General features: G+C 39.6%; 1 protein-coding gene and 1 non-coding gene across 7 annotated transcripts; one reads left to right on the plus strand and one right to left on the minus strand.

Annotated features, from left to right (window-relative positions):
- Positions 1-246,413: 246,413 nt before the first annotated feature.
- LOC136864441 (sarcolemmal membrane-associated protein) lies at positions 246,414-947,318 on the minus strand. 6 transcript variants are annotated; one of them, XR_010859312.2, is made up of 24 exons: positions 947,242-947,318; positions 885,740-885,851; positions 862,424-862,463; positions 838,366-838,470; positions 745,547-745,712; positions 713,380-713,508; positions 688,208-688,345; positions 671,139-671,286; positions 664,119-664,185; positions 663,950-664,025; positions 648,952-649,119; positions 628,243-628,385; positions 606,929-607,064; positions 568,740-568,998; positions 568,493-568,642; positions 532,725-532,849; positions 509,967-510,030; positions 455,235-455,371; positions 423,465-423,642; positions 391,741-391,891; positions 357,824-357,989; positions 344,376-344,510; positions 304,304-304,498; positions 246,414-248,357 (listed from the first exon to the last, which is right to left on the minus strand). XR_010859312.2 is itself a non-coding variant. In XM_067141440.2 (24 exons), the coding sequence occupies exons 7-24, from the start codon at positions 713,506-713,508 to the stop codon at positions 248,244-248,246; spliced, it is 2,484 nt and encodes an 827-aa protein (XP_066997541.1). In that variant the 5' UTR covers positions 745,547-745,712; positions 785,090-785,273; positions 838,366-838,470; positions 862,424-862,463; positions 885,740-885,851; positions 947,242-947,318; the 3' UTR covers positions 246,414-248,243. The 6 variants fall into 6 exon arrangements, 5 of the variants coding, with proteins under 5 accessions (XP_066997541.1, XP_066997540.1, XP_066997542.1 ...); XM_067141440.2 differs by lacking the exon at positions 304,304-304,498 and adding an exon at positions 785,090-785,273; XM_067141439.2 differs by lacking the exon at positions 304,304-304,498.
- On the plus strand, positions 547,737-547,813 carry TRNAS-CGA (transfer RNA serine (anticodon CGA)). The gene has a single exon. It is a non-coding gene; the product is annotated as a tRNA-Ser (tRNA).
- Positions 947,319-1,153,433: the final 206,115 nt, after the last annotated feature.

Below are 1,153,433 nucleotides of genomic sequence, written 5' to 3' on the forward strand. Positions count from 1 at the left end.
ATAGTACATCGCATAACAATTCATTCAGTGTCTATGAAATCTTGTTTGAATTCTTGAGCCAGAGCAATAAATCGGGCACTGGACACCTATGGCATGGTAAAATTTAGAAGTACACAAGTTAAGTAATGTATCAAATTGCTAACACCAGTTCACTTGCTAACTCAATGCGACTATCACACAACTCACTCTTGCGCTCACTCGCTCACTTGCTGTCCACACTCTCTTATAACACCGCGACAGTTACCAGAATGATCTCATTCTTGCTGGAACTGCAGTCTCAGCGATTTCTAGTAGCTTCGAGGAGAATCCAGTCTCAATTCCCGGAACTACGCGGGTGTGGTTCCTGACATCTCACCAGCCTCCGCCTCCATGCGAACAGATGACAGATGACAGTAACAAACTCACATTCACGAACGGCAGTTTACTGATTCTGGTGGGATAGAATCACTCATTGTTAATCGCAATATTGCGGGTTACATTATAGCGGTAAAGCGAGAGAAAGGGGTTTTGTAGAAAACACATTTATTTTCCATTGTTGCAGGTGTGCTTTCAACTCCCGTGCGGCGTTTACTGAAAGCGGTAGGTTTACTATTTGCACGTACACAGCAAGCTGAGAAGACGTTAATTGAAAGTTAAATAGTTTATATTGATTAGAAATCTTATAGAATAAATTGGAACTAAACTTAAAAGAAAACAGGGGAAAAGGTGGATTTTGGACATGGTTTTAGGGAAAAAGGGATAAAGGTCCCAAAAAAGGGAAATCGTACATGAAAATATGCCTCTTTTCGCAACTAGAAACAAAATTTCACACTGTGATATGTTTCCGAACAGATTTAATTTACCCTATCACAAAAGGTGCGCACTTAAAAATCCTAACCCTGCAATACTACCTTGCAGGACCCTCCTCTTAATCACTACAGCAAAGATAATGTTTCGCCTACTCTAATTCTCTGAGTTCTATTTCACATAATTTATCCACCCATTCAACCACTCTTTTATCTAGTTCAATAACCCTATTTTCATCAGTAATCTCCCATGATCTACCCTATCCTAAGCCTTTGATAATTCAACAGTCCATTTCACTTCCTGAATCTAAAATATCGGCTCTATCTTGCTGCAGTCCCATAAGTTGAGCCTCTTTAGAATAACATTTTCTAAGTCCGAACTGCGTTCTATCAAACTAGTATTTTTTAAACGTGTTTACTGCAATAAGAAGGAATGATTTCCCAGTGCTTAAAAGCAACAAATGACAAGCTGACTGGCCTGTAGCTGTCCGCTTTATGTGTATCACACTTTCCTTTCTTCACTGGTCCTACAATTGCAGCTCTCCGTTCATTTGGTGTAGTTCTTTCATGAAAACAGTGAGCAAATAAATCTTTCACGTAAGACACTATATCCACTATGAGTTTAACCATTCGTCTTTTCAGGTATTTCGCAGGTTGAACTTAGTTTATGTAAGATGTATAGCCATTTTTCATGGAGGTTTTCGGGACTTCAACCTGGTTGTAGGGAGCTGTTTGGCGTCATATTGAAGAAGAAGAAGAGCATGATTCTTCTTAATCTTACACCACAGGCTGGCAAGGGCACGTTTTCTCCTGATGTGAGGGGGATCAATATTACAAATTACAGGTAGCCGCTCAGAGGGAGTGCAATGTAGAGCACCGAGCACCAGACATGATCTGTATTGTCTGACGGAGTTGAATATCAACCAGTCGGCAATGGGAGCTGTCCAACTACACGCCTGCACCGTATTCAGCTGGAGAATATACGACGCCCAGAGCGATGGCCCTGAGTGTATTGGCGTCAGCACTCCATGGTGTTCCAGCTAACCCGCTGAGTAGGTTGTTACGACTTTTTAGTTTTGAAGCTTTTTCTTAATACGATATCGATAAGTCAGCGCCCAGTCCAGTGTAAAATCTAAGTACTTAGGACGGCTGTTGTACTTCAGATCGTGATTCCTGGCTTTCACTCCAGGATGGTAGTTTGTCTGAAGATTGCTGTGGTGAAATGTGACTACCTCAGATTTGGAGGGACTAGACTGGAGCTGCCACTTTCTCAGGCAGTCATCCACCTGAAGATTTTCATTCCCAGTATCCTCTGCTGCATTAAAAGTGGTGTTTTAGACTGTAAGTTTCCACATAGATGAATTTTCGGGATACAGTCTCGGGAAGATCATGAATATACAATTCACATATTGTAAACCGTTGATTAATTCTATGTTATGGTGATCCACTAATAATAATAATAATAATAATAATAATAATAATAATAATAATAATAATAATAATAATAATAATAATTGGACCGGGCGGTACACCTCCACGCCGCTAATTCAAACATTGTGCCAGTTGAAACTCCTCTACTGGAGAAAGCCTGAACTTTAACAACCACATTAATTCTAGGGTTTCTCAGAAGATGTCTTTACCGTAAATTCTGAAGTGTTCTGAACTATGTCGGTTTCGATTTGTTTTTGTTTTCTCTGTAGTAAGAAGTGTGAACATTCTCTTCTAGATGGCACTACTCAAGAACTACAATTGTGCACCCTAGTGCGAAGTGAAGGAACTTCTTTTTTTGAAGAAATTTGCCATTCATAAGTTTGTTCTTTGTTAAATTTCTTTCAGTCATTGTTTGGGTTGGCAGTATAATCCTTCTCTTTCCGCCAGTTTTGAATTTGACCAATGAGGAATTTCTGTAATTAATTTTCCACCAATAAGGTGTTTCATCTTCGTCTGGTGTATTAATTTTTGCTGTTATCCAATAAAATTTTGTGGGCGGGTTGTAGTCATTCATGAAACGTCTCGAATTTTCCACGAGGGTATATAAGCTGCTGATTTTCTGGTCTCCTGGCCACTTCAGTAATATCTCTCCTAGTGTGATTATGTAGCAGGGGGCGGGAAGCGCCTCTTTCTTCGGGCAGCAGTTCATCCATAAGGTAATGGCCATTTAATAACTTCATTTCTTGCTAGCTCAGCAGTTTAACCCTCGGGGCAGGTTCGAAACTTTTCTCATGTAACCTATCCTTAAAATGTAATAGACATTTGGTAAAATTTTGACTTTTTAACTATAAATTGGGATGGAGAGTGCCTATCCCTCTCGAGCTCCCACGCATATTGTTCTGAGGTGACTACGTTTTCATTTCCTTTTTTTCTCTCCCTTGGTAATGTAAATAAGTTTTCTTATCGTGTCACCTCCGTAGTATGGGATTAGCCCTTGCATAAGCGGCCTAGTGCCAAATAGGTTTTAAATATGTATTAGGAGTGCAAGTTACGCCTCCATTCAACTCAGAATTTTGGGTCATGTAATTGACCTGTTTCTTTACTCTATAGGCCTCAGTAGACTGGGTATCATTACCCCTGTTCTTGTGTGCCTGGAGGGCAGATTGAAGGTGGAGTTTGGAGTGGCCTTTGTATAGGCTTGATCTTTGAGAGCGGGTTGGCTCTTTCTTAAAAGTGGATTTTCTGTGTGAATCGAGGAGGTTTTACTGGGTAATTGGGAGCAAGTGCTCCTTGGCATGATTGGGGTTTTCTGCCCCTTTATTGAACCTTGTATATAGGTAAAGTTGGGCTTATAGCTCAAGGATTGTGAGTCTGGGGCTCGAAGCCCAAATCCAGTAACAAACTGTAATTGTACCTTCTTAATTTGTTGATCTGCTACTTGGTACCTGTTATATTCTGTTATTTATTTATCTTGAAAAGAAAATACAACCTTCGTTAAAGTTTTAAATTAACTTTAATTTCGTAAGTTGAGACCTATTCTCACCAGCACCTTCTTTCACCTCTGCTGTTCCACAGATACCTCGGAATAATAATAATAATAATAATAATAATAATAATAATAATAATAATAATAATAATAATAATAATAATAATAATACCGGACGAGTTGGCCGTGCGGTTAGGGGCGCGCGTCTGTGAGCTTGCATCCGGGAGATATTGGTTTCAGTTCCCACTGTCAGCAACCCTGAAGATATTTTCCGTGGTTTCCCATTTTCACACCAGACAAATGCTGGGGCTGTACCTTAATTAAGGCCACGGCCACTTCCTTCCAGCTCCTAGGCATTTCCTATCCCATCGTCGCCATAAGACTTATCTGTGTCGGTGTGACGTAAAGCCGCAAGCAATAATAATAATAATAATAATAATAATAATAATAATAATAATAATAATAATAATAATAATAATAATAATAATAATCCGCTTCCTTGACTTAATTAACATCGTAGTTGCCTTCCGTTCGGCCCCGGGTTCGATTACTGACGGGCTCGGGGGGTTTTAACTGCGTGTAGTTTATTCCTCTAGCTCCGGGACTGGATTGGTGTGTTCCTCTTTACTGCATAATATTGCCATAAGGCAACATATCAGCTATGTAAGTGAATACAGATTGTGGACAGCAGTGTGAATACAGATTGTGGACAGCAGTAGTTTTACGGCACACCTTCAACTATGGCTCAGCCTCAAAGACATTACCGACCAGCAGTCGTGCACGTTTATTTGCGCCTTGCAGTACGTACCCAGGGCCAGTAGGGAGTAATAATCGGTTTTTGAATATTAAAAACTTAGTATAAAATCGGGAAAAATCTTATGATATACTCCATTATGGCAAGCGACATCACATGCGAGTGTTAAGGTATTAGCGCTAGTTAAGAATTGTTGATAAATCTAAGACATTGAACGCTGGTTGAAGTTTAAAGCTTGACCTTTTCGTCAACAAGCCAAAACGACCCCCAACACATGAGAGTGGCAACCACAACAAAAACACGAAATAGTGAATACATCTCTCGATGTAGGTTTGGTGTCGGAATGGGCATCCAGCCTTAAAATTGGGTCAAATCCACTCGAGGTTCTGGCCCAATGAAATTGGAAAAAGGCCATCAATAATGAGAATAAAAGATGTTATGTTATGAGCTTAGTGTTCTTTCAACCACTGATGATCTTACAAAACGCCTGACTGCGGGGATTTTGTCCTGAAGAAATGTTGTTTAAAGTGCCGATATATCTACTGTTATGGAATCTCACATTTATGTAGCCTAATTACATGACAATTGTGTAACCATTCACTTGAACACTGTAGGAGAGACCATAAATAACTGTGGCACTCAGGTGGTTAAGATGAAGGGCATCAGTGATTTTTGACAACTTTTCTCTACAGAACTGTTCCCCACATAACAATCGTTCGGTGTAACACCAGCATCCAGCCACGTGACCAGTGAGAGAGATATTGAAATGACATCCACTCGTATTCGCCAGCTGACTGAGTCTCGTATAGAAAGGAATAAACTAACGAATTGAGAACCCTCATGAGACGGAAAGATGGGTGGAGGGGGAAGTAGTCCCGTTAACTCAATGTCGAATCTTGTTAAAATAGATTTTCTTGATAACATTGTGGTTAATGTGTAATGTTTGAAGTAGGGTAATGCGAAGGATGTACAGTAATAATCCTATGTCTTCAGAGTAGTTGAATATTTATATTGAATATGGATGGTTAAAGCCTTTGTAGTATGATCACTCGAATTAGTATACAGTTACTTCAATAATTAAAGTAAGAAGACCTCCTATGTACGTATTATTACCTATTTCAGTTCAACTTTCCACTAGAGCGGAACAAGTAGCCGTACGGCTCCAACGTCAATTGTAAGAGGGTGGGGCTGATGGAAAAATGATTAAATATGAAAGTGCATAGTGTGATTCCCTTTTTGTGTCCAATGTGCACCTGTAAATATTGTAGAAAACGACCAGAATAACTGTGAGGTGACTTAGTGTAACGGTAAGACATACTCAGTCTTTTTTTTCTTTTGTTAGTGGGTTAACGTCGCACCAACATATAAAATGCTTTCGGTGAAGCCAGGATGGGAAACAGCTAGGACTGGCTAGGTAGCAGCCGTTGTCAAGTTTCAGCCCCGAGAGTTTCCTGGTGTGAATATGGAAAATAATGGAAAATCATCTTCAGGACTGTCGACGATGAGCTTCGAACCTAGCAAGCTCACAGCAGTACATCACTAACCGCACAGCCAACTCCAGCCAACCACACGGGCGCTGTCACTAAAAGATACTGGATCATTCTTTCTTGTACTGTAGCCAACTGATATCCGTTTCATAAACCATTGAAGAAGCATCTACTGTAGACTGGATGAGGATTAGGAATGGACGGTGAAATTCAACGAATTGTATTTTTCTGATGTCTGGTGCGTGGCCTTGATTTCTACCGTAAATGAAATGTCGTATGGCTTTTAGTGCCGGGATATCCCAGGAGGGGTTAGGCTCGCCAGGTGCAGGTCTTTCTATTTGACACCCGTAGGCGACCTGCGCGTCGTGATGAGGATGAAATGATGGTAAAGACAACACACACACCCAGCCCCCGTGCCAATGGAATTAACCAATTAAGGTTAAAATCCCCGACCCGGCCAGGAATCGAACGCGGGACCCTCTGAACCGAAGGCCAGTACGCTGGCCGTTCAGCCAACGAGTCGGACATTTCTACAGTGAGTTTCTCTCATCGGTAGGCCGGCAGTTGCGCTCAGCTTATCTTCCTTCCGTTGACTCATCACTCCCCGCTCCGCGGCATAGCAACAAGGACAGCATTTCGCTCATTTTTTCCGTGCACCTGCCCGACAACCGATGAGAGAAACTCACTGTATATCCAAATACTCTGTTATATAATCAAAATAAATATTTTTTAAGTATAGAGGCTATGATTAAAAATATTATATTGCATGACCATACTGTGTGCAGTATGCAGCCCCGAGATTTTCCTGGTGTGAATATGGAAAATAATGGAAAATCATCTTCAGGACTGTCGACGATAAGCTTCGAACCTAAATTGGAGTTGCCTAAATTACGTCATGGGAATTCTTGCTATCATATTCTTGGAGTCTCCTCTCATATTAGCCCTTGTCTGGGCAACTTATATCTAATGGACACTGTGAACCATAAGTAATGAACTATATTTGTTGTAGGCCTGAGACTTCGTTTCTTCTTTTTCCTTCTTACATGCTATGGTCGCACGGTTTCTAAACTGATTTACAGTAGGTCACGAGAAAAAAAATGTGTGTAATTCGTGTTAGACTTATTTAACCGCACGCTGTGTAATTCTTATAAAAAGAACAGAGGTTATGTAACCTGTACTCAGTGAAAATTAAATTCCAAACCCTGTTTCCAATCATACGACCGGGTCAGAAAATGGAATGACGCCCAATCTAGTGGCGAGGATTGGAATTGAGCCGGCTGCCCAAGCCTGTCGCTCTACACTCGGGCAATGATTAATGACTGACGGATGAAATGAAATTATATTAGAGAGTGTTGCTGGAATGAGCGATGACAGGGAAAACCGGAGAAAACCTGTCCTGTTCCGCCTCCGCTTTTTCCAGCACACATCTCACATGGTGTGACCGGGATTTCAACCACAGAACTCAGCTGTGAGAGGCCGGCGGGCTACCACCTGAGCCACGGAGGCACCGCCTGTACTTAGTAAAACAAATTATATAATGCAATCTCCTTAGTTCTGTTTTTGCTCGCAATGTATAATCTCTCTACAACAGATGCACGTCTGGTTCCATGGCTAAATGGTTAGCGTGCTGGCCTTTGGTCCAGGAGACCGTGGGTTCAATTCCCGGCCTATCGGGGATACTAACATTCATTGGTTAATTCCGATGGCTCGGGCGTTTGGTGTGTCTGCCGCCTTCATCATTAGAAATCATCATAGTGAACCCTTTCTGACCTGGGATACTATGCCATCAAGAAAGCTAAAGCGAAGTATCCTTGACAACAGATGTGGCAACGTCCAATGTCTGTGCAGGATTCGAACGCACACTTCTCCGCACCCTTGATCTTCATTACCGGATCTCTCGGGTTGGCTTATTCGAATCTAGAAAATTCATATCTAGCTTACAGACTGAAGGGTGTGGAGGAAAATTTAGGATGCTCTATGCTACGGGAAATGAAATTCTACCAATATGAACAAACTAACATTTAATGGCCTTGGTGACACATAGAAGAATTTTAACATAAATTGACACATATGTTTACATAGGGCCTCAGAACAATATTTCGGAGTACGTGACCCGCCCCTCCAAAATAAATAACGGAAAATACTCACACGAGGAAAATATATTGAATGATTTTAGACAAGTGCATCCCCATTAATGATCGAGTAAAGTATTGTAAATTACAAATGCGTCAGCGAACCCTATATTACATTCCCTTCGACACTAGGAACAATGTTAAAATTAAACAAGAATAATGCTTGAAGTTATTTGAGTGGTTAATGCCCACCTACCATTTACAAAAATTATTAACAAATAAAATGAAACTATACACTTAAATAGAATGATCCAATACCTGGGCCTGAGAAAGTATGAACCCAGAATCATTACGTGAGTTAAGTCAGAATTTACTCATAGCCAACAAACAAAACCACATATATCATCAAACAAGAAACAACAAAAGAATTAAACAATACAAAATCAGCCATTGCCTGTACGTACATTTCTGTCCAGGTCAAGGAAAACCGTGGGTGAATTCACGTTGACTTTTCCGGGATTCGAATCGTGGATTCTTCTGCCACCGTGGCGGGTTGCTGGAAGAGAAATCCTAAATAGTTTATTTACGGAAAGGTGTTCCTACCACCTACATTCATTAATTAATTACCTGGCCTTACGGCCGAACTATTTCCTGGTACTAAAAAGAAACATAAAAGATGTAAATCTCCCTCGGGATTGTATAATACGAACTCGGTCAAGAATTGTGACCTTCTACCCTAGCACTGTTCCTCTCTCAGAGAGTCATTCATTTAACACTGACAGCCGGAATAAACAAGTATTCACGCCCCTTTTTAGACCCTTTGTTAGGTTTCATTCACAAGTCCCTTTAAAATATCAACTCTGCGTGAAAACCTCACACAATACTTTAAACGTCTCATTCTATTGAGGACATAATATCTTAAATCCATTTCAGTATAAACGTCACTGTCAATACCTTTGGCAGGATCAACAAATCACAACTTTAAATAATCATATCTTGAAAAGGGATTTCCTTGCTATCCAATTCCTGCTGACACAGCCTCAGCAAATATAGATCGGGGTTCACGACCTGAGCAAATCCAAGGAAAATCAACACTCTTAAACTCAAATGACCTGTCATATTACAAAAAAAATACTTCTTTAAAATTTAGGAAAGAAGAGGAAAATAATATGAAATTGCTTTCTTACGGAGAACTCTATCTAAATGGAGGTCTTGGACTCGAATCTCAGCGTCGTTCTTAGTGCACCATACAGTACATCTGCAGCCATGGACCTTATGCTACTAACTACTACTAATTGAAATTAAAACATATATCGAGTGCATTCCTGCTTCAATAACGTGCATTAATTAGACTCTATTTACATGCAATCATTATACTACTATGTACCACCACTTTAACCTTTAACCTAATGCACTCACAAAATAAATAAAACATTCCAATTCTGAAAGTTTACATCTAATACGTTCCCAATAATTGAACTCACGATTACTGTGAACTAATAATTAGAGTTGAATAACTACAACAATCCCATCATGATCTTAATTAACCCACTCAAAAGATTCCTATACTAAATCCCTAAATAGGATAAATATATATCATAATCTAATAATGAATTATTTACAAGCTACGTATTCATAATCTCTATATATAAAAGAACATGTCCTGACTGACTGACTGACTGACTGACTGACTGACTGACTGACTGATTCATCATCCCCAAGCCTAAACTACTGGACATCATCATCATCATCTTCCTTCCAAGTATTGGGCCATGTGTCCCGTTACGGTCTTGCATTTTTCTTTTTGCAAGACTTGAAAGCAATCAAATGTCCTACCGACGGGTTGCTAGCCTGAAGGAAGTAAGACCACTGGTGGGGGTGCCACCTCTCAGCTAATGGACTAGCTGAAATTATAGCATTTCCTCCGTAATGGATGTAACGGTTATACCGCCGTGACTCGGTCGACAGGGCCTCGTCTGTGGGAGCAGGTTTTTTCATCTCGGGAAGGTGAGGTTGGCATTTGGGCAGGAGAGGTTATGTCATAACCATCATCATCATCATCATCATCCTTCCAAGTACTGGGCCACTTGGCCCGTTACGATCTTGCATTTTCTTTCCATCGCTTCATTGGACGTCCTATAGATCTCTGTCCTCTTGGTTGATAGCGTAGGATCTCCTTTGGTAGTCTTCAAGATTCCATCCTTTGAACATGACGTTTCTAGTTTTCTTGGTAATCATAGATGTAATTGATTACTGATTTCACATTCAGTCCCTTAAGCACATCTTCATTTCTTATACAATCCCATTTCGTATAGCCTGCTGTTCTACGCATGAACGTCATTTCACGTGCTGTAATTCTGGAAATGTCTTAGGTTCTTATTGTCCATGCCTCACTGCCGTAGCAAAGGGTCGGTCTGGCTAAAGTGTTATAAAGACGTAAGCGAGTGTGTTTTTGGGCAAGAGATGGCTTCATGATATGATTTTTGATTCCTGTTGTTCTGGTAAATTTGGTTATTTTTGCAGAGATATCAATTTCCCCTTGGTAAGATAAATTGTATCCCAGAAAATTGAATTCGTTGACTCTTTCCAAAATGTTATTATCTAAACAGATTTTACTCAGGATAGGGTCCTTCCTCTTAAAGGCCATTACTTTGCTCTTTTGTGGTGAAATGATCATGTCGAATTTTGAAGAGACTTTCTGGAGATTAAATACTGACCACTGAAGATCATCTTCTGATGATGCTACCAATGGAACATTTATTTATTTATTTATTTATTTATTTATTTATTTATTTATTTATTTATTTATTTATTTATTTATTTATTTATTTATTTATTTATTTATTTATTTATTTATTTCATACTACCAACAGAGATGTTTCTCCAATTACAGATGGCTTAGTCACTATACATTAATTATTAAAATTAACAAATATCAGCAAGAACTTAATATCTAAAAACAAAAGTGTACAACATTATTAATAAGTATCAAACGGAATTTACAGCACATTAATACTTTTTCAAGTTTGAAGTGGACTTATGACCTAAAATACTTAATATCTAAAAATGAATAAAATAAAGGTAGAAATACAGAAACATAATATAAACTAAGAATTAGTATCTACAAAAGAAATAACTCTAATCTTAAACTGACACCGGTTAAAGCAACTGACATATAGAAAGAAAGTCATGGAAAGTAAGGCATGAAATATATATGTTTGGTAAGAGATGAGTTGTGGCAGTTAGTATGAATAGCATACTAAATCTTAAGTAAAATAGACGCTAGTATTGACAATTTGTTTGCAGTTTTCCCTACATTTTGTTTATCTACATTTACATTATATCATCAGCAAAGAAAGTCCACAACATTGTCTCACACCTCTGCTGATCGGTTCCCATTCAGTCTGATGATTACCCAACTTTATTGCAATAAGGTTGTCACTGTACATGTTGTATATGTTATCTATTAACTGTTGTGGGACATAATCTTCTGCTAAGATATTAAGAAGTCTGTTCCTGTTAACTAGGTCAAAGGCTTTCTTAAAATCAACAAATGCTATGTGAGTTTCCAAGTTAAATTCCTTGCGTTTTTCGACTAAGATTTTCAAGGCAAAGTAAGCATCAGCACATGAGCGCCCCTTTCGAAATCCATGTTGTCATTTCCAATCATATTTTCATAATAACTGAATAATTTTTCTCTGAAAATATCAGAGTACATTTTGCACCCTGAGTTGAGGATACTTATCCCTCTGTAATTTCCACAATCTTTCACACTGCCCTTCTTATGAAGAGGAATAACTATAGCTTTTTGCCAATTCTCTGGTGATCTGTTGCCATTCCAAATTAAATTGATGAATTTGAGAAATCTTTGCTTGAAAATGTCACTGGAGTACTTGAATAATTCTGCTTTTATTGAATTTTCTCCAGATGCTTTTCCACTTCTAGGTTTTCTGAGTACTAGCTCCAGTTCTTCGAGTGTAATGGTTTCCAAAGACTTGTCAAGAGATGTTGGCAGAAGAACTGGCTCAATATTTGAACCTCTTCAATGGTTCCGAAAATAAATGAGCCACTCCGTTAGAGGTATTGCATTAATGCGTATGTCTTCTTTTACATCATTGTTCAGTTTCTTGAGTATTTTATAGGTCTGTGGTTGTGGTCTTGGTATATCAGTCTCCAGGTGTGAAACAAAGTTTTCCCAACTCTTTCTGTGCTTTTTCCGCACTTCCCTTTTTGCTATTGCTCTCTTATGGTTATACTCTATTTTATCATATAATTTGCCAGTTGACAAAAAAATTAGAAGCATTTCTTTTATCTGAAATAACTTTTTCTATTTCTTCATCCCAGATTCTTAAACCCTTTTTCCTCTGCCATTTTTCTTAACTCCCAAACTCTCAATAGCAGACTGCTTTAAAATTGAACACAAATTAGACCACTCCATTTCCATGTTGTCACTAACTGGTGTCATCTGTGTAAGATTATTAAGTCTGTTCTGGTACAGCCATTTTATACTGGGGTCTCTTAATAGGTTAACATTGTAAGAAGTTTTAATTTCCTGTGTTGTTTGTTTGTTTCTTTTATACCATCTAGGCCTCAGACGAATAGGTGCTACTAAAAGGTAGTGATCAGTTTCCAATTCAGGGCCTCGATAGACTCTTGTATCCAAGACTAAATCAGCCAATTTACCATTACAAATTATATAATCTATAATCGATTTCTGATTTCATGCAGACCACGTGTACTTGTGGCTGTCCTTGCGTGGGAACATTGTGTTCATAATCTTTAACAGATTGAAGACAGTGAAATCTATTAATTTCGTTCCATTGTTATTACGGGTTGTTTCTCCATGGATTCCGATGTGATTCTGAATTTTCTCATTACCAACTCTGGCATTGAAGTCTTCCAGTAATAGTAGCATATCTTGTTTGTTCATTTTATTGACTATCTATTGCAGAATACTATAGAACCCATCATTTTCTTTTGAATTGCCCTCCACTGGAGCGTATACCCCTATAACTGTAAGATAACCCCTGAATAGTTTTAGTCTTAATTGGATAATTCTTTCATTCCTAAATGTGTAGCTATCAATTGTTGATCTTAATCTTTTGTGTACCATGAGCATTATACCCGCCTGTGCTCTAGTATCTCTGTCAACCCCACTGTAAAACTGTAAATAATTTACTGTCTCTTTTGATCCCTGAAGCTTTCTTTTTGTTTCTGAAATTGCTGGAAATAAAATATAATTTTTTTGCGAGAATATCGTCCAGCTGGTCATCTTCGTGTGAGATATCTTGTACATTCCAGGGAGCACATCTAAAAGTATTTTTCTTCTTCCATTCTTTGTCCATTTCACTATCCTTTTCTTTGCCAGGAGAGGCTGTGTATTCCACATAAAGTTAATTTTGGATAATATACAGAACAATAACAAATAGGTTAACATGCCAAGTTCTTCATGGTATAGATAAAACACATATAAAGTTTGTAAAATATCATAATTTTAAAATATTCACCATATAAGGAACCTTCAATCTTCAAAGAATATAAAAGACTTGTCTAAAATAACCATAGCAACTGTCACTAATCCTTCACAGCACCATAATTTTCATATTATCCAAACAAACTACTATAAAATTCAGGATACCAGTAAGTGTATATTACAAAGATGACTTTTAAGGTTCATATCAACAGCATCAAATTATACCAATTCAGAAAAAACAGAATTATAATAGTACTAATACCGAGCTTCTCATATATGTAATGATATAGTCATGGCCACCTAATAAAAATCACTACTGCACATAATGAAATGAAATTTTGAGGATACATTTATAGTACAATGTAGGTGCTCGCTAAGGGAGGATCCTTGGATATTCCCTCGCTAAGGGGGTAAAAAGAGGGATGAATTTTTAAAATGAGTGTATCTATATCTCAGAACTTTACAAGTTTACACATGTAAAAATTGGTATTTAAAATCTCCTTTGAAAATAAGGAAACACGCATTGTTTTGTTTTCGGAATATCCCAATAGGAGGGGAGAAAAAGGGTGAAAAAGGGGTTGAATTCCTTTAATGAGGATTACATATATATCTGAAACTGAAGATATTACAGAACTGAAAATTGGTATTTGGGATCTCCTCAAAAAATAAAGAAACACGTATTTTTTGTTTTTGAAAAAAACCAATTCATGTGATGGTGAAAAGGGGGGTGAATTTTAAAAAAATGTTTCTATATCTCAAAACTTTAAAAGTTTATAGACGTAAAAACTGATATTTAGAATCTCCCTTAAAAATAATGAAACGCGTGTTTTTGTTTCAGAAAATCCCAATAGGAGGGGAGAAAAGGGGTGAAAAGTGCGTTGAATGCCTTTAATGGGGATACTTATATCTCAGAAACTCAAGATATTACAGACATAAAAATTGGTATTTGGGATCTTCTTTAAAAATAGAGAAACACGTCATTCTTGTTTTTGGAAAATCCAATTAATGGGAGGGGGAAAAGGGGGTGAATTTTTAAAATGAGTGCATCTATATCTCAAATCTTTTAAAGTTTACAGATGTAAAAATTGGTATTTAGAATCTCCTTTAAAAATAAAGAAACACGTATATTTTGTTTTTGGAAAATCCCAATAGGAAGGGTGAAAAGGGTGAAAAGGGGATTGAATCGCTTTAATGAGGATACTTATATCTCAGAATCTGAAGATATTACAGACCTGAAAATTGGTATTTAGGATCTCCTTTGAAAATAAATAAACGTGTATTTTTTGCTTTTGGATAATCCAATTAATGGGGGTAATACAAGGGTGAAAAATGGGGTTAATTTTTAGAAAGACTATATCTACAGTATATCTCAGAAACGTAAAATGTTACAGACGTAAAAAATGGTATTTGGAATCTCCTGTAAATGTAAGGAAACATAGGTGATTTGTTTTTTGAAAACTCCACTTAAGGGGAACTGAAAAGTGGGTGAAATTTTAAAATGACAATTTCTACAGTATATCTCACAAACTTAACATGTTACCGAAGTGAAAAATAGTACATTTTATCTCTATTAAAAATAAAGCAACTTTTATTTTTGTTTTCTTAAAAACCACTTGGGTGGAGGGGTAAAATGAATGAAAATGGGGATGAATTGTTTTAATTAGGATACTGACATCTCAAAAACTGGTATTTGGAATATCCTTTAAAAATAAAGAAATACATATTTTTTGTTTTCGGAAATCCACCTAAAAGGGGGTAATTGAATAATTAATCGAATTATTAGTAGGAAGGTACGTACTATTATTTCAAAAACGAAATATTTTGCAGACGTGAAAATTTGTATTATGAATCTGCATTAAAAGTAAAGAAACACGTATTATCGGGAAATCCAATGAAGGGGGAGGTGAAAGAATAAAAAATTAATTGAATTAATTGTATGAGGATACTTACATCTAATAAAAACTAAAGTTGTTACAGGCGTAAAAATGTGTATTTGGATCTCCTTTAATAAAGATAAACCCGTTTTGGGAAAAATCATCTAGCGGCGGGGGTGAAAAAGAGTTGAATTCCTTTTATGGGGACACATATCTCAGAAACTGAAGATGTTAGAGTCGTGATAATTGGTATTTAGAAGATCCTTTACTACTAAAAAACAAGTAGTACTTGCCGGAAAATTCACTTAATTGGGGGGTGTAAAGAATTGAATAGAATGTGAATTCTCTTCATGTGGATACTTATATCTCAAAACTCAAGGTAACAGACGTTAATATTGGTATTTGGAATCTCGTTTGAACATAAAGAAACACGCCTTTTTGGGGGGGAGGTAAATCAACTTAACGGCGGTGGGTGAAAAAGGAGTTCAGACCGATTGATTTTACTGTTCATAATGTACTCATTCTGATCAGAAATTGATCTTTTTTAATCTTTCCTGGGTTCGTTTTCAAGAGCCATCTTTTCCTTTGGAGAGCATAGAGTTAGATTACATACAGTAGATTCTCCTGGCATATAAATAAAAATTTAAACACATTTGAAATAAACGATAGGAATGATATTATTGACGTGCAATTGTTCACCTCCATGATGTACCAGGAAAGCCTAGGTCCTGGCCCATATCAATCGAAAGAAACGTTATTCCAGCATAAAATATCCGTCCGACGTACGAACAACTGAGCAAAGGAATGTTCCAGCATGTGCCAGACTCCACGAGTGCACTAGGCGAAGTCAAGTGACGTCACCTGTCGCTCGAAGCTCACCTCCCCTAGAGATATTTCTCGAAAAGAATTTTTCTTTTCGCAAGCTTTCCAACGCCTTAACCAATTTCAACGGGACAACCGCTGAATTGTAGCGGACGTCATAAAAGTTAATCCCTGTGAATTTCGAATTAATCCATCCCATGGGTGTTGAGTTATAATAATTTAAAGTCTAAGAAGATTATGCACTCACGGTCACATGACCAAGAGAACCACCCCTCCCAGCGCCGATATATATGTCAAGGCTAACAAGCAGAGCAGAGCAGTACAAGGACGAGTACACAGATGTGTGTGTGAGTGAGACAGAGGGGAGACTGACCCTCGTACAGTATGTCCGCGCAGTCACGGTGAAAGTACTTGCCGTCGCGTTTCCGGAATACGAAGTTATATCACCGACAAAATTATAAAAGACGTCGCACTGTATTTAGTATATCGCGTCGCGACTACGGTCTAATTCTAAAGACATTTGAGAATATAATACGAGTGAACTTATTGAAGTACAAATACCAAATATTTAACGCTCACAGAGTATATCATTACGTGTGGACTTAATTTACTTTACATAATATTGAACTTCTACAATGAACAGAAACTAATGTGTAGAATTACCAGGACTCATTTCTTTTCGAGCATTGAACTGTGTTTCTTAATTCACGTAGTGTTCATGCCATATTAGTATACGACTTACAGTAGTAAACTGGGTGAATACTTAGAACTTTTTCTGAGGTAATATGACGTTATAATAACCAGATATCAGAAAATAATCCTTAGTGACTTAATGACCGTGTTCAAAGACTGTGATTATAGACTGTGATTTGCCTTTCTCAAGTGTGAACTGTGTAATTCTGGACGTTCTTATTAACGACTTTAAATAGTATTTCATACAGAAAGGACTGTGATTATTCATTTAACGTCTTAAAGTTCAATTACGCCATAAACTGTGTTCGACAGTAAATGACAGTGTCAGTGATAACTACTCGCACTAAGTGAATTTTCCATGTGCGAAAAATCACCTCAACGAGCTGTAATTCTACACGACCCAGTTCCAGCAATCATCACCTCATCGAGGGACGTCAACATGGTGTGTTAATGGAACATCGCCGATCCTGATTCTCCACGGAACATTCCAGACGTCCGTCTTTCAACATTTGTAGCAACATTTCTTTCATTAAGTGAGTAGTAACAAATTGATTAAAATGTTTTCATTAATTTTGAACAGTGGAAACTTCAGTGCCGCGTGTGAACAAATGTTTCAGAGTTCTCATAAATTCTTCTTTTGTGATTAATTTAATTTTCATATTTAATTTTCATATCTCATAGAAGAACTTCAGGCTTTTCAAGTGTGCTATACATTAAGGTTTACAAACTGAAAAACTGAAAAACTTTCAACAAAAATTTAAATTCTCATGTTAATTTGCAATTACAAGTGTGTGCTCATATTTAGAAAGACTTTAGGTGGAAATCTAATACCTCGTATTCTCACATACGGAAGACTTTGGAATCAGTGACATTCATTTAATTTTCATGAACAGAATTCAAGAAGATTACGTTTAAATTTTTAATTTCAATGCCAGATTTGAGTCCAATAATCATATCGCAGGGTGAAGAATCAATAAATTGTTTTTTAAAAAAATTATAACCATCTATGATTCGCTCTGCGAGTCTATCCTACTCTGTATCGGCTCCAGAACTAAGTTCCACTCCCTGAGTTGCTACTCATGCCCTTTACCCAAGAACTTTTCCTGGTACAATAACAAGGTCAATAATGCACGGAAGTATATTAATTGTGTCGCCAGAAATACTTGCCTACGCACGACAATGGTGCTGGCCACATTGTCAACAATGACTATAGCAGTAGATGTAATTTACTGTCAAGTAGCGGTCTTGCATCTTGCTGTGGGATCCAGAACATCAATAATAATAATAATAATAATAATAATAATAATAATAATAATAATAATAATAATAATAATAATAATAATAATAACCTAATTCAACTAATATCGCCCATTCTAATAATATTGGGAATAGTAATGGGAATAATAATAATAATAATAATAATAATAGTAATAATGTTCTACATCGTCGTCAAAATGTGCGGACCGCGCTGGAAACGGGTCCTGGCTATGATAACAGTCCGGCTGCGGGTTCAGTACTGCCAAGGCACCATAGACGACACCACGGCGGATGTCTTCAAGGATTTGATCCATACTAAAAATGCTTATAAGAAAAGACGGCGACTGACCGGGTGGAATACCTGGACCTAGCACGGGAAGTACGAAATCGATTGCTGGAAGGAAGGATTGAAAAATGGGAGGAACTTTGCTGTAATCTGTCAGAAAACGAGTCAGATCACAAATTTTGGCGGATTTTCTCAGAAAACGAGTCAGATAGCAAATTTTGGCCGATTATGTATAAAACGTTGAGCATTCAATTACGCTACGGTTTTATAATGAAATTTAATTATAAAACCGTAGCGAAGCACGGGTATCTTGCTAGTCTATATATATAAAAGAACATGTACTGACTGACTGACTGACTGACTGACTGACTGATTCATCATCGCCGAGCCAAAACTACTAGACATAATCAAATAAAATTTTTGGAATACATTCATATTAACATGTATGTGCTCGTTAAGGCGGATTTTTTGATATGCCATGGCTAAGAGGGTTAAAAGGGGGGTTAATTTTAAAAGTGAGTGAATCTATATCTCAAAACTCTTAAAGTTTACAGATGTAAAAATTAGTTTTTAGAATCTCCTTTAAAAATAAAGGAACACGTATTTTTTGTTTTCGGAAAATCCCAATAGAACGGGTGAGAATGGGTAAAGAATTGGTTGAATGACTTTAATGAAGATACTTATATCTCAGAAAATGAAGATATTACAGACCTCAAAATTGGTATTTGGGATTTCCTTTAAAAATAAAGAAACACTTTCTTTTAGGAAAATCCAATTAATGCGAGGGTGAAAAGGGGGGGTGAATTTTTAAATTAGTTTATCTGTATCTCAAAACTTTAAAAGTTTACACATGTAAAAATTAGATTTTAGAATCTCCTTTAAAAATAAAGAAACACGTATTTTTTGTTTTCGGAAAATCCCAATAGAACGGGTGAAAATGAGTGAAAAATTGGTTGATTACATTTAATGAGGATACTTATATCTCAGAAACTGAAGATATTACAGACCTGAAAATTGGTATTCGGGATCTCCTTTAAAAATAAAGAAACACGTGTGTTTTTGTTTTTGGAAAATCCAGTTATTGGGAGGGTGAAAAGGAAGGTAAATTTTAAAAATGAGTGCATCTATATCTAAGGACTTTAAATGTTTACAGACGTAAATATTGGCATTTAGAATCTCGTTTAAAAATTAAGGAACATGTATTTTTCTGTCTTCCGAAAATCCCAATAGGATGGGTGAAAAGTGGTGAGAAGGGGGTTGAATGCCTTTAATGAGGCTACTTATATTTTAGAAACTGAAGATATTTCAGACCTGAAAATTGGTATTTGGGATCTCCTTTAAAAATAAAGAACCATGTATTTTTTTTGAAAATCCAGTTAATGTGGGTTAAACAGGAGTGACAAATTGGGGTTAATTTTTAGATAGATAATATCTACAGTATATCTCAGAAACGTAAAATGTTACAGACGTAAAAATTGGTATTTGGAATCTCCTGTAAATGTAAAGAAACATAGGTCATTTGTGTTAGGAAACTCCACTTAAGGGCAACCAAAAAGGGGGTGAAATTTTAAAATGAGAGTTCTACAGTATATCTCAAAAACTTAACATGCTACAGAAGTTAAAAATGGTATTTTTTATCTCTATTAAAAATGAAGAAGAGGGTATATTTAGTTTTCGGAAAAACCACTTGGGTGGAGGGGTAAAAGTGACTGAAAATGGGGTTGAATTCTTTTAATTAGGATACTGATATCTCAAAACTGAACATGTTACAGACGTGAAATTTGGTGTTTGGAATCTGCTTTAAAAGTAAAGAAACACATATTCTCGAAAAATCCAATGAAAGGGGGGGGGACTTGAAAGATTTGAAAAATTAATTGAATTAATTGTAAGAGGATACTTACATCTAATAAAAACTAAAGTTGTTACAGACGTGAAAATTGGTATTTGGATTTCCTTTAAAAACAAAGTAAAACGCGTTTTGTGGGGGGAAATCGTCTTGGGGGGCGGGAGTGAAAATGAGGTGAATTCCTTTCATGAGGACACATATCTCAAAAAATGAAGATGTTAGAGTCGTGATAATTGGTACTTTGAAGATACTTTACTATTAAACAAACAAGTATTTTTGCTGGAAAATTCAGTTAAGGGGGGGGGGCGTGTGAAAGGAAATGAAAAAGTGAATTATGATTATAGGGATACTTATATCCCGAAACTGAAGGTGACAGACGTGAACATTGGTATTTGGAATCTCCTTTAAACATAAAGAAATACGCCTTCTTCTTCTTACGGGGGGGGGGGTGGAAAATCAACTTAACGGCGGTGGGGTGAAAAAGGAAGTGAGACCAATTGATGTTACTGTTCTTAATATACTTATAAGGAGCCTCCGTGGCTCAGGCGGCAGGGCGCCGGCCTCTCACCGCTGGGTTCTCTGGTTCTAATCCCGGTTACTCCATGTGAGATTTGTGCTGGACAAAGCGGAGGCAGGACAGGTTTTTCTCCGGGTACTCCGATTTTCCCTGTCATAATTCATTCCAGGAACACTCTCCAGTATCATTTCATTCCATTTGTCATTCACTAATCATTGCCCAAGAGGAGTGCGACAGGCTTCGGCAGCCGGCACAATTCCTATCCTCGCCGCTAGATGGCGGCTTTATTCATTCCATTCCTGACCAGGTCGAATGACTGGAAACAGCCTGTGGATTTTAAGTGTACTTATTCTGATCATAAACCGATCATTTTTAATCTTTCCTGGGTTCGTTTTCAAGAGCCACCTTTTCCTTTGGAGAACGTTCTTAGATTACAGTAGATTCTCCTGGCATATAAAAAAATTTAAACATTTGAAATGAACGATAGAAATGAGATTTTCCTTGCAATTTTTCACCTCTATAGTAAGGTCAATAACGCATGGAAGTATGTCATTCGTATCGCCAGAAATCCCGCGCACTTGCTTACGCGCGACAACGGTGCTGGTCACATTGTCAGCAATGACAATGGCAGCAGATGTAATTTACCGCCAAGTAGCTGTCTTGCATCTTGCTGTGGGGTCCAGAATAATAATAACATTAATATTAATGATATTATTAATAATAATAACAATAACAACAAAACGAACAATAATAATAATAATAATAATAATAATAATAATAATAATGTTTTGAACCGTCGTCAAAATGTGCGGACCACGCTGGAAACGTGTCCTGGACGGGTAACGACTACGAATGCAGTCCGGACGCGGGTTCAGTACCTCCAAGGCACCCAAGAAGACACCTCGCCGGATCTCCTCAATGATTTGATCCATATTAAAAATGCTTATAGGAAAAGATGGCAAAGATTTACGGACCCAACTCACCGGGTAGAATACTTGCACGTAGCCCGGGAAGTACTAAATCGATTGCTGGAAGGAAAGATTGAAAAATGAGAGGATCTTTGCCATAATCTTTTAGAAAACTAGTCAGATCGCAAATTTTGGCGGTTTCTCTCTGAAAACGAGTCAGATTGCGAATTTTGGCGGATTATATATAAACCGTTAAGCATTTAATTATAAATTTCAGTATAATACCGTAGCGAAGCACGGGTATCTTGCTAGTTACTTATAATTAGATTATATACTTATCTGATTAATGCATTGTGCTGTCAATTCGAACCTCGGGTAGGCCCATGCTGGGAAGACTTAGAACTCCATTCCAGTGGCGATCATCCTTGGAATATCAGGGGTCCTGAACTGAGTATCTGTTTCCTGGAACATGGTTTGTATCTCGTTCTCCACTGAAGAAAGCTGTTGCATCAACACAGAATATTAGCCACTCGTTCACGTAACTTCAAATCAAACTCTAAAGTGATATCGGCTTTCGTCCCGTCCTGAATGTATGCCCGATTATATAATAATAATAATAATAATAATAATAATCACAAATCCGTCTCTAAATGTTACCGGAATTATTCTAAATGCTGGCGCTATCTAACAAATACATCGTGAACTGTTTCTGAATAAGCTTTATATACCTAGGCACAGTATTTCTGCTTATTGTCTCAGATTATCATCGCACAGAGAGACTGATTTTTGTGACGAGTCACGTGGAGCGAGCCTTGTGACTATCCCCAGACTGACACGTGTGCGAGGGTGGATCATGGGAGACTACTGGCAAAAATGAGTGCAATTGGACTAGACAAAAGAGTGACTGAATGGGTTGCTATATTTCTAGAAAATAGATCTCAGAGAATTATCGTGGGCGAAGATTTATCTGACCCTGCAGTAATTAAGAGGGGAATTCCTCAAGGCAGTATTATTGGACCTTTATGTTTTCTTAGATATATAAATGATATGAGTACAGAAGTGGAATCAAAGATAAGGCATTTTGCGGATGATGTCATTCTTTATAGAATAATAAATAAGTTATAAGATTGTGAGCAACTGCAAAATGACCTCGATAATGTTGTAAAATGGTCAGCAAGCAATGGTATGGTGATAAGCCGGGTTGAAAGTCAGGTTGTAAGTTCCACAAATAGTAAAAGGCCTCTCAGTTTTAATTACTGCGTTGATGGGGTCAAAGGTCATTATGAGTATCACTGTAAGTACCCATGTGTTAATATAAGGAAAGATCTTCATTGAGTTAATCACATAAGTGGGATTGTAAATAAAGGGCACAGATCTCTGCACATGGTTATGTGGGTGTTTAGGCGTTGTAGTAAGTATTTAAAGGAGAGGGCATACACGTCTCTGGTAAGACTCCAAATAGAATATGGTTCCAGTGTATGGGACCGTCACCAGGATTACTTAATTCAAGAACTGGAAAACATCCAAAAAAAAGCAGCTCGATTTGTTCTGGATGATTTCCGACAAAGGATTAGCGTTACAAAAATGTTGCAAAGATTGGGTTGGGAAGACTTGGGAGAAAGAAGACGAGCTGCTTGACTAAGTTCTATGTTCCGAGCTGTCAGCGGAGAGATGGCGTGGTATTACATCTCTAGACGAAGAAATCTAAGTGGTGTCTTTAAAAGTAGGAAAGATCACAATGTGAAGATAAAGTCGAATTCAATAGGACAAATTGGGACAAATAATCGTTTAGAGGAAGGTGAGTCAGGGATTCCAATAACTTACCAAGGGAGATGTTCAATGAATTTCCAGTATCTTTGAAATCATTCAAGGAAAGGCTAGGATAACAACAGATAGGGAATCTGCCACCTGGGTGACTGTCCTAAATATAGATCAGTAGTGATTGCTATTGATTGATGTTGTTCCTTATTTATTTATAAGTGGCACAAGATGGCTGACTCTAGAAACCTCCCAGAGAGGATATCAGTCTATTGCAGAGTGTTCAAGAGGTAGCTAAGATGATCTCGTGTATCTTGACTGTATGCGGAAACGAATTCGATCGTACACTTCTTGCAATTGCATAAAAAAACACCATCCCTGCCTTTGAAGCAATCTGGGGAATTACCGTAGCAGACCATGTGATCTGTGCATCGCGTGGGGACGCTTCCTTATGAGATAGCATCACAACTGCGTAAGTTACATTACTCGCGAATATATAGCACATCACTTCCGGTCAATTTTTTTCTACATTCAGAAGATGCATATAGTGTCATTAGTTATCCTAATTTTAGTGTAAATCGAGGTGGTAATTTTATTTAACTCCACTTCTTCGCCCCGTTAGGCTGGCTATCCACATAAAATTCATGTGCAGAATGTTGGCTCTCTGCAGTTTTCACCCCACACGGTATTACACGCTCGAGAACTGCCCGGTACTATATTCGTCGCACAATTAACTCCATCGTACTCGCTCCCTGCATGGATATTTCCAAGGCCTCAGTCGTCACGCATCCCCCTCTCGTATCCACGCACGCCAAATACAGAACATGCTGAATGAAATTTTAAATATATATGCCTGGAAAAATAATCCATGGCTCTGATACGGCACAATAGATAGGGCCACTTCTTCATCGACACGTAGTTCGCCTATACGGCGTCAACGCAAAGGACCTGCACCAGGCCTCTTCGGAGGCCACACGCCAAATTATTAATAGATGTATTTTGCAGATTAAATCTTGCTTTTGAATATTACATTACTGATGTGTATTCCAAAATCTGAGAAGTGTTATAGAGGGTAGTCGTAAATAACGTGAACCGGATATGTGAGCGTTAGAGGATTGGTCATGCAGATAAATAATTCGAAACAAATAATTAGATATCTCGCACCGTTGTCGTTTTATCAGCTGCTGAAATTAGCCAATCAGATCTCTTCGCGGGCGAATTCAGATGTGCTTTGCAAGGCGGTGTTACCAAATATTCACGTGGCTTATTACCTGCTTGAGAGCGCCATTAGATGAAGTAAACTTCTGCAAGGGAGTAACTTGATCAAGGTCCTCCCTGCTGATAAGCTCAGCCCATAGCAAGCACGCTACGGTGGAATTCGCTGAAACACACGGTGTGTTTGTGCTTGGTGCTCATTTCTCGGAATATCTCTCAAGCCCGACCAAGCCACGTGCAGATTTATCAACACCACGTCGTAAAGCCCATTTGAATTCGCCCGCGAAGGGATCTAATTGTCTAACTTCAGTAGCGGATAAAATGAAAACGGCGCGAGATATCGACGCAAGTTTTTTTTTCAAATTAGGTATCAGTATTACCAACGCTCTAACACTCATATACTCCGTACACGTTGTTTCCGGCCAAGTTACGATATATTGTGTGCCCGTGAATAGTACTTGGGGCCGATGACCTTCGATGTTAGGCCCCTTTAAACAACAAGCATCATCATCAATAGTACTTGAAAACAAAGTTAATAGACAACACTTGCCCTAGCTCAATCGGAGTAACACGAAAGATCACATTTGGTGTTCAGACCATAGATGGAGCAAAATTGTTGTCAATACACGTGGAATATCTTGAAGAATCCAGGAACTGCCATTACAAATGGCGAATAAAATCCAGATAAACAATTCATTAACATGTATTGAATTTTTAGGCCGTATCTGAGTACCAGCGGTGATGAAATACGATCCCTACTTTCACCTGTATAAGAAAACATAGCCATTGCATGTAAGCAAATGACGTGGTACAATTAATTCCGTATTATTCGCAAAAAATATTTTGTTCTCATTTTTGTGATTGAATATTAATTTTAATGTATATTACTACAGGAAAGACTCTTCCATAACATTATTTAAATAACGTCTTCATGTTTCCAAAAGTTCTGCAAGAATTAAGAAAAATTTGTATTGCTTTCATTGATATCTAACGTTTATATATATTTGGTAAATGAAATAATTTACTGCTTACTTAATAAATTAAATGAAATACGTAAACATTTTAAATAATTTACAAACTCTCGTTTTGTTTTATGCACAGTTTTGAAAGAATTAGTAAAACAGACTCGATTAGTAAAATAGACTCGATTTGACCACTGAAAGTTCAGTAAATAAATACAACTAATTCAGCAAAAAAACTGTATATGCTTCACCATTTAACAACAAACTCGGACAAGACAACGTTGATACAATTAAATATACAACGCTGAATCACGCACAATTCACTCAAAAAATTACAAAAATCAAACTATGACTAACTATGACTACAAATCCATGGAAATACCATATCTTAGAAACTATACAAGGTATCCGCGTTTTTGAGATTTCCTTCTAATTCAAATTGAGTCTCATTATTTTTATGACCATTATTATTAGATTATGGGAAATATTAATTATATCAATGAGTTACATTAACATTAAGGAAGTGTAATCCAATCATATTTGTTTATTTTCAAAGTCAACGTTATTGGGTCGTGAGCGACAGATCTACGGGTTATTCTTTAATAAATATCACCCGGCTGTGACTTTATTTCATTTCATGAAGATTTAATTACACTTTGCATATGTGGCAAAAAGATACTCGTGATAAATCGTCCCCAAAATATTAAATTCACACCAAATAAACTTTCATTAAGAAAATATTGCCAAGCTCAATGCATCATTAGAATAACGGCCGAGAGGATTCGTCGTGCTGACCACACGGCGCCTCGTAATCTGCAGGCCTTCGTGCTGAGCAACGGTCGCTTGGTAGGCCAAGGCCCTTCAAGGGCTGTAGTGCCATGGGGTTTGGTTTTTTTTCAATGCATCATTACCTTCCCTGGATAATATAAATGAAGAAGTGCCTCAATTCTCAAAGTACCCTGCGCTTTATGTGAGAAAATTCCAATATCGCCTTCAGTATTACACAACTAATATCGCTAATCAAAATCGTCTACTATCACAGTAGGAAATATTATAAATCAACGTTGGACCTCACGCACGATTCCATATATATTAGAAATATGACACATAAATCGCAATAACCTATCAAATTTTGTTTATATTTGGACCTTTGGATGCATTTTACTTTATTTTTATTGTTATCAGATCATATTTCCTCACTACTTAAACTGGGATTAATTTTGGATGACCTTATGCTACAACGGACCACGAGGTTTCGAGTGTTTATGGCGGCTCCTAATTCCAGCGTTTCTGTCATGAGTATACCTATTCTCCTGTTGATTTAACTTAAAATATTAAGCTTCTTTGGGATTTCACCTAACCAAGTTCACTATTTCTACACTTGTTATCATTTCTCTTTTCAAATTACATTTTTCTTGATAGGTTTCTGATTTGTTGAACTGCTTTTACGGCTTTTGGTGACTATGTGCTGCTGACATTTTTTCCCATAGGAGTTCTTTTATGTGCGGCAAATCTACTAACACAGGAAAGGCGTATTTGAATGCCTTCAAACACCACTGGAGTGAACCAAGATCGAGCCTGCCAATTTGGGCTCAGAAAGCAAGCGCTTTACCGCCTGAGCCGCTCAGTCCGGCTCTAAATCATTATGTTAAGAGGGGTACTAAATACGTACAATACAATGTAGTGGCCTGTGGATTCCGCTTCTCTGAAGAAAGGCAAAATACGTTAAAAGTCTTTGATTCATTTATTCAGAGGTCCGGCCCCACTGTGTAGGGGGCAACACGTCTGCCTGTCAGCGGGTGGCCCCGTGTTCGATTCCCGGTTTGGTCAGGGGTTTTTAATTGCAAATGATTAATATCTCTGACCTGGGGAATAGGTGATGTGTCGTCCTTAACGTACCATTCCTCACATTCAACACTTTACACTTCCGCAATTTCCAAAAACACGCAGGTTCCTAACATATGGTGCAAGTAGAGGCAAAAGATCTTTCTAGGTCAACCTACCTTCTAGTAGTCAACCTACCTTATCCACTAAAAATTGTGTGGATAAGTTTAGAAAATGGAGGGAGAGGTAAGGTAGGTGGGTAATTTCTATACACTTATTTTCATAAAATGTATTTATCAAACGCAACACAGTAATTAACCGAGGTGTTTAAGAGGAGAATTAATACTTCAAAGTACTCAGAAAATAGCAACAACTTCTAGTCTCAGTGCTACCACGGGATTCACTCAGCCTCATGAGTACACCCAAGGCGCTGCCTAACACGAAAGGCAGCTGTTCCGGTCATGAATTCTAAGGAATACAACTGAGAAAGTCGTTACCTTCAGCATGGGTCACCTCAGTGTCTAGCGTCAAGTGTCGACGTGGCTGGCTTAATTTACTTTTATGGCTGTACGAGTCATAGGAGGGATTTTATATGATGCAAATTATTTTTTACTTTATTTTAGTATCGTCATCATCATCATCATCTGTTTACCCTCCAGGGTCGGCTTTTCCCTCGGACACAGCGAGGGATCCCACCTCTACCGCCTCAAGGGCAGTGTCCCGGAGCTTCAGACACTTGGTCGGGGATACAACTGGGGAGAATGACCAGTACCTCGCCCAGGCGGCCTCACCTGCTATGCTGAACAGGGGCCTTGTGGAGGGATGGGAAGATTGGAAGGGATAGGCAAGGAAGAGGGAAGGAAGCGGCCGTGGCCTTATGTTAGGTACCATCCCGGCATTCGTCTGGAGGAGAAGTGGGAAACCACGGAAAACCACTTCCAGGATGGCTGAGGTGGGAATCGAACCCACCTCTACTCAGTTGACCTCCCGAGGCTGAGTGGACCCCGTTCCAGCCCTCATACCACTTTTCAAATTTCGTGGCAGAGTCGGGAATCGAACCCGGGCCTCCGGGGGTGGCACAGCTAATCACGCTAACCACTACACCACAGAGGCGGTTTTAGTATCGTAACAAGCGTATCTGTTGAATTTTTAACCTTTACCTAACAAAATATCTGAGATTTTCCTCAAACCGAAAAGGTTCGAATGCTTCCCAACGCAAGGTTTTATCAAAAGAGAAACTGAAAATTAAAGCAAGGTGCAATGAAATGGAAGGAGGAGGAAGTAGTTGGAAGAGACTGTAGATGAGCGCAGGGGATTTTAAAGTTCAGGAGGCTCCTTCATTTGTTTAGAGCTATATGCTCCTTTCATCCCATCCTAACTCCCACTGCAATCCTCTTGCAACCGCGACAAAAGTACATCTTCTAACAAAAGTTAATAAAAGTCCTCGCTTTCTTAAGCCTTCTAACCTTTCTCTTAAAAGTCTATACATAGCGCTCTTCATCAGGATCTTGTGTGTGTGTGTGTGTGTGTGTGTGTGTGTGTGTGTGTGTGTGTGTGTGTGTGTGTGTGTGTGTGTGTGTGTGTGTGTGTGTGTGTGTGTGTGTGTGTGTGTGTGTGTGTGTGTGTGTGTGTGTGTGTGTGTGTGTGTGTGTGTGCGCGTGCGTCTGCCTTTTGCTGTTCTCTTTTGGTCTCAAGTAAAAGCTTCATAAGACTAAGCCGAGGACTGTAGCCAGGTATCGCAAGAACTTAACCCCTACGATGTGGATTATATTCATGGAATATTTAGAAAAATATTTTGGAAATTGTGAACACAATCAAAAACGTTTCCGGCAGTGAAAATTACTTGGATTGAGAAAGATCGTCGTACCAGTCTGCTTTTAAATGAATGAAGTTAAAAGAGTAAATCTGTGCCTCCTGATCGGAAATAATAATAATAATAATAATAATAATAATAATAATAATAATAATAATAATAATAATAATAATAATACGTTTTTCATACTTGTGGTGTCGCGGTTGGGAATTGTGTCGCACATGTGAATTTGGCACTGTTTACGATCGGATGTTCTTCCTTAAGCAACCCTATTGCGTGTTTCTGCTGTGGTTGTCTGAATATGAAGGGGAAAGTGTTGGAACAAACGCAAACACCGCGAGCCAGAGGAATTAATCAAACACGATCAAAATCCTCGACCCGGCTGGGAATCGAACTTGGGACCCTCTGAATCAAAGGCATCAACTGTGAACATTCAGCCAAGGAGTCGGATACTACTACTACTACTACTACTACTACTAATAATAATAATAATAATAATAATAATAATAATAATAATAATAATAATAATAATTTACCGGATGAGTTGGCCCTACGGCTAGGGGCGCGCAGCTGTGAGCTTGCATCCGGGAGATAGTGGGTTCGTACCCCACTGTCGGCAGCCCTGAAGATGGTTTTTTCCGTAGTGTCCTATTTTCACACCAGGCAATTGCTGGGGCTGTACTTTATTTAAGGCCACGGGCGTATCCTCTTCACTCCTAGGCCTTTCCTATCCCATCGTCGCCATTAGACCTATCTGTGTAGGTGCAACATAAAGCAAATTGTAAAAATAATAATTATTATTATTATTATTATTTCACGCCCTTAATTTTATATAAATTATAGACGACACTAGCGAGTCAGAATTATGTGCTGCAGGGGTTCTTTAACCGTACTAGAAGCCAACGATGCAGAGATTTTTATTGCTAGTTGCTTTCCACAGTCGAGTTACATTATTGTTACCAACTCCTAAGTTAGACGTTGACATGAAGTACGTCACGAGCCGTGTGTGGTCGGAAACAACGTCCTGGTATATGGGCGTTAGAGGGTTGGTCATACTGATAAATAATTAGAAAACCCATCGCGCCGCTGTTACTTTTTCAACTGCTGAATTTAGCCAATCAGATCGCTTAACGAATGAATACAAATAGACTCTGCGAAGCGGAGTTGCTAAATCTGCACGTAGGTTAAGACCGGCTTGAAAAGAAAAGAAATCACCACTGGAGAGATGTGAACACGGACCTCCGAGATGACAGGATCACACCATAGAAATGACACCGGCTGAAACTCACAGTGTGCTTGTGTTTGATGCTCATTTCTCAGCAGCGGGAGCTGCTAGGCGATTGGCCAATGTTCGTTAAGCAGCAATGAGAACTCGGACTCACATTGCAACGCACGCCTTCTTCGATTGGTGCTGTCAAGTCGGTCTCAAGCCTCTTGTAGTTTTTGCAACACTGCCCCGTAAAGCCCATTTGAAATCACCCACGAAGTGATCGGATTGGCTAACTTCAGCAGATGATAACAAAGACAACAGAGCGAGGTAGAGTATTAATTCTTCAAATTATTTATCAGTATAACCAGCTCTCTAACGCTTATAAACCGGCTGATGTTGTTTCCGACCATCCTGTATAAAGTGTGCGATAGGACGGCTGCTCAAATATAACTCACTGCTGTGAGAGATAAAAGGAAAGATCATTTGAGTTGCCAATAGTGCACTCATCGAATTAAGCCTCATTTCGTTATAATATATTTTTAGTGGATATCAAATGTGAATTATTTGCACACAGCAAAATTTTGTTGTTCTCATAGTGGTGTATTAACAAAGACCACCAAGGAGCATCTTTAAGCTACCCAAGGTGCTTAAAAACACGTTCTGTTGGGGGCAATTAAGCAATTATCTTGGCGGAAAATAGTTCACCAGCACGCAGCAAATAGCAGAGAAAGTAGGTCAAATGTGGGAATTTTCCGCCGTTTGCAAGACAAGGAACCATTGAGCAACACAGACAGGAGATAGAAATACCTTCCTGAAACCCCTTAAAAATGAAATGGAATCGTCCAAACTTACAAGCATCAAAACACCTCAGCCAATCACAATCCGCCATTCTGAGTATTTCAAAGTTAGCGCTCTGTGTTATTTACTCATTCTAGGCTATCCAACAGTAGTTACAGATGATTTTGTGGAAATTATACTCAGATTCATATAGCGTCATTAGTGGAGGAAGAAAATTTATTAGATGTCTGGGCAATAATTAATATAGTGAAAATGGGTCATACTAAAAGGGAGTATGAGTATTGCCACCATTTCTTAACCATGCCCGAGTCCGCCAGGCAAAATATTCCAACCGAAGCCGTCAGTATTATTTAAAAGTCAGTGATCAACTTTGTAATCATAACATGACAATGGAATCGCTATAAGTTTATCTGTTATAAGAGCTATTAGTCGAGTGACAGAAGGTGGTGCGTGAATAAAAAGACGCTCTGACAACCATAAAATCTCAGAATAAGTCAAGGGGTATCACTCTGCACAAGTACAGGACGTGCGAACAGACGCCACGCCAGTGAGAACACCCTTTTTTGGGAAGTAGTGAGAAGAAGACGTGAACTGAGAACGCTCATGTATAGCATTGTATTTATGGAACACTTTCCGACTCGTTGGCTGAACGGTCAGCGTACTGGCCTTCGGTTTAGAGGGTCCCGGGTTCGATTCCCGGCCGGGTCGAGGATTTTAACCTTAATTGGTTAATTCCAATGGCACGGAGGCTGAGTGTATGTGTTGTCTTGATCATCATTTCATCCTTATCACGACGCGCAGGTCGCCTACGGGAGTCAAATAGAAAGACCTGCACCTGGCGAGCCGAACCCGTCCTGGGATATCCCGGCACTAAAAGCCATACGACATTTCAATTTCATATGGGACACTTTAAGATTTTGCGCAGTATGTAAGCATCGAATGAGATTATGTGCTTTTATAATGACATTGTAACATTATAACAGATATGAGGCAAATATTAAGCACACGTCGAGGAACATTTATTCATTTTTGATGTAATTAGAGTTGTCATTAAACTTATTTTCGTGTTACAACACTTCGATACATTTTACAGTGGAAGGCAGTTCATAGAAGGTGGAACATTTATGTCAATGGCGATCAGCCAGCAACTTAATAAGGAAATACTTTCATTTTCTAGTAACTGGGAGCACATAATTAGTGGAGGAATGGTAAGCAAATAATAATGTAGAAGAAGGCCAATACGAGAGGGGTGAATAACATTTCATAATAGGATTAACGGAACTTTGCCGTGGAGCAGGTAGCCAGGGAAACACAGTCGCAAGACAGACCGTAGTCCAGCTAACAGAAATTCATCACGCAGGAAATTTTCATCCGTGTGGAAAACATATGAGCTGCGTTAGGAGGAAGATGTGTATATATAACTTTAAGGTGAAAATGTTAAATTAGGTCATAAAGTGTGTGTTAGAAATAAGGTATCAAGATATTGTAAACGTGTGAAAATTGTTATGAACGCCATGAGTGGATACGGCACTATTGTGTTAATGTGTGAAATCACCGTCAGTATGTTCTAATTCAACGACGACGGACGCCCGTGGCGGGCGAAACCTGATTGCAACAATGTGAGTACACCAATTATTATGGTCAATCTAAGACGTAGTTTACTATTTGTACAGACTAGTTACGCGAGTTGTCAGTAATCTCATTGTAGTTTAGTCTAATGTATAGCACAGACGATGCTTTATTCACGCACAAATGTATTAATACTATATAGGCTATTCTTTTATTATTATTAATATTATTATCAGTTTTACTAATTTGGATTGATGTTAAAGCCTGCATTGAATCTAAATTAGGGGCCGTTAGAATGAGTGTTGATGAGATTGCACATTATAAAGTTACATTTGCCGTTGAAATGGAGTGAATATGATTTTAATTAATGTTAAACTTTACCATGAAGTTAGTTATTATGTTTAATTTTGGATAAGTTTCGTAAATCAGAATATGCTTCACCTGAGTACTAGAAACATGGACAGGTGAAGATCATTTGAACTTTAAACAGGAGATATTTGATAATGAGCATCGTCAAGCAATTTATTAATAAGTAGATCAGGGGAGTTATAGTGTATATTGCAAGGTAACGATTTGAAGCAGCCAATTGGGGAGTGTAAAATGATGTATTGAAGTAGTGTGGAAATTGGGTACAGGAAAACGATGTTGTGTGATAAGGTTTATGAGGTAAAGAAAGAGAGGTATAAGTGATAAGTCGATATGCACTGTGGATAAAATTCACAAGGATAATGAGATGAAAATAATAAATGCCAGCCGCAGAGTTGAAGAGATAGTATCCCAGCCGTAGAGGTGATGTATTTAGTAATATTCTAGCCACAGAGCTGAGAAAATAAATACCGGCGTTAAGAGCCGAGGAAGTAATACAATTGAGTGTAAGGGAAGTGCCTTAACAGAACAGTATAAGTTGAGCTACATAATATAATATGTGAATAGCACGACTGAAGAATATAAACCAAAATGACACACCATCGCTTAGTAACGTAATTTTACGTAAGCCATACAATTTATCAGGAAGAACATCTATTGAAGCAATCTTAAACACCCAATTAACTTGCAAGGAGAGTACTGCAATAATTTTACTTATGATTTTATGTATAATTCTATATGAGGTAAGCCAGTAATACCACATGTTTCCAGAATTTCGTTATATCACAAGTGGTTTATTAATTGCTTTATTTCTGTTTATTATATATTTATTTATCACTGCAAAGTCTCAAGGAAGTCATGAAAGACTCATATGGTCATGGAAAAACGCCTGCACTCAGTGATTTGTAATTATTGGACTCTGAGCAGGATGACCCTATTTTAAATACGTAATGGTGCAATCTGAGGCCAATTATATTATTTTATTTATACAATTGCTAATGTGTGTGAATAAGTTTCATGTAAATAAGTGTGAACATAGGTAGAATTTAGGATGTTATTTGTTTTTCATGCATGATGGTTATTTTCTTGGTGTTTACTAGCATAATTAGGTGGTATTCCTCTGTGACTTTAATGTAACATAGTAAACTTCATTAGTTGTTCTTTTATTTGAGTGAGCTTGTAACCATACACGTTTATGTTTAGATAGGGAAAGATGGCTCGCGTAATAATTAAGTAAACAACGTAACAGATTTACTATTTCATCTCACACAACAATTCACAACAGAATGATAGGAGTTACTGAATTAAAAACTTGGAGAATAAATTATTTTTGTTACTAATTATATGTGTTACACATGAATAATGAATAAATTAAACTTCGTAAAAGCAAACATATGGGATACTCAAATAGGATTTTGTAAATCCCACATTGTTGTGAAAACAGTAATATTTATGTTAACAACAAAGTTCAGTAATTTCCAAGATTTTCAGCAATAACAATTTCTAAAATCTTATGTAAAATAATGGACAGTTACACAGTGATTTTTATTTTATTTTCTTAATTTATATTTATTATTTGCAATGAAAGTTTGTCATATTTAAATAATAGACAATGATTAAGGAGAAATGACTCTAGCAATTCAAATTGGAATGTTCCAAGAAGGTGAAAAGTCAATAACCCATGATATAAAATTATAATTTATTATAACACAACAATTGGTGACATTAAGTGTCAGTCACAAAATTTAACTGGTGGTTATTCAGCAATTGTAATACACTTTAGATCAATGATGATCAAAATAATAATTACAGTATTCTCAAATGTAATATGAAGTAATAAGGAGATAGTTAATGAATTAGTTTAATATTGAAGTTCATAATAATTTAATTAATTCATTTCATAAAATTTTCTTTTTTTAGAATCATTTAAAATGTTTATGAAGCTAGCAAGCTCACATTCAAACAAGTTTTTAGCACGTTTGCAACTTGGTGATTTATGTTTACATTTTATTTTATCAGTCAGTAGAAGGAGATAGTTATGTTTACTTTGGGTTAATAAAGATTTATTATATTCAAATCAGTCTGAGTCAAATGAGATTTCTTTTATTCGGTAGTATAGATAGCCCGTAGTTAGATATTCCTTATTAGCACCCTGAGGGTGACTAAGAACTGATCACCAATGAGATAGGGTCTTCAGTAGTGGTAAGTATTTTTTTTTTTACAGCAGTCGAGACAAGAACCAGGAAAAGTTACCGCAGCTCTACCGGCTAAAGGGTGCAATAGGAATGATTAATCGGCTTTCAAGCCTTCGGTGTTAGTACGTCTGAAACGGCAAAACGTGTTTACTGTTCGCGCGCTGCTGTTATGAATGTGTATCGTGAGTCGACAAATGGCAATATTGTGAATAACTGACGTGGAAACTCCGAGACAGATCCTGCTATTGATGTGAGAGGTGAACTTCAGTTATGAAGGTGTATTAAGTCCGGTCAACACACTAGAGCAGCTCGACGTCGAAATGATCCGGGATTCTATCAGATGTGTGTCTAAAATGACAGGTCACCAAATCGTGCTGCGTATAGGTCCCCGAAGCAAACCGATGGTTACTGTACTGCTCTTATTATTACGAACGTTAATTTGCAAAAAAGGCTTCAGTTTGCCTAATTTAACAGATCATCATATCTTACGCTCATAGTAGTTCCGCCTCAAACTGGAATCCAATCCTACTTGACAGAACGTTAGGCCATGTACACTCTTCCCGTAACCCCTAACTCCAGCTGGATTCCTAACCTGCTTGACGTATCATAAGGCTTTTAACTCTCACCACCGTCCCTCCCATCCTTCTTGACAGATCATGAGGCTGTATAATATCAACATAGCCCCTAAATTTACCTTTTTGCCTATCCTACTTGACAGATCTTTAGGCCTTTTACTCTCACCAAAATTCCTAACGTCAGCTGGATTTCTATTTCTCACAACAAGCCCCACGATCCCCACTTTCTTGCCCTATATTATGGCTTGTACTTGTACTCACAGTGTAACTACAGTACAATCAACATAATATTTGTCTTTTTCTGGCACACTATGCATCATGAACATATAACACCATTAGAAACAGAACTTGTATTAGCGTTTTCTGTTAATGTGTGTTATTGTGGGACGTGTAGGGGTGTATGAATATTTGATAATTTGTGAATAGGATTGAGGTTGGTGACTTACATTTGAAATGAGGAATGGGGGAAACAGATAATGAACATGGTGGTTTGGAAGTAACAATGACACAACATCAGACCGCACGATTTTTATCCCTAACATTCTCTTTTGATAGACGTATAATTTCTCATGTTGTAACGTGTGCAACTGTAATAATTATTTGGTACTTGAAAAGAGGTAGGTACCTGAAACTTCAACCAAACTCTACTCACAGCAATCCTTAACTTCAGCTGGATTTCTATCATACTAGACAGATTTAAAACCTTTTACTGTCACCATAATTGCTAACTAGGGGTTGCCAGATCAAGGCGGTAAAGGCGTGCTCGGTTCGCCCGGAAGAACGTGGGTTCGAATCCCCGTCAGGAAGTTGACAAATTTAAGAAACGAGATTTCCACTTCCGGAGGTGCACATGGTCCTGAGGTTCGCTCAGCTTACACCAAAAATGAGTACCAGGTTAATTCCTGGGGGCAAAGGCGGTCGGGTGTAGATCCTACCACTCTACTGCCCCCTGGTGGGGGGTGTGATAGGCGTCAATGGATGGGGGGTCAAAAGTGTCAAATATTGTGTAAAAAGTTTCAGGAATAATTTTCCAATACCGGCAAATTAAGGATCAACAGATTTTGGTTGTGTGTAAAAAAATTCCTATTTTCGTAAACTAAAAATACACATTTCTTTATTTTTAATAGAGATAAAAAATACAATTTTTACTTCTGTAACATGTTAAGTTTTTGAGATATACTGTAGAAATTCTCATTTTAAAATTTCACCCCTTTTTATTTCCCCTTAAGGGGAGTTTCAAAAAATAAATCACCTATGTTTCATTACATTTACAGGAAATTCTAAATACCCACTTTTTACGTCTGTAACACTTTACGTTTCTCCGATATTCTGTAGATATAGTCTTTCGAAAAATTCACCCCAAATTGTCACTCCTGTTTAACCGCCATTAATTGGATTTTCCATAAACAAAAAATTCGTATTTCTTTGTTTTTAAAGGAGATCCCATATACAAATTTTCAGGTCTGTAATATCTTCAGGTTCTGAAATATAAGTAGCCTCATTAAGGCATTCAACCCATTTTTCACCCTTTTCTACCCTTCCTATTGGAATTTTCCAAAAACAAAAAATACGTGTTTCTTTATTTTTAAAGGAGATTCTAAATACCAGTTTTTACATCTATAAAATTTAAAAGTTTTGAGATATAGATACACTCATTTTAAAAAATTTCACCTTTTCACCCCCCCGCCATTAATTGGATTTTCCAAAAACAAATAATACGTGTTTCTTTATTTTTAAAGGAGATTCTAAATACCAATTTTTACTTCTATAAAATTTAAAAGTTTTGAGATATTGATACACTCATTTTAAAAATTGCCCCCTTTTTCACCCCCCGTTAATTGGATTTTCCAAAAACAAAAAATACGCATTTTTTATTTTTAAAGGAGATCCCAAACACCAATTTTCAGGTCTGTAATATCTTCAGTTTTTGAGATATAAGTATCCTCATTAAAGACAATCAACACCTTTTTCACCGCTTTTTATCCCTCCTATTGGGATATTCCGAAAACAAAAAATACGTGTTTCTTAATTTTTTAATGAAGATTCTAAGCACCAATTTTTACATCTGTAAACTTTAAAAGTTTTGAGATATAGATGCACTCATTTTAAAATTTCACCCCACTTTTCACCCTCCCATTAATTGGATTTTCCAAAAACAAAAAATGCGTGTTTCTTTATTTTTAAAAGCGATCAAATGTACCAATTTTCAGGTCTGTAATGTCATCAGTTTCTGAGATATAAGTAATGGTATCCTGATTAAAGGCTTTCAACCCATTTTTCAGCCATTTTCACCCCTCCTATTGGGATTTTCTGAAAACAAAAAAATACGTGTTTCCTTATTTTTAAAGAAGATTCTAAATACCAATTTTCACATCTGTAAACTTTTAAAGTTTTGAGATATAGATACACTCATTTTAAAATTTCACCCCCCTTTTTTCCCACTTAGCGATGGAATATCCAAAAATCCTCTCTTAGCGAGCACCTACATCTTAATATGAATATATCCCCAAAATTTCATTTCTTTATGTCCAGTAGTTTTGGCTCGGCGATGATGAATCAGTCAGTCAGTCAGTCAATCAGGACAAGTTATTTTATATATATATATAGATTAGTTGCGATAGATTCGGACCGTAACACCCCCTGAGATAAATGCTGGTTGGGACTCAGGCTTTGACCAGGTACACTACCCTATGAAGTGTCGAGGTTACGGATGGTGGAAGCCTTTACCTTTCACCCCTCCAAGGGCCTTCATGGCCTCTACGGAGATGACTTTGCTTTGCTTTGTTTTATAATTGCTAACTTCATCCGGATTCCTATTCTACTATCCATATTGTGTCCGACTCGCTGGCTCAATGGTCAGCGTACTGGCCTTCGCTTCAGAGGGTCCCGGGTTCGATTCCCGGCCGGGTCGGGGATTTTAACCTTCTTTGGTTAATTCCAGTGGCTAGGGGGCTGGGTGTTTGTGCTGTCCCCAACATCCCTGCAACTCACACACCACACTTAACACTATCCTCCACCACAATAACACGCAGTTACCTACACATGGCAGATGCCGCCCACCCTCGTTGGAGGGTCTGCCTTACAAGGGCTGCATCCGGCTAGAAATAACCACACGAAATTATTATTACTATTATTCCTATTGTATTAAAAATCTTGTGGAGAAGTTTATAAAAGCCTACCGTCAACAAATAACAGCCTGCATGACTGGTATTTGAGCCTAGAACGTTAAAGCTTCTGAGTATTATCACGGTGTATTAACTACTACTCAATAACAAAGATACGTCTCTTTACCATCCTTTGACTTTTCAAACTTGACAGTCCCCTGTCATTTCTTTCACACTTGATTATTATTAATATTCGACCATATTTTCCAGATCCTAGAATGGTTAACGAGTACGAGCTATGCCGCACACGTGGATTTGGCCCTCTTTTACGTCCGAATGCTATTCCTGACGTCAAAAGTATGTGAATGTACTCACTAGTGTGTGTTTCTATGGTGGTTGGTTGTGTGGTATTTTGTGTGTATATGAAGAGTAGTGTATGAAGATGAAAACAAACATCCAGCCCCCGAGCCAGAGCAATTAATAGGACGCAGCTAAAATCCATGACCAGGCTGGGAACTTAACCCCGGACCTCTCAACAGTAAACCTCGACGCTTACCACTCAGCCAGTGAGCTAAATTTTCTTTCACACTTTCTTAACATGGCCTATGTGTTCATTTTCCTTTATTCTCTCCTAATTGAATGTAACTTGTGCAGAGTTTTCTTCTTCTTCTTCTTCTTCTTCTTCATCTGTTTACTCTCCAGGGTCGGTTTTACCCTCAGACTCAGCGAGGGAACCCACCTCTACCGCCTCAAGGGCAGTGTCCTGGAGCTTCAGACTCTGGGCCTGGGGATACAACTGGGGAGGATGACCAGTACCTCGCCCAGGCGGCCTCACCTGCTATGCTGAACAGGGGCCTTGTGGAGGGATGGGAAGATTGGATGGGACAGGCAAGGAAGAGGAAAGGAAGCGGCCGTGGCCTTAAGTTATGTACCATCCCGGCATTTGCCTGGAGGAGAAGTGGGAAACCACGGAAAACCACTTTCAGGATGGCTGAGGTGGGAATCGAACCCACGTCTACTCAGTTGACCTCCCGAGGGGCTGAGTGGACCTCGTTCCAGCCCTCGTACCACTTTTCAAATTTCGTGGCAGAGCCGGGAATCGAACCCGAACCTCCGGGGGTGGCAGTTAATCACGCTAACCACTACACCACAGAGGCGAACTTGTGCAGAGTTTTACGGAATAAAATTTCTAGAGCATTTTTTTAAATTGTTCAAAATTGCACAAAATGGGGAACGAGGAGAGGGTCGGTCACAACTTGATACCTCGCTGACCCATCTCATCCATTCTATTCAAGCAGCTAGTCAGGGGTGTAATTGGTTCATTCATTTCCATCAGATATGCATCGCGTTCTCGTTCGACTGAGTCCAAATAGAGTGGTAGTTGTGTTTGTGGATGGAACTCCCCCATTGCCAGACTTTCGGTTCAATTTGCTGCTGAGAAGTGGATGGACAGAGCTAGGGTGTACCTTCTAAATGAATTCGCTCGACCACGAATTTGCCCTGCATGGTTGCTGATGGGTGGACGGACGGAGTACTGACACTGTTGTCTGAAACAGAAATACCAGGTCGCAAGTCGGTCTGCTTTAAACATTCGATATTTAGGCATCAGCTATAATCAGTGATTGGCTCTGCGTCTTCTATTTATTAATATGTGCGACACTTCTGTGGAGGATGTGAAGCTCATCCTTTCTTTACCTTTGGTCTACGTATTCTACACTCACAGCCTTCATTTTCATATTTTGATGCGACTTTTTATCAAGAACTTTCTTCTCCAATAATAATAATAATAATAATAATAATAATAATAATAATAATAATAATAATAATAATAATGGGAAATGGCATACCAACTAAGGGTGTCAACAACAAAATTTCAATATCTTTCAATGCAAAGCTGAGTCACTACAGCAGTGTCATTTGACCAGAAATATTATAGGCTGCGGAGTCTCCCAATGAACAAGAAATGCCTGAATAAAAAACTGGATTCTAAGGAACGCAATATTTTGAGAAAATAGTGGGCCCTTTCAAAGAATATTGCAAAGACACAAGATGACAAAACCACGAAACATACACCAGTGTACAGAAGATAACCGACACATTGGGTAAAAGAGGATCATCTAAGCGAGTCATTAACTACTTTCTGAACAAGGAAATAAAAAGGGCCTGCTTCAGTGAGGTAGAAAGAGATTTCGAAACACTGGAGATCTCGTGTAATGTTATTCTGGAGCGTGCATCAGTCAAGAAGAAACTTCAAGCATGCCAGGGGCTTCCAACAAAAGGCGAAGGTAAAACCAGGAAACTCATGGACACAGGAGAGTGAAGCACAACGAGAATGAATTCGGAAATACTGGTCAAAAGTTAAAGCCGGAGGAAGGCGACAGTTGAAATGACGTGGTCTATAGTTGGCCGAAAGGAATAAATAATAATAATAATAATAATAATAATAATAATAATAATAATAATAATAATAATAGTAATAATAGTTTTGTTCGAGTCATCAGTTCATAGACTGGTTTGATGCAGCTCCCCATGCCACCTTTTTCTGTGCTAACCTTTCAGTTTCTACATAACAGCTGCATCCTACATCTGTTCTAATCTGCTTGTCATATTCATACCTTGGTCTACCCCTACTGTTCTTACCTCCTACACTTCCCTCAAAACCAACTTCACAAGTCCTGGCTGTCAAATTTAGCCACAGCGATCTCCTCTCACTAATTCGATTCAGTATCTCTTCATTCGTGATTCGATCTATCCATCTCACCTTCAGCATTCTTCTGTAACACCACATTTCAAAATCTGCTGTTTTCTTTCTTTCTGAGCTAGTTATTGTCGTATTTCACTTCCATACAATGCCACGCTCCAAACGAAAGTCTTCAAAAACCTTTTTTCTAATTCCTATATGAATATTCGAAGTGGGCAAATTTCTTTTCATAAAAAAGGCCTTCCTTGCTTGTGCTAGCCTGCATTTTATGTCCTCCGTACTTCTGCAAATGTTAGTTATTTTACTACCCACGTAACAATATTCATCCACTTTCTTTAACACTTTATTTCCTAATTTAATATTTCCTGCATCACCTGATTTCATACGAGTGCACTCCATTACTTTTGTTCTAGACTTATTTATTTTCATCGTGTGCTCCTCTCCTAAGACTCCGTCCGTACCACTCAACAACTTCTCCAGATCTTCTGCAGTCTCAGATAAAATAACAATGTCATCGGCAAATCTCAGGGTTATGATTTCCCCTCCTTGGATTGCGATTCCTTTTCCAAATTTGTCTTTAATTTCCTTTACTGCCCGTTCTATATACACATTGAAAAGGAGGGGGGACAACCTGCACACTTGTCCCACCCCTTTCTGGATTGCTGCTTCCTTTTCATACCCCTCGATTCTTATCACTGTAGACTGATGTTTACATACAATGTAGATAATACTTCTTTCTCGGTACCTGATCCCGATCACCTTCAGAATCTAAAATAGCTTGGTCCAAACAACATTATCAAATACCTTTTCTAGATCTACGAAGGCCGTGTATGTTGGCTTGTCCTTCTTAATTCGATCATCTGAGATCAGACGAAAAGAGGGTTGCTTCACGTGTTCCTACATTTCTTCTGAAGCCAAACTGATCGTCTCCCAACTCTGTTTCAACTTGTCTTCCCATTCTTCTGTAAATAATACGTGTTAGAATTTTGCAGGCGTGAGATACTAAACTAATGGTGCGGTAGTTTTCGCACTTGTCAACACCGACTTTCTTGAGAGTAGGTATAACAACGTTCTGCCGAAATCGGATGGCACTTCTGTCCCATACATCTTGCACACCAAATGGAATAACCTCACCATGCTGGTTTCTCCTAAAGCAGTCAGTAATTCAGAGGGAATGCAATCGATTCCAGGCGCTTTGCTCCTATTTAGGTTTCTCAAAGCTCTGTCAAATTCTGACCTCAAAATTGGTTCACCCATTTCACCAGCATCTACAGCCTCTTCTTGTTCCAGAACCATATCATCTACGTCCTTACCTTGATACAAGTGTTGGATATGTTCCTGCGATCTTTCTGCCTTGTCTTCTTTCCCTAGAAATGGTTTTCCATCTGAACTCATAATATTTATACACCTACTTTTCCTTTCTCCAAAGGTTTCCTTGAATTTCCTGTATGCAGTATCAACCTTTCCCAGGACCATACAACCTTCAACATCCTTGCACTTCTCCTTCAGCCAGTCTTCCTTACCTGTCCTCCACTTTCTATCCACTTCATTCTTCAATCGCCTGTATTCGTTTCTTACCTCTTAATATTTTTTTTTTCATTCTTGTACATTCGTCGTTCATCAATCAGGTCTAGTATTTCCTGAGTTACCCTTTGATTCTTAGGTGATCTTTCCTTTATTCCTATTATTTCTTCAGCTGCCTTAGAAACCTCTTCACAGCTGTCCATTCTTCCTCTATTGGGTTTCCTTCAGCATTTTTATTTGGTCCTTGGTGCAACATGTTCCTTTGAAACAGTCTCTCACACTCTTCTCCTTCAACTTGTCTAGATCCCACCTCCTTGCATTCCTTCCTTCCTTCCTTCCTTCCTTCCTTCCTTCCTTCCTTCCTTTCTTCCTTCCTTCCTTCCTTCAGTTTCTTCAACTTCAGTTGGCATTTCATGACCAACAAGTTGTGGTCACAATCCACATCTGCTCCTGGGAAAGTTTTTCAGTCCAACACCTGGTTTCTGAACCTCTGCCTAATTATAATGAAGTCTATTTGATACCTTGCAGTGTCTCCAGGTCTCGTCCACGCATAGAGCCATCTTTTGTGGTGTTTGAACCAATTATTAGCAAGAACTAAACTGTGATTGGTGCAGAATTCAACCAGCCGACTTCCTCTTTCGTTTCTTCGTTCATATCCGAATTCTCCTACTGCGTTACCTTCTCTTCCTTGGCCTATCACTGCATTCCAGTCTCCCAACACAATTAGATTCCCGCCATATTTTATATGCTGTGTTAAATCTTCTATCTCTTCATACATTCTTCATCCACTGATCTAGTAGGCATCCTGCACTAGTGTAGTGGGCATTAGTTTGGTGTCTCTCTTGACAACAATAATCCTTTCACTATGCTATTCGCAGTAACTTACCCGCTGCCCTATTTTCTTATTCATTATTAAACCAACTCCTGCATTTCCCCTGTTTGATTTTGTGTTGATAATTCTGCAGATGCTGTTACGGTAAATGTACATTTACTTGATATATAATATATTTTGAGGAAAATGATAAAACCTCAATAAACAAATACTGATTTTCAGAAAGTCCAGGCAATGTGTTAGTGATATAATATATACCAGGCCAAGCAGAGTGCAGCGAGGCGATTCATAGGAAAAATTACGCCAGCCAAGTCATACCGAAGGGGCGTACAACTCCCCCAACTTAAGCGATTAAGCAACACCAAGCAATTAGAATAAGTATCCAAGGCGTCAGCAGAGCAACGCAGAGGTAGTTTACTGGGCCTTTTTTCCCAAGAGGCATTGCGTGGTAGGTGCATATAAAACCAAAAAAGAGGGGGAGGGGGTACAAAAATAATGACAACCCAAATAAATAAGTTTTAAATAACAGGTTGTATTGTAAGAGCATCAAAAGTTAACATCTTTACATACTAAAAAAATAATCTTTGGTATATTCATATGAAAGTAAAGATGGCAGTGATAAACAATCAAGCTACAAATCATAACATTGAAGTTCAGTAAGGCAAAGGTTGGGAGAGATTGAATGAAAATCCTAAAATACAGGGTGGAAATGCCTAGAAATTTTATAACAACGAGAATGTAGCAATCACAAGAAGTAGAAAGGTATGTCCGCAAAAACCACAAGGTGGATATGTAGAAAAAAGATAATCATAGAACAACAGCCTATTCCCCTAATAAACACTAATCCACTTAAGAGAAATAACACGCAGACCTTTGCACAGGCAATGAGAAAAGGCACAATCCAACTCACAGACCATTATTACAATTATGAAGAACATATTAATTCATATTAATAGTAAAAGGGGTAAACGGGCGGGGAAACAGATAAAGAGGAAAATGCCTAAGAGGAGGAAAAAGTAATAGAGAATTTTTTTAAAAAAGGGGGAGGATGAGGAAACAGGTAGAGATCAGGCTGCAATATCCATTTTCATATCGATGACTTTTCACGCTCACTAACAACACGCAGACTGAGTTCCATATCACTTGTAAAGTTCGGCGATCCACGACTCCTTTTCCTTCACTAATTGATAAAAAACCACTAGATTTTGAAGTTTGTCCAACAAATTTCGTAGTGCCCAGAGTGGGCCAAAGTTCAAAGTCAATAACAATAGTAAAGCCAGAGAGGCGAGGAAGTGAAGAAAATGAAAAGCATAATAACAAGCCTGCTCACCCGATTCGAAGAAAATATTGAAGTCAAGTAGAATAGACAGGATAAAATCAGCACGGACCAGCCGTGCGAGGAAGTTCCTGCTCCCACTGCTTTTACAAAACACAATCCACACCTGATCGCCGATCGAAAGGGAGCGGCTAGTTATATAGGCGAGCGAAGCAATGCTGGAAAGTACTAGAAACAGATGACGTAATGATGTGGCGGTGAGGAAGGCGAGAGAGCAAGCAGTAGTGGACGGGGCGAGCAAGCAGACGGAACAATGGCGGAGCAGTACGATGTTTACAGCAGCGGGACGACGAAATATGCAGAAGGTAAGAGCAATGTAGAAATAGGGAGCACGTAATAATGCCTGACCAAAAATCCTGGTCTTCCTGCCAACGTAATTCACTTATAACAATTACATCTAACTTGAGTCTATCCATCTCCCTTTTCAGATTCTCTAACCTACCACAGCGATTCAAACTTCTAACGTTCCACTCTCCGACTCGCAAAATGTTAGTACCCATCTTCCTGACGACCGCCCCCTCTCGTGTATTACCCACCCGGAGATCAGAATGGGGGACTATTTTACCTCCAGAATATTTTACTCGGGAGGAAGCCATCATCAGCACATCATTCATACAGAGAGAGCTGCATGTCCTCGGTAGTTAGTTACGGCTGTAGTTTCCCGTTGCTTTCAGCCGTGCAGCAGTATCAATAGAGCTAAGCCAAGTTGAGTATTATTACAAGGCCATATCAGTCAATCATCTAGACTGCCGCCCTTATAACTTCCGAAAGGCTGCTAACACCCTTTCAATGAACCATTCGTTATTCTGGTCTCTCGACAGATACCCATCCGATATGGTTGCACCTGTGACTCGGCTATCTGCTTCGTTGGGACGCGCAAGCCTCCTCACCGCGGCAAGGTTACATGGTTCGAAGAGGAGGAATAATAATAACAATAATAATAATAATAATAATAATAATAATAATAATAATAATATAGAGTGAGTTGACTGCGTTGGCTGCAAGATACAGTATTGTTGTATCTTGCATTCGGAATATGGCGGGTTCAAAACCCATCGGCAACCGTGAATATGGATTTCCGTAGTTACCACATTCACAGCAGGCAAATGCCGAGGATGTACCTTAATTGAGGTCACGGCCGCTACCTTACCAGTATTAGCTCTTTGCTATCTCATCGTCGCCTGCTACTTATCTGAGTTCGTGCGACGTTAAATAAACAATAGCAGAAAATAAAAATACACGTGAAATGCATTGGGCTGTCAAGACGAGCGCTGCTCATCCAGATACCCTGCAGATACGGCGGTTAGCGTAACGGCAACTCGACAGTGTTGCTTCCAAGATCGGGTCACTGCATCTCATGTCAGACTGCTGAGTTGAGTTAACCCGGTTACTACCTACAGATCACGATTAAATTCCTTGGGCTAGCCTCCAATTATGAGGCAGAAAAAACCATGTTGGTGAATGTTTGTGGCATTAGGATACAGTAACTCTATTGATACAGGTTAATCGCATATAAACTCATTTAAATGCTTACTGACTCTACCGGTACTCGACTAATGCCTTGCCAGACTTCTCTACTAACTTCTTCTAAAAATGTGCAGCCCATCTGAATTTAAGGGAAAGGAGAAAAGGAACGACTGAGTAGCTGACTATTCTTGATACTTCAATAACGTTGCTGATCGTATATAATCAAATACAAGTGTTTCCTAAATACCCAAAGCCAGCTTATGAAGCAATTAATAATAATGTTATTGGTTTTACAACCCACTAACTACTTTTATGGTTGTCGGTAAAGCCAAGGTGCCGTAATTTCATCCCTCAGAAATTCTTTCATGTGCCAGTAAATCTACCGAAACGAGGCTGACGTACTTTAGTACCTTCCAATACCACCGGACTGTGCGAGGATCGAACCTGCCTATATGAAACTGTTTCTGATGGAATTTTATGCCAGTCTCCCAACCGATGCGCGTCCTGCTGGCCACTCTTCATCTACATCAAGGTAGTCTTTTCCTTTTATTACTATTTGCATTACGTCGCGCCTACGCAAATACGTCTTACGGAGACGATGGAACAGGGAAGGCCTAGAAGTGGGAAGGCAACGACCGTGGCCTTAATTAAGGTAAAGCCCCAGCATTTGCCTGAAGTGAAAATAGGATACCAAGGAAAATCATCTTCGGGGTTGCCGACAGAGGGGTTCGAACTCACTATCTCTCGAATGCAAGCTGATAGCTGCGTGAATCAAACTTCCTAGCCATTTATTCGGCCAATGTAGTCAATTTCTCGCATGACCACTGCAGAAGGAAAGAGAATATAATTGGTTTTAATTTTCTAAAATATTTTATAGTTTTCAGAAAACTGAACTGCCATAAATGATTCTGATTCCAGTCCTTTATTCATATTTATACATATAAGTAAACATAAATGTCCAATAATAGTGCCCTGTTATACCCACTTAAACATTATAGAATCAGATAACACTTCACCTACTCTAATTCTCAGACTTCTATTTTGTAGAAATTTAGCGATCCATTCAACCACTTTTTGTTTAATCTAACAGCCCTCACTTTCGTCAGTAATCTCCCATGATCTACCCTATAAAAAGCCGTGGATAAGTCAATAGCGATAAAGTCCATTTGACCTCCTAAATATAAAAATAACTCCTCATATCTATCAATTACCGTTCATGACTATTCCTTTCAAGTGAAAAATCTATTTAGTTAAGTGGGCATTGTCAAAGTAATTCGACGAACTAATTCATTCCAAGCTTATGGGCCATGGTCGACGGGGTTGACTCTCAGAGAGAACAGAACCCTTGAGAGTGCTGGGCACAGTTCGAACACGGCTTACAAGCCCGTAAAATATTTATTTTACCGCATGGTTCACCAGCCCCTTGCGATTTTCTTTTATGCATCATGTCGCTTTTTCTTTCTTTCTTTCTTTCTTTCTTTCTTTCTTTCTTTCTTTCTTTCTTTTTTTCTTTCTTTCCTTCTTTCTATCTTAATCAGTTTACCCTCTAGGGTTGTTTGGACTCAGCGAGGGATCCCACCTCCACCTCCTCAAGCGCAGTGTCCTAGAGCGTGAGACTTTGTGTCTGGGAATACAACTGGAAAGGAGGACCAGTTCCTCGCCAGGCAGCCTCACCTGCTATGCTGAACAAGGGTCTTCTGGGGGGATGGGAATATTGAAAGGGATAGACGAAAATGACAGATGAAAGAGGACGTGGCCGTAAGTTAGGGACCATTCCAGCATTTGCCTGGAGAAGTGGGAAACCACGGAAAACCATTTCGAGGATGGTTGAGCTGATAATCGAACCCCACTCTACTCAGTTAACATCCCAATGCTGAGTGGACCCTCTTCCAACCCTCGTACCACTTTTCAAATTTCGTGGCAGAGCCAGAAATCAAACCCGGGCCCCCGGGCTGGTAGCTAATCACACTAACTACTACACCACAAAGGCGGGCCTCGCTTTTACTACAATTCTGAAATACATCGGCTCCTCTTCCTAAACTAGGGTAATATAACGGGATGTGTGTTTACGGGCTAGAAGACAGCAGGAATCATTAATGGGTACCTCGAATGAACCCGTAGAACGAGCACAGATGCGAAGAACACGTCATTTACAACCGGAGGTGCACACAAACACCAGGTGCAGGTGTTACATAGGCTGGAAACTGCGCGCTGTTTGCCAAATCTCGCAATAGCTCACTTGGCAGTGGCGCGGTGGGAGTTGTATTTGTGTACGGTGCTCAAAAGTTCGAATCACACGCAAGCATTTTTTGCCACAATTTCCTGGGATGTGGTAAGGTTGCATACTTGATAGCTTCCACAGACTGATTGGTTTATTTGGCCCTGTAATGTTCCGTATGTATCGTGGAATAGGGTATTGAGCAGGGTATGACGAGGATGTGGAGGTGATGGTCTGTGGCTAGGACACAGGCACCAATTAGCTACGTCGTACATTTTCCAAGTTTCGTAGACCACAGTTAGGGCAAAGTGTGCCCTATTGGAACAATAACAACATGTGATGGCATGTAGGTATGTAGCTTCGCGAACTCGCCTCCTTTGAGGCAAGTCAACACAACACAACACAACACAAAGCTTTTTCTCTGCCTCGTGATACATTCCAGAGACGAGTATGTGGATATGTTACTCATCCATGGAGAAACTAGACAGAATGCATACCAGCCACAAGGCCTGTATCAAGATCGCTATCCGGATAGACGACAACCCACAGGCGTGATATTTCGGAGTGTGAAAAATAGACATCTGTGGGCTACTCTGGCCCTGGGAAGGACATGCCCCTGTTCGAGATCATACCGTAACGTCTGCTCACAATGAAGAGGTTGTGCTGGACGTTGTACGGCATAACCCTCACTGTAGCACACGAGCCATTGCACAGGAGACGAACATCAGCCAGGCGTCTGTTATGCGGATGTTGCATACCCGGTTTCACCCCCTACCATCTGCACTTACACCAGGAGCTCCATGGTAATGATTTCGAAGCAGGGGTAACGTTCTGTCAATGGACCCTACAGCATGTGGACACTGATCCTGCCTCTTTAGCAACCATCTTATTTATGGACGAAGTACCATTCCACAACAATGGAACCGTTAATCGATCTAATATTCATTACTTGAGTGTGGATAATCCCCATTGGGTACGACAGCGAGCATTTCAGGTACAGTGGGGCATGAACATACGGTGTGGCATCGTGCTTGATCACCTCACTGATCCCCGTGACTTTGAGGAACCTATGACGGTAGAACGCTACCTGGGATTCCTTCAAGACAACCTACCACCGTTCTTGGAACATATATCATTCCTCAATCGCTGCAGGATGTGGTTTGAACATCACGGAGCACCGCCACACGCGGCGCTAGTCGTCCGGAACCATCTCCATTCGACGTATCCTGATAAATGCAATGGATAGGAAGGGAAGGACTCGACCCCTGGCCTATCAGATCGCCCGATCTTACGCCTGTGGATTTATTTCTGTGGGTCCACGTAAAACAACTGGTATATGCACAGAAACCGGGCAATCCTGGTCATCTTAGACAGTTCATCACCGCCTCGCCTCTTCCAACCCAACTCCATATCGTATGTTGCCATAACAATGGCCCTTTTCGGGGCCAAATAAACAAATAAGACTATGGAAACCATCAAGTATTCAACCTAGCTACATCCCAGTCAACTGGCTGTAAAAACAAATACTTGCCTGGGATTCGAACCTTCGAGAATCGCGCCCCCTGCCGAGTAAGCTATTGTGAGGCTTGACATGCAGCGTGCAGTTTCCAGCCTATAAAATATCTGTTCCTGGTCTGCGTGTGCACCTTCTTTTGTAAGGTAGATATTCTTCGTATCTGTGCTCGTTTTATGGGTTCATTCGGGGTACTCACAATGAATTAATACCGTAGTGTCGCTCATGATTCCTGCTGGTTTTTATCCCGTAAGCAGACATCTCGTTATACGTATTACCACGGTTTAGGGAGAGCGTGCGATGTATTTCAGAATTGTAGTAAGCGCGCCAGGATGCATAAAACAACATTTCAAAAGGATGGAGAATCACCCGGTACATACAGGCTGTATTATAATTAATAGAGCAAACTGAAACAGCTGTAACCACACGATACTAGAAGCAAAAAGGTCTTAGTAAACATTGGTCCGCAAGTGAGCCGTTTTTAAGATAATTCAGTATTTGTGGTTACCAGCCACCACTGACTTAACTGTGTGTAAATGTCATACTAGTTAGGAAAAGATACCAATACAAAATTACGAAAATTCATTAGGTACTTTGGTAGAAGCGCAGTTGTTTTTAATGAACAAGAAAGCAGTCGACACTTTGAAAACGTTCTTGAAATACGAGTAAGTACACTGTACAGTCATTATAACACGCAACTGTAACATGCTAGGTAATACTTTTCTTGTTTATTAAAAACCACTGCACTTCTACCAAAGTATCTATATATTTTCTCAGTGTTGTGTCCGACTCGTTGGCTGAATGGTCAGCATACTGGCCTTCGGTTCAGAGGGTTCCGTGTTCGATTCCCGGCAGGGTCAGGGATTTTAACCTTCATTGGTTAATTCCAGTGGCTCAGGGGCTGGGTGTTTGTGCTGTCCCCAACATCCCTAAAGCTCACACAACACACATAACACTAACCTCCACCACAATATCACGCAGTTACCCACAAATAGCAGATGCTGCCCATGGTCTGCCTTACAAGGGCTGCACTCGGCTAGAAATTATTATTATTATTATTATTATTATTATTATTATTATTATTATTATTATTATTATTATCTTAATGTTGTATTGCTACCTTTTCGTAACTGGGATGGCTTTTACACACAGTCAAGTCAATGGTGGCTAGTAACCACAAATTCAAATTTATCTCGCAAACGGCTCGTTTACGGACCAATGTTTACTACGATTTTCTGCTTCTAGTGTCGTGTACTTAAAGCTGTTTCAATTTGCGCTATTAATTATGATACACCGTGTACATAGCAAAGCAAAGTCATCTGCGTACAGGCCATGGAGACCCCGGGACTAGTGGAAGGTAAAGTCTTCCACTATCCGTAACATCAGCACTTGGTGGGGTAGAATGGTTAGCTCTACGCCCGGCCGCCATTTTAACCAGGAATGAACCTGGTACTCATTTTTGGTGTAAGCTGCGTGAACTTCAGGGCATGTGCACCTCCGCAAGAGGAAATCTCGGTTATTAAATTTTTCGACTTCCTGACGGGGAAGATCTAGTGAAAAGCTTACTACTGAAGCATTGTAATATCCCACGAAATCTCTTTATTAGTTCCATGTTTACTCAGGTAACCTCAGCAGATATTTCATCATTCCTAAACATCTTCCGTGCAGTATTGCCATCACTCGTGTTTCCAGTTCTTTTGTTTCAGCATATGTAGCAATAAACCAAGAGCAGTGGAATCGTTCCTGCATCGTTTATTCCTTCCTGCCACATTTCCTTTTTTACTACATCTCAAACCTACCACGACTTAAAATCTAGTCTGTATGAAATATAGAGAATGCAATTTACAGAAACGTATGCAGGAACGAAGGGGCAACAGTACAACAATTTAAAAAGTGGGGGGCCTATTACTTTTCTTTTGTAGAAGAATACTTAGGCTACTGATCTCACGGGATTCATCCGCACACAAACAACACGTTTGAGTTGATGCACATTACGATACAGAATTGCATACTTTACTGTAGATCATACAAAAATTCATATTGGGTCTAAAACTGGAAATTTTCGGTCACGTACGAAAACCATGGAAGAAGTTAGTCTAGCGATCCGTTCTTCATTTCTGTTTACCTCACTGTTGATAACTTCCCGTCACAAAAACGAACTTAATACTACTAAAATATATCGTTGAAGAAGATGCCGAGTTTTCCAGATTACTGACTTGTGATCGTTAGGGAAATCATAGATTTGTATAGTTAGCCCTACTGAAGAAATTCTGAACGAACTTCTTCGTATCTGTAGATTTCTCATCCGAAAATTTCTGCCAATCCACTGCGCAAAACACGACTCCCAGAACAATTTGTTGCAGTGTTTTTAAATTTTCTCCCACACCCCCTGGTGCACGCGTAAGAGAATCAGAATAATAGCAAAGATCACTGTTTAGAAACGAATTAAGGGAATTTTAAGTTATGTGTTATTGTCATATCCTAGGGAATCTGGCAGGCTAGCGACTTGGGAGCGTATAGTCAGATTGGCAAAGATTGTTTATCACTTATATTCCAAAACCCGTGAAATTACATACACACATATACAAAGCACATAAACAATTCTGACACCAATCAACCTTTAAATCTCTCTTCAGTTTCAGAAATTTCTGAGAGTCTTTGAGTCTTTATATTACACACAAGAATATATGTTTCACTGGCTGAATACTTAACAACAGGAAAGAGCGGATTCCCGTACAGCTGAAGTCTTCTTTCTTCTTCTCTTCTTTCTTCTACGATGATGTCCCTGGAACCCGTTACTTCGTCGGCTATGCTAAATCTTCCCAATAAGAACGATTGCTGTTTTATTGTTATTATTATTATTATTATTATTATTATACTCCAACACCTAATTGACTATTGGTGTGGAAAACCCCTGTGATCGTTCACTAACGAATGACACTCAGTTCAAGAGCCTATTATCCCTCTGACTTGCTATTACTTTACTGCGTACTCGCGGCTCTACTCAAAGTATACCAGCTCCACTAACAGTTCTCCCTGGCCGTATATCTGTTCACTCGGCGATAGAGCCTTCGGCCTACACAGTATAAATGCCGGCAGTCAAACGTCTACAGTCCGAAAGCTGAGAATCATAAGCCTTGTTGTTCATGAGTCACCAGTTTATATATTTTTTCCATTCCTTCGAGAACTCTCTACTGAGTAACACATTACCAACACCAGTCACTTGTACACGTCACAGCATCACTGCTCTTTGATTGGTTCCTTAGTATGGAACTTCCCAGTCACGTTGCACTACACACAATGTTCCAGAAACGCTTAGAAACTGTCCTTATGCCTCTTACACGTGACATCGTACATTTCCAGAAGAAATGCGCATTTCTGTGACATGTGACATGTATAACATTGTATATACATATCTGCATATATAAAATAGCATGTGCCATTGAGTCACGAAGCCCTTGTCTTACAGTTTCTACGTCTCATAAAATGTTCTAATTCTTTCTTTGGAATATTCTATCATTCCCATTGTTATTATTATTACTATTAAGTACGAATTATGAATTATACAGACATATACAGATTCTCCTGTAATTTCCTTTCATATATACATGTATTCAAATAGCTGCTACTTTTCATATCACAGGCTTTATAACCTAGAGGTCGTGGATTCGAATCTCATCCGAGTCCGTTCGCTCACTCTGTTATATGCGAAAGGCGCGTCGCAAACCGCCGTTTACGACATTATTTCATACAGGATATGCGTAAAATACCATCCAATAATCACTGGCGCAAATAAAAGCGATGAGGATAATTAAAATAGAGAGTAATGATTGTAGTTTCGTAATCATAATTTATCACCTGGGAGTCTCTGTAGTCATTCTGATTGGTCTCAGTACGATTTTTAATTTCAATCGATGGTATGGATCACCACTATACACTGGAAAAGTAGGTTTCCCAACATAACTGTGATTTAAGACGTCACGATGGCTCCTTTAATCCCCTGATCCTCTTTATCACGGCCTTTTATTATAGGACGGAATTTTCCGTACACCATGTATAACATTGTATATACATATCTGCATTTCGGTGGCTGCATAACAAAGGAGTGTATACATTTTGAAACTAAAATTAAGCAATTAAATTAATTAAATTTTCGCTTTCTATCTGCTCCGTCAATCGGATAAATTTAAAGCTCACCCTCGCCCTCGTAACAAACATGTATTGACATCAGTCAACCCTTTCGGTTTCTAAAAGATAATATGGAGAAATATCATATTTACATCTGTTGCTGTGCCTGTAATTAGGCCAGGCGGAACAGGCAGAACAGTTCAACCCAGCTTAGTAGTCTACAGGTTGATAAACTTGCTTTACGCACTCACTAAATGTGCTTCAGATTTTCAGTATGCGCCAAATAATTGAAAAATACTACGAGAGGAATAGGCAGTTTTGTTTATGTTTCGTTGATCTAGAGAAAGCATACGACAGGGCACCGAGGGAAAGGATGTTCGCCATACTGGGGGACTATAGAATTAAGGGTAGATTATTAAAATCAATCAAAGGCATTTATGTTGACAATTGGGCTTCAGTGAGAATTGGCGGTAGAATGAGTTCTTGGTTCAGGGTACTTACAGGGGTTAGACAAGGTTGTAATCTTTCACCTTTGCTGTTCGTAGTTTACATGAATCATCTGCTGAAAGGTATAAAATGGCAGGGAGGGATTCAGTTAGGTGGAAATGTAGTAAGCAGTCTGCCCTATGCTGACGACTTAGTCGTAATGGCAGATTGTGCCGAAAGCCTGCAGTCTAATATCTTGGAACTTGAAAATAGGTGCAATGAGTATGGTATGAAAATTAGCCTTTCGAAGACTAAATTGATGTCAGTAGGTAAGAAATTCAACAGAACTGAAAGTCAGATTGGTGATACAAAGCTACAACTGGTCGATAATTTCAAGTATTTAGGTTGTGTGTTTTCCCAGGATGGTAACAGAGCAAGTGAGATTGAATCATGGTGTTGTAAAGCTAATGCAGTGAGCTCGCAGTTGCGATCAACAGCATTCTGTAAGAAGGAAGTCAGCACCCGGACGAAACTATATTTACATCGGTCTGTTTTCAGACCAAGTTTGCTTTAAGGGAGCGAAAGCTGGGTGGACACAGGATATCTTATTCATAAGTAACAGACATGAAAGTAGCGAGAATGATTTCTCGTACAAACAGGTGAGAACAATGGCAGGAGGGTACTCGGAATGAGGAGATAATGGCTAATTTAAGAATGAACTCGATGGTACGCATAAACCGGCTTCGGTGGTGAGGTCATGTGAGGCGAATGGAGGAGGATAGGTTATCTAGGAGAATAATGGACTCTGTTATGGAGGGTAAGAGAAGTAGAGGTAGACTAAGACGACAATGGTTAGACTCAGTTTCTAACGATTTAATGATAAGAGGTATAGAACTAAATAAGGCCACAGCACTAGTTGCAAATCGAGGATTGTGGCGACGTTTAGTAAATTCACAGAGGCTTGCAGACTGAACGCTGAGAGGCATAAAGTCTATAATGATAATGTATGTATGTATGTATGTATGTATGTATGTATGTACACTGACTGACAGAGCAAATGCAACACCAAGAAGGAGTGGTCAGAACTTTATGCCAATTGCAGGGTAGACTGACGTCACTGAGGTATGCTCATGATGTGAAATGCGCCGCTGTGCTGCGCACGTAGCGAACGATAAATGGGACACGGCGTTGGCGAATGGCCCACTTCGTACCGTGATTTCTCAGCCGACAGTCATTGTAGAACGTGTTGTCGTGTGCCACAGGACACGTGTATATCTAAGAATGCCAGGCCGCCGTCAACGGAGGCATTTCCAGCAGACAGACGACTTTACGAGGGGTATGGTGATCGGGCTGAGAAGGGCAGGTTGGCCGCTTCGTCAAATCGCAGCCGATACTCATAGGGATGTGTCCACGGTGCAGCGCCTGTGGCGAAGATGATTGGCGCAGGGACATGTGGCACGTGCGAGGGGTCCAGGCACAGCCCGAGTGACGTCAGCACGCGAGGATCGGCGCATCCGCCGCCAAGCGGTGGCAGCCCCGCACGCCACGTCAACCGCCATTCTTCAGCATGTGCAAGACACCCTGGCTGTTGCAATATCGACCAGAACAATTTCCCGTCGATTGGTTGAAGGAGGCCTGCACTACCGGCGTCCGCTCAGAAGACTACCATTGACTCCACAGCATAGACGTGCACGCCTGGCATGGTGCCGGGCTAGAGCGACTTGGATGAGGGAATGGCGGAACGTCGTGTTCTCCGATGAGTCACGCTTCTGTTCTGTCAGTGATAGTCACCGCAGACGAGTGTGGCGTCGGCGTGGAGAAAGGTCAAATCTGGCAGTAACTGTGGAGCGCCCTACCGCTAGACAACGCGGCATCATGGTTTGAGGCGCTATTGCGTATGATTCCACGTCACCTCTAGTGTGTATTCAAGGCACGTTAAATGCCCACCCCTACGTGCAGCATGTGCTGCGGCCGGTGGCACTCCCGTACCTTCAGGGACTGCCCAATGCTCTGTTTCAGCAGGATAATGCCCGCCCACACACTGCTCGCATCTCCCAACAGGCTCTACGAGGTGTACAGATGCTTCCGTGGCCAGCGTACTCTCCGGATCTCTCACCAATCGAACACGTGTGGGATCTCATTGGACGCCGTTTGCAAACTCTGCCCCAGCCTCGTACGGACGACCAACTGTGGCAAATGGTTGACAGAGAATGGAGAACCATCCCTCAGGACACCATCCGCACTCTTATTGACTCTGTACCTCGACGTGTTTCTGCGTGCATCGCCGCTCGCGGTGGTCCTACATCCTACTGAGTCGATGCCGTGCGCATTGTGTAACCTGCATATCGGTTTGAAATAAACATCAATTATTCGTCCGTGCCGTCTCTGTTTTTTCCCCAACTTTCATCCCTTTCGAACCACTCCTCCTTGGTGTTGCATTTGCTCTGTCAGTCAGTGTATGTACGTATGTATGTACAGTATCTATGTGTGTGTGTATGTATGTATGTATGTAGCTTCAGTAAACAGCAAACTATTTTTTTTATTTGTGCATCAAAATTAGGGAATACGAAGCAGTACCATAACCAAATCTAAAGAAGACAATAAATGCATTTGTTGTCTGTCCAAATACTCATACGTCTTTTCCACTTCAGAAACTCAGATAACTTCACTATAAATATCAAGGATTATGTTTTATTATTAATATTAAGCCGTCCCCGCGGTGTAGGGGTAGCGTGCCGTCACCTTACCCGGAGACCCAGGTTCGATTCCCGGCCAGGTCAGGGATTTTCATCTGGTTCTGAGGGCTGGTTCCGGGACCACTCAGCCTACGTGATAACAATCGAGATGCTATCTGACTGAGATGGCGGCCCCGTTCTAGGAAGCTAAGAATAACGGCCGAGATGATTCATCGTGCTGACCACACGACAACTCATAATCCGCAGGCCATCGGGCTGAACAGCGATCGCTTGGTAGACCATGGAACTTCTGGAATGTTGTGCCATGGGGTTTGCTTTGGTATTAATAACATTATTACTAATAATAATAATAATAATAATAATAATAATAATAATAATAATCGATACCAGGTGATTCTCTTGCACATACTTCCTTTCTTAATACGTTTACCCTCCAGGGTTAGTTTTTCCTTCGTATTCAGCGAGGGATTGCACCTCCACATCCTCAAAGACAGTGTCCTGGTGCGTGAGACTTTCGGTCGGGGGATACAACTGGGGATGAGGACCAGTACCTCGCGCAGGCAGCCTCACTTGTATGCTGAAGGGGGAAGAGAATATTGGAAGGGATAGACAAGGAAGAGGGAAGGAATGGGCCGTGGCTTTAAGTTAGGTACCATCCCGGCGTTTGCCGGGGGGATAAGTGGGAAACCAAGGAAAACCACTTCGAGAATGATTGAGGTAGGAATAGAACCCCCTGTTCTCAGCTGACTTCCCCAGGCTGAGTGGACCCCGTTCCAGCCTTCGTGCAACTTTTCAGAGTTCGTGCCAGAGCCGAGAATCGAACCTTGCCTCCGAGGGTGGCAGCTAATCACACTCACCACTACACCACAGAGGTGGTCTTGGGCCTAATAAATATTTTATGCAGTGGTTTTATATATGCCATGAAAACATCGGGCTTTCTGGGACGCACAGCAAAAACGAAAAGATATCTTTGTATTTACCAGCTAACTACAATAGGAAGACGTTATACTGTAACATTATTTAAAAACGGCAATCACGAGTGCGCTCTCTAAACTATATGAAATTGAAACGTCTGCGAACACGAAGTAGGCATTGTGACCGCGTTAAAACTATTGCATGAGCTATAATCTGCACAAAATTCGACGCATTGTATTATAGCGTAGTTGTTAAGAGCAAGGAGAGCGGCAAGATCCTGCGTGTGGGATGGGAGGTTTGAATCCGGACCGAGAATACCTTTTAATTTTCTGTTTTTGTAATTTTTACCTCAATGTACGTGAAATGTCCTCTATTATACATATTTTCAGTAAATGGCAGTGTATATGCTCCTACGAAGGACTGGTTTTACATCAGGGCCGGATAAATACCCAATAGGAAGTAGGAGGAACCAAACCACACTGACAATGTTAGCTATGGTAGCAAATGCTCCAAGTGATGCCCTGCTTGTTTTATGCACATCCGGGTCCAGTGCTGAATAGATCTTCTAGCACGCCGAAGCATGGCCGGTGTTATTGATCTGCAAGTTTCGGTGATGAGTGGCCGAAGGTCCTCGGTATCTTCTGGCCCTTGAGTTTAAATTATTTGTTTCAAATGCTCCCACAGGAAAAAGTCCAATGGCGTTAAATCCAGTGAGCTGGCCGGCCAAGTATAGATCCTCCTCTTCTATCCATATTCTTGGATGTGTCTCATTCATATGGCGACGGATGGCTAACTTGGAATGTGGTGGAGCTCTATCCTGTTAAAAGCACATCGTTAAACCATCTCCAGGTTGTACATCCTCCAGCACAAGTGGGAGTTCATTGCAGAAAAAGCACAGGTAGCTTGTGCCTGGTCCGTCTCTGTGGTGTAGTGGTCAGCGTGATTAGCTGCCACCCCCAGAGGCCCGGGTTCGATTCCCGAGTCTGCTACGAAATTTGAAAAGTGGTACAAGGGCTGGAACGGGGTCCACTCAGCCTCGGGAGGTCAACTGAGTAGAGGTGGGTTCGATTCCCACCTCAGCCATCCTGGAAGTGGTTTTCCGTGGTTTCCCACTTCTCCTCCAGGCAAATGCCGGGGTGGTACCTAACTTAAGGTCACGGCCGTTTCCTTCCCTCTTCCTTGTCTATCCCTTCCAATCTTCCCATCCCCCGACAAGCCCCCTGTTCAACATAGCAGGTGAGGCCACCTGAGCGAGGTACTGGTCATCCTCCCCAGTTGTATCCCCCGGCCCAGAGTCTGAAGCACCAGGACACTGCCCTTGAGGCGGTAGAGGTGGGATCCCTCGCTGAGTCCGAGGGAAAAACCGACCCTGGAGAGTAAGCAGATTAAGAAAGAAAGAGAGCTTGTGCCTGTTAAATGATCCTCGATGAAATACGGCAGGATAAGGCGATCGCCCAAGTTTCCACACATTACGTTCACTCCCTACTGCACTCGATAGGCTACCTGTCGCACCCAGTGAGGATTGTCAGCATTCAAATAGTGCATGTTGTGGTGGTTGACGGCTCCATATTGAGGAGTCGCGATTCGTTCGAGAAAAAAAGTTTCGACAAGAATACTGCATCATTTACCACATTTCCTAATATCCACTTACAGAAATCCATTCGAGCTACGAATTTTCGCCCGTGGAGCTCTTGGTGTAACTATAGATGGAAGGAGTGATATTTATGTGCATGCAGTATTCGCAATACGGACGGCTGGCTGATGTTCAACTGTTGTGCAGTTACCCGTGTACTCGTATGTGGATTATTGCGAGCAGTGTTGCCAACTTAGCGGATTTTCTGCTAAATTTGGCGGAATTAGAAGAGTGTCGGCGGAGAAATATACCATTTAGCGGACAGCGGATTTTTTGGCGGAATTCTAAATTTATTATAGCGGAATTTAGCGTTTTATCCATTTTACTTTTTTTTAATGTATACTCCAGTCTGTCTCTGAGCTATTCCGTATTTCTTGTCAGGAGCTAGCAGTCACATGAGGAAAACATGTTATTTGGATTTGATGTTATGTAATCGTGGTATCATAAATTTGTAATGCGTGGGGAAAGGTTACTTATCTCTTAGTTGACGAATGACGACAGATAATGAAACTGTGAGAGAGTAGCATTTATATTTATGCCATGAAGGACGACCGTTTAATGAACTGGCCTGTTCTGTGTGTGGCCGTTGAGGTAGGGGATTCACCTAGTTTGCACCCGGCAGTAAAACGCCTACAAGTTTTAGCTCGCCGGCTCGCAGGCAGGGGGTTAATCCCAGTGGAACTCACAGATCAGGTGAGTACAGTCATTTACTATTATTATTATTATTATTATTATTATTATTATTATTATTATTATTATTATTATTAATATTATTATTATTATTATTATTATTATTATTATTATTATTATTATTATGTGCGTATGGATCCAATGGATCACGCAAAGCCCTAACGATTCTGTTTTCTGAGTTGCCAAACAGCTCTCAACCTTTCTCCGTGGATCCTTTCTCGTTCTTCTGTCTACTTTGCTCCAGTCTTCTTTTTCACTTCGTTCTCTGGTTGCACTTTCCATCCATTAATTTTTTTCCTATGGAGGTTTCCGTCCGCGGTGTCATTTGAGTTCATCTGGGCTTTTTCCAGATCCTTCTTCACTTCCAGTACCCACGGAATATTTTTTAGATGTTCGATGTAGGTGAGAATCGTGTGTGTCAGTCTACTTGCCGGCAGTCTGCGGACGCGCCCATAAAATTTCAGACGTCTTTTGCGCATGTCTGCTGCAATGTTAGAAAGCTCTTCTGTCACTTTGCGTGACCTCAGTCTATATCCATCTTCTGCTTTTCGGGGGCCGAGAATTTTTCTCACATTATTATTATTATTATTATTATTATTATTATTATTATTATTATTATTATTATTATTATTGCCCATTATTTGAGATCGGATTTTTGGCGGAATTTTGGCGTATTTTTAGTAGTATTTATCGGATCTTGAAAATATAAGTTGGCAACACTGATTGCGAGCTTTGTCCAGGACTACCTTCTCATTCTCACCAAATGTTACGTTTTATCTCTCTCTCTTTCTCTCTCTGTGTGTGTGTGTGTGTGTGTGTGTGTGTGTGTGTGTGTGTGTGTGTGTGTGTGTGTGTGTGTGTGTGTGTGTGTGTGTGTGTGTGTGTGTGTGTGTGAATCACGCCTGTTATCCGTACATGTCTTCAACACTGCTGAAATTCCTTCCAGTCGGATGTCGCCTGTCTGGACAACTTCTCTGGTACAGATGTAGTGCTTGGCATGCATGTTCCCTTGCTTCCTCACAGATAAGGAGAATGATCACATATTCATCCGTGGAAAACATGATGAATGACTGAAGTGACTCATTCCAACCGCATAGCAGTGCAGCGCATAATATTATAATTTTTTTTTTTTTTTTTGCTAGTTGCTTTACGTCGCACCGACACAGATAGGTCTTATGGCGACGATGGGACAGGAAAGGGCTAGGAGTAGGAAGGAAGCGGCCGTGGCCTTAATTAAGGTACAGCCCCAGCATTTGCCTGGTTAGAAAATGGGAAACCACGGAAAACCATTTTCAGGGCTGCCGACAGTGGGATTCGAACCTACTATCTCCCGAATACTGGATACCGCCCGCACTTAAGCGAGTGCAGCTATCGAGCTCGGTATATATATAATATTAATAACAGCGGCGTTCCACTGCTTGCATGTAACACGCACTGGGCTCTGCCTATGTACTAAAATATCATATCGATGAAAAAAAAAACTGAAATATGTAGTATTTGAACCATCAATGATATCTTCCGTTAATGGTTAGACTATCATCTTACCACACGTGCTAAGCTTGTATTAGGAATAGATCAGAATACATTACTCCGTCAGTTCACTGTTTAATACGCTCTTCACGTCGCCGTAACTTCGTGTTAAGCATTAATTTTGTGCTTTGCTACACCCGGTCACTAGGTAAGACATATCAGCATAGTAATATGGTAGTCTTACGTAAATAAATTATTTAAATGATGTAATGTTTTTCGAACGGACTATAGCAACTGTCGGGCGTGGTCTTAATCGCTTGCATGCTGAGCTTACGGGGTATTAGGTGGCCATACACACACATTATTTACTCTGTAAAATCACAGCGTGTTGAAACGGCACGGTTAGCACGCGCGAAAGAACAGCGAGCGGAAAAAACTACCTTCTCCTATACACAGTAATTAGCTCACCAGGGAATTTATCACATAATACCAAAGCGTATTCCGTTTCCGAGGGAAAGACCGTGAGTGTATAGATGAAAACTGTCATCTGGCAAGTCATCTAGACTGAGACGTTGTCATGTACGAATTTTCAACGTGACTAAATCGTTCCTCTGTCGACTGTAGTATTTTGGGCATGTAGACTCGAAACAAGTGCGTTGACTAACGATATGAATGAGAGAATAATATGTATCGTTTCCTGTGCTGTAATCAGAACTTCAGTTAACAGAAATAGAAAAAAACATTTATGGCAGAAGAATTGCTAGCTGAAGGAGCAATCTACTGTCACATGCCTCTATTGAACGGACTTCGAGAATTAGCTGGAGGACTTTTAAGAATTACTTGAGGATGAATGGAGAAATCTTTGACGAACTTTTGAATTTAATGTTACCCAATCTTGTGAAATAAGATACTCCAATGAGACAAGGTGTAGCTGCTGAAGAATGGCTTTCTGCTTCTCTTCCTTTCCTCGCCCCTGGACGTAGTTATGAAGATTTCAATTTACTACATGAATTTCTGCTCAGCCTTTGGGACACATTATACGAGAAATCTGCAACTCTGCATAATGTTTTAAGGCAGAAGTATTGAAATGTAAGTAAATCTTCGTATTCCTTAAAGTCATACCTCCTAGTCTACAATCTATACGAGAATATGAAGATTAACATTCATGAACACCTAAATGAAATGTATTTCTGGTTCAAAACAATATAATAATCGATTCATGAAGAATATAAAACGAGAAACCACGAATCTCTCTACATTATAGTAAATGTGAATACACTGGAGGAAAATAAAATATCCCCGATCCTTCGCCGTCTGACTGTTTGCAACACTTCAAGAGGTTTATTGCCTCTTGAAAATTGTGGACTAGCCAGGTGGACGAAAGCAAATCAGTGAGGTCTCACCTCGGGACGTGCTTCATCGCACTGCAGGTGGATCAGCTTGTATTCCAGTGTCGATCCGCATTCTGCGGCATTCTTTACATCCCTCTTGGGACTTGCGTCAACAATCATGTACCCATACACGCCATATTTTCCTGCCAGTACTACTGCTACTACAAGCACTACAACTACCTCCATTGCCACCTTCGGAGAATTCGCCGCAGACACCGCCGCCGTTGCTTTTCACATAGCACTGATGTCCAGCCATGCAGCTCCGAATTATGAAGCCCGCTTTCTACCTGTGACATCAGAACATCATCCCTACACCTCCCCAGCACCATCTACTAGGAGGGTCACTCGAGCAGCCCACAGAGAGGAACCAGCACCACGTCGCCTGGCAGTGGATTCAGCATCAGCGCCAGCACCGCATTTGACCACAGCAGACGAAACAACTCCGCTCATGGATACCGGAGTACAGCACTCTCCACCATCTACCACCACTTCCGCCACAACTGCCACCACCAGCTCCCGGCTCACATATTCCTCCATTTCCGGCACTAGACGACCCATCACCCACTTTCGTTTTCTCCAGCCAATCCCCTCTGGAACACATGCACTTCTCCTCTCCAATCCTTCCCCAAACTTCAGTCACGCCAAGCCATTTTCTCCACGTTTCTCAACTACAACCGATATCCGGAAGACATCAAAAGGAATAATCATCAAAATCAACGGAGACACTGCAGCTAATCAACTCGCCAACCAAATCGGAGTAACCCCCTTCGGATCAAACGCCTCTCTCCAACCCCTTCCACCACTACCCATGCAACCCCCACTTCCACCACCCCGTTATAATCAGTTAAGCTGTGTCATCCATGGTGTGGATCCTTCACTCGCAGAAGAAACGATTGTCGCCGAGCTCAACGCGGAGGGAATACCAGCTCTGAGGGCCTTCCGCATCAGGAATGCGGCGGGGCCAACATTCATGGTGGGGATCATCTACCAACATCTGCCGACGTGGACAGACTACTTGCCAGTGCTGTCTCAATCCATTGTCATCATCACAAAGTCGAGCCGTCCCGTGTTCCACCTCCACGGTCTCTCAGATGTGAAAAATGTCTCCGTTATAATCAACACACAACTGCAAAGTGCAAAGCAAATCATCCCATCCGCGGGCATTGCACCCAACATCACTTCACCAACAAGTGCCCCAACACCCTTCAAACCCCCCGGTGTCACACCTGCGGTGGCAACCATGCAGTTTATTCTCGCCGATGTAGAGGCCGTCCCGCACCTCTCTCAAACCACCCTGAATTAATAGCCCCCATTCGCAGTATCGACCCACCAACCACGCCAACTCATTCACTATTTCCCCATCCTACAATTGAAGATCTGATCAGATCTGTAACAATTTCATTTCTCAATATCCACCCATACAATAAATCGCTAGTTCTCAACTATCTCCAGGCTGCAGCAAATCAGACGCTCAATTTACACTTCCTCACAAGACATCCTGGTTTAAATACCCATTTCAACTTTACACCTTTAGAAACTCGTATATAACCCTTTTCATAGAATTTTAGCCTCAGACACATATCCAGTAACATCATATATTTCCATGTTACATTGCCATGCAATAACGACAGACACATCAAGCAGAAAATAGGGGTGTAAGTGCACTCAGAACCACGCAATTACCTATCCTGTATATGTATTCATAACCTAATATTTGTCATGTATATCAGGCGTAGGATTATAAGGAAAAATAAAAAAGAGAGGAAAAGTTACTCCTGAAACAATATACTGATGTTGAATGTGTTTATCTACTTCTATATATTTAATTATTTATCTTGTCTAAACAATATTGTAATTAATTATGAAATTCAATGAAATTTAGCTTAATGGCCATAAATTCCCATTCCATCTCCTTCATTTCTCACATCCTTTACCCAACTCTCTCTTCCCGCACATCTCCCCAACCCGGCCGCATCTCTTGGCCAGAGAGAGGGCGTAACCCTCTAGAATTCGGAAATTTTGGCAATATATTTGTCGAGGTAACACATTTAATTGATTAATGGTACAAGACCACAGGTTAATATCCGCGCGAGAAAAGCCATCGAAAATGTGCAATGCTGGTCCATTAATAACAACCGATGTAATCTCCTGACTGTTGAATGCAGACATGCAAACATGCATACATTGTGTCGTACAAGTGCCGGACGTCAGCTTGTAGGATGGAGTTCCATGTCTGTTGCACTTGGTCGGTCAATACAGGAACGGTTAGTGCCGGTTGTGGATGACACTGGAGTTGTCATCCAATGATGTCCCATACGTGCTCGACTGGGGACAGATTGGGGAATCGAGTAGGCCAAGGCAACATGTCGGCACTCTGCAGAGCACGTTGGGTTACAACAGCGGCATGGGGGTGTGCATTATCCTGTTGGAAAACACCTCCTGGAATGATGTTCATGAATGGTAGCACAACAGGTCTAGTCACCAGACGGACATACACATCTGCAGTCAAGGTGCGCGGGATAACCACGAGAGTGCTCCTGCTGTCATAGGAAATTGCTCCCGGTGTAGGTCTAGTGTGTCGTCGCCACAGACAGGTGGAATGCAGGCGCTCACCAGGCCTACTTCTAACCAACACACGGCAATCACTAGCACCAAGGCAAAACCAGCTTTCATCGGAAAACACAACAACCCCCACTCCATCCTCCAATGAGCTCTCGCTTGACACCACTGAAGTCGCAAACAGCGGTGGTTTGGGGTAGTGGAATGCACGCCGCAGAGCGTCTAGCTCGGTTTTGTCCTTCAAGTAACCAATTTCGAACAGTTCGTTACGTCACTGCGGTGCCAACTACCGCTCTAATTGCTGCTGCAGACGTAGTCCACTGCGCCCGGCGAAGGAGTGAACGTGTAGCCGTGCGATGGGGAACATTGTATGTGAATGTAGAACTGTGTAGCGTGAGAACATGAGAAACTAAGAGAGAGAGCGCGAACCGTGTAAGTGTGTAACCGTGTACTTGTGTAAGTTGTAAGCTCGGCTATCGTGTGTGTGTGTGAGTGTGTGTGTGTGTAAATCTGTAATTGTAGTGCTTAGTTAATAAATCTTAGAAATAGGACGCTACCAGGTTCTGTACTCATTTATTTACTTATTTACCCAGCCAACAAGTTACATTATTTATAAGATATGGTAACGTAAAATGGTCATATTAATACATTGTCTTAATTACCACTCAGCATTTACGACCACACAACCTGCTAAGAAACAGGAGACAGAGCTGAGTGATACAGTCTGTACATTCTCACCAAGGCGACCGTGATTATAATCGGGCCAGTTTCAGGAAAGCTTTGTAAAATTATAAGGCTTGTCCGTATGATTCGTATTTCACGCAAAATTTTATGTTCGGGGCTAATGTTAACAGGATTACCAATGACACAAAAATCCGAAAAACCGGGCGAGTTGGCCGTGCAGTTAGGGGCGCGCAGCTGTGAGCTTGCATCCTGGAGATAGTGGGTTCGAACCACACTGTCGGCAGCCCTGAAGATGCTTTGCCGTGGTTTACCATTTTCACACCAGGCAAATGCTGGGGCTGTCCCTTAATTAAAGCCACGGCCGCTTCCTTCCCACTCCTAGCCCTTTCCAATCCCATCGTCACCATAAGACCTATCTGTGTCGATGCGACGTTAAGCAACCAGCAAGAAAAACTCCGAAAGTACATCGTATGGAATAACTGAGCATAGAGGATTCGAAGGTAGGTGTGGCCTGGGATCGAACCATTCAGTTACGACTGCAGATTCTTTCTCTTAGAACGTATCTTTATAACAGAGTAATATGCGAGTGAAACACTTGGCATGTTATTGTTTGCAGCGAAAAAAGAATACCGCAAGGAAAACACTTGACTTATAAATGAAATACATTCCACCGCCTTCATTAACTTCTTCCGTAATAGAAGTAATAGTAGTACAACAGTTGCCCTTCAATACTCTTTAAAACAAGTATACATTTTCTTATACTTCATACACGGCTCATCGAGCAAGCTGCCTGCATGCTTTCGGTCAAGTAACTGTGAGCTTGCTTGCGGGAGGTAGCGGATTCGAACCGCGCTGTCTGCAGCTCTGTAGATGGTTTTCGGTGGTTTCTCATTTTTACACAAGGAAACTGTTGGGGCTGTACCTTAATTCAGACCTCAAACGCTTCCTTCCCAGTCCTACCTCTGTCCTAGCCTATCATCGCCTTAAGGCCTGTCTGTGTCAGTGCGACGGAAAACTACTTTCATGTAAGGTTAAGTCTGACAAGTTAGGATTTACGCTCGCTCTACGGGAAATATTCCTCATTTACCACCATCTACAGACAGTGTCAAAGAACATACATTTTCTGTACAGGATTCAGCTGGAGATGATTAATCACTCCGGCAACCACATATCGTTATTACAATTGTTTTCTTCCTTCCTTCCTTCCTTCCTTCCTTCCTTCCTTCCTTCCTTCCTTCCTTCCTCCAGTCTACTGCCAAGTTAAGTGGGACATCTTCCTTCTACCATTTTTTACTGGATGTATTTTGGATTTGATACTTTCAGTTGGAGAAAGAGGTCTTGAAGATGACCTCATAAACTCTCATTAGACGCAGATATGGTGAGGATGAGAAACAATGTAGTAGATCTGAAATTGGGATAGGAATGGAAGGAGAAAGCTGCACGCCCCTAACTGCATGGCCAACGCGCTCGAACCAACTCAATAAATATGTTTCACCTCTTTCATTAGTTTCTTTGTTTGCTATGTTATGGCAAATGGGATGAGTAACGGAATGCGTGGACCCCAACCTTGACTGCCTCCTTCACTTCTCTGTTACCAACTCAGTTTGTGATATGACGAATTAAAGCCTTCTGACCTTCTACTAGCGAAACGGTGGTGTGACATAGCGGCTAGAAAGCGATGTGAAAAGAAAAACCAAAGGAAGTAGAAGACTTTTAAAAAATGCATTATGTGCAGTATCAGTATACGCTTTATGAAACATGACTTGTTATAAACACGTACAGTAGTTTAGGTTTATTAAAATGGTTTGTTAGCAGTGTATGTGCATTGTCACAATTTCCTTTAATCTAAAACGTTAAAAAACTTTCTTAACTACTAAAAAGATTTCTTAATTATTACCCCCTGCGGGTGGGGGACGCACATGTAGAATACACCCGCGGTATCCCCTGCCTCTCGTAAGAGGCGACTACAAGGGGCCCAAGGGGATCTCAACATGGGGGGTGTGGATTGGCGACCACGGGGCCCATAGCTGAGTCTTGACATTGCTTCCACTTACTTGTGCCAGGCTCCTCACTTTCGTCTATCCTGTCCGACCTCCCTTGGTCAACTCTTGTTCCTTTCCGACCCCGACGGTATTAGAGCATTCGAAGCCTAGGGAGTCTTTCATTTTCACGCCCTTCGTGGCCCTTGCCTTTCTTCGTCCGTTACTTCATTTTTCGAAGTGACGGATCCCGTCTTTCCTCTTCTTTTTTCTCTCTCTCTACCCCCTGTGGTTGGGGGACGCAGACGAAAAATACACCCACGGTATCCCCTGCCTGTCGTGAGAGGCGACTAAAAGGGGCGACCAAGGGATGATTGAATTAGAACCATGAAACTACTTTTGATTCGTGCCATCACGCGGGGAACACCATGGGTTGCCTGTACTTGCGAGTAGTACCACTATATTAGGTACGAAACAGGTTTGTGATTAGTAGCAGCAATGAGTTGGTTCTCCTCTGGGTTTCCAGTACCCGTTAGTCGTACCCATGTGAGCAACACCGCGGGTCTGGGCGTAGCCTGTGAGTTGTACCACTATATGAGCGACACCGTGGGTCTGCGTTGCCAGTGATTAGTACCCACTATGTGAGGAACACCATGGGAATACCGGCACCCGTGACTAGTACACCTGGGTGAGGAACATCATCGGTTTGCGTTGGCTATGAGTGGCGCCATTGCGTGAGAAACACCATAGGTCTGCGTTACCTGTACGATGAACAATACTTGTGAGTAGTACCATCATGTGTGGAACACCGTGAGTCTTCGCTACTTTTGATTACTACCCCAACATGACAAATATCGTGGTTCTACTTTACTAGCGATAAGTACCATTCTGAGAGGCCTTTGACATGGATTTTGGACCCCTTTAGACATCAAGCATCCTCGATTCAGGATTGTGCTTTATAAGTGGTCCCTTGGTCAGTAATACTATTGTTTATGGTCTTTTTTGAGTCGGATCCACTGGGCTTTTTGGTTTTTTTGGGGGGGGGGGTTCATGTCCATCCATTCATTCTTCATGATATTGTTTATTTTGGTCAGTGAATGATTTTGACCTTTTTGTTTGTCATTTCATTTCGTACCATTAGGGACCGATGACCTCGATGTTAGGCCCCTTCAAACAACAAGCATCATCATCATTATCTTAATTATTATCCGAAATTTTCATTATCCAAAACCATCTTTCCCCCGGCTAACAGAGGTCGTACTGTATGAGTAGGAAGCTAGCCTGATCAGTAAATTCTTCAAAAATTCAATTGAGCCGCATTAATAAAAAGTAACTGAAGGAAAGCTGGCACAAGTGCTTGAAATCGTTACAGAGTTTGAACAACGTTGTAATATAAAACATATTAAACATAATGCAGAACCAAAAGGCCATAAATAAAACTGAAATCCAATTAATGCCATGTAATAGTATTTTGAGGCTCAGCTTCAGGCATACCCTGCAGTCAGAAAATGTAATAGGAATTATTACAAACAACAGAATAATAACGAAGGAATTTAAATCTCTCCCGCGAGTCTGATGAATATTTTAATTAAAACAAATGGGGAAACAATGAGAAGGCGCAGCAAGAGCTCTCATTAGAACAAGACAACGTGTCCACTCTTCCCCGAGTGAATTCATGTTGAACGCCTAAACTCTGTATCACCTAGTTTATCTATTCTCTAACACGTAAGCAATCACATTATTAAAAGAAAGGATCAACGTGTCAGAGCAAAGTTACAACATCGAGGAATTAGTCCTGAACCTTACTCAGAAGCCACAAGATTAACAGGTAATATGAAAGGGGCCCTTAAAACATAAGGAGCCTAAGGCGTTTCTGTGAAGAGTACTCTCCTCAGCCACTCAATACTTCCATTATGATGCCCAATTTCAATACGTCGGCTCCGTGGCTGACTGTTTAGAGTCTTGACCTTCGGTTTTCGGTACCTTGCGTTCGTTTCCTGACCTGGAAAAATTTTGATCTTGAAAGGCTAATTCCCTTGTGTCAGGCATTTGTGCTGTACTCAATATTTCTACAACCGAGCTCGATAGCTGCAGTCGCTTAAGTGCGGCCAGTATCCAGTATTCAGGAGATAGTGGGTTCGAACCCCACTGGCAGCAGCCCTGAAGATGGTTTTCCGTGGTTTCCCACTTTCACACCAGGCAAATGCTGGGGCTGTACCTTAATTAAGGCAATGTCTGCTTCCTCCCCACTCCTAGTCCTTTCCTATCCCATCGTCGCCATAATACCTATTTGTGTCGATGCGATGTAAAGCAGCTTGCAAAAAAAAAAAAAAAAAAAATTCTACATCTCACACACCACACGTAACACTAACATCCACCATAGCGAAACGCAGTGTTGCATACATGGCAGACGTCGCCCACCCTCGTCGGAGGGTCTCTCTTACAGAGACTGTACTTATTATTATTATTATTATTATTAGTTTATAAGTGAGGTTTTATTGGAAAAGTAAAACAAAGTGAGAAACGAACAGTTATCAATAAATAAATAACAAAGCAAGGAACCATTTCTGACAAACAACTGAAACGAAATAGTATTCCATATCTATCTACAAGTTTTAAGTTTCTAGAGAACAGAAGTTACATGTTTCGTTTGGCAAGTGAACACTTCAAGACACAAATTTAGTTAGATAAACCAAAACTTATGCTGTGAATTGCCTCGTTAATAACAGCACTATATGACCTAATGGTTAAGAACCTTAACGCAAAACTCGTCAGTTGTTACACATATTTGCAGTTCATTTGTTATGTTTCATTATGCATGTCTCCTAATCATAGGCCTATTTGTACAGGGTTAAAATTGGTTCATCAGCACTAATCGGTTCAATATTCTTACTACTTACATTATATAATAAGATAAGTCAAATACATGAAGATAAAAACACCACTGGCCAAATGTCAATGCATAAGAAATTTAAAATTTGACACTAATTTTAATTAAGTCGTTTCTCTTTCAGGTACAGTATTATTCTGTTACCATTGGTTTTCTTTTGCAGGTAGTATATAAATATATTACTCAAAATTAGTTTCGGCGCACTGAAAAACCTAACAGTTATAAATTTGTTGAACAAGAAAAACGTTTAGCATTAACATAGGGTGAGTAACGTTAAAGTACCCATTTGTCAAAACATTGTTCTGGACATATTATTTCGTGTTATACTTATTAAATGGTGACGTTCGAAATGCCGTGGCCGTGAAAGTCTACGTCTGAAGATTACCCGTTTTTCTTTTAATGAAAACTTGTCCGCTGGTTTTCATCATGGATACATGAGCTGAGTATTTGCCAACATTAAGCAAGGAGGTTTACTTGCTTATTTCTTTCCAATTACCATTCCAAGTTTACAGTCTCGCAGCTGGATAAATGGTGTATTGTATGTTCTTGCATAACATAGTAGATGTTAAATATATATCTCAGCCATTTCAGTATCAACACAAACTTTTATATGTAGGTCATGGATTAAAACGATAAACAAGTACAAGCTGAAGTAAAATCTAGCGCATAGTCCTTTTCTTTACCAGCTAGAATGTGGGCTCATATGGAGTAAGACTTTGTATGCTCTAATAGGTCATATTTACGTGGCATGTAGATCATTTGATAATGATGGATTTGTCTATATTCTAAACTCTCTCCCTACGTAGTAGATCTCTCAAAAAATGAAAAGAAGTTTAGCGTTACTTAATTTAAAAATACAACCCATTAATGGATATTTAATTAATTGTAGGTGCTAATCAGTCATGTTAACGTAAAATACTTCAAACTGAGTCCGACTCGTTGGCTGAACGGTCAGCGTACTGGCCTTCGGTTCAGAGGGTCCCTGGTTCGATTCCCGGCCAGGTCGGGGATTTTAACCTTAATTGGTTAATTCCAATGGCACGGGGGCTGGGTGTATGTGTTGTCTTCATCATCATTTCATCCTCATCACGACGCGCAGGTCACCTACGGGTGTCAAATAGAAAGACCTGCACCTGGCGAGCCGAACCCGTCCTGGGATATCCCGGCACTAAAAGCCATACGACATTTCATTTCATTACTTCAAACTGAGAAGATGGTATACGCACATTCTCAAATTGTACAAAACTGAAGATGCTAAACTCACTTGGTTCGAACCCCACTACCGGCATCCCTGAAGATGGTTTCCCGTGGTTTCCCATTTTCACACCAGACAAATGCTGGGGCTGTACCTTAATTAAGGCCATGGCCGCCTCCTTCCCAGTCCCATCGTCGCCATAAGACCTATCTGTGTCGGTGCGACGTAAAGCCAATAGCAAAAAATACTAAACTCACTTGAAATTAAAACTGAACTCACGTGGTCTCTAGTCAAGTGTTCTACTCGTTGAGCTAGCGAGTCAAACACAGATGACTTGAAGAGAAACAAGTCAGTTAGCTAAGTATATAAAAGCCCAGTGACGTAAGAAAAGTGTACAAGTAATATCAAATCGTTAGGCTGGCAAAGGCTAGTAGCTATTGTCAGAAACAACTTATTCGTTCAAATGTTTTAACTGACCACGAGAAGAAAGCTAATATTCTTGCTTTCTTCTGAGTCAACCTTTTTAATATCGGAGTAGGGACTAGTTAGTCTCATATTCGAACCTCAGAGAAGCCAAATATGTTTCAAATATATTCATGTATGAACTCATAATCTGATGGGGTTTCATAAGCTGTTCACAGACTGAAACGCACAAGATGATGAAGGCCTGTTCCAAAGTATTGTCGTTTAGACTGGTAATATTGACGTTAAGTCGGTATGAATTAATATTGTATAACTATCCAGTTCTCCACTTAGTAGTCTACAACATACCCAATACCAAAGATCATGGGAGAACAGTATGTAAATTGCTCAGATGTGTCACAATTCCGTGACACCATGGAAAGCTCTATACCCGTATCAACGTCAGATGTTATCTTGTCAGCCAGGCTGACATCTACCGATTTCAGAATTATGTAAATTGTTGGAGTTAGAATGATGCATGATTGTGGATGTCAGGTTATCAGATTATACAGTTTCGAACATTCATTGATCACGTTGTTATGTGTGTACTGACATAACTGCATGAAGGACACTGCTGAACACCTTGGACAACACACTGGACGACCGCGGGTATTCACTGACCCTGAGTAGTGAGGTCCGGCCAGATATATCCATGGTATCACGCAAGCAAAACAGGCAGAAATCAAATCAATTTTCAACGGAAGAGGTAATAAGCGAATATCAAGCCGCTCAATGTAGTGTTCCTTAGCTTCTCTGAGATACGGGAGCGGAAGATACGCCGAAATTCCTATATTAACATCACAAAACCGTATGCAACGTCCCACCTAGCTTTTCGAATTTGGCTCTTGAACCTCTAGCTTAGAGTCGTTCAATCAGTTGTTCCGGGCTGATTAAAAATTTCGGGAGGTGAAGAACCCAAGACTCCACGGTTACTAGGTGTCAAGAAGGTGTCGTGAAGACTAGTGCTAATTAACTGTAGTTGCAGGATATGAATACGTGGCATTAACTTCGTCAGATATTTTTTAAAGCATGCCATCATCCGGTTACAATTACTCTGTTATATATTGAACCCATGACCTTTGTGCCCTAAGAATTTCAAATCTTAAAGTCACCACATGAGGCCCCATGTAAATTGTAATGAGAAGCTCGAACATATTCTGTATATCGCAGAGGTGACACGAGGCAGGAACATGGCCGTTTTCTTTCCCACGCTATGAGATGTGACGTCATCCGCACGTGCCAAAGGTGGATGGATACAGAAGAAAGTTTTGGTTAAATAAGTATATTTAAATTAAATAATTGTTAGTGAACGCAGTATAATGAGGGTCCTGTATTTATCTATAAGACAATTGATCTTTAGTAAGACAGATTTGAGATTGATAACCCATTTCTGTGAATTTTTCAGGAAGGACGCGCGTGTGTATTTTACCTACGCTGAGTCGTCAGAAAATAGTGCCTATTAAATGAGGTCAATTAGCCAGTTAATTTGGTATGAGATAATTTTAAAATGTTCGTGAACAATGTCGATAGCAAGTTAGCAAGTACTTGGTTACAGCAAAAACTCTTTTAAATACAGTTCCATTAAGTCGGAAAAATTACGCAAGTTTTCTTGGCGGCAAAAGAAAAATGCCTGAGAGAAGGGATAGAATCTATAAAATAAGAGGGGACGTCATCTTGGAACCCCTGCATTTGTATCATTGAAGCTCGAGAGAAAGGGTTGAACTGTTGAGTAAATCGATCGTCAAGAAGTAGACTAAGTCCAGCAAACAGATTTTGGCCGATGTGGCCGGGATCTTGACTCCATGTGGAGATAGTAGTTCATGTCAGAAGTAATCTGATAAAAAGACGGTCAAGATACCGAAGTAGTATTTGTGAAGTTGTAAATATTGTTTTTTAAAGAAAGTAATTCGTGTACGGGCAACAAATACAATCAGTCGAGTGCGATCAGCGAAGACGCCAAGTGAAGGGCATTTCTCTTTTTATGCTTTATTTTGCAGGAAAACATGAATAAAACCAAATGTGAAGCCAGAAAGACTAAAATGGCTAAATAAAAATCTCAGGGTTATTGGTGAGCCTAAAATGGAAGCTGACGTGCATTTAAGGTAGGTGAAATGCCATCTTACTGTCTATTATATTTTGTTTCATGATGTCAAACGTATATGTATTTGTAATGGGTATTTACGACGCCGTTGGTCACCCATATGTTTCGTGAATGTCAGAAATATGACGAGAGGTAATTTGTTTTATTTTCTGCTTGGATAAATTTTTAAAGTAATCCGACTGCCGTGTAACATGTTGTAAAAAGTTATTAATGAGGGTTACGAAGTGATATCGCGTCCAAAGTAGATCGAAAATTCCGTGAATTTATTGCCTATATTTTGAGGTGTCAAATTAAGATGTTTTAATCTGACGTAAAAATTTTCTGTTTGAATTGATGGAGGTAGTGCAAGATATCCGTGGTTACCCAGTTTCAATCGGGTGTAAGCGCTGTCGTGTTGAGTAATGCAGATCGGTGAATATTTGGCACGAGGGGTAATGCCATTATATGTCCGTTTAAACTGTGTCTGATTGACAATAAATAACAGTAAAGTTTGTCACTCATTTTTGTGAAAATCAAACCTGTAGAGAAAAAATATAGAAAAAACTAAATATATTAATATAACATAATAAATTAAAGGGTCGCGGTATTTTGACCGTGCAAAGGTAGCATAATCATTAGTCTTTTAATTCAAGGCTGGAATGAATGGTTTGACGAAACATTAACTGTCTCCATGTAATGAATAGAATACGAGATCATTTTATGCGAAGTTGTTCATTATTAAAGTGTTTGTGCGTAATTATGCGTCGTGGATTCTAAGGATTTTTATTCCATTTCTTTTTGTCAGTGAGAGTCGTCGAGTTGAAGGCAAGAGGTTAGATTTTATCGTATGAGTTGAGATAGGATTTGCGAATCAGGTGATTGGAAGCCTGTAATGATGGCGGGATTTTATGTGAGTCCGAGGAAGATATTTGTATAATGTTTGGGAAGGAAAAGTGTGAGACAATCCACACAAGTGTTAATTTGAGACGTGTACAATTATTGAAGGATATTTAAAAGTAAAATCTATGTGCATATCTGTTTGGTCAGGAATGTCGTATTTAATTCTATTTGCGAAGCCGAACATTTCATTCTTGTGGGACCAGTTAAGCCTGAAGGACAGTTGTTTTATTTCAAAGCTGACAGCAAGGAGGGTCCTTGTTTCCAATACCGCCACCTGATTGAGTCGCCGCTCGGAGATAACGGGAGTGTGCTGCATGTTACGTGTTGAAATGAGATTGTATTTTTTAGAATGGATCATAAAATGTGCGTGAACTAGTAGAAATTTTCATCAAAAAATAACGTGTAGGTTATTAGACACTACTAATTTGTTTAATTCAGATCGTAATGTATATCTGAAACCACGAGGTTAGAATATAATGAGCGAAGTTAGCCAATTCAAGGGTTGTCCAAAATATAGAGTGATTATATTGATGATTGATTTATTTGTGAGGGGTGCACAAAGATTTATGGAAATGTCATGATGGAATATGACATAGAAATTGGTTTACATTTTTACGGCGAGTTACTTATGCAGAAATTTGTTTTGTACTTAATTATTAGGGTTATCCAAGTATTAATAATGGCTAGTATTAGATTAAATTTAAAGTGTGATGTCATGAAACAGATATAATACTGGAAATAAATTATGTAAATTTTCTTCCAGCTGCACGATTCCAAAAGACGATAAACATGATCGAAGTCAAAATTCGAGTAGGGACTTGTAAAAGAAACCATTTGTCCGCTGAGATAGAATTTGTTGTTAATTAAGAGTAATTAAATCATTCAAATTTATTAAATTATTAAATTCAGTGGAAACCGTATTTGTGAAATAACTTTAAACCAAGTGTATAACTTGAAGATGCATTCTGGAAATCTTAGTTTATTTTTCTGGGAAAGTTCAAATATTAACGTAACACTTAAGGGGACATAACCGAAGGTAATGGATTTTACTGCCACAAAGTATTGTGAGCGTTGTTGTTGTTGTATTATTTGACTTTGACTGATTGAGCATTAAATGTGCTGGGATTAGTAAAGTGGAACTTTGGTCATCAACCGATGTAACTTAATTGTGTTTAGCCTTTGGCTTAGAAACTTCGATGGTCATGGGGTCATCAACCTCAGTGACTTAGATTAAGGCCATATGCCATTGTAGCATCATTTTTCTTGCGGTCATCATCCACAATGCCTTTAAAGTAACTTAGAAGTTTAGATGTCGGTCCATGACATAGTCGCAGGTCACATCGATTCAATTAAGGGCCCATGCCATACAACCACTGTGTGGCACACACCGATTGAACTGCCTTAATAATACCCAGAGTCCAGAGTTCGTGTTACGAGGGCTGGACCATCAAGAATCATTACGATGGTACATGCAGTCTCACATGTAAGCCGAATTTAAGGATATCCAGACTTTCTTTTCTTCATTCATAATTTGTGGCAATGGTTTCTAGTAAGGATGTCCATCAGGTAGTTAAGTCAAAGGCTCAAACCAATATTCTGCTCCTCTGTGTTAAATTATTGTGGCGTCAAGTGGACAAGATTGAGTCCAAATTATATTGAGTTAATATTTTCTTTCGTGATTTCACTAATAAATACAAATATTTTTGAATAGACCTTTCATTTGAGTAGATAGATTAGGATTACTGAACCCTACCTTTTACCTCAGCAAGTGAAGAAGAACCCGTAACAACCCAAGAGACAGCTCTCATGAAATTGCTGATAGGTAAGATAGGTAGGTATCCTTCATAGTGGCCCAAGGGTTCAATATTGTGGACATTCATAGATCTTCACGAACTCCATGCATCTCCACAATGATAGTTTATACCTTTAGTTCACTACCGGTTCCAAAGTTTGGTATAACTTCCATCTTAGCTTCACAATAACTGAATCGAGCTTTCATGAGACATTGTTAGAAAGGGCCATTCGCAACCGGATGATTCACGCGCTATTAACACGAAGATATGAACTGATGTCAAGACACCATAGCGCGATATTTCTTCTTTGTTCTTGTACCTTGGAGTACTGTTGAATTGCAACGACATAGAATTGTGGAATTCCATGCTGTTAAATGATACCTGGAGGACACTAAGGATATTTTTCATGACTTCATACACAAGTTAAAATATGTTCTGGGATATATAAAGAGTGTATCAAATGAAAATGAGCCAACCTTTGCCTACATCGAATAGTTTCATCCAGGGTGAATGAAGCAATAAGTACTGCGCGAAAATTCTGCACATGATCGCTCTGTGGCGCACAGTATTTCTGGAACTAGTTGTGTTAAACAACGGTCCGTATTTCAACAGAGCTTCTAAAAGTATAACAGCATTATGTGGTCAGACGCTTTACTACCGAAGATGTGTTACCACACTAGGTGTATCGCCACACGCCAGCAACATGCTGTATAGTGAGCATTGCACGTCGCAAGGTATTGTGAAACGATTATAGGAGCGTTTCTGGAAAGTATGTACCACTTGCAGAGTTTACCGAACACGTAGGCAAATTCAGCGCCGTACAATACCTGACTAGATTACTCAAATTGATTCATTCATCCACTACAATGGAAGCTGCAATCATGGCGTGGCCTCGTAAGTGGCATTAGTCATCGCACGTTAAATAGAATTATTCCAGACACTATGAGTCATCACCTTTTTCATACACAACAGCACTGCAAGATTGTACGTCAGTAAGTTAATCATCTGAAAACAGGCAGCGCACGCATTCATATGTTGCGTTATCAAGAAGAAGGCAAATCATTTCGGTATCACATAGTTGCCATTGATACACCTGATGGCAATGTTAGGTACAAGAGACCTCCTGTGACTAAATCATGGATTTGGCTTGGCTTAGGTTCACAACTGGATGCTCTATCTGGCGCAACGCTACGTGGAAGTGTACAATAGGGGACTGGCAGAGTAGTATGTTGTGTTTGAATTCAGACAAACACAAACACACGGTTCCCCAGCCAGAGGAGCTGATCAGACGCAGTTAAAATCCACAACCCTATCGGGAATTAAACCCGTGGTCCTCTGCGTGGCTTTTCCTCATAATCATTACTTTCTCTTAATTTAATTACACTCGCTCTCACAACATACTTCTCTGTCAGTCCCCTATTGTACACTTCCACATAGCGATGCACCAGGAAGAGCATCGAGTCGTGAACCTAAACCAAGCCAAATCCATGATTTAATCACAGGAGGTCTCTTGTACCTAACATTGGCATCAGGTTTATCAGTGGTAAACTATGTGATACAGAAACGAATTAATGAGGGTTCTTGCGCTCACATCGAAGGACTAATAGCAGTATCGGAATGGTCTAGTTCAAGTAAATGATCCTGAATATCTGAAGACCAGTTACGGTGGAAAATATTATCAGACATCTCGGTTATATTTTAATTCGTGGCCCAATTTGTACTCGAGCGACTAGGAACAATAAATTCAAAGGTGGTCTATCACTTTTCAGGAATAAAAACTCACCGAAATTATCTGCAAGAAGAGTTATCATTCTGCTTCACTGAGGGCCGATGACCTTAGATGTTAGGCCCCTTTAAATAACAAGCTGCTTCACAGACGTTCGCCAAAACACGTTACAATAGGATTATGAAGCCCTGAATGAATAAATGTCCCACTCCTATGAAAAGTATTTTACTCCATAGAAACAGCTATGTACTGTAAATAAACTGTCACTCAATGGTGTGTTAATAAAATTAATGGAGCCCCTAGAAGGAAAAAATATAATAAGTAAATGGAACTGGTTTAGGATATTATATGGCGTTAGTTTAGTTTAGTTTAGTTTAGTTTATTGCCTTTCTTATATGGCGGGGCTCAGGCTATGAAGCCTGCTATTATGCCAAACCATATTATACAACAGCTTTATAAAATCATTTTTACATGTATTTCTAAAAATCACTAAAAGTAATTTACTTAACCTCTAAAATTTCTATCCTTATTGATAATTAAGAGCTAATTATTAAATTTTACGTTGGTGAAATCTACTTTTTACATATTTGAATACCACATTAAACATTTCCTTTTAAATAGCCTCGGATTGCCTATGCCTCTAATTTCAGCTGGGATTGAGTTCCAGGAACGTATGGTAGCAGGTATGAATGAGTTGTTGTACGAGTTACTGTGGTGAATGGGAATGGACAAGAGGGAACGTGTGGATGACCTTGAGGGAGCTCTATCGGAAGGGGAGAGGTATTTAAAGTCTGTTCTAAGATAATCTGGTTTGCTCGTTTGCAGAATACTGTGGAGAAGGGAAACAGCGTGGTATTTACGTCGTTCAGTCAATCTTAGCCACGACAGCTGAGAGAGGAAAGGGCTAATATGAGTTTGTATTGGGATATTTAATACGAATCGAGCACAAGCATTGTAGGCTCGCTGTAGTCGACATGAATGTGTTTTGCTCATACTATTATAAACTACATCTCCGTAGTCAAATATTGGAAATATTAGACTCTGTACTAATAATTTTCTTGTGTTTCTTGGAAGGAAGTCCCTCATCCTTTTTGCAGAATGTAATGAGTAGAATACTCTTTGACAAATTTTTGTGACGTGTTCCGACCAACTTAAATATTTATCGAATACTACTCCAAGGTTCTTTACATGATCGCTGAATGTTACTGGTATTCCACTGAGCATAACACTGGGTATATACATGTTTTGTATTTTAGCATGAGATTTATACGTGCCAATTATGATGGCCTGTGATTTTGATGGGTTCATTTTCAGGCCATGTCTGCTAGTCCAGTCATTAACATTTGCTAGGTCTTCGTTTAACTTAGTGATTGAATTGTTTAAGTCATTAGGCTTTGTGTGATGTATAACTGTATATCATCTGCATACAGGTGATATTTACAATTGGTCAGCGTCTCAGATAAGTCGTTCATGTACAATGAGAACAAAAGTGGTGACAATACTCCTCCCTGAGCCACGCCCATCTTAGTGGTTTGCCACGAAGATGTATCGTTTCCCACTGATACGCGCTGCTGACGATCACTAAGATAGGAGTGTACCCAGGTTAAAGTGCTGTAAGAAAATTTCAGCGCCTTAAGTTTAGCGAGTAATATGTCTCTATCTACACAGTCGAAGGCTTTGCTTAAGTCCAAGAGAACAAGTATAGTCATTTGTCCTTTATCTATCGCTAGTTGCATGTCATTTGTCACTTTAACTAATGCAGTGGCAGTACTGTGGTTTTGTCTGAATCCCGATTGATATTTGTCAAGTAAGTTGTACTGTATAAGATATTCAGTCATTTGTTTATGTACTATTTTCTCCAACAATTTTCCTAATATAGGAAGGATACTTACAGGACGATAATCTTCGGGACTGTTGGGGTTGTTGTTTTTAGAGAAAGGTCGGATGATTGCATGTTTCCACTTAGAAGGAAATACTCCAGTCATGAGTGAGTTGTTAATGATATGCGTGACCGCTGGAAGAATGATGTCTATGATTCTTTTTAAAAGAGACAGGTTAATTCCATCATGGCCAGTGGACCCTGACTTTATTTCACTGAAGACTTCCCTAACATCACTGGGGGTCACATGGGAAAAGTAGAACTGCTCGCCATTATGTCTTATTTTTGAGGATATTCTGTTAATTACTGCTGCTTTGGTCTGTTCGTCAATCTGAGAGGATCGTGAGCTAAAGTATGAGTTTAGGTCAGCTAGTGGTACATTACAGTTGTTGTCATTTGTCTTGTTTTTGCATAATCCCATTTCGCGAAGAGATTTCCAAATCTGAGTAGAATTTTGAGTGTTCAAAATATCATAAGAGTGACGTATTTTAGCATTTCTAATTAACTGTGTTGTTCTGTTTCGGAGTTTTTTATACTTTCCGAAATTGTCAGATGTAGGATATTTCACGTAATAATTATAGGCTGCGTCTCTTATTTTCATCTGGTCACGTATTTCTTGGGACAGCCATGGGTTTGAAGGTCTCTTTACCCTAACAGTGCGTAGTGGTGCATGTCTGTCATACAGAGTCAGAAGTAGTTCGTTAAAATGATTTACTTTTCTGTCAATGTCATTTATGAATTGAATGTTGTGCCATGGTGTGTTAAGAGCATCTTCAAAAAATGCGTCTTCATTAAAGTGTTTAAAATCTCTATATGTAATTAATTTCGGCTTGAATTTAGGGCACTTCAAGGAATATGCAGCGTAAACCATGTCATGTCGGGAGAGACCGGGAACGGGCATTTGTCCATGAGTTAGGATTCGGTTGGTATTATTAGTAATTATTAGATCGAGGAGCGAGCGTGAGTTGGCAACATGGTGTGTAGGGTTTAGGGGTAGTATTGTCAAATTAATGGTTGAAAACATCTCAGTCAATCGTTTTGTTTCGGTAGATTTGTTTGTCAAATCTGTATTAAAATCTCCCATTAAAATCAAATGCTCATACCTGGGTGTTAGATCATGTAGGGCTTCCTCTAGACTTGTGATGTTACCAGTCTTCGGTGGACGATACACCACACCAAGCAAGCACTTCGTACCGCGAACTATGAGCTCAACGAACAAGAATTCGGGGCTACTGGAGAACTCACTGGGGGATTTTAATATCACCTTATACTTCACATCATCCCGTATGTACATACCGACTCCTCCACCGAGCTTACCGCTCCTGTCATTCCTAACTAATGAATAACCATTCATACTAACAAGAGATGAAGGGATAGACTGACGCAACCACGACTCGGAGAATAGTATGGCATGCAGGTTGCAGGTTGAGAATATTTCAGAGAATTCCGGGAAATGCGGGAGAATGCTCTGAGTGTTTACATGAGCTATTTGTAAGGAGGTAGGGTAAGGCGAAAGAATGTCTTGAAGGTGATTAGCGGTACTTAGGGTGGGGGCTGGGAGATACAGGTAGTGACCTGCTTGGGACTGTGGGTTGGAGAGGCTGAAACTAGAGGCATTTGTTTCCTGGTTACTTGTTGCTGCCAACTTAAAATTTAACTGTGGTTATAAAAGGAAAAACTACACTAGATAAAATGAAGAAACTAAAAACTGAAATTAATGATTAAAATGTAGGCTATAGCTAGAGTTGAAATTATGATTAAAATTCTATACAGCGGTATTTAGTTTACAGAATGTCGGCTCATGGTTAGCAAATACGATCGAGATCTTCGCGGTTTGACACAGGTATTTTACGAGTTCCCTGCTTAACATAGATTATGCCATCCTTCGACCACACGTTCCGCACACTGAACTTACTTATAGCGTCCTGTAGAAGCCGCAGTCTCTCTGGGGTTAGGTCCTCTCTAATTGTTTTATTTGTACCCTTGAGTTTCTTTTTGTTTATAAACATCGCATTTCTTTTCCGGTACGAAACAAACTTCACAATTATGGGTCTTGGACGGCCAGTTTGACTTTTCCCTACCCTGTGCGATCTGTCTATTTCGTCCACTGAGAGATCCACCCCAATTTCACGAGCAATATCAATGACAATATTGTCGGTGTTTTCTCCTGCAGTTTCTTCCACACCAAACACACGCAAGCACTGTCTTCTTTGGTACTGCTCTAAACTGTCTGTTTTAATTTGCAGCTCCCTTTTTAATTCCCTTATGGTCGTGTCTCTTTCCTCCAGCGCACGCTTTAGTTCCTCGATCACGCTCGTATTGAAATTTATGGTTTCTTTCAGTTGCTCTACAACTGTCTTCGTCACCTGATCTTGGATGAGGTTGGCAAGCGTGTTGAGAGTCTCCTTACTGCACAGCGCTTCCTGCACTGCTTGCTTCACAATGGCTTCCATTGGCACCTCTTTAACTTTGGGTGGCATGGTTGTTTTTGTAGATATTTCGCTTCAGGTTTCACTGAACACTTCACGAACACTCTGACGTGAATAACTGTACGAGTTAGAGTAATGTATCACACTTGCGACTGTCAAACTGCTAAAATTCACCTCCTAATACCACACAAACCACGAGCCTCGTATTTCGTGACTATACACTATCCGCCATTAAAGTACGTAAAGTACGTGTTCTTTCAAAATGTATGAAAACGGGCACGGCTGAGTACAGATCAATCAATCAATCAATCAATCAATCAATCAATCAATCAATCAATCAATCAATCAATCAATCAATCAATCAATCAATCAATCAATCAATCAATCAAATCTGGTCTGCATTTAAGGCTGTCACCCGGCCGGCAGGTTCCCTGTCAATTGTTTACTTATTCCAGTCTTCGCAGACATTTTATCTGACGCCCCTACATGGAGTATAACATTTCTTGCACACCCCTTTACTCTTAGCCCCTTCCTTCCTTCCTCCTTCCCCCTCACTACTCATTACATTGCACAATAATAATAATAATAATAATAATAATAATAATAATAATCAGTGGCCGGTGACAGCATATGATGCTAGGTTTTGAAAAAATAATAAATGGCAATAGTAAACTGATAACCAATATAGGTAATGCAGCTTATAATGTGCACGTTTGCGTGTGATCATAAAATAAAAAAATAAAATAAAGCACTCGTCGAAGGTAAAGAGCAAATCGAGAAACTTCACTTATATTAAAACTATATAGTACCCTTAACGCTCATGAAATCAATATATTTGTAGAAAATGATCCTATATTATTACTTAGAGATGGCACTGGAAATTTAATATTACAGTTATTGTAACTCGGAAATATTATTGGTTGCATATACAGTAATCTGGGGAAGAAAAACTGGCTCAATTCACTTCAGAAACGTTGTCACTAGTTAGATCTTCATTACACCACTTACGCATTTCCTGCAGTATTACTTCAGTTGAGTTTGTTTAACATTTGAAAGCGAAAGTCTTATGAATGTCAATACTCTTGCGAAAACGCGAAATAATACATATAATACAGAAACATATCGATTAACAATGTTTAAACGGAATTAAGAATCAGAAGAGCAGTATTTAATACATACGCTGAACTGAGAATAAATATTCTACAAATACTTGTATATTACTGTGTTACATAGTTCAGCATCTAGTCGTTCGGTTTCACCTACCGATTCAGTGTGATGGATGGGCATGAAACTGCGATGAGGGCATAGCCAAACCTGACTGAATATTTGAGACTTCAACCCACAGATACCTTTCCAGCTGCGGGCGAGATCGATGCTTCGTCTTGATGGATGCCTTTGCGAAAAATGCTGACACAGAAATAAGTTGATGCGAAAGGCAAAAGCGCACCCACCGCCTTTCTTGTTCAATCAGGAAAATCGCTCCCAATATATATCCATAAATTGGCATAAGACCTCGACTTGAGGTCGTTTTGAATGGTTGTGTCACGTGATAGCTATTAGCTCTTCCTGTTCTACTACTGACAAGCGGGACGTTACCTTCGTACCAAATGGACTTCGGATACAGTCATATTCAGGTGAAGGTATTGGAAATGGCAATAGGCTCGGACACATTTCACAGTTACCTTTCTCTAACTGGTTTTATCCACACTTCCGGTTTCTTCTTAAACGCAAGCACACCGTTACTTAGCAAGATGGTATTACTATTCCGACCTTGAAGTTATACGATCAGCTTCTCAAATACATCACCTAAATAGAACAATATGAGAATCCATTTCTGTTCCATGAATAGAGCTGCAAATATAGGACAACCACGTGACAACCAACGTACCTTAGTGTGCAATATAAGTGTATCCAACTTTATCTTCATATTGTCCGACACGTTGACTGAATGGTCAGCGTACTGGCCTTCGGTTCAGAGAGTCCCGGGTTCGATTACCGGCCAGGTCGGGGATTTTAACCTTCATTGGTTAATTCCAATGACTCGGGGCTGGATGTGTGTGGCGTATTCAGCATTAGAAATCATCCCAGGTAGGGCCCTCATCATCACAGACATGCATGTCGCCTAATATGTTGTCTACGAGAAAAAGACTCGCACCAGGCCTCTCCGGAGGCCATACGCCATTATTATTATTATTATTATTATTATTATTATTATTATTATTATTATTATTATTATTATTATTGTTATTATTATTATTATTATTATTATTATTATTATTATTATTATTAATATCTTCATATTATGATCTTTCCTACTTCTAAAGCTTCATACAAGCTTATTCACCTAATAATGTATCCGCCTTCATGGCTAAATGGTTAGCGTGCTGGCCTTTGCCCACAGGGGTCCCGGGTTCGATTCCCGGCAGGGTCGGGAATTTTAACAATAATTGGTTAATTCCGCTGACCCTGGGGCTTGGTGTATGTGTCGTCTTCATAATCATTTCATCATCACGACGCGCGGGTCGCCTACGGGCGTCAAATCAAAATACCTGCATCTGGCGAGCCGAACTTGTCCTTGGGCATTCCCGGCACTAAAAGCCATACGCCATTTCCTTTTTTTGTTTTTACTAATGTCATTCTACGTCATCTCTCCACTGACAGCTCGAACATACCGTTTAGTCGAGCAGTACATGTCCTTACTTTCCCAGCCCAAAGCTTGCAACATTTTCATAACACTACTCTTTTGTCGGAAATCATACAGAGCAAGTCGTGTTGCTTTCCTTTGGATCGTTTTCAGATCTCGAAACAAGTAATCCTGGTGAGGGTCCCATTTACTGGAACCATACCCTAATTCGGGTCTTATCGGTGACTTATACGCCCACTCTTTTATATCCTTACAACAACCCCTAAATACCCTCATAACAAAATGAAGAGACCTGTAACCTTTATAACTTCATTACTGTCATTACCCTAATGAAGATATTTCCCTATATTACCACCATGGTACATAGAGAGCGGGATTGTTCATCAGCAAGACAAAAGTACACACTATATGATGGTGATAATAAATAATAATAATAAAAATAATAATAATAATAATAATAATAATAATAATAATAATAATAATAATAATAATAATAATAATAATAATAATAAACAATACAATTTCTTCAGCTCAACCTAGGAATTTCTAGGATCACAAAAGCCACCCTGGCCGAGGGCTTAAGAACGCATGCACTTCCTGAAGCCAGGTGACTTTTCGGATGATAATTCTATTCCGAGTTCTCCAGAATTCAATTCTCGGGCGTCTGGTTGGACAAAGAGTTGTGAGGCCGTTGTGCTAATCACGGCCCGATAATAATGATTATTATAGTGGGTTCGTACCCACTGTCGGCAGCCCTGAAGATGGCCTTCTGTGGTTGCCCATTTTCACACCATTTTCCCACACGGCCGCTTTCTTCCTACTCCTAACCCTTTCCTGTCCCATCGTCGCCATAAGACTTACCTGTATCGGTGCGACGTTGAGATGAGTGCGCGTGCGCGCATTTAGAATGTGAGAGATAAACACAAGCAGAGCGTGTAAGACTCGCCCATGCACATGTTTCCTGACGTAATGGCGAAAGGTAGAACATGGAACTCTAGCTCTGATCAATTTGAATCTGAAATTGTAACTGCAAATGTTCCTAGATACTACGATATCTCATAACTGACAAAATGGTATAAGTTAACTCATGGCACGTTGCTGACGAATGGTATTTATTACTGAACACACCGAAAGTATGCAAACTCTTAGAGGACAAATTTGACTTCTTAGAGCTCGATGGGTTGCAAGATTAGGGTTGGAAGAGAACAAGTGTTGACCAAAAAGTTGAACCGTCAAGCTTAGCTCGGGAAACTGTGGTCGCAAACTCATGCTCTCAAGTTGTGAGTCCCTCGGACGAAGAAGAAAAATTAAGGTGAAGCAAGGCTAGGATGGTAAATACCTGTCAAATGCAAGGAAGTATTTCATGACTCTATGAAATGTAGTTACGAAAACAGGAATATGATTGACTAGTAAACTTGTTAGATTCTAGCATAGCCACGTGGCACGCTGGTAAGAAAATCTGCTAACCAATGACGTTTATTATCGAACGCGACCAAAGGACTTTTGATATATTCGATAGCAAATACCTGGTGGGAGCGAGAATGTATTCGCATTTGCTTGCAGACAGTAATATCCTTAGAGGTTAGAACATTACGGTAGTGTTCAACTAGTAAATGGTTAATCGCAGAATACGAATTCAAGGTCTGATCGACCTCTGTCTAGACGAAATTTGAATCACAACCAAATATGCTTAAAGATTGACACGACTATTAAGTAAACGTGATTGATGCCTTTGCATACAAGAAATGAAATATGGAGTCACTACACAAAATGACATCTTAGACCCTCGCGTCGACTCAACTCATCTCCCCCCAACTCTGGTATCCAACCACGCTGGGAGTTCACCGTGTACATTTGCAGAGCTCATTGCCCTACCTTTCTGACTTAATATTACTTTATTTAAAAGGAACCCAAAATACTGAACAACAACACAGAACAAAACATGACAAAACAAAGTACACATACTACCATAATACTCTATTGACCTTCATATTCTCTATTATAGTCCCAATACTAATAGAAAATACCTAATCATTGCATAACCCAAATTATAGCCCAACTCAAGATAAGCAAGCATACAAACACCCTACCCTTACTCTTGCTTACTCAGCTGTCATTCTCATCACCTCAACATCCTCTCCCTTTCATTTCTTTATACATAATTTCATCGCTGCACATAGACACAAACTTAAACTACCTACCCTTTTCCACTCTTTCACAACCCGTCCAATAACTTTCCATTGTAAGGCTGTTTTAACAATTCGAGCTGTACCTTACTCAATAATTTTTCTCTCACTTGCGTCTCTTTACACATTAATAGCAACTGAAGAACTTCCCTCACTTCACGGCACAGTATACATAACCTAGTGTCCTTTTTCCGAATTCAACCCTTATTCTTGTATAAACCCAACATCCACCACAATAAACCTCCTCTCACAAATCTATCTTCCCTGTGTACATTAATAATAAATATCCACGCAACTTGGCTTATTCTATTAAATATGCTTAGGGTCGCTCTTCTCCTACATGCCTCCATATGATTTTACATTTGAATATATTAACCCTCTTTATAATAATCCTTCAAAACCCCTTTTCCTTTTATCCAAATCCTAATACCATAGGTAACCTAATCCCAATCTTCCCATATTCATTTTAATCTTTTCAGACCAGCTCTCTCCATAGATACTTCTAAGCTGGTGCCGATAAACAGCTGTAGCAGCAGGCCTCCTTCTCCTCTCTTTAATCTCATCCAGTAACTCAGTACTCTCTTCATAATTTCAACTTCCATGTACTCCCCACAAATTACTGCTGCCTCTGCATTGGCTGTGCACTCCGATAACCGCATCACCATCTTGCTAAATTTTCAAGGTATCTTATTTAGAATATCTCTCTCATTTTCCACCCCCATATTTCAGCTCCATAAAGTGCTCTACTTAAACCACGATTTTATACACCATCCTTTGTATATATACCCGGGAATTTATTCTCAGAATCTTAATAACTGATAGAGCTGCCAACCCCTTCCATTTGCTCTCTTAATCTGATCTTCCCATCACCCTTATTTGTTAATGAAGAACCCTAGATATTCCTGCTCTTCTGCCTCCTCTATTATCTCTCCCTGAACCACCAATTACCTCCCTTTCTTTCTCTTTTTTTTTTTTGCTAGTGGCTTTACATCGCACCGACACAGATAGGTCTTATGACGACGATGGGACAGGAAAGGCCTAGGAGTTGGAAGGAAATGGCCGTGGCCTCAATTAAGGTACAGGCCCAGCATTGGCCTGGTGTGAAAATGGGAAACCACGGAAAACCATCTTCCGGGCTGCCAACAGTGTGATTCGAACCCACTATCTCCCGCATGCAAGCTCACAGCCGCGCGCCTCTAACCGCACGGCCAACTCGCCCGTATTTTTCTCTTTCTTTCTCGTTCTATTCTTTTGGCCTACCATTACCTTGGCCTTATTGCAATTTATTTTCAGCCACCAATTTCTAGCGTACTCTGAGACCTCAATTAAACTTCTTCGCAAATCCCCTTCAGTTAGTTATTAATAACACATTATCAGTAAAAATCTATTCTGGGATCTCTTGATCGCCTAAAACCGGGCCAGGCCATTTATCTCCCACCCCCAATGCCATTGCAATATATCTTTTATAAATATTAAAATAAAATATGTGATAGTTCACAGCCCTATTTCAAACCAATATTACATTCAGTCAAGTTACTTACCACACATTCTTCCAATTTAACACATCAATAAACTTTGTCATATATTGAGTCTATCGCACGGTTCATCTTTCCTGAAACCCCTACCCTTCGTAATTTTTTAACCAACACGTGTCTACTCATTGTTTCAATAGCTTTTTTTTTTTCAAAATCAATGGCCGCTATGTACACTTTACCTCCTTCCTTATTCAGACATTTCTCCCAAATCATCTTCATTATCATTATATTATCTGACGTCCTTCTAGCCTTTCTAAAACCACCCTGAAAAATCGACAATATCGACAACGTTTGAACCCAGTTCCCCAACCTATTCGCTAGTATACCCGTATAAATCTTGCTCAACGAGTCCTGTAAAGTTATTCCTGTGTAATTACTCTGGAGATTCGTTTCTCATTTCTCTTTGTAGATTGGACATATAATCCAAATTTGCCATTCTTTTGGAAACCTGCCACTCTCGAATATCTTATTAAATAACTTTACCATACCCTCACTCATCTGACTATATTTCACTATTTACTTCCAAATACATCATTTATATCATTTTTCCCTCCTGCTGACTTGTTCTTCATTTTCCCTATCACTTCCATTACCTCTTCTCCGCTTATCTCTTTATCCAACTCATAAATCCGTACAACTAGCCCCTCCGGATAACCCTGTCCCCTTTTGTTTCTCTCTACCTATCCCTCCCTCCTAATAATTTGCGAAAGTACTCCACCCACGAATCACAGTCAATTTTCGGTTTGCCATACCTCTTCTCCCTATTGCTAATTTTATTCACTCTCTCCCACACCTTTTCAGGTTGTTCCGCTTTACACTTCCTATTTATCGCCTCTGTTTGCTCTCTCTCAGCCATAATTTCTTTCTCTCAGCTATTTTATCCTTATATTCTTAGACGACACACAGAGATTTTCGTTATATAATTTTCTTCTATTATAATCTAGATGGAGAAATTTGTAGAGATACAGAAGAAACGAATTGATATGAATAATAATTTCGTGCACATAAGTTACGTAGTCTGTCTTTGAAATGAGGAAGGAAAGTATACGTAAAAATAGAACATTTAAGTTCGCTCTTCAAATAGAACTCAGGGCACATCCTTGCATGCACGAAATAAATAGAGAGGACACTACACACGATTGCTATGAATAAGAATTTCGAGCGCGTAACTTACTTACGTTTGTCCTTGAAATGACGATGTAAGTAGCAGAAAACGTAAACTAGAACATTTAAGTTCGCACACGCAGTTGACATGCAAGGTCAGACACACATACTCTAGAGCAGAGGTGCTCACGATGGGCATTTCGTCCTGAGGGCATACAGCACTATAAGCGGGCGTGCAGGCACACGATGAAAGCATGTTAATCAACCACAGTGACGTTGCAGTTACGTCACAGGCTTGAAGGTAGGAATAATGGAGTGTGGCCTCCGGAGAGGTTTGGTGCAGGTCCTCCGAGTTTACGCCTTATAGGTGACCTGCACGTCTGTGAGGATGGGACCCTATCTAATATGAAATATAATTCTGAAAACGACAACAAACACCCAGCCCCCAATCCAAACTTCGTCAATCGTAATACAAAAATCATACCGTGTTAGTTTTCGTTGACTGTATAAATATAAGAGAATAAAACTGACAGTTTACATCAAGCGCAGTATAAATCAAACCGGAATGTCTTGAAAAGGCAATTTTCTTGCAATTAAAGCGTTTTTTAAATACTGTACCCCAATCAACATTTCGCTGACTAGTGGATGGAGAACATCGTAATCACAATCGAACGACACTGCTCCCTTCCCTGCAAAGTGTGTTCGCTTTCGCACTTCACTGTGACGTATGTATGCTTGCTACGTAAGCTGCCCGCATCTACGTCAGGCCAGCCCGGTCGCACTGGGCTAGACTCAACGGGCGCCCAGCTCAGCACCTCTTCTCTAGAGCGAACATTTTGCTAAGAGCAAATGAGAAATTCGCGCATACAGGTCGAACTCTGATCGCTTAAGTTACTTACCTTAAATCACAGCTTGATGGACCATACAGTTCAGTTAGCCCTAGCATTTTGAAGAGAGATACTGGTGACGGCCGTTATCATTTGCGATAATTCACATGCGGGTAGCTTTCGAACTTTGTCTAGCCGAATTATTGAATCACAAGCAAAAATTCAGAAATTCAGTGAACAGAGAAAGTCACACAATACTACAGCATTGTGCAAAATCGAGCAGTAAACTTGTTGAAGAGTGTAAATACATTATTTTTTGCTTAATGAATAAGGGGAATTTTACTTTATTAAATGGAAATAATATCATTCCCATCCAGTGAATTGTAAATCGTAGCTTGTACGGTTGAACCTTGTACCTTTGTAAATCGTAACACAAAAAATTATACCGTGTTAGTTTTCTTTGACTGTATACATATAAGAATATAAAGCTGACAGTTTATATCGAGCGCGGTATGAATAAAACCGGAATGTCTTCAAAAGGACAGACATGATTATTATGTAAACTTTATTGATGTCTTTGCACTCAAGAAATAAATTGAGAGTTCGCTGCACATTATTGTTATGATTAACAATTTTTAGCGCATAATCACGTCTTATTTGAAATGAAGGAGGGAAGCATATATAAAACTAGAACATTTTTAGTTAGCTTTACAAATAGAACTCAGGGCACACGCAGATCACATGCAAGGTTTGGACACACACGCACTGGAGGAAACATTATGCTAAGAATAAATTAGAAGCTCACGCACTGAGATCACGTGTGTTTAGCGTTCGAACGCTGCCTAGCCGAGTTTTTGAATCACAAGCACATATGCCAAAGCTTTGACAAGACCATTATGAAAACCTGATTGATGTCGTTCCACATAAGAAATAAATTGAGCGTTTCACTGCACATGATTGCTATAATTGTCCATTTCGTGTGCATAAATTACTTACGACTGTCTTTGAAATGAAGAAGGGAAGCATCTTAAGACCAAAACATTTATGTTCGTTTTACAAACAGAACCCAGGGCACATCCCTGAAAGCACGAATTAATAGTGGGGACACTACACGCGATTGTTATGAATAAGAAATGAAATGAAATGGCGTATGGCTTTTAGTGCCGGGAGTGTCCGAGGACATGTTCGGCTCGCCAGGTGCAGGTCTTTCGATTTGACACCCGTAGGTGACCTGCGCGTCGTGATGAGGATGAAATGATGATGAAGACGACACATACACCCAGCCCCAGTGCCAGCGAAATTAACCAATTATGGTTAAAATTCCCGACCCTGCCGGGAATCGAACCCAGGACCCCTGTGACCAAAGGCCAGCACGCTAACCATTTAGCCATGGAGCCGGACTATGAATAAGAATTTCGAGCGCATAACTTACTTACGTTTCTCGTTGAAATAAAGATGACAGCAGAAGAAAACGTAAACTAGAACGTTTAAGTTCGCATTACAAATAGAACTCACGCAGTTCACAGGCAAGGTTCAGAATCATACGCTACAGAGAAAACATAGCGAAGAATAAATGAGAAGTTAACACATGGAGATCGAACTCAGATCGATTAAGTTTCCTTAAAATACAGTTCAGTTAGGGAGGTAATTGGAGTCATTAAGAATATCAGTGTTACCAAGTGTGAAGCATATATGAGAATGAACGACAAGCAGAATGACTATAGACGTGGATTTGATGCGCCATCCCCGTCTCGGCGAAAGAAGAATGTCGCCGAGAACTTCCATCGAGTGCTTCATACCGGGAGGCTTGATTATAAGGCCCCTCGAACAGAAGAGCCTGGATGACATCGCAGCCGAATTCTCCAATCTCTTTCAGATTGTGCGACTACCAGGAATGGACAGTGTACCAAGGACCAATGGCGGCGTCATCAAGAGGCCAAAAGGAGGGACAAGGGGATAGAAACAATTGCGTTGGTACAGACTTGTCTCTCATAGGCCCCATAGCTCGGGCGGAGTCCAAGGATGCCAGCACGGAGGTGGAGGGGGACGAACGCTGGTTTCGCGACTGTGCGAGCCTGGTTCTGTGGTCCTGCCTCAAAACGTGGACGCAGAATAAAGCCTTCTACCAGGATCGTTACCGACATGCACGGGCCACCCAGGACAGGCCCACTACCCGGGCGCCGACCAGGACGGCGGATGGCAGCACGGCAGTGGAGGCGGACAGCCCCGGGGGTTCTGAGTAGGCAACACAGTCTTCCCGGCTTTCTACCACCTCCTGATCCATGCAGACGTTTCAATGTGCCCCACAGGAGAGCGATCACACCAAGAAGCCTGCACACGCTGCCGGCGTCAAGCAGGAACGAGAAGCCGGCACCACAGCGGGATTGCCCATTCACTCATGGTTCCCAGGCCGGGAGAAGAGCCAAGACCAGGATGAGTCCTCTTTACCGGCAGAGAAGATACCGCTGTCGACAGTAAGCAGACGATCCCCGCACCAGAAAGAAACGATGACACGCCACCAAGGTTGCCCCCAGGAAGAGAGCCGAAAGAGAAGCCAAACAGGAGAGGACCTCAGCAGGTAGCGGCAGTCAGGTGAGATCAGATCTCACTTTACAGCACTTGCAGTGTTTCCTCTGTATGAGTTTGGGTCACTTTCAGGTTAGCTGTGGGCACTAAGTCCACTGCAACCGCTGTGCGGGTGACTACCACCACACAGCTTGCTGCCCGCCTAGGGAGGAGCCGGTGTGCACCAACTGCGCGAGGGACCATCCGGGCTCTTACCGCAGCTGGCCGAAATACAGCGCCATGGCTCGGGTGGAGAGGAAGGTGGCTCGCCGTCACGCACCACAACCATCCAGCAGGTCGCCGCCTTGGGGGTTGTGGCCTCGTTTTCCTGGATCAGAGACAGGGTACCAGGTTCCCCAAGGAGATCGGGCTGTGCGACAGGTGCTTAGATCTCTTGACACATGGCTCGGTAACCGGCAAGGCCGCCGCTAGTCACAGCAGTACCCAGAAATACTGATCCCCTGAGACTGGCGTGGAATGCGCCAATGACTAGTGCATGATAGCTCTTCTCAACTAACAATACCTGGACCTTTCTGGACCATACCCTTGCATATGCCTTGAGTAATATACCATGTTTTATCTGCAGGCACTTTCTATTTCAACCTATAGGTCTTTCATCTAATGCTTACTACCAACTTCCAGGGCCACGTAACCTAATAACCAATCTACCTTCAAGAGTGTTTGACATGGGTAAAGACAGATACTGCCATAATATCACATGTTTCCCAATACTCCCTGTTGTCCATGTTGGAGGCGACTTAGACTTCTTCTGATCACCACGCACGGGGAGTGGGCTTCGAGTGTGCCCCGAATAAAAAACTACAATGAGTTACTCCGCTCGGATAGAGCAGAGTAACTACTGCTGCCCTCTCCAGCGGTTCATAGCCATCGGGGATCAAGCATAGAGAGGAGGACAATTATGAAGACCAGCAATTTTTTGGTGGACCGAGGGACGGTCCGAAGGGGGGTGAGCCCTCTCTCTATAATCTGGTCACTTACCTGGCCGATGGGGCTCCTCTAGTCGAGCCTGTGAGGTTGAGTTTGGGCTGTTAGGCTAGGTGAAGTTGTGACCTCATCATAACATCATAACCTTGCCCAAAGTCATTGGCCTTGCTGACTCCGCAAAAATTCTGACTTACCAGAAAATGAGCAGTAGCGTACGTGGAATTTGGCGTAGAACCGCCCATTCACATAGCGCTCCTGCAGTTTGGATAAATATGTAAAGAATATATAATGGCTTTTGCAGCTGCATTTGCGGGTGTGTGTAACGTTTGTGAACATTCAACACTGGCATCCTTAACAACGTTGTAACATCATAAAACCTGTAGTAGTAATCATTTGAAACGTCTGTATTACGAGTTTGATATGAAGTTAGGTGTAGTTTCATTTCTTAATATCTCGGACTACTTCTTTACAAAAACGAATTTAACGTTTCTTGGTAAAGCTAAAGCCTAATCTTTCTTACGCCCCTTCACTCTGGAACATGAACCCGTCAGTTCAGAAAATGAAATCAAGCACATCAGGCTTAGAATAGAATGGGTTTTATTTTGAACGATGTTTTCTGGAAAGTGAATAATCCATTCCCCAAGGACCGAATACCGAATATGGGTTCACACAGAGTATTTCTGCACACGTTAACAGTGGAGAAATGGTGTCCCGTACCCCTCCGCCATCCTCCACATCATGGAATCAAAGCCTTCCCCTGAAATCTACGACAGGATTTCTCAATAGGCCACATAGGCCCGGACATTCTCCGAGGGGTGGCAAGATATTTTTCCCAGTTTGGAGGATACGTATTTTTCGGAATGCCTCCTATTTTTGAACACGTGAACAACTTTATACAGCATATAAAATATATCCTTAAGAGACGTTAGCAACGTCTTGGATAGCAAAGTTTAATAATTATATTAATTAGCGATGTCGTTGTCAGGAATTAAAACTCAACTTGATCTTCACTCCAGTTTGCTCGACGAATGTTTGCATCTGAAATCCTATTCGCACCTTCAAACAGTGAATGACGACCAGGTAGTAGATTTCTTCTATGTCAGCTTCTTCACAAGGAAGATCTTGTGGAAGTATGTCCAAAGAGTTAGGACTAAGAATACCAGCCACCAACGGTTCAGGGACATGCTATTCCTCATCTCTCAGGTGTGAAGACGTATTTGACGACATCTATGAGTTGGGGATTGATTTTGACCCTAGCACTCCTCAAACTTGAAGGAAGTTTGGTGCTGAAAATATAATTCGACGATTGATAGATCAATTTGCTTGAAGGACAGGTGTGTAGGTGTGTTGAAAACAAATTACCTTACATAATTTTTGAAAAATAAAGTGATTTCGTTTTCAGTTTTGAAACTTGTGGTAGAGGACAGCAGGGCTTCTTTGACCCAGGGGCGGTAAATAGGTAAATCCGACCCTGCTCTTATCCCACTTACAATAATCAAGTTGTGTGACCTGGCCTTACTCACTCAGTACTGATTCCTGAGTTTCTACCTGATCCATTTAATCAATCCTCCGTTGATTGAGCCTGGTTTCAGAATGGCCAGTGGTGTAGGGTGAGTCCAGCGCTCACTTTATCGGCACCGTTATCAGAAAGGGGTTCTGATGGCCACTCTTCCCGACTTCACAACCTCCCGTCATTCCTTGGAACCCAGTATACCAAGACTCAACAATTTAGCGCAATTTGATAAAATTTTACACAATATACGAATCAAAAAGTGAGCAACTCCTCCATCCCTCGACTAATGTAATGTTAAGGAACTATTATCGATTGTTCAAAGTTCTGGTACAAACTCACTGACTGGCACCCAGCAGGTTAGCTCTATCTTTTAGATCGGGATCGCCAGTGGTCAGGTGAGGCAACCATTTTCATGAAGTTAGGTCAATCCTTCCAGAAAATTTGGTAACAAAAAAACATTCCTGGGACCTTCACACGGAGTCGAAAGCCAGGTGAGAGGACTATTTGCTTTGAGTATGCACCACGACTTTCTTATTCAACACAGGGTCTCACAACCTTCTTCATTTCACACGGAACAAGTGCACTCGTTGGTCGTAAAATTTTTGCTCGTTGTTCAATCATGGCAGGGCGTGGAACTAAACAAGTTGTTTGCGAACTATGAATACACGAGTTGAGAAATAATTTGAAAAACTCAAACAATAAAACAAACAAAACAAAAAAGAGGCATGTGTGAGTTCGTGACTGGGTGAAGCAGCGGAACATACACGTGGACACCGGTAGTATTTGCAAAGAGTTGGCCTTGGAAGATCAAAATGGCTACATACTTTTATGACGGAGCCAAATCTATTTTGTCTTTTTCTCAATAAAGTGAAAGCAACGATTCTGGAAAAAGACACCATTATTAGAAGACCAATTCCGGCAGAATCAAAAGTCCATATTACTTTAAGATTCTTAGCTCCTGATGATTCATTTGCCAGTTTGCAGTATCCATTCAGGATATCAAAGAATACTACAAGCACATTTATTCCTGAGGTATTGGATGCGTTTAACAATGCTTTATTGGATTACATAAAAGTAAATATATTACAAAACGGTTTTAGTGTCAAAAACTAGACAATTGTGTTTGTTTTTCATTACTTTTTATTTTTTATTTAGCGATTGATTTGCTCTTCCTTGGTGCCAAACTCCGAAGAAGACTCGAAATAAATCTAAAGAACTTTTACTGAAAAATAGAATTACTCAGGATGCATTGGAATTATTGACGGCGAACAAGTGACAATTCGTGCTCCAATTTTTACTGGCAGTGAGTTTTATAATTACAAAAATTAAATCAGTATATTAAATTTAGTTGTATCTGATGGAATCTACATTGATTTTGGAGCTCAAGGTAGATATTCTGATGAAGGTGGTTTTGATCGCAGCTCCATGAAGTAAAGTATTGAATACTCTGAACTCCATATTCCTAATTACTCCGTATTTCTTGCAGAGGAAGCTTTCCATTTGAAATCATGTTTGATTAGAAAGGAATTAAATACTTAGTGTAAAATATTGAACTACAGACTGTCAACTGAAAGAAAGGCAATAGAAAACACTTTTTGACTTGTGCTGTCGCGATATAGAATACCGATATTTGAGAAGCCTATACCAATATCGGTACCGATTGCCATAAACATAGTGAAGGCAGCTTGTACCTTGCACAACTGGCCACAATCCAGACCCCACTCACTTTATTTTTCTAATGGATCTTTTGATATAGACGACGTGGAAAGCTGCATTGTTACACCTGGTTCATCGAGAGCGGAACAAGAAAGCAGAGAGCCCATCAAATTGAAGCCATTTCCGCCTAGATGTCACGATCGGAACGCAAGGAATCTAATAATGTATTACTGTGAATATTTCAATGGAACTGGAGCAGTGCCATGGCAAAACGAGATGATTCATTAGATATACAGTACTCTGTTAGGATTTGTGACAGATCGCTAAATTCAAACAAAATTGAAAAATATAGACTATACCGGTGGAATAACAACAATTTTATTGAAACTTTCCTTGTCATAAAATTCTTTATTAAACGTTGTTTAATAAAGATTGAAGAAATATTTCTTTGAATAACACTAAGAAAACAAAAATATAAAATTAACACGAACATTTCCATTGAATCAGATGACGAAGAACAAATGGATGATGTGAAGAAATCCCAGCTGTAATCTTTAGGATGAAAGTATTCAGCTGGTAGTGAGCTTCTTCCCTGGAGTTGTAGATCTTCCCTGGTGACTGGCTGCAGCTCAGTAATTATGATAGTTAACTTCCAGTCGGAGGCGGTTCTACACTGTAATGACAATCAGGAGGTTGGTAGGTAGACGAACTAAAGGTGTAAACGTTCCCGGATGGAAATGTTATTCTTTTGTGCGCTATCTTTTCTCTGAAAGCAAGGGTTTGTATTTTCATCTGGGAGTCTAGAGCTCTCCAAGCCTCCATACTGCTGAGTTGCTTGTCCAAACTTCGACTCCAAACATTAAACTCTGTCTCTGTCGAAAATGTTGATTGTATGGAGTCCTGCTTTACAATTGCTCCTGTGAGGTACAAAAGTTGAGTACATCTATCTTGAAAACGCCTTTTTCGATTAACTGCTCAGATGTGAAGAAGGAACTTTAAAAGTTTCATCTGTCTCCTTTCCATTCGGCGAGCTTCCTGCTGGAGCATCATCAGTATCAAAACTCTTCTTGCTAGACGTTTTGATGTTGTGTCACTTTGAACTTCCGAATCCAGTTTTGATTGTTTCATTCAGTCCGGGTTCGTTTAATAAAAGGAATATACTATTGAAAACCATTGGGCCCTAGGTTTATATGTGTCATCGGCCGAGGCTTCGGATTTCGTCTAGTTCGCAATTTTATTTAATTTCCTGATAATAGGAAGTCTCATTGTTTGTTTGTTTATGCGACTTCATGAATTCCGACACCACCAGTGTTTACTTCACTGCATATTTCTTGTTGTGCTACGTGCGGGAACTACTGATGGCTCACACGAGGTAGTGATCACGAGCGGCTGCTCTCGCCCAGTGCACGACTCCGTGTGAACCCACCTTAATAAGAATCGACCTGCTCGTCTTTGTACTACAGCGTGCAACAAGGGTTGTAGGAGCAGAAGGCAGGGAGTGAGATTTATGAGAACGTTTGAGAAGCACTGATTTAATTCCGCCTTAATATTGATTTCCAAGAACAGCTGTTATAGAAATACAGAACGTGTCGCTTAGACAGGGAGTGAAATGGTGGATGGGGGGAATCTGTGATGAGAGAGTGAGATGGGGAAACAGAATTCCGCGGTCTCAGCAATTGATGCTGACAGGTTCCCAGAAGGAGCGACAAGATGAGTAGAGAGAAGAACGCTGTCAGCAGTCACTGGGTACGAGAGGAAGGAGGTTGATTAGTGAGGGACTCACAACCCTCCTCACATCACTGCTGACATTCATAAAAAGGTAAACTAAGCCAATAAGCCACTTCCTTCGCCCGTCTTAAATCATCAGTCATATTCTAGTTGGTGTGATGTAATGCTAACTCCTTTCCCCGTCCCGGGGTAGTGCAGCTCTTTCTTTCGTTTACTCACAATGGAGTTGAACTGCGTGTACTTTTTAACTGTATACCGGCCATTCTTAAATATCTGGCAGTACCGGGAATCGAACTCGGACCTCCGAGAACGGCAGCTAATAGCGCTAACCCTTACACTACAGGTATGGATAATGGTTATGATAAAACTGTATGGTAACCTGTGACATATTGTTGTATACAGGAGTTTGTGTATTAGGCTACGTAGAGATATAAGATAATGTTGTGTCGAGAACATGGTAGCAAAGAATGGTGAGTGTATGCCATAAATCATAATATGTTCAATTCTCTGATTTACTATAGTGTAATAGTGACAATTTTGTGACGGAGGAAGCCGTACATTCCAGTGTCAACTCAGTTATTGTAACTTTAAAACTTTTCAGTCGGTCGAACATTAATAATTACACCTAAAACACTATTACATAACTGCAAAAATAAACACTATTCTGTTAAATAAAGAAGGGCATGTTTTTCACTTGAAAGAACATCAGATTTTTATCAAATCACAATTTTTTAATTGATGAGCCCGCCTGGTAGCCATGATCGTTAAGGCATTGAAGTCTACACGGTATGGCACCGTGATTAGCCGGTTCGCGTTCCGTTAGTCAAAAAACTTTCACCCATGAGAATGTTGGCCGGCAAGGTAGGGGAGGTGGTGGTATACAATTTCTAACCACTGGATTGCGTGCCAGAAGCCTGGAATTAATTCCAAACCACTCCGCAGTGCTCATATGGAGTGAGGGCATATGACGCTGTTGATGGTGATTCGTCCGTCAGATAGGTACGTAAAGCCTTGAGCAGACCCCTTGGTACTATCTGACAGGAGTATGCTATGTGCCGGCACCGAGTTTCACTAGCTCCTTTCCTACAATCATATATCATGCCATTCATTTCATTTCATCTCATCTCATTAACTCCTCTGATGAGACCGACGTCAGGAAGGGCATCTGGTCATAAAACTCGTTACAAAAATTAACCTCACTTCATACCCGATCCCGTAGAGAAACGGGACAAGGATTGGATATACAAACACTTTTCTTAATTGATGAGAATTGTTTAGAAATATTGAAACATTTATATTTAAATTCTGTTTACAGCCATTAATACTTGAAAGTTAAAAATTATGTTGATGAATTGCTCCAGTAGTACGTCCTCTCCCCTTGCTAGTCCAACAGTTATGGTGATTCGTTATGTTATGATCCGGTGATATCAACAGCTAATCTGAACGGTACTCTGTGCTTTATTATTAATGTTATTACTGTTGTTGTTACTATTATTGTCTATTTGGATTGTTTTGGAAGTTATATAGAGGGTGTTTAATAGAGCCTCAGAGGCTCAGGCGACTGCGCGCCGGCCTCTCACCACTGGTTTCCGTTGTTCAAATCTCGATCACTACATTTGAGATTTTGTGCTGGAAAAGGCGGAGGCGCGACAGGATTTTCTCCGGGTACTCCGGTTTTTCCCTGTCATCTTTAATTCCAGCAACACTCTACAATATTATTTCATCAGCCTGTCATTAATCATTGCTCCAGTGGAGTGCGACAAGCTTCGGCAGCCGGTTCAATTCCTATCCTCGCCGCTAGATGGGCGCTTCATTCATTCCATTCCTGACCTGATCGAATGACATGAAACAGGCTGTGGATTCTTTATAGGGGTTGTTTAAGGAGAATGTATAATAACGTTATTTGCTTTACGTCCCGCTAACTACTTTTACGGTTTTCGGACACGCCGAGCTGCCGGAATTTAGTCCTGCAGAAGTTCTTTTATGTTCCAGTAAATCTACCGACACGAGGCTAACGTATTTGAGCACCTTCAAATACCACCAGGCTGAGCCAGGATCAAACCTGCCAAGTTGGAGACAGAAGGCCAACGCCTCAACACAGCGCCTCAACTGTCTGAGCCACTCAGCCTGGCTAATGAGCGTTACAATTTCGTGAGCAACGATAAATCGCGCATTCGCCAGAGAACATAACGCTTTTAGATCTTCTGCATGTGGGAAGCGTGCAAACGGCATTTCACATTCATGCAAACGTTGCTACAAGTCACGATCACTCAACTCATTCACTGAGGATGCCCAAAAACATGAACGTTTTAAGTCTTTCCGCATATGGTTTGCATAGTCGATCACCGGATGCCTAAATCCGCAGACCGCTTATGGATTTACCTCACCGGCGATCGTTCAATCGATTCCGCAACAGCAGCAAAAGTTTCGGTGTGAGTCGTAGGCCTTCCGCAACGTGGTGCATTGAGAACACTTTCTGTCTCAAACGTTTCCTTCTCCCACGCGAATAACGTTGGTCGTGATGGCGGTGGTATTCCAAACATCAGAGCGAAGTCCTTGTCTTCTTCGTATTCTGACGTTCGTGAACCCAAACAGAAGCCATCGAACCCTCCTCAAGAGTAAATCATTTAATTATTTACCTTCATTGTATCTAATAGAAAGCACTTTTATACGCCATGAGTTAACTACTTCGACTGAAGGTATTGAACAAGGTAGCGTGCTACGCAGCAAACCACGTGACACGTGACAAGACATTTCCACTCTAACCGAAGTGAAAGTATCATGTGCAGGACTCAACTTATTGGGGGAAATTGTAACCTCAACAGTATGTAACAATAAATAAAGTTATTACTAGTAGAAGGGCAAAGTATGTTCTAAAACAATGGGTGCTGAGTCAGCATTTTCCCCACGCATTTTGGGCAGTGTAACTATGAGGGTTCTAGGACATTGACCTAGTAGTAAAGCTATGTAGGTTTTTACCCGGTTCAATGAACTCCCGGTGAGGATAAGGCGCGGAATAACATCATAATCTTGCGTACGAGAGCAAGGCTAACCTCACAGAATCCAATGGAGGGGATAGTTGGTCAGGGAATGATCTGGGGTGTTATTGACCCCTAGATGAGGTTATGACGTCATGCCCATACGTGCGAGGACAACACCAAACCTAATTGGCCAACTTGGGGTGTCTTTGAACAATATGTGAGGTTATGACATCATACTCTTACTTACGAAGACAATGCTAACCTCATGGGCCAATTTGGAGGAGCCGAATCGGGCGGGCTCCCTGGGAAGAGCCAAATCGGAAAAGTCACGGACCCCTTCGGAGGAGCCGAATCGATCGGACGCTCGTGGAGGATCCACAAATCGGTTAGGTGACCTGCAGGTGAGGATAACACGTCATTATGACCTCACACAGGCTCTTTATCGGCTCCCCTTGGAGGAGTCCACTTAGTTAGGTGAGTGGTAGTTGAGGTTATGACGACATGATGACGTGTTAACATAACCTTGCTACGAGGAACGCTAACCTAACTTCAGACAGGCTATTTACGGGCTCCCCTTGGAGGGGCCGAACTAGTGAGGTGACTTGCATGTGAGGTTACCACGTGTGTAAACCTAACTTCGGGCGCGGACGGTAACCTAACATCACGCTGGCTCTTTGCCGACTCTCCTTGGTGGAGTGATGGAGCTGTGACGTAATAAGCGCGGGCGATTTAAAATGCATGCTTATCTATACATAACCGAACTCGCAAGCCTTCTTCTGACAGAGCTGTGACGTCACAGCTTGGGTAATAACCTAACCTAACCTCTCACAGGCTCTTTGCTGTCTTCCGTTGGAGGAGAGAAGTAATAAGCGCGGACGATTTAAAATGCATGCTTATCTTTATATAACCGAACGCGGAGACCTCTCCTGACAGAGCTATGACGTCACAGCATAGGTGATTTGAAATGTGGCCCGCTGGCTAAGGGTGAATGACGTTATAACCTAACATGTGTCCATTCTTTGTCCCGTTTCTCTACGGTGTTGGAGTAGAGGCGAGATGAATCTGTCAGATAGATGTTTAAAACCGGATGCGCTTTCTGACGTTAACCTCATCAGAGGAGATATTAAGATTAAGTGAATGACATGATATATGATAGTAGGAAGGGAGAGGGTAAACCCCGGTAGTGGCACATAGCTTACCCTGACAGGCTATCTGGCTCAGACGGTTGAGACACTAGCCTTCCGTCGCAAACACTGCAGGTCACCATTAACAGCGTCGTATGCCACAACTCAACACGATCACTGCGGAGAGGACTGGAATTTAATCGGGGACTTTTGGCACGCAATCTAGTAATTACAAATTGTATACCCTCACCGCCCTTACCCTGCCAGGCTGAGTGGCTCAGACGGTTGAGATGCTGGCCTTCCGTCGCAAACTTTACAGGTTCGATCCTGGCTCAGCTGTGTGTGTGTGTGTGTGTGTGTGTGTGTGTGTGTGTGTGTGTGTGTGTGTGTGTGTGTGTGTGTGTGTGTGTGTATGTGTGTGTGTGGGAGGGGAGAGATATATCAGCGCACTTTCGCAGCGTCTTCGTGAGTTACCGTAAAGAAATATACCGCTAGAGACATAAGAGTTCGCTCTTACGACGACTTTCGTGAGTTACTGTAAATAAATGAATATCACATCCCGCCAGACATACGAGTGCGCTCTCGGAGCGACTTCGTGAGTTACTGTAATCAAATTACTATCATATCCTGCTAGAGACATAACAGGGCGCTCTCGCGGTGACTTCGTGAGTTACTGTAAACAAATGATTATTAGTTCCCGGTAGAGACATAACAGGGGGCAATAGCTCGTGCGAATGTGCGCATGTACATTACAGTGACTCTATATGTACAGTGTGGCAAACGAGTGCTTCATTCTGATTGGCTCCGCCATGCTTTAGCCAATTGTCCCGTCAGCTGAATTAAACGTACGTATTAAGCACAGGGTAAGATCACACTTTACGTAATTTCAGCGAAGTGCAGGCTACCTGTTTCAACTTTATACACCGAAAATATGTTCTTATTAAACACGGAAGATTATTTTGTATTATTAGTTAAATGTGTGTGAATTTACGTACGGTATTTCTGAGGTCTGAGTTTTGAAGGAAATTACGCCAGGCTGTTATGTTTATGGTTGCAGAAACAGATCAGGAAAGGTTTTTAAAATGAAATTAGGCAATTGCTTGTCTTCAGCACGTTATAAGACGCCGCCAACAAGGAGTAGAGTTGTTTCGTGCATTATAATGATAACAATAATAACAAAAAAAAATGCCGGGCTGAGTGGCTCAGACGGTTAAGGCGCTGGTCTTCCAACCTCAACTTGGCAGGTTCGATCCTGGCTCAGTCCGGTGGTATTTGAAGGTGCTCAAATACGACAGCCCCGTGTCGGTAGATTTACTGGCACGTAAAAGAACTCCTGTGGAACTAAATTCCGGCACCTCGGCGTCTCCGAAGACCTTAAAAAAGTAGTTAGTGGGACGTAAAGCAAATAACATCATTATTAACAAAATGTGTTAGTAATTTTATAGAGGCCAAGATAGTAAATGTCAGATTTCTCCGTTACTCTCCGCCGTACCGAAAATCTGTACATAAGGAAAGTTGTTTAGAATATAATGTCCGACATTTTACGTTTTGTGCGATTTTACCGTCTAAGGAAAATAACAGAGATTTTTCACGATTATATCATTTTTCCCAAATTTTCAAGTGCCCTGAAAATATCTGTTTTATCTGAAATCGCTCACGATCATTCACTGTAAGTCTCATTCATTTTCACCGTATGAGGTATAATGATTGATATATTTTCGAATTCAAGCTTTTATGGCTATTCTTCTATTACAGGACGTGGTTATAGGCAAAGTGATGCCTAGCATCAAGTTGAGTTTTCCCATTCATTATAATGAAAACAATAATAGTCTGACTCTGTGGTTGAATGGTCAGCGTACTGCCCTTCGGTTCAGAGTGTCCCGGGTTCGACTGCCGGCAGGGTGGGATATTTTAATAGCTCGGGCTTGGGGACCGGGTGTTGCGTTTGTCCCAACACTCTCCTCTTCATACTCAGACATCACACCACACCACAAATTACCACAGAAACCCGCAATAATGATTACATACTTCCATATACGATTTAAGTCAGGAATAGCATCCGGCCGTTAAACAGGACGCAGTTCCACCCACAACCCCACAGTTGTGGGAAGAGCGGTAGAAAAAAAGAAGGTAATGATAACAGTAATAACCATGTATTAGCAAATCCGATACTAGCAAATAGAATGTTTGAAACACAGCCATACTTTTACACGATATCACTCGATATCAAGATTATACGCCATCGGCAATTATTTATATGACATATTTATTTTAACTTCAATCATTTGTAAATAAAGCTTTTGGAATCATATTGTATATTTTAGAACATCATTTATTATTTAACTTATTATATTATGTAGGATAGGAATTCATTATGTACTTTAAATATGGTCAATGTTGAGACAGAGTTGTTGTCATTTCATCTCATACTTGTGTATCATTTCATCTCATGCTTGTGTACACGGAAAAGTTATTCTTGATGTGGGGAAGTTCGATGAGTCACTGGGTTAAACTCATGAGCAAAAGGAACTACACAGCTACCCGCGTGCAAGGCTAGCCAGGATACTACATCATCGCCACGCCTACTGGTTCCTTGTGAACAACGAGAAGAGGGAGATGATAATGCGATCTACGAATCAGATGCTTCGTTATATTGTGATTTTGTATTGAGCTGTTATCAAGAGTGGGGAGAGCCCGGTGACATATTATCTAGCGCGGAGCAATCCTCGACTCACAGACAGTCACATCACACATCACTACGAGAACGTCAACTATTTTATTGATTTTTGAGACAGCGAGTGCTCGCTTCGAGACATAGTTATTTTTCGTACAGTATGTTGTCGCTTCGACAGTATTTAGCTGCTGTGATGGTGTCGGATCAGGGTGAGACGAAACAAGCTCACGGCTTGTGATATATTCAGTAATTATTCTGGACGAAGGACTACGTTTAGTTCAAGTCCATGGCATTTGGTACAAGTCTGTATTGTACCAGTAGTATAGCTAAGTTGGATTGAGATTTCTGCTAACATGGAAAAATTCATATCTCTGAATTTTCTCCTCCTACGATCAACGCTAAACAATTTTCACAAGTATAGGGCCAATGTCTAATTTAAAGACTAGGCAATTAGGGAGTGCTAGTCCAGATAGCCCTAAACATATCACAGAAGGAAGGAAGGATGTCCATGGAGCCAATTCTACAACGAGAAGAGGGGAACGTGTAACCACGGAAAATATATGACCTCAACGGAAGCTGCAATTGGTGAGCTTCAATTAGATAAAGCAAGCAACAGTTAATTTCAGTAACGTAAAGTCTTAAATCCCTCCACGCTTAAAGGAACTTTTCCGATTCATCTCATTTTTTGTATAATAAATTCATTTGTGAATATTGAATTTTCACGACCGCATTGTAATCGAAACCGACTTTCAACCTATTAGATCGTGTTACGTACTTTTAGTACGTGTTGAAGAGATGTTAAGTACAGAACAAAAATGGCCCACCCGACAACAGTGGGATCCGAAACCACAACCTCCCGATTTCGCATCGGTTGCTCTACTAATTGAGCTATGGACCCCACTGGTGTCTGGTTGGCGATTTTTGTTCTGTACTTAACATCTCTTCAATACGTACTAAATGTACGTAACACTACCTAATAGGTTGAAAGTCGGTTTCGATTACAATGCGGTCGTGAAAATTCAATATTCATTGACTTGCCCTCAACGGGCAACTTAAACGCACTCTACAGTAAGATGGTAGTAGTACCAGACCTGTAGCTCAGATCCTTTACAACAGAACAAAGATGACCTAGGCCACCATAGCTCAATTGGTAGAGCAACCGACGCGAAATCGAGAGGTTGTGGGTTCGGATCCCACTGGTGTCTGGTTGGCCATTTTTGTTCTGTACTTTACATCTCTTCAACACGTGCTAAATGTACGTAACACGACCTAATAGGTTGAAAGCCGGTTTCGATTAAATTCATTCGTATTTTATATTGCGTTAATTTTCTTTCTTAAGCGATACTTAATGGTTAATTATTTAAAATCCTACCCCTGTGATTTAAGTATAAGTCTCTATGCTAGTAAATATAAATTTTGCTTTACAGTTTTGTTTAAAACTGTAACGCTGTCGCCCAAACATTACATAGAGAAATGGGAAACCATAGAATGATAATTAATTATATTTGCGTGGCAAATTGCGGGCAAGCCACATATAGTTTATTTTATATTCATGTGTCCCCCGGTATTAATTTTCGTCTCCTCTAATGAGAACCTTAGGAGAGCGAACAGTTACATTTGTCGCACCGACGTGGAGCTCGAAAACCATTAAGTATTCGTGGAAAGAAAGCAGTAAAGTAGAGTCTGTGTTTGTGGGGGTTAAGTGAGTGTCAGTATAACTTATATGTGTTATTTTGGGGGAATCATGGCTGCACAACGTGAAAATGACATGAAATTACGTAGCGGAAACTTAGTAAATGGAGGCGAGACGCTGAATTCTAGGAATGTTTTAGTTGAAAGCATTGAAGTAGATAAAACGGTAGAGAGTGGTGGGAGCATGGAAAATAGCACCTAATCTGATATAGCTAGGATGTAGGGCGAGAAAGAAAGTAATACGAATATTGAAGTGAATATTCAACAACTGTTTGTGATGATGCAAGGGATATTAGAGCAAACGAAAGGTATACATGAAATTAGGAAAGAAACGGATGAAATTAGGAAGGAAACGAAAGGGATAGATGAAATTAGGAAGGAAGTAGAGAGAACGCAAACCGAAATTAACAAAGAAATAGAACAGATGAAAACCGAAATTAGCAGAGAAGTTAATACTAAGGTGGATGATTTAAATCGTAGATTAGATGAAGCGCTAGAGAAGCAGAAACTTCTTGAGAATCAGTTAGCGGAACAGGAGATGAGACGTAGCCAACATGAGAAAGTGGTAGATAGAAAGTTAACAGAACATAGAAGCGAAGTAGACCAGCAGATCACAGGAATTAATAGTAAAATTCAGGAACAAGTAGGAGAATTTAGTAAAGTTAGAGAACAAGTACAACAACAATATGATGATCTGTGTGGTAAGGTAGAGATTAATGCTAAAATATGTAATGAAAAGTTTAAGCAGAGGAATATGCTGTTGAAATGAAAGCCACCAAGGAAAGACAGGAACACATTGCGAGTGACGTAGAAGCAAGAGAGAAAAGTATAAATGAACGTATTGACAGGTCGGAGCCACAAATACGTAAAGAAATCAGAGAAAAGCAAGGTAATACAGGAAGTCAGTGCCATGGTACATATTTCATATGTGAAACAGAACTACCTAAATTTAATGGGAGGCAGGCAAACCGATTCAAATCTCGCGCTAGTTAGGTTAAGTTGGTACCACTGAGGTTTAGGACCATCAAGATGGCAGCAGTGAGGTTAGCGATGCGTTGTTGTCGATGACAGCTGTCAAAAAGCACGTGGCTTTGTTTACAAATTCAAATCTCGCGCCAAAATTCAAATTTCCCGCCAAAATTCAAATTTCCCGCGGGAGGTGGAGGCCTCTCCCGAGAGCCGGAGGAGGAGGTGGCGGCCGAACCATCCAATTATACTACTTACGTGCCTAACGGAAACCATGGTGCGTGCAATAGCATTTCTGATAAACAGTCCTACCCCATACTCTGCCCTTCCCTTTTTAACACCCGTCAAGTACACTTTATAACCTCCTATCTCCTCCTCGTTATATCCCCTTAACCGAATATCACTTATTCCTAGTAGATCCTGACGCGTCCTCCTTGCTGACTCAGCCAGTTCTACTTTCTTTCTTCCATAAGCCTCATTAATATTGATAGCCCCCCATCGAATTCCATTTCGTTCGCCAAGTTGTTTCCAAGAAGTCCCTCGTCTGTCAAATGAGGGTGGGACTCCTTTACTCCCATAGGTCCGAGGCTTACTTAAAATGTTCTGAGCTCGGTAAATTCATGAAGCAGTACGCTACCCTACTTACACACAGTCCAAGTGAGGATCTCTCCTCTAACAGGTTAGGGACCACCGGTAGACTGTATAATCCTAGCCGTCTGAGCACAAGGAGGGCAATGACTCAGAGATGCCCACTCCCATTCCATAGCAACTGGTATCCCGACTCTCAGGACAACTTACTAGGCCACTCAGCCGTTTCCCATGGTTGTATGCGTTGTAAAAAGTAGTAAATAATTTCTCTTCGGTAATACCAGTGTTCCATCATGAATAAACTCTTCGAAATATTACTGCATAATATTACTGTTACACTCAAAGATCCATTGCGTCCTCAAACTTCACAAACGTTTCAGAAATTTATTTAAGCCCTGCATGGGCCTAGTGAACGTAAATCACAAAGTGCACTTTATCACCCAGCCATAGTACAAGTACGAGTGACTCATACGTGTGCTTACCTCATGAGCTCGAGTGAGTGCAACCTGTACGTGAACTGCAAGATATTCTATATCGTCTGGGAAATTCTAGAACTTCTGGACCTTCGAGATCGACCAACGATGGAGTAGTCCGTGGTTTTCATGGTCCGGGCAGCTATTTCCAGACCTGGACCAGGAGGACCAGGGTTCGATGCAGACACCGTATTCAAGTGTATGACGGGGGGGTCTCGTACTCAATTATTCCGGCTGTAATGAGGTGATGTTCCAATTGTTTTTCTTTCAATAAAAGAACAGTTCAAAAGGATTATCAACATTATTTCAAGTTCAAACCTCTCATTCTTTGTACCTGCTCCAGGATAGCGTACCGTACACGCCTTGCATCCATCTCATGCTCTTCAAGCACGAAGTACGTGTATTTCCTGGTACGTTACATCAACGCCTAGGTACTTACAGAGATCTTCATAAGAAACTTTCACCCCATCAACGCATTAATTAAAACTGAGGGAACGTTTCTTATTAGTGAAACTCACAACCTGAATTTTCACCCCATTTATAATCAAACCATTGCCGCTGTCCTTCTCACGACGTCGTCGAGGTCTTTTTTGCAGTTGCTCACAATGTTGTAACTTATTTATTACTCTATTCAGTGTAACATCAGCCGCAAAAAGCCTTATCTCGGATTCCAAGTCCTTACTCATATCATTTATATATTTATAAGAAAACATAAGGTACAATAATACTGCCTTGAGGAATTCGTCTAATAATGATTACAGGAACAGATAATGTTCCACCTACTCTAATTCTCTGAGTTCATTTTCCTAGAAACAGTCTATAGCCACCCATTCAGTCACTCTTTTATCTAGCCCGACTGCACCCAGTCTTGCTGGCATCCTCCCATGATCTACCCTATCAAATGCATTAGATAGGTCAGTTACGATACTGCCCATTTGAACTACTGAATCTAAGATATCTGCTATATATTGGTCAGAATATTGTAAAATTATGAATCGAATGGAAGGACAGCGGTTCGCAGGTTCTAAACCCGGCCAGTTCGGTGAGTTTAACCATCACTAGTTAATTCCTCTGACTCGAGGACTAGATGTTCGTCCTTTTCAATATTAGATTTCATCGCAGTTAGGGTCACAGACGCGCAGGTTGCTCATGGGCGTAAGCCCGAAAGATCTGCACCACACCTCTTCAGAGCCCACACGTGATTGCGATTATTATTTTTTACTATTATTCACAGGGCATTGTCAGATGTTAGCGCCTGTTTTTGAACAACGGAATGACAGCGTCAGACTTAACTCGGGACTGTGAGAGAGTGTGACTTTGAAAAACAAGTTAACTCGTGATTGGAACGGTGCAAAATATATTGTGTTCAGAGTGGTGTAGGATGGTTTTCCCTTTGATTATCCTGATGACTATTTCAGTTTCTTACAAGGAATAGAACAGGCACTAACAGTAAGGGAACATTTGGAATGTTCATTTCCAAACAGTAGAAGCCATAGAATAAGTGTACAACGTCTTTCAAGCCAGTTTTTCCTCAAACGAACGGCTGCACTGCACAGCCCATTACTATGATGTTGTGGTATTATTATTATTATTATTATTATTATTATTATTATTATTATTATTATTATTATTATTATTATTACAAGGCTTAATTAGCCTTTTCACTCAATATGCCCACTCAAAACACCCGTTGGATGCAAGAGGTGTAAGGAGCAGAAATAACTCAAAGAATCAAACTTTATAAATCCATTTCGCCGTGTTAACACTGGCCTAGTTCACCTGTTACAATGACAGAAGAACAGAAATGCAAGGCAAACAGTTCTCTCCTCTCCTCTCATACCAAAGCACGATGATGCACGCTTTCTTAGATTTTTGCCCTACGACATGTCCGCCTCTGTGGAGTAGTGGTTAGTGTGATTAGCTGCCATCCCTACGAGGCCCGAATTCGATTCCCGACTCTTCCATGAAATTTGGAAAGTGGTATGAGGACTGGAGCGGGGTCCACTCAGCCTCGGGAGATCAACTGGATAAAGGGGGTTCGATTCCCACCCCAGCCATCCTCGAAGTGGTTTTCCGTTGTTCCTCGCTTCTTCTTCTTCTTCTTCTTCTTCTTCTTCCTCTTCTTCTTCTTCTTCTTCTTCTTCATCTTCCTCTTCCTCTTCTTCTTCTTCTTCTTCTTCTTTCTCTTCAGGAAAATGCCGGGATAGTTCCTAACTTAAGGCCACGGCCGCTTCCTTGCCTATCCCTTCCAATCCTTCCGTCTCCCACCAGGCCCCTGTTCAGCATAACAGGGGGCACTGGTTATCTTCCCCAGTTTCATCCCCGACCAAATGCCTCGCGCTCCAGAACACTGCTCTTGAGGCGGTAGAGGTGGGAGCTCTCTCTGAGTCCGGAGGAAAACCAACCCTGGAGGGTAAACGGAATAAATAAAGAAAGAACGTAAGAAAGAAAGAAAGAAAGAAAGAAAAAATATATGATATCCCAGGAAATGGTGGTAAGGCACTATGGGTGATAGCCAAAACTGCGGGTGAGTATAGCGCAATGGGAAGGGAGATGACGTAACATGTCACACGATGCAGGGGCGTTCGTAGCGAGCTGAAAAGGTGGGTGACACATGATTTTGTGCTTAGTCTGTTCTGGCCTCTTGATTTCTTCCGAGTAAGCGTGAAGTCATTCGAGCTGAGTCGTACCTTCCCGGTGAACATCGGTTAAAACTATTGCCAAAGATAAGAAATTAGTTGTTCCGGATCCAATTGTCGGAAGCGAGAAGTTGAAATTGATAAAGCATTATGCTGGTTGTTCGCTGAGAAAAAATCTGGAGCAGGTGAGTGGCCAGTACAATAGGAACGGTAAGAGGGGAAGTATTCATTCCGGTGAAAGAAGAATTTGTAAGCTACGTAAAAGGTAAGGATGAGAAACATGAAATTCTAGGTGTAAGGCTCATCTCTAAAGATGTTTTGGGAATGTACAGAATTATATTGTAGCGATGATGCTGATGTCGAATAATTTGGCAACATAATCAGCTGTGTGGAAAGCGACACAGGAAGGAACGTGATTGTAGCTGGTGACCGAAAGTTACCAAAGTTACGAGCGACACGAAGTGTGATCAACAAATGGTAAATAAGTTAATCTTGGAAGTACAGCTGAATCAAAGTATGATGAAACCAACTAGAGAAAAGAATATTCTGGACGTGGTGCTGGTCGTTAAGACAGGCATAAGTGAGTTCTTTAAATGTAATACTAATCGGTGGAAAATGGTAAATAAAAATTAAACATTCAGTGAGATGGGTTAGAACAATTGTTGGGGAATGTGAAAACAAGTATGTACCTTTAAAGGCGGTAAGGAATAGTAAGTATCCACTATATTATATCAGAGAACTAAAGAAACTAAGAAGGAGGTGCAGATTGCAAAGAGATGGAGTTAGAAATAGTTGAGGAAGTAAGCAGAAGTTGAAGGAAGTTAATAGGAAATGGAATCTACCAAAGAATAACATGATAACATGATGCCAAGCATAATTGGCAGTCATACAAACTTCAGTGAGAAATGGAAGCGTATGTAAGGGTACTTTAAGGCAGAAACAGGTTTCAAGAAGGTTATACAAGGAAGCGTTAATTAACAAAGGACTGTGTAAGTGAGGATTTACAGAAGGCAGAAGAACTCAATAAGCAGTATGTAAAGATTGTTGGTTACAACGATAATGTCCAGGTTAAGGAGATGACTAATACTTACGAAGTATTGAAATTTACCTACCATAATAAAGACATCTACAATAAGATACAAATTTGAAAACTAGAAAAGCATCTGAAATTGATACAGTTTCTGGGAATACCTTAAAGGCATTGGGTTGGGATATAGTGTATATTTGAAGTACTAATGTGATTACAGTTTGCATGAAGTAGCCATACCAAATGAGTAGAGAGTTGCTGAAGTAGTCCCCGTGCATACAGGAAAGGGTGGTAAACATAAAGCCGATAATTACAGACCAGTCAGCTTGACATGTGTTGCATGTAAACTCTGGGAAAGCATTATTTCTGATTATACTAGACATATTTGAGACAATACTAGCCAGATTGATAGAAGGCAGTTCAGGTTTAGGAAAAGTTATTCCATTGAAGTTCAGCTCCTAGGATTCCAGCAAGATATAGCAGATATTTTATATTCAGGAGGGCAAATAATAGACTGTATCGCGATTGACCTATCTAAGGCGTTTGAAAGTATGTATCGTGGGAGGCAACTGATAAAAATGAGTGCAACTGGACTAGACAAAAGAGTGTCTGAATGGGTGGCTACGTTTCTAGATAATTACAGAAGGTGAAGCATTATGTGATCCCGTAACCATTACGAGGGGAATTTCTCAAGGCAGTACTATTGGACTTTAATGTTTTCTGATATATATATATATATATTGAGCCCATGGTCTACAGGCCACCAGTGTTCTCGGAGCGCAATTACTATTTATATCTGGGTAACAACAAGAGAGTGTGTCGCATCTTATTTTCATATGATGCAATCGGGAGGTAACATAAATACTCCTTGCTAATAATTTTCTATGGTATTATAAGACAGAGACAAGAAATAACGCTTTCTTTCCATCAGACTCATAATTCAAACTTATGATATCCTTGTATGGGCGCCAACCAATGGGAGCAGCTATGAGGAGCTTCATAGAGTAGAAAAGATTTTATTTCCACCAGAAGAGCGTTATTTAACAAGAAATTAAACCAAATCACAGCATGAGAAACTCTAGAATGCTGAATGCTAAATTATGGGCATTAGAGCTGAAAATGTATAGACTGGGTTTTTATGACGACGCGGCTTGTCGGGAAAATCGCACTCGGCAAGTGTAGTCACTGACCTGGATGGCATTATAGAAATGGAAGAGAACTAATCCACGTAACCCTTAAGGGCAAATTAACTAGTAAAACTGCTGTTTCGGCCATAATTTTAGTGCGGGACACCAAACATATTTTTTACCTTATTTTGAGATGTTTGTGAAATCACGAAACCGTATGGTTCGGAATATCGTAAAATTGTGAAATAATTTCGGCGGGAAAATTAGTGAAGCTTCGTGTCGAAAGGCCGTTCATAGCGTCTACTGGAAATTCATAAAATTGATTATTCGCCTTCGAGAGTCGACGTCCTTAGCTTGTCACAGTGACAGTCGCGTCCGCGAAAGTAGAATTGCAATTCTGATTATTTGTGTGCCTAGTAAGGACTTACAAATCTGAAATCGAAGCACTGACAAATTTCGACCCACAGAGAGAATTCGATATTTACATTAATTTCGTTCTACGTCCGTGAAATTAAGTCAGTACTCTATTATTTATAGTGTATAAATTAGACGGGACTCAATCTCATATTGGAAGAAGGAAACGAACTCAAACTTTTCATAGCTATCATCAGTAGTAATGCAAGTGCCTGCATTAACATTTCGACATTGTTTACGGTAACAATAAATGTTCACTTAAAGAGTTCGACTTTGGGGAAATGTACTTTTCTTTTTTGCTATTTGCTTTACGTCGCACCGACACAGATAGGTTTTATGGCGACGATGGGATAGGAAATACGCAGGAATGGGAAGGAAGCGGCCGTGGCCTTAACTATGGTACAACGCCAGCATTTGCCTGGCGTGAAAATGGGAAACTACAGAAATCCATCTTCAGGGCTGCCGACAGTGGGGTTCGAACCTTCTATCTCCCTATTACTGGATACTGGCCGCACTGAAGTGACTGCAGCTATCGATCTCAGTGTATTTATTTTGGGAAGGCTATCTTCGTAAAACGACCTTCAGAAAATCAGCCGTGGCTAGGTAGGTGGTCTACCGAGAGACAGCGAAAGCAGCTGAGAGGAGTGTATATTTTAGTCAGCGACAAGTGCTTACTGGATTTCTTTCGCTGATATGAGCAGCAAAGGGAACGAACGGGCTGGTTTAAGCAACAAATTTACTGTTTTAATGTTAGAGTAGTAAGAGTGTATGATTATGAAATTGCTACTTGTTTCCGCAAGTGGTCTGAAGCGTGTGTATTTAAAATGTTAAAGGTGTCGTCAAATATCAGGAGAAAAATATATCAACGTCCATAAGCATAATGGAAGGCTCAAAACAGAGGTTGTTCGCTGACCGGAGAAATGATGTGTTTAGCTGTAATAAGTAAGGTTTGCCAGAAAATTTTATATATAATTATGTACGATTTTATGTAAAGCGTAAATCACGGTGAAGTGAGGTGCTACGTTGGGTTTTGTCCATTGTTCAGGTAATATCAAGGTTGAATCACATTTATTATCAAATAACTTTGTGTTTATATTGTCCTGGTTTTTTAAAATTAATAATAACAAAAATAATAGAATAAATTGCTCATCGTTTACCGTTGAAATTTTTTATCAGGAATCTTTTATAAACTCGCAGTAGTAGAGAAGGGCTGGGCTTCAATTTATCATTAAGTCGTGGCATTATGAGTCATACGGTCTTTTAGTTATTAACTCCTAAAATACGTTTGTTCCAGTTCTATAAATTAGTTTGAAGATAGGTTGAATGTGTGTGCGAGACGGGAACTCGCCAACGCTGTGTAAAAGCATCTTCTATCTGACTTCAGTAAGTAGCGTAGGTTTTTGTGTTTGGTGTTTGAAGCAAAGTTAGATCCCAGTGTCAATTACCGTGGGAAAAACGGAATTTATGTGGAATGGTGTTGCTGTGAGCCGCCTTATTTTTCCAGTCTATCGAGTGGGGTAGCCCTGAGTTTGTTGCAGTGTCATTGCAAATGAAGTCTAATAATCCTTGTAAAGGAACCAACTCACAGTATTTGTGGTAGATCGGAATCCCAATTTTTCAACATGAAGCCTATTGCAGAGTTATCAGTAGTTACTTGATTTTTTTAACCCAAGTGTAAATTGTTAGACCATCCAACGAAAGTTCATTCTAATAGATTTTCTGGATGTGTAAAGTGTGTTCAACTTCATCGATTTTAATGCCTTCCTAACGGAAATGTTAAGTGGGACCAGTTTTGTATTTTGCTTAATAGTATTATTTTTGCCTGTCAAGCAGTAATAAGGGCTGTATTTCGAATTGTCCTGGTGATGCACTTCTAGACAAATCTATTTTTGTCGTACTCAAGGAGGTTATATTTTGGAAAATTAGACTGATACTATTGAATACTTTCATTATTTTGTGCCCTGGATTTGGGTCAAGTGTTAGACCGCATTCTTCGTCAGGCAAGATAGAATATGCCTTCCATCAGATGGATCGTATTACTGTTCTTTGTGAAGTTACTAATTATATCAAGATTTATATAGGTTCATTTGTAGTAAAGTAGGATTCGTGATCGTATAATAAGTTATGTTGCATTAGTGACGCTGTATAACAGACGTCAACCAATATGCATGTGCACTGAAAAAAATACATATATCTCCCATACCGCTATTCAAATTGACATGACAGTTTTTCAGACCTATTACTAGTACAATTAGCTACAATTTCTCCAATTTTCGTGTTATTATCTCAAAATGTTGAGTTTATATTGAAATTCCTAATTTTAATTCTTAATATCAATGTATATACCTTTTTTCAAGAAACCTTGGAATCAAATTTTCTGAACATTGAAATTGCATCTCACAAATAGTTTTTAAACAAATAGGCGAAAGTATATTTTTCTTATACAATATGAACTTGTTTATAACATTTTAACATTTCCCATGAAAAGTTAGCGTAAAATGTTCATCAAGTCTTTTTAAAATGCTATTTTTTCAAGTATACCATTTCTGTCGCAGTGAAATATGTATTCTTATTATATTATTAAGTGTAAAAAAATTCATACAGCTACCTTTCATAGTGTCTGCAGAAAAGGAACATTTGTTAAAAAAAGGAAATACGGGAAATCAACGAAAAGTTATCACTCACAAAACTATTTATTTAGCTAAAATGGTCCATGACTCTTTGTCCCGCTCGTCTTCTGCTCTTCTCTTTTCACTCCCTTTTGTTGAATTCTTTGTTTTTGTTTTTTTTCTACTTGCTTTACGTCGCACCGACACAGATAGGCCTTATGGCGACGATTCGACAGGAAAGGCCTAGGAATAGGAAGGAAGCGGCCGTGGCCTTAATTAAGGTACAGCCCCAGCATTTGCCTAGTGTGAAAATGGGTAACCACCGGAAAACCATCTTCAGGGTTGCCGACAGTGGGGTTCGGACCACTATCTCCCGGATACCAGCTCTCAGCTGCACGCTCCTAACTGCACGGCCAACTCGCCCGGTCCTTCTTTGTTTCATTCCAGCTGGAACTTCAGTCATGTGAAGACTCCTGCCTTGAAGCCCATAATTATAACAACATTAATTTTTCCTACGCTTCCATCATTGTAGACAAGAACAGCATCATGTGTGGCAATTTTGGCAGTGGTGAAAGAGCAAAAGGTGATTTGAGGGCATCGTTTCGATATCAGTGAGAAAAAGGATTCATTGGGATTTTGTGCTTTACCAGAGAGACGTCGGCGGAGAAGGTCGGGATTTGAAATGGCCGGCGTTATTGCTAATAAAACTGGTTCAGGTGGACTGTTCTTGCTTGTAGTGACACCAACTTTCATTACAGAGCCAGTGCTGGGGACGGATGTCTGTTGATAGGCAATGAAAATAATAAGTTGCCCAGATTGAACGTTTCATAACATCTACACTATACGAACTTTCTCTTATGCTCTTATCATAGTACACTTACATAGAGTCTATTTCTTCTCTTGTAAGCCTACCCTTCGTCCAATAGTCTTACAATCCTCGAACTTTTGCCCTTAGAGGTCACTGCTAATTTACGCAGACAAGACCCCATTCTCTTTTGAATGTGGCCTACACACTCAAACTTCTCTCTTTGGCATCTGGACCAAATGGCTGACTGTCAATTACTGATTTATAAGCAAAGGAATCACCATCACCTAGGTACCTAGAATATCTTACGTTGTACTTCTTCTTATCTACTGAATATCATTGTTATTCCAGCAGCTTCCATTCCTCCACTAGCCCCATTATATTTCTTACAACAGGCCTCTTTGTGTTGCGTTTGCCACACTTCTTCTTTCTTCCTATCATCGTGCTTCCTTCTAAGAGCGCATTCACAAAAATACTTACTCATATCCCGAACATCAATAACTTTGTTACCATGAACACCGCTCAGATAAACAAACAACAATGCACAGCAAATCACATGGCAAACACAAAGATGTCAACTAAAGCAATACTCGCGCCAAATTCACAGCCTTCTAAATCGTAAACACAGCCGTTCTGAACTTTTCCCGTCAAGTTGGTGTTATATTACGCCTTCCAGTACAGAAGACTGCTAATATGCAAAGATAAATAGCGATAAATACAAGAAGACATGAAACAGTACGAATGCATGTTGTGAAAAGTGGGCGTGGCCTATGTGCATCATCAACAACTTTAACTTATTTAACAGACTTAGCTTCCGACTCGTTGGCTGAACGGTCAGCGTACTGGCCTTCGGTTCAGAGGGTCCCGGGTTCGATTCCCGGCCGGGTCGGGGATTTTAACCTTAATTGGTTAATTCCAATGGCACGGGGGCTGGGTGTATGTGTTGTCTTCTTCATCATTTCATCCTCATCACGACGCGCAGGTTGCCTACGGGCGTCGAATAGAAAGACCTGCATCTGGCGAGCCGAACCCGTCCTGGAATATCCCGGCACTAAAAGCCATATGATATTTCATTTTCATAGACTTAGAGACTTAATTCACATTCCAAACTTTGGGAATATAATCTCTATAATCTAAGCAGAGAAATATGACAGTAAAAAATGTCTATAGTTTGGTGTATTTCATTGACGTTCCCCCTTAAGAAATGTTGTATTATGTCTGGGATAATAAAACTCTATTAGTGTCTCATTGAGGATAAGGTTAAAAGTGACATCGTTTGTCACCTTGCTTCGAGCAACAATGTATTCTCCTCTTAGGATGGGAAGTTGGTGTTATTCAGTGCAGAACTAGCTAGGATTCTACTATTGTTGAGTTCACCTGTGGAACCTGAACTTAGTGGTCATAAGCAACTGGAACTTAAAATGACCGTTAATTAGTGTTACATCGCGAATATTTCAGAACATTCATTGTAGCAATATGTTATATGATATATTTCACATAAGTGTTGTCAATAATATCGTTTTGATTTACACCTGTGTTAACTTAGTAGGATTAGATTGTAAATATTATAGCTATTCTATTTATCGATGTTTTTGTCAAACCGACAAATAAGTTTCTTTCTTAAAAGCAATCTCGACGCTGATTTTCTTGGAAAGTTTTCAAACAAGATAAAAACTAGTGAGTACCGTCAAACGGGGTTACTTGGGAGAGTTTTATTTTTTAAATGCCTCCAGTGACTGTATGCTAATGTCTATTTTCAATTACGGCTTTTGATTTCACCCAAATGGTACAAATTTTTTTACTGTCGCAAGTTTCCCTCGAGATGGCATCACACCTTTACGTCCAGCTTCCTGAACATCAATAACTTTGTTACCATGAGCACCACTCAGATAAACAATCAACAATACACAGCAAATCACATCGCAACTACGAAGATGTCAACTAAAGCAATACTCGCACCAATTTCACAGTCTTCTAAATAAAAAACACAGCCATCCTGCCTATTGTTTCCTAGGCAACTAAATCCGAATTTAAACATCTGGTGCTAGAATTGGTCGGAGATCTGTGAAGCAGACTTGTGAATAAGAGAGGCCGCCCTTCAACAATTAACGAAGTAGGACGACAGAATGACAAGCCTCACCGCGTAATGATTGTGCTGTGTGCATCAACAGGTATAGAAAGATGTGGAGGAAGAGAAACGGTATATTTCTTCAACACCTGCAACAGGAAATCTGGACTACATCCCAGAAAACTATCACACAGTAAAGGAATAAAAATTACAAATGGACAGGTTGACAATTGAACTAACATGTTTGTTGCCTACCGTGCATATTCACTGTGAAAATTCAATCATGTAATTGTAGATCACTCTTCGTAGGTCCACGTCATATCCATTGTAAATACAACCCACTTGGTAGGAAAATAAATACGACTGGTGCAAAAATATAAACCGCAAAAGAAAATACTGTATGATCACTTTATTCATGGCTCTCCATGAACAGTAAGTACAGACATACTGTCATTCATTGTTAAGTGAAAGAGTTCTTGATATCTTAACATGTTTCCTTTGAAGTTATTCCGGTTTTTACTCAGACTTCATCATATTATTTTCTTCTTACCAACTGGCTTGCATACCTCTCCAGTTATTATACAGCCAACCTATTTCTCCATGGGCAATTTCAAAGAATGTTATTCCCTTAATGTATTTTACATTTACCGCACATATTTCTCTTTCATAAAACAAACCACGCTCTACACAAGCGTACTCGGAAAAAAATACTTCAAAGCGTATATACAGCACATTTGAGGTGAGAAATTCTCTTTTGACTTGGCTAGTCAATATCTGTGATATGTCACAGGAAATAAGATCATATCTCTACTCAGATCAAATCTGCGTTATATTTTGTTAGCATTGATGCTAGAAAATGGAAGAAAATTTTAGTAAAACTATTTGATATAAAAGTATAAATTTCTCAAGGAGAAAAGTTATTATTTATTTCTGTTTTAGAAAATTAAGAACAGCGTTTCATGTTCGTCAAAATTATTAACAAATTGTTCGCCCGATGATAGAAACGAGAGACAAGATAGATTACAAAATAAATTTTGATAATCCCCATATATCAACACAGTTTCCTTAGGACCTCCTGACTTTCACCATTATTTAAGCCCTGTTCAGTTCTTGTGATGTCACATTTGAAGCCTTATTTTAATTTGACATTGCCGAGTGATTTCGCTACGCTGTTTGAGTCACTTAGCTGTAAGCTTTTATTCGAGAGATGGTGGGTTCGAACCCCACCGTCGGCAGCCCTAAAGATGATTTCCATGGTCTTTCATTTTCACGGCAGGCAAATATTGGGATTGTAACTTAATTAAGGCCATTGCCGCTACCTTCACAATTCTCGCCCTTTCCCATCTTCCTTCGCCGAATACCTTTGATGTGTTAGTGCGATGTTAAAACACTAGCGAAAAAGAAAATAATAACCTAAACGTAATCCCAATAGTCCCCCAGTACGGCTCACATAGTTTCCATCGGTACTCTGTCATATGCCTTCTATAGATGTACGAAACACGAACATAATTGTTTATTCTTCTGGTAGCAATTTTCACTTGCTTGTCGCGTACTGAAAATATTATCCTGGCAGCCCCTCTGTGGTCTGAAACCACACTGGCTTTCAACCAACTTATTCCCAACCACTGATCGCACCCTCCCTTCCAATATACCAGCGAACACCTTGCCTGGTACATTGATCAATGAATAACCCCTAGATATTTTGCAATCCTTCATGTTTCCTTGCTTATAGGTATGTGCAATTGCTGCCTTCGTCTAATCAAAAGGTACTTTACTAATATACCATGCTAATCTTATTACGCTTTGAAGCGATTTCTTCCCTGCCTTCCCACTATTTTTCACCATGTTAGGTCTAATTTCATTTCTTCCTACCGTCTTACGGCAATGGAATTTATTTACCACCAAATTCGCTTCCTCAAGCGTAATTCCACCAAAATATTGTCTGTCCTCCTCCCAATGAGCTCATTTGTTCGCGACGTCAAGAGAAAGATTCCTTTTACGCTGGGAAGATTTTCAAAATATTCCTTCCACCTGCCCAGTGATTCCCTGGGATCTATAATGAGATAAACTGATTTACCAAAAACACTATTCATTTCCTTTTACCCTCCCTTTCTAAGATTCTTTATTACTGTCCAGAAAGGTTTCCCTGCAGCTTGACCTAGCCTTTCCAGGTTATTACCGAAATCTTGCCACGACTTCTTTTTGTATTCAACAGTTAGTTGCTTCACTCCGTTTCTTTCATCTATGTACAAGTCCTTGTCAGTATCAGTCCTTGTTTGGATCCATTTCGGATACGCCTTCCCTTTACGTTTACAAGCTGCCCGCACTTCATCATTCCACCATGATGTTCGTTTTTTCCTTTCTTTCCACACAGTTGTTCCTTGGTATTCCCTCGCTGTTTCTACTAAAGGATCTCTGTATTGAACCCTTTAAGGTCCTTCGTAGGATACCAACCTTCCTTACCTATCAGCAAATCGGCATGAGATATTTCTCTTGGGTCGTCTATAGGTTCTTCGTCACTTGCTTAGGTAAGAGGCAGGTTTCAGTAATTCTAACTATTGTCTACAAAGGGAGGACTCCAGTTAAAAGAAATGGATATTTTATTTATCGTTGGTGGTGAAGTCGAAGGAACTTGTGACATTTTACCACCTTTACACAACGAACTCAGTCTTGTCTGTTTAAAAAAATTATAACAATAATAACGATGATGAGAGACGCTGGCTTTGGAGACCTTAATTCAATTGCCTGAGGGACATCCTTACCAGAAACCACCGTCTTAAATTAAGAATGAAATAAAGGAAGTCTGGAGACCCCTAAGATCGGTTTCCATGTGAGACTGCATGTACCACCATAATGATTCGTGATGATCCAGCCTCCGTAACATGAGCTCTGTACTTTCGGTATAATTAAGGCAGCCCTATCGGTATGTGCCACACAGTGGTTGTACGGCATGGACCCTCAGTTGAATCGATGTGACCTGCGACTATGTCATGGAACGACATCTAACTTAATGATTTACGTTATAGTCATTGTGGATGATGACCACAAGGAAAATGATGTCATAATGGCAGATGGCCCTAAACTAAGTCACTGTGGTTGATGACCCCATGACCAAACTTCTAAGCTGAAGGCTGAACACAATTAAGTTACAACAGCTGATGGCCAAGGTTTCCGCATTAATCAATCTCCAGCACATCTAATGCTCAACAAATCAAAATCAAAATAACAACAACAACAAACGCTCATGACACTTGTGGCAGTAAAGTCCCTTGCCATCGGACATGTCCCCTTAATCGTTACGTTAATAAGTTGAAATTCCCAGCAAATAAAACTAAGATTTCCAAAATACATTTTCAAGTTAGTCACTTGGTTTTAAGCTATTTCTCAAAATACGGTTCCGTTGAATTTAATAAATGAATAAATGAAATAATCTCACAATCCTAATTAACAACCAAATTTTATCTATCCTAGATGAATGGTTTCTTTAAACTCCCTAACTATTTAATTACATTTTTGTTATCACTCGGATCTGTTTATCAGAAACATTCCTTTGATGAAAATATTGTTCTAATATTGTTTATGCTCTAAGTTTTCTTCACCGCAACTAAAAAGCGGAATACATTGTCATAATTACCAGTACCATTCATTTACTTGATGACGTCACTCAACAAGCTTACATTATACCACTAATAATTACTAAGAAACTAGCTTGGATAAGCCTAATCTTACATCGTATAATCTGCAAAAATTATACATTCAAAGCAAAATAAAGCAACCCATGTCAAATCGCTTATAACGCCTACGGTTATCCATTGGACTAATTCCGGCACCTCCTTCGATAAGATTTCAGGTCGATGAGACTCAATTGCCGTAATGCATCTCACCCAACTCCAGGGCGGATGGACTACTGTCCATGTGCTCCACAAGCATGACCTCATATCATAAGAACCTACATTTGTGCCTTGAAAACCAACAACAACACGATACAATCATCCATCACGAACTCTATGGATTTACAGCTATCGTGACATTCAAATAAAATAATCGCGAAACTTTGGGCAACTCTCAAGAACACCAAAGAGCATCACTACCGATTCTCAAATGTTGACAACCCTGAAAATGGCTTGAAAAAACATATTTTCCCATCTCTGTCCTTGGTATAATTCACCTGAAAATAATGCCAGAAACAAAAAGTGCCCTTCACAGGTTCTTAACCTCGCGAACTGAACTCGTTCGTCAAATCACCGGTCCGCACGCGCAATAAAGTCAAACATGGATATTTCTAATTTAACTGCAGGGCTTCGGCATTATATTGACCGTCTGTTGCCTGGACGTTAATTTACATGACGGTTCCACATGGGAATACCATTAATTTGACTGACAATCTCTCTCCACTTGGAGATGACGTTAAATAGCCACCTCTGGCCAAACTGCTTTCACTTCCTTGCAAGATTTAGTCTGCAAAACCGATTTTTAATGTTAGTCTGAGTAGCGTGCGGTCGTTTCAAATTCGCTGAAAACAATGTGGGATTGCAAAATGGCGCTTCGTTCTTTTATAATATTTACTCCCACTCCCATGCCATCTCCATTTACCGCCAAAGTATACATACACTTTTTTCACTCCACATAAATGTAATTGTGGCTGATCACGACATGACACGTAGTTGCTTAGTTTAGTAGCGGTGTTGATGATAATCATTCAAGGGTTTCTCTTAACCAACTGAGTTGTTAAATTACTTCATAAGCTAGGCAATATATTTTGGGCGATGTAACAGAGTTTAAATGAACAGGAGCGTCTTTAAACAAATTTCCTTCTGGAGCTATTTAGAGGTTTAATGTGTTTACCATTAACAACCAAATTGTTTCACTTACGACTTCCTGACATTTACTACGGCAGTTTCGTCACCAATTCTTCTTAAAATGTACTATTATTAGAAAAATAGTTCCTCCGTATCCCTGCACATTCTACACGTGCGGGTGACGTAATTTCTCTAGCGTGAGAATGAGAATCACCACCTGATATTGACGTGCCGTCTCTGGTCAGAGAAAAAAAATTCTGCTAGAGCTCATCATGACTTGTAATTTATATGGGACCTCATGTAATGAATTTAGGACTCTGGCTCCTTATGACTCAAAGGTCATGGGTTCAGTATGTCACCCTTTCTCTTTCTATATTCTTAATCTGCTTACTGTCTATTGCTTGGAACCTTTCACTGATCATATCCATGTACTTCAGTCTAATTTCTTCGTCCTGGAGATTTTCTAACCTTATTCGTCTGAGAACAGACACCGTTTTCTCTATTCGAGGCCTTGAGATAGTTGATACACTACAGATCAGACAGTGGCCCGAATCATCAAAAATTCCCGGTTGACTCGCGAATTTCTGACAGATTTTCTGAGCTCAAAATCGGTTATGATATAGTCAGTCATGGATCTGGTGCTCCTACCCGCCTATGATTAGAAGTGAGCGCCTTTATGCTTGAAGAATGTATTCGTAACTGCTAATCTCATACTAGTACAGAAGTCCAGTAAACGCTTCGCATTCCTATTAGCTTTCGTATCCTACCCCCATTACTCCATCACTTGCTCATACCCTTCAGTTCTATTTCCATTTCTCGCATTGAAATTACCTATCCTTGCTGTTGACCCTGACTATGATATCACTCACTGTTTCATAAAACGTATCAACTTCATACTCATCTGCACCCTCACATGGTGAACACACCGAGACAATTCTGTTCCGAACTCTTCCAATTGCTAAATCTACCCACATCACTCGAGCATTTACGTGGCTGACAGAAACTATGTTGCGTGCAATAGGAACATTCTTACCCCACAGTCTGCCCGTCCCTTTTTACTACCTGTTAAGAACACTACATAATCTCCTATCTCTTCCTCGTCATTTCCGCTTACCCGAAAGTCATGAAGACTTAACAAATTCCGATGCGTTCTCTTTGTTGACTCGGCTAGTTCTACTTTCCTTTTTCCATAAGCACCATTAATATCGATAGCGTCCCATCGAATTCAATTTGTTCGCCAATTTATTTCCAAGGAGTTTCTCGTCTACCGAATGGAAGTGAAACACCGTTACTCCCATACGTCTTACCTAAAACGTTCTGAGCGTGGTCGGTATAAATTCTGTGAAGCAGGATGCTACCCTATTTGCAAATATTCCCAGTAAGAATCTCTCCTTTAACGGTTTAGGGACCACGGAGGATTGTATTGTTTTAGCCACCTGAGCACGAGGAGGGCGATGACTCAGAATATGTCCCAGATACACATTGCTCTTCCATAGCGACTGGCATTCCGACTTTCTGGACCGCTTACAAGACCACTCACCCGTTGCCCAGGGTTCACGAACTAGGCTGTGACTACAGTAACCCACACCATGAACCACAGATTTATAAATATATGCTAATAAACTGGTTTCTTTAGTAGCCATACACTTCACTACTGCCCGCTTTGGCTATAGGCCCTGCAAATAAAACGGATTGGATCCACAAATACGAACACTAACGGCCTCCTCGTTATAGAACACGTAAATTGTTTTCGTTGGTTCTCATTCCATCTACCACATGTTTAACGCTATGTGACATTTAATTCTTCCTATGGGTACTGGATATGAAGTACATCAGACTATCAAGTTGCAGTGCTGGGTAAGAATCATGAATCGAGAATAGTCGGTCGAATATCTTAGGCGTGCCAGCAATTATTTATTTGAAGCCCGTGAAGAAAGCCAAAATTGTCCAGAGTTATGGCACGTTAGGAGAGTATAGGCATGTACCGTTTGTGCAATTAACGGAGTTTAAGTAACGTCGTATAATGGGTCTTCGCGAGACTGGGTGGCATACGTTGGGCGAAAGGTGTCAGCGACGTACAGATATTGGAGTAATTGATCAGAAGACATTCCAGATAGGTGTAACGTGAAGATGCTAGTCGAGACCGTCACATCGTACGAGTGGCCATAGTGAACCGTACAGCGATCACAGTACATACGAAATTTGACATCCTAGTACGAAAGTTGGCTAGGACTATCCGCAACCACTTGCATAAATGGTAGGTACGCAAGTAGTACAAATACTGCTAGATAAACCTCTATCTACGGCTCACAACCAAGGAGCCCGCTTCCAGTGGTACCGAGAAAGAAGCACCAGGAGTCATAAATGACGAAGTAGATATGAGAGCATATCCGACTCTTTGCCAATTGTGAATGTTTTGAATGCGCGGCAACAAAGAAAAGCGGAGCGATATCTTTCCCAGAGCGTATGGTAGTGATATATAGACCCAACATCCAGTGTCATGTTGTATGGGCCCATACCCTGCAGTGCCTTTTTATCACTAGTGCAGATAACAGTGAAAATGTACATTATATCTAGAATATCGGCAAACTCGTTCTCCAGCCAACGGAACAAAATAGATTATATGCTATTCCAACTGAAAATTCGCCCACGTACCCCTCGTGCAACTCATCGCACACTCCAGGGTGTTCATCTATCAATACAACCATCGCAGTCAGCAGACCTGTCCCCCAAAATAAAAATTTTGATATTGGATTGGACGTTCTCTGGTTTAATCTTCGACGAGGGTTACAGCCCTCGTTCAACTGAAAAATCAATTAAAATATGTGTGAAACTCCACTAAACAGGATAATATTAATTACCATATTCCGTGTGAGAGTTGTGGCTTGCATTGTGGCTATAGCTGCTCAGGAGCTCACCGCCTGTGATTAAGGTTTCAAAATCAACACCCGCCAGTTGATATAAAATTGTGCTAGCATTAGAGAGGCTTATGTCACACAATTTAAAACAAGTCTATCTTGGTGACATATACCGGTACTATGGCAAGTATAAGACCGATAGTATAAGGCTAGCTCCAATAGAAGTAAGTCAAACCGGTGTGTGCAAAGAGAAAGAAGTGTATGCTAGAAGAATAAACACACAAACACATATCCCTCCAGTTGTTAGAAATATGCACTTTAGCAGTTGGCATTTCTCCAAGATGCAACGAAACTTGAGAAACGAACCTCCAGTATTTGGGTAATTATGGCATTGTATACCCAGCCTAGTAATTCCACGAACAATAACAACCTTGGTAAACGTGCCGGAATGTCTCTTACAGGTACGTCTGCATCTGAAGTAAATCTGAGACCCCTCAGAGTTTCCTAATGTACCAAATATGTGAAAGTCACACGTAGAAAGACCCGGACAATAAAGAGGGTGCTGAACGGTTTGAACTTCACCAGAGTTGTCATATTCACATTATTTGTATAAGATCCTCTGGTAACGAGTTTAAAGGCCACTGGCGACGCTGTTATCAACATGAGCAAGTAAAAACGGACATTGATGATTCACGTCAGTACTGAGAACGTGTGAGTACAGTTTCGTTACATTAGCTGCAACGATGCCGAAGTGGATTGACCATTACTAGGAGGACTACATGACAGCCCTTTCCGATGCTAAATGTAGCTATGCTGCAATCCAAGGAATGTGCAAGAAGAGCGATTTCTTGATATCAAAGAACTGGATCAGTGCTGTGTTTAATAAAAACAGGGAAAGGCCGACTGGGCTTAATTCCAGAGGGGAAAAACCAGCAAATACTCGACCAGCCACCAGCCCTACACCAGAAGTGGTGAGAAAAGTGAAAGCCCTTGTCTCAGATGGTAACCGTGCCCCCAAAGGACTATCACACGTAAGTTGGAGATATATGCTTCAACAGTTAACATCATAATCAACAAGGACCTGCAATTATAAAAGCGACAAGCGCCGAATTCACAAGCTGTTGCCTCGTCACATTTCGGGACGTCGCACTAACGCAAGAAAGCTGTATGAGGGCTATCTGGCAGGGGACAGATGGAAAAGGAATGTGGTGACATTAGACGAAGCGTATGTGTACCTTAGTGATTGTAACAAACACCGCTCGATTTACTACCGCCTTAAAGACAAAAGAATGTCAGGAAAGTTTTCCAACGGGTTTCATGATCATCGCTGGATACTGCTACAATGGCAAGTGAATCATTGGCCGTGTCGCTAATAATGTGAAGGTGAACTCTGCATACTTTCAGCAGGAGGATTTAACACCCATTTACAACACAGATATCGCAGCACTGTATGGGAAGGTGAAGAATCAGGTATGGGTACATCAAGATAAAGCATCCGGCCACACCTCTAGTTCGACTCGTCTGTTCTTAGACAGAATGGAGTTGGAAACTGGAATCCGTGCAATTCCTTTTACTAATATTCTTGTAAAGGCACCCGATTGGTCACCCATGGACTCTTAAAAATGACCTTAGGAAATAGACGTCCACGCACTATCAATGGACTCTAGAAAGCCTGTCAGGAAGAGTGGGATAAGATAGACATGCTAGCTCTGAGAAAATGTCTGACCGAGCTCGATAGCTGCAGTCGCTTAATTGCGGCCAGTATCCAGTATTCGGGAGATAGTAGGTTCGAACCCCACTATCGGCAGCCCTGAAAATGGTTTCCCGTGGTTTCCCATTTTCACACCTGGCAAATGCTGGGGCTGTACCTTAATTAAGGCCACGGCCGCTTCCTTCCCACTCCTAGCCATTTCCTGTCCCATCGTCGCCATAAGACCTATCTGTGTCGGTGTGACGTAAAGCAACTAGCAAAAAAATATGTCTGCGTTGTCGGCCTATGGCTAGAAATGCTAGCTATTCAATTAAGCATGACCGTTGGTGGAGATGAGGCACTTCATAAGTTAATTACCGTTGAAACATCGTCCTCACAGATCCCAAACGACCTTCTGTATAACTCTGGAATAAGGCTACTTCTGAACTATGAACCATAGCGCTTGTCCTCAATTATGTAGTGCAGCCGTTATGGAGTTGCACAGGAAAGCTCTGTGTTGATATTCTGCCCATCTTAAGAGAATCTGATGAATAGAGTTTCCTACACATGAAGCAAAAATGGCGTTAACACCTTTCTCAAGGAGATGTCGACCTTTGTATTTGTTTAATGACAGCGTCTCCTCGTACTTCAATTGCAGAATTTGATGTGTCGCTGGTTTGTAATGGTGGGGCCAGGTTTCATCGTGGCAACTTCATACTGGTTTTACGTCGTGCTGACTCAGACAGTTCTTATGGTAACGATGGGTAAGACCAGGGCTTAAAGTAGTAACAAATTGACCGTGCCCTTAATTGCATCAGTAGTTGCATAAACAGCATTAATCCAAAAAGTAAATTTTACAGCAGAAGCTTAAAACAATTTACCATCAAAACGACGAGCGTAGGATTGCCTTTAATTAGTGCAATATTTGATTACTTTCTGCATAAAGGTCAAAAGATAGAGTTTTCTGTTGCTGCTTAACTATATTTTCTAATGTTGTCGGCTCATGTTGTGATAGAAGGATAAAAGAAAGTTCGTATGAAGTTTCAAGATCACAAATTAATCTAAAAAGCCACCTAATCGATACTTTATTTCTTTTGCCTTTGGCAAACTTAAAAATACATTAACAAACACAATACATGTTTCGACCACTTAGTGGTCATCTTCAGCTGTATATAAAAAATCTTAGATGATAACATTTAAAAGCAAGCACATTGGATCTTATAACTATATCCCATGGGAATCCAAAAACTATTGTTCTAGATGCTTTAAATGAATTGGAAGATGGGGGGGGATTGGGGGTAAGGATATTTATGTGAATGATACTTAAATTACAGTATCGTTTACAATTGTGTTTAAAAAACTTAAATGATGAAAAACATATTTAAAACATTTAAAAGCGTCTATGGTAAAAATTCTTTTTGATAAAATTAGGTGGCGTGATTAAAAGTTCGTGTTTGTAACAATCTTCAGGCATTTGTGAGAAAATAATAACTTAATTAAAATTCGCGTCTATGGTGCTGTTAAACACTTTGTTTTTAATAAACACACTTAAAATATTCTAAATTGTCTATGGTAAGGCACTTATTCAAAAACACTTGTGCTTGAACGAAAGTTTATGTCAGATGCACCAGTCTTCAGGTATTTATTGTTTATATTTGATAATAAAAATTGTTTATATTTGATAATAAAAATAAATACCTGAAGACTGGTGCATCTGACATAAACTTTCGTTCAAGCACAAGTGTTTTTGAATAAGTGCCTTACCATAGACAATTTAGAATATTTTAAGTGTGTTTATTAAAAACAAAGTGTTTAACAGCACCATAGACGCGAATTTTAATTTTATTATTTTCTCACAAATGCCTGAAGATTGTTACAAACACGAACTTTTAATCACGCCACCTAATTTATCAAAAAGAATTTTTACCCTAGACGCTTTTAAATGTTTTAAATATGTTTTTCATCATTTAAGTTTTTTAAACACAATTGTAAACGATACTGTAATTTAAGTATCATTCACATAAATATCCTTACCCCAACACCCCCCCCCCCATCTTCCAATTCATTTAAAGCATCTAGAACAATAGTTTTTGGATTCCCATGGGATATAGTTATATGATCCAATGTGCTTGCTTTTAAATGTTATCATCTAAGATTTTTTATATACAGCTGAAGATGACCACTAAGTGGTCGAAACATGTACTGTGTTTGTTAATGTATTTTTACGTTTGCCAAAGGCAAAAGAAATAAAGTATCGATTAGGTGGCTTTTTAGATTAATTTGTTGATTAAACTCATCGATACGGCCATGAAGTGGACAGCTTGCAAGTTTCAAGATATTAATTTATCTCCCCTACAAGAAAACCTAGCTATTATATATTCCTTAACAGTAGCTGTTTACAAAACTTCAGTTTTTACTGGAGTATAATTATTAGAAAATGTGCTTAATAATGTTAAATCAATTGAAGCAGTAAAGCAAAAATGTGCAGATGGAGGGTGACAGGCTTGTTTTTCGATTACATGCAGAATATTCAGATTCTCAAGATAACTGTCCAGGAAGCATTTTATCTACGCCAGGTCAGTATTAATGTATTTTGTGTAACAGACCTGAAAAGCAATAAGTCAAAATTACGTGTATACCAAGAAGGTTCTGTCCCCAAAAGATCCAATGAAGTTTGCTCCTTCTTCGGTTGATTACATCAATACAGAGCTGCCAAAAAGTATTACAGAACTGAACTTTGTTTTCTGAAGGATGTCGCACTCAGAATAACAATAACACAATTGTCAAGGTAACGAACCGTCTCGTAAGAACCGGCAGATTCAGAGATGTTCTCCAACACTATCCTGTGCGTGGACATTCGTTTCTATCATGTGGCCCTGCGTTTGATGGTGTCAAAAAGGACAGAACATATCGTGCGAATATATCTATATTAAACGGAAAGAACTCGTGTTATATTTGTGTCGAAACACGTATCCACTATTTAAGAATTCTGAACTGCCCTTAACACCGGTTTGCCCAAAAGTGGGCTCAAGTTGTTTAGACATCCATCAATTCAATTAAGGTACAGCTGCAGCATTTGTCTGATTTGAAAATGGGAAACCACGGAGCATCTTCTGGGCTGCCGACAGTGAGGTACGAGCCCGCCATCCTCCGAATGCAAGTTAACAGCTGAACGACCTAAACCGCGTAGCCACCACTATCCTTTGTAGAAACACCATGCTTTCCTCCTGATAACGTTACAATTGGATGAATGCATCACACTGTCAACAAAAGCAGAAGTTCAGTAATGGTATTTGTGGATAATCGTATGGACAGAGCAATGTCCGGCTCATTAGTTGAACGGTCGGCGTTGAGGTCTCCGGTTGAGAGGATCTTGGGTTCGATTCTCGGGATGGTTGGGGATCTAACCGCATCTCGTTAATTCCTCTGACTAAGGGACCACCAAAAAAATACGCAATAGTGAATGCATTCCTCCAAATAGGTCGATGTCCGACCGTAAAACCAGACCACAGTTCGCACCCGTCACCAGGTTGCAGGAAAAGCAGAATAAGAAGTGTGGGCCAAGTAATGAATAATGTCCACTTCTAATGTCATATCAATATACCAGCGTCAATTCTGTTGGATCGATGAATCACCCTACACAATAATGTCTGGCGTTAGAGCACAGTGACTCTGTTGAGGTCTTGGGTCTTCTCTACCGCTGGCACGTCCTTCTTTGAAAGTTTGATTCATAATTTCACATTGTCTAACGATACACAAAGCTCGCAGTCATAGCTGGACACAACTTGAGCGGTCAAAATATTTCACCATCTCTCACTATACCGCTATATACAAATTCCTCCTCAGAATCCTTTATTGCAGTATGAACATACACTAACTCCGGAGCCGTTGTGCGTGCCACGCGACCATGTGTGACAAGTTTTTCTTTTTTTCTTTTTGCTTTATGTCGCACCGACACTAATAGTTATTATTGCGACGATGGGATAGGAAAGGGCTAGGAGTGCGAAGGAAGAGACCGTGGGTTTAATTTAGATACAGCCCCAGCATTTGCCTGATGGGAACATGGGAAACCACGGAAAAACATCGTCTGGCCTGCCGACAGACGGATTCGAACCTAGACAGGTTAATTCAAGAGTTATTGTATCGTTCACAGTGTTGACCACGTCACTGGACGAAACCATGTGGTGTTGTGGAAGACCGGCTTACTTTCGTATAACTCAATCTTACAGTTCAAGGGACGTTAAATATATGTCATTATTATTATTATTATTATTATTATTATTATTATTATTATTATTATTATTATTATTATTATTATTATTATTATTATTGAACCCGACTGGTTTATTGTCATTGGTCAATTAAAGGTGAATTTGTAAGTAAAGAAAGGTAAAATAAATGTTGGCAAGCTGTAGCCGGACGTTAAGACACCGGTCAGCTGAATCTTGGTGCTGGATAGCCACGCGTGGCTAATCAAGGATATGATGAAATTGAGTCGCAGTACTTTTCCGTAAGAGCCAAGAGTGAGTAAGCAAATATTAGAGTAATAGGGGAATATTAGTATCAATAGGCGGAGAATTTGAAGTAGCCAATAGGAGTGATGCTAATTATTGCACAAGGAGATTTACTACAACCGTACCAATATGAAATGATTGTTTGGATGACTTAAAAGCTACATGGAAACATGAATACGAGAAAAGATCTTGTAAATAATGTATAAAACTAATTATGGAGTGCTGTGTAGTTAGAAGATGTAATTATGAAGGTGTTCCTGCGTGTAATATGATGCAGTCTGTTGTAAGGGCGCGCAGTCCAGCACAGGAAGCAGTGAGGCAACACTCAAGTTTGACACACACTCTGTGATTCGATCTTGATCAGGAAAGACGTGTACCACGTTCAGTTCAAACACGTAGTGGATAGCCTGAACAATAGCACTCCTTGATTAATGATAGTGGCATCATGGATAAACTTTATCCGTAAGGATTACCCAAATACGGGAGACAAGGACAGTGATAATTTAATTTCACTAGTGAGACAGCATTCTTTGACGAAACAGTACACAGTGCAGGAATTTAATTATGAGAAGGAGTCGTTTGTGGAGATCTGGTGAGGTATGTGAAATTTACCGTCGTACGGGTCGCGGTTATTAAACTGTGTCAGGAAATCGCATGCAAGAAGGACAATGACTAGTGGCCGTCATCAATAGCTACCTGTGATGGAGGACGCTGCCAGCAGTGATTGGAGCAGTTTTCATCGCAGCTGGGCTCTTTTCCCGATGGCTCAGTAGTGGAACAACATTCCTTAGCAGAACAATGGACGTTTCCGCAATCGGCTAAGTATTTTTGACATTATTACGGCCTGCAAACCTCAATAACCAGTTTGTCTTTTAAGTAAAGTAAATATGTAATGCATGTCATTTTCTTGGTTTTCCACGTAGAGAGGGAAGTTAGGAATTAGTTAAGTTGTTGCACGGATGCCAATGGGAGGTTGAATTTTGCTGTACATAAATAGATTTCTACTTTCTTATGCTTTTCCTACCGCTTTTCCCACACCTGTGGGGTCGCGGGTGTGAACTGCGTCGCACATGTGAATTTTGCCTTGTTTTACGGCCGGATGCCCGTCCTGATGCCAACCCTATATGGAGGCATCTAATCACTATTGCGTGTTTCTGTGGTGGTTGGTAGTGTAGTGTGTTGTGCGAATAGAAGAGGAGAGTGTTCGGACGGACACAAACACCCAGTCCCCGAGCCAGAAGAATTAATCAGAAACGATTAAAATCCCCAACGCGGCCGGGAATCGAACCCGGGACCCTCTGATCCGAAGGCCAGTACGCTGACCATTCAGCCAACGAGTCGGACGTGCATAATTAGATTTATGGTGTTATATATTTGCTACGTGTGTTTCGACTAGTGTCTTCAGTGAATTTATTTTGAGAGAAGCGTGTGTTAACTTAGAAGGGAGTGTGAAACCAAGGGCATACGTACGTTAGTTATTTGCATGATAGTTTATAGCATTTGATCATGGTCTTCAAGATAAACATGAGATAATGTGACAGGTTGTGAACCAGAGATCACCCACAGCCAGGTGAAATATTTAGATAGCTGTCCATGAGTATGCTGAGATTTAATTTAAAGTCAGATAATAGTGCTCTGTTACCAATGTATGTTGGTTTCCGTCAGATACAGTGAAACCTCGGAATGCGAGTAACTTTGTCTACGAGTGTTTTGCAAGACGAGCAAACATTTTAAATACATTGTAACTTGATAAACGAGTGAGGTTCCGCAATACGAGCGTCATGTGGGCCTACGTTTTCCCCTCCCCTGTTCGTTTTTTTGAATGGATGAACGAGGTCTGTGGTCCTATAGTGAAGAAATACCTTTCAGAAAATAATCTGCCGCTCAAAGTATTACTGGTTATGGACAATACTCCTGCACATCCTCCAGGCCTTCAGGCCTTGACGACGACCTACAGGAGGAATTCAAGTTCGTAAGGTTAAGTTCCTCCTTCCCAACACTACTCCACTACTCCAGCCTATGGATCAGCAAGTCATTTCGAATTTCAAGAAGCTATACACCAAAGCACTATTTCAGCGATGCTTCCAAGTGAGTTTGGGAGAAATCATTTCCCCACTGTGAACTGCCTGAAAATCATCGATAAAGCCTGGGATGGAGTCACCAAGAGAACGCTCCCTTCCGCTTATGGAAAGCTGTTGCCTGACTGTGTTCTTGGACGTTACTTTGAGGGGATTGTTGGTGACAATGGGCCGCCAATTGTCGATGAAATTGTGTCCTTAGGGAAGACTATGGGGCTGGAGGTGAATGACGTGGGCATTCAAGAGCTGCTGGAAGAACACAGGCAGGAACTGACGTCCAACGAACTGATGGACCTGCATCGCGAACGACAGGAGGAGGTTATGGAGATCTCGTCCGGGAAAGAAGAGGAGGAAAAGTCAGTGGAATCTTTCACTTCAACTGAGAATCGGGAGAAGTATAAAATGTGGGAAACGGTGCAAAATTTTGTAGAAAAACACCACCCTAATAAGGCTGTAGCAGTGCGAGCGAAGAATCAGTTCAATGACAATGCAATGTCACATTTTCGTGAAATACTCAAAAAGAGGCAAAAGCAACAGTTATTGGACAGGTTGCTCGTTAAAGTTGCGCGAAAAGAAAACAATTCAAGTGAGCCAACAGATAATAGTGATTCTGTTAGTGAAATTCGTGCTACACAGTAACTCTTCTCATGTCATCTCTCGTCTCCCTCACACCAACAATGATTCTATTGTAAGGAAAAGTGCACTTTAATTTGTTTTACGTTATATTTTGTTTTAGAAATGGTATGCGAATAAATATTTTTGTGTTGTGGACGAATCATCCGCGTTTCAATTGTTCCTTATGGGAAAAGTTGCTTTGATATACGAGCGCTTTGGATTACAAGCATGTTGCCGGAACGAATTATGCTCTCAATCCAAGGGACATGGCATAGTCAGTGGAATGATATGTGTAGGGAAGGTGATTGGCGGATTAAGATGAATACGATACCGTGATTGCAGACAGGTGCAGATTTGTTCCGTACTCGAGTGTAGAAATAGTACGTGTGGATATGGAGTGTAATATGCGTAAAATGAAATAATAGAATGATTTATTCCTGGTCAAGCAAGCACCAGATGTTACGAGAAGTGCCTTGAGGAAAGTCATGTATCAGAATATGAGGAAATGTTAATTAGTTGAGCGGGGAGTTCGCCTGTATCATTTTACTCAAGTGTTTAAGTGTCAGTGATAAGAGCGTCCCCAATGCTTGAACCATACATCAGTGTCTGTTTGAGAAGTTTTTTGTCAGGGATCTTTTAAAGTATGTTATATGGTTTAAAAATAATAAGATTACATGTTCGATGGAGCAGGTACACAGCACTGATTCAGTTTTGTCAAGCGTTGTTAATAACGAAACTCAGATTCAGGAATGTATGGATTTCAGATAGGTTGTTTCTTCGGTCCAGCAGGACATCGATTCAATCCTCACCCATGCCACTGGTTATGGTTATCTCGTGGAAGGTTGCTGCAGCATTGGATTTTTATATGTTGGTGTATTATTGTATCTCATTGTGACACATGTTTGAACAATAGATTCATATCTGTGGTTTTAGTGAATTTCTTGTCTGTTGTCGTGGATTTATTCCATAGGGTTAATACTTGGAGCGTGGGTTCTAACCTCATAGCCGTAGAAGCAGTGTAGTATCTAAGTTTTTGGGGGTTCTTTTGTATTGTTGTTGCTGTTCATTTAAATTAGGATACTTCGCTACGTACGTGCGTATGTATGCATTTGAATTTAATATTTAATTTAACGAATTATGATTTGTGTATTGTAGTTTATTGATTACGTATAATTTGCGATTAATATGACGTCTGGTTAATGGCGTTTGTTTGGTTACGATTTTCCAATGATGCCTACTCATGGGGGCGATTTTATGTCTGAAGTCCTCGGTTGACTGCAGTCCAGTTCTAGCTAATCAATAGGATGATATGGTGCGGCGAAACAATGTTTTTATTGGTGATTCAAGTTATTTAACACAGGTCATTTAAAGGTAGTGATTTTATAATTATGTCGAATGTTTACCGTCAGTAAGAAACTCCAAACAACAATTTGTAAAGATAATGGTATGGTATCCAATTTAATTTAAGGTCGTGACCATACAACAATAACGATGAAGTTTAGGAGACTGGAAGTCACGTGAGTGCACACATAAAATAGAGCACGTAATTGAGGTAGGAATTTCTCTATTGTGTACGGTAATGGATTAAGCAATGAATTACTGTTTATACTTTCGAAATGTGAAACCAACTAAAGAATAACTTATTTTGAATCAATCAAGATGGAAAAAAATCGTTTGGAGGACATTGAGAATTTTCATCATCCGAGGGGCACGTCGATAGAATAAATTTAGTATTGAAACAGTTCTCATTCATTATGTATAGTATTTTAAAATCTGTTTCCTTCCCTACCTAGTTAATTCAGATTAGTTAGCTTTTATTTTGTTTTATCTCGAAATATCACCTGCGGCCACTCGTTTTCGACCCTAGGATGAGCATGCGGCGCCCAATTCATAGGAGATTATAGGGTATTATATTATGATTACGATTATTATTATTATTATTATTATTATTATTATTATTATTATTATTATTATTATTATTATTATTATTATTATTATTATATGGAACAAGAACACCCTTTGTCCATATTCCATGATTTTACCAACTTGGTGACATCAGGGAAAATTGTTTCAGCTGAATGAATGCGTAACTGCTTCAAACACAATATCGAGCAAATATGGCCTAGTTTTACTTTCATTCATGTTCATGACTGAGAATATGTGTTTAGAAAGGTGCTTAGAGCTAAGCATAGTAACTCATTTGCATGTCAATGTGTGGATGCGCGAAAACAGTTTTTGTTCCAAGTTCTTAAAATGCATGTAGACTTTCTGGAATATTGTAATATATATCATTCAGAATTGTGTTACATTGAAGCTTTATCAGTTTTACTTCATATTTGATATATAATTACAGAAAAGGGCGTCATAAAAGTGTCGGGTACGAAAATGTGGAGAACTGACACCCCGCAATCACTGCTTGAGGAACAGAAACTGGTGGCGGCAGTGTTATGGCCTAGGCCCTAGAGCATGTGTTTATGGCATTCTCCATGATCACTCGTGTTTGAATGACGAGTTAGAACGGACAATAAAGCGACACATTGGTGGAAATAAGCACTGAGGTCCGCGAACACTCCGATCCTTGCCGAAGCAAGGTTATTGATGTTTCATGAGTGTACTGAATGATGTGTGTTGCCTTCAATTTCCAATGAAGACATTGCGCTATTCTGTAGAAGTTCGGAGCGCGTTGTTACAAAATGTGTCCTTAATTTAATCAATTATGTTGACGAACTGAGCGCCTTGGTCAACACGTAACAACGGACAATCGGGTCCCAGATAAGCAGGTCTATGGTGTGTTTCATTTACCCTCCATTGTAGACCTAAGACTCTCGTTGATAAAAGGAATTCTGCAGTTTTAAGCCACTTTTAACTTTGTGATATTCAACTTTGGCTCTGTTGTGTCTATCGTCAGCTTCACTCTCACCGCCACTTCACACTATCACGATGGTATCGTCACAAAACCCACTAGTGGATGGGCAAGTCATCAATTAATGGTGATATTCGCTGACGCGCGCTGGCTGAGAACACATCGTTACCAGTGACATGAATAAAGGTGCCAGATTTTCCTGGCAATTGTACCAAACACACGTAAATATTTTTAAATGAACCAGATTTTTGTGGCAGACAAGTATGCAAATACAGACACCATACAAGCAACAAAGTAGAAATCCGTAAGCATATTTACAACAATATCATTTTTGATTTGCGCGCCTTCAAGGCGAGGCTTTTAGTGATGGATGTAATGATTGAACCCGGTGAATGATCTTCATCACTAGTACCATTCGAAAGCTAAAATTGACAAGGCACATACACGAATCGTGAGAAATGAATTGTACATAAAGGGATCCAATCTAACACCACATCCTGACTACTCAGGTAACTTTAGCATTGAGGAATTTGATATAGCCTTGAATATGCTAAAGGTAAGTACAGCTGTTGGCTTTGATGGCGTATATCCAGAGTTTCTTAAAGCCATACGACCTAAAACAAAATTGTGGCTCATTGAATTCTTCAATGAAATTCTACGAACTGGAATATTACCACAGCTTTTCAAGCAGGCTAAGATAATTGCCATCCTGAAACCAGGCAAAGACGAAACTGATGCTTCTCACTACCGGCCAGTATCGCTACTAAGCATGACCTATAAGCTACTAGAAAGGCTTATTCTAAATCGCATTCAAGAGGCCATTGATCAAACCATCCCTGTTGAACAAGGTGGCTTTACGGAATATCGGAGCTGCTGCGACCACGTTTTAACATTGACAACTCTAGTTGAAGTTGGATTTCAACGAGATGTGCGATCAGCCAAATAAAGAAAAGGGACTGTGTTTCTTTGCATTATATTAAAAGGTCGATTTTTATTCTTGAATTATTTCTATGTCTCATAAAATGTGCCGTCCGTGCACACCACTCCCCTCCGCCTCTTTTCCTCTCACTCTGTCTGTCTGTCTGTCTGTCTGTCTGTCTGTCTGTCTGTCTGTCTGTCTGTCTGTCTGTCTGTCTGTCTGTCTGTCTGTCTGTCTGTCTGTCTGTCTTGCGTAGTGACTGCTGCCGTTCGAAGAGGTCGAAGAGTGGGAGCTGTGGTAGAAGTTGAAATTACCTCCTTCGGGGATCGCTATTAACCCTGAGAGCCCGGGACTGCACTGGGCCAAGCACGAGAACTGCCCACTTGGAATGGTCTGCCGTATAGGCACATTCCTACTCATTTCCGTTTGCATCAGATGTTATGTAGCGCCGCTGTTGTGAAGTTGTGATTCATGTGTAAAGAGCGCCGTTGATTAAAAAAATGACTACATCATTGCCGCCTGTGTGTGATATCCATTAACAAAACACTGTCGGAGCTATGACGTTAGTGGAACCCCTGATGCAAGTTATTGTCAAGTAATACAGACTCGCATAAGAAATGATCAACTGATGGTAGTCTGATTCACAGGTGCCTGTGTACCAATATGAGGGTCATTCCGAACAGCGTCTAAGACCATCTCTTCATTTTGACCAGTCGTTATGGAAGAATCTCTAATAGGAGGTTTCTCCCAAGTGCTCCAGTTGCACATAAACGTCGTTTAAGGCTCCGCAACGTACTGACAGTCAATGTTATTCTCTCAAGAAATCAGTTGTCATGCTGGCGTTCCCCATAGGTGAGTAACGTAACAAAGTATTCGTCACTGGAATTAATCGCGAGTTTAGATTAGTAGCAACAAGTATGTCAGCTTCCAATGAATGAGCAGGCTTTGTGTTGCAAGCTTTTTTTCACACATCCGGAGTTCAGGCAGCATACATGCATACATCTCTTCAAAGGAGACGTTCTGGCGTACATAGGTAAAACGAAGTTGTTAATGCCTCCAACAATATCTACGTGGTAGAATTCTAACCAAGGGCACTGTTTCAGATCTCAATGATTCATCCACAATGATAACATACTCCCAGTTCGCACGTAACGCTCTCCTAATGCATGTCCCCTCCCCCACGACATTTAATTTCCATGACATATCCCTTATTCGTGGTTTTCGGCGTTCATTTACCATTCTATCACAACGGATTATTTCGCACATGCTTAATTCCTCTAGTTCGGGGACTGCGTCTTTGTGTTCGTGTTAATACACATCGCCCTACAAACCATCACAGAAACACGTAATAGTGAATACATCCCTCCACATAGGTTTGCCTACAGGAAGGGCATCCCGCGGTAAAACTACTCAATCCATACAAAATTCCGACCTCTGGAAGTTGGGAAATACCACAGAGAATAAGATGAAGATTGCTTCGCATTTCAGCTACCTTCCTCATCATCAAGCTGCCATGATGCTCTCCTGTGTTCCCATACTCCACAAGACAAAGGACTGTTAAATTAATGGATTCCGCATCAGTCGACTCCTATAGGCTACACTGTTATCAACGTACCGGATTTGTGAATGAGCCATTGTCTACCACAGGAGCTTGGTTCGATCGTCACCTTCGCCACATTTCCATCTCCCTTTGTATCAGTTTGGGGATGAGATAATGACTGTGCAAGTAGCAACCTAGAATTCTCGCAAGCCGCCCTGTAGCATGCATAACTATGAACTAGTTCGTCCTTGTTAAGAGGTTAGTTAACCTTTTAGTGCCTAGAGTCGCGTGCAAATTATGTCTGAATTTCGTAAGGCTGAATAGGACCGATGTGTCCTTTTAAGCATTTCCTCCAGACGTGAAGTGAGTGAGACTTAATGCTCATGTCACCATTTTACTTCTTTGAATAACACGCTTCACAATTCCAACTTCATATTCTGCGCCGGACTGGAATATTTTTCAATATGGATCTACCACCAAGTTGAGGGAGAAGATATCCCTTATCGTTCTCGTCATACTGGGCTATAAATTTGATTCCCTTTTAACGGAGTTAATATATTGAACATAAAACCCCCACAGCACTTAACGCCCTTGAAAGGGCCTTAGTCTGCCCACCGACCGCTGCTCAGCCCGAAGGCCTGCAGATTACGAGGGGTCTTGTGGTCATCACGACGAATCCTCTCGGCCGTTATTCTGGGCTTTCGAGACCGGGGCCGCCATCTCACCGTCAGATAGCTTCTCAATTCTAATCACGTAGGCTGAGTGGACCACGAACCAGCCCACAAGTCAAGAGAAAAATCCCTGACCTGGCCGGGAATCAAACCCGGGACCACCGAGCTCGATAGCTGCAGTCGCTTAAGTGCGGCCAGTATCCAGTATTCGGGAGATAGTAGGTTCGAACCCCACTGTCGACAGCCCTGAAAATGGTTTTCCGTGGTTTCCCATTTTCACACCAGGCAAATGCTGGGGCTGTACCTTAATTAAGGCCACGGCCGCTTCCTTCCCACTCCTAGCCCTTTCCTGTCCCATCGTCGCCGTAAGACCTATCTGTGTCGGTGCGACGTAAAACAACTAGCAAAAAAAAACCCGGGACCTCCGGGCGACAGGCAGGCACGCTACACCTACACCACGGGGCCGACTTTAGAACAGAACAATTTTCTATATTCATGCTCATTAGGCTTTTCCAGAAGTGAAATTATAGGTGGATTCCCACACCTCCAAGGCCATGTCGGCTAGTGCGCCGTTGATAAACTACTACTGCTACTAGTACTGAAAAGATTTCATTTCCCACCCGGAGGGGGTGGGGTGGGCCTACTAAATGATCACGCCTTCCGTTTGGTCAAGAGGTGCGGCGAGGTAAAGATAATGTTGAGGAAAATTAATCTGGGTAAGAATTGGATTGAGTGGTTGACTGTGGGGATATGGGCAAACGGTCTCTTGGGTAACGGTTTTGTCTTTATTAACTTATATTCATGGAAATTCACATTTTAAGGGAAGATATGACCAATGATTCACTCATACATTTTGTTTGCACAAACCTACTTTGAATTTACTAGACATACATGTTGATAGAGACACTTCTAGTGTTTTTTGTACGGACATGCAAATATCTAACATATGGTGTTTTTCTGTTGTTTTTTGTTCTCTTCGTTTCTTTAGCTTCTTTAATGTTTTTCTTTTCCTTCTCTTTTTTATTCCAGTTATACATTGACATTTATAACATGTAGTAATTTCCTTTTATATATTATTATATTGTTTCTTTATTGTGAAACTTTTTAACTGAACTATACAAACAAGCTCTACATATAGTGAAATAACAGTGACAATAGGCTACTTAAATAGCAAATATGTACAACATAATTACTGGTGGGGTTAGTGAAGATGATGAGGAGGATAATGACAGACAACCTAATTAGCACAGCATAATGTAACGATTAATTTGGATGTTATTAGACTATACAAAACAACAATCACGGACATCCGAATTTTTAGTAAATGGTAAGAAATGACGGGCAATAATTTTTTCTTTCAGTTCTTTTTTTTTTTTTTTTGGTTTTGTTTCGTTGCCTTCCTTTTCATTTCTTAAATTCTAAATGGGCAATGCCATTTGGGTACGATATAATTGCTTTTTAATATATAAGAATTACATTAAACAATTAACAGAGACAGTTTGCCATTAAGCAGCGAAGATTTACAATATATCAGTGGCAGTTAAATGAAAACAGAACATCCGCCACAAGACACATTCCGCGAAAGGTGGCAACACTGTTGTTCCGTATCGATACTGTCATACTGCATAGTGACAACTCAAAGGTGCACGCAGTTGTTGGGTTATGTCTTCGTTGGTCGTACCGTGATGGGCAATATAAGACCCCATTCCTCAGCACTTAAATGACAACAGGCTCCCCAGAAGAAAGGGTTTCAATGATGGGAGCAAGCAGAGGATCGTCACGTTGATACTTAGCAATATCATGATATAAAATAGGAGCACCAGTAAGAATATAATTTGCACGAGAATATGTAGGAAGAGAAGGCGGAGGGCCCACTTCGGAATCAGAAGAACTAGTCGGATCCCCAGAAAACGTCCTACTTAACCCATCCGCGACCACATTCTCAGAACCTCGAATGTGTCGCAAAACAAACTGGAAAGCATAGATTCCAATTGGCGAGGGAGCGATTGGGCTAGTACGTCGAGGCCTGGCAAGTACACAACTTAAAGCTTGGTTGTCGGTCTCTAGCTCAAATTTCACGTGCTCTAAATACAGGCGGAATTTTTCCACTGCAGAAAGCACAGCAAGTCCCCCTAATTCATACACAGAATATTTAGCCTCTTGAGGTGACATACGCAATAGACGCCTTCCGAGTTCAGATTCTTGTAGAAGAACCGCTGCGACAGCTGATGAAGAAGCGTCGGTCTGAAATATAAACTTGCTGGAAAAATTCCGGCATAGCTAAAACAGGGGCATTGCAGAGAGCTAATTTGAGATCCTCGGAAATGGCTTGTTGGGAAGGACCCCATTAAAACTTGACACCTTTTCTACGGAGCAGATTCAGGGGTTAGTGAAGTAAAAAATGAACTTCGAAAATAAATTCACACGCCGATGAACCTAGCAACACCTTTAACATCTTTAGGAAGCTTAAAATCACGGATCGCTTGAGTTCCAGACTGATCCACAGAAACTCCATCGGGGGAGACTATATGCCCCGAAAAAGACATCGATGGATTGGCAAAAGATACCTTCGTAAACTTGACGGCCTACGCTACTTTTCGAAGACGTTTGAGTACTTCCTCTAGATGAGCTAGATGTTCTTCGTAAGTCTCTGAGAAAACAACGACATCATCTAAATAGTGGAAAAAGATAGTAAAATTTAATGACGGGAAAGACCCTATCTATCAATCTAGTGAGAAAAGCCGCTCCCGCGGGGAGCGCAAGACTACAAGATTGTATTCGTAGAGATTCCAGACCGTAGATAGATAGATAGATAGATAGATAAAGAATGGGTGAACCCTGCTTTCGCAGGGCTCCACACGTAGGTCTTGAAGACCCTTTGTGTCCCTTAAACGGGTTTGCCTAGTCCAGACCTAGTGCTCCTATAAAGGATGCCAGTGTTCGGATGTTGGTATTCCTGATGTCTCCCAGGCTCACGAAATGTGGGCCAAGCTATCGATGTCTAGTGCTTGCAAGAGCCTCGCACTGACATAACACATGCGCGGAGGTCTCCTCCTCCCTACCGCATCTTCTACACATCGGATCCTGACTGATTTTCATGATGTGTAGGTGTCTCTGTAAGGTATTGTGGCCTGTCAACAGTCCAACTACCATTCGGATTCTGGTCCTATTCAAATTTATCAGGACCTTTTTATAACTTTGGCTAGGCCCTTTGATAAGTTCACGTGCCTGCCTTGCTACAGTTAACCTCTTCCAAATGTTTAAGTGAGACTGGTTTGTCCACTGGGATATTACCTGTTTCACGCTTCGGAGTGACACTCCCAGGAAGGACTCTGGTCCTATGAAAGGACCTTTTGAGCCTTGTTTCGCTAGTTTGTCAGCTTCTTCATTTCCACTGATACCTGTGTTCCCAGGGACCCATAATAGGGTAACTGAGCTAATTTCACACAGCTGATCTAACATTTTTTGGCATTCCCATACCATTTTTGATGTTGTTTTAACTGCACATAGTGCTTTTAACGCTACCTGGCTATCGCCGCAAATGGTGATGCATCTTCTGTGTCCAGGCATGTTCCATATATATACAGCACAGGCCAGTATTGCGTATACTTCGGCCTGGAAAACAGTAGCGTATTTACCCATAGGTAGGGAGAGCCTTGTCTTAGGCCCCCAGACCCCGGCGCCTGTGCCCGTCTCTGTCTGCGAGCCATCTGTGTACCATATACATCCCCCAGACCTAAGACGGGCCTCAGCATCCGCGGCCCACTCCTCCCTTGTGGGTATCACCACTGTGAACTTATAATTCAAATTAAAACTAGGCTTCATCAGGTCCCCGATCATCATTGTCGTAGGGCAGGTCTGGTGAAGCCTTGTAAGAATAGAGGCATGACCTCTATTCGGATTCTTGAAAGACCATCCTCCGAGTGACCAGAGGCGGTAGGCACCCATTCCCGCTATTTCCTTAACATATGAATGTAAGGGGGGAAGACCTAGGATGGCCTCCATTGCACATAATGGTGTAGTATCCAGTGCCCCTGTTATTCCTAGACACGCAAGTCTTTGAACACTGTTTAACTTGGTGGTCACAGTTTTACTCTCCGAACCTGGCCACCAGACTAAAGATGCGTAGGTGATCGTGGGCCGTACAATAGAAATATAGAGCCACTGGACCACCTTAGGTCCTAGGCCCCAAGTATTTCCGACGGCCCTCCGACAGGCCCACATAATCTTGCGAGCCTTATCCACCTTATGGTCTATATGTTTCTTCCAACTCAGTCTTGCCTCAAGGATTACCCCTAGGTACTTAACTGAGGTTGCCTTAACTAATTTTTTCCCAAATAGGAAAGGCCCTGACAGTCCGTCTAGCCGCCTCCTCCTCCCGGTAAATACCACGAGCTCCGTATTGTCGGGATTAACCGACAAGTCCGTGTCGTGGCACCATCTTTCCACCCTACGTAGGGAGCTCTGTACGAGCTCTGAAACCGTACTGGGAAAATTTCCCACCGCCATCAGGCTAATGTCATCTGCATAGCCTTGGGCGTAAATTCCTCCAACATTTAACCTGGTAAGTAGTTCATCCACTACCAGACACCATAATGTCGGTGATAATACTCCTCCCTGTGGACACCCCCTGTCTATATTAGCTCTCAACATAACTGCATTGAGGGTAAACAGAACTTGACGGCCCTGCAGTGAGGCCATAATCCATTTTATGAGCCTCATGTTCACTCCTCTTCTCTCTAGACTAAGTTCTATGGAGCCCAAAGATGTGTAGTTAAATGCCCCTTCTATATCTAGGAATACCACCATAGCAAGTTGCTGATCCAAGGTGCTCTCCAGCCTAGAAACTAGCTGGTGTGTGCCATCTCAACCGATTTCCCTGGTTGGTATGCATGTTGATGAGGATGCAGGGGACAGTCTCTTAATACTTTCTCCCTGATATGTCTATCCACCAGTCTTTCCAAAGTCTTAAGAAGAAAAGACAATAGACTAATGGGTCTATAATCCTTAGGTCTAGTATATGAAGACCTTCCGGGTTTAGGTATATACACTACCTTCGCCTGACGCCACAAGGAGTACACGTACCCCATAGTGAGACAGGCTCTAAAAATTCTGACCAAGTATGGTATAAGGACCACGCCCGCTTCCTGGAGAAGTGCTGGGAAGATCCCATCCATTCCTGGGCTTTTATAAGGGGCAAAAGATTCTAATGCCCACTTCACCCTTCTTGGGGTAACAATCTCTGCGGCTTCCTTCCAGCCACTTCTATCGGGTCTGAAGGATCCGCTAGATTCTACTTCACTATTCGTGACTGCTGAACCTGGAAAGTGGGCATCAAGCAGTAAGTTCAGGGTCTCCCTCTCTGTGGATGTATATCCACCCGAAGGTGACTCCAGTGAGCCCAGCCTTGCCCTTCCATCCAAGGTTAGAATTTTATGAAGCCTTGCCGCTTCATGTTGACTTTCAATGGAGTCACAAAACTGTCTCCAAGATTTCCTAGAAGCCTTTTTGACTTCTGACTTGTACCTTCTTTGTGATTCTTTATAAGAATCTAGGCATTTATGATCCTGAAGTTCCCTGTATTTATTCCAGAGCCTTCGTGTGTTTCTCCTCAGGTGTTCAAGATAACTATTCCACTTGAAGCTTCTTGTTACTCTCTTTGCCTTACCGACTGGGCAGTTTAATTCATAAGAGGTAACCAATGTCTGTGTGAGAAAGCTCACACTGAGCTCCAGCTCCTCTTTGTTCTTAATTATATTTGTGGGTCCTCCTTCCAGTCCCCTCCTCACGTCCTCCCTGAAAGACGTCCAATTGGTTCGTCTAGGGTTTCTATAAGGTGGGATCTCGAAGGAGCCCTCTATATGAAATACAATGTGTCTATGGTCTGACAAGGAAGGCTCCAAAGAAACTTTCCAGTCTTTAAATTCCTGTATGATTCCCATGGAACCCAGGGTAAGATCTATGATCCCCTCACTCCTGTTATTGATGAAGGTAGGTGTATCACCTATGTTCATGATTTCAAGATCAGTTGTACATAGAAATTCTATGAAATGCTCTCCCCTTTGGTTTGTGTGTTTACTTCCCCAAATGCTGTGATGAGCATTGACGTCACATCCTACTATGAGGTTTAGTCCTTGTTTCCTACAGTATATCACCAGTCTCTTGAACTCCTCCGGCGGGGGTGGAGATTCAGAGTCTCCTGGGAAATATGCAGAACAGACAACCAGGTCTCTTGGCTGTCCGCCTCTTCATATCTCACTAGAACTGCGACTAGGTCTCTAGTAATGAAGCCTGGTATAGCCCAAGCGTTATGATCTTTAACTAGTATACATGCTCTAGGCTTTTCCTCTGCTACTCCACGGAATAGAGTGAAGCCTGCACATTTTAGTCCCATGATATGCCCCTGTCTAAGCCAGGGTTCTTGTATCAGGGCGACCGAAAACCTGCCTCTCTGGATACTTCTGATAAGTACCCTAGAGGCCACTATGCAATGTTGTATGTTTTCCTGTATGAAAGTAATAATTCCTTACTTTCATGCAATACTTTACCTTATGCGGTCTCCGGAACGTGCAGCTCCGTCTTCTGCGATGAATCTTGAGGTTTGGCTGGCCGTGGTTCCTGTCCGGGCTCCCGCTCTTCGCCCCTGCTGGTCTCAGTGTTGTCTGTGGTGGGGTTGGTCCTCTGCTTGTCGCGCTTGCCCTCCACCAAGGTGAAGGTAGCAACATGCACCCCGCAGAAGATCTTCTTCCCCACCACTTTCTCCACATCTCTGGAGTCCATGCTGACCACAAGTCGGACACCTCTCTTCTCCTCCTTGCGGTCGTAGACCCTCCAGCTGTTGGGATTTAAGCCATGGTTCTGGCGTGCCATTCTTCCCAAAAGGACGTTATTGTCCTTTGGTTGTCCTGGTATCCAGACCATGACTCTCTTATAGGAAAGGAGTTTATCCATGCCCACAATTGTGAGCCTGGCTCCTTCCCACGGTTGTATACCTGTAACAAGACTAGAAAGCCATGCTACAGTCCCATCATTCTCTGCGATAATGACGGCCGCACCTCTCGACAGATAGCAGTCCAGGAACTGAGGCTTAATGGGCCCCTGCTCCGGAAGCTCGTCTTTCAGATTGGTGATAGCCTCCTCCACAGATTCCACCTGTTTCTCGGTTAGCTGCTGGTCAGGATATCCTACAGGCACTATGGCCATCCTGATCCCAGCTTTAGCTATCCTAGCTTACTCCACTTTGGGTTTTTTGTGGGTCTGCCGATCTTCTTCTGGGGTTGCCCCCGACAGAAATCGTTTCCCCACTGGCATCTTGGTGGGTGGAGTCCTCTGTGCCCTAGAAGCAGAGCCCTTTTCAGGGTCCCGCCTCTTGTGCCCATTGGATCCCCCCACAGTCGTCGCTGTCGTGGCAGTAGAAGGCCTCTCAGCTCCAGGAGTTAAGCCTTCTTTGGCCTGCTCCCGGGCCTTTAAAGCCTTCTTATACCTCCTCTTCTCAGCGCCAGAGCGCTGTTTCTTCTTTTTCTTCTGGACTAGTAGATTTCCCACCTCTAGAGTGAGCTCTCTTACTGTCGAGGTCGTGCTGTCCGAGGGTATCTCTGAAGAGTCCCCATCGGTTGTTGCTGAACTGGTGTTCCTCTCGGAGGCCCCAGATGAGCTCTCCGGTTTATGGGTAGCTACGGTACTCATTTAGGTCCCACGAGTAGCTAGGGAAATATATGTCCGCCCAGGCAGAGCCTCGCATACCCGGGTAAGGCTACTTACTTCGAGAGGGCGCCGCGTATCTCGAAGGCTCCGTTCAGGACATATCTCCCATGTGCCATGCACCCCATCGAAACGGATCGCGTTACACCGTAGGGTTGGGTGGTGCTTTAGCTTCCTCCTCCTTGTATACTGAATGGTTACCCAGTAGGGCTCCATTCGGCATCGCAAGAAAGGAGCTACTAGTCCCCCTCACCACGCAGAGGATCTTCAATTGAAGAGGGACACCAAGGTTAACTCCCTACAATTGTAGAAGCACACACGAGGGGGTTCCAGACCGTAGCAAAAGCAGTTAAATATTTCGATTACTCCGCAAGAGGTATCGGATTATAGGCTTGACTGAGATCCAAGATCGTGAAGAATTTATCCCTACGAAACCAAGAAAAGCATGAATGTAAGTTGGGAAGAGGTACTGACTTTAGAAATGTCTTACGGTTGAACGCCCTATAATCAAATACTGGCCTGCAGCCACCCTGTGCTTTTGGAACAAGAAAAACGCGTAATGAATATGCCAAAGTAGAAGGACGAATGATAGCATCGCTCAACATCGTATCAATGATTATTTTGAGGGCCTTCATCTTAGAAGGTGACAATCTGTAAGGAGGAAATCTGACAGGGGTCGAACCCGTAACCTCAATCTTGTATTCGATTATGTCGGTCACACCTAGATTTTCCGAAAATACGTCGGGAAATGACTGACATAATGTACGAATATTGGTGGCCTGATCCTCAGATAAATGACCAAGATCTAATGCCATCTCATTCTGAGGTGGCGAAACACGAGAACATCACACGGAATTACAAGGTAAAATAGGGACATGGAACTTATTATCAAACTAGAAGGTGCATGATTTAATTTGTAGATCAAGCACAAGACCTGAATGAGACAGGAAATCCGCCCCCTATATCATAGAGCAAGACAAATGTTTAGCAAAATACAACATAAATTTCCATGTAAAATGGGCAACACAAATCTTTAAAACATGAACCCTACATTTCTAAGGTAGAAGAGTAGGCCTAAACGGATTTTACACAAGAGAAAACATATTCAGCGAATTTACAACAGGTCTTTAACTTACGAGGAATAATACCATTGTTCTTAGTAGTGGACAGGATACTTCCGAAATATAAGAGAGAGGTGACAGGTTCGTTGTGCATTTCAATTTTGGGGAATGGCACAAATCCTGAAGCATCAGAAGCAATTTTCAAACATTCTCTAGGATATTCAATGATAACCTTAGACGGTATTTCTTCCTCAACACAAGAAATTGGATAATCTGATTTAACCTTGACTCAGCTTGGAGACACTGACCGGGAAGAGGACTCAACCGGGCGGTCTAGTCAAATTCTATTACCATTATTGTTGGCAGTTGAACAAGAGTTACAGTTCTTTGCCAAATACATAAATGACCCACACAAAGAAGATCCATTTTTAGAACCGTTGGAATTTAACAGGGGTACTTATTCCGTAAGTGGTCCGCAGACCCACAAGCATAACATTTACGAGAAGAGAAAGTTCTACGCGGGGGTGGCCGAGAGACATTACAAGAAAGTTGTGAATCACGCACAATTCTTGGGGTGTGGGCATATTTCACTCTCTCCGCAGAAACAGACATGGTCTTAAATTCCCTAAATGTTTGAGGACGGAAAGCACAGCACAAATAATTGCGATTATTATTATTCCGAGATATCTGTGGAACAGCAGAGGTGAAAGAAGGTGCCGGGATGAATGGGTCTAACTACAGAGTCAAAGTTAATTTAAAATTTTAAAAAAGGTTATATTTTCCAGAAAACAATAGAAATTTGATAGCTTTTCACTTTAGAGAAATTACAAAGACATAGCATTCTAAAAATAAAACTTAGAAGGATCCAAGAATTTTAACTCTCTTGGGCTACAACCCCCTAGTTTTACAATTTCGAGCTCCTAGCTCAACGCCCAAATTTATTCAAGGGCAGAAATCCCCTAATAACATGGAGCACTTGCTCCAACTTTACAATGTCAAGCCTCCCAGAGGCATTCTTACAACACTAGAAAAGAGCTGACACGCTCTCAGTTTTGCAAGCCTATTCAAGGCAATATCAGACTTTACAATTACTTGCCATCAAGGCACAATTACACAAATGAAACGGGGGTATCTCGTACCCAACCTACTGGGCCTTAGCAGAAAAGAACAGGTTAAGTAAATGGCCCGAAACACCAAGTTGAATGGAGGCGTGTACTTGCACTCCTAAATATGCATTCTTAAAACCTAAAAGGCACTAGTCCGATGAAACAGGGGTTATTCCCAAACTATGGAGGTGACTCGTATAAGAATAATTTAAGACATTACAGAAAGGAAGAAAACCAGTTACAAAACGTAGTCACCTCAAACCAATATGAAGGGGAGCTCGAGAGGGTAAGTCACTCTCTATCCCCCAATTACAGTTGCAGATTTTATGAAGTTTTTACATAAGCCGGAAGAAAATTACATTTGTAGAAAAGTAGGTTACATGGTAAAATTTTCGGACCTTTCCCGAGGGTTAAACTGCTGAGCTAGCAAGAAATAAAGATGTTAAACGACCATTACCTTGCTGAAGAACTGCAGCCAGATGAAAGAGGCACCACCCGCCTCCTGATTCACATACACACGTTCAGTTAGATGTTGATCAAATAGCCAAGAGACATGAAAATCCGCAGTTTATAAACTCTCGGGGAAAGTTCGAGACCTTTCATGAATAATCAAGCCAGGCCCTCTCACTTTTATTGGCTACCTTAAAGTTACACACCAAATCGAAGAAGAAGCCGGTGATTGGTTTGAAATTAATTACAGAAATTCTGGATTGGCTAAATTCAAAACTGGCGGAAAGAAAAGATAAATATTGCCAACCCACAAATGAATGAACGAAATTTAGTAAAGAACAAACTTATGAATACAAAATTTCTTCAAATAAAGTTCCTTCACTTCGCACCAGGGTGCATGATCATATTTGTTTTGTAGTGACCCCTATGAGAGAATGCCCAAATTTCTTGATGAACGGAAAACAAAAACAATTTGAAATACACACAGTACTGGAAACTTCACCATCACAAAATTAAGGTAGTGACATCTTCTGAGTAAAAGTTTAAGTAGGTCTAGTTCCCAGTTCAGTGTTTCTCCTGTAGAGGAGTTCTAATTGGCGCAAGATTTAAATGTGCGGTGTAGAGGTGTACCGCCCGGTATAATAATAATAATAATAATAATAATAATAATAATAATAATAATAATAATAATAATTATTATTATTATTATTATTATTATTATTATTATTATTATTATTATTATTATTATTATTATTATTATTATCAAAATTATCGACTAGGGTCTTCATATAAAGTTACGCACAGCGTACAAGTTTCGGCAAATTTGTGAAGGAATAACAATTTTATAGCAAAAATTAACCTCCTAGGAGGAAGCCATAGTTTAGTTTCATCGATTGCACATGTTAAAATTATTCAAGCACTCTAGGCCTTTTCAATCGTGTAATTACCAGCGTTTCGCCCCAGTACGGCAGTGGGCTCATCAGTTGGATTGCCACAACTTTCCAAGACGCTGGCAGCCAGTGCCCCATTGAGACACTACTACAAGCCTTCTATTCAAGTCAATGCAGTGCTTGCAGATCTTGAATATTTTAACAACTTTATAATGTGCCTATCTTGGCTAGTTACGCCCTCGCTGCGTCTTTAAAAGACTTCGTTCCTATTTTTGCTTATTTTAAGACAATAAATTCACATTCTTATTTGTTCAGTATTATTTTATTCATATTAATCGGAATATAGCATTTCAATCTTCACTCTCTTAAATACCGTCACGTGTCAGCCCCGTGGTAGCCCCTTTCGGTACTTCCAGGAAGAGGCTGGTGACTCAGACGACCTGGGATCTCCCAGCCGGCTTGTGGGGTGGGGCCGGCCTTTCCATGTACTGTTCTCGTCGGTTGGCTTACCTGAGAGTTTCTTGGAGATTCAATGGAAATGTTCTGCCTCCAGTGACATCGCGAAATTTCTAGCTGAAATCACCCGAACTATAAAAAGGGAGGGTAGGCGCGCAGTCAGTCAGTGTTAAACTCGGAATCAGTACTGGTCTCGGAGTGACAGTGGGGCTGTGAAATGGAGTCAGTGTGTTGGGGTTCGGTGGCTGGGCTGAGGGCGGCAGAGGTGTTCACTATCATTAGTGTCTCACTGAGGTCTGAACGAGTGAGCTGCTGTTGTGGAGTCGGAGAGACTAGTGAGAGCGTGAACTGGAGACGACGGAACAGAAGACTGCACTGTGTGTTCGTGTAATTCTGTGGACTGAGGATCGCCGTGAGCCAATGAGGTAACCCGCTATCGTGAGTGCGAGGATAAATGGACCTGTGTTAATGTTCGCTGTTGTGAGTATCGTCCTGCTGTTGAATACTGTTGAGTTGTGTATTTGTTCGCTGCATGTGACTCTGTGAAGTACTGGACTATCTGTGGAGTCAAACCAACGAACAGTCGTCGTGTGTTGTGCAACCAGTGGCACTGTGTTCAAATCCAGCTGTCTACGCACAGCGGCTGTAGGAGGTGACTGGACTTGGAGAAGTGAAAGTAAGGATTATAGCCGTCCCCAGGTAATACCAACCGGCCGGGACTCCCTAGTGTGTGTACAGAAGAGAGATTTGTAAATATACAGTAATTAGTAAGTGTGGCCATTCTCAGCTGGTTAGAAATGTGTGTGTTTATATATGTGTGTGTGCATTTATTTGGTCATACTGAAATAAATTAGAGTAATGAAACAGATGGAGTTTTATTCGTAGCTATACTGTAAATCTACCTACGGTATGAAACTCAGTCACTTCCCAGTTCTACTAAATTTAATACGTGGGCCTATTGTGCTGTATGGCTGCCAGGAAATCCCCATTGTACCTTGCCTTTCACTTTCATGTCACAACTGCACCCTACAAAGGCAAGGCTGATGGGTGAATTTCGCTGTAAACCGCACTGGAAGGGCAGGTCTAGGAAAATAAACTGCTAATTGGTTGAGCCTCATAATTGCAGATACTGCTGGGTAGAAAAGTTTGTCAATTCTCCTTCCTCCGCTCACTAACCTTTTCCTTAAATAAGATGTCTTCCGAAGTTCAGGGTTTGATTTTCTTAAGTATACGACTCAAAAGTAACACACGTAGTTCACATGGCCAAGTTAAGTAGACCATTGAACAGTTAACTCAACAATTACGTTCACGAATTCGGTGCTGACGTATGTTCAACTGACAGAACAGTTATTGTATAAATTCCGTGGATAAACTGTCAATCACAAAACTACGTACTTTTAACTCAATACGTCTCCACTACTAAGCATAAATCGACACTTCCCGCCAGGAGTGGTCAAACAAGACATCGCTACCATCAACAGTTATTGCAGCGACCAATAGGCAGTCTCAGTTCTCATTAGATTTGTGTAAAGCTTTTGCTGATTCCGGAATACCTTTATGGAAGATCAAAAACCTAACGCTGAGAACATTTTGAAAAAATATACTGGGGAAAGAATACCAAGAGAAATAGCGTTGCGGAAAAGTTACTTGCCCGTATGCTACGAAAATGTAATCCGAAATATTTGCAGTAAAATGAAATGTCGTATGGCTTTTAGTGCCGAGATATCCCAGGACGAGTTCGGCTCGCCAGGTGCAGGTCTTTAAATTTGACACCCGTAGATGACCTGCGCGTCGTGATGAGGATGAAATGATGATGAAGACAACACATACACCCAGCCCCGTGCCATTGGAATTAACCAATTAAGGTTAAAATCCCCGATCCGGCCGGGAAGCGAACCCAAGACCCTCTGAATCGAAGGCCAGTACGCTGACCGTTCGGCCAACGAGTCGGTATATTTTCAGTGACGTTTATGGAAAGAAAATATGGATTTCAGTTGATGAAACAATGGACATAGTGGGAAGTAACATCTCAAATGGAACCTGAAGATGGAAAGGCTTTAAGTCTTACCGAGCCAGTGGCTACGAGGTTTGGGTCACGTGGGTGTCAGCTTACATTCGAGAGATAGTGTGGTTCGGACCCCAAAGTTGGCTGCCCTGAAAATGGTTGTCCGTGGTTTCCCATTTTACACACACCTTAATCAAGACCACGGTCGCTTCCTTCCCACGCCTAGTCATTTCCTATCCCATCGTCGCCATATGACATATCTGTGTCGGTGCGACGTAACCAATGCAAATTTCTCTCAATTTTTCCTAAAATAGTCTATGTGGCATGCTTAGCAGAGAACGTTCGCAGTTTGTTTCCCGACGTAGACAAATTAGTTTCCAGTGCAAAGAAGATATTTGTCAAAGCTCCACCTCCAATGCAGATCCTCAAGGAGGTTGTTCCCGAACACGCAGGTCCTCCACAGCCAGTGTTAACAAAATGGGGGACATGGATTTCTGCTGCCTTGTACAATTGAGACAACGTTGACAAGATAGCTGGAGTGCTTGCCATGCTGCCTGAAAATGGTCCTCCAACAATTCGTGACGTAAAGAAACTTCTCACCAATGGTTTGACTTCCATAGCAACGTATTACGGTAATCTGTCGGTGGAAATCACGAATCTTGAAAACATAGGGAAGCCTCTTTTTTACGTCGCACCAACACAGATAGGTCTTACAGCGACGATGGGATAGGAAAAGCCTAGGAGTTGGAAGGAAGCGGCCGTGGCCTTAATTAAGGTACAGCCCCAGCATTTGCCTGGTGTGAAAATGGGAAACCATGGAAAACTACCTTCAGGGCTGCCGACAGTGGGATTCGAACCCACTATTTCCCGGATGCAAGGTCACAGCCGCGCGCCTCTAACCGCATGGCCAACTCGCCCCGTAGGGAAGCCTCTCGTGGCTTCAATAAACATTGTTTTTGAAACTGTGGACCTTACTGAAGCTGTTCCAGGTGAAGAAGGAATTGTTGTTGGTAAAAAATTCAAGTGCGCTTTCTCTGCGAATCTAGGTTTACAGACACTGAGGAGAATCTGTCAAGTTTTGAAAGATGATCTCTCAGTTGACGTAGATGTAAGTCCGTCTATATTACAGTGCTTTAAATACGCTCCGATCACATCAGTCGACGTAGAGCGACTTTTTCCTTCGATGAAATGTTTTTTCTACTTGCTTTACATCGCACCGACACAGATAGGTCTTATGGCGACGAATGGATAGGAAAGGTCTAGGAGTGGGAAGGAAGCGGCCGTGGCCTTAATTAAGGTACAGAACCCGCACTTCCCTGATGTGAAAGTAGAAAACCACGGAAAACCATCTTCAGGGCTGCCGACAGTGGGGTTCGAACCCACTATCTCCTCCTGGATGGAAGCTCAAAGCTGCGCGACCCTAACCACACGGCCAACTCGTCCCGTGCAATGAAATGGAATCTGATAGGAAGCAGAGATTAAGTTTCCGTAATTTGAGGAAATATCTTGTGGTGATGTCTATAATGTCAATTGATCTATTTTATTTGAAATCAATCAATCAATCAATCAATCAACCAATCAATCAATCAGTCATCAATGATCTGCATTCAGGGCAGTCGCCCAGGTGGCAGATTCCCTAAAAAACTTTTACCTCATATTTACATTTATGTATAATCGTTTACCTAGCATTTTCTTAAATATATTAATACGGTATTTCCCTTGATAATTCATTCCAGTAACTTACTCCTCGTCCTATAAATGAATATTTGCCCCATTCTGTCCTCTTGAATTCCAACTTTATCTTAACATTATGATTTTCCTACTTTTAAAAGCTCCATTCAAACTCATTCTTCTACTTATGTCATTCCACGCCAACTCACCACTGACAGCTCGAAACATAGCTCATAGTCGAGCATCTCGTCTCCTTACTCCCAAGTCTTCCCAGCAACATTTAAGTAACACTACTCCTTTCTCGAATATCAAACAGAACAAATCGTGCTACTTACCTTTGAATATTTTCCAGACCTCGTATCAAGTAGTCCCGGTGAGGGTCCCATACGCAGAAGCCATACCCTAACTGCGGTCTTACCAGAAACGTATACGCTCTCTCCTTTACGTCCTTTCTACAACCCCTGTTACCTTTCTTAATTGCCTCGTTAATATGAAACACATAGATACTTACATTGTTCCCCATGAGATACTATCACCCCATCAACACAACAATTCAAAGTGAGAGGACTTAAACTCTTGGTAACACGGACAAGTTGACTTTTCGTCCCATTTACATTCATACTATTGTCTGCTGTCCATCTTACTAAATTGCTTATGTCCCCCTGCAGTCGCTCACAATTCTGCAACTCACTTACTACTCTATACAGGATAGCATCAGCCGCAAATATCCTTATCTGTGATCCAAGATCTTTACTCTTGTCATTTATACAGCGTGATTCAGCCACCCTTTCCAGTGTAGTTTTATGCAACCCACAATGTTCATTCCGTCCAGAGAAAGTGGGTTCGAACCCCACTGACGGCAGCCCTGAAGATGGTTTTCCGCGGTTTCCCATTTTCACATCAGACAAATGCTGGGGCTGTACCTTAATTAAGGCCACGGCCGCTTCCTTCCCATTCCTAGGCCTTTCCTGTCCACTCGTCGCCATAAGACCTGTATGTGTCGGTGCGACGTAAAGTAACTAGCAAAAAGAAAATTGATGTTGTGACCGCAGTAAAACTAACACTTGCTATAAGCTGTCCAGTGTGCCTTACGGAACCGTAGTGTAGTTGGTAAAGGCGTGGCGGAGCGGGCTTGGATGTCAGGTGGGAGGTTCGAGTCCGGGGTGAAAATTACAGATTATTGAAATATTTTTTATTACGTACCGCACGCAATGTAAGTTCAATACCCGCTTTCATGCAAATTATGTGAGAATGAATGTGTTTATGGCCCTAACAAGGGCCGATTAGTTAGGAGATCGGACACATACAGACCGGAAATAATAGGAACACAACTGTCGTGACGATGTTTTATCGCAGCAAATGCTCAACGTGATGACCGTTTTGGTTTATGCACATCCGGGCCCGGTGTCCAATAGAACGTCTTGCGCGCTGAAGCATTCCAGGTGTAATTGCTCAGCAGGCGTCCGTGATGAGTTGCCAGAGCTGGTCCGGGTTTTCTGGCGCTTGAGTGTAAACGACGTTCTTCAAATCTCTCCACAAGAAGAAGTCTAACGGTGTTAAATCCGGTGAACTGGCGGGCCAAGAAACAGGGCCTCCTCATCTTATCCATTTCCCTGGCAGTTGCTCCTTCACATGGTAACGAGCGGGCAAAGTCGTATGTGGTGGAGCTCCATCCTGTTGCAACCGCATCGTAAACCGATCGTGCAAGGGCACTTCCTCCAGGGGCAGTGGGAGTTCTGACGAAGAAAGTGCAGGTTGCGTGGACCCATCCAATTGCCCGCAAAGAAATAGGGTCCAATCAGGCGATCCCCCAAGATTCCACACCAAACATTCACTCCCCATCGTACTTGATGGGCCGCCTGTCGCACCCAGTGAGGATTGTCCGGACTCCAATAGTGCATGTTGTGGCGATTGACGTTCCCATTATTGTGGAAGCACGATTCGTCCGAGAGCAAGATATGCGATACGAATGCTGCATCTTTGTCCAGTCTGCCTAATAGCCACTGACAGAACTCCATTCGAGCTTCGAAATCCCACCCATGGAATTCTTGGTGTAGTTCATGTTGGTATGGGTGAAATTTAACTTCATGCAGTATTCGCCAGATGGACGGCTGGCTGGTGTTCACCTGTCGTGCAATCACCCTTGTACTGATGTGTGGATTATTATGAGCTGCCTCCAGAACCGCCTCTTCTGTTTCACCCGATGTAACGGGCCTATCACGGAATGGTGGCTGGTTGGAAATCACGCCTGTTGTCCTTAGGCGTCTTTCAACGCGGCGGAATGTCGTAGCAGCCAGGTGTCGCCTGTTGGGATACCGTTCCTGGTACAGATGTAGAGCCTCGTACGCGTTTTGTTTTGCTTCCCCATAAACGAGGAGCATGTCAACGTATTCCTCTGTGGAAAACATGCCGAATGACAGCAGAGATTACAGTACATTCGGGCCCTAACCAGCGGAGTATGCGCAGGGCACAAGATGAATAACAGCGCCATTCTACTGTTTGAATGTGGCATACGTGCGCCCGTGTTTACGTATTCAAAGATCACACCGATGCAGTAACATTTGAACGATGCAGGATTCGAACCGCCGCTGGCACATTCCGTAGTTTGCTACGCGAACGCCTAACCACATTCGCTACGCTAAACTGCTGGAAAAATGCTGGTAGTACGACGAGACCAGCGTACATACGCAATCCGGTTCGATGTTTAAGACATTAATTACCGCACTGTTACCTAGTTTTATGCATTGATCCCTCTCCTCATTACACTCGGTCACGAGGCACGACACATTAACATAGTTACATGTAAAAGAATGTTGCTACATGATTTCAAGGCGTCATGTTTAGCGAACAGATGATATAACATTACGATAGGGTTCAGAATCATGTGCAAAATGTGCTCACTGAAAATTAGTACCATACAGTACGCCTGCAGGGGAACACAAATGTCCAATAATACTGCCCTGCAGGACCCCACTCCTAACCATCACAGGATTAGATAACGCTTCACCTACTCTAATTCTCTGAGTTCTATGTTCTAGAAATGTACGCACCCAATCAACGACACTTCTGCCTAGTCCAATTGCCCTCATTTTCGTAAGTATTCTCCCATGATCTACCCTATCAAAAGCCTTGGATAGGTCAATATCGATACAGTCCATTTGAGCTCCAGAATCTAAAATATCTGTTAAATCTTGCTAGAATCCTACAAGTTCAGCTTCACTGGAATAATCTTTCCGAAACCCGAACTGCCGTCTATCAAACCAGTTAGTAATTTCGCAGGTGTGTCTAATATAATCAAAAAGAATTCTTTGCCAGAGTTTACAAACTACACATGTCAAGCTCACTGGTCTGTAATTTTCCGCTTTATGCTTGTCACTCTTTCCCTTGTACACTGGGGTTACTATTTCAACTCTCCATTCATTTGGTATAGCTCCTTCATGCAAACCGTAAACAAATAAGTTTTTCAGGTATGGCACTATGTCCCAACTCACAGCATTTAATTTATCCCCAGAAATGTTATCAACCCAGGCTGTCTTTCTAGTTTTCAACTTCTGTATCTTTTTAAAAATGTCTTTTTTATCACAGGTAAATTTCAGTATTTCGCCATTATTTGTCGCCTCCTCTATCAGGACATTATCATTATATTCTACTTCCCTTACATATTGCTGACTGAATACTTCTACCCTTTGTAAATCCTCGCATATACACTCCTCTTATTCATTAATGATCCCAGGAAAGTCCCTCCTGAAAAAGGTTTCAGCCTTAAAGTATCTATACATGTCCTTCCATTGTCCCCTAAAATGCATGTGGCTTCCAATTATGTTTGCCATCATGTTATCCTAAGCTGATTATTTTTTGCTGAATTTCATGATAATGATGCTTGTTGTTTAAAGGGGCCTAACATCTATGTCATCACCCCTTTTGCTGAATTTAATTTCCTAGTGAGCTCCTTCAAAATCTCCTTACTCCAGCAACAATTTCTAACTATATTTCTTTCCAATCTGCACTTCCTTCTTAATCCCTTTATTTCCCTTTTATAATATAGTGGATTTTTACTATTCTTTACCACTTGTAAAGGTTCATATCTGTTTTTACACTCCTCAACAATTGCTTTAAACCCATCCCATAGGCTGTTTACATTTTATTTACGATTTTCCATTGATCATAATTGCTTTTTTTCTCATTCCCCCTTCCCTGTTATTAGCCACATGGTATTGCATAATTTTACAACATTCCTTTCTAACACATTTATTTTTAAGTCTGATAAAGATAGCTTTGTGGTCACTTATGCCATATATCACTTCAGAGTTGATCTGCTTTAATCAGCACCGCGTCTAGAATATTTTACCTTCTAGTTGGTTCCATCACTTTCCGATTCAGCTGTCTTTCATATAATGACTTATTCAACATTTGTTGGTCAAGCTTTTTGTCATTCGCATTCCCTTCCCAGTTAACATATGGCAAGTACAGATCACCCGCTACAATAACGTCCCTTTCTGTATCGTTCCCCGCATAGCTGATAATCTTATCAAACAATTCTGCATCAGCGTCAGTGCCAGCCTTGCCAGGTTTGTATATCCCAAAACATCAAGTTGCCTATTGTCTTTAGAGATGAGCCTTACACCTAGACTTCCATGTTCCTCATCCTTAACTTTTCCGTAGCTTACAAATTCTTCTTTCACCAGTATAAATACCCCCCGTCCTATCGTTCATAACCTGTCTCTACAATAAACACTCCATTTCCGTAAGAAAATGTCCGCATACATAATATCACTTCTCAGCCATGATTCAACTCCTATTGCAATATCTGGTAAATATATATTAATGTCTATCAGATTACTTACATCTATTCCTTTCTTTACAATACTTCAACAGTTTAACACTAACAATTTTATATCAACCTTACTCGACTTGATGATTCCTATACTGTCATCACTGCTCTCTAGTCCACCCCGTTTCCCTGAATGTACATCCCTATAACTCTCCCAAAGAAACTTCCATATGTACCATTGCAGTTCAAGAGAAGGCCATCAGAGCGTAGATCCCTGTCTCCTACCCACCCATTTGGGTCTACTAATCTCACTCCCAATTTCCCACACACCCATTCCATAGTCTCATTTAAATCCCCAATTACCCTCCATTCAGTATCCCTCCTACACAGTATCCCACTGTTAACAATTCCTGCTTCCTTAAAATTCTTCCGTGCTGCCGTAACCAAATCCCAAACATCTCCAACTATGTTAGTACCAATTCCTGCTTGCCTTACGTTGTTGGTACCAACATGGACAATTACCACCTTATCGTTACCCTCCTCCCCCCCTTCTATTTTCCTCAACATCTGTCTTAACCTGATTCCTGGATAACACACTACCCTGGTTCTCTTTCCTGCACATACTTTCCCAACATGCCTGACTTCGCGGCTTTACGTCGCACAATTGAGTCATACATGACGAGAGCCTCAACCCCACCCTCATTAGATCCCCTCCACACCTCGTATCCCTTTATTTCCTCGACGCCTGCAGAACTCACTTTCTCCTCCCACTTCACCCTGTTCCACCTCCCTCTTCCTATCATATGCTCTACGTTTCCCTTTCCTATTGGCCCGCTCTACCTCTGTAACACTTCCCTGATCTCCTTCTTCCGTCTGTTGATTTACTTGAAGTGACTCATACCGATTCCTCAACGATACCTCTCCTGGGCCTACTTCTTGAGGAAAACCCGTTAAGCATGTTGTCCTTGACCTTAAAATATTAGCCCACCTGTCTTCCATAACATCTCCCTTCCATCCCTTCCCTCTCCCTTACCTACCCTATTCTGTACATTGATTGAGCGAGACCTATCTTCATTCCTGTCCTCCGTTACAAGTCTAATTATCTCCCTCAAGCTCGTTACCTCTTCCCTCATCCTCCTTAGTTCCCACTCACACCGAGAGTCCTTACACCTGCCTCTCTCAGCCATTCTTTTACCTCTTCAAAAAATGTGAAATAATATGGAAATATCAGCAGAAGTAAAATAGCGTATTCTATGAATAAATGTAGGTATATATGTCAGACGAAGGTAATAATGTATACTACACACAGATTTCACGACGAAAATGCAATCAGGAAACAAACTGTTAGGATAACTAGACTACAATTATACTAGTTAGACGTATCCTGGTTATAAAATCCTAGGAATAAGAGGCTAACAATAAAAATGTACAAATACACTAAATAGGTTCTTATAGTTATGGACAAATGATTTATTATTATTATTATTATTATTATTATTATTATTATTATTATTATTATTACTTGCAAACAGAAAAGGAAAGCAAGATGCTGTCTAATAACAATAGTTACACTACAATTCTCAAATGTAGTGAAGCCTATCCTAATTACAACAATAGAAGTTTAGTAAGAGCCAAATTTCTAGAGAAAAATTTCCCCTACTACCTACACAAACTTCCCGTACTACACAAATATTTCCATGTAATAAAATAAGCACAATAATTTATACTACCACAATATACTACAATAATTCTAAATTGCGTTCAAACGTATCCTAATTACAAAATGTTATTAGGCCTACTACGCAGAAACAGACATGAAAATTTCCGTTAAATGTTGAAATTCGGAAGAACTGCTCAAGGATCAGACAGCAAAGCTATATACACGCTGAGATTATTATTATTATTATTATTATTATTATTATTATTATTATTATTATTATTATTATTATTATTAATATTATTATTATTATTATTATTATTATTATTATTATTATTATTATTATTATTATTATTACTTTTACTTTATCCTACTATGCTCTAGTAGAAATATAAACAGCCTTTAGTTAAATGCTGAAATGAATAACACACGAATATAACAGGCAAGGTAATACCTAATAAAGTAACTACCGGTACACCACTGTTCTCAGTTGCACTTAGGCTTGTCTTAATTGTAACAGGTCAAGTGAAATAATACAGATGGAATTAAAACTACCTGATAGGCCCTACTTCTTCCTTTTTTCTACCGCTTTTCCCACACCTGCGTCGCACATGTGGATTTGGCTCTGTTTTACGGCCAGATGCCCTTCCTGACGTCAACCCTATCTGGAGGGATGTAATTACTATTGCGTGTTTCTGTGGTGGTTGGTAGTGTGGCATGTTGTATGAATATGAAGAGGAGAGTGTTGGAACATACACAAACACCCGGTCCCCGAGCCAGAAGAATTAATCAGAAGCGATTAAAATCCACGACCCGGCCGGAATCGAACCCGGTACCCTCTGAACCGAAGGGCAGTACGCGCAAGAGAGATTATACCCCACTAAACAATTACTAGACAAAAGGATGCGGTGATCGAATATTAGACTTTGAAGAGTCATCTTACAATAATGCATAATATAAGGAAATGAAGTTTATGTTAACAGAAAAGTTCGTATTTTAAGGAAAAGTCATAGTTCTTTCCTGAGCTCATTGTACCCGAAAGCTGAAAAATACGTGTGAATGATGGGTTCCTGACCCCACTTAAAGCAATTTGATGTCTCATATATGTACATATTTCGGCCATGTTCATTGTTTTGGTCATTTTCTCGCTCATTTTAGTAATATAAGGTCATATTTGGTTATAATTTCAGCATTTTTGTTTACATTGAGGTGTTGTTACGAAGGTACGTGTTATCTGCGTCGAGTTTCAAACACAGGATTTCCAAATAGTATAGGAGGTATATTTTTTTTCTTTTCCAGGAACAGACAGGCAGTAGTTTTAGAAGACCTGATTCCAAGAAGGAGCTGCTGTACGGACGTCTTTTAGCACATCTTTCTAGACACGTTGGATTGCGACACGATACCGAGAGTCGACACGATACGCGTAAGCAAACGGAACGTGACGATAGTGCGTTTCCGTCTTTGAATCACTCCAGTAGATATATTTAGCTCGGAAGCAATTAGCAAACAAGTAAATGCTATGTTATCTCTAGCCCATGTTTCCCTCGAAGGGTCCAGTTACAGGTCCCTCCCTTTCACTACCAACCAATTTGCGACAGATTGGCCTCAATAAACTTCCTGTTAGGCAGTATCTTCTAATTTACACTGACAGATGCCATAAAGCATGCTGATACTTCGTTTTTTTTAATTGTGTAGGGAAAAAGAGCGAGAACTGCACCAAAAGCTATGATACTGAATGAATGTGGGAAGTTTTAACCTACTGTAGGTGTCTGTTTGTATGATTAAATGTGTTTGGTGTATTATCGTTGAACAAGTTTTTTTACTTAAGACGTGTTTATTTTGTACTTCCTTAGGTCATTACCTTCCGAGCCCTAAAAAAACTGTGTATTTTAAAATGTTAGTGCCTGTTTCTCATGGTATGTCTTCTTTTTTACCTGCTTATTTTAACAATTTTAAGTGCCCCAAACATCCGAACTCTCGTACTAACCAACAAAAAATAAAAAAATACAACGAAAAGTATAAAATGTTGGGAAGTTTTGCAATTACATTGCTTAACTTATGCAGATATTTTGAGCATAAAATACAATATTGAAGTTCTATCATTGCTGGGGGATAGCAAGGAGTTATAAATATTTTGTATATCTGTCCATTTGCACAGTGGAATTGGTTGAGCTCCTGTCTGCAACACTGATTGAGAGAGTACTGTATAAACCTGACAGAGAGCAAACATTGAATCCTTACTTTCGCGGGATTTCTGTGAAGTAAATTGAAGAAAAAATAATGTGTAAATAAGGACACTGCACATGTGGTTAATTACATGAATATAATATTTTCAAACTTAATAGAAAGAATTTATCTATTATGGTTTATTCCTACCTTCGACGAAATGAGATCTATAAAAGGCCGTCCATTCAGACTTGATAAATATCAATAATTCGTTAATATTTAAATCATGATAATATATAATGATTGACAAAAATAGTTAAGTACCCAGAAGGAATGGTCTAATGTGGACGTAATTCGGTTCACATATATATACATGCATGGGCGTGTAAATGATTAGAGTTGAATTGTCTACTACGTCTTTACCGGCCACTAGAGTGCATTAATGGTCCCAATGCAATTATAGCGATAGTGTTACCAGTGTCAGTCAGTCAGTCAGTCAATCAGTCAACATAACAAGAGAAAGCCATCGATCACCGAGTACTGAATGCCTGGCATTTAACAGCATTTCCACCTCTTGAGGGAGCTTCACCGAGGCCGTATGGAGGGTCTGCAGGAGTTTGGATGTTTGTATCGTGCAATTAAGGGAGATCAGGTGCATTCACATGTCACAGTGGTCGATTTTGGCTACGAAAGGCATATGGGTATCCTCACATTCGTCATAAATGTTCCAGTCAATCAAGACCGATAACTTCAATGGAGGGTAGGCATACTGTGCGCAGAAGCGTTCCAAAACCATATGACAGCTTTGCCTGTCATTCTGATACAGTTTTTGGACAACCGTGCCATCTAACACCCCTTTATCGGCGTCAGGTATGAGCCAAACTATGGATTCATCATATTATGCGTAGGCTATCGTTAACATCACAACACAGGTGACTGCGTTTTGAGAGGTGCCATAGACATGAGGCATCGATTGATGACGAATTGCGTCGCATCATTCATGAATCTCACTTGTGAGTTACCACGGATGACGATCATGTGTGAGTATGGTATCACCGACGAACGAAAGAATACAAATTCTGACAATGTTTTGGAGAGACTCACCGGCAAAATTGCTGGCCTCCTGGTGAGGGGAATCATACGAATATGAATTCAGGTCACCTCTGTTAGTGATTCGGGGAGCCTTGACAGCCCAGCGGGACTTCAGTGACATTCAGCATCCTCGTGTCTTACCCCTAATGAAAGAGTAATTTATCCTGAAAAAGTTTCAACAAGACAATGCTCATCCACATACCACATACAGCAAACATTGTTATAGATTACCTGCGTCATGTCGACGAGCTTTCGTAACCAATAAGGTCCCCGATCAGTCCCCGAATGAACATATGTGCGATCAGTGGACGTCAAATCCGACAGAGTACCGACCTTCAGCATATCGAGGGTTCGTTACCACAGTTCTAGGCCGAGCTGCTTCAAGAGAGGATAAAACGGCAGTAGGTCTGTGCGAACAGTGATCCATAATAGACCTCTTGTTTTCCTGCAACAATATTGCAAGTCTACTGTTATCCTGCAACAATATTGCAAGGTTATTGTTCATTCCTAATGTTCCCGTTGGGTCTATGTGCTAAGATGCTATTTTACTTTGAAAACAATAGGTCTATTTTTCTTTCGGACTATTGTTCTTTCAAAACGATACGCCTGTTGTTCTATCAATAATAATGTTATTTTGTTTTACGTCTCACTAACTACTTTTACGGTTTTCGGAGACTCCGAGATGTCGGAATTTAGTCCCACATGAGTTCTTTAACGTTCCAGTAAATCTACCGACACGAGGCTGACGTATTTGAGCACCATCATATACCACCGGACTGGGCCAGGATCGAACTTGCCAAGTTGGGGTCAGAAGGCCAGCGCCTCAACCATCTGAGCCACTCAGCAAGGCTATTGTTCTTTTGGTCTAGTGTTTTCCTGCAACAATGTTGAATATCCATTGTTCTTTGAAACAGATACATTAACAGGTATATTGGGACAGGTTAAGGTGTTGGGGTAGGTCAGGTGTTGGGGCAGGTCACGGATTGGTGTAGGTTCATGGTGGCCATGGTGCGCCAGTTTAGGCCACGTGCGTGTTGTGTCGGGAGCCGCGGAGCACGTTGCGGGGTAGGTCATCTTGCTGGGATTGGCAGAGATAGGTATCGCTGTGGGGTAGGTCATGTGTGACACATGCTAGTTTATGATATTATCCTACCGCAGTGTGCATCATGAATCTGACTGCAGCTTCTAAACCACCTGAGCTAAGAAGGCGAACGAGAGAAGGATTATTTGGGATGGATGATAATGACGTAGCATAATGAACATTTACTGGACTGAATTGTGAGTCGAGCTATTACCTATATATGGGTTCATCTTACCCAGCAGCGCAGCTCCTCGTGCCTAGGGATTTGTATGTGACCTCGATGAGGGTGCTGGCTCGAGGCACATGGTACACCCCAGCTCACTTCCCAGACCTTTGCCTCGGCTTGTCCAGCAATCTCCAACATCCCCACTGATGAACATCAGGAGTAGAATTATAGCTAACGAGCAGGCAGGATTTATTCTCTTGCTTCAGCAAAGGAACTTCAAGTACGGTACCCATAACTATTTGTGAGGGATTAATAAACAAGATACGTACTAACAACAAACCATATTTACAAAATAATTTGTTAGAAATAACTGCATGCCGCTAAAGGGTGTACGGCATTTCAAATACTACGGTTATTTTCATGATGATGAGAGATATGCGATATTCATCTAGGGAAGGAGTAAACATTTTGACGGTAATTTCTTCTGTTTGTGTACTAATATGGTAAACGCACACGTGTGTGTGATACGAAATTTTCGTCTGCATGATAAAGGAACACTGCGTTGAGAGAAAAATGTTCTGGCATGATATGGTGTAGATTTTGCCAACAAATGATGTAAAAAAAATAGTAATAGGCCAAACTATGCATACGCACACGAAGGTCTTGTGACGAAATTCATGGACAGAAACATATCAGTACCGTCAGTGTTGAAATGAAATTGTTGTCAGTATACTAACATAAGTCTTTGAAGTAACATGATATTTAAAATACACATAGGTAAGTTCATTACACTGTTACTACACGGCATGAAAACATTAGAGAGATATTCACTTACCGGTTGCAGAAGAACTCCAAGTATCCGAAATAATTCATCGGAAACTTTTAATGAGGGTTTGATGAAAAAAAATGTACGAATGAAAATCATAATTTAAAAATAATTTGTTGAAAGTAACTTTAAGGCGCTAAAAAGTGTTAATACTATTGTTATTTTCATGATGATGTGATGGATTATCAAAAAAAAAAATGTTCGTAAAATTGTCTGTCTGTTGCCTATACCAATATGGTAAACATACACGTGTGTGTTACGAATGAATAAACATTACCATGCTAAAAAACAAAGAACACTAGTAGTATAAGTGGACAGTTCGGGCGCCACCGCCACCACCGCCGCAGGCCCCACCGCAGAGGCCTCCGCCGCCACCACCTCCACACGCTTTCGGGAGAGGCCTCCGCCTCATTGACTGCGCTGGCTAAGAGCGCGAGCCTAACCTCTCATCCGCCATCTTGGAGGGGCTTAACCTAACTATTTATGCGTAAGAGAGCTAGCCTAACCACATGGAGGTGCTTAACCTCAGTTTTACAGCCGGATGCCCTCCCTGACGCCAGCCTAACCCCACATCTGCCATCTTGGGGGGCTTGACCTAACTTTTCATGCGTAAGAGAGCTAGGCTAACCTCATGGAGGGGCCTAACCTCTGTTTTACGGCCGGATGCCCTTCCTGACGTCATCCTAACCCCACATCCGCCATCTTGGGGGCTTGACCTAACTTTTCATGCGTAAGAGAGCTAGGCTAAACTCATGGAGGGGCCTAACCTCTGTTTTACGGCCGGATGCCCTTCCTGACGCCAGCCTAACCCCACATCCGCCATCTTGGGGGCTTGACCTAACTTTTCACGCGTAAGAGAGCTAGGCTAACCTCATGGAGGGCCTAACCTCAGTTTTACGGCCGGATGCCCTTCCCGACGCCAATTGCACAAGATGGCGACTATACATGGCTCCTTATGAGACGGCTTAAGGGCGCTTGCGCAAGATGGCAGCTGCTCTTATAAAGAAAGCTAGCTTAGACGCCAACGTGCCGTGCTAGAAACAACGGTTCGATTCATTAAATTTGGGGCTTAAATGCAAAATACCTCGAAAACGGTGCGTCGTAGAGCAAAACGAACAAAATTTTTCTGACCATTACCTAGGTTCGCTGTATCAGGAACATGACAGCATAAGAAAAAGTAGTCTAATGATGAGATCAACGGTTCGGTTGCTACTTAGGCCGTTTGGCATTTGGTCTGTTTTAGCCTGTTATATTGTGTCTTGGAGCAAGTTTTCGTAACTTGATTAGGTCTTGGTATGGTAGAGAGTATAACGTGCCGTGCTAGAAACAACGGTTCGATTCATTACATTTGGGACTTAAATGCAACATGTTAAATATCTCGAAAACGGAGCGTCGTAGAGCAAAACGGAGAAAAAGTTTCTGCCGAAAAGCCAGGTTCGCTGTATCAGGAACACGATAGCATAAGAAAAAGGTAGTCTAATGATGAGATCAACGATTCGGTTCCTACTTAGGCACGTGGGCATTTGGTCTGTTTTAGCCTGTTAGGTTGTGTCTTGGAGCAAGTTTTCGTAAGTTGATTAGGTCTTGGTATGGTAGAGAGTATAACGTCCCGTGCTAGAAACAACGGTTAGATTTATTAAATTTAGGGCTTAAATGCAAAATGTTAAATTTCTTGAAAACGGTGCGTCGTAGAGTAAAACGGACAAACTTTTTCTGCCTAATACGTACGTTCGCTGTATCAGGAACATGATAGCATTAGAAAAAAGTAGTATAATGATGAGATCAACGGTTCGGATCCTATTTAGGCCCTTTGGCATTTGGTCTGTTCATCAGCCTGAAATTCGAGAAATGAGGCAAGGGTTGTTATGCAGGATAACTGCTATACTCTATTCGTATAGACTAGATGGCGACTGCTCTTGTGGAGAAAGCAGGCTGAAGAGGCCTACTACACAAGTTGGCGGTTGTAAACAGGCTCTCATGAAGAAACCTAGCTTAGAGGCTACAGCACAAGATAGCAGCTATGCATAGGCTGTTATGACCTCCTCCTATATCAAGGCATAGCTCTATCTCTCTATCAAACATGTTTAAACATACATTCTACCGCGCAAGATGACGGTTATACACAGGCTCTCATGAAGAAACCTAGCTTAGAGGCTACTACAACGGATGGCAACTATTCATAGGCTGTTATGACCTCCTCCTCTGCCAAGGCACAGCTCTATCGAACATGCATCGCGAAGGCAAGAGGGAGCACGTGCTGCAGCGATGACGTTATTGTACATGTTTAGACTTGTTCGTTTTCTCCAGAATGAGTAGGTGCAAGGAATGCAATAAGTACCTACAATATTTTGAATGCAATCAAATATTTATCTACAATGTACTTCAACAGTGTTCGTTTTGCTGCTGACAAGGTTGTTATGCTTCTTAACAACGTTTTGCGAAGAGGTGGCATGCTTCTGAAATGCATTCAAACATTCAAATTAAACCAAATATTTAGAAGTATAGTATACTAAGTATATTATGCTTTACAAAGAAGATAATGCAATTCTTATCCTTTTCTGAATCATCATCATGCGGTACTAGAAAAAGTTCACTCATACACTGTATACATTGCTCAATTCTCGGTTTTGATCCATTCCAATCACATCACCATTTTCCCGTCGATGCTTACAATGACGTTGACAGGTTCTGCATAAAGCTACATCGATTAATATCTTACTACGGTGAGAAAGGATGTCCCAAAAATCATGCACGTAAGGGGCAGCGTACGTAGATAAAATTCCTGGCGGTAAACATTGAATAAGATGTTTTGGCATCAAGGTTCCATGTTTATAGAACATCTTATTAAGCTCACTTACTCGTGTGAGATAAATAAGATGTTGCGTATGAGCATGCAAACAGCATGCACGTTGACAGTTTTGTTTGTTGTTCTGTTCCATAGCGTACGCTGTCGAAGCACACACTAATGTTGATGATAAAGGACTATTCCGTAGGAGGAGGGATTGAGTTAACCTTAGTAACTGCGAGGAGGAGGAGGAGGAGGAGGAGGAGGAACGTAGCTGACCTGTGAGGCGGAGGTGAAGGAACACGGCTATGTCCGATCGGAGGAGGAGGAGGAGGAGGAAGCTGTTATCTTAACAGCTGTTACATTTAAAAAAGTAGTGTCGGGAAGGGAATATGTTACACAATAATACGCTTACGGCGTAATTCATCTTCTATTTCTTGAATCTCTCGAACATACACTGTGTATCCAGCATCTTGATAAGCTCTTAGGAGTTGTAATCGTTCAACGAGTAAGTTAACGTCTTCACAGTACCTTACATGTGCACAGGGTAACAGAGTTTTGCTAATACGTGTAGACAGTTGATGTGTTGAAAAGGGAAGAACTTGTTTTGATGCGGTATATGCTTCTGCAATGTTATCAGCAAATAAAAACTTAACACGGTTTAATTGATAAGAAGCGGTTAAATCTTCTTCTTTTTTTCTACTGATGCATCTTCCTTCTCTTCTTTAGATGTTTGCACAGCTACAGAACATGTTGCTGGGTTAGAAAATAAAGTAGAATGAAAAAGCTCCGATGGAAAAGGAACCTTGTGTTCTTGTTTATTCTCCTTATGCATCTCCTCTTTATCTGGTGGTGTGAGATTAGTAAGTGAAGTTGTAGTACGCTGTGACGATGTTGTATCGTTTCGATCACGCTTCTTTACACAAATGTGTTTAGAATTTACATGCCGTGTGATATTATCACGTCTGTTGAATATAGCACTACACTGTGTGCATGCATACATTTCGAAGTTGTGCTTTACAGCTTTATGTTGTTCAAGATAGTCAAGTCTTGAAAGACTCACACTACAAAGGTCACACATAAACATAATAGATGTTTTACAGTTAGATATGATGTATAGTTTTACACTGTAACCAAAAAATAGCAACACCGATAAAAATGACTACTGCCTATCTATCTGTAAAACTACGTCTAATATGGAGGAGGAGGAGGAGGAGGAACTATGCCCTGTTAGAGGAGGAGGAGGCTGCTATCTTTACAGCTGTTTAAGGTACGCCCTGCCCTGTTAGAGGAGTAGGAGGAAGCTGCTATCTTTACATCCGTTTAAGGTACGCTCTGCCCTGTGAGAGGAGGAGGAAGAAACTGCTATCTTTACAGCTGTTTAAGGTACGCCTTCCTACTCTCGGTTTTCGAAGCAAACGATGGGATGTGCCTTAACTATGGCTACTACTCTACTACCTTCATAGTAACAGAATTTTGTCGTTAAAAAGCACGTGGATTTTTAATTGCAAAAAGCACGTGGATTTTAAATTGCCCGCTACCACATGCCTAAGGTGGCAACAGTTAGGTTTAGCCCTGTCAATATGCCAGCACTGAAGTTTGCAATGTTCTGCTGTTTAAAATTACTCGCCCACGTGGTTAAAGATAGCAGCTGTCAGGTGTTAAAAATGCACATGGATTTTTAAATTCCGCGCTACGACGTGCACAAGGTGGCAGCAATGAGGTTTAGCGTCGTAAGGATTGCAGCAGTGAGGTTATCGATGCTCTATTATCCTTAAAAGTGAGGTTAGGGTCCGTCAATATGACAGCTGTCAAAAAAGCACGTGGCATTGTTTACAAACAAGAGCACGTGGTCGTTGACGTCATGGTCACGTGGTATGCTACGTCAGCACGCGAAGTTTAAAAACCACGCCCACGTGGTTAGAACTAATTAGGTAAAGCGTGTACGCATCACGTATCAATGATGCATGCATCATCTATTATATTAAACTTCTCCCGCTAGAGCTTGCGAACATCGCCCGTGTGCACTGTTATCCTAGCATTACCTATGTGCACTAACTTAAAGCATAAAGAATACTAATGTTTAAAAGCGTGTACACATCACCTAATCGATAATGCATGCATCAACTATCGTACTAAACTTCCTCTGCTAGAGCGTGCGGCAATTGCATGTGTGTGCTGCTATCTTAGCATGACCTATGTGCGCTAACTTAAAGCACGAAGAATAGCTATGTTTAAAAGCGTGTATACATCACCTATCGACCATCGTACTAAACTTATTCCACTAGAGCGTGCAAAATCGCATGTGTGTACTGCTATCGTAGCATGAGCTATGTGCACGAATTTAAAGCGCAAAGAATAGCTTTTAAGCGTGTACACATCACCTATCGATGGTGCATGTATCGACTATCGTACTAAATTTCTTCCGCAAGAGCGTGCAAAATCACATGTGTGTACCGCTATCTTAGCATGACCTATGCGTACGAACTTAAAGCACAAAGAATAGCTATGTTTAAAAATCTTGTAAACAAAGCAGCAGTAAGAATAACGATGTTTAAAAGCGTGTACACATTACCTGTCGATGATGCTGTTGTTGTTGCTAGGGGCTTTACGTCGCACCGACACAGATAGGTCTTACGGCGACGATAGGATAGGAAAGGCCTAGGAGTTGGAAGGAAGCGGCCATGGCCTTAATTAAGGTACAGCCCCAGGATTTGCCTGGTGTGAAAATGGGAAACCACGGAAAACCATCTTCAGGGCTGCCGATAGTGGGATTCGAACCTACTATCTCCCGGATGCAAGCTCACAGCCGCGCGCCTCTACGCGCACGGCCAACTCGCCCGGTTGTCGATGATGCATGCATCGACTATCGTACTAAACTTATTCCGCTAGAGTGTACAACAATCGCATGTGTGTGTGCTGCTATCTTAGCATGACCTATGTGCAGTAACTTAAGGATGTAGGCATAAAATGTAAAATCTTCATGCTGTTGACTAGTTCTAACCACGTGGGCGTGGATTTTAAACCTCACGTGCTGACGTAGCATACCACGTGACCATGACGTCAACGACCACGTGCTCATGTTTGTAAACAAAGCCACGTGCTTTTTTGACAGCTGTCATCTTGACGGACCCTAACCTCACTTTTAAGCACAATAGAGCATCGATAACCTCACTGTTGCCATCTTCACGACGCTAAACCTCATTGCTGCCACCTTATCCACGTCGTAGCGCGGAATTGAACAATCCATGTGCATTTTTAACACCTGACAGCTGCCGTCTTCAACCACGTGGGCGCGTAATTTTAAACAGAAGAACATCGCAAACTTCAGTGCTGGCATCTTGACGGGGCTAAACCTCACTGTTGCCACCTTAGGCATGTGGTAGCAGGCAATTTAAAATCCACGTGCTTTTGAACGACAAAATTCTGTTACTCTGAAGGTAGTAGAGTCGTAGCCAAAGTTAAGGCACATCCTAGCGTTTGCTTCGAAAACCGAGCGTAGGAGGGCGTACCTTAAACAGCTGTAAAGATAGCAGTTTTCTCCTCCTCCTCCTCCTCCTCCTCCTCCTCTCACAGGGCAGAGCGTACCTTAAACAGATGTAAAGATAGCAGCTTCCTCCTCCTGATCTCACAGGGCAGGACGTACCTTAAACAGCTGTAAAGATAGAAGCTTCCTCCTCCTCCTCTAACAGGCATGGCGTACCTTAAACAGCTGTAAAGATAGCAGCCTCCTCCTCTAACAGGGCATAGTTCCTCCTCCTCCTCCATATTAGACGCAGTTTTACAGATAGATAGGCAGTTGTTATTTTGCCAATCTTGAACGACATACAGCTGTAACGCATAACTTCGAAATATATGCATGCAAACAATGTACTGCTATATTCAACAGAAGTGATAATCTCACACGGCATGTAAATTCTAAACACATTTGTTTAAAGAAGCGTGATCGAAACGATACAACATCGTCACAGCGTACTACAACTTCACTTACTAATCTCACACAACCAGATAAAGAGGGGATGCATAAGGAAGAAAAACAAGAACACAAGGTTTCTTTTCCATCGGAGCTTTTTCATTCTACTTTATTTTCTCACCCAGCAACATGTTCTGTAGCTGTGCAAACATCTCAAGAAGAGAAGGAAGATGCATCAGTAGAAGAAAAAGAAGAAGATTTAACCGCTTCTCATCAATCAAACCGTGTTAAGTTTTTATTTGCTGATAACATTGCAGAAGCATATACCGCATCAAAACAAGTTCTTCCCTTTTCAACACATCAACTGTCTACACGTATTAGCAAAACTCTGTTACCCTGTGCACATGTAAGGTACTGTGAAGACGTTAACTTACTCGTTGAACGATTACAACTCCTAAGAGCTTATCAAGATGCTGGATACACAGTGTATGTTCGAGACATTCAAAAAATAGAAGATGAATTACGCCGTAAGCGTATTATTGTGTAACATATTCCCTTCCCGACACTACTTTTTTTAAATGTAACAGCTGTTAAGATAACAGCTTCCTCCTCCTCCGATCGGACATAGCCGTGTTCCTTCACCTCCGCCTCACAGGTCAGCTACGTTCCTCCTCCTCCTCCTCCTCCTCCTCCTCGCAGTTACTAAGGTTAACTCAATCCCTCCTCCTACGGAATAGTCCTTTATCATCAACATTAGTGTGTGCTTCGACAGCGTACGCTATGGAACAGAACAACAAACAAAACTGTCAATGTGCATGCTGTTTGCATGCTCATACGCAACATCTTATTTATCTCACACGAGTAAGTGAGGTTAATACGATGTTCTATAAACATGGAACCTTGATGCCAAAACATCTTATTCAGTGTTTACCGCCAGGAATTTTATCTACGTACGCTGCCCCTTACGTACATGATTTTTGGGACATCCTTTCTCACCGTAGTAAGATATTAATCGATGTAGCTTTATGCAGAACCTGTCAACGTCATTGTAAGCATCGACGGGAAAATGGTGATGTGATTGGAATGGATCAAAACCGAGAATTGAGCAATGTATACAGTGTATGAATGAACTTTTTCTAGTACCGCATGATGATGATTCAGAAAAGGAATAACAACAAGGTAAGAATTGCATTATCTTCTTGGTAAAGCATAACATACTTAGTATAATATATTTCTAAATGTTTTGTTTAATTTGAATGTTTGAATGCATTTCAGAAGCATGCTACCTCTTCGCAAAACGTTGTTAAGAAGCGTAACAACCTTGTCAGCAGCAAAACGAACACTGTTGAAGTACATTGTAGATAAATATTTGATTGCATTCAAAATATTGTAGGTACTTATTGCATTCCTTGCACCTACTCATTCTGGAGAAAACGAACAAGTCTAAACATGTACAATAACGTCATCGCTGCAGCACGTGCTCCCTCTTGCCTTCGCGATGCATGTTCGATAGAGCTATGCCTTGACAGAAGAGGAGGTCATAACAGCCTATGTATAGCTGCCATCTTGTGTAGTAGCCTCTAACCTAGGTTTCTTCATAACAGCAGCCGCCATCTTAATGCATGTTTAAACTTGTTTGATAGAGAGATAAAGCTATGCCTTGACAGAGGAGGAAGTCATAACAGCCAATGTATAGCCGCCATCTTTTGCTGTAGCCTCTAAGCTAGGTTTCTTCATGAGAGCCTGTGTACAGCCGCCATCTTGTGTAGTAGGCCTCTTCAGCTAGCTTTCTCCACAAGAAGAGTCGTCATCTAGTCTATACGAATAGAGTATAGCAGTTATCCTGCATAATAACCCTTGCCTCATTTCTCGAATTTCAGGCTGATGAACAGACCAAATGCCAAAGGGCCTAAATAGGATCCGAACCGTTGATCTCATCATTATACTACTTTCTTCTATTGCTATCATGTTCCTGATACAGCGAACGTACGTATTAGGCAGAAAAAGTTTGTCCGTTTTGCTATACGACGCACCGTTTTCAAGAAATTTAACATTTTGCATTTAAGCCCTAAATTTAATAAATCTAACCGTTGTTTCTAGCACGGCACGTTATACTCTCTACCATACCAAGACCTAATCAACTTACGGAAACTTGCTCCAAGACACAACCTAACAGGCTAAAACAGACCAAATGCCCAAGTGTCTAAGTAGGAACCGAACCGTTGATCTCATCATTAAACTGCCTTTTTCTTATGCTATCGTGTTCCTGATACAGCGAACCTGGCTTTTCGGCAGAAACATTTTGTCCGTTTTGCTCTACGACGCTCCGTTTTCGAGATATTTAACATGTTGCATTTAAGTCCCAAATGTAATGAATCGAACCGTTGTTTCTAGCACGGCACGTTATACTCTCTACCATACCAAGACCTAATCAAGTTACGAAAACTTGCTCCAAGACACAATATAACAGGCTAAAACAGACCAAATGCCAAACGGCCTAAGTAGCAACCGAACCGTTGATCTCATCATTAGACTACTTTTTCTTATGCTGTCAGGTTCCTGATACAGCGAACCTAGGTAATGGGCAGAAAAATTTTGTCCGTTTTGCTTTACGACGCACCGTTTTCGAGATATTTCACATTTTGCATTTAAGCCCTAAATTTAATTAATCGAACCGTTGTTTCTAGCACGGCACGTTAGCCTCTAAGCTATCTTTCTTTATAAGATCAGCAGCCATCTTGCGCAAGCACCCTTAAGCCGTATCATAAGGAGCCATGTATAGCCGCCATCTTGTGCAATTGGCGTCGGGAAGGGCATCCGGCCGTAAAACATAGGTTAGGCCACTCCATGAGGTTAGGCTAGCTCTCTTACGCATAAAAAGTTAGGTTAAGCCCCTCCAAGATGGCGGATGTGAGGTTAGACTGGCGTCAGGAAGGGCATCCGTCTTAAAACTGAGGTTAAGCCCCTGCATGAGGTTAGGCTAGCTCTCTTACGCATGAAAAGTTAGGTTAAGCCCCTCCAAGACGGCGGATGTGGGGTTAGGCTGGCGTCAGGAAGGATATGCGGCTGTAAAACTGAGGTTAAGCCCCTCCATGAGGTTAGGTTAAACCCCTCCAAGATGGCGGATGTGAGGTTAGGCTCGCGCTTTTAGCCAGCGCAGTCAATGCGGCGGAGGCCTCTCCCGAGAACGTGTGGAGGTGGTGGCGGCGGAGGCCTCTGCGGAGGGGCCTGCGGCGGTGGTGGCTGTGGAGCTCTCTCCCGAGAGCCTGCGGTGGCGGTGGCGCCCGAACTGTCCACTTATACTACTAACACTGGTTGAGAGGATATCCTTTGGCAGGGTATAATACAACACTTTTTAGCATGATATAAAAAATAACTATGTACATTTACACAAAAGACTTGAGACGAAATTCATTGACAGAAGCACATCCGCACTGTGTGTTTAAATGAAAAATATGTTTGTATACTAAGATGATAAGATTTGAAGAAGCACATAATGTTTTAAAAACACACGAAAAGAACCCTGCAACTACACTACATTCGTTGACAGTGGTATTGCGATGGTTTATCTAGAAGAAAAATATGTTGGTAAAATTTTCTGCATGTATACTAATATGGTAAACATACACACGTGTGTGGTACGACCGGAGAAAGAGTAACGTCGTAAAGAAACGCACTACGTTGAGGGTAAAATTTTGGCGTGGCGTAGAAAAAAAACACTCATTAGCATGATGTAAAAACCTATGCATACGTACACAAACTGCTTGAGACGAAATTCACAGACAGAAATACATCAGTACTGTGTATGAAAATACTCTTTTTGTCAGAATACTAACGTGATAAATTTTGGAGAAACAGTGACCTTTAGAGGTGCATGGGCTGTAGATTTGAATAAATAGTGCGTGCTGAAATAAAAGACACTAGCTTAAGGTGTGTAGTGTAGTACCATGGCCAACTAGATTTACGCTGCATCAAGTCGGCCGTGGTAGTACTAACATTCAGACCAGTGGCCTCCTTCTTACGACACACACACTGTAGAACTAATATGTAAATCCACAGCCTCCTGTACAGGCTATGTATAATGGCTGGCGGTCGCCTGCTTTCTGTATCTCTAATTTTTTCACACCATTTTATCGCAACCTTTTCTCCTCTAATTCTTTCCAGTTGTCATATCTCTTGTTTTTGTTGTCTTTAACTTCTCAGAAATGTAAATTCTCCTTTCTGTATTTGACTTTCATCCTTCTTTGTCACTGACCAGTTCTCGGCTGCATGTTGTATGTAATATACTTTGTATATTATTTCTTTCTTTTCTTGCTAGTGGCTTAACGTCGCACCGACACAGATTGGTCTTATGGCGACGATGGGATAGGAAAGGCCTAGGAGTTGGAAGGAAGCGGCCGTGGCTTTAATTAAGGTACAGTCCTAGCATTTTCTTGGCGTGAAAATGGGGAAACCACGGAAAACCATCTTCAGGTCTGCCGACAGTGGGATTCTTCCGGATGCAAGCTCACAGCCGCGCAAACCATAACTGCATGGCCAACTCGCCCGGTATATTATTTCCATAGCCTGTCTTGTACCTTGATTCTCCTCTCAATAAATTCTATATTACCGAGTTCCTAGTCTTGATTTCTCAATTTACAAACAGGGATTCTCCAAAAGTTCAGTATCTCTGTTTCTATTGTTTATTGCTCCTTCTTTCTCTCTCATTAAAAGAAGCACAATTTGTCTTGATTTGTTTTCTACCCTGATTATCATTTCCCAGTTATCTGTTATAGAGCACCGTCATTAGAGCTTGGCTGCCCATGTGCTGTGTCCTGGCAAATGTTTGTCGTTGATGTTCCTAACCATCCATGGCTTGGTAATGTGCTTAGACATACAGTATATGCATATGTCCAAAAAGTATGAAGAATTGAGCAAAGCCGGCATGCATAATGAAATTTTACTGAACATTAATTTGTTATACAAAGCATGTTTCTTTTTAAATAGGGGCCGTTTTCAATAATCCCGTTGTTAGCGCGCACGCCGTAACAAGCGTGCACACTACCTCCCGGCATCCTTTGCGAACAAGCAGGTGTCAGTTGCAGCTGTGTAGCGAACTTGTACGCTGAACTGTGCATCTTTAAAAAGTTCAAGATTATTGAATCGTCCGCCGCATGTGAGATACGGTGTGTAATACTTCTTTTTTAGTGCAAGAAACATGTTGGCTGCAGACATTCATCGTCAACTTTGCGAGGTGTATGGTGATAATGCAATGAGCGAAAGTAAATTTCGAAAATGGGTTAGAGAGTTCAAAAGAGGCCGTGAAAATGTTCATGATGAAGAACGCTCAGGTCGACCATCTGTGATCACAGAAAATTTGTGACTGCAGTTGACACGAATATTCATGAGGACAGAAGATTCATGACAACCACTCTCTCAATGGATTTTCCTAGTGATGGGCAAGACTCTCGCGAGAATCTCGAGACCGATTCTCCTGTGCTGCGATTTGTATGGCCCCAGTAACTACGAGAATAATGCCTATTGTACACCATAAAATTTCTCTTCAATTGAATACTTCACAAGAAAAATTGTCAAATCTTGTCAAAAATTGTTTAACATTGCTGAAGGTTTGACAAGTTTTGAAAAGATTTGGCAAGGTTTGATAGCATTTTGTTTTACCATGGGAAAGCAAACAGCAGTCGTGCTTCTAGACTAGCAGTGGGATGCATTCTTAAAAAGAAGAGAAACGCGCAATAAACCATACTTTACATGGGGAATATATTAATGCGATTATCTTCGACATAATTTTTACAATGAATTTACTGCCATAAAATCAGTCGCAGAGGTTTATTGGATGTACTCGCATTAGTTGAATAAAAATGATAGCAATGCAACGGAAATTCAGATCTCATTACATGAAAATAATTACAATATGCGATGATCGTCATAAATCGAACGTAGCTGATAGTGTTTACTTATAGTTACCGGTGCCGTACGATAATAAACACATTGCCCACTTCCATGGGATATTTCTCTTGCAATCTCCTCGTATGCTACCGTTTTATTCATTTTATACATGTACTCTAGGGAGGCCAGTGAATATAGGCAGGGATGTTGTTCATACTTAGCAATTAATACACACACAACATCCATCGGTCAAGAAGACGAAGCCATTTTTATTGTTTTGATTCCCGTTCTCGGTAATCCCAGCACGCCTAGTAGCCTATCGCGCCGTTAATTCTCGAATTCCATTGGTCAGTTCTGTCAAAGACTTCGCAATTCTTTGATCGACTAGAACCCATGTTTTGATTCACTTTCAAGACTTTTGAAGACTTCTCAAAGACTTTCCAAGTATTGCAAGTGATTTGACAAATAAACTTGTGAAGTCTTGAATTTGACAAAAATTTCATCGAGTACAACAGGCTTAAGCTTGATAGTATATCATCAGCAGTTATTGCGTGAAATAACTTTCTCATATGGAATCATGTGTGGCGATAAATTTTGTCAAAATTCTGGTAGTGCATGTGCCCTTTAATACTATTAGCGAAAGTGAAAACAGAATGTCAGGATCTTAAACGGTTCACGAATTATTTGAGGTGGACATCTTAGCTGAATGACACCAAATAATTTGTTAATAAATGTAGGTGGGATATACACCTACCTGGATACCTCGCAGTTGTCGACAGGGTAGCTTTTAGTGATGCAAACCGGGTGTAGGTTTTCTCTGATGATTTCCCTTCAGTGATATTGTTTTTAAGTGCCGGATCATCCCAGAAGTGTATCTGCTGACGTATTATTCTACTTTTGAACAAACAACACAGCGGGCTGTGGTATACGGCATTTCTCCAAAATAATCCTTCGGCCGCGACTTATGCTATGTTTCGGACATCGTCTTAACGCTGTGGCGCTAAATTAAACACAATTTCTCATTGCACCGTGACATACCGAAATGCCTAATTATGATTCGAATACTCTATAACAATATTTCCTTTGTCGGTAAGCAAAAGCACTGGTCAAAGGTGTATGGATGTGGGGTCTGATAAATGAAGAATGATAACGATGTACACGTACTGTATATTAGCCGTCAGTTTCTGTACTTAGCCTACTCATTCGTGTACTTACCACTGCATACAATGCCAGAATGTATATCCTTTATAATTATGTTATCCTGCGTCAAAATACACCTCGGCAGAAATGAAGGAAATGAACGCCCTAGTCGCTTGTTGACACGTTTTTATGGAATGGAGAAGGCCCATGGTTGGCTATTCGCATACTCAGCACAGACAACAATCAACTCCGTCTGCCTATATAACTCACCGCACAATGCGGAGCAACGCTATCGACATCTTTCGAAAGGTCTCGCGATAAACAGTACTTGCGCTAGTCTCCAGGAATCTGGAGACTCCGTCTTAGACTGCCCATCACTAGATTTTCCTCAAGTATCCAGGTCTGCACTGTATAAAATTATGTCTGAAAACCTAAACATCACGAAATTGTGTTCTCGATGGGTACCAAAACTCCTCATAGAAGACCACAAAAGAAAGAATTTGGCCAATTCCCACACCTTTTGGGATGCCCAAGAAGGGGATGATATGTTGAGTCGAATCGTCACAGGAGATAAAACATGGGTATGCCGTTTCACCCCTGAATCGAAGCAACAGTTAATGGAATGGCGACACTCAACCTCACCCGTCAAGGTCAAACCCGAACAAACGTTGTCGCCGCGCAAGATCATGCCAATCTTGTTCTGGGACAGGCGTGGTGGTTTGCTGGTATACTTTATGCCACGAAGAATCCGCCCGTCCATCCATCCATCCATCCATCCATCCATCCATCCATCCATCCATCCATCCATCCATCCATCCATCCATCCATCCATCCATGTCACACAAATATTCGGATGACCCCTCAGACCGATGACACATTAATTTCAAAATGCCAAATCAAAGTATAAAATTACTAACTGAGAAAAGCAGGGGCCACTTCACCATTTATTTTTACCAGGATGAATTTTTATTGATTTATTTTTCTTATGACATTTGTTGGTTTTACGGAAAGAAAACGTTTTTGTACGACGTTTGGAGCACCAAGAGCTCGCATCACTTGATGAGAACCTAGGTAACTCACGAAAGCGCCGGCTGTCGACAACAGAACGGCGCGTGAGATTGAATGAATACGAGAGATTCCGCAGCTGGTTCTACCTCCCAAGTGCTCCCTCGTACCGCTTTGCCTTGGCTATTGCCATGACAGCAGTGACGTCACCCGCGTCCATTCCTCATAGCGGAATATGCAAGTGAAGTTGCCGGAAGATCGGAATGTTTCGTCTTCTCTGCGTCATCCTGTGTGAAGTACGAGTACTTACGCGTCGTGATTCATCCGTAGTGTTGTGCTGTTTTATTTAAACATGTATCCTGTTCATGACATAGTGTGTATTTTATTAGAAACACCATTTTCACTTTGGAGAAACGAAGATCAGAATGAAGGTCTACGTTTTGCAAAAGAAGTCATTGGATGTGAACTATTGTATACCAAAAATAAGAACAACATGTGATCTTCTAAGAAACAAGAGGACCGATGAGCATTTTCTAATTGTATTTGAAAAGGCCAGTAAAATGACGGATATGCGCCAAACCCGAGAGTATAGCACCCTTCCTCAGGACGAATGTATTCAGATATATCGAGTTTTATATTTTGAAATTTAGGATAACATTTTGATGGAAATTGATGAGCGATTTTGCGATAGTGAAAAAATTTAATTTGTTTGCTTAGCCGATAACACAAAATTTGAAGAATACAACACGTGCTTTCCTTCTAGCGCTCTTGAAAACGTGTAAAATTTCTTTGGATCTGTGTTTCCCACCAAGATGTCATCTTATAGCTTTCCCCTACCTTATCCAGCTCCTTCTTAATTAGTAGTTTAATCTTTATCTCCTCCAAAGCTCGGCATTGATTGAAAATACGCAGGTCCTCCCACCTCTCCCCACATAACACACATCTATCATTATTCTCACTACCTACCATCCCCTGTTCCTCGGAAATCCCAGTACCCACCAATACAAACCTCTCTTATCCCTTCTACCCTCAGACTCATTTTTCGGGTTTATTACTGCCACCAATTTATTTAATACTGATAAAAAGACTCTCTCTCTACATTCCCCTATTAAACTCTGTCTTTCAATAGCCAGTAGTCTTCCCTTTATCCTTTCCCATACCCATTTATTCCTACCTCACCCCCAAACATCTCCATATACCCCCACTCCAATCTGTTGTAACCGTTTTTGCATTCATCTATTCCCCATACTTCCACCCCAAATAGCATTTTGCCCATTACCAGTGATTAAAACACCATTCTCTGAATTTTGCATTTAACATCTGGAAATTTCTTTTCTAATACCCCCACTGCCACAAGCGCTCCTCTTCCTTTAAATATAGCCCTCCTACACTGTTCTTTCCAAAAACCATTCTTAATAATTATTACACATAGATACTCAATTTTCCCCTGGTCTAATTTCTTCCCGATCTAGCCTCCAGACTTCCTTATTCTTTCTCCCACCCCTTTTCCTACACACCATTGCCTGAGTCTTTCTTACATTTACTATGAGAGACCACTTCCTAGTATACTCAACTACATTGTCCAACCCTTTTTGCAACCCACTTGTCGTCAAAGCCAAAATCAATAGGTCATCCGCGAAAAACAACCCCGGAACATCCATTTTCCCTATCCAAGGACATTGTCATGCCTCTCCTCCATGGCCCTCCAAAATATTATTTATAAATAATATAAATAATATCGGGGATAGCTTACACCCCTGTCTCACCCCGCTCATCGATTCAAAACACTTACTCATCCTTCCATCCTGCAATTTAATCATCACAAACACCGCCTCATAAATTGTTTCTATTGCCACCCTCATTTTCTTCGACATTCCACCCTCCTTTAATATCAAAAATAGCGCCTCCCTACTGACCGTATCGAAGGCTTTTTCTACGTCAATCGCTGCTACATATTAACACTAGCCAACATGGTTTTGCGGTAAAATAGAAAATATGTAATTCTTATGGAAATCGCTGCCCTGATTCCGAAAATGATGCTATTTTTTCCTATCACGTCTATTTTTGACGCAATTCGGCTTTTTAGTATCTGCATGAATTCGTGAGATGTAATGTTGAGAAATGTTCTCGAGCAACTATATTTAGAAAACAATTATGTGATTTGATTTGTTATTGTTTGCATTTTATTATAGGTTTATTGCTGTCTATATTTTCATTTTTTAGTTGGGGGTTTCCTGGTAGATTCATAACAAACTCCCCCAGATACGCAACAGACCGCGAGTTATGTAGGATTGAAAATAAGACAGTTTTTTTTTTTTTTTTTTTTGCTAGTTGCTTTACGTCGCACCGACACAGATAGGTCTTATGGCGACGATGGGACAGGAATGGCCTAGGAGTGGGAAGGAAACAGCCGTGGCCTTAATTAAGGTACAGCCCCAGCATTTGCCTGGTGTGAAAATGGGAAACCACGGAAAACCATTTTCAGGGCTGCCGATAGTGGAGTTCGAACCTACTATATCCCGAATACTGGATACTGGCCGCACTTAAACGACTGCAGCTATCGAGCTCGGTAATAAGACAGTTGAGAGTTTGTCTTTCATCTTAGACCACTTGAATAAACAGACGTGTTAAAAGCCCCAGCCCTTACGCAATGTTTATGATGGACTGATAAAGCAGTTTCCTTTCAAAGATAACAGCCCGAAAGTATTATACTCAAGAAGATGAACTTGTATTTTGTACGGATGTTTCAAATCTTCTACGTCAATTGGGAGAGAAAGAGTATGATCCTAGTAACTGGCGTGTTTTTATTGAATCTTCCAAAATAAGTTTAGAGGCTGTTTTGCTTCATAATACAAATGTTCTAGCATCCGTCCACTTGCACACTCCACAAAAATGTCTGAAACATACGAGACCTTAAAGTTGGTGCTTGAAAAAATTACATATGAGCATGGGTGGCAAATTCGCGGTGATTTGAAGATCATTGGATTGTTGCTGGGACAACAAAAAGGCTATACAAAATTTCCCTGTTTCCTATGCGAATAGGAGAGCAGGGCACGGGATAAACATTGGGATACAGTGAATTGGCCAGAAAGGAAATAACTACAACCAGGATCCAAAAATTTCTTGAATGTAAGTATTATTGCTGTGGAAAAATTCTACTTCAACCCTTGCACATCAAATTTGGATTGATGAAACGTGTATGTCGAGGCATTAGATAAAAGTAGCCTATGCTTCCAATATTTATCCACTAAATTTCCCCCATTATTAGATGAAAAATCAGAAAAGGCGTATTTGATGGACCACAGATTTGTACTGATGAAGGATAAAAATGTCACAGACACGATGACCAAAATAATTGAGAAAGAGGCATGGAACGCATTCAACGATGTAGTGACTAAATTCCTTGGTAACATTAAGGACCCTCAATACAAAGAAATTGTAAGGAAAATGTTGGTAAAGTTTAAGGAACTCGGTTGTAATATGAACCTTAAGATTCATTTCTTAGCTTCGCATCTGGATAATTTCCCTCCAAATTTAGGAACTGTCAGTGAAGAACAAGATGAAAGGTTTCACCAGGATCTGAAAGATGCAGAACGACGCTATCAGGGACATTGGGATGTGAATATGATGGCCGATTACTGCTGGTCGATTGCACGAGACGACCCTTCTAGAGATCATTCAAGAACTTCAAAAACCCGGAAATTCCACGGAAAACGGGAAAAGATGGAGGTGTGAATCTAACCTGCATATAATGTAAGTAACAAAACTATGTATGATTTACCATGTAATTTTTATTCAAGGTATGGTTATATTAATTTAAAAGCAACTGTACAGCCGAAACTAAATAGGCGTTTTATGCTTCAGTTTCACGAATTTCAATATACATTTAAAATATAATACAAACCATCTACTTGCTTACAAAGCAGCATTTATGTATATTCAAAGCATACAAAATATGATTACGTTTTGCAAGCTGACATTTATATTAATACATCAAATTTAATCAATACTAAGTATAAACAATTTTACGTAAGAACAAAATAATAGTTTGTAAAAGTGCCACTAAACCAGACGTGATACGCCAAAACTATTTTTTTCTCGAATTCTGCGTTAAGAAATTCATAAAACCCATCTATTTTCGTTTTTACCGCACAAAAAAAGTTTTTTTTGCAGGCTAGTGTAATTTACACCCCGCTATCCTCACATACTTTGTAAACAAGGTGTCCAGAATCCAAACATTATCGACTGTGTTCCTTCCTTTCCTAAATCCATTTTGAAACTCAGATATCCTACAATACTGTTCCGCCCAATTTGTTATCATATTCGCCAAAACCCCTGCGTACACCTTCGACAACGCGTCTAGGAGTGTAATTACTCTATAGTTGTTAGGATCGCTACTAGCCCCTTTAGTTTTATAAATAGGGCATAATACCCCCTTCCTCCATTCCCTCGGTAATTTCCCCGTTTCTAGCAACCAATTAAAGAATTTCACAATCCCCCTCAACATCGGTTCATTTGCCCCAATCTCCTTCCACACACTATTGGAAATACCGTTCACACCTCCTGCAGCCTTGGGTCTAGCATTTTAATACTCTCATTACCTCCTGCCTTGTTATCTCCTCACCCAATATTGGAATTTCTACTTCCAGTTCCCTTCCTACATATGACTTGTCTATTTTACTACCCAATTTTCCCTCCCCTTCTAAAAGCCTTTTCAAATGCCTAACCCACTCGTTTTCTCCTATTTTATCCCCCTTCCCCACCGGTTTCATTCTAATCGTGTTTATTGACTCCCTTATCCTCTCAAATTTCTTCTCCCTAAAATATATATTTATTTTTCAGCTTCCACCTCCTTCCATCCTCTTTTCCTCTCACTCAATGCCTCCTTATATTCCCTTCTCAATTTACAATATTCATTCCTTTTTCTTGCACCCCCTTCTTCCTCAACTCCGCTAGGGCTCTCTTTACAACCTCACGTTTTCTCCTGCAGTCTTCATCAAACCATCCATTCATTTTGTTCTTTTTTTCCTCTACCCTTCTCCTCACTTTCTTCCCCACCCCCCATACAGGGAGTTCTATTAATTCTATCACCCTATACATACCATTCCCTTCTACCGCCCTTTCAATTCCTACCCTTAATATATCTCCCTCCTCTTTCAAATCCCGTCTCAATTTGCCTTTCGCATTATCATCCCATATATTCTTCCATCCTCCATTCCTATATCTCTCCCTACTTTCCTCCATCGTCCCCTTCTCATCAGCAACCAATGTTCTCAAATTTATTTTGATAGGCATATGTTCCGTTAACCCACATTCTAACACCTCAAAAATTATTCTCCTTAACGCTATCCCTGAGCTTATTCCTATATCTACTACACTCCCTCCACTTGTTGTAATATACGTCAAATCTCCCAGACTGTCCCCCTTCATCCACCCATTTAAAATAAATAAATGTTCTATAGCACATAACTCCAATAACCTTTCTCCATAACAATTTACACCATTATCCTAACTCTTTCTTCACAGCCCCCCGCCTACCTTTACTTCTTTTCCGTACACCGGTACCCTATTGTTCACTCTCGCATTCCAATCCCCAATAAAATCATCCCATGTTCTGCATACAGCCCTTTAATTGTGTTTAGTTCTTCAATCAGTTCGTCAAAAAATGTTCATTTGCATAAACTGAATCGCTCGGATAGTTACAAAGCAGGGCCAGACAAATTGCTTCCGCTGCCCCTTCCCCAATTTTACTCTCAGCCACACTACCCCCTCTACCCTACCCTGTAACATCTCCACCCATTCAGCTACCTCATTTCTTATTAGAACTACTATGCCCCCTGGGTTTCGGTCCCTCTTCCCTACTTATCCTTTAAAACATTAACTACTCTATAACCGTCCAATGTAATTTCAACCCCTTTCCCTAACCCCGTCTCCACTAGAGGAATTATCTCAAAATCTTTCACTAAATCCACAATTTCCCTATTCCCTAACTTCCCCCATCAACCGCTCAATATTCAACACCCATACCACCATCTATAGTTATTTATTTCCTCCCCCTTCCTCTCTATACTTCTGCGTTTCGCCACTTCCGCCCTACTGATCGTAATTCTTCCCGAGGTTCCTCCCCATCCCTCTCTTTCTCCCCTCATCCTTCCCCTTTTCCGTGCCAAAGCCTTCTTTCCCTCCCCATAGATATTTTAAACTTAACGCTCTCCCCTTATTCAACGCCTGATTTCTCTCCAAGTTTCTTTCTGCGTTTATCTTATTCGGGGAGGGTGAGTCACTACCCTGACTCCTTTTCCCTCCTATCACCTCTTCACTACCTATACTCACTTCACTTCGGTCTAGTGTCCTATTTGTTGATTCACTCATTCCTGGGTTGTTCTGCCTCACCAAGGTCTCTACTATCTCCGCCACCTGACCGCTGACACCGCAGTCCCGTCTTCTCTCTTCCTTCTCCCCACTGATGTCAATGAGCTATATAGATTTCGTCGGATGATCTCGAGGGAATGGGAGTATAATAACAGCGTTTATGGTCGATATGCCTACTAGTTCAGCATATGATGAAATTCAAAGAATATATTAATAGATAGATTTAATACAATATGTAAGAGGAGAGAGAATCTAATTGTGATGAGAGACTGGAATGGAGTGATTAGCCACGAAAGAGGAGGTAATGCCGTAGGAGAATTCGGACTGGGAAGAAGGAATGAAAGAGGAAGTCAGCTAGTTGAATTCTGCTCTGATCTTTATTATTTAGTCGTTGCTAATACTTGGTTCAAACACCACAAACGATGGCTGTACACGTGGACAAAACTTGGAGACACTGGAAGGTATCAAATAAACTTAATTATGATTAGGCAGAGATTCAGAAACCAGGTGTTGGATTGCAAGGTGTTCCCAGGAGCAGACGTGGACTCTGACCACAACGTAATGGTCATGAAATGTCATCTGAAGTTTAAGAAATTTAAGAAACGAAAGATTGCAAGAAAATGGGATCTAGATAAGTTGAAAGAAACGAATGTGAGGAATTGTTTCAACGAACAAGTTGCACAAGGCCTAAATGAAAAGGCTGAACGAAACACAATAGGTGAAGAGTGGAGAGTCGTGAAGAATGAGATCAGTAGTGCTGCTGAAGGAAAGTTAGGAAGGAAGGTAAGGACAAGTAAGAGTCAGTGGATAACTCGGGAGATATTAGACCCGATTGATGAACGGCGAAAATACAAGAATGCAAAAAATTAGGATGGCAGAAAAGAATGCAGGCGATAAAAAGTGAAGTTGTAGAAAGTGCAGGTCAGCTAAGGCAGAATGGATGAAATAAAAGTGCAAGGACGTTGAAGGCTGTACCGGTATGGTTGTAGAAAAGGTAGATGCTGCATAGAGGAAAATCATGGAAACCTTTGGAGAAGGGAAAACTAGGTGTATGAATATTAAGAGCTCAGGTGGAACAAAACTTCTAGGGAAAAAATACAAGGCAGACAAATGACAAGAAAATATTAAACAATTGTATCAAGGAAAGGAAGTAGATTATAAGGTTCTGGAACAAGAAGGAACTGTTGATGCTGATCAAATGAGACCTAAAGTTCAGGTCAAAATTTGACAGAAACTCAAAAGACAAGGTACCTGGAATTGATGACACCCCCCAGAATTACCGACCGCCTTAGGAGAAACCAGCATGGGGAGGTTATTCCATTTAGTGTGTAAGATGCATGATACAGGAGAAGTGACATCCGATTTTACATAGAATGTTGTTATACCTAATCCCAAGAAATCAGGAGCTGACGAGCGTGAAAACTACCGCACCATTAGTTTAGTATCTCACGCTTACAAAATTTTAACACGTTTAATTTACAGAAAATGAAGGATAAGCTGAAGCTGAGTTGGGAGAATATTAGTTTGGCTTCAGTAGAAAGGTTTTTTATTTTGCTAGTGGATTTTACGTCGCACCGACACAGACAGGTCATATGGCGACGATGGGATATGAAAGGACTAGGAGTTGAAAGGAAGCGGCCGTGGCCTTAATTAAGGTACAGTCCCAGCATTTGCCTGGTGTGGAAATGGGAAACCACGGAAAAACATCCTCAGAGCTGCCGACATTGGGATTCGAACCTACTATCTCCCGGATGCAAGCTCAAAGCTGCGCGCCCCTAACACACGGCTAACTCGTCCGGTCCAGTAGAAATGTAGGAACACGTCAAGCAATCCTGACTTCACGTCTGACTTTAAGAGGATCGAACAAAGAAAGACAACCCTACGTACATGGCATTCGTAGATCTAGGACAGGCATTCGATAATGTTGACTGACCAAGCTATTTGAGATTCTGAAGGTTATCGGGATCAGATATCCCAAAAGAATTATCTACAATCTTTACAAAAATCAGTCTGCACTGATAAGACTGAAGGCTATGAAAAAGAAATAACAATCCAAAAAAGGATTGAGCCAAGGGTGCAGATTGTCCCCTCTCATTTTCAATGTTTACATAGAACGGGCGATAAAAAAATCAGAGAGGAACTTGGAAAAGGAATCAAAACCCAAGGAGAGGAAATCAAAACTCTGAGATTTGCCAATGATATTGTTATTCTATCTCAGTCTGCAGAAAATCTGGAGAAATTGCTGAATGGTATGCCCACAGTCTTGGAGAAGGAGTAAAAGATGTAAATAAATCGAAAACAAAGGTAATGGAGTGCAGTCGACTTAAGTCTGGTGATGCAGGAAATATTAGATTAGGAAATGAAGTCCTAAAAAGGTAGATACATGTTGTTATTTGGGTACAAGAATAACTAATGATAGAAGGTGGAGGGAGGACATAAAATGCAGACTAGCACAAGCATGGAAGATCTTCCGGGAAAAAATTGTGCTCACTTCGAACATTGATATAGGAATTAGAAATACGTTTCTGAAGACTTTCGTCTGGAGCGTGGCGTTTTATGGAAGTGAAACATGGACGAACAATAACTATCTCGGAAAGAAAGAGAATAGAAGCTTTTAAAAAGTGGTGTTACAGAAGAATGCTTAACGTAAGATGGGTAGATCGAATCACAAATGAAGATATACTGAATCGAATGGGTGAGAGGAGAACTATTTTGCGAAATTTGACCAGAAGAATAGATACGAAGTACGTCCAGAAAGTAAGTTCCGTTTGGTAATAAAACTAAATTGTGTACAGATACAGAAAAAATATTTATTGCACAAAATTCTACAACTCTTAAACTACTTTTCCACATAACTGCCGAAATTTTGCAGGCATTTGTCATAGCGGGGCACAAGTTTTTGTATACCTTCTTCATAGTAGTTTGCCGCCTGTGTCTTCAACCAGTTGGAAACATTTTCTTTCAGCTCTTCGTCACTGTTGAAGTGTTGACCGCCAAGGGAAGACTTGAGATGTAAGAACAGATGAAAGTCGCTAGGAGCGAGGTCAGGGCTGTACGGAGGATGGTCAAACACGTCCCAGTCAAATCCCTGTAGGAGTTTTTTCGTCACATTTGCAGTGTGTGGTCGTGCGTTGTCGTGAAGGAAAACAACACCTTTTGACAGCAATCCTCGGCACTTATTCTGTATTGCGCGGCGCAATTTCCTAAGTTTCTCGCAATAAACATCTGCTTTCATTGTTTGACCACGCGGTAAGAAATCAATGAGTAAGATGCCTTTGCAGTCCCAGAACACTGTGCACATCATTTTTCGAGGTGTCAAGATTTGTTTCGGCTTAACCGTTGCTGGGGATGAAGTGTACCTCCATTCCATTGATTGCCGCTTACTTTCAGGGGTGTCGTAAGAAACCCAAGTTTCATCTCCTGTGACTATCTGTGTCAGAAATTCTTCGCCGCCTTCATTATAACGGGTCAAAAACTGAAGTGCACTACCCATCCGTTTTGTTTTGTGTTGCTCAGTAAGAATCTTTGGTACCCAACGTGAGCAAAGTTTACGAAATTTCAGTTTTTCGGTAACAATTTCATGAATTAGTGATCGTGAGATTTGGGGAAATTCCATAGCGAGAGCACTAATTGTAAACTTGCGGTTTTCCCGGATCTTGTCATCAATCGCGTGAACCAGTTCTTCTGTAACCAAAGATGGACGCCCACTTCGTTCACGTCACTACGTCCTTCATTGAACTGTCGGACCCACCTTCTCACCATTGAATCACTCATCGCATTTTGTCCGTAAACTTCGCAAATTTGCCGATAAATTTCAATTGGTTTCACTTTCCTAGCATTCAGAAAACGAATCACACATCTGATTTCACAAGCGGCGGGATTTTCAATCAACACCGACATTGTAAACAAGCACAACAAAGCGAACGGGGCTGACAGCGATCTCATAATGGCACATGCTTCTTCTCCTTGATACAGAGCGTCTACCGTGCATGTGCGGAACTGCGATCGCAGCGCTGCAGCGGAGATAAATTGAAACGGAACTTACTTTCTGGACGTGCCTCGTAGAATGATAGGGCATATCTTAAGACACCCAGGTCTTGTTCAGTTAGTTTTGGGGAGAAGTGTAGGTGGTAAAAACAGCAGGGGGAGACCACGGTATGAATGTGACAAACTGATTAATAATAATAATGTTATTTGCTTTACGTTCCATTAACTATTTTTAAGGTTTTCGGAGACGCCGAGTTGACGGAAATTAGTCCCGCAGCATTTCTTTTACGTGCTGTAACGGCTCAAATCCCGTTACAAGCATTCATCTGTAGTATTATTATTGTTGTAACTATTATTGTTTGATTCAATTCTGTAATCTGATTTCGCTATAAATTAATTATCGCTTGCTTCATTGTATTTAATTTATTATGTATTTATTTATGTATTTATGTATTTATTATGTATATGTTTGTATATATAGGTGTGTATGTTAGCATGGGGTAGGTGGAGTGAGAGTTGCTGCCTAATATCAGATGTGGATATATTATTTGTGAAACTACTTTTAAGAAATTACAATATATGATGCAATACTGTTACAGTAACTGTCGAGTCATCACTCTATCATTGTATGCATTTAAAGTATGAGATAATTTAGGGAGTTCCTACTTTGCCTGAGGCTATTTCAACACAATATATAACACTTGGTAGCTGGGCGGGAGTGACATCATGGCTGTTTTTAACTATGACGTGGGTGTTATACCATGTGACAATTAGTATCTATTTAAAGAACAGTATCTTATAGCAGGTGGCCGGCCCCGTCGTGTAGGGGTAGCGTGCCTGCCTCTTACCCGGAAGCCCCGGGTTCGATTCCCGGCCAGGTCAGGCACTTTTACCTGGACCTGAGGGCTGCTTCCAGGTCCACTCAGCCTACGTGATTAGAATTGAGGAGCTCTCTGACGGTGAGATAGCGGCCAAGGTCTAGAAAGCCAAGAATAACGGCTGAGAGGATTCGTTGTGCTGACCAAACGACACCTCGTAATCTGCAGGTCTTCGGGCTGAGCAGCGGTCGCTTGGTAGGCCAAGTCGCTTCAAGGGATGTACTGCCATGAGGGGGGATCTTATAGCAGCTAGTCAGATGGAAGTGGACTCTCAGTGAGTCGGTCAGTGAGACGGATGGTGAACAGTCAATTGGATGGAGCTTTGGTCGATGGATAGTCACTTGGAGAGTGAGTCCACAGTTGGTCAGTCAGTTGAAGATAGAGCGGTGATATGGATACGTAGTCAGTGACCAAATGGATTATATGTTTGGAGTGTGTTTCGTATATCTGTTCGGTCGAGTTCTTGTGTCAATTCGGTGACAGCCGAATATTGAGTCATCGTAATGCAGACTAACAGCTATCAGTGAATAACTTGTAAAGTTGATTGTAAAGTGTGAATATAATTTCAAGCCATGCTATATCTCGTTTGTGAAACTAAAAGGATACATCACCAAATTAGGTGAGTGATACTTACAGCTGATGCCAATTTAAAGGAATACGTCGTAATAACACTCAAAGTGTTCAAGGTACTGCCAAGTGATACAGTGAGGGATACATTTCTTGTACATCTTCTAAATGTCCGGTCAAGAGGATTTCACATTTAATGCCTAGTGTAAGTTTCTTAACTGTCTGACTAACTTTAGAAACATATATAAATCTGGATTTAACTTGAAAAATCTGAATATCTGCATTTAAAATGGAAATTATGAAAATTAACATTCATTAAATAAAATACACACTTGTTGAACCTTGTACTCACACTTACTTGTTACCTGCTTACTTACACATACATTATTTGAAGGGCGCCAGCTGTCACTCAGTACAGCAATAATAGAATGAGACTCTTGACTATCTCTAGGGTGTGGGCTAATAAGCTTACTTTTGACAACATACCATATAAGTTCTGGGAAAAGGAGATTGGCGTTCGGTTTCCCCATTAATTTTGAGGTTAAGATATTTTACTTTCATTGAAATAAAACTATGAATTCGTTTGATAGAACAATATATATATTCTTTAAATAATATATCAAAAAATAATGAGTCTTGTTGCGATAAAACAGATGAGAATGTGAAATTATGACATTGCAACTGAAAGAAACTAGGCATGAATTTGAATTCTTCTTGACCGGACATTTAACAATTTATACGAAATATTTCCCTCACTTATTCACTTGACTGTACCTTCAACACTTTTAGTGTAATTACGACGTACTCCTTTGATCTGGTGTTTACTGTAGATGTGTCACGCCTAACTTGGTGATACATCCTTGTGACTGCTTCTTCTCCATCTCATCTGACTTCTTTGTAAGTCAATATGGTATTACCTCTTGGTAGGTCCTGGGTTGCCCTCTCTGACTTCATGGTAAGCCCTTGCGTCCGTGTCTTCCACTAAGTGACGGACCAACCATTTGGTCTCACTCTCTCAATGACCAATAATGGCTCACTGAGTCTTCACCATCTCTCGTTCACACTGGTTGACTGACCAACTAAGGCCTCTTGATCTAGTAGACTACTTCACTGTACTGCATCCGTATAACTAATGACTGACGCTACAATATGCACCCACCTTATATAGACGTTGGTTGACACCGCTACGTAATCTCCAGAAATAACAATGACATACTCCCACAACGCGGCAAATATTACATACAGTGGTGAAATAGCCCTGCGGCGGCCGACTCGCTGAGCGCATATCTAAATAAATACAATGCCGTAGCCATGAAGTGGCGATGACTTGGCAGAATCGCCACTAATCTTGCACAATGTCCCAACGTCACATCCAATCTCTGATATATACAACAATTCTCACTGCACAGGTATTGAGTGTTATCCTACACATACGTAAGTACAATCTTGCAAGCAACAGGCAATTGCAAAATCGAATTGAATAAAACGGATAATTACAATAATAGTAACAATATCACAGATAAAATAATAATAATACTGACATAATAATAATAATAATAATAATAATAATAATAATAATAATAATAATAATAATACAGATAAAATCATACAATAATAAAAATACAGATATCATCTTGTAACGGGATTTGAACCGTTACAATTCGCCTCCCTCATAAATAAATCGAAGAACAAAGAATCGATTGATTTATGAACAAAATTATATATATAACACTGACACATATAAACACTTTAAATGAGTATACAACAATAATTTTCTTTTTCAACATCCATACATTTTATAATACATCACATATATGAGAATTTTTTTCGCACATTGTCATCGCAGTTAACTGTCCAGTGTCCCATTCTCATACAATTCACAAGAGCATAGCCCTTAATTTAACACACACAAATAATTTTCAATCAATATACAACATTCTTCTCCTTTTTTTTACATATCAAAATATTTTGTGAAAATTCACTTATATGAGAACTTTTCTCGCATATTGTTATCGCAGTTAACTGTCCAATGTCCTGTTCTCCGTTTTTTGTCACACAGTACATGACAATGTAGCACTTATTCTTCCAATACACCAATACGACACTTGGTTCACACGCAAATTCACAGATGTTAGTTTTATTTTGCCAGTTTCTTACAAAAATTAATCATCTTAATCTTATCTCAACAAATCTCCCGTGAAGTACTTCTTTACATATATAATACTATAAACACCGACAATATCCCCTTCTTGATCTTTTAAAGAATATGCACACTTCCCGATACGGTTCACAATAGTGAAATACCCCTGATACAAAATAACTGATGACATCTTTCCCGCCTCTGCAGATGATTAAATGGAACTCTGAGTAGCACTCTGTCACTCAAACTGAATCACTTTTGCCCTCATTAACTTACAAATCAATAGATCACATCCTCCTTGGCAACAATAATTAAAAGAATCAATACTATGGCTACAAAATGGTTCAATTATTCTGTAATCCAGCATAATGTTTATTTGTTCTTAGACGTCACTAGCATTTAAGTTGAATGGGGTACTTACCTCCCACAAATGATGAATGGTCATGTACTACAAATTTATGTTCATATACGTGTTCTTCCTCACTTACCACTAAATACCTCTCGATGCTTACCTAACATCGAACACAATTACTTCTCCTGTAATTCACTCAAATTACCTCACGTCACTGCCTCATACCGACTATCCCTCGGATACTGGTCGTATAGACACCTGACACACTTCAATACTTCATTTCCTCTCACTAGGAACGACTTCACTTACCTCTCATATATTTCAAAGAACACACGTCACCAACACACTTACCTCAGACCATCATAATTAACACGTACTTCTTTGCTAGATTACTCCCAGAACAAACACACACTACCTAAATTAAAGTCTATTCTACTTCCATGATTTGCAACCAAGTCAGCTCCTAAAACAACTGAATACACAAGTTTTGGTACAACGCATAGATGAAACTTACAATTATCTTTACTTATGATCGGTACCGCTGTCATTTTATTTACTCACTTTGACTCACCCAACGGCTGTTATAAGATCTGGTAGTACCTTCACTTACCTTCTTCATATCACAATTTCAATCATCGGAGTTACTACCTCACTACTTACGTCATATTCTCGGTATTACAAGAACTTACATCACTTTAACAAATCACTTCATACGTCTAACTTACTACTACCATTAATTACTTCATTATCTACGACTACGTCATTACTTAAATATCTCACTTAACATTACTTAGGTCACAATCACACTATACTCTTAAATCTACTTTTACTACAGAACTTCTTATACTACATACCTGTTCATCTACTACCTTCAGACTGTTCACTTAATTTACCCGATTCCTTGTGAATTTGGAATACTCTTGCTTGATAACGACACCTTGATAACATTCATATTCGGCTTATCATAATCCCTCTGATAACTCAAATCCGTACGCCTCCCATCTTCTGATTCTCTCTGATTACTCTTCTGACCTTCTCTCTCATAACTCAAATACATACGCCTCCCATCTTCCAATTCTCTCTGGTTACTCCTCTGACCATTATCACCATCGACATAACTCTTAATCCTCTGCTCATCATGATCACTACCTCTTCTCTGATACACGGCTAACATTTTTCCCCCTCTCTCTACTATACTACTTTCCCCAGCTATCATGCGCTCTCTCTCTCGCGCGCGCCCTTGCACACATTCCTCCCAAAGCCTATCAATGAAAACTTTAAACTCTCCTAAATTAGACATATTATTCCAGTATACTTGAAACCATATTCTACTTTCACCGATAAAAACATTAGACATAATCTCCAACACATATTCCCATTCAATAATATTATTCCTCAACTTACTTGCAAATCTTTTCTCAACTACTTTTACAAATTCTATAGTATTACACTGATTTCCAGAAAACTTGGTTAAATCACGATCCCTACTGAACAAACCACTCGCTACTATCACCTCTAAAGCTGTCTTACCTCTACCTTTCTGCCGTATCACTCCCTGGCAGTTCACAACTTCTTCTTCTTCTTCCGCTGCTCTTTCAGCATTCTCTTCCACTATTCTCACGTCTTCCTGCAATTCTTCCTCTCTCTCTCTCACCTGCTGTGATAACGTTTCCTGTTCGTTCCGTAGTTCACTGACCTCCACAAGTTTGCTTTCAATTTGTTCAATTCTACTAATCTGTTCCCTCGTATCTTCCCTAACTGCATTGTAAATTTTGTCCAATCTTTTCTCGACTACGTCATGAATTTCTTCCCGATTACTAAAAATTTTATTACTTAACTCTTTGATATTCTTTGTACATGTTTCTTTGACATTCTCAATTTGAGTATGAAGATCGCTCCGACTCGACTCCATTTCTTCTCTAAGGTCAACACACTCTTTATTTACCTTATCTTCTAACTTAGATACTTGACTAGTTACCTCTACTATCTTAGTATCTATTTTATAATTTAGTGATTCATTTAACCCATCTATTTTATCATTAATCCCATTAAAATTCTCTTTATTACTACCAATTAATTCTTCCATTTTACTACTTAGAGAGTTAATCTGTTTATTACAATTTTCATTATTAGTACTAATTAATTCTTTCATCTCTTTCTTATTATTTTCACTACTACTACTAAATAATTCTTTCATCTCTTTCATCTCTTCCTTACTATTTTCAATCAGTTTCTTACAATTTTCATTATTAGTATTAATTAATTCTTTCATCTCTTCCTTACTATTTTCGTTACTACTAATTATTTGTTGCATTCGTTTATTACTATTTTCATTACTATTACTAATTAATTCGTTCATCTCTTTCTTATTTTCATTACTGAGCTCGGTAAATCTGGCCATCAGCAAATTTAGAATATCTTGGTTCATTCCCCCCGCGATTTCCTTTTGAGTTTCAGTGTGCTTCTCAATTTCTGCACTTTCCTGAATTAATTCAGAAGCTTCCATCGTATTCACCTGTTCCCTACTCTGAATTTCACCTTGGATGTCCGCAGAAGCAATGACCTCGTCGTTACATGACTTGTTACTGTCTTCCGTGTCCATCTTTGGTTCACTAGTAATAGTCCGCGATCTCAAATTAATTTCCCTCTTCAAATCCCTTGACATATCCCCAAAATACAAATATATATCACAAAATTACACTCCTAACATTTACCGGTAATAATTTCCGTTGGCTTAAATGCGCACACTCTTCCCAAAATTAACCTATGATATGCTGTCATTCAGAACAAATTCTGAATTTATTCGAGCCCCACGTTGGGCGGCACTTTGTAAGTTTCTTAACTGTCTGACTAACTTTAGAAACATATATAAATCTCGATTTAACTTGAAAAATCTGAATATCTGCATTTAAAATTGAAATTATGAAAATTAACATTCATTAAATAAAATACACACTTGTTGAACCTTGTACTCACACTTACTTGTTACCTGCTTACTTACACATACATTATTTGAAGGGCGCCAGCTGTCACTCAGTACAGCAATAATAGAATGAGACTCTTGACTATCTCTAGGGTGTGGGGTAATAAGCTTACTTTTGACAACATACCATATAAGTTCTGGGAAAAGGAGATTGGCGTTCGGTTTCCCCATTAATTTTGAGGTTAAGATATTTTACTTTCATTGAAATAAAACTATGAATTCGTTTGATAGAACAATATATATATTCTTTAAATAATATATCAAAAAATAATGAGTCTTGTTGCGATAAAACAGATGAGAATGTGAAATTATGACATTGCAACTGAAAGAAACTAGGCATGAATTTGAATTCTTCTTGACCGGACATTTAACAATTTATACGAAATATTTCCCTCACTTATTCATTTGACTGTACCTTCAACACTTTTAGTGTAATTACGACGTACTCCTTTGATCTGGTGTTTACTGTAGATGTGTCACGCCTAACTTGGTGATACATCCTTGTGACTGCTTCTTCTCCATCTCATCTGACTTCTTTGTAAGTCAATATGGTATTACCTCTTGGTAGGTCCTGGGTTGCCCTCTCTGACTTCATGGTAAGCCCTTGCGTCCATATCTTCCACTAAGTGACGGACCAACCATTTGGTCTCACTCTCTCAATGACCAATAATGGCTCACTGAGTCTTCACCATCTCTCGTTCACACTGGTTGACTGACCAACTAAGGCCTCTTGATCTAGTAGACTACTTCACTGTACTGCATCCGTATAACTAATGACTGACGCTACAATATGCACCCACCTTATATAGACGTTGGTTGACACCGCTACGTAATCTCCAGAAATAACAATGACATACTCCCACAACGCGGCAAATATTACATACAGTGGTGAAATAGCCCTGCGGCGGCCGACTCGCTGAGCGCATATCTAAATAAATACAATGCCGTAGCCATGAAGTGGCGATGACTTGGCAGAATCGCCACTAATCTTGCACAATGTCCCAACGTCACATCCAATCTCTGATATATACAACAATTCTCACTGTACAGGTATTGAGTGTTATCCTACACATACGTATATATGTATACATCTAAGTACAATCTTGCAAGCAACAGGCAATTGCAAAATCGAATTGAATAAAACGGATAATTACAATAATAGTAACAATATCACAGATAAAATAATAATAATACTGACATAATAATAATAATAATAATAATAATAATAATAATAATAATACAGATAAAATCATACAATAATAAAAATACAGATATCATCTTGTAACGGGATTTGAACCGTTACACTAGAGTTCTTTCAGTTGTAATGTGAGAGTTTTATATTATCATCTAAATTATCGCAGCAAACCTCGCCATTTAAATTATAAATTTAAAGAATATATTTTGTTTAGTATTAAATTCAATTGTTTTATTCCAATAGTAGATTAGATAACCTCAAATTTTAATTAGGAAACCAAACGACAAGTACTTATCCCAGAACTTATAAGTTATGCTGTCAAAGTAAGCTTATTACCTCACACCCTAGAGATATTCAAGGTTCACATTCTATTATCGTTACATTTATTTGTAGCTGGCGCCCATCATCAATAGGGAACATGCATAATTTTCAAATCTTTTTTTTTTAAGTACACTAATGAACTAGTATGTAAACGTATTACATTGTGGTAAGTTGCCTTGTTTATTACCATTAAAATAATATTTAATAGTGCCTTACTGCAAGGCGAATGAAACGGCCTCTGACGTAAGCGGCGCGCTGTGGCGTCACGATCCAGTACCGCATGCAGCTCTACCAGCCGTTGTGCATCAGCCGATTGTTTATTATTCTTGATCGCGAATAACTTCGAAATGACAGAAGAAAGGTTCAAAACAGCACAGTCAGACAATCTACCATGTGTAGACGTCATCATTCTTGAAAAATAGTTACTTTTGTGGCCGCAGAAATTCGCGAATAAAAAGCAAGTTTGTAAGTGGCGTCTTTTATATACGTGCAGTGTACTGCGACTCATAGTATTAGGATAACAACGAACCTGGATAGATATCACATCACTTTCAACATTTTCTTCTAGACTGATTTCCTTATTAAAGAATAACATTACATTTTCGGGCTTTCAGCATAGTAAAGTAAGAAATCGGATTTCAGCACTAACATAAACATATAGGTAGAATTATAGTACTAGTCCACCTTTGTGGTGTAGTGGTTAATGTGATTAGCTGCCACTCCCGGAGGTCCGGTTTCGATTCCCGTCTCTGCCATGAAAGTTGAAAACAAATAGTACGAGGGCTGGAACGGGGTCTACTCAGCCTCGGGAGGTCAAATGAGTAGAGGGGTTTCGAATCCCACCTCAGCCATCCTCGAAGTGGTTTTTCGTATTTTCCCACTTCTCTTCCAGGCACCTAAGGCCACGGCCGTTTCCTTCCCTCTTCCTTGTCTATCCCTTCCGATCCTCCCATCCTCCAACAAGGCCCCTGTTGAGCATAGCAGGTGAGGCCGCCTGGGCGAGGTAATGGCCCTCCTCACCAGTTACATCACCATACCCAAAGTCTCACGTTCCAGGACACTGCTCTTGAAGCGGTAGAGGTGAAATCTCTCGCTGAGTCCAAGAGAAAACTAACCCTGAAGGATAAACTGATTAAGAAAGAAAGAAAGAAAGAAAGAAAGAAAGAAGAAAGAGAGATCATAGTACTATAGGGCTATAACCTATCGTTCCCGAAAAATCTATATATATAAAATAACTTGTCCTGACTGACTGACTGACTGACTGACTGACTGACTGATTCATCAACGCCGAGCCAAATCTACTGGACATAAAGAAATGAAATTTTGGGGATACATTCATATTAAGATGTACGTGCTCGCTAAGAGAGGATTTTTGGATATTCCGTCGCTAAGGGGGTGAAAAGGGGGGTGAAATTTTAAAATGAGTGTATCTATATCTCCAAACTTTACAAGTGTACAGTTGTAAAAATTGGTATTTAGAATCTTCTTAAAAATAAGGAAACACGTATTTTTTTGTTTTCAGAAAATACCAATAGGATGGGTGAAAAAGGGTGAAAAGTGGGTGGAATGCCTTTAATCAGGATACCGGTACTTATATCTCAGAAACTGAAGATATTACAGACCTGAAAATTAGTACTTTTGATCTCTTTTAAAAATTAAGAAACACGTATTTTTTGTTTATGGAAAATCCAATTAATAGGAGGGTGAAAAGGAGGGTGAATTTTAAAACTGAGCGTATCTATATCTCAAAACTTTGAAAGTTTACAGGTGTAAAAATTGGTATTTCAAATCTTCATTAAAAATAAAGAAACACGTATTTTTTCGTTTTCGGAAAATCCCAATAGGAGGGGTGAAAAAGGGTGAAAAATGGGTTGAATGCCTTTAATGAGGATACTTATATCTCAGAAACCGAAGATATTACAGACCTGAAAGTTGGTGTTTGGGATCTCCTTTTAAAATAAAGAAACACGTATTTTTTTGTTTTTAGAAAATCCAATTAATGGGGGGGGGGTGAAAAGGGGTGAATTTTTAAAACGAGTGTAAGATGTAAAAATTGGTATTTAGAATCTCCTTTAGAAATAAAGAAACATGTATTTTTTTGTTCTCGAAAAATCCCAGTGGGAAGGGTGGAAAAGGGTGAAAAAAGGGTTGAATGCCTTTAATGAGGCTACTTTTATTTCAGAACCTGAAGATATTACAGACCTGAAAATTGGTATTTGGGATCTACTTTAAAAATAAAGAAACAGGTATTTTTTCGTTTTTGGAAAATCCAAATATGGGGGGTGAAAAGGGGGGTGAATTTTTCAAAAAAGTGTATCTACATCTTAAAACTTGAAAGGTTTACAGATGTAAAAATTGGTATTTAAAACCTCCTTTAAAAATAAAGAAACATGTATTTTTTGTTTTTGGAAAATCCCAATAGGAGGGGTGTAAAAGGGTGAATAATGGGTTGAATGCCATTAATGAGGATGCATATATTTCAGAAACTGAAGATATTACAGAACTGAACATTTGTACATGGGATCTCCTTTAAAAATAAAGTAACATGTATTTTTTTGTTTTTGGAAAATTCAATTACTGGCGGTTAAACAGGAGTGACAAATTGGGGTGAAATTTTTGAAAGACTATATCTACAGAATACCTGAGAAACGTAAAATGTTACAGACGTAAAAAGTGGTATTTGGAATCTCCTGTAAATGTAAAGAAACATAGGTGATTCGTTTTTGGAAACTCCATTTAAGGGGAACTAAAAACGGGGTGAAATTTTAAATTGAGAATTTCTACAGTATATCTCAAAAACTTAACATGTTACAGAAGTGAAAACTGGTCCTTTTTATCTCTATTAAAAGTCAAGAAACGTGTACTTATAGTTTTCCGAAATACCACTTGGCTGGAAGGCGGGGGGGGGGGGAAGGTAAAGTGACTGAAAATGGTGTTGAATTATTTTAATTAAGCTACTGATATCTCAAAAATGAAGATGTTACAGACGTGAAATTTGATATTTGGATTCTGCTTTAAAGTAATGAAACATGTATTCTCGAAAAATCCAATGAAGGGGGGGGGGGGGGAGGAGGTGAAAGAATTGAAAAATTAATTGACTTAATTGTATGAGAATACTTACGTCTAATAAAAACTAAAGTTGTTACTGACGTGAAAATTGGTATTTGCATCTCCTTTAGAAACAAAGAAAAACGCGTTTTTCTTGGGAGGGGGAATCATCTTGGGGGGGCGGGATTGAAAAGGAGTTTAATTCCTTTCATGAGGTCACGCAAATAAAAAAACTGCGGAAGTTAGAGTCGTGATAATTGGTATTTAGAAGATCCTTTACTATTAAGAAACAAGGTTTTCGCCGAAAAATTCAATTGGGGGGGGGGGGGAGGAGTGTGAAAGGAAGTGAAAAAGTGAATTATTGTTATGGGAATAATATCTCAAAACTGAAGGTAATAGACGTGAACATTGGTGTTTGAAATCTCCTTTAAACATAAAGAAACATGCCTTTCTGTTATTTTTTGTGGGGGGTGGGGTAAATAAACTTAACGGCGGTGGGGTGTAAAAGGAGGTGAGAATAGTTGATTTTACTGTTCATAATGTACTTATAAGGAGCCTCCGTTGCTCAGGTGGCAGTGCGCCAATCTCTCACAGCTGGGTTATGTGGTTCAAATCCCGGTCACTCCATGAGACATTCGTGCTGGACAAAACGGAGGCAGGACATGGTTTTCTCCGGATACTCCGGTTTTCCCTGTCATCATTCATTCCAGCAACACTGTCCAATATCATTTCATTTCATTTGTCATTCATTATCCATTGCCCCAGAGGAGTGCTTCGGCAGCCGGCACAATTCCTATTGTCGCCGCTAGGTTGGGGCTTTATTCATTCCATTCCTGACCCTGTCGAATGACTGGAAACAGGCTGTAGATTTCCGATGTACTTATTCTGATCATAAACCGATCTTTTTTTTATCTTTCCTGGGTTCGTTTTCAAGAGCCATCTTTTTCTTCGGAGAACGTTCTTAGATTAAAGTACATTCTCCTGGCATATAAATAAAAATTTAAACACCTTTGAAATAAATGATAGGAATGAGATTGACCGTCCAATTGTTCACCTCTATAATAAGGCCTACAATGCACGGAATATGTCATTCGTATCACCAGAAATCCCGCACACTTGGCTACGCGCGACAATGGTGCTGGTCACACTGTTAACAATGACAGTGGCAGCATATGTAATTTTCCGCCAAGTAGCGGTCTTGCATCTTGCTATGGGGTCCAGAACATCTATAATAATAATAATAATAATAATAATAATAATAATAATAATAATAATAATAATAATAATAATAATAATAATAATAATAATAATAATAATAATAATAATAATAATAATAACCTAAATCCAACTGATATCACCAACCCTAATAATAATAATAATAATAATAATAATAATAATAATAATAATAATAATGTTCTGGACCGTCGTCAAATGTGCAGACCGCGCTGGAAACGGGTCCTGGACGGGTAATGACTAAGAATGCAGTCCAGCCGCGGGTTCAGTACCGCCAAGGCACCCAAGACGACACCACGCCTAATCTCCTCAAGGATTTGATCCATATTAAAAATGGCAAAGATGGCAAAGATTTGGGGACCCATCTGCCCGGGTGGAATACCTGGACCTAGCCCGGGAAGTACGAATTCGATTGCTGGAAAGAAAGATTGAAAAATGGGAGGAAACTTGCCGTAATCTATTAGAAAACGAGTCAGATCGCGAATTTTGGCGGAATCTCTCAGATAACCAGACAGATCGCGAATTTCGGCGGATTATATATAAAACAATAAGCACTCAATTATAAATTTCAGTATAATACCGTAGCGAAGCACGGGTATCTTGCTAGTATATATATATATTTATGGTAGGGACAACTGGCCTACCCACTTCCGGGGGTAAATTTCTTTGTGGAAGGAAAAAGTTAAACATGATAAAGATAAATATGACTTCATCTAGTTTTCACAAGTCGGGCTGAGTGGTTCAGACGGTTGAGGTGCTGCCCTTCTCATCCCAACTTGGCAGGTTCGATCCTGGTTCAGCCCGGTGTTAGTTGAAGGTGCTCAAATACGTCAGCCTCGTGTCGGTAGATTTACTGGCATGTAAAATAACTCCTGCAGGACTGAATTCCTGCACATCGGCGTCTCCGAAAACCGTAGAAGTAGTTAGCGGGGCCTAAAGCCAATAACATTAATTACATTTGGCTTTTAACAAGCTGAGCATATCAGGCAAAAAAAGTGTCCTGGTGACATTTTAGTCGTTCAATACAGGAATGTCTTTGGGTCCTGTGACTTTTACTTTTTTTTTGCTATTTGCTTTACGTCACACCGTTACAGATAGGTCTTATGGCGACGATGGGACAGGAAAGACCTAGGAATGGGAAGGAAGCGGCCGTGACCTTAGGTACAGCCCCAGCATTTGCCTGGTGTGAAAATGGGAAACCACGGAAAACCATCTTCAGGGCTGCCGACAATGGGATTCGAAACCCACTATCTCCCAGATGCGAGCTCACAGCCGCGCTCCTAACCGCACGGCCAACTCGCCCGGTATTTTTACCTTTCGGTTTATTGACTTGGCTTGTATAACCTAAAACTTAGGCTAAGTTGGATAATATTTTAAACACCAACATCACTATTTTCACCTGTGTGCAATTATGTAATTTATTTCACAGTCTAGCTCGAGCGGTCGAGGAGAGAGGTCGTGTAGAGTGGGGCGTGCGGTGAATATGGTTGGCATCGAGCAATACCGGGCCGCTATTGGCAAATGTCAGGCGAAACGGAAGAAGGAGAACAAGAATGGATTGGTGATAAGTAAGGACGGATTAAAAATGAGTGAAACGGTGCTGGTAGTGGCAGTGGTAGCGGTGCTACTGGTTATTGGGGGGGGGTGGAATTAAACCCAGGCCCAAATACCAGTGGAAAATATAACACAGAGGATTTGGCCGCACTCAGGGTGGTTGTGAGTGAAGTCATGCAGGAGAAATGCCAGTGGGAGAAACTGCAGGAAATAAAGGACATGATGGAGGAGCAGAGGAAGGAGATAGGCAACATGAAGAAATGGCTGGAAACGAGGACGGAGGAATCAAGCAGAAGAGTTGACAATAATGAGAAAGAAATCGAGTTATTGAGAGGGGAAGTGAAATATTTGAAAGAGGAGATGATGAGGATGAAGAAAGAAGGGGAGGAGTACAAGCAGGAGAGATGGAAGAAAGGCATATTTATATATGGAGTTGAGGAAGATGTGAGGGAGGACAAGTTAGAACTGATAGGCAAGGTGATCGAAGTTATACGTGATACAATGAAGATAGATTTCAGTAATGGTGACATAGACGATGTAGAGAGAATTGGTAAAACTAAAGGACGGAGGCCAATTAGGGTAAAATTTTTATCTACCCTAATGGCAGAAATTGTGGTAGGTAACAGTAAGAATTTACAGGGACAGAAAATAAGGGTGAAAAGAGACATGGGAAGAGAAGGAAGTGAAAATATGAGGATCTTGAATAGGCACCTATGGAGAGCGAGGAACCAGGGGCTAAAGGCCCGAATAAGATATCTGAGGTTGGAGGTGACAAACGGGCGATGGGTTAGAGTACATTCAGTGACGAAGCTAAAGGAGATGGACGAAAACGAGAGGGTTGAGGGTGGTGAGATGACAAGGCAAGATGGGAAGAAGAAAGAAGAAAAGAAGAGGAGAGACGTAGCAGGAGAGGAGAGCATCTCAGAAGAGAATGGGCAGTGCAGCCGGGAGGCAGAAGATCAAGATAGTGAAGTGGACGGTGAGAGTGAGCAGCAAGAAACTGGGAGAGTAGAGTGTAGTGTTGCAGTGAGCAAGAAAGGACAAGGGGAGGTGGATTCAGAAGCCCAAAATAGTGAGGGGGTGAGTGGGGGTGAGCAGCAAGAATCGGTGAGAGCAGAGTGCAGTGGTGTAGTGAACAAGAAAAGACAAGAGGAGACAGATCGACAGGAAGGTAAAAAAATTATGAGTAAAGTCAGAAGTAGGAGCTTAAAAGATATATGGGGAAAAGTACGTAAAGGGATGGAGGATACAGAGGACATGGAACGGTATAGGTTGGTTAAAGAAGGAGGAATGGAGACGAGGGATGAGAGGTCGATAACTACTAGAATTAAGAATAGAGGGGGAGACCAAGAAGGGAGGGAGAGAAAGTTATAACTATATTGGAAAATAGGATGTGTGAATATTGAGGGACTAAGGAACAAATTAGGAAACAAGAAAGTTCGGGAAGTAATTGAAAGTTTTGATGTTGTGGCACTCTTGGAGACGTGGCTGGAAACAGGGAGGGAGATTTCATGGAAGGGGTTTGTGATAAAATATAAATATAGAAGAAAAGAGAGGAATAAGGGACGAGCACCAGGAGGGATGATAGTTCTAATTAGGGAAGAAATTAGTGAAAGAGTAGAGGATATAGAGACCAATATGATGGAAACCATATGGTTGAGATTGAATATGGGAGGGGGTGAGGGAAGGAGGAAGAAAATAAATCTAGCTTTTGTTTACTGCCACCCTAGTAATTCAGCATATGCAAATAAATATTTCTTTGAAGAGTTATTGGTAGATATTGGTAGATATTGGTAGGATAAGGGGAATGTTTCCAGATGAGGAGGATATGTTGTTATTCGGGGATTGGAACGCGAGAATAGGGGAACAGAGCCCAGTTTATAGTAGGGAGGATGGAATGTGTTTGTTGGAAAGTAGAAGGAGTGAGGACAAAATTACAAATAGTTATGGAGAGAAGCTCCTAGAGATGTGTGCTGTGGGAAATTTGTATATTCTGAATGGGTGGATAGAGGGTGACAGGACGGGGAAATTGACATATGTTACTGAGAAGGGTGGTAGTGTGATAGATATGGTTTTAAGTTCGGAAGGGATGATTGAGGAAGTTGTAAGAATGGAAATAAGAGACTGGATTGAATCACACCACCTCCCGGTGAGGGTTATGCTGAAAAGGGGGGAAGAGAAGTGTACAATGAAGGAAGATGAGACAAATGATAAACGAGGGAGTGGTTATAATAAGTATAAATGGACAGAGAAGGTGGGCCGGGATTGGAATAGGGTAGTAAAAGAGGAGTTACAACTGCTGAAATATGGGTGGGAAGGGGCGTTAGAAGAGAATAATACTGATAAAGCCTTGGAATTGTTGCTACATCCAATAAAGATAATAGCGCAGAAGGCGAAAGCTAGAAAGGGAAATAAGAAAGAGGGAGAAGAATGGTTTAATAGGGAGTGTGAAGGAATGCGGAGGAAGGTGATGGATGCGTTAGGAGAATATAGAAGGAAAGGTGGGAGCCAAGAAAGGGAGTTTTTCTGTAGATTGAGGAAGGAGTATAAAAAGAAAATTTATGAGACAAAAAGACGTGGTTAGAGGAACAAATGGAAGCCATAAGTAATGACTGCAAGACAAATAATTTTGAGAGAGTTTGGGATAAGATTAATAAAATTATTAAGGGTGGAAGGAATACAGAGAAAACGAGTATTGAGGAAGTGCAATGGGTCAGACACTTTGACGAATTACTAGGGAATAAGGGGGATGAAAGATGGAGAGGTTCGGGAGAAGAAGTAATTTGGAGGAATAGGAGAGTGGCAATTTATGACCTGGATAAAGAAATCACAAGGGAGGAAATCTTGAGAGTGATAAGCAGAGCCAGAGCAAAGTCAGCTGGGGGGTGTAATGGTATAAATAACAAGTTTTGGAAGGAAATTAGAAAAAATGAGATAATGATAGAGGGAATGGTTAAACTATTCAATAGGATATTTGAGGGAGGTAATTACCCTAAGGAATGGGAAACAGGAATTATATGCCCTATATACAAGGGGAAGGGTAGTAGGAACAATGTGAACAGTTATAGAGGTATATCTCTGTTGGATTCTTTGAGTAAAATATATACTGGGGTTTTAGCGAACAGAATAAGCGGGTGGGCGGAAGAAAATGAAATTTTGACAGATTACCAAGGTGGATTTAGGAAAAAGAAAAGAACAGTAGATAATATAATGATAGTAAAGACTATTCTAGAAAAGTATAAGAATATGGCTAGAAGTACGGTTTATGTAGCAGCAATAGATTTTGAGAAAGCTTTTGACACGGTGAATAGAGAGGACCTATTAGAGAAATTAGGCATGCTAGGGATTTCGGAGAAGATGTTGAGGGCAGTGGAAGGAATATATAGAGTTGTCAGGTTTTGTGTAAAATTGGGAGAAGGGAGACTGAGTGGACCATTAGAGTCCAAGGTGGGTTTAAAACAAGGATGCAAGTTATCGCCAATACTGTTTATTTTATTTATCAACGATATTTTAGAGGGGTTTGGGACAGAAAATTGGGCTGTGCCAGTAATTAATGGTTTAGAAGTACCAGGACTGATATTTGCGGATGATGTGTTATTGATGACGCTAACTTCAGGGGCGATGAATAGGGCCTTAAAGTCAGTGACGCTATTTGCGAGGAAATGGGGATTGAGAATTAATGGAAATAAGTCTAAAATATTAGTAGTCCAGGTGGACAAACGAAGAAAGATAGAAGGTAATTGGGTAATTCAGGGAGAAAGATTGGAACAGGTAAGGAAGTTGGAATATCTAGGAGTTATTTTTAATGATAAAGGAACTTGGAGTGACCAGATCAAAAGGGTGAAATATAGAGGATTGGCAGCCTTAGCCTCAGTCAGAAATTTGCTAGTCAAATACCCGGGGATCAGTTATAAAACACTGAGGCTAGTGTTCAGGTCGGTAATCGTTGGGAGGGTATTATACGGCTCAGAAGTTTGGGGGCTGGATGAGAAAAGAGAGGAACTAAGAAGGATTGTTAGTAGGTTTGCTAAGTTAGTAATGGGCTTACCGAGGTGTACAGCAAATGTAGGGGCGGAATTAATGTGTGGGGAGGATTTGGAATCAGAGGGTGTGAAAAGAATAGTTAGATACTGGATGAATTTAAAAAGACAGGAAGGGGGAGGGTATTACGGGCAGCGTATGCACAGCAATGTAAGAGCATGTATAAGGGTGGATGGTTAGAAAAAATAAAGGGATATTTGGAGAGGAGAGGATTAGGACACCTGTGGGGGGAGGTTTGGTCGAAGACAGAAGTGAGAGGGATGAATATACTGGAAAGGAGAATTAGAGATATCCATAGGCAGAAATTATTGGGGGAAAGCAGACTAAGAAATTCGCTGACTGTTTTTACGAAAATAGAGGAGATAGCAGGGTTGAATATTAGATACGTCGATAGGTCAAAACGATATGGGATGATGTGGTGGGTTTTAGGTTTGCAAAGGAATACAGGGTGGATACAGGGGAGAGATAAGACAAGGTGTGTACTTTGTGGAGATGTGAATGATGATTTTCACTTGCTAAGAGACTGTGAGGTAACGAGGGGGTTAAGACATGGATTATTGAGTGCCGAGCATCGGGAAATATTGGGGAGAGGGGATGAGAACGCAATCCTGAGATGGATTGTTAAACAATGGGAAAAAGGGGGTGCATTGAACAGGTATTTTTGTGCGACAAAAAAGGCCTGCGAGAGTAAAATGAAGGAGAGTGAGTTAGAGGGTGGGCAGGGGAATAGGGGGGTGGAATAGTTATGTGTATAAGGGAATGGGATAGTATGATAAAATTCTAATGGATTAGGGAATATAGGGACCGAGTACTTAGTTATATAGAGTTGGGTAATAAGACAGGATTGCATGGTCTGTTTGTTTTAAAGTTAGCTGGAATGCAAGTGCTGAAATGCTGAGTGTTGTTGTTTGATTTATTGATTAGGTGTAGGTCAGGAACAATAATGTGACGCAAGTACAGAGCATAATGACACTGGATGAACATTGAGTGAGTGACTGCTACAGCTAACGACTGCTAATTATTCTTATTATTATTATCCTTATTATTATTATTATTATTATTATTATTATTATTATTATTATTATTCTTTATTATTCATTTTACTCTGCATGTGAACATGTATAGGGGCGAGGTCGCCTGTTATGTTCAATAAATGTATGTATGTATGTATGTAATTTATTTCATTAATATTATGATAATTATTATATTTGAGCATTGTTAACTTATAAGACCCCAACAGACAAGCATTGGTTTTGTGTAGAGTTATCCATTTGTTAAATTCACGTTGTTTCCTTTGATGATGTACACGCCTATTTTTGTTATATTATAGAGTATTTAGATATAGCCTAAATTTCTTTACAAATTAAGCTCTTCAATAAAGACATAAATAACTGTCGAATGCCAAGGTAAATTGGTAGTATTAGAGCTGTCAATATGTTTCATAACCCCTTTGATTTATTATCTTGACATGGATCACCCAAAACATAGGTTAGGTTTGGAGAATACTTTAATAATCAGCATTAATTAATGCACTGTTTATTACTTTCATATTCCAAGATGTAATTGAAGCATTTAAATAAAGCATCATACATTAAAATTTAAAGTTTTACCACTAGAATAGCTGACATGGAAAAGTGATTGAAAATTCAAACAAATTCATCTTACGTTAAAATCTTCAAAAAATTAAACTGCAGACTTTTCCGATATATCACCAGCATTTCTCCGGCTCGCCAAAATCCATTTCTCCCTAGTTTTAGCGTCTTAGGAACATTTATAAATAATTTGTTTGGGATGATGTGCGATGTGTTATTGCACATCGGAACTCTACACCATTTATAAGTTTTCTGCCTCACTGTCTGCGCAGGATTCATTTTAAGTCTAAAATATACCACTCAGATTATTATCCAATGTATAGACCTCGAATTTAACTATACCAGACACTAACATAAAGTAGAAATACGCGACGTGTATCCTGCTTCTCACAGCACACTATGTGTTATTTCGTCTGCTAATTCAGTCAACCTGTACGATGACGTCAGACCAATGAGATCGCGTACTTGCGTCACGTGACAGTTTCGTACATTGATTTAGATTTTTATCGTGTTTGGAGTTATTATTTGTACATTCTGATCACATTTTTGAATTCTGCATGAAATTTTGAATCAGATTAGCATATTTTTAATTAAAACCGCGGATCATGCATGTTCCCTACTGTATGTGTAAGTAATCCGGTAAGTACTAAGTGAGAGTACATAGTCCGACGATTGAGGATTTTATTTCATGAATATTTTAATTCTGTTTTAATTCTAATTAATGAGCAAGCACAGTGCCAGTAAATCTACCGACACGAGGCTGAAGTATTTCAGCACCTTCAAATACCACCGCACTAAGTCAGGATCGAACCTGCCAAGTTCGGGTCAGAAGGCCAGCGCCTCAACCGTCTGAGCGACTCAGCCCGACGACAAACAGATTAGTGTAGACGTAGTAGTTAAATAGAAATGATAAGGTGGCACAGAATAGGGTGGCATGGGTTGCTGCATCAAGCTATTCTATGAACTGATGACACAAACAACATTGTGTTTTATGTGCAACCTATTTAGCATCATCCTCATTCAAAAAAATTATTGGTAACATACTGACTGAAGTCCTTTGCTGAATCGAAAGTTGTGTTAGAATGGAAAGAATAGTGCTAGATTGGCAACATGACTTAGCCGTTTATTCACTGACTTTGAAATAGCGGGAGTCAACTCAAGACCTAAGCGGTCCCTTTGATGTTAGCCGGACTTCTGGTCAGTGAAGAGGCTTCCGCAGGAGTAAATAGTTCGTAGGTGCGTTGCTTTTTTTTCTGAAGTCAGGAGCTTCCCTGAGTTTGGTTAGATATTCTGGTGAACTGAGTTGAGCAATTACAAAATTTTACCTGTAAAAATTTTTCACAAGTTGTATGTTATTTTGGTTCGTTACCATCTCTTAACCTTCATACGCAGATGACTCTGAATAGTAACTGTCCTCGGTGGTATTTGTAGCAAAATATATAATTATTTAACATGAGCTCGATACTGTATCTTATTGCGTTAAGTACTTACTAAACTTTGTCCCAGTTCATTCCATTGCTGTTTTGTTCACATAATTTTTATTACGACGTGAAGACAGATCGAAGAAAACTGTTGGCAATACTGGCTGTAATAGAATGCTCACTATTCATAACGGCTGCCAGCTGTGAGCAACACGCGGGTGATGCTGTGACGCTTGAGTCACCACTGAAATACTTTAAAGCTAATAAAAGTGGGGGAAATTAAGTAAAATATCTAAACAAATTGTGCTGAACGTTTACAGATGTCGTGATATTGGAAGAGCAGCCAAGAAAACATAACTAGTAACTCGTTCCTTTTTATTATTATTATTATTATTATTATTATCATCAAAAATCTAAGAACCTAAGATACAACACTTGTGACACAATTATATCAAATAAAGATATAACACACAACACAGTCCAAAGAAGATTCTCTCGTAGTGTCCATCAATTTCCAACATTCTCCCCACCCTGGTCAACCGCTAGGGGGATGACCAGCTGAATTGATCGGGCTGTTTTGTGTCCCTGTGGGGTTCGAAGAATCACAGTCCTTATATTCTGGTCGCTTCCTTCTAGTAACCTCTATATTCTTGCTCCTTTCCATAACTGGTGTGGTCGTCCTTCTTCTTGAATCAACGCCAGATCCCCGGGTCGGAACTCAATGGATCTCCCAGACACACCTCGAGCTTTATGAGAGCTCTTGAGTTCTAAGAGGTACTCCTTGGTCCATCTTCTCCAGAGGTCGTCTGACAGCTTTTGTATCAGTCTGAATTCTCTTGTCAAGGCAAGTCTGGTAGTCGGTTCTGGTCCTGTGGGCACGGTCATGAGTCCTTCACCAACAAGAAAGTGTGCCGGCGTCAGGGGTTCAGCGTCATCTCCATGGGAGAACGGTCTTGAATTTACCTCATCTTCAATGTTGACTACAGTGGTGTTAAGCTGTTCTTCTTTAAGTCTTGATAGTCCCAGCACCTTCCTTAGGCATCGCTTAACTGTGCCTACTATTCTCGCCGACCATCCTCCCCATCAAGCTGCCCGTGGGGCGATGAACTTCCAAGTGATACCGTCTTTAGCGAGAAATCGATCGGTCTCCGAAGATGACAGTGACTTCCAAAGTTCCGACAGTTCTGCATAGGTGGCCTGAAATGTCCTTGCGATGTCTATACATATGGTACTTGGCAGTCCACGCCTACCAGCAAACCTTTGAAGGGCCATGAGGAATGTGTCAGTGGTCATACTGGAGCATAACTCTAAATGCACCGCACGTGTAACAGCACAAGTGAATAGTGCTATGTAAGCCTTTTCCATCGTCATGCCTACTTTGATGTAGAGGAGATCGGCGAAGTCTATCCCGGTAAATGCAAAGGGTTTCGACCGTCTCACCCTATCCGCAGTGGAGCTTCGATTTGCTGCCCTCTATGGTTCTTCATGATTCTGCATGAGATGAAGGGTGCAAGATCCTCTTAACAGTTTGACGAGCTCTAAGGATCCAGAACTCTTTCCGGAGCTCCGACAGTGTTACTCGAAGTCCAAAGTGATCTAATCTGATATATGTTTGCCGAATGACTAGATACGTGAATCGATGAGAGCAGTCTAGAAGTACTAGGTGCCGTCGCTCCTTAGCGAGGTCCGCACAGTGCAATCGACCCCCGAAGCGGAGGAGTCTGCCTTCAAAGAATGGGTTGAAGGGCCCTATTTTGGATTCTTTTGGAACTGGTCGGCCGTCTTCGAGTGCTTGAAGTTCTAGTGCAAAACATTGTCGTTGAACAGCTCCTATCCAGCAGGTATGTGCCTTTGCAAGCTCCAACGCTGTTAGCTCTTCTGTAAGCTTCTTTCGATGGCGAGTGTTGTGTGTAAATCGAAGAATCCAACCAGTAATACGCATAAGTTTCCAGTAGGAACTGAACTTGGAACTGTCGATAACACTGGAATATGTGGTCGTTGTCATTAAATGTTTCATGTTTCTCTTCTCCTCGGGAAGTTGCTCGCTTGGAGTTTGACCACCGAATGGCGAACATTCCTAACGATGTGCAAGCTATGTGGGTCCATTCAACCACTTCCACTCAATCCGTATCTGGTCACCACGAAGTCCTCACGTAAGGTGGCCAGCCGGGTTCTCATGTCCAGGGCAATGCCTCTATTGACTTGGAGTTGAGTACGATTGAATCTCCGTTACTCTGCCGCAGACGAAGATTTTCCATCCGTTTGGATCACTGTGTATCCAACCCAAGGTGACAGTAGAATCCGTCCATAGTATTGCCTCAGTGATATCGTTGCCTGTGGCGGCGCAGAAATAGGACAGCAATCAAGCTCCCACTAGCGCTGCCAGTAGCTCGAGCAGTGGCAAGGTTATCTTCTGGACGGGTGTGAGCCTGTTCTTGCTGTAGGCCAGATGGACGAGTACGTTGCTTCCCGCGTTCGTACGAATGTACAAAACCGCCCCATATGCCCTTTCTGAAGCATCACAAAATATGTGGATCAGAACTTTGCACTCCGTTGAAGCAGCTAGCTATCGCGGAATTTGATTCCGTGAAAGAGAGGATAAGGAGGGTGCCCAAGTGTTCCATGATGCTCCGATATTAAGAGGTAACAACTCGTCCCAGTCAATTCCCCTGCACCACGTATCCTGGAATAACAGCTTACCGAGAAGGTATACGGGGGATAACAGTCCGAGTGGATCATAGAATCTAGCCATAATCTGTATTAACTTCCTCCTGGTGATTGGTCCTTCAGGTAAAGCCTTGGTGATCTCCTCTGGGCCAATGTAAAGGTTATCCGTTTCTGTATTCTAGTAAACGCCTAGCACCTGCGTCTCTACGTTGACCTGTTGACCTTCGGCTCTCCAGATGGCCTTCAGCGTGTCTTAATTAGTGGCCCATTTCGCTAGGTGGAAGTTCATCAATTTCATCAGTGCAGTAAGTTCGTAATACAGGGCAATCACAGCATTGTCATTCTCTGCGCCGGATGCGAAGTCATCCATAAAGGTATTGTCATCTATGAGGGGTGCTGCAATAGGAAATGTCATCTTATATCTGTCGGCGAGTTCCCTCAGTGTTGCTGAAAGCAAGAATGGACTGCAAGTCAGGCCGAATGGGAGCCTAGTGAAGCGATAGATCACTACCTCGTCCGTCGTGTGGTAACTTCCATTACTATCCTGGGTGACCCTGCACCACAAGAATCTGGTCAAGTCCCTGTCATCCTCGTGCAAGACCAGCTGAAGAAATGCCTGTGTAATAGCAGTAATGATGGCCATGGGATGTAGCCTGAATCGTAGAAGAATAGACAATGTCTCCGGTAGAAGATTTGGACCTGCGTCTAAAGCATCGTTGAGAGACGGAGAGTTGGTTTCATGAGAAGACGCGTCGAAAACTATTCTCCATTTTGTTTTTCCCAGTTTCTACTTCTTTACAGCTTTGTGGGGGAGATAAAATGTGGTGTTCTTTGGAACTCCAGTAGGTGTGACTTCTATATGTCCTTTCATGATATGATCAAGCATTTGGTTGTAGTACACCTCCTTTAGAGTGCCATTGTTTTGAAGTCTTTTGATCAAGGTATCAAATCGAAGTTCCGCATTTATCTTGTTACTTAAAGGAAGAACATGCTGCTTTCTTGGTAGGCAGACCACTCTCCGGCGAACTTCAACGCGATAGGTTGCCTTGAATTCTTGAAGAATAGCATAGTCTTTCTCATCTAGGTCTCGATTTTGATTTGCAACTATTCCCGTTGTCTCTAAATCCCAGAATTGCCTTAGTTCATCATCCGAAGGTGAGTTAGCTTGTCGAATGAAGTTCACAACAGGAGAATTCACACAAGTCCCTGATCGGCTTCCATTTAAGATCCATCCAAAATTTGTCGGAATCAGAACGATCGATTCAAATATTCGAATCGGTGAACCGTCCTTCACTATTTTCCAATATTGGTCACTGCCAATTAAGATCTTCACGCGCAGGTTTTCTTTCGAATCAGACCTAGGGTCTGCTAACTGCAATTTACGTACGTGCGCCCAAGTTTTGATGTCTTGTGAAGCTGCTGTTTGAGGTGAGATTAAGTGTGCACTTTCGTAAGCATTCATGGACGCCGTAAAGTTGGTGCAAACTCCCTTCATACTAAATCTGACGAATCTGCGCTGACATGATGGGTTAGTCTGGGACTCAAATGTGCAAACAGTCAGTTCTCTTTTGTCGGTGGTTAGTAGCTGTAGGTCGTTTATTGGTGATCTTGATATAAATGTTGCCTGACTTCCACTGTCTAGTATACATCGAGTAATTCGGCTTAGCCATGTAGGTCCAGTGATTCTTACTTGAGCTGTCTCCAAAAATGCGAAACCTGGTGTGGTGATATCTATTATTCCTACAGAGGCTGTGTTGGCCTGATCTTCTGAGGTCCTGTGACTCCTACCAATGTCGCAAAGGGACTTATGGTGCGACTTCTTGCAGTTAGAACAATGTGCCTTTCCTTTCTTTCGACAATTAAACGCTGTATGTCCTCGACTGAGGCACAGAAAGCACCGGTGAGCTCTCTTCAGCCTCTCATTTCGCTCCGTAACGTTTGCGATTTTCTTACTCTCCTGAGCCCAGTGATCTCTTGATTCACAAATGGCTCAAAATGGTTCCGGCCGCTTGACCTCTTTTCCTGCTAATCCTTTAAGATCGGCACAGACGTGAAGAGATGCCCCCGTAGGGGGGTAGCTTGATGATATGAAGGTTTCACCGCTTCGTCAAATTCCTCACCAAGAAACTCCATTAGTTTGATGATGTTACCCTCCGAATCGTGTTCTTGCTTGGCGTGAATGATCCAGCGACAGCACATATCGTCTGAAAACAGTTCCCTCTTAGCAGTGCTCGTGTGCAGTTGAGTTGACAGTTGCTGTGAGGAGGTAGCGTGGACGGTATAGAGTAGTGCTTTTGCGAGTGTAATACGTAAGTTATGGGGGAGCAAAGTGGTGGTGAGGAGTCTCCTGATCCTTCAACCCTCAAAGTTGCTCGGGAAGAGACAGTTCAAATGGAACAGGATGAGGATGATAGTCTAAGTGAGAATAGTAGTACAGTGAGTACACCTAATACACCCAATGAGGTAGTGAATAAAGAGACTGCTACTTCGAATTCGAAGACTGAGTCGCAGGAACTTTATCCTAGTACTCATTATGGACCTTTCATTATTTTTGTGGAGTCCACAGCATCAGGCAATGTCGGTAACATGCATCCTATGACCCTAGGTAGGACTTTCTATGAGAACAATATTCCAGGCATAAAATCAGTGGCCCGCAAGGGACGCAATAGGGTACAAATAGAATTTGTCTATGCTGTACAGGCAAATTCATTTTTGAAACACCCTATATTAGTTGAGCTGCAGTTACGGGCATACATACCTAGCTCTAATGTATTGCGGGTAGGAGTCATCAGGGGAGTAGAGAAGACCTTGACTGAGGATGCCATATTAAAGCACTTGAAGTCTCCTGCTACAATAAAATCTGTAAAACGTTTGAACCGTCGAGTTGTTAACGAAGAAGGCACACAGTATGTACCTACTGGATCTATCAAAGTGGTTTTTCGTGCACAGAAACTTCCACAGTACGTGTCTTTATATCAAGTGCATTTAGAGGTGGAGCCATATGTTTTTGCTCCCATCATCTGCAAAAAATGCCAGCGGTACGGGCACGTTGATAAGCATTGCAGAGCAACAAGTCCCAGGTGTGGGAAATGTGCATTGCACCATACTACGGCGAACTGTACTGAAACTTTCTTTCAATGTGTGCATTGTCGCGGTTCCCATTCAACTGGCAATGTGGATTGTCCAACGCACCAACAGCAGGTCCACATTAAAAAGATAATGAGCCACCAGAATTTATCTTTCAAGGACGCTGTTCAAAAAGTCCAACCTAGGGAATATAATCTAGTGGACACTTCTCAAAATTTTCCCCCTTTAAATGGGGAGGGGCAGACTCCTACACAGTCGAATCCCCGTAAGAGGAAATTCACTCAAGTAATTTTAAAATCCCCGAGACCAGCACCAGCCCCAGGATATGATAAGGAAGGTTACCAAAATTTGGTTCGCGAGCTTCCCCGCATGGAGATGGCGGCTTCAAGACTTACACCTGTTTACGGCGGCGCAAACCGTCGGATGGAGGCACCTTTTGACGAACCTGTTGCCACGAGTAGCGCATCCATGGTGCAGCCACTTTCGTCATTTCATAGGCAAAGAGAACATCTTCAAAGTGGTCTTTATCAATCTATTCAGCAATTAGTACAATTATTGGGTGATCACCCCGCGTTAGCGCATAATGTATTCCAGTTAAGGGACAGGATTTGTAATTTTATTCAATTCTATGATCAGAATCACTCAATGGAATGCTAGAAGTCTCATGAACAAGCGTCATGAGCTATATAAATTAATACAGGAAACAGTACCTCACTTCGTAGCTATACAAGAAACTTGGTTTCATCTAGAGACTCGCATCAAGTATCCAAATTACACAGTTTTACGTAATGATGGACCCGGTTACGGGGGGGTTGCCTTTTTGGTCCACTCATCCGTGACATATAGCATCCATTTGAACATTCAGGCCATACCCCATACATATGTTATAGGATTATATTATATGCATTTTTTACTTGTGAATATCTACTGTCCTCCTGAATTTTCCATTACTGAGAGACAATGGAACCAATTCTTTCAACAATTTAATACCGAACCATATGTTTTTATCTTTGGGGACTTTAATCTTCATCACACCCTGTGGGGAGGACATTTGGATACCCTTCAAGGTACACAGTTCCTTAATGAAGTAAATAACCATGCTTTCGCTATTTTGAATGATGGCTCTCCTACGCGTTTGACTGCGCCTTCTGCCCCTCCTAGCGCAGTAGATTTAACATTGTGTAAGCGAAATATGGTGTCTATCGCTACATGGCATACTTTGAGTGATACTTATTCCAGTGATCATTTCCCTATTGTTATTACTTATGGAGTAGGCAGACCTTTTTCTCCACCCCCCCACACTGTTTCACATAACATGATTCGATCTTTAAGGAGTTTTAAACCACAAATATATACTGCCTACATTGAGGACGCGTTACAAAAAATACCGGTAAATACTTTTTCATATCAAACTTTAATGCAGATTTTAACAGCTTATATTAACCTTCATCACCCCATCAGCGCTTCACCTCCTTTATCTTCTAGAAAACCTGTGCATGTTAAGTGGTGGGATGAAGAATGCCATTTGATGATTCAAACTCGTAAAGTACTGTTTCGACAATATAGGCAGCACGCAACACCTGAGCATTACTTCCGGCTCAAACGACACATGGCACAAACCCGCCGACTTTTCCATCAAAAACGGCGTGACGCTTGGAGGGAGTTTATATCGTCCTTCACGCGCCAGGTTCCGATTGCAGACTTGTGGAATGCCATCAGGGCAATCACAAGAGTGACGCAGCACTCCCCTGCCAAGACCATCCCAGGTCAAGTATTATCAGATTTTCTTGTTAGAGAAGCGCCAGATTTTGTAGTGCCACAGTATGTTCCTTACCAAGACCCACTAGACACACGTTTTTCCGTATTGCTACAACCCTGCGACTATCAGGAATTAGAAGCAGTACTCCGCTCATGCTCAAATTCTTCCCCAGGTCCAGATAATGTTTCCTATCAAATGCTTCAATTACTACCTATTCGCGCAAAGAAGGTATTACTAAATAGGTATAATGATATTTTTCGCAATCACAGTACACCTGTTAGTTGGAATGAATTTTTCCTAATCCCCATTCTTAAAAACAAGCAGTTACCCACAGAGGTAAGTAATTATCGCGGTATAGTCCTCGGTTCGTGCATCCGTAAAGTGTTTCTAAAGATCTTACTTCGAAGAATCCTATGGGTATTAGAATACTATAACTTGACGCCTCGATATCAATATGCCTTTTTTAAGGGACGCAGTACATCTGATGCATTTAATAGTTTTGTTATCGATTTACTTTTAGCTCGTCATAGAAAACATAGTACCATAGCGGTTTTTCTTGATATTCAACGGGCTTATGATTCCGTACCTTTGCACATCTTATGGGAAAAACTTGCAACTCTTAAGATTCCTGAGGGATTTATTAGCATTCTCCGACAACTTCTGACTTATCGAACACTACGATTTAAATCGACGCCTTGTACACTCCAGCCCCGGCAGGTAAGTAATGGGTTGCCTCAGGGCGATATTCTGAGTGGTATTCTTTTCGCTCTTTTTATGAAAGATTTTGAAACGGTCATTTTACGTCATGCTCGCATACAGGCGTATGCTGATGATTTTTTGATTTATTGTACACACGAAGATTTACAGCTCTGTAGACAACATATTAGTCTCGCGCTTTATGAAGCTAGAACATGGTTAGAGGCCCATGGGTTAAATCTTTCCATAGCGAAATGTCGAGCAATGATATTTACACATCGCAGAACCTATGACCGATCGCCACTTGCCTTTGATCAGTATGAAATACCAGTGGTTAACCACCATAAATATCTTGGGTTATTTATCGATCAAAAACTTACATGGAAACATCATTTTTTATATTTGCGTTCGAAGAGTGAACGGTATATTCAGGTTATACAGGCCGTAACCCGTAGGCAATGGGGGGCAGATCCCGTTGTGGTGCTATCTCTGTACAAAACCACTATTCGGACGATATTGGATTACGGATCACATATTTTCGACGTAGCATCTTCTACTAACTTACATATTCTTAACACTTGTCAATATCAAGCAATACGATCCTGTATTGGAGCTTTAAAATCCACACCTACCAATGCCCTCCTCGTTGAAGCCTGCGAAGCTCCCTTACAAGTACGTAGAAAAATACTTGCAACGAAATATTTACTTAAAAAGTTTTCATTCACAAGTCATCCTCTAATTCCGAAGTTACAGTTACTCTCGGAGTATTATTCAGTTAGGCGCCAGGGTTTAAGCAGATTGCCTGCATTGTTTCATGCATTTAATACATTAAAGTCGAAGCAGTGTACCTTAATACACAGTGCTACTTTACTACCCTATACTTTACCCTATCCGGTTTCTCATTTTAAGCCTCAAATCATTTGGCCTATGCGTAATGGCTCTACTACATTTCCTTGTCTGCAGGGGATCGAGATATGTCCAGTTAAACGAGTGAAATTTTCTCATATTCCACGAAGCATAAACATTTTTACAGATGGGGCAAAGAACATTAATGGAGTCGGTTCCGCTTATTATATACCTTCTCTAAATTTTAGTGAACAATATGGATTGCCTAGTGTCTGTTCGATTTTTACGGCGGAGCTATTTGCCATACAGCAAGCCTTACTTTTTGTTCAGCGAAAGGGATATACGCGAGCTACAATCTATACGGATTCGCTGAGTGCATTACAATCTTTGGTTTCTGATGAGTTATCCTATAATTGGTATATTTACAATGTCAAGAGTATCCTTTATATGCTTGACAATGTCGGTATTTCCATAACTTTAGTATGGGTACCAGGTCACGTGGGTATCGCCGGTAATGAAAAAGCAGACTGTTTTGCAAAACAAGCTTCTCGTCTTCCTGTTCCGAATACTAACAATATGGTTCCAGCTTCTGATTATGTAGTTATTTTTCGACAGGAGGGACGTTCAGACTGGCAGAATTTCTTCCGACAAACTGCACAAGTCAAAGGTAAATTTTATTATCATTTACAACCAAGCCTTTTAGTTAAACCTTGGTTTATACGAGGATCTTATACTAGACGACATATTATTAACATCATTCGGTTACGGTTTAATCATGCCCTCACACCACAATATCGATCACGGTTCCATTTAACGCAAGATACCAACTGTTTGTGTGGTACAGATATCCGTAATGGCGATTCTAATCACATCCTCTTTGAATGTTCTTTGTATGCTAACCAACGTAAAAAACTTATGGCTAACCTCCAGCGACTTAAGCAGGTTTTTCCTACCAGTGTTTCTTGTTTGCTCTGTAATCCTACAGAAGAGATTATTAGAGTGCTAAATTTGTTTCTAGATGAAGCCAAGATCGTGTTATAATTTTGTCTATAATATCCAGTGAGAATTACTCATGCTTTCTCAGGTTCCATTTGAGTGATTCCTCATATCATTAGTGTATTACTTGTGAGTGCTATTTTGGATTTTTCGTGTGGGTGACGCTTTAAACGCAGTGTGATTGCAAGATTGGAAGTTTCCCGTATGACAACAGTCTATACTAGCAAAATGGGGTAGTTATGTGATATAGTGAAGTTTCGTGTTTTGTGTTTTTCTACTTGCAAGTTCAGGCATCAATTATTGATTTGAAGTGTTTTCATTTAGACTAGTGTGTTTACATGCGTAAGCGAGTATTGACTGGGTGAAATGTCGTAGACACAGCCCAATAAGCATCAGCAAGCAAGCAATCGTCTGGAAATGCTCGGAGAATCTTCGGTGCAAGTGCTCGGCCATAGGCGTTCACATCTTCCCTGAGAGCGCTCAGAGCTTGAATGCGGCAATTGCAGTCCATAAACGTAGAATTAAGTGCGTCCGGTGTGGCAAACAGGATGGGCTTAATACATTCTATATAGACAAAGTGGGCCTGTATGATACTATTCTTGTTGCCGTAGCGAGCTTCAAGAATTTTCTTAGTCTCTCCATATGTCTCGGTCGTCACTGCGATGCCCTCAATCAAGTGCTTCGGTTCCCCGCTAAATAACCCCGCAGAAATATATGCTTATTAATAGTAGAGAGTGACGTGTCCTTATCGATTGATTGTTCGAACTGTTCCCAGAAACGTGCCCATGTTTCTATATTACCTGAGAAGGGTTCTAGTTTTATTGGAGGAGTCTTAACGTGGTTCAGGGAACAGCTGAGGCAAGTGTTGGTACCGTCTGTGTGTTCGTGAGTCTAAGATTCGACATCGCGCTTTCAAGTTTTCTCTCCATCCCGTGAAATGCGAATAATAGCGCGCTTGGCCTTTTCTATGCATTCCTCACATGTACTTATGTCATCAGCATACGCGGTGTCATCCAGGAGGTCGTGAACCTCATCGTCCAGGGCCCATAATTTATCCAAAGTCTCTTGCAACCTATCCTTGCAGTACTCGTAATCCACGGGAGACGTAGAATCAGTAAACTCTCGTGCATTCTTCACGAGGCGTGTGATGTTTGCCCTTTCCCCAGCACGTCTTCTTTTCAATTGGTGTAGTCGTGTGTTCGCATTACCGCCTTCCATACTGGGTCTCTAGACGTGGATTTGCTATAGTAAAATAGTGTAATTGATAGGGACTTTGTAATACCATGGGAAATATTTCCTTCCTTGATCTATTACTGATCGCACTCTGAGGTACTGTGACTTAGTTCAAGGAAAGCCAGGAGATGGCAGCACTGGTCACTCAGTCGTGCGTGAAGTCTTCTCCAAATGGCGTAAATAAACAATATGGCTACCCTTCGAGCTTAACCAATAGCCCATCTATGCGTTTACACTGCCCCCTTTTTTTTCTTGTCTTACTATGCCTTATGCGGTATTTTGCAAGTTCTTTAAGTAGGTACCTGAGATTTTAACGGGAACATAAATACTCATCTGACAAATGTTACATTGATGGCTTGGCGTGATATGTTTTATCTCCAAGGCAACAATTTTCTCGTAGTCTCTTTACGGAACGTATAGTAAACAAATTACTATTTAGTCTCTAGTCCGCGACGTATGTTGTCCATTCGTGCTGGAGTGTAGTTCATCCAGGGCTTTGTGCACCATTTTATGTCGTGATATTGGGAGAGCAGTCAAGAAAACATAACTAGTAACTCGTTCCTTTTTATTATTATCAAAAAATCTAAGAACCTAAGATACAACACTTGTGACACAATGATATTAAATAAAGATATAACACATAACACAGTCCAAAGAAGGTCTTCTCGTAGTGTCTATCAATTTCCAACAACAGTAGCCTACGATATGAGAATCCGCTGTGGACTGTGGAAGAAGTGGTGGAAAAACCACGCAGCTGACCGTCATTTCTACGTAGTGTTTAGACGGCTCACGTAGAATTTAAAGGAATTCATGTGGTTTCTTGTGGTACTATATCGTATGTGCTCCCCTGTGGTTGTTTATATGTGTCGTGAGTGTTTCTGACGACACGTTCTCCTAAAGTCACTGAATATTTAGTTTTAAGAAAGTGTCTTAATTATGTAAACAAGCAATCAAGGCGATAAGGAAAGTGAAACAAAACGTAACTCAACCGCAGTTGGTCGTTATTTGTCGTGCGGTACACTACCTTGTTCGTGCGAGTCAGTTGAGCGCGGCATTGGTGATCATTTGTGCATAGTATATGTGTGGTGAAGGAGTGGTAAGCTATGGCTGCCGATAGTGGGGGGACATTGGCAATGTCTGGGACTAATTTACTAGTGGATCGTGAAATTGAAATACCCATGGATGAGGAATCCATGACTGATTCATCTATCGATACGAGGCAACAGCAGGGATCTCAGTCACCTGGGAATGATCCGCAACGTCTCAATACGGACGTATCATCACGTTCTAATAATGAACAACGTAACCAACAACCAGAGGTGTCACAAGTAGTATCTCGTCGCCATAAGACCTATCTGTGTCGGTGCGACGTAAAGCCCCTAGCAAAAAAAAAAAACAAAAAAGAAACAAGTAGTATCTCCTCCGGAATATTACAACACGTTTCACCATGGACCGTATTTTGTATTTGTGGAATCCACGACCGATCGGAACATAGGTAGTTTACACCCTATGACTCTTGGTCGCCGTTTCTATGAAACAAAGTTAAATGTTAAATCTATCCAACGTAAAGGTCGCAACAGAATTCAAGTTACTTTCCATACGGCTGCTCAAGCCAATGCGTTTTTGAACAGCTCCATTCTAGAAACTTTGAAAATCAAAGCATATATCCCTTCATCGCAAGTTTTGCGTGTCGGAATAATCCGCGGAGTCGAGAAAGATCTATCTAATGAGGATATACTCCAGTATTTAGAATCTGATGTACCAGTCAAAAGTGTGCACAGACTCAATCGTCGAGTGGTCCAAGATGGTGAAACGCAATATCTCCCTACGGGTTCTCTTAAAATCGTATTCCGGGCTCAAACGCTCCCGCCTCATGTTGCATTATATAAGGTTTATATGGAAGTAGAACCCTTTATTTTTTCACCTATCCGCTATCGCAAATGCCAGCGTTATGGGCACACGATACGGCAATGTCAGGCAAAAAATGCACGTTGTGGCAAATGTTCCCAGCAGCACGAAACCAATGCTTGTACCGAGCAATTCAAGCAATGTGTCTATTGTAAGAAGAATCACATTACGGGATCTCCGAACTGTCCTGAACACAAATATCAGGTTAAAATTAAACGGCTAATGAGCACAGAATACTTGTCCTTTCCGGAAGCAAAAGCTAGAACAGCACTTCCAGTTTATTATCCTGAACAGGAAAATCAATTCCCCCCTTTACCAACGAATCCTCAACCTCCACCGACAACAAACCCCCGTAAACGAAAGTTTACCCAAGTTATTATACAATCACCTCCTCCCACACGTGAACCCGGGTATGATAAGCAAGGATACATGGGCATACTTCGAAATGAGCATCCTGCCCCAGTAAACCCTATCCCATCATCGAGTACGATGATACCATCTGAGCAAGTATCACATCCACCAAGTTTGTCACAAGAAGGTGGGCAGCAACTTTCCGTGGCCCCCCAAGCCATAAATTATACCCCTACGAAGGAACGCCTTCATCAGGAAATCCAGCGACTTATAATAATGTTACTCCAAAATATGAGCCATGAGCCACAGCTCCATCATGTACTATACCAACTAAGGGACCATATAATGAACATTCTTTTATGATTAGATTATTACAATGGAACTGTCGAAGCGTCACTTCTAAGCAACACGAATTACAATTTTTAATAAATGAAACGCAGGCTAACATTATATTTTTGCAGGAAGCGTGGTTTCAACCACATTTCTCCTTCCGATTATAAGGTTATTAGGTTATCCGCCATTATGGTAATGGTTTCGATGGTGTAGCCACATGTGTACAAATGACATTAAGTTATATACCGCTAACTTTGCAATATATTATTCCACACACATATGCGGTAGGGATAGTACACCGTAATATTTGTTTTATGAATATATACTGTCCCCCTCAAATTTATGTTACTCAAAGTCAATGGTCACAATTTTTCGATCAATTTGCACAATTCCAGCACCTTTTCATTGTCGGCGACTTCAATTGTCACCACACCGAGTGGGGGTGTACAACGGACACGATAAAGGGATCAAATTTACTTGTTATGTCAAATCATCATGACCTTTTTATTTTAAATGATTGCTCACCAACACGTTTTACACCGCCTGAATCCCCATTAAGTGCTGTGGACCTTACGTTATGCCGTACAAACGTGGTTACTATTACCACTTGGCACACATTACCAGACACTTACACCAGTGACCACTTTCCAATCATCATAACCTATGGCAATAACCCAACAACCTCCAGCTATAATGCCCCTTCAATCGTAAGTAATGTACGTTCCTATAAAAATTTCAATATTCAAAGTTATCAAGCATATATCAATCATATTCTACAGCACGAACGCGGTACATCTATCACCTTTTCAACCTTGATTCCCTATTTAACTCATTATTTAAATATGTTCCATCCGTGCAGACCTCTTAAGGTAATGGCATTACAATGGTGGGATAAAGAATGCCATGACCTCATTAATAAGAGAAAACAATTATTTAAACGATATCGTCAATCTATGACACAACATCATTACTTCCAATTACGTAATCATATAGCAAAAATAAAGTTAGTTTTTAACACCAAGAAACGTAAGGCGTGGCAATCTTTCATTTCTACTTTAACTCCACAGCTACCGGCCGCGAAATTCTGGAATGTCATTCGCATGATAACAAGAACGTTTCAATATCAAGCTCAATTTTCATTTCCTCGACAAGTTTTAGAGGACTTTCTGCACACTCTCGCCCCAGTATCAGTAAACCCCCCCTTTATACCCTCCCCGGTGTGTGATTCTTGTCATTTTACTTTATTATTAAAACCAATCACATATAATGAACTTCAATCTGTCCTATATAATGTTAATAGTTCCTCTCCAGGACCTGATGCAATCACGTATCTTATGCTAAAGGCACTGCCTTCCCAAGCCCATATCCACTTACTACAATATTACAATAGCATTTTTGAGACACTACAAGTACCAATGCAATGGAACAATTTTTTTGTAACTCCCATCTTAAAGCCCACCAAACGACCCACTGTACCCGACAATTTTCGCGGCATTGTAATGGGATCATGTATCCGAAAAATTTTCTGTAAAATCCTAACGAAAAGAATGGCGTGGATATTAGAATATTATTCGTTATTACCTAAGTACCAATTCGCTTTTATGCGCAGTCATAGTACGCAGGAACCTATTATTATATTTCTTCTCGATATTTTAATAGCAAAATGGCGGAAGCAATCTACTATTGCAGTTTTCTTGGATATAAAAGGCGCCTATGATGCCGTTTTATTACATATCCTATGGGAGAAGTTATCTACCTGTGGATTTCCCATCAGATTCATTTCTATTTTAAACCAATTATTCACCAATCGTAGTTTAACAATTAAATCAACTCAACATAAAATGGATAGCCGGTTCACATCACAGGGATTGCCACAGGGATCAATACTAAGCGGAATTTTGTTTTCTCTCTATATGAAAGATCTAGAATCTATTGTAACACCGTATGCCCGAATTCTAGCCTATGCAGATGATTATGTACTTTACTGTTCACACCACAACATTGACAATTGTAGAGCCACAATATCCCATGTTTTGAGTCTAGTTTTTCGGTGACTAACGACCCATGGACTTTCTCTTTCCTTACCTAAGTGTGCGGCGATGATTTTCACTAACAAAAGAGTTTTTGATAGAAGTCCTATTACTTTCGATGATTATAACATCCCCTTTGTCCCACAACATTTATATTTAGGCATTTATATAGACCAAAGGCTAACATGGCATCCTCAAATACAGTCTTTAATTAGAAAATATGATCGATACATCAATATATTACGAACAGTAACGAAAAGTACATGGGGTGCTGACCCCCTGTCAGCATTACAGCTATACCGTGCAACCATTCGTTCCACTCTTGATTACAGTGCACATATAATTGATTTAGTTTCTAAACAAAGTCTATTAGCATTGGATCGATTACAATTTTCTGCATTACGTATCAGTGTGGGTGCCCTTAGAACAACTTCAGATAGAACCACTTCATATTCGAAGGTTAAAAATTTCGAAAAATTTTCTACTCAAACATATTAGTCAATCGAACTCCATTACATTCCCTAAATTAAAATTATTACATGAATATTACCAACAGCGTCCCCCTAATAATCATCAATACCCCGCAATATATATGGCATACGTTGAAATGCAACATATTCCCGAGGCCATTCTACGAACACCACGCTTGAATATGTACTCATATATCTATGATATTCAAATATTCCGTCTATCTATTATTATTGTGCCTTCTGGATCGTCGAATCAATCTATTCGTACACCTACCCTCAAACCACCTGCTCATAAGAAATTTAAAGGTTTAATAAATTCTATAGATTATCATCTTTTTACCGATGGTTCAAAAACGTGTCCTGAGTTGGAGCAGCATTTTTTGATCCACAAACACACACTAGCTTTAAATACCCGTTGCCGAATAGTTTAACCATTTTTACAGCAGAACTATATGCCATATACCAAGCTCTTTTATATGTCCAGCACTTGAATTACAGAAAAATAAATATTTTCAGTGATTCCCAAAGTGTACTGCAAGCTCTACAATCTTTCTCCCAAAGTCAAAATACGTATGCATACGAAGTTAAATATCTTCTTTTTCAACTCGAGACGTCTGGCTTTTTTATAACGTTATTATGGATAAAAGGGCATAGTCAGCACGTAGGTAACGATATAGCCGATTTAGCAGCCAAAGAAGCAAGTGCAGATACCGCTCATTTATTACAAATCAAAATTCCGGTCTCCGATTTCTTCCCACGTATTAAACATGAAGCTCAGCTTGCATGGCACACACAATGGCGTCTATCAGCTGGTACGAAAGGACAATACTATTATCAATTGCAACCTAACATCCCAATACAACCGTGGTTTGCAAACGATAAGTACACGCGACGTCACATTACTAACATTAGTAGAATACGTTTTAATCATTCGCTAACCCCTGTGTACCTACACTGTTTTCATATCACGAATGACTCAGCTTGTTCCTGTGGACATAATTATGGAGACAGCGACCACTTATTTTTCCAATGCCCCCAATACGCACGACACCAGGAAATTTTAATGCGGAAATTAATTAGATTACACGTATCTTTGCCTACTCGACTTTCAGTCTTGCTATCACAACCTTCGCCACACACCATCACTATTCTTAACGAGTATATTGACAACACTCAAATCAAATTGTAATTACGCTATAGAAATTCAGTTGTTTTTCCGGAATGCAGAGAAGTGGCACTTCTATACGTTCCCGGAGAGTGTATCACGACCCTACCGTTTCATTCTTGTTACATCCTAGTTAAGTGTTTTTAGTTTTGTTTTGCTAAAGACCATTAGGATACCTGTGTATTCTAAAAGTTCATAAAGTGTAATATTTTGTATGGCTCTACTCACGAAGGACAGAATAGTGTTTTTTTCCTATTACATATAACCAAGTATACTTGTGTCTAAAACGGTTATTAATGATGTGAGTGTATCGTAAAGTGACTCAAGTGAAATATTAAGTAGGACTTGTGACTGGGAAACAGCATACTCAATCCCAAACCAACCTCCTCAAGAAAAGAAAAAAACGTAACTCAATCAAGCTACATGCCAGATTTAGGTGACAGATAACGTTTGTTCGTCTGGCTGTTATCAGTAGGCCTGTGTGTCAGCTCAGTTCAAACTGCAACTATGCACTCGCCGTAAGTAATACAGGGAGGGCCTTAACACTGTACCGGTATGGGTTTAGGATCATTAGCGTGCTCGAAATTATAAATAATAATTTGTAAGTTACTTTATATTCTTAACTGCCCTCTACCTGCTGAAATGTTCTCATGAGGGGATCATGAGTTCGTTTTTACCTTCCGAATGACGGGACAACAATATTTACAACATTCCTGGAAACACTATTTCGCATTCCTACTCTCAGGTGGGTTTTCAGCTTGTTGAACTGTGAGAAACTGCCGCGGACTCGTTGCACGAGAGCGGAATCGTATACCGGGTACTTATGTCGTCACACTTTTCGATATAAGTTCCCATGTGGCTCACACAAATTGCATTATGAAATAAAAATAAACTGTGCTTCTCTTGTCTCGGTATTCGTCAGCATTCTGTAGGTTGTTCATGATCAATAAAGGAATAAATAGGTACGATACGTAATCGAAGTATAACGATGTGAAAGAAAGTAATTTCTTTTGATGCTACCATATTTGAGAATGAAGATTGTCAGATAGACGTTCGACGTTGTGGTGGAGACGGGAAGGGCAAACAGGGGAAGTGCTCACACCCAGAAGGATACGGTACTTCTCCTCAGCTCTTGAGATGACCTTCACTATAGCATTGAAACACGCTACGTGAGTGAACTTTGGTATCACTAACATTCGTGACAAACAGCTGTTGTGTTTTGAGGGAATTAATTATACGTGTGCTGCGTTGTTTCACTAACTATAATGAAATCAGTGGCGTCCAAGAGGCATATGCAAACTTCAACTGAATGATTTTTTTCCTAACAAAGTACCAAGACAAGAAACACGGGATACAAGGTGTCCAGAAAGAGACAAAGAGATTGCATGCACACTACTAACAAGGTCTAGTTCTAGGTCTGATCTAAATTCAGTTGGTTCGAAGGAATCTACGAGTTTTTCTTCAATAATTCCAACTCTGCTAGTAACGAATGGTAGGTATCTGCAATTTTGTGAACAAAAGCAATTTAAATGTTAGTGAGAGTTTTGAAATTATAACCAATGTACGGGTGCTAGATGAAACGTCAGTTTCCAGTCTCAACAAATTTCCAAGCAAAGGGTCAAAATCTCACATTTCAACATAAGTGGTTACAAAGATGGAAATGGCTTGCTTATTCCAGTGATGAAGATGGAGCTAACAGCAAATACTGAGTGTTTTTTTCCAGTCAGGAGCTGGAATTAATTCACAGCCTCTGTGTTCCACGTACAAAATCAAATGTTCAAACTGGAAGCAAGCAACGGATTGCTTTGACAAACACTCAGCTAATCAGTATCATATGAATTGTATTCAAAATGGAGACAGCTTCTTGTCAGTGAAAGTGAATTCTACAAAATCTGACTGAAAAAAAAAGAATAAAGTAGTCGAGAACAGAAAGAAACTAAGACACACAATTGAAACTGTGATTTTGCGTGGAAGGCAATAATTAGCTTTCAGAGGCAGTAAGGATTAGGTCTTGATAAATTAATCAGAACATTCAGATTTCAATGAGGGAAACTTATGTGCCACATTCATGTACCATGCTAATATAGACACTGAATTAAAAGCAAAGTTAAAAGATACTGGTCAAAGGGATAAGTATACAAATCTCACAATATAAAATGTAGTTACTGAATCTTGTGGTACAGAAATTCTGAGTAAAAATGTTGAAAAAGTGAACAGAGCAACTTTTTCTGTGTTACTGGTTAAAACTGCAGACATCAGTGGGGTTGAGCAGGCTCGTTATGTTGATTTTGGATCTCCAGCTCCTAGACTTAGAGAGGACTCTAAAATTGCTTCCAGTTATTAATTTAACTGGATGAGGATTCGCAGCCTTAATGCTGGAGAATCTGTCTAAGCTTGGGATCGATACACTGCATTTAAGGGAACAAGACTAGGATGAAGCCACCAGTATGTCCAGAAATCTCCAAGGAATGCAAGCTATAGTCATAGAGTCAAATCCTATGGCAATGTATGTTCACTTTTCAGCTAACTCTCTTAACTTAGCTGTGACTAAATCTTGTTAGAAATTGTTTAGGAGTTCCACCAAGGAACAAGTTTTCGATGAGGAGTCCCTGAAAAGGAAGGAATGGACTCCTCAGCAGTAGCAAGAATACTTTGTGTTATGTAAGTTATTTTATCATCTACGGTCTGCCTGGTCTCGTCGTTAAAGACAACTAGTGATGTGAACTTTGGCCAATCAGCATATTTAAGAATCCATTGAGGAGGAGCCTCGACTGATTTTTGTTTCAACAAAGTAAGGATAATGGGAAAATGGTCACTGTCGCAGAGATCATCGTGTGTATTCCACCGAAACAGCAGAACCAACGTTCAGCTGCATAGACTTGTGTCTATGCGAGAATATGTGCCGTAATGTACACTGAAGTGAGTTGGTTTCCCTGTGTTCAAAATACATAAATCCAGCTCTGTTATTGTTTCCAGCTCTCTTCCCCTGAGGCAAGACGTCTCAGAGCCCCATATAGGGCGATGGGCGTTAGAATCGCCCGATAAGAGGAAGGGAGGTGGGAGATGTTCTATAAGATCAGCGACATCATTTATGTTAAGAGGCTGGCCTGGTGGAAAATAAATGTTACACAGTGTTGCTATGACAGGCAGCGATACCGGCACCGCAACTGCTTCCAGTGGGGTTCTTAAAGGAACCTCTTCTTGTTCGTTCTGATAACTATAATCAGAACGAACAAAAATACCCACGCTACCGGATTCCCGGTGAGCATAATATCGTTCTGTCGAGTATAGTCTGAAATTTCTCAAGACCGTATGATGACCTGGCCTGAAGTTTGTCTCCTGAATACAGACTATACTCGCCGCGAACTCACTAACGAGCTGGCGCAGCTCAGCAAGATGCCTGTCATAACAGTTACAATTCCACTGTTACAGTGCCATACTGTGGACTAAAAGACAGAGTGTAAGGTTATGAGCGACAAGATGCTCTTAAACCCTAAACACTGGCAATATCAACATCTACATCCATAAATGTAAATGACAGCTCGACGTCCATCCCGTCATCGACAGACGGCGGGACTGACGCCCAGAACTCCGACCCTTTCCAGGGGCAGGAAGTCCCTCTACGAGGGGAGCGCACAGGTTTTGGAGCAGGCGTACCTGCTAGCACAGACTCATACCCTCCAGAGAAGTGCAGGAGCGCCAGGTAAGGGCGTTCCTCTTCTCCGCCTTCATTTCGTGTTTAGACGGGCTGGGAGATAATTTCCCAGCCCTGGTCAACAATGCCGCCTCCGCCGGCGTGGGAACGGCTTTCGCTGACCTCTGACGGGAGGAGGGAGACTTGGCCTTCTCCCCCTTTGTCCCAGCTGGCACAGACGTCTGTGTGGTAGAAGGTGGGGTGGTCCTCCCCCCCTTCGAGGTTTTACTCTTTGCAGCTTTGCTAGCAGGAGCAACAGCCGCCTTGGGTGCAGCGATCGCAAAAGGTTTAGACGGTATAAACGATGAACCTGGAAGACTCTGTGCTATCTTCGTGTAGTCTAACGTCTTGGCAGGTGCAGTCATAGCATTGATCTTACGGCACGCTTCCTGGTAGGAAAGACCATCCAGTGTCTTGATCGCCTTCAGATCTTCCAGTTCACCGTAGACACCTTCTATGTGCCTGCTAAACAAAATAGAATACCAGCTTGAAGTCACTCCCATCAGTTATGGTTGGAACCAAAAACCTACGGAAGCTGGATCCGATTCCTTCATGCTGCGCTTGTTCCCAGGGGGTCGAACCCCTCAAGGAATCGCAAGTTAAAAATTTCGGTGGGGGACCACCTTGGGCAGGTCGAAGACGTTTCGAAGCCATGCCCGAAATCATCCTCCCCAAATGCCACCCGCTCCACCTGGCAGTAGCCGGTATTGCCCGGGGTCCGATGTTGGACGTTGCCTAATACGGGATGACTTGAGGCAATGAGCACTAGGATTCCTTTCCTCCAATCACCCGCAATAGCACATACCCCATAGCTTTTACAGAATACTAACTATAGAGAAGAAATAAGAAAAACAATAATAATATGTCCTTCTGGCAATCGGCTGTGCGGGGACCTGTGTTGTCAGGCGGATACTACTGCAAGGGTACATGACGCTCCCGCCCGCCGATCCCTGGGTGGTCACTGTGCGGGCTTTCGGGCGTAAACGCACACATAAGAGGCCCATCTCCGAGCAGCACACACATCAAGAATTTTGAATCGGTCTACAACTAACCCTCAAAAAACAATAAAAAATAAAGAGGGGGACCATGGCCACATGACCCTTTGAGTCACCTCCTACGACAGGAAGGGATTACCTGTGAATGTATTCAGCCCCTCCCATCCACAGGAGGTCCCAACACATGATATCAAGCCGCAATCCATGTCCACGCCTAGTTCACCCCTTTTAGTTGCCTCTTACGACACGCAGGAAATACCGCGGGTGTATTGTACACCTGCATCCCCCACCCGCAGGGGGGTTTCCTCATTTTTCCCCAACTGCAACCAGTGAGATCCGTGTGAAAGGCAGTGAAATGGAGAAGTTTACCGCCCTGGTTACATTTTATATGAGAGATATGGAGGGCGATTTTGAAGATGATGTTAACGAACTGCATTTGTGGAGAAGAAAATGAATTAATCAATATCTAGTGTTTTCATGGGTGATGACTGGCATTAATTTGAGCAACAAGCAGATATAACCAAACATTCATACAGTTCTACAAATTTTAGCAACACATCCAGTGTCAACTGCCACAGCACAGAGGTCATTTTCCACTCTGAAAAAGGATTAAAACATACTGAAGAAGTACAATAGGACATATAAATGAATCATTTGTTAAAGATACTTTCACCTATAGTTCAGTTATTATGAGTTTCGACTTGATGTTTGAGGGCTGCCTTTTGGCGGAGGGTAAGTGAATTAATTAACAGCCAATAATAGGCAGCCGATCGCTCCGATAGAGCACGTTACACTCCAGTTCCTGTTTCCAGTGTTGTCGGTCTGTTGTTTATTCTAACCACATGCTATCAGCTGTGTGTCGTATTCTGCTTAATTTTTGCGCGGTCTTTGTGCTAGGTTTTCGCTTATATTTTGTAGTGTAGAGTCTATAAATTTATTGTTTAGAACCACGTGCTATCAGCTGTGTGTTTTATTGTGCTCAGTTCTTTTCGCGGTCTTTGTGTGTCTTTGTGCTAGGTTGTTTGTTTATATTCCGTAGTGTAGAGTTTAGGCATTTATTGTTTAGTATTTTTTAATCATATAGCGCGTTTTATTGTGGTGAATAGTGTGTAACAAGGTACACTAGTCATCTAGTTTATATAATAGCTTAGTTTAATATTTCGCTCGATAGTTTTATAGTGAGTTAATTTTAGGCCCGTGTGTGAATTTCATATTCTATCATGTCGACGCCTATTTACGTCTAAGGATGAAGCTCCCAAGAGAAGAAAGCTCTTCGGACGCGGTATTCCACTAAGGAACCGGGCCTGGGAAATTGTTTCCAGTGTTAGGAAATATTTCGAGAAGGAGAATGATAACGGTGCACCTCTCTTGCCTGTTGAAAAAGCAGTTCACAGAACTGATGCAACCAAACTTAACAGGAGCCATGGGGACCCATAGGATAGTTTGTAGGGGGGGGCCTAGACCTGGGGGTATGTAGTATTTTTAATATTTTGGAAGATGAATAGCGACTTACATTCTACGGTAGAATACCACCCACTGTACCCCCTACCACTTCTACGTAATGCAGATTTTTAAATCATTTTCTCGAAAGACAAACACCTGACTACATTAGATTTTTTCCTTACCCTGAGAGCTGGGAGGGGGGGGGGGGGAGCGCATCCCCCTCTTGCCCTCGGGCATGGGCGCCCATGACAGGAGCACAGTTATAGGCATAGGGAAGGAGAAATACTTTGCCGAGGACCAGACAGCAGGCCGTCCAAACTTGAAACTCCAGGGAAGAAGAGGAATAAGCCTAAATCAGTAACAGAATTAGACTCTTTTCAACAGATATGACTTGTCGGCGTATTTACGCCTATTACCGTAGGAAAGAATATCCTACTCTTGATAAATTGCGTCGTTCTCTTGAAAGCAATGAACTTTTCGGTGGGAGCAAATCTTCTCTTAGGAAAGTAGATAAAAATCTGAGTTTCACGTACAAGAAGTTTAACGTGTGAAGAATGCTGATGGAGAGAAACGATGCCGTGATGTGGCGGTGCAGATTTCTGAGAGAGATTATTGACGAGAATTTTGATTCTATTGTATGGTTGGACGAAACTTGGGTTAATGCTTCTCTTTTCCAGAGCAAAGGCTGGACAGATGATTCAGTAGAAGGCACTATGCCAGTACCTGTTGGGAGGAGGGGCAGAATCATAGTGATTCAGGCCGGTACTTCGCAAGATTTTGTGCCAAATTGCTTGTATATGTTCCGATCTAAGAAAACTTGAGATTACCACAAGGAAATGAATAATGGCACATTCGAGATATGGTTTTAGGAAAGCCTGCTGAGCAACTTACTTGAAAAGAGCATTATAATCGTGGACAATGCTCCCTACCACTCCGTAATTCTTGACAAAGCTCCAACAATGGCGGCTAGAAGGAATAAGTTGATTAAGTGGTTGAAGGAGCACAATAGTTCGGTTCGAGATGACATGAGGAAGGGGGATCTCACGCATCTTGTGAAACAAAACAAGCTCCAGTGCCCAGTTTATGTGATGGGTGAAATAGCCAGGCAGCATGGGCATAAAGTACATCGCCTTACACCATACCATTGCCATTTTAACGCCATAGAACTGAACTGGGCCCAATTGAAGGATTATGTAGCTGAAAATAACCGACTCTTCACAGTTCAGAAGTTGACTTATTTTCAAAGCCGTAGGCCGTATAAGTGTGGAGGACTGGAGCAACGTCGAAAAACACACGAAATCCGAGTTGATTAAAGGAGATTCCAAATACTAATTTTCACGTCTGTAACATCTTTAGATTTTTTGGTAGTTGCTTTACGTTGCACTGCCACAGATAGGTCTTATGGTGACGATGGGACAGGAAATGCCTTGGAATGGGAAGGAAGTGGCCGTGGCCTTAATTAAGGCCTGGTGTGAAAATGGACAACCACTGAAAACCATCTTCAGGGCTGCCGACAGTGGGTTCGAACCCACTATCTCCCTGATGCAAGCTCACATATGCGCACTCCTAACTGCACAGCCAACTCGTCCGGTCTTTAGTTTTTGAGATTCCTCATACAAAGAATTCAACTATTTTTTCAATTAATTCACCTCCCTTGAGTGGATTTTCCACACAAAAATGATTATGAGTTTGTTTACTTTGAAGGAAAATTCCAAATACAAATTTTCATGTCTGTAACATGTTCAGCTTTTGAGATATAAGTATCTTCACGAAAATAATTCAACTACTTTTTCACTCCAACTTCGCCCATTATGTTGGTTTCCCCCCCACCCAAGAAATGCCAGTTTCTTTGTTTTTAAAGGAGATTCCAAATACCAATTTCCACATTGGTAATCTTCAGTTCTGAGATATAAGTTTCTCCAGAAAAATAATTAATTTCTTTTTTACTTCCATTCACACTCCCCAGTCAAGTGAATTTTCTAAAAACAAACAGTACCTGTTTCTTTAAAAGAGCTTCCAAATACCAATTATCACGACTGTAACATCTTCAGTTTTTGAGATATATGCATCCTCGTAAAATGAATTCATCTCCGTTTTCATCCCCCCACCCCCAAATGCGTGTTTCTTTACTTTTAAAGGATTTTCCAAATTTCACATTTGTAACATCTTTAGATTTTTCAATTCATTCACACCCCTCCCCATTAAGGTTTTTTTTCCAAAAACCAAAGAACACGTGTTTCCTTATTTTTAACTGAGATTCCAAATACCAATTTTCACGTCTGCAACATGTTAAGTTTTTGAGATATACTGTAAATATGCTAATTTTAAAAATTCACCCCCTTTTTCAGTTCCCGTTAAGTGATTTTCCGAAAAAAGTATTTATGTTTCTTTACTTTTACAGGAAATTCCAAATACCAGTTTTCAAATCTGTGATATGTTACATGTCTGAGATAATTTGCAGATGTAGTCTTTTTTTAAATTCACCCCGTTTGTCACTCCTATTCACCCCCTATTCATCAATGTGTGTTTTTTTATTTTCAAAGGAGATTACAAATACCAATTTTCATGTCTGTAACATCTTCAGTTTGTGAGATATAAGTCTCCTCATAATAGGTGTTTCAACCCCTTTTCCCCCTTTTTCATCCCCCCCAATGGGATTTTCCAAAAGCACAAAAATAAGTGTTTCTTTATTTTTAAAGGAGATTCCAAATACCAATTTTTACGTCTGTGAACTTTTAAGTTTTTGAGATATAGATATCCGCATTTTAATAATTCACTCCCTTTGTCAACCCTTTAGCGATGGAATATCCAAAAATCTTCCCTTAATGAGCACCTACACCCTAATATAAATGTATCCCTAAAATTTCTTCTTTATGTCCAGTAGTTTTGTCTCTGTGACGATGCGTCAGTCAGTCAGTCAGTCAGTCAGTCAGTCAGTCAGTCAGGATATGTTATTTTATATATATGTAGATAAGGAACAAAGTAATGAAGTTTTTAACCAGAGTTTCCATTAGTAATTATCATAAAGTACAACTTATTCAAGTTATTTCTTATAAATTTCGAACATAAACAGAGCTTTAATCAATGGACAATCATACTAAGCCGAAGACAAGATTGTCAACAATTTTTAATTTTTAATTTTAAGAAATCATTAACGGTTTTCTTTTACCAATTTTCAGCTGTAATTTTAGGAGTTTTCATATTTTTAAATTTCTGGAGTATCTGTCAAACAAGAACATCAAAAATGGACTTTTTAATTACAATACTTAATAAAATAGGAACTATGTAGTATTTTGAACATAATCAGGATCCTGGTTAATGACGGTGAGGTGTGAGTTAATTGGCTGATGATGCCCAGCAAATAAGGTGAAACATGTACCACAAATGATAGTTATGGTAAGGACTAAGTCCTAGTATAACAACATTAACTTGTATTGAACAGGTGGATTATTTTAATAAATTTATGTGCAAGTTTATGATTTGTACATTATTCAATATGGATTAAGAATGAGATTTATTACATGCAATTAGTGGTATGTTCCGAACTGTCAGCAGAGAGATGGTGTGGAATGACATTACGGTAGTAGAAGAATAAGCTTGAGTGGAGCTTTTAAGAGTGATGATGATGATGCTTGTTGTTTTAAGGGGCCTAACATCGAAGGTCATCGGCCCACTTTTAAAAGTAGGAAAGACCATAAAAATTTGGAATTCAAGAGGACAATTTGGTGCAAATATTCATTTATAGGATGAGGAGTAAGGGATTGGAATAATGTATCAAGGGAAATGTTCGATAAATTACCAAGTTCTTTGAAAACATTTAAGGAAAAGCTAGATAGACAACTGATAGGGTATCTGCCACCTGAATGACAGACCTAAATGCAGATCATGACGGACTGAGATTAAGGTGCTTCAATAACAGCTTAATGTTCTGCAGCTATTTGCCAGAAACTTCCACTGCTTTTGTTTGGCAAGTAAAATAAAATGGAAGAAATCATTGTGCATCTCAATACATGAGATATTTTGTTAAAATTACAGTTTTAGATAACTATGGACATACTTCATTGGTATGCTTTGGCCAGCAAGGACTGTATGTAAATAAATAGAGACCTCAAACAAAGGTTGTGTTGTTACCCTCTGAATGAATGTGGCATTTCTACTAGTTTCTACAGAATGAACTTCTACAATAAACACACAATTTCATAATAAACAACACCAGTGATTATTTTAATCAACTTATATAGTAATGTACAAAATTGTTTCAGGCTCACATAAAGAGTCATATGGTACTTTTATAACAGTGTTTCATGTTTTTAGTATATTCCTTTGAATACAATAACTGAATTTATATCAAGACTAGAATCCGCAAAGCTTAATCTAAGGCCAACAACCCAACATAAATTGGTACGGTGAACTACAAACCGAGAGAAGGTAACTTAGCTGTCAAAAATGAAAACGATCTGGATTTTAAAAAATTAACAAAAAGGTAAAAGAGTGTTTCTTTATAGCTAAAAGAAATACAACAAAATGTACAGGTCTCAACAACAACAATAATGAAAATAATAACTGTATTAATGCACTCGAATAATACGAGTTAAAAGAAACTGACTGGATTGTGTTCCTCTATGTCCTACATTTCCATTTACAAAACAAATAAGGAATAAACAATGAATAATTCAAACACATTAAAATTATAATTATTTAACTAACAAACTAATTACAATTGTACAAATAATTTCGGAGAAATTACAAATGGGTAAGCAATATGGCAAATGAAAATATACATATAAACAAAAATTCACAGATGAGCTCAAAAATAATTCATAAGAGCACTGCATTAAATAAAAAAACTCTATGATTACAATATAAATACAGATATACACACATAATGTAAAATAACAATGGTAAATGGTAATACGACACTGCACAGTGCCAAAATAAACATTAATAAAATTATATGGCAAAATATTTGAGCTTCTTTTAACTTAGGTAACATTTAGTCATCCATACAAATTCAAAACAAAATTAGCACACGGTGACCGCTTTACAATCTGAACACTTCAATGGCAGGAGGAGAGTTACACAGCAGAGGCTTTGTATTATTGTTGAGACTTGGTAACAGGAAATGCTGTACTCAAAATATGAACAAGTTTCTTAGTATAAATTGTACATACAAATTGTTTTGAAAGCTTCAAATTACATATCAGTCTTTCATGTAATTGGTGATTTTGAATTTTTTTTTCAAGCACATGCCTCAATTAAATAATAGCTCACATAATTCTTTGTACTTCAGAAAAAGAACTGTTAGCACAAGAACTCCAGAAAATGAAACAACTAATAAATAAATATCTATATACAAAATGAGAAGAATGAGGCAAGTCATATACAAGTCCATAAAATGCAAGGATATGGAATTTATCCTGATAGTGATAAATACAGAACCTCGACCTATGCTGTACATTCTAATGCAATACAGTTACTAAAGGAAAAAAGAAAGATAAAAAAAATTGCTTCACCATGAAAACATCCCAAACACACAGGAATGGAATTACGAACAATAATATGTACTGCCTCTTTTGAGATACAAACTCAAAATGTTGAAACACAACACATGAGAAATGTCATGTATAACTGGGGAAGCAGACAACATTGACTTCTACTTCAGCAACAACTCCTCCTCCAGATTCCAAGAAGTCATATACAGTAATGTGTGTGTGTGTATGAATTATAATGCTTTACCAGGCACAGGAACGCAACCACACACTCACACGAGCATGAAACAGTTCTCACTGAGTGTTTGTCTAAAGAGTACACGTAGCGATGACATTGCACCCCAAGGTTCATTTCAGTTTGTAAACTAAAATTTCAAAAGAAATATATCTACAGATATTCGGGTCTATAATTTGTGAAATAAAAGATCCACCACGACTTGCGCACTGCAAAGTTGATATTACAATTCTTTATATAATACAAATGATAAAATACAAGTTATCACACAGTTCATTCTCAATCCCAGCAGGCAAGTTATCTAATGGTCCAAGGTATGCTCTGCTGTGCCAGTGAGGTAGGACAGAACAGGGTAGAATGCAACTACCATTCCCAGGAACACAGCTATCAGAGGCACCAACCCAAAACACAAGACCTGCAACACCAATACATCCAGATATGTATAGCACAAAGCGATAATATTTGTATCTACCAATCATATTCACAATTCATTGTATAATGTATGTTCAAGCAAATCACTAAGTACGTGTAATAGGATAGACACAATGACAGATCACTGCTGGAAAAGGAATCAATATGAAAGAGAAGAAAGGACAAGCATGAAAACAAAAGTACGAGGACAATTTCCACATCTTCATACAGATTGATTCCTCTCATCCCCTGATGATGAGTTTGTTTCTGCTATACAGCTTCATCAGGAAGGCAAGCATCAACATTCATTTAAGGGGACATCTTGACAGAACTTCAGTTTTCAGGGAGCCAATTTATTTTTAGACAGCAATGTACGAAGATGTGGAGATTTTCCTTATCCCTCTGTTTCCATGTTTGTCCTTGTTTCCTCTTCCTACTGTTCCCTCTTCCCACACTGGCCTCTGTCCTTGTGTTTAGCCTATTATGCATTCTTCATGTTTCTATATTTCTATACATTACTTGATTTGTCACTTGCCTCTTCCTTTCCATTACAAAACACTAATTAATATATTAAGAACTGAATACAGCAAATAGCACAGGGCATTTATTGTTCTGCAAGCTACACAGCCACCTAACCTAGGAATTTCTTCTAACAGAGTAACCCACCACAATTGCTCATTCTGTATTCCTACAAGTGAACATAACCTTATTCTAAGTTTATATGATACACAGGAACATGCTAATTAATAGGAACAAGGTAGTTTTCCTTTTTTCATAATTTTCCCAATGGTTGGCAGCAGTGTACTACACATTACATATTCTTAGACACCGTGTTTTCTAAAAGGAGAAATTTGCAGGAAACTTCTCCTGTCAGCATGCAGTCATCAGCATTGGACAATGAAACACTGCAAGAAAGTCCTTTTCTCTGAAAAGAGTCAATTTGAAGTGCAGGGGCAGAGGGTTCGACAGGTGTGCTGAGCAAAGAATGAGCCAACAACTTCAGCATATTTGCAACAAACTGCAAAACACCCCATGAAGATGATGTTTTGGGGGTGTTTCATACATGAAGGATTGGGGCCTTTAGTACCAGTTGATGGGATGATGAAATCTGACCAGTACTCTCATCACCCAACCACCTGGCATTCAAAACACAAAGCTCCTCCATCACATATAATTCAAGTAGGTTTTCCCAACTTCCGTTGTATTTTTTTTTATCCCGTCTCTTTCTATGAACTATTAATACCTTATCCTTATCTTGGCTGTAAACTGGCTTCCTGTCCCCTATCCTTGTGTTAAGATCTCCTGTGAGGATAATGCCTGCCTGTTAATATGTACTTTTCATTTGCCTAATTTCTGCTGCTAAATTCCCAAAAAATTCTACTTGTGCAAATGGCAAACTCTGAGGTGGTTTATATAGAAAACCTATACATATTTCATTTCCCAAATCATCCATATCTAATATTTTTATCTAAATTAATTCCTTCAATTCAGATTCTAAGAGCTGTATCCTTTCTTTAAATACCATCAAAATCCTACCTGATGTCCTTCCTCTGCTGGATCTCTGTGATCCAGTTTGACTCCATACAATATGTTCATATATCTTTAGGTCCATCTGGTAAACAAAGTTTCTATTAGTCCAATGTCCATTTCTTCAAGTAGTTCTTTAAAACCTTCACTACCTATTTTGCTCCATATTCCTTCAATATTAACACATTCACGCCTGTATCCGAGTTATTGCCTATAGCGCGTGACCATGCTGTGGACCGTATCTGAGTTAGCCTGGATAAGCGCAACCTTGAACTCGAGCTGTTCCTACGCAGCTGGGATCTATTTTGGTCACAAATATGTGCGAGAGAGATGAAAGTAATACCCTTATGAATGTTTCTACTCACCGAAAGCCACATGGCCACGGCGATTTTCCCTCCCAATGCATTTTCTTTATTTTGTTTCTGAAGGTAGCCCAGCGCTCGCACAACTAGCTGCGTAGTTGGTTTGTGATTGCACAAGCGTGTGTGTAATCACGTTCTGAAGTATAACCACGGCATGTAGGGACAATATAAATTATGCAAGTGATGCGAATTTACAAAGCACAGTTTTACAGCAGCTTGAAAATTATCTTGGCCAGGAGTATACAGTCTATATGGACAATTATTACAAATAGCGTTGGACTCGCAAAACAATTACGGGAACAAAACACTGGCGTATGTGGAACAATACAGTCGAATAGGGGTGTACCAAAAGATCTAAAGGAACACCAGGCAATTCTCAAACGGGGTAAAAAGTGAACCCGACATACAAGTACAGTCACCTCTCTCCGAAATCTCAGCTCCATCTACGTCATCAGCTCCAAGTCAACGTCCTGCAATTTTGCCGCCAAAAAGAGCACCGGTCAAGGATCCATCATGTAGGTTAGATGTGAAGAGAAAAGAGTATATTCTCCTAAAGTTTCCACCATCAAATATAGACAAGTTCCCCTGAAGAAGGTGCAAAGTGTGCTTCTAAAATAAAATTATTAGTGAAACACCCTATTTTTTGGATGTTTAGTGTTCCCATTCACCCAGGAAAGTCTGACATTAACTACCACACCCTACAGAGATACTAGAGGACTTCATTAAGGTATGTGGAAAATTTTATTTCCATATCTTGTTCAGTTTAGAACTTATTGTGAAAAGAATTTGTTGTTGTTTGCTCTGCCACTAACAGCTGGAATAGCTGGGCCAGCCCTTTAAATAGCTGCTCAGATGATGGGCATGAATGTGTTAACATACTCTACCTTTGACTCCTTATACCATAAAGCATCCTCAATTCACTTGATCCTGTTGTCAAAATCTGGCTTGCGATGTCATTCCCCTCACTGAATCTTAACCCAGCTAGAAGTTCTTTAGATGTAGACCATTGGACCATCTGTCCAGGGTTATCAACACCACTACTGCACATGAACTCAGAAATTCTTCATGTCATCACTTCTACGCTATTCACTTCCACCGATGGCCCAAATAGCTTATTATCTTCTTTATACATATCACCCATGTTCAAACCCACGTATCACCTACCAAATACATATGGTTTCCTCTTACGTATGCCCGAAGATTTAACTTCCTGGCTTGTCTTAAATAAAATTGTAAACTTCCTTGTTCATGGAAGCTTTTGATGTCTGTATCCCTTTGTATACAAACCTTACTGCCTTCAGGTTCTGCACATTACTCAGAATTCGGCTTGCTATTAGATTAGTACCAAGACAAACTTAATTCTGACAGGCTGTCGTGAACAGGGTTCGTGATGTGAAGGAGCGAGTAAATGGATTTGAACGGTATTCGAATCCGCGACCTCCAAGGTACAAAGCCTGTGATGCGAGGAGTAGCAAGTATATGGAATATTTGTAATATAAGGGGAAATTATAGGAGAACTTGTATAATTCATAAATAATGGTGCTGGGAACTAATAATGTTAAGTAAAAGAAAGAACGTTTTAAAAGTAGAGGTCTGGAATATTCTACATCAAGTTGGAGTTTGTAGTAAGCCCGGTAGTGAGGCAATCTTATGAAAGACATGTTATGTACATTTGGGAGCGGAAGAAGCGTAGTTCAAATGGCCCAAGGGCATGGGTCAAGTAATAATGGTAGAAATGTATGGTATTGGTGTCGTGTACTCCTAGTGAGGAAAATAAAGCAAGTTTCAAAAATGTTCTGGAACATGCAGTTACGTGACGGGAGGATTCCATATGAAGGAACCAATCAGAGGACAGTGTTACTGTGACGTATATAGGTAGTTGTGGTGAAAGGTAACCAAGTGGACTTTCCAGAATAAAATATAAAGATATATAAACTGGGATTTTTGTAAACAGGGAGTCTTCTTTCGACTGTCAGTCGGAGACGCTGTCCGTGAGTGAGCTGGTAGATAGATGGACAGGGAGGCTTATTGTGCTGGTAGAACTTAATAGAGCTAGAATTGTGTAGTAAAGATAGCTAAAGTGTTGGCAAGTCAGAGCAGTAGTAGGCTCTTGAACTCAAGTGTGACTTTGTCAGTGGACAGTCACAGGGTTTCCACACCGATATTCGGTTAGGTAGTGGAATATTAGTAGCTCAGTCAGAAAACGAACCAGCAATTATTCTTTAATTAATTAAGGAGGTTCCGACTCACCATAGCAGCAGAGTGTTCTAAGGTATGACAGCGCAGAAGAGAGAAGAAAGAAGAACGAAGATCTGCTAAGTCCCTGAACTACAGTAAGTATCTAACTAATGAGGAATACCTTTGTAAATATTGTAACGATTTGAAAATAAACTTTGAAGTTAAATGGTGTCACAAGTGTTAAACTGTGTAAGCTGTTAAGGGTTTTACAATATATGTACCTTAAGCTTTGCTAATCTTGTTATTCGAACCCAAGTCCTCCACCTATCCTGAATTCCAGTTCATGACAGGTGGACTAAAATTCTTCGTGTCAGGTGTGGGGTATTATACCTAACAATTCTGGTTAATTAATCCTTCGTGATTACTGTTTCAGGTACATTTTGAGGAAAGCAACGGGAAAGGAAGAAGACCGAGTCACTTAGAGGCGGAACCAAGTGAAAGGAAAGCAGATATCAGGAATAGTCTACCCAGCTCGAGGTCCAGTGGTGTATCATCAGAAGGCGAGTAAAAAATGAAAATATAGAGGAATGGTCAGATAGGAGCAATAGTCCTACCCATAGTAATGTAGATGTAATGCATGAAACAAGAGAAGTGCTGCATGGCTGCTGTTTGTCAGTTACAGGAGCTCTCAAACTCATAGGGGCTGAGTTAGATGGGTTACAACCAGAGAGTTTGCGAGAATTTAGTGAGAACGTTGAAACGGCATTAGGGCTAGTTAGGCCGGCAGAACATGAGCTATTATATAAATTAATACTCACGAAAATTACCAGGGATGCACGTAGGAAGCTGCTAGTACGATCTGATATAGATACGTGGAAAGACATTTAACGAGCTCTAGAGGAATACTACAGCGAGAAGTGAAAGGTAGACTTTTATGCACGCCAGTTATTTGCCGTGAGACAAGGTAAGGGTGAGACTGTAGCACATAGGCACACCGAATTGACCGCATGGGTACCGAACTTAGAAACGCTGCTATACAAGGGGAATCGCTGGTAGCTAGGGAACACCAGGTAAGGTTTGTATGAAAACTAGTTAGGGCCAGTTTTGTACAAGGCCTGAAGGAAGAGAGAACACAAACTCCCATCAAAAGCAGGGATGCAGAGACACTAGAACAGGCCGTTGACATAGCCAGAGAGGAGGAGACAGTAATCCTCTCTACACAAGCTAAGCAGCAAATTATGGCCCAAATTAGGAGGCCCATAGAAACAAGACAGAAAATATACCCAAACAGGCAGTCACTGCAAAAGACAGAACAATTATCAGGTAAAAGGGCCAACATTAGAGTGGTCTACTATAATTGCAATCATGAGGAGCATATAGCCAGGAACTGTAGAGCGCGAAAAGCTCCCAAGTAAGGTCCCCGAACTGCCAACAGTCGGAAAGTGGGACATACAGAGAAGGATTGCCGAAGGAAAAGGGCAAAACAAAAAAGCAATCCCAAAGAGATTAAAGTATGTGCAATTATCAGGTGTTACAACTGTAACAAAATGGCTCACCGTTGGTCCGAATGCAGAGCTGAAAGAAAACAGTTAAAGGAGAAAAAGTGTTTCGTATGTGGCTGGACAGGCTACCTACAGCGAGATTGCAGGCACAATGCCCAGAGGAAGTCGGTCCCAGACACTCGCCTGAAACTGAAGGATGGGGGCTGCGAGCAGCCAACTCATCAGCCTATAGAGGCAATATTAGGGGCCAGCCCAGGGCGAAAGCAAACGCCCAAGCGTTAAATACTATGGGGACCGCGAAACTGGGCCAAAAGGTGAGTCCCAAGAAATAAAAGGCCCACGGGGAAGTGCAACCCAAAGAGACAGGGAAGTAATGTACTCCTCTCAGACATAATAATAATAATAATAATAATAATAATAATAATAATAATAATAATAATAATAATAATAATAATAATAATAATAATTGTACCGGGCGGTACACCTCCACGCCGCTAATTTAAAATTTGCGCCAGTTGAAACTCCTCTGCTGGAGGAAGTCTGAACTTTATATACGCTATTAATTCGCTACCTTCTCAAAAGATGTCACCACGTGGAAAATTTTGAGTTTTTGAACTGTGTCATTTTTGATGTGTTTTTGTTTTGCTTGAAGTAAGAAGTGTGAACTTTCTCTTCTAGAGGACACTACTGAAGATCAACAATAGTGCACCCTAGTGCGAAGTCAAAGAACTATTTTGTTGGAGAAATTTTTATTTCAAATGTTTGTCTTTGCTAAATTTTTTTCAGTTATTGGTTAAGTTGGCTGTATACCCCTCTCTTTCCCCTTGTTTTGCATTTAACTAATCCCGAATTTCTGTTATTAATTTCTGACCAATCGTAGGTATCTTCCCCCAACTTGAATATGTTGCTGAATCCTACCCAATAAAAAGTTTGTGGGAGGGTGTTTTCATTCCCCTGACACCTAGAACCTTCCGCGAGAGGATATAAACTGCTGATTTTAGGGTCTCCGGGCCACTTCTGTTCCATCTTTCAGTGTATTAAGTACATAGCAGGAGGCGGGAAGCGCCTCTTTCCTCGGCAGCGGTCAACAACAAGGTAATGGCCGATTAATAACTTCTTTCTTTGCTAGCTCAGCAGTTTAACTCTCGGGGCAGGTTCTAAGCTTTCCACCATGTAACCGTTTCCTAAATGTAACTACTCTTTTCATTTATTCTCTTTTAAAGCTACATACTGGGATAGAGAGTGCTAACCCTCTCGAGCTTCCACTCATATTGTTTTGAGGTGAACTTATTTTTCTCAACCTATTCTTCGATAACGTAAAACAAATTGTTCTCTTCTTAAGTCACCTCTTTAGTATGGGATTAGCCCTTGTATTAACGGCCTAGTGCCAAGTAGGTCTTAATCAAAGTGTATTAGGAGTGCAAGTTCGCCTCCTCTCAAATTGTTATTTTAGAGGTCATTTAATTAACCTTCTTTTCATTCTATAGACCTCAGTAGATTGGGTATTTTACCCCTGTGTTTATGTCCGTTGAGGACAACTTGAAGGTGGAGTTTGGTGTGGCCTGGGAGAGGCTTAAATTTGAGAGCGAGTGGCTCTTTTGAAAATTGAGTGTTGTATGCCTCGTGGAGGCTTTTCAGTGTAATTTGGAGCTAGGGCTCCTAGGCATGAATGGGGTTTTCTGCCCCTCTGTTGAAACTTGTGTTTGGAGGTAAAACTGAGCTGATTGCCCAGGCATTGTGTTTTCAGGGCTCGAAGCCCAAATCCTGTAAATATTGTAACTACCCTTTGACTTGCTACCTTGTACCTGCCATGCTTGTTATTTCTTTGTTTTTGAAAAGAAAATATAACCTGGTTAAATTTTAATTAATTTTACTTTAGTAGCTTGAGACCCGTTCACCACCCCGCACCTTCTTTCACGCATAACTACCACAAAAACACGGTAACAAGTGGTAGCAGAGCGTGGTTGAATGGGTCTCAATTTAGCCCCTTTTGACGGCTAAACATTGTTTTGTTCCGAACTCTAACTATTTTTTCAGTTGCTGGAATTTTTTGAGTTTTTCAAAATTGTTCTGTCACCATGCCCGGCCCTCGCGATGTTCTCCATCTTAACTATTTGCGCAAGGAGGAGTTGATCTATGAATTGACTATTAGAAATGTACAATCTGGAGGCACGGTTGCAGTAGACACAAACAAGCTTAGAGAGTCCCTAGATTTGCCCATTTCCATCCCCAATTTGGGAGAGAAAGAAATTGACGACTCTCTTTCCACGATCACGGAGAATATTACTGGGCTAGCTTCTGTAGTTAGTTTTTTTGATGAAAATGATCCTTCTCCTAATCAAATTAAGCGTGTGCAAGCTAGGCTGTTTCATTTTTCCAATAGAGTTAACGATCTGTTGTCTCTAAAGTTGAATGACGTTCAGAAGAAGGAAGCTAGTACGCTGTTTGAAAATATGTCTGAATTATCTAGCAAGGTCACTCAATTGTTAACAGGGGAGGTTCCTCCCAAAAGCGATCTACCCACCACAGTGAATGTAGGTAGCGAGGAAGAGCCTCATAAGGGAGAAGTTAATAGGAAAACCATCGCCGCTCAAACTATCTCTGCCCCATTGGACAACGAATCTGAACGCCGTGCATCGTTGAGTAACATCCGTTCTGAATTAACTTCCTTGCCATTGAAACCTTTACCTACTATGTCACCCGGGTTTAGCAGCTTGCCTCACCCATTGGCAATGTTGCTCAGAGGTATCTCTAAGTTTTCGGTTAATACCACCAGTGAAGTAATTTCATTTTTAAGATTTCTAGTTGAATTTCAGGATCATGCCCTTGTGTTTTCTCTTTCTCCATGTCAAATTTTGCAAATTATCTATCCTTATGCAATTGGTATTCTTTCTGACAAATTAGTAAGAGCCATAGCCGAACAGTCATCTATTGAAGATTTTCATGCACACTTGCTTGCAAATTTTATTCCCGCCCGCGCGAGGTCTTCTCTGATTCAGAAGTACTATTATCGTGTACAGCGATTGGATGAGAACTTGGCTGATTTCATACAAGACATTAAGTTTTATACTAGGGTGTTTGCTCTTCACTTCCCTGAGGATCAAATTGTACAAGCTATTGTGGAAGGTATTTCACCATCTTATAGGTCATACTTGTGTTTCGCGGCGTGCCTGCAAACTTTCTCTGAACTTGAAGCGTTGGCCGTCTCAGCGGAAGGAGTTAGGTACGCCGATTCTTTGCGTGTGGCAAAAGAACCCCCTCCTTCGTTTAGTAATACTCGGCCTCCACCTCGCCGACCAGTCACACCCCGTAAATGTTATGCTTGCGGGTCGCCTGACCATCTTCGCAATAAATGTCCATTGGTCAAAACTAGTAGGGCAAATAATGGAGCTGGTTCAGCACAAGGCTGTTTTAAATGTGGGGCTTTCTCACATATCGCCAAGAATTGCCCAAACTCGAATAGCACCCCCTCCTGCTCAACTTCTGGTGCAAATTCTACCTATGCCAATAATAAAAAGTGACTAGTGGCTTCGGCTGAGTCGACTAATCCATCTTCCCGAGACTCAGCCCCTGGTAAACAGGTTGTAAATTCAGGGAACGAGCAATTTTCAAATTTATCTTTTGAAGGTCGCAAAGAGTGTCTTAGGATTGCGGCGGATTCCCCCGCACCGGTTCCTTTTCTTAAGATTGAGTTAAATAACGAGCCTATAACAGCTCTCTTAGATTCAGGCAGTGTTTGTTCGATTATTTCGGCTGAATGGTATTCTAAATTGAAATCTGTTTGTAAACTACCTGACTATGTCTCATCTCCGGTTCAATATGTTTCGGCTAATTCATCCCCATTAGAAATTCTAGGTTCCTTATTGGTCAAAATTCGTATTTTTAAATTCACTTGGAAAGTTAAATTGTTTGTGGCCAAGCTCTTGTCTTGCCCTATTATATTGGGAGCGGACTTTATTTTTCACACTGGTCTTGTGCTCGACCTTCAGAGTAGGTCTTGCACTTTCAAATTTGCCTCTAATTGTAGCATCCCTTTATTAAAGTGTAATTCTGCATCATGTTCTTCTATTTCGCCTACCCAGGATGAGATGTTGTTAGACCTTAGACATCTACCTGAGGAGCAGGCTGATAGTATTCGTAAGCTGTGTCAGTCGTTTCCAGAGGTGTTTTCTGATACTCTTGGTGTTACTGACCTGATAGAATACAAAATTGAGGTCACGGATTCGATTCCTGTCCGTTTTCCACCGTATAGGCTATCTCCACCTAAAATGAAGGCTCTGAAAGAAATTATCGATCAGATGTTGAAGGATGGTATTATTAGGCCCTCTCAGTCAGCGTATTCCTCGCCTATTTTTCTAGTCCCGAAACCCCAAGGGGGCTTCAGGCCTGTCATTGATTACAGGGCTCTCAATCGGAAGGTGGTGTTACAATCTGTGCCCCTTCCCGACCTTCATTCTTGTTTTTCATGGTTTCGTAAGGCCAAGTTCTTTACTATCTTGGACTTGAATCAGGCCTATAATCAAATTCCCCTTGCCGAAGAGTCTAAACACCTTACAGCGTTTGCCACGGACTGGAATTTATATGAATACAACCGCGTGCCTTTCGGGCTCCCCACGGGAGCAGCTGTACTCACTAGGCTGCTAGATAGGGTCTTCTCCGACATCAAATTTGAGTACTTGTATCACTACTTGGATGATGTCGTCGTATTTTCAGAGACTTTTGAAGAGCATCTAGATCATCTGCGAGAAGTTCTCGATCGCCTTCGTAAGGCTGGGTTAACTGTTAAGTTGTCCAAGGTTGCCTTCGCTAAGCCCTCTATGTCTTTCCTAGGGCATATTGTGTCACCTGATGGTGTAGCTGTCGATCATTCTAGAACACAGGCCATCCGTGATTTTAAACCTCCCAAGGACATTAAAGGTATCGCCAGGTTCATTGGTATGGTGAATTTCTTCAGGAAGTTTATTCCTAACTTCGCTAATAGAGCGGCGCCCTTAAACCTTCTTCGTAGGAAAGGCATCAAATTTGAGTGGGGACCTTCTCAACAAGCCGCTTTCGAAGACCTTAAATTAGCTCTTTGTAATGCCCCTGTACTTGCTATGCCTGATTTCTCGAAGAAATTCATCGTCCAAACCGACGCGTCGTCGTCAGCAGTAGCGGCAGTCCTTCTTCAAGAGACTGAACTAGGGAGGCGACCCATCGCCTATGCATCTAGGACATTGTCGGCTCAAGAAGCCAAGTATTCCATATATGAGCTCGAAGGTTTGGCAGTCTTATTCGCCTTAGAGAAGTTCCGTCTCTATCTGGAACATGTTAAATTAGACCTGGAGACAGATAATCAAGCCTTAAGCTGGGTCTTAGGTAGGCCGCATCGTACTGGTCGTATAGCCCGTTGGGCCATCCGTATTTCTGCCTTCCAGTTTGATGTTAGACATATCAGAGGTACCGAAAATATTGTCGCTGATGGACTCAGCCGTATGTTTTCAAACGACGTCGAGACCCAAGAACCGGTCAACAGTTCATCACCTCCCGAGTCCATACTATCTGATGTTAATGCCATCTTAACGGATGCCCCCATGCTCTTTAGGGATATCGAGAAATACCAACATGAAGATCCGACGCTGGCTCCGATAATGGAAACCCTTTCTTCTGAGGAACATGTTGTCCCTTATGTTCTGAGGAATGGTGTTCTATGTTGCCCATCGAGGCATGATAAGATGATGAAAGTTGTCGTTCCAGCTGTTCTTGTACCTATGATCTTCAAGTATTATCATGAGACCCCATTAGGAGGACATCTTGGTATCTTTAAAACCCGTGAAAAGATTCGTGAAATGTTCATCTGGAAAGGTATGGACGGTGAAATCCGTGAACTTGTAAAAGTTTGTAAATCTTGTTTGCTCAGTAAACCCACCATGTCCACCAAGGTAGGCCTTTTGTCTTCGCATCAAGCATCGCGCCCCATGGAACGCCTGTATATTGATTATGTAGGACCCTTCCCCCAGTCGAAGGGAAATGCCAACAAATTCATCTTTGTATGTGTAGATGGTTTTACCAGATTTTCCTGGTTATTTCCGACTAAGCTGGCTACCGCTCAGTCCACCATTACTTGCCTAAATTCTATTTTTGCTTCCTTTGGTCCGTGCCAATATATTGTGTCCGATAATGCTAAGGCTTTTACATCTAATTTATTTCGTAAATTCTGTTTTGACTTATCCATCTCTCATGTAACTACTTCTGCTTATTACCCTCAACCATCTCTGGCTGAACGGGTTAATCGTAATCTCAGGTCCGCACTGATTGCCTATCATCATGATGATCATTCCAGGTGGGACACGTCCCTGCATTGGTTAGCTTTTGCTTTGAATTCGGCGGTTCATGAATCACATAAATTTACTCCAGCTTCTTTGATGTTCAAATTTGTTCCCAACACGCTGCTCTCTAACCTCTGGTCTCTGAGTGACATTCTACCCGAGACAATAGATCCGGATAATATTAAAGATCTTTGGAAGAAGGCTAAAGCCAATCTTAAGGTATCTCATGAAAAGGTTAGGGAAAGGTATGATCATGGACGGAGACCCACCACTTTGAAGGTAGGTGACCAGGTGATGGTCAAGAACTTTGTTCCCGCGGGCAAGCTTGCCCCCAGATTCCATGGGCCATGCATTATTCTGGATTTCCTTACGCTGGTTACCTTATTGTTAAGTAATCCAGCCACCGAGAGGATATTTAGAGTTCACCTGTCCCAGGTGAAACCGGTGTAATTTCTGTGTTAACTTGCTTCATATTATTTTGAAAGGAATATGAAGGTTATATTTTTTTTTGAGTTTCACTTTTAAGGCTTTCTGCCCCTTCTATAATATTTTGTTTTATATGTAAGCATTTGTGTGAAACCTCCCCCGATTTGTTAAACTGCCATCCTGTCCTTGCCTCGGCCATTAACACGCTCCCGTCTCCTGCTCCAATACACACTGTGGCTGAATTATATTAAATGCCATGGACATCTGCACGCCGCTGACCCCTCAACCTCTTCACCAAGCCTGTGCCCTCAAAAAGATGATGGTCCAACACAATTCTGCCGCCTAGCTTTAATGTTTCAGTGCCCCCGCAGCCGCGCGGCGCCGTGCAGCAACTGGGGCAGAGGACGGGCCCCCTCTTCTCCAGCGAGGACGTCAGGTGCACGGCGAGCCGGAGCTCTCCTCCCGGCCAAGGCTGATGCGCGGCGCACGACCTGCTACTTGCCCGCAGCCTGTATATGTTCACCGCGGGCGCGGCGTGTTTCAACACTCTGCTCCCCTCATAGTGCGGGCGAGCGGTATCTCAGGGTACTTGAGGGGTCCGAGCGGCCTCCCTTTGGACGCAAGCTGCAACGGCCGGTCTGGCCATTCAACTTAATCAACATCAACTACATGGACAGTTACGATAAGCAATGACTACACTTGGGAATTCCACAGCAATATTTGGTGGCAATTGCAAAATTCTCTTCACCTCTAAGTATTAAAAGTTTATCTTCAGAAATTCAACTTCTACAAATATAAAGACTTTACTTCACCTGCAACAACAAAATTTTGAAACTGAATCAAACCAAATTAAGAAATCTTATAAATGCTTCTGCAATCAATCTTCATATCCACAGCATAACTTGGACCTTGTTTCAAACAGATTTCATGTGTCACCCCTGGAGGTACTTTTGGGGGGGGAGGTCTGTACCGGGCGGTACACCTCCACGCCGCTAATTTAAAATTTGCGCCAGTTGAAACTCCTCTGCTGGAGGAAGTCTGAACTTTATATACGCTATTAATTCGCTACCTTCTCAAAAGATGTCACCACGTGGAAAATTTTGAGTTTTTGAACTGTGTCATTTTTGATGTGTTGTTTTGCTTGAAGTAAGAAGTGTGAGCTTTCTCTTCTAGAGGACACTACTGAAGATCAACAATAGTGCACCCTAGTGCGAAGTCAAAGAACTATTTTGTTGGAGAAATTTTTATTTCAAATGTTTGTCTTTGCTAAATTTTTTTCAGTTATTGGTTAAGTTGGCTGTATACCCCTCTCTTTCCCCTTGTTTTGCATTTAACCAATCCCGAATTTCTGTTATTAATTTCTGACCAATCGTAGGTATCTTCCCCCAACTTGAATATGTTGCTGAATCCTACCCAATAAAAAGTTTGTGGGAGGGTGTTTTCATTCCCCTGACACCTAGAACCTTCCGCGAGAGGATATAAACTGCTGATTTTAGGGTCTCTGGGCCACTTCTGTTCCATCTTTCAGTGTATTAAGTACATAGCAGGAGGCGGGAAGCGCCTCTTTCCTCGGCAGCGGTCAACAACAAGGTAATGGCCGATTAATAACTTCTTTCTTTGCTAGCTCAGCAGTTTAACTCTCGGGGCGGGTTCTAAGCTTTCCACCATGTAACCGTTTCCTAAATGTAACTACTCTTTTCATTTATTCTCTTTTAAAGCTACATACTGGGATAGAGAGTGCTAACCCTCTCGAGCTTCCACTCATATTGTTTTGAGGTGAACTTATTTTTCTCAACCTATTCTTCGATAACGTAAAACAAATTGTTCTCTTCTTAAGTCACCTCTTTAGTATGGGATTAGCCCTTGTATTAACGGCCTAGTGCCAAGTAGGTCTTAATCAAAGTGTATTAGGAGTGCAAGTTCGCCTCCTCTCAAATTGTTATTTTAGAGGTCATTTAATTAACCTTCTTTTCATTCTATAGACCTCAGTAGATTGGGTATTTTACCCCTGTGTTTATGTCCGTTGAGGACAACTTGAAGGTGGAGTTTGGTGTGGCCTGGGAGAGGCTTAAATTTGAGAGCGAGTGGCTCTTTTGAAAATTGAGTGTTGTATGCCTCGTGGAGGCTTTTCAGTGTAATTTGGAGCTAGGGCTCCTAGGCATGAATGGGGTTTTCTGCCCCTCTGTTGAAACTTGTGTTTGGAGGTAAAACTGAGCTGATTGCCCAGGCATTGTGTTTTCAGGGCTCGAAGCCCAAATCCTGTAAATATTGTAACTACCCTTTGACTTGCTACCTTGTACCTGCCATGCTTGTTATTTCTTTGTTTTTGAAAAGAAAATATAACCTGGTTAAATTTTAATTAATTTTACTTTAGTAGCTTGAGACCCGTTCACCACCCCGCACCTTCTTTCACGCATAACTACCACAAAAACACGGTAAAAATAATAATAATAATAATAAGAAGAAGAAGAAGAAGAAGAAGAAGAAGAAGTCGGTCAACAAACGGGAGCAGTCACGAAGGGAACATGACTGAGCTGGTTCCATTTTGATACATATGAGGGAGCGGAATAAACCCTTCATATTTCTTATTTGATAAACTGGCTGATGTCAGTTTAATCTGAGAGAGAGGTGTACCAAAGAGAGAGAGATGCATTATCGTAAGCCAATAATAGAACTCTCAGCTGTGACAGGCAAAACGTCACACATAAGGGGTTGCATTGTATTGCATATAGGGGATTCTTCCCACGAGTTCGATGTTGTCGGGGATGAATTCAGACTGTCGGTAGATGGCCCCATAGGGAGAGACCTTCTACAAAAGTGTGATTAATTACTGTGAAGGATACGAGGAAATCTTTGGGAAACTATTTCTAATGGGACTGGGCATTCGAAAGTTGTGTAAAATAAGCAGGACAAAAAAACTATGCCTAGTGATTCTGCCTGGAATGCACCCCTTCTCCTTGTCCCCAAGAAAATGGACGCTTTAGTGAAGCAAAAACACCGGGTTGTAATAGATTTTAGAAAACTCAATGAGGTAACAATAGGAACAGTATTTCCAATATTCTCATAACAGAGCTCTTAGATTGTTTAGGGAAAGCACATTATTTCTCTACTATGGACCTAGAGTCAGGTCACCACCAGGTACTACTAAGGCCAGAGGACCGAGAAAAGATGGCATTCTCAGCCTTAGGATGGAATTATGAATACTTACGTATGCCAATGGGACTTAGGATGCACCTAGTACTTTTATGTGAAATGTTTGGTCTACCTTGATGATATTTTAACCTTTGGAAACTCAATGGAAGACCACAATCAAACTACGGGAAATATTCCAGAGACTCAGGGAACACTGGCTGGAATTACAGCCAGACAATTGCAAATTCTTGTGAACAAAAGTGGCATTTTTGGGCCACATGATTACTGAGAATGAAGTGCAGCCTGACGAAAAGAAGGTTGAAGCAGTGACAAATTTTCCGAGGTCTACAACCACAAAACACTTAAAAGGCTTTCTTGGATTCAGTGGGTAAGGCTTTCTTGGATAGAGTGGGTACTATAGAATGTTCATACCAGAGTATATAAGAATGCAAAGCTGCTATACAAGTTATTAAAGAAAGACCCTCTGTATGTTTGGACAGACAAGCAAGAAGCAGCCTTCGGCACACTGAAACAGAAACTGACAGGTAAAAGGTGTTACAGTACCCAGATGTTGAAAAGCCATTCAGCAACCACGGATGCTAGTGGTGAGGCTTTAGGAGCTGTATTATCACAGGGAGAGCTAGGTAAATATTTACCAGTGGCATATGCGAGTAGAACTCTAAAGTAAGGCAGAGAAAAACTACTCAGTTACAGAGAAAGAATTACTTGCAACTGTCTGGAGTGTGAAGTACTTTAGACTGTACCTATTTGGGTGGCGCTTCACAGTAGTGACAGACCATAAGCCTTTGAAATGGGTGTTCAATGTCCAAGACTCGTCGTACAAATTAATAAAGCTCGGGCTAAAGTTAGCTGAGCATAATTTCACGATCGTATACAAGACCGGTAAGATGAACAAAAATGCTGATGCATTGAGTAGAATTCCCACTGTACCTAAGAGAGAAGTGCAAGTGGCGAGTTCAGAGGGATTTCTATCCCAAGAGACCGTGAGACAGATGAAACCAAAAGGGTTAATCCTGATCGGAATGATCTTAAGGACGCAAAAGCAGAGGGGTCCGGGAAAGAGATGCGAACCAAAAACTCGAACTCCAAGGACACAATAGCGAATGAATCCAGGGAAGAAGGAGATTCACTTGCTAACGAGCATAAAGATTTAACTTAGGAGGAAAAGTTAGTGATACAACGTGATGCCCATCCCTCCCTTGTAGGCGGACATCAAAAAAACCACACTCTCACATAGATAAGTTGTGCTAAAGGGATCTCTGGCTCAGAATTCTGATTTTAGAAAATTTGGAAAATAATCCTTGAAATCTGATATTAGGCCATCATATTGTCCATTTGTAGCATTTACCAGGATGTATACTTGCACCCAGAGTTTTCAGTTATGGGGAGTACACTGTTGGTTGAGCCTGTAAATACAACCTCAGATCATACATCAAACGGTTTTGGAGGAATGATTATTTTCATATCTAAAACTCATTGGCAACCCATAGATTCAGAATGTTTAAAATCCTATCTGATTTAAAATCTAGGTCGTGGAAGCGACCATCATATGAAATTTTGACTTTGTACTTTGAACAGTAATAGAGGAATAAATGTTTTGTTTCAGGGGTAGAATGTTAAAAAAATATTTCTTATATAACATCTAGAACATAGAAGACAAACCTTCACATAAAATTTTCATTTCATACCTGAAACGGTTTTGGAATATTGTGACTTTCAGAGTCAAGCCCTTACCTAAACCCTGTCGGGAATAATATTTTCAAGTATAAGATATTTGGCACATAGGACATAAAAGAACAACCTTCTTGTAAAATTACAACTCTGTATGTCAAACAGTTTTGGAGGGATGCAAGTTGCTTTACGTCGCACCGACACAGATAGGTCTTAAGGCGACGATGGGACAGGAGAGGGCTAGGAGTGGGAAGGAAGCGGCCGTGGCCTTAATTAAGGTACAGCCCCAGCATTTGCCTGGTATGAAAATGGGAAACCACGGAAAACCATCTTCAGGGCTGCCGACAGTGGGGTTCGAACCTACTATCTCGCGAATACTGGATACTGGCCGCACTTAAGCGACTGCAGCTATCGAGTTCGGTTTTGGAGGGATGAATAATTTAGTTACTACAGGTGACCTTTAGAGGTGGAAGGTTTTAAAATATTTCCTATTTCACACCCAGGATATAAAATGTATATTGCCATTTGGAATTTTGTTTTTGTAAGGTTTTCAAGGAATGGCTCTTAATTTTTGAATATTAACATCCCATTAACTCCCTCACAGTTTAATTTTTTCAAACCTTCTCTTATTTAACACCTAGGGTATCATTTTAAATTTTTACTACGTAAGTCATATGGTTTCAGAGAAACATGCCTCAAAATCCCTTACAGGAGTATTGTTTTAAGACAATTTCTTATTTAAAATCTAAGACATATGAGAGTAACATCATATGAAATTTTAACCCAAGTAAAACGGTTTCAGAAAAATGAATATTACTGTCATCAGGACTCACCCATCAGATAAAACCCCTAGCGCAGGTGTTCCCAAACTGTAGTACATGAGCCTTCGGATGCTGGTATGTACAATTAGTAGAAAAATATTTGATAACTCTGTTTACAAAAAATATATTTCTGTATTTTTCTTTATTACTCCAAAATTCACAGCCACTTTACATTATTATTATAATAATTATTAGTATAACTATTACTATCCCCTTTCCTGGAAACAGGAAATATAGCTACGCACTTCTGGTCTTGAGAAAGTTTCCATTCTTGCACAATTTTATGAGTGAAAATGAAATAGTGCAAGTATACATCCTGGTGAATGATACAAATGAACAATATGATGTGGCCTAATACCAGATTTCAAGGATTATTTTCCAAAAAAATCTAAAATCAGAATTCTGAGTCAGAGATCTCTTTAGCACAACTTATCTATGCGAGAGTGTGGGGTTTTTTTTCACTTGTGTACATTTTTTTACCACATGTTTTATGTTGCACCGACACAGATACGTCTTATGGCGATGATGGAATAGGAAAGGGCTAGGAGTGGGAAGGAAGCAACCATGGCTGTAATTAATGTACAGATTCAAGATTTGCCTGGTGCGAAAATGGGAAAACACGGAAAACCACCTTCAAGATTATCAACAGTGGAGTTCGAACCCACTACCTTCCAAATGCAAGCTGACAGCTAAGGGACCCAAACTGTGCAGCCACTTGTTCGATGTACATAAAAAAGCAAACACAGGAATAAGTTATTTATTTAGACTTATGGCTAAAAACAACAAACAGTGAACTGGACATGAAGGAAGCTGTGTGTGATTAGGCAGGCCAACCCCTCTTATTCAGATGTTAGTGTGTTTAATGTTAATGAACCCTTGCAATAAAAAATACATTACCATAGCACTGCTTCATTTAGGAATGATTTATCACTCCAAGTAGCAGATTTTCCCAAATAATTGTGTTACATACACATTATTAATACTTAATTAGAATGTTATAATTTTTATGCAACAGAAGATCATCTAAGTACTATTTTACTAATTAATTGTATAATCACTAGTTACTAGTATATATCATGTGATAAAATAAGATTCTAGTTTTGAAAATCATGTAACATTACCTGGTGGTATGGCAAAAATGCCGGCCCCGTGGTGTAGGGGTAGTGTGCCTGCCTCTTACCCGGAGGTCCCAGGTTCGATTCCTGGCCAGGTCAGGGATTTTTACCTGGACCTGAGGGCTGGTTTGAGGTCCACTCAGCCTACCTGATTAGAATTGAGGAGCTATCTGACGGCGAGATAGCGGCCCCGGTCCAGAAAGCCAAGAAAAACGGCCGAGAGGATTTGTCGTGCTGACCACACTACACCTCGTAATCTGCAGGCCTCTGGGCTGAGCAGCAGTCGCTTGGTAGGCCAAGGCCCTTCAAGGGCTGTAGTGCCATGTGGTTTGGTTTGGTATGGCAAAAATGAAAATGAAATAGAAAATCAACGAGGCTTGGTTAATGAACTCATTAAAAACTTTACTTGAGATCTGACTAAAATATATTGTTGTTGGTCTTAGAACATTTAAGCGTCATTAAATCTTCATTGGAACCTCTGCCCTAGGGGTGTATTGTTTAAAGACCACTTTTTATTTAAAACCTACGACATAGGAGAACAACCATCACGTGCAGTTTCAACCTCATGTATCCAGCGGTTTCAGAGAAATGAATATTCTTGTCATCAGGCTTCACCCCCAGTCAAAACACCTTAGGGGTGCATTGTTTTCAGACCACTACTTCTTCAAATTTTGAGACAGATAAGCAACCATCATGTGAAATTTCAATTTCATAAGTCAAACAGTTTAAGAGAAATTAATATTTCTGTCATCAGGCCTCAATTCCCAGTCAAAACCTCTTAGTGGTGTATTAAGACCACTCCTTATTTAAAATCCAAGAAAAAGAGGAGCAACAATCATGTGAAATTTTAACTTCCTAATCAAGCAATTTCACAGAAATGAGTCATCAGGCCTCATCCCCATTCAAAACATCTTAGAGGGTGTACTGTTAGACCATGCTGAAACAACTGTGTCATTATTTGTGTTGTACATTATTTATGTTCATTTTCTAGAAAATCAAACCAAAAGTACTTTTCTCTAATACCAACTTTTATAACCCCTTTTTAGCCTTTTAGCAGTTGATTTAAAAAAAATTGTTTAATTATTTACTTTTTGGAATACTTTTACCAAGACTTAAGTCAACAGACGTGTAAAATAGTGTCTCCATTTACATTTTGAACCCCTTTGTTAGCCCTTCAGGGGTTTAATTTTAAGAAATCCCTTCTTAGTGAGTCTCTACATTATGGAATGAAACTACTGACTAAACTTCATATTTATAGCGTCAGCAATTTTGGCTTGGCGATGATGAATCATGGGAGACTACTGGCAAAAATAAGTGCAATTGGACTTGACAAAAGAGTGACTAAATGGGTAGCTATATTTCTAGAATATAGAACTCAGAGAATTAGAATAGGTGAAGCTTTATATGTCCCTGTAATAATTAAGAGGGGAATTCCTCAAGGCAGTATTATTGGACCTATATGTTTTCTTATATATATCAACTAGCAAGATACCCGTGCTTCGCTACGGTATTATACTGAAATTTATAATTGAATGCTTAACGTTTTATATATAATCCACCGAAATTTGCGATCTGACTCGTTTTCTGAGAGATTACGGCAAAGTTCCTCCCATTTTTCAATCTTTCTTCCCAGCAATCGATATCGTACTTCCCGGGCTAGGTCCAGGTACTCCACCCGGTTAGTTGGGTCCCTAAATCTTTGCCGGACTGCATTCGTAGTCATTACCCATCCAGGACACGTTTCCAGCGCGGTCCACACATTTTAATGACAGTTCAAAACATTATTAGGCCTATTATTATCATTGTTATTGTTGTTGTTATTATTATTAATTATTATTATTATATTTAAATCTCATTCCTATCGTTTATTTCAAATGTGTTTAAATTTGTATTTATATGCCAGGAGAATCTACTGTAATCTAAGAATGTTCTCCAAAGGAAAAGTGGCTCTTGAAAAAGAACCCAGGAAAGATTAAAAATGATCGGTTTATGATCAGAATAAGTACACTGAAAATCCACAGCCTGGTTCCAGTCATTCGACCGGGTCAGGAATGGAATGAATAAAGCACCCATCTGGCAGCGAGGATAGGAATTGTGCCGGCTGCCGAAGCCTCTCGCACTCCTCTGGGGCAATGATTAATGAATGACAAATGAAATTATATTAGAGTGTGTTGCTGGAATGAATGATGACAGGGAAAACCGGAGTACCCGGAGAAAAACATGTCCCACCTCCGCTTTGTCCAGCACAAATCTCAGATGGAGTGACCGGGATTTGAACCACGGAACCCAGCGGTGAGAGGCCGGCGCACTGCCGCCTGAGCCACGAAGGCTCCTTATAAGTACATTATGAACAGTAAAATCAATTGGTCTCACCTCCTTTTTCACCCCAGCGCCGTTAAATTGATTTATCCCCCCCCCCAAAAAAAATAGGAGAGGGTGTGTTTCTTTATTATTAAAGGAGATTCCAAATACCAATGTTCACGTCTGTTACCTTCAGTTTTGAGATATAAGTAGCCATATCAACATAATTCACTTTTTTCACTTCCATTCACCCCCCCCCCCCACCTTAAGTGCTTAAGTGAATTTTCTGGCAAAAAATACTTGTTTCTTTAATAGTAAAGGATCTTCTAAATACTAATTATCACGACTCTAACATCTTAAGATTTTGTGATATGTGTCCTCATGAAAAGAATTCAACTCCTTTTCACTCCCGCCCCCACCAAGACGATCCCCACCCACAAACGCGTGTTTCTTTGTTTTTAAAGGAGATCCAAATACCAATTTTCACGTCTGTAACAATTTTAGTTTTTATTAGATATAATCCTCATACAATTAATTCAATTAAGTTTTCAATTGTTTCAAATCCCCTCCCCCCTTCATTAGATTTTCCTGGAATAGGTTTTTCTTTACTTTTAAAGCAGATTCCAAATACCAAATTTTACGTCTGTAAGATCTTCAGTTTTGAGATATGAGTATCCTAATTAAAAGAATTCAACCCAATTTTCAGTCACTTTCACCCCCCACCCAAGTGGTTCTTCCGAAAACTAAAAATACACGTTTTATTATTTGTAATAGAGATAAAATATACCATTTTTCACTTCTGTATCATGTTAATTTTTTTTAGATATACAGCAGAATTTCTCATTTTAAATTTCACCCCCCTTTTTTGTTTCCCTTACGTGGAGTTTCCAAAAACAAATGACCTATGTTTCTTTACTTTTACAGGAGATTCCATACACCAATTTTTACGTCTGTAACATTTTATGTTTCTGAGATATACTGTAAGTCTTTCTAAAAATTAACCCCGATTTGTCACTTCTGTTTAACCCCCATTAATTGGATTTTTCAAAAACAAAAAAATACGTGTTTCTTTATTTTTATTTATTTATTTTACCAATATCTTCAGTTTCTGAGATAAAAGTATCCTCATTAAAGGCATTCAACCCATTATTCACCATTTTTCACCCCTCCTATTGGGATTTTCAGAAGAAAAAAAACGTGTTTCTTTATTTTTAAGGGAGATTCTAAATATCAATTTTTACATCTGTGAACTTTTAATGTTTGGAGATATAAACTCATTTTAAAAATTCACCCCCTTTTAACCCCCCCCCCACTATTTGGAATTTCAAAAAACAGAAAAATGCATGTCTTTTTATTTTTAAAGGAGATCCCGAACACCAATTTTCAGGTCTGTAATATCTTCAGTTTCTGAGATATAAGTATCCTCATTAAGGGCATTGAACCACTTTTTCACCCCTTTTCACTCGCCCTATTGGGATTTTCCGAAAACAAAAAAAATACCCGTTCCTTATTTTTAAAGGATATTCTAAAAACTAATTTTTACATCTGTAAACTTTTAAAGTTTTGAGATATAGATACACTCATTTTAAGAATTCACCACCCTTATCACGCCCCATTATTTGGATTTTCCAAAAACACAAAATTCGTGTTTCTTTATTTTTAAAGGAGATTCTAAATACCAATTTTTACATCTGTAAACTTTGAGAGTTTTGAGATATAGACACACTCATTTTAAAAATTCATCCCCTTTTCACTCCCCCATAATTGGATTTTCCAAAAACAAAAAAATACATGTTTCTTTATCTTTAAAGGAAATCCCAAATACCAATTTTCAGGTCTTTAATATCTTCAGTTTTTGAGATATAAGTATCCTCATTAAAGGCATTCAACCGCTTTTTCACCCTTTTTCACCCCTCCGATTGGGATTTTCCGAAAATAAAAAAAATGTGTGTTTCTTTATTTTTGAAAGAGATTTTAAATACCAATTTTTACATCTGTAAACTTTAATAGTTTTGAGATATAGATACAGTCATTTTAAAAATTCACCCCCCCTTTTCACCCACCCATTAATTGGATTTTCCAAAAACAAAAAAATACGTGTTTATTTTTAAAGGAGATCCCAAATACCAATTTTAAGGTCTGTAATATCTTCAGTTTCTGAGATATAAGTATCCTCATTAAAGGCATTCAAGCCGGGCTGAGTGGCTCAGACGTTTAAGGCACTGGCCTTCTAACCCCAACCTGGCAGGTTCGATCCTGGCTCAGTCCGGTGGTATTTGAAGGTGGTCAAATACGACAGCCTCATGTCGGTAGATTTACTGGCACGTAAAAGAACTCCTGCAGGACTAAATTCCGGCACCTCGGCACCTCCGAACACCGTAAAAGTAGTTAGTGGGACGTAAAGCAAATAACATTATTATTATTAAAGATATTCAACCCATTTTTCACCCTTTTGCACCCCTCCTATTGGGATTTTCCGAAAACAAAAAAAAAGTGTTTCCTTATTTTTAAAGATGATTCTAAATACCAATTTTTACATCTGTAAACTTTTAAAGTTTTGAGATATAGATACACTCATTTTAAAATTTCACCCCCCTTTTCACCCCCTTAGTGACGGAATATCCAAAAACCCTCTCTTAGCGAGCACCTACATCTTAATATGAATGTATCCCCAAAGTTTTGTTTCTTTATGTCCAGTAGTTTTGGCTCGGTGATGGTCGGTCAGTCGGTCGGTCGGTCAGTCAGTCAGTCAGTCAGTCAGTCAGTCAGTCAGTCAGTCAGTCAGTCAGTCAGTCAGTCAGTCAGTCAGTCAGTCAGTCAGTCAGTCAGTCAGGACAAGTTATTTTATATATATAGATTAATATACTGCTCAAAAAAGAAATTTGGTCACTCATTTATATGTTCATACTTCTATGGTGCACGTACATATTGAAATGAAAACAGATCTGCAATGAAAACAAACCGTCTCCTTTGCAACACTTTAAGGGTTGAAGTGAAAAGTTTTCTTTGAACACAATGCCATTGCACGATGTGTTAAACTAAGTGGTCCCAGGTTGTACACCAAAATGGCTATGTGTTAATTAAGCATCTTAATAAAGGATATTGCCACCCCTCGCATGGATAATGCCTTCACAACACCTTCCTGTGCTTCTGACAAGGCATCACACATTTATTTGAGGCAGATGTCCCCACTCTTCTAAAAGGGATCTTCTAGTGCTTGTAATGTTTGAGGTGGTGGATTTCCTACTTTCAGACCTTTAATGCAATTGATTCCAGAGCTATGAAACTTAGACCTTTATTTTCAGTTCTGTGAAGAGGAAGAAAAATTATGCTGTGGAGTGTAGTAAATAGATTTGTAGGTCACACTTGAGGGATTAATGGGCTGTATGGGCTACCCCATTCCATGATTGTTTTTCCAGTGTTATAAATATTGATCAATTTTTAATATTATATGTACTTTTCAAAGCATTTAACTGATAATGCATCATAAAAATATTAAAAAATTATCCATATCGCAGTATGCACAGTAGCAGTACCTGTAAGTTTAGAAATTTTAATTGTACTGTACCATACTCCTCCCCCTCCCCCTCCTCCTCCTCCTCATCATCATCATCATCATCATCATCATCATCATCATCATCATCATCATCATCATCAATGTCCCACTCCAGTTGCCCAGGTGTGGTTAACAAGCCTCCTCCACTCCTTTCTATCCTTCCACTTTTCCTGCACTATTACTTCCGCCACATCCAACCCAGCTTCTCCAATATCCTCCCAAATCTGATCCATCCACCTTCTTCTCGGTCTTCCAACTGGTCTATTTCCCTTAACTTCTCTTTCCAATTCCCTTCATGCTACCCGTTCTTTTCCCATTCTTTTTACATGTCCGAACCATCTCAGTCTTGCTTTCTGTACGTTCTGTACTAACGGTTCTATACTTAGCTCTCCTCTGATTTTAATATTTTGAACTCTATCTCTTTTTGTCTTTTTAACCGATGTTCTTAAAAATTTCATTTCTACTGCTTGGATCTTACTATCTTGCCACTTATTAGTTACCAGCATTTCTAGTCCGTATGTTATAACTGGTATGAAATACTGTTTATATAACGTTATTTTTGTTCTCTTGGGTACTTTGTCATCCCATAAAAGCACTCCGACTTGATGGTAAAATGTTGTACCTTTACTTAGTCTGTTATTAATTTCAGGGTTGATTTCATTACTTCCATTAAAAATGCTACCCATATATGTAAACGGTTCTACACTCTCTATCCGTTCTCCGTCTATGTTCACTTGGCTTCTCTTTTTCCCTTTTCCACAGTGTATGACTACAGTTTTCTTTTTACTAACTACCATTCCAAACTCCTTCAGATTTTCATTCCAAATGTCCTGTCTCCTTTGTACTTCCTTTTCTCCCTTTCCCCAAATCGCCACATCATCCGCAAATACCAAAGCATTAACTTCATCACCACTGATACTCTGTTTTACACGTTTTATAATTTCATCCATCAATATAATAAACAATAATGGCGACAGTGCACTTCTTTGCTTGAGACCCTTTTTTGTGTAAAATGTTACAGAGTCACCACTCCCCACTTGTACACTGCTTTTACTCTCATGATACAACATTTTTAACTTGTTAATTAATGATTTTGGCACATTCCTTTACAGTAGGCTTTCCCATACCTGTTTTCTCGTAACTGTATCATAAGCTTTTTCCAAATCCAAAAATACAAAGATGATTTCCTTGTTCCTTCCAGATGGTTTTCCATTATCGTTTGCACTGTAAATATCAAGTCTATTGTTGATCTATTCGGTCTAAAGCCATATTGTTCTTCCTCCAACTGTGTTTCTATTATATTCCTCAGTCTTTTGTCTATGACTTTCTCTATTATTTTTAGCCCATGTGATAATAGAGTTATTCCTCTATAATTTTCCACATTTCTTCCTATTTCCCTTTTTTGAACAGTGGTATTTATTTATTTATTTATTTATTTATTTATTTATTTATTTATTTATTTATTTATTTATTTATTTATTTATTTATTTATTTATTTAATCTCCAAAGTGCTGTGAACCCTATTTTACCATAAGGTAGCTAGGTTTGTAGTTTATACAAAATATACAATTTCTCTGATAAAATTCAAAATACATAAACAGCAAAATAGACATGAACAGAAATGGAGAGATAAAAGTATGGTATATACAATGCTTAATACTAAGAGTACTAATATTTAAAAATACCAGATCATAATTTATACAATACATATATTAAGCAGCTAATAAGCAGACAGTATCAAATTATATATGTTTAAATACATAGTCAATAAATTCTGAAAATAGAGAAGTGCAGCATTTTTTATAAAATATGAAATTTAGTGGTTTTTCAAAATAGCAACTGCAAGTTAACAAATGCATCTTAAGTTCAAAACGTGCTCTCTCAAAAGCGGGACAGTTAAACAGAATGTGTTCTACAGTTTGAATGTCTTCAGTGCAGAAGCACAGTGAGCCATTTTGTGTTGGAATTTTGAATCGCTCGAAGTAAGCATTGAATTTACCATGACCTGACAGCACTTGAGTTGAACAGTGGTACAATGCTTCCTTGTTGTCAATCTTCAGGTATCCTTTAATCCTTCCATATGGCATTGAGGGCTCAGTATAGCCACTGTAGTCCAATGCTTCCTGCTGCCTTAATCATATCAGCACTGAATTTGTCTTTTCCACTTGCTTTACCTTTGGTCATTGTTTTCACTGTCCTTCCAAGTTCCAACCTTGTTATCGGGTTCTCTTTCTTTTCTCCATCTGTAACTTCCATTTACATATCTCCTTCTTCCTCCGAGCAGTCATCCTCATTATAAAGTTTTTCAAAATACTTTGCCATCACCTTCTGAAGACCCTTTTCGTTATGTACTATGGATCCATCTTCCCTCTCTAATGCCTTGATTTTTTTCTTGATTTATTATTTTCGATTTTATTACTCTGTATAATAGTTTCTGATTTCCTTGATTATCTTACCCAATTTTGTTGATAAACCCTCCCCAACATTTTTCTCCTTTTCTTCCTTGATACTTCTCTTTACTTGTAGTTTCAATCTTTTTTATTACACATGTAACCTTTCTATCTTATTCTCATCTCTCTGATATGTTTCTTGCTTTTCCTTAACCATTTCTTTCTTCACCTTGTTCCTCTCTTTTATTTCTGTTCTTATTTTGTCTGTCCATCACCGTGTTTCCTTTCCCTTAACCTCTTTGCTTTTGTTTCCCTGCATACCTCAATTGCTGCTTCCACAAATGTCCCACTCTTCTTCTCCACTTTGTATTTCCGTGTTAGGCAACTTCGTTTTTATACAATCTTGGAATGCCATTCTTTTATCCTCTTCCTCCAATTCCCAAATCCTGATCTTTCGTTTCTTCTTCAATACAATTTTAGGGAATTTTACTTGTTTTAATTCCACAATCAATAATCTATGATCACCTTCCATACTTTCACTAGGGATTATACTTTGCTCGGAAACAAACACAAAATAATGAATGCCTAATTACTGATACAAAAGTAAGCTGCAAATTATATTCATCACATATGTTTTCCCACAATTATAATTATTTTTCCCACCTTAATTGAATTCTCCGATATTCTTAGATTTTCTAAACCAGTGCCAATATACAGAGATTAATAAAGTTCTTCACATAGGATTTGTGCGAGGAAAGAAGTTTGAAAGTAAAAGAGGGTCAAATCCACATATGTGACTCAATTTGCACCAGTGTGTGGAAAAAGTGCCATAAGAAAAATCAGTTTTGGGTGCTAAATTTCACCTTTTCAAGAAGAAGGATCAAATGATCCTTTGATAACTTCTTTCAGTTTTAGGATAAATTACCACCAGAGAATTTTTATGTACTTATCTGCCCGTGAAACTATAATTACAAAAGTTGTTTGGTTAAACAAATATGGAGTTATTTAAATCTGAGGATTTTCTGTAACCTGGAATACATCAGTAGATTTAGGTTATTTCTTATATCGAATCATGATTGAGGTTCAAAATAGGGCCATTCATCAACTCCATATCCTTCGGTATACATGGATAATATCAGATAATGAGTTACTTGAGATTCACTGGAAGTGTATATCACTGTTATGAGCTGAAGTCTACTTGTGAAATACATACCTGTTCCTTCCTCTGTTTCCTCTGCTAACAACAGGCAAATATCCAGCTGGTCTCACAAGTTTTGGCAATGTTGTATCACAATATTTATACTCTTAAATCCTTGACAGTTCAGTTTGAATGAAAATCAATACGCAATTGTGAAGTTAACTGTGTCACAAATGGTCAACTCGTAAATTCCAAAAAGTAACTATTGAGAATGATGTGTTAAATCACATAATCCATGTTCTTACTTTGAAGCACTGTTACACATTCCACATGAGGAATTCCTTTTGAGTCATAAGTAATCTTATTTAGTCCCATGTGAGTGAGGAATTTCACCCCTGAATTGCATATCACTTAAGAACAGTGACCTAGTATGCGCAATTTTTTTGAAATAGTTATAATTATTATTTTGTTGTGGCTATACAAAGCATCTGGATTGCTCTGTGGAGACCATGTAAAAAGTATCCAATATAATTGCTTGGAATGAACCAACACCACTATGTCGTATCTCTAATATTATATTTTTCAACCAAAATTAAAATGTTAAAATAATAACTTTATTGGTTTTACATACTCCTAACTACATTTTAATGGTTTTAGGAGACACCCAGGTGCCAGAATTTTGTCCTAGGAGTTGCTTTACATGCCTGTAAATCTACTGACATGAAGCAGACATATTTAATAATCATTTTACTGTGCACAATGTGCATAGAGGATCACAATTAGATATAATGTGACGACTAATGTGCTCTGCATAAGTGTTAGTCCTTGATAAACTCACTGATCGAACAGGACCTCGAGGAACACTTCTGGATATGATATCTTTCACATACTTGTGTCACATAGCCTATACACACAGTTTATGTTTGGTTCAAAAAATACTTTGTTTTTACACATCTCTGAAGTGAAATCCGTGAACAGCCAATATCGTAAATATATGTCTCAGTTGGTAGCCCATTTCCATCCATTTCCGATCCGTCGTGGCCTCCGTTGAGTAGAAGTCTTCCCAAACGTCCCTCATTTTTTCTCTTTGTTCATGCATCAGTTTATCTCATGCTGCGCCTCCTGGTCCTCAATAAGGAAAGCGTCTCTCGCAAGCTCATATACAAAACGAGATCATGTAGTCTTTGATACACTCAGGACTCGTTTCAGGTACCTGGATTTTATCTCTTCCAGATCTTCTAATTGCTTCACACTCAGATATTCCCTTATGATCTCAAGCCCATAGGTTAACACAGGTAGCACTTTTACTCGAAAGAACGACGTGGTTGTCTCTACTGCAATCTGTGTGATGTTCTCAATGTCATTCATCGCTTTCAGAGCTGCAATCATTCTACCTTTCATATGGATCCTGAAATTGTTGCATGGGGTCTGCAAGGTTACACCTAGGTATCCGAAACAGCTAACTCTGCGAAGGCGGACATTATTACATGATATGTGCTCTGCTTCCTTTAGTTTACCTCTTTTCCTAAATAAGACTCGTTCAATCTTCTCATTAATTTTCATTTCATTCCTGTTTGTCCAGTCTGCTAGCAAGATCATCGCACGTTGTAGTTCTGTTATGTCTTGAGCTGCAATTGCCATGTCATCAGCATACAGATACATTTATTTTATCTCTGACACTACATCTGAGGTGAAAGTGTTAAATAATATCAGGCTGAGTGGATCACCTTGAAGAACTCCTATAGTCTGTGGCATCCAGTCTGACGACCCAATGCTATCCTCCACCTGCATATAATTCTGAGCCAGCAGATTTGATACGAGTGTTGTGACATAAGATTTTCCGATTAACTTCTCTAGCTTATCTATGAGCAGTCTTCTGTTTACACAATCAAATGCCTTGGAATAGTCAATGAATGCAACATATAATTTACCTCTTGGCATTTCTAGGGCAAGGCGAATGTGATTCAGTAAATTCTTCAGTGCCATCGTTGTAGGTCTTTTCCGTCTGAACCCAAATTGCTCCTCTGGTAACAGCGGTTCCAATTTATTCAACACCCTCTTTGTTAGGATCCTCATCAGGAGTTCCAAGCCTGTTTGTTCCATCGCGATCCCTCTGTAAGCATTCGGGTCATCTGTGTCTCCTTTCCCCTTATACAGCATTCGGATTGTTGCCTTCTTCCAGTCTGTTGAGACACTTCCAGTTTCGAGACATTTGTTCAGCTGGAGGCTGACATATTTGAGAACCTTCAAATACCAATAGACTGAGTCAGGATCGAACCTGCTCAGTTGGGTTCAGAAGGTTAGCAGTCTACCATTTGAGCTACACAGCCTGACAAAAGCGTAAAATTAATTTTCTGTATTAATCAATATGATTATTATGAAACTTTATTCATAATTTGTAATGGCACAATTCAGTTTTCCATTTTTATTATTAAAGCAACTTTATTGTGGCAAAGTTAGGGCTCCCGGCCCTTTCTTACACTTAACCACTTCATGTATATAAATTAGTACTAATTTACAATATAATTTTTGCATAAAATTTAAACATATTAAAACTTTACAACCTAAATTATAAACTATAATAACTAAAGTATAAACTGGAACACATTACAATAAACAATCATATTCACTCTCATTCATGCATCCCATTCACATTCAAAAAGGACTGGAAGTGCTTATAAGATGACGCTGGCAAGGGATTTTAAATTTTGTCTTAGATTTAGCTTCCCTGATGTCATTGGGGAGTTCATTCCACCAGCTCATGAACGATCTGTTGTACATTGCGTTATGATGTACAGGAATTTCGAGCGTACAGCCTGACCTGGTATTGAACAGGTGTAGTGAACTAAGGTAGTGAAATCTGGTAGGTAGGTAAGGAGGAGCGTTTTCAGAAAGCACGTGGTACACCAAAGTAGTTGCATGGAGTCTACGTCTGTCATTCAGTTGTAACCAAGATAACTGTCTATAGCATGGGGATACGTGGGCATATGGTCGTATGTCAAATGCATACCCGATGCATGCAATTTTGGGCTCGTTGCAGTCTCATGCCTTGCTCATTACTGACATCAATAAAAACTGTATCACAGTATTTGAGAATTGGAAACAAAAGTGACTGAATGAGTTTTATTTTCAGGGACCAAGGAAATATATTTTTTTAACAGCTTCGGGGGATGCAGGCTTTGATATATATTTGTCACAGTTTTGTCACATGTTGCGACCAGTTCAATGTTTCACTTATAGCCACACCAAGATTCATAACTGTTTCACAATATGGAATAATGGTATTGTTTAGTGATACAGGAGGAAATTCGTATTGTTTTAAGATGTGTAAGTTTCTCGAGGTACCAATGATTATTGCTTGCATTTTAAGAGGATTAATTTTGAGATTGTTACTCAATGCAAAATTACTTATGAGACTTAAATCTGCTTGTTGTACAACACTCTGAATTTATCAGTTCTTGAGTGGTAGTAGATCTGCAGATCATCAGCATAAAGATGATATTTAGAGTGTGTAATCGATTTGGCAACATCCTGTATGTAAATTGCAAACAGCAATGGTCCAAGTACAGACCCTTGGGGGACACCGAGGGGTTTGTTAAGCCACTCAGATCTGTTATTCTTTACTTTGACACACTGACGGCGATTTTTGAGGTACGAAGTGAAAAAGTTTATTGCCGTCTGGCTGAAATTTAATGAAAGCAATTTTGAAAGTAGCAGTTGAGGAACAACAGTATCAAAAGCACTAGAAAAATCAAGTAGAACCAGTACAGTCACTTGTCAAGTGTCCACTGCATCTCGGATATCATCATTTACTTTCAGTAAGGCAGTCATTGTGCTGTGTCCTTTCTTGAAACCAGACTGGTAAGGGTCAAGCAGTGAGTAGTTAGTCAAGTAAGTAAGGACTTGTTTGTGTACCAAGCATTCTAGTAATTTGGAAGGAAAGGGGGTGGAAGAATGGATATAGGGTGATAATCTGATGGTAAACTTGTGATAGTACATATATCACACCCCCGAATTATATGTAGAAGTTTGAGATATTATTGTCAGTATTCGATTTATTATTATTATTATTATTATTATTATTATTATTATTATTATTATTATTATTATTATTATTCCATTTGTATATTTTGCTATTTATATTTGTAAGTTGGAAGATATCCATATATGTAGGTATGAGTAATTTGTTTTGCACGAGTGGGAAAACATTGCTTTAATAACTCTGGTGATTTGAATGAGTCATATGGCTACCCCATTGTCTGTTGTGATGTACTTGTGTCAGGAAATTCATGAGTCATGTATATATCCCAGCCTGATGAGATGAGCTTGTTGTTGTATTAGGAAAGTTTGGTGATTCATGTAAAACTCCCGAGTGTTTGTTTATCTCTTGGGAGAAAGGAGAAGTTCAGGGCATGTCTTGACAAGAGGTTCACTCATGATTGGCTGGCAAGCACCAATCCAGACGTATCATCTGAGAGGAGGGGGATGTTGATGTCTATAAAGGTTGATCATACGGCGGCAACCAGAGACATTGTATGGAACATTGTAAGGGTGATTATAGAGGTGATTGTAAAGGAACGAGAAGGAAGATAACTACAACTACAACTGAGGCACTGTACGGGAAGGAAGTGGTGCTGATACACGGTACTGGAGTGACACGGCTGCAATGGACTGGACTTCAAACGTTCGTGGAGCGTAGTCTTGTTATGTTTGTGGAAAGTGGCTGATTGTGGAGAGTGCTTGCGCATTAAGTATTGTAGCACTTGTGGCGGCCTAGCATTATATGTTGGTGAAAGCTATCTCAGACTTTCCATAAATTTATATGTTGAGGATCGACAGACGTGTGTGTATATATCTTTACAACAAGTGTTAAAATATGTGAACACAGTAGTACAAGTGATAACTGCCGATTATGAGAATCGGTAAATCGAATTAATATAGAGACAGTGAAGGGTGTTTATCTTCATACATGTACATTGTTCATCGGACCATCTACAAATGGTAGCTTAGTTCTCGCTTTCGTTTTCCCACGGTTTTCATTATTGTTGTTGTTGTAAATATGGAGTCTTCCAGCAATATTTTATGTGTGTATTATATGTATAATGTTGTATGTTGATGAGGTGCTCATGCACGGAATTTGTTAAGAATATAGTTAGCTATTTTAGAATCAGTGTTATTGATGAACCTAGGTGCAGTTCCTACCCAATTAGTCGTTTTCAGGAGGTTAGGCAAGGCCTGCAGCAGATGTACCAGCACGCAGCATTATGTACACGCCCTGGGATATAAAGTTTATCATGCTCTTATCTAAAACCGAGGGATCCATTCTGGTGAACTCTGGCGCCCATACTACGGACATTTCGGTTAATTATGCTTATTAATTTTATGAAGTTTTTGAGTAATTTTATTTATATATTTTTATTCATGATTTTAATTATCAGTAGTCATCAACTTGTTACAATTGGCTTCCCAACGTGTGGCTGAATGATTGGTACATCTGTTAGGCTTATAAGCATAGGTGCACTTGTCAAGTGTGGTTGGAATTCTGCGAACTATGTCAGTGAAGTGTTTTATATGTACGTGATATGTATGTTGGAGTATGAAGAAATGTTGTAGCGAGTCGAGTATTATAAAATTGAGAAGTAGAGAGGTTTTGAAAGTTGTTGGTACTATGAATCAGGATAAGAGAAGTCAAAAGAATTCCACCACATTGAGTTTATCTAATTTAATTGAGAATAGCAAAATGGCTGATAGTAGAAAAGATCAATTAGCAGCGATAGGTGAGGAACCGAGTAACCCGTCTCAAATTCAGAATGTAGGGGATCAAGAGGAGGCTTCCATTCGTAGTATGCTTCAGTTGCTTCTTAGTAAGAACGAAGAGTTGAAGGGTGAATTGTACAGTAAGATGGATAGTCAGAGTAATGAATGAAATTCATTGAGTGTTGAATTAAATGCCGTTAACAGTAAAATCGATAATAATAATGTTGAACTGTCCAGTAAACTCGATAATAATAGTATTGAATTGTCCAGTAAGATTGATAGTCAAAGTAAGGAGTTAAATTCAGTGAGTGTTGAATTGTCCAGTAAGATTGATAGTCAGAGTAAAGAACTGAAGAGTGAATTGAGTTTTTTAAGTAATGAAATATACTGTATTAATAGTGAATTAAATTCAGTTAGTACGGAATTGTCCAGTAAGATTGAGAATCAAAGTAAGGAGTTAAATTTAGTGAGTGTTGAATTGTCTAGTAAAATTGATAGTTTAAGTAGTGCTGTGAATGGTAGAATAAATGAATTGAACCAGAAGTTTGACCATCAAAGCAGGGAAATTCAGGAAATCAATAATATGGTTGAATCTCAACGCTTGGAATTGACTGAGAAAATCGAATGCCGATTTAATGTAGTTAGGAAAGAATTTGTTGAAAACAGCAAGGAATGTGATAAGAGAATAAAAATAGTGGAAGATAAAGTCGAAGAAATAGATAGAATTAAATCCAATCAGAACGTTTTAGCGAAGCGTATAGATGAGAAGGATGAGAAATTGGAGAAAGACCTTAAGTCGGTAAAAGATGACCTCAAGTCAGTAGAAGGAAATGCCAGAATGGTAGTTGAAGAAGGAATTAAAGCATGTCATGTAAAGTTAAGGCAGGAGATCAGTCAAATCCAAGTAGGTAGCAGCATATGTAATAGGTACGTATCTTGTACGAAGGACTCTGAATTACCCAAGTTTAATGGTCGGCAGTTTAATCCGATGGAATTCTTGAAAACGGTGGAGAAACGGTTTTCCAAGAATCTTGACGATGGTTTGATTGAGTGGAGTATGGTTGATGAGCTGTTGGATGTTGCATTTGTTGGAGAAGCGAGATCTTGGTTTCAAGTTTATAGACAAGGTATTTCGAGTTTGGAGGAATTTAGGGAGAAATTTAGTTCTAAATTTTGGAGTGATGCTATTCAGGGAAGGGAAAGAGATCGCGTGCTATTTGGCAAGTATAAACCTCAGGAAGGTGTATCTATGACGGAATATTTCTTGGCGCATGTTCTGATCAGCCAGAATATTGAAGGTCTAGCATCGGAGAGAGATACAGTCCGCCAGATGTTGAGGCATTTTCCTGAGAAGGTCGGATTAGCTGCATGTATGCAGAATATTGTTACGATTAAAGAATTAGAGCAGCTGTTAGAGAGGTTTGATGCTTTGGAAGGGCAGGGGAGGACTAGGCAAAGTGAAGGTAGAAATTACGGGGATAATGGGAGACAAGGTAATCAGGTAGCGGGAGATAGGAATAATCAGAATTTCAGTCATTCTAGGCACGGGAATCAGGGTAGTAATTCCGGAAGGGGAAACAGACTCTCTAATCAAGGAGGTAATCACCAGGAATATTATGGCAGAAGACCTAATCAAGGGGAATCAGAAAGTAGGGGGCGTACGGATCAAAGACCGCCAGATCAAGTGCCGAGACATGATAACAGTGAACAGTCCACGTCAAGTAATTTAAACCGGAATCGGACTTCTTAGTTGGGTCAGATAGACAGTCCGATACCGAAATTCCTATTCACGCAATGAAACAGGTAAGTTACGAGGTAGACGTGAAAGAGGAATTATTGTATGACCACGTATTTTGTGTTCAGGGAGATTTTGAGAATAGGGGGCGTGATAAAAGTAAGAAAGATGTGTCGGATGTCTTACTTTGTGCTAGTGGTGATGGTAATAGCGGTGTTGCGATCGATAATCTTGTGGAAGTTTCTGAAATTGAAAGTGAAGTTTTTTGTGAAGTTGATGAAGGTTGTTTAGTAAGTGAAGAGTGTTCACGGAGTATACATCATGAGGATGTTTTTGTTGATTTAAATGTACGTGAGGAGAGTAAAGTTAGGACCATTATGTGTGAAAATGGTGACTTTGAGATTAATGAAACTTCTGATAAGAGAGTCGAGGGTAGCAGTGTTGTTGGCATGAAAGTGGTGCAAGTAGTTGCTGATACGGAATGTGGTGAAGATGGATTAATTGTTGGGTCATTAAGTAGTAATGACAGCAATTTCAAAGTGTATTATGGTAAGAATTTCAGTAATAGAGTGAGCGTGTGTGAGAATGGAAGTGCGCGTGAGATGAAAGAAAGTCTATTCGAGCGAGTGTGTTATGTTTTATTTAAGGCTGAGAGTTGTGTGAATGATTTTAATGACATGTTGTATGATATCGAGGTGGAATGTGTGAAAAAGTATGTGATTTGTTTGCTTGCATTAATTATGAGTTATGTGTACAGTAGTAAGAAGGGATTGTATTCAATGTATATGAAACAATCAGAGTTGTGTGTATATAGCCATATTATTATTATTATTATTATTGTTTGGACAAATTGTATTTCGTGTGTGCGAATACAATGCAGTAGACGCAATGTATATATCATTATTACAGTAAATTATGTGTTCAGTTATGTCATTATAAGGTTATGTATGAAGTTCTGTTTTATGGTGAATCATAATATGTGATATCATCGATTCACCAAGGGGGCGTTATGTGATAGTACATATATCACACCCCCAAATTATATGTAGAAGTTTGAGATATTATTGTCAGTATTCGATTTATTATTATTATTATTATTATTATTATTATTATTATTAGTATTCCATTTGTATATTTTGCTATTTATATTTGTAAGTTGGAAGATATCCATATATGTAGGTATGAGTAATTTGTTTTGCACGAGTGGGAAAACATTGCTTTAATAACTCTGGTAATTTGAATGAGTCATATGGCTACCCCAGTGTCTGTTGTGAAGTACTTGTGTCGGGAAATTCATGAGTCATGTATATATACCAGCCTGATGAGATGAGCTTGTTGTTGTATTAGGAAAGTTTGGTGATTCATGTAAAACTCCCGAGTGTTTGTTTATCTCTTGGGAGAAAGGAGAAGTTCAGGGCATGTCTTGACAAGAGGTTCACTCATGATTGGCTGGCAAGCACCAATCCAGACGTATCATCTGAGAGGAGGGGGATGTTGATGTCTATAAAGGTTGATCATACGGCAGCAACCAGAGACATTGTATGGAACATTGTAAGGGTGATTGTAGAGGTGATTGTAAAGGAACGAGAAGGAAGATAACTACAACTACAACTGAGGCACTGTACGGGAAGGAAGTGGTGCTGATACACGGTACTGGAGTGACACGGCTGCAATGGACTGGACTTCAAACGTTCGTGGAGCGTAGTCTTGTTATGTTTGTGGAAAGTGGCTGATTGTGGAGAGTGCTTGCGCATTAAGTATTGTAGCACTTGTGGCGGCCTAGCATTATATGTTGGTGAAAGCTATCTCAGACTTTCCATAAATTTATAAGTTGAGGATCGACAGACGTGTGTATATATCTTTACAACAAGTGTTAAAATATGTGAACACAGTAGTACAAGTGATAACTGCCGATTATGAGAATCGGTAAATCGAATTAATATAGAGACAGTGAAGGGTGTTTATCTTCATACATGTACATTGTTCATCGGACCATCTACAAATGGTAGCTTAGTTCTCGCTTTCGTTTTCCCACGGTTTTCATTATTGTTGTTGTTGTAAATATGGAGTCTTCCAGCAATATTTTATGTGTGTATTATATGTATAATGTTGTATGTTGATGAGGTGCTCATGCACGGAATTTGTTAAGAATATAGTTAGCTATTTTAGAATCAGTGTTATTGATGAACCTAGGTGCAGTTCCTACCCAATTAGTCGTTTTCAGGAGGTTAGGCAAGGCCTGCAGCAGATGTACCAGCACGCAGCATTATGTACACGCCCTGGGATATAAAGTTTATCATGCTCTTATCTAAAACTGAGGGATCCATTCTGGTGAACTCTGGCGCCCATACTACGGACATTTCGGTTAATTATGCTTATTAATTTTATGAAGTTTTTGAGTAATTTTATTTATATATTTTTATTCATGATTTTAATTATCAGTAGTCATCAACTTGTTACAAACTAGGAGAAATCTTCTTAGAAATGGAAATGACGGTACGATACTTCCACACAGTTGGGAATACTCTCTGTACGAGGCAATGATTAAAATATATGCATCAGAATAGGTAATATTGCACTAATAATATTTTTTATGAAAGATAATGGTATGTCGTCATTACCCGGAACATCTGACTTGAGGGAATAAATTACACGCTTCACATCCTTCACACCAACTTTTTTGAATGTGAATTTTACTTGATTTACTCAGGAATGAGTATTTATCATTATTAGTGTATGCTGCTTTCATAAAATGAGAATTTAAATCATCAAGTGGTATACTGGGTGCAAATGTTTCCATATTAGTGATGAACTTCCTCTGTTTGTTATCTCTTGAATGTACAGTATTTATACTTGTTGTTATGAATGAATTGCTTAACTTTATTTCGAAGAATACGGTAATTTTCGAAATCACTAGTGCTTTCAATTTGCCTAAATCGCCTATACCATGCATCATGATTTGCCATGACCGACTTAATTTCATTTGTTAGCCAAGGAGACGAAGGGTGAGAAATTTGAATTTGCTTCTTCGGAGCATATTTGTCATACAGTCTTAATATTAATGAGTTCAGTCTGTCAACCTTATCATCAATGTCATTAGTCAGTAGAATGTCATTTCTTGGCAGATGATATGCTTCATTTCGTATTAACTCGGTGTTAAAATGCTTGAAGTCCCTTCGCATTATGTACCTGGTTTTGTACGTTGGTACCTTGAGAGGGTAACATACGTGAGATTGTGGGCCGAAATACCTGGTACAGTAAGCTGTCCATGTTTTACCACGTTCTGTGGATGATTTGTTATAATAAGGTCGATCAGTGTGTGCAACATATGGTTTATTGTGTGAACGTGGTTGGTCGTGTCTAGTGTCATTATATTGTAATCCATGCCATGGAATATGTTTTGTAAGTATGTTGATTCATTACTTGTAACCAGGAAATTAGTATTGAAGTCACCAAGAATGATTATGTTTTCGTACAGTGGAGTTAACTTTGATAATGGCACTTCTAGGTCAGATATGTGCCGTATGTCTGGCACCTTGTATACTGCTCCGATCAGTAGTTTATGATTATTAACCACGAGTCCAATAAACATGAATTCAGGTCATAACTATTTTACTTTTTAAGTTGCTACGGCAATATATAGCACAACAGCCCCCTACAAGATTTAAACGATCTAGGCGATGTAACGTCAAGTTATTCAGTTTAACGAGATCAGATTTGAGTGACTGCTATAACTATGTCTCTCTTACACAAATACAATGCAAGTTACTGTTTCTAAATAGCGCCTGTATTTCATCAAAGTTAGAAACAAGCGATTGTGTATTGATGTGACTCAACACTGAAAATATTGTTGGTGGGGAGCTAACCTTTCCTTAAGAATGTCTCCTGCCAAAGCTGGTGAAGGGGAAGGTAGGGGTGAAAGTGGTTGACAATGAAGAGGGACAGGGTCAATGACATCACAGACATGTTGCTCGGTATAAATAACTGACTCATTTACGTTAGCCATTGTCAACAGAAAAATTCAAACTACTGACCCTAGTTGTTTCATAAGTACCTCCAAAAATATTCACACAATCACTTTCACACACACTATCACTTCCACATACACAAACATTGCACGCTATTATGTAATTATTTTCCCAGTCAATCTCGTGCTCCCTCACATAAAGCTTATTAATTGTGCCATGCTGCTAACTAACACTTCCTGTCCATTGTCTTTCAAAACAACAATGCGGCAGTCCTGTGTCCACACCCGTCGGAGCCCGAAGTGATCACGCACCCTGTTTAAAATAGTTTTTCTGATATCCGTCAGGGATTCTGTCAGTAGAAGGCCAGTTCCTTTTAACAGCCGCTTAGCCCTCCAAACTCTGTCCCGGTCATGGTAACGCACGAAATTTATGATTATACGGCGCTTACCCGTAGCAACAACCAGAGGTGTTTTAGCACCCCTAATCGAGGGCAACGATCTATACCAGACTTAGTTATATCTACATTTAACTTGCCCTTCACCGTGCCAATTACTTTATCATTAACGTTCTCTGCCGGCTCCTCTGGAATACCATGCAGCACTAAGCAGTTCCGCCGGCTGTACTGTAGAGCATCATCAAGCAATTCAGCCTGTTGTTCGTGGCACTGTTCAGTATATTTCAGTTTTTTTTTGTCATGTCTTTCAGCTCACTAGACACCCTTTCTTGGAACTGGGAGAACTCCGCCTTTAGCCACTGCAGCTCTTCCGCGCAGCAGGTACAGCTTGCGACTTGTTCCAAGTGGCATTGGAAGTCCTTCATAACATCTTCAATAGACGCTATACGACGAATAGCTTCTTTAGCAGACATACTGAAAGATGTTGTTATTATTATCAATTTTAGTGTGTTCCAAAAAATCCAAGTAAATCTCAGCCAAGATACCCGAGATCAGCGATCCTATAGCCAATCCTTCTTGTTGATAAATAACGTTATCGAAAGTGAAATAATTGTTGTTTATAGCTAATTTAAGTACAGACATGAAATCCTGTATTTCTAATTTATTTATTTATTTATTTATTTATTATGGCTTCTTTCATGTGGCGAAGTTAGGGCACACGGCCCTCTCTTGCACTTAACCACAATACAACAAATAATATTAAGGTTGCCTATTACTAATTATACTAATTATACTACTTATACTATTTCCTAAATTAAGCTTAAGTTACACACCCACACAATATGCAGCTTATTAGCTCGTTACTTCAGTCCTCTTTTCTATCTCACACAGGCACTTGCACACACACACTTACAATGTACACACTTATCAACTACCCTTACGTTTACATTATATAAAACTAACAGAAACAATTTTTAATTTTACAATTACCAATCACACGCACACAATACACACCAATACACACTTCAATCGGTAACTCTCAACAGGAAGTCTAGGCAAGATATTTTAAATTTGGGGAAAGAGTCAATGCCCCTGACACCTACTGGCAGGGAATTCTAAAGCCTGGAACCGGTTACAATAAAAGATTTATTATACACAGAAGAGTGGTGAAGAGGAGCAAGTGTTACGGTTAAGGAAGGAAGAGAGGAAGTGAAGTTTAGATGAAATATACTGGGGGGAGTTACTATGCAGGAGTTTGTGTATTAAGACAAGTATATGATATTCACGTCTCTTATCAGGTTTTAACCAGTGCAGTGCTTGATAATAAGGAGTAATATGCACATCATACCTTAGGTTAAAAATGAATCTAAGGCAACAATTCATAATACACTGCAGTTTCCTAGTTTGTTCTTTAGTAGCGTCTACCAAGATAACATCAGAGTAGTCAAGGATAGGAAGAATTAGGGTCTGTGTTAATCTTTGCCACATATTTAGTGGTATAATATCTTTATTTAATTTCAGTGGGTGTAGAGTAGCAAACACCTTCTGACTTACGTTTTTGATATGTTCTGTCCAATTTAGAGTTTCAGTCATAGTCACCCCAAGATTTCTCACTGTTTTACTGTACGGGATTGTGCTATTATTTATTTGTAGAGGAGGGATGATCGAATCGTTGATCTTGTGTAGGAGCTTCTGGGAGCCGACAATGATAGCTTGCGATTTTAATGGATTTATGAGAAGTCTGTTTGCGAGAGCATATTCACCGAGTTTTTTCATGTCATCATTTATGCATTTTACTGCCTTTGGTAATTCGCTCAAGCTGCAATGGTAATAAATTTGGAGATCATCAGCATATAGGTGATAATTACACGTTTTTAGAGAAGATGAAATGTCATTGATATACAATGTAAAAAGCAATGGCGTGCCAACTTTCCTTGTATGCCATTCTGAATTTCTTTCGCGAGTTATCACCCGCTGCCTCCGATCTTTCAAATATGATGTAAAAAACTTCAGTACTAAAGGGTCAAACAAGATTCCATTTTCTTAATTAGTAGCTGTAAGTCTATTGTATCAAATGCACCACTGAAATCCAGTAGTGTTAGTACTGTAACTTGTCGTTGTTCCATAGCTAGTCTGATGTCTTCTGTCACTTTAAGGAGAGCCGTGGCGTGCTGTACCCTTTCTTAAAGCCCGATTGTAATGGGTCAAGGAGAGAATAGTTATTTAAATATTTCAATACGTGCTCGTACACCAGTCCTTCCAAAGCCTTAGAAAGCGCTGGAAGAATAGAAACTGGGCGATAGTTAGAGGTCAGTTTAGGATCGTTTACCTTGGGCACTGGGATGACATTAGCTTGTTTCCAGAGTGCAGGGAAAGTTCCATTTCTAAGACAGTAATTGAATATATGCGTGATAATCAGGAGGATAGCGCCTATTATATTATGTATGAAATGTATAGGGATGTCATCTACTCCTACTGCTTTAGATTTAATAGAGTATAGTACTTTTTTAATTTGGTTGCTAGTGACCTCTTGGAATGAAAATTGAGGACGGTTAAGTGGAGGGATGGCTGGTTGATTCGTATTTAATTCTGCCTGATTGATTGGTTTAAACGCGATTCGTTCTTCAGAGAAATATGTAATAAGCTCGTCTAGGGGAACAGTTGGTTCTCGTTGCTGTTGTTGGCCTTTTACAATACCAAGAGAGTGTAGTTCTTTCCAGGAATTCCTGGCATTCAGCTTACCTGAAAGACAGTTTAAGTACTTAAATTTCTGATTTCTTGCTTAATTCTGTTCCTAAGTACCCGACAGTTTTCAAAATTGGATTCGTTGTGGGTACGTTTGTACCACCAGAACCATGAATCACGGCGAGCCATCAAATTCTTAATTTCGTCATTCACTTGTCGTTTGGGAGCATGTTTGTCATATAGACCAGTAATGAGGGAATTTAGTTTGTCTATTTTTGCGTCAATATCGTCTAGTAGTAGAATATCATTCCAGGGTAGGTTGTAGGCGTCATACTTCAGTTGATCTAAATACACTTAGGCTGCTGTATTTACTTACATTGTTTTGAATGATGGGGTATACGTTGGAAATTTGTACACTAGCATACATGTTTACAATATCGAATGAATGAAGAGAATGATTGGATTGAATATTAAACTTTTAAAACAAATTTCCAAGGTATACCCCATCATTCATAACAATTTAAGTAAATAAAGCTGCTAAGTATATCAAAAAACAGGATTTCACATCTATCCTCAAATTAGTTATAAACAACAATTATTTCACTTTGATAACGTCATTTATCAACAAGAAGCATTGGCTATGGGATCGCCAGCCTCAGGTATCTTGGCTGAGATTTACTTGGATTTTTTGGAACATACCAAAATTGATGATAATAATAATAACTTTAACAGCATCCTTTTCTGGGCAAGATATGTAGATGACACCATAGTAAATATGAATGAAAGCATAACAGATGCTGCTAACTCTCTCAATTTAAATAATATTCATCCGTATATAAAATTCACACTCGAGTCCTAAATTGGACAAATTATTAATTTTTTAGACTTAACTATCAGGCACCCAGGCTCCTTAAGATATAAGATTTTCAGAAAGCCTATCCAAACAGTCACTAAAAGCCGTCAAGATTTTAACACCCTCAAATTCACAAACGAGCAGCATACAACAGCATGGTGTACCGTGCCTTCATTGTTCCAAAGTCAAAAAGAGACCTCAAAAATGAGTTGAACACTATTCGTAAGATTGCTAAATCTAATGGATAGAACAGTTTCTTTACTGAAAGAATAATCAATAAATACAAATACTGCCCCTTAACTACTTTAAAAAAAGAAACAAAACAACACTTCTTTTACTACTTTTACATTCAATAAAGATATTTATAAAGTCACCAACATCTTTGAAAAGCATGATGTAAAAGTAGTTTTCAAAACCAATAATGGGAAAGCAGAAGTTTTACACAATGCTACATCCTTAAACAAGTTCAACAGTTTTCAATATCAGGGGTGTACAGGATTAAATGCAACAGTTGTAATTTTTCTTACGTTGCACAGACTGGAAGGAGCTTTAATATAAGATACTCAGAACATGTTAATGCCCTAAAATACAATAGATTTTCAGCTGTGGGGCAGCATATGCATGACTATAATCACAAATTCACAGACATAAACAAGATATGGAATTCTTAAAGTCATGAACAAAGGACCCCTCCTTAACATTACAGAAAGCTGCTTCATACATATAGATACATACATACATACATACATTATCATTATAGACTGTTATGCCTTTCAGCGTTCAGTCTGCAAGCCTCTGAGAATTTACTAAACGTCGCCACAATCCTCGATTTGCAACTAGTGTTGTGGCCTCATTTAGTTCTATACCTCTTATCTTTAAATCGTTAGAAACAGAGTCTAACCATCGTCGTCTTGGTCTCTTTCTATTTCTCTTACCCTCCATAACAGAGTCCATTATTCTCCTAGGTAACCTATCCTCCTCCATTCGCCTCACATGACCCCACCACCGAAGCCGGTTTATGCGTACAGCTTCATCCATCGAGTTCATTCCTAAATTAGCCTTTATCTCCTCATTCCGAGTTCCCTCCTGCCATTGTTCCCACCTGTTTGTACCAGCAATCATTGTTGCTACTTTCATGTCTGTTACTTCTAACTTATGAATAAGATATCCTGAGTCCACCCAGCTTTCGCTCCCATAAAGCAAAGTTGGTCTGAAAACAGACCGATGTAAAGATAGCTTCGTCTGGGAGCTGACTTCCTTCTTACAGAATACTGCTGATCGCAACTGCGAGCTCACTGCATTAGCTTTACTACACCTTGATTCAATCTCACTTACTATATTACCATCCTGGGAAAACACACAACCTAAATATTTGAAATTATCGACCTGTTCTAGCTTTGTATCACCAATCTGACATTCAATTCTGTTGGATTTCTTACCTACTGACATCAATTTAGTCTTCGAGAGGCTAATTTTCATACCATACTCATTGCACCTATTTTCAAGTTCCCAGATGTTAGACTGCAGGCTCTCGGCACAGTCTGCCATTAAGACCAAGTCGTCAGCATAGGCCAGGCTGCTTACTACATTTCCACCTAACTGAATCCCTCCCTGCCATTTTATACCTTTCAGCATATGATCCATGTAAACTACAAACAGCAAAGGTGAAAGATTACAGCCTTGTCTAACTCCTGTAAGTACCCTGAACCAAGAACTCATTCTACCATCAATTCTCACTGAAGCCCAATTGTCAACATAAATGCCTTTCATTGATTTTAATAATCTACCTTTAATTCCATAGTCCCCCAGTATAGCGAACATCTTTTCCCTCGGTACCCTGTCATATGCTTTCTCTAGATCTACGAAACATAAACACAACTGCCTATTCCTCTCGTAGCATTTTTCAATTACCTGGCGCATACTGAAAATCTGATCCTGACAGCCTCTCTGTGGTCTGAAACCACACTGGTTTTCATCCAACTCCCTCTCAACGACTGATCGCACCCTCCCTTCCAAGATGCCTGTGAATACTTTGCCTGGTATACTAATCAATGAGATACTTCGATAGTTGTTGCAATCCTTCCTGTTCCCTTCCTTATAGATAGGTGCAATTACTGCTTTTGTCCAATCTGAAGGTACCTTACCAACACTCCACGCTAATTTGACTACTCTATGAAGCCATTTCATCCCTGCCTTCCCACTATACTTCACCATTTCAGGTCTAATTTCATCTATTCCTGCTGCCTTATGACAATGGAGTTTTTTTAACCATCCTTTCCACCTCCTCAAGAAAAATTTCACCAACATCGTTTTCCTCCTCCCCATGAACTTGGCTGTTCGCAACACCACCAGGATGATTTCCATTTACAGTGAGAAGATGTTCAAAATATTCCCTCCACCTCTCCAGTGATTCCCTGGGATCTGTTATGAGTTCACCTGAATTACTCAAAACACTGTTCATTTCCTTTTTCCCTCCCTTCCTAAGATTCTTTATTACTGTCCAGAAAGGTTTCCCTGCTGCTTGACCTAGCCTTTCCAGGTTATTACCAAAATCTTCCCATGACTTCTTTTTGGATTCAACAACTATTTGTTTCGCTCTGTTTCTTTCATCTACGTACCAATCCCTGTCTGCCTCGGCCCTTGTTTGGAGCCATTTCTGATAAGCCTTCTTTTTACGTTTACAGGCTGCTCTCACTTCATCATTCCACCAAGATGTTCGCCTTTTCCCATCTTTACACACACTTGTTCCTAGGCATTCCCTTGCTGTTTCTACTACAGCATCCCTGTATGCCACCCATTCACTTTCTATATCCTGAACCTGCTTACTGTCTACTGTTCGAAACTTCTCACTAATCATATCCATGTAATTCTGTCTAATTTCCTCGTCCTGGAGATTTTCTACCCTTATTCGTTTGCAGACAGATTTCACTTTCTCTACCCTAGGCCTAGAGATACTTAGTTCACTACAGATCAGATAATGGTCTGTATCATCGAAAAATCCCCGAAAAACTCGTACATTCCTAAAAGATTTCCTGAATTCAAAGTCTGTTAAGATATAGTCTATTATGGATCTGGTATCCCTAGCCTCCCATGTGTAGCGGTGAATAGCCTTATGCTTGAAGAATGTATTCGTAACAGCTAAACCCATACTAGCACAGAAGTCCAGCAAACGCTTCCCATTCCCATTAGCTTCCATATCTTCCCCACATTTACCAATCACCCTTTCGTATCCTTCAGTTCTATTCCCAACTCTCGCATTGAAATCGCCCATTAGCACTATTCTATCCTTGCTGTTCACCCTGACAACGATGTCAGTCAATGCTTCATAAAACTTGTCAACTTCATCCTCATCTGCACCCTCACATGGTGAATACACGGACACAATTCTTGTCCTAATTCCTCCCACTGACAAATCTACCCACATCATTCGCTCACTTACGTGCCTAACAGAAACTATGTTGCGTGCAATGGTATTCCTGATAAAGAGCCCTACCCCAGACTCTGCCCTTCCCTTTCTAACACCCGTCATGTACACTTTATAATCTCCTATCTCTTCCTCCTTATCTCCCCTTACCCGAATATCACTTACTCCTAGCACATCCAGATGCATCCTCTTTGCTGACTCAGCAAGTTCTACCTTCTTTCTTCCATAAGCCCCATTAATATTGATAGCACCCCATCGAATTCCATTTCGTTCGCCAAGTTGTTTCCAAGGAGTCCCTCGCCTGTCAAATGGGAGTGGGACTCCATTACTCCCACAGGTCCGAGGCTTGCTTAAAGTGTTCTGAGCTCGGTAAATTCATGAAGCAGGATGCTGCCCTACTTGCACATAGTCCAAGTGAGGATCTCTCCTCTAACGGGTTATGGACCACCGGTGAATTGTGTAGTCCTAGCCGCCTGAGCACAAGGAGGGCCACGACTCAGAATATGTCCGAGATGCCCACTCCCATTCCATAGCAACTGGTATCCCGACTCTCAGGACCACTTACTAGGCCACTCAGCCGTTGCCCATGGTTCACGAACTAGGACGTGACTACAATAACCCACAAACATGAACCATATAGATCAATATTTAAATCCAAATTACAATCTTAATGACATTTCTGAAAAGCCAAATATCCTGTTTGACCTAATTCTTATTTTTAGAAACGTCAAACCAAAAAGTCATAATTCAATTTCTCATTCTATTCACAGCACCTTCCCTCAGCCACCACCTGTTTTCCCACATCCTTTGGCCCCTCCTTAAACCCCTTCCCTATCTCACCCTCTCCTTGCCCCTCCCTCCCCTCTCTCCTTGTCCCGCCCTTTCCCTTTCTGTGTCCCCTTTGAATCTTACAATCCAACCTCAACTCCTCCCCATTAGTGAGGCACGCAGTAGGCCACGCACTACATGCCACAATGAAAGGTAATTCTCATATAACTCATGTCATTTTATTAGCACTGTCTCTCCTTTTTGTTCATTAATTTTGACTATTATTTATTTAGATTAGCTTCATGGACACCACACTGAATTGCAAATTTCTACCAGCTGCATTCTATGAACTGCCAGCTATTAATCATATCTTCGTGTGCCGTTTTTGACAATACCCATCAGCATATTTTAACAAGAAGCAATAACATGAGGCAACACATCCAAGGACATAAGAGTGCTATTTTAATTTCGTATTTTATATGTTCTGCACATAGTTCATCCTTTTATTACCTTTTAATCTCATTTGTGTTTGTGCATTTGTTTTAGTCATAAGATGTATTTGTACAATTCTATACTATGGCTGATGATGGTCAGCCAAGGCCGAAACTAGTTCCAAGTTTAAAAAATGTAATGTAAACATTGCATAATATAGTACTGTAAAGGTGGACCATTAAAACATAAGTTTAATTATTATTGGAATCAGTTGGTCTCGCCTTTTTGCGGCGATATGCAACCCTCACCATGTTCAACAGCTCGCAGTAGTGAGCAGCATTGATTGTGCATTGCTCATGCAAAAAATCAATCAGCAAAATGCCTCGCCGATCGAAAAAAAAAAAAAACGGTTGCTAGAACCTTGCTGGCTGACAGTCGAGACTTGGCTTTCACTGGCGCTGCCTCCCCTTTCCTCCGCCACTCCTTACTGGCTTTTTTGTATTCGGGAGTGTAGTGGTGGACCCATGTTTCGTCACACGTGATGATCCAACTCAAAAATGCATCACCTCCTCCCGCAAACCTTGCTGTAAGCCTCTGATGGACCTTGAAACGTCTCAACTTCAGATTGTCATAGAAAGAAAGAGATCCACCTTATCAATACTAAATTTAATATTGTTATTTAAAACAGGACCGGTTTCGACTTATTACAAGTCATCTTCAGCTGTCATTTACATACACATTAGAATACATGTTCAAACAGTTGTATCTTACAAATAAACATGTCGTGTTTGATAGACATTAGGTAGTATGTCTAGAAGTGAAATTCTGCTTCTTACATCTAAGTTTAAAGGATCAAGAATATTAAAAAGATATCTATCTTTAACACATTAAAAAATTACAACACATGATAAAATTTGTTGTTTACACCTGACCTTGAATATAGCATTATCGTTCAAGTTTTACTAATAATAGTTCTTTAAAAGGACTTTTATATTGCATCGTTTTTAGTCGACTAAATATGCTTAAATGTAGCCGCATGTGCTTATACAGATACTTCTTATTAGGCTTAGACTTTGTCAAAATGAGTAATGTGAATTCAAAGTTGAAATTACACTAACAAAGTGAAGTGCGTTTGAATTAATAGTGATCTAGGTAATTGTAACCTCTGTTGAATAACTCCTGTAATTATATGCTATTTAAAATACATTTCATGTAAAGAAGACATTAGCACACTTCAATATATAAAAGTTGAAAGGTATAAAACAATCATATACGTTTTGTGAAATTCATATGAAGTAATGTTCTTTCCTCATGCGTATGTGTCAATTTCAAATGGGGTAGTATACTTTATATAAACTTTGTCAAATTAAGTAATGTGAATCTGAATTTTGAGATTGCGTTGAGAAATGAAATGCCAGGTAATTAAAACCTGTATTGAATGACCTCTTCAGATATATACTATGTAAAATACATTAAATTCAACATAAAACAATGGTACATTTCAATATAAGTTAAAAGGTAAGAGGCAGTCCTGCAAATTTGTAAAACTTCATATGAAGTACTGTTCTTCACGTGTACATGCCAAGTTCAAATGGGGCACTATTGGCCACTATTTGCTTAAAGTCCAATCACTATAAATTTATATTGTCTTGTTGAATATACAGATTGAAGATGAATGTGCTGCTGGGGTTATGAAAGCTGTTGTTGTAGGTGGTTCTTTTTCGGTCTATGATACTTGCTAACTATCTGTAAAAAGTAAATGAAATCAGTTAGAAGCGCATTAGAATGTTCAAGTGTTAAACTGTGTGTGTCTGTGTGTGTGTGTGTGTGTGTGTGTGTGTGTGTGTGTGTGTGTATTGTAGAGATTACTTACTGTCGTGAGATGATTGGGAAGTGTATCGCTTGGCAGCTTGGCGTGTACTATATCGTGAACTTGTGGTATTAGTGTCTGTTGTCGTGAGGGGAATGGAGGGGTGGGGAAGGGGAGTTGCTAACTGTGTAGAGGTGGAGTTAGTTGTATCTTTCTCCTGCGCTGTAGATTGCGCGTGGTGTTGTTTATTGACTGTTCTCAAATAATAGTTTTTTATAAAAGGGATGATTTTATTAAATAAAATATTGGTTTTTTCTGTGATTTCATTAATATTATAATTAGGGTTGGCATATTGGTCTACTGATATATATAGTTCTTCAGTAATATTGAGTAAGGGTCCTTTGGGGTTTGTGCTTAATATTATCATATCATTATCTATATTAGTAAAGTTATGTTTGTAATCAACCATGTGTTGTCCTATTGCCGAAAAATGGTTGTGTTTTATGGCATTGACATGTTCGTTGTATCTGAAGAACTATATATATCAGTAGACCAATATGCCAACCCTAATTATAATATTAATGAAATCACAGAAAAAACCAATATTTTATTTAATAAAATCATCCCTTTTATAAAAAACTATTATTTGAGAACAGTCAATAAACAACACCACGCGCAATCTACAGCGCAGGAGAAAGACACAACTAACTCCACCTCTACACAGTTAGCAACTCCCCTTCCCCACCCCTCCATTCCCCTCACGACAACAGACACTAATACCACAAGTTCACGATATAGTACACGCCAAGCTGCCAAGCGATACACTTCCCAATCATCTCACGACAGTAAGTAATCTCTACAACACACACACACACACACACACACACACACACACACACACACACACACACACACACACACACACACACACACACACACACACACACACACACACACACACACACACACACACACACACACACACACACACACACACACACACACACAGTTTAACACTTTAACATTCTAATGCGCTTCTAACTGATTTCATTTACTTTTTACAGATAGTTAGCAAGTATCATAGACCGAAAAAGAACCACCTACAACAACAGCTTTCATAACCCCAGCAGCACATTCATCTTCAATCTGTATATTCAACAAGACAATATAAATTTATAGTGATTGGACTTTAAGCAAATAGTGGCCAATAGTGCCCCATTTGAACTTGGCATGTACACGTGAAGAACAGTACTTCATATGAAGTTTTACAAATTTGCAGGACTGCCTCTTACCTTTTAACTTATATTGAAATGTACCATTGTTTTATGTTGAATTTAATGTATTTTACATAGTATATATCTGAAGAGGTCATTCAATACAGGTTTTAATTACCTGGCATTTCATTTCTCAACGCAATCTCAAAATTCAGATTCACATTACTTAATTTGACAAAGTTTATATAAAGTATACTACCCCATTTGAAATTGACACATACGCATGAGGAAAGAACATTACTTCATATGAATTTCACAAAACGTATATGATTGTTTTATACCTTTCAACTTTTATATATTGAAGTGTGCTAATGTCTTCTTTACATGAAATGTATTTTAAATAGCATATAATTACAGGAGTTATTCAACAGAGGTTTACAATTACCTAGATCACTATTAATTCAAACGCACTTCACTTTGTTAGTGTAATTTCAACTTTGAATTCACATTACTCATTTTGACAAAGTCTAAGCCTAATAAGAAGTATCTGTATAAGCACATGCGGCTACATTTAAGCATATTTAGTCGACTAAAAACGATGCAATATAAAAGTCCTTTTAAAGAACTATTATTAGTAAAACTTGAACGATAATGCTATATTCAAGGTCAGGTGTAAACAACAAATTTTATCATGTGTTGTAATTTTTTAATGTGTTAAAGATAGATATCTTTTTAATATTCTTGATCCTTTAAACTTAGATGTAAGAAGCAGAATTTCACTTCTAGACATACTACCTAATGTCTATCAAACACGACATGTTTATTTGTAAGATACAACTGTTTGAACATGTATTCTAATGTGTATGTAAATGACAGCTGAAGATGACTTGTAATAAGTCGAAACCGGTCCTGTTTTAAATAACAATATTAAATTTAGTATTGATAAGGTGGATCTCTTTCTTTCTATGACATACTATAGATATCAATACGGAACATCATGAAATTTATTAATCAAGAAAATCAACTTCAGATTTTCGATCAAAAGGTGAGGGACCCATCTGGAACACACTTTACTGAACTGTAGGTCGTTGTGATGATTGCTTGACAGCTCCCATAACTGATTCAGACTTGTTCTGCAATTTCTGATACTCTCGGCCGTCGATCGTCATCTATAATGTCATTAACCGCACAAATGTTTTCTCTGTAATGCTGGTCCAAGGATGGCGATTGTGTTGCTGATTTTCTACACGTTCTTGTTATTCCTTGAACTTTTTATGCCAGGCAAATACACGCATCCTTGACAATGTTCAATCACCAAACTGTGCAGTTAATTGCTGGCAAATTTCTGCTGCTGTAACTCCTTCGCGAGCAAGAAATTTTATAATTAGCGTTGCGCAGTGGAGGGGTGCACCTGTTGCTCTGACATCGTTAGTATTACTGATGAAACGGCGGGAAATATCTAACAGCATGCTCTCGCCACTCCTAACGGTTTCTCTGGGCCGTTGACCTTAGATGTTAGGCCCCTTTAAACAACAAGTATTATCATCATGAACCTAATGGTCCCGCCAAAGCGTAACAGAAGTGTACCAACTGTTGATGTTCAGGAACAAAAATCCCGTTTATATTTGATCGACCATCGTATAACAACATTCTGCCGAAAATCAGATGGCACCTCTCCTGTCTCATACATCTTACATAATAAATGGAATAACCTTGCCATGCTGGTTTCTCCTAAGGCAGTAATTCAGAGGGAATGTCATCAATTCCAGATGCCTTGTTCCTGTTTAGGTCTCTCATCTCCAAAAGCTCTATCAAATTCAGACCTCAAAATTGGTTCCCCCATTTCATCAGCATCAACAGCCTCTTCTTGTTTCAGAATCATATCATCTATGTCTTTACCTTGATACAACTGTTGGATATGTTTCTGCCATCTTTCTGCTATGTCTTCTTTTCCTGGAAGAGGTTTACCATTTGAGCTCTTAATAATTATACATCTAGTTTTCCTTTCTCCAAGAGTTTTCTTGATTTTCCTGTATGCAGCACCTACCTTTCCAAGGACCATTCAACCTTCAACATCCTTGCTTCTCCTTCAGCCATTCTTCGTTACCTGTCCTGCTCTTCCTATCCACTTCATTCTTTAATTGCCTGTATTCCTTTCTACCCTCTTCATTTTTGGCATTCTTGTACTTTCATTGTTCATCAATCAGGTCTAGTATCTCCTGAGTTATCCATTGATTCTTAGTTGATCTTTCCCTTCTTCCTAACATTTCTTCAGCACAAGTATAAAGATTGGATTTTCCACCTAATCAATACTATTATAAGGTACTTAAAACCTTTTACATCACAGTACCGGTTTCGACCCTATGTACGAGTCATTTTCAGCTGCTGAAGAACCTTGATATCTTAAAAAATAACATATCATGTTAATAATAATGTTAATGTTATTTGTTTTACGTCCCACTAACTACTCTTTTACAGTTTTCGGAGACGCCGAGGTGCGGGAATTTAGTCCCGCAGGAGTTCTTTTACATGCCAGTAAATCTACCGACACGAGGCTGACGTATTTGAGCACCTTCAAATACCACCGGACTGAGCCAGGATCGACCCTGCCAAGTTGGGGTCAGAAGGCCAGCGCCTCAACTGTCTGGGCCACTCAGCCCGGCAACATATAATGTTAAGACACTACTTATTCTACCTTTAGATGACTAATTCTAGGTTATATTGGTATATTGTAGTGTTAAAATGTGCTTGGATGAGAAATGTAAAAGTCTAAAATTGTTCAACAGTTCATTACGATGTCACTGACCTTGATGTTCACACACACACACACACACACACACGCACGCACGCACGCATCCATGCTCTCTCTCTTTTTGATTTCTGTATTACAATGTTAAACACTATTATTGTAAGTTTTAAAAATGTCGTATTTCTAATTTAAATGGTACTATGTTTTTATGACACTTACATCAGTAGGAAGTCAACATTTTCTAAAAATTTAATAATAGAGTATCATATAAAGTATTCTCCTGTCTTGCATATTTAATTAGATATTCCTGAACAGTAGTAGCTGGATATGATGACTGCTTTGTCTGACCAGAGGTTTCAGACACCATCAAAGCAGATGTTTGATGTTGAAATGGAGTGTGATTCGGAAGATTTCCTGCAACAAGCGTTCAGGAATTCTGTTTCGGGGATTCTACACTTCGTTCACCAAGAGCCACCAGCAAATCATTTTATGAACTGTGTGTGTTCACATCACTGCATCCACATAAACTGTGACTCAATTGCAATCGCAACTTGCATTAACTCGTGTGTTAAAGAGTCTCCGAAGTTGGATATCAGCTGGTGAGAAAGAGAGAGAGAGAGCACGTGCGTGCGTGCATGCATGCATGCATGCATGTGTGTTTCAATAATGAACAATTTCATTTCCTTCTCTATCCTTCACCAAAGAATGCTTCAGCCAAAAATTCTGGATTTGTGTGATGTTTCCTTCCTTTTACGTGTGTTCTATCAATACACTACCAGGTTAGCCACAGTTCTCCATGCATATTTTATATGCTCTTTAATATATAATATACAGTATTTCTAAATGAAATCATCATGAATAATCAAAGTCTAACAATCTGCAAAAAAATCTGTACTGGCAAAGTACTTTGTAATAATCTTCTTTCTCATAATATTTCTCTGCACCTCTTCAACTTGATAATACGAACAGTATTGAGAAGTGCTATTATACGTTTTTGATTTTGTGCTATTTTGCATTCTGGTGGTTCCATAATGAGTTATGAAAACTAAACGTACTATTCAATTATATGTTATTTTTCAAAATGATGGCACAAGCTGCAGTAACACCACACCCAAGTTAAAATTACACCTTCCTCTCAATTCCTAAATTAAGAGTTACAATACTGGAAGCTCAAATATTCAATTTACATTCAATGGCTGATGTTTCCTTTCAGGAAAATGTTTCATAGAGGCAAGGTACAGGGACACAGGCTTACACTACAGTGCTTCCTTCATTCAGTTTACATACAGTCAGTGTAATGATACTGAAATGTAAGATATATTTCTGAATCTCCATCTAAAGTGACATGCCAATTATGTTTCACCTAATATTTGTATACAATTTATAATACAAGACTGAGAAATCTGGAGTAGGTAGTTAATGGAAAAAACTGATGATTACACTTACTCTCAGTCCATTAAAAAGGTAAGTCTATTGGGCTGGAAAGATAAAAGGAGTGTGCATCTTACTTCAATAATCCAACAAGGTGATGTTATATTAGGTATTAAACACTGCAAATCAAACAGGATATTACCGGTATTAATTAAGGGTAGGTTGACATACACATCACCCACATACTGGAAACTGGAACCAGTTAGTTAACCAATGCAATTGTGAACTCCCAAAAAAATCACCAGTCACCAAGCAAGCACTTGATGCAGTAGATATATTTACCTTCTTTGAGGACCAGTTTGTCATTGTCAACTAGACAAGCGTGTTGAACAATGGGCTGAGGGGGAGCAGAGACAGATACCAAGAGGAAAAGGCTTGGAATAGGAAGAGAATAATGGGAAGTCAGACTAAATGGCCAACAGCCATAAGTACGGCCGCCAAAGCCAGGGCAATGGGTATCAGATATTTCACAGGTACCTGCAAAATGCGAAGAGAGATAATAGAAAATTCACACAAAATAAAATAAATTAAGTAAAGGTAATAAAAAAAATGAAATGCAGAAATCAACAGTAAAAGATAGGAGGTAACAGAAAGAAAAGTACAGAGAAAGATTTCATAAATGTAATAATTCATTAATAATATACTTTAAATTAACAAGCTAGTATTTAAAGATAAAAGTAGTTAAATGCATAGTGGAAAAGGTGATGGAAACAGGAAGTGAACAAAATGGAGAGCAGCAATTAGTCAAGGCATGAATACGAGTAGTACACTAAAGAGAAAGGTAACCCAACAAGCCAAATAATCTTGATTTACTTGGTATGTAATACTTTATAATAATGTTATAATAATGTTATTTGTTTTACGTCCCACTAACTACTTTTTAAGGTCTTCGGAGACGCCGAGGTGCCGGAATTTAGTCCCGCGGGAGTTCTTTAACGTGCCAGTAAATCTACCAACACCGGGCTGTCGTATTTGAGCACCTTCAAATACCACCGGGCTGAGCCAGGATCGAACCTGCCAAGTTGGGGTTAGAAGGCCAGCGCCTTAACCGTCTGAGCCACTCAGCCCGGCATGTAATACTTTAAGGCTGCTGCTTTCTTATCAGCTGTTCCTTGGAAACCTCAACTGAAATCTGAGTATAATGAAATAAGGGCATGGAAACAGAAAATGAAAGAATGTAAACTAAGCTTACACAGTAGGGTTGGGCAGACCGGAACATTCAGTTGTTCCTCGACATTAGGAGCTTGAGGCGGGGTGTTTTGGTACAGAGTGCCAGCACGGGGGACACGGGACTGTAACTGCGTTGTAGAGAGAACTTCGAGAGGCAACATGACATGCTCCTCATCAGCTGGAATGTGCCTGTACGGAACGTGCTGTGCCAAGGCCGCACTAGATAGACTAGTTGGCCTTGGCTGTGTGCAGTGGGCGCACAGGACACGGGACTGTAACTGCGCAGTAGAGAGAACTTCGAGAGGCAACATTACATGCTCCACGCCAGCGGGAATGTGCCTGTACCGAACGAGCTGTGTGGTGTGTTCCTGTGTGTAGTTATGGCCATGTCCAGCATAAAGCTGCACGGAACGTGAACGAACAGTCCGAACACTGAAATTCACCCAATAATCATGTTTATAGGCTGCTTTTAGGTTAAGATTTTTCTGGTCAATATGAAATACACATAACATGGTTACAATGGCAGTACAGATGTTTAAAAGTAACTAATTCAAGAATATTTTCACCAGTTGAATGTATCGGCCTGTATTGTGAGTAATTAGGACCAGGACAAAACTTCACGGCACGTGAGAAAGCAGTCAGAACTCTGAATAAAATACGCACCCAAAAAATCATGTCTAAATTTTCTTTTTAGGATAAGAATGTTTTCATTCATTCTGAAATACACCTGTCACAATTACACTGGCAGAGCATGTGTTTACAAATGTCACAATGTTATTTTCACCAATTAAAAGTATACTCGCACAGTTGAAGAAACATTCATCAGTACTCTATTCACGTACACAATATACAAGCGGAACATGAAAATAATAATTAAACCATACAAGCGAAACACGAAGATAAAAATTAAACACTATATTATACAAAGATTAAAAATAAAACTATACAAGCAGAACATGAAAAAAAAAAAAAAACTGTGGAATGTTTAAATTTCGAATGTCTTGTCATTGTGCTGGTTGAAGATCCCTTTGCAGACAAAATAGAAGAACATAAATTGCAATTCACTCTGTCCGGTTTTCTTCTAGTAAAAAAGTCCTGGACAGGACTCCGATGTGACATTATGCAAAGTTTACCGTCTTTCGTACGGTTTAATTACATTCGTGCTGTTCTGCTCTTTGCACTTCGAATTCCTTCCCTCTCAACTTCCATTTACTTTCCTTAATATCTCGAAAATTTCCCTCAATACTTTCTCGGGGTTTGATATTAAAAATTAATTTGGACTTTAAGGAAACTTTTAAGCCCATGAAAAATATAGGTCATTGCTTTGGAATAAAAAATATAACTGGATGAAAACATTTTTATACTTTCGTGGTGTAATGTTCTCCGCACTTTGCCGTTCCCTTCTCTCAGCTTCCATTTACCTTCTTTAATATCTCGAAAATTTCCCTCAACACTTTCTCGGGGATTGACGATAAAAATTAATTTGGACTTTCAGGAAACTTTTAAGCCCACGAAAAATATAGGTCATCGCTTTGGAATTAAAAATATAACTGGACGAAAACATTTTAATACTTCCGTGGTTTTCATTTCTCTCAACTTCCATTTACCTTCTTTAATACCTTGAAAATTTCCCTCAACACTTTCTCGGGGTTTGATATTAAAAATTAATTTGGACTTTAAGGAAACTTTTAAGCCCACGAAAAATATAGGTCATTGCTTTGGAATTAAAAATATAACTGGATGAAAACATTTTTATACTTTCGTGGTGTTATGTTCTCCGCACTTTGCCGTTCCCTTCTCTCAGCTTCCATTTACCTTCTTTAATATCTCGAAAATTTCCCTCAACACTTTCTCGGGGATTGACGATAAAAATTAATTTGGACTTTCAGGAAACTTTTAAGCCCACGAAAAATATGGGTCATCACTTTGGAATTAAAGATATAACTGGATGAAAAAATGTTTACACTCCAGCACAGGGTGGCACACAGCTGGTATTGACAGTCAGCTAGTAGGCGAAGAGCAGTGCATAGTGACGCTTCTGACGGGACAGCGAGTCAGTGTCTCCGTCTCGCTCGAGAATGTTTCAGAACAATTGACACTCGGTGTTCCGGAACAGCGGAACATAACTGTGCACCGGCACAGTGTGCCGAAACAGCGACATAGTGCCCAACCCTATTACACAGTGGAGTAATATTAGCCATCAAGTTTAGTTTACAAGGAGTTCTTCCGTTTGGATGATTGTGTATTGAAACATTACAGCAAAATCTCTAAAAACTGACAAAAATCTGAAGGACAGACTGTATGTCCCGATTTATTAAATGGATAATACTTCATTACCATAAATGAAACTTAACTTACGAGTTAACTTCTGTGCCCCTTGTCTACTAATGTACCAAAATGATTTACACGGGCTACTAGGGAGGTTAAGGCATACTGGTTTATAGAAACACGTGCACATATAGGAATCAATCATCAACCAATCGCCACTACTCTGCATTTAGGGCTGTCACCTTGGTGGCAGATTCCCTACCAGTTGTTTACCTATTCTTTCCTTAACACATTCGCTGCTGCCTGACACGTATGTGCCACCTGGTTCGTGTGCTACATGCCGATGATGCACGTGCATGTCATTATAGGTAATCTGGTCTGGAGAAGAAAACTTATCATCTTCTGGGGCAAATTATAGGTTTTGTTAAGGTTAAATGATTTCAAACAAGTTGGAAATCTAATGAACATCTCCCTTGGTAAATTATTCTCTCTCCTTTACACCTTTACTGCAACCCCTAAATTCTCCCATAACCACATGAAGAGATCTCTAATCTTAATTTACAATCCTATTCATGTGATTACTTCAATGAAGATCTTTCCTTATGTTAACATCAAGGTATTTACAGCGATCCCCATGAGGAATTTCTATTCCATTAACACAATAATTAAAACAGAGAGGACTTTTCCCCTTAGTGTAACTTACAATCTGAATTTTTAATTCATTTACAATCATACCATTGTCTGCTGACCATCTCACAATATTACCGAGGTTTTCTAACAGTCGCTCACAATCCTGTATCTTACAGAGTATAGCATCATCTGCAAAAAGTCTTATCTGTGATTCCAGTTCTATCATTCATACACAACTGAGACTGACTTATACACTCAGTTCTGCGTAATTCTGTTTTATACGTACATTTCTGTAGGTCCCAGCAAATTATAACTTAAAAGCATGTTAATTAAAACTCATTTGTACGTAACTCATTTATATATCATTCGGTGTTATACAAGGGCCATCCAGAAATTAAGGTTCCCTATTTAGAAGAAGACAACATAGTTACATGAAAAACTTTATTAGCACCTGATACATCAATATTGGAGCTATTTTTTTTTACATAATCACCACCAGAAATGAGACACTTGTTACTTTGTGGGATTAACTTTTGTATGCTGGTGTCATAGAAGTCTACTGCCTGGGAATGAAACCAGCGTACGACTTTCACCTTCAGCTCTTAATCCGTATGAAAATGCAGACCAGAGGACAGGAATGTCTTGAGGTGCAGTGCAAGAAAACTCAAAAATCAATGGGAGCAAGATCAGGACCGTAGACATTAATTTCCTACTGTTACCGAAATGCAGCTGAATTAAAAATGCAATAGCTGCAGATGTTGGAGGGGTGTGGTGGTATAGCAAAGATCGTGGGAAGCAGTTGCATGGCATAAATCTAAAGCAGAAAGATTATGCGAGATGGATTCGGGACACAGACATGCTTCCATTTTAATCGTAAACAGGTTTTGAAAATGAGACACACAAATGATGCTGAGATTTGACATTTGCTATATTGAGTCATAAAAACTGTGGTTCTATCAGTACAAATTTATTGTACATTGCTTCACTTGGCCATGGAGAAAGGAAGGAGAAAAGTTACACACTGGAAGAGAAAAAACAATTTATAGGAGAAGTGGACAATAATATAAAAAAAACTAAAGAAATCTCGGAGTTATCTTGCATAGAAAACAGGTGGCTCAAATCTTCAGCCTATAATATAACTAAACTTCTAAAACTAAAATCTCAAAGGGTATCCAAATTCCAAGAATTATAACTGCATGACAATTTAAGTCATGTGAATTTTCATAGTAACTGGACTAGGCAGGATACTGCTAATGGTATGGTTTATCCACAATTAGTAAATTTCTCAGACAAAGCATACAATGATAAACCATTATATTATGACCACCCCAACCCAGGAATATTTATTGCTCCTGGAGCAGAGAGAGGTACACGTGATATGCTGTCAGCAGGGCATATATAGGGCAGATCTTCAGGCTCACTGTTACACGTGTTTCTGGTGTTAGAATGGGAAAGGCGGGCAATCTTTCTCAATTTGATAGAGGTCAAATTATGATGGTATGCTAAAGTAAAGCTCATAATCAAAAAATAAAAAGCAACCCAAATAAACTAAATACAATAAATTCCAAGCACCTCGGAACCACCATCTCTGATATTGCACAGCTTGTTGCCTACTCTCATGTTGCTGTTGTAAGCACATATCAAGAGTGGTGCAATAGTGGGCAAATAATGGTGCGTCATCCAGCTGCATGTCAACAGGGGCTCATTGATGCACACGGTTCAGCGAACACTGCTGCACATGAGACTTCGGAGTCAAAGACGCAGCTGTACCCCAAATTACGACCGCACTCCTCTGACAGAAGTGCATGAGGTGGGGACAAAATCACAGACATTGTATTATGAATGATTGGAGAAAGGTTGCCTGGTGCGATGAGTTAAAATTTCAGGTTCATCACACTGACAGCTAAGCATGTGTATGCTGATTACCCTCGGAGGCTATAACAACTGGTTGCAATCTTGACTGGAGAGAGGCCGTTACAGGAGGTGTGATGGCCTGGGTCATTCTAGAGCTCATTATTCCAGTCAACTAGTCTCCGACAGCTGTATGGTGTCTGGTCATTATTGGGAACTTCGCCTATTCATATCAGCAATGTTCCTTGCTTGTGTAGGTTGCTCCCTAGAGGACAATGCACCAAGCCATTCTGCCAGGATTGTGAAGAACTGGTTCAAGAAATACATTGTCTGATAAAAAAAGATGAACACCCCACAGGAGTAGTCAAATATTATCCCATTTTGATATACATACATACCACTGATGTGTGAGTAAATGATTAGATTTACAAGGATCTGTAATGTGTAGAATGCCCATCAGAGTGCGTTCATGATGGCACCGTCCTGTTGTTGATAAGTTGTTACCAGTCAACTGCTGTGAGTCAGACAGTTAAACAAGACATGCAAAGAGGTCTACGTAAAATACAAAGCACCCACGATGCCTCGCAGATGCGTTAGACAGTCGATCCAGCAAGTGACAGAGGCACATTGTGGAACTGTACGAGGCTGGTTGGTCGTATCGTGCAATTGCCTGGCATGTGGGCCATTCAGACGTCACAGTGGCCTGATGTTGGACTCAATGGATACATGAGGGCACCCAGTCACATCGTGCAGGTTCAGGTCAACCAAGAAACACCCCCTAAGGGAGGACAGTCGTATGGTGCGCCAAGCATTGCAGGATCTTGTAACTTCGGCACCCGCTATCCGCGAATTCTACAACAAGGCCATCCACACAGTGCTCCCCGAGTGCTAGCACTCTGGTCGCACTCTAAACCAGTGCTCCGAGTGCTTTGGTAGAAGGTAGTTTCGGTAGTGGTGGGAGAAACTTGCCTGGCCGAGCATGCAGTCTGCCCGCCGTGCTGAAGTGAGCGGGTGATCCATCAGTCGCTAGTCTAGTCCAATGCGCTTTGTTGACAGTGTGTAACTAAATCAGTTTCTCAGTTAACTAAATCAGTTTCTCAGTTGTCATGGCTGAACATCATAATTTTAAAAAAAAGAAAAAAAAGAGAGTGGTGAAGCAGCAGCCTTTAAAGCAGATTAGGAAATTTCATTTTTCTGTACAGCTTATAAAGGGCATGCCAAAGTTTTAGTGAGCTCAATGTGATTAAAAACACAATTTGGAACAGCATTACAGTGCCAACCACAGGGATGAATCAACCAACATTGCGTACACAGCTCAGCTTGTTATTTTCATTCGAGGGGTGGATGACGATCTTCGGGTCACCGAGGATTTCCTAGACTTGGTAGCTTTCGATATTTTTGAAACTGTGGAAGGCGTTTTTGAGTCAATGGGATTAAAATGGGAGCGGTTGACGAGCGTAACGACGGATGGAGTTCCTGCTTTACGTGGTCTATGCACGGGGTTCCTCAGCTATGTAAAATTAAAAAAGGCTGAGAGAGGTAGTACCCTACCAGTGGCAATCCATTGCTTGATACACCAGGAGGCAATCTGTGCAAAAGTCACCAAGCTTAAAGACCTAATGGGAACAGTTGTACGAGTAGTAAATTATCTTCGTTCTTGGATGACATCGAAGCGGAGTATCCAGATATCCTGTACCATGCAGAAGTAAGATGGCTGAGCGAGGCTAAGGTGCTTCATCGTGTTTTTTGCTTGCGGAATGCAAGATATACCTTTTGTGACATGAAAGGGTGGCCCGAATTTATTTTGCGTGATCCTAATTGAATGGCGGACTAGACATTTTAAAATGACATTACTGCCCATTTGAATACTTTGAACACCTTGCTTCAGAGCGAAAAGCACAATATCTGTGATTTAATGGAAAAAATTCAAGCATTCAAAAGAAAATTGATTTTGTGGGAAAACCAGTTGTGTGCAAGGAACACAGGACATTTTCCACTGCTTGAAACAGTGAAAGAAGGTGCCAAATTTGTTGAGTACTTGCAGGTAATTCACCAATTACAAGATGATTTTGAAAAGAGATTTTCAGAATTATCAGAACTCCAAGCGGTGTTGGATGTATTTGTTCCACCATTTTCTCTTAATACAGACAGTGTTCCACAGCTATTTCAATTAAATGTTGATTGAACTGCAGTGCAATGTTTGTCTTAAAAGACCGTTTTCTAATGTCACGAAGTTTAGAAGAATTTTACAGCGGCTTTCCCCAAGAAGAATACCCCCTTTTGTATAAACATGCATGTAAAGTTCTGTCAATGTTCGGCTCAATGCACATTTGTGACCGTTTCTTTTCAGGTCTTAAGCTTACCAAAAGTAAACATCGTGCAACGATGAGCAATAGAAACTTGCGCAATAGTTTAAGAATAGCTGTGTCCAGAAATATTGTACCCAATTTGGAGAAGATTGTTTGCTCCAAAACTAAAAGCTCATAAAAACGAGTGAGGAAAAGTCACTCAAGTTCTGTACTATCTGTTCACATTGGTAAAATGTTGTTGAATTTTCCTCTGAAATATGTTCAAATTTCAGTTTTGAATAAATTGCATTATTCCTTACTGAACACTTGAGTTCGTTTGCTGCACATTCCATACATCGGACTACCATTCAATTTGTATATGCGGTATATTTGTTATGGCAAAACAGCCCTATCAATAAACTGTCAACAATCCCACAAAAGCCATCGGCCGCACAACTGTACGTACGTATCTAGTCAGAATGGTATGAACATCGTCTGTCTGTTTCAGGTCTCCTCGCTGCCACAGTGTAGTGGTGGTCTAACTGCCCAATGGTCCCTGAGCGCGGCCGCGCTCTCCAAGCGCAATTACTTGATGGCCCTGCTCTACAACATCCTCCGAGTTCCCAAACAGTGTCTCGATGACTTACATCCACCGGATTGGGGTCCTACAGCCCCAAGTGTTGGTTGCCAATGACACCAGAACACCAACACCTGCGTTTGGAGCAGTGCCTTGCCCGAGAGACAAGGACAGAGGACAACCGGCATTGCATCATGTTCAGTGATGAGTCCCGCTTCTCCATAACCTCTGATGACCATCGTGTGTGGGTTCGGCGGTGTCAAGGGCAGAGAGCAGATCCTGCACATATTGTGGAGAAGACACTTAGGTGTAATCCCTGGCATCATGGTGTGGGGAGCCATAGGATATGCATTCAGGTCCCCTCTAATAGTGCTTCGGCAGACTTTGATGGCACAGCAATACGCCAGACATTCCGCGTCCGCAGATTCTTTCCTTATAGCACAGCCCCCTGGGACAGTGTTCCAACAAGATAATGCACATCCACACACAGCATGTGTGTCAATGGACTGCCTAGAGCATGCTGAGGTCCTCCAGAGGCCAGCAAGACCCACAGATCTCCCCATCATTGAACACATCTAGGATGACATGTAAGGGAACTCCGTCCCAGTACCAACCTGCAGGATCTGGAGGGACAGCTGCAATAACTGTGGATGAACTTGCCTCAGGAGACGATCCAAAGACTGTCTGACACCATTCCGAACCACATAAGGGCATGCATTCCGGCCGGGGGAGGGTGTGATACCCTACTTATCTGGCGCCAACAGTCCATCTGTAACTGCCAACGGCCTTGTGTCTTTCACCCCATATTGTAATCAGTTCAATAAAGCCACATGGTCATTCATATTTAACCACTTCTTCTGGGTGCTTAACTTTTTTTGTCAAGCAGTGTAGTGATTTACTTTAATGCTGTGACCCAGACATGAACCAAACTGAACATTTTTGGTTTGCCTTGAAGAATCAGGTTCGTGCTCCATCACCACCACCCCATAGTGTACTCCAACTGGAAGACCTGCTGTAACACTAGTGAAATCAGATACCCCAGAATATCTTCTGTCTCCTCAGTGAATCAATGTCTTACCGAGTGGTTGTGGTTTTGCAGGCCTGCACTGTATCAGGTAGCTGGTCATAATGCAACGACTCATAGGTGTAGTTTCATTAACACGGTAATAATAATAATAATAATAATAATAATAATAATAATAATAATAATAATAATAATAATAATAATAATAATAATAAGCTACCAGGTGCAGACATTTTTTTTAAATATTGATTTATGGAATGATAGGCTATCGAGTACAGAAACAATTAATACACTAAGTTCCACTGCATCATATAAAATTTGGCGTAGGGTGTGCTGTAACTTCAGGAAGAATACTTGAATAATTTTCATATCAAGTCAACAGGATCGATTTCCTGTAGAAATAAAAATAATGAATCTGTGGAACCAGAATAACTTTGCTTCATGGAATATATTTGAAATGCGTGCCTGAGAAATCGTCAGATACACAACCAAATGGAGTTGGCATGTTATGTGCTTAGCTAAATGTACAGAAATGAAAGGTCATAATACAAGCAGTTCAAATTTTGTAAGGCACTTGAAGTGCAAACGTGGATTGGAAGCAATGGAGGAAGGAGGGAAATAAAAAAAAAAATTAAACATGCTATTTTCCAAAATAAACACTGATGCAACCCTTGATTATCATCATGGATACTACATAATATCAAGGAGAAGATGATGGGCAAGCAAGTAAAGTCTATGCTCATTGCTTATGACAATGTAGTTTGGGGAGATAATGAAGAGGAAGTACAGACACAAGTTGATTTAGAATGAGGAGATAAGAAATTTTGGAATGAAGATTAGTACTGCGAAAAGTAAGATTTTGATCATGGCAAGAGGTAACAGAAAATCCAGGGGAGTGATAAAAATAGGAAATGAACCTCTTGAAGTAGTGAAATTTTTTTAATATTTGGGCAGCGTGATATTACAAGATGGAAATTTGGATGGAGAAATTGATTTAAGAATACAGCAGTCTACAAGTTTCTACCAGTGTGTGAGAGACATTGTATGAAACAAAGATTGGCCAATGAAGTGCAAAAAGGATTTATACTCATCCCATTATAAACCTGTACTGACTGATACTTCAGCAGCCTGGACGTTAACTAAGCGGAACCAAAGTAAGATACAAGCAGATGAAATGAGGTCCTTGGGGAGCATACAGGGAAAGACAAGATGATATAGAATACGAAATGAGGAAATAAGGAGAAGCGTGGGAGTGTGTAAACTTCAAGAAGAGATTGATATAGCAAAGCTAAAATGGTTTGGACACATGATGAGAATGCCAGGAGAGAGAATACCAAAGAGAACATTCATGGATACAAAGACTGGGAAAGAGGCCCAGGGGGTGTCCTAAAATGAGATGGAGGAGCTCTTTTGTGGACTGTATTGCAAATAGAGGAGTTGATAGTAATAAAATACTAGAAGAGGACTGGTGGAAAGATCGAGTAAGGAGGAGGGCTTTGGTACACTATCCTACCCACAGAGAATCTGGAAAAGGGAATGGATGATGATGAAGAAGAAGAAGAAGAAGCAAAGAAATATAATAAAACTTCACATGTAAGAATTCAACACCAATTTGATTAAATATCTCTGGAGGTTGTAGATGATCTATACCTCAATACATATGATAGATAAGCTAAATATTATACAATGAAAATTCCAATTTGGTGAACACACTGAAGGAAAAATTGAGACATATTTGTGAAATAAAGAAAATTCTGAAATTAATTATATTCATACATACGTCTGTATAGTTTGTCAGGAAAGAAAAGGCTTGTTTGTGTCTCTAACCATTGGACAGATGAAATCTTAATGCTTGATTTTCTATAAGGATGCATAAAATCACGATTGTATCAAGGAAACATTGCTGTGAAGTATATGGAGATTTTGATCTTGATTTTTCAAATATTACAGATCCAATAACTGATGATCCGAATTTATTTAAAATTTTGGAGTTAAATCAAAATCACTAGAAAAGTTCAGAAAAGACTAGGAAATTAGAGAGGCTGACAACAGTGAAGACAACAGTGAAGACAAAGTGAGATGGAGGAAGATGATGACGACCCATTAAATATCACAGTAGACCAAATGGGAGCTGAATGATGAGGAAAAAAATGTTAGCCCCGAAGACAACATAACCCGAACAAGTGAGATGCAGCGCGCACACCTCAATATGAATGCAAGCGCTGATGTGCTATCATTATTGAATGATAAAGGTACTGCTTTAGAAAAAATAAAATCATTTTACTCAAAAATGGTTCTTGTTACTTCTGAACCACATAAGGGCATGCTCTTCATAGAGTGTGAACTAGTGTGTGCAAAATTTCCAAAAGTTGACAAACCACTTCCTCCAGAGCCTATATTGACGTGCTGGGATACTTGGATCAATGCATGTACCTACTATTCTGACAATTTTGATGTACTGAAATCAGTGACTGGAATTTTGGACATGGAAAGTGTTGCAGGAATAGCAATTTGTCAGGTCTTGCTGCTGATTGCTTCTGACTTGAAGGAAAGTTTGGCACACATAAATAGAAACTTTTCTATTCTGACAACAGTACTAACATGGCTAGAAAAAAACGTGAGAAGATGCATTCAGTTCTTGAGAAGATACAAAGTGTCCAACAGCATTTGGGACATTGTGTAGGAAAAATTGGTCAAGATATTTGTGAGAGAAGTAAAAATGTACTGCAAAAACAATTATGGTTACCAGACAATGTGTAAAATTGATAAAATTCTGCAAGGTCAAAATTCTGACTTTGGTGTACTTGTGGAAGACTTTTTGCCAGGAGACTCAACTATGCACCCATTACAACAGTTTAAGCAGAAATAAGTTTTCCAATGTACTGAAATGTTCTTCAGGACAACCAGCAATCCTTTAAGTTCGAGACACTTTGGATGGTGATGGCTCTTTCCTGCAATGCTGAATTGTCTACCGTTTTCATTTATGTCAATTTTTTACATTTTTTGTCATAACTTTCATACATTTAACATAGTTTTATAGGTCATATTTGAGTATTTTTAGGTCATATATTCATAAATTTAAGGCAAGTTTTTATGCCTTTTTAAAGTCATTTTTAGGTCATCAACTTCCAAGCCTTAGTTACAGGCAAGGGCAACAAGCTGTGGAATGCAGCAGGATGATCCAAGTCAGCCAAGATTATCCAAAATATTCTTGGCCATGTACTCTCACGCCTAGGTGCTATAAGGAGTAAGTAATTACACCTGTCACGACCGCGTGTCGTGACACGCCCCCTTTCATATCTCAGTGCCGAGCGAATCTCAAATCCGTGACTTCCAAGACCAAGGATATTGAGTATTGATCTAGAGTTTATATGATCATGTAACAGTGGCAAGAACTTATAGTGTTTCAAATGTTGAGTGATAATTTTATTAAGTGGAAGAGAGTTATAAGACTTCATACAAGTTTTACATGAAGCAAGCTGATGCAACACAAAGTGAGTGCATGTGTAATGTTGTGCAATAGTCAGCTACACGACATCAGTATAAAACAGAAAACGCAAAAAAAGTTCTGTAAGTGTTTCTAGAAGCAAATAGAAGCAAATATTGCGTAGATTGTTGATGCAGTAAGAAGCAAATTGTTCAAGTGAATTCCATGACATTCCCCATCAGTTAGTGGGAGGAACTCGTGAACCAATCAGGCTTAAGAACGTTGTACTTCTGGAGAAGTAGAGGAGAAGAGCTTTGGAAAACGTCGAACGTAAGATATAGGGAATGATACTTTGACAGATCAGGGAGAATCTGTTGGACTACTAAGCAAGCAACGTGTGTGTGGTTGTACGCCACAAAGGGTGAGAATGGGTCTAACTACGGTACAGACAACGTGTGTCACAAAGGGAGAGAATCTAGTTAGCCGCCGTGTAGATGGTTGTAAGACTAGGTGTAGACGGGTTGTAAGACTAGGCCATAGCAGTGCAGAATTTGTAGGTTATGTGTGTGGCAGTAAGCTGCGTAACAAGTAGTGTGTGGCTGTGAACCACCGAGAGAAACAGTTCTGAAGTTGTAAAGGGTTACGCGAGGCAGTGAGGGAATCACTGTGTACAACATAGTTAGCAGGCTGCTACAGTCCATTCCATGTTAAGAAAACAGTATTGCTCATATGACAACAGGGTTGCCGTATCAAACGGCTCTGCTCAACACCATCACGGAAAAATGGCCGCATATAAATTTCTGGAATTCAGTATTTAAGTTCTAGATAAAAAGGGGAAGAAACTAAGCTGCAAATTATTTCTATGGATAAAGAGGACGGGGGGTTTACAGTGACGATTTGTTTTTTTTGTTTACATGGAATCAGAGGTAAACTACGGCACATAAAAAAATTTCAGCATTGAAGTGTAAGGCAAATTGGGGGAGAAAATAGAAAAATAATTGCATTTAATCGATTTTCCCAGGCAACGCGGGGTACTACTGTACTGTTGTATCGCTCACAAAAACAGCAAAAATTAAATGGAATCGTAGAAATGGTGGTAAAATAAAAATGTGCTTAAAAAGATAAGAAAAATAACAAAACCAAGCACAAATAAAACGGCATTTTTTTACCAGTACAAGTTATGCCAGGATGTATCGCTGCACACAACAACACCAAAATCTTTAGAAACAACCTCTGTACAGAACGAAAATAATAGAACACACAAAAATACTATGCAATATACAACCAACTCTCACTCAACACAAGACAAGTACTCACTGTTTTAAAGCCTAAAAACACACACAATCAACAAATAAATACTGTAGATGACTTCACTACAGAAGTAAGCTGCCGGTTTTTCACAGAGTGAGGGACTGCACGATTCTTGTAGCAGAGGAACACAGAAGGAAAATGAAGGAAGGCAACGAAGCGATGGCTGTTCCTGCCATTGTGCTTCCTCCCTATGAATATATTTCAGAAGAAGAAAATGTTATATAGTTATTTTAATAACTCACGGGAAAAAATGCCTCATCCTTTTTATCTGTCATAATACACTGCAAAGTACAGTATAATATCCCTTAATCACAAAGAATTATGTGTTTCTCAGAAGGGGTGTGTTCACTCGTGGGTCCATAAGAGCAATACTGTTTTCTTAACGTGGAATGAACTATAGTACAAAGACTTACTGTCGGATTTTTTATTATGGACACTCGAGTTTAGGCTTTAATTACAAACGAACCAATAGGCCTATTGAAATTCGAGTTATACCAATATTTTCCTTGTTTAATTCTACATTAGCGTATATAAGACGCATTGTTTTCAACGTTCATTAAATATTTTTTATTTGTGGTTGTAATAAATATTGCCCGGGTTTTTGGCTTCTTCTCTACGAAGCGCTCACTTAGGAATATATACAAGGAGAACGACTTGTCTGATTCTAATGAAATTTGTATATGTTATAACCACATGTATTTGTAGTGTAATACTCAAGTTACAATTTTTTTCAACCACCCTGAAAAAAGTTCTTATCATTTTTCTAACGCAACTCTTTCTCAGCCCAGGATAAACGTACAGCAGCAAACTTGGGCTTGTTTTGAAGCACTCAGTCATGGTTATCAGAAACTACAACAACTGTAACCGTACTGTGTGGTATCGAATTTATGAAGAGTAATATTGAAAGGAGGTTTTGTGTACGCCGGACCGTGCGATTAACAGCAGGCCGGGTGGTGAAAACGGGCGCAGTGTTGCCGCGTTCAGTAGTAATCACGCGCGCAACGAACACAGCTCTTCGTTTACTTTCAACCTTTAATTTTATTTCCTCTTATAAATTCCACTTCCCATCACCTTTTCTCATAAGGACTTTGGACCTTCAACGGCAGGTTTAAAAATGGTTAACTTCCTAATTTAGAAATATCACACTGTACAATTTTTACAAGAGTTATTTTTATTATTATTTACATATATTTACGGTATTTAATTCTATCAATTTTCTTCGTCTGAAAAATCACTTTGCTCCGAAGAATCGGTGCTGCTCTCATTCATGTTGATTATGACTGGCTCGAAATAAGGGACATTTGCACACAGTCCATCTTTTTTTTTTTTTTCCCAGTAGTGGTCTTCAATTTTCTTCGCGTGTTTAATACATTGTTTCCAGAGTTCAGGGGTCACGGTACGTAAGGCTTCTCGGCATAAAGCATAAATTGCTTCCATACCTCTACCATTTTCTAATGTGTTAGCGATATTTGTTTTTGCTTATTTTCCCTTTTACGTAAGCACAAATGAGCTCGATTGGATTAAGCTCGCAATGGGCCACTGGTAACCAAATAATCTCTACATCTGGTCGAAGTCGTTTAGTCAGTTGTTCCAGCTTCTTTACCGGCGTTTGAAACTAAGGCCTGGCAAGGACAATCAGCTCTGATTTAGTTAATTTGTTATAATCGTCAACTCCAGGTTGTAGTGAAATATTCTTTGACGTTATCCAATGTATAATTTCACGTTTCAGCCATGACATGTTCGGGTTTTTAGATGAAGGATCGATCCTCGTATGATACGGAGCTTGATCTATAACGACGGCCGAACTTTGAGGAAATAAACTCAGGACTTTCTTGAACCATTCTTGATAATGAGTCGAGTTCATCTCATTCTGGTAATCACCACTACTTTTCTTGCCATTAAAACAAAGTTCTGCACCGTCAAGAAATCGTTCTTCACTTCCGATACGTAAAATTATGACCTGGATGACGTATTTCCATCATTCGCCTTTGAAGCGGCTCCTACTCTCTTCACTGACGACAGCGATAATCCAAGACAATCTGCCACCTTCTGGTACACAGGGCACCTCTTGTCCCCTACTTTTTCCCCTCACATTGAAAGAAAAAATAGCACTCGAAATCATTGCAAACCGGGCGAGTTGGCCATGCGGTTACGAACGCGCAGCTGTGAGCTCGCATCCGGGAGATAGTGGGTTCGAACCTCACTGAGGGCAGCCCTGAAGATGGTTTTCCGTGGTTTCCCATTTTCACACCAGGCAAATGCTGGGGCTGTACCTTAATTAAGGCCACGGCCGCTTCCTTCCCATTCCTCGGCCTTTCCTCTCCCATCGCCGCCATAAGACTTATCTATGTTGGTGCGACGTAAAGCAAATTTAAAAAAAAAATCATTGCAAGTTCACCCTCTGATAACGGCGGTCTCGGAGGCATCTTGAAGTGACGTGGTCAACATGCAGAACATAGGAAAACTGAAAATAGCTTCCGGACAAACCAAGGTCACGGGCATTCCGTTTCACAACTGCCCGGGGCGAGTGTACTTCGTTCGTTGCGCGCGTGATTACTACTGAACGCGGCAACACTGCGCCCAATTTCACCACCCGGCTTGCTGTTAATCGCACTGTCCGGCGTGGACAAAACCTCCCTTCAATATTACTCTTCATAAATTCGGTACCAATCTGTACGGTTACAGTTGTTGTAGTTTCTGATAACCATGACTGCGTGCTTCAAAATAAGCCCAAGTTTTCTGCTGTACGTTTATCCTGGGCTGAGAAAGAGTTGCTTTAGAAAAATGATAAGAACTTTTTTCAGGGTGGCTGAAAAAAATTGTAACTTGAGTATTACACTATAAATGCATGTGGTTATAACATATACAAATTTCATTAGAATCAGACAAGTCGTTTTCCTTGTATATATTCCTAAGTGAGCGCTTCGTAGAGAAGAAGCCAAAAATCCGGGCAATATTCACTACAACCACAAATAAAAAATATTTAATGAACGTCGAAAACAATGCGTCTTATATACGCTAATGTAGAATTAAACAAGGAAAATATTGGTATAACTCGAATTTCCATAGGCCTATTGGTTCGTTTGTAATTAAAGCCTAAACTCGAGTGTCCATAATAAAAAATCCGACAGTAGAGCTGCAATGACTAAGTCACTTTGTCTGTGAGCCTAAAGACTAAGGACGAACATTGAATTGTTTATCAGGAAGGCCGAGTGTCATAGCGAGCCTATCCTATCAGTAAACATAACCTAGTAGTAAGAACTGTAGGGAGATATACTATTCTGAATGACGACGGAGTTTGAGGGTGTTGTGTTCGAGTCCCGGAGTTACACATCCACTTGAATTAAACATAGCATCACTAAACGTGACTACGGTATCGTGGGTGCGGAGAAGAAGTCAAGAGGAGAGGTCGACACAGATGGAAGAAGATATCGGAAGTTAAGAAAGAAGACTACGCAGGTGGGAGAAGAAATCTTCAATCAAAAGCTAAGTAATTACCATGTTTTGTAGGGTTTGACCTTATTGTGTTATAGAGTGTAAATGAACTGGATAGTCAAGGACTTTGAAAGAGACTATCTAACCAAGAGCTATGAGTGTATCTGAACATAGATTTTCTGGTTTCTTAATTTATAATTTGTAAATGTATAGTCTGTGCCTATCTAATTAATAAAGGTGAAGGGAATTGTGAGTTAGTGGAAAGGTGATCTTGTCATTTCTAAGCTTAAGCTCCTGAAAAATCTGAACCCAAGTCCTCAGCCGGCCGATTCCTTAAGAACACGGCAGGTGGACTGAAAATTCATGGTGTACAGAAGTGGGGTAAATTTGCATAATTAATTTGTGGGAAAATGGTAAAAACTGTTGGTGTCAGGTTATGAGAGAGTGCATTTACATTTAGCAATATTTTGTGTTACTTATTTGCGATCACCGAAGTGTAGTAAGCGGTGATCCGCCCTTTTAAGCTAATTGTTGATTATTCTGAGTATTGTTACAGAGCAGCAAACTATAAACAAGAAACACCTTGCTGGTGTGGGAGAAGGAAGGAGAGTTTCAGCGTCACTCTGTGGCATTGTACAGTAAGAGCAGCAGATGGTGGAGTCAGACCCAGTTCCAGAGTCCAGTGGTCAACAGTAGGGTGAGTTGAACAGTTCATTATGGATTGGTCTACTAGATCAAGTAGTCCAGCTCCCAGTAATGTTGAAGGGCATGCTGAAGTAGTGCATGAAGGTCTTTATTTATCTGTAACAGAGGCTCTTAAATTGATAGGTACAGAATTTGATGGGACACAACCAGAAAGATTACGTGAGTTTTGTGAGAATGTAGCAACAGCTTTACAACTGGTTAGGCCACATAACTATGATTTATTCTATAAACTGATTTCAACCAAAATCACTAAGGAAGCCCATAGTAAATTAGTAGTGCGACTTGACGTACGTACTTGGCAAGAGATAAAAGACGCCTTAGAGGAGTGTTATAGTGAGAAAAGGACCGTAGATTTTTATGCTTGACAATTGTTTGCCGCTAGGCAAGGCAAGGCGAAACGGAAGGCCACTGGGTGCAGAGAATAGATCAGATGGGAACAGATTTAAGAAACACCACAGTACACGGGGAAACACCAGTACCAAAGGAACATCAGGCACGTTTAATCCGAAAGCATGTGAAAGCCAGTTTCGTGCAAGGTTTGCGTGATGAATGAATTCAGAGCTTAATTAAAAGCCAAAATGCACAAACCCTTGAGCAGGCTATAGACATTGCGTGTGAAGAAGAAATAGCTATACTGTCTAGTAGGGCGAAGCAGCAAATGATAGGCCAAGCTAGAAGACCGGCCGGTTCGTACAGAATTCTACTGAAACAGAGACCTCAGGTGCCACAACCAGCACACAGGTCCATCAACCAGAAATTTCATGGAAGGGCTAAAGTGAGAGTGATCTGTTACAATATTGCGACAAGGAAGGGCATATAGCACGAGACCGTAAGGCTTTGAAAGTTCGAGAAAACAAGCCTCCCTAGTGCAGAAACTGCAATAGGGCAGGCCATACGCAGAAAGAGTGTAGGAATAAGCGCCGAGAAACGGGAAAAGACGGGTTACACGAAGTTAAAGATTGTGCTATAATCTGCTGCTATAATTGCAACAAAATGAGTCACATACTGAATGCTTGGGATGGCAGAGGCCGACAGGTGAAAGAAAATGTTTTACCTGCGGCCGCATGGGCCACCTGCAGCGTAATTGCTGGTTCAATAAGACAGAGAGTGTCTCTCGAAATAGACAGGGTAACTACTCGAAAGAGAAAGGGGTGTTCTCCCAAACATTTAAACACACATAAGAGCAGAAAGAGAGAAGAGCTAGAGACAAGCGGTTAAACAAAAGACAGACCGCCAGGTTGGGCCGAAGAGCAAGTCCCAAGAAATAGAAGGCCCATGGAGGGATGCAGCCATTCAAGTAAAGGGAAAGTCACATGCCCCACCCCAGAGTAAGGGCAACGCCTATGAAAGGCATCATAGTAGTAAAAGTGAGAGTTGTCCCGAGAACATTCGGTTAGCGAGTAATTTGGAGCAGTGTCGAAGGAAACATGACCGGACTGGTTCCATCGACGTCTGTATTAAAGGATGAAAAAGACCCTATTGTTTTCTCGTGGATACAGGGGCTGATGTGAGCCTCATACTAGAGAGGACTCTGCGAAAAGAAGAAATAAACTACCGTAAACCAATGATAGAATTGCATGGTATGACTGGCCGAACTTCTCGTACTAAAGGGAGTGTTATTTTGAAAATAGGAGCCTCCTCTCATGAATTTTATGTTGTAGGTGACGAGTTTTGATTGTCTGGCGATGGTCTAATAGGGAGAGACCTATTACAAGAAAGTGTTATAAATTACCGGGGTGGTTATGTGGAGATTTTTGGAAGAAGGTTCTTGTTGGGTTAGAGTGTTCGAGAAGTGTGTAGGATAAGTGTACCTCATAGTAAAATCCCAAACATTGTAGAGGGCAGAATAGAAATTGGTGTACCGGGTCAGGAGAATTTACTTCAATTTGTGTTGGATACAGGTGGTGCTATAGGAGATTACTGCGAATACCATGGACAGCACATCCTACTAATGAATAGATCCTGCAACAACTCGGCATCAGAACAAGACTGTCTATCCTTATCAACCAAAAACAACTCAGATATTTTGGTCATACTGCCAGAAGATAGGAGGCAATGGAAATACTTATCATAGAGGGAAAAGTCGAAGGCCGAAGACCTACAGGACGTGCCCCATTACGATGGATGGATCAGATCAAGAACTTTGACCAGGATGAGCTTACAGCAAGCAAGTCACCATGCCCAAAGCAGAGACTCCTGGAGGAAGATCACCAAACGGATTGTCGCACGATGCCACTGCACCCTTACGAAGGGTTGGACTAAAAGAGAGACAGGAAGCAAAATGGCAGTTTGTGCCACCCGATTCGAGGGTTGTCAGGCAGACGGTCTCACAGTTAACTAGTATAGATTCCGAGGAGATCAGACTCAGAGGGAGAGTAAGACTCCCAGTGGGAGAGTCGAACACTGATTTTTACATAGTTGGTGAGGATGTACACCTTAACAGTGATGGAATTATTGGCAGGAATATACTAAAAGATAGCATAATAACCGTTAAGGAAGGCTATCCCATTGTAAAGGGAATACAGTATTACATGACGGAGAATAGTACTAGAGTGCATACGATCCGTCTCAAACCCAGGACAGAGACGATCGTTGAAGTAAGAACAGATAAAGAAGAGGCAGAAGGTGCGATTGATAAGCAAGAAATTCTGCCAGGGGTGTACATATCGAGCTGTATAATGAAGGCTTGTAATCATAAGGCTTTAGTGAGTATGTTAAATACGAGAGAGACTGAAGTTAAATTTGAGAGCCTGTTATTTAGTATTTGAGAATTCTCAATAATCATCATCATCATCATCATCATCATCATCATCATCATCATCATCATCATCATCATCATCATCATCATGATCAGTTTTCCACTCCAGTTGCCCGGGGGTGGTTTACGAGCACTCTCCACTTCTGTCTGTCCATGTACCACTCTTCTCTCAAGACAACATCCCAGCTGACTCCTCTTGTTCCTTATGTCCTCTTTCACTTGGTCCAGCCATCTCTTCCTAGGTCTCCCTACCGGTCGTTTTCCGGCCACGACTGTGTGTAGCCATTGTTTTGCTGTCCTTCCATCGTCCAATCGTTTGACATGGCCAAACCATTTCAAACGGGCCCTTGTCACTTTTTCATTCAGGGATGGGTACACACCAGCTTCCTTCCTTATTCTTTCATTCCTTACCCTGTCCCTTTTTGTCTTCTGTACCATAGTACGTAGGAACTTCATTTTTGCGGCTTGTAGTTTGCTATCCACTTGTTGGGTTGTTGTGCAGGTTTCTAGGTTTCTAACTCGTTGAATCCTCTGAATGGGTACAGTCTGTTACGATCTCCGCTAAATGCTACATATAATTCCTACCTTCGCATGCTACTATTTCTGATACAATTCCTTTAGTTTTGCCAATTGCCACCTTTTCAATACAATAAAATATAGTACAAACTTACATATTTATTATGATGTTTATATGGTACATGTTTCGCTCCTTTTCGTGAGCATCATCAGCCAAACTATCATTAATATAAGATTGTATAAGATCATAAAACAATTCTTTTGGTTTAAGATTGCTCCTATAAAACTAATTGATAATCTTATAACATTTTAAAAGTCACACAACAATAAAACTATGTCTTAAGCTAACACTTTTTGTCTAAAATCTTCTTCAGTCTAACATTTTATTGCCGAAACTCATCTGGTGAACATCTTTTAAAATTGTTTAAAAATAAGAATAAAATAAAAAACTTTTGAGATCTGGCTAGTTGTGTTGATTCCTGTTGCTTAACTTGTATAATTGTCATTAAAACTTCATAACAGTATTGAATCATTAATAAGGTGAAAATAAAATTGGCCACTAATCTTGTACCAGATAAAAATAAAAAATCCAAATTTGCAACTTTCACATTTACTAACCCAGCTATATACCAAATCACTAATACCATCAAAAAACAAAATATTAACATTGCCTTCAATACCCAAAACACGAACCAAAATGTTTTCTTCAACCACAATAAAGTTAATATAAATAGTAATCAATATCAAGGATCTGGAATATATAGGCTCACGTGCGCAGAGTGTAATTTTTCATACGTTGGCCAGACTGGCCGAAGCTTTATAATAAGATATCTCGAACATGTAAATGCAGCCAAACACAGGAAACATTCTGCAATGAGTACACACATGCAAGAAACTGGACACAGTTTTACATCTATTGAAAGGGATTTAAAAATCTTAAGAAGAGTAGAAAAACGAAAAGAAATGACGGAATTGGAAAACATATACATTCATTTAGATCAACAATACAATAAAAATAAAAACCTAAATGATGAAATAGAAATAAAGAATCCCATCTTATTACAATTACCGGAACTAATACAAATACTCAAATCAGATTTAAATATTCTATAAACATCTTAATCCGATAAAAGTTAATGGCTTATTGACACAAACAAACTCAACTCCTCCCCTCACTTCTCCTAGACTATCCCCTCCACAGTCTACTGCAGCTATCAATACGCCACCTACCTTAACTTCCCCTTCCCCCTCCCCGCCAAAACGTAAACTCATCCACACTCACTCATACAACACAAGAAGTGCAAACAGGACAACAAGTAGTTCTCAAGAGGCTAGGAGTAACACCAAACAATTACACAGCAGAAAGGAAAGTAAGTGGCAATTCTTCCAATAAGATGTTTTACAGAAATACAATCAAAACCATAAACATATAATTTTTATCTTTCATTACAGATATACCAACGAGCCATTATGGAACGTTCGAGAACATTTTAAATCCAATATCACATCAGAAAGTGTTTCATCAACAAGTTTGTTCACGAACAATATTACCCCATTGATAATATAAATTAATACCAATACATTTTATAAATGTTACTCCAGCAACGAGAACAAGTCTATCGACCATAATGACAATTATCAACTGCAGAAAATATTCAATACTGTTATGAAGTTTTAATGACAATTATACAAGTTAAGCAACAGGAATCAACACAACTAGCCAGATCTCAAAAGCTTTTTTATTTTACTCTTATTTTTAAACAATTTTAAAAGATGTTCACCAGATGAGTTTCGGCAGTAAAATGTTAGACTGAAGAAGATTTTAGACAAAAAGGGTTAGCTTAAGACATAGTTTTATTGTTGTGTGACTTTTAAAATGTTATAAGATTATCAATTAGTTTTATAGGAGCAATCTTAAACCAAAAGAATTGTTTTATGATCTTATACAATCTTAGATTAATGATAGTTTGGCTGATGATGCTCACGAAAAGAAGCGAAACACATACCATATAAACATCATAATAAATATGTAAGTTTGTACTATATTTTATTGTATTGAAAAGGTGGCAATTGACAAAACTAAAGGAACTGTATCACAAGTAGATCTTCAATACGGACAAGGAAAATGAAGTTTATAACCTGCAATGCTACTATTTCTCCGACCACACTCCTGCTGCTTCACTTACTCTACTGCTCTGCTCACCTGCTGTCTGCTACTCCGCTCAACACATGACCTGACGTCATCGGCCTTCTTCCTTGCTGTGTGTGCTTGTGCCAACTTCTATTGGACACATGATTATGACGTTCTTATTTCTGGAACATGCTGGCTTTCTAGTTCTCTATTCTTCGCAACGCTTTTATACTGCTTTATATTTCCGGGCTCCACCTCTCTTAACTGAGTCTGCCTTCGTCTTGGAGTGGTGGAGCACCGAACAACTGCGCTACGTTTATATTGCCATTACCATCTGGACTATAATTCTTCAGATTATTTGGTGAGCAAGATCTATCATGATGTTATTTTGACATTAGATTCTTCATTGGGCCATCTGCCCTGGTTGAACTTTGCTTTTGCAGCTTATTACAGCATCAAAATTAAATATGCAAGACTTTATTCCAACTTAACATTTTCAAACACAAACTGTACTTCGGACAATGGAACTTTGATCTCATATTATCTCCTTCCTAGGACCAATGCTACGTTCTGCAATAATAAACATCTTGAAGCGTAACAACACCCAGTGAAGAGAATCCTTTAGCCAGTTTGATCCCTACTTCCATTGCCCTTTCCCTTCTGTTTGCATCTTCTTTTCTTTTCATTTTTTAGGTTGCTTCCTTTTATTGGAGTTTTACCACTCTTTATTGTACACTTAATACTTATTCATACAGTTATTGATGTATTTCTGATATTCTATACTGTAAATGTGGCAGATTTTATTGTCTAGCAAACTCTTGTCTGGGATTTACTATCTTGTTAAGAAATGTTTAATTACTCATTTATTCATCGTTAAATACATATCTTATTTATGTTGACAACTTTTGGTTTTCTCTTGTCCCTATTATTTTCTCTTGGCCTAGTTCCTTCTCACTATGTGTTTCTATCGTTATTGTTCTATTATTATTATTATTATTATTATGATTATTATTGTTATTATTATTATTTATTGCACTACTTCGTCTACCACTTGTATGCTTAATCTATCTATTAAATATTACAATAACTATATCGTATCAGCAGTGTATGTACATACGACGATAAGCTGGTAACAAGTCGAAGGAAGTAAATCGGGTGATTCAGGTACAAAAGGATAGTGAAAAACCCTGAGAACAGAGAGTAATAGAAAAATTACAGGTTGATCATTTAGCACCCAAGGACAAGGAGCAATTATGTGCTATATGTGCTGCATACAATGACATATTTCATTTTGATAAGTTAACGTACACAGATTTATTGCAGCATGAAATTCAAATTAGGGAAAATCAGCCTCCGATTAATGTGATACTTAATAGGATACTGGAATCTCAGAAGAATGAAGTTCAAAGGCAGACAGACAAAATGCTGGAAGACGAGATAATTACTCCTAGTACCTCAGCCTGGAACGCTCCACTGTTGCTTGTGCCAAAGCGAATGGATGCCTCAGGGAAACAGAAGTATCATGTGTGTATAGACTATAGAGCTTCGAACTCTGTTTCTATAGGTTCTGTTTATCCAATGCCATTAATTTCTGAGTTATTAGATGCACTAGGGAAGGCCCGTTACTTTTCAATGATGGATTTAGCATCGGGCTACCATAAAGTATTATTGAGGCCTGAAGACCGTGAGAAAATGGCATTCTCCGCCTTAGGTAAGCATTACGAATACTTACGAATGCTGATGGGTTTCTAAAATGCCCCTAGTACGTTTGTGAGGTTAATGAATAGAGTAATGTCAGGGTTAATTGATTTAAAATGTGTGATTTATCTCGATATTTTACTTTATGCTCATTCTATTCAGGAACACATCAGAGACTCAAAGATGTGCTCCAGAGATCGAAGGAACGAGGGAACATCGGCTGACGTTGCAGCCAGATAAATGTGAATTCCTTAGAAAGGAAGTAGCATTTCAAGGTCACATTATCACTGCTAACAGGGTACAGCAAGACGAGCGAAAGGTTGAGGCAGTGAGAACATTTCCCAGACCTACAACTACTAAACAGTTGAAAGGTTTTTTTAGGTTGAGTGCATATTATCATAAGTTCATCCCAGAATATAGTAAGATTAGAAAAACTCTGTATGAACTTCTAAAGAATAATGTCCCTTATGTGTGGACAAATAAACAGGAGACAGCTTTCTGTACTTTAAATCAGAAGTTGACAGAGAAACCCATCTTACAGTACCGTAAAACTTCGGGCACTTTCTCGTATATTTTTAAAATTAAAAAGTGAAACATTCCCTCACACTCTCTGAAAAATATATAAGTTCTGCCATGTTTCTTCTTCATTTTTAAGTATGAACACAATTCTAATTGTTATTCTGTATTGAATTATGGCTATTGAGTGGCCGGAGTTACTCCATGTTTTGGGGTAACTTCGGCCGCCATAAGAATAACTCAAGAAATGAAGTTTTCTTCGATGTGGTGTTACTTCAACCACAGTGAATGTTTTTCAAAAACCTGCAGAATGCCCAGTATCAACAATCACAAACAAATTAAAACGATTAGTGGTGAAACAGATATATAGTGATCAAGTTCACATTTCCGCAATGAAGAAACTATTTTATTTAGCCTAAGCATACAAGCATTGTATGATATTACAAATTACATGTTGCATTGCATAAATATTTGTAATGGTACAAAAGATAAGGTACGAAAATCATAAAGCCCAATTGTATGGAGAGAGAAGGAGGTCAGAAAAGAAGCAATCTTTGTGGACTATCCTCATAATACACTGTCTTCTAAATTAGAAAATATCTGGGCCGTCAATCAAGTTATTAAATGTGTACCATCCATGTCAACTGATATCAGTCTATTTATCATTGAAAATGGGAACCGTCCTTCCCCTCCCTGTCGGGATAAACTTCCCCGTTTATTGTTATTGTGCCTTTATTGATCTCTTCTGAAGTGTTCTTGAAGTAAACAGGATTGTAATTACAATATCCACGGCCATGTAATGTTTTTCTGTATGCTTTTGGCATGGCCGAAGTTACCCCGGAAGAGGACAACTTTTATCACAAAACTATTCCCTGAAAAACCTAGTTGAATAAAATGCATCAAATTTTGTTGATCGGTTACCAGACGTACTTACATTTTGACCCCATAAACTACTGGAATGGAGAATCGAATGCTGGGGCTAGAGAACAGTTTCGTTTTATGCTGTTACCAGAAAAGACAATATTCGGGGCTGCAAAAAAATCGATTGACTTAACAATGAGCCCACCATTGTTCCTTGGACTACCAAGTGTTGATAGAGCATTCTATTGCATGTACATTTTAGTTGATGAAAGTGGTTCATCTTTTTCAGTATAGGAGGCAGGAGAAAATAAGTGTAGCTATTCATGCGTGGCCGAAGCTACCCTGTATGGCTGAAGTTACCCCACTTTACGGTATCAAGATTTTGATAAACCATTTATCTTAACTACAGATGCTAGTGGCAATGCTTTGGGAGCAGTTCTCTCACAGGGTGAATTAGGCAAGGACTTGCCAACAGCATACACTAACAGAACTTTAAACAAGGCAGAAAGAAATTATTCAGTTACCGAGAAGGAATTACTTGCTAGCGTCTGGAGCGTGAAGTATTTTAGACCATACCTGTCTGGATGGCACTTCATCGTGGTCACAGACCATAAACCTTTAAAATGGTTATTCAATGTACAAGACCCCTCTTCCAGGTTAATTAAATTTGGAATCAAACTAGCCGAGTATGATTTCACCATATTATACAAGACAGGGAAAATGAATAAGAACGCAGATGCCTTAAGTAGGATCCCTGCCACACCTGAGAAGGCAGTAAGGGTGATAGGTTCCGAAGGGCAGGAATCCCGCCAAGAGATAGGTGAGGAAGGAAAGGTTGACAGATGGAATGATCTCGAGGACGTGAGAGCAGAGTGGTCAGGAAATGAGGATTTAGCTCAGGACTCTAATTCCAAGGATGCGGAAGCAGAGGAAGTTGAGTCTGATAGGGAAAGGAGCTCGCTTAAAGTTGTAAAGAAGGAGCTAACTAAAGAAGGGAAGTTAGCTATTTTGCAGGAAGTGCATAATTCTCTTGTTGGTGGTCATCAGGGTATTACCAGAACACTAGCACAAATCAAAGATGTATACCAGTGGCCAAACATGAAGAAGAACGTAGAAGCTTTTGTACGCTCATGTCCTTCATGTCAAAAGAATAAAATTGTAGGTCCAGAATTTAGAGCGCCAATGGTCATTACTGATACACCTAGTACAGTATTCACGAAGGTGGTGTTAGACATGATGAGACCTCTTCCTGTAACCGAAAGAAAACATAGATATATACACTGACTGAGCAAATGTAATGGGATAGCAGAGCACTGATGCGTAGGTGTGTTACCTGCGCACCAGACGCCCCTTGTGCCAGCGACAGTTGTATAGGAGACCTTGTGAGCAGTGGCTGTGCATGTGACAGGTGTAACATGGAACGTCGTCGTGAGATGACACCGTTTGAAGGTGTATGGTGGTCGGTGCGCGACAGATGGGAAGTGCGATTTCGGAAGTGGTGCGGGAATTCGGCTTCACACGATCAACCGTGTCCAGGGTCTATTGTGAATGGTTGAATGCGGGTGTCACCGTCCACAACAGACGAACGACCAGCCGTCCAGCCACCCTCGATGACCGTGACCGGCGACATCTGAGATGGATTGTCAATAGCGACAGACGGGCAACCGTGCAACAAATCACGGCTCAATTCAACACAGGCCCTGCTAGACACGTCTCTCAGTGGACAATCCATAGGAAGATGGGTTCTATGGGGTATGGAAGCCGGCGCCGCACACGGGTGCCACTGTTAACCCAACGTCATTGGGCACAACGACGTGCATTTGTCACCAGTCACCAGGGATGGACACTGAAACAATGGCGTAACGTGATATGTTCGGAAAAATTAGATTTCAACTGCACCATGCCGATGGGAGGCACCGTGTATGGCACAGACCACATGAAGCGATGGATCCCGCCTGCCTCGAAGGTGTGGTCCAGGGCGCTGGTGTCTCTGTTATGGTCTGGGGTGCATTTTCCTGGTATGGAATGTGCCCCCTAGTTGTTCCGGAAGAGACTTTGAATGGTACGCGGTATGTTGAGCTGCTCGGACACCATCTCCACCCATTTTTGGCCTTCCAGCGCCCAGACGGTTCTGTGGTGTTTCAAGATGATAACGCGCCACCACATCGCTCCCATGTCACCCGGGAATGGTTCCAGGAACATGCAGCGGAGGTCCAACGTCTGCCATGGCCACCCAGGAGCCCTGATATGAACCCTATTGAGGATATCTGGTATGTCCTGGAATGCAGGCTCCGTGCCATGGATCCTTCACTCACGAACTGACCAGCATTGGCGGCTGCTCTGCAAACGATTTGGTGTCAGCTGCATCCAGAGGACTATCAGGGACTTGTTGACTCACTTCCACGGCGTCTTACTGCAGTTTACAGGGCCAGAGGAGGCCCCACACGCTATTAGGTGACTATCCCATGACATTTGCTAAGTCAGTGTACTTACCTGTCAGGATCAATTGTCTAAATATGTAATGGCAAGTCCAATGGTTAATCAAGAAGCCGATACCGTAGCAAGAACTTTGGTAATGCGCGAGATTAGTATTTTTGGAATTCCAAGTGTTATTTTGACTGATATGGGTAGTAACTTTATAAGTCAAACTTTTAAAAGATTGTGTAAAATTTTGAGGATAGAAAAAGTTCATACGACAGCTTTCAGGCCACAATCTAAGGGAAACATAGAACGAGTGCATAGAACGCTCACTGAATATTTGAGACATTACATACGCAAAGATCAGAACGATTGGGATGGATATTTACCCACCGCCACTTTTGTGTATAATACATTGCGTCACACTAACACAGGTTTCACTCCGTATGAGCTAATATGCGGGTGGAAGGCAAACATACCGGGAATATTGCAGAGAAGACCTGAGGTAATTTACGAGTACCGAAATGTAGCAGAAGACTTAACCCGTAGGTTAAAAGAAAATTGTGAGATTGCACAGAAGACCTTAATCCAAAATAAAGAGAAACAGAAACAGCAGTATGACAAAATGCAGCATGAAGTAATCTTTCAAGTAGGTGATCAGATACTGCTTAGGGATGAGACATTACGGGGAGGGCGGAGTTCCAAATTTTCCCAGCCGTATAGAGGTCCGTATGTGGTAAGGAAAGTTGAAGGCGTAAACTGTCTCTTGAGAATTAATAAAAAGGGGAAGGTAATTAAAGTACATAAAAATAGATTGAAATTATACATTTAAGTTGGGCCGAGAAGTTGAGAATAGGTTGGCTCCTATTTCGATCGCAGTGGATTTCACACCTCCGCCCACTCCTACGATCATTTGGAACTGTCAATGGTTGCCTGTAGGGTTAGTTGAAATACCCAGCAAAACTACGTAACCAAATTTAGGGGAGAATAGAAATTTGAAACCATATAATTAGTTTGTGATATTTAGAGATAAGGATCCTCTTGTATTAGCTGCCTAGGGATATTTAGTAAGAGCCTAGGGATTTTAGTACACAGTGCACATTGTATGTATCTGTATGTACTCGTCAGAAGGAGCTGTGTAAGGTGAGGCCGCAATCCAGATGTTACCTCGCAACGTTAAGAGATCATAGTCCGATCCCCGATATTTTCCTATTATATATAGGAAAGCCACTAGAAGTTGGAGAGAGATTAGTGTCATTTACATAGTTAAAAGCTATAACTCATATATGAAATGTGTCACCACAGTACATCACTTGTAGATTTTCAAATTATCTGAAGATGTTATGGCTGTAAATGAAAGAACACATATTATGAATAAGCAATAGTGAAATCTTACAGATGTTTGTTGGCAGAAAAGTAGACTAGAGAAAGTGAGTTCAGTCCAGACAATGGAACATACCCATTGCCCTATGGTTAGATGTTTCAATGAATGAGCCCATTCGCTATGCTGGCAATAGACAAGATGTGATTCTATTTGCCCGTGTGGCATTGCGCAGGCACAAACAACACATAGACACTTGGAGATGTAGAGAAAAAGAATAATACTAATACACAGAGTAGTGCCACGGCTAGTTCGTTCTCTCGTATCAGGCGAGAAAATAATTATTACTTTTCCATCTTGTTCTTACGCTGTCTATCTAGACAGATACAAGATATCTTCTTCTGACTTTTCATTTCCAAAAGAGCATGTGTGGCTCAGTTGATTAGTTGAAAGGAGGTGCAGTACTATTGGTTGCAGTAGCCACAAGGTTGGCAAACCCTATATAATCTAACTCCAAATGAGTGTATACTTTACCTACCATCCTTTGGTGACAACCTGTAGCGGTACCATCGGCTACAGTAACCACAACAATAGCAAACCATATCTGCCCAAAGTCCAAAGAAAGCGTGAGCTTCACTACTACCCTTCGGTGGGGGCTTCTCTTTTTACCCTACCTACCCTAAGTCCAAACAAGCACGTGCTCACTACCTTCCTCTGGTGAGGACCTCACTTACTTTTTTTGAGAGCAGAAGCAATGATGACTTAAGACGATCTGAGAAGTAGATTGTTTCTACAGTAAACCACAGAAGCATCTTATAGCTGAGACAGGCAACGCGTGCCCAGCGGCATTCAAACAGTTCGGCAAACGTTTGATCTCCGTAGCCACTCTCTTGCCTAGCAGGGGGTGATTTATGACGGCAGTGGGCTTTAAAACGGAAGTTCTCATTCCCCTTCAGAAATCCTCACAGCTCTGTTACCAATGCACCTCTTGTTGAATAGACGTCAGTCTCTCTTTTCAGCTCAGACAATTCACACTTGCTTTGTTCGCTGTTTGAAAGGTTTGGATTATTTCTTTGCTTCGTTAATTAATATTCGTGAAGTGTGTTGTTTTTCACTTCGCTTCACGCAGTAATGTGGAGGTCATGGGAATCACACCTGGAAATTATCGCATCAGCAAATCCTGAATTAAATCTGCCAGTGCAGGCAAACGATCCTCAACCGAGCACCAGTAACAGTGATATTCGACCGAGTAGTACTGGTTCCGTGTCCGCGAGTGATACTCAGCCAGGTAGCAGTGGTTCCGCGCCCGCGAGTGATATTCAGCCGAGCAGCAGTGGTTCCATGTCCACGAGTGATACTCAGTCGGGTAGCAGTGGTTCCGTGCCCACGATTGATATTCAGCCGAGCAGCAGTGGTTCCACGCCCGCGAGTGATACTCAGCCGGGTAGTAGTCGTTCCGTGGAGAAAAGAAAGGCGACTAAAACTTTAAGTAAGCAAAGTCAACGGCTGGTATGTAACGCATACGAATACGTTATGAAGAACAACGTTTGCAAGGGTTATATTTCTGAGACAGCTAAAATTTTGAAACTTAACAGGAAAACTGTTAGTAAAATAGTAAAGAGGGGACCTACAACTCCTAAAAAGTGTGGTAATAATAGGGTTATCTTTAATAAAATTGATGATTTTTGCTGTGACTTGGTGAGACACAAGGTATATGCATTCTTTACTAAAGGTAAGTCACCAACCGTACAGAAACTGTTAAAACATTTGAAAAATGTGTGTGGCTTTCCTTATGAGAAAACTACTCTATGACAGCTGTTGAAAAAACTTGGGTTTTGTTTCCGTATTCTGAAGAAGAAAAAAACAGATTGTAATGGAATCTGCTAGAATAATAGCTTGGTGATATGAATTCATAGACCGTCTCCGGAAGTTGCGTTCCGAGGGTGCAGAGTTGTCTATCTAGATGAAACTTGGTACGATACTCATGACATTGTGAAGAAAGGGTGGGATGATGGAACTTGTAATTGCATGCTGAAAGCACCAACATCGCGAGGAAAGCATATTATGGTATTGCATGCTGGAGGCAGTGAGGGCTGGGTTGAGAATTGCCTTTATTTATCGGCTAAAAACATTGGAGACTGCAAAGCTGATAGCCATGACGAAATGACAGCTCAAGTTTTCGAAAACTGGTTTAGGTCTCATCTTCTAGAGAACCTACCACATGACAGAAAATGTGTAATCGTGATGGACAACGCAAGCTATCATTCGCGGCACCTGATTAGGTTTCTTTCCATGAACACTAATATTAAGGACATTATTAAGTTTATGGAGTACAATAACATTCCCGTGCCAAAACCTGCACCCATCAAGGCAGTTATGTTGCAGGAAATCAAATCAGATAATATCAGTAAAAGGTACGCTGTAGAGGAGATCGCAGCCTCATGTGGACACGAAGTTTTGCAACTCCCTCCATATCACTGTATTTTAAACCCCATAGAATGATCTGGTGTCAGCTAAAGGCGTATGTTAGGAAAAATAATATTACGCCAATTTTGAGTGCTAGTGTGTGTCAACTTCTGCGTGAAGGAGCTGGAACGATTGGTCCTGAGAGGTGGTCTGCTTGTGTTCGAAGCACCATTAAGACAGAAGAGAAGTACATGAAACACGACATGGATAGCAACCAAGATAGATTTGTAATTCACCTAGCAGACAATGACGAGAACGATGAATAGAGGTAAGGTAAATACTGCATTTGTTTTAAAAGTAGCTAAGCTTGCTGGCTATTTTTTGTCCGAACTACATACTCCGATATATATTATTATTCTTTCTTAATCTGCTTACCCTCCAGGGTTGGTTTTTCCCTCTGACTCAGCAAGGGATCCTACCTCTACCGCCTCACGGGCAGTGTCCTGGAGCGCGAGACATTAGGTCGGAGGATACAACCAGGGAGAATGACCAGTACCTCGCCCAGGCGGCCTCACCTGCTAAGCTGAACAGGGGCCTTGGTGGGGGATGGGAAGATTGGAAAGGATAGGCAAGGAAGAGGGAAGGAAGCGGCCGTGGCCTTAAGTTAGGTACCATCCCGGCATTTGCCTGGAGGAGAAGAGGGAAAACACGGAAAACAACTTCCAGGATGGCTGAAGTGGGAATCGAAACCACCTCTACTCAGTTGACCACCCGAGGCTGAGTGGATCCCGTTTCAGCCCTCGTACCACTTTTCAAATTTCGTGGCAGAGCCGCGAATCGAACCCGGGCCTCCGGGGGTGGCAGCTAATCACACTAACCACTACACCACAGACGCGGACAATTATTATTATTATTATTATTATTATTATTATTATTATTATTATTATGATTATTATCCCAATCTCTAGTTCGTGATTTTACTTTTCCTTTGCCGGGCGAGTTGGCCGTGCAGTTAGTGGCGCGCAGCTGTGAGCTTGCATCGTGGAGATAATGGGTTCAAGCCCCATTGTCGGCAGCTCTGAAGATGGTTTTCCGTGGTTTCCCATTTTCACACCAGGCAAATGCTGGGGAAGTACCTTCATTAAGGCCACGGGCACTTCCTTCCCACTCCTAGGCCTTTCCTAGCCCATCGTCGCCATAACACCTATCTGTGTCGGTGCGACATAAAATAAACTGTAAAAAATTGTTGTACTTTTCCTTTCTTTACTGAAAGCGAGACACTGATATTAGCAGCATCAAATTAATATTTTAATAGGCCTACTTTGGTATCAATTTAAGTTTAGTCTTTGTCGAGTTTACTTGCCACTTCCTTCTTCCTTTCTTTCTTTCTTTCTTTCTTTCTTTCTTTCTTTCTTCTAACATCTGCGACCACCGCATGGGTTAAGCACGAAACCAATTATTCTGCGATACTGGTTTGTGCTGTGGTCAAGTTTTTATATTTATATTTTGACTTTAGAATAAATTAAATGTTAACATGTTTAAATAATCGACGCAAAATATGACAACCTTGCTTTTGACAGCACTCACTTGCCTTTTAAATGACACGCGCCCCTTGTGTCCAGAGGAAAGGAACCGACTGACAACCCTCATTATTACCAGGTTGGACCAAGTTTTGTCGTAGGTACATCGTAACTGACGTAAAACCTTCAATTATCATGTTTAATATATTTTAATTATAGTTCATTTAATGCTAAATTATCTTTTATTAAGTATTAAACATGACTAGTATATGGTTTCTCTGTAAATATGTAGTATAAATGTGTATAACCTCAAATACGTATTGTTTAACCTAAAAATCTATAGAGTCGAAAGCGGTAGAAAATTCCATAATATTCGTGTGTTAGACTTATTGTACTATATTTGGTGTGTATGAAGGGTTCTGGAAACTTACTCTAAGGTTTTATTATCCAGATACATGTAGAGGCATTACGAATGTTGTAGATATTTCTATATGTATTTTTAAATAGCGGAGAAAGTTCGAGTACCCATTCAACTAGCTGGTCGATCGATGTTTCGAGTGTGTTCCACGAGTGTAGTAAGGACCCTTCCAAAAGTCGATCATTCTAGATGGCTGATCGAATAGTATAAATATCGAGCTGTCAAGTCAGCCAGGCAGTCAGATCATTGGACTCGAGTGAGCGAGTGAGGCGGGGAATTCAAGAGAGAGTATGTTATGATGCGTGCGTCACAGTTGTTGATATCTGTACTTGACAGAATCGACTTCAGGGTACTCCGCTATTGAGTGTTGTATATAGTGCCATTGCTACTGTGTAAATCTGTGTGTTGTGACGTACAGTGTAAATAAAGTAATTTATACAAGAAAGTGAACGTGTTCTCGTGTGATATTTATTTACGTCAAATAGCAACATAGAACGATAGTTTTGAGATCAGAAGATACCGCAAGGGTACGCGTTGAGCATCAGGACTATAACTACTTTTGATTTAAAAAAGAACTGTTGTAAGAGAGAGATCATTTGTATGTGAACGTGACGAACTCGCAGGTGTATAGATTTAATGCAAGGATTGATTGCCCAATCTCATTAGTCTCACAGTTGGAGAAGTTGTATCACTATTGTAGTGTTCATAATTTAGGGTGATATGACTCTAACATCAAAGAGTCAGCTGAATAATTAGTTGATACATTATGGCAGAAGTCATAATTGGGTATTGATATGAAAACGAAAACTCCCAGAGTATAGCAGGATATTTTTTTTTTCAATTGCAGGTCATTTCCTTGGAGGTGCGAGATGGAGACTTTCAAATGGAACATAGTTTTGATCATAACAATCATTCACCTTATGACATATGGAATTATGGGAGAAGCATTAGATTTTCAAGTGTTACCATATGAGAAAACCCCAGGGATATATTTTAAAGATCAAGGAGATGTGGCTATATCCACAGTAGATTGGAAACTATTTACTTCTGTGAATGTAAGTAAATTAAACGATGCATTTCGAGTTGTTGAACAGAACATGCAAGAAACACAAACACTGTGTTATCAATTGCCACCAGAATTAAACTACACGTCAACACGACGTACAGTTTGAGATTAATCGTTTACAGAAAACACAAGATTTAGAAGAAGTAATTAAGCAGTTTACTCGAAGTACAGAAAAACGTAAGAAACGTGGGATATTTAACTTCATTGGCACTGTGTCTAAATTAATATTTGGTATTTTAGATCAGGGCGACATTGATTTTTTCTAGGGAAAATATCTCAGTTAGAAAGAGAATAGATGTCCATGTTAACATCAAAGAGTCTGCTGAATAATAAGTTGATACATTATGGCAGAAGTCATAATTGGGTATTGATATGGGAACACAAACTCCCAGAGTACAGACTCTAAGAATTGTATCCTATTTTTAACATTATAGCAAATATAATTTTTGGAATATATGACATTCATGGGACTCTAGGAAGTCAAATCCTTTTAACTTCAAAAACTGTACCATATGTACATATCTTAACATTAAGCATTTTATTAGAATATTGACATTCATGTTTAATCTTAGTAATGTTTTATTCTGTACAGTCGCTATTGTATAAGCAGGTTCATCAACAGCTGATGATGACCTATTTAACAGGTCGAAACTGGTACTGTCTTTTAACACGTTCACTGCGTATTAGCAGAGTGTGACATACCCGCCAACCTGAGCAAAATATTTGTGTGGGACTCTTTAAAAGTTGTAATTATCGAAGTTTTGTACGTTGGTAGGACAAGTTCCATCGAACTCGTGGACTTATCCCACTCACACGCCTGGTGCGTGACCCGCACGGTGGTTGAAATCGAGAAGTAATACTGGTCACCAGACGGATCACACGCCACGCGCGTTGGTAGATTACTGTGCATTATTTATCGCGGATAGCAAGCAAATGCATAAAGTATGTTACAGACATAAATATATACATATTTACACTTCTCTATTACAGAATTTGAAAAACAAAAATGAAATACTTTGGCTAATTGGGTAGGTCTCATGATGTTGAAGGAACCACATTGTCGGCCATCAGAAGAAAATATAAATAAAATGATAACATAAGCATCACGACGCAGTCAAAAATGATTACTGCACGTTCTTTCAAGTTACTTATAAATGTGATGAGGAATAAATGACAATTATATGTTATACACATATATGTTGCAAAAATAAACGACAATTACAAGTTCAGTTCTTTTACTTAACATATTGCAGTAGTGGAATTTATTTATTTCAAAAGCGGAACCACTCATAATTCTCCTGAAGAATTAATAAACAGAAAATGCAGTGTCTTAGCTCAAATTGAAGTGGTCTTGCTGCTCAAAGATCCCATAAATGAATGATGACGTATGACGACAACTCTGGAGAGGAAAAACGCGGGAAACGGAATACGCATGCGCAAATATGGCTACGGATGAATCTGCTAGTAGACTGGATGTACACGATGTGCGGGATGACAATTGGAGCCTTTCTTACCATGCGGGAAACCTGTGATTCACATTTCCTAGCAACCGTCCCATGATGCGCTAGGCGCGTGCTCCGCACCTGCTTATAAAGTAGTGTCACGCGCCCAGCGCATGATCCGCATTGAACGTGTTAATGTAATTAGAATAAACACTCCGCTGCTAGTACAAAGACTTAGAGCTGCAACGAACATCAAACTGTTTGTCAGGAAGGCCAAGTGTCATAGCGAACCTATCCTATCAGTAAACATAACCTAGCAGTCAGAACTGTTGGGAGATAGACTATCCTGATCGACGACGGAGTTTGAGGGTGTTGTGTTCGATTCCTGGAGTTACACATCCACTTGAATTAAACATCGCAGAACTCAACGCGACTACGGTATCGTGGGTGCAGAGACGAAGTCAAGAGGGGAGGCCGACGCAGATGGAAGAAGAAATCTTCAATCAAAAGCTAATTACCAAGTTTTGTAGGGTTTGATCTTATTGTATTACAGAGTGTAAATGAACTGGATAGTCAAGGACTTTGAAAGAGACTATCTAACCAAGAGCTATAAGTGTATCTGTACACAGATTTTCATGTTTCTTAATTGTATAATTTGTAAATGTATAGTGTGTGCCTATCTAATTAATACAGGTGAAGGGAATTGTGAGTGAGTGGAAAGGTGATCTTGTTATTCCTAAGATTAAGCTCCCGATAAATCCGAACCCAAATCCTCAGCCTGCCGATTTCTTAGAAACATGACACATCACAATGAAAAAAAATTTAAAGCAAATTTGCAACTGAGTCAGGCACTGGAACTAAAACACATAATGAAAGAAGTTGAATTTGACTTCAATATGCACAAAGTCCAGCATTGATAGCAAGCACCCCAGAATATATTACAGAGGGTGAGACATTATTTTTTATCATACTCTGTCTAGTAGCTTTGCAGAAAATGCTCCAAAAGCTCCCCAAATAGGAAATTACATTATATAAGCCAGTTTTAAACAAATATACTGAGAGCACTGAAACATGATTCAAGAATTTGAAGGTGAGAACACTATAATTAGGACTTTAAACTATCCAAGATGTTAAAAAAAGTTTTACTCGTGTACACCCTATTCACCACAAAGTGTGTACCAATCTATTAAAATCAGGACACTGGGTGTGACAACCGGCCAAAAAATCAATTTAAAAAATGGTTTATTAAATTCTCCAGTGTTTTCCGCATCCAACGATGTATAACACTATAATATTTTCTGAATTTAAAGCAATTTAAACATGGCATCATTAGGAATTTAAAGGTCCTAAATGAGCAATTTAAACGTGGCATCATTAGGAACATGCCCATATAGTACATGTCACTTCTTACACTAGTGATTATTTACGTACTTGAGAACAAGTTTAGGCATAATTTTCATACCTGTTACAAGATTTACTGCTATAATGGTTAGAGTGAAACAATTTTGGTAAACAAAATCTGTGTTTAGTGGGTTAAATAATAACAAACATATCACAAATGTTCCTAACCTCTCAGACACAGATAGGTCTTATGGTGATGATGGGACACGAAAGGGCTAGGAGCGGGAAGGAAGCGGCCGTGGCCTTAATTAATAGGTGAGGAATGTTCATTTGGAGGATATTGGCATTAACTAGACATTTTATTAATTTTGTAGCATCTATAAGCCTATATACAGTACCTGTTTCTGATCTGTGTGTGCACCTCCTGATGTAAGGTGCATGTTCTTTATATCTGTGCTAGTTTTATGGGTTCAATTGGGGTAACCATAACAAATTAATAGCATGTGTGTGTGTGTGTGCGCGCGCGCGCGTGTGTGTGCGCATGCGTGCGCGTGGTTTTATTCTTATGCCGCACCGGGACAGATAGGTCTTATGGTGACGATGGGACAGGAAAGGGCAAGGAGTGGGAAGGAAGCTGCCATGGCCTTAATTGAGGTATAGCCTGGTGTGAAAATTTCCCAATACTTATAGATGCTAGAAAACGAATATAAAATGTCTAGCTGATGGCAATATCCTCCAAATGAACATTCCTCACAACTGAAGGCCATTTGCTATAGTGTTCACACCACCCTTCCAAATCCCTTTCCACACTGGAATTCCCCTTCAAAGCAGTTGCAGCTTAGCCACTTCCAGGGATATGGCTTTCCCTTGCAGTGATCTACGACTATAACTTAAAGTCTCTCAGTCTCTGGGAGAGAAGATCCTCCCTAAACAAGTATGAATATAAACTCACTGAAAAAGCAAAAAGTGCAGTTCATAGCTAAACCACACATATTTAAATAATACATTTATACATTCCTATCATTTTCTGCAGACATTTAGCTTCTTTCATATTCCAACAAAACAATGATATGTTAACAAAACCATTATATGTTTTCTAATTCATACTAAATTACAAATATAAAACACATCTATTCCACACCTGGAAATCTAAAAACCCCACCATATATTTCTAGTATTAAAAATTTCTGTTTAAGATATTACTCCATATTTGTAAAGATTATCTATAAAAACCATCAAAATTCAGATTCACTTACAGCATAAGTCTGGGTGGCCAAATTTCCATATTCTTCACGTAAATTACTTAGGTCCTTTGACAGCTGGGTTTTTTCTTCATTGCAATGATAATAACGCTCCTTCACTATGACCAGTTCTTCTTCCAGAGACTCAACCTGTTCAAAATAAAGTTGAATGTGTAATAAATTGTTGTATGGAATAATGTTCTTTTCATCAGAAAATGCAGTGTTATAATAGCAAATGATAAACAATACAAATGGTACAACGAAACTTATGATGAATAGAAATCTTTCATGCAAATATGTTCTTTTCATCAGAAGGCAATCTCCTCAATATACATTTTGGTGTGAAGCTGAACAGATGACAACATGATGAAAGAATAGGAAGGGGACAAGTATGTCCTAAGATAATGAGCGAGTTTACATCATCACAATGTCGTTCTGTAGCTGTCCATGATCTTCTTACCTATCATGTCTCTAATAATGATGTTAAAAAACTATGGTTAATTCCAAATGTTGAAGAAATGTTTAACTCAACACTGTGAAGCTTAATTTGAACTATCTCACGAACACTTGTAACAAGTTACAATTTGTTAATCTTTTTTTTTTTTGCTTTACGCCGCATCGACACAGATAGGTCTTATGGCGACGATGGGACAGGGAAGGGCTAGGAGTTGGAAGGAAGTGGCCGTTGCCTTAATTAAGGTACAGCCCCAGCATTTGCCTGGTGTGAAAATGGGAAACCACGGAAAACCATCTTTAGGGCTGCCGACAGTGGGGTTCGAACCCACTATCTCCCGAATACTGGATACTGTGATACAAATTCTTATAATTTTGTTAATTACCGCCTATTCAATACAATAAAAACGTAGTACAAACTTACATATTTATTAAGATGTTTATATGGTACATGTTTCGCTCCTTTTTCGTGAGCATCATCAGCCAACTATTATTCACTTAAGGTTGGATAAGATCATGAAACAATTCTTTTGGACTAAGATTATCCTATAAAACTAACTGACAAATCTTATAATATTTTACAAGTCATATAACAATAAAATTATGTCTTTAAGTTAAAACTTTTTGTCTAAAATCTATCTAAGTCTAACATTTTATTGACGAAACTCATCTGGTGAACATCTTTTGAATTGTTTAAAAAAATAAAAAATAAAAAAAAAACTTTTGAGATCTGGCTAATTGTATTGATTCATGTTGCTTAACTTGTATGATTGTCGTTAAAACTTCGTAAACTATAGTGACAATTTTGATAAGTTGATAATTATCAACTGCAGAAAATTGTTGATAATGTGTATATTTGGTCTGAGAACAATTGACAGAGAAGTAGTGCCAAGTTCACAACAAAAACTGAGAGAATTCTAGGCACATAACCTTAATTCTGGTTTCTATATATATATATACATAAAACGTCTTACCGAACTGTGAAGTTATGAAATTCATTGTAACTGTGTGGTTATATACAAGCATTATAGGCAATGTATAATGCAAAACGGTGTGAATTTTATTTATGAACGATATTGTGAAGATAAATTTAAATCCAATTTAATCTTCATAATTTATTACTATTAGAATTGGTATTTGGCAGAATTGTCTCAAAACTGGTCATAATGTTTTCCAAGAGAGAGAGGAACATGAACAACAAAAGAAGAAAAAGAAGGCAGACTTGTTTATGTTAACCAGAATAAGAACTTCAGTGGAAAATGCAAAAAAGGAAGTTAATATCATTTCTGCAGGATCGCGTAATAATGAAAATGAAAAAACTGATGAACATCCATATTCTTGTACAGAACCCCCTCCCCCTACACTTTTGTCACATTCTTGTAAGAGCCCCCCCCCCCCCATTCAAAATAATGTATTTTGTAGATGACCTCTAATGTAAAACACACACTGCACTTCACTAATGCACACTAGAAAGTAACTAGATGGTTGGGATGAACTGCAAGTTCCATTGACAAAAGAAACAGTGTGAATGGGAGTAAAAACAAGCTCCAAAAGGAAACCAGACCATTTCTATCCAAGGAGAATACTGTAGCTAGCATTCAACCAAATAAATAGCATTCAAATAAATAGTACATCAGATGGCAGAGAATGCCAGCAGAACATAATGTTGGCAACCACAGGCTGCTACTACGATCTGAAATGTCAACAATATGAGTGCCATGCAACAAGTAATATCACTTTAATTTCCATTACACACAATCACCAATCCCATTTCCAATTTATCCTTCAAAGGCTAACTACTAACTCAAGGTAAGTTTTAGACCCATTATCATTTGGGCAACTAATGAAATTAATAACTGTAAATATACTAGTGAAAACATGAAAAACAAAAAAGTACATAAGAAACAAGAAATAAGTTTAAAAAAAACAACAAATGAAATTTTAATGTTTGTTGCCGGAATATTGTCTCGGGAGACAATTAGAGGTTACAATAAATATCAATAAATATAATAAATATAAATATCAATCAGAAAATTAGAGGCATTGCATGCAAGGTAGTACCTAAAAGGACAGACAATGAGTGCAAACTTCAAACTGGTGCATTGTTCCTGATAAGTTGATAAATTTTAGTAAAAATCAAAACCAACACAGCCAGAAAATGTTATACCATATAAATGCAAGTAATTTGTGCCATCAAATAATCTGTGCACCATAATTTTTGTAGAGAATTTAAAAAATGGATTAAATTTTTGATTTATTTACAAGAAATTAATCTTACCTAATGACACTTCAAAACTGAAACAAATATAAATTTGTTTTAAGAAACGCATCATAATCTTCACAGACTGTTGGGTAGGGAACATGCTTGACCAGAATTGTCATGAGGTTTTCTTACCTTTCCCTGATATTTGTAATCCACTATTTTGCCTATGTTGCCGTGATGAGTGTTTTGTCTGATATTAGTTGTATTGGAATGTGTTGTGCAAAATGCCTGTTGATTACTATTTGTTGTTTGAAGTTGCATTTTGTTCTTGCGCCAGTCATAAGTACAACATTCTCTGATGTCGTACTTTCTTCCTGCTGCACGGTTTCTAATATTCTCTGCATCTTCAATTACTCTAAAATTTTCTTTAGCACTGACGAAAACTTGTAGCCATACTTAATATATGGTTCACACTTCATTTTCAACATGCTACTGATGCTGTACAGACCAATGCCAGACAATGCTTAAGTATAATAGGATCCATTGTTTGAGGCAAAGTTGTACCAGCCATTTTTCAAATAATACATGCGATTTTCTTTGTTAAATTCCAGAAAATATATGAGCGAAATATTTACATATATATTGTACCAGAAAGGCATAGGCCCTGGCACATATGAGTTATAAATCTTTATTCATGAGCGAACGGCTAAGTTCCGATGCACAAACAACTGTGCGAGAGAAGGTTCTCGTTCTCACTGCACTGTGTAGGGAGACCGCATGAGTGAAGCAAGGTCAAGTGACATCAGCACTGCCTGTAGCTTACCTCCCCTTAGAATTCTCTCGAAACTATTTTTAAAATTTTTAATACCTGGATTAATTAACATGAGACCAACACTAAATTGCAGCCCATATTCTGAAAGTACAACTCTGCAAATTTGAGACCAATCCGTCCAGTGGTTTCCAAGATATAACAAGTTAAAGTTTGGGAAGTGTTATCACCCCTTCATCACCCGACTCCGAGTGCTACCCGCAGACGGGTATAAATAAGTCAACGAACTGAGAGTATAGCCAGTGTCCAGTGTGTTCTGTGATTATGACAGAAGGACAGTATGCTCCGTCGCGATCCGTGAGGACGTAGAAGTCACACTCGAACACTTTGAAATTGTGCGAAGACGTTGCAAGTAAAGTTTCTGCCGCGTCGCGACGAAGGAAATGTTCTAAAATTTTCTCCGCCTAAATCGTCATTATATAATATTTAGGAGTGTGTTAACTGAGTGAAGTTATAATAGAAATTGGGAATTGAAGTGTCAAGTATTTCATTTATCAGTAAACGATATTGTGGACTTTGTCATTTTCACATAACTCTGACCTTTATCATTGACTGTGACAATATTCTAAGACATTGCGTGTGATAAACTAAACTTCTCATTTGTGACCATTTTTGTTGTAAACAAGATAAGGTTTACAAGAACACAACTTACTTATTTGCTTCACACAGAATTCTACAGTATGTACAGGAATAAAACGTAAAATTGTCTTGAAGCAAAGTAGATGATTAATCTTGAGAGTTTTTCTGTTTCTATACACTATGTACGCTCTGAATGTATTTACACTCACTGCTATCTTGAAAAGATAGTTCTTGGGAAAGATATAGTTCGTGATAGTTGAAAACTATCATTTGCACTAGCATAGATTAGCTAAGAGAGTTCCTTCTAACTTGAAGTGTCTGAGTTCATAAGCTTGTACTAAATGAAGGCTATGTTCACAATTAGAGAATCTAATGTGTGTGTCGGAGCTTGAGTGAGCTTGGGGATGTGTGGCATACAACATCGGGGCTCGACATGGATGAAGGAACGGGAAAGTGGAGTAGTGACCTGAGGTGAAACCTCATACTACCAGAATTCCGTCCACCTGGTCGAGACACATTTTTAAGAGGAGTAGCCTCCGTGTTCGACGTTCAGTGTATTCTGGAGCAGGACACTGGGGAGAATCCTCATAAGTGACAGACAGGGAGCTCCTTATATACTGCACACGACGTAACAGACACGCGCACTGAAGACTGCGCGTCGAGTCTCGAATGATCCACGCTTGTGTGCGTGCGGCTGGCTGGCGCTGAGCGAAGAGAGCGGAGGACATACAACAATTTTAATGATTCTGAGACACATTTCTCCTATACTAGTACAATTGTGGGCTGTGTGAGATACTATTCCACTAAACATTCACCAAATAACAAGCCTAAATGTGACTTTTTTTCTTGTGCATTTCCTCGAAATTTCGATCACCACTAAGAGAAACTAACTGAATGTTAAGAACTTTTTATGACAATATTAAGTCGTACGGACTCGTGTTATGCAAATTCAATCATAAAGTCTTCTTTATCTATGAACAGTATTATTCCAGAGACTGGTGTAGAGACTGTTGATAATGACATTTTTTTAAAGTGTTTTATGGACTGTGATGATTATTCTACGGTCGAACCTAAGACATAATCAGTAACTATTATGAACTGTGACAGTGCTAAATCCTCATTCTAGAAACTGTGTGTGTGGAAAAACTGTGTTTTCCGTTTGGAAAATGATTGTAAGTCATTACTTCATTAACCTGACTTACAAATCATACTGTAGCATAGACTGTGATATTCCAAGTCACGTATTCAACACTGTAAAACAAACGTGAGAATATGAACTGTGCATTGAGACTCGTGTCAGTGTATAATACCAATCTTAATGATAATTGAGAGCTCTATAGTGCCAATTGAACTTTCCGTGTTCCGACATTATCTCTAAAAGAACATCGGAAATCTTGGCAAAGTGTGGTGAGATTCTGCTGCGTCGAACATCATTTCCAGCGTGGGATTAATGTGGTTTCTTCGATCATGGTACCCATCGCGGGACGTCGACGAGGGATATTAACGTGGTATCTTCACTGAACAGACTTATCACGCTGCTGGTGCTGAGTTCGAGCCTTGGCTGCACGCTGCAGGAAGTTCCAGCCACCAAGCCGCAGGACAGCACAACACCAACACTTATAAGCAGATTCCAGGTGATCTTCTCATATTTTGAGTGAGTAATTCCACTAACTGACTTTTTTTTTTCTCTTTACGTCGCACCGACACAGATAGGTCTTATGGCGACGATGGTACAGGAAAGGGCTAGGAGTGGGAAGGAAGCGGCCGTGGCCTTAATTAAGGTACAGCCCCAGCATTTGCCTGGTGTGAAAATGGGAAACCACGGAAAACCATTTTCAGGGCTGCCGACAGTGGGATTCGAACCTACTATCTCCCGAATACTGGATACTGGTAACTGACTTTTAACAAAGCACTCAGTTAATCATAGTGCTCCAACAACAGAAAAGTGCTTTGCATGAATTTTAGCTTGCTATTCATAATAATTCAAGAAGGCTTCATATCTTGTTCTTGAACTGTAAATTCCTTTCTAAAATCTTTTATAACTTGAAATTATTTCACGTAGAAGAACTCTAGGGTTTGCAAGTGCTCTATTTTATTTTTCAACTTAGATGAACTGTAGGAGTATACAGCAAGTGACATACACACATACATAAATTATCATTATAGACTGTTATGCCTTTCAGCGTTCAGTCTGCAAGCCTCTGAGAATTTACTAAACGTCGCCACAATCCTCGATTTGCAACTAGTGTTGTGGCCTCATTTAGTTCCATACCTCTTATCTTTAAATCGTTAGAAACCGAGTCTAACCATCATCATCTATGTCTCCCTCAACTTCTCTTACCCTCCATAGCAGAGTCCATTATTCTCCTAGGTAACCTATCCTCCTCCATTCGCCTCACATGACCCCACCACCGAAGCCGGTTTATGCATACAGCTTCATCCATTGAGTTCATTCCTAAATTAGCCTTTATCTCCTCATTCCGAGTACCCTCCTGCCATTGTTCCCACCTGTTTGTACCAGCAATCACTTAAGAAAGTGATATTTATTTTGGACATTTTAATCCATTGGATGTCTCAGAATACATCATCATCGATACTTTATTTAGCATTTTTGAAAACATCAGCCGGAAATTTGAGTTTGAAGTTTCAACTGCAGGGTGATTTTCATGAATATTTTTAATAAATATTGTTAAAAAGATTTTACCATCTATTATTCACCCTGCGATACTATCCATCTCTGTACCTGCTCCAATAAGAAACCGAACACTACCCGAGATCCCTCCCATGCTCTGGCCCCCTAATCATTTCCTGGTACAATATATATATATTTATATTTTGCTATTTTGCTTTACGTCGCACTGACACAGATAGGTCTGATGGCGACGATGGGATACGAAAGGCTTAGGAATGGGAAGGAAGTGGCCAGCCCCAGCCCCAACATTTGCCTGGTGTGAAAATGGGCAACCACAGAAAACCATCTTCAGGGCTACCGACAGTGGGGTTCGAACCCACTATCTCCCGGACGCAAGCTCACAGCTGCGCACTCCTAACCGCACGGCCAACTCGCCCAGTTATATATATATAGCCCGGATTTCCATGCATTATCAAATTTCAAAATATGCATGCATTCATGCCCTATCATACGGCAAAATATGCACAATAAACTGGAAAATATGCACTATCAAAATTCAGTTCCTTTTGAAATATTGTACAAAATCTAATTTCTGCAAATCGTCTTCATTTAAGCTCATTCTTTTATCTGTCATTACATTTTTAAGCACAGAAAATGACCTTTCTATGTCACAAGAAGTGACAGGTGCATACTTAAATGAAGAAATCTGGATCAAAATGAGGTCAAATTGTATCTTTGCATTTTTAAGCACAATATGCATTTTATAAGCTTGACGAATTCAAAATCAGGATTTGAACGGATCACTCTTCAGCTTATCTTTAGCTGCCGCAGCTACGTCTCCATGCGATGATTGCATATGTTTTCCAAAACTGCTAAAAATTGAAGCTACGATAACAAAGATATGTGACGAGTGAGAGTTGCGAGTAGGAAATTACAGGATAACAATGGAAGGCTCAGTGCAAAACCAAGGTTTGTAAGCTATTATCTCAGTAACGCGGCCTCACAGAGACAGAAGTGTGATACTGTACAAGTTTTGTTTATTTCGTCTAACATAGAAAAAAATGAGCCGTCGTTTAGTAACATTCAATTTATAGCAATTTATAACTGGCTTACGACAATGTTTACTCAAGCAACAGATAAGAAAGTTAATTGGTTTATGGGATCTCTACCGTATGTATGCCACTAACTTTGGTTGTCTACGTCACTCAATAACAGACATACTGTAAAACATGGAAAAACGGTCCCAAATTCCGCAAACCACCATTCATAAAAGGCACTATCATGCAAATTAATATTATATATGTGCCAAAGTCAAAAGAAAAGTCATATTATACAATATAAACGTCCAAATATTCACTATTAAATCCAAAATCTTCAAAATATGCATTATGCATGAATTTTCTCCTAAAAAAGGCCAAAACATGCAAACATGCAGGGAAAAGGAATAGTTATTTGGAATCAAAGTGGTAAAATGAATATTTGCAAAGTTTGTGAAGTGTAACCAGCTTATTTAAAAATATGCATTTGCATGGAAATCCGGGCTATATATATATATTGTAAGTAAGGCTAAAGGAGAACTTGAAATGATGAATTGATCAGCTTAGTGGAATTCAAGGGGACTATTAATAGGGAATCTGCCACCTGGGCAACAGCCCAAAATGCAGATCATTGATGACTGATTGATTGATGATTGAAAACACAACTATAAGAACAGGGTTCTTGATTCAGCACACATTACAAAATATCTTTCGAGTGCAGTAAAATACCAGTATAGCAAAATTTTGGGGACCTCAGAAATGAATTTATTTTAGTGAAACTTTGTTATAGTGAAATAAGTCAATTCGTAAGACCTAACCTGTTGTTATATCTGTTGCTGGATGTACATTACTTCAGCAAGAATGTACTGACAAAAAAAGCTCAAAATTTATTAGATGATAGAAAAATTAGGATATATGTACACAAAGTGATGATATACAGTAATTGCAAGAGATTTTCTGCAAATATTCAACATATCAAATTTTACATTCTCCTGAACACTCCCAGACACAAAAGAACATTTCAGATAATCAACAACCACTGCACATGATATTAAGACATATACTGGCACATCACTTTGTGACAGAAGAAAATCGTGAGACTAAATACATTGTTTATCGCCTGCACAGAAGTCAAACTCTGTTGAACACTTTGAGGCACATCTTCCTCTTCCACCTCATCATCACATGGATTTCCATCACCCATAATGTCTGCCCCAATTTCATAATTTATTTTTGTACTAACATATCACAGTCCATGTTGACACAGTTTACAAGATCCACACTTGTTGACACATCCCAGTTTTCACAAAGATGCTTTGAGTTTTCGTTTCAGCATCATCCAACACTTCACTTTCTGTGATGATGACTTCTGCATAAACCATTCCAGCTTTTCTAAAGCAGTTTGCAATGATTTCTTCTTTCAGTTATCTCTAAGCAGTATTGAACATCAGCACTGCTTCCAATATGTTGACACTAACATCTCTCAGAGGCAATTTTACATAGGAAATTTGTGTTTTATTTACAAGAAATTAATCCTACATAATGATGTACTCTTTAACTGAATAAAATATAAATTTGTCATGCAATTGTTCACAGGACATAAAGTAGATTGACGACTTGCAGCCGTGCGGCTGAGCACGAGCAGTTTTGAGTATGTATTTTAGACGTTTGCCAAGAGGTGCCACTGACATGTTATATACCTACAGAAAGAGGAAAATTGCTCTTTCTCACAATGGTGATTGCGTTAAATTATCTTGACCAGTTTGCATTATAATCAGCTTTGAAAAGTTATTCCCCGTCAAGTCTATCTCCATCCAAGGTGAGCAGATCAGTAGCATGGCACGTAAAAGCCAATTGTTAGCTAATGGTGATATATCAGATATTCTGAACAGAAGGGATAATGAAAGTGAGTGAGAAACATCAGAATGTGAAGAATTATTCAGCGTCAGTGGTGACAGTAAAAGTGGTGGATCCAAGAAAAGTGACAGTGAATCAGAAAATTCTGAGAGTGATAGTAATGACTGTAATGCTACAGTGCCAGGTGCTAGTAGTGCTAAAATGATTATAAATGAACAACAAAAATTGGGGGGGGGGGGGGGCAGCAAACCATAAAAAAATCCATTTTCTGCAACTAGTGTGTAGCTCCAATGTTACCTGACAACTCCCTCTGGAACCCACATCTCTTGATATACAGAATCATCTCACAAATATAACATTCTGGGAAGAATTAGCAAACAAAACAAACCAGTATGCCACCCAATATTACAACAGCAATTAAAATACCTAATGATGCTTGATGCTTGTTGTTTAAAGGGGCCTAACATCTAAGGTCATTGGCCCAAATACCTAATGAAAAAGTAAATGGTTTCCTAATACTTCACATGAAATTCACAGATATTTTGCTCTCTCTACTCTGTTGCGGCAAGTAAAAAAAACCAACCATCAATCTTACTGGTTGGTTCACAAATCCTTGCTTTTCCAATGTTATGCCATTCAGCAGATTTTTGCTCCTTTTAAAATTCCTGCACTTTACACATAATGGAAACTGTGATCTTGCTAACAGATTATATAAACTACAGCCAGTCATCAGTCACCTCCAACAAAATTTCAGGACCACATATTATTCTCAGGAGAATAGATAAGTAAGTAAACTCGTGTCCTCATACCGAGGTGGTGCAGCTCTTTTCAGGCACACCCCCATTGGAGGTGAGCTGCATGTAACATTTCAACCACATACCAGCCCTTCTGCCATTCTTAAATTTCTGGCAGTACCGGGAATCGAACCTGGGCCTCCGAGGACGGCAGCTAATAGCACTAACCATTACGCTACAAAGGCGGACAGGAGAATAGATGAAAGCCCTGTACAATTCAGAGGCTGTCTTTGTTACATTACATTCAACCCTCAAAAGAGAGCTTGTTTCAGTATCAAGATTTACAAACTCTGTGAATCTGCTAGTGGATACTGCTTAGGGTTCAATGTCTATACTGGGAAGAAACCACACAGAACATCAACTGAAACACCAACAAGCTAGGCTGTGGTTATGGACCTATGGAACCTTACAAGGCAAGGGGCATACTGTTTTTCTAGAAAACTGGTATACCTCACCTTCCCTTTATGTGAGGCTAGTGGAAAATAAAATGAATGCTGTAGGTACTGTTAGTGCTGGCCCCGTGGTGTAGGGTAGTGTGCCTGTCTCTCGCCTGGAGGCCCTGGGTTCGATTCCCGGCCAGGTTAGGGATTTTTCTCTCGACCTGAGGGCTGGTTTGAGGTCCACTCAGCCTAAGTGATTAGAATTGAGGAGCTATCTGACGGTGAGATGGCGGCCCCGGACTTGAAAGCCCAGAATAACGGCCAAGAGAATGTGTCGTGCTGACCACACAGCCCCTTGTAATCTGCAGGTCTTCGGGGTGAGCATCGGTGGTTGTAGGTACTGTTAGAGTTACTTGAAAAAACATGCCAGATAAATAAAAAAAAGAAAGCAAAGTAAAGAAAGGTGAAACTCTCGTTAGGTATTCACACAATTTGATTGCTCTTCAGTGGATGGATAGGAAAGCTGTACGCATGTTATCAACTTATAGGGGGATGTAGAAATTACTAAAACAGGCAAAATAAACAGGACAACCAAAGCAGTTATCAAATCTAAGACACTAATTGACTACAACTACTTCATGAATGGAACAGACAGACAAGACTAACAACTTTCATGTTTTCTAATTATGAGGTGGTTTGCCATGGGGGGTACAAAAATACCTTTTTTCTATCACATAGATGTGTCGACATACAACAGTTGTGCCCTCCTAAGAAAAATTGCTGGTAGAAAAATATATTTAACTAAATTCAGAATCAAACTGGCCAAACAAATAATAGAAACTATAACTTTACCCGAGTACCCAAGGCGAGGTAAACCACAAGAGGGTGTTTCCCAATGAGATTGCAGGCTGCAAAGTGAGCACATTTTGTTAGATTTATTCCACCTAACCAGGGGCAGATCTACAGGGAAAATTTCCCCCCTCCCCAATCATCAGATGAAAATAAAAACATTTTAAATTTACAGAAATTTTTAAAAATAAAAGAGAGCATCAGTGTCTAGGTGTCATACCGGACACAGATTGCAGAATTACAAAATGACTTAATATGTTCACGTTTTCTACAGACTATTCACGTAATAATTCACATAATTTACAAAATTATCATGTTCTACCCTTGAGAAGAGCTTTCCGAATTGCAGTGGAAGGGTGGTGAAAAATGTCGAGTGACCCTTCTAACTGATTTATGGTCTTTTTTTTTTTTTCCTAGTTGTTTTACATCGCACCGACACAGATAGGCTTTATGGCTACGATGGGACAGGAAAGGCCTAGGAATGGGAAGAACCGGCCGTGGCCTTAATTAAGGTACAGCACCAGCATTTGCCTGGTGTGAAAATGAAAAACCATCGTCAGGGCTGCCGACAGTCGGGTTTGAACCCACTAACTCCCGGATGCGAGCTTACAGCTGCACGCTTCCAACCACACGGCCAACTTGTCCGGTTATTTATGGTCCTAAAGGCTTGCATGAACCAAGAATTTTCGTGTGCAGTCGTCCTACATTTGGGCAGGTGGAATGTACACTGGCGGAAAAATAATATCCGAACACCAAGAAGGGGGCTAGATTAACGGACGTCGGTAGGCGTGTTCATACATATGAAAGAGGGTGTTGATTCAAATTTCTCGCAAATCGCATTAGCGTGGCGGTAGTAGCGGCCCCATAACGATGCAAATCAGGTTTGCTTTAAATATGGGCTGTGCTATGTGAGAGCGTTAGTTACATATAAGACTGAACGGAGTGACTGTGAGTGGGTCAAGAATGTCTTTACGATGATGAAGAGGCCAATATCAACAGGTCACTGCAGTTGAACGAGGCCGTATAATAGAGCTATGTGAAGGCGGATTTTCCTTCTGCGCTATTGCAGAACGACTTGGCAGGAATGTCTCGACCATGCATGCCTGCTGGGAAAGATGTTTTTCAAAACTTCTTTTGATGGTGACTTCAAAGAACTTGATGTGATTAGATCATGAAGAAATAAAGACATTAGATACCCTGAATGTTTATTACCCGTCACTAATGACTCATTACAGATTTCTCGCCAGAAATATGATGACTTATCGTAGTTGCCATTTTTACCCTGTGTATATCATGATTTTTATAGGAATTTGCCTACATCTTCTAACGCTTGTGATTACACACAAGATGATGAAGATGAAGCATGTGACATTTGACTACTGTATAAATGACATCACATGGTGTAAAGCTTTATAACCCATCATTAATGATTTTTTACCTCCTGTTTGTTGCCAAGAATAACTTGGTACCATTGTTCCCATTTTCGTCTTTTGTGTGTGTTTCTATAGAACATGATCTACATTTGCCAACTCTCATGGTTACCAAGAGATGAAGATGAAGTTTGTGATGTTTGACTGATGTAATTGCCCTTTTCAACATTTTAACAGCACTGTTGCCATAATTGTTAATAATTATTACATCATTGTAGTCGTTTGCACATCACAGTGAAATAAATCAATTCTGCACTTAGTAGTATTCATAGTTCATTTACAACAGTTCACAACACATCAGTTAGTGGTCTGTATCATCAAAAAATACCCTGTATAACTGCACACCTGTATTCAAAGTCTGTGATGATATAGTCTATTATATACCTACATAAAATAGTAACACAACAAATAACTAAATACCTTTATACAATCTTGAGCATGCATTTGACGATACTGTTCCAGCTCGGTCATCAGTCCCATACCATCAGGCTGCTGCACTAGCCTAGAATTTAATTCTTGCAACTCTAAATGTGCAGCTTGCAGTACATTATGTCGTTCCTGCAGCAGCATATATTCTAGCTTCAACCTGTAACAAAACATAATTCAGTAATAAAGTGATGTCTACAAAACTGTCCACAAATTCATTAAATGCATCTCACATAATACTGGAAACAAAACATGCACTGACGCCCTAGCATTAAGTCAGATAATGGCTCGATAATTGTTTTGTATCTGTTATATAAAATCACCAAGTGAAATGAAAATAATTAAGAATAAATTCAAAATTGATTTTTTCCATTCATAAATAACCTCAACACTAATTTCCCATTTCACTCATTTTTAAAATTTTAAACTTAAAACACTGATTAACCTTCTACCGGTCGTGCAAAAGTGGATTTGGTGAAGAGTGGCTAAATGGCTAGCCTTTGTTTTCACATAAACAATACTTTATTTCCATGCAATGAATCATTGGGATCTCAAATTAATAACTTCAGGTATATTTTCACAAAGCATACAATAGCTAATAACAATTAAAAAAGACATTAGCATGAATAATAAATTGAATGAAGAATTCAATCATCTGAGACTTACTATAATATTTAATAGCTGTAGAAAATGTACATGAGCAAACATTTTTTACACCTATGAAATTCAGCATATTCATTTGCACTTGAATGAGAGATGAAGTAAATTCTTGAACTTAACTTTTAATAGCAAAAAAACATTCTTGAACATAGAACTCAGTTTTCTTTGATGCATAGTAACATTAAATATCCATTAAAAATGTAAATGCCTAAATATTTTCTACACTTAGGAAATGAAATGGCGTATGGCTTTTAGTGCTGGGAGTGTCCGAAGACATGTTCGTCTCGCCAGGTGCAGGTCTTTTGATTTGACACCTGTAGGCGACCTGCGCGTCGTGATGAGGATGAAATGATGATAAAGACAACACACACACCCAGCCCCCGTATCAGCGAAATTAACCACTGATCGTTAAAATTCCCGACCCTGCCAGGAATCGAACCGGAGACCCCTGTGGCCAAGGGCCAGCACACTAACCATTTAGCCATGGACCCAGACTACACTTAGGAAATTTAGTTACTTGCACTTGTTTTAAGAATTTAAAAAAATTTAAAAAAAACACAAATAAATAAATAAATAAATAAATAAATAAATAAATGAATAAATAAATAAATAAATAAATAAATAAATAAATAAATAAATAAATAAATTAATTAATTAATTAATTAATTAATTAATAAATAAATAATGCCTATGGCAACTAGCAAGAAAAGAACATATGTAGTGCAATAACATTCCTTGAAATCAACCACACCATATCTTCCTCTTCCAACCTCTGGAGGCAAGCATCACAGGAAACTTCTTGCTGTGAATGATTTTTGCAGACAAATCTTTCTCATACTTTAAATGAGTACTTTTTGTTTTCTTTTAGACCCACAATGATAACAGATAGGTCGCGCTCCTGAAACACTTTATGCACCTCCGCTCGATGCACTGTTCTTGTACTGTTCCAAGAAAACATGCAAATCTTTTAGAAAACATCAAATCGTTGCACGGTGTTTCAAGTTTTCCTCCATGAGAACCATAGAAAATTTGATTGATAACAGGGTTTAATCGTACTGACATCCGAACTGGTATGCTGCGGGAACCCCAAATGTCCACTTTCAAACACAAATTTGTGTAGAACTTCTTGTTCGTTCTTCTTCAGGGTGCTTACAAAAGTCAGTCCCAGTAAGTATTTGGCCAAGGGTTTGCTAATGAAATAATTATCAGTAGACACATTTTTCAATTTTTTTTATTAGGTCATTCAACCTCTTTTCACACATTAAAAGGCTTGTTTGAAACTACATACCGCCCTGGTTTCTGCATCCCACAGTGTACCTCCAAACTGTAAGTATGAAAATTTCGGGAATCATCATACTTGGCAGGCGTTTTTGGACATACACAGTATAAAATTACAGGAGCCAGGAAATGCAACCAACATTTCATTTATAGTTACAATCTCTCCAAGAAAATAATAAATCTGACAATTTGCAACCAAGTTAATGAGAAATTACAGAATAGTGGCCTGTTTGTCATTTTCTGTACATTCAGTCCTAGTATTCACATCATCAAATCGAAGACTTCTTAACAGTAATCAAAAGAGACATTCACTAAATTTGGTCCCGTAGGTAGTAAATAATTCCAGTAAGTTTTGATGGTTTACTCTTTTGACGGCTATCAAGAAAAGGCACAAAAGAAAGCTAAAATGTACAACCTTGTTGTTTCTCAAAAATATCTTTCTCGACCTTCTGGATGTTGCACTTTTACCCTGTTAATAAACGTATTTATGTATCTGACAATGTCAACGATCATATTTTAACTTCTTATGGTAAGAAAACATTCTAGTTCAGTTTTACACTGGCAAGCTTGTCCTTTAGGGCCAAGAAAAGTTTTTATCATGTTCTTTGCCTTTGTTTTCTAACTCCTCCCCAAAGATTTATTTGCCCATCTTTCCTGATGAAGAAATGTAGGGTGCTGTCATCACAGACATCATTGCTTACATCAGCCCTGTCCATTTCAACTTCAGAGTTACTACTGTGACCGTCTGTTTTGAAACTTCAGGTTCGAAATCATTATCCTTAGGATCACCACAAAAATCCCCTCCTCACTTGTTTCTTCTTCCTCTGAACCATGAAGGATATGTAGAATAGAATCAGGATCATTGTATTGAGCCCATATTGGCCTTAGCCACATGCTCAATAATAATGTACTTAGAGTGTGATTTTTATTAAATAAAATGATAGATGTACGAAGACATATTACTAAGGAAAATATACTGCACAAGTTCATACAATGCATAAGACAAGACAGATCGTCCGACCCATGGTCGAGTAAAATAGCAATAGGGCATACAATGTGTAAGTCAGGACAGGACAGGACAGGACAGGACAGGACAGGACAGGACAGGACAGGACAGGACAGATGCTCGGACTCATAGTCAAGTAAAATAACAAAAGGGAGGTCAGAAAGTGGGCATACAGATAAAAGAAGGGGCGAGTAGTTAGCAACAAAGAAATCGTAAAAAGAGCAGATGCAGAGATACTGTAGCATCCCTCAAAAGACAAGGCATATGCTTTGAATGCTTTACAAAGATATCATATAACAAGCAGTTGCAGGGAAATTGTAGCATTCCCCCAAATAAAGTACTGAATCCTTGATTTTTTAAAAATGCAGCACAAGGGGCTTGGAAATAGATTTTTATGGACCGCTCATGGCCAAAAAGGAAAGTTGTTTACGCAAACTGGTGGAGGGAAAATGCATATCTTTACATCCAGTGAATGGTAGCATCACTTTGAAAATTACACAGTAATTGGTTTAGAGACCAAACTCAGGCTCAAGAGAGCATTCAAAAGGGCAGCAATGGAAAATAACAAATAAACTGTAATCACAAAGAAGATCGTCTTATCAGTGAAGTTGAGGAGAGAAAGAGTATTGTCTTATCCTGAGGTCAAGTCGAAAAGACTTGTTTTCTATCATCGGTGAAGTCGAGGAGAGAAGAGTTGTGTTGTAACCATCAGGGAAGTTCAGGAAAGAACAGTCTTAATTCTGGAGAGTTTTTTTTTTTTTTTTTTTTTTTTTTTTTTTTTTTTTTTTTTTTTTTTGTGTAAGTTGCTGTTTGTCGCACCAACAGATAGGTCTTATAGCGACAATGGGACAGGAAAGGGCTAGGAATGGGAAGGAAGCTGCTGTGGCCTTAGTTAAGGTACAGCCAAAGTATTTGCCTGCTCTGAAAATAGGAAACCATGGAAAACCATCTTCAGAGCTGCCACACCGGGGTTCGAACCCACTATCTACCGTATAATGGATACTAGCCGCACTTAAGCGAATGCAGTTATCGAGCTTGGTAATTATGGAGAGTCTTTCACCAAATAGAACAAGATTAAGAGTTAGAAAAATAATAGGTACGTGTATTGTGGGGATAGTGAAAACATGTGTTTCATCTGAGTATTGTATTCTGAAAACAATGAAACCAGTATAGTAATAATGAACATTTTGGAAAGTCTCAAATTATGGCAACCACATTTGCAACCAAACTACGGAACTCCGAACTTTAAAATACAATGAGTGTACCTTGAGAGACTAAAAATATAGGCGCTTAACTGAGCATTAATAAAACTTTTGTGATAATTCAGTGATCGAAGTGAAGGTAAAATGAAGCTTGCATGAGAAAACCTATACAGTTATATACCAAAATGTAATTTGTTCTTAGGCAATGAACTCATAATACCTGAGCCGAATCAATTGGTAGTACGGAGCAAGAGTGCAGTTTCCAGAATAGGCAAGAAAGAAGACTGTGAGCAACTGGTTACAAGGGAGCTGAATGGATTGCAGAATTTATGCCGCGATGAACCAAGGATTAGCAATGGCTGTATTATCACACGATAGCAAGATGGCAGAGTAAGATGAAGAGGGCCATCTGGCCCATGGTCTGATGAAGCTGGCATAGGATGAGTACAAAAATTCTGTAAATAATGTAGGGCTTGTGTACATGTCTAGTGGGTGTGACAATAGCATAGGTTGAAATGAAGCAACACCAGTATCTAATGATTCGTGAGCTATTACATGCTCGAGTTGTGGCCCGAAGGGAAGGGTTAAGGCAACATGATGTTACTGTGTATAAGTCTGGCGACAGCAGTGGAAGCTGATTATTAAAGGACATCAACATACTGGGTTAGATGAGGTTTCCAAGGAGAGCACAAGGATAAAGTAATAGGAAAGAGATCCTACCTTAATGGTAGAAAATAACTATGATTACCCATTTTTTAAGAGCCAGTCATAAACACGAACTGAAAAATTCAGACACTTCGATTAAAGTAAAGTTACACAAGGCAAACCTTCATAAACAAGTAGGGCTGAATGAAGTAACCTGCATTCATTTACACTTCAGCATGAAAGAAGCCAGGATATAGAACACACTCATAAAGACTTTTTCTTTTAAGATCTACTTAACGTCACAACAACACAGGTAGGTCTTATGGCAACAATGGGATAGGAAAGGGCTGGGATTGACTGATTGATTGATTGATTGATTGATTGATGCTTGTTGTTTAAAGGGGCCTAGCATCTAGGTCATCGGCCCCTAATGATACGAAATGAGACGAAATGAAACAACAAATTAAAAACCCAAAATCCTCCACTGACCACAATTCAAAGCATGAGGATGAAGAATGAATGGATGGATGGATGGATATGAATTTAAAACAATCAGTGGAACCGACCCACCGTACCTCACATGCACAGAAACTGGCGTAGAACAACAGTATTACTGACCAAGGGACTGCCTCTATAGCACGATACTGAAACAATGATGCTTATATTTGAAAGGAGTCCAAAATCCAAGTCATCAGTCCCTCGTAGTGGTACTTATCGCTAGAAAAATAGAACCATGGTATTTGTCATGTTGCGGTACTAATCAAGAGTAGCGTAGACTCGCAGTATTCCGCACATTGTGGTACCACTCACAGGTAATGAAATTCGCACATGTATTACAGACCTAATATGTTTCGCACATTGCGGCGCCCTTGACAGGCCATGCAAACCTATGGTGTTCATCACCTAAGTGTACTAACCACAGGGACTCGTACTATCCCGTGGTGTTCCTCATATAGTGGGTACTAATCATAGGCAAGCCAGCACCATGGGTTCCTTCATCCTATGGTGTCGCTCATATAGTGCTACTAATCACAGGTACTGTAAAAGCCGTTGAGCCCTTGTTTGCTACTTATCACAAACCTATTTGGTACCCAACATAGTAGTACTACGCGCAAGTAAAAGCGACCCATGATGTTCCCCGCATGGTGGTACTAATTTCATGGTTCTAATACAATCATCCCTTGGTCGCCTCTTACGACAGGCAGGGGATACCGTGGGTGTATTCTTCGTCTGCGTCCCCCACCCACAGGGGGTGGCTAGGAGTGGGAAGGAAGCGATCATGGCCTTAATTAAGGTACAGCCCCAACATCTGCCTGGTATGCAAGTGGGAAACCACAGAATTATAAACACAAGTGGACTCATGGGAACATTGGATCTTCAAACAGGAAAAGGAATAACCAACATTGAATTTATGTGTAAGTGTATTTAACTATAAGATTAATAATTCTAATGTTATTCATTTTATGTCCCACAAACTACTTTTACGGTTTACAGAGACGCAGAGGTGCCGGAATTTTTTCTCGCAACAGGAGTTCCTTTACGTGCCAGTAAATCTACCGGCATAAGGCTGACGTATCCGAGCACCTGTAAATACCACCGGACTGAGCCAGGATCGAACCTGTTAAGTTGGGGTCAGAAGGCCAGCGCTTCAAACGTCTGAGCAACTCAGGCAGGCAGGTTATTTCACAATAGGCAGATATAATAAGATCTTTAACAAAGTTCCCAATACAGAGGGTAGGGAATCAACTCTATAAACAACACCTGGAATTTTGTCATATTAAGAAAGAAAATGGTGAAATATTCGCTCAGATTATAAACAAAAAATGTGACTGTGATAAGACACCAACTTTTACAAAACTATTTTCTCAATAAGCTTCAAGACAATATAACAAGTCTCCAAAAGGGGATTCCACTAGTAATGTTTATTGCTTTAGAAGAAAAATTGACTAATGACCAAATGAAAATTAAGAAGCTTACAACAAGCTTAGTTAGAATACAATAAGTGATACAACATAACATTATCTCAAATTGCAAAGGGAAAGTCTGTGTAAAGACACAAATACTACTTGGAAACCCCCTCAGCGTGGAAAGGAGTAAACATTACTGACAGAATTTAACAATGTCCACTCTCATTCAAGAGCATATTTTACCTTTAAAGCATCAAAATCTTATTTAAAGTTCATAGCTTCTTGTAACATTGGTGAGAATAACAATCACACATCCAAAAAGAGATAAAATAAATTGCATTCAGTCCCCATTACCAATAAGGGAAATGAAGACTCTAATACAATTTCAGTAAAAGCTTGTGAGAAATGAAGGTCGGCAGTTGCAGAGTAGGCTTCTGCCTATAAGTGGCCACAGCTGGTCGGGGGTCTGACAGCTCTGCACTCCGACCAACAAACCAAGCAGTGGAGGGGTGGCCACCGCTCAACACTTCTGCATTCAGGAGATGAAGGTCCCCACCGTCGGCTGTCCTGAGAATGATTTTTCGTGGTTTTTCAGTTTTCCTGCACTAAGGTGAATGCCGGGACAGTTCTTAGTATAAGCCACGGCCACCAACACCCTCACCCTCTCTGAACATCTCCTCCACCGTGACAATCTCCTGCCCTAAGAGACGGCATCACCATCAATTTAGCAGCAGCAGCAGCAGCAGCAGCAGCAGCAGCAGTAGTAGTAGTAGTAGTAGTAGTAGTAGTAGTAATGAAGTTAACCTCATAACATAGCAATTATTTACAAAATTGTGAGTCTTTTTACCTAATTCTTTTATTGTTAAAATGGACTATTTATTGAAAAACAGTGACAGTGCTAACTATGAAAGTAAATTTTGCAAACTTAACAATATGCCGCTGAAAAGTTCCTGTTTTAAAATCCTGAGTATACTCATTATATTTTTTATGGATTCTTCTTTAACTTACATATAAAATAACACACCGCTAAACAGATGGCAAGTAAAATAACATGACACTCAATACTGTACAAGAAAGACATTGTTCATATGTTTGTGGCTGTGTGAAATGCCCTAAAATGAGGATCATCACACAATGCTACAACGCACTCCTTATTCCCTTTGTGCCTTCTCCCCTCTAGCATTGCGCACATTGCTACAAATCGTGCACATCCTCGTTGGCAATTTAACTTCTTATCCGTTGGAGGAATCATCAAAGAAAAATGGCGACCAATAAGTCACATTGGGGTTGCCTTTGCTGATGGACGACCTGCCGCTTTCAGAGAAAATTCTTCTCCGTGATGTTCTGCAATTGTTTCCTCAACAACAGCCACACAAAAGTCAGAGCATTCTTCTTTCCTCCATGTTTTTTAAGACAAAAGTATTCCATACTGCTATTTCTAAAAGGCGAAAAAATATCTTCCTATAAAACATTTTTCCTCTCTTCCGTGGCAAGGGGTTAGTAGCAGTGTGTTGAACTACTTTACCAACATTCCCCATTGTTTCATTACATGCGAACATAGATTTTTGTTACAATGATTAAACTTTTTAGGGTCCACCTATTCAATACACTAATAATGCTGTCTAGATGCAATTACAACATTCTAGACTAGTTTTGACGCATTTTTTGTGTCATCTTCAGCTGTACAAAGAACTCAGAAAACAGCCAATTGTATAAAAATCTCATGATAAATATTAACCTAGATTCATAAGATAAAAACCCTATGATGTCTACATTAAAACGACATATAATAAAACCTTTAAATTACAATGTTTAACTGTTCTTTCTTTTCCAGCAAGTTAAAAACTTGCAAGTCAAATATATGCTGGTTGTTGAGTAACTATTCTCAAGATGATTCACGTCTTAGTGGTCATACAGTACTGAGATCAAAATATTTGATTTGCACTCTACAATAATAAAATAGCTTATACTTTAAAACAATTTGTACACTGATTCAATTATAGTTCTTAAAATGTGTTTTTCATGTGGAGCCATCTTAAAATAAACATGAATATAAACAGATTTTGGTTCCACAACTTTTTTTTTTCCTTACTCTGCATCTTTCCACTTCTGCATTATGGATAGTAGATAGGATGCAGACATCTCTCCTGTCTTTCCATTTTATTGCAGTCAGTTCACCTTGCTGTAATGCTGCAATCTCTGAGTTTCATGCTCCAGAAATATGGATGTATATCTGCCCAATTGGCAGAGCCTAATACTGTATATCTGTACGGTTGGTAATCAAAATGTCGGCCGGTTGGGGAGAACTGTAATAGTTATCTACAGTTCGAGAGTACTTCTTATTCAGCAGGGGTTTCATCAGTGCCATAACAACTTATGATGATATGGGTAGAGGTTTATTATAGTCATCATCAAATTTGGAGCCCTTGCCCATATATATGATCAAGACCACACACAACCTGTAGCTGACTCACATAGCATGAATGTTTTGATACCAAATCTGGCTCTCCTGAGAGGCAGATAATGGACCCAGCCCAATCACCGTTTATACAGCAGCAAACTTTCGTTAATTGCCACATTCCCTTCCGGGGTACACACTGTTCTAAGTTTAGTAGACATGTGATTCAGGATAGGCCATATTTTGTTTAGTTTAGGTTGTGGATGATTTTCTGCAACATATGTACTATTGTCTGAAAAGTGTAGGTACTTCTTCAAGTTCACAAATCTTTGGAAAGGAAGAAAATACATGTAATCATTCTCATTGTTGGTCCATATTGAATTTTACGCTGAGTCGAATATCATGTATACTTAATAAAAACCACGTGAAGTTCTTGTAATTAGCCCACTAGCTGGGCATCATCAGCCTTCACCTCATACCTCTTAATCATTAATCAGGATCCTGATTTTGTACAAAATGTTACATAGATACTACATTATACAGAGTTTAAAAAAGTCCATATTACATGTTCTTAATTACAGTAATAGTTTGAGGATTTGTATAATAAAATCATCTAAGAATTCAGCTTGGCTGAGATGGTTAATTATTGTTAAGGAGAGTACATGATTAAAAATTAAAATTTTTTGACTGTCTTGTCCATTTTTCCAGCTTGGTCTGAATGTCTATGGCTAAAACTCTGTTCCTATGTTGAATTTTTTTAAAAATACTAGAGAGCATTTGCATTTGCATTTGTTTAGGACCCTGAATGAAATCTGGTTAAAAACTTTTCAAACTGGTTGTGGTTGTAATAAACTGCTGCCTTCTCGAAACTTTTGCAATCTTATGTACAAAGCACTGATGTTATACTGTCTCTTGTGGCCGCCCTGTGAATGAGTGTTTGTCTTGAAATATGGTTATTCAACAATCTAGAAAACGATATGTTGACATATTATTATCATTAAAGTACATATTATTCGAATCTGGCATTCTTCTTAAATTCCATTATAAAAGTGAAGAATGGATTTTCAACAGAACAAACCTGGTTGTTTCCTTTGATTGAAATTACAGTTGCTCCCTCTTGTTACGCTACTGGTTGAAAGGGGACACACAATAGCCAAGGGGGTAAGAAATATGCATATAAGAGACTTCCTCAAATTAGCAGTCTTCAGCATTTCCAAACTTGATTCTACATTTTTCCTCTCATTGCAGACATCAACACGCTTTCCTACAAATTAGAATCAACACTCACGCATCACCTAATATCAAGACTGTATGTCCCCTTTTGACCAGTAGCATAACAAGAGGCAGCAACCATAATTTCAATTAAAGGAAAAAAACCTTTTTGCTCTATTGAAAATCCATTCTTCACTTTTATAACGGAATTTAAGAAGAATGCTGAATTCGAATAATATGTGCTTTAATAATAATAATAATAATAATAATAATAATAATAATAATAATAATAATAATAATAATAATAATATGTCAACATATCATTTTCTAGATTGTTAAACAACCATATTTCAAAACAACCACTCATTCACAGGGCGGCCACAAGAGACAGTATAACATCAATGCTTTGTACATAAGATTGCATAAGTTTCAAGAAGGCAGCAGTTTATTACTACCACAACCAGTTTGAAAAGTTTTTAACCAGATTTCATTCAGGGTCCTAAACAAATGCAAATGCTCTCTAGTATTAAAAAAAAAAAAATCAAGATACGAACAGAGTTTTAGCCATAGACATTCAGACCAAGCTGGAAAAATGGACAAGACAGTCAATTAATTTTAATTTTTAATCATACGATCTCTCTAACAATAATTAACCATCTCAGCCAAGCTGAATTCTTACATGTTTTAATTATACAAATCCTCAAACTATTACTGTAATTAAGAACATGTAATATGGACTTGTTAAAACTCTGTATAATGTAGTATCTACGTAACATTTTGTACAAAATCACGATCCTGATTAATGATTAAGAGGTATGAGATAAATTAAATGGTGTACGGATTTTAGTGCCGGGAGTGTCCGAGGACAAGTTTGGCTCAGCAGATGCAGGTCTTTTGATTTGACGCTCGTAGGCAACCTGTGCGTCGTGATGAGGATGAAATGATGATGAAATTAACCAATTAAGGTTAAAATTCCCGACCCTGCTGGGAATTGAACCCAGGACCCCTGTGATCAAAGGCCAGCACGCTAACCATTTAGCCTTGGAGCCAGACAGGTACGAGATAAAGGCCGATGATGCCCAGCTAGTGGGCAAAACATGTCCCAATAATGATATTATGACAAGATATAAATCTTAATTATAAGAACTTTACATTGTATTGAATAGAAGGTTTTTAATAAATATACATGATATTGGACTTTAGGAAGAAGTTGACGAAAAGTTGGTATAGCTAATATAGGTGTCTTGGACCAATACATTCGATACATAGGTTTCTTTACAATACTTTGCAGTACTGTCAGCATGATAAAAATATACATATTCCGTCTTACTAATAAAAAGTCCTTATACAGATGTTTAACTCTTGTATAGTTATACACTGAATACACCCTGTATAAGCGTTTTTTTTTTTTTTTTTTTTTTTTTTTTTGCTAGTTGTTTTACGTCGCACCGACACAGATAGGTCTTATGGCGACGATGGGACAGGGAAGGGCTAGGAGTGGGAAGGAAGCGGCCGTGGCCTTAATTAAGGTACAGCCCCAGCATTTGCCTGGTGTGAAAATGGGAAACCACGGAAAACCATTTTCAGGGCTGCCGACAGTGGGGTTCGAACCTACTATCTCCCGAATACTGGACACTGGCCGCACTTAAGCGACTGCAGCTATCGAGCTCGGTATATAAGCGTTTTACATTTTTCTTACTAATAAACGAGGTATACGCATTGTATTACTATACAGCACGTATACACCCGTTTCAAAGCATAGGAATCTCTTCCTGCAGTTCACTGACGTATTTCGCACGTTCACTGCCTTTATGATCGCTTCTGCTGGTTATCTACGTGCAAAAATTTCTGGAAAGTCGCACAGCAGCAAGGCATATCGAAATGGCACTGGCAACACTAAGTGAGATAGCTGGAAATTGGCTTATACTGATATCAATATTTCTTCAGCTTGCTTGTGTAATGAACGCCAAAAAAAAAAAAAATGGAAAAGCTTAAGAAAAGATCAATAGCTCCTAACTGGGATAGTACGGAAAAATAAGCAATTGTAATTGAATCTGCGAGTTGAAAAGGTTACACATTCCAAAATCCTTACTTTTCAGGAGTAAGTCAAACCTGTTTTGTAGCTAAAAGAAAGGTTTGATCAAAAAAGTTTCTATTAGGCATTTATACATCATATTTCTGCGTATGCAACATACAAAGTATGGAAACCATATTACGTACGGTTTTCAAGTTATACCATTTTTTCATTTTTTATGTCAAGGAATATGTCCCTTTTTATACTCAAATTTGAGAAAGATCTAAGATCTTTGTAGATGCAGATAATGTATAATAAACTAGCAATTTCAAAAGTCTATTAAGCAGTAACACATTATTACACAAACATACACCCAAACATTATTTATTTTATAGTTATTCATTGTCATCCCGTGAGTCAGCTGGAAATTGACTTAAGCCTATATTGATAACAACACTTCTTCAGCTTGCTTGTGTAATGAACGCCAAAAAAGAAATGGAAAAGCTTAAGAAAAGATCAAAATATCGATCCTAACTGGTGTAGTACGGAAAATGTAAGCAATTTTAATTGAATCGGCAAGTTGAAAAGGGTACACATACCAAAATCCTTACTTTTCAACATATTTCTGCGTTTTCAACTACAAAGTATGGAAATCATATTTCGTATGGTTTTCAAGTTATGCCATTTTTTTATCTCGAGGAATATGTCCCCTTTTATATGTACTCAAATTTGAGAAAGAACTTTGTAGAACGCTCAACCATCATTTGTTTTTTAGTTATTCATTGTCATTCCATCTCTTTAAAGTGTTCTACTTTACGAAGATGTCTAATCTCCATAACCTCTGAATGGTGTATGTCTTCTATGTTTAAAATATCGTGAAGATCATCAACGTTATCATCCATTCTTTCGATGTGTGTTCAATAATAATAAATGGATAAGTCGAATATTTCACCACGATTACATTACTGTAGACAATCAATACCACGAAAATAAACTGCTCACTCGTTTCTTTTTCCGCTACTCGCTGCTATACAACGCTTATACAAGGGTCCTGGTCTATATAAGCAATTCAATGAATAACTATAACAGATGTATACACAGGAGGCTTATACACAGTTTATTAGTAACGAATTTCACATAAACGGTGTATAAACCTTGTATAAAAGTTATACACCGTTTATTAATAAGACGGTTTGTCAACTGTTTTGTCCTTCCATTCCAGCGCATTAGTCTGTCTTGCATATCTGTTAGTCTCGGTCACCAAAGTATCTATAAAATCGTCAATGAACTGACTAATATAGTGCATAACATCTTCACTATATGGCTGGAAGTGTATTTCAGGGTTAGCCTTGAAAAGAAAACGTAGCAGGGCAGGTGGAGATGGTCTGGAAGTATCAATTTCACACCAGTGCCTGGCACTTGAAATATCACAATCAGATGAAATTGAGCTTTCACTTTCTTCTTCTGAACTGTCCTCAAACACTAAATTGAATGTCTAACTCTTCTTCACCCTCCATTTTCACTTAACAGACAAGTATGCTTAGATAGCAATAAATTAGGAAAAGCAGCAAAAACGAGCTGCCTGAGTCACCAATATCCACACGATTGAATCAGAGATGCCTGTTATAAAAAAATAGGAACCTGAAGTAATAATTTCATAATTCCAGTGAGCGACATTCCTGAGTATACTCGAGTTTTCATTTTATATAAATATACTAGCAATTACCCGTGGCTTTGCTCGCGTGGATTTTGTAATTTGATTAGAGCAATCGTTCCTCGGCATTGTACTAAGAGACTGTCTGAAAATTCCTAAAGTATAAAAACTCACCCAAAAATTGAGTTTAATTTATCCCAGAAATTCTGTTTTTTTAAATTCTTTTACGTCGCAGATAGGTCTTATGGGATAGGAAGGGCCCAGGAATGGGAAGGAAGCGGCCGTGGCCTTAATTAATGTACAGCCCCAGTATTTACCTGGTGTGAAAATGTGAAACCATGGAAAACCATCTTCAGGGCTACCAACAGTGGGATTTGAACCAACCATCTCCCGATAACTGGATACTGGCCGCACTTAAGCAACTGCAGCTATCGAGCTCGGTCAGAAATTCTTTGTAAACCATGTTTGTGGTAATACTTTTGGGTCTAATACGACCATGCGACATAAAATTGTACATGAGAGAAACAGTCCTCTCTCAAGTCAAAAAATAAATACATGTTTTTATATTTTTAAAGGAGATTCCAAATACCTATTCCCACATCTGTAACATATTCAGTTTTTGAGATATACATAAGTATACCCATAAAAAGAATTCAACCCCTCGATCAGTCCTTCCCCTACCCCCGTCTAAGTGTATTTTCCGAAAACAAAAAATACATGTTTCCTTATTTTTAAAGGGGATTCCAAAATAATATCAATTTTCATGTCTGTATCATTTTCTGTTTTTTTTTTTTTTTTTGCTAGTTGCTTTACGTCGCACCGACACAGATAGGTCTTATGGCGACGATGGGATAGGAAAGGCCTAGGAGTTGGAAGGAAGCGGCCGTGGCCTTAATTAAGGTACAGCCCCAGCATTTGCCTGGTGTGAAAATGGGAAACCACGGAAAACCATCTTCAGGGCTGCCGATAGTGGGATTCGAACCTACTATCTCCCGGATGCAAGCTCACAGCCGCGCGCCTCTACGCGCACGGCCAACTCGCCCGGTTTTTCTGTTTTTAAGATACGAGTATCCTCGTTAAAAAAATAATTCAACAATTTTTCACTACTTTTCACCCCGTGTTAAGTGCCCTCTCTGAAAACAAAAAGGTACAGTTTGCTGTATTTTTAAAGGACTTTCCAAATACCAAGTTTCTTGTCTCTAGCATGTTAAGTTCGGCTCGCCAGGTGCAGGTCTCTTGATTTGGCTCCCGAAGGCGACCTGCGCGTTGTGATGAGGATGGAATGATGATGAAGAAAACACATACACCCAGCCCCCGTGCCAGCAAAATTAACCAATCATGGTTAAAATTTCCGCCCCTGCCGAGAATCAAACCCGGGACCCCTGTGACCAAAGGCCAGCATGCTAACCATCTAGCCATGGAGCCCGACGACATATCATGTAGATATACCGGTATTCATTTTTAAAATTCACCCTCTTTTCCAATTTTTTAAGCCCCTTAACGGGATTTTTCGACAACAAAATAATAGGCATTTCATTATTTTTAAAGGATATTCAAATTCCAGTTTTCATGCTTGCAGACATAAATGTATACTCATAAGAATTATTCAATTTCTTCTTCCTCACTTCTTTCCACCCCTTTCCCACCTTAAGTGGACTTTCCAAAAACAAAAAAATACTTCTTTATTTTGAAAGGATATTCAAAATACCAACTTTCACATCTGTAACAGCTTCAGTTTTTAAGATAAAGTATCCTCATAAACGTATTTCAACTTTTTATTTACTTATTTTCAACCCCACACCCCTTACGTTGATTTTCCAAAAAAAAAAGAAAATCAAAAAAAAAAATGCGTGTTTCTTAATTTTTAAAGAAGATTCCAAATACTAATTTTCACGTCTGTAACATCTTCAGTTTTTTGAGATATAATTTATAATTAATGGTTATGAATTTCATGTTTTTGGTCCGTATTGAACTGAGAATAATATATAAGTAATAATAATAAAAACGTAAATGTTTCCACCTTTTCAATACTAAAATATATTCACAAAATTATAAATTACACGGTACTAGTTTCGACCCATCTAGGGGTCATCATCAGCCGTATTGGAGCAAAGATCATTTTTGGCGAAATCCTACGAAAATGTTATTTTAAAGAATAACAAGTGAAAAGAGAAGTTATTATGGTAATAGTTAATAATACAAGGAATATAAATACTAAGAGGTTTTTAACAAATAATAAAGTATAAATGGGGTGTTGTAAAAATTATAATCAAGGAAATCAGTAAGTTCTTGTATTGAAATGACATATAAAAAAAAAAACATTGTACTTGGAATCTCATTTAAAAATAAAGAAACACGCGCTTTTGGGGAAGGGGAATCAACTGAACAGGTAGGAAGGGGGGTGAAAAAGGATTTGCCAACACATGCAAGATTATAACCATAATTTCACCAATATTGAACAAGACATGGACATCCTCGTATTAGCAAACAAGGGCCCTTTACTCAACATAATGGAAAATTACTACATACACCTAGACCAATACTTTAATGCCAGTCACAATCTCAATGAAATCTCAGAGAAACCCAACATACTCTTCGATCTATTTATCACTTTCCTCAGAAACAATAATGCAGCCAACCTAAACTCAATCCTAAATTTAATCAAAGGTACTTTTCCAAGACAATTACACTTTCTCCCGCACCCTTAAGCCCTCTTCCTAAGCCATATATATATATTTTTTTTTTTTTTTTTTTTTTTAAATATGTCATTTCAATACAAGAACTTACTGATTTCCTTGATTATAATTTTTACAACACCCCATTTATACTTTATTCTTTGTTAAAAACCTCTTAGTATTTATATTCCTTGTATTATTAACTATTATCATAATAACTTCTCTTTTCACTTGTTATTCTTTAAAATAACATTTTCTTAGGATTTCGCCAAAAATGATCTTTGCTCCAATACGGCTGATGATGACCCCTAGATGGGTCGAAACTAGTACCGTGTAATTTATAATTTTGTGAATATATTTTAGTATTGAAAAGGTGGAAACGTTTACGTTTTTATTATTATTATTACTTATATATTATATAATTTATACTCATGAAAGTAATTCAAATCCTTTTTCACCCCCCTTCCTACCTGTTAAGTTGATTCCCCTTCCCCAAAAGCGTGTGTTTCTTTATTTTTAAATGAGATTCCAAGTACAATGTTCAAGTCTTTAACATTTTTAGTTGAAATGAAATGGCAATGGCATTTAGTGCCAGGAGATCCCAGGACGTGTTCGGCTAGCCAGGTGCAGGTCTTTTGATTTGACTCCCGTAGGCGACCTGCACGTCGTGATGAGGATGAAATGATGATGAAGACAACACATACACCCAGCTCCCCTGCCAGAGGAATTAACCAATGATGGTTAAAATTCCCGACCCTGCCGGGAATTGAACCCGGGTCCCCTGTGACCAAAGGCCAGCACGCTAATAATTTAGCCATGGAGCCAGACATTTTTAATTTCCTGAGATATAAGTATCCTCACACAAAGAACTCAACTAATTTTTCAATTCATTCACCCCCTTAAGTGGATTTCCCATAGACAAAAGAACACGTGTTTCTTTACTTTGAAAGAAGATTCCAAATATAAATGTTCATGCCTCTTAACATCTTCAGTTTTTGAGATATAAGTATCCTCATAAAAAATATTCAACTATATTTTCACTCCAGCAATTTGATTTCCCCCCACTCCAAATTGAGTGTTACTTTATTTTTTAAGGTGATTCCAAGAAAAAAATGTTCACATGTGCAACCTTAAGTTTTTAATATATAAGTTTCTCCATTAAAAGAATTAAATTTATTCACTTCCTTTCACCCTCCCCCCATAAGTGAATTTTCCAAAAACCAAGAAACTTGCTTCTTTGTTTATAAAGGAGCTTCCAAATGCCAATTATCACGACTGTAACATCTTCAGTTTTGAGATATATGTATTTTCATAAAAAGGAATTACACTCCTTTTTCACCGCCCCCACCCCAAGTTGATTCCCCCACCTCCCCAAAAAAAATGTTTCTTTACTTTCAAAGGAGATTCCAAGTACTAATTTTCACGTCTGTAACATCTTTAGTTTTTCGGATATAAGTATCCTCATACAAAGTATTCAACTAATTTTTCAATTAATTCACTCACCTTTAGTGGATTTTCCAAAGACAAAAGACTACGTGTTTCTTTAGTTTGAAAGAAAACTTCCAAATGCAAATTTTCATGTATGTAACATCTTCAGTTTTTGAGATATAAGTATCCTCATGAAAAGAATTCAACTCCTTTATCACTCCACCCCCGCCCGTTAAATTGGTTTAGCCCCACCCAAAAAATGCGTGTTCCTTTATATTTGTCTGAGGGTCACGTGGATCTTTGGCAGAACGTAACATGTTTCATAGCTGTCGGGTCGGCTGAAAAATGGTTTTAACATCGTGACATTCAAGGAGCCTTCCAATATGATCCGTGATGTCCCGTTTATACGGCAAATAAGCGATACCTTTCTTCCTGGGTTCTTCTCGCTTACTATTCGCTGACTGTCTTCTGGGGGGGAGTGCTCTCCTGACCTCTTGTACCGTGTAGCCATTGGTTTGTAAGGCTAGATCAAGATGCCGTAGTTCCTTCTCGATGTACTCTGGTTTACAGACACAAAGGGCGCGATCCACCAAGGTCTTCATAATGGCGCGCTTCTGGCCAGGATGGTGATTGGAAGTTCTGTTTAAGTATCGGTCTGTGTGTGTTGGTTTTCGGTATATTTGATGCCCTAGGGATCCATCATTCTTCCTCTTCACCAGCACGTCCAGGAAAGCTAATTCTCCATCCTTTTCCTTCTCCACAGTGAATTGTATACAAGGATGAATACTGTTCAGATGTGTAAGAAAACTGTCAAGTGCCTCCTCTCCATGTCCCCATATCACAAAAGTGTCATCCACGTAGTGGAACCAACAGCTGGGTTTATTTACAGCAGTCTGCAGGGCTTCCTCTTCAAATAACTCCATAAAAATTAGCAATAACAGGGCTAAGTGGGCTTCCCATGGCAACACCGTCTGTCTGTTCATAAAATTCATGTTTCCATTGGAAAAATGTCGTCATCAGTACATGTTCAAATAAAACTATTGTCTCCTCTGAAAAGAGATGTTGAATATGTTCAAGAGTATCCTTGATTGGTACCATAGTGAACAGCGAGTTGACGTCAAATCTAATGAGTATATCCCCCGGTTGTACTCGCAAGTGTCGCAATCTGTTTATGAAATCCGTTACGAGGATACTGACATACTGGCCACAACATTCCACTTTCACGCCCACCTCTACAGGGAAGCAATCGAAATACATAAACATCCGGATAACTTTAATAGAAAGGAGGAAGGACTGAAACTCAGCAAGGCCTGGTATACCCCTGTATATAACGTACGGCCGAAGTTTACTAAGATCAGGGACATTACAGTCAACCAACCAGAGGATCCATTGCTCGGCACGACCCAATCAGAGGTCGTGCACTCCGAGATCCAATCGGACGACAGACTGCTCGGAGCGACCCAGTCAGAATTCATGCCCTCATATACTCAACCTCGTGACATACTGCACAGCGCGAACCAATCAGAGGTCATGTGCTCAGAGACCCAACCGAACGCCAGGCTGCTCGGCGCGACCCAATCGGAGGTCGTGCTTTCAGATAGTCAATCAGATGTCGGATTGCACGGCGCGAACCAATTGGAGGCCGCACACTTACATATAAATACAGCTGCTTCCCAAACAACTTTCGCAGTTGCCAGCGGGATACAGGAGAGCGTATCGACACGAAACCACAGAAGATGACTACCGCAGCAGTAGTCGAAACGTCTGGGAGAAACAAGAAGTGGACTACGGCATAATAGCCCGGAAGATTTTTATTATATTTGTTTCTTTACTTTTACAGGAAATTCCAAATACCAGTTTTCAAATCTGTAATATATTACGTGCCTGTGATAATTTGCAGATAGAGTATTTTTAAAAATTCACCCCGTTTGTCAGTCCTGTTCACCCCCTATTCATCGGATTATCCAAAAACACAAAAATACGTGTTTCTTTATTTTCAAGGGAGATTCCAAATTTCAATTTTCATGTCTGTAACATCTTCAGTTTTTGAGATGTGTCTCCTTATAAAAGGTGTTCAACTCCTTTTACCCCATTTTTCATCCCCCTTAATGGGATTTTCTGAAAACAAAAAAATACGTATTTCTTTATTTTTAAAGGAGGTTCAAACCACCAATTTTTACACCTGTAAACTTTAGAGTTTTTGAGATATAGATATCCTCATTTTAAATATTCACCCCCCTTTTCACCCCCTTAGCGATGGAATATCCAAAAATCCTCCCTTAGCAAGCACCTACATGTTAATATGAATGTGTCCCCAAAATTTCATTTCTTTATGTCTAGTAGTTTCGGATCGGCTCGGCGATGGTCGGTTGGTCGGTCAGTCAGGAAAAGTTATTTTATATATATAGATAAAATCCCGAGTATACTCGGGCTTTTATGTTAAGAGGTTAAAGACCACACAATATTTCATTTCCATACCTCACGGTAGGTGAACTGATATTCATATGCTGGCATAGCAAAGTGCAGTATACACTAGGTATCACATCTCTCCAACCATTGACACGAGACTTGAAGAAAATTTGTATAGCAGGGCAAAATTAGCATTCGTTGAAGGGAGGGGAAAAGGAGGAGAGGTAAAGAAACATTTTCACCGAACCAACAAACTTCTGACGGAACATACAAGATCTCTCCTTGCACGAGTGATGATTGTAGCAGATGATGTCATTGGCAAGTCAAAGTGAAAAGAACTTAAGTTCATATGGCATGATAGCATGATGCGGAGAAGTTTGAAGTTTTCTCGTGGAGGAATGGTAAGTACATACAGTAACAATACTTGGGGATATTTTAATAATGTTAATCATTAAACAGTTTAATTTGATAACATTGGTAACAGCCACCGGTTTGCAGGTGACAATGCGCATTATCATGGTATGATAATTCCTTCCTTCACAAATCACAACTTCATTCGCAAGATGGAAATGTCGCTGAAAGAAAGCACTACCCCAGGTGGCAGCTCGGCAGAGAAATCCACCATTGCACTATGCAATGCAACGGGACCTAGGATTCTGGGGAGTCCCAACATCTGCGAGAAAGACGAGTCGGAGCGTCTTGAATCACCTTCCAAACTCAAATTCAAGAAGAACTATTTCATTGGAACAACAAACGTCAACTCACTTACCAGAGTCGGAAAACAAAAAGAACTAGAAAAGCTTCTGGAAAAAAATCAAATCGAGATCCTAGCTGTACAAGAGACAAGATTCCTGGAAGAAAACATCATAGACATCAACCAATACAGAATATTCAAAGGAAAGCCAGCGATTAGAACAACCACCAACATGCCTCTGCTCGGAACCTGCTTCTACGTAAACAAGAAGATAGTAAACAATGTCACAGACTTCACATCAAAATCTGAAAGATTGTCTCTACTAACTATTAAATGCAAGAATAAGAGGTACACTCTCATCAACTGTCATGCCCCGATCAACGAAGACAACAAGAAGAACCCACAGAAAGTTGATGACTTCTGGGATCTTCTGGAAACTGAAATCACCCGGATACCCAAGAGCAAAGTAAAAATCCTGCTGGGAGACTTCAACGCACAGATTGGGAAGGAACGAAAGTACAGAGACATCGTAGGGGAATATCCAGCACATAAGAGGACAAACAAGAATGGGGAAAGGCTCATTGGACTCTGCAAAGCTTTTCAGTTGAAACTTATGTCAACACACTTCAACAAACTCCCGAGAAAATCAAAGACATGGGTATCTCCGAATCCCGAACTAGGGGAATTCCAATTGGATCACGTAGCGATAACAAGGAAAAACTCAAAGGAGGTGATGAACGTCAAAGTGATCAACATCATTAGAAACTTCAGGGACGAAATCCGGACCAGCATAAAGGGGAACTGGCAAGAACTATGCACAGGAATCAATGAAGCCGCAAAGAAAACACTCGGACAGGCTAGGAGGAAAAGAGAAATATGGTGCAATGAAGAGTGCGAGGAAGCTCTCAAGGAGAGGTCCGAGAAATGGAGAAAATGGAAATGCTCCAGAGGAAAGGAACAAATGGAACAATTCAGGCAACAGAGGAAAGAAACATCCAGGATATTTCGAAGGACTAAACGATCATTTGAAAGAGCTCAACTGGAAGAGATCCAGACCGACTTTGTCAAGAACAATTCCAGAGACTTTTATCAGACCTTCAAGAGAAAACTCAAAGGATACCAAGCTCCAAGTTTGAGCTTCAGAAACGAACAGGGTAAAATCGGACTGAACAACCAAGAAAACTGTGAGATATTAGCCAGATACTTCCACACTCTCTTGAATTGTCCTTCCCCAACCTCTAAACTAGAATTTCCAGACATACCAGAGAACTCAGAAGATGACGAACCACCAACAAAGGATGAAGTCAAGGAAGCTCTTGAAAACCTCAAAAACAACAGGGCAAGTGGAGAGGACTCAATAACGGCAGAAATGTTGAAATGGACAGAACCGGAAATCTTAGATGATCTTCACCAAATCATCAAGGAAATCTGGGAAAAGGAGACAATCCCAGAAGAATGGAAAACAGCACTTATCCATCCGCTGCATAAGAAAGGGGACAAGCAGGATGTCAACAACTATAGAGGCGTGTCCCTCCTCCCGATCGCCTATAAAATTCTCTCAAAACTCCTTCTTAATAGAATAGAAGGTAATCTGGACCAACAACCAGGGGAATACCAAGCAGGGTTTAGGAAAGGCCGCTCCTGTATCGAACAAATTTTCAACCTGAAGTCAATACTCCGCCACAGAATGTTGAGTGGTAAGAAAATTGTGGTGTCGTTTATAGACTTCAAAAAAGCCTTCGATTCGGTGGACAGAGAGACTTTGGATAAGATCATTAGGGAATTTGGAGTCAAAACCAAACTGGCAAATATAATCAACCTCCAAGGTAAAATTCTTCGGGCATCTCTCACAATCATTTGAAATCAAGACAGGCGTGAGGCAAGGGGATGGACTATCCCCACTCCTATTCAACTGTGTGCTAGAAAAGATAGTGAGAATATGGAACTCAGAACTTGAACATCAAGGGATAATCCCGATCTGTCTAGGGAGAAAATCAGGTGGTATTAAAGTCAACTGCTTGGCTTTCGCTGACGACTTTGCTATACTATCAGAAAGTCCAGAGGTCGCAACCATCCAGATCAACCTCTTGGAAAGAATCGCCAGCCAAACAGGACTGAGGATCTCAGCAGAAAAGACCAAATTCATGACAAACATCAAAGATGGACCAAAATTCTTGGAAACAGAGATAGGACGGATAGAAAGGGTCAAGAAGTTCAAGTACCTTGGTGAGACGATACAGGAAAATGAACTAGAAAAGGCTGCAGTGGAAGATCGGATCTCAAAAATGGAGAGAGCTTATGGCTTGACAAAAAACATCTACAATAAGAAGTGCTTATCTTGGAATTCCAAATTAAAACATTACAACACCGTGGTCAAAACAGAATGCCTGTATGCCAGTGAATGCCTGTCCATGAACTACAAGCTGGAGAAGCTAGAAGTCCTAGAAAGAAGAATCCTCAGAAAAATTATGGGAGCTGTCCAAACTGAAAGTGGATGGAAACTTCGGAGTAACAACGAAGTTTACCAGAAGGTGGAAAGAATCTCAGAGACCATGAAGAAAAGGAGGCTGGCATTTCTTGGACATCTATACAGAATGAACGCAAACAGACTTACCAAACAGATATTTGATTACTTCTGGAGAAAAAAGACCACTACAGCATGGATTAAGGAAACGAAGAAGGATATGGAAAGGTTAAGCATCTTGGAAGACCAGCTGTTAGAAAGGAATGCATTTAGGAACACACTGAAGAATTTGGAAGGTGTTCAAGCCGCAGGAAGAACTAGGAAGACCGGAAGAGCCTGGACAGATGAACAACGAAAGCAGGCCAGCGAACGCATGAAGGAGTATTGGACACAGAGAAAACTCCACACGAAGAGAAAGAAATGAAGTTGTAGCGTGATCCTTAGTGGTCCATTCGCTTGTAAAAAAAAAAAAAAATATTAATAATAATAACAACGTTACTTGCATTACGTCCCACTAACTACTTTTACGATTGCTGGAGACGCCGAGTGCTACAATTTAGTCCCGCAGGGGTTCTTTTACATGCCAGTAAATCTTCCGACATGAGGCTGACATATTTGAGCACCTTCAAATACCACCAGACTGAGCCAGAATTGAACCTACCAAGTTGGAGTCAGAAGGCCAGCGCCTCAACTGTCTGATCCACTAGGCCTGGCTGCATGAATAAGTGTTTCATATGAGAGTTATAGTGTCTCCTTGTTAATAATTTAGTTATTACGTGCACAGTATGAACGGCAAATCTCAGTTTGATGTCTGTATGTCTTAAACTATGAATGATAGACATACAGACCACAACATAAACACACGGGCCGCAACCCCATTACATAACAGCACGGGCAAGACCCCACTACCTGGCTGTGAGGCATACTTTCCAGAATTCTCGCGAGACAGCCAGGGCTTACGTCAGCCAGAAAGGCTAGGATATAAAAGGCCAAGATCAAGGCCACTCTAGTAGTGTAATTTCTGCCTGGGAGACTGATTACCTCGGATCGAGTAGGGGTATTTCAGTCGCCTTGGCAAAGAATACTGCAATGTATTCGAAACGTCGGCAAACTGTACGTGATGTGCGTACAAGTACAACACGGTTCAACCCGGAAATTAAATTAAATAATTCTTCACACCGTGGAAGCTTCACTTCTAAGATAAGAAGAACTGATGCCATTTGCCCCAATGTATAGCAGCCATCATGCCTACTCAGACAGTTAAGTTAAGCCTGGTGTCCTATGGGCATCGAACTTGGGTCTGTAAGGTTGGCACTCCATCTGTCAAGTTGACAAGTCTGCACATGTAGCCAGTCACACTCTAATTTTAACATCGCCCGCCAGAGCGCAGCACATGGCAACCATCAACCACACCCAATTCTCAAATCACCTGCACCAACTAATCAAATTTTCCACGCTTGGGACTGACAACAGCAATCAGTGCTTGGTCCAGTATCAGCATAAGATAACTATTCATAAAGTATAACAAAATTGTACATTTAACAAAACAATACATTTATTACGACATGGGCTAAAGCATATTATATTCACAAAGACGCACTCACGAGATGCTGTCAATTGTGAACACCGTTTTATTTACAAATTATATACACATTAATAGTTGCACATCAAATGAACCACCATCTTGAACTCAATCGAATGCCACATTAGCATATCCGTGAGAGGCTTCAGTTGGAAAATAATTACATCGGCAGGACTGACCACAAATATAAAATTAGAAGGAATTTTAGCAGAAGCGATTGGGGTAAATTTTCATTCATTGGGAAGGGTGTGAAGGAGTGGAACAGTTTACCAGGGGTAGTGTTTGATCCTTTTCCAAAATCTGTACAGATATTCAAGAAGAGAATAAACAGCAACAGAGAAAATAAATGAAGTGTTAGAGGGCATTCGACCAGTGAAGTTTATTGTAAATTTAAAAAATGTGTGTGAATAAATTAATTCCATCCCCTGGTCTAAGGAGTTTGGACAGCCAAAGTAGGGGACTGCCTGTAGGGGTGAAGTACAGTGGGGACTTCGAGGGCCCTGGGACCGCTACGGTAGCTGTGAAGGCCCTTCAGGAACTCTGAAAAGTGGTGGCAAAAGGGGCTCTGGTTAAGACGCAGCAGGTCGTTATGCTACTTAGGATCCAGAACGGGTAAAAAATAGTAAATAAATAAATGCAATGTAAATATTAATCTTATACCAGTTGTATTGTATCATTTGAAGTATTTCCACATACTGTATATCAGTTGACTATATTTGTAAGTAGTACAGGAGATATTATACGTAGAATTTTGTAAACAATATAAATTTATTAAGGATGAGCTGTGTGTTTAATAGAAAACATTGTTAGCGTAAATTGTATAATATTGTATTATAGGAAAATATTTTTCTCTTGTTAATTTAATATTTAGTGCTTGACAATAATGTATTTTAGTGTACCATTTGCCACCGAGGTAGACACCTCATTTGCAAATAAAGAGATTTTGATTTTGATTTGATTTTGAACTATGGAACACTTCACAAGATCACACAACATAACCACTTCACGGCAAACCTGCAACATGAGTTCACATACTTAACTCGACTAACGATTCTCACTAACAACTCGACTAAACAACTCAAGACTGTCCTTTTATATACCTTGCATGACCAGGCTTCCAGAAAAGTATGACACAACATGCTTTCTCGTATCTTCTATAACCTATATACATATAAATAGAACATTCTGTAAAACTCGAGTGACAAAGGAGTGTTGTTCTAGACTCTTATCCTATGTTGCACAACATTACACTGGATTTATACATCACATTTACAGGTAGTAATAAATTATATACTATTAATTAAGTGTTCTTACATTAAATAAAGTCGCATTAATAAATATACAGCAGAAGTATCGAGACATAACCTCACATGTTCTGATACACAAGACAGATCATACAACACACAAATAATAAATGATACGACCACGATTTACACCAAATAAAGTCTGTACTGACAACCTGTCGTACAAAGCTATGTAAATAATAATAATAGTACCATCACCTACTAATCAAGTCCGATATTTTCACTTTTTACCCATGGGTTTATAGAACTGTTTCCAAGTTATACTAGTCCACTACACACTTGCATCAATATCCCCCTATAACTTGAAACAATTTCAACAGTCTATCACACTCGTCGACTTTGCCTTGGTTGTAGATTATATCTAACTCTCTTCCTCAACGTCGCTGGATGTGCTCTCCTCCACTTGATCAGATCGTGCCATGTCAGGGGTCGGTGTTGCCTCGCCGCCAGCCTCCTCCTCGGTGGTAGTTGATGCATTCTCCTTCTCATGTCCAGACTGTGCCGTGTCATCAGTTGCCTCTCCTACAGGTGTACCCATGGCAGTACCACACTTACTCTGTATGAGCAGCGGTTGAGTGACTTGCTGCAATTCTGATGCGTGGACCTTGACAGGAGAGTTGGTCTTTAGTAAGCAGATACCATGGCCGAGCTGCTTATCGACCTCGATGGGACCAACCCACTTAGGTGCGAGACCTGTGAAAAGCCCTCCAATCTTATTACTGACTGGGTGGTTATGTCGCAGTACTTGTTGGCCTGTTAGGAAGATCTGGGTCTCTTCAACTTCTCGAACCTTGGCATGGGTAAGGGATCTCTTCTCGGCCAAAGCTTGCTTTTCCCTGATGCCATGCTGGTACTTATGCTGCCACTCCGCTAGGGAAACAGCTGTATCATCTGGACCAGAAGTGGGTGGTGGACGAATTTCCCAATCCCCGGTGTAGTACAGCTGTTGATCAAGGAAGCAGCTCCGCTGGGGAATAGCCAGTGACACGGTTGATGCATCATCGCAGGGCAAAGAGTGACTGCGATATCTGACAGTCCCACAGTTGAAGTTCCTCGTCTATTAAGTGGACCTGTAGAACCCTTTTTAGCTCGTGGTTCCATCGGATTGGCCCCTAGGTTGTAGATAGGGGCGGTCAAGTGTTCCACACCCCATTCAGTCATTTGCTGCAACTTCTATGACGAGAACTGACTCCCGTTGTATAATAGAATGCACCGTGGATAACCGTCAGCCAGAATACTTCATCCTGTAGAAGACTGGTGATGCGTCCCGTTGTGGCTTATGGTATCGGAAAGGCTTCGATCCATCTTGTGAAGAAGTCTGGGATTACTAGGAGTCCTGTTTTACCCCTTGGTGTTTTAGGGTAAGGACCCATCAAGTCCAGGGCTACGACCTCGCAAGGGCACAGTGGTTGTCTTCCTCGCCGACTGGAATCTGCCTTCCCGTTGCTAGCCTTGGTGGAGACGCAGATGTAGTACCCTTTCACATAGTCAAGGATGTCTTTCCATATGTTGACCCAGAAGAATCATCGTTGGATAGACTGATATGTCTCTCCACCTCCTGAGTGTCTGGCTTCATTGCTGTTGTAAAACTTCTCGAGGATGTCCGTTGTGTGCTGTCTAGGGATCACCACTACTGCAGGCGTGTCAGAGAGGCGAGATCTGTACATTAAGAGTCCTCTGTCAACCCGGAAGTTCTTGCAGTGCATCTTGAATTCCTTTGGGACCAGTCGACTATCTCCGTTCTGTTTCCTAATCCACTGCGTTATGGTCCTACAGGGCATGTCTTGTTCTTGCCATTGCTTGATTACTCCCAGATGAAGTTCCTTCTTGATGATTACAAGGACAGATTCATTGGGTTTGCTCTGGTGTTTCAGTGGAAACTCCCTCTCGACAATGGTGCTCCTAGCTTCAGGTTGCATCACTGGGTGCCTAAACTGTCTGCTCCAATGTTCATCCATCCTGGGACATGACACACATCAAAATCAAATTTTGCGATTAAGAGAGCCCATCACATCAGTTTAGATTTTGAGCCATAGACCGAGTTCAACCATTTGAGAGCTGCATTATCGGTGCTCAGCTGGGACTTCTTTCCCTCCAAGTAGCCTCTGAATTTTCCCATGGCCCACACCACAGCTAAGGCTTCCTTCTTGGCAATGCAGTAGCATTCTTCAGAGGGAGATAGCTTTCTGCTGGCATACTCGATGATGTCCCTTCTGCCATCACCCCTCTCCTGGAATAACACTGCTCCTGAGCCAGAGTCGCTGGTGTCCGTCAGCAGGCACATCTTCCGTTGAGGGTGGGGATAGGCTAGACCGGGAGCGTTGCATATCGCAGCGGTAATGCCTTGGAATGCTGCTTCTTCCTTGCTGGTCCATCAGAACGGGCGGTTGTTATGGAGTAGCTCGGTGAGTGATATTGCCTTCTCTTCAACGTGTGGCATGAAGCTGCTATACCATCCACACAAGCCAAGGAACTGACGTTCTTGCTGCTTGGTCCGTCGCCAGTTAGCGTATCCACGAAGACGTACACGAGCTACTGTCAGTTGGTACACTTGTTTTATTTACATTTATTTACAAATTAAACACACACATAACCTTGATCACTGCTGTCGCAAAAAACACTCGCATCACCAAGCCGCCATTTTAAAACAACTGAATAACACAGCACATAGAGGTTACAACCTTGGAATACAAATAAAACAGTCGACTGCTTTAAAAGCATGTCCGCACGTGGTCGCAGGCATAACCTTGCTACACCATGACTTTTCAACCAGTAACTTCCAACAACTCACTTAACAGTAACTCTCAATAACTAACTTCACCGTCAAGATAGTCTCTTTATATATATCCTGACCAGGCTTCCAGAAAGATACATTACTAGCAATACCTTTGTGAGAATTCTAGAGTGCCTAATACAAAGATTATAATGTATGGAATATTCTCAATCATTCTCGTGCCTATTACCATTCTGAAAGTTATATTGTGTTTCACAATTATGGAATGCAATTTATATATACAGGTAAGAATAAATTACAATATTAATTTGCAGGTATTTACATTAACGGAACTGATATAAATGTCTTTGTACAACAAATGTTTCATGACATAACCTCACACACAATACAATCATTCGACTACATCATAATAATAATAATAATAATAATAATAATAATAATAATAATAATAATAATAATAATAATATAAATAATAATAATAATAATTCAAGTTTGATATCTGCATTAGTTACCCATGGGTGAGAGAATATTGTTTTCAAGTTATAACTGTTTATCACACTTGCGTCATGACTTCTGGAAAGTCCTTTAAAGCGTGTCTCAGCTCCCCTTCTTCACTTGGTTGAAGATGCGTTAACTGGATATCTCCTAGGTCTACGTCGACTTCCACATCACTGAGAGTCCGAAGATTTCCATCGTACCAAGCGACCCTCAGATGTCTGTTTTCGCCCAAAAAGACTTCATGAGCTGCATAGTCTAGGATCACCTTGTATTCTACCAAAAAGTCATGACCTAATATAATGTCAGGTAGTAGGTTCTGAATCACTGCAACGTTAACTACAATAGGCAGGCCCATGCATTTAGCGGTTAGGTTAGTCTGTCCTTGGATGGAATAGGTTACCCCGTCCGCTGCTCCCGCTACCCTTCCGAGATGGTGAGACTTCATAGGTGGTAGTAATCTGGCAACAGTCCCATTTACAAATGAGTGGCTTGCTTGGCTGTCGAGTATGGCTGAAAAATTCTCGTTGCCCATCCTCAAGATGATAGCTGGGCAAGGTTGGTCCGTTCTGTTCACATTCTGACCAATCCCTTTCCTACTTGTCCAGGGCTGCTTGTCTGGATTTTGAGATGTCCCCTTCCAGCTGGCTTACCCTGTTATCAACCAGCTCAACCTACCCCAGTTTTTTTTTTTTTTTTTTTCTATTTGTTTAACGTCGCACTAACACATGGAAGGTTTTCGGCGACAGAAGGGTGGGAGATTGGGAAGGTAGTGGCCATGGTCTTCATTAAGGTACAGCCCCAGCATTTGCCTGGTGTGAAAAGGGGAAACCACAGAAAACCATCTTCAGGACTGCCGACAGTGGGGTTCGAACTCACTATCTCCCGAATGCAAGCTCACAGCTGCGCAACCCTAACCACATGGCCACTTGTTCGGTGCCCCAGTTTTGACCTGATGTCCGATATCTGCTGTGTTAATTGGTGACGACGCTAATTTGGGAATTGATATGCAAAATTTTATCATCTAAGGTTGAAATTTTTGATTCTAGGCACTGTTCTACTTTGTAAACCTGCGTGTACACTTGAGATATTTCACCAGTTAAAACTGTATTCGCTTCAGAAATTTTGTCTGAAATTTTGTCATTTACTTTCGAAATGTTGTTCCGTAAAGGCAGAATTAATTTGTGAAATCTGTTCTGTTAAGGTGGAATTACCTTCGGAGATCTTGCTATGGAGTGTCTGTATCATGCTCATTATGTTGGAACACATTGTGGTCATATTTACCTCATCTTCCGATGACATGTCCGGTTGTTTGTCCACCTCGATAAAAAAAACCCTTTCACGATCTTCACGTTTTTACTGTCTTCTTGTAGCCGTGTCTTCAATGATCTGTTACTGCCGTTTGTCGGAAGATTTCGTTTTGCGAGTTCGTCTTGAAGTTGTTTTACAGACATATTTCCCAATAACATTTTCATTTTATTCCGATTTCCACTTAAACTCTTATTCACTACCGAAAATTATTCTCCTGTCCTGTCACGGTCACCAATCATTGTATTCAGAAAGACGCACCCATGAGATGCTGTCAGTTGTGTACACTAATTTATTTACAAATTATATACACATTAATAGATGTACATCAAATGAACCACCATCTTGAACTTAATCGACTACCACATTAGCATGTCGACCAATTATTGAACACTTGTAGCAACACAACATAACCACTTCAACGGCAAAATCACAGCACGAATTCACATACTTAACTTGAGTAACGATTTTCACTAACAACTCGACTGAACAACCCAAGACTGTACTTTTATACACCTTGCTTGGCCAGGCTTCCAGAAAAGTATGACACAACATGCTTTCTCATATCTTCTTGAGTCTCCAATAACCTATATGCAAATGAATAGAACATTCTGTAAAACCTGAGTGACAAAAGTGCATTGTTCTAGACTCTTACCCTGTGTTGCACAACAACAGTACATTGAATTTTTACATCATATTTACAGGTAATAATAAATTACATACTATTAATTATGTGTTCTTACATTAAATAAAGTCATATTATTAAACATACAGCAGAAGTATTGTGACATAACCTCACATGTTCTGTTACACAAGTCAGATCATACTACACACAAATAATAAATGATACGACCACGATTTATTCCAAACAAAGTCTGTACTGACAACCTGTCGTACATAACTATGTAGATAATAATAATAATAATAATAATAATAATAATAATAATAATAATAATAATAATAATAATAATAATACTAATACTAATAACAACAATATCACCACCTACTAATCGAGCTCGATATTTTCAAAATGGGTTCATTGAATTGTTTCCAAGTTATACTAGTCCATTACGTACTTGCATCGAGCATAACAGAAAAAAAAACTTACTGATGCAAAATCAGAATTTACAATACACAAAAAGTTTACTAAAGTCATGTTCATAAATCAGTGATCCTGCTGATGAAAATTACAGAACATATTTTAACATTTTTTCTGTCATTCACTTTCTCCTATCACTGACAATTAAATTATATTTACTGAAACATTCTTCAGCATCTACATGTTTGGTAGGACCCCCATAACATTGCAGAGCTGCCTGGAAAATATCAACGTGACATAACAAGAGCACGCAAATTTGTTTCCAGAACATAAATAATATTTAATTTGAAACAATTTGCAGATCTTGCATTTTAGTACAAATTTTGAGTAATTTTGCACATTATCAAGTTAAAATAAAATAATAATATTAATAATATCAACAACAACCACCACAATTATTATTATTGTCATTGTAACAACTGTTGGATTCTTCAGTCTGCTGAAACTAATTTTGGAGAAATAAGTTTATATACTACCTGAAAAGGAAAACATATGGTAACAGGCTTATACCTGAAACAGGAGCAATTTAATTAAAATAGAATGAAATGATTTGTTCTTGAAATATCATATTCTATCAAAAAGCACTCAAAAATATTTAGACATGTATAAACATTCATGTTTAAATTCTGTTTAAATCCTTAAAAACATGAAATTTGGAACTTATCTTAATGAAGTCCTCACTTCCCTCCACTCTAGCATAGAACGCAATTTGGTGTAAGACTGTTACTCTGTCATTGGCATGAGTCCAGCTGGCAAGATACAGTAGTCCGTTAACCCTTTGCCATGCCATGACCCCTGCCATGGCTAGGTCAATGACACGCTGAACCGTACTCATACATGTTTTTTTACTCTTAGCGCTCCTCTTGTTATAACAATAATAATTATTATGATCATTGTATTAACACTTTTCTGTAAACTATGTAGGGATTTTTAATAAGCATTTAATTGGGTGCCTATTTAACTTTATTTTATTTTTAAGTTGCATGCATAGCAAGTGTGAAACTTTTAATGTTGTTTAATCAGCATGTAGACAGATTAAATCATTAGGATCACCCATTGTATTTTAACATGTATTAATGTATTCTTGTTCCATTCTTGTCTTTTAAGTAAGGCTGATGATGTCCCTATGAGGACAAAACATGTATCATTCCATTAAGATAATGTTATTCTGAAAAGGAATAAAAGAGAATTGTATTGTACAGGTGGAATTTATCCAAAACGTACCATAATGCTGTTAAGGTCAACAATATGGGCTTAATAATGACTCTTTTTTTTTTCTTTTTTCTTTTTGTAATACTTACCTCACTTTCTAAAATTAACGTTTCTTCTTCACAAGCGTGTTTTTGGTGCATCTTCTCACTGTTACTCCAATACTACAAACATGAGCTGTGCACAAATCCTTCAAATGACACTTAGTTCCCCTGCACGAATACAGAGTGCCCGCGCATCCTCTTTACAACAACCCGTGAGATCTGAAGGTGGGTCTTATTTCTCAGTGGGCTTTTATTGCCCGCCAGGATCTTTCTACATTCATTTAAGACGTCTTTTGGTGCTGTGAAATGTCACAATAACTGCACAAAATATTCAATATTTATATTCACTTTTAATCAGTAGTACTACTTTGCTACTCCGTGAGCAGAAAAAGGAACTCAATAACCAATCACAGCACTCAAATTGCTTTTCACTAGTGTAATAGGTATATTAAATATAGTTAAATGAATTTATGTTCTTTCTGGGAATTACCTGCTAGCATCTGCCTGAAGAGAGTCACAATGCTGACGTAGTCGAATCAGCTCTTCATTACTCTCCTTCTGTAATGATCGCAAGCGATCCTTCATTTGTTCTGCTTCATTATGACTCTGTTTAGCTGCTTGTTGTGCATCCATTAGTTGTTCTGTGGCAACATGAAAAAATTACACTATGAATGGCTTTTCTTTAAACAGATTGAATCGAATAAGAGCAAATTTGGAGTGAAGAATACAAGGAATACTTATGGAATGTAAAAAAGAACCAAATACATTATTAAATCTAATTTAGTATGAGTAGAACAGTCTGGTGAGAAGTGAATAAGCAAAATAGTATATGCTCCAGAAGGCAAGGGCTGTTAGCAAAAGGGAAGGAAAGTCCAGTATGGGTCGATATTGAATCCTCAAGTTTCTGTCTACTCTGGACTCATTGGTACAAAACCTCTGGTCCCTAAAAGCTTGATAATATGCAGAAGCAGGCAGTCTGTTGGTGATTTTAATAATTAAACACCAGTCAAAATGATCAGCCTGAGAATAGATGTAAGATGGGGAGATAGCAGCTGTATTATTTGCATGTACTTCTGTGATAATTTGTCAATAGCCACGAGTGTTTCGACTAGCTACTCACCATATCCTATGGACATTCTCAATTACAAGCACAGCTTTGTTAGATAACCTTTCTTTACTTTACATTCTAAATGATTCAGTATACAGTAAATCTTGTGCTCTCTACAAATACCGCATACTTTTATCTCGTCCCACAACTATAAAATCTACCCATTCAGAGACTCAAATGAACTCCACTATAAGAAATGATCTGCCTTTTAGATTGGTCCCACCTGCGCATCAGAGTCTAGTCAAATGAATAACTGGATGAGAACAACATGTAACATATGCAATTGTGTCTGCTTATTCCCACCGAAGTTCATTCTCGAGCACTAGTCTTTCGCACCTTTCTTTTTTATTAAAATTTGCTTTATAGGATAGGAAAATGGTGTGAAGAAGGGAAACCATAGAAAACCATCTTCAGATCTGTTGACAATGTGGTTCAAATCTACTATCTCCCGAATGCAAGCTCATAGATGCACAACCCTATCTGCACGGCCAACTTGCTCGGTCATTGAATAATTCTGATGCTTGTTGTTTAAAGGGGCCTAACATCCAGGTCATTGGCCCTACCTTTTTGACTGTCTACACAGGCTAGCAAGTTAAGCACTTGCCTCTTTATGCTCAAGGTTTTAGGATCAAATCCCAGAACAATCTTGACTTACTTGACTTAATTCCTATTACTCCTCGGTGGAGCATAGGGCACATACAAGAGCGCTCCATCTGACTCAATTTGCTGCCACAGTTTTAATGTTCTTCCAAGACTTCCCAACTGACGCCGCCTCCGCTTCCACTTTTCGACGCCATGTTATCCTTGGTCTGCCTCTTCTTCTAGCCCCTTGTGGGTTCCATTAAAGAGCCTGTTTTGGAATGCTGTCAGGACCTTTACGCAGTGTGTGACCTATCCATTTCCATTTATGTTCTTTTACCTGGATTTCAGCCTTGCGTTGTTGGGTACACTCCCACAATTCCTGATCTGATATAATATCTGGCCATCGCACTCCTAGGATGTTTCTTAAACATCTGTTAATGAAAGTCTGGACCTTGTGTGTTATCTCTCCAGTCATCTTCCATGTCTCATACTCGTAAAAGAGCATTGTCTCAAAGATCTTCAATTTAGTCTTTGTTCTCAATTCTCTGGACTTCCACACTGGCCAGAACTGGGCAAAGGCCCCTTTGGCCTTGTTTACTCTATTTTGGACATCTTCATTTGCCCCTCCACTTCTAGAAATAATACTTCCTAGGTAACAGAAGTTGTCAAATCGCTCTATTTTGTTCTTTATTAACAGTGGGTTTGTGTTTCTGGCATTGATCCTTAGCTCCTTTGTCTTGGCAACGTTTATTTTGAGTCCCACCCTTTGTGCTTCCGTTTCGAGGTCTTTCATTTTCTCAGTCACATGTCTAAATGAGTGAGATAATAGACATATATCATCAGCAATGTCCAAATCTTCCAGACGATCCATTATCCCCCCAGTGTATTCCCCTCTGCTTCCCTTCGACCACTTTTCTCATGACCTGATCAAATGTCAACAAGAACAGCAAAGGTGAGAGCAGGCACCCTTGTCTCACTCCCGACTCTATTTGAAAGGGCTCTGAAAGGTCTCCATCATGTTCCACTTGGCAGGTGTAACCTCTGTATAACATTTTTTACCATGTTGATGATTTTCGTTGGAACCCCATACCCCTGCATCGCTCTCCAGATTACTTGGAGCTGTGCACTATCAAAAGCTCTTTCAAAGTCAACGAATGCCAAGTACAGTGAAGACTGATATTCCATGGGCTGTTCTACTACAATTCGTAAACTATTTATTTGGTCTATACAGGATCGGTGTTCTCTAAAACTTGCCTGCTCTTTCCGGATCTTGGCCTCCAACGGTTCTCTCAATCGGTTCAGTATGATTCTTGAAAAAACTTTACTTGGTGTAGACAAGAGTGTAATTCCTCGCCAGTTAGTGCAACAAGTTAGATCCCCCTTCTTTGGTAGTTTTATCAAAATGCCCTTCTTCCAATCCTCTGGGAGTGTCTCCATCTTCCATATGTCTTCAAACAATGGCAAAAGCATCTCAGCTGTCAATTCATAGTCAACACCTCCATCACAATATTATCCACTCCAGGTGCTTTGCCTGCCATGCAACTTTTCAGCAATTTTATGATGTCTCTATTCGTCGGCAGGTTGATATTCGCTCTCAATTCCAGAACCTCTCGATAATCTTCCTCTCCTTGATCCTCCTGTACCATGACTTTGTTTAGCACTTCTCTGAAATGCCTTCTTTCAATTTTTCGACATTGAATTTTCTCTTTCCCCTTTGTTTATACCTTCAGTTTATTGCAGCAATCTTCAGTTTAACTTCAGCTATTACCAGGTGGTGGTCGCTTCCACAATCTGCGCCTCTTTTGTTCTGAGTGTCTAAGAGGGATCGTCTCCACATCTGGCTGATTGCAAAGTGATCAATTTGATTTTGTGTTCTCCCATCTGGTGAAACCCATGTTACTTTGTGACATGTCCTGTGAGGGAAAATTGATCCACCAATCACCAAATGGTTATTTAGGCAGAATTCAACAAAGCGCTCTCCATTGTCATTCTGGACTCCCACTCCGTGTTTCCCTAGAACTCTTTCCACCCCGTCATTTTTATTCCCAATCTTGGCATTCAAATCACCCATTAGCATTTTGATCTCTTTCTTCTTAATCTTTGTCAGGACATTTTCAAGCTGTCCATAAAATTGGTCCTCCTCTTCTGTCACTGCTGTTTCTGTTGGTGCATAGCACTGTACCAGATGAATATTTCTAACTCTTGTCTTGAACTGTGCTGTAATGATGTGGTCTGAAACAGGGTTCCAGTCAAGGAGGCATTTTAGTGCTTCTCTTGTCAGCAACAGTCCCACTCTGCTTTGGTGGTCATCATCATCTTCCTTTCCTGAATATAACAACATTTTGCCATCTCTCAACTGATGCTCTCCAAATCCATTCCATCGTGTTTCATTCACTCAGTCCAAGCACCATCATCTTATAGCGATCCATTTCCTTCGAAATCTGTTCCAACTTCCCTGCTTCGTACATTGTTCACACATTCCAGAAAGCAATTTGAGTCAGAGTTTTCATTCCAAAAGTTGTCATCGAGATATCCGTCCAGTTTACTTTTATATGTGTTTCTGTAATACTTGATTCTCGGGTGTGCAAGTTATTAGCCGACAGCACCCAAAGCCCAGTGGAGGGGCTGCCTCCTATAGCATCTAGGCATGCTGATTTTCTGTCAGGGTTTCTCCCCTTAGCCTTTGGAGAACCAACACCTATACTACAAGGCAGTAGCTTCATCAGAGCCCCGTTAGCTGCTATTTTCAAGGTTCCTGTAAGGCCTTCACAGCTACTGTAGCGATCCTGGGGCACATGAGGTCCCCATTGTACTTCACCCTTACAGGCATTCCCCTACTTCTAACGTTGCCCATCTCCCACGACGTGGACAAGGGGTTGGACATATGGGAGACCAGAACAATCAGTTGGGATTTAAATGATCTGTACTGGTGTATTTGCTGCCATTTTAAAGAACTCTATATTGAGACAAGATTCCAGAAAAAAGAAAAATGTAATATTTGTATCAATATTGAAAATGTTAATTTCAAATGAAGTTAATATTAATCAGGCAGCCAACACTTTCAATTTTAATTCATTGTAATTATAAATCATACATATTTTACCTTCATTAAGAACTTCCTCAGAGATTATAGATTTGATCAATGTGTAAGATTTCATAGAATCGTACATTGGTTTTACACATACGCTGTATAGTGATTGAAGGTTAATATCAACAGAATAATTAAATGTTATACAAAGAAACAATAAGAACCAAATGAACGAGCAACACATACATTAACAATAAAAATATGCAAAATGAAGCAACAAAAGCATTGGAAAATGGAGGACTCTCTTCATCATGAAAATCAATGCTTAAATAAGAAGCCCAAGAAATTTTACATATTATGCACCATTTTTATTGCCATTCAGTCAGTATCTTAAAGTTGAATAATAAACATTTAAGGCTAGCTGTGACTTCATCAGTTGCAATGGCACCAATAATGTTAAGTGGATTAATTTAATCATGCAATAGCTGTTATGCCCATGATTGATGGGTTAATTTTTAATTACAGCTTTAATGCCATCTAGGAATGATGAAGTAGCAACAGAGGAGATTATGAGGAAATAACACTGTACTAACACACTGAACTTTTTCAGTGACACAAAGATGGGAATGAATCAGCCATGGCCTTAATTAAGGTAGAACCCCAACAAATAACCTCATTACGATGCACTAACACACCTTTCACCAAGTATTACAATAGGTAATGCTCAACACAGCTATGCCCACCCTCATCGAAGGGTCTGCCTTACAAGTGCTGCACTCGGCTAGAAACAGGCACACGAAATTAATTAACACACCTATAATGGAAAAATTATACATACAATGCTATATATAACAGGTAAAACTTCATTAGATTCATATTTGTACACTGATTTTAATAGCAACGAAGAACTCCCCATTTTCCAATGTGAAAGCCCATTCATGGCTTCCATTTTCCTAATTGTTATTGTTAATTTACGATTAGTTAATTCAACTGATTTCCAAATTAAATAAAAAACATACTCTTAATTATTCTACACAAATGAAAAACCAATGTATGACTGTATAAAATGTGATACACTGCTCAATAGAATCTACAATCACTGAGGAAACCCTTAATGTGGATAAAACATGTGTGATTACAATTAATTGAATACTACATATTTTACATGACGAGTAATGGCTGGATGATTAATTTTTCATTCCCTTGAAAATGATAACATTCAGGCACTCAAGCATTCTGTAGGACTGACAGATGTTGAAGGGATGTTAAACTCACATCAATATCATCATCATCATATGATATTAAAGTCATCATAAGAAATCATCCTTTTCCTGGACCCAAAGACTCCAAAAGAATACCCATCAATGGACTGACATCTAAAGCAGATCTACGCTTGAACCTCAAATGCCTTTCAAATGGTCACCTTTTCCACTTCTTCTAACAGTCCCCATTCAGAGAACATACTACTATGCTGCTTTATTTTCTTCCTAATTCTTCTAACTTCCCTTCCATTACTGTCTACAATGCTACCTGTGCTCTACTTTTCATATCACACAAGATCATCATCTATGACAAATTATAGTATATCTACGAGTGTAAAAGGAAAATACCAGTTAAAATAGAGTGATGAGAGGGGAAGAAAATTAAATGTATAGAAGAAAAATACCAGCTTGAGTTCAAACAAGCATAGACTGTCACCATTACTACATCCTACAGTGTACAAAATTCCTTATACTTGTGGCAGGATGTTATAAACTGGCAGACATGCTAGACAATTGGAATTCCCATCAAGGAGTATGAAAAGAATATCTATCTAAATTTGTTCAACAAATCAGCAACAGCTGAGCACTTGCATCGTAATACTCTGTTCTAGGACATTAAAACCTACATAAAGCATATCCCGAACAGGGACAGTGGCTATCAACTAAGCCATACACAATTGTCAACCATTAAAGTTCTGAGCTGGTAGTTCACCTCCCTGTTCCTTGTCCTTGATTACCTTCACTTCATTCTTTCAAAATTTGTACTCTCTGCAGTACTAGATGGTTGACTCAATATGTCTGTTCATATACAATGGTGTGTGTATACAAAAAAAAAAAAAAAAGAAAAAGAAAAACACACACACGGTAGATGGGGTATAACTAGGCAGCAGCGAACACATGCTGTCCCAGGTCATTAAGAGCTGAAAGACACGAAAATAGTACATGGTTTAGGAGACAACAAGAAGAAATGTACTACACATGTGGCAACATCACTTGTGGTAGTGCGTAAGACCAGAACCAGGAAAAGCCTCATGGGGATGAGTCAGCAGTAACCTCGTATTGTGGTTAGCATGAGAGGACAAAGTGTGACAAACAGGGTTTGTATGTATAAACATCAAACATACACACCAACAAATCTGCAAAACGTAAACAAGGTTCCATGTGAGAGCCATCAACCCGACGCCTGACCGACAGTCGCTTTCATGAGTACCAGCTGAGTTACCAAATGATAAACAATTTCACAGATGTTGAACATATCTAAGAGGATTCCATCACAACTAGATCCTACATTTTTCTATGATGGCACTAATAACAAAGTGCAGCAGTTTACGTTACCACTTGTTAAGATGATGCCGGTAGAGTATGCCTGTGATAAGACATAATGCTCCAGAGGAGTAGTAGTTAACAGCAGCCCCACAGTCACGCAGGTCATAGCTGGACAAGGCTCTCATTAGTGACGCAGACAAAATAATGGCATGGCTGTAGGAACTACAGGTCATTGGCTCTTATAAATGTAAATTGACTTATGTTTTAACTCATAGTGGATTTAAAAAAACCTCAAACAAATGTAGTGAACCACAACAATAACACTTTGTTGTAGAAAAAAATGAACTAACATACAGTAGGGGCTCATTAATTCTAGGTGGACAGTACCGAGACTACCTCCAATAGAAAAATGATGATGATGCTTGTTATTTAAAGGGGCCTAACATCTAGGTCATTGGCCCCTAATGGTACAAAATGAGATGAAATGTTATCACAATTTAAAAATCCATAATCCTCCACTGATCAGAATTCAAAAACGTGATGACAAAGAATGAATGGATGGCTATGAAGTTAAAACAATCAGTGGATCTGACCCGCAATGCCCCCACATTCCCAGAAATTAGCATTAAACAATAGTATTACTGACCAAGGGATTGCTTCTAAAGCACAATACTGAATTGATAATGCCTGTAGTAGAAATGGGTCCAAAATCCAGGTTATCGGCCCCTCATAATGGTACTTATTGCTAGGAAAATAGAACCATGTTATTTGTCATGTTGTGGTACTAATCAAAAGTAGCGTAGACTCATGGTATTTTACACATTATGGTACTACTTACAGGTAATGAAATTCGCACATGCAACACAGACCTATGGTGTTTCACACACTGCAGCGTTATTTACAGGCAACGCAAACCTATACAGGCAACGCAAACCTATGGTGTTCCTAACATAAATGGACTAACCACAGGTATCCACACTATCCCATGGTGTTCCTCACATAGTGGGTACTAAGCATAAGCAAGGCAGAACCATGGTGTCGCTCATCCCATGGTGTTACTCATATAGGGGTACGAATCACAGGTACTGTAAAATGCATCCTGAGCCACACACTGTCGCTACTAATCACAAACCTATTTTGAACCTAATATAGTGGTACTATTCAACCTTCTGCAGAAACTTTCCTGATTTGTCAATACTTTACATATTTTATTATACTTAATTACCGTACATGTTTCGAGAGCTAACTACTCTTCTTCAGCGGTGCCAAAACATCAATAATCTTTGGACTTAGTACATTGGTACAAATATACTTATCAACAGAACAATTATACGTATATAAATCTTGAAATTGTTAAAATATTTCTTTGTGTTTCAACCTTTACTTACTTACTATGTCATTTATTACAGACTTTAAAATAGGAATTTTCAAATGATAAATGATTAAAATCTATTAAATTAGTAAATATATGCTAAAATGTTAAATCTGCTCTGCTCTTGGAACTTACGTCCTTATTTACATCTAAAAGAGAAATAAAATGTTTCATTGTGTCTAAATTTACATTTACTTTGTCATTTAATAAAACACTTGGAATAGAATAATTTTCGATTCGTAAATACAGTAAATAAATAACCCTATTAAGTTAGTCACTATGTTGAACTTAAAATATTTTCTGCTCTCTCCTTGAAAATTTATCCTTTCCTTAAATCTGCTATACTTCTGAGACCTCTCATACAAATCAGAATTTCCTCCTCTTAATCCTGTCCGACCATGCTAGCCATTTTAACCGCAGAATTCTTCAGTTTCAACTAAATTTATCCACAAATTCAAATGACATAACACTGGCCTGAACCAAACAATTTGTCCTCGCTTGCTATCAATGACCTTACAGGGCGAGCTGCTACTATGCTGCCGGTTATGTAATGACCTTGCTAGCCCTTTTAACTGTCAATGCCTTCAGTTTCAACTGGTTACCAAATTTATCCACGAACGAAATATTATTACACTAGTCTGAATCAAACAAACATGTTCTTGCTCTTTGCTTGCTGTCAGCAGCTCTGTTTTACTCTACACCTACTAGATGGCAGACTGAGTAAATCAAATCTCTCTCGGGCATCTATGGTTGAGATTTAACTAATTTTGTCGGGTAAACACCAAATGTGTCACCAGAGATCTTTTACATGCTGTTATCATATGACATGGAGTGTCAAATGGACTTTTTTCTGCCCTTCAAAAATCAGAATTTCTCTGCCGGGTTTGAACCCGCTATCTTGGGATTCGGAGGCCGACACTCTACCACTAATCCACCAAGGCAGCTTGCATGTGGTAAAATACACACACTTGGAACGAAAGTTATTAGTCCAAGGAATACAAGAAACTGCAGAGCACGAAGTAGTAACATAAAACCTTCAACACTTCATTAAAATATTCATAATCTTAAAATGGCCAAAACATTCAAGGAACATCAACTTAGTGAACAACAAACAACACTCACGTGGTCAAAGAACATGGGTTAAATCACAGCAAGTGAATGGAGCAGAACAAAGAATTTGCGGAACAGAGCCTGTCGACACCAAAGATTCACATGGAAAAATTATTCCGGCTTTAAATTCAATGAGGACACAAACATCACACGGTTAAAAGTACCAATCATATCAAAGAATGAGTTATCGACTATCATGGACTTGCCTTCAACCCACGCAAACAATCAATCGTACAGAAGTGGGGTGATTATCGAATGTTAACGTTTCAAGTTTTTGTCCGCAAAGTCGTAAAATGACACCGTCCATCCGTAAAACAGTAAAATGCTGCAATTTCCGTATATTTTATGGGTAAATCGTAAAAGTTGGCAGGTGTGCTATAGGATGTGTGGTAAGCCTGCTGGACATCTCTAAATAACAAAAGGAATACATTTTCTTCCCGTTAAACCATGCACATTTCATTATGCGATTTGTGCTTGTATCAGCTCTTACTGACCTGGGGCATCGTGTGTTTGTGGCTGCCTAGTTATACCCCACCCATCCTGTACATGTGAAACAGAGCCAAATACTATATTACACAAAACTCATACAATTACAAACATTTCTATTTGCACACATGGTTTCCATTTATTTATTTATTTATTTATTTATTTATTTATTTATTTAATTTTTTTTTTTTTTTTTTTTTTTTTTTTAAATCCCTTAACCTTCCAGCTCATAACTGAACTTTCCTTTAATGTATATGGACACAACCCACTCCATGATACTTTGTGGCAAGAAACACAGTGGTCACCATACTGTCAAAATTACCAGCAAAAATCCTCCAATACAACTGAATCAAAAACCAATCATCTCCATTTTTTTTTATGAAATCTAGATCCCTGGACTTTTCTGCTCTACTGATGTAGCCACACCAATTAGGCTGAAAACAAGTCATCTCCTCCTACTGTGTAAAGCAAATATTGTGCATTGAATTCTCTATTTAGTGTGAAAACATGCCATATCCTGGAGATAACCTGTTCTCTGAATAAACTGTGAAATATTCCACCAGACAGCAGTTGTGTTGCCAATGTGTTTTATGAAGTTGTGATTACACATAACCAAACAGTCATTTAGTTATGTGTTTGCTGATGTTTACCACAAAATGAGTGATACAGAAGGTGGTTCTTCAGATGGTATATCCCGGAAAAGGAAGACGGATAAAAGAAATTATGAGCTACATAAAATGAAAATGGCAAGAGTGAAGGGTTCACAGCTTATCACAAAGAAAGGCAAATACATACCTGAAAGATGTACAGGTGAAGATTGCATGTAAGAAATGAGAATAAGCCCATCAGAACTATGCAAAAAACGTAGAGGCATGCATTTGCCTTTCTTTGTGCCCACATTTCTTTCAGTTTTTTACTGTGTGCTTCCTTTCTATCTTCAGACCAGAGTGTTCCATTTTCTTTGGTCTTTCCTCTTAGTCAACTTGTCATATGTGAATTTTGGATCTGTAGATTACCCTGTTTTGGACATCTGCTGCTGAAATTCCTGCCTGTTTCAAATCGGTTTTGATTTCTCCAATCCATTTTATTGTGTCTGATTTGGATTAACTCCTATTTTCATAAAATTCGAGTATTTGTTTCGCAAGTCTGTCTGGTGGCATTCTTTTAATATGTCCATAGAATCTTAACCTGCGTTTTCTAATTACATTGTGAATATTTGTGTATTGTTTGATTTGCTCTGCCTCAGAGCTGGTATTGTCAGTCGGTTAGTTTTATGTCTACAATTTTTCTTATGAGTTTATCTTTTGGCATCATTGGCTTTTGTTTCGAGTCCATTTTCCTGTATTGTTTCACTCAAGATACTTAAATTGTGATACTAGTTATATTTTGCCTTATTTTGTCTCCATGAATTTTGGTGCTTGTTTGCTGCAGGTAGTGTATTCTGTCTTTTTAAAGGTATCTGTAGGCCAACTTTTTCTGCAATTTCTTTCAGGAGTTCAATCTGATTTTGGGCTGTTGAAATGTCTTGGGTTAAGGTTGCTAGGTTGTCTGCAAATGCTACGCAATCTATCTCTAATTTTCCTCTGCCTAAAGTGATTGGTTGATGAATTTTTGAGGACTAATTTCTGTTTGCACCATTCTTGTATCACTTATTCAAGGATTCAGCTGAAGAGTAAAGGTGAGAGTCCATCTCCTTATCTTACTCCTGTTTTGATTTCAAAGGGATCTGAGATTTCCCCCATGAATTTAACCTAGGATGTTGTGTCTGTCAGTGTCCTTTTTTATGACAGCACGTGTTTTCATGTATAAACCTTGTTATTTCAATATTTGGAAGAGTGATTTGCAACCAACTGAATCAAAGGTTTTTTTTTTTTTTTTTTTTTTTTTTTTTTTGCTAGAGGCTTTACATCGTACCAACACAGATAGGTCTTATGGCAACGATGGGATAGGAAAGGCCTAGGAGTTGAAAGGAAGCGGCCATGGCCTTAATTAAGGTACAGCCCTAGCATGTGCCTAGTGTGAATATGGGAAACCAAGGAAAACCATCTTTGGGGCTGCTGACAGTGGGATTCAAACCCACTATCTCCTGGATGCAAGCTCACAGCAGCGCGCCCCTAACTGCATGGCCAACTCGCCCGGTATAAATTTTTTTGAAATGAACAAACACCATCATCTTCATTTCCCGTTTCCAGCTTCCCGGGTCAGGTTTGAAATGAACAAATATGCAGACTAAATATTTCTTACAAATTCTCTGATGTCTTAGGATTAGCTTTAAGTTCAAGACTTGCTCTGGGTATTATTATTATTATTATTATTATTATTATTATTATTATTATTATTATTATTATTATTATTATTATTATTATTATTATTATATTAATGGCCTAATTTCAACACACACTATTTTTAAACATTGAAATTTACAAGGTTTTAAATCAAATTTGGTTCTCTATTATCAGGTGCAGGATGACATGCTTTTGTAAATTTACCCCAGAAGAGAGATCTGAAATTATTTGCCACATCAACAGCTTTGATGATAATAATAATGGATGGAAGAAGGGCTTAAGTCAGGTTGTGGCGTTATTCGGTAAATTGCATATATACGTTCCTTGGAGGCTCTTCTAGATACTACCTAAATGGCTTATCGGTAGTGTCAATAGATGGCGTGTGATGTGCTATATTGAGTTGCGCCGTTCTTCCAAATATTACTCATGTCCGACTTAAAATACGCTCTAATGCTAACTTAGGGCGAGCCAGCAATCATCACTCATCAGACTCGAAACAGCTGACGCAGGAGTAATGTCAGGAGGAGAAACATCTGATATTTCAGCAGATGAGAGTGAATATTTACCAAATGAAACCTCAGATGATTCGGATACTAAATCCTTACTATCAGAATGATCTGCCGTTCTCAGCCCACTGTCATTTGCAACACCACAAACAAAAGGTCTTCAGTTTTCAATTCCAAAGTATGTCATATTATGTCACTCTCCTGAAGGAACTGTATCAGGAAGCCAGAATTATAATATTACGTTTCATGACAAGTTCCAGTTATTGAAGGATATATGGTCTGTAAGATAATTTGGATAGCTTTCCAGTCCCTCGTGTAGGTATTGAACCCAGAAAATTAAAAGTTGTTAAAGATTTAGTAAGCTTTCTATGCGCAGATGCACGTGCATGGTTTGAAAATATTTTCCGGGGAGCTGAATCTGTGGGAGTAGGAAATTCTCGATATAGTGACTCCCCTAATAATATGTTGTGCCCTGTCAAATGTTCTAACCTGTAAAACTTGTCTACATGCTTCCAACAATGTAAAAAAACATTAATTTTCAATGAAAATGTTTCTTGAAAATGGAATAAGGGCGTAACTCCAAAATACAAAATTGACAACAAACCAAAAAATGTATAAATATTTTTGGTGTACATATTATGAAATAATCAAGAATGTAGTTAAGTATAATATACCACAATTTTGTATTTCTGAGAAAAGTGTTTGATGTTGTTATTCTTTAAACTCATTTATCTCAAAAGAGTGTTTTTTGAGTTACGCCCTTCTTCCATCCATGTCTTCATTATTATCAGTATGGTTTCTTATATCTACTTATTGAAAGTGAAAATATCCACAGAATATACAGATCTGAAAGTGGAGAGATAAAATCTAAGCTTACAGAAAAGACTTATAGTTATCAGATACTCTACAATGGAGACAGAATAAGCATATGAAAACAAGCATTTATTGATTTACATGGCATAACCAAATCTCGTGTTGAATGCCTTCTGTGACATGCTATAATGAGTAAATCACCAGTTGATGTTAGAGGTTTCACTGCTGGATCCAGGAATACTGTAATGAGTAGTATTCATGAATGAATTAGCTCTTTAGACATTAAAGAAGTCCATTACTCAAATAATGTCAAGAAGAAATATCTATCCAGTCGACTGAACATGTCAACTACAGTAAATTCAAGGATCCAAATTTATCTGATGATGCAAAACGTAATGTTGCAGCTGAACTTATGGTGCACAGAAGATATGCCAAAAAATGTATTTTAAAATTGATAAGGTAAAGAAACTGTGTATTTGTGAAGGTATGACTGGCGCTGTAATTGACTACATGCAAAATCTGCCTCTTCTGGACATTCCTGTCCAGGAAATTATGTATTACAGCTAATCATGGGTGAACGAATTTTGCATTCACGATCCAAAATTAAATAGATCTGTCTTCTTTTTTTTTTTTTTTTTTTTTGCTAGGGGCTTTACGTCGCACTGACACAGATAGGTCTTATGGCGACGATGGGATACGAAAGGCCTAGGAGTTGGAAGGAAGCGGCCGTGGCCTTAATTAAGGTACAGCCCCAGCATTTGCCTGGTGTGAAAATGGGAAACCATGGAAAACCATCTTCAGGGCTGCCGATAGTGGGATTCGACCTACTATCTCCCGGATACAAGCTCACAGCCGCGCGCCTCTAGATCTGTCTTCTATTCCTATCATGAAGGAATAGCCAATAAAAGGCCCAATTAAATTTGTTCTTTTATTTTTTTTTGTTAGATTACTCAAAGACTTAGAAGATATCAAGGCACTTTATATGTTTTTTCTTATAGCTGCCCAGGGCAGAATCACAATCACACATGTAACATCTAGGCGAAACTGAAAATACTAAATGGATAAAAGGTCATTAGGATAACATATAAATAACAAAATTGGGCGCCACCTGCAAAAATTTACAGGAAGAATTAACTCTGTAGAGCAACGAGCAACTCCCTCTCCCAAGGCGATGGTCATCAGGTTGTCGAGGCTATAGACTTGCTTTATAACCTTACCTGTTAAACTGTTTACCCCTGAAATTAAATTTGGATAGCGTGCCAGGTTTATCCTCACTCCCAGAAATAAAATATTTACTACGAGTTTCTACAACAATTTACTCCCAAAACACTATTAAAACAAAACGGAAACCAACAATTATCATCACGTGATGAGACTAATCTATATATATAAAATAACTTGTCCTGACTGACTGACTCATCATCGCCAAGCCAAAACTACTGGACATAAAGAAATGACATTTTGAGGATACATTCATATTAACATATAAGTGCTCGCTAAGGGAGGATTTTTAGATATTCCGTTGCTAAGGGGGTGAAAAGGGGGATGAATTTTTAAAATGAGGATATCTATATCTCAAAAACTTTAAAGTTTACAGACGTAAAAATTGGTATTTGGAATCTCCGTTAAAAATAAAGAAGCATGCATTTTGTTGTTGTTAGAAAATCCCATTAAAGAGTGTGAAAAACGGGGGAAAATGGCTGAACGCCTTTTATGAGGACACTTATATTTCAAAAACTGAAGATGTTACAGACATTGAAATTTGGAATCTTGTTTGAAAATAAAGAAACACGTATTTTTGTGTTTTTGGATAATCTGATGAACAGGGTTGAACAGGAGTGACAAATGGGATGGATTTAAAAAAAGTCTATATCTGCAAATTATCTCAGGCACGTAATATATTTCAGATTTGAACAATGGTATTTGGAATTTCCTGTAAAAGTAAAGAAACATACATACTTTTCTCGGAAGTTCCACATAAGAGGAACTGAAAAAGGGGTGAATTTTTAAAATTAGCGTTTCTACAGTATATCTCAAAAACTTAACATGTTGCAGATGTGAAAATTGGCATTTGGAATCTCCTTTAAAAATAAGGAAACACGTATTGTTTGGTTTACGGGAAAAACCGTTAACGGGCTGGAGGTGGTGGGTGAATGAATTGAAAAATTAGTTGAATTATTTGTATGAGAATGTGTGTATATATATATATATATATATATATACACCAACAAATCTAAAGATGTTACAAACGTGAAAACTGGTAGGTGAATCTTCTTTAAAAATAAGGAAACACGCATTTGGTGGGGGAATCAACTTGGGGGGGGGGGGAGTGATGAAAACAGAGATGAATTCCTTTTATGAGGATACATATATCTCAAAAACTGAAGATGTTACAGTCGTGATAATTGGTATTTGGAAGCTTTTTTAAAGAAACGGTACTGTTTGTTTTTGGAAAATTCACTTGAGTGGGGAGCGTGAAAGGAAGGAAAAAATGGAATTCTTTTTCTGGAGAAAATGATATCTCAGAACTGAAGATTACAGACATGGAAACTGGTATCTGGAATCTCCTTTAAAAATAAAGAAACACGCATTTTTTGGGTGGGGGAAACCAACTTAATGGGCGGTGGTGGAGTGAAAAAGGGGTTGAATTCTTTTCATGAGGATACTTATATCTCAAGAACTGAAGATGTTTAGGACGTGAAAATTAGTAATTAGAATCTCCTGTAAAAATAAAAAACATGCAGTTTTGTGCCGGGAGGAGAAACACTTTGGGTCTGGGGTGAAGAAAAAAAGAGTTTGAATCCTTTTTATGAGGATACATATATCTCAAAACTGAAGGTTACAGTCATGATAATTGGTATTTAGAAGCTCCTTTATAAATAAAGAAACAAGTCTTTTTGGTTTATGGAAAATTCATCTAGGGGGGGGGGGAGGAGGGGGTGACAGGAAGTAAAAAACTTTAATTCTTTTTATGGAGAAACTTATATCTCCAAAACTTTAGGTTACACATGTGAAAATTTCTATTTGGATCACCTTGAAAATAAAGGAACATGCATTTTTGGATGGTGGGAATCAACTTAAGGGGCTGGGGGCGAAAAAGGAGTTGGATTGTTTTCAAGAGGATACTTTTTCCTAAAAAGCTGAAGATGTTAGATGCATGAACATTTGCATTTGGAATCTTCTTTCAAAGTAAAGAAACATGTGTTCTTTTGTCTTCGGAAAATGCACTTAAGGGGGGGGGGGGTGAATGAATTGAAAAATTAGTTGAATTCTTTGTGTGAGGATACTTATACCTCAAAAACTAAAAATGTTAAGGATGTGAAAATAGAAATTTGGAATCTCCTTTAAAATTAAAGGAACACGCACTGTTGGGGAGGGGGGAATCAACTTAACGGGTAAGAAGGGGGTGAAAAAGTAGCTGAATTACTTTTACGAATATACTTATATCTCAAAAACTGAAGATGTTACAGACATGAAAATTAGTATTTGGAATCTCCTTCAAAAATGAAGAAACACACATTTTGTTCAGAAAATCAACGTAAGGGGGGGGGGGGGGTGAAAATAAGTAAATAAGGAGTCAAAATACGTTTATGAGGAAACTTTATCTTAAAACTGAAGCTGTTACAGACGTGAAAGTCGGTATTTTGAATTTCCTTTCAAAATAAAGAAACACGTATTTATTGCTTTCAGAAAGTCCACTTAAGGCGGGAGAGCGATGGAAAGAAGTGAAGATGATGTTGAATTATTCTTATGAGTATACATTTATCTCAAAATCTGAATGTGTTACAGACATACAGACATGAAAACTGGTATATGGAATCTCCTTTAAAAATAACGACACACACATTTTTTTGTTTTCGGTAAATCCATTAAGGGGCTGAAAAACTGGAAAGGCGGGTGAAATTTTAAAATGAGTACCGGGATATCCACATTATATGTCAAAAACTTAACATGTTAGAGACAAGAAAATTGGTATTTGGAAAGTCCTTTAAAAATACAGGAACATGTATTTTTGTTTTCGGAAAATACACTTAGATGGGGAGTGGGGGTGGGGGAAGGTCGGATCAAGGGGTTGAATTCTTTTTATAGGGATACTTATGTATATATCAAAAACTGAAGATATTTCAGATGTGGAATAGGTGTTTTGAATCTCCTTTACAAATAAAGAAACCTGTATTAATTTTTTCCACTTGAGAGAAGGCAGTTTCTCACATGTGCAGTTCTATGTGGCATGGTCGTCTTAGCCCCAAAAGGTAATACCACAAGCATGGTTTACAAATAATTTCTGGGGTAAATGAATTTTTGGACGAGTTTTTATACTTTAGGAATTTTCAGATAATGTCTTAGTACAATGCCGATGAACGATTACTTTGATCAAATTATGAAATCCACGCGAGCGAAGCCGCGGGCAATTGTTAGTATAAACACACATAAACCATATCTACAAACTATATACCACAACTGTACATGGTTCTGAAGGCCAAGCTTCAAATTGATTACCCTACAGATAAGAAGACTGTCCCTTCCTAAACTTCAATACCTTACCACAATGGCATCATCAAAGTGGAATCTATTTACCACGTGTCATAACTGTACACAAAAAATTAAACCCAGTCACCATACTATACTCTGCTACTAAACCATACACGTCCACAATGTTAAATGTCTGCTATGGGATGAATAAATAACAACAAGCACGTTGTATTATTCCAAGAATAAGCAAGTAATAAACACTTGGGCTACATTTCATCAAGTCGTAATTAGTTCTGTGCGCCACATATTACCTCCAAATTACATATATAAAAGCCCGCCTACAATGTGCATTTTCTCTGCGAGGAATAATCCATACATTTACAATACAACGCCATGTAGTATCTTCTACCAACTGCTCACCGGGAATGTGAATAAACGATTAATGCACTTCTCATGACTCCGTAATATTGCCATAATGCACCCGTAATGAACTCGTACAACAAAGACATTGCAGTCCCAATCGTCATCAGCAGCAACCTCAATAGCAACGATCAGCAACCGCAAACTCGTGCACATTAAAAATAATAAACTCGTAGCACGCACACACAATATGCTTCGTCCATCACTCGATAACAAGCAAGCTGAGAAACTCGTTGCACGCGCACACATATATAGGCTTGCTCCGTGTGGTGTAGCGTCTACTAAAATCCACAGGAAACAACACTACCACTACCACATATTCAAGTGTCTCTTGGTCAATGCAACCTCGTTCGAAATCAGAGCTTTCAGATTGGCTTCCAAGCTGCCAACCTACAAATGGCGAACTTGCACATTTGTCCACATTGATGAATTATCATCTTCAGCATCCAGTCCCCAGCCTAAGCCCGGGTTTCTAAACCACATGTTGTAACACTTCCAACTGACTTTAACCGTCCTTCCCGATATAGCCACTGCTTTCCGTGTTGCACAATTCTTGAGCAACCTACACTGCCATGCAATGTGCAGACTTACACAAATAAACTTTACACAGATACAAAATTCCCTACTACAAATTTTTCTTATCGTATAGTCTTACGTTTTTACATTATAAATGAACGAAATTACATGATTTTCATGATTTTAATATTACAAATTACTTCACGAAAATTTCCTAACCTAAAAATTGGGGATCATATATTTGTATGGTTACACATAGTAGTGGGATTTCTAGTGTCTCTAACTGATCGCTTTGACGAGATTCACAAACTTTTCCCACTACGTAGGCATTTTTTTAACCCTTGTAATCGTGATTTTGGGATTGTGAAGAGAAATATCCAAAAGAACGACCGTATATACACTCCTTAACAATATGCCACGAAGTCGCAGAAGTTTACTCTAAATAAGGCGACTTCAAATACGATACCTAACTTCAAAAGCTGGTAGCCGGAGCATTGCAAGAAAACTATTATAAAAATGCTTCTATGGAAAAGCAAAAAATGAGACGCAGCAATTTCGCATGTCAAATTATAGCAGTTTTACTTACAAAAGGTCGACACAGAGTGAAGTTGAAATGTCCCATTTCATTGGTGGTTTATGCAAATTAATATTTGCTCTGTACAACAAATATACCCTGAAAGTGGCTCCACTACCAGTAAAGGAAGCATATTCTGGAAAAGTAGAAATATACTTAAAAAAAAAAATAGAGACATTGTTTCTGTCTTTCTACAAAGAAATTTGTATTTGGCCCAGCAAAGACTGTCATGATCCAGAAGAGGATTTCTGATTCTACAGACTTAGTGTCCTACCAAACATTGTAACCATACTCCTAGAGCATTTCTGAATCTATAGAATTAATTTAGCTTTTTCATATTACTTTGTTAACTGTTGATAACATTTCAAAGATAGAAATATCCATGAAATTTAGGAGCATTTAACTTGTCTATTGAGTGCTGATGTAGAAAATATTTTATGCTATTTTTTTTTACAAATTGTTCTACATCGCACTGACACAGATAGGTCTTATGGCAAAGATGGGATAGGAAAGGTCTAGGACTAGGAAGGTGTCTGTGGAATTAATGCCCCGGCATTTTTCCTGGTGTGAAAAGGGGAAATCGCAGAAAACCATCTTCAGGGCTGCCAAAAGTGGAGTTCAAACCCACTATCTCCTGGATGCAAGCTCACAGCTGCGCACCCCTAACTGCACGGCCAACTCACCGGTATTCTATTCTTATTCTACAGGTAGTTACTCTATAAGTTAAACATTATTGATATTGATTTGTAATCTGAGGCATATACAGTATTACGCCGCTTTTACGTTCCCACATTTTAAGTTCTCTTGTTGTTTACAATATGTTTTGTTGGTCCTCTCAGATTCCCTATGCTTGCAATGTATTCAAATCCTCAGTTCTACGATTGCAACACTTTACGCGTCCCACCATTTACGCCACATCAGGCTGTTCAAGACGGGAAAATAAGGAAAGTAAAATGGCGTTGCAACTAACCTATAACACTGAGTAACACGGCAAGATGATTAAACCGGAAAGCACATGCTTTATGACATTTACACGACATGACTAACTGTGACATTGTATTTCAAATATTAGAACAAGATTTTAAAGTTTCAAACACTACAAAGAGTTATATTGTTTTAATAAGACGACGTAATATATAATGTTTTATATTCAAAAGAATTTTAATAGTTATTATGATTAAGTCTGTTAGCAGTAAACAATAAGTGCAAGTTATAGAATAATGTTACCGGTTTTAACCTTGTTAAAAATGTGTATAGCTGAAGATGTTCAAAAATTGAACGAAACTATGTTTTTAATAATTTAGCAATAAAATAAGGATGAGATCCTAATTTTATAATTGCTTTTAAAGTATTGAATAGGTGGAAATCAAAGTTTTATTGTTCTCCTTTAACTGACTTTCAATACGGAAAAATGAGGATAGTACCCTGCAAGGTCTAGGCTATCCGAGATCCGTATCTTGTTCCATTCATTTATGGAGTTTATGATTCTTGTCCAGACGCTGTCTCTTCCTAGTTTCCTCGAGCTTCCTTTGTACTAATGCTCGGTCCAGGAGATCAAAGGCTTTTGTGAAGTCTATAAAGATTGTATAGTATTTTTCCTTCCTTTCAATGGCTTCCCATATGTTATTTAGCAGTAGTTCCACCGCTGCGAGAGTGGATCTTCCTCTCCTAAACCCGAATTGAGATTCTGGGAGGTGCTCTTCTACTGCGTCCCTTATTCTTTCTGTAATTAGTTTTGTGAGTACTTTAAAAGGACTGTTTTCCAGGGCTATTCCTCTGTATTTATTTGTGTCCTTCGGGTTGCCTTTCCCTTTGAAAATTACCTTTACTATTGATTGTCTCCACTGATCTGGGATTTTGGCTGTTTCTATGCATATATTATAAAGTTTCGTCCAAATAGGAGCTAGTAGATGAGCCGTGTCTTTCAGGTATTCATTGTATATCATATCCGGTCCTGCAGCTTTTTTCTTTTTCGTGGATTCAATAATGTTTTGAACCTCAGTTGTAGTAAGTGGAGACCATGCTGCTGTCTCATGCGTTGTATGCACTTGGTTGGTCTCCGGTGTTCCCTCTCTTCCTTCTTTGTTGAGGGTGTCTTTGAAATGTCTCGTCCATTCCTCTATGCTGATATAGTGGGTCTGTGCCTGCTTTCGAGGGCAGATTGCTATGAATGGGTCTCTCCTGGCTTCCTCAACTATTCTTCTTCCTTCTTATTCCCTGTATGCCGTTTTCTTCTCCCGTGTTAGTGTTTTGTAGCATCTTCTTTTCTCGGTGTATGTCTGAAGTAGTGTATGATTCTCGATGTCCGATTTTAGTTGGTGTAGAACTTGAAGCACCTCTTTCCTTAATAGGAAGCACTCTTGATCGAACCATGCTCTAATATTTCAACTACCTACTGGTACCCTTCTTGTGGTCAGTGGATGAGCAGAATTACAAAGGCAGTGTAGTGTCAACAGTTAATGTACACTGGACCATTATTTGATGCAATTATTACAACTGGATTAAGATTAAAATACTCTATAAATTAATAATATGCATTTTTGTAACATTTTCATCATTTTCCAGAGCATTTTTACATATATAATTTGTTTTCCCATGATTTACACTTCCTGCTTGTTTACCCCAGTATTCCTTGGGTCCCTTGAAAGGAGTAAGAGAGGGGTGATGCTGTATGATACATTTCTGAGTCAAGAATTATACATATTTCCACATTTTAAAACATAATGTGAAGTAAATTTTAAGATTTTGTACAAACCATATCACCTCAAAATTCTACTGATTTATTTTCATAACAAAGTAAGTATTACTGTTGCATAATACTGATGGAATCTTTAGTAGCCATGCATAATCCAAAACACTGAAAAACACCTGTGTGTCACATGAGTATTGAAAACTTAGTTTTTATCTTTCCTGTAAAATTAGTCACAATGGAGATTACTGGATTTTACACTCTTCAATTTTATTATTTTCTACCAACTGGAGAAGCTATGGTTGATGACATGCTTCTCTGTCTGTATTTATCTTCAATTTCACATATGTGTAATTAATGTTACAAAATTTTTGCTTTCTTTCTGTACTGGCAATCTTACACTTAAAAGTTTATCATACTGTCACAAGATGGCAATAGTGTCCTCTCTTGTATCTTTGGCGTTTCTACCTCCTTGATTTTAAGTCTCTTAATGATTTTTTTTCTTTGAACTTCAGAAGGAAGAGAAAAGGGAGTCCAGATTCAAATGATGGTATGCTGGAGATCTGCGCAGAATCTATAATTCTTTATCTTTACGTAATTTAGTAAGTTTGTGACTCTATGTCCACTTTATCTTGATTAATTCTGTGCATTTTTTATCTTGCCTTATCAGTTGCACTTTGGTTACCGTTCGACTGAGCATTATGCTACCAGGCGAGTTAGCCGCGCGGCTGGGTGCGCACAGCTGCGAGCTTGCATCCGGGAGAAAGTGGGTTCGAATCCCACTGCCGGCAGCCCTGAAGATGGTTTTGCGTGGTTTCCCATTTTCACACCAGGCAAATGCTGGGGCTGTATCTTGAATAAGGCCATGGCCGCTTCCTTCCCATTCCAAAGCCTTTCCTATCCCATCATCGCCATAAGATCTGTGTCGGTGTGACGTAAAGCCAATAGAAAAAAAGAAAAAAAGAGAGATAGAACATTATGCTTTGTAGGTATTGCCATATTTTTTCACCCTCTGCTTGGGTTTTTGCCTATTTTCGATGTCTCGCCATATTACATGTGTGTTTCTTACCTTAATTCCCACCTGATTTATACCGTATGTATCACCTCAATGTTGTGGCACGATGCGGTCTACTCCTATATTGTTGGTGTGACTGACATCTCCATTTATACGTGCCTGGTATTATGGATCTCTTATCGGGGATTTCATTGATGTCTTATGCTTGGCAGTGCAGATGGGAATGATGTGAAGGTATGTAAAGAAACACATTTAAAGACGCTGCAGATTTCTGGCAGCAGAGTACGTAGAGCCATAGCCAAAGCAAAGACCGCGTCTTTTAGTGACAAGCGAGGAAAACACGTAGCTCATAATAAAAGTGCTGATTCAATGATTATTCACATCCGTAATCATATTACAGTTAAACCTTGTTAGTGTGTTCCTCATTAACATCTTTTCCTGCTTAGCATGTTGTAAATTCAAGGTCCCGATTCTCATCGTATTAAATCCACATAAAAATACCTCACTTATCACATCACAAATTTTTGCTATTACCACTCTGTACGATCAAATTTTTCCTAGCCCTAAAAATGTTCTTTGACATCCCATGTGGAAGGAACATGATTTCCAACTAAGGTAAGAGCCCTTGCCACAGTTGCGTGATAACTGGAAAAGGCCCTGAATTCTTGAACTTCACAGGATAAATTGCACTTTCGGGGAACAAGCCATTAGCCTCAGAAATGCTCAGTTTTGCTTGCCGGGTAGCAGTGAAACTGCAGAATAACACAATGAGCCTGTTTGTGCTGATATTTCAGATTCCATTTAGAAGTTAGAAATGTATTTCGTATTAGTTGTACAATGACTGGTAGCGAATATATGTCGCGCGATAGCCTACATCTGGAACGTAATCATGTGAAGTTGCCCAGCATGGTGAATATTTGTCTTGCGATAGCCTAATTATGGATACAGAAAAGGTCATAAAATTCCTTACCAATGAAGACAAAATTAAATTTTGTCGGCAAGTTGACTGGCATCTAGATCTTCAAACGTGCGGAGTTGGCGGAATGTTGAAAGTCGCACCTTCCAGTTTTGACTCGATCATTCTAATCGATCTTTTGTCATTCGAAGTTTAGTTTGATTCAAAATTACGGCCAAAGTCATTCTGTTGCAGTCACACATGGCCGTGTATAACCTCCAATTCATTGTCTAAGTGGGTGACCAGAAAAATGATGTGTAATAACCCACTGGTCCGAAATAAAAGGCTTTCTCTAGCATTTGTTTTAGAAAGAGAGCGATCTACAATAACAATTCTATATATATTTATGGCCCCGTTCAATTGTTTTCGTATTTGTTGTTTGATGTTTTTAACACTTTACAGTACGCTATTGTTGTTATAAGCCCTAGCGAAATAAGTTCTCATATTTGTCCTCTCTTGTTTTTTCACCTCTTTTAATACTCTCTTCTCATAGAGTTTCACTGTACCCGTGGATATGTGATGTAAAATCCCCTTTAACCAAATTAACATCACAACAGTCAAAGGGACATAACACCAGCAGCTCTACTCAACCTCGCACATTTTCATTTTGACTTTTAATATAAGAAGCTACAATCACGTCTACTTGCTGATATAAATATAGCTACATTTCTGATGAGTACTTGTCTTATCTTTTCACATAAGATTAACAACTTCAACAAACAACTTTGGATTTTATAAACAACTTTGGATTTTAACTTAACCACCACTAAAAGTCACTTTTTATCCTAAATATTACACACAACATCTCCTTATGGCATCTCCATAATAAGGCACCATATTTTACCAGATTTCATTTCAACGCAGTAATTTACGTATTTCTTTTGAACTTTTAACTCACTACTTGTTACCACATTTAAAAACAGGACATTCGTAAAAATTTATAATAAGGATTGATAAGACTTTTTCATATGAGTACTTGTAAATACTGTCTTCCACTTGCTAGTCTTTTTTAGACACATTTGTACCTACAACAGAATCCTCTTATTTATATTTTAGACCTCCATTAAAAACTACGAATAAGAACAATCCACTTGCTAGTCTTTTTTAGACATTTGTACCTACAACAGAATCCTCTTATTTATATTTTAGACCTCCGTTAAAAACTATGAATAAGAACAATCAGGATCCTGATTTTTCATTCTTTCAGGTATGAGATTTTTATTATGAGTGAAACGTCCCTGTATCTAATATGTAGAGTTTGTGGTTTTTAGCATTTGCGATAAATCTAAAATATGTTGAAACTTTGTCAGTGTATGTGCCTTCATCATATATGACCCCTGCAAGTGGTTTTCAGCGATTTCAAATTAGCGATAAAATGCAAAATTGGTTCAAAATGCAAAATTGTGCAATTTATGCAAAATAGATGCAAAATTCTCTGTTATATGCGAAATAAACGTATATCTTTTTAACAATGATGTATTTTTCTTAAAAATAAGATAATATGTTGTTAATTTTACGGGAAAGAATTATTACGGCATCTTAAATATTTCAATGTGTGGAATATCTTTCAACAGCCAAAGAGCAGTGCAAAGAACAACTAATCAAACAGCTTAATACACTTTCAAGCACACGCCATCATTCGCTTTGTATTGACCCTTGATCATAGTCGGTTATTCTTGACATAGGTATTAGTAGTAGTTTTGTTTTAAAGTACAGTAGCGATTTATTGACTGGTAGCCATGGGTAAAAGCAAAGTGATGATCAAACAGCGAGCCGAGAGTTACAAATCAGAACATTTTTATGTAAGCGATACAAATATATTGATGTGCCGACTTGGCAACCAAAGACTTGAATGGAAGAAGAAAGTTGTTTTGTAGAAATACTGCAAAAGCAGAAACTAGAGGAGCGATTTTTTTCACAACCAGCATGCGAACAATGTGGTGTCAAGCCACAATAGGAGAAACGGATAGAAAGACAAAAAGAGTAAACAGTGACAAACAAACGTTCATTGAGGATACTGTGAAGATGAGCCTGCAGACTAATATCCCCATCCAACATTTTTGGACGTTACTTATATTTGTGTTTAAAATACATTTACACCATCTTGAGTGGTACAGCCTAACTTACTCTGAAATATTCATAAACTAGCCTATATCCCCCCTCATCCCCCCAAAAAGAACCACATGTATGGTTATTTTGAAGTATTACGATTGCTATACAGACTTGCTGAATTTTAGGTTAGGTCTCTTAAACTTTCGACCAACAAACATGCGGATGCACGCTTCCTAATATGACGACTCCACGTGGAATTTAAGTTTGGGTTATACTAATTTTAGACCAAAATAAAAACCAAACAAACGTGGATGGACGTTATTTTAAAATGTTACATTTTAATAGATCACCTAGGAAGTAAAATAATCACTTATTTTCATGTATATAAAAGGAAGTTTATAGGGAAAAGCTTCAAAACTCGTTCAGTGATTCGCTAGGCCAGCACTACACAAAATGTTTAAGTATTTGTCCTTACCGCTAAACTTTATTATTATTATTATTATTATTATTATTATTATTATTATTATTATTATTATTATTATTACAATGTTTAACGAAATTTTATTGGCCCTATAGCTACGTCTCAGGATCAGGAGATCTGCCTCAAGGTACTACTCTTACTAGAGAGTATGCAGATTCAGCAAGGGCAGAGGTGAATGCTGCATTGGCTGGGAAACCCATTGCAATAATCACAGACGAGACGTCGGACAACAGAGGCAGACGTGGTGCTGTTCTATTCAGGACGATAATGCCAAATGCAGAAGAACAAGTTTATTTGGCAAGCAATATGAAGAAAGAGGAAATTAAGTGCAATTTAAGCAGTGTATGCTTACATGCATAACTAAGCTCTCGAAGCACATGAAATTCAGTGATACTAACGTATTTTCCAACGAAGTGTGCAATTTATTTAATCCTGCAGTTGCAGGACAAAGCAGTGCCCTGGAACCCAAATCACTTGTGTCTTTGAACCATAAGTTGCAAAATTTTAGAAGTGTCACTGTTGATCAGATTTTTGAGGGCTGCAAGGCATATCACCAACAGATGCTGCAGAACATCAGAATTGAAAATACACTGACACTCTTCAAATGTTGATGGCACTTAGGTTAAAGTTTCCTTCCTTTGTCTCGGCAGCACTGCAGTGCATTTGGCCCCCTACGAACAGTGTTGATGTAGAGAGGTTTTTTTTAGCAAGTACAACATGAGTGTAACTGATACGTGGTCTTGAATGAAGGAGGACACCATTCAAACAATTGGCATATTGTACTTCAATCATCATTGAAATTCCTCTTCCTTGTAGATCTGTTGTACTGTGATAAATGAATACTTTCAGAACAGCATTTTTCACTTTGAAATTGTGTTTGTAAATTTGTAAATATGCATATTCGTGAGTGTGTATTAATACTTCTTGCAGTCTTATGTTGATGTTTGTCTTAGTGTATTCAAAACTGCATTATGAGCGATGTGTGATTAAACAGTATGATTTTACTTCCAACTGTTGTGTGTGCAATTTTGCAAATTAAGTCTATTTTTAACCAATTTGCTACAAAATGCTAAATCTGAGAAGTACAGATGCTACAAACTGCTCGATTTGAAAATCAAAACGCTAAATCTCTGATTTTTAAATACTATAAACCACGAACTCTACTAATATGTTAAGATATATTTCTTAAATTTAAATAAAACACCCTAATGTATTGAATAAGTGGAATTTAGAATCTAGTATTATTCTTTGACTTTATTTCTCCTTATGTTGGAAAATCGTATCTAGTGTTTCTGTATCTCTGCTGGATAGTTTTTATTTGTGTACTCAGCAGTACGTTTTCTCACTTAATACGTTCATTTTCCTTGTCCCCTGCAGAAACGTCTTAACGAGGTTTTACTGTAATCGTTTTCCCACTACAGTGAGTCATTACTGCAGAACTGATTCATCAAAAAAGTACTTGGACCCTAGGCTTAATCTTATTTTGATGTATAGACTATTCTTGATGAGCTGGAAAAAGAAGATCGTAATGTAAAACCTCCCAGACAATCACTGTACAGAAAGGTATTCAGACGAGACTTTTGTCTCAGTCTCAAGCCTCCCCAAAAGGATATATGTCAAACATGCGACAGGCTAAACACGCTAATGGAAGTGGAAGAGACACTTAGACCCTAGCGAGGTAGAAACTGAGAAGCTATTAAGATTAAGAATTGCACCACAGGAGGGATGAAACTGCAAGAAAAAGGATATGGAAAATTGCAAGACTGAAGATAATATTACAGTATTGTTGTTTGATTTGCAGAAAGCATTACTGCCAAAACTGACAACAGCTGTTGCATACTAAAAACGGCAACTCTCCTGCTTCAATCTGGGCATACATGATTTTAGAAGTGGAAAGGAAACAATGCATTGCTGGAATGAAGGTATAGCTTCAAGAAGAGCTCAAGAGGTGGCCTCTTGTATATTGAAGTATGTTGAATCTCATGACATTGGTCCAAAGATGATAGCATGGTCTGATTCATGTGTGGGGCAAAACAGGAGCTTTAAAATTACAAGAATGTGGGTGTATTTGGTACAGAGTGACAAAAATAATATTGAAGAAATTATCAACAAATTTGCAGAACCTGGTCACTCGTACTTTCCGAATGACAGTGATTTCGGGGATATAGAGAGAAAGCTATGGAATTAACCAGAAATTTTTGCCTCAAAACAGCTTTGTGATATTACTGAGAATGCCAGAGTAAAAAAAAAGGTAAATTTGAAGTAGTAAAAATGGTTCTACTGGCTTCAAAAGTACAATGGAACTGCAAAAAGCAATTACTAACAGGAAAATAAATCTTTCTGGAGAAAAGATTCAGTGGCTGAGGATTAAGGAAATGAGATTTTTGAAAGAGAAACCAGGGATAATGGAGTACAAATACACTCACAATGACATGGGAGAATATTCTTCAGTAAATTTCAACAAATGACAAAAAGCTCGCCACCGTACTCTCAGTTAAAAGCAAAATAACCTGAAGTGGACAGATACAGTAGAACCTCAAAGCATCGTTCCCGAAACTGTCGTTTTCCCGTATCCATCGTTCAATTTATTCGGTTCCATATAAACCAATGTTAAATTTCCCTGCATCTATCGTTTTATCGCATTGATCGTCACAAAATATTTGTCCTCGGCCACAATTTTCCCGCATGGAAGAAAAATATCTGCAAAAGTTTTTTGAATTTAAAGACACAGCTGAATACTCTTAGCATATAATAGCGGCAACCTGTTACGCGAGAAAATACAAGCAATTACGAGTTGCTACTCTTGAGCAAAGTCTCGTTTGCTGGAGTGTTGTGTGCAGCTTATTCAAGCCAACGCTTCTCCTCGACCCACTAATCAGCCCCTAGAAGTATTCTTATTTACAAGAATTAAAAACGGAGGCACTGTAATACTCAAATTTGCCACCATTTTCTGCATTGCTATTAGCTGGTCAGGGCTGCCAGCTTCGATGAAAATGAGAAAAATCATGCAGTTTAAAATAGTCACGGCGTGCACCGGGTATGTTTTAATTAGTAACAGGGTTATTAATCGCATCGTAACTTGTGATGTGTGTAGGATCCTACAGGCCTGTTAACCACTTTGTTGCCCCCTGCCCAGTTGTCTTGTTACAAGCCGGACCAATAATCTTTGCACTAGCCTGGTCTTGAAACTAATTCCTAAGTTGCCAGCATCACTTGGTGCATTGTGACATCATCCGAGGCAAGCCATGTGAATCTCTAATCTCTGTGACATCGTCCGAGCCACGCCATGTGGGATCTCTAACCTATTGTTCGCGAAGGCTCTACAGAATCTTTACTCAAATACAGGCTATCGCCATAATATCCAGGCATATCATTAATTTGCAATAAGAGAAATGACCCTGAAGGTTTTCCAATTACGAGATTTACGGAAAAGGGAAAGAAAACTGCGTAAAAGTCATGATTTTTTGTTTTCATCGCGTATATCGCGATTGCAATAGTTTGATACCGTTATGTGTAATATGAGCATGTTCGGCTCCATGGCTAAATGGTTAGCACGTGTTGGCCTTCAGTTCAAGAGGTCACAAACAGGTCGGGGATTTTAACTTTCGTTGATTAATTCCGACAGTTCAGGTGCTGTGTGTGTGCGCCAACTTACACATTAGGATTCATCTTAGGTAGAGCTGCACTTTCATAAGAGCGTAGATCGCCTATCACGTGACAAGATCTGCACCCGGCTTCGGAGGACACACGCCATTATTATTATTATTATTATTATTATTATTATTATTATTATTATTATTATTATTATTATTACCACCATGGTTTTTTTTTTTTTTTTAATGTCGAAAAATGCTCAAATACAGTACCCATATTTATTATTTTGCTTTCCCCCTATTTATGTCACCAGCATTTATCGTTTTCCCACATCAATTGTCATTTTCCCCCTCCCCCTTGAAAAGTGATGCATCGAGGTTTTACTGTATTCAAAATTGTTTCCCTACCATATAAAGTTATATAATATATAACATATTATGTACCGTAATTACATTATGTGCTGCAAGGCTCAAAATGCTTGTAAAAGTTTTTCACAACAATGATGCACCATTCTACATGTATATAAATCTTTTTGAATAAATAAGTTGCTGCAAATTTACAACTTCAGTCTTTTTTTTTTCTCAAAACTAACTGAATGTTGCTTAGTTCATTCTAGCATAACACCACTCAAATAGGCCTAAGTGATATGAGTAAAGAACTGTATATAGTAAATAAATTACAGGATTGTGAGCAACTATAAAAAGACCCTGACAATATTGTGAGATGGACAGCAGACAATGGTATGATGGTAAACGGGATAAAATATCAGGTTCTAAGCCTCACCAATTAGAAAAGAAATCTCAGTTTTAATTACTGCGCTAATGGGGTGAAAGTACCTACTGGGGACCACTGTAAGTACCTAGGTGTTAATATAAAGAATGATCTTCACTGTGATAATCAGGTTAACAAGGTTGTAAAGAATGGTTACAGATCTCTTGATATGGTTGTGAGGGTATTTTGGGGTTGAAGTAAGGATGTAAAAGAGAGGGCATATATGTCTCTGGTAAGACTCCTAATAGAGTATGGTTCCAGTGCATGGAACTCTCACCAGGATTACTTGATACAAGAACTGGAAAAGACCTGAAGGAAAGAAGCATGATTTGTTCTGGATCATTTCTAACAGAAGAGTACAGTTACAAAAATGTTGCAAATTTTGGGCTGGGAAGACTTGGGAGTAAGAAGACGAGATGCTTAACTGAGCGGTATGTTCCAAGCTGTCAATTGAGGGATGATGTGGAATGACATTAGTAGATGAATAAACTTGAGTGAAGCTTTAAAAGTAGAAAAGATAACAATATGAAGATAAAGTTTGAATTCAAGAGGACAAATTGGGGTAAATATTAGTTTATAGGGCAAGGAGTAAGGGATTGGAATAATTTGTCAACAGAAATGTTTGATAAATTTCCAACTTCTTTGAGAACATTTAAGGCGGCGGCAGCGGTGGTTTCCAAACAATAACATTCTACTTTTTATAAAACCTTATGAAGGACCAGGAAATAATCTTACAAAAACTGCATAAATCAATCTCTTAGCGTCAAATTAAAATGATATATGGAACAAAATAAACTATATTCCCATGGAATTTTAATTGACAGCTATCGTATATAAGATTCAATTTCCAACTTACGTCTTAGTAATTCTGCAGCTTCCGCTTGTTGGTCAGCTCTTTCAGTTTCAACTTGCACTCTTTCTTGCAGCTGAATCACTTGCTGTTTCATTTCATTTGAAACCGAAGCCAACCACTGCATTTGAACTTCTTGTTGTGCTGATGTGGCAGACTTTTCTCCCACCAATGACTGCACAGCCTACAGAAAAATCACTGAATTTATTAATAAGAAAAGCTGTATCACACTATCAAACTCTTCTCGTAGTGAATGGTCTTTTATCTCTATGGCAGCATCAAAAAACCACACAAAAATACAAGCCATTTCATTCAAGGTAGTACTGCATCACCAGCAAATTGGCTCCTAGGACAATAACAGGGCCCAATGAATTTGCTATAGATGGGAAAGAGATGCAGATATGCAGATGGATGTCAACATGAGCAGCTTAAAATTGGAAAGAGACAAGAATGCAAAATATTCACAGGAGATTTTCAAAAAATCATTTTTATTTATATCATACTAGCTGTCATATACGTTTTCAACAGACCATGTGATAGGATCACGTAAAGGGAGAAAAGCAATGTGATTCATGGATGCAGTAAAAATATTAATATGGCAGTCTGTCTGTAAAAGGACAGACACTTTAGTAAATACACTACGAGGACGGTTTGAAAAGTTCTCAGAATCACCGCTAGATGTCAGTGCTAGAGCAACGAGGTTCCCGCGCAATAATCACACATCCTTTGTGAGTGAACACATGGCGCATCAGTGCTCTAGCTGCAGGAGTGTGGTAGTGATGACTCTTTGTTGTTGTTCCCACGTAGTGATTTGTGACAATGGATAAACTGAGATTCGAGCAGTGATTAAATACTTTGTAAAGAAAGGTATGAAAGCAAAGGAAATTCATGCTGACTTTCAGAACACACTGGGGGACTCTGCTCCTTCATTTTCAACTGTTGCCAAGTGGACCAGCGAGTTTAAATTTGGTTGGGAGAGCTTGTATGATGATCCACATAGTGGACGGCCAAAAAGTGTTACGACCCCAGAATTTATCGCAAAAGTGCATAAAATGGTCATGGAGGATCGTTGACTGAAAGTGCGGGAGATTGCTGAAGCTGTAGGGATGTCTTCTGAAAAGGTATATTATATTTTAACCGAAGAATTGGGTATGAAAAAATTATCCGCAAGATGGGTGCCGCGGCTTTTGACATTGGACAATAAACGCACCAGATTGGAAATGTCCGAACAAAGTCTGGCCCGTTTTCAGTGCAACCAACAAGATTTTTTGTGCCGGTTTGTGACTACAGATGGAACTTGGGTCCACTACTATACCCGAGAGACAAAACAGCAGTCAAAGCAGTGGAAACATGCTGATTCACCACCACCAAAGAAAGCAAAAGCAGTGCGTTCGGCCGGAAAAGTCATGGCCTCAGTTTTCTGGGATGCAAAAGGCATTCTGCTGATAGATTATCTTCCTACTGGCCAAACAATTACGGGGCAATACTATGCAAACCTCCTAGACTAACTGCAGGAAAAGATACGTGAAACAAGGCCTGGTTCGGCAGGGAAAAAGGTCATCTTTCATCAGGATAACGCTCCGCTGCACACAAGTGTTATTGCCATGGCAAAACTTCATGAACTGGGGTACGAATTGTTGCCACATCCACCTTATTCACCTGACTTGGCACCATCAGACTTTCATCTATTCCCCAAGCTGAAAATTTTCCTCGGTGGACGGAGATTTTCTACAAGGGAAGAATTGACAGCCGAATTGGAGAGGTATTTTGCAGGCCTGGAGGAATCTCATTTTCGAGATGGGATCAAGGCATTGGAACATCGCAGGACCAAATGCATTAGTCTACAGGGAGACTATGTTGAAAAATAAAAGCAGTTCCACCGCGGTAAGATACTTAATTCTAGTACATTCCGAGAACTTTTCAAACCACCTATGTATTAACCAAAAACTGAGACTAACATAAAAGGTGTGAAATACACTGTGGGTGTAATTGAGTACTGGTAACTTTAAGATACTCATCCTCTTAGTAGAAGGGATATCGATCTATTGGAGAGCATCGGGTCCCACTACCTGGTGCTTTCATAAAAGGAGAATTAGAAGACTTGACTTGACTTGGCTGTATGTGAAACACCCGAATTTCCAAGCTCTACCCCAGCAATATTGTGTGCGTTTGGCCCTGCAACTTATTGAAGGACATGACAAAGGAAACACTTACGGGGAACTGAAGTTGTTTAAATTGGAAGGGACGATTGCAAGGAAATAAGGCAATGTGGTATAAACACAGGTTCACGCATTCCAGTACCTGTTAAAATATCAATCTCGATGATATTCCTTTGTAAGATCCTTCCTCTTAGGCAAGTACTGTTAGACAATTTTGGTGTTTACATTCCTCAAAAGCATTTTTTTTTAAAATTTCATGTGGCTATTCCTAGCCAGTTGCAAACCTTATAAGGCAGACTCACCAACGAGGGTGGACGGCATCTGTCGTGTAAGGGAATGTGTGTTATTGTAGGGGGGGATAGTGTTGTGTGTGTGGTGTGAGAGTTGCAGGAATGCAGGGGATAGTACAAACATCCAGTCCCCCAGCAAGGGGAAAAAACCATTTAATGTTAAAATCTCTGACCCAGCCAGGAACCGAACCCGGAGCCCTCTGAACAGAAAGTGACTACACTGATCATTCAGCCAAGGAGCCAAACAAAATCATTATTTTCACCCTTATTTCCAACGTGATTTCACGTGCCGTCAGGCCAGGTACAGAAACTTCAAGTGGATAACGAACCAAATCATTGTCGTTTACGACCAAGTTAATTAACATGCACTTTCTTTATTTGCTTGGAATCCAAACGGTTTTCTCATTTACTCATTCTATGGAGCTGAAATAGCTTGTTCACAAAGCCACGTAATTTCAATCACCATGCATATTGTGGATATACAGGAAAATAACAATTATGATATCCTAAGGCTAAATGATTTTAGCCAATGTTGCAGGAATACAGGAAAATAACAATTAAGATATCCTAAGGCTAAATGATCTTAGCCAATGTTGCAGGAATAGCCATTCCTTTATGATGTTCTATTTCCAATTTACAGTAGTGCCTCATTCAATTCCTCTTCTCCCAGACCTCCAAGTTGTACATTCATGGACACCATGAGAAAAAAAAAAAAAAACTTTTCAATCAATGATTATAAGCAGTATTCCTTCAGTGAAGCTTGCATGCACTTCGTCCACTCTTGTTCTACCTGCTTCAACTGACAGTATTCTTCCATGTCCCAAGTTTCTCCTCACCACATAGAGATGAGGTAACTCCCCAAGATTGCACATCAAACAGATGTCCGCTCATGGCCCACTTTAGGACAGACAATACACTTAAGTATAGGGACTGATTAGCCTATGTACTATGATAAAAATGTATGAGGCATGGAGGATCAGAATTTACTACTCCTCCTTTCTTCGTTTCAAAGGATTCTTTGGTGAGATTAACAACAGAAAACCACAAGAAATAAAAACATAGAATCATAAATATTTCCATTATTATTCATCGCAGAATCAATTTGCACTGCGCAAAAGACTGCAAATTTAATTTTCTACAACTTTTGTTATTTAGCATTTATGGATAGGACCAGAAATAACGTGGATGTTTGAGAATTAATTTTCAGACATTCCCCAAAACTATTATTTTACCCAGAGTTAAGAAAAATATTGATACCATACATTGCTGTGACTTAAAATGCAGATTTTCATTGAATTCTGTTTAACCCTTTCCTCATGATGCACATACACACATACATACAAAGTGGTCTGAAACATCAAAAAATCCCTGGAAAGCTCGTACATTCCTAACCCCCCTCCATGGCACTACAGCCCTCAAAGTGCCTTGGCCTGCCAAGCGACCGCTGCCCTGCCCGAAGGCCTGCAGATTACGAGGTGTCATGTGGTCAGCACGACGAATCCTCTCGGCCGTTATTCTTGGCTTCCTAGACCGGGGCCGCTATCTCACCGTCAGATAGCTCCTCAATTCTAATCACATAGGCTGAGTGGAAGTCGAACCAGCCCTCAGGTCCAGATAAAAAACCCTGACCTGTCCGGGAATCGAACCCGGGGCCTCCGGGTAAGAGACAGGCACGCTACCCCTACACCACGGGGCCGGCTGTACATTCCTAACAGACTTCCTTAATTCGAAGTCGGTCAATATATAGTCTATTATGGATCTGGTACCCCTAGCCTCCCATGTGTAGCGGTGAATAGCATTATGCTTGAAGAATGTTTTTGTAACCGTTAAACCCATACTAGCACAGAAGTCCAGCAAATGCTTCCCATTCCCATTAGTTTCCATATCTCCCCCACATTTACCAATCACCCTTTTGTATCCTTCAGTTCTATTTCCAACTCTTGCATTGAAATCGCCCACTGGCACTATTCTATCCTTGCTGTTGACCCTGACTACGATGTCACTCAATGCTTCATAAGACTTGTCAACTTCATCCACATCTGCATCCACACAGGGTGAATACACTGAGACAATTCTCATCCTAATTCCTCCAACTGTCAAATCTACCCACACCATTCGCTCAATTACATGCCTAACAGAAACTATGTTGCGTGCAATGTTATTTATGATAAACAGCCCTACCTCATACTCTGCCCTTCTCCTTCTAACACCTGTCAAGTATACTTTATAAACTCCTATCTCTGGGCCGATGACCTTCGATGTTAGGCCACTTAAAACAACAAGCATCATCTCCTCTCTCTCCCTCGTTATCTCCCCTTAACTGAATATCACTCACTCCTACCTCATCCAGATGCATCCTCTTTGCTGATTCAGCCAGTTCTACTTTCTTTCTTCCTTCCATAAGCCCCAATAACATTGATAGCTCCCCATCGAAATCCATTTCGTTCTCCAAATTGTTTCCAAGAAGTCCCTCACCTGTCAAATGGGAGTTGGGCTACGGTACTCCCATAGGTCTGAGGCTTCCTTAAAATGTTCTGAACTCGGTGAATTCATGAGGCAGGATGCTACCCTACTTACACATGGTCCAAGTGAGGATCTTTTCTCGTAATGGGTTAGGGACCACGGTGAATTGTATAGCCTAGCCGCCTGAGCACAACAAAGGCCATGACTCAGAATATTCCATAGCACCTGGTATCCCGACTCTCAGGACCACTTACTAGGCCACTGAGCCATTGCTCATGGTTCACAAACTATGACATGACTACAGTAACCCACTATGAACCGTACAAAAAGAATGTAGTAAATTAATTTGTGAAAGAACAAAGTCTACCTGAGACAACAAATAGAATCAATCAAAGATAACTACAGAAGCAGGAACATCCGCAAGATGTATGGAACTGTCAACACAATTAAAAAGGGATTTCAACCAAGATCGAGTATTATGAGATATAAGTCAGGAAATTTAATTGCTGACCAGGACAATTTATTAAATTACTTTAAGCAATACTTTGATTCCTTGCTGAATGGCGATGATCCAGAAACCTGTACTGGTAAACCATCTAGTTCTCGATCAGAACACCAAATACCAGAACCATCATATCAAGAGGTACCGGTATTAAAAAGTATTATACGTTTAAAAAACAATAAAGCTTCAGGAAGTGACAACATTCCTGCTGAGCTTATTAAATACGGTGGAGAAAGATTACGTAAATACATACAAAAGATCATTCTAAGGATATGGCACGATGAAGTTATTCCAAAAGAATAGCAGGAATCACTTATTGTCCCAATTCATAAAGGAGGGGATAAGGAAGAACTTCAAAATTATCGTGGCATATCTCTTGTAAACACAGCCTACAAAATTCTGTCTTTTACTCATTTACAGCGTTTAAAACCATTTGCTGAAAATGTTTTTGGGGACTATCGGAACGGTTTTCGAAGCAACAGATCCACTACAGACAACATATCTGCAATTAAGACTATTAATGATTAACTGATTAACATAAGGAGTCGGTTCATTATCTCTCTATAGATTTCTTCAAGGCATGTGATTCAATCCATAGAGAAGGGTTGTGGAACATCATAATGGTGTTCAGCTTTTCCATAAAATTAACATGTGCAAGCTGTGTATGAATGGTAATGTTAGCTGTGTTTTGCTCAAGGGCAGAAAATAAAGTTCCTTCCAGAATAAAACTGGTCTGAGACAAGGGGATGCACTATCTGCTCTTCTATTCAACATCGCGCTGGAGAAGATTATCAGGAAATTAGTTCTTGTACCTGCTGGCATCATATTGGGGAGACAACATAAAGTACTTGTATATGCAGATGATATTGTTCTTATTGGCTACAATGTATTAGAAATTAGGCAGTTATTTGTGGAACTAGAGGAAATGGCAGCAAAAACTGGCTTACGGGTAAATGATAAGACAACACATTACATGGTTGTGCAGAGACCGAAACATGAGGAGGTTGACAGATTGCCTTTGAAGATTGGGAAATATATATTTAAAAGAGTAGAGGAGTTTAAATTCCTTGGTGAATTAATCAATGAGCAAAACCGAAGGCAACAGGAACACCAAGCTAGAATTAAGAATGCAAATAATGTATTTTGTTCTATGAGCCCTATATTAGGCTCGAAGTTTTTAACAAGGAATGAAAAAATGATTATCTACAATACAATCATTCGACCAGTACTTCTGTATGGTTCCAAGACATGGAGTATAACCAAGAAAGAGCAACAGCAGTTGCAAGTCTTTGAGAATAAAGTTTATAGAAAAATATTTGACCTATGATTCAATCCTATCTCTCAAAGCTGGCAGAAAAGATCTAATTATGAGATTTACACCCTTTCTCAATAAAATACTACAATGGGTGTGAAATAAACCAACAGACTGCACCGGGCTGGATATCTACTGAGGATGCAGGATAACAGAGCATCAGTAGATCTATACAAGGGATCTCTTAATAAGAAAAGACCTTCAGGGAAACCCTGAAGCATCTCGAAGAAGGAGATCAACAAGGTACGCCGGATCCTCCAAATTGATAACTGGGAAGAGCAGGCTCAAGATCGAAAAGGATGGAAGAGGATTGTGAGATCAGCATGGGAACTTCACACCCTTCAGAAGCCTGCAGAGTAAGTGAGTGGAGGGAGGGAGGATGAGAACCTGGGGACCCGACACACTAAAGATTTAAATCGCCCGCCCGGTAATTTTAGTTCAGACGTCAGTCTGACGGAGGCGCTAGCGTGCAATTTCCGGCAGCCTTTCCGGCAGCCAGTGTGTACGAACGTGAAAATTAACGTTTACAGTTGCCTCTTACTCATTCCCTTTGATGTATGTATGTCACATGTTTTGTAGTTAAGAATATCTGCCAGCGTAATGGTTAGCACAATTAGCTGCCATTCTCGGGAGCCTGAGTTCAATTCCCAGTACCATATTGCCAGAGATTTATGAATGGCCGGAAGGCTGATTTGTGGTAAAAATGGTATAGGCAACTCCCTTCCACTAGGGGCATGTCTAAAAGAGAGCTGCACCACCTCGGAATGAGGAGACAAATTTACTTCAGTTAAGAAATATTCACAGTTGTTGTTAGGCCTATAGGCGAGATCATTAACAAAGTTATCGTTTAACATCTCGTAACTCTGGCAAATATAGCTTTTTGGGAGAGAAGTAGGTTTAAAACATGATAAAAACAATCCAATCACAATTGTTTTACTTGCCAATGCACCTAACAAATAATAATAATAATATTGATTTTTTACGTCCTCGCTTATTTTCAACAATTTTCAGAGACGCCAAACAAAACATACTGCAGTATGCGTTAATAAAAACTGGGAGACAACAAATGTACGTACGAAATTAAACATTATGATAATAAACGCATTACCGCCACACACCTGTAGATATCCATAAATGGGACAAACTTTCCTGTTATTTATTTTTGTTCTCTTCGTCGTGGAACTTTTGGCACTATCCGGGTGATAGCATACCTAACCTAAACAATGCTATCTCTCTTATCTCATTTACAGCAGTTTAGGTAAATCCTCATGTGATAAATGTAGAGAACAAGCATGAAACATACTTCAAAACAAGGGTCTGGCTTTCAACAGCAGCAGTTATCGAAAGAATGCTTCCAGTCACTATGTCTTACATTCGGAAATATAACTCGTAACATGCACTAGTTTTCAGCTGGTGGTTTGGCACGCTTTCAATAACACAGCTTTATTCAGAAGAAGTGGGTTCTGCTACGCATACACCAGTTGGGAGTATCAGAGATCATCTCCAAAAAACATTTGGGAACAGCTTCACACAGTTTGGACACTATAGTCGGGAACAAAACTATTTTTAAATAGTTCAAAAAGATAGGACCTTGAATTCTCTCGGTCTCTATTGCAGTGCATGGCTGACGAGATCGGAGTGAAGATTAAGTCACTTGGAATGACGACATGCCGGTAGCAGGGAAGTTAGCGGCGCAAGACAATTAAAATGAAAGCAGTGATCAGGTTTACTGTGTGGTAGGCCTACTGCTCAACTGACAGAGACAAATGACTGGCCATTGAGTTATTTTGTATCAATACTGCACAACATGATAATCCCTTATCCCTTCATAGCAAGTATTTATGACCGTATGCCCTTCCTGACGTCGACCTCACCAGAGGAAATAATGAGATGAAATGAATGATGCGATATGAGTAACTAAAACTGATTATATTTACTTTATATATAGGCCTAATAGTCGTGTTCACCATTTATTGACTTTTAAAATTTAGAAACACTGTCTTCCAACGAAAATAGCCAGTAGAACTCAAATACATTCATAAGTTTGTTGAAGAACAGTGTAGAATGTTTGCATGTACAATTTATAGCTCCTTATAGCCAGAAGTCATGTGTTCACTGCAAAAAATTTGAGGTTATCGCATATTGGAACCCCCATTACATTTTTGTCTATAAAATTGGGGGGGGGGGGGGAAAGGGGGTCTAACACGCAAGTAAATACGGTAATAACCCCCACAGATAGTATTATAAGCTTCATAGCTTCATTTCTTTTCTAGATACAGTTTTTGGTGTGTAAAAGTGATAGTGGAGATTTGGTAATTGGACTTTCTCACCTCTGAAGCATGCTCCTGAAGGAAGAGTTTCATGACTAATAATTTAATAATACTGCAAATTATAATCATAAGTAATACATAGTCTAACTATGAAAGTGAAATTTCCTAACCTCAAATGTTTTCAAATAGTTCAACAAAGAAGAGAAAAGTCTCACCTTCGCTGCTCTCGCCTTACTGTTATCCTTGAGTGCTATTCACCGAGATGAGAACAAGTAACAGAGTCTGTGATACAATAGTCTATTTTATAACATTGTGTTATATGGATTTTTCCTTAGTACATACAGTCTAATTGGTCATCTAAGTAATGAAACTGTAACACAAAAATCAATATCAAGTGAAAAAAACTTATTTTAAATTTTCTAAACTTCTATCAAAAACTGCCCTTTTATGGAGAATGAACCCTAAGAGTAAAAAGGGACTTATTACGAATGTTACGATATTACAAAAAAAAAGAGAGAAGGGAATGCTAGAGGAAAGTACACCACCACCTAGTCCCCATCCTGGTCCAAATGGAAACAGTGAAGTCTGTAACAATAGACTAGCCCTTGGAATAAAGAAACCGTACAGAAACAGGACTGAAGTGATTATTATGATGATGCTTCTTGTTTAAAGGGGCCTACGATCTAAGTCATCGGCCCCTATTGGTATGAAATAATATGAAATGTAATGACAATTCAAAAGTCCAAAATCATCCACTGACCAGAATTCAAAATGTGATGACGAAGAATGAATGGGTGAATATGAATTTAAAACCATCAGTGGATCCAACCCGCAATGTCCCACATTCCCAGAAACTACTTTAAAAGTATTACTCACCAAGGGACTGCTTCTAAAGCACAATCCTGAATCGATGATGCTTGTTGTCTGAAGGGGTCCAAAATTCAGGTCATCAGCCCCTCATAATGGTACTTATCGTTAGTAGTAGAACCATGGTATTTGTCATGTTGTGGTACTAATCAAAAGTAGTGTAGACCTGCGGTATTCCAAACATTATGGTGAAATGAAATGGCGTATGGCTTTTAGTGCCGGGAGATCCCAGGACGGGTTCGGCTCGCCAGGTGCAGGTCTTTTGATTTGACGCCCGCAGGCGACCTCCGCGTCGTGATGAGGATGAAATGATGATGAAGACAACACATACACCCAGCCCCTGTGCCACGTCAATTAACCAATGATGGTTAAAATTCCCGACCCTGCCGGGAATCTAACCCGGGACCCCTGTTACCAAAGGCCAGCAAGCTAACCATTTAGCCATGCAGCCGGACAACATTATGGTATTGGTCACAAGTAATGCAATACGCGCATGTAACGCAGACATATGGTGTTTCTCATATTGCGGCACCATTTACAGGCAACGCAAACCTATGGTGTTCCTCACATAGGTGTACTAATCACAGGGACTCATACTATCCTGTGGTGTTCCTCACATAGTGGGTACTAATCATAGGCAATGCAGACCCATGGTGTCGCTCATGCAGTGGTACTAATCACAGGCAATGCCCAGACCCGGGGCGTTTCTCACATAATGGTACTAATTACAGACAACGTAAGCCCATGGTGTTCCGCAAGTAGTGGTACTAATCACGGGTACTGTAAAATCCTATCCTGATTCACACTCTCTTGCTACTACTCACAAACTTACTGTGTACCTAACATAGTGGTACTACTTGCAAGTAATGGTGACCCATGGTGTCCCCCGTGTGATGGTACTAATTACAAGTAGTCTCATGGTTCTCATTTGATCATCCCTTGGGCGCCCCTTTCAGTCACCTCTTACTACAGGCAGGGGATACCATGGGTGTATTCTTCGCCTGTGTCCTCCACCCACAGGGGGTCAGGACTGAACTAGTAAAATTAAGACATTACATGAAGTGATGACCTAATAAATCTAATAAATTCATCTTCCCAAATATTGATGACATATCTACATTAGAAGTTTCAGATGTAGCTGTTATACTCGACCAGCCACGTTTGAACAATTGTAGCCAGTGTATGTTCAGTAATGGCTTGAACAACTACGAAAATTCAACCTAAACACTTCCAGTCCTTTTTAGGCAGTGTGCAAACTGAATTTACTGATAGCCATTGTGTTTACTTTTTAGCAATTTTTTTGTATCCTTGACCCTAATGCCAACATTTATTATTTTTTTTACACTTTAAGACAACATTAATAAGTTTTGATAATCTTGATGTTAAGGAGATAAAGTTTTTTGTTTTTATTTTTAATATGGTAATAAATGTTATTATTTCCTATGATAATATCTGAAAACATTTATCGCATTAAATTGAATCTTCATTCACACAGATACTCCACACTGTGCAATTATTTACTCACCTCTGTGAATATACGATTTTTAAAAGTGTTTACATAAAGAACCTTACTGATGAGTGATTAGAACCACTACTTTAGTAGTAATCTGCATAATGAAATGTACTGTAACAGAAAAAAAAATAGCAAGTGGAAAAAAAACATATTTGACATTTTTTAAACTTCTATCAAAATCTGCTCTCTTACAGAGAATGACCCCAAAGAGAATAATGACACTTAGCCTAAGAGAATAACAGGACTTAGCCAAAGAGAGTTAGAAAAACAGCAGGAGACAAAGTCATCAATGGTTTGACATGGTTTTTAATTATTTAAAGGTAAGAGGTTTGGAACAAGGCTAGTTGGAAATAGAGAATTGTAGATGATCTTAGTTCCTTCACAAAGGCTTGCAGGCTGAATGCTGAAAGGCATAACTACCTATAAAGGAAACTTATGTAATGTAATGCTGTATGTATGTATTGTACCAGTAAAAGTTCGGGGCGTAAGGCATGAGAAGGATCTCAGGTAGTGGAAGTTGGTTTTTGGAGCCGGTACAGAGCAGGATAGACTCGCAGGGCGAATAATAGATGGTTATACACTTTTTCAAACAATTTATTAATAATGTTAATCAATTCACCACCCTGCAATGTCGATATAAAATGCAAATAATTTGTTGAAATCAAAAGGGTTAACGTAAATCTTCTTGAATGCAATTTGTGAAAATAAATAAATCTCACAGATCCAATAGTCTTTTGCGAAAACACAAAGTGTCAGTTTTTCACCTAAAGTCTTTCTAAGTATTATGACATGACATGAACACACTTATAATTGAAAATAAGAATTTGAACTTCTGTTGAGAGTTTCTCAATTTGTGAGCCTTGAAACATAGAACACTTGAAACTCCTAGAGTCTTTCTTATGTGAAATAGATTTTGAAAATAGATTTATCATTAAAAGATGAATTTTGAGTAATGGTGGAAAACTACGAAGTATCGTCACACGCAGCACTGGGTAAACCACTGTTCACGATTGGTAAGAAAGGAAAAAAAAGAAAGTCAGTTTGTGACTACTCACTTATTAAAAAACTTGGCATACGAATACTGATGAGAATCTGGAACATTCCGCGGGTGCGGATGATGACTCGAACTTGAAGTTCCACGAAGAAACCACGTTGACGTCATAGATGAAATGATGTTAAAGGTAGTTGGATCTTGTAGAATTTTCTGAAGATTTCTGCTGCTCGTGGAAATGATCTTAACACACGGAACATGCAAGTAGTATTTACAGATACTATGTTAATTTTTGGATGTCCAATGAGTGATCACAGTCCTTGTTGCAAAATAAAACACTATTTTAAACTGTCACTGAGAACGTCCAACACAGTGCAAACACGTAATATTTCTCATTACCGTCTCTAACCACAGTTTTTGAATCGTTGTCCTGACAGATAACACTAATTCTCTAATGTTGAGAGAACTATATTATTTTAGAAAAAGTTCTTAACTTTCACTAAGTTTATCACTGTAACACGTCATGTCCTAATATAGCACATAAATAAAAAGACATAGTCCAAGGATGTGCTATGTTAGAAAATAAGTTCTAGAGTAGTTAAAGTTACTGTACACGACAGTTTCTGTTGGTAATTTAATATTGTGTGCAATTAATTAAGTCCACACGTCATGTTGTGAATGTCTAATATATAACTTCGAACTTCACTGATTTCGTACGTGTCATACTTCGAAACGTCTGTAAGTTATATCGTAGTCGCGGCACAACAGACTACTTACGGTGCGATGTCTTTTTTTTTTCTTTCTCAAGTACGATGGCGATTTACTAGCCCGTAATTTCGTCTCCGCGAAACACGACGAAAAGTACTGTCTTCGAGACTGCACGAACATACTATGTGAGGGCCAGTCTCCCCTCTCTCTTACTCATACACATACTGCACTGCTAGACTGGACTGCTTGCAATGAACTGAACTCAACTCAACACACAACTACCTGTAGCCTTGACCCAGTGGCATATATAGCTGGCGCTGAGAGGGGTAGTTCTTCTCGGCCATGTGACCGTGAGTGCGTAATTTCTGTTAGATTTTAAATCATTGTAACTCAGCAACCATAGGATGGATTAATTTGGAATTTATAGAGGTTAATTTTCATGACGTCCTCTACAATTTAGCGTTTGTTCCATTAAAATTGGTACAGGCGTTGAAAACTTGCGAAAAGAAAGATATTTTCGAGAAATATCTCTAGGGGAGGTGAGCTTTGAACGACAGGTGACGTCACTTGACTCCGCCTAGAGCACTCGTGGAGTCTGGTACATACTGGAACATTCTTTTACTTAGATGTCCGTACGTCGAACGGATCTTATATGCTGGAACAACATTTCTTTTGATAACTATGGACCAGGACCTAGGCTTTACTGGTACAGTATGTATGTATGTATGTATGTATGTATATACTGTACCCAACAGGGGCATGAGCAAAGGACGAAAGGGATAAAGTAGAGTCTATATATCATTGTCTGTGAGCAAGCTTGCGGGAACTCGAAGCGTGGAGCGCTGGATGGCATATCCATGCCACCGAGCAAGCGGAACAGGGAGGTACGATATTGTGAATGAGGGAGTCCCTGATCCAGTTTAACTCAATCATGAGGTCTCTGTAGGGAAGAGAGTGGAGCATGTTCTCTGACAATTAAAATCTCTAATCCATATTGTTGTTGTTGTTGTTGTTTGTCATCAATCCATAGATTGGTTTGATGCAGCCCTCCATGCTACCCTACCAGTGCTAAGTTTTTTATTTCTATATAACTGCTGCACCCTACATCTGCTCTAATCTGCTTTTCATATTCATATCTTGGTCTACCCCTACCATTCTTACACCCTACACTTCCCTGGGTATCTTAAGATGTGTCCTATCATTCTATCTCTTCTTCTTGTCAAATTTAGCACAACGATCTCCTCTCACCAATTCAAATCAGTACCTATTAATTCGTGATTTGATCTATCCATCTCGCCTTCAGCAATTTTCTGTAACAGCACATTTCAAAAGCTTCTATTCTCTTTCTCTCTGAGTGAGTTATCGTCCATGTTTCACTTCCATACATTGCCACGCTCCAAATGAAAGTCTTCAAAAACATTTTTCTATTCCTACATCAATATTCGAAGTGAGCAAATTTCTTCTCTTAAGAATGGCCTTCCATGATTGTGCTAGCCCGCATTTTATGTCCTTACTTCTGCCATCGATAGTTATTTTACTACCCTAGTAACAATATTCATCTACTTCCTTTAAGACTTCATTTCCTCATCTAAATTTCCTACATCACCTGACTTTGTATAACTGCACTCTATTACTTTTGTTTTGGACTTATTTATTTTCATCTTGTACTTCTCACCCAAGACTCCATCCATACCATTCAGCAACTTCTCCAGATCTTCTGCAGTCTCAGAAAAAATAAAAATATAATCGGCAAAGCTCAGGGTTTTGATTTCCTCTCCTTGGATTGTGATTCCCTTTCCAAATTCCTCTTTGATTTCCTTTATTGTCTGTTCTATATATTGAAAAGGAGAGGGGACAAACTGCAGCCTTGCCTCACCCCTTTCTGGATTGCTGCTTCTTTTTCATAGCACTCGATTCTGATAACTGCAGACTGATTTTCATACAGACTGTAGATATCTTCTTTTTCGGTACCTGATCCAGATCATCTTCAGTATTTCAAATAGCTTGGTCCAATCAACATTACCAAATGCCTTTTCTAGATCTGTGAACGCCATGTATGTGGCTTCAGTTGGCATTTCATGACCAACAATTTGTGATCAGTTTCTATGTCTGCTCCTGGGAAAGTTTTGCAGTCCAACACCTGGTTTCTGAATCTCTGCCCAATCATAATGAAGTCTATTTGATACCTTCCAGTGTCTCCAGGTCTTGTCCATCTGTACAGCTGTTATTTGTGGTGTTTGAACCAAGTATTAGCAAGGACTAAATTGTGATTGGTGCAGAATTCAACCACCCAACTTCCTCTTTTGTTCCTTTGTCCCAATCCAAATTCTCCTACTGCATTACCTTCTCTTCCTTGGCCTACCACTGCATTCCTGTTTCCCATCACAATTAGATTCTCGCTACCTTTTACATATTGTATTAAAGCTTCTATCTCTTCATATATTCTTTCGATTTCCTCATCATCCACTGAACTAGCAGGCATATAGACCTGCACTACTGTAGCGGGCATTGGTTTGGTGTCTATCTTGACAACAATAATCCTTTCACTATGCTGGTCGTAGTAGCTTACCCACTGCCCTATTTCCTTATTCATTATTGAACCAACTCCTCCATTTCCCCTGTTCAATTTTGTGTTCATAATTCTGTAGTCACCTGACCAAAAATTCTGCTCTTCCCGCCAACGTATTTCACTTATACCAACAACATCTAACTTTAGTCTATCCACCACCCTTTTCAGATTCTCTAACCTACCATGATTCAAACTTCTAACATTCCACGCTCCGACTTACAACATGTTAGTATCCATCTTCCTGATGATCGCCCACTCTCATGTAGTCCCCACCCGGAGATCCGAATGAGGGACTAGTTTACCTCCAGAATATTTTACCCGGGAGGAAGCCATCATCAGTACATCATTCATACAGAGAGAACTGCATGTCCTCAGGAGTTAATTACGGCTGTAGTTTCCCGTTGCTTTAAGCCGTGCAGCAGTATCAACAGAGCTAAGCCATGTTGAGTTCATATCAGTCAATCATCTAGACTGCCGCCCTTGTAACTTGTGAAATGCTGCTACCCCCGTTTCGATGAACCATTCGTTAGTCTGGTCTCTCGACAGACACCCATCCGATATGGTTGCACCTGCGGCTCAGCTATCTGCTTCATTGGGACGCGCAAGCTTCCCCACCGCAGAAAGGTCACATGGTTCGCAGGGAAGGCTCTTATCCACATGAAAACAGATTAACCAACCATTTTTCCAGTGCAGTGCACTTCATTTCAACAAATAAATTAGTACAACACTGAATATGAAGTTAAAAGATCGGTAAATCAATAGTGGAATTTATAAGGAGCTGTGGCATGCTTCATGATAATAATTACTGAAGAGAAGGGAAAGTAATGTATTATGTAACAGCGGAAAATTCCATCGCCATCTGGCAAATCTCCGAAAGGCATTTGAGATAGGGAATACCAGGGAGATGGCAGAATGGAAGGTGTAAGCAATAATTTTCATTTTTTGTCCATATTAATGGATATATGTATTGGTTAGGTGGAATAAAACATCAAGTAACAAACTAAGATTGTTAAAAGTGAGAATGGAGAGAGCAGATATATTATCATAACATCTGAAGTTACGATCGAATCCTTTACGGAATAACCTCAATCAAAATCTAATGATAATGGCCACCCAATTACCATGTTATTTCATCCATAGTACCCCGTGAAAAGGGGAACTCAATTTTGAGAGGGGAAAACTAGCTGGAGTTATGCCATACTGTAGTTTAGGCGATAAAAGGAACCAGAGACCCTTCCTCAGGATCACTTGACAGATATTTCTCGTGCGGGATACACGTACGTCCATGCCCGGGAAATCTTCCTTTGTTACAATGACTTTGTGAACAGTAAAATAATAAACTGCACTAAACAAAAGAGATTGGAGAAATAATACCAGGGAAATAAGCGCGAGTGTGGGAAACAAATACAGTGGACGCCGTTTATTGTAATCACGGATAATGTTATCAACTGTATTATATAATCACTTTTATGCAGTCCCGTACGGACAAATACTGAAACACTGAAAATCTTCCGTTTATTGTGATCCAGAATTTGGTTTAAGTAATCACATTTGTTTTCACGGATTTCGTTCTCAAGTATGTGAGTAGAGTGCATACAAAGAAAACGCTCCCAACCTTTAAAAAGCCGTTTTTACACTGCACCTGTCTTCAAGGCCACTTTCATATCCTATCTTTTGTAACAGGTGTACGGTAGAAAACCAGTCAGTGCAGATGGTAACGCTCCCGCATACACTTTGTCTTTTGTTTCTTCCCTTACGGTAGTTCAGCCAAGGACCACGCACTCGAGTCTTACTAAAGCTTTCACACTGTGAAGTTCTTAGCGTTGTAGTGCAGTGATGGCTAGTGTGAAAAGCAAACATAAAGACTTAACCATTAAAGAGAAACTTTCAATTATAGAACAATCAGAGAGACAACCAGAAGCAAACAACAGAGACTATTTTACACAGCTGAAAACAGTTAACTGTATTGCAGTGCTGTGTACTGGCCTGTTTCATTGTTGTGCATGCAGGTTATGAATCAGTGTTTCACTGTAGTGCATGTAAGTTATGAATCAGTGTTTCATTGTAGTGCATGCAGGTTATAAATAAATACATACAGTAGGCTACCTATCAATTTTTATTTTTCAGCTACTGTTATCAGTGATTAATGTCATCAAATTATCTCCGCGATTAGCATGGGTCGAAACAATCTGATGCGAGACCTAGTACATCATGTCAGAACGTATGAGATTTTGTAAATCCGAATGCAGAACAGTGTGGCACATGAATTTTGATCTCCTGAATTAAAAATAACTTTTTATGTCTGTTCCCAGCAACTAGGATTGGATGCGTGTATGAGTCAGCACTATGAATCAACAGGTGAGCGATAAGATGCTGAACTAAGATTCCATGAAATTCAACACCAGTGAGATGCAGTATTAAACCCACAATGATGGACTCCCGAGAGCTCGAACGGAGACGAGAAGATGACCAGGAAAGGCTGAGTGCCCAATTTGCTTATTATTGCAAATTTTCTTAATTCTGTAAATGTTAAATGACAGGACTAGATTTAAAGGTGCCTGGAAAAATGGGGCCTATAAATAAGTTAGGGGCAGTCTGAGTGGTTGGATTTCTTTAATTCAGTTTAAATGTGCATGCAGATTTGTTTGGGAATATACAGTAGATGATTTTTCTATCTGGAGTAAGATTTCTATATATGTTTTTAATTGTGTCACGTGTGTTTTAATTGTGAATGTCCATAGTTTTAGGGAAATATTTAATGTGGTAGTGTCAGCACTGGTATTGTAAGATTACAACTGGGAAGACACAGTTTTATCGCTGTGTTTATGGGAGAGTTGTTTTGTTACCAATCAGATCCGACATTCAAGTCTTAAGTATAATTTGCATGCGCATGTTTTGTCATAAAATAAGCTTACAAGTAAGCACAACATGAAGTACTGAAGATGTTAACAAGGTTTGAACAAAGTCTACCTTCTAATTAGGCGAGAGATAGTGTGTTTAAATCATTCTTAAGATAAGGGCTGCAAGTTGAGAACGTGGTAAATTCATTTTTAATATCTATGAGTAGTCAATTCGGGAAAGAATTCAAGTTCAAGTGTAGAAGAAACATATTACCTTGGAACATCGTAGGTTTGAAAGACAGTATTCCAGCGAGGAAATATTTAACGTACACTTTGTCATGAAATATGGGATGAAGTGTGTCATTGAATTAAGTGAATTTATAGGCTGAAATAAGTATCTGACTAATGAAAGATTAAAAGCCACGAAGTTAGAATAAGAAGGTACTAAGAATGGAAACATTTTAGCCCATATGTGAAGGGGCCGTTCCAAAAAGAGGCGGGGATATATTGTGTGACAGGTCACACCCACGAGCCAGGTGTATTGCTGTCCAGTGATGAGGTGATATGTCCTTTCTTGATTTAAGATAGACAGCACTCATTCCAGGGCGATGCTTAGGGTTTTCAGGACCTATCATTGGAGTGCAGAGTTCGCTCGTTCGAACCTTGATGACTGCAACAGGCGCAACCAATAACACAAAATGGTCCTGTTTTTGACTAGATTTATTGTATTATATTTCTTTTCTTGTGTGTTCAGTTGAAATTTGTGAGTTGATTAATGACGCAGGTTCTGTTCCTGCAGTTAAATATTGTATCTCCTGGGTTCGAGTCCAAACCAGAGTATTTTTTAATTTTTTAATGTATGTTTAGTTGGCGTTATTTTAAATGGGTTTTGTGTAATGTAGTTCCAGTGTATATGGAACTACTGTAATTATGTGTATCGTGCGTATGGTCATTGCAGTAAACTCGGTACTCAGTCTTGCCTTGTAAATCAACAAATCACAATTCCCTCGGAATTTCGGAGAGAGAACATCGTGCTAAATGTCCAGTAGACATGTTAATATATCTACCCTCATCCCAGTTAGTGTTATTATTCTTATATCATTTCTCATCATCAGCAAGAGCTAATAAACCCCTTTCTATTTAAAACTGATATTGATTCCCATTCATTGTGCTTAGATGCTACCCATTTCCTGCCCTAAATAGGCCCGTCAGTTTTATAACAACATCTAGCCCAAAAATCAGTAGGTCTTTACAACCCTGATGCTAATGCCAGAGATCTCTGAGGGGTAGGGTGACGGGTGCAGTATACAGTAGAAATGGTATTTTGACAAACCAATTTTGACCCCTAGAGCACAGGTTGAGTATGCAAGTCATTGACCTCAAAGGCCATTCACACTCCACAGTCAGATGCATATGCGTGAACACTCGAACTGGAGCTAGGCACAACTGTGGTGAGTACAGAAGGAAAAATCCTAGTTTGGTCAGTCAAAAAATACTTTGACACTACTTATCGCACCATACAGTTAGTTTACAATGGGTTTTGTTTTGTTTATTCAGACAGCTACCAACATGCCATAGACAAAGAAATATTCAGCAGAGCTAAAAAATGCTGTGATAAATGCCCTACAGGAGGGCAAATTGCAGGCATAAGGTGGTAAAAGATTTGGGTCTGTCCAGACAAATAGTAAACATTTGGTGGGGAAAAAAAAAGAACAGTCAACAGGGATCACAGATAACAAAAAGATAATGAGTAGAGCCAGTAAAATCCATCCCGAGTCAAAATTCTCATTCGAAGATTGCCAAAAGTTGATCTGAGAAGGGCTGCTGTGGACATAAACAAAGAGCTTCATCAATATCACAATGCCCACATTTCCAACAGTTGCATAAAATCGATCCTCACACAGTCCAAATAGCTAGAACGATGCCCCAGCAAAAAGCCGTTCATATCATCGAAGAATAGGAAGGTGCATCTTGCCTTTGCCACACTGCATAAAGACTGGAACAGATGACAGAGGTCTCGCATACTTTGGAGTGACAAGAGTAAATTTAATTTTTCTTCTGATGGAATTCGATATGTACGCAGACATGTAAATAAAAGGAACAATGTCCGGTACCACGTACTCACAGTAAAGTACGCTGGTGGTGTCATGATGGTGTGGGAATGTTTCTCCTGTTCAGATGTCTGTCTGTTGATACCAACTGAAGGTACTATGGATACCTTCAAGTACTGTGACATCCTTAAAGAAAGCACGTTGTCCCACGCTAAAAAGACAATGGGCTGAAATTGGACATTTCAACAGGACAATGATCCCCAGCCCACCTCTCATCATGTCAAAAATTTCTACAAGAAGAGTAAGATTAAGGTGGTTGAAGGGCCAAATTAGAGCCCAGATTTAAATCTACTAGAGCATTCTTGGGAAGAAGTGGACTGAAGACTGAGGCAACGGACGTTCAACACAAGGGCCGGACTTCTACAGTGTGAGTGAAGAATGGAAGAAAATACCCCAGGGCCGCTTGACCTCCCTAATCGACTCCATGCCGTCAACTTGTGCCGCAGTTATTAAGTCTAAAATATGCAACCAAGTACTAATGAACTCTAAACCATCTAGACGATAAATTATCCATTTTCTGTTACAAGTATGCTGTTTGTCAAAATACTTTTTATCTAGCGTTCTATAATAAATACATCGTAATGTCAGAAGTATAATCTATTTTGTTTGTACTAGAGCATGTAAAGCTGTTAATTTAGTTTCATAACAAATGCAATGACTTTCACGGAATAAAGTACAACAATTTATATAGTGTCTCATCAAAGTGCATTTGTAAAAATACTTATTGTTGCTACTGTATGTTAACATTTGTAACCTGAAGAACACATGAGGTACAGGAGGGTGTTCACCACTGTGGATGCGTTACAAGCTTCATTCTGGGGGGCACCTTCTTAGTGGGGAGCCATGGCTTCTGTACCAGACATGTATATGTCCTTTGGCCACATGGAGAAGAAAGTTGAAGTTCCAACAGCATCTCAATTGTTTCTTAATGCATGACGGAATTTTAATTCATGTTTCTGTGGTTCAGATTCCACATAAAACTGGAGGTCCTGTAGCTACGATTCCAATATCAACAGTCCCGTAATTTTACAAACTTGCTTGCTTTCTTGCAATTATTTCCAACACAAAATTTGGCTGACGATAGAAAAAGGGAAAGATGGGGTGGGCTGCTTAACAGAAATGGTCACCATCTACTCTACTTTGTCTATAGAAAAACTACACACACAGACCAGTACCTGAAAGAGACTCCATCAGGAAGTTGTGGGAACCTTTCCTCTAGTCTAACTAAACTGGGTATCTTTTCATGATTTTCCAACAGAACAGCTGCAATAGGAAATAGATCTTACACTGTCCCAAAGAAGACCTCAATCCACGTTATAAAATCAATACTACCTTTAACATCACTACGAAAATAGTCCAACAGCTGTTATGTTCTGCCAAGGACCCACGGGGGCCTCGCTCCAGCTCCAGGGTTTACAATATTCCTTGTTCTTGAAGGAAGGTATATAATAACTATTAACACCTGAATACAAGCTTCACTGTTGTCTAAACCAAACAGAGAAACTTAAAGCTGAGAATACACTCAATAATCTCAACCATAATAAAATAATTCAAGGACACTGATGTGCATGCTACCACCAGCAAGTTTCTCCCTTTTTTACACTGAGGTGACTGAAACAGAGACACATTTAACAACTTAAACTGCAAGGAAGAAGGCTTTGCATAAAACCATCCGAGTGCTTAGAAATGGGCAACAGCTCCACCTTGGCATCATCTCTCCAAAATTCCAGATTGCGCAGCGAATACTCACATCTCCATCCATAAAAGGAAAGGTCAATATCATCTGACCGCCGAGCTGTCTGGACAAGGCCAGCTGTTTTAGGTCGTTATTATCACTGCACATCTATTCGTAAGCGCTATCGATGCTGTACAATTTCTTTCTGATGCAATATGTTCCCTGCACTATACGAGTGTCTTTCTTTGAGACTCTTCACTATTTTGTAATATCATTTAAATATAGTGCCAATTTTGTCCGACTCGTTGGCCGAATGATCAGCGTACTGGCCTTCGGTTCAGAGGGTCCCAGGTTCGATTCCTAGCTGGGCTGGGGATTTTAACCTTAATTGGTTAATTCCAATGGCTTGGGGGCTGGGTATGTGTGGCATATTCAACATTATCATCCTAGGTAGGGCCCCCATCTTCACAGACATGCAGGTTGCCTACTAGGCTGTCTACTAGAAAAAGACCTGCACCAGGCCTCTCCGGAGGCCATACGCCATTATTATTATTAGTGCCAATTTTGAGTGAAGCAACATGGAATGCGATGGGGGAGGGGGGACAACTGGTTGAACTGTCACCAGGAATGTGACTGTAACCCTAGTGTAGTTTATCATGTCAACGGGATCCTGCTGATATGTTTTACTAATGTCTAATACCTTACTTTTGTGGCGATTTGTTTTCACGGACTGTCACCAAGTATGTTAGACCTATAGTCAGCAAATAACCTTACTCCGTGTGGGTGGGGTTAACTTCCAATAAGTAACAGGGGAACCTGACCCCTACAGAGCGCGTCCCCAGGTGGCGGATAGGGGGCCCCTACAGTATGTAGGGCTGGTTGAAATAACCAATACAACCCGCGGACCAACAGGTAGCCCAATTCCTGGGGGTTTTAAAATACTGGGAGAAGATGGACTTCGGTACGGTGGAGATGGCGGAAGAGGCAACCCATCCTTCTGGGGTGTACAGATGGAACCTACTGCCTTGTAGGACGAGGAAGGCATCCTCAAAGGCTAAGGGAGTAAACCCTGAAAGAAAATCCTCTTATGCGTTAGGCCTAGCAAGTCAGCAGGAGAGTATTTGAGTACAGTTGCTTTCAATAAGAAAAAGAGCCTCGGAAAGAATATTATAGACCGGACTGACACGTCCTCTCAGACAATTGTAAAGTATGATGACCGTAAGGCTGATGATATACAATGTTCTGAAAGGAAACCTCAAATAAAAAAAGAGACCCAAATACCGAATTGGAACTATGAACATTCTATCATTAACTGGAAAGTTAGAAGAACTCCTAGACATGATGGATAGAAGAAAAATATCAATATTGGGATTAAGTGAGACCAAATGGAAAGGGATTGGAAGTAAGACACTTCGTGGAGGTTATAAATTATACTGGAGTGGACAGGAGAAGGTAGCGAAAAATGGTGTTGGATTCTTAATTAACGAAAGGACTGATGCTACAGCTGAAGTTATCTGCAAAAGTGATAGAATCATTAAAATGTTCATGAAACTGGAGAACACTAAGTACACCATCATACAAGTGTATGCTCCACAGACAGGCTGCAGTGAGGAAGACAAAGATAAATTTCGGCAAGACCTGGAAGATACAGTTAATGAGGAAAATGTTATTATTATTGGAGATCTAAATGCGCAAGTTGGGGTAGACAGACTTGGGTATGAGAACATCATTGGTCCACATGGATTTGGACAAAGGAACCCAGAAGGAGAACAACTATTAGATCTGTGCAGAAGAAATGATCTTATAATCAAAAATACATTCTTCAAAAAAAAAGAGACAGTCACAGAATAACAAGGTAAGTTGGGATGGCCAGTATAGAACATTGATTGACTACGTAATCACAAATAAAGATGGTGGCAGGTACATCACAGATGTAAAGGTCATCCCTAGTGAAAGCATGGACAGTGACCACAGATTGTTGGTAGTAGACTTCAAACATAAGGCAAATGAAACGCAGGAACTTATTACGAAAAAACCAAGGGTTAAAACTTGGAAGTTGCAAGAAGTCCAAATAAAGGAAGAATACAAACTAAGGATTCAACAGAGTTTGCCGAAGTGTGAAGTAACCAGCATTAATGAAGAATGGAAGGCCTTCAAAGACACCTTTGTGGGAGAAGCCAAAAACCTAAGTGGAGTTACAAGTTCTATCAAAAGAAAAAAGGAGACACCATGGTGGAATGATAGAGTGAAAACAGTGGTGAAAGAAAGAAACCAAATAAAGAAGGCACTGGACAAGGAAAAACAAAAACAGGGACAAGAACGAAATGAACAAGAAATACAAAGACTTCAAGGAGTATACAGGAACAAGAAACTTGCTGTAAAGAACATTGTAAGGGAAGAAAAAGAGAAGAAATGGAATGAGTTTGCAGACAAACTGGAAGAGGACAGTAGAGGAAATATGAAATTGCTATACAGAGTAGTGAAAAAACAAGCGAAGGGATCAAGAGACCATAAAAGCAATAGAACGTGATGATGGAACTCTGGCACAAGAAGAGGGAGAAATTAAACAAGAACTCAAGATCTATTTCGAAAAGCTGCTGAATGGAGATACAGAAAACATAACGGATAGAGGAGAGCCAAGTCGAGGAACCACAACTGAACCACCAATTACATGGCTTGAGGTTGAAAATGCGCTCAAGAGCATGAAGAAAGGAAAGGCAGTGGGCATACATGAACTAAGTGCAGATATGCTGAAAGCAGCAGGAATTCCAGGAATCCAATGGCTCTACAGACTGCTCAACAAGATATGGGAGGAAAATACTATTCCTAAGGACTGGAAGATGGGCATCATTGTACCTCTGTTCAAGAAAGGAAGCTGATGAAAATGTACTAATTACCGTGGTATAACACTACTCTCTCATGTCCTGAAAATATTGGAAAAAATAATAGAGACCAGAATCAGAGATATTTTGAACCAATTTTGGAAGAAGAGTAGTATGGTTTCAGACCAGGAAGGTCAACTACAGACCTTATATTTGCAATTAGGATGCTAATGGAAAAATACTGGGAGAAGAACAAGCCTTTATTTCTAATATTTTTGGACATTGAGAAAGCATACGATAGTGTACCAAGGGAAAGAATTTGGCAATGCATGAAAGAACTTCAAGTGCGAGACAGCCTCATAGACAAAGTGAAAATGTTGTATAGTGGGAACAGAAGCTGTATTTAAGTAGGATGTGGTTTGTCGGACTGGTTTGAAACAAAGAGAGGAGTGCAGCAGGGCAGCTCATTGACACCACTTCTATTTATTATTGTAATGGATGTAGTAATGAAATCTATTAAAAGGAAAGAACACGGAGATATCAAAGCCTTCACATTTGCAGATGATGTTGCGATCTGGAGTGACTCGGAAGAGGAATTGGGAGAGAGAATACAAAGCTGGAATGACGAGTTTAAGAAATATGGTTTAAACATCAGCAAGACCAAGACGGTGGTGATGAAAGTGCATGGGGAAGAAGCAGAACCAATAGTCATGTTAAATGAAGCCCAACTGGACAGCGTTCCAGTTTTCAAATGCTTGGGTAGCGTTATATCAAATGACAACCTAGCAAAACATGAGGTGAACAATCGAATCAATAAGGCAACACAATTTTACCACTAGGTAAGACACCTGCTGTGGGATGAGCAAATACCCATGAAAACAAAAATGACATTGTACAAGTCCTATTATACACCAATTCTTACATACAGTCTCGAAACCACAACACTGACCAATAGAGATAATTCCAAACTTCAGGCAGCTGAAATGAAATTCCTACGCACTATGATCCAGAAAACCAGGAAAGACAAGATTAGGAATGAGAAAATTAGAGAAGAAGTAGGAATAGATGATTCTCTCCTAAATAAGATCAGATATCAAGACTGAAGTGGTTTGGTCACATTAAGAGGGTGCCAGTAAACAGAACTGCAAGGAAGGAATTTGACAGAAAGGTAGAAGGATGATGACCCGTGGGAAGGCCACGAAGGAAATGGATAGATTTAGTTAAGAGCGATGTACTGCTGAGAGGTCATGATTGGGACAAGTTGGTGGAGGAAGAATGGTACAAGGACAGGATGAGATGGAGGAGGCTCATATACCACACCCGGGAAACTGGAGATGGTTTAGGATGATGATGATGATGATGATGATGATGATGATGATGAGTCAGCAAGAAATGAGACTGTTCCTAACATGGAGAAAGGTGCCTTAAATAGCTGCTTCACTAGAGTACAGCCATAACTTAGAAATAAACAATACTCCTGTACGTAGGAAAAATAGTAGAGAAAGAAAACAAAATCTACATATATAAATAAGGACAACTCATAAAATATACAATGCTGATGACAGTAATAACAGTAAAATTAATGCTGACGCTGAGGTAACAGAATATCACATGAATTCATTTTCTCTAATGTTCCTAAAGTAGTCCAGTCAAGATGTACATCCGTGCTCGCAAAAGGTCCGGTCATTATGAAGTTTTTTATATGTTGTTAGAACCTAAACCAATATTAAAAAAACAGACTTGCAATTTCCAAAGTGCTGTGCGAGTGGCGGTGTACCCAAAAAAAAACCATGAAAGTTTTGGACTTTTTTCACGTTTGCTCAATATCTCAGTGAAGGAAGGGTCTGACCGGCATAGTCACTCTACATACTTCTAAAGTACACTAAATTTGCTACAATTTGAGACCAGGGCGGGTTCTATACAGCCACTGGTTCCTAAGATACAGTTCTTCGAAAATAGGCCATTTTTTTTCCAAAAAGTGAAATTTTTTCGAAATGGTCACATACTTTGTGAAATATCTTCTAAAATACGCATCCCACATCAAGTACTATATGAAATAAAGTTGTAGTAAATTTAACTAGCTTTCATTTGAGACCAGACTGGTACCTGTAGGCCTAGCGGTTCTCTCAAAAACGGCAGATAACCCAAAAAAGGCAAAAGTGACTTTTGGGGAGAAATGCAAATAAAGTGTTCTCACGTTTTTATGGTATTATTTATCAAACAGTTAAAATATTTATTTTTGTTATTGTTAAAAAATGCCTTTGTTGGTGAGATGTAGTGTTTACAGTGCGCTATGTCTTCTGGTATGGGCTATATCAAATTTGTTACTTTCATTGACCTGTCTCAGTCTCATCCTTGGCTTTGACAATATGAAAGTGACTGAGGTATGAGTGATGCTAGTAATACCATTCCTTATGCAGCCAGTCCCTGTTATGAATGGTGTGAAAATATCGCTCATAGGGTCGGTTGGTGCATGCATTTCAGTGGGCTTGGCAGACTGATATGTAATAGCAAGGGCTGACTCGGTGAGGAAAGGAACGGGAAACTACCTCACTCCTCTTCAGTGACACCTAGGCTATTTATGACAGCTGTTGGCGTAACTGCAGAGGATCAAACCAGCCTTCGGGCTGACTACCCAACATACATACATACATTGTTAAAAAATTGTTTGATGAAAAAAGAAAAGATAATATACCTATCGGGAATTACGTCATCATCACATATTGTTTTATATTACATACTAAAATGCTTGTATAAACATCATGGTACCTACGATAAGGACAAATTACATTTACACAAAAAAGAAAACTAATATCAATCATGTAGGTGTTGTGTTTTGGTTGCCAAATCATGCCCTTTTATCTTAGATTGCCCGGGCTTGGGCTCGCACGAAGATGATGTCTCGGTGGCCGTGATGGACGCTGGGAGAGGCGCCCGATCTGTAGTCGGGTCATCTTCACTGTCCGAGTATTTCAGCTCCACATCTGGGACGTTAATGCACAATTTGCCACCGCATGACTGGCAGAGGACTGAGCAGTGGAGCCCAGCCTTTCTGCACGAGCAGCTCCCAGAGCACCCTTTCTTGCATTTACAAGAAATTTTTCACAAAAGGGAAGGAGGGTTGGGATCCATGGTTCTGGGGATGGGGGTGAGTCCCTGAGAAGACAGCTTTCACCCTCAATCAATGGGATTCAAGTTGAATCCCCGCCACTTCTGCACTTGCTCTATGGTGGCCTGCGACATCTTCCGTCGGTGGCAAACGGACAAGGTTTGTGCTCGCTTGAAGTGATAAACGTCTTACACCTCAGGAAATCCGAAGTATCCCTCTTGATGTCACCCCCATATAGTGCCACAAAGCCCTTGATGCCTGCTTCTCTCACGGCTTATGGGGTGGAGTCTGGCAGAAGGAAGACCTCCACATCCTCAGCAAGTGGTTCACTCTTGCTCAGGAGTGTGGTAATTTTGGTCTTTCCTTGGCCAAATGGTGCCGAGGTGGTATTGCACCCGGTAAACGCGTGGGTGAATAGTACTGTCCCTGGTGATCGCTGGGAGTCCTGGTGGTTGTAGGAGGTCGTAGACTAGTGACAGCAACCAGCTTCGCCCTTCATGCTCTTCTGAAGGTAGACGTTTGTCTCTTCAGCGCCTAAACCACTGAGAAGAACGAGCAGGTCGACGTCTTCTCCCAGTATGATGACCCGATCGGCTACTGCTCTTTTTGAAAGCGCCGTCATGACGATCTCTTGATCCGCATCTTCTTCGGCAACAGCCACTTCTACTCCCTCCTTCTGAAAGGCGTCACAAAGAAGAGTTATTAGGCGTCTCTTGTTATTCTCATTGCCCAATACATGCTCTTGGGCAATTTGAATTACTGTGGATTCATCGAACGTCAATTCGTAGCTAGAATGAGCTGCGTAGCGCCGGAGTCGTTCCGCTGTTTTGGTGTCTTTTTTAAATAGAATCTTCGGGGCAGCAGTCAAAAGCGATGGAGAGGTTCTTCCCAAAGTGGTTATGGACGTAAGTGGTATAACGCGCCAAAAGTGCTCAAACTGTGCTCTTCTGCTGCCACACGACCTTAAGCAAGAGGTAGCCACTCTCCATCGGCGTGTGGCTGGAAAGAGGAGTGAAGGAAGGGTACAGAGTGGATTTTGTGCCCTGTTCATTGAACAGAGACATCGGGAACGGGGCCAACTCATACTTGAAGTCATCCTGTAAATCCTGTTCAGATTGGTTTGGAATACACACTCATTGGAAAATTGTGAGTGGATCCACAGCTACTCTTCTGTTTTTGTCCGGCAATTTAACGGATGAGGTGACCAATGCCAGCGTGGTAACTTTGTTTTTCCGTTTTATTACTTTGTCGTACATTTGCCTCACAATTTTCATCTCTCCCTCCGTTCCAACTCTCTGGGCCGTATGCCAATTAATCTCAGGACCCGCCAGTAAACCACTACTGATAGAAAGCAAACTGTCAGTTTTGGGAAATGGAGGGTGGAGAGCAAACCAGTTTTTGAGTTTTTCCACATAACTGTTATCTTGGATGATTCAAGAAGGTCTCATGTCTACATGCTGCTCTCCAGTAGGAGATGAGATGCTGCAAAAACTTTCAAGTTTTTCACATACGTTCATCATAAACACCATTCCTGTTGTCCACCTTGCCAGCACACTGTCGGAGATTCCCCTTCCTTGGATCAACCCACTGTAGGTCTTCATGGATCACATCAGCTTCTGTTCAATTGTTAGGTCTGACCACAACCCAGACCAAAATTTATCAGACCAGCGAATGGTGAAGGATCCTTTTCTGAACATGTCGTATTCACTTTTATCCATCCGATCTTGTAGAGCCATCATATCCTGAAGGTAGAGGTGCACGCTCTTAGCGTACAAAAAATGTCCAGCTGCGTGGAAAAAAGGGAGCATCTTGTGGACAGTGTACAAATGAAGGTTTCAATCACCAGCATGCTCTTCCTGTATGAATAGTTTGAACAAAGTGGTCATACAAAAGTAATGGAGCCACAACTCTGATGTTGGACCTTTTTCTTCAATTTTCTCCAAGCCACTTTTTAATGTTGCCTTTAGTATTTGGTAGATATCAATTTCTTCTGCTGACATAGTGAGAGACCTCTCAGTGTCTCGCTCCTCAGGAGTCATGTCATAAAAAGACGTGAGAGCAGTTTATTTGCATTTCCCCCAATCCCCACTTATGACTGGTTTTGGTTACCTGCTGTTTATGAGAGAACCGCTGGGCCTACAGGTACCAGTCTGGTCTCAAATGAAAGCTAATTAAATTTACTATAACTTCATGTCATATAATATTTGACGTGGGATGCATATTTTAGAAGATATTTCACGAAATAAGTAACCATTTTGAAAAATTTCACTTTTTGGAGAAAATGGCCTATTTTTGAAGAACTGTATCTTGGGAACCAATGGCTGTATAGAGCTTGCCCTGGTATCAAATTGTAGCAAATGTAGTCTACCTTAAGAGTATACAGAGTGACTATACCGGTCAGACCCTTCATTCACTGCAATATTGAGCAAAATCTGAAAAAAGTCTGAAAATTTCAAGGTTTTTTTGGTACACCGCCGCTCGCACAGCACTTTGGAAATTGCAAGTCTGGTTTTTTAATATTGGTTTAGGTCCTAACAACATATAAAAACTTCATAATGACTGGACCTTTTGCAAGCATGAGCCCTTTTCATGTTTAACTTGACTGGACTAAAGGGGAAGGGTAGCGTGTTTTCTTGACTGACAGTTATGTATATATCTATTTATTTAGTTTATTTATACAATTTTCTACAATTTGTTTTACATCTCACACAAGCATTTGCCTGGTGTGAAAAAGGGAAACCATGGAAAACCATCTTCAGGACTGCCAACAGTGGGATTCGAACCCACTATTTCCCGGATTCAAGATCACAGCTGCGCGCCAGTAACTGCATGGCCAACTTGCCCGGTAATTTTTAACTACTAAACTACTGCATGTACCTGAGCATTACAACACACAACTCCCCATAGTAGCTGCCTTAGAACTATTTAAGAAAATCTGAACTAATTTTTTTCTCAAAGCACTTCAACTGAGTTTTTGTCTTTGTAAATATGCTGAACATTACCTCACACTTCGCATTCTAGGTGGAATTGACAAAATGGCAAGTATTTAAGTAATCTTTACTCGTGCCCACTGAAAACCAGTTTTTTTAACAATACAAGAAGGAATAATAAAGCTCCTCTCAAAATCATATCAGTCTCAGAAATCGGGAAAGAGGGAGGAAGAATGAAAATTTGGGAGTCCCCAGCTTAAATCAGTGGAGTTGGTACAATTGTCTCATGAATGTTCACTGAAAAGAAAATGATCTGAGAACAAAAAGCACAGTGACACTACAAATTCTTTTGTCTACCACACTTCAGTTTCACAAAATTAAAAGGAAATAATAGGGTATGATAAATGATATTCACTACGTTTCATTATTAAACATTCATTACGTTTTTAAATATAATAATACGGTAGAATTTAACAAGCTTTTAAAACAATAACTAATTTGAGATAAATATCCTGCACTTTCAGAAGCCAAACGGCTCAGTATTTTCTTTTGTACAGTAGTATACGAAAAATTGTGGAATTACATTTAAATCTATTAGATTGAAGGCCTTTGCAGGATGTAACAGAAGTAACGGACCACACTTACCTGCAACTGCTGCTTCAGAAAGTTCAGCTCTTCAGTATTCTTTTTCACCTTCAATTTGGCGGAGTCCAATTCCTTCTGGATCTGCACAACATGTGCTTCTGCTAACCGTTTCTTCGCTCGAGTTTCATTCAGCAACTCTATACATATAAAAACTCCGCCTAATTAGAAATTTTTCTATCCTTGTACTCAATTATTTGTTCTCTGTAAGCCATGCAATGTGATAAACACCATGCAATCATACACCTGCATGAGAAGAAACACGGTGTACAAGGGAGCATGCAGATGAAAGCCTCATGCACCATAAATCACAGAGACAGCCTTCCTCTTGCCATTCGCCTTGGAATATTGAGTGATTGAGTGCCCATAAGAAAGAAGTGATAACAGAAAATATATCCAGAAACCTCTGACAGACTAAATAATTACTTCTCCTGAACTGAATAAACAAAAATCCATCCAACAATCACTCTCGAGCTTCTGGCCAATTGACCAATGTCTTATATACACAACTGTGGTTTGTATCTGGTAAAACTAAACCACTTTCTTCCAAAACAAAAGGTGGAAATGAACATAGGAAACAAAAAGACATAAAGAAGCTTGATTTATGGATCATAATTATGGCACATGGAAAAGGAAAACATAATGAAGATAAATGACAAAAACAGCAAAAATCATACCAGGGAGGAAGAGATAGATTTGTTTCATTTTCATGAAGTTTGATTAGTTTTCTGATAGAGTGAATTATTGTGATTCAAGTAATACCATATAACTGACGATACTCTATATGAGGATTTAGAAAATTACACCAGAATCAAAACAAAAGGATTCAATTTGAGTAAGACTGGCAAATCCCAATGCTTCCAGAATGACTGTTGAACATTTTGGTAATGAGCAAGTTGGTCATGCTATTAGGGTTGCACAACTGTGAGCTTGCATTCGGGAGACAGTGGGTTTGAACCTCAATGTCAACAGCCCTGAAGATGGTTTTCAGTGGTTTCCCATTTTCATGCCAGGCAAATGCTGGGGCTGTACCTTAATTAAGGCCACGGCCACTTCCTTCCAACTCCTAGCCCCTTCCTGTCCCATCGTCACCGTAAGACCTAGACGGTGCGACATAAAAAAAAAAGGAAATGGATACTGTGAGCTCTACTAGCCATCTTTACCGAAAGTCCCAATTTAAATTATTTGGCTTTTATCTATCCTCTAATTTTCTTTGTCTATCTGCCTTGTTAATTTCAATCTTGTATTTGTTTCAGACTGTGTGATTCCTTTTAAACAGCTTCTCCCAATCAGTTCAAACAAGATACAGGTGTTATTTGCTAGATACAATACCTTTCTTTTTTTTTTTTTTTTGCTAGTTGCTTTACGTCGCACCGACACAGACAGGTCTTATGGCGACGATGGGACAGGGAAGGGCTAGGAGTGGGAAGGAAGCGGCCGTGGCCTTAATTAAGGTACAGCCCCAGCATTTGCCTGGTGTGAAAATGGGAAACCACGGAAAACCATTTTCAGGGCTGCCGACAGTGGGGTTCGAACCCACTATCTCCCGAATACTGGATACTGGCCGCACTTAAGCGACTGCAGCTATCGAGCTCGATACAATACCTAACAAGACATATAATTAATCTCACTTTCTTCTTTTCTATCTCTGTTCCATTCCTGCCAGGCTTTCTTCTTTTGTTTGACAACCTCCGTCACCTTTTCATTCCACCAAGGTGTCTCCTTGTCCTTCACTCACACCAAAGGTCTGCCACAAATCTTCTCTGCACAGCTTACAAATGTATTTTTAAATTTGGTCCATTGTTCTTCTACACTTTCTATTTCTGATATAGGGATGTGCTGTTTTAATTCCTCCTGAAATTTCTCCCGAGTTCTTTTATCTTCCAATTTCTGCACTTTTTTTTTGTGTTTTATTTCTTTTACTCTAACAATTTGAACTATTTTCAATTTTGCTACCACTACTCTGTAGTCTCTATCAAACGCCTCACATAGTAGTGCTGTTACATCTTAACAGTTTACGATTTATTTTCTCAGCCAAAAAATAATGGTTTCACTCCAGTCATTTATAGCAATCTTTCTGCTATTCTTCTTTCTAAACCAAGCATTACCCTCAATCATTCCATTTCTTTCACAAAAATCAATTAACTTATCTCCCTCACTGTTCCTTTCTCCAAATCCAAATGGACCAATCACTTCTTGTTTATCAATTCTGTCATTTCCAACCTGCCTATTCAGGTCTCCCATGACTATGACTTCCACATCAGTGATTACTTCCTCGAGTGTTTCCAAGAATTCCTCTATATTTACCTCACTGTTTCCAGTTTGGGGTGCATAAACTTGGATGAACTTCTTCCGTCCTCAGTTATACTCTGATAATGTAGTCTACCCTATCCACATTTTCATCCAGGATTTTGTTAACAATTACTCCAACTCCATTCTTTGCCTCACCTCCTCCACTCCAGTACAGGATGTACCCTCTACCCATCCTCTTCACTCCGTTTCCCCTCCACTTGATCTCACTCAGTCCCATAATTGCAACATTCTCTTTCTCCATGAAATCAATCAACTCCTCTGATTTTCCTGTCAGGGTCACAACATTTGTTATTCCCACCTTCATAATATTAACTGCTGGTTGCCCACGTATCACAGCTCCCCCAGCACCAGAACTCATTTTAGGCTATTGTTACAATGAGGATGCCACTCCCAAAAGCATTTTAGAGCTACTACCAGCAGTTATTCAGGCCATCCATTATAATGGGGAACAGACGCCCTTGCAGCTGCCCCTGACATGGGAAACAAATGCTGCTGATGAATAGCGTACTCATACTATTCCCCTAGTACTGGGCTGCCTCTTCCACAATATCCACCATTCCGAAGTCAATCTCCTCTGGTGTAAATTATGTTGATATCTTCACTCGTAACCCTGAGCTGGGACCCTTTCCAGATTCTTACATCGGGTTAGTGTGCTCTGGGACTCGCATAGACAGGGGAGCCACTCCCTGGGCAGGGCTGCCTCTGAAGAGGGTTCCTACCTACAACCTGCTTCTCCATCAAATCAATCAATACCTCTGATTTTCCCGTCAGTGTCAAACATTTACTAATCCCAACTTTATAATATTAACCACTGGTTGCCAACTTATCACAGCTCCCCCAGCACAAGAACTGAGCATCGCTTTTAGCAGGGTCGCCCTAAACTGTTCCAATGCTTATATGTCATAGCAGTGTTCTGAAAAAAGTTTGTAAATAAATTCAAAGCAATCATAGAATTTAGTAGGACTCTACAAATAGTTGTGCTCTCTTCTTCAAATTCACTCGGTAAAACAATAAAACTATCTTTCCATACAAGCTGGGTCCAAATTTCCTGCAGGAAGTCAACCAAGTCAGTTACCTTGGCGTCCGCCTTGACAAGGGTCTTACTTTCATAGTTCATGTAAACAAGGTGATAGGAGAGACCTACTGGGCAGTGGGATTTATCATATGGAACACAAAACTGTTCAGGAAGACGAATTCCATCATAGCACTCTATAATGCCTTTGTACGAACAAAACTGGAATATGATAATACTGTATGGAATCCAAAGTTCAATAAATATATTAAGTTAATCGAAAAAGTATAAAAACATTTTGTAAGATTCCTACATCACCAAACACATGGCTTGTACCCATTTATCGTGACATACAAAATGTACTAACCAGTATCAGAATGACCAGCCTTGAAAATCAGAGAAAAATAATCAATGCAAAGTACCTGCATAAATTATTAAACAATAAAATAGATAACATAAATTTACTATCGTTATTGAATTTTCACGTACTTCGCTTGCACTCAAGAGAACGCAGCACATTTAGGACTGAAAGAGCTCTCCTTTACTTTTATTTTTTTTTTTTTTTTTTTGCTAGTGGCTTTACGTCGGACCGACACAGATAGGTCTTATGGCGACGATGGGATAGGAAAGGCCTAGGAGTTGGAAGCAAGCGGCCATGGCCTTAATTAAGGTACAGCCCCAACATTTGCCTGGTGTGAAAATGGGAAACCACGGAAAACCATCTTCAGGGCTGCCGACAGTAGGATTCGAACCCACTATCTCCAGGATGCAAGCTCACAGCCGCGCGCCCCTACCGCTCGGCCAACTCACCCGGTGAAAGAGCTCTAACAACCATCCACAACCACTCGCCACTCTATATGTTATGTAACAACTATAATGAAGCTGTTAGCATAGACCAGGACCTCTCAGAGTGCATGCACCAGTGAATTGCGCGGCGCACGGTGCATAAGACGAGTTTGCTAAGTTGACCAGAGTGCAGACCCCCACTCCTTGATTTTGAGCAATAGCGCTGTCTCTCTCTTTCCCTACGCCCGTCTCGCTTGCTCCGCCTGTCTCCCCCTTCCCACTTGCTCTGCAGCGCTCCATCATCCGAGCAAAGTTGAGGCGATCTTAGCCGAGCTGCCCCGAGACAAAATGCTGGTCCGAACTGAGCCGAGTCAGACCGATGCACAGAACCCCTATGCCTTGGTTAGTTATTAAGAATTATATATTTAGTTATTAAGATCGAAGACTAGTGTCAATGTAATTTAATAAGTACTTTAAATATTTTTAGGTTTACTGTAATTGGGGTTTACTACCCTGTTGTAAACGAGCAATGAAATTAAATTAAAAAGGACAAGTGAACTATTATGTTTCATGTGAACGATTTTATAACATGTGCCAAGTGTAACTTACGTTGAGAAGAATGTGGGTTCGATTATTGACATTCGGCTGCATGAAAATTAATTTCTTTATGTTCTCAACTCAGTAACTGGTTTATTTACCTTAAAGAAGAATTTGCGTTTGATTCCATTGACATTCGACACAGTACCATTGCATTTCTTTAATCCCTTCGTGAGAATGGTAAAAGTTAGCCATCAAATACATCCAGGGGCTTATATAAGTGTGTTCGCACTATCCTTCTGAGTGAATGGGCCCGGCAACCCGAACTCCTAGACCCTGAAGATCTTTATTTTTTATTTTATTTTTTTTTTGCTAGGGGCTTTACGTCGCACCGACACAGATAGGTCTTATGGCGACGATGGGATAGGAAAGGCCTAGGAGTTGGAAGGAAGCGGCCGTGGCCTTAATTCTGGAGATCTTTAAGAACTTCTAGAACTTTAAGAACATCTAGAGTTGCCCTTGTTGAAGTGGTACGTGATCCCATGGTGCTGAGAGCTGTTCCATGGTGAGGATGGGAGGAGTAGCAAAGCAATGCAGGACATCGCCAGCCACAAGACGAAGAAACGTCATGTCCAATCCATCTTCCACTGTATTAAGTTGATATGGACTTGACTTTATACAATAAACAAACAATTTCAATATTCAGAACTTCATTCAAAGCAAATCCTCTCACTCTCTGTACCCACTCCAATTTGATGTGCTGTACAACACACCCTGCGTAACATCTCATGCTCATCAAGCTAACAAGTACGGGCATTTCCTGGTACAATATATATAAAAGAAAAGGAATTGCCTTTAGACACTGATGATGATATAATGAAACTTAAAGGTCTAATAATACTGCTCTGCAGGATCTCCCCCCCCCCCCCCTTCTTAGTCATTACAGGATCAGATAACACTTCAATTACAATAATTCTCTGAGTTCTACTTTCCAGAAATGTAGCCCAACTACTTTTTTCTTTAGTCCAACAGCTGGAAAGTGATCAGTCTAACTTAAATACAATGTGATAGTACAGATAGGACGGAGCCTGTTCAGAAGGACCAAAGGACAGGGAGCGGGTACCTAACTTTAGCATTTTTATAAGAGGTCGTTGTCGTTTGCTTTTCTCTCACAAACTCATGTAGTTTTTCTTTTCTAGACTCCTATAAACATAGGATCTACCAGTCAATCTAAACGATTGATTTTTCCGTGCTGACATTTCATCAAATAAGATCCGTCCTACGAATATAAGAGTCCACCACAGTTAAACTAGGAGGAGTTCCCAAATTCAATTAACTTATTCGGTCCATTTGACAAACAGAACATAACAAGCAATTCCTTTTAACATGTTATCAAGAATATAACAAGATGACTTAATAAAAAAAAACTTTTATATTTGTGCTAGAACAGAGTGGATTAACCATTAAGACTTGGAAGAAAAGGGCTTTTAAACAGTCACGTTATATTTTTAATGAACTTTTAATTTCAAAACACATCATCATTTTATGTATCGTATTCATATTTCTCTAGTAGTGGTTAATAATGTATCCTGTCAATTTTACTACTCAGCTGAAGATGGTCTAATAAGGACCAAAACATGTACTGGTGATAAAAATGCTTTTCATTACTATTTATTTTTAATTTTTTTAGCGTAAAGCATTCTCAATATTGTATTGAAAGTTGGACAAAATACTATTTTCTCTTAGGAGTTAACTTTTAGAATTTATAATGAAATCATCATTAAGTTTATTGCACGAAACCTTTCTTCAGAAAAGTGTTTTTACAAATTATGAAGCGTTTTGCACGAGACTATATTTTTCTTGAATTTGCCAGTCACTGTGTAGAGTTCTGGAACTTGAATTTGGTTAGCAGAGAGGGAGGTGCTGCAACTGCTATGAAGAAGGTACAAGGAAGTAGCTGCAGAGGCAAACATACAGCGAGACAGAAGTGGCCCTTGCCTTATTCTGGATACTGCAAAGACCACATAGCCTACTATCAGTCAGTTGTACAGACCAGTGTTTGGCTGTAGTCTGCAGTTATACAAATATAATGGGCACTTACACAGTGTATCCCAAGTAGACTTAGTATCTTGATGTTGGGTGGCAACGGCTATGTCATCGGCATAAGCAAATTGATGGTATACTGTTGGAGGAAGGTCTGATCTACACACACTGAATAACAGAGGAAAATATACGCGTGAATTATAACTATAAAAACCATATTTCCTTTATTACAAATTAAAAAGAGAATAATTATTATAAAGTTAGAAAGAGTTTATGCTTGGGCTACTGATAACATCATTCAAAATGTCTTCGCTGTGAATATATTGCCCATGAACCCAGAGCAGGCCATGCCATATATACTTTTCTACTATTTCTCAGTTTTTATTTTCCATGTCTTTTTTCTGAAACACAGTTGATTTTTTCTTTCCTTTTTCCCATCAACACGTTATCTGTAAGAAATATACTCTACTTTTCTTTGCTGATTCTTCAGTAACTGCAGATTTACATTAGCAGCTTTAGACATCTTTTGACATCAGTCTGTATTACTGTATGTAAAGAAACTGATCATCTATATTAAAACATTGAGAGGCCACTTATAGTGGGCGGAACTAAAATTAGTAATAATTTCATTGGTTTGGTTTCCCAGTAACTAATCGTTTGAAGTTTTTGGAGATGCCAAGGTGGCAGAAATTTTGTTCCAGGAGTGTTCTTTTATGTGCCAGTGAATCTACTGACATAAAGCTTCCATATCTGAGCACTTTCAACAACCTTCAGACTAACCAGGATCGAGCCTGCCACATTGGACTCCAAAGGACAGTGTTCTACCATCTGGAGAATTCAGCCTGGCATAATTGTAATTATTTGGGCCTATGTTTGCTACAAGGGTATTCAGATTCAGAATATGGTATTGTCTCAGCATTTACCAGGAGTGAGTAAGCAAAAACTTTGGAGAAATATCACAATCAAGGTAAGAGACTTATGATTTCAACCTAGCATTCTTAACTGCCTGCCACCTTCCAGAGCCTTAACCCAATCGCATCATTTGACGACCCTAGCTCGCAAAAGTTATTCGTGGCATATGAATCCAATGACGAGCTCAGCTCGTGGTGATGCACTGCTGTATATCAATACATGTAGTTCAGTTACTAACTCACAGATGCTACTTGTATGCATTCTGAGCTGAAGTTTAGACATGTGGCTTTGGTTATTTCCCGCGCTCCACACTCAGGTTATCACACACTTCTCGAACAAGAGATAAAAGAATCTTTGTTCATCTTTTTTCGTTCACGTCAGTTGCAATCATGGCGTCAAGCAGATGTGTTGGTGTTGATGAATATGGAATACGAAAGCTAATAGATTGTGTTTTAGAGCGTGATTACGAAGACAGTGATGTCTGTGATGACGAAAGAGACACTGAAGGTCTTAGTTCGAGTGATGCATGTAATAGTGCTAATAACACGGAACGTGATACAAATGATGACGGTGGGCCAAGTCTTTCAAAACGAGTTTGTACCTCGGCGCAGACTAACTCAAATGACTGGAACTGGACAAAAAGTGACGATATCCCTGTTGTACATACGTTTAGTGAATACAGCCGGGTTAGTGAAAACTTACTGAAAAAGTTACTGTGGAGACGACTGTCGCAGTGTGGGATTTAAATGTGTTTTCTCAGTGAACTGCTACAGTATTTAAATAGGATGTGAATGGGTTTTAAAAAACCTAACGATATAATAATCAGAAGAGAAATACATGCTTAAATACTGGACAGAATTCAATCTATACGAAGGAGAAAAAACAAGCATTTATTGTCTAGTATTATACACTGATAGGTAATACAGCAAATTAGTAGATCAAAGAACAAAAGCACCAAGCACAGCTCTGGGAAAGAAAGCAAAACAAAAACAAAATATCACACCTTTCAGAAGAACCACCATGCACTGGTAATGGTTAACCAACAACAGCAAGTCCTGATGAGCTTCTACAAAATAAAACCAAACCCCAAGATACAGCATACCACAATACAAGCAGGATATAGAAGTCATTATATAATTATACACAAAAGAACAATTCCACCAATTCCAAGAAACATGCACAACACATTATCAGTAAAAATGGAAAGGTAAATACTTATCATGCACAAGACAACTTTACGGAAAGATAATTACAATCTGACATTGTTTCCACCATTCCAAAATAGGTCAACTAAGGTTCAGGTGATAAGGAAAATTTTTTATTTTCCAGACCATATTTAGATAGATTTTATATAGCACATGAATGTACATTTTTGTCATTTTCATTGTTATGGACAAATTTTAGTCATATTTTATTATAAAAAACAAAACAGACTGCGCAACAGCCCCGAAGAGCGTTGGCCTACCAAGCGATCGCTGCTCAGCCCAAAAGCTTGCAGATTACAAGGTGTCGTGTGATTGGCACGACGAATCCTCTCTACCGTTAATCTTTGCTTTCTGGACTGGGGCCATTATCTCACCGCCAGACAGCTCCTCAATTGCAATCACGCAGACTGAGTGGACTTTGAATCTGCCCTCACATCCAGGTAAAAATCCCTAACCTGACTGGGAATTGAACCCGGGGCCCTCGGGTAGGGTACTGGCACACTACCCCTACACCTCAGGGCTGGTTTATATATTATAAGACCATTCAAATGCGTTCTCTGTTATAATTTGAGTAAAAGTAAATTACTGGGGCACCAGAATTCAAACGGTGGATCTCCAAACGGTGCTGGTTTCTGGTCTCTCTTTCTTTCATCTCAGCTATGGCTATGGCAATGAGTTTGAAAATAACTTAAATGAAATGCCACCCTTGAAGATACATTTTTCTTGTTGAAAAAAAAAGGAAAATACCATACATTCTTATCTATTGTTCCTTTAACTTTTGGGCCAGAGCCAGCAGCTTCTTCGGGTAGAGATCTCCTCCCCTTTCATAAATATTTCAATCGAGTCAATACTTGGGGTTTCACAGTTACATTTATGGAGGTTCATTGAACAGAACAGAAAAGGGCTGAAAGTGTAAATTTAACAAATAACATTAACGAGTCAGGGAACAACATTTCAGTACCAATACAAAAAACCTAATACAGTATCAAGAAACTAGTAACACTTATTCTTAGCAAGTACAGAAATGTATTCAGTCATATTTTGCCTTTTCTTAAATAATTTTTTAGGTACTATTAAGCTTACTGAATTACATATTTGCTTTCATATTCCCTACGCTTTTAAGTCAAACATCCAAACTCTAATCATTACTATTTAAGAAATATTCATTGAATATCCCTAGTGACATCTCATTTTTTTCAACGTGCATTATCTTTCACACGTACAGTACAGTAAATCAAAACATAGTTTGCTATAAAAGATCAATTAAAGTTAAACTCTACTTGGTAACTAAATAAACAAAGTGGAACACTGAAGACAATATTATAAATTACACTCAATCTGGACATTAAACATTTGATGTTCCAGGTAATTATTTTATGCAAATACCAAATTTTAATAATGTACACCTCTAGATATAAAAGTTGATTGGCTCCTAGGTTCAAGGTGCACTTTTCATGGATAGGCTTATCCAAATCAATCACCACACAGGTTTGAAATAAATAATAATAATAATAATAATAATAATAATAATAATAATCGTCGTCATCATCGTCATCAGAGCCAACAGAGAAAAAATAAAAGCCATATGGAAGACCAGAGGCAGCAAATCATAAAAGCACTGCATGATCCAACAGGATCCATACACCAGGGAAGGTTTTACTCTGCATATTTCATAGTTAGTCCTAGGCCCCACTTAATGGAATTGAGCTGAACTGAATAGTGGAAATTTCCACTCTGCCGTTGTTCACATTCGATGAATGGTGTAAGTTGTGAAAAATGTTAATTATCAAACCGATATACATGGACTCCAACGAGATAATGATTTTTTGACAAGATTAACAATTATTATAAAATAAATGGATATAATCTACCACAAACTTACAGACCACCTTTGCTTGCACCAACCCAACGGTTCTGCCACCAGCCGGACCTAACCAATCCAGATGTTGGCAAGCCTGCTGAATGTTAGGTGACGTCACCTGAGCCATGCCATATTGGATCTCTAACCCAACTTACGCCTGCCGGATATGGAAGTTTTACCAAACATGCTAACCTGTTAGATTCATCATATGCTTGGGCTTATGCATAAGTTGTTTCTGTAATATTTGAGAGTCTTGCAGGAAATTATACTTAATAAACTGAATCAATAATTTAGTAATTAATTAAGTAATACATTTTCAGTGTCCTTATTTATAAAACGTGTAACTACCATGAAACAAAAACTTCCCAACTGGATGTAAGAGAAAGATGAATGAAAGATTGCGATTGTCAACGAAGCTGAACACGAATGTTACTAACATCATTTTTCATTATGACAGAATGCTTATATTGGGTTGACAATGTATTATTAGTATTCGTCAAGCTTTTATTTACAATGTTAATATTAGGTGATGTTGAAGTGTATTTCATTTCATAACACTTGTGAATGTGAATGGTTCATGTTTGTGGGTTACTGTAGTCACGTCCTAGTTCGTGAATCAAGGGCAACGGCTGAGTGGCCTAGTAAGTGGTCCTGAGAATCGGGATACCAGTTGCTATGGAATGGGAGTGGGCATCTCGGACATATTCTGAGTCCTGGCCCTCCTTGTGCTCAGACGGCTAGGACTATACAATCCACCGGTGGTCCATAACCCGTTAGAGGAGAGATCCTCACTTGGACTATGTGCAAGTAGGGTAGCATCCTGCTTCACGAATCTACCGAGCTCAGAACATTTTAAGCAAGCCTCGGACCTATGTGAGTAACGGAGTCCCACTCCCATTTGACAGGCGAGGGACTCCTTGGAAACAACTTGGCGAAAGAAATGGAATTCGATGGGAGCTATCAATATTAATGGAGCTTATGGAAGAAAGAAAGTAGAACTGGCTGAGTCAGCAAAGGGGATGCATCTGGATGTGCTAGGAGTCAGTGACATTCGGGTAAGGGGAGATAACGAGGAAGATATAGGAGATTATAAAGTGTACTTGACGGGTGTTAGAAAGGGAAGGGCAGAGTCTGGGGTAGGGCTCTTTATCAGGAATACCATTGTGCGGAACATAGTTTCTGTTAGGCACGTAAATGAGCGAATGATGTGGGTAGATTTGTCATTTGAAGGAATTAGGACCAGAATTGTGTCCGTATATTCCCCATGTGAGGGTGCGGATGAGGATGAAGTTGACAAGTTTTATGAAGCATTGAGTGACATCGTGGTCAGGGTCAACAGCAAGGATAGAATAGTGCTAATGGGCGATTTCAATGCGAGAGTTGGGAATAGAACTGAAGGATACGAAAGGGTGATTGGTAAATGTGGGGAAGATATGGAAGCTAATGGGAATGGGAAGCGTTTGCTGGACTTCTGTGCTAGTATGGGTTTAACTGTTACGAATACATTCTTCAAGCATAAGGCTATTCACCGCTACACATGGGAGGCTAGGGGTACCAGATCCATAATAGACTATATCTTAACAGACTTCGAATTCAGGAAATCTGTTAGGAATGTACGAGTTTTCCGGGGATTTTTCGATGATACAGACCACTATCTGATCTTTAGTGAACTAAGTATCTCTAGGCCTAGGGTAGAGAAAGTGAAATCTGTCTGCAAACGAATAAGGGTAGAAAATCTCCAGGACGAGAACATTAGACAGAAGTACATGGATATGATTAGTGAGAAGTTTCGAACAGTAGACAGTAAGCAGGCTTAGGATATAGAAAGTGAATGGATGGCATACAGGAATGCTGTAGTAGAAACAGCAAGGGAATGCCTAGGAACAACTGTGTGTAAAGATGGGAAAAGGCGAACATCTTGGTGGAATGATGAAGTGAGAGCAGCTTGTAAACGTAAAAAGAAGGCTTATCAGAAATAGCTCCAAATAAGGGCCGAGGCAGACAAGGAGTTGTGCGTAGATGAAAGAAACAGAGCGAAACAAATAATTGTTGAATCCAGAAAGAAGTCCTGGGAAGATTTTGGTAACAACCTGGAAAGGCTAGGTCAAGCAGCAGGGAAACCTTTCTGGACAGTAATAAAGAATCTTAGGAAGGGAGGGAAAGAGGAAATGAACAGTGTTTTGAGTAATTCAGGTGAACTCATAATAGATCCCAGGGAATCACCGGAGAGGTGGAGGGAATATTTTGAACATCTTCTCAATGTAAAAGGAAATCATCCTGATGGTGTTGTGAACAGCCAAGCTCATGGGGAGGAGGAAAATAATGTTGGTGAAATTATGCTTGAGGAAGTGGAAAGGATGGTAAATAAACTCCATTGTCATAAGGCAGCAGGAATAGATGAAATTAGACCTGAAATGGTGAAGTATAGTGGGAAGGTAGAGAAAAATGGCTTCATAGAGTAGTAAAATTAGCATGGCGTGTTGGTAAGGTACCTTCAGATTGGGCAAAAGCAGTAATTGCACCTATCTATAAGCAAGGGAACAGGAAGGATTGCAACAACTATCGAGGTATCTCACTGATTAGTATACCAGGCAAAGTATTCACTGGCATCTTGGAAGGGAAGGTGCGATCAGTCGTTGAGAGGAAGTTGGACGAAAACCAGTGTGGTTTCAGACCACAGAGAGGCTGTCAGGATCAGATTTTTAGTATGCGCCAGGTAATTGAAAAATGCTACGAGAGAAATAGGCAGTTGTGTTTATGTTTTGTAGATCTAGAGAAAGCATATGACAGGGTACCGAGGGAAAAGATGTTTGCCATACTGGGGGACTATGGAATTACGGGTAGATTATTAAAAGCAATCAAAGGCATTTACGTTGACAATTGGGCTTCAGTGAGAATTGATGGTAGAATGAGTTCTTGGTTCAGGGTACTTACAGGGGTTAGACAAGGCTGTAATCTTTCACCTTTGCTGTTCATAGTTTACATGGATCATCTGCTGAAAGGTATAAAATGGCAGGGAGGGATTCAGTTAGGTGGAAATGTAGTAAGCAGTCTGGCCTATGCTGACGATTTGGTCTTAATGGCAGATTGTGCCGAAAGCCTACAGTCTAATATCTTGGAACTAGAAAATAGGTGCAATGAGTATGGTATGAAAATTACCCTCTCGAAGACTAAATTGATGTCAGTAGGTAAGAAATTCAACAGAATTGAATGTCAGATTGGTGATACAAAGCTAGAACAGGTCGATAATTTCAAATATTTAGGTTGTGTGTTCTCCCAGGATGGTAATATAGTAAGTGAGATTGAATCAAGATGTTGTAAAGCTAATGCAGTGAGCTTGCAGCTGCGATCAACAGTATTCTATAAGAAGGAAGTGAGCTCCCAGACGAAACTATCTTTACATCGGTCTGTTTTCAGACCAACTTTGCTTTACGGGAGCGAAAGCTGGGTGGACTCAGGATACCTTATTCATAAGTTAGAAGTAACAGACATGAAAGTAGCAAGAATGATTGCTGGGACAAACAGGTGGGAACAATGGCAGGAAGGTACTCAGAATGAGGAGATAAAGGCTCATTTAGGAATGAACTCGATGGATGAAGCTGTACGCATAAAACCGCTTCGGTGGTGGGGTCATGTGAGGTGAATGGAGGAGGATAGGTTACCTAGGAGAATAATGGACTCTGCTATGAAGGGTAAAAGAAGTTGAGGTAGACCAAGACGACGATGGTTAGACTCGGTTTCTAATGATTTAAAGATAAGAGGTACAGAACTAAATGAGGCCACAACACTAGTTGCAAATCGAGTATTGTGGCGACGTTTAGTAAATTCACAGAGGCTTGCAGACTGAACGCTGAAAGGCATAACAGTCTATAATGATAATGTATGTATGTATGTATGTATGTATGTATGTATGTATGTATGTATGTATGTATGTGAATGTGACTCTTACGAATAATAAAAATATTTTTTCCTGAAAACAACATTTTTAGGTGGTAGCCTGATATTCGAGATGTCTTATGTTCAGGCAAATACAGTATGTAATTATGTGCATTTAGTGAAAAAATACAAGTACACAGTAATAGTAGTAGGTTCATTTTGTTACAATACTGCCCTATGGATCAAAATAATTAGTGGGACATGAAACTAATACATTCATAATCAGCCTCCAATTCTGAAGATCACTGACTTTTTGTTAAGTGTGCTTATGTTCTTTTATTTCATCTATTTCTGTCAATAAAACTGTCACTTTAGAAGTTGCACAGGGTGGATTATTTTTATATTTCACAAGATGCGTTACATCGCACTGACGCAGATAGATCTTATGACGATGATGGAACAGAAAAGGGCAAGGAGTGGGAAAATGGGAAACCAAGGAAAACTATCTTCAGAGTTGCCAACAGTGGGGTTCGAACCCACTATCTCCCAAATACAGGATACTGGCTGCACATAAGCAACTGCAGCTACTGAGCTTGATGCACATGGTAGAAATGACTGCACAAAACAAATACGCAGGAACTCGCATGTGGTCAAAAGCACCGCACCCATCAAACATTTACAGCTATGACTTACTAGGAGGTATCACTGGGCTATCCACCCTTCACTCAAATGAAAACTAGGCCCATATTCCCACCCACAATACAACTGAAAGTGATCATCATCCATAACCTGTATTCCAAGGGATACCAACTTTAAAAGAATTGCAGCCTTTTTCCCTTGTCATGCAAGTTCTGTTTTAAAAACCTGATACAATTGCCACTTATGACAGAAAAAGCATATTCTTGTAGTATGTTCAGCCAACTATTTTCATAATGCACTCTGGAGCTTTACAGTATCTACATGTATTTTGCTACACATGTATCTATGAGACATTTTAAATATGCTCCATTCATTCACATTAATCAGCCACATATTGTTCAAAAATGGAAAAGCTCTCAAAATAATGTTAAACATATACTGCCTCACTGTATTGGTGTTCCACTTTGCAACACTAGCCATGCAAATAGAAAATGAAATAAGAATATGTTGGAAATATCAAAAGTTTCAATTTATCCCTTAACAATACTACATAAAGAAGCAAGCCTAACAAGAAATAACAACAACAACAACAACAAATTTAAGCATCTAAGCAAACAATATTACACTGAACACAAGCAACATATATTCCCTGACTTCTTGACAATAGTTTCAATGGACCAAGAAGTATCACCAACAGCAAAACTATTGATCAATTCATGAACATGAACCAATGGATTTGGTTGATATTTTATTATAAGGCTTTTTTTAAAATTCAACATATCTTAAATAAATGAGGATATAAAACCAAAAGAGAATAACGAGTTCTCTAATCCCAAAACTTCATGGAAAGCTATTACCAAGCAATTTTAAGACTTTCCAATTCCACATTGAAAAAAAAAAAGTAGCAGGTAGGGACCCTCTTCGGAGGCAGCCCTACCCAGGGAGTGGCACCCCTTCCTATGCGAGTCCCAGAGCACACTGACCCAGTGTGTATCATCTGGTAAGGGTCCCAGCTCAGGGTTACGAGTGAAGACCTCAACGGAATCTACAGCAGAGAAGTTGAACTTCGAAACGGTGGAGATTGCGGAAGAGGCAGCCCATTACTCAGGGAATTGTATGAGTACACTATTTATCAGCAGCGTTTGTCTCCCATGTTAGGGACGGCTGCAAGGTGCTCGGTCAACTGTCTCGAAGGCGGAAGAAGAATCTTAACCCCCAACGGCAATGAGAGCGGAAGAACCTAGTGGAGTAAACCAAGAAAAAATAATCATTTCGGACTAACAATCCAATCTTACTTTGGAAACTAATTCCTTCCTTCACAAATCACAACTTCATTCGCAAGATGTAAATGTCACTGAAAGAAGGCACTACCCCAGGTGGCAGCTCGGCAGAGAAATCCACCATTGCACTATGCAATGCAACGGGACCTAGGATTCCGGGGAGTCCCAACATCTGAGAGAAAGACGAATTGGAGCGTCTTGAATCACCTTCCAAACTCAAATTCAAGAAGAACTATTTCATTGGAACAATAAACATCAACTCACTTACTAGAGTCAGAAAACAAATGAACTAGAAAAGCTTTTGGAAAAAAATCAAATTCAGATCCTAGGTGTACAAGAGACAAGATTCCTGGAAGAAAACATCATGGACATCAACCAATACAGAATATTCAAAGGAAAGCTGGCGATTAGAACAACCACCAACATGCCTCTGCTCGGAACCTGCTTCTACGTAAACATGAAGGTAGTAAACAATATCACAGACTTCACATCAAAATCTGAAAGATTGTCTTTACTAACTATTAAATGCAAGAATAAGAGGTACACTCTCATCAACTGTCATGCCCCGATCAACGAAGACAACAAGAAGAACCCACAGAAAGTTGATGACTTCTGGGATCTTCTGGAAACTGAAATCACCCGGATACCCAAGAGCAACGTAAAAATCCTGCTGGGAGACTTCAACGCACAGATTGAGAAGGAACGAAAGTACAGAGACATTGCAGGGGAATATCCAGCACATAAGAGGACAAACAAGAATGGGGAAAGGCTCATTGGACTCGGCAAAGCTTTTTAGTTGAAACTTATGTCAACACACTTCAAGAAACTCCCAAGAAAATCAAAGACATGGGTACTTCCGAATCCCGAACTAGGGGAATTCCAATTGGATCCCATAGCAATAACAAGGAAAAACTCAAAGGAGGTGATGAACGTCAAAGTGATTAGGAATGGTGAATTCGATTCAGACCACTATCTCTCCAAAGTTAAAGTCCGCTTTCTCCCAATAGGACAAAAGAGAGACCCACCTAAAATAATGAAATACAACACAAACAAAATGAACATCACTGAAGGCATCATTAGAAACTTCAGGGACGAAATCCGGACCAGCAGAAAGGGGAACTGGCAAGAACTATGCACAGGAATCAATGAAGCTGCAAAGAAAACACTCGGAGAGGCTAGGAGGAAAAGAGAAATATGGTGGAATGAAGAGTGCAAGGTAGCTCTCTGGGAGAGGTCCGAGAAATGGAGAAAATGGAAATGCTCCAGAGGAAAGGAACAAATGGAACAATTCAGGCAACAGAGGAAAGAAACATCCAGGACATTTCGAAGGACTAAACGATCATTTGAAAGAGCTCAACTGGAAGAGATCCAGACCGACTTTGTCAAGAACAATTCCAGAGACTTTTATCAGACCTTCAAGAGAAAACTCAAAGGATACCAAGCGCCAAGTTTGAGTTTCAGAAGCGAACAGGGTAAAATCGGACTGAACAACCAAGAAAACTGCGAGATATTAGGCAGATACTTCCACACTCTCTTGAATTGTCCTTCCCCAAACTCTAAACTAGAATTTCCAGACATACCAGAGAACTCAGAAGATGACGAACCACCAACAAAGGAAGAAGTCAAGGAAGCTCTTGAAAACCTCAAAAACAACAGGGCAAGTGGAGAGGACTCAATAACGGCAGAAATGTTGAAATGGGAAGAGCCGGAAATCTTAGATGATCTTCACCAAATCATCAAGGAAATCTGGGAGAAGGAGAGAATCCCAGAAGAAAGGAAAAGAGCACTTATCCATCCGCTGCATAAGAAAGGAGACAAGCAGGATGTCAACAACTATAGGGGCGTGTCCCTCCTCCCGATCGCCTATAAAATTCTCTCAAAACTGCTTCTTAATAGAAAAGAAGCGAATCTGGACCAACAACTAGGGGAATACCAAGCAGGGTTTAGGAAATGCCGCTCCTGTATCGAACAAATATTCAACCTGAAGTCAATACTCCGCCACAGAATGTTAAGTGGTAAGAAAATTGTGGTGTCGTTTATAGACTTCAAAAAAGCCTTTGATTCGGTGGACAGAGAGACTTTGAATAAGATCATTAGGGAATTTGGAATCAAAACCAAACTGGCAAATATAATCAAAGAGACCCTAACAGGCACAACCTCCAAGGTAAATTTCTTCGGGCATCTCTCACAATCATTTGAAATCAAGACAGGCGTGAGGCAAGGGGATGGACTATCCCCACTCCTATTCAACTGTGTGCTAGAAAAGATAGTGAGAATATGCAACTCAGAACTTGAATATCAAGGGATAATCCTGATTTGTCAAGGGAGAAAATCAGGTAGGATTAAAGTCAACTGCTTGGCTTTTGCTGACGACTTTGCTATACTATCAGAAAGTCCAGAGGTCGCAACCATGCAGCAACCAACCATCTTGGAAAGAATCGCCAGCCAAACAGGACTGAGGATATCAGCAGAAAAAACCAAATTCATGACGAACATCAAAGATGGACCAAAATTCCTAGAAACAGAGATAGGATGGATAGAAAGGGTCAAGAAGTTCAAGTACCTTGGTGAGACGATACAGGAGAATGGACTAGAAAAAGCTGCAGTGGAAGATCGGATCTCAAAAATGGAGAGAGCATATGGCTTGACAAGAAACATCTACAATAAGAAGTGCTTATCTTGGAATTCCAAATTAAAACATTACAACACCGTGGTCAAAACAGAATGCCTGTATGCCAGTGAATGCCTGTCCATGAATTACAAGCTGGAGAAGCTAGAGGTCCTGGAAAGAAGAATCCTCAGAAAAATTATGGGAGCTGTCCAAACTGAAAGTGGATGGAAACTTTGGAGTAACAAAGAAGTTTACCAGAAGGTGGAAAGAATCTCGAGAGACCATGAAGAAAAGGAGGCTGGCGTTTCTTGGACATCTATACAGAATGAACGCAAACAGACTTACCAAACAGATATTTGATTACTTCTAGAGAAAAAAGACCACTAGAGCATGGATTAAGGAAACGAAGAAGGATATGGAAAGGTTAAGCATCTTGGAAGACCAGCTGTTAGAAAGGAATACGTTTAGGAACACACTGAAGAATTTGGAAGGTGTTCAAGCCACAGGAAGAACTAGGAAGACCGGAAGAGCCTGGTCAGATGAACGGAAGCAGGCCAGCGAATGCACGAATGAGTATTGGACACAGAGAAAACTCAGCACGAAGAGAAACAAATTAAGTTGTAGCGTGATTCTTAGTGGTCCATTCGCTTGTAAAAAAAAAAAAAAGTCAAAATGTACCCAGATAATTGATTCATAAGAATACAACATCCTCGGTAAGCTGTCTACCCAAAAAACAAAAACAAAAAAACAAAAAAAATCCCAACTATTCTTCAAAGCAGCAATTCATCTAAATCATAGGGTAGATCAAAATACTACTAAATCCTTTCCCCTCCATGAATACTGGGAGTTGAAGCACAATAAAATGCACTTTTACATTTCACATTCAAAATGTAGTAATCTTTATTTCAATACCAAAATAGTAAATACTGTGTCAATTCATCTCTTATAGGGGTGATATGTCATTTGGATACATCTCTTAAAATTAGAGAGAAAAAGAAGATGATTATGTGATGTCAGTCTTTACATATGCCAACCCTCACTGGTTAATCTAATATGAGAGAACACTGATATTCCAACAGGTCATCCAAGAAATTGTGATTAACTGCAATTACTTTCTGCTAATGCAAGATACTACAACAAACTGCATTTGCACACTTTAGTCACCAACCTTCAACGTACATTAACAGCTCTACCGAATAGTAGACACACCTGATTTTTGCCAGATAAAGAAATGATATAAATGAAATTATAATACAGAGCCTAATGTATAGCAGTAATTAGAATTCGGTTACACTATAATTTTGCATTATAGTAATTTAATTAAGAAATACATGATTTGCATTGTTACAAATTTCAAATTAATTTATCATTTAATACAAATGATAAGTGACTTCAAAGAGAAAAGGAACACAATTAAGTTTGGAATAGCAGTCTTACATTTTTGCAGTTGAAAGGCATAAAAGTCTAGTATGAATGAAAGAAGATAAATCAAAAAGTAAAGTTTCCCCATTTTAATACCCAGAAACAAAGCAATGGACCTCACTCCAATTTATGTATCCAATGGTTTTTAGTCATACCCATAGATTGTGGATAGCTGCAAAAGCTGGTAAACCAGAACCTTGGCACAGTGACAGTTGCCAGAAAGTAGATGAATACTGTTACTTGGGACGTAAAATAACTAACGATGGCACAAGTAAGGAGGACATAAAATGCAGACTAGCACAAGCAAAGAAGGTCTTTCTTAACAAAGAAATTTGCTTACTTCGAACATTGATGTAGGAATTAGAAAGATGTTTTTGAAGACTTGTGTCTGGAGCGTGGCATTATATGGAAGTGAAACATGAACGATAACTAGCCCAGAAAGACAGAAAATAGAAGCCCAATTGTCAATATAAATGCCTTTGATTGATTTTACTAACCTACCCTTAATCCCATAGTCCCCTAGTATGGTGAACATTTCCCCCCCGGTAATCTGACGTGCCTTCTCTAGATCTACGTAATATAAACATAAATGTTTATTCCTCTCATAGCATTTCCATTTACCTGACGCATACTGAAAATCTGATCCTGACAGCCTCTCTGTGGTCTGAAACCATACTAGTTTTCATCCAAGTTACTATAAATGGAATCTGTCAACAAAAATCATCTTCCACTCATGCTCCCAGTAATACATACTAAGGGCCTGTACTACAACAGCCAGATAAAATGCAGTTTAAATTTAGGCGGTAGTTTGCACAATTATCTAGAAGTTCCGTTGGAAACATGTACTACGACTTTTGTTTATGTGCAATTTGGGAAAATATTCTCTAGTTTAGCTACGCTGAAGTTGGAGAGGCAGTTAACGCTCTTATCGAAGACTTTGCTCCTATCGGGGAGACAACTGTAAGAATCAAGGTGGCTGCACATCGTGATGAATCTACATCTGCAAGATGCTATACGAAAAATAAGCTGTTATACTGTAATCTATGCAAATATTTATGAAATATAACACTCCTTCTGTCCAGCTATCACAAAATTTTTAAAGACTTCCCAAGCTAGGAAGTTGTTGCCTCTAACTATATGACTTCAATGTAAGCACTGTCCGACTCGTTGGCTGAACGGTCAGCGTACTGGCCTTCAGTTCAGAGGGTCTCGGGTTCGATTCCCGGCCGGGTCTGGGATTTTAACCTTAATTGGTTAATTCCAATGGCACGGGGGCTGGGTGTATGTGTTGTCTTCATCATCATTTCATCCTCATCACGACGCGCAGGTCACCTACGGGAGTCAAATAGAAAGACCTGCACCTGGCGAGCCGAACCCATCCTGGGATATCCCGGCACTAAAAGCCATACAACATTTCATTTCAATGTAAGCACTGCAACTACAAGTTTTCTACATAGCCACAGTCATTGCTTGGAGCTGCTATGCCATTATTTATCGTTTTGAGTCCTAATAGTCCAAAAATGTTTACCTTCTAAATGTTAGTCAGCAGGGTATTCAAGGTGACAGTACACATTTCGTAATCACTAGAGTGCGTGCCAAAAGCTTGGGTTCTATTCCAAATCTATCCACGGTGCTCATATGGTATTGCAAGTGATTAATATCATTGTAGATCTGTACTGAAAGTTATTATACGTACTAAAATTATTAATAGTTTATTGTTCATCCACCTGTTCAATACATAAAGTTCTAAGAAATTTTAGGATTTAATCCGTATTATATTAGATGAAATGGGACATGCTTCGCCTCTCTTTGTAGGCATCATCAGCCATTGTATCTCCTCAAGATTAAATCAGGCACCTGATTTAATGTTAACTTATAAGTTACTAAGATTATACATCTATACACTTAAAATTGGATAAGCGGTCATTATAGAAGAATTGAAATGTAAAATTATGGTAATGTGTTGAATTAACAAAATTATAGCAATAGCTATGATTAAAGATTGATTGTATCAAATATACATAATATAATGACATATGGTGGCTATATTATGTAATGTTAAAAGCTGTTACACTTTTTCAGTACGATTATAAGAAAACATATTCGAACTAAGATATCAGTTGGCAATATTATTAAAATCTTTTATAAATAATAACGTTAAAAATATCAAATCATCTGGTCAGAGTCCTGGGTTCGAGAAATTAACAATTTGTTTGACATGCTCATATATGTATTAGCATTTCACATAGTATTTGTAGAAGAGTTCAAGAATTACATTTTAAGCAACAACAGCATAATTATAGTTGTCATGAATTCAATACGGCCATCTTCTATCATTGTAGAGTGTTGATAGAGAAATAGAGGTGCAATTAGCGTAGCTTGTTGATGTTGGAACGGGCTGATACAAATGAGCCGGTTGAAAGGAAACAAACCTTTTGATAGATGTTGTGAGTGGGTGGAATGCCGACTGTGTGTTGAAAGTCCCTTAGACCGCTGAGATGTTATCTGTTCGTGTTGAGAGTTTTAGGACTACTGGCAGTCGCCAAGTTCCTACTTCTCGTGTTGTAACCGTGAGGTCTTAGTGGAAGGGGGTGAGCTTGGAAAGGTTGTGCTTGTTAGTTGTGCGAGGAGGAGAGTTGACAGAAATGGAAGGGGAGGAGGGGGGAAGTGTGTCTGGCGACTTGGTGGGAATATTTACTGGCTTTGCATGAAAGATCTTTAAAAAATTATCAACTTGAAAGAGCAATTTTTGAAGTAGAGTTGGAATTTGTTCACAAAGAGGGCTTTTTTAAATATCTATTACGTCATTTAAGTTTTGATTTTTATTAAATTGTTGATCCAAGAATATGTATAAGTTTTCATTCAATCATTAGCCTGCCTTTTTCAATTCTTTTTATGATTTTTAGACCCCGTTCTATTGAGGTGAATTGATACTCATCGCGGAGAATTTGTGTTTTTGGACGTTAAAATGTTCTGAATATCTAGTCTGAAAACTACGTCCAGTTTGACCAATGTATGAAAAATTGCATTCTGAACACTTGAGTCTGTATATACAGAGCCTGAATAGCGGTTATTAATTAAATTAACTGTGTTGTGATTAAGGAATATATTTGGATTAGTATCCAGCGTTTAAAGGCGACGTTGATATCATGTTTTCTTAGGGGATTAGCAATCTGATCAATAGTTGGGTTTGTATATGTAAACGTTGTGGACTTTGGTTTCTTAGGTTTCATCGGAGAAAGATTTGTAGTTTAGTTTTTCATTTTTTAGTGATATTTTGATCATGTCAGTATTAAAACCATTGAATCTGGCTATTTCTTTTAAGCAGGTCTCTCCAGCGAGCTGTTTTTATTTGCCAGCGTGAAAGAAAGCTACCCCAGCAAAATTCAAGTCGCTTGATTGATTGATGCACTTTAAGCCTCTTTCTCTTGAGGAGGCAGGACGATAGCTGTTAGCCTTGCTCGAGATTCACAGCGTCTTACAGCGGCTGAGCAGCTACCTTGGATGCATGTTACTTGCAACAGTTAACACTCGGAAGTGATTAGCACCCCAAATCAGTGGCTACAAGAAAAATTGCTATAGCCACTTGCACACAGTCTTGTAAATAAAAATAGCCATTGTATGAAATCAATTGTAATACAATTATTTAATTTTGGATTTCGGTATGTATGAAGTTCTTGGGAACGATTCATTGATGGCACATGTAGAGTATGTTTTTAGATGCACACGGAAAAATATTTAGGTTGCCCACCATGAACACACAGTCAGGCGTGAAGTAGCCTACAAGAATTTCGCATTTTGTTACTCTGTACGAGTGGGTTTGCCAGTAATGGAGATAAGCTATATTGTGAATTTTTGTAGCGTTTGTTGGATTATAGGTGACATTTTCGCGAGTTCTGTGGCATTCTTTGTGAATATGGTATACGTCATGAGGAATATTTTCCCCTCATTTGTCGTTGCTGTACCTTCGCTCAGTAAGAGAGTGAAACTGCAAAACTTCGGTGATGCTAAAATGCCTGTTAAATATTGCTCATTCAGTTTAGGTTAGGCTTTTAAAATACAATAAAAAAAAATAGTCCCTTCATTTCTATGAAAACCATAACTGTTCTATTATGTAGCATCAACGGATGCACTATACATTCAAAATTGTTAGGTATGGGGCCCCTATTCAATATAAGAAATAGTGGAAATTATAAAATCATGATGGGACCGGTTTCGGCAATAGGGTATGCCATCATCAGCCTAGGAAGTAAGATAAAGACATTTGGCATAGAGTACATTACAATTCTTAAAATTATTAACAATACTTTTTTTTTTTTAATGTACGTGCTTGAACTGAATTACTTTACATATGTACAAAGGTTTTTATCATTAAAATTGAATATAGAAAGGTGTACACCAAAATATTTGTACACTTAAAATTATAAAAGTGGAATGAGTTTTTTTTTTTTTTTTTTTTTTTTTTTTCACATTGTAAGAACAATATGGGTCGTAGCTACTTTGTAGTCATAATGGCATATATGAAATTGAGTTTCTTAGTTCAGTAAGAACATTTGTAGTCATTATAGATAGGCTGATGGACTAGTTACAACAACCAGTTGTTTACTTCAAGTTCCTCGTAGATGTTCAATAATTATTCAACTTGGATATAGCAATGTGTGAAGTTTAAATAAATGTATTATACGGCTAAAATATAGTATGGCTTCTGTGTCACGGGTTATAATATCCACAAGAATTCAGTAAACAAAAAGGATAAGTCCATTACATAGCTTGGTCTGCGTGTCCGCAGGTGTTAACTACTTTCCTCTTGTGGTATATGTAAAATTTGGTTTATCAATTTGAACACCTTGATGTCAATTTTTAAACATTTGTAATCAAAAGAGATATGCTGATGAGCTAATTGCTACAGCCTGTTATTCAAGTGAAAGAAGTTCCTCATAAATGTGTACTAATTAAAATTTCTGAGGCATTCAACTTGGACTTAACATTGTGCGGATTTTGTATTAAAAAACTCTTATATAGCTAAAATCTGATGATATGACACAGTATCACAGGTTATTACATCCCTAAAAGTTCATTAAGTTTAACGGGTAAGTTCATTGTATGGCTTGCTTTTCTCATGACCGTAAATTGCAACTTAAAAATTGTAAATTAATATAGAAGAGCAGGCGAGGTTTTGAGAGAGTAGTATTATCGAGTGGATCATGTAAAAACTCTGGAAGTATCTCGAACCAAGACGAAACCTCGAGTGCCAAGTAGAACGTTCTCTCTGTTCTCTCTGACGGCCTGCTGTCTGCTACTTAGCTTATCAGTTCCTCTTTTACTCGTCAACGTTCAACTTGGCACTCAAGGTTTCGTCTTTGGTTCGAGATACTTCCAGAGTTTTTACAATATCCACTCGATAATACTACTCTCTCATAAGCTCATCAGCTCTTCTATAGTAACTTACAATTTTTAAGTCGCAATTTACGGTCACGAAAAAACCAAGCCATGCAATGAATTTACCCATTAAACTTAATGAACTTTTAGGGATATAATAACCTGTGATACTGTGTCATATCATCAGATTTTAGCTATATAAGAGTTTTTTAATACAAAATCCACACAATGTTAAGTCCAAGTTGAATGCCTCAGAAATTTTGATTAGTACACATTTATGAGGAACTTCTTTCACTTAAATAACAGGCTGTAGCAATTAGCTCATCAGCATATCAATTTTTATTACAAACATTTAAAAATTGACATTAAGATATTCAAACAGATAAACCAAATTTTACATATACCACAAGAACTGGAAAGTAGTTAACACCTGCGGACATGCAGACCAAGCTATACAATGGACTTATCCTTTTTGTTTACTGAAATCTTGTGGATATAACAACCCGTGACACAGAAGCCATACTATATTTTAGCCGTATAATACATTTATTTAAACTTCACACATTGCTATATCCATGTTGAATAATTATTGAACATATACGAGGAACTTTAAGTAAACAACTGATTGTTGTAACTAGTCCATCAGCCTATCTATAATGACTACGAATGTTATTACTGAACTAAGAAACTCAATTTCATATATACCATTATGAATACAAAGTAGCTACGACCCATATTGTTCTTATAATGTGGAAAAAAATGCTCATTCCACTTTTGTAATTATAAGTGTACAAATATTTTGGTGTACACCTTTCTATATTCAATTTTAATGATAAAAACCTTTGTACATATGTAAAGTATTCAGTTCAAGCACGTACATTTAAAAAAAGTATTGTTAATAATTTTAAGAAAAGTAATGTACTCTATGCCAAATGTCTTTGCCTTACTTCCTAGGCTGATGATGGCATACCCTATTGCCGAAACTGGTCCCAAATAAAGTGAATTTGTAATGACTTTATAATTATCACTATTTCTTATACTGAATAGGTGGATCCCCATACCTAACAATTTTGAATGTAAATCTCGATTCAATACGGGACCTAAAAATGAAATTTTTTACACTAGATAGTGGTGAACTGTAAGTACATTGTTTAAAATCTGCTCTAGCTTAAGTTATGATATTGCCATCACTACCGTTAATACCAATTTGCAAACATGTACGAGTATGTGGTTGAAAATATTCTTATTCAAGTGAGTGAGTTATAATTCCATTAGTTCTTTAATACGTAAGTTGTCTTATTCATTTATGCATTAATTTTTTGATTGTTTGATCTGTTTTCTTGATATATTTCCACTTAGTTATCGAGTGAGTTTATAAAATAGTAATGCTGGCTTTAGAGTATGGTGGGGCTGCGATTTTTTTTTTTTTTTTTTTTTTTTTGCAGATGGGGTAAGGAATATGTTCACCGCTCACCATTGCACATATGTGTTTTTTGCTAGGGGCTTTACGTCGCACCGACACAGATAGGTCTTATGGCGACGATGGGATAGGAAAGGCCTAGGAGTTGGAAGGAAGCAGCCGTGGCCTTAATTAAGGTACAGCCCCAGCATTTGCCTGGTATGAAAATGGGAATCCACAGAAAACCATCTTCAGGGCTGCCAATAGTGGGATTCGAACCTACTATCTCCCGGATGGAAGCTCACAGCACATGTGTATGTCATTAATTATTCTATTATTTTGAAAAAAGCTTCATGCATCTATAGTAGAAATTATAGGATGTAATGGATTATATCATTACAGCTGATACCCTAATGAAATTATGATGAAAACCTACAACCTGTTTTTCAGTTAATGACCAGTTCAGGGATGGGATGAATGAAGCCCCCAACTTGCAGCGAGGATATGAATTGTGCCGGCTGCCGAGGCCTGTCGCACTCCTCTGGGGCAATGATTAACGACTGACAGATGAAATGATAGTGGAGAGTGTTGCTGGAATGAAAGATGACAGGGAAAACCAGAGTACCCGGAGAAAATCTTGTCCCGCCTCTGCTTTGTCCAGCACAAATCTTACATGGAGTGACCAGGATTTGAACCACAGTATCCAGCGGTGAGAGGCTGACGTGCTGCTGCCTCAGCCATGGAGGCTCATAATGAAATTATATTAAGTTTAATTCACATTTTCACATAGTTTCTCGTTTCTCGTTACCAAAAGGCTTATCTGTGTCAGTGCAAAGTAAAGCAAATAATAATAATTTAAAAAATGTTTCTCGTCTCATTTCTCCTTAATTTTATACATGAGCAAACAGAACAAAACAAATGCAAGCCAATACAGGGAACTATTTGTCATTGTTACTTGTGGCACTACAATTGCCTGCAACCTCCTTTCAACATTTATCTAGAATGCATCTGTTATGGTGTGAATTGTGATGCTAATTCCATATAGCAGTTTCACGGGCAGTTTCGCGTATTAATCGCCCCCTTACCCATGGGTACAGTCTTATGACACAACATGACCAATATGACAGCAATGCATCATCGCATAAAGGGGGACAATGAAATGACCTTGAGACAACCAATCACAACACAAGTTCTAGGCAGCTGCATCCTAAAATATCAAACCAATTTGATTCCTGGTGCACGGCGAGATGTGCGGCTTCAACATGTTTTCGCTCATTTGCTACTGTTGGTTTGTTCTCGTCGCCAAATGGCGGGATGCATGGCGTGACGAACAGCTCAAACATGTTTTAAGCCTAAGATTCTCTATTACTTCCTTTTGGGTTGAACAAATATTTGTTTTGCTCTGTTTCTTTAATTTGCATCAGTCCTTGTTTGGGACCATTTCTGATAAGACTTCTTTTTATGTTTACAAGTTGCACTAGCTTCATCATTCCACCAAGATGTTTGCATTTTCCCATCTTTACATACAATTGTTACTAGGCATTTACTTACTGTTTCTACTACAGCATCCCTGTACACCACTCCTTCTCTTTCTATATCCTGAACATGTTTACTGTCCATTGTTTGCAACTTTTCGCTAATCATATCCATGTACTTCTGTCAAATTTCCTCGTCCTCGAGATTTTGTACTCTTATTTGTCTGCAAACAGATTTCTCTTTCTTTATCCTAGGCCTAAAGATACTTAGTTCATTACAGATCAGATAGTGGTCAGCATCATCAAAGAATACCCAGAATATTTGCACATTCCTAACAGATTTCCTGTATTCAAAATCTGTTATGATATAGTCTGTTATGGATTTGGTGCTCTTACCCTCCCATATGTAACTGTGAATAGCCTCATGTTTGAAAAATGTATTCATAACCACTAATCCTATATTAGCACAGAAGTCAAGCAAATGCTTCCCATTCCTGTTAGCTTCCCTATCTTCCCCACATTTCACACCATCCTTTCATATCCTTCAGTTCTACTTCAAACTCTCACACTGATATCGCCCATTAGCACTATCCTATTCTTGCTGTAGACCCTGACTACAATGTCACTCAATGCTTCAAAAAACTTATCAACTTCATTCTCGTCTGCAACCTCACATGATGAATACACTGAGACAATTCTAGTCCTAGTTCCTCCAACTGCCAAATCTATCCACATCATTCGCTCATTTACGAGACTAACAGAAACTATGCTGAATGCAATAGTATTCCTGATTAACAGTCCTACCCCACACTCTGCCCTACCCTTTTTAACACATGAATGACGGGCTACGTTAATTAACGTAGTTTCGTATTGGTGCGCGGGCGACCGGCTATGTAAATTAACGCTTTCTCACATTGCTTCATTCCTGTGTGATTTTATCCTCTCTGCCATTTATTAATCGAAATATTTCGTGTTGTTTACAAACTAAAGTCTTTGTTCATATGAATGTAGATAGATATATTCTTTCCTTGATTATGCTTTCGGCACAGGAAGTGTGGTTTCATAACACTCAGTACCGCGTGACTGAGCATATTGTCAGGTGTCAGCAAGGCGCGCCGTAGCAAAGACAGTTTGAACGATGATGAAATATTTGCAGAATTGCATGGTGATGTTTATGTTATGTCCCTATTGATTGCAAAAATGTAAGTATTAGTGATTGTGAAGATGTGTGTCCGTCAGCATCAAAATATGTGCACGGAAGTGAAAATGCAACATTCAGTTCAGACAAGTCTGTTGACGGCGACAATAATACGAGTGAAGATGCCAGTGATAGTAGTGACAGTGAGGTTGATGGATGGACAAATAAGGATGAAAACAGAGTCCTGGAATCATTTACATGTTTTACAAGCCTCATTTATACGGCCAGTAATTCCGCGAGTATCCCCGAGGGAGTAGGTCGTTCCCTAGGCGATGACTTGCTTCAACTTCTTGTGGAACAATCAAATCTCTATTATGAACAAAATTCCGGGAGGTATAAAACCTCCCCCAAATCACAGAAATGGAAAAATATAAATGTGGTGGAAGGAAAAAATACCCTCTGAAGCCCTGCAGAGTATGGGCTGCACACAAGAAACGCAAAGACACAAGGTACATCTGCTCGGCTTGTCAAGTTGCTCTGCACAAGGGCAGCTGCTTCACGCAATACCACACTAAAATCAAGTACTAGAATCACTGGTAAATGCTCTCACCAGGTTTCAATAGTTTATTTCATGTCATTTAAAAGTTACATGTACTGTATTTATATTTCATCCTACTTCTCAAGCTAGGTGTGCTGCTGTTGCCGGTCCACAGGAAAGAATGGAGTAGCGCGCACGCGGACAACAATGTGTTAACACCCATTAAATATACTTGACTATCTCCTATCTCTTTCTCGTTATCTCCCCTTACCCAAACATCATTAACTCCTAGCACGTCCAGATTCATCCTCTTTAATATTGATAGCTCCCCATCGAATTCCATTTTGTTTGCCAAGTCGTTTCCAAGATGTCCCTCACCTGTCAAATGGAAGTGGGAGTCCTTTACTCCCATAGGTCTGAGGCTTGCTTAAAATGTTCTGAATGTTCTCGGTGAAAATTATGTGAAGCAGGATCCTACCCTTACGTGCACACAGTCCCAGTGAGGATCTCTCTTCTGACGGATCAGGGACTACATTGGATTGTATAGTCCTAGTTGCCAGAGCACAAGGAGGTTCATGACTGAGAATATATCCAAGACACCCACTCCTATAGCAACTTGTATCTCAACTTTTAGGATGGTTTACCAGGCCACTCAGATGTTGCCCGTGTTTCATGAACTAGGACTTGAATACAGTAACCCACACCATGAACCACAATATATAAAATATATTTTTAAAAATGACAAGTTGCTCAATGTCATAATATACAGGTTGACAAAAATTCAGAAGTCTGGTATTCATCATAATCATCATCATATCATCTAAATAAGGAAAATAAGTAAATATGAAGTAATGGTAATGGAATGCAGTCAAAAGAAATCAGATGATGCATGAAATATTAAGTAGGGAAATTCTTGAAGGATGTACAGGAATATTGCTATTTGGTTAGTAGAAAAAGCAACAAGGGCAGAAGTAAAGTGCATATGAAATGCAGACTAGCACAGACAAGGAATGCTTTTAAAAATAAATTTCTTCACGTCAAATATAGACTTGCATTACAATGATGTTTCTGAAGACACTTGTGTACAGCATTGCAGTGAATGGAAGTTAAACATGGACAAAAACTGGCACACACAAAGAAAAAGAAGGAAGCCTCTGAAGATAAGATGTGTGGCTTGGATGAGAAATGAAGGGATTCTTAATCAAGCTGGTGAAAGGAGAACGATTTCACAAAATCTGACAAAGAGAAGAGAGATATTAATAAAACACTTTTTTGTGAAACCAGCAGGACTTCCTTTTCTAGTTGGTTTTGGAGGGAGGAGAGGACAAGACATGGACATGAAAAACAGATTACAATAGATGTAGGATGCAATAGTTCCGTTGTGATGAAGAAGTTAGTACAGAATGGGTGGCATGAAGAGCTGCTTCAAACCAGTCTACAGATGGGTGACTTAGAAAACAATAAACGCCATGTAGTAGAGGTGGTTGTTTCATTACAGGCACAAAATAACAATTTCATTTAATACTGTATTTATTTTTATGAACCTTGATTTATTGTAAAGCCTTTGGTGGTCATGGTGAAATTGATTATGACTCTTCGTTCTTTTGTCACTCTACTGAGCATACAATAAATTAATCAGAGGCCATACTGTATTTGGGAAATTCAAACCCAACACAACCTTTTGCGAAATGAAATATTTTTATCTTGTATATAACTGAAATGAAAGAAAATTATAATTTAAGAAAGACGATAGAAATGAGTGAAAGAATACAGGAGAGTCACACTGGTATGCCTGTGTGGAGGTTTTTGAAAAGGTTGCAGGCAATAGAATATGGGACAGAGCGGGAGGAAGGCTGGGAGAAAAGCAGTACGGTAATGCTTCACGACAGCGAGATCCACAGTGAATGTGATATTTTTTGTAGAAAGACAGCTACAAAAAGGGCTATTACAAATATGGCAAGAACATGTTGGCTGGGCATTAACAGAACATAAGACAGTCTGTCAACGCAAGGTTTGTGAAACAGTGGAAATCACTGGTACAAAAAAATAAGCTATAAATAAATTGAGGGAAATGTATCAAGTGAATGTGAATTGTGTGAAAATATATGGCAGGAAGACCAAAACAGCTGGAACAAAGAAGAGGATTAAATTAAGAAATGCACCATCAGCCAGTCTTCATTTTATCCCTTACAGTGCTGATAAACGATATACTGTTGTTCTGTACTTGTGCATAAAACACCTTATTGCATGATTCTAGTGGGGTTACATTTGAATGGACAATAGCACCTTATGGATTGCTTACATAGAGGAAAGAAGGTAGTTCCTAAATTTGTTTCCAAGAAATATACATTCACTCATTTCTGTGCAACAAATTTTTAAACCTTATGTTTGTCAATGGCCTTGTGGCTTCCCTGCAGTACTGTAAGATAGCAAACAGCAGTAGATGTGACCTTGCCGTTGGTAATTCGGTTGAATTTGTGAACAATATGTTGTTCTGAGCATTATTTTGACTTAGATGAATATATTATTCTTCCATCTGAAGATAAAGACCAAAACAGTGATAACGAAGTAACGAGGTGAGCCTGTTGATAGAGTGAGTGATACTCATATCTGGCTGGCACACTGCGTTTGTACTTGTAAGCACTGTCTTTTAGTAAATGATGAGGTGACATTTTTTTCCTGTACATGAGTAAGGTTAGTTTAGAAACCACAACTTTCTGTGTTGCCTAGCAGGAGCTAAAATTACAATTTAAGTGCCATCATGTAATATTAAGGTCACAAGTATTTCTAAATTTCTTATTTTAATTACAAGCCTCAGGGCAGTCACGAAACTGGAATATTTAGTAATGAAGACGTTCTTGTTAGCAATGTCGAACAACCCATGCAACACTGAATACACCTGTTACTAGATGTTGCCAATCTCTCTATGCATGTAGTATTCTATCCTAGAGGGAGTCTGCTTTCAATAGGGAATCCTCAAAAATGTCTGGTCAGTATCATTTCAATCCACAATCTTTCAAACTACTGGTTTGTCACATTAACAGAAGTAGGATTTACACAATACTGGGATAGGAATGGGAAGATATTAAACCATGACCTGAATTGAAATACAGCCTTGAATTTGACTGGTGTGAAAATGGTAATAAAACATGAAAAACCATCTTCAGAAGTGCTAACAATGGGATTAGAATCCACACTCCCTTGAATGAAAGCTTTCAGTTATATGACATGTACAATTAAGCCAACTCACTCAGTCAACACTGTATTATCAATGGGGTTCAGGTCTACTCTCACTGCAGGCAAAAGTAAAACCTTAATATCAGCCTACATGGTTACCATTTTCCCACCGAGTGGTCCCAATGGATTTTTTTCTATTTGTTTTACGTTGCACTGACACAGATAGGTTTTATAGTGACGATGGGATAGGAAAGGCCTAGGAATGGGAAGGAAGCAGCCATGGCTTTAATTAAGGTACAGCCCCTACATTTGCCTGGTGTGAAAATGGGAAACCATGAAAAGCCATGTTCAGGGTTGCTGATAGTGGGCTTCGAAACCACTATCTCCTGGATGCACCCAATGAAATCAATTCGTACTATATGAATAAGGTTCCCATCACATGTGCAGATATTGATAAGGCACAAGGTTACTGACAATGTGGTAAAGCACTCCAGCTTCACAGGATTAGAATACAAACTCTCCAATGAACAGATAGTCTTGCTGGCAGTGAGTTATAGCAATCAGTCTATAGTTGGTGGAAATCTTACATGTGTTGAAAACACAGTATTTCACATATTTTGTAATAAGTCTTATATCTTAATGAATTAAATATCTTGGTCTATACTATACTCTGGCACTGGAGATTAGTTTGTTGTCTTTACACTAACATTATACATCATTTATGAGATTTGTTTGTCAATAACGCCGTCATCTTAACTGTACGCCATTGCAATAGTTGAAGTAGAATAATTTTTAATGTCTGAAAAATATAATACAGTAGAAGTCTGTTATAGCGAGAATTCACAACAGCGAAAAATTTACTCGCTATAGCGGATTGTCGTTATATCCAATTTTTTAATACAAGTTGGAAAAACCCCCATACACATTAAAACCGGTATGAAACGGCAATCAGTTTGTTCAAAACTTGCGTTTCCGTGGATAATATCCACACTACGACTTAATTGTTTGTTGTTTTTCGAAATGCGATACTACGTGAAAGTGTATGTTTAATTTCATTCTGAAAAAATTACAGTTCCGTATTTCTCCGAATCCAAGATGAACCCCACTTTTTCTTTCAGAAAGTTTAAATCAGGCTCAAAAAGTGCTTTGTAAAATCATATAAATGCCTTCGTTGTACAGTGCGCATTTTAATACTATTTTAGACGCCGAGCGTTGGCTTTCGTTATGCCGCATTTTTTGCGGCTGCAAAATTATTCTTTATTTCCGCGGGTTTAATGACCATTAACTTAAAATAGGCATCATAATACCGAACAAAACCCGTTGAAAATTTGCCGGCAGTACCTATTCATGCGTCTCTACAATACGGTGATCCGTCAGGAGAATATCCTTGCCGTCTATAAAACTGTAACAGTACTTTTACTCAGTACCGTATCAGATATAACCGGCTACCGCTACACGCACGTCTCGCTTGCCGGGTTCGGCCAACTTCAGCGGCTAGCAATGTATAGGCCTAATCGCGGACGTTGAAGGTCAATGAACGAGTTTAATGCGCCACAATATGGCCTTTCCGCACTTGCGTTTTTCGTGCACGTACCGGTACCTCACAATTTAATTTTCGACTTCTTTAAAGCGTCCTTGCTGCAGACCACTAAATGCATTTTTTGTATCTTTGCCTTCACGCTGACTCCAAATATTGGCTTTAGTTTGGCCTATGCCATATTTTCTTGCGGCTGCACAATTATTTTACATTTCCGAGTGTTTAATAACCATTAAATTAAAATTGGCATCATAAAATCGACGGGAAACCGTGGAAAATTTGCCGGTAATACCTGTTCACCTAGGTATCTTTACGATTATCCATCACGATAATATTCTTGCTATCTATAAAACTTAACCATCCAGTACTCGCGCGGGGTAATAAATTACCCCAAACTTTGGAAAACGGCCGCCGATTTTTTCCTGTCGCGTACTGTATACTGGGCTGTTGTGTACCTTTCAAGGACACTGTGTGGCGCCTCCTGGGCTGTCTGTCATAAATTTTCGTGCGTCAGTACGTTTCCAGTAGTGACACAAAGTTCACTGGGGAAACATATTGCCCCATGCGAGCACTGGCGGAAGTAAATTGGCAGACTCATGTTTTGTTAATTTTCATTCTTGCGTGTGTGTTTATTGTGAGAACGACTAGCTACTTTAGTACAGACGGTAAATATGAGTCCTGATATAGACGGGATAATTAGCAAGGACCAGGAACGAATTTGTCAACTCCTTTCTGAGTTATCCAACGAAGAATTAGTGGATTCAGAAGGTGACGGTGAAGAGGACAACATCAGAGCATGATTTACTCTCAGAATAGGATGTTAGTGACTTTTCTGAAGAGGACTGTGCCAATGCATCAGGAAGTAAAAATGACGACGCTTCAAACAGGCCCGGCCAGAACTACATACATATATGGACGTGATGGTGCGACTAAATGGCGCACCGTAGTGCCTCCTAAAATCATTCGTACTCGTGCTCACAACGAAGTTTCATAGTACTTGCCTGGGTCTAGGCTGAAAACACGTGGCGTTACGGAGCCAATGGCATTGTTTAATTTTTTTTTTTTTGATGAAATCTCAATTGCAATGGAACTGGTGAATCCTAGGATGGCCATTAGAGCGGACCAAAAAGGTTTGCCTTGCAGTATCAGAGTGAAAGCATTGAAAATGAGTTCAAACGGTAAGGAAGAAATTTCCCAGACCTCTCTGACTCCACCCTTGAAGAGAAAGACACCGGGATCATCCGGAAGATGTGCTGTATGTCCTAGAAGTTGGGACAGGAAAAGCTGAAACTCTTGTGTGATGTGTGAAATGTATGTGTGCCAAAACAATTTCAGTACCGTGTGTGAAGAATGCCTCAACAAGAAAACTGATAGTGACTAAAAGAGACTAAACGTCAGTGTTCAAATAGTTGGCCTAATGAAGTGTGATTGATTTTCATATTCCTATTTTTTAAGACTACATGAAATCGAGTGTTATTATGAACGAGATTTTCTGCTTTGAAGTTATGCAAGATATCTATTTTCTGCATGCTGTGTATATTAATGGCAATAATAGTTGTTATATTAATTGTGGTTAATTCATTTATAGGGCCCTCAGTCAGGTGGGTCATGAAAAGAGCATAATTTCAATTTTTAAGTTACAGTAAACATACATGAACGAATGGGGTAATACTTTACCCCGCACGAGTACTGGAGGGTTAATTTTACTAAGAGTCGGGTACAGTAGACGCGTTATAAGTCTGCCACTGAGTAGCCGTGGCCTTTCTAAGAATTCGAAGGCTGGGATGTTTTGATGTCATTCTGCAGATTTGAGAAACGTTTTTGTATATTCACTATTTCCCGAGATCCAGTGACATTACATGCAGGCACTGTACAACCGGTTGTCACGGCTAGCGGTGTATAATAAAATGGTGGTCGTTTATTGTCAACGAATTTTGACTCGACATTAGCCCCTGACGGGACGTACTACGGCTCCACTCTGAAGCTTTACTGAAGCCTTACGGAGCAAGCCGAAGCTTTCCGAATGGCGTATGCCGCCATCATGAATCGAGTAGTTCAGACAACAGATCTGAACTGAACTATTCTAAAGAACATTGCTGTATGTTTATTTTCACCTACTGCAGCTTTCACATGGTCAGCACTATTTCTATTATTTTATGCTCAGAGTATTAGCATATGTGTATATAAACGTGACTCGTGTGTTGAGAATGTCTTGTGAGAAGATATTGGATTTAAAGTTAAAAACTTTGTGTTTTGGACATTAACTGAATTGCTACGATATGAATCAATGTTAATTTTTTGCCTGTGTTCAATGTATTAGTTGTTTTAAGATCTTTATATCTTGCCCTATTTTACTATTTGGCTGATGATGACACTTGTAATGTGTCGAAACCGGTCCCAATAAACAAGTTGTGACTTCTTTTTAGTTCAACTTACAACGGAGTATTGAAAGGTGGATCCTTCTAATATTGTACATCTTAAGATATTGGATAGTGCTTTCGGTCTCTGGAGCTCAATGATTGTTACTGTTTGTTGTTATATCTCCGAGTGGTACATGTGATCTACTGCCCGTTGATTGTGAGAAGATATTGGATAGTGCTTACGGTCTCTGGATTGTCACTGTAGTTATATCTCAGAGTGGTACATGTGATCTCCAACCCATTTAAAGCAAACCCAGTCTTTTAAAATGTACACGCTTTATATAAATAAATGTGTAAAAAAAATTTTTTGTGTATTTTTTAATATTCTATTTGATGTTTATATTGTATATTTCAGTTCAATATTGCATCGAATATTATAACCTCAAATTATATATTGGAATGAATGCCCTATTTTACCTTAGTTACCGATATACAGTTTGATTAATCAATGAAAATTGCACTAATAATCAGTGATCTGCATTAGGTGCTGTTGCCCAGGTAGCAGATTATACTTTCACTTTTAAGTCTCAACTAATACAGTATAGACCTACGGGATTGAAAATTAGCCGCAAGATAATTAATTATAGTACAAGGTAGTGAAACGAAGGCTGTACTTTTATTCCAGTATTGCTGATCTTGATGGGTATATATGGGTATATGGGTATATCAGAAAGTCAGAAGAAAGTGACAATGAGAAGGTTGAATATAATCCCATCAAACTCAGTACCTCTAGGTTAAAAAAAAGTCAAATCACATGAAATTTTCGAGCATGATGTATTATGGTATGATTTTTTATCACACTCCATGAACTGTGTAACTGATATATGATAATTACCTTCCTGAAAGCTGCAGGTAACAGCTAAATCTGTTCTCAAGATTGTTGCACATCTTCCGGATGATCCCGGTGTCTTTCTCTTCAAGGGTGGAGTCAGAGAGGTCTGGGAAATTTCTTCCTTACCGTTTGAAAGGCAGTGAAAGGCAGAACTGACAGTGAGCTGATACTGAAGGGTATTCTTTTTTTTTTTTCAGAGTGGAGCCGTAGTACGTACCGTCAGGGGCTAATGTCGAGTCAAAAATCAATTGACAAAAAGATTCAAGCAAATTCGCCAACCACTACCGTAATGGATATAGGCTATCCTTCAAGATCAGCAATACCAAAATACAAGTACAGCCTCAGTTCCACTACCTTGTATTATAATTAATTAATCTTTTGGCTGATGTTATCAATACCATATACTGTATTAATTGAGACTTATAACAGTATTTCTAGTGAAAGTATAATCTGCCACCTGGGCGACAGCACTAAAGATAATCTCTCATCCTAAAGGGTCAGTGGTACACTCCTGTTTCTATTGTAAAAAAAAGTCAAATCACATGAAATTTTCGAGCATGATGTATTATGGTATGATTTTTTATCACACTCCATGAACTGTGTAACTGATATATGATAATTACCTTCCTGAAAGCTGCAGGTAACAGCTAAATCTGTTCTCAAGATTGTTGGTTTGCAGCTTCCCTGTTGGTACATGGTAGTACTGCTGAAAGTGTCAGTCATTAGTATGCCATGGCTCAAATTAAGAGTTCTGCAACTGTTAAGCCATGATCAGAAATTTGAAAGAAAAGTGAGGTGTCATTTGCATAACTGAAATTTGCTTCCAGAGGATTTCTGTGCAAAGTAAATTTTACAAATTTCTTACATCCATACATCATCATCTTCAAGCTCCAGTTTCCCAGGTGTGGAGTACAAGCGCTTGCTACTTCATCCTGTTAAAGTTTAGTTTCTGTTCCTTTAGGATCTTCCCACTTAGCATTCCTCTTGCTAACCTCCGATTTCACTGTCTCTATCCATCAATTCCTTGGCCTCCCCCTTTCACTTCTCTGTCAAAATAATTCCTTGCTGTTCTCGTTCTGTCCATCGTCATAACATGTCCAAACCATTGCAGCCTGCCTCTTCCTAAAAGCTTGGCAACAGGCATTTTGATGCCAGCCTCCTTTCTATTTGCTTCATTTCTAATCTTGTCCTTCCTGGTCTTTTGGTTCATTGTTCTGGTGAATTTCATTTCTGTTGACTGGATTTTACTATTTGCCTTGTTATGAAGGGTACATGTTTCAAGTCCGTATGTGAGAAATGGAATGAAGCAGGTATGAAACATGGTCAGTTTTGATTTCTGGGGTATTTTATCATCCCAGAACAGGTTTCTCACTTGAAAATGAAATTGAGAAGATTTCTGAGTCCTGTTAAATATTTCTTAATTTAATGTGTTATCTTTTGAAGTGATTCTTCCAAGGTAGCCTATTTGAAGTTAGAACCAGACTGCAATAGACTTCCCTCCAGAAAATTGTTTGAATCTGTGCCTTTACTGTTGATAATCATTTAAAGATTTTTAGTCCATATTCTTTAAATTGCTATTCCAGGGATTTAGTTTCTCCTGTATGTCTGCTTCATTTTCTCCCCAGATCAGAACATCATCTGCAAATGTTAGAGAGTCAGGCTCTTTGCAATGTTCTTTGTTGGATTTTATGATCAAATCCATGTCAATGATGAACAGGAGTGGTGACAAGGCACTTCCCTGCTGGACTTCTCTTTTGGTTTCAAACCAATCTGATCTTCCATCCAATATTTAGACACAGGTTAAGCACTTTTGATAGAGCATCTTTACTTTATCAATCAGGATATCTGGCAGACCTATACCTTCTAGGTATTCCCAGATTATCTCTCTAGGCACACTGTCGTAGGCCTTCTCGATGTCCATAAAAACCATCACTAAGTTCTTAACATAGCCTATTCCCAGTGCTTCTCCGTTATCATTCTGGTGGCAAATATCAGGTTTGTAGTGCTTCAGTTGTTCCTGAACCCGCGTTGCTCCTCCTCCAATAACGGTTCAATTATATTCCTAATTCATTTTCAAATGATCTTCTCCAGAAGTTTGATTGAGAAAGTTGAGTGATGCCCCTATAATTTCTACATTTCTTCCTGCCTTCCTTTTTATACAGGGCAGTAGCGGCGATTGTGGGGGAGAGGGGGCAGTTGCCCCTCACTTTGTGGATAAAAGATTACATTTTTATTCCATTTTAGCCAGCTGAAACTAGGAATTATAGAAATTATTTTTAAACAAAGCAATTTGTACAAGCCCTGTTGTCTTATTGGCTAATTTTTCCCTCATCTTATTTAATTATTAACAAAATTATTAGAGGAAATACGCACAGAATGTCGTTTGTCCCGGATAACCGATTTGTATACCGCCACAGCAAGTAGTGGACACTGCATGTGCTATGAGGAAGGGTAGCAAGGGTATCTGTTAGTTTCTTAGTGTGTAGTCAAATACTAAATGATTTTAATTATATAATTACACCGTACTTTATTTAATTGTACTAAATGCGTAATATTGTTCCTGTGGTGAAAGTTTTATTGTATGGTATAGTATTGTATCGACCACCTCTGTGGTGTAGTGGTTAGTGTGATTAGCTGCCACGGTTCATGCAGACAGTTCTCATCCTAATTTCTCCAACGGCTAAATCTACCCAAGTCATCTCCTCATTTACGAGCCTAACCAAAATTATGTTGTGTGCAATAGAACTCCTGATTAACAGTCGTTCCCATTTTAACACCTGTTAAGAACACTTTCTAATCTATCTCTTCCTCATTATCTCCACTTACCTGAATATCTTTAACTCCTAGCACAACCGGATGCACACTCTTTGCTGACTCTGCCAGTTCTACTTTCTTTCTTGCATAAGCCTCATTGATATTGATGGATCCGCATTGAATTCCATTTTATTTGCCAAGTAGTTTCCAAGGTAAATGCCCAGAAAACAAAAGCAATGAATATCAACGTGAAGAGCAAACAGAAATTCATTGTCAATGATGAAGACATTCAAGAAGTCGAAGAGTTTACATATCTTGGCAGTATGGTTACGCAGGATGGAGGAGAAGCTGCTGATGTCAAATGAGAATCCACAAAGCAAATGTGGCATTCATACAACTCTATCCGATATGGAGGGCCAGAGAAATCTCAATGAAAAAAACCAAACTTCGCATTTTTCGAACAAATGTAAAAACAGTATTGTTACATGGTTGTGAAACCGGGAAAGTTACCTCAGAGATCACTCATTAACTACAGGTATTTATAAATAGATGCTAAAGGAGAATTAAATGCATTTTTTGCCAAAAGTAATTTCAAAGGAAGATCTCTGGAAACAAACAGAAGAGCCCATTGGCATACAAATAAACCGGAGGAAATTGAAATGGATCGGCCACACACTGCAGAAGCAGCAGGATGCAGTGGAGAGAAAGGCTGTTTTGGAACCCCCAAGGATAATGGAAGAGAGGTAGACCCAGAAAGTCATGGAGACACAGTGTGATGGAGGAGGCAAAACAAGAAGGGAAGACCTTTGGAGAACTGAAGATCCTAGCTCAAAATAGGATACTTTGGCGCTCTGTTGTCAAAGCCCTGTGCTCTCCAAAAGAGTAAAAGGACATAACTAAGTACGTAAGTTTAAACGGAGTCCCTCCTCTGTCAAATAGAAGTGGGACTGAGTTACTCCCATAGGTTCAAGGCTTGTTTAAAATATTCTGAGCTTGGTACATTCTGTGAAGCAGGATGCTTGCCTTACTTACACATAGTCACAGTGAGAATCTCTCCTATAGGAGGTAGGGACCACCGGTTGATTGTATAGTTCTAGCTGCCAGAACAACAGGAGGGTCCTGGCTTGGAACATGTCAAAAATGTCCACCCCAATTCCATAGCAGGCCAGTAAGTTTGACATGCATTGTATGTAAGCTTTGGGAAGGCATTCTTTCTGATTATATTATGCATGTTTGTGAAATTAATAACTGGTTCGATACAAGGCAATTCGGTTTTAGGAAAGGTTATTCCACTGAAGCTCAACTTGTAGGATTCCAGCAAGATATAGCAGATATCTTGGATTCTGGAGGTCAAATGGACTGTATCGCGATTAACCTGTCTAAAGCATTTGATAGGGTGGATCGTGGGAGACTACTGGCAAAAATGAGTGCAATTAGACTAGACAAAAGAGTGACTGAATGGGTTGCTATATTTCTAGAAAATAGATCTCAGAGAATTAGAGTAGGTGAAGCTTTATCTGACCCTGTAATAATTAAGAGGGGAATTCCTCAAGGCAGTATTATCGGACCTTTATGTTTTCTATAAATGATATGAGTAAAGGAGTGGAATCGGAGGTAAGGCTTTTTGCGGATGATGTTATCCTCTATAGAGTGATAAATAAGTTACACAAGATTGTGAGCAACTGCAACGTGACCTCGAAAATGTTGTGAGATGGACAGCAGGCAATGGTATGATGATAAACGGGGTTAAAAGTCAGGTTGTGAGTTTCACAAATAGGAAAAGTCCTCTCAGTTTTAAGTACTGCATTGATGGGGTGAAAGTTCCTTTTGGGGATCATTGTAAGTATCTAGGTGTTAATATAAGGAAAGATCTTCATTGGGGTAATCACATAAATATGATTGTAAATAAAGGGTACAGATCTCTGCACATGGTTATGAGGGTGTTTATGGGTTGTAGTAAGGATATAAAGGAGAGGGCATATAAGTCTCTGGTAAGACCCCAACTAGAGTATGGTTCCAGTATATGGGACCCTCACCAGGATTACCTGATTCAAGAACTGGAAAAAATCCAAAGAAAAGCAGCTCGATTTGTTCGGGTGATTTCCGACAAAAGAGTAGCGTTACAAAAATGTTGCAAAGTTTGAGTTGGGAAGAATTGAGAGAAAGAAGAAGAGCTGCTCGACTAAGTGGTATGTTCCGAGCTGTCAGCAGAGAGATGGCGTGGAATGACATTAGTAGATGAATAAGTTTGAATGGCGTTTAAAAAGTAGGAAAGATCACAATATGAAAATAAAGTTGGAATTCAAGAGGACAAACTGGGGCAAATATTCGTTTATAGGAATAGGAGTTAGGGATTGGAATAACTTACCAAGGGAGACGTTCAATAAGTTTCCAATTTCTTTGAAATAATTTAGGAAAAGGCTAGGAAAGCAACAGATAGGGAATCTGCCACCTGGGCGACTGCCCTAAATGCAGATCAGTATTGATTGATTGAGTGATTGATTGATTGATTGATTGATTGATTGATTGATTGATTGATTGATTGATTGATTGATTGATTGATTGATTGATTGATTGATTGATCTGACAGCAGTGGGTATCCCTACTCTGAGGACGATTAACTTTGCCACTCAGCCGTTGCCCATGGTTCACACACTAGGATATGTCTACAGTAACTCTCACCATAAACCACACATTTGGACTTAACAGTTGAGGGTTATTCAAACATTCGTGTAATGTAATACTGTTATGTAACAAAATGTGTTACATTATGTTAGCTGACGACATTACCTTGAGAGCTGCACAAACCATGGATCTTAATGTCATGGTCCATTCTCCATCAATACTTCAGATCACAGCCTGCATGGTTGCTAGGCAACATAGCATCACACATTTTTTGAAAGGCATTATGCCCATTTGATTTTCCCAGAGGGAAATACAATAACTTTTTTAAATATTCATTATTTTCCATTACCGAGACACAGTTTGCAGAAAATGTGCAATTCTTTACTCCGTTCTACACTCTTGTTTGATCACAGGAAATGTAGTTTCATAGAAGTTATTAACTGCACAAGAGTTGTTGTTCAAGAGTACCTATGTGGAAAAACTATTCTGAAGTTCAGTTTGGGAGCCATTCTCAGCTAACAACCACTTTCTTTGGGTACAAACTTCTGATATCTGAGAACTTTGCAGCTGTTAATTTGTCATGGTAATAAAATGGTGGAAACATTAAAGCTTTTTGCAGAGTCTGTTTGGTTAAGCTCAGCTGATTATGATAATTTTTAAAATATACACACTGTCGAAAATGAAAGTTTTGAAATTGATTGAGAGACGACACTCATAACTTGCAGATAATGACAAGTCCTTAAACATTACATGGTTCACTCTGTTATTGTCTGCTATTATCACACAAATTTTAAGCCCTCATGTTACAACAGGCTTCACTTGCGTAGGATGTTAGATCCTTACCTGTGATATTTACAGGAGTAAGGGATAAAGTTTGCTTCTGTCTGTTAGGTCATCAGCCCAGAGGCTGGTTGGATCCTCAGTTAGGACCACCAAAAGCTATGCAAGATGAGGAGTGAGGTGGTTTGCCATTGCTTTCCTCACTGGACCAGAAGGTGCTACTGTAGCACGAGTGATCCTATGAGCAACACCTTTCATAACACTCAAACACTAGTTGTGCTCCAAATGTCATTACTCAGCACGACACATATCCCAGCAGCTTCCATATTGTCACAGCCATGGATGATATTGGGACTTCGGTAGAAGCTACACTTTGCTCTGGCCTGTGCCAAGAGACAGATACAAAAAAAAAAAAAAAGTGGAACAAATGAAGAGGCACTAAAGATGCCACAACAGTTTTTGCTGCTGCTGATAATTTAAGCAAACCCATTGAGCATACCTCCAGTGTAGACTGTACTCTCCTGTACATACACAAACTTCCCATTAATTAAGCCACATATTTTTCACTTGAATGTGGTACCATTAATGATGGGCTTTAAATAAGGTAAGTTTTCGCTGGGATTGTCAACAGCCACATTCAATGGGAAGTATAAGTGCTGAAATTTTCTGAAAATTATTTTGCTTTTGAACTTTGATAACTACTGACTCAAAAATTATAAAAAATGCATACAGCATCATGAGAACTGAATAATTTCTACCATGTTCTAACAGACAGAACTAAGTCTCGCTCTTCAGAAATATTTTGTGAGGTTTACCACAAACATACCAGTTCAGTTTGTAGATCCGTAACATCAACTGGAAAACTACAAATTAATTGATACTTTCTTTTTTTTTAATGTAATATACAAGGGTGAATTGAGTTTTTTAATATTTATTTATATATTTATTTTTATATTTATATATTTGTATTTATATTTTTAAAAAATTTTTTTTTACAAGTTGCTTTACGCTGCACCGACACAGATAGGTTTTACAGTGATGATGGGACAGGAGAGGATTAGGAATGGGAAGGAAGCGGCTGTGGCCTTAATTAAGGTACAGCCCCAGTATTTGCCTGGTATGAAAATGGGAAACCATGGAAAACCATCTTCAGGGCTGCCGACAGTAGGGTTCGAACCCAATATCACCTGAATACTAGCCGCACTTAAGCGACTGCAGGTATCAAGCTTGGTGTTTAGATTACTCTCTGAGACTTTCCAAAAAAGAGAGAATGTTTATTCAAGTTTCTGTATGATGAGCTAAAGAATCTTGGCTACTATATCATTTGTAGGTTTGCAAGACTGATGTATTATGGACGCTGAATACAGCATGGATTAATGAGGAGATATTTCAGTTATGCAACCTTCTTTAATGCTAAGTAGTATTTGTTACTACTTTGTGAAAGACTTGCCAGAAAAAGAAGCCCTTTTTTCTTCTGAAAAGTGTACAAGAACACTATATCACCAATTGCAAACATCTTGTGGGGGAGGGGGGGAGAATCTACTTCTGCATATTTTCTAATACATACCTTTTTTTACAACCTAAGGAGAAAAATTCACATCACTGCTGTGTAGATATGGTGAAGGTTGCAAAGGTTCTTCCCATTGATATTTCGACTTATATTCTTCACAATAATAATATTTCCATTTATTTAGGAACAATGTCCTGTATTTACAGGCTGCCAACTAAGGACAAGGTAAAACATATCAAATTTCCGTACAGATCTATTAAAGAAAATTCTAAATTATAAAGGAACAGTATAATTAGTGTGGCATTCCAGAGCTGTAACTTAAGCATACTATACGTATGCTGAAAACATACTTCAAGCGCCATTAGAGAAATTATAACCTTCTCGCTATAAATTTACATAAGCTTTTCGTAATTTAACCAGATGCGAGAAAGTATAAACTAATCTGTGAAATCACCTATGCACTCTGCCATATCTCGAGGTGTAATCCATTTTTACTTAATTGCAGTATTTAACATTAAAATTAAGCAATCGTTTAGTCAGCCTTTATTTTTAACGAGTTAAGAACTGTTATTGGACACGTTATTTTTTTACGAAAATACGTTTTTCATTTCGAATTTACTTTACGGAACAGCAGTCGATGGGTATTACTAACAGACTCCAACATTTATTTTTTGTATTTTTTTCCCTGCTATTTGCTTTACGTCGCACCGACACAGATATATCTTATGGCGACGATGGGATTGGAAAGGCCTAGGAATGGGAAGGAAACGGCCGTGGCCTTAATTAAGGTACAGCCCAAGCATATGCCTGGTGTGAAAATGAGAAACCATGGATCTTCAGGGCTGCCGACAGTGGGGTTCGAACACACTATCTCCCGATAACTCGATACTGGCCGCACTTAAGCGACTGCAGCTATCGAGCTCGGTGACTCCAACATCGCCATCGAATGTCGACGAGAGCACTCGGTAGTGAACATAGCGAGGAAACGACATCGAAGGTAATTGATTGCATACAACATAATCGCTGGGGTGCATAAATATCGATAATGGAAGAAATCGCGCGCGCATAATCGCTCGTAATAACAGAGGTGTCAGTGATAGGGCTCTCGCTGTAACCGAAGGATAATACACAGTTTAATATAGACATTTTGAAGGGACAGTATAATATTGTCGGTATAAATGGGTTCTCGTTATATGCCGTACTCGCTATAGCGGACTTCTACTGTAGATGCCAGTCATTTCTATAGCCAGATGACAAATCACAAATTTAAAAAAACCAATGTGTTGTGATTCAGAAAAATATCCCCAGTTTGTTCTTTAATAATAAAGGCCAAATAATAGATAGACTTCAACATAATTTTGCTTTAAAAATAAATCAGATTTTTATACTAATTGAAAGGCTGATTCTGTTTAAAAGTCATTAACAGTGATAGCATTTTTTATGACAATTATAATCCTAAGTTGGAACATTCATACTAAATTGTTGTAGTTGGTACAATATAATAAAAGTGGAAATTGAAAGTCGGAAGATGATATAAAACATCATAACCAAATACTAGCACTTAGCAGCAGACGTTATTCATCTTTCAAGAAAACTACAGTAGCATTAACATCAAACCCTTGAACACTCACCTCGCTATAGATATACATTGCCTGACAAAAAAATGTAAGCACCCGGAAGGAGTGGTCCAATATTATCCCATTCCAGTATACATTCATACCATTGACGTGTGAGTAAATGATTAGATTTACAAAGATCTGTAATGTGCAGAATGCCCACCAGAGTGCATTCGTGATGGCACCATCCTGTTGTTGATAAGTTGTTACCAGTCAACTGCATCAGAACACTAACACCTGCGTTTGGAGCGGTGCCTTGCCTGGGAGTGATGAAGTTATGGGATCCCACAATGCTTGGTGCACCACAGGATGGTCCTCCCTCGGGGTGCTGTTTCTTGGTCAACCTTAACCTGCACGATGTGAATGGGTGCCGTCACGTATCCATTGACTCCAACATCGGGCCACAATGACATCTGAATTGCCCACATGCCTGGCAATTGCACGATATGACCTACCAGCCTCATGCAGTCCCACAATGCGGCCTCTGTCAAATGCTGTCAATTCGTGGATAGGCTGTCTAACGCATCTGCGAGGCAACGTGTGTGCTTCGTACTGTACGTAGTCCTCTCTGCACGTCTTGCTTAACTGTCAAACTGACTGACAACTTGTCAAAAGTGTCGAAGCCAGCAAATTTTGCATGCCCTCCAATTTGTGTGTGTGTGTTTGGGCCAATAATAATAATAATAATAATAATAATAATAATAATAATAATAATAATAATAATAATAATAATAATAATAATAATAATAATAATACACATTTTGTGTAAGTAATAAAAAGTATTCTTAATCCTTGATTAGTTACACAGTTTGGGAAAGATTTGTAATGAAAGGCTTTCTCGTCACTCCTCCAACCTTACCTAATGAGTCTAAAGCTGCAGCAAATCTATACATATATATTAAATAATAACTTGTCCTGACTAACTGACTGACTGACTGACTGATTTTAACCATATAGTAAACAACTTTTAATATTACAAATCAACCACCTTATGTCATAATCTCAAATAATTGTTATGTTTTTCGAATCAGCTATTGTTACAATTATTGTTAATCCAATAATATACTATATCTTATATTTTAATCGTGTATAATGACCTCTCATCCATTTTACAAAACAGTTATAAATCAACAGTATTTCATAAGTCAATTCCAATCAGGTACCTGATTTATTCTAAAGGTGAAATAATGGCTGATGATGCCTACAATGAGAGGCTAAACATGTACCATCTAATTTAATAATTAGTTATGTTGACAATTTGATAAGGACAAAGTCCTAATTTTTAAGACTGTAATGTATTGAATAGATGGGTAAACAATAAAAACATACTAGTTTTATTTAATACAAGTACTTTCAATACAGATCCAAGAATGATTTTTATCATGTGTAAGGATTCATCATCGCCGAGCCAAAACTACTAGACATAAAAAAATGAAATTTTGGGGATACATTCATATTACAATGTAGGTGCTCAGTAAGGGAGGATTTTTGGATATTACATTGCTAAGGGGGAAGAAAATGGGAGTGAATTTTTAAAATGGGTGTACCTATATCTCGAAAGCTGAACAGTTTAACGACATGAAAATTTGTATTTGGAATCTCCTTTAAAAATAGACACATGTATTTTTCTTGTTTTTGGAAAATCCTGTTAATAGGGGTGAAAAAGGCGTAAAGGGGGTTGAATACCTTTTATGTGGATACTTATATCTCAAAAACTGAAGATTTTACAGTCATGAAAATTGGTATTTGGAATGTCCTTTAAAAATATATATTTTTTGTTTTTGGAAAATCTACTTAAGAGGGGGTAATTTTAAATTCATCTTTCAGACTTGTAGTTAGAACCATTCTACCCCGCACCTTCTTTCACCTCTGACTTCCACGGATAACTCCGTAACAACAACAACAACAATAATAATAATAATAATAATAATAATAATAATAATAATAATAATAATAATAATAATAATAATAATAATAATAATAATTGAAAACAAACAGAAACTTTATTATAAGCTAATATTAATTTGCAATTGACATCAAGTTAACTGAAAATGAATCTAAATAACACGAAGCATATTCATAGGACTTCATTCGCGTTTACCTCAAAATAAAATATAAACAGAAATGACGTGCAATTTGCCAACAACAAAAACAATCCTGAACATAGCTTTTACTTAGTGTGAGTAGTTTATTGGTCATTGTTAATGTGGTGGAATGGAATTACTGTGAATGAAAAGAAGACCATCAGCATTGTCGTGCGTTGATAATAAAGCCTGCTGAACTGCAATTTATCTCTGAAGCTGAACATGATGCTTGCATACATATTACTTTCTTAGCGATCTGGTGAAATTTTGGATAGTTTTGTCCATTTGTTCTCCAATAGGATGCTATATCTATCTTCTTGCATTCCACAATTTTGCTTTAAATATCTTTCCAGCTCATCTGTTGGAATAGGAGCATCATGGACGTCAGTCCACGAGGAAAATTTCATTACTTTGGCAGGTTGTGGCATAGTCGTGGAGTTTGATGAAATGGCGTATGGCTTTTAGTGCCGGAGTGTCCGAGGACATGTTCGGCTCGCCAGATGCACGTCTTTTGATTTGACTCCTGTAGGTGACCTGCGCGTCGTGATGAGGATGAAATGATGATGAAGAAGACACATGCACCCAACCCCCGTGCCAGCGAAATTAACCAATTAAGGTTAAAATTCCCGACCCCGCCGGGAATCGAACCTGGGACCCCTGTGACCAAAGGCTAGCATGCTAAAAAATAATAGGCTAATATAGGCAAAATATCAAATTTGTCGTGCAAGGACAACACTAAGCTCATTTTAAGCCCCTTGACCCACAGAACAAATCTCGGTAAGCCCTATGGGCCTGAAAACTATGTTTTACGGCCCTGAAACCTACCGTTATGAAGATATTGGCACCACACTACCCCTGCTCTCGGAATCGGATAAGGAAATGAACTGCCGTAACCATGGCAACGCCATCTCCAGGGTTCTACAGCAGCGCGATTATGTGTGTACGCTTGGGCATAGCTGCCAACCAAAATTTGTATACATAATCCCTGAGCATATCTACAATATATCTCCAAAAATGAACATGTTACAGATGTGAAGTGGCATTTATTATCTCTTTTAAAAATAAAGAGACATGTCTCTCTCTTTTGTTTTTGGAAAATCCACGTAGGAGGGAGTGGAGGAAGGGCTGATAAAGGGTTTGAATTCTTTTTATGCGGATACTTATATCTCAAAACCTGAAGATGTTACAGATATGGAAATACGCATTTGTAATCTCCTTTAAAAATAAAGAAACGTGTTTTTTTTTTTTTTTTTTTTACTTGAATGAAGATGTTCTCACGTGTACAGTTCTATGTCGCATGATCATCTCAGCCCCAAAAGGCAATACGACAAACTTTGTTTACAAAAAGTTTCTGGGGTAAATGAAACTCAATTTTTCAGTGAGGTTTTATACTTCAGGGATTTTCAGATAATGTCTTAGTACAGTACCGAGGAACGAGTACTTTTATCAAATTATGAAATCCACGCAAGAAGCCGCAAGTAAGTGCTAGTGTGTACATAAAGTTCACCGCAGATCGTACAGCACACAAAATTAACGTCTTTCCCATCACCGTCAATTGCAGGCTTGAATACCAACCAAATACGACTTTTAAGTTTAGGATCCAGTACAGAAGTCTTGTATTGTGCGGTTTTTAGTTCGTTTGTTGCTTCTTTTTTTACTTCACGATTTTTTCTCACGGTTTCTTTTCTTTTGGAATTACAGTACACATTCGTTTCCGATAACAGGATAGACAGCGAAGTCAAACTGAAAACCACAGCAAATTTGATCGGCTCCACTCGACCATATTGCAACGCACTCTGGTGACACACAGTACACTGCACACATTGAAGCAGTCAGCCCATAGAACTACCACAGTGCTGCCCTTGGCTCACCGCATACGAATGACAGAGCCCTGGCCCAGACCGGCCCGTGCGATGATGTCACGGGCTTCGTTTGTTCGAGCCTTTCAAAGGCCATTGCAGTGTACTGCTGAAGCAGCTCACGGGCTGGGCCTCGCTGCAGGACTCTGCCGAGCACGAAGGCATCATGGGGGTCAACATGCAAGCGAGTGCTGCTACGGAGTGGCAGCCAAGGCCAAGTGACGTCACACCGAAAGTTTTTATTTGATTCGATGGCATTTCATCACAAACAGAACGGCAGATCGTGATTTGAAGAACGTCACCTTGTAGGCCTGGACAACAAACACTACTACCCAAAATTTCGTGAAAATCGGCAGAAGGATGGCCGAGATATTAATTTTTTAAGAAGCACAGGTTTCCAGTCCTGCCGTTCTACCTTGAGCAATATAAGGGGGTCGCCAGCTTCGAAGAGGTCAGTGTGTCACAATGTGTGAGTGAGCACTTCGTCGTGAACCAGTCGCCTCACTGTTCGGGCCTGCTGATGTGATACAGCTCGTTACTCTGTCCAGCTAAGGACCAGCGATTGAAAGGGCGTGAAAGCGAAAGCCTATTCACTAATAATATCGGTCTGTCGAGCAAGTAACATTGTTTCGTTTTGTGAATTTTGTGTTGAAGAGACTGTACAATAATCACAAGATATTTTGAAACCGTGCTTGAAGGACTTAGGGCATAAAGACTGTGCTTTAGTTGTTTCCTCTCCAAGAGACTGTGTTAGGTTATTTCGTGAGATTGTGCCCTAGTGAAAATACAATTCTTTTCATGGACAGTGTCAATTTGTTTCATAAAGGACAGTGCCAACCTTTCTTTCAAAGACTGTGTAATTCTCTCCGTGAGAAAACAGTGTCGAGATTTTCTTTTCATAAGACTGTGGCCAACCTTCATTTTCAAAAGACTGTGTTAATTCACTTCGCAGAACTGTGCTAACATTTTCTTTCATAAGACTGTGCCGGTATTTCCTTTCAAGGACTGTGCTGATTCGTGAAATATGGTGCCTTTAATTCTTTTCAAGGGACTATGTTAATTCCCTTCATGAAAGACAGTGTCTATTGCCGAAAAGTTGTATTAAGCTACGCGTAATACTGTGCCTCGGTGGAAAATTTATCTCTGAGAAACTACGCGATTTTTTGTTAAGACTGTGCCGTAATAGAACTTGGTTCTTTTTGACGGGACCATGTCGTAAACTGTTTCTTTTCTGTCTTCGCAGAAACTTTAATTTATTTCTACGTGTGTGGGGGCTAAAAAAAAAAAAAGTGTGCTCATTACAAACAGTATGAAGACTGTGTCCGTAGGACTTAATTTATTTTATTTTTGCACTGAGATTAAGTGAAGTGATAAACCGTTGTATCTCAGAAAGTTCCAGATTATTTTCATTGCCTATCACTTCAAGTTCGACAGTGACTATTGCACGAACGATATTAATTATTTTCACAGAACTGTGATTTTTTAATTCATCTATTTTTCCAAAAGTAACGTGCGTCCAACGCCATTCACAGTGGAACTTGTTCGGCCAATAAACAGTGTCTCGCCACGGTTTGCAGTGCAGTGCGGTAGAGAAGTGTCGTATCAGATTCTATTGATATTCTGTACGAAAGTTTTACATTTCTCTACTCCCTTCATGGGACTTCGTGGAATACAAAGTTAAACAACTATTCCACGCTGCATTATCATCAGACGACCGCCCCAGGTTCGAGTCTCCTTCAACATCGAGGGCTAACAACCGCCGTGGGACGACGCCGACGACGCCTTCTTCACATCTTTGAGGACATTTCAAACTATTTGTCTGTAAAAGGTGATATAATTTCTATGCATTTTTTTTAATTAACTGCAAGTTCCACTTTAAAAATGAACTCATTTCACTACCCTTCTCTCGATTTCTCTAAAGCATGAACCGTACACACCTTGGCGTTAATCCATGCTCTCCACAAAGCTGAAGTATGGGCATTCCTGTTTCAATATGTAGGAAATGCAATGAAGCAGAGGAATCAGCTGAACACATACTTTTCGAATGTGAGGCGCTGGGCAGAATCAGACTCTCCACTCTAGGACTACCAGGTGAAGAGAGAAAAAATCCAAGACGACCCAATAAGAACAACCTGCAGCTTTGTGAAGGGAGCAGGTATATCTAGGTGGGAATGAAGGAAAAACATGGTAGCAAAAGATCTTAGAGGTCAACGCTAACTAGGAACTAATATTTACAGGCCCTATGATGAAAAGAAGAAGAAGAACGTTCCACCCCTAAAGTATTAAATGAGGTCAGCTCCGTAAATTAAATTAATCATCCCTCCAAAACTGTTTGATGTACAAAGTTTTAATTTTACAAGATGGGTGTTCTTTTATGTCCTAGGTGTAAAATATCGTATACTTCAAAAACTTTTCTCCCCTAAGGGGTTTAGAAGGTGGCTGACTCTCAAAAAAACAATATCCTTCTTCCTAAACCATTTCAAACAATAACTTTTTTAATGAAGAGTGGTCTTCTATATTCTAGATGTTAATAAATATTTCAAAACATTCACTCTGTAAAAAATATTCATTCCTCCATTACTGTTCGGCATACAAAATCAAAATTTCTCAGGCTGGTCACTTTTACACCCTAGATCTTAAATAAGATAGGGTTTTAACATTCAAATTCTTCCATATGGGGGTCAAATGAGTGTTAGATAAGAAAATATATAATCGTTCCCCGAAAACTGTTTCATGTAGGAACTGAGGGTGTATTTTACAGGCTGTGTTGACGGTGGACTCTCCAAAATGTAGAACTTTGAATAATAATTTTCAGTTTAAAACCGTAGCATAAAATAACCTACAACCAACAAGAATTTGCACCCAAAAAAATAATCTAGTAATTTCTCACCAATGTTACTGGAAAAGCAAAAAATAACAGTATTGTGACAAAAATGTAATAATAATAATAATAATAATAATAATAATAATAATGAAAAACTTTCTGTAATTGTAAAGTTGATTACCAAATAATAAATTCAATATTCTGGCATCACTGTTTATTATAATGAGCTAAAAAGTAATTAATGTAAGTTATAAGCTTTCATTCTAAGAAGGAATTATATGAATTACTTACCTTCAAGCTTGAGAATTTCAGCACGCAGTTTGTTAGCCTGGTTGGAAATTGGCTGTGGAGCCATCTAGAATAGAAATCAAAACATGTGTCCAAGAAAGTAAAAAAATCCAGTCCAAGTTAAGAAGACTACTGTATAATCCCGAATACCACCCGCAATTCTTTTCCCAAAATATTGGTTCTAAATCTTGGGTATGGGTTGTATTCAAGCCGTTCATTCTCATAAATATTTACTACATTTACATGGAGTATTGAAATAGATTTGAGTATGGTTACCGTACACAATATACAACATGTAAATGGGCATTCAGGTCTTATTGTGTTTTAGTTGCGTTCTACAAAATAACATTGATTTTTTCTCAATACAGTTACAGTGGCATGTAAACACGAAATGTAAGGTAATGAAATATGGTAAATCAAAGAATATGGGTAAATATGCGGTAAATATGAAAGCTGCTGCTGCGGATGCTCGATCATCATTTGTTTTACAAGTGCTGCTGGCATGCTGGGTGCGTGAATAGCTGATCTCGCGGGATAACGTACTTTGCGAGAGTCGAGATTGTTGGTTACGGAAGTCTACATCGCTCATATTCGAGTTCTGTATCTGTCCCGTGAAAGTGCTGTCTCGATAGTAAGCGATGGATTCAAAACAGTGCCTGTGGTCATTTACCGTGCGTGAGAAACTTAAAGTTGTAGGCGAAGCTGAAATATACGGAAATCGTGCTGTTGGCAGAAAGTACGATATTGATGAATCATGTATTTGTGATTGGCGGAAGAAGAAGGAAAAACTTCTAAAAAAGTAACTGCGATTGCAGAGCGTTCTGCGGGTGGAGTGCAATGTTTCTGGAAATTGAAGAACAACTCTACAAATATGTGATACAAAATTGTGAGTTAGGATATGGTGTTTCTAGTGAAATGTGTCAATTGAAAGCACTAGAGATCTAAAAAGATCTCAAAACACAGGGTTTTACTGCAACCTGCAGATGGATCCAAAACTTTTATCAGAGAAAGGGATTGTGCATTCGGAGATGTACGTCTATTTCACAACGTCTCCCTGGGGCGTACGAAGAAAAATGAATGGCCTTTCAACATCACATTATTCATTTGAGGAAACAAAATTCTTATTTGCTGTCTCAAATTGGGAATGCTGACAAGACACCTGTCTATTTTGAAATGCTGTTGGAAAATACAGTGGATACGAAGGTTTCTAAAGGTGTAACCATCAGAACAGGTGGTAACGAAAAGCAACGATGCACGGTAATGTTGTGCATATTAGCGGATGGACCCAAACTCCCTCCATATGTGGTTCTGAAAAGGAAAACACTTCCGAAAGGAAACTTGCCGCCCGGTGTTATTGTTAGAACACATGAGCCCGGCTGGATGGACAGTGCGTTAGTTGAGGACTGGGTGAAGTGCGTTTGGCAACGTCGCCCGGGAGCTTTGTTACAAAAACAAAACATGCTTGTATTGGACAGTTACCGAGGACATACAACTGACGCCGTAAAAGATATGATGAGGAAAGGAAAAAACGATCTTGAGATAATTCCCGGAGGACACACTTCTATTCTACAACCGTTGGATGTGTGTGTGAACCGGCCTTTCAAAACTGCAATGAAACACTTGTGCACAGAATGGATGTCTGATGGTGATCACACGGTTAACACCAGCCGGACGAGTGAAAAGGCCTGAAGTTGGACTAATATGCAGCTGTATCAAGACCGCATGGGCGCGCAATCCCAATGATCTAGTGTCTAAAAGCTTTAAGAAATGTGGAATTTCAAATTCAGTGATTGATAGTGAGGACAACTATTTGTGGAAAGATGCCAGCGAATAAAGTTCCTATGGTGAAACTTCAGAAGATGTTGGTGAATTGTGAATGATCTGAGTATTGGACCGATTTTATTTACGATTTTTGTGATGATTTTATTAATTGTAAGCTGTTTGAATTTATATTTGTGGTATATTTAAAGAAAATTAAATAGGTAACTTATGTAAGTTATTTGATTTTTTTTATTTTTCTCGTATTTTGCGATCTCAAATTTAGGGTGCAGGTCTTATTCGGTGGCGGGTGGTATTCGGGATTATACTGTAACTATGAGCAGGAAGTATACAGGTATCAAGCAGTAACAGGAACTAAACTGGAAAAAGTATCAGTAACACACCACCTTACGAGGAAGATACTCATACGTACTGTTCATCTTCATTATAGACTCATATGCCTTTCAGCGTTCAGTCTGCAAGCCTCTGAATTTACTAACCACACCCACAATCCTCTATTTGAAACTAGTTTTATGGCCTTATTTATGTTTTATCCTTAAATCGTCCGAAACTGAGTCTAACCATCGTCGTCTTTGTCTCCCTCTATTTCTCTTACCCTCCTAGGTAAGCAATCCTCCTCCATTTGCCTCACATTACCCCACTATATAAGTTGGATTTTGCATACCGCTTCATCCATAGAGTTCCTTCCAACTTTGCATTTATTTCCTCATTCAGAGCACCCTCCTGCTATTATTCCCACTCATTTGTACCAGCGATCCTTCTCGCTCCTTTAATGTCTGTTACTTCTATAAGGGGCAGTCAAATAAAAACCGAACACCCGCTACAACACAACCATGGAATGGTTTTATTCCAAAGTAATTACCAAAAGCGTTAATACATTTATCCCACTGGGAGATGAGATGATCAATTCCAGTTTTGTAGACAGAGGTAGGTCGCTGAAGAATCCACAACAGCACCCACTCTTGCACTTCCTCGTCCAAATGAAACTGACATTCAAGAATGCCCTTCTTCAGGTTGCCAAAAATAGGAATACCACAAGGTGAAATATCCGGGCTGTAAGGAGGATACTGAAGTGTTTCCCAACCAAATCGCTGAAGTGTAGCTTTTGCCAGATTGAAAGTTTGGCAGCAAATATTATCATTCAACAGGATGACTCCGTCCAACAGCATTCGAGGACGTTTTGACTTTATAGTGCGTCGCAGTCTCTACAGTATCTTCATAGCATTGCTCCAACAGAAAACAAACTAAACTTCTCTGCTCTTCTTTGCTTGCCTCCATTTCTATAGCTGGATGAACACACTAGACCAGTCCATGCACCAACGACGACATAACCCAACAACTACATGCACCTGTGAGTTGTCACTATGCAGTTCTCCTACCGCAGCAATGGCAGTATCGATACACAACAAGAGTGCTACCACCTTTCGCCCGGAATGTGTATTTTGGCAGATGTTCGGTTTTCATTTGACTGCCCCTTACAACTTGTACAGATACATAAAATTATCAAACTGTGGAATTAATTGGAAAGATGTATATATTTAATTTGTGGTTAGGTCATTCTAAATTATTATGCTTATATATAGGGTTTTTAGTCATCTATTTCACATTATCATCTCATTTCTTTGTATCACGGCAATAACAAATTCTGAACAAGCTGAGTCTTGAGTAAGGTATTACATCACCCATATTAATAGCTTGCAGTAAATTTCCAGGAGCCCGAGGTCAGTCAACCAGACACGCCATGCTAATTTTAGCCCTTTACCATGAAAAGGACATCATTGAGATTGCAGAATTGCTTAGCCCCCTCCATATTCTGAAGAGACAGTTATAACTTGTTAACTCCTACTTTTCAAATTTCGCTACGTGGCGCTTTGAAAGCCCAAGAGATTTCAACCTATGTGAATGAACGTTACGAAACAAGAAGGGATTGAACCTCAGATCTTACTGGACCATGTGATATGGGAGATGGAGGAAGATTCTGTAGCCTATATACATCAACGACAAGAGCTGAAGGAGGTCTTAATAGCTTAACTGCTGAAGATCTTAGGCTTCTTAACATCTTAGTATCTGTACGACTTAGCGTCTGATGGTCATGATGATAGAGGAAGGTCTTTCTCATCGTTATTATTATACGAGAAAAGACAGGGCAGACACGACGAGGAACTTCTCCTTGTAGTTTACAAGTTCACTTCGCATCTAAGTAGAGCACTACTCGAAGTTACCCTCATTGAGAACTGGTTACCTCAATGACGAGAGGCAAAGTTAATGAGAGACCTGTTGGTAATCGTAATTTTTGATGCCTACATACTCTATAGTTTGAACACCGACAAACCCCTTCAACATGAGGAATTTATGGTTAGTATTGTCGAAGGTCTTGTAGATGAAGAAACTCTTCAAAACATTCCACCTGGACCTTCAGGAGGAATGGGACATAAGCTGATACGCCTCCCAGGGAAGAAACTGCGGTTGTGCCCTGTCTGTTCGACTGCAGAAAAAAAGGCACGCACCCACTTCTGGTGCCCCGGATGTAATTGTGGTGTCCATGAACAGTACTACCATAAATTAGAACATTTTTGGAGACCTATGAAAGCAGGAAGAAAGAGGAGCCAACCCGAAGGTAGCAAGGATGAATCTAACTTAACTCACAAACTGGTGTGGTGTGCTTGTGTTATTTCAGTTCTATTTTACTTTTCAATACTTCAATGTAGTGAAACCTTTCTACATACTTTTAATCAGCATTAAATTGTGCAAATTTTGTATATATTAAAATCGTCATATAATATTATTTTCTACATACATGATGCCCTGAACTTTTGGATTATTTTGGAATACTTAGCGTGTGTTAGATACTTCACCCATAATGCTTCAGGGTACTAAATTGGTAAGTTTAATTTCCTATTATACCGAGCTGGATAGCTGCAGTCGCTTAAGTGCGGCCAGTGTCCAGTAATCGGGAGATAGTGGTTCGAGCCCCATTGTCGGCAGCCCTGAAGATGGTTTCCCGTGGTTTCCCATTTTCACACCAGGCAAATGCCGGGGCTGTACCTTAATTAAGGCCACGGCCGCTTCCTTCCACTTCCTAGGCCTTTCCTACCCCATCGTCGCAATAAGACCCATCTGTGTCGGTGCGACGTAAAGCAAAAAAAAAAAATCCTATTATAGTATTCTTCGTCCTTTTCTGAATAAAATGACATGTTATACATTAAAATAAATTGAAAAACAACATTTTTATACATTTTTAGAAGTTGCGTGCAAAACTTGCCTAAATGCTTGCCGCTTGAAGGTAAACCGCTTGCTGGTTCCAGGGTTAAAAGAACAGTTACAGAAGAAAAGACCAAGGCATGGAATATATTCACTCAGAAACTGGAGGAAGACAGCAAAGGCAATAAGAAACTACTGTACAGAGTTATCAGAGGTAAAAGGAAACCAATGAGTACCATAAAGGCACTTTAAGATGAAAATGGAAATCTGGTTAGGACAGAAAGTGACATGAGAGAAGTCCTGAAGAACCATTTCCACCACCTACTGAATATTGGACATTATAAATTTTCCAGCTAACACATTCCTGGCTGCCAGCGCTTCACCCCAGTGTGCCAAGTTGGTATCCATCAATCAAGGGAGGTAGGAGAGCATTTTAGAGCAAAGACAGAAGCATCTGCATCATTTTGCAGCAGCCTTAGAAAATGTATAGAAGAGGAAAATTATCTTCCTTATCAAATTTATAATCCTGATGAGTCAGGACTAATGTGGCAATATTTTCCTACAAAAACTATCGCTTCACAAAAGGACACAAATCTTCAAAATCTTCAAAATGACCTTGATAATGTTGTGAGATGGACAGATGATAAATGGGGTTAAAAGTCAGGTTGTGAGTTTCACATATAGGAAAAGTCCTCTCAGTTTTAATTACTGCGTTGATGGGGTGAAAGTTCCCTTTGGGGATCATTGTAAATACCAAGGTCTTATTATAAGGAAAGATCTTCATTGGGGTAATCACATAAATATGATTGTAAATAAAGGGTACAGATCTCTGTACATGGTTATGAGTAAGACTCAGAAGTTCATGCCCTAAAAAACTAAGAAATATGCATGCAAATACGCTCTTAAAAGCTTGAAAATATGCCAATAAATATGCACTATTAACCCATTTATGCCCAGCGGGTCATTTGCGACCCACCTGAAAGAAAAAATTCTGCCGAGCGTATTTTTTGTTGTTTCACGTTGATAGCGCATTCAGTGTGTGTAGTAAGATTACCCGCACTGCCGTGTCTTGGTTGGAGCAGCTTTCCCGCCACAATGCAGATGCTGCACGGCAGCTAGTTGAGTCATGGTGGAACCTGCATCGCGCTCTCACCGTTATTGGTAAGCAGAGTGGTTAAAAGTTTTAAAATGTAGTGTTCAGTGTGTTGATGTTGTTCGGGGATATCTGACGCATCTTTAGATGCCTTTTCCTATTTAAATATGTCAATTCGTTCTTACAATACACTACAAATAACATAGTGTGGGTCGCAAACGACCCACTGGGCACAAACCACAGAACAATAGTACTTTAGCGCATTTTTGCATTTAGATGGTTACAACACAAGGGATTGGTGGAAAATGTTCTAAATTAATGTTTTTGAAACAATATCAACTTTTCGGAGCACATTTAAGTCGTCCATTCATTAACTAATTAGCAAATTACAGTTTTTTAATATTTATTTCGTCTTTTTCAGGCAAAAAATTTAACTACTGCTGAAATTCTGTCAGAGCTTGAGGTATTGACTGCCAGCAATATTCCTGGAACATTAGTGGATGTTTTTATCACTCCACCGGATGATAAGCCTATTCGGGCGATGAAGATGATTGCTGCAATCCAGACAAAATGAGTGGGTCACAACTAGGGACTGAAGCACAAGACTAATTATCAAGGTGCAAAAGCTAACAAAAAAATGCTCTAAAGATGTTGACTTAGGGGAAAGCGTTGTTTTGAAATTCTGCGATGTTTCATCTAAGTTTTACCCCAGTGTATGCTTCTCTTTTTACTGCGATAAATTTTTTACTTGCTCAAAGTTGTTGTCGGGGTTAAAAAAGAAGAATGCGATGCACTGGCACAGTTCAGGCTAACCGGATGGAGGGCTGCTCATTGCCAGACAAGACGATGAATAAAAAAGAAAGGGGATACTTTGAAAGTGCAGTTGACAAAGAAGACCAAATAGTGGCTGTGACATGGAAAGACAACAACGTTGTGAACATCCTGTCAAACGAGCATGGTGTAGAACCTGTTGAAGAAGCTGGGCGGTACTCATTCGCACAGAAAAAAACCTGTGAAGATACCTCAGCCACATTTTGTTTCTAAGTACAACAAGAACATGAGAGGAGTAGAACAAACGGACAACAATGTATCTACTTTCCGCATCAGCATAAGAGGCAAAATATGGCACATGCCAATTCTGCTCTGGCTTCTAGACGTTGTGATGAGCAATACTTGGATTGTGTCGAAATCTCACGGCATGAAGCTTGTTAGAGAAGTATGGAACCCCTCCTCACAATGTTAACACGAGTGCACCAGTGACTGAAGCCATGCAGGAAAGCCACAGTAGTCATCTTCTGGTGGACAATCAGCCCCGACGACGTTGTCGCGTCTGCAAAAGTAAAACTGTCCAAGCATGCCAAAGATGTGTTGTTGCCTTACACCATTACTGTTTTGGAAAATTCCACAAGAAGTAAAGTGCACTGTGTAAATGAGAACGTGTTTTTAGCTTCAAAGCTTTAGTAATTTTGACTGATTCAGTTTTTTTAATGCAAGACAAAATGTTTTATAATAATGATCCCAAAGCCTGTTGTGCCATTTCAGTACCGAGTATTCAAAGGAATGTGTAAGACTGACTAGGAAACTCGACTGATAGTCTATTTTATATTCTTAATGTTAAATGTTAATGTTAAATTTTTATACTCTTTACATTTTTAGGAGAGATTCCTTCTTATGGCATTTAGTGAAGAGCGACTTATTAGCATTTTCTATGTGCTTTATAATACTTGCCTCTGTAGTAGATATGTCATTTTCATTTTTCACTAATAATGGGACATAAAATACACCAGTTGTTCTTTTATCATTAAAAATATACCATGATGAACCCAAACATGAAAATAGCCAAAGCCCATGTTGGAGATATGCCCCTGGGGTCGATTTTAAAAACAATTTTCGGGGCATTTTTGGACATAAATAAACTGATTCCAGTAGTGAAAACCATAAAATTCGAAAAAAAACTCTTGAGCATAAATGGGTTAAAATGAAAAAATGGCAGTAGACAAGTCAGGTTAGTATTGATAATAATAAACTTACACTTATTCCTTGCAGGTTGAAGCAGAAATGGTCCCGCTTGTCAATGTTGAGTGATGAATTGCAGTTCACAACCATCACTTTGCACAAATTTTCAACCGAAAAACATCGCCTGTTGTCTCGTAAAACACATTTGTAACGTGAAAAACTTCTTTCCACATCACAAGATGTTATTGGGGCATATTCAAATGATGATAACTGCTCCACACAAAGAAGCAAGTCTCTTGGTGTGACAGATGGTTTTCTTTCGAGAATGTCTCCAATGTAGGATGCTAAATGGTTTATTTTGAAAACAGTATTTCCTTTAAGGGAGATCCTTTAGCTTCCAGTGATGTTATGGTGGTTGGCAAAAAAGAAAAAAATGGGCATTTATATAAACAAGATTCCCTTCTAACTCAATGCCTGACAGAATATTTTGTACTGTTTGTATTGATGCAGCTTCATTCAAGTCCAATGAATTACCAACCTCTTTGAATACTTCTATGTGCTGAGCATAATACAAAGCTGCATCCAGCCATGTTCCCCATCGTGTAAACACTGGCGCAGGAGGAAGTGGGATATTGGGTGCTGTTGATCTAAACAACATGATTCAATCAATCAATCAATCAATCAATCAATACTGATCTGCATTTAGGGCAGTCGCCCAGGTGGCAGATTCCCTATCTGTTGTTTTCCTAGCCTTTTCTTAAATGATTTCAAAAAATTGCAAATTTTTTGCACATCTCCCTTGGTAAGTTATTCCAATCCCTAACTCCCCTTCCGATAAATTAATATTTGCCACAGTTTGTCCTCTTGAATTCCAGTTTTATCTTCTTCTTGTGATCTTTTCTACTTTTAAAGACACCACTCAAACTTATTCGTCTAATAATGTCATTCCACGCCATCTCTCCGCTGACAGCTCGGAACACACCACTTATGATATAGATGTTGATTCCCATAGGGAAGCTGAAATATGAGTCCCGAATGAGTAAATTTATAATACCAATATAAATGGTCCATTATTGGACATTATAAATTTTCCAGCGAACTAATTCCTGGTTGCCAGCGTTTCGCCCCCGTGTGCTAGGTTGGGCTCGTCAGTTGGTACCTAGCACACCTACCAAGATGCATGGCTAGTGCATACCGTGGAGGCCACTGCGTAGGCTACTTGAAGCCACCGGCAGTGCCAATGCACTATGAGAGACTTTGTTTCACTACTAAAAATTGATGCCTGCTTGGCCATCAGATGATATAGATGTTGATTCCCTACGACAAAAACAGCTTCGTGATCACTAATACCATCTATTACTTCGGTTTCTATACAGAGCTGATCTGGTTTTATCAGCACCATGTCAAGGATAATTTACCCTCTAGTTCGTTCCGTCACTATCTGAATCAGCTGTCCTTCCCATATTAACTTATTTGCCATTTGTTGGTCGTGCTTCCTGTCGTTCACACTTCCTTCCCAATTGACATCTTGTAAATTCAGATCTCCCGCTACAATCACATTCCTTTCCATGTCGTTTCCTACATAGCTGATTATCTTATCAAATAATTCTGAATCCGTGTCAGCGCTACCCTTTCCCAGTCTGTACACTCCCAAGATATCAAGTTGCCTATTATCTTTAGAAATGAGCCTTACACCCATAATTTCATGTGTGTCATCTTTAACTTTTTCGTAGCTTGCAAATTTTTTTTCACCAGAATGAATACTCCCCCTCCCACCATTCCTATCCTATCTCTATGATACACACTCCAGTTCTGTGAGAATATTTCTGCATCCATTATATCATTTCTTAGCCATGATTCAACTCCTATTACAATATCTGGTAAATATATAATATCTATTAAATTACTTAATTATATTCCTTCCTTTACAATACTTCTACAGTTCAACACTAACATTTTTATGTCATCCCTACTTGATTTCCAGTTCCCTGTTCCCTTATCACTGCTCCTTAGGCCACCCTGTTTCCCTGAATGTACCTCCCTATTACCCTTCCAAACAAATTTCCTAACTTATACATACCACTGCGGTTTAAGTAAAAGCCATCTGAGCGCAGATCCCTTTCTCCTAGTTGCAGGTATAAAATCGTATGAGTAAGTGCAATTAAAAATAGCGTACCATTTCATTACAGATCCCAGCAGTTGAAAGCATATTAAAGCATATTGAAAATGTAATACACTTTAATCCCGTTTCTTTAAATAAACATATTAAAATTCATTTAATGTCAAGCAGTATTTCCCTTGATTTTGTATTAACTTGAAAATAACATGATTCCATGCACAAGTAAAAGCAGCTTTATATGCTAAGTCATATTGAAAAGCTTCATAGAAACTGAAGAATCAATTCATTGTTTTGAATACAGATGCATGTATAAAACTGGATAGCATAATATACTTAAAAACAATATACATATTGAAGCATATTATAATGTTGCTACTTATATATGAAAATTAAAAGGAAACGTGATTAATTGTGGTACACGCTTATATGCTTGGTTGGTAACAGTGTGAGCCACTCGCACATCCATTGTTGACACCTGGCTTACAGTTACTCTCTACATTGATAGTGTGGTTATCGATTCTTGAAGATGTCGAAAAGTGGAATGAAAGTTTGGCTATCGGAATTTAACTGCTACGTAAGTGATGAAACAGTCGTCTTCTGCACCTATTGTAACAAAGAGGTAAGTTTTATATATTTCATTTATTGAAGCATAAATATGCAAAAATATAACGAAATATGGCTTACATTATTGACATTAAATTTGTAAAATGTATTTAGGTGATTGCTAAAACAAAATTCCAACTACAGCAACATCGAAAAAGCATAATAATGAAAGAAAAAAAAAAAGATCTTAGACAAAGGACTTCCAAATAGACCTTGCTGGCTAATCAAAAGCCAGCAGAGTCAAAAAAAAAAAAAAAATTCTGAGGGTTTATGTGCGGCACTAATATTATCAAACATCCCAATTAAGGAAATAGAGACTCCTAGTGTTGTTCTGTCTTATTTTATTTAAAATATTACGGTATATTAAAAGTGTATTTCTTTTTTTTGTTTCGCTGTATTAACTATTTGTTTTTGTTCCCTTTGTAACAGATATGTGCACTAAATATCAAATATTAAAAAAATTAAATATTTAAAAGTGAACTGAAATGAGCATTCCCATTGAGAAAGTCTTGTTTTATGATATTTGAAAACGAAAAATGTTGAGGGGATTTTAGTGCCCTTTAAATACTGGTAATTTTGTATTTAAATTTAATTATCCATTATGTTGTAATGTCATTTTAGTTTTTTCTTTGCAGGTGGTAGACAGTTTTGAGGCCAATTCGGCACACTGTATGGCTATGGCAAAGAAGGGGTTCAGAAGTGACTCTTGAAGGAGATTTAACAAATATTTTCTTTGAACAGGCCACAAATCGATCTACCAATGGGAAAAAAAATGCGTATTGTCTCAGCAATGCGATTAAGAGTATGTGCCTAACAAGTTATATGAATTACGTTAGGAAACATGCCTTTCAGTGTTTGACCTGATTTTACCATAAAAACACCTGCATCGGTAACAAATAAAAGTAGCTGATCATATTTGATTCCAAATGGCCATAATAATTTCAATGAGTCCATCACACACTGCGTTACAGTTACATTGTTAGTGGCCGGCAAATCACACAAATTAAGAAGATATGCTATCATCTTTTGTTCCTTATTTAAAGCGCCCACAATTACATTAGCAATAAATCGTCCCTCGGAATCAGTGGTTTCATCAACAGACAACCACACAAACTGATCCGCTAATTCAATTTGTAAATTTGAAAATATGTTATTGTAACAACGTCCTACGTAAGTCTTACGCAATGTACTTGCTTCAGGCACATGCTGTCGAGTGTATTTGGCAAGAAAATGTTTTAATGTGGGGTTATTAATTTTATACAAGGGAATATCAGCAGCTAAAAATGCTTGGCACAAGTAGTAAGAGAATTCACTAATCCTACTTCCTAAACACTCTAATAGTTGTTTCTGAACAGGCTCTTTATTTGCAAGTTTGCTAGTTAAATTCTCCGTATGTTTTGCTATGTTTATGTGTTGAACTATTTGAAATATTTTCTCACTCCGTATAGTTTTCTTACACGTTCCACAGAACAGTACCCTATTAGCTGTAGATATTAAGTCACCTGAAAACTCCCTCTGTAAATTAGTTAATCTACAACTCGAAGTTGATCTTATTTTCGGCTTTTAACAGACACTTTATATGCGAAACATAGTTTGGTCACAACCAGTTCACAACACCATTACACGACTCAATGGACAGCCAATCAACAGCTAAGCACAAAACGTGAGGGTAGATGATGAAACAGAGGATTCACTGCATGACATCATAACTCCTCACCACATGACAAGTTGCATCATCATGGACAACATTACTGTCAACATCAATCAGATGAAAAAAGGTGATTAAAAATACTGTAAAAACCATTAAACTGATTCAAATATGCCATATTGGCACTAAAATATTAAAATATGATGCATTTATCAAAATCACAAAAATATGCAGTTATATGCAAATAAAAGCATGTTCAAATTACTGAAAATTCCATAATTCGTGCACATAATGTATAAGCATTAATTTTTAACCCCTAAGAGGAAATGTGCAAATTCATGAACTTCCGAGCCCTAGTTATGAGGGTTTTTAGGGGTTGTAGTAAGGATGTAAAGGAGAGGGCATATAAGTCTTTGGTAAGACCCCAAGTAGAGTATGGTTCCAGTGTACGGGACCCTCACCTGGATTACTTGATTCAAGAACTGGAAAAAATCCAAAGAAAAGCAGCTTGATCAACTCGATCTGTTCTGGGCGATTTCCGACAAAAGAGTAGCGTTACAAAAATGTTGCAAAGTTTGGGCTGGGAAGACTTGGGAGAAAGACGATCTGCTTGACTAAATGGTATGTAATGTATATAAGAAAATATTTATTATTTTGCCATCTATTCAATACAATACAGAATGTTAACATATGAGTTAAAACATTGTTAAAATGTTACAAAACTCATAAGTTAACATTTTGTATTGTATTGAATAGGTGGCAAAATAATAAATACTTTCTTATATACATTATATGATACTTTCAACACAGAGCAAAAATTATTTTCATTACTTGTAATAAGTGGCATGTTCCAAGCTGTCAGTGGAGAGATGGCGTGGGAGGACATCAGTAGACGAATAAGTTTGAGTGGTGTCTTTAAAAGTAGGAAAGATCACAATATGAAGATAAAGTTGGAATTCAAGAGGACAAATTGGGGCAAATATTCTTTTATAAGAAAGGGAGTTAGGGATTGGAATAACTTACCAAGGGAGATGTTCAATAAATTTCCAATTTCTTTGCAATCATTTAAGAAAAGGCTACGAAAACAACAGATAGGGAATCTGCCACCTGGGTGACTGCCCTAAATGCAGATCAGTAGTGATTGAAAAGACCACGTTACAATCATGTGCTGTGGAAATGCTTCCAGAAACCAGAAAATGAAGCTTGTAATGATTGAGAAAGACAAGAAGCCCCGTTCATTTAAGGGAAATGAAGCCAAAACCATGCCTGTTGTTTATTACAACCAGAAGGGGCGTGGATGACTAGGGAAATATTCCTCAATTGGTTTCAAGAACATTTCATACCGGAAGTAAGAAAATTTCTTAAAAACAAAGGATTACCACAGAAATCAGTGCTGCTTTTCAATAACGCACCTTCACATCCTAACGAAAGTTCGTTAACTTCAGACGATGGACTCGTTGCCAAATTTCTTCCTCCAAATGTGACAGCGCTGATACAACCAATGGATCAGGGCGGGAATGCATCTGCGAAGCAACACTATAGATCCGAACTCCTGAAAAATTTGATGGAAGAAAGTGTTGTTACTCTATCAAATTTCTGGAAACCATGTTCTTTATTGGATGCAGTACATGGAGTTGCAACAGCCTGGGGAAAGTAAAACCGTGCAATCTATCTGATCATGGAGAAAAATTCTACCAGAAACAGAAGAACAGGATATCCACGAAGAAGATAACTCTCAAGAAATTCTTGCTCATGCTGAAAATGTTGAAGGGTTCAAAGAAATTGACAAGGATAACTTAACTGAATGTTTTTTTAGTGACCCGTGTGAACACGGCTTTGAACAGGTAAGTTGATGAAGTCATTGCTAATCACTGTGCTGGAAATGGTAGTGACAATGACAGTTTAAGTGAGGTTGAAGAAAAAGAAGGTGATGGAAGTGTTTCTCATTCTGTGGATCTACAGTGTATAGATACCCTATAGGATTACATGGGACAAAGGGGGTTTGAATATGGTGACATTATCGCTGCGCGCAAAATACGTCTCGAGGCACGGAACCAGAAGAACAACCAAAAGCAGAGAATCATTACAGACTTCTTCAGAGCAGAATAATATCTTTATAAATGCATCATAACCTACATTATATGGTACCGCAGTTTTCTTAAAAAATTATAGAAGGCATTTTTCTTGCAATAAACACGTGCTTTTGGATTATCTGTGTTTTCCAATTATCCACGCCATTCGCCCCGGTCATTAGCTCGGATAATCGAGAGTATATTGTAATAGCATAATTCAGTTTGTGAAAGTGTCTGCATAGATGCAATTTAAACAAGTCCATAGTAGTTCTCTAATATTACACATATTTTTCACAGTAAATGCTGCAATACTACTGTAATATTAATTTCTAAGGCCTCTTCCAAAACCTAATTCCAAAATATGTACAGTAAAACCTCATTGGTGTGTTCCTCATTAAGATGTTTTCCTGCTTAGCACGTCGTAAATTCAAAGTCCCAATTTCCACAATATTAAATCAATATAAAAATTCTTCACATATTGACTCACGATTTTTCAATATCACTACTGATCACATTTTTCCCAGACCTAAAAACGTCCTTTGTCATCCCTTGCAAAGTTGCACAATAACAGGAAATTGAATTCTCCAAATTTACAGGGTAAATTGGACCTTATGGGAGCAAATTGTTAGCTTCATGGAAGTTAATTTTTACTGGACTAGTTAGCAGTAAGGATGCTGAATTACCCAGTGAGCGTGTTTGTGCTTGTATTTCGCATTCCAGTCAGAATTTAGAAACTTTATTTTGGGTTCAGTTGTACAGTAGAAAGAAGTGAAGTGAAGTGAAGTGAAACGAAGCGAAGCAAATATTTGTTGCATGATGGCTTACCTATAGACTACAAACATAATCTTGAGAAGCTCAGTAGCTTGATACATATCTGTCATGTGATAGCCTAGTTATGGGAAAGAAAAAGTTGTTAAACTGTTCACTAACATAGAGAAAATTAAAATTCTTCAGGAGGTGGATAGACACATTGTAAGCACACAGAGTTGATGCGAATGTTAAAACTCACACCTTTGACTCTCAACATTATAGTGAGAAAGTGTGACAAAACTGAAAGTGCTTATAAGGAAAAAATAAACAGAAAAAGAAAACAGAGTGGACAGAGACATATGCTGTGTGTTCTGCACATGTTGTTATTATACTATAAACACACTGTACTAAGTTTTTTGTGTTTATTATATTAATGTATAATAAGGTATTGCCATTAAATGTTTGTGTGATCAGTAGATTTAAATCTGTGTTCCAACTGAAGTTAAAATAAGTCTAAAGTGCAACAATAATAGCATCTTCAACCACTGATTTGTTTTGTTGCTATGGAGCTCCAGTACTACATAGGTAAGTAATGAGGCATCCTTATCTTCCTTTGAAAATTTATGCAAATCGGTGTACCAACCATACAAATATAGAAACTGATAGTTTGACAGCTGTCATGTAATTAGATATCATGAGGAGCAAGTCGGTCCGAACCAAAGTTGAGTACTGCCAAAGTGCTGTTACATTCAAGATGGTGGCCAAAGCCACTTGCTCACACAAGAGTGAGTGTTATCTCCGAGTAATTCATGGTCGAAGAAAGTACCAGAAAACAACGTTAACCCACTAGTCTGAAACAAAAGTCTTCAACTAACGTTTCAACACTACACCCTTTGTTTTAGAAAGAAAGTTAACTGCAATAATATGTCATTAGTTTTATGAGCCTCAGTGCAAAGAATTTTAATAATTGTTCTCTCGTAACCAACTATAGACCTGTGAGCATATTATCAGTCCTTTCAAAAGCCCTAGAATTCATTGTACACTAAGTCTCCAACAACTTGCAAACACACAACATTCTTGACAAACATCAGTCTGGATTTCGACGTAACCACAGCACTAGTACTGCACTACTTAAGGTTCCAGACGACATTCGCAATTCGATGGACAAAAGACAAGTTACCATACTAGCTCTTCTTGACTTATCTAAAGCTTTTGACTCAGTTGACATATACATACTACTTTCCAAACTATTTAAACTCCAGTTCTCGACAAACAGTCTTCAGTGGATGAATTCATACATCTGCGGTCGTCTGTAGTGTGTAAGAAATAACAATAATGAATACAGTTGAAACTGCTTTATACACAACTCTGTTCTACGTAATTCGTATTTGTACGTAATTTCCTTTAGGTCCCGGCAAAATGTAACTTAAAAGCGTGTTAATTAAACCTTATTTATACGTAATCTGTTTATACGTAATTCGCTGTTGTACGTATTAATTGCCAGTGAAATATAACTGAGTTTTGCGTAATTGTAATGAGAATGTGCTTTTTAAAAAAGAAACTACTGTATTTACGAAGTTTTCTCTTTGTCAGCGTTGGCGGAAGTAGAGCGATTGGGTTTCAGTGATGAAACATAATACAGAGTTTCCCCGAGTGACATTGTTGACCCTTACTTACTTGCGACTTAACAAAGGCGATTCCCCTTCGCTCATCCTCTACCTTCATCGTTTTTGACACGCCGCCAAAGTTTAAGATACATTATAAGCAAAGTGGGCGGTTTTGGTGCGGAAACAAAAGAAAATACAGTAAATTTGTTTGAATATGAGAATTTCTTTTGTGGGAACAACAGAAAAGTAAAATGTCCACGATGCCGGTACCGGGTGTTTACTGTTGAACAGTAGTTTTGTTATTCAGTTGCTTTTGATTACCTATGGAGAACAGAAAAAGGAAAAGTTGAACGAGAAGTGAACGCTAATCCACACAAAACGAAAAACGGAAATCGCTTCAGACTTAGGGATTGCTTATACCACCCTATGTACAGTCATCAGTAAAAGAAACGCCATTTTGGAGAAGTTCTTAAATCTGGGTTCGAAACAGCAAAGCGCAGCCGTCAGCAAGAAGGATGGTGGTACGTAGATTTGGAGAAAGCACTTTTCTCATGGTTCCAGCAAAAGCGGGCTGCAGCTCTACCAATTAGTGGAGAAATGCTGAAGGCAAAGGCGATAGATTTAGCTAAAATGATGAGTATCACTGCTGCTTTCAAGGCTTAATCAAGATGGTTGCAAGGATTTAAAGGTCGTCACGGAATCACAAGGAGAACAATTTTCGGTGACTGAAAATCTGCAGACGACGTCACGGTACAACACTGGAAAGAAGAAGTTCTGCTGGGTATCGTAAGCAATTATCAGCCTCCAAACATCTAAAATTGTGATGAGACCAGCCTATTCTTTAATCTCCTTCCTAATAAAACATTAGCTGAAAAAGGTAACTCATGCCATGGAGAGAAGAAAAGTAAAATTTGTGAAACGGTACATCTCACCACCAATGCAGATGGATCTGACAAACTTCCTCCACTTGTGATAGGAAAATCGAAGAATCCAGGTGTTTTAAGGGTGTGAAAACAAAACCTAAAGAATATGAATCCAATGGAACAGTGGTTGAAAAAACTGGACATTAAAATGAAAGAGAAACAGAAGAATATCTTTCTTCTTATGGAACGATGTGCAGCACATCCACCTCAAATCATTCAGGCGAATGTCCGAATGGAATGTTTCCCTCCTAACTCTACCAGTGTTCTACAACCGCTTGATTTGGGCACCGTTGCAAATTTCAAAGTGCGTTATAGAAAAATGCTGGTTCAGCATTTAATAACACTGAGTGATGCAGGAAATGAACCTCTCTCCATTAATTTGCTACAAGCCATGGACTTTATTTTGGCTGCCTGGAAGCAGGTGTCATCCTCCACAATCAGCAACTGTTTCCACAAAGCTGGTGTCTTACCAGAAGAGGTTGCTTCTAATGATGGTTATGGGGACAAAGTTTTTTCTGGCCATGAGCTAACGCTACCGGAGGGTGTAGAATTCGATACTTTTGTACATTTCAACGACAATCTGGCTGTATGTGGTGAACTACCGGATGAAGAGATTGTTGCTAATGTACGCCAACAACGCAGCGGTGATGGACCAGCTACAAGCGATAGTGACATTGGAGATGGAGATAACGACTTCAATCTTGACACCTGAACTGAGTGAAGTGTTAAGTGCAATCGATGTGTGTAGGCGTTACATCAGTGCGAAAAGTTGTAGTGAAAATGCTTTGAATTCATTACCAAGTTTGCTAAAGGAGGTTTATACTCTTAATGCAAGAAAAGTGAAACAATCCAAACTATCTGATTTCTTCAAGGCTGGGCCAAGTTCAAAATAATACTTTCTGTCTTAATGTATTTATTATTTGCAAGCATTTACACATATAGGTATATTCCATTGGTTTTTCACTAAATATGTGATGTATTATGTAAGTCTGATTTCTAAGTAATTTTGAGTTACAAGTAGTTTTTTCTCTTCCCCTTGATATACGTATAAGTCAGGTTCAACTGTATTCATCCTGGCGATTCGTAGAGGTTGGTGTTCCACAGGGGTCTGTCCTAGAACCGCTTCTATTTTCTGTCTATATCAATGATATTATGTCATCGGTAAAAAGCTGCAGGCACCACATGTACGCTGACGATATACAATTATACTTGCACTGTGAACCGGAAGAACTAACCGATGAAATTAAAAATGTCAATAGAGACTTACAAGAAATCTGTAACCGGACTGACATGGACTTAGATTAATTAATGTAAAATCTCAAGCTATAATAATTTGTTCAAAAACCATAAGCAACTTCACTTTATCAAAACTCTACCTACAAAATTCACCCACTGAATTCAGTGAATCTGTCAAAGATCTCCGTGTTATGATAGACAAACATCTTTCTTGGAAGCAGCAGGTTACCAGCATCTCCAGAAAAGTATTTGCGACATTTAACTCACTTAGAAGATATTTTCTCGAGTATTACCACTCTGGCATTACCTCATTTCAATTACTGTGACGCCGTGTACAACAACCTGACTGCTACTCTTAACCACAAACTACAACGCATGCAAAACTCCTGTGTTCGCTATATATGTGATCTACATTACTTTGACCATGTTACACCTGCCTACGATGAACTTGGTTGGCTAAAAATCAAACAGCACCGTAATCTTCATGCATTATGCCTTCTTCATCGAATACTCTCCACATACTCACCTCCCTACTTGTACAGTCAATTTCACCACCTCTCGTCCAGTCACAGTTTCGGAACACAATCAAAATCTGATACACTCCTATCTATTCCACCTCACTGCACCACATGATACACAAACTCATTTGTTATTTCTTCGGCACGACAATGGAATACACTACCCATCTCTGTCAGAGGAGTCTCACCTGCTAGTTTTAGGCAATTTTGTCACCGCTACCTACGAAGTAATATGTAGATGAAGTTCTAAATTGTTATATGTATGTTATGGAAATACTGTACATTTAGCCTTCCTCAAACTATAGACTTTATGTAATCTCACTGTTATTACCAAGGTTAATAGAAATTAGCTGATCATGTCATAATTGTGTAAATAATCATCATCATCATCATCATCATCATCATCATCATTCTATTTTTCCTATTTTTACTTTTTATTTTTATCATAATATTGTATTGTTTAGTAGTTGCAAGATGTTGCATGTGTATTTATTTTAAGTTTGCACATGTAGATACTGTATTTTCTGGTTAGATGGAAGAGAGGGCCTAATGGCCTTAATCTTGCCAGACAAAATAAATCCATTGTATTGTATTGTAATATTGTGTTGTTACTTTTATAGGCTTAGGTGCAAAAATTTTCCATATTTTTTCTCTCAAGTTCTCCACACCTTTTAAAGCTCATCTCCAGAAACGATAAATATGTACAGCTTTCACCGTACATACACAATGTGCAATACATGCATGTGTAAAGTGGTTCCATATCCCTGTTGGGTAGTTTCTAATTAGATATTCAGAAACAGAGCAAAACAAATAGTTGTTGAATCTGAAAAGAAGTCATAGGGAGAATTTGGTAATAACCTGGATATACTAGGTCAAGCAGTAGGGAAACCCTCCTGGACAGTAATAAAGAATCTTACGAAGGGAGGGGGAAGAGAAAATGAATAGTGTTTTAGGTAATGCAGGTGAACTCATAATAGATTCCAAGGAATAACTGGACAGGTGGGAGGAATATTTTGAAAATCTTTTCAACATACACGGAAATCTTCCTGGTGATATCGCAAACGACCAAACTCATGGGGAGGACAAAAATGACGTTCGTGAAATTACACTTGATGAAGTGGAAAGGATAGTCACTCCACTGCCATAAAGCATCAGGAATAGATTAAATCAGACCTGAAATGGTGCAATGTAGTGGGAAGGTAGGAATGAAATGGCTTCATAGAGTATTAAGATTAGCACAGAGTGTTAGTAAGATACCTTCAAATTGGACAAAAGCAGTAACTGCACCTATCTGCAAGCAAGGGAACAGGAAGGATTGCAACAAGTATCGAGGTTCAGTATACCAGGCAATGTGTTCACTGGCATCTGGGAAGGGAGGGTGAAATCAGTGTTTGAGAGGAAGTTGGATGAAAACCAGTTTGGTTTCAGACCACAAAGGGGCTGTCAGGATCAGATTTTCAGTATGTGACAGGTAATTGAAAAATGGAAGAGGAATAGACAGTTACATTTATGTTTCGTAAATCTAGAGAAAGCATATAACAGAGTACTGAGGGAAAAGGTGTTTGCTGTACTGGGGGACTGTGGGATAAAAAGTAGATTATTAAAATCAAAGGCATTTATGTTGACAATTGGACTGCCATGAGAATTGATGGTAGAAAGAGTTCTTGGCTCAATGTACTTACAAGGGTTAGACAAGGCTGTAATCTTTCACCTTTGTTGTTCATAGTTTACATGGATCATCTGCTGAAAGGTATTTAGTGGCAGGGAGGGATTCAGTTAGGTGAAAATGTAGTAAGCAGTCTGTCCTATGCTGATGACTTGGTCTTAATGGTAGATTGTGCTGAAAGCCTGCAGTCTAATATCTTGGAACGAGAAAAGAGGTGCAACGAGTGTGGTATGAAAATTAGCCTTTCCAAGACTAAATTGATGTCAGTAGGTAAGAAACCCAAGAAAACTCAATGCCAGATTGGGGATACAAAGTTGAAAGAGGTAGATGATTTCAAGTATTTAGGATGTGTGTTCTCCCAGGATGGTAGTATAGTAAGTGAAATTGAATCAAAGTGCAGTAAAGCAGTTGTGATCAACAGTATTCTGTAAGAAGGAAGTCGGCTCTCAGACAAACCTATCTTTACATTCGTCTGTTTTCAGACCAACTTTGCTTTACAGGAGTGAAAGCTGGGTGGACTGAGGATATCTTCTCCATAAGTTACAAGTAACAGACATGAAAGTAGTGAGAATTATTGCTGGTACAAACAGGTGGGAACAATGTTGGGTGGGTACTTGGAATGAGGAGATAAAGGCTAAGTTAGGAATGAACTCTAAAAATGAAGCTGTACACATAAACTAGCTTTGGTGGTGGGGTCATGTGAGGCGAATGGAGGGGGACACGTTACTTAGGAGAATAATGGAATCTGCTGTGAAGGGTAACAGAAGTAGAGGGAGACCAAGACAATGATGATTGGACTCAGTTTCTAATAATTTAAAGACAAGAGGGATGGAAATAAAAGAGGCAGCAGAACGAACTACAAACAGAGGATTGTGGCAGCATTTTGTAAATTCACAGAGGCTTGCAGACTATGTATGTACGTATTTATTCTGTAATACATTTTCTTATTTAACAGGTTCTCTTTCCTTGTCCTCTGCAGAAACTTCATAACAATGTTTTACTGTAATTATAACACACATGAAAGACAGCCCGAACACCCATCCGTCCGTCCTACTTCTGTAAGCCTTCATGTCAACATTTTGCCTATTAAAAATTTAAGATGGGAACAAATTCCTTACATAAGATAAGGTGATGTTTAGAAGCTTCAAACCTTGATAAGTTCTTGGCAGCCCTACTCTCTTTGAAAAGGCTACAAATATTTCAAGATTATTCCCCCCACATTTGTGATTTAACATCATATTAACACATTGAAGTTTTTTGGTGAAGCAACGATGGGAATGGACTAGCATTGTGAAGGTAGCAGCTGTGGCCTTAATCAAGGGACAGCCCCAGGATTTGCCCGGTGTGAAAATGGGAAACCACAGAAAACCATCTTCAGTGCTGCCAACTGTGGGATTCATAACCACCATCTCCCAAACATAAGTTCACAGCTATGTGACATTAACTGCATGGCCAACTCACTTGGTATTTGAAGGATTTTCATGACTTATATTCTCCTTCATTAATCTCGTTGCAAATAAATGTATTTTGAGCAGTTACGCCCTTAATAGTAATTCTTAGCATCATATTTTAAATCCTTCATTAACTTACCTCTGTATTTTTGTTATCAGCTTGTAATTTTGCCAATTCCATTTCCAAATCTTGCAACCGCTCCTCCAAATGTTGAGTCATTTCTATGTTTGAATATTCCTGATTTCTGGACTCTTCTAATCGAACTGCAAAGAGAACACAAAGAACAATTATAATCCACTTATTTTTTTCTCTGACTGCAATGGTTGTCAGATATTTTCCTAAACAATAGGATAAAAAATAATAAATTACAAATTTTAAATAAGGACCAAGTTTCTTCATGATATAAAATTTTATGAAATTAAAATCTGAGATTCAAACATTTTTAACCGATTTTATTTTAATTTTGATTTTGGGGGCGAGTAGAATTTCAAACTTTGAAACTCCGTTTCTGTAAGGTTAATGTACCATAAAACATGCAATCTAGAGGAATATTAGCTGGAATGGGAGGCTTTCTAAATGAACAATTTTGAGAAACATGGATACAGTCCGTCCTTCCAGACTCAACTATGGCACTGTAGCTACTCAAGAAAACCTTTGACCAACAAGTGATGGGTATCACTGAGCATATAGTTAAAAGGGAAGTCTAAGGGATATCAGAGTGCAGAGCTGCTGCTAATAAAAAGGAGCCTACAATACCCTAAATTATAAATCTGAGTTAATTGCCAGTGGTCTTGAAGAATGGCATTCACTAGCCTGGTCTATACCATTATCAACCACTATTTGTACGGAGTCCATGTAGACCGGTGCTCAGAAAAATATTGGATAGTTCTCGAAATTACCTGAAGCTCTGCAGTTGGCATGAGCTATGTAAGCACAGAACCAGAAGATTAATCTTGAATGTCCTGTTATGTACTGCTGTCCTTTTCGATGTTAAAAGAGTGGTTTCAGCTCGTCAGAAGTTTTACAGATTTCTTTCATAATTTATCACAATTATCTATGCTTTGAACATAATAAATTCATAAACGCTCCTTAATACAATTTGCTCTTCTTTTAAGTCCAACGAAAATTGCTTTGATGGTTTAAATCTACAGTCTTCAATTACTTTTGCCTTAACCCTTTGCTGTTCTGCATTTACGGGCATCTGCCCGGCTGGAATTACAGTGTTTTCTGACAGGGGCATTTAAATCCCCAACAGACGCAGCAACAAAATTATCACCCTTTAAAGAAAAAGACATGGAAGTCAAGCGAATAAAGATATGTATGTAATTTATTTTGCATTCTGCTTCTAAATTATCAGTGCATATATATTTGAAGAATCTATCATTTTGACCATACTGGTCACTGTTGGTCCGTATTGACTGTTATCAACCAATGTGCTTTTTCTTCGGGTCTGCCTTGTCAATACTTAGCAAGTACAATGTTTATTTATTGTCTATATTAACGTAAGTACATGTTTCGATGAACATACACTAAGTTCTCTTCTTAAGCTCATAATTTAAAATCACTCTGCATTTCTGAACCTATTAGATTAATATCATTCTTATAGACTTTAAATTATCTAAAAACTGTAACCTTGGAATTCTAAATATAACAACCATAATGTGTCCAAAATCTTCCAATTAAAATCTAAAAATCACCTGTGAATTAATGTACTATTGCTCAGTATTTGTGTGTGTACATTATGTGTTAAAACTGCATTTGCCTTTAGCTTTACAACTACCAAATCACTTGTCTCTTGTGCACTTGCAAGTCATTGTCCATAAAGTGTTAAAAGGAGGAATAATGTGCCCTAACTTTAAGTTGATGACTGATAAAGCGTGTCCAATTTCTATTAGTGATAGTGAAATGATTAAGCTTGCCAAGGATAATGTAGCTTCTTCTTTATCTGTAAGAAGGAAAAAATTATATGATATAAAATGCCCCACTGTGACTCTTCATGAAAATAACCCAAAACATAAAGTGAATAATGACTTATGTTCAAACGCAGCAGCCAGGGATGGACATGGAATGGACTGTACAGTGGATTGGATGTCAAAAGGAAGCAAATACGGAAAGCATGTAGTGCTGGAGGGATCATGTTGATTTTAAGCTATGTTATCATTCGTCTCTTTCCTCTTTTTCCTTTTGTTTGTTTTTCTATTGAACTGTCAATTTCAATACCAGGTATTTTTTTATTGTGTAGTCGTTTAAACTACAAGTCGTATTTTTAAAGTACGTGCCGTTTCGATATAGAAAAAAGTAATGCAATTTTTTAAACAATTCCTTTTTTTTTTTTTTTTTACATGTAAGCCTGTATCTTAAACTACTCCTCAACATAAGCTCCAAGCATATTAAGGCACTTGTCATATCATGAAGCCAGCTTCTGAATTCCATCCGCATAGTAATCTGCCGCCTGATGTGCCAGCCACTACCGTGCGGTCCTTTTTAGGTCATCATCATCATCGTCATTGTGGCATTGACTTCCTAAATGCTTTTTCAGGTGCAGTAACAAGTGGCAGTCACTAGACAGTAGGTCATGACTATTCCCATTTTAAATACGCACAAACAAATGTAAATACGGATGAATGCTTCCGTGGCAAGCCTACAGATGTACGTACTGAGCGCTCATGCTGTGAATGAAAATCAAAGCACTGCAGCGGCCATATTTAAAAACAGTACTTACTTTAAAAACATGCTTCATATTATCCCTAATTCTGCTATTGCAACATATAAATTTCTAATCTCTCTAGTATGTTCATGTGTACCTTTTTACGCTGGATGGAATGATTTCATGTCCCATTCTATGTTCATAAATTGGTGACTGCTGTCGAGCGTATGTTCACAAATAGCCGAATATATAGCATGTTCTTTGGCAGTAACATGCTTTTTATAATCCACTGGTATGTTCCTCCTTGATTGACCTACATATTGTTTATTGCATTCTTGATATGTCAACATATATATTCCCAATTTACTACAAGGACTATTCTTGTCCTTGCTATGCGAGTTAAACAAAATCTTGTTATTTGTCCTACATGACACATTGACACTATGTTTGGTAAATAATTAGCCAATCCATTCGAGTGATTAATGTATGTGAATGTGGCATACTTATCTTTTCTTTTTCGTCCTCGAGGAGTATTTTAGGGCTGTTACCGATCTTATTCTTTATCCCATTTACGTGACTTGTGGGGTATCCATTGTTTCTGGCAATTTTGTAGATAATATTCATCTCTTTATTAAATTTCCTCTTTGTTAACGGTGTACATTAACTAAGGCAGAGAAAGAGAATGTAACAATTATTACCGACAAAGAAGACTACCGTATATTACAAAAACAGTAGCATTTTTTCGAGGAAGGTGAATTTAAAACTGTTAAGAAAGATCCTACCAACAAGATACAGAAAAATCTTAAATACAGTATTTATTTAAGAATATCAGCTTCATTTTAAATGAACATGAGGCCAACAGACTCATCAATATAAACCCGAGGTTACCTGTTGCTACACCCCTACCTAAGATCCATAAAACCAATAATCCGATGAGTCCTATTATAAATTTCAGAACGCGCCCCACGTACAAAGTACCTAAATTCGTCCAAAAATTAAGGAAACATATCTATTCCAAGCTAAGGAGATGGTTAAAAAACACAGTAGAGTTTTGTAACATAAGAAATATCACAATTAAACCTTACCATTGATTAGTCTTGTTTGACATTTTTAAAAAAATGTATCCAAGCTTTCCAGTGCAAGAAGAATCTCTATCATTGAGAAGAATTTAATAAAAAAAACAGTACACTAACCATTTAGATGACAATTTTTATTTTCAATGACATCATTTATTTACAACAAGGTCTTCCTATGGGTTCCATGGTATCAGGGATCATGGCAGAAGTATATCTAGATTATTAAGAGCACAACGCTATCAAGAATATAAACATATTCTTTGGGCGAGATATGCAGATGATGTTTTCTCAATCATAGATGAACGTTATACAAGTGGACAATCCAACTTAGATGCTCTCAATAACATAAACCACCGGGCGAGTTGGACATGTGGTTAGGGTCGCGCGGCTATGAGCTTGCATCCAGGAGATAGTGGGTTCGAAGCCCACTGTCGGCAGCCCTGAAAATGGTTTTCCGTGGTTTCCCATTTTCACACCAGGCAACTGCTGCGGCTGTACCTTAATTAAGGCCACAGCCACTTCCTTCCCACTCCTAGGCCTTTCCTATCGCTTTGTTGCCATAAAACCTGTCTATGTCGGTGCAATGTAAAACAAATAGAAAAAACCATAAACCTTTTCATTAAATTTACTCTGGAAAAGATTTTTTTTTTTTTTTTTTTTTTTTTGCTAGGGGATTTACGTCGCACCGACACAGATAGGTCTTATGGCGACGATGGGATGGGAAAGGCCTGGGAGTTGGAAGGAAGCGGCCGTGGCCTTAAGGTACAGCCCCAGCATTTGCCTGGTGTGAAAATGGGAAAATGGAAAAGAATCAGATAATTCCTTAAACCATTTAGACTTTATTGTATCCAGACATCCAGACCCTATTTCTTTTGATACATATAGAAAAACAATTCAAATGGCAAACACAATCAGATTAGATTCTCTTCACCCCCTCCTCACATAAGAAAAGCATCTTACTACTCTATGATTTATCGAAGACCAGTCTGCATAAAGAACTGAATACTATTACGACCATAGCCAAGAAAAATGGATTTAAAGAGAGCTTAGTAAATAAGTTAATTGGTAAAATAAAACATAAACCTAAATCACAATTAATCAGGGAACAGGAACCTAAATCCATTTTTGTTTTTTTCAATTTTTACACTAAACTGTAATAACATCCACCATATTACTAATAATTTCAGAAAATTTAACATGAAGGTAGCCTTCAAAACCTCCACTAGTAATGAAAGCATCTTTTATAATTCTGGATCTATAAATAACCCTAACAAACACATTAATTTGGGTATTTACCAGATTACAATGTTCAACATGCCAAGCCTGTTATACTGGACAGACACTGAACCACCGAACACAACAGATTCTCTGCCATGGGTAATCACATGGACGAATGCCAACACAATTTTATAAATATAGACCAGGATCTATAAATTATTAAGATTATGCCACAAGGATCCTTACTTAATATAACAGAAGTGCTTTTCATACATTTGGATCAACATTCAAACCCCACCAGTAATTTGAATGAAATTACTGAGAAAACTAACATACTCTTTAATTCCATTCTCCCATTTATTTTTAAAACTTACAACGCCAGATACATCAACCAAAACAATAGAACTCAACAAGACTTTGACCTTTTAATCCCTCCCTCTTTTCCCCTATATGTGTCACATGACCCTCCGCTTGTCACTCCAAACAGCTAACAGCACCGTTAGATGCAGCACAAGATCTTTTTTTTTTTTTTAGCGGCCGTGGCCTTAATTAAGGTACAGCCCCAGCATTTGCCTGGTGTGAAAATGGGAAACCACGGAAAACCATTTTCAGGGCTGCCGACAGTGGGGTTCGAACCTACTATCTCCCGAATACTGGATACTGGCCGCACTTAAGCGACTGCAGCTATCGAGCTCGGTGGCACAAGAACAAGAGAAAGCAAGTCTGTTCTTAATAATTATTAACTCCCCCTCCCCTCTTCTCTCCATTTTAGATTCTCATCACCCCTTTAATAAGGATTCTCAGCTGGCACTTATCAGTACAATACGTCAACATTATAATTGGGCACGATGTTTTACCTCAACACAGCTTAACTACACATCACCTTAATATGCCATTATATTAAATACTCTCTTGGCACAGGCCAGAGTAAAGTATAGCTTCCACCGAAGTCCCAGTCTCATCCATGGCTGTGACAATATGGAAGCTGCTGGGGTATGGGTGGTGCTGAGTAATGACATTCAGAGCATGACTAGTGCATGAGTGTTATGAAAGGTGTTGCTCATTGGGTCAGTCGTGTTGCAATAGCACTTTCTGACCCAGTGAGGAAAGCAATGGCAAACTACCTCACTCCTCGTCTTGCCTAGTATGTCTCATTTTGGTGCTGCCATTGGTTTTTGCGGTTTCCTTATAACCGCATAACCTTTGGTGGTGCTATTTGAGGATCCAACCAGCCTCTGGGCTGATGACCTAGCAGACAGCAGATTAAATACAACTCAGGTTACGTTCACTACAAGGGAGTATTCAGTGCAGTTTATTTGTAAAACTTAGGAACATTTTGCTTCCATTTGTTTCTTAATCTCAGTGTTTTTACTTATGTTAGTGAGTCCACTTGGTGAACACCACTTCAAACTTTAAGTTTCTTATTTACAACAGGGACGCTAGGTACTTTTAATCCGTTATATATTTACTTCAAGTGTTACTTCAAGACAAGGCTCCTTCCACACACAGGATTCAATGAACTCTGTAAGAACACAACATGTGACATATTATTCCTTTTTTGTCCTTGCACTGATTTTAATTGTGTTTCATAAGACTAAGTTTTCATCCACTTCTGGGATACATGGGTCTTTTTAGTGTTTCTTGTATATTTTGGTTATCGAGGTATTCTCCTGAGGTGCTGATTTATTCCTTTAAAATTTTGCATATATTTCACTGAAGATGGTACCAAGGGTACCAAAACTTGTCTAATAATATTAAATACAATTTTTTACTTGTACGTAGCAGTGTTGATTAGGTGGAACATCTCCCCTATTTACACTAAAATAGTAGTGTTACAAAAACGTTGCACTTTGGGTTGGAAAGACTTGGAAGAAAGGAGACGAAATGCTCAACTATGTGGTATGTTTCGAGCTGCCAGCGGAGAGATGGCATGGAAGGACATTAGTAGATGAATAAGCTTGAGCATAACTTTTACAAGTAGGAAAGATCATAATATGAAGATAAATTTGGATTTCAAGAGAACAAACTGGGGCAAATACGAGGATTGGCGCAAAAGTCATGGCAACTATTTTTTTCTTGTAGATATGTGAACGGATCACAAACGTATATGTGTCGTGTGGAAGTTCTGCAGGCATAGTGTGTATGCAGAACAACAGATGGCTCTGTGATAGCTGGTAGTAGCGCAGCGAGGGGTGTGAAATCAGTCAGTTGGTGAGTGTCGTGCGAGAAGGAAGTAATCAGTGTTGAGCAGCGAGCTTACATCAAAATAGCCGTTCTCCAAGGGAGAAATGCGATGGAATGTCACAGTGAATTAGTGGAAGCCCTTGGGAATAATGCCCTACCATACCATACAGTAGCACAGCAGGTAGGAAAGTTTCAGCAAGGACATATGTCAACCAGTGATGAGCAATGTTCGGGACGACCTGTCAGTGTGCGGACCGACGTGGCACGTGCCATCATCGAGCAGCTCCTGGATGAAGAGAGACGATGGACGCTACTGGATTAGAGAGGGCAAGTGGCATCGAGAAACGCACCATCCACAGGATATTGCGTACTGAGATGCAACTGTGCAAAATCGCATCGCAGTGGGTACTGCATGCACTGACAGAAGTTCAAAGGTTTGTGCGCTATGCAATACGTTCTGACCACCTTGCACACTGGCAACAGGACGACGATCAATTCTTGTCATGAATAATCGCCATAGATGAATTTTGGGCCAGGACATACGAACCAGAACCGAAACATCAGTCCGCTGAGTGGCGACATGCTGGATCACCAAGGGGGCAGAAGGTCCGTTAGAATCCTTCCCCAGTCAAATTGATGGTGATCGTTGCATATGACGTCAGGGGTGTCACTGTTTGCCACTTCGTTCCACATGGCAGAACAGTGACCGCACAGTATTACAGGGAGTTCCTGGTGCGACATGCACGACGTGGCGTTCGGGAGAAACGTCCGGATCTTGTGGACAGTACAATAATCCTGCACAACAATGCAAAACCACACAAAGCAGTGTGTGTAGAGCAGCTACTGTGACGTTGGGGATGGGAAGAATTGGAGCACCCACCGTACTCTCCCGACATTTTGCCCTGTGACTTTGACCTCATTCCAAAGATTAAGGAACCACTACGTGGTAGGCGGTTTGCAACACGAGAGAACATTGCTAATACTGTGCGCCAACAGGTGACCCGATTCACACATGGTGCGGCAAATGCTGAGGCAGATGGTATTCAGTGCCTCCCACATCGTTGGCAGTGTGTGGTGTCAGTAGCAGGGGGCTACTTTGAGGGTCTTTAGGCCCAGGTTTGTCATGTCAACTTTATGTGTACTGTGTTGTCATTCTTTTGCACTGGGAAGGCCATATTGCCCTGTATACTACCGTAATAAATTAGTGTGTTATGATATTTCAGTGCTATTCATTGTCCACACATGTAGTTAACACCTTGTCCTTTCGTTTGTATATGTAACATTTCCCAACCAGACTGGTATCTTCAAGAAAAAAAATAGTTGCCATAACTTTTGTCCCAACCCTCGTATTAATTTATAGGATGAGGTGTAAGGGATTGTAATAGATTATCAAGGGAAATGTACAATAATTTCCATGTTCTCTGAAAATGTTTAAGGAAAAGCTAGGTAACAATTGATAGTGAATCTGCCACCTGGGCGATGGCCCTAAGTACAGATCACTGACTGATTACCTCCCTCCTGCTGGTTTGTCAGTAAAGAATATGTACCGTTTTTTCTTTGCAAGTTGCTTCACGTCGCACCGACACAGACAGGTCTTATGGCAACGATGGGACAGGAAGGGTGGGAAGGAGGTGGCCATGGCCTTAAATAAGGTACAGCCCCAGTATTTGCCTGGTGTGAAATGGGGAAACTATGGAAAACCATCTTCAGGGCTGCTGACAGTGGGGTACACACCCACTATCTCCCGAATACATATATTTTAAGCCCTTTATCTACACAAGAACCTATCACATGACAGTGGAGATGCTTTCTCATTATGCAAGCTGTATAAACCCTAAGAAATGGGGGGGTTTGGGCGAGTTGGCCGTGCGCGTAGAGGCGTGCGGCTGTGAGCTTGCATCCGGGAGATAGTAGGTTCGAATCCCACTATCGGCAGCCCTGAAAATGGTTTTCCGTGGTTTCCCATTTTCACACCAGGCAAATGCTGGGGCTGTACCTTAATTAAGGCCATGGCCGCTTCCTTCCAACTCCTAGGCCTTTCCTATCCCATCGTCGCCATAAGACCTATCTGTGTCGGTGCGACGTAAAGCCCCTAGCAAAAAAAAAAAAAAGAGAGAGAGAGAAATGGGGGCAGTTGATTCACCTAGTGTATCTTGCTTATCATCCATTTATCACTTAGCCTTAAGCACCGTAGAATCAATACACTGTTTTTTCTATCTCTCTAGAAATAGCTCAACAGTTACTTTCAGGCAAGGACCCAGAAGAACCTTTCTTTAGGTCTGAGATTTCTGCACTCCTTCTTCCAAGTGCTGTATTTATGCCAGGATGAATGAACAACAGACACACTATTATCCAAACCAACTTTGAAAAAAGGTTGTAGCCGGGCACTCACTCAATCTTAACCACAATATAAAATTGATAGACCTGTGTCAGGCTGCAGGAGGCCTATATTGATTAGAAATGAAAGATTTACCATCCTCCAGGTCTTCAATGAATGCTATGAAACTACAGTTGAATCTAGGAATTGCCTTGACATTGTGAGAAATATAGGTGGCAGTAAAAGGTTAATAATAATGTACAATGGGTAATTGTTTAGCATGCCCTGTCAATATATTATTAATATTTGAATTATTTATACGTATATGTTTCGGGAGCCTTAACTCCATCAGTGTATAGAGACCAATTAAGGACCAATGTGGTGAAGTCTGTCGAGTAAAAGGTTAGATAAGTGAAAAATTGTGAGAGTCAACTTGTCCTCAAAAAGAGCAGTAAGAGGCCCAAAATTTGAGCAACATCAACAAATAACTCAATTCCTGCTTGCAAGGCAGCACCAACAGTGAACTGTAGAAAAATAGAGGTCTGTTCTCTTATTCATACCTGATAACGATAACTTTCCAAATGACCTATGAGTAAAATTCCCAAACATCAAAATGTGCAGGGATCCATTGCACCAAAATATCGTAAAACATGACAAAATTCATATATTTTCTTCACTTCAGATAATTATGAGTTCAAAAGCATTTATATGAAACACTACATGCAACCGATGACATTATAAGGGACACAATATTTTACCTCAGTTAAACTAACACAAATATCTTCAGAACACATCAATGAAATCTACTTACATAATGCAGTTTTATCATGCACACAACTAATGAAAACTTTGAAGTAATGAGTGTATTGCAACATATAATTATATGCACACAAGTTATTTACATTATTCATGCAATCACGCGCACATCTTTATTCTGATTTAACAGTTAAAGTTGTGGCTTGCTTTGCTTTCTTCAAAAAGTTAATAGAATATGTGTTTGCACAACACGCTCCAGAACTTCTGGTTTTCAAAATGGAAATGGCTTCCAGAATTCCATTGGACATTGATGACCTGAACTGTGTCTTGTTCTTCTTAATCAGACTAAAAATTCATTCACACTCTGCATTACTATGTGATATGGTAAGAACAGACAGCATGAATTTAGAGATCCTGTCATATTTATAACGTCCATCAGCTCCACGGATATTCTACCACTGTGCCCATTTTAAATAATTTGTAGCTTGTTTACTTACAATACTAGATAAGTTGTCTATCTGAAGAGCCACAAACTGGTACAGCATCATCCCTTATTCCACTTTCTCTTTCACACAAAATAACAGGAAACGTCACCAAAAAGAAATTAATAGAAGAAAACTGTGCTCCTTTAGTGGCATCAAGTTTAACAGCCGGTGCATATTTTAGCACATCATGCTTAAAATGTAACTTGTTAACCATGTAGTCAAAGACTGCACAGAAATAGTTTCTGACTGACAAGAAAAGCAGAGATGTGTCTTCCTCTGAATGCCAATTACCAATTCTTCATCATCCTTCTGATTCTGGATTGGGTGATACTGGACACCATGCAATGCAGACTGTTTAACTACTCTTCGCTTGACGAACTTTGTGAGCATCTGTTTCAATAGATCCATCATTAATCCAAACAGTACATGGATATGTGGGAAAGCACTCTGAAGGACTGTATTGATCTTATCAAATAATGGGATAGTCACGTGTAAAAAAGTATGAAATGCCTTGTTTAGGTCGGAGGAAACAAACAGCTTTTCTTCACAAGATATAGTGGGGTGTTTTTGAGAACAGGTGAGTCAGGTTTGGAAGAAAATGCCAGTCTTTTGGTAGAAGAGGAGGAGGTTGAGCGGGGGGGGGGGGGGGGGGGAGATGAGGATCATGAACTCTTCATTTGTTTGTCATCAGATCTACAACATCCTTTGGGAATAGTAAAAAAAAAAAAAAAAGGATAAATTGACAGAAATATGTGGAGTACATGGAGTACATACACTGCCTACTCCTTAAAAAATTGAAGAAATGCATCCCACTGATCTATTAATCTATTTAAACACCTGGCTGGGGATAACCATCTTGTGCACACTTGCCTCAACAACTTCTTTCTTTCCCATGCATACTTTGAAATTTCTGAAGATGTTCTTTTCTTTTTTCACTCTTTTCCAAGTAATAGAAAATATCAACAAGAATCTCATCAATTCTAACTGGTAAAGCTGCAGCACCGTTTTCAACAGGTTAAGTTAATGAAATGGCAAATGCAACCAATACCAAAAATATCCTTCAAATCTGCTGGAACTCCATTTCTCTGTCCAATCATAACAGGAGCTGTGTCAGAACAGAATGCCAGACAGTTCTTAACTGGCACTTTATTAAATTCCAACTGCAATAATAGCAGATATCGTATGTTGTGCCCAGTCGAATCCCCTTCCAATGCTGGTACCGATAACACAGTACTTATAATATTTCCTCGAGCAGCATCATAAAAAGTAACTACTATGGGGTACTACTTGGAATCGGTATCATTGTTTCTATCTATCAACAAAGAAAATGGACTATTCTGTAAACAAGTAACAATGTTCCGTGTTGCAGTATGTGCCATTTCGTTTAGGAAACGCATTGTTTTTGTGCGACTACAACCATACTTTTCTTGCGATTTCCAATGTAGGAAACATCTTTATGAACAAAGCATCTGCATGATCATTAACACTCAATGGAATGTTGCATTCCACTAAAAAATAAGTAAACAAACACTCATGGGCGAGTGCATCAATCTGGATTAACGAGCTGCTAATCACAGATTACTTAATGTCTGTTTACATTTTAACCTCCGTTTAAGAAGATTGCGGTGCACCAACCGTAATCATTGATTACTTAGTACTGTTTAGTTAGCGTGAGATTTAATCAGTGACCATACGAAAACACGATACTGAACGCGCTCACGTGAAAGTGGGATGTTGTGGCCAGTATGTCAGTATCCTCATAACGGATCTCATGCTTTCCGTCAAGCAGTGCATCCCACTTTCACGCCCGTCTCTACAGGGAAGCAATCGAAATACATAAACATCCTGATAACTTTAATAGAAAGGAGGAAGGACTGAAACTCGGCAAGGCCTGGTACACCCCTTTATATAACGTACGGCCGAAGTTTTCTAAGATCAGGGACATTACAATCAACCAACCAGAGGATCCATTGTTCGGCACGACCCAATCAGAGGTCGTGCACTCCGAGATCCAATGAGACGACACACTGCTCGGAGCGACCCAGTCAGAATTCATGCCCTCATATACTCAACCTGGTGACATACTGCACAACGCGAACCAATCAGAGGTCGTGTGCTCAGAGACCCAACCAAACGCAAGGCAGCTCGGTGCGACCCAATCGGAGAGCGTGCTTTCAGATAGTCAATCAGATGTCGGATTGCACGGCACAAAGCAATTGGAGGCCGCACACTTACATACAAATACAGCTGCTTCCCAAATAACTTTCGCAGTCACCAGCGGGATACAGGAGAGCGTATCGACACGACGCCACAGAAGATGACTGCAGCAGCAGTAGTCAAAACGTCTGGGAGAAGCGAGATGAGTGGACCACGGCATAATAGCCCGGAAGATTTTTATTATATTGACACCGGCCGTAAAAGCCTTCATACTTTACGGAATATATAATGTATTGAATTAGGAGGATACTCTCATTTTTCACCTTTGTAAAGTGAAAACCGTCAATACGAATGATTCTAATATCTTGTAATAACTTGGTAAGAGTATAGACAAATGTTATCATGGATAACCTCTAGTTTGTGGCTTGTGACTGTATTTTACTCATTTTACTTACTTTACAAATAACTTGTATCTTATGAAAATGCATGAATAGCGTTAGATTTGATAACCATAGAATAATAAATTAGTAGAGCTATCAATATTAACAATAATATTTACATAGAATATCATGTGAAAGCAATTAGCAGTTAAATATCTGTTGATGTGGCTTATAACTATGTTCATCTGAAATTGTCTGAATTTGTTACACCTAATTTTATTGCTTGAAGTTAGTAGAATGCCTGAGGAATCACCAATAGTATATACCCCAGATGAATGGGTGGATGTTGTGAAGTCAGCACGTCCAAAAAACTTCATTGTGACAAAAATGAAAAGAGATGACTTCAAAACTTGAGATGATCTAAAGCCATTGCTATCAATACCCACTACATTCACAACTAGAAATTCAGTTCACTTCAGTGAAGCTACACAATTTCAATTGAATTTCAAAGACCCTTTTCAGCTAGGTAGGGGCTGCCTGGCTGAGGCGGTAAAGGCGTGCTCGGTTCGCCCGAAAGGACGTGGGTTCGAATCCCCGTCAGGAAGTCATAAAATTTAAGAAACGAGATTTCCACTTCCACAGGTGCATATGGCCCTGAGGTTCACTCAGCCTACACCAAAAATAAGTACCAGGTTAATTCCTGGGGGCAAAGGCGGCTAGGCGTAGAGCCAACCACTTTATCCCATCACGTGCCGATGTTAACAATGGTGGAAGCCTTTACCTTCCACTCTTCCAAGGGCGTTCATGGCCTGTACGGAGGTGACTTTGCTTTGCTTTTCAGCTAGGTGTTAAGCACTGTCATACTACATTAGGGCCAGTTCAGTATGCAAACATTCGCACCAAGAAGAAAGGAAGATTTGTGAAACATGATCCATTTCAGCTCAGAGTAAAAAACAGAAATCAACTCCCTGTCAACCAGAAAAAAATTTACTGATGTCATGTCTCTCATGTCATTCATTCCTGTAGCCAATCAACTCATTTTCATGTCGCTTATAGGATACAATGTTGAAGATAATGATGTGAAAGAATTCCTTGAGATACACATTATTTTTCTTTAAAGTATGTGTATTCATTCTCAAATATTGTGTTTTCTTAAATTAAGTGTGTTCATTCTCAAATATTGTGTCTTTATAATTAAGTGTAGGCTTATTAATTCTCTAATATTGTGCTATTCTTGATAAATAAAAATGTATTCGCCCTCAAGTACTTAAATTTCTTTCCGGGAAATAAAGTCATAAGCCCATGTTAGTTACCTCATTCATCAAAAATGCTCTTAATTCATATAGTAGGGCAAAGTGTTGCTTCACTGTCTCCCATATGTTTTATAACATATACAAGTGTTCATTTATACAAGGAAAGTTATTACAAATTTAGTGGATGATTTACAGATTTGCGCTGAACTTTAATTTGTCATTTACTCAGAACTAAGTTATTGTGGCTTATGACCAGTGGCGGCGCGTGACTTGCATCACTGGGGGTTCAAAAGAAGAAAAAATTACCTCCCCCCAACTCTCCTCTCCCCATCTCCGCCAGCTTCTCTTCCATCGTGGGCCGTAACCTCCTAAACTAAGATGACATAAGTTCCAGAAATGTGATCAAATACGAGAGGAGCAGAAAATACGGTAGGCCTACATGCCGAGTTTTACCACATGCAAAATAAGAAATAACTGCTTCATTGAAGTCCTCACAGTCTCGAACAAAGTTCCTTTCAATTGACAACATAGCAAGAGCAATAAGTCTATCCTCGGTCATTGTGCTGCGCTAGAAAGTCTTTATTCTCTTCAGGGTAGAGAAACACCTTTCTGCTTCCGATGTCATGGGAATAGTAACAACTATATTTAAAAGTTTTCATTGGTATTACCTTGCCTAGGCCACCATAGCTCAATTGGTAGAGCAACCGACGCGAAATCGGGAGGTTGTGGGTTCGGATCCCACTGGTGTCCGGCTGGCTATTTTTCCGCCTCTGTGGTGTAGTGGTTAGTGTGATTAGCTGCCATCCCTGGAGGTCTGGGTTCGATTCCCGGCTCTGCCACGAAAATTTGAAAAGTGATACGAGGGCTGGAACGGGGTCCACTCAGCCTCGGGAGGTCAACTGAGTAGAGGTGGGTTCGATTCCCACTTCAGCCATCCTCAAAGTGGTTTTCCGTGGTTTCCCACTTCTCCTCCAGGCGAATGCCGGGATGGTACCTAACTTAAGGCCACGGCCGCTTCCTTCCCTCTTCCTTGCCTATCCCTTCCAATCTTCCCATCCCTCCACAAGGCCCCTATTCAGCATAGCAGGTGAGGCCGCCTGGGCGAGGTACTGGCCATTCTCCCCAGTTTCATCCCCCGACCAAGAGTCTGAAGCTCCAGGACACTGCCGCTGAGTCCGAGGGAAAAGCCGAACCTGGAGGGTAAACAGATGATGATGATGATGATGATGATGATTACCTTGCCGCTATTCCTTGCCTCAATGATTTTTGAGTTAAGTTTCTCTCCAAAAGGTAATTATTCCAAAGAAGGCAAATTAATAGATGTTTAGCAAGTAATGATATATTTGGGACAAGATATTAATTGGAATTTGACAGTTTAATGTGACTTTTGGTAGTAACGATGCTTTTCAACACTAGCGCTAGTTACGTGCACTATTCTCTGTTGCCTAGTCAAATTCCCGTAAGGCCAACAGATGACAGGCACATACCCCAACCCCAACAACACGACTAGCTAGTCTTGAGACAGTGGCCTATTGCGCATGCGTAAAGAACAGAGATCCGTTTCTGCGATATCCTGGTCTTGCCTTAGTGCTGGTTTTCGTCCGCCCGCACCTCGCCCCTCCCTTCGCCTATGTACGGACGGAGAGGTCGCCTTTGCAAGGGGGTTCATTCCAGACAAGCATCCAGCCACAGACCTTGCGCACCTCACATGAATTGAAAGCCAGTACGAGCATATTATGGATAGAGGGACTTAGCAAGAGCTTCGAGATTGACAAGGGAGTTATGAAAATTACGTAGTTGAGTACAATTTGATATAAACTGGAGGTTCATTGCTCCATTGCGCTATACCAGACACAGCCACTGCTTATGACTATATTCCACAGAGCCCTTCAATTATCATAATACAAAATGAGCAACAAACACAATTCATGTTAGTCCACAACTACATAACCTCAACTTTGCAATTCGTGGCAATAAATATGAAGCAAATTAAGTGATAAATATAATTCACACGTTTTTTCGTAACTACAACATGACCTATGCTTTGTAGGCTACTTTGTGGTGAAGAACAAAAGAACTATTTTTAACACAGGACAGCAAAGGATACTATTGAACAAATCAATGCAAAGAACAAGCAAACGGTTATCCCAGAGTCAGTCTCTTTCAACAAAAAATCAATACCAAATGACTGGGATACAAGATGCAGCTCGTATTCCCAGTCGAAGACTGTAATGATCGGATAAATATAAATCAGACCGATATATCGAATATTCGCTGGTCAGGCAGCATGTATCGGCGGAGGTTTGCGGAAGCTTGCTCTGGCGGAAATTTTAAAAAGACGACTTGGTGCGTAAAATATTATAGTTAATCCGCAGAAGTGTAAAACATACTCCCTTTCCGTCAATTTTATGGACAAACTGTAAAGGCTGGCAGGTATGCTTATTATATGAGAGCTCTTGCTGTCTTAGATCCCCACAAGGTTATGCGAGGGTTCAGAGGATATAAGGAGAGCAATTTTTACTAGAATTAGCTACTTTCTCCTCCAGGAAGAATGAGGTGGCATACGAAAACTGGAATGCACTGAGCTTGTCAGTGTTTCCACTGATGTTAAACTGCTAAATGCACACCAGTAAACTGAGGGCATGATAACGCAGTAACAGTTCCACGCTTAGTCGAAGAAAATTTCAAGTTTATGCACGATAAAACCAGATCCCGTGTTACCTGCTGTACAAGTACCTACTTGGAACAGCTGAGAAACAAACTTAGGTCAACAGTTGGAAAACAGATTTGGTCAACAGTAAACCCACAAGCCCAACTTTTACTTTGTTAGGTACATAACTACTTGCAACAGCTGAGAAACAAACTTAGGTCAACAGTTGGAAAACAGATTTGGTCAACAGTAAACCCACAATCCCAACTTTTACTTTGTTAGGTACATAAGAGGTATTTTAAGGTACATAAGAGGTATTTTAACAAAAAAGAGTTTGATGCCATAAAATCAAATTCCAGGAACAAATGACAAATGCTTCAAGTGCTGAGAGGAAAGTCATACCTCAGAAGTAAATTTGCGACCTGGTGTGCAGTATGTGCCAATGACTTAACCCCTCAAGCGGGCAGCTTGGTACACACTGGCTCACTCCCAGATGAGGAGCGATTTCCCTGATTGAAGGAAATATTTAATTACTGGATTAAAAACAATCTTAGACTAAAATGAACTATTGAAGGGCTCTAAGAGAAATATTTGCTTGAATATAATGTATTTAATTGTTGAAAAATGATATTATTTTAATTTTTCAATACTTTGTGCAAAAACGTACTAAGTGCTTTCACACTGTGATATCGAGGTTGCTTCTTCCTAATAGCAAAGCTCTGGTCTTCGTTTATACACTAACTTTTACCTGAATATTTTAATCAGTTTACTAACAATTTCTGCTTGGAAATAAATGTTTCCGTATATGTAAATTGTAGATTTACAAAGTTTACATGTACTTACGATTTATAATGGAATAAATTATAATACTCACGAAATTTTCTGTTATGTTGGTTAGCGCTTTCGAGGGATCAAGTTTATATAGCCTACCTACAATTTATAACTGATACACACGGACTATATTACACTACAATAGATGTATTATTTAGAGTAATTACAGTCTTCACAGTGTTATGTCTTTTACAGCTGGTCATTATGATACACACGGAAGCAGATCATGTTATACCAGGCAAATGCCGGGGCTGTACCTTAATTAAGGCCACGGCTGCTTCCTTCCAATTCCTAGGCCTTTCCTATTCCACCGTCGCCATAAGACATATTTGTGTCGGTGCAACGTAAAGCAAATAGCATTCAATCATGTTATATAACCTGTCTCGGCTTCGCATAATTTATATGATTGCATTCTGAAACGTGATCGTTTTCTTGGTATGTAAACTTTCCACCCTAGCCACCCTTTCCATAGCAAAATTCCAAAAATTTTGCTAACAGGTGGTCAAATACTGGATTTATCTTGTATATTTTGGGAGGAAGTTGACCATTATTCACCTCACTGTCAGAGATATGTAAAATGCTGTGGAGGAAAATCTAATAATAATAATAATAATAATAATAATAATAATAATAATAATAATAATAATAATAATAATAATAATAATGATGTAACTGGCTTTACGTCCCACTACTTTTACGGTTTTCAGAGATGCAGAGGTGCCGGAATTTAGTCCCGCAGGAGTTCTTTTGCATGCCAGTAAATGTACTGACAAGAGGCCAGCGTAATTGAGCACCTTCAAATACCACCGGTCTGAGCATGAATCGAACTTGCCAAGTTGGGGTCAGAAGTCCAGCCAGCACCTGAACTGTCCAGGCCACTCAGTCCGGCGAGAAAAAATATATTCTGTGCCATCAGCTCATAGAACACAGGCGTAGTGAACAAGCGACTGCGAGAAATATAGTGTCCTAATTTAGGTTTCTATACAATCCCCTGCGGCAACAGTATGGTCATAAGAACCTTAATTTCATCCTCATTTGTTCAGACACGGTCTTGATCTTGACTCCTTTGTTTCGTCTTACTAAACTGGGTTTTATGTGCGACTTCCTGCTCGGCATCTTTTATCTGTTCAGCTATGTTCTGGCACATCTTGTCATGAAAATTAATTAAAATATTTTGCTCAGTATTGTTTTCCCTAAAAACTCTCCCTTTAAATAACTTTTTTTTTTTTTTTTTTTTTTTTGCTGGGGGCTATACGTCGCACCGACACAGATAGGTCTTATGGCGACGATGGGATAGGATAGGTCTAGGAGTTGGAAGGAAGCGGCCATGGCCTTAATTAAGGTACAGCTCCAGCATTTGCCTGGTGTGAAAATGGGAAACCATGGAAAACCATCTTCAGGGCTGCCGACAGTGGGATTCGAACCCACCTATCTCCTGGATGCAAGCTCACAGCCGCACGCCTCTACGCGCATGGCCAACTCGCCCGGTACATCACTATTATCGTCCCAACTGTCACTGTCATGATCGCTACTTGAACTGGAATTGAACACGTGTCTCTTTTGTGACTGCTGAACATTCGAATCAGCTACGCCCGAACTCCGTACATTCGAGCCTGCAGTACTTATTCCAGGTAAGTTCCTTTTTTTTTGCTAGGGGCTTTACGTCGCGCCGACACAGATAGGTCTTATGGCGACGATGGGATAGGAAAGGTCTAGGAGTTGGAAGGAAGCGGCCGTGGCCTTAATTAAGGTACAGCCCCAGCATTTGCCTGGTGTGAAAATGGGAAACCACGGAAAACCATTTTCAGGGCTGCCGATAGTGGGATTCGAACCTACTATCTCCCGGATGCAAGCTCACAGCCGCGCGCCTCTACGCGCACGGCCAACTCGCCCGGTCCAGGTAAGTTCCTGTCACTTTCGAATTCCACTTCAGCAGAACTTACTTCACTAATATCACTATTTTCCCCACTAAATTCCAACATTTTGTTTAACATGACCCGTAAATAACCTTCCTCTAACGGTGGGGGCCGGTAATTCGTTATAGCCCTATTAGCGTAAAAAATGTAAGAAAAAGAATCGAATAGAACCCTGGTCTCTGCAGTTTGGACAGAAATCACGAATTGAGCCTGTATTACGCATGCGTACAATAATAAATGTTGTGGAACTCACGGTAAACACACACTCCAGTCGTGTGAAGGAAGAACTCAAGACTTGGGATAATAAATCAGGTCACGGTTCTAAAATGTCATCAGAGAGGTCTGTTCACCGCGAGGCTATTAGGCTTTAGGTCGTTCTTGCCCGGACGTAGCCTGCAGTCTTTATGATGCAACTCATGGATGGCACGTTAGTATTGGGAGAACATAGTTGAAAAAATTCACCTCAGAGGGCAGACTCATCCAGAACACGCTGCTGAAAAGGAAACAAACTTCTGCAGGCAGGCAACGGAGAAAAAATATATAATTTGAATCAGCAGATATATCCGCGTTCCCCGCCAAGCAAGTGACTTGTAGCCGCAGATCTCACCACATTGCCCACCGAATACGTTAAATTACCAATGAAACCACAGTGTTCCTAAGCTCACCGGACAAAAAATTAGTCACCCATGGAGAAATCATTACAAGCATCATTCTATAGCGTGTAACTCTGCCTTGATAACTGGACTTGATAACCGCCTGGATTCGGTTAGGAAGTGATTTCAAAAAGGTTGTGCAGGTACGTCACATCCAGGTTAAGCCACTTGCTGAGGATTTGATCACGCAATTCCACCAAATTCCCAGGATACTGATGGCAGCGTTTTACGCACTGTTCCAACATATCCCACAGATTTTCAATGGGGTTCAAGTCAGGTGATTATGCAGGCCAATCAAGATGTAATAGGATGGGAGAGTGTTCATAAAACCAGTCACATATGCGTCCAGGTCGATGAACTTAGCTGTCGTCACCTTGATAAATTGGGGTATCATTAGCATACTCATCATGCAGATGTTGACTAACAAGCAACACCTAATCATCCAGAATGTTTAAATAAACATGCCGGTCAGCTCAGTGAGTGGTCCCAATCCATGATACGAAAAACACCCCCAAAACATCACAGACCAACCTCCAGATTGAACCTGACTATGCAAAACATCCAGGATGAAATGCTTCATTTGGCATTCGGTGCACTCGATGACATGCATCATTGGAATACAGGCAAAATGTGATTAGTCAGACCACATTATATTCCGCCAGTCAGGTACTGCCCACGTTCAATGATTTCTAGACCACTGAAGACACGCACATTTATGTGCATCTGTGAGTGTAAACAATGGCCTCTTGCGACATGACCGACTTCAAATGTTCACTGCATAGAGTTCCTCTCGCAATGTTCTCTCGCTAACAGGTTGGGATGGATCTTCATTCACTGACTGTAGTAATTCCTGTCAGGTTTGGTAGAGATTTTGAGTCACAAGCCATGAAACAAATCTCCGGTCCCCCTCAGTCAGGAACTTTTAATGATCACAATTCTGACCTGTTTCGTGGCCTTGTGTAGTACACCACTCCTTGCAGACACGTTGAAAAATCTACTACGAAACACCAACAAATCCAGCAGCTTCACACACCGTATGGTCACAGGCATGGCCAAATTGCCCCTTACATCCTTACATCTACACATGATGATGTACACTGTCTGCTTGAAACAGCACTGTCTCACTGATTGCTATTACCTTATGCTCACAGAGAGGCAGTGCATGTGCGGTTGAGCACGAGACTCGTTTGCTGCGCCATCCATACAGGCATAACGATCCATCTGTGCATGTGCATGAGAGTGACTAATTTTTTGCCAATTGATTTTAGTATTTGTGTGTAAGTGCAGAGTGAGTTTAAAGAAAAGTGTAAAAAAAGGGTATGAATGAAAAGACAACAATAGAAATATTTCTAAAAATGATAATGTTGTTCAATTTACAAATTTTTCAATGCAAAATGGAAGTAAATATGATAAACTTTTGGTTTCCTATCTCCTAAACCAAGTTTTGTATACAACATATGTACTGTGACAGTTTTTAAGAAAAGAAATAAAAGTGTTGTATTTGGACTGGTGGACTTATAGAAGACAGTCGTTTGGATATGTAACTATTATTAATATGTAAAATTTGTAATTGCTATATTGTAAAGGGCCGTTATCGTTATTGTTGGGTATATTTTGTAACATTGTGAAACTCTCGTGGCTCAGATTTTCGGAACAGGTGGAGTCTACCCCTCTTGATTCTAGAAGGATATTCTGGTTGTTTACTAGTTTCCTAAGATGGAAGGTTCTCGATAAATATTTCTGTTGGAGAAAATATTATATTTATTGCTAGTGGCTTTACATCGCACTGACACAGGTAGGGCTTATGGCAGCGATGGGATAGGAAAGGCCTAGGAGTTGGAAGGAAGCGGCCATGGCCTTAATTAAGGTACAGCCACAGGATTTGCTTGGTGTGAAAATGGGAAACCATGGAAAACCATCTTCAGGGCTGCCGACAGTGGGATTCGAACCCACTATGTCCCGGAAGCAAGCTCACAGCTGCGCTCCCCTAACCGCACGGCCAACTCACCCAGTGTTGGAGAAAATAACAGGTGTTTTGATTGGTGAATGTGGGTGGCAATAGGTGAGCTTCTGTGGCCTGATTGGTTACCTGGTGATCAGACCGGGGCCAGCTTCTCCCTCCTCGAGAGAGCTAGGTAAGCTTTCGAGATCTTTTGCTTCTATCCGGCCTAGCAAGTGGACGCACTTCTGCGATCGTCCCACCCGGGACGGCCCGCCTTGGGGTAAGCACTATTGGTTTCATTTCGCCTTCAATTTAAATTCAATGTAACCGTTTCTTTTTGTACACTGTAGAAGTTTACCCCAACACGCCCACACTCACCATTCAATTATTCAGATGCCTTAGCTTTTCAGCTGGGCCCGACTGTTTGATTTTGGAGGCAATTCCCCTTTTCGTTTGGTTTTGTGAACAGCATAATTAATTAATAAATTTTATTTCCCTAGGGGTTTGCCTCCAGTAACTTTGTAGCACTTGATGTACGTTAATTTTTTCTCTGCTCCACACCAGAAGTGTTTTTGGTGTGAGAGTAAGTTAAACTAGACTCTGCATCACATTTTATCATTTCTGGTTTCTCTCTTGTTCCATTATATAGTGTGATTATCTGAAAGCATTGTTAACTTTCATTTAATATTGTATTTTCATCATGTGCTTCCTATTCCCTTTAATCATTTTATTCTGAAAGTTGCCTTATGTTAATGTATGTCTTTCCTTTAACCTCTTTGTTTTAAGGGAATAGCCCTTGGTAAATTACATCTAAATTTGTTTGTTTTGACTACGAAAACCTGATTTTATTTGATTGTTGAAAATCTGTTTTGTAACATTAATTCTGGAAAAAATATCTACAGATCAAGGGATCACTGTTGATTTTTTTTTAACCACAACACACATCCCTCCTGATGGTATCACCACCTTGACGAAGGCAAAATACATTTTGCCGGGTGTTTTGGAGGCTTGCGTGGTCAAATGATCCTTAGAGCTAGGCCAGCGGGAGCATATGCTCCTGGTAGGGCCACCCAAGCCGGACAGGTCTAAGGTGATGATCCAGACTAAGAGTGATACCCTGGTCCTCCAGGTTGAGGGTTGGTACGTGGGGCTAACAACTCCACTACCACGAAACTACATATTGTTCAGAAACCAAATCAAGATAACCAGACGGTCCCAAACTTACGACGACTAAAGCGTGCTAAATGGCAACGATATGGATATATTGGAACATGGAATGTGAGAAGTATCTTTCAGGCCGGGGCTAGTAGAAAATTGGAGGAGGAATTATTTAAATATCAGATGGATGTGGCAGCATTACAGGAGATAAGATGGAAGACAATCGAGGTGACAGATCTACAGCACTATATTTTGTTCAATAGTGGGGAGGAAGAAAATAGAATAGGAACAGGGTTTATGGTTTAGAAATCGGTCAGTCATAATGTGATTGAATATGAACCAATAAGCCCCAGATTATGCCGGTTAAGAGTGAGAGGGAGATTTGCCAACATATCACTAATTAGTGTCCATGCCCCAACAGAGGATGCCGATGAGAAAGAGAAAGAATATTTCTATGAAAAATGGAGCAAGTATATGACAAGTTGCCCAAGTATGATATTAAAGTTGTCCTAGGGGATTATAATGCCAAAGTAGGCAAAGAGAAAGAAAACCACCCAGTGGCAGGATATCATAGTAAACACCAAGAATCAAATGAAAACGGGTGGAAATTGATCGACTTTGCCTTTAGCAAGGAGCTGGTGATTAAGAGCACATGTTTTCCCCATAAGGAGATCCGTAAGAGACATGGATATCACTGGATGGTCTGACAAAGAACCAGATAGACCATGTGCTGACAGATGTGCGACATGCCTCCAATATAATGGATGTGAGAAGCATGCGTGGTGCAGACAGTGATTCAGATCACATACTGGTGAGGATCAAGTTCCGAGAAAGACTAACAATTAAACCCAGGGACAGAGCTGAGCAGAGCAAGATCTATAATGTAGAACTGTTAAGGGATGAGAAAAAGGAGGAAGAGTATAGAGACCGGCTGCAAAGAAAGCTACAGATGGGCAGAAATGGAGAGTTGGACATCAACACAATGTGGGAGGAAACCAAGCTAGCAATAAATACAACAGCGCAGGAAGTACTTGGAGAGAGAAGGAAACAGAGTAGAAATAAATGGTATGACGAAGAAGTGGATAAGGTTCTGGAAAAAGAAATCTTGCCCGACAAAGAATGCTACAGAGACCCACTCGAAATAATATGGCAGTTTTTAAAGAGAAACGGAGAATAGCAAAGACATTGATAAGGAACAAGAAAAGAATACCAGAAAGGGAGAAAGTGGATGAAATGCAGAAGAATTTTGAAAACAAACAAGGCAGAAAATTCTTCCATGGGGTTGGACAAGTAAAGAAGGGATATCAACCCAGAGTGAATATGCTTAAGGATGAGACTGATAGACTCATTGTTGGGAAAGAACCAATTCTGGAAAAATGGGCAAAACATTTTGAAACATTACTTTCTGTCAGACCAATAAATGAAGAAAAAGAAGGATCAGACCGTATGGAAACTTCAGAGAGAGATGAGGATGGTGAATATGGAGATGAGTGTGAGGAGGAAGAGAGGGATGAGGAGAATGGAGATGAGGATGAAGACGATATGGATCACCATCGATTGAAGAAATAAGAGATATTATAAAACAATTGAAGAGCAGTAAAGCCCCAGGGAATGACCTCATAACAGCAGAAATGATAAAACATGGAGGAGAAGTGTTGGTGAAGAAAATACACGAGATAATTAAGAAGGTATGGGAAACAGGTACAATGCCGGAGGACTGGACACTAGCAAATATATGTCCTATACATTAGAAGGGGTCATGCATGTAATGCAAGAATTATCGAGGTATATCCTTACTGAGTATAGTATACAAAATCCTCTCTACAACCATAACAAAGAGAGTTAGTAGTAGAGCAGAAAGAATTATAGGGGAGTACCAAGCTGGTTTCAGACCTGGAAGATCGACAATGGACCATATTTTCACCATGAAAATGACTCTGGAAAAGATATATGAATACAGCGTTCGACTAGGGCATCTTTTTATAGATTTTAAACAAGCCTATGACAAAGTTAAGAGATACGACATTGTGGGAAACAATGAAGGAGTTTAACTTCCCACAGAAGTTAATAAAATTGATTAAGATGACCCTGGAGAACAGCAGAAGTCAGGTAAAAGTGCAGGGAAGTCCGACAAGATCTTTCAGAACCGAAGAAGGCCTAAGGAAGGGAGACCCCTTATCACCAGTGTTAATTAATCTAGTGTTGGAGAAAGCTGTAAGATCAGTTCCTACTAATCCGGGTGGTAATATTTACAATAGACTGATCCAAATTTTGGCTTATGCAGATGATGTGGTGATATCTGCTAGAAGTAAAGAGGCACTTACAACTGCCTTGAGGGAGCTGAAAGATGTGGCTGGGTCCTTGGGCTTGGAGATAAGTGAGGCTAAATCTAACTATATGGTAACGGAGAGAAAGGGAAGGAACACTGAAAAACTCCAAGTGGATGGTTACACCTTTGAAGCAGTAGATAGCTTCACATATCTTGGGTCAGTAATAACATCAGAAAATAAAGTTGAGACAGATATTGTAAATCGAATTAAGGCTGCCAACAGATCCTACACGGCACTGTATCCCCATCTGAGAAGTAAAAACTTAAGCAGGAAATTAAAACTGACACTCTACAAAACAATAATTAAACCAGTGCTTATGTATGGGAGTGAGGCATGGGTATTGACTGAGGCCACAGAGAGGAGATTAAATGTGTGGGAAAGGAAAGTACTGAGGAAGATATTTGGACTGGTGAAGGAGGGAGATTTATGGAGAATCAGAACAAATGAAGAAATAAGATTATTGTATAAGGAGCCGGACTTGGTGACATCAATCAAAATGAGACGAATTGGATGGCTGGGGCATGTACAACGGATGGAGGAGGGAAGACTTCCAAGGAAAGCACTGACAGGACACCCTGGGGGCAGGAGAAGGAGAGTTCGGCCCCGGATGAGATGGCTGGAGGATGTGGAGACTGATCTGAGGACCGTTGGAGTCAGGAGGTGGCGTAGGCGTCCTGAAGACCAGGACGACTGGAGAGCTGTGGTCAAGGAGGCCAAGGTCCTTAAAGGACCATAGAGCCATGGAGTAAGTAAGTAAGTAAGTAAGTAAGTAAGTAAGTAAGTAAGTAAGTAAGTAAGTAAGTACAACACACATCTCCCCATGGCCCCAGTAGGGTTTCCACGCCTGCTCCACATCCTTCCTTATAGTTGTCAAGTTGGTCAACCTGATTTTTACTTGTTTGTTTCTTGATGCAGTTCCATTCGGTGCATTCTGTTTGTCTTAAGAGCGTTCAAATTCCATGAAATTTAAGGTTTATTATTTCCTTACCACGTGTCGTGTAACTGGGTGCCGTTTATATATTGGTAGCAGACCGTGCATTACAGACGAGAGAAAAGTTAACGGTAATCGTCTTAGCTAACCTAAAAAACTTAAATTCTAAGGTATTAAATCTCCTTGAATTTTAGTTCCTGGCGGTCAGGATGGCTCGTGCTGTTCCTAATCCTTTTCAATTGAGAAAGGAAGAATTAATTTACGAACTTCGAATTCGTAAATTGAATTCTACAGGAAATGTTAGAGATGAAATGAGCCTGTTGAAACAGTCTCTAAATTTACCGGTGACTATTCCTGTGTTAAATATGGACGGATTGTGCGAGTCTTTGGCAGTGATTGGAGATAAATTGTCCGAATTTAATGCCATTCTTGTGTCCTTTTGTTCTCCTGAGCCCTCACGTCAATTAGTACACGTTAAAGAGCAATTACAGCATTATATGGATCGGATTCGGGATTTGCTGTCTCTCAATCTGCCAGTAGATGAGCGGCAGGAGTGTGAATCTTTATTGATACAATTTTCTAGGATATCTGACAAAATTGTAGGCTTGCTTGAAGGGAATGAGTTGCCTAATTCAAGTTTTGAGTTTCAAGTGTCTACTTCTTCTAAATCGTGTGAAAGTGAAAGTGTTAATTTTGGTTCTATATCTGTAGCTTCTCAAGCTTCTACTGTGGTCACTAGTGCTACTGTTATTTAGGAATCTAATGTGGGTAATGTTTGCCAGGGATCTTCTTCTGCTCTCATTTCAAGCGCTTTGGTGCCAGTAAATTATTCACGTAATGTGTCTTCTGTGCATGTTGGAATGCCAGCTAACATTGCTACACCACCTTGTAACTCTACCGTGTCCCAGTGTCAGCCTACATTTGTGACAACCTGTTTCTCATGCAATTGTGAAAAACTAGGTTCCTATCCAAGTGCCATCGGTACCAAGTGTTCCTTTAGGTTGTATAACCCCTAAACAAGTGGTCAATGCTCAAATTTGTGAAAGTGTTTCACAGATGAGAATATCTGCACCTGTTACATTACAGACTAATGCAAACTCTAATCTCACTTTCAGTACTCCATCCTTTTCTTAAGGGCGCTCGAATCAGGGTCACTATGCTACTGTAACTCTTCCAAGGACCACTCTAGTCCTTCCCTGGTACCTCATACACCTGCCTTCTCCCAGATTTTTTCCAATTTACCTTACCCATTAACTACTGTATTCAAGGGAGTCTCTAAGTCTACTGCTAACTCAATTGACGAGGTTATTTCTTTACTTCAATTTTTATTTAAGTTTAAGGATCAAGCTATTGCGTACAATCTAAGTAATGATCACGTGTTTCAAGTCTTATATCCACATGTACCTGGAGCTCTTTCTGAGCATGTCATTAGAGCCATTTCTGAAAGATGGACAGTGGATCAATTTTATGCACATGTACTTGAATTCTTTATTCCTTCTCGTGCCTTATCTTTGTTAATGCAGAAACACTATATCAGAGTGCAGCAACTGAATGAGTCATTGTCCGAGTATATTCAGGATATTAAATTCTATGCTGGAATTTTTATGCTTAACTATTCTCTGTCTCAAATGGTTGCCGGCATTGTTGAAGGTCTTGCCCCTAACTGTCGGTCATATGTTGCTCTTTCACCGCGACCAGCAATGTTTGCTCAATTGGAAGCTATCACTGTTCCTGTCGAAGGTATTAGATATGCCAACCAGCTATTCGTTGTGTTAGCTCCCCCTCCTATGAGCATGTCTTTCCCTCAGGTTACCAAAACCGCTCCTTTACTTTCTTCAAAGCTATGTAATTCTCGTGCATTTTATACTTGTGGTTCAACTGAACATTTCCAGAGGAATTGTCCTAAGATTGGGCCCTTAGGCAATTCAAAACCTGATATGAGTCAAGTCCCTTCCAACAATAATTCTTGTCAATACTGTGGGTTGAATAGGCATTTCTCTAGACAATGCCCATGTAATTCTTTAGGGTCTGGGCATGCTGGCAATAGTAATTCTAGATGACTAACCGTCAATTCCTGTGGTTAACCTCGAAGTGTAGCTTCATGCTTTGTCTGTTATAACTATATGGTAAAGGATGATTCACCAAAATCTGAGGCTGATAATAGGTACCAGTCTGAACCTAGTGTCAATTTCCAACAATCATGTGGCATGTCTGATATCCCTCCTTGTAAAATACCTTACATATGCTTAGAGGCAAATAACGAACCTTTCTGTGCATTGGTAGATTCAGGAAATAGCATCACATTGACGAGTGAGAACTGGTATAACTCAATGAAAACTGTTTGCAAGTTACCTCCATTGAAGTCTGTATCTTTAACCTGCCATACTGCTAATTCTAGCTCTTTGAATATTGTAGGATATCTTGATGTTAAAATCAGAATCCGTGATTTCACATGGAAAATGCCAGTACTAGTGGTGAAAGATTTATCTTGTTCTTTCGTTTTGGGTGCAAATTTTATTGCCAAAACTAGTATGATTTTGGACCTTCAGTACAATGATTTCCATTTTAAATTTTCCATGAGAATTTTTAAGCTGTGTAATCGCTCCCCTATTCTTCCTTATGTTAATGCTGTTCCTGAGGATACGGGTGAACCCAAAGCTTTTGATTTTGATCACTTGCCTGATGATCAGGCAACTAACTTAGGAATCTCCGAGATAAATTTCCTGATGTCTTTACCGACAAGTTAGGTGTAACTAATGTTTTGGAGTACAAAATTGAAGTCACTGATAACGTACCTGTGCGCTCTCCTTCATACCGGCTGTCGCCTCCCAAAATGAAAGCCCTTAAGGCTATTATTGATCAAATGCTTGCTCACAGTGTAATACATCCTTCTAAATCAGCTTATTCTGCTCCCATGTTTTCTGTCCCTAAACTGCAGGGTGGTTTTCATCCTGTCGTTGATTATCGGATGTTGAACAAGAAAGTTGTCCTTCAGTCTGTTCCCCTTCCTGATCTGCACTAGTGTTTTTCTTGGTTTGCTAATGCCAAGATCTTTACCACCTTTGATTTGAATCAGGCATATTATCAGATACCTCTTGCCGAGGAATCCAAGCACCTCAATGCTTTTGCCACTGATTGGAACCTCTATGAATTTGAGAGGGTGCCGTTCATAATCAGTACAGGCGCTGCTGTCCTTTCTCGTTTAGTAGATAACATTTTGTCAAACAATAAAATTCAAGTTTGTATACAATTACCTTGATGATTTGGTAATTTTCAGTGAAACGTTTGAAGAACACCTTGTCCATCTCTAAGAAGTCCTTGAAAAACTGTGTAAAGCAGGTCTAACCTTTAAAGCTAGGAAGGTTACTTTCGCACAACCCCCAAATGTCCTTCTTAGGGCATATTGTGTCAGGGCAGTGTGTCTCTATTGATCAGTCTCATACTGCTGCCATCCAAAATTTCCCTATACCTACAGATGACAAAGCTGTAGCCAGATTTATTGGCATGGTTAATTTCTTCTGTAAATTCATCCCCAATTTTGCTGAACGAGCAGCTCCACTAAATGCCTTAAGAAGAAAGGATGCTGAATTTGTGTGGGCTGATGCCCAATGTGAAGCCTTTTGTGACTTAAAATCTGCTTTATGTAATGCCCCTGTACTGGCTGTGCCAGACTTTTCTAAACATTTCATCCTTGAAACTGATGCCTCTTCTACAGGTATATCTGGTGTTCTCCTTCAGGAATTTCAAGAGGGGCTTCGTCCCCTTTCTTATGCTTCTCGTGGTCTAAATACTGCTGAACAAAATTATTCCATTTATGAATTGGAAGCCTTAGCTGTTGTCTTTCCATTACAATGGTTCAGAATGTACCTCGAACATCTCCCTTTTGATCTTGAAACTAATAATCAGGCATTAAGTTAGGTACTGGCTAAGCCTAGAAGGACCGGCCATCTTGCGCATTGGGCAGTACGCATCTCAGCTTTCCAATTTGAAGCTCGTCACATTCTTAGCACTGAAAACGTTGTGGCCGATAGCCTCAGTAGAATGTTCTATCCAGGCAGTTCTGATCAAGAATCAGAGCCTGCAGATCCCTTTCCTGAACAAGTTTCGGCTTTGTGAATGTGGTTCTCACTAACTCTCCTTTTCTTTTCAAAGATATCGCTAAACATCAGGAAGACGATGCAGAAGTAAAGGATATTACTGACAGGATTAAAGCTGGTGAACATGTTAAACATTATGTTCTTAAGAATGGTGTTTTGCGTTGTGCTGATCGCAGTCACAGAGACCCCAAAATTGTCATCCCATCTAACCTAGTTCCAGCTCTCTTCGAATATTTTCATGAATCTCCAGTTGGTGGTCATCTTGGGGTTTTCAAAACTAGAGAGAAAATCCATAAACATTCATTTGAAAATCCATGGACGGTGAAATCCATACCCTTGTTGAATCTTGCAAAACTTACATCATCAGTAAATCCGCTCCTAATACTCGTCTAGGTCTATTGTCATCTGAGCAAGCTTCTTGCCCTATGGAGAGGTTATTCACAGATTACAATGGCCCCTTCCAGAGGTCATGGACCAGCCATTGTTTCATACTTGTGTGTGTTGATGCCTTTTTGCATTTTACATGGCTGTTCCCAACTCGTATGGCTAATGCTAGCACTACCATCTCTTGCTTGAAACAGATCTTTGCTTCATTTGGACCCTGTCAAGTTTTGGTGAGTGATAATGCAAGGGCTTTTACCTCTGTGCAGTTCCATAATTTCTGTTTTGATCTGTCCATTTCTCATGCAACCACTACCCGGTATTTTTAAAGGAGATTCTAAATACCAATTTTTACATCCCATTTTCACCCTCTTAGCGATGGAATATCCAAAAATCCTCCCTTAGCGAGCACCTACATTGTAATATAAATTTGTTCTCAAAACTTCATTTCGTTATGTCCAGTAGTTTTGGCTCGGCGATGATGAATCAGTCAGTCAGTCAGTCAGTCAGTCAGTCAGTCAATCAATCAATCAGGACATGTTCTTTTATAATATAGATTTACTGCTTTCAGCCAATCAGAGGTAACTTACTTAGATTCCATACTAATATTATTCCTCTACGAACCCATTTAATCCCTGCCTTTCCACTAAACTTCATTAATTCAGGTCTAATTTCATGTATTTCTGCTGCTTTATGACAATGTACTTTATTTACTATCCTTTATACATCCTGAAGCGTAATTTCACTGCTGTCACTGTTCCTCAATGCGTCTATCTTGATACGCGCCTGTACTACGCGGATGTCCAGAGCCTGGTTTACAGGTGTGGGAATGCTCCACAGGCCACTGCTGAAAGCAGCGACACACCACCGATACACTGTGCCGAACATGTGCAGCAATCTGTCAATACGTCCATTCAGGTTCCCACAGGCCCACAATGCAACCCCATTTAAACAGCTGCAGTTTTTCAACAAGAGCATGTACTAGTCGGCAGGGCATGGTTGTACCCTAGAATGAATGTTGCAAACACTGCTCACCTCTAACCTCAGCACAGTTATTGCCTGCAGGGTCAAAACAGTGTGCACGGACAGGCCTCCTGAGCGGCATCTGATCACTGATGTCCGTGACAAATGAGTCACTAACACAACAACCCCTCAGCATGCACATTACCCTGGTGCCACTGAACACAGTCCTTGAGGATGTTGCATGTTTTCTTTCTGGCAATGTATTTGTCACACAGGTGATGCTAGTTGTCAATCAATAGACCAATCACGGAATTAATTGTAGTGAGACCATCAATATATCGTTTGTAATCGCTATTGGTTTGCTATAATGCTGTTCATGTTCAAGTTCACGTTCAGGATGGTGCTTGTCTTAAGGCGACACTTTCGAGATAAAAATCAATATTTTGGTCATTTTGGCATTTTTTTAATGATTGAAATTAAAAGGATTGAGTTTCTTCTTTCTTGTCACAAAGTTATTTCACTGAATTCAAACAATTTATCATTTTAATAATGCTTTGTTTGTCAGTCTGCGCACAGCAGAAATGGACATGGCATCTGCTAAACTGCTTTGTTAGGTAATGATGTATTTGTCATGTTTCAGTTCAATCAAATATGCCTGTTCTTTGCAATTATGCATCCATAGGATGGGCCAAAATCCCCCTCCTGCTACCGATATATTTATACAGACTCAAGCTGTAAGATCTACCATATTTCAGAATTCATTTATAAAGCCTGTTACGGACTAATATTTCAGTACTCGACTCTCACTGAGCAACATTTTATGCTTGTATTGGTATTCCTCCTGGTACTACAACAGGGCCGACAACTATAAGTTTTGTTATTCTTGTATGTTTAATCTTTTTTTTGTGAGTTCTTTGGTGGTCTGTTTACTTTTGTGACGTACGTGTGCAAGTAACGTCTTGTAGTTGCGTGTCAAGATATTGTTATTATTGAAAGACAGTGTGCTGTAATAATCTATAGCTTGTATTCAAGGGAATAAACAATATGCATAAACATAAATCAGCCTTAGCTAAGCGTTGAACTGCTGAACTTTTGATAGGAAAGAGATAGGGATCAGCTATTACCAGACAGGAGCCTCCATTGAAGAAAACGGCAACAAAAGGTCATGAAATGTTATGGGAATCAGATTGTTCTCATCAGGAAAGTGTTGTATCAACTTCAAGCCATGTAAGTCCTGCACCTATACCCAACAATCATGACATGACAGAAACTACAATCCCCATAACTTCGACTCAGGAAAGGTAGCATTGTGAAAAACAAAATGCAGGTGAATCATTTTCCATTCTTTGGAGAAGGAGAAGTATAAACAAGCTTCCAGAGTTACCAGTATTCATACAGAAGCTGCTAGGAAAGGAAAGGAAGGAAAAACACATGGTTCTGGTGACTTTTAGGTAATGAATCAGGAAGAAAATGTCACTTGCACTTTGATTTAATTTTCCCGCCAATTGTAACAAAATTTGTATGGTATATGTATCAGAGCTATATTAAAAAACCTGTGTATGGAATTTTTGATTGCACAATTTTTTCAATTAGTAGAGATTTTTAAGTCCTAAATTATAGAACGTAAAATTTACACAAACTTTAGTACAATATCTCCTTATATAAATCATGTACAGAAAAATCGATACATAGTGTTTTTAAAAGATGTTTTATCTACCTAATGACAAATTTACATTATAATGTTAATTATATTTCATGAAAAAATGGAATTAAAAATTTCAAAAACTTTTTTGGAAAAACTATTAATTGCATATTAATGAAATTTTCATGATATCTCTACATTTATGTAGGTGACATTCACACAAAGTTTCGTTAAAATCCATGCATTAGGTAAAAATATCTTTTTATCTCCGGAGTGTCGCCTTAATATGTCTAATTTTTCTATTATAAATTTTTACTCACATAGAATAGGCTACCTAGATATTTGCCATAAAAACTGGAAGAAAAAAGTGCATCCATTTTCACCAAATGAGATTCAATATATTTTGCTCTTTTTTGAGTCATGTAATGAAATACGGAAAAACCATCATTTTTCAAATTATTTATATACTCTAGCACTTCGATATTGATCTCAAGTCATTTTCCTTTCTGGTACCATTGGAAAAAAAGACCCCGCACTTCCCTTTGTCGTTTTCAGTTTCTCTTTTGTGCCATATCTGATCATGTCAGCTACTGGCTTCACACCTTGTATTTCTGCAAATAATGCAGTTTTTAATTTGAAAGGTATAGAAGAACTACACTTCTTGTGTTTTGTGCTATTTAACTCCATATTTAAAAAAGGAAAAATAGGAAGAAAAAAGAACTCATTTAGCAGCAGGATGTTTCACAAAATACAGGTCTCCATCAAAAGGAAGTAATGACATTGTTGCCGATTCACTGGCATTCAAAATACGATTTTGCACTGTTACTGAAGCACTACAAAAGACTCCACAATTCCAAGAGAAGCTTTTGATGGGGACTACTGATAGCGGTAACAAGGATGATAAGTGGGAAAAACAGAAAGAATAAAGGAAACAAGAGAGAAAAAGTAAAGGTAAGAAAATTAAATGTTAAAAAAGTACAGAAGCATTATCAGGAGATCCTGAAACATAACATTCAAAATATAGAATTGGAAAGTGTGAAAGAGGAATGATCCAAGTTCAGTTTTCACATCTCAGTAAACTGCTACCACAGTCTAGTAGAAAGGAGAATGAGAAGAATGATGGATAGACAGTTAGAAGAGGAGCAATATGGATTTAGAAATGGTAGATCAATGGGCAGATGATACTGTGGTGTGGGAAACAAATAGTAAGTACAAGAACAACTGGACTTAATGAATGAGAACATTGAGAAATACAGTATGAAATTCAGTGTAAAGAATAAGACGATGGTGATTACAGGAGGTAACAGAGTAGCGAAAGGAATTTATAAATATTGGAGGTGAGAATCTTAAAATTATGGAGAGCTTGAAATACCTCGGAAGAAAAATAATGAAAAATGCAAGGCCGGATAAAGAGATTAGCAAAATGGTGCAACGGGCAATTGCGTTCTTCAAGAATGTAAGAAACCTATCTTGGAAGCAGGAGGTATCGAGGAAGTGTAAGGAAGTGATGTACAAAAGGTACTATACACCCATACTGGCATATGTAGTGGAGACCTGTGCAGTTACATGAGAGAGGAGAGTAAAATTCAAGCCAGTTCAATGAAATGCGTAAGAAGTGTAATAGGAATGACAGAGACTTCAGCAAGGAAACTGAAGTAGGATAGTTGAATGAATGAACTAAAAAGAATAGATTACGACAGCTTGGACTTTGAAAAGAGAATGTACAAGGGAAGGATATCGAAACAGATGATGGAAGCTAATTAGAACAAAAAAGAGCAAGGGAGAGAGATGGAAGATGGATGGGCTTGATCAAGAAGAAAAACAAGAAGAAGAATTTTAAATACCCCAACACAGCTGGAGCTGGTTAAGGGGAAATAATGATGATGACGATGATGATGACATATGAAACCTTAGTTGAGTATGCAAGAAAATTACTTACGATGCAACTCATCTACTTTCTCATGGCTTTCTTTAAGTTGTTCCTCTGATTTCTTCAGCTGACAGCGCAAGCTCTCCATTTCTTCTTTCATGTTGTCCTGAACTTCCTCCACTGGCTCAATTCTTTCTAGAATTATATCTACCTGAGTACCTGATAAAAGAATGTAACACCAGTTTAACAGCAGTACTTTGCAATTTACATTAGGAGGAAATCAATGCACATTACTATGAATAAAATATATAGCTACCAGTCGAGTCTGTGGACTTGTACGAGGAATCCAAGTCAATTTTGATTTCCTCAGGATCGAGACACTTGCTGTGTAGTACAGCAATCCTTGACTGTAATGCTGCCAACTGTCGCCCACTCAGCTCTCCATCCTTCGAAACAGCATCCAACCTTGCTTGGAGGGCTCGTTCTATTCCACGTTGTTCTTCCAAACGTGCAGCCAATTCTTGCTTTTCTTGCTCAAGACGTTCACATGCTTCTTTGTGCTGTTCTTCAGTTTCCTGAAAGAAAAAAAAAAGTTCAGAGAGTCAGTAACATAAACAGCTTGGTATAAAATAATAAAAGGAGAAGTAATATTAAAACATCAATTATATTATGCAATCCCATGTACTTCTATTTACTTTGCAATAAATGACTGTTTACACCTGAGGAGGATTCAAAAGGTACAGAAATAGTCTAGGTGTCAAAATAGTTTATGGTAGCTTAGATCATAAAGGAACATGTTGCACAAGGACTAAATGAAAAGGCTGAAGGAAACACTATAGAGGAAGAGTGGAGAGTCATGAAAAATGAAGTCAGTAGGGCTGCTGAAGAAATGTTAGGAAGGAAGAAAAGATCAACTAAGAATCAGTGGATAACTCAGGAGATACTAGACCTGATTGATGAACGACGAAAATACAAGAATGCTAGAAATGAAGAGGGCAGAAAAGAATACAGGCGATTAAAGAATGAAGTAGATAGAAAGTGCAAGGCAGCTAAGGAAGAATGGCTGAAGGAGAAATGCAAGGATGTCGAAGGCTGTATGGTCCTGGGAAAGGTAGATGCTGCATACAGGAAAATCAAGGAAACCTTTGGAGAAAGGAAATCTAGGTGTATGAATATTAAGAGCTCAGATGGAAAACCACTCGTAGGGAAAGAAGACAAAGCAGAAAGATGGCAGGAGCATATCCAACAGTTGTATCAAGGTAAAGATGTAGATAATTTGGTTCTGGAACATGAAGAGGCTGTTGATGCTGATGAAAAGGGAGACCCAATTTTAAGGTCAGAGTTTGACAGAGCTGTGAGTGACCTCAATAGGAACAAGGCACCTGGAATTGATGACATTCCCTCTGAATTACTGACTGCCTTAGGAGAAACCAGCATGGCAAGGTTATTTCATTTAGTCTGCAAGATGTATGAGACAGGAGAAGTCCCATCCGATTTTCAGCAGAATGTTGTTATACCTATTCCCAAGAAAGCCGATGCTGACAGGTGTGAAAACTACCGCACCATTAGTTTAGTATCTCATGCCTGCAAAATTTTAACACGTATTATTTACAGAAGAATGGAAAAACAAGTTGAAGCTGAGTTGGGAGATGATCAATTTGGCTTCAGAAGAAATGTAGGAACACGTGAAGCTATCCTGACTTTACGTCTGATCTTAGAGGATCGAATCAAGAAGGACAAGCCCACGTACATGGCATTTGTAGATCTAGAAAAGGCATTCGATAATGTTGATTGGACCAAGCTATTTATGATTCTGAAGATGATAGGGATCAGATACCGAGAACGAAGAATTATCTACAATCTGTATAAAAATCAGTCTGCAGTGATAAGAATCGAGGGCTTTGAAAAAGAAGCAGCAATCCAGAAAGGAGTGAGGCAAGGCTGCAGTTTGTCCCCTCTCCTTTTCATTGTTTACATAGAACAGGCAGTAAAAGAAATCAAAGAGAAATTTGGAAAGGGAATCACAGTCCAAGGAGAGGAAATCAAAACCTTGAGATTTGCCGATGATATTGTTATTTTATCTGAGACTGCAGAAGATCTCGAGAAGTTGCTGAATGGTATGGATGAAGTCTTGGGTAAGGAGTACAAGATGAAAATAAATAAGTCCAAAACAAAAGTAATGGAGTGCAGTCGAACGAAGGCAGGTGATGCAGGAAATATTAGATTAGGAAATGAAGTCTTAAAGGAAGTAGATGAATATTGTTACTTGGGTAGTAAAATAACTAACGATGGCAGAAGTAAGGAGGACATAAAATGCAGACTAGCACAAGCAAGGAAGAGCTTTCTTAAGAAAAGAAATTTGCACACTTCAAACATTGATATCGGAATTAGAAAGATGTTTTTGAAGACTTTCGTGTGGAGCGTGGCATTGTATGGAAGTGAAACATGGACGATAACTGGCTCAGAAAGAAAGAGAATAGAAGCTTTTGAAATGTGGTGTTACAGAAGAATGCTAAAGGTGAGATGGATAGATCGAATCACGAATGAAGAGATACTGAATCGAATTGGTGAGAAGAGATCGATTTGGCTAAATTTGACGAGAAGAAGAGATAGAATGATAGGACATATCTTAAGACACCCAGGACTTGTTCAGTTGGTTTTTGAAGGAAGTATAGGAGGTAAGAACGGTAGGGGTAGACCAAGATATGAATATGACAAGCAGATTAGAGCAGATGTAGGATGCAATAGTTACGTAGAAATGAAAAGGTTAGCACAGGATAGGGTGGCATGGAGAACTGCATCAAACCAGTCTATGGACTGATGACTCAAACAACAACACAGATCATAAAGGAAATCTAGGATAATACATGCAAATCCTGCATATGAATTTGGCAGAATTATTTTATATTCTTCTTCTGTCATGCTGGCTGTCAAGAGATGCACATGATCACAAACCACAATGAAACGTGTCTTTTTTTACTACTACTACTACTACTACTACTACTACTACTACTACTACTGCTGCTGCTGCTGCTACTAGTTAGGTAAATAAAGTTTAATATGGCGGTGTCTGAACACTATGCGCCTGCCGGTAGTAATATTACTACCACACAGCACGTTCCGAAGTACCACTGTTAGTAATACTACTACCAAGAACTTTGAAATTCAGCCGCTCGAAAGCTATCAAATTAGCTGTTGCCTTAACGTGTTGTCGATTTTGTTTACTATTGACAGATGGTGTTAACGGTCAACATTAATTGGTGGAGCAACCTACGGACAATGTTTCATAGCCATGTGCACTCAGCTAGATCTTACCTACTTGCTGATACATGTAGTCCTAGGGCTATACAAACTGATATATCACACTAAGTGCAAACCTTTACTGTACAAGAGAATATTTTAACTCCATGTGTGTAATGATTTCATGTTTTAATATCAATATCCATGTAATTTTAAGTTTGAGTGTTTCCTAGAATATGAGAAATTTTACTTGTGAAGTTTATTCGCTGAAGAAGAGAATAGTAATTCTCGAAACATGTACAAAAACTGAATACTGAATTATTGAAGATTATTGAATATTGACAACAACCTCCTGTGTTATTCTATGAGATTGACAATACAGACCAATTTGTGAAACAATATGGTTAAATTTGTTGGTATGTACTCTTCGCGCACTCTTGTTAGATAAGCTCAATTTTATGAGCGTGTGTTCTAATGACAGACTAAATGACTTCACAGATTTAGAGTGAAACTGTAGTGAGTCAACAGTCCGTAACCATCTCTCCTATTGAGAGAATGCATCCCGGACCTAGACATGTAAAGGAAATCCTACACGTACATACAGCCATTGGGTAAGCAAACAGATTATTGCGGAACTTATAAACTATTCAAATTTGTATGAAAGTGACCATGGAAAAAAAATTTATTTTGAAGCCCCTTAGGATGATGAAACATCAGATTCATCACCAGAAGAACCGGTCACAAAAAGACGAAGGGAGGCGAGAAGCACGGGAACACAATGGAAACAAAATACTGCTCCTGTGAACAGGCCTGTTTTTCCTGGCATACCAGGACTGAATGCTAATAATATTAGTATTTCTGCAGAATCTTCACCTCTAGATTTCTTAGGTTTATTTTTGACAGTAATGTATTGAATGTTATCTGGGAGGAAACTAGCAGATACGCCCTACAGCAAATACGTCTAAAGAAGCAAGAAGGCCCTTTGAAACTTAATTCAGCATATGCGCAGTGGAAACCAGTGACACTGAATGAACTAAAATCAATTTCTGGAGTAGTGATTCATGTGTGTTTGATTCGTAAACCTCTTCTCTAGGACTCCTGGAGCACAACACCAATTTTAAAAACTATGTGAAGTCCATTGGAATATCAAGAGGCCGATTTCTTGCTATTCTGATAATGTTGGACCTGGACAATGATAAACAGGAATGAAGGGATCATCCAGGCTATGATCCTCTGTTCAAAATCTGATCAATAATACTAGACTGCCCGAAAACAAGTTTTCTGATAAAGCAATATGTCCATTTTGGGGATGTATAATTTTTTTGTGTGTTCATGAGAGGAAAGCCATGGAAGTATGAAATCAAGACCTTTTAACTATGTGAAGCAAGGAGTGGTTATATGTGCAACATGGAAATGTATTCTGGGGCCCATGTCACAGTGGAGGATTACAACTCTTCCTTCAATGTCGTGGACAGACTGTGCGAACCAGTGAAAAATTAGGGGCACAGAGTGACAGTGTATATGGAGAGTTGGTTTTCAAGTCTCACCATTTATGATCATCCATGGGACTGACAGACTAAATAAAGCAGTTGGCACCACGATGCCAAATTGGAAAGCAATACCAAAGTTAGAGTTTGCGAAAAAACTGAAAAAGGGTGAAAAAATGTAATTGCAGAGAGAACACCTTCCAGCAATAAAGTTGCAAGATGTTCAAGACATGTATATGCTGTGCACTGCACATGATAATAATATGATTTAAGTACCCACAGCAAGAGAGAGTCACTAGTACAAACCATCAATAGTAGACTATAACTAATACAAAATTCATGCTGATAAGTCCGATCAATTGCTGGCGTATCATGTATTCACAAAGAGGTTGATGAAGTGGTGGAAAAAAATATTCTTCCATCTGTTAGATCTTGCTATAGTGAATATCTATCTACTATACTGTAAGACTTGTTCAGAGAAACTTCCCCTTTTGAAATTTTGTGATTGTTTAGCAGATGATTTGTTGAATAGTGCTGGGGCTGGAAATCACTGAAGAATCACGAGCATCAATTGCAGGAAAGTTTGTAGGGAGAGATCATTTTCCACACAGAATACCTGCAGTGGGTGTGAAGAAGGAAGGGCATGCACACAGCACGTGCAAGATCTGCTATGGCAAGTCCAAACAAAACACTAGCCGCACTGTGAAGAAAATGAAAAAACATACTGTATATTACACATGATTATTTTCATATTGACAGTATTGAAATTGAATTATTAAATGTTAATAGGTGGTTTCAATAAATTAATTGTTTAAGATTTAATACTGTATGTTGCCATAAATGTGATGTAGGTCCTTGCATAGGAGAATGTTTTGAATGTTACCATATCAAAGCTAGGTATTGGGAATAACAATGTGTAATTCTGTTGTTCAGTGAGTGGAAATTACACAATCTTATTCATGAATTAGAAATTCAAGTGCATGAACAAGGATATCTAAATGTACCAAAATTGTAGCCTGAGTTTCTTTCCAATGCTGAAGGTGACCATTTTCAAAATCGATTTCATGTGATAGTTCGCTTATTTAAGAATATGTATATACAATTGTTTAATTCTTCTTCTTCTACTGCTTTTCCCATACCAGTAGGGTCGCGGGTGCGAACTGCGTCGCACGATTGAATTTGGCCCTCTCTTATGGCCAGATGCCCTTCCTGATGCCAACCCTATATGGAAGGTTGTAATCTCTATTGCATATTTCTGTGGTGGTTGGAAGTGTGGTGTGTTGTCCGAATATGAAGGGGAGAGTGTTGGGACAGACAGATACACCCAGTCCCCAAGCCAGAAGAATTAATCAGAAGCGATTTAAATCCCCAACCCAGCCAGGAACCAAAGCCGGGACCCTCTGAAATGAAGGGCAGCACGGTGACCACTCAGCCAACGAGTCGGACGTATACAACCATTTAATTATATTACAAAAACTGCCAGAACAGTGATTTTGTTTTCGAGAGTCTAAATTATGCCAGCACAAGAAAGTAACGCTAACTTGACTCATCCAGGCTCATCTCCGATGAGATGTCTGGCCAGTTAAATCAAAATGTCTGGCCAGTTAAATCTGCTATGGTAATGGAGTAAACCATACAGCCAGTGTCTCCACGCCGAGTGTTGCACGGCGGTAAATAGCCTGACCCACTATAAGGACCAAACGGCTATGGGTAGAGGAGTCCTTATAGAAGGGAAATGGCCCCTCAGTGGAGGAAATGCTACTGAAACCCCATATCAACTGTAGCGTCTGTACTCCAGAGGAACAGCTACAAAAGGCGTATGTTCTCCATGTTAGGAGTGGTCTACAAGTTTTAGCTGGCAGTAGCTCTAAAATGCCTTTGGGAGTGGCGAACCCATCGTAATAAAAGCCTATATGATGACCAGTGTACTGAAGCCTTGGAAAATGCTAGGGTGTTCTCCATAAGCGACGTGCAGTTCTTCTGATACTGGGAGAAATGTGAGAAATGGGCGACCAGCAACCAAATATATCAAGATAGCGACCATCAATGTAGCAACACTAACGGGGAGAATGGAAGAAATTGTAGGTTTTATGGTTGACAATGATATAGCATTGCTGGGAATCAGTGAGACCAAATGGAAAGGAAAAGGTGAGAGGAAACTAAAGAAAGGATACAGCTTGTACTATACTGGAGGAAGAGAAGCCAAAAATAGTGTAGGTCTGATAATTAGAAAAGACCTAAAGGAAAACCTAGAATTGGTGGAAAACATAAATGACAAGTTGATTAAGGTCAGATTGAGACTTGAAACTGGTGTTACAGATATCATTCAAGTGTATGCTCCACAAACAGGAAATGCAGATATGGATCTAGAGAAATACCGTGAATATCTGGAAGGCCATATACAGGACAAACACATTGTGGTCATAGGAGACATGAATGCCCAAGTACGTCAGAAAGAAAAGGAGATGACGAGATTATAAGACAATTTGGATATGGGAAGAGAAACAAGGCTGGAGATATTTTGGTAGACTTTTGTAGAAATGAGCTGATCATTGGTAGCGCATGGTTTCGAAAGAAAAACAGTCAGAAGATAACAGGATGTAGCTGGGATAACAAAATAAAAACTCTGATAGATTAAATTTTGGTCGAGAAAGGTAACAGGAAAATGTTGGTAGATGTAACAGCCCTCCCAAGTGAGTCCTTCGAAGGAGATCACAGAGTTGTGATAGCTAAGTTAAAGATGGGAAAGATAAAAAGATGACAGATTAGGCAGAGAAAGCTAAGGGTGTGGAAATTGCAGGAGAAGGAAATAAATGAAAAGTTCCAGACACACATTAAAACAAGTATACCTAAGGAAGACATCGGAAGGGTCGAAGAAGAATGGGCGTAATTTAAAACAGTCATGGTGGAATCTACAGAAAAGACCTGTGGAAGAGTATCGGGAAGGAAGAAAGATCAAGAAATGCCCATGCGGTGTCCATGGCAGACATTGAGTGGGCCACTAAAAGAATGAAACGAGACAAGGCAGCTGGAATTGAAGAGGTCACCAGAGAAATGATAATAGCAGCAGGAGCAATTGGTCTACAGTGGTTGTATAGACTTTTCAGAGTGACATGGAGAGACAATACTGTTCCAAAAGAGTGGACGAAAGGGGTCATTATACCAACTTTCAAGAAAGGAGACAGGAAGCAATGTGAAAATTACAGAGCGACAATGATACCTCATACAGCTAAGATCCTTGAAAGAATCTTGGATAAGTGAATAAGAGACAGAGTAGAGGGAAAACTGGTAGAACACCAGTATGATTTCAGAAGAGCCAGGTCCCTAAAATTGTAGTGAAGAAGAATTGGAGGAGGAGGATAAAGGAATGGCATTCCCAGATTGTATAAATTGCCTAACATGGAAATACGAAGTGGAGAAGAAGAGTGGGACAATTTAAGAGATGACATTTGTGGAAGCAGCAATGTGGTATGCGGGAAAACAAAAGCAAAGGTTAAGGGAAAGGAGACACAGTGGTGGACAGACGAAATAAAAAAAGAAATAAAAGAAAGAAACAAGGTGATGAAAGAAATGGATAAGGAAAAGCAAAAAAACGTATCAGCAGGATGAGAATGAGATAGAAAGGTTACATGTGGAATATAAAAGTCTGAAACTACAAGTAAAGAGGAGTAACAAGGAAGAAAAGGAGAAATGTTGGGGAGAGTTTACCAACAAAATTGAGCAAGATAGTCAAGGAAATCAGACACTATTATACAAAGTAATAAAATCAAAAAGAATAAGTCAAGAAAAAAATCAAGGCATCGGAGAGGGAAGATGGATCCACAGTACATGACAAAAGGGTCTTCAGAAGGTGATGGCAAAGTATTTTGAAAAACTTTATGAGGATGACTGCTTGGAGGAAGAAGGTGATAAGAAAATGGAAATAATAGATGGAGAAAAAGAAGAGAACTCTATAACATGGTTGGAACTTGAAAGGGCAGTGAAAGCAATGACCAAAGGTAAAGCAAGTGGAAAAGACCAATGCTGATATGATTAAGGCAACAGGAAGCATTGGACTACAGTGGCTATACAGAGCCCTCAATGCCATATGGAAGGATGAAAGGATACCTGAAGATTGGCAACAAGGAAGCATTGTACCACTGTTCAAAAAAAGGAAATAGGAAGAAATGTGAAAATTATAGAGGTATAACACTATTATCACATGGGCTAAAAATAATGGAGAAAGTCACAGAAAAAGGACAGGGGGATATAATAGAAACACAGTTAGAGGAAGAACAATATGGCTTTAGACCAAATAGATCAACAAGAGACTTAATATTTCCAGTGCGAACGATAATGGAAAAACGTCTGGAAAGGAAAAAGGAAATCATACTCGTATTTTTGGATTTGGAAAAAGCTTATGATAAAGTTAAGAGAAAACATGTATGGGAATGCCTACTGAAAAGGAATGTACCCACACTACAAACTACCCTAATCACTAGGGCTCGGATGTTTAGGAAAATTCATATTTTTTCTTTCTCTCTATTTTCTTGCATGATTGGATTTTGGTGCAAATCAGGTGATTATCATCACAATTAAGTGATTTTTATTTGTCATATAAATGCACATTTTGGCTATTTTTTTTCATAAGGTCATATTTTGAGCTATTTTTGTAGAAACGTCATTTCGGTCATATTTCGGCGGTCTGACGACAGCTGTAGCTTTGCAAAATTAACTTCAACTTACCAAATACGAACTAATATTCACAAAACTGTTTCTCAGTATCATGTCTTCAGCTAACACAAGTGGAATACTCTGCCTCTTCTATCAAGATTGTGCTGGAATTGCTTTCTAACAGTTTGTCAGGAAGTTTGGCATTTTATATTAAGTCTAATTTTGGAATTATATCGAGTGCAACTTCTCGTTTAGAAGCTGCTAGCTTAGAAATTCATGCACGTATTGAAATTGTGAGAAGTGCTGAACTTTCAGTACATCAATCACATGGAATAGTTGACGACAGTGTAAAACGGAAACTTTAAAACATGCTTAATCGAAATGACACTTTTCGCTGTGTGTGCAAGATAAATGATGTTCTTTATCAGTACATTTCAAGACGAGTGCATACTCGACAGTAGTGATTTAACATTATTTAAATATGCACTAATGACGTCTTGTGTCGTAGAAAGAAGCTTATCTTCTTACAATAATGTGTTACGTGATAATCGGAGGTCTTTCGCGCCTTATGCTTTGAATATGAATCTTGTCATACACTCAACTCCATCCGCAGAGAAGAATGAAAAAGGTATGCGACTTTGCACTATGAGTCCTGTCGCCCTACAATACTGTATTGAAAGACATCTACTTAATTCATTTCGTGGTGCTCAATTTAAACCTTAACGCATTTGAGTAATATTAATGAAATCTGGACTTAAACATTCCAAAATATTTAAAAATAGATTTATTTCTAGTTTTTCGTATTTCAAACCACCAATGTAGGGTGAAAACATGTCTTGACTTTTAAAATATTGTGTGATCTGATTATTTTTGCAAACTTAGAACTTTATAGGTATGTATTCACAAATGCTTGATAAGTGAATGAAGGACAAAACACTGAATAACTGCTAAATGTGTATACTCAATTTTTTCTTTTTTTGCTAGTGGCTTTACGTCGCACCAACACAGATAGGTCTTATGGCGACTCAGAAAATTAATATGAAAGTAAGAATAAATAATTTAGTTAACAAACAAATATCTATCAAAGGAATTGCCATTTCTATTGATAACTTAAAATGACCATATTTAGATTAATCATTTTCTGGTCATATTTTGTCATTTTACGTCATATTTCGTCACTTTTGAGGTCATATTTCGTCACTTTTAAGGTCATATTTTGCCACTTTTGAGGTCATATTTGCTTGCTTATTTGGGCTATTTTTAGGTCTTTAAACATCCGAGCCCTACTAATCACCTACTCCTGCCCACCACCTAAAATAAAATAATTTAGTAGACTGGTCGCTCCACCAGCCCCGGCATGGAACACACGCCCACCAACCTGACTGACGCAGCCACCAGCCTCGCCACATGAAAACGGATACCATATCTCACCGACACTTGCTGACACTGTGTTCCTTCCCTAACTTGTATGACAAGCCACCTGTGTCGGAACCCGACCCATCACGCGGCCCGCCATACTCTTCCGATGTGTATGTCACTCCCATTCTGATCCATTGTCAGCTCGCTTCCTTCCCTCTCTTTTTTTCTTTTCACATGCAGACATGCTTAAGCCTAACTTCCTTGGGACAGGTCAGGTCCCCACCCCTCCCTCTTACCTTGATACGTCACACTCTCCTCTCTTGCGCTCTTCCCGCGAGCTACATCTCACATTAATATAACAGTTTATCTTCTTTTAACTCTCCATCACGTACTTTCACAATTTTCATTATACCAACCCTTACTACTGTACTACACTACCCACTTCAACTCTCATAATTTTCTATTCCATACACATTCATTTACATCAACTTCTCAACACATATACTCCTAAAAAAAGCCCTTATTCTACCACACTGCACTTACACACATACAAACAGTTTACCATTCCAATCAATACGTTCACTGTCTTCTCAATCTACAGCACCACATTTCCACACATCAAACCATTTCCTTACCCAAACAGTTCACTCAGACTTTTCCCAGTTCTTTCCATCTTATTAAACTTAAGACTTAAACATCAACTAACAATTCTTTTACACCCCTCATCAACGCAACTAAAGCAATTTAACTTTTTTTAAAAATATAAAACATTCTTATGGTTCATGGTGTGGGTTACTGTAGTCACGTCCTAGTTCGTGAACCATGGGCAACGGGTGAGTGGTCTAGTAAGTGGTCCTCAGAGTCGGGATACCAGTTGCTATGGAATGGGAATGGGCAGCTTGGACATTCTCTGAGTCATGGCCCTCCTTGTGCTCAGGCGGCAAGGACTATACAATTCACCGGTAGTCCATCACCCATTAGAGGAGAGATCCTCACTTGGACTATGTGCAAGAAGGGTAGCATACTGCTTCATGAATTTACCGAGCTCAGAACATTTTAAGCAAAGCCTCGGACCTATGGGAGTAACGGAGTTCCACTCCCGTTTGACAGGCGAGGGACTCCTTGGAAACAACTTGGTGAATGAAATGGAATTTGAAGGGAAGCTATCAATATTAATGGGGCTTATGGAAGAAAGAAAGTAGAACTGGCTGAGTCAGCAAAGAGGATGCATCTGGACGTGCTAGGAGTAAGTGATATTCGGGTAAGGGGAGATAACGAGGAAGAGATAGGAGATTATAAAGTGTACTTGACGGGTGTTAGAAAGGGAAGGGCAGAGTCTGGGGTAGGGCTCTTTATCGGGAATACCATTGCACGCAACATAGTTTCTGTTAGGCACGTAAATGAGCGAATGATGCGGGTAGATTTGTCAGTTGGAGGAATTAGGACTAGAATTGTGTCCGTGTATTCACCATGTGAGGGTGCAGACGAGGATGAAGTTGACAAGTTTTATGAAGCATTGAGTGACATCGTGGTCAGGATCAACAGCAAGGAGACAATAATGCTAATGGGCGATTTCAATGCGAGAGTTGGGAATAGAACTGAAGGATACGAAAGGGTGACTGGTAAATGTGGGGAAGATATGGAAGCTAATGGGAATGGGAAGGGTTTGCTGGACTTCTGTGCTAGTATGGGTTTGGCAGTTATGAATACATTCTTCAAGCATAAGGCTATTCACCGCTACAAATGGGAGGCTAGGGTACCAGATCCATTATACACTGATCTTAACCGACTTCGAATTCAGGAAATCTGTAAGGAATGTACAAGTTTTCCGGGGATTTTTCGATGATCCAGACCACTATCTAATCTGTAGTGAACTAAACATCTCTACTCTAGGCATAGATGGGAAAAGGAGAACAACTTGGTGGAATGATGAAGTGAGAGCAGCTTGTAAATGTAAAAAGAAGATTTATCAGAAATAGCTCCAAACAAGGGCTGAGGCAGACAGGGATCTGTACGTAGATGAAAGAAACAGAGCGAAACGAATAGTTGTTGAAACCAAAAAGAGGTCGTGCGAAGATTTTGGTAATAACCTGGAAAGGCTAAGTCAAGCAGCAGGAAAAATTCTGGGCAGTAATAAAAAATCTTAGGACGGGAGGAAAAAAGGAAATGAACAGTGTTTTGAGTAATTCAGGTGAACTCATAATAGATCCCAGCGAATCACCGGAGAGGTGGAGGGAATATTTTGAACATTTTCTCAATGTAAAAGGAAATCATCCTGGTGGTGTTGCGAACAGCCAAGTTTGTGGGGAGGAGGAAAGTTATGAAATTACGCTTGAGGAAGTGGAAAGGATGTTAAATAAACTCCATGCCATAAAGCAGCAGGAATAGATGAAATTAGACCTGAAATGGTGAAATATAGTGGGAAGGCAGGGATGAAATGGCTTCATAGAGTAGTAAGAATAGCATGGAGTGTTGGTAAGGCACCTTCAGATTGGATAAAAGCAGTAACTGCACCTATCTATAGGCAAGGGAACAGGAAGGATTGCAACAACTAACGAGGTATCTCAATGATTAGTATACCAGGCAAAGTATTCACTGGCATCTTGGAAGGGAGGCTGCGATCAGTCGTTGAGAGGAAGTTGGATGAAAACCAGTGTGGTTTCAGACCACAGAGAGGCTGTCAGGATCAGATTTTCAGTATGCGCCAGGTAACTGAAAAATGCTACCAGAGGAATAGGCAGTTGTGTTTATGTTTCGTAGATCTAGAGAAAGCATATAACAGGGTACTGAGGGAAAAGATGTTCGCTATACTGGGGGACTATCGAATTAAAGGTAGATTATTAAAATCAATCAAAGCCATTTATGTTGACAATTGGGCTTCAGTGAGAATTGATGGTAGAATGAGCTCTTGGTTCAGGGTACTTACAGAGGTTAGACAAGGCTGTAATCTTTCACCTTTGCTGTTTGTACTTTACATGGATCATCCGCTGAAAGGTATAAAATGGCAGGGAGGGATTCAGTTAGGTGGAAATGTAGTAAGCAGTCTAGCCTATGCTGATGACGTGCTCTGAATGGCAGATTGTGCCGAAAGCCTGCAGTCTAATATCTTGGAACTTGAAAATAGGTGCAATGAGTATGGTATGAAAATTAGCCTCTCGAAGACTAAATTGATGTCAGTAGGTAAGAAATTCAAAAGAACTGAATGTCACATTGGTGATACAAAGCTAGAACAGGTCGATAATTTCAAGTATTTAGGTTGTGTGTTCTCCCAGGATGGTAATATAGTAAGTGAGATTGAATCTAAGTGTCGTAAAGCTAATGCAGTGAGCTCGCAGTTGCTATCAACAGTATTCTGTAGGAAGGAAGTCAGCTCCAAGATGAAACTATCTTTACATCGGTCTGTTTTCAGACTAACTTTGCTTTATGGGAGCAAAAGCTGGGTGGACTCAGGATATCTTATTCATAAGTTAGAAGTAACAGACATGAAAGTAGCAAGAATGATTGCTGGTACAAACAGGTGGGAACAATAGCAGGAGGGTACTCAGAATGAGGAGATGAAGGCTAATTTAGGAATTAACTCAATGGATGAAGCTGTACGCATAAACCGGCTTTGGTGGTGGGGTCATGTGAGGCAAATGGAGGAGGATAGGTTACCTAGGAGAATAATGGACTCTCTTATGGAGGGTAAGAGAAGTAGAGGTAGACCAAGACGACGATGGATAGACTCAGTTTTTAACGATTTAAAGATAAGAGGTATAGAACTAAATGAGGCCACAACACTAGTTGCAAATCGAGGGTTGTGGCGACGTTTAGTAAATTCACAGAGGCTTGCAGACTGAACGCTGAATGGCATAACAGTCTATAATGATAATGTATGTATGTAAAACATTTATTGCAGTAAAATAGCCGTACATTAGTGAAAGGTGTTATAAGAATTTAACACTTGCACCACTGGTTGCATAGTCTCTGATTGATCTAGTCCTCTTGTTGCAGAATGGTATGTGATATCTTTCACATAACTGTCCACATAATGTACACTTGCATGAGTTTGACGGTTCGTGGTATGTTGGGTTTTCGCAAATGACCTGGTGGAATCCATGTACTGCAAGTCTTGTAAACACGTGCCTCGTCTGAAAATTTGCTGCTGTCCCTGTACGCTCGATCATGGCCCCAGTTCCATAGAATTCCGTGGGTACTTCTTCTCTTTTCCTTATTAGTGTTCTTAGTAGTTTCTCCGATGCCGTTGTGTTAGGTAGGGGGTACAATGTCCTTAAATCCTCTATGAGGAAAGTTTCCTGTGCGAGAAGTTAGACTAATCTGAATCTTGTTGTTTTTGCCACTCCGATTGCTCTTTTGATGTATGTTGCTTTAACTCTTTCCAGTGTTACTAAGTTCTTTTCATTCAGGTGTGTCCATATAATTTCAATCCCATATGTAAGTACTGGAACGATTTTCAATTTGAAGAGCGCCATTGCTGTGTCCAGATGTAGTATTCTGATGAAGCTTATTTCGTTTATCGCTCTAATTGCTTGTGTCGCTTTCTCTATTGTGTACTTAGTGAAGCATTTTGCAGACGGCTGGAGTGTTATCCCTAGATATTTGTATTCTTTGGTGATAGATATTATTTTCCCTTCTAAAGTGATTCTTGTAGATTTTGGTATTTGCCCTCCTGATCTGAACACCATCATTCCCGTCTTCTCAGTGTTAATTACGAACTTGTGTTCAATGCACCATTTTCCCACTTTGTCTATAGTGTTCTGCAGTTTCTTTAAGCTTTTTGAGCCAATCACAATGTCATCCACATAGGCGTATGCTGCTACATCTTCACTTTGTGCAATTTCCGTAATGTCCTTCGCTGCCAGGATGAACAGCAGAGGGCTTAGTGGGTTCCCTTGGAGTACACCATTTGTTTGAATTATTAGTTCTGAAAGGTCTAGGCTGTCCGAGATCCTTACCTTGTTCCATTCATTTATGGAGTTTATGATTCTTGTCCACACGCTGTCTCTTCCCAGAGTTTCCTCGAGTTTTCTTCGTACTACTGCTCTGTCCAGGAGATCAAAAGCTTTTGTGAAGTCTATAAAGATTGTACAGTATTTTTCCTGCCTTTCGATGGCTTCCCATATGTTATTTACCAGTAGTTCCACTGCTGTGACAGTGGATCTTCCTCTCCTAAACCCGAATTGAGATTCTGGGAGGTGCTCTTCTACTGAGTCCCTTATTCTTTCTGTGATTAGTTTTGTGAATACTTTAATAGGATTGTTTTCCGGGGCTATTCCTTCTGTAATTATTTGTGTCCTTCGGGTCTCCTTTCCCTTTGAAAATTACCTTTACTATTGATTGTCTCCAATGATATGGGATTTTGGCTTTTCTATGCATTTATTATAAAGTTTCGTCCAAATTGGTCCTAGCAGATGAGCCGTGTCTTTAAGGTATTCATTGTATAGCATATCCGGTCCTGCAGCTTTTTTCTTTTTTGTGGATTCAATAATGTTTTGAACCTCAGTTGTAGTAAGTGGGGACTATGCTGCCGTCTCATGCATTGTATGCACTTTGTTTGTTTCCGGTGTCCCTTCTCTTCCTTCTTTGTTGAGGGCGCCTCTGAAATGTCTCGTCCATTCCTCCATGCTGATGTAGTGGGTCTGTGCCTGCTTTCGAGGACAGATTGCTATGAATGGGTCTCTCCTGGCTTCCTCAACTATTCTTCTTCCTTCTTCTTCCCTATATGCCGTTTTCTTCTCCCGAGTTAGGGTTTTGCAGCATCATCTTTTCTCAGCGTGTCTGAAGGAGTATTATTCTCAATGTCCGATTTTAGTCGGTGTAGAGCTTGAAGCACCTCTTTCCTTAATAGGAATCACTCTTGATCGAACCATGCTTTTGCTCTTCGCACTTTCCTGGGGCTGGTTGCTTGTGTTAAAGAGTTTCTCCAGTTCATGCACTACTTGCTCTACATTTGAGTTGTCGATTAGTGTTTTGATTTGTTCCATCTGTTCATGGCATTCTTCCACTTTTCTAACATCCAATCTCCTTGAGAGTGGTCTCCTTTCTTGTTTTTCCTTTGCCTTCCATTCACTTTGTATGTCGATGCTCAATGGAATGTGTTTTCTTATTGATGTGTGGTACGCACTCCAAAGTGGATTGATATCCCCTTTTATTTCTCCTCTTATGAGGGCAATGTATATAGTGCTTTTGCCGTTGCAGCAAATATATGTAGGAACATTGGTGTCGTTTAGCAGGTTGAAACCTTTTTCTTGCAGTGAATCTATTACTAATTTTGTTTTGTGATTTGGTATGTCCAACCGACAATTTAAATCCCCTGCAATAACTAGAGGGATGCCTTTCTTGCTCTGTGTTATTTGTTGGCACTATTTGTCTATTATATCTATAGCCGTTGCATTTGGCTGAAGGTAGGTTGCTAATATTGTGATGTATTTTGTCTCTATTAGAACAGAGTGGTGCTGCTCTGATGTCGATACAACTGGTGTCATCCACGGTTTAAGAAGGACTGTTATTCCTCCTTGGGGTCTTCCTCTTTCTCCTTGTTTCGCTAGCAGGTGTATGCTATAGTATTCCGGGTGCTGCCAATGGTCTGTGAGAAAGGTTTCCGTGAATATAGCTGCGTCATATCCTTCAAGAATGTCTGGTGGAGCTATGCATGCTGCGCTTTTTAATTCTTCTACGTTCCATAACATTATTTTCATGCTTCTTCTCCCATCAATTTTTCCAAGTCTTGTAATTTCCGAGAGCTTCTGAGTTGTTTTATTCAAGTGATGTCCCTGTGTCCCTTCGAAAAGACTGAATAAAATGGAAGCGTCTAACTGTTACTCCAGTTGGCCCTCTTTTCTTCTGCTTGTAAGTCATCGTCCTTCGCTCCTGTACCTTTCATGGTTTGTTGCTGTGTTTCCAGGCGTCTGTGCCTTTTGTGGGTTTGTCTTGTCCATTTTTCCTCTTCTTCTTCATACGTTGTCTGATTATATTCTTGGTGTTGATGCGATACTTCTGCATACGGCTGTTGTTCTTGCTCCCAGGTGGAGTGTTTTCCTCTTCCACTACTCTCCTCCGTGAGATGGTTGATTCTCTCTCGTATGATGTCGCTCTTATTTATTCTTATAAATTCCGGTGGTACAGGGTTCTGTTGCTTTTTAACTGCCATTTCCTCTTTAATCATATTTTTCATATTGTGTGTGATGTCTTCTATCATTGCTCTCATTTGATTGTTGATTTTTTCGGTAATTTTGTATTCTAGTGTTCAATGTAGCTCGGGGTTCAGATCATCTACCGTTTCTCCGGTAGGTGGCAACGTGTGCTGGGTGCATCTTGTTAACTCTTGTTCTCGGTCACTAGACGGCGCCACTTGTCCTGCTACACAGCTGTCGTTCTTTTCTTGTAAGCTCTCTGTTTGTGTTCCCTTAGCCTCCATTGAAGGCATGTTCTCATCATCGTTTTTTGATTTCTGATTCTGCACAGTGAAGTAATTTTTCAGTACACTCACTGCTTTTAGGATTTCCTCCTCCTTTTCTTTCTTCATATAACCTCCTGTTTCCACGATATCTGTTAGGTATTCCTCTTTCCTCACACATATACACCAGAACAAACCAGATTTTTTCCCACACCTCACCTACACACAAATGAAAAGTTTCTATTCCAAGTCCATTACTTCACTCAGTCATCTCACAACTTATTCTCTTTTCTTTTTTTCTTTTTTTACTAGCTTCTAACTAAGAGCGTCATTTCAGCCATTAACGATAAACATAAACTCTGTGCCAACTTCTTAAATTTACACTACCCTCAGAGCCTACTCAACCTCCCATTTTCTTAACTCCTACCTAATTTTTTCAGGCTTTCCCTTGTTACAAGCTCTTTTCATAAACACATCTACTCTCCTATTCCTCATGTCTTAAATATACTGCACCCTCCCATACTACTACTTCTCCTCCTCCTCAATCTACTTCCCAGCAACTTGCCCCAGACCAAGCTCGATAGCTGCAGTTGCTTAAGTGCGGCCAGTATCCAGTAATCGGGAGACAGTGGGTTCGAACCCCACTGTCGGCAGCCCTGAAGATGGTTTTCCAAGGTTTCCCATTTTCACACCAGGCAAATGCCAGGGCTGTACCTTAATCAAGGCCACAGCGCTTCCTTCCCATTCCTACGCCTTTCCTATCCCATCGTCGCCATAAGACATATCTATGTCGGTGCGACGTAAAGCAAATAGCTAAAAAAAAAAAAAAAAAAAAAAAAAAAAAAAAAAAAAAAAAAAAAAAAAAAAAAACTTGCCCCGGGCGGATCACCATTCCAGAGGGCAAGGTGCTCTCCCCATTTCCCCGAACACTACACTACAGCCCCCTCCATGATACCCTTCCTGCATCTGCTCAGGGTGGATACCCATTCCTCTGAGCAGAGTGCCTTCCCTCTTCCCCCCTCAGCATGAACCACTTTATCTGAACAACCCCTGTTATTCCCTCAGTTTCTTTAGAAATCTAGCTCTAGCCACATTTAAGAATTTTGCTATATTCTTTCCTTTCTCCCACTCTCTACATAACCAAGATGCCATCTTATAGCTTTTCCTTACCTTATCCACCTCCTTCTTACTTAGTATTTTAAACTTTACCTCCTCCAAAGCTCGATATCGATTGAAAATATGCAGGTCCATCCACCTCTCTCCACATTACACACATCTATCCTTTTTCTCACTACCTACCCATCCCCTATTTCTTGGAACTCCCAAAACCCACCAATACAAATCTCTCATCCCTCCTACCCTCAAACTCAGTTTTCGGGTTTATTACTTCCACCAATTTATTTAATACTGATAAAGAGACTCTCTCTCTACATTCCCTTATTAAACTCTGTCTTTCTACATCTAGTAGTCTTCTCTTTATCCTTTCCCATACCCATTTATTCCTACCTCCCCCCCAAACATCTCCATATACCACCAACCCAATCTGTTGAAACCTTTTATTTGCACTTATTCACCCAGTAACCTTCATTCGTCATACCTTTCTGAAAACCAAACGTTTCTTGTACTAATAACCCACACTTCCCTTCCTCCAATCTGATCCAATACTTGAACACCCTCTTACCTATTTCAACCTCCATCGATTCTTTACAGACTAATCTCGCACCGGCATTGGCTGTACAGTTCGGGAGGTCCATCATGATCTTACTAAATTTTGCCACTACCTGGTTTAGTTCACCCCTGCCCTCCTCCATTCTACATACTTCCACCCCAAATAGCATTTTGCCCATTACCAGTGATTTAAACACTGTTTTCTGAATTTTGTATTTAACATCTGGAAATTTCTTTTGTAATAGCCCCACTGCTGCAATCGCTCCTCTTCCCTTCAATTTAGCCCTCCTACACCGTTCTTTCCAAGAACCATTCTTACTAATTATTACACATATATACTAATTTTTTCCCCTGGTCTAATTTCTTCCTGATCTAGCCTCCAGACATCCTTATTCTTTCTCCCACCCCTTTTTCTACAAACCATTATCTGAGTCTTTCTTACATTTTCTCTGAGAGACCACTTCCTAGTATGCTCAGCTACCTTGTCCAACCCTTCTTGCAATCCACTGGCCGTCAAAGCCAAGATCAATAGGTCACCCGTGAATAGCAACCCTGGAGCCTCCATTTTCCCTATCCAAGGACACTGCCATCTCTCTCCTCCATGGCCCTCTAAAATATTATTTATAAATAATATAATATCGGGGATAGCTTACACCCTTGTCTCACCCACTCTGACTGTGACGTGAAAATGGGAACTAATATTTACTGGACATAACTGAATTATAACATCAAAGCATCTAAGAGTATTTATTTATTCATCTGTCATGCCGACTTGTGTATCGAGCCGTTATCAATATTATCGGCCATTGTTGGAACTGTTACCTAACTGTGGAGGTTACCAGACAAATTTAATTCAAGTTACTTATCCATTATTGTCATGCATTTGACTGGACTATGTGATGCGCTGAATTATCCTTTGTGACCTTCGCGGTGCACGCGTTGAATCATGGGACTGGCTACTTCCCCAGCTCAGTGTGAGCTCGAGAGTCTGGTCGCCGCTACACTCCAAGATGGCTGTGTTGTGTGAAGCTCCCAAGTGGACGGCTTGGCAAGAAGGGAAAGCGAATGCAATGGAGCCTGACTCCGGTGGTTAAATGATGATGTTAGGGCTAGGCCCTGTTATTCTTTTGAAAGTTATCCAGTGTGCTCCAACCTTAATATTTTCTTAATGTAACATGTAAACTTGGTGCTGTGAGTTAACCATTATCGGTATGAAAAGTTTTAAGTGTCTTGTAAGTTGGATATCTTACCTCCAAGTAAGTACTGAAAATTATAATTTATTGAAGGGATTCCGTTCGTTCAGACACTAGAGTGAGTAATTTCATCATGGACGTGACCAACATCATAAACGCAACTTTTGGTATAGTGTAACCTTGTAAGCAAAATTTGATATATATTTGAACTGAATCCGTTGGAAAAAGAAAATTAATGTAATGTAGGGAGATCGGGATCACTAGTTATGCGTCTATGAGGTGGTATTTTGTGTAAGTGATTTTATCTTATGGTTTTGTCGGTGTGCATTATTGCCAACTGTTCTTCTTGATGTTCATAAGGATGATGAATAATATTATTATTATTATTATTATTATTATTATTATTATTATTATTATTATTATTATTATTATTATTATTATTCTTTTAGTAATTCATTTCGGTGCGTGTTTTCTCCCTTAATTTTTCCCTGGTTGGTGGTATTTGCTGTCTGATTTTAGTCCTATTGCCTTCGTGGCTGATTATTTGTACGTGATTATTATTGCATTGTTCCGGGCGTTAATTAATGACACCTCATATTTGCATCGTAGCGCAATCCAGGGCCCCCTCTGTTCTAAAGTATGTAAGCTGCAGGGGAATTGATTAACTAAAGCTAATGTAAACTGGTACTATCACCTCTTGGATAAATAATAATTATTATTATTATTATTTTTAATAACTTAAAATCTTAAAATTGAAATTTGCTGGTCGAAATTAAGTTTAATAATGGGGGTCTTCTTTCGTTGTCTTATAACATTTCTCCCATTGTTTGTGTTCCTTGCTTTTGTCTTTATTACGTCATGTCATCCCTTCTTATCTAATCTGATGATACGTTATTTTTTTGGGTGGCTTTGATGATTATAATGGGATCTTGGCTTCGTGTCGGTAACTGGTAGCTCCTGTTGTGTGCTTCAGTGTTCTATTATTATTATTATTATTATTATTATTATTATTATTATTATTATTATTATTATTATTATGTGCGCACCGTTAATTGTAAATTTCCTTTAATATACTTCTTTTTGTTGGGGTTGCTGTGCGCTATTATTTTATTGTTTTCATCTAGCTCGTTTCTTTGGTGTAATGTTAATTCGCGGTTGGAGCCACTATTTTTTTTCCTTTTTCGAGTGTCCATGTGTGAGTCTTGTAATTTAGCATTTTAGTAGTGTAGCAAATTTCAATTTTAAACAGATTTTATATCGCGGGCCCGCACATCGGTTGCAACCAAATTTTAAAATAAATTTTGATCTTTCTGTATGTAAGGTAATGAGTTAGTAATGAATTTTCAAACCTTAATTTTGGTGGAAGCCTATGTTAATGTGAGCTTCATTTCATCTTAATTTCAACTTTATTTTAAAATACTGTTTCTCTCATTTAGTTTAATTGCATTTTAAATTTTTGGAAAAAGAAATATATTACTTAGTAAATTTTCTTCATTTTAAATCTATCTCGTGTGTCATTTAGTAGCTAGCAATATTTACCTGGCAACCTGTCAAAGTTATGTAAGACCCTGGCCTTTTAATTCTCGCCTTTGCCCTCCACGCTTCATATTTTATGCTACTGCCCTTACGGTAAGTATTGTGCTTGTTTTCTTCTTGATGTTTGTGCTTTTCATTTGGATGTTTTGTTTACTAATTGGTAAGGTTGCACTTACTCATCTTTCCACCCTGAAATTTAATCATCACAAACACTTCCTCATAAATTGTTCCTACTGCCCCCTCATTTTTTTCAATATTCCAACCTACTGACCATATCAAAGACTTTTCCAGGTCAATCGCTGCTACATATAATTTACGCCCTGCTATCCTCGTACACTTTGTAATCAAGGTGTCGAGAATCCAAATATTAACGACTGTGTTCCTTCCTTTCCAAAATCCATTCTGAAACTCAGATATCCTCCCATACTGTTCCGCCTAATTTGTTATCCTATTCGCCAAAACCCGTGTACACCTTCGACAACGCGTCTAGGAGTGTAATTCCTCTATAGTTGTTAGGATCATTACTAGCCCTTTTATTTTTATAAATTGGGTATAATACCCCCTTCCTCCATTCCCTCGGAATTTTCCCCCTTTCCAGCAACCTATTAAAAAAATTTACAATGCTCCTCAACATCGGTTCATTTCTTCCAACCTCCTTCCACACACTATCGGAAATACCGTTCACACCTCCTGCTGCCTTGGGTCTAGCATTTTTTAATACTCTCATTACCTCCTGCCTTGTTATCTCCTCATCCAGTATTTGATTTTTTTCTACTTCCAATTCCCTTCCTACATATGACTTGTCTATTTCTCTGCCCAAATACCCCTCTCCTTCTAAAAGCCTTTTCTCCTATTTTATCCCCCTTCCCCATCAGTTTCATTCTTCTAATCTTGTTTATAGACTCCCATATCCCCTCAAATTTCTTCTCTCTACAATATCTATTTATTTTTTCAGCTTCCACCTTCTTCCATCCTCTTTTCTTCTCATTCAATACCTCCTTGTATTCCCTTCTCAATTTACAATATTCCTTCCCTTTTTCTTGCTCCCCCTCCTTCCTAAACTCCGCTAGGGCTCTCATTACAACCTCTCGTTTTCTCCTGCAGTCTTCATCAAACCATCCATTCATTTTGTTCTTTTTCCCCCCTCCTCCATCCCTTCTCCGCACTTTCTTCCCCTACCTCCATACAGGGAGTTCTATTAATTCTAGCACCCTATCCATGTCATTCCCTTCTGCCGCCCTTTCAATTCCTATTCTTAATATTTCTCCCTCCTCTTCCAAACCCCGTCTTAATTTCTCTTTCGCATTATCATCACGGACATACTTCCACCCTCCAATCCTACATCTCTCCCTACTTTCCTCCAGCTTACCCTTCTCATCAGCAACCAAAGTTCTCAATTTTATTTTTGATAGGCATATGTTCAGAACACCTCAAAAATTATTCTCCTTAACGCTATCTCTGAGCTTATTCCTATATCCACTATACTCCCTCCATTTGTTGTAATATACGTCAAATCTCCCACACTATCCCCCTTCATCCACCCATTTAAAATAAATAAATGTTCTATAGCACATAACTCTAATAACTTTTCTCCATAACTATTTACACCATTATCCTTACTCTTTCTTTACAGCCCCCTGCCTGTTTTTACTTATTTCCCTTATACTGGTACTCTATTGCTCACTCTCACATTCCAATCCCCCAATAAAATCATCCTATCTTCTACATACAGCCTTTTAATTGTATTTATTTTTTCAATCAGTTCATCAAAGAAATGTTTATTTGCATAAACTTAATCGCTTGGATGGTTATAAAGCAAGGCCAGACAAATTGCTTCCGAAGCCCCCTTCCCCATTTTTACTCTCAGCCACACTACCCCCTCCACCCTACTCTGTAACATCTCCACCCATTCAGCTACCTCATTTCTTGTTAGAACTACTATGCCCCCTGGGTTTCTGACCCTCTTCCCTATTTTTTTCCTTAACACATTAACTACTCCATACCTGTCCCATGTAATTTCAACCTCTTTCCCTAACCACGTCTCCACTAGAGCAATAATCCCCAGATCATTCATTAAATCCAGAATTTCCCTATTCCCTAACTTCCCCATCAACCCCTCAATATGCAGCACCCCTATCACCATCTCTAGTTATTTATTTCCTCCCCCTCCCTCTCTATGCTTCTGCGTTTCACCACTTCGCCCCTTACTTCTCGTAATTCTTCCTTGTGGCTCCTCCCCATCCCTCTCCACTTCCCTCCCTTTCTTCTCTCCCCGCTCCTTCCCCTTTTCTGTGACAACGCCCTTTTGCCCTCCCCACAGATCTTTTAAACTTAACTATCTCCCCTTATTCAATGCCTGATTTCTCTCCAAGTTTCTTTCTACATCTCTCTTATTCAGGGAGGTTGAGTCACTACCCTGACTCCTTTTTCCTCCCATCACCTCTTCATTACCTGAACTCACTTCACTTCGATCTAGTGTCATATTTGTTGATTCACTCATTCCTGCGTTGTTCTGCCTCACCAAGGTCTCTGCAATCCCCGCCACCTGACCGCTGACACCACAGTCCCGTCTTCTCTCTTCCTTCTCCCCACTGATGACACCCAGCTCTCGATTTCTGCAACTCATTTCCTCCTCACATTTTTCCATCCTCAGCAGTTCCTCCTGTGTCCACGATCAGGTCCAATTTCTGCCTGAAGTCACCAAACACTTCCCCACTATCTTAGCTCACAATCCCTGCGCTCTAGCCCGCCACATATGCCGCTTTAAGATCTCCAACCGCATCCTGCCTTCTTTCTCTGTCTCAGCCTTCAAATAAATGTTCGACCCTTTCAAATTTCCAGCATTCCTCAGAATTATATCAGCCATCAGGGTTGAAATTAATCTCATCTTCACCTGCCTATAACCCTTGTTCCTTCTTTTACTATATATATCATCTATATCCACTTCAGAGAAGTTCATCTTAATTTTATTCGAAACTATGTCCACCACTTTCAGTACTAACTCCACTTTTGATTCTAATCCTTCCTCTGGTACACCATACATAAACACATTTTTTCTGACTGATTCGTTCCTCACCATCTACACTTCTCTCTTCGTTGCTGTCAATTCCTCTTCCAGTACCAACACTTTCTTTTTCAAACTCCCTACCTCATCTTCTATCTCCACTAACTTGTCATTTCCCCTCCAATTTCCTCTTTTATAAAAAATTTTAAGTCCTTCATCTCCTTCATTTCTTCTCCTTTGCTCGCTTTCTTCACCACTCTTTTGATCTCTTCAAGTTCCTCCCAACCGAATGGTCCCCAATTTGTACCTGGGTTCTTTTCTATACCTCCTACCACCAGCAATGTCGCAATAACTGTCACACACAGCACAATTTCCAACAGTCCTTTAGAACCACTAATTTCTCTCACTCTCTCTGCTCCACCTCTCTTCCAACACCACCTTGCACCATGCCATCTTCCAATTCTTAGCCTGTATTGCTGTAGCGTTACTCCCATCTTGCAACCTCCGCTCACCCACACGTCCAAACTTCCCTCTGTCTTGCTCGTGAATGCATAGTGACAGGCTGAGTAGTTAGCATGACAATTTTAAATATTTTATCAGGAAACCAATACCCAGGATCCTGGCTAATTTGATCGTTGAGTGTAGGAACAACGGCTGATGATGCTCATAAATGTGGGCGAAACATATCCTGTTAACACATTAATAATGGAAAGTTTTTTTATGTACACTTAAGAAAATGGAAATTCCAACACCATGAAGGCATTGGTCATTTGTGTTGATTTTCAAGATATGGAACGATGCCATGTAGATATGTAAACGATCAAAGTTTCAGACCCATTGGATTGTTGCTACAGGTCTCCCCACGTGATTGGTCGCGGAGGAATCGACTCCAGTATACGGGGGCTCTGGTGTAGCGTAGTTGACTTGCAGTCTGCGCAGTGAAGTATTCCCCATCAAACATGCCTCGACAACAGAGAAGAGCACGCTATCAACAACTGTCGCCGTTTGAGAGGGCTCTGATAATTGGGCTGTGTGAGGCTGGATTATTGCTAAGGACTGTCACTGCACGCGTTGGCCAACAGGCATCTACAGTACAACGTGTATGGCAGCAGTGGTCAAATGAAGGTACCCACACTCGTAGACCTGGCACAGGCCCAGTACGACAGACAACTGTAAGAGAGGATCGCCGCATCATTCGGATGGCCCGGATGGAACCCCATGCAACACCAGCGCAAATTCGAGCAGCTGTGGCACCTCACGTTACACAACAAACAGGTGGTAATCGCCTGCATGCAGCTGGCTTACGAGCCCGTGTCCCTGCAGAAGGTGTTCCATTGACCCCACAACAGCAACATGTAAGGCTGGCCTTGTGTCGAGAAAGATCGACGTGGGTCGACGAATGGCATAGGGTCGTCTTTAGTGATGAATCGCGCTTCTGTCTTGCCCGCAGTGATCGCCGGAATCGTGTGCGCCGACGTACCGGGGAGAGGGGCTGCCCAGATCTTATTGTCGAGAGGCACACAGGGCCAGCACCAAGCATTATGGTCTGGGGAGCTATTGGCTTTAATGTGAAATCACAATTAGTGCTTGTTGAGGGCACTATGTCTGCTCGACAGTACGTTGATAGGGTACTCAATCCAGTGGTTGTCCCTATGATGGTGAACATTGCTAATGGGATGTTTCAGCAGGACAATGTCCGGGTTCACACTGCACGCATCTCCAGAGAAGCTCTCCACGACATCACAACCTTAGAATGGCCCGCCAGATCCCCGGACCTCAGTCCTATTGAGCATGTGTGGGACATGATGGGTCGACAACTGGCCAACCGTCCTCAGCCACCCACAACTCTGGAACAACTGACCTGTGCAGTGCACCAAGCATAGGCCACAATTCCTCAGGAAGCGATCCAGGGTCTTATTGACTCCATGCCTCGACGAATTCATCAATGTATTGCAGCTCATGGTGGACACATCCTGTATTGATTGTTGTCCAAACTTGCGGTCAGAGGGACCTGAAAGTGTAATCATCGAATCACAACCGAACAATCGTCCTGCATGTTCAACTGCAGCAATGTAGCCCCACTTCTTCTGGGTGTTGCAATTTCCATTTTCTTCAGTGTAAATAAAAACCATACTGCATTGAAAAGGTGGACTCTCAAAATGCTTTATTTGAAAGGTATATGTTGCTCAATACGGACCCCAACAAAGAGATGTATAACTTGTAACATACCCTTTAGTCGAGCAGCTCGTCTTCTTTCTCCCAAGTCTTCACAGCCCAAACTTTGCAACATTTTTCTAACACTACTCTCTTGTCAGAAATCACCCAAAACAAATCAAGCTGCTTTTCTTTGGATTTTTTCCAGTTCTCAAATCAAGTAATCTTAGTGAGGGTCCCATACATAGGAACCATACTCTATTTGGGGTGCACATTAAACTGATTGCCTGTGATGTTCAGCTTTATGTCTAGCACCCTCTCCTTTATACCTACACAAGGGCTACTATAGCAACTCTCTATTTATTTGGTATAGATCCTTCTCTAGTATATCCCCAGAAATCTTATCAATTCCAGCTGCTTTTCTAGTTTCAACTTTTGTATCTTATTGTAAATGTCGCTATCATAGGTAAATTTTAATACTTCACCTCCTCTATCTGGACATTATCCTTGTAATCAACAATCTTCACATAGTGCTGATTGAATACTTCTGCCTTTTGAAGATCCTCGTATACACAATCCCCTCGTTCATTAATGATTCCTGGAATGTTGTTCTTGGAACATGTTTCTGCCTTAAAGTACCTATACACACCCTTCCATTTTTCACTAAAATTTGTATGACTGCCAATTATGCTTGTCATCATATTATCCTTAGCTGACTTCTTTGCTAGATTCAGTTTCCTAGTAAGGTCCTTCAATTTCTCCTTACTTCCACAGCCATTTCTAACTATCTCTTTCCAACCTGCACCACCTCCTTAGACTTTTTACTTTTCTGTTATAATACAGTGGGTCTTTACCATTCCTTACCACCTTTCAAGGTACAAACCTGTTCTCACATTCCTCAACAATTGCTTTAAACCCATCCCAGAGTCTGTTTACATTTTTATTTAGCATTTTCCACCCATCATATTTACCTTTTTTAACCCAATCGCATCATTTGATGACCCTAGCTCGTCATAGTTATTCGTGGCACATGAATCAAATGACAAGCTCTGCTCGCGGCGATGCACAGCTGTACATCAATCCATGTAGTTCAGTCACTAACCCACAGACACCACTTGTATGCATTCTGAGCTGAAGTTTACACATGTGGCTTCGGTTTTTTCCCTTTCACCGGGTTCTCACACACTTCCGGAACATGAGATAAGAGAATCTTTTTCCATATAAATTCGCTCTTGTCAGCTGCCATCATGGCGTCAAGCAGATGTGCTGGTGTTGATGAAGAAGGAATAATGAAGCTAATAGATAGTGTTTTAGAGAGTGATATTGAAGGCAGTGATATTTGTGACGCTGAAATAGACCCTGAAGTCCTTAGTTCGAGTACTAGCGATGCGTATAATAGTTCTGATGACACGGAAAGTGATGCAAATAACGATGGTGTGCCGAGTCTTTCGATACGAGCTCGTACCTCGGTACAGACTAACTCGACTGACTGGAACTGGACAAAAAGTGACAATAAACCTGTTGTACATAAGTTTAGTGAATACAGTGGGGTTAGTGAAAACTTACTGAAAAAGTTTGATACGCAGCCACTATCTGAACTCTCAGTTTTTTGTGAATACATGGACCCTTTGTTTGACAAAATATCTGTCAAGACAAATTCATATGCAGCAAAACAGTTGAGCAATCCTGCCAGAAAAAAGTTGAAAGACGATGACAAATGGTTTGAGACTACACCCGACGAAATTCGGGCATATTTTGCGTTAGTTCTACTAATGTCACAAGTGCGAAAGTCAAGAATACAGTTATACTGGAGTAAAAACAGGCGTATAAACACTCCTATTTTTCGTGAAACCATGAGCAGGGTAAGATTTATTATAATTTCACGATTTTTACATTTTGTTGACAATGAACAAGTCGATAGTAGTGACAAACTAAGAAAGATTAGGCCTATAATACAACATTTCTGCTCCAAATTTTCAGAATTATATTTACCTTCACAAGACATTGCTCTAGAAGAAAGTCTAATGAAATTCAAAGGCCGCCTTTCATACGTCCAGTGTAATAGGTCTAAACATTCTAGGTTTGGAATAAAAATTTACACAATTTGTGAATCAAGTTCTGGCAACTGTCTGTCTTTCAAAATTTATGTAGGTGATGATGTAACTGATCCAAGTCTGCCAGCAAGTACAAACGTTGTTCTCAACATGTGTGAACCCTTGTTAGGCCGAGGACATAATTTGTTTTTAGATAACTGGTATTCTTCCCCAGATTTATTCAAAAGGCTATACGACAAGCAGATGAATGTAATTGGAACTGTTAGACAGAACCGAAAAGACATGCCTCGCAATATCAGTAAGACGAAACTAAAGCGTGGAGAGTATGAGACGTGGGCTGTCAACAGTATGTTGAGTGTGAAGTGGAAAGATAACAAGGATGTTTGCTTTCTCACCACTAAACACAAATCAGCTGACATGACAGGGAGAGGCAAACTCAGACGAAAGAGAGGACAAACCCCGAGGGAAGAAGTGATAAAGCTCAAGTGTGGCCTTGAATACCAGAAAGGGATGGGTGGTGTTGACCTTCAGGATCAGGTAACAGCTCTGTTTCCCGTCATGCGACGCACAGTGAAAGGGTATAGGAAAATATTCTTTTACCTCCTAGATATGTGCATTTTCAATTCCTTCACTGTGTATCAGAAGATCACTGCTAGCAGAAAGACGAGCTACACGGACTTCCGAACTAGCATTGCACAGCAGCTACTAGAGACTGTTCAGTTACCGGAGTACTCGATTCGAGGTCGACCTTCAGCCAGCGCCACCCCAACCAGATTACAAGCTAAATCATGGGCCCACTTTCCCATGCGTATTTCCCCTACAGAGCAGAAATCAAAAGTCACAAGAAGGTGTGTTGTGTGCTACAGCCGGGGTAAAAGAAGCAAAAGTTGCTGGCAGTGCAAAAAGTGTGGCATAGCTCTTTGCTTAGAAGAATGTTTTGAGGTGTACCACACCCAGCAGACGTACTAAAATAGCGGCATTGGTAAGTTTATTACTTTGTTATCATGCATGCAAATTTTCAGAAAGGAATATTTACTGGTTGGTTTTGTATGATTTTCTAAATAATAGTGTGATGACGACAGCCGTAGAGCGGTATTTAAACGTGATTTCTTAGTGAACTCCTATGGTATTTAAATGTGAGGCGAATGGGTTAAACTCCCTCATGCCTATTTTATCAGCCAGATGGTACTGCCTTATAGTCCTACATTTAAGACCTTCCTTTCTATCACATTTATTTTTAACTACAACAAAAACAGCTTCATGATCACTAATACCATGTATTACTTTGGTTTCTCTATAGAGCTCATCTGGATTTAACAGCATCACCTCCAGAATATTATTCCCTAGAATATTATTCCCTCTAGCTGGTTCGATCACTTTCTGAATCAGCTGTCCTTCCCATATTAACTTATTTGCCATTTGTTGGTAATGCTTCCTGTTGTTCACATTACCTTCCCAATTGACATTTGGTAAATTGAGATCACCCGCTACAATCACGTTCCTTTCCATACCGTTTCCCACATAGCTGATTATCTTATCAAATAATTCCAAATCAGCATCAGCGCTCCCATTTCCTGGTGTGTACTCCCCAAAGACATCAGGCTGCCAATTATCTTTAGAGATGAGCTCACTAGATCCTTTTAAATGGTCTTGAAAGTTGCATCTTCAAAGAATTGATGGGTATTAATTAAATAATCTGCTTTGTCCATGGATCACAAACAAACTGAGACATACAGATTGTCAATAATGTATCTGTAATTCAATAACAAATGTTTAGTCTCTCTGAGAGGTATTAACATATCCACAAAGACGCACATGAGATGCTGTCAGTTATTTACAGATATTCACAAATTAATACACACATAACCTTAATCACCGTATCACAAAACAAAAACTCTTCACTTGTAGGATATCAACAAAGCCGCCATTTTTAAACAGTTGACAACTGACTCCGAAAAGCACAGAGGTCACACTTTGAAACACCATTGAAAACAGATGACTACTGACCAATTCAACATGGAGACTGCCTAAATCGGCATGTCAGCCACTGTTTTCCAATAACTTACAAACCACAACTTCAGTAACACAACAGTAACCGACCTCACTGTCAAGATTGCCTCTTTACATAGGTGCCTGGCCAGGCATCTAGAAAGTTACCTTACAAAAATAGCTACCTTCTTGAATATTCCAGACTGTGTAATACATAGGTCATAATGTACAGAATATTCTCAATTGTTCTAGCGCCTATACCATTCTGGAAGTTACAGTGTGTTTCACAATTATGGATTACAATTTCTATACACAGGTAAGAGTAAATTATAATAGTAATTTACAGGTATTTACATTAACTGAACTGTTATCAATGTCTATGTACAACTAGGGTGACCAGATATCCAGAGACAAAAAGCAGGACCTGATCGTAAATATGATCTAGCAGCGAACTTAATCGCTAATTTTTCTCGTTCCTGTTAAACGATACCAAGCGTAAAAAGTATACAATGAATCGTACATTATTACTCACTACAGCATAATAAAACTTTTAAATGTGATTTTTAGATGCTATAAAAAGGAAGTGATATGTTCCAATAACAAAAATTACCAAATTTTATTAACCTACTAACCTATTATGCTATTACATTTGTTTACATTACAACACACAGTGTTCAGTGTTACATTAACACATTGCAGTGTGAAGTCACTGTGACAGGCTCTCGTACTTTTCACTTGAATGAATTGTCTTCAACAACTTTAAGTTTCCACGCAGTATGTCATAAAACTCTACGCAGTTATAGTCCAAGTGCACCTAGTGATTACCATGTGTTTTAAATTTTCAGGCTTTAGCCTGGATTTTTCATCTGTCCAAAGATTGTTCTACAGGAGCATTTGTTGCAGGCAAGCATAACACAAATTCTACAATATCACCTATATTCCTGAAGCCAATATTCCTATCTTCAAAGTTAGTGAATATTTCTACCCACCTCAAATTAGTTGGTGTACGAGACAAATTCCATTCCTTTACTTTAGTAACTGTGACATATTCCTTGACATTAACATTCTCATCAAAAAGCATTGTATCACATATGTCTTTCCCAGTGTACTTAAGTATAACATCTAATGACCTATGTACATCACTCCATTCGAACACAGAATTAAGATCTGCCCAAATTAACACACTGAATTCAGAAAAATGAAAAGTCCACTGGTCTAGGTATTCCAAGCAAGTGGAGTAAAATATTTCAACATTTTTCTTGAAATGTGAAACATTAACTAAGCCATCATTTTCAAAGTTCTTTAGTTTAGATTGAACAACTGAGGGTACAAACACACAGTCTAGCCTATTTGAGAGCTTTTTCCTGAGATTCTCAACTACTTTACAAGCATCCAACATAACAACATGTTGCCCCTCTAAGAACTGAATAACACTGTGAAAAATTGCTGCTTGAGTATGCACAAAATTCAACCACACCTCAGACAAGGGATCATCAAAGAACTGTTTGATTACAGTTGGACACCTGCTTTATGATTCAAAATATGATTTCAGGGCCGGATACAACTTCAGTACTCGTTCAATGGAAGGTAACAAGGGAAGCCACCTTGTTCTATTGAAACCAAGAACTTTGGAATACTCATTTTCGACAAAATCACAAAACTCAATCAAGGAGGCCTCACGTACAGTGTAAATGTGAAAATGTGGGTAGATTTTTTGCACTACACTTCGAACACAAACTGGAAGACAGTCCACAACAGTTTGTATTGCATTGTTGACTATGTGAGCACTGCAACCAACACCAACAATCGATTTCTCAAGATACTTCTGCACGATGGAATAAACATTTTTAGAACCTTTCCGAGATGAGCCACCGAAGTTAGTATTAGTGTTGTCTGCACAAAGTCCAACCACTTTACTTTCAAGATGAAAATCATTTAGCGTTTTCAAGACGAATGACGAAATAATGTCAGCAGTTTCCCCTACCTGTTCTCCAAAATCTAACAATTTTACCTGTAGCCCCCCTCCCCCTTGTTGTAAATAAAATAGCGAACAAGAATGGGGAAAAGTTTGGTGGATTTATCATTTGAAGAGTCTGTGTAGACCGAGACATACTTCACATTTACCAAGTCCTTTTTCACTTCAGGTATCGCAAATGGACTAATCACATTAGTGACAATAGCTTCACACTTTGTCTTAGCACACGAATATTTTGGTTCGAAACACTTCTGAAGCAGTTTAGACATGCAGTCTGTCGAGCGAACTATTTGGTTATGTTTAACAGTATGGAATGCAAAACTGCCTTCAGAAGCTGCCAATTTCTGTTCAGCTGACCCCAGTTCAGCTCCTCGAAAGAAATTAGTGAGAAATGAGCTGGTTACAGCAGCACTGTCAGCGAGTTTGTGCTTCTTAGTATCCAAATGTCGTACAATCTCGCTTTTCCCGCCGTTTGCTATTGAAAACAAAGCTGAACATTTGGTACAGCGAACGTCGCTTTTCGATTTATCTGGTACTATAATCGGATAGAGAAACTGTAATTCTTTTCTTTATGTTGTGCGTGAAGAAATGGAGAGTCCCAGGGCGAACTATGCCCTTTTACTCATCTGTTTCCAAGGAATAGCCGTTGAGACAGCGCTTTTCAGGGTGTAATTTAGAGGTATTTAATGGGACGCGTGGTGCTAAAATTTGGAAAAGGCCGAAATTATTTTTAAGGCGGGTCGTATAAGAGCCAAGGGCCCCGGTACTTGTAACGAGTATTAGGCTTCTTGGTTCTAATGACCCGCTTTAGTAGCGAGATGCCCTGATTGGTGGACTGGGCTTGGAGTATTCTAGCCTTGGTCATCTTGGTTAGCTTGTTTATCTGAGTTCTAATAGTCGGAATACGGACTTTCACTGCGTATCTTCCTATTAGATCTCAGAATGGAGGCTCTTGTCATTTTTCTCAGTATCTTATTTTGGAAAATTTCTAATTTTGAAAGTTGATCCTTGGGAATATAGCCCCAGGCCTCGCACCCGTAGAGCAGTATGGGCCTGATACATGCTAAATAGAGCTTTCCCTTGATGGAATTTGAGATGTATCTATTATATAGCAGAGGTTTCAGATTGGCCACATGTGCCCAAGCTCGTTGTAGGGCCTGTTCTATGTTCCCTCGGCATTTAGTACACATTTACCTTTAACTTTCGGCATGATTACCACGGCTAGCTGAAACCACACTACCGGATCATCTGGATAATCACCAGTACCGTTCATTCGTTTAAAACATTAATAATTATATATACCATATTCTGCAAAAGAAATTAAACCATTTATAATGCAAAAATATTTCACAGTATTTTGCAGGATATTTTATAAAAAGCAGGATATTTATACAATTTTCAAGCCTCTTCGCGGACCGCAGGATAGGGTGTTAAAAAAAAGGAGTATCCCGCGAAAAGCAGGACATCTGGTCACCCTATGTACAACACATGTTTCGTAACCTCGCACACAATACGATCATTCAACTACGTAAATAATAATAACACTAATACTTAATGACATAACCTCACACACAAAGTGATTGTATCGTAATAATAATAATAATAAAAATACTGACATGATGTAACACTTCACAGCTATACATACAAGTAAGAACAAGCGGCCGATGACCTTCGATGTTAGGCCCCTTAAAACAAAAAGCATCATCATCATATACAAATGATGATGATGATGATGATGATGATGGTGGTGGTGATGATGATGATGATGATAATAATAATTCAAGCTTGATATCTAGATTAGTTACCAATGGGTGAGAGAATACTGTTTTCAAGTTATACCTGTTATCGCACTTGCAACAGTATATGATGGAAGACTGCTTTATAAATATGTATCAGTACATCAATCCTGAACATAATTTGAATGAAGCAACGGAAGAGGCTAAAGTACTTTTTTATTCTGTCATTCCTTCCATTTCCACAACATATTTAAAGAAGTATGCCATGCAAAGTAACAAACAGCCGCAATCCCCTCACATGTTCTCCACCCACAAGTCCCTCCCATCCTTACATCATCCGACCCCTCCCCATCTGTTTCACACAGAAGCAAGCAGCAGATAGACACCAACGAACAGTTCACATTTAACACCACCTACAGGTGCTCTGAGAAATTAAGAGGGGGTAAGTTTAAATTGGATAACAGGTAAACTATATTTCCATCTTGTTCATTAACTTATATTTTCTTTTCTATATTTTTACACACATCTATCTACTCTACCTTCGGCCACTTTTCAAGATACATTTCTCATTTATTAGAATTCTCTCATACAACTTTGGCTATTTATATGACAACTGAAATTGAAAGATGTCCCTGCTCATTGTATAATAATTCGGCTACTCAATAATATTCACCACTGTTTTAAGAACCATAAAATAATTTCCTGTTAGAAACAGAACAATGTCCATCAACTTTCCTGGTAGTGAAAGACGTATATTTGCCCACTTTGTAATGCTTGTTACTATTATTATGTAATCAAGGTTTGTAACAAGCCAAATGGACATATTGTGATATGATTGTACTTTACAGAAATTTGGACAGAGTTTAGATATACCAATATACATTGCATTTGATAATAAACTTGGACAGTCAAACTAATATTCAATGAGGGTTAAGATAGACTATAAATTGAACAACATATTACATTGTATTTCAAATAGTCATAAACTAGTCTAATAATCATATTTTTAATTGTTCTCACTTACATACAGTAAATGTACGGTATTAACCCTCTACTGCATGAATTATTTTTCGTTTTCGTTTGGTGAAGAAAATTTCAAGCTTTAATGTTCAACATACGCTCAGTGTATTAGATGTACCAGCAATTCTTAACTGGGGCTAATAGCTTAACACTCATATGTGATGTGGATTGCCATTGTTGAATATATATACGATTTTTCACGATTTTACGCTAAGCTTTTAACATTCAAAGACCGAACATTACTACCTACTGGCCATGGGTACGTACTGCAAGGCGCAAGTACAACTTGCAGAACCGTAGGTCGGTAATGTCTTTGAGGTTGAGCCAGAGGTACTCCTGAAGCCTGTGGTAATGTGATGGGGAGGGCCCGCATAAAATAAACGGTGGTTGGTACCTTTGGTTGTAGGGCTGTTTTGTCTTATGTTATGAAAAAAAAAAAAAAAAAACAAGGCATCACTGGGATATGTGTTTAATTGATTGAAGGTGTGCCGTAAAACTACCTCCATCTACAATATATCCATTTATACAGGTGAAAAGTTATTTGTTGCCTAAACACAACAGTATGCAGTAGAGGGTTAATATATATCAGCAAGAATGAAGAATGATAGCTTCATACAGACTAACTAAATTTTAACGAACAATGTGTTAAAATGGACATCATGTTAACTCCCCCACCACCATGTTTTACTATATGTTTTTCCAATAAGTTTTAATGTATGCTAATTTGTATTTTAAGTTTTTATGCATGTTTATCTATTAAGCTGAAAGATGGCCCAAAACAGGGCCAAAGCTACTACTGAATAAAGTTGATCCATGTAAAAAGAGTTGTGTTGATCAGGAAGAACAATCTTTTTAATTCTTTTTTGTCAATGTAAATCATCAACACGGAGATGAAATTAATAAATTATGTTAGATATATATGTTTCAAGCAGTCAGCGGAGAGATGGCGTTAGTAGACGAGTAAGCTTGAATGAAGCTTTTGAAAGAAGGAAGGACCATAATATAAAGTTAAGTTTGCAATCAACAGGGCATATTGGTTCAAATATTCATTTATAGGATGGAATAAATTATCAAGGGAAATGTTCAATGAATTTCCAAGTTCTTTGAAAATGTTTCAGAAAAGGCTAGGTAAACAACTGATAGGAAATCTGCCACCTAAACGATAGCCCTAAATGCAGATCATTGATGACTGATTGATTGACTGCTTGTATAGATTTTGATAATAATAATAATAATAATAATAATAATAATAATAATAATAATAATGTCATTCCATGCTATCTGTCCGCTGACAGCTTGAAAAAAAAAACACACACACACACACACACCATAATTTATTAATTTATTACAATTACTATTGTTATTATTTTTTATTTTTTTATTTTGTGTGACAACATCTGATGTGTGTAGGAAACTGTATGTTACTAAGATGGAGAATAATGTTGTGTATGATAAATGAATTGCAGGAATGCCATTTAGCCAAGCAGCTGGACATTGCTGACTGGTGTAGAGAGAACCCACAGAAGATTGTCAGTCATTATGAATATGTATTACCATGGTTTCCAGTTACAGCACTAAGAAAATACAGAGATGATACATTTCTTACTTTTTTATTTTTTTTTTACATCGCACCGACACAGACAGGTCTCATGGCAACAACGGGGTAGGAAAGGCCTAGGAGTGGAAAGGAAGCAGCCACTACCTTAATTAAGGTACAGCCCCAGCGTTTGCCTGGTGTGAAAATGGGAAAACACGTAATCCATCTTCAGGGCTGCCGACAGTGGGGTTCGAACCCACTATCCCCTGGATGCAAGCTCACAGCGGTACGACCCTAACCACACGGCCAACTCACCCTGTCGACACATTTCTCAGGGCTACAAAACATTCCCTCCCAATCTTAGCCTCTACCATACACATAAGAAAAAGATACCATAATAACGAATATATTCATGAACAAAGTTTGAAATTTAACTTATATTCATCCTATATTACATATGAGAAATATTTTCTGATTCTTTCTTCTTCATCACACATGCTTTACCTGTAACTTTGAGGACAATTCCTCTACTTTCTGCAGCTGTTGACTGTACTTGCGAGCCAATTCTTGAAGGTCTTGTTGACTGCATTCTCTAAGTTCCTTCAGGTGAGCACACTCATCCTCTGCATTTCTTAGAGCCCTGTTAATAATAAAAGTATAGCATTACAGAGTTACTGAAGGACTACTATGAAAATATGCCGGCCATTGGGACTACTATTGATTTACATAAACATAAAAACAAGAATCGAGTCATAAGTCATGGCAACTTCTTTTCTCATGAACAGGAGACCACACGGAAAATCTACGATATGCATTTGGAAATATAGGGCATGAACTTATGCACAGTGCCTGACGACAAATTCTGACTTCAGGAGATTCTCGTAGGAAAGTGACAGAACACAGGCCATTGGTAAACATTGTTTTATTATGGTATAGACAGCAAATACACAAGACTACATACAAAGGACAGGTCTCCACTGGTTACAGAGCTTCGAAATAATCACCCAAGGTTTCCACTGTGCGTTGCCAGTGGTGGGGCAGGCGCTGAATACCATTTGCTGCATGTGCATCGCTAATGTGCGACACCTCTCTCCGAAATGCTATTACGATGTCCTCTTTGTTAGCAAACCGCTGTCCGCGTAATGGCTTCTTGACTTTGGGGATTAGATCATAGTCACACACCTGATGCTTCCCGTAGCTCTGCATGGCAATGGCATGCACTTCTGCTGTGGAGAACTGCTATTTTAATATACGATCGTTGTTCCTGCTTGTTACTTCCATTTTGTGATGCTCTCACTCACACACTGAACTTGGGGGCATGCTTAGACCCACACTGTTGTTTACATACACCATCTAGTGGCATCATACGCAAATACATACCGTAAGTTTCCAAATGCATATCTTAGATTTTCCGTGTTGTCTCCCGTTCACAAGAGAAAAAAAATAGTTGCCATGACTTATGACTCGACCTCCATATTATTATTAACATTGAGCACACAAGCTACACAGGTTGTTGAATAGTTTTGTTAACAGAATAAGTACATAGAGTTAATGTCATTGATATCCTGAGAAGTAAAAACTGGTGACACTGGTACTAGCAGAAGTTACTAAAATCATACCTAACAATTACAATCTTCTCTCAATGACATATGGGAAGAAACGTTAGTCAAGTCATTGTTTGCACAATGGTAACAGATATTACATACTCAAAATATGATTGCACTTGGGCAAAGCAGTGCTAGTACTGTATTTGTTTATAGTAGTTGGTAGATGACAGCAGGGTGAGCAACAGGCATATCAGTGGACCGAGTACAGTGGTCACATGAGTCTCGCATTACTGGCAGGGCATGAGGAATTTTAGAGAAGAACTGGTGAGTGCCACAAACCCAAAGAACAACACGATGAATTAGGAATGAAATGTGCATTAACATTTTAAGGGCAAGAGATGTTAGACTGAAAGGAACCACTTTATCACCAAGGACACATTGGCAGACCGACTGGGCAGTCACAGCTTTAGTGCGCTACTGTACCTGGCAACAGGCCTTGATGATAAAGCACCGGACGTAAAGAAGCAGTGGTTCTTGGTATGGCTGAGTACAAGTACATTCTGAACTTGTAATAACCATAATTTTGGAAATAAAATTTTATTCCCAGTAATTCAACGTAATAAACTTGCAAGGATCATAGCTATTTTGCCATGGTGAAAATTCTTTTTACTTACTTATTACATGGCTTTTAGAACCGGGAGTGTCCACGGACATTTTCAGCTCGCCTGGTGCAGGTCTTCCTAATTAATGCCCATGGGCGGACCTGTGCATCTGGATGCGAGATGATGACGATAATGAGGTTACGGAGAGTGTGAAATCTGGTGTCAGCACATAGCCTACTCCTGTTGAATCACCATTAACAGTGCCATTCGCCCTAACTCCATATGAACATCACAGAAATGTTCGAAAATGAATCCAGACTTCTGGCATGCAGTCTAGTGATTAGAAATTGTATGCCACCACCTCGCCTATCCCACCAGCCAAGATTCTGATGGTTAAATTTTTTCGACCAACTGGACTCGAACCGGCTAACCATGTTGTCCAACCATATAGATTTGAAGCCTTAACAATCATGGACACCAGGCGGTACTCAATACTAAATTTAGAAGAAAAAGTCTGATGCTATCTCAAAGAGAAGTAGACCTATTTTAGATGAACTGTTCAATGTTTGAACAGATTTCATTAAAATTAGCCCAAATTCATTTAATTGATCATTCTCAGGCATTTTTATAGAGATCTTTGTAAGTACTGATCAAACGTTAAAATGAACTTACAAACTGTAGCAATTTATCATAATTAAGTTAGTATCTCTAGTATAACAATATTTCACACCACTCAAACTTATGCTTACAAGCAAGAGTACTCAACTGTTGCCGCGCACATTTTGAATCTATATAGTGTGCTGAACAGATAATATCGAAATATGCATAACATGAAAATTACAGCTACTATGGGCATGAAACATAGGAGCTACGAGCTGCCAAATATAGACTATGAGTACACACAGATTAGTCCAAACGCAGCTGAATATTGTAGAGGGGTGAGCAAATGCAATCAGTAACATTTAAATACTGGAAATAAAATATATTACGCACCCATGGCAGTTCAAGTGCAGAAAAACATGAAGGCTGATAAGTAATCTGTGGTCTAGATATAAACATCTTTCATAGTGAGCACATCGAATGCACTGAACACAGTCATCTTTGAAACATTCTTCTTCTAAACCACTCTCGAAACAGTATTCGGAAGGTATCCGAAATGATCCTGGATGTTCATCTGTGTAACCACATTTGAAGAAAACAAATCGGATAAATTGTATGAAACTATTTGCCGAAAATTGGAAGTGCGCATAAGACTGAATGCAAAGAAATTGTTCTCTTTGCCACAATTCAACTGTGGACGATAACACTATCATATCTATGATGAACCGTACCATACTTCTGAATGGACGGAAAAAGAAAACATCTGCTGGCTGTACCAATCCAGTACATTTTTCAGGAATCAGCTTTTTGTGAAATTCATCATCTTCTGGAACTGTCTCATTGTATAGAGCATCACATTTATTTGCTATACAAGAATCAACCAAAAGAAGAATTTGACCTCTGCTGTGCAAATACGGCTATACACCTGTTCGAGGAACACTTTCAAATCCCGTTTTGTCATGTTTGGTGATTTGCTAGCATATGCTTTCACATTCGGTAATTCAAGTGTCATGCTTACTGGAAATTTCCCACTGGGATCCGAGACAAGAACGTACATGTTATAATCTATTAACTTCATTATCCGTATTGATGATTCATATGATCGCAAATATAAAGATAGGGACTTTCCACCTAATCAATACATTTATTTCTTGTAAGGTACTTAAAATATTTTTACATAACAGTACCAGTTTTGATCCTATTTGTGGGTCATCTTCAGCTGCTGAAGAAACTTCGTCTTAATAAAAACAAGATATAACTTAATATTAAAACATTACTTACACTAATTACGAATGACTAATGCTAAATTACAATGATGTGTTGTGGTAATAAAATATGCTTGAAAGAGTAAATTCGAAAGTCTAAAATATTCACCAGTTCGTTATGACACTGATCTTGATGTTCACTTATATACTCATTCATTCAATCTAGTATTACAATGCTGACACACTTGTTTTAAATTAAAAACGTCTTAATGCTGAGTTAATAAAACATTACTTGTACTAACTACGAATGACTAATTCTAAATTACAATGATGTGTTGTGGTAATAAAATAGACCTGAAAGAATAGCTTCGAAAGTCTAATATGTACATCGGGTGTACTGGCAGGAGCTCTTTTATCTGGTACAATGAACATGTCAACGCTATAAACATAAACAGTTTTCATCCATAGGACAACATATAGAAGAATATAAACATAAATTTTCTAGTATCAAAAATGACATGGAAATTTAAAACATAAATTACGAGGGCAGTGTACGGCGCACTCCCGACAAACACATAAATGACAGACCAAGACAACAAGTAAGTAACACGCATATTCAACTTTAAAACACGTTCCATAGACATTCTTTAACAGTAAAACTCTTTTCTTTCTTCCACCTAGATTACCTGACACAGTCCAACAGAGTGTGATTATGAAGAGGGGATATCAAACCCAACAACTTGACCCTGAGCTAAGCATAAGAAGATTTTAAATTTATTGTTCAAAACACGCGACTTGCGCCTATCACATCGCACAAGCTTATCAATATACATCATTATTTATTACCAAACCTCCTACTGACACGGATTTTACAAAATACAGTACCATGTAACTCAGCATCAACACGTTTTTAATTTAAAATAAGTGTGTCAACATTGTAACAATGGACTGAATGAATGAGTATATGTGTGAACAAGATCAGTGTCATAACAAACTGGTGAACATATTAGACTTTCAAAGCTACTCATTCAAGAATATTTTATTATCACAACACATCATTGTTATTTAGCACTGCCCATTCATAAGTAGTATAGGTAATGTTTCAATATTATATGTTGTTTTTTATTAAGACTAAGGTTCTTCAGCAGCTGAAGATGACCCACAAATAGGATCGAAACTGATACTGTTATGTAAAAATAATTTAAGTACCTTATAAGAAATAAATGTACTGATTAGGTGGAAAGTTCCTATCTTTATAGTTAAGATCACAAGAACATACATGTGTGGAAGAAGGGTGCCATCCATTACAATAACAGGCATTATCATGTATGAATGGGTGGTCGCTGCAATTGAACCCACTGTACCATAAATCAACTTTGCTCCCTTAACGGCAAGAGTTCTCCCAGAACGTAACTCTACAAAATCTTGACTGATCTACATTATCTGCTCTGGTCTTCTATATCAGCAGCATCACCAACAAATCTGCTGCCAACTTTATGCATGAACTTGTGAGAAACAGTACTGTTTCACTCTTGAACTGCTGCGCGATGATTTGGAAGCTTTGAATGTACTGTTCAGATCAATTTGTGCTTTAAAAGACATCGCCCGGATTCGTAATGTTCGGTTGTGTGTATTTACATGTATTTGTATTGCAATGAACTGATCACGTACCTCGTTATTTATTCTTCCTTGTAGCACCTTCCTCTTTCTTCTATGTCGTTTCAGCGTCTTTTTGAAGTTTTGAAGAACTGTCTTGTTTTTAGTCTTTTTGTTCCATTACGGTAGTGAATTTGATACTAGGGGACATGTTTAGGACTACACCAGGAGGACACCATTGTGGAGGATCACTTTCCCTTGGCTGCTTCGTCCAAATTTTGTAAGCTTCTGCTAAGTAACCTTCAGGAAATTTTGATCTATTTTTCTTTGGTGGTGATGGATAATAAGAGGAACCACTGCTCTCGTCACTGCCACATAATGCTGGACTGATTTCTGAAGTCATCTCATTTTCTAGCTATATCGCTGGATCATCCCCAAAATCACGTTTAATGTCATCTTCATCGGTGATTTTTTCATGTATCATAAGAGTTCTATACTTTTCAACAATAAACTCTTCATCAAGCAGCTGTTTCTGTTTTCCAATCTGTTTGAAAACTATGCAATCTACCCTAGTTGGCTTTTCCTCTGAAGTACCGGAGAAATCCACTAACAACTTAACGACCACAGCTGGTTTAATTTTGTAACAGCCTACGCATACAACAGGTCACATTCATCTCTAATACATAACTAGCAGACTGCATGGGATCTCTGCTTGTCGACTTCCTCAAGTGTGGAACTACAATCAATGCACAACGCTATGAAGACACTTTGCAGAAACTGTGATGTGCCATTAAGTCAAAACACCCTGGAATGCTGTCAGAGTCATCCTGTTGTATGATAATGCTCGCCCCCATACTTCCTATCTGGCAAAGGCCATGCTTCAGCAATTTGGTTGGGAAACACTTCAACATACAGCCCGGATATTCCTCCTTTTAATTTTCACACTTTTGGTGACCTGAAGAAAGACATTCATGGATGTTGGTTTCATTTGGATGAGGAAGCGCAAAAGTGGGTGCAGTTGTCGATTCGTCAGCAACCTACCTCTTTCTACAAAACTGAAACTGATTGTCTCGTCTCTCAGTGGGATAAATGTATTAATGCTTGTGGTAATTATTTTTGAATAAAACCATTTCATGGTCACGTTGTAGCAGGTGTTCGGTTTTCACTTGACTGACCCTTAAATGTTTGATGCAAAAGGTATATGGAAATTGAAACATGCATTTCTGCAAACAGTATCAAACATTTAGTGAAGCACAATTGCGGAAGTAATATCACATCACAGAATGATAATTAATTAATGTTACCGAGCTCGATAGCTGCAGTCACTTAAGTGCGGCCAGTATCCAGTATTCGGGAGATAGTAGGTTCGAACCCCGCTGTCGGCAGCCCTGAAAATGGTTTTCCGTGGTTTCCCATTTTCACACCAGGCAAATGCTGGGGCTGTACCTTAATTAAGGCCACGGCCGCTTCCTTCCCACTCCTAACCCTTCCCTGTCCCATCGTCGCCATAAGACCTGTCTGTGTCGGTGCGACGTAAAGCAACTAGCAAAAATTAATTAATGTTATTGGTTTTTATGTCCTGCTAACTAAGTTTATGGTTTTCAGAGATGCCAAGGTGCCAGAATTTAGTCCTGCACGAGTTCTTTTATGTGCCAGTAAAACTACCAACACGAGACTGACGTATTTGAGCACCTTCAAATACCATCAGACTGAGCCAGGATCGAACCTGCCATGTTGGGGTCAGAAGGCCAGCACCTCCACCGTCTGAGCCAATCAGCCCAGCAGTCACAGAATAACCTAAGTTTCTTGTTGCCTTTTATCTCTATTACATGTTTGTTTTATTAGTTGTAAGATATAACGCTTCAATTTTCCTATTATTAAAAATTCGCTGTTCAATGAGTGATGCACTTTATTCCTTATGCCAATTGACTGGCCCTACAAATGATGCCAGAAAGCCAGTGAAAAAGCCTTCTGTGAAATTTTGTGCACTGTAACTTTCAATCCTTTTAGACCCTGCAGGGCCATCGGTTGCTAAATTTAATCAAAACTGCTACAGACGTGAGCATGACACATGGAAGGGCGAATGCTGAAGAATTAGTTCCACATCTGGGCAGTGTATCCAGAGCATTGTCCAAAATGCTTCAGGAGGTACAGGCCAATATGCTTCAGGAGGTACAACTGGTAGGTGTGTCAGAAGAATAGTGTATTACTTTTACGACTGATGGATGACGGACAATTACACGTGCAACTACTATGCCTACAACACTTTAAATGCACATTATCTCCTTCAATGGAAACTTCAAAGTAGAGTTACATGTAACGTCAAGTTGCCCGAGGGTGAGCCACATATAGGGAAAAACATTCATGATGTTCTAATTGACAAGGCTACAGAATTCGACTTGGACACAGAACTCTTCAGAAAGTCTTTGGATGAATGGTGAGTGTTTTTTGCCTTCAGTACAGAGGGTCCCAGGTTCAATCCCCAGCCATGTTGATGATTTGAATTGTGTCTTGTTAATTCCTCTGGCTCGGGAATGGGTTATCTGCATTTGTCCCAGCACACTGCTCTTCATATTCACACAGCACACCATGCTAGCAACTATCACAAACACTCATAATAGTGATTTTCATCTCTCCACATATGGTTGGCATTAGGAAAGGGATCCAGCCATAAAACAGGGCCAAATGCACATTTCGAACAAACCAGTTATCTCTACAGGGATGTGGAATAAGCAGTAGAAGAACAGATCTCTTTAAAAATCTCCATGTATGGTAAATGAAGATGGAGTTGTTTGACAGATCTTCATACTTAGCTCTCTGTTTCTCAACAGCTGTACTTGATGAAGATAAATCGACATTTACCTGAAAATGCTACACAATGGTTCTAATCTCTCGGAAAAATTGAGAAAACATACTTCAAAACTTGTCCTGTGAGGCATGTACCCATGAACAATAATCTACATTTATTCAGTATGAGAGACAGCACAAAGAAAGCAAGTTAAGCATAGTTCCTATTAATGTTATGTAGTCTAGCAATATTTGCAATAAGTTCGTAACAGAACATGTACTAGAAGTATACTTTTGTGAGAACTGTATACTAAATGTAACTATACAAAGGGCGGGGGGGGGGGGGGGAGTTTATTCAAACCGGGCGAGTTGGCCGTGCGGTTAGAGGCGCGCTGCTGTGAACTTGCATCCATGAGATAGTGGGTTCAAATCCCACTGTCGACAGCCCTGAAGATGGTTTTCCGTGGTTTCCCATTTTCACACCAGGCAAATGCTGGGGCTGTACGTTAATTAAGGCCACGGCCGCTTCCTTCCAATTCCTAGACCTTTCCTATCCCATCGTCGCCATAAGACCTATCTGTGTCGGTGCGACGTGAAGCCACTAGCAAGAAAAAAAAAGAAGTTTTTCAACCAGTGCTTGCCATTACATATACTGTTGATGAAACGAGGAGCGCTGTATGTGCAACCGGTGTCAGTGCAAAGCAAGTCTGCTTGCTAGTAGTGCCTGACCAGGGCTGACTCTGCTGAAATAGCAACTTGCTTCGACACTGTAGTGGTAGTACCTTGCTGTACCAGAACTGCCCTGGAACTGCTCTCTCTCTCTAGTGCAACCGTGCACTGAAACTGCAGCCGTTTTCCAGAAACACAGCCTGGCTTGACCCAATGCAGGACCCTGCACTACACATTATTGAACACAAAGTCTTTCCAAGAAAGGGATTCACATTATATTTTCCATGATTCCAAAGAAGTTTATTTTCTTGAAGACTTAAAAAAAAATTTTTAAAATGCATAAGTTCTATATAGCTAATGAATTTGCTTCAGTTATGAGGGATGACTAATTTGATATGTCAGTAGAAGAACTGAAAATTTATTGTGAATATTGTTGGATGCAGAATAAAAGTTATGTTATTTTTCAGTTCCTCCACTAAGTGTTCTATGATATTAACAGTGAAAAAAAAAAAATTGTTTTTGTTTGTTTGTCAGACGTTTTAATGTTCCTTGAGCACAGTCCTATACAGAATTTGGAAGATGTATAAGACGTGATCAAAGAGTTTCCGTTTGAGGGCGTTGCTGCAGTGGACATGCAACATAGTGTGACTCCAATGCAGGTATACAAACACAGACATGTAGGCAAAGGGACTAGTGTGGCAGTCGTGTCGTGTTGAGGTGTGTGTGTTAAATTTGGCTATGTGCACTACGGTACCATTATTACCAAATGCGTCCAAAGAGGACCAATGTGCTGTTATTCTGTTCTTGGCTGCCGACGGAAAAACACCGGAGGACATCCCATTGGAGAATGAAGACCGAGTATGGGGCAGCATGTTTGTCGAAAACCATCATTGTGGAATCGTGCACCAAGTTTCGTGCTGGTAGTGTTTCGCCACAAGACATCAGTCGATTGAGGAGGCCAGCCTCATCCATTACAAACAACAAGCGCGCGAAGGATGAGGCGATTAGAGCGGACTGGCGCATAACCATTTGTGCGATTATCATGCCTTCGTTCACCTCAAAAAGGCCTTGAAGGTTTAACATTTCCTGTCGGACGAGGATGTGCAGCAGGCGGTTACGGACTTCTTCACGCAACACGGGGACCTTCAACTTCATGCATCAGTGGGATGAGTGCCTCAATGCTCACGGCAACTTTGCCTGATTGGCGTCCTGATTCAGGACCGTACAGCTGTCGAACGGAACCTTTTTGATCACCCCTTATATACAGTATGTCCGTTAGGTCATCAGCCCAGAGACTGGTTGGATCCTCAAATAGCACCACCAAAGACTATGCAGTTATTTATACAGTGAAATCTCGATACAACGATACCTTGAGGATGCAAAAAAAAATATTGCTGTAGAGGAGTTATCGTTGTAAAGAGAATTTGGATTAACACCTTCTCATGTCAATTGGTGAACAGATTAAAACCTGGAAATTGAATTACATTAATTACTTACCATATGGTACCATTTAATTTAATTTAATTACTACAAACACAGTGTATACGATTTGCAAGAACAGAAACACAGAAAGAAATATGAAATTACAGTACTGTATCTTACCTACATTCAGCAGAGTACAGTCATGTTAACAATGTGAAGTAATTACATTTTCGTACACTTGCAGCACCTGTTATTCACACTATGCATCACTTCACTATTGTAAACTACTTCACTTAAAGAAATCTGAAATGGTACTCTGTTTGACAGTTTTCTTTACAGAAAGTGAAACACACAAAGACCTGATCGCGTCGAGGTTCACCAAGTGATTTTCTAGAACACATGGAACATTGGAATAATAACAATAAGTTAATTTATTAATTTGACCACCTAATCAATACAATAAATATTGTCTTTGTTGAATTACATTGACATGTTAATTAAAATGGTACATGTTTCGCCTTACATACAGGCATCATCAGCCATGGGTTTAACCTTGAAATAAAATCAGGCACTTGATTTACATATAAGTAAACTAAAACTAATTTATAAAAAACCTTGAAGAGACTTAAAAATTTAACATATGGTAAGGACTAGTACATTGTTGGTTTTAAAGATATTGCTATGAGTAAGAAGTTGACGATTGGTGAAAGTAATTGCAATATTGACATTGTAAGACACTATTGTAAGTAAAATGAATAAAGCAACAGTTTGTTATAGACAAGTGCTAAAATTGCTATAAAATGATGTTGACCGACTAGCGGTTAGAATTAGATAACGACGAGAATGACGATCAAAATCGTATGTTTTAAAACATAATCTTGACTTTATTTGTCACTTGACCATGTCAACATTAAAATAATGTCAATGTCAATGAAATTCAACAAACAGGATTTATTGTATTGATTAGGTGGTCAAATTAATAAATTAACTTATTGTTATTATTTCAATCAAATATCATCAATACAGATCAAAAATGATATCTATCATGTGTAACACATGGAACACTCGATAGAAAATTCTACAGTGCTTCACAAGATGCAACAGCTTGTGGAAGAGTAAGCAATGGTTCATTATATCGTTCTCCTTCATCCTCTCCTTCTTCTCCTTCATCTACCGCCTGGATTCCCTGAATTTCCTCCACAATTGTTTCATCCATGAGTTCAGAGAACACAAAGATTTCATCATCAAGCGAAAGGTATTCTTCCGACGCTGGAGCATTCTTATTCTCACCAAGCTGTTCACCAAAGTTAGAAAGAACAACACTACCCAGTACTTTCACACTCACGTCATACTCAAAATCGTCGCAGTCAACCTCTTCTTCAGTTGATCCTGCCTTTCTCCAACAATTCCTCACGGTCTCTGGTTTCACTCGTTGACAGCTTATAGTTGTCATGTCACATGCTTGTTTTATATTAACCTGTTGCGCATTTAACAGATTTCTTTCTAAGTTTGTGATAATCCTCTCGAGCAAGTTGGTTCTGAAGTATCCCGCAAGACGCTATATTATTCACATATCTAAAGTTGCAGGATCGAGGTACAATATGCCGGGAAGAAGAAGACCTCCCCATGTTGCAGGACCGGTAGTTGCTTGTGAGCTGCGCAATTATCCACAATGAATGTGATGTTCGTTTTCTTCTTCTTCATTTCAGCATCCAGTTTCAGAAGCCACTCTGAGAACATAGTATCGGTCACCCACACCCTCTTGTTTGCGTTGTAGTCAACTAAAATTTAAAATGAGAAAACTCGTATATAGGCACAGTGTACAGTACAGTACAGTACAGTACAGTACATATAAAAATAAGAATCGGAAAATTTTACACATGTAATTTTGCAAAGAGTGATTTTAAAATGACTTACCTGGCAAACTTTTAACATTTTTGAAGCATCTAGGCTTAAGACTTCTTATTAAAAATGGCCAGAGCTTGAGCATTCCTGTCTGGTTCACACACAGGAGAGCAGTTAAACGTTGCTTGGATTTTTGCCTCCACTGCATTTCTCTCCTTTCAAAGACAAGGTTTTCTCAGGGAGAAGTTGATAAAAAATCCCAGACTCGTTACCATTATGGGTATCTTCTGGTGTGTATTTTTGTGCTATTTCTTTCACTGAATAACTTTGACAGTGATCAGCGTCACCTGTCGCAGAAGACTTCTCTTCTCCTTGAATTGATCTAAAAGTTATACCATGACGATCTCTAAACCTAATACAGTAGAACCTCGATAATTCGAAATTGGTTAATTCAAAATCCCACGTAATTCGAAGAAGCTCTCGTTCCCAGAAACATGAGATACAGTTTTGCATGTTATTTAAATTGTTTAATTCGAAATACGGATAATTTGTAATTCGAAGTACAATGTCGGCCCCACTACCGAAATTCAGACTTTTAATTGGAAACTGCCTTTACATTTTAAAACAATAGTATGTTACAGAGTAATTTCAACTCAAAATGTATCCGCGTCATAATAGAACGCGTGTTCCGGAACGCGGAGGGGTAGCTTTCCGCACTTACACTCACTTCGGTGGGTCTACAGTGCGCTTCATGATTGCCAAGTTGAATGAAATCGGAATTCTTTTGTATTCAACCTTTTAAGGAACACCGTAATATCACGCAACAGGCAGTGTGCGGGAAAACAGAATGCGCGAACACTGGCGATGCCGACAGTTGACGAAAAAGCGTGGCTCATATAATAAATTCGTAGGCACCGAACAATACTGTCATTGCCGATGAAACCGCATTGCTTTATTTTAATGCGAGCCCAAACGGTCTTATGGTTTTGAAGGAGAAAGTGCCAGCCGGAGAATCGTACAAGGGTGGGGGATGGGGATCACTGTAGTGTGTTGCAACTGCAATGCACATGGAAGCGAAAACTTAATCTCCTCATCATAGAAAAGTTCGATAAGCTACAATGTTTTAAGGGCGTCGGGCACTTTCCATGCCAGTACAGATATCCAAAAAATAATGCATTTGCACAGGGGAACCAGCATAATTTATCCTCGTCTATGAATTGTGTGATTTTTTTTCTTTCATTGCGTGAGGTTATGTTCGTCAGTGGTTTATCCAAGTGCATTATTTGGACATTGTAAATGCACCTTGTTGGATACATTTCGGAAATAGTTTTTCCATGGCATTGGAAAGGTTTAAGCTGTGAATCGAGGTGATTACATGTATTAATGGGTCTTAAAATACTTTGTGACGCGGCAAGTGTTTACATTTCTGAAGTACGAGAGAAGTGCCATGGCAGGAAATCGTACAAGGATAGAGTCATAGGAAAGTTTGATTTTAAGGGCATCGGGTACTTTCTGTGTAAATACAAAGCATCAAAAATGCATACAGTATAGTACTCCAATGAATAAAGCACTTGCACATGGGAGCCAGCAAAGATTTCTCCTCGTCTTTGAATTGTGCTTTCTTCTTTTTTTTTTCGTTGCGTGAGGTTATATTTGCCAGTGAGACATGCAAATGCATTATTTGAATACTGTAAATGCACCTTTTTGGATACATTTTGGAAATAGTTCTTTTTTCATGGAATTTGAAACGTATAAACTGTGAATCAAGGTTAACTGTATGCAGTAACGGACCTTGGAATATTTCGTAACGTGGCAAGGGTTGTTATTTCTGAATTGTGAATTGGCGGTTAATTCGAAATTACGTAATTCGAAGTCCGATTTTTGAATTCCAACGACTTCGAATTAACGAGGTTTTACTATAAGCCACCCATTGCTGGCTCTAAAGTCATCTACACCCAACAGGTTAGCAAACTTTCTAGCTTAGGCACAAAGTAGTGGCCCATTAATTGGAATTTTGAGGGCTCTTTTCTCATTGAACCACTTCAATGTTGTAGCATCAACGTTTCTGTACGTCGCAGTTTTTATGCACTTTCTTCCAGGATTTACAGCATTTGATTTTAACATTTCCTTGATCTCTTTTCTTTTCTTCCAAAACCTAGCCACTGTCGATTGCGAAAAGCCGTGTTTTCTTGCTGTGTCTGTTTCGTTCCCCCATCTATTTCGTTCATTATCATTAATTTCTGCTGTAGACTTATTTGTTTCCAGCAATGTGGAGCCATGCTGTAAATAATACAGTAATGTTCATACAATACAGGAAATAGCACTTCAAAACACCTGCACTACCTCTCCAGGGGAAAAAAAAAAAAAACATGACTGCGGCAATGACAACAGTCGCTGGAATGTAGAAAACAATGTACAGTACCAGTTAGAGGCCAAGGTCTTGGGTTAACCAAATGATATGGGTGATTTGAATGTGTTACCATAACTTACTTCTCTAGAATAAAAGGTGGCTAAAAAAGCAAAAACATATGACTGAATAATAGCTATGGCTGATTCTAATGTTATTAAAGGTATCTGAGACATAAGTAGGATAGAGAGTGTAGAGAGAACCAAAGAAGGTCCAGTGTTCCCTAAAAGAGTTAAAAGAAGGTGACCTGCAATTATGTTAGCGGCTAGACGAACAGCTAACGTTCCTGGGCGAATGATGTTTCTAATAGTTTCAATACAAACTATAAAAGGTATGAGGACTGGAGGTGTTCTAATAGCAATTCTACAGCTACTGTATTATTGTTTAAATGCTAAAAGGTATGCATTCCTTCTAGACCTTCTTGGAATTCTATACCTGGTGAATTCCTAGAGTTGCACAATAAACCTATCCTCAGATAAAGCAGCTACCCTACAGTATACAGTAATCACTTGCTTCCTTGCTTACGCAATTGAAAAGTTCGTTCTTCATTACGCAGTTACATATGGTCCTGATAATTTTTGTGCTTAAATCATCATAGTACAGATAGGATGTTCGTTGGAGGGAACTGTAAAATGGATCGAAGTAGAGAGATTTTTCGTTAGAGAGAGTATCATTGCAACGAGAAAAAAATAACATTGTATCAATGGGTTTTATGCCGGGACCACAATGTTTTATCGTTATAGAGGGGATAATCGTTGTATCGATAACCGTTCTACGGAGATTTCACTGTATACAGTATACAGGTATTATAAACCAAGAGACTTTTATTGGGAATATTCTTGATGAAATTATGAAAGCACACAAGTGACCACAACCATTTAAGTTTGTTTCTTTGTGACCAACAATAGGTTTCTTTATAAGACAGGATGATCCATACTTTATTTAATATCAGGTGGCTTACAACAGAAAATGTCTGACCGCATCAGTGGCTCCGGAGAAGAATATATTCCCAGTTCAAAATCTTCACCATCATGAATTCAGGCTCCTGGTCATCTGCATGAAGAGCTTTTACCCATTACTCTTCTTACATACAAAGACCTTATGGTGTTGAAAAACCTCAGTGATGAAGCTAAATCTTATTTTGAAAATTTAACATACAGTAAATCAACAAGGTGACTGAAAATTCAGTTCCAATTTTTATTTTCAACCAAATCTAATGTGACTGTATTCTCCACACACAAAAAGTGATGTTATTGATACTCATATCTTTTAATCTGTTTTATGTGACTTTTTTTTTTTTTTTTTCAGCACTACAATTTGCTATTGAAATAAACATACACTATAACAACTCAGTTATCTTTCAAATATCTCATCACTGAGGATGCCGTGCAGTACCTCATACATACATACATACATACATACATACATACATACATACATACATACATACACAACGTACCAGGAAGGCATAGACCCTGGCACATATAAATCATAAATTTTATTTTCTAGCATACAATTCAGTTCCACTGCATGAACAGCTGTATGAGAGAATGTTCTCATACCTACTGCACGACACGAGGGAGAAGGCGAGTCAAGCAGGGTAAAGTGAAGTCACCGCCGCCTGAAGCTTACTTCCCCTACCAAAGTTTCTCGATTATATTTTTACAAACTTTTTAATGCCTAGACCGATTAACACAAGACCAACACCGAATTATAGCTAATGTTCTGGAAGTAAAACCCTGCAAATTTGAAGTAAATCCATCCAGTGGTTTCCGAGATATGACAATTTAAAGTTTGGGAGAAATACTCGCCCCTCATCACCTGATTCCAAGCACTGCCCACCAGACGTGTATATATAGGCCACTGGACCAAGGCCATAGTCAGTGCAGTCCCGTGTACAGAGTCATGTGTGCACAGTGTGTGTAGAAAGTATGCTCCACCGCGATTCGCGAGGACATAATAGTGGCCGTACTCAAACGCTGTTGTAATAGTAAAAGGACGTCGTACCGTGCGTGAAGTTCCCGTCGCGTCGCGACGACTGTAAGATTCTAGACGTTTTTCAAGGTGAATTAGCGTGATATAATACTTGCAAGTTTATTATAAAGGTGAAGCTATAATAGGAAGTAACAATTGAAGTGTCTAATATTTCAATGACCAAAATACGACACCGTGAACTGTAGTAATTCCACATAATTCTAAACTGTGCCAATATAAATCATTGCACGTGGTAAACTGAAATCGTAATTTAAAACCACTTCTAAGACATATTGCCCTTCCAGTGAACTGTGTGAGACTGTATTTACTCAACATTCGTCCCATAACAGGGTAAAAATTAACTATTTTCATTGTGCACTGTCTCGATCTTTCGATCACTACGGTGAGAAATCCAGTGAACATTAAGGACATTTTTCAATAATATTAAGTAGTACAGACTAGTGTGGTGTGAATACAACAATAAAACCCCCTTAATCTGTTAATAATATTTGTTCAGAGACTGTGATAGAAACTGTGATAGATCACGTTTTCAAGTGCTTATGAACTATGTATATAAAAACTGTATTATCTAAAGCATGGACTGTAAATGTTAATTCAATGCCGTTAAATCAATATAAAAATAGAACTGTGCATTACGACGGTGTGTAATATTAATATCCACAAATATTTGTGAATTCAATAGTGCTGATTGAACTTTTCGTGTTCCGACATTACTTCCAAGAACAACGGAAATCTTGGCAAAAGTGCTACGAGATCCTGCTACATTAAACGTCGCTTCCAACGAGGGATTTACATGGTTTTTTCAGTTATGGTACCCATCGAGGAACGTCAACGAGGGAGATTGATGTGATATCTTCACTGAACATCGCCGGTGCTGAGTTTTGAGTCTTCGTCCGCACTCCGCGGAATGTTCCAGACACCGTACAGCACAACTCCAACATTAGTAAGCAGATCTTCTTGTAATCTGAGTGCATAATCACAACTGACTGACTTTTTACCAAGCACTTTGTTCAGTACAGTGTTCTTACAAGTGCTGCGTGTGGATATTAATTCATAATTTCATCGTCAGTTAAAAGTTCATATTTTGCTGTAAATTTCTTTCTAAGTCATTAATTAATTGAAGTGCTTTATTTGTTTCCTTTTTTCAATTTCAACAAACTGAAAGACATACTGCAAGAGTTCAAATATTTAATTTATCACACTTTCCATGACAAGTGTGTGTTTATTTTGTGTTTCGAAATTTAGAAAGACTGTAGGTCAGCACCATAAATGATGAACTGACAATTTCCAAGGTGTTAAGTAATATGTGTGTGGTTTAACATTTAGAAAGACCGTAGGCTATTCATGATCTATAGAAGAACAATAATTATTTTTGAAATTCTCAAGCAAACAGACGTCAAGAAAATCATAACATAAATCTTTTTTTACATTTTGGCAAATAATAACTACCAAATTGAGTTGCAAGTGCAGGGTGATATATCTGTGGCTATTATTAATAAATTTTATAGAAAAAAGAATTACCATCTATTATTCGCCCTGCGATACTATCCGTCTATGTACCTGCTCCTAAAAAACACCGGACACAACCTGAGATCCTTCCCATGCTCAAAGCCCAAAATCATTTCCCGGTACAGAGAGGATAGACATAATAGATGGTGCCCGGAACGTGAAGGGCTCGTTTGGAGCCACGATACGAGACATAATAAATACCGATTGGAGCCACAATGGACTCAGAACACCCTATTTGAACACCATAACCATAATAGATAGTACACCGTACGATACAAGGTGTAATAAATTTCAATTAAAGTACAGGGATCGACTTAGAGACTCACAAACGGAATTTCAAGAATCCCATGGTAACATCTCGCAAGCTCAAGTAAAGCTAGCTCAGGTTCAGAAAAACCTTCGAGATGCATTAAAGGATGATGTGGGCAAATTACGGAGTGAGATAGGGTTAATTAAAAGTACTCAAGGAGAGCTTGACAAGCGTATTACAGGACAGCTAGACAGCACTCATACACAGATAGCTGCTTTCTGTAAAGACGTGCAAGCTATTAAAGCTGACTTGAAAAATGGAATTAAAGGCTTAGATGCCTCAATTAATTCCAAAATTGAGAATTTGTCCGAAGAGGTCAATCAAATGAAATTAAGAGACCCTCCGACTGACGTCACAATTCCTGGTTCGTCGAGGGAAATACATAGCACAACAACCCTCATCAAAATACAGGATGACAAACCGGTAAAATTTTCAGGACGTGACGAGTACACCGCCTGAGAATTCCTGTTGAATGTTGAAGATTACCTGCAAGAAAATAGGGTAGAAAACGACCGAAAACTTAGAGTCGTATCTAAGCTTCTAGAAGGACGAGCCTTATCATGGTTCATAGCTTTTAAGAGCAGCTTTAAAAACTATGAAGACTTCAAACAGGCTCTTCATAAAAGGTTCTGGGACGCTGAGACACAACATCTCCTCAAGGTGCAATTATACGCTAGGAAATACAACACTTCGCTCAATACTTCTCGGTATTCAGATAATTTCCTAATGCAATTAAAGAAATTACGATTCTTGGATCTGCCTTTGCCAGATATTGAACTCATTCAGATTCTGACTCTTCAATATCCGCCTCATGTTCAGAAGATATTAGTCGCTGCCAATATTAAAACATTAGAGCAGGGCCTCTCAGGGTGCATGCGCGTGGTGCATGCACTGTGCACGGTGCAAAAGACGACTTGGCTTGGTTGACCAGAGTGCAGACCCCCACTCCTCGATTTGGAGCGATAGCGCTTACTCTCTCTTTCCTCACACCTGTCTCGCTCGCTCTGCCTGTCTCCCTCTGCCCCACTTGCGCCGTAGCGCTCCAAATCCGGGCTGACTTGAGCCGAGTATAGGCGAGTTGAGCCGAGCTTAGCCGAGTAGCCCAGAGACGAAGCATTGATCCGAGCCATGCCGAGCGGCAGCGATGCACAGTGCACGGAGATGTTGCGCCTCTGTCTGCACGCGTGAGATTTTGGGCGTTTGAGAGGCCCTGCATTAGAGCATTTTGACGCTACTTTGCGCAGACTAGACATAGCTAATACCCAATCTACTCCGAAGAGCAGCAGAAACAGAGAAATAAGTACAAACTCTATGGAGATAAAACCACCGGAGAGAGAGGAACCCAGGCCACGGGAAGAAGGCCGAACAATCTCTACCAACCCAACACGATTCCGAAATTTTAGACGTCAGAGGAATCAGGACAGACATCCTTACTGACCAAGGAATTCATGGAGACAGCATGAGAGCACTCCTGAAGCAAATCGCGAGTCCAGAAGACGGAACTTAGAAAGAAGATGGAGGGATACACAGGAATACGTCAGGGAAAGAAACTGCAATCCTGATGAACCTGGAGCCACGTCCCTGGAATACCAACGCCAATTCGGACCGAGAGAGCAACGATCGCCTGACCCCGAATCAACAGGCGCGATAAAAAAAAAACCGCTGATCACACAGTAAGGAGATTGACTGTAAATCACGATGAGGACGAGATGTCGGATTATTGTATTAATGTCATCAATTACTGGCACATTGATGATTCTGAATTGTTGCTTGAAGACGCACAGACACAAAGGCCAATAATTACTCGTTCATTACCTGTTATTACTGTACGCACAGGCAACTTGCATGTGATTACGCTCATTGACTCTGGAGCACAAGCCTCTTTAATTTCTGATAGACTTGTGGACTCACTTAAAAATCGGAGTAACATTTTATTATTACCTGCAGCTCAGATTAAAGTAAGAGGGATAGTTCCTGGTAAAGCAGTTAAATGTAACAGGCATTTTTGGAATTTGAAAGAAATAGCCATTCATTCGAACACATATTTCTGGTAGTTTCATGCCTTAACTTCAACCTGATTCTTGGATCAGATTTTATGATCAAATATAAGGGAACCATTGATTATGATGCCAACCTCGTGAAATTGAAGAATGATTCCGTAGAACTACAGCTGGTAGAACGAAGCGACCTGGAAGTTCAAGAGAATGGAGCCCGTGTTGAAGAAGCCGGTGGTGACTACAGAGAGCCTGCTGCAAGCGAGGAAGCGCCAGCCGTAGCAGACAGTAGAAGAGGTGACCAGATTGAGGACAGTGTAGAGTCCCTGTTTGAGGAGAACTCCATAATAGGTCCAGATTATGTAATGTCAATAGCCAGTGTGGTTGAAGACCCAGAAATCAAATTGAAACTAGAGGAGGCTAAGAATGAAGTTTTACAGAAATATTCATGTGTGTTCGATGATAAGCCTGGAGAGATAGCTGGTTATGAGTATCATCTCAATGTAACTGACTTATCCCCTTACCAGATAAAGCCATATCCCATTCCAGAAAAAATATAGGGAAGAAGTTCGTGATCTAATCCATAAAATGACTGATGATGGGATAATTTTGCCTTGCGTAACTAAATATTTGAATCCATTGGCTATAGAGCATAAGCCTAACGGCAATATCAGGATTTGCCTCGACGCTCGTGCCCTCAACGATCGACTGACATTAGAATACGACCGTCCTCCACTACTTAAGGATATCATCAGAAGATTCCACGGCATGAATTTCTTCAGTTGCCTTGACGGAACTTCCTCATATTATCACATAAAACTGGACGCTGAAAGTAGACTTTTTACAGGCTTCTTGTTTGAGAATAGGACCTATGTTTTTAACAAAATGCCTTTCGGAATTAAGAACTTTGGAGCTGTGCTGATAAGAGCCTTAGAAAAACACTTATCAGATGAAGTGAAGGACATAACTACAATTTATGTTGATGACATTTTAATTGCATCGAAAACTTTCGAAGAGCACGTGAGAGATGTCAACTTAGATCCTTCCCATGCTCAAACCCAAAAATAATTTGCCGGTACAATACATACATACATTACATGCATTACATACATTACATACATGATTGTATGAACCAATAAATATGACATCACAGGTGTTTCAAATTTTGAAATCTGATAGGAAACTGCAAAAAAAAAAGAGTCACCTATTGCTCCTTCCCTGTACCCTTCCTGTATAAATATGATAATCTCTTCTATATTTCTCCATAAACTTCAGTCATGGACAGTAGATTCTTAACTAAAATCTACATAGTATGCCAAATAATACCAACCTCTCCAAGTCATTAAGTTTCTGGATAGCCTCCAATTTTTCCTGCAGTACTTTCTGGAGTGATTCCTTAGCTGTTCCCTGATACTGACTTTTGTCTTCTTGCAGCTTTCGAAGCTCCTCACGAAGTTTGTCTTCAGCAAAATTCTGAAAATTAGAATTCATGTTGAAGATATAATATAAAGAAAGAAAAAAATTATAAAGCACAATTTACCCAAGCAATGATGTTATTTGTAACACAATGGCATGAAGTGTGTACTGTACTACATCATATATTCTACTACTTTCTGTAAATTTTCCATATTTATTTAGGAAATATGGAAAATCAGACCGAGCAACGTTGGTTTTACCAATGGTCACAACACTATATATTTGTATACAGAAAACATCTTTATGGGTAAGGTCTGGATCATCCAATTACCGTATGTGACAGCAGACGGTACTACCTGTGACTGTCTGGCCAAGCGTCAAGCAACAATTACTAAACTTTACCCGCAAAGGGAAGACCAACAGCTATGGGCGGAGTCCTCCCTTTAGAGACCAGGTGAAGCCCTTGTGGAAGAAATGCCACATAAATTCCTCAGAAAGGAGAACATGGTTCAATGGTTTAGATGGCAGAAAAGGACCCCAATTCAAACGGCAGATAAAATGGAAAAAATTTCTGCTGTCAGCAACGTGTGTACTTCAGTGAAGCAGTTGCAAAATGCATGTGTACTCCTGAGGAACAGCCTAAAGTTACACCTGGCAGCAGATATAAAATGCCCCTGAGAGTGGTGACCCCATCATAATAATAGCCTATATATATGATGTGGTACTTCTAAACTTGTCTTTGAAAAGGTTAGGTTGTACCCTGCAAGTGACACGCAGTTCTTTGGGTACTGGAGGAACTGTGAAAAATGGGCGACCAATAACCAACATCACGAAGGTGGGCATAACTAACCTTACCTCCCTGACAGCAAAAGCAGAAGTGGTGGTGGGTTTTATGGAGAAAGAGAGTATAGAAATGGGTTTGTGTGAAGTTAAATAGAAAGAAGACAATGAGGAAATTATATACACTATACTGGAGTGGTGGCCGAGAGGCAAAAAAATGGAGTGAGCTTGATAATTTCAAAACAGCTGGAAGAGTATGTGAATACGGCAGAGTACATCAGCAACAGGATAATGAAAATTAGACTTGAGAATGCAGAACGAAGTGAAGGACTTCATACAAGTATATGCACCACAGACAGGGAACAAAGAGGAGGATATTAAGAAATTCCTGGAAAAGCTAGAAAAGGAGATAACTGATGTGCAAGCGAGTATAATGCGAGACTTAAATGCACAGGTGGGAACTGAATGATATGAAAAGGAAGAAATAATCAGACCATATGGATATGGGAAAAGGAATTAAGGAGAGAAACTAGTTGACTTTTGTGAGAGAATAGACTGATTATGGGCAACACGTGGTTTTGGAGGGAGAAAAGCAGGAATATTACAAGATATGGCTGGGGTGACAAAATAATAAAATAAATAATTGATTACTTTCTGGTGGAAAGGACAAATCGCAAAGAGTTGATGGATGCAACAGCTTTACCAGGAGAAGCATTCGATGGAGATCATATACTTGTAATAGCAAAAATGAGAGTCGGGAAAAAATGAAAAAAGTGAAGGATAAGAGACAGTGAAATAAAAGTGTGGAAATTAAAAGATAAGATTGTACAGGAAGAATTTCTGGAGACTGAAACAACAAATTTCAGTTACTGAAGTAGGAAATATAGAAGATGAATGGTCCAACTTCAAGAGGGCATTTGTAAGTGGAGCAGAGGAGGAGGAGCATTCAGAAAGTCTTAAATCCATCCAGTACTACTCATACATAATTAAGGGGTTCGGGTGCAAAACATGGTGACAATTTTGGCCGTATTGAGATACTGAATGTAAAGCATGATATCTGACCTTCTGGTTTGAAAGGAGCAGTTAGTTTTTTGGTATTTCAACAGTTGGTAGCATTAAACAGACTCATTTTTCCTGGTAACTCCAAACCAGTGCATGTAAAACATGGTATGTGAGACAAAATGGCTGCTAGTAGGAAGTTGGAGTTTGATAGGGAAAAGGAAGTGTGCAATGCTGCAATACTTGAACAGCTTCTAGTGAGTGATGAAGACTGTGATGTTTCTGGTAAAGACCCACCCAGCCTATCAAACAGAGGAAAATGGAAATGAACACAACACTAATAATACCCAAAATGAGGTAAGAAGATTTTATAACCTCACTTTTCTAGTTTGCAAATATATGGTGGTATCCACTGCAGTTACCATATTTGACATGCATTACTGTTATTCTGTTATTCTTGCACAGTTTGACCATATTACATTCTGAAAAAGAAGGATAGATTACATAAGATTTTGTGCAGGTTTGATATTAAGATTGTTCATCATCATCATCATCATCATCATCATCAACGTCCCACTCCAGTCGCCCGGGTGTGGTTTTCAGGTTGTTATTGCGAAAAAAATGTATTTTAATTATAACTTTCTTGTTTATAAATGTTTAATTTATTTTCCTGTGATAATCCTGTCACTGATGACATGGACGCTAGAGGACAAAGATGTGGCAGAAAAAGAAACAGGTTTGAATCAGCAACAAAAGTGTTGAGAAGATCGCAACAAAAGTCTACCTTACCTGCAGAAACGAGGAAAGAGGCAAGAGATGAAAAGACGTCAAATGGGTCCTGGCTGTAACTGCAAGAAACATGCTTTCAGATATTCAGTGAAGACAACAGAAGGGACATTTTTCAGAACTTTTTGCATATGGAAAATTATGATATTCAGAATGTCTATATTCATGGTTGCATGCAAGTACTAGACATCAAGAGAAGTCTGTACAAAGTCTCTGTGAATATGTATTTTTACCTACAGAATGGGAACATGTTTTTGCCAAGTGTCAGAAAAAACAACCAATGATTGTGCACTGAATGACCATAGATGAATTCTTAAAGATTTCACACATGCATGTGAAATTTCAATCAGACTGCATCAACATCTTCCAGAGACGATTTTAAAGTCAGAAATGCTGTGAATCTGTAGTTTTTAACTTCAGATCCAGGAATAATGCACGTTTCAGAATCATATAGTGGGGAAATGGGACCTATATAATTAAAGTGACGAGGTCCACAAGTGCAGTTCAAGCTTCAGGTGTACTATTCCAGTTCTACGCAAGAGACCCCATCCCACAGATGCAAGCAAATAGTAGTTCTGATAAGTGTATACCACAAGCCTGTATAACATGGTATCTACCATTTTCAGTGTTTTGTACTGGTTGATATTGGTGTTTTTCAAAGAGTACAAAAAATACTTTGTGTATGATATTACTAGCATTGCCTTACGGAATGTTCAATTAAACAGTAAGACTAATGTTAAATTGTTGACTGTTCTTAACACGTTGAGTGCCATGCGACCCCATATGGGTACGTGAGAGTAGTCAAGTTTTTTAACTTCACGTCCCCATATGGGGTCGTACGTTCGTTCTAAATCGAGGACGGTACAAACCCATTTGGGTACGCAGTAAGTATGTGTTTCGAAGATGTATAAAGTCTCTTCCTGCCATCTGCTCGTCGTCTATTTATGTACGTGCATAGTCCACCTTCCATTCCTCAATTCCTGTTTTGACGCGACCCCATATGGATATAAAAAGGGTGACAAATTGATTGTCAATCTCACGCACAAATTTTTTATGGAGGTGTGCAGTGCTCTGAGTTTCCTTTTCCTTTTTTTAAGTCGTTACGATTAAATCGAGCAGTAAAAGACTTAGTGCAGATAGTCTGGACGATATATCGAACAAGTCGAACAATGATGATATAGACGAAGTATATAGTATAGATGATTTTGAACCCAGTACAGAGCAAATAGTGATCTCGCACGTTCATCCACATTGATGAATTATAGTCTTCAGCATACACAACTTCACTGTACTCCGGGTTTCCAAGCTAGCTGTTGCAACAATTATGATAGTATTCAACGATATATTCACTGGTTTCCCATGTTGCACAATCATCGCTGCTAGGTTCTGTTACTCAAATTAAAATTATACAAAAATTATATATGGTACTTATTCAATCTCTCAATTGATCTACTAATTCTTCTTACAATGTTGTTCTGTTACATCCTAATTTACCAAATTCACATGATTTTCACTACTTTATATAACTACATTTTATACGAAAATTTCCAAACCTAAAATTGGAAGATCATCATTTACAAACATTTCCTGACCTAAAATCGGGGATCGTACATTTTTACAGCTCCAGTATGAACAAGTTAACATATCTATCAAAATCAACAGCATATAACGCGTCCTTGCAAAGGAAAATGTAAGTATGACCAAGCGTCGGGACAGTAACTACCGTATAAGTATGACCCCATATGGGGGCACGTGTACAATGGGGTCGCAATATTTTACCTAATATACATAATAAGTTAAAGTAATATATCATAAATACGTTCTAATTTCAGTGATCATTTGCTTGGTTAAGCCTGTGAACGTTTTGGCACCAGGGAGTAACTCGATGTTATTAGCTCACGGCACTAGACGGCAATCCTATTAAATTTGGTCTGGCACTCGATGTGTTAATGTGTAGTTACATTTTTGTAAATGTTTGCCCTCCCAGTAACACCAAAGTACTAAGATGTCACCATGTTTTACACCGGAACCCTTCAGTTATTAATAATTATATTTAATGATCTGCCATTAAATGCAAGCTAAATGGTTCACAAAATACTGTACACCAAATTTTAATAATAATAATAATAATAATAATAATAATAATAATAATAATAATAATAATAATAATAATGTTACTTGTTTTACGTCCCACTAACTACTCTTTTGCGGTTTTCGGAGACGCCGAGGTGCCGGAATTTATTCCCGCAGGAGTTCTTTTACGTGCCAGTAAATCTACCGACACGAGGCTGACGTATTTGAGCACCTTCAAATACCACCGGACTGAGCCAGGATCGAACCTGCCAAGTTGGGGTTAGAAGGCCAGCGCCTTAACCATCTGAGCCACTCAGCCCGGCAGATTTTAATCCTACTGAGAGTAACTTAATGAAAAATAGAGTATTGTCTATTGAAGATAGGATTACAATGATCAGTGGCAGCTGGTGGTATCTGAAGCTAGGTGTTGCACCAAGATTTTCAATGTCACATTTTTATAGCTTACAGAAATAACAAGAAACTCTATTATCGTTAAGTAATGAACTACATTCCAACTAAAACTGAAATATACCTGGCAATTACAAACCAGGAAATAAGAGGCTAATTATACACTGTAAATGAAATGGCGTATGGCTTTTAGTGCCGGGAGATCCCAGGACGGGTTCAGCTCGCCAGGTGCAGGTCTTTTGATTTGACTCCTGTAGGTGACCTGTGCGTCATGATGAGGATGAAATTATGATGAAGACAAGACATACACCCAGCCCCCCGTGCAAGGGATATTAACCAATGATGGTTAAAATTCCAGACCCTGCCAGGAATCGAACCCGGGACCCCTGTGACCAAAGGCCAGCACGCTAACCATTTAGCCATGGAGCCGGACTATACACTGAAACTACAGTTACTTTTAATAATAATGTTATTGGCTTTATGTCCCACTAACGACTTTCTACCGTTTTTGGAGACACCGAGATGCCGGAGTTCTTTTACATGCCAGTAAATCTGACATGAGGGTGACGTATTTGAGCACCTTCATAATACCACCTGACTGAGCCAGGATCGAACCTGCCACACTGGCGTCAGAAGGCCAGCACCTCAACTGTCTGAGCCACTCAGCCTAGCACAGTTACTTTTGCCTCACTTGAATTGAAAATTTGCTGTCCTGTTTTTCATTGAAGCAAGGTGTTTGTAATATTGTGGGTGGTCTGGTATGGCATGGTAAAGAAATTACCCAGCAAGTTGGCCGTGCATTTAGGGTTGCGTAGCTGTAAGCTTGCATTCGGGGTATAGTGGGTTAGAACGTCACCGTCAGAAGCCCTGAAGATGGTTTTCTGCGGTTTTCCATTTTCACACCAGGCAAATGCTTTGGGTGTGCCTTAGTTAAAGCCATGGTCACTTTCTTCAAACTCCTAGCCCTTTCCTATCCAATCATAGCCGTAAGATCTATCTGCGTTGGTGCAACATAAATGAAATTTGTAAAATTTAAAAATGGAAATGAAATTTTCTTTGCAAGAGGTAGAAAGTAGGAATGAAGTAATCTCCACAGAGTGGGGCAAGCTAACGGGGACATTTGGAACTGTTTCTCGGTAGGGGACTTGCTAGTCTCGTGCAACTCCCCAAGACCGATACCGGCGAGCACGCTACCTGATGCTGTGCATGCTTAGGCTCAACAATGCTGAGGTACACTGCACCGCGCTGTCCACTAGGGAGTTGGCGTCGGAAAGCAAACCCCTGAGTCTCATTCAAAGCCAGCAGCGTTTGTTGGTCTGTTACGAAGCATTAGTACAGCGAACGACTGAAGATGGTTGATTTTAACATGTTTTTTAATACATGTTACGTTTATTAAACTAAAACATTAGAAGAAAAGACAACAAATGAAGAACAAAATTATTGGGAGTTGTGCAAACCTGCAACAATACCACGCACTGCCCCTGACAATGATGTTTGTTATGATGAAGATGACATGAATTTACTGTAACATTCTTCTGAGTAGGTAGTTCAAGTCTCCAGCATACTTTATACTTAACATTGAACTTTCAGCATTGAAGGGCAGTTTTAATATCTATTTGCTTGCTGGAATAAAAAGAAAAATTTATTTTACGGGTTTTTATTTAAGTACAATTCTATTGTTTCAGGTAACCTAATGTAATGTAATTGGCGAGGCATTCTGTCACTGTCGTCCCACATCCACCATATTCGTCTGACCCCTCGCCTTGCGATTTTTTCTTGTTTCCGCAAATTAAATTGCGACTGAAAGGAAAGCTTCATCAAGATATTACAGACATCCAAAGGGGCTGTGACACACGACCTTACAAGCATTGCAGTTGACAATTTCCCTGCTTGCTTTCAAGACCTCCAGAATTGGAGGTAATTGTGTATAGATATCCAAGGGGACTACTTCAACAAGAGCTAAGATCATTATTTGGTAAGTGCAACTTCTCTATTTTTTACAACCTCAATCCTGGAACTTCTCTAACATACCGTATTTCACGGCATAATCGTCGCACTTTTTATACCAAAATTTTCGAAAAAAATTGTAGGGTGTGACCATTATACGATGAATATTTAATACCAGTATTTGTATTACTCAAAAAATGTATTTATAACTAAACTGTATTTGATACAAATTTAAGATGCACGTAATACTCGCGTTTATACATCAAAATAATTAAAATAGTCTAAAACAAAATTCATAATTTTTCGCAACAATTCGGTGAACATTTTTCCAACCTGAAAATAAAAATAAACTTATTAAGTTAATTTGTCATTAATTTGAGTATTAAAGTTAAAATATTACACTTGCAAAAAATGATCGCTTTGTTGTGAAATGCGGACTTACCGGTACGCAATTTATTCCAAATCTTCGGTGTCGCTATCGCAGGTTTCGCTATCTGATGCGCCGTCCTCGCCTCTGTTAATACCAGTATCAGATTCTTCGTCTCCCTGCCACACTGCGTCATCTTCGGAACCGTCTAGTGCATTCGAAATCCCAGTCCTTTTGAAGCTCTTGGAGACTAGTTCAGGTGGTATAAGATCCCAACTCTTCTTCACCCACGAGCATAACAAGTCCAAGGGTGGACGCCTGATATTTCCGGCGGGCGTCAATTGCTGATCGCCGCTCATAATCCACTCGTTGTAAAATCGACGTAAGTGGTCTTTAAAGGGTTTGTTAACACATACGTCTAGTGGCTGCAAAGCAGATGTTAGGCCACCAGGAATGACTATCTGTCGTGTCTTATTTGTAGTGAGAATTTGCTTCACTTCGTTCACGAGGTGACGTCGGAAATTATCTAAAACAAGCAGAGCTGGTTGTTTTAGTAGTGCACCAGGTCTTCTATTCCACACAGTTTTAACCCAGTCCAGCATGAGTTCTACGTCCATCCAACCCTTTGGTTGCACTCGTACATGAATTCCACGGGGAAACTGTATATTCTTAGGCATCGTTTTCCTCTTGAAAATGATGTAAGGTGGCAACTTTCTCCCGTCAGCTGTAATGGCTAGCATTGCCATGCATGGCAACTTCTCACTACCGCTGGTTTTCATTAATACACTCCGTGTAGCGCAATAGTGCTGTTGCGAGGCATATCAAAAAAGATTGGAGTCTGATCGGCATTACCGATTTGAGAAAGCAAGTACGAAGTTTCCTTGCGCAAACGTATGACAAATCGGTGAACATTTACAATCTTGTCCGTGTAATCAGCAGGCAACTTTTGGCTTAGTGTTGTTCTCCTTCGCACTGACAGATTGTGTCGTCGCATGAACCCCTTAATCCACTCACGAGTCGCCTTAAACTGAGTTACCGGTATGTTGTGTTTGCGCGCTACGGTACCTCCTGTCCCGTAATTTGTAACATTTCATATGATACACTGCAGCCATTGTTACGTATTTCACTGACGTACCTAAACACTTCTTCGTCAATTATAGGAAACTTCCCTGTTTTAGGACCTCTAAACGCGCGTCTAGAAGGGTTTGTGCTTTTTAGCTTGTTTTTTACTTTCCGCCAGTCACGCACCAACTTTTCACTCACAGAAAATTTTCTTTCTGCAGCTCTGTTCCCGTGCTGTTCAGCGAAGGCAATTACGCTTAGCTTGAAGCCCACAGAATAGTTTCTATATTTACCCATAATCGCTTATAAATGCTTCACACGTTAATGTTTTGCGATATAAATGACTTTCCGTAATTGTTCACTATTAAAACAAATTATTTCTGCAAACACCCAAAACACAAATTAAAAACTTAAGTTCTCACGCACACATGTCTACAGTAATCACGTAAATCTGAAACAAATAAATGCATCTGTGATCTGTCCATTCCAGAGCAGCCAATACTGTTAGGCAGCAAGGAAGCATGCAACAATTTATCAGTTTAGCTCGTTGGTTGCGACACACTACTGCGCTTGCGCAAAGCTCGCAAACCGGAGCTCTAGCTAGCGCGGTGTAGATCTACTGTATAGTTGACTGTATTCCGAGACGTCGGTAACAAACATTCATTTTTTTCAATTTATTTTAAACATACGGTAATTAGGTTAATATTTCTTCCCAGTTATTGATGATTTTACATTACATTACTGACGAGTTTATAAAATAAAACTTTAATAGCATTGACTGCTTGGATAAAAGTTTTCATCCCATGCCCGGACACTTATGACGTAGTAGTAAGATAAGAGTCTAGCGATGACAACTGAGACATCGTAAATAATTCGGCTGAATAATTCCGTGGAAATCTGCGTTATCGTCTTGGATTTCACTTCGTGCGCAATAACACAGGAGCCGGCCCCATGGTGTAGGGGTAGCGTGCTTGCCTCTTACACGGAGGCCTCGGGTTCAATTCACGGCCGGGTCAGGGAATTTTACCTGTATCTGAGGGCTGGTTCGAGGTCCATTCAACCTACCTAGCCGGTATTTCCTGGCGACGTTGCCGATAAGCGATAACTTACAGCCTTACGTATTTCAAATGGGAACTCATAATATGTAGGTGGTGAATAAATAGTACACTGTCTCGCGACCACGTTGTCAAACTGCCGATAGTCTACCGGTAAGCCATGCGTCGTACATATACCGGTATTATTTATTTATACGTTGTGCAACATGTCGCAAACGTGACTGTGTTGCCAAATTGCCCATAAACCATACACGTATTTAAATTGCGCATTCATGTGCAACTTGCGTTGCAGTTCCATTGTCTTTTAACCAGATTAGTGAACAAAATTTGGACGTGCGACGATTATGTAATTAAAGGTTTAAAGTCAGATTTTTGTATTGAAAATAAAGGATGCGACGATTACGCGGTGGCGACGATTATGCCGTGAAATACGGTAGGTTGTATGTTGTTTTGGCCATTCAACTCTCTCTCCAATTCTTCTTCAAAGACATCTTTATCCTGCTGTGTGCAGCCTACTTGTGGAGCATATATTTGTACTATTTCCCAGCCTTTCCTTTTAACTGTTATTTTGATTTTCATCAACATGTCACTTATCCCATTTACTTCCTCTTACAATCCATTTCTTACCACCTCCCCTGCTCCATTTTGCTTTCCTTCATCATTTCCTACCCAGTACTACCAAAAACCTTTCCATAGCTCGCTCATACCTCCCCCCCCCCCCTCCATTTAGTATCTGCCAGAACTAATACATCCAGTTTTCTTCTTTCCATCATGTTTACAAACTCTTTTACTTTTCCAGTCAACGTTTGTATGTTCAGTGTACCAATTCGTAATCCTGTTCCTCGCCAGGGTCGTCGTCTCTTATATTTGATTCCTTGAAAGTAACTTAATATCCATCACAGACTTGCTAGGCCTGTCATGACTTTGCCAGAGCCCTGTTAGCCCCCATCCTTTTCAGGACACCTGTAGGACCTTCACAACTACCATTGTGGTCTCAACACACAAATAGTCCCCACTGTACTTCGCCCCCACAGGCTATTCCCTACTTATGACATTGCTCAACTCCTACGATGTGGACAAGGGGTTGGACTTATGGAAGATCTTGATGTAATTCCATCTGATTTTACAACACAAACCCTATTAGCGATATAACTTCTAATCCATTCCAAAGCACTTCATCCAATGCCGTACGCTGACAACTGGTTGAGCAGAGTATTATGCTGAATTTAATCAAAGGTTTTGGAAACGTCCATGTAAACAACATCCACTTGTTGCCTCCTATCGAGATATTCTGAAATGAAACTGATTTACACTACCATACTGTATATGGTAGAGCATTTCTGTACGAAACCGTGCTGCACTATATTAATACACTGTGAAACTGAACTGCACAATTTGTTATGCATGATCTTTCTGTCACCTTTGAAATCAGGGACAGTAACACAACAGGCCTATGGTTACTGAACACCATTTTGTCTCCTTTCTTGAACGATACGACATAACCTTTCTTTCACTCACACCAAAAATACCCTGATGAGAATGATATATGCATTATGAAGGTTAGTCTTATCTAGCTCAGATGCACGTTCTTTCAAAACAATTGCTGGGCTGAGTGGCTCAGATGGTTGAAGCAATGACCTTCTGACACCAACTTAGCAGATTCGATCCTGGCTCAGTCTGATGGTATTTCAAGGTGCTCAAATATGTCAGCCTCATGTCAGCAGATTTACTGGCACGTAAAAGAACTCCTGTGGGACTAAATTCCAGCACCTCGGCACCTCCGAAAACTGTAAAAGTAGATATTGGGACAACGCAAAAATAATAATAATAATAATAATAATAATAATAATAATAATAATAATAATAATAATAATAATAATAATGGTGATGAAAGTCCACACCCTGTTTCTAGGCATTCGACCAGGTCAGGAATGAAATGAATGAAGCCCCCACCTAGCGGCGAGGATAGGAATTGTGCCAGCTGCCGAAGCCTGTCGCACTCCTCTGGGGCAATGATTAATGAATGACAGATGAAATGAAATTATATTAGAGAGTGTTGCTGGAATGAATTATGACAGGGAAAATTAGAGTACCAATATAGTTGGTCCATTATTGGGACCCGGAGAATAACCTGTCCCACCTCTGCTTTGTCCAGCACAAATCCCACATGGAGTGACCGGGATTTGAACCACGGAACCCAGTGGTGAGAGGCTGGCGTGCTGCCGCCTGTGCCACGGAGGCTCTAATAATAATAATAATAATAATAATAATAATAATAATAATAATAATAATAATAATAATAATTACTATAATGTAATAATATACAGAGTTATTCACCTAAGGTGTTACATGGAAATAATGTCTAAACCATTAAAGATATCGGTAATCTGTTTTCATATTCATAAATGATACCCAGGGATTTGTAAAACAATGTGCTACGTATTCTCATGGGGTGATTAATAACTGAGATATTAATACTAACTCCATATTTTTAAATGGAATGGCACAAATTCGTGCAGCTGGCCTAAAAGTTCAACTGCGTACAAGTTCAAATATGTACTGTAAGTATTTTCAAAATCAGACAGTTACTTTCTGAGATATCAATAAGAATAACATGCGCGGTTTTGCATGCCGCATTAGACGGCATGCAGTCGGGCAAGGACATACTGACACACAAGTAGTTTCTTGGGTTTGATTGCAGGCACAGAATGGATACCAGGCATGTAAGTATAGGGAGCGTGCACTGTACTAGTAACAGAGAGCTCTGGCGGAGTTCCGAGAATTAATACAGTGAGAGTGTGTTCCGCTGAAGTGGAGACTTGTGTCATAGTTACGGCAAAAAAAATTGTTGCATCTTGTCGTCAAGATATGAAGTAGTGCTATGGAAGTTGTAATGCAATATGGGTTTGAGTACATACACTTCCAAAACAGTCGCAAGTGAACAGTGAATAAAGCGCAGAAACTAGTTGACAGTGGCCGTGTGTTACAGGTTGTTAAACATACAGTATTATATTTTTCATTTTATTTTTATGTGATTCAGTGAAGTCTTTAATACTTCGAATTTCTATTACAGCTTGACAATCAACGAAACTGTGTTGAATCGAATTGTGACTGTGTGGCTGGTGCCAGAGGGTGCTGTAAACACATACGTGCCATTATACAGTACTGCAATTTTGATTCAGGATTTATTAAGACAAATTTGCTGCAAGAATGGGGGAAACCAAATTTGAAAACAGCTGGTATGTAATAGTATTGTTGTTAATAATGTAATAAATTTAGAAACAAAGAATGAAAGTAAAAAATTGAATGTTTTATATGAAACACCTGTTAAATCCTTCAACTGCGCCTCACTTTATATGCTCTGGTATCCATGAAATCCTCTGCATACGTCCAGGGAGTTGCTGGGACCACAACTTTTATCCACCTTCTCCGAAATACTTGGAGGTACTGTGCTTGAGTTGCACTGTGTGCCTACATCATTCCCACTAAAACACAAGTGAATTCAAAAGTCGTTGCTTCAATCTCAAATGCCGCTTCCACAGCTTATGTAGTTTTTCACACTCATTTTTTGCAATAAATTCATGAGTTTCCTGATTAGAAGACGTATGTATATTTCAGCATTTCATTCGTTTACTCGCTCTTTCGAACCGGGATACACCACATTCTCTTTTCAGTTTCTTCTTATAGCTCTCATGAAACACAGATGGTATATATGATGGATGATTTTCAATATTACTTGGCTTTCCTCCAACAAAATGATCACTGCAAATGACAGAGCATTTGGTGGGTTCCCATGGAGTTCCATCTCCACTAAAATGCAGAAAAACATTTATTATTATTATTATTATTATTATTATTATTATTATAATAAATATTTGGCGTAGTCCAGACACGTGCACATGGAAGGACATGAATGTAAACATACGAACCTGCTGCAGTGCATACTTGAAATGAAATGTAAGTTACTATTTCAAAGTGTACTTAAATAAACGTCTTCTTGACTTGGCATACCTGATATGTTTGAAATGTGTGATTTACATCACAAATGAAATAAGGTACTGCACTTACTTTATTCTTCCCACAGCCGAAATCCACTTCCTGCGTCTGTCCGATTCCCATGGACGACCAGGAAATGTGTGAAATGTAATTCCTTTTCCATGCATGTGTTGTGGCAGTTCACTGCACAACAGTTTCTATTTGATTTAAGAATTTTAATACCACAATTTCACACCCACAGTTACACAGCCTGCACTGACCGCTCAAGCTCTAGGAGGTGTTGGCTCAAGACAGGATCACCAAAACATTACGGATTCCTTCCGCTAGAGGCCCTAAGAGCGGCCGTGCACGCTCCATATATCGTACACACGTGATGGGTTTGCAAAGTGTGTATGACAGGTGAACTCATGACACGAGAGGGAGGGTTAATGTTTTTAATAGGAATAAAATAATTACTTTGAATTGGTACATTTGAGATAGACCACAGCCGACGTCCTCTCCATTCCATTCCACTCCATGGGGAAAGACGCCAAACTGAGCGCAACTTGTTACACATGGATTTCAAAACAAAACAAACAACAACTTTAATCTTCCTTCGCCGTTGTGTGTTTGCCAGTCACCCAGGGTATCTTACGGTATATCACATTTTGTGTACGATAGTTTACAGTACATGCCTGGTAACCATTCTGTGGTTGGAATCAATGCCAGGAAACAGCTTGCGTGCCAATTCGTCCTTGGCCGAACGTACGCCATCTGATGCGGCACACAAAAGCCCAAATGTGGTTTTGAATTATATCTCAAAAAGTAACTGTCTGATTCAGAAAATACTTACATTTTTTCAACTTGTACGCAGTTGAACTTTTAGGCCGATGTATGTATTTGTGCTGTTCCATTTAAAAATATGGAGTTAGTATTAATATCTCGGTTATTAATCACCCCATGAGAATAAGTAGCACGTTATTTTACAAGCCACTGGGTATCATTTACGAATATGAAAAACAGAATACAGATATTGTTAATGGTTTAGACTTTATTTCCGTGTAATATCTTAGGTGAATAACCCTGTATATATTATTATTATTATTATTTCAAAACAACAAGGTTCATGGTGTGGGTTACTGTAGTCACGTCCTAGTTCGTGAACCACGGGCAACGAATGAGTGGCCTAGAAAGTGGTCCTGAGAGTCGGGATACCAGTTGCTATGGAATGGGAGGGGGCATCTCAGACATATTCTGAGTCATGGCCTTCCTTGTGCTCAGGCGGCTAGGACTATACAATCCACCAGTGGTCCATAACCCGTTAGATGAGAGATCCTCACTCGGACTATGTGTAAGTACGGTAGCATCCTGCTTCGTGAATTTACCGTGCTCAGAACACTTTAAGCAAGCCTCGGACCTATGGGAGTAATGGAGTCCCACTCCCATTTGACAGGTGAGGGACTCCTTGGAAACAACTTGGCGAATTAAATGGAATTCGATGGGGCGCTATCAATACTAACGGGGCTTATGGAAGAAAGAAAGTAGAACTGGCTGAGACAGCAAAGAGGATGCATCTGGATGTGCTAGGAGTAAGTGATATTCGGGTAAGGGGAGATAACAAGGAAGAGATAGGAGATTATAAAGTGTACTAGACGGGTGTTGGAAAGGGAAGGGCAGAGTATGGGGTAGGGCCGTTTATCAGGAATACCATCGCACGCAACATAGTTTCTGTTAAGCACGTAAATGAGCGAATGATGTAGGTAGATTTGGCAACTGGTGGAATTAGGACAAGAATTGTGTCCGTGTATTCACCATGTGAGGGTGCAGATGAGGATGAAGTTGACAAGTTTTATGAAGCATTGAATGACATTGTGGTCAGAGTCGACAGCAAGGATAGAATAGTGCTAATGGGCGATTTCAATGCGAGAGTTGGAAACAGAACCGAAGGATACGAAAGGGTGATTGGTAAATGTGGGGAAGATATGAAAGCTAATGGAAATGGGAAGTGTTTGTTGGACTTCTGTGCCAGTTTGGGTCTAGCAGTTACGTATACATTCTTCAAGCATAAGACTATTCACCGCTACACATGGGAGGCTAGGGGTACCCGATCCATAATAGACTATATCTTAACCAACTTCAAATTCAAAAAATCTGTTAGGAAAGTACGAGTTTTACGGGGATTTTTTGATGATACAAACCACTATCTGATCTGTAATGAACTAAATATCTCTACTCTAGGCCTAGGGTAGAGAAAGTGAAATCTGTCTGCAAACGAATAAGGGTAGAAAATCTCCAGAACGAGGAAATTAGACAGAAGTACATGGATATGATTAGTGGGAAGTTTCGAACAGTGGACAGTAAGCAGGTTCAAGTATAGAAAGAGAATGGGTGGGATACAGGGATGATGTAGTAGAAACAGCAAGGGAATTCCTAGGAACAACTGTTTGTAAAGATGGCAAAAGGCGAACGTCTTGGTGGAATGATGAAGTGAGAGCAGCATGTAAACGTAAAAAGAAGGCTTATCAGAAATGGCTCCAAACAAGGGCTGAGGCAGACTGGGATTTGTACGTAGATGAAAGAAACAGAGCGAAACGAATAGTTGTTGAATCCAAAAAGAAGTCGTGCGAAGATTTTGGTAATAACCTGGAAAGGCTAGGTCAAGCAGCAAGGAAACCTTTCTGGACAGTAATAAAGAATCTTAGGAAGGAAGGGGAAAAAGGAAATGAACACTCTTTTGAGTAATTTAGGTGAACTCATAATAGATCCCAGGGAATCACTTGATAGGTGGAGGGAATATTCTGAACATCTTCTCAACGTAAAAAGAAATCTTCCTGGTGGTGTTGCGAACAGCCAAGCTCATAGGGAGGAGGAAAGTTATGAAATTACGCTTGAGGAAGTGGAAAGGATGGTAAATAAACTCCACTGTCATAAAGCAGCAGGAATAGATGAAATTAGACCTGAAATGGTGAAGCATAGTGGGAAGGCAGGGATAAAATGGCTTCACAGAGTAGTAAAATTAGCATGGAGTGTTGGTAAGGTACCTTAAGATTGGACAAAAGCAGTAATTGCACCCATCTATAAGCAAGGGAACAGGAAGGATTGCAACAACTATTGAGGTATCTCATTGATTAGTATACCAGGCAAAGTATTCACTGGCATCTTGGAAGGGAGGGTGCGATCAGTCATTGAGAGGAAGTTGGATGAAAACCAGTGTGGTTTCAGACCACAGAGAGGCTGTCAGGATCAGATTTTCAGTAGGTGCCAGGTAATTGAAAAATGCTATGAGAGGAATAGGCAGTTGTGTTTATGTTTCGTAGATCTAGAGAAAGCATATGACAGGGTACCAAGGGTAAAGATTTTTGCCATACTGGGGGACTATGGAATTAAAGGTAGATTATTAAAATCAATCAAAGGCATTTATGTTGACAACTGGGCTTCAGTGAGAATTGATGGTAGAATGAGTTCTTGGTTCAGGGTACTTACAGGGGTTAGACAAGGCTGTAATCTTTCACCTTTGTTGTTCGTAGTTTACATGGATCATCTGCTGAAAGGTATAAAATGGCAGGGAGGGATTCAGTTAAGTGGAAAAGTAGTAAGCAGTCTGGCCTATGCTGACGACTTGGTCTTAATGGCAGATTGTGCCGAACCGGGCGAGTTGGCCGTGCGCGTAGAGGCGCGCGGCTGTGAGCTTGCATCCGGGAGATAGTAGGTTCGAATCCCACTATCGGCAGCCCTGAAAATGGTTTTCCGTGGTTTCCCATTTTCACACCAGGCAAATGCTGGGGCTGTACCTTAATTAAGGCCACGGCCGCTTCCTTCCAACCCCTAGGCCTTTCCTATCCCATCATCGCCATAAGACCTATCTGTGTCGGTGCGACGTAAAACCCCTAGCAAAAAAAAAAAAAAAAGATTGTGCCGAAAGCCTGCAGTCTAATATCTTGGAACTTGAAAAGAGGTGCAATGAGTATGGTATGAAAATTAGCCTCTCAGAACCTAAATTGATGTCAGTAGGTAAGAAATTCAACAGAACTGAATGTCAGATTGGTGATACAAAGCTAGAACAGGTAGATAATTTCAAGTAATTAGGTTGTGTGTTCTCCCAGGTTGGTAATATGGTAAGTGAGATTGAATCAAGGAGTCGTAAAGCTAATGCAGTGAGCTCACAGTTGCGATCAACAGCATTCTGTAAGAAGGAAGTCAGCTCCCAGACGAAACTCGCATTACATCTGTCTGTTTTCAGACCAACTTTGCTTCACGGGAGCGAAAGCTGGGTGGAGTCAGGATATCTTATTCATAAATTAGAAGTAACAGACATGAAAGTAGCAAGAATGATTGCTGGTACAGACAGGTGGGAACAATGGCAGGAGGGTACTCAGAATGAGGAGATAAAGGCTAATATAGGAATGAACTCTATGGATGAAGCTGTACGCATAAACCGGCCTCGGTGGTGGGGTCATGTGAGGCGAATGGAGGAGGGTAGGTTACCTAGTAGAATAATGGACTCTGGTATGGAGGGTAAGAGGTAGACCAAGACGATGATGGTTAGACTTGGTTTGTAACGATTTAAAGATAAGAGGTATAAGACTAAACGAGGCCACAACACTAGCTGCACATCGAGGATTTTGGCGACGTTTAGTAAATTCACAGAGGCTTGCAGACTGAATGCTGAAAGGCATAACAGTCTGTAATGATAATGTATGTACGTACGTATGTATGTATGTATGTATGCATGTACATAATTTTCCTATTCCACTTTTTCAATACAATTGAATACAATAAAGTTCCTTTACGTCGCTACCGACACAGATAGGCCTTATGATGATGTGATAGGAAAGGGCTAGGAGTGGGAAGGAAGAGGTCAATGGGAAACTGCGGAAAACCATCATCAGGGCTGCCGACTCATCATTTAAGTAAAAATAATAATTATGTTATCTGCTTTACGTCCCACTAACTACTCTTTTACGGTTTTCGGAGACGCCGAGGTGCCGGAATTTTGTCCCGCAGGAGTTCTTTTTACGTGCCAGTAAATCTACCGACACGAGGCTGACGTATTTGAGCACCTTCAAATACCACCGGACTGAGCCAGGATCGAACCTGCCAAGTTGCGGTCAGAAGGCCAGCGCCTCAACTGTCTGAGCCACTCAGCCCGGCCATCATTTAAGTTAAGCATACTGAATCTTAAACTATTTCCTTGCATGCCACGTAGGCAATTGCTCACTACTGTATTTTTAAAACAAAATCATTGTATTGTAAACAATTCTTACTTAGGTAGATCTGAAAAGGAAGACGTAATGCCAAATTCAAAATTCCAATACTATTTTCGCCTTACATATTCTTCTTTGGATTTGGTCCTTTCTTCCTCATAATCCAAAGTTAGTGCACACTGGCCACTTCCCATCTCACTTCTGAGACACCGTTACCACATCATCATTGCTGCCAACTAAAGATTTTCTAAGACACGTTCCCTGATACATACACTTATTAAAGATAGAGTTGCCACAAAGATAATCACATGGGGATAAATGCAAGTTATTCAAAGCTTTTAACAACCTACTGGCATGTATTCCATTACCAAAGCTGTAGAGTGGGGAACAGTAGTATGCTGTGCTGCAAAACCACAATCCTCCTGAAACAACTGTATTTTTTGTTTGGTCAATAACTTCCTGTAGACGAGTCTTTGTTCTTTACCTCTAGGAACTGCAACATGAGGTACTATGAGATGGGTTTTGACATAGGATTTTACCTGTTTTGTATTTTATACATAACGTACCAGCCAATGCCACACAGTCATCTCCTCTATAGGAACATTGTACAATTCTTTTTCCATCTTCTTCGGAATGTTGCTTGTAGTGTTTTGGCAAAACAGGCTCATTTCTGCTATCTCAGTCTGGCAAACAGAGTTAACTTGTGTTTCATTTGCACATCAAAAACACTGTGTGTGTGTAATAAATGGTTACGTGGAAGTATTCAGAATAATTCATGTCGTGCCACAGATACACAACAAATCACACAATTATCTCACTCCATTCCTACTGAATTTTTCACACAGACCTTTGTAATATACATATACAAAAACAAAACATGTTTTCTTGAATGCCAAATAATGATCTTCACTGAATTTCTATCCTTCTATATATCCTCTTTGTTCCACAATCTGATTTACAATTGTTTCCTGAAGTATAATTCATATTTCCTGAAATGCATATGATGCTTTCTGAATTACAGCTGATTAATCTGAAATACATGTGACTATCTGAATTACAGTTGATTAATCTGAATTACATATAATGCTTTCTATATCACACTTGACTAATCTGAATTACATGTGATGCTTTCTGATTTACTACTGGAAAAGGTGTAGTTATAAGTAATGAAATAAATGTCAAGTTAGGAAGAACTTGTTGGATGATGCTGAGAAAATGAGCACACTTTGACGACAAGACCATATGAGGGAAATTTATGCGGAAGGATAAGTAGGTCTTCAAGAGAGTTCTACCTCATATTGTGCATACTGTAATAAGTAATTTCTAAAAATCACTTAGGCTGAACATAGCAACATAGCTAAGCTGAAAAAATAATATTCTACAATGTATGCCTCTACCATGAACCTTCTTTCTTCAGCAACTGCTGCTCATATGCACCTCGCTTTCTCTTTCTCTCAGAAATTGAAAAGGCAATGCCCAAAGTCAATATAGCTGTACTACACAATACATTAATTGCAATACATTTACTGTAAGGCTAGTCAGCCAAGCTCCCCCTCCCTTCTCTGGTTTACGGTGTTAGCTACCAGCTGTTCAATTTGAGACTGGGTCCTAGTAACAATTCTGTGCAATAGCTTCAATGTTGACATTCTGTTTTATTAATATTTTCAAAAGCTTCCCAGTGCAAACTAGTGCAATTGATCTGGAGTGTTACTCAGTAGTATCAGTAAAACCAGCGCATCTCATAATATGGTAAGAGAATGTTTTTAACTATAGTGAAGATTTTAGTTGTACAAAGAACTATCAAGAACACACAAAAGCAATATTCAAAAGTACCAGTTTTCAATACATGATCTGTTTCGAGTCCCAAATTGCAAAGTAAAAAAATAATTATTCTCACCCTCTACTTACAGAATATAGGCAAGTGTTCTACATTATTAACAATATTCAAATATAAAACCTATGCATACCTTGGAATAAGTTTGTAGCTGATTCTCTAGAATTTCCACACGGGAGAGTAAACGATCTTCATCTATCAGAGCTCTCCATCCTAAGTCTGAGGCTTGGCGAGTACTTTCCACTAACTGTTGTAATGACGCAAGTTTATTCTCTAACAGCTGTTCACGTTGCAAAGCTTCCTGGAAATATATCAAGTCAGTTAAGAATTATACAAGAATTTTTCATGAAATAGGAACACAACTTGAAATACTAGAATCTCTCTCTCTCTCTCTCTCTCTCTCTCTCTCTCTCTCAGAAATTGAAAAGACAATGTCCAGAAACAGATAAGCACTAAAGTAATATGCTAGCATCGAGTTCAAAGGGACCAAATGGCAATGCTGGGATGGTGTTCCTAGGACAGAACAGTGGTGTTTTCTGGGTGGCAAGGTAAGGATATACACACAAGGATATTATCTGGTTCAGGACTGGCTAGTGAGACTATCGCATGTGAGGACTGGCAGAGCAGGCAGACTGCAATTGTGGATCACATCACTACAGCAACGCACATTCGGAATGTCGTTGCAGCTTGAATCTTTGTCCGAATCACAAGAAATCTACTGCAGTGCATACCTAACGAGGTGTCAGTAAGGAAATGGAGAGAGTTATGGCAACCTGTAGTATTCTGTGATAAAAGCTGTTTCTGTCTGGGGGTGTAAACAGGTCTGATAGAAATCTAGGGTCCACATATCCATCGAGATGCACGGTGCCCATGCAGGATTTATGGTGAGTAGGGTTGCATCATACAATGGTCTGACATCTTGTCATCAGAATGACCCTGATAGCCCCAGTGTATGAGCAGCAGGTTATTCAAACCATCTTGCTCCACTCACCATGACCACAGAAGTCTTCACTGCCGGCAAAATAACACCCATTCCCTTAATATGCAGGTAACACAATGTAATCTGGGCCAGCCCTGTGGTGCAGGGGTAGCGTGCCTGGCCCTCACGTGGAGGCCTCGAGTTTGATTCCCGGTCAGATCAGGGATTTTTACCTGGACCTGAGGGGCTGGTTCAAGAACCACTCAGCCTACGCGATTAGAACTGAGGAGCTGTCTGATTATATAGCAGCCCTGGTCTAGAAAGCCAAGAATAACGGCCGAGAGGATTAGTCGTGCTGACCACACGACACCTTGTAATCTGAAGCCCATCAGGCTGAGCAACAGTCACTTGGTAGGCCAAGGCCCTTCAAGGGCTGTAGTGCCAAGGGGGGGATGGGGGAGGGTTTAAATGTACTCTGGAGAATGTCAGTCAGTTACTGTTAGCTGCTCTATCTCCTGACCTCTCCCTGACTACAAATGTGAGAGATTGGATATTGTTGGATGTGGAATCCATTGTTGGATGCGCTTGTAAATGGTCGGGTGTTGAGAGTGCTCTTACATTATTGTAGCAATAAAGTAGTTAAAACCTATTGAAATTGCTTAATTTTTTTCATGTGTGATCCATTTAGTGCTATTTATATATTGGTGTTTAGTGCTTTTTTTGTAGAAATTGGGAGTAGTGATATTTATTTGAATTTTGTAACAAGTAGTTCAGTTGGTGTTCAGTAGATTACGGTTTCTAGGTTAAGTAGGCTAGCTAGGTGTACCTTGTTTCGAATTTAGGTTTAGAAAATACATTAGGTAAATATTAAGTTTAAATTAAGTTTTAATTAAGTTTAAAAATAAATATTTTCTAATATCTGTAGGTTTGTTGGTATAATACTTACAAAGGTACATTATGATAAGGAGATGAAAGTTCCACAACTTTTCCAGTACCGGTATTCCCTATAGATATCCGTTCAAACTATCACGAAGGTAATAATCTATATAAATAAAATTGTAGGGGGTCCGCTGTCTGTAATTTCCTTTGTTTTGCCAATTTTTCAGATATTTATCCGTTTTAGGTCAACTCAAGACCGAATCGGTGGTTTTTACGTTTCGTGTCTGTTTGTCTGTTCCACCATCACGTCGAAACTGCTGGATAGATCTCAACCAAACTTCATATTTAGAGTATACTCATCCCGGGGAAGGTTTTGATATGCATATCGTTTTAATATCTTTGAATACACGGGGGGTTTATAGGAAAACCAGAATGGTTTTTCCACCATCACGTCGAAACGGCTGGATATATCTCAACCAAACTTCATATTTAGAGTATACTCATCCCGGGGAAGGATTCGATATGCATATCATTTTAAAATCTTTGAATACACGGGGGGTTTATAAGAAAACCAGAATGGTTTTTCCACCATCACGTCGAAACGGCTGGATAGATCACAACCAAACTTCATATTTAGAGTACACTCATCCCGGGGAAGGTTTCGATATGCATATCATTTTAAAATCATTGAATAGACGAGGGGTTTATAGGAAAACCTGAATGGTTTTTCCACCATCACTTCGAAACGGCTGGATAGATCTCAACCAAACTTCATATTCAGAGTATACTCATCCCGGGGAACGTTTCGATATGCATATTATTTTAAAATCTTTGAATAGATGGGGGGTTTATAGGAAAACCAGAATGGGAAGGAAGTGGCCATGGCCTTAATGAAGGTAAAGCCCCAGCATTTGCCAGGTGTGAAAATAGGAAACCACGGAAAAACATATTTGGGGCTGCCGACAGTGGGGCTCGAACCACTATCTTCTGAATGGAAGTTCACAGCTGCGCGCCCCTAACTGCATGGCCAAGTTGCTCGGTATGGGATTTAGTCTACCTCATACCAAAGAAATGCACCATAAAAGTCAAAATACATATCTTGAAAGCGAGCGCAAGTTTAGGGTAGAAAACGAAAAGGTCCTCTGCACCAGAAATGGCAACAAAAATTACAACTATAAAACAATCTCTATAATTGAAGATAGTGAGAAAACATTCTGAAAATTTTTTCTGGAGTAACTGAAAATTATGTACACTTGCTGAACTTGGTGTTCAAAATTGAGCAATACAATTTCCGCGTTTAAGAAAAATGCAACAATGTCGACAATGTAGTCACTGATTCAGTCATGTTTATAATTATGCACTTTCCTCTATATGGAACCTAGGCCATGTATGGAAGTTCATTGAAATTCTCATCTTCTTGAGAATATCCATTCTATGCACAATCTGCACAGTACGTTCCTCGATACTCTGTGCACAGGAACCTTTGGCATGATATACATGACACTCTGGAAAATATGTTCTGTTTGCAGCACAGCGCCCACTTCCTTGCTATGTGTTTCCAGGTCACTGCAGTTCATCTTCAATTCCAGCAAGTTGCTTTATTTTTTTCTTCAACTGTCATGGAATGTAGGTTAACGAGTGTTGCATCTTCCATGCAGAGTTCACGAAACAAATTTTTCCGAAGTGCCCTCCCAGTTTGTGTCATATTTTCCGCTTGCCAGGAAAATTATATAAGCATTTATTTCTCCTATTCTTATGAGGGCAAAGAAAAGTGTTAGAGGCCATCACTTACAGAGCATAAATCCCCTTCCACCCCTGTTTACATTGAAAATTAGAACTATGACAAGTTCATCACCTTGCTACAAAAAATATAACAAAAATGCTGTTATGGTGTGACTGATGAGAGAAAGATTTTGAATAACATTAATGCATGCTCAGGTCAGTTATGCGTAAGATTTGAAGAAATACTCAGTATAGTATAGTAAATCCTTATTAGCTACTCAATGTTATCACACTGTCCTAAAAGGTGCAATGACTGATGTTTTCTTAAAAATGATCCTATGCATAAAATGTTACTTACTAATGGCCTTTGGGAGTAAATCACAATTGTAAACATGCAATAAAGAAAATGAAACCACACACGCAGAAAATATAGAACCACGCTGGTTAGTCGTGCACAGAGGAAACATCGGGCTGAGACAACAGTCTCAGAAATGTCCCTTCTCTGCCACAGCCGACAAGCTGTGATGATGAATTCCACACAGTCCATTCCAAATGAATGAGAAGGAAGGTACAGGGGTGGACAAATTCGCCAGTTGAATGTAACGAATTTTGTCGTGTGACGTACAACAGGCCCAGAGGAAATCTCCATGTGCGACTAAGTGAGGGTTAAAGAACGTAGATTATTATTGCAAAGTACATCAAGTGCAAGTTCTGCTGATGTGGAAATGAGGTTTCGTTATCATGGCATGAAACTAAGTGGCGATAGTGGTGGTTATTGTCTTGACATTTTTTTAATGGTCTTTATCCGTTGCTGATCATGAAGATAATGAAGATGGCTATCATAATTAGAAGAAAAACTTGAAAGAATGATCACTCTAAGAATGAAGTAAAAAGTAACGATGGGGGCGGGGTTGAAATCCTTGGCCCGGAATTCCCTAATATAGATGAGCCGGTAGAAAATAAAAGATGATGGCCTACAATGTTCTAACCCCTTAAAACTCATCAAAAGGGAGATGGTGGGATCGAATCCCACTGTCGAAAGCCATGAAGATGGTTTTCCATAGCTTCCCATTTTCACACCATGCAAATGCAACTACGGCTGCTATCTTCCCAATCCTAGACTTTTCCCATCCTGTGTCACAGAAAATCTTGAATATATTACTGTGACATTCAACCACTAGGGGAAAAAGAACAACTTATCAACAGCAACATCTATTGACTATTTTTGCTACCTGAGGAGTGCTCTGTCTCTTCTACATCCACTCATCTCTACTAGGATTACAAAAATTAACCCATCAATGACCAGTGCAAACAAACAGCTAGTCCTTAATATGGGTGAAGCATGTATGATTAACAACATAACATATTCATATGAAAAGTATTTTTTCGTAACTGGCTTTACATCGCAACAACACAGATAGGTCTTATGGCGACGATGGAATAGGAAAGGGCTAGGAGTGGGAAAGAAGCAGCTCTGGCCTTAACTAAGGTGTCAAAATGGGAAACCACAGAAAGCCATTTTCAGGGCTGCCAACAGTGGGGTTCTAACCCATTATCTCCTGCATGCAAGCTCACAGCTGCGCAACCCTAACAGCACGGCCAACTCACTCAGTATGAAAAGTATTGTCTTGTTACCTTTACTACAGTGGTTACACAAAAACAAAGCACTAAACACAATAAGGGGGGGGAAGTAAGAGCAACTACACAATGTCAGAAAACACTACACACTCAGCGCAACATCAGCTGGACTACGCGGATCTCCGCCAACAACATAATACATAAATATCAGTAGGGCCAACTAGTGGACAATAAACCTGGTTTCCGAAATAATTTGCCATGATCCTTCAATTTGAAAAATATTATTTACAAGTGAAATTTTACAAATACATTCCGAAACAAAATTCACCAACTTACAACTTACGAACTATAAGCTCCGTGATACACATATCTTAGAGGTTCTTTGATAATGGCTTCACTACAAGTTTCAAACTTCAAACCAACTATACATCTAGTTACAAATCCAGTTGTACAATGCAATTTAGTAGGTTAAAAGCAACGTAAAAAGCAATTACAATTTACAGTGAAGTGAACGTACTCTCCCAAACTCTAGCGTACATCAAGTGACACTGAACTACCAGAGGCAAACCCCAAGGTAAATATATTAAATTACAATCTACATATTTAGTGAAATAAGAAATGGGAATGCCTCGAAAACAAACAGGCAAGCCCAGCTGAAAAGCTAAGGCGTCATAAATAATTAATTTGGCGAATCTAGGTTAGGCTAGGGCAGACTCCTATACGAAATAGCAACCGAACATTATGGAAATTTTAGCCGGAACGGAATTCAAGAGTGCTTACCCGAAGGTGGACCATCCCGGTAGCGAAGCGTCACACACGATGTAAAACTTCTGACAGACCAAGACAGACTAAGGCAGACCAGGCCAAGACAAGACCAAGACAAGTCCGAATTATCACGAACGCAGCTTCGCTCTCTATATATAGGTAAACCCTGGCCTTGGAGTAGCCAATCAGAAAGCATGAGTCCACCCATCCCCACCTAGTTTCACCAATCACAATTCCTACTTTCAGTCGCGAACTTTAACTAAACTTCTCGAATACGCACGTTCACGAATCTTCCATTTCCAGAATAGTTAGAAAATGCCTTCTAGAACACATAACCGACAAAAGGCAACACACCCTGTTCAAAAATTCATGTAACTTTCTGGATACTTCCATTAAGTACAGAACTGAAATCTACTATTTACACATACCATATGTTACAAATATTACACAGTACAGGTTAGGTCATTACAAATAAAACATATTACCACACTTTACAAATGAAGTCTTCAATAAACATTTTCCACTTCCACTACATTGTTCACCTGTGACAGTCTGGCTGATTATTTTAGCTTCCACTGAAATCTGATACTGTCAATACGGATTTAAAATGACTATTTTTTTTTATTACTACCATATTCCCATCAAATTTCAAGTCTCTGTTATTATTCCTTTCACTTATTGCTTTTTTAATTTTGCCACAGTAGCGTTTCAGCAACACAAGCAACTTAATAAACTCAATAACATTTTTCTAATACGCTTGCTAAATTAAATTCAAAAGGTAACGCCAGATTCGACAAAACTGCTAATAGGAGCACAAAAATAGTAACATTTCAAGAATTCATAATCAATTAACTTTGAAATAATATGCCCTTTGAACATTAAAAACTGCAGATTTAAACTATTCAATGTCTTTCATTAAGATACAAACATAACAGTTGGTTTTATTTAATGTTTATCAAGTGTAAACGTATGTTTATAACAAAATTATTAGGCATTATTCATTGTGACACCCTTGTTAGACAATATTCCAATGGGAGCACATAGACTGAGACTTCAAGAGTTACGCGTTCAAACAACAACAAAATAACACACCAGTGGACGGTAGAGACTGAGCAATTAAACCTGCCAAAGTCTTTCTACAAATTATAAACATAGCCATTTAGTTCTAACCAATGCTTGCTTTTTAGCAGAATGGGTGTACTTATTATCATTGTATTGCATAATCCACCAGCCATCAAAAAACTAGTCAAATGTCTACATTAATCATATAGTTATACAAAAAGCATATTTTTTAAACAACTCCCAAAATAGCATTAATTTTAATGACTTTTTATAAGGAAAAATATAACTGGGATCCTGGATATTTTGATTAATTGAATTAAAAACAGAGCTGATGAGGCCCAAAATATGGGTGAAACATGTCCCATTAATAGTGTACCAGGAGATACACCTCTACGCCGCATGTTTAAATCTTGCGCCAATTGGAACTCCTCTACTGGAGAAACACTGAACTTAAACGGGGTCTACTTAAACATTTCCTCTGAAGATGTCATTGTGTGAATTTCAACTTGTTTTTGTTAACTATTTATCTAGAAGTTTGGACATTCTCTCATAGATGTCACTGCCGAAAAACTATGATCATGCACCCTGGTGCGAAGTGAAGGAACTTTATTTGAAGAAATTTGTATTCATAAGTTTGTTCTTTATTAAATTTTGTTCATTCATTTGTGGGTTGGCAATATTTATCTTTCTTTCCGCCAGTTTTGAATTTAGCCAATCCAGAATTTCTGTAATTAATTTTCAGCTTATCACCGGCTTCTTCTTCGATATGGTGTGTATCTGTAAGGTATCCAATAAAATTGAGAGGGTGTGGCTTAATTATTCTTGAAAGGTCTCGAACCTTCCCCGAGGGTTTATAAACTGCTGATTTTCACATCTCTGGGCCACTTAATCTACGTCTATCTAAGGGTGTGGTTGTAAAGCAGGGGGCGGGAGGCACCTCTTTCATCAGGCAGCAGGTCTTCAGTAAGGTAATGGCCATTTAATATCCTTTTTCCTTGCTAGCTCAGCAGTTTAACCCGCGGGAAAGGTCCGAATGTTTTGCCATATAACCTACCTTTCTGTAATGTAAATTTCTGCTGGCTTATGTAAATATCTTTAATTGTAAATCAGGGATAGAGAGTGCTTTACCCTCTCGAGCTCCCCTTCATTTTGGTTTGAGGTGACTACGTTTTGGTAACTGATTTTTTTCTCTTCCTTAATGTCTTAAATAATTCTTGTACGAGTCACCTCCATAGTTTGGAAATAGCCCCTGTTTCATTGGCCTAGTGCCTTTTAGGTTTTAAGAAGCTACATAGAGGAGTGCAAGTATCCGCCTCCTTCCTTTTGTTTGGGCCATTTATTTAACGGTTAGTCCTTTTACTTGAAGGCCCTGTAGGTTGGATACGAGATACCCCTGTTTCTATTTGTAAGCTAGGCAATGGAAGGCCAGAAAGTATAAGACATTTTTGGTGTTGCCTTGAATAGGCGTGGAAAACTGAGAGCGTGTCAGTTCTTTTCATGTGTTGTAAAAGTGCCTCAGAGAGGCTTGATATTCTAATTGTGAGCAAGTGCTCCATGTATTATGGGTTTTCTGCCCTTTTGAACAAATTGTTGCTTGGTTAAAGTAGAACTAGGAGCTCAGAATTGTAAAATTAGATCTTGCTACCCCAAGAATCCTTAAAGGTTGAAAGCTCGGATCCTTATAAGTCTTGGTTCTAAATCGCCATACCAGTGTTATTGTTGTTAAAGTTTAGTTATTCTTGTTTGTTAAAACTTAGAAAATATAACCTTGTTAAAGTTTTATATTAACTTGGATTTGGTAGTTAGACCCATTCATCCTGGCACCTTCTTTCACCTCTGCTGTTCCACAGATACCCAGGAACAAATAAAATCAATAACAATGTAAAGCTTTAATGTGGAACAAAAAATATGATGTACTGAAAAGGTTGTCATTTTAAATAAAAGTTTGAAGTAAATAATATATTGTCGCTCAATACGGACCAAAAAATTAGATTCATAATTTGTAACATACCACTTAGTCAAGCAGCTCGTCTCCTTTCTCCCAAGTCTTTCCAGGCCCAAACTTTGCAACATTTTTGTAACGCTACCTTTTTCTCTCAAATCACCCAAAACGAATCGAGCTGCTTTTCTTTGGAATTTTTTTTTTTTTTTTTTTTTCCCAGTTCTTGAAACAAGTAATCCTGGTGAGGGTCCCATACACTGGAACCATACTCTAGTTGAGGTCTTACCAGAGAGCTGTATGTCCTCTCCTTTACATCCTTACTACAACCTCTAAACACCCTCATAAACATGTGCAGAGATCTGTTCTGTATTTACAATCCCATTTATCTTATTACCCCAACGAAGATCTTTGTTTATATTAACACCTACAGTAGGTACTTAGAATGATTCCCATAAGGAACGTTCAACCCATCAATGCAGTGATTAAAACTGAAAGGACTTTTCCTATTTGTGAAACTCAAAACCTGACTTTTAACCCCGTTTATCATCCTACCATTGCATACTGTCCATCTCACAACATTATCGAGGTCATTTTGCAGTTGCTCACAATCTTGTAACTTGATTATTACTTTATTTTGGATAAAGCGAGGTAAAACCAAATACATTAACTAAAGCCGATCAATTATTACCGCCCAGTGGATGAATAATTATCAAGAAAACTTTTTTTTTTTTTAAGTTTCTATACTCTGCTAACATCGACCAATTATTAGCATCGGCTGACAATTACCGTAACACTGAACTAACGTTGCTTGTAAGTGCAGGTATTTCCTCAATACTATTTTTGCATTACAACAAACTACTACTGTGTGAACAGTCTGAATGCAACTGAATATCTTTCAATACAGGTGCATACTGAGTACCATCAACAAGTCTGTATACTGTTGAGGATTTTGTATAGCGATCTCCAATTTCCTTAGCGCCAGTTCAACCTTCTGCTGGTAAACTAGGTGGCAGCTATGCGGGAGGAAAACTACGCAGGGGTGTAAATCAGCTGGTACTTTGGCTTCCGTGCTACCACCTAGGCGTAAGCGTTAGGTAGCTACTCGGAGCTAGACACAGATATACAGTGTTGGTTAGAATGATTTTTAGCTACTTCTCGCTTTTGATTGAGGTGCTATCTATCATTAGATGTATGAAGCTCATTTCGATTGTCTTATTTTCCTGTGCTTGCATTTGCTGATTATCACCAACAAGCCTAATAAGGGGAGTCTGTAAATTTATGGACAAAGACGTATAAAATTTTCGTGAGGTTAATTTATGTGGTTCAAAATCAATACCTAATTGGGCTTAAAATCTCTTGGTTTTAATGTTTACATTTTCTTACGCCAGTTATAATCTGTCGTGTAAGGCAGTGTTTCGGAAAGTATTCGCGTAGTAGAGTAGTCAAGGCGCTCGCTCTGAAATAGAAGGTATGCAGGTTCTCGGTCTTTTTTTTTATTAAAACCCAAACTTATTTTCAATCCCTGCTATTGTTCTCGACTCTCTTTTACGTGCTTCCATACAAGTATATATATATATATATCTTTTTTTTTTTTTCGCTACTGGCTTTACGTCGCACCGATACAAATAAGTCTTATGGCGACGATGGGATAGGAAAGGCCAGGGAGTTGGAAGGAAGCATCCGTGGCCTTAATTAAGGTACAGCCCCTGCATTTGCCTGGTGTGAAAATGGGAAACCATGGAAAACCATCTTCAGGGCTGCCAACAGTGCGATTCGAAACCCACTATCTCCCGGATGCAACCTCACAGCAGCGCGCCTCTAACCGCACGGCCAACTCACACGGTTACACGTGCGTGCGTGTGTGTGTGCGCGCGATCCTCTATTCCAAACTAGCTTGGTGACCTTGTTTAGTTCCACATGCTTCCATTTATTGTTAATGTATTTCTTTCTAGTGTTTATTCTAGTGTTTAATTTATGAAGATAAAGTTGGAAGATAAAGATTAAGAACAAACTGGGGTAAATATCCATTTACAGGAAGAGGAATTCAGGAATGGAATAGTTTATCAAGGAAAATTTTCGACAGTTCTTCAAAATAGTTTACGAGAAGTCTAGGTAAACAATTGATAGGGAATCTGCCACCTGGGCAACAATCTTAAATGCAGGTCAATGATGACTAGAATTAATCATAACATCACTTTCTATAAGTAACAGACACAAAGCATTTTCCTAGTAGACATAATATTGTGATTAAACATTTGAATGAAATATATTATCAACGAAGAATGTATGTAAAGAGGCATGCAGATGAACACAACAGCTAATTATGAAAATTAAAATATTCGGCATAATGAGAAGAACCTACGTGCTTTGGCCATTATGCTACGAGAAAGCTAGGGGTGACTCGGATACATATACTAACGTATACCTGGTGTCTGAAAGCTGAAAAATTAAACTTAGAAAATTGATTTTGTATCCTTGTAGAGTTTCTTCGCGAAAGCTAGATATATAATATGTGTCCTGACACTGTAAATGCAACAGGCTGGTGTGACCGTTGCAACTTACGGAAAGCATTAATGTTCAAAATCCTGCAATACAAAACCGATCACTGTTAGGGTATCACACTTTTATCAACATAATAAGCTAATTTTAAGCTGTACGTCACCAAAAGTATGGCTAATAATGTTCAGCTCTCAAAACATTCCTGGCAGGTAAAGTCTTACCAGACCCTTGAAGTGGCCGATACATTACGTGCCAGGTAACCAAGATTTATGCTGCCGACAGTGCTACATGGGAGTGGTCAAACAGAAATATCCTTTTGCGCGGAAGGCAAGTTACGTGCTACTTTACCTATAGGTGGTAGGACCGGCCCTTAGAGACCTAAAAGTATGAATCTGTTGTTTTATAGGGTAAACCCGATTGTGTGAGTTTATAAGGAGTGTGGTCTGAGCAGGAAACAAAATTACAATGTGAAGTATCTCCATAATGCAGTGTATGCTATTCAGGCAGGTGCTTATAGCACCTCGTACAACCATATACCTCGTACAACTCTTAGTGATCGGCTGAAGAATAAATCTCTTCTTCTTGGCCTTTCCTAATTTTCTGAGGGTTGACATTTTGCATAGATTTAGCACAGTTTTATGGCTGGATGCCTTTCCTGACATCAACCCTATGTATGTGCAGGGATGTATTCACTATTGTCTCAGCGGTGGTTTGTAGTGTGATGTTGTATGTAAATGAAGTTTTGTATTAAGACCACACACCAAACCCCCGAGGTAGAGGAATTAATCAGGTGCAGTTAAAATTCCCGGTCTGGCCGTGCATCAAAGCCAGGGCCCTCTGAACGAAAGGCCACTGTGCTAACTATTCAGCCAGGAATTGGACAAGCCGAAGAATAAATATAAATTGAAACTATGCAGGCAGACAGTATTATCTTCTAATGAACTACAACTCACAGGAGGAGTAACACAGTGTAAAAAGTGGAGATTTCCATTAAGATATGTTGAAGTTTGCAGTACCATTCAGGTTTACTTGGAAAATGATTCAAAGATAACAGGCAAAGATTTGAATGGAATAAATGTTTACTGACTCGACACAGAGAACTCACTGCCACGATGAGTGAGAATGTCAAGTGAAGGAGAGCTTCTGTTACCAGGGATTCAGTGAAAGAATATTACGGCAATCTTGCAGTTTCTCTTGAAGCAGTACCCTTTTAAAACATTGTTCATAATGACAAAATTAATTTCATAGATGATCTGGGAGAACGGAAAGTTATAGTTAAGCACAGTGTTAAGCATGCCAAGAGAATAATGGACAAGTCTTAAGACAAGTATTTGTGTCATGATGGCAGCTGCAGCTAGTGAAAAACTGTTGCCACAATGCATGAGATACAAGACCATGGTCATAGGAGTAGCTTCAGTGAAGTCGGCACCAAACATAATACAGTAAAACCTCGTTGAGATGTTTCTGCAGGGGAAAACAAAAATGAATGTTAAGCAAGAAAACGCACTACTGAATATAACGAATAAAAACTATCCAACAGGGATATGGAAACATTAGATATATTTTTTCCGACATCACGGCATTTTACGTCGTGTATCTGCGGTAGCAGTGACAACTATATCTACCATTTCTCAAGATATGAGGAAAGTATTAAAAGGTGTGAAAATACAAGAGAACAAATATGAAAACCTTTTCTGCTGGGGCTTATAAAATAATAAGTGCACTGAACAGTGTGAAAAACACCAAACAACAAATATGAAAACCTATGCATGGGGGCCAATAAAAATATCCAAGCATTATTGCAGATCACACTCTTTCTAAAACAAATGTTAGTGGAAGCCTTTAATTTCGGAGCAGTGGGTTATAAAACATTATTTTCTGGTCACACTCTTAGACAATGAATTTGAGGTTATACTCGGCCACGTGCGACTGCTACAGACTGACTCTGGCCGCCATTTTGAAAACTTCGACAAGTCGAATCGATCGAGTTGAAACTCGAAGGGCGAGTTCAACATTTGCGACCTCTGCGTGCTTACAGATGCAGATGCCAGTCCACTTTCTAAAAAGTTTTAATGTTGTCTTCATTACAAAGGAATTTCACTTTTACTGTATCCATACCTAGGCTATCACAAGACAAATATGCACCACGATGGTCAATTTCACATGATTATGTTCCTAATCCAGGTATAGGCTACCGTATCACGCAGAAAAACTTCACTGTACCCCTCAACACAAAATAAATTTCTAACTTCTGAATGGAATACAAGTACAAATAAGCTCACATTTTCCGTAATGACGCAACTATGGCGACGGCTCTTACTGGAGTTGTAAATCAAGTTTCTTTCACAACAGATGACAAATAACATTTTCAGGGCTCAGAAAAATGTGACTGTACTCGAAGTAAGCGGTAATAGTGAATATTCATGATGCGATAGGTATATTTAAGTATATGTTCCTAATCCAGATATAGACTACCTATCACACTACAAATATTCGCTACACTTCACTCAACACAAAATAAATTTCTAACTTCTTAATGGAATGCAAAATACAAGCACAAATAGACACTCTTGTGTTATTCAGCAATCTTGCTGCTAAGCGGCAAGCAAAATTTAACATTCCTGAGACTAACAGCCTGCTCCCCAAATGTGCAACTTATCCTGTGAAGTTCAGGAATTTAAGGGCTTTTTCCTTAATCCCGCAACTGTGGCGGCGGATCTTACCCAAGTTGAAAATCATGTTCGTTTCACAAATAACATTTCCAGGGCTAGGAAAAATGTGATCGTACTAAGTGGTAATAGTAAGAATTCATGATGCAATAAGCGACGAATTTTTATATAGATTTAATACAATGAGAATCGGGACTTTGAATTTACGACGGGCTAAGAGGGAAAAGGTGTTAATTAGGAATGCACTAACGAGGTTTCAATGTAACTGAATTACAGTTTTCCAGTATGGAACCATAATTTCTTTCACAGATTAAGAATATCAATTAATCAAATGACAGCGTACAGGCTTCTCAATCTTTTTAAAAATCCACTGTTTTGCTCCAGTGTGGCAGTGTACTAGCCAGATTCTTGAAAAGGAATGGCAATTTAAATGACTAGTCCACTACCACACCGAGGTGAAACAACTGATTTTTTAAGATCGAGACTCTTCTACACTATCATTTTTGCTTCACGCATATTCTCAATAGGTGAAACTAATTATGGTTCCCTACGGGAATCCTAATTTTTGTTGGTGAAAGTCTACGCAGATACTTATATCATCTAGTGTACTATCACCGCATTGTGCTACAAAGGAGGCTTATAGTGGTGTTTCAACAGTGTTACTAGCCAGCATTCTGGAAAGGTGTGGTAATTCAACTGATAAGCCTGCTGTCACACTGTGTCTCATCAAATTTGTCAGCTTGGTGAACTACTTTCATACAACCTGCCACCTCGAAACATATCTTCAACCTGGTGAATATATACAAAAAACAAAAAAATAAGTTACAGAAAAGGTAGGTGTATGTTATAGTCTTTTACTGATAATATGTCAAAAGTTTATTTTTTTCCAATTTTCAAAGCTCTCATATTTGGCTAAACATAGGCAATATTCATATATATTTGTGTCAGTAAAACACCATCAGCACAAAATTTAAGCAAGTTCAAAACAGCATATAATCCTGTCTCTGCACAGCTTCTATAATTTCTCTATTTCCATGTGTGTGTGAACCTGTGTCTAACACATGCTAACAGTATCAGTTCATTAAGCATACTATACCTGTAAATACTGGTTAAGCTGATACAAATCTTCCAAAGGAACCATTCCTACAGAACTGACCACAGATGTGGAAGGACTGTAACAGAGAATACAATATGAGAAGAAATACTCACTCTTTCTTTCAACAGCTGAATATTCATTAGAAATGGTAGAATAATTTCAGCCTTACCTAGCCTTTGCCTCTTTACCATCAGGGAGGTATAACTTGAGAGTGGCAACTATGCATCCATGGGTCACTGAAAAGTGAAGCAGAAACATTAATGCTCAAGACCAAATTTCCAGTCAATAAAAGTACATAAAATACAATCCTTCCATAAGAATAAGGAGATGAAAATTAGCAGTGAAGAACTTAGGCTAATATCCTGGCACTTTATTAAAAAAAACTTTCCTATAATAAAGGCTTCCACTGCCAAGAATTAGAAGATATTGAAGTATGAAACACCAAAAATTGCTCCCAAATATACTAAGGACCGGGCGAATGAGCTTGCATCCGGGAGATAGTGGGTTCGAATCCCACTGTCGGCAGCCCTGAAGATGATTTTCCATGGTTTCCCATTTTCACACCAGGCAAATGCTGGGGCTGTACATTAATTAAGGCCATGGCCGCTTCCTTCTAACTCCTAGGCCTTTCCTATCCCATCGTCACCGTAAGGCCTATCTGTGTCGGTGCGATGTAAAGCCACAAACAAATATACTAAGGAAGATACTAAACTGACAGGGCCATGTTAAAAATTGGTGGAAAAAGGGAGAAATGAAAAATACAGTGCCATCTATATGTTAAATGTTTACAAATACATTAACCCGGCAGCGCCGTGCGGTACCGTATAGTACCAGTGCACCTTATTTCAGATTTTCTCATACTGTTAATTACTCGCGACATAAATCTGTCAATTCCGCTTTACATTGTCAAGGTGATACTCTCTACAATGACTCAAATCAACACAGGGTTTTATTTGAGTGTTTGTTTGCGGCAACAACCGCTTGGAATTTGAGATCGTGTTGAGAGGAATAAACATGACTGCCCGTCTAAGGTAAGTTGTTTTATTTTGTTTACAAATATTAACAATATGATTTTGTATCACGTGGTTTATTATCTTGAAATATCAGTCCATGACTTGAAATAACAAGCAATTTGTCATCATTTCTGTGTTACCGGTTATGACACTAATTATTCTGTTGGTGCCGCATGGTGCCGCACAGCGCTTACCGTACCTCTGTTCCTTTTCTCCTCCTTGATTCTAAGGGCGATTCTAAAGAAACAATTAATAATGTAGTTGCAAATAATGATTTATGTGTGTCATTCAATTGTATAATTGTAGATTTGACTAAAAAATCCACATCATAGCAGACGTGGAGAGTGCGATACATCGCGTCTAATGATATGTGAACGTCATTCGAGTGGTTTGACGCTTGAGGAGTTTCTACACATTATTGAAGAAGAGGATACTGATGCTGAAGCCATATACATTGAAACACCGAAATGTAATGTTTTATTCGATGAAGATTTGGCTGAGGAAGATGAAGGGGGTCTCGCAGATAATCTTACGGGAGGTGAATTCCAAGCACCAGCTTAAGTAGTGCTAAAACAGCAAATTCTGCACAGGTGTAGAGAATCCATATATGATAATAATTCACGGCCCACAAAGAGAGCGATATCATCACCTCGTCCACTAGTTATCTGGATGGCGGATGACTTAGTTCCCAGAACAATGCACTTCCCTAGTGCAAATTTTCCACTTTTCGAAATATGATGCTGACCAAAATATTTTTGAGTTGTATTTTGACAATGAAATTGTGAATCGCTTGTGCTCTGAAGCCAGCAAGTATACGTTTTTTTCAAAATTAAGAATATCCTAAAGTAACCCCAAATAAATTAAAATATTCGTCACCATTTTACTTCTAAGTGGCTATGTAAAAGTGCCCCCATCAGAATTAGGAAGGTGCAAAATATTTGTTACAATATATATATTTGGGAGGTATTTTGAAGAGAAATAAGTGCAGTTGTGCACACTTCTTTTCTTTTCAGAGTATCTGACACCTTGAGATTCAATGACCTACATCACTATATCACTCCAACAAACCATATACCGGCGCTGCGCTGCGCTGCGCTGCGCGGCTGCTGGACACGAATCTCGTGGCCGCACAGAATACGTCAAAAATAATGTGGACATCTGCGTATACTACTTTTTGCTTCTCCAAACTAGTGAAAAGTGGAAATACGTGACTAAAAACTGAAGTCTATAGTAGTATTACTCCTGTTTCCTAAAGATATGCCACGCCTGAGCTAATGTTATTTTTCAGAATTCCCAAAGAGATGTCACAAATGAACCTATATACACCGTTAATTTTTTTCGTTTATTGCTAAGTATTACAAGATATGAGAATCATTCCATATTGACGGTTTTCACTTTACAAAGGTGAAAAATGAGAGCATCCTCCTAATTCAATACAATAAATATTACGTCATTAGACGGAGTAAACAAATTCAAACATGTTTCGGCTCGTTTGAGCCATCTTCAGTGAAAAACGAGGGGAGTTTGAAATAATTTACATAATATAAGTTGAAAAAAATGCTAAAAAAACTTAATGAAGGAGCAAATGAAAAAACAAACAAAAGAGAGCCTAGACGGAAACTAAATTAGCACAAATATACAATATTTACATCAATATGCGGAGCAAAAAACAACTCACTGCGACAAAATTCAGTGAAAAGGTGTTAATTTACAATAATAATTGAAATTAAAAACTGTGTTAACCTAAGGAATGGGTCATCTGCTGAAAAGTATAAAATGGCAGGGAGGGATTCAGTTAGGTGGAAATGTAGTAAGCAGTCTAGCCTATGCTGATGACTTGGTCTTCATGGGAGATTGTTCTGAAAGCCTGCAGTCTAATATCTTGCAACTTGAAAATAGGTGCAATGAGTATGGTATGAAAATTAGCCTCTCGAAGACTAAATTGATGTCAGTAGGTAAGAAATTCAACAGAACTGAATGTCGGATTGGTGATACAATGCTAGAACAGGTCGATAATTTCAAGTATTTAGGTTGTGTGGTCTCCCAGGATGGTAATACAGTGAGATTCAATCAAGGTGTAGTAAAGCTAATGCAGTGAGCTCGCAGTTGCGATCAACAGTATTCTGTAAGAAGGAAGTAAGCTCCCAGATGAAACTATCTTTACATCGATCTGTTTTCAGACCAACTTTGCTTTATGGGATTGAAAGCTGGATGGACTCAGGATATCTTATTCATAAGTTAGAAGTAACAGACATGAAAGTAGCGAGCATGATTTCTGGTACAACCAGGTGGGAACAATGGCAGGAGGGTGCTCAGAACGGGGGGGGGGGAGAGGTGAAGGCTAATTTAGGAATGAATTTGATGGATGAAGCTGTACGCATAAGCCTACTTCGGTGGTGGGGTCATGTGAGGCGAATGGAGGAGGATAGGTTACCTAGGAAAATAATGGACTCTGTTATGAAGGGTAAGAGAAGTAGAGGGAGACCAAGACGATGCTTAGACTCAGTTTCTAACAATTTAAAGATAAAAGGTATAGAACTAAATGAGGCCACAATACTAGTTGCGAATAGAGGACTGTGGCAACATTTAGTAAATTCACAGAGGCTTGCGGACTGAACACTGAAATAAATGGATGGATGGGATGGGATGGGATGGGATGGGATGGGATGGGATGGGATGGGATGGGATGGGATGGGATGGGATGGGATGGGATGGGATGGGATGGGATGGGATGGGATGGGATGGAAGGGACGGGGCGGATGGATGTAGTTCAGGGTATGTCACGTTAATAAGGCAGTGACCAAGATAGTGATGAGAAGAATAGAAAAGAAAATGGAGGAGAATATGGGAGATGACCAGTTTGGTTTTAGAAAGGGACGAGGGACCAGAGATGCAATTGGATGCCTAAGGATGATTGCAGAAAGAATGTTAGAAATGAATAGGGAAATGTATGTATGTTTCATTGATTGGGAAAAAGCGTTTGACAGAGTGAAAGATATTGGTGTAGACTGGAAAGACAGAAGACTGATTAAAGAGTTGTATAAGAATCAGAAGGTGATGGTTAGAGTAGATGAATATGAAACAGAAGAAGAGGGTATTGGAAGAGGTGTGAGACAGGAATGTTGCATGTCACCGGCTCTGTTCAATATATATGCTGAAAAACTGATACACAAGGCCCTGGAAAAAGCAAGAGGCGATGTAGTGGGAGAAGAACCAATAAAGATAATAAAATACACAGATGATGTGGTGCTATTAGCGGAATCAGAAAAAGATTTAAAAGTCATGTTGGAAAATATTGAGAGAGTGGGCAAATAGTTTGGAATGAAGGTAAACATTGGGAAGACTAAGGTGATGAGAATAGGAAAGGAGGAGATTGCTGTTAATATAACACTAGCAGGAAAGAAATTGGAACAAGTAAAGTCATTCAGATACTTGGGAAGTTTGTTGACATGAAATGGAAGCTGTACAGAAAAAATAAGCAGAATATCTATGGGAAAAGCCTTCGGAAAGGTGAGAGGGCTTTTGACATCTAAGGCAATCCCTATTGATCTAAGAAAGGGGTCCGCAAAGTGTTTTATGTGGAGTGTAGTGTTGTATGGAGCTGAAACATGGACATTAAGAAAGAAAGAAACAAAGTATTTGGAAAGTTTTGAAATATGGTTGTGGAGAAGAATGGAAAAAGTGAAGTGGACAGATAAAGTGAGAAATGATGAAATGCTAAGAATAGGAGAGAAGAGACACCTGATGAAACTGATAAGGAAGAGGAAAATATCCTGGTTGGGTCACATAATACGTAGAAATTGTCTTCAACAGAGGGTGATGGAGGGAAAAATAGATGGAAGAAAAGGAAGAGGAAGAAGAAGGTTTGGAATGCTAACAGATGTCAAACAAGGGAAAAGCTATGAACAACTCAAGCAAGATGCTCAGGACAGGGAATCATGAAGGCTGTCCAGTTGATACCTGTCTATAGACAGATTCACAGAAGAAGTTCCCTGGTTACATTAAGATACAAATATTGTTCTCACTGAAGAATTTCTTCACTTTCTTTGGAGTATGGAGTATGGCAAGGAGACAAATCTTGCTGAAAAATTCAGTCACTGGAAACCTATTCTGCAGCTCACCAACAACTATCATCTCCAGTATTTTTTGTACTGGTCAATTTCATCATCCCATTGATTGATACTAAGAGTCGCAGTCCTTCATGCATGAAACCCTTGTAAAACATCATCTTCACGGGCAGCTTTATGGTCTGTTGCAATTGTGCTGAAGATGTTGGCTCATTCTCCTCTCAGAGCATATATTGTATCAACTGCCACTGCATTTCAAAGTGACTTTTATCGGAGGAAGAAACTTTTTTTTTTTTTAATGGTTCTAATGCCCAATCCTGACGACGTGCCCACAACAGATCTTTCCTGCATATTTCTCCACTTAGATGTTTCTTTACAGGTTTTCAGGCTTTCCTTCAAGCTGTCAGGAGCCCATGTTCAAAAACATGCAGATTCACTCCCCTTCCCCCCAGTTCTCAAGCCAAGTTCACAGCAATGAGCCTGGGGTTTGATTTGCTTTTTCTCAGAAGAAAATGTTCATTAGTTGGCATCATTTTCTTTTTCCTAACACAGTCTCCCTTTTTCTTTTGTGAAATTGGGCCAATCCACTTGTGCTGCTGAATAATTCTATATATAGTGCCTGAACATACACTGAATTTAGTACCTAACTTCCTTTGTGTCACGGAAGTATTCTGAGATAATGTTAGTATCACACTATGCTTCCAGTGAATTGTATCCATTGAAGACATAGGTATTACTAATTGCACAAGGAGCCTTAAAACTTCCTTGACAGTGGCACACATTGAAAAAACACACTTTTAACCTGAAACAAAAGATTAATTACCAATGAAAAATAGTGCAATTAGAGCATAAGAGCGTGGTCTAAAAATAAGCAATATGTACACTGTAGCCAACCATTGGGAAAATTATAATACAAGTACCCTTTTCTGATTAATTTGCACAGTGCTGTAGCACTCGGGTGAATGCAAATTTGCCCATCTTAACTTCTGGAGACAGAGGCTGTGTGCTCTTGAAGCAGCAGTTCTAAGCACGCTAATGCAAGTGATTAGTAGTGGCCAAAATCATTTCTTTAACATTATTACTGACCTATACTGTGAATGGAAATAGTCAAGCAAACCTACTCCCCCATAAACTTGCTGTATGAATTTTTCATGTGGGTTTGGTCGACCTGAATATGTTTTTTCACCTGCTTATTTCGGTCTAGAATAAAGAATAACTAGACTGAAAGAGTGAAATTCATAATGATGCGTAACAATGTGTAGTAATAATGGCTTTACGACCCACTAACTACTTTTACATTGCATTCGGAGATGCTGAGGTGCCAGAATTTTGTCCCACAGGAATTCTTTTACATGCCATGAAATCTACCGGCACGAGGCTGGCGTATTTGAGCACACCATCAAATAACATTGGACTGAGCCAAAATCAAACCTGCCAACTTGAGCTCAGAAGGCCAGATACTGGCTTTATGTTGCACCAACACAGATAGGTCTTACGGCGACACTGAGATAGCAAAGGCCTAGGAGTGGGAAGGAAGCGACCGTGTCTTCATTAAGGTACAGCACCAGCATTTGCCTGGTGTGAAATTAGGAAACCACGGAAAACCATCTTCAGGACTGCCGACAGTGGGATGCGAACCCACTACCCCCCAGATGCAAGCTCACAGCTGTGCGCCTCTGAATGCTAACTCACCCGGTCCATCAACTTCTGAAGCAGTTACAATGCTAGAAAACATGCAATGATTTTGTTGAATGCCAACCAAGAGTAAAAGATGAGTTTTCAGTCAATCAGTAATATGGAAGATTCCATTAACTATAGAAGATAAACAAGCAAAAGTAAACCAAAATACAATTTTTTTTCAGCATAACATCGTTTAAGTCCAAGAACCAGCTGAAACTTGAAATGTTTATCTTAGTCCTAATACTGTGCTTTCTGTTGAATATTTCTTAGTGTTTTCTTTACAAGTATGTTCAGAAGCCAAAATTCAGTATAAGTAATATGAAATCAAGCTAAAACCGAAAGCTATTATGAAGCTGATTACTTTCCAGATTAATTACAAGAAACAGATTATACCTGTGAGAAACAAAAATGTAAAGAGCTATTTCTCACCTTTACGTGCATTTTCCATAACATCAACTCCAAACTGCACAATGTCTCCCGAACATACTTCACGGGGTGGAGATTCCTCTGAACCTTTACTAAGACGTTGGTTGTTAACAAATGTGCCGTTACTGCTTTTTGTATCCTGGAGATAGAACTATGAACACAAGGAGAAACAAACTTATGAAAAATTAAAATTATATTAGAACTATAATTATTATTAAGGGATGGATTTCTATGACATGTCACATTTTTTCTAAGAGCGTTTTTGATTGCCAACTATGTAAAAACTTATGTGTAACTCTTCTGAAAGGAACTGCAGGGTATTTATTTTGCCTTGTAATTCATATTTTGAACCCTTCTGAGATATTGGTCATATTTCCACTTAATTCTGTATAATGTCATATTTCTGTCACATTCCATATAATTTTATATTACTGGTACATGAATTTTTGTTGCTAACTTTCATATACTACTACTAAAACAGATAGGTGGTGTCCTTCTGTGGACGGAATATTTCTCAGCTTGTCTATTTTTAGCAGGTAGCAGTAAAAAGCATGGACTAAGAAGATTTATTGGAAATTCGTAATGAACTCAAACTTGACAGTGAAAGACAATATTTTGAATAAGACAGCTTGGCTTGGGATATCTTAATCTCACTCTTATCTGAATAGTCATGCTACCAGGATGTTTGTCTCCTGGAAAAGTGAGTAACTGAACTAACTCACCTCACCCTTCAACCGTCCTCAGTTTGAGATCAAAAATCCAGTCTTTCAGTGTGATTTTCAACATGCTTAAAGAGAAGTGTTCAGACAGTGCAAAACTGAGGCAATTAATTCAAGACTTTCAGAAAAGGATTTTTAGTAGAGATGGTGTTATTTTATACCATATATTCTGTTAAGTTACGTTTATCTGCTCAAAAGCATTTTAACAATAGTGTGATACCAGCAAGCATCAACGGTGTTGAAAAAGATATTCCACTGCAGAGAACAAGTAATGTCTGCTTTTTGAATGAACTCCTTCAAATATGGTCTCATTAAATAACACCATGGAATTCCAATATTCCTGTTAACCCTTTCCACTCACTGGTAGAGAAATTTTCTTTTCAGCCCACTCGCGTTCATTTGTGTCAAATATATGTGAAACTTATTTATTGCTTATGAATACACAAAACAGTATAAATAATTTATTAGTACACTTATGCTTAAGTCTTACCGAGTTTTACAGTTTTTCAGTGGGTGTAACCTTTAGAAACAAACACCACGGTGCAAAGCCGGATTATTTGAACACGTTTCACAAAAGTAAGTAGTTTCACGGCTCATTCCTTTCACTTTCCTGTTGCTACACACAGCACAGTCCTTATGCTTGTTCTTAGCCCACTGATCAAGGAAGTGTTGTTTTACATGCAGTCTTTCTGCTTTTTCCTTGTCTGTGGCAAATGCTGACGAGTGAGACCGTTTCTTTGGAACACGATTATCACCAATTAGCTGTTCTATCAGCTGCCTCTGGAATCTGAGATGGTCCATGGCTTAGCTCCGAACTTCTTCATGTTCTGGCAGTAAATTATATATGAATTTACAACGGCTATTTCTAATCCCCAGAAAAACATTTTCCTCCACCATTTTAGAGTTTTTCTTATGAATGAGTAAGTAGCAGAAAAATGATCAGCCTGGTCGACCCCCCCGCCCAATTTCCTTTGTGTAATTGCACAAAACAATTGGCTTTGGTGTGTCCTTTTGTTGGCCTCCTTTTCCATATGAGCTCACAATTTGTGTTGCCATGTTATGACAAGTAGACAGCATCAAAACGAGACACTTGTCCTTCCACCCTAAGACCATAACATCTCTTACACGATAAGCCTTTATCTCACCTACTTTCGTTTTCAGGCCCTTTCTTATATCTGGTGGATTTCCTATCCTGACAGGAATAAGTACCAATAAGGTGACATTTCCGTTTCTGAAGTTCCTCAGCCAAGCTGGTGCTAGAGTAATACCTTCCACTGATCCCCCTACTGCAATAGCCAACCTATCAAATTGCAGACAATCATTGTAGTGAACAGTTTATCAGCATAATCTAGGTTATTTACAACAGCAGTAACTTTTCCATAATAAGGAATCAAAGAATGGATGTAACCAGCAGCACTATCAGCCAGAACGAAAATTCTTATTCCCCACTTGTTCGGCTTCACGGGGTTGTGGGTCTTGGAAACTTATTTTCCCTTTGAAACAATAGTAGATTGTAGGTATTTCATAAGGTACCTGATTTTCTGTGTCCTAGTAATGGTATAGTCACTTTCAATATCTCCTGGATTAGGACCAACAAGCAACATCGAGAAAATCTGCATAAATCTATCTCGCGTAATAACATTACAAAAAAATGACACATGTTACCCATTGCTGGGAGAAATAGTCTTGTAAGTTAGGTAAACTGACAGGTCCCATGTTGAGAATAACACTAGTGTTTATTTCAGTAAATATCAAATTTGTCCATTTCCTCCATGTAGACCAAGGCTTCATTGTAGGCATCAGTTTATGAATTTTCTCCTCAGCATATTTATTAGTTTCACTGGCTATACTCTCAATAACATTTTTGATAAAAAGTAAGCTAAAATATTCCAGTGGTCTTGCATCTACTGGTAGACTAACATCCCATAACGCTGTTTGGAGAAAGGATATTCAAGTGGCCCACCATCGTCATTCGAAACATTCTGCCATAGCATAGCACTTGCATCAACGTTTGTATCCGTATCACTTTCATCATCTGAGGATTGTATAAGGCTTGATTCACCAGCACTAAACTCAGAAATGTCTGATAAATCACTGTCACTATTTAGTACTGTATCCTCAATGTTGCTATCGGGAATATGCGTACTTTTATCCTTCCGTAACTGACACGATCTACTTGTTGATGCCATGACAGCTGGACTGGCGCACTGTGAGAGTTGGCCTACATACACTCCATGGAATATCTAGCTGTACTGGGAGAAAGATCACTCGTAGATGTTCCAAAGTATGACTAGAGTTCAGGACACATGCAGCTACCTTTCTGCATGGGCATTTGTCAGAATGGCTAGACATTCGAGTTTTCAAGCGGTTAGACATCCCGTGTCAAGCTATGCTCAACATCTGATGTTTGAAGTAGAGAGCGAGTGTTGAGTAGACCTTGACATTTGAGTGAAAAGGGTTAAAAAAAAGTTAACAGTGCCAGCTTCAGATCCTTCTTAGAGATATACATCAGACAGCCAATTCCTAATGAATCAACACTTAGGAAAAAGTTATATATCCACTTGCTATGAAGATGTGCTACAGAAGATAAGATCTACAGTTCTTAACAATAAGATATGGGTTTTGGTAATGAAACAATTGATGTAGATGGAAGATATGTAGTTAACATTATTATTGGTGTAACGAAAGAGAACTGGCCTGATGAAGTGTTTCTTCTCAATACGCATTAAGTTCTGGAGAAAGTAAATCACTCAAACATGGCAATGCTGTTTGATAATGCTATGAAGCTACTCTGGTCAGATGGTTGCAGAGAAAGAAAATATACTACTGTTTCTAACTGATGTTGGCCTGTACATGGCCGAGGCAGAGAAATGACTTCAACTGCTTTATTCCACAATGGTCCACGTTAAGTGTCTCGCGCATGATTTGCATAGAGAAGCAGAAGAGGTTCAAAGCAACTACCCTGATGTACACAGGCTAATTTCTAATGGGAAGAAAATGTTCTTGAAAGCTGCACTTCGAGTACAGAAGATGAAAGAAACAGGCCCTGCTCTACCTCATCCTCCTCAACCTATCCTTACTTGCTGGGGTACATGGCTCAATGCTATTCGATATTATAGCAAAAATGATTTGTTCGGGAGGGCAATTCAAGAGATTCATTCTTCTGATTAGTCATGTGTTCATGTTTATGCAAAAATATTGTGTTTGAGCTTGTCATTATCATTATTATTTACGAGGACAGTTTGAAAAGTTCTCGGAATCACCGCTAGATGTCAGTGCTAGAGCAACTAGGTTCACGGGCAATAATCACACATCCTTTGTGAGTGAACATGTGGCGCTTCAGTGCACTAGCTGCAGGAGTGTGGTAGTGACGACTCTTTGTTGTTGTTCCCGCGTAGTGATTTGTGACAATGGAAAAAACTGAGATTCAAGCAGTGATTAAATACTTTGTAAAGAAAGGTATGAAAGCAAAGGAAATTCATGCCGACTTTCAGAACACACTGGGGGACTCTGCTCCTTCATTTTCCACTGTTGCCAAGTGGACCAGCGAGTTTAAATTTGGTCGGAAGAGCGTGGATGATGATCCGCGTAGTGGACGGCCAAAAAGTATTACGACCCCAGAATTTATCGCAAAAGTGCATAAAATGGTCATGGAGGATCGTCGACTGAAAGTGCGGGAGATTGCTGAAGCTGTAGGGATGTCTTCTGAACGGGTATATTATATTTTAACCGAAGAATTGGGTATGAAAAATTATCCGCAAGATGGGTGCCGCAGCTCTTGACACTGGACAATAAACGCACCAGATTGGAAATGTCCAAACAAAGTCTGGCCTGTTTTCAGTGCAACTAACAAGATTTTTTGCGCCGGTTTGTGACTACAGATGAAACCTGGGTCCACTACTATACCCCAGAGAAAAAACAGCAGTCAAAGCAGTGGAAACATGCTGATTCACCACCACAAAAGAATGCAAAGGCCGGAAAGGTCATGGCCTCAGTTTTCTGGGATGCAAAAGGCATTCTGCTGATAGATTATCTTCCTACTGGCCAAACAATTACGGGGCAATACTATGCAAACCTCCTACACCAACTACAGGAAAAGATACGCGAAGCAAGGCCTGGTTTGGCAAGGAAAAATGTCATCTTTCATCAGGACAATGCTCTGCCGCACACAAGTGTTATTGCCATGGCAAAACTTCATGAACTGGGGTACGAATTGTTGCCACATCCACCTTATTCACCTGATTTGGCACCATCAGGCTTTCATCTATTCCCCAAGCTGAAATTTTTCCTCGGTGGACAGAGATTTTCTACAAGGGAAGAAGTGACAGCCAAATTGGAGAGGTATCTTGCAGGCCTGGAGGAATCTCATTTTCGAGATGGGATCAAGGCATTAGAACATCGCTGGACCAAATGCATTAGTCTACAGGGAGACTATGTTGAAAAATAAAAGCAGTTCCACCGAGATAAGATACTTAATTCTAGTACATTCCGAGAAATTTTCAAAGCACCTACGTAATGTTCAAGTGCTTTCTACTCCCTACCTATGGATTCACTTAAATGTCACAGTACTTTTCTCTGTTGATATTCTATATTGTTGAAGTTTCATTACCACTTAACATAGTATTAGAGATTAATTTACATTGCATCCATCCTCCAGCTTGGTTTTTCACATACTAATCACCTCTTTGTCTTGTGATCGTTTGCTTCTCTAACCTTCACTAATTTTAATCTTATTAGTTAGCTGCTTTGTGTACTGTGACGTTTCTCATGATGTCACTCCTTTGCCATTTGATTTATTTAGTTTTTTACTAGTTATTCTTTGCTATTTTGACACCCACTCTGCCTTTATTATACTTTCTATAGCCAATTCTGTTAATATTGTACTTTACATTTGTATTTCTCTTCTCTAATAGCCATAATCTTCGTTATTACTATAGCCCCGCCTACTGGAGATGGTATATATAACCAATGCCTCGTCCTTCTACTAAACTCTCTACCAGACACTTGTCACTCGTCTACAGACATCATAGTATCTCACCCTACACAAGTAACAGCTGCCCTTGCCTCTCTACACTTCAAGGCTGCCCTAACAGCCTTATTCTGCAAGGCATACCTGCCAACTTTACAAAACCTAAAATCAGGAGATTTTGATATGAAAATCAGGAAAAATCAGGAGAAATCAGGAGATACAATGGGTCAAAACTGCTTATTCTACATGTCTTGTGCAATACAGTACTACGATATATTTATAACATTTATTGTCTCAAAGCCCAACTGTTGCTATACGAGGCTACAAGGCTAAAATTTACACATCTCTAATACCTCACAGGAAGTATATGAGTGAGGTGATCGGTTTCTGATAAGCCTACCGAAAATAGTATGATCTCATGCACCATATGTGTGAGTCATGCACTTAGATGCCATTACTTAGCAAATGCATAGATTAATATATTGCATCAAGCGCATACGCGATTATGCGAAGCGCAATGCTACTTGGATCAAATAACTAGCTGATGTACCCGCGCTTCGCTACTGAATTCTCAGAAAGACTGTCCTTATAGTTTTCCCAACTGAGTCAACATAGGTCATTACAATGACGCCAGTATGATTGTCGCGATTAAAAGCAATCTGTCACAGGAAATATTCGATAAAATGAAAACAGCACATTTTCTCACTTTTAGCGAAAAGTACTATGCTTTGCAGGTTATAAATTTCATTTTCTTTGTCCGTATTGAAGATCTACTTGTGATATAAATTCTTATAATTTTGTTAATTACCACCTATTCAATACAATCGATCTAACAGTTCAAAGTTTCAGAGCTAGAATGACCAGGCTGCAGACATCCACAAACACTCCTGTGTAATTATTCCGTTTAAGTGTGCACACTACTCATTCCGATCACTGCCTCAGAGTAGGGATCGAATAGCTGGAATACTATGATGATTCAGTGTGTCACATACCAGCAGTATCAGAAAATTTATGAACCAGAGGAATGGCACGCTAAAGAAGAGAGAGATCTAACTCTCCACTCCCCAGCTACTTTCCGCCAATATTCAGGCAGGCTGTTATACTCGATACGCAGCAGTAATCCCATCTATCGGAGATAAATGGCAACAGAATAAACAAAGCACATCACAACAAACAATGGTCAATGTAATGTTATTGTTGATCAATTGTATGAGCTTTCTATATTGGAGGCCTTCACATTTAGTTTTCTTCCGAATCTGTGATATTAGAGCATCTCCTTTCTTTCATGACAACTTCTTGTGTTATTAAATAACACAATAAAAAAGTCATGAAGGAACAATTGCTTAAATTTTAAACGATTGTTCCTTCATGACTTTTTTCTCATTCATATAATTATCTTCACAATTTAATCACCATCACCACCAATATTATTATAGTCAGTACGGTAAAACTGAATAACACAAATAATCGGAAATTGTATTCTCTATAACTTTTGTTCTGTAGTACTTTTCAATATGACCAGTAAGATAGGTAATTAAAAATTAAATTTTTGGCACCTTCCCCTAAACTACCATTTCGAACATAGTGAATAAAATTATTTATAGCATAGACTATAGTTCCTTACTCCCCAACTTTACATAAAATTCAGTTCACCCATTCTCTTGTACCACGGTGCTGATATGGACTTAAGCAAAAAAATCCAAATTCATGGATATCTTTGTTATAATAGCCAGTACGGTAAAAATGTATAATACATAAATGATAGGAAATTTAATAACATATAACTTTGGTTATGTAGTATTTATCAATAGGGCCAATAATAATTCCCCGACATTATGTACCGATTTTCATTAAATTCTCTTCAGCCGTTTTCTCGTGATGAGCGAGTGTGCGTACGCAAGTACATACATACAGACAGACAGAAATTACAGAAAATTAAAACATGCATTTCCCCTTGTTACTATGGTCACGACCGGTATGGAAGTATCATTCTTTTTAAATTCTGAGCAATGTATGGACAAAACTCTTATTTTATTTATATTGAGATAAATTAAAATTAGTCAGAATTATCTCCAAATGGCTCCTAAAATCTCTAGAAAAGTCACTAGTCGTTGTCATTGAAATTCTGTCAGTAAATTACTACGAAAGACTCAATATCTAGCGACTAGTCTCTAGAATCGATCAAAGAGAATGGAATCGACTAGACTGATGTGAACGAAAACGAACATATCACATGAGAACGACAGATGACAATCAATATACACTATGCGTCGCGATATACAGGTTTCAATAAACATCACACATTCATGCACATTTCTCGCATTAATAAACGTCGATATTTCATTTGAAAGTGGCCAATGAGCGAAGGACTTCCGGCCACTGGCGTAAAAAAGCTGAAATGGTGGAATTTGAAAACAAATGTTTGAAGTTCACCAAAAAATAAGCTAAAATCGGGAGAAATATTAGAATAATCGGAAGGTGGGAAAAACTGTCAAAAATCGGGAGTCTTCCACCTAAATCCAACGACCTGACCTTCAAAGGTTTGGGTTATGCAAGCTCTACCCGTCTCCAGCTTAAGTCCCCGCTAAACCAACAGGTGTTGGTAACCACGCTTCAATGACTCATTTGTGCATTTAGTTATTTGCCGGAACAGATTGTTGCCTGGTGCAGTATCTTTTACCAAGTTTTTTATCTATCTACAAGATCTTCCGGATCTCATCATCAATTTTCAACATCCAGCTTACACAGTGTTCAGAAGATCTTGTGTATATTAACTTGTTCCAGCATTATACTTTTCTAATATGAAGAAAGTCAGCTTCAAATTTAAGTAAGGCCAAGAGTCTTCCATATCTGGAGACTTGCACAAGATTTGAGTTGCTGACATATATCGAAGGGCCGGTCGGGTGTATATAATGTGACGGACGATTGTGGAGTGGGATTAGTCAGTGAGTGGACTGAGTGAGTTAGCAAGGAGCTCAGTGTGAGCTCGGTCAGCGAGCATCATGGTAGTTGGGTTGCCAGTCAGTGCGAGTTATAGCCTGAGCTTGGTGTGCCAGTCTGTGGAGTATCTGTCTGTCGAACTGTGGACCCATTATGACGCCTGTCACTATGAGTTGTCTCCCTTGGGCCAGCTGCTGGAGGAGAGCATCAAACGTGTTCTGGTACAGCTGTGGAAGAAAACACTGGAATGTCGGCATGGGGTTATGAACTAAGTTCTATCGGAGTGAGGACAGCAAACATCTTCCTGAACTGCAAGACTGTCGTGTGCAGGTTGTGAAGTGTGGACTGTGACAATGCCAAATGTGACAGAGCGATTGAGTGAGACCGTAGGGCTAGCGACCGGAGTCTGTGTGTATTAGTGTACAGTAAATAAGCAGAGAGAGAGAGAGAGAGAGAGAGAGAGAGAGAGAGAGAGAGAGAGAGCGCGCGCGCGTTGCCCATCACTACTATCACTACTGTTATTAGGATGTACACATACCTGGATGCCTCACAATCGTTGTCGGCAGAGTAGCTTCTTGTGATTCGGACGGGACCGCAGGTAAAACAAGTAAAACAATCGTTATGATTGGATTGTTTTTATCCCGTTTTAAACCTACTTCTCTCCGAAAAAATCCTATATTGGCCCGAGTTACAAGATATTAAACGATCACTTTGTTCATGATCTCACCTGCCTATATTAATACGCCCAGCAACAACCATGAATATGTCCTAACTAAAGTAAACTCGTTTTCTCATCCCAAGGTGGTGCACCTCTTTTTTAGACAGGCCCCCAGTGGAAGGAAGTTGCATGTACCATTTTTACCGCAAATCAACCTTCCTGCCATTCGAAATCTCTGGAAATACGGTACCGGGAATCAAACTCAGGCTCCCGAGAATGGCAGCTAATTGTGCTAACCATTATGCTGGCGGATATTCTAGGCCTGCGCTACAGAGCCATACATTTCTTAACTACAAAACACAGATGTATCGCATGACTTTGACTCGTATTTTCATTGCGTGGGTCGTACGGACGAAACTATTCACAAATTTGTGTGATGTCATCAGAGCTGCATAAGGCTTGTAGCCGCTTTGAAGCGGAATCATTGTTTTTCTCTGACTAATTACGTTGGGGGGTCTTGTATGCAAGACTTATTTTTTTCATTTTCTTGATCTCGAATAGCCAAGGGGGTCTAGTACACGAGTAAATACGGTAATTATGGTTCAGTTGCAACCACCTTATATGAATATGTTGCTGTTTTTATTACAGCACAGAAGAAGCCACTACCATGAATAGTGTGCTCTACTGGCCAGCCAGATGTTTGTGCATTCCTAATTTAAATATCAATCTGCTCCATGTGTGAAAGGGTGCTATGTACTAAACTGTCAGAACAATGGTAAATGATATCACAAAGTCAGAAAGAAAAAAGTTATGGAAATGTAAGAGTAAATGCAATATTATTTGCTGATGATAGTATGATTTGGGTAAAGTATTAGAGATTCAATAATAGTTTGATGCTGTAAATGGGATATTTTAACAAGTACAGGAAGAAGCAAGAGATGAAAAAAAGAGAGAGAAAGGAGCTAAAAAAAAGGGACATATTTATGCATGGCACAACATGGGCCATGACCTAGGGTGGCAACCATTTTCAGATCAAGACTTTTTATTATGATATATGTAAGAAATGTATAAATTTAATTCCCAGTCATGCCAAGCCTTTACTTTAATTTATTTTTTTACAATTTGCTTTACATTGCACCGGTTGTCCTTCGGCAATGATGGGGACAGAAGGGGCTAGGAGTGGGAAGAAAGCAACCATGACCTTAAATAACCCTTTCCAGTCCTAGGTAACTAACATTGGCTGCTCTCCCAGGTCTGCCTTTTCTTTCAGGCCATAATGAAATAAACAAATACACAAGATATAACAAGTCACACCACATTAAAAATAACAAAAATAGTTCCTTACTGTTTACCATTACATCAGAGGTGATACTCCTTCAGGGTGTGATACCTCTCGATGCATGTAGTAGGATGGAGTCCTGGGTTTTTCCTACATGTCTTGCAAAAATATACAGTGCATTTCCTCCCTCCGGGTGCCTTGCAGTCATTGCAAACTGCACAGTCCTTATTTTGGCGCTTATCTGGCTGCCCTAGGAAGCGCTGAAGCCCATTTCGTCTCTCTTCTTGCTGCATACTCGCAGATGGCCTTCCTATTTTGACTTTATTTCTGGTTGATCCGACAATGTCTCTTATCAGATGTTTCCTGAATATCTTATGTTTCAATTCTGTTTGCTGTTCAGTATCTTGCACAAGATTGAAAAGAATGAAACTTTACAACACACACTTCCAAAAGCCAGAAAAACATCTTTCTCCACTATTTCAGTGATTTCCTGTAAAAATTGTAGCTTGAAGTATAGTGGTCTGCATGGTTAACTGGACCAATTTTCTTTGCGTATTCCACAATTGCCTTAGGTTTCTCAATGTCACACTTCTCAATTCTGGTTATTTGCTGCACAGTCTGTGCGCCAGCATCATGACACATACTAAGCATCAATACAGTTATTTTATCATGCCATGCAAGTACCATAATTGAACCATCTTTTGCATAAGCCACAACTTCTTTCATTTTCATTTTTTTTCTGGACTCTTCAGGTAATCCTATTCTGTTTGATTTCACAGTTCATGTCAGATCAATTTTATTTCTTAGTAATTCTTGAGCTAATGGCACGCTAGTGTGATAACGGTCTGTGAAAAGGTGAAATCCAGAGCCATCTGACCTTACTAGAAGTTCAGTACATAAATGCATGACAATTCTTGAAGTAAATGGCAAGTCTTGCCTATCTAAACCTCTTCTTGTAACCTGGCCATAATATGGCTTCAAAACCACACACATATCCAGTCCCACAATCTTCTAGAACAAAAACAAGCATTCCCCATTTAGTGGGCTTCTGAGGATTGTATTCTTGAAAGCTATCCTACCCTTGAAAGATACAGTACATCTACCACCACATCTCTACCAGGAATGAAATGGTCTAGAAACTTTGTTTTAAAGAATAACACTATATTTCCTACATTTTTATTTCTACTCTCCATCCCCTTACTTCCTTGGAGGCTACTGGAACCTACATGTAACATCCAATGAATCTGTAGGAATCTTTATGAGAAAACACACTAGGGAAGAAAGGGGCATGGTCCAACCATTCTTTTGAGAAATAATTTTTGATATCTGGATTTGGATTTAAACCCATATTCAAAATCACACCGAAATAGGCTTTCATTTCAGTTACAGTTACCTATTGCCAACTATTCCAAATTGAATGTTTCTGCAGTACCTTATAGGCTAACTTCTCAGCAGCATACTTATTGGCTTCCCTTACAATTTCATGAATTAGTTCATCAGTAAAAAATAACTGAAAGAAATCAATGGGATTCTCTGGCACTGGCCTACCACGACACAGAAATCCATTACTACTTACATTATATGTTTACTGTTTGAGGTTGCTCTTGCTACTGATAAGTTTCTTCCAACCATCACGTGCATCCTGCACAGCAACAGGTTCCTCTTCTATAACCGGTTCATCACTATTCTCATTACTATCACCTGCATAATCATCAGATTCACTCTCCACTTCATCTTCAAATTCACTATCACTAACACTTATTTCATCATTTTCATACACACACGATATTTCGTCGTCACATCGCTTTGCTTTCTTCAACGAGGAAGCAGACATGTTAGTTTACTTCGTGGTCACAGATCATAGATTTTACACTCATCTATTTGTGTACCTCCTGTACAGCCATGTGCTGAACACATCTGAAATCATTAGTTTCAATGTTCAAGAAACAGATGGCAGACAAGTACAGGAGGTCTGTTCATTATGGTGAATTATATAAGCTCTGAGAGAAACGTCATGCCACGCGTGACAGTGGACTGCAATCGTTAAAAGGGAATGTCATGCCGTGCATGGCGAAGGACTGGAAAGGGTTAAGATACAGCCCCAGAATTTGTCTGGTGTGAAAATGGGAAACCATGGAAAACCATCCTTAGGGCTACTGACAGTGGGATTCACAATCGTTGCATTTTATGTGGTATACTCCTGAGTGACCGTATTTATTGTTTTCATTAAAGGATTTAGTATAATGTAAAACGGAAGCATTATTACATGTGGTTTTGTAAGCTATTCTTAAATGGTGTCTTTTGAAAATATTAGTTATGGGGTGGATGTGGGTGTTGTTAAAAGTAAAGTCTTTCTCAGGTTTGCTGTTTCTGCTTAGTTTGGATTTCGGTTGATGTTTTATTTTGTGAATGATTTTATTTATCATGTTTCCACTGTATCCATTTTGCTTCGCTATTTTGTGAATTAGGTTTAGTATTTTTTTTTAGTTCTTCCTGAGATAGGGGTATATTGAAAGCTCTGTATATCATACTGTAGTATGCCACCCTTTTGTGTTAGGGTGAGTGGAATCTATTTTTATTGTATTGGACGTTTGTGCAGGTTTTCTATAGATGTTGTATGTTAAGTGGTCTTCAGTTTTGGTGCCATATGTCAGGATAATTCAGAGTGTGATCTTTTTCAGTTTGCATTGCAAATTTTATATGTGGATCTATTTTGTTTAACTGTTCAAGTATGTTGTTTTCATTCATAAACCTGCAGTCTAAAACAATGAAGATATCATCTACAAATCTACACCAAAATGATATATTGTTGATTTTGCTAATTTCTGAATGCTCTAAGTGGTCTATATAGATCTCAGCTATTATTCCCGAAGCTGGTGAACCCATGAGGAGACCTTGCTGTTTGTAGATGGTATCGTGCAATCTAAAGTAATTATTGTTGAGGGCAAATTCAAGTAAATTAATGAATTCATCTATTCCAAGGAAACTTTGATTACAGTGATTTTTTAGATTTGATTCTATTAATTTTATTGTTTTCTGTGTGGGTATGTTAGGATACATGTTAATGATGTCATATGACGCTAGAATGTGGTGTTTTTCGATTTTCAGCTCTTTAGTGATGTTACAGAATTCTATTGAATTTCGTACTGATTTCTTGGGCTGAGAATACATAATGTTTTTTGAGAAATGTTTGTATGAAACGTGCTAATTTGTAAGTCGGGCTTGATCTATAATTTATAACAGGCCTCATGGGTACTTTGTCTTCATGGATTTTGGGGTATGCTTCACAGTCGGTAGTTTAGGATTCATTATGGTCAGCTTCATGATTTCTTGCTCATGGGTGATTTTCAATAAGGTTTTGAGATTTTTCTGGAGACTGGTAGTTGGATCTTTTTGTTTAAGTTGAAAGGTGTTGTCAAGGAAACACTGTTTAGTTTTAGTGATACAGTGGAACCTCGATTCTCCATTTCTGGAGGGACCACGTAGAAAAAACGTACAATACAGGAAAACTGAAGATCCGGGAACGAATGAACCATCAACAATTAGGCTAAACATCACCAAAATGAAATATGTATACTTATAATCTCATACGTCCCTAAACCAAACCAAACTACAGCCCCAATGGGCCTTCCGCCTACCAAGCGACCGCCCTTGGTCTGAAGGCCTGCATATTATGAGGTGACGCATGGTCAGTGTGACGAATCCTCTCGGCTATTATTCCTGGCTCTCTAGACCGGAGTTGCCATACCACCATTAAATAGCTCCTCAATTAAAGGTAATCGTAGAATGACTGAACCTGGAACCAGCCCTCATATCCAGGTAAAAATGCCTGACCTGGCCAGTAAACGAATCCGGGCCCTCTGGGTGAGAGGCAGGCAAGTTAGACCACGGGGATGGTTTCAAACGTTAATTATCGGTACGCGACTTAAAAATCTTGAAACTTTACACTAAATTTAGCGGGGAAACTTCGTCAGTTTCCTCTGAAAACTTCGTCATATTCCATTGAAAACTTCTTTCAGTTCAGCAACTTTGATCAACCAAACTCTTCGGAAAATCTAAAACCCGTAACGCCAAGCCAAACAACAATCGACCACAAGTAGTTTTTCATTCTATAATCTAATAAAATAAAGCACATTCGATACAAAAGTGTCCAACATGATGGCAAAATCCTTTTTTTTAAATTAATCTTCCATTGTAATTTGGTCACGGGTATGCTGTTCCTAGTCAGTTTATGGAAATCTTGTGCCCCGCAAATTAGGCCTACATCGACTTTTAAAGGTTATGTTGAACTCGAGAATATGGTTTCGAAAGTATCAATCCTCAAGTTATCGAATGCATTATATTTAGTTCTGCCCATCACTTATCACAATCAAATAGGAAAGAGAAAAAATATCATTCACACTTCCGAAATTACGATTATTCGCGACCATGAGCTCAGCTGGAAAGCGTGCTCGCTGTACAAGTCGGTACGAGTGCGAAATGATACGAAGTTTTTAAATGTAACATGTGCAAATAAAGCGACTGCGGATTTTATAAAATTTTAACACAAAAACGTGAAATTCCCAGTCTTATATTAGGACGAAAACAGTACATAGGCAATCCCAAAACCTCCCATGGGTTTATGAATGTAAGGTGCAACATCTGTTCTGGTCTCTATAACATAATCGTATATGATAATATTAAAATTATTACTAAATTTGTGTTACTTAAGAAGGAGCAGTTTTGATTGCTGCCTGAAAGCCCAGTGCCCTGAGGGAAATGCCGAAAACCTGCTTGGCAATACACTCGAAAAAAGTAAAAAAAATAAACAACTAACCCTGGACATAATGTAGACATTTTGCAAGTAACGAACATTTGATGAAACTCGTTCCGTCTTCAAATAGAGCTATCGAAATGCGCTCTGTCTTCTTACAATTGTCGTGGACACTCTCTGCCTCATGATTTCCGAGGATTCTCTAAACAGTACTACCCGAATGCGATGCTAAGATGATCCCTTATGCAAGTTCACCGCCGGTCACTTTACCAGTACAGTACTTCTTCAAATTACCGCAATGACGGGACGTCAACACCAAGATCCGTAAGTATGCCGTAGCCGTCCTTTCGTAAGATACAGTTTTTTTTTAAACGCGCCATCGAGGATTTAGCGTTCATGGGACTGAAATTTCTGGACGGTTGATCCGGGAAATTGTTTCTTCGAAGAACGGATAACGCGGGATTTTTACAACGTGATTTCATTAGGGTGCTCGCGGGACCACGTAATTTGAACGAATAATACGGGAAAACGTAGTTTCCAGGAACGTATAATCGAGGTTCTACTGTATATTTTTTCTTGTCGATGATGACTGAGGTATTACCTTTGTCTGCCTTTGTTATTAATAGATTGTTATGCTTAATTTGGTCTTTATGTTTCTAGAGTTGAATATTATCAGTTATAGATTATAGTATAAAATACATGTACGCTGATATTTTATTTGTATATTAATGAGCTAACTTTTATAAGCACATTTCATTCACAATATTTAAATCTGCATAATTTGCATTGCTAGGGTTGACACCAAAGTCAAGCTATAGTATGCGCACTTTTTAGTGATAGATTTTTGTACTCGTTGGAGGAGTGAGAAGGGAGCACTGCCGGTTCCGGTAATACTGCCAACGGAATGGAAATTAAATCTGAATTGAATCGATAATGTTATCAATCGATATGAATTTTCTAAACCTTTATTATCTTAAGCAAACAAGTGTGTCACATACAATATATATAATACTATATAACATTTCCCGATGCGAAACGTGTTCTTAGCATGAATTCTATAGTTTGGCTTTGCTGTGTAAACAACAACAGTACGAGTACTTAAAGTGTACGCCAGATGTCGCACAGCGATGATAACCGATTCTTAGTTTGCGTTTCAGAGGTTGCCAATACGAATCTCGAAGATAACTGAAGTCGACCGATTCAGCACTAGGCTGTAAATCTATCACTAAAACGTGCGCAGATAGTAATTAGCACTGTCACCACTTTTGAACATGAAAACAGGGCACGGCATTTGACTGAAAAGTTTAAAAACAACTCAAATTTTATGTTTTACTTATTTGATATTGAATGTTAATTTGATAAATAAATTGAGTGTCTGACATTATTTATCACAAGCTTACTTCCGATTGTCTTCTATGAATCATGCAATTCATGCATTATTCCCCCCCCCCCCCCCAACTTTTAGCCAATACATTTTAAGAAAAGGGAACAGGAAGAATTATGCAAGTACATACAGTAGTATTCCTGATTATCTTCATTCTAATTATCCATAACCCTTAACCCATGATTCCCAGAAGATGAATACCTTGAAGATATCGATGACAACAAATGAAGAAAAATAAATATACCCCTTTGACTTTTTTACAGTTGTTTCTATTCACATTTATTTTGAAACACTTGATATGAATTAGAAGATTTTCAATAAAATCCAATTCATGTCCGATTCTATAAATATACACTAAAAGGTAGAATACCTTGCCATTTTCATACCACAAAAGGGCATGATTACGGGATAGGACCTTGCAGTCAAAGATGGCATTATTGGCTGCAGCGCGGGCGCGGGCAACTGAGCGGCCAATCTTTACAGGTTGATCCAAAGTAAGTGTGCGCTCCTGGAAAGAGACGAAGGATTATAACACAGAAAACATCAGTTATGGCTTACAGAACATTGTTCTAAAAGTTAACAAAAGAAAGATATACAATCAAGTCATATTTATCTGTACATTGGAGGTAAACGACACTAACGTTACATTTACTAAATTTTACAAAACAGAAGATTGAAGATGTTTTGCTTTGTTCTCACTTAATTTCCTTGCCTGTTAATAGTATTTTTGTAACAAAATTTTACTGGTTAGTTCTTTGTACGTTATGTATCATGGTGTTTTACATAAACTGATTTTTAATGGGCATGGTGTTATATATCTTTCATTAGCGTGTTGTATTATATGACACAGTGTTTTTGGTATTTAAGAAATAACCAGAAAGACATTACTCAACCACAATTAATTTCACTTTTAAAAATATATTACATAAACAGAACATCACAAATGTTGTGGTATGATTTGTTGTAAGAACATGTTATGTCTGGACCTAAACCTCATCCATGTCTTCTTCTGGATAGTCTCTCTTGTTTGTATTACCTGTATGTCCTAAACTTAAAACTCATGGCAAACTGAACAGACACGGGGTAACAGTGCCATGAAATCATTATATTTCTGCTGGAAAACTGGTAGTGGGACATTTGAGAGTTGTTTCAAACCTACTAGAAATATAAGCCCATGCCTATGGAAACTAACATCATCTACCTCTTGTTGGTTTGGACATGTTATAAGGATGGAGGAGGGAAGGATACCAAAACAAGTATTGGAGGCTAAGATAGGAGGAAAGAGGGCAAGAGGTGGCCCAGAGCAAGATATATGGACTCCGTCAAGAACAGTATAAGGAAAAGAAGAATGGAGAGATGGAAGGACAGGCAATGGTGGAGAAGTAAGTGCCATAAACACCCCGACGTGGCAGGAGCTGGACAATGTGAAATGAAATGAATGAATCAATCAATCAATCTGGTTTTTGATTTATTAATGATGAGCAGTTCTTTTTCTACTAGTCAGATTATCTTTCAACTTTGCAAAGAAAAAAATCACATGTACACATGTGTCTATTTCAGGTGGTTTGAATGACATATTGTTTAGTAAAAATGTCTGAATGTCTTTGAATGCTGTCATCAATGTATAGGTCATAAATTTTTTGAATGTTCAATTCTGGTCCTAAATTTTCTGGTGCTCCTTTCATACTGTTAAGGACTATCATATTGTGAGAAAGAAGAAATACCTTTCAACAGTTTCATCCAAGGTTTTTATGCTTGAAACTTGCTTACATCTTTGATATTTTTCTTACTATTCCTCCTGGCTCAATATTTTTTTAAATGTTTACTACAACTGTATTTGAGACAGTTAGTGTGTTTAAAAACATAATCTCACATACCTTAACTCATGCACTATTTATAGGAAAATAGTACGATAGGGAATTTTCTTTAAACCTCATTAAGTTTAGCTCCCTTTTTCTTGAACGAGGTGTAGTATGGCTCTTAGGACATGCAAAAATAAATTGCTTTTTCATATCTGTATACATTTCCTCACAGCAGTATGAATATCTTCTTTCATTTTTGAACAATTTTTATGAACATTTCATCTTAAATGCGCAAAGCAGCTTCAGTATTTCGGCAGGAACAACTTTACCTTCCTTTCACTTGCACGTTCTTTCCCAGCAGCTACTTTGCATTTACCGACATTACATTCCCAATCAACAGCATATAACATTTTTTACTGTGCTGTGTAATATTTGTTTTATTGTTTATTTTGGGCACGTTCATACTCTTCTAAAACTGCATGACTTAATATAGCACTTCAAGTGAATTTGGTATTTGTTGTTCGTTTGTCACAGTTTGAATATTACTTTTGTTTCGCACCTTATTGTTTGATTGATTATGCATACCATTATTGTCATCCAAATTAGTACTTGCCCCACTTGAATGTACATAAGTTTTGTCTTAATCAGTATCATCCTCTTCGTCATAGCTCGAATAATCTTTTACATCCTCTTCATTGCCAATATCTTAGATTGGCATTTGATTCTGAAACAAAACAAAACCACCTTTACAGAGCTGGAAGCAGAGAGAGTAATACCGATGAGTAATCCGTTTGTAGCAGTAGATCGCACTACCGATCCCCTCCACTTACAACTGCAAGTACTCGCGGAGGACCAGAGCAGAGTGTAGCACACGACACATGTTTAACAAGGGGAGACCACAATGTTCGGATCACAGATTATCTTCAAACTTTGTACACTTTTAGTAGTCCATTAGGACAACAAACTGTGCAAGTAGTAAGGCGTACTACTTAGGCATTTTTGAGAAAATCGCAAGAGAATTTTTGCATCGAATATGTACCGGTGCGTTGCAGTCACGAGCACGAGATGGCGACGGTCAAGTGATTAGTGTTCAAGATCAATAATTGCTGGATCGCTTGATCAAGTCCCGCTGATCGCTTTTGGGTTTTTCAACACCGATCATATTCTTTAATATATATTGCAGGTCAATGCGACCAGGTGCAAAGCAGTCCTGGATACATTTACCCGATATCACCGTCAGGTATGAGGGATTTCGCAAATCATGACAGGATTACATTTTCAAGAAAACTTAATGAATTTGGTCGTTTACTTGATACTTGTTGATAATTATAATTTTTTTTTTTTTTTTTTTTTGTAGTCCGCCTCTGTGGTGGAGTGGTTAGTGTAATTAGCTACCCCCCCGAGGCTCGGGTTCGATTCCTGGCTCTGCCACGAAATTTGAAAAGTGGTACGAGGGCTGGAATGGGGTCCACTCAACCTTGGGAGGTCAAGTGAGTAGAGGGGTTCAATTCCCTCCTCAGCCATTCTCAAAGTAGTTTTTGATGGTTTTGCAGTTCTCCTCCAGGTAAATGCCGGGATGGTACCTAACTTAAGACCACGGCCGCTTCCTTCCCTCTTCCTTACCTATCCCTTCCAATCTTCCCATCCCTCCACAAGGCCCCTGTTCAACATAGCAGGTGAGGCCACCTGGGCGAGGTACTAATCATCCTTCCCAGTTGTATCCCCAACCCAAAGTCTCACGCTCCAGGACACTGCCCTTGAGGCGGTAGAGGTGGGATCACTCGCCGAGTCTGAGGGCAAAACCGACCCTGGAGGGTAAACAGATTAAGAAAGAATATTTTTTGTAATGATAAATAAAGTTCACACAAATACACCTTTTTTCCATTATATTACCTTTGAATTGTAATAATATGAAAGAATATGACCAGTGTTGAAAAACAAAATGACAAACGGGACTCGATATAGCGAACTAGCGGTTATGGAGCTTGAACACTCGACCACCGCCGTTTCGTGCTCATGATCACGACGCACTGGTACACGTTCGACGCAGAAACTTCTCTTGCGATTTTCTCGAGAATACTTTAGTAGTACACCTTACTACTTGCACATTATCTTGGCCTAATGGACAACTGAATATGTACAAAGTTTGAAGATACTCCATGATCCGAAAGTTGTGGCCTCCCCTTGTACCTGTATTCAGTCTGTGCTTATTAAATTTGAATCTATATTTCCTCCGCTTGTTGTGTTTTGTAGATAATGCAAGGTATGTTAGATAATAATTGTAGTATTAGTTTGATATTTAATCCCATTTTTAGATGGTATTCATAAAGGAATTTAATCTATTTTTGTCGAACCATTTCATTAAAGGGCACATTTGCGTTACTTTCCACTTCCCGAATCAAGTCCACTTTATCTGCGACAGACAGTTTTTCTTTTCACTGCCATAGTCAACTTCATTAAAAACACGAACTAGAGCAAACTGACTTGAAAGTTGGATAATCCACGCGATACACAACACACGAACTAACGCCAACTTACGTAAACTGACGCTACACTCTAATGCTGCTACAGATGTACATACTCAAACAGAGCTCAGCCGAGTACTGCATGCATGCAAGCAAAGCATCGCAAGAGTTTGAACGTAGTGTCATCGTTAGTCTTAGGATGCGGTCGGCTAAGTTCGAGCTCGCTCGTTCGTGTAGCGAGGAATCGCTACGGAAGATAATCGATCACGTTATATAAACACTGGGGTCGAGAGTATGAATACTGATAACAGAAAAACAAACGCGCCCAAATTTGGAAAACGAGAAGGTGGTAATGTTTCACGTTGGTACCAACAGCGTAAGGCAAGCATGTAAAAGTGCCAACATAGTTGGGGATGTGTGGGATCTCGAAAATGCAGCATGGATGTAGTTTAAGGAAGAGAAAATTGTTATCAGAGGAATACTGTGTAGGAGGGATTGAAATGAGACTATGAAGTGGGTTTGTGGGAAACTAGGAGTGAGATTTCTAGATCCTAATGTGTGTGTAGGAGATTGGGATCTGCGCTCAGATGGCCTTCATTTAAACCACAGTGGTACGTATCAGTTAGGAAATTTGTTTAGAAGGATTATAGGGAGGTACATTTAGGGAAATGGGGTGGTCTAGGGAGCGGTGGTAAGGGTACAGGGAACTGGAAGTCAAGTAGGGATGACATAAAAATGTTAGTGTTGAAATGTAGAAGTACTGTAAAGAAAGGAATAGAATTAAGTAATTTAATAGATGGGTGTATGGAATCTTGATGGATTGTGTTAGCGGTTTGTATTGGTTTTCTAAAAATCTTATAGATTAGACTGTAAGAAGAAAATCACTGACAAAGATCTTATCATAACAAAAGCCAATAAAGGCAACTCCACTGTTATTATGAAGAAGTCAGATTACATACAAAAAACTAAACAATTCTTCACAGACAGCTTTTTTTTATATAATCAAAAAGAGACCCTACACTAAAAAATCAGCATAAGTTTAAACAAACACTAAAAAATGCATCATCTATTAACAGACAAAGGAAAGAAATTAATTAATATGAATCCAGGCTTGCCAACTATCAAAGCACTTCCTAAAATACATAAAACTGATGTTCCTCTCTGACCCATCAATTACAGACCTAGCCCTTTATATAAAACTACCAATTACCCGCGGTTTCGCTCGCATGGATTTTGTAATTTGATCAAGGTTATCGTTCCTCGGCATTGTATTAAGATATTATCTGAAAATTCCTAAAGTATAAAAACACCCAAAAATTGAGTTTCATTTACCCCAAAAATTCTTGTAAACCATGTTTGTGGTATTACCTTTTGGGGCTAAGATGACCATTGGACATAGAACTGTACATGTGAGAAACAGTCTTCCCTCAAGTCGAAAATAAAAATACATGTTTCTTAATTTTTTAAGGAGATTCCAAATACCTATTCCACATCTGTAACATCTTCAGTTTTTGAGATATACATAAGTATCCCCATAAGAAGAATTCCACCCCTTGATCAGTCCTTTCCCAAACTCCAGCCCCATTTAAGTGTATTTTCCGAAAACAAAAATAACAATTTTCACATCTGAAACATCTTCAGTTTTTAAGATGTAAGTATCCTCATAAAAAAATCATTCAACTATTTTTCACTTCTTTTCACCCCCCGTTAAGTGCCTTCTCCAAAAACAAAAAGGTACATGTTCCTGTATTTTTAAAGGACTTTCCAAATACCAAGTTTCTTGCCTCTAACATGTTAAATTTTAAATGTAAATATACCGGTACTCATTTTAAAAAATCACCTGCCTTTCCAATTCCTTTCAGCCCCTCAACTGGATTTTCCGAAAACAAAAAAAATATGTGTTTCATTATTTTTAAAGGAGATTCCAAATACCAGTTTTCATGTCTCTACATTTGTAACAATTTCAGGTTTTGAGATATATGTATACTCATAAAAATAATTGAACTTCTTCTTCACTTCATTCCAGCCCTCTCCCGCCTTCAGTGGACTTTCCAAAAACAAAAGTACGTATTTCTTTATTTTGAAAGGAAATTCAAAGCACCAACTTTCACGTCTGTAACAGCTTAAGTTTTTAAGATAAAGTGTCCTCTTAAACATATTTCAACTCCTTATTTACTTATGTTGAACTCCACACCACTTACGTTGATTTTCTGAAAAAAGAAATGCATGTTTCTTTATTTTTAAAGGAGATTCGAAATACTAATTTTCACGTCTGTAATATCATCCGTTTTTGAGATAGATTATCCTCATCAAAGTATTTCAACTCCTCCTTCACCCCCCACCCCCCCCCACCTTTCCTACCCACTAAGTTGATTCTCCTATCCCCAAAAGTGCATGTTTCTTTATTTTTAAAGGAGATCCCAAATATAAATTTTCACGAGTGTAACCTCTTTACTTTTTGAGATATAAGTATCCTCATACAAAGAATTCAACTACTTTTTCTATTAATTCACCCCCCTCAAGTGGATTTTCCAAAGACAAAAGATTACGTGCTTCTTTACTTTGAAACAAAATTCCAAATTTTCATGTCTGCAGTGTCTTCAGTTTTTGAGATATAGTACCCTCATGAAAGGAATTCAACTCCTTTTTAACTCCACCCTCGTCCGTTAAGTTGGTATCACCCTACCCAAAAAAAGTGTGTTTCTTTACTTTTCAAGGAGGTTCCAAATACCAATTTCCACGTCTGTAACCTTCAGTTTTGAGATGTAAGTTTCTCCAGCAAAAGCAATTTTTTCACTTCCTTTCACACTCCCCACTTAGGTGAATTTTCCAAAAATAAACAGTCCCTGTTTCTTTTATAAGAGCTTCCAAATACAAATTATCACGACTGTAACATCTTCAGTTTTTGAGATATATGTATTCTTGTAAAAGGAATTAATCTCCGTTTTCATACCCCTGTACCAAACTGATTCCCCCCCCCCAAATGCGTGTTTATTTTTAAAGGAGATTCCAAATACCAGTCTTCACGTTTGTAACATCTTTAGATTTTTTTGGTATATATATATATATATATTGAACCATTCTGTTCATGGTCAAAGAATGCTTATTTTATAATAATTATGGGAATTGTATGAGACCACACGTGCTATCTGTGAGAACGTAGCGTCAGAAGCGAGCTGAAGTTTCTAGATGCTCATTAAAATTTATTACCCCAGCGAACCTCTTCACTTGCAGCTTGGGACACACGCAGCTCCGTGAGATATCGCAGGAATTTTACATTGGAGGGAAAGGAATTTATTCAATATCTTGGATTACAAGATGAATGCAGTGGATTGGATACAAGAACTGCAATCAGGATATTTTTCTGAAAATGTTGATATGCGGCATGGCTATAGTTGCAATCACAATGAAAGTATAAGTACTTAATATGCATATCGCGGAAGAAATTTTCCACACCGCGGACGCGTGCATGAAGCCCACACAGAGCTTGGTAGCGTGGATGCGAGACTGCTAATATATAAGACTGCCGAGCGCGCGAGAGTCATTCACTGTGTGTATCGATGTCACATAGGTGTCTGTCACGCCGCTGCTCAGCGAAGAGAAGACCACCTTCATCCACAAGCAATGCAGTCAGAGTTCACCTTATACTTGGGAAATGTAAGTAACAACTATTTAGAATAGAGATCAGAACTTTATACAGCAAGTATTGACCTGTTTTCCTATGAAAATATTCTGCTGCTAGTAATGCTGTTCGTGCATAGTCACATCGCATAATCTGAGGTTCATATTGTCCTAAACGAATGACATATACTAGTGTAGGCTCAGAAGATTGATATTAATGTAATTCGGTCAGTAGAGAGAGCGGTCATGAATAAGGGAAAGTGCAGTTGAGAATTGTGTACCTGTATTACTAGAATAACGCTCAGAATGTGACCTGATATTACCAGATCAAAAGAAAAGGTTAGAGGGGAGATATAGGCATCAAACGGAGGACACATTATAATGTGATTTTCCTTACAGTTTCTCCTACATCACGAGTGGACTGGACACTGCTCATCCATCACGGTGAAGCGGTAATTGGGACCGAAGCTGTCGAGTATTCTTCACGCCATCGAGGTGCGAACCAGGACCATCGGCGACGTCCAATCATCACGACATCGAGGAGGCGATCATCAAGTCACCTGAACGAGCTGCAGAGAACATCACAGCCGACCAGGATGTCACCAGTCATCGAACCACGAGTGCTGTCACCAGCTTCTAACGTCAACATGATGGTGTAAATTTGCGATGTCTAAAGGGGGACTGTTCAGTTATATCACCAGACACAGGTTAGATAATTACATTGTTTAAGCATGCAGCAATACGATAATGGTTAGGTCAATTGTAGATAGATTTGGGCTTCTGCCAATATGTAAATGGGTTAGGATATGAATGTCCATGTAAATAGAAGCTATGCCCAGGACTCAAGCTTAATTAGATAGTTAATATTTGCATGTTGTTATTCTTATTTGTTTCGTTAGTGTCATTCTTACAGACATTATATTCAAGGTAGGGAAATCGAGCTCGTGTATTTCATTTCACCGGGACCTATACGGTCTTATATGAGTGTAAACAAGACAAGCAGTTTAGGTACTAACAAGGTGCATGTGCAGTGTAGACTGTAATGTTAGTTGTCGAATGAAGGAAGCCAAAGATCTTCTATATCTCTTAAATACACTTGGGTTGGCGTATCAAGCTAAGCAAGTCATATCGTATGAAGCCCAGAAGAATTGAGGAATAATGTTATTGTGCCCAGAGTATTGAGATGAGGCCCTAAAGAGAATAAGAAATAAGAGTTAAGTAATAATTTGTGAATGCGAGTGCCAATAAGAAGGCCAGGGTATGTATAGGAATGTGCCGCTGAGAGCACCAATGCTAAATGATGAACGAGCCTGTTGTATTTGAGTTTATCTGCGGTAGAGTGTTGAATTTGTAATATAAGGAATAAAATTTCCTCTAGTAATTATATTATAATGAGGGCAATAGGTATGTCAGATTCATGGGTCGAGAAGAAGGGAGAGTCGCCCCCCTGTTTCTGTTTACATGCTGTCAGCTGAGGGAGATATTTATGACAGTAAGGAAGGGCTGCTCAGTTTGTACAAAACGCCGAGGTGTTGAGAGGCTAATATGGGTCGCTTCTGACATCAGGACACGAAAGTCTGAAAGCAGAAACTGTGTGTTCGTCTGTCAAGAATACAGGAGAGTAGTGACCTTTTTATATTATGGTCCGGAAGACGAAATTTTATACACGATTGCCGGTGTCATTCATAGAGGCACATAACGAGCTAGATGTATCTGCATGAAGTAAAATATATGTTCTTCTCGTTTATGTGTTGTCATATGGTTGTTGTACTTGGGAGAGTCTCGCGATCGATTCCCAGACTATGGAGTGTATATTGTATATTAGAATTTGTAGGATAATTAGGAGCACTGAGGCACTGTTTCATGTTATAAATAAATTTGGTTCTTTGTAGATATAAGTTGCCTACGAGCAGATTTATGTTTAAATTCATTTTATTTGATGTAACCATTATGGTGGTTGTTGCAGTGACTGACGTTTACGTGATGCAAGACATCTGCTCCACACCGTTTATATGTCAATCAAGATACCCAATTTTGTCAAGAAACCAATTAAATGTGTTTATGACTATCATGTCAGTTATATTTTTTAAAAATTATATTTGTTAATAATCAGAATTTTTAGATTATTGTAATAAACCAGTTTGTTAAAATCGGAAATGCAGCTCAACCATGGTTTATTTTTGGCTAGTGTTAGTTAACACCTTGCACATTTTTATTCCTCTTCATTTATTTTATTTTATTTTATTACGTTAACCCTTTCCTTACCCGATAACCCTGAAGAATGCTGTTACACCAGAGCTGATGAAGAGGACAGTCATGCAAGGTAAGCTATGCGCCATAATGATTCACTTGGCGATGAGTGTATTGTTCACTATAATGCACTTGGTCCGATCTCAGCATTGGCTTGACGTTGACTAAGTCATTATAGGGCACAATATATATATACACACACATATACAAAAAATTCAACTAATTTTTCAATTCTTTCACCCCCCTCCTGTTAAGGGTTTTTCCATAAACAAAAGAATATGTGTTTCTTTATTTTCAAAGGAGATTCCAAATCCCAATTGTCACGTCTGTAACATCTTCTGTTTTTAAGATATAAGACTCCTCAAAAAAGGTGTTCAACCCCTTTCCCTCTTTTTTCACCCCACCCCCTCAATGGGATTTTCTGAAAACAAAAAAATACGTGTTTCTTTATTTTTAAAGGAGATTCAAAATACAAATTGCAACGTCTATAAACTTTCAAGTTTTTGAGATATAGATATCCTCCTTTTAAGAATTCACCCCCAGTTCACCCCCATAGCACTGGAATATCCAAAAATCCTCCCTTAGTGAGCACCTACACCCCAAAATGTTATTTCTTTATGTCCAGTAGTTTTGGCTCGGCGATGATGAATCATTCACTCAGGACATGTTATTTTATATCTATAGATGTACTATCAATTACCCGCAGCTTCGCTCGCATGGATTTAGTCATTTTATCAAAGTAATCTTTCCTCGGCGTTGTACTAAGGCTTTATCTGAAAATTCCTAAAGTATAAAACTCACCCAAAAAATGAGATTAATTTACCCCAGAAATTCTTTGTAAACCATATTTGTGGTATTACCTTTTGGGGCTAAGACGACCATGTGACATAGAACTGTACATGTGAAAAACAGTTTTCTCTCAAGTCGAAAAAATAAATACACATTTCTTTATTTTTAAAGGAGATTCCAAATACCAATTTTCACGTCGGTAACATCTCCAGTTTCTAAGATATAAGTATCCTCATAAAAAAATAATTCAACTACTTTTCACTTCCTTTCACCCCCTGTTAAGTGCCTTCTCTGGGAAAAAAAAAGGTACAGTTTCCTGTATTTTTAAAGGACTTTCCAAATAACAAGTTTCTTGTCTGTAACACGTTAAGTTTTTGACATATAATATTTCTTTTTTTTTTTTTTACAATTGGCTTTACATCGCACTGACACAGATAGGTCTTATGGTGACGATGGGATAGGAAAGGCCTAGGAGTGGGAAGGAAGCGGTCGTGACCTTAATTAATGTACAGCCCCAGCATTTGCCTGGTGTTAAAATCGGAAACCACGGAAAACCATTTTCAGGGCTGCCGACAGCGGGGTTCGAACCTACTATCTCCTGGATGCAAGCTCACAGCTGCGCGGCCCTAACCGTATGGCCAACTCGCCCGGTGACATAAAATGTAGATATAACGGTGCTCATTTTAAAAATTCACCCCCTTTTCCAATTTGTTACAGCCCCTTAACTGTATTTTCCGAAGAAAAAAAAAAAAGGTGCTTTAGTATTTTTAAATTAGATTCCAAATACCAGTTTTCATGCCTGTACATCTATAACACCTTCAGTTTTTGAGATAAATTTATACTCATAAGAATAATTCTTCTTCTTCTTTCCATCCCTCTCCCGCCTTAAGTGGACTTACCGAAAACAAAAAAAACGTGTTTCTTTATTTTGAAAGTCAATTCAAAATACCAACTTTCACGTCTATAACAGCTTCAGTTTTTAAGATAAAGTATCATCATAAACATATTTCAACTTTTATTTACTTATTTTGAACCCCACAACCCTTATGTCGATTTTCCGAACGAAAAAAACAGAAACAAATGCTTGTTTCTTCATTTGCAAAGGAGATACCAAATACAAATTTTCACGTCTGTAACATTTCTGTTGTTGAGATATAAGTATACTCATAAAAGTAATTCAACACTTTTTTCATCCCCCTTCCTACCCGTTAAGTTGAATCCACCCTCCCCGACAGTGCGTGTTTTCTTATTTTTAAAGGAGATTCCAAACACCAATTTTCACGTCTTTAACATTTATAGTTTTTGAGATATAAGTATCCTCACACAAAGAATTCAACTAATTTTTCACTTCATTCATCCCCCTTAAGTGGATTTTCCGAAGACAAAAGAACACGTGTTTCTTTACTTTGAAAGAAGATACCAAATACAAATGTTCATGCCTCTAACATCTTCAGTTTGTGAGATATAAGTCTCCTCATAAAAAATAATTCAACTCCTTTTTCACCCCAGCCTTTAAGTTGATTCCCCCCCTCCAAAAATGCATGTTTCTTTATATTTTAAATTGATTCAACATACAAATTTTCACATGTTACCATAAGTTTTTGAGATGTAAGTTTCTTCATAAAAAGAACTATACTCTTTCACTTCCTTTCACTCTTCCCCCTTAAGTGAATTTTCCGAAAACCAAAAAAACTTCTTTCTTTATTTATAAAGGAGCTTCCAAATTCCAATTATCATGACTGTAACCTCTTCAGTTTTGAGATATATGTATCCTCATAAATACGGAATTAAACTCCTTTTTCACCCCCCCCCCCCTGAAATGCGTGTGTGTTTTAACCCATCCGCTTACCTTATAAACATTAGTTCCGGATCTTTAAATTACCGTTTAAATGCTGGTGTTTATAAGGTCCATGCAAGACTGTGCTTAAATTATAATATCACTGCAGCTATACGCTAAAATGTTGTCGAACTTTCATAGAAACACCCAAAAATAATCATTTCAATGGAATGTGCTGCATTACAGTGAAAAATATGAACAATGCACTATAAACTCACCTAGAAATTCTTACGGTGCGTCGGAACATTTACGTTCGTAATATTTACATCTGCTTCTTGACTCGTATTACTATCACTAACTTCACTAAGCACAGATAACATACCCACATCACTAGATTCACAGGTAAAACTTTCAGATATCAATCAATCAATCAATCAATCAATCAATCAATCAATCAATCAATACTGATCTGCATTTGGGGCAGTCGCCTAGGTGGCAGATTCCCTATATGTTGTTTTCCTAGCCTTTTCCTAAATGATTTCAAAGAAATTGGAAATTTATTGAACGTCTCCCTTCGTAAGTTATTCCAATCCCTAACTCCCCTTCCTATAAATGAATATTTGCCCCAGTTTGTCCTCTTGAATTCCAACTTTATCTTCGTATTGTGATCTTCCCTACTTTTATAAACGCCACCCAAACTTATTCGTCTACTAATGTCATTCCACGCAATCTCTCCGCTGACAGCTCGGAACATACCACTTATGATGTAGATGTTGATTCCCATAGGGAACCTAAAATATTTGTCCCGAATGAGTAAATTTATAATACCAATATAATGGTCCGTTATTGGACATTATAAATTTTCCAGCTAACTCATTCTTGGTTGCCTGCGTTTCGCCCTCGTGTGCTAAGTTAGGCTCGTCAGTTGGGACTTAGCACACCACCCAAGACGCAAGGCTGGTGCATACCGTGGAGGCCACTGCATAGGCTATTTGAAGCCACCAGCAGTGCCAATGCACTATGAGAGCTATGTGAGACATGTGAGCTATGTGAGGGCGAAACGCAGGCAATCAAGAATGAGTTAGCTGGAAAATTTATAATGTCCAATAACGGACCATTATATTGGTATTACATACCACTTAGTCGAGCAGCTCTTCTTCACAATCACTATTCAGTAAAATATCCACGACTTCTCGCTCGGTAATAGCCTCACGCGTGCTCATCTTTACTCACTGAACACCCGTGACATCAGCTCAATGCTATCTCCAATTTATGCGGTTAATCCCCTAAACATGACTCAAATACAGCTGAAAGGACTTCCTTCAGATATAAAGAATGATTTTAATGCCATCTGTTGACTTTTTAATGTACTACCTTCCCTTTACCATCGATAAAGCAGTACGCTGCACTACCACGTCGATTCGACGGTTAGGTAAGCCGGGCACAGGCTCGCACATCCCATCGATTCGACGGTTAGGTAAGCCGGTGGGTTAAAAGGAGATTCCAAATACTAATTTTCAAGTCTGTAACATCTTTAGTTTTTGAGATATAAGTATCCTCATGAAACAAATTCAACTCCTTTTACATTCCAACACCGCCTGTTAAGTTGGCTTACCCCCACCCAAAAATTCCATGTTTCTTTATTTTTAAAGGAGATTCCAAATACCAATTTCCACGTCTGTAACCTTCAGGTTTAAGATATAAGTTTCTACACAAAAAGAATTTAATTTTTTTTACTTCCTTTCACACTCCCCACTCAAGTGAATTTTCCAAAAACAAACAGTACCCGTTTCTTTAAAAGAGCTTCCAAATACCAATTATCACAACTGTAACGTGCAGTTTTTGGGATATATGTATCCTCGTAAAAGGAATTCACCTCCATTTTCACTCCCCCCCTTCCAAGTTGATTTCCCCACCAAATGCGTGTTTCTTTATTTTAAAGGAGATTCCAAATACCAGTTTACACGTTTGTAACAACTTTAGGTTTTTTGGTATATATATTCTCATACAAATAATTCAACTATTTTTTTAATTCTTTCACCTCCCCCCTCCCTCCATTAAGGGATTTTTCGGAAAACCAAACAATTCGTGTTTCTTTATTTTTAAAGGAGATTCCAAATACCAATTTCATGTCTGCAACATGTTACGTTTTTGAGATATACTGTAGATACGCTAATTTTAAAAATTAACCCCCTTTTTCAGTTCCCCTTAAGTGGATTTTCCAAATAAAATATCTATGTTTCTTTACCTTTACAGGACATTCCAAATACCAGTTTTCAAATATGTAATATGTTACGTATCTGAGATAATTTGCAGATATCGTTTTTTTTTTTTTTAATTCACCCCGTTTGTCACTCCTGTTCACTTCCTATTCATCGGATTTTTCAAAAACACAAAAATACGTGTTTCTTTATTTTCAAAGGAGATTCCAAATTTCAATTTTCATGTCTAATATCTTCAGTTTTTGAGATACAAGCCTCCTCATAACAGGTGTTCAACCTGTTTCCCCCCTTTTTCACCCCCCTTAATGGGATTTTCCAAAAACAAACAAATACGTGTTTATTTATAAAGGAGATTCCAAATACCAATAGAAATTACCATTTTTTATCTCGGAATTCCATTAAGAACACTAATGAATTGGTTGAAAAACTAAATCATGTTACTATTCAACCCAACTATTCTCTCCATTCTGTCGATATTGTTAATATGTACCCAAGCAGCCTGATTTCAAAACTCTGTCCCATTAATCATAACAATTTAAAAAAACACAGTGGTCTGAGCCCACTAGAAATTTAAGATTTCATCTCTTCTAAAAGTGGTTTTGAATAACAATTATTTCACATTTGATAACACCATTTATCAGCAAAATGGATTAACTATGGGATCGCCAGCATCAGGCATCCTGGCTGAAATCTACCTGGATCATTTGGAACACACCAAAATTAATAACATCTTTAATATTATTATTTTTGGGACAAGATATGTGGATGACACTCTTGTGATCATGAACTAAAATACAACTGACACCATCACCACTCTATCCCACCTTAATCACATTGACCCATATATAAAATTTACACTAGAATCAGAAAATGATGAAAAAAACTCAATTATTTAGATCCAACGATCATCAGACAACCGGGTTCACTGAGCTATAAGATTCTTAGAAAACCAACGCAAACTGCTAACACAATCCATCAAGATTCCATACACCCACATGCCCATAAATGTGCAGCGTGCCACAGTATGGTACACCGCACTTTTAGCATTTGGCTGTCTAGGGAAGAACTTAAGAGACTAATTAAAGCCCATTTGCAGTATAGCTAAATTTAATGGCTACAACAGCTCCTTTATAGAGAAAATCAATTATAAACATAAACAGCAACCTTCAACCACCTTAACAAAAGAAAACACTCACAACAATTTATCTAATTTTATGTTTAATAGTAAACAAGTCTACCAAATCACAATAATATTTAAAAAGCATGGAGTCAAAATAGCCTTCAAAACTTGTAAGAGAAACACAGATATTTTACACAACATCCGTTTTATTAATCATAGCAATAAGTTCACCAAGTCAGGTGTTTATAGACTCAATTGTAATAATTGTAACGCATCTTATGTCAGTCAAACATGTAGAAGCTTCCACACAGGATAATTACAGTAGAACATGTTAACGCTCTGTTATATAACACATTTTCGGCCATGGGAGAGCACATGGGTGATACTAACTATAAGTTCACTAACATCAACCAAGACATGAAAATTCTCAAAAAGTTATACAAAAAGGCCCTCTGCTTAATATTATGGAAAATTGTTTTATCCACCTGGAACAGTTTTTCAATTCTAACTTCAATCTAAATGAAATTTCAGAGAAATCAAACATTTTCTTTGACCTTTTAATTACTATCTTTAGTGATCATGCCTCAATAAAAAGAATTCTTTCTTTTATAATCTCTTTAAATTCCCCTCTCAGCAGCAGTCTTTCTTTCTTCATCCTTCAGCCCCACCTTAGACACCCCTTCTCTGCCTCTCCCCTCTGTTGATTGCTCCCTCCCCTACCCTCCCTATCTACTCCTTTCTTCACATTGCCTGCTTCCTACAGCAAGTCAGTGCTTGTTCCCTATCCACTCTTTTGTTTACATGGCCTGCCTGCTTCCTCCAGCAAGTCAGTGCTTGTTCCACGTGAGACAGAGGCGAATCTCATAAATCATTTTTCTCCTTTTTAATTTCTTTTCTGTATTTTAGTCATTCCTAATTCTGGCTATCATTTCCAGATTTACTTCTTTGCCTGAGGTCCTAGATCAACTTCAAGAAATCATATTGTGACAAGAAAATCATAACCTCATAGTTTAATGTTATAATTATTCCTAAAACATTGTCTTTGTCTGGTATACATATGTTTTAGTTATCACATGATTTGTTCAATTTTTATTTTGCTGAAGATGGCCATTAAGTGCCTGAAACTAGTTCCAAGACTTATGTAATATCATTTACTTCATATATTGTATTGAAAATATGGACCCTCTTGTCAATTTATTCTTATATGTGCACTTCAATACGGAACAAAAAATGAAATTTATACTTTACAATTATATCATCAAATGCCCATTCAAGTAATAATTTACCATGCTGATAGGTGTACATGATTAATGATGCTTTCTAATGGATAAGTTAAGATTGAATTAGATGTAGTCTTCCCATGACATATTCATACTTGACATTTGTAAAATTTGAATCATATTTGAAGTATTTTTGGATTGAATCAGATAGATGATTTGTAGTGTGAACTTACTTACAAGTTGTAGTCATAGAATTTTTTTGCACTTTTTATAGTTACTGTAGTATGGTGCATAGTTTTGTTTTTTCTTGTCTTTATTTTCAGGTCATTGCTGTATTATGATATGTTGTTATATGTATTTGCCGATTTTTCGTCACTCCATGGTAGGAAACAACACTGATATGTTTATTTGCGTTAATAGAATAGTGGTCAATTAAGTAGAAGTCCACCGGGCGAGTTGGCCGTGCGCGTAGAGGCGCGCGGCTGTGAGCTTGCATCCGGGAGATAGTAGGTTCGAATCCCACTATCGGCAGCCCTGAAGATGGTTTTCCGTGGTTTCCCATTTTCACACCAGGCAAATGCTGGGGCTGTACCTTAATTAAGGCCACGGCCGCTTCCTTCCAACTCCTAGGCCTTTCCTATCCCATCGTCGCCATAAGACCTATCTGTGTCAGTGCGACGTAAAGCCGCTAGCAAAAAAAAAAAAAAGTAGAAGTCCGATATAGCGAGTACGGCATATAACGAGAACTCAGCTATAGCGACGATTGTTTTCTGTCCCTTCAAAATTCCTATATTAAACTGTGTATTGTCCTTCGGTTACTGCGAGAGCCCTATCACTGACGCATCCGTTATTACAAGCGATTAAGCGCGCACGATTTTTTCCGTTACCTATATTTATGCATCCCAGCGATGATATTGCATGCGATCGATTACATTTGGCATCGTTTCCTCGCTATGTGCACTAGCAGGTTCTCTCGTCGACATTCGAAGGCGATGTCGGAGTCGATTAGTAATACCCGTCGAATGCTGTTCTATAAAGAAAATCTGAAATAAAAGAGAACAGATTTTCATAATAAATGCGTAAATAACGTGGCCAATAGCAGTTGTTAACTCGTTAAAAATAATGACTGAAGTAAACAATATCTTGATTTGAATGTTATATACGGAAATTAAGTAAGAATGTGGTACACCTCAAGATATGGCAGAGTACATCACTGATTTCAGAGGATATTTCAAATCTTCTCGCGTCTAGTTAAATTTCGGAAAGGCTATTTATATGTAAATTTTTCGCGAGTAGGTTATCATTTCTCTACATGCGTTTCAAATATGTTTTCATGATACATAAACGGTTACGTTAGGTGACGCCGTTTGAAGAAGAAAACTGAAGTGTTTGCCACAGAAACCTCTGGTGTGATACTGTATATCTCCGAATCCAAGACCTTTTCTCAGAATCTCATGAGAAAACTCAAGGGTTGTCCTGCATTTGCGGCGTAACAGTAAATTAATGGATACCACTAGCAACTACCGCGGTAACCACGCTGCTTCTTTACACACGCGCACAAAACTCATTGTCAATATACGACCGGCCCTTTACTACGTCGCTATCCGCGACAACCGGTTGTACAGTGCTTGTGTGTAACGTCACTGGATCTCAGGAAATAGTGAAGAGAGTATGGCGTTCTATTTGCTTCTACAAAAACATTTCTCAAATCTGCAGAATGGCATCAAAACATGCGAGCCTTCGAATTCTTAGAAAGGCCATGGTTACTCAATGGCAGAGTTATAACGCATCTATTGCACTTGACGCTTAGTAAAATTAAGTTTTATAGATAGCAGGAATATTTTCGTGATGGATAGTAGTATTGTAAAGATACGTGGAAAAGGTATTGCCGGCAAATTTTCAACGGGTTCTAGTCGATATTATGATGCCAATTTTACTGTAAGTTAATGGTTATTAAACACTCGTAAATGTAGAATAATTGTGCAGCCGCAAGAAAATACGGCATAAGCTTAACTAAAGCCAATATCTGGCGTTAGCGTGAAGACAAAGAGCTAAAAAAATGCGTACTGTACAAAAAATGCATTCAGTGGTCCGCAACAAGGACGCTTTAAAGAAGTCGAAGATGAAATTGTGAGGTATGTGCACGAAAAACGCAAGGGCGGAATGGCCATACCGTGGCGCAATAAACTCGTTCGTTGACTTTCAACGTCCGCGATTAGGCCTATACATCGCTAGCCACTGAATTTGGCCGAATCCGGCAAGCGAGACGTGCATGTAGCGGTATCCGGTTATATCTGACGCTGAGTAAAAGAAACCGTTTTAAAGACAGCAAGAATAATTTCCTGATGGATCGTCGTTTTGTAGAGACACATGGAATAGGTATTAATGGTCCTTAAACCAGCGGAAATAAAGAATAATTGTGCAGCCGGCAAAAAAAAAAAAAACACGGCATGTCAAAATTTAATGTTCGCCGTCTAAAAATGCGTAGGCCTACCCTACAACAAAGGCATTCATATGATTTTACAAAGTAATTTTTGAGCCTGATTTAAATTTTTTCAAGGAAAAAGTGGGGTTCATCTTGGATTCGGAGAAATAGGGTACTATATTTTTTCAGAATGAAATTAAACATACACTTTCACGTAGTATCGGATTTCGAAAAATAACAAACAAGTCGGTGTGGATATCATCTGCGGAAACGCAAGTTTTGAACAAACTTATTGCCGTTTCATACCGATTTTAATGTATATGGGGGTTTTCCGGACTTTTATACAAAAAACGGATATAACGACAGTCCACTATAGCGAGTAAATTTTTCGCCGTTATGAATTCTCGCTATAACGGATTTCTACTATATATCTGAAAAATAATTTCCTTCATATCAAGTTACATTCACAATTTATTTTACGTATTTATATTTTATGCAATGTGTTTTCTAATGAGGAGGAATTTCACTCTTTCTTATTCTGTAAAGAAAAATAAGGGATAACTTTAAGGGAAAATAACATAACAGAAACAAAATGCTAGCTGAGAAATATTGAATTACAGGAGTTAATATACATACATGCATCTTCATTACAGACTGCTATTTATTTATTTATTTATTTATTTATTTATTTATTTTGTCTTTATTAAGTGGCAAAGTTAGGTCTCTCGACCCTCTCTTACACTTAACCACATACATTTTTTATGTACAGTATTAATCTAAAATATCATTGTAATCAATTTCTGTTATTGAGATAGACGAGTCAGATAAAGAATAACAATAATACAATTAAGATTACTACTGATGAAAAATTATAGGATAAATAGCGAGTGGATAATAACAAAAAAGTTTCAATTTATAACCTAAAGAATATATCTACAACTAGTTCTGTGCCACTAAAAGCCACCATAGTCTTCTATTTGTAACTAGTTCTGTGACCTCGTTTAGTTCCATAACTCTTATCTGTAAATCATTAGAAACTGAGTCTAGCCATCATAGTCTTGATCACCCTCTACTTCTCCTACCCTCCATGAGTGAGTCCATTATTCTCCTAGGTAATCTATCTTCCTCTATTCCTGATGAACAATCCTACACCAAACTCTGCTCCTCCCTTTTTAATGCCCATCAAGAACACTCTATAATCTCCTATCTCTTCCTCACTATCTCCCCTTATCAGGATATCATTAACTCCAAACACAGCCAGGCGGATCCTTTTTGTTGACTCACCAAGTTCTTTCTTTCTTTCTTTCTTTCATAAGCCCCATTAATTGAGAGCTCCTCACTGAACTCCATTTTGTTCGCCACCGGGCGAGTTGGCCGTGCGTTTAGGGGCGCACAGCTGCTAGCTTACATCCGGGAGATAGTGGGTTCGAACCCCACTGTCGGCAGCCCTGAAAAAGGTTTTCCATGGTTTCCCATTTTCACACCAGGCAAATGCTTGGACGGTGCCTTAATTAAGGCCACAGCCGCTTCCTTTCCATTCCTAGGCCTTTCCTCTCCCATCGTCGCCATAAGACGTATCTGTGTTGGTGCGGCGTAGAGCCAAAAAAAAAAAAAAGGAATATCTCGCCTGTCATATGGAAGTTGGACTCTGTTACTCCCATAGGTCTGAGGCTTGCTTAGAATGTATTGAGCATGCTCAGTGGAAATTCTGTGAAGCAGGATGCTACCCTACTTACACAGCGTCCCAGTGAGGATATCTTTTCTAACAGGTTAGGGACCATGGTGGATTGTATAGTCCTAGCCATCTGGGCACACGGAGGGCCATGACTCAGAATGTGACTGAGATGCCTACTCCTATTCCATAGCAACTGGTATCCTGACTCTCAGGACCATTCACCAGGGCACTCAGCAGTTGCCCATGGTTCATGATCAAATCAAATCAAATCAAATACTGATCTGCATTTAGGGCAGTCGCCCAGGTGGCAGATTCCCTATCTGTTGTTTTCCTAGCCTTTTCCTAAATGATTTCAAAGAAATTGGAAATTTATTGAACGTCTCCCTTGGTAAGTTATTCCAATCACTAACTCCCCTTCCTATAAATGAATATTTGCCACAATTTGTCCTCTTGAATTCCAACTTTATCTTCATATTGTGATCTTTCCTACTTTTATAAACGTCACTCAAACTTATTCGTCTACTAATGTCATTCCACGCCACCTCTCCGCTGACAGCTCGGAACATACCACTTAGTCGAGCAGCTCTTCTTCTTTCTCTCAATTCCTCCCAACCCAAACTTTGCAACAGTTTTGTAACGCTAATCTTTTGTCAGAAATCACCCAGAACAAATCGGGTTGCTTTTCTTTGGATTTTTTCCAGTTCTTGAATCAGGTAATCCTGGTGAGGGTCCCATACGCTGGAACCATACTCTAGTTGGGGTCTTACCAGAGACTTATATGCCCTCTCCTTTACATCCTTACTACAACCTCTAAACACCCTCATAACCATGTGCAGAGATCTGTACCCTTTATTTACAATCCCATTTATGTGATTATTCCAATGAAGATCTTTCCTTATATTAACACCTACATACTTACAATGATCCCCAAAAGAAACTTTCACCCCATCAACGCAGTAATTTAAAATGAGAGGACTTTTCCTATTTGTGAAACTCACAACCTGACTTTTAACCCCGTTTATCAACATACCATTGCCTGCTGTCCATTTCACAACATTTTCGAGGTCACGTTGCAGTTGCTCACAATCTTGTAACTTATTTATTACTCTATAGAGAATAACATCATCCGCAAAAAGCCTTACCTCCGATTCCACTCCTTTACTCATATCATTTATATATATGAGGAAACATAAAGGTCCGATAATACTGCCTTGAGGAATTCCCCTCTTAATTATTACAGGGTCAGATAAAGCTTCACCTACTCTAATTCTCTGAGATCTATTTTCTATAAATATAGCAACCCATTCAGTCACTCTTTTGTCTAGTCCAATTGCACTCATTTTTGCCAGTAATCCCCCACGATCTACCCTATCAAATGCTTTAGACAGGTCAATCGCAATACAGTCCATTTGACCTCCAGAATCCAAGATATCTGCAATATCTTGCTGGAATCCTACAAGTTGAGCATCAGTGGAATAACCTTTCCTAAAACCAAACTGCCTTCTATCGAACCAGTCATTAATTTCACAAACGTGTCTAATATAATCAGAAAGAATGCCTTCCCAAAGCTTACATACAACGCATGTCAAACTTACTGGCCTGTAATTTTCAGCTTTATGTCTATCACCCTTTCCTTTATACACAGGGCTTACTATAGCAACTCTCCATTCATCTGGTATAGCTCCTCTGACCAAACAATAATCAAATAAGTACTTAAGATATGGTACTATATCCCAACCCATTGTCTTTAGTATATCCGCAGAAATCAGATAAATTCCAGTCGCTTTTCTAGTTTTCAACTTTTGTATCTTATTGTAAATGTCATTGTTATCATATGTAAATTTTAATACTTCTTTGGCCTTAGTCTCCTCCTCTATCTGGACATTATCCGACGTGACTACACCAACCCACACCACGAACCATTAAAATAAATTTAACAGTGCTTGTTCCGAAATTAGCTGATGGATGTTTTCAAGATGTAAAACTATATTTTGGAATTAAGATGTGAAGAAACATAATGTGATAAATTTAATCGATTGTTCTAAATATTACATGAAAGGAACTTCCATATTTCTAATCATAGGCAATATCAATAACAATTATTCTTTGGCAAATACAAATGATGTAAGCCCTAAATTTGTATGTAATTAATATACTGAGAATATCTATTTAAATAGTTAATTACTGACATTATTTCAGCATGGTGCAATATTAGTTTAGCAATTAAGCATATCATTTTCTTTAAAAATCATATTCATATATATTCTTTCCAAGTATTTCTCAGATAAAATCTGAGTACCTGTACCATATTTTCTTGAAACCTATACCCTGAGAGTAAGACATAGACTAAATGGACCGGGCGAGTTAGCCGTGCGGTTAGGGGCACGCGGCTGTGAGCTTGCATCCAGGAGATAGTGGGTTCGAATCCCACTGTCGGCAGCCCTGAAGATGGTTTTCCGTGATTTCCCATTTCCACACCAGGCAAATGCTGGGGCTGTACCTTAATTAACGCCACGGCTGCTTCCTTCCAACTCCTAGGCCTTTCCTAACCAATCATCGCAGTAAGACCTATCTGTGTCGGTGCGACATAAAGCCATTAGCAAAAAAAAAATCTAGAAAGCTCACAATGAGGAGTGAAGAGAGAGGTAAACATTTTATTCTTGCAGAGCTTCAGCCGAGATCCGTATACAATTAGAAGAGAGCTCATTTCAGTTCACGCAAATGGGTACAACCTAGAAGCACATCTTCCTCTTCCACCTCATCTCATATGAATTCCTATCACTCGTAATGTCTGCCACATTTTCATCATCAGTGACTTCTTTTTTGCACTAACATGTCACAGTCCATGTTGACATAATAAGATTCATACTGGTTCGCACAACCAACTTTACACACAAACACTTCCAAGTTCTTTTCTCTTTCTAAGTCATCCAACACTTCACTTTCTGTGATGATGGCTTCTGCATAAACCACTCCCACTTTTCTAAAACAGTTTGCAATTATTTCTTCTTTCAGTGATCTCCACACAGCACTGAACATCTGCACTGCTTTCAAAATGTTGACAATGTCTCTTTTCAAGGCAACATTACACAGCATACATCAGACCATGCAAGCTTAGTAATGCAGCTTCACAGCATGAATTAACCACTTACTCATCGGCTGCAGAATCGAGGCCGTACTTGGTGGCAAGAATAGAAGTTTCACATGCTATTGTCCATGATGAGAAGAATTCTCTCCTTTTTCGGCCTTCATCCGATATTTCAGGCACAACAACCACTCTTTGAATATCAAGGATATTATCCGTGCCTTGGTGTTGTGCCTACATTCACAGGGCTGATGTTCCACCCCCCTTGAAGCCACTTGACTTCCCAAATTTTCCAATTATGAGAGGCTTCAGTTTGGCCATCTCCAAGAATTTTGTGCACAAAAGAGCAGTTATCCGTTCTTTTGAAGTTATGCCTCCAAAACACTTACCTCCCTTGAATTCAAGTGTTTTGTTCACCATTAATTTGTAGAATAATGCAGTTTCATCTGCATTATGAACGTAGCCCAGCAAATATTCTTTCAAGGCAGTTGATAAGTCTCCAACCGCCATGAAGGCAAAACTTCCTTTGGGGAATCGTTAGCTTCACCATTCATAATCTTGTGAAAATGGCCATGTTCCCTGAACATATGAAGCCAACCTGTACTCCTCCTGAATTCCGGAAACACAAGCAAATGTACGAAGGATCGCACATGCTCACATAACAGTGAGCCACTGATAGGAATGTTTCTGACCTGAATTTCAAAAAAATCCAGCAAGTATAAATGGCTTTGGCCACTTCACAGTCTGCTGTCCTCATTTTCCTTCACTGTGGGCCAAGAGGACATCGGCTTCTGTTCTATATTTTTTTTCTGCTAATGGTTTATCGTTGAATGCATTTCCTGCTTGGCCAATCCTGGACTTTTTTCCTCAGTACAGTCAAGAGTACAGTTTGCTGTTTATTATTATTATGGAAATTAGCAATAGAGACTAAAATGAAATCCAAAATCACAGTAGATTGTAACTAATTGTACTTAAATTCCTGTATACTGAGAAATACAACAGTAAGGGGAAAGTAACACTGACATTGTATGAATAGATGGATAAAAGATCAAACATTAAACAAAACTGTAAATTTCCAGAAATGTAGTTACCTGAAATGGATGAGAATTTGGCCTGCACATTAAGGCAGCCCGCGCAGCCATCTTTGGTGTTCCTATCACATCAGCACTGCCTGGATAGGAGACAACATTCTTCATCCAGCTCCCACTCACCACCACCATCTGTAAATAAATGTATCAACATATCTGAAAATACAGTGGAACTGAAGATTATCCATTCCTGGATTATTCGTTCAAATTACGAGGTCCTGTGAATATCTTAAGAGAAACACGTTTTAAAAATCCTGCATTATCTGTTCGTTGAAGAAACAATTTCCCGCATCAACGGTCCAGAAATTTCAGTCCCATCGGCTCTAAATACTCTTGATCAAGCGTTTTTCACAACAAGTAGAATCAAATATAATACATTCAAAAACTATTGAAAATCTATACTTGCACTCAAAATCATATTCTCAAGTACAACATAACCTTTAAAAGTCGAGTAGGGCTAATGGTAATTTATGTGGTACAAAATTTACAAAAACTTACTATACATACCGGTGACCAAATAACAAGAATGAAAAGGGGGCAACATCCCTTCATTGTGGTAATTAGACCAAGTACTGGAAAATAGATCAGTGGCGAACTTGTTTAAAGGATGATCTTTGCATTGCATTTGGCTGGTACTGTTTAGGGAAACCATGGAAGTCATAAAGCCGAGTGGCCGCAACAGTTGGAAGGAGACAGAGTGCATTTCGACAGCTCTACTTGAAGACGGAATGAGTTTTGTCAAATTATCATACTTGTAAAAAAAAAACCTATGTTCTGTCCACAGTTAGACATTTAATTTTGACAGACAAGCAGGTTTTCAGCACTTCCCTCAAATCGAGGAATCGAGTCTTGAGAGTTCGCAATTTTTTTTTTCTTTCCCATTTAGTTTACATCGCATCGGCTCAGATACACCCAGCATACACCCAGCGTCAGTGGGTAGGGTCTGACACATCCCACTCTGACGAGTCTAGTGTCAGACCTAAGACAAAACGCTGGTTAATAGAGCAAATGCCTGAAAAGCCTTACATCTGATATGTTTTAGACAGATATGGTGACGATAGGACAGGGAAGGAAAGGGCTAGGAGTGGAAAGGTAGTGACCATCGCCTCAATTAAGGTACAGCCCGGTGTGAAAATGGGGAAAACCATGGAAAACCATCTTCAGGCCTGCTGACAGTGGGGTTCAAACCCACTATCTGCTGAATTCCAGTTGATAACAATGTGACACAAACCACACAGCCACACACTCGGTGGAATATACTTGGAAGATTTCTTGTCACAGACTTCATTTAAAAAAAATACAATTTGTTTTACGTTACACTGACACAGATAGGTCTTATGGTGACGATGGGATGGGAAAGGCCTAGGAGTAGGAAGAAAGTGGCCGTGGCCTTAATTACGGTACAGCCTGAACATTTGCCTGGTGTGAGAATGGGAAACACGGAAAACCATCTTCAGGGCTGCCGACAGTGGGGTTCGAACCCACTATCTCCTGGATGCAAGCTCACAGCAGCGCGCCCCTAACCACATGGCCAACTCGCCTGGTGTTGCATGACTTGCGATATTCTTACCGCTGTGGTTGGTCATGGCTCATTTCTGAGTAAGTGGGACAGTCTTTGCAAAATGTAGTTTCTCTGCACTTTTATGCACTTTTACCTGTTACCTACGGTGAATCTTTCAAAATTGCTACAGTTTTCAATGATGTACTCTATCTTAATAATAATAATAATAATAATAATAATAATAATAATAATAATAATAATAATTATAATAATAATTGTACCGGAGGTACTCAATGACTTCTGAAAATAACTTCACCCCTGTAGCATGACAGTACCAAGTTCAAGGTTACACGCAGTCGTGATTGATGTTCAGGAAGTGGCCTGTGAGACCGGACCTCTGTATTTAAGTTATCACTGGATGTGAACTGTCTCGGCGATCAGTCATCATTCATCGCATGCAAGCGTCCCATGAAACCGTATCTTGCTGTTTTATTTATCAGTGAGTGTGAAATAAACAGTCTCAGTGAGAACACTTCATGAAGGAAGTTTATGGTATGAACAGTCCTGCAGGAACTAGTGTACTGCTATGCATACTTCAAGGACATTGCTTCTTCTTATTCTACTGATACTTCTGCTTCTTCATTGGGGCTCTAAATATTAGTTCCTAATTAACGTCAACCTCTAAGATCTTTTGCTACCATGTTTTTCCTTCATTCCCACCTCTGTGGATCCGTGGTAGAGTGTCGGCCTCCGGATCCCAAGATAGCGGGTTCAAACCCGGCAGAGGTAGTCGGATTTTTGAAGGGCGGAAAAAAGTCCATTCGACACTCCATGTCGTACGATGTCGGCATGTAAAAGATCTCTGGTGATACATTTGGTATTTACCCGACAAAATTAATTAAATCTCAGCCATAGACGCCCAAGAGAGATCCGGTTTACTCTAGGTCCGCTAGATGGCAGACAGAGAAAACCGGAACGTCGAAATTGACGAGCAGACAGCCAGATGGCGTCAAATCGAAATGTCTGCAAACGGTAGCTGAGGCCATACGATTATTATTATTACCTAGATGTACCTGCTCCCTTCACAAAGCTGCAGGTTGTTCTTATTGGGTCTTCTTGAATTTTTTCTCTCTCTTCACCTGGTAATCCTAGAGTGGAGAGTCTGATTCTAACCAGCACCTCACATTCAAAAAGTATGTGTTCAGCTGATTCCTCTGCTTCATTGCATTTCCTACATATGTTGTCTCTTATTACTCCAATTCTACGTAGGTAATTTTTCAGATGGCAGTGTCCTGTCGACAGTCCTACTACCCACTTTATACTTTCTCTGCTGAGTTTCAACAGTTCATTAGTATATTTCTTGTTTGGTCCTTTCATCAGTTCCTTTGCAAGCCTGCATCCTGGAGTATTTTTCCAGTTTTCCATTTGTTTCTTTTGTACTCATTTTCCTATGTAGTGTCGGACTTGTCCATAGGAAATCCTGCATACAGGTTCTGGGCCTACAAAATGTGTTTCCGCCCCTTTCTTGGCCAGCTTATTTGCCCTCTCATTTCCTTCTATACGTGCATGCCCTGGTACCCATATTATTTTGACAATGTTGTGCTTTGAGAGCTTCAGGAGAAGTGAGTGGCAATACCAGACAATTCTGGATATTATCCGGACTGCTTCTACTGCCTTAATGGCCGCTTGGCTGTCCGTAAAAATGAAAATGTTTTTATTCCTATAGTTAATTTTCTGATTTTCAAGACATGTTGTGATAACTATCATTTCAGCATGAAAGACTGTAGTGTGTCTGCCCAGGCTCATCTGGAATGATCTCAGGTCTACCCTAGTTGATCCCTCCTCCTGTGCCATCCACAGTCTTTGAGCCATCAGTCTACCACACTATATCTTCTTTTTCAGTATTCCATTTCTTGATATCCCAGTCTTCTCTTTTTAATATCTGAGTCTCAAACGGTTTTTCAAAGTTGTACTTTGGTATCATATGATCAGAAGGCATGTGTAGAACTTCCTCTGTTATTACTCTCTTAATTTTACAGTGTCCTAGATTGGGTCTTTGTGCATTCCAGCACTCGGATTGTGCCAATCTATATGAACTCATTCCAGCCTGTCCTTTTATGAAATTGCATAGTGATGGGAGGTCTAGTAAATTATTCAAGGCTTCTGTCGGCAAAGTTCTCATAGCCCCAGTTATGGCTATGCATGCCATTCTCTGTAGGCTATCCAATCTACTACTGACTTGTCCTTGGCTTACTACTTTCTGCCACCAGCTGATTGCAGCATAGGCCATCAATGGTCTAATGATCAGTGTGTACTGTATATCCACATTACCACTGATGGTCTTAAGCCCCAAGTCTTCCCAATGGCTCCTTTACATGCATACAGCAAGTTCTTGGCCCAGGTTTTGTTCCTTTCTATATGTGGATTCCAGGTTAGATTTTTATCTAACACTACACCTAGCTGCAGTGCCTGTATCTTGCCCAAAGAGCTTCAGTGATCTCTTTCCCTCTAATTTTCTCCTTCTTGTAAAAGGGACCAGAGTTATCTTGTTTGAATGGACTGATAGTTGTTCTTCCCAACACCAGTTCTCCACAAGGTTGAGTGTATCTTTGAACGAGGTCCTGGATAACGCTCATCACCTAACCTCGTACCAGTAGGTCATCTGCGTATCCTTGTGTATAGAAAACCTGTTCGTTGAGCATGATGATTTTGAATGATTTTGTTCACCACGAGGTTCCACAGCAGAGGAGAAAGGACACCTCTCTGAGCACAACCTCCGGTGGCCCTAACCGCGGGCGTTTCTTCAAATAGGGTTGCTTTTTTCTTCCTTCCGTCTAACATGCATTTAATCCATTTGACGACAGTTGTATTCACCTTGCTCTTTTCCAATGCTTTGATCATAGAGTCGTAGATTGTATTGCTGAAGTCTCCTTCTAAATCTAGAAATGCCGCCAGTGAATTTCTTTATATTCTAGGCTTTCCTCTAGTTTACAAACCAACTGGTGGAGTGCTATTTCAGTGGATCTACCAGTTCTATATGAAAACTGATTTTCATGTAACGTTGAGTTCAGTTGCACCGTTCTTCTGATATATTTATCCAGAATTTTCTCCACTGCCTTCAGCATGAATCAGGTTAAACATAATGGTCTGTATACTTTGGCTTGGGCATAGTTTACCCTTCCAAGCTTAGGTATGAATACTGCTTTAGCTTCAGACCATGATTTTCGCATGTACCCTAAAGCTAAACTAGCTCTGAAGAAGTCCATCAGGGCACTGACGAGTATCTCCCGTCCTTCCTGTAGGAGTATCGGACCGAGCTCGATAGCTGCAGTCGTGTAAGTGCGGCCGATATCCAGTATTCGGGAGATAGTGGGTTCGAACACCACTGTCGGCAGCCCTGAAGATGGTTTTCCGTGGTTTCCCATTTTCACACCAGGCAAATGCTGGAGCTGTACCTTAATTAAGGCCACGGCCATTTCCTTCCCAATCCTAGCCCTTTCCTGTCCCATCGTCACCATAAGACCTATCTGTGTCGTTATGACGTAAAAAAGCAGCTAGTAAAAAAAAAAAGGAGTATCGGAAGTAACTCATCTGGCCCTAGAGCCTTTAGCCTATATGGTGAAACGTGTGAATTGCCCATTTTACATGGTTGTTTAATTTAATTTCCGGGTTGAACCATGTTGTAGTTGTCTGTACATCACGTACAGTTTGCCGACGTTTTGAATACATTGCAGTATTCTTTGTCAAGGCGACTGAAATACCCCTACTCGATCCGAGGTAATCAGTCTCCCAGGCAGAAATTTACACTACTAGAGTGGCCCTGACCTTGGCCTTTTATATCCTAGCCTTTCTGGCTGACGTAAGCCCTGGCTATTTTGTGAGTGTTCTGGAAGGTATGTGTCATAGCCAGGTAGTGGGGGCTTGCCCGCGCTATTATGTAATGGGGTTTCGGCCCATGTGTTTATGTTGTGGTCTGTATGTCTTAAACTATGAATGATAGGCATCCAAGAATTACTGATTTTATATCCTTCTTCTAAATTTATGTTGTTCAGATGTTTCTTGATTTCGATAGCCTCGTGGATTTTCCTATCCAGATTCCAAGGGATAGCTCCAAGGATCTTGGTCTTGTCAAATGATATTCCGTGCCTTGTTTTGTAGGAATGCTTCGCTACCGCTGAAATATCTGTGTTTTGGTTCTTGGTGTGATGGATATGTTCTTTTATGTGATGTAGATGTTGATTCCCATAGGCGGGGGGAGATCAGGCGTTTTGTTTCACCAACATAACAAGCTCCGCAGCTACATTCAATGTGATGTACTCCAGGGGCCTGTAATTCTACCGTGTCTTTTACTGGTGGCAGATAACGGGCTAGCTTCCGGTGAGGTTTATAGATAGTTTTTAGATAGTGGGTTCGAACCCCACTGTCGGCAGCCCTGAAGATGGTTTTCCATGGTTTCCCATTTTCACACCAGGCAAATGCTGGGGCTGTACCTTAATTAAGGCCAAGGCCACTTCCTTCCCAATCCTAGCCCTTTCCTGTCCCATCGCCACCGTAAGACCTATCTGTGTCGGTATGTCGTATTTGTCCAGTATCTTGCCAATCCTGTCTGTAGTATTTTTAATGTATGGCAGTATCGCTGTTTTCGGGCGGGTCAGATATTCTTTCCCGTTGTTTTCTCCTACGGCGGCCTTTTCTTTGTTCTCTTCTGATTTTTTAGGGACTCGTCGGATGTTATTGAGAGAGTAGCCATTTTTCCTGTTCTTTCTCCTCCTCGAGGTGCTCTGCGTCAAATATCGCTATGGCCCTGTTCACCAGTGATGTTATGACAGCCTGCTTTTGTGATGGGTGATGATGAGACGAGGTGTGTAGGTAACTGTCTGTGTGAGTGGGTTTCCTGTATACTGTGTGACTCAAGAGTCCCATTGGAGTTGCGTTTTACTAGGACATCCAGGAACGGTATAGTTTTCCGTCTACTTCTATTTCCATGGTGAACTGAATATTTACGTGTATAAATTTGAGATGGTCGAGAAATAGCTGTAGGTTATTGCTCCCATGGGGCCAGATTACGAATGTGTCGTCCACAAAATGAAGAAAACATTTCGGTTTCAGGGTAGATGTGGCTAAGGCTTTCTGTTCAAAGTGTTCCATATACATGTTTGCTATTATTGGAGAGAGTGGCGACCCCATCGCAGCCTCTTCTGTCTGTTTGCAGAACTCCCCATTGAAATAGAAATAAGTGGTGTTGAGGCATTCTTTAGCTAGTGTTGACAGGTCTTCTGGAAGTTTATGGTCTAATAGCGGAAATACTTCTATTAGCGGCACCTTGGTGAAAAATGACGTGACGTCAAAACTTACTAATAAGTCCGTACTTACAATCGATTGGTCCTTAAGGAGCTGGATGAAATGTCGGGAGTCCTTCACGTAGGTTTCAATGTGTCCTGTATGTGGCTGAAGTAGTCCAGCTAGGTAACGGGCGATATCGTGCGTCGGAGATCCTATAGCGCTCACGATAGGTCGCAGAGGTATGCCTTCTTTATGGATTTTAGGAAGGCCATACAATTTAGGAGGTATCGGGTCCGGAGATATCAGCTTATTCTGTACTTCGGCTGGGATACTGGAATTTTTTACTAGTATGTGGAGTTTGTTCTTAATGCGGTTGGTAGGGTTTCTTATTTTTCTGTATGTAGAATCGGTGAGTAATTGTTCTATTTTCCGAGTGTAGTCGGTGCGTGTCATTATCACCGTAGCGTTGCCTTTATCTGCGGGTAGGATAATTGTTTCCGTATCTTGAAGTTGTGTTTTTAGGGCATGAATTTTTTCTTTGGTCAAATTGGATGGCGGCGGCTTTGCGGTTCTCAGTAGACATGATATATCCTGTCTGATCTCCTCTGCAGATTTGGTAGGAAGGTGTCAGATTGCAATTTCAACTTTGCTAATTATTTCTTCCAGCGGTATACTTTTCTGAGCTACTGCGTAGTTAAGTCCTTTTTTCAAAACCAAGGTAGTAGGTTCACTGAGTGGCTTGTGTGTGAGGTTAACTATTACATTCTTCTGCAGTGGAACAGGTGGTTTCGGTTTCTGTTTTCGTAGGAGGCGGTTGAATTTCTTGTTTTGCTTGGCAGTGGCTAGTTCCAGTGTTACGCTGGGATTGTGTGTTGCTAATGCTGTCTAACGTGGTCCAGTCATTGACAGACAAAGTGCTGGCAAGTTGCAGGTGGAGGTGAAATAATTTATTGTTGAGGTGGTCCAGAGTCTGTCCCGTGTCACTGATCCGTTCTCTGAGGAGTTTTATGCTGGTTTCGTGAAGAATACGGTCTGTCCGTCGGTTCTTGGTGTGATATTTCAGTCTCACACACGCTGGTATAATGCTGTTGTCCCTGCAGCGTTTTGGAAAGGCAAGTCGAGCCAGGTAGTTACTCATTTTCTTTCAAAGGTTGTCGAACTGCCTAGTAGCCAGGGCTTATGTCAGTCAGAAAGGCTAGGATATAAAGGGCCAAGGTCAGGGCCACTCTAGTAGTGTAAATTTCTCCCTGGGAGACTGATTACCTCGGATCGAATAGGGGTATTTCAGACGCCTTGACAAAGAATACTGCAATGTATTTGAAACATCGGCAAACTGTACGTGATGTACAGACAACTACAACACGTTTCAATCCGGAAATTAAATTAAATAATTCTTCACACTGTGGAAGCTTCACTTCTAAGTTACATGGTTGTGTTTTATTATTCTGTTGGCACAGTTCCAGTCTGCTCTTCGAGCTCCGGTCTCTGTTCCAACCGTTTCTTCTTCTGTCAACTCCTCTGCCTCAGGAAAGTGACACGCCATTAGCATCTCCAGCGTGTCCTTCCCCGCCTGAGCAAACGACCAATCTGGTTTCTCCAGTGTCCCCACCTGATTTATATGGGTTGCTTAAAGAACCTTCTAGAGCCATGCTATTTCAGTGTGTGATTCCAATTTCTCACAGAACAGTCTCCAAGATTTTCTTTTTGCTTTCCGTATCTCTAGGTAATACTCAGTGAGTTTCCTATGATATAAGTCCCACATACCATTTCTAGATGATATTCTATACAACATCCTAACCTCTTTTTTCATTTTGGCTAGTTTGTTGTTCCACCACCTTACTTTTTTGGTGTTTTTCTTTTTTTTATTTATTTATTTTATTTTATTTTTGCTAGGGGCTTTACGTCGCACCGACACAGATAGGTCTTATGGCGACGATGGGATGGGAAAGGCCTAGGAGTTGGAAGGAAGTGGCCGTGGCCTTAATTAAGGTACAGCCCCAGCATTTGCTATTTTTCTTTTCTTTGAGTGGACAGTTGTCATAGAATGAGTCTATAATGGCCTCTTCTACTAGTCCCACTGCCTCATCCAATTCTTTCTGTCCTCTCACGTTAGTTGGAAAATTTTTTTACAGGCTTCCCTAGAACTTTTCTGTATCTATCCTAGTTAGTTCTTTTCGGGTCTCTGTAAATCTCAATCCCACAGTCTCGCATCTATTGCAAATCGGATGCACTGGTGGTTTGCCAATGATGGTTCCTCCAGCACCTTCCAGTCTTCAATAACGTTTGCATTATGCGAAGTGCTTAGTGTAATGTCTAATACTTCCCTACAATTTTTATTTATAAATGTAGGCTTCTTTCCTAGGTTTAGTATCGTCAACTCAGTTCCAATAATAAACTCTAGTAAAGCCTCACCTCCTGCATTGCAGTTTGTGCTGCCCCATGCCGTGTGGAATGAATTTGCGTCTGCTCCAAGGACTAGGTGTTCACCTTTCCTCTTTGTGTTGCAAATTAGGTTCTCAACTTCTTCTGATGGGGGCAGATTAGTTGAGTCATATGGGAGGTATGCAGAGCCTATGGTTATTTCTCTGTGACCTTCCCAATTTCCACGCTTTGACTTGGCCAACACTAAGTCCTTTGAACAATGTTCCTGCAACAGAAGGCATTTTAGTTTTCTGCTCACAAGTAAACATGTTCTAGGCATATGGATGTAGTATCGTACATTAGCTTACCTCCAGATTCCGCCAGTCCTGCTACTCTGCCCTTAACTATCAATGGCTCTTGTATAAGAGCCCATCCATAGCCTCGGACTTGAACTTCCTGACAAAATTGGCCACAGCTGATTTTTTATGTTTTAGGTTGGCCTGCAGAACTTTCAGTACCATCCCTGCCAATGCTAGGTTGTGTTTTTCCCTTAATTACTTGAAATTTGATCTGCCCAAGTCCAAGCTTGGCCTTAAGGCCTCTCTTCTTGAGGTCTTCAAAATCTCTTTCATTAAGGGCCAAAACAATTGTCCTTCCTGTGTTATCAGTAGTTGTTGCATTCAACACTCTCCACTCTTTCGTCGGAAGTTTGGTGTCATGCTGATGTATCCTAACAAGCACATCATCAACCTTCATCTTGTCAAATGGAGGAGAAAACTTGGTGATGACCTTTGTAGTATTTGGCACCTTCTTGGCTTCTGCCACCTCCAAATTCTCCCCTTTCCAAGGGTTGCAATTGGCCACACTCTGTTACAGCCAGCTTTTAGTTTCTGGATTTGCACAGATCAGTACCACTGCTCCACTTTCCAGACTAGGAGATTTGAGGCGGCCTGGAAGGCATCTGTCCAAGAGCGGTTTCATTTGCGCAGAGCAGATGAAAGTTCCTTCACATCTTCCTCCTTCAGTTTCCCATCTGGAAAGGTTTTAGGTATTATTGCTACCTTAATTGAAGTTAGTCTTTCTGAAAAGGACATGACCGTCTCTTCTTTCTGTTTCTTGGCGGGCGGTTTTGTAGCCAAACTTGATGGCGTACTATCCCCCACCTTGGCCTTTTGGGCATTGTCGGAAGGATAGCCTCTCGCCAATCCCTTTTCCTTGGCTTCTTCTCCGTCCAAGTTCCAGCCACTATTTTGGCTTCCTTCCTCGCTCTCTTCCTTTCCTTGTAATATGCAATGTTGCGAGGTGGTCTGTCAATATGAAATCTGTTGATTTTCGATACAGAAATCTTCAGTTCTGTCTCTACGGATGTTCCTGGTTTGCTTGTGGTAGCAGTCTGCTCTACTGGAGCTTCTGTTGCCATTTCTTATTTTGAGTCAGTGAAAGCCTGTCCAATTGGGACTTCTGTCTCCATTTTTTCACCTCGGGCTTACTCCCGGATCTGCTCTACTGGAGCTTGCATGGCTTCCCTTGATGTCGAAGTTTTTGAAATTGGTTCTTTAAAAGCATCCGTATTTCAATCAGAGGGTTTTTGCCCCTTCTACAGTAGGGTCCTGAGCGTCATTCTCACCATCCGTGGTGAGGCAAACAGCCAGACAATGTCCTCCCGCAACTCAGGCTCTCCGTAGCAGAGACCACACCCCTCAGTCGCCCATCCAGCGGTCCGCCCCTGGCCCAAGCCTAGCCAGGTTTGTTCCCCCTTCAGTAGGCCTACTCACGTGGTCTCCACTTGGCATTATCATAACTGAATTCACAGCCATGACTTTCCCCCTAGGTTGGGATCGCCCCTTTCCCAACCCGCGGCTCGTCCAGGCTATGTAGAGCAAAGTGATGTGTAGGTTCCAGCACATCGCAGTGAGCCTTCATCTCAATCACCAGCCCCACTTCACCTGAACCACTGTATCCATGTGGAGGAACCATGGATGCCTCTCTAGCATGTGAGGACATGTGTTACTAGAGTTGTGCAGGAGTGGCTTGAAGAGGACTGTAGTGACGGAGACAGTTGTGAAGACAATATCGTTATTCATAGTGATCATAGTTCTGACATGGAAACTAGTGAAAATCATGAGGAAGTGGTAGTTAGTGCAGTGAACGATGAGATAGAAGAAAATAGTGCGAGTGAATCTTTCAACGACAGGTTTTTTTTTTTTTTTGTTTTTTTTTTTTTTTTGCTAGTGTCTTTACGTCGCACCGACACAGATAGGTCTTATGGCGACGATGGGATAGGAAAGGCCTAGGAGTTGGAAGGAAGCGGCCGTGGCCTTACTTAAGGTACAGCCCCAGCATTTGCCTGGTGTGAAAATGGGAAACCACGGAAAACCATCTTCAGGGTTGCCAATAGTGGGATTCGAACCTACTATCTCCCGGATGCAAGCTCACAGCCGCGCGCCTCTACGCGCACGGCCAACTCGCCCCGTTCAATGACAGTAATAATGACGCAGTCCAACCTCATTATTACAGAGAGAATCGATATAAATTGTCATCAAAACCCTGCGTCCCTAAGCATTCTCAAACATTGAAACACAATATTTTGATACTCCTAGCATTACGATGTGCAGCTCAATTTGGTAATGAAGCTGATCCTGTATTTGTATGGAATCTTCTCATAATGGATGATATTCTCGGTATCATTCTTCGATGGACAAATGTAAAACTCACCAGAGAGAGAAGCAGGTCCAAATGATAGACAGACTTGAGAAATGTAGATATGACGGATACGAAAATCTTCATAGGTTTGTTATTTTAATCTGCAGCTTTCAAATCCAATCATGAAAGCACAAAATCTATTTTTGGGAAAGATGGTACTGGGGGGGATATATTCTGCTGCGTGCTGAGTAAAAACAGATTTGAAACTCTTCTCTCAAACCTTAGATTTGACAACCCTCACGATAGAAGTGAATGCAAAGAGATCGATCCTACAGCAGCAATTTGCAATTCCCGAGGTATTTGACGCATTTGTCAGGAACTGTCAGAGTGCGTTCAGTGTTGGACCCTCTGCGTGTATTGATGAAATGCTGGTTAGCTTCAGGGGGAGGTGTAGATTCAATATGTATATGACCAGTAAGCCGTGCATGTATGGACTAAAACTAATGTGCCTTACTGGCACTAGGAACAATTATATCTACAATGGGTACATCTACAGCGGTACGAATTCGGACGGGTTAACACTTAGTGTAGAAGAACGTCGTCTTTCAAAACCTACTCAAGCAGTACTTCGACTCAGTGTTCCCTATACGGATCTAACAGAAATATTACTGCCGACAACTGGTTTAGTTCAACAGAGGTCGTGAAGTGTCTGAAAAACAAGAAACTTACATATGTAGGAACTCTCAAAAAGAATAAACGGAAGATTCCATCGGCATTTTTGCCATCAAAGACGCGAAGTATCATATCAATTTGGATTTACCAGAGACATTACTTTGGTATCAGAAGTCCCAATGAATGGGCAAGCTGTGATTCTTGTATCTTCTATGCACCACGACAGTGCAATTAATTCTGAGACTAATAACTCTGAAATTACAATGTACTATAACTGCAACAAAGGAGGCGTAGATGCCTTGGATGAAAAGTGTGTGGTTTATTGCACTAGACGGCATACATGGCGGTGGCCCATTGCCATTTTCTACAGGGTCCTGGACATCAGTGTTGCCAATGCCTTTGTCATGTACAATGCCTTCAAGGAAAATCCTGTGAGAACTAGGTTCGAATTCATGTTGGATCTCACCTCTTCTCTTGTGAAACCACAGATGGAAAGAAGAATGAACGATTTCCATCTCACGTTCGAGCTGAGAGGAACCACAACCCTCAAATGAAAAGTTGCAAAAAAAAAAAAAAAAGAAAGAAAACGTATTACCTGTGTGACCCAAAGAAGAAAAGGAAAACCTTATACTTGTGCCACAGGTGCAAAAACCAATCTGTTTGGAGTGCGCTAGTAAAGTATGTACTCGCTGCATTCAGCATGAGTAGAGATGATGAGGACTAAGTTTCTGCTTTGCAGATTTTTTCCATGTTAATAATTTTCATTAATTTCCATCATTTCTGGTTAGTCATGACTGTGTTCTAAGAGACTGCAGTAGAATTTGCATGTTACTTAGTGATATATCGTATTGTTCCTTAGTTCCTTTATTGTTGTCATATTTTTCTGTGTTGCTACCTTTCATCATAATTAAAAAGATTTGTCATCAAGTGGTAGATTATTTCTTTACTATCTGCATATTTCCCCATCAGGAAAGGTCACTACTGAAAACTGGAAATGTTTCTAGACAATGTTAGAATTTATACATGTATTAAAATGTAAAACACTTTCGGCGATCTCACTGACCGGACCTCGTGGTTAGTGTTACAAATCAAGACCTCGGTTCTTGCGGGTTAAGTATTTTCAAGTATATTTCAAGGAATGCAAGTGTTCCCCTCTAACATTTTTATTTCCGGCCAATAACTTTAACCTTTTCTTTTTTACTAAGGCCACGTAGAATGGGCACTGATTGCCTCTGTTAACTATTCTTATTCTATTTCCTATTCAATGCAATGTAGACTGTCGAGCGAGTAAGACAGTGGAAACTGGTTGTTGTTTACCTACATTATGTAACAAGTTTTATTTTACACAAGAAACATGAATATTATCTGTTATTTACGCAGATTATTGATTACCATTTTCTTCCAATGCTAGCATGTATCTACCGACAACAGACATTCACTAATCATATCCAAAGGCAACCCAAATGCACTGGGATTTAAACCAACTACCCTGAGCGCCAGAACCCTGCATTAGCTCAGACCAAGCGGTGTTTCTGGAAAACTGCCGCAGTGTCAGCGTGCAGCAGCACTAAACACACCCAGCCTGAGTAGTTCCGATAAAGGCAGGTACTAGCACTGCAGTCTCGAGTTGGTTGTTGATCAGAGTCAGTCCTGGTCAGGTATTACTTGCAGACAGACTTGCTTTGCACTGCCATCGCTCGTGTCTACAGAACTCCTTGAAGTGTCACAATATATGTAATGACAGCACTGGCTGAATGTACAACTGTCACAAAAATATACTTCTACTACATGTGCAGTAAGGACTTGATTGTAAATATTGCTAGACTACATTACATTAACAGGACCTATTCAGTACTTTAAACTTATGCCTATTCACTGTCTTAGTGCTGTCTCTCATGCTGAACATAAGGCCATCTACTCAATCAGTATGAAGGCATGTGCCACACTGGACAAGTCTGGAAGTATGTGTTCTTGAATATTCCAAAATGTCACGAGATAGGAACCATCGTATACCATTTTCAGTTAAACATTGACTTCGTACACTGTGTGACTCATCTTGCCACTTGTCACAACTATCTACACCTTACAAACATGTCTTTTTAGCTGCAGGTTCTCCTCCAGAACGTATAATTTCTAAAGGTCCATACATAGAAAAGAGGTCACCTATAAGATGGTGTCTGTACTACTGATCATCTTCATTCCTCTGAATGAAGGAGGGAGGAATGTTGAAAGTTTTCGCTTCTCAATCATGTAAATATTAAAGAAAAATAAAATACAAGTGGCAATTTTGGAAATCACTTCAGAGTTTTCTGCTTTGAGTGCTATGGAGTTCATGTGTTTTTACAATTATTGAGCTTCCATGAGATGTGCAAATGGTGCTGTGGGTTGTTTCTCTGTCTGGAGTATATCTGTAACTGGACAGCAACCCACGACTCTTCAGGGACTCCAGTGCACATAATTCAACTTAAGTCTTTTCCATCCACTTTCTTGCATTGTCCATAGGGGCAGTCTATCTACATAAGAAATAAATGCATCTCTCCAAACCCTGAACATAAAAACTAGAAAATTAATGTGTTGTATATTACAACAAACAGAGCAAGCATACAATAAAGACAAACAGTTATAAATACAAACAGCTATAAAAACAAACAGCATTCTCCGAGAGGAACTTCTGCATCCACAAAGATGCTTGACCAAATGCTAGACACTATTCGGACGAATGTATGAATAAATTTCCATATACCTTTTGCAACAAACGTAGCCAGTATCCCTGTAATCCAGTATCCCTGTGACACACAAGTTCCATGTACAACCATACTTGGTGCTTTATCCTTTTGCTGGTATTTGCAGTCTGAATAAGAGTACTACTCTTCAATTTCTCAGTCACAGTCTGCTTGTCCTCTCTTTTCTCCCTAGACATTATAAATATGTGAAGGTGAAAAGTTAAAAATGAATTTTGGATGTGTTCCTTCCACGATGGATATTACTCCACAGATGGTATGGATAGTACTGCCACTACTGTCCCAATAAGATATAAATCTGGCTGGCCTAGCAAATTGTGTGGAGACACTGCTCATTTCTGGGTGACCCCGCACTGTCATGGCTCGCTCAGCAACAAGGACAGCATAGCTCATGCCCTTGAGATACTAGCTATCCTTGGGACAACTGCGAGAGAGAGAGAAACAAGGAGAGTCATCCGTTTTGACTGCTAGCTTATAAGCGTACCCGAGGTGGCACAGACAGCAAGACCCATAGAAGGGCCCTGTTGAGCACAGAAGATGAGCATTTAACCAACTGCTTAATGCACCCAGTCAATGTAAACAGATATCTCAACCTACATTGTGTCCATATACTGAAGTAACTTGTGTGTCCAAAATGTAATGACTGCAATTATTAATACATACATACATACATACATACATACATACATACTGTCCCTGTCAAATTTTGCCTACAATGAACATTTTGTAGTGCAGTCAACTAACAGGCTATTATTTATTTTGTACGGGCGAGACATTTCCAGCCCGGGTTACAGAGGCATGTTCACAGGTTGGGAACCGGTTTTAGCCAGCCAGGAGATAAGTATTGGTTTTCCAATCGAGCGATCAGCTGTGCCACGTGACCCAGTGAGGGCTCTCAAGGCCGCTGCAAGGTGAATATGCATGACAAGTGTCTTCAAATGAGAGCACTTTCCAGCATTATAATAACCTATCAGGAGGAAGACGGCAGCCAATTATAAGACAAAGTGGAGCCACACTTACCTCAGGAAGTTAATAAATACCTTAGTTTTGTGAAGAAATACTCTCTTGCTATCTTGCGCTCTTGTTCTCCTGCTTTCGTGCTGAATGACTGAATCGGCATTCTCAATTATTCTACAGAAAATTTTGAACACGAGCATTCTGTAGTTGGACTTGAAATGTCATCCTTTTACGTACAATAATCTACGATTCTGATGAACCTTCACAGGCCAAGTTAAGTGTCGTTCATCATCTAAACTCGGCGTATTTGTGTGTGAATATTTCCTAAAGACTTGTGTTAGTTTCAGCCAATACCACATAAGAAGAAGGAAGAGGATTACCACGTGGCTACTGCAGTACCTCAAGATGTTCCACAAATTGAAGAGGAACCCTACAGAATTCCTGCATTGAACTTTGCTGCTGCCATGGTGTTCTACGTGAAGGCGAAATCTAACATGGGGAGATAATGACAGAAGCGGCCATCCAACACCATGTGATCCAGAAATTCCAGATCACCAGCAGATATCCAGTTCCATCATGAATTTAAGTACTTTTTTTTTTTTTTTTTCCTCTGTTCATCTTTGTAGAAGTAATGCTTGCTTATTCATTAGCGTTGATATTTCTTCTACATTTGCAGTAGTAATTGATATTTTCATTCTTCTTTCACTGGGAGATGGTAGTGATGTCAGGTTGAGTGTGAATGACTAGTAAAACCTGTTAGTGTAGCTAGGATATGTGTGTGTCTTCTGTGATTAATCTAAAGGTCCCATTTAATAGCCTAGCATTAATTATAAATCACTGTCCTAGACATTAACTACTAATTTGAATTTTGGAATATTTTCAATAAGGAAACAATGTGGGACATTTTTCTGTAATTTTCTTTGCATGCCGAATTTCTACGTAAATTCCTTCTTGTTGGATTTAACACGTGTTAGAGTCATCTGGCTTACTGTCAATCTTTGGTTCACGTAATATCTCGCGCATATAATAATAATAATAATAATGATAATAATAATAATAACAAGAAGAAGAATTTCATTTCAGGTTGAATGAATGGATAAAGGGTCATGAGTGGAAACATTGTCCGATTTTGTGTCGATGTTCATGTGTGCTCATTTGTAGTGAAGATGGGCATGGAATATGGCAGAATCCTGACGGATCAATTAATGTAGTGGCTGAATGGTTGAAATCCATTTATTGAATTTTTATTGAGGAATATATGCGTGTTAAATGTATTTTCTTCAATTGCTGAGCACGTGTTAATTTGAGAATGTAGAATGGAGTATTAATAAAGTCGTGATTGATGACCATAAACGTGAATGCTATATTTGACCTGTATTATGTGCATGTCTGTGGATGACCAATTTTCCAGATATTTACTGCTAATGCTGTTGTAACCAACGTTGTGGAATCTACATCATCTTTGACCAAGTGACCACTTAAGTTTCCGTCACATATTCGAGAGTCGAAAGTAAAATCTTTCTTTAGCCGATATCGTCATCGCGAGAATTCGCATGTCCAGGGTTAAAAATCGAAATCATAAAAGTCAAGAACTAGAGTTCGTTGTAAAGAGTGTAGATAATTCACGTGTGTCTTTGTGTGAATGTGGTACGTGTGTGTTGTAGTAATTTCTGTGACTGGCGATATATTTTCTTCTTTTGAAATGTGATTTTGACCTGGCCTTGTGTTTTTGTCAGGTTGGGCCCAGGTTGTTAACACCGTTGTTCGAGATGATTTAATTTATTTGGAGTTTAACCTTTAGTAAATTTTATTTAAAAATTAAGCTGAGACAAGATTACAGTTTCAAACGCCAATGAAAAAGGAGGGGTTATTTCAATCGTCTGGACAAAGGTTAATTGTGTTCTAAAGCTTAAAATGTAAAATTTTACCAAGGCATCAGAGGTTATATCAGAGGTTTAAGGTCAACATTACGTGTTGTTCAATTGAATATTAGAGAAATTTTGTGGGAATAATTATTGTCTGAATACAGTTCAATGGAAATGAGTCCGATAAAGGTATTCTGAAATGATGATTTTCTGAATAAGACTTGTTGACTTAATTTGAATAATTTCATGTTTTATGAACAAGATAATGTGACATAAAATTATCTATGAGTAGAACAACGTGATTAATTATTTGTTTCTAGCGGACTTAGACACCGTAATTTATTCAATTATTTAATAATTTAAATTTTATTTTGAAGTAATAAATGTCGTCAGAGAGAGATCTGACAATTCAAAGGTTTAAAATCATTTGCGGAGCAAATAGCCTATTGAGATCTGCTCGTTCTCATCTTGTAAATAATTCAAGTATGACCAAAAGGAAATTTATCCCAATATAGAATTTTATTTTTGTATTTTGTCAAGCCAGGTGTGGGCTAATATTATTTTGTATATTTACAGAATTATTTAACGTCGAAATGGGATCAAAAATTTAAGAGTTGTATCTACAGAGAGACCGGCTGAGAAGATGGTTTTTTTTTTTTTTTGCCATCAAGATTTATAACAAGATGTTATTTTGTTCTTTTCACTTACGAGGGAACACATACACGTGTTACACTCAGATTCGGTTGAAATTTGGTAGGAATATTCGTGGGAGGCAGTAGAATGCTAAGGTGAAAACTGCATGTGCCCAGCGCAAGTTTAAACGCCAAAATTGAACAAATAAATAGTCGTAAAATTAGAAGTGCCGTGGGAGTATCGGGGTGTGGCGGAGAGGTGGGGAGGAGCGAAGCAGCTGACATGAACCAACTGGGTTGCGTTGAGCTGCGCCAGCAGCGAGGCAGCTTATATTTAGCGCGTTCCCCTTAACTTCCCGATCAGATGTGCAAAATGTAAATATGAAAATTGCAATGAAACAAGTGTACAAAGGACGATATTTGAACAACGATACCAATAAGGTTTGAAAAATTACGAGTAACAAGGACTCGGGCGTGAATATTTCAAACCTTATTGGCATTGTTGTTCAAACATCATCCTTTGTATACTTGCTACATGTGCTGTTTTCATATTTACGTTTTGCACATCTGATCGGGAAGTTAAGGGGAACGCGCTAACTATACGCTGCCTGGCTGCTGGCGCAGCTCGTTACAATCTGGTTGCTTCACGTCCGCTGCTTCGCTCCTCCCTACCTGTCCGCCACACTGCGGCACTTCTAATTTTACGACTATTTATTTGTTAAATTTTGGTGTTTAAACTTGCGCTGGGCACATGCAGTTTTCACCTTAACATTCTACTGCCTCCCACGAATATTCCTACCAAATTTCAACCGAATCTGAGTGTAACACGTGTATGTGTTCCCTCATTAGTGCCAGTTGATAATAAATGTCAAAACCTGTTGTTCGATTCTTTTTGTATTATTGTCGTCAGTCCTTGTTTCTTTCCCTGTCCTCAAAATTAAGTAAAGCTTGACAGCGAGCGGTCCACCTTTGAGACCCTCGCTCTCCGGCTGAGCGTGCCCGGTAAAAAGGGGACAATACATACATACATACATACATACATACATACATTCATACATACATACATACATACATACATAAATACATAAATAAATAAATAAATAAATAAATAAATAAATAAATAAATAAATAAATAAATAAATAAATAAATAAATAAATAAATAAATAAATAAATAAATAAATAAATAACTCCTATGCATTAGTTTATTTCTTATAACAGAAAATACTTAAGATATACACAAACAAAATGTAAAAAATAATGAAAATATAATTGATTATATAAACGTATGAAATGAGCATGGAGGTAGCCAAATTTTAGTAGTCATGGTACAGCAGATGACCAAGGAGGCCGTGACTTTGGTGAGGCATGATGGAGACTCTATGGATTAGTTGTGACTGATAATGGATTAAAGTGTAATATATTATTCTTCAGCTTAATAATATTACATGCCAGCCATCTCATAGCTCCCTTCAATACTTCCTGGAAGGGACTGGTGAGTCAGACTGGTCAGCGTTATGCCAGCCTGGAGGGCATGGTCGGCCTTTCCAAGTATTCTTCATCTTCATCTGGCTTCACCATACACTTCCTGAAAGGTGCAACGAGAATGTTCCATCTCTAACAGAGTCCCAAATATTCCAGTACCTTATCACCACGCTATAGAAAGGAGGCTAGACGTGAACAGTAGGTCAGTGTTAGAGTTTGGTAGTTGGACTGGGGTGGCAGCGTTCGCTGTCGTCAGTGTCTCACTGGTGTCAGAGTATCTGAGTGGAGTACAGTGTGTGTACTGCCTTGGAGTAGTGACTGGAGTACTGTCCGTGTACCGATATGGAGTGAGCAATTGGAGCTTGATAGCAGCAGTATTGGTTGTTGTCTATACCCTGCCTGAGTCAGAGTATTGTTGTGTACTGAGCAGAGTATTGGCTGCATACTGCTTTAGAGTACTGTGTGTGTAACTGTGGACTGAGGACCATTGTGGAGTCAGAGTATGGAGCAGCTGTTGTGAGTATAATTGGAACAGTGTTAATGGTCATTGTTGTGAGAAGTATTGTCATGCTGGTTAGCACTATTTGGTGTTCCTGTTTTGTTGTCAGTGTTAAGTTGTTCACTGTGTTTGCGTGAAATACTGGACTTTCTCTGGAGTTGAACCAAGGAATATTTGTCATGTGTTGTGAGAGTCAGCAGCCCTGTGTTCAAAGCTTTTGTGTGTGTGTGGGTGTGGGTGTGTGTATACGCGTGTGCATGCGAGAGAGAGAGAGAGAGAGAGAGAGAGAGAGAGAGAGAGAGAGAGAGAGAGAGAGAGAGAGAGTGTATGTGTGTGTGCGTGCGTGCGTGCGTGCGTGCGTGCGTGCGAGCGAGCAAGCGAGCGTATGTACATTTACTGGGCCACTCTAAAATAAATTAGAGCAATAAAACAGACTGTGTTTTATTAGTAACAATATTTCACTTTTTGCACTTATCCTGTAAATAAATGTTATTCTATTACTAAAAATTGGAGCTCGTCTCAGCTGTGAAACAATTAGGAATTGAAGGAGTTTATACAAATATGACAATGGTAAGAAAACAGAAAACATTTTGTAAGAACACAGCCTATTAACCCCATTGTGATAAGGTAAATAAGATATTGACGTGTCAATTCTAACGACGAAAGTTAGGAAAAAACATTATGATGAAATTTATTGAACATCTCCCTTGGTAAATTATTCCAATCCCTAATTTCTGTCCTTATAAATAATATTTGCCCCAAGTTGTCCTACTGAATTTCATCTTCATATTATGATCTTACCTACTTTTGAAAAATTAATTCAGGCTTATTCGTCTACTACTATCATGCCATGCCATCTCTCCACTGACAGCTCGGAACACACCACTTGGTTGAGTAGCTCATATCCATACTCCCAGGTCTTCCAAGCCCAAAGTTTGCAGCATTTTTGTAACACTACCTGTTTGTCGGAAGTCACCCAGAACAAATCTTGCTGCTTTCTTCTGAATCTTTTCCATTCTTGAATTAAGCAATCCTTGTAAGGGTCTCATAAACTGCAGCCCTTTTTTACTTGAGTCTTACCAGTGACTTATACACCCTCTTCTTCGCATCCTTAATACAACCCCTAAATACCCTCATAACTATATGTAGAAATCTGTCTGACTCGTTGGCTGAATGGTCAGCGTAGTGGCCTTCGGTTCAGAGGGTCCCGGCTTAAATTCCTGGCCGGGTCGGGGATTTTAACCTTCATTGGTTAATTCCAGTGGCCCAGGGGCTGGGTGTTTGTGCTGTCCCCAGCATCCCTGCAACTCACACACCACACATAACACTATCCTCCACCACAATAACACGCAGTTACCTACACATGGCGGATGCCGCCCACTCTCATCGGAGAGTCTGCCTTACAAGGGCTGCACTCGGCTAGAAATAGCCACACGAAATTGTATTTATTTTATGTAGAAATCTGTAGCCTTTATTTACAATCTAAATAACGTGACCACCCGAAAGAAGACCTTCCCTCGTATTAACAGCTAAGTACTTAAAGTGACCCCCATGAGGTACATTCATTCTATCACCACTGTAATTAAAAATTGTAGGATATTTGTATTGGTGAAACTTACACCCTGACTTTTTACCCAGTTCACCATCATACCATTGTCTGCAAGATGTGAGAGAAGGCTGGCTAGTATTTCACTACTGTGATGATGATGACGACGACAATAATGATGATGATAATAATAATAATAATAATAATAATGACAAAGCCTTCAAAATTGAGTGAATTTTACTCATTTTACATATGCAACAAGTGACACAGTTATCACTGACAGGATCCAACTGGAAATAGTTCCACAATTCACTCACATCCAAAAGTGGTAGATCACAAAATGCACCAGCTTCTGTCACTTCAAAATAACAATTCACTTCAAATTTTAAAATAGTAATATAAAATCAAAATCAGGTTTCCTGCCAATTTACAATAAGTTGCTTCCTTACTTGTTATTTAATACTTTAAATGGACCACAGGATTTGTTTACTGAAAGTCTCTGGGTTACACTGAGAAATAGGTAATTTTGTAGGCAGAGTGAGGTTTCTCCGTAGCCATCCAAATAGAAAATAAACAATGACAAAATTTAGTGCAATATCACGTTTGAAAATATCTTCCTCAACCTAAAATTTGGCACATTTTATTGCCTTGGTACAAGACATATATACATAACATAACATAACATAACATAACATAACATAACATAACATAACATAACATAACATAACATAACATAACATAACATAACATAACATAACATAACATAACATAACATAACATAAACATATATCACACCTTCATTATAGACCACTATGCCTTTGAACATTCAGTTTGCAAGCCTCTGTGAATTTACCAGAAGCTCCCACAATCCTCTATTTGTAACTAGTTCTGTGGCCTCGTTTAGTTCTGAAAATGTAATTCACTCTGATCACCAAGCCATCGAAATCTTCCTGTCTATGCCGAGGACATTTCGCTTCAAAGCGCAAAACAAAGTCATATTTGCATGAAAGAAAGCTGACTTTTCTTTAATGGGCAACCTTTTATCCCTGTGCCCCTGGGATATGATTAAAGAGTCCCACTCTATGGATGAAGCTATGAGCACTTTTTATGACTTACTATATGCGGTCATGAAAGACAGCGTACCATTTTGAAAAATTAACATCAGAAAATATCCTTCTTGGTACGACTCAGATCTAATCCAGAAACTGAAGGAAAAAGAAAGGGCGAGAAGGAAATACAAAAGATCAGGCCAAGAGTGCGACTATGTGCAGTTTTCCACATTATGAAGTGAAATTAAAAAACTGCAGCATGCTAAGTACAGAGACTACGTTAGGTCAGTAGAAGACGACGTCATCACACGCCCTAAGCGCTTTAGGAATTTCATTAATAATAAAATAAAATCTTCCCGTCTGCCTCCCACTATGCTAATAAACGGAATTGAAATCCACAAAAAAGATAAAATTCTAAACACATTTGCGCAAACTTTCGCGAAATACCATTCTTCTTCCGAGCCCTGCAATGTAACTTTTTCTTCCCCATTTTCAATAGATCCAGTGTCTATTCAAACATCTGTGGCAGAAGTGACACGGATCTTGTCATTGGTGGATATCAACAAATCATGTGGGCCTGACGAGATACCTGGCATAGTCCTCTGTGAATGTTCTTCACAACTGGCAATTCCACTATGTGAAATTATAAATAAATCTTTTAAAAGTGGGTGTTTTCCAGCTGTGTGGAAAAAGTGTTACATAATCCCTATCTGTAAGAAAGGTGGTAAGGTGCTGTTCGATAATTATAGACCAGTAGTGCTGCTCTCACTTTTATCGAAGGTGGAGGAGAAAATCATATATAATCGTCTGTATGACTGCTTTAGTCAGTACAGAGACCCATCACAGCATGGATTCATTAAAGGCAGGTCAACTGTTACCAATGAATTCGCCCTCAATAGAATGCATGTGATATGTGTTGTTCCTATAAATCTACAAAATACTGAAGAGTTAATTGGAAAAAGCATTGTGAAAGAAGGGACCAGGCAAGAGATGAAAAATATCAAGATTTGGATGGTAAATGACAAGTTCTAACTATGGACATCCAAGCTGTTAAAACTGTGCCACGTTTAAATGCTTGTGAACTATAGTATAAAACAAAACTCACCATGCATAATTTCACTGTTTACAACTAAACATGTTGTATGTTATGGGTTTGATGAAACTGAAGGGGACCTGTCAACTTCAACCTTTGCTAGGTTCGTTACCGACTATTTGGAATGATATCAAACTGGCCCGCAGTGTAGAGACATGGCTGCTTCTTCCTGGACGCTCCAGGTTCGATTCCTGGCCAGGTCAGTTATTTTTACCTGGATTTGAGGGCTGGTTCGAAGTCCACTAAGCCTACACGACTACAATTCAAGAGCTATCTGATGGTGAGGTAGCGGCCCCAGACTAGAAAGCCAAGAATAAAAGCCGAGAGGATTTATCGTGCTAACCACATAACACCTTGTAATCTGCAGGCCTTCACAATGAGCAGCGGTTGCTTGGTAGGCCATGGCCCTTCGGGCCTGTTGCGCCATAGGGTTTGGCTTGTTTGGAATGCCATCTAAATAAAACTGATGGACCTATTATAATATACAGTGATGGTTGCCCCTCTAAACCCAATCTCAACCATCCAATGCTCTTCTAAAATATGCAATCAGACATAAAACGGTAGTCTTACAAAAATTTCTCTAAAGGGGCACACATGCATGGAGTGTGATAGCGTCCATGGAACCAATGAAACAAAGATTTGCTATAATAACATTTATCTAACTTCTGATCTGTTAAAGCCACAAAGGAGGCTTGAACGAAGCCTTTTCCTTATGATGTTAAGGATGCAAGATACATCTTGAAGAATTACTCTGAAGCCACACAAATGTTTTATCCCTCAACTCATCCTGGAAATTGTCTACGTGATTCCGGAGTAAAGGAGCAGCGAGGTTTGTATTATGATCCTGATGGCATTATTCAGTAAGTTACAGATTTTGAATTGGAATTGCAGGATCTTCCCAGAAGACCAAAAGTAATCCTGGATGATGAAAATACAACAGTTGAACCAAAAGAGATTAAAGATCACACAGAAAATGTACGATCATCTGCAGCAGATAAAGATAGTACTTCTCAGCTCGTGCTGGCAGGTCTACGATGGTAGAATGAGTTCTTGTTCAAGGTACTTTCAGGGCTTAGAAAAGGCTGTAATCTTTCACCAATGTTGTTCGTAGTTTTCATGAAATGTATTAAGTGGCAGGGAAGAATTCAGTTAGGTGGAATTGTAGTAAGCAGTTTCAACTATGCCGGCAACTTGGTCTTAACGGCAAAGTGCACTGAAAGCCTGAACCTGAAAATAAGAGCAGCGAGTATGATATGAAAATTTGTTAAGGAAGAAACCATATTTTCCAGTGTTGACTTAGATAGTGTAACTGTATAGCTATTCAGTCTGTTGAAAACACTAACTATAACACACAACACTATAAAATACTTGTAAAAAAGCAAATAAGCACAATAATATACAAAGAACGGCACGTTTCGTTCTACAAGAACATCCTCAGATTCTATCAAATCACTTTAAATCATGCCCATATACTGTATGTACAATATTGTTTACGTTGCATCGGTGGAGAAGATCTGAAGAAACTGGAACACTTCAAGTACCTCGGCTCCCTTATATGCAATGATGGCGGCAGTGTTCTGGATGCTCGTGAATCAGTTGGATGAAGTGGAGGCAAGTGCTTGGGGTCTTGTGTGATCAACGGATGTCCCTACGTCTTAAGTCAAAGACCTACAGAACTGTAGTGCATGCCCAGTTGCAAGGGTCAGAATGTTGGTCAGCAACTGCAAACCATAAGCAGGTTATGCATGTGATGGAAATGCGAATGCCTCAGTGGTGCCTTGGACTACCGCAATTTGACCATGCCATGAACAATGATGTTCGATGAAGGATGGGAGTTATGCCAACAGGGGCGAAACTGCAGGAAGCCAGGCTTAGAAGGTATGGCCACATTGTACACAGCAATGATGACTCTGTGGCAATGACAGTCATGCGCACTGACCTTGGTGGATGGAAACCGCGTGGTAGACCCAAGGAGCAGTGGATGGATCGCATCAGGGAAGACATGGAGTATGTGGGCGTCACCCATGGGAATGCCTTGGATCAGGCCAAATGGAGACGGATATGCTACCGAGCGGACCTCGCCACAGTACAAGGATAACGCTAGGAAGAAGGTTGTTCATGTTGTGTAAACTAATCAATGATTGAGAGTTGGTGATATTACAAACAAGTAAACCGGGCGAGTTGGCCGTGCGCGTAGAGGCGCGCGGCTGTGAGCTTGCATCCGGGAGATAGTAGGTTCGAATCCCACTATCGGCAGCCCTGAAAATGGTTTTCCGTGGTTTCCCATTTTCACACCAAGCAAATGCTGGGGCTGTACCTTAATTAAGGCCACGGCCGCTTCCTTCCAACTCCTAGGCCTTTCCTATCCCATCGTCGCCATAAGACCTATCTGTGTCGGCGCGACGTAAAGCCCCTAGCAAAAAAAAAAAAAAAAAACAAGTAATAACAAACAATTATTGTAGTTGTCTTCTACTGTAGAAATGTTTCTGTACTTATCTACGCTGCTAATCAATCGCCCATTACCTTCAGCAACTGCGTTTGGAAATAAGGTGACAGTAGAGGACTACAACAATCATTGTTTGTAATTGTTCATAATATCACCCACTCTCAATCATTGACAAGTTTACACAATGTAAACAATATTATACATATATGCACATGATTTAAGTGATTGGATAGAATCAGAGGATGTTCTTGTAGAACGAAACATGTCATTCTTTGTTTATTAGTGCGTACATACTTTTTTTACACATATATTATAGTGATATATGTGTTATAAACAGTGTTTTCAACAGACTGAAAAGCTTTAAAGTCACATTAAGTCGACACTGGAAAATAAGGCTTATTTCTTAACAAATTATTCAGCCAATCAGGCAAATTACAAATCCAAAAAAACTCCAATCACTGAAAACCAGTCCAAATACAGTTGCTGAAGGTAATGGATGATTGATTATTAACTTAGATAAGTACAGAATCATTTCTATAAGGTGACAGAGGACTACCACGATCATTGTTTGTTATTACTTGTTCATAATATCACCAACTCTCAATCACTGCCAAGTTTATGCAACGTAAAAACTATTGTACATATACCGTACTTTATGTGCAGGATTTAAAGTAATTAGACAGAATCTGGGGATGTTCTTGTAGAACAAAACCTGTCATTCTTTGTTTATTAGTGTGTATATTTTCATTTTGTACATGTTACGGTATAATACATGTTATAGTTAATGCTTTCGACAGACTGAAAAGCTTGAAAGTACACTGATATGAAAATCAGCATTTCATGACTAAAGTGATGTCAGTAGGGAAGAAACCTAAGAGAACTTAATGTCAGGTTGGGAATACAGAACTGCGAGAGGTAGATCTACATACAACAGACGTATCATGACATAAATTCACATGTTTTGTTACACAAGACAGATCATAAAACAAACAAATAATAAATTATACGACCACAATTTATACCAAATGAAGTCCGTACTATGTAACTATGTAAATAATAACAACTATTATTATTATTATTATTATTATTATTATTATTATTATTATTATTATTATGCCATGAAAAACTTTTACTCTCCCCTGCCATCGTTCGTTTGTTCCATGTGCCTTATGATGCTTGCAAGCTGTCTTGTGTGGTGTGAACTTGTTGGATGTATTTTAAATGTATTCTTTATTTTGCTATGGGCTTCCCCTTAAAATAATATATCTTTGCCCTTGTGTTCCCCCACATGGCTTCAGAGAAATTGAGAATGTTCTCGCTCTGAAGCGCCGCCCTTTGGATCGAGGTCCCCCCTCTCTTCGCTTCACGGTCCTTCCCCTTCCTCCTCGCTCCTCTGGGGGAGTTGTGTCAGACTTGACCTTGGCCGCTGTTTGCGGTGGTTTGTCTGCCTGGTGCGAATTGCCTGCTGGCACCTGAGCTGTGAGCTCTTTGCTCTTTTCCCTGGCCCTTTGTCCCCGGTCACGAAGCGTGAAGGTAAGAGAGTAGGACTTCGTTTCTTTTCTTGGAATGTCAACGTATGGGATAGGCCTGAGGTATTAGAAAATGCCTTTTATTAACATGTATCCATTGTAAACTTGTAACGTTTTAGCTTCTCTTTGAGAGCTTGTATTATTTTGTAATGATGTTTTCCCCTTCAGGGAAGTGCCTGTACTATGGGCGATCTGAAACCTCCGTATGTAGAGGAATAAGCCTCTTTGATATTGTAGCATTCCTTTAAACGCTGAATACAAAAGAATTACTATTTCACTCTAACTTCAACTATGAAGCAGACTATAGACACCCCGAAGTGAGTGTAAGTGCGGAAAGCTACCCCTGCACGTTCCGGAAGACGCGTTCTATCGTGACGCGGAGAAATTTTGAATCACACTGTAAAATGCTATTTTGTAATGTAAAGGCAGTTTAGAATTAAAAGTCGGAATTGTTTTCCATTTAAATATGACACATTGGGAGTTTTCTTCCATCTGCAGTTACACAAAGCATAACTGTACACTCAATATCAAAAAACTATGCGAGCCTGGAGCTTGTTGCCAACCTTGATGCAAATAAAACCCGCACCCCAATTTCGAGCCTCAATTATTTATTTTTTTTAATTTGCAGGGTTTATTCACGTAAAAACGGCATTTGTCTAGTTAAAACTGTATTCGCTTTAGAAATCTTGTCACTTACCTTCAAAATTTGTTTGGAAATCTGTTCTGTAAAGGTGGAATTGACATCTGAAATTTTGTCATTCACTTTCGAAATGTTATCGGAAATCTGTTCTGTTAAGGTTGAATTAACTTTGTGAATCAATGTCTGAGATTTTGTCATTTACTTTCAAAATTTGTTCTGTCAAGGTGGAATTGAGTGTCTGTATCATGCTCATTAAGTTGGAACATCTTTTGGTTATATTTACCTCATATTCCGATGATGAGTCCGGTTGCTCGTCCACCTCGATAAAAAACCTTTCGGGATCTTCAGAGTTTTTAATGAGGTCTTCTTGTAGCCATGTCTTCGATGATTTCTTATTGCCGTTCGTCGGAAGATTTCATTTTACGAGTTCATCTTGAAGATATTGTACAGACATCTTTTCCAGTATCACTTGCATTTTGTTCCGATTCCCATTACACTCTTATTCACTATCAAAAATTATTCTCACGTCCTGCCACACACGGTCGCCAGTTATCGTAATCACAAAGATGCACACACGGGATGCTGTCAATTGTGTACACTATTTTAGTTACAAATTATACACACACATTAATGAACCACCATCTTGACAAACACTTGACTGCTACATTAGCATGTCAACCGATTACCAACACAACAAAATCACAACATGAGTTCACACACTCGAATAACGACTTTCACTAACAAGTCAAGTAACAACTCTACACCGTCTCCCACGACTGCCTCTTTATATACATTGCCTGGCCAGGCTTCTAGAAAAGTATGACCGAACATGTTTTTCTGGAATCTTCTCGATGGATGAAGTGGCACTCAAAAACCGGCTTCAGTTTTGGGTTAATATGAGGCAAATGGAGGAGCAGGATTTACCTAGGAGAATAATGGACTCGGTCATGGAGGGTACGAGATGTAGAGCGAGATCAAGACGATGCTGGTCAGACTCAGTTCCTAATGATTTAAAGGTAAGAGGTATGGAACTAAATGAAGCCACAGAGCCAGTTACAAATAGAGGATTGTTGAGGAGTTAGTAAATTCACAGACAGCAAACTGAATGCTGAAATGCGAAATGTATGTACGTGTTATTTGTTTACCTTATCAATAAGCAAACAATGGGTAATTAAAGACCACAATATTCAAGTAGCATTTCCTTTTTATCTATATATAGTTCATAATTCATTACAAATTAACTGAACAGATTCACCTTTATCTAAATGTTTTAACAAACAAAGTTCTTGCTGGACTGTTAAACATTCTGTTTTCTTTTTACAGCACTCATTCTACATTCACTAAAATAACAACGAGCAAGTGGCTGTGCAGTAAGGGTCGCGCAGCTGTGAGCTTCCATTCGGGAGTTAATGGGTTCGAACCCCACTGTCGGCGGCCCTAAAGATGGTTTTCCGTGGTCTCCCATTTTCACACCAGGCAAATACTGGGGCCGTATCTCAATTAAGGCCATGGTCTCTTCCATTCCACTCCTAGCCCTTTCTTATGTTGCCATAAGACCTATCTGTGTTGGAGAAATGTAAAGCACACTGTAAAAAAAATTACTAAAATAATACACCTGCTTACTGCACTTACATTAACACACTTAATAAAAAAATGGCATGCGCTATAGTAAGCGATAAGCAGTGTGAAACAAGTTGCAACATGCCTGTGAGCATGACTGGGTGGAAGACAGCGTGGGTACTCTAAACCATGGAAAAGTAGAAGCAATATTAATCACTGGGTTGGCCAGTTAATCCGAGGCCATTTAAGAGGGCATCCACTGTAATGCCATATTGCTACATTACACATTCTACTTCACTGATTTAGTTTTATTTATTTTAAGTCAGGTAATATGGCATATTGGATGTATCCATTAGACTTCACAATGGAATCATTTGTCATCATCCTGGAAATGCGCGAAGGCTTCGCCAGCCAGCACGTTACCTTTATTCTGATGTAGCTTCATTACAACACCTAACACTTGGTATGCATAAATAAGGTAGAGCAGATTTTCTTTCTGATATATATTTTTTTTTTTTGGTAAGTCCATTCCAAAGAGCCGAGAGTAATGGCTGAGAAGATTAATCTTGCTGGCCACACGTCACTTAATACTCTGCAGGCCTTCAAGCTGAACAGCAGTCACTTGGTAGGCCAAGGCCCGTAAGGGCTGTACTGCCATTAGGGTTTGATTTCTTTTTAAGATAAAGGTGGATGATCTCCTACAGATACTTAGGACATTGTATGTATATCATAGTAATGAAACCCACATTTTAAATAGTTACTTATACAACAACTTAAAATGATTATCATAATCCTGGCAGTGGATGGACGCAGTCACATATTGTGATCAATTTCTTATTTACAATTCATTTAGCATCAAAATTACTAATTTCGAAGGCAGAGATAGCCAATATTCTAAGATTTCAATTTCATATAAAATGCTATTTTTTTTTTTTTCCCCTGCTAGTGGCTTTACATCGCACCGACACAGATAGGTCTTATGGCGATGATGGGATAGGATAGGCCTAGGAGTTGGAAGGAAGCGGCTGTGGCCTTAATTAAGGTACAGCCCCAGTATTTGCCTGGTGTGAAAATGGGAACCACGGAAAACCATCTTCAGGGCTGCCGACAGTGGGATTCGAACCCACTATCTCCCGGATGCAAGCTCACAGCCGCGCGCCCATAACCACACGGCCAACTCGCCCAGTATATATAAAATGCAGAATGTGTCTCTCCCAAATATTTTCTTCCTGGACTGATATAGTCAGCTGAATGGCATTAAAATATATGAGACAATGAATAACTGGTGATCTCCAATTATATAACATTGTTAGAATGTTTACAACTAGATATAGTTTTAGAAGATAAATTTTCTTATAGCCATTTCTGGATGAGTGAGAGTTAGAAACGTAGGCATAGTACTACTACCTATTATTTCTCACAATTTTATACACAAGTACAATACCATTTCAATGGAACTGAACCCATTTAACTTACATTGGAGACAGCTGAATTATGAGCACAGGAGTTCTTTCTATATATAAATTTCACTGAATATTTCCACTGCAACTTATAAGTATACTATTTTAAGCATCTAATAAATGCATGTGTATTGTGTTTAAAATGTATGACATCACTATCTGGCAGGGTAACGATAAAAAGAAAAAGTATTTCCTCAATCAGTTACTCACCTAGATATTTCTTCTGATCTAAAAACCGAGATGAATCCAAACCTCCTCTCCAACTGGCAGACGTTTCCAGGTCTTCCAGTTTCATTCATATACCATCCATATTGCAAATTTCAAAGGGCACCTCTCTGCCATAAGAAATACTGTCGAACTCTTGAAGTTTTCAACTCTGTACAAAATACATAATGTTTCAGAACAGGAATGAATTGTGCAAAATATACATAAAAGTACTCTAAAGAACACATCGACTGAATTTAAAAAAAAATAGAGAAAGAAAGATGCATCAAAAGAAATATACTTTATTTTTTTAAACATTAAAAAGCACACACAAGAACATGTCTTCAATAAAGTTTATAAAAGGCAGGATATTTAGTTAATAAAGTTGAACTGTCAATCAGTTCTAGTTAATATAGCACAATAATAATAATAATAATAATAATAATAATAATAATAATAATAATAATAATAATAATAATAATAATAATAATAATAATAATAATTCAGGAGAAAGACGAATTGAAACAGAGTTGGGAGAAGATCAGCCCTGCTTTGGCAGAAATTTATGAACTCTCGAAGTAATACTATCTTTATATCTGATCTTAGAGCATCAAATGGCATTTGTAGATCTCAAAATGGCCTTTGATAACATTGAGTTTCTGAGTAGTGATTGGGATTTATTTTTAAACCAAGAAAACAGGGTTATATACAATCTGTATTTTTTTAAATCAATTTGCATTAATAAGAACTGAGGTATGTAAAAGAGAAGACCTATCCAGAAAGTGGTGAGGCATGGTTACAGTTTGTTGCTCCCCTCCTTTTCAATGTTTATACAGAACACATGGTAAAGGAGATCAAAGAGAAATATGGAAAAGGAATCACTATGTAAGAAGAAATCAAAGCCCTATGACTTGCCAATGATATCGTAATTTTATCAGTCTGCAGGTGATCTGAAGAAAATGTTGAATGGTATGGACACAGTCTACAAGAACAAGCACTCGGTAATAATAAACAAATCCAAATCAAAAGCAGTGAAACGCATTAAATTTAAGTAATGCAGGAATATATAATTAGGAAATGAAGTAATAATAATGTTATTGGTTTCACGAACCATTAAATACTTATAAAATTAGGTCTTATAGAAAATATATGAATACTGTTCCTTAGTAGGATGAAATGTCGTATGGCTTTTAGTACCGGGATATCCCAGGAGGGGTTCGGCTCGCCAAGTGGAGGTCTTTCTATTTGATGCTTGTAGGCGACCTGCGCGTCGTGATGAGGATGAAATGATGGAGACAACACATACACCCAGCCCCCGTGCCATTGGAATTAACCAATTAAGGTTAAAATCCCCGACCTGGCCGGGAATCGAACCCGGGACCCTCTGAACCGAAGACCAGTACGCTGACCGTTCAGCCGAGTCAGACTAAACCAATGATGACAAAAATAAGAACGTAAAACGTATGCTAGCCCAAGCAAGGAAGGCATTTCTTAAGTAGTCTTCCCCTTTCAAAGATGAGCATATTATGCAGATGTTTCTGAAGAATTTTCCATGAAGCATGGCAACAGTGCAGAAGTAAAATATGGACAATAATTGGCACAGAAGAAAGGAAATGTAAGTCTTGAAGTGTGGTGTTACAAAAGAATTCTGAAGGTATGATAGGTAGATCATATCACAAACGAAGAAACTATAAATCAAGTTGGTGAAAGAACAATTCGGATAAATCTGACAAAAAAAAAAAAAAAAAAAAGAGATCAGAACTTGTTGAATTGTTTTGTGGGGGAGGTATAAGGGGGTAAGAACAGTAAGTGTAAGCCAAGGCATGAAAACATCAAACAGATAAGAGCAGATGTAGGATGCACTAGTTACGTAGAAATTAAAAGGTTACCACTATATCAAATCAAAATCTCTTTATTTGCAAATGAGGTGTCTACCTCAGTGGCAAATGGTACACTAAAATACATTATTGTCAAGCACTAAATATTAAATTAACAAGAGAAGAAAATTTTTCCTATAATACAATATTATACAATTTACGCTAACAATGTTTTCTATTAAACACACAGCTCATCCTTAATAAATTTATATTGTTTACAAAATTCTAATTATAATATCTCCTGTACTACTTACAAATATAGTCAACTGATATACAGTATGTGGAATTGCTTCAAATGATACTATAAAACTGGTATAACATTAATATTTACATTGCATTTATTTATTTACTATTTTTTTTTTACCCGTTCTGGATCCTAAGTAGCATAACGACCTGCTGCGTCTTAACCAGAGCCCCTTTTGCCACCACTTTTCAGAGTTCCTGAAGGGCCTTCACAGCTACCGTAGCGGTCCCAGGGCCCTCGAAGTCCCCACTGTACTTCACCCCTACAGGCAGTCCCCTACTTTGGCTGTCCAAACTCCTTAGACCAGGGGATGGAATTAATTTATTCACACACATTTTTTTTTTATTTACAATAACCTGCACCGGTCGAATGCCCTCTAACACTTCATTTATTTTCTCTGTTGCTGTTTATTCTCTTCTTGAATATCTGTACAGATTTTGGAAAAGGATCAAACACTATCCCTGGTAAACTGTTCCACTCCTTCACACCCTTCCCAATGAATGAAAATTTACCCCAATCGCTTCTGCTAAAATTCCTTCTAATTTTATATTTGTGGTCAGTCCTGCCGATATAATTATTTTCCAACTGAAGCCTCTCACGGATATCTCCCCATGCTTCTTCTCCTGTATAGGCTCTATATAATCCTGTAAGTCTAGTTTTCTCCCTTCTCTTACTTAAAGTTTCCCACCCAAGTTCCTTTAACATTTCTGATACACTACTCTTTCTCCTGAAATCCCCTGTTACAAATCTTGCTGCTTTCCTCTGCACACTATCTATTTCTTTTATTAGGTATTCTTGGTGAGGATCCCAAACACTGTTTGCATATTCCAATAATGGACGAACCATACTCAAGTAACTTTTTTCTTTTAATTCTTTGTTGCATCCTTTAAGTAGCCTTTCCTTTATAAATTGGTATTATTATAGATTCCTTCCATTCCTTTGGTATTACACTATTATTTATGACATAGTCAAAGAGAAATTTTAAATAAGGCACTATGTACCACCCCATTGTCTTTAATACCTCCCCAGTGTGACATGTAGAGCAGTATCAAACTGAAACAAAAATAACAAGGAGAAATTGTTCAATGTTGACATCCATTATGCAATGATTCTTTTTTTTTTTTAATGTGGCACCGACACAGAAAGGGCTTACGGTGACGATGGGTCAGGAAAAGGCTAGGAGTGGGAAGGAAGCAGTCGTGGATTTAATTAAGGTACAGCCCCAACATTTGCTTGGTGTGAAAATGGGAAACCATGTAAAACCACCTTCAGGGCTGCTGACAGTGGTGTTTGAACCCACTATCTCCTGAATGAAAGCTCACAGCTACGCAACCCTAACCGCACGGCCAAATTGCTCACTGTAGCAATGATAATTTTACAGAAATAAAACAACACTACTACAGTGTGATTCTCTCATTGGTTGGCCAGCAGGCGCGCCCAACTTATCTGCTTCCCATTGACTCATTGCCCCCTGCTCCGCGGCGTAGCAACAAGGACAGCACTCCTCTCACTTTATCTGTGCATGACATGAGATAACAATTAAAATTCAGAAAATAAGAATAAGAAAATTGGTAATTAAGAATTAAGAAAATAAGCTCGTACTTCATGATAGAAGGTGTAGGAAATTTTCATAGCCCGCCATGCTGAGCTCTTCGAAACCCTGGCTTTTTGTCCAAATCATCTTAGGGATTTTGTAGGTGTATGTTTTAACCTTTCTGCAATTTAATTTACTTTTTCCTTGTTAAGTACAACTTCTTTAACACTTCGCTTCTTATCGAGTAAAGAACCAGTTCCTCTCGATTTGTTTAAGAGTTTCTGCATGGTCTCTCTATGTGGAGGGTGTACACCTGGAAATTGTGTTACAAACCACCTAATGACTTCCCTGCAAGACTCAGTTTTCACATAATTATCGTACATTAACACCCTTTTCTCTACTGTGTAAACATGTGGAGGCATTATGAGAATTATACCCTGAAGTAACAGTTCACAACTCGAGAACAGTTGGAGCGACACTAAATACACGTTCTAAGCAAGGACCTAAACTGCGAAGTGCGGGCATTCCCTTGCTGTCACTGCACTGTGTAATGGGAAGTGATGAGTCAACGGGAGGCAGATAAGTTGGGCGCGCCTGCCAGCCAACCAATGAGAGAAACTCACTGTATTTGATAACGGTAAATGAACTGCCTCACAGTAACAGGGACCCAATAGTTTGAACCCAATACCAACATTGTAGTCAGGAAAACTTCTTGTTATAATGATGGTGAATAGATGGTGTGATTTTAATTGTGTCAATTGTCAGGCATAAATGATGATGATGATGATGACTATGATGATGATGTTGGTACTGTTCCTGTTCCTCCGGGAGCGTAAAAACAATACCAAGTCAGTAGATAATACATATAAAAGCCATCTTCGTAAGTACGATGTTATGTCATATTTCTTTGGAGCGAGTGGATCTTGTGACCAGAACTGTATGTTGAAGAAGTTAAAATATTCTCGATCCAATGCAGGCCTTTTGGTTGACTGGTTGTATGTACTGTGGAGTTGAGTGTAAGAGGACGACATAACATTGTACTTACGAAGATGGCTTTTATATGTATTATCTACTGACTTAGTATTGTTTTTACGCTTCCAGAGGAACATCATCCACTTCTTTCAACGTATTTAACATTACTGCATCACACCTAGCATACATTTCTCTACATACGTTGATGCCAATGTTGTACAAAGCACCCTAATCTAAAAAAATTTAAAACTGCCAATGACTTCGAACTTATTTCTACGAGGCTTACGAACTTCAGTTTTTATTTTATTAGTGTCAATCTTGTACTAATTATATATTCAAACCCGGACATTTAGCATAAATATGCTTTATATTTTAACTTGTTATAGATAGTTTTAATTATGAGGGCCAATTTTATGTGTTTTAACTTTAAAGTGCATCTTTGTATACGACCCCATTTGGCTGATGATGACGTCCATGTTGTTGAAACCGGTACTATTTTGTTTTGTAATCTCTATTCAATATGGATCAAACATGAAATTTTGACGATGGATGGAGGGAGGGACGGACGAACGGACGGACGGACGGATATGAATTTACAACAATCAGTGGAACCGACCCACAGTGCCTCACATGCACAGAAGCTGGTGTAAAATAATAGTATTACTGACCAAGGGACTGCTTCTATAGCACAATACTGAAACGATGATGCTCGTTATCGAAAGGGGTCCAAAGTCCATGTCATTGGCCCCTCATAATGGTACGTATCTCTAGAAAAGTATAACCATGCTATTTGTCATGTTGCGGTACTAATAAAAAGTAGCTTAGACTCGCGGTATTCCACACATTACGGTACTACTGACGAAATTTGCACATATAATACAGACCTACGGTGTGTCGCACATTACAACGCCATTTACAGGCAACGCAAACCTATGGTGTTCATCATATAAGTATACTAACCACAGGGACTCGCACTATCCCGTGGTGTTCCTCATATAGTGGATACTAATCATAGGCAAGCCATAACCATGAGTTCCATCATCCCATGCTGTCGCTCAGATAGTGCTACTAATCACAGGTACTGTAAAAACCATCGTGCTCTTTTACTACTAATCACAAATATATTCTGTAAGTAACATAGTGGTACTACGCGCAAGTAAAAGCGCCCCATGGTGTTCCCTGCGTGGCGGTACTAATCACACGTAGTTTCATGGTTCTACTGCAGTCATCCCTTGATCGTCCCTTTTAGTCGCCTCTTACGACAGGCAGGGGATACCGTGGGTGTATTCTTTGTCTGTGTCCCCTACCCACAGGGGGGGTAGGAGATGGAATAAGCAATTAAAAACATTCATGCTGTGATAATGGGTTGATATCAGGCAAAATGCAAGTATGCTACATTGCGGTCCTAAAAAATATCCCCAATTAGTTTTATCCCTAGATTTCCATGTTTCACTTTGATGTACTTAGAGTTTTACTTGATTATACTGATTTGTACTGTTGTATCCACAATGATGCACACAAAATGCTGTCAGTTGGTGCACTTATTTATTTCACCTTAACTTCATATAAACATACACATAACCGGCATCTTTGACAAATGCCTACCACTAAGCACATGCCACATGGAGCTCACAACCTTAAAACAGTTGCACCGACACAGATAGGTCTTGTGGTGACAATGTGATAGGAAAGGCCTAGGAGTTGGAAGGAAGCGGCCGTGGCCTTAATTAAGGTACAGCCCCAGCGTTTGCCTGGTGTGAAAATGGGAAACCACAGTGGGATTCGAACCCACTACCTCCCGGATGCAAGCTCACAGCCGCGTGCCCCTAACCGCACAGCCAACTCGCCTGGTCCGTCCTATTTTATTGGTGACGACTTCAGAAAAGTCCTGTAAGGTGTGTCTCAGCTCCTCTTCTTCACTCGGACGATGATGTGATAACTGGATATCTCCAAGGTCTACATCGATTTCCGTATCCTTGCTAGTCCGGAGATTTCCATCGTGCCAAGCGACCCTCAGATGTCTTTTCCCAAAAATACTTCATGAGCTGCATAGTTTAGGATCACCCTGTATTCCAGCAGAGAGTCATGACCTACTATGATGTCAGGTATCAGGTTCTGAATCACTGCAACGTCAATTACAACAGGCATGCTCATACAGTTAGCAGTTAGGTTAGTCTGTTCTTGGATGGAATAGGTTACACCGTCCGCAGCTCCCACTACTCTTCCAAGATGGTGAGACTTCATAGGCAGTAGTAATCTCGCGAAAGTCCCGTTGACAAATGAATGGCTTGCTCGGCTGTCAAGTATGGCTGAAAAATTCTCGTTGCCTATCCTTAAGATGATAGCAGGGCAGGGTTGGACTGTTCTACTAACAATTTGACCAATCCTTCTCCCACTTGACCAGGGTTGCTTATCTGTCGTGTCTTGAGGCGCATTCCTCTTCCCAGTTCCATGCCCCCTCAATCCAGAATGGGCCGGACCTAGTTTTCTGACATCAAGGCTGGGCACTTGTTCTTCAGGTGTCCCGCTCTTCAACATTTCCTAACTGCACTGGTCTCTTCCGCAGCTTTGCTCTTGTGTTCCTACTCTGGCTGGGTGATGATTCTGTGTAGATCATCAAAGGATCTCGGTTGTGATATTTTCACTAGGGGTCGAATCTTATCGTGGAGTAGCTCTGTGATGTCTGGCAAGATCTCGTTTTCGCTTCCATCCAGGAGCAGATGCTTGAAGAGTTGGTACCTCTGTAGGACAAAGGCGCTAGCTCTCATGTCAGTGGGTTGTGCCTCAGTTAGTAGCTTCCTTTTCACGGAGCTCTTCACCCCTTCGGAATTAAACCTAGTGAGGAATTCCCTTTTAAGTCCGTCCAGTTTAAATTTAGACCCTTCAAGTTATTCCACCAAGTAGTGGCTTGCCCCTTTAATCGCAGTGCGATGAGTTGCACGGCTTGCCCCTTTAATCGCAGTGTGATGAGTTGCACGAAGAAGTCCTCTGGTAGATTAGTCCTTTCTAACAGACTGACCGATCCCTCGATGAAGCTAGTCGCCCGTGGAATTCTGGAAGGCTCTCTATAATCACCCTCAGGTCTAGGTGTACTGTATTGCCGGTTAGATATATATATATATTTTATTTTATTTTTATTTTTTTTAATTTTTTTGCTAGTTGCTTTACGTTGCACCGACACGGATAGGTCTTATGGCGATGATGGGACAGGTAAGAGCTAGGAGTGGGAAGGAAGCAGCTGTGGCCTTAATTAAGGTACAGCCCCAGCATTTGCCTGGTGCAGCTATCGAGCTCAGTGCCGGTTAGATTTGAGGGGGTTAGAGGTGTGGCGATATGTCCTGTTTGAGCTAATCTATCTTCTACTGAGTGAAGGATGTTTTCCCTTATCTGCCTTGATGGCCAAAAAACGGTTTTCTAACCTTCCTTCAACAGCAGAAATACGGCTCCCAAGATTTCCCTTGACGGCAGAGATATGGCTTTCGAAATTTTCTCAATGGTAGAAATTCTCCCCTCAACCTGTTGCTTTATGCCAGAAACCTGGATTTCCACCTCCTCCTTGAGGTTCAAGATATCCCCTTCCAGCTGGCTTACTCTACTATGGATCTGGTCAACCTGTCCCAGTTTTGGCCTGATGTCCGATATCTGCTGCATTAATCGATTGGTGACGTTGCTAATTTGCGATAAAATGTTGTCATTTACGGTTGAAATTTTCAATTCTAGGCCCTGTTTAACTTTGTAAACCCGCGTATATACTTGTAATTGTCCAGTAAGAACTGAGTTAGCTTGAGAAATTTTGTCTGAAAGATTGTCATTTATGTCTGCTGAAATTTTGCCATTTACTTTTGAAATTTGATCTGCAATCTGTCCTGTTAGGCCAGAATTGACGTCTGAAATTTTGTCATTTAGTGCTTGCCTCATGGTCATTAAGTTAGAATACATTTTGGGAATATTTACCTCATCTTCAGATGTTTTGTCTGGATCTTTGTCAACTTCGATGAAAACTTTTAGGGACCTTCTCCTTTTTCAGCAAGATCTACCCGTAAATGCATCTGCAGCGATTTCTTCTTCCCGTTCATCGGGAGATTTCTCTTGATGAGTTTGTCTTTGAGCTGTTTCACCGACATATTTTCTAGCATCACTTGCATTTTGATCTATTTTGCGCTACACTCATATTCACTCATAATATCTAACGTCCTGTCCCACGGTCACCAACGATGTATCCACAAAGACGCACACAAAATGCTGTCAGTTGGTACACTTATTTGTTTCACCTTACCTTTACGTAAACATACAAATAACCTAATCAACTGTTGTCACAAACAAAATACACACATCGACAACTGCTATCTTTGACAAATGCCTACCACTAAGCACATGCTGCATGCAGATCATAACCTTAAAACAACTGACTGCTGACTAGCATGTCTGCCTAATCACAGCACGAGGTCACAAGTATACTCCTGTTAAACCATAACTCTCACTAAACAACAACTCGTCTCTACCATCAAAACCACCTATTTATACTGTATATGTGTCTGGCCAGGCTTCTAGAAAGATACATTTCTCGTAAATTCTAGAGTGCTTAAGGCCCAGATATAATGTACAGAATATTCTACAGAGTTCTCGTCACCGAGTGCCATTCTGGATGTTACAGTGAGTTTCACAATTCTGTAGTGGATTACATATCTTATATACCGGTAATAATAAATTATATACAGGCTCTTACATTAACTAAACATATAAATATCTATATATAACAAATGTTTCATGACATAACCTCACAAATAATGTGATCGTAAGCTAATAATGATACTAATAAGTGGATGTACATCACAAGTAATAATAATAATAATAATAATAATAATAATAATAATAATAATAATAATAATAATAATAATAATAATAATAATAATAATAATAATATAATGATAATAATAATCCAAGCTCGATGCTTGCATTATTTACCCATGGGTGAGAGAATATTTTCAAGTTATATCAGTTTATCCCACTTGCGTCAGTACAACTCTATATTAGTCAAAAGCATATATCAAATGATTTCAAATATTATTTTTCTTAAGAGAATTTAGTAGGCTGGATTTAAAAACAGATGTACAGTGAACTCAATACACCTGCCCATTATTATATGGGACGCAGAGCTGACTGCGGCCAGGCGGGTCCACGGGTGGCGGATAGTGGGCATCCCTCCAGATAAGAAGGGCAGCTGTGATATAAGCAGGGAAACCTGATGAATAAGCAGTCCCGGACCAATACCAGCATTGCTACCAGGATGTGGTGGGACTATGAGTGGCACCAGAGTCGCTAAAAATTTTTTAACATGTTGCTTTACGTCGCACCAACACAGACAGGTCTTATGGCAACAATGGGACTGGAAGGGGCTAGGAATGGGAAGGAAGCAGCTGCGGCCTTAGTTAAGGTACAGCCCCAGCATTTGCCTGGTGTGAAAATGGGAAACCACGGAAAACCATCTTCAGGGCTGCCGACAGTGGGGTTCGAACCCACTATCTCCCGAATACTGGATACTGGTCGCACTTAAGCGACTGCAGCTATCAAACTCCGTGAGTCGCTAAAAAATACTACATAAATCCAGTGACGGCAGTGTGACAAGGCGAGTGAGTGCCGCAAAAAAAAAAGAGCACTCTGCCAATGATAGGCAACGGTTTTGAAGACGGGTGAAGTTCATGAGTCCCAACGGCGGAGAAGGCGAAAGAACTACCAAGCAACAGCATGGAGTGGCGGTAGGGGGCATCTGTTCCCCATGTTAAGGGCATCCTGGAAACCTTCTTTGTTCAGCGAACCAAGTCATAGCAGTGAGAAATGCAAATTTCTAGAAGCACTAGCTATAAACAAGTATCAGTCATGAAAGGTGCAATGATTAACTCAAATCCTCATGGTGGCAAAGCCATCGAAGCTGGGCATTTGGATCCGGGGGCCCAGCAACATTGCGCAGCTCAAGACCAGTCGGAGGGTCTTGGAATCACTAAGACAAGTCATGAATGTAGACACAGAACATTCATAGGGACACTGAATGTAAATTCAATGTTGAAAATAGGAAAGCAAATGGAATTAACTAACGTAATGGATGAACAACAACTGAAAATATTAGCTATACAAGAAACAAGATACAGAGATGAGAACATAACAAACGCACCACTATCGGATATACAGAGTGTAACAAAAATGTATGGCACAAACTGCAGGACACATTCCTCACACGTAGACAAAGCAATTATGTTATATGAACATGGGTAAGGAAACGCTTTGTTTCCATGTTACACCTCATTGTCTCCAACTCTAATCATGGGAAACACACAAGAACAGAACATTAGAATCATGGGGAACATGCACTCTTGGTTACGTCTGGTTACGGTGTCATTATCGTAGGTGTACCGCCAGTGTTTTGTTTTGTTTTATATGTCCCTGTTGCCATGCGACTTCATTGCTTGTTTATGGTTTACATCAACTGTTCCAGCGATCAGTACGACCTTGGCAAGCATGTATCCAAGTTCACGGAGGGCATATTGAACATCTCCTGTGAGAAAGAGTTGCATGTGGTATGCTGGTACGTTCTGTTCTTGTGTGTTTCCCATGATTAATGAGTTGGAGACAATGAGGCGTACATGGAAACAAAGCATTTCTGGACCCAGGTTCATGTAACATAATTTCTTTGTCTGTGTGTAAGGAATGTGTCCTGCAATTTGTAATAATAATGTTATTTGCTTTACGTCCCACTAACTACTTTTTTAAGGTCTTCGGAGACGCCGAGGTGCAGGAATTTAGTCCCGCAGGAGTTCTTTTACATGCCAGTAAATCTACTGACACGGGGCTGTTGTATTTGAGCACCTCCAAATACCACCGGACTGAGCCAGGATCGAACCTGCCACGTTGGGGTTAGAAGGCCAGCGCCTTAACCGTCTGAGCCCTGCAATTTGTACCGTACATTTTTGTTACATCCTGTATAAAGGTAAACCAGCACAGAAAATACAAAACACTAAAGGTCTTTGGATGTTTGGAACAGCATTTGTAGTACACAATTCACTGCCAGACAAGATAAACAGAATTCAAGTCTACCGGGCGAGCTGGCCATGCGGTTAGAGGCGCGTGGCTATGAGCTTGCATCCAGGGGATAGTGGGTTCGAATCCCACTGTCGGCAGCCCTAAGGATGGTTTACCGTTGTTTCCCATTTTCACACCAGGGGCAAATGCTGGGGCTGTACCTTAATTAAGGCCACAGCCGCTTCCTTCCAACTCCTAGGCCTTTCCTATCCCATCGTCGCCATAAGACCTATATGTGTCGGTATGACGTAAAGCCACTAGCAAAAAAAAAAAATTAATTCAAATCTACCTTACCAAGGATGTCAACACTCTCAAAAACACGAAATATACACTGATAAACACTCATGTACCAATAAATAAGGGCAACCAACAAAATCCAGAGAAAGTAGAAAAAATCTGGGAAGACCTGGAAGAAATCATAGCAAATATTCCAGATAAAAATGTTGTAATTTTGCTAGGAGACTTCAATGCTCAAATTGGAAGCAACGAACATTCAAGAACCACAGGAAAATTCACGGCACATAACAAGACAAACATGAATGGTAAGAGGTTGATAAGAGTTGTGTGAGAAATTCAACTTGAATATCATGTCCACCAAGTTCCAGAAAAAGCCCAAGAAACAAAAAAAGTGGAGATCACCTAACAAATTATTGGGTGAATTCCAGATTGTCCATGTTGCAATCAGCTATGACAATTCCACGGAAATTCAAGACGTACATGTGGCCTGAGGGGCTAACTTCGACTCTGACCACTACCTAACAAAAGTTAAGGTGAAACTAACACCAGAAAGGAGAAAAATTGTGGAACAAGAATTGGAAGGGACAGAATAGAGGACCTGAAGCTCAATCAGCGGATCTTGGACGAATACCAGAGCAGAATAAACAGGATTCAAAGCCACAGTTGGTCTGACATGGCAACAGCAATAAAAGAAGCCGCGGAACAAATGATCTTACAAAGTAAAAAGAAGAAACATCCGTGATGGAATGAAGTTTGCGAGAAAGCACTACAAAAAAGAGCTCAAACATAGAAGAAATGGAATGCAACAAAAAAGACAGAAGACTGGGAGGCATTCAAAGCACAAAGGAAAACATCATCCAAAATCATAAGAGGCAAAAGGAAATACTACGATAACAACTAAAGAACTAGAAGATTTCATGTAAGTTAATACACTTAATTTCTACCAAACATTCAGGAGCCAATTAACAACATACAAACCACTAACTCTATGCATCAAAAATGAAAAAGGAAATCTAATCACTGGAAATGAAGAGAATTGTCAGCACCTTGCAAATTATTTCCAGAAACTTCTGAACTGTAAAAAACCTGAAGAAACTCTGACATTTGAGAAACCCAAGAACAAAATACTGGATTCAAAACCACCCAACAAAGATGAAATCGGGGGAATAATAAAAGGACTGAAAAACAAGAAGTCAGGTGATGATTCAATTGTCGCAGAGTTATTGAAGTATGCTGGAGAACACCTATTGACTCAACTAGAAGCACTGTTTGAGGAAATTTGCAGACAGAGAGTATCCCAAATGAATGGAAAACAGCATTAATATACCCACTGAACAAAAAAGGAGATAGAACAAATGTTAATAATTACAGAGGAATATCATTACCACCAGTTGCTTCTATGATCTTATCTAAGGCATTACAAAATAGGATTGAGGAGATAATCGAAAAAGAACTGGGTGAATACCAGGCCGGATTCCGGAAAGGAAGATCACGCAGTGAACAAATTTTCAATTTGAACTCCATAATACAACTGCGTGCACTCACAGCCAAGAACTTAGTGATTGTATTTGTTAACTACAAGAAAGTGTATGTTTCAGTTGAGAGAACAACCTTGATAAGCACTTTGGAGGAATTTGGGGTAGTTGAAAAAATAAGAAATGTAATCAAGGAAACCATCACTGATACTACATCACAAGTATAGTTTATGGGTATGTTGTCAAAACCATTTATAATTGAAACAGGTGTCCGACAAGGGGACGGGATGTCACCACTCCGGTTCAATGTTATACTTGAAAGAGTGGTCAGAGAGTGGAGGAAGAGTTTAACAGAATTAGGGGTGAAAAATGGAATAATACTGGGGAGATCTAAAATCAAAATTGACTGTCTAGCATTCACAGATGATATGGCAATTCTGGCAGAAGATGCAGAAACTGCTAAGGTATAGATTGAAACGCTTCAAGAGATTGCTGTAAAGACAGGACTTCAGATATCATTTGAAAAAAAAACAGAACTAATGATTCACAGCAAATTGACATGACAAAGACTATTGTCACTAAGTATGGAACAATTAAAAGAGTGCAGAAGTTTAAATACCTAGGAGAGTGGATAACCCCAACAGGACTACCAGGAATAGCATTACAGGGCAAGAAAGATGGAATCAGCATACCATTTATGTCGGAATGTCTATAACAAAAAAGTCAATCTCATTCACTGAGAAACTCAGACATTACAACACTGTGATAAAGCCAGAAAGTTGTATGCAATCAAATGCATTACAATGAACAGAAAGGGATTACTACAGAACATTGAGGAAAAAAAAGAGAGAAAATTCTTGAGGAAGATACTAGGGCCTAGGACAGTGGGACAAGAATTTAGACTGCAACCAAATGAGGAACTATAAAAAGGACCGAGAAAATCACAACATCCTCTAGAAAGAGAAGACTTTGCTTCTATGGACTCATTAAAAGAATGCCAACAGAGAGAAGAGCCAAGAGAATTCTGGAGTACATGGAGAGCAGGAAGACACAAACTAACTGGCTTAAAGGAGTCAAGGAGGACCTGGAAGAAAAGAAGATAACACAGGAAGCAGTATACAATAGACAAGAATACAGGATGGTCATCAACAAAATTAAGGGATTCCAAGATCGAATGAGCACAAAACAGACCGGCAACACCTGGTTGCTAGAACGCAAAGCAGCCCATTTCAAAAGGATGGAGAAGTACTGAGCTGATTGGAGGAAGAAGAACCGGAAATGAATGATGCTTGAGGTGGTCCATAGTAGACCTATCCGTTCCATAGTAGACCTATCCGAGAAGAAGAAGAACACAACCCAATTGAAAATTTTGGTTGACAAGATCGATTTAATTGATCAACTTCTAAATAATTTGAAAAGAGTGCCTTTGCCTGTAACGTATCATTGTACTGCTAGATAGCGTAAGAGTACTCTCTTCTGCAATTTTGTGCCTGCTAGCAGTTGCTGTAATGTGGAAAGGACTTCAAGGACTTATTGTCTTGGTCAGGAGTAATAACAATAGACATTGAGTATACATTTGATCTATTTTAATGATGATTGTTGCTAAAAAGCTTTGTTCTTATGTCGCTATGGTTTCAAATACAGGGTGCGGCAGAAATACCTGATGAATTTCAAACATAAATAACTCAGCAACGCAACAAACCATTTAAAGATTTATTGCACAGTTGGAAAGAGTAGCGTTTGTCATTTGCGTCACATACACATACACACTAGGTTTTGAAAATAATGTCATCCAAATGCCGACCGTCCTGTTCGATGCACCTCTGAAGCCTCTCCCTAAAGTTCCTCATGACTCTCTTGAGCATGTCTTGAGGTATTGCCTCAATTTCTTTACGGACGGCAGCTTTCAGGTCATGTAGTGTTCGCGGCTTGCGTCGGAAGACGCGATCCTTCAAATATCCCCAGAGAAAGAAATCGCATGGGGCGAGATCAGTGGAATGGGTTGGCCATAGAACGTCACCCCGTAAGGAGATGAGACGTCCTGGAAACATTTCTCTGAGGAGACCCATCGACGCCCTGGCTGTGCGTGCAGTGGCACCATCTTCTTGGAACTACACAGCAGGATTCCCTAAGTCGGTGAGTGTCGGCTGCAGAAAGTTGTGTAACAGCTCTACATAACGATCCGATGTTACTGTTACAGTTCTGTCCTCTTCAAAAAAGTAAGGGCCTACAATTCCGAAATCAGCGACAGCGCACCAAACAGTAACACGCTCGCTGTGGAGAGGTCGCTCATGGAGCTGTTGAGGATTGGTAGTGGACCAGTACCGAAAATTTTGTTTATTAACGTAGCCTGACAAATGAAAGTGAGCTTCATCACTTGCCAGGACACTGGTGTCAGCTGCTACAGCTTCCAGGATAGACTCACAACACGCTCTGTGGTTGGCCCAATCATGTTCACTGAGTTTCTAAACATCCACCATTTTGTACGGATGGAACTTCATGTCTGCGTGTAAAATCCTCCTTGCGGTGCGATCCAAGAGTCCCATAGCACGTGAATGCCTACGCACCGAACATTGAGGAGATTGCGTAACGGCGTGTCTAACTGCATGGACGATCTCTAGTGTTCGGACTCTACGAGGCCTACCAGGCGGCTTCGTTTTCACACCCGAACCACATTTTCTCAAACTGTTCACCCATAACAGAATGGTGTTCTTGCTCAGAACTTTCTCATGTCTACCTAAGCCAAAGTGTCCGCGAAACGAACGCTTTGTTGTGGTAACAGAGTCAGCATTTTTCAAATGTCTCAATCACGAAATCTCTGTGTTCACCACTCCACGCCATGCTAGTGACTGGCTGGCTGGCTGGCTGACTAGCCCGGATGAGATGATGCACATGTCCTCCAAGGCCACACACGCACCACGACAATAACATCTGTTTGAGAGTTGTGGCCAATACGACCTTTAGTTCGCTCCAATCTACTTTATGTGAAATAAATGGCAAACCCTGCTCTTTTAAACTGTGCAAAAAAATTGCGAATGGCTTGTTGCATTTCTGCGTTATTTACGTCTCAAATTTGTCAGGTATTTCTGCCGCACCCTGTACTTGTAAACGGTTTCTGCACAAGATGTAACCTAAAAATGTCCATGTTAGGTTATGGGAAGAAAGGATATTTTGCTGGTGGCTTTGTATCGCACCGACACAGATAGATTTTATGGCGATGATAGGCTGGGAAAGGGCTAGGAGTTGGAAGGAAGCGGCCGTGGCCTTAATTAGGGTACAGCCCCAGCATTTGCCTGGTGTGAAAATGGGAAACCACAGAATACCATCTTCAGGGCTGCCGACAGTGGGATTCGAACCCACTGTCTCCCAGAGGCAAGCTTACAAAAGGATATTTCACCAAGAAAGCAGTGAATGGTTTTAGCCCTCAATAATGAAGGAATATCAAATCGAGAGATTGCAAGAAAATCATTCACTGACCACAAAACAGTGGGAAACATTTTAAAAAAGCAGAGTAAGTCTGGAGTTTCAAGCTTAAGACTCAGATGTGGTCGTAAGAAGAGCACAAGTCCCCGACAATGCAGATCTGAGTTCACGTCAGATTGCTTCCAAAATTCAACAAGACATTCAGCAGAGTATTTCACATCGAACAGTGCTCAGACGACTTTCAGAGATGATTATCACAAAGAAGACGCCCAAGAAGAAACCTATACTGACTAAGAAACACATCACAGACAGGATCCAGTTTGTAAACATGTACAAGGACTGGACAGCAGAAGACTCGGACAGGGTGATATTCTCTGATGAAAAGAAGTTTTAATGTGTATGGTAGTGATTCAGGTTTAACACTCTGGATTCAGACAGGGGAAGAACTGAACAATGAGTGGGTTATTCAAGAAGTAAAAAAAAAAAGTTATCTGAAAGGGTTACGTTGTGGGGTGCACTTTTTTCAAGAGGGGTTGGAAGGATCAAGATATGTATAGGTACAATCAATGGTGTGGAAACATTGAAAAGGTAATAATGAACACAGCTAGGGATCATTTCAGTGGTAAAAACCTTGGACCATTTATTTTTAAAGACGCCAGTTGCCACCGATCGAGGATTGCACAACAATGTTTGGCTGATATGAATTTTCAGGGACTATGGGGGCCAGCAAACTCCCCAGACATGAAGCCCATTAAGAATCTCTGGTCGAATGATGTCAAAAAAGCTCAGTCAGTATTGCTGTGCATCCAAAATTGGGCTGATAGAGAAGATCGCTCATGTCTGGTACCACAAAATTGAGTGTATGTTGGGTGAAAGTTTGGTTCACTCAATGCCAAGGAGGATTCAGTCTCTCAAGAAAGCCCATGGGAAGTACACTGGATATTAAACTGTTGATATTTGTGAGGTAAATTAATCTCATTGTACCAAATGTTAATTTCATTCAATAAAACTTATCATTATCACCACCAATGTTGTTTTAAACATACCTTACCTGTTCACTATGGAGCAAAACGAGGGTGGGGATAGTTTTTTGGACCGCAATGTAATATCCAGTCACTGAGTGCATTTCAAGTATGTTCCAAAGCATGTGTATGAATGGAATGAAGTTTTCTACCGTACAAGAATACATTAGCTGATAACGATTCTTTTGCTTTGGGAACTGAGAATTATTTCCACAATGGAAGATTGTCATAACAACATTGAAAGCATGGACAGTATTTATCTTACATAATCCAAACACAAAACAAAAGTCGCACATTAATTTAGAAGTAGGTCTTAATCAAATATTAATGCAGTTGGTGATAGTTTTCCAGGAACTGTTTGTTACAGAACATGTGAAATATCCAACGACATTACTTAATTCAATTCAGTTCATTAATTTTCAGTAAGTGATGAAACTGCATCTTAGGTGAGTCTGATGGCCAAGCATACTGACAATGATCACAAGATCTGATGTTTTTAAAAGAACATCCTTCAGCATATCAAGCTGGTAATAAAATGAGAAAAAGAAAAGTATGGTGGAGGTCCACCAGCAGTTAACTCAGGATAATACCAAGCAGGTAATTCAGCATTATATGCAGCAGTTAGCTCAGGATAATACCAAGAACAAGAAGGCATTCCACAGTGAAAAATAATAATAAAAAATAAATATATGAAATCTGAGTTGCATGAGCTCGGAGACTGGAAAAACAATTATCTTGGTAGTTATTTCTAATGAAGGACTGTGTTCTAGCACTCCATATCTACAGGACGATGGTTCTGAAAACACAAGTGTGAGAGGAAAAAATCCACCATTGGTACCGCAACTACTTCATCTTCTCATATTCATACTTTTGCAATCTCTTCGGATTTATTAACCAATTTGGATATCAAACCTTCTTCATCTTTTAGACAACATCCAATGCCTCCATGTTCAAATTTCTACTCCTCCTCTCCAGTAATACAACCTAATTCCATCGGTATTTCACTCAACATTCAAATTGTTAAACAGTCCTTAGTTCAAGTCCCTCAATTACAGTCTACGGATCCTCTCAGTTTAACTACATGGGTTTTTTCGGCTCGTAAGTTCTTAACCCTTTCATGGCCAGTGGGTGATATAATTCCCAATAATTTTTTTCCGCTATTGGGCCATTGGATGACCTGATTCCCACATTTGATTTGTGCTGCTACCTGGTGTGGACATCAGAAAATCTAGGAAAAAATTCTGCTCGGGTATATTTGCAGTTTCTAGGTTGGTGGACGTGTTTGTTTACATGTGTATAGTGTAATGACTGCCAGGAGCATTTTTCGAAAGTGAAGTGATTTTCTGCACCAGAAAGATGGATATTAGTAATCCATCGGTCAAAACCTTGGACCATTTATTTTTCAAGACGCCAGTTGCCACCGATCGAGGATTGTGTACTTATATTATCATAAATTATTCTGTAGTGCTTCAGACGTAGATTGAGCATATTTTTGTCTCAGTATGGGTAAATAAATAGGATTTATGTAAAGGTGAAACACAGGAACATAAGTTCTTCATATTGCCATGATTACTCATCTCCAGAATTATTTTGTTATTTTATTTTATTTCATTTTACTAAGTTCCAGAAATTCCAAGAAAAATAAAATGTAATATATTAGTAGCTTGTTGAAAGTTAGAAACTTCATTTTGTTCCATATTGAACTGGGATTACAGTAAAATGAAAATGTTAAAGGTCCACCTTTTCAATACCATGAATGTTTATTGATGTGAATATATATCACATAACGTTTAAAGAAGAATGGTACTAGTTTCGACGCTCATTGCGCGTCATCATCAGCCAACAAATAAATTGAGCAAAATACAACTTATCAAATAGCAATATATATATCACATGATAGCACCTACAAGACAAATGTTAAACTATGACTAGTTGAAATATAAAACACATGACAGCAAATACGAGGATTAATGTTAAAAGTTAAAACAATTAAAGCAAAACAGAGAAGGTAACAATAGTTAGGGTATGATACATGAGAAAATAGTCCAGCTTGAGGTTTGTAGAACATAAGGTGTATCTATATACAACATTTAAATGCACCTATTAAGGCAAATTTTATATGTAACATTAAAATGATGAGGGTATGGTGCGTATGACCATCTAAAACACATGACAGTACCTATAAAGTCACTGTTAGTTGAAATGATGAGGTGCGTCTGACTGTAAAACATAACATTTTTGAGAAGGTATCCCAGTTGTTGAGTCTTGATAATAGTCCAGCTTGAGGTGCATAGATCATAAGGCAACATATGTTATCAGTGGGAAGAATAAACCTTGTTCTCTTAAGTTGCAGTAATTAACAGGCTTAATTCAGGTGGTTTCGAAGCCAACAATGTGGTCGTGTGAAGATCATAATTTGAATTAATGTCACGATTCCCAGTTCAGTATGGAAACTTGGAGACCTGACGAAAAGATTGAAAGCCAAATTAGGCGTGATATAAATGTACATAGCCAAAAGAAATATAAGGGAAAGGAGGCGAACTCACCTTGAGTAGTGTGATGGCACAGATGTTGAAAGGAGAGGAGCTGGGCTAATGAAGAGAGCAATAATGGAGTCCAAGTAGCAGAAGGGAAGGGAGAGTGAGGGGAGGGGAAGGGGAAAGAGGAGGAGCTAAAGCTGAGGAGTAGGGCTATGGTGGGGCAGAGGGATGAGGTAGTGGGGGTAAGTGACGGGGATGTGTATTGCACATGGCTCGAAAGATAGCGCTAGTGTTTGGAAATCTGATATTTTTAAACAAGTTAATTAAGAAATCGAAGAGGATATTAGGCTTATCAGAAATTTCATTTAAGTTGAAGTTAGGATTAAAGTATTGATCAAAATGGATAAAACAATTTTCGATTATATTCATGAGAGGCCCTTTATTGGCCATTTGCAGGATCTCTAAATCGTGTTCAATGTCGGTAAACTTGTGGTTGGAGTCAGAGATGTGTTGACCTATTGCTGAAAACCTATTGTATCTTATAGCGTTGACGTGCTCTGAATATCTAATCGTGAAAATGCGTCCTGTTTGCCCAACGTATGAGGAAATGCAGTCTGTGCATTTGAATCTGTAGATTCCAGACTTTAAGAAAGTATTGGACATGTTAACTGATGGGGAATTGTGCAGAATTTCAGAATTCCTGTTATTTGTTCTGAAGGAAATTTTTACGTTATGTTTTCTGAAGAGATTGATGATTGGTGATTGGTTCCTTCAGAACAAATAACAGGAATTCTGAAATTCTGCATGATTCCCCATCAGTTAACATGTCCAATACTTTCTTAAAGTCTGGAATCTACAGATTCAAATGCACAGACTGCATTTCCTCATACGGTGGGCAAACAGGACGCATTTTCACGATTAGATATTCAGAGCACGTCAACGCTATAAGATACAATAGGTTTTCAGCAATAGGTCAACACATCTCTGACTCCAACCACAAGTTTACCGACATTGAACACGATTTAGAGATCCTGCAAATGGCCAATAAAGGGCCTCTCATGAATATAATCGAAAATTGTTTTATCCATTTTGATCAATACTTTAATCCTAACTTCAACTTAAATGAAATTTCTGATAAGCCTAATATCCTCTTCGATTTCTTAATTAACTTGTTTAAAAATATCAGATTTCCAAACACTAGCGCTATCTTTCGAGCCATGTGCAATACACATCCCCGTCACTTACCCCCACTACCTCATCCCTCTGCCCCACCATAGCCCTACTCCTCAGCTTTAGCTCCTCCTCTTTCCCCTTCCCCCCCCTCACTCTCCCTTTCCTTCTGCTACTTGGACTCCATTATTGCTCTCTTCATTAGCCCAGCTCCTCTCCTTTCAACATCTGTGCCATCACACTACTCAAGGTGAGTTCGCCTCCTTTCCCTTATATTTCTTTTGGCTATGTACATTTATATCACGCCTAATTTGGCTTTCAATCTTTTCGTCAGGTCTCCAAGTTTCCATACTGAACTGGGAATCGTGACATTAATTCAAATTATGATCTTCACACGACCACATTGTTGGCTTCGAAACCACCTGAATTAAGCCTGTTAATTACTGCAACTTAAGAGAACAAGGTTTATTCTTCCCACTGATAACATATGTTGCCTTATGATCTATGCACCTCAAGCTGGACTATTATCAAGACTCAACAACTGGGATACCTTCTCAAAAATGTTATGTTTTACGGTCAGACGCACCTCATCATTTCAACTAACAGCGACTTTATAGGTACTGTCATGTGTTTTAGATGGTCATACGCACCATACCCTCATCATTTTAATGTTACATATAAAATTTGCCTTAATAGGTGCATTTAAATGTTGTATATAGATACACCTTATGTTCTACAAACCTCAAGCTGGACTATTTTCTCATGTATCATACCCTAACTATTGTTACCTTCTCTGTTTTGCTTTAATTGTTTTAACTTTTAACATTAATCCTCGTATTTGCTGTCATGTGTTTTATATTTCAACTAGTCACAGTTTAACATTTGTCTTGTAGGTGCTATCATGTTATATATATATATTGCTATTTGATAAGTTGTATTTTGCTCTATTTATTTGTTGACTGAGGATGACGCGCAATGAGCATCGAAACTAGTACCAATCTTCTTTAACCATTATGTGATATATATTCACATCAATAAACTTTCATGGTATTGAAAAGGTGGAGCTTTAACATTTTGATTTTAGTAGCTTGTTTCATGACAAATAAATGTGTTCAGATTACCTTTCCAATATATAACTGTGGATCTATTATTCGTTTGGCTGTCACTCTGTACACCCCTTATTCTACCTGAAATTATAGTTACAGCTGTATTCAGTGTAAATCAGTTATACTTCTGTGTGATATAAGATGAATGCACATATTCACATTCTATGTCCTGATTTTTGTGTGCTAGCATTTGGTTATTGGGAAGTATAGTTCCCACATTTGTGTCACTTAGGCATACTGACAGCCATTGGGATATATACACTGACTTAGCAAATGTCATGGGATAGTCACCTAATAGTGAGTGGTGCCTCCTGTGGCCCTGTGAACTGCAGTAAGACGCCGTGGAAGTGGCTGACACCAAATCGTTTGCAGAGCGGCCGCCAATGCTGGTCTGTTCGTGGGTGCAGGATCCATGGCACGGAGCCTGCGTTCCAGGACATCCCAGATATGCTCGATAGGGTTCATATCTGGGCTCCTGGGTGGCCATAGCAGTCGTTGGACCTCCGCTGCATGTTCCTGGAACCATTCCCGGGCGACGTGGGTGCGATGTGGCGGCGCGTTATCATCTTGAAACACCGCAGCACTGTCTGGGCGTTGGAAGGCCAAAAATGGGTGGAGATGGTCTCTGAGCAGCTCAACATACCGCGTAACATTCAAAGTCTCTTCCAGAACAACTAAGGGGCCCATTCCATATCAGGAAAATGCACTCCAGACCATAACAAAGACACCAGCGCCCTGGACCACACCTTCGAGGCAGGCGGGATCCATCGCTTCATGTGGTCTGCGCCATACACGGTGCCTCCCATCGGCATGCTGCAGTTGAAATCGTGATTCGTCCGACCATATCATGTTACGCCATTGTTCCAGCGTCCATCCCTGGTGACTGGTGACTGGCGACAAATGCGTTTCGTGCCGAATGACATTGGGTTAACAGTGGCACCTGTGTGCGGCGCCGGCTCCCATACCCCACAGAATCCATGTTCCTACGGACTGTCCACTGGGAGACGTGTCTAGCATGGCCTGTGTTGAATTGAGCCGTGATTTGTTGCACGGTTACCCATCTGTCACTATTGACAATCCATCTCAGATGTCGCCGGTCACAGTCATCAAGGGTGGCTGGACGGCCGGTCGTTCGTCTGTTGTGGACGGTGACACCCGCATTTAACCATTCACGATACACCCTGGACACGGTTGATCGTGTGAAGCCGAATTCCCGCACCACTTCCGAAATCGCACTTCGCGTCCGTCGGGCATCGACCACCATACCCCGTTCGAACGGTGTCAGCTCACGACGACGTTCCATGTTACACCTGTCACATGCACAGCCACTGTTCACAAGGTCTTCTATACAACTGCCGCTGGCACAGGGGGCGTGTGGTCCGCAGACAACACACCTGCGCATCAGTGCTCCGCTATCCCATGACATTTGCTCAGTCAGTGTAGTTCCCAGATATTTTTTTTCACAGTTCCAGTGTTTGAATTTTTTTTTAAATAGCCTCTCATTTTTTGTCATTCCATCACTACAAAAATACAGTATGTTTAGTTCCCAAAAATTCATTTCTTAAATAATTTCGCCACAAAAGGGTTAAACATTAAATTGGCTTCATTTCCGCAATTGATTGGATTGTTGTCCTCCAAAACTACACGGTTTTTAACTAATTTTTGGTTAGATAACATGTTAAGCTTTTCTAAATTGTACCAACTCCATAATGCAATACGTAATTATTTTTCACCATATGAAATACGATATAAACTCAGTCTGGAATTCATTTGCCGTCATCAACTTCCAAGTGTTCCTGCTCATGACTACTTAGATTCTATCACAACTTATAGTGATGTTTTAAACATTGCCTATACCAATAGTGAATTAATTTGTATTGTCCAATTTTATGCTACACCTTCATTTTGTCAGCTCTTTAATGCTCTTAGTCCTCCCACCTCTATGCTCCAGTTGTACAATTTAGCCCAATTTCATGCTATAAATCTTTAGGGGATGTTTCTTATTATTCTTCCATTCCACCACCAGTTGCAACTCCTATTCAACCTGCTACATTTTTACCATCATCATCTTCAAATGTTTCCCCAGATACTGCTCGTTCTTCCATCATTTGTTTTCGATGCAAAGGAAAGGGACACCTTTCAAAGAATTGTTCCACTCCCTATTCGGGAAATGCATCTTACCCTCATCGTTAGGCAGTAGGCGTATCTATGGGAAAGATCTGTCGTCTATTATTCAGCCTTCTACTGATTCGGTTCAGAATAATTCCCAATTTTTATTTACTTCGCAATCATCTCTTCAGCCTTTTTCTACTGATTGCTCTTATTTCGTGCCTCGTACGTCCCATATTGTTGTTACTATCAACAATGTACCTTCAGTTGCTCTCTTAGATTTTGGAGCTGTTGTTTCGTTAATTAGTTTATCTGTTTTTGAATCTTTGAAAAAGATTCTCTCTTATCTTCATTTTTCTCCTTCTAATGCTCATTGTGTTTCCACTTCTAATCAACCTATTTATGTTCTTGGTAACATTTCTCTTAATGTTAAAATTCAACAGTTTTCCTGGCCTTTTACTTTTCTTGTTGTTCAAGATTTGTCTTCCCCTATTATCCTAGGGTATGACTTTTTCTCTTTTACTGGTCTTATTCTTGATTCCCTTAATTCTACCGTTTCTTTTCATTTTTCTTCTAAATCAGTTCCACTAGTTAATAATTTTGACTATCCCTCTTTAAATTCATCCAAGTCTCCTAATATTAACACTATTCGCTCAGACCAAATTCAATCTTTACTTGCTGAGTTTTCTGATGTCCTTACTCCTGTTCCTGGCAATGTAAAAAACTTTAAGGCTCACACTGATTTAACTGATGCCACTCCGGTTCGTTCCTTCCCGTATTTTTTTAGTCCTCCTAGAATGAAAATTTTGAATCAACTTGTCAATAAAATGCTTCAAGATAAAACCATAATTCCTTCCGCTTCCAATTATGCTTCCCTGGCTTTCATCGTCAACTAACCCGATGGAACATCTCGTTTCATTGTCGACTATAGAAAATTAAATGATCCTATCCTCTATGATGCTTATCCTATACCTAAAGTACAGTCTGCTTTTCAGCATTTTTCCTATGCTAAATATTACACTGTTTTTGATCTTCATTCTGCATACAAACAAATTCCCTTGGATGATATCAGCTCTCATTATACTGCCTTTAGTACTCTTAATGTTTTATTTCAGTTTCAGAAAGTCCCTTTGGTTTAAATTTAGGTTCTCAAATCATACAACGTTTTGTTGATTCTCTTTTTTCTGATATTAAATATAAATACTTGTTTCCATTTATTGATGATATTCTTATCTATTCCCCCGATTTTCAATCTCACAGCATGTTCGGGAAGTTTTAATGCATCTTCGCTCTGTTGGTTTGACGGTTAATCCCTCCAAGGTCTTAACTACCCAATCCTCCATTAAGGTTTTAGGGCATATTTTAAGTTCTCAGGGTGTTGCTGTTGACCCTGACAGGGTTTCTGCCTTTCATAAGGTACCACCCACTAAAAATTTAAAGCAACTACGCTCCTTTCTTGGTATGGTTGGATTTTATGGTAAATATATCCCAAATTTCTCTCAAATTTCTGAACCTCTTAAGATGTTGAAACGTATGAAATGTAAAGGTGTAAAATTTCACTGGCATGAACCCCAACAAACTGCTTTCTCTACTTTAAGGTCTAAATTATCTCAAGCTCCTCTTACGTTCAAACTTTCCACCAATGCCTCCAATGTTGCCATAGGCGCTGTATTACAACACACCTTTAATGGTGAAACTCTTCCCATAGCCTATTTCAGTCACATATTATCACCTGTTGAACGTAAATACTCCATGTATGAACGTGACGCCCTTGCTTTAATCCTTTCTATTCAACATTTCGCTGAGTATCTCGATCACAGAGTTTATTGTTTACTGATAATCAAGCTCTCTCTCAGTTACTCAAGAATGCCCCTAAAATAGGTCGTACTGGACGTTGGTTGCTTTGCTTATCCCGTTTTAAATTTTCTCTCAAATTCATCTCTGGATTTCAAAATTCTGTGGCTGATACTTTATCCCGTCTTTTTGAAGATCATTCCAATGATTCTGAGATAAATCAACTTCCCGTTGACACTATCAATTCTATTTCTCCCCTTATTGATTTTCCCCTGTCTTTTCAGTCATGTCAACACCATCAAAATCTTGATCCATCTTGCCAACAATTAAAGAATGGTATTTCTTCTCCTAATTATTCTGGTCCTTTTAGTTTTCTTAATCAACTTCTTGTTTTCAAACCTACTCCTAGGTCCACTCCTTGTCTGGTTCTTCCCTTTGGGTTACAACCTATGGTGTTTCAATATTTCTATGGTTCCCCTACAGGTGGACACTTTGGAATGGCTAAATCTTACTCTCGCCTGGCTTCTCAGTTTTTCTGGCCTCATAGGCGAAAAGACGTTTATTTTTGGGTTCGATCTTGTGACTTATGCCAAAAGCATAAGCCCCCTAATAACCAACCTTTTGGTTCATATGCTGCTTTCCCCTCCACCTATCCTGCTGAGAAATTCTACATTGATATCGTCGGACCTCTTGTAAAATCTTCCAAATCCAACTCATATTTTTACCTTGTTAGATGTTTTTTTAAATATTTCTCATAGTTCATCCATTGTGTAAAATTTATTCCCAGATCATTAATTTATTAATAAATCCGATCTTTCTTCTTACTGGTCTTCCAAAAATTTTGGTTTCCAATAATGCCACTATATATACTTCTAAAGTCTTCTATAACTTCTGTTTCTCTTATGGAATTAAAAAAATCTGCACTTCACCCTTTCATCCCCAAGCCAACATCGTCAAGCGCTATCATCGCAATTTGAAATATTTCCTCTCAATTTTCCACTCTCATGATCACAAATCTTGGGATACCGAACTTCCTCATTTTGTTTCAGCCTTAAATGCTACCGAAAACAGTTCTACCTCCTTTTCACCGGCTAAATTATTTTTTGGTAGGGATCTTCATACACCCCTACCTTAAATTGGAATTTGCCTTCTTTGTTGGATACCCCCACCCCCTCCCCAATCTGCTTACTGATTCTCAACTTCAAGAGGCTCTTCAAAACTTACAACACGCAAGGGACCCTCATAAGAAAACCTGTAATTCCCGTTTTCGTACTCCTAAGTTTATGATCTTTTATATGGTTTTACTAAAAAAAAAAAAACACCCAATCAGCTCCGCTCAACAAAATAATTTCCGCCAAGCTTTGTCCCCGTTGGCTCGGACCATATCGTATTCTGTCCTTTCCTTCTTCTGTTACTGCTAAATTGTAATTAGTTTCTAACCCTCTTGATATTAAAAAGGCCCACTTTTCTCAACTTAAAAAAATTTCTACTTAATTCTGTTTTTCTTGTTTCTTTTTTCTCTCCCCTACTACCTATCTGCCACAGAGGGAGGGAGGGAGGGGGAGCCTGGTTCTTAGTGTTTAATACATATACCCACATATATGTTTCTTTTTGTTGTTGTCGTCGTCCACATTTGATGATTTATTTATATGTATTTTTTGTTTTATTTTGCTCACCCAGTCCCGCTCCCACCACCCACCCCACTTACGTGTCAGACTCTCCCATGAATCGTAAATTTAAAAATTTTCTTTCACTCTTGCAAATGTTTTATCCTTTTTTTTTTACATGGGAAATATTTTAATGTACGTATGTCCAATATAATAAAAAAAATTGTAACTGATAATTGTAATCGGTTCGGACCGTCCCCTTTTGCTGTCATTTCCTTTTCCTTGTATTGCCCCCACCTCTTTTTTTCTACCCTTCCACCCCCCCCCCCCTCTTTATTTTCTATGTACTTCCAACTTTTCTGCTGCCTCTTTGTTTTTTGTTCCCGATATTGCGTTCAACATCATTGACGATTGCCGTTCTCCTGAGAAGGCGCCTCTCAGCGACATCAACAGACCATCGTCTTCCATCATTTGCCCATCCTTCGAATTCCACCTGGTGGCGGCAGCATGTAATGTACTCCCAACATAATACTAGCATCAACTTTTCTACCTGTTCATCTGCTCCGTCTGCCATCATCATATGGTGCCTGCTGTTACGTATATTTCACTATATACGCTCTTTTGTTGCTTGCCTATCTGCATCTACTCCGTCCTCTGTATGAGTTCATCGCATACTGTGCACTCGGAACCTTCTTGATGTGCCTCGCCTGCCCTTCTATTCTCCTATACAAGGACTAAGCATGGCCCTGGCTCACCAGTCTGGCATCGACTGTGTAATAGTGTGGAGGGAGCACTGACCTCGTGTGGCTGGTCCGCACACACTTCGATATTCCCGTCTAACTGGAATCTAAAATTGTCAACATGTGGACTGGGTGAGCAAAAATTAACTTTTGTCTGAAATACATACTGGAACTTTTTCACTCCTGTTTTGCCCTTCAGATACCATTCGTATCAATAACCATACAGCCCTAGAATGGCCTGGTAAATTCTATATGAGAACTTATAATCCTCTTTGCTTCTTTACAAGTTACTTATGGACTTGTGGTTTATAAACTCAACGTGTCGACAAGAACTTTGATGTTAGTTACGAGTGTCTAAAGGAACATAATGCACCTCGTATTGGTGCAAGAAACTTTTTCTAACTAAGCAGTCAGACTTTTTCTCTTTTCTTCCCTCCCCATCCCATCTTTTTCTTTTCGCCAGACCTCAATAGTTCTCTTTCTTTCATGTTTGTTCAAGAAAGTTCTAGAAACACCCTGGTGGTGTCATTTTTATTGTGGCCTTTATTGTGCAAAAATTCAAGATCTTTCAATAAGTATTTTTCTTGATCTGGTAATGTTGCGTGGGTAACTTAATGGGGATAATTCTACGAACTTGATTTATCCCAAATTCTAGTCACATTTTTTCTAGATCACCTTTTTCAATAACATTATAATTCGTGCTGTAAAATGAAGAGATCTTGTAAAGATTTTTTTTAATTCCCATTGTAAGCTTGTTCTATTAACTTGTTGTCTTTCAAACAAAAATATATTTCTTAAAATTGTTGGTTATTCAGGAAAGTGTGCCTACTCTGTCTTGCAGTGTTTTCCCTTTGCTTCCTCTCCTCTCCCTTTTTTTTTTGTGTACTTACTAAGGATAACCTCTGGCAACTCTAGCACTGCTTCTTTTCACTCTGCTCGCTACCTTGAAAGTGCTGGAATGGATAATAATGTGTCCACTTTCTGGCCCAATATAATTTTGTTGCCAAAGCATGACAAAACGTAAAAACGAAAAAAGAAAAAAAAAAAGAAATAACATTACACTATTAAGAATATACGTAGGTAGTTCCCTTCTCTGTCCTTCCACTATTGTCATTTCATTTTGGTGTTTCCCAAATTCGTACTCTTCTTATCACAACTTTGTTCAATCTGTGACCAGTAAGCCATCTAGTGACAACCAACAGTATCACTTATTACAGACCAACAGTGTAAAGCTTTCTTAAATTCAGACCTCCATCATTTGAGATGTCCTGCTCATGAACACAAGAGATTTTCTTCTGTAGACGCAAAGCAACTTTCTCTGCAAAATGTAAAGAATTGAATCTTGTTTCCACACACAGCAAAATCCCTAAAGTTTATTATCATGTCTACAATCAGGGGCCATGAGAGCATCAATCTAAATACGATATAACTATGTTTGGAATAATTTCAAGTTTGAAACAGCAGAAATATTTTAAAATTGGGAAGCACCACCGAGTTGTCCAAAACACTGCTCAACTATAACATTCTTGTTTTATTACATTTTTAAGCACATTTTAGTATTGCAACGCAGACAGCCTCCACGTCCTCCATTTCAAACTCTGACTTTGGGCGGGACCAGCGCGTGCAGCAGTGATGTCACCATCAGGCCCTTCTGCTTTCGCTATTCTCCCATGACGCACAGGGTCCAAATGGAAATTTCGAGAACGATTAACCTGGAGTCATCTACCCTATGAGGTTTCTGGATGTGTCCAGCCTCCGTATTCTTCTGGAATGATTGGCCCAGGTATATAAGTCAGGTGAGACCTGCGAGTTGAGTTCAGTTCAGTGTGGTTTTGGTGTGAGTTGTAGTCGAGATCATTGTGAGTTAGTCAAGCTTCGTCAGTGAGTCCCGACAGTCTGGGAGTGAGCTGACAGCCTGTAGAGTATTTGTTCGGAGTGTCGGTCGCCATGTCGGGACTCTTGGGCCAGCCACTGTGTAGCAAATGTTGAGTGCTGAAGCCTCATAGAAGAGAACACTGGATATCACCAGGGGACAGAGAAAGGAAATTCTACTGGAGTAAATGGGCAGCGTATGTCATCCTGAACTGCAAGGCTGACGCGTGTGGGCTGTGAACCAGGGACTGTGACAGCGGCAACGAGAGCAACTGTGTGACTGGGTGAGACTGCGAGTGCTAGGGGACGAACACCAAGTGTGAATGAACAGAGAGACAGCGTGAACTGTGTAATCTGTACTGTGATGTGTAAGTAGTGGTCCTGGGCTGCCTGCATGTGTGTGTTAATATGTAGATTAACTAATTAGGTAATAAATCTTAGTGTAAGAGGTACTTGTAGAGTATTTATTTGTCTTGTACCCTGCCATCACGTTACAACTGGAGTCAGAAGTGGGACAAAAAGGTAGGAAAAACTAGTGGGGTAAACAGGTAGTTACAACTGGAGTCAGAATCGAGCAAGATGGTAGCAGTAGCTGCGTAGCTCATACAAATCTTTAGAGAATAATGAAATGGAGAGCGAAAACATCCAGGCTCTTCTCAGTAAGCTCTATGAACTTAACAAGGACCTTAAAAGTGAAATTAAATCTAGCTATGACAAACTCATCAGTAAACTGAAATCTGAACAGAGATCTAATCAGGACCAAACAAAATCACATATAAATCAAACTAGAGGGAAGAATATTCTGGACATGGTGCTGGTAAAACTAGATGAGCTCTATAGAGAAACCAAAATAATAGATAATATTAGTCATCACGAAGCTGTTTTTGTCGTAGTTAAAAATAAATGTGATAGAAAGGAAGGTCTTAAAAGTAGGAATATTAGGCAGTACCATATGGCTGATAAAGCAGGCATCAGGGAGTTTTTAAAAAGTAACTATGATCGGTGGAAAACGATAAATAAAAATGTAAACAGACTCTGGGATGGGTTTAAAGCAATTGTTGAGGAATGTGAAAACAGGTTTGTACCTTTAAAGGTGGTTAGGAATGGTAAAGACCCACTTTATTATAACAGAGAAATAAAGAGACTAAGGGCCAGTTCTACCATCTGCTGGTAAAGTGGCTGGCAGCTGCCCATGAGGTAAACTACCTGGTGGTGTAAAGCAGCTGGTACTTTGCGTTGCGTGCAACCACCTCCGTGCAAGCGCTGGGTAGCTACCAGGAGCTAGACACCGATATACGGAGTTGGCTAGACTGATTTTCAGCGACTTCTCGCTCTCGAGTGTGGTGCTATCTATCGTCAGATGTATGAAGCTCATTTCGATTGTCTTATTTTCCTGTGCTTGCATCTGTTGATTATCTTCAGAAAGCCTAATAAGGGGAGTCTTAAGAGTTATGGACGACTTATGTCAAGCTTTCGTGATTTTAATCGATGAGCTTCAAAATCAATACCTAATTGGGATTAAAAATCTCGAGATTACATTTTCTTATGCCAGTTATAACCTGTCATGTAAGGCAGCGTTTTTGGAAAGTATTCTCGTAGTAGATTTGGTTAAGTCGTTCGCTCCATAATAGAAGGTACGCAGGTTTTCATCGTCTTTCTAATTTACATTTTAAAAAATATTTTTGTTCCCTGCCGTTGTTCTTAACCGTTTTTTCACGCACTTCCATATATGTATATACACCCAATATCTTCCTTACGGACTTACTGCTTTTGAGCATTCTATCTGCAGGCTTCTGTGAATTGATTAAGTATCTCCACGATGCTCTATTTGCAACTAGCTCTGTGACCTCGTTTAGTTCCACATGCTTCCATTTATTTATAATGCATTTCATTCTAATGTTTATGAAGATAAATTTGGAAGGTAGCGTACTGTTAAAGAACTAATCAGGGTAAATATCCATCATAGGAAGAGGAATTCGGGAATGGAATAGTTTCCAATTTCTTTGAAATCATTTACAAGAAGACTATGTAAACAACTGATAGGGAATCTGCTACCTGGGCGACAGTCCTATACGGTATGCTATATTAATCGTAACATCACTTTCTATAAGTAGCACACATATAAAGCATTTTCCTAGTAGACATAATATTATGATTAAACATTTCAATGAAATATGTTATTAACAAAAGAACATATGAAAAGAGATATACAGATTAACACAACGCTAATAACGAAAAGAAAAAAGATTCGTCATAACGAAGACTCGAACCTGCAGACCTCGTATTATGAACTGCGCGCGTTAGCCATCAAGCTACGAGGTACCTTGAGGTAATAGGGATACATAGAAATAAGTTATACCTGGTGTTTGGAAACTGAAAAAGTAGAATATTAAATCTCATTTGAAATTATTTCCAAATAGGATTTGATTTTATATCCTTTTAGAGTTTCTTTGCGAAAGCTTGACGTATAAAATGTGTTCCCTACACTATCAATGCGAGAGGTTGGTGTGACCGTGGCAACTCTAAGGAAGCATTAATGTTCAAAATCCTGCAATACAATATCAATCACTGTTACAGTATAATGCTTTTTTCAGTATAGTAAGCTAATTTGAGTTGTATGCCACCAGAAATACACCTAATAATGTTCAGCTCTCAAAACTTGCCCGGCAGGTAAAGTCTTATCGGCTCCTCGAAGTGGCCGATAAATTACACGCCGGGTAACGACGATTTATGCTGCTGATAGCGCTACCTGGGAGTGGTCAAACGGAAACATCCTTTTACGCGGAGGGCAAGTTACGCACTACTTTACCAGTAGTTGGTAGAACCGGCCCTAAGAAGGAGGTGCAGATTGGAAAGAAATAGAGTTAGAAATGGCTGTGGAAATAAGGAGAAATTGAAGGAACTTCCTAAAAAATTGGTCAGCTAAAGATAACATGATGGCAAGCATAATTGGCACTCAAACAAATTTCAGTGAAAATGGAAGGGTACATATAAGTACTTTAAGGTAGAAACAGATTCCAAGAAGAAAATTCCAAGAATCATCAATGGACAAGGGGAGTGTGTATGTGAGGATGTTCAAAAGGCAGAAGTATTCAGTCAGCAGTATGTAAAGATTGTTTGTTATAAGGACAATGTCCAGATAGAGGAGGTGACTAATGCTAAAGAAGTATTAAAATTTACCTGTGATAACAATGACATTTACAATAAGATACTAAAGTTGAAAAATGTAAAAGCAGCTGGAATTTATAAGATTTTTGGGGTATACTAAAGACAATGGGTTGGGATAAAGTACCATATCTGAAGTACTTATCTGATTATTGTTTGCATGAAGGAACTATACCAAATGAATGGAGAGTTGCTCTAGTAGCCCCTGTGTATAAAGGAAAGGGTGACAGACAAAGTTGAAAATTACAGGCCAGTAAGTTTGACATGCATTGCATGTAAGCTTTGGGAAAGCATTCTTTCTGATTATATAAACCATGTTTGCGAAATTAGTACAGAGGAACCTCAAATATCTCGAATCACTTCAGGAGCTAAATTTCATTTTGAGTTATCGAAATTTCAAGATATAGAGAATACCGTTTTTGAGCATGTATAGCACATAATTGAATTATATGTATCTACGGGCTTATAATGAATACATTATTATTTTTAACAGTATTTAAAAATATACAAACAATCTCTATTTTAAGGCATCAATTTAATTACAACCTTTATTATAGTAACTTTTTAGAAGACAGGATACAGTGTATATAGTAGTGAAATAAGAAATACACATCGGTTAACACCTTTGGTCAAAACCCGTTAGTCTCTTCTGTTTGTTACTGTTAACCTTTCCTCCCTTCATGTTGAAACTTATCGTCAATACCACACAGCCGAGATTCGTAAATGAACCTTGTCATCCGCGACTTCAGGGGTTGCTTTCGCACGTGACCGGTAATTAATTCACACTCGAGAAACAGCGAGGCTTTGCCGATTTGGTGTAAAACAAAAGCTAAAGGTTCCCACCTATTCAATACTTTCAAAACCTTTAGCTTTTTTTTTTTTTTTTTTACACTATATTACTCTTCAATATGGATTAATATGAAGTTTATTACCTATGCTTTGCCGATTTTTCAACCATTAGAAGTTTTAGTTTTTTGGTTCGTCATATTAGCTCCCAGCATCACTGTAAACCTTTCTTTACTTGTTAACTGTATCTCACAAACCACAAAGGCTGTATTGTACACCTAATGTTGCAAAAAATTCTAGTTATGGAGTATTATTTGCTTCGAGAAATCAAGAAATTTGTGTAACCGAATTTAGAGTAATAGAAAAATAAATACATGTGAAGACTAGGACAAACGGCCAGGAAATTTAAGTTACTTCGAGATACTGAAAATTCGAGTAATGGAGGTTCAAGATATTGAGGTTCGACTGTAACTGCAGTGTTCTCCCTAGGACCCTTTTAATGAGCGCCCCGCCCTGCCGTTTTTACAAACCGCCTGGCTAACATAACCTGGATATGTGCTAGTTACATAATATTAATACATATTTGTGTCACTGGATGCTACAAATTAAAATGCAAATGCTGTAAAACTGTTTATTTAAATGATTAATCATTATTGTCAGCATAATAGCATCAATTACATCGCAGTTTAAATTTTTACCTTGACTATCACATAGAGTCGTGAGCGAACTGCGTCTGGATTAGTGTGGAATCGCATGCGAGCACTCGATTCCACACGACGTCGCAAATCCGTATGGCAGGCACTCCAAAGCAACAGAAAGGTAAGCCCCAGTGTTATATGATTATGAATGAACAGTAGAACACTAGAAGTTCAACATATTTTGTTATGTCTTGTTCGTGATAACACCAAAAGAGTTCACTTTTGCAATAAATATTTACCTGTCTCATATCATTGTTAATATCCTCTGTGGATCAGCGGTAGAGAGTTAGCCTCCAGATCCTAAGATAGCGGGTTCAGACCCGGCAGAGGCAGTCGGATTTTTAATGGGTGGGAAATGTCCATTCAGCACTCCAAGTTGTACGATGTCTGTATATTTAAAGATCTCTGGTGGCACATTTGGAGTTCACCTTACAAAATTAATTAAAACGCAGCCATAGATACCTGGGAGAGATTCGGTTTACTCTGCTGTCTAGAAGGCCTAAAGTGAAACGGAACGTCGAAACTGACAAGGCAAATGGCGACAAAATGCTTGCACACGGCAGCTGAGGCCATATGATTATTATTATCATCATTATTATTAATGCCCTGAGGGGAATAAATTAAAATTCTATAATATTCACTTTTTATTTAGTATTCCCCACCCAGCTGCTCATTCCTGCCACCCGGCTGACTAACATTTCTGGGGAGAACACTGAATAGGTTCGATAGAAGGCAGTTTGGGTTTAGGAAAGGTTATTCCACTGAAGCTCAACTTGTAGGATTCCAGCAAGATATAGCAGATAGCTTGGATCCAGGAGGTCAAATGGACAGTATCGCGATTAACCTGTCTAAGGCATTTGATAGGATGGATCATGGGAGACTAATGGAAAAAATTATTGCAATTGGATTAGACAAAAGTGTGACGGAATGGGGTTGCTATATTTCTAGAAAATAGAACTCAGAGGTTTAAAGTAGGCCAAGCTTTATCTGACCCTCTAATAATTAACAGCGGAATTCCTCAAGGCAGTATTATTGGACCATTATGTTTTCTTATATACAGTATATATAAATGATATGAGTAAAGCAGCGGAATCAAAGATAAGGCTTTCACGGATGATATTATTATGTATAGAGTAATAAGTAAGTTACAAGATGTGAGCAACTGCAAAATGACCTTGATAATGTTGTGAGATGGACAGCATGCAATAGTATGATGAGGAACGTGGTTAAAAGTCAGGTTGTGAGTTTCATAAATAGGAAAAATCCTCTCTGTTTTAATTACTGCATTGATGGGGTTCAAGTTCTTTTTGGGGATCACTGTAAGTATCTAGGTGTTAATATAAGGAAAGATCTTCATTGTGGTAATCAAATGGGATTGTAAATATAGGGTACAGATCTCTGCACATGGTTATGAGGGTGTTTAGGGGTTGTAGTAAAGATGTAAAGGAGAGGGCATAGAAGTCTCTGGTAAGACCCCAAACAGAGTATGGTTCCAGTGTATGGGACCCTCACCAGGATTACTTGATTCAAGAACTGGAAAAAAATCCAAAGAAAAGCAGCTTGATTTGTTCTGGGTGATTTCCGACAAAAGAGTAGCGTTACAAAAAAGTTGCGAGGTTTGGGCTGGTAAGACTTGGGAGAAAGAAGATGAGCTGCTGGCCTAAGTGGTATGTTGCAAGTTATAAAATTCATTGTTTTTTAAATCCGTATTGAAATTAACTTCTTTTAAATGTGTAACACTTTATTGTGTGTTATTTTCCACCTATTCAATACAATCACAAGGTTAATCTTCTTTCCTCATTAAACTATGAACATGGGACATGTCTTGCCCATTTTAAAGGGCATCATCAGTCGTATTATCGCCTCAATACCAAAACAGGTACCCGTTTAACTATGACATCTAAAAATTCTCATAATTTAAAACATTAACATGATGTATAGTCGTTATTCAAGGAACTTGATTAGACATGAGAATCATTAATATGCTAAAGGCATAATGCCTTGGTCAATAGTAAAAAGTGATTAATTAACCTATATGGTACAATAGACATTGGTAAAATTGAAGTGAGTTAAAATATTTTTAAACAAGATTTAAAAAAAGAAATACTTTCCAACACGTAAAGTTTTGGCACATTATTTAACTATATGCTCAGATCTAGTGATTAGTTCTCATTCAAAGGTTGATAAAATTTGGTTTTTGCAACTTTCAAAGGTAGAAGTTATTTTATTGTTGTATTCTTAATTGAAGCCTTATTATTGAGTACTATATATGGTGGTGCACTAAAACTGTAATAGTGTCATTAATTATCTTCCTTTGTATACACTAATATTGTGGTGTTGACGTGCTGCGTTGATGTTGTGGCATTCTAATGTTAGCTTGTTGATCAAAAAGAGAACAGGCTGTAGGACAGTTGTGATGTCACGCTGTCGGGTGTAAATAAGCTCTGTAAATGGAGAAGTTGGAATTAACCGATTAAAAATTTAAGAAACATAATGGGAGAGAGTAACCGGAAAAATTATAAGTATTGCTGTGTTGGCGCTTACCTTTTGCCCACTTCAATGTTACCTTGATGTGCGAGTACTGGTGGTCGCCGATGTTCTGCTATGCGTATTGTATGTGTGTCGTGTTGGTGGAGGGGAGTGGTCTTGCGAAGGCGGGGTTATTGGTTTGCGGGTTGCACGTGAAAGGGAGTTGCTTGGGTCTAGTGGGGAAGAGGGACACGATGTGTTTATCGGCCTGATGGGAGTGTTTATTGTTTTTGTTTTTAAAACCTTACATAAATGTTACCTTGAAGATTTAACTGATGGAATAGGATTGGTAATTGTTCATAAAGAGGACTTTTAGTGTCTATTGGATCGTTTAAGTTTTGATTTACGTTATATTTCTGATCTAAAAAAATATAAAGTTTTTTGAATTCGGTCACGAGTCTGCCTTTATAATTATTTTTTTTAATCTGGAGATCACGTTCAGTTGTAGTAAAGCTATGACCTGAGTGTCTCATAAGATTACTCATAGCCGAGAAATTATGTTTTTGAGCATTGAAATGCTCAACGTATCTAGTTAAAAAGCTTCTCCCAGTTTGCCCCACATAAGAAAATTGCACTCGGTACATTTAAGCCTATAAATGCCCGAACCAAAATATTTGTTGATTATAGAATTGACTGTGTTATGATTGAAAAACAAATTTCGATTAGAGTTCCAAGTCTTGAAAGCAATTTTGATTTTTTGATTTTTTTATGGGATTGGTTACTTGATGTATGATTAGGTCAGTATAACTGGAGGTTGCATATTTTGATTTGTTAATTTTTATTGGAGAAAGATTAGTGGCTTATTTCAATTTCACCTTATGGATTGTATCCGTTGAAGCTTGCAATATCCTTTATGATGTTCAATTCCTTCTTTAGACTGGCCGCCAAAAGGGGAATTTTCAATGCTCTATAAACCAAGCTGTAAAATAATGCTTGCATATGTGATTGCGGATGCAACGAACTATGTTTTATGGTTCAACAATGGAGAGCTAAATTCCATGTTCAGGTTTCAAATAATGAAATATATGAAATCTATTCTTTTGAGGATAAATCTCACAAACAATTTTCATGAAAACTCGGTACAATAACAGTTATTCCACATAAGACCAGCATTTAAAGGACTCCATTGTCATAGCCCTTCAATATCCCAATAAATCCAAATATTCTTCTCATTTTCAAAGTTGAGAGCTTTTACAGTAAATAAAAACACTCCTAGTGGAGATAAATGAATTTACACATTCATCTTCACAATTTTTGCAATCTGTACTTGCCAAAGCCAACAATCTATTTTGGATTCAAAATCCAGAAGCGGACAGAAGATTCTTAAGGTAATCATAGAAGTAGCCCTGAGACAGAATTTTTTTAAAAAAATATTTCCCAACACTGCTAACCTGTACAAGAAGACACTTGTGTATATAAACTGGCAATTTATTACTGGAAATTTTTTTTTTTAAATATGGCAATGTGCTTGAAAAGTATGAATTTTCAAAGTAAGATAACTTACAAAACCAACTGAGATTCATAATGAAAGTATTTTAGCAGAGATGGGCTGATGCCATAACAAAGCTATTATAACCTGTTTCCTAAATATTAAAAAACGGTACGGTAAACACACAGATATTCATAGTTAAGTACCTGTATAAATGTAACCTGGTAATAAAAGAAATATCCAGTCCCATGGATTTTCATTGCAGACAGGTTTCACTGTATCAGTATTTGTCCTTGCACACAGCATTCTCTACTTGTGAATGTTCTTTGATGTAGCAACTATCTTAGAGTGTTCTGGTTTTCACATGTACTTCATTCACTGCCAGCCCATCTGAAACATGCAGAGTCAATCCACTACCGTTGTTTTTAAAACTGTAACGCCAGTAAGAACAAAATTCGCTATATTTCCGTCCCATAATTCTATAACTGTCTATTAATCTTTGGGTACACACATTATCTCATAATACGACTTTTAAATCACAATGTTGTCCATACGAACACAACTGATTTAATAATTTCCAATACCTGCAATATGATCATCACTAGCAACCTCACAACAATGTTCAACGTAATGCAGAACATTTCACCATGCCATAGTTTCTTGGAGAACTTAGAATGCTTTTCCTCTTTAATTCAAAGAGAGACTGACTTGTAACTTCAACTTCCACATCAGCTAATTAGAAAAGAAGATTACTAGCTGATACTGAGCTGTTGTGAAAGTGATGGCAATGGAGTGAAGGCAGAAAAACTAACTAATTGCATATAAATAGCCAGTTTTTCCAGCTCAAGGAACTGCATGGTATTAAAATATTCCTACCATGATAACAACCAAAATACCAGCACTGGCTCCTGTTTATATGAGAGAGCTAAATAACTTCGATCAGGAAAATGCAACATAATTGCAGTTCAGAATCCCATAAATAAAAATCTTTAATAACAACTTTACACTTCACAAGAATTTCTAAAATTATCCTACACAATACTACACGATAATCGTACGGTATTTCGATATCATCATCACCAGTAATGCTAAGGTTTGTTTACTTGGATGCTAAATACATCGGTGACATCAGTAGCTGTTTTATGTTATAGATGTTGATTCTCATAGGGAACCTAAAATATTTGTCCCGAATGAGTAAAATTATAATACCAATATAGCTGGCCCGTTATTGGACATTATAAATTTTCCAGCTAACTCATTCCTTCTGCCTGCTGTTATTTCTTGATGGATACAGTACTTTTTCATCCATCTCTTGGCACAGGCCAGAGTTAAGTGTAGCTTCCACCAAAGTCCCAGTCAACATCCATGGCTGTGACAATATGGAAGCTGCTGGGGTATGTGTAGTGCTGAGTACTGACATTCAGAGCCCTACTAGTGCATCTGAGTGTTATGAAAGGTGTTGCTCATAGGGTCAGTCTTGCTGCAGTAGTACTTTCTCGCCCAGTGAGGAAAACAATGGCAAACTACCTCACTCCTCATCTTACCTAGTAGGCCTCATTTTGGTGTTACCATTGGTTTTTGCAGTTTCCTTATAACCGCATAACCTTTGGTGGTGCTATTTGAGGATCCAACCAGCCTCTGGGCTGATGATCTAACAGACAGACAACTCATTCCTGGTTGCCACTGTTTTGCCCCAGTGTGCTAAATTGGGCTCATCACTTGGTAAATAGCACACCTACCAAGACGCATGGCTTGTGCATACTGTGGAGGCCACATGAAGCCACCGGCAATGCCAATGCAATATTAAAAGACATTGTCGCATTTTCAAAAATTGACTCCTGCGCCGAAAAGCTTACGCAGTGGCCTCCACGGTATGCACTAGCCATGTGTCTCGGTAGGTGTGCTATTTACCAACTGATGAGCCCAATTTAGCACACTGGAACGAAACGCTGGCAACCAGGAATGAGTGAGCTGGAAAATTTATAATGTCCAATAGCGGGCCAACTATATTGGTATTATCAGTGGCTGTTTTACACTGACAATACAATATAAACATCCTATCTTGTAGAACACCAAGATTTCTTACCTGAAAGAATTCTTCAATCCTACAAGGTGAATATTTACAGTGAGCTTAAAATAAGGAATACATTCAAGTATCTTTTGTTACTGATACCAAATCTTTAGGTAAACTATAAAGAAATCACTCCCTTCGCAGCTGAATATTGTCACCAAAAGTACAAAATTCACAAAACTCTCACCACCATATGATGGACAACAGGAATATCCTACACTATGTGACTCAGAAATGTAACAAAAAGCACAGATTCCAAAATATCTACTCTAGAACATATGACAATGGTAGAAATCAACCATGAAATTTATTGATAACGACAGGAAACTACACCATTGAAAAGATGAAGTATACATATTTCAGTCTAAAATAGAACCTTTCACAGTAAACATACAGTAGTTTGCAGACTTAAATGCTTTGGCAAAATTAATATAAATTGTGTTTAAACAAAATATTCAATGCTCCTTACAAGTTTCCTAGAGGTAATTGTTGCTAAGCTTTACTGTTAAGTTATATCATCTATTTTTCTGATGTGTATTGGCATTAAAAAAAATTGGTACAACTGGCTCTAAATAAAAGAATATATCTGAAGTCTTGTAACCCCTGGAAACGACCTGAATACCATTTATTTACATAAGCATAATGGTTGTTGAGCACAGGGTGTATGACTGGGGTTACCAACCCTCAATCAAGAATTAATTAAAAATCCAAACCCATATTTGACAGGAAAAAAATGGCAACAATACAGTGCAATTCTCTACACTCTGTACTTATTTTTCCAAAGTTCTAAATTTAGACATGTTTAAGAATAGTCGATTAATTATATCATCGGAGATGTAAGACTGCCCTGCCAAACACCTGTAATTGAAAATGTAAAGTTAAAACATGTTAAAGAATATAAAACTTACATTATCCCATAACTTAGGCCATAACTTCTCCCTCAGAGCGAGAGCTTGTAAACGTCTGCCTTCTCAAATGATCAAGATGAGAATCCGCCGCTAGCTTTGAGTCTTAGAATATGAAGATGACAACCCCACCCACCAATAAGATTTGTTTCTGGCACCAGCAAGATGTGAAAACAAAAGAGACAGTCCTTCCACAGGGTGTTCAAACAGTCCCTCATTACATGTTGCTGTATGGTAATAATAATAATAATAATAATAATAATAATAATAATGATAATAATAATAATAATAATAATAATAATAATGAACTGCAGAATGATTCCCCCTTGTCTCACACAACTCCAGATATAATTTTATATGCATGTTATAAACTGATAAACCCTTGATAAATTATTCCAATCCCTTACCCCTCGTTCTATAAATGAATATTTGCCCCTAACTGGAACATTTAATTTTGAGTTTACAATACAGTGGTTGCCATTTATTGTAATCACGGATAATGTTATCAACCATATTAAATAAACACTTTTATGAAGTCCCATACGGACAAATACTGAGACATTGAAAATCTTCTGTTTAATGTGATCATGAATTTGGTTTATGTTATCACATTTGTTTTCAAGGATTTCATTCTTAAGTATGTGAGTAGAGTGCATACAAAGAAAATGCTCCCAACCTTTAAAAACCTGCTTTTACACTGTGCCTGTCTTCAAGGGCACATTCACGTCTCATCTTTTGTAGCAGGTATACGGTAGAAAACCCGTCAGCGCAGGCAGTAACCCTCCTGCATATACTTTATCTTTTGTTTCTTCCCTTAAGGCAGTTTGGCCAAGGACCACTCACTCGAGTCTTACTAAAGCTTTCGCACTGTGAAGTTCTTAGCGTTGCAGTGCAGTAATGGCTAGTATGAAAAGCAAACATGAAGACTTAAAAGAAAAACTTTCAATTATCGAACGTTATGACAAATTGCCTACAATGAGTCAACACAATGTTACTGTGGAGTTACGAATTTCAGAACCTCTTCTGTGCAAGCTATTGTAAAATCAAGACAATATTCTTAAGGCAGCAAAAAACTGTCAAGTTGAATGAGCTCTAAACTTGGTTCTCAAATGTTTGTGAAAAATATGCTCGTGTTGACGGTCCTCTGGTGTGGCAAATGGCCGAAGAAGTAGCAAAAAAAATTGGGAAAAAAATCATTTTGTGGCAATGGAAGGATGGTTTCACCATTGGAAGAAACGAGAAAATATAGTGTACAAACGAACGCATGGTGAGAAGAACGACTCTGATTCTATCGTTGCTGAGAGGTGTATAGAAGAAGAGTGGCCTAAAATCTATTCTGAATTCTCTTCCGAGTGTAGGTATAATGCTGATGAGACTGCACTGTATTAATGCGCCTTGCCTGAACACACTTACTTCTTCAGAAATGAAAGTGCTAAAGGCTGTAAAACCTCCAAGGAACGGGCAACAGTTTTATGTTGTGCGAGTATGACTGGTGAAAAGTAAAGATTATTAGTGATTGAGAAAAGTAAGAACCCACGTTGCTTTAAAGGCATCAATAAATTTTCGGTGGACTATCACTCCAACTCTAATGCATGGATGACTGCCCTGATTTTCAAAGAAAAGCTACTGAAGTGGGATAATACGCTGGAGCATAAAATAGTTTTGCTGGTTGACAACTGTGCAGTACACATTGTGAATTGTGAGCTCAAGAACACCAATGTTGTTTCCTTATCGGCGAATAGGACTTCATTAATTCAACCATGCGATCAAGAAATCATTCGCACCATGAAAGCATAACATCGTCACGAAATGCACACAAGAATCTTAGAAAACATAGAAGACTTGCATACTGTAAAACTAGTGTTAATGACCTTGCCCAAACAACCAGCCTTCTCAATGCCCTGCATCTTCTAGCCATGTCATGGGATACTGTCTCAGCACATACAATAAGGAACTGTTTCCGGCATGGGGGATTTTTAAGAGCTATCAGCAGTAGAGGAGAATACTGAACTTTTTCCAAAAGGCTTAACGGAAGATGAATTTCAGGAATGGATGAACACTGATGAGGGAATCATTACTGATGCGAAATAGACAGAAAACGACGTGTGAGGCAGTTACTTCCGCAAAATTAGATATGAGAGGTGAAGAACACGGAGCAGAAGATAGTGATGCTGATGATGACGATGTTGCAGGAACTTCCTGAACACCAATGAATGCTGAAATGTGACAGGCGCTAGGTGTCTTGCGACGAGATGTTCAGCGTAGATCAGTGGACTTCCAAAAATATTATGAATATGAAAGATTCATTAATGGACTTTTGAGATACAACCAGAAGAAAACAACAATTAGAAACTATTTTAAATAGCTGAAAACAGTAAACTGTATTGCAGTGCTGTGTACCAGAATTTGTTTCATTGTAGTGCTTGTAGATTACACTATGCAACAGGGAAAAAACTTTTTTCACAAAAGTAGGTGTACTTTATGTATTTCTGCCTCCTGAATTAAAAAAAATGACACTGAAAATATCGTATCACCCACAGTTTTGGCACAAAACGTACACTTTGTTAATGATTATATCACATATTGAAGTAGTACATATATATATGGCACACGAATCATGCTGAACTAGAATACAAGTTTAAACCAACAACATATTGAAATATGCACAGTGAACAGATGCATACAGAGAATGTGGTAAAAACATGCACTAAAGTAATTCATTCCGTGCTTTCTTAGTTGTCATGGCGTGGCCCCTGCTTTTCATCTTATGGGACATTTCTGTGTGCACACGGTGAAGCATCCAGCAGTAGTCGCCCATCATCCGAACATTCCAAGTTCCCTGGTATCATCGTTCCATGTCCTTTATATCCTGATGGAACCTTTCACCCTGTTCCTCACTTACAGCACCCAGGTTGGGAGGGAAAAAGTCAAGGTGAGAATGTAAAAAATGTAACTTCAAGCTCATTGAGCATCCCAGCATTTTCAACTTCGTCAGCATGTTCTCCACTATGTCGACATACTCTGGGCTGCGATTGTTTCCCAGGAAGTTTGAAACATACACTTAAAGGCAGTCCAGGCTTCTCGCTCCACGGCATTCACTGAATTAAGGAAATCTTCATCTAGCATTACTTTCCGAATATCGGGACCATTGAACACACCCTCCTTCAGCTTAGCATCTGACAGGTTGGGAACTTGTTACATAGATATTTGAAGCAGTTGCCACTCCTAGGTAATGCTTTGACAAACTGCTTCATTATGCCCAGTTTGAGGTGCAGAGGGTCACACTTGATATTTTTGTCCCCTGGAACCAATTCCAACCTTCAGGGCCACTGCTTTTGCTCCCAATGTTTGCCACTAGCACGACTGTCCTATTTGCGGATGAAACAAGGAAATTTGGTATATCCGGTCTGTTGTTTTAGAAGCATACTCAACACTTGCAAATCGCCACACACCATCCAATTGTGATTCTCATAATGAATGGTAGTAAGAAGCACCTTCATGTTGTCGTATGTTTCCTTCAGGTGCACAGAATGGCCGACAGGTATTGAGGCATGAATGTTACCATTGTGCAGCAGAACTGCTTTCAGGCTTCTTTTAGATGAATCAATGAACAGTCTCCAGTCACCGGATGCGTACGGAATGTTGAACTGGCCCATCAAACCTTCTACATCACTGCAGTACACTAACACGTCATTTTGAGAAAAATATTGCGTGAATATCAAGTCCCTTTTTCTATTAACTGTAACGGATATTCCGGGGGCTAAGAAATGTCTTTCATGCAGTCTTGACCCTAGGAGCTCTGCTTTATCCTTTGACAGTCCCAGATCACGGACTAAATCATTTAGATCTGGCTGAGTGAACAGAATAGGGGCCTCATCTGTGCCTACTTCAAAGTCAGTATCATCCGTCTCCTGCACGGCATCCATGTCATCACCGTCATCTGTATCTAATGTTTGCGGAGGCTGTGGTTTAGGTAAATCCGGGCCATGTGGAATTGGATGAATAGCTGAGCGAATGTTGTTCGGATACTCAATAGCCTTCTTGTTTTTCTTGTTGAAACCAGTTACCTTACAAGAGCAGAAGTAGCAGTCATCGGTGTGATCCTGTTGCTCTCGCCAGACCATAGGGATGCCAAATCATGACGACTTCTTCTTTCCTGCCACACACCGTCTTAAATCTTCTACACACACAATGCACACGACCTGTGGAGCCCATGGTTTACCGATGTCGCCGAGTTTCACTCCGAAACAGGCATGGTAGACCTTTTTCACGAAAGTAGTAATGTTTCTTCTGTCCTTTTTCACCACAAGTTCACCACATATATAACAAAAACTGTTAGGCGAGTTTACACAACCTCGGGTAGACATTCTGCACTAAGAATAACATGTACTTCCTTCCAAAAACACAACACAGTGATGGAAAGGCAGCGTCATTTGCAACATGACAGTTCGCTACGTGCCACTAGGAGTGCAAGCGTTGAACAGTTGAAAGCGATGTACCACTTCTTAGCTTCATAAGGTGTTTTCATGTCTATTTTTAACACTAAAACCCCATATAAAGCTCAGAATATCAATCAGAACATTATTATACAATTAAATTGCATTACCATTAATTACAAATTTATGTGATCTGTGCAAAAACTGTGGATGATACGATGTTTTCAGTATCATTTTCAAATTCAGGAGGTTGAAATACATAAAGAACACTTATATTTTCGAAAAAAGTTTTTGTGACCTTAACATTTTTTGCACAGTGTTATGAATCAATGTTTTATTGTAGTTCATGTAGGTTATGAATAAATACAGTAGGCTACCTATGAATTTTTATTTTTCGGCTACTGTTATCAATCGGTTGATGTTATCAAATTATCTGCACCCCAGAGTGATCATAATAAGGCCCGGTTTCACAGTATACGCTTAAGCCTTGGATCGGGCTTAAGCGGGAGCTTAAACTCTGGACGAGTTTCACAGTGGGGAGTGCAAGTGGTAAGCCGAGCTTATCTGTGACTGGCTTAAGCTGTATGAAACTGAGGTTTAAGCTAAGGATTCAGATCAGATGGTAAAGGGCTGGCCCTCTTATAGCCCAACTTGGCAGGTTCGATCCTGTCTCAGTCCTGTGGTGAAGGTGCTCAAATTCATAGTTAGTGGGACGTAAAACCAATAACATTAATAAATAACTTATATTTCTGAATATATTTCGAGGCTCAAGAGACAAAAATGTCGGTCGGTCACTTGCTTTCTTGGCTTACGCTGCGTGAACCATCAACGATAGACCCCAAGTGTAAGTGTACGAATTGTAGAGCATAGAAACCTCTACAAAAAAGTCCGCGATGGTATATACCTATTTCCAACCGTTTGCCCTCTAGAAACGATGTATAACCTACAAGTCAATCAATCATAGGCTATGGATGTAAACAAAGATGAGAATTGAATCACTACGCATGTGCAAGCATTACCAACTTCGGAGATGTTCAGCTTAGTAAAGCTGCACATGGTCCCCCTACTGTGAAACTCGTAGTGTTTAAGCCAAAGAGTAAGCCTTGCTTAAGCGGCGTGCGTGGCTTACTAAAGCTTCGGCTTAAACTCAAACTGTGAAACCGGGCCTAAGTGACATCCACTGTAGATGTAAAAGCAGACTAGAAACATTTACATACGTGTCAAAGCTCAAATCCATCGGTCCGTCCACATGTTAGGTCATCAGCCTAGAGGCTGGCTGGATCATTTAAAGAGCACCATCAAAGGTTATGCAGTTTAAAAAAATCACCAAAACCCATGGTGACAACAAATTGAGGTGTACTGATGATGATGATGATGATGATGATGCTTGTTGTTTAAAGGGGCCTAACAGCGAGGTCATCGGCCCCTAATGATACAAAATGATATTACAACAAAAGGATCAAAATCATCCGCTGAACAAATAAAAAAAATGTCATGAAGAATGAATGGATGGACATGAACCCAAAAAAACAAAAAAAACAAAAAACAGTGGATGCAACTCAAAAAAAAAGATCATAAATAATAGTATTACTGGCCAAGGGACTACTTATAAAGACAATCCTGAATCGAGGATGCTTGATGTCTAAAGGGGTCCAATATCCAGGTCAAGGCCCCTCAGAGTGGTACTTACCGCTAGTAAAGTAGAACCATGGCATTTGTCATGTTGGGGTATTAATCAAAAGTAGCAAAGACTCACGGTGTTCCACACATGATGCTACTACTCACAAGTGTTGTATGTCGTACAGGTAACGCAGTCCTATGATGTTTCTCACACAATGGCGCCACTCATAGGCAACGCAAACCAATGAGGTTCCTCACCTAGGTGTACTAACCACAGGGACCCGTACTATCCCGTGGTGTTCCTCACACAGTTGGTACTAATCACAGGCAACACAGACCCACGGTGTCGCTCATATAGTGGTACAACTCACAGGCAACGCCCAGACCCGCCGTGTTGCTCACATGGGTACGACTCATGGGTTCGACTCACGGGTACTGGAAATCCACCGGAGAACCTACTCACTGCTTATACTAATCACAAACCTATTTCGTACCTAATATGGTGGTACTACTCACAAGTAAAGGCGACTCATGGTGTTCCCCGCGTGATGGTACTAATCAAAAGTAGTTTCATGGTTCTAAGACAAACATACCTTGGTCGCCCCTTTTAGTCGCCTCACACGACAGGCAGGGGATACCGTGGAGTGTATTTTTCGTCTGCGTCCCCCACCCACAGGGGGTAGAGAGAGAAAGAGAAAAAAGAAGAAGAAATAAGGGATCCATCAATTCGAAAAACTGAAGTAGCGGATGAAGAAAAGCAAGGGCCACGAAGAGCGTGAAAATTAAAGACTCCCTAGGCCTCGAATGCTCTAATACCGTTGGGGTCGGAAAAGAACAAGAGTTGACCAAGGGAGGTCGGACAGGATAGACGAAAGTGAGGAGCTTGGCACAAGTAAGTGGAAGCAATGCCAAGACTCAGCGAAGGGCTCCGTGGTCGCCAATCCACACTCCCAAGTTGAGAGCCCCTTGGGCCCCTTTTAGTCGCCTCTTACGACAGGCAGGGGATACCGCAGGTGTATTCTACATGTGCGTCCCCTACCCGCTGGCGGGGGTGTACTATACGAGATGAGGGGTGAAGTAGTATGCCACTAATTTCCTCTTTGGGCCATAAAGTGCTAATGCAGCAAGAATGATCCGATAAGAAGCATATTGCATAACACCTGGATGCCCTAGTCATTCTCCAAACATCATTACTCAGAACTGCCTGTACATCAGCAGCTTCCATGCTGTCACAATCATAGTCATAAATGAGACAGAGACTTTTAGCTCTGGCCTGTGCCAAAAGAAATATAAAACCCTCAAATCTAAAGCACAGGAATTATATTTCACATATTTCAGCAGTTATGAAGTAATGGACCAAGAAAGCACTTCCTTTCATAGCAATTCTCAGGCATTACTATGGCAACTTTAACATCATTCTTTTCTCCAACGAGGATCGATTCCCAAATCTTGGAACAAAGCAAAGATCATCCTACTTCACAAAAAAGGTAGTATCCACAACATAATGAACTATCGTCCTATCAGCCTATTGGCCATCCTGTACGAAGTCTTTACCAAGGTCTTGACTAATAGAATTGACTCAACTCTCGACTTAGCCCAACCTTATATTTTAGCCCAACCCATCGAACAGGCGAGTTTCCGTAGTGGTTTTAGCACAATTGATCACATACTTGCTCTATGGGAAGTAATCAGCCGAATGAATGAATACCAACTGCCCCTCTGCTTAGCATTTGTTGATTTCGAAAAGGCATTTGATTCTGTTAACCACTCATCTGTCCTTTTGGCATTAGCTGAACAGGGAGTAAAAGCAGCCTACATCAACATACTTAAGGACATATACAAATCATCTTCTGCCTTTGTTAGTGAAACAACTGAAGATTTTCCCATTCAGTGTGGTGTAAAACAAGGTGAACCCATCTCACCAAAGCTCTTCTCTGCAGTCTTAGAAATGGCAATGTCCAAAATTCAATGGAAAGATCGAGGCATCAGAATCAATGGGAGGAAGCTGAATCACTTGAGATTTGCGGACGATATAGTATTATTGGCTAATGATAAGGAAGAACTGCAATCACAAGTACGCAAACTTGTACTAGTTTGTCAGCAAGTAGGCCTCAAGATTAATCTCTCCAATACAAAGGTCATGCATAACAAGTGGGCAACTTCAGAAAACATAGTGATAGAGGGAATAACTATTGAAAATGTTGGTGAATACATCTACCTTGGCCAACAAATAAACTTGAAAGGAGATATAAGTCATGAAATTTTCCGAAGAATCAAATTAGGATTGCAGGCATTTGGACGATAATCAACAGTCTTCAAATCCAACATGTCAGTAAACCTAAAGAAGCAAGTTCATGACCAATGCATTCTCCATGTCATGACCTATGCCTGTGAGACCTGGACAATGAATGAGTTCACTAAACGGAAACTAAGAACTGCCCAGAGAGGAATGGAGAGGTCTATGCTTGGGTTTACCAGAAGAGATAGAAAAAGGGCCCATTCACAAAAGTTGCTGACATCATAACAAGAATATCAACCCATTGTGGCAATAGGCAGGACATGTGGCCCAAAGAAGGGATGACTGATGGACCAAGGTTGTTCTCAAATGGAGCCCAAGAGATAAACTGAGACCGCGAGAAAGGCCACCGGATCGCTGGGACAAAGACATCCGCAAAATTGCCGGAGTTATTTGGCAAAACATCGCTCAAGATTGCTGGAAGTGGAGGCAACTCCTAAATACTTACGTAAGTTTCAGACTTCAAGAGGCCACATCAGTTATTGATAGAACTGGCTGACTGTGATAGTGACTAATATATAATATCCATTATATATTGTATATTGTGCTATCTCATAATTTTAAATATTACCGGGCGAGTTGGTAGTGCGGATAGGGGCACGCAGCTGTAAGCTCGCATCCGGAAGATAGTGGGTTCGAACCCCACTGTCAGCAGCCTTGAAGATGGTCTTCTGTGGTTTCCCATTTTCACACCAGGCCTTAATTAAGGCCACGGCCGCTTCCTTCACATTCCTAGGCCTTTCCTGTCCCATCGTCGCCATAAGACCTATCTGTGTCGGTGCGGCGTAAAGCAAATAAGAAAATTATAATATTCACAGGCCAAGCTGAGTGGTTCAGATGGTAGAAGCACTGGCCTTCTGAGTCCAAGTTGGCAGGTTAACCCCAGCTCTGTCAGGTGATACTTGAAGGAACTCAAATATGCCAGCTTCATGTCAGTAGATTTACCAGCACATAAAAGAGCTCCTATGGTACAACATTCTGGCACCCCACCATTGCTCTAAGACCTAATTGCGTTGGTGCGACGTAAAGCAGATTGTAAGGGGGGAAAAAAGTTCTAAAGTGAATTAACTTAACAGAAAAACAAACATGTGAACAATTCCAATTACACACCTTTTGAGAAAGAAATTGTCACTTTAAGCCTAATAATTCCTTGTATTAAATCCGTTTAAGCAATTTGTTCTTTATTATCTCTTCCAAATCCATACTGTACAAATAAAACTGATGAGTATCTGTTGATTACTTAGACTAGGAGGAATGAATTAATTAATCAATTAATGCTTATCTATCCCAATCACAGATGACCACCAACTGGGGAGAGAGTATTCGTTTATTGTACTCATAACTATACAATCTGATCAACAGTGTCTGGATATACTACTAAACAACAAATGACGCATCATACATCTACAAAAGGAGGCAGGGAGGTTCTATTGCTTGGTATTACTACAGAACAGCAACATGTGTAGGTCAGGTGAGCTAAGTGACTTCCAACACAGGACAAACCTTGGTTGAAACATAACGAAGAAATTTGTAAGCCATATTTTTAATTTGTACAAATGTACCGAAATCAAATATTTCAAATTTGTACGAATGTACCTAATTCAACTGTAAGTGTAATTGTGATATAATTGTAAAGTGGAAACATCAAGGCACAGCCACAGCACAACTATGATCTGGTGGGCCATATATACTGACAACCAGGACCCAGGAAAATCGTTTGTTGTCTGTACAAAGAATCACTGTGTAATTTCTGAGTGCCAAGCAAAGTACAACCAGTCCCATGGCTGTGCATTGTGTATTAAAAGTAATAGGGTTTCCTGGTGGAGCAGCTGCCCATAAACTAAATATTTCCCTTCTTAATGAAAGGAGTCACCTAACGTGGTGTAAGGAGCGACACTACTGGACAATGGAACAGTGGAAACAGGTAACTTTTGTGTTTTTTTTTTTTTTTTTTTTTTTTTTTTGGCGTGTGACCTCCGGAGAGGCCTGGTGCAGGTCTTTTTATTTGACGCCCGTTGGGGACCTGCGCGTCGTGGTGAGGATGAAATGATGAAGACGGCACATACATCCAGTCCCCCGCACCAAGGGAATTAACCAATTATGGTTAAAATTCCAGACACTGCTGGGAATCGAACCCGGGACCCCTGTGACCAATGGCCAGCATGCTAACTATTTAGCCATGGAGCCGGACACTTCATGTGATGAATCATGTTATAAATTGTGGCAGTCCTAAGGGAGGATTTGGATATGAAGAATGCCCTGGGAATGCTATCTACCTGAGTGTTTAGTACCAACAATGAAGTTTGGAGGAGGTGGCATTTAGGTGTGGAATTGTTCTCATGCCAGCTAGGCCCTCTTGTAGGACTGAATAGCACTGTAAACACCAGTAGGACATCAACACATTTTGAATGCTCTCGTACTACCTACTATAGAAAATCAGTCCAGTGATAACCATTGTGTATACCAATATGATACTACTCCAGTCATAAAGCGGGCTATGTAAGCTAATGGTTTAAGGATAGTAGTATTCTACAACTGGACTGGTCCACTCAAGAGTCCAACACAAACCCAACATAACACTTGTGGGAAAAGTTAGAACAGCGTCTTCATTTCAGACCCCACCGTCCAGCATCAACACGTTTTCTAGCTGCGGCTCTTCGACAAAAATGGGATGATACAGATGTTGATTCTCATAGCGAATCTGGCTCCAAGTAGCCTACGCATTGGCCTCCACAGTATGTACGAGCCGTGCGTCTTGGTAGGTGTGCTAGGTACCAACTGATGAGCCCAACGTAGCACATGGGGGTGAAACGCTGGCAACCAGGAATGAGTTAGCTGGAAAATTTATCATGTCCAATAACGGACCATTTATTTTGGTATTAAACATGGGATGCCATTCCCATGGAAATGTTCCATCATCTGGTGGAGAGTCTCCCCAACAGAGTCAGGGCTGTGATAAAAGTAAAAGGTAGAAAAACATCATATTAGTGTCAACTATTAGGGAGTATTTTACCAGCAAATTCTGCCTTTAGTTTGAGATACGTGTCCGGATTCTTTCGATGAGATAGTGTATTATATGAATTAGCTATTATGAGTACTACAGTTTATTTATTTATTTTTAATATTAGGTTCCTCAGTCTGCTGAAACTAATTTTGAGTAATAAATTTATAAACTACCTGAACAAGAAAACATATGGTAACAGTATTATATTTGAAAAAGAACCAACTTAATTAAAATAGATTGACATGTTTTGTCTTGAAAGAACATCACCAGATTTTATAAAATCACACTCAAATATTTAGAAAAGTATAAACATGTATGTTTATATCTGTTTAAATACTCATGAACTTGTCTAGTACGGCGGTTAGGTTATGCCTGAGATCGAATCCATGACTGTTAGGTTAAGCTCCCGGGCCAAATTAACCACCAATCATCACTGATCTGCATTTACAGCAGTCGCCCAGGTGGCAAATTGCCTATCTGTTGCCTACCTGTTATTTATCTGTTGTTTACTTATGAACTTTAAACAGAAATAAACACAAATCATACCTTTTTAAATATTTCAGTGTGATTTGATGTTTCGTCTTCTTTTTAACCAAAAGTTTTTCTTTTATATCTGTTTCTTTTAGTTCAATTTTCTCCTTTATTAAGGTTAGTTTTCCACCAGAATATATACCCATACAGGCATTCCTACTCCTTACCTTGCTATTCATTTTAAAACATTCAATAAACACCGTATTTTCTTGCATAATTTATGCATCCCAACATTTTTGGGCCCAAACTGGAGAAAAAGAAATGTTTATGTGTTTGACGCACCAACTTCTTCGAACATCCATCATGCAGTTCCGGATGAGTTTCGAAATAAAGATGTCAACTACACAAGTAGTAGCCTTACTATTGTGAAACCGGGCATTCCAAATACCGAGCAATGTGCTGTAGGAAACGCAGGAAATACTACTGCACTAGTTCAGTGAGAGAATCAGCCCAGAAGTGACTGGTGACACTCTATTCCAGTCTGGTACAAACGCATATTACAAGTGTTTTCGGTACAAGGTACGTTTTCTATGATCTCAAAATTGTTTGTTAGCCCACAGTGAGCAAGTATTCAAGTAATACTGCATCATATAAACTTGCGGTGATCAGTTACCCCGAAAAATACAGGAATAGGGCAGCGGGCCGCAAGTATTCAGTGTCTGAATGCAAAGTGCGCTACCGCGGTAACAGAGAAGTGCACTTGAAGCAAACAACAAGTCTCGCAAAGCATTTCGAACCAAAAAGCGGCAATTTTCCGCAAGTAGAGGAGGATCTGCTTAAATATATGATTATGTTACGCAACGTTGGATATGCTGTTTCTCACTACATACTGTATTTAAGGGACGAGACATAGCCACTGCACATGGAATCAGTGTCTCGGATTTGATGGTTAGGGGCAGCTGGATGAATAATTTTATGAAGAGAAATGGACTTTCTCTTCGATGAAGAACAAGATTATGCCAAAATATGCCAAATGATTTCAACCCAAAAGCAATTGATTTTCATAACTTTGTGATTGAGAAGCGTAAAGTGAAGGAATATTTGATCTCCCAAATAGGAACCGCAGGTCAGACGCCAATCAGCTTCCATATGCCACAAAGTCGAACAATCGATAAGAAAGGGACATCGAGTGTTATCGTGCACGACGCGCTACCGGAAGCGAAAAACAATGATGTACTGCAATGCTTGCTGTAAAAGCTGATGGCAGAAAGCTTGCACCTTACATTGTTCCATAACTAAAAACAATGCCTAAACTAAAATTCCCATGAGTGATCCACGTTCGTATCCAAGTAAAAGGGTGGATGGACACGTCACTCGTACAAGATTGGATACAAACTGTTTGGGAAAATCTAGCAGGGTCCCTCCTTCTCATGTTGGACAGTTTTTTTTGTTTTTTTGCCGGTATGTCTTTTTTTTTTTTTTTTTTTTTTTACAAGCGAATGGACCACTAAGGATCACTCTACAAGTTCATTTCTTTCTCTTCATGTGGAGTTTTCTCTGTGTCCAATACTCCTTCATGCGTTCGCTGGCCTGCTTCCGTTGTTCATCTGTCCAGGCTCTTCCGGTCTTCCTAGTTCTTCCTGTGGCTTGAACACCTTTCCAAATTCTTCAGTGTGTTCCTAAACGCATTCCTTTCTAACAGCTGGTCTTCCAAGATGCTTAACCTTTCCATATCCTTCTTCGTTTCCTTAATCCATGCTGTAGTGGTCTTTTTTCTCCAGAAGTAATCAAATATCTGTTTGGTAAGTCTGTTTGCGTTCATTCTGTATAGATGTCCAAGAAACGCCAGCCTCCTTTTCTTCATGGTCTCTGAGATTCTTTCCACCTTCTGGTAAACTTCTTTGTTACTCCGAAGTTTCCATCCGCTTTCAGTTTGGACAGCTCCCTTAATTTTTCTGAGGATTCTTCTTTCTAGGACTTCTAGCTTCTCCAGCTTGTAGTTCATGGACATGCATTCACTGGCATACAGACATTCTGTTTTGACCACGGTGTTGTAATGTTTTAATTTGGAATTCCAAGATAAGCACTTCTTATTGTAGATGTTTTTTGTCAAGCCATAAGCTCTCTCCATTTTTGAGATCCGATCTTCCACTGCAGCTTTTTCTAGTCCATTCTCCTGCATCGTCTCACCAAGGTACTTGAACTTCTTGACCCTTTCCATCCGTCCTATCTCTGTTTCCAGGAATTTTGGTCCATCTTTGATGTTCGTCATGAATTTGGTCTTTTCTGCTGAGATCCTCAGTCCTGTTTGGCTGGCGATTCTTTCCAAGAGGTCAATCTGGATGGTTGCGACCTCTGGACTTTCTGATAGTATAGCAAAGTCATCAGCGAAAGCCAAGCAGTTGACTTTAATCCCACCTGATTTTCTCCCTAGACAGATCGGGATTATCCCTTGATGTTCAAGTTCTGAGTTCCATATTCTCACTATCTTTTCTAGGACACAGTTGAATAGGAGTGGGGATAGTCCATCCCATTGCCTCACGCCTGTCTTGATTTCAAATGATTGTGAGAGATGCCCGAAGAATTTTACCTTGGAGGTTATGCCTGTTAGGGTCCCTTTGATTATATTTGCCAGTTTGGTTTTGACTCCAAATTCCCTAATGATCTTATCCAAAGTCTCTCTGTCCACCGAATCGAAGGCTTTTTTGAAGTCTATAAACGACACCACAATTTTCTTACCACTCAACATTCTGTGGCGGAGTATTGACTTCAGGTTGAAAATTTGTTCGATACAGGAGCGGCCTTTCCTAAACCCTGCTTGGTATTCCCCTAGTTGTTGGTCCAGATTACCTTCTATTCTATTAAGAAGCAGTTTTGAGAGAATTTTATAGGCGATCAGGAGGAGGGACACGCCTCTATAGTTGTTGACATCCTGCTTGTCCCCTTTCTTATGCAGCGGATGGATAAGTGCTGTTTTCCATTCTTCTGGGATTGTCTCCTTCTCCCAGATTTCCTTGATGATTTGGTGAAGATCATCTAAGATTTCCGGTTCTGCCCATTTCAACATTTCTGCCGTTATTGAGTCCCCTCCACTTGCCCTGTTGTTTTTGAGGTTTTCAAGAGCTTCCTTGACTTCATCCTTTGTTGGTGGTTCGTCATCTTCTGAGTTCTCTGGTATGTTTGGAAATTCTAGTTTAGAGGTTGGGGAAGGACAATTCAAGAGAGTGTGGAAGTATCTGGCTAATATCTCACAGTTTTCTTGGTTGTTCAGTCCAATTTTACCCTGTTCGTTTCTGAAGCTCAAACTTGGCGCTTGGTATCCTTTGAGTTTTCTCTTGAAGGTCTGGTAAAAGTCTCTGGAATTGTTCTTGACAAAGTCGGTCTGGATCTCTTCCAGTTGAGCTCTTTCAAATTATCATTTAGTCCTTCGAAATATCCTGGATGTTTCTTTCCTCTGTTGCCTGAATTGTTCCATTTGTTCCTTTCCTTTATTAGTTCATGTGTATTTCATTTCAGGTTGTATTTTCAGTTCATAATGGGAAGAATATTTACCAGTGTTGGTACTTCAAACCCACATGTCCAACTCTGCTGATGTACCCTATTTGACTTTTCAGAAAAAATCTCACGCCGGAATTTTACGCCAAATGACAATAACCGCAAATGAGTTGAACCAACTGTGTTTATATTATATTTGATATACCCTTTTAAATGTAAATGAATTGTAAATAATTTTTAAATATATGAATTCCTTGAATAATTTACCCATCTGAAGTTTTTGCCTATATTTTTCGTCAAAAATGTGTGTTAATAACGTGAGAAAATACTTTATATCCTGGTGCAATCCAACTCTCAATAAAAGTATTAATGTGTATTTCTGGCATTAATAATTTCACCTGTTCATTCCCGATCTTGTTCTAAAATCCCTCTATATTGACAGAAAATTTACTCACTTCTAGTTATTTCTTACTTTTGCCCTCTGTTAAGTTACAAGTTTTACATCTCGTTACTCTGGCTTTCTCCAGTTCTAAAACACCGCCTTCTAGTGAACTATTAATTTCTTTGTTCATATTGTCTTTCCTGTCCTTTGCCCTTCTTATGCCTGTTGTACACCATCAAATTTCTCTTTCAATTCAATACTTCACAAGAAAAGTTGTCAAATCTTGTCAAAGATTGTTCAACATTTCTGAAGGTTTCACAAGATTTGTAAAAATGGTAAGGTTTGATAGCATTTTATTTTAACATGGAGGAAAGGCAAACAGCTGTTGAGGTTCGTGGACTAGCAGTGGGATACATTCTTAAAGAGAAGGGAAACTTTCAATATACCATAATTTACATGGGGAAAATATTAATCAGCTTATCTTCAACTAAATTTTTGCAGTGTATTTACTGCCATAACGTCATCTGCAGAGGTTATGTTATATTCCATTTAATCACATTAACTGAATAAAAATTATAGCAATGCAACAGAAATTTATATCTAATTACATGAAAACATATTAGGGATTCCGTAGTAATGCCTAGCGGCATAGCGTGCACCATATATACTCAAATTAAATCGGTCAATTCTGCAAAAACTTGGCAATTCTTTGATCAATTAGAACATGTTCTAATTCACTTCCAAGACTTTTGGAGACTTCTTAAGACTTGTCAAGTATTGAAAGTGGTTTGTCAAGTAAACTTGTGAAGTATTAACAAATCTTGTGTTAGGTCTTAAATTTGACAAAAATTTGATTGTGTACAAAAGGCTTTAGACCAGAAGTCCATTAAACTTTTACCTCAAGCTGTCAGTGCCATTTTTTCTGTCCTCTGTTGATCCACTAGGCCCTGAACTCGGGTCTAATCGATGGTCAGCTGCTCGTGCGTCTATCTCTACTGCCAGTTCAGCTGTCTGCCCTCTTACGTTCACATGCCTTGTAATACAAAGGTCCCCGTCGTCAGTAGAATTATCACTCATAGCTAGTTTCCACATGCCTTGCTCTGTTCGCCATGGACACACTTCCCAAGTTGATGAACTCGACTGTTTATCCATTTTCTTCAGCTGAGTTATAGTCCACATTCGCGATCAGTTTCCATCACCTACTATAAAGGTGTTTACCTCTTATGTATGCCTTTAGTCTGGAATTCATAGCTTTTCCTAAATGGAATCATGATTCTGTGTACTGTGATGATCTCTTTATCCATACCTCTGCTCACCCAAATCCTTCCCCCCCTTTTAAATTCCTAGAATTGAGAATGCCTTTATTTGCCATCAGAGCCGAGGCTAACTTAACTTCCCTGTAACTCTCCCCAGCCTGTGTACGTCATCAATGTCCTCTTCCCTACAGTTTAACTTCATATGATTAATTATAATATCAAACACTTTAGTCAATAAGTCACTTGAACATTCTTTTTCATCCTCTGCTATACCAAAGATGATATTTTTTCTCTTTGCTTCCTGGCTGATCATTTTCTGTTGCCACTTGACTTGTCTCAACTCTTCCTCTTGCCCCTTCATTTTAGCCTTTGGTACTTCCACTTCACCAAATTTTCCACTACTTTTTCTGTTATAATTTTTAGCTCTTCTTTTACACATTCTTATTTCTCTCATTTTGTTGTTCTGCTCACAAATTAGCTCCTTCATTTGTTCAGCCTGACAGTTCTCTCTATTTCCTTAATCTTTTCCATGTCTTCCTAGCCCACTCCTCTCACTGATCTCTTCTATGACTTCTACACCTCCTGTGATATGTTGTACTGCCACTACTGCTGCCACCATCAGAGTTACATGTAGCCCAGGTTTTTTGCAAATGAATCTTCCCCCTTGCCACATGCACATACTTCACTAGCCCGGGCCATCGACCTATCGCCACCTGATACTGTTGAACAGCGATCCCCATTCTCCTTACTCAACACTCACAATAAAATCCAACCTCTCACTTTGCTAGTTTGATCACAACTGTTGACTAGGAATAAGCTTCTAAATGTTTTGGGACAAATACCAAAAATTTTGTGTCTCTGTGATGGCTGATCCAATTCAGATGAGATTTAGTACTTATGCACCTGTTAGTCCAAATTAAAATTGTTAATTGTTTTGTCAGTCAAAGTGGGAGGGGGTTTAGAGGGTTGTCAAAATATCAATTTTTTAAAATCATTTAAAAACATTCATAATTAATGTAAAATGGAGTTCTCAAACATGTGGGAAGTAATCAAGTAATGGGTAGTACACCCCAAAACAACACAAAACACAAGTTCGGAATCAGGCATGCCATTACAGACATTGCAATACTTCGCCAGCATATGGATCAAGGTTGCCATCAAATAAGTGCAAACCGAGCTCAACAGCTGCAGTCGCTTAAGTGCGGTCAGTATCAAGTATTCGGGAGATAGTAGGTTCGAACCCCACTGTTGGTAGCCGTGAAGATGGTTTTCCGTGGTTTCCCATTTTCACACCAGGCAAATGCTGGGGTTGTACTTTAATTAAGGCCACGGCCGCTTCCTTCCCACTCCAAGCCCCTTCCTGTCCCATCCTCGCCATAAGACCTATCTGTGGCGGTGTGACATAAAGCAACTTGCAAAAAAAAAAAAAAAAAAAAATGCAATACAGTGTGAATCGAAGTTGAATTAGAGTCAATACAGATCATTACAAACCACACCCGAGCGACTGGAGTGGGACATCGATGATGATGACAGATCATTACAATGAAATTTATAAATTGAATAAATGAGGCAGCATGCATTCGGGCACACGGTGGACATTTTGAGCACTTGTTGTATTAGAATGCAGGATCCCTGCTGGTACACCAACATGGCAACTGATACTCAACATGGGATGAGCCAGGTAAGACTATTACCAATACCTCCCATACAGAGTTGGAAAGTCTGCAACTAATATCACCAATTCACAATAATTTACAAGTTTATGCAACATAAACAATTTGGGCATAATATAATATACAGGGAGTATAACTTAAGATTTCATAGCGGAGTACCAAGTATTAGAAGCACAGGTAAGCGGAGACAGCGAGTGCAGTACACGCTATCACAAGCGGATGTAATGGTATCAAAGAAGCGGCATGATCTCGTCTACAGAAACTAAACGAAAAAGAATTACCCAAATATACACATGCTCATGATAAATAAATAAATAAATAAATAAATAAATAAATAAATAAATAAATAAATAAATAAATAAATAAATAAATAAATGAAACTGAACTCACCAGTATTTACAAAAAAGATGGTGAAAGTTATTTCCTTTATTGTATTGTAATGAGATTTTGAAACACACTTTGCAGTTCATGGATGCTAATGGAACGCACAAGGTTCCTAATTTTGGTTTTTAATTCTTCTGTAGTTTGAGGATTATTCCTGTAAACATTTTCTTTGATAATTCCCCGTAGATAAAAGTCACAGCTGCTTAAATGAGGCGAACAAGGGGGCCAGAGCCTTTACTGATGATGTTGATCTGATCGTTATCGAAGATTTACTGCAACAGTCGCTTACAGCTACGCGTCACATGGGCAGTCGCACCATTCTGCTGGAAGCAGGCATACCTTTTCTCTTTTTCAGTCAGTTCAGCAAATAATGTAATAATTTTGTTGCATTACATGCAAACAAATGTGAAATACCAGTTTCGTGAGCCACTTTCCAAAGCGACCTATGTGTACTGACTTGCAGTCTTGCCCGTATATTTTCTAACTCTCCTATCTGAGAGTTGTTCTCCACTGTTTTTTTAATTTTTTTAATTAGCTTTGGAATCAATACTATGCTGGTTGTGAATGAATTGTTGCACATAATGTTTAGATGGTACTGTCAAAATGGGAAACTTTCCCCAGAATTTTTGAAGGCACCTTTTATCTGGTTTCTTCTTCTTGTGCAAATAACACCTGACCAAAAATATTCTCTGTGCTGTAGTTTACTTAATAGTGATGATAAACTTACAACACACCTCAAAAGTCCACTAGTTACTAGCGAACTGAGTGACAGAGCTAAGCATCTACTGTGTCCCCTGTCAACACTTCTTATCACGCCAAGCTCGAAGCAAGTCATATGGCTCTTGCTTGGGGACTTCTACAGCCTGTAACCAGAAGTGTGAAATAAATTATATTCCCTGTAGAAGCATGGTTAAAAGTGATCTATTAGAATCTGAGGATGTTCTTGTAGAACAAAACATGTCATTCCACTTATTGGCCATGTTTTACAAGTGTTTTAGAGTATTCCAAGTGTTATATTCATTTTCGACAGACTGGAAAGCCTATAGGTTTTATTAATTGACTCGACACTGAAAAAAGAATGGCTTCATTCTCAACAAGTCTGTAACTCAAAAGAATGATCGTAAGGCATATGTTCATTGGAACTTTTTCGATTACTTCCCATATGTTTTGGAATATCCTGTTTTAGATAGAAACATTCTTTAATCTGAGAACAATGTAAAAACAAGCCCATACAAACAGCAAATCATAATCTAACTAGGAGTTTTACAGGACAGTTAATCTTGGGATCATAAACCAAGGGACTTACAGTTATATGAGAAATCCAGATTACACATATGAGAGTAATACAAATTCCAAGAAATTCAAACTGTCCACCAAAGTAAGAAGGCAGGGATAATGTTACTAAACTATCATTCCCCATTTACAAAGAATGACAGATACCAAACAAGGAAGATGCATTGCTGTGGAGTGAGCTTGGGACAGTTTCAGTATATTGCCATAACTGAAATATCTAACAAAAGGGTTTAAAAGACTGAAATATACCTAGAAATATCATCTGAGATGAAAAAAATTGTAATTTCAATACTCATCCGACTTCATGCCATGTATTGACGGAGTTTGGAGAGAAAAAATATTTTAAAAGTAATTCCACTGATATAATATAGTGGGGATAATTCAAATGTAAAATATAATACTTGATGACATTTTATAACAAAGTACATGAATCAAGTGGTTCAAAAATCTTATGAAACAAACATGAAAAACTAATGTTTTTCTCAGACCACAGTAATGCTCTTACAACCTGATTGTGGTCTACAGGTCTTTATTCCTTGTATTTCTGAAGATGAATGAAACTGTACTTTTGCCATTTGAATGTAGGAACCTAACATCAACAGTTTCATCTGCCGCCTGTTTGTGAGAATTGGGGTGGAGAGACTCATTTTTAATCGTTATTGGAGTAAACGTCGGTTTTCTGTAAATCTGGACATCAAATTTTTGAGTTTGGTTTACAGAGCCCTAAAAATTCCACAAACAAATAAGAGTTTAAAAAAAGAACTTAATTTCATAAAGGACCTGGCACTCAATAACGGTTATAAAATAGAGATGGTTAACAAGATCATTAATAAAGTGAAAATAAAATTGGCCACAAATCTCACACCAGATAAAAATAAGAAATCCAAATTTGCAACTTTTACATTTACTAACCCAGCTATATACCAAGACACTAATACCATCAAACAAGATATTAACATTGCCTTCAAAACCCAAAACACGATCCGAAATATTTTCTTCAATCACAATAAAGTTAATATAAATAGTAATCAATATCAAGGATCTGGAATATATAGACTTGTTGTGCAGAGTGCAATTTTTCATAATTTAGATCAGCAATACAACAAAAATAAAAACTTAAATGACAAAATTGAAATAAAGAACCCCATCTTAGTACAATTACCAGAATTAATACAAATGCTTAAATCTGATATAAATAAATTCTATAAACATTTTAATCTGACAAAAAATAATGCTTATTGACGCAAACAAACTCAACTCCTTCCCTTACTTCTCCCAGGCAGTCCCCTCCACAATCTGCTGCAGCTATCAATGCACCGCCTACCTCCACTTCCCCTTCCAACTCCCCGCCAAAACCTAAACTCATCCACACTCACCCATATAACACAAGGAGTGGAAACAGAACAACAAGTAGTTCTCAAGAGGCTAGGAGTAACACTAGACAATTATGCTGCAGAAAGAAAAGTAAGTGACAATTCTTTCATTAAGAAGTTTATACAGAATTATAATCAAAACCATAAACATATATTTTTTTTATCTTTCATTACAGATATACCATCAAGCCCAATTTGGAACATACGAGAACCATTCAAATTCTACCTCATATTTGAAAGTTATTATTCACCAACAAGTTTGTTCATAAACAATACTCTCGTATTGACAACATAAGATTAATGCCAATACATTTTGTACAAATGTTACTCCAGCAACATCGAGAACAAGTTAAATGTTCATAACATAGGCAATTATTAACTGTAGAAAATTGTTAATATAGTTAATGAAGTTTCAACGACAATCATACAAGTCAAGCAACACTGAATCAATACAATTAGCCAGATCTCAAAAGGTTTTTGAAATAATTTTAAAGGATGTTCACCAGATGAGTTTCATCAATAAAATGTTAGACTTAGATAGATTTTAGACAAATATGTTTTAACTTAAAGACATAATTTTATTCTTATATGACTTGTAAAATAATATAAGATTTGTCAATCAGGTTTACAAGCATAATTTAATCCAATAGAATAGATTCACGATCTTATATAACCTTAAGTAAATGATAATTGGCTGATGATGCTCACGAAAAAGGAGCGAAACATGTACCATATTAACAACTTAATAAATATGTAAGTTTTTATTACGATATTATTTTATTGATAGGTGGGAAACTGGGAGTGAAATTTCTAGATCCTAATGGGTGGGTAGGAGATAGGGATCTGCGCTCGGATGGCCTTCATTTAAACCGCAGTGGTACGTATAAGTTAGGAAATTTGTTTGGAAGGGTAATAGGGAGATACATTCAGGGAAACGGGATGGCCTAGGGAGTGGTGATAAGGGAACAGGGAACTGGAAATCAAGTAGGGATGACATAAAATTGTTAGTGTTGAACTCTAGAAGTATTGTAAAGAAAGGAATAGAATGAAGTAATTTAATAGATATATATTTACCAGATATTGTAATAGGAGTTGAATCATGGCTGAGAAATGATATAATAGATGCAGAAATTTTCTCACGGCACTGGAGTGTGTATCGTAGAGATAGGATAGGAAAGGTGGGAGGGGGAGTTTTCATTCTGGTGAAAGAAGAATTTGTAAGCTACAAAAAAGTTAAAGATGAGACACATGAAATTCTAGGTGTAAGGCTCATTTCTAAAGATAATAGGCAACTTGATATATTTGGAGTGTACAGATCGGGAAAGGGTAGCACTGATGCGGATTCGGAATTATTTGATAGGATAGTCAGCTATGTGGGAAACGACATGGAAAGAAATGTGATTGTAGCGGGAGATCTGAATTTGCCAGATGTCAATTGGGAAGGAAATGCGAACGACAGGAAGCATGACCAACAAATGGCAAATAAGTTAATATGGGAAGGACAGCTGATTCAGAAAGTGATGGAACCAACCAGAGGGAAAAATATTTTGGATGTGGTGCTGATAAAACCAGATGAGCTCTATAGGGAAACTGAAGTAATAGATGGCATTAGTGATCATGAAGCTGTTTTTGTGGTAGTTAAAAATAAATGTGATAGAAAGGAAGGTCTTAAAAGTAGGACTGTTAGGCAGTACCATATGGCTGATAAAGCAGGTATGAGGCAGTTTCTAAAAAGTAACAATGATCGGTGGAAAACGGTAAATAAAAATGTAAACAGACTCTGGGATGGGTTTAAAGAAATTGTTCAGGAATGCGAAAACAGGTTTGTACCTTTAAGGGTGGTAAGGAATGGTAAAGACCCACCTTATTATAATAGAGAAATAAAGAGACTAAGAAGGAGGTGCAGACTGGAAAGAAACAGAGTTAGAAATGGCTGTGGAAGTAAGGAGAAATTGAAGGAACTTACTAGAAAATTGAATCTAGCAAAGAAGGCAGCTAAGGATAACATGATGGCAAGTATAATTGGCAGTCATACAAATTTTAGTGAAAAATGGAAGGGTATGTATAGGTATTTTAAGGCAGAAACAATTTCCAAGAAGGACATTCCAGGAATAATTAATGAACAAGGGGAGTGTGTATGTGAGGATCTTCAAAAGGCAGAAGTATTCAGTCAGCAGTATGTAAAGATTGTTGGTTACAAGGATAATGTCGAGATAGAGGAAGAGACTAAGGCCAAAGACGTAATAAAATTTACATATGATAACAATGACATTTACAATAAGATACAAAAGTTGAAAACTAGAAAAGCGGCTGGAATTGATCAGATTTCTGGGGATATACTAAATACAATGGGTTGGGATATAGTACCATATCTGAAGTACTTATTTGATTATTGTTTGGCCGAAGGAGCTATACCAGATGAATGGAGAGTTGCTATAGTAGCCCCTGTGTATAAAGGAAAGGGTGATAGACATAAAGCTGAAAATTACAGGCCAGTAAGTTTGACATGCATTGTATGTAAGCTTTGGGCAGGCATTCTTTCTGATTATATTAGACATGTTTGTGAAATTAATAACTGGTTCGATAGAAGGCAATTCGGTTTTAGGAAAGGTTATTCCACTGAAGCTCAACTTGTAGGATTCCAGCAAGATATAGCAGATATCTTGGATTCTGGAGGTCAAATGGACTGTATCGCGATTGACATGTCTAAAGCATTTGATAGGGTGGATCATGGGAGACTACTGGCAAAAATGAGTGCAATTGGACTAGAAAAAAGAGTGACTGAATGGGTTGCTATATTTCTAGAAAATAGATCTCAGAGAGTTAGAGTAGGTGAAGCTTTGTCTGACCCTGTAATAGTTGAGAGGGGAGTTCCTCAGGGCAGTGTTATCAGACCTTTATGTTTTCTTATATATATAAATGATATGAGTAAAGGAGTGGAATCGGAGGTAAGGCTTTTTGCGGATGATGTTATTCTCTATAGAGTGATAAATAAGTTACAAGATTGTGAGCAACTGCAACGTGACCTCGAAAATATTGTGAGATGGACAGCAGGCAATGGTATGTTGATAAATGGGGCTAAAAGTCAGGTTGTGAGTTTCACAAATAGGAAAAGTCCACTCAGTTTTAATTACTGCGTTGATGGGGTGAAAGTTCCTTTTGGGGATCATTGTAAGTATCTAGGTGTTAATATAAGGAAAGATCTGCACTGGGGTAATCACATGAATGGGATTGTAAGTAAAGGGTACCGATCTCTGCACATGGTTATGAGGGTGTTTAGGGGTTGTAGTAAGGATGTAAAGGAGAGTGCATATAAGTCTCTGGTAAGACCCCAACTAGAGTATGGTTCCAGTGTATGGGACCCTCACCAGGATTACCTGATTCAAGAACTGGAAAAAATCCAAAGAAAAGCAGCTCGATTTGTTCTGGGTGATTTCCGACAAAAGAGTAGCGTTACAAAAATGTTGCAATGTTTGGGTTGGGAAGAACTGAGAGAAAGAAGAAGAGCTGCTCGACTAAGTGGTATGTTCCGAGCTGTCAGCGGAGAGATGGCGTGGAATGACATTAGTAGACGAATAGGTTTGAATGGCGTCTATAAAAGTAGGAAAGATCACAATATGAAGATAAAGTTGGAATTCAAGAGGACAAACTGGGGCAAATATTCATTTATAGGAAGGGGAGTTAGGGATTGGAATAACTTACCAAGGGAGATGTTCAATAAATTTCCAATTTCTTTGAAATCATTTCGGAAAAGGCTAGGAAAGCAACAGATAGGGAATCTGCCACCTGGGCGACTGCCCTAAATGCAGATCAGTATTGATTGAATAAAATTATAAGAATTTGTATCACAAGTAGATCTTCAATACGGACAAAAAATGAAATTTATAACCTGCAACCACTATTTGTAGGCGGCAACAGTTGGATCGATGACAGGGACTTCAGCAGGGATGGACTTCATCTGAACTAGAGAGGAGTGGCGAGACTAGGTGAACTCTTTTCGAGAGTTACCGAGTCCTTTTCCACCCAAACAGATGACGGCGCAGAATGGGCAGCCGAATGACGATCTACGACGGGAGGAAATTCGATGCAGCTACAACGACATCGAGGCCATCAACAGTACATTGAGAGAGGCAGTGATACCAGATCGGGTAATTTTCTTAGACTGTTGAGGTAAACTGCGGAGGTATTGGTAATACAATCGCAAAATTCAAAATGTTAGTTGATGCGAGTGACCCTGATATAATTGTGGGAACGTAAAGTTGGTTATCGGATAATATATAATTCAGAAATATTCAGGTCAAAATTTCTAGCGTTTAGACCAGATAGAGGGTCGAAAGGAGGGGGAATTTTCATTTGTGTTAGGTCAGAGCTAAGCAGTACGTTAAAATGTTTTTTCGATGACTGCGATATAATTGGGGTGGAGGTACATAATGCGTCCAATAAACATAATATAGTCATTATTGGAGCTCATCGCTCGCCGAAATCAGGTTTAAACATGATCACTCATCTTTCAGAATTGACATGTGCAAATATAAGCTATGGACTGAATAAATTCACTCTCAAAAGGATAATTAGGTAAAATTCAGATCCGCCGTACTACACCGCGACTATTAGGAAGCTTAAACGTAAGACTAGGAGAGTGTTCAACAGAAGAAATAATAACAATGCGTGCAAAGCAGAGTATAGACGTTTGGTGAAGCTTTTGCTACCAGAAAAGTAAATGGCTAAAGAGAAATATCTCGACAATATCCTAAATGAAAATCGGCATTCCTAGAACCCTTCTTTAAAATATACACGAAGATTTAAGGGAGAGAACAAGTCAGTTCCTTCTCTTTGTATAGGAGGCGATTTATTGGCGACAACAGATACAGATAAAGCAGAAGCATTCAATAAGCACTATAGAAAGGTTTTTAACCTGGCGGCACAGTTATTCAGGGACAATTTTCTGTAAACCAAAAACGATTTCCAAATTAAAGCTTCATTATTGCGTAAAGGTCTTTCTAAACTCAGAAGAAGTAAATTTTATGGGCCCGATTCTATTTCCGGATAGGCACTTAAACTCGGGGGTGAAGCGATTGATTGATTGATTGATTGATTGATTGACTGATTGATTGATTGATGTTTGTTGTTTAAAAGGGCCTAACATTGAAGTCATCAGCCCCTAATGGTACGAAAAGAGACAAAATGATATGACAACTTAAAAGTTCAAAATCCTCCACTGATCAGAATTCAAAGCGTGAGGACGAAGAATGAACGAATGGACGGATATGAATTTAAAACAATCAGTGGATCCGACCCACAGTGCCTCACATGTACAGAAGCTGGCACAAAACAATAGTATTACTGACCAAGGGACTGCTTCTATAGCACGATGCTGAATCGATTATGCATATAGTCGAAACGGGTCCAAAATCCAGGTCATCGGCCCCTCATAATGGTACTGATCGCTAGGAAAGTAGAACCATGCTATGTGTAATGTTGCGACACTAATCAAAAGTATTTGCGGTATTCCACACATTATGGTACTATTCACAGGTAGTGTAACGAGCACATGTAACACAGACCTATGGTGTTTCGCACATCGCGGCACTATTTACAGGAAACGCAAACCTATGGCATTCCTCACATAAGTGCACTAACCACAGGGACTCGTACTATCCCGTGGAATTCCGCACAGAGTGGGAACTGAGCATAGGTAAGGCAGAACCATGGTGTCGCTAATCCCATGTCGCCGCTCATATAGGGGTACGAATCACAGGTACTGTAGGACCCACCTCCTGATTCACACACTCGCTACTAATCACAAACCTATTACATACCTAACATAGTGGTACTATGTGCAAGTAAATGCGACCCATGGTGTTCCCTGCGTGATGGTACTAATTACAGGTAGTCTCATGGTTCTAATTGGATCATCCCTTGGCCGCCCCTTTAAGTCGCCTCTTACGACAGGCAGGGGATACCATGGTTGTTTTCTTCGTCTGCATCCCCCAGCCACAGGGGGTTGTGTGTCTGGTCCGCGAGAGTTATTTTATTTCCCTCAAGTCCGCCGGCAAGCCGGTTAGGACCCCCCTATCCGCCACCTGGAATGTGCCGCGTGGGAGTATCGCCTCTCCCCCCTGCTACACCAGCGTAGTAGGTTCGTGGCAGGGGTGAAACAATCCTACCATATTTAATAACAAACTTTAATATATCACTGAAAATACAAAGGTTCCACAAGACTGGAAATCGGCCATTGTAGTTCCTATTCACAAAGGGGGTGACAAGAGCGACTTGAATAACCAAAGACCCGTAAAGTTGACGTCAGTCGTATGCAAACAAATGGAGCGATTAATAGTAGATTATTTGAGGTTAAAATCGGACTCTTTTGGAATGATATTTAAGGGGCAGTATGGTTTAAGGGAAGGCTTCTCCTCCGAAAGTCAGCTCTGTTCCGTATGTCAAGATATATCGGATAAGCTCGACAGTGGGTCAAGGATTGACGCAATAGTAATCGATTTTGCTAAGGCCACATCAGAGTTGTGAAACGGATACGAGAACTCCTCAATGGAAGAATTCAGAGGGTACGCGTGGGAGAAACGCTATCTTTTCCAATAAGTGTTAAGTCTGGTGTGGCTCAGGGTAGCGTTATTTGGCCAATTCTTTTCATACTTTTCACGAATGATATGCCTGATTCAATCAAATCAGAAGTGCGCCTCTTTGCCAATGATTGCATCATATATCAGTAGAAAAAGACAGATGAGGACAAACTATTGCTTCAACAGGATTTAGATAGGATTGAAAAATGGGTGAGTGAAAATCGAATGAAAATCCACAGCGGAAAAAGCAAGAAATTGTGTTTCAGTAAAAAGAAAATAACAGGAAAGAGGGATTACGAAATTGGAGGAGAATGTTGTTGTAGTTGATAGTTGTAGTACTTAGGTGTTACTATCAGAAAAGACTTAAACTGGTCAGAGCAAGTGGAAAATATAGTTAAGAAATCCTGGAGATCATTACATTTTATTATGCGGAATCTCAAGAAAGCTAATTCTGGTGCCAAAAGTAAAGCTTATAAATGCTTGGTAAAACCGATTCCCGAATATGGATCTGTGTGCTGGGATCCGTACAAGCTGGGTTTAATAAATTCCCTAGAAAATGTTCAAAGAATAGCGGTGCGTTTCATAACCGGGAATAGAAGGAATACCATTAATAGGGAAAGTCTTGAATGTAGAAGAACTAGAGCTCGCCTGTGTGGTCTTTATAAGAGCTATACGGGAAGGGGTGCCTGGTGTAGCATTAGGAATAGGTTGGAACCTCCCTCATACTTATCGGGAAATGATCATAAGCATAAAATTAGGGCCAGAAACTAGCATACGGACGTGGGCAAGTTTTCCTTCGTTAAAAGGACCATAAGGGATTGGAATAAATTACCTGCAGCAGTCTTTGATAGATTCCCTTCCAGTATAAAGTCATTTAAGAAGACCATTAGTGCTAGTGTAAAGTGAAAAGTAAAAGTTGTAAATTAAAGACACTGAATTTGTGATTTTCTGCTTGGTTTAGATTGTGAAACTAGAAATTTTTTTTGTGGTATTATTTTTCCATGGAATTGCTTGTTGTTGTTGTTGTTGGGTAATTACCAATGTTTTTAATTTTACTTTATTATCACTTGTAATGTTAAGCTTGTAGGTTTATTTTTTCTTGCTATTTGCTTAACGTCGCACCGACACAGGTAGTTCGTATGGCGATGATGGGATAGGAAAGGCCTAGGAATGGGAAGGAAGCGGCCGTGGCTTTAATTAAGGTACAGCCCCAGCATTTGCCTAGTGTGAAAATGGGAAACCACGGAAAACCATCTTCAGGGCTGCCAACAGTGGGGTTCCAACCCACAATCTCCCGGATGCAAGCTCACAGGTGTGCACCCTTAACCGCACGGCCAACTTGCTCGGTCAAGCTAGTAGTTTGTACAACCTATAGTATTGTAAGCCGTTGTGTTAAGCACTGGAAATACTTAAGTTGTGAATGAAATTTTATACGATAATGCTGGATTTAGAATGTTAAACTAGTAGATTTCTTGTAATTTTTTTTTCTTTTTCGTGGAATTGCTTGTTGTACTCCAGTTGTTGTTGTTGTTGTTGGGTAGTTATGTTTTAAGTTTACTTTATTATACTTGTAGTGTTAAGCTAGTAGTAAGTTCAACCTATTGTAATGTAACTCGTAGTGTTAAGTACTGGAAATACATAAGTTGTGTGCGAATTCGTATATAATGATGCTGGATTTAGAAAGTTAAACTAGTAGTATTTCTTTCTTGCCTGTTGTTGTTGTTGTTGTTGTTGCTGTTGTTGTTGTAGGGTAATTATGGTATAACTTCACTTTATTATCACTTATAATGTTAGGCTAGTAGTAAGGTCAACCTATAATATTGTAAGCCGTAGTGTTAAGTAATTGACTGATGGATTTGCTTGTTGTACTCTTGTTGTTTGTTTGATGTTGTTGGGTAATTATGTTTACTTTATTATTACATTACTAATAATAATAATGTTATTTGCTTTACATTCCACTAACGACTTTTACAGTTTTCGGAGACGCCGAGGTGCCAGAATTTAGTCCCGCAGGAGTTCTTTTATGTGCCAGTAAATCTACTGACACGAGGCTGATGTATTTGAGCACCTTCAAATACCAGCAGACTGAGCCAGGATCGAACCTGCCAAGTTGGGGTCAGAAGGCCAGCGCCTCAACCGTCGGAGCCACTCAGCCCAGCTTATTACATTACTGTAAGTGACCATTGCCACCGGGATATTTCCCATTTGCAATGTATTTGATGACAATAATAATAATAATAATAATAATAATAATAATAATAATAATAATAATACCCGTGTGGGGATTTACCGGTTACCTCCATCGGGCGCGTCCCATTGGAATTGGGGAAGTTTGCTGGCTCTGCCGCCAGCAGAGTCAAAGCGTAGTAGGGAAATAAAATACCACTGTGAAAAAAAAAACTGGTCCCTTGCCAGGGTTACGGCGAAGACTGGTAAATGACCAGAAGCCAGAAAACATCTTGAGGCAACCTTTAGGGCTAACAACCCTAGTTGTAAAAGGATGGGTACCCATCCAAAGCAAAGTCAAGTCAAAAAGCATGATGGCACAACATTTCAAGAAACATACCCCAGAGGGTAAATCTTTGGATAAATCCCTCGTCGTGAACGCGGTGAACGAGTCTTGTTCGGATTCTTGGGGAGACTCGACATCATGCAAGAGACGAGTCGGAGCGTCTCGGTGTACCCTGAAGAGTCAAAAACTCAGGCCAAAATCTAAAACCTTTCTAGCAACTTTCAACATAAATTCACTTACACAAACTGGCAAGCTGAAAACCCTTACCAAAGCTCTTCACGAAAATCAGATATCCATAATGGCCCTACAGGAAACAAGGTACCCAGATGAAGAGATTTTTGAATCCGAAGGCTACCGATCTATGAAATTCATATTTTCATACCTGTCCATTTTCACATCCTTATTACTGATTAATATTTCTTTTCTACAATTTGCTTTACGTCGCACCGATACAGACAGATCCAATGGCGACGATGGAATAGGAAAGGGCTGGGAGTGGGAAGGAAGCAACTGTGGCCTTACTTAAGGTGCAATCCCAGCATTTGTCTGGTGTGAAAATCGGAAATCATGGAAGATCATCTTCAGGGCTGCCGAACCCACTATCTCCTGAATGCAAGCTGATAGCTACTTGATCCAATCAGCGCAGCCACTTGCTTGGTTATCTGATTAACCTTATATTCATCATAGCATACAGTACAGTAATGTAAAGTACAGTACATTTACCTTAGAAATCATTCACTGAAAGCACTGCTCATTCTTAGTATTCTTTCCTTGCATCTGGAGTTTCACTATGATGTTCCCTTTGCACTTTTCTTATGACTAGTTCTCTCACACATTATTTCAGCAGTATGAAAACCACAAGAAAGAACGCTCAGGAGCTGGAAGCTGGAAGGCGAAGTGGTGTACTTTAATCATTCCAACTCCTCTTTCACGGTCCATATGTTATCTCTGGTAGGCTCCGTATTATTATATCCTGATATTCTATCTTAGCCTCAGCCTTCTTTCCTGTGGTTTTCTCTCTAACTTTATTTTTGCATAGGTCAGTCATTAACAGTTGGTGATCACTGTTGAAGGCTTCAGATGGGATGATATTTGTGTCTATGATGGTTTCTCTCATTCGCTTGACAGTAAGTACTTAGACCACTATGAATTTCTTTGGCCCGTTTGCACTGAAAACATGCATTACTTTGCTGAATCATGAAAACACAGCATTAACATTCGAAGGTAAATGGAACATTATCAATGACCATTGGTGCTCTGAAGTAGGCCATTTATACCTCCCTTTTGTCACCACGTAACAATTAAATCCCCATGCTACAAGCTCATACTCTGCCATAAACAATTTCTGATAAAATGTGTGGTTTGTCTACAAGGAACATACGAGTTTTACAGAAATTGCAAGAAAGAGAAATAACTGAAAGAAAACTCAGTTATGCAAGTACCCTTCTAAATATGGAGGAAGATATAAATGTAATATGAACAAAGAACAGATAATGGGGCTTGTATCTTTGTTGAAAGTATGCACGTTATTTTATTGTATAGAAAGGTCACAATTTCTGATTTCACACGAGAATTTGTGAAGTAATCTTGACATTAAGGAAAAAATGTCAATATATACCATAATTAAGAAAAAATCATACACCAAACCAAATCAAACTCAAACACCATGGCACTACAGCCTTGATGGGCCTTGGCCTACCAAGCGACCACTACCCAGCCCAAAGGCCTGCAGATTATGAGATGATACAAGTCAGCACAATGAATTCTCTCGGCTGGTTTCATTGGCTTTCTGGACTGGAGCTGCAATCTTACCGTCAGGTAGCTCTTCAATTGTTCTCATATAGATTGAATGAACCTTGAACCAGCCTTCAAGACCAGATAACAAATCCTGACCTGGCAGACAATCGAGCCCAGGACCTCTGGGTAAGAAGCAGGCTCACTACCCCTAGAGAGCAGGGCTGGTAAGAAAAGACCATATACTAGATGTAAACTGCTACACTCTGCAGCATAGTTTTCCTTAGAATTTAGGCTAGATCATACAGTTCACCACACTTTCCTCACATGATTGTCAATTTACAAAAACCTAAAATTAGCTAGCACAGTAACTTAGAATACAGAGGTGCCAACCTTTGAAGTGGGTTATCAGTAATCAAAATCTTCCCCTTAGCAAAATTTTCAAGTCAAGTCCATAGAATGTTCCTGCCTTCTCAATAATGATACTCCCTTTTCCCTTCCTGTCAGCAATCTACTCTACAGTATAGGCCTATCATATTAAACAATAACATATTCACACTGCCTGTTAATTCAGTGATAAAACATTCTTTGTAACTTGTTTCACACCCAGAAGCTGCTTTTCAGTGTAGGTATTCTTGAAGCATCCTTTCCTCTGCGATGACACTTTTGTCTTTTGAACCATTAAGTGATTCCAGTGTACCTACATGTGCTTAATGTAGCCCTCATTTCTGTAAATACAACATTACTTAAGAATTTATAATGCAGAACAACAGATCAGAGTACCTTCATTCACACAATGAATTTAACCAAGCTTATGGGTAACAAAAGGAAGTGACGATCAAATAGAAGTATTGTTGCCAACTCACAAGCACTGAAACGAGGAAGGTTGAGCAGAAAAGCTGCAAAGGATTGAAAATCTTTCCTTCTTTCTTTTTTTTTTCCATAGAAAATGATTTTTTTTTGTGTTAATGTCACTTTTCCTTAAATAATTTTCCCATTGACCGTAATGCCGTTATCGTGAGGTGAAATTCGTAATAATTACGGACACCTCTGGAATTACTAATTTTTTTACACTAATTATCTAGTGTTGATAAAATTTATACAAAAAAATTATACCAACTTCACGAGTGTTCTCCAAGAGTACATAAATGTGCTCTTTCAACCCTTTGTGGACCAAATGAGTTTTAAATATTACTTTCATACAAAAATCAATTACAGTCGAAGCTCCCTTCTGCAGACACCGTCGGTTCCGAGGAAAAATGTCCATTACGAGAGGTGTCCGCTAAAACAAGTTTGTAAAAATATCGAACATTTTAACGGAAAAGAACATCCACCTTAAATATAAGCATACATACGTTTATTTCTATTATTCTAAATCATTTCTGTGTTAGTATTTCATAGAGAGTTATTATAAGTGATTTTACATCATTTACAAACATTAAGCTTCGTGAAGTAATCCCTTGTTACTCATGTTTAATGGACAACAAATGCTACAGTATTTGTGTCCCACTAATTAGCGCCTGTACTGTCTTTTCCTTCTCAAGTTGACTACCTGAGCTCAACCTTATCAGCGACAATCCGAGTTATGAATAGAATGGTGCAAGAAGGGAAGAAAATCCCCAGGTAACTTGTGAGTCAACAACCTCTGGCAGCATTTATGGGCAATTAGAATTCTCGGAATAGGCCTATACACCACTAAGTAGAACAGCATTCCGATGTACTTTCTCTCACCTTGCACTCAAAATAGTATAAACATTCAAAAGGGATTTCCTTATGTCTGAAGAATGGTTTTAAAAGAAAGGATGACATGTGGTCCAGCGTAATAAATTGTTGTGCAGCGTGTAAAGTGTCCGGTTAAGTCAAGCGGACGAAGAAATGGCGATGTCCGCTGTCCGGAGTTCGAGGTGTCCGCTTAAATGAGGCCAATTTAACACTCGTCTTATGTAGAATAAAATCTGTTCCGAGGAAAACTGTCCATATAGGGAGGTGTCCGCTGAATAAGGGTGTCCGATAGGGCAGGTTCGACTGTATCTTCAATAAAACTTTTCTTTTATTCCATTTAAATCAATTTAGCATTCACATGAAAATATCTACTTAAAGAGTAAAACAGGATTAATCAGGCTCTTGTGTCGCTCCTGGTAAGTTGCATTCCCAGTTGGCTGTTCAATGAATGTATACAATCTCCACCCTATAACACAAGTTACGTATCTGAATTTTTACGTATGTAATCATAAGCAATGAACTTCACAATGATCCGTATCACTCTTGCTTTCACATTCGTAATTTTATGTATGTATTTATTTATTTTTTGTTTGTTATTTGTTTTATTTCTTTAATTATAACTGCTGAGATTTGAGCACTGAATCCTGTCTACCAGAATATGGTGATTTGGTTGAACTTTCTAGAATGATCAACACAGTAGTGACTAATACAGTGTGGTGGCTCCACCTACACTAAAACAATTCCAAAGACTTAGTGACCAATCCTCACATTCACTCTTTGCTTTCTTTTTTTGCTAGTGGCTTTACGTCGCACTGACACAGATAGGTCTTATGGGATAGGAAAGGCCTAGGGGTTAGAAGGAAGCGGCCGTGGCCTTAATTAAGGTACAGCCCCAGCATTTGCCTGATGTGAAAATGGGAAACCACGGAAAACAATCTTCAGGGCTGCTGACAGTGGGATTCGAACCCTCTATCTCCCGGATGCAAGCTCAATGCCGCACGCCCCCAAACGCACGGCCAACTCGCCCGGTCTTTGCTTTTTAAGATTGTGTTATCTCCTTGTGGAACTTATTGCTGTCTATCGTTATTCTCATCTTGTTGTGAATTGAGTGTGGTGCTGTGCTAATAATAAATCATAGCTTTTGCCCCAGATTTAATTCTTAAATAGTAACTGAAGAGCACAAATCAAGTTAGGCTACTCTAACAGCAGCGACCTCGACATGGACAAAAATGTGCATTCAAGTGTTGTGCAGTGTAACTGTAGACTATTTTGTTTCTGTAAATATGCCTAACACCAAGAATACAGAAGGAACAACATCAGCAGGCATGTCCGAGAACAATGATGCACTTAATAGTTACAAATTCTTGTTTTTATATCTACCTTATTCAATACATAAAAATGTTTATTGTCTCTAAAAGGACATTTACTACAATACAAACATTAAATGGGACATGTTTCACTCGTTGTGTCGAGCATCTTCAGCCATGTTGAGTCATTATAATAAACCTTTTAAATTATTTGTTCATTAAAATGTTACACATTAAAATATCGCTACTATATAAAAAGTAAACAGGAAGAAGTAACAATTAAAATGGGTCTATAATAGACTAGACGTTAATCACAGGAAGTTGACGTCCAAGTCACAGTAATGTGCCAATTAAATTGTAAGATTTGGCTAAAAATTCCCCTTTTTTTTTTTTTTTTTTTAACACTGCTAGTGTTAAGTTATTTATCAAAGTATAAATATTCATATGAAGATTAGTGAATCAGAGGATTAAACTTGCAATATATTCTCGTTAGATGAGAATTACACCATTATTAAAAGATGGATCATTGGAGGTTTGCAGTCTGTTGTATGCATCATACTTGTAGTCTTCACCAATCCCCAAGTGATTTGAGTCAGCCAATTTTTACTGGTCTGTTTGTTATTAAAGCGTGGTTAAAAGGGGACACGAATATTTGTTACTTAGTTGTTGGTGTGCTGTTTACTGCAACGTTACGGATGAATATGTCTGTAACAAAATAATTTTATGAGTGTGATGATTTGTAACTGTTTTTATAGATTCTTAAGGTTGAAACATCACTTACCCCGCGTACTGGCCTTCGGTTCAAAGGGTCCCGGGTTCGATTCCCGGCCGGGTCGGGGATTTTAACCTTAATTAGTTAATTCCAATGGCACGGGGGCTGGGTGTATGTGTTGTCTTCATCATCATTTCATCCTCATCACGGCGCGCAGGTCGCCTACGGGAGTCAAATAGAAAGACCTGCACCTGGCAAGCTGAACCCGTTCTGGGATATCCCGGCACTAAAAGCCATACGACATTTCAGTTCATCACTTACCCCTTTTTCTCACGCTTTAGTGACTAGCTGTGCTTGTTGCAGTACTGAGACTATTTGTCGTCGTGTTCTTACTTCTTGTGTTGTACGTATGGGGCGGATGTAGCGGAGGGCGAGCAGGGGGAAAGGGGAAGGAACTGTGGGCGGAGCGTTGGGTACTGGCACAGTGCGAGGACGACGAGTAGGGCATGTAGGGGAAGGGGTTGTGGGCTGGGTATTGGATGCTAGCTTAACTTCTGGAGGGGGGTCTCTGTGTATTCAAGGTGGGAGTTGTATTTGTTGACGTATTAGAAGGTTTATGGTTGAAAATTTTTAAAATTTTACTGTTACCTGATTTGAAAGCTTATAGCAATTTTGTTAATTGTTCTATTAATGGGCTTTTTATTTCAATTGCATCATTTATGTTTTTTCCCTACTGAAGTACTGTTCTAAATGAATATATATGTTTTCATATTCGGTCATTAACTTTCCTTTTTCAATTCTTTTTATTATCTTACGGCCTCTATCTACTGTACTACTGAAATGAAATGCGTTATAGTTTTCCATATATCTTGTGACAAAACTATGCCCAGTCTGGCCAACATATGAAAAATTGCACTGTGTGCATGTTAATCTATATATTCCAGAACCCTGATATCCATTCGTATTTGCATTAACTGTATTATGACTGAAAAATATATTTCTGTTAAGTGTTGTGTGTCTTGACTGCTATTTGTAAATCTTGTTTTTTCAAAGAATTTGTAAAAAAAAATTTTTAAAAATAAAAAAATACCCTTCATCCAAAATCCCATAAACAGGCATCCTTTTTCAGCCTAATCAATAGAGCCCTCAAAGTACCTTTATCACCAGTTAACTTAAAGAAAGAACTCAGATTTATAAAAGAATTAGCACTGATTAATGGTTTCAAAACAGAAAAAATTAATCGAATCATTAACAAAGTAAAACTTAAACTGGCCACCAATTTTACTCTAGAGAAAACTAAAAAATCAAAATATGCTACTTTCACCTACACTAATCCTGCAATTCACCAAATTACAAATCCTTTGAAACAATAAAATTTACAAATAGCATTCAAGACACACAACACTAACAGAAAAATATTTTTCAATCATAATACAATTAATGCAAATAAAAATGGATATCAGGGTTCTGGAATATATAGATCAACATGCACACAGTGCAATTTTTCATATGTTGGCCAGACTGGGCGTAGTTTTGTCACATTATATATGGAAAACTATAACGCATTAAAACATAATAAGTATTCTGCAATGGCTAACTACATGAAAGAGACTGGCCATCAATTTAGTACAATAGATAGAGACCTTAAGATAATAAAAAGAATTGAAAAAGGAAAGTTAATGAGAGAATATGAAAACATATATATTCATTTAGATCAGTACTTGAATAGGGAAAAAACCTTAACAATGCAATCGAAATAAAAAGGCCATTAATAGAACAATTGCCATAATTGATACAAGATTTCAAATCAGGTAACAGTAAAATTTTTTAAATTTTCAACCATAAACCTTCTAATACGTCAACAAATACAACTCCCACCTTGAATATACATAGAGACCCCCCTCCACAAGTTAAGCTAGCATCCAATACCCGGCCCACACTCCCTTCCCCTACATCCCCTACTTGTCCTCCTCGCGTTGTGCCAGTACCCAACGCTCCGCCCACAGTTCCTTCCCCTTCCCCACCTACTTGCCCTCCACTGCACCCAGCCCATACGTATAACACAAGAAGCAAGAACACGACGACAAATAGTCTCAGTACTGCAACAAGCACAGCTAGGCACTAAAGCGTGAAAAAAAGGGGCAAGTGATGTTTCAACCTCAAGAATCTAAAAAAACAATTACAAATAATCACACTCATAACATTCTTTTGTAACAGACATAGTCATCCATAACGTTACAGTAAACAGCACACCAACAACTAAGTAACAAATATTCGTGTCCCCAATTAACCACACTTTAATAACAAACAGACCAGTAAAAATTTGCCAACTCAAATCACTTGGGGATTGGTGAAAACTACAAGTATGACGCATACAACAGAATACAAACCTCCAATGATCCATCTTTTAATAATGGTGTAATTCTCATCTAACGAGAATATAATGCAAGTTTAATCTTCTAATTCACTAATCTTCATATGAACATTTATACTTTGATAAATAACTAAACACTAGCAGTGTTAGAAAAAACGAGAATTTTTAGCCAAATCTTACAATTTAACTGGCACATTACTACGACTTGGACATCCACTTCCTGTGATTAACATCTAAGTCTATTATAGACCCATTTTAATTGTTACTTCTTTCTGTTTACTTTTTATATAGTAACGGTATTTTTATGTGTAAAAACATTTTAACGAACAAATAATTGTAAAATGGGATTTATTATAATGACTCAACCTTGAGATAATTTTTCAAAATGGCTGAAGATGCTCGACACAACGATCGAAACATGTCCTATTTAATGTTTGTATTGTAGTAAATGTCCTTTTAGACACAAACATTTTTATGTATTGAATAAGTGGATATAAAAACAAGAAACTGTAACAATTGATAGTAAGTTCAATACGAGCAAAAACATGAAATTGGTCTTATGCAAAGTGATGCACATATCGCACCCATCTGTAAAAATAACACCCATTTGGTGAAAGAATGTAAAAATATGGCTGATTTAAATCGAAGCACAATTTGCTACAGCTGGTATTATGGCAGAACTGACAAAATTTATTTAGATAATAGGATCGCTCAAGCCTGATGTTCAGTGGTCGGTGATGAAATCTACTGGATCTGAATTCAGGGAGTGATGCAATATTTAATACAATGCAGCCAATGGCAGTGCTCTTCACCAAGGATGCATAGAAAATTGTCACATGATTTCTGATATTTTGAAAAGAAAGTAAATATATTTCTGGAATCAGCTGGAGGCTACCCAGCAATGGCAATTAACACATCTCTCTCCTACAGATTATACAAGGCAAGATTTTGAAGACTCACATTCCTAAAGTGTGTACTCCATGCTGAGGGGGTCTTATATGTACCTTTACTGTAATATCTCTTTCCATTTAACTGAACATTGTAATTACAAAACAGTTATTTCAATTTGGTGCCTCTACATCTTGCGACTTTCTGAACCGAGCCTTATCCAACACGCCTTTTAGAGACCTTAACTTTCATCTTATAACTGAGTTCGAGGAATTGGAAGGACAAAAAATAACCGAACTTTTAACAGAAATTTAATTTGGTGATAAGAAACCTAGTCAGTTACTCAGAGAAATGCGTACCCTTGCTGGAACACAAGTTCAAGATGATTTTTTAAGAACTATTTTCATGCAAAGTCTGGTAATACATTTAAGTTAAGGTCTATATTGGCATCTTCCAGTGATACAGTGGATAACCTAGAAACAATAGCAGAACGGATATTGGATTACTCATGCCCTAGCATATCCATTATTCAGTCGCAACCATCAGCATCACCCACCGATAGGATTTCTAGGCTTGAAGAACAGATTGAACAGTTAACATTATCAATAAATAGTATTCTGAACCGACCACAGTATCGTTTTCGCTCCAAGTCTCGTTCGCCTCACTGTCAATATTATCAGCCACATGGTTCACTATGTTGGTACCATTTCACATACCAACAAAAGACGAAGAAGTGTACTCCCCCATGCAGTTTTACCCTTACGTCTTCTGATTCAGGAAATCCTCAGGCCCCTCGCTAGAGGCAGCATAGTGTGATGTGGGCCATGTAAATTCTCACCGCTTTCTTTATTCTTTCTTTATTCGTGTCAGAAGTATCAACTTATAGATATTTAACAAAAAGCAACATCTACATTTCTACTATACAAATATACAAGTCTATTATACAATCACAGATAGAGCAACAATATTCAAGAGCTAGATGATGCTTGCCCAGTATTGGGCGACGTCAATAGCGTTGGGGGAGGCTGCAATCAAGTCTTTCATAGTGCACATTGAAGGACATAAAACACACTGACATAGATGTTGGATCGTCTGCTGCTCTCCGCAATCACAAAGTGATGAATCACTTGAGAAGCCCCACTTCCGCAAGTTTACTTTGGTTCTGCCGACTTCTGTACGGAGTCTGTTAAGGGCTTTCCATACTGTCCACTTCTCCTGGTGTCCACATGGAAGACTTTCCTTTGGCTCTATCCAGTTGGAAAGGTGGTGGATTCTTTCTTTCCACATTGTGACTCTAGCATTCTCTGCTTTCCCCTCAAGGTTGACTGATGTGCGGAGAAAACTTTTCCTAGATTTTAGCCTCTGTGTGGCTGGTTGGTATCCATAAAGAGGATGTGCTTCTGAAGAAGATGCCTGGAGCCTTTCTTTGTTAGCTGCTACCTCCCTACGAATCTCACCGGGAGCAATACCAGCTAAAAGTTGGACCTTCTCAATGGGTGTAGGTTTCAAACATCCAGTGATGATCCTGCAGCTTTCGTTTAAAGCTATGTCGACCTGCTTCGTATGAGCTGACCTGTACCAAACTGGGGAGGCATATTCTCCTGCAGAATAGCATAGAGCTAGAGCTGATGTTCTAATTGTTTGTGGTTGTGTTCCCCAACTTGTTCCTGATAACTTTCATTACAGACCGCTCCTCTGGCAGGCGATTTCTGATCGATTCAGGGGCGGATTTGACCGTTCTTCCTCCTACAGCACAAGAAAAAATGTGTACTTGAAAACTCCTATTTGCAGCTAATGGGACACCAATCAAAATGTACGGCGAACACTTAATTCCACTTGACTTTGGTTTGAGACAAACTTTTTTGTGGCCATTCACAATAGCTGATGTTCGGCAATCTCTCCTCGGTGCTGACTTTCTAAATAACGATGGGTTGTTAGTTGATATAAAACACAAACATCTCATACATGGCACAACTAATTTCTCAACCCACGCACTACAAGTATCCTTCCCTGACTCGGGAAGTGTTCACTTACTCGACCCTCACAAAAAATACTCTGTTCTACTCCAAGACTGCCCAGGCCTCCTTCGGGACAATCCAATATTTACTGCAACCGACATACATTTTTTCCACACCATCTCTAAAATCAGCCTACCAGTCACAGCCAAAGCAAGAAAACTGCCCCCCCGATATACTTGCTCAAGCAAAGATCGAGTTCCGGAAAATGAGCAAGTTGGGTATCTGCAGACCTTTGAAGAGCCCTTGGTCCAGTCCACTCCACTTAGGGGAGAAAGATGGTTCATGGTGACCCTATGAGGACAACAGGGCCCTTAATGCCATCACGGTTCTAGACAGGTATCCTATACCACTTCTCCATGACTTCAACACCCGACTATCAAGTAAAACAATTTTCCCAAAAATCGACCTAATCAGAGGTTTCCACCCCATCCCAGTTGCAGAAGATGATGTGGCCAAGACAGCTTTGGTAACCCTGTTCGATTTGAATTTGTCAAACTTCCATTTGGTCTCCAAAACGCTGCTCAGTATTTTCAGTGTTTTGCTATCTCGATGATATCCTGATTGTATATCAAAATGAAGAAGAGCATGAGCATCGCTCCTTGAACGACTGCATAAATACCATGGTATTGAATAGGTGGAGCCTTTTCTACCCTTTGATAGTGATCAATTGTCAATACAGACGATAATGAAATTCATACCTTATGATGCATAATAAAATAATAATAATCATATGGCCTCAACTACCGTGTGCAGACATTTCAATCTGATGCCACCTGGCTGTCTGCTCGTCAAATGCATAAATACAGTATCAATGTGAATCTTTCCAAATGTGTGTTTCACTATAATGAAACTCATAACTTATGATGAAAAGTGTTTTTGTTGCCTCAGAAATTTCCTTCCTAGGCTACAGTGTATCATCATCAGGCATTAAACCACTATCTGATCATGTTGATGCTATTCGCTCATTCCCACAACCTCGTACTATTGCTGACTTCAGATGATTTCTAGGCTCAGTAAATTTCTATCGCCGGTCATTACCAGACACAGCTGTCACTCAATGCTTACTGTTCAATCTTTGTAAAGACACATGCAGGCATGGTCACAGAGAGATTAACTGGACTTCCAAAGCAGTACAATACTTTACGCAACTGAAAGAACAAACAAATGCCACCCTTCTGGCACATCCATCCAGTGACTTACCGTTAGCATTACTGGTTCACTCATCTGAATTCGCAATGGGAGCTTCGTTACATCAAGTCGATGACAGAAAGATGGAACCACTAGGATTCTTCTAAAAGAATTATCCGATACACAGAAGAATTATAGCACATATGATCATGAATTATTGGCAGCTTATTCAGGAGTCAAGTACTTTCGCCAATTGGGAACATGCATAATTTTTAAAAATATATTTTTTGAAAAGTACACCAATGAAATAGTACGTAAACGTATTACATTGTGGTATGTTGCCTTGTTTTCTACCATTAAAAAAATATTTAATAGTGCCTTTCCGCAAGGCGAGTGAAACGGCCTCTGACGTAAGCGGCGCGCTGTGACGTCACGATCCAGTACCGCATGGAGCTCTGCCAGCCGTTGTGCACCAGCCGTTGCTAAAAGCCGATTGTTTATTATTCATGATCACGAATAACTTCGAAATGACAGAAGAAAGGTTCAAAACAGCACAGTCAGACAATCTACCATGTGTAGATGTCATCATTCTTGAAAAATGTGACTTTTGTGACCGCAGAAATTAGCGGATAACAAGCAAGTTTGTAAGTGGCGTTCTTTTTATACGTGCAATGTACTGTAAACCATAGTATTAGGATAACAACGAACCTGGATAGATTTCACATCACTTTCAACATTTCCTTCTAGACTGATTCCCCTATTAAAGAATAACATTACATTTTCGGGCTTTCAGCATTAGTAAAGTAAGAAATCGGATTTCAGCACTAACATAAACATATAGGTAGCATTATAGTACTAGTCCGCTTCTGTGGTGTTGGGGCAACTGGCCTACCCATTTCCGGGGCCCATGAAAGATAATTAAATATCTTTGTGGAGGGAAAAAGTTAAACATGATAAAGATAAATATGACTTCATCTAGTTTTCACAAGTTGGACTGAGTGGTTCAGACGGTTGAGGTGCTGGCCTTCTGACCCCAACTTGGCAGGTTCGATCCTGGTTCAGTCCGGTGGTATTTGAAGGTGCTCAAATACGTCAGCCTCGTGTCGGTAGATTTACTGGCACGTAAAAGAACTCCTGCAGGACTAAATTCCTGCACATCGGCGTCTCCGAAAATCGTAGAAGTAGTTAGCGGGGCGTGAAGCCAATAACATTAATTACATTTGGCTTTTAACGAGCTGAGCATATCAGGAAAGAAAAGTGTCCTGGTGACATTTTAGTCGCTCAATACAGGAATGTCTTTGGGTGCTGTGACTTTTACTTTTTTTTTTTTTTTTTTTTTTTGCTTTACGTCACACCGTCACATATAGGTCTTATGGCGACGATGGGACAGGAAAGGCCTAGGAATGGGAACAAAGCGGCCGTGGCCTTAGGTACAGCCTCAGCATTTGCCTGGTGTGAAAATGGGAAACCAGGGAAAACCATCTTCAGGGCTGCCGGCAGTGGGGTTCAAAACCTTCTATCTCCCGGATGCGAGCTCACAGCTGCGCGCTCCTAACCGCACGGCCAACTCGCGCGGTATTTTTACCCTTCGGTTTATTGACTTGGCTTGTATAACCTGAAACTTAGGCTAAGTTGGATAATATTTTAAACACCTACATCACTATTTTCACCTGTGTGCAATTATGTTATTTATTTCATTAATATTATGATAATTATTATAATTGAGCATTGTTAACTTATAAGACCCCAACAGACAAGCATTGGTTTTGTGTAGAGTTATACATTTGTTAAATTCACGTTGTTTCCTTTCATGATGTACACGCCTATTCTTTGTTACATTATAGAGTATTTAGATATAGCCTAAATTTCTTTACCAATTAAGCTCTTCAATAAAGACATACATAACTGTCCCGTGCCAAGGTATATTGGTAGAATTAGAGCTGTCAAAATGGTTCATAACCCCTTTGATTTATTATCTTGACATGGATCACCCAAAACATAGGTTAGGTTTGGAGAATACTTTAATAATCAGCATTATTTAATGTACTGTTTATTACTTTCATATTCCAAGATGTAATTGAAGCATTTAAATAAAGCATCATACATTAAAATTTAAAGTTTTACCACTAGAACAGCTGACATGGAAAAGTGATTTGAAAATTCAAACAAATTCATCATACGTTAAAATCTTCAAAAAAATAAACTGTAGACTTTTCCGATATATCACCAGCATTTCTCCGGCTCGCCAAAATCCATTTCTCCCTAGTTTTAGCGTCTTTGGAACATGTATAAACAATTTGTTTGGTATGGTATGCGATGTGCTATTGCACATCGGAACTCTACACCATTTACAAGTTTTCTGCCTCACTGTCTGCGCAGGATTCATTTTAAGTCTAAAATATACCACTCAGATTATTATCCAATGTATAGACCTCGAATTTAACCATACTAGACACTAACGTAAAGTAGAAATACGCGAAGTGTATCCTGCTTCTCACAGCACACTATGTGTTATTTCGTCTGCTAATTCAGTCAACCTGTACGATGACGTCAGACCAATGAGATCGCGTACTTGCGTGACGTGACATTTTCGTAGATTTTTATCATGTTTGGAGTTATTATTTGTACATTCTGATCACATTTTTGAATTCTGCGTGAAATTTTGAATCAGATTAGCATATTTTTAATTAAAACCCCGGATCATGCATGTTCCCTATTACTAGAAGGCAGAAATTTTACCACCTACACTGACCACAAACCTTTGACATTTGTGAGATGAATCTTCGTAGCAAGGTTTTACGACCGAATGCCCTTCCTGACGTCAACTTCATCAGACAAATTAATCAGAGATAAATAATAACATGATGTAGGTGTAAATAGAACTGATTATATTTACAGTATATGTAGGCCCAAAGTAATGTGTTCACCATTTATTGATTTCACCTACAGTGACCACAAACCTTGTAGGGGTAGCGTGCCTGCCTCTTACCCGGAGGCCCCGGGTTCGATTCCCGGCCAGGTGAGGGATTTTTACCTGGACCTGAGGGCTGGTTCGAGGTCCACTCAGCCTACGTGATTAGAATTGAGGAGCTATCTGACGGTGAGATGGCGGCCCCGGTCTAGAAAGCCAAGAATAACGGCCGAGAGGATTCGTCGTGATGACCACACGACACCTCGTAATCTGCAGGCCTTCGGGCTGAGCAGCGGTCGCTTGGTAGGCCAAGGCCCTTCAAGGGCTGTAGTGCCATGGGGTTTGGTTTGGTTTTTTGACCACAAACCTCCGACATTTGCCTTTCAACAACGCCTTGACGAAGTGTCGCCCAGACAACTTTGACATCTAGACTTCAATGGTCAATTTACAACATGGGAGAGACAATATTCCAGCTGACTTCTGTTCCCGTATTTCATCCATTTTCATACCATCACAACTATCATTTGATGAAATTGCCCGAGCACAGGCATCTGATGACGAGCTTCACCAACTACAACACTCAAGTTCAAGACCATTACATTACCATCAGGAGCTAAATTAATTGTTGATATTTCTACAGGAGAACTCAGACCATTTTTGTCAAGTCAGTTCTGTAAATTGCATTTGATGCATTGCGCAACATGGCCCACCCAGGTATTAACACATCTACAAAACTTGTACAACAATATGTATGGCCGTCAATGAGACAGGATATCAAATTTTGAACTAAATCCTGTGTAGCCTGCCAGAGTTCCAAGGTCATGAGGTGCACTACCAGCCCTATAGGCAAATGTGAACCAGCGGACCAACGTTTTTCTCATATTAACATAGACATCGTTGGCCTTCTTCCTCCATCTGATGGAAACACTTACATCCTTACTATAACTGATCATTTATCAAGCTGGCCAGAAGATAGGCCCCTGATAGATATAACTGCTGAAACAGTTGCATACGCTCAGCTGCACACATAGATCAATACGGCATACCATCTGTTATCACCACCGTCTGAGGCAAACAGTTCGACTGTTCTCTTTTTCAGTAACCTGATAAAACTCCTAGGTATCCACCAGCTCAAAACAACTGCATATCACCCTGCTACTACCGGGAAGATTGAACGCTGGCATCGTGCACTAAAAGCTGCACTGTGTACACTGATCTATCATCATACCTCTCTTAGGTTCTACTCCTGCTGTACTTGTCTATGGAGGAACAATGAGGTTACCTGCAGACTTCATGGAGGAGATGCCACCAATGGCAGACATACCTTCCTTTGTCTTGAAACTCAAAGAGGACATCAGGTCCTTATGCCCAGTTCAACCAGTACACCACTCAATGAGAAAGACATTCATTCCCTCTGAACTCCCAACTTGTTCCCATGTATTTGTTCGTCATAATGCAGTTCGGAAACCAAAACAGCCAATCTACAACGGACCCTTCAAAGTACTTACTACAAGAGAGAAATATTTTGTGATTTTGTTACCCAACAGTGGACAAACTGTATCAATAGATAGACTGAAACTTGCTTTTCTTTCAGATGACTAATTTCCTTCACCAAATGCCAAACAACAGCCCACCTACCAAGAACAACAGAACAATGCTCCTACAGTAGAAGAGAAGTGTACCCCTTCTGGACAAACTGTTCACTTTCCAGCTAAATATCTCTCTGTTATCGCTGGGAAGGGAATATGTGGTGGCTCCACCTACATTAAAACAACTCCAAAGACTTAGTGACCAATCTTCACATTCTCTCTTTGCTTTTTAAGATTGTGCATTCTCCTTGTGGAACTTATTGTTATCTATGGTTATTCACATCTTATTGTTAACTGAGTGTGGTTATGTACTAATAATAAATCATTGCTTTTACCTCAGATTTAATTCTTAAATAGTAATTTAAGGGCACGAATCAAGTTATGCTACACTAACAACAGTATACCAGTGTTTATATAATGTACTGCTAATTCAGCAATAAATAATTTGTGTTTCTACCCAACAAGATACATAACATTCTATACGTTGTCATTCACACCTTTTCACACGACTGCACACACTATGCAAAGGTACTTCATTTTTACAATTAGCTTTACGTCGCACCAACACAGATAGGTCTGACGGTGACTATGGGACAGGAAAGGGCTAGGAATGGGAAGTGGCCATGGCCATAAGTACCTGGTTTGAAAATGTGAAACCATGAAAAACCATCTTCAGGGCTGCCAACAGTAGGGTTCGAACCCACTATCTCCCAAAGGTACTTGAACTATTATGGCACACTATGTAGTCATGCACAACTGCTTAACTTCTCTATTTATAGACTCACCTGCATCACCTGGTACAGCACAGACACAAAATCGAAATGAGTTATGAGGATTAGCATACTTCTTCTTTGTTTGATGGAACAGTACCATTTCTTCTAAGGTTTGATAAACATGGGCTATGACTAGGATGCTAAATAGTTTATAATATCACCTATTCAATACAATAAAAAAATTTAAAACAATTAGGAATTTATCTTTATTTCTATACGAGACATGTTTCGCCTTATCACTGAAGGCATCAACAGTCACAGTACTATCTCAAGGCATAAATCAGGTACCTGATTTGTAATTAAATCATAATTACTAAGAAATAATATTGACATATTACAGTAGGGATAGTCAATGAGAAAAACAATGTTCAGTAATAATATGGATACCAACATATCAGCCGTTGGCTGTAAATTACTAGTTGTGAAGGATAACAGCGTCAAAATGTTAGGGTATGTACAGTACTTACAAAGGTTATATTAACCTATTTACATGGGGGCTGTGTAAGGAAAAGATACAAGTGACCGGCACCATTATATAAGACCAAAGGGCATTTAACAGTGTCCAGCAGCAGTGGTCCGACATGAAATATTGACGTTACACTATCAGAAATGTTAGGAAAATTATTACTAGGCTTCAATGAGAAAAACAATGTTCTTAATAATATGGAGTTAAAAAGGATTATATTAACATATTTACATGGGGGCAGCCCAAGGTAAGAGACACAAGTACTCGGCACCAATGTGTAAACCACAGGGCATTTTAACAGTGTCCAGCAGTAGTGGTCTGAGATGAAACATTGACGCTACACTATAGAAAAGTTAGGAAATATTACAAAGCTTATATTAACATATTTACATGGGAGCAGTTTGGGGAGAAAGGATACAAAATATCTGGCACCAAAGTGCACAACTATAATTTCTGCAGTTGGTTGATGATCACAGTATTGTCAAGGCAACTACACAGTATTATGCAGCAATGGTTTGACCTCAGATCATATTATTTGGAATCCTAGGAAAAATATTCCAGCATTTTGTGAGATTGCCAAATGAGGCTCCATTAGGAGTGTAGTCATTACTGAAAGCTGCCTGGTTGAAGTCCCAGGTTCATGAATATGGCTCCAATAAGCAAACGGTGAATTTGGCTGGCATGGAAGAAGACTTGATTGGGTGTCGTAAATGTTTAGGCTTAATTTCGGACTAGTTGAAAAGAAAGGTCGTTAAGTACATGGCACATTGCGATTGGCAACAATGACAGCCGTTATTTGTTGATAATAGTTGTTTCAGGTAACATGTTGTGGGGTTAGAATCACTCGGTTAAAATGAGTTTTATTAACTTTTTGATAACTTCTTAAAATTCTATGTAAATTATACCAGCATGAGAATGGTTAATGCGACATTAAACAGAGGTATTGTCGTAAGTGGAAACATAAAGAACACCGGGACGAAGTCTTGGTTTTGATGCTGGCCTAGTGAAATGAATGGAGTTTATATTTGGCGTAATCCGCAGTGGAAGGATTAAATGTGAAAGTACACTACAACTGAGTCGGAGTGTCATGGGTAGGACGAGTCATCTTCAATGCTGTCTGTGAAGTGGAGTTGTAGTGGTGCGCCATGATGGTGCTGGTGCGTGCTGGATGCTAGCGTGTTGTGAAAAGCTGTGGTGGATGGAGTGAAAGTTATCTGATATGTCGCTGAGAAGCTACTATTTCGGGGTAAGTGTTGTCTGTCTAACCTTTGTAATATTTTCTAACTTTTCTATCGTTTCTATCTGCTGGACACTGTTAAAATGCCCTGTGGCTTTACGCATTGGTGCCGAGTACTTGTATCTTTTACCTTAGGCTACCCCCATGTAAATATGTTACTATAATCCTTTTTAACTCCATATTATTAAGAACATTGTTTTTCTCACTGAAGCTTAGTAATTATTTTCCTTTTCTGATAGCGTAACGTCAATATTTCATGTCGGACCACTGCTGCTGGACACTGTTAAATGCCCTGTGGTCTTACGTATTGGTGCCGGTCACTTGTATCTTTTCCTTACACAGCCCCCACGTAAATAGGTTAATATAACCTTTGTAAGTACATACCCTAACATTTTGACGCTGTTATCCTTCACAACTAGTAATTTAGAGCCAACGGCTGATATGTTGGTATCCATATTATTACCGAACATTGTTTTTCTCATTGACTATCCCTACTGTAATATGTCAATATTATTTCTTAGTAATTATAATTTAACTACAAATCAGGTACCTGATTTATGCCTTAAGGTAGTAATGTGACTGATGATGCCTTCAATGATAAGGCGAAACATGTCTCATATAGAAATAAAGATAAATTCCTAATTGTTTAAAAAAAATTAATGTACTGAATAGGTGATATTATAAACTATTTAGCATCCTACATATAGTATCTTCAATACGGATCCATAATGATATTTATCACTTGCATTGGGCTATGACTGCGGAAAGCCGGGCTGTTTCTGCATCAATAGTGCTTTGCTTAAATATAAACTTAAAAATGTACACAACACTAAAATTATATAAGATGTCAATTTGAGTAGTAATGGGTTCATACCTGTAGGGCTCGAAAGTAGATCTCTTATGTTAAGATCTCGGTCGTAATTTTTATATCGCTCTTTCTTCACACTTCTCAATTTCAGCCACAATTCCAACATGAGTGCTAAAGAAATAAAAAAAAAAATTGATAAAGATAGGTAAACTCACATATATAAAACACACAAACACACGAGAAAAGGCTATAATACCTCTAAACATTCAGTTTATACATCTTCGGAAGTGACTTAAGTGCTACACAATCTCATTCACAGTCTGTACCACAGTCTCTTCCCTTACCATGAAATTGTTATAAACCAAATCTTACTAGTCCTTCAATTTACCTCTGCACCAAGCTGGCCCAAGTTCAATTCCCAGCTTTATCAAAACTTTACGCTAGTTTGATCACTGTAATGGAGTTCACTAAAGCTCCGGGCAATATAAATAAGAGAAGTAGATTAAAATCACAATAGCAAGCATCCTAAATGTGGCTTTCTGCGATTTTCCTCTTCAACTCCAGGAGAATGCTGGGATGATACCTAAGCTACATTTCCTTTCTAATACAACCCCAAGTTAATTCCAAATAATACACACATCAGTACAGACAGCAAATTGACATACGTATCAGACAAAACTTCGCATAAACTAAGTATACAAGATTGAAGATCAAGATCTCCAAGCACCCTACAGGTAGCAGTGGCAGCAACTATACCTCTGCTTCTCCTAGCCCACACAGCTCAGTCCATTAACCGTCCAGGTAACAAATTCTCCTTTCATTATGTGGTCTTCCACAAATAAAGTTCTCTTGCTTGAGGACCGTTGTAATTATTGCTTTTGTCTGATGAGATGGGAAATCTAAAGCAAATCCATCTCTTTGAAGTGCTTTTGTTCATACTCAGCCATTATGCTTCCCCATTTCCAGGTGAATTTCATCTGATCCTGCAGGTTTACCATATGAATTTACTATTATTGCCAATTTCTCAACTGTAATTCCACTTCTATCCCCACCCCTGTCACATCTTCTTTCAACAACAAGTTTACTTGCTCTTTCCTTTTCTGTCACGTAGGACTTTTTAGTATTTGTAGGCTACCTACAGTTCTCAAACCGATCAAACATTGCAGGATCAATAATTTAACTGACACGCACAAGCTCTACAGTAACAGAATAATAAGTCAAAATGTTTATTAATACTAACATAGAGGCTGGCTGACAGACACACAAATGCAGGTTTCCATCATCTAATTCAATGCACACATACAGAAAACCTACGATAACCTAAGCAACTGATGAGTGAATTTAACAATAGCAATCAAAATAATTTAAATTTAACCTGAACACAAGAGGAAGATATCAGGAACAGTGAAAATTAACACAATGACGGCATACTGTTTACCAAGTTCATTCATTAGGATTGAAGTAAAAATTCAGGAATACCGGAACTCTACTGGATATATTAGATATTATTATGCATCTTAAGCACGACATTGAGGCGTTAAGGTGCACTATGTGCGAGACACCTGGCGGGTCTAATCATACCCACAAGTAATGCACGGGGCTGCCGCGGACTCTATGACCCATCGGCAAACTCACTGAAAATGGTGGGCTTTACAGTATTGTTTGTTTTGATAAAAGGTAGTGTTGTGAAGATATCTGAGAATCTAATCAAAAATGAAATAATCAATTTGATATTAGTAAAAACAAAACACAATGGAAGAAACACAAAACAAAATAAATACATAGATGTAACTGAGCACAAGTTGTGGAACTTTTCTCCACTCATTTTTATACGGAGCTAGTTAGATACCCTAAAATATCACACTATTGATGGAAGTATTTTTTATACCAGTTCTATTCTTATACACTAGTGTCCAAAAATTTAGCATAATCACTAAATGAGGCCATACCGCTTGATAGGAATGTCAGACGGATTGCTGAACAAACGGAAGCTGAATCACACACCATATGTCACACATCTTGTCCAAAAAAAAAAAAAAAACAGTGTCAGAAAGGTTCTGATAGCTAAGGTACACAATTGACAACTAACAAAACTTGACAATGTCTTCCACAACAAAAGATGCTGTTAATAGGGTGTATGGTTATCCATAACGGTCACACATGCTTCGCAGCAACATGGCATATTCTCTATCAGATGGTTTAAGAGCTCTTATGGCAGTCGATCCCATTCCTCCGAAAGGGCAATGCGAAGGTCTTGGAGGGTCCTTGGTGGAGGCCAACGGGATGAAATTCGCCTCCCAAATGCATCCCAGGCATGTTCTATAATTCAGATCCGCAGACGTCGCTGGCTAGTCCATGCGATAAACATCTTCCCCAGCCAGAAAATCATCCACCAGAGCAGTGCGGTGCAGTTGGGCATTATCATTTATTAAGAGGAAGTCTGGACCAACTGCACTTCTGAAGAGTCAAACATGTGGTCTCAGTACCTAATCCCTGTATCTCCGAGTGTTAACAGTGTTCCTCGGACCACCCATGAAGATGTGCAGGTCTGTACAGCCATTCAACATGATGCCGCCCCACCATTACACCACCACCACGCTGGTCCCATTCCACCATGTTCCTGGGGTTGTGTCGGCTACCTGGTTCTCTCCAGATTAATGTGTGACAGGAATCATTCTGCAAACTGCAGCGGGATTCATCTGTGAAGAGCACATGCCTCCATTCATTCATGTTCCAGTTTCGATGTTGATGGCACTCTGTGCTGGAGTGAGCGGGACGTACACCGCTGGACGTTGGGCAAATACCCCTGCTGTTTTGAGCCTCCAGTACACAGTTTGCCGGGAAACTGCAACCCGTGAGACGGCTGCAAGCTCCGCCGACAATTGTCTTGCAGGTGCACTCCGATTTCGTCGGGCGGTTAAGGCCAGATATCGGTCCTGCTGTGGGATGGTTATCCTTGGTCGACCTGGTATTGGCCTATGACTAACATCTCCTGTGTCTCAAAATAGTCTCCAAAGCCTGGAAATGACACTTTGCGGCACATTCAAGGATACGGCGACTTTGGTCTGTGTCTGGCCTGCTTCCAGGCGGCCGAGTATTCTACCCCGCAAAAAGGGATCCAAATAGCATCGTTGTGCCATTATGTTGTCACGTTCACCACGAGGCTACACTCTGCACACTATAACAGGGCAAACATGACTGAGGGAATATGGAGCGCAGGCACTGGCTGTGTTTACCTTGCGGTTACGCCGCTAGTCAAAGCAGGAAACACTCCTTTCCTATACAGAGTGAACACTTAAGGTTGGTAGGTGCATATGTAATAGACAAGAAAAATGTTCCACCGATCAATACATTTATTGTGAATGAATAGGGAACATGCATGATCCGGGGTTTTAATTAAAAATATGCTAATCTGATTCAACATTTCATGCAGAATTCAAAAATGTGATCAGAATGTACAAATAATAACTCCAAACATGATAAAAATCTACGAAAATGTCACGTCACGCAAGTACGCGATCTCATTGGTCTGACGTCATCGTACAGGTTGACTGAATTAGCAGACGAAATAACACATAGTGTGCTGTGAGAAGCAGGATACACTTCGCGTATTTCTACTTTACATTAGTGTCTAGTATGGTTAAATTCGAGGTCTATACATTGGATAATAATCTGAGTGGTATATTTTAGACTTAAAATGAATCCTGCGCAGACAGTGAGGCAGAAAACTTATAAATGGTGTAGAGTTCCGATGTGCAATAGCACATCGCATACCGTACCAAACAAATTGTTTATAAATGTTCCAAAGACGCTAAAACTAGGGAGAAATGGATTTTGGCGAGCCGGAGAAATGCTGGTGATATATCGGAAAAGTCTACAGTTTATTTTTTTGAAGATTTTAACGTAAGATGAATTTGTTTGAATTTTCAAATCACTTTTCCATGTCAGCTGTTCTAGTGGTAAAACTTTAAATTTTAATGTATGATGCTTTATTTAAATGCTTCAATTACATCTTGGAATATGAAAGTAATAAACAGTGCATTAAATAATGCTGATTATTAAAGTATTCTCCAAACCTAACCTATGTTTTAGGTGATCCATGTCAAGATAATAAATCAAAGGGGTTATGAACCATTTTGACAGCTCTAATTCTATCTTGTCATGGGACAGTTATGTATGTCTTTATTGAAGAGCTTAATTGGTAAAGAAATTTAGGCTATATCTAAATACTCTATAATGTAACAAAGAATAGGCGTGTACATCATGAAAGGAAACAACGTGAATTTAACAAATGTATAACTCTCCACAAAACCAATGCTTGTCTGTTGGGGTCTTATAAGTTAACAATGCTCAATTATAATAATTATCATAATATTAATGAAATAAATAACATAATTATACACAGGTGAAAATAGTGATGTAGGTGTTTAAAATATTATCCAACTTCGCCTAAGTTTTAGGTTATACAAGCCAAGTCAATAAACCGAAGGGTAAAAATACTGCGCGAGTTGGCCGTGCGGTTAGGAGCGCGCAGCTGTGAGCTCGCATCCGGAAGATAGTGGGTTTTGAACCCCACTGCCGGCAGCCCTGAAGATGGTTTTCCGTGGTTTCCCATTTTCACACCAGGCAAATACTGAGGCTGTACCTAAGGCCACGGCCGCTTTGTTCCCATTCCTAGGCCTTTCCTGTCCCATCGTCGCCATAAGACCTATATGTGACGGTGTGACGTAAAGCAAACAGGAAAAAAAAAAGTAAGTCACAGCACCCAAAAGACATTTCTGTATTGAGCGACTAAAATGTCACCAGGACACTTTTCTTTCTTGATATGCGCAGCTTGTTAAAAGCCAAATGTAATTAATGTTATTGGCTTCACGCCCCGCTAACTACTTCTACGATTTTCGGAGACGCCGATGTGCAGGAATTTAGTCCTGCAGGAGTTCTTTTACGTGCCAGTAAATCTACCGACACGAAGCTGACGTATTTGAGCACCTTCAACTACCACCGGACTGAAGCAGGATCGAACCTGCCAAGTTGGGGTCAGAAGGCCAGCACCTCAACAGTCTGAACCACTCAGCCCGACTTGTGAAAACTAGATGAAGTCATATTTATCTTTATCATGTTTAACTTTTTCCCTCCACAAAGATATTTAATTCTCTTTCATGGGCCCCGGAAGTGGGTAGGCCAGTTGTCCCAACCATAAATATATATTTTTTGGGGAATGATAGATTATAGCCCTATAGTACTATGATCTTTCTTTCTTTCTTTCCTTCTTTCTTTCTTTCTTTCTTAATCAGTTTATCCTTCAGGGTTGGTTTTCTCTCGGACTCAGCGAGGGATTTCACCTCTACCACTTCAAGGGCGGTGTCCTGGAACGTGAGACTTTGAGTATGGTGATGAAACTGGTGAGGAGGGCCATTACCTCGCCCAGGCGGCCTCGCCTGTTATGCTCAACAGGGGCCTTGTTGGAGGATGGGAGGATCGGAAGGGATAGACAAGGAAGAGGGAAGGAAACGGCCTGGCCTTAGGTGCCTGGAGGAGAAGTAGGAAAATACGAAAAACCACTTCGAGAATGGCTGAGGTGGGATTCGAAACCCTTCTACTCAGTTGACCTCCCGAGGCTGAGTAGACCCCGTTCCAGCCCTCGTACTACTTATTTTCAACTTTCATGGCAGAGCCGGGAATCGAAACCGGGCCTCCGGGAGTGGCACACATTAACCACTACACCACAGAAGCGGACTAGTACTATAATGCTACCTATATTTTTATGTTAGTGCTGAAATCCGATTTCTTACTTTACTAATGCTGAAAGCCCGAAAATGTAATGTTATTCTTTAATATGGGAATCAGTCTAGAAGGAAATTTTGAAAGTGATGTTATTTCTATCCAGGTTTGTTGTTATCCTAATACTATGGGTTACAGTACATTGCACGTACATAAAAGACGCCACTTACAAACTTGCTTGTTATCCGCGAATTTCTGCGGCCACAAAAGTCACATTTTTCAAGAATGAAGACACCTACACATGGTAGATTGACTGTGCTGTTTTGAACCTTTCTTCCGTCATTTCTAAGTTATTCGCGATCATCAATAATAAACAATCGGCTTTTAGCAACGGCTGATGCACAACGGCTGGTAGAGCTCCATGCGGTACTGGATCGTGACGTCACAGCGCGCCGCTTACGTCAGAGGCCGTTTCACTCGCCTTGCGGAAAGGCACTATTAAATATTTTTTTAATGGTAGAAAACAAGGCAACATACCACAATGCAATACGTTTACGTACTATTTCATTGGTGTACTTTTCAAAACAAATATTTTTGAAAATGATGCATGTTCCCAATTATTGCACTTGTACCGGTTTCGGCCTATCTTGGTACTAGTGCAATAATTCATTCACAATAAATGTACTGATCGGTGGAACATTTTTCTTGTCTATTACATTGAATCCAATCAATACGGAATATGAAACTTATAAATAATAAAAGGTAGGTGCATATGTCGTGCGATTTGCAGTCTATTTCCTGTGGCCCTGCTTACTTGTAACTTATGCTTAACTTTTGGACACTAGTGTATTTGTATGTATTTTTTCATATCAATCAATCAATCAATCAATCAATCAATCAATCAATCAATCAATCACCACCGTTCAGCATTTGGGCCAGTCGCCCACGTGGCAGATTCCCTATCTGTTGTTTACAAAGTCTTTTCTGTAATAATTGCAAAGAATTTGAAAATTTACTGAACATCTCCCTTAGTAAGGTATTCCAATCCTTATCTCCTCTTCCAATAAATGAATATTTGCCCCAATTTGTCCTCTTGAATTCCAATTTTTTTAATCTTCATATTGTGATCTTTCCTACTTTTAAAAACACCACACAAATTTATTCGTCTACTAATGTCATTTCAAGCCATCTCTCACTGACAGCTCAGAACATAACACCTACATGTGGTGTGATGTTTACTATATAACATACCACCTAGACTAGCAGCTTGTCTCAAACTCCCAAGTCTTCCCAGCCCAAACTTTGCAAAATTTTTGTAATGGTACTCTTTTGTCAAAAAACACCCAGAACAAATCGAGCTACTTTCCTTTGGATTTTTTTTCAGTTCTCAAATCAAGTAATCCTGATTAGGGTCCCATATTCTGGAACCATACTCTACTTGAGGTCTTACCAGAGACTTATACGCCCTCTCTTTACACCCTCACTACAACCCCTCAATACCCTCATAACCCTATGCAGAGATCTGTTCCCTTTATTCGTAGTCCCATTAATGTGATTACCCCAATGAAGTTCTTTCCTTATATCAACACCTAGGTACTTACAGTGATCCCCATAACAAACTTTCACCCCATTAAAGATGTAATTAAAACAGAATTTTTGCTATTAGTGAAAGTCACAACCTGAATTTTAACCCCCTGTTTATCATCATACCATTGTCTGCTGTCTATCTCACAACATTGTCGAGGTCCTTCTGCAGTTGCTAACAATCTTGTAACTTATTTATTACTCTTTACTCCAGTCAGTAGTGATAGTACAAATCAGGAGTGGGCCACGCTTCAGAAGGTCATCACTGAGTCAACTGAGGAAACAAATGGTTTTGTGAGGGAAAAAAGACAAAGACTGGTTTGATGAAAATAATAGATAAATCAAGTGTCTGATCAATGCCAAATGGGAAGCCCATCTATCCTATCTTCAAGATCAGTCTTCCAATGTGAAGAAATCACATTTCTTGGAACTTAAAGGAAAATGTCAGTCACCAATTAGGGAAATCAAGAATAAACTGGTGGCAACAAAAAACTGAAGAACTGCAAAGACTATCTGATGCCTGTGACCTGCAAAACTTCAATGCTGGCATAAAGGAGGTATATGGTCCAATTTGACCTTCATCGGGGTCATTTAAGACTGCTGACAACTCCATCATTTTAACTGATAATGGAGAAATTTTAGAGCATTGGAAGGAACATTTCTCTGTGCTTCTAAATCGTGCCTCTAATATCACTGACGACTTCCTTCATAATGTCCCTCAGCAGCCCCAACAACCATGGATGGCAGTTCCACCCACATACAGAGACTTCACCAAAGCACTCAATTAACTAAAACCAAGAAAGGCTCTGGTCCTGATAGCATCTCTCTGGAACCGATACAAAATGGAGGTATACCTTTGAAGACTAGACTTTTCACACACATCGCCTTGATTCGGAAAACTTGAGAAGTACCTGATGACTTGAAGAATGCAAGGCGATCGTATGGTATGTGGGAACTACTGTGCTTTATCGTTTTTGTCAATTGCAGGTAAAATTCTTGCAAGAATTCTATTAAACCGGCTCCAGGCTACTTCAGAGAGGATTCTGCCTAAGTCTCAATGTGGTTTCCGAACCTCCAGAGGCACAGAAGACATGATCTTCTGTACTAGACACTCCAGGAAAAATGCAGAGAGCAACAGCAGCCTCAGTATTTAGTTTTCTATGATCTGGAAAACGCCTTTGATTCAGTACCAAGATCTGCTATGTGGAAAAGTATTGAGACATTCTGGATGTCCTGAACGCTATGTGGAATTGGTTCAAGCTCTTCATGATGGCATGTCTGGGCAGGTTCTTCTTGGTAACTCAGTATCAGATTCGCTCCCAATTACACAAGGATTGAAAAAAGGCTGTGCGCTTGCTCCTACACTCTTTACACTGTACATGGCTGCCATGCTGCATGAATCATCTGCAAACAACTTTTCAATCTGGCAAGACTTCACTCACAAAGACGTACTCTGGTTACCCGGCTGACAGAACTGCAGTATGCTGATGACACCGCATCTCCTGCTCTAACACCTGCAGAACTACAACAGTCAGTCAACTGCTTTAAAACTGCACGTGATCGCTTTGGTCTTGCCACTAATGCAAAAAAAATGAAGGTACGTGCACAAGCTGCCCCAAGATCAACTCTTCCTGAGTTCAGTATCTCCATCTTAGACACAACATTGGAGCAGGTTGATCATTTTTCATATCCTGGAAGCATCAAGTCTAAACGGTGTACCTGCGAACAAGATGTTGATAAAAGAATTGGGCCTGCTTGTGCAGCATTCGGATGGTTAATGCACAGAGTCTTCATAAATATCGACCTAAAACTGCATATAAAACTCATGGTGTACAAAGCTGTTGTCATTTCCACGCTACTGTATGGCTGTGAAATTTGGACTCTATCGCCGTGATATCAAAAAAATGAGCGCTTCCACCAACAAAAAATGAGATACATCTTGAATATCAAGTGGGAGGACTGTGTGACCAACACTGCAGTTCTCAACAAAGCGCAGCTAAATAGCATTGAGGCAACAATCATTGCTCATCAATTGAGATAGTTAGGCCACATTCACCGCATGAGTGATACCAGGCTTCCCCACCAAATTCTTTATGGTGAACTTTGCTCCGGCAGTAGACCTCATGGAACCCCTCTTAAGCGTTTTAAGAACCAGCTGAAACACATTATGAAGACAACTGGTATATATACACAGACATGGGAAGAATGTGCTGTGGACCATTCACTGTGGCCGAAATCCCCACTGTCAACTTGTTCAAAAGAGAATGCTGCAGACATCAAGAGGCCAAGTGACAAGCAAGAAAGCTCTGTCAATTACAAGCCCGCCCTCCTGCATCCATTCAGTGTCATTTGCGTGGGCGTATGTTTTATGCCAAGACTGGTCTGTTTAGTCATCACAAACACATCCATAAACTGAGCTGAACTGCTCACTTTATGCAGGAAGAAGTTATATATATTTGGATCAAGTTACAGCCAACGACTCTTTACAGTATAACATCATCCACAAAAAGCCTTATCTCTGATTCCAGTTCTTTACTCATAATATACATACCAGAAAACATAAACATCCAACAATATTGGCTTGAGGAATTCCCCTCTTGATTACAGGATCAGATAATGCTTCACCTACTCTAATTCTCAGAGTTGTATTTTCTGGAAATATAGCCACCCATTCAGTCACTCTTTTGTCTTTTGGAGGCCCTACTTATTTTTGCCAGTAGTCTCCCATGATCTACCCTATCAAATGCCTTAGATAGGTCAACACGGTACAGTCCATATGACCTCCTGAATTTATATCTGCTATATCTTACTGAAATCCCACAAGTTGAGCTTCAGTGGAATAACCTTTCCTAAACATGAACTGCCTTCTACCTAACCAGTTATTAATTTTACAAACATGTCTAATATAATTAGAAACAATGCTTTCCCAAAGCTTACGTGTAACACATGCTAAACTGTCTGACCAGTAAGTTTCGGCTTATGTTTATCACCCTTTCCTTTTTATACAGAGGCTACTATAGGAAATCTCCATTCATTTGGTACATGCAAACAATAATCAAATAAGTACTTCAGATATGGTACTATAGTATATCCCCAGAAATCTTATCAATTCCAGCTGCTTTTCTAGTTTTCAACTTATGTATCTTACTGTAAACGTCTTTGTTATCGTAGGTAAATTTCAACACTTCATTAGTCCTAGTCACCTCCTCTATCTGGATGTCATGCTTGTAATTAACGAACTTTACATACTGCTGACTGAATATTTCTACCTTCTCTACACACAAACACATCCACCCCTTGTTCATTAATGATTCCTGGAATGTCCTTCTTGGAACCTGTTTCTGTCTTAAAGTACCTAGCTATACATTCCCTTCCATTTTTCACTAAAATGTGTGCGACTGCCAACTATGCTTGCCATCACGTTACCCTTAGCTGACTTCTTCGCTAGATTCAATTTTCTAGTAAGTTCCTTCAATTTCTCTCAACTTCCACAACCGTTTCTAAATATCTCTCTCCAACCTGCACCTCCTCCTTAGTCTCTACTTCTGTTGGGTCTTTAGCATTCCTTACCAACTTTAAAGGTATACAATTGTTTTCACATTCCTCACTAACTGCTTTAAACCCATCCCACAGTCTGTTTACAATTTTATTTACCATTTTCCACCTATCATAATTACGTTTTACAAACTCCCTCATGCCTGTCTTATCAAACATATGATACTGCCTAATAGTCCTACTTTTATAACCTTCCGTTCTATAGCACTTATTTTTAACTACGACAAAAACAGCTTCAAGATCAAAAACCCCATCTATTACTTCACTTTCTCTATAGAGCTCATCTGGTTTTACCAGCACCATGTCCAGAATATTCTTCTCTCTAGTTGATTCCATCACTTTCTGATGCAGCTGTCCTTCCCAGATTAACTTTTCTGCCATTTGTTGGTCATGCTTCCTGTCATTCACATTACCTTCCCAACAGACATTTGGTAAATTGAGATCACCTGCTACGATCATGTTTACAATACGTCTACAGTTCAACACTAACATTTTTATATCATCCTTAATTGACTTCCAGATCCCTGTAACCTTATCAGCACTCTCTAGTCTGCCCTACTTCTCTGAATGTACCTTCCTATAACCCTTCTAAACAAACTTCCTAACTTATACATACCACTGCAGTTCAAGTGAAGGACATCTGAGTGTTGATCCCTACCTCCCGTCCACTCATCAGGATGTACAAATCTCACTCCCAATATCCCACATACCCATTCCATTTTCTCTAAAAATGTTTTAAGACATGGAACATGCATACTGAATAATTTCTGAATTATCCTATCTTCCTACACACCCCATACCTGTTTCATATCAATATGAAATTAGTTTGCCATTTGTACAAACCATAAAGTACAAAATCATAATTTGTGATTGACACGTGGTGTGGCACCATTCTACACAATGCATCACAAGATCCACCGGCGGGCCTCACTGTCAAGAACTAAGGAGTTGGTGTAATACGACAGCAGGTCTCACTGTTGCCAACGTGTTAATGACACAAGCATTAGAAATAATCCAGACCTATCTTGGAAAAATACAGAACCTACTCTCTAAACATCTGGTGGGAGTTTATACATTCAGAATATTCAGCCATGAAAATAACATAAACGGAGCAAGAAAAATTTTCGTTTTCAAAATGGCTAACGACAACGACCTTCAGTTACTAGACCGTATTTCATAACTATCACTAATTAGAATGAAACATAGATTGTAATGCTGAAAATAGAAATAAGAATCATGGGCATTAAAAGGTATTTATCCTGCCAAAAACTTAACCTCTGACATGCCCAGATCACGTACCACTTCCACACTGTCTAGAAACAACACTATAAAATGACTACATTGCAAACTCCAAGTGGTAACAATGGGAGAGCAAAACAAAGGAAAAGTATAAATTCCAAGGAAGAGCTTCTGCAATCTACGAATTAAAACTGAAGTAAACCTAGAAATGAAATACTGGTAGTTACAAAATAATGAACATGAATAGATAAAGATTCTGATACATTTACAGGTAATACTGACAAATCACAGATAGCACAGAGGGCAAACACATGATAAATTCAAACGAAGAGCATAGACTTAATACCCAAACACAAAATTCTGCGATCTAAAACATTTTCTTTATATCAAAGTCAGTCTTCAATATATTATCAATTTTTCTGTCCAATAATCCCAGATTCTATCATGTGTTCACTGACTTACACAACACAACAACTAATTTCCCATTCTGCTCAATTTTTCTTTAATACTCTCCAAAAAGATCTTCCTCCTGCAAGACCAATGTCACCAAATTATTCTTAAATTAGTGACCTGACCAATGCAGAATTAAATTTTACTGTTCTGTAATAACAAAATATGTTGAAAATAGTAGGACTGGACAAACTGACCAGGAATTTAGGAGCCAGCATCATTTTTTAGGAGCCTGGCAAAAATATTAAGATTTAGGGCTTATGTCTATGAAATAACCTGTTATACTTGCTACTCACAGTCATTCAGCTATCAATCTGTATAGTTAATTGTTGTTGGTTTTTTTTTGGTTTTTTTTTTTTTTTTTTTTTTTTTTTTTTTTTTTTTTTTTAAATCCCTTTGCCTGAAAATATACCAATGCTCCACTGAACGTTGAGGACCAAAATCTTCTAGCCTTAGATCATTCATGCAAATCATTATTAAATTATTCAAGTCTGTCTGTAGAGAAGACCTAAATTTATTTTTCAATAAATTCATAGTACTGATGCCCCTTTCACATGATGATCTAGACATTGGTAACACTGTAATAATGCTGATCAGCTGGCTTAACAATGGAAACCTTTCGTTCAAGGAAAAAACTATCAAAAAGATTAAGAAGTGATAGGCCTAACTTCTGTCCAAAGACACTGAATTCATGCCATTCACCCATTATGGCTTTTAGTATTTCATCCTTTCTCTTTTGCAAGTCAATTTTGCCTTGAAGTGATTAACCAGCACTTTAAAATCTTCATTACCAACATCTTTTTTGCTTCCCTTGTGAAACAGACTTTTCTAGTGTTAAATTTTCCATTACCACTTCATTAATTGAAGCTGATGCTTCTATTATCGCAGAGGCAATCTCTGTGGATAATGTTGGTCCATGCTGTCGATTGTTTTTTTTTTAAATCTGTTGGCCATGACACAGTGTCAAAAATCTTAGTTGCTTGTGCTACATTTTCAAACTTTTCATTGGTAAATCTGTCTTAAGTATTGGATGCTACACAAGAACCTCGTTTATCTGGATTAAGTGCGACCGGAACTGATCCGGATTATCGAAAATCCGGATAATCCGGAAAAACTATCTATTAACATAAGTTGTACAGTAATACCGTTTTTCAATTGTACAAAAAAATATAAGAACACTTTTCGTACATTTACGACTCTGTTTTATGCACTAAAATAATAAGAGAGTTTTTCTGTTTTACATCTGTAGAGTGTCTGCGGGCAGCACGATCATAAAGATATTTTACTAACAACAGTTCTGCCGGTGTGGTTTCAGTCAAGGATTCTAAATAGGCTATCAGTTTGTCAAGCTGCATTGTTGCCTCTCTACGAGTCATTGTTTCTTCTGATGGAGCGCTGGTTTAATTTTCGAATTCACCATCAGTGAATTAATATTGTGTTGCATTCAAAAGGGTGTGCGTTCGAATCCCACCTCGGCCGTCCTGGGAATGATTTTCCACGGTGACCCGTTTTCAATTCCAGGCGAACGCCGGGACTGTACCTTTGATAGTCCGTGGCCCAATTACTTTCAATTCCTGTCCTTAACTATCCTTGGCTGAAAAGACATTCAAGAAGAGTTGATGCCATAAAAGAAATACTGTTCAAGTAAACATTTTTTTTCGATCTGGATAAACCGGAGAACCGGATTAATGAGGGCCAGATAAACAAGGTTCTTGTGTACTTTCAATCAACCGTTTTGTCTACCTTATATGCACTGTCATCTATGCCTTGAAGTTGTACATCCTAGAAAGCACTTTTCAGGGTTGTATTAGCTATCACAAAATCCTAATTCTTTCAAATTTCATTTCTCATGTTTTCCAAAGAGTGAAAAGATCTTTCTCCAACATGGCAATTCACCTGACATATACGGATGTCTTTCTTATGAAAGATGAGGGAGAGCTGGGCAAATATGTCTACAAAGTCTTTCTGGAAATCGGCAGTAAGAACAAATCTGAAAGATTTACGTTTTTATTCAGCATCCTATTTGGTGTTGCAGCTTCACCTCCTTTCTTGGTTCCTACATCCTCTATTTGCAAAATGAAACACTTCCAGTCTTCCACTAGTAGGCTAGAGGACGTGTCTGCATTTTGCTCCCAACTCAGCAAACAATTTGCAAATATTGAAGTTTGAGTAGTTCACATTCCAGCGATTCAGAGACATCCTCTTGTAAGACTTCCTGTAGAATTTTGCACGAAGAAACTACAATACTGTCAATCTCATTTAAATATTTTCTATCCTTTAGAGAACTCAAGACAGACAAAATAGGAATATGTGCAATACAATTAATACTGATCAAATGGCTTAATCTATCAAACAGTGAGTTTTTCCACTAATCCATTTTGTTCTCCAATAATGGAACTTGCATCATCAGTTCCTACACCATTCAGTTTATCCCCTATCAGCAATTGAGACAGATTCAATGATTGTAACTGCTTTTGAAGAGCACTTAAATATCCATCTGAAGAGGCACTTTCCAATGGAAGTAATAATAAAAATTACTCTTCTACTTCACTTCCTTTTAAATAATGCACATAAACAATATTTTATTCTTCTCCTGATATATCACTGGAGTCATCAAGTAATACACTCAAAAACCATGCCATTCTAATGCCCATTACAAGATCACACTCATCACCGCTTGCAATATGGTGCACAAATTCCTTGCATGCTTTCCTATTTGTGTACTCAAGCAGAACACAAACATATTTATTAGTTAAAATGAAGTTCTTCAAGATCTGAAAATGGCTTATTATTTTTTCCAATGTAAGGGGGTACAACTGAGAACATTTTTCAGATGACTGGTCATTTCATCTGCCTCAATAATAGATCTTGCTAGGGGAGTTGCAGCAAGTTTCAACTTTGCATTCAATGCAGATACAGACTGTGTTGATTTGATTTTCCTTTTTAATGGCCCGGAAAATCCTGTAACATCTCCAGGAAATTGCTGCACACAGTGCATTCTGTACCATTCATTGTTTCATCAGAATGATTCCAAAGCAAGAGGGAAAACCAACTGTTTTTGAAAGTTTTGCTTCCCTTGTGAAATTAAGTTTTCTAGTGTTAAATTTTCCATTGCTGCTTCATTAGTTGATGCTGATGGGACATATGCTTCTGCTGTCAAGGTGTCAATCTCCATGGATAATGCTGGCCCATGTTGTCGGTTAGTTGGTTTTAAAACACATGACAACTTCCAATGTTTCGATGAATCCAATGCTACAGCCTATAAGTTTTGCATTTTGTGTTATAAAGGCGTACATACAATTCAATAACAATCACTCCACACAAAATGGAAGCCATTACAATTGGTAGCACTGAGTATCATGTCAAGAATCCATCACATTACTTGTATCAATTTTAGTCTGTGTTCACTTGTTATTGGTGTTTATATCTCAATGTGGTAGCTTACACTGGTACAAGGCTTTTAAGAATTGTGATTTCATCATTAGTGATAACATTTGTGTGAAAATTTTATTGGATATCATCAGTTATTGTAAAGGAATTTTTTGCAGCCATAAATAGTAATGCTTTAGGTGTTACCAAGCTCGATAACTGCAGTCGCTTAAGTGCGGCCAGTATCCAGTATTCGGGAGATAGTAGGTTCGAATCCCACTGTCGGCAGCCCTGAAGATGGTTTTCCGTGGTTTCCCATTTTCACACCAGGCAAATGCTGGGGCTGTACCTTAATTAAAGCCACAGCCGCTTCCTTCCCACTCCTAGCCCTTCCCTGTCCCATCGTCGCTATAAAACCTATCTGTGTCAGTGCGACGTAAAGCAAATAGCAACAACAACAAGCTTTAGGTGCCAGATTAAATTCTCCTGTGGCCAAGGTGATCAGGTGCCTGCAAATTTTCTAGTCCTAGAAAAGAATGCCAGGGAAGTGCTGAATTACTTACTAGCAGAAGATGTGATAAGCATCAGTGGGCTCGACTTTAGATTTTGAAACAGTACGGCATGGGCCATTGCCGGGATCCTGTTGCCAAGATGAGGAGAATTATGCAAAGCCACAGACCTATCATAGTATATTATATGCGCCAAATTCTTTTTAATCATAAACTGCCTGAGTTTTCATTCATTACTGTTTGTGTAACAAACTAACCCATCGTGGCAGTAAGAGATGATATGTCCTGATGTTCTCTATGCTGCAAAATAGCATGCTTGGCAGTGGTTGCAAATATTAAACCAGAGCAATGAGTCACAACAGTATCTTCCTCCTCATCAACAGATCTGGAAATGAAAACCAGCAAAACTGTGCTTTCTCTTTGTAATCTAATTCCAGCCGCTGAAATTCTCTGGATGCGCGTGCACACACACACAAAATTATATTCTTGCATGAATAACCACACATTCCACTAACTGCTGTCTGTTTACAAGCCTTTCACAGCAGGACTCCAGCTGGGCAGTCTTGACCAGATACAGGCTATAATCCTTATTGACAGGCTTCACATTTCACTTTTCCTCGCTTGCACACTCAGTCACTTCATACACAAACAGGTCTGAACACAGAACTGCTTTCCACCACAACAAATGACGGCTGTTCTTTGGCTCGACTCCAGAGAAAACCTGCCCTTCACATAGTTAACACAGTCAATTCATGTGAACAATCCACACACAGAACTACTTAACGATGACAACTAAACAGCAACAACTCAACAATGCTAACTAGCACTACACTCCATACTCCAACACAAAAATACTCGGATACTGACTCTAGTGAACATCCACCACACACTTAACATAACAGCCACCCCTTGTTCGCTGTGACCTTGTATTTATATCGCGGGTGATGAAGTACTGGTGATGATGCTTGTTATTTAAAGGGGCCTAACATCTAGGTCATCAGCCCCTAATGGTATGAAATGAGATGAAATATAATGATAATTTGAAAGTTTAAAATCATCCACTGACCAGAATTCAAAATGTGAGGACAAAGAATGAATGGATGGATATGAATTTAAAACAATCAGCGGATCCGACCCACAATGCCCTACACTCCCAGCAACTAACGTTAAACAATAGTATTACTGACCAAGGGACTGCATCTACAGCACAATAATGAATCTATGATGCTTGTAGTCTAAAGGGGTCCAAAATCCAAGTCATCGGCCCCTCATAATGGTACTTATTGCTAGGAAAGTAGAGCCACGGTATTTGACATGTTGCGATACTAATCAAAAGTAGCATAGACTCGTGGTGTTTCACACATTATGGTACTACTTACAGGTAATGTAATGCACACATGTAACACAGACCTATGGTGTTTCTCACATTGCGGCACCATTTACAGGCAACGCAAACCTATGGTGTTCATCACATAAGTGTACTAACCAAAGGGACTCTCACTATCCCGTGGTGTTCCTCACATAGTGGGTACTAATCATAGGCAAGGCAGAACTATGGTGTCGCTCATGTAGTGGTATTAATCACAGGTATTGTAAAAGCCAAAAGCACACACTGTCGCTACTAATCACAAACCTATTATGTACCTAACACAGTGGTACTCCGTGCAAGTAAAAGCGACCCATGGAGTTCCCCGCCTTGGTGGTACTAATTACAAGTAGTCTCATGGTTCTAATTTGATCATCCCTTGGCCACCCCTTTAAGTCACCTCTTACGACAGGCAGGGGATACCATGGGTGTATTCTTCGTCTGCGTCCCCCACCCACACGGGATGATGAAGTACTGGAATTTGCAGTGTGGCTAGAAGGAAGGTTCCCGTCTGCTGTTCCAGAAGGCCCACAAGGAAACCAGGCAAAGAGAATAATAGAAAAGAGGCCATGGCATGTCCTCGGGCCAGCTGGGAGGTCTCTTGTCTGGCTCAGTCATCCCTTCCAGGAAATATCTAAGGGGGCTACAATATTTTTATATAGCATAGACAATATCTTCATGACAGAAAAGCTTCCACCACACACAAATTTGTAAGAACAAAGCTTCATGCTCTTAACAGCTTTCACATGCTAATGCACTCCAAGTCTGTTTTGTCTTCCTTGAGCTACCATATAGTACCGAGTGAAGAACCTTAGAATTACAATGAGCCGTGCCATCATGCGGAGGACACTAGACTCCTAGAACTTGCTTAAGCTGCCGGGCTGTAGCTAGTGGAAGACATTAGAACAATGCTAAAAATTAAACTCGTGCCCTCGTCCTGAGGTGGTACAGCTCTTTTCAGGCACACCCCCACTGGAGGTAAGCTGCATGTACCACTTCAACCACATACCAGCCCTCCTGCCATTTAAATTTCTGGCAGTACTGGGAATCAAACCCGGGCCCCCGATGACGGCAGCTACTAACACTAACCGGCAGACAGAACAATGCTGAGCCATACAACCTATCAGATGACTTTGAAACTGCTTAGTGGAGAAAAATAAGAAAATTATGCAAGAAAATTGGCATCAGCAATCCTATGAAAACTACTACTTTTTCCATGAATCATCAGGCTTCATGCTTTAAAATAAAGGGTTGTTCATAGAAACTGGATCAGCCATTTCATGAAGTAGATTATCAAACTATACATAAATATATTCATTTCTCTACCAATTTCTCGCTGAATTTATGATTTCCCTAGCTTCTTTCTGTTTAGTAATGCTCTTTATCAGCAGAAATTCTTGTTACCAACCACTTTTAGATGTGGCTTCATTTTATGTTTATGCTGCTCTACTAAATCACTCTACCAGCAAGTATTTCAGTCCATCTTTCACCACCACCACCACCACCACCACCCATTTCCTTCGTCCAGCTCCCGCCACGTTCTCATCTTTCACCATCCGACCACCATTGTTCCTCCTTAACTGTGTTCTAATCCAGGTTTCTTCTAACTACTTTTTATTGTTTTCAACCATCTTAGTCTGGATCTCCCTCTTGCACTCCCTCCTTCTATCTGGGTCTCCAGTCATCTTCTTCTTCTTCTTCATCATCATCATCATCATCATCATCATCATCATCATCATCATCATCATCATCATCATCATCATCATCATCATCATCATCATCATCAACGTTGACCGTCTCCAGTTGTCCGGGTGTGGTGCACGAGCCCCTTCCATCTGTCTGTCCATGAACCACTGTTCTCTCATAATCTTCTCCCAATCTTGTCCTCTCCCCTCGACATCTCTCTTCACCAGATCTATCCATTTTCCTCTAGGTCTGCCCACTGGTCTTTTTCCTTTTACATCCCTTTTATATTATCTTCTTGCAGTCCTGCTTGCACTCATCCTTCTTACATGGCCAAACCACTTCAGTCTTGCTTTCTGAATTCTCTGTAGTAGGGAGTCTCTTATTCCTGCCTCCTCTCTGACTTTTTCATTCCTGAACTTGTCCTTCCTGGTCTTCCATATCATGGTGCGTAGGAACTTCATTTCTGCAGCTTGGAGTTTTGTCCCGTTAAAATGGTAGTTTCCAAGCTATACGTGACGATGGGTGTATAATATGATTTATACAATGTCATGTTTGCTGTTAATGGTACTTGTTTATCCCACAGTGGTTGTCATACTTGGTGGTAAAACTGAGTTGCCTCGCTAATTCAACTGTCCACCTCTTACTTTACAAAGTTGTCTTTTGATACTATAATACCCGTCTGTCTGTTAGGTCATCAGCCCAGAGGCTCAAGTACTTAAAACGTTGGAACACTGTCCAGCTTGGTGTCATTCTGATTTGTGGTTTGTCATCTCCCCTCTGTAACTTCATCACCACCATCTTAACCTTGTTGATATTTGAATCATACCTCTTAAACTCTTGACTCCATTTCTGCAGCTTTTTCTCTACATCATTTTCAGTTTCACGCCAGATCTGCAAGATGAAAACTTGCAAGTCCTGCTGCTCCTTCCTTTTCAGAGCCTTTATTATGGCATGCTGTATTCCTCTCTTTGTTTACAACCATCTGGACAGCACACAACCCACTTGCGCACAACTTCCGGTTTCATCATACAGTTTCCCTTTTTCCCCAGTGCTTTTCCATTAATATCCTGACAGCAAACATAAGGTCTGTAGTTGTTCTTCCAGGCCTAAAACGATATTGTTCCTCTTCCAATAAAGGTTCCCAAATTTCTCTAAATCTACTCTCTATGATTTTTTCCAGAAGTTTTAGACCATGAGAGAGCACAGTAATTCCACGGTAGTTGATGCATTTCCGTCTACTTCCCTTCTTGTAAAGAGGTATGATTATAACCTTCTTCCAGTCTTCTGTGATAGTGCTTTCCTGCCGGACTGTGTTAAGGAGTCTATATAACCACTGGACTGCTGTAGTTCCTCCTACTCGCAACATATCTGTACTTAACTCATCCATTACAACTGCTTTTCCTTTCCTCATATTTTTCATGGACTTTTCTATCTCCAGCCATGTAATTGGGGGTTCTATGCTTCTACCTTCCTCGTTACTACTGCACTGTCTGATGTAGTGCTCGCTACTCCATTGAAGAGACTATCAAAAAAGGTCTTAAATTCATTCCTGATTTCATCTCGCACTAAGGTTCTGTTGTCCCCTTCTATTGCCTTTATATCCTCTTGTTCACACCTTCTGTTCTTGACTACCCTGTACAATAATTTCCTATTCCCTCTGCTGTCTAATTCCAATTTATCCACAAACTCATTCCATGCTTTTTCTTTCTCTTCTCTTACTACCCTCTTAACTATGAGTTTATTTGTTCTATAAAGTTCCTGTAATCTTATTAACTTCTTGGCTCACTTGGTCTTGGATAGTTTTTTGTTTTTCTTTATCTAGCATCATATTTGCTTGGTTTCTTGCTTTAATGCCTGTTTTGACTTTGTTGTCCCACCAAAGTGTCTCTTTTTCCTTTTTGGTCAATCCTGTTGACCCACAGAGTTCTTTAGCTTCTCTTACAAATGTATCTTTAAAAATTTTCCACTCTTCCTCCCCGTGGTAGGTTTTGTTGTATTCTATTCTGATATTTTTCCTGGAACTGAGGTTTTTCTAATTTCCATGTGTTTATTTTTAGTTTCTTCTTTGTTTTATTCCGAATTTCATTTGTCAATATGGTCCAAGTCCATGTTCAGGCACCTATGGTCACTGTCCATACTTTCGCTGGGAATGACCTTGACATCAGTCAACCATTTCCCCCACCTTTGTTTGTGATGACATAATCGATCAGAGGTTTATGTTTGCCATTCCAGCTATACCTTGCTATTTTGTGGTTCTCCTGTTTTTTGAAGAAGGTGTTTTTGATGATCATGCCATTTCTACTACAAAGATCAATCAGTTGTTCACCTTCTGCATTTCTGTTTCCAAACCCATGTGGCCCAACGATATCCTCACAGCCTTGGCCGTTTGCTCCAACTTGTGCATTTAGGTCTCTAATAACGATAACGTTTTCTTCATCGATTACATCATCTAAGTCTTGAAGAAATTTTTCTTATCAGCACTGCATCCAGTCTGTGGGGCACACACTTGTACAATCACATAATTTGTTGACTAATTGTATAGATAATTTTATGATCCTGTCATTCTTGTAGAAAACTTTTGACACAGAATCCGTATCTTTTGTCAGTAAAAATCCCACACCATTTTTGGCCTCCTTTTCCAGTCCACACCAGTACAATTTGTAGCCACCTCTGAGAACCTTGCTACCTGTTTTTCTCCATTTTGTTTCGCTCAGACCCAATATAGATATGTTTCTCCTTTGCATCATATCTAAGAATTCTTCGGTCTTACCAGTTAGGGTCAAATATATTCATGGTCCCAATTCATACTTTTCTCTTCTTGCAAATCCGTCTATCATCGGCACCATGTTGGCCGTCATACCTGATAGATCTGCTCAAAGACTGTGTCACATTAGGTAATAACTTTGATCCGAGGCCCTTTGTACGTTTGAAAGCGATAAATGACTAACCACTTGCTTGCAGGACCTATCGTGGATCTTCGCGCAAGTGCTTGGTTTTGCGCTAGATGGTCAGTGCCTGACAAGCATTTCCTCATGTCAGCTAGATCTATGGTGTACCCACCAATACCCGCCGGCATCTTCTTAACATGTCCAAATGATCAAAGTTTATCCCTCTCCATTCTATCACCAGGCTTTTCCACTCCCATTTCCTTACCAATGTCCTCATTTCTTAGTTGTCCTTCCTTGTCATTCCTATCATACTTCTCTATTCTATAGAGAGGTTAGAGTCACCCACTAAAATTACTTCACGGTGAGGGAGAGCTGCAATCACTGAGTTCAGGCATTGTTCAAGGTCACAGAGTGGGCTGTTTGGTGGCCTGTAGTAACTCCACAAGCACAGGACATAAAGAGAAGAGTAACTCCACCCACAGTAACTCACAGTTACGTTCGAGATTTGTCTTTCGTTTACGCGGTAACGCACTGTTCACTGCTAGCATCACTTGATGACCCAGAGTAGTACAATCACAGTGAAATATGCAGTAGTTAGCACAGAGTGATGAAAGCTACGTTTCAGTTAGCCCGATCACATCGACTTCAGTCTGACAAAGATAGTTCACAATCAGAAGCTTATTAGTTAGGCAATGCACGTTCTGACAACAGATACTAACATCTGCTTTCAGTTCACAAGTGGTGGGACTGGGGTTTAAATGGATGTCTCCTGCCAGTTGTAGGAGGCAAAGCAGTAGTGCTGGGATAGGAACAAATTTCACATCTTATGTTTTAATTGTTTGTCAATTTTCATAATGTACGCTTTCCTTAGCTGAAGATATTCCACGAAATTGGAACAAAACATATATTATAATTAGATGATAAGACATTAAGCTAAACTTAAGTAAAATTCATAGATTAACTAATGAAATTAAATACTGGGAGGTGGAATCGTTTTTATACCAAAGTTGCCACTTTACAAGTATGATCATGACTCAGTTACAGGCCAGGAGGACATAGATACCAAATTCCAAGAGTACGGCAAATGTTTCAGTGGACAATTGCCAGGAAACAGGGGGGTATCACCCATTCAGATTGGCAAGCCTGTTCTCCCTAATCTCAACCCAATCGGGCATGCTTGAATGCACTTAAGCATCGTGTTGTAGGGTGTTAGGCACAACCACACATCATTCAGAAGTTCTCGCTGCCTATGGTTCATCAGTTGGACTCTGTACCCCAAACAGAGCTAGGTAAACATGCAATCAATATGGCAGACTGTTGAACTCCACATGTTCGTGTCAATGATGATCAAACACAGTACTGACTCTATTATAATAACCTAAGTCAGTGATATTGCATGGGTTGTATTGGACATTATGTGGTCCATGTGTACCATGTGATTATCTCGACAAAGTTTGTGTCATGAAAGTCTTTGGATATTCTATTAAACTAAATTGGCACAATTTGTTGCCCATCAGGCTTATGCACATGGACTAATCTACTTCATCCTTAATTTTTGAAGAAAAGTTTATAATATTTGCTCCAGGAAAAACTCTGCAGAGAATGTAAAGCCATTGAAAGATCAAAATTTGAAGAAGCCAGAGTGGGATTTTTTCCTCATTTTCTGATACAAAGACTTATCAACATGAAAAATCACAAAAGAGGATTCATTTTATTATAATTCTATTTTCAAGTACCTGCATGTACCAAATACTTACCATTAATCTAATATCCTGATGTTCAGCAGATGTTCCATACCTAAAAAACAAAAATCAAGTAATAATGAATTTAAAAATCATAACAATACAGCATATACACAGTCAAATCATACAACCACCTGATAGTATCCAGAATAACCACTCTTCACAGCACCAGGGGAGTTGACTGCGCGGTTAGGAGCGCGCAGCTGTGAGCTTGCATCCGGGAGATAGTGGGTTCGAATCCCACTGTCGGCAGCCCTGAAGATGGTTTTCCATGGTTTCCCATTTTCACACCACGCAAATGCAAAGGCCATGGCCGCTTCCTTCCCACTCCTAGCGCTTTCCTATCCCATCGTCGCCATAAGACCTGTCTGTGTCCGTGCGACATAAAGCCACTAGCAAAAACAAAAATAAAAACTCTTCACAGCACAGACACCAGCTAGACATGCTGGCAGCGACTCTGTCAAGTGCTGATAGGTCTCCATGGGTAACTGTCTCCAGCGCATCCCACAACTGTTGAACGGTGCTGGTGGAGGAGACGGACGGCGAACACGAAGATCGAGGTGGTCCCACATATGTTCAACTGGATTGAGATTGGGGTTGTTTGGAGGCCAGGAAAGAACTTAGAAATCTTGATTGTGCTCTTCAAGCCACAAGCAGATCCTTCTAACTGTACTGCTAGGCGCATTATTGTGCTGGAAGATCCCATCCTCCCGAGGCAAGACAATAGTCATGTACAGGTGGATGTGATCGCAGAGGATGGATTCATAACTAAATCGTCAAGAGTACCTTTCACATGGATGATGGGACTTAGAGAATACCACGAAAACATTCCCCAGATCATAACATTGCCCCCATTGCTGTGTGTTTGTCCAGCAAAGGTTGCAGAGTTGGTTCTCCACAGTTTCTTGCCAGATGTCCATCCATTCTATGCAGCTAATAACGTGACCCATCAGAGAAGGCGCCGTTTACGCCCCCCCCCCGTCGGGTCCCTTAAGATCAACCGAGTTACACCCTGGCCCCGAATGCTACAGTGTGGTTAGCTCTACGCCAGACCACATTTGCACCAGAAATGAAGGTAGTAGTCATTTTGTTTACCGCGTTTATCCCCGTCACCAATCAGCAGTGATCTGGTCGCCATACTGCCCAGCAGTTGTTTTAGTCAATGCGCCTGTATCAGCATGGGTGCTGACATCCTCCATCTACTCTGGACCACCAATCGCAGAAGGGTTTGCAGAACTGTTGCAGGAGAAACCTGTTTGCATGCCCCTGGTTCATTTGGACAGTGGGCTGTTCCACTGTAGCCTGTCAGTTGGCCTTCGAGCACCATCATCAATGTCCACCTCGGACGAACTCAACAGTTTCCACAATGGTCAAGCCCAATTGTGCCATTCGTCCACTCACGATACACCTTTACCACAGAGGCATGTGAACGGTTCGTAAACTTCGCTGTTTCCAAAACATTGCCTCTCTCGGCCCGCGAGCCGATGACCAGCCTTTTTTGCAACTTGGTTAAATCACTTCCCATATCCATGTCAGCAGAAGTGCAAAATACCCACTGCAATAGCCCACGTCATGGGGCATAAGTCATGCGCTACATGCTGCAGATGGCACTTCTAGTAGGTAGTCATAGTAATGTGATTTGACTGTGTATACAGACTAGAGTACAAATAAATGAAATGTTACACGGGACAAACCCTAGTAAAGTATGAACTGCCCTAGCTTACAAGTTGGCATAAAAAGTGGCTCAATTACTTTTTTTAACAGGTAGTTCCCACATATGAAGGACTGGCTGAACAAATTCCTTGGAAAATTTATAATTTTGTCATTATTGTATAAAATTTCCAAGAGGAATGCTGCAAATACTGACAACGAATAAGCAGACCTCATATTTCCATGCCCTAAAAACTGCCAAACCACTTCAATTTTTTTCAGTAGCAGTGTTTATAGTACAATAGTAATTGTTGCATTCATAATAATCTTATATATAGATCGTTGCTAGGCAATGAAAAACTCATAATTCCACTTACGAGAAAACTAAGTTTCTCCATGCGTCTTGTTAAAGCTTGCCGCGTTGCCTGAGAAGGAAACAGAAGACTCCAATGGTCAAATAACTGGGTTATCATTAAGCAATGAAAATGTCAAGAACAGTTCTCCGGCCATTGCTGACCGCTCAGTTTTTTACTTCTTCTGTAAACTTTACTCCGAAGAAGTTACGAGGTTTCCTAATAATAATAATGTTATTTGCTTTACGTCCCACTAACTACTTTTTAAGGTCTTCGAAGAACAAGGTTTCCTTTGCCAAGCAATGATTACATGCAATACATTATTGTTCTTATTGGGGAACAAAGTGGTGTAGCAGCTTAGTTGCTTGCCTATCATCCCGGCGACCATGGTTTGATTCCTAGAGTTTCTGGTGTGGAATTTTCAATTGAAAATCCTGTGATATCAGGAAGGGCACGAGATCTTAAATCCGTGACCACAACTCTTTCATGCGTCAGTGCGTGCAGGGACCCTGAGCAAGCTGGATAATCTGTGGATGACACCGATGATGATTATAGTTAATATTATTTGGCATCCAGCAACAGTCATTTGTTACTTCTGATATAATAGCAATATATTCGTACTTCGGTGGTACGAAGGTAAAACAATTGGATTTTGAGGGTCCACCAACCAAAAAGTTTGAATACCACTGCTCTAAACTATCGCCATCTGCTACAATTGTAAGCAGAAACATTCGAATGTCGGGTATCACAGATGCGGATCGGATTGGATTGGATGTCATTTGTTTATTCTCTCTGTCAATTACTGTATTACTGAGAATGCGAATTACATTAACAAGGGCTTCTGCAGTTTCAGGATGTTTCTGTTGCTTTGTGCAATATTCTTACTTTGTGGATAATATTCCAAAATCGCATTCCAACCTTTCTCGAGTCATCAACAGCTTCTTATTAAACAGCTCCTCCTCTTCATCTAGATGTTTGTGAGCATATGGTTTTAAACAAATGCTTTAACAAAGGGTACCCTTCATCACCTATGAAAACATAAGGTGTTCTCATATTCAAACCCACGAGTAATTCTTCAACAGGGACACTCAGTGTAAGTTTTTTCATTAATTTGTAAAGTACTGAACTCCAGAAAGTTCCACTATCAATCTGTTTTCCATATCCTCCTATTGCAATAAAAATTAATTATTAATTATTGTTATACTGTACTATTATTACACTATTGAAGAATAGGAATGCGGCTGCTAGCAACATCTGTTAGAAGTACCCAAAACTGGTCTTCATGATCACCTGAAGGCCACAGTAAGTGTAACAAATCACTGATGAAGCAAGCATTCACAGAATTATTTGTCCTTCCTAAAACTTTACAAGAGATGAGGTATGGAGTTCTCAACTCATCTCCACACAATTTATCAACTAGGCCTATCATATCTGCTATGTTCCTGCCACAGGCTTCCATAGTCATGTCTACAACTCCCCAAACCAAACGGCTATGTAACTCTCCTCAGATTCCTTTGACCACCAAATTACAACACTTGTCCAAGTCTCCTTTCCTAAGTGTAGATTCTTGAGGAATAGTTTGCATGCAGTATTTTTTCCAAAAATCCATAAAAATCAATCAACAAATCAATTAATCACTACTGATCTGCATTTAGAGTAGTCGCCCAGGTGGCGGATTCCCTACCTGTTGTTTTCCCAGCCTTTTCTTAAATGACTAAAAAGAAATTGGAAATTTATTGAACATCTCCCATGGTAAGTTAATCCAAATAATAACTCTCGTATTTTTGCACTTTAGCACGCGTCTTCTTCATGGAGAGAACAAATTTGCACAACTATGTGAAAAGTTTTGCATGCCATTCAACATACGTAGCTCGTGAAGACTTCAGGATAAATGTGCGAAAGACAATTTAATTAAAGTGAGACTGGCAATATTAACATTGCCTATAACTAGCGCTGACTGTGAAAGAGATTTAGCACTTTGAATGTTATCATGATACCATTCAAGAACCGTCTTGTGATGGAAAATATGCCTAGTTTGATGTTCATCAACTTTGCTGAAACACAGGAAGGCTGTTGACACAAGAATCAGACAGTGTCAGCTTCAAGAAAATGAAAGATACAAGAATCATGGTGAGCTCTTTTGACTGTGTGTTGACATTTTATTACCATTCATAAGTAATTTTTTATATAAATTACGTATTATCATGACAAATACTGTGCAGCTTTTATGCTTTTATTTAAATAGCATAAATTTATTTAAATATTATTATTATTATTATTATTATTATTTAAATAATTTATGCCTTCACTGTAAATACCTTAAATCGGACTATTTTATAACTAAATACAGTCAGTTTTGTCAAAAATTCAGATGACTGCAGTGAAATTTATGTCTTTAAGGTGAAGATATTTCGAGTTTCAGTGCCAAAAAGTACCAAATCAATCATTTTCTTTGAATATTTCCTAAACCGCAAAAGCTTCAACAGAAATAATTTGTACAACAATGCATTTATTCTATCTGAAAATAATAAAAGTGCTCAAATTAATTTTCTGTTGAAATTTTACATTCTGAGCATTTTTCCTCTCTCCTGTAAAATATTACTTTTTGGATTTGGTACCTTTTGGAAATAAGCTTCTCAAATGAACATTTGTCCCAATTTGTCCTCTTGAACTCCTACTTTATTTTCAGATTGTGATCTTTCCTACTTTTAAAGACACCACTCAAACTTATTTGTTTACTAATGTCAATCCACGCCATCTCTCCTCTGACAGCTTGGAACATACCGCTTAGTCGAGCAGCTCGTCTCTTTTTTAACAAGCCTTCCCAGGCCAAACTTTGCAACATTTTTGTAATGCTACTCTTTTGTCAGAAACCACCCACAACAAATAGAGCTGCTTTTCTTTGGATTTTTTCCAGTTCTTGAATCAAGTAATCCTGGTGAGGGTCCCATACACTGGAACCATACTCTAGTAGGGGTCTTACCAGAGACTTATATGCCCTCTCCTTTCAAACTGTACTACAACCCCTAAACACCCTCAAAACCATGTGCAGAGATCTGTACCCTTTATTTACAATCCCATTTATGTGATTACCCCAAAGGATACCTTTCCTTATATTAACACCTAGGTACTCACAATCATTCCCACAAGAAACTTTCACCCCATCAACACAGTACTTAAAACTGAGAGGACTTTTCCTATCTGTGAAACTCACAACCTGACTTTTAACCCCGTTTATCACCATACCGTTGCGAACTGTCCATCACAACATTATCGAGATCATTTTGCAGTTGCTCACAATCTTGTAACTTATTTATTACTCTATACAGAATAACATCTGCAACCTTATCACTGATTCCACTTCTTTACTCATATCATTTATACATATAAAAAAACAAAGGGCCAATAATACTGCCTTGAGGAATTCCCCTCTTGATTATTACAGGGTCAGATAAAGCTTTTCCTATTCCAATTCTCTGAGATCTATTTTCTAGAAATATAGCCACCCATTCAGTCACACTTTTGTCAAGTCCTATTGCACTCATTTTTGCCAGTAGTCTCCCATGATCTACCCTATCAAATGCCTTGGGCAGGTCAATTGCGATACAATCCATTTGACCTCCTGAATCCAAGACATCTGCTATTCCTTGCTGGAATCCTACAAGTTGAGCTTAAGTGGAATAACCTTTCCTAAACCCAAACTGCCTTCTATAGAACCAGTTATTAATTTTGCAAACTCGTCTAATATAATCAGGAAGAATGCTTTCCCAGAGCTTACATGCAATGCATGTCAAACTGACTGGCCTGTAATCTTCAGCATTATGTCTATCACCCTTTCCTTTATACACAGGGGCTACTATCGCAACTCCCCATTCATTTGGTATAGTTCCTTCATGCTAACAATAATTAAATAAGTACTTCAGATATGGTACTATATCCCAACCCATTGCCTTTAGTATATCCCCCTGAAATCTTATCAATTCCAGCCGCTTTTCTAGTTTTTAACTTTTATATCTCATTGTAAATGATGTTATCATAGGTAAATTTTAATACCTCTTTAGTATTAGTGACCTCCTCTAACTGGACATTATCCCTGTAACCAACAAACTTTACTTACTGCTGACTGAATACTTCTGCCTTTTGAAGATCCTCACACACACACTCCCCTTGTTCAATTTTTCGCATGGAATCTGTTATGCACAGACTTGACAAAAAAAAAAAAAAAAAAAAAAAAACTACCTTCTGTGGTGTAATCTGCATCACCTTTAGTCGAGCATTTTAGAAGACAAGTTTTCTGTTCCTTTCATTCGGCACCGTCTGCTTAATTTGCAAAGAGCACAAAGCTGGACAGTCATCTAACAATCCTTAAGTATAAAAACTATTTACACTGCCTTGCAAGATGCGTTACCCACTGTTTTGTTTGAATGCACTGCTTACTGAATGAAGAGCAACTGAATACTAGAATACTTTTGTTAAGCAAAAAACCAATAGCTCATTCAAGGCCACTTCCTGTAGCTCATAAGATCTTTATATGCCCATTAAGCTACTCCAGCTCAATGGAGCAAGTAAGGAAACTTCAAAACTATTCAAAATGCATTACTATCCATCAAGTTATTTCTTTGGTGTATGCACTGCCACCCTCCTAAAAAAATGTTCACATTCTATTTCCTTTTCAAAGTACCATGATTAAGCCAAGAACTACTGAACTGTTGGTTTACCTGCACTGGTCCCATACAGTCACCAGTTAGTGAATTCTCAAACGTGTAAACAAGAAGTGATACCCGCTGTGTTCTCCAGTTGCATTTCCCTCGGAACGACAACAAGGTTACAGTACTTGTTCCATTCATTCAAGGAATGTTTGTCTCCATTAACTTTCACGTTGGCAAATATATTGTAATGTTAGTGTTAATGTTCAAAAAACAATCTGTTAAAATATGTGCAATAATCATGAAAGTCCACGCATATGCAAAACATATCCTGAAGTCAGGACAAATACACAAACCTTCAAAATATGCATAAACGTGCACTACTAAATCTTGTAATTCAGCCAATTACATCATAAAATGTGTTTCCTGATCATTTGCAGACCTCTGCATAGCAGCAAACAACATATGCACTTGCATATACATTCAATGTCTACTAATGAAATAGGAACTAAGACCAATCAAACATCTTCCGACTAATTTTCCAATTTACGAGATTTCTGCTAATGTTATTTTCTAAATGTCTCTTTAATTACTACAGGTCATAAGAGATGCCAGGGTGTTAAGATTTTGTCCCACAGGAGATTTTTAAAATGCCGGAAGCCAACAACATCGACTTGTCACATTTGAACCCACTCAAATGCCACACGTCAACCAGTATCTAACCTGCTATCTTAGGAACATAAGGATGACTAATTCACTACACCAATGAGACTGACCTTGCTATTTCTGGAACCTGTTATTTTACACTAGCTACATATACCCATTGCCAGCCCTGCGGTGTAGAGGTAGCATGCCTGCCTCTTACCCGAAGGACCTGGGTTCGATTCCTGACCAGTTAGGGATTTTTACCTGGATCTGTGAGCTGGTTCGAGGTCCACTCAACCTACGTGATTACAATTCAGGAGCTATCTGATGGTGAGATAGCAGCCCCAGTCTAGAAAGCCAAGAATAACGGCTGACAGGTTTCGTCATGCTTAACACATGACACCTCGTGATCTGCAGGCCTTCAAGACTGAGCAGCAGTCGCTTGGTAGGCCATGGCCCTTGGGGGCTGTTGTACCATGGGGTTTGGGTTTGTTTATATATACCAACAATTTGCTCTTTGCCTTGAACCACCCGGATAGGTCTTATGGTGACGACGGGATAGGAAAGGGCTAGGACAGGGAAGGAAGTGGCTGTGGCCTTAATTAACGTACAGGTGTGAAAATTGGAAACCACGCAAAACTATCTTCAAGGCTGCTGACAGTGGGATTCGAACCCACTATCTCCTGAATGCAAGCTCACCCCTGTGCGACCCTAAATGTACGGCCAACTCGCTCGGTTTTTATATATACCTATCACTGACATTCTTGTATAGGAATATTACAGTGTTCCCAGACTGAGCAGAAATTATCCAGTACCAACTGGGTTTTGTAATGTCTGGATGGAAAGGGATGTGTACTGTGGTATATACTGGACAAAATCACATAATGGAGAATACCAAAATGGAAATTCTGGACTCTGTAGGTGTGATAAGTTTCCTTCCCTACTATGCAAGTTTCAGCAATAAACTGTAGGTGCTCTTGGGAATACTACTTGATGAAGTATTGAAATAATCCATAGAGAACCAACAAAAAACACTCTCTCTCTCTCTCTGTAACAGAAAGAAGCCATATGAACTCAATTTTGTACAATATTATATATATAAAGCCATTCAAATGCAGAATATAAGAGTTTGGGAAATAAAGCTAGAAAGGAGCTCCAAGCTACGTATGTAAATCACAAAATTTGTTTGCAATTATTTTTATAGATATATTTACATAGATTTATGAAACCTTAACGAGTAATCACATTATATTAATACCGCTCAATACAAATGGTTTAGAAGGCACACATGAGAAAGCAATGTGGAGTGAACATAGCCAGTCTCGCTGTCTGTCAACATATCTTAGTTGTTACTGTATTTGTATATAAAAACAGGATGGAGGAGTAGCAGTTCAGACCTGCTTTGACCAGTACTCTTGCATAAGAACAATATTCTTTACAAAGCTACTGATGATTTTGAAATGAAATCACAGAGAAATGCACCAATTCTACTAAATTTCACTGAATTTCGTCCAGTCCTTAAATGCAATGGGAATTTACGCCAACACACACAAACTGATTCAGTTTTATTTGTAAAATAGTTTTTCTTGAAGCCATTTTGACCACTGTTCCAACTGTGAATAAAATAACTCAAGTTTATGTAGGTTATTTTTAAATCACAACCACATTCTTCTTTCCCTTTGCGCTCGGAGAAGGATACTACCCATATGTTTCCAGAAATGTGATAGCAAGGAGAAAAATCATTCTATGCATGTGTAGAATTCTCTGTCACAGTCTTTCAAACACTTTCTTTTGTTTGCACAACAGCAGGTGCTGTGTGTCCAGATAATGCAAGTTTTTCGGAGGAGAAACTACACATACAGTATGGACAATACAGGACATTTCCTGATTTAACTCGCACTAAATTCAAATATCAATGGACGTTCGTATATGAAAATGGATAAATACGTCAAGAAAGAAAGTGTTAAGTGTTCAAAGTTGCTGAAGTACACTGACTGAGCAAATGTCATGGGATAGCGGAGCACTGATGTGCAGGTGTGTTGTCTGCGCACCACACGCCCCCTGTGCCAGCAGCAGTTGTATAGGAGACCTTGTGAGCAGTGGATGTGCATGTGACAGCTATAACATGGAACGTCGTCGTGAGCTGACACTGTTCAAATGGGGTATGGTGGTCGGTGCCCAATGGATGGGAAGTGCGATTTCGGAAGTGGTGCGGGAATTCGGCTTTACACGATCAACCGTGTCCAGGGTGTATCGTGAATGGTTGAATGCGGGTGTCATCGTCCACAACAGATGAACGACCGGCCGTCCAGCCACCCTCGATGACCGTGACCGGCGACATCTGAGATGGATTGTTAATAGTGACAGACGGGCAACCGTGCAACAAATCATGGCTCAATTCAACACAGGCCGTGCTAGACACGTCTCCCAGTGGACAATCCGTAGGAACATGGGTTCTATGGGGTATGGGAGCCGGCGCCGCACACGGGTGCCACTGTTAACCCAACGTCATCGGGCACGACGACGTGCATTTGTCGCCTGTCACCAGGGATGGACATTGGAACAATGGCGTAACATGATATGGTCGGACGAATCACGATTTCAACTGCACCATGCCGATGGGAGGCACCGTGTATGGCGCAGACCATGTTGTATGTCCGGCGCTACCTTCTCGCTCCGCCAGCCAGCTGCACGCGCGCCTGTGTATCATTCTGCTAGCTTCGACGCGCAGCCCTCAGTGCGCGTGCCTGACCATCGAGTGTACTATAAATAGGAGCTCCCTGCCTGCTCACTTGCCCACTTGCCCCGGTGTCCAGCTCCAGAATACACCCTACGTCGAGCACGGAGGCTACTCCTCTTGAAAATGTGCTTCGACCAGGTGGACTGAATTTCTGGCAGTACGAGGTTTCACCTCTGGTCACCGCTCCCTTACCTGTTTCCGCTGCCTATGTTCCGTAATTCTTTTACAAGCCATTTTCATTCCCTAATTTATGCAAGCTCCCTTAGTTTCGCTAGGTGGAATTTCTTCAATCAATTGAACTTGCTTTTTAGGAATTCAGGCACTTCAACAAACAAGGACTCTCATGAACATTTATGTTAGTGTGCCAGATAGTTCTCGACTATCAACGTGTCAATTCACAAAGACTATCTTTTCAAGATAGAAGTGGATATCAAGACTGCAAACCTGTACATATTGTATAAAGACAGACTTTTCTCAAGATTCAATATTCCTTTTTGCTTCAAAATAAATTTCAGTTATTTGTGTAAATATCATAAAGTGAAGCAATAAAAGTGGTGTTTTGTAAACTTCAACCTTGGTTACAACACAACTCTATGGCGACGAGGTAAACAAGCGACACTACAATTCATCGGCCCCAGTCGCCAACTCTATGGCGACGAGGTAAAAAAGCCACAAACTACAATTCTTCGGCCCCAGTTGCCAACTCTATAGCGACGAGGTACACACGAAACCAACACTACAATTCAACGGGCCCAGTTGTCAACTCTACGGCGACGTGCTACACAACAACGACACTACAACCAGTTCTGACACACAGCTTACCTTACTCTTTCTTGCACGCATCTCGCAATGGCTACTGCGGAACAACTTGCTACGGTCTTCCAAGCCTTACAGCAGCAACAACAACAGTTTATGCAACAACAACAGGCAGCATTAATTCAGGCTATTCAAGCTATTTCTGTCTCTACACAGCCATCAGCTATTCCTCCGTTCTCTGCTTTTGATCCGGCTAAGGAAGAATGGTCAGTTTATTTAGCCCGCTTGCAACAGCATTTCATCTGCCATTCTGTCCCAGATGATCAACGCCGCCGCGCACTATTTCTTAGTTCGGTTGGCAATGCTACGTGTGAATTACTACGTAAATTAAGTCCAGAAGAACACTTATCTGAGGTACCCTTCACGCAGCTCTTGGCTCGTCTCACGGAACACTATGCCAAAGCTCCTCACATAGTGGCTGCTCGCTATAAATTTTTTCAGAGCAGAAAGCAACCCCATCAGACACATACTGAATGGATAACTGAATTGCGTGGTCTAGCTAAACCCTGCCAGTTCATCTGCTCCAAGGACGGTTGTGGTTCATCCTACACTGATTCTCTCATTCGGGACATGATAATTTTACATACTCCTGAAGACAAAATACGTTTTGACGCTGTCAAGCAGAGTAACCCTTCTTTAGAAGACGTCCAGCGTATTGCTACGGTTTATGAGCTTACTACCAAGACTGCCGCAGCCATAGCTTCTCCACACGAAGTTGCACAAGTCTCGCCTCAGGCCCGCAAGTCCTCTGCTACAGTGAACCGTACGGATAAGGCGCTCTCCACCAAGCATTCTCGCCAGGTTCCCTCTCGTCATGCTACACGGAAGCCCAATTCTAAAAGCACCTCGAAACTCCTGCCTTCCTGCCGAGGTTGTTTCAAGCATCATGAACGTCGTGACTGTCGTTTTTTCAAAGCTACTTGTGAAAGATGTAAGAAACTTGGACACATTCAGACTGTCTGTCAAAGTTCGCTCCGCCCTGCTAAGACTACTGCAGCGCGCCGGAAGCATATACAGCCCCGCCAAGACATGGAAGTTGATCAGATCAATCTTATTCTTCCCACAAAGGATTCTCACAAAATCATCATTCCTCTCTCATTCTCTGATCGATCTGTCGATTTTCAATTAGATACTGGATCACCTGTCTCTATTATTAACCTGACTACCTACCACGACTTAGGTTCACCTTCATGCTCTCCAGCTGACATCCAGCTCGTGACATTTAACAAGAAGAAAATTGACATCAAAGGTCAAATTAAGCTTCAGGCTAGTTATAAAGGAATTCAGAAGGCCATTCCTCTTCTCGTAGTTAACAACTACACTGCATCAAACATTATGGGCATGGATCTATTTAACTTATTTGGTTTCCAGATACATGACAACATTAACGTCGTATCTACATTGCATCCTACTTCTGACGTTACCGCTCTCCTAGCGCAGTTTCCTGAAGTCTTCGACTCTCAGCTCGGAACAGCAAAAGACTATACAGCTCACATACAGCTGAAATCCGGAGCTAAGCCTCGCTTCCTCAAAGCACGTCCAGTACCCCTAGCACTTCAAGACCAGGTCACGAAAGAATTAGAAAGATGGATACAAACTGGAATTGTAGTACCAGTTACTTCTAGTCAATGGGCTACTCCACTCGTGGTAATCAAGAAACCTGATGGTAATGTTCGACTTTGTGGCGATTTTCGATCTACAGTCAACGCACAACTCGAAACCGATATCTTTCCTATTCCACGTCCAGAAGACTTATTCCGTCGTCTCTCTGGTGGACAATTCTTCTCTCGAGTTGATCTTAAAGAAGCATATCTCCAGCTACTTTTAGACGAAGAATCTAAGAAATTTCTCACACTCAACACTCCTCTCGGACTGCTCCAGCTCCAGCGGCTCCCATTCGGTGTTTCATCCTCCGCGGCTATTTTTCAGCGCTATTTGGCTCAACTCACCGCCTCAATTCCCGGTTGTGCTAACTACCTGGATGATATTATTGTTACTGGAAAAGATCATCAGGACCATCTAACCAATCTCCGCCTTCTTCTCCAGAAATTGAAAGACAATGGACTACGAGCGAATCTCGCTAAATGTACCTTCTTTCAGCCTCAAGTTAACTACCTCGGACATATACTTGATAAGAATGGAATTCGTCCTAGTATGCAGAATGTCTCAGCGATAGTAAACATGCCAGCACCTCAGAACCTCAAGCAGCTTCAGTCCTTCATAGGCAAAGCGAACTATTATAATAAGTTCATTCCACACTTCGCTACAGTGGCAGCTCCGTTAAACGCTCTACGTAAAAAAGGTGTTAAGTTTCAGTGGACTCCGCAATGCCAACAGGCATGGAAAACAATCAACAACGCCTTAATTCAAGCTATACAACTCACTCATTTTCAGCCCGACAAGATCATCACGCTAGCTACTGACGCTTCAGACTACGGTGTCGGTGCAGTTCTCTCCCAGAAGGATCGTCATGGACAAGAACGCCCCATCGCCTTCGCTTCGAAAACACTTAATGACCATCAACGTCGATACTCACAGATAGAGAAAGAAGCTTTAGCCATCATCTTTGGTATTCGCCGTTTCAATGAATATCTTTATGGCAACCATTTCCTGATCATTACCGATCATAAGCCTCTCGTACACTTATTCCATCCTGGTAATAAGATTCCAGAGAATTCCCTCAGAAAGCTTCAAAGATGGTCCATGTTCCTTTCTGATTATTCCTATCGGATTGTATATCGAGCCACATCCCAGCATTGTAATGCTGATGCCCTCTCCCGCTTACCCGTTGGTCCTGATACTGCCTTCGATTCTCAAGAATCTGAATGTCTTCAGTTGGACATAGAACTTGAAGATACTGTATCCAGTTTTCCTATTGATGCTACCTGCATAGCTAAAGCTACGGATAAGGACAGTACACTTGCTACTGTACGTACTTACATCCGCAACGGTTGGCCTCTTCAGAGCACACTTCCTGCCCACCTGGCACCTTATCATCGTATGCAGCATCGTCTTAAGACTCGTGCCGGAGTTGTACTACTAGAAGCAGGCACCATCTTCCGAGTGGTTATCCCACTTAGCCTACAGAAACAAGTTCTCGAATTATTACACCAAAGCCATTGGGGTATATCCCGAACAAAGCAACTCGCCCGTCAACACTGCTACTGGCCCGGTATTGATGCCGCCATCGAAAAGCTAATACGTCATTGTGAGCAATGTCAAACGAATCAGAACGCCCCGTCTTCTGATCTTGCTTCATGGCCTCCTGCTACTACTCCATGGGAACGAGTTCACATCGATTTCGCAGGTCCTTTCCTCAATTCCATGTGGTTAATAGTCATCGATTCACTGTCAAACTTTCCATATGTCGTGGATATGCATTCGACTACTACAACCGAAGCTACCATTCGTGCTCTCCAGAAAATCTTTACTACAGAAGGTTTACCGCAAGTACTCATTTCGGACAACGGACCTCAATTTACAGCTACTGCTTTTCAGAACTTTTGTACACATAATGGCATTCGTCATATCCTAGCACCACCTTTTCACCCTCAATCTAATGGTGAAGCTGAACGCTTCGTACAAACATTTAAAAGAAGTATGAAGAAAGCTGTCTCTTCAGGCTTAACTAAAGACCAAGCCTTGCTCCAACTCTTAAACAACTACAGAACTCTACCCGGCGCTGATAATATCACTCCTGCACAGAAGCTCCATGGACGACCTCACAGAACTTTACTTTCTCTGTTACAGCCTCTTCCGGCCCAGCATAAGACCTCACCAACGAAGTTCTCCCTCAACGACAAGGTCTACACCAGGACATTCAAATCCAACCCACTCTGGATACCTGGAGTCATCTGCAGATCTTTGGGTCATCGTCTCTACGAGATACAGACTACGGAGAAACGTATCTGCCGCCATCAAGATCAGATACGTCTGCGCTACCGCCCCTGTCCAGCCATTGATGCTATTGCTAAACCAGATAAATCTATTGCTGAACGCGCTTTAGATCATTTAATAACAATGGGTTCCTTTCAGGACGAGACAGCGCCACTCCGCCCAGTTCCAGCTCCGGACAATACAACAGAGATATCAGCAGCTCCGCCCCAGCATCGCAGTCGCCGCCAGCGCCGCCGCCGTTTCACGCCGTACCGGCGTATTTAGGAGGGGAGGGTGTTGTATGTCCGGCGCTACCTTCTCGCTCCGCCAGCCAGCTGCACGCGCGCCTGTGTATCATTCTGCTAGCTTCGACGCGCAGCCCTCAGTGCGCGTGCCTGACCATCGAGTGTACTATAAATAGGAGCTCCCTGCCTGCTCACTTGCCCACTTGCCCCGGTGTCCAGCTCCAGAATACACCCTACGTCGAGCACGGAGGCTACTCCTCTTGAAAATGTGCTTCGACCAGGTGGACTGAATTTCTGGCAGTACGAGGTTTCACCTCTGGTCACCGCTCCCTTACCTGTTTCCGCTGCCTATGTTCCGTAATTCTTTTACAAGCCATTTTCATTCCCTAATTTATGCAAGCTCCCTTAGTTTCGCTAGGTGGAATTTCTTCAATCAATTGAACTTGCTTTTTAGGAATTCAGGCACTTCAACAAACAAGGACTCTCATGAACATTTATGTTAGTGTGCCAGATAGTTCTCGACTATCAACGTGTCAATTCACAAAGACTATCTTTTCAAGATAGAAGTGGATATCAAGACTGCAAACCTGTACATATTGTATAAAGACAGACTTTTCTCAAGATTCAATATTCCTTTTTGCTTCAAAATAAATTTCAGTTATTTGTGTAAATATCATAAAGTGAAGCAATAAAAGTGGTGTTTTGTAAACTTCAACCTTGGTTACAACAGACCACATGAAGCGATGGCTCCCGCCTGCCTCGAAGGTGTGGTCCAGGGCGCTGGTGTCTCTTATGGTCTGGGGTGCATTTTTCTGGTATGGAATGGGCCCCCTAGTTGTTCTGGAAGAGACTTTGAATGGTACGCAGTATGTTGAGCTGCTCGGAGACAATCTCCACCCATTTTTGGCCTTCCAGTGCCCAGACGGTTCTGCGGTGTTTCAAGATGATATCGCGCCGCCACATCGCTCCCACGTCGCCCGGGAATGGTTACCGGAAAATGCAGCGGAGGTCCAACGACTGCCATGGCCACCCAGGAGCCCCGATATGAACCCTATCGAGCATATCTCGGATGTCCTGCAACGCAAGCTCCGTGACATGGATCCTGCACCCACGAACAGACCAGGATTGGCGGCCACTCCGCAAACAATTTGGTGTCAGCTGCGTCCGGAGGACTACCAAGGACTTGATGACTCACTTCCACGGCGTCTCACTGCAGTTTGCAGGGCCAGAGGAGGCCCCACACGCTATTAGGCGACTATCCCATGACATTTGCTAAGTCAGTGTAATTCTGGATAAATGAAAGAAGAATAAGAAGAAGAACTTTAATTAGACATATACTCAAGATATGAAATGCACTATTATGCACTCAATAATTGAAAGGAGGATTGCAAGGACCTGCATCAACAAAAAATACCAGAAGGATGGACAGTGGCAGATAATACCTAACAGAGTCGTGTACAAAGAGCTAGAAACCATTACAGATACTATGCGTAAAAGGAGACTGGGATTCTTAGGACATGTCATGGGGATGCAAGATTTGAGACTTCTGAAACAACTAGTACAACACAATCTTGTCTCAAAAAATACCACAACAGGATGTAAATGGATCAGAGAAGTAAGAGAGGATCTGAAGGAAACAGGCCTTACAACAGAAGACACCACAAATAAGATAAAATTGAATGCAAAACTCAGGAATACAAACCTCCGCTTTACCCTTACACAAAATAAACCAAACAACATGCATATTTTCAACTGAGGAAAGGGCACGAAGATCAGAGCGTCTGAAGAATCCCTTCAAAGAGACCTGAACGATGGACTGACTAAAGCGATCCTATGTGGTTATAAAAGAAGAAAAAGAAGAAGAAAGGGCTTGTCTTTCATTCATGCATTTTTCTGTTTTAGCATTCCTGCCTAAATATTTACAGTTAGAGTTTTATTTTTCCTCATTTAAAAAACATTGTATCATCACATTGAGGCACTTGACACACTCCGTACACACATAATTCATTGAGTAAACATTTATGAGCTGGGCAACATTGAGGCACTTGACACACTCCGTACACACATAATTCATTGAGTAAACATTTATGAGCTGGGCAATTTTCTCTTTAACTAGAAACCCACTATCGGAAAGAATATCTATAAATTTAGTCTCAAAAACATTAGAAATGTGTTTGTAATCTTTGCTGCCATGTTAGGGTAAAGAAAACTAGCATCATCATTCTGTTTTTAAATAATATGCCGGGCTGAGTGGCTCAGACGGTTAAGGCGCTGGCCTTCTAACCCCAACTTGGCAGGTTCGATCCTGGCTCAGTCCGGTGGTATTTGAAGGTGCTCAAATACGGCAGCCCCGTGTCGGTAGATTTACTGGCACGTAAAAGAACTCCTGCGGGACTAAATTCCGGCACCTCGTCGTCTCCGAAGACCTTAAAAGTAGTTAGTGGGATGTAAAGCAAATAATAATATTATTATTATTATTATTATTATTATTATTATTATTATTATTATTATTATTATTATTAAATAATATGTACATTTGTTAAGTCAGCCATATTTTCTTTCATGTTTGACAATGCATTTCAGCACCTTTAATACAAGCAGGCACGCACATATGCATTTTCCTGAATTAAAATGTTGGGAATATTATAAGAGTTTTCTTAAATGGCAATCCACATTTTCTATACAATCTTGAGTAAGCCGTCTTGTCAGAAGATAGGAAAACTCAATCATTCCTTAATTCTGTTCACAAGAAATAATATATTTTCAACCCATCCCTTAATACAATCAACAGTTATGTTTTGAGAAATATTTACATAAAATTTGAGCAAGAATTTAACAAACCCTTGGCTAGACAATTGGGGATTTTGACTTGGAAATGATGTGAAAAAATCTTATAGTATTTTCTTGTACACTTTATCCAAGTCACTTCCCTGACATTTAAGAACTCACACATCACACCACCACCACCACCACCACCACCACCACCACCACCACCACCAAAATCGGTATTGAAGTTTAACTGTTGTAATATAAAATAACATATGTTATGCTACTTAAAATATAAGTTGTGTAGTTCAGAAGTTTAGGAAGTACTACAAAAATATCTTTTTCACTGGAAGAATGTACAGTGCGTTAGAAATGAGACTCTGCAGTGACCTTGGCTGGCAGTAATATCGCATACGTTGGCAACGCTCCAGCCGAGTGGGCAGCAATGCCATTAAAGTAAAGGTCGGGGGAGGTGGTCAGTAGCTCGCGATACTTAAATGCTTACTACCGAGGAGCGAACCGCTTTTAGAGAAGTCTATTTTCTGCGAAGGTGACAAATAAATGTACACAGTGAAAAGATGATTTTGCAAACAGTTTCCCGATTCCATTCTACAGCATTGTGATACCGTGTGAGATTTAATGCATAAATTTTGTAGCTTCAATGCTGTATGAAATCCTTCAAAGAGCAGTAGAACACCAATTTTAACAGAAGAGAAACTGTTAAACGTTTCCATGAGGCTCCTTGAAAGTTGGTCTAAATCCACGTGGAAAATTGGCACAGCAGACGGGTGTGTCTGTCTTCATAGCAAACAGAACAGCAAGAAAGAGCTAAATCTTTATCCGTATAAATATGCTGTGAACCTGGTGAGTGTACAATAATCATTAGGCTTACAATTCACTCCTTTTCAAGTTGCTTTGTTACTGTCTTTGTACCCAAGTCTATCTTTGTGTAGTAAGTTATTACACAACCATTGTTGTTCTAATCTCTCAATTCACTGTGTTGCACAATCTCTCAAGCTGCCTGCTCGCATCTGAGTGAGCAGACATTGCTGCCAGCTGACCTGTGAACTTTTTTTTTTTAACAACTTGCTTTACGTCACACCGACACAGATAGGTCTTATGGCGACGAGACAGGAAAGGCCTAGGAGTGTGAAGGAATCAGCCGTGGTCTTAATTAAGGTACAGCCCCACCATTTGCCTAGTGTGAAAATGGGAAACAATGGAAAACCATCTTCAGGGCAGCCGACAGTGGGGTTTGAACCCACTATCTCGCGGATGCAAGCTAACAGCTGCATGCCCCTAACCGCACGACCAACTCGCCCAGTGATTAATTTCGAATGCACTACATATGTAAACACAATATCTACGTACACATTCTCGTCATGCGGGAACCCGAAGAAAGACAGCGAATTCTTCTGCACTTCATAATTACTGCAGCCAAACACAACATATTCAATTACTTAGAGATTTTAATTTAATCCAAACGCATGAATAACAACAAAAACTTAATTTACATATTAACTTCATTCTGTATTGACAGTCTCAATCGTACAATATGAATGTCTAACTGAACGCTCCTATTCAATACATTATAATAAAAGATGCCGTTTTTACATTACTATATATGTTTCGACCCAACTTCAGTGGATTTAAAATACATAACTTACAATTCAGTAATATTCTGAATGAAAGTTAATGAACACTGGTATAGTGGGTCTCATCTGAATCCTAATTATATACAAATCTTCTAAATCTTCAATCCAGAACTGAACTCATTTCTTAAAACTCTGCTGTAGTCGCTTATATAGTGACACGTTACATTCTATCTTGTGCATGATGCTAATTGAGTACTGTCAATAGAATGTCCGTGTAATTTAGAGATTTTAATCACACAGCAAAATTTTAAAATTTCAAGACAAGAGATTATATCTCAAGCAATATTCAAACTGTGTTTTACTTGTACAGTGGCCACAGAAAGTATTCATACACCTATGGAAAGTGATAGAACATCTTTATGACTTACGAGCTGGTCAGATTTATAAACGGCATAACGGCATAACGACAGACATCAGACATACACACTGAACATACAGATCGTTTAAAAATTTAAAATAATCGGCACTATACTGTATACAAACTGCAGATCGTACCGCCACGAAAGTATTTGTACAGTGCGGATGGACTGTCTTTGTGATTAGTTAAATCAGTTGTCGCCACAGTTGTGCCTGCAGGTGGGGTTGTTATCTCTTCAGTCATCACTGTGCTGTCATTGCCGGAAGGTTATTTAGTATGGGGCGAAAGAAGACGGCCTTCATTGAGTCAACGAGATAATATTGTGTTACTTTGTAAACAAGGTAAAAGTTGGAAATTCTAAGTTCCCATGGAGGGAATTAGATATTTTTCCACCAATAGAGCATATAAAAAAATCTGATCAAAATTAGATGTTGGTTTTTCCGGCGTTTGCTCTATTAACCAGCGTTTCGTCTTAGGTCTGACACTAGACTCGTCAGAGTGGGATGTGTCAGACCCTACAAACTGACACTGGGTGTATGCAGGTGAACTTATCAGAAGCCTATTTAATAGGCACAGTCTGATAACTGCATACGGGAGATAAAACTCCACATCCCACTCTGACGAGTCTAGTGTCAGATCTAAGACGAAACACTGGTTAATAGAGCAAACGCCGGAAAAACCAACATCTAATTTTGATCAGATTTTTTTTATGCTCTATTGGTGGAAAAATATCTAATTCCCTCTATGGGAACTTAGAATTTCCATTTGGAATTGCTAGGCGGGCATTAATTCCATTGTGGAGTTTTATCTCCCGTATGCAGTTATCAGACTGTGCCTCTTAAATACGCTTCTGATAAGTTCACCTGCATACACCCAGCGTCAGTGGATAGGGTCTGACACATCCCACTCTGACGAGTCTAGTGTCAGATCTAAGACGAAACGCTGGTTAATAGAGCAAACGCCGGAAAAACCAACATCTAATTTTGATCAGAAGGTAAAAGTTGTCGTCAAACTGGAAAACAGCTCGGCATTAGCTTTACTACGGTGAATTCAATTGTTAAAAAATGCAAGCACAGTGGGCAAACAGAAAACAAACCCAGATCTGGTCGTCCAAAAGTGCTGACAATATGGGAGCGATGCAATATTGTGCATTCAGCATGAAAGGAACCGTTCCAAAGTGCTCCAGAACTCGCTTCAAGGCCCAACAAAACGGTGAATGTGCAGACTGTAAGGAATGTATTGCACAGTGCGAACCTGCGCAGTAGATGTCCACGAAAGAAGCCACTTATAAGTGAAAGAAATAGGCAGAAGCTCCTACAGTTCGCGAAAGAGTATCGTGAAAATGCAATGGACTTTTGGAATACCATTATTTTTTTCTTATGAAGCGAAGTTTACACAGTTTGGAACTGGTAGGAGCAGGAAGATATGGCAGAAGCCAATCACCGAACGTGAATCTCAATACGTAATCCCCGCGGTAAAACATGGAGAAGCGAGTGTTATGGTTTGGGGCTGCATGGCTGCAAATGGAGTGGGATACCTGGCATTTATTGATGGTATTATGGATGCCAGGATGTGTACATAGATGTGTTGCACCATAATTTAAGCAGCAGTGCACACAAGCTTCATCTGGAAGGAGTCTTCCACTTCCAATGGGACAATGATCCTAAGCATTGTGCCAAGATAACCAGTGAATGGTTGTTGTACAACGCCCCAAGAAGACTTCTCACTCCACCGCAGAGTCCAGGTCTCAATCCCATAGAGAACCTGTGGGACCATCTAGGCAAAGTGCAAAAACGCCATCCTACTAGTAAAGAACATCTTAAGGAGATACCGTCAGATGCACAGTCCAACATATCTGAAGCGTACACCAAACGTTTAGTTAACTCAATGCCAAGACGTCTGGAACAGATCATCAAAGCTAAAGGCATGCATACAAAGTATTAAGACTGTTTGAACAAAGACTTTGGAAAGTGTTTGAATTATCTAGTAGTGTAAGAATACTTTCTGTTGTGTTAAAAGATTAGTTTACTTGTTTATTATGTTGAGCGCTGTAAATCTCATAGCAAATGTACAGCTAGGTGTCTTTTCTTTGTGCATATGTCTGACTGGATGTGTTTATATTACTTCATGGTGCTTAATATACAAGGTATACATTAAAATGTTGGTGTACAAATACTTTCTGTGGCTACTGTATATAATTAGGATTCAAATGAGACCCACTGTACCAATATTCAATAACTTTCACTCATAATATTACTAGATTGTAAGTTATGTATTTTAAGATTTAAACTGCTGAAGATGACTCGAAATGCAGGTCGAAACATATACGGTAATGTCAAAACGACATCTTTATAGACGAAGTACGCATATTATAATGTACTGAATAGGAGGATTCGATTACACATTTATATTGTGCAATCAAAACTTCATCAACTAATGCCCATGCTCTTATGACACGGTAGGTTACTCCAGGTCCTACCGCTGGATAGGACCCTCATAACAGTCCCTCAATACCTCATAGACTGTCCTGTATTATCTCCAGTGTTCTCCCCAGAAATGTCTGTCAACGGGGTGACAGGAATGAGCAGCCGGGCGGGGAATACTATGTAAAACTTAAATATAAAAAAAAAAAAAAAAAATCAATTCATTTCCCTCAGGGCATTAACAATAATATCAGACAGGTAATCATTAACTGCAAAATTGAACTATTTTAGTGTTATCATCACGAACAAGACATAACAGAGTATTTTGAACATCTAGTGTTGTACTGTCCGGTCTAGAAAGCCAAGAATAACGGCCGAGAGGATTCGTCGTACTGACCACACGACACCTCGTAATCTGCAGGCCTTCGGGCTGAGCAGCGGTCGTTTGGTAGGCCAAGGTCCTTCAAGGGCTGTAGTGCCAAGGGGTTTGGTTTTGGTTTGGTGTTGTACTGCTCGTTCAAAATGACGTAACAGTAGACTTAGGCCTACCATTTGGTTGCCGTGGACATGTCGACTGCCATACGGGTTTGTGACGTCATGCGGAATAGAGGGCTCATATGCGATTCCACGCTACTCCAGACCCCACTCGCGCTCGCGCACGACACTACATGATGATCATGCTAAACATTTTATCTCCGATGTAATCGATACAATTATGCTGACAATAATGATGTATCATTTAAATCAACAGTGTTACAGTATTTACATGTTAATTTGGAGCACCCAATGAACTCAAATGTGTGTTAGTATTATGTAACTAGCACATATCTAGCTTATATTAGCCGGGCAGTCTTTAAAAACGACAGGGCGATGCACCCATTACTAAGGTCCTAGGGAGAACACTGATCTCTATTGTATTTGGAAGAGACTATTAAATTTGACCATAGCAAGGAAGGAATAGCACAAAAATTCCATCTAAATTTCAGATTTCAAGCAAAATATTCACATTTTTCTTACAGCTTCACACTTATCTGGTTTGTAGCTAATTTTGCAAGCATAACATAGCAATGCCAGTTTAAATGGACATGGTTCAAACAGTACAAGATTAATTCTTTTACAATCACAAATGTATCAGCCCTGCTTGAAATAAGAGCTTACCATGATGTTTCAGAAAACTGCAGTTACTGATTACAGCTGTAATGTGATAACTCTGGTGACCATGGGCAGGCTGTAAGCTAGGACTTCCACAGGATGGGAAAATTTTCTGCAGCTGTAATAGATGGTAAAAGCTAGTGAGGATCATACTTTGAAAACGTGTAAGTAATTACTCACTGGTGATTACAAAATTAATCATACAACCATCACCTCTGCTCTAATAGCCATACATAATGACCTAAAACTAACAAATGTATTCTTCATTTCCAGAAGAAAAAGTTTGTATATAAACAATATGTGCCTCACATGAAAAATAAGTAGTCATCCACAATGCACTAAATAAAACAACCTTTTTTTTTTTTTTTTTTACATGATGCTTTACGTTGCACCGTCATAGATCGGTCTTACGGCAACAGTGGGATAGGAAAGCGCTAGGAGTGGGAGGGAAGCGACCGTGGCCTTAATTAAGGTAAAGCTCCAGCATTTGCCTGGTGTGAAAATGGGAAACCATAGAAAACCATGTTCAGGGCAGTCGAGAGTGGGATTCCAACCCACTACCTCCTGGATGCAAGCTCACAGCTGCGCGCCCCTAACCACATGGCCAACTCGCCCGGTAGATAAAACCAGCTCCATACCATTATCTAGGGAAGACGACAGCTGAATATGCTTTGTAACTATGTTATATTTTATCCATTAGTATATGTAATGATGATTCAACACCGCATTTCAGAGAGGATTAAATTAACACCCCTTTGGTGCCAATTCATGAACTATTGAGACCACAATGAAAAATAATAACTTTCATAGTTCAAGAAAAAAGATGGCAACTGTCAAATCTGGCATGAAGTATTATAACAGCACCAACTGGCCTCACTTCCCAGCTGCTCACCCTCATATCTATGATCTGAATCAATACAACATTTTCAAGTCATGTTTGTGTACTTGAATTTCCAGACTGTTTGCCTGTAATGTACTAACAATGTACATCGAAAAACAGTAAATAATTCCTAAATGAACTAAGCATATTTCAACTGAGTAGCTTACATGTGTGAGAATGCCTTGGGAAGTAATGTTGCTATAGGAGCTTAAAAGATTTGCAATCCATGTAACTAGAAAACAAGCAAAATAGGATTCAGTTTTGAAGGGCAAAATATTGCAATGGTGTATGCCATTTTTTAAGGACCTTAGGAGAAGCAAGTTAGCCTGCTCCCAGCCGTGAGTGATATCACCGAGTTAGTAGCCCCCACACGCTTAACGCGCAGCCAACCAGTCAGGACGGAGCGTGAAGTGCAGGGCCAGGCCCTATGATATCTCTCTCTCTCTCTCTATATATATATATATATATATATAAACTTTGAGACGATAGGGGACGCCAAGGGTGTTCAGGGTGTATCCAGCCTCCGGTCTGTTCCAGAACCACTGACCTCTCTATTTAATGCAGGCCAGATGAGTCTGAGTCTAATTCAGTCAGAGTGTCAGTACTGTTGAGAGCATGCTGTTGAGGAGTACTGCTGTGGAGCACTGGGTCAGTCAGTGGACAGTGACATTTCAGTTCGAGTTGACGTTCAGTCCAAGTTGAGGAGTCAATGCAACAAGGGCAGTTCTGTCCATGAAGTGAGCACTTGTTCTGTTCTGTCTGTCACTGAGGAACTGTGTCCTTTGTGTCCAGCTCCTGTGAGTGAACGTGTACCTCTGGCGCAGCATGAGAAAAGTTGGTAAGGGACAGAATTCTGCTGTGAGTATACACAGAGTGGACGACATACAAGATTGTGAGACTGTGCTGTGTGAGCTGTGAACTAAGGGTCTATGACAGCGTGCGAGAAAAACGGTGGAACTGAATTAGACTATAAATGACAGTGTGTAATGTGATTGTTTTTAGTTTGTAAGTGGAAGAGTGAACATCTGGTATGACTGAGTAGTGAGAGCAGAGAGAGCGCAAACTGGTTAACTATGTAGTGTAAATTGTGGTCCTGGTACATCTGTGTAGTGTGTAAGCAATTAGCAGTAATTAAAACATTTTAATCTTAGATTTACTGGTAGTATATTTTATTGCTTACAGAGATCTCTAATGAGTAGGAAAAATGGATACCGAATAGTTCCAGACTCTTCTCAATAAGCTGGACGAACTTAATAGGAAATTTAAACCTTTTCGAGATGAAATTAAGAGATAACCTCAATCTGGCCAGGACCGGCTCAGAAGTGAACTAGAATTCAGTCAGGAAAGAGTGAACTGAAAACAGAATTAAGTGACTGTTAAAGGTAGTACAAGAAATGTACTGTCTTAAATATATGTTGAAGAATGATGAAGTGCAGGACATCAACGATTCGGACAAGAAACGGTCTGAAGCAATGCCCGAGGTTGTGGAGTCCAGAATTCAAGATCTGAGGGAGGAAGTGAGCGTCCTGTGTGAAAGGACGAAAGCTGTGGAGATCCAAACAGAGCCCATCGGCAGTGATGGAGGCTTGAGCATTGTAAAGGTGGAACCCCCATGTTACGACGGGACTGCTTCGTGGAGAACATTCCGGAACCTGTTCAAGATTATCTATATGAACAACGGATGGATGTCAGAGGAAAGATCTGGACAACTGATTGCCGGACTACATGGCCAAGAGGCTACTACACAGCTTTCGGTCGGATGCCACCTATAAAGAGATTCTGGGAGTACTCGACGGACACTATGGTGACCACTAACCACCTACCATGTCCAGCTATGGGAGAAGACCCAGCACACTGATGGAGCGCTGTGGGAATTCGCCAATGAGGTCGAGCAACTAGCACACGACTCGAAACAGGCCACAACAGGATCACAACCAATGCGAGGTGGCAAACACCTTCTTAGATGGGCTCCACGACACCGAGATCTGTCTAGGGTTGATGCTTGGCAGGGAGCATACATAACCTCCTGGGGCTCTGACGATAGTCCTGTGGATGGATCAATAGTAACGGCATGGCTGGAGGGACCCGCACTACGAGACAGCACGCTAATCGGGCCTGAACCGACCGCTACCAAATAAGGAACCTACCTGGCCCAGGAAGCTTGTCGTGGCATGAACACTGAATTTGACAATGCGGGATCGGCGGATATCCAGCAGGACCGAGCGTAGGACGTGTGGGCCAGTCACGTGTGCCATGCCAGTCGAAGACCCTGAAAGCAGATGGAGTGGAGGAGTAGACAAGGGGAAATGTTTTGCTTGTAGCTTAATAATAGAGCTGTCGAGCGATGAAATTTTTTTTTATCGGTTAACCGAATGCCTTTAATCGATTAATCAGTCGATTAATCAAATTTTAATCGGGTTCGCACAGTTCTTTGATAGTTTTATTTAAGATTAATAAATTGTAGTGTGGGCTGCACACCAAAAATTTTTGTACTTCGCTCTCCGAACTCCTAGAGCAGTATTTCTTGCATTATCAGTGAAAACAGCAACAACATTGACTTCCAAACCCCCTTTACGAACTACATCTTCAAACTCTTCTATGCAGTTAGCAGCATTGTGGTTTTGTTGAATTACGGTATTCCCCATTTGAATCAATCCAGTGAGCTGTACCCCCCAAGTAGCTGCAGTTAGATATGGAAGACCAAGAATTCCCCATAAGATTAACAAATTATTCTTGTTTCAGTTTCATCTAATAATTTTGATCTTCCTACATCATACAACTTGTCATCATCTTATTTATTTATTTATTTATTTATTTATTTATTTATTTATTTATTTATTTATTTGGTTAACGTATCTGTAGGGGGAAGATGGTAAGTGAGAAATGAGATCTTCCCATAAAACCTTTTCAGTACCACAATAACTACCACGTGGCCTACTATCCTGCACAATCCACTTCACTAGTTTATTCAAAATTTCAGTTTCTGTATTCGAGTACATAGGCTTCAATATTAGGTGCTCCAACTTTGACTGAGAAGACGAACTAGCAGTGACATTGATAGATGCAGATACACTTTGGAAAGGATGAATATGTTTAAGATGATTGAAGACTATTTGTACTTCCAGCATAACTGACCGATTGTCCACAATTTTTACAAAACACTCTTTTTCTGTCTGTCATCTTACGACAGTCGTTTTCGTTTAAGTTCGGAAATTTCACCAAGATTTCCTTGCATCGGTTAATGCAAATTCTAAATAACAACCACACACGAACTGAGGGTTAAGCTGTCACATCTTGTACTGTGTGTTTCCAGTAACTGGTATCGGTCCATTAGCACAATACCTAGAAATTCCTTAATGACAGTCTCTTCAAGTACCTTCCCTGCATCTATCCTTTATGGGGAGTTAAATAACTTTCTTCTTTAGCATGCCATTCCTCTGGTTCATACATTTTCTGATACTACTGGTACATAACACACTGGTTCATCACAGCATTCCAGCTATTCGATCCCTACTCTGAGGCACTGGTTGGAATGATCAGTGTGCACACTTAACGGAATAATAGCAGAGGAGTGTTCACAGCTATCTGCAGCCTGGTCATTCCAGCTCTGGAACAATGGACTGTTTGATTGGCAGCGTAGTACTGTTCGTTAAAAGTGCGAAAATGAGCAGGTTTTCATTTGATCAAGTATTTCAAATGACAGCATTGCTTTTAATCGCAACATTCCTACTGATGTCATTATAATGACCTATGTTGATTTCAGTTGGGAAAACCGCCAGGGCAGTCTTTCTGAGGATGTAACATGTGGAGAGTGAATCTGCCATTATAATGAAAACTTCCCAACTTGATTGTGACTGATGGTAGCCATTACAATGAAAATTCCCTAACAAAGTCTTCACATGAGAAAAGACGCTTGGCGACTTCCCGTCGTGTTTCTGGGGTAACGTTAAGTGTTATTTGATTTAATACAATCTTACAATGTGTTGCACTACCTAATCTAGAATTATGTCTGACTCGTTGGCTGAACGGTCAGCGTACTGGCCTTCGGTTCAGAGGGTCCCGGGTTCGATTCCCGGCCGGGTCGGGGATTTTAACCTTAATTGGTTAATTCCAATGGCACGGGGCTGGGTGTATGTGTTGTCTTCATCATTTCATCCTCATCACGACGCGCAGGTCGCCCACGGGAGTCAAATAGAAAGACCTGCACATGGCGAGCTGAACCCGTCCTGGGATCTCCCGGCACTAAAAGCCATACGCCATTTCATTTCATCTAGAATTCTGTATACGGTGTAGAATTCTGTAGAGAAGCACGGGTAGATCTGCTAGTATTTTTTTTTTTTTTTTTTGCTAGGGGCTTTACGTCGCACCGACACAGATAGGTCTTATGGGGACGATGGGATAGGCAAGGCCTAGGAGTTGGAAGGAAGCGGCCGTGGCCTTAATTAAGGTACAGCCCCAGCATTTGCCTGGTGTGAAAATGGGAAACCACGGAAAACCATCTTCAGGGCTGCCGATAGTGGGATTCGAACCTACTATCTCCCGGATGCAAGCTCACAGCTGCGCGCCTCTACGCGCACGGCCAACTCGCGTGGTGCTAGTAAAATATAACATGAATTCCTTCACCACACTACAATTTTAATTGGTTCCATTAATTGGCTAAAGCACATTAATTGGTCAATCGGACTTTCAGATTAATCAGCTTGATTAATCGATTAAATTGACAGTTCTACTTAATAACTAGGGACCTGAAAAAAATCGCATTTGCGATAAATGCGAATTTTTGAATCTTATACTGAATCCAAGCCTACGGTAATTCTATTGTAGAATAAAACCATTTTTACGCATAAAGAGAAGTGCGACAAAATGCGAATTGTGACCCATAATGCGAAATTAGTATGTATATGCGATTTTTGTGCGAATTCTGCGAAAATGTGCTATTTTACTGGCGAAAACAACATATTTCGGCAAAATCGTCAGAAATACTCAATGATGCATAAATCGTACGACCGTTCCGATCGATGAAGGAAAGTAGCCGATCGATTGCTGCTTGCTGACTTTAATCGATATTTACAATGGGAATAGCAAGGGGAATAAGATCTGTACCGATTATTATCGAAATGTAAATCGAGTGTCACGGAAATAACGAGATAAATGCAGCGTTGTTTTCCTGTTGTTCAAAATTGAAACTAGTGAAGAGTAGAAAGTCAAGCTATTGTTTAGGTTATGGGGCGCACGACAAAAGCTGTGCACGAAAGGGCTCAGCAATTTGCAAAGGATGGTTTCTGTGCCACAGATTCAGCGACAGTGTTTTGCAAGTATTGTAATTGCAGAGTTGGGTGGGGAAAAAATGGTAGCATTGTGAAACATGCTAAATCTGAAAAACACGTGGGTAAGCGACGTGATAACGAAAGTTCAATCCCTGCTGCTAGTAGGCTACGTCTCAAAGAAAGCAATCTTCTCTGCTTACAGAGTTAGATAGTTGTAAAGGACGAAAAATTTCCAGAGATAACTTCTCGAAACGCAAAGTTGAAGTATTTGACAAAGCAAATATACCTCTGGAAAAGCTGGAAAGCAAAGAGCTAAGAGCCTGGATTACTGAATTTTCAAATGAAGAGCTGCCATGTGTGAAAACTCTACGTGAAGTATATTTACCGGGTAAGTTTCGATTTCATTGATCGGGTACGGTTTAGGTACGGTATTACGACATCGAAACCACACGCAAAATTGAAGGATACCAAATTTGAGTGTGATTTCCATATCGAACTATCTTGCCTGTACCCAAATGATCCAGTAATTTTAAATTGTTTTGTTATAATTTGAGGTCTTTCTTCCTTTCTAGAAGTTGCATCTGACAACCAGAAAAGACCAGCAGAGGCTCTAGTGGGGAAGAACATCAACATATTCTGTGATGAAACTACAGATAGAATGGGTCGTCGTGTTTTTATCATCATATTCCAAGTCCCAGCCGGATCAAAAAGAGAGCTGCACATTGTTTCTGTGAACTATCTTGATGCAGGAAATGCTACAAACTGCTCTCGTGCTGTTTTAGAAGCTCTGTGCAGTTATAGTGTACCATATGATGCAGTTAAAGTGTTTGTTAGTGACAGTGCCCTGTACATGACCCGGTGTTATGAAACATTAAGTGTGGTCATAGGGGATCATTTAATGCATGTACAGTGCTGGGCACATAAGATGATCAGCTTGCTTGACAATAGTTGGGTCGCAGTGATGACAGATTTAAATCACGTGGTTGCGATGGTAAAGTCTGTATTTTTGAACAAAAGAAAGCAAAAATATAATTATTTACAATTCTTAACATCGAAGTATGGTGCTTCAAAGAAAGCAAAGCTTTCTCCTGCACCTATCATAACCCGACGGAATAGCTGGTTTCAGGCTGTCTTCTATTTGAGTGCTTACTTTACTGATGATGTTACATTTTTCAAGATGTCTGACATGAAAGACATCAACAACTGTGGTATTAAGTACCTCACTGATCTGAGTGACCGAGAAGTGAATAGGCTTCACTCCTACATGGTTTTTGTCACAGATCATGCAGCTGGATTGGTTGACCTTACTGAACTTGAAGGGTCTCTGTATCCTACCTCTCATCTCCCTTACCCCAAATTGCATAACCTTGACGCCAGTTTTACCTTAATTTTTGAGGGGAATTTTTCTGCGGCAACTAATGATGCTTTGATTAAGCTCACTCCTCTAAAGCAGGCTGCATGTAGACACACATTTGTCAAAGCTGTTCATTCTTCACAGTGCAAGCTAGCCACATTGAAAGCTAAAGACCCCAACCATAAGCATTTTGTGTCAATTTTTCAAGCTTTGTATCCAAAAAAATATAATTTTGAATAACACTGATAAATTAGATGAGCTTGAGAAATTATTTGGAGTAACAGATTTCTCACGAAATGATATCTGGTCTGGTTACTGTTCTCTGAAACAGTGCAATTCAAACCCAGATGAAAGAAAGTGAAAAATGTGACGTCATGCTTGCATTAACTGCAATTCAGACAGAGTTCAGCATATTTGCTGAATACTGTCTTGAGTTGTTGTGGACCCCAACGAACAATGTAGATAGCGAGCGCGTGTTGTCTCATTACAACACAGTGGTTACAGACAGACGGTGCAATTTGAAAAAAAAGCAATGCCGAAGTACTGACAATGCTTTCATTTGAACAATGAATTTGTATTGTGTGTGAACCAAGGACAATAATTGCACTTCAAAAACTTGGAATCATTAAAATTACTAATACCATGTGATTATTTTAACTTTGTAAATAGATGCTAATTTTGGAAAAATAGATGCTAATTTTGAAAAAAATAGATGCTAATTTTTCAGGTCCCTATTAGTAACGCTACTGGTTACACGCCCCACTAATTATTTTTATGGTTTTCATAAATACCCAGGTGCCAGAGTTTTTACCTGCAAAAGTTCTTTTACGTGCCTGTAAATCTACCAACAGGGGGCTGACAAATTTCAGCGCCTTCAAATACCACCAGACAGAGCCAGGATCGAACCTGCCAATTTGGGCTCAGAAAGCCAGCACCTTCACCATCTGAGCCACTCAGCCCGGTTGCTTGTAGTTTAATGTCGCACTAACACATGAATGTTTTCGGTGACACAAGGATGGGAAAGGGCGAGGATTTGGAAGATAGCAGCCGTGGCCCTAATTAAGGTACAGCCTCAGCATTTACCTGGTGTGAAAATGAAAAAAAAACAGGAAGCCATCTTCAGGGCTGCTGACAGTGGAATTCAAACTCAACACCTCCCAAATGCAAGTTCATAACTATGCAACCCTAATCCCATGGCCAACTCACTCAGTCAAGGGGGAAAGTCACTGGAGCTTCAGTCACCATGCGAGGGCCTGTGTACAGACATCACCAGGACCAAGGATGTTACCCATCAGACCCAGAGGATAACCTTTGGGAAGATGATGGCCACCGAATTGAATCATGTGGTGCTGTATTATGGAGCAACATAGTGAGAGTTGCCTTAAGGAGATGGTAATGTGACAGTGTCCACCATTTCACTGTAGGACCTTGGGAGGAGCAAGTTAGCCTGGCCCAGGCCACAGGTGACGTTACCAAGTCGCTCAGTCAACCAGTCAAGATGGAGCAAGGAGTGCAAGGCCAAGCCCTCTGACCTCCTCCTCCCCCCCCCCCCCCTCTCATCTCCCTGGCCGCCACTAGCCATTGCTGGAAACCTTGAGATAATTGAAGGGCCGAGTGTGTTCTGGGTGCATCTAGCTTCTGGATCTTTCTGGAACCACTGGTCTCCCTATTTAAGGTGAGCCAGACAAGCCTGGAGTTGAGTTCAGTCAGGCAGTTAGTGCCGTTAAGGAGCGCTGCCGTGGAGCAGAAGGTCAGTCAGTGAACAGTAACAGTTCAGCTCAAATTGAGGTTTCACTTCCATACAATGCCATGCTCCACATGAAAGTCTTCAAAACATCTTTCTAATTCCTATATCAATGTTTGAAGTGAGCAAATTTATTTTCTTAAGAATGCTCTTCCTTGTACAAAACTGTAAGACTATTAAAACAATTACAAGACAAAAAGTTGAGTTATACGTCTGTGTTAAGGAGTCAGTGCAACAAGGGTTGTTCTGTCCGTGAAGTGAGTATATGTTCTTTTCTGTCACCAAGGAATTGAGTCTCTCGTGTCCAGCTGCTGTGAGTGAATGTGTGCATCTCTGGCAGAGCGTGAAATAAGTCGGCAAGGGACAGTGAACAAAGTCTGCTTTGAATGTACGGACAGTGGATGACGTACAGGACAGTGAGACTGTGCTGCAGGAGTTGAAGTGGCTGTGATGGCATACTGCAGGAATAACTGTGGAACTGATTCAGGGTGCCTACTGAGCTCTATTTGAAAAATTCCAGTGAATTTCCAGTAAACTATCAGCAACATTCCAGTAACTAATGTTTTTTTTTTTTTTTTAAGTTCTTTAGGAAGAATTACACCCTTGATGATTTCAGGTTTGTAATTTTTTGCCAACAAATGCATATTTTGTTTTTAGTAAATTCAGTTAGCCTTGATTTTTTAAATACAAACAAATTTTTAACATTTTTACAGGGCCTCCCTTACTCCCCTCACAGCCTTCCACTTCACCCATTGCTTTTAAATCTCCTTAATTAGAAAATTTATACAACTCTTGCTTCGGGAAAATAATACAATCCCTGTTGTTTGAGTCATCAGTCCATAGACTGGTTTGATGCAGCTCTCCATGTCACCCTATGCTGTGCTAAACTTTTCATTTCTACATAACTACTGCATCCTACATCTGCTCTAATCTGCTTGTCATATTCATACCTTGATCTACCCCTACCATTCTTACCACCTACACTTCCTTCAAAAACCAACTGAACAAGTCCTGGGTGTCTTAATATGTGTCCTACCATTCTATCTCTTCTTCTTGTCAAATTTAGCCAAATCAATCTCCTCCAACAAATTAGATTCAGTATCCCTTCATTCGTGATTTGATCTATGCATCTCACCTTCAGCATTCTTCTGTAACACCACATTTCAAAAGCATCTATTCTCTTTCTTTCTGAGCTAGTTATCGTCCATGTTTCACTTCCATACAATGCCGCGCTCCACATGAAAGTCTTCAAAAACATCTTTCTAATTCCTATATCAATGTTTGAAGTGAGCAAATTTATTTTCTTAAGAAAGTTCTTCCTTGTACAAAATTGTAAGAATATTAAAACAATTACAAGACAAAGTTGACAAATTGCCAGTTTTATATACCGTAAATGAAAAAAAGTTGTATTTATAGCTTCATACTATATAACTGTTTGTTTTCAATTTACAATGCTGTATTACACACATACACAAAAATATACTTGAAAAGTCTTATCTGACATCACGCTTATAAGTGACAACGCACTTTTTACTGTTTGGAACCAAAAGAATAGGCTATTTAGAATTTGATCCTTATCCAAAAAATAAAACAAGTCTAGAAAAGGTTATACCACCAGATTTCAATGAAGTAATCAAAGCAATTGATTGGCTCAAGAACTACAAAGCAGCAGGAGAGAATCAAGTGGTTGCAGAGCTGTGGAAGAATGCAAATAAACACTTCAAAACCTCCACAAACACTTCATAGACATGTGGAATTCTAAGAAACTGCATGAAGAATGGAACACAGCTGTAATTCACCCAATACACAAAATGGGTGATAGATAGGATCCAAATAATTACCAGGGGATTTCTTTACTTGACACATATAAGATCCTGTCTAGAATTATCCCAACAAGAATTCAGGAACAACTCGACCAAGAACTTGGAGAATATCAGGGAGGATTTCGACATGGAAGAAGTTTTCCAGATCAAATCATAAGTGAATCATGAAACATCAAAGAATGAGAAACAAAAATTTAGTCATCACTTTTGTTGACTTCAAGAAAACATATGACAGCATCCATCGTGAGTCATTACTTAAAATTCTCAAGGAATTTGGATTACACCAGAAACTTATCAACCTTACTGGAATTACCATTAAAAACACTAAATCAAAAGTTAAATTCAGAGGGGAGTTGTCTGAATCATTCGAAATCCGGACTGGACTTCGACAGGGTGATGGTCTCTCACCATTACTATTTAACTACACACTTGAGAAAATCACGCGAGAGTGGGCTAAGAAATGCCAACCAAACATCAAGATTGGCAAGAATATCAAACTCAATTGCCTGGCATTTGCAGATGACCTTGCACTGCTCGCAAATAGTGTGGAAGAGGCTATACACCAAATTGAAGAACTTGAAAACATTTCAACAAAAGTTGGACTACAAATCTCATTTGAAAAGACAGAAATGATGCCATCCTTCAAGATTAAAACACCATCACACTGAATAATAACAAACAAATTAACATTGTAAATAAATTCAAGTATCTCGGGGAGATTATTACTTGGAACTTGAACGAGATCAGTAGAAAATAGAACCACTGAATTGAAACAAGCACAACGTATCGTTACAAGAAGAAACTTCTCTCAATAAATGCAAAATTCAAACACCACAACTCCGTTATTAAAGCTGAAGCAACCTATGGTAGTGAAACACTATTCAATTTGAACACCAAATCAGCAACAGATAAATTACAAAAGACAGAAAGAAGAATCCTTAGAACAATCATAAACAGAAAACACGAAGTAGATGGACAATGGTGATTATTACCTAATAAAGTTGTATACCAGGAAACTGAATCGATGCGGAAAAGGAGGGTTGCATTTTTCTTCCACATATCAAGACTACCAGAAATGAGGGTACTGAAACATCTTTTCAACTACTTTTGGAAAAGTAAAACCAAGAATAATTGGTTCAAAGAAGTCCAAGATGATTTAGATGAGTTAGGCTTGACAATGCAGCAAATTAAAGACCAAGAAGAGAAGAGGACCCTGAGAAACAGACTTGAGACTTGAACTAAAAACTTTAACACGCAAATACAGTAGAGTCTCGTTAATCCGAACTAATTGGGACCGGAGTCTGTTCGGATTAGACAAGATAAATGTTCCACCGATCAATACTATTTATTGTGAGTGAATTATTGCACTAGTACCGGTTTCGGCCTTTCTTGGCCATCATCAGCTAGCACACAATATTTACAATCATTAGACAAAATTACAAAGATGTTACGTTAGAGCATCCGGATGTCTAATGAAAAATGGAAGTAAAATATATTGCAATATGTTGCATTAAAATATCTCTAATTAAAAGTGGTGATGGTTATAATAAACTAAAACCTATTGAGTGAGCATGGACATGAGTACATAAACACATTAAAATATATAGGCCACATCATAAGACACTAAAAATATAGCACATTAAACACATTAAAACATGGTATATTTTAAAAACGTCTATTAAAATTTGAGTTCATGTTGCGTAGCATTCATTCTTCAATCCTCTTGTAGTTCTTGTGTTGATTAAGTTGTATTAGGTGATCAACGAGAATGTTCTATGGCTGGTATACTTTGTATTGGTATGTTATAAGAACTCTTGTCATTAAAATTTGAAAATTGAGTACTGTGCAAATCGAACTGTTGATGTAGTCCAGTGAGATTTATATATACAGCGAGACAGGGTTTGATTTTAGAGCAGTTGGTGGTGACACCTCTCTCGTCTATGCACGTTATATGGTTGTTATCTGTAAAAAAAAAGGTTAATATGAGTATAGCGTGTGTACGAAGGAATGCCTGGATGTATGTATGAAATGAAAAGAGTACTTACTATTGTTGCTGTGGAGGTTGTGTACCGATATGTTTGGGGATTAGTTGTGTTCTGCTACGAGTACATCTGGGGCTCATGTTAGCTGTGTGGAGGGATGTTGGTGGAGGGGAAGGAGGAGTGGCTATTGTGGAGGTAGGGGCGGGGTTAGGTTTGTGATTCGTCGGTTTGTTATGACGTGTGTTTACTAATTTGAGATAGTCAATCATTATTCCAGGAATTGCTTTGCCAAAGATGATACTGGTTTTCTCTCCACAGCAACAATAGTAAGTACTCTTTTCATTTCATACATACATCCAGGCATTCCTTCATACACACGCTATACTCATATTAACCTTTTTTTTTTTTTACAGATAACAACCATATAACGTGCATAGACGAGAGAGGTGTCACCACCAACTGCTCTAAAATCAAATGAATGCTACGCAACATGAACTCAAATTTTAATAGACGTTTTTAAAATATACCATGTTTTAATGTGTTTAATATGCTATATTTTTAGTGTCTTATGATGTGGCCTATATATTTTAATGTGTTTATGTACTCATGTCCATGCTCACTCAATAGGTTTTAGTTTATTATAACCATCACCACTTTTAATCAGATATTTTAACGCAACATATTGCAATATATTTTACTTCCATTTTTCATTAGACATCTGGATGCTCTAACTTAACATCTTTGTAATTTTGTCTAATGATTGTAAATATTGTGTGCTAGCTGATGATGGCCAAGAAAGGCCAAAACCGGTACTAGTGCAATAATTCACTCACAATAAATAGTATTGATCGGTGGAACATTTTTCTTGTCTATTACATTGAATCCAATCAATACGGAATATGAAACTTATAAATAATAATTTTCAGATTAACCGGAAAATATTTTCTAATAACAATGTTATTGTTTTTACGTCCCGCTAACTACTTTTACAGTTTCCGGAGACGCCTAGGTGCCGGGATTTTCTCCCGGAAATGAAATGAAATAGCGTATGGCTTTTAGTGCCGGGAGTGTCGGGGACAAGTTTGGCTCGCCAGATGCAGGTCTTTTGATTCGACACCCGTAGGCGACCTGCGCGTCGTGATGAGGATGAAATGATGATGAAGACGGCACATACACCCAGCCCTCGTGTCAGCGAAACTAGCCAATTATGGTTAAAATTCCCAACCCTGCCGGGAATCGAACCCGGGTCCCCTGTGACCAAATGCCAGCAAGTTAACCATTTATCCATGGAGCCGGAATTCCTCCTGGAGGAGTTCCTTTACGTACCATTAAATCTACTTACACGAGGCTGACGTATTTTAGCACCTTCAAGTACCACTGGACTGAGACAGGATCGAACCTGCCAAGTTGGGATCAGAAGGCCAGCGCCTCAACCGTTTGAGGAAAATAGTTTCTACAATACAGTACAGTACATACTGTAATTTGAAATGTCCATTCTTTAGTAGTTGCATTAATAAAATACTGTATAAAATAACAGTAGGGTAGTTAAGAACCCGTAGAGAAGAAAACGACAATGAAAATGACATTAGCGAGTGAATGGAATCTGACTGTCATCAATTACAAACAGACCAAGAAATTGTAGCTATGGTGGAGAAAGAATCTAGAGTTGATGAGGAACAGAGTGAAGACGAAGAAGACCACAATGAACAACTATGTCACATTCAGATGCCGCGGCCGGTTTAGAACTTACCGTACGCTACGTCGAGCAACACTCCGCTGCTACGCTCACTTATGTGATGTTTATGAGACGCAGGTTTAACACTGCGTCTTCGAGTAGGTTCCAATCACTACGAAAAAAAGTAACTAACAGACTTTATAAAGATAAACAACCAGTGATTGATGGTTTATGATGTGTAATTATGTTTACATTAAGTTATTCTAGTAAAATCTGAGTAATAAAATGCAAGTAAATCTTCATTCTATAACATGTTCTTTCATTTTAATAAGGAGATTTTTTTTTTAATTGAATATTTCAGTTCGGATTAACCGGACTTTCGGATTTACAGGGTTCGGATTAATGGGACTCTAGTGTAGTACATCATAACTGATGAAGAAAGGGGAACCAGGTCAGAAAGAATGAAGAAGTTCTGGAAGCAGAAGAAGAAACATAAGCCAAATTTGTAGTTAATACTCTTAAGACTTAAATGTATATGGATTGATTAAAGTGCACCAATGTTGACATAAAATAATAATAATAATAATAATAATAATAATAATAATAATAATAATAATAATGTACAAAAAGTTGTGTGCTATGCTATATAGTTTATACATTTTATAACAAATTTGTGAATTATCATATGTAATTATGAATTCACAATGACTATAGCTTAAGCTGCATTTACACTAAGCGCAATTTCCTCACAAAATAATTTCGCAAGGGAATTGAGCCTAGTGTAGATGCTCCCTCGCCCCTGAGTAATTGCGGAGTGAGGGCCCTCGCTGCGAACCGGAGGTCAGATGGTTTTTGTCCGCGCATCGAAGGGTTTCACTCATCGAATTTTGCTCAGAGTAAACATGGTCCCCACAGTTGCGCGAGGGATGAATCAAGAACAGTGCTTGCAGCTCATTGAGCTCTACAAAAACAGAGATTTTATGTGGAATCCGAAAAACAATATTTCAATCGCAATAAAAGAGAAGATGCGTGGAAGGAAATTAGTTCTCAACTAAACTTTCCTATCTCTACCGTGAAAGCGAAGATGAAAGCGCTACTGGGATCATATCGAAGTGAAAGATCGAAAGAAAATAAGAGCAGTGTCACTGGATCAAGTAAGCTGTTTATACAGCAAAATTGTGTCATTTCATTACCTTTTAGAACCTACCGGTACCTATTTTGAAGCATTCTTGGGTCATTGTGAAGAACTTCCACTGGTGGGCAGACAACACCACGTTCAGAAGGCACAAGCCCTGAATATTTGGATTCGTCATATTTAGATGGGCTATTGCGCTAGTGACTAATTTTACTTGGTTTGTGATTTATTTTTCTTCCATTATTTTATTTTAAATTTGTACCCATTTTTTGTATTGATCCACAACAATTAACAAATATATCAAGTGCTATTTTTTAAATGGGTGCGGTTTGTATACGAAATGTATTTCTAAATTGAATTAATATTGTGTGATTTTTAATTATTAGCATTCCTATTTGTTTATTTGACTTTTTTTAAATACATACATAATACCGAGTCGATTTACTGTTTTAAATGCGATTAATTATTATCCTTACCTTCACATAATCCTGAAATGTTTCAATCAACGCATCACAAACTTCTGGGACGATTTTTTATATTGTGCACTTTGATATTTTAAATAAATACTGCAAACTTGTGTACGAATCACCAGTTGCTAAGAAACACAGTGTGACGGCCAACCTTTCTCTCACTGTTACTGCTTCTCTGAATGTTGTGTCTTGTTTTTCAACTTTCTGACTGATCAGTGTAACGAGTTGTTCAAAACCTTGGGTACTCATACGGACAAAGTTCTTAATTGTATCATCAATGGGTTCCTGTACCATTTCTCTCATAAGGCTGTTTCCATATTGGCTCCTTCCAAGGAATAACTGTTTGCTTCACCATCGTCGAGGGCGCCGATTTTTCTTCTTCCCTTTCTTGATCAAAAATGACATTGATATGATGGAAAACGCGGCTGCAGCAGCTGGAGGGACAAAACAAGTTTCCATGTTGGCTGCAAAACCAGAACAGAAGCGTTCAGGCTTGTCGAAGGCGGCTCGCCCCACTCGCGCTATTTTTCGCTCTGAATTGCACTCTGTTTTGGGTAGTGCAAAATTTCACTCGAAGCGAGTAAGTTTCACCCGAGCGACTTTCGCAAGGGAGTTTCACTAGTGTAAATGCAGCTTTATTCTCAAAAGACACACACACTTACGACAGTAATTTTTTCAGTATTTTCACCTCTTTCTCCAGTTCTTCACTCTTCAATTCTATATGTTTTACTTCTTCTGCTGCTAACTTTCTTTTGGCTGTGATGTTATCTGTACTCTTTTTATACTTTTCTAAAGCTTCATTATTCAATGTTGATGCATCTTTGGCTGCAGGGATCATCTTTCTTGAAACACTGACAGCTAATACTCCACCAGCTGCAGATACTGCATCATACACCAGACGCTGTGCAATCAAACCATTTTCATGAAAATTCTCAACTAAGCATTCTTTGCTTATTGAAAAACCTCTTTCTACAGTAGCGTTGCCGTGAAACGAAACAAGCACTTTTTGTGTAAAGTGGATCAGTTCTTTTGAAACATTGTGTTGAAAATAGGCAGTGCTAAGAAAATCGTCCAATCGATCGGTTTTGGTATCAAACTCTGAGATACTTCACTACTTCTTCCTTTGATGAGAAATCTGAGTAGTCCCATTTTGCAATATCAGCTTCCATAGGAGATACTTGTTTTGTCTCAATAAGAACTTCTAATGCAGCAGTTACACTGCAGATCCCAATGAATGAATTGGTCAGAATTGCAGGATTGCAGGATTGAAACAGCTGGCACCAAACAAACTTGAAAGCAAGACAGCTTTTGACAAAAATCTTCATACAAATATCAATAAGAAATTTTTTGCAGTCTCTATAGAACTGAAGAACTTTCACATTTTTTATTCCCTTACCTTTTAAAGCTGCTGTGGCTGTAAATACAATTCCAACAGCATGGAAGGGCTTGAGGTTTTCTGTTTTCTTCAAATCAATCGAGAGAAGTTTCTTACTAGTATTTGCTGAACATTTCTTCCAACAGGTGTTCAAGCACAGTACTCAGATCAGAGAACATAAAAGGCAAATGAAGATTACTCTGATACTTAGAGAGAGACTGTTCGAGTTCAAATGAAACAGAACCCATGAATCTCAACTGTTCTGGGAGCAGATCATTTCTTACACAACTTTTTATAATTCCAAAGTTTGTCTGATGCAGGAGGTTTTTCCTCAAAAGCATCAACATACTTCTTAATGTGTGGCATTTCCACAGCTCTTCCAATAACTTTTGAATTTTCGACCCATCTGATAGAGCAGAACTTCAGAGGAAAAAGATGTGATCCTCTTATGCATTTGTAATCTGCACGTCTACTTGGAAAGTCCTTGAAGAAATAATATAGAGAGCACAAAAATCTGTGAACGTTCCATTCAGAGTTGTGGTACCAAAATCCAGCCGCTCCAGATCTGAAGGTGAATCACCTAAGTACTTCTTTAGATCTTTCGAAATCTTCAGGTTTACATTCGCCTCGTCCATTGATATTTGCAGCATCTTTTTCACATCCAAGTTTTGCTAAAATGTCATCAGAAGGTCCTCAGCAGTAGCATTACCTAAAAATGCAGATGTAAGATATCTTGTTTGAACTAAGTTTCCATCTCAAAATCTAACAGCCATATCCATTTGACCCTTCTGAGCGACAGAATTTAAACTTTCACCAAATGAAATACAGGTAACCTCCGTGGCTCAGGTGGCAGTGCACCTGCCTCACACCGCTGGGTTCCGTTGTTCAAATCCCGGTCACTCCATGTGAGATTTGTGCTGCACAAAGTGGAGGCAGGACAGGCTCCAGGTACTGCGATTTTCCCTGTCATCTTTCATTCCAGCAACACTCTCCACTATCATTTCATTTCATCTGTCATTCATTAATACCGTATTTACGCGAATAATCCCCGCACATTTTTTAAAAATTGAGGCACGAAATTGGGGTGCAGGTTTTATTTGCGTCAAGGTTGTCAACACACTTCTGCTTACCCAGTTTTCAATGTTGGGTGTACAGTTATGCTTTGTGTAACCGTAGATGGAAGAAAATTGCCCCCATCTGTCATATTTAAACGGAAAACAATTCAGACATTTAATTTAAAACTGCCTTTACATTTTAAAAAATAGTATTTTACAGAGTAATTTAAATTCAAAATTTCTCCGTGTCACGACAATGCGTCTTCCGGAAGTGCAGGGATAGCTTTCTGCACTTTCACTTCAGTGTGTTGACAGTGTGTTTCATAGTTGCTAAGTATGAGTGAAATCGTAATTCTTTTGTATTCAGCAATTTAAGGAACACTACAATATCACGTAACAGGCAGTATGCGGAGAAGCAGAATCCGCGAACACTGGCGATGCCAACAGTTGGCGAAAAAGCGTGGCTCATAATTATAATCAATTCGTACGCACCAAACAATATTATCAATGCCAATGAAACTGCATTGTTTTTTATACCTAGCCCTAATGGGCATTTTTTTAAGGAGATGGGGTCACTGTACTGTGTTGCAATGCAGACGGAAGCGAAAGACTTCCTCCCCTCGTCATAGGAAAGTTCAATAAGCCACAAAGTTTTAAGGGCGTCGGGTACTTTCCGTGCAAGTACAAGGCATCTAAAACAGCAACAGTACAGTAAACCAAAAAATAAAGTACTTGCACAGGGGAGCCAGCATAATTTGTCCTCGTCTTTGAATCGTGTTTTTTTTCTTTTGTTGCGTGAGGTTATGTTTGTCAGTGATTTATCCAAGTGCATTATTTGAATAATAAAAATGCACCTTGTTAGATACTTTTCGGAAATAGTTCTTTCCATATTTGATAGGTTTAAACTCTGAAACAATGTTAATTGCATGCAGTAACAGGTCTTAGAATATTTTGTGACACAGCAAGGGTTGGCAATTCTGAAGTACTAGTTGGCGGTTAATATGAAATCATGTAATTCGAAGTCCGATTTTTGTGTCCCCACAACTTCGAACTAACAAGTTTTTACTGAATCTCAAAACTAACATTTGAGTTCGCCGTTGTGTCCGTTTCAAGTGTATATATTGCACGAAAAGTATTATCCTCCATCGGTCATTTTAATATCCGCGTAAAAAGAGAACGCGTGCGAAAAGTGTTTTAGACATGGAATGTGATGAATTTGTACGTAATTTAAGAGAGGATTCTAGTGATGCAAGAGACAACGAATCTTCCGAGCTGCAGGGAATTGAGTGTATTCCAAGTTCAGATTAATGAAATACCTAGGCTTACTTGCTAATTTTCATGGCAAATATATTTTATAGGAGTGGTAATGTATTTTTATCATCTCAAATATATTCAAGCAAAGAAGCTATAACCATAAATTTAAACGTTCATATTTGCGTAAAGAACACATGGACCTCGTGGAGTGGTATGAAATGTTTGTTTATGCCTACGTCACTCTTTTGATGGAAGGAATTTAAGTTAATTTTATTTTTTTCAAAATGAGCCTTCCTAAAATTAGGGTACGGGGATCGTTAACGTAAATACGGTAATTGCCCCAGAGGAGTGCGGCAGGGTTCGGCAGCTGGCACAAAGCCTATCCTCGCCACTAAATGGGCATTCCTTTCCTGACCCTGTCGGATGACTGGAAACAGGCTGTGGATTTTCATCAAAGGAAATACAAAAACAAGGACACTCTTTAACCAAGTTTGTCAATTCTTTTTTGGAAGTATGAACCCAGTCCTTATGTAACTAGGTAACCAAGTTTATTCTTGTGCAACTTGAACTTCTTCGCAATTTCGCTGTTAGGAAACATGATTTTAAAAAGATCACCACAAATGCCAAAACTTCTAGCAGAAAAATTTGTCATAACTTGAGTAATAGCCCACAATATTTCTGCAGTAATAGTTTCATCCTTGATGATAAAATTGTTAAGAGTGCTTCCTTGCACAACACAAGTATGCTTATCATTAACAACTGAAGTTAGGACTTCATGAAGTTCAGCTTTCAAAGGAACAGAGTTTGTAGTTGATGGAGCAGCATTCACATACACAGAGTCTGTAGTTGCTTCCTTGGTAGGCATCATGTGAAACAGATTTTTGCTGGAACTTGAAGCATTTACTCTTTCGATGTGCCTTTTGCCTTTGGCATGAGATCGAACTTAAGACACCCCCATGTTGTTAATATCAAAACTAGTCCTACACAAAGAGCAATACCCTTTATAGTTATCACTTTCCTCTCTCTGAAGCCAATTCTAATATTAATTTATTGTTCTGACCAACCAGTCATCTTTGAAAGAAGTCTTTCCTCTTTACTCATTGTCTCTGAAAAATAAGTGCAACACCAATGTAAGTTTTTTAATAAGTTGCTTTACGTCGCACCGACACAGAGAGGTCTTATGGCGACGACGGGACAGGAAGGGGTTAGGAGTGGGAAGGAAGTAGCCATGGCCTTAATTAAGGTACAGCCCCAGCATCTGCCTGGTGTGAAAACGGGAAACCACAGAAAACCATCTTCAGGACTGCCAACAGTGGGGTTCGAACTCACTATCTCCTGAATACTGGATACTGATCGCACTTAAGAGACTGCAGCTATCGAGCTGGGTAGTAAATAAATAAATAAATAAATAACAATGGATGAATTATATTATATGAATAATATAGGCTACTTGACATATAGCATATAATACAGGGAGAATAATTTAAGAGTTCAGACTTCTGCTCGCATGCCGTTGGAAGCCCCGAGTGAGCGTCATATGGCTTGTATCAACACTGGCGAGATAAGAAGTGTTCACTGCCAGCGCGCAGCTATTTAGCACTCTGTCCCTCAGTTTGCTAGAAACTACTGGACTTTTAAGGTGTGCTGTGAGGTTATCATCATGATGGTTAAATACACTATAGAGCAAAGAATATTTTTGGTCGAGTGTTATTTGCACAAGAAGAAGAAGAAACCAGTTAAAAGGTGCCTTTGAAAATTCCGTAGACAATTTACCGGTGGGACAGTACTATCAAAACCTTACGTGCATCAGCTCGTTTACAAGTGGCCTAGTACTGGTTCCGTAAGCAATAAGTAAAAGAAGCGAAGGAGAACTGCTCTCACACAGGAGAGGTAGGAAATATACAGGCAAGACTCCAGGTCAGTCCACATAAGTCGCTTCGGAGAGTAGCTCAGAAAAGTGGTATTTCACCTTCTTCAGCACATAATGCAACAAAATTGTTACATTTATGATCTTATCGGACCCATTCAGTCCATAACATACTGCCTACAGATTTCAATGCAAGAATACGATTTTGCAATTGGCTAATGAATAGTGTCCACGACGGTATCGTGGATCCAAACTTTCTTTTTATGAGCGACGAAGCCTGGTTTCATATTTGAGTGGATATGTCAATTCACAGAACAACAGAATTTGGGATATAGACAACCCGCACATTTTACAGCCAAGACCTCTGCACGATGTGAAGGAGGGTGTGTGGTGCGCTATCAGTGCCCGACGAATTATCGGTCCAATATTTTTTCAGGACACGATTACTTCTGACCGTTATATTCACAACATTCTGGAACCATTTTTGCTGAACTGACTGAAGAAGAGAAAAGGTACAGCTATTTCCAGCAGGATAGTGCAACAGCCCGTACAGCGCGTAGCTCTATGCGACAGTTACAGGAAGTGTTCGATGATGATCAGATCATCAGTAAAGGCTTATAGCCCCCTCGTTTACCTGATTTAAGCACATATGATTTTTTTCTATGGGGAAATCTTAAAGGAAAAGTTTACAGTTTTAATCCTCGAACTGCAGAAGAATTAAAAATTGAAATTAGGAACATGTGCGTTCTATAAGTGTCCATGAACTACAAAGTGTGTTTCGAAATTTCATTACAAGATGTGAAGCTTGCATTGCAGCTGAAGGAGATCACTTTCAGCATCGTCTGTAAATACTCGTGAGTTCAGTTTAATTTCCTAGTTGATTTATTTATTTGTTTATTCATTTACTTATTTGTCCAGAGCATCTATGTAGCCGGTGAGTTCAGTTTTGTTTAGTTTCTATAGGCGTAATCATGCCGCTTCTTTGAGCCGACTATGCCTGCTTGTCATGGTGGGCACTGCGCTCGCTGTCTCCACTTCCCAGTGCGCCTAATCCCCTGCACTCCGCTCCGAACTTTTAAATTAATCACCCTGTATAATGCATCCATTTTATTATACTTGATGTATTGCAAAAAAAAAAAAAAAAAATGAAGGAAATGGGAACGGAAACTGAAAACAGTATTAGTAGAAAAGGGGAAGTAAGTGACTGTCTACAACACCACGAGTGAGAGATGCTGGGCGACGAGGGCATCACGCCCCAACGCATACTTGTGTTGTGCCTAGAAGCACTCTTAACAATTTTATCATCAAGGATGAAGCTATTACTGCAGAAATATTGTGGGCTAGTAACAGTACTGTTAATACTGTACTACGCAAGTATTACTTTTCAATAAAATCACTTTAAGTTATAATGCCAACCTAAACAATTGTTCACGGGGCGAGTTGGCCGTGCGGTTAGAGGCGTATATGGTATACGGTATATGGTTCAAAATTCCAGTATATTTCCATTATCTATATCTCCAGTATAATTCAAGTACTTCCAGTATTTTCAGTATCAGTAGACACCCTGTGACTTAGACTATAAACGACTGTGTTGAAAGAGAGTGTAATGTGATTGTTTTAGCTTGTAAGCAGTAGAGAGAACAACAAGTAAGACTGAGTAGTTAGAACAAAGCACAAACTGGTTAACTGTGTGTACTGTGTAGTATAAGTTCTGGTCCTGGTATTTCTGCGTAGTGAGTAAGCAATTAGTAGCAATTAATAATTCTTTGTAATAGAATTTAATGCTACCACTGTTGTCTGTTTATTTTCAACACACAGTCACGATACAATATTCTTATCTTCATCCAAAAACCATCTTTCTTTGATCAAAATTTAGTGCTTTCTTATACAGAACAAAAATTTTCATCGCCATTATCAAAAAATCAGAATTTACTCCTTGTAGATATGTAACTAATCCTCTTTTCTCTACGAAGAGTAGTAATAGGCCTACCGGAAATATAGTCCCTCTTCTGTGAGTATGCATTCCCTATTTCACTTGTCATTTAGAAGGCAAAATGGTTTGGTCATGTATATAAGGAAGGTAGTTTCCGATCTCTGGTAAAGAGTTTGGAATGAGACTGTGGCAATGCTGTGCTAGTGCCAAGGTCAGGGTTCTCAGATACAAACAAACCAGTTTTTATTTTGTCTTCATAGCAGTAGCTCTCATAAAGCCTTAGAAAAGTGAACTTTTTTGGAAAGGCTACTTAATTACCCTTTCTGATGAAAAGTATACTTATTTTGCTATTACTTTTTAAATTTTTTCTTTACAAGTTGCTTTACGTCACACTGACACAGATAGGTCTTATGGCGACGATAGGACAGGAAGGGGCTAGGAGTGGGAAGGAAGTCGCCGTGGCCTTAATTAAGGTGCAGCCCCAGCATTTGCCTGGTGTGAAAATGGGAAACCGCAGAAAACAATCTTCAGGGCTGCCAACAGTGGGGTTCGAACCCACTATCTCCTGAATACTGGATACTGGGCGCACTTTAGCAACTGCAGCTATCGAGCTCGGTGAGAGTGCAGGAAGCAATATTTTGTTGTGTCGAAAGATGGAATTAACTCAGTGTTGAACAAAAGCAGAGAGGAATCAGAGTCAAGTTCAAAAATTATTGGCTTGTCTCATTTCAGAACACCGCACAAACGGCAGGAAACGAATGAAAATCACCTGACAGGAAAGAAATGGAAATTTGTGGACCCATTAAATGTTATTTACTTATTGTATACAGAATCCAAGGATCCGACTCGTTAGCTGAGTGGTCAGTGTACTGCCGTTCAGTACAGAGGGTCCCGGGTTCGATTCCCGGCCGGGGTGGGAATTTTAATCGCTTCTGATTAATTCTTCTGGCTCGGTGACTGTGCGTTTGTGTATGTACCAACACTCTCCTCTTCATATTCAGACAACACTCCACATTACCAACCACCACGGAAACACGCAATAGTGATTACATGGGGTTGACGTCAGGAAGGGCATCCGACCATAAAACAGCGCCAAATCCAGATGTGCGTTGCAGTTCGCACCCGCGACCCCACAGATGTGGGAAAAGTGGTAGAAAAAGAAGAAGATACAGAATCCAAGGAAAGTTTCATGGTCATCATGGGTTACTGTTAACAACAGTAAACTGACAATTCTCAAAGTTGCTAGAAACAGCAAAATCAACTCCTTGTAATATCAGGATGAAGTTCTGACTCCAATTTATCACACTGATCCTGGCTTTAATTTATATGGAAAGAACAGAAAGTCTGGGTGCATCAAGACAAGGCCTCCAATCAAACTTATGGTCTGACCCTGGCATCCCTGGAAAGAATGGAGAAGGAAAGAGAAAGACACGATATTCCTCTCGGTGACATTCCAGTGAAATTTGCTTTTGCCTCTACCTTCAATTTTTGTGCCTTTGGACTCTTGGAAAGGGCAATGGGAAATAAGTGTCCCCTTACTATAGATGGCCTGTAGAAAGCCTGTAAAGTGGAAAAAGCAAGTTAGTGGTTTTATACGGCCTGCTGATATTGTGATCACAGTCACAGGTCTCCAATTTTACGTGGAATCTGAACCACTATGCATTTGAAAAAGTCCAAGTGCACTGGTCAGGATTTGAAACATTGTCACAGGTGTGCCAAGAATATCACCTGAAAGGGTTTATTGAGTTTTAAGACATTACCAAGAACACAATACCTTATACAAACTAACTGAATCAGGTCTTCCAAGGTCTATATTGACCAGAGTTGATTGCTTTTGAATACTTGGAGGTGTTGTGTGATAGCTATGCTGCAACAATAGAAGAGAGAATTTGCATGCAGCGGGTACACAATGTCAAAATTAGCGAGTGGACAGTAAGGAGAATTAATGAAGTAAACCTATCCCCAAGATGATCTCTCAAGTGCCTTTCATTTCTCAAGCCAGCATCATCATCATCATCATCATCATCATCATCATCATCATCATCATCTGCAGTTTTCGGCTGTTGGCCAGGTCTGCTTGGAACATAAGCCTCTCCATCTCCTCTTGTCTTCCCACCACTTCTCCCTAGTCACTCTTGCCCAGTCCTCTCCACTTCTCTGTACACACTTTTCCACTCCTTTTATTCACCTGTTTCTTGGTCTTCCTCTTGGCTGTTTACCTGTTATCTCCATTTCGTGCATCCTCCTTGGTATCCTTTCCTCTGTCATTCTCTTCATGTGTTCATACCATCTAAGTCTAGATGCCTCTATCCTATTCTGTAGTGGCTATTCTTTTACTATCTCTCGAACCTTCTCATTTCTCATCTTATCCCATCTTGTCACTCCTATCCTGCTTCTCAGAAATTTCATTTCACTGTATTCTGTTCACGGTTCTCTGCCTCATTACCCAAGTCTCAGCTGCATACGTCAGAATAGGTATATAGGACACCCAGTATATCACCCTTTTGCTTCTCTGAGGGACATCCTTGCTCAAAACCAGGCTTCTGACACTTTTCAGGAATGCTCCTGCTTGTCTTCCACGCTCGATTATTTCCTTATCATTTCTTCCACTTTCCTCTATGATACTTCCTAAGTACTTGAAACTTTCTACCTTCGTAAGCTGTTCCCCTGCAAGCATTATCCCTCTCGTAGGTCTCTCCTTCTTTCTAGTTGTGATCACAATCGCGCTCTTTTGGGCATTAAATTTCATTCCATATTGTTCCACCTCCTCTACCCAAGCATCTAACTGTTCCTGGATATCCTCTTCCTTTTCTCCCCAGACTAACAGGTCATCTGCAAACATCATCACTTTCATTTTTCCTTGCCATTTTTGTCATTATCTCGTCCATTGTTACTACGAAGAGCAAAGGTGACAGAGCACTTCCTTGTTTTAATCCACATTTTTCCTCAAACCAGCCTGTTCTCTCTCCTCCTATTTTCACACAACTGACACTCCCATTGTACATCTCCTTCACTCTTTCTACAGTCTGTTCCTCGACACCTTTTCTCTGTAAGGCTTCCCATACCTTGTTTCTACATACACGGTCATAAGCTTTCTCAAAGTCCACGAAGGCCATCATAAGATCCTTAACCCATTCATAATGACGCTCTTGTAGTTGCCTTACTGCGAATATAAGATCTACTGTGGACCTTCCTGATCTGAAACCATACTGCTCTTCTCTTAACTTTTCTTCCACCCTCTTTTTCATTCTATTCTCCAAATTCTTCTCAAACACCTTTGCACAGTGGCATATCAATGTGACTCCCCTATAGTTCTTAAAATCTTTTCTATTCCTCTTCTTGAAAATGGGTATGATTACCCCCTTCTTCCAAGCTTCAGGGGTCTTCCTTTCCTTCCATACTACTTTCAACACACGATAAAGCCACTGTTTCCCTACCTCTCCTTCATGGAGTACTAACTGCTCACAAACATGAGAATTGCAGGGATTAGTGAGCAGTGGAGTAATCACTGATGAATCTAAATTCATTCACCAGACAGAAGGGATTAAGTGTAAAATAGCTTGGTAGCATTATACTGACTGCACCTTCTCAATGAGAATAAGTTCAGTTATGCTATGGATTGTGCCATCAGCTCTTGTGTGTTTAATGAGATATTCAGTGAAAATGGGGCAGTAAATGAGCATCAATATGTTAAGGAAGTTTTCTTCAACATCTCATCCCTTTTGCTCTCATGTTCCTACAAACACCCTTATTTACAACATCCTGAGTCAATTGCTGGATTTATGTATAGTTCCAAGGGAAGACAGAAAGAATCAACTTGGAACTGCCCAGGACAATACCCTGATCTCAAGACAACTTAGCACATGTGGGACACACTCAGATGCCCAGTATATTGACAGGTATTTCACACCTACATAAAATGCAAAATGTGGGCAGTTTCCCTTGAATAATGGGACAGTTTCAATTTATGGCAGCAATGCCCTAATTCAAGTATACTGAATACCACACAAGCTTTACTTGATTGGGTGGTAACACCTGTTAACAAGTGTACAATACTTATGTTCACGTGGTTTAGAGTTTAATTGTGATCAGGGAGGTCTCAAAACAGTTTCATATGAATAGGGTCATTCCATAGTAACTCACATTACAAATTGATGCGACCTGGCAACTTATAACATTAAAAGTCAATAGAGATTACAGTGTACACTTTATTTCTTGTAAGTCAGTTACACAACAGTAATGCTCTACAAAACTACAGTATAATATTTTTTGTTTTAATCTACGTAACTCACGTTACATTTAAAGGAAGTCAGTTTTACATTCAATAAAACAAACACAAATGTCTGCTCTGTTTCACATCCTTATACAATGAAATTTTTAAACAGTATATCAGTAACCCTTATAAGTACTTAAACAGTAATAAAGAATCATATAACTTATTTACATAATTAAAAATTACAAAACAAATGGTAACTCACATTACAGGGTATGGTAACTCACAATGTCATATGGCATGGTCAAATTTAAAATACCTACGAGAATTTACAATACTTGGTGGATTCATTTTTCTAATTACAGTAGATCCCCGCTTAACCGAAACTCGGCTTAACTGAAATGTTCTGACGAAATTGTATTTTAATATTTCGTTTTTACTCTCTCGTTCCTAGCCGTCAATATTAATAATTCTCTTGCTATAAGTGCTGAGAGCTACTAAGAAAACCCTATTTTTATATCATGACTTATACCAGAATGCACGTGTAGCATAAAACAAAACAGTTTCTTGCCATCTAGTTCGTTCCATGATACATTTTTTCTTGAACAATCAGGAACTATTACTATTGCATTATTGTTATTATTACTGTATTATTCGTCATGAAGATTATGTCTTTGTTTTATTTTTCTTTGCTATTTGCTTAACGTCGCACCGACACAGATAGGTCTTATGGCGACGATGGGACAGGAAGGGCCTACGAGTGGGAAGGAAGCGGCCGTGGCCTTGATTAAAGGTACAGCCCCAGCATTTGCCTGGTGTGAAAATGGGAAATCACAGAAAACCATCTTCAGGGCTGCCGACAGTGGGGCTCGAACCCCCTATCTCCTGAATACCGGGTACTGGCCGCACTTAAGCGACTGCAGCTATCGAGCTCGGTGAAGATTATGTAGACAGTGGTTAACGTTGCTTCAGTTGCGAGAGTTTCATCTTGTTTACTGCTCGGACTATACTGTAGCTTCTGTTAGGAAAGCAGGGAAGTCCAGCGACCCTTCTCAATTCATATTTTTCTTTCGCCTAAGGTTGTTCCACTGGCCTTGCGGTTCTATACTGTAGTTCCAATGCTTTTCTTACCCCAATGCAAAACAAATTGTTTCATTATTTCAGATTGCTTTGCGCTTTGTTGAACAAAGCAATGAATCTACACCAACTGATGTATTGTTGATTAAACGGTGGTGTGACATAGCTGCACGACAGCGCTGCACCTAGAATATTCAGAAGGAAATCACTGATTTTATACAATGAGTGACATTATGTACACATTTTAATGTTAATATACAGTATGCACCTTTGCTTAACAGAGTTTATGCATTTTTATTTCAACATTTAACTTCCGAAAATATTCACCATGTGTCATCCGAAAAAATGTGTCAACTGAAGTGGCTCTGCTCCCTTTATTTCAGATAAACGGGGTTCTACTGTATATTGTCTTTAGGGTAATAGACCTTATCCTTCCTAAGAGGCCACTTCCATAAATTAATAATAATAATGTTATTGGCTTTACGTCCCACTAACCACTTTTACGGTTTCTGGGAACTTCCATAAATTCCCATGTTTCACCATGACTTCAAATTTGAAGTCTCCATTGACGATTTCAGTTACAATCTCTGGAAAAAATACATCATATTTCACCTCCACCCAATCATCAACTTCAAAATGATGTCCTTTCTCAGCTTGGTTCTCTCTTTTCTTAGCTTCAGATGATGTGATGTGGCCAGTTACTTCACCATTATGTAGTCTACTTCTAAATGATGGACCTTAGCAATGTTCAAGAAGGGTTTGCAATTCTTGTAAGATCCAATTTTGTACCTCTTTCCAAAATTAGTTCTTCACTCATGACAATGGCAGTCACTTTAGCACTGCGACTTACTGCTTTTGCAAATTCACCATATGTTTTCTGCTTTTTACAGCAGACCGAACTTCGCGTTTAACAGCTGCGCCAATACCAACCACAGGCCCTTTACCATATGATGCTGCAAAATATTTCCAGGTCATTCCAATGTGGTGCATATTGCTGAGAGTCTTCAGAGATTCTGCAATGTAGGCCTACCTGTTTTTAAACTGAGAAGCAGGACCATCAGAAGAAATTATAACCTCTCTGGTATCACTCGGCTGCTCTTCTAGAAGTCTATCAATATATGGAATTACAGTGTTCTTAGAGTAATCCAGAATAAAAGACAATAAAAGAACAGAATGGGAAGTTCCCGAGTGCCAAATTATGGCAGTAAAGATACTGACTTGACTCTGCTACCAATGTGCGCTCTGAATTTCAGCCTGAAGCGACACAAGTATAATTCTCCGAGAAGTCAACTTGCATTACTGCTGTTTTTGAAGTGGAAATGAGAGATTCTTTATTGGTCTGATAACTCTTCGACTGCTCTCTTTTGATAAAACAATGCTCTAAAAATGTTGGAGCTATATCCAGAATGTGATCTACCAGATTGTGTGAAGTTCCTTCCTCTAGCACAGGACCTCTCAGGGTGTATGCACGGGTGCATTGCGTGGTGTAAGGTGCATAAGACGACTTTGTTAGGTTGACCAGAGTGCAGATCCCCCACTCCTCGATTCTGAGCAATAGTTCTGTCTCTCTCTTTCCCTACACCTCTTTCTCGCTCTGCAGCGCTCCACCATCCGAGCAGAGTTCAGCTGAGCTTAGTCCAGTCGCCCCTAGACAAAATGCTGGTCCAAACCGATGCACAGAACCTCTGCGCCTCGTTTTGCACACATGAGATTTTGGGTGTTCGAGAGACCCTGCTCTAACACTTTTAAACGTCTACCACTACTTTCTTGCCACATATACCACTCCACATTGCACTCCTGAGAGCTAGCACACACCTTCTGCAGGTTTGATTTTCATCAAATGCTGACATTTTATGCACATTCCAAACCAGCAATCTGCTGTTGGCTCTTCACATACAAAACTATCAGGCAAGTTATGAGCATATTCTGGCATTTGCAGTGCAGCTCTGTGAAGAGAATTGATGGCACTAATGAAGTTCTCATGATATCGGCACAGACACACATTGTGAGGAAGTTTATTAGTCAACATTACATGCGTAGGCCTTAACTCACCAAATTTGCTTTTCCCTATCACTTGACCATTCTCCTTGCTGAAGATGGCATGTGCTTCTTTCAATGAAAAGAGCAGGTGCCTTACTTGCACTTTGTTATTTCCATTGTCAACTCTTACAGTCACAACGACCTCTCGTCCGGGTGCCTGCCTGCTAATGTCATCCCTTTCATAGACTTTCTGTACAGCATTGGTGGTTTTGAGATTTATTGCCTCTGTTCTTGTAGGCATCTCTGTCGGCAAAGTCTCAATAAGTGTGTGATACAGGATTCTGATTAGAGCATCCTTTTTCCGGGGTGTGTCTGGAAGGGAACGTTTTTCTTTAGCCATTGCTGTCCCTAATGTTCACCTATTTTTATATGGTGGAGACATAGAACTTGTTGCTGGAGTACTTGGATTGCATGTCTTCTCTTTCTGCTTCAATTTTCTTTTGTTGTGTTTTGCTAAAATATTTTTCTTTTCCCCCCCTCTTTCTTACTCTATATGTTTTCACTGTCTCCTTGTGTGTTGTTTTGAATTCCTCGTATTTACAGCCATCTTTCAGTTTCTGCCTCCGCCTCCTCATTTTCTCAGCTGCGGTAAGTGGTATGCTGAAACAAATTACACCATTGTAATAACAGTTAACATCATGGCAGTAATTAAGGCCATTTATCTAAAACTGCATGAAACATACCTTTCACCAGTCTGTTTATAGAAATTTAATAAAATAGACACTTGGTAACTCACGTTACAAATTTTAGGTTAGAGTAAATATATATTATGTCTTTGTAATATAGCTATAGCAATTATCATAGAACTAGGGTAATTAAGAGGAGAAATCATGCTCTTTCTATTGGTATACCTGGTCCCTCCTGAAGGTAACAGTAAGGAATAAAATCCTAAAGTAACATTTAATATTTTATAAATACATTCTTTGTTTACATGGTATGTCCCAATATGATTCCGCTGGTGCCAGAAAGATTCATTACACAACTTCTGTTCATGATTAATGAAAAAAAAAATTGTTTCTCGAAATACTACAAAGATAGATTTTTTTTTCCAATAAATCTGCATTTCTCAACAAATGTTTTACAACTTTATTAGTAGCTTATAAGCTTTTATACTGCATGCATGCTTAAAGCCAAGTCCTATCAATATTCTACACTGTCTTTCTTCTCAATTTTGGTGGCACAACCAAGCAAACGGATTTTGTTTATGTCTTTTTGGAGGGTTGATAAAGGAAGCTGAAAAAGATAAGACCAAGATGGCATACGGATAAAAAAATGTTAACAATTTCCTTTATGTCGCACCGACACAAATAGGTCTTATGGCAACGATGGGATAGGAAAGGCCTAGGAGTGGTAAGGAAATGGCCATGGCTTTAATTAAAGTACAGCCCCAGCATTTGCCTGGTGTGAAAATGGGAAACCATGGAATAAAACCATCTTCAGGGCTGCCGACAGTGGGGTTCGAACCCACTATCTCCTGGATGCAAGCTCACAGCTGCATGCCCCTAAACGCATGGCCATCTCTTCCGGTACAGATAAAGTCAAAGGGATCAAAGGATAATAGAAGCATCTTCAGACACAGTGTCTGTGATAACAGGAGATATAAATATTTTCTTGTCAGTAAGTAATATCTTAATTTACAAGAGTACCTAATAAATTAGAAAGAGGTAAGTTTATGCACGAATGCTCCAGCTCATGGGAAAAAAATTAAGTAGTTTGCTGAAAATAGTTTGGTAAAAAATGATAAACGAAGAATTTTTGAAACAATTGTTATATCCCAGCTATTGGGGTATCGAGGAAGAACTGTCAAGGTGAGTTAGTTCATCAAGAAGGATGAGACTCCAGGAAATAGAGAAATTTGGAAACAAGGGCTTAATTTCATGAGAGTAGAAGGCAAGACAAGAAGGGATAAGAATGTTAGATATGATAAGCTTTTGGGCTTTTACTGTATCAGAAAACAAGGTGAAATTCCTTACGTTTCACAGAGAACTTAGCTCTAAGTCTTCAGAAAATGATCTTGTCTGTTAACGAGCAAGACTTCTCTAATAATGAAAGTTTGAATTTAAGAATGCTCTACCATTGGTCTATAGTAAGTGGTACCCTCGTTCGTCACTAGACGACTCACTATGCGCTAGCCTTCCTAGTAGTATGTGAAGACACCATCTTAGCTCAATTAAGATGTTTCTTGTTTCATCATATGTGCATGCGAAGTAAACAGCAAGTTTAACAGACGAATCAGGGTTGAATCCAGAAAAAATAAATCAATAAAATGAAATGAAAAATATAAAATAGAATGCAATGAAAGACTAACAGGACAAAAGAACAGAATAGAGCTGAAGATGAAAAGAAATATGTGTGGCAGGAAAAAACAAGAAAAATGAGCGAATCAGGCAGGGGGGTGTTACGTGTTACGAGGTTGAAGACACAGGAGTGAAAAGAAGTAAGAATGAGACAGTAAAACGTGTACACAGGTTATGAAAGTATGACCCACAGCACATAGCCTAGGCCAAATTGTAAAACATTGAAACAAAATAAAAATAGTGAAAGGACAGGAAAGAGAACTACCTACATAAATCCTTTAATAATAATAAATTTATTGGCTTTACATCCCACTAACTGCTTTTTTACAGTTTTCGGAAGCGCTGAGGTGCCGGAATTTAGTTCGGCAAGAATTTTTTAATGTGCCAGTAAATCTACCGACATGAGGCTGTCGTATTTGAGCACCTTCAAATACCACCAGACTGAGCCAGGATCGAACATGCCAAGTTCAGGTCAGAAGACCAGCACCTCAACCGTCTGAGCCACTGAGCCCTGCACGTAAATCCTTAATGGCTGGCAACCACATACCACTTAACTGACAGCCAGTGTCTCTGTTGAGATTTTTAGGATTTTTTCGTATTTCCAAAGCTTCCCGTATAATCCTAGACGTGCAGTGTTTAGTGTGGGTAAGAGCTCGAACACCTTGGAACACGGTATCATGATCCGTTGACAGGGCATGCTCAGCTATTGCTGACTTGTCTGGCTGGTTGAGACAGATATTCAGTTGGTGTTCCTCGATATGAGTACCAATGGACCAGCATGTCTGGCCAATATACAACTTGCCTCATGTACTGGGAATTTTGTACAACCCAGGGTGTAATAGTGGGGACGATTTGTCCTTGGTTTTATCTGAACTGTGCACAATTTTTGTGACGGTGCCAAGGATGGTTTTATAGTGAGCTTGAGGAGGACCCTGGAAATTAGATCTGTGGTACTGTGGATGAAAGGAAGGAAGGCAGTTCCCTTCACTTCTTCGTTCTATGAGTTTTGCTCAGTCGTCCCTCTAGGATGCAGGGCTCTATGAATCTGCAAATCATTGTAACCATTACCCTTGAATGTGACCTTGAGTGTTTCCATCTCCTCCTGGATATTTGATGGCTCAAAAATTTGTTTTGCCCTCGTGGTGTGTTTTGTGAGAATGCCCTGTTTTTGAGCTGGATGGTGGTGAGTATTTGCATGGAGATAGCGATTTGTTTGAGTAGGCTTACAATAGATGGTGTGCCCTAAGGAGCCATTTGATTTCTTTTTCACTAGATCATCCAAGAAAGGAAGGCATCTGACCAGCTCCATCAGACGAGATTTCCTTTTGAAGTCGCAGAGCAAAGTTCCATGTAAAATATAATGAATTGCACCTTGTTTCCTGACATGGCAAAAGCTCAAAAGCTTATTATCATCATCTTTACAATTACGGGCTGTGAAAACATCGATGTAAATAAGAATATTGTTAAGACTAGCTAATGCCTGTACAGTAGAAGCCGCTTATTGTAACTGTGGATATTATCATATGTCGGATAATTTTATAAATTTTATGAAGTCATGTATGAAACTAATACTTATCACTTGCAGAAACACTGCTTATGGTAATTAAAGTGTCTATATTACCACTTTTTTTTATGGCATTTGTTTCCAAGTTCTGCCTCCACATCGAAAGTTTTTTTCAATTGGCTTTACATCACACCGACACAGACAGGTCTTACTGCGACAATGGGACAGGAAAGGGCTATGAGTGGGAAGAAAGTGGCCGTGGCCTTAATTAAGGTACAGCCCCAGCATTTCCCTGGTGTGAAAATGGGGAACCACAGAAAAGCATCTTCAGGGCTGCCGATGGAGGAGTTCAAACCCACCATCTCCCGAATACAAGCTCACAGCTGCGTGCCACTAACCACATAGCCAACTCCCTCGGTGAAAGTTTTATTTCTACGGCTTTCGCTTTTCCGAGTACTGAACTGTACCGTGCTGTACTGGAAGTAATGATACTCTTCTCTGGGGAAAGGTTGTGTGTGACTATATTCCCTTGCTTTCTCTTTTACAACATACAAAATTGTTTCACCTATCAGTTTAGCTACAGCTTTTGGCTGAAGGTCATGGTTTTGCAGTGCAGTGATGCCTACTATAAACAAATACTTGAACATTAAAGAGAAACATGGAGTAAAAGATGATGATGCCTCCAAAATGTCTCCACTCCCAACGAATGCTGAAATGTGGCAGGGGCTACATGTTTTATAACAGGATCTTCAGCACAGGTCAGTAGAGTTTCAGAAACATTATGTATATAGAAGATTTTTTAACAGACTCCTATAGGAGTCCCACACAAAGACTAATGTGATGTCACGAGGGAAGAAACCTAAGAGAATTAAATGTCAAGTCAGGAATACAAAACTGAAACAGGTAGATTTCAAGCATTTTTTTTTTTTTTTTTTTGCTAGTAGCTTTACGTCGCACCGACACAGATAGGTCTTATGGCGGCGATGGGATAGGAAAGACCTAGGAGTTGGAAGGAAGCGGCCATGGCCTTAATTAAGGTACAGCCCCAGCATTTGCCTGGTGTGAAAATGGGAAACCACGGAAAACCATCTTTAGGGCTGCCGACAGTGGGATTCGAACCCACTATCTCCCGGATACAAACTCAGAGCCGCGTGCTCCTAACCGTACGGCCAACTCGTCCGGTGATTTCAAGCATTTAGGATGTATATTCTCCTAGGATGGTAGCACAATAAGCGAGATTGAATCAAGGTGCAGCAAAGCTAATTCAGTGAGCTGGCAGTTACGTTCAACAGTATTCTGTAAGAAAGAAGTAATCTACCGGACAAAACTATGTTTACACCGGTCTGTTCTCCAGATTTCTGTATGGGGGTGAAAGCTGGGTGGACTCAGGATATGAAATAAGACTTTTGTCTGTACATTGTTCAGAATTTATAAAGAATTGTATTTCTGTATCAGCTGTGTCCACAGTAACAAGGAAATGCACGTTTTAATTTTCTATCGTCTCTGTCTGTATGTATGTACGTACGTACACACATCACGAGTAAATGGCTTAAGAGAATTTAATGAAAATCATATGTAAAGTAGGGGAATGAGGCTCTACAATTTAGGCTATAAAATATTTTATTCACGCTAAGCGAAATGGTAGTTTAGGAGAAGTTCTAAAATTTATTTCTCAAATAACTTATATATGTCATTATTGGTCCTACTGATAAATAATATAAACAGTATCTACAGTTTTATAGTATTCAATTTCCTATCATTTATATCTTATGCATTTTTACTGTACTGGCTATGATAACAGACATATTCATGAATTTTGATATTTGATGCTAAGTCCATATCAATACCGAACAACGAGAAAATGAGTGAGCAGAATTTAATGAAAATTGGTATGTAAAGTCAGGGAATAAGGCACTACAGTCTAGGCTATAAATAATTTTATTCACGCTGGATGAAATGGTAGTTTAGGGGAAGGCGCCAAAAACTTAATTTTTAAATGTTACCTACATTACTGGTCCTATCAAAAAGTACTACCGGTACATAACAAGTTATAGAGAATACAATTTCCGATCACTTATGTCTTATACAGTTTTATCGTACTGACTAGGATAATAGAATTCATGAATTTAGACTTTTGTTGCTTAGTCCATATCAACTAGCTTTGCTAACATGGAAATATTGTTGTGTTAACTGGCAATGGTTTTTTGTCACGATTGTCTTAAGGTGTAAAAGCGTATGGTCATCGGTCCACATTGACAAGGAAAATTGTCAAGATGATTATAAACATGAGAAAGAAATCATAAAGGAGTGATCGCTTGAAGAATAAGACAAGAGGGAGTCGTGGAAGGACTCCCATCACATTAGATGCCCTCATATCCCAGAGTTGGAAGAAAATTAAATGTAAGGGCCTACAATATCGAAAGCTCAGAGAACAATGAGAAATGTTGCGATGTGTTTTGTCTCTTCTGCTGCCACTCATCTCCGATAGATGGAAATACTGCTGCATCCTGAGTAAAATGGCATGCCTGAATATTGGCGGAAAGTAGCTGGGGAGTTAGATAACTTTGCACATTCTATATGATTGTCCCGTCAATGACGAGTACTACAGCTAGCTACAGCATGGAAAATTGTAAATATAACTATCAAAATGAGAAAAGGTTGTGAAGGAACGTAATGAAAGGAGGAGGAAGGTCTCCCTTTATATTGGATGGCCTAATATCACAGTCAAAAGAAAACTAGATGTGAAGGCCTACAATATGGAAACCCAATACTCTGCTTTATTTTATACCAGAAGGAAGAGATCAAATCAAGATCAGCAATAATACAAAACAATATTAAACTGCAAAGGGCCAAAGAGAAAGCAAGGAAGCATGTACGTCATTGACAAGTCGCTGACAGGGATAGGCATGTCCACTTCTGTGCCTCTGAATCTGGGGAACAACATGAGGGGTGGACAAAAAATGTAATCATGCACATGCTAAGTAATTATTCCATCAACAACGGGTGCTTCAACTAGTCTTATTCATATGTTAGAAGTAACAGACATGAAAGCAGCAAGAATGATTGCTAGTACAAACAGCAGAAGGTTACTCGGAATGAGGAGATACAGGCTAAGTTAAGAATGAACTCAATGGAGGAAGCAGTACACACAAACCGGCTTCAGTGATGGGATTGAGACAGGCGAACGGAGGAGAGTAGGTTACTTAGAGAATAATGGATTCTGTCATGGAGAGTATGAGATAATACAATGTGCACTATGTCTCACAGACACAGATAATTTTATAACAATGATAGACAGGAAAGGATTAGGAGTGAAAACGAAGGAACAAAAAACTGAGGACAAACTGGGGCAAATATTTGTTTATAGTAAGGCGAGTTGGGGATTGGAATAACTTACCAAGGGAGATATTCAATAAATTTTGAATTTCTTTGAAATCATTTAAGAAAAGGCTAGGAAAACATCAGATAGGGAATCTGCCTTCATCAGGGCTGTCAACAGTGAGCTTCAAACCCACTATCTCCTGAATGCAAGCTGATAGCTACGTGACCCAAAATGCACAGCCACTTGCTCGGTGAGGGTAAGAGAAGTAGAGGGAGAGTGGTGATGGTGATGCTTATTGTTTTAAGAGGAAGTACATCTAGGCAACCATTCTCTGACACTAATCGAAGAGAAAAATATGAAGGGGTCCGACATTTCAAAAAATGAAGGTACCGGCCAAAGAACGACAAGGGCCACGCAGGGCATAAAAATTAAAGACTCCCTAGGTCTCGCAACCCAATACCGTTGGGATCGGAAAGGAACAAGAGTTGAGCAAGTGTGGCAGGATAGTATAGATGAATGCGAAGAGCCTGGAACAAGTGGAAGCAATGCCTGGACTTAGCTAAGGGACCCCATAGTCACCAACCCAGTCTCCTAAGTAAAGAGCCCCTGGGGCTCCCTTTAGTCGCCTCTTACGACAAGTAGGGGGGATACCGTGGATGGTATTCTACTGCCCCCACCCACAGGGGGTACCAGGATGATGATGGTTAGTCTTACTTTCTGATGATTTAGAGATAATGGGTATGGAACTAAACGAGGCCACAGAACTAGTTACAAATATAGGATTGTGGAGACATTTAGTTCATTCACAGATGCTTGCAGACTGAACGCTGCAATGCATAACAGTCAATAATAAAGATAGATGGATGGACACATCCCAAACGAAAATCGAGGCAAGCAATGACTTCTTTTAATGAATGAAAATACATAGTTAACTTAAATTGTAGTCTATACAGGACTTGTACATGATTCAGTGCTTCATGGTTGTTTTTTTGTACAAGAGTTAAAAACAGAAATAAACAATATACTGTATACAGTTTAATAAATGAAAACAGAATTAACTTTCAGCTTAACATTATATGAGTAGTTCAGTTCTTCATATGTACCACATCATCCATCGAGTTCATTCGTAACTCAGCTTATATCTTTTCATTCAGATTGCACTTCTGCCACACTTTTGTGTGGAAATAAGTGACTTTCAATTTGGAATTTTGGTCATTGTTATCAATCAGTAAATATTATCAGTTTATTTCCATCCCAAGGTGATCAATAATAAGTGGCAGGCATTGTGAATGAACTGAAGTAACTTCATTCAATAGTTAATTATGATTATCACTCAGGGAAAGCAATATGCTAATCAATTGCTTGTGCTTGCCTTGGCTTTCACATAATTTTATTCAGTGCAGCAAACCTTTCAGCTGATTAGATCTTTTAAAATATTTTAGGACTTGAACATCAAGTTCAATTCCCTATTTTTGCCTCAACCTATGCAATTCAGCTTTGACTTTAGGAAGGACAGGGTAATGCAACAGTCCTAAATTTTTGGAGAACTCGTTTTCAATATTCCATCAACCTCAATCTTTCTTCTCAGTTGCTTGATTGATTCAATTTTCATTATAATTCAGTTTTGGTAGCAACCTTTTCAGTTCTGACTCAGTTAATTTGTAACTGTTTAGGTTCTTCAGTTTGCCAAAACTAAGTGAGTAATAAATTTACAAACTACCTGAAAAAAGAAAACATATGGTCAGTATTATACCTGAAAAATTTTAGTTAAGCAGTTTCTTTTTCAAGTAAAATACTGTTACCAGAAGTTTTCTTTTTCAGGTCGTTTATAAATTTATTGCTCAAAATTAATTTCAGTAGACTGAAGAACCTAACCGTTATAAATAGGCAGTTTTCACATCATATTCTCCACATTATTTCTTCATCCTTGGGTTTAATTATTATGACTAATGTAATTCCTAATACCACAAAGATTTTATTTATTCTACATTGAAATGTATATTTCGGTGGTCCATGGTGTGGGTTCCTCAAATCATGTTGTAAACTATCCTCCTCCATTTGCCACACACGACCCACCCGTAGAGTTAGTTCATACATAGGCCTACAGCTGCATGAACTGCTGCCATTGTTCCCACCTTATTATAAAAATAATAATTCTTCCTGCTTTCAGGTCTTTTACCTTTAACATGTCCGCCTCTGTAGCGTAACGGTTAGTGTTATTAGCTGCCGTCCTTGGGAGTCTGGGTTCAATTCTGGTACTGCCAGAAATTTAAGAATGGCAGGAGGGCTGGTATGTGGTTGAAATGGTACATGCAGCTCACTTCCAATGGGGGTGTGCTTGAAAAGAGCTGCACCACCTAGGGATGAGGACACGAGTTTACTTTTTTTTTAAACCTCTAACATATGAATAACACATTTATCTATCTACCTATCATTGCCAGGACAATTACTCAGCCTGTGCATAATTACATTTCTTTCCACCCCTAATATTATTACCCAGGTTCTGAGGCACATCAGTGAGCATACCACTCCCTGTCAGCAGGTTGTCATGATGTATTCACTTCCTTGCTCTGTGTAGCCCTTTGCAGTTTCATACTGTTTTGTAAATTATAGCTGAATTTAATTCGATCTCTACCTTCTTAAGTATCGGATTTGTTTTGAAAAATACTGACAAATGTACAAAGCCCAAACAATTTTCATAGCAACTCTCTTTACATTCTATAGTTAGTTACTGGCTCATGGACTTTACTTTTCACATGACTGCCACTGATATTTCTCCTATTTTTGGCTGTAACGGAGACTGGAATGTCGTGTAAGTAATCCTACCACCTGAAATGCTCGATCAAATTAAAAATACCACAGTTTCTCACTTTTCACGAACACTAATATGCTGGTGTTCTAACAGTGCCAAATTCCAAAGCAGAATGATCTGGCCACAGACACCGGTGAACAATGCTCTGCCATTTTCCGTGAAGTGTGCATACTACTCATTCCTGTCAGAGCCTCATAGCACGGATCGAATAGCTGGAATACTATGATGAACCAATGTGTCATGTACCAGTAGTTATCAGAACCTGTATGAACCAGATGAATGCCATGCTAAAAACAAAAATAAAGTTATCTAACTCCCCTGCTACTCCCCGCCAATATTCAGGCAGGCTGTTCTACCTGGCATACAAGAGTAATACAATCTATCGGAGATTAGTGGCAGCAGAAGAAACAAAGCACATTATAACAAACAATAGTCAATGTAATGTTATTGTTGATCAATTTTATGGACTTTTGATGCCATGGGCCTTCACATTAGTTTTATTCCTACTGTGATATTAGGGCATCCAATGTAAATGGAGTCCTTCTTCCTCTGTTCATGACGTTCATTCATGACTATCTTATTTCAATAGTCACCTTTACCATTTTCCTTGGCAATATGGGCTGATGAGCACACAATTTTTTACCTTAAGACAATCACAACAAAAACACCACCATCGCCAGTTAACATGAATGGATAATATTTGTATGTTAGCGATGCTTGGCGGTGACAAGGATTAAGCAACAAAATTCTAAATTATGAATATCTCCGTTATCATAACTTGTACAGTAAAACGGTATAAGACATAAATGATAAAAAATTGAATTCTCTACAACTTTTGTTAAGTATTATTTATAGTGTAAAACAAAAGTTAGAGATTTCCACCTATTCAATACTATTTGTTGTAACCTTAAAAAAGTTACATTTATTTGTTGAAACTAGTTTTGGTCTTACCAGAGACCATCATCAGTCATACTCAAAGTTAAGGCACGACATGAATACAGATAAAATTTATGGAGCAAGCATCAAATTCAATGTAAGACAAGTAAAGACTTGAAATACACTCATCACGTGTCCTGTGCAAGCTCAGTATTAATAAATAGGACCACTAAAAGGCATCGATACTTGAGAATTAAAATTTTAGGCCTGCCTCTAAACTATCATTTCACCCAGCATTAATAAAATTATTTATAGCCCAGACTGTATTGCCTTATTCCCAAATTTTATATATTAATTTTCATTATTTTCTGTTAAGCCATTTTCTCGTGGCTCGGCACTGATATGGACTAAGTAACAAAATATCTAAATTCATGAATATCTCTGTTAATGTGTATTAAGACTTAAGTGGGCGTGAATTGTATTATCTATCACTTTTGTTATGTAGTATTTATAGATAGGACAAATAACAACTTAGATATTTGAGAATTAAATTTTAGGCCTTACCCTAAACTACCATTTTACTCAACGTGAATAAAATTATTTATACCCTAGATTGTAGTGCTTTTGCATACTGATTTTCATTCAATTCTGTTCATTCTCCCATGACGTGCACGCACGCACACACACACACACCCACCATTTCCTCCTTACTGTGTACACGACCGATACAGAACTAACGTGAAGCAGAATCACAGTGCACCAGCGGCGCAGAGTGGCTCAGACAGTCGAGTGCTGGATTTCTGAGCCCAGGTTCACGGGTTTGATCACGGTTTAGTCGGATAGTATTGAAAAGTGCAGTGTTCAAATACGCCAGTCTTGTGTTGGTAGAGTTATTACATGTAATAAATTTTACACTTTGACTCACTATAAAGATAATCTAAAAATGAATCACAAATATAATTTTTTCAACCTATTCAGTACAAAAAGTTGTTACCATTTCAAATGCTTTGTCTAAAACTTAACATTATAAAAGGACATGTTTTGACCTTACTAGAAGTCATCTTCAGCTTAAAGATTACTGAGAAACAAGATATACATATAAATCAGCGGAATAGAAATAACAAAGTAAAAAATTACACAGATAATATAAAACTCAATATTTTAAAACGTTTATCATTCTCCAATCTTGTCGCGAGATGAAAAACTTGTTTGAACAAAGAAGGTACATGTTACTATGAAAAATAGATTAACTGGAAGGGTACCTTGGAAAATAGTAGGGCTGCATTCATTAAATCGTCAAGTATATCCTGTTGTTTTCAATTCCGGAACAGAGTACAAGTTTTAGACCATTTCTTTATGAAGATTGACAATGTTAATCAGGAATTTGAAGCTAAAATCAGAAAGTCGAGGGTGAGAACAAAAAAATTTGTGAATAAATTTGTATGGTAGATGGATTGATGTTGGCCTTCATACTGACTGGGGACTGCTCGGAGATTGCATTCACTAGGGGAAGCACTGGATGTGGGGAGGGGTAGTGTGTTGAAGGATAGGAAGCCGAACCTGTATTGAGTCGTCTTGAACCACACACGCATGGGACTGGAAGAAAGACAGAGTAATGTTTTTTCATCATTTTTATCCACTAAACTGGTCTTTTAATGAACAATTTTTTGTTCTCACACTTGACTTTCTGATTTTCGCTTCAGATTCCTGGTTAACATTGTCACTCTTCATAAAGAAGTTGAAAGAAATGCCAAAATCCTGAGAGAATACTAATCTTAAATTTTTGAAATGGACCACCTCTAATTTTGTACTGCCTACCTGGCATTCAATCCTCTTAAGTTTCTTCTCCACCAAGATCACCTTAGTTCTTGAACACTGTGTCCATTTTAAGTCCTTTAAGTAGTGATGATAAGAATGAACAATGTATGAATAGGTCTACTCTTGGAGTTATGATCATATTATACTTGCTATGTTTCCTTTCATGTTCCAAGATGTTAAACTGTAAGCTTTCAACATGATCTGCAATTAGGTATGATTAATTGAAGTGTAAATGAAATGCAAGTATCTCCAAGTTCCTTACATTAACCCTGCAGTAGTCGCGCTGCCTTTCGTACCGTGAGTAGTCGCGGCGGATTGTGGGTCCATACCTAGATATAAGTAGATTTAAGAGTTGATAACATGAAACTAACAGCGAAAATACATTTTCGACGTACAATGACTAATTTAACATTATGTTTAATCATTCTAAAAGTATATACAACAATCACAAATGTCGAATAGTTATAGAACAATGTTAATGTAATAATCACTTTATCGACCCAGGAGATAGCCACAAAATAAGTTGTCAATCACAGATAAACACGTAATACATTAGACATAATACACAATTAACATTTTTCAGCACATTTTAGTCACTGTCTACATTCTCCAAACATCTGGAGCACACAGTTGTTGCATGTTCGAGACACAATATTTATCACACTTCTTACAACTATTACTGTACTTGGTAGGTCTGTTCTTTTTCCTGTCACAGTAAGCACAGCGACCCCTGTGGTGGCTGGAATTCTCAAGAGGGCATCCTCTAGGTTGAAGTTTTCAAAATTTCACAGATCCTTGACGGTATATTACCGGGCAGATTATTTAACGCAGCAGCTTGGTTTCGCACATGTTCCGCAACAGGTTCATACGTCAAGCGACGAAGGAACTCACTGCGGGGCATGGGATTGTCAGGATTATTTGCTGTATGAATTACCACACAATTAATTCCCCTAACATTCAGAATGGAGTAAAAAATTACCATAGGCCGTCGGTGTGTGTGTAATGCACAGTTATAAACAGAGCCCATCTTGTCCACCATGTCTACACCACCTTTGGTTTTATTGTACGTAACTATCATTTCTGCCTTGCCAGTTTCTTGGTCAATAGCATCATCATGATGGAGGCTAGATATAACTAACACGTTCTTGCCCTTCTTCGAAATATATGAAACCAGTGTACACGATTCCTTGAAAGCAAACATGTTTGACTTCTCCGGACGTTTTGGCTGTGTGATCTCTGGTGGAAATTCCCTTTTGTTCTTTCTGATAGTTCCTACTGAAACAAGTCTGAACTCACGTTTGAGTGTTTCAATCAACGGCAGACTGGTAAACCAATTGTCTACGGTGACATTTCTACTGTTTCCTTTGATTGAATTACACAGTCTTTGTACTAAAGCAGCTGGAGCATTACTTGCAGAATATGGTCAATCAGGCTCTGTGCCAACGTACACTTTCATATCCTGGCATCACATAAAGTAAATATTTTGATTCCATATTTTTTGGGCTTACTCTGTATATACTGCCTAAACCTGCAATTTCCTCGGAAAGCCTCCAACTTTTCATCTATTGTCACGTATTCAAATGGAGTTTAGGCAGATTTGCAATTGGTAACAAATAGTTTGAATATGTTACTTATAGGAGCTAATTTATCATACTTCAGCCTTTCTTCTCGTGTTGACTTGTCGTCAAAATGCAATAATCTGAGAAGGAAACGAAATCTACTCAATGACATTGTAAGTCTGAATATCTCTACCTCTGTGCCCTCAGTCTTCCACAAATCTTTCAGATTGAGGTGATTAGCTTTCAGAATTCCCGCCAGGCACAGCAAGCCAATTAAAGCTTGAATTTCGGATGCAGTCGTGTCCCTACAATCCCTATCTCTAGCATATTTACCTTTCTGAGATTGAATAATTAGGTTAGTGTTTTGTACTATTGTATTCATTATTTTGTCTGTAAAAAAGGACTTCCAAATTTGAAGAGGAGTTTTCAGTTCCCTTGCTGCGGCCTTCACGCCAGGAAGGTGCTTTATTATATTTTCTGGCCTCGTTTGTATGTTTTTGCATGGTGCGTGTTTGTTCCATTTCGTGACTTGATCTTTACCTATATACACTGGACCATGTGGTAAACAAACACTCCTGTCACCTATCTCATCACTGTCAGAAATATCTTGCTCTGTGTCTGAGTTTTCACTCTGAATTTCCACTTCATCAGTGTCTTCCTCATTTTCACTTTCATCAACACAATGACTCTCTGAACCGGTTTTTGCTAGAACATCGTTTATCAGTTTCTGCAGTCTTCCAGCCTCTTTCCCATAAGGATCCATTCTAAAATGAAAGAGAAAGATCCTTAACTTACAACAAAGCACTATCAATATGTTCGAGAAGCACAAATTGCAAGCAGCTGCCTTCAGGCAGTTGTAGAATGTGTAACCAAAGGCATCACACCCTGCTACATTATCAGCAAGACAACCAGAGGTCATCAAATTCGACAGGCTATCCCCCACAACAGCAGTCGCATCACTCTTTGAAAGGAGATTTTCAACAACATGAAGTTCTCCTATCAACTGCTGTGGTTCATATTTGGGACAGTAGTGGTAGAGTTCATGAATGTCGAGCCTTACTGGACAGTGGTTCTCAGATGAATTTCATGTCGCGTGACCTTGCAAACCGACTAGGACTCAAACTAAGTCGCCATTCAATGCCAATCAGTGGCATTAGCAATATGAAAACAGTGGAATCTTCACATATTTGCCAAGTTTCCATCTCTTCCAGAGTTAGTGATTATGGGAAATCCATTGTTTGCTCTGTGTTAGGACAAATAACTGGTCAACTTTCTACTACTAGAATTGACTGTGATGACTGAAACTTGCCTTCGGACATAGTATTAGAAGACTCACGGTTTAACCAACCACACGATATTGATCTTCTCCTGGGAGCAAGTGTGTTCTATGATATCTTACTACGCAGGCAGCGCACAAGGGAAGGCTATCCCACTCTTCAAAACCCTACTCTTGGCTGGGTACTTGCTGGCTGTATACCCAACCACTCTCTACAGCATCAAAGTGCTACAACTAAGGCTTTATTTTTAAAGGGTGACATGCTGCAAGTGCAACAAGATCTGTTCTCCATTGTCCTTCGGTTTCGTACCCACAAGTACGTCATAACTGCAGATATCAAGAAAATGTATCGCCAGATCAGCGTCCATCCTGAAGACCGCAATTACAGAGAACTGTTTGGCACAGCTCACCCCATCAACCGCTGAAGACTTATAGGCTTACAACGGTGACCTATGAAACAGCAGCAGCTCCATTCTTAGCAACCAGGTGTCTGATTCAGTTGGCAAGCGAAGAGCGACGAAGATTTCCACGAGCCTGTGGAGTTGTAACACGTGATTTCTATGTTGATGACCTGCTGACTGGAACCAACTCCATCCAAGATGCCCATCAGTTACAGGAGGAACTGAATTCCCTTCTAAACACAGCAGGATTTAGACTTAGGAAATGGCATGTTAATCACCCTGACATATTGGCATCAATTCCTTTAGAATTGCAAGAAAATCAGGACCCTTGTAATTTAAATTTTGGAGAAGTAGTGAAAACACTTTGTATTCTCTGGCACCCTGTTGAAGATATATTCAAGTTTGGAGTTACATCAATTAAGGATGCTCCTCGACAGTAGACTAAATGCACCATTCTGACTACTGTAGCAGCCATATTTGATCCTCTGGGACTACTTGGTCCAGTTATTGTATGATGCAAGCCCTTCATCCAAACACTTTGGCAACAACAAGTAGACTGGGATGAGTCCCTCCCCAAACAAATTGAAACTTCATGGATAAACACCCATAAACACCTATCTGCTCTAAGCAACATTGTCATACCAAGGAGAGTCACATGTAACGGAGCAATGGTTCGCCTGGAGCTACATGGTTTCTCTGACGCATCAGAGAAAGCATATGGCGCCTGTATTTTTCTGCGGTGCATTAGTATCAATGGTGATATTACCGTATCCCTGTTGACTGCTAAGTCGAGAGTGGCACCTCTAAAGCAAATCTCGTTACATCGGCTGGAGCTATGTGGTGCTGTATTATTGAGCCGATTGATGAATAAGGTGTTTGTAGCTATCAATATGATTGATGCTCAATATTACTGGAAGGACTCTACGATAGTTCTAGCTTGGATAGCAGGTTCACCCAATTCTTGGAAGACTTTTGTGGCTAACAGTGTGTTAGAAATACAGGACTTGTCAAGAGTAGAGGACTGGAAACACATTCCCTCACAAGACAATCCTGCAGACTGTATTTCAAGAGGACTTGAACCATAGGAACTTGAGACAATGCTGCTATGGTGGACGGGACCCAGTTGGCTTCAGAATCATCCATCAACTTGGCCAGTCTTAAAGGAAACCATCTCTAACATACCAGAAGAGCGAACGCCAGCTATGTGCCTCACGACAGTTAACCATGACCTGGACAACTACCTTAGACACTTTTCCAGTTGGTCTAGACTGCGAGTGACAGCCTATTTGCTTAGATTTCTTCAAAATCTTCGAAGTAATGTTACTGAGAGGCGTCATGGGCCATTGGCCACAACTGAGTTACGTGATTCCTTGAAGGTGGTCGTTGGCATGTCGCAACGTTCCACCTTAGAGCAAGAACTACACAGCCTGCAACAGGGGAAGACGATCCCATCTGAAAGCAAAGTTGTGGCGCTCCATCCTTTTCTTGACAGCGACAATTTGATTAGGGTGGGCGGTAGACTTGAAAATCTTCGACCCCCCACGACTAGAAACATCCCCTCATCTTGCATCCCAAACACCATATCACCAAACTCATCATCCTGCATGAACATCATAGGCTTTTACATGCGGGAAGTCAGTTGGTGTTAGCTTTCTCTACGTCAGAGATTCTGGTTCACTAATGGAAAATCTATCGTTAGACAGGTCATTCAAAACTGTCTCACTTGTTTCAAATTAAAGTCAACTACGGCAAACCAACTCATGGGTCAGCTACCCCCAGCAAGGGTTAAGTCCAGTAAATCATTTTTCAACTCTGGAGTTGACTATGGAGGTCCCTTGTATGTCAAGCATGGCACTCGTAGGAGCTGGACATGAACCAAATGTTAAATTGCCCTTTTCGTGTGTAGCAGTTCATCTCGAACTTGTTAGCAGTCTGTCTACTGAGGCATTCATTGAAGCTCTACGGAGGTTCATCTCACGACGTGGACGATGCAGCAAGAGCTTTAGTGATAACGGAACCTGCTTCATTGGAGCAATGAGAAAGCTGAAGGAGTTGCAGCACCTGATGAGGTCCCGCAGTCATCAGTCTACTGTTAAGAAGTTTGCGTCCAACGAAGGTATTGACTGGAACTTCATTCCACCTCATGTTCCCCATTTTGGAGGTCTTTGAGAAGCAGGAATCAAGTCAGTGAAGAATTACCTCAAGAGGGTCACCAGAGACACACTTCTCACCTTTTAACTCAGACTGAAGCCTGCTTAAATTCCTGACCAATAATCCCCTTACCCAACAATCCTGATGAATTTTCCTTCCTCACTCCTGGACATTTTTTGATTGGAGAATCACTCTTATCCTTCCCTGAACCAGACTGTCTTACTACTTCAATTTCATATGTATCCAGATGGCAGCTAGTTCAGCGTTGTTGACAGCAAATATGGAAGCGATGATCATGTGACTACCTCTCTCAATTACAGCAGCGAACCAAATGGCACAACCCCAAAACCAACGTCCAGATAGGAACACCTGTCCTTATCAAAGAGGACAATCTTCCACCCCTTATGTGGCAGACTGGCATCATAGAGGAGGTTCATCCTGGAGCTGACGGTCATGATCGTGTGGTGTCTGTGCGCACTGCCAAGGGAACCTACGAACGATCAGTGACCAAGATATGCCTGTTTCCTACCTACTGACCTATGAGGCACCTATTATCAGTGGACGTGTAGTTGTGCGTTTTTTTCTGCTATTGATTCATATGTCCATGTGTCTTTTGTTATACCACAGCATCTGATGACTGAACTGCGCAGAGTTTACAGTGTGATTGTTTTCCTTTTTCTGTTTTTCATTTTGGTGATTTGCAATGTACATATTTCTTTCTATGTCAATTTGTTCAATCATTTGTGATTTGTAATCCAAATTAGGTGGGCGGCATGTTTGGTTGCTTAGCTCTGTTTAGTTCACCTGACATGTGGAACAGTGGCAGCACTGGCCAAGGACTCTGAGTGAGAGGAGAGTGGCATGATGGGAGGAAGTGTGAGAGAGTAAGAGCTCGGTCATGCCACGCGTGTTTTCGCATAATATATTTATTAGCTTTTAAGTAGTGTATAGTGTAAAATAAACATGTGTTTTCATCCAGTGGAATTTAACTTATTTAGTGAGCTACCAGAGAGGTGTTGTTTAGACCAGATTCAACAGCTAAGAAATTAACTTTTGAGTGCCAATAAACAAGAATTATTAGAAAAGGGGATGAGTAAAAAATCGTATGGAGGATTATCAAAGAATGGGAGAACGGGGGCGAATTAAATAGGTATTTATGTGCAGCAAGGAGAGTTTGTGAAATAGAGTTAAAATAAAAATATGCATAATGTTATCATTTAGACTTTCACGGCCCGTGTAACTATTCATGAGTTATATTTTTGGGCTTATGCCGTGTAAATAATTGTAAACACACTCAACGTTTCAAAAGGAACCTTGCCTTTCTTCATCAGAAGACAAAAGAGAAAAGAAACTACGTATTGATGGTTGCTAGGAGAAAGCAACAAGGAAGCTTCAAATGGTGCCCAAAGATGTAAAGGGGACGCCATTTTAGCCCAATGCTAGAGACAATGAATAGTGGCAGCAAAGCATTACTCTCTAATGGTTCTGATTATAGGTAGCCATGATTCACTGAGGTTGTAACCTGTATCGCGGTTGAAATACGTAAACACCCAGGTCTCATTTAATAAGCCAGGAGTTTAGAGTAAATTAGTTATAGGGATGGCACTCACATGAAGTTTGGCTTTTCCACCCATGTGAGTGACCACAGAGTAGACGTGGTAAATATTTTTTTCTTATTTATTATATTGTTTTGGTATTTATTAATTTTTTATTGTTGTTTGTAAGAAGGGGAGGGGGGAGGGAACGTCATAAGAGGGAGGGATAGGGCGGTCCTATCCCTAGTGTGGTTGACAAGTGTTAACAGATAGAGGTTGAGAAAGGAGGGGGGGGGGGGGGGGAGAGAGAGAGAGAGAGAGGCAGGATACATGTGGAGCTAGGCACCAGCACCCGTATGGCCTGCCGCCAAACGGAATGGTGAGAATCTAACTTTGTCAACTGTATGGGAGGCCGGACGTGTTGTTCCAGGGAGGGTGGTTCCTTTTTTTTTCCTCACCAGGGTGGAACAGCACGTCCGGTCAGTAGCTATAGGTATGGCACCTCTCATGTGGATTGGTTACCGCCTGTGTGAGGGGTCACAAGATCAAGTTAAGATGTTTAGAGTTATAGGGGTGAAGCTCACATTAGGCACGGTTTTCCATCCACGTGAGTGTCCATATAGTATAGGAGTGGCCCTTACGAAGGTGGTTTGGAAAGTCCAGGCAAAGTCAGAGAGATGGCACCACCGGCACGTATCGAGGTCATGTTTATTTAGTAGCATCTCTTGAATGAACGCACACCAAGTTTCAGACATATTGGTCTATTTCTTTGTGTTTGGCATTCATGTGAATCAAGGAAGTCGAGTGATTTTCAAGAAATGGACGAAAAAGAATTTCGTGTGGTGATTAAACATTACTTTATGAAAGGTAAAACGCCTCAAGAGACTAAAGAGAAGCTTGATAAACATTATGGTGACTCTGCACCTTCGATTAGAACAGTTTATAAGTAGTTCCAAAATTTTCGGACTGGCCATATGGGCACAAGTGACGCTGAACATTCTGGACGGCCTATGGAGGTTACGAATCCAGAAATCATTCATCAAATTCATGATATGGTGATGGATGACAGAAGAGTTAAGGTGCGTGAGATCGCTAGTGTTGTGGGCATCTCGACTGAATAGGTACATAATATTTTGCATAAACATTTGGACATGAGAAAGCTATCCACAAGATGGGTGCCGTGATTGCTCACGCTTGACCAAAAACTGAATCGTGTGAAGTGTTGCAAGGATGGTTTGCAGCTGCTCCAGAAGAATCCAGAGGACTTAAAGCGTCGTTTCATCACTGTAGATGAAACATGGATACATTACTATACTCCTGAGACCAAACAACAAACTAAACAATGGGTTACCAAGGGGGAATCTGCACCAAACAAGGCAAAGACCGTTCCTTCGGCCGGAAAGTTTATGGCGACTGTCTTTTAGGATTCACAAGGGATAATCCTCATCGACTATCTGGAAAAGGGTAAAACTATTACAGGTGCATATTATTCATAGTTATTGGACCGTTTGAAAACCGAGCTGCAAGAAAAATGCCCGCGATTGGCCCACACGAATGTCCTTTTCCATCACGACAACGCACCAGCACACACCTCAGCAGTTGTGGTCACAAAATTAATGGAAATAGGATTCCAACTCGTTTCATATCTCCCTATTCTCCAGACTTGGCTACCTCGGACTTCTATTTGTTCCCCAATATGAAGAAATAGCTGGCGGGACATAGATTTTATTCAAACGAGGAGGTGATTGCAAACACTAATGGATATTTTGCAGACTTGGACAAATCCTATTATTCGAAAGAGATCAACAAACTTGAACATCGTTGGATGAAGTGTATAAGCCTAAAAGGAGACTATGTCAAAAATAAAAAAGGTTTACCCCAAACACGTAAGTAGTTTTTATTTTTGCACAGACTTTTCAAACGCCCCTCGTACATGCGGCTCAGTCACCCGCCCATGTGAGTGCCCACATAGTAGATTTAGAATTGAATTTTATTTTATTTTAATTCATTATTTGGTTCGAATGGGAACATGTATTTGGGCAGAAGCCTGTTATGTTCAACAAATAAATAAATAAATAAATAAATAAATAAATAAATAAATAAATAAATAAATAAATAAATAATTTTTAAGGTGATTTTCTGCTGAAATTTACTTTTGCCTGACAGCTAAGTCAATCTGAAAGTGGGGCAATTCATGGCTCAAACAGTCTAGTACATTCACGCAAGGTACGGCAAAAATTAAGGCTAAAATCTTTTGAGAAACAGAATTTGAAAGTGATAAAAGGAAAGGTAAGTTCCCATTCAACGAATACACCCCAGCAAACAATAGGATCCAAGAACATTAGGGGTGATCATATCATGAATAGTGAGAAGCTATTAAAATGATTACAAATGTATCAACTTTATCAACAAGGCAGATCTCAAGGTCAGTGTTGAAACACTGACTTTAAAACCCTTGCTCACTCATGTTCATGCATTCAAGCACAAGGTATTGCACTTTATCTCCATGGGATCTACAGTATTGACAGCAATTGAAGGGCACATATCATTACATTTAAGCAAAATTCTCCTCATGGACACATTTATGATATTACTATCAAGTTTGAGACCCAAGGAAGGCAGCCTGAGGAAATCTATGCCACCAAGAATCACAGCAACAAGCAAACTGTCAGTCTTTAGAGAAAAGTAAAATCTCGAATCTGCTTCCTTCCCACTCCTAGCCCTTTCCTATCCCATCGTCGCCATAAGACCTACCTGTGTCAGTGCTACGTAAAGCAAATTGTAAAAAGTAAATTAAAAAATAGTAGCATAGTAGGTAATAAATAAATTACAGGATTGTGAGAGACTGCAAAAAGACCTCAACAATGTTGTAAGATGGACAGCAGACAATGATATGATGGTACATGGGATGAAAAGTTAAATTGTAAGTTTCACCAAGAGGAAATATCCTCTCAGTTTTAATTACTGTGTTGATGGTGTGAAGGTAACTCATGAGAATCACTGTAAGTACGTAACTGTGTAAATATAAGTTAAGATGTTGCCATTGATGCTTTCATGGCCCGTACTTATAGATATGATACTGTATAGGTTTTTGTGCTTATGCCGTGTCAAGAAAATAAGGTGAAATTCTTAAAGATCTTCATTAGGGTAACAACATAAATGAGACTATGAATAAAGGTTCCAGATCTCTTCATTAGGGTGATCCTTATTTATCAAGTTTCTCCACACACACCCGCTAGTTTCTTCCTTTGGGTTATAAGAAGAATGTTAATACATATTCTGTTGAAATCGAAGACTAGGAACCCATGCCACAGTGACCAGGAATTTGAATCATATTGCTACGCGCCGGCTTCCATTCGCTAATGTTGTGAATGTTAACTACCACCATGGAAAGTGATGATGATGATGCTTGTTGTTTAAAGGGGCCTAACATCGAGGTCATCGGCCCCTAATGGTACGAAATGAAATAACAAAAAATTCAAATTCATCCACTGACCAAAATAAAATAAAAAATGTCATGAAGAAGGAATGGATGGACATGAACCCTACAAACAAACAAACAAAAACAGTGGATCAGACTAAAAAAGAAGGTAGTTAATTACAGTATTACTGACCAAGGGACCATTTATAAAGCACAATGATGCTTGATGTCGGAAGGGGTGCTAAATTCACATCTAAGGCCCCACAGAATGGTACATGTCGCGAGTAAAGTAGAACCCATAGTATTTGTCATTTTGGGGTACTGATCAAAAGTAGCGAAGACTCACGGTGGTCCACACAAGATGGTACTACTTACAAGTATTGCAATTCGTACAGGGAACGCAGACCTATGGTGTTTCTCACACAACGGCGCCACTCATAGCCAACGCAAACCGGTAAGGTTCCTCACCTAGGTGTACTAATCACGGGCGCCGGTATTCCCGTGGTGTTCCTCACATAGTGGGTACCAATCACAGGCAACGCTGACCCACAGTGCCACTCATATAGCGGTACAACTCACAGGCTACGCCCAGATCCGCGGTGTTTCCCACATGGGTACAACACACGGGTACTGGAATCCACCAGGCCAGGCTTTTTACTGCAACTAATAACAAACCTATTTCGTACCAATTTAGTGATACTACTCGCAAGTACATGCAACCCATGGTGTACCCCGCATGATGGTACGAATCAAAAGTAGTTTCATGGTTCTAATTCAATCATCCCTTGGTCGCCCCTTGTAGTCGCCTCTTACGACAGGCAGGGGATACCGCGGGTGTATTCTACATGTGCGTCCCCCACCCGCAGGGGGTAGTGTGTTTGGTCCGCGAGAGGTATTTTATTTCCCTCAAATCCACCGGCAAGCCAGTTAGGACCCCCCTATCCGCCACCTGGGACGCACCACATGGGAGTATCACCTCTCCCCCTGCCACGCCTGTGTAGCAGGTTCGTGGACCATAGAAAGTAGTTTAAGAAGTAGCAACACAGTTATTTATATAGTTGGTAAAATTAAACACCAGATCAGTAGACATAAATTAGTCCGACTCGTTGGCTGAACGGTCAGCGTACTGGCCTTCGGTTCAGAGGGTCCCGGGTTCGATTCCCGGTCGGGTCGGGGATTTTAATCGTCTCTGATTAATTCTTCTAGCCCGGGGACTGGGTGTTTGTGTTTGTCCCAACACTTTCCTCTTCATATTCACACAACACACTACACTACCAACCACTACAGAAACACGCAATAGTGATTACATCCCTTCATATAGGGTTGCGTCAGGAAGGGCATCCGGCCGTAAAACAGGGCCAAATCCACATGTGCGACACAGTTCGCACCCGCGACCCCACAGGTGTGGGATAAGCGGTAGAAAAAGAAGAAGAAGAAGATCAGTAGACATAAATTACCACCTGCTCAGCTGAGTGGCTCAGACAGTTGAGGCTCTGGCCTTCTGACCTCAACTTGGCAGGTTCGATCCTGACTTAGTCCGGTGTTATTTGAAGTTGCCCAAATACATCAGCCTCCCATCAGTAGATTTACTGGCACGCTAAAGAACTCCCTGCGGGACTAAATTCCGGCACCTCGCCATTTTGAAACACCGTAAAATAAGTTAGTGGGATGTAAAAACAATAACATTATCTTTACAAAATTTCCACCTAATCGACAGGTGTTTGCCAGACTTTTTTTACAACATACGCGAGGTAAAATTGACAATCAGTGAAAGTACTATTGTAGTTGAGCATGTATGTGCAATATTTTGGAAGAAGGCTAGGATTTCCACAATAGCTGTACAACACTGTACAAAAATATTGTAAACCTACATTCAAAGTGGGGCAATCTGCACAGAAGTGCCCACAGAAGGACAAATACTCATAAAAAACAAGAATGTACGTTTGGTGCAAATCTAAAATTAATCTCTTTGATGTTGCCCATGTTAATACTTTGAACAGGAAAATAAATAAAATATAATAATTTGTTTCAAATTGCTAGTGGCTTAATGTCACACCAACACAGATAGGTCTTATGGCGACGATGGGATAGGTAAGGTCTAGGAGTTGGAAGGAAGCGGCCATGGCCTTAATTAAGGTACAGCCCCAGCATTTGCCTGGTGTGAAAATGGGAAACCACGGAAAACCATCTTCAGGGCTACCGACAGTGGGATAGAAGGGGATATTACATCAAAGAAAGTCCAGGCGTAGAGGTTATCTTGGGGAGGTTGACTGCAAATTTGCGGTAGAAAATGAAGGTAGGAAGGAATGCAACGAGATGGGTGAGAGAAACTGAAGGGTAAAGAGTAAGGCACTGTTTCAAGGAACATGTTGCAGGAGAATTAAATAAAAAGTCTAAAAGAAACACAATAGATGAAGAGTTGACAGTCCTAAAAAATGAGACCATAAGGCTGCTGAAGAAAAGTTAGGAAGAAAGGAAAGATCAAGTACAAATTAATGGATAACTCAGGAGATACTAGACCTACCATAACAATGAATGTCAGAAGTACAAGAATGAAAAAAAGGGAAGGGCAAGAAGAAATACAGGTGACAAAAGAATTAAGAAAATAGGAAGTGCAGGACAACTATGGAAGAATGGCTAAAAGAAGTGCAAAGATGTTGAAGGTTGCATGGTAGAGGGTAGGTGGATGCTCTACAACGTAAAATTGAGGAAACTTTTGGAGAAAGCAAAACTAGGTGGTGTGAACATAAAGAACTTGGATACAAAACCAATTCTAAGGAAAGAGTGAACCAGGCAAAAAGATGGCAGGAACTTAATCAAAAATTTGTATCACGAGAAAGAAGTAGACGATAGGGTTCTGGAAAATGATGATGATGCTGCTGCTAATGACATGGGAGTTCCAATTTTTTAGGTCAGAATTAGACAAAATACCGAGAGACATAAATAGGTTCGACTTTTTTACATCGCACCAACACATAGGGCCTATAGGTCTTATGGCGACGATGGTATAAGAAATAGGAGTGGGAAGGAAGCAGCCTGGTGTGAAAATGCGAAACCATGGAGAACCATCTTCAAGGCTGCCAAAAGCGGGGTTTGAACCCACTATCTACCAGAAGCAAGCTCATAGCTGCCCCCAACTGTACGGCCAACTCACCCGGTGGACCTAAACACCAACAAGACACCTAGAACTGATGACCTACCCTCAGAATTACAAACTAACTTAGGAGAAACCGACATGGCGAGACTATTCCATTTAGTGAGTAATATGCATGATAAATGAAAAATGCAGTCTGAATTAAAAAAAAAAGAATATTGTTATACCTGAATTCCCAAGAAACCAGGTGCTGACATGCGTGAAAATTACTGCACCATTAGTTTAGCACCTCGCCTACAAACTTTTAACACACATTAACTGAAGGATGAAGGGAGAAGTTGAAGCTGAGTTGTGAGATCAGTTTGGGGTAGCTCTTTACTAACGGGGGTGCACATTTAGGATTGATAAAATAATGCAATAATGATGTGAAGTGATACCTGAAATAGCAGAGAGGAGAGGTCCTTCCTTCCTTCCTTTATGCTTGCCAGGGACCCACTAACCCATCTCTAGAAGTATACTTATATGAAAAAATTAAAATGTATCCTATGTAAATCTGGGAAATGCAACATTATCAGTGTTTGTATTTGCTGGAGCAATTTTATATTGTCTCTGACAGAGCTCGTATCCTGTATGGCCACAGGCCTGCCACATTCTGTAGAAATTCAAAACTGCGAAGTTTGAAAGTGTTACAGCATGTGCTGGATGCATCCGAGACGTGAATATATTAAGTACAGGAGTGAGATTCAATGCCTTTTAGCCAGACCAACAGTCTTGTCACTACCCAATGGTGTGTCCAAACCAGACCAATGGTCTTGTTACTAGCTGCACCTAAGTTGGCAGCCTTGCATAGCAGGTTACGTCATCGTGAGAACCATGCTAGGTTGGATTCCTTATCTCTCCCCCCTACCCCACTCCCAAACCATTAGTAGTTTTTGGGAACGTGCAAAACAATCTTGAGTTTCTAATCTTAAAGGATCAAATTAAGAAGGACCAACTCACATACATGACATTCATAGATACAGAAAAGGCATTTCATAACAGTGATTAGACCATGCTAGCTGAGATTCTAAAAGTGATCAAGATCAAATACCAAGAAAGAAGGATTAGGCCTATAGGCCCTATACAATCTGTACAAAAATCAGTCTGCAGTGACGAGAATCGAGAGCTATGAAAAGGAAGGAGCAGTTCGGAGAGAACAGAGGCAGAGCTGCAGTTTGTTCCTTCTCCTTTTCAGTGTTTAAATATAGAACAGAGAGTAAAGAAAATCAAAGATGAATTTGGATTTGGAAAACGAATCACAAACCCAGGACAGGAAATCAAAACTGTGAGCTTTGCCGACGATAGTTATTTAAAAATCTGAGTCTGCTGAAGATCTGGAGAAATTGCTGAATTGTATGAATAGTCTTGGGGAAGGAGTACAAGATGTAAATAAATAAATCCAAAACAAAAGTAATGACATGCAGACGCACAAACAGGTGATGCTGGAAATACTATATTAGAATATTATAAAGTCTTAAAGGAAGTAGATGAATATTGTTACTTGGGTAGTAGAATGACTAACAATGGCATAAGTAAGAACAACATAAAATGAAGATTAGCACAAACGAGGAAGGCCTTTCTCAAGAAAATAAATTTTGCTCACTTCAAACATTGATACACAAATTAGAAAGTTGTTTCTGAAGACCTTTGTCTCGAGCGTGGAATTGTATGGAAGTGAAACAAGGACAATAACTAGCTCAGAAAGAAAGGGAATAGAAGCTTTTGAAATGTGGTGTTACAGAAGAATGCTGAATGTGAAATGGGTAGATTGAATCGTACTAAACTGAACTGAATTGGTGAAAGGAAAACAATTTGGTAAAATTTGACCAGAAAGGAGAGGGAATGATAGTCTGACACATCTTAGGACATCCAGTTATTTAGTTAGTTTCTGAAGGAAGTGTAGGTGGTAAGAATGGAAGGGGTAGGCCTAGATGAAGGCATGAATATGACACACAGATTAGAGTAGATGTAGTAGTTACACAGAAACGACAAGGTTAGCACAGGGCAGGGTGGCATGGACAGCTGCATCAAATCAGTCTATGGACTGATTACCCAAACACAGCTTTGTTATGCCTTGACCTCTCTCATACTGCCACCACAATTGCTTAGGATACTTCCAAGCTCACAAGCAATAGGCCTACAATTATAGTCTTGCAAATTATAGTTTTTAACCATACTTGCACTTCCTTTCAAGTTTCTAACATTCCTGTCCAGCTACATCCCACCTTTACATGGTATCAGTCAATTAGTTATATAAACTCTCAAATGGTGAAAGATGACAGCTTTATTTGCCATATAACAACAACTACTGCTATGGCATCAAAAACGATGTTATCCCTTCACTAACATTCTCAAACAAATGGCTCAATAGAAGCATGTCAAAAATAACATTTTTAAGTCAACATAAGCTACTGGTACCGACTGAAAAGAAATGTAAGTAATTCAATGACCTTCAGGAATACCGAAAAACCCTATTTTACCCCCATGGCACTACAGCCATTGAAGGGCCTTGGCCCACCAAACGACCGCTACTCAGCCCGAAGGCCTGCAGATTACGAGGTGTCGTGTTGTCAGCACGACGAATCCTCTCGGTCATTATTCTTGCCTTTCTAGACCGGGGCCGCTATCTAACCACCAGATAGCTCCTCAATTCTAATCACATAGGCTGAGTGGACCTCGAACCAGCCCTCAGATCCAGATAAAAAAACTGACCTGGCCGGGAATCGAACTCGGGGCCTCCGGGTAAGAGGCAGGCACGCCACCCCTACACCACAGGGCCAGCAAACCCTATTTTAATGCTCCCTAATAGGTTAAGATTTGATTCTGCACAATGAATATCCAGGAAACAAAAAAAGAGAGCAAAATATTTTGCAATATTTGTTTCCAAAATATCAGAAAGGTGTTTTATGATTTAATTACAATATGTTTTCATCTACAAACTAAATATTCTGCGCCCTACAGGACAGATTGTCATTACCTAAACTCACTCAAAATAATTAGAGGCTTGTTAAAAACAAAAATTGAGTTTTAAAGAAATGCCTTAAAATGACAACAGAAGAACAGAACTGTGTAAATAAGTTACTTAAATGCTACCAATTTTCACAACTAACAAATAAGAACTGTACCCCCACAGGAGCAATATGGGTGGAAATTGGCATTAACCTAATAGACAGGACATGACATATAGAAGACAATTAACCCACAAAGAGTGCATTAACAGTGCATATAACTTGCAGGAATTATCGGTTATTGTAATTCACATAGTTTAAATAAAAGATGCAATTTTCACCATTCTGGTGATGCACTTTTAGACTATTTATAAATGCTGCATAAACAATTCCCTCATTCGGAAGTTTAAAAATTCAATTGGGTCAGTCTGCATCCCTACTTAACATGGAATACTTCAACTGTTAAACAATTTGCGATTTCTTAATACCGTATTATAATATAATATGACAGTCTCCATCATTAAGAGAGATAAACTCACCATTTTCATGTGATTATATCCCCAACTGAACACCGAGGATAAAAATTAGAAAATAGCATCAAGGAAAGCTGAAAAATCTTCCTGTTCCAGTAGATGTTCATACTCGCGATCGAAATATACTGCGATATGTACGCACTAGGATTTCGAGTTATTTGCTGATTGGACAGTCCGAATTCTACTTACTAGCATATCCGATTAACAGCAAGTAAAGTCACACGGCAGGCTGTATTCTTCTCACAAGACAGTTAATAATAAATAAATTAAACATATTTACATCCATAATCGTAGATAACCTTTAAAGAGAATCGTCTCGGAAGTGCAGGACACCAAATATCAATCTCAACACGCCCATGTAAAGGTTTAAAAAGATAATCTTGCAGTTACCCTCACATACACTTTTCCTATTTCAGAATAATGCTTTGACTTATTTGAAGAAAATCACAGTATGCGCCACGACTCCTTCAAAGCAGAAGATTAATTCACACGGCCACCATATATACAGTCACGCGCACTAACACGTTTAACAACATATATTCGTGAACTGTCTCAAGCCATACAATTCTGTTACAAGAGTCTGCACTGAAAACTGTGCCAAAACCAAAACATTGGTCCGTGGATGCTGAATATATATGAAACCTCAGAGCCTACACTTCACAAGCGCCTTCTCAAATATTGGGAAATAAATCCAGTACGAAAAGGTCATCACCGAGCATATATTTGAATTAATAACGTATTATACACTGCTAATGTTGTGAACATTTCCATTACTTACAACACGGACAGATTAACGCAACTCAGGTCGAATTACGCTGAGAACAATCTTGTTCTGACTACTGTTCAACCATTTTCTTTGGGAGTAATCAAATACACCAAGCCTTCGGAAACGACAGTTTTCCACACAGCCTGTAGGTCTCTGCAAGGCTAGACCTTGTAGAAACTGTCATGCGAGCGATCATGGTAAAGATAGCGGCTATGGGCCGATTGCAGAAACGATGATTAGTTTTAAGCCTTAGACAACGTCTACCTAAACGACGACTAAAACGAGCATGGTCTTCCATTGCATTAACAATGTTCAGTCGATGTTTAACTAGACATCGCTTAAAGTTTCAATATTGTTTCGAAAATGAAGATAGAAGTATATTTAAGGTAACTCTTTGCATGTCGTAACCAATGAAATTCGTCGGTCCACGCGCCGAACGCCAATCAGCTGTTTGTATTCCTGCACTCTACTGAAATATGGCTAAAGCATGAGAATAACTTGCCCACAGATAAGAGTATTGCTTTCGGCGGAAATTAAATCTCATAATATAAGCGACACGCCACCGTACGGGGAAGTGTAGCTTCGATTATAGCGTCGACACAGTGAGTGTGATCTACTCATAAATACGGTAGCTTAGACGAAGAGAGAATGAAGCAATAGTAATGTGTAACCGAGTGTGTTGTACGGGCCCTATAGATGTCGCTTGCATTCTAGAGATCGTAGGTTTGAAACGCATTATCGGCAGCCCTGAAGATTCTTTTCCGTAGTTTCCCTATTTTTACACCAGGCAAATACCAGGGCTGTTATGAACACGGCTCTTCTTCCCCAGTCCTCTTTAAACAATAAACACCACCACTTGCCTTTTCCTATCTGATAGTCGCCGAGAACTTATATGATCATATATATTTAAAAAAACCATACAACCTACTTTATAGAGTTCATTATTATGTGTGTTTACTTAGCAGTAAATTTAAGTGACTCCCTCCCGGTTGATGTATGTGACAGCCCTCTGACGATCGGGACACGTGGAATTCTGATATGTATGCATGGACCCATAATTCCATGGAAATTACCACATGTATATAATAAAACATATCGGTTGCCAAGAATTGTATTCAAGTTGACAATTACCGGACTGTCCCTTTGTCAGTCTTAAGAAACAAGTCTCTCGTAAAGCGAAACCTTATTTGAAGAGCTATCTCCCCGTATATGTCAAACGAATTGCTGTGATTTAGCAGCGGGCAACCCACAGAGAGGCCGTCGGACTGACCTTTCTTCCCGGAATCATCTCAACATGATAATACAAATTATATGTTTCATGGTACATAACCTCTGATTGTGATTCAGTCCTCAAATTTGAGGTTAAACAGTGCTCTCGGCAGTGTTTAAACATGACCGGTTGAACATCCGTTTTATTTATTTATTTATTTATTTATTTATTTATTTATTTATTTATTTATTTATTTATTTATTTAGTTTACTTTAGCAGTGGCAAAGGTAGGGCTCTTGGCCCTCTCTTACACTTAACCACATAATCAATTTATAAAAGAAATATACTATTCTATCATAAAATCAAAGATAAGCTAAAAATAACAGATTTGGACAACATATAATGAAAAACGAAAGCAGAGTTCAACAAATAGAATAAAATTCGGAGCGTAAAGATAATAAAAAAGAGACAAAGTCATAATGAAAAAGTAAGATACAAACTGAAAAATAACCAATGCATAAAGAGAACACACCAAGTCATAAAGTAAATGGAAATATAAGTATGGCCATAAAAGTGATCTATGTATATGAGTAAGAAGCTAAATATTATGTACATTACACTATAATAATAATAATAATAATAATAATAATAATAATAATAATAATAATAATAATAATAATAATAATAATAATAATAATAATCACAACCTACCATACGTCATCACACACACAAAACGATCAGCGGTATTCAACAGCTAATCTCTACATGCAGTCTTAAATTTTGATATTGAGTTTGAGTTCCTGACAGCAGCTGGGAGTGAATTCCAAAGTCGTGACCCAGCCACAACGAAGGATCTGTTATATATTGAAGAGTGGTTGACGGGAATAGCGAGGGAAGTGCCAGATCTAGTGTTACGATTATGGAATGAGGATAATAAATTGAAATTTGAAGAGATGATTTGGGTAGAATTTCCTTCTGAGTTCGATATATCAACGTAAGTGCGTGGAATTTCCGTCGCCTCTCAGGTTTCAGCCAGGAAAGAAATGTGTAGCTAGGGGTTATGTGAGCATCGTAACTCAAGTTAAAAACAAATCGAAGACCAGAGTTCAATGCTCGTTGAAGTTTCATAGTTTGTTCACGGGTCGCATCAATGAGGACAATGTCGCAGTAGTCAAGTATTGGTAGTATCAAAGTTTGGAGTAGTTTTATCTTTACGTCTTGTGGCAAAATGTCCTTATGTGGTTTCAGAGGGTGTAGCGTCGCGTATATCTTTCTACATGTATTTCTTACATGGGCAGACCAGTCAAGAGTTTCAGTCAGGGTCAAACCTAGGTTCTCCACTTCCTTACTGAACGGGATTATGGTGGCATTTATTGTCACCGGAGGAATAGCATAATTTTTATACATGATGTTTAATAATTTCTGATAACCGATAATGATTGTTTGAGTTTTGGGGGGTTGAGGAGGAGAGAGTTTCCACTTGCGTACACACTGAATTGTTGACGGTCGCAGTTAATATCTCTTATTGCATTCGATATATCATTTATATTAACGTGTCCTTAGATCGTTTCAGAGGGTGTAGCGTCGCGTACATCTTTCTACATGTATTTCTTACATGGGCAGACCAGTCAAGAGTTTCAGTCAGGGTCAAACCTAGGTTCTTCACTTCCTTACTGAACGGGATTACGGTGGCATTTAATGTCACCGGAGGAATAGCATAATTTTTATACATGATGTTTAATAATTTCTGATAACCGATAATGATTGTTTGAGTTTTGGGGGGTTGAGGAGGAGAGAGTTTCCACTTGCGTACACACTGAATTGTTGACGGTCGGAGTTAATATCTCTTATTGCATTCGATATATCATTTATATTAATGTGGCAGTAAATTTGGAGGTCGTCGACAAAGAGGTGATATTTATTATACTTTATTTTAGAGGAGATGTCCGGCTCCATGGCTAAATGGTTAGCGTGCTGGCCTTTGGCCACAGGGGTCTCGGGTTCGATTCCCGGCAGGGTCTGGAATTTTAACCTTAAGTGGTTAATTTCCCTGGCACGGGGGCTGGGTGTATGTGTCGTCTTCATCATCATTTCATCCTCATCACGACGCGTAGGTCACCTACGGGTGTCAAATCAGAAGACCTGCATCTGGCGAGCCGAACATGTCCTCGGACACTCCCGGCACTAAGAACCATACGCCATTTCATTTCATTTAGAGGAGATGTCATTAATATAGAGGACAAACAAAACGGGACCAAGAACAGAACCTTGGGGGTTCCTGCCTTCCGGAGTCGCCACTGAAAAGCAGTATCTTGTACTGTAACACGTTGTATACGATCTGTATGATAGGCGGTGAAAAATTTTGAAGCAACATCACCGAAAAACGATTTGAGCTTCATCAGCAATGTCTGGATGTTTATCGTGTCAAAAGCACTGCTGAAGTCAAGTAGTGTGAGTATTGTCACTTGTCTTTCGTCCATTGCTTGCCTGATGTCCTCAGTCACTTTGAGTAAGGCAGTTCCTGTGCTATGACCCTTCTTGAAGCCAGATTGAAGCGGGTCAAGAAGAGAGTGAGCCTGAAGGTATTCCAGTATTTGTGCATGTAGCAACCGTACTAACGCTTTGTAGAGAGCAGGAAGAATCGAAATGGGACGGTAATCGGATAGGAGTTTCGAACCTGGGTTTTAGGAAGTGGAATTACATTGGCGTACTTCCAAATTTTCGGTAATGTGCCGTTTTTGAGACAGTAATTAAAATATGAGTGAGAATGGGTAGAATAGCGCCAATGATATTATGAATAAAAGTAACAAGAATTTCATCGACACCGCTTGCTTTGGATTTAATAGAATACAAACTTTCTTAACTTCATTAGTGCTGACGATACGAAAGGCAAAGCAGGGGCGATTTTGTGGGACAGGTGCTGGGACGTTATTTACGTGTGGTCTGTTAAGCGGATTAGACTGAGCTCTCTCTTCCGCGAAATACTCATTTAAATCGTCGAGTGGAATGCCAGGTACCTGAAGCTGTTCATGTGTTCTTCCTATGCCCATGGCTCGGAGATGCCTCCAGGCACTAGCCGTATTTAGGTAACTTGATGATTCGCGAACATATTTAAATTTAAGATTACGGATGATTTGTTTAGTTTTATTCCTAATTATTCTATTCTGTTCATAGTCATTTGGGTCCTGAATACGTTTGTAATGACGGTGAAGTGCATCACGTTGAGACATCATATTTTAACTGCAGAGGTTAGCCATGGATTAGGTTTGCGGGATATTCTGATTTGTCTTTTCAGTGCATGTTTGTTGTATAGATTGTGTATTAACGAATTAAATGTATTTATGTCTGTCAGATTTAAAATGGTATTCCACGGAAGATTGTAGGCATCGTGTCTTAATTCATACATTTCAATATCTTTCATATTCCTGCGCGTTATATACCTAGGTTTATATTTTGGAACGCGAAATGAGGAAGCAAGAAATATAAGATCATGGGTGGACACGGTCGGCACTGAAATTAGTCCGTGGTTTACCACTTTCTGAGGGTTGTTAGTCACTTTGGTGATAAATAACGTCTCTGCAATGCGGCAGCCATACTTAGGAAGTGCTTAACCGTAGACATCGTCTAAATACCGTTTCTGCAATCGGACTTTATGTATTTGTTCTGCATTATAAGATAATGTAAGCAGGAAAATACTTAATGTATATCTTTATCATTCCTACATAGTTAGGATTGAATCAAATTGGCTATGAATGAAAGGTATTGCAGCAAAAAGCCAGAATAGATAAACAAGTGAACATACAATAAAAGATATGTACTTGTAGTTAATCACTGCAGAATTTCCTTAGTGATATTTGTCTTATTTTGCACATATTAGCATGATACCGGGTACATTGATTGTTACAGATTTCGCATATACAATCCTCATTTGGAAAGTGAAATCTTTTGTTGGTGCAAAGCTTGTGGTGAAAACCATGCACTGCAAATCGCTAGGTGGCGTGTCTCATTTTGTAGTTGGCCTGTCTCCAGTCTTCTGTCAGTATGACACCCGTTGTATAAAATTCGCTCCAGATGGCGTTCCTTTTCTCAAGTAATATTTGATAGGCTTTTCAAAAGTCCTGATATTTGATAGATTCAATTGCAACCTCATATCTTCTATGAAGAAGCTTTCTTTACTCATAATGTAGGTCAACCTTCATGGTGCTGATATTCCTAATCCAAGCACTCTTTTCATAAAGCGGGCTTTAATTTTTTCTAGTGTTAGGAGGACTTTTACTGTAAGAGTGCCCCATATTATGCTGAGTCCGTAGGTAGCTATATCTGTTTGAGTTGCGAGCTGTTGGAGATTTTTTCTTGTAAATTGCTTTTATTGCAGAAGCTGTCCCTTCTTGTATATGTACTCTGAAAGATGTCAGCGTTGTTTGAACGGTGATACCCAAGTATTTAAATTTTGAAACAACTTCTAGTGGTTGATCGTGCGGAGTCAAAGTGTACTTCGGAGTTTTCCTCCCTTCTTTCCTGAAGGTCATTTGTTTGGTTTTCTGTTGATTTATTTGTAGAATGTTTGATTGTCCATCTATCCAGTTTTAATATCACTCCCTGTAATTCTTTTATATATCAGCTGATCCTAGGACCATGTCACCTGCGTACATTATTAGAGTACCGTAGTTGAAGTGTTTTAGATGACTGAAGTGTTAACTGTTGTCATAATATTGAAGAGTGTAGGACTCATAGGATCACCTTGAAGAACACCATTTGTTCGAAGTATTTTGTTAGATATTGTGACTCCGTCGTCTATTGGCATTTTTGTAAATGGGCTAGTCTCCCCAACCATCTGTCTAAGTTTATGTACGAGTGTCTGTCTTTCTGTCTGTCTATGTTGTCAAAAGCTTTCTTCTAGTCTACAAAGACTGTATAATATTTTTCCAGGGTTTCATAGCGTATCTTGTATCTGCTCTATAGCTGAGTGATTGCGTGTTAGGTACTTCTTCCCTTCCGAAAGCCGAACTGATTTCCTGGGAGAGCTGGGTCTATAATTTCCATAAGTCTCTTAAGATATTAGAGAACATTTTATATGACATATTTTCAAGTGCAATTCCTCTGTATGAATCTGGATGATTGGGGTCACCTTTCCCTTTGAAAATAACTTTTACAGCTCAGTTTTCCTTACTTCCAGGATTTTTCCAGCCATTATACATTTGTCAAATATACGTATCCAGTACTCTTCCATTATGTGAAAAGAATCCTCACATATGCCGTCTGATCCTGGAGCCTTTGTATTCTTTGCTTTCATTATTGCTTGTTTTATCTATATTGTGGAGATTAAAGAGGGTGTTTCTACTCTTTCGTCTGCAGGAAAGTCGTATGCATTCTCCTTATGCTGCAGGTTGAGTATGTTTTCAAAATGATGTCCCCATATTTATACTGGAACCTCTCCCGCGGGCGTTATTTTTCACTTGCTAATTCCTGTTAAGGGATCCTTTTTGGCATTTTCAGCTTGTTTTCTAGCTTCTCCTTCTTCTTCTATGTAGTGTGTCCTTTTCATTTCTGTTAGCTTTATATGATTTACTTTCACTTGCATATTGGGATAGATCCGTCTCTTGAATTGAGGTTCTTCTCTGGTGTGATGTTGCCAATGTCTTTTTTTAAATATAGCATTCCTTGTCAAACCCTGCTTACGCTCCCCTTCTTTTGTAAGGGGTTGTGCACGACAAGAGTGCTTTAGTACACAGTTCTATAGATGTTTCCAATTCATTATGGTTGATTTGTGTTGCTTCGGTTATTTTGTCTACATTCTTTGTGAGTTCATCTTTGTCTATTTTCCTGGATGTGGTGCGGGGTTCTGGATTGTTTTATGCGTATAACTGGTAAATGCTAATTGCTATGGCTACTGGAATATGTTTCCTAATACGTGTCATTGCTTATGTCTAGAGTCCTTCTTGGTTTATGACGTTCATATCTTCTACTCTGATGAAAGCGAGGTCAATTGTACTAGTACTGTTTGGAGCCATGTATGTCTTTTGGTCTGGTTTGTTGATAAGTGTGTAACCTTACTCTAATAGTATCTCCAGCAACAGAACCGTTTTTGTGTTTGGCTTGTCGATCCTTGAATTTAAATCACCTGCTAGGATAACTCTTGAGCCATTATTTGTTTCTGCGATTGCCTTCATCACTTTCTCCACTGCAGTTTCTGTGTCCAGTTTTTAGATAAATACAGTATATATGCCCACGACAGTTATCTCTGTTGTTTTGATTATGACCATGTTATCTCCTTTTACTGTTTCCTTTATTACACTGAGACATGGTTTACAAAAGATGGGGACTCCTCCTGCTGGTCAACCGTCAGTCTGTTGAGCAAAGGAGTGGAATCCGTAAAAACCTTGAACGTTATAGTGTTTTGTGAGGAATGTTTCTGTGGTGATAATAACATCGTATCTTGTTGCAGTTTCTGTAGGTATATTTAACAAGGCATTTTGTAACCCTTTTTTACTCCGTAGTAAAACATAAAGACATTTAGTTGAGTTCCGCATTTTTGACTTCTCGGTATCTCCGAAAGCGAAACCTTCTAACCACAATTCCCTTTGGTAAAATCGAATGGGCTATAATGTACGATATTCTATATACCGAACAGTAAAATAAACTGATGCATATGTTTACATAGGTCCTTAACCCTCTTGGAGCCAAGAGCCGATCTGGTCGGCCGCTTCCCATCAACTGGAAGAGGCCAGAGCTCCGCCTCCACTCTACTACTGTAAAATGCCAGGCCGTTTTCAGTGGAAATACGTGTATTTTAAAATTCGCGTATATCTACCGGTGTATAGCAAATACCGGTATGAAATTTTCTACATATCGACTACGTAGGATAAGAAACTGGTTTGTAGTGATATAAAGAGTCAAAGACGTTTTTAGTTGATTTATAGTTGTCGATAACGTTTATTTTTAGGAAGAGAAAAATATTTTCGCACTTTCTCTCTCAATATCTACTTTGAAAAAATAATTTACGATACAAAAGTATATACGTAATTATTTATAATGTATTTCTAAATACAATTCTATAGAATAACTAATTTGAACGAGAAAAATAAAAACGTAAAAAATTCAAATTCAAACATATGTCATTAGTAAAACAAGACAATTTTACTCACCGATAATATTCGCGTGTATGTATCGACGTTTGGCAAATACTGACAACAAATTTTCTACGTGCGGAGAACACAGTATTAAAATAATTCTGAATTATTAAATAAGTAAAAAAATTGTAGTTGTTATTATATTTTTTGTTTTCAGAAAAAATACTTTCTCGTTTCTGGTTGTAGTATATTGTACCCGCTCAAAGCCTGAGTCCCAACCTGCATTTATCTCAGGGAGTGTTACGGTCCGAATCTATCGCAACTAATACACAATAAAAAATATTTTGAGATATAAGATGTCAAACTAAATGTAAGGGCGCCATCCAATCAGTACTACAGGGTTGAACGGGGCACTAATCTTTAACTTTAGGGCTCATCATCAAACATACAAATTATATATATATTCAGATCAAAGGAAAATTATGAAGGCTCCGTCCTAGGAATGGGGACGGATATTTAAACGGTCACCGAGGGTTTATTATACTACAAGAACAAGAACCTGGAACTGTTTCCTTGCAAATGCTAAAGGAGCATTTTATTTAAGTAAACAAAATAATTTTTACACACAACAAAATCTGTTGACCCTTGATTTGCCGGTAATTTGGCAAATTATTACTGAAATTTATTACACAATATTTATCACTTTTGACCACCCTTCCATTTGGGTGGTGGAACCGTTGATATCTGAAGGTATCAGATTTACCTTCGTTAACACCATGACCATATTTGGCCATGGACCAATTACCTGTTGGCTATGTGGGCGCGATCACATGGACTATGTTATCGCCTCCACTTTGATTGAGATGAGACCAACCCGGGAAACTACGACTCTCCCCGGGTTCTTAACCAAGATATGCTAATCGTTAGTTGAAGGAAACGACAAAGAGACTCTAACCTAATGGTCCAGATGTAGGGATTTGCCTTCATTTTACAATTATTAACTTAACTTATTATTCACAACAACTTGACATTATTACGTTATTTCGCTAGGTGACTTCCCTATTATCATTCATCATCAGCATCCGAAATAATAAAATAAAAATAATAAAAAAATATTATTATTATTATCAACATTATTATTAATAGTGGAGATCGTGATTATCGTAATCCGTAATCATCCTCACTATATTACTTCAACATCTCGCTCTTATTATTCTCATCTGAGAAAAAAGTAGCTTCCTTTTTTTATACTTCAAATATTATTATTATTAAAGTGGTTAGAAATTTTCAATATTTTCAATTCAATTCCCACCATCATTATTGTGTTCATAAATAAAAATTAAAAATTCTTCTTCTTATTCTTCAATTATTATTATTATTATTATTATTATTATTATTATTATTATTATTATTATTATTATTATTATTAATTAAAAATTAATTTCGCTTGTTACACGGTAGTCCACTCTATATTATGTTTACCGCATAACCCCTTTTACAATTCCGATTTATTTTGGCACTAATCAATTCAGACATGATTTACTTGGAATATTATTATTATTATTATTATTAATTTTTTAAACATTATTATTCTTTCGAGAATTTTTATTTTTATTCCCCATCTTTATAATTTAGTCACATACGTTCTCTCCCAAACAGAAAACACCAAGATCCGAATTCACATCGGTCGGGACATAATAGTGTTCGAACACGCAACCTTCTTTTCGTACTGTCGTTAATTCATGGAAACCATATGCTCCTACGACAATTCTCAAATCCCATAACACCTCGCAGTTGAGCAAATACCTCCAATCTCTGCCAATGTTAAATTACTCCTTCCTTTTCCATTTTGAAGTCCCTTTTATCCATCGGAACTCTTCAAAATATTTTCATTAATTAACCCTCGGTGCGTGGACTCTCTTCTGCCACTCATATCACCGGTATAGAAATACAACCGCTCTGTAGGCCTTAGGATCCATCTATTTCTTCATCAACATCAGTACAATTCACTTTAATTTCGGGCCGGATTTCTGTCCCACAAAACGCCAAATCTCAACTTTTTGGCTCAAATCACTCTGGGCCTCAAATATAGCGTGACCATATTATCAAAGTGCCTATCTCGTTTCTACCAAAATTATTTATGATTATTATGGAGTCCAAAAACATTAAATCAACAATTAGGTTAAAATCGGATTCACTGCCCAAATAAAATATTCATGCCACATAATATCTCCACATTTAAATTACTTTAATTTGCAATCATTCTATCCAAGTAGGCCCGTGCCTTTATTCTAAAAGATTATTATTAAACACGCCTTTACACATTACCCAATATTAATTTATTACTCCGACACTTCTACCGATTATTATTATTTTGTCCACTGGCGAACTTCGCGATATTTACAAACAAATCAATGGACTTCATTCCGTCCCACAACAATTTAAATCACTTGGCAATCCTACCTCAGGATTATCTTAACAACATGCCTTAATATCTATACAATTTCCGATAACGGAAAAACACTATGGAAGCACTTCTAAATGAATATTAACATTATCTTTACGTGAAACGTGCTCCATATCATATCAAACAACTCAAGCACTTGAATGAACAAATAAACCCTACTCTACTCTATTTAATAATCAAAATTATGATGAGTGCTTGATCTAATTATATACATATTAATTTGTCCCTTTAAGGACGGCTCGTTTCACAATCAAGTTACATGATAAATTAATATGATTTCCTCCCCCTAACGATAGCAATCTACAAATATCTCAAAAGGTTACTCATCTCTTTTTTGTAGTCTGCTAAGCCGAACGAGGAGCACAGGCCCCGTCCAGTCTTAGCCCTGCATCCTACTGGTTTTCATGCCAGCTTGAAGAAGTAATCCAATGCACCTTTCAGATTTACACATATTAATTTTCAAGATTTAAAATTTTAACATTTTAACAAATTTACACACACTAATTATTGAACTGAAACTTTACACTTCTGGCTTTTACCTGACCCGCCTAATTCATACACATATTCTTCATCCCTTCCCCGGCACTAAGGAACTGGTGACACCTCGATATCACATTCAAACGGCCCGGCGCGCACTTGATTTTCCCGTCTCACGTTCCGTAGCTGACCAGGTATCAGTTTATAATCGAATATTACTAGGTGAAATACATCGAACACTCGTGACTGTTCTCACGTAACCTACTTCTTAATCTGTTGGTAGATTCTCACACTCCGTAAGTTATGCTTTACTGAGTCCTGTAACTATTTGAAACACTACAACGTAACCTACTTCTTAATCTGTTGGTAGAATCTCACACTCCGTAAGTTATGCTTTACTGAGTCCTGTAACTATTTGAAACACTACATACTAGTATACTGCTCAAGACTGTAATATGAGCTACATCACTTCATGAATCTCTGTACTATGTAACAATATAATACTTCGAACCCTACTCCACGAGTAAGTACACACACGCACCCCTGGCGTAATCACGGCTCGAACAAAATATCAGAAGTTGTCACGCACCCCAGGCGTAGTATCAGCCCGAACACTTTGTCCACGACCTCATATTTATACTTGTATCCCCTCTCTTCCGAGTTCACGGGAGGTCATCTTAGGACACGCAGCCCCGATATCTTCATACGACAATTTGCGGTTCGGCCCGTGGCTTAAATATGGGATTCAATGATGTAATTATGTTCTCAAAGGCTCTATACCAATTCTCAACTAATATCGTTCGCTGGTAATTGATATATTTGCGAACTTAGAGGCCGTCTCCTGGCTCGGGATTTCGCGCTATATTGTGGCGTCCCTTGCCTCCAGCCAATCAGCGGATAGCATCCATGAATTCTCAGAATTACGCCAATCAATCTCCCTCAGTTAGTGACTTTTAATAACTTTTATTACTTGGTTAGGCTTCTAAATTCCACCTTATTCCGAATTTATAACACACTTCTTTCAATATATTTAATCCGTTGAGTTCAGGTTTCTCGTGCTTCTTACAATACGAAGTTGGCGTACCTGCGACTGCTCGATGAATTTTTCTATTGGTCCACATAGACCACGGGACCGGGAAGGCTCATCGTTTTTTCTTCAAGTGCCAAACTCGCGTTCAACTCCCGCTAGTACATGGAGATACCCCGCCATCATTTCTAAGAAATCTGCACCCGGCTCTGTGCGCTGTTGCCACTACCTATTTCGCTCGAGGCGAGGAATGTGTCCCCTAACTTGTCAACAATTCTCGCCTCTCTCTTTCCCCCTTCTTCACATTTTCTGAGAATTCTAATTCTGTTGTTCATTATGTTTGTTAATCTCAGTGGAGAAAACAGTCTGGGGTAGGTTTCACAACATCTTCTCGGCCTGCTCTGTATTTATAATATATAAAGTAAGATCTTCTCGCTTCTGAAAATGAAATATATATTCCTCCATAAATAATTACAATTGCATGACGCTTATCACACCCCCACCAGGGCGCAATATATTAGAAAAATAATTTTACAATACAACAGAATTTACGAAATTAAGAAATATATGGCACTAAAGCCGTGATTTGCTTTGACCTACTACGCGACCGCTGCTCAGTTCGGTACCTGCAGTTTACGAGTTAAATCATGGTCAGTGAGACGGATCCTCTCAGTAATTATTCTTGGTTTTCCAGACCGGAGTCGCCCTCTCACCCTCAGATATCTCCTCAATTGCAATCACTTAGGGTCACTTAGATTGAGTGAACCTCGAACCAACCCTCAGGACCAGGCGAAAATTCTTGACCTGGGCGGGAATCGAACCCATGACCTCCGGGTGAGAGGCAGGCACGCTGCACTTGGCCCGCGGAGACCGGCATTTAGGGAATGATAGAGGACTATATGTGACTATAAGGTTTAGCAGAGAGTAAGTGAAAAGTAAATTGAAGTATGATATGGGCGGAGAATCAGACGGTAGGGCATGTTTAGGTCTATGAATTTCCTTGAAGAAGACAGGAGGTTGAGGAATGTTGTCGGGTTCATTGGGACAAATTTCCACAAAATGTTCTCCAGAGACATCATCATCATATTCGTTATCACTAGTTTCATCTGCCACCGTATTCGGAGTAGCTTTAGTGCTGTTAGACACAATTAAACGTCTCTTCTTTAGCTGCGGTGATTCCTCGGACGTGTCCGGTATAATTTCGTCTCTATTCTCTGAACTAAATTCCCTATCGCTATCTGATAAATCATCCGCGTTAACTTCGCACTGTTTCAAATACTGCATTAATTTATTGTCATCAGTACCTGCTGAAAAAATATCACGTAAACAACATGCCTTTTTCCTGTCACAAATCCACACACTGCAAGGAGCAATCTCTTACTGATCGGTTAGCGGTATTTTTAAACACAGGAAACGACTCTTGTGAAAGGTATAACACCCTCTTAGAACTGCCAAAGCAAGGTCAGGCACACAATAACTTGTAACCCCTTTACTACAGATTGTAACAAAAGTATGCACGTCACTATAGGTTGCCTCAAAATTATGTATATCACAGAATTTTAAGCCGGCCGATGTAATCGGCTCTGGCAACTTCCGACTGGCTTGTTAAAAGGCCGACCAGATCGGCTCTGGCAATTTAAAGGGCGGATGCTCGCACTACCGCCTGGCACCAAGAGAGTTAAGACCATACTTCGATGTACGTGGCTCTCCTAAATATTAAAAAACTCGCATGACGAAATTAATTTATTTCAGATAACGACATCCCTATTAATGATCTAATAAATTATTGTAATTGAAAATGCGTCAGGGAACCCTATATTATATTCCCTTCGAGACTGGGAACCAACTTAAAACTAAACAAATATAATACTTGAAGCTATTTAAGTGGTTAATTCCCCCCTACCATTTACACAAAAAATGAGAGTATACACTTAAATAGAATGATCCAATACTTGGTCCCGAGAAAATTTGAACCCAGAATCATTAAGTGAGTAAATTCAATATTTACTCATAACAAGCAAACAAAAACACATACATCATCAAGCAAGAAACAACAAAACAATTAAACAGTACAAAATCAACCACTGGCAGTATGTACATTTCTGTCCAGGTCAAGGAAAAACCCGGGCGAAATCACGTTGGTTTTACCGGGATTCGAATCATAGATCTTCTGCCATCCTGGCGGGTCGCTGGAAAGAAAACCCTAAATAATTTATTTACGAAAGTGGTTCCTAACACTTACATTAGTTAATTAATTTACATGGCTTTACAGCCGAACTATACCATAATATTTAAAACAATCATAAAAGATTTAAATCTCCCTTGCGATTGTATAATATGAACTCGGTCAAGAAGTGTCTTTCTTCCCTAGCACAGTCCCTCCATCAGACAGTCATTCATTTAACACTGACAGCCGAAACAAAACGAGTAGTCCTGACCCTTCAGACCCTTGGTCTGCTTTTTTTTCACAAGCCCATTTAAAATATCAGCTCTGCATGAAAACCTCGCACAATACTGTAAACGTCTCATTCTATTGAGAACATAGCATCTTAAATCCCATCTCACACAAATGCGCTTGCCATTACCTTTGGCAGGTTAAACATATCACAACTTTTTCTCGCTGTCCAATTTCTGCTGACACAGCCTGAAGAAATATAGACCGATGTTCATGACCTGAGCACGTCCAAGGGAAAACAACACTTTTAAATTCAAATGACCTGTCGTATAAAAAATAATATACTTCTTTAAAATTCAGGGGAGAACGGGAAATTACTATGAAAGTGCTTCCTTACGCTCTTTATCTAAATGGAGGTCTTGGATTCGAATCCCAGCGTCGTTTACACTAGACCATAAGCAAATCTGCATTCTTGGATCTTGTGCTACTAACTCCTATTTATTGACATAAAAAAGAAATATTGCGTCGTGATCCTAAGGATTTCGTCAGGCTAGGGACTTGGGAGCGTATAGTCAGATTGGCAATTAAGTTTGAATATCACTTATATTCTAAAACCCTTCAAATTATATACACATACACTGACTGGCAGAGCAAATGCAACACCAAGAAGGAGTGGTCAGAACTTTATGCCAATTGCAGGGTAGACTGACGTCACTGAGGTATGCTCATGATGTGAAATGCGCCGCTGTGCTGCGCACGTAGCGAACGATAAATGGGACACGGCGTTGGCGAATGGCCCACTTCGTACCGTGATTTCTCAGCCGACAGTCATTGTAGAACGTGTTGTCGTGTGCCACAGGACACGTGTATAGCTAAGAATGCCAGGCCGCCGTCAACGGAGGCATTTCCAGCAGACAGACGACTTTACGAGGGGTATGGTGATCGGGCTGAGAAGGGCAGGTTGGTCGCTTCGTCAAATCGCAGCCGATACCCATAGGGATGTGTCCACGGTGCAGCGCCTGTGGCGAAGATGGTTGGCGCAGGGACATGTGGCACGTGCGAGGGGTCCAGGCGCAGCCCGAGTGACGTCAGCACGCGAGGATCGGCGCATCCGCCGCCAAGCGGTGGCAGCCCCGCACGCCACGTCAACCGCCATTCTTCAGCATGTGCAAGACACCCTGGCTGTTCCAATATCGACCAGAACAATTTCCCGTCGATTGGTTGAAGGAGGCCTGCACTCCCGGCGTCCGCTCAGAAGACTACCATTGACTCCACAGCATAGACGTGCACGCCTGGCATGGTGCCGGGCTAGAGCGACTTGGATGAGGGAATGGCGGAACGTCGTGTTCTCCGATTAGTCACGCTTCTGTTCTGTCAGTGATAGTCACCGCAGACGCGTGTGGCGTCGGCGTGGAGAAAGGTCAAATCCGGCAGTAACTGTGCAGCGCCCTACCGCTAGACAACGCGGCATCATGGTTTGGGGCGCTATTGCGTATGATTCCACGTCATCTCTAGTGCGTATTCAAGGCACGTTAAATGCCCACCGCTACGTGCAGCATGTGCTGCGGCCGGTGGCACTCCCGTACCTTCAGGGGCTGCCCAATGCTCTGTTTCAGCAGGATAATGCCCGCCCACACACTGCTCGCATCTCCCAACAGGCTCTACGAGGTGTACAGATGCTTCCGTGGCCAGCGTACTCTCCGGATCTCTCACCAATCGAACACGTGTGGGATCTCATTGGACGCCGTTTGCAAACTCTGCCCCAGCCTCGTACGGACGACCAACTGTGGCAAATGGTTGACAGAGAATGGAGAACCATCCCTCAGGACACCATCCGCACTCTTATTGACTCTGTACCTCGACGTGTTTCTGCGTGCATCGCCGCTCGCGGTGGTCCTACATCCTACTGAGTCGATGCCGTGCGCATTGTGTAACCTGCATATCGGTTTGAAATAAACATCAATTATTCGTCCGTGCCGTCTCTGTTTTTTCCCCAACTTTCATCCCTTTCGAACCACTCCTCCTTGGTGTTGCATTTGCTCTGTCAGTCAGTGTATATACAAAGCACATATAGATTTCTAGCACCATTCAACCTTCAAAACTCTTTCAGATCTTTCTGTGAGTCTTTGAGTCTTTATATTATACACAAGAATATATATTCACTGGTTGAATACTTAACTACGGGATTGAGTTGATTCCCGTTCAGGTGAAGTCTTCTTTCTTCTACGCTGACGTCCCTGGAACTCGTTACTTCGTTAACTGTGCGAAACTTTCCCAATAAGAATGATTATTATTATTATTATTATTATTATTATTATTATTATTATTATTATTATTATTATTATTATTATGTATTCCAACACCTAATTGACTACTGGTGTGGAAATCCCCTGTGATCGTTCACTAACGGATCACACTTCGTTCAAGAGCCTATCGTTCCTCTAACTTGCTAATGTTTTAGCTAAACACTTGCGGATATACTCAAACTATACCAGCACACTAACAGTTCTCCATGGCCGTCTAACAGTTCACTGGGCGACAGGGCCTCCGGCCTACACATTCTAAAAGCCTCCCGTCAAAACTGAGCGTCAAAAGCCGACAGTCAAAAACCCCTGTTGTTTACAAGTTACCAGTTTATATCTCTTTCCATCCCTTCGAGAACTCTCTACTGAGTAATACACTACCGCCACAAGTCACTTGTACACGTCACAGCATGTGTTCTCTGATTGGTTCCTTAGTATGGAACCTCCTAGTCACGTTGCAACTACATGTGATTTTCTAGAACAATTTGGAGGCTATCCGTATGTCTCTTACACGTAACATCATACATTTCCAGAAGAAATGCCTATTTAGCTTGCCACCAACTTAACCTTCAACCTAATGCAATCACAAAATAAATAAAAAATTCCTATTATGAAACATTACATCTAATACGTTCTCAAAAATTGACCTACGCGGTTACTGTCAAGTAATAACTAATGTTGAGTAATTACAACGATCCCTTCATGATTTCTTGCAAAATTTAACTAAATTAACTCACTCTAAAGCTTTATATACTAAATCCCTAATAGGATAAATATACATACTAATCTGATAACGAATTATTTACAGTTACGCATTCATAATTACATATAATGGGATTATACACTTATCTGATTACTGCATAGTGCTTTCCGTTCGAACCTCGGGAAGGCCCATGCTGGGAAGACTTAGAACTCCATTCCAGCGGCAATCGTCCTTGGAATATCAGAGGCCGAGAACTGAGTCGCTGTTTCCTGGAACATGGTTTGTATCTCGTTCTCCACAGAGGAAAGCGGTTGCTTCAACACAAATTGTTAGGCACACGTTTTCGTAACTTCAAATCACACTTTACATTGATATCAAGACTCTATTCCCGCATTGAATTCATCCGGGTTTATCTGTGTCTTGGTGCAGCTTTACTGTTATGAAACTTTTTTCTTATCTTTCAGGAATGAGCTCGCTTATACTACAATCCTTTGTTTTATATGTTCGGCATTGTTCCACCACCCACCACGTTCAAATTGAGGATAATAATCCCGTCATTACATGTCAAAGAAATTTATAAAATTCGGAAGCTACCACATTAAATACGTCGCGAAGTCTTTCTAAATAATTTTAAGTAGTCAAGCACGGCATTTCAGTATATTGTTTCCATTCATCACCTCACAAAGGAAATAACTTTTACGACCGTTTGATGAGGACGTAGCAACGTGTCTCCTCCAAGAATGACCGAACTGCGCATTTGTCTGCCCTATTTATTTAAAACTGGCACAAGATGGCTGACACAAGAAACTTCCCAAAGAGGATATCAATCTATTCCATTCATATCACGAATATCAGTGAAGCAGTGCGTTCGAGAGGTAGCTAAGGTGATCTCATGAGTCTTGATTGTATGCGAAATGAATTCGATCGTAAATTTCTTGCAATCGCCCAAAGCATCATTCCTGCCTTTGAGACAATCAGGGGGATTCCCGTAGTAAGTCATGTGTTCTGTGTATCGCGTGGGGATGCTTCATGTATGTAATAATATCACAACTGCGTAATTTACATTACTCAGGAATATATACCACATCCCTTTCTTCTAAATTCTGAAGAGTCATATAGTGTCATTAGTTGTCCTAATTATGGTGTAAATCGATGTGAAAATTTAATTTAACTTTTTCGTCCCGTTAGACTGGCTATCCATATAAACTTTACGTGTGGGGTGTTGGCTACCTGCGATTTTCACCCCCACGGCATTATCATGTGGTACGGTCTCTAGACCTGCCCTCGTCTCTTTCCGTCGCACGTTTATCTTCATCGCACTTGCTCTTTGAGTGGAAATTTCCATGGCATCAGTCCTCACGCGTCCCCCTCCCTTATCCGCGCACGTCAAATATAGAACATGTAGAATACAATTTTAAATAAATGTGCTTGGATCACTAATTCATGGTACTGATACGGAACAATACAAATCATATCTTGAACGATAATCTCAACTTAAATAAGTCAGATGATTCTTAGAGTTCTGATCCATATTTTGTCAGTTAACAATAATCTGTTTGTCACCTAAAAAGTATGCGATCATTACAAATAAAATAGGTAAGGACGAGCTGTTATTACAACAAAAATCTTATAATGTAGTATGTTTAAATGAACATTAGCTATAGTAATCGCCACGTAAGGCAATACACTAGAAAGTAAATATCCCCACCCGATTCCCATCCTTTCTCTTTTTTGTAATGGCTGATCACTGCTGCCAACTTGCCTGGTTACATATTAAAATCACCAGACATAACCATAACAAACTAACCTCAATGTTAGCACCGATAATGAATGTTTCCCTACCCTAGTAAATGATAAAAGTTAAGATGAAATAAATCGAGATATTCATAATTAAGTCGGTTTCCACGCTCAATGAGGAATTAAGGAAATAAACACACTTCCTCATTCAAATTAATGTTACATATTTCTGTCTTTATTTTGATTTACAGTAACCGTACTATAACCATATTCTCGAAAAGAGGGACGTGTTAAACGATGCAATTTATTTAATAAATCTTTGCAGTGTGATTTTCGAAAGTTCCAGACATCCAATGACTTCCCTTTCTTTTGCGCGAACATTTCCTTCTCTCTTCAATAACCAGTAAGGAGAGAGATTATTGGGCATATTTTCAGCCTGCAGGCTGGTTATATCTTCAATCTTATCCAGGAAACATATAGGAATACTTATGTGCCAAGCTCCGTGAACGGAAATTAGGTCAGCTTTCAAGTTCACTGCGGATTTGAAAATAATAATATTATTAATTCTACTGCCAAAATTTCGTCCCGCAAGAGTTATTTCATGTACCGGTACCGGTAGATCTAGACATGAGACTGGCGTATTTGAGCACTTTCAAATACCGCCGGACTCGAACCCACCATATAGGATCACTAATGTGCCAAGCTACGTGAACGGAAATTAGGTCAGCTTTTAAGCTCACTGCGGAATTGAATATTAGTTCTACTATCTACTTCTCTCGTTTTCATATACGCCGAGGTGCCAGAATTTCGTCCCCCAAGAGTTACTTTATGTACCGGTAGATCTAGACATGAGACTGGCATATTTGAGCACTTTCAAATACCGCCGGACTCGAACCCAACAACCTGAGGTAGTCATACATTCTCTCCATCACTCGCTTAAATTAATTTTAAACATTTCCTGCCTTTATTCTAATGTACACATTACTAAAACTGTATTATTAAAAGGGACTGGGAGGGGGAAAGGGAGAAAGAATCTAGATTGTATAATACATTGCGATTTCTATAAGTTCAAGGAGTTACCGCATAGGACATATTTGTCCTTTCTTTTAATAATAATGCTGAGAGCTTTACATCCCACTAAGTACTTTTACAGTTTTCGGAGGCGCAAAGGTGGCAGAATTGTATCCTGCAGGAGTGCTTTTACGTGCCAGTAAATCTATGGACATTAGACTGATGTATTTGAGTACCTTCAAATACCACTGAACCGAGCCAGCATAGAACCTGCCAAGTTGAGGTCAGAAGGCCAGTTCCTCAGCCGTCTGAGCCACTCAGCCCGGTGTCCTTCCTTTTGCTTGGATGTTGTCCTCTTTCTTCATAAGCAGTAGGAGATGGGAGCATTTTAAACCTATTTTCAGCTTACAACTTGGTGTATGTCAAGCTTACAACATTAGGGAAACCCAAGAAAGGTACAGGGGTGCTAATGAGTCAAATAACATTACCAGATTTTTACATATATATTGGATTAAATCACATGAAAACAGGCTATAAGGCAAGAATGGGATAGGAAAGAGGTCTAGGACTTAAAATGAAAATAAGCGGCTGTTGCCTTTATAAAGGTACAGCCACAGCATTAGCCTGAAATGAAAATTAGGAACCACAAAAAACACAACAAGTAGTCTACGCAGTGGCCTCCATGGTATGCACTAGCCAACATCTTGGTAGGTGTGCTACGCCCCAACTGATGAGCCCAACCTAGCACACGGGGGCGAAACGCTGGCAACCAGGAATGAGTTAGCTGGAAAATGTATGTCCAATAACGAACCATTTAAATTGGCAATATAACTTCAGACCTGCCGACTGTGGGGCTTGAATCCACCATCTTCTGAAAGCAAGCTCACAGCAATGTCATCGAACTGCACAGCCAGTTCACTCAGTTTCTTATGGCGGGAATAGGCCTACCACATTTGCTTTCTCTCTCCCAAATTACACAGTTTCAACTTCTACCACAAGACGACCCACTTACCTGTATATGGATCTTCAGTTCTTCAATTGTACATATATGTAAGAACATTATGTATCTTAGTAAAAGATACTTCCCTAGCCTGTAGTTTGATTGTTCTAGGTACAACAAATCTGATGATGATGCTTGTTGTTAAAGGGAACTAATATCTAGGTCAACAGCCCCTAATGGTACAAAATGAGCAAATTGTAATGACAATTTAAAAGTTCAAAATCATCCACTGACCAGAATAAAAAAACAGGATGATTATTAAGAATGAATGGCTGGATATGAATTTTAAACAATCAATGGATCCAGTTCAGAAACTATCATAAACAATAGTATTACTGACCAAGGGACTGCTTCTAAAGCACAATCCTGAATCGAGGATTCGTGTTGTCTAAAGGAGTCCAAAATTCAGGTTAACAGCCCCTCATAATGGCACTTACAGCTAGTAAAGTAGAACCATGGTATTCGTGAATGTGCGGTACTAATCAGAAATAGTGTAGACTCACAGTGTTCAACACATTATGGTACTACTCATAAGTATTCTACTTTGTACTGGTAACAAAGACCTATAGTGTTTCTCACATAATGGCACCACTCATAGGCAACGCAATCCCATGGTGTTCCTCACCTAAGTGTCTTTATCACGGGCGCCGGTATTCCCATAGTGTTCCTCCCACGGTGCCACTTATATAGTGGTACTAATCACATGCAACGCCCAGACACGTGGTGTTTTTCACAATGGTACTAATCACGGGTACTGTAAAACCCATACTCTCACCTTACATTGCTACTAATCACAAACCTATTGTGTACCTAACATAGTGGTACTACTCGCAAGTAAAGGCGACCCATGGTGTTCCTCACGTGATGGTACTAATCACAAGTAGTTTCATGGTTCTAATACAATCATCCCTTCGTCACCCCTTTTAGTCACATCTTACAACTGGCAGGGGATACCGTGGGTGTACTCTTCGCCTGCGTCCCTCATCCATGGGGTGTGTATAACAAATCTATTTGGGAAGAAATACTTTTATACTGTATCTACATCATAAAGAATATGCAATGAAATAAGCATAATTTACTATATTTAAAGTTAGTTTATTTACATTTTATGGGATATAGAGTAATAATAACAACAAAAGTATGCTATAAAAATATGGTAATATACACATCAAGAGCAATTCCATGGTCACTGAATTACAATGCAGAGCGTAGGAATAAACAAACAATAATAAATACGAGTACTAGTATTTAACAAGCAAAGTCATCTCCCTCCTCCCGATGGCATCACCACCTTGACAAAGGCAAAATACATTTTGCCGGGTGTTTTGGATGCTTGCGTGTTCAGATGATCCTTAGAGCTACGCCGGCGGGATCATATGCTCCTGGTAGGGCCACACAAGCCGGAAAGGTCTAAGGTGATGACCCAGGCTAAGAGTGATACCCTGGTCCTCCAGGTTGGGGTTTGGAGCATGGGGCTAACAACTTCACCAGCACAAAATTACATATTGTTCAGAAACCAAATAGAGATAACCGGACGGTCCTAAACTTACGATGACTAAAGCGTGCTAAATGGCAACGATATGAATATATTGGAACATGGAATGTGAGAAGTATCATTCAGGCTGGGGCTAGTAGAAAACTGGAGGAGGAATTACTTAAATATAACATAGATGTGGCAGCATTACAGGAGATAAGATGGAAGACAATCGAGGTGGCAGATCTACAGCACATTTTGTTCAATAGTGAGGAAGAAAACAGAATAGGAACAGGGTTTATGGTCAAGAAATCGATCAGTCATAATATGACTGAAAATGAAGCAATAAGCCTCAGACTTTGCCAGTTAAGATTGAAAAGGAGATCTGATAACATATCACTAATTAGTGTCCATGCCCCAACGGAGGATGCCGAAGGGAAAGAGAAAGAACAGTTCTATGAAAAAATGGAGTAAGCATATGACAAGTTGCCCAAGTATGATGTTAAGTTGTCCTAGGGGATTACAATGCCAAAGTAGGCAAAGAGAAAGAAAACCACCCAGTGGCAGGATATCACAGTAAACACCAAGAATCCGATGAAAACGGATGGAATTTGATTGATTTTGCCTTTAGCAAGGAGCTGGTGATTAAAAGCACATGTTTTCCCCGTAAGGAGATCCATAAAGAGACATGGATATCACCGGATGGTCTGACAAAGAACCAAATAGACCATGTGCTGATAGATGCATGACATGCCTCCAATATTATGGCTGTGAGAAGCATGCGTGGTGCAGACAGTGATTCAGATCACATACTAGTGAGGATCAAGTTCCAAGGAAGACAGGCAATTAAACCCAGGGACAGAGCTGAGCAGAGTAAGGTCTATAATGTAGAGCTATTAAAGGATGAGAAGGAGGAAGAGTATAGAGACCAGATGCAAATAAAACTACAGATGGGCAGAAATGGGAAAATGGACATCAATAAAAATGTGGGATGAAACCAAGCTAGCAATAAATACAACAGCGCAGGAAGTACTTGGAGAGAGAAGGAAACAGAATAGAAATAAATGGTATGACGAAGAAGTGGGTAAGGTTCCTAGAAGAGAGAAATCTGGACCGACAAACAATGCTACAGAGACCCACTCGAAATTATATGGCAGTTTTTAAAGAGAAACTGTGAATAGCAAAGGCATTGATAAGGAACAAGAAAATAATAGAAGGGAGAGACTGGTTGAAGTGCAAAATGATTTTGAAAACAAACAAGATAGAAAATTCTTCTATGGGGTTGGACAAGTAAAGAAGGGATATCAACCTAGAGTGAATATGCTTAAGGATGAGACTGATAGACTGATTGTTGGGAAAGAATGAATTCTGGAAAGATGTGCAAAACATTTTGAATCATTACTTTCGGTCAGACCAATAAATGAACAAAAAGAAGGATCAGGTAGTATGGAAACTTCAAAGAGAGATGAGTGTGAGGGGGAAGAGAGGAACGATGAGAATGGAGATGAGGATGAAGACGATGTGGGATCACCATCGGATGAAGAAATAAGTGAAATTATAAAAAAATTGAAATACAGTACAGCCCCAGGGAATGACTTCATAACTGCATAAATGGTAAAACTGGAGAAGTGTTGGTGAGGAGAATGCATGAGATAATAAAAAAGGTATGGGAAACAGGTAAAATGCCAGAGGACTGGACACTAGCAAATATATGTATGTCCTATACATAAGAAGGGGTCACGCATGCAATGCAAGAATTATCGAGGTATAGCCTTACTGAGTACAGTGTACGAAATCCTCTCTACAGCCATAACAAAGAGAGTTAATAGTAGAGCAGAAAGAATTATAGGGGAGTACCAAGCTGGTTTCAAACCTGGAAGATCGACGACGGACCATATTTTCACTAGGAGAATGACTCTGGAAAAGACATACAAATACAACGTTCGACTAGGACATCTTTTTATATATTTTAAACAAGCCTAGACAAAGTAAAGAGATCAACATTATTGGAAACAATGAAGTATTTTAAATTCCCACAGAAGTTAATTAAATTGACTAAGATGACCCCGGAGAACAGCAGAAGTCAGGTAAAAGTACAGGGAAGTCTGTCAAGATCGTTCAGAACCGATGAAGGCCTAAGGCAAGGAGATCCCTTATCACCAGTGTTATTTAATATAGTGTTGGAGAAAGCTGCAAGATCAATAACTACTAATCCATGTGGTAATATTTACAATAGACTGATCCAAGTTTTGGCTTATGCAGATGGTGTGGCGATAACTGCTAGGAGTAACGAGGCACTTAAAAATGTCTTAACGGAGCTGAAAGATGTGGCTGGATCTTTGGGTTTAGAGATAAGTGAGGCTAAATCTAAATAGCCTATATGGTAACGAAAAGAAGTGGAAGGAACACCGAAAAAATCCAAATGGATGATTACACCTTTGAAGCAGTATATCTAGGCTCAGTAATAACATCAGAAAATAAAGTTGAGACAGATATTGTAAATCGTAATAAGGCTGCCAACAGATCCTACAGAGCACTCTGCCCTCTTCTGAGAAGTAAACATTTTAAAACTGACTCTCTACAAAACAATAATTAAACCAGTACTTATGTATGGGATTGAGGCATGGGAGTAGATAAAGTCAGGGATTCGGCGGCCGCCTCCGCCTCCGGCACCCAGGGGCTTCCTCTGCCTCCGCCTCCCGGGGGGCCTTCCCAGGGGACCGCTCCTCCTCCCGCGGGAAATTTGAATTGGTAAACAAAGCCACGTGCTTTTTGACAGCTATCATCGACAACAACGCATCGCTAACCTCAGTGCTGCCATATTGACGGGCCTAAACCTCAATGCTGCCAACTTAACCTCACTAGCGCGAGATTTGAATCGGTAAACAAAGCCACGTGCTTTTTTGACAGCCACGTACTTTTTGACAGCTATCATCGACAACAGCGCATCGCTAAAATCAGCACTACCATCTTGACGGGCCTAAACTTCAATGCTGCCAACGTAACCTTACTAGCGCGAGAATTGAATTGGTAAACAAATCCACGTGCTTTTTGACAACTGTCATCCGCCATCTTGCATCACAAACCTCAGTGCAGCACTCTTTAGCTACATACTGTACCAGGAAAAGTTGTGGGCAAAGGGCATGAGTAGGACCTCAGGGAGTGGAACTGGGTTTTGGAGCCGATACAGAGAAGGATAGTCTCGCAGAGCGAATAATAGATGGTAAATAATTTTTTTTCTTAAAACGATTTATTAATTTTTCACCCTGCGGTATGATTATTGACTCAAATTTTGCATAGAAATTAAATGTCGAAAATAATCTCCTTAAAAAAATGGCATAAATATCATTGGTTTCAAAGTCTTTCATATGGGGGAATTTCCACCTAAAGTCTTTTTAAACCTAAGCACACTTTTATAATGAGAAATTATCAAAGTTTTCAGTTCTCAGTTCGTCAATCTCGATATATAGCACACTTGAAAGCCTACAGTCTTTCTACTGAAATTAAATTTATCACTTTTGAGAAATTATGAAAATTGTTCACACGCGACACTGAAGTTTCACTGTTCAAAATAAATGAAAAGGTTTAGTCAGTTTGTTACTCACTTATGACAAGAACTGTTGCTACCAAATGTCGAAAGATGGACGTCTGGAATGTTCCATGTAGAATCAGGATTGGCGATGTTGACGTTCCCAATGAGGTGATGACAGCTGGAACTGGATCACGTTGAGTTGTAGCTTGTTCGGGTGATTTTCGCACACGAAAATTTACTTAGTGTGAGTAGTTTATCACTGACACTGTTGAACACTATTTATGGCGTATGAAGAATCACAGTCCTTTCTGTACGAAATGCTATTTACAGTCGTTATTGAAACGTTCATAATCACACAGTTCACATAAAAAAAAAAGAAAGTAAGTCGATAAGCACAGTCTTTGAACACAGTCTGAAGTTGCTAGGGATTATTTTCTGCTAATCCTGTTACTATAATGTTATATTAACACAGAAAAGTTCTCACTTTTTCACTCAAATTACTACTGTGAGTCTTATGTTGGTGTGACGTGAATATGAGTTCTGGTAATTCTAAGTATTAGGCTCAGTAAAAGTTCAATGTTACTTGAAGTTACCTAAGTCCACACGTAATGAAATAGTTAATATTTGTACTCCAATAAGTTCACTCGCGTTACAGTCTTAAATGTCTTTAGGATTATATTGTAATCGCAACGCGGTATACTAACTGCAGTGCGACGTCCTTTAATAATTCTATCGGTGATAGAATTTCGCGTTCCGGAGATACGACGGAAAGTACTTCTACCGTGACTGCGCGAACATACTGTACGCGGGCCGGTCTCTTCGCTATCTCACTCACACAGCTGTTTGCTTGTCCTTGTACTAGTTTGAGGGCTGTCTGGCCTTGACATATATAGATACCAGCGCAGGGAGGGGTGGCGGCTCTCTCGGCCTTGTGACCATGATTACGTAATTTCGTTGAGACTTTAAATTCTTATAACTCAACAACCGTTTGATGAATTAATTTGAAATTTACAGGGATTAACTTTTATGATGTTTGCTATAATTCAGCGTTTGTCCCGTTGAAATTGGTTAAGGCGTTAAAAAGCTGTTAAAAGAAAATTTCTTTCGAGAAATATCTCTAGGGGAGGTGAGCTTCAAGCGACAGGTGACGTCACTTGACTCCGCCTAGCGCACTCGTAGGGTCTGGCACATACTGGAACATTCTTTACATGGATGTTCGTACGTCGGTCGGATCTTTAATGCTGAAAATAACATTTCTTTCAATTAACATGGACCAGGACCTAGGCCTTCCTGGTACATCTTCCCCTTGGTTGGACGAAAAGAAAATACGCAGGATTTTCTTTTCCAGGCTTTACTCTTCCTGTGGTACATATTGTTTTAAATTGGCTGAGTTATAAATACCCTCGAAAGTGCCGTCCAGTTTTGCAATTTCATAAGCCCCGTTTCTCAATACAGTGCGGACACGGTAAGGACCTACGAATAGTGGACAGAACTTAGCGTAAATCCTTCTCTCAGGGTTGGAAGTAGCTGGTCTCCGTATTAAAATAAGGTCTCCAGGATTCAATGGTCTTCTGAACTTCCTATTACGTTGGCGTCGTTCTCTGAGGGCGGCTGCATGTCTTAACCTGGTCAGCGCGTCGTTAATCTTAACTTGCTGCGGCACAATAGCATTTGGTAGAGCTGGTAAAATTCTGTCCCAAGGTCGCTCTGGTTTTGACCCATGATGTAGGCTGAGAGGAATGTCATTAGTAGATTCATGCACAATAGAGTTCATAATTTTCTGCATTACTGGTAAGACCTCGATCCACTTCCAGTGATGTTCACTACAATAAATTCGACAGAATTTAGCGAGTTCTCTCATTATTCTTTCAGCAGGGTTAGCTTCCGGATGCCTAATAGAATTCATGATATGTCGAATGTTGAGTTCTTCCAAAGCCTGTTGGAATTCTACGGAAGTGAATTGCGTTCCGTGATCCGTCAGTAGGTATTCAGGCTTTCCCATCTCGGGGATGATGTTCTTTTTCAGCCTCCTTAAGATGTTACCGGCGTTAGCTTTCTGGATAGGCAATAGCATAGTATATTTGGAAAAGACATCCACAACTACAATGACATGTCTGTTCCCCCTGGTCGCCTTTGGCAAAGGGCCGTACAGATCGATTGCCATTATTTCTCCGGGCTTTTCCGGGATCAGCGGTTTGGGAAATTCCTTAAGGAGATAATTATTCGGCTTGATCCGCTGGCATAAATCACAGGACCGTAAAATTCTCCTAATGTCTCGCCTAAGATATTCCCATGTAAACCTTTCCTTAATAAGGTTGAGAACTTTATCCGTACCAGCATGACCTGAAATTGAGTGACAATGCCATATGATGGCCTTCCTGATTTTAACAGGTGCATAAATCCTGCATTGCGTCTTGGCTAAGTCAGTGTATTTCATAAGAATCCCATCTCGTAAACAGAAGTTTGAAGAGAGTCGTTGGAGACGTGGGAATTCATCATCATCGGCGGGAATCGAACCTGATAAAAATCGAATTAATTCCCTACAATTGGCGTCTCTTCGTTGCATCTGGACAAGGTAACGAAGTTTGCGAAGACATTCTTCGTCATCATCAGTCATGATGTTAACCTCGTGAATTTCAATAACTTCAGCAGGGTTGCGGCTGAGGGCATCTGCTAATGTATTCTTCCGGCCAGGCCTATGTATTACTGTGAGGTCAAACTGTTGAATAAAAAGAGCCCATCGGGAAACTCTCTCATTCGTCATGTCAGATGACAGTATGAATGTCAGAGCTTTATGGTCTGTGTAAATCGTGATGGGATAGCCGTAGATAATTTTCTTCCAATACTGGAGAGAAAAAACAACAGCCAGAGCTTCGAGTTCAGTTATAGTATAAGACTTTTCGTGAGGTCGTAGTTTTCTACTTAGAAACGAGATGAAAAGTCTATAATCGGGATCTTCAGGTCTCGCTTGATACAGCACTGCGCCTATTCCTACAGAGCTGGCATCACACTCTATGAAGAATGGAAGAGAAAAATCCGGATAAACTAGTTTAACAGAGTTTTTCAACATGTCCTTGGTGGCAAGGAAAGCTCGTTCACATTCTTCGGTCCACTTCCATCTATTATTCTTAAGTAGTAGTTGCTGAAGAGGAGCTACCGTCTCAGTGTAATCTGGACAGTGTTGAGAAAAGAACTGACAAAGTCCTAGGAACTGTCTCACGTTTCTAATGCGCTGAGGTCTAGGAAAGTCAATGATACTCTTAATCTTGGCAGGGTTGGGTTGAATTCCATCACCACTAATTACGTGTCCTAAGAATAATACTGATGTTTGAAAAAGTTGACTTTTCTGGGCATTTATCTTGAAATTCTTCTTCTCCAATTCCTGCAGGACCAGATTGACATCTCTTACATGCTCTTCGAAAGTTCTCGAGGCAATGAAAATGTCGTCAACATAAATCGTAGTTATGTCCTTTACATCATCTGATAAGTGTTTTTCCAAGGCTCTGATCAAAACAGCTCCCGAGTTCTTAATTCCAAAGGGCATTTTGTTGAAAACATAGGTCCTATTTTCAAATAAGAAGCCTGTGAATAGCCTACTTTCAGCATCCAATTTTATGTGATAGTATGAAGAAGTTCCGTCAAGGCAACTAAAGAAATTCATGCCGTGGAATCTTCTGATAATATCCTTAAGTAATGGAGGACGGTCATATTCTAAGGTCAGTCGGTCATTTAGGACCCTTGCGTCGAGGCAAATTCTGATACTGCCGTTAGGCTTACGTACTATGGCCAATGGATTCAAGTACTTAGTTACGCAAGGCGAAATTATCCCATCATCTGTCATTTTATGAATTAAGTTACGAACTTCTTCTCGATATTTCTCGGGTACGGGATATGGTTTCTTCTGATAAGGAGACAAGTTATTTACATCAAGATGATATTCGTAGTCAGCTATCTCTCCAGGCTTGTCATCGAATACACATGCAAATTTCTGTAAAACGTCATTTTTAGCCTCCTCCAATTTTAATTTAATTTCCGGGTCTTCAACCACACTGGCTATTGACATTATATAATCCGGACCTATAATGGAGTTCTCATTGAATAGGGACTCTGCGTCGTCCTCACTTTGGTCACCCTTTCTACTTTCTGCTACGGCTGGCGCAACCTCGCTTACAGCGGGCTTAATAATGTCACCACTGGCTTCTTCAAAACGGGCTCCCTTCTCTTGAACTTCCAGGTCACTTCGTCCTACCAGCTGTAGTTCTACGGAATTATTCTGTAATCTTACGAGGTTGGCATCATAGTCAATGGTTCCTTTGTATTTGATCATAAAATCTGATCCAAGTATTAAGTTGAAGTTAAGACGTGATACTACCAAAAATATGTGTTCGAACATCTGACTGTTAATTTCAAACTCTAAAAATGCCTGGGATTTGCATTTAACAATCTTATCAGGAACTATCCCTCTTACTTTAATCTGAGCTGCAGGTAATAACAAAACATTGTTCTGATCTTTCAGCGAGTCTACAAGCTTATCAGAAATTAAAGAAGCTTGCGCTCCAGAATCGATGAGCGTAATCACCTGAAGGTTGCCTGTGCGTACTGTTATGACAGGTAATGAACGTGTAATAATTGGCCTTAGTGTTTGTGCGTCTTCGAATAGTAATTCGGAATCGTCAATATGCCAGTAATTGATAACAGCAGTACAATAATTTGACGTTTCGACCTCATCGTGTTCGGTAGTCAATCTCCCCATTGCGAGATCGGTTTTTTTATAGCGCCTGTTGGGTCAGGATCAGGTGATCTTTGTTCTCTTGGTCCGAATTGACGTTGATATTCCAGGGATGTCGCTCCAGGTTCATCAGGATTACGGTTTCTCTCCCTGATGTATTCCCGTGTGTCCTTCCATCTACTTTCGAGTTCTCGCCGTCTGGCCTCACGATTTCCTTCAGGAGTGCTTTCGCGCTGTCTCCATGAATTCCTAGGTTGGTAAGGGTGTCTATCCTGATTCCTCTGACGTCTAAAATTCCGGAATCTGGTTGGGTTAGTAGGGCTTAATCTGCCTTCTTCACGTATCCTGGGTTCCTCTCTCTCCGGAGGTTTTATTTCCGCAGAATTCGTATTTATTTCTCGACTCCTGTTAGTTTTCGCACTAGATTGGGTATTAGCCGTATCTAACCTACGCAAAGTAGCGTCAAAATGCTCCAATGTTTTAATGTTGGCAGCGACTAGTATCTCTTGAACATGAGGCGGATATTGAAGTGTCAGGATCTGAATAAGTTCAATATCTGGCAAAGGTGGATCTAAAAACTGGAGTTTTTTTAATTGCATTAGACAGTAATCTGAATATCGGGAAGTATTGACTGAAGTATTGTATTTGCTAGAGTAGAGTTGCATCTTGACAAGGTGCTGTCTTTCTGAATCCCAAAAGCGTTTAAGAAGTGCCTGTTTAAAGTCATCATAGTTTTTAAAATTGCTCTTAAAAGCTATGAACCATGATAAGGCTCGTCCTTCTAGAAGTTTGGATACTACTCTAAGTTTCCTATCGTCCTCTACCCTATTCTCTTCCAGGTAATCGTCGACATTTAACAAACATTCTCGAGCAGTGTACTCATCACGTCCTGAAAATTTGACTGGTTTGTCATCTGGTACTTTAATAAGGGTAGTTGTATTGTGTATTTCCCTCGACGAACCAGGAATTGTGACGTCAGTTGTATGTTCTTTAAGTTTAATTTGATTCATTTCTTCGGACAAATTTTTAATTTTAGAATTAATTGAGGTGTCTAAACTTTTTATTTCATTTCTCAAGTCAGTTTTAATGACTTGTACGTCTTTACAGAAAGCAGCTATCTGGGTATGCGTGCTATCTAGCTGTCCTGTAATACGCTTGTCGAGTTCTCCTTGCGTGCTCTTAATTAATCCTTTCTCGCTTCGTAATTTACCCACGTCGCTCTTTAATGCATCTCGCAAGGTTTCCTGTACCTGAGCTAGCTTTACTTGAGTTTGTGAGATGTTACCATGGGATTCTTGAAATTCAGTCCGTAAATCTTTAAGTTCAGTGGAAAATGCTTGAACGGAAGGAAGAACATTTCTAAGATCTTTGTCTAAAGACTTGACGACCTCTGTCTTTATTTCTTCCTTAATAGACTCTAAATTTTCAACAAACTGATCCCGCATGTTTTTCAATGTAGCTTCAACTTGCGCACTAGAATCAGTAAGTTCCTTTTCGAGGCGAGTTCCAGCTTCACGGAATCGTTGCTCGATAAGGGCACTAGATTCAGTGAGTCTTTTATTAATGACTTTATCCGCTTCAGCAAACTTAGTGTCCAAGGTCCTGTCAATTTTAGAAGTTAAGTCTTCAACCTTACTATTTGACTCAGTTAACTGCGCTTGAAGTTGAGAATTAGAGTCAACTATCTGTGACTGTAGTGCGGTTATTTGTGTGTTCATTTGTTGTTGAAGTTGAGTATTTTGAGCCTGTAGTTGAGAATTAGACCCTACCATCTGCGTATTAATTCGATCAATCTTGGCATTCTGATCATTAATGCTAAGCCTGAGAGCTTCGATTGCTGCAAGTATGTTATCCATGTTTCCGGAATATTCGAATAAGTCAAATACAACAAATTCTTCGTGTTCGTAATGATTGCAGTCGGATCCTGTGCGCAAAATACAATGACTTGAATCGAACCCTGAATATTGCGATTATTACGGGCGCATCATCTATTATTATGGCACGGCTCCAAATCGAACCCTTGAAGTTGCGACGTCATTTATTATTATAGCACGGCTCCAAAATCGAGCCCTTGAAGTTGCGGCGCCATCTATTATTTTACTATCCTCTCTGTACCAGGAAAAGTTGTGGGCAAAGGGCATGAGTAGGACCTCAGGGAGTGGAACTGGGTTTTGGAGCCGATACAGAGAAGGATAGTCTCGCAGAGCGAATAATAGATGGTAAATAATTTTTTTTCTTAAAACGATTTATTAATTTTTCACCCTGCGGTATGATTACTGACTCAAATTTTGCATAGAAATTAAATGTCGAAAATAATCTCCTTAAAAAATGGCATAAATATCATTGGTTTCAAAGTCTTTCATATGGGGGAATTTCCACCTAAAGTCTTTTTAAACCTAAGCACACTTTTATAATGAGAAATTATCAAAGTTTTCAGTTCTCAGTTCGTCAATCTCGATATATAGCACACTTGAAAGCCTACAGTCTTTCTACTGAAATTAAATTTATCACTTTTGAGAAATTATGAAAATTGTTCACACGCGACACTGAAGTTTCACTGTTCAAAATAAATGAAAAGGTTTAGTCAGTTTGTTACTCACTTATGACAAGAACTGTTGCTACCAAATGTCGAAAGATGGGCGTCTGGAATGTTCCATGTAGAATCAGGATTGGCGATGTTGACGTTCCCAATGAGGTGATGACAGCTGGAACTGGATCACGTTGAGTTGTAGCTTGTTCGGGTGATTTTCGCACACGAAAATTTACTTAGTGTGAGTAGTTTATCACTGACACTGTTGAACACTATTTATGGCGTATGAAGAATCACAGTCCTTTCTGTACGAAATGCTATTTACAGTCGTTATTGAAACGTTCATAATCACACAGTTCACATAAAAAAAAGAAAGTAAGTCGATAAGCACAGTCTTTGAACACAGTCTGAAGTTGCTAGGGATTATTTTCTGCTAATCCTGTTACTATAATGTTATATTAACACAGAAAAGTTCTCACTTCTTCACTCAAATTACTACTGTGAGTCTTATGTTGGTGTGACGTGAATATGAGTTCTGGTAATTCTAAGTATTAGGCTCAGTAAAAGTTCAATGTTACTTGAAGTTACCTAAGTCCACACGTAATGAAATAGTTAATATTTGTACTCCAATAAGTTCACTCGCGTTACAGTCTTAAATGTCTTTAGGATTATATTGTAATCGCAACGCGGTATACTAACTGCAGTGCGACGTCCTTTAATAATTCTATCGGTGATAGAATTTCGCGTTCCGGAGATACGACGGAAAGTACTTCTACCGTGACTGCGCGAACATACTGTACGCGGGCCGGTCTCTTCGCTATCTCACTCACACAGCTGTTTGCTTGTCCTTGTACTAGTTTGCGGGCTGTCTGGCCTTGACATATATAGATACCAGCGCAGGGAGGGGTGGCGGCTCTCTCGGCCTTGTGACCATGATTACGTAATTTCGTTGAGACTTTAAATTCTTATAACTCAACAACCGTTTGATGAATTAATTTGAAATTTACAGGGATTAACTTTTATGATGTTTGCTATAATTCAGCGTTTGTCCCGTTGAAATTGGTTAAGGCGTTAAAAAGCTGTTAAAAGAAAATTTCTTTCGAGAAATATCTCTAGGGGAGGTGAGCTTCAAGCGACAGGTGACGTCACTTGACTCCGCCTAGCGCACTCGTAGGGTCTGGCACATACTGGAACATTCTTTACATGGATGTTCGTACGTCGGTCGGATCTTTAATGCTGAAAATAACATTTCTTTCAATTAACATGGACCAGGACCTAGGCCTTCCTGGTACAATACCTTTGAAATGTGGTGGCGGCAATTTGAAAAATTCCACATACTCTTGTTTGGGTACAAATACACGTGCTTTTTTGACAGCAGCCATCTTTAATCCACAGAGCACCGTGCTGCTATCTTGCAGGCAACTTTAAAAAAATTCCGTCAGCTGTCATTCCCCATCTTACATCGCAAATCTCAGTGCTGCACCCTTTAGGTACACACCTTTGAAACATGATGGCGGAAAAATGTACACAAATCTACAGCAGCCATCTCTCGACAATAACTGCACAAGATGGTGGCTATACATGACCCCTTAAGGGTGCTTACGGAAGATGGCTGCTATACATAGGTTCTTATGAGACTCCCTTGAGATGCTTGCGCAAGATGGCGGCTATACATGGCTCCTTATGAGACACCCTAGGGATGCTTGCGCAAGATGACGGATAAAAATGGTGTCTATACATAGCTCCTTACGAGCCGGCTTAAGAACGCTTGTACAATATGGCCGCTGCTCTTATGAAGAAAGCTAGCTTAGAGGCTAACGTGCCGTGCTAGTTCGATTCATTAAATTTGGGGCCTAAATGCAAAATGTTAAATATCTCGAAAACGGTGCATCGTAGAGCAAAACCGACAAAATTTTTCTGCCCAATACCGAGGTTCGCAGTATGAGGAAAATGATAGCATAAGAAAAACATAGTATAATGATGAGATCAACGGTTCGGTTCCTACTTAGGCCGTTTGGCATTTGCTCTGATTTAGCTTGTATTGAAGCAAGTTTTTGTAATATGATCAGGTCTAGCTATGGTAGAGAGTATAACGTGCCGTGCCGGTTCGATTCATTAAATTAGGGGCTTAAATGCAAAATGTTAAATATCTCGAAAACGGTACATCGTAGAGCAAAACGGACAAAATGCTTCCGCCTAATACGTAGGTTCGCAGTATCAGGAACATGATAGCATAAGAAAAACATAGTTTAATGATGAGATCAACGGTTCGGTTCCTACTTAGGCCCTTTGGCATTAACGGCTATCTAATTCTACAAGATGCCGGCTATACATAACTTCCTATGAGACAGATTAAGGGTGCTTGCACAAGATGGCTTGAGACACCCTAGAGATGCTTGCGCAAGATGACGGACACAAGATGGCGGCTATACATAGCTCCTTATGAGACGGCTTAAGAGCGCTCGTACAAAATGGCTGCTGCTCTTATGAGACCCCCTAGGGGTGCTTGCGCAAGATAGCAGCGGCAAGATAGTGACTATACATAGCTACTTATGAGACAGCCTAGGGGTGCTCGCACAAGATGGCGGCTACTCTTATGAAGAAAGCTAGCTTAGAGGCTACTGCGCAAGATGGCGGCTGCTGTTATGCATGCGGTGGAGGGCAATTTGAAATTCCATTTGCTTGCGGCCATCTTTAATCAACAGAGCACCGTGCTGCTATCTTTAGCTACTACCTTTGAAATGTGGTGGCGGCAATGTCTACGTAACAGCTGCTATCTTTAATTAACAGAGCACCGTGCTAACATCTTGAGCTACTACCTTAGGTACGTGGTAGCGGGTAATTTGAAAAATTCTACGTGCTTTTTTGACAGCGGCCATCTTTAATCAACACAGCATCAGGCTGCTATCTTTAGCTACTACCTTTGAAATGTGCTAGCAGCCAATTTGTGACAGCTCTCATCTTTAATCAACAGAGCATCGTGCTGCTATCTTTACAGCGCTAAATCTCATACTTTTGAAATGTGGTGGCGGGTAATTAAATAAAATTCTTCGTGCTTTTTTGACAGCTATCAGCGGTCACCTTTAAACAATAGCGGTTATACATAAGCTGTTAAGGCCTTTTCCTATGTCAAGGCATTGCTCTATCGAACAAGTTTAAACCTGCATCGCGAAGGCAAGAGTGTGCAGCGATACCATCATTGTGAATGTTTAGACTTACAGATCACAAAAGAAACATAACAAGACTAGAATTAAACGCTGTACTCGATACAACATGTGTTTAGAACATTGCATGATGTGTTGAGAACACCAAATAAGTGATCAAGACTAGAATAGAACACTGTACTCGATACAACATGTGTTTAGAACATGCCAGGGGATGCCTGAAGATCAGATTACAAAAGAAGTGATTGAAACATAATAAGACTAGAATCGAACACTGTACTCGATGTCGTTAACTTCAACATGTGATCAGACAATTGATTGATGTGTTCAGAACACAAAATAAGTGATCAAGACTAGAATCGAACACTGTACTCGATACAACATGTGTTTAGAACATGTTAGGGGTACCTTTGTTCTAAGAAGATCAGATTGAAACATAACAAGACTAGAATCGAACACTGTAATCGATGTTGTTAACTTCAACATATGATCAGAACATTGTTTGATGTGTTCAGAGGAAAAGTACAATTTCAATGATTTGCTTAGTGTAAAATCTAAAACACACTGTGCACATATCGCGTAGCTAACTCGCTCAGTAAACGACATTGCAAAACTAAAATTTCAATGATTTGCCTAGTGGAAAAATAAAAAAACTGTGCACATACTGTGTAGCCAACTCGCTCGGTAAACGATAGAGCAAAAGTACAACTTCAAATGATTTTCCTTCCATCATTCGTCTTGTGCGAAAATTAGTCGAACAATTTATCGCATAAACATGTAACATGAAATATCAGTCAATCTGTTGGCATGGGTTGCAAGCATGTAGCTTATGCGGGAAGTAAAATTAAACCGAACGCCAGTGCTATAAGAAATACTCTGCTTACATTTAAGTCCCTAGCTGTTGAAAAATGTTATTACATAAATATGTAACATGAAATATCGGTTCGGAAACATATTGTTTCAATCTGTTGAGATGGGTTACAAGCATGTAGCTTGTGCAGGCGAGGGCTACTATGCAAAATTCTGAGCCGAAAAATAATCGTGATAGGGAATGGAACCCAAGGGTTACGTCTTATCAAAAGGGCAAAAAAGGATTGAAGGACTCTTCCTCCTCCTTACCGCACATTCTTTGTAGGGCTAATGGGCTAAAGGGCTAATGGGAAAAAGGCCTAAAGGGCTAATGGACTAAAGGGCTAATTGTCAAAAGAGCTATAGGGCTAAAGGAGCAACAACCTCATCGATTGTTATCAGCAAGAACGCTTCTACTTTGTTAAGTGTAGCAAATTAATCTTTATTGGTAAATGGTTTTGTGTTCAGAACAAGGAATGGAACCTAGGGGTCACGTCTTATCAGAATTATCTAATAAAATACCCGAGGTGCAATGAGTTGCGTTTTTCTAACAGAAATCAGCATCTGCTTGATTGTTTTAGTGTTTGGAACTTAACTTTTTCAAGAAGGCAACAGTGAGTTTAGCGATGTTCTGTGGTTGGATTTTAAACTCCGCGCTACGACATGCATAAAGTAGCAGCCTTGAGGTTTAGCGCCGTAAAGATGGCAGCAGTGAGGTTAGCGATGTTCTGTTGTTGGATTTTAAATTGCGCGCTACGACATGCATAAGGTGGCAGCCTTGAGGTTTAGCGCCGTAAAGATGGCAGCAGTGAGGTTAGCGATGCTCTATTGTCCTTCAAAGTGAGGTTAGGGTCCGTCAAGATGACGTTCGTCAAACGAGCACGGTGCTTTGTTTACCAACAAGTGCACGTGGTCGTGACGGTCACGTGATCAATTCAAAGCTCTACGTCATTAAGAGCAGCATTAGGATTAGCTATGCTTAAAAATCTTGGGAACAGAGCAGCAGTAAGAATAGCTATGTTTAAAAGCGTGTACACATCACCTATTGATTTTGCATGCATCGAATCTCGTACTAAACTTCTCCCGCTAGATTGTGCCTCTATCTTAGCATAACCTATGTGCATGAACTTAAAGTACAAAGAATAGCCATGTTTCAAAGCGTGTACACATTACCTATTGATTTTGCATGAATCGACTATCGTACTGAACTTTTCCACTAGATAGTGCTAAAATCGTATAAGTGTGCTGCTATCTTAGCATAACCTATACGCACGAACTTAAAGCACAAAGAATAACGATGTTTAACAGCGTGTACGCATCACCTATCGATTTTCCCCGCGTCGACTATTTTGTCCGCTAGAGTGTACAACGATCGCAATTGTGTACTACTAACCTATGTGCATAAACTTAAAGCACAAATAATAGCTATGTTTAAAAGCGTGTACACACCACTTATCGATGATGCATGCATCGACTATTGTTCTAAACTTCTTGCGCTAGAGCATGTAGCAATCGCATATGTGTATTGCTAACTTATGTGCACGAACTTAAAGCACAAAAATAGCCGTGTTTAAAAGCGTGCTCACATCACCTATCGATGATGAATGCATAGATTATCGTACTAAACTTATTTCGCTAGATTGTGCGGAAATTGTATAAGTGTGCTGCTTATCATAACCTATACGGACGAACTTAAAGCACAAAGAATATCTATTTTAGAAAGCGTGTACACCTATCGATTTTGCATCCATCGATTATCGTACTAAACTTTTCCCGCTAGATTATGCTAAAATCGTATAAGTGTAGTGCTATCTTAGCATAACCTATACGCACGAACTTAAAGCATAAAGAATAGCGATGTTTAAAAATTTTGTGAACATAGCAGCAGTAAGAATAGCAATGTTTAAAAGCGTGTACGCATCACCGAACGATACTAAATGCATCGACTATGATACTAAACTTATTCTACCAGAATGTACAACGATCGCATGTGTGCACTGCTATCTTAGCATGAGTTATGTGAGCGAACTTAAAGCACAAAGAATAGCTGTTTAAAAATCTTGCGAACATAGCAGCAGTAAGAATAGCAAGGTTTAAAAGCGTGTACACATCACCTTTCAATAATGCATGTATCAACTATCGTACTAAACTTATTCCGCCAGAATGTACAACGTTCACATGCGTTTGTGCTGCTATTTTAGCATGACCTATGGCCACGAACTTAAAGCACAAAGAATAGCGACATTTAAAAATCTTGCGAACATAGCAGCAGTAAGAATAGCAAGGTTTAAAAGTGTGTACACATCACCTATCGATGATGTATGCATCCTCTAATAGAGCGTGCGACCATTGCTTATACGTGTGCCGCTATCTTAACATAACGAATTGCACGAACTCAAAGCATAAAGAATAAGTATGTGTAAAATACCTTGTGAACATAGCAGAGTGTCAACTACGTAGGTGTGGACATTGAACTTCACATGCTGACGTAGCATACCACGTGACCTTGACGTCACGACCACGTGCACTTGTTAGTAAACAAAGCCACGTGCTTTTTTGACAGCTGTCATCTTGACGGACCCTAACCTCACTTTGAAGGACAATAGAGCATCGCTAACCTCACTGCTGCCATCTTTACGGTGCTAAACTTCAAGGCTGCCACCCTATGCATGTCGTAGCGCGGAATTTAAAATCCAACAACGGAAAATCGCTAACCTCACTGCTGCCATCTTTACGGCGCTAATCCTCAATCTTGCTACCTTATGCATGTCGTAGCGCGGAATTTAAAATCCAACAACAGAACATCGCTAACCTCACTGCTGCCTTCTTGAAAAGTTCAGTGTTCCAAACACTAAAACAATCAAGCAGATACTGATTTCTGTTAGAATAACGCAACTCATTGCACCTCGGGGAATTTATTTGATAATTCTGATAAGACGTGACCCCTAGGTTCCATTCCTTGTTCTGAACACAAAACCATTTACCAATAAAAATTAATTGGTACACTTAACAAAGTAGAAGCATTCTTGCTGATAACAATCGATGAGGTTGTTGCTCCTTTAGCCCTTTAGCCCTTTAGCTCTTTTGACCATTAGCCCTTTTGCCCATTAGTCCTTTAGCCCATTAGCCCTACAAGGAATGTGCGGTAAGGAGGAGGAAGAGTCCTTTCATCCTTTTTTGCCCTTCTGATAAGGCGTAACCCTTGGGTTCCATTCCCTATCACGATTATTTTTCGGCTCAGAATTTTGCATAGTAGCCCTCGCCTGCACAAGCTACATGCTTGTAACCCAACTCAACAGATTGAAACAATATGTTTCCGAACCGATATTTCATGTTACATATTTATGTAATAACTTGTTCAACAGCTAGGGACTTAAATGTAAACACAGTATTTCTTATAGCACTAGCGTTCTGTTTAATTTTACTTCCCGCATAAGCTACATGCTTGTAACCCATGCCAACAGATTGGCTGATATTTTATGTTACATGTTTATGCGATAACTTGTTCGACTGATTTTCGCACAAGACGAATGATGGAAGGTAAATCATTTGAAGTTGTACTTTTTGTAAGCTGTGGTGGGACAGCGAACTGGAACTGGAACTGCAACTGAACGCTCTGCTACCAAATGTAACCACTGAGGGACAAGTACAGTTACACATAATAATAATAATAATAATAATAATAATAATAATAATAATAATAATAATAATAATAATAATAATAATAATAACACGAAATAATAATAATAATTATATAAGAATAGTAATAATTAAGTACTTAATAATATGAGTAAGGAAATAGTAGAATGACGCAGTGGCAGAGTATTCATATCAGAACATAGAAGCGTGACGAGTATCTTTCAATACACAATGTTAAAGCAAATACAGCGAACACTTACAGGCCTAAAAATGACAACTAAGACAGGATAGTGGAAGGTGCTTGGAACCCTACGAGGTTTATGGAAACGTATAACGTTATGGGGAGAAAAGACTTACATGAAACACCCTCTAGCTCAATTTAGCAAAAATAACAAATAACAAAAATTACAAGTGACTAAGTTACACAACAGAGCTGCAGAAAAAACTTTACACATTTGACTAAGGGAATAATTACCAAACCAAAACACAAATGAAAGGATAGTAGATTAAAAGACAGGAGAAAGACTTTAAATTACGAGAGCGAGAATCTAGGGCGAACTCAGACACATTGAATATTAAAACTTCGAAAATTACATTATGCAAGAAAATGCCGAAACGCAAAGGAATTAAATTAAATTAAATCAGAAAACATATATAATAACATGAAAATAGCACTGAAATAACACTTACCTCGGAAAGGAAGAAGTTCCCGAGGGTAGCCCTCGAGCGCGAACGCTCGCTAGGGCGGTCGGATGGAAAATGACGCCGAGCATAAGCATCATTTTTCCAAAGCCGGCAAGAATACTGGATATGGCCCGATTACAATCAGCCAATAAGAAACAATTTCCGCTAGATTCTCGTTCGCCAATGCGTTCGCATGACCATATCTGGTCATTTCCTTGCTACTGACGCTAGATAAATCACATCACTGATTACAAAATCCATAACCGCGCGTGCGGTATAGGCTGTTTCAAATTAAAGCACCGTTACATTTTTAAATGTTACCAAATTATACAGATCACTTTATCACTCTTGCAATGTTAACAAACCAATCTTGAGGTTTTCTTAAATTACATTTTACTAGTTACACAATTTCTAAATCAAAATGCTTCTTGCATCTCGCAATGTCCATACAGTTCAACATTTCTTGCCTATTGCCTAGAAGAAAAACTATTACACACATATTTAAATTAATATTTCTTGCAATTACATAAAATAATTCCAGTAGAGTCCAGAGTTCCAACCAAAAATGAAATCCTTGAGACATGTTAAATTAAAAACTTTTACATTTCCAAACTCTAACTTCTTGCAACACATAACATTCAGTTCCAGTTCGCTGCCCCACCACAGCTTACACTTTTGCTCTATCGTTTACCGAGCGAGTTGGCTACACAGTATGTGCACAGTGTGTTTTTTATTTTTACACTAGGCAAATCATTGAAGTTGTAGTTTTGTGATGTCGTTTACTGAGCGAGTTAGCTACTCGATATGTACACAGTGTGTTTTAGATTTTACACTAAGCAAATCATTGAAATTGTACTTTTGCTCTGAACACATCAAACAATGTTCTGATCATATGTTGAAGTTAACAACATCGATTACAGTGTTCGATTCTAGTCTTGTTATGTTTCAATCTGATCTTCTTAGAACAAAGGTACCCCTAACATGTTCTAAACACATGTTGTATCGAGTACAGTGTTCGATTCTAGTCTTGATCACTTATTTTGTGTTCTGAACACATCAATCAATTGTCTGATCACATGCTGAAGTTAACGACATCGAGTACAGTGTTCGATTCTAGTCTTATTACGTTTCAATCACTTCTTTTGTAATCTGATCTTCAGGGATCCCCTGGCATGTTCTAAACACATGTTGTATCGAGTACAGTGTTCTATTCTAGTCTTGATCAATTATTTAGTGTCCTCAACACATCATGCAATGTTCTAAACACATGTTGTATCGAGTACAGCGTTTAATTCTAGTCTTGTTATGTTTCTTTTGTGATATGCAAGTCTAATCATGCACGATGATGGTATTGCTGCACACTCTTGCCTTCGCGATGCAGGTTTAAACTTGTTCGATAGAGCAATGCCTTGACATAGGAAAAGGCCTTAACAGCTTATGTATAACCGCTATTGTTTAAAGATGACCGCTGATAGCTGTCAAGAAAACACGAAGAATTTCATTCAATTACCCGCCACCACATTTCAAAAGTATGAGATTTAGCGCTGTAAAGATAGCAGCACGATGCTCTGTTGATTAAAGATGAGAGCTGTCACAAATTGGCTGCTAGCACATTTCAAAGGTAGTAGCTAAAGATAGCAGCCTGATGCTGTGTTGATTAAAGATGGCCGCTGTCAAAAAAGCACGTAGAATTTTTCAAATTACCCGCTACCACGTACCTAAGGTAGTAGCTCAAGATGGTAGCACGGTGCTCTGTTAATTAAAGATAGCAGCTGTTACGTAGACATTGCCGCCACCACATTTCAAAGGTAGTAGCTAAAGATAGCAGCACGGTGCTCTGTTGATTAAAGATGGCCGCAAGCAAATGGAATTTCAAATTGCCCTCCACCGCATGCATAACAGCAGCCGCCATCTTGCGCAGTAGCCTCTAAGCTAGCTTTCTTCATAAGAGTAGCCGCCATCTTGTGCGAGCACCCCTAGGCTGTCTCATAAGTAGCTATGTATAGTCACTATCTTGCCGCTGCTATCTTGCGCAAGCACCCCTAGGGGGTCTCATAAGAGCAGCAGCCATCTTGTACAAGCGCTCTTAAGCCGTCTCATAAGGAGCTATGTATAGCCGCCATCTTGTGTCCGTCATCTTGCGCAAGCATCTCTAGGGCGTCTCAAGCCATCTTGTGCAAGCACCCTTAATCTGTCTCATAGGAAGTTATGTATAGACGGCATCTTGTAGAATTAGATAGCCGTTAATGCCAAAGGGCCTAAGTAGGAACCGAACCGTTGATCTCGTCATTAAACTATGTTTTTCTTATGCTATCATGTTTCTGATACTGCGAACCTACGTAATAGGCGGAAAATTTTTGTCAGTTTTGCTCTACGATGCACCGTTTTCGAGATATTTAACATTTTGCATTAAACCCCAAATTTAATGAATCGAACCGGCACGGCACGTTATACTCTCTACCATAGCTAGACCTGATCATATTACAAAAACTTGCTTCAATACAAGCTAAAACAGAGCAAATGTCAAACGGCCTAAGTTTGAACCGATCCGTTGATCTCATCATTAGATTATGTTTTTCTTATGCTATTATGTTCCTCATACTGCGAACCTCGGTATTGGGCAGAAAAAAATTGTCAGTTTTGCTCTACGATGCACCGTTTTCGAGATATTTAACATTTTGCATTAAGCCTCAAATTTAATGAATCGAACTAGCACGGCACGTTAGCCTCTAAGCTAGATTTCTTCATAAGAGCCGCAGCCATCTTGTACAAGCGCTCTTAAGCCGGCTCATAAGGAGCTATGTATAGCCACCATTTTTATCCGTCATCTTGCGCAAGCATCCCTAGGGAGTTTCAAGCCATCTTGTGCAAGGAACCTTAAGACGTCTCATAAAACAGTCGCCATCTTGCGCAAGCATCCCTAGGGAGTCTCATAAGGAGCCATGTATAGCCGCCATCTTGTGCAATTAGCGTCGAGAGATGCTGCTGTAGAATGTTTTTAAATTATCCGCCACCATATATCAAAGGTATGTACCTAAAGAGTGCAGCACTGAGGTTTGCGATGTAAGATGGCGGATGACAGCTGACGGAATTTTTTTAATTACCTGCAAGATGGCAGCACGGTGCTCTGTTGATTAAAGATGGCTGCTGTCACAAAACCTCTTGGGTTTGGACCTAAACAAGAGCATGTGGAATTTTTCAAATTGAAGTCACCACATTTCAAAGGTATATAGCTAAAGTGTGCAGCACGATGCTCTCTTGAGTATAGATGGCTGTTGTAGAATTTTTTCAAATTTTCCGCCGCCACATTTCAAAAAGTAAGTAGCTAAAGAGGGCAGCACTGAGGTTAGCGATTTAAGATGGCGAATGACAGCTGTGACGTAGAATTTGCCCACCTATACGATAAAGACAGCAGCACGATGCTCTGTTGATTAAAGATGGCTGCTGTCAAAAATAATTTTTTAAATTGTTCGCCACCACATGTTTAATGCATGTAGCTAAATATGGCAGCACGGTGCTCTGTTGATTAAAGATGGCGGATGACAGCTGTCGAAAAAGCACGTGGGTTTGTTTCCAAACAAGTGCATGTGGAATTTTTCAAATTGCCGCCACCGCATTTCAAAGGTATGTAGCTAAAGAGTGCTGCACTGAGCTTTGTGATGCAAGATGGCGGATGAGAGCTGTCCAAAAAGCAAGCGAGTTTGTTTCCAAACAAGAGCACGTGGAATTTTTCAAATTGCCGCCACCACATTTCAAATGTATGTAGCTAAAGGGAGCAGTACGGTGCTCTCTTGAATAAAGATGGCTGCTGTCACGTGGAATTGCCTGCCACCACATTTTAAAGGTATGTAGCTAAAGGGTGCAGCACGGTGCTCTGTCGATTAAAGACGGCTGCTGTCAAAAAGCATTTTTCAAATTACCCGCCACCACATTTCAAAGATATGTAACTAAAGAGGGCAGCACGACGCTCTGTTGATTAAAGATGGCGGATGACAGCTGTCAAAAAAGCACGTGGATTTGTTTACCGATTCAAATCTCGCGCTAGTAAGCTTAAGTTGGCAGCATTGAAGTTTAGGCCCGTCAAGATGGTAGCGCTGAGGCTAGCGATGCGTTGCTGTCGATGATTGCTGTAAAAAATCACGTGGCTTTGTTTACCGATTCAAATCTCGCGCTAGTGAGGTTAAGTTGGCAGCATTGAGGTTTAGGCCCGGCAAGATGGCAGCACTGAGTTTAGCGATGCGTTGTTGTCGATGATAGCTCTCAAAAAGCACGTGGGTTTGTTTACCAATTCAAATTTCCCGCGGGAGGAGGAGCGGGCCCCTGGGATGGCCTCCCGGGAGGAGGAGGAGCGGGCCCCTGGGAAGGCCCCCGGGAGGCGGACGCGTAGACCCTTGGGAGCCGGAGGCGGAGGCGGCCGCCGAATCCGTGACTTTATCTACTCATAGGTATTGACTGAGACAACAGAGGGAAGATTAAATGTGTGGGAAAGTAAAGTACTGAGGAAGATATTTGGATTGGAAAAGGAGGGAGATTTATGGAGAATCAGAACAAATGAAAAATAAGATTATTTTATAAGGAGATGGACTTGGTGACCTAAGTCAAAATGAGAATAAATTGGATGGCTGGGGCATGTGCAACGGATGGAGGAGGGAAGACTTTCATGGAAGGCACTAACAGGGCACCCTGGGGGCAGAAGGAGGGATCAGCCCCAGATGAGATGGCTGGAGGATGTGGAGACTGATCTGAGGACCGTTGGAGTCAGGAGGTGGCGTAGGCATGCTGAAGATCGGGACGACTGGAGAGCTGTGGTCAATGAGGCCAATGTCCTTAAAGGACCGTAGAGCCATGGAGTAAGAAAAAGCCATCTCCGTACAAGCCATGAAGGCCATTGGAAGGGTGAAAGGTAAAGGCTTCCTCTATCCATAACTTTGACACTTGGTGGGGTAGAGTGGTTAGCTCTATATTCAGATTGAGCACTGGAACTTGCTCACTGACTTGAAGCTTGCTGACCCCAAGTTCTTCCAGCAGGTGACACTGAGTTATTAATAGGCGCAGAACATGTATTATCATTATTGAAACTTGGTTGCAGAATTCAATCACCAGATTATCCTATTCTTAAAGGCACTGAACTAGGATGAATTATTGCTGGACACTACCACCAGAGCGAAGAAAAATGTCTTACTCTAATCACATGTTTCTTGAAGTCACAGGACATGTTAGACACCCAGGTACAGCATTTCTGGGAAATCCTCTTGTATGACAACAGAAGAGAGAGCCACAGAAAGGCACTTTACAGAGAATATCACTAGGGATTCTACACGTAGATTTATAGTTCGCTTACCCCTCAAGCAGAAACCTGAGGTTCTGGGAAACACCTTCAATCATGCCATGTCAAGACTAACTCAACTAGAACTGCGTTTCAGTAGGCAGCCTTCACTTAAACACGAGTACTAACTTTCTTCATGAATAAAAGGCCATGGGGCAAATGGTTAAGGTCAGGGAATGAAGGTGGAAGCTATTATCTACCCCATCATCCAGTTTTTAAGCTTAGTTGCCCACCTACAAACACGAGGGTTGTATTTGTTACATCTGCTAAAATACCTAACAGTATTTCATTGAATGATATAGTAATGGTTGGAACGACAATACAAGAGGATCTTTACTCTGTTATTCTAAGTTTTAGAATGCATACCTCTGCCTTTACTGCAGATATTGCTTGAAATGTATCGGCAAGTCATGGTTCATGCAGATGATAGGAACATTCAGCGGATTACCTGGAGGGAATCAAATTAAATTTATTCCTTTCAGAATAGCATTAAATCATGATAAACGCATGTGGTACATCTTTCTTTCACCATGCAGTTAGGTGGCACACAGGCTGACCAGGCTTATGCTAGAATAACGATGATACTCCGTCATTTTTAATGTCTTTATGTAACCAAGCGCAACATTTAGCTTGCAAAACTTTGAAGAAATGTTCCCCCTCGAAATCAGTCTAATCTAACAGGAACCACAGCCTTCAGCAAAAGTGCTGAACATATTTTTATGACTTGTTTTCAGGTCATTGATTGATAATTGTATTGTATACAATATTACGATTTTTCAACTACAGTCCATTAACGACACATCTCAATTTAACACCACAGAGTATTTTTATGCATGTAAAATGTGTGTTATGGATGCTGTATATTTTTATAACGGTGTTTTTTGACTAGACTCTACTGGTTTAGAGGAGGTGACTAATACTAAAGAAGTATTAAAATTTACATATGATAACAATGGAATTTACAGTAAGATACAAAAGTTCAAAACTAGAAAAGCAGCTGGAATTGATAAGGTTTTGGGAGATATAATAAAGACAAGGGGTTGGGGTGTAGTACCATATCTGAAGTACTTATTTGGTCATTGTTTGCATGAAGGAGCTATACCAAATGAATGGAGAGTTGTTATAGTAGTCCCTGTGTATAAAGGTAAGGGTGATAGACATAAAGCTGAAAATTACAGGCCAGTAAGTTTGACATGTGCTGCACGTAAGCTTTGAGAAGACATTCTTTCTGATTATATTAGACATGTTTGCAAAATTAATAACTGGTTCGATAGAAGGCAGTTCGGGTTTAGGAAAGATTATTCCACTGAAGCTCAACTTGTAGAATTCCAGCAAGATATAACAGATATCTTGGATTCAGGAGGTCAAATGGGCTGTATTGCGATTGACCTGCCTAAAGCATTTGATAGGGTGGATCATGGGAGACTACTGGCAAAAATGAGTGCAATTGGACTACAGATAGGGAATCTGCCACCTGGGCGACTGCCCTAAACGCAGATTCGATTCGAGAAGAGCACTGAGGGTGGTAAGGAACTAGTTAGTTACGTGGAATTGACTGTGTAGTTGCAAATTTATCTATCGGGCGATCCAAGCACCACCATTCTTGATGCACCGAGCTCGATAGCTGCAGTTGCTTAAGTGCGGCCTGTATCCACTATTTGCTAGACAGTGGGTTCGAACCCCAACGTCGGCAGCCCTGAAAGTGGTTTTCCTTAGTTTACCATTTGCATACCAGGAAAATGCTGGTGCTGTACCTTAATTAAAGCACGGCCACTTCCCTCCCACTCCTAGCCCTTTCTGTCACATCATACCATAAAACCTATTTGTGTCGGTGTGACGTAAAACAACTTGTACAAAAAACTAGACGCATGCATAATAACGTGATCAATTTTGATCAGAGCACAAAGACGGGACCAGATACCTAGAATATTCAGTGTCTCTCAAAGTTTAAGTATATCTTGCTCTCTTTCCCAACAATTTTCAAAAGTAACGCTGTTAAATCCGAAAGGACAGGGCAATTAGAAATATATTATTTCCCAGCAAAAAAAATAAAACCCTTAATCTTATGGAATAGCTCTTACAACGGTACAGCTACCCCCTCAGCTTTCTTCTTCTTCCTCCTTTGATTCATAGCATTGCCTTCATTGTGCAAAATCTCATCAACAATATACCTGGTTTAAAAAAAGAGAAATATTGCTACGCATTCATGAAATTAACTGTATCCCTTTAGGTGACTTTGATTCATATGACACATCTCTTGCAGCTCATCTTTCGTTGAGTTTTGTGGTTTTGTTTCGGCCTCGCCATGACTATAAATTAAAGGAAAAATAAAAATAAAATTCTGTAATAACATTAAAGATAATTCAGTAGTAGACAATATTCAATCCATTATAATTATCACTAATTGATCCTTCCTCAATTTCGTTGTCGGTTGATGCTCCACAAGCTTACAGTGATATGCTACATTATCCACCACAATGCTCAGGGTCCTATATTTCTTAATCCTATGATTAACTGTGTTTCCATCCACATCTGAGATTTCTCACTGTTCATAGCACCATGATAATCTTGACTTCTCTTCAAATTTGTGGCAAATAAAAATCAGCACCTGTAAGAATTTTGAGTTTTAGCATGAAGTTATTTCTTCTTTTCCCTAAAAACATGAAACCACCTTCTACAGGACAATTAACAGACAAAAATTGTTATATTTGTGGAATGATTGAAAAAGATGTCTGATCTTAAGTGAAAGCAATTACAATGCAACATTCACCTGATGATGAAGTTAATGAATTTCTACTTACACTACCCTATGCTAAAATTTATCATGTATTAGTATATCTAGTACATTGATAGTGTTTTAACATCAGTTTGGTATATCTAGACTAGAAGTCCATGATCACTTGTATTAATGATATTATCGTACTATAAACACTAATGTTTAATACTTTAAAAGAAATGTAACTGCTACGAACCACAAACCTATATCAAGCACTAAGAAATAGGAAGCTTAGAAGGCGTGCAATAGTCAGTTATACACTGATTCAAGTGGATATTGTCAATACAGAATGAACCTAATAAATAGGCCTATAGTACAAGTAATTTGCTGATACCAATATCCAGTAAAATTACATGAACATACGCTGGAGAAGTTATAATTGAAGTGCATCTCTAAAGTTAATCGTTGGCCTAAATTGAATAACTACAGGTCTTTTTCATAACCAACAGACCCCTTAACAGTGGTGATGTCAAATTCAAGAATCATTGATAGAACGCAGTGAAACAACAGATAGGGAATCTGCCACTGCCCTAAATCCAGATTGAAGCTGTAAGTTAACATGCCACTTCCTACATCATGCCAGTCGATTTCAATCAATCAATCAATCAATCAATCAATCAATCAATCAATCAATCAATCAATCAATCAATCAATCAATCAATCAATCAATCAATCAATCAATCAATCAATCAATCAATTAATTAATTAATCAATCAATCAATCATCACTGATCTGGATTAAGGCAGTCGCCCAGGTGGCCGATATTACCTAGTAAACATTAGAAATCTGAAATGGAACCACGTTGTAATAATACACATGAGCAAATATATTACATACACATATGCCGTAAGTCAATAAGAGCACACGAAGGCTGGGTCTGTAAACCGTATCGACGTCGAGACAAGACAAGTTTAGGTTAGGTTAGGTTCATAGCGAAATATATTCCATTTCAACTGATTCTCACTGTCAGAATCTTATCATAGAAATAAAATTAAAATCTAAATGAACACTTACCCCCAGTTAATTGTGAAACTCTTGTCATACGGTCCATATCACTACGAGTGATAACTCATCGTCTTCCTTTTTTCAATACCTCGAAGCAATCTCTGAATTGATTTTTGTTGCTTTCCTTTTCGGAGAGGTTCTTGCAGATTTTTCTTCCTTCTTAGACTTCCCAATCGAATTCTGTACGTAAGTATGGGACGAAATAGGAACGTAATTAATAAAATGATGTGTTCATCATTTCATACAAACTATGTTATTAAATGCATTATCCGAACACGCCACAATTCTACTTACCTGGTATTAGCCAAATAGATTTACAATCCCACAGAAAAAGAAAATATGCTTTAAATATTCTCGCAGACGTGTCACTAGTGATTTTAACAGTAATGCAGTGGTAATACGTAACTCAGGCTAGAACTGCGACTGAACGTTGCCAGCGTGCCAGATTAACGGTAAATGTAAGACTCGTATCGGCAAGTAGGGTCCCTAAACTGTATGGTTACCGACAATGAAAAAGTACTGCAAAATACCCAACAACAAGAAAAGTAACTATAAATCGCTACCTTAACATTACAGGGGAGAAACGGTAAGGTTGCACCCTTAGGGTATTGCCTTACGTGCTCAGGACTATATGTAACGATGAGAACTTACGCAAACCGTATGTAGTAGTTGTTATTTAGCAACTACACTGACTGACAGAGCAAATGCAACACCAAGAAGGAGTGGTTCGAAAGGGATGAAAGTTGGGGAAAAAACAGAGACGGCACGGACGAATAATTGATGTTTATTTCAAACCGATATGCAGGTTACACAATGCGCACGGCATCGACTCAGTAGGATGTAGGACCACCGCGAGCGGCGATGCACGCAGAAACACGTCGAGGTACAGAGTCAATAAGAGTGCGGATGGTGTCCTGAGGGATGGTTCTCCATTCTCTGTCAACCATTTGCCACAGTTGGTCGTCCGTACGAGGCTGGGGCAGAGTTTGCAAACGGCGTCCAATGAGATCCTCACGTGTTCGATTGGTGAGAGATCCGGAGATTACGCTGGCCACGGAAGCATCTGTACACCTCGTAGAGCCTGTTGGGAGATGCGAGCAGTGTGTGGGCGGGCATTATCCTGCTGAAACAGAGCATTGGGCAGCCCCTGAAGGTACGGGAGTGCCACCGGCCGCAGCACATGCTGCACGTAGCGGTGGGCATTTAACGTGCCTTGAATACGCACTAGAGGTGACGTGGAATCATACGCAATAGCGCCCCAAACCATGATGCCGCGTTGTCTAGCGGTAGGGCGCTCCACAGTTACTGCCGGATTTGACCTTTCTCCACGCCGACGCCACAATCGTCTGCGGTGACTATCACTGACAGAACAGAAGCGTGACTCTTCGGAGAACACGACGTTCCGCCATTCCCTCATCCAAGTCTCTCTAGCCCGGCACCATGCCAGGCGTGCACGTCTATGCTGTGGAGTCAATGGTAGTCTTCTGAGCGGACGCCGGGAGTGCAGGCCTCCTTCAACCAATCGACGGGAAATTGTTCTGGTCGATATTGGAACAGCCAGGGTGTCTTGCACATGCTGAAGAATGGCGGTTGACGTGGCGTGCGGGGCTGCCACCGCTTGGCGGCGGATGCGCCGATCCTCGCGTGCTGACGTCACTCGGGCTGCGCCTGGACCCCTCGCACGTGCCACATGTCCCTGCGCCAACCATCTTCGCCACAGGCGCTGCACCGTGGACACTTCCCTATGGGTATCGGCTGCGATTTGACGAAGCGACCAACCTGCCCTTCTCAGCCCGATCACCATACCCCTCGTAAAGTCGTCTGTCAGCTGGAAATGCCTCCGTTGACGGCGGCCTGGCATTCTTAGCTATACACGTGTCCTGTGGCACACGACAACACGTTCTACAATGACTGTCGGCTGAGAAATCACGGTACGAAGTGGGCCATTCGCCAACACCGTGTCCCATTTATCGTTCGCTACGTGCGCAGCACAGCGGCGCATTTCACATCATGAGCATACCTCAGTGACGTCAGTCTACCCTGCAATTGGCATAAAGTTCTGACCACTCCTTCTTGGTGTTGCATTTGCTCTGTCAGTCAGTGTACATTTGATCGCCAAACTCCTGTGACTAGAGAGGTTGCATAAAAATTTATCAGAGACAACTATAAATGTCCCATATTAGATTTGTCATCGTGTTGTGTGGTCAAGGATTTTATGGCCGTTGGAATTAGGCTGTCAAGGTTCAATTAGTAATTGTGTTTGTCCATAGGACTTCGGGCTGTAGTTATAAAGATTTAATTGAATATTTGGTAGGTTATTTTCTTTTATTGACTTACTAAATTTAAACTGAGGATTCTTGACATTCGTGACTATAATACCTATAATTTAAAAGTGACTCCTGATTCTACCTGCTCCTTAACATTCAAAAAATCATATAACTGATTAGAAAAATGTGTTGCCAGTGCTTTTGAATCTGATTATGAACTTGATATATTGATCCTAGGCTTTCTGGTCACTCTGCATCACAGATGACCTATCGGATTCGCAAAAATAAAATACGAAATACTGAGCAAGTTGGCCGTACGGTTAGAGGCGCTCGGCTGTGAGCTTGCATTCGGGAGATATAATGGTTTCGAACCCCACTGTTGGCAGCTCTGAACATGGTTTTCCGCAGTTTCCCCTTTTCACACCAGACAAATGCTGTGGTCACGGCCACTTCCTTCCCACTCCTAGCCCTTTATTATCCCATCGTCACCATAAGACCTATCTGTGTCGGTGCGACGGAAAGCAACTTTAAAAAAGAAACCGGTACTTTGCTCCTTAGTAGTATAATTGGATGGTTAGGCGGCCACCAGCGCCACCGGGCTCCCAGGGGCCTCCTCCACCGCAGCCAGAGGCCTCTTGCAGTGCTCCCAACTTAACCTTAATAGCGAGAGATTTGAATTGGTAAACGAAGCCATGTGCTTTTTTGACAGCCACGTGCTTTTTGACAGACAACAACGCATCGCTAACCTCAGTACTGCCATCTTGACGGGCCTAAATCTTAGTGGTACCAACTTAACCTAACTAGCACGAGATTTGAATCGGTAAACAAATCCACGTGCTTTTTGACAGCCAGGTGCTTTTTGACAGACAACAACGCATCGCTAACCTCAGTGCTGCCATCTTGACGGGCCTAAACTTTAGTGCTACCAACGTAACCTAACTAGCGCGAGATTTGAATCGGTAAACAAAGCCACGTGCTTTTTTGACAGCTGTCATCCTCCATCTTTAATCAAGAGAGCACCATGCTGCCCTCTTGCAGGTAATTTCGTCAGCTGTCATCCGCCATCTTTAATCAACAGAGCACAGTGCTGCAATCTTTAGCTGAAATGTGGTGGCGGTAAATTCCACACGCTCTTGTTTGGAATCAAAGCCACGTGCGTTTTGTCATCCGCCATCTTTAATCAACAGAGCACCGTGCTGCTATCATGCGGGCAATTTCGTCAGCTGTCATCCGCCATCTTTAAACCACAGAACACCGTGCTGCCCTCTTTATGGCATGTAGTAGCGGGCAATTTGAAAAGTTCTGTGAGCTGTCATCCGCCGTCTTTAATCAACAGAGCACCGTGCCGCACCCTTTAGCTAGATACCTTTTAGTGGGCAATTTCGTCAGCTGTCATCCGCCATCCTTAATCAAGGGAGCGCAGTGCCGCACTCTTTAGTTGAAATGTGGTGGCGGCAAATTCCACATCCGCCATCTTTAATCGAGAGAGCACCGTGCCGCACTCTTTTAGTTGAAATGTGGTGGCGGACAATTTGACAAGCTGCCAGCTTTAATCAAGAGAGCATCGTGTTGCTATCTTTATTCTTTGACATGCGGTGCTAGGTAATATGCTTGACAGCCATCTTTAATCAAGAGAGCACCGTGCTGCGCTCTTTATCGTAGTAGCGGACAATTTAAAAGAACGTGTCAAGGAATAGCTTTGTTCTAAGAGAAAAATAATAAGAGTACAGTTATGAACAGCTTGCGTAAGATAGCGATTGTTATAACCTCCTTCTCCCTGCTCTGTCAAGGCATAGCTTTATCGAACATACAACGCGAAGGCAAGAGTGTGCAGCGATAACATTATTGTGCATGTTTAGACTTGCGAAACATATCAAGACTAAAATCGATGTTGATATCTTCAGCATGTAATTAGAACATTGATTGGTGCGTTCAGATTACTAACTAGAACCGAACACGGTACAGCATGTGTTTAGAACATGTCAAGGGATACCTTTGTTCTAAGAAAATCAGATTGAAAAATAACAAGACTAGAATCGATGCTGTTAACTTTAACATGTGATCAGAACATTGACTGATGTGTTCAGATCACTAAATAAGTGATCAAGACTAGATTCGAACACTGTACGACATGTTAGGGGATACCTTTGTTCTAAGAAAATCAGATTAAACATAACAAGACTAGAATTGATACCGTTAACTTCAACATGTGATTAGAACACTGATTGCTGCGTTTAGATTTCTAAACAAGTAATTAAGACTAGAATCGAACACTGTACAACATGTCAGGAGATACCTTTGTTCTAAGAAGATTTAAACATAACAAGACTAAAATCGATGTTGTTAACTTTAATATGTGATCAGAACATTAATTCATGTGTTTAGATCACTAAATAAGTTGTCAAGACTAGATTCGAACACAGTACTCAATACAACATGTATTTAGAATATGTTAGGGGAAACTTTGTTCTAAAGAAATCAGATTGTAACATAACAAGACTAGAATGGAATACTGCACTCGATGTTGTTAACTTTAACATGTGATCAGAACATTAATTTGTGTGTTCAGATCACTAAATAAAATAAGTGATCAAACCTAGAATCGAACGTTGTACTCGATACAACATATGATCAGAACATCGGTTGATGTGTTTACAACATGTCTGGGGTATACCTTTGTTCTAAGAAAGAAATTAGACAGGAATTCTGAACAGCTTGCGCAAGATAGCAACTCTTATAACTTCCTTTACCTTTACTTACTCTGCTAAGGTACATCTTTATCGAACATGCATTGCAAAAGCGAGAGTGTGCAAGTTTAGACTTAAACACATACTACCGTTTAAAAACATATATACATACTATAGTTCGATGTTGTTGTACACAGCATTGCAAGACCAGAATCAAAAACTGTTTAGAAAAAAATTATCTTCTCAACATACTTACTGAACAGCTCTTCCTCCTCTTCTGTTAAGGTACATCTCTATCGAACATATATTGCAAAAGCAAGAGTGTGCAAGTTTAGACTTGAACACATACTACCGTTCAAAAACATATATACATACTATAGTTCGATGTTGTAGTACACTGCATTGCAAGACTAGAATCGAACACTGTTTAGAAAAAAATTCTCTTCTCAACATACTTACAGAACTGCTCTTCTAAGATGAAAACATACTTACGAATTTGCTAAGCACTTTCTTTCTTGACATACTTACTCTTCTTCTCCAAGTAATAAACAAAACTTTTAAGAGAAAGGAGTGGGAGAAGGAAAAGGTAATATATAATCTAAAATAAAAGAATATATTAATTCTACATTATTTATTTACATCTCGTATGTACAAGTTTTATCTTGAATGATTTTACTTGTAGTAATGTTTACGTATTTTTCTCTTCTCGATGTAATTATCGTATGTACATGATTTATCTTACAATTAATAATGCAATTCTTGTATATATGAGTTTTAGTTGATGTTATGCTGTAGTAAACAATGCTGTAACTGAAATCCGAGCGATACAAAACTTAGAATGTTTGATAGTAAATAAATTACTCTAGAACAAAATTCCCCTACTGCAATACATGCTGTAGTGAGTAATGTAATATTAAAAAACTGAAGAAGTTACGTTTTTAGCTGCACCTGCTAACACAAACTTGCAAGCGTTTACATTGTTGTAATTAATGTAGTACCTAAAGTTATGTCTTCGGTAACGCGTGCTTACAAATACTAGTGAGCATCTACACTCCTAAGATTTTTTTTTCTAGAAGTCGCGTCTTTAGCGACACCTGCTAACACATACTAGGGAGTGTTTACATTCCTGTAATTAATGTAGTACTAAAAGTAAAGTCTTTGTTAACACTGGACTACACGACAATACTGCTGTAATGTCTATCGTTATAGAGGTAAGACGTTATACTGTTGCAATGTTACGGAAGAAAGAAGTTATACTGTTGCAATGTTTATCGTTATAGAAGTAAATGTTTATACTGTTGCAATGTCACAGAGGAAAGAAGTCATACTGTTGCAACGTCTATCGTTATAGAAGTAAAGGGTTATACTGTTGCAATGTCTATCGTCATGCAGGTAGGATGTCATACTGTTGCAATGTCATGGAGGAAAGAAGTCATACTGTTGCAATGTTTATCGTTATAGAAGTAAAGTGTTATACTGTTGCAATGTCTATCGTTATAGAAGTAAAGGGTTATACTGTTGCAATGTCTATCGTTATAGAAGTAAAGGCTTATACTGTTGCAATGTTTATCGTTACAGGGGTAGGACGTTATACTGTTGTAATGACTATCGTTACACAAGTAAGAAGTTATCCTGTTGTAATGTCTATTGTTGCAGAAAAAGAGGTTATACTGTTACAATGTCTATCGTCACAGAGGTAAGATGTTATACTGTTGCAATGTCTATGTTTACCGTCACAGAGGTGAGAGATTACACTGTTGCAATGTCTATGTCTATCGTTACAGGGGAAAAAGGTCATACTGTTGCAATGTCTATCGTCACAGAGGAAAGAACATCATGAGGCATCCGATACGTTAAACTGCGAGCAGTGTAACTTAACATTTACGAGAGAAGATAACCTCGCACGTCATATCAAATGAAAAACACCAGGCATCTACTATGTTATTATGCGAGCAGTGTAGTGTAACATTCGGAAGACAGGATAGCCTCACGCGCTACATAAAACCAAAATCATCAGGTATCTACTATGTTATTCTGCGAGCAGTGTAGTGCAACATTCGAAAGACAATATCTTAAAGCTGCTGCAATAGAACAACATCTGAACTAAAGAGCGTAAGTTAGCTAAAGTTGTTGCATTTTAACAATGGTAGGGGTATAGATGTATGTTTGTATTAAATTGTATGTGTATACAACTAATATGTAGAAATACTTCGAAGTGCTTAGTGTAATTTATGCACTAAGAGCTTTGCAAGGTGTAACAGGTGTAGTTTCCTAATTTATTACGCAACAACAAAACTAATAACACAAGATTTGTTCTCTATTCCGCAATATATAATGCAAATAGAACGTTGATTTTGTTCTTCTATTTCTAAATCAGTTAGCACACTAAATCTATTAGGTAAAAAACTTTAAAGTCTTTGCAGACGCATAACATCCTTTCTCCAAATTTTGTTTTTAATCTTCGTAGTGAAATCACTTTAAATTGCTCATTTAGCGGTAGACTTGTCAGCGGCTTGGTAGTTGGAGTTGAAAGGTGACCTATCTGGTTAATCTTCTCCATGGTTTTTCTACAAAAAAGCGGAATACTATATTTTAGATTTTTAAAAAACAATGTAAACACATAAGATCAATTAAAAAAGATCGAAACATACCTTAAAAATGTTCACGTTGCAGACTGCAAAATGTTACTCGGATAAATAAAATGTGCACGTTCAATCCTGTAACTCGAATAAATGTCGCCGATAACTCATGATGTACGTAGAAAAGAGCAAAAATATATGAATGTAGCGTTAGCACTTGCATCGGACATAGTGATGATCGGATATGAAAGGGCTACAAAAGTTACTTCGTTTGTTAACAGCTAACCTAGCTATCTTTAACTCAAAGACCTTTATTGTCTAGCGTAAAAGCAAATGTAATAATAGGATATGAAAGGACAAGTCTGCTAGCCTAGAGTTGCAATGTTCAGAAGAAACCAAGTTTCAACCTATAGAGGTCAGACAAGGTTCTGATTTTGAAGTTGCGAGATTAACCTCTTCCTTGTCTACGCTTTCTAATCATCCTATCGTAAAATGCTAAAACAATGAAAGTTGCAAAAGTTACTTGGTTTGTTAACAGCTAACCTAGCTATCTTTAACTCAAAGACCTTTATAGCCTAGCGTAAAGCAAATGTAATGATAGGATATAAAAGAACAAGTCAGCTAGCTTAGAGTTGCAATGGTCAGAAGAAGCCAAGTTTCAACCTATAGAGGTCAGACATTGTTCTGATTTTGAAGTTACGAGATTAACCTCTTCCTTCTCTACACCTTCTAATCCTCCTATCGTAAAATGCTAAAACAATGAAGGTTGAAAAAGTTACTTGGTTTGTTAACAGCTAACCTAGCTATCTTTAACTCAAAGACCTTTATTGCCTAGCGTAAAAGTAAATGTAATAATAGGATATGAAAGGACAAGTCAGCTAGCTTAGAGTTGCGATGTTTAGAAGAAACCAAGTTTCAACCTATAGAGGTTAGACATTGTTGTGAGTTTGAAGTTACAAGATTAACCTCTTCCTTGTCTACGCTTTCTAATCCTCCTATCGTAAAATGCTAAAAACATTGAAGGTTACAAAGGTTTGTTAACAGCTAACCTAGCTACCTTTAACTCAAAGACCTTTATTGCCTAGCGTACAAGCAAATGTAATAATAGGATATGAAAGGACAAGTCAGCTAGCCTAGAGTTGCGGATATGAAAGGGAAAGTTAGTTTGTTAACAGCTAACCTAGCTGTTTTCAACTCGAAGACCTTTATTGCCTAGCGTAAAAGCAAATGTAATGATAGGATATAAAAGAACAAGTCAGCTAGTTTAGAGTTGCAATGTTAAGAAGAAACCAAGTTTCAACCTGTAGAGGTCAGACATTGTTCTGATTTTGAAGTTACGAGATTAACCACTTCCTTGTCCACACCTTCTAATCCTCCTATCGTAAAATGCTAAAAACAATGAAGGTTGCAAAAGTTACTTGGTTTGTTAACAGCTAACCTAGCTATCCTTAACTCAAAGACCTTTATTGCCTAGCGTAGAAGCAAATGTAATAATAGGATATGAAATGACAAGTCAGCTAGCCTAGAGTTGCGACGTTTAGAAGAAACCAAGTTTCAACCTATTGAGGTCGGACATTGTTGTGAGTTTAAAGTTACGAGAGTAACCTCTTCCTTGTCTACGCTTTCTAATCCTCCTATCGTAAAATGCTAAAAACAATGTAGGTTATAAAAGTTACTTCCTTTGTTAACAGCTAACCTAGCTATCTTTAACTCAAAGACCTTTATCGCCTAGCGTAAAAGCAAATGTAATTATAGGATATAAAAGAACAAGTCAGCTAGCTCAGAGATGCAATATTCGGAAGAAACCAAGTTTCAACCTATTGAGGTCAGACATTGTTGTGAGTTTGAAGTTACAAGTTTAACCTTTTCCTTGTCTACGTCTTCCAATCCTCCCATCCTAGAATGCTAAAAACGGAAGAAACCAAGTTTCAACCTATACAGGTCAGACATTGTTCTGATTTTGAATTTACAAGATTAACCTCTTCCTTGTCTACACCTTCTAATCCTCCTATCGTAAAATGATAAAAACAATGAAGGTTACAAAAGTTACTTGGTTTGTTAACAGCTAACCTAGCTATCTTTAACTCAAAGACCTTTATTGCCTAGCGTAAAAGCAAATGTAATAATAGGATATGAATGGACAAGTCAGCTAGCTTAGAGTTGCGATGTTTAGAAGAAACCAAGTTTCAACCTATTGAGGTCAGACATTGTTGTGAGTTTGAAGTTACGAGATTAACCTCTTCCTTGTCTACACCTTCTAATCCTCCTATCGTAAAATGCTAAAAACAATGAAGGTTACAAAAGTTACTTTGTTTGTTAACAGCTAACCTAGCTATCTTTAACTCAAAGACCTTTATTGCCTAGCGTAAAAGCAAATGTAATAATGGGATATGAAAAGACAAGTCAGCTAGCCTAGAGTTGCGATGTTTAGAAGAAACCAAGTTTCAGCCTATTGAGGTCAGACATTGTTGTGAGTTTGAAATTATCAGATTAACCTCTTCCTTGTCTACGCTTTCTAATCCTCCTATCGTAAAATGCAAAAAACAATGAAGGTTACACAAGTTACTTAGTTTGTTAACAGCTAACCTAGCTATCTTTAACTCAAAGACCTTTATTGCCTAGCGTTAAAGCAAATGTAATAATACGATATGAAAGGATAAGTCAGCTAGCCCAGAGTTGCGATGTTTAGAAGAAACCAAGTTTCAACCTATAGAGGTCAGACATTGTTCTGACTTTGAAGTTACAAGATTAACCTCTTCCTAGTCTACCCCTTCTAATCCTCCTATCGTAAAATGCTAAAACAATGAAGGTTGCAAAAGTTACTTAGTTTGTTAACAGCTAACCTAGCTATCTTTAACTCAAAGACCTGTATTGCCTAGCGTAAAAGCAAATGTAATAATAGGATATAAAAGGACAAGTCAGCTAGCTTAGAGTTGCGATGTTTAGAAGAAACCAAGTTTCAACCTATAGAGGTTAGACATTCTTCTGACTTTGAAGTTACAAGATTAACCCTTCCTAGTCTACCCCTTCTAATCCTCCTATCGTAAAATGCTAAAAACAATGAAGGTTACAAAAGTTACTTGGTTTGTTAACAGCTAACCTAGCTATCTTTAACTCAAAGACCTTTATTGGCTAGCGTAAAAGCAACTGTAATAATAGGATATGAAAGGGCAAGACAGCTAGCCTAGAGTTGCGATGTTTAGAAGAAACCAAGTTTCAATCTATTGAGGTCAGACATTGTTGTGAGTTTGAAGTTACACACTAACTAACAGTTTAGGCTTCTCTTAAGTTGAAGGCTGCAAACTGGAGAATAATATTTACAGCAGACAGTGATTTTCTAAAAAAACAAAGAAAAAGGAAATCGCAAATTATAATAATAATAATAATAATAATAATAATAATAATAATAATAATAATAATAATAATAATAATAATAATAATAATATTGGAGGAATTAATCTTGCCTTCTGTTTTTACTACTAGACGGTAGGTGAGCAAGTAAAGGATACGCACACAAATAACGCACATAGAGAACTGCGAGGAGCGCTTCACACAGGCTACACCGAGTAAGTATGCAGCTGATGTAGGAGTTGCAGACGTCTGCAGTACAGTTAGAACGAAATGTTTATGCAACAAGAGTTCTCCCGAGTGCCTTACGCTGAGTTCTGCAGGCTGACGTATTTAAGCACTAAGCCGGGATCGAACCTGCTGTTGATGCCGAGGTGCCAGAATTTAGGTGTTCTGCAGGCTGATGCGGATCGAACCTAGGAAGGTCAGCGCGTGACCTCTGATCTTAAACGGGAGGGTACTAAGCTAAGCAAAAAGCCAACGTCTGCGGTATCCCTTGCCTGTAGGTACTTAAAGTTATTGAGCTAAGACCGCATCTACGGTATCCCCTACCTGTACTTAGCAGGGTGCTGAGCTAAGCAAAAGCCGACATCTACGGTATCCCTTGCCTGTAGGTACTTAAAGGTACAGAGCTAAGATGACATCTACGGTATCCCCTACCTTACTTAGCAGGGTGCTGAGCTAAGCAAAAAGCCTACATCTACGTCATTCCTTACCTGTAGGTACTTAAAGGTACTGAGCTAAGATCACATCTACGGTATCCCCTACCTGTACTTAGCAGGGTGCTGAGATAAGCAAAATGTTTACATCTACGGTGTCCCTTGCCTATAGGTAAACAGAATGCGCTAGGCTAAGAAGCGGTTCTTAAGAGTATTGAGCTAAGACTGCATCTACGGTATCCCCTACCTGTAGGTAGACAAGGAGAGGACTAGGCTAAGAATCGATTTTCAAAGGTATTAAGCTAAGACTGCATCTACGGTATTCCTTACTTGTAAGTAAACAGAGGCGCTAGGCTGAGAAGTAATCCTCAAGAGCACTAAGCTAAGCCTACATCCACAGTATCCCTACCGGTTGGCGACCTCTGAGCTAGGGTAAGAACAACACGAGACGCTGAGGTACTGATATATACAAGTTCTGCAAGCAAACATATTTGTACTACGATTAAACGAGAAGGTCTAAGCTCAGCTCGACAAGCTTCGACTGCTGCTGCTAATAATTTTGATGTGGACTGTACGCTTGCAGTGGACTTCATACTTTGCTGAAGCATCACATTTCGACAGCAGCTCGCCAGCCTGATGTAGCTTGTGTGTGTAGGCTTGCTTCAAACTTCATCTAAAAACACATCCCAGATATTTTTTCTTGTTCAGGTACTCTAGAGTCTGCTTATTCGAAACCCAGTGCTAGTACATACCTACTCGCAAGGCATAACGCTTGAACAACACTAGGAAGCAGCTACCTTCTTCTCTCCTACTCCTAGTCCTGTTTTCCAGCCGGATGCCCTTCCTGACATGAGATTTTAAGTCGCAAGAACCTGTTTCACAGCCGAATGCTCCTTCCTAACGCAAGAATCTGTTTTTACAGTCGGATACCATTTTAGGATTTTAAATCACAGTATCTAGTGTTTTACATCATGAACTATTGTTTTACGGCTAGATGCCCTTCCTGACGCTGAAAGACCAGGATTTAGCCAGTTACCCTTCCTGATGTAACAACACTAGTATTTATTTATTTTTTCGCTAAGTTACAAAAGCATGTTAGGTGCAAGTTATGCTAAGCAAACAATCGCTATCTTACGCAAGCTGTTCGGAACTGTAGTCTTATTATTTTTTTCTCTTAGAACGAAGGTGTACCCCAGACATGTTCTAAACACATCAATCGATGTTCTGATCATATGTTGTATCGAGTACAGTGTTCGATTATATTCTTAATCACGTCTTTTGTAATATAATCTTCAAGTATTCGATAAAGCTATACCTTGACAGAGCAGAGAAAAGGAGGTTATTACAATCGCTATCTTACGCAAGCTGTTCAGAACTGTAGTCTTATTATTTTTCTCTTAGAACAAAGGTATTCCTTGACATGTTCTTTTAAGTTGTCCGCCACCACATTTCAACTAAAAGAGTGCGGCACGGTGCTCTCTTGATTAAAGATGGCGGATGACAGCCGACGAAATTGCCCTTACCTGTCCCATCGTCGCCATAATACCTATATACATTAGAAACATATCTAACAATACATGTAAAGAAGTGTGGAATGTTAATAAAACTGAGTCGGGAAGGCTCAATCTGAAATATACATAACCTCTTACAGCTGATAATATTAACGACAATTTTACTACTATTCTGGAAAGTATAAAAGAGAGTCCTATTAATGACCTTCTTCTTCTTCTTCTTCGTTTAGGCCTACAATGGACCACGTGGTTCTTAACTCTGCTGAGCTTTTTTCTTCTTCCTAGCCTACTACTCCTTCATTCTAGCACTAGGTATGGCTTTTCTTTCTTGAGACCATTTCACTCCTACTCCTGGACGCTGTTAGTGACTGGAGAGAGTCAGATGTATTGATTAACTTTCTGAACTTATCTCGATTGTAAATGCCAATGTGATAACTGTTTATGTATTGTAGGTCTTTCCGAACTAAATTCGTCCATTTGGCATTTCTTGCTTTCCCTCTAGATACAGTGTTGAAGATCCTTGAAGTGAGCCTCTGGCTGTCCATCCTGACTATGTGACCATAGAACATAAGTCATCTCTTCTTTATAGCTGTTGTAATGATCTCTATTTTATTGTACAGTTCTTTGCTGTGCCTGATTCTGTACCCATCTCCTTCTTTAATGGGACCCATAATCCTTCTGACAATCTTTCGCTCTTTCAGTTCCAGTTTTCTGAGTTGTCCCTTCCGGGTCATGTTTAGGCATTCCGAGGCGTACAGTACAGATGGCGTTACTACGGTGTTGTAGTGTCTAAGTTTAAGATTCAAGGAGAGGGATTCAGACATGTATATGTTCTCACAAAGATGATAATTTCTTTCTAATTTAGTGCATCTACTTCACATTGCAAAGTCCTCATTAATATTTGGGGTTATCCATTCTCCAAGATATTTGAATGAGTTGGCCTTTCGTACTATTTTGCCCCCCAAAGAAATGAAGTTGGGTGCTTCTCTGATTTTGTTCAGAAATTCTATTTTTTGACAGCGATCTTCAGCCCTACTTTAGCTGCTATGCTTTCGAGGGAGGATAGCTGGTACGTAGCTTCTTCCATACCTGAAACTAAGAGTGTGAGGTCATCTGCGAAGGCTAAGCAAGTGACTGTTAACTTGTCTTTTTTGTAGCCGATTTTTAGTCCAGATTTGTTAGCTAGTGCATTCGTCCATTCCCGAATGACCTCTCCAGCAGACAGTTAAACAGGATATGGGACAAACCATCTCCTTGTCTAACATCTGTTTTGAACTCGAAGCTTTTTGATAATACCCCTCCGAATTTAACTTTGGACACGGTGTTCGATAGAATAACCTTCACAAGATTCAAAGTCTTCTTATCCAGTCCCATTTCAGTTAACGTCTCAAAGAGGGACTGGGACTGTCTGTCTACCGAGTCGTAGGCCTTCTGGATCTCAACGAAAATTGCTACATAGGGTGAGGTGTTGAGCTTTTTGTAGGTAAAGATAGTTTTGAAGTTCAGAATCTGCTCTGCGCATGACCTTGACTTCCTAAATACAACTTGGTACTCTCCCATGCAGGAGTCTAATTGAGCCTCCACTTGTTTAAACAATGATTTGGAGAAGATTTTGTAAGTGACTGGCAGGAGAGAGATCCCTGTATAGTTGTTAGGGTCTAACTTGTCTCCTTTCTTGTGCAGCAGGTGGATGATAGCTGAAGTCCAGTCCCTTGGAAGTGTTTCCGTCGTCCATATGTCAGTTATGACCCTGTGGATACTGTCAATTGACTCTTCGTCTGCATGTTTCCATAATACTGCAATGATGCCCTCTTCGCCTGCAGTTCTGTTAGATTTCAGTTCAGAGACGATCTTTTTGATTTCTTCTTTGGTAGGAGGAAGGCCTTTTGTAGCCGATTTTTAGTCCAGATTTGTTAGCTAGTGCATTCGTCCATTCCCGAATGACCTCTCCAGCAGACAGTTAAACAGGATATGGGACAAACCATCTCCTTGTCTAACATCTGTTTTGAACTCGAAGCTTTTTGATAATACCCCTCCGAATTTAACTTTGGACACGGTGTTCCAGGGTTAACAACATTCTTGGGTTGAAATAATAGTTTTTCCTCGGGTTCTTCTGCATTGAGTAGGTCATCAAAATATTTTGCAAGGTATGTAGGCCTAGTACAATCTTCATTGTTCATTTTCGGTTCACCGTCTGGTCCTCGAAGGCAAAGTGTGGGGCTGAGTAAGCGTTTGTCTGAGATTTTAGAGTTTTGAATAAGTTACTCGTGTTGTTTCTTTGAACGTATTTCTCTGCCTGACCTATGATGTTAAATTGCCTCTTAGCATTTCTGATGGTTTTGGCCGTGTTCTTTCTGATCTTTAGGAAGTCTGTATGATTTTCCGTGCTTTTGTTGCAGTTCAATTTCACCCATGCCTGTGTTTTCTCATCTATTGCCTTATCACATGTTGGCGTCCACCATGGGTGCTTTCTTCTTCAGGTTGCAAGGATGGTTTCTGTTGCTTCATCTATCAGTGCCTTCTGTAGATTAGGCCAAACCTTTTTATTCTGATTATTGCTTATTACCTTAGTAAAGTTGTTGATGTCTTTTAACTGGGCTGGTTTAAATTTTAGGTTTCTGGACCTGGTGTAGTTGTTACCTCTGCACTTCGTGAGTGGAATGAAATTTGCTTTGACCAAAGATAGGTAGTTGTCTGAATCGATATTGCCAACTCTCAATACTTTGACGTTCATTATTTTCTTGCTATTCCTTCTATTGTTGGCAACGTGACCTAGCTGGTACTCTGCTAGCAAGGGATTGGGACACCTCGAGGTCTTGGCTTTTCGGGAGAGGTGTCTGAATGCTGTAGATTTAAGAACATGTTTGTTATTCTTACACAGATTAATCATCCTCTCACAATTGCAATTTGTTCTCTTGTGGGACGGGTATTCTCCGACTATGTTCTTGAACTTGCGCTCCTTACAAATCTGGGCGTTGAAGTCCCCCATCAAGATGATCACGTGATGTTCTGAAATCTTATCGATTGTCTCTTCCAGTTCTTCCCAAAAGTATTAAACACTTTCAATATCACTCTTATTAGTATCATTTGTAGGTGCACGGAAGTCAACAATCGTGTAGGCTTTGTTGAGACTTCTGAAGGCTATAGTGGACGTTCTCCGATTTGGTGATAGAAGGAGATAATGGAGTTGATTATTTTGTTGTTGACTATGAAGCCTCTACCCAGGTGAGACATATTCTTCATCACTCTCTGACCTGGCTGTTCCTTGTAGATCCTGAAGCCCTGTGACTCAGAAGGTTTTTCGTCAGTAAATCGTGTCTCCTGCGAAGCCGTTATAAGGATGTTGTGTTTTGTTTGGAGGTCCTAAGTATATTTCAGTTTTCTCCTTTGTAGGAGGGAATTAATGTATATCTTTGCCGGATAGTTGATGTGTTTCTTCCTCTTACATGAAGATGCAGCCTCCCCAGAACCCGGTGGCCTGCTTACCCCACTGTGAGTGGTGGTGGATTTGTTTCCACCTGGGGTAGATTTCCAATTAGTTGTTTGCTCCATGTTTCTAGAGTTACGAAAAGTTTAGTGGGGTTACCGGAGGTAACGTGGTTTTTAACTATCAAGGTTGTAAGCCTTGGAGCCCCTAGCACTGATCGGTTCACTGACCCAGCTTCCCGCTGGATTTGGCTACCCAAACTTCCACTGGGTTGCTCAGCTTAACAGGCTTGTAGGTTACGTGCTGGACTTGTAGTGAAAGAGGCTAGTTGGGTTCTCTTGCTGAACCCAATATATTATTGTTGCAGAAGTTTGGTAACGAGGCATTTCACTACCATTTGCCCAGAGTCGCAAGGACTCTTCCCAGGTTGATTCCTGGGACCTATTAATGACCTCCTAAATAACTGGTAACTCCATAATTTCACGAAACAGTGACCGGAAAATGAGTGGAAACAGCAAAGGAAGTGACGAGATGGTGAATCGTCTTCCCCTTTAATCCTCTCTCCTACACCATGAACCTCATCGGGCACATTGCTTCGCCCTTCGCTAAAGTGCATTACCATCGTCATATCACCGTGTGGTTTGGGTCAGGTAGGAAACAGCTTGCATTCTGGAGATAGTGGGTTCGAACTCCACTGTCGCCAGTCCTCAAGATGGTGTTCCAAGGTTTCCTATTCTCACACCAGGCAAATACTGGGGATGTACCGTAATTAAGGCCACGGTCGCTTCCTTCCCACTCCGAGCCCTCTCCTAGCCCATAGTCACAGTAAGAACTACCTCTGTCGGCGCGACGTAAAGCAGACTAAATTACCATTGAGCCACTCACGAACTCTTCTCCAAATACCTCTCAAATCTGAAAGTGTATTTCAGCTGGTGACATATTTCGTGCATTCAAAAATCGGACCGCAGACCGCACTTCACACACGGCGGGCGTCTCAATTTCCTTGAACGTTATCACAACCAAGTTCACAGCGTGCACACTATTAAATATACCTCAAATTGACATGTGTGCTTAGCCAACGGGTCAAAGAATTCCGCGCATGCGCATCCACCTTACCACACGTTCACGATACCAGCGATGTTGCAGTAAAAGTAGGAAACGGAACTTACTTTATTTTGTAAAATTTAATTGATTGAAATATCTTAAGTGTTTGGAATTATGAATAAGTAGCTGCATGTATCAGTAATTATTACAATAAATGAATATTCACACCTACTTTTCTGGACATCCTTACTGGAAGCGAAGATCATTGTGTTCATTCATCTCTACATCTATACCAATACATGGAAGTCGAATTGTAGCGATTCATATAGCTAGATACAGGAACTACATATAAAAATGAAAATATGCATGAATTGATGTGGTATATCCAGGCACCCCAGCATATTTAAACTTGTTTCCTGGTAACCTGATATCTCAAGGATCCCTTTAAAAATAAAAATTCTCAAAACTCTCTGAGAGACGAGGTGGAAGGTGGGTTCGGTTTTGGTACTCAGAAGGTAAAACAACGTCATCAATTTTTAACCCAGTGGGGAACTTTTGTGAGGCGTGGTAGTCTTGAGCTACACTGTGGATGAAATTCTCAGGTTCAATTATATATCTATCAGTTTAGCGAATGTGGCACGTGTTTGGCAACACTCTATGTGGACATTTTCTCCATACGATCATGGTACTTTTCCTGTGTTCCCTTCTGGAAATTCGTAACTAATATACATTTCAGCATGTTCTTCGTTCGAAACTGAAACTATGGCAGGCAGTTGGAAATTATGACAATACGGCACAACCCATTTAGACGTAGATTGTGCAATGTTGAGATTTCTTTCGCGCAGCACAACCAAAGGCAATTCACGCTCTGACTGCCACTCAAGATTCTTGGCTCCCTCTCGTGTAGGCCTACACCAAAACAAAATTATTGTTCTACTTATAAACTGTAGATATTAATACATTTTTCATGCTTGATATTTCTGCACCAAAGCAAATGTCTGCATATACGTATATATCGTATGGATTTACAAGTACACAATATATCTGATATCAAATGGAAGTGTCCGAATTTAACGACCAGTCCAGAGCACTCGGAGTCACTTGGTGTAGAAGCCTCAGATCACCGTTAAATGCTCCAAGTGGGTACTGCTTAAAAATGTGTTCCATTGTCTGCTCCTCCGCTCCACAGTCGCAGTCAGCAGATGAACGGAAACCCCATTTCTTCAACATGTAACCACACCTCCCTTGACCTGTTCTAGTTCGGTTCAGCTTCGACCAGGTTTGACGCGGCAGTTGGAATCCTTCAACCTTCTTTGTTGGTTCTTGAACCAAGTGATCGTTGTTGGGTGGTTGTTCGTGCTAACGTTGTCGCCACTCGGAGCACATGTCGAAAGAAACGATAGTTTTAAAATAAGTCCAGGGTGGTTTGCGTGATTTCAGACGAATTGTTGGTGGGTGTTGTAGGGCATCGTACAAGGGAGAGTTCTTATGAGAAGAGATCATCTTGAGCAAGTTTACCTTAGCTGCTTTCCTCCTTGGATCTTGTGGGGCGATATTTGCTAAGAGAGTTAACCACTGAATGGGAGTAGATCTGACAGTACCAGTGGTAACTCTCATGGCTTCATTAAGCTGGACATCAATCTTTGTTGTGTGAATACTGTTTTGCCATGCCACAGTATTGACCAGTAGAATACACAAGAGAGAATACAGCAGGGCGTAGGGTATTGGCGTCCGCACCCCAGCTACTTCCGATAATCTCGCGGAGTAGATTCACTCTGGGGCCAAGTTTCTTAGATAACGTGATTCACTGTTGTTTGAATGTCAAGGACCGATCCAGAGTGATTCCTAGATATCTTGAATTGTAGTTATGCTGTACTTCGGTTCCATTGAATGTCACATGTAGCTTCCTATGGGCTTCCTTAATATTTAGATGGAATTCAGTAAACTCATTTTTATTTCGGTTAGGTTGAAGTCTCCATTTATGGAAGTAGTCACTCAATTTCGTCATATCACTTGTCAGTACATTCTCACAGTACATGAGCTATTTACTTTGGAAGACTAACGCTAGGTCGTCTGCATACTGGATTTTCAATGAGTCCGTGTCCGGCATATCATGGATATACAAATTAAACAGAATGGGGGCCCGAACTGCTCTCTGAGGTAGCCATTGTTTAGAGTTATCCATCTGCTAGATTGTCCACTCAGAAACACCCTAAAGCGTCTGTCAGAGAGCATGTTGTTCACTGGAACTGCCAGCTTCTGACATGGGATGATTTAAATAAACTTCGACATCAAGCCATCCCTCCACACAGTGTCTTAAGCTGCTGTAGGGTCCACAAAATCTGCAGTTGATCTGAGACCTGGTTGAAATCCAGCTTCAACTAGAGTTGTTAATGTTAAAACCTGGTTGCAGCAGCTCCGATGTTTCCTAAAGCCACCTTGTTCAAGAGTGATTATTTGATCAATGGCCTCTTGAATGCAATTTAGAATAAGCCTTTCCAGTAGCTTATGGATCATGCTGAGTAGCGATACTGGTCGGTTGTGAGAAGCATCGGTTCCGCCTTTGCCTGGTTTCAGGATGGCGATTATCTAAGCCTGCCTGAAAGGCTTTGGTAATTATCCAGTTCGTAGAATTTCATTGAAGAATTCAACGAGCCACAATTTTGTTTTAGGTCCGATGGCTTTAAGAAACTCGGGATATACGCCGCCGAAGCCAACAGCTTAATTTACCTTTAGCATATTCAAGGCTATATACAGTTCCTCAATGTCGAAGTCACCTGAGTTGTCAGGATGTGGTGTTAGATTGGATCTCTTTATGTACAGTTCATTTTTCACGATTCGTGTATGTGCCTTGTGAATATTATAGCTTTCGAATTCTTCGTTAGTCTAGATGCAACAGCATTGGCATTCACACGTGGGACTGATCTTGAGAGCCTCCCGGAAGATTGTGGTTACTGCAATCGGGCCTTCCCTGGGTAACGGTTTAACCGGTTGATTCTTCCACAAAGGTGCTGCTACACAACAACAAGTATACATGAGAACTTATCTACGAATAATTCTTTTCAGGACCAACCAAGCACGGAACACGCGTCAATTTCCATTGGTAAAAATTTTTCTGCATTACCAAGCATAGGATGTACGGTATGTAGGGTGTTAAGTGTATTGGTGCATATATATCTTGTATCCATTTTGTGGCAATCGAGAACGGTGTGACGAACCAATATATACCAAATTACTTCCGTGAGAAAAGGGATTCGATGTTTTTAGAGTAGGCAATAAGCCCTGTTTTGTGAATGGATAGTTTTGCTTCGGAAACAGCCACGTTACGCACCTTTCTTGGAAAACTGGTTTTGTATAGGTTCATGGGCAACTGCACTACGATAACAGCTGAAAGCTGTCACTACTAGGCCACGCCAGGTTAAGTGACATTCTCGCCTGACTGCTTTTTTGTTTGTTTGTTTGTTTGTTTGTTTGTTTGTTTGTTTGTTTGTTTGTTTGTTTGTCTGTTTGTTTGTTGATGGTCATTCTCTCCGCGATAATTGGTTCATATATTGTTTTCCTCTTGGGGGCTTCAGACACATTTCATCGTCTGTCCCGGGTACTTAAAATATATCGAATAGCGAGTGTTAATGTGGATTCTGTTGCTTTTACGTCGTTTAGGGAATTGGGACATCTGTAGTCATCAGCCCCATGCTTTTAGTTAGGGTGGAAATGGTGTGAAAATCTGTGCCGGGGCGAGGTCTGTACGACTGTGTGGTATTAAAATAATTCCAGCATAAGGGCTACGGGACGTGGAATATGGTACTAAGCCCGTTTTGAATTACTATAAAGGAAGAAATAACAAGGCAAAATCGTGTTGACTTGTACGTAAATGAAGTTCCTCAAGTCAACGAAAGAATGCACAGCATTGGATGGCCAAATGCGTAGTGTCGAAAGTGACTTGTCGAAGCATGTCGAATATTTTTTTACGAAATAATAATGAATATGTTATAAAACTAAATATGTCTTAAAGTTACCAATAGTTCGTGCTTCCAAAGAAAAAGAATTGTAGCGGTAAAATAATCCATTATAACATATTTCTGCTTTTGTATTAGTTATAAAATGTATCAAAACATTGTCGGGCTGAGTGTCTCAGACAATAAAAGCACTGTCTTCCTTGCCCCGACTTGAGAGTCTCACACCTAGCTCAGTCCGGTGGTATGCGAAAGTGGTCAAGTACGTCAGCTTCCGATAGAAAGATTTACTGGTTCGTTAAAGAACACCTGCAGAACAAAATTCTGGCACCTCAGCGTCTCCAAAAACCGTAATAGAAGTTAGTGGGACGTAAGCAAATATTATTATTATTATTATTATTATTATTATTATTATTATTATTATTATTATTATTATTATTATTATTATTTTGCCGGCCCGCGGTGTAGGAGTATCTTGCCTTCCTTTTTCCCGGAGGTCCCGGGTTCGTTTCCCGGACAGGTCAGGGGTTTTTACTTGGATCTGAGGGCTGGTTCGAGGTACACTCAGCCTGCGTGATTACAATTGAGGACCTATCTGACGGTGAGATGGCGGCGCCGGTCTAGAGAGCCAAGTATTATGGCCCTGAGAATTCGCCGTGTTGACCACACGACACCTCGCAATATGCAGTCCTTCGGGCTGAGCAGTGGTCGCTTGGTAGGCCAAGGCCCTTCGGAGCTATTATGCCATGGCGTTTGGTTTGGTTTTATTATTATTATTATTATTATTATTATTATTATTATTATTATTATTATTATTATTATTATTATTATACCGTGAGCAATGTCGCTCCGTCTGATTAATTTGCCACCAATCTACGATTGTGCTGTAATGTCTTTAATTGTAGAGGAATTACCTCATATCCGACACGTTTTACCTTTTGGGACCAGATGTCTCCGGTATCAAGTTCCTAACGATAACTTGTGGTGAAAGTCTATGATTGACCATTGAGAATATTTGTGTTTCAAGGTTGGGTACCTATTAGCCCTAAGTCGTTTATTTGATTTTCTGGATGTTGATAACCCTGTTGCGTACCTTTCCCACCAAACATAATCTGCCTTCTCCATCTCTGATCCTCCAATAAGAGGGTAAATGACATAATTGTTCTCGAAGAATCTACCAGGTAAACGCTTAATGACTGGACCAAAATTGGTAGTTGTCAACCGCTTTACACTTTGGTCGTGCTACATCTGGTTAGTGTGCTACCCAAAAGTTAAAACATCTATGGGACTACTATTTGATTCTTCATCGTCTATTTCCTTCAAAACGTTTTTACATCTTATTTCTAGGACTTCATTTTCAACGTCGGGCAACTGCGCTAGTGGTGCATAGTTTTCGTCACACATTCCCGGTCTTCGTCTTTTATTTACTGGAGGTTTATGAGAAAATGTCAATCTCCTCACTGATCGTCTTTTCTCTCTTGCGAGAATATCTGTCTTGAAGACACTACCTGGGCTTCCGTTCAGTTTTCTTCAGGGACTAAGATACCAAGAGAGTCCAGCTGTGCGACTCAGCTCTGCACATATACATCCTCTCTAGAAAGACCCTCCACTAGATTAGTTCACGCGTTTCTCTCCTGTACATGTAGCCACGATGCCTATGCACCTAAAAGGGCAAACATTTAAAACTGCAGATACAAACTTTGGAAAATGATTCCATGTTAAAGCAGAAGAAGAAGACGCGTACAAAAATCTAATACGCTTTAAAAGTCGATACATAACTAAGAATGCTTGCGGGACCTTTCAAATGGATAGACGCGGTATGCAATTTTATTTTGTGTAGCGTAATATATCGTGCCCGGACAAGATCTTCTTTCAGAGTAGAAATTGGAGCTAGATGAAGATGAGAGTTCTAATCCAGTCCCATTCTGTAACCCAGCCTGTGCCTCTGAGGTGGCGTTCACGCCTCATACGTCAGAGGTCGTGAGTTAAAGTAAGTGTTTTTAAGCAGTTACTTTACCAGTATATTAATGAATTAACTTATGGTTATAAATTTTAACAAACTTTACTTATTTATCATTTTGTATCGTGACTTGATGGGGCAGTGCTTTCACCTAACAATATGTTATGTACTCGTATTTCGTCGGAGTCTTCCAATTGAACAAAATTATTTGGAAACGTCCGCATGTATTCTTTTCTCTCAAGTGGCCCTCTCAGCTCGGCCTTTTTTTGAAAGGTTTCCCCGGAGGACGATGTTTTCGTAAGATTCTTGAATAAAGGGTGAATATTATACAATGAAAACTGTTTTATAGGTGTAAAATCCACTGTAACTCCATCGCAAAAAAAAAAACACAAAATTACCAAATGGAAGGCATAATGGGTGAGATAATATTCTTCTACTGTCTCCGCAAGACTCTGGTATTTTTAAATGCTATTCGTTCGAGGCGTCGACCCTTGTGGAACTTTTGCCCCTGCTGGAACCATATGATATGAACCTGCGTGTAAAGTGGAATGGCGGAAGTGTAGAGTGTTGTATTTGAGGAAAGGAACATTAAGGACGACATAAACACCCAGTCCCCAGGCCAGGGTAATAATCATTACAATTAAAACCCCTGACCTGGCTGAGAATCGAACCCGGGGCCTCCGGGTAACAGGCGGACGCGTTTCCCCCTACATGCGGGGCCGGGCAAGACTCTGGTATAGACTGGCCGGATGTGTCAGAGGGATGGAGCTGCGTATACCAATGGTAGAACTAGGTTGGGGACGGTGCGGGAGGAGAAGGGAAGAGAGGCTAGGTGACCGTGCGCTCTCTTGCCACTGTGTATGCGTGTCTGCGTGTGTTTGATTCAGCTACCGTTTTGCAGAGTCTGAAAGGTACATACACCACGAGTATATCGCTGAACCGACTTTTTGATCAAACCTTTTTACTGCTCTGAATAAGAGCCGCTTCAAATAGCAGTAACTTTGAACAAACAAATTTTTCTCACTAAAATGCTATTCAAATCTGAAAATGTTAACAAAATATTTGAATTTTGAAATAAGAATTATTGCTAATTGAATGTAATGCTACAGGGGTTGTTGCATTGAAATTTGGATATCTTCCGATTATTAGTTTCGGCGTGGTGTATGTACATTTAACCCTCAAAATAGCTACTTTGTAGCCATGTCCTCAGCAAACGAGCGGACATTATTTTCTTCAAAAGGCATATAACACGTCACAAAGACCTGTATTAGAGATTAAGGATAAAAATAATAATAATAATAAAACTACATTTTTCGAATGCACAGCTTTAATAAGAGGTGTACGTCGTAAGCTCACGGCGTGACTACGATGGAACCTTAAGAGTGCTACATCCTAGGAAATCTCCCTCGAGGGATGAGATACCTGAGGCGGTGGTTCGACATGAAGTGATGCTAACTGAAGAAGGTATGGCAGAATTTTAATCTAAGGGAAACTACTACGTGTAAAGCTAGGGAAGATTCCTACGTTCCCCATTAGCATGTAGGCCTGACTGTTCGGTCGTCCAATTTTTTAAAATGTAATGTAGGGTTTTCTTTCAATTGTATGTTTACATTGGGAATGTTCGGACTTAGAAATTATATTCCTGAAGGGAAACTATAAAATGTAAGGACGGACGGGTGGGTGTCCTCGTTCCCTTCATCAATCTCCTTCCTTGTGCTGAATTTTCCACCCTCTTTCAAAATTTTAACTACGCCTATGGATTTTAATTTCTACTCCCTTAGGCACTCAGTAGTATGGCTTAGGCAACGCGTCATCGGGCCTTATGCCCCGTTAGGTGACTTTTATATTTAATTTGGATTGCTTGGTGTATCAGCCTCAATTTTCAATTAATTCTCGACCTTTTGAACATAACCTTTTATTTTTGTTGTCTACTTATATCGCCGTGTATTTTAGGGCTTATGACCCCGTTTACTCCAGGATCCTTCTATCCATTCGATTAGGTATTGTACTAGTTGAATAAGTGTTGTAGAGTTTGTAACATATTTGAAATGAAATCGAATATGATAGTCTTGGCAGCAGGGAGAGATGTGTGGGTTAAAGGGAGTGGTGTGTGTGTGTGTGTGTGTGTGTGTGTGTGTGTGTGTGTGTGTGTGTGTGTGTGTGTGTGTGTGTGTGTGTGTGTGTGTGTGTGTGTGTGTGTGTGTGTGTGTGTGTGTTGAAAATGAAAAATGGCTGACGTGTATAAGTGCCTGTTTTTCTTCAGAATAAATAGTGAAATTGTATGATTTCAGCGGGGTGTTTTGTAATTTTTAATTGGTGAACCTAACATTTTGTGGCGACCGCGACAGGACATCATTAACAAAAGAAGATTCCCTTGAAGAAAGAAGATGGAAAACCTCACGAAAGCAAGGACCGTAAATCGGCGGTTATTTATACGTGTATACAACGAGGTTATGTCATCGTTACAAGACGGTGAACCATACGCAGGAGAAATTCAGGTACAACTAGAAATCCTTCAAGAAAGGTATGATGCTATCGCTAATTTAGATGGATTAGTATTTCAACAGATGATAAATAATAATTGTGAGGTTGATAGCAGATGAGGAAGAAACAACCGATGAATTTAGACGTAAATTCTTGAGCTGTAGGGCTAAAGCAAAAAGATTTCTGAATACCATTGTGCCGGTTTCCCCTCCCCTAAGTGTAGTAAATGAAAATATAGCTCAAAGAAAGAAATACAGGCTTCTAAAAATATAATTCAAGAATATTCCTGGGGAGATAATTGACTGGTTATATTTTTGGAGTCAGTTCCGTAAAATACACGAATATGAGGACATGGGGTAGAAAGATAAATTCCAGTACCTCATTCAAGCTATGATATAAGTTTCTAGAGCGTACTAGTTAGTCACTAGTTTGCCCCCGACTGCCGACAATTATCATTAAGCGATGAAAGTCATCAAGCTCGATTTGGAAGGGGGACTTACAGATAGAAGTTTACGTTCGTGAACTACTGAAACTATTTTTAACCAATGCAGTGAATTCCACATAAAAACCAACACTTAGTAGCTTATGTAATAAATTAGAATCACAGCTTAGGTCTCTGGAAAATTTAGGAGTTACTACAGAAAAGTGCACTGGAATGCTGTACACCTTAATTGAATCGTCCATGCCAGAAGACATACTAAGAGCCTGGCAAAGGAATACTTCTTTCAGATGTGATTCTGTCTCCAAAGACAGTTTGAAACAGCTCATGGCTTTTCTCCAAAATGAAATTGTTAGTGAGGAAAGAATTTCATTAGCAATTGAAAGAGTTCAACATTAGTACAACCCAGGGCACAAGATTAAGAGAGGCAAAAAACTAAGGGAAGCCTCTCAACCAAATGTTCCCACCGCTTCTGCCTTGTTGTCTACTGATATTTCTAAAGACAGGAGTGTGTATTTTGTCTTAAACCTCATTCAAGTTTAGAATGCATTAAAGCTCAACAAATGACTGTAGAGGAAAGAAGGAAAATATTAAGTAACAAGCACTGTTATTTTGATTGTTTAAAGAGAGGTCATCAAAGTAAAGCTTGTAAATCCATTATCAGATGTATTGTTTGTGGTGGAAAGCATGTGGTACTTAATGTGTTATAAACTTGGTAACAAGACAGTGTCTCCAAAAATAATTTTGAGGGAGAAAGAAAGTCCATCAGTGAGGATACCACTCATGTAGATGAGACTATGGCTAACTTCTCTTGTTCTCCTGAGGTATATTTGCAAACCCTGGCAGTTGTTGTTATGGGTAAGAGTAAATAAAAAACAGTGCGAGCGATCATTGATACCGGGTCTACTAAATCTTGCATTATGCGTGGCCTAGCTGAACAAATTGGATACCAGTCAGTCGGAAAGGAAACTCTAATACACTCTTTGTTTTGTGGAGTACGTCCCCAAGAGGCGATGTATGGTTGTTACAACATAAGTTTAAGGAGATTAGAGGGAAAATATTCCAAACAACTGCAAGGTTTGAGCCAAGAAATAAATTTGTGTAGATGTCCCATATGTTGGTAAACTGTCAAAGTGTAGTAAATAAACAATTAAAATTCGGTACATTGATGGAATCTTATGAGACTGATGTGGTGATAGGAGTGGAATCGTGGTTGAAAGAAGGGGTAGGTAATAGAGAAGTATTTCCAGAAAGGTACACAATCTATCGTAGAGACCGAGGAGATAAAAAGGGAGGGGGGGGTGTTTATTCTGGTGAAGGAAACTTACTGTTCACATGAATGGTTTACCGATGAAAGGGATGAAATATTAGGGATAAAATTAGTTTGTGATAATATGAAGGAGGTGGGAATTATAGGAACATACAGGCCTGGAAGAGAGGAAAGAGACATGGAAATCTTTGAAAAAATAATAGATTATACTCATAAAAACAATAATAATGATATGGTAATAATTGGGGGAGATCTAAATTTGCCTGAAGTTGAATGGAAAGGAGCTGCAAGTGAAGCCCATGAACAGAAACTGGCAAATAAGTTAATTTGGGAGGGAGGATTTACACAAGTAGTACAAGAACCGACTCGTCTCAATAACTTTCTAGATGTATTCTTGGTTAAACCATGGGAAATTGTTGATAAAACTGAGGTAATTGAAGGAATAGGAGACCATAAGGCTGTAATAATGGATGTAGGACTCGTACCAAAAAGGCTTAATAAGAGGGTTACACAAGACAAGAAATTGTACAGAAAAACTAAAGTTGATGAATTTGGGACTTACCTTAAATCACAATTCAGTTGTTGGATAAGTGAAAGGAGTAACGTGGATACACTTTGGGCTAAATTTAAAGGAATTATTTGGGAAGGAGAGAAGAGATTTGTACCTGTTAAGAAGGGTAAAATGACCTCAGACCCTGATTATTATACAAGGGAAATAAGAAAATTAAAAAGAAAATGTAGAATAGTAAACAGGAAAATCAAAGAGGGTAGGGAGAGTATAGAAACTAGAAAACAGCTAATGAGGGAACTGAATAGAGTGAAAAAGGAAGCAAAAGAGAATTATATGAATGGCATACTTCAAGAGGGTAATGACCACAAAGGGAAATGGAAAAAGCTGTATTCATATATCAGGAATCAAAAAGGAAAAGGAGTCCAAATTCCTATAATGGTGGGAGAAGGGGGTGAACACTATTTAACAGATACTGAGAAAGCAAACCTATTTAGCAGGGAATTTAGAGATTCAGTAGATGATTGTCAAGAGTTGGAAACCGAAACAGAAGATAGAGAGGGAGAGAGACAGGGGGAAACAAGAAGCTTCTCATTCACAAACGAAGATATCTTCAGAGAAATCCAACTGCTTCAGCAAGGAAAAGCTGCAGGAAGTGATCAAATTACTGGGGAGGTATTAAAGACAATGGGATGGTACATAGTGCCTTATTTAAAATTTCTCTTTGACTATGTCATAAATAATAGTGTAATACCAAAGGAATGGAAGGAATCTATAATAATACCAATTTATAAATGAAAGGGTGATAAAAGGAAACCAGAGAACTACAGACCAATCAGCCTGACCAGTATAGTTTGTAAAATTCTGGAGAGTTTAATATCGAAGTACATCAGAGGGATATGTGATGATAAAAATTGGTTCATGAGGAGCCAGTATGGATTTAGAAAGAAATTTTCTTGTGAGGCTCAACTGGTGGGATTTCAGCAGGACATATCAGATCAGTTGGATTCAGGAGGTCAGTTAGATTGCATAGCCATAGATCTTTCCAAAGCCTTTGATAGAGTGGAACATGGAATATTATTAAAGAAATTGGAGGGAATAGGATTGGACGTAAGGGTTACACGTTGGATAAAAGCATTTCTAAATTCAAGGGTTCAGAAAGTCGAAGTAGGAAATAATGTATCGCAGGAAGAGAAAGTTTGGAAGGGAATTGCACAGGGTAGTATAATCGGTCCGTTACTTTTCTTAATATACGCAAATGATTTAGGGAACAATATTACATCAAAAATAAGATTGTATGCAGATGACATAATTGTTTATAGAGAAATAAACAACATTGAGGATTGTTCAGAATTACAAAGGGACCTTGAAAGTATCCAACAATGGGTTGAAGAAAATAATATGAAGGTTAATGGAGGCAAATCAACTGTTACAACTTTTACAAACAGGAGCTTTAAAACTGAATTTGAATATACTTTGGATGAGGTAGTTATCCCAAAAGATGGCAAGTGCAAATACTTAGGTGTGAGATTTGAAAGTAATTTGCACTGGAAGGGTCATATTGATGACATTGTTGGGAAAGCATACAGATCATTACATGTCATAATGAGGCTACTTAAAGGATGCAACAAAGAATTAAAAGAAAAAAGTTATTTGAGTATGGTTCGTCCATTATTGGAATATGCAAACAGTGTTTGGGATCCTCACCAAGAATACCTAATAAAAGAAATAGATAGTGTGCAGAGGAAAGCAGCAAGATTTGTAACAGGGGATTTCAGGAGAAAGAGTAGTGTATCAGAAATGTTAAAGGAACTTGGGTGGGAAACTTTAAGTAAGAGAAGGGAGAAAACTAGACTTACAGGATTATATAGAGCCTATACAGGAGAAGAAGCATGGGGAGATATCCGTGAGAGGCTTCAGTTGGAAAATAATTATATCGGCAGGACTGACCACAAATATAAAATTAGAAGGAATTTTAGCAGAAGCGATTGGGGTAAATTTTCATTCATTGGGAAGGGTGTGAAGGAGTGGAACAGTTTACCAGGGGTAGTGTTTGATCCTTTTCCAAAATCTGTAGAGATATTCAAGAAGAGAATAAACAGCAACAGAGAAAATAAATGAAGTGTTAGAGGGTATTCGACCCGTGCAGGTTATTGTAAATAAAAAAAATGTGTGTGAATAAATTAATTCCATCCCCTGGTCTAAGGAGTTTGGACAGCCAAAGTAGGGGACTGCCTGTAGGGGTGAAGTACAGTGGGGACTTCGAGGGCCCTGGGACCGCTACGGTAGCTGTGAAGGCCCTTCAGGAACTCTGAAAAGTGGTGGCAAAAGGGGCTCTGGTTAAGACGCAGCAGGTCGTTATGCTACATAGGATCCAGAACGGGTAAAAAAAAAAGTAAATAAATAAATGCAATGTAAATATTAATGTTATACTAGTTTTATAGTATCATTTGAAGCAATTCCACATACTGTACATCAGTTGACTATATTTGTAAGTAGTACAGGAGATATTATAATTAGAATTTTGTAAACAATATAAATTTATTAAGGATGAGCTGTGTGTTTAATAGAAAACATTGTTAGCGTAAATTGTATAATATTGTATTATAGGAAAAATTTTCCTCTCTTGTTAATTTAATATTTAGTGCTTGACAATAATGTATTTTAGTGTACCATTTGCCACCGAGGTAGACACCTCATTTGCAAATAAAGAGATTTTGATTTGATTTTTGATGTTAGGAATGGTACTTGGAGTGATGAGATAAAAGATCTGAAGATTTGTTTACAAGACCGATGACCCACACAGATTCCACTGGGGGGCAGATGTCTCATGTGAATTTCTTACTGGGGGGACACATCAACTAAAATATGGTCTAGTTCTAGTTGAGACTGTTCTAGCGTGGACACTAATGCGAAAAATTATAAGTAATAAACCTAGAAGGGATCCAGTGTCACTGTTGGTGACATCGTTCTTTTCAAACCAAACAAAAATTTCTGTTCTTTATGATTTAAAAATTCTTGGAACTACTGATCCTGCATAGAAGGAATCTACTATCGAGAAGAATGGACGAGTTAAGAAGAATTTCCTTGAGACTGTGAGGCTGAATGAAGACAACAGATATGAAGTGTGTCTACCTTGGAGCGAACGACATCCGTCTCTTCCGGACAACAGCGAAATAGCTCGGCGCAGATTGGAGACAGTCACCAAGAAACTACAAGCTGAACGACATTATGAGGGATACGATGGCGTCTTACGAGATTGAATGGGGCAAGGAATTATTGAAATGATACCCGAAGAAGAGCTGGCGAACGGAGGACACTATTTATCACATCGACCTGTATTGAAAGAGAACAGCGCCACCAAGATGAGAGCTGTATTTGACGCCTCTGCGAAGCAGAGGAGCGCCCCATCTCTAAATGATTGTATTGAGAAAGGACCTAACCTTATAGAGTTGTTTCCTAGTTCATTACTGAAGTTTAGAGAAAATGATATTGGAGTCATTGCAGACATATAAAAGGCATTTCTCCAAATAAGCGTCCATCCTAGAGACCGTGACATTCTAAGGCTTTATTGGTGGGATAAGGAAAGTACAGGAAATGTGAAAGTGTTTCTTCGTAATAGAGATGTTTTCGGTTTTGCATGTTCTCCTTTCTTGCTGTTAGCAACAATAGAATTCCATTTGAACGAGATGAAGAGAGAGGCAGTTGATAACAATCCCTACTTGGTTCCGACAATAGAAAGGCTGAGAGAATGTTTCTATGTAGATAATTGTACTACAAGTGTTAACAATGAAACCGAACTCTATTCATTCATGAAAGAGGCAAATATAATTGTGGAGAAGGCATCGTTCAATCTGTGAGGGTGGGAGTATTCTCAAGACAAAACAACTGAAAACCTGTCACAAATGTCAGGACTCATTTGGAATTAAGAATACGATACCATTGAGTTGAATCTGACACATGCCATTGATATCATACCTGATGTAATGACAAAGAGGGCAATACTAAGAGCTGCTCATAGAGTATTTGATCCTTTTGGATTTTCATATCCTGTATCTCTCTGCCCTAAATTAATTCTACAGGAAATTTGGGCCTCTGAGCTGGACTGGGACACTGAAGTAAATGGATCATCAAAGAAAAGGTTCTGAAACGATTGGCAGAACTACCTCACCTGGCTGAGATTAAGATTCCTAGATATGTGATTGAAAGGCTGCCAACGGTTGAATATATCTCTATACATATATTATGCGATGCTAGTCAAACCGCATATACCGCAGTTATATTTTTGCGAATACAGTGGCTTGATAACGTGGATCTCAGACTTGTACAAGCAAAAATACGAGTGGCACCCAAGAAGAAGTTCACCATACCACGTCTGGAATTATTAGCAGCTACTGTAGGTGTTGGACTTGCCACATCAGTGTTATCACCATTAACGTCAAAATAAATTACTGTTCATTATTGGAGTGACTCATCGACAGTGTTATCTCGGATACAATTAGACGAACCTTGGGGAACTTTCATATGGAATTGAGTTCAAGAAATCCGAAGACTTTCCAGAATTTAACAGTGGCGACATGTTCCTGGAACCATGAATCCAGCTGACCTGGCATCAAGACGATTTACTGGGACAGAGATGGTGGGAGGGTCCTGAATGGCTGAAAACCCCCCTACAAAATGGCCCTGCTCCGAATTTACAAGAAACGATGAAGAAGTGTTCGAAGAAAAAAGAAGGAAATTCAACACTATGACTGCAATAGACAATAAGTCGAATACGCAAGAATGGCACCTCGACTATTTCTCGAGTTTTCGGAAAACAAATCGCATGATGGGTTGATTTTGATATTTATGAACAACTGACGACAGCAAAAATTGACTAGAAAATTTTCAGAACTAACAGTTGAGGAGACGACAAGAGGGGAGAAAATTGTTATGAAGTTCTTACAAAAGGAGAGTTTTTTGATGTAAAGGACGAGAGATTTAGCACACTCTGTGTCTTCACTGATGACGAGGGAGTGATGAGACTGGAAACAAAGATAATAGCACGTCGGGATGATTACGCTTTCTGCTGTCCAATTATACTTCCTGCAAAACACGCTTTAGTTCGTGCTATCGTTAGGGAAAAACGCAAAGAATTTTGTCACGCTGGTACACATATTCTACTCAGTGGGCTCCGACAGAAATACTGGATCCTCGGTGGAAGAAGAACGGTGAAAAGTGCAATCGCATCATGGGTTGTCTTCCGAAGATACCATGGAAAACATCTTGAAGCGGAACAGGCTCATCTACCCGTTGACAGAGTGAGAGAGATTTCGGTTTTTGAGATATCAATGGTAGACACTACAGGACCCTTGATTTTGAGAGGAGGAGAAAAAGCCTGGGTCTGTTTGTTCACATGTACTATTTTTCGTGCGGTCCATCTGGAGCTTGTGACATCTTTGGCTACCTCAACATTCCTCGAAGCTTTTTGACGCTTTGTATCCAAACGTGGAAGGAAGCAATAGTCTACAGTGACAATGGGACCAATTTTCATGGCGTCTGTAATGCCTTGGAGACGATTCAGTGGGATAAAATTGTTGAATATAGTTCTGCATATGAGATTGAATGGAACTGATAAAAGGACCAAACAAGAAGCATACTAAAGAACTGTTGAAAGTCAGCAGAGAAGATATAATATGGGTAGTAGGACTGTTGGCAGGACACTGCCATCTGAAAAAAACACCTACATAGAATTGGAGTAATAAAAGACAACATATGTAGGAAATGCAAGGAAGCAGAGGAATCAGGTGAACACATACTTTCCAATGTGAGGCGCTGGGTAGAATCAGACTCTCAACTCTAAGACTACCAGGTGAAGAGAGAGGAAAAATCCAAGAAGACCCAATAAGAACAACCTGCATCTTTGTGAAGGGAGCAGGTATATCTAGGTGGGAATGAAGAAAAACATGGTAGAAAAAGATCTTAGAGGTTGAGGCTAATTAGGAACTAATATATAGAGGCCCCATGAAGAAAAGAAAAATAAGTCTATTTATTTTAATTGTTCAAATGTAAATACTGTATTTTTGGTTAGATTAAATAGAGGGCCTAATGGCCGTAATCTTGCCAGACAAAATTGCATTGTATTGTATTGTATTGTATTGTATTGTATTGTATTGTAATAACTTCTACAATCGCAATCGCCTCCAAAACTATAAAATCAGACAAAAGTCACTGACTGAATATAGCAAAATGAATTTTCAATAAAATTTAATTGTCATTTGAGTGCGCCTTATCATTATTATCAAACTAAAGCATGATGTGACAGTATGCTTCTGTCCGAATGGTTAAATAACGATTGATATGACGTGAAACACCTGGCCTCTATTTGCCGGCATGGCACGTGTCGTATTTTCTTAGTGGAGCGGCAAAATGCTTTCATTCGAGTGGGGAGGAACTAGGTCGACACAAGAAGGAAGAGAGAAGAAATAAATGAATTATACACCGTCACAGCGGTCTTTCATCTTATAAATGCAAGAAAATATCACTGGGAAGTGTTAGCGGCACAATCTACTGTAATTACAAAATATGTGCAAACGTGAAACTAGGTCATACAGTGATAACGATGTTATATTTAAATTACTATATTATGAATTTAATTTATATTTAAATATTTAACTGTGTACGTGTGGTTTTAGTGCTAATTAATCTAAGGAGCTTACAATACTTCAGTATCTGAACTGACTTGTACTTCCGACGACTAGTGGGGGAAAAGTGGTCTATTTAAATGAGGCAATAGGCATGTTCACTCTCATTCTCCTTTTTCTCATCAAGAACGTCGCTGCATATCTTCTTGCAACATCAGTATGAGGCGTCATTTTATTTCTGACTGTCGCAGGGTACAGTAAGACGTCTATTCAAGTGTCTGCCAGGAACTTAGAAATTGTGCCTGCTTCATCAACTTAAACCAAATTTACTTAACCAAGAGACGTCGAATGTGGTTGAATTATTAATAAGAAGTACGTATCTTTCACTCATAATTAAAAGGGCTGTGCCTAGGATTATTACTAATTATTCTATGCAAGTTTCAGTGAACTACTCTGGGAGTACGGACGTGAAGAGGACCTCAAGAGCCAGCATTACAAGAGGATGGATTTTGTGGCCGTGTTTCACGTGTCTTTCAACATGAGTTACTAAATCAGCAGACCATCACAAACGGAGTATAAATGCATGGACTTCTGCCCTAAACTGATCATTTAAGGACGTCCCATAACTCAACATGAAGCCACCAGTTTAAGTTAAGTCGACTACGCCTTATACTAAATATCTGTTCTATGTAGTTATTTCTTTCCTTTTCTTATAGTGCGCTGCTGTAGCCTATCATGTGCTCAATTAATTATCTTTACTCTTTTTATTGCTCCCTAAATGAATGAGTTGAAATGAGGTTCCTTATTCAAATGTGTGAGTCACATAAAATTACAGATGTTCCTGACCACAGGTTACATGCCCTTGACAGTGATGGATCATTGAAAGATTATCCGGCGGTTGTCGTGATCATCCTTCTATATTTATTGAATATTACGATATTTGTGAGATGATATGTGCCATATGAATCTAGTATGGTAATAATTTCCACTCTTTTTAATATTTAGGTAATATTTGGAGCTTACACTCATACCTCGTGGTGATTGAATAGTGTCGTCAGGATATAAATTCTGAAATCAGATCATTGTTTAATTTGGAGTACTTGAGTAAGAGTATACGATTACGAATGGTAGATTTAATCCTCACGACTGATTTGATAAAATTAAGACTTGTTTCTTGTATAATATTTTGCGACTTTTTCTGACCACATGTTTTGTGTTATATACGATAATGGATGATAATGGTCGGCGCTGTAAGTTTCTAATGGTACTATTGAGTTAATGGAGAATTAATGAATGTGTTGATAGCCGTCAGATAGTGAATTCCGACATATTTTGCACTGTGGTATTTTATTATTTGACATTTGAAGCTCGATGGAGGTGAATAATAGTGTCTTCACATATACGAGATTGTAGTCGCATTATTAAAGTCTTCTAATAATAATAATAATAAGTTGGTTGGCGTACTCAGAAATTCTGACTTCATTTCTGTGAAATAAATTTATCCTGGTGTAAGTTAATGAGATAATTGCTTCGAGGCTTCGAGTGTATTTCTGAATATTTACTGGGGAATATTTGAACAATGACAGATTCTAGGATGGTTAATAACTATAACATGCATTAGTTCGATTCCAGGCGAACCTAATCGTAATCGCACATATTCCTAACCACGTGGAAAACTTCATATCCTCATTGGTATCTCGGAGTTGACGTAATTGAAGAGTGGGAGTATTGATTCATTTGTAGATATTGTGTAAATATTGTAGATAGTTCTTCTATAGAATATTTTCTCTAGTTAGATTGTAGAGTTAAATCATATTTTGTAATTATTATAGATATTTGACAATGTGTGCATTTTCAGAGATATGTGTAACAGGCAGATGGGCTATTCAGTGATATTTGTGTTCAGTTATAATCTACGTTGCTGTCCGTATTTCAGCGTTGCTAAATTTTCGATTACTTTGAGAAGTGTTATTTATTTCAGTTCATTGGAAATGACCACGCAACGTTAAATATTGATTCTCGTAATGAAATAATAGATAATAATTTAGAACAGATATACCCGGCGTCTCGATTTAATTTTTACATTAAAAGCATATTCAAGAAAAATTAAATTGTAATACATTTTATTTTTCAAAAATGTAATTTCAGTCAAAATTTTATCACAAGAAAATCCAGTTCTGGGAATTTTGAAATGTTGCTATTTCAAATTTTCAGTTAAAACTTAATGTATTTTTCGGATTTGTTCGAGAATTTGTTCCTCGACCGCCTCGTTACTCAAGATTAAATCATTAACTTGTTAAAATTCATTAATCGAAATTGTAATTACTAATCAATTCCGTTAGAATAATTAGGGCCAATAATTTGGTTTTACCACCCTATTTGTTCGGAATATTTTATGTTACGTCAAAAGTCTTCAAAAATTCTTATTAACGTAGTGATCATTCTCACAATCGGAGCTAGTCAGGATGGCAAGACATTTTTTATTTTTATGAATAAATGATGTAAATATTTCATATGATATCGATATTTAATTATTATTTCTGAACCTACTGTTTTTAACCTGCCGCTTATGTTTACTCAGCCATTAACGTCAAGTCCTTACTGAGTACCCCTGAGGTGTCTTTTGCTCTCCTACTTCTCTAAACAGGCGCATATATACGTATATAATTGTCTTTACCCATCCGTGGGTCTTGACTTGGCTCATGTAGTTTGATTTAGCTCGACTTACCTAATTATATAAGGTTCTCCAGGTTAATTTGCGTATTTTATGCCATCCTAGTTGCTTTACAATAATTGGCATGTTTGGGGGGATGTCCTTGCATTTGGACGTCTGTTGGCATAGGTCGAATTTGTCATATATATCATGGATATGGAAGCGATTAGGCAGATGTTTCAGGAAAAGAGGTTGGAGAACAGAAAGGCACAAGAAGAATTCAAAAGGGCACAAGTAGAAAATAGAAAGGCACAGGAAGAAATTAGGGAGGAATTTGGAAAGGCACAAGAATAAAATAGAGAGGACTTCAGGAAAGTCCAGGAAGTTCATGCAAATTCTACAGACCAGCTGAATCAGAAAATTAATATTATGGGCACAGCTATGCAGGAAGAAGCTAAAAAAATGCAGAGATGAATTGTAGGCTAATATGGAAGAGACAAGTTGCCGATTTGATAATACTGTTCTGGAGTGTCGTGAAAATCAGAAAAAACTTTAGAGCAAGTTGTCAGCTTAACAACTCAATTAATGGAAGACAACAGAGTCGTAACTGGAAAAGGAACTGCTCTCCAGAGTGACGTGGCCTTAGTAAAAGCTAGTGTGGAATCCGCCAAGAATGAAATAGATGCAGTAAGACGAGAAATTTCTACAGCTCAAGATGAAATATCAGAAAAGGTGGGCATTCTTCAAGAAGATATTGCGAAGGACCTGAAGGAGATGAAAGAGAAGGTGGACGACGATCTTAAAAATGTAAAGGATAGTATAGCGGTGAATCAGATCGAAATTCAGGAACTTACACTTCAGTTTGGGGACGTAAATATCATGATAGAGAAGGACAAGACTGATACCTTGGAACGGATAGTGACTATTGTAGAGGATGTAAATTATGGAAGATTGAAGAGAATGTTGACGTTTATCAGAAGTTAGAATAGATAGTGAGCTTTCTAAAAGTACAAGATCGTAATACCCGAGTCTTAGTAACGTCATTACTGGAACGACAAAGTCACGTGGAAGAGATTGTTCAAAATAAAATTCTTACCTCAGATAGGATACCGTCGCACACAGGCGAACTATCTCCGAACGTCCTAAATTTAGAAAGCCAAGGATTAAATACGGGGAGTTCACAATCAAATAGCGTACCTCAGATCGTTAATATTATTAGGATGAGTGAGGATAAATTCAACAATCTCAATGAGATATCACCTAAGAAATTCATACGTGATCTGAAAGGCTATATTAGGGAAAATAAGGTTCCACCTGAAAGACATCTCAGAACAGTGGAAAAATTCCTAGATGGTGATGTTATCCATTGGTACCATGCATTTAGATATACTTTTGAGGACTTTGACAGTTACAAACGTTTGTTCCTACAAAAATACTGGAGCTCAGGTCTTCAACAGTCATTACGTCTCGACTTAAACCCTAGAAAATACGCTACTTCGGGACCGAAACAATATGCTAATTATTTCTGTAATCAATTACGTCGCATGAAAGATTTAGATACACCTCCGAGAGAAACTGAAATGATTCATGCGATCGAAAACAATTTCCTCCTAAGGTGCAGCGCATCCTTATTGCTGCCGATGTACAAACTGCTGCACAGGCGGAGGCTATTCTCAGCCAATTAGATCATACCATCAATGTCCAAGAATGTCCAAGGAATGTCTAAAACTTCTAGAAGTAATAATCAGCAGGTAAATGCAATAGAAACTACCAGGAATCCGAATTCAGTTTCGTTACCTGAGAATAAGGGAGGTACATATCAACACAAAGACTACAATAATCATCGGAAGACATACTACCGTAGATGGGATGAACGACGATTGAGACCTAGAACGACGGGAAGGACGACCACAAGAACGTCAGATGGCGAGGAAATTACCGACCTCAGGATAGATCTGGAGATAACAGAAGAAATAGACCTTATGAACGACCGAAGTATCACTCTGATCAGAACTACAGAAACGTCAGAGATGACATGGAAAACAGACATCGAGAGAATATGAGATATCTGGACGAGTTAAGAAGAGTAACCGATAAATGAGGAAAATAGAGATAAGCTATTCACAGCCAAGATATGAACCCAGATGTGACTGGAGCGGAAAGTTTAAAGTTCCAGAGACATCGAAAATACAGGAAGAAGCGAAAGGACTGAATACTTCGGCACCACAATACATGCCAGAGGATCAGGGTAAAAAGAACTTCGATGTAGAATTAAATATTCCACTCTCCAGTAAAGATCCTTCGTTCACAATGGAATGGACGGTGGCTTAAATCGACTCCTGGTTTGTGAAATCTGAAGACATTATTGAGGAAGAACATCAATCTCAGTTGAAATGATCCAGAGGACTACCTATTATTGTTGCCAGGTCTTAAAGTTTATTCTCTTGTGGACACCGGTGCATCTATCAGTGTCATTTCGAAACCATTATTTGAGGAATTAAGAAGCAGACATCCGATACCTGTTATACCTCTTTCTAATATCAAGGTGAAAGGGATAATTCCGCGCAAGACTACAGTATGTAAGGAGTAAACCTAAATTGATATCACGCTGAGAAGCACCATTTTTTCACACACCTCCGCTGTCATGAATAAGGTGACATACATACATACATACATACATACATACATACATACATACATACATACATACATACATACATACATACATACATACATACATACATACATACATACATACATACATACATACATACATACATACATACATACATACATACATACATACATACATACATACATACATACATACATACATACATACATACATACATACATACATACATACATACATACATACATACATACATACATACATACATACATACATACATACATACATACATACATACATACATACATACATACATACATACATACATACATACATACATACATACATACATACATACATACATACATACATACATACATACATACATACATACATACATACATACATACATACATACATACATACATACATACATACATACATACATACATACATACATACATACATACATACATACATACATACATACATACATACATACATACATACATACATACATACATACATACATACATACATACATACATACATACATACATACATACATACATACATACATACATACATACATACATACATACATACATACATACATACATACATACATACATACATACATACATACATACATACATACATACATACATACATACATACATACATACATACATACATACATACATACATACATACATACATACATACATACATACATACATACATACATACATACATACATACATACATACATACATACATACATACATACATACATACATACATACATACATACATACATACATACATACATACATACATACATACATACATACATACATACATACATACATACATACATACATACATACATACATACATACATACATACATACATACATACATACATACATACATACATACATACATACATACATACATACATACATACATACATACATACATACATACATACATACATACATACATACATACATACATACATACATACATACATACATACATACATACATACATACATACATACATACATACATACATACATACATACATACATACATACATACATACATACTTATTAGTTCTGACGCTCAATGCATACCCAAGCGGTATCTTCTGATCTCAAAACTTGGCCCACCCTGGTAATAATTGAGGGTTGTCAGTCTGCCCGCCCTAGTGATAATGAGGGTTGACAGTCGGCTCCTTTCCTCTGGACACAAGAGTCGCGTGTCGTTTAAAAGGCAAGTGAGCTCTGTCAAAAGCAAGATTGTCATATTTTGCGTCGATTATTTAAACATGTTAACATTATTTTATTCTAAAGTCAAAATATAAATTTAAAAAATTGATAATGAACCACAGCACAAACCAATATCGCAGAATAATTTGTTTTGTGCTTAACCAGTGCGGTGGTCGCAGATGTTGAAAGAAAGAAAGAAAAAGAAAGAAAGAAAGAAAGAAAGAAAGAAACAAAAAAAGAAAGGAAAAACGTGAAGAAGGCATTGGCAAATAAATTGGACAAAGACTAAACTTAAAATAATACCAAAGTAGGCCCATTAAAATATTAATTTTATGCTGCAAATATCAGTGTCTCGCTTTCAGTAAAAAATTGAAAAGTGCAAAAAAATTTTACAATTTGTTTTATGTCGCACCGACACAGACAGGTGTTATGGCGACTATGGGCTAGGAAATGTCTAGGAGTGGGAAGGAAGTGCCCGTGGCCTTAATTAAGGTACTCCCCCAGCATTTTCCAGGTGTGAAAATGGGAAACCATAGTGAACCATCTTCAGAGCTGCCGACAATGGAGCTTGAGCTCATTATCTCCCCGATGCAAGCTTACAGCTACGCGCCCCTAACCGCACGGCGAACTCGTCTGGCAAAGGAAAAGTAAAATCACGAACTAGGGACTGGGATAATAATAATAATAATAATAATAATAATAATAATAATAATAATAATAATAATAATAATAATTGTCCGCCTCTGTGGTGTAGTGGTTAGTGTGATTAGCTGCCACCCCCGCAGGCCCGGGTTCGATTGCGACTCTGCCACGAAATTTGAAAAGTGGTACGAGGGCTGAAACGGGGTCCACTCAGCCTCGAGAGGTCAACTGAGTAGAGGTGGGTTCTATTCCCACTTCAGCCATCCTGGAAGTGGTTTTCCGTGTTTTCCCTCTTCTCTTGCAGGCAAATGCTGGGATGGTACCTAACTTAAGGCCACGGCCACTTCCTTCCCTCTTCCTTGCCTATCCTTTCCAATCTTCCCATCTTCCACCAAGGCCCCTGTTCAGCATAGCAGGTGAGACCGCCTTGGCGAGGTACTGGTCATTCTCCGCGGTAGTATCCCCCGACCAAATGTCTCACGATCCAGGACACTGCCCTTGAGGCGGTAGAGGTAGGATCCCTCTGATTCAGAGGGAAAAACCAACCTTGGAGGGTAAGCAGATTAATAATAATAATAATAATAATAATAATAATAATAATAATAATAATAATAATAATAATAATAATAATAATAATAATAATAATAATAATAACAATAATAAATATCGGAGTATGTAGTTCGGACAAAAAATAGCTAGCAAACTTAGCTACTTTTAAAACAAATACAGTATTTACCTTACCTCTGTTCATCGTCCTCGTCATTGTCTGCTAGGTGAATTACAAATCTATCTTGGTTGCTATCCTTTCGTGTTTCATGTACTTCTCTTCTGTCTTAATGGTTCTTCGAACACAAGCAGACCACCTCTCAGGACCGATCGTTCCAGCTCCTTCACGAAGAAGTTGACACACACTAGCACTCAAAGTTGGCGTAATATTACTTTCCTAACATACGTCTTCAGCTGAAACCAGATCATTTCTATGGGGTTTAAAATACAGTGATATGGAGGGAGTCGCAAAACTTCGTGTCCACGTGAGGCTGCGATCTCCTCTACAGCGCACCTTTTACTGATATTGGCTGATATGATTTCCTGCAACATAACTGCCTTGATGGGTACAGGTTTTGGCACGGGAATGTTATTGTACTCCATAAACTTAATAATGCCCTTAATATTAGTGTTCATGGAAGGAAACCTAATCAGCAGCCGCGAATGATAGATTGCGTTGTCCATCACGATTACACATTTTCGGTCACGTGGTAGGTTCTCTAGATGAGACCTAAACCAGTTTTCGAAAACTTGAGCTGTCATTTCGCCATGGCTATCAGCTTTGCAGTCTCTAATGTTTTTAGCCGAAAATAAAGGCAATTCTCAACCCAGCCCTCACTGCCTCCAGCATGCAATACCATAATACGCTTGCCTCGCGATGTTGGTGTTTTCAGTATGCAATTACAAGTTACATCATCCCACCCTTTCTTCACAATGTCATGAGTATCGTACCACGTTTCATCTAGATAGACAACTCTGCATCCCTCGGAACGCAACTTCCGGAGACGGTCTATGAATTTATATCGCCAAGCTACTATTCTAGCAGATTCCATTACAATCTGTTTTTTCTTCAGAATACGGAAACAGAACCCAAGTTTTTTCAACAGCTGTCGTAGAGTAGGTTTTTCATAAGGAAAGCCATACACATTTTTAATATGTTTTAACAGTTCCTGTACGGTTGGTGACTTACCTTTAGTAAAGAATGCATATACCTCGCGTCTCACCAAGTCACAGCAAAAATCATCAATTTTATTAAAGATAATCCTATTATTACCACACTTTTTCGGAGTTGTAGGTCCCCTCTTTACTATTTTACTTACAGTTTTCCTGTTAAGTTTCAACATTTTAGCTGTCTCAGAAATATACCCTTGCGAACGTTGTTCTTCATAACGTATTCGTATGCGTTATATACCAGCCGTTGACTTTGCTTAAAGTTTTAGTCGCCTTTCTTTTCTCCGCGGAACGACTACTACCCGGCTGAGTATCACTCGCGGGCGCGGAACCACTGCTGCTCGGCTGAATATCAATCGTGGGCACGGAACCACTGCTACCCGGCTGAGTATCACTCGCAGACACGGAACCACTGCTGCTCGGCTGAATATCACTCGCGGCCACGGAACCACTGCTGCTCGGCTGAGTATCACTCGCGGACACGGAACCAGTACTACTCGGTCAAATATCACTGTTACCGGTGCTCGGCTGAGGATCGTTTGCCTGCACTGGCAGATTTAATTCAGGATTTTCTGATGCGATAATTTCCAGGTGTGATTCCCACGGCCTCCACATTACTGCGTGAAGCGAAGTGAAAAACAACACACTTCACAAATATTAATTAACGAAGCAAAGAAATAATCCAAAACTTTCAAACAGGGAACAAAGCAAGTGTGAATTGTCTGAGCTGAAAAGAGAGACTGACGTCTATTTAACAAGAGGTGCATTGGCAACAGAGCTGTGAGGATTTCTGAAGGGGAATGCGAACTTCCGTTTTAATGCCCACTGCCGTCATAAATCACCCCCTACTAGGCAAGTGAGTGGCCAGGGAGATCAAACGTTTTCCGTACTCTTTTTATGCCGCAGGGTACGCGTAGCCCGTCTCAGCTATACATACATACTGAACCCATGACCTTTGTGCCCTAAGAATATTATGCATGAATTGTCAATTTAATAAGAAGTTCGATTCTTGATAGCATGGATTTGACACGTGAAGAGGGGATGATTACCTTCGGTCCCACGCTCTGGGATACGTGACGTCAGTCGCACGTGTCAACGGCGGAAGAATCTTAAGTCAGTTTTGTGAACTACTTCAAAGCGCGTGTATATGGCGTGCCCCAAGCCAAGTCAAAAATATAGTGCCTATCAAAGGAGGTCATTTATCCCACAAATCGAACACGTATAAATGTTAAATGTCCATGAACACTACCGCCAGAAATGTAGTGAGTATGTAGTCATCTTCAAAACTCTTGTAATTACAGTTTAGTTAAGTCAGAAAATTTATAGAAATTTTCTTGGCGACAAAGGGAGATGCCCGAAGACAGGGGGCAATTGCTATAAATATGAAGGGACGCCATGACGAAGTCTCCTTCTCGTGCATTTTGGGTTACGAAGCGGACGATAAAGTGTTGAGCTTCTCTGTGAAATCAAACAACCAAAGTGGACTAAGTTCAACCGCAGATTTTAGCCATTGTGGCTGGGGTCTTGACTCCCTGTGGAGATAGTTTTCTTGAGCGGAAATAATTGTACCAGATAGGACGGTCAAAGTACTGAATAAATTCTCCTGTGATAATTAAAGTAATTCGTGTGCGGAAGTAATTACCGTCCATCGTGTGCGCACAAAGAGAAAAGTGAAGGGCATTACTTTTTTAATGCTTTATTCCAGGAAACTTGAAGAAATATAATAATCTGTAAAGCCAGAAATGTAAAAATGGCTAAATAAAAATGCCAGGGTAGCAGGTGAGCCCTATGACGAATACTGGCGTGACTACATACGGTATGTGACTTTCCATCTTACTACCTATTATAACTTGTTTCATGATCTCTAAATGTGTGTTTGAATGGGGTATATACGAAGCAGTGGTCACCCCTATATGGTTTTTGTAAATGTTAGAATACGACTAAAAGAGTCATTTGCTTTAATTTCCACATGGATAATTTTTTGAAGTCTTGCGAGTGCCGTATGATGTTGTAAAATTTATTGAATAGGGTTTCGAAGTGATATCACGTCCAGTATAGATCGTTATTTCCGTGTGTTTACTGCCTATATTTTGTGATGTCAAATTAGGATGTTCATTCGACGTAAAGTTTTTCTGTCTGTAATTTTTACGTAAATAATATAAGAAATCCATGGTTACTCATTTTCAATCGAGTGGAAGCGCGCTGTCGGGTGAGAGTCTAGTGTGATGAATTTGGTCACGGAGTGAAACGTTTTTCTAGGCCCATTTTAAACTGTGTCTGACTGACAATAAAAAGGATCTAGTAGGAGTTTTCAGTCATTTTTCGTAAAAATCAAGTTATTAAAAATACGATATCATTTTATGCGAAGTTGTTCATTATTAATGCATTGTGCGTATTAGACGTCATGAATTCTAGTAAGGATTTTATTCCAGTTCTTTGTCGGTAATAGTTGCGAGCGGGGAAACAGAGGTTAGTTGTCGTGTGAGTTGAGATGAGATTTGTGAATCAGGTTAGAGACCTGTCAAATGATATCGGGACATGGAAGCCCGAGGAATATTTTATAAGTTTGGGAATGGAAAGCAATAGATAGAAATCCATAGTGGTATTAATTTGCGACGCGTATAATTATTGTGGGCATCTTGAAGCATAATCTGTGCATTTTGTTGTTTAGAATATCGTATTTGTTTAATTATGTCGGCGGAGTTTAAAAGGGAGCATTTTGAGAAACCAGTCAGGTAGAATGAAACAGGTGTTACATGTCACTGCCAAGCGGACTAGGATGAAATGCCGGCAGCTGATAGAGGAACACAGCGGGGATATAACGGGACACGCGTGGAATTGAGATTGTATTTCTTGGCCGGGGAGAACGTTAAATGTTGGATTTAGTTGAAATTTAGTCCGGTAATAACCTGAGTGTTGTGGAATACTGTAAATTTGTTTAATTGGGGACGTAATGTGCATTTGATACGGCGAACTTAGAGTACAAAGAGTACGATTAGCCAAATTCAGGGTTGTCAAAAATATAGAGCAATGGTAGTGATGATTGGTTTGTCTGTGAGGGGTGCCCAAACTTTATAAATGTTATGACGAGATATGACATCGTAATTATATGGCGAGTTGCTTTTGGTTTGTACGTAGATTATTAGGGTATCCAAGTGTTAATAATGGCTAGGGTTAGATTAGATTTAAAGTGTGAGGTCATGAAAAGAGATATATAAAGTGGACATGAATGATGTAGTTCTTTTCCAGACAATAGGAAGCAACAGATAAACATCGAAAGGATATTAAAATTGTAAGAACACAATTGCGTAGGAATTTGTGAAGAAACCAGAGTCCGCGGAGATAGAATTTGTTGTCCTTTAAGATTTCATTAAATCATTTAAATTTATTTAATTATTAAATTTAGTGAAACCGCATTTTGAAATAACTTTAAATCAAGCGAATAACTTGGAGACGCATTCTGGAAATCTTAGTTTGTTTTCTGGGGAATATGTAAATGGTAACGTAACGATTAAGGGGACATATCCGAAGGAAATGGATTTTACTGACACAAAGTTTGTGAGCATTGCTAATGTTGTGTTATTAACTTTGATTGATTGAGCAGTGAATGTGCTGGGGATAGTAAAGTGGAAACTTTGGTCATCAACCGATGTAATTAAATTGTGTTTAGCCTTCAGCCTAGAAACTTGGATGGTCAGGGGGTCATCAACCTCAGTGACTTAGATTAGGGCCATATGTCATTGTAGCATCATTTTCCTTGCGGTCATCATCCACAATGACTTTAAAGTAACTTAGAAGTTTAGATGTCGGTCCATGACATAGACGCAGGTCACATCGATTCAATTCAGGGTCCATGTCGTATAACCACTGTGTGGCACACACCGATTGGACTGCCTTAATTATACCCAGAGTCCGTGTTACGAGGGCTGGACATAACGAATCACTATGATGGTACATGTGGTCTCACATGGAAGCCGAATTTAAGGATTTTCCAGACTTTCCTTTCTTTAATAGAAAATGAGACAATGGTTTCTAGTAAGAATGCACATCAGGCAGACAAGTCAAAGGCTCACCAGTGTTCTAACCTTCTATGTAATAAAATGATTGCGGTGTCCAGTGGACACGTTTAATTTCAGTGATATCGTTGACATATCGGAAGGCTTCAGAATTTTATGAATAAATTTAGGAGCCTTTTAAACAAACCTTTCATTCAAGTAGATAGACTAGAATTAATGAACCCTACCTTTACCTCAGCAAGTGACGAAGAACCCGATACGACCCAAGAGACAGATCCCATGAACTTTGCTGATAAGTAAGAAAGGTAGGTATCCCTAAATATGTACCAAAAGGGTTCAATACATACATACATACATACATACATACATACATACATACATACATACATACATACATACATACATACATACATACATACATACATACATACATACATACATACATACATACATACATACATATACACATACATACATACATACATACATACTGTACCGAGAACGCCGCTACGAGAGAAGTCCGAAGTATGTTTGTTGAACTTCGCGCGAGGAGGAAAGTAGGCAGCCCGCCGAACGCAGTGACGTACTCAGCGAGTGACGTGGCCGCCGTAAGCCAGCTATTCGTGCCATATATGGTAATGTTCCAGCTCAACCTCAAAAGTACATTTTGAGCTACTTTATCGCTATTTTGACACTGCCATCTTAAAAGCCTTTACAATGGACGTCATCTGTTAAGATTTCAAGAAAATCCACCGAGTATTATAGAAGTTATAAGGGTAGATAGTACCCGAGTTCTAGACACTTCCATGCGAACGTGTATAAAAGGATGTCCACCCGACCTACGAATTCAGTGTCTGTCACTCCGCCGTCTCTGTGACACGGGTGACAGGAGAAGTATTGTGTGTGTCGAACTTCTAGTTGACAGTCTGCGAAATCCAAGTATTTCGGCATTTTCTCTAAGTGTTGTATCGGGACTTTATCATATTCTTGAAGTGCCTGAATGGGACTTTATTTTCTGCGAGCATCGTATTGGAACTTTGTCATATTGACACATTGGAACATTTTTTTTCGTGTGTCGTGATTGGACTTTGATATTTTCTTAAAGTGGCATATAAGAACTTTGTTGTTTTTCTGAAGCGTCTCATTGGAACTTAGTTATTTTCGCCAAGTGTCGCGATAAGACTTTATTTTTTTTTAAGGTGACATACTGGAACATTGTCATCGGAACTTTATTTTCTTCGAGTGTCGTGTTGGGACTTTAATATTTTGACACCACGGAACTTTATTTTCTTCGAGTGTCGTGTTGGAACTTTAATATTTTGGCACATTGGAACTTTGTTATTTCTACACATTGGAACTTTGTTTTTTTTTGAAGTGCCACATATGTTTTGATTCTTAAAGACTGTGACAATTCAGAATACGCATATCACGTTCCCAGAAAGCCTAGAACTTTCCAGTATTTTGAGTGATCCATAATTTATGAAGTCAGAGTTTTTCTTTCAAATATGATTTTCTTTAATGGCTATTCACTTCGCCTATTGACGGAACAGGACAGTTTCCGAGTGCTACTTATTCAGTGCATTGCCAACATGTTTTAAATCTTAAGAACTATGCGTTTAGGACTGCAGTGACAGTAATCCTCTAGAACATTCTGACTTACAGTGAGCTTGCATTATGAACTTGCATTTCTACCAGTACATGTTCTTCGAGTGATTATTCCAGAACGTTTTGATTTAATATCTAGAGTGCAGTAACCATAATTAAAAGGTCATATCTGTTCAGACAGTGCCCTGAATGTGTGGAGTGCCGTGCAGGAAATTCAAGTGTGAATTACGTCTCGAATCGAACCCAGGAACGTGTGCCAATCTTCGAGACATTCCAGAACGTCGAGGCTTCCAGAACGTCGAGACATTTCCAGAACCTCCAGATATTCCAGAACTCCTCATCCGAGCAGGTGTGGTCCCTGCCCAGTCGATGTGCAGCACCATCCCAGGACTTAGAGGTACCAACAAGCCACGACACTTCCACGCTGCTGTACGAAGGTGATATGAACTTGCTTTTGATGATCAAGAAACTCAATTTATCAAAAGAATCTCTCAAATTGATAACTATACCTCTCTCTGTACCAGCTCCAATGATAAAGCCACTCCCTAGAATAAGAATCATGTTCGTTAATTTAATATCAAGCGCCTTAAAGATATGAACACATTTTTACGGGTACAGAGAGGAGGTAGTATACGTGGCGCCCACCTTTAGGGGCCAGATTTCATTGGAGCTTAACATGAAAGACTTACATACAGCTCAAACTATGGTGACTAAATTCAATCAGAATAGGAGTGTTTGCAAATTCAGTGGACACTGACTTAACTGAAATATAAGTGCATAATATAAGTGATTTGGTAGAGGTGATTTGCAAAGACTTGGTTTAATTAATTTGTGTTGAAACATTGGCGCTAGGACTTAAGACTTTGACCTTTTGACTGAATGCAAGTTTCGAAAATCTTTCATTTTTTTTGAAGTGTGTCAATCATTATTTCTGTACTTGGCACTAGCGTTATATATTTTAATAAAATGGAGGAGATTATGGCAGCGATTGAAGCCCTTAGGCTTAGTATGAAAGTAGCAAATGAAAACTTAGAACGTAGGATCGTCGAGACCAAAGAACAACTTAAGGAATCTAGTTCTAATCTTGAACAGTCACTGAGAGAACAATTAAATGAGTCTAATTCTAATCTTGAACATCGATTTAATGAGTCTTGTTCTAATCTTGAACAGTCATTAAGAGAACAATTAAATGAATCTAGTTCTAATCTTGAACGTCAACTTAGGGAATCCGTAGTTCAAATTAATGCTGAAGTAGATAAGAAGTTTGTAGAAGCGAATGCCAACCTAGAACAAAGGCTTACTCAGGCTGGTGCTCGCATTGAACAAAAATTTAAAGAGTCCAACGCTAGGGTAGATGAAAAATTTTCCGAAATCAATGACCAATTGAAAAGTAACATGGAGGTCAAGAAAGAAGAAATTAAAACCCAAGTTGTAGCTCTTCTTAAAGATGACTTCAAAGCCATTCTCCCCAATTCTCAGGCAATTGCTAAAGAGATGGAAGGCTTAAAAACTCAGTTACAGGAATCACATTCACAATTATCTTTAGCCCAGGTTAAAATAGCCTCCATTCAGGAGAATCTTAGAGATACGCTTAAAAATGACATTCAAAGAGTAAACAATGAAATCAGTCTTATAAAGAGTAAACAGGGAGAGTTTGATAAAAAGTTTTCGTCTCAATTAGATACTACGCACACTCAGGTTACGTGTATATGTCGAGACGTATCCGAATTAAAAAAGGATCTCCAAGATGAAGTTAAGGTGGTAGAGGATACTATTAAACAACAGGTGAAGGATGTTAAAACAGAACTACAAGGACAGATAGACACCCTTGGTAGTAAAGTCTCTAATTTAGAACTAAAGGATACTCCCTTATTTTCGTCTAGTCTATTAAAAACTAATGAAAACGCAAACATTACCCCTATCATCCGAATGGCCGATGAAAAAACTGCTAAATTCTCTGGGAAGGAGGAATACACCGCTAGGGAATTTTTACTCAACACAGAAGAATATTTTCAAGAAAATAAAATCGGTCCTGATCGACAGCTTCGTGTCGTTTCCAAGTTACTAGAGGGACGCGCTCTATCATGGTATTCCGTTTTAAGTCTTGCTTTAACACTTATTCTGAATTCAAGGAAGCTCTATTGAAGCGTTTTTGGAATTCAGAGACGCAACATTTAATTAAGTTGCAGTTGTATGCTAAGAAGTACAATACTTCTATAAACACATCCCGTTACTCAGATTATTTCACCGGGCAACTTAAGAAGATGCAATTTTTGGATCCACCATTGCCTGAGCAAGAGCTGATCCAGGCGATCACGTTGCAATTCCCAGCCCAAGTTCAGGAGATTTTCGTAGCTGCTAACATACAATCTTTAGAACACATGGATGGGATACTTCGTAGATTAGACACAGCAAACGCTCAATCTTTACCGAAAGGGAGTAAGATTAAAGGAATGACTACCAGTCCAGTCGCCCTTGTGACACAAGGGCGTCCAGATCCGGAAGAACCAGAGGAACGGCCTACACCACGAAACACACCTACCCGATATCGAGGGTATAAAGGACGGCCGGAACGAGGGAAAGTGCCGTACCAAAATAGATTAACATGGAAAAAGCCAACAGAGGCCCAACAAGTAGAGGATAGGGTTTCTTATCGAGATGAATTGAATAGACGATGGCGAGATACTCAAGAGTACTTGAAAGAACGGCGGAAAAGTGAGGATCAAGAAGGAGCCGCCTCGCTAGTGTATCAGCAAGCCGCTGGTAAGAAAAACGAAACGCCTGCCCCGAACCCTAACACAACGGGTGCAAAAAGAAAACTCCAATGTTCTCTTAACCCCTCAGCGTCGCAGCCATTTAAATAGCTTCCTACCCCGCGGCCGGATGAGATTTCAACTACGCGGGACTGAAGTACATCGATTCACTTAAAGCGTTACTACAAGTATAAGAGTAGCCCGATTTTCACGAAATTTGGAATTCCTTATGACAGAACTATGTACATGCAGATAATTACATAATTGTTTCACATTTCCTTAGTAATTTAGTTCCGTGTGATAGAGTTCGAAGCACTCTTTGAGACAGGGACTTAAGTCACACTCCTGGCAGCAGTACACTGACGTCTTCTTTCCGCCGTGTTTTGAACACAGGATACAATGTCTCTGGGGTTTGGATTTCCATCTCTTGGGTGCTAATTTCCTGATAAAATGTCTTTCCTGCAACCTTGGAACTGTATTATCTGATGCGCGCCGACCTTGAATATTTCGTTCCCCTCCCGAGCGTATTTTGTAAACAAACCTTTCACCAGCTGAACCCGATAAGGCAATTGCTCAATATTTGTCTCTGTGACCTGTGTAAGTATTATTAGAGAATTTAGCAATCAGAATTCACCGTTGAAAACTTCTCTTTGACCTGTATAATTATCTATAGCCTCTTACACGAAATTTTCAAGTACTGTTTCCTCCTCATCGTCACTCTCATCATTTACCACTACTACATCATCTATTTCATTATCACTGATGCTTATACTGTCACTACTACTTCCGACTAAACTTTCATCTGAATTATACAATATTTCAAGCACGTTACTGTCAGTCATACCACGGCTGAGCGCGGCGCGTTACACGGACTGGTGAAGCTGCAGCGAGACCGAAAAGGAACAGGACGAAACTGAATGAGGGGAATAACATTTATGACGAAACAAACCAACTCGATACATATTTCAGATAAAAGGTCGAGGGAACGTCTTTCAAACGAGATATATACCATGAACAACTGGTTCTCGTATCGTATGACAGAAAGCAGCACGAACTGATGCCTACACAGAGCGCTCGTGGAGAGTTACGAAAATATTACAAGCTGAGAAATAAAGACAAATATAATAAATAAACCGCACTCCCAATGTACAAATAGAGCAAGGAACATCACACGAAAAGACAAACGTCTCAGATCATCATTTCTTTATTTTATTCTGTGGGAAAGAATGAATTAAACAAACTTTTAAAAAAGCAAGAGATTAGTGCTCAGACTTATTTGACAAATAAATATCCTTGCAAAAACAACTACATTATAACGATTTTTCAATTCTTATTTACAACGCTGATAAACCCGAATCTGTCTTCTTGGAAACAAAACAATTTGCATATCAGTAACTCCAAAACTCTTCGCGCTATAGCCATAAATGTGAAACCATGTATGGGTCTATACCACGTATAGAGGTCGGCGGCTACGGAAGAAAAGAGGGTCTATACCACGTATAGAGGTCGGCGCTGAGGGGTTAAGGAGATTGCCTGAAAATGGAAGAAGGGAAGAGCCGCTCTGCGTAACTCAGGTACATTATTGGCACGTAGAGGACTCGGAACTACTCCATGAAAATATGACACCGTCTAGGCCAAGAAACCAACGTAGCCTGCCAGTAATCACCATTAGGGTTGGCAATATTAAAGTTATGTCATTGGTAGATTCAGGAGCTCAAGCCTCACTTATTTCAGCCAGACTATTAGAAGCCATAAAGGAGAGACGTGATGTACTTTTGATGCCTGTTTCCCAACTTAGGATCAAAGGAATTGTTAAAGATAAATGCATAAAATATAAACTAAAGACTTTTATGGAATTCGTTGTGGGACATGTTCAATTTGAGCACGTTTTTCTAGTGATTTCTCGGATGAGATTCTATGTTATCCTTGGATCGGATTTTCTCATCAAATATGGAGGAGTGTTTGATTACGCAGCAAATGTCATTACATTTTATAACGTTGACCCTGTAGAATTACAGCTGATCGAAGGAGACGACGGTCGGATACAAGGGATAGATACCCCGCAACAAGAATTCGATGGTGGAAATAGCGGTGCTGCACCAGTTGGAGATGAAGAGGGTGATCCCGAAGAAGTGGGACCCGTCGAAGATGTACCCCTAATAGATGAGATGAACGACGACGGTCCAGACTATGTCAGCTCCGTAATCACTGTGATTGAAGACCCAGTGGCCAACAAAGACGTTGCGGATTCAGTCAAGGAAATCTTCGAAACTTATCCAGACGTGTTCAATGACAAACCCGGAGAGATCCGAGATTTTAAATATCATTTGGATGTCAAGGATACTTCCACTTATAAAAAACGTCCCTATTCCATAGTATGGAGATGCAGAGCATAAGCAAGAACACACAACATGAAATCACCGAAGGCATATATAATGCTTCTAGCCTAAAAACATACTTCGAGAGAGAAGCCTAAAGAAAATCCTTGTCGAATTTTCTTTGCCCTAAGAGGGGGGGGGACATTTACCGGGAACGCCGCTACGAGAGAAGTCCGAAGTATGTTTGTTGAACCTCGCGCGAGGAGGAAGGTAGGCAGCCCGCCGAACGCAGTGACGTACCCAGCGAGTGACGTGGCCGCCGTAAGCCAGCTATTCGTGCCATATATTGTAATGTTCCAGCTCAACCTCAAAAGTACACTTTGAGCTACTTTATCGCTATTTTGACACTGCCATCTTAAAAGCCTTTACAATGGACGTCATCTGTTAAGATTTCAAGAAAATCCACCGAGTATTATAGAAGTTATAAGGGTAGATAGTACCCGAGTTCTAGACACTTCCATGCGCACGTGTATAAAAGGATGTCCACCCGACCTACGAATTCAGTGTCTGTCACTCCGCTGTCTCTGTGACACGGGTGACAGGAGAAGTATTGTGTGTGTCGAACTTCTAGTTGACAGTCTGCGAAATCCAAGTATTTCGGCATTTTCTCTAAGTGTTGTATCGGGACTTTATCATATTCCTGAAGTGCCTAAATGGGACTTTATTTTCTGCGAGCATCGTATTGGAACTTTGTCATATTGATACATTGGAACTTTGTTTTTTTCGTGTGTCGTGATTGGACTTTGATATTTTCTTAAAGTGGCATATAAGAACTTTGTTGTTTTTCTGAAGCGTCTCATTGGAACTTAGTTATTTTCGCCAAGTGTCGCGATAAGACTTTATTATTTTTTAAGGTGACATACTGGAACATTGTCATCGGAACTTTATTTTCTTCGAGTGTCGTGTTGGGACTTTAATATTTTGACACCACGGAACTTTATTTTCTTCGAGTGTCGTGTTGGGACTTTAATATTTTGGCACATTGGAACTTTGTTATTTCTACACATTGGAACTTTTTTTTTGAGGTGCCACATAGGGACTTACTTATTAGACGACGATTGAAAGGACTTTGAATTTTCACGAGTGTTGTGTACCGCATTAAACTTACGTTTCGAACTTATTCGAACTCGTATTTTTTGAATCAATTTCTGGAACATTGAAACTTTCCGAGCGTGTAGGATGAACTTGTGCCCTACCAACATAAACTTTCGTGTGGACGATGTGACTTGTTTTCTCAAGTGCCTCATTGAATTTACGCCTTGTAAAGACTATGAAACTTAGGGGACATTCAACATTACGTTTAATTGTGAAATATGCAATACTTTCCAAGTGCTGCACAGGGACTTATGTTTTGATTCTTAAAGACTGTGACAATTCAGAATACGCATATCGCGTTCCCAGAAAGCCTAGAACTTTCCAGTATTCTGAGTGATCCATAATTTATTAAGTCAGAGTTTTTCTTTCAAATATGATTTTCTTTAATGGCTATTCACTTCGCCTATTGACGGAACAGGACAGTTTCCGAGTGCTACTTATTCAGTGCATTGCCAACATGTTTTAAATCTTAAGAACTATGCGTTTAGGACTGCAGTGACAGTAATCCTCTAGAACATTCTGACTTACAGTGAGCTTGCATTATGAACTTGCATTTCTACCAGTACATGTTCTTCGAGTGATTATTCCAGAACGTTTTGATTTAATATCTAGAGTGCAGTAACCATAATTGAAAGGTCATATCTGTTCAGACAGTGCCCTGAATGTGTGGAGTGCCGTGCAGGAAATTCAAGTGTGAATTACGTCTCGAATCGAACCCAGGAACGTGTGCCAATCTTCGAGACATTCCAGAACGTCGAGACTTCCAGAACGTCGAGACATTTCCAGAACCTCCAGACATTCCAGAACTCCTCATCGGAGCAGGTGTGGTCCCTGTCCAGTTGATGTCCAGCACCATCCCAGGACTTAGAGGTACCAACAAGCCACGACACTTCCACGCTGCTGTACGAAGGTGATATGAACTTGCTTTTGATGATCAAGAAACTCAATTTATCAAAAGAATCTCTCAAATTGATAACTATACCACTCTCTGTACCAGCTCCAATGATAAAGCCACTCCCTAGGTTAAGAATCATGCTCGTTAATTTAATATCAAGCGCCTTAAAGATATGAACACATTTTTACGGGTACAATACATACATATATATATACATACATACATACATTATCATTATAGACTTTTATGCCTTTCAGCGTTCAGTCTGAATAAGGTGAATTTCAATATTATATTGGGGCCGATTTTATGAAGGAATATAATGCCATTATTAACCTGCCTAACAATGAAATTTATTTTCGCAAGGCCGAAGTAGTGGAACGAATGTCACTCATGCCTGACCATCCTAACATGTTGGAAGCTCGTGAGATAGAGTTTGACTATGATGATCATACTAGGTACCTAGGTAAAGAATATATATCTCCGTGGGAGGTAAGAAATAGAAGAGAGATCGACTTGGAAGAGGAAATTCTTGCTTCACTGGATTAAATGGTGGAAAACGAGACAGATGGAGAATTTCTAAGTACCGTGAGGGGGAAATTTCAAGTGGCCAAATGCCCTGAGGAAAATAAAAGGAAACTAGTACACCTGCTGATGAAATATGAGAGTGTATTCGACGATAAGCCAGGGAAAATCCCGAATTTCAAATACGCATTGTTAGTTAATGATTGGTCACCTTATACGCGTAAACCATACGCAATAGCAGAGAAACATTACTCGGAAGTGAAAAAATAATTCAAGAGATGGAAGCTCAAGGAATAATCTCGAAAGCAAAAACACCATTCGTAAATTCACTAGCCGTAGTACGTAAACCAAATGAATCATTAAGGGTATGCCTGGATGCGAGGCAATTGCATGAAAGAATTATTCCTGAGTATGATCAAGTAACACCTCAAATCATCTGATTGGAAGATTTAAAGGAAACTCATATCTTACTTGTGTTGATATTTTTCGTCGTATCACCATATAGTATTGGATGTCAAGCCACGACTCTTGACCGAATGTTTATTCGACCAAGAAGCATATGTTTTTGTAAGACTTCCTTTCTGGACCAAGACCTCAGGATCAGAGGAAGTAAGGGATAGTACCATACGCTATATGGATGACATAATTCTTCCGAGTAAGACCATAGAAGAACCCCTCGAAGACCTGGAAATACTACTCGTAAATTTGAGATATACTGGTTTCAAAATTAATCTCGAAAGATCAAATATTTGCCGGACAGAGATCCTATTTTGGGGCATGTTGTAGATGGTAACGGGATCAGACCATATCCTGCAAAAATACAGGCTATCAAGAATTTTTAACGACCACAATGAATTAAACATGTTAGACATTTCTTGGGAATACGCCAGTTTTTCTCAGATCATTGCCCAAATTACACTAATACCGTAGCACCTTTGCAGAACTTATTACATAAAAATAACAGATGGTGTTGGAATCAAGAATGTGAAGTAGCTTTCACAAAAAACAAACAGCTGTTAAATGAGAGCATAAAATTAGGATATCCGGATTTTGAGTCAAAACTTATTATACAGACCGACGCTCCAACTGTTGGAATCGGAGGTGTACTTTTCCAGGAAGACCCAACTAATCCAACGAATATGACGTATTTGGCTTTCTATAGCAGAAAAATAAGAAACCATGAATCACATTACAATAAAACTCTATTGTCAGCAATTTACAACACTGCCGAAATAATATTTATGGTTACCCTGTTGTTTTGCGAACTGATCATAATGCCTTAATATTTATGCTGAAATCTACCATAGAGAATTAACGGGTTTCACAATGGTTTTCTTTGTCTAGCAATTTAATATTGAATTTGAACACTGTCATGGACGCGACAATATGATCGCTGACGCGTTAAGTAGAAATCCAGAAGAGAATTTAATTCAAGTACATCATGCAGAACTGGTAAAGGAAGATTGTGAAATTCTCCGAATTATGGGATACCTACGACAATCTCAAAACGAGATGTATTCATTAGGAAGTTGATCGACTATTTTAGTAGGAAAATTGTAATTGGTGACCTGGATTATGAGGCAATTTACAAACCATCTTTCCACTATTTAATGCGTAATGGGGTATTACATAGATATGTGGAAGTGTATCATACAAAATTAAGGATTGTTGTTCCAACTAAATTACAGACGGGGATAATATGCCTTACCCAGAGAACTACAGGCCATGCTGGGATTGATAAGGTAGTGGCTATAGTCCAAGAAACATTTACATGGCCCAAGATGCGTGAGGCTGTCCGGATGACTATAAGAACGTGTGACACATGTCAGCGGGTGAAACCAAATAGCCACTTGTTAAAACAGTACCCCGTCCCATTATTGCCAAATAAACCCGGACAGGTATTCGCAATAGATATGTTCGGACCTCTTCCTCGGTTTTCTAAAAGCAATACACATGTGATAGTGACAATAGATATCTTTTCTAAATTTTTATCATTGTTCGCCATACAGGAAAGCAATACTAAATTAATTCTGAGACGAATTACTCACAGTATAATACATATGATGGGTCAACTAGAATTCCCATTGTCATAGTACCATACATCGTCATGGCACGTGTCGTATTTTCTTAGTGGAGCTGCAAAATGCTTTCATTCGAGTTGAGACGACCTAGCTTGACACAAAAAGGTACAGAGAAGAAATAAATGAATTATGCACCCTCACAGCGGTCTTTCATCTTATAAATGCAAGAATTTAATTTATACTTAAATCTTTAACTGTGTACGTGTGGCTTTATTGCTAATTAATCTAAGGAGCTTACAAGAATTCAGTATCTGAACTGACTTGAACTTCCGACGACTAGTGGGGGAAAGGTGCTCTATTTAAGTGAGGCAATAGGCATGTTCACTCTCATTCTGCTTTTTCTCATCAAGAATAGTATCCAACCCTACGTCCATAGAATTCCAGCAAGCTATGAGACAACATTGTATTAAGCATGTTCTTAATTCAGTAAGATACCCAGCAGGTAATACCGCGGAGCGGATAATGCTCGAAATTGTGAAATTCTGTGGAATTTATTCTGGAACATGTCACTGGAACTGAAACAATGTGTTACCCATTCTTATGTATTGCCATAATAACCCCATTCACAATTCTACTGGCCAAATGCCAGCAGTCATTCAAATAATCAGTATCCTCCTAGACCTTGAGATAATATTGTACAATGTCCGCCAGACGTAGGTTATCACCCGAGAGATATATCGAATTGATAGCAGAACACCTGCGAAAGCAAGCTGATCGACGACTCAAAAGAGTGGCGAAGAAAAATGTCCATATACCTTTATGTGTGAATGAATTTGTCCTAGTAAGGAAACCAATAGTGTCCAACCCTACTGAGCGCTTCCACGGCAAGTTTGCTGACTTATATATTGGACCATTTAAAATCACAAATTCCTATAATAATAATCCTTACAAAGTACAAAGCTTAGACAGACCGAGTGAGTTTATATTCAACGCGGCGAACTCGAAACTTCATTAGCCACCTGAGTAAAAAGCAGTGAAGGAGTCAAGGTCATTCTATAGGGGGAAGATAGTGATTAATAATCTCAAGGACATGCTATTAGTTGCCAATATAAGCGGAAAAATGATTTCGAACTTTATTCTATGTAACTCAGATCGCCCGAATACCCTTTGAGAAGAGAACCACTGTACTGAATGTACCTCATCCACTAATATCACAAGTCAAGAACAGGAACATGGAAATAAACTGTGGGAGAAAGATAAAATATACCTGACACTTCTAATATTAAAAGATCAATAAAAAATGTATCCTGGAATAACATTTTGGCGAAGTAAGGGGTGGATGTGACAGTATGCTTCTCTCCGAATGGCTAAATATCGATTGATATGACGTGAAACACCTGGCCACTCTTTGTCGTCGTGGCATGTGTCGTATTTTCTTAGTGGAGCGGCAAAATGCTTTCATTCGAGTGGAGACGGCCTAACTTGACACAAAAAGGTAGAGAGAAGAAATAAATTAATTATGCACCGTCACATCGATCTTTCATCTTATAAATGCAAGAATATATCACTGGGAAGTTTTAACGGCACAATCTACTGTAATTACAAAATATGTGCAAACATGAAACTAGGTCATACAGTGATAACGATGTTATATTTAAATTACTATATTATGAATTTAATTTATATTTAAATATTTAACTGTGTACGTGTGGTTTTAGTGGTAATTAATCTAAGGAGCTTACAAGAATTCAGTATCTGAACTGACTTGAACTTCTGACGACTACTGGGGGAAAGGTGCACTATTTAAATGAGGCAATAGGCATGTTCACTCTCATTATGCTTTTTCTCATCAAGAACGTCACTGCATATCTTCTTGCAACATCAGTATGAGACGTCATTTTATTTCTGACTGCCGCAGGGGACAGTAAGACGTCTATTCAAGTGTCTGCCAGGAACTTAGAAATTGTGCCTGCTTCAACAACTTAAACCAAATGTACTTAACCAACGGACGTCGAATGTGGTTGAATTATTAGTATGAAGTACGTATCATTCACTCATAATTAAAAGGGCTGTGCCTAGGATTATTACTAATTATTCTGTGCAAGTTTCAGTGAACTGCTCTGGGAGTACGGACGTGAAGAGACCTAAAGAGCCAGCATTACAAGAGGATGGATTCTGTGGCCGTGTCCCACGTGTCTTTCACCATGAGTTACTAAATCAGCAGACCATCACAAACGGAGGAGAAATGGAGGGACTTCTACCCTAAACTGATAATTTAAGGACGTCTCATAACTCAACATGAAGCCAGCAGTTTAAGCTAAGTTGACTACGCCTTATACTAAATACGAGGGCAGATCAAAAAATAAGTTGCACTTCCCAGTTTTGGCCATTTATTACACCACCTTTACAACAGCAACACGACTGTAACGACATACACTGTAACGTCACTTTTTCACATAGTTTTCAAGACACTCCAAACATTTCTGCGAACGCAGAACCAACTTGTCGATGCCGGATGGATATAAATTTCCTCCAGCGTTCTGCAACCACTCGGAGACAGCGGCCTTCATCTCCTCATCGGTCTGGAAACGTCGACCACCGAGCTCCGTTTTGAGCTTACAGAACAGATGAAAGTCACATGGCGCTAGGTCGGGACTCTAGGGTAGATGTTGCCAGACCTCCCACTTGAGACGCTGTAGCAGTCCTCTCGTTTGGCGAGCCTTGTGAGGTGTTGCGTTATCGTTCAACAAAATCACACCGGCGCTTCTCTTTAATCTCTTTACGCAACCGGTGCAATGTTTGACAATACGACGCTGCGTTGATCGTCGTTCCTTTCAGCATGAATTCCACGTGCAGCAAACCCGTCATGTCAAAGAACACTATCGCCATAACCTTACCGGCTGAAGGTTGAACCTTGGCCTTTTTCCGTTGTGGTGATGAGGAGCGCACCCATTCCATTGATGTTCTCTTCGTTTCGGGGGTGAAGTGGTGGACCCACGTTTCGTCGCCTGTGACGATTCGCCGCAGAAACACGTTGCCGTCTGCGGCATAGCGTTGCAAAAATGCCAGGGAGGATTGGAAACGTTGTCCTTTGTGCTCATCGGTGAGAAGACGTGGGACCCATCTTTGATACAGCTTACAATTTCCAATGTCCTCGCAAACAATGGCGAACACACTGCCATACGACATGTTCAGGTGCGTCGCGATTTCTCTCAATTTCATGCGCCGGTCATGTCTAATGATCGAATTCACACTGTTGACCTTTGCACGGGTCCTGGCCGTTTCAGGCCTGCCTTCACGATGGTTGTCCGTGATATCCGTGCGTCCGGTTTCGAATTGCTGACACCAATTTACGATACCTTGCCAGGAAATGGCCCGCTCCCCACACACAGCACTAATTTCACGATGAATGTCCGTTGAATTCTTCCTTTTGGCCCATAGGAATCGGATTGTCGTACACACCTCATATTTGGAGTGAACGTCCAGTTGACACGCCATTGCATTTGACCGCTATTCACACAATACTAGACGAGACACAACAGCGACCTGCCTAACAGACGTGTGGGCAGTGTCTGTCCCTTTCTCCGCTGTGCCTACGTTTGCGACACACGGCGCGCTCCTGCGGCGCGTTAGTGCAACTAACCTTTTGATCCACCTACATATCTGTACTATGCAGTTATTTATTTATTTATTTATTTATTTATTTATTTATTTATTTATTTATTTATTTATTTATTTATTTATTTATTTATTTATTTATTCTTATGGTGTGGTCCTGTGGCCTCAAATTCTTATCTTTCTTCTTTTAATTGCTCCCTAAATGAATGAGTTGAAATGTGGATCTTTATTCAAATGTGTGAGTCACTGTGATGGATCATTGAAAGTTTATCAGTGTGTTATCGTGATCACCCTTCTATATTTAATGAATATGACGATATTTGTGAGTTGATATGTGTCATATGAATCTACTATGGTAATATTTTCAATTCTTTTTTAATATTTCGGTAATAATTTGAGCCTACACTCATACCTCGTGGTGATTGAATAGTGTCGTCAGGATATAAATTCTGAAATCAGATCATTGTTTAATTTGGAGTACTTGAATCAGAGTATACGAATACAAATGGGATTAATCCTCAAGACTGATTTGATAAAATTAAGACTTGTTTCTTGTATAATATTTTGCGACTTTTTCTGACCACATGTTTTGTGTTATATACGATAATGGATGATAATGGTCGGCGCTGTAAGTTTCTAATGGTACTATTGAGTTAATGGATAATTAATGAATGTGATGATAGTCGTCTGATAGTGAATTCCGACATATTTTGCACTGTGGTATTTTATTATTTGACATTTGAAGCTCGATGGAGGTGAATAATAGTGTCTTCACATATACGAGATTGTAGTCGCATTATTAAAGTCTCCTAATAATAATAAGTTGGTTGGCGAACTCCGAAATTCTGACTTCATTTCTGTGAAATAAATTTATCCTGGTGTAAGTTAATGAGATAATTGCTTCGAGGTTTCGAGTGTATTTCTGAACATTTACTGGGGAATATTTGAACAATGACAGATTCTAGGATGATTAATAACTATAACATGCATTAGTTCGATTTCAGGCGAACCTAATCGTAATCGCACTTATTCCTAACCACGTAGAAAACTTCATATCCTCATTGGTATCTCGGAGTTGATGTAACTGGAGAGAGGGAGTACTGAGTCATTTGTAGATATTGTGTAAATATTGTAGATAGTTCTTCTATAGAACATGTTCTCTAGTTAGATTGTAGAGTTAAATCATATTTTGTAATTATTATAGATGTTTGACAGTGTGTGCATTTTCAGAAATATGCGTTACAGGCAGATGGGCTATTCAGTGATATTTGTGTTCAGTTATAATCTACGTTGCTGTCCGTATTTCAGCGTTTGCTAAATTTTCGATTACTTTGAGAAGTGTTATTTATTTCAGTTCATTGGAAATGACCACGCAACGTTAAACATTGATTCTCGTAATGAAATAATTGATAATAATTTAGAACAGATAAACCCGGCGTCTCGATTTAATTTTTACATTAAAAGCATTCAAGAAAAGTTAAATTGTAACACATTTTATTTTTCCAAATGTAAATCAGTCAAAATTTTATCACAAGAAAATGCAGTTCTGGGAATTTTTAAATGTTTTCTATTTCAAATTTTCAATTAAATCTTAATATATTTTTCAGATTTGTTCGAGAATTTGTACCTCGACCGCCTCGTTACTCAAGATTTAAATAATTAACTTGTTAAAAATCACTAATGGAAATTGTAATTACTAATCAATTCCGTTAGAATAATTAGGGCCAATAATTTGGTTTTACCATCCTATTTGTTTTGAATATTTTTATGTTACGTCAAGAGTCTTCATGAATTCATATTAACCTAGTGATCATTCTCATAATAGAAACTAATCAGGATGGCAAGAAATTTTTATTTTTATGAACATATGATAAATATTTCATATGATATCGATATTTAATTATTATTTCCGAACCTACTATTTTATCCTACCACTTATGTTTACTCAGCCATTAACGTCAAGTCCTTAGTGAGCACCCCTGAGGTGTCTTTTGCTCTCCGACTTCTGTAAACGGGCGCAATACTTACAATTCTACCGTGACCCTGAGCTGTGAGTAGGTGTTCCTGGTGAAGGTATTTCCAAACATACCCTCCATTCAATAGAATTTTCCAATTCATGAGGCACTTATTATTATTATTATTATTATTATTATTATTATTATTATTATTATTATTATTATTATTATTATTATTCCTATTTTATTGCCAATTTCAAGTAATGCACAGAATAAGGACAATATTGGAGTTTGTGAGAAAACTTGCCAATATCAGCATCTACCACTTCCAGTGGTAGCACTGTAGGAGTCATTGTCACATCTTGCAGTATATGTGTTTGGGGAAGAGTCTGTAGGACTGACACATACCGTGCCTCAAGTTGAATCTGAAGGCTCTGAAATGCAGTCTATATTTAAAATCTTCTAATAGGACTATACACAAATGCTTATTATGTCTACTGTAAATAGTTACCTCTTCTTCTTGCAAGCTGTCAGGGCATGCAGTTCCCTCCACATACATATAAAGACAATTACTTCCAACATCATTAGCTCAATAGCTGTAAGAGTTGTGGTAGTGATAGGCTTATTTACAGTTTCATTCCTTTGGCACCTGGTATTAACAGCTTTTTTAGAAGCAGAGAACTTAAGATCCCTTCAAACCTGTACATGGAATTTGTATTATATAATGATTAAACCCAAATAGAAAAATATTACTTACAAATGTAATTAAATGCGCGAATTTCCACTGTTTATTTTCTTTGACATTCCCTCTGGGAACACTGTTGAAGATGTCCGTCAGAACCTTCCACCAACATAGGTCTTGTTTCCCATATCTCCATAGAATTTTTCCACGTGCTAACAGATTGTGATTCTCCACATAAGTCACAAGGTCTTTCGGTAGCTATTCCAGCTCTTGTAGTTTTAAAGCTGAACGTAATATCCCACAATGTTTAATTATTGTTTAAATTTTACAGCAATAAAAGACACACCTATATCAAAAGAGACCTTCAAAATACTATCTCACTAGCTGTAGATACACGAACTCTATTATGATTTATAATGTTTACATATTGTTTATACTGCACAGCAATATTTATGAATATCTAATTAATGTGAACAAGGACATAAGTAGAGAAATTCTAGACTTCTTTCCAGTAAGCATACCATTGTGGCCTGAAAATTACACATATTTTTATACTGTAGACTGTTCAGTCTGCAAGCCTTTGTAAATTAACAAAGCTTCTCCACACTCCTTAATTTGCAACTAGTTCCGTAGCCTTGTTTCGTACCTATTAAAACTGAACTTAACCATCATCGCTTTGGTCTCCCTCTACTCCTCTTACCCAACAGATTCTATTATTCTTCTAGGCAACATACCCTTATTTATTCACCTGAAGAATTAATTAATAATAATTTCATGGTCTTGGTATAAGCATACATATGTTGAATAGAAAATATAATCAATATAACTGCAATAAAAGACACACTGACATGAAAATTGACTTTCAAAATACAATCTCAACAGCTATAAATACCCAAAACATATTACGATTTACAGTATCTACATACTGTTCCCATCCCTTCCAACTCATTGGCTGAATGGTCAGTGTTGAGACCATCGGTTCAGATGGTCCCGTGTTCGATTCCCGGCCGGTTCGGTGATTTTAATCACGTCTGATTAATTCTTATGGCTTGGGGACTGGGTATTTATGGGTGTTACAACACTTTCATCTTCATATTCAGACACTACACTACACTACCAACCATTACAGAAAAACGAAATAGTGATTACATCCCTCCGTATAGAGTCGGAGTCAAGAAGGGCTACCGGCCGTAAAACATGGCCAAATCCACATATGTGTGACGCAGTTCACTCCCGCAATCCAGCAGATATTGGAAAAGCGGTAGAAGAAGAAGTAGAAAAAGACTGTACCATCCCAAAGTCTAGTAAGAAACAGTGCATGAATGCAAGATATTTAAGGTATCACTCACAAATAACACTAATTGAGATAACATTCCAGCTCTACTGACAAGATATTTTGAATGTTATAAGTAAGTGGAAATTCATGAATTCTTACTTGGAATACGTCTCAGATGAGAGATGTGTTCGTTGCGATGTCCAGGAACCCACCATTCCGCCCCAAGAAGTACATTTACTTTTATAACCTAATGAAGAGTAGCGTATTACACGCCATTTTCATTTCTGAAGTAGCCACTTGCATTCGTATTGGCCAACGTAAAGTGGCACGTGATCTCATTCCCCTCAACACTGCCTTCGTGATGTACAGGCCGTACTGTACCTCCGATGACGTCACACAGAGAGGCGAACTGTTTCCTCCGTCCGACCCGTGTAATGCAAGGATATAATGCGTCTGTACCTTTTGTAATTGTGAAATACATTATTTACTATTGTTGTATTAATATTGCAGGTGAGATTACTAAAAGCTGTAATCGCATCATAACTCGTAATTCAATTCTATGTAATTTTGGGAGAAGTAGGTTTGAAGTGAGATCTACGCGGTCAAAGCTTCAGTGTTTTACTCGTCAATGTACCCAACAAATAATTATTATGCATTAACACAAATATGGAGACAACAAACGTGCAATAATAAACTTTACTTCCATACCTCTAGATGGCCATAAATACAGTAGCTTTCTTGGTTTCCTTGTTGCTGTTGACACTTCTGGCACTATCCTTCAAAGACTTTCTTGAGACCCTTTCATCTATACAAACATATGTGTCACTTTTTGTTTAGGAATAACCCATGTTTTCCCAAATATTAATGCACTGATAAGCTAGATCTATTAGTTACTTCCCACATTCACGGAAACTGCCGAGGAATGGTTTTTACTCGCATTAATTTTGGGGAGGAAAGGCAGTACGTACTCAACTTTACGAACCCAAGAAACAACCATATGTAGGTTCCATGGTTACTGTCCACTTTTATACGTGTTCTGTATCAACAATAAAACGCTCTGCTGTAAATCTGTGAAACAAGAAACTTAAAAGCAGAATTCATCATCATCTCTGGAAAAAGAGTGAAACATACATTTATTCTTCGTGACAGGTATTTTTTCGGTTGAGATTTTCGTTTTTCATAAAGGTAACCTGCCCCCATACGAAGAAAATGAAAATATTAATGTTAATTTACTTGTATAGTTGTATTTTCGCCGTGGTACACACAAGTTCTTAGCATTGTGGCAAATGCTAACTTTCGCACACTGTATTTAAATTTGTAGCACATTATATTTCCATTAAAACATACTATACGATAAAAATTAAATGAGTAAATTACACGAGAGGTATTACGTCGCTTGAATTTACATTGCTCACCACGTGAAGATACCATGCCTAACCTAAACTATGAGGTCTCATTGTCTTAATAACAGCTGTTTACGTAAATCCTGATGTGATAAATTTAGAGAAAAAACATGCAATATACTTAAATATAAATTATAATCTCTCAACGGTCACAATATTATCCTAAGAATGCTCCCAGTCCTTATGGATTACACTCACAAGTACAACTTGTAGCATTCGCTTAGGTCGCCTCAATTGATCAGCTGATTGACTTGGCGCGCTTTCTACAGTACGGCCTGTATATTACGAAGGCAGTGCCGTCAACAATGTTAATCATAACCCGTTACCAACCCCAGCACAATAAAAGCGCAAGGAAAGCTAACTATATCACACGTCTTGTCCATATCCTATCCTAACGTCGCACGGCAAGAACCACTCCAGAACAATGGTCTTGTCCAGGTCCTATCCTAACGTCCGCATGGCAAGAACTATCCCATACCAATCGTGCTTCCACACGAAACTAGAAGCCTAGGGCCGCTTCGCGGTTTCTAACCTGGGGGCTTATTACCCCAGACCCCCTTTGCTTGTCCCTATACCACTGGTCTTGTCCAGGTCCTATCCTAACCTCCACACGGCAGGAACCACCCCAGACCAATTGTCTTGTCAAAGGTCCTATCCTAACATCCGTTTAGAAAGAACCAGTCCAGACAATCGCGCTTCCACGCGAAACTAGAGGCCTAGGGCTACTTCGTGGATCCTAACCTGGGGGTTTACGCCCCAGACACCCTTTCCTTGTTCCTATATAACTGGTCTTGTCCAGGTCCTATCCTAACGTCCGCACGGCAATAACAACTCCTCACCAATCGTGTAACAATAATCATCACCACCAGCTATCGATGCACCACTCACTCATTATTTCGTAAGTACAGATGTTGGCAGCACTGAGCACCTCTTGACAACATCCTTCCCGTGAAGGCCGCGAGCGTGCAAACAAACGATAGTCGTGCCGCGGGTGTGAAAGTCTTGTCAATCTGGCTGGACATCTATTCTAATTCATTCACCAGGATGTAGTAATATAGAAAGGAAACAAAAAAGGTAGGGTGGCATGGAGATCAACATCAAACCAGTCTAAAGACTGATGAGCCAAACGACAACAATAAATTCGGCACGGGAGCACCGTACATGCATTTATTTTAAACATGATTTTGATGGTTCCACCTTACGAGTCTGTTTAAGCGAAGAGCGACGTTGTGTTGTGGGATAGTGAAGATAGGATTATTCACGGCCCACGTTTTTGAACGAGTGTGTTTCATTTGAATGTTCAAATCGGTGAGTTCAAATTTCGCTCTGTTACCAATAAAATGCGGATATTTTTCTATTCTGCTTCATATAATACAAGTAAACACCAAAATCAAACACTTGATTACCACATCCATCACTATACAATTCAATAAATTATATTCTAAGCCACATGGTTCTAAGGGCCGAAAACGGGAATTCGATACTCTTGTTAATCCTAACATTCTAGTAATTCCTATAATATTATGCTGTTCATAAAATTGTATTAATACTTACCTCGAATAGTTTCTTTAAGAAGTATCGGTATCCATTTCAATAGCAAATAGCAAACCTTTAACGAAAAATATGTACGGTACTACCACGTTAAAGTTGGCACTGAATTGATTTTAAAGACCCCCGTGCCGAAAGCGTTTCACAAGCAGCCCTACTCACTCTCCTGTAAGAGATCATCACTTCTTATTAGTCAAATATTCTAGCCTGCGACCGGGGTGTGCCGAAGACACTATTTTTACCGACCGAGTTGAGTGACGTCACACAGCCCTCGCTTACACCGATTCGACAGAGTACAGAATGGCTCGGCTCGGAGACTATCGGCCCTGCAACCTACACTACTCGGTGACTTGCCGATATAAGCATCGTCGGTTGGCGTGTAGGGAATAGCAGCCCAGGTGTTACTTTTTCAGATAACATTCTCTCACCTGTTAAAACACTGTCGCCGCCTAGTACAATATTTGTCTGACTGCAAATTATACTTGCTAATGCTGAAATTCAATTATGAACCGCAGGAATGTAATATATCCTCACTAACGAAATTCCAACACTAGCTGTACAACCCCAAGTTTCTGGACGAGAGAACACCTCCATAAATTAAATGAGCACCTTTCCGTAGTTCTACTTATATAAAACGTTCGAAGTTCGAAGATCTCGCATGTATGAATTATACGAATTTAAAAAACTGCGTAGAATAATAGAGTTCACAACTCTTCTAACTCCAAAATTCAAACGCACTCTTGGAAAAATTTCCAAGTACAATTATCCCGGCGCGATGCTTAGGTCTAGTCCTCGAGATTTCGACAGAATGAATAATGAGCTCTCCATGCTTTGTCTTAAATAGGTGTAATGTTTGTGCCAAGCTTTCCTTTGTGATCCCGAGGTTACTAGGCATTTTTGGCATCTTAGAGGATTTTCCATTCAAAATCGGATCACAATTTTCCGAATATTCATGCCGTTGCTCAATTATATTATTTCCCTACATGTACACTGGGTGAAAACACAAAAGCGCCAGTAGGACTATTTTTCTTCATCCTAAGATAGATCAGACATGTTGAATAGAAGCGTTGTCCACCTGACCTGGTGAGCATCTGTTGCATGCCGCCGCTGTGTTGCAATTTACACAGATCTTCTGGGCCAAATTCTGGGCCAAGAATGTTACGTCTAGTGATAGCATTCTGAATTTCTAATGTTGGTTCTAAATATGCTGTAATATCCTCAATTTTGTCAGAAATCGTTCCTGAACATGTAATATCACGAACTCTTCCGAATTATGTTTGCCTGCGCCTCTTTGGAGATAGCCTCTGTGGAGTGATTCGTTTCCCCTATGAAATCGAAGACTTGTGTACTCACTCACACATAGATAGTAGACATTTGGCATTTAACCATGTATTGATCCGTTTGGTGATAATCATGGTATAAGGTATTTTGGAAGATTTGCATACGTTTGGCACAGGTTGCAATCATCTATTTCAAAATGTCTGTCTAATCTAAAATAGTCTCCATACGATTTTGCTTTTGGCAGACAACATCATCGAAGATTAATAAAGAAATGCGTACTGCTTCTTGCGGATCTACTACAGTCTCGCTTTCCTCGTGCTGAACATACTGTAGTCCTGAAATAGTTAGAGGAATTTTATTCATATTACTATACGCACCTTGAATTAATATTTTTGAATACACATACACCTTTTAGAAACGTAACTCGTTACGGTGCGTTAGTAGCAATAATATAAGGAATGTTTACAGCTGTTAGAAGCGGCGCTAATGATGGAACGCACCGTATCGAATTAAAGCGCACTAGGGTGACCTTCATTAGACGTTCCAGTTTTACCTTTTATCCAGCGGAAAGGAAGCGTGGTCATTTTTCTTACCGTTCTGATCATCGCGAGCACACTGACGATAATATATGCTGCACATATTCTGTTATATCTGCGATTATAAACTACTTGCGATTACTATTCTACTATCAGACCATGCAAGTTTGTCAAAGTGACAAGAATAATAAGAACACAACGAAATCGAAAAATACGCTGAAAGGTTCACGGTCGTGGTTTAATAGGTAGATGTTTAGACTAGGCTCTTGACTACTTACTCTTTGAGCTTCACGTATCAGACTACCAATTCTGCGAACTGGACACTCTTACAGAGAAGCAGGGGCGGCCGTACCTTATGTGCTGAAGTGCTGCAGCACATTATCCATTTGAAAAATAAAATACCTACTTTAATAATATGATCTACAATCTAATACACTGCATTGAAAAAGACGTCAGTCAAAGAATAGGAAATCATTCAACTCCTCTCACAACCAGGTACCTAGTGCGCTCCACGCCGGTTGCTGTGCAGATCTCAGCTCGGCGAGAATTTCAGAGCTTTTTGCCAGAAAGCAGGAACTCTGCCTTTTGCGCATGCGTGCCCAACATTTCCGATGTGCTGTGGAAACAACAGCCAAGACCGCAAAGGCATCACTTCACAGCGAATATTCCTTCGACCACAGAGAGGCAGTACTGGTCACACTTGCATTCCGACCGAAATGAGAAGGTGGCAGGTGGCACCCACTTGACTCAGCGATAGTATTTAAGAGGGGATCGCTCAAAGCAAACGGGAAAACAAAATACTGTAGAGGAAGCCATCACATGTTCCCACCAGGTCTTTTAATACTCCCAACATGCCTATTCCATAGCCACATTTGTAAATCGATCATTATCACCGTCATCATCATCAATGCCCCACTCCAGTCGCCCGGGTGTGGTTAACAAGCCTCCTCCACTCCTTTATGTCTTCCACTTTTCCTGCTCCATTACTTCCGCCACATCCAATCCAGCTTCTCTAATGTCCTTCCAAATCTGATACAGCCACCTTCTTCTCGGTCTTCCAACTGGTCTCTTTCCCTTAACTTCTCTTTCCAGTTCCCTTCTTGCCACCCGTTTCTTTCCAATTCTTTTTAAGTGTCCGAGCCATCTCAGTCTGGCTTTCCGTATGTTCTGTACTAACGGTTCTATATTTAGCTCTTCTCTGATTTTAATATTTTGAATTTTATCTCTTCTTGTCTTTTCAGCGATGTTCTTAAAATGTTGATTTCTACTGCTTGGATCTTACTATCTTATCTCTTATTATTTACCAGCGTTTCTAGTCCGTATGTAACAAATGGTATGAAACACTGATTATATAATATTAATTTCGTTCTCTTTGTCAACCCATAAAAGCTCTCTGACTTAATGATGAAATGTTGTACTTTACTTAGTCTGTTATTAATTTCAGGGTTGATTTCATTACTTCCATTAATAAGGCTAGCCAGATATGTAAACTGTTCTACACTCTCTAACCGTTCTCCGTCTATGTACAATTGGCTTCTCTTTTTCTCTTTTCCACAATGCATGACTACAGTTTTCTTTTTACTAATTACCATTCCAAACTTCTTCAGATTTTCATTCCAAATGTCCAGTCTCCTTTGTACATCCTTTTCTCCCTTTCCACAAACCACCACATCATATGCAAATACCAAAGCAATCACTTCATCACTACCGATACTCCGTTTTACACGTTTCATGATTTCATCCATCAATATAATAAACAATACTGGCGACAGTGCACATCCTTGCTTGAGACCTTTTTCTGTATAAAATGTTTCAGAGTCACCACTCCCCACTTGTACACGGCTTTTACTCTCATGATACAACATATTTATCTTGTTAATTAGTGATTTGGTACATTCCTTTTCAGCAGGCATTCCCATACATGTTTTCTCTTAACTGTATTATTTTTCCAAATCCAAAAATAAGGAGATGATTTCCTTGTTCCTTTCCTTATGTTTTCCATTATCTTTCGCATGTAAATATCAAGTCTATTGTTGATCTTTTGGTTGTGGCATCATACACAACCATTAACCCGGCTCAAGGGAGATAGGATCACCTTCCCTATCCTTCACTTGAGTAATTCTTGTCTGGCGTATCCACGTTGCGGGGGTGGGTGTCCTCCACACCAGTAGGCCGGTGTGAATGAGAGCTACGTTCAGGCAGGGACCAAGTCTCACGGGGTAAAAGGTGACCCTCGCTGAGTCCGATTGATAAACAGATTAAAAAGATGAAGAAGAAGAAGAACTGTTAATATGTTTTATGAACTTCAACCATAATTATTACTTGTTAATGTTTTGGGGTAAAAATCTTCTAACGTTAGAAATTCTCAGATGCAACTTTTAACCACTTTTAAAGTAAAAAATAAGTCGGGGTGAAAACGTCCCTTACATTAAATTCCAAAATGTCTTAAACCGATGATCTTAAAAAACTAATTTTTAGCTTAAAATTTATCAAGAAGTACCCTCTAACCGATGACATATTTCAACTAACTCCTAGATACATTGTAGTATAGATACAGTACATTTAGATACACAGTACATTTTGATAGTGCCGTATCTTGCCGGCTATATTTGTGTGTATCTATTAGACCGTAATACTAATAATAATTTGTCTAAGCATTTAGCTTCGTTGGTAATCTTTGAGTACAGTAGTTCTTGCAAATTTCATTTCTGTTGTGCTTAGTTTGGTGACATACGGTACGGTACCGGTATCGTAATTAGGATACGTCTGAAAGTAGTTTAAAATTACTGTAGTGTACCGTACAGTAGCATACGAGTAATATCCTATTAGAATTTAGTGTGATTATTTTATTATTGTAAAATATTTGTGTAGTACTGGTGTAGTAGAGGTATCCGTAGAAACTCTTACTAAAATACTGTTGTTGTAATTAGAATAGGCTTAATTGCGGTTTGGAATTGTGTAGTTCTTGTGTAGGCTATTACTTTCGATATTCAGTAATTAACAGCAGTTTTTATCCTGTCAGGGGCTGTAGGATAAAAAAAATAGAGCACGACTAAGTAGTATTGTAGTGTAGTCGTATATAAATTACCTTATTGTTGTGTACTATCCCAGACAATATATCCCTCCGTTCATTTATTTTTTTGCAAATAAGTTATTTTATTTTTAATTTCATTTTTTCCCCGTAAAGAATGGCTAAGGAGCGCGAGTGTAGCCTACTTACTGTGGATGTGGCGAGGCATTGAGGGGTATGAGGGAGGAGTTGGAAAGTTTGAGGGAGATAATTAGGATTCTCACAGAAGACAGGAAGGAAGATAGGACTCCCTCAAACAATGTACAGGTTACAGTAGGTGTACAAGAGGGAGGGGAAGGAAAGGGAGGAGTTGTAGAAGACAGGTGGTCTAATGTTCTAAGGGGAAGGAGATTGCAGGTTAAGGGCTCTATTCAGGATCAGAATACAGGACAGGTGTCTGTGCGAAATCGGTACGAGTCACTCCAGGTAGAACAACAGAAGGAAGATGAGCGACAGGGAACTGTTGCTGAGATGTGTGGAAGTAGGAGGAAGGGAAAAAGTAGGAAAGGAAAATGTAGAGTAGAGGATAGGAAAAGACAGGTGGAACAGGGTCATGGGAAGGAGAAAAGGGAGGAGGAAGTAGCTTCTGCAGCTATCAGGAAAGATAGGGCTGACCAGGAGGGGAGGGGATCAAATGAGGTGGGTAGGGTTGAGGCTCTGGTCATGGGGGATTCCATCGTTAGACACGTGGGGAAAGTGTGTGGAGGAAAGGGTACCAGGGTAGAGTGTTATCCAGGAATTAGGTTGAGGCAGATGTTGAGGAAAGTAGAAGAGAGGGAGGAGGGGAAGGAGAAGGTGGTAGTGTTTCACGTTGGTACCAACAATGTAAGGCAAGCTGATATAAGTACCAACATAGTTGGAGATGTGTGGGATCTGGTAAATGCAGCACGGGTGAAGTTTAAGAAAGAGGAGATTGTTATTAGTGGAATACTGTGTAGAAGGGATACTGACTGGAGGGTGATAGGGGATTTAAATGAGACTATGGAGTGGGTATGTGGGAAACTGGGAGTGAAATTTCTAGATCCTAATGGGTGGGTAGGAGATAGGGATCTGCGCTCAGATGGCCTTCATTTAAACCGCAGTGGTACGTATAAGTTAGGAAATTTGTTTGGAAGGGTAATAGGGAGGTACATTCAGGGAAACGGGATGGCCTAGGGAGCGGTGATAAGGGAACAGGGAACTGGAAATCAAGTAGGGATGACATAAAATTGTTAGTGTTGAACTGTAGAAGTATTGTAAGGAAAGGAATAGAATTAAGTAATTTAATAGATATATATTTACCAGATATTGTAATAGGAGTTGAATCATGGCTGAGAAATGATATAATGGATGCAGAAATTTTCTCACGGCACTGGAGTGTGTATCGTAGAGATAGGATAGGAAGGGTGGGAGGGGGAGTGTTCATTCTGGTGAAAGAAGAATTTGTAAGCTACGAAAAAGTTAAAGATGAGACACATGAAATTCTAGGTGTAAGGCTCATTTCTAAAGATAATACGCAACTTGATATATTTGGAGTGTACAGATCGGGAAAGGGTAGCACTGACGCGGATTCGGAATTATTTGATAGGATAGTCAGCTATGTGGGAAACGACATGGAAAGAAATGTGATTGTAGCGGGAGATCTGAATTTGCCAGATGTCAATTGGGAAGGAAATGCGAACGACAGGAAGCATGACCAACAAATGGCAAATAAGTTAATATGGGAAGGACAGCTGATTCAGAAAGTGATGGAACCAACCAGAGGGAAAATATCCTGGATGTGGTGCTGATTAAACCAGATGAGCTCTATAGGAAAACTGAAGTAATAGATGGTATTAGTGATCATGAAGCTGTTTTTGTGGTAGTTAAAAATAAATGTGATACAAAGGAAGGTCTTAAAAGTAGGACTGTTAGGCAGTACCATATGGCTGATAAAGCAGGCATGAGGCAACTTCTAAAAAGTAGGTATGATCGGCGGAAAACGGTAAATAAAAATGTAAACAAACTATGGGATGGGTTTAAAGAAATTGTTGAGGAATGCGAAAACAGGTTTGTACCATTAAGGGTGGTAAGGAATAGTAAAGACCCACCTTATTATAATAGAGAAATAAAGAGACTAAGAAGGAGGTGCAGACTGGAAAGAAAGAGATTTAGAAATGGCTGTGGAAGTAAGGAGAAATTGAAGGAACTTACTAGAAAATTGAATCTAGCAAAGAAGGCAGGTAAGGATAACATGATGGCAAGCATAATTGGCAGTCATACGAATTTTAGTGAAAAATGGAAGGGTATGTATAGGTATTTTAAGGCAGAAACAGGTTCCAAGAAGGACATTCCAGGAATAATTAATGAACAAGGGGAGTGTGTATGTGATGATCTTCAAATGCAGAAGTTTTCAGTCAGCAGTATGTAAAGATTGTTGGTTACAAGGATGATGTCGAGATAGAGGAGGAGACTGAGGCCAAAGAAGTAATAACATTTACGTATAACAATGACATTTACAATTAGATACAAAAGTTGAAAACTAGAAAAGCGGCTGGAATTGATCAGATTTCTGGGGATATACTAAAGACAATGGGTTGTGATATAGTACCATATCTGAAGTACTTATTTGATTATTGTTTGGTCGGAGGAGCTATACCAGATGAATGGAGAGTTGCTATTGTAGCCCCGGTGTATAAAGGAAAGGGTGATAGACATAAAGCTGAAAATTACAGGCCAGTAAGTTTGACATGCGTTGTATGTAATCTTTGAGAAGGCATTCTTTCTGATTATATTAGACATGTTTGTGAAATTAATAACTGGTTCGATAGAAGGCAATTCGGTTTTAGGAAGGGTTATTCCACTGAAGCTCAACTTGTAGGATTCCAGCAAGGTATAGCAGATATCTTGGATTCTGGAGGTCAAATGGACTGTATCGCGATTGACCTGTCTAAGGCAATTGATAGGGCGGATCATGGGAGACTACTGGCAAAAATGAGTGCAATTGGACTAGACAAAAGAGTGACTGAATGGATTGCTATATTTCTAGAAAATAGATCTCAGAGAATTAGAGTAGGCAAAGCTTTATCTGACCCTGTAATAATTAAGAGGGGAATTCCTCAAGGCAGTATTATTGGACCATTATGTTTTCTTATATATATATAAATGATATGAGTAAAGGAGTGGAATCGGAGGTAAGGCTTTTTGCGGATGATGTTATTCTCTATACAGTGATAAATAAGTTACAAGATTGTGAGCAACTGCAACGTGACCTCGAAAATGTTGTGAGATGGACAGCAGGCAATGGTATGTTGATAAACGGGGTTAAAAGTCAGGTTGTGAGTTTCACAAATAGGAAAATTCCTCTCAGTTTTAATTACTGCGTTGATGGGGTGAAAGTTCCTTTTGGGGATCATTGTAAGTATCTAGGTGTTAATATAAGGAAAGATCTTCATTGGGGTAATCACATAAATGAGATTGTAAATAAAGGGTACAGATCTCTGCACATGGATATGAGGGTGTTTAGGGGTTGTTGTAAGGATGTAAAGGAGAGTGCGTATAAGTCTCTGGTAAGACCCCAACTAGAGTATGGTTCCAGTGTATGGGACCCTCACCAGGATTACCTGATTCAAGAACTGGAAAAATCCAAAGAAAAGCAGCTCGATTTGTTCTGGGTGATTTCCGACAAAAGAGTAGCGTTACAAAAATGTTGCAAAGTTTTGGTTGCGAAGAATTGAGAGAAAGAAGAAGAGCTGCTCGACTAAGTGGTATGTTCCGAGCTGTCAGCGGAGAGATGGCGTGGAATGACATTAGTGCCGAATAAGTTTGAATGGCGTTTATAAAAGTAGGAAAGATCACAATATGAAGATAAAGTTGGAATTCAAGAGGACAAACTGGGGCAAATATTCATTTATAGGAAGGGGAGTTTGGGATTGGAATAACTTACCAAGGGAGACGTTCAATAAATTTCCAATTTCTTTGAAATCATTTAGGAAAAGGCTAGGAAAGCAACAGATAGGGAATCTGCCACCTGGGCGACTGCCCTAAATGCAGATCAGTATTGATTGATTGATAACTGTTATCTAATGCTCTTACTAGGAAGGAATCTAGTTCATTCTTCGGCTGATGTAGTGGTTAATAAAGCTAAACGACACGTATTTGTGCTAGCCATTCACCAGACAGGTGACTTCGTCTTATGCTAACTGTTAAACCCGATTTTTGATTCTTTAACTTCTCGAACTCATAAACTTAAACTCCTAAGGCTTTTGGTAACGTTCATAAATGAGCATAATCTAATGTAATGGTTAATTGAAATTGAACATGGGCTAATTGGCAGTTACTAATAAGCTGATGTACGATACAACATCGGAAATGCCCAGTACATGTCTTCTTGTGAACAGGAAAGTAAAATGTCTTATGTTGCAGGAACACTGCTCACGGGACTTAAGCGTGGCCAAGATTAAACTTGGAAATTGGGGGGGACCCAGAGAAATAACCATAGGCTTTGCATACGTACCATGTGACTGAACTAATCTGCCCCCATCAGAAGAATTTGGGAATCTAATTTGCAACGCAAAGAGGAAAGGCGAACACCTAGTCCTTGGAGCAGATGGAAATTCACACCACACGGCATGGGGCAGCACGAACTGCAATGCAAGAGGTGAGTCTTTACTAGAGTTTATTATTGGAACTGAGTTGACTGTACTAAACCTAGGAAACAAGCCTGCACATATAAATAAAAATCGTAGGGAGATAATAGACATTACACTAAGCATTACGAATACTGCAAACTTCATTAAATATTGGAAGGGGTTGGAATGCGCTGCCTGGCCGAGGCGGTAAAGGCGTGCTCGGTTCGCCAAGAAGGACGTGGGTTCGAATCCCCGTACGGAAGTCGTAAATTTTAAGAAACGAAATTTCCACTTCCAGAGGTGCATATGGCCCTGAGGTTCACTCAGCCTACACCAAAAATGAGTACCAGGTTAATTCTCGGGGCAAAGGCGACCGGGCGTATAACTAACCACTCTACCCCATCACGTGCCGAGGTTAACAATGGTGGAAGCCTTTACCTTCCACTCCTCCAAGGGCCTTCATGGCCCGTACGGAGGTGACTTTGCTTTTCTTTTGGAAGGTGCTGTAGGAACCATCAATGACAGACCACCAGCACATCCAATTTGCAATAGTTGCGAGACTATGTGGAATGAGATGTACAGAGACCCAAAAAGAACTAACTAGGGCAGATACAGAGAAGTCCCAGGGAAGGCTGTACAAAAATCCCAACTAACGTGAGAGGACAGAAAGAATTGGATGGGGCAGTGGAACTATTAGAAGAGGCCATTATAGACTCATTCCATGAAAACTGTCCTCTCAAAGGAAAGAAAAATACAGAAAATATATGGTGGCGGATCACGAAACTAACCAAAATTAAAAAAGAAGTTAGGATGTTGTATAGAATATCATCTGGAAATGGTATGTGAGACGTATATCATAGGGAACTCACTGAGTATGACCTCGTGATACGGAAAGCAAAAAGAAAATCTTGGAGACTGTTCTGTGAGAAAGTGGAATCACACACTGAAACAACAAGGCTCCAGAAGGTTCTGAAAGCAACCCATATAAAACATGTGGGGACACTGGAGAAACCAGATGGGTCGTTTACTCAGGCGGGGAGGGACATGCTGGGGATACTAATGCCGTGTCACTTTCCTGATGCTGAGGGGATGACATAAGAAGAAACGGTTGGAACAGAGACCGGAGCTCGAAGAAGAGACTGGAAATGTGCCAACAGAAAATAAAACATAACCATGTAAAATGGTCAATCGACACGTTTCATCCTATAAAGTCTCCGGGGCCAGGCGAGATAATTCCGATACTCCTACAAGGAGGACGGGAAGTACACGTCAATGATACACGGACCTTTTCAGAGCTAGTCTAGCTGTAGGGTACGTGCCGAAAACTTGGCCTGAAGCTAAAGCAGTATTCATACCTAAGCCTGGAAGAGCAAATTATGCCCAAGCCAAAGCATACAGACCATTATGTTTAACCTCCTTCATGATGAAAGCAATGGAGAAAATTCTGGATAAATATATCAGAAGAACGGTGCAACTGAACTCAACTCAACGTTATATGAAAATCAGTTTGCATATGGACCTGGCAGATCCACTGAAGTAGCACTCCACCAGTTGGTTTGTAAACTAGAGGAAAGCCTAGAATATAAATAAATTGCACTGGCGGCATTTCTAGGTATAGAACGAGCATTCAACAATACAACCTATGACTCTATGATCAAAGCATTGGAGAAGAGCAAGGTGAGTTAAACCAACGTCAAATGGATTAAATCCATGTTAGACGGAAGGAAGATAAATGCAACCCTATTTGAAGAAACGCTGACAGTCAGGGCCACCCGAGGTTGGGCTCAGAGAGGAGTTCTTTCGCCTCTGCTGTGGAACCTAGTGGTGAACAAAATCATAGCTATGCTCAACGAACAAAGTTTTTATACACGAGGATACGCAGATGACATAGTGATTGTGTTACGAGGTATGGTGATGAGTGTTTTCCAGGACCTCATGCAAAGATCACTCAAACTTGTGGAGAACCGGTGTCGGGAAGAACAACTATCAGTCAACCCGAACAATATAACTCTGGTCCCTTTTACAAGAAGGCGTAAATTACAGGGGAAGAGATCACTGAAGCTCTTTGGGCAAGATATATATATGGAAGAACAAGCAATGCACCTAGGTGTAGTGTTAGATAAAATCTAACCTGGTATCAACATATAGAAAGGAACATAACCAGGGCCAAGAACTTGCTGTGTGCATGTAAAAGAGCCGTCGGGAAGACATGGGGACTAAGACCATCAATGGTAATGTGGGTATATACAATGATCATAAGTCCGTTGATGGCCTATGCTGCAATCATATGGTGGCAGAAAGTAAGCCAAGGAAAAGTCAGTAGTAGATCGGATAGCCTACAGAAAATGGCATGCATAGCCATAAATGGAGCTATGAGAACCACGCCGACAGAAGCCTTGACTACTTTACTAGACCTCCCATCACTATACAATTTCATAAAAGGACAGGCTAGAATGAGTTAATATAGATTGGCACAATCAGAGTGCTGGAATGCACAAAGACTCAATCCAGGACACTGTAAAATTAACAGAGTAATAACAGAGGAATAACATGCCTTCTGATCATGTGATACCAAAGTACAACTTAAAAAAAACCGTTTGAGACCCAGATAATAAAACAGGAGACTGGGATATCAACAAACGGAATACTGAAAAAGAAGATATAGTGTGGTGGGCTGATGGCTCAAAGACTGTGGGTGGCACAGGGGGAGGGGTCAACGGTAGAAAACCTGAGAGATCAATACACATGAGCCAGGGCAGACACACTACAGGCTTTCAAGCTCAAATTATAGCTATCACAATATGTTTTGAAGAAAATCTGAACATCAACTATATGAATAAGGACATTTTCATTTTTACGGACAGCCAAGTGGCCATTCAGGCACTAGAAGCAGTCCTGATAATATCCAGAATTGTCTGGTTTGCCATTCACTTCTCCCGAAGCTCTCAAAGCACAACATTGTCAAAATAATATGGGTTCCTGAGCATGCAGGTATAGAAGGAAATGAAAAGTCAGATAAACTGGCCAGGAAATGGGCAGAAACACATTTTGTAGGCCCAGAACCTGTATGCGAGATTTCTTATGGACAAGCCCGATACTACAAAAGAAACAAATGGAAAACTGGAAGAATACACCAGGATGCAAGTTTGCAAAGGAACTGATAAAAGGACCAAAGATGGAGTATAAGAAAAACTGTTAAAACTCAGCAGAGAAAATATAAAATTGGTAGTAGGACTGTTGATAGGACACTGCCATCTGAAAAAAAAACACCTACATAAAATTGGAGTAATAAGAGACAATATATGGAGGAAATACAATGAAGCAGAGAAATTAGCTGAAAACATACTTTTTGAATGTAAGGCGCTGGGTAGAATCTAGGACTACCAGGTGAAGGGAGAGAAAAATCAAGAAGGCCCAATAAGAACAACCTGCAGCTTTGTGAAGGGAGCAGGTAGATCTAGGTGGGAATGAAGAAAAATTATGGTAGCAAAGGATCTTAGAGGTCGACGCTAATTAGGAAGTAATATTTAGAGGCCCCACGAAGAAAAGAATAAGATGGCATTTTGAAACTTTCCCCTAAACTACTATTTCAACTAGTCTACTATTTAGGATGTTTTTCTTCTTTCATGCGGGTTTGATACCTACTCTACAGCCAGATGCGGAGTTAACGCCCTAAACGGAGGAGGTTATCACAGGGTCTGAACCATTATAGTCTACTGTATATGTTCATTCATCAATCCGAAGGCTGATTGTATCTACAACAGCTTCACTACTAGATATTATAGATGGCCGAGGCGTCACTGAAGAAGGAAATTATCGGTGAGATAGTTTCCCGTTTCTTTTCCCACTGAGCCAAATATTTCAGATACATATCAGTCTGCCAAGCTCACTGAAATGCTAGCAACAACCGGCCCTCTGAGGAACATTTTCACACCATTCGTAAGAGGGACTACCTGCATAAGGAATTGCATTACTAGCATCACACATACGTCAGTCACTTTCATATTGTCAAGGCTCTAGCCCATACTAGAAGACATAGTGCACTGTAAAAACTAGGTCTTGCCAGCAAAGGCATATTAGTAGTACCTAAAAATTGGACTGTTCTGCGGCATCCGGTATCCGATGATCCCTGGACGGGGTCTGATCCTGTGGGTGACGACACAGCGCGGCGCGGGATGCTAGCAAAGAGCGCGCGCTTAACCTCGTATGACCTTACGCTGGCTACGTGTCCAGGCTTAACCTTCTGGACCTCGGCTTCGACCTCAGGCCTAAGGGCGTTATCCGTACTGGCCCAAGTTCGATGCCAAACAGAACAAACTGGACAAAACTGCCAACGTGATTATGGCTAACAGACAGGACGTGTCTAGACTTAACCTCGCAGATTCCGGGTTCGACACCAGGCCTAAGGGCGTTAACCTCACAGACTTAAGTTCGATGACGAGGCTAACCGCATAACAGTGTAGGTTTTAACTTACATTGTGTTAATGGCTAAGAGTGTCAGCGTAGCCTCACTCTAACCAGGCGTTAACCTAACCCGTTGCCCTTCCCTACACCCTGACTAAATGTGCAGGTCTAACGTTCCGCTGACCACGCTTAACCGCCAACGACAGTAGAGGATATGCAACATCGTATTACTGCGGCGTGTGCGGCAATATCTGTAGAAACACTGCAATCCGTGCAACACTCTCTTGTTACCAGATTCCAAAAGTGTATTGATGCAAACGGAGGGCACTTCGAACATCTGTTGAAGTGACACGGTTTCATCGGACAAGACGCTACTGGTGATTTTTGGGTGCATTTTCCATGCCAGATGTACTGCACAACAATTATTTTTCTGAGGGCTATAGGCCACTAGTAAATGTGTTTAGAAAAGCGGAACCAAGTGTGTTATCACTAGTTGTAGCTCTAGTTGTCATTTTGATAGAATACACACACATGTTCCATTTTAAAAAGCGAAACTTGCTGTTGGAGGTGTTATTCGTTTGCCTTTGTGGATTGTGCGTGCCTTCTCATTGAGTGAGCCCCTGACATGGGTACGTTCCTGGCCAATTGGACTTTTCCTTTTTTGTTTCATTTCGGAGATATTTAGGGTCGCAGAGTTGGGTGGGACACCCTGTATATAATTATATGAGTAAGGATCTGGAATCACACAAGGATATTTGCGGATGACGTTATATTGTATGGAGTAGTAACTGAGTTGCAGGATAGTGAGCGACATAAAATGTCCAGTTGTAATTTTCACAACTCCTCCCAGTTTTAATTATTATTATGTTGAAGGGGTGATAGCACTTCTTGAGGAAAAATGTAAGTACCTAGGTGTTAATGCAAGGAATGATCTTCATTGGGGTATATTAACGAGCTAGTTAAGAACGTTTACAGTTCTCTTCAATTGGCTATGAGTGTATTGAGGGGTTGTAGTAAGGATGTAAAGGAGAGGGCGTTAAAATCTCTGGTATGATCGCAGTTAGAGTATGGCTCCAGCATATGGGACACTCTCCAGGACTAACTGATACGAGAACTGGGAAAAATTCAAAGGAAAGCTTCGTTTCAGGTCTAGGAAATTAGGAAATGTAGTCGATACGCTGAATATGGTGATGATGATGATGCTTGTTGTTTAAAGGGGCCTAACATCTAAGGTCATCGGCCCCTTATGAGATACCCAGCCGGATAGCTGATGTAGGATGTCTAGAGAGTTAAAATGCTAAGTACCCAACATCAAACCATTCGCCAGAAGCAGCATTTTTAACAAGTTTAAAAACTTTACGGGCAGTTATGATAGAGTTCACTTTAGTTCGCTATTCAATTGAATTATTGTAGAAATACAACTGCGAGACAGACGTGGACATGCAAACAGCTATAAGCGAAGTGTTCAAATCCTTATCTTATAACTCAAAGATTCAAAGTTCGATTATTATTGGTTTTTGCTTTTCCCTGTAACTACATGAACTATGGTGGTGGTATCTGAGGATCCAACCGGCCCCTAGGCTGATAATCTTACGGACTAATGACTGAAGAATAATCATGGCGTTTGGTCTCCGGAGAGGCCCATGTGCAGGTCATTCGTGTTGTCGCCCACGGGCAATCTGCACATCTGTGAGAGTGGGATATACCTAGAATTAAGTCTAATGTTGAATAAATTATCAAGGGACATATTCGATGCTGAAACATGCATCACCCCAAACAGATGTTCAGAATGAACCAGCAATACTTGATCATAGGGGATCTTACGCTTCATCGTTCTGAAGGAACAAAACGGCGAAATGAAGGGAAACATTGATTCACTATGCGTTTAGAAGGAACGCCAAACACTGAAGTTAAATAAAAGTGACAAATCGCTCGAAAAGTCTTCTTACCAAACCAACTTTCAGGTTATGAAATAGTTACGTCGTCAAATTCATTAAAGTACAAGACCACACTATAAAACAAACAACATGAAATCTTTCCAATTCTACATAACTGCAACTACAATTACAAATCTGTCTCCTGTACCTACAATTGTCCCCTTAAACTAAATAAAAGGTTTGAAACAATTCAATCTATCACTTATTAAAATTTAAACACATACGATGAAGTTCGCTAAATAATAGTAAACTCAAATCTCATATGGTATTACATGATATTACAGACAAATTAATCACAACCACCACGATATTTGCGACATAGCTTACAGTGTTAAGCTCCAAATAATCTGCAATGTCAACACTCCAAACATGTATCATTTTAAATTCTCCAGTGAAATAAAATCTCATCAACATGCGCAGGATAAACACTCAATCTAATAAATTCATTCTCTCACCCGCAATGTTCCCAATTCGCAATGTTTTCCGCCTCGTACACATACAGAATAAAATTTGCCTTCCAATAAGCAAATATTATTTCGACCGCGTGTGAGAATGTATTTTGTTCGTAAGGTCGCCTTATGACACAATCCACATCGCTGGTATCAAATACAGGGTCTTTATTTATGCTTGGCAGGGACTTTATCGCTCGAACTTGGCCGCCAATGACAGGCCGCTGCCGGCCGCTTGCGCGCGCAGTTTCCGGCCTTCTGCAGTTGCTGAGACCTGAGCTCCGAGATAGTAGGGTGTTCTACGAAGCTACTTCGTACTGTATGTCGTATTGTATAGTGTTTTATTGTAATTGTGTATAGTGCTGTAATGTATGTGAAATATTCGTTACGTGAACGTGTATATCTGCATAATACTTACATTAAGTGCAGAAAATCGTGCGCTAGGACAAGACAAAAGTTTCGAGCAAAATTTCCAGGGAGACCCATTCCTATCAATCGGACAATAAAACAACTGACCAAGAGATTCAAACCTACAGGTTCCGTAAACAATAAAAATGGACGTAAAGGTCGTTATCTCCTTACTGGAGCGTGTTTGGTACGAGGATCATAAGTAAAAATCTGTGGCCCCCTCGTAGCCCAGATTTAACGGCATGTGAGTATTATTTGTGGGGAATGTTAAAAAATGCAGTTTATGGGAACAACCTTCACACACTAGATGAACTTAAAGGCAATATAAGAGTTGCAATTGCATCCACCAGTGCTGAAGAACTTGGTAGAGTAACCGAAAACTTAATTAGGAGATGTCGATTATTTTGGCAGCGCATGGGGAACATAATGCATGATAATGATTTTGAGCACCGTATTCTGCCGTACATACGCACGCGCAGTAGCCGGCAACTGAACAGTCACTGGCGGCCAAGGTCGAGCGAAAAAGTCCCTGCCAAGCATAAATAAAGACTTTGTAGAATCGTCAACTTGACTTAACTGACGTTATCTACAGTCTTACGTAAAATAGTAATCATGGGAGAACATTACTTGTACATAAAATATGCGTTAAAACGCACTCATTTGGAATTGACAACCCTTACATTTTTCAATCAATCTGGACCGCTACAGGATGTCGCTTCTCTTATACACCCTGTCTCGGAAATATCACACATTAACATATACACCCTGTCACAAAAATCCACTTCATCAAACTACGGCGTCCGGCTCAGCACTTTCCACTCATAAAATACAGGGCTTACTCTGCCTCTATCTTTCTTCATAATTATTCTCATAATATTTCATTCATCACCATCACGATCCATTTCTTCTTACTTGATCAGATTTTAAGCACAAACTATCTCATAACCAAACAACCTCATAATGATCTCAACGTAGCTTCTCGAAATTTTCCCAGAACTTAGGAGCAAAATAACATGCCGTGATTCTATATCAAAAATTCGCGGTGTCATAAACTTTAATTTCTAAATGCCAAAAATTATCTTGCTTCACTGTATTTCAATATAAGCTGTAAATATAGCTTTCCTAACTGATGAATGCATTATTATTATTATTATTATTATTATTATTATTACTATTATTATTATTATTATTATTATTATTTCAATTTACTCCTAACGCAATTATTACTATCACTATTAAAGGTCGTTATCTCCATAATGAAGCGTGTTTGGTACGAGGATCATAAGTAAAAGGTCTGTGGCCCCCTCGTAGCCCAGATTTAACGGCATGTGGTTATTATTTGTGGGGAATAATAATAACAAATAATATAACAATAATAATAATAATTATTATTATTATTATTATTACCTCACCGGCATGAACGAATTTTACTGATTTTCATTGTAGTATTGTAACGTTGTCGACTCAATTTCGCCTCATTCGACATTTTCCGATGTTTGGCAACCGCACACTGCCACAGCTACGGAATTACTGTCAGCTGAATGTCCGCATCAAACCTGGATGACGTCATCGAGCGATCGCCTTTACACTCCTCACGGACATTATCGGCGTTTCTTGAGCCGTGTGTAATGCTTTCCCCCGTACTTCCCCTCTCCAACAGGCCCTACATAAGCTGCACTCTCTGCCTGCTTACGAGACTGCTTCTCGGTATAAACTTTGCAACTGGACGTCTCCGACCTCCGACGCAACACCTTCAATTTTGATCGGCTGGGTGGCTATTCATCTCTACTGTCAGCTCCCCGCCGACTTAATAAAGCATATACGCCGACTCCGTACTGGAAGTTAACCTCCCCATCATGACCACCACCACCACCACCACCACCACCACCACCGCAACCACGACCTCCGCTTTTACCTTTCTTCCCATTCCTATCACAACTGTTACGTCCTCCCGCCCTTCACCGATTGTTACTTCGACACTGCCTTAGCCAGCATACCCTGATCCACCCAGTTTTCTTTACATCCCTCCCCGCTACTTTAACCACTCGCCAACCACCGTCGAAGAAAGCTCTACAACGCCACCTGCAACGCAGCCACCGTCTCAAGCAGATGGCGCACAACAATCACCATCGCCACAGCTACAACCAGCCCGCAACATCATGTATAGTTGTGTCCTCTGTAGTGTGGATCCCCTCATTTCTGACGGAGACATCATCCACGAGCTCAACCACGAAGGTATCCCTGTCCGGCGAGCCTTCCGCATCTGGAATTCCTAGGGGACCAACATACTTAGTCCGTCTTCACCTGCAAACTGAAGAGGAAATCCAACGCCTCATCATCAACGGCGCACGCCTCTATGGTCGACAACTCACCGTGGAAACTTCCCGCTCCCCTCCCTGACCCCCACACACCTCACGCCATCGACACCGAACTGCCCCGCCATATCGACCTCCACCACAAGTTAGTCCACCACTTTCTTCAACGTCCTTGTGCATCCCATCACCTCTAACAGCTGATCTCCTCCGACTTCTCACCACTTCCCTATGTAACATCTCAGCTACGCTTCACCTCCTAATCTCACACATCGGAACTCCAGTTTGACCCTTCACTACTCCCTAACCTACATCTCCTCAGCTAAGAGGCACTCATCACTTCTCCACCTAATATCAATTCGCATTAATCACCTTCATTTCTCACACCTTCCAGTTCTGTTCACTTCTCCCGGCCCGAAAGATCGCGTAACGATCTAGGGGGCCCGACGGGCGGAGAATGAAAACTTCTCAACTGACAGACTGCTTACAACCACCCTGGTGCTTCGCTCTCACAGCACCACTACTAGATGCTTAACAAGCACGCACTGCGCATATGCGCCAGGCCACATTCTGGCCAATAAATGACTAAACCATACTCTGACCCAAATTCTCCAACTATATTAATGCAGGAGAACACACTGTTATTATATGGCTCTCAAAAGCTGTACTGGTTGACAGGCCACGACATTCGCGCCTTAGCGACTCACGCCACTAAGTCGACGAAAGAACTGGGTCTTTCACACCTGTATGGAACTTATTCTTCGACCGTGAGGTATTCTGAACTTTTCATCACTATGTTCTCGAGTCGTTGTACTTGATTATGTATCCATAAGTGAGCAGCTGGATGTCTAATTCCTTTGTTTGGGATGCTGTTTTCAGTTATGTGATTATGAACTTTCTGTGTGTCAATACTCTCGAAAAGTTCTGGCACTTCCAATGAGTTTTCATTCGTATACTGTGTAATAGTCTAGCCTTGAAGTTGTTTACATTTATTCTGTTGGGCTAAATGCATCGGTCTTTCATCTAGTGTTTTCTGCAACTTAATATAGCGCACTACTTTCTAGTCAGGTAAATTCTCATTGTATGGCCGGATATTGTAATTTAACACTTGAACACCACAGTGGGGTCTCAGCGACCCTATGGGAATCATGTTATCGAATATTTATTTAAACATGAAACTGTAGGCTACTGAGTCATGTTTGTAAATTGAGCAAGTACCTTGTCGCACTCTGATAGAGTCATTCAGATCTGTCATCGAAAGCAGGCATCCGTGGGAGATAAGTAAATATAGCGCAGGGTCATGAAAACCCCAGTGTGGTATTTACGGTTGTCTTTTCCTGGTGTGTGCCTTGCTGCTGCAGTTCTCACTATGTTATAACAAACTGACAGGTGCTTCCTTAATGCTAGAGACAGTGTTTGAAATGGCTAATTCCAAGGAAGGACTATCAGATCGTAACATTAGGGAATTATTAGAAGATAAAGACTGTGAGCAGGATATCGGTGGTGATTCAGAAATTGATCTGACAGTGTGTTCGAGGACAGTGAACACGAAAGTGCAGTGGCGTGCGGTGAACACATTCGTTACCCCAGCTGCAAAAATGTTCTTTAAATATACGCAATCCAGTTCAGCTTTAGCCACGGTCGAGAGCGGACGTATTGCGTGGAGGGTCCCGGGAGTGGGAGTAGGGAGAGAAAGTGTGGAGTGCTGGAAGGTTGTGTGGAGTTGTAACGACAATGATTGGAGTTGAACAATACAGAGCAACTATAGGAAGATGGCAGGGGAAAAAGAAGAAAGAAGAAGCGAAATCAGGTGGGTGTAAATGGAAATGGAGATTAAAGGAGAATCATTGCTTGCAGCGGCGGTGGTTATGATGTTGTTATGGATTGGGGGGATCGAGCTGAACCCAGGTCCGACATCTAGTAGAAATGAGGAATGGGCAGACTTTGAAGAATTCAGAAGCCTTGTAAAAGAAGTGGTTGAAGAAGCCTGCCCCTTTGAGCAACTGAAAAATTTGATTCAAGAACAAACCAGGGAATTCGAGAAAATGAAGGCATGGTTACGGGAAAGGACTGACGATATAACATCTCAAGTGAGGAGTAATGCCGAAGAAGTGGCAACACTGAAAAAACAGGACGATTAGAAGAGGAGACGCAGAAACTGAAAGCAGAAGTGGAAGCTAACACTTTAAATAGCAGGAAGAAGTGCCTATTTATATATGGTGTGCCGGAGGAGCGGAGAGAAGACAGAGTGATTACAACCTATAAAGTAGTGGACTTAATACAGGGGAAATTGAAAGTTAATTTTAGTGAAGTGGACATTGACGATGTGCAGAGAGTGGTAAGAATTAGGGATAACAGGCCTATCAAAGTTCAACTGTTTTCTACGCTGATGGCTGATGCTGTGATAGGCAATGCGGGTAATGTGCAGAGGGAAAAAATATGGATTAAGAGAGACGTGGGAAGAGAGGCGAATAGAAATGAAAAAATACTTAGAAAGCACAGGATTCTAGCTATAAATCATGGGCTGAGAGCAACTATCAAAGGTCAAGAACTAGTGGTGTCAGGCAGCAACTGGAAGAGAATATGGACTGTGAATAGTCTGATGGACTTAGAAAGGAAGATAAAACAAGACGAAGAAAAAGAGAAGTGCTGCGATCAGTGGGGAAGATAGGCAAAAATATCAAAAGTAACAGTGTACTGTGTGATCAGAAGCAGGGAGAGGTACCAAGTGAAAATGTGACCAGAAACAGTGAAGAGGAAAGGGAGGAAAGTCAAGGCAGCAAAGTAAGGGAAGAGTAGGGGAAAAGGGCAAGTTCAGAGGCAACCTGGGGGAGTAGGAGCAGAGGGAGGAGCAGAAGCTTAAAGGACCTGAAGGGAGCTGAAGTTGGTGGCAAAGGAAGCCAACAGAGTGAAGATAGCGATGAAACGGCGGCCAAGAGAGGTGGTAAAGAAGCAGGAAGGAACATAAAATTGACAGACATGTGGAGTACAGGTGGAAATGAAGGGGGTGTGATTACTCGAAGTAAAAAACATTAGAGTATTGAATATTGATGACAGAAGTTGTAATTGGAGCTATAAAGTGTAGTTGGTGGAGGGTTATTTATTGATGAAATATGTGAGTGTTGAGAGGGAGTAGAGTTAGGATGGTGGAGGTTGAAATGTGGTGATGGAGAAGTGATGTTGTTATTGGATGTATAATGAGAAGTTGGTGGAGGGTTATTTATTGAAGAAATATGTGAGGAAATATGTGAGTGTTGAGAGGGAGCAGAGTTATGAGTGTGGAGGTTGAAATGTGGTTATGGAGAAGGGATGTTGTAATTGGATGTATAATGCGGAGTTGGTGGATGGTTAGTTTTTGATGAAATGTGTGAATGTGTAGAGGGATTAGTTATGATTGTGGAGGTTGAAATGTGGTGATGGAGAAGTAATGGTATAGGGTTGTAGTATTAGAGATTGATGAATATTAGGTATCGAAATATTATTCATTAGAGGCTGGACGTGGCATGAAGGCAGTGGGGATGGCTACTGGGTGACCCTGTGGGGGTCATATATCCGGAGTATCCGATGAACTTCATGGCATGTCCAAGGAGTAGGAATATGTGTGGGTATTGAATGAAGGAACGAGGAAGTGGCAAGTGAAGTTGGCTGGATGTTGAAAAGTGGTGTGGGAGAGGAAGTGTGTGCGTGGTATGAGGAAATGGGGTGTTAGAGAAGTAGGGTGAAGTGATGGTGTATGTATTGTTGTAATATGTAAACCTATCTGTGGTGGAATTGTGGAGATGGAGGGGTGTGTGCCGTATTCATTGCTATAATGAAATGTGTGAATGTGGAGAGGGAGTAGAGTTATGACTGTGGAGGTTGAAATGTGGTGATGGAGAAGTGATGGTATAGGGTTGTAGTATTGGATATTGATGAATATTAGGTATCGATGTATTATTCATTAGAGGCTGGACGTGGCATGAAGGCAGTGGGGATGGCTACTGGGTGAGCCTGTGGGGGTCATATATCCGGAGTATCCGATGAATTTCATGGCATGTCCAAGGAGTATGAACATGTGTGGGTATTGAATGAAGGATCGAGGAAGTGGCAAGTGAAGTTGGCTGGATGTTGAAAAGTGGTGTGGGAGATGAAGTGTGTGTGGTATGAGGAAATGAGGTGTTAGAGAAGTAAGTTAAAGTATTGGTTGAGAGGTGATGATAGAGGTAAATAATGAAGTGTGTGTGGTATGAGGAAATGGGGTGTTTGAGAAGTAGGGTGAGGTGATGGTGTAGGTATTGTGTATTATGTAAATCTATTTGTGGCGGAATTGAGGAAATGGAGGGGTGTGTGGTGTATGTCTTTTAACTATATTGTATTTTAGAGAAGTAGCACATAGGGGTCTATATGTATTTGTGAGAGTTGGCAAATTGTGGTTTTGTGGACGAGATGGCAAATTTAATGTAGAGTATGGCTTAGTATTTGAATTAGATCTAGCATGATTAAGCAAGGATGAAGTTGCAACAGGAGATGGAAAATGTAACACAGACACGGCTGGTGAGGTAAGGTTGTCTGGGCTCAGCAATCCGGAGTAGGTCAAGCAGAAGAACAATGGCGGTGATGGAATGTGCCGTGTCGACAAGGACAGTGGGTAGAAGGTGTAGTCTTGCTCCGGGATTGCATATATGGTATGCTATGTTTGTATTTAAGTATGTGCTGGCCTTTCTTTGTGTATTTTTTCTTCTTCTTTCTATGGCCAACGGTTCATTGAGGGAAATGACCGTGGGCCATTTGTTTGTTTATATGTCGTTTAGTAAGTATAGAGAAATGGTGGTGTAGATGGCAAGGAAAGAGGGGCAAGGGTGCAAGGAAAGAGGGACAAGGGTGAGGAGAACTCACCCGTAAGAAGTTGAGGTGGGGAAGGGCCCAAGACAAATATATTTAGGCTGGACATGACATGAAAACACTGAGGATGACTACTGGGTGACCCTATCAGAGGGAGTCACATATCCGGAGTATCCGAAGGACTTCATGGCATGTCCAAGGGGTACGTTTAGAAATGGAATGGTGAGAGGGAAAACATTATCATCTGGTTAGATCTTGGGGCCTTCAGGAGGTCTCCACGGGCAGGGCCGGTCGGGTCATCATCGGGAGGGTGGCCTTCTTCTCACCACGGGTGATGACTCGGCCGGACAGTAGGTTATTATGTGGTGTTCTTTTCTTTTTGTCTTTGCCTATAATCTGTGGTTTTCTTTTCATTCTTGTAGGTCTATTAACTATGTCTTTTCGTTTTAAGTTAGTAGAAGTGTGTGTGTGGCTAAAGTTGAAGCTGTTATTTTTCTCATTTAACGGATCAATTTTGTATTTGTTTACTGTGATCTAGAGAAAAATAATAATAATAATAATAATAATAATAATAATAATAATAATAATAATAATAATAATAATAATAATAATAATAATAATAATAATAATAAAAATAAAGAATAAAGAATAAATATACGCAATCGTAGCACCGCTAACTCTCTAAAGTCAGCATTTGCTTTTTATAAGGCTGCACTCTTCATGAAAGGTCTACCGAGAAAGGTCTCTCAATAATATTTGCAACCACACACTCACACGTTTTTCCAAATTTATTGATGATCGTGGCAGTGACAACACCATCACACATCTTTAGCAGATTTTAAACAATGTACTTACAGTTTCACCCGGTGACGCTTCGTGATAGTACAGTCATGGTTTCCACAAAAATACATTGGGACTATTTGTTTTTTAACTTAAAAAGCCTAGCCTGAACTAAATCAGCACAATTTAACTGGTATTTTACCGTCGCCAAATTTTAGTTTCACTCGCTTACTGAGTGTACGTGCATCAACGATAAACGAGAGAAAATATTCGTCACGACGTATAACACGCGTTATATTCATGAGGAATGGCACAGAACTCACGAAAACTACACCCAAAATCCAAGAGGAACAGTACAAAAATCCACTATATACCACGATCACAAATACAAAATTATTTTACTTCGCGCTTAGCTCTGTGTACATGCTGGGCAACATAAATATTTTTCTGCAGCTATCGGAAAACATACTCTACACGTGCCATCAACGAATTGCTCGAAAAAACTTTATATATACCGAAATCCAAAAATAAAATAAATTCTATATTTCAATCGATTTCTTAAACTGGCTCTATTTTTATTAGTAAGACGATGTGCAAGTGGTTATACTGTTACATGTTATATTTTTCTTGTATTCTATAGTGTATGGCGCTGAACACTTCGAGTGTCAAGTATTAAAACTAACATGCCTTGCCTAAGCTAGCTGGCCTGTCGCCGTAAATTGCTGTCGGGGGATGGCTCACAACCACGCCCCGCTCCCAGGACAAGGAAGCTTCAAGTGTATGCGTCAACCAAGCGACTTAAATTTCGCTTGGGCAGCTCTCTTTCGCGCTGACAGGGAAATTCAGCTCGCTGGAAAAGCTGAACTGCGGTAGTGGGAGCGGATTGTCCGGACTGCTGTACTTGGCTTGGCTTAAATATTCGCAGCTTTTTAATATAAAAAGCGTTCTAAGGAATAATAAGGAAATGTAAATACAAAGTTATTTACCCCAGCAGCGTTGGGGTAGATGGGGTTCAGTACACGCCACTGCGAAAGTGAATTCAGTGCTGAGCATGAAAGTGACACCGAAGTTGAAGATACGGTACCGGGTTCGAGTCGCAATGTATCCAGCGTGAAGGGGAAAGATGGGCACCGTTGAACTTCAGACACTCCGGAGAAAAGCGGCCGACCTGTGAGTAAAAATGCTTAGAATACATCTTCCCGATGCAAAAGGTGCCGCAAGAGATATAAAAATTCCTCTTGAAGCTTGGTCATTGTTGATAGATGATAATATCCTCCATCTGCTTGCGACTCTCACTAACGAAGGAATTTGCCGTGTTATCAACAGCTAGCCAACAAAGCTATATAAAAAAGACCACTGTATGTGAAATGAAGGCACTCCTGGTACATATCAGGGGCTCTACGGGTGTCTCGTTCTAACACCAAAGATCTCTGGTCTGTCACACATGGGAACAGCATATTTCGTGCGACAATGTCAGAACAAAGATTTATATTCCTTCTTTATTGTTTACGATTTGATAGCAAAGAGGACCGGGATGAAAAGGAAAAGACAGACAAGTTGGGGTGAAAGTTCCTTTTGGGGATCATTGTAGGTATATGGGTGTTAATATACGGAAAGATCTTCATTGGGGTAATCAATTAATGGGATTGTAAATAAAGGGTACAGATCTCTGCACATGGTTATGAGGGTGTTTAGGGGTTGTGGTAAGGATGTAAAGGAGAGGGCATATAAGTCTCTGGTAAGACCCCAACTAGAGTATGGTTCCAGTGTATGGGACCCTCACCAGGATTACCAGATTCAAGAACTGGAAAAATCCAAAGAAAAGCAGCTCGATTTGTTCTGGGTGATTTCCGACAAAAGAGTAGCGTTACAAAAATGTTGCAAAGTTTTGGTTGCGAAGAATTGAGAGAAAGAAGAAGAGCTGCTCGACTAAGTGGTATGTTTCGAGCTGTCAGTGGAGAGATTGCGTGGAATGACATTAGTAGACGAATAAGTTGGAGTGGCGTTTATAAAAGTAGGAAAGATCACAATATGAAGATAAGGTTGGAATTCAAGAGGACGAACTGGGGCAAATATTCATTTATAGGAAGGGGAGTTAGGGATTGGAATAACTTACCAAGGGAGACGTTCAATAAATTTCCAATTTCTTTGAAATCATTTAGGAAAAAGCTAGGAAAGCAACAGATAGGGAATCTGCCACCTGGGCGACTGCCCTAAATGCAGATCAGTATTCATGGATTGATTGAGGCCACCGTACGGGGAAGTGTAGCTTTCATTACAGCGTTGTTACAGTGAGTGTAATCTACTCATAAATACGGTAGCTTCGACGAAGGGAAGATGAAGCAATAGTAATGTGTAACTGAGTGTGTTGTACGTGCCATACAGAAGTATCTTGCATTCTAGAGATCGTAGGTTCGAAACGCATCATCGGCAACCGTGAAGATTGTTTTCCGTAGTTTCCCTATGTTTACACCAGGCAAATACTTAGGCTGTTATTATGGACACGGCTCTTCTTCCCCAGTCCTCTTTAAACGATAATCACCACCACTTGCCTTTTCCTATCTGATAGTTGCCGAAAACTTATACGATTTTATATACACTGACTGACAGAGCAAATGCAACACCAAGAAGGAGTGGTTCGAAAGGGATGAAAGTTGGGGAAAAAACAGAGACGGCACGGACGAATAATTGATGTTTATTTCAAACCGATATGCAGGTTACACAATGCGCACGGCATCGACTCAGTAGGATGTAGGACCACCGCGAGCGGCGATGCACGCAGAAACACGTCGAGGTACAGAGTCAATAAGAGTGCGGATGGTGTCCTGAGGGATGGTTCTCCATTCTCTGTCAACCATTTGCCACAGTTGGTCGTCCGTACGAGGCTGGGGCAGAGTTTGCAAACGGCGTCCAATGAGATCCCACACGTGTTCGATTGGTGAGAGATCCGGAGAGTACGCTGGCCACGGAAGCATCTGTACACCTCGTAGAGCCTGTTGGGAGATGCGAGCAGTGTGTGGGCGGGCATTATCCTGCTGAAACAGAGCATTGGGCAGCCCCTGAAGGTACGGGAGTGCCACCGGCCGCAGCACATGCTGCACGTAGCGGTGGGCATTTAACGTGCCTTGAATACGCACTAGAGGTGACGTGGAATCATACGCAATAGCGCCCCAAACCATGATGCCGCGTTGTCTAGCGGTAGGGCGCTCCACAGTTACTGCCGGATTTGACCTTTCTCCACGCCGACGCCACAATCGTCTGCGGTGACTATCACTGACAGAACAGAAGCGTGACTCTTCGGAGAACACGACGTTCCGCCATTCCCTCATCCAAGTCTCTCTAGCCCGGCACCATGCCAGGCGTGCACGTCTATGCTGTGGAGTCAATGGTAGTCTTCTGAGCGGACGCCGGGAGTGCAGGCCTCCTTCAACCAATCGACGGGAAATTGTTCTGGTCGATATTGGAACAGCCAGGGTGTCTTGCACATGCTGAAGAATGGCGGTTGACGTGGCGTGCGGGGCTGCCACCGCTTGGCGGCGGATGCGCCGATCCTCGCGTGCTGACGTCACTCGGGCTGCGCCTGGACCCCTCGCACGTGCCACATGTCCCTGCGCCAACCATCTTCGCCACAGGCGCTGCACCGTGGACACATCCCTATGGGTATCGGCTGCGATTTGACGAAGCGACCAACCTGCCCTTCTCAGCCACATCACCATACCCCTCGTAAAGTCGTCTGTCTGCTGGAAATGCCTCCGTTGACGGCGGCCTGGCATTCTTAGCTATACACGTGTCCTGTGGCACACGACAACACGTTCTACAATGACTGTCGGCTGAGAAATCACGGTACGAAGTGGGCCATTCGGCAACGCCGTGTCCCATTTATCGTTCCCTACGTGCGCAGCACAGTGGCGCATTTCACATCATGAGCATAACTGAGTGACGTCAGTCTACCCTGCAATTGGCATAAAGTTCTGACCACTCCTTCTTGGTGTTGCATTTGCTCTGTCAGTCAGTGTATATAAAAATCCCATACAACCTACTTTTTAGTTTTCACTATTATGTGTGTTTACTTGGCAGTAAATATAAGTGAATCCCTCCCGGTTGATGTATGTGACAGCCCTCAGACGATCGGGACACGTAATTCTGTTATGTATGTAGTCGAAGTGACCTATAATTCCATGGAAATTACCCCATGTACATAATAAAATATATCGGTTGCCAAGAATATTGTATTCAATTTGACATTTACCGGACTGTCAGTCTCAAGAAACTAGTCTCTCGTAAAGCGAAACCTTATTTTATGATTATCTCCCCATGCATGTCAAACAAATAGCTGCGAATTAGCAGCTGGCGTCCCATAGAGAGGCCGTCGGACTAACCTTTCTTCCCGGAATCGTCACAATATGATAATACAAATTACATACTTCATGGTCATAACCTCTAATTGTGATTCACTCCTCTCATTTGAGGTTAAACAGTGCTCTCGGCAGTGTTTAAATATGACCGGTTGAACATTGGTTTTAGACAGTGTCTAAGTGATAAATAACGTCTCTGCAATGCGGCAGCCATGCTTAGGCATTGTTTAACCGTGGACATCGTCTAAATACCGTTTCTGCAATCGGCCCAATGCAGTCTGCGCACAGTGTGCGAATCCATTCTGCCAGAGTCACCATAGCATGGTATGCGTCGAATGCGAATATCTCCTGTGCAGCATTTCGTAACCTCTCACTAAGGTGAACTATCAGTGCTAAAATTTGGAGTGACTGTTTTATAACTGTTTAATACCTTTACTGCGAAAGTGCTCCAAAACTTTTATGAAAATTATCCATTGTGCTAGCAAAAATTATGCATTTATATATCTCTGCAATTTTCAGGCTGTAACTGCTTTCATTGTAATCATAATGTAATTAATTAAAATATGTAAGCTCTAGAGATCAAATTGTCATTTACTGGTGCCCTCTAGCTATACAGTACAGGTAGAATAAGAAAAAGTGGTAAAATGCAAAGGATGTGATATGAATGACTACAAGTTTATTGGGTCAAGCAGACCCCACTATGGTATTTACGTATGTGTTTTGAGAGTGTGACGTTCCAGGGTTAAAAATGCTGATCTTTAATTCAATCTCCTATTTTTTGTCTTTCCTATCTTCCCTCATCTCTCTTATTTGGTTGGGAAATATCTGTTCTGTTTAAAGAATGTAATTGTGAACGTTGTGGAGATAAAATCCAAATTGTTCTGTCACCGAGCTTTGCAATATTTCCTTTCTGCTTTATTGTGAACAGTGTTCTACTCTTTCCACATTTTGGTGCTGTACGATTCTCTACTTGTTGTGCCTTATGTTTCGATACATCTATTTTTTGTTCATCTGAATCTGGCTACGGTATTCTTTTTCATCCCCCTAGTGTCCTTGTATTTTACTGACTGCTTCTGCATTGCTATCTTCCCCCTTTGTACCATCCACGGTTTACCTCCCGTTGCCAAACATTTGAATATAATGTTTCCACGATCCCTTTTTTATCTTTCGTGAAATAATAATAATAATAATAATAATAATAATAATAATAATAATAATAATAATAATAATAATAATAATAATAATAATAATAATAATAATAATAATAATAATAATAATAATATTTGTTACGGAGATACCGGGGTGGACAGAGGTGAAAGTAGGTGCGGGCATGAGTGGGATGAAGGGAAAGGATCGAATTTTAATGCCACTTACTCACTTATACGGCGCTACAGTCCTTGATGGACCTGGGCCTTGTCGATCACTTGTCTCCTCCAGTCGTCTCTCGAAGCATCCAGCCTTCTCCAGTTCCGTATTCCTAGTCTTCTCAAATGCACCTCTAAATCTTCCAGCCATAGTAATCATGGTCGTCCCACTGAGCGGCTTCCCTCAGGATTGGTGACTAACACCTTCCTGGGCACTCGCTGTTTCTCCATTCGCTGCACATGTCCCAACCACCGTAATCTTCTAATCGTTATATCTGCAGTTACTGATGGTTTCTTATAGAGTTCATACAGCTCTTTGTTGGTCCTAATTCTCCAGCCACCCTTCTCGTATACTGCACCATATACTGTATCTTCCTCAACACTTTTCGTTCCCATGCATCCAAAGTATTTCTGATTTGCTGTGTAATTGTCTATGTTTCCGATCCATACATAACTACAGGTTTTATAACCGTTCTATACACTGTCAACTTCAGCTGCCTTGAGATGTTTGACGATCGCAACAAGTTATGGAAATTATAATAGCATCTGTTGCCTGCCGCTATTCTTGCCTTAATCTCTACTGGTACTACATTATTTTCTGTGACTATTCCTCCCAAATACTTGAACTGATTTACTCTTTTAAACTCTTCAAACTGCTCTGTCCCTCTCCACCTGGTTTTATTTCTGGTGTTGATCTTGTATTTTGTTTTCTCCTTACTTATGTCCAAGCCCAGTGTGGCGCTTCTCTTTCCAGAACTGTGAAGTTCTCTAGCAGGTACTTTCTATTCCTCCCAAGCATGGCTATATCGTCTGCAAATGACATACTCTGGAACGTTCTGTTGAATATAGTGCCATCTAATTTGCCTGGCAGTTTGCGCATGACCCCATCCAGTACCAGATTAAAAAGTGTCGGTGATACAGAATCTCCTTGTTTTAGTCCTTGATTGATTGAAAAATTATTGGTATATCTGCCATTTGCTTTTATTTTACAACTGGTGTAGCTTAGAGTCATTTTCACGAGTCTCACTAACTTTGGTGGTATTCCCAAATCCTGTATCACCTTAACAAGCCCCCTTCTATTAACACTGGCATAGGCTGCCTTGAAGTCTACATAAAGTTGATGAACCGTTACGTTGTACTCGTAACACTTCTCCATTATTATTCTGAGGGTGAACATCTGGTCCGTTGTTGCTCTTTCCTCCCTAAACCCAAACTGGTATTCTCCTATAGTGGCTTCTGCGTATGGTCGTAGTCTCTTGTTCAATATCCTAGCAAATACTTTGTATGCTGCATTAAGCAACGCTATTTCTCTATGATTATTATACTTTGTCCCATCACCCTTTTTATATATTGGTACAATAATGGCTGTGTTCCAGTTTGTTGGCATTACCTCGCTTCTCCAGATATTCTTTATCAATCTATGCATTTCCTTTAATAACTCTATAACGCCATACTTGAATGTTTCACCTGGTATCTTATCTTCTCCCACAACTGTACTATTTCTCATCTCTTTGCAGCTTCAGTTACCTCTTCCAATGTTGGTTCTTCTTCTTCTTCTTCTTCTTCTTCTTCTTCTTCTTCTTCATAGCTGTCCTGTTGTTCCCCCTGTTCCTCATCTTCCCACTCCTGGGTTTCATCCGATTGCAGCAATTCTTTGAAATATTCTTCCCATCTTCCAATAATTCTCATTTCATCACCGGTCATCTTTCCTTAATTGTCCCTGCATATTGTTGTATGGGGCTGCCATCCCTGTTTTATCTCCTTTATACCTCTAAACATTCTTCTTACGTCCTTTTCGTTTCTACATTCTTCAATGTCTTTCAGTCTGTTTTCTCAAATTCTCTCTTTTTCCTTCTACACATAGTTTTTACTTTCCTTCTATTTTCTTCATAGTTCTGTCTGGCGGCGCGTGTATTCTTTTGAAGCATCTTCTTCCTTGCACTGTTTCGTTCTTCTGTTGCCTTCTCACATTCCTCATCATACCACTCCTTTCGCTTAAATATTTTCCTGAACCAGCTTTGAGTACATTGTTTGCCGTATTGCTTTTTCCATTTTTTCCCAATGTATCTCAGGGCTTTCCTCCTCCTCAACCGTTATCGCTCTTATTGCTTCTTTCATTCATCTTTGAAATTCCTCTCTTTCTTTTTCATCGGTGCTGATTCTAGTTACATTATATTTTTATCCCTTTCTACTTGGTTATAGGTGGTTATTGATATCCTCTGTCTGAACTTAACCAACACCATGTAGTGGTCTGAATGAGCATCTGCCCCTCTCATCACCCTAACATCCCTTATATCTGTGCCATGCGTTCTTTGAATAAGCACATGATCTTTCTGATTACTGTGATTCCATCCGGTGATGTCCAAGTTCCTTTATGTATATCCTTATGTGGGAAAATAATGCTGCTTATGGTGAGATTTTTGCTTACCGCAAAATCAACCAGCCTTGTTCCGTAGTCATTGCACTCTTCGTGTAAATTATACACTGACTGACAGAGCAAATGCAACACCAAGAAGGAGTGGTCAGAACTTTATGCCAATTGCAGGGTAGACTGACGTCACTGAGGTATGCTCATGATGTGAAATGCGCCGCTGTGCTGCGCACGTAGGGAACGATAAATGGGGCACGGCGTTGGCGAATGGCCAACTTCGTACCGTGATTTCTCAGCCGACAGTCATTGTAGAACGTGTTGTCGTGTGCCACAGGACACGTGTATAGCTAAGATTGCCAGGCCGCCGTCAACGGAGGCATTTCCAGCAGACAGACGACTTTACGAGGGGTATGGTGATCGGGCTGAGAAGGGCAGGTTGGTCGCTTCGTCAAATCGCAGCCGATACCCATAGGGAAGTGTCCACGGTGCAGCGTCTGTGGCGAAGATGGTTGGCGCAGGGACATGTGGCACGTGCGAGGGGTCCAGGCGCAGCCCGAGTGACGTCAGCACGCGAGGATCGGCGCATCCGCCGCCAAGCGGTGGCAGCCCCGCACGCCACGTCAACCGCCATTCTTCAGCATGTGCAAGACACCCTGGCTGTTCCAATATCGACCAGAACAATTTCCCGTCGATTGGTTGAAGGAGGCCTGCACTCCCGACGTCCGCTCAGAAGACTACCATTGACTCCACAGCATAGACGTGCACGCCTGGCATGGTGCCGGGCTAGAGCGACTTGGATGAGGGAATGGCGGAACGTCGTGTTCTCCGATGAGTCACGCTTCTGTTCTTTCAGTGATAGTCACCGCAGACGAGTGTGGCATCGGCGTGGAGAAAGGTCAAATCCGGCAGTAATTGTGGAGCGCCCACCGCTAGACAACGCGGCATCATGGTTTGGGGCGCTATTGCGTATGATTCCACGTCACCTCTAGTGCGTATTCAAGGCACGTTAAATGCCCACCACTACGTGCAGCATGTGCTGCGGCCGGTGGCACTCCCGTACCTTCAGGGGCTGCCCAATGCTCTGTTTCAGCAGGATAATGCCCGCCCACACACTGCTCGCATCTCCCAACAGGCTCTACGAGGTGTACAGATGCTTCCGTGGCCAGCGTACTCTCCGGATCTCTCACCAATCGAACACGTGTGGGATCTCATTGGACGCCGTTTGCAAACTCTGCCCCAGCCTCGTACGGACAACCAACTGTGGCAAATGGTTGACAGAGAATGGAGAACCATCCCTCAGGACACCATCCGCACTCTTATTAACTCTGTACCTCGACGTGTTTCTGCGTGCATCGCCGCTCGCGGTGGTCCTACATCCTACTGAGTCGATGCCGTGCGCATTGTGTAACCTGCATATCGGTTTGAAATAAACATCAATTATTCGTCCGTGCCGTCTCTGTTTTTTCCCCAACTTTCATCCCTTTCGAACCACTCCTTCTTGGTGTTGCATTTGATCTGTCAGTCAGTGTACTTTCCCACATTTGGCCGATACACGGTTTCCCTTTCAACCTTGGCATTCATATCTCCTAGAATCACTTTGACATCATTTTCAGCAATTGTATCATATGTGCGTTCTAGCTGTTCATAAAAGGAATCTTTAACCTCATCAGTCGTCTCTTCTGATGGAGCATGAGCACAGATCAATGTCATATTGAAGAATTTAATTTTAACTCTCAATGTGCATATCCTGCCATTAATCGGTTCAAAATTCAATATCGCCGCCTTACATGCTCTGTGTACAAGGAAGCCTGTTCCAAAATTAGCTGTCCCACTACTACTACAAAGCATTGTGTAGTCCCCCGACTCAATCGTGCATGTTTCCTTCCACCTAATCTTCCGCAAAGCTGCTATTCCTATCTGGTATTTCCTCATTTGATCTTTTACATTCCTGAAAGCTCCTGTTCTATTGAAATTCAGTACATTCCACGTAGCCATTCATACATTAGTCCGTGTCTATTGCTTGGTCGTCGCCATTGAGACTGTCCGGTTTCTACATGTTCTCGACATTTTCGTGACTGCTTATCTTTTCCATGGCAGAGAAGTCACCCCTACGCACAACCAACAGTGGGTCTGCCCCTTCACAACCTGTTGGGTGGCTGCGTTTTCTGTCGAGGATATTCCCTTAGCCTTTGAGGAACTCTCCTCTTCCTACAAGGCACTAGATTGCTACTGTTGACCTCAATTGCCAGGTGCCCCTTCCGCCAGTTCCACCGTACCAATAAATTTTATTTCCGCCTTCACTGCCTTTGAGGTCCTTACCGTAACCCTGGTTTGGGCCCCTTACAAGCTACTATCGCCCGGGGCAGGCGACCCAAGGTTTTCAAAGAGGTGTTACTCCTCTATCACTCGCCAATGGTCCTGACTTGTGACAGGCAGAGCCTGGCTTCCTCAACAGAGGTCCAGGTTGGTTGTGTTCGAATTTTAATGAAAAACTTTAAAATTAGTCACTTTTTATCTTGCCTTTCTTTTTTCTCTTTCCTTTTCAAATTTGAATTTGGGTAAGCAATAACGAATAAATCAGGTACAAAGTGAAATCAATAAACAAAGTTAGAATCTCCTAGAACAATTAGACAACATGATTCAACATCATGAGCTTGAAGCTCCCCAGATACAAATTTAACAATAGCACCACTGCTCCTTTCAATACCTCCTCAAGGAGACGTAGCTCCAAAATGTATCACACTAGGAAGAGCGTCTTTGCTCTACACAATATTCTCTAGGAGACTATTCTCCAAATTTTTACAAGTTCAGGCCCTTTAAAGGCACAACCTTCATTTAACAAAAACCAATAGTAGACACTAACTTATTTGCTCAACAGTCGAAATTACATAGGAAAATAGAATGAAAATAGTGAATTTTAACACAGGCAATAAGTGCCCATTCCACCTGGCCTTGATTAAAAAAGAAAAGGTTAAAGTTACTGGCCGAAAATCAAAATGTTAGTAGGCGAATACTTGTACTCCTTTGGAATTCACCAGAACATCATTAAAACCCTATGTGGGCTTATGGCTCGAAGTTACCTAGTCTAAACCTGTACCACGGAGGCGACTATTTGAAGAGAAAATTTTTCTTTACAAAATTAAGAGGTAGATTTTAAAAATTACAAAATCATAGTCACCTCAATATCAAGATGAGAGGGAATACAAGAGGGTTCTCACTCTTTATTCCCTAAGTTTTGTTAAGTCCTTTAGACTGGTTTGAGAATTTACATTGAGAAATAGAAGTTACATTACGAGAGAAATTTGAAACATTCCCCTCGAACTATCTTTCAAAGACTATTACATGGTTAAACGGAGTCTGCCATTACCTTGAGCTGGTGGACCTCCCGGCGATGGACAAGGCGGCCCATCCCCGGCCTCCGCTACGAACACACTCTAAACACCTTGACTGCTTGACTTGAGCGATCGAAAGACAACATGGCCCGAACGGTCCCAGCTTTTATAGCGGAGGAGAAGGTTCCACATTTCTCTGGGCCGAAACCCTGACACACCCCCAATTTTCATCGAACAATCAAATAAATATCAAAAACTCTGATCCTTTACTTAAATAAATGTACAAAATTTCCTATTGGTGATAATTTTACGCTGGCGGGAAGACATAGAAGCGCTGATAACCTCAGAACACCAAAAACAATCAATAAAAAATTCAGTTAAGGAAACCTTAACACACAAAATTAATTTGAAGATTAGTTGTTCATCCTCGCCCCAGAGGGCGCACGTAAGTTGATAGTATCGACATCTGTCGATAAATGTCCAAACATCTTTTACCACATAGTTTGAAGTACAAGTCACAGGTGGCCTTCTAAAAGGCGCTTAATTTGATTACACGGAGTGCGTGTACCTCCGGTACAATAATATTAATAAACATCGCCATAACCACCCACCCGCCACAATATTTAACCTCACATTTTAGGAAATTTAATACAGTTTAACGCCCCACGGCAAAAATAACAGACAATCGCACCTACAGTCTTTCCTGAAATACCGACATGACGCATTATCGTCATTGCAACACACTTAACTCTACACACGCAACATATATAACCCGGTGTCATGATTTACTAACAAATTTAAATGGGCAAGCATTTACATTTTTAACTACAAAGACTAATACTTATATTAGACAGACCTGTAATTTTGTTGAATGATGTGGCGACATTTTTGGCTGCATTTAGCAAGCCAGCAACCTCCGCCTTAGCTTCTCATCATGATAGGTGGCATTCTTCACTTAAAAGCTACCTTATCAATTACAGTGAATCTGCACTTGTCTTGATGTAATACAAATTATTTTTTTTGAGCCTGAACTAACATAATAACAAATGTTATTATACACATAACACAAAATGGACCACGCCGTTCTGTCTCGGCCAGTAAACTAATGTGAACGTGGAAAGTTTCTACCCTTCTCGACCAGGTGTTAAAATGAACGTATTGATAATAATTTCAGAGAGATATCTGAGACTTCGCTGTCTTCCTCGCCGAAGTTCATAAACCCTATAACTAGCCAATACAATCTTCTCTTCCACCAGGATGAATTGTAAAAGTTTTAAAAAATGTTTTAATATCAAAGTTGCCTCTATTCTTTATTGATACTGTACACATTTCTTATATCTCGAGCCAACTGGCTTGTGAGATTTCCAAGTCTAGCTTCTAACGCTTTAACTTCTGTTTGACTAGTTGATGTCGACTGTTACAGGTTCGTCACCTTGGACTGAAGATCGCATACTGCTCACTCCCGTGTTTGGAATGGGTAATTAAGCGCGCACAAGGGACGCAAAACTACGCATTATCTATCATTGCGCAATCGTTCCGTCTGATAACCGTTGGACCTATTTTTTGAGACGCACCCCAGAGATTCCACCTGTTTTTTTCAGTTACAACGGTGTTGTTCGCTGATTCCTCCTGCTTCATTCACGGGCGTAATTAATTCCGTGTACGATGATTCCAACGTATTTTGACTGTATCTCCTTGACACCCGCAACTTCACTCTGCCGACAGGCATCCTAACTTCTCTCTGGGCATAAATATATTTCCCCCTGTGAAGTTAGCTTCATCAAATGTTTCCAGAAATTCTTAATTAATTATATTCTTGCTAATGACAGTGCCGAAATCTCTCTTAATAGGGGTTATTAGCCAGATTTTAAAAATTAATTTCCAGAGGTCTTCCGAAATATCCCGATTTCGCTCGATGTTTAGATCCTCCTGCGTGAAGCGGCAAGCGGACCTGAGGCTAGTTGTATTACAAAAATGGATGCGCGTTTCTTTCTCCCTCTTGCTCTATATAGCGATGGGGCGGTTCTTTCAGCAATGTAGAATTATGGGCTCAATATATCACCAGTTAGAGGAATATTTCTGATGTATTTTATCAGTTTTATGCTAGAGAAGGTTCAGGAGTTATTGAACTTTTAAATTAAGGGTCGTTCTCACCATAAACTATTTTTTACTCTAAAAGTCATTTAATGTATCATCCAAGGCTTCTCAACGTTAAGTCATTTTACCTCAAAATTTTGATAAGAAATAATTGCGGGTGAATTCATATAAATATCATCGGTTAGAGGATATTTTCTCATAAATTCTAAACTGAAAATCCGTTTTTTGCGACTAACAGTCTGAGAGATATTGAATTTTTAATTTAGTGGGCCTTTTCCACTCCAACCTACTTTTTACTCTAAAAGTAATTTAAAGTATCACCTGGAACGTTTTTGACGCTTCAAGCCCTTTTTAATCCAACATCTTCAAAATAAATCGTTAGGCATGAGTTGAGAGATATTATCTCTTAGAAGATATTTTTGATACATTTTAAGTTAAAAATAATTTTTCTACAACTATCGGTTGAGAAGATATTGGATTTTGAAGTAAAGAGGTGTTTTCACTCCCTCCCTAACACGAGTACTTTTTAAAACACTACTACAGTTACACAGTAACGCAGGTTATCAAACAAATTCTACATACATCTAAGTACATTGCGTTGATAACCGCGATGTTACAAAGCTCCTAATAAATAAAACAACAACTTAAAAGAAGGGTTCGTTAATGAGGGAGCATAAAATATTCCAACGTACGTAATGTATAGCAGCCATCTTGCCTCGTAGCCGTTATGTCAGAAGCCAACGAGCAGGTGCAGGGAATGGTAGCCGGTTAGGTTACGCGTGGTCAGCGTGAGGTTAAGTCTGCACTATTAGCCAGCGTGTGAAGTTAAGCCTGTGCATGTAGCCGAAGCTCCTCACCGAAGTAGCCCTTGTGGCGGAAGTGTAGGCAAGGACTGCCGGTTATATTGACTTACCGCGTGGTCAGCGTGAGGTTAAGCCTGTACTCTTGGCCAGCGTTTTAGGTTAAGCCCGTGCACGTAGCCGAAGTTCCTCACGAAGTAGGACTTGCGACGGAGGCCTTCGAGCTGGTGTAGTGAAGGGCAGCCTGAGAAGAAGAGGATGCAGAAATGCCACCATTTGTCCCAGTGTACAGCAGCCGCTTTGCCTAATAAGACAGTAAAGCCTGGAGTCTTATAGGCATCGAGCATGGGTCTATAAGTTTGGCAATCCATCTGCCAGGTCGGCTTGCTTGCACTTCTAACTACCTATTGTTTAGCATCCCCCACCAGAGCGCAGCACACGTCCCCACGTACCATGACAGCGCACACACACAGCCACGCCAAATATTCAAATTTCTGGAGCCCATAATTAAAATTTCCCGCGCTTGTGACGTCATCAGTCACGTGACCCGCAAAACCCAATCAGCGCTTGATCTATTACTCTTCTAAGCTCACTACCATCTTTCTTTCAAATTCCTCGTCCAGTTCGGTAAAGCATTATTCTCTCTATACAGGGTTTCTCATATGTACTATGGCCGAACGCACGGTGTTTGTACACTGTGCTACGGCAGCTGCCTCAGCCGAACTTAAATTGCGCGCGGCCACCCTGCTTTAAGAGTGTATACAATCTTATGTGAAATTTTACCTTATAAAAGATGCTGGGAGTGTCGTCCTTTGTGGGTTATACAAGTATATCAGGTACCTGGTAACCACATTTGGCTAATGCGAGTGAGTTCTGCCACTTTAATATTTCTGATTTCATTCGTAATGTTTTCTTTCAATTCCTCCAATGTGTGAGGATTTAATCGATACACTTATTCTTTCATTTTACCCCTCAAGTAAAAATCACTCACTGTTAAATCTGGAAAACAAGAGGGAAATAGACCAGTACTGATCACTCTGTCTGCAAACACTTTCGAGATTGTAAGAAGGTAATCTTCTGCTGTATGAGCAGGGACTGAATCTTGTTGAAACCACCCACGATTTTTCTTCTTCTGTTAACTGATGGAAGAATGGCGTCAAAATATCATCTTGGTACCTCTCTGCATTTAATGTCGTCTCGAAAAATTAGGCCCAATGATTCGTCTTGCAGTAACAACACACCAAACACCACTCTTCCTATCATAATGGAGGACTTCATAAACACCAATAGGATTTTGTGCAGACCAGTGGCGAGAGTTATGACTGTTCACACGACCATTCAGATTGCGAATAATTAGGAAATCCTGAACATCTGTAAAATTTATCAGCAAGTAATGAAGAGCCCGTAAGCTACCCTGTAGAGAAGAATCTCATGTTAATGCTATCAATAATGGGAAGGTAATGCATATGTATAGCTAATTATCCAGGTAAAAGTGTTCCGTATCCCTCCTACAAAATATTCCATTGAAAACAATCTCCGTTCCTTTAAATTTATCCCGTGGTATCGTAACCAGATCCCACACATCCGACTATGTTAGTATCTATTCCTGCTTGCTTTATTTTGTTGGTATCAACGTGGAAAATTACCACTTTCTCCTTAACTTTACCCTTCTCCTTCTCTTCAACTTTTCTGAACATCTGCCTTAACCCAATTCCTGGATAACACTCCACTCTACCCTGGCGCCATTTACTACACAAACTTTCCTCACATTGTAAGAAAAGTGTCGCCCAAGATCAGAGCTTCAATCCCACCCACCTCATTAGAACCCCTCCTCTCCTGATCTCCTTCAACTTCCCTGAACTGCAGAGCCTACTTCCTTCCATACTTCTCTCCCTCTCAGTACCTGTTCCACCTCCTTCTTCCTATCCTTTGCTCTACGTTTTTCTTCCCTACCGTCTCCTATCTTCTTGCTTCGCCCCTGCTCTGTAACATTTTCCTGTTCTCCATCTTTCCTCTGATGTTCTACCTCCAGTGACTCATACCGAATCCCACCCATTCTTCTACTGAACTCACTCCCTGATGTTTATCCTTTGCCCTAATTTTCCTTCCCCTTATTAGCCCACCTGTCTTCCACTACTTCTCCCCTTCCTGCCCCACCGTCTTGCATACCTACCGCGCACCACACATTGATTGAGGGAGACCTAACTTCATTCCTGTCCTCTGATACAAGCCTAATTATCTCCCTCAAACTCACTGTCACCTCCCTCATCTTCCGCAATGCTCACTAATAAACAAAGTCCTCCACTAAAGCGTACTATGCAATCATCAAGAATAGACGAAAAAGAAATAAAAGAAATAAAATGGCATGGTCTGTCCTCATCATATAAACTAAATGTTTTCTATTGTTAATCTTAGCTTTAGCTGCATTTTAAAGAAAGCCTAATGTTATGAATTAGCTCTTTGTCCCTCAAATAATGGTCATGAAACCGGATACTCTTTAGGTGTTTGAAATTGGACAGAAACAACAATACTAAATTCACTGAGAGTGCACTTCTTTCTGGTGTCCACTGTCCTTTCATGAAACTAAAATTTCTACCCACAATATCAGTGTGAGCATCTATATCATAGAAAAACTCAGATATGTTCACCTTTCCCGAACAAAGTGACATTTTAGTAGAACTGAAATAGCTTTCCCGCTTTTCATTAGACAATGCTTTACTGAAATCGCCTTTTTTTCCACTTAGGAATTTTTCATCTTTTAAATGAGTAATACTGCTTACTATTGCTTTAATTTAAAACAATTTTCAGTAGTGATATTTAAATGAATGTGATCAGTAGCCTATAAAGTGAGCGTATAAGAATAGTTCGCTGTTCGTAACTACGTAGACTTTGCTTGCAGTGTTGTGATGGGCCAACGTGTCTAGCTTAATTCCGCTGTATATTCCTTCAGTTTATATGTATTGGTTAATTATGATACGTAGTGCAAGAAATAAAAGAGTAATCGAAATCGATTTTCATCCTATTAGGTCGTGTTACGTACATTTAGTACTTGTTGAAGAGATGTTAAGCATAGAGCAAAAATGGTCAACCGGACACCAGTGTGATGGCAGTAGTGCCAGACATGTAGCTTAGATCCTTTCCAACAAAGCAAAGATGATCTAGGCCACCATAGCACAATTGGTAGAGTAACAGACGCGAAATCGGGAGGTTGTGGGTTCGGATCCCGCTGTTGTCCGGCTGGCCATTCTTGTTCAGCACTTAAAATATCTTCAACGCGTATTAAATGTACGTAGCACGACCTAATTGGTTGAAAGTTGATTTCGATTACAATGTGGTCGTGAAAATCGAATATTCCTTGACTTGGCCTACAACGGGCGACTTGAACGCACTCTGCATTGTGATGACAATAGCGCCAGACCTGTAGCTTAGGTCCTTTCCAATAGAACAAATATGACCAAGGCCACCATAGTTCAATTGATAGAGCAACCGATGCGAAATCGGGAAGTTGTGGGTTCGGATCTCACTGGTGTCCGGCTGGCCAGTTTTGTTTTGTATTTAACATCTCTTCAACACGTAGGCTACTAAATGTACGTAGCACGACCTAATAGGTTGAAAGTCGATGTTGATTACAATGCGGTCGTGAAAATCGAATATTCAATAAAAGATTACTCTCCTGCAGAAAGAGAGAGTACAAAAGTAGACAGTCCAAGAAAGAGTACATGTAGCCCACTCCTGAAAAAGTACCGATACGCCTGGTAATCCTACCACTGCTACACGGATCAAAAATTCAAGATCGACAGATATCGATGTTCGCCTCTGTAGTGCAGTGGTTAGCGTAATTATCTGCCACCCCCGCAGGCCCGGGTTCAATTCCCGGCTCTGCCAGTGCCACGAAATTTGAAAAGTGGTGCGACGGCTGGAACGGGGTCCACTCAGCCTCGGGAGGTCAATTGAGTAGAGGTGTGTTCGATTCCCACCTCAGCCATCCTGGAAGTGGTTTTCCGTGGTTTATCACTTCTCCTCCAGGCAAATGCCGGGATGGTACCTAACTTAAGGCCACGGCCGCTTCCTTCCCTCTTCCTTGTCAATCCCTTCCAATCTTCCCATCCCTCCACAAGGCCCCTGTTCAGCTTAGCAGTTAAGGTTGTCTGGGTGAGGTACTGGTCCCCTCCCCAGTTTTAACCCCTGACCAAATGTCTCACGCTCCAGGACACTACCCTTGAGGCGATAGAGGTGGGATTCCTCGCTGAGTCCAACGGAAAAACCAACCCTGGAGTGTACACAGATTAAGAAAGAAAGAAAGAAAAGAAGAAAGACATCGATAACTGGCTGATTAATAGTAATCGAAAATATAAAAATATATTTGAACCGGTATATTTAGGGAAGTCGGCCTCTGTGGTGTAGTGGTTAGTGTAATTAGCTGCCACCTCCGGAGGCCAGGGTTCGATTCCCGGCTCTGCCAGTGCCACGAAATTTGAAAAGTAGTACGAGGACTGGAACGGGGTCCACTCAGCCTCGGGAGGTCAATTGAGTAGAGGTGTGTTCGATTCCCACCTCAGCCATGGCGGAAGTGGTTTTCCGTGGTTTACCACTTCTCCTCCAGGCAAATGCCGGGATGGTGCCTAACTTAAGGCCACAGCCGCTTCCTTTCCTCTTCCTTGTCTATCCCTTCCAATCTTCCTATCCCCCGCAAGGCCCCTGTTCAGCATAGCAGGTGAGGCCGCCTGGGCGAGGTACTGGTCATTCTTCCCAGTTGTATCGCCCGACCCAGAGTATTAAGCTCCAGGACACTGCCCTTGAGGCGGTAGAGGTGGGACCCCTCGCTGAGTCCGAGGGATAAACCAACCCTGGAGGGTAAACAGATTAAACAGATATTTAAAGGAAGATAGATACATTTACAGGAAATTCAACCGCTTTGTAACCTGTTTTTATTTCTTTATACAAGAGGGTGACGCTGCCTCAACCTGAACCCCCCCCCCCCACTAAAGTTTGGAGCCCCACCAAGCTGCAGGTGATGCGCGGCCCTTAAACCGGTCCTGGATTTATCTTCAAACTCAAATGATATCATCATTTGAGCATTAGCTCTTTTGAAATTACGACAACCATCATAACTATTATGAAATGTACTGTAGGATATATAACATTGAATAAGAATTACTGATTTAGGCTACGTTATAAATAAGGGATGCCTTTGCTGGCAGGACCTAGTGTTTACAGTGCACTATGTCTTCTGGTATAGGCTAGAGCGATTTTGTTACTTTCATTGATCTCTCTCTGTCTTATCCTTGGCTTTGACAACATAAAAGTGATTGAGGTATGAGCGATGCTAGTAATACTATTCCTTCTGCAGCCACTCCCTGCTCTGAATGATGTGAAAATGTTGCTCATAAGGTCTGTTGGTGCATGCATTTCAGGGGCTTGGCAGACGGATACGTAATAGCAACGGCTGGCTCGGTGAGGAAAGCAACGGGAAACTACCTCACTCCTCATTTCCCTAGTACGCCTTTTCAGTGATGCCTAGGCCATCTATGACAGCTGATGGCAGAGCTGTTGAGGATCCAACCAGCCTTAGGGCTGAAGGCTGAACATACATACATAAATAAGGGTCCAGCCTGAATTGCATTTACAGTAACTTGTTTCCTGAGCATCATGGACCATGTTATCCAACTGGTGGAAGAAAGAACGACCGTAGACCTATATCGGTAACTTGGGAATCACATCCGCTGGCGGGATGCGTTATCAAGGATACATACACCACGCTGAGTGATATGTTATCGGACATGAGGACCAGAATACTTCCCTAGAACACTTTAATCCTAACGCGTGAGGCAGAACTTGCCTTTCAATACGAAATTATCCTGTTCGCATGCAATTCATTCACAGAGAAATAATGGAGTGTTAACTTTAAACGGCTGTCCGACTCGTTGGCTGAATGGTCAGCGTACTGGCCTTCGGTTCAGAGGGTCCCGGGTTGGACTCCCGGCTGGGTCGGGGGTTTTAACCTTAATTGGTTAATTCCAATGGCTTGGGTGTGTGTGGCGTATTCAACATTAGAAATCATCCTAGGTAGGGAGGGCCCTCATCTTCATCTTCACAGACATGCAGGTCGCCTAATAGGCCGTCTACTAGAAAAAGACCTGCACCAGGCCTCTTCGGAGGCCATACGCCATTATTATAACTTTAAACGGCAAGCGAGATAGGAGAATGGTGCATTCAAGCAATTAACCATTTGAGGCCACACAAAATGGCTGCCAGAGGAAAAGGCTGAACCTTCCATAGAAGCCGGTTTCTGTAATTCCAAGAAGTCAAGCGCATAGTGAGGACAGGAGGAAGGGGATGACATCCATGAAGGCAGGTTATAAGTGATCTCGTATTCTTACAAAACCAAACCCCATGCCACTACAGCCCTTGAAGGGCCTTGGCCTACCAAGCGACCACTGCTTAGCCCGAAGGCCTGCAGATTACGAGATGTCGTGTGATCAGCACGACGATTCCTCTCGGCCGTTATTCTTGGCTTTCTAGACCGGGGCCGCTATCTCACCGCTAGATAGCTCCTCAATTCTTATAACGTAGGCTGAGTGGACCTCGAGCAAGCCCTCAGGTCCAGGTAAAAATCCCTGACCTGGCCGGGAATCGAACCCGGGGCCTCCGGGTAAGAGGCAGGCTCGCTACCCCTACACCACGGGGCTATTTTCTTATAACGCTGTGGACACCAGTTTGATACAATGGTAATAATTTGCGTAATTATAAGACAAAAGAGTTGCGGAGGAACTCATATGTTCTTTGAGTCACAGAAATGCATGTTTCGAGAAAATTAAGTGCATATACCGTATATATTGTAACATAACACTTCTGCCAGTGTCGTACGCTGGGATAAAGACGTGGGCTAATTAGGTTACCCTTTTCGATGGTTGGTTTAGTGAACGTCAAGCCTTCAGCGTTTTGAGCTGCAGCCAATAGCCAACGTCGAAGCCTGCTGTGTTGTCGAAGCCTGCTGTGTTGTCAAGGCTGCTTCACAAGCTACTGCCCTGGCCTCTGCTACTACCAATGCTCAACCCCTGATCAGTGGAGATGGTAGCCTGATGGTTAGCAAATTAAAGTCCGGTTTTGTGGCTAAATGGATAGAATGCTTGCCTTAGGTCTGATGGCCCCGGTCAATTTTCAGAAGCAACCCCTCATAGGTACTGTTAATTCCCCTGGCTTGGGGACTAGATGTTTATGACGTCTTCGCCATTCAATTTATCCTCATTAGGACACCAGCAAGCTATGCAGATGTCATGCACCATTATTATTATTATTATTATTATTATTATTATTATTATTATTATTATTATTATTATTATTATTATTATTATTAAATACAAATACTCAATTTTACAGCGGTTGTACCGATCGTTGACTGGTTTATTAGCTTCCTCTGGAGATTAGTGGTGGTGTCCGACCCATGATCACGGGTTCGATTCCAATCAACAAAAGAGAGCCTGAAAGATTGCATTCCATTTTAGCAGATGTACCTATACAAAGAAAACTATATTACTCCTATAACAGCAGCCCTGTAGTGTCTTCCTACAAGGATGTAGAAATAAACGGGAGTGGTGAAGGAAACTTATTGTTCACATGAATGGTTTACCGATGAAAGGGATGAAATATTAGGGATAAAATTAGTTTGTCATAATATGAAGGAGGTGGGAATTATAGGAACATAACAGGCCTGGAAGAGAGGAAATAGACATGGAAATATTTGAGAAAATAATACATTATACTCATAAAAACAATAATAATGATATGGTAATAATTGGGGGAGATCTAAACTTGCCTGAAGTTGAATGGAATGGAGCTGCAAGTGAAGCCCATGAACAGAAACTGGCAAATAAGTTAATTTGGGAGGGAGGATTTACACAAGTAGTACAAGAACCGACTCGTCTCAATAACTTACTAGATGTATTCCTGGTTAAACCATGGGAAATTGTTGATAAAACTGAGGTAATTGAAGGAATAGGTGACCATAAGGCTGTAATGATGGATGTAGGACTGGTACCAAAAAGGCTTAATAAGAGGGTCACACAAGACAAGAAATTATACAGAAAAACTAAAGTTCATGAATTTGGGACTTACCTTAAATCACAATTCAGTTGTTGGATAAGTGAAGGGAGTAATGTGGATACACTTTGGGCTAAATTTAAAGGAATCATTTGGGAAGGAGAGAAGAGATTTGTACCTGTTAAGAAGGGTAAAATGACCTCAGACCCTGTTTATTACACAAGGGAAATAAGAAAATTAAAAAGAAAATGTAGAATAGTAAACAGGAATATCAAAGAGGGTAGGGAGAATAGAGAAACTAGAAAACAGCTAATGAGGGAACTTAATAGAGTGAAAAAGGAAGCAAAAGAGAATTATATGAATGGTATTCTTCAAGAGGGTAATGACCACAAAGGGAAATGGAAAAAGCTGTATTCATATATCAGGAATCTAAAAGGAAAAGGAATCCAAATTCCTACAATGGTGGGAGAAGGGGGTGAACACTATTTAACAGATACTGAGAAAGCAAACCTCTTCAGTAGGGAATTCAGAGATTCAGTAGAAGATTGTCAGGACTTGGAAACCATAACAGAAGATAGAGAGGGAGAGACACATAGGGAAACAAGAAGCTTCTCATTCACAAATGAAGATATTTTCAGAGAAATCCAACTGCTTCAGCAAGGAAAAGCAGCAGGAAGTGATCAAATTACTGGGGAGGTATTAAAGACAATGGGGTGGTACATAGTGCCTTATTTAAAATTTCTTTTTGACTATGTCATAAATAATAGTGTAATACCAAAGGAATGGAAGGAATCTATAATAATACCAATTTATAAAGGAAAGGGTGATAAAAGGAAACCAGAGAACTACAGACCAATCAGCCTGACCAGTATAGTTTGTAAAATTCTGGAGAGTTTAATATCGAAGTACATCAGAGGGATATGTGATGATAAAAATTGGTTCATGAGGAGCCAGTATGGATTTAGAAAGAAATTTTCTTGTGAGGCACAACTGGTGGGATTTCAGCAGGACATATCAGATCAATTGGGTTCAGGAGGTCAGTTAGATTGCATAGCCATAGATCTTTCCAAAGCCTTTGATAGAGTGGAACATGGAATATTATTAAAGAAATTGGAGGGAATAGGATTGGACATAAGGGTTATACGTTGGATAAGAACATTTCTAAATTCAAGGGTTCAGAAAGTCAAAGTAGGAAATAATATATCACAGGAAGAGAAAGTTTGGAAGGGAATTGCACAGGGTAGTATAATCGGTCCGTTACTTTTCTTAATATACGCAAATGATTTAGGGAACAATATAACATCGAAAATAAGATTCTATGCAGATGACATAATTGTTTATAGGGAAATAAATAACATTGAGGATTGCTCAGAATTACAAAGGGACCTTGAGAGTATCCAAGAATGGGTTGAAGAAAATAATATGAAGATTAATGGAGGCAAATCAACTGTTACAACATTTACAAACAGGAGCTTTAAAACTGAATTTGAATATACTTTGGATGAGGTAGTTATCCCTAAAGATGGCAAGTGCAAATACTTAGGTGTGAGATTTGAAAGTAATTTGCACTGGAAGGGTCATGTTGATAACATTGTTGGGAAAGCATACGGATCGTTACATGTCATAATGAGGCTACTTAAAGGATGCAACAAAGAATTAAAAGAAAAAAGTTACTTAAGTATGCTTCGTCCATTATTGGAATATGCAAACAGTGTTTGGGATCCTCACCAAGAATATCTAATAAAAGAACTAGATGGTGTGCAGAGAAAAGCAGCAAGGTTTGTAACAGGGGATTTCAGGAGAAAGAGTAGTGTATCAGAAATGTTAAAGGAACTTGGTTGGGAAACTTTAAGTAAGAGAAGGGAGAAAACTAGACTTATAGGATTATATAGAGCCTATACAGGAGAAGAAGCATGGAGAGATATCCATGAGAGGCTTCAGTTGGAAAATAATTATATTGGTAGAACTGACCACAAGCACAAAATTAGCAGGAATTTTAGCAGAAGCGATTGGGGTAAATTTTCATTCATTGGGAAGGGCGTGAAGGAGTGGAACAGTTTACCAGGGGTAGTGTTTGATCCTTTTCCAAAATCTGTACAGATATTCAAGAAGAGAATAAACAACAACAGAGAAAATAAATTAAATGTTAGAGGGCATTCGACCAGTGCAAGATATTGTAAATAAAAAATGTGTGTGATTAAATTAATTCCATCCCCTTGTCTATGGAGTTTGGACAGCCCAAGTAGGGGACTGCCTGTAGGGGTGAAGTACAGTGGGGACTTCGAGGGCCCTGGGACCGCTACGGTAGCTGTGAAGGCCCTTCAGGAACTCTGAAAAGTGGTGGCAAAAGGGGCTCTGGTTAAGACGCAGCAGGTCGTTATGCTACTTAGGTTCCAAAATGGGTAAAATATAAATATGTAAATAAATTCAATGTTAATTTTAATCTTATACCAGTTGTATATTATTATTAGAAGTAATTTCACATACTGTAGGCCTATATGAGTTGTCTATGTTTGTAAGATATTATATAAGTAGAATTTTGTAAACAATATAAATTTATTAAGGATGATTATTAGCGTAAATTGTATAATATTGTATTCTAGGAAAATTTTCTTCGTCTCTTGTTAATTTAAAATTTAGTGCTTGACAATAATGTATTTTAGTATACCATTTGCCACCGAGGTAGACACCTCATTTGCAAATAAAGAGATTTTGATTTGATTTGAAATACCAGCACTCTGTTATCTATACAATTAAATTACCGAGCTCGATAGCTGCAGTCGCTTAAGTGCGGCCAGTATCCAGTATTCGGGAGATAGTGGTTTCGAACCCCGCTGCCAGCAGCCCGGAAGATGGTTTTCTGTGGTTTCCCATTTTCACACCAGGCAAATGCTGGGGCTGTACCTTAATTAAGGCCACGGCCACTTTCTTCCCACTCCTAACCGTTTCCCGTCCCATCGTCGCCATAAGCCGTATCTGTGTCGGTGCGACGTAAAGCAACTTGGAAAAAATAATTAAGTTAGAAGTATGAGGTGCGGAAGTACATACGATGAGTAAATGCATGGTTGATTGTTAGCAGTGGCGATCTGACGGACCGAAGCCTAGCACATCTATCCCCCCGGTCCCTGGTCCCCGCTCCTAACCGATACACAACAGCCAGCCGCGCGGAGTGTGGCGAGGGGAGAGTGAAGAGAGTGTGGGCTGGAATACCAGTCTCCGATGTCCTGCTCTCAGAAATACGTGCGATGTTTTTTCTCACTGCTTTCAAGTTTTTTGAATGGAACAATGTGTCAGATGCTTACAATACAATGTGCTTTAGACTTCCATCATTCTCAGTTGAGGTTTGGGCTTCACCGATAGCCTTGGAAGCCCTCAGTATACGCCACTGACTTCTACTGTATACAATGGCGTAGCCAGGATCGACCGATATGGGGGAGGTGGTTATAATAAGAAAAGGATGATAGAAGAGAATGAAGGTGCTTGAGTGTGTGCGGTGCGCGCATGAATGAGTGTTTATAAGGACACTAATACAAGTTAATCATGTTGATATTCCGATTGCAGTACCGGTACACTACAAAATCTTACATAAAAATACAGAACCAGAACAATATGATCAAGGTCAATAGTTTCATAGCGAATGGTTGTTTGGATTACAATCTAAAATCCAACTTTCGAGGCTTCTTAGAATACAGATTCAAGAGATCTGTCGGTTTTACGATTAGGTCTCTTTGAATGTTTAAAAGAACCAACCCATTGAGTCGACTTTCACTTGTTTATTGTCAGTTTTGGTTTATTTTTTTGTAAAAACTCCATGGGTGTGGGTGGGGGCATTTTAACCCCCAGCAACCCACCACTGGATACGCCTCTGGCTATGATAATAATAATAATAATAATAATAATAATAATAATAATAATAATAATAATAATAATAATAATAATAATAATAATAATAATAATAATAATAATATGTTTTATTTATTCTGGCAAAGTTAGGGATGTACTCCCTTTCTTACACTTAACCAGTCTTAACCTAGAACACTGTTAATAATAAATACTGATGACAATAATACGATAACAACATTAACAATAATAACAGTGATAGTATTAATAAAAATAATCTAATTTAAAAAATCCTACCATCTATATAATACACATCGTACGTAGAGTACAATAAACATATATGAATAATGAGTACTAACTTATAAACTACTAGCAAGATACCCGTGCTTCGCTACGGTATTATACTGAAATTTATAATTGAATGCTTATTCTGTTACATATATAATCCGCCTAAATTCGCGATCTGACTCGTTTTCTGCGAGAATCCGCCAAAATTCGCGATCTGACTCGTTTTCTATTAGATTACGGCAAGTTTCCTTCCATTTTCAATTTTTCTTTCCAGCAATCGATTTCGTACTTCCCGGGTTAGGTCCAGGTATTCCACCCGGTCAGTTGGGTCCCTAAATCTTTGCCATCCTTTCCTATAAGCATTTTTAATAGGGATCAAATCCTTCAGGAGATCCGGCGTGGTGTCGTCTTGGATGCCTTGGCGGTACTGAACCCGCGGCCGGACTGCATTCTTAGTCATTACCCGTCCAGGACCCGTTTCCGCACATTTGACGACGGTCCAGAACATTATTATTATTATTATTATTATTATTATTATTATAGATATTCTTGACCCCACAGCAAGATGCTAGACCGCTACTTAGCGGTAAATGATCGATGAATGACAAATGAAATGAAATATTGGACAGTGTTGCTGGAATGAATGATGACTGGGAAAACCGGAGTATCCGGAGAAAAACCTTTCCCGCATCCGTTTTGTCCAGCTCGAATGTCACATGGAGTGACCGGGATTTGAACCACGGAACCCAGCTGTGAGAGGCCGGCGCGCTGCCGCCTGAGCAACGGGGGCTCCTTATAAGTACATTATGAACAGTAAAATCAATTGGTCTCACCTCCTTTTACACCCCACCGCCGTTAAGTTTATTTACCCCCCCGCCCCCCAAAAAAAATAATGAAGGCGCGTTTCTTTATGTTTAAAGGAGATTCCAAACACCAATGTTCACGCCTATTACCTTCAGTTTTCGAGATATACGTGTCCCCATAAAAATAATTAACTTCTTTTCAATTCCTTTCATACTCCTCCCCCCCCCCCAAAGTGAATTTTCCGGCAAAAATTCTTGTTTCTTTAATAGTATAGGATCTTCTAAATACCAATTATCACGACTCTTACTTCTTCAGTTTTTGATTTATGTGTCCTCACGAAAGGAATTCAACTCCTATACACTCCCGCCCCCCTCCCCACAAGATGGTTTCCCCGCCGCCAAAACGCGTTTTTCTTTGTTTTAAAGGAGATCCAAATACCAATGTTCACGCCTGTAACAACGTTAGTTTTTATTAGATGTATGTATTCTCATACAATTAAGTCAATTAATTTTTCAATTCTCTCCCCCTCCCCCTTCATTGGATTTTCCGAGAATACGTGTTTCTTTACTTTTAAAGCAGATTCCAAATATCAAATTTCACGTCTGTAACATCTTTATTTTTGAGATATCAGAAGCCTAATTAAATGAAATCAACACCATTTTCAGTCACATTTACCCCCCCCCCCCACTCTTCCACCCAAGTGGTATTTCTGAAAACTAAAAATACACGTTTCCTTAGTTTTAATAGAGATAAAAAATACCATTTTTCACTTCTGTAATATGTTAAGTTTTTTTAGATATACCGTAGAAATCCTCATTTTAAAATTTCACCCCTTTTTAGTTCCCCTTAAGTAGTGTTTCCAAAAACAAATCACCTATGTTTCTTTGCATTTACAGGAGATTCCAAATACCCACTTTTTACGTCTGTAACATTGTACGTTTCTCAGCTATTCTGTAGGTATTGTCTTTCAAAAAATTCACCCCAATTTGTCACTCCTGTTTAAGCGCCATTAATTGGATATTCCAAAAACAAAAAATACGGGTTTCTTTGTTTTTTAAAGGAGATTCTGAATAACAATTTTTACATCTGTAAACTTTTAAAGTTTTAAGATGTGGACAGACTCATTTTAAAAATTCATCCCCCTTTTCACCCCCCCCCCCCCCCATTATTTGGATTTTCCAAAAACAAAAATTACCTGTTTCTTTATTTTTAAAGTAGATTCCAAACGCCAATTTTCAGGTCTGTAAAATCTTCAGGTTCTGAAATATAAGTATCCTCATTAAAGGCATTCAAACCATTTTTCACCCCTTTTCACTCCTCCTATTGGGATTTTCCGAAAACAAAAAATACGTGTTTCTTTATTTTTAATGAAGATTCTAAATACAAATTTTTACATCTGTAAACTTAAAAATTTTGAGATATAGATGCACTCATTTTAAAAATTCACCCCCGTTTTCACCCTCCCATTAATTGGATTTTCCAAAAACAAAAAAATACGTGTTTCTTTATTTTTAAAAGAGATCAAAAGTACCAATTTTCAGGTCTGTAATATCTTCAGTTCGTGAGATATATGTACCGGTATCCTGATTAAATGCATTCAACCCCCTTTTCACCCTTTTTCACTCCTCCTGTTGGGATTTTCTGAAAACAAAAAAATACGTGTTTCCTTATTTTTAAAGAAGATTCTAAATACCAATTTTTTACATCTGTAAACATTTATAGTTTTGAGATATAGATACACTCATTTTAAAATTTCACCCCCCTTTTCACCCCCTTAGGGATGGAATATCCAAAAATCCTCTCTTAGCGAGCATCTACATCTTAATATGAATAAACCCCCAAAATTTCATTTCTTTATGTCCAGTAGTTTTGGCTCGGCGATGATGAATCAGTCAGTCAGTCAGTCAGTCAGTCAGTCACTCAGGACAAGTTATTTTATATATATAGACTACCGGGCGAGTTGGCCGTGCGGTTAGGAGCGCGCAGCTGTGAGCTTACATCCGGGAGATAGTGGGTTCGAATCCCACTGTCGGCAGCCCTGAAGATGGTTTTCCATGGGTTCCCATTTTCAAACCAGGCAGATGCTGGGGCTGTACCTTAGTGAAGGCCACGGCCGCTTCCTTCCCATTCCTAGGCCTTTCCTGTACCATCGTCGCCATAAGACCTATCTGTGTCGGTGCGACGTAAAACACATAGCAAAACTACTTAAGACAAAGTTAGAAAATATATACATTTCTACAGTACACCGAGATATCGCCTTCAATTCAGAGGTGAAGAGTAGGATTAGTAAGAAGAAGAAGAATATCTGCGAAAGGAAGAGGGAAATAATGATGAAGAGGCGATAGGAGGAGGTGTTTTCAGGTCGTAACTTGATGATCCATGCATGTTTACCTAGTATTTCGACACAGGCATGTTTAAAAGCTGAGCTGCTGGACATGCTTCTGACGTCCACTGGTAGAAGATTCCATTGTCGGGCTGCGGTAACGGTGAATGATTTTGTGTAGTTTGCTGTTCTGTGTAGGGAAAGGGATAAACACATGGTGGTGCAAGATCGGGTATTTTTGTTATGGTCTGTAGAGAGGAGCTTGATGCGATCACGGAGATAGGCTGGTTGAGAAGTTTTAAGAATATTATGCAAAAACCAAAGAGTATGAAGTGTGCGCCGTTCCTGCAGGCGAAGTCATCCGAGCGGTGTGTAAGACGGGGTGACATTGTCAGCGTAACGAAGTCCACAGATAAATCTTACACAAGCACTCTGAGCACACTGTAATTTCCTTCCCCAGTTAGAGTAGGTGAGAGTTAGAGTAGGTGAAGCTTTGTCTGACCCTGTAATAGTTGAGAGGGGAGTTCCTCAGGGCAGTGTTATCGGACCTTTATGTTTTCTTATATATATAAATGATATGAGTAAAGGAGTGGAATCGGAGGTAAGGCTTTTTGCGGATGATGTTATTCTCTATAGAGTGATAAATAAGTTACAAGATTGTGAGCAACTGCAACGTGACCTCGAAAATGTTGTGAGATGGACAGCAGGCAATGGTATGTTGATAAACGGGGCTAAAAGTCAGGTTGTGAGTTTCACAAATAGGAAAAGTCCTCTCAGTTTTAATTACTGCGTTGATGGGGTGAAAGTTCCTTTTGGGGATCATTGTAAGTATCTAGGTGTTAATATAAGGAAAGATCTTCACTGGGGTAATCACATAAATGGGATTGTAAATAAAGGGTACCGATCTCTACACATGGTTATGAGGGTGTTTAGGGGTTGTAGTAAGGATGTAAAGGAGAGTGCATATAAGTCTCTGGTAAGACCCCAACTAGAGTATGGTTCCAGTGTATGGGACCCTCACCAGGATTACCTGATTCAAGAACTGGAAAAAATCCAAAGAAAAGCAGCTCGAATTGTTCTGGGTGATTTCCGACGAAAGAGTAGCGTTACAAAAATGTTGCAATGTTTGGGTTGGGAAGAATTGAGAGAAAGAAGAAGAGCTGCTCGACTGAGTGGTATGTTCCGAGCTGTCAGCGGAGAGATGGCGTGGAATGACATTAGTAGACGAATAGGTTTGAATGGCGTTTATAAAAGTAGGAAAGATCACGATATGAAGATAAAGTTGGAATTCAAGAGGACAAACTGGGGCAAATATTCATTTATAGGAAGGGGAGTTAGGGATTGGAATAACTTACCAAGGGAGATGTTCAATAAATTTCCAATTTCTTTGAAATCATTTCGGAAAAGGCTAGGAAAGCAACAGATAGGGAATCTGCCACCTGGGCGACTGCCCTAAATGCAGATCAGTATTGATTGATTGATTGAAGTACTCCTTGGTTACGGTAAACTATATCGCAAAAATCAACATGAGGTAATGCGAGTGATTCAACAAGAATGTTCTTTAGAGTAAAAGGGAAAGTGAATATGAATTTACTGAGACAATGTAGCGTTCCATACATTTTTCTACACACATATATAGTTTGGCCAGACGAGGACAGATGTTCGTCAAATATTATACCAAGATTTCTTACATTCTGGCTATACTGTATGGGAGTACCATTTATAGTCAACTGTGGTACCCTGTTCGATTGAGTTTGCAAGGTAATTTAGGGAAACCAATAATTATTGCCTGGGATGTTGATGAGTTTGATTTTAATCCGTGATTTTTGGCCCATGTATCTATCGTAATCAAACCTTCATTCAGGCGAAGTGTTTCTGAGTGTAGGCTTTCGGGTTTGCTGTGTATATTGTACCAGGAAAAATTAAGGATATGGGCACGAAAATCTTGCAAAGGGGTGTACAGTCCTTACGGAGCAGGTACAGAGAGAGGTAGACGCAGAGCGAAATAATAGATAGATTTTAAAACTTAATTTATTCAGCTTGAAAATTTGATGAATAAGTTCCCTATTATTTCTGACTCGTAGCATTAAATCAAATTAAAATATTTTCTGAACAATTAATGTCGCCTGGCTAATTGAAATAAAATCAGTTTTTTTATTGTCTATCTTTTAACATCAACATCTTTCGTTGAAAATCAATCAGTTTTTTCCTGATAACGTTCATAAAGTTCTTCAAGTAGGTATTTGTTTAAATGACAAAAAAATAGTTCAAAATAACATCTTTTCACTTGAAAAATGTATTTCCCTAGAGTCCTTTTAATACTTTAACACTTCAAAATATCGTAAATTTTATCTTCTTCTAAAGTTCTGTGCTACAGTCTATTTTAGAATTGTCATTCAAATCTTATAAAATGTAATGTGAATTCCAATGAGTGAAATAGTTCGTTGGATTATGAATGAAATCACTGATTCTGAAGTTCAACTTGCAATAACGTTAGTCTGTTTAAATCTAAAGTTTGTTTAGGGAGGCACTCATATCACCTGAATATTCTGGATATCAGGACTGGAAATGTAGAGAAGTGCGGTTCAACGAACAGCATGTGAAGTCCTTGGCAGCTGGGATTGTGATGCCATCCTCATGGTATCACGTTTGATTCCCGCGTAGTAACCACGTTCCAAATCCACCGTCGAACCACGTTCCATCTCCCGCGTAGTAACCATGTTTAAATTCCATTAAGTCACCACGTTCCAACTCCCACGTAGTCGAAATGATAGCAGGTTCATATGACAAAATAGGCATTCGGTCAGGGTTTCAACGTGTCACTTATAAACTTTATAAACACGAGAAAGTTCAACTGACAAGGTTAACTTGTGAGTGTCCTATACATGTAAATCGTGAAATTGGCACTGTATTTTACTAGGTGCATATCCTCTAATGTTTAATCACCGGTAGAAAATTGTTATTGCTCAATAGATTGGATTCACTGATCATGTTGAAGCACAGTTATAACATATTTACACACGAAAATCAAAGTCTTATTCGCCATAACGAAATACTTAATTAGTAGTATAATTGGATGGATTGGCGGCCACCACCACCACCGGCTCCCAGAGGCCTCCTCCACCACCACCACAGCCAGACGCCTCCCAGAAACCTCCTCCACCACCACCACAGCCAGAGGCCTCCAGAGGCCTCCTCCACCACCGCGGGAAATTTGAATTGGTAAACAAAGCCACGTGCTTTTTGACAGCTATCATTGACAACAACGCATCGCTAACCTCAGTACTGCCATCTTGACGGGGCTAAACCTTAGTGGTACCAACTTAACCTCACAAGCGCGAGATTTGAATCGGTAAACAAATCCACGTGTTTTTTGACAGCCACGTGCTTTTTGACAGACAACAACGTATCGCAAACCTCAGTACTGCCATCTTGACGGGCCTAAACCTTAGTGCTACCAACTTAACCTGACTAGCGCGAGATTTGAATCGGTAAACAAAGCCACGTGCAGCTGTCATCAGCCATCTTCAATCCAGAGAGCACCGTGCTGCCCTCTTTATCGTAGTAGATGCAAATTCGTCACCTGTCATCCGCAGTGCTGCCATCTTAACGGGCCTAAACCTTAGTGCTACCAACTTAGCCTCACTAGCGCGAGGTTTGAATCGGTAAACAAATCCACGTGCTTTTTTGACAGATATCATCCGCCATCTTTAATCTATAGAACACAGTGCTGCCCTCTTTAGCTACTTACCTTTGAAATGTGGTGGCGGATAATTTGAAAAATGCTTTTTGACAGCAGCCATCTTTGAGCACCGTGCTGCCCTCTTCAGCTAGATACCTGTGGTGGCAGGCAATTCCACGTGACAGCAGCCATCTATAATCAAGAGAGCACCGTGCTGCCCTCTTTGTGGCGGTGGCAAATTCCACGTGCTTTACAAACTCTTGTGCTTTTTTCTGACAGCTGTCATCCGCCATCTTGCATCACAAACCTCAGTGCTGCACTCTTTTGCTAGATACCTTTGAAATGTGGTGGCGGTAATATGAAAAATTCTATGTGCTCTTGTTTGGAAACAAAGCCACGTGCTTTTCTGACAGCTGTCATCCACCATCTTTAATCAATAGAGCACCGTGCTGCTATCATGCGTGCAATTTCGTCAGCTGTCATCCGCAATCTTTAATCTACAGAGCACCGTGCTGCCCTCTGTAGTAGCGGGCAATTTGAAAAGTTCTGCAAGCTGTCATCCGCCATCTTTAATCAAGAGAGCACCGTGCTGCCCTCTTTAGCTAGATACCTTTGAAATGTGGTGGCGGCAAATTGAAAAATTCCACGTGCTCTTGTTTAGTAAACAAACTCACGCGCTTTTTGTCAGCTGTCATCCGCCATCTTACATCATAAAACTCAGTGCTGCGCTCTTTAGGTATATACCTTTGAAATATGGTGGCGGATAATTTAAAAACAAAAATTCTACAGCAGCCATCTCTCGACGCTAATTGCACAAGATGGTGGCTATACATGACTCCTTAAAGTTGCTTATGCAAATGGCCGCTATACATAGATTCTTATGAGGCGCACTTGGGATGCTTGCGCAAGATGGCGGTTATAAAAGGCTCCTTATGAGAATCCCTAGGGATGCTTGCGCAAGATGGAGGTTGTTCTTATGAGGCGGCTTAAGGGTCCTTGCACAAGATGGCTAGAGACGCCCTAAGGATGCTTGCACAAGATGGCGGACACAAGATGGTTGCTATACACGACTCCTTACGAGACGCCTTAAGGGTGCTTGCGCAAGATGGCTGCTGCTCTTATGAAGAAAGCTAGCTTAGAGGCTAACGTGTCGTGCTGGTTCGATTCATTAAATTTGGGGCTTAAATGCAAAATGTTAAATATCTCGAAAACGGTGCATCGTAGAGCAAAACGGACAAAATTTGCCTGCCCAATACTTAGGTGCGCAGTATGAGGAACAAGACAAACATAGTCTAATGATGGGATCAACGGTTCGGTTCCTACTTAGGTCCTTTGGGATTTGCTCTGTTTTAGCTTGTATTGAAGCGACTCTTCGTAACATGATCAGGTCTAGCTATGGTAGAGAGTATAACGTACCGTGGTGGTTCGATTAATTAAATTTGGGGCTTAAATGCAAAATGTTATTTATCTCGAAAACGGTGCATCGTAGAGCAAAACGGACGAAATTTTTCCGCCTAATACTTAGGTTCGCAGTATCAGGAACAAGAGAAACAGTCTAATGATGAGATCAACGGTTCGATTCCTAATTAAGCCCTTTGGCATTGGCAGCTATCTAATTCTACAAGATGGTGGCTGCTCTTATGAGACACAAGATGGCTTGAGACGTCCTAGGGATGCTCACGCAAGATGGCGGACACAAAATGGTGACTATACATAGCTCCTTATGAGACAGCCTAGGGGTGCTCGCACAAGATGGCGGCTAGTCTTATGAAGAAAGCTAGCTTAGAGGCTACTGCGCAAGATAACGGCTGCTGTTATGCATGCGGTGGAGGGAAATTTGAAATTCTATGTGCAAAATCAACAGAGCACACTGCTGCCCTCTTTAGCTGAAATGTGGTGGCGGATAATTTGAAAAATTCTTTTGACAGCTGTCATCTTTAAACAATGGTGACTATACATATGTTGTTAAAGCCTTATTCTCCTCCTCCTCCTCCTCCTCCTCCTTCTTCTTCTTCTTCTCTACCTCCTCCGCCCCTTATGTCAAGGCATAGTTTTATATCGAACAAGTTTAAACCTGCATCGCGAAGGCAAGCGTGTGCAGCGATAACATTATTGTGCATGTTTAGACTTGCGAAACATTAGAAGAGTAGAATCAAACGCTGTACTCGATACAACATGTGATCAGAATATTGATTGATGTGTTCAGAACACAAAATAAGTGATCAAGACTAGAATCGAACACTGTACTCAATACATCATGTGTTTAGAACATGTCAGGGGATAACCTTGTTCTAAGAAGATCAGACTGAAACATAACAAGACTAGAATCGAACACTGTAATCGATGTTGTTAACTTCAACATATGATCAGAACATTGTTTGATGTGTTCAGAGCAAAAGTACAATTTTAATGATTTGCTTAGTGTAAAATCAAAAACTATGGAAACACACTGTGCACATATCGCGTAGCTAACTCGCTCAGTAAACGATATTGCAAAACTACAACTTCAATGATTTGCCTAGTTTAATAATAAAAACACACTGTACACATACTGCGCAGCTAACTCGCTCAGTAAACGATATAGCAAATTTACAACTTCAAATGATTTACCTTCCATCATTCGTCTTGTGTGAAAATCAGTCGAACAGATTATCGCATAAACATGTAACATGAAATATCAGTCAATCTGTTGGCATGGGTTACAAGCATGTAGCTTATGCGGGAAGTAAAATTAAACAGAACGCTAGTGCTATAAGAAATACTCTGCTTACATTTAAGTCCCTTAGCTGTTGAACAAGTTATTACATAAATATGTAACATGAAATATCGGTTCGGAAACATATTGTTTCAATCTGTTGACGTGGGTTATAAGCATGTAGCTTGTGCAGGCGAGGGCTACTATGCAAAATGCTGAGCCGAAAAAAATAATCTTGATAGGGTATGGAACCCAGGGGTTACGTCTTATCAGAAGGGCAAAAAAGGATGAAAGGACTCTTCCGCCTCCTTACTGCACATTCCTTGGCTAAAGGGCTAATGGGCAAAAGGGCTAATGGGCTAAAGGGCTAATAGGCAAAAGGGCTAAAGTGCTAAAGGAGCAACAACCTCATCGATCGCTATCAGCAAGAACGCTTGTACTTTGTTAAGTGTAGAAAATGAATCTTTATTTGTAAATGGTTTCATGTTCAGAACAAGGAATGGAACCTAGGGGTTACGTCTTACCTAATAAAATCCCCGAGGTGCGATGAGTTACGTTTTTTCGAACTAGTATTTGGAACGCTGAACTTTTCAAGATGATAGCAGAGAGTTTAGCAATGTTCTGTTGTTGGATTATAAATTCCGCGCTACAACATGCATATGGTGGCAGCCTTGAGGTTTACCGCCGTAAAGATGACAAGAGTGAGGTTAGCGACGCTCTATTTTCCTTCAAAGTGAGGTTAGGGTTCGTCAAGAAGACAGCTGTCAAAAAAAAGCACGTGGCTATGTTTACCAGACAAGAGCACGTGGTCGTGACGTCACGGTCACGTAATCAATCCTTAGCTCGACGTCGTTAAGGGCACCATTAGGATTAGCTATGCTTAAAAGTCTTGGGAACAGAGCAGCAGTATGAATTGCCATGTACTAAACTTCTTCCGCTAGATCGTGCTGCTATCATAGCATAACCTATACCCATAAAATTAAAGTACAATGAATAGCCATGCTTCAAAGCGTACACATTACCTATCGATTTTGCATGCATCGACTCTCGTACTAAACTTCTTCCGCTAGATTGTGCTGCTATCTTAGCATAACCTATACGCATGACCTTAAAGTACAAAGAATAGCCATGTTTCAAAGCGTGTACACATTACCTATCGACTTTGCAAGCAACAAATATCGTATTAAACTTCTTCCGCTAGGTTGTGCTGCTATCTTAGCATAACTTACACACATGAACTTAAAGTACAAAGAATAGCCATGTTTCAAAGCGTGTACACATTACTTATTGATTTTGCATTCATCGAATCTCGTACTGAACTTCTTCCGCTAGATTGTGCTGGTATCTTAGCATAACATATACACATGAAATTAAAGTATAAAGAATAGCCATGTTTCAAAGCGTGTACACATTACCTATCGATTTTGCATGCATCGACTCTCGTACTAAACTCCTTCCGCTAGATTGTGCTGCTATCTTAGCATAACCTATACGCATGACCTTAAAGTACAAAGAATAGCCATGTTTCAAAGCGTGTACACATCACCTATCGATTTTGCATGCAACAAATATCGTACTAAACTTCTTCCGCTAGATTGTGCTGCTATCTTAGCATAACTTATACACATGAACTTAAAGTACGAAGAATAGCCATGTTTAAAAATCTTGTGAACATGGCAGCGGTAAGAATAGCAAGGTTTAAAAGCGTGTACACACCACCTTTTGATAATGCATGCATCTTCTACTTGAGCATGTGACCATCGCTTGTATCTGCTGCTACCTTAACATAACCTATGTACATGAACGTAAAGCATAAAGAATAGTTACGTGTAAAAATCTTGTGAACATAGCAGAATATTAACTACGTAGGTGTAGACATTGAACTTTGCATGCTGAGGCAGCATACCACGTGACCGTGACGTCACGACCACGTGCTCTTGTTTGGTAAACCTAGCCACGTGCTTTTTTGACAGCTGTCTTCTTGACGAACCCTAACCTTACTTTGAAGGACAATAGAGCGTCGCTAACCTCACTGCTGCCATCTTTACGGCGGTAAACCTCAAGGCTGCCACCTTATGAATGTTATAGCGCGGAATTTAAAATCCAACAACGGAACATTGCTAACCTCACTCTTGTCATCTTTACGGCGGTAAACCTCAAGGCTGCCACCTTATGCATGTTGTAACTCGGAATTTATAATCCAACAACAGAACATTGCTAAACTCTCTGCTATCATCTTGAAAAGTTCAGTGTTCCAAATACTAGTTCGAAAAAACGTAACTCATCGCAACTCGGGGATTTTATTAGGTAAGACGTAACCCCTAGGTTCCATTCCTTGTTCTGAACATGAAACCATTTACAAATAAAGATTAATTTTCTACACTCAACAAAGTACAAGCGTTCTTGCTGATAGCGATCGATGAGGTTGTTGCTCCTTTAGCACTTTAGCCTTTTTGCCTATTAGCCCTTTAGCCCATTAGCCCTGTAGCCCATTAGCCCTTTTGCCCATTAGCCCTTTAGCCAAGGAATGTGCAGTAAGGAGGCGGAAGAGTCCTTTCATCCTTTTTTGCCCTTCTGATAAGACGTAACCCCTGGGTTCCATACCCTATCAAGATTATTTTTTTCGGCTCAGCATTTTGCATAGTAGCCCTCGCCTGCACAAGCTACATGCTTATAACCCACGTCAACAGATTGAAACAATATGTTTCCGAACCGATATTTCATGTTACATATTTATGTAATAACTTGTTCAACAGCTAAGGGACTTAAATGTAAGCAGAGTATTTCTTATAGCACTAGCGTTCTGTTTAATTTTACTTCCCGCATAAGCTACATGCTTGTAACCCATGCCAACAGATTGACTGATATTTCATGTTACATGTTTATGCGATAATCTGTTCGACTGATTTTCACACAAGACGAATGATGGAAGGTAAATCATTTGAAGTTGTAAATTTGCTATATCGTTTACTGAGCGAGTTAGCTGCGCAGTATGTGTACAGTGTGTTTTTATTTTTAAACTAGGCAAATCATTGAAGTTGTAGTTTTGCAATATCGTTTACTGAGCGAGTTAGCTACGCGATATGTGCACAGTGTGTTTCCATAGTTTTTGATTTTACACTAAGCAAATCATTAAAATTGTACTTTTGCTCTGAACACATCAAACAATGTTCTGATCATATGTTGAAGTTAACAACATCGATTACAGTGTTCGATTCTAGTCTTGTTATGTTTCAATCTGATCTTCTTAGAACAAGGGTATCCCCTGACATGTTCTAAACACATGATGTATTGAGTACAGTGTTCGATTCTAGTCTTGATCACTTATTTTGTGTTCTGAACACATCAATTAATATTCTGATCACATGTTGTATCGAGTACAGCGTTTGATTCTACTCTTCTAATGTTTCGCAAGTCTAAACATGCACAATAATGTTATCGCTGCACACGCTTACCTTCGCGATGCAGGTTTAAACTTGTTCGATATAACACTATGCCTTGACATAAGGGGCGGAGGAGGTAGAGAAGAAGAAGAAGGAGGAGGAGGAGGAGAATAAGGCTTTAACAACATATGTATAGTCACCATTGTTTAAAGATGACAGCTGTCAAAAGAATTTTTCAAATTATCCGCCACCACATTTCAGCTAAAGAGGGCAGCAGGGTGCTCTGTTGATTTTGCACATAGAATTTCAAATTTCCCTCCACCGCATGCATAACAGCAGCCGTTATCTTGCGCGGTAGCCTCTAAGCTAGCTTTCTTCATAAGACTAGCCGCCATCTTGTGCGAGCACCCCTAGGCTGTCTCATAAGGAGCTATGTATAGTCACCATTTTGTTTCCGCCATCTTGCGTAAGCATCCCTAGGACGTCTCAAGCCATCTTGTGTCTCATAAGAGCAGCCACCATCTTGTAGAATTAGATAGCTGCCAATGCCAAAGGGCTTAATTAGGAATCGAACCGTTGATCTCATCATTAGACTGTTTCTCTTGTTCCTGATACTGCGAACCTAAGTATTAGGCGGAAAAATTTCGTCCGTTTTGCTCTACGATGCACCGTTTTCGAGATATTTAACATTTTGCATTTAAGCCCCAAATTTAATGAATCGAACCAGTACGGTACGTTATACTATCTACCATAGCTAGACCTGATCATGCTACGAAGAGTCGCTTCAATACAAGCTAGAACAGAGCAAATCCCAAAGGACCTAAGTAGGAACCGAACCGTTGATCCCATCATTAGACTATGTTTGTCTTGTTACTCATACTGCGAACCCAAGTATTGGGCAGACAAATTTTGTCCGTTTTGCTCTACGATGCACCGTTTTCGAGATATTGAACATTTTGCATTTAAGCCCCAAATTTAATGAATCGAACCACCACGGTACGTTATACTCTCCACCATAGCTAGACCTGATCATGTTACGAAGACTTGCTTCAATACAAGCTAAAACAGAGCAAATGCCAAAGGGCCTAAGTAGGAACCGAACCGTTGATCTAAATCATTAGACTATGTTTGTTTTGTTCCTCATACTGCGCACCTAAGCATTGAGCAGACAAATTTTGTCCGTTTTGCTCTACGATGCACCGTTTTCGAGATATTTAACATTTTGCATTTAAGCCCCAAATTTAATGAATCGAACCAGCACGACACGTTAGCCTCTAAGCTAGCTTTCTTCATAAGAGCAGCAGCCATCTTGCGCAAGCACCCTTAAGGCGTCTCGTAAGGAGTCGTGTATAGCAACCATCTTGTGTCCGCCATCTTGTGCAAGCATCCTTAGGGCGTCTCTAGCCATCTTGTGCAAGGACCCTTAAGCCGCCTCATAAGAACAACCTCCATCTTGCGCAAGCATCCCTAGGGATTCTCATAAGGAGCCTTTTATAACCGCCATCTTGCGCAAGCATCCCAAGGGCGTCTCATAAGAATCTATGTATAGCGGCCATTTGCATAAGCAACTTTAAGGAGTCATGTATAGCCACCATCTTGTGCAATTAGCGTCGAGAGATGGCTGCTGTAGAATTTTTGTTTTTAAGTTATCCGCCACCATATTTCAAAGGTATGTACCTAAAGAGCGCAGCACTGAGGTTTATGATCTAAGATGGCGGATGACAGCTGACAAAAAGCGCGTGAGTTTGTTTACTAAACAAGAGCACGTGGAATTTTTGAATTTGCCGCCACCACATTTCAAAGGTATCTAGCTAAAGAGGGCAGCACGGTGCTCGCTTGATTAAAGATGGCGGATGGCAGCTAGCAGAACTTTTCAAATTGCCCGCTACTACAGAGGGCAGCACGGTGCTCTGTAGATTAAAGATTGCGGATGACAGCTGACGAAATTGCACGCATGATAGCAGCACGGTGCTCTATTGATTAAAGATGGTGGATGACAGCTGTCAGAAAAGCACGTGGCTTTGTTTCCAAACAAGAGCACATAGAATTTTTCATATTACCGCCACCACATTTTAAAGGTATCTAGCAAAAGAGTGCAGCACTGAGGTTTGTGATGCAAGATGGCGGATGACAGCTGTCAGAAAAAAGCACGAGAGTTTGTAAAGCACGTGGAATTTGCCACCGCCACAAAGAGGGCAGCACGGTGCTCTCTTGATTAAAGATGGCTGCTGTCACGTGGAATTGCCTGCCACCACAGGTATCTAGCTGAAGAGGGCAGTACGGTGCTCAAAGATAGCTGCTGTCAAAAAGCATTTTTCAAATTATCCGCCACCACATTTCAAAGGTAAGTAGCTAAAGAGGGCAGCACTGTGTTCTATAGATTAAAGATGGCAAATGATAGCTGTCAAAAAAGCACGTGGATTTGTTTACCGATTCAAACCTCGCGCTAGTGAGGTTAAGTTGGTAGCACTAAGGTTTAGGCCCGTTAAGATGGCAGCACTTCGGATGACAGGTGACGAATTTGCATCTACTACGATAAAGAGGGCAGCACGGTGCTCTCTGGATTAAAGATGGCTGATGACAGCTGCACGTGGCTTTGTTTACCGATTCAAATCTCGCGCTAGTCAGGTTAAGTTGGTAGCACTAAGGTTTAGGCCCGTCAAGATGGCAGTACTGAGGTTTGCGATACGTTGTTGTCTGTCAAAAAGCACGTGGCTGTCAAAAAACACGTGGATTTGTTTACCGATTCAAATCTCGCGCTTGTGAGGTTAAGTTGGTACCACTAAGGTTTAGCCCCGTCAAGATGGCAGTACTGAGGTTAGCGATGCGTTGTTGTCGATGATAGCTGTCAAAAAGCACGTGGCTTTGTTTACCAATTCAAATTTCCCGCGGTGGTGGAGGAGGCCTCTGAAGGCCTCTCGCTGTGGTGGTGGTGGAGGAGGCCTCTGGGAGGCGTCTGGCTGTGGTGGTGGTGGAGGAGGCCTCTGGGAGCCGGTGGTGGTGGTGGCCGCCAAACCATCCAATTACACTACTTTAATTCGCGGATATTTAGAAGTTCCTATGACGGTAATGTCATACAATATCAAATACTGTTCACTTGTTAAAACTTCAACCAATAGTTATTACACACGTATTTAAGGTAAGATTATTAAATAGAATAGTTTGACAGATTAAAAATTCAATTATTTCACTTGAAAATCGTCTTAATATTCACACGCTTATTTCTCATGAATGTTTAAAGTCAGTTTCATTTGAATGTGAATGCAAGTGTACACCAATTAAATTTGTTCGATTTGCAGTTGAAAATACTCAGTCTGTAAAGTGATTAACTGTCGTAAGTCTCTGAGAATACTTTGAAATTATTAAGTTAGTATCATATCAAGCGAAAAGTTTCTAAGTTCCAACACGAGTTATTGTTTTATAAGTCTTGTCGAAAACTTTACTGTAGAGTTCGTACGATGTGATGTCTTGAGTTCGAACCTCATAGACCCGTTCACGTGAGACAGCATGACTACATGACGGCAGCGAGTTGAGAATAGAACTGACTTGACCTAGCAGAACCTCGTTCTTTTTTACCAATCTGTCGAGGTCAGCGTCCTCCCCTCGTGGAAAAATCAAGTTCCTTTACACCTAAATTACTCTTAAGTCCGTAGGCCGATATTAAGGAAATTGCAGTATGTTTGCCTTTAAATAATGGGCTATACGATGGCGTATCTCATTAATTGATATCTCAATGGGTTCCAAAGTTAGTAAAATTTCTTCTAGTATGTTCGACCATATCAGGTGGTGTTCACGTGATAGTTGCATCACCCTCCTGCGTGACGTAGCTTGCTTGCTGCATGCATGCCCGAGCCGTTCCGTTGCGCTACTTCGCATGCTAGGATCGTTCCGTTGCGCTACTTCGCATGCTAGGATCGCCCCGTTGCGCTGACTTCCATTAAATAAAATTACGTTCTAGGCCATACATTGGTTCCTGATACAATATATATCTGTAAGTCACCTGCGTATAAGTGGTATTTACAGTGTTTTAATCCGGAAGCAATGCTATTTATATACACAGAGAAAAATAGGGGGCCTAGTTCAGATGCTTGTTGTATTCCTACGCGAATCGTTAGCCAATTTGAATATTCATTGTTGTTATTAAGTACATAATGCCGGCGACCGGTGAGATAGGAACTGATCCACTGGAGCGCACTCGCGGAGAAATTTAAACTATTTAATATGGATATAAGTATGTCTCTGTCAGCAGTGTTGAAAGCTTTACTAAAGTCCAATAAAGCTAGAACTGTCTGTTGTTTGTTGTCCAATAGGTTGCCTTATGTCATCAGTCACATGTGCTAATGCATTGCAAGTGTTGTGTCTCGGTCTAAAGCCGGACTGGTGGGTATCGAGGAGATTGTGTTGAGTAAGATAGTTGGTAATCTGCTTATGAACTGTGAATTTTAAAGCTTTTGACAATATGTCTAAAATGTTAATCGGCCGATAATCACCGACGTCCTTTGCCGGTCTTATTTTCGGAAGCGGACGAACTATGGCCATTTTCCATATTTCCGGATAAGTCCCCTGTTGCAGTGAATAATTAAAGATTTTCACCAATGGATAAATGATGTGGTGGATCATTTTCATGAGCATTTCGTGGCCTATATTTTCTACGCCCCTAGCCTTGGTCTTGGTGCGCTTAATTGAGTCAATCACTTCTTGCGGTTTGACGTGACTGAAGTACAATTTATCTCTGTGCGGAGATGGCATATTATCACATGTACTAATTGTTTTCTCTTTCACGACCGGATTAATTCCAGTTGCCGAGGTGAAATGGTCGTTTAATGCATCTACGTTAACATTTAGTTCTTCGTTAGATTTCTGGTTATTGATGCCAAAATATTTCATAGATTTCCACATCATCACAGGGCGTACGTCAAGTCTAATCAAGTTATGGGCGTAACGTAGTCTAGCGCTTCGAATTTTAGAGGTCGTTTTATTACGCAGTGTTTTATAAGTCTGGTGGTTCACTTCCGTTGGATAGTGTTTGTATCGTCTATGAGCAGTGTCTCGTTCAGCCATTAAGTGGCGAATTTCGTCATCTATCTATGGTTTAGAAGCTCTGGAACCTTTTCCCGTACACACTGGGGCGTGCCGATCGTAGAGTTGCGTTACTAGGTTATTAATTGTTGAAACCATTTCCTATACATTATTGACGCGATTTATCTCCATCCACGGCACGGAAAGAGTATCATCTTCTAATTTGTCTGCGTCAGTTCGTCTGAGGTCTCTGAATGATAATATTTTCGTCCTTGGTTTCGGGCTTTGTAATTGGTAGGACAGGTAGATTATGCCATATCCAGATATTCCCGGGGGTGATGTTTGTCCATGTTGCAGCATTTTTGCTGAATTGTTTGTTATTATTAGATCGAGAAGGGTGTGACTGCAATTAGTGTTGTGGGTTGATCCTAGGGGTAAAATTGTCATGTTACATGCTTCAAAAATGTTATGAAATTGTCGAATTGAAGCTGGGGTACTGTCTAAAAAATTTGTGTTGAAGTCTCCCATTATAATAACGTGTTCATAGTCTGGTAGAAGGTTTAATATTTCAGTCTCAAGGTCGGTCAAATGCCCTAATTTAGGAGGCTTGTAAACCACTCCTAGCAAGCATTTCGCTCTAAACAGTGTTATCTCTACAAACAAAAACTCCGGTTTACGTTTATACTGTGAAGGTGATTGGCTAATTACTTGAGGGTTGAGGTCTCTTGCAGCATACGTAGCCACTCTCCACCTCCACCCACCGCCTTTACCCTCGAGGTCCTTTCGTAGAAGGATGTACCCGTCCATGTCAACAACTGAGCTGGGGCATTTGCTGCTCAGCCACGTTTCAGACAGGAATTGCATGGGACTGGTGCGAAGCAAACATGTCATGCATTTCATCCGTGCACGTTTGGGAGAAGCAAAGATTGTACCTTACAGTGACAAACGTTAAGAGCTCTTGGAAATTGTTTCACGGTTTCCTTCACGATAGTAGCGGCTGAAAGAGGACCTGGGTTTGCTCTAGCAGCTATGTGTATGGTGAAGGGAGTGGTTAATAGAACATGGGGGGGGGGGGTTAAGGGGATGGAATTGAAGGAATGCGCTCAGGCCTGCTGACATCAGAAGCATGTCCTTGTTTTGTTAAAAGGTATGTCAACTTTGGAACAGAAAATTAAAACTAAAACAGAACTAACGAGAGGACTGTGGTTAAATACAGTTCAAGCAACTCTGATTACTATAGAAATTAAAGACAATACGAAGCTAATAAAAATGACAGAACACACTACAGACAAATTATACAAGGTAAATCGCACAAATAAGCATAATTTTAAAGTACAGGTTTCTAACTAGCCATGTTATACTTGGAAAATAGAGAGTTGATATAGTAAGGAAGTGTGTTATGGGAAATAGAATGAATGGGAGGGAGAGAGAAAAAGATAGAGAGGAGAAAGAAAAAGTGAAAGTTAATTGTAATGGATTCCTACTATGAAAGCAAGGGAAGACAATATTTCGGTAGGTAGACACATTAAAAATGAATGTAGTTCTATACTGATGTAGTGATGTTTGCAGATTACAATCTAGGAGTATCACACATGCGGTTGATACGACACCTTGTACCGTCTGCCAACTTAATTGCGACATACCCGTGATCAGTCCAAGTGTTCCTCAGCCCATGAATAGTGATGGCTACCTTCTGAATTGCTAGACAAGTTTCAGTCAAGTCTTCCCGTACTGTGGTAGGTGTTCCTTTTAGTTGGCGCTTCCGTGTGAAAACCTCTTGCCTGGAGCTGAAGGACGTGAACTTCACAATGATGGGCCGAGTTTTTCCAGGCACCTTCGATCCTATTCTGTGGCTCCTGTCAATGTCAGTTTTGCTTACCTTGGCCTTCAGTTTATTGCAGAGGCTCACAACAATGTCGTTTGTGTTCTCATCATCACTTTCAGCAATACCAAACAGACGTAAACTTGACCCCCTTTGGTACTGTTCCAGGGAGTCGCACTTCGCCTCTTCTTCTTCTACTTCTTCTTCTTCGAGATGTTTAATTTCTCTTCCGCGGCACTCGAGTTTTTTGTTTAGTTCATTCAAACATTCGGCATTGAACTGGAGACTACGCTCAAGTTCTTTCACCACAATTTCCGTCACCTGTCTTGTCACCGCACTTACAATAATGTCCACGAAGCGTTCGGAGAGCACGGCCTCGTCCAGTGCCCTACTCACCGCCTGTTCGATTACGTTGCACCGCTGTTGGCACTACCACTGCTAGCTTTATTAGGATGACGACCCATTTTAAATATTATTCTGATATACACAACGATATCGATTTAAAACTGGTCTCAACTTGAACCCTGGCACAAGTTTCACAGATCTGCACTTTTCCACACCACACACAGCTTCTGTTCACCTACAAAATTCGCTTCAACGGAGAGCCGATTTACTTGCATGCTTCCAAGAGAGAACATCAAATATTTTTCGGATATTTGGTCATAATTTCTTTTATTATCATAGGGTGTAAAAATTATGTTGTTTTGAAGAAATACACAACTATGTTAGATCTTACACGTCATTTTTAGTGACGCACAGGCCCTGCCTTATTTCCCCTCCTCACCCCCTGCAGGGTCACCAATGGTCCGAACGTGAATGGCAACCACCAGGCCCCTTGCTTGTGCCAGGCTCCTCCTGTCTGGCCTCTCTTTGTCTACTCAATCACAGAAAGCCATTTCAAGGATAGCCGACACAGTTACCTGTGTCGCAGAAGGATACTGGAAACCGTAGCCAGTGCTAAAAGGAACAGAGCTATCCTGTTCGGTACGGTATCCTAAAATGATCTTAAGTTGAGGAACGAAAATAACGCAAGGTACCAGGTCGGATAAATAGACCACGAGAGGCAGTCATTTCTTGTGAATATGGGAAGCGAACAAACTAACAGCCGTTACAATAAGCGTTCATCATTGATCACATGTGTCATAAAAATAAACAGACGATTCTAACAGACGAACTGAATGGAAGAAATAACGACCACCTCCTTTATTACTGAATTTGCATTTCTCATTTCAGTTCATATTTCCATTCTGAATTAACCTTGGTGTTAATATAAGGAAAGATCGTCATTGGGGTAGTCACATAAATGGGATTGTAAATAAAGGCTACAGATCTGTGCACATGGTTATGAGGGTGTTGAGGGGTTGTAGTAAAGATGTAAAGGAGAGGGCATATAAGTCTCTGGTAAGACCCAAACTAGCGTACCTATGGTTCCAGTGTATGGGACCCTCACCAGGATTACTTGATTCGAGAACTGGAAAAAATCCACAGAAAGCAGCTCGATTTGTTCTGGGTGATTTCCGACAAAAGAGTAGCGTTACAAAAATGTTGCAAAGTTGGGGCTGGGAAGACTTAGGAGAAAGAAGACGAGCTCCTCGACTAAACGGTATGTTCTGAGCTGTCAGTGGAGAGATGGCGTGGAATGACATTAGTAGACGAATATGTTTGAGTGGTTTCTTTAAAAGAAGGAAAGATAAAGTCAGAATGAAGAGAACAAACTGGGGCAAATATTCGTATTTAGGAAGGGGAGTTAGGGATTGGAATAGCTTACCAAGGGAGTTGTTCAATGAATTTCCAATTTCTTTGAAATCATTTAAGGAAAGGCTAGGCAAACAACAGATACCATAGGGAATCAGCCACCTAGGCGACCGCCCTAAATGTAGATCATTAGTGATTGATTGAATTTTAAGAAGTGAACCTATTGAAATATTTTTGTCAGTACTGTTTCACAGGAATTATATTTCTACCGAACGTTAAGGGCATGCAAACACCTTTTAAATAATTAGAAGTCTAAAAAGCGTAGCGAATTGCTTATTTTCCGTAATGTCTTCAGTTGTAAGAATAAATTGCTTTATCGACGAACAATATGTGATTTGCGATAGCTCATAATACAGGCTTGCTGCGACTAGTATGTACTGTAACTTAGTGTTCAACGCTTTTCCATAATATTTATAATATACGTTACTTCACCGCTTTGTACTGGCTTTTGAAATTGTAGAGGCGAATTTCGACTTCTTCCTAAACACAAGAAAACACTTCTATTGCTGGCAATTAAAAGTCCTTAATTGCGAGAGGCTTATGTCGGTGCTTTCACCGGCAGGTAAAATAAACCCTGCGGGATAAAATTCTGGAACCACGATGTCTCTGAAGACGGCTGACTATACGTTGTTGGAACGTTAATATTCTGTCCTTATTGCTGTTTACTTATTTTACTATTTTTATTTAATTACTGCAACAGGGCTCTACTCTAATATCACCAGGTATCAGATACTCAAGTGGTAGTTCCAGGTATTATTGCCTTGTAAGTACGTAATTTAAACAGGAGAAAGTTCAAAATGTTACAGTGTAATTGCGTTCCCCTCCCTCATTAGCTTCTGTACGGCTGCGCTGAGGGTGTATACAAGTTCTGACATATTTTCACATTTTAGACTTCTAATTATTTAAAAGGTGTTTGCATGCCCTTAACGATCGGTAGAAATATAATTCCTGTGAAACAAACCAGAATGTTTTCATGTCTTGTTACGCATGCGATATTTTATCGACTGTTTCTTTTTTTACCGCTCCTTTGTTTTACTATTGTTGCCAGTACCCAAGTGGTTTCCCATTTTCATACCAGGCAAATGCTGGGGCTGTACCTTAATTAAGACCGCGGCCGCTTCCTTCCAACTCCCAGGTCTTTCCTATCCCATCGTCGCCATAAGACCTATCTGTGTCGGTGCGACGTAGAACCACTAGCCAGTACCCAGAGGTCCATTTGAATCACTCTCTAACTTCAAATTACAAAACCGAGCTCGATAGCTGCAGTCGCTTACGTGCGGCCAGTATCCAGTAATCGGGAGATAGTGGGTTCGAGCCCCACTGTCAGCAGCCCTGAAGATGGTTTTCAGTGGTTTCCATTTTCACTCCAGGCAAATGCTGGAGCTGTACCTTAATTAAGGCCACGGCCGCTCCCTTCCAATTCCTAGGCGTTTCCTATCCCATCGTCGCCATAAGACCTATCTGTGTCGATGCGACGTAAAGCAAATAGCAAAAAAAAAAAAAAAAAAAAAAATAAATCAAATTACAAAAGAGTACATTAAGATGACTCAAGTAACACCAAATGACAAAAAAGAGGAAACAACCTCTACGACTCTACGGCACCAGACGACCGTGACTTACCAAGATGACTGCCGTCCAGCCATATGGCCTGCAGATATTGGGGTTGTCAGGGGTTGTCACACGGTCTTTGTGGCAACTTCCTCGATTTTAATACTTTTTACTCTCGGCCGGATTCGTTGCTCTTATCAAATAGCTCCTCAGTTGATTTCACGAGGCTGAGTAACACTTAGCCCAAAATTAAAACCCATAGACTGGGCCGGAGTTAAACCCACGGCATCCGGGTAAAAAGGCAGACACATTACGATGATACCTCGGGGTCGGCAACATTGTATCACATTAACGTCAAATTAATGGAAGATGTGCGTTTGGCCAGCCTTCTCTCCTTATCATATGAGCTGACGCAAATGCCATCGTGGTCTCAAGAGCAAAGATATAGATTAGCAGTCATGTCGTCCGGCGTCCACGACGTGCAGGTTGCCTACGGGTGTCAATTCAAAAGACTTGCACCTGGCGAGCCGAACTTGTCTTCGGACACTCCCGGCACTAAAAGCCATACGCCATTTCATTTCAGCAGTCATGTCAACTAAACAATGGAGAATCCAACACTGCGATCTCATTTAAAGATACTTCAAGTCTAACACAGAGCTCCTCAACTATTTCAAAATGAAAACGGATATGATCTTAATAGATTGTACTAAGAATGCTGTAGGAGTATTTTAATTAAGCCAGAAGTACCCAAGATTTTTCTTTCCCAATTTTCGTTACCAAAATGAAGTAATAATGCATTTTAATCAGAAATATCTTGATTAAGCATCATCAAACAAGTAGCATCTTTCTTAACTGCAAGTGAATTATGAATGTTACATTCTTCTTCAAGAAATATTAATGTCGCAGCTTCTTAAATAATAATAATAATAATAATAATAATAATAATAATAATAATAATAATAATAATAATAATAATAACACGTCCAATAACTACTTTTATGGTTTTCGCAGATGCCGAGGTGCCAAAAGTTTATACATGTCAATAAATATGTCGGCACGAGGCTGGCGTATTTGAGCACTTTCAAATACCATCGAACTGAGCCATAATCGAACCCACGAACTTGAGCTCTATCTTCTGAGCTAATCAGCTTGACTCTAGAATTAGGAATTAATGAAGATATAAGAGAAGAAATTGAAAATATATCGTCCTTTTCATCTTTAATAAGATGACCTCCATCGCCTCTTTTCCCAAATTTCATCGAGTCTCCGAGAGACAGAGAAGACCGGAGAGTTACAAATACGTGGGCGCTTCCTGATGCGCTCCCAGACGCCAAGAAAATGTGTATTGAAAGATTCAATGGTGCGTTCCTGACACGAGTCCCAATCCCGAAATATCAATGCTCAAACGTGCTCGATGGGATTGAGGTGTGGGGATTTCACGGGTCATTCCATCGCTGACACCTTTGGGTGCTGTCGGAGTTAAGTCCTGGCATGAGGAACGTGTGCACAGTGCTATTATCATGCACGAGATTAACACGTACGCATCTTTTCCACTCGATAGAAGGCTCAGATGGCTTGCAGCATACACTCCAGCAAGGCCTGCGTCCATCGTTCATGAGACCTGAATTAATTTTCCCATTCCAGGGGCGCTCATCCATCCATAAAAGGCCAAGCTGATCCTCTCACACTGTGTCGTGTTCCGGAGAGAAGCGCATGTTTTCGGTCCTCCACAATGACACCCTTTCAACTTCGTCCGTCGAAATAACGTTTTCATGGCTCCTTTTCGTGGGTTCGACCCCCAGATATCCTGAGTGGCTGGAAGGTATTGGAGGCAGGAGGCCACGTGCGACTTTTTATGTCCCGGCGTAAGGGCTTCCTTTCTGGCGGGCCTGCGATAGTGGACACCAGCAGCATGGAGACGTTGACGGACAGTCAAATTGAGATTTCTTGCAATCGCTGCAGCTGGGAGGAACTGATGCCTAGTGCTGGATTTCACAACCACCATATACTGAAGTGGCCTTCCTTGGTCTTCCCAGTTTTTAGCGTCTTCAGACCTTCCATGCCCTCCTTCTGAAATCTCCTTATCAATAATAATAATAATAATAATAATATTTGCTTTACGTCCCACTAACTTCTTTTACGGTTTTCGGAGACGCCGAGGTTGCGGAAATTAGTCCCGCAGGAGTTCTTTTACGTGACTGTAAATCTACCGACACGAGGCTGACGTATTTGAGCAACTCCAAATACCACCGGACTGAGCCACGATCGAAACTGCCACGTTGGGGTCAGAAGGCCAGCGCCTCAACCGTCTGAAGCACTCAGCCCGGCCTTTAACCAGAGCCACACAGTTCTTCTGAGTGGCTGTCTGCTTCGGAAATGTTACCAACTGGGTGGCAGCATTCCCACAGACCTAAAATGCTGCCTCTGCCAACCTCAGGTGTATAGGACATGGCCGAAGAACTCACCAGTGTGCCATTGGCCAAAACGTTGCGACTCATATAACATGTGAATGCTAGGTAATTTCAGTATATCGCCAACTATACTCACCACTTGTATCCACCTTCATTTAGTCCCGACATTTTCATAAACTTGCAATGCTAACTCTGCGAGGGAGAGCAAGAAACGGACACTATTTTACGAAGTAGTTATAGGGTATTTATTTCTCACGCTACAGATTCAGTTATTGAATTCCTAATTTACTGCACATAGACTGCTAGCAATGTTCAACTCAGAGACATTCTAATTTCTACCCTCTAACAAACGTTACACAACTAATTCGTAGCTTTTTTTTTACAATTGGCTTTACGTCGCACCGACACAGATACACAACAGTGGAGGAACAGTGGGCGTTCTGAACCACCTCATCAGCATTTTTTTGCTGAGTCAGCACAAAAGGTCATTGACCCCGGCCAAGGTCATTGACCCCGTGACGTCATGATCACGTGACCGTGACGTCATCATCACGTGCTATTGTTTGCAATCAAGGCCACGTGCTCATGTTTATAAACAAAGCCACGTGCTCTGGTTTGTAAACAATGCCACGTGCTTTTTGACAGCTGTCATCGACAGCAACGCATCGCTAACCTCACTGCTACCATCTTGACGGGCCTAAACCTCAATGCTGCCAACTAAATCTCACTAGCGCGAGATTTGAATTGGTAAACAAAGCCACGTGCATTTTGACAGCTGACATCGACAACAACGTATCGCTAACCTCAGTGCTCCCCTCTTTACGGCACTAATCCCTACTAGCGCGAGATTTTGAATTGGTAAACAAAGCCACGTGCTTTCTTGACAGCTGTCATCCGCCATCTTGCATCGCAAACCTCAGTGCTGCCCTCTTTACGACACTGATTCTTACTAGCGCGAGATTTGAATTGGTAAACAAAGCCACGTGCTTTTTTTGCGTTAGCACATTCTCATGTATACATACACAGCACTTGCATTACACCGCCATCTTGCATCGCAAACCTCAGTGCTGCCCTCTTTACTGCAGTAATTCTTACTAGCGCGAGATTTGAATTGCTAAACAAAGCCACGTGCTTTTTTGACTGCTGTCATCCGCCATCTTGCTTCGCTAACCTTAGTGCTGCCCTCTTTACGGCACTGCTGGTAATTTAAAATCCACGTGCTTTTTTGTCAGCTGTCATCCGCCATTTGCATCGCAAACCTCAGTGCTGCACTCTTTAGCTACTTACCTTTGATATGTGGTGGCGGCAATTTGAAAAATTCTATTTGACACCAGCCATCTTTAATCAACAGAGCATCGTGCTGCTATACCTTTGAAATGTGGTGGCGGGCAATTTCTACGTGACAGCTGTTATCCGCCATCTTGCATCGCAAACCTCAGTGCTGCACTCCTTAGCTACTTACCTTTGAAATGTGGTGGCGGCAATTTGAAAAATTATATTTGACAGCAGCAATCTTTAATCAACAGATCATCGTGCTGCTATACCTTTGAAATGTAGTGGCGGGCAATTCCACGTGACAGCTGTCATCCGCCATCTTGCATCGTTAACCTTAGTGCTGTCCTCTTTACGGCACTGCTAGTAATTTAAAATCTACGTGCTTTTTGAAAGCTGTCATCCGCCATCTTGCATCGCAAACCTTAGTGTTGCCCTCTTTAACTACTACCTTTGAAATGTGGTGGCGGGTAATTTGAAAAATTCTTTTTGACAGTAGCCATCTTTAGCACCTTGCTGTCATCTTTAGCTACCGCCATCTTACATCGCTTACCTCGGTGCTGCTCTATTTAGCTACTTACCTTTGAAGTGTGGTAGTGGCAATTTATAAAATTCCACGTGCTCTTGTTTTGGAAACAAACCCATTTGTTTTTTGACACCTGTCATCCGCCATCTTTAATCAACAGAGCACCATGCTGCTATCTTTATCGTAGTAGCGGGCAATTTAAAAAAATTCCGTCAGCTATCATCCGCCATCTTTAATCAACAGAGCACCGTGCTGCTATCTTTATCATAGTAGCGGGCAATTCTATTGCAGCTCAGACCATCTTTAATGAACAAAGCATCGTGCTGCTATCTTAGGTGTGCATGTTTAAACCTGTTCGTTAACTAAAAGCTTTAGTCTTCGAGATACAGTGATAGAGAGTGGAGCGCAAACAAGACAAAAAAATTAATAGTTGATGTACAAGGCTTTAAAGTAAACGGCAACAAATTTGTGTTTAAAGAGGTGGCTGTGTTAGATTGCAATGTGTTGTGGGCACCAAAACTTGTTAGTTTAGAATTTAGCCCACCTTTCCCTTACTGTTTGCAAACAGATGAAGATAAAAAGCAGACTCAATGGATCGAAAACCATTTATGTTTGAAGTGGGAAGAAAAAAGAATACCTTATCGTTTCCTATCTTTAATGATAAACGCACATTTGTGAAGAGCAGATCTTGTTCTTTTAAAGGGTTGCGAAAGAGAAGAATGGTTGCGTATCTACCATCATCGTGTAAAATTATCGACATGCATGAATTAGGGTGTCCATCATTTAAAACTTTTCCGCAGGAGCATAGTAGAGAAACAAGTAAACAGTCTTTACAACATGTATGCATGCTCTTTGATTGGTTGTGTTGCAGTGCATGCCGGGAGGTGAACAACACATGTAAACTGCAGTGTCGAAATAACCTTAGTGTAAACGAAACATTTGTAAAGACATCATGTCATTTCTAACAGGTACTAAGTGTAACGCAGTTGAAAAGGCAATCGTAAAGTTTTGTGCATGCAAAAAGAAACTAAACACTTTTACTGAAGAAGAGTTAAATGCATTACCAAAGGCATTTTTTGTTAATGTAGGTGCGAATGCTGTAAAGAAGATTTGGGATAAGGCGCCTCGTGAGTGGGCTCAAGATCCTGTTTTGTCAGAGCTTCAAACGTGTAGTTTACATCATGAGTTTAGGTAGAAGACCTTCTGTAAGACAGTGTCGTACATGTCAACTAATTAAACTGTATCATGGACTTAAAACTAACGAGTTGTCTTCGCTTATAAACACTTGTCATGGCCGCGAAGAGTGTAAACAAGGAAACGGTGAAGGAACGTGCTGGGAAAAAGATGAGGAAGCATGTTGGGCATGGGCTCATCGATAAAGTGATTGATCTTCTTTTCTTCGAGCTTTATCTTCCCTGCGGCCCTAGAACACGTTCGCCTTACACTTGGTTAGATACTGCCTGCAAAGAGTATGTCGACAACACAATCCTAAACTAAGACGTGTAGCTGATAAAAATCTGCTTCGTAAAGTTATGTTGTGTGTGTGTGTTATTACCTAGTGCTTCAGATGCTCAGAAGATAGCAGCACTTGTTGTTGGTGCAATAAAACGAAAACTGAGTGACAAAGACAGTAAAATAAATAAAGCATAAAATGTATATATATTCTAAAATAAATATGAAATATCAATAAATATTACAGGTGTTGTTTAATCCTACAGCAAGTCCTAGTGACTTAGAAGAAACGAGAGGCAGACGATTAAAAAACACACACAAGATTTAAAGTACATCCTCTTTATTAATCCGCTGGATTAAAGCTGTTATTAAAACCAAGCCATTTAACATACAGTTTATTCCCACGACGTCGAATAGCACGTTCAACTAAATAGTGATCAGGATATTTTGTTTTCTGCAGTTCTTCGATGTAGAATCCTCCTTCAATAGGCTGTCCTCTGAGATCGCGAAGTAAATACGTACCTGGATTAGTAAGCTTAACCCTTTTGATTTGAAAAATTTCAGTGCTCCAGTTAGGTGTGTATCCTTTTGCAAAGATAGACTTGTGTTTGCTGATGTGAACAAAATCACCTTCTTTAAAGCGATGGCGACGTGGATCAGCTGTTTTAATTACAAGATGAATAGCATCTAGACGAGGTGTATTCCTTGTAACAAGACGTGGCTTTGTTCCGATAGTGCGAAGTGGTGTATCGTTGTAGGTAGATAAAAGTCTAGGTAGCAGATCAATCCAACGGTTTGAACCTTATGCTGTAAATCCTCGTCACATCATTGTTTTGAGTATACGATTAAAGCGTTCTACAACACTTGCCTTGAGATTGCTGAACGTAGAGTAGTGTTGAATACCAAGTAACTTGAGGTAAGAAGAAAAATGCTTGTTGTAAAACTCTTTAGCTTGATCAGTTTGAAGAAGCCTTGGGCAGCGTTTCGATTCTTCAACAATATGCTTAAATACTTCTTGAACTTGAGCTGCTGTTTTAGAACGGACGGGTTCGAGTACACATCGATAACAGTAAGTAGATACTTATACCCCTCATTACTAGAGGCATATAGAATCATTTCTACTAAGTCTGCTTGCCAGAGATAATCTTTTCCTCGTGTAATAACGCGTCTGCGACAGTAGGTGCGACGTGCTGGTTTATGTAACTCATGTGCGATGTTTACCTGTACAGGTGAGATCTTCTCTTGACGAGCCATTACAAAATAATACCGGCATAACGTAATTCTCTTTCTATTTCTAGAATTTCTGATTCGTGTCCTGTGTGACCAGCATCTTGCGATGCTCTTAAAAGTTGTAACCGTTCAACGAGTAAGTTTGGGTCATTCCAGTATCTTACGCCCACATACGGCAACAAAGGCTTGTAGATAACATCAAGACCACGTGCTGTCGGAAACAGCTTAGAAATAACCTCACGATACTAGTAACTCTTATTTGCATTTACAGCTTCTGTTCTCTTGTAATTACGTCGTGTTGCGTCAGTAGCAAAAAGTATTGCTTTATATTTTTTAAGATCATCTTGTAAAATTATATCCTTGTCAGGTATTCGTGAGAATAGAGGTTCTAAGATTCCTTTCGTAGGTTAATATGTAACACCTTTTACAACAAGTTTGTTGTTATTAATCTTAACATTTGAATTTCCTATCCAGAAACAGTCATCTTCGTAGCGAATACCGTAGGTAGTGTCAGCTTGTCCTGTTAAAAGTTTTTCTATATAAGGCGCAAAGAGATCCATAGGTATCTTGAATAAAAGTTCTAAACTGATTGCGATACTCTGGCGTAATCATAACCTCAGACAAAGATGGTAGATCTTGCGTCGATGTAGTAGGTGTTTCAGCTATAACATCTGTAGTTAAAAACTCGACACGCTTAGATGGTGACGTATTATTAAGTTCTTCTTCCCTATCCTCCTCTTCCTCTTCTTGATCTACATCTTGCTTCTCCTCTTCCTTATTTTGTTCATGCTTTTCTTCTTCACGCTTCTCTTTATGATATGATGTTTGCATAGAAGCAAAACTTGAAGTAAACTGCGGTAATGAAGTAGAATTAAAAATTCCTTTGAGTGGTGTACTTAGTTGTGTTTCTAAAAATAAACCCGTGTCTGCTTGAATACGTTTAAGCTCTTTAAATTTCCGTCGAATATTGTTTCGAGCTTGGATGATCTGTTTTGTAATCTCCTTGCTAGATGTTAACATGATGATGGTTTTTAATCAAGTAGTTACTGTAATTCTGTGTTAATGCATATACAATGATCAAAACCCATGCGATATTGTCCATGCTGAACATTACTTTCTTTATCAATAACTAAAAAGCTGTAACGGTGTAATGACCAACATTTAGCAAACATACGTTTAAAGTTATCGAATGTCATATCAGTGTTAACATGATCGTTATACACATGTCGCATGTTGCGCTCATCTTGCCGAAAATGCACACTAGCATTTGCGTTATCGCGTATCAACTGCTTAGGCACACGAGAATAAGTTTGGCACAAATAGATGCAATCAACATATTTATGCCGTCCCATACTAAAGAATGCACGAATAACGTTATGCTATTCTGTTGCGACATCATTAAAGATCATAAGAGAATTAGGAAGCACATCGTCTGGTGATGGTAATTGCTCATGCGAATTAAATTTAAAATATCTTACTCCATCTTTAACTAGATCATGCATTACATTTGTAGAATAGTATATAGCGGTTGATAGAGTGACTTTGCAAAAACGTAAATATTCTCGAAGCGTATACCATTTACAGAAGTAATCAGTGTAAGTAAAAGATATGTTTTCCCGCATCCCGATGGGCGTGATATAATACATCGAACAGTAAAAGGAAACAACGTTCCATAACGTTTTCTTGTAGTTGTACTAGAACTGGGTAAGAGATGTGGTACAATGTCGGTAACAGGTAGTGTGTCTTGCTGCCTTATAATCTTCATGATAACTGAATCATAAAGTAGGTAATAGTAAAATATATATTTAACCAAACAAGAGGTAACGGTTAATTAATGATTTGTTCTTGACCAGTAAAGTCGTGTGCAGCATGGTAAAACAACGATATCCAAAACGACATGAAGAAGCAAAAACTGTTGGACGGAAAGATGTTATAAAGGCTGAACAAAAAGCTATTCGAGGGGAATACAATCCTCGTGTAGCTATTACTAAGGCATTACGCGCAGCAAGAGCGAGAAATTCTCCAAAGTGCAGAGCAATATTTAGTAAACGTGCACGAATTATTCCTGTACCACAACGAGGATTTCTTCCTGCGCTGTTTGCTGGCCTAGCAGCTTTAGGGTCATTACTGGGTGGTGCTAGTGCTGTAGCGAGAACTGTTAAAGCTGTAGAAGTAGCGAAACAACAGTTGAAAGAGAGTGAACGTCATAAAAAGACGATGGAGGCAATTGCATTACGAGGCAAGGTGTGCACATGAAGCTAGCACCATACAAGAAAGGGCTTGGTATCTACATTTCTCCAAAAACGTCTACTGAATGCATTGCCACATCGAGCTCTAACGCATGATGAAGCTTTTACGTTTGCTAAACAACTAAGAATTCATTATTTTCGAGGTTTGTATATGCGTGATCAACTACCAGCGCGCCCACGTGAACGTGAAAGTGCCGTAATTAACTTGGACAACAGTCGTGGACCTGGAACTCATTACGTTGCTTATGTAAAACGTAAATCTAAAGTATGGTATTTCGATAACTATGGAGACTTACCTCCTCCCTTTGAGCTTACACGTTATTTCGGAAGCAGTGCAGACATTGTTTACAATAAAGACCGTGTGCAAAACTTTAATACACGAATGTGCGGACGATTATGTCTTACGTTCTTATATCAAACCCAGACAGTAGAGAAACAGCATTAGTGTCTACGTGATGACTAACAGTGAAAGAACAGTTGCTGTACGTGGAGAAGGACCTGAAACAAACGTCTATTTTAATCCGCCGATCGAACTTGGCTATCAGGCGCATAGTCTTGGACTAGTATCGTTTAAAAGCTACAATAAAATCTATAATGTGCGTGATGGTGTAAACAAGTTCTATTACGATGAGTATGTGCTAACACTACCCTCAGGTAGTTATTCAGTAGACGATATTCATGACTATATTGAAAGTACGTTAATTGATCAGTTTGGAGAAGATAGTTTTAGTAATCATAATTACAGGTTCTCCATCACTGTAAGCAACATTACAAATAAATGTGTTATTGAATCATCATTTAAGATCGACTTCAAATCACAACCTGATTCAATTGGACCATTGCTTGGATTTTTATGAAGGGAGCTCCTACCGAACGTACGTCACGAGTCTGATCAGCCTATAACACTCTTCGAAGATTATCATGTGAACATTACTTGTAATATTATTACAGACTTGAATAGTAATCTACAACCTTCGCATGTCCTGCACGACTTCATTGTTACAGAGGAACGTGGATATACTATTTGTCAGAAACCAGCAGTAGTTCTTTATCATCCTGTGTCTGTAAAACACATTCGTAACATTACTCTTAGGCTTGTAAATAAACATAATCGGCTTATTCATTTAGATCGGCACGCGTACGTAGCTTACAAACTTCATCTCAAACTAATATGGAAAACATCTATAAAACACGGTGTACATTCCGAAGACATACTACGTGTGCAGAGACTCATCGAGTTAAACAGATACCTATAAGCAGATACTTGAAGATTTAGGTTATATGCAACAACACAATGGAAGAAATGTTGGACATTACGAATACAGTAGAAACTCGTGAATGTGTAGTACGAAGTGAGCTTCATTCCTATCAACCTTTTACGTATGGATTAAATAACAATGATGAAATTCATTTTATTATTAATCAGCAAGATGTATACATCTTACCACACGAAAGCTACCTCTATATTGAAGGACGACTAGAAAAGTCGGATGGAAGTGGACTAAGCACATCGCAACTAAACAACCATGCTCTAGCTTTTCTCTTTTCTGAAGCGCTATATGAAGTAAATAACGTTGAAATAGATCGAACGAAGAATGTTGGTATTACAAGTGCAATGAAATTCTACCCTTCTTTCTGTGATGAAGAAAGTAATATTTTGCGGATGGCAGGATGGTGTCCAAAAGCTACTAACAACTAGATGATTAATGAGGATGGAAGTTTTACGCGTATGTTACCACTGAAACATATTTTTGGCTTCGCAGAAGACTTTACACGTATTATAATCAACGCAAAACAAGAGCTTATTCTAATCCGTGATCGAAGTGATTACAATTCTCTTAAAGCAGCAGAAACACCAGTGGAATCGAAAATTACACTTTATCGTATACTGTGGAAGATTCCACATGTAACCTTATCTGATCGTGAAAAACTTCGATTGCTCAAGATTGTAGAAAATGATACACCATTACCTATACGTTTTCGAAGTTGGGAACTGCATGAATATCCTGTGTTACCACCTACAAACAAGCATAGCTGGGCTGTTAAAACATCACGTTTTACTGAGAAGCCCTTTTTTGGATTTCAAGCCAATCGTAAATTCAATCACGAAAAAGATAGTTCACTGTTTGATCACTGTAAATTAAGACACGTTAGACTATATCTCAACGGAATTACGTATCCCTGAGAAAAATAAATTTGGGATGCTCTATGACATGTTTTGTAAATTTCAATCATCGTATTATCAGAAAGAAGATCGTCCGCTATTGACACCTCAAGAATTAAAAAATAAAGCACCGATTGTAGTTATAGACTGCTCTTATCATGAAGAATCTATAAAAGAATCTTCAGTTGATATTCGTTTAGCATTTGAAACATCTGAAAACATTCCTGCTAACACAGCAGCCT

This window comes from Anabrus simplex, chromosome 2, assembly GCF_040414725.1.
Source record: "Anabrus simplex isolate iqAnaSimp1 chromosome 2, ASM4041472v1, whole genome shotgun sequence".
Classification (NCBI taxonomy): Eukaryota; Metazoa; Arthropoda; class Insecta; order Orthoptera; family Tettigoniidae; genus Anabrus; species Anabrus simplex.

Excerpts from the sequence above, each read along its gene's own strand:
- LOC136864441 (XM_067141439.2), bottom strand. The coding sequence starts at position 713,508 with ATGGTGGTGGTGAGTGGGAGCTGGATGAAGAATGTTGTCTCCTATCCA. Across the intron at positions 568,643-568,739 it reads CAAGTCCACAGACTCGACTG|GTACTCAGGTAGATATAATT; the intron begins GTAGCTATATAT and ends TTCTTTTATCAG. Across the intron at positions 344,511-357,823 it reads ATGCTCAAGATTGTATAAAG|GTTGAGTCTCTGGAAGAAGA; the intron begins GTATTTAGTTAT and ends TATTTTGAACAG.